Source organism: Chiloscyllium punctatum, chromosome 23 (genome assembly GCF_047496795.1).
Source record: "Chiloscyllium punctatum isolate Juve2018m chromosome 23, sChiPun1.3, whole genome shotgun sequence".
Taxonomy (NCBI): Eukaryota; Metazoa; Chordata; class Chondrichthyes; order Orectolobiformes; family Hemiscylliidae; genus Chiloscyllium; species Chiloscyllium punctatum.
The window spans coordinates 81,211,800-82,118,340 of NC_092761.1; the positions used below are offsets into that span (position 1 = coordinate 81,211,800).

The window sequence follows — 906,541 nt, forward strand, 5'->3', positions numbered from 1 at the left end:
GGAGAGAAATCAGAGTTGATGTTTCATGTCGAGCAACCCTTCCTCAGTAGAAGGCCTCTTCATAACAGCAGTGCAGCACTCCCTCAACACTGCATTGGAGTGGCAGCCTGTATTAGTCTGTATGCTGAAGGGTCTGAACTATTGGACTCAGAAGCAGGAGTAATACCATTGAGCTAAATCTGCCAGTCGGTCACTAAACCTGGCTGGGCTCTCTCTGATCAGTTGCCATTCTAATGTCAGTACATTAAAACCTTTTGCCCTCTAAGAATGGTAATATACATGACTTTGGTTCACTCACTAACCCAGTATTGGGTGAACAGCAGTATGCTGTGCTATGATAGTATTGTGAGGCTGTACCTAACCACCCTATTAAGTTCTCAATTTCAGCTACCATACTTTGGGAAGGCACCATAGAGAGATAAAAAGGTTAAAAACAAAAGAGCAGGAAAACAGTCTGCAGTGGCTACCACGTGTAGTCAGTTCAATGACCAATAGAGGACACCTCAGAGTATAAACGTACTCTGAGCAGGGAATCTGGAGCAGGTATTAATTCAGGAATCTCCGCGGGGCACTTCTGCTTGAAGGAGATTCTCAGCACACTGTCCAAATAATTGCGCTGAAGACTCATTACTCATTTCACACGGAGCCAGATGACACTAATTTGTGCAGAACATTCCAGAATACAACACACCAGGTCTTCAAAACGACAAAACGGAAAAATAAATGAAACAGAAAGCAATTGCTTGGAAGAGTTTTAAAGTCACAGAGCGCTCCCAGACGATGGTTAGGGAGGTTAGAAACAGGGTAACGGTTGGAAAGGAAGCGGGAAATTGGAAGAGTCTTGAAAATAGAAATTTGAAAGGGGAGACAAATGACTTCAGCAAGCATCAGGCTGAGAAAGAGAAGATGGATGGTTAATACTGGGTTAGGCCAGTACTCCTGTCTCAGACACTGTCTGTTTAAACAGAGGAAATCAGACAGCAAGGCAACAAAAGTTGCAAACAAAAATCGACAGAATGTAGCAGACATCGATAAGCACACATCCTGTTAGGGAAATGAGTTACATCCTGTAATATCTCCCCTCCACACTTAGACGGGGTGCAGTGCAGATCCACCCGAATGAAGTAAATTATGAGGATAGTTGCCTCAGACTCCCTTTGAGTAATCCAGGAGGGGAGAGAGAGAAATGGTTTATTCTGGTGATTGAATCCAGAACAAAAGGTGGCATAGATTTTTGAAATACAGTCAAACCATTCAGGGGCAAACAGGAGACCGGGGTGGGGGCACAGTGGTTAGCACTACTGCCTCACAGTGCCAAGGACCCGGCTCAATTCCCGCCTCGGGCGAGAGCCTGTGTGGAGTTTGCATATTCTCCCAGTGTCTGTGTGGGTTTCCTCCAGGTGCTCCGGTTTCCTCCCACAATCCGAAGATGTGCAGGTTAGGTGAATTGGCCATGCTAAATTGCCTATAGTGTTCAGGGGAATTGGTCTGGGTGGGTTACTCTTTGGAGGGTTGGTATGGGCCGAAGGGCCTGTTTCCATACTGTCGGGAATCTAAACTGTAATTCACACAGCGGAAATCAGGAATCTTCTGAAAAATGTTCTTAGATTGGGTGTCAATTAAAGATATCAAAACAGAGATGGAGAGATGCAAGCTACTAAAGGGAAATGAAACGGAGATGGGCAATGAGAGTTGAGATACAAATCAGTCCTAACTGAAAAAAGGGATAAAAGGCCTACTCTTGTTCCTAAACTGCATCTGTATTACAGGAGTACAAGTACAGGCAAGGTTCCCACTCCAATTCCTATTCAGGGATTACTGTAGGATGGGTACAGCAGCGGTTCCACAGAAATGCTACTATATTTGCATCTAGGCACTGAAAAGAGGCTGCATTTCACTAACACAGGTGGGAAGGAGAGTGGCGAGGATGACACATGGAGTCTACACAGTGGTCAAGGGAGTGGGCAAAAACTTCGCAAATGGAATAAAATGTGGGAAAAAGGTGAGTTTGCGCAGGAAGAATAGAGGAGCTAAATATTATTTAAATGGAGAAAGACTGCTGAAAGCTATGGAACAGAGGGGGTTAGTGCCTGAATCGCAAAAGTCAAACATCCACATTTAGCAGGTAATGGGCAAACCTTTGATAGGATTGCACTATAGGTCCCCTCCAATAATGAGGGGGAAATTGAGGAACAAACATGTATCTGAGATCTCAGATACACGTAAGAAAAATAGGGTTGTGATGGTCAGGGCTTCTAACTTTGCAAAAAATTAACTGGGTCTGCCATAGTATTAAGGGCTTGGATGGTGAGGAATTTGTTAGATGTGTTCAAAAAATTATTCTTTATCCATATGTAGATGCACTTGAGAGAAGGAGCGAAACTTGACCTTCTCTTGGGAAATAAGGCAAGGCAAGTGATTGAAGTGTTAGTGAGTAGCACTTTGGGACGAGTGATCATAATTCTATTTGTATTAAAATAGTGACAGAAAAGGATAGGCCTTGTATAAAAGTTAAAATTCTTCACTGGAGTAGGGCACATTTTGATGGCCTGAGACAGGAACTTTCACAAGTTAACAAGGCATTTCAGTGTACACACACATTAGCTTGAGTGGTTCATATTTTAAATGGAAACCTCTCAGATTTAAAACAACTGAAATCAAAAGTTGACAAACAGCACAATTGCAAATCAGCAGCTACTTCAGTTCAGAATTCTTCTTTAAAATGTCTAAGCGCCAGTGTTGTGAGCACTCAACAATGTTAGGTTATCTCAAAAGGAGCAAGACTTCTGAAACACTTCAATAAGGAGGTGTGATTTTGTTTTTTAAATGATGAAAGACGCAATCACTGCTTGACGACCAGTGTTGGAAAGATTTTCAGTTTGTTGCTGATTTTAGTGGTTTAGCGTTTCGTGTTAGTTGTGGCTCGCGTCTGTGTGTGTGCGTGCCTGTGTGCGCGCGTGCGTGTGCCTGTGTGGTGTAAAAACAGAGACCTGACACGACATCAGTACCATCCTCTGCCAATATTTACTCAGGCCGCACGGACACTGTGTGGGGTCATTCCTTCTGCTAACGCGATGACAAATTCACAATACAACTGGCACATTCATCACACCTGGCCCAATGTCACACCATGCCATCCTATTAAAGGTTTACACACCACAGTACTGTAAATCACTAATACAATCAGTATTAGCTGCATTATACCTCACTAGAATACAGGTCATCCTGCTATAACATGCGTTTCGTAAGTGAGAATTCACTGCAACACGAACTGGGGACACTGTTTCTAAAGTGCAAACTTTTAAAAAGTGTGTGTCGGTTGCAAGACGATTACATCACTAATACTTTAAGCGCCGTTTCTAAAGCGCAATTTTTCTATAAAATGGGGTTGCACAAGAACCATCGCGCTATAGAAGAACTACCTGTATAATCTTTCTCAAATGACTTCCACATAGCCATCATGTATGGCCACAAAGACTGTGCATAGAAAAGAAAACTTCTCTGTATTCAGGAGAGCAGTAATCCAACAGCAGCTGTTGTAGTTTTAAGGGGAGTCGGAGCTGTCTACAAACAATGAGTTGAAAGCTTGGCCAAGCTCCAGATGCATATGGAACACTGAGGTCACAGTGACAATGGGGAGGCCCAGGTCAAATGGCTGCATTAAAATCCAGACACTGAAACTCTCCCGTCAAGTCATTGCCTGGACACCAGCTGTTATAAAAGAGAGAATATTGAGGAATTAGCAAATTCTTTATTCCAGCTGCTGATGGGTTGGGCAATTTAACAAAAAAGTAGAAAAATCTTAGTTGAAATAATGTGCAGAAAATGGAGGAACTGACCAAGACTAACCTTGACAACACCCACAATACTCCAGTCTTGAACAAGGAAAACAACTTGCATTAACCCTGCCCTCTCCTAAACAAGTGATACAAACTCAGGTTCATACCTGACACTTGTGGATGACAGCACGCTGGCCACTGATCACCCCTAAGCCAAGTAGAACCTCCCATTTTACCAAAATATTCGCACATGTACAGTTTCCAGCAAGTGCCTCAGATTGTGAGGAGGAGTCAAGAATTCAGGCTAACTTATTTTCTCCTTCAGCTGTCGGTGACCCAGTGACCTGTGTCCTACCCTCCAGAGACAATGAAATAAACCTGAGACACGGTCTGTGTGCTTTGAAAACAAACTCCTGGGAGATCACAGCAGGAAAGGCAACATTCATGGAGAGAAAGCAAGCCAACGTGGAGTCTAGATATTGCAATTCTTTCTTCCCCCAGCACCCACTCCCTATTCCCCTCCCCAACTCCTATATTCGGTATATACTGCCCCCTCCACGTCAGCTCTAAAGAAGAGTTATCGTGACTTCAAACACTAGCTTGCTTTCTCTCCATGGATGCTGCCTAACTGTGTGCATTGTTACCCCACTGCATAATGCACTGTGCCACAGAGGGAGAAGGTAGTTGGTTTGACATGTTTGAACTGAGAAGTTGTAAGACTGTTGTCACGAATACCTTCTGAAGCACCTTCCACATTGATTGCCAGCAGTAGCACTGACACCCACTATACCATCCACAAATGGCACTACTGTAAGGGGCACTTTTGGCATCTTCTGAACTCACCACCTCTACTACTTCAATGCACTAGGACTGCAGAGGCAGCTACCTGCATCTTGGGACAATATTGCTGCTATTGCCCCAAAGACTGTTAGGGCTTCAGAAGACAGCTCACCACCACCACATTCAAGAACAAATAAGGATGTGCAGTTAATGCTGGTTTTGCCAGTGACATCCACATCCCGTAAAATTAATAAAGAAAAAAAAATGCAGTGAAATATTTCATCAACCAACAGCACAACAGCATGGATATCCAAGTAAGCAATTACAGAAAGGTCTACATCCACCATCCAAACACCGAGAGCACACAGTCAGTATCGTCAGCAACTCTTGTACACTGTACTACAACAAAAGGTCAGAGTCATCCTCATCCTTTATGCTTAATGAACGCAGTTCGTTCCCTTTATTTAGAGTCAGAGACGTACAGCATGGAAACAGACCCTATGGTCCAACCTGTCCATGCCAACCAGATATCCCAACCCAATCTAGTCCCACCTACCAACACCCGCCCCATATCCCTCCAAACCCTACCTATTGATATACCCATCCAAATGCCTCTTAAAATGTTGCAATTGTACCAGCCTCCACCACATCCTCTGGCAGCTCATTCCATACATGCACCACCCTCTGCGTGAAAGAGTTGCCCCTGAGGTCTCTTTTATATCTTTCCCCTCTCACCCTAAACCTATGCCCTCTAGTTCTGGACTCCCTCACCCCAGGGAAAAGACTTTGTCTATTTATCCTATCCATGCCCCTCATAATTTTGTAAACCTCTATAAGGTCACCCCTCAGCCTCTGACGCTCCAGGGAAAACAGTCCCAGCCTGTTCAGCCTCTCCCTGTAGCTCAGATCCTCCAACCCTGGCAACATCCACGTAAAGCTTTTCTGAACCCTTTCAAGTTTCACAACATCTTTCCGATAGGAAGGAGACCAGAAGAGCCGCACCGTGACCTCCCAACTCCTGTACTCAATACTCTGACCAATGAAGGAAAGTATACCAAACGCCTTCTTCACTATCCTATCTACCTGCGACTCCACTTTCAAGGAGCTATGAACCTGCACTCCAACGTCTCTTTGTTCAGCAACACACCCTAGGACCTTAGCAGGACTTATGTATTTAATGGTATGATTTGCTTTCCCAAAATGCAGCACCTCACATTTATCTGAATTAAACTCCATCTATCACTTCTCAGCCCATTGGCCCATCTGGTCAAGATCCTGTTGTAATCTGAGGTGACCCTCTTCGCGTCCACCACACCTCCAATTGTGGTGTCATCTGCAAACTTACTAACTGTACCTCTTATGCTCATATCCAAATCATTTATGTAAATGACAAAAAGTAGAGGGCCCAGCACCGATCCTTGTGGCATTCCACTGATCACAGGCCTCCAGTCTGAAAAACAACCCTCCACCACCACCCTCTTGTCTTCTACCTTTGAGCCAGTTCTGTATCCAAATGGCTAGTTCTCCCTGTAGTCTGTGAGATCTAACCTTGCTAATCAGACTCCCATGGGGAACCATGTCAAATGCCTTACTGAAGTCCATATGGATCACATCTACTGCTCTGCCCTCACTCAATCTTCTTTGTTACTTCTTATCCTGAGAATGTTGCTGATACAAAAGCCTTACTAGTTATTCTGGCAAATTGATGAGCCTTCATTTCAAATCACTCTGTCCGTATAGCAGTGGTACAACTGGCAACATCTTCCAACCTCAGGTGAGCATAAGAAACCTCAACATTGCCACAGCTGTGGAGCGTCTTTGCTAGTATTCAGTCCAGGAATTATACCTCGAGCAGATCATCAGTTTGTGGATCTCTTATTTGTGGAAGCTTTTATGCAAATGGCTGTTGGCACTTCCTACATTAATGACACTGACCATATCTCAAAAAGTGCTGAACTGGCTGTGAACTGCTTTGGAGGCATTAAATAAATGCAGAGCCAGGGATAAGTATGACCAAATCAGGATGGCATGGAACTGCAAGTTATTGGCATTTTCTACTCTGCTCCTCCTACTTGATGGAAGAGGACGTCTGAGTTCGCGCACGGCATTGTGCAGACAGCAATGTAATTAACCATTTAATTTAACAGGTGCTAAAAAACAACAGAACTGTTACCTTGCACAAAAATGAATGAGTGACATCAGTAAAAGGTGCTGTATTATGTAAAACAAGGAACTTTACACAAATACATTAACTAGCATTCACCTCAGCAGCTGCTGAAACTCTCGCTCATGTCAGAAACTACAGTTAGTCTTAACTATATCCAATCTCCTGGCTGCACGGCCATCTTAAAATCCTTCCACGACACCACTTCTCACCAATTATGGAAATGCCTTGGATGATACCCCCGGACTGGCATTTGCAACCCTCCAATTCTTGAGGATTGTTTATCCCCGCTTTACCCCACTGACTACCATTGGCTCCTTGGTTGTGAGGTCTGAAGTTTCTCCATGACCTTTTCCACTTCTCAACTGCTCTTTGATTATGATGTTCTAAACCAATCCTAACCTTCCTTTATGTCAGTTGCTGTCAAATTTTGTTTGACAACACTCCTTTGACGGACTTGGGGATTTTTCTAATTGACACCAATATTAATTAAAAAGGCAACTTGTTATTTGCCTCACCATTTATGCCATTCAAAATAAAATAGGCTACATGCCAAAATAACTGATTTTTAAATTTTTAAAAAATCAGTAACAGTGTATTTAGTTTAGGATATAGACACTCAACCTTGAGTTTTTTTTAAACAACATGGCTGCACCTGGACTTTGTTAATTGCTGATACATTCTGCCTTTTACTATTCACCCCCACTCCCCCCCCAACCACCCAATTTTCTATTTTTAATACTGTTCTTCCTCTGGCCTGACTCCAGACTCGAATTGTAAACTCAAGTGCTCTGAAGCAAACTACAGCTTAGCATTCCAGTCTACTAAATATAAACAAGCATTAAGCCTTGTCAATAAAAAAAAAGGGAGAACATTTAGGGTGGCAGATTGAAATATATTACCTCCGTGCAGTTTACTTTCATGAGGAACATGAGGGGGTCAATAGCACATGACAATTCATCTCAACATCTCTTAGGCAGTATCTTCAAAAAAAAAGTTCACACTACGTGTGAGTAGACTTGGGGGCAACCTGAAGGTTTCTTGGCAGCTAAGCATGTTGGCCAATGAATCACAGGCTCGGAGTGTGTACCCTCTCTGTTTCCCTTCTTTTGCTGTTCTAGCAAATATTCAGCATCTGTCGGCTGAGTAGAAAAGATCAAATGCTAGTGGAGCAGCGGATTTTGTGTTTTTTTTTATTTCCCGGAGCTGGTCTGAAAGGTCTCCAACATTTTCACAGTCAACATTACAAAACTAAAATAACACACTTGCCATGCAAACTTTCAGATGTTTCCACAACAACTGCCCTTTTATTCTTGCTAGGTTTGATCATTTTGGAACCTTAGTGTTCAGAAATTAGACCCCACTGCATCTATCTATTTATTCATTCTTGGGACGGGTGGGTCTCAAGCAAGGCCAGCATTTATTGACCATCCCCATTTGGTCTTTAACGGGTGGTGGTGAGATTTCTACAACTGAATGGCTTGCCAGCAGTTAAAAGTCATCCATATTGCCGCGGTCTGGAGTCACACATAGGACTAGCCAGATAAGAACAGCAGATTTCCTTCACCAAGAGACATGGAGTCAGATGTACAGCACGGAAACAGACCCTTCGGTCCCACCCATCCATGCTGGCCAGATATCCCAACCCACTCTCGTCCCACCTGCCAGCACCTGACCCATATCCCTCCAAACCCTTCTTATTCATATACCCATCCAAATGGCTTTTGAATGTTGCAATTGTACCAGCCTCCACCACTTCCTTTGGCAGCTCATTCCATACACCTACCACCCCGGTGTGAAAAAGTGGCCCGTTAGGTCCCTTTTATATCTTTCCCCTCTCACCCTAAACCTCCGGTTCTGGACCCTCCCACCCCAGGGAAATGACTGTATTTATTCTAACCATGCCCCTCAATTTTGTGAACCTAACCACATGAGCTTTTATGACAAACACTGCAGACATTATCAATTTGAAGTGTCAAAAGAAATGAAGAAACTCAGCAGGTCTAGCAGCATCTGTGAGCAGAGAAGGAGTCAATATTTTGAGGCCAATATGACTTATTCCATGCTGAAGTCATACTCAAAATATTCAGTGTTTCTCTCCACACAGATGTTGCTAGACCTGCTGAGTTTCTCTAGTGCTTTGGTTTTTATTTCCCGTTTTTATGATGTTTCATGATTGTTATGAAGGAGATTTTATCCCAGATTGTTTGGTAATTAGAAATTCCTCATGGTGGGGTTTCAACTTATGTCAAAGTATCAGTCCTGGTTTCTGCATTACATCCCTGCTACCATCCCCATAATACTCCAGGTGTTCAGACGAGGCAGAGTGGGCTAATAATGTGCGCGTGTGAAAAAAAAGTAGTCTGTTTGTGTGTGATGGACAAAGAATGTGTGCACGTGTTTCGGTCTGTGTGCACATGTCTGTGTGTACGTGGCAGAGAAAGACAATGAGTGTGCGCACCTGTGCAGAGGATACTGATAGGGAATTGTGGCCCAATAATCCCCTCACTCACCAATTGGAGGACAAAGCAATCAAAATTATACAGACCAGAGAAAAGAGGGAATGAAAACAGCCACAAGAGACAATAAAACACCCTCAAACCTTTTAAATCTAATAAGGACTCTTCTGGATTGGAATTGAACTTGGGTAACACTTTATTAAAGCCTTCAGTAGAATGACAATTTTGTTTTTTGTTTTAACCAACCACATTCAAATAGGAATGGTGGTATTTCACACAAAAAACAGTTATTGAGTAGTTACTAAGGAATGATTGGACCCACTTGGTTCCCAGCTGCCCCATGGCAACTTTGAGCTGGGCCGCCACCTACACTTTGTTGATTTATGCGACAGGGTCAGGTGATGTCAAATATAAAAAAGCATTGTAGATGTTAATAGTTGCACCTAAATAATGAACAACCGGACCACCAGCTGAGGCCACCGAGCAGCCAAAATACAGTGGAGCCATAAAATGTGGCAGCTAGATAAAAGCAAACAGTGTACCCCCTTATTGACTGGCCCAGCAAGATTCTACAAGTATAGATGGACTGTTTATAGTCCACAATTGGTAGAAGACTGAACTCAAATACAGATGCAACTGAGCCCACCTTACCCATCTACAGAGATAGGCTAAGATTCTATCACAAATGACTCAGACGCCTCACAGCATGTGTACACTTTATATTCACCTTACATATCTAAGTTCAATTGCAGTATTTCAGACCTGCTGTGCTTTTATTAAATCAAATCTGGTTCCAGACTTGTTTTTGTTTTAAAACTATGTTTCCTTCAGAGTTAGATGGTAGCTCACACTTTTTCTGAAGATTTGTCCTCTCCACTGCTGATGGTTTTTCTGTATATCTCCCACTTAGAGCCTGAACACTGGTAATTGCCTGTCCAGCATATACACTGGTAAAGCAATTGACTGCAGCAAGTTAACTCAGTAGATTTGGATTGTGTCCACTGACAAGAATCAACAACATTGGGTTCAACTTACTGCCTGTTATAGAACTGTCTAATTTCCATTTTATAGAATGCTGATCCATAATGTCATTTTTACGCTTGAGCAGCAAGTCAATTCCGCATGCTAGATATTTTCTTGGTACACCATCCCCAGCCACCGGCATTACTGGACATTATGGGTCCGCAAATCAAAGCATGTCTGACGTTTAGATAACTGCAGGGAGGCCCAGAGGTCTTGTTACTGTGTTCCATTTTACTGGAATACTTCACATGCCACTAAATGATTTTGCTTTCAGCAGGCATTTAAAAAGTACAGTCTATGCAGGCTATAAACCATCAGATGTAACATGCAGAATTTTTACAAAGCAAGTTGCTACAGTCCGGAATGGACAAGAGATACACCAGGGAGAGGGTTTTCAGTCATACAGGTTGTTCTTCCTGCAGCAAGGAAGGTTTGCAGGAGATTGAACATGTGATCAAAACTATATGGGATTTTTGTTCAAGTAATTGAGAAAGAGTCGGTAGGTAATGGTCAGAGGGTCAGTAATCAAAAAAGATAAAGACTTAACGAGTTTGGAGAAGATTTGTAGCTCGGGTTGAGGTTCTGGATGTAGGTTTGCTCACTGAGCTGAAACGTCTGAAAGCGAATCTTCCAGCTCAGCGAGCAAACTCACATCCATAAAGATTTAAGATAATTGGTAAGAAGATCCAAAGGGGAAGGTGAGGATTTTTTTCAAACTAAAAAAAAAATGAACAGTGACTGGTTATGATTTGGAATGCCTGAAAAAGTTGATTCACTAACAGCTTTCACAAAGGGAATTGGAAATACTCTCGGGATGGGGGTAGAAAGGAAAGAGAAAAGGGAAAGATTTGGTAGGTTGTAGGGGAAAAAAAATAGGGAATACTTCAGTAATTCTTTCAAACAGACAAACAATCAAAGGAGACCCCATAGAACAAATGGTAAAGACACTGAGTCAAATAGAATCATAGAATCCTTTGGTAGTGTAAACTCTATGGCCTCTTTCTGTGCTTAAAAGATAGAATAAATTATTCTATGGTGAAAGTGTGGAACGTGCACTGGTGATCCATTTTTGTTTCATGTCTAGTTTTCTTTTTGCCAAGAAAAAAACAGAACGACTGAGTCGCTATTCAAGAAGAAGCAGATCAATCTCATTCCCATTGACAAAGTGAACATGTAAATTTGTAGTCAGGGCAACCATAATATTCACAGAATGTGAAATAACAAGGGTGCCATCTGCTTCAACCTTTGATATAAAGCTGACCATCAAAACCAAAGTACTTTACTCTTTTCACAGCTATATCATCACAACAGGTTGAGTATCACATTTAAATATTTAAACTATTGCTTGCACCTTGCTAGAAAAGCCAGTCTCTGGGGATACTGGAGTCAGCCAGAAAGCATCAAATGGATAATACAGCAGGCTGAATGTTTGGTTTCCCTCACGGCCATTACTAAAAGGATAGATACCAAAATGATGTTGTTTTTGTTGAGTCCCTGCATTAGAATAACATTCAATCATATATTTTTCCATGCAATATACTCCCCAAGTACTGGATTTGCTATTTAATGTTAGCGAGGAAATTCAGCATTCACCTGGTCAGTTGGATTCTGCCAGGACCACTCAGCTGCTGATCTCATTACAGCCTTGATCATAATATGAACGAGAGAGCGAGCTGAACTTCAGTGGCAAAGTAGGAATGACTACCTTTAACATCAAGGCAATATTTAACAATATCAAGTCGCTCTAACAAAACTAGTCAATGGGAAAACATTCCACAAAGGGAGTGGTTTTTGGAGGTCAATCACCTCAGTCCCAGACATTAATGCAAGAGTTCCTCAGGATAGTATCCTCAGCCCAACTATCTTCAGCTACTTCAATGACCTTGACACCAACATAAGGTCAGAATGGGGCATGTTCACTGATGACTGCACAATGGACAGTAGCATTTGCAACTTCTCAGATACTGGAGCAGCCTATGTCCATATGTAGCAAATCCAGGCTGGGGCTAACAAGTGGCATTTAACACACGTACTATATAAAAAGTGCAAGGCAATTACCATTTCTGACAGGAGAGAATCTAGAAACTGGACGCAGCATATAAATATTGTGGCATAAGAGGCTGAAAATTCAGTGAACAACCCATCTCCTGTTTGCACAATCCCTGTCCACGATCTACAAGGCACGAGAATGTACTGCAGTTACCCACCAAGTCTCTGCAGCAGCACCTACCAAACCAGCGTCCTCTACCACCTAGAAGGGCAGATGTGTAGAAATACCACCACCTTACAATCTCCCTTTCACGGCACACAATGTCATTACTTGGAACTATAATTGGCTCTCCTTCATTGGCACTGGATCAAAAAAGTCAAAACCTTCCTTCCCAGGCAGTATTTTGAGTGTCCCTATACTTGAAGGACTATATCAGTTCAAGACACGTCACCAGCTTCTTTTCCAGGGCAACTAGAGTTGGACAGTAAATGCTGAGTTAACCAGCGATACCACATCCAATGAACAAATTATGAAAAAAAAATCAATGCTCGGACCCGAATTTTCCCTTTTCAAACATATTGCAGATGTGCCATGTGGTTGCTCAGGCTTTCAATTTCCACATGGTTCCTTTAAATAAATAATTGTAGCCAAGAAAAAAAAACATTCTTTCACAATTTGTGAATGGAAAGGGGAAACATGCAATTCAAGTAATTTCTTTCTGGCTTATTTAAGGAATGATAAAAAGAGAAGGAATTATTGAAGAATTTCGCGAATCAAGTGAAACCGGACTATTTTTAACGTTTACTGGTGCAAATCATCACTGAACAGCTTCTCCAACTATGCAAAAAAAACTTGCATGCGCCGATACATGGAATTTTCACAGTAAATGGAATTCCAACATCCAGAGCAGATGTGTGAAGTGCAGCTCCCCATAAAAACCCTAAAAAAACTGAAGGCACACAAAAATGTGGTCAGGACAAATCTACCAGGAGAGATTACCCTGCGTGTTGCAAATCACCAATAAACAGAAGAGGCTAAAATTGAAGTTGACAAAAACATCTGGATTTATCACGTGTTACTCTGATACAGAACACAAAATCCATGAGGAAAGGCCAGATTCTCGTTTCATGGTGCCAGTAACAGCAAGATTCCTAAACCCAGCTTCATCAAGGTACAAAGGCTAATCCTCTACTGATAATACAATCATATACTAGACCTAATTTAGAAGTGTAGTGATCCAAAGGGTGGTGACCTGCCAAGCTGAGGGTAATGGGATTGCAAACAAATCAGACTATTGGGCCTGGGCACCTGTTTGGGTTACACAAGGTGTTGTTGTTCTCCTTCAAGGAGGACTAGATCTGGCTCTGCAACTTGCAGGAGTGTTCAAGTAATAATATGGGTTGGATAGATGCGAAGCAAAGCAAATTTGCCGAAATGAATCTCCTTTACATGGATATTAACTTTAAAATGCCAGATAAGACTATTAATTTTCACCCAACTGTTTCACTGTGGGACACAGTTTTCAAGAGCCATGAAGAAACCTCAATCATCATCTGGTCCACTGTTGTTGTTTCAGGAAGAAAATCTGCCATCCTTGGCTGGGCTGGCCTGCAAGGTGACTCCAGTTAAACAGCAACACATTTGACTAGTGACTGTCCTCAGGCAATGAGGGATGGGCAATAAACACCAGCGAGGCCAGATATTCCACAAATAAAAACAAAAAAACCAAAAAACAAACTTTGAGAAACAGTATGAATAGAAAAGCAGTTAGAATCCATAAGATTGGTATGTGACTTTATTTTCTACCCTCTAGCTTGCTGCCCTACCCGCTGGAGGCAGCTAACTTACCCTGAAGTTATGGTAACATAGTCATTGGGAACGCTGTAGTTTATATCCCTCAGCTCTTCGGGATTGTAAATTTAAGTGTTCAAGACATAGCAAATTAAAACCACTTTCCCCAACCCTACAAATCACTGGTGATCTAGTAATCTCCTTTAGGGGGATCATGAATAAAACTTGAACTGTTTTAGAATACTTAAAGATCACTTTTTTAAGATTATATTACTTAGTGTGGAAACAAGCCCTTCGACCCGCCGGAGCACAACCCACCCAGACCCATTCCCCTACATTTACCCCTTACCTAACACTACAGGCAATTTAGCATGGCCAATTAACCTAACTTGCACATTTTTGGACTGCGGGAGGAAACTGGAGCACCCGGAGGAAACCCACGCAGACACAGGGAGAATGTGCAAACTCCACACAGTCAGTCAGTTGCCTGAGGCGGGAATTGAACCCGGGTGTCTGGCGCTGTGAGGCAGCAGTGCTAACCACTGTGCCACCCACTTGTCAAAAGCTTTAGGGAGGCACCTTTACATCTCCATTGAATTTTACATCCATTTAGCTCTCACTGAAATGTTACCTTTCCCACTCAAGCCCTCTACGCAGTAAGAATTCTACATTCTAACCACTCTCTGCATATGAATGTGGCACCCAATTTTCCTATTGGGCATTTTTGTGACTTTTATATTTATGACCCTTTTAGTCCTGTAACAAATTGAGTTCTATGTATGAGCTGACAGAACTGTCTCCCAGAGTTTCTTCTGCAATGAACTCAATGCCTGAAGTTCTTGTGAAAAGTTACAGGTTTAATCATTGGCATCACATGTAACTGATAGTGCCACAGATAAAACGCTGTTCACAGATTTCCCTAGCGGATCAGACATTTCAGCTGGTGGTGTCAAGCATTCAGAAGCTGAAGCACTTATTTTTATCAGGCTGTCGCTTCCTTACTAATTTACTTTGACATTGGGCTACCAGAGTCCATTTCTTCCGGCCTCTCAGCAGCTGCCTCAGCTCGGAATGCTTTCACCAGCAAGCACCAAAGCAGCTCAGAGCTGGGAACACAGGAACTGATTTACAACTCCAAGCTTCATCAGCTGAATTAAGCCAACAATGTGTAATTACATTTACTGCAATACACGTTATGTGACACACCAGAATTTATTTAGATTTGGTTCAGCAGATAACATGGAAAAGGTCACTTTAAGTCAACTTGCCATGGTTCGTATTGCTCCATTACCAAGCAACATCTCAACATCCACTGTAACCTCCACACACAGTCACACAGTCTGACATACAAGATCATTTTGAGACTCAAGGCTTTGGACAATCAAAGCTCTCTTCTTAATAAGGCTGAAAGAATGGAAGCCGACAAGGATAATAAATAAACGGTTCAAACGTCAAGAGATATTCTCAACGGTTGACTCCCACTCTCTCCCAGTCGTTCACTCCCCCGCTCCACTAAAGGCGGTGATTCATGCCTGAGGAATGATTTCTCAGGCACTAGCACTCTCCAGGCACCACATTCATACTTGACAGTTAAGTACGTGACATCCTACACTGTAACAGCAACTACACTTCAAACAAACATACTTCATTGTCCATCTGTCTTGGAAAATTCAAACATGAAATGCAACACACAAGTGGAAATCTTTTTTTCCTTCATTTGACCTTTCACAGCCAAAGCTGAGGCACCCCTTATTCAAAGGTCACATCAATAAATAAAACCTGGGAATAGTCATTGAATTTTCCCTCCTTTGGTCATTTAACAGTCAAACTTCAAAGTATTTGTGGAAGTTTCAAATATCATGACACCAGGGTCTCGGTTACATAAGGCACTAAGGGTGGTACAGGGATGCTGGTTTTGCACATTGTATCGGGCAGTTCAGCATGAGGTATTTATCCAGAAAATTTATTGAGTGCCTATGGAGATGACAAAGTACATGTGAATCAGGAGCTTCCACATGGGGACCAGAATTGTGAAAACTTCAAATATGTGAATCCCACCACCAAACTTACTTCAGAGGTGAGCACTAGAATCCATCAGTGGTTGGCTTGTGACTGGTGAACTAGCATAAAGAGTGGCATAATGGTAAATTCAGATGTTGGTGTACTCTCCATCATCTCTCAGGGTGTCTGGTGTGTGCTCCACCCTGCATAGAGAATTTTGATTTTTTGTCGACAACTGGTGTTCTGGATCTCTGCAGAATTATTTCATAGTATACTTGCTACATCATAAAAAATAAATTTTAATTAATAGAGCACCGTTCACACGCAAACACTCCCAGAGCCAATTCAAGTACTTTTTTGGTGTAGCCACTATTGTAAAGAATCAGCTAATTTGCACATAGCAAGCTCCTACTATCTACAGTAAGGCAATAGTCATCAGTTAATCTATTTTAAATATTAGTTAAGCCAGAGGGTTGAAATTTCTTGCAAGGCTTCTAACTGGTAATGTGGGACCTTTAGTCTTCCAACTGAGGGGGTTGTAATTTTATACCGTGCTATTAAGACACACAAGGCAGAGTACTGCGGGTTTTTCCAGTGAACAGCTGAGTCAATAAAGGCAAGGAAGGACTTTGTTTTTCCAAAAATACTTTATTCATAAAATTTGTAAAACATTTGACTGAAACATTGTGAAAGTTCCAAGAAAATTAAAAATTGTCCCCCATGCAGCAGGTTCCACTCTGTACGATTGCAATAATCTTTCATATTTATAAAATATATTCAAGGTCAGGTGCACAGTCTGATGGCAAAACATTTTATTAGTTATTTCAGAAAGAGCAAAAAAAATGTTTCTCAGTAGATAACAATCCAATTTGGATCTGCCTCAATATATTTGACTTACAACTTGGGTCAATGGCTAAGGAGTGACAGAGTTTAATTTGGATAAATGCAAGGTACTAGAGCTTGGTGAAACAAACAAGGGAAGTGGTGGATGGGAGTACAGACAATATTTAAAACACATTTAGATAAGTTCATGATTAGGAAAGATTTGGACAGATATGGGCCAAACGCAGGCAAGCGGGACCCGTGTAGTTTGTGAAAACGGTCAGTGTGAACTGTTCAGATTGAAGTGCCTGCTCCCGTACTGCATGACTTTCTGAATCTAATAACAGATTAGTTGCAAGACATACTTCCTACTACACTTGCCAGTACTCTTGAAGGATTATGACTGAAAATGGTCCAAGGCAGCAACTGGAGACGAGGAAGGACAATTGAAAGGACACTCACTAACAGAGTAACAGGCCAGAGAATCCTTCTCACGTTACAATGTGCCCATGTGGTGACACATTCCACAATCTCATCACTCTGAGCAAAGTCTTGCTGAATTCCCAGTTGGTTTTATTAATGATTTTAAATGTAGGGCCCCTTGCTTTGATATCCTCTAGAATGGCAAGTATCTTCATTATACTAACCCAGACATTTTCTTAACTTTAAATACCTTAATTAGAAAAGGTAGAGACAACCCTAGCCTTATCTGTCAATGCAGATAAATTAAGAGCTGTGCAGGGTAGAACAAAGGGAGGCAAAGAATGACAGTGATCATCACAGAGCTAAAACTTTCAAGTTCTGCAAGGGAAATGTGGGACTCTCCCATTTGCTGCTGTGTTAGCAATCCTTGATAAAGAACCTTTTTCACAAATAATATTTCAACACACTTCATAAGATGGGCACAAGGAAAAGGAATATGCTGAACAAAAGGAAGGGTAGAATTTTCCTTTCTTTGGAGGTGGTGAGACATGCAGCAAGAAGGGAGAATAATTAAGTGAGTTGGTCCTGAGCATATACTGGCCTGCTTCTCACCAATTAATTGAGATTATTTGAAACAACAATCAAAATTTTGGTGAGAAGGCCCATTAGGGACATTCTCGGCCTGTTAGCAGCTATAGCATTGAAATGGGGAATTAATGGTCACTTAAGGTCCTGAATGTGCAATTTGTCTGACTAAAAGAAAGATAGTGACTGATTTCCTAAATGGGAAACCAGTGAGATGCATCTGGCATACTGGAATGAGGGTCTCCAACTGTCCCAATCTGAGGGCAATAGGAAACTTGGATGGAGTGGGTAGGTGGTAGGTGACAGGCCAAGGAGTTGGTCTCTGAGGCCACCCTCCTGACCTTGCATCACATTCCCATGTCTCTGTCTGTCAATAGCTCCATCTGACCAAGATGGAAAAAACTCCGTGGGGGGACCCAGTGGTGAAAAAGGGGAGTAGGCCTCAAAACTGGACCAATGCCCACCTCCCACCGATTGGGCAACAACTTCTGGTGACCTGGGAAGCCAGAGTCCTGGCCTGCAATAGGTCAAGAAACTGGCCCAATGATCACCTATCAGCATTGAAAAAAACTGATTGGTGAGCAACAGAGCGTGCTGGCTCAGCAGTGGGAGTGGGATTGTTGTCACCTCCTTAACAGAGCCATCAGCACACAGACTAAAAATGGGAAGTTACATCTGAAGACTTTAAAAAAATGTGTAATGGAACACTCAGTCACTGATGATCTGCTCGAAGACTGTTTCACTTAAAAGAATGGAGAGGGTGGTGGAATGGTTTAATTCAGAAAGTCTGAAAGAGAATATTTCTGTTCTTCTGCTTTGCTTGGTCTATTCAATAATGTGAAAAATAGCAACAGGAGCTGGCAAAAATCAGTTGACATTCTGGCTCTACAATAAACTGTATTCCTTCCCCTGGCTCTGAACCAAACTCCATCCTTTCAAGGAAGTGCAAATTAGGAGAGAACAACCACAGAAATGGCAAATTAGAATTCACTTCGCACACGTTTGCACACTAGGCACCACAAAATCGTACTCCTAACCTTTAGGAACACATTTTAACGACATCATATCTCATGCACAGAGGAAATCTTCCCTTCCCACCAATTACACAGTATATTTTAACAAGGGCAATCGTAATTGGTATGTCACGACAATTATAGTTTAGCTAACCATCTAATTACAGAAAAGGATAGCAAGAAACTGGACTGGAATTATCCAGCACACAGTCCAAGATTCATGTCGTTGATGATTTGCACGGTCAATGTCTTTGTCTAAAGCTCAATCACTAACAGGAAACAACCCAAATGGGAATTATTCATCAAATCAGATAATTTTGTTCTTAGTCATCTATATTTCAAAACTCCATTTTTTGCAAGCACCAAGGACACACATTTCACTCTCAATGCTGCCAATTCTTTATCATGAGATAGTGTCCATGAATTGGGAAAAATATGAAAGAGTGTTCACTATGGTAGAACTAGAGAGTTATACAGCACAGAAACAGACCCTTTAGTCCAACATCAACCAGATATCCTAAACTGCTCTAGTCCTATGTGCCATCATTTGGCTTCTAAACGCTTCCTCTTCATGTTACCCACCCAGATGCCTTTTAAATAATCATCCCAGCCTTTATCACCTTCTCTGGCAGCTCGCTCTGTACATGTACCACCCATCTACATGAACAAGCTGCCCCTCAGGTCCCTTTTAAATCTTTCCCCTCCCACCTTAAACCTTTGTCTTCTAGTTTTGGACTCCCCTACCTGAGACGACGACCTTGGTTGTTCACCATAACAATACCCCTCACGATTTTATAAACCTCTATAAAGGATCACCCATCAGCCTCTGACGTCCAGGGGAAAAAAAACAGCCCCAGCCTTTTCAGCCTCTCCCTATAACTCAAACCCTCCCACCCTGGCAACATCCTGGTAAATCTTTTCTGAACCTTTTCAAGTTTCATAACGTCTTTCCGATAGCAGAGAGACCAGAATTTAACACAATATTCAAAAAAGGGGTCTCACCAATGTCCTGTACAGCCACAGCATGGCACCCGAATTCCTATACTCAATGCCCTGAACAATGAAGGCAAGCAGGCCAAATACATTCTTCACCACCTTGTTTACCAGTGACTCTACTTTCAAGGAACTATGCACCTGCCCCTAGGTCTCTTTGTTTAGCAATACTCCCCAGGGTCCTATCATTAATGTAGAAGTCCTGCTCTGGAGTGCGTTACCAAAATGCAACACCTCACATTTGTGTTAAATTAAACACCATCTGCCACTCCTCGGCCCACTGGCTCATCTGATCAAGATGGTGTTGTAATCAGATAACTTTCTTCACTGCCCACAATGCCAACTATGTTGGTGTCATCTGCAAACTTATTAACCACCCTTTTATATAAATGATTTGGATGTGAATATAGATGACAAAACTTAGTGGACCCAGCACCGATCCTTGCGACACACCACTGGTCACAGGTCTCTAGTCTTCAGTCTGAAAAACAAATCTTCTACCATCACCCTCTATCTCCTACCTTCATGCCAATTTGTATCCCATTGGCTAGGTCCCCCGAGATCCCATGACATCTAACCTTACTAAATCAGTCTACGATGCTTTTGAACCTTATTGAATGTCTTTGGGAGAAACATTGAACCGAATAACTAACCGGTATAAAGTCAAAATTCAAGCCCCCAAGGTACTTTCCAGCCTTTCCTTGGTGAATCCAGCATTAATCTGCAAACCAATCCCATAAGAAGAGATTAAAAACTAACCACTCCAATTATTGTGGGATCTTGCTGTTGCAAAATATTTTCCACGCTTCTCTTTACAACAAATGGCTGTTGAAAAATAACGTATTGGGCGAAGAAGCAGTTTGGTCAGGGTGTTCCTCTGGGCAATTCAACAGGGATTGGAATTCTCTAATTACCTTTCCCTCTATGAAAAAGATGCCACTTTTTCCCAGTGAGGAATGGGTCATGGTGATTCCCAATGCGGTCGGTCTTCCCCATGGCAATACCCTCACCAGAGTCTACCTGCTTGTTCTGGATTTTAGAATCATTGTAACCTTGTGCGGAGAGAGACCACATGGTTCGCACAGTCTGCGCATCAACCCTCTGAAGAGCATCCCAGCCAGACCCAGACCCTCACCCTCAATCTTATCCCCATAATCCCTCATTTAGCGTGGCCAATCCGTCTAACCTGCACATTTTTGAACTGAGGGAGAAAATTGGGGACCTGGCAGAAACCCACACAAAACGCGAAAACTCCACAGATAGCCGCCAGAGGCTAGAATCGAACCCAAGTCCTTGCACTGAGGGGCAGCAGTGCTAGCCACTATGCTGCTGTTCCTTTCAGCTGAAAAAAAGAGAGATTGACAGTGAACAGCTTCTACTGCATTTACATGCCAAGCATGATCTAACTAATTAGCATCCTTACCTCATTTTGGAATATTTGGAAGATGCACAAAACGATAAATAAGTGCAAGTTATTTCATATTTGAAAAATATCATCAGTCCTAAAAAAGAAAAGATGTAGTTAATTGCCCTCCACCTTCCCCTTCAGCAAACAGCCTCATCAGGAATTTGTGATTCATCTCAGGAAGGAGACACTAAGGCTAAGCTGTTTCACGTAATGCCTATTAAATTAACAAACACGATACTCCAAACACTGAAAGAAAACCAGTTTGGAGGCAGCCATCTCCACAGGCAAAACAGGCCCCAAATTGATTGCAACAATAAAAGATCACTGGACCGGAAACATTACCTCTGCTTTCTCTCCACAAGTGCTGCCAGGTTTCTCCAGCAATTCTTGATCATGTTTCTAAATAAAGAGGCAAGGATCTACACAGTGGCACAGCAGTTAGCACTGCTGCCTCACAGCGCCAGAGACCTGGGTTCAATTCCCACCTCAGGCGACTGACTGTGCTAACTCCACACAGTCATTCTCCCAGTGTCTGCGTGGGTTTCCTCCGGGTGCTCTGGTTTCCTCCCACAGTCCAAAAATGCGCAGGTTAAGTGAATTGGCCATGCTAAATTGCCCATAGGTGTTAGGGGCAGGGGTAAATGTAGGGGAAATGGGTCTGGGTGGGTTGCACTTCGGTAGGTCGGTGTGGACTTGTTGGGCCGAAGGGCCTGTTTCCACACTAAGTAATCTAATCTTCCCCCCCCATTCTTGGCAGAGAGAGGCAAACCCAAGTGTGACATTTGAGCTCATGGCGATGTCTCATTAAAAAAAAGGGAACAGGTTTTATTAAAAAGTAACTAACAGATCCCTGCACACTCTCACTTTATAAGCATCTGGATCACTGCACAACACAGTGGCAAGTCCAACATGACCCATTAAATGTAAAAAGGGGCAGTGAGTTGAACAACATGCAGAGTCATAGAGGTATACACAGTACAGAAACAGACCCTTCAGTCCAACTCATCCATGCTGACCAGATATCCTAAACTGATCTAGTTCCATTTGCCAACACTTGGCCTATACCTCGAAGCATCGATTTTCCTGCTCCTTGGATGATGCCTGACTTGCTGTGCATTTCCAGCACCACTTTAATCTTGACTATACCCCTCTAAACCCTTCCTATTCATGTACCCATCCAGATACCTTTTAAATGTTGCAATTGTACCAGTCTCCACCACTTCCTCTGGCAGCTCAATCCATACACGCACTACCCTCTGCGTGAAAAAGTTGCCCTTTATATCTTTCCCCTCTCACCCTAACCCTATGTCCTCCAATTCTGGACTCCCCCCACCCTGGGGCAAAGATTCGGCCTATTTACCCTATCCATGCCTCTCAGAATTTTGTAAACCTCTATAAAGGTAACCAGAGTTTCCGACACTCCAGGGAAAACAGCCCCAGGCTATTCAGCTTCTCCCTCTAGCTCAAGCCCTCCAACCCTGGCAACATCCTTGTTAATCTTTTCTGAACCCTTTCAAGTTTTCAAGAAACAGACAGGATAAACAGGGTCTAATAATACATATTGCTGCACCTTTGCTGCTTTTATTTTTCCTCCTTTTCTTTCAACTCCAAGCAGAAGAGTTTCATGGTGGGTCACTTTAAACAGCTCTCATTTCATCTCGATGATGAACACATGTCCTCCGCAAAAATTTTAGCCAATGCCTTACAATCAAGAGAGGAAACACCCAATTTACCAAAGAAAACACAACAACCACTTCAGATTTTGTGAACAGGAAGCATGGATTACTCAAACATTAACCAAGAGGATTACAAGCACATCGCAGAGTCTGCGCCCTCAATTATCTAGAGGTTGACATTTACGCAAGGGGTCTTTCCTCTTATCCTGCCTGGTCACAGAATATAAAAGGAGAATCATGGGGGTTAGAGGGGAAAATGGGTAAAGCCAAAGTGGGCTGAAAAAGTGGTCACAAGTTCTTTCAGAAATAGATCAAAAGGTTAAATGTTTCACCCATTAAGTGAAAAGCAACAGGAAAAAGGAAGCAGTCTCTAAGCCAGTGACTGAACTTTCCAGGAAAGCTTTTAAAAAAAAATGCATACGTGCTTTCACAGTGTTGCAAAGCGCAGGGTTCAAAAAACAGGCAAACTGAAGCAACGGCTGGTGTGGGAAATGAAAACGCCATGAACTGCCAATTAGGGCTGAGGCACAACTGGCAGGGTTATAGGGGAGGAGGAAGAAGAGAGAGAGAGAGGAAAAAGAGAGAGGGAGAGAGGAAAAAGAGAGGGAGGAATGAGAGAAGAGGAATACAGAGAACACAGGTTCATCAACTCTCAGTTGATGAGATACATCCAGAGAGACACCAATTCTCGCCCTCCTACCACCCATCAAGACTTTCCAGATGGTTCTTTCAACTATTTCAGGATTGCTCCCTCTTTAATTCTACCCAGGAATCCACTCTTCAACCTGGTGCCAGAAACAAAGTTCCTTACACTTAGTCTACATTTTCCTTTTTGGTTTGAACTGGTGCTTCTTGTCCCACTTGAAGTGCTTTAGATTTAAAAAGAAAACTGAAGCAACTTTTGCTCAGGGCTGATTAACCCCGCAATTACTTCGGTCTTTCCTGGCAACTGATTGCTGGAAGGACTAGTAGAACTGCAACTCCAAAACAAGCCCAAAATCAGATCATAAATTAAAAAAAAGGTTGAAGCTAAAGCAAGTTATACAGATGCATCAGAAATCTAAAGTTTTCATTCTAGCTTTCTACCTGAACAGGTCAAAGGCCAGAGAGAAACGTAGTGTACAATTCATCCACAATCAAAACGTCAACTATTCCAGTGTCACTGCTCACCATGTAATGGCTCACCAGCAACACTTCCAAATCACCACTGGACTAGTCATGAGAACAGTAAATCACATGCTGAAAATGGCAAGTATCACCTTGACCAGCACAACAAAACCACACTATAGGCTGTTTCACACATTCTCATCAAGCTGACAGAGCAGTTCTGCTCAGACAGGCTCAGGAGCTTCTGGATAAACTTGGTAAGTATTCACTTCTGGTAAATCAGAAGGGTTATTGCTGAGACACTGACTCCAACACAACTCCAGTGGCTTCCCGTGCTCGCACACATTGAAGGTGCCTTCTGGCGTCTGCGGGGAAAACAATTCTCCTCAAAGTTAAAAATCACAACACCAGGTTATAGTCCAAACAGGTTTATTTGAAAACACTAGTGTTCGGAGCACTGCTCGTTTATCAGGTGGTTACCAATTCTCCTCAAAATGTCACTGCTAGCCTAGATCAAACAAAGCCCTTGTATTGACATAAGACTTCCAAAAAAAATAACACTCACCTGTCTGAAATCTCTTAGCTCCCACAGAACACACACCACACCCTGCAAATTGGCAAAAGCTCAAATGACACACCTCCCTATTGACAGTAACCATCACCAACTGCGGCCTGATAACTGACATGAACAGCAAAGCCCCAAGTTCCAGTCTTCTCCAGAAAGGCCAGGCTGAACAGTGACTATGTCCATTCACGTAGAAAGTGTGGAATTAGAATAGACACGGCAGGTCAAGCAGCAGAGGAAGAGGAGTTGATGTTTCAGGTAGGGACCTCTCATCAGGACTGATGAAAAGGTTCCAACCTGCAACATTTGACTCCCCCTTCTCCTCTAACCCTGCTTGACCTGCTGTGCTTTTTTCAGCTCCGCTCTTTATCCACACTCTCTCTAGCATCTGCAGTCCTCACTATCTCCATTATGCTCATCCATGCTAAATTTTCAATGTCAACGAAACTTCTGCTCTGGGAAATCTATACTTGATGGCCTCGTAACCACTCAGTGTCCAGTGTCAGATGAAGCCCATGAATGGCTTATCGGCTTCAGCAGCAAACTATTACAGCTCCCATAGCCATTACTCCATCCTCAAAATCCTAAAGTGCCACACTTTACTATATGCTCAAGCCTTTTTCCTTTTTAAATTAAAAACTACTTAAAAATCTACAAACCCAGCAGCTAAAATTGTTAACGGCAAGTTTGGTTGCTCCCCAATTGAAATATAAATCAATGTAGCACAAGAAAGTCAGTGGAATTTTCATATTTCTCAAAATCCGAGAGAGTGTGCCTTACAGGAATGAAGGTAAAAAGACAATTAATTTAATAGTCACTCAACGGTCACTGTGTTCTATATAAAGTTATTGAACAAAAGCTTTTTGCAGCAATTTAATAGACAAGGAAGGAATGTATGAAAGGATTCTTTGCTGCTTATCAGGTAAATATTGCAATGTCTATCACTTGGTTTTCCACCAACATAAAACAATCAAGTTACTTCAAAACCTCCCATTTGAAATTTTGGGCCTTTCCACAACCTTCACCAACACGCTCGCAACGGTTGTAAGTTTCTGCTGTAGCAAAAGATGAGGGGTTTGTTCTCAGCACAACCGGAGTGTTTTCAAAGAGGTGGAAGCAGATCTAGTTCTTGTGGCTAATCTGGGGCCGAAGGGATTTTTTGGGGCGGAGGAGATGCATGATTACAGTATTGAACTCAATCATGTTGTACGGTGGAGCAGGGTCAAGGGATCGAATGGCCTCAGCCTGCTCCTACCTTTTATGTTTCTGAGCTAGCAGGCAAAAGCTAAGTGCCAATATTATTTGGCCTCAATAGCTTAAAGTGCTAATAAGCATCTTACTCGACGTGTGGAAGAGTGTATGGATATGCACACACAACTTGTAATCACATTCAGATTAGTAAAAAGATATGCCAAGTCAGGAGAGTGATGCAATATTGCCCACTTGCCTGGGTGTGTGCAGCTCCAACAACGCTCAAGCAGCTTGTCACCATTCAGGACAAAACAGCCCACTAGATTAGTACCACATCCATCTACTCCACTCAATGTGTGTACTGTCTACAAGATGCACTGAAGAAATTCACCAAAGATCCTTAGTCAGCACCTTCCAAACCCACAGCCACTTCCATCTTGAAGGCCATCATCACTTGCAAGAACCCCGCCCCAAGCCAGTCACCATCCTGACTTGGAAATATATTTTGTCAGGGGTGGGGCAAAGAATAGAACTGAGGAAAAGGCATAGAAGGCAAAGCCAAGACTAAAAGCAACAATTACCCAAAGCACAATGCAATTGAGGCTAAAAGGAAAGTGAGGGAAGTACAATGTAGAAGTGTCCAAAGAAATGGAGGGATATCGTAGAATGTGAATTGGTGGGTTAGAGCAGGAAAGGTGATGAGTGCGTTCAGAGTTAACAGATGCTTCTTGCTTCTATAGATAATTACACTCGACTGAAGACACAAACAGAACACAAAAGAGACTAGGTTAGTTTTTGGGAAAATAGGGAGGACATGCCAATTCCAGCTTCTTGCAAGTGTGACCTGGTGATCTCACATGGCAGTCACACTTCTGCCAACGTCTTGCCTCAAGAGGTACCTTCAACCCAGTAGAGACGGTGAGGTGGATCTTCCAGCTTGGTAGGTTGGAAGTACACTTCACAAATATGAATGCACTTAAATTTTAACAAGAATATGTACACATTCTGGGCGCAGGTTTATGAATAATCCAGCCCCTAAGAGAAAAATGCACACCCAATAATTATTTTAAAAACTAAAATTCAGCACCTTGAGAGACTGCTCATTAAAATGATTCATAAAAGGAACAGGTTCTGGAATCTGTAATTCTGATGTGCTCTTAAGCCCCAAATAAGCTATCCAAACAAGTTCTCATGTCACTATACATCTTACTGCTGTTATATTGATGCTGACATTTTTAATTTATGATATGTTTTGTGAACTAAACTTCAACTGAAGTAGTAGTAATACCTTATAAAACAAATCACAGCAACTTTTACAGAAGAGGGACCTGGCATAAAGAAATAGTGCTTTGAACGTGCCAGGAACACAATAGTCAGAGTGCCAATAAAAACCGCCATAAAACGTTTTAAACGGTGATTTAAAACAGATAATCAATGCTTTTGCATTCGGACAAGAATCCCACATGGAAAAATTCAAGGAGTGGAGTTTTTATTGCTCCATAATAGAGGTTTAGTGTGTTGTCTAAGGCACAGGTTGTAAAGTTAGTATTAAACAATGCTGAGGTATACGAGGCGATCAGATTTCTGTCTTTGCAACCAATGCGTAACCATAGGGTCTCGAGAATGCCAGATTTGGGTTTTTTTCTTGCCTGCTCTTTCAAATTTGTTAGCAGATTGTTATTCATACACAGTGATCAAAATAAACAACCATAGCCATGATCAAACCACTTCCCTTTGGGATGCTAATGCCACTTCCCTAAAAGTGGAGATGTGAGATCCTTTGGAATCCACCCCTTTCTATAAGGAGGGCGTTCCAAGGTAGCACACGTTCACTCTCTGGTCTCTTCTGGAGTGTATTCCCATTCACAGGGACCCCCTAAAAATAAGTTAGTCTTCAGAGGATCCCAAGGAACGTGCTCACAATCAAATCACTGAGTGTGCTGCAGAATAAACTCCCATTTGCAAGGCATCCCTAAAGATGGTCCCACCACTTGCAGAGGGTTCCAAGAAGCATGTTGCCATTTGCAGAGAGCCCCTAGGACTAGCGAAGATTACCTCAGTGTGGCACAATTTCCCTTCCCGTTTAGGCTGGTAGCAGTGCTGTTGAGACTCCATGGAGGAGTGGGGAAATCTAGAAATACAAGTGGTCAAATCAGTGACCTCTGAAAAACCAGTGCCCTAACCGGATAACATTTTCAGACCCAGGTCTAGGGAGCAACAGGGTCCAGTGCCCAATCGTATAGAGTAGAGAGAATGATAAAAGGCCAACTCACCAATGTACTGCTCAGGAGCTCCAAATGAATGGGTGACAATTTAAGCTTGTTTAACTTGGACTTCATTAACCCCAAAATTGATATAACATCAGGACCGAGATGGCAGCTGTTTTATATTTGTAGATATTGCGGTTACACTTGGGTTCTCTGTTTTACAATCCAATCTCAAAATAATAATTTGTTAATTCCGTGGCCAAGATTATTGAACACATTGATGAGCAATATGATGTCATTAGCCTGATCGGGAAAACAGAATTTGACAGCACATTTCAAACCTATCGTGACTACGTTGGCTCTTTGGTAGACCTGTCCTTAGTTGAACACCATCACTTCCCCTTACAGCTCTACAACTACATTCACTACATTAAGTACAAAATGTCTCCAGTGCTCTGAAATATTTACTTTTCACTTATGCCAAGCCATACTGTTCCCAGACTGAGAACACATCAAGCCGAGTAACCCTTCGGAAGGTGCTGGCAGTATGACCCAGGGCAATTCACACACCCCAAAATTGTGGGGATGGAAGGCTGACTGCACCTAACCTTTGCTCAGTACTCAGCTCTCAACCATTAGAAGACAGGAGTATGCAGAATGAAGACTGGGAATGCAAACACTTCCTGTCACCAATGTTAGGCATCGAAGGTCAACTTGTTCTGCCAGCCAGCCAACCAGAGAACCTGGCCTAGTGGTTGTGGAAAAATAGCCGTAGTTACTTCTCTGTTAGAGAGGAGCAAGTGGGGCACCACTCCATATTAGGCACCGGGACAAAGAGTCAGACAGCACAGGTGACATCATCCTTCACCATGCTCCAGCTATCCAGCCAACTGAGCTAACCAGGGTGGGGGGGAGAGGTGGTGGAAAGTAATAATCCAGAACCCCAGGCTAGTTCTCTGCAGACATGGGTGCAAATCCCACCATGGCAGATGGGGAAATTTGACTTCAATTTCAAAACTCTGAAATTAAGATGACAGCTGACCTAACAATAACTGTGTGTCAATGGTTATAAAAACCTAACCTGGCTCACTAATCCCTTCAAAGAAGGAAATTTGCCATCTTTGCCTGGCTCAGCCGACATGCGACTCCAGACACATAACAATTAGTTGATTTTGAACTGCCCTCTGGGCAATTCAGGATGGGTCATAGTGCTGGCCTAGCTAATGAGGCTCATGTCCACAAGGAATAAAATAAATCTATAACTAACACACAGGGGCTCATCAGTTACCAAAATTCCCCAGATGGCAGATATTTCGATTTCTCTTTAAAAATATTGGCACAGGCAGGGAGCATTTCTACAGCCTCCTTAACATACAGCAGCATCATCACAGGGGCTCCCTCCAGAAAACACTTCTCCAATGTTTCAGTTATTTAATGCACTGCATTGGATGAAAACTCAATGCAACCTTTCTCCTTCAATCATCTCAGGAGCAGGGACAAAAGGTGGCTTAATCCACAAAATCCCAGAATTGTTACAGCACAGGAGACAAGACCTTTGGCCCTTATCAGCACCAGCTCTCAAAATGAGCAATGACCTAGTGCGAGTTTCACCAGAACCCTGCACGTTCTTCCCTTTAAAGCGAGCAGTTTCATGGCCTTTTGGATACATCGATTAAACCTGCGCCACCTCACTGGCCAATGAGCACTTCAAAACCTAACCATTCTGTGAGATAGAAAAGGGGTTTCCTCATTTCTACAATGGTTTCTTTTGCCAATCACCTCAAACTTGTAGGTGAAAGTGAGGACTGCAGATGCTGGAAACCAGGGTTTAGATTAGAGTGGTGCTGGAAAAGCACAGCAGGTCAGGCAGCATTCGAGGAGCAAGAAAAACGACGTTTCGGGCAAAAGCCCTTCATCAGGAATGGAGGCAAGGAGCCTCCAGGGTGGAGAGATAAATGGGGGTTGGAGGTAATTGGTCAGAGAGGAGGGTGGGGGAAGGTAGCAAGGACATCATTAGTGGAGATGGCGAGGTCCAGGAAGGGGAGGGGGTGCCAGAGATGGTCCAGGTGAATTCAAGTTCGGGGTGGAATGTGTTGGTGAAGTTGTGGTGCCGATGCAGTAATCAACGGAGCGGAAGAAGAGGTGGGGAGAGGTGCCAGTGTAACTACAAAAAAATTGAATGTTCTATGTAGCCGACAAAGCGACAGGCATAGCTGGGGCCCATACGGATGCCCATGGCTACCCCTTTGGTCTGGAGGAAGTGGGAGAATTCAAAGGAGAAATTGTTAAGGGTGAAGACCAGTTCAGCCAAATGAATGAGTGTGTCAGTAGAAGGGTACTATTGGAGACATCAGGAGAGGAAGAAACAGAGGGCTTGGAGGCCCTGGTCATGGCAGAGGGAGGTGTAGAAGGACTGGATGTCCATGGTGAAGATAAGGCGTTGGAAGTTGGGGAAACAGAAGTCTTGGAGGAGGTGGAGGGCGTGGGTGGTGTCTTAAACCTATGTGGGGAGTTCCTGGATGGAAGGGATTTGCTACTTTTCCCTACCCTCCTCTCTGACCTATCACCTCTATCCCCACCCCCATTCACCTATTCTTTGCTACCTTCTCCTCAGTCCCACCATGCAATGCCACCCCCCCCCATTCATCTCTCCACCTCAAACCTGTGCCCACTTGATCCTGATCCTTTCATCAGTTGTCTTCCCTATCTACTCTGCCCACACATTCATGATTTTGAGCATTTCCAATAAATGTCCCCTCAAGTCTTCTTTTGTCCAAAAGCATCATCACTCCCTGGGCTGAGATTAGGAGTTAGGAGGACTGTCAACTTGGGTTTCCATTGTTATCCTGTGCATGTTCCCCAAGCAAGTGCACTCTGCTCGATCAAAAATCAGCCTCAATTATGATGCTTGCCACAGTCAAGAGGTCCACAACTAATACTCACCAAGGTTTGTACATGAAGAATAGTCACTTGAACGATGAACACTGCAAAGTGACTACTTCCTCTGATTAACAGTCAACATCAAATGATTCAGACATAAACTCACTACCTTCAAGGAGGTGACATTTTTTGGGAGGTTTCATCATTCCAGAAATCGTTGGGTTAAAAAAGTTACAAAGGTGATTGAAGGAGGAATCTGACAGAGAAGTACAAAGTATGGCAAATTGGATAAGGCAGACAAAGGAAAACGGGTCTCCATTGGCTAATGATACAAGGACTAATGGGAAACAGATTTAAAACTTTGGGCAGAAGTGATGTTTTGATAGTGAGTGCTAATGCCTGGGACCGCACTGCCAATGAGGCACAATGGAAGCAGAATCAATTATTCTAAGAGCAAATTAGACACTTGAGGCAAACTAACTTGCAGGTTAACCGCAACAGAGCAAGGGAAGACTGGATTGCTTCACAGGGGCCTGCAGGAACTCAACAGCCGAATTACATCTTTCTGTCCTGCAAACGACCACAAGACCAGAAATATTCTGAGGAAGGAGCGAGCAAATTTCCAGCATGGTAGCAGAGCACAAAAATTGACGTGCAGACAGCACTGAATAAGACAGGTCATAAAACAGCAGGGCTGAAGGTTATCGCTCAGTTTTGGATTGGAGTGACTCAGAGACAATTTTCCACTGCAGTGAGGCAATTCTGTTGCTGGCTGACACTGTAGTTCTGGAGCAGTGTGAATAATTGAACAGAACCCAATGCAATCGAGCACAGACTGAGTACATTTTTCAGGCTGAACACAAAAGGTTAAAGTGTTCACCAGGAGGCACATGAATGTGACTGCTATGCATTCTTGACATTAAAAATATTTGGATCACCCCTGACAACAGGTATCGGTAGTCTGCTATTAACAGTGGTGGTTTTGTTAGAAATCTACTATTCCATAATTGGTAATGAACGCAATTTTCACCTGGTATGCCATACAAGTGCTGAAAGTATTGTATCAGCAATTGAAATGAAAGAGAAAAAGAGAGACAAAAAAAGGAGAGACACAGGAACAAATCGTTGAAACAATTGAGTTTTCTTCTCTTGCATATTTTGACAAGATCCTAACAAGAGGAGCGGTTGCAAAGTTTGGGGAATGAGCTATTTACATTACAAGATGACAATTTAGATGTTTACATCACAATCAGATAATTCTGTATCAAAAACAGAAGTTGCTGGAAAAGCTCAGCAGGTCTGACAGCATCTGTGAACAGAAATCAGAGTTAATGTTTCAGGTCTGGTGACCCTGGTCAGAACCCAGATAATTCTGTATTCATTTGCTTTTCCATACTTTCATGCAAAAAGCAAGCATTTATAAATACCTCAACACAAGTCATATCGTGCAGGCTTCAATACTTATTATCTGCTCTCCCATTGTTTACAAGTAGTTGGAAGCCATGTCTGCATCAGTCAGCTAAAAGTCAACAGATGGTCAGAGTTCTGATTCTGGTAAAATAAATGTTAACTATCGTCAAGTGCATACACAATTTGCACTCTGGACAAATAAAGCTTGCCAGAGTACAATTCTTGACTTGATTTATTATTGTCATATGTACCAAGAGACAGTAAAAGTATTGTTTTGCAAGCTATCCAGACAAATCATACATTACATAAGTATATCAGGGTTATAGACCAGAATATATTGTTACAGAAGAGAAGGTGTAGAGAAAGATCAACTCTAATATGAGGGGTCTGATTACAAACAGGAAGGAAGGTGTTCTTCAATCTGTTGGTACATGTTTTCAAACTTTTGTATCTTCTGCCTGATGGAAGAGGGTGGAAGAGAGTATAACTGGGGTGGGAAGAGTCTTTGATTATGTTATGATTTGGAGATGCCAGTGTTGGACTGGGGTGTACAAAGTTAAAAATCACAACACCAGGTTATAGTACAACAGGTTTAATTGGAAGCACACTAGTTTTCAGAGTGACGCTCCTTTATCAGGTGGTAGTGGAGGGCTCAATCCTAACAGAATTTATAGCAAAAATTTACAGTGTGATGTAACTGAAATTATACATTGAAAAATTGATTGTCTGTTAAGCCTTTCATCTGTTAGTTTCACTTCTTTCATGTGTAAATCACAAAACTTTTTTTATATTAAAAAGTTGCATTCTCGGGTTAGCTGTTAACAATGGTGATAGCTAGACAATATGTTGAAGGTGTTGGCCCCCCATGTTCTCTGTCTATGCCATGACGTTTAGATTGATCCTAATCTAAAAAGTGAGATAATGGAGTTCTACATGAATGCTTGTAGTTTTTAAGCAAAGTACAATGTAACCCTGAAAGTACAAATTCACCCCACAAAATATGTGTGCACATGTGGGTCTTTGTCTGTCTGCGTGCGCCTGTCTGGGTTGGGGGGTTGAGTGTGAGAGAAAGTATGTGTGTGAATGCAGAGTGTCTGAAGTCTGTGGGGGTCTGTGGGGGTCTGTGGGGGTGTGTGTGTGTGTGTGTGTGTGTGTGTGTGTGTGTGTGTGTGTGTGTGTGTGTGTGTGGGTGTGTGTGTGTGTGTGGTGCAATGGTGGTCACCTATAAATGTGACATGTCATCTGTTAGAATACAGTGATAGTTTCACTTCATTCATTGCACTACACACACACTCAACCACCGACAGCGAGACAGAGACCCACATGCACATACATTTTGTGGGGTGAATTTGTATTTGCAGGTTTACATTGTACTTTGCTCAAAAACTGCATGAATTTATGTAAAACTCAGTTATCTCACTTTTTAAGATTAGAATCAATCTAAACATCATGGCATAGACAGAGAACACAGGGGGGCCAACATCTTCAACATATTGTCTAGCTATCAACATTGTTAACAGCTAACCTGAGAATGCAACTTTTTAATATAAAGAAGGCTTTGTGATTTACACATGAAAGAAGTGAAACTATCACTGTATTCTAACAGATGAAAGGCTTAACAGACAATTAATTTTTCAATGTATAATTTCAGTGACATCACACTGTAAATTTTTGCTATAAATTCTGTGTTACGATCGAGCCCTCCACAATCACCTGATGAAGGAGCGTCGCTCCGAAAGCTAGTGTGCTTCCAATTAAACCTGTTGGACTATAACCTGGTTTTGTGAGATTTTTAACTTTGATTATGTTGGCTGCTTTCCCGAAGTATAGACGGAGTCAATGGATGGAAGACCAATTTGCCGGAGAGACTGGGCTGTGTTCACAACTCAGTATAATTTCTTATTGTCTTGAGAAGAGCGTTGGTGTGCTTTCCTGACTGCAGTGTTGATGTGGATGGACCAGGATGGATTATTACACTACTTGCACCTCATCTCCCATATTAACTCGTTTAACTATTACAAAAGCAACATCAGCCATGGTTCTGCTGGTTTCTCCACTCCAAATCCCTTGCAGGATCAAAGCAGAGAATTTTGCAAGGGCTCAATTTAAAATCCCGTTCCCCCACACTAACTCAATCATGTACTGGGCAGATCAGATTAGTCTTAAAATGTCCATAACCACGAGTTGTACAAACAAACAAAAACCCAAGGTGACAATTTGCAAATACCAATTGCGGCTTTTGTCTGGTTGGCTCAGAAAAGAAATCACCGGTCCACACAGTGACGGAGTTGGTCAACCACTAACACCGCCAGATTAAAGATTGAGCTAACAAGCACATTTAAACAAAGTGAATTATTGGTGTTCAGGATGTTCATATGAACTGTCCTTATTCTTTTAAAAATCCCACTAGTGTAGACAGAAAGCCCTCAACACTACTAATAATTATGAATTTCATATATCCTAAATTATTTTCCAGGAGCAAGTTAAACATATGAAATAAAATAACCTTAAGTGGCAGAAAGACTGGGCGGCAGGTTGTCAATTGTTGCAGCATTAATACTCAAACAACATGGAGTGCTGTTCTTCCTCTATCACTAACTGATCTCAACCTGAAGGAAGCCTCTCCCTCGGAGACAGCACCGAACAGCTCTTTGGTAAAGGATTCTGATCGGACAGCTGAAGAGTGAATGATAGCAGGCATGCATGCAAAACAGGAAATGATAGCCCTTCAGTGGTGAAGCTACATGCCGCACAGGGTTCATTACACATTCCTGCTGTTATGATTAATCTTGTGACCTGGCTGCACATCACGGACCACTTTGCTTAGTAAGTCAGCGCAGGGCTGAGGAATCTAACGCTGGACTGCCTCTGACACTTGACAGCAATAGGGTGCAGTTGCGACATTACCTCAAAAGATCTGGACAGTTGTGTTGTTTGAGCTGTTACTAACTGCCCTGGTGCAATAGCAAGTGACAGATACTCCCTGTGTTGCTCACTGCTCAATGTAGGAAAGGGCACGAAGCACAAATCTGCTGTTCAGAAGAGCAGCAAATTAAGAAGCTAGAGTTTTGACCAAGTTCATAGAGTGCCACAGTCCATTACGTAATGAGTATAGCATTAAAGGGAAAGGTGGTGTAGAGAGAACCATAACTCTCCCCTGCCCCCACCCCATGGTCCCCTCATTCTTCATCTCAGTGCTTTCATAGGAAGGGAAAGCACTTCACGGCAGGAACAAGTTTGCTGCAAGCTGCCGTTTGTGAGCTGCAGAAGAGTCAGATGTACAGCATAGGAACAGACCCTTCAGTCCAACACGTCCATGCTGACCAGATATCCCAATCCAATCTACACCCATCTGGCCCATATGACCCCACCACCAGGGATATATTTTGCTCCCCACCCCTTTCCGCAAAGACTGTTCCCGTGACTACCTGGTCAGCTTCACGCCCCACCCACACCCCTCTTGGCACCTTCCCCTGCCACCGCAGGAAATGCAAAACCTGCACCCACACCTCCCCTCTCACCTCCATCCAGGGTCCCAAAGGAGCCTTCCACATCCAAAGTTTCAACTGCACATCCACCAATGACATTTATTGCTCCCCATGCAGTCTCCTTTACATTGGGGAGACTGGATGCATTCTCACAAAAGCGCTTTAGGAAACATCTCTGGGACACCAGCACCAATCAACCCCACCGCCCCATGGCTAAATATCTCAATGAAAAAGGTGAGGGAGCAAATTATTGCAGATGCTGGAATCTGTATTGAAAACAAAAATGCTGGAGATCACAGTGGGTCAGGCAGCATCCATGGAGAGACAACAAGCTAATGTCTCAAGGCTAGACGACTCTTCATCAGAGCTGACCTGAAGTGGGAAGGGGATAGTATTTATGCTATAGTTGAGGGTGAGGTGGACGAGTAGTGTGTGCTGGGGGAGAACAATGTTGATAGCTCCGATTACATGAAGGAAGCTGGTTAACAGATCTATCAACAACAAGTGGGCACACTTGTTCTGATTGACTGTAATGCCAAACAGTCACATCCTGAGTGCAAATAAAAACACGCCAATGTTCAATGTCAGCTCCAGGTGTGCCTGTGTATAATGACCACGGTTAAAATTTTCCCTTACTAAGGTAGGGCACAGTTCAATTTCTTTCCCTTTTAAGCAGAAAGATTTTATCAGTATATATAATATGCACTTAAATAAAGGTATTTGCACTAGTTGACAGTTGAGATAAATCTACTTTACATTATTCTTACCTCAATACAGGCACAAGTCATGGATTGTACCATTCTGCTTAATTATGACATGCTGCACTAAACAAAGATTAAAATATTACTCCATTCCCTAATCTGACTCTATTTGTAGTATTCACTATTTCCCAGCTAAACATGTAGGGACACCATCCTGACCCTCAACAGTCCATCTCCAGGTCTCCCTCCTGCCAAATCATCCTGGGCTCCTGACATTAGCTTTAATGAAGTGGGGAAGTGAATAACAAAAATACAAACCTAGGTAATCCAATCTTTGATCCACGAGAGGCACAGTTATCTGAGCTAATCTGGGCCAACGGTGGGAGCGTTTTTCTTGACCTCTGAGCTTCGCTCACTGCCTGGCTCTTACCTGGGCTTGACAGTGACATGTCTGGATAAAGAACAGACCAAGCACGATAAACTTCCTCAACACCCTGAAGCCAATATTGCTCTAGATAAGTGAGCAGGCAAGGAATATAGGAAAAAAGACCATGGACAGGCAGATGGGATTAGTTTAGAATGGCATCATGGGCAGCACAAAGATGGTGGACCTGTTCCTGTGCTGTACTGTTCTCTGCTGCATGCTCATGAACAAATGGTCAGAAGGGAAAAGCATTAGAAGGAGACAAAAAAACATTGCCATCAAGCAGGAAGGAAAGAAAAGCAAAATCAAAAAAAGAGAAGTATGTGATGGTAGAACAGATGCCTTGACCCCATGTGGTGCCATTATCAACAGTCAAGCCCACACTGTAGAGTGTTAAGCCCATGAGTTCCACCTGGTAGTTTTATAAAAGTGCAGTATTAGACTTGAAGGGACCGGCTCAGAATTAATTAGCAGTATCCCGACACTGCACAGTGCTGAATGAAGAGAGGGAAGGGTTACAGTGACCACAGTGGTCTAAAAATGGCCTTTAGAGCACCAAAGGTCATGAAGAAATGATGAACTGTCCCTTCCCACTCTGGCCAACGTCATCCTGATAAGACCAGCTGCTGTTTTTTTTAAAAAGTTTTTTTTTGTTCATTCATTCTGGGTCAGCATTTATTACCCATTTCTAATTACCCAGAGGGCAGTTAAGAGCCAACCACATTGCTATGATTCTAGAGTTACATGCAGGCCAGACAAGGATGGCAGTTTCCTTCCCCACAGGACATTTAGTGAACCAGATGAGTTTTTCTCCACCCCACCAACAATCCACAACGGATTCGTGGTGATCATTAAAAACTCTTAAATCCAGATATTTATTGAATTCAAATTCTTCTGTCTGCCTCAGCAGGATTCGAGTGCTGGTCCCCAGAATGTTACCAGGGTCTCTGAATTAACAGTCCAGTGATAATACCACTAGGCTACTGCCTCCCCTAAAATATCGAATACTTTCTGGTGGAAAGGCCATTTTAAAAGAAGTGCAAGCCAGTGTCAAATCATATAAGTAGTCATCTAATTGTCACTTTGGGAGGTAACAGGCGCACCCTATCAAGTTTTGGTGACTGGTATACCCGAAAAAGGAATTTAAGCTGAAAAGTCTCCTTTTGTGGGTTCAGGATTCTTTCTTCAGCTCTTCACCTGAACACGGCCACTGTTGTCCTCTGCACTTGGTGTACAAAGGAAAAGGGAGCAGGTACAGATGTTTGGTCAACCAAGCCGGTGTCACCATTTTCCCCACATTATCCCCCAACATCCTTCAATATATTTACGGTCTTGAAATCTTAGAGTTGGTTGGTAGTAGAGAAATGGAGGACTGGTGGGAAAAAGAAAGCTGTTTTTTCCCTTTTATTGGTATTTGTGCAAATTTTCCTGATGAATCAAAGACAAAAGGCATCGTTTCTCAGCAATACTCTAGGAGTCCACTGTTGTTGGTCTTCAACATACTCAGTGACTGAGCTTACACAGCGGTCTCCCAAAAACCCAGCACCCTATGAGTGAAGAAATTCCTCATCATTCCTAAATGGTCTCTCTCTTCCTCAGTGTATCCCTTGGTTTTGGACCTTTGCAGGCAAGGGAAACATTCTTCCTGCATTTACCCGTCAGGCCCCGTAAGAGTTTTGTATGGGTCAATGAGATGCTTCAGCTCCTCTTCCTACAAGGTTTGCTGATCAGGACAGTGATGGGATTGTCTGCCTTTACAATGGCTCCAAGTGGGACACTGCATTGAACACTCAGCTGTGTCACAGTAATAAAGAATAAGCTGTCAAAACATAGCAAGCCATCAGCACCACAAGTCAGGTGACTATTCAATAGATAAAATTAACTCCTGCAAATCTGAAGTGTGTCACAGGCAGCTCCATCATACATGTAATCATTTGTAGATTACACTCTAATACCAAGTACTTACAGGTCTCAAAATAAGCTGCAAGACCAGCAATGCTCACAAGGTCAAAATGAAGTAGTTGTTAGTGTGGATTCAGTTAACGTAAGGCACTGGTCTCTGGCAGGAACATATAATGGGATTATCACAACCAGGTCTTTGCCCTGTCTTCTAGATAGATCATTAGCATTACAAACCAACTTCAACGTAATACAAAGCTTTCCATTCTTCAGAAAAGGTTTGTAGTTGCAAACTACAAATATTATTGAAGCAGCATAAAGTACAAGATGATGGTCTCCCTTGCACCTTCTCTCCTGGATGTATTTAATTTCACAAATCAAGAACAAACTGGAAGCTACATGACGACATCTCAATAGATCTTTGGCCAGTTGAGTTCACAACCAATGAATTGCTTTTTCTTATCATTACGTAGACAAACACAACAGACATTTCTGCACTCAGTATCCCAGTAACGAAATAGACCAGATAGGTGTTGTTCCAAATTATTGTGAATGCCAAGCGATGGACAATGTGGCAGAGATCACTAGGGAACGCTGGTCTTCAAATGGTGCCCTGGCTCAACATCCCCTTCAAGCTGTACAGCTGTCCAGCTTGCTCCAACATCCCTCAGGAGGTACTGTGTACGCAAGTCGTATACCGCAGAAGAGTGTGGTGCTGGAAAAGCACAGCAGGTCAGGCAGCATCAGAGGAGCAGGACAGTCGACGTTTCAGGCATAAGCTCTTCATCAGAAATAAGCCTCATTCCTGACGAAAGGAATTCGCCTGAAACGTCAACTCTCCTGCTCCTTGGATGCTGCCTGACAGGCTGTGCTTTTCCAGCACCACATTCAACTCTGATCCCCAGCATCTGCAGTCCTCACTTTCTCCTAGTATATGGTCAGAAGGCAATCCTGCGACAATAATTCAATTAGAGTGCGTATTGGACCTATGATCTTTAACAGCCACCTATCTGGGCAGAAGGAGCCTTGGCATCTCATGTGAAAACCAGCAGCTCTGGCAATGCAGCACTTCTTCAGTACAATTTGAAAAAAAAAGTGTTGCCCTGAATTATGTTTTCAAGTCCTGCTGAACAGTTTGAACAGATGATTTACTGCTTCAGAAGTGAGAACATTGACAACTACATCAAACAATCATACTTAAAAGAGTAAAAATCACAAGATAGTAAAAACAAACAATTCAAAGAAATAAAGGTTCGGAAATTATCTCCTAACCTTGGGAGAAAAAGTAAGTCGAATGGCATCACTACAACCTGGCTTTTCCAGACATCCCATAACTTTTAACCCACATCTGATACTTGGCAAAAATGGGAAACTGTGGTATAATCACTGAATGCCACTTCAAACCATTAAAAACAGGTGTCACAGTAGGAACCTAGCCTGCCTATTCAATTAATTCATTTTAACTTGAACACCTGCACCAGTAGCTTTTTGCACATTGAATTCTGCGGATCTGTTAGCCAGATGTGCAGGAAGTTGATATATAAAAAAATACATAATTAAAAACGCTTACCAAAGATCTCTCCATTCTTAGCGTACTCAGTCACAAGATACAGCATATTTTTGGTCTCCATCACCTGTAGAGAACAAAAGCCAGGAAGTCACATATAACACAACATATCACTATTGAGTTTCTCCAACAACAAAAAAAATGTTTACTGGTGTTGGACATTACAGACCTCAAGAATCTTGAAAAATACATAATATGAAAGAAGAACAGAAATAAGGGTTTCACTTTATAGACCTTCAATCATTACACTCAAAAACATTATCCCGTTTCAACCAAGGGCCGAAAATCACCAGTTAGGCGATTGTACATCAGCATGAAACAGCTTTAAAAAAGGAGAGAAGAAAGAAAACCATGTTTCGCTCATTTCTCTTTCTGAAAACCAAACTCCACATTAAATTCCTATTCAGGAAATTCTAGGCAATTTCAACACCACTCAGGAGCACTTTGCTGGTGAGATCCCCTTCACAGGTTATAGGATGTGCCCTAGTGTTAGGGCTGGGGCTGGAGGGAAGTGCATTGCAAATCCAAGTTCTAACCTCCACCCCTGACTCCAACCTGTAATATTGTTTAATTCTGATGCCTTCAGGTGAAGGAACTTTGTTCAGAATGAAAGCAAAATGTTCTGTACTGACCCCTGTTGGTTTAACACAGGAGTTATTAGTTATCTTTTGTGATCTCCACTGTTTTATGATGAATCACCAGGTCCAGAAGCCTACTTTCAGACTTTCTGTTAAGCCATGTGACAATCAGCCAATAGGAAAGGGGTACATTATAGGGCACAGATTTGATTTTGGGACATTGAAGCCTGCGACACATTAAAGTTAATCATACACTGGAGCAGACTCGATGGACTGAATGGCCTAATCTACTCCTATATCCTATGGTCTTGAAGTTAACTACAAACTGGAAAGCAGGCCTTTGTAGGAGAGGTGCAAGCTCTGAGTTTACACTCAATTCAAAAGGTAGAAGAGAAGGAATTAGTGCATGTTTAACCTGAGACAGTGTGTTCTCCAATCACCTTTCACAACTTATCATACCAAGTACTCCAAACCCTTCCCCAACACTTCCCACACATGGTAACACGGTCCCATATCCAATCTGCACACACTGTTGATATATCTTCCTCCAACATCAACAAGACAGGGCTTTCTCACTTCAGATCCAAAACAGCACAACCCTGGCTCAGCACCTTTCAGAATGCCCAAGGCACAAGGTTTGAATTCTACCCTTAAAACACATGCCAGGGCAGTAATTTTCAACCGAGAGATTGAAATCTGGCAGTGACACAGCAGCGATCCGTTCGGAACGTCACTCAAAATTTTCCCATCTGTTAAACTCCACATGAAGCTGAATCCAACCAGGTGCGAGAAAGGTGGCCGTTCTATTGCCTTCTGTTTGTAATTCAGCAATGACTGCCACCAGTCAAAAAAACACAGGGTTCGGGTGACGGAATCGACTGTGTACACAGAGTCACACAAAATGCCAGCCAGACTAATGGAGCGAAAAAGTCTTCTTTGATGGCTAAATGTGGTTCAATTTGGATCATGTCCCTAATATGACTGCACCTATAGCATAAGACTATACCTCTTTCCCCACAGTTCAACACCTTTTAGGACTATTACCCAGGAAAACCAAAGGATGGTTGGGTGTGGGAAATAAAAAGAATAGTTTAGCAAGCAGTGAACATAATTTGTTTTTATTCCTTCAGATATCCTTTGCAAGACCAACATTTGACTCCCATGCCTATCTGCTCCAAGTGGAGTAGCTTGCTAAGCCATTTCAGAGAGCAGTTAGGAATCAACATTTCTGTGGGTCTGAAGTCACACAGAAGCAATAGAGGCCAAGGATAGCTGATTTCTATCCCTGAAAAAGAACATTACTGAACCAGGTGAGCTTTCACAACAAAATCAATGATGGTCAACTTTACAGAGATTATCTTTCAATTCCAGGTGGTTTTTAAATGGAATTTAAATTCCACCACCTACCATTTTGGGATCTGAACTCTTGTCTCCATAAGTTTGACCTAGAATAGGTGTCCTCCCACTACACAGCATCGCCCTGCGTTTGGGAGAGAGGCAGAGTAGACCGATGTCTAACTGCACTATGGCATTTGATACAGTATCTGAAACTGGAAATGGGAAATCTTTGAGCAAGTTCACCAATGACAGGCCCAAGTATAAACGTGTGATGTGGAGGTGCTGGATGGACAAAGTCAGGGTCCTGCCCAAAACGTCAACTCTTCTGTCCTTCCGATGCAAAACCTGTTGTGCTTTTTCCAGCTCAGCGTTTTATCATCTCTGACTTTACAGCATCTGAAGTCCTCACTATTTCAAAGTCAGAAGTCACAACACCACAACACTACTCCAAAAGCTTGTCATTTCAACTAAACCTATTGGACCAGGGGTGGGGAACCTACGGCCTTCGAGGCCATTTTATGTGGCCTTTTGAATGAATCCAAATTTTGCAGAACAAATCTTTTATTTTTTATTAATTTTTTTTGCCCATTATTTTTATTTTAATCTTAAAATGAATGTATTTAAAATACCAGAGAGTAAAAAAAATTCAATCAAATCAAATAATCCTCACAGACTGACCGCCACAATTGAAAAATTGGTAAGTCATAAGGGCTATTTCAACACCTGCTATGCTCATAATTCCTACAAAAAGCAGTCACAAAGTCATTAAAAAGGTTAGTTAACTTTAGAATTATATTTTTTTAAGTTAGTTAGTACATAGTAGTTAGATTTTTACAAAATTTTGAAGAATATATAATTGATGTTTCTTGGATGCGGCCTTATTAGATTGCAACTAACATAATGCGGCCTGCCAACATGAAAAGGTTCCCCTCCTTTGTATTGGACTATAACCTGATGTAGTGTGACTTCTAACCAAATATAAACGCATGCAGGTTTCTTGAAGTAGGGAAAAGCAGTTTTGGTCCATTGTAGACACAGATCCACAGTTTCACACATTCCACACAGCTTTAGCGCACAACGTTGCTGCACAAAGTCAGGGGCTTCATACATCTATCTATTATAAACCTGATTATAGCTGACCATTGCATAGGAACTGTCGACTTCTAACACAGGCTTGGAGCATGCAAAAATTAAAAATTAATTGTCAGGACATTACTGTGTGAAAGCCAGGAAAAAGCACAGGGCAGTTTACTTGTAAAAAAAAACCTTTCTTCAAGTAATTTTACTTATTAGCCATAAACATACTGCGAAGAAGGGTCTTACAGATAATCATCTGGTAATATATAACTCGAGCATTGCTGAAGAGAGACATTTTAGTCAGAGTTATAGAACTCGAAAACAGTTTGTTGAATCTTTATCTTGTACTCATCAGGGCAATTCACAAGAATACCAATTTAGGGGGGAAACCAACATTTAGACTGCATGAGAGGAGTGCTGATTGGTCAGCAAGCGGACATTGACTGGTAGAGGAGCTGCCTGCTTATCCTCCCATGAAGAGTGCAGACAATGACTGGCAGTTAAATGCTCAGCTTTGTTTAAATATTGAGGCAAGCACCTTGACTTTGGCTAATTCTTAAATGGCCATCCAACCATCACTTTCCATGCTCAGACAGCTGAATGACAGCACTCCAAATGATGGGCTAGATTCATGTGGCAAAAACGAAAGGTACACATCCAACTACAGTCTGCAACTCTGTGCATTTTTTGTTTGTGTTTTTGGTCTGTGTTTGTGGGTGTTGAGGAGGAGGGTGGTGCAAGGTGTAAATCTCAAAAACTGTTGCTATCTTGAGGTAAGATCCAGATGAAGGAAAGGAAAGGAAAGGAGCTCAGAAAGAGTAGGTGATTATCAGTCTTCACAGTCCAGAGGCTGGTGGGCAGATGCTCCACCTTCTCAGTCTCAGATGGACGAGGACAAGAGCAAGTGGGAGGAAAGAAAAATGGATTCATTAACTTCACCTCTCAACACTAGTAAGAAAACAGCCTTTCCCCAGGACAGTTCCCCAAACCCCCAGGAAACATCCATTGTCATAAGAGGTAGTGAAGGGAACAGAACTCATCTACAGCAATTGCAAATCTGATGCCAATTTTTCACCACACCCAGCATTCTTTCTACTGAAGTCCTTCAGAAAGAGTTTGGACAGATCCTTATACTTTGTTTGAAATTGAAAATCTTGGCATTATTTTCCAAGTGAATTGAAAAGTAGTGAGGTGAAAGGGTAAATGTAGGGGAATGGGCCTGGGTGGATTGCGCTTCAGAGAGTCGGTGTGGACTTGTTGGGCCGAAGGGCCTGTTTCCACACTGTAACTAATCTAATCTAATCTAATCTAACTGGCGCAGCGTATAACAGGCTGCTGCTACTTCACTACAAGGCCATGTCATTCTGCTGTCAAAGTCCAAAACCACCCTGTAAATAACTAAATTGAGTCATTAAAGAATCCAGAAAGTGTATAAGATTTTGGCACAGAGTCAAGTCTTTATTGTACACTAAATAATAGCTATAATGTAAGGGGGGGGGGGGGGGGGGGGGGGGAAATGATCATTCATGACTATAACAGCTGGGCAATTGGAAGAGCTAGATGGTACCATCTCTGACAAACAGCATGATTCCAAACAGTATCACACTGCTAGCTATACAAACTCTCATCACAGAATGCTATTGCATAGGAGGCCATTCAGCCCATACATAGTCTGTGTCACTGTTTCAAAAGAGTTGGCACAATCAGTCCCACTTACTTGCTTTTTCTCAGAGCAAAGCAATTTTATTTTACCATTGTCTACCAGTCTTCAATCCCCTTCAGAAAAGCACTAAATGTATTTGCATCCACCACATGTATAGACAGTGTATTCCAGATGGCAACAACTTGCTGTCAGACAGAGACAGAGACATTCTTCCGAATCGCACTGGCTCTTTTGCCAATTATCTTAATAAACAGTGCCCTTTTGTTGCTGACCCTCCAGTTTCTTTTCTTTATTTGATCAGACCCCATCATAATTGAGCATCTGTTAAATCTGCACGTAAAAATTCCCTGCTCATAAAAGAGCAGAATTCTGCACAGAAACAGAAATTGGCATCCTTCATCTCTGGTACCAGGTCAATAAATCTCCTCTACATCCTTTCCAAGATCTTGACACGTTCCCAAAGTTTGATGCTGAGAATTATTTATAACACTTCAGCAGAAGTTGAAGCAGTGTTTTCTAAAGAATTCCCTAAAAGATCACGGAATGTAGGAACAGAAGTAGACCATTCAGTCGACTGAGTCTGCTTCACCAGTCAAGGAGACCGGATCTTTTTCAACTCCACTTTTCCTGCTTTTACCTTGGAAACCATAATTCTCACTGATTAAAAATCTCTCAGCCTTTAACATACTTAATGACCAGCCTCAACAGCGCTAAAGAACTCCATAGATTCACTACCTGCAGAAGAAATTTACCTCATCTGTGCCTGAAGGGCATGACCACTTACTCGGAGATTATGCTCTCTGGCTGAGTCAAAGGGAAAGAACCTTTCTTCGTCCATCCTGTCAAGTCTCCTAAAAATCTTATGTTTCAGTACGGTTGCCTCTCAGTCTTCTAAACTCCAATGAGTACAGGCCCAACCTACTCAACCTCTCCTCGCAACAGTACCTCTACATGGTGTAAGACTGTCTCCAATGCCAGTCAGTATAAATGTTTCCTTAGATAGGAGGCCCAAATCTGTACACCCACCCAGACCCTCTGACTAATGCACCTAACACTATAGGCAATTTAACATGGCCATTTCACCTGACCTGAACATCTTTGGACTGTGGGAGGGAACCAGAGCAAACCCACGCAGACACTGGGAGAATACGCAATCTTCACACACACAGTTGTCCAGGGCTGGAATCGAACTTAGGACACTAGTGCTGTGAGGCAGCAGTGCTAACCACTGAGCCACCAGATGGCTGGAGGAGAAACTGATTTGAATAATGTGACACATCCAGGCAGAACAAACTGTTGGTACAACTTTTGGTCTCCAGCAAACGTAAGGAGTACAAATTTTATATGTTGTTCAGCTATGGTCTGACTGGTGCCTTGTATAATTTCAGAAAAACCTTCCAAAGGGTTTATATTCCATTCCCTGTGAAATAAAGGCCAATCTTCCATTTGCCTTCCCTATCATCACTATACTACTATGCCCATTTCACTGATCTATCTTCTATCATTCACCCGGTTTTTCCACAAGTTTTGTGTTAACTGCAAACTACGCGCATGTTTATGCTATTAATAAATATCAAAAATGCAGTGGCCCTAAAACTGATTGCTGGAGACCACCACCATATACTTCCCTTCTGTTTAAGAAGGGAGCACTCATCACTGATCCCTGCTTCCCATCTTTTAGCAAATTTCTCAATCACACTACCACTCCACTTTAATCCCTAAGGCTTCAATTTTGCTAACAAGTCTAGTACATTTTAGACTAAACCTTCAGAAACCAATACTTCACTCCCCCTTTTGGGGTTGCAGAGTCAGCACCAGTCATTAGACACAGACATAAACAACATATAAAATTTGTACTCATTACGTTTGCTGGAGACCAAAAGTTGTACCAACAGTTTGTTCTGCCTGGATGTGTCACATTATTCAAATCAGTTTCTCCTCCAGCCATCTGGTGGCTCAGTGGTTAGCACTACTGCCTCACAGCACTAGTGTCGTAAGTTCGATTCCAGCCCTGGACAACTGTGTGTGTGAAGATTGCGTATTCTCCCAGTGTCTGCGTGGGTTGGCACTGGTTCCCTCCCACGGTTCAAAGATGTGCAGGTCAGGTGAATTGACCATGTTAAATTGCCTATAGTGTTAGGTGCATTAGTCAGAGGGTCTGGGTGGGTTACTCTCCGGAGGGTCAGTGTGGACTGGTTGGGCCGAAGGTCCTGTTTCCACACTAAGGAATCTAATCTAATCATCTCTGTTCACCTCCCTTCAAGCCTGTGAGATGCTGGTTTTCTGATATTCATTAGACACTCAACAGGGACCTAGCAGAGATGGCTGCACTGCAAAACCAGCTGGGTGACAATTGTTTCATGTTTAGTCCCACATGTACCCATCCATATGATCCTATCCAGCTGGTTGGCACTGGCCAGCAATCGGTAGTGGGAAGTGAAAACAGGAGTGCTGGAGACACTCAGCAGGTCTGGCACTTTTTTTGGGGAGGGGGGGGGGGGGGGGGGTGTTGAAGGGGAGAAAGAAGAGAGGAGAAACAGGGAAAGTGTTGACAGCTTGAGTCCTATATTTGAAGTGTAGGATGGAGAGAGCATTAGTAAGGCTTTGCGAGGTTTGTTACCAGCCTTGTTGATGACCTTCTACTTTCCCAAAGCGATTTAGGTGAAGGAGGTGAGGGATGGATATCAACTACCGGGTGGCGACCCACAGCTGGCAGAGTGACCAGAGGGTCGACATTTCCTCTCCTTCCTTCCTGGACAGGGAGGGATACAGATGAACATTGCTACTGAGAGAGCCTCTCAGACCATCAGACAGGCATCAAGTAAAAAGCTTTTCTTGCTATTGTATGTATCTGAAATGTTATCTCTAAATATTTGTTCACATTCCAGATGCAGAAAGGCAACATGAAGCAGCTCTAAGATAAGGTCACAGGGACCAAATGGACAGTCTCTTTTATGTTGCCTTGGACTGAGGATGAGTGAAGGAAGGAGAGAGATTTATTCATTCAGACCATAATGAACGTCCAGGTGACCTCAGCATTTGCTACAGGGAATAAATAAGAAGCACACCAAAGAGAAAAGGCCCAGAATTGGTGGCAATGTGGACAGTGGTTAGCACTGCTGCCTCACAGCACCAGACACCTGGGTCCAATTCATGCCTCAGGCAACTGTCTCTGTGTGGAGTTTGCACATTCTCCCAGTGTCTGCTTGGGTTTCCTCCGGGTGTCCGGTCTCAACCATGCTAAATTGCCCATAGTGTTAGGTGAAGGGGTAAATGAATGGGTCTGGGTGGGTTGCTGTTCGGAGAGTCAGTGTGGACTTGTTGGGCCGAAGGGCCTGTTTCCACACTAAGTAATCTAATCAAAATTAGCGAGTAATAATCCAGGCTACCTGCGGTGCCCAAAGAGGCAGGAATCAAGCTTTCGTACCTATGCTGGACAAAGTCAAGGTCTGGTCTCTACTGAGTTTGGAAAGGCAGCCCCTACCCCAATTCCTGGCCATCACGTGCAGGCACTGACTAATTACTCGGCTTCCCATAAGGGCACCAGCCACAGACTCCCACCAGATGGGGAGTGAAGTGAAACAGACATTCCAGAGTTCCCAGCTGGGTTTCTCTGTTTCCTTTCATCCAAAAACCTGTTTCTACAAGTAAAGCCTCCCATTATGTTTAAATTTAACCCTGTTGCATTGCATAGCAGCAAGTGGCTCAAATGTGACCCATTAAACCTGACACAGATGGAAATAATTGCATGCAAATTGACATTTGCCATTTTTACATGGGGACATACTTGGAGATGAACATTGCAGCACTGGCTGTCTCTCACTTCAATGGAGTTGCTCTCTTACTCACTCAGTTCCTGTTTCCAATCTGTTTTCTCTTCTTTCCTAGTCAACTGGATTTTCCCTGAAGACTGCAAGTCTCAGCACTCTCTCTATTAAGCAAATCTATAAATCGCTGTGGAAGTCTTTGGCCACAAGGGAAAGAAGAGAAAGATCATCTTTACAGAGGTGGATGTGAAAGAGTCTTTTCTTTTCTCTGAAGTGTGTGCTCACTGTGAGAAATATCAATGGAGTACAGTGGATTTTGGGGTCTCAATTTCACACCGATCTGTAGGCCCATTTACATTTTTAAAATAATATAATCTCTCTTATCTACACCATAACTGTTCTGGGAGCATCTGATGCAACCCTGAGGAGTGGACTTTCATGAACTCAAATGTCTGAAGATGGGTAGGCAGACAGAAAAACAAAAGTGGTAAAACAAAAAAGGCATGTAAAGTTGGTGTTCACTGGCTGCTTGAAGATCTCCCCCTACCTGAGGTTTAAAGCAGGCACTCTGATGCTTTTGCAAGGTCTTCAACTCTGTGGATAAGCCTTGAAGTGCCCCAATTCCACACGCCTTCCACTGGTAGCCATGCTCAGCCTCATTGCACAATCTCCTTTCTCACTAGTTAGAAAACATCTCTCCGTTATCTCATCGGATGACATGAGACTGCCAGTCAACCTTTCTTCCCAATTCCTTTAAATTTTCCTAAATCAAAAACTTGCTTTTTCCTGCTCCTGATTGTTCGGTCATGTCATGGAGGTTCCAAGGCAATTCTAGAAGGTTGGCAGGCCTCAGATCCCTAGCAAGAAGCAGTTTTTCTTCTCAAAAAGAAATATGCTGTTTCAAGAACTGCTGACTATGAAGTTGGATGCAGAAGCAGCCGATATTTTTGCTTTTCCATCTTTGAAGAATCAAGACGAATCAGAGTGCAACTACTGACCCCATAAGAGGACTCAAGCCCAATTCCGGCTCATGCTTGCCACCAGTCTTGAATCCTCTCACTTGTACCAGCCGCCGATTAAGTGTGGGAGCTAACCAATTTCCCATCCTCACATGGTGATCGTGGCTTGTTGGTTGCAAGCTGGTACGGGTTGACCTTCCAAGTTCATAGCAATCTGTTGCCATTGTAATTGGGAAGCAGCAGTTCATTTGCAACATCTGCAGCTGTCCAATCCCCTGAGCAAACTAAAATCAGGCTCAGGGAAGGTTGCCATCATCACTCACAACAACACTCTCACAATGAGCTTTTGTACAAGACAACAAAAAAAAACTGAACAATTTATCCAAAGCCCTACAAATAATCTATGGCAGAGAATGCCAATGTGACTAATGCATCAAGTTTTATGGCAATTGTCATTTACTGCATATTTCCTCGTTGCATCAAACCTGCCATGACAAAGTAATGCCAGACAGTCTAGTCAAGGTTCCCAGTAATTGGGAATCCACATAAGAGAAAAAAAGAATGAACTACTGGAATGACAAACAAAGTATTAAGAAGCACCACACTTAATAACTTGATTATAGGAGCCAGACGATTTTCTTCAGTAACTGGGTTGAGACATGACTGAAAGATTAGGTATTTAAGGTTATGTGCTTCGATAAATTCTTACTTTATCAGTTGGCACTTTACCACTAGAGGAAACGTAATTGAAATGGATGTGTGGTAAATCAGAACAACCTGTCTGCCAAAAAAAAAATCCTAGACAAGATCAGCACAAACCAAAACATTGATAGTACAGACTGAAAACTAAAGCTTAGGAAAAGTCAAACTGAGCCCAATAAATGTCTGGTTCATCTCCTACTACATATTCTTTCAACTTGGTATAAATCTATGTGAATAAAATGCACACCATTCAAACAGGAGGATATTGGTAATGCCAAATGATTGATTGTACATTGAGACTACCAGGCAGAGATTGTTGAATTCATTTGCAATAGAAATGTAGAAGCTTCAATCCCATACTCAAAAGTTTTTTTTATTTTTCAGTTATTGTACCCACAAGTTTATGCCTGATTTTTAAATATAAAAGTGTCTTCATCTCTTATGACCCCACAATTTATTTTGTTTCCTGAACAGACTTCAAAAATGACTCCAAAGGCCCTCAATGACGGTTCATGGGACGTGTTCTTCATGAATGAGTCTTGGCATTACTCAAAAGGTAGAGGTTGTGGTGGACATTTGAGAGATGTTGACACAACAAAGAAAGACAATTGGTGGGAGACTCTTCTGGGTTCCAAAACTAATCTGCATTCTTGGATCAGTGTTATTAGATGACCTCTAAGTTTCATCAATCAATTGAAAAAAGCCCCAACAATCTGTTTGGTTCCAAAGGCAAATGTAAAAGGAAGCATTCTGTATGCAAGACATATGATAATGTTAATATTAAATTAACATATTACTCCAAATTAGATGAATTGTAGGTATTCATGCCTGTAAGTATTGCATACTTGGCTCTATTCTAAAAGGACTGAGACAATCTTAAAAAAGGACAATATCCATTTAAGGTGATATATTCATCTCCGCAAATTAATAATCAACAGATGGAATAATTACATAATGCAATTTATATGGAAAATAGAACTGTTGCTAACAGCAACACCATGCCCCAGACGAAAAAAAAAGGTACCTTTTCACAATCTTACCAATTGCATACACATTGAATAGACTGGCCATGAAACAGGAAAATTAGACAGGAGACTAAACAATGGAGTTATTATAACCCATTATTAATCACTGTTTCGGCCTCAGCTGGCGCATTGTGTCCAATTCTGGTCACCTCATTTTGGAAAGGATGTCATGACCTCGGGAGACGGAACAGAAATCTTACTGAAGTGATGCCAGAGATGAATGATTTCCGTTCACGTGGAGAAGCTAGAATTGTTCTCCTTAGTGCAAACAATCTATCGGGGAGATTTAGCTGCAGCATTCACAATTAAATGAGATTTTGATAGACAAAAAGGAAAATTAGTTCCCACTAGAAAAACAGCTGGGACAATAAGAGGGTACCATTTTAAAAATTATTAGCAAATGAGCCAGAGGAGAGACTGTGTTCAACGGATCTGCAATGTATTGTCTGAAAGGATGGCAGATTTAATAACAAAAACTTGAAAATGGGAATTTGATAAACATGAAAAGTACAAATACGCAGGCAGGAGGAAAGAGTGAAACTCATTAGACAGCTCTTTCAGTAGATCTGATACAGGTCAAATGGTCTCTTTCCAATAGAAACACTCCAAGGTTTTGGTCACTTTGAATTTGGATGGACACAAACTATGAACCATAAATCAGCAATTAGAATTAGTTTAAGCTTCAATCTTTCTTATATCCCATCAGCTTCAGTAGACACACAACTATTGCAAGCTTTGCAGATGATCGCAATTGACATAATCAATCTTATTTTCAAACTCATTTTAAATACTTTGACCTATGCTTAACTTTTTGGGGCACACTTTCAGTCACCTTCCTCAAAATTCCTCCTTCGCACTTCCTGCTTAAGTCCTCACTTTGCCAGTAAATCACCTCGGGAGATATCTAATTTTACAAAATATTTATGGGTTAATAGTAGCAAACAAAAAACCAAATGAGACCTGTAATGTATATAGTGTTGTGGGCAGCACGGTGGCACAGTGGTTAGCACTGCTGCCTCAGAGCACCGGAGACCCGGGTTCAATTCCCGCCTCAGGCGACTGTCTGTGTGGATTTTGCACATTCTCCCGGTGTCTGCATGGGTTTCCTCTGGGTGCTCTGGTTTCCTCCCACAGTCCAAAGATATGCAGGTTAGGTGAATTGGCCATGCTAAATTGCCCCTAGTGTTAGGTAAGGGGTAAACGTAGGGGTATGGGTGGGCTGCGCTTCGGCGGGGCGGTGTGGACTTGTTGGGCTGAAGGGCCTGTTTCCATACTGTAAGTAATCAAAAAAATGTATAGCCAGCGATTTACTCCAAATCTATGCCAGTCTAGATAGGAATATAACATCAGATCCTTTTCAAATAACAGAACAAACATTTTCTGAATTGAATTATGCCCTTGCAAAGTGAACAATTTCCCATTCATTGAATTCCATAAGCTCTCCTATTGACTGCTCTGATCACAGCCCACTTACAGTACAATATCCCTGACCTGGGAACAGCACAGCTGGAAGTATATACCTGACCTTCAAGTGGCATGAGATTGGGTGGTGCAGTGTCCAAACTTGCAAGAATGATACCAGGGTGGGAAAGGGGAAGAGGAGGAGAATTAACTGATTGGACACTCACCTCCAAAAATAAATTGTAGATGGACGATGCCAATTGAAAACTTAGACATTAAATCAATAGGTTTTTAAAAGTTTAAGGGAAAAAAAAAAATCAGCAGATGGAATTCAGAAAACTCAGAAAAACTGTAATCTGAGTGAATGACAAAACAGGGGCTAAACAGTCCTGTTCATATGTTGTTTGAGAAGGTAATAAAATATACCAGATACAGCAAACAGGTTGGAAACAATTTTGCACAAGTCTAACTGGTTGGAATTCCGACCATCAATTGCTATCATCTTTGCTAAAGGGTTTCAAGGGAGTGTGGAACCAATTTCTCTGTCGATAGAAATTTCTCCCAGAAGGAGGAGGTGACCATGCTAATAGCATTGGAATGATACATTTAGATGTGCTGTACCTGATAGAGTTTGATGATGTGTGGATGATCCAGAAGCTTCATGATCTGCACTTCTCTGTAGATCTTCTCCAAGTTCACAGCATCCAGTTGAGACTTGTCAATGATTTTTATTGCAACCTGTGGCCGCCAATTGAAAGAGAAGAATTTGTCAACGTGTAAACTAAGTCAGTCCCAATTATTCTGAGCTACTGCTGTCTTAGGTTCTCAAAAATGTCAACGTCTCTTTCACCCTTCCACAAATATAAATTTTGAACATTAAAATTTTGACAAAAATTGCACAGCACATTCACGGATCTGTCTGCATTAAATGAAAAAAAAAGTCAGAAAAGGCTGGAAACAGGAGAAATTTGACTGGAGTCAGGTAAGGCTTGCTTTTGTTGTCATTACTTTGCTCATCAGAATTCAAACCCTAAGCTTGTGCATCCTGAAAACAAACTGTCTCCTACCAGAAACTCAGAGGCCAAAACAAAAATCACACAAACCTGGTCAGTGGAGGTGGGGATGGGTGTTGGGGCTGGGGGAGGGGGCAGTGTGGTTGGATCCGCAGCAGGGAGTGCTGCCTCATGGCTTGCAATGGCAAGATTTCAGCTCGTGACCCCTTTTGGGTCCCCACTTTAACAACATTCTCTCTCCCTTCCAGATGTCATTTCCCTCAAGCATTCCCTATCATTTTCCATTTTTAAAATTAGTTTTCCAGTATTTGCAAGCTCCTTTCGTTTGCTACTTAAAAAGGGAACATTTCTTTCAAGTTCATTTGTTCTCTTAACTGTGCCATTTACTTACAATTTACAACATGAACAAGATTAATTGAACTGAAATGCTTTATGCAAGCCAGCTGTAGAAACTGGAAGTGATGGAGTGTGCTCTCTGATACGGTGCTCGGTCACCCTCTGGCACCAGTTAACTAACAACACCAGGTCCGAATCAATCCCAGCTCAATTTTCAATAATTTACCTTCTCTATCAGCATGCAGGTCATTTGCTTGGACTAAAGCAGAACAGAAGAGAATGACTAAAGCCTATTTACTGTAAGTTGCCTACTTGGTGAAAGGCAAGTTTAATTAATTATTTAATTAATTAATAATCTGTTGCCCGGAATTTGGTGGAGGGCTTCCACAAGACATTCACATCAATTACGCAATGCAAGGTGCCTTGCTAGTGGTGTCCTGATCACTGGGACTAAAGGTTCAAATCTCATCTGCCACAAAAGTGCTAGAACATGCAGAAACCGATTGATTAAAACAAAAACAACAAATCTGAAAACAACCCAAAATGGTGTGAGCACTGAACCAATTCATCATTCACAAGCAAGGCCAGAAAGGCATAAAGGCATTAAGGCCAGCGACAATGATAAAGCTCATCTCTTGGACTACACAGTCAGACCACAATGGAAACAAGAATTCAAGTGTTTAGAATCGGAGCTCTGTTATACAGAATGTGTCATGATTGGAGGTCCATTTTCCTCCTTAGTTTCCATCGGTTCGTATTCATAAAGTAATGGGGGTACACCTTGTTAAAGCAGGTAAGCCACTGGTTTAGTGTGTCACTTTAATAAAAACAACAGTTCCCGAATAGCATGACACCTCCACGCTTATGCTTATTTACAGATTTTGGGGAGGGGGTGCTTGAAGCCACTATCTTCTCACTTAGAGACACCCGTATGACCTACTGAGCCAGTAAGTTCCAGTAATTGAAAGTTTTCTTTAAAGTCTTTCCCCTTATTTTGACACAGATTAGGCGGTCAATATTGACTCCCCTTTGAGAACGGTGAAGGTTGTTGAGGATCTGTGTTAGTGATGGTGACTACATGTTACAACCACGGAATCTAGCACATAATCCCACACTGGCTGCACCTGGAACTTTCCTGTGTCCTATGGAGTAAATAAAGGATAGCTACTACACAAGATAAATACATTTGTGTGGAAAAAGGGATTTGTGAATATCCAGCACAGGGATCAACTCAGGGGAGAGCTCACATCTCCAGTTTCAAGTATTCAGCCGTCACATCGACGGCCCTGGAAATCATTTGGAGCAGGATTAAACAGGCTACCCTACACACTCCACTCATTAAAAAGAGAAGTCAACTGAGTTGCGTTTATCTTAGACGCTAAACAGAATGGCCAGCATTTTGATTTGATTTATAATCAGATGTAATGAGATACAGTGAAAGTATTGTTTTGTGTGCTACCCAGCCAAACAATACCTTAAGTACATCATAGAACAGAATGCAGAATACAGTGTCATAGCTACAGAGAAAGATCAACTTTAATGTTTGAAAGGTTTGTTCATCAGTCTGATAACAGCATGGCAGAAGCTGCTCTTACATCGGTTGGTACAGGTTTTCAGACTTTATCTTCTGCCCGATAGAAGAGGGTCATAGAGAGTATACCCATGGTGGAAGGGGTCTTTATTATGTTGGCGGCTTTCCAAAGGTAGTGGGAAGCTTAGATGGAGTCAGTGGGTGGAAGGCTGGTTTGAGTGATGGACTGGATTGCACTCAACTCTAAATTTCCTGCAATCTTGGTCAAAGCAGTTGCCATACCAAGCTGCGTTGCTTTCGGATAGAATGCTTTCTATGGGGCTTTTATAAAAATTGGTAGGAGTTATTGCAGACATACTGAACTCCCTTAACCTTCTGAGGAAATAGAGAGAGTGTTATTGGTGTGCTTTCTTGACTGTAGCATCAACATGGATGGACCAGGACAAATTGTTTGTGATATTTATTCCTAGGAACTTCAAGCCCTCGACAACCTCCAGCTCAGCACCACTGATACAGACAGGGGTGTACCCTCCACTCCACTTCCTGACATCAATGGACAGCTCTTTCATTTTGTTGACATTGAGGGAGAGATTGTTGTCTTTCCACTGTGGCCACTAAGCTGTCTGTCTATCCCTCCCTGTACTGTCTCATCGTTGTTTGAGGTCTGACACTATGGTAATGTCATCAGCAAATTTGCATATGGCGTTAGAGCTGAATTCAGCCACACAGCTGTGAGCATGTAAGGAGTAAAGTAAGGGGCTGAGTACGCTCAGCCTTACCGTGAATCGGTGTTGAGAATTAGTGCAGAGGTGCTGTCACCTATCCTTACTGAGTGCAGTCTGCCAGTCAGGAAGTTGAGGATCCAGTTGCAGAGGGAGGAGCAGAATCCTAGATCTGAGAGTCTGAAGGTGAGTTTGGTTGGAATTATGGTGTTGAAGGTGAAGTTAAAGGAGTCTGATGTAGGTGTCCTTGTTATCCAAATGGGTCCAGAGAGGAGTGAAGGGCCAAGAATGAGGAGAATCCAATGAGGTAGGTCATTGCCTCCAAACTACTCCCAAACATTTGGAAGGTAGGGGAGGGTCCCCAGGCAAAAATTTCAAAGTTAAAGATGGGTAGACTTTTGTGTAGCTAACTCTTCAGGTTATGGGGTACGAGTGCTATTAACTGAATGGGAATTGGACTACTGCATAACTGAAATACCAGGAGAGTCTTGCAATTTGGAAAAAAGCAGCTGCTGCACATTTTTAGCTATGCAAAACAATATCGCATTTTTGGGAGATGCTTTGAGCTGGAGTGGCGGAGAGAGTGAGAGTGAAGGGACTTTTGCCTGACAACAGCCCTCGGATTGGCTGTGCTGAGCAACAAATTGCAGCTCAGAGTGCAAGGGCAGCAGAGACAGAGAGGCCGAATTGGAGGATATTTCTTTCTCTCTCTCCTCCTCCAGAGCAATAAATTCAAAATCCTCCTTTTCTCAAAAATCTATTACAAAGTGCATTATAACAAAAAGGGAGTTATTTTTTGTTATGACAAAACCTGGGTGTTAGAAAGACCATACCTTTTGGTTTCCTAATTTTGGATTGTAGACAAAAATGGCAGTGAAACTGCATCAAACCAAGGTGACATTGTAGTTTTAAAACAGGGCACTGGTACTCATTGTGAGTTGTAGGAGACTGGTGCTTCAGGCAAGATGTGTGCACATGTGCATAGGAGGAGGAGGAGGAGGAGGAGGAGGAGGAGGAGGAGGAGGAGGAGGAAAATTGCTGAACACATTGGCACCAGAAACATGTGCTCAGACTCTTGATTGGAAGAATCAAATCAGGACCAATTTTATGGGTCAGGAGTCATCAGCCGGATGACAACTCTGATAGGCTCCCAGGTAGGCGGGCAACCTGTCTTTGAACAGTACAGTGGTAGAAAGCCTCCAAATTCTAATAGGCAGTATCTTCATCTCTTTGAATAAAAATTAACATAGAATTAGAAAATAGTTGGCTCTTCTCACTTGCCATTTGCCGAAAGGTTGCTGCCTGTAATCAGCAGAGACCGTGAGACTGAACGATTAGTACATGTAAGAGAGGGCCTGCACTGCGCTGTACAGGCCCTTCAGCCCTCGATGTTGTGCCAGCCTAATTAGTGTGTCGACCTTCCTGTCTTTGCAGTAAAAAAATTTTTTTAAAAACGGGTGGTTGGTGATCAGAAGGATTTGCATGAAGTGAAAGAATATCTGAATGAATCATGTAGACTACTGCCTTGAGAGTGTTCCCCGAAAAGTTTCCTTTCCACCCACTCCATATATGTTTTATTGTTTGTCTATACCTGTCTGCATGTGCGTATAGGGGTTTAAGAATGATTAGAATTACAGGTTGATATTTTATATTTTGTTTGCCTATGGTTAAAACAGATTTATTTGCCATATTAAGTATGTTTTTAAATAAAGAAACGTGGTCAACTGTTCTCCATTAACCTGGAGTTCATCAGATAGGAAAATTGTGACTTCAGTAATTTGATCAAATCTGTATCCATTGTGATGGGCTCAAATATCAGCAAACATCCCCAAATGGGTCATAACAGTGTTAACTATTTTTGCTTTTAACCGGTTTATTCAGGCAAATGGATAATCTTCACAGAAGCCCTACAGTGTGACTGCAGGCCATTCGACCCACTGAGTTCACACCAGCCCTCAAGAGCATCCCACCTGGACGCACCCCACTACCTTTTCCCTATAAACATGCATTTCGAAAGATAACCGACATCCCTGGACTGTGGGCAGAAACTGGAGCACCCATCAGAAACCCATGCAGTCATGGGGAGAATGGTACTTTGTGTGGAATTTGCACAGAGGCTGGATTTGAACCTGGGTCCCTGGCATTGTATGGCAGCTGTTCTAACCAATGAGCCACTGTGCTACCCCAATCAGATCTTGAGAGTCTGATTGGGATTCTATATATTTTAGGACAGTTTGTGGAACAATGGGGCATGGTTATTGGCATCAAGATTAGAGTGGTGCTGGAAAAGCACAGCAGGTCAGGCAACATCTGATGAGCAGGAAAAAAAAATCGACTTTTCGGGCAAAAGCTCTTCATGAATCATTCTGAAGAAGGACTTTTGCCTAAAATGTCGATTTCCCTGCTCCTTGGATGATGCCTGACCTGCTGTGATTTTCCAGCATCACTCTAATCTTGACTCGGATCTCCTGTCCTCAACTTTTGCCATGGTTATTGGCGCAGTTTTCCCAGTAAATTGTGACAGTGGATAAATGAGGTTTAGTAAGATATAGATCAGCTATAGTTTAAAAATAAAAAGCGTTGAACTAGACTCGGGTGGTCGACTCCTGTTCCGACAATCCCAGGTACAGCTCTATTTGTTATGTCAGTAAAGATGCCAGTTATCCTCAACGTTGCTACAAACAGCCAGGGGTCGAATTAAGTAGTTGCATTTTTGGCTGGATGGTTGAAATTTTGCCCAAGATACTGGAAAGTATTAGTGATAATGCCTTCAGCCACTACAGCCTTAAAGATGGACAAACTTCTCTACATCTTCACAGAAGATACTTCTAACAACACTACCTCATTGTCCAAAACTTCAGATTAAATTAGATTCCCTACAGTGTGGGAACAGGCCCTTCAGCCCAACAAGTCCACACCAACCCTCTGAAGAGCAACCCAGCCAGACCCATTTCCCTCTGACTAATGCACCTAACAATTTAACATGGCCCATTCACCTGACCTGCACATCTTGGGACTGTGGGAGGAAACTGGAGCACCCGGAAGATACCCACGCAGACACGGAGAGAATTTGCAAACTCCACACAGACAGTTGCCCACGGCTGGAATTGAACCTGGGACCCTGGTGCTGTGAGGCAGCAGTGCTAACCACTGAGCCACCGTGTCACCCCTTAAGAAATGTGGGCTCGTCTGCGATTTGAAACCGGGATCTCTTGCATGTCTGCGCAGTAGAAGACCCAAAGTGAGAATCATACCCCTAGACCAATGAGCCATTTGTTAAATTTTGCTTGCAATACACCTTGTGACATTTTACCACATAAAAAGGTATGTGTTGTTCACTGTTCAATTCAAAAACAAAAAAATACTTACTCAACACTCAGAACCTGCTCTTTGTTTTTAAGGTTAAATTCTAGGTGGTAACAGTCCCAGCAGTGAGCCTCACTGGAAAAAATAATCTCTCAGGAAATCGCTGATACACCAACTGCAATATTCGGTCGATCAAAAAGAAAGCTGAGAGATTTAGATTGGAAAGCTATCCTCCACTTCAATCCCATTCAGCCATGCCTGTCTTAAGGGTTGATATTGCTGTCTGCAGTGCAGGAAATAAGCCGCATAAACCTTTTTGGAGAGTTAAATCCAACAAAAAAAAAATTAAAATATGAATAACATTGCTCTTCAAGAAAAAGGACTGTCACAGATGCAATGGGCTGAATGGCCTCCTGCTGTATTGGGCGATTCTATGATTTTTATGAGAAAAATAAACTGCTGTACTCATTAATGACAACAAAATGTTTAGTCTCGTGCTTATGAGGTTTCAAAGTATGGGAGTTATTGCAATCTAGAGGAGAAAACAAAATCAGATTTAACTGAAAGTGAGAGGGGAGCAGTGGGAGGGGGGATTTACATGAAGCATATGCACCTGGCAAAGACCTGCTGGAATGAAAGACCCTTTCTGTCTGAGTTCCATTATGTCTATATAATTCTATGACATGTGAAAAGAACACAACCTACTCGTTCTGTAACTGATAGGTCAGTACGGAGAACACTGCATGAAGGTTTCCTGGAAACGAGGGGCAAAAACTCTTACAGTAGCTGGACTCAGGCAGAAAAGTATCTCTAAAATTTGTGCACTGTGAATCAGTTGAATGATTCATCCTTGACACAAGAGTAACTCTGAGAAAGTGAGGACTGCAGATGCGAGCTGAAAACATTAGCTCTGCCAGACCTACAAATGTCATCCAACCCCTAGTAACTGGGAGAACTAATCGGAGAGGAAAAAGAACCATGAGTCACCACTTGGTCAAGTCATGAGGTTTCAGTTGAAAACCCTGTGCAAAGCCAGAAGGAGAAAACTCTGCTTTTAACTGAACTTATTAAGTTCAAACTGAAGTTAAACAGCAATCTAGTCTTCTGTGAAAGGTTTTTACAGTAAATTGAGGTGCATAAAAGAGCGAGGAGAGCACTGTTCTCTATATATCAATCAGAGAGACAGGGCTCAGAGCAGATTTGTAAAGGATACTTTTGTTTGGTTAAAAGAAACATGACACTGCAACAGAAATCACACTGAATCGTGTCCCTAACCGCAGATTGCGGTGGCTCAAGGACTCCCAAGCCCAACTGTTTGTTTTGTGGAATCCATCGACCACGTGTACATTGGTTGAATGTTTGCACTCCCTTTCTAGTTACCTAAAGAGCCTTTTGCTATGTTCCTGTCTGCGCTTACAGCCCCACGCTTCAGGGCCCCGGGGGTGAGGAGGGAAAGGAGCAGGTCAGGGATCTCCTAGTGGGCCTGGCCAGACCAACTACAAAAAGGCCCAAGCAGCAGGCCATGCTCACCACCTTCCCCTCTTCCGCAGCTATGCTCGAGCCCGGGCCTCACTGGAGAGGAAGCACACTGCGTCTACCGATGCGCTCAATGCCTTCAGGGAGAGGTGGACACGGCAGGGGAGTGGCTTTATTACACCACCACCCCCCCCCCCCCAATATTTTGATTAATCCCTATCCTTCCCCTTCATTTAAGCATTTAAGCATTGTCTTTATTGGGCTTTGCTTGTTACTGGATCCCTGGTCACATGGGTGTTTTCTTAGTGGTGGAAATATTGAATACTGAGCCACTGTGTACACACACACATACACCCTGAGTGCTGTGGAGCAAAAATGCGCATTACTGCTGTGCAGTGGTAGTGGGGACGGGGACTTAAATAAAAGAAAGAGAGGGAATTGGTCTTTGGACAAGTCATGGTTCTGTTAGTAACACTTTCCCCTCAGAGTCAGAAGGTCATGGATTTAATCCTACTTCAGGAACTTTAGCACCCATCTCAAAATTGCCCCTCAGCCCAGGTACAGAGGGAATACTGTCCTCTATCAGAGATGCTGCCTTTCAAAAGGGTGCATTAAATGGAGGTCCAATCATCACTTCCTGCATTGAGATAACTGCCCCATTGCCTTGTTTCAAAGGAGGGAAGGACAATTCTTCAGAGTCCTGGCTAGTATTTATTCCCCCCAGTCAACATCATTAAAAGCAAATTATCTTGTTATTACTGTTTGATGTACCTTGTTGTGCATAGATTTGTGGCTGTGTTCATGCCAGTACAATAGCAAACACACTCCAGGTGTACTTCATTGGCTATGAAGTACTTTGGGTAGCCTGGGGTCATAAAAAGGTGCTATATAAATGTAAATTGCCTTTTCACTTTAAACAAGCAAACATCGAATTACCAGGCTGCTCCTCTGCTTGAAGTAGCAATTACTGTACTCAAGTGCTCAGGCTGACTTCAAGTAACAGAAAGAATAGCTTTGATGCTTCATAAAGACAGTTTATTTTCCTCGGCTTTGTTTCATTTTTTTGTGTGAAAAAGCAAGGAGATGCAAGGTTTTGACTCTCAATCCCCTCCAGTTTCCAGCACTATTTTCTTTTATACTAAAAAAAACAGCTGTATCAGAGCTTTGGGGAACAGACTTGTTCTGAAAACTGATCATGTAGTTAGTTCTCAGACTCAGGTGAGGGAATTCACTGCGGGGGGGAAACTGCAATGAAAGGAGAAACCTTTTCCTTATTTGATGTGTAAATCTGGATCAATTCTAATTTTGGAAATGCCTCACACAGACTTTTTACAGCATTGAAACAGGCTATACTACCCGACAGGTCAAGTAATAGAAAGAGAGAGGAAAAAAAAAAAGAGGATCGTTCCCAAAACGTCTCTTGCAGAGTCCAAGTGCTTTGGCAATTACAAGATCAGCCTAGAGACAGCATTTCTGTATGGAATGACCTGATCTCTACTCCTGCTTATGCAGGCAAAGCAGCTAATGACAAACTGGATGTAGACCGTCTTTGGCAAGAACCAAGAAACCACAGGCTTGCAGGTTCTGGTGCTCATAATATTTACTCAACCTCCCCGTTTGACTGCAATTAATTGCTTTTTCTTCACTAAATTATCTTTTCAATCTTTGTTCTGTTCTTCATTCTCTTCTGAAGCCAGCCACTTGTAGATTTCAACCCTTGGCATCTCATCACATTCCAAGAAAAGTGGACATTGGGTGAAGGAGCGTGAATCTGTGTGCCAACATAATCGGTGTTGCATATTTTTGCACCCCAATTCCAACCAGCCTGATAGAATGATAAAGGTGCTCCTTCAGCTAGTCAATGTCTCCGTGCACTTGCCCAGCTAGCTAAGAACTGAATGCCAGAAGGGAGTTGGTTAACATCCCAGTTGGAGGGATGCCAACAGAAGCTCAACTGGAACTGAATTTAAAAGGAAGATAAACTTAACCAGGTTCCTGTTCCTGCTCTGTGATTTCTGCAGGTGAGGATAGATAAGAAAAAGGATAAGTCTCAGCTGAGAGACCAAACAGCAAAAACTGAATGCGCACAGGTCAAGCTTCCAACTTGGAAACCTGACATTTGGATGAGGGAAAGGAAGACATTAGTGAACCACAACAAGCAGTTTACAGTGTAATCTGATGAAGTCATCAGGCTGAAATTAATAATTGCTTCCCTGCCCACAGATGCTGCCTGACCTACCGAGATTTACCAGCACACTTTGCTCTTCGTTCATGTTTCCAGCATTCATAGCATTTTTGTTTTTGTAGGAGTTAAAACTTAACAGGAAAATGGTCTGACTTAAGGATCCCTTAAAGTATAGATGATTATGGGCATGTTTAAATAGAGACTCTCAAATATTGCAAGGTTGCTACAGAGAAACCAGTTGCTCTTCATATCAAGTAAATCAAAAAATGAAGAGGAGGAGGAGATCACTTCTCAAAATTAGAGCTAGTCTAAAAGGAAAATTCACAAAGCACTTTATCCTCACAAAGGGTAGTAGAAATTAGGCATCCTCATCCATAAAAAGTTATAGATTTTGAACATTTGAAGCTTTCAAAGACTGATCGAGTTTGTCAGAGAAAAAATATGAAGATATAGATCAATTAAATGATAGATCAGCCTCAACTGACTGAAAGGCCTCCTCCTGTTCCTTTTATTCCTGAAGAGGATCAATCTAATTGTGGACCACTTTCATTCTCTTCTTCCCTAAACTGCTTTGTTGCAATACCTCTTAAATCAATTTGGCTTCATTCTTTCAGTCACGTGGTCTTTCCTACTGTGCACAAACAGAATATTCACTCTCACCAATTAACTTTCCACACTTCTCAGCCATGTAAACTCTTCATGGTGATAAAAGCAGATTTCTGGGAAAGCTCAGCAGGTCTGGCAGAATCTGTGAACAGAAATCAGAGTTAGTGTTTCAGGTCCAGTGACCCTTCCACAGAACTGATGGTAGCTAGGAAAAGGTTGGTGTTTATACAGGAGACAGGGTTGGAGGGGGGAATAGAGCCCAAAAGACAGGGAAGAACAGTCAGACTAAGGAGTGGATAACAATCAAGCTAAGAGAGTGAATAGCTTTTAATGGGGACAGGTGGCTGACAATGGATATATGTAATTGCAAAATATGTGACAAGGCGTGGTGTGTGGAGATTGGGGTAAGGACCTGGGTGAAACTCAAACCCTAAAGTTGTTGAATTGGATATTGAGTCCAGGAAGCTCTGCAGCTCCCAAGTGAAAAAAAGTGAGGTGTTGTTCTTCAAACGTGCGCTGTGCTTCGCTGGAGCACTGCAGCAAGCCTGAGACAGAGACATTGGCCAGGGAACAAACTTTTCGCTGTTATCATTTGAGTACATGTAACAAAAAAGCTAATTTATCAAGATATAAAGCACTTGGAGGTTTTAGTACACCTTGGAGAGATTTTGAGCTAGCAATCTTTACACTCAAGAGTCAAAGGTTGGCAATCTTTAAATTACACTAGCTCAATTGTTTGGCTAGGAACTACTGAACTATCCAACTGACAGATTTATGGATACAACCCTTCTGTTGGGGTGAAGGCTGGCATGTACAATCATACAATGTACAGAAATTAAAAAAAACTGAACAGACCATATTATTTTTAAATGACCTAAAAGAAAATATTTGTTGCTCCAAATTAAAATTTGAAGGTAAAGGATTAGCCATAATTGTCCTGAAATGATGGAGCAATCTTCAGCAGGCCTACAGCTCCATTTCTATTTTCATATACATATGATTAAAGTAAAATAAAAAAAGGACCATTTAGACCCTTGCTAAGTTATCATAAACAAATGCTTCACCTTCACTATATTCTTAGTCACATTTCTCTACTTTTCCCTTGAGCAACAAAAATATAACTAAGGGCACAAGTATTCATCAAATTTATTCTTAAATGATCTACTTTACTCTGGTCTCAAAACACATTTGTGTTACTGGATTCCACTGCCTTATGACCTCATGTGAATTAAACTTCTCCCTCCCTGAGATGGAAGAATTAGACAGTATTTTTATTCAAAGAACTGATGAGGTGCCTCGAGCAGGTAGATTTTCTTTTCTCTGTGCAGATACTAGTGGATCGATTGGATTCTGGGATGGTCAGAGATGGAGAAAACAAATGATTCAGAGGAACTGCATTTGGTTTGCCAGCACAATTCCGTGATGATTTTTGTAAGCAGGATAAAGTATAAAAAGTCAGGATATCACCCTACAATGGGACATTGGTGAGACTGCACCCACAGCATCGGTTATAGTTTTGGCCTCCATGCTTAGCAGCTCAGACTGTTCACCAAGCTGATTCCTGGGAAGAAGGGGCTGTCTTATGAGGAAATGTTGAGCAAACTGGACTTAGGCTCATTTGGTGTTTTAAAGAATTGAATGGATCTTAGAGAAACATAATGGAGAGGTTCACAGGGTAGGTGCTGAGACAGTAGTAGTAGTAGTAGTAGTAGTAGTAGTAGTAGTAGTAGTAGTAGTAGTAGTAGTAGTAGTCAGTAAATCCCTCAAGACATGGTTTCATTTCTCACCTCATTAGATGGTGAGATTCGAATTAAAGTAATGTAATGGTCATAGAATGTCCCTCAGGGAAGGAAATCTGGTCGACATGGTACTCAGATCCACAGCTCTTGAAATGAATAGGAAGACGATCCCAAGACACAACCAGAAGAATTTTGCTTGTGTCTAGATTAAATCTTCCTCTTCTGGACAACACAGTTTAGAACAGATAATTGGTCAGTCACCTGATTTGTCATTTGCCAGGAATTGACTACATAACTATACAGCTAATAAATTCCTTTTGAAGTACCTTGAACAATATGGCAATATATGTGATGTTCAATAGGGTACAAGTTACTTGTCTGAAAACTGCTTTATCTGGGAATCTACATATATCCTGGAGTCAGGTTGGGAAGGTTCATCCTTCTAAACTCCAATCCAACATTAAAATAAAATCTAATGCAAATTAGATCACCTGCGACATCCACATCTCTCAGCATTTCAGAAATCTAGGTCACAGGGTTAATCTGCCAATCCACAATCTTTGGAAATGACACACACCTCACAGGCTCCAGACAGTGCTAAATACCCCAAAAATCAGCTCCCCAAAATTGGGCAAGGTTCTAAATTAAGGGGGGGTAGATATAGGACTGATGTTAGGGGTAGGTTCTTCACTCAGCGAGTCGTAAGTTCATGGAATGCCCTGCCAGTAGCAGTAGTGGACTCTCCCTCTTTATGGGTATTTAAGCGGGCATTGGATAGGTATATGGAGGATAGTGGGTTAGTGTAGGTTAGGTGGGCTTTGATCGGCGCAACATCGAGGGCCGAAGGGCCTGTACTGCGATGTATTCTTCTATGTTCTATGTTCCACTTCAGAACTGCATAGTTAGAAATCAAAACTGGCCTCATTTCTCCTCTCCACTTTCTTTAAAAGATTTGAGAGAGTTCTCACCAATTTATAACCTTAAATTCAGGAGTCAACTTTATTAATCACCTATAAACTCTCAAATCTATCAAAGCCATTATCAAAGCTGGACTCAAATGCACACAATATTCCAAATGTGTCCTTAATGCTGATCTACACAATGCTAGAACAATGTTTTTCTCAACTTATCACCAAATGTCCTTGGCGTGCTTACAGATTACAATATAGCCTTGTTGATAACAGTTTCATGTCAACTGTAAACTTAGACTGGATGGTCAGCTCTACATTTGCCTTCTTACCTTTATCTTAAAGCACTATCAAAGAGCAAAACTCTTAAGGGCAATTTAGCAAGTTAACAAGACAAAAGTGGTTTAGCAGAAGTAGTCGTTTGAGCAGCAGACACAATAGCTGTAGGATTCATCTGAAACAACTGCATAATGAACAAGCACTAAGCTGGAATCAGAGAAATGAGTAAAAAAAAAGGGTCAGCCTAAATGAAATAGCCTGGGTTGAGACCCAGGGAGAAAAAGCCATAAAACAAAACAACGTGTGGATACGATAATGGTCTGATTCGTCCTGTATTCTTCAAAATAGAGCTCCAAGTACTGTTGTTTTTCCTCTGTGGAATCAGTCAGAAATGATGATCTGCACAGAGGCACTACTGGGGAATTCCTGGAAGGATATGGTGGAAAAACGTAAAGTAACGAGGGCTGCAAAGTTCTAGGATAGCTGAAGTTTGTAAAAGGCGAAGGTGGGTTGGTTAGCAATTTGAAGACCAAATAATTCTTGAGGATTCAATTAAAAAGCCTCCTACTTTGAGCTGATTTTATGGAAGAACAAACTCCAAACAATTTTTTTTTAAAGCAGCCATTGTTCCTTTGTATTGTTAATATGGTTTCTCACAAGATATGGAGCTTTGACAGAAAAAAAATCTTGTAAATAGCCTTAGCCTATTTAGATCTAGTTTTAAAAAAAAAGCTGCTCTTTTTGAAGAGTATAATGAAGCCATTTTTTTGGGAATGTGAAGTCTCCACATTAAAAAGTAATTAGGACTTTAGAATGGGAGAGAAGATTAATATTTCTGAGAGGCGACAGTTCTTGAAACTTAAGAAGCAGAAGGAGGAACATGGTATTAATTAAATTAAGTAATGACTAGTGGTGAGCGGGAAGAGGAGGAGTCCAGGATGGAACAGTTACAATCTAGATATTTTCTTACAACTAGTTTTAAATATTTTCCTTTCTAAAGCATATTACAGCCAAAATAAAATACCTCTTAATGGAAGGATGACATTAGAAGATGGAATGTGTCCTTATCAAAAGCAGGAATCACAGGAAGTGTGTTCACAGTAAATGGTCTCTCCGCTATCCTGGCTACAGATTAAGTTAGAGAGAACAGATTTGGTCAAAAGGGATGTGGATACATTTCTACAAACAGACTGAACAAATCTGTCCAAATCACAAGAGTCAGAGCGTTTTTTTTGAAAAAAAAACAAAAACATTCTCCTGTTAAAACCCTGATGCAGAGAGAGAGTGTTCAAACTACTATAAAACCTCAACTCCCTGAAAAGAATGAATTCATAAGAATTCAGTAAAACAAGGAAGCATTTTTCTTTCAAAGCCATGAAATCAAGGGAGTGGAAATCACCATGATAAAAGGCCTATTTTCACCACCACCCCACCCCCAGGGAAAAGAAAAGAAGGCTAGATAGTTTAATGCACACGTTTTGACGTTAAAATTCCCCAAGGCCACTGACACATAGGAATTGTCACCAGTACTGGTCATTTTGGCAATGTGTTTACATACATAGGAGTTTTACTTTGAAAATAAAAATATAGATAAAAGGTACATTCTTAAACCAGGATTTTAAATGGCTGTTGGTCCTAATGAGTGACATTTGCAGGTCCATCTGGTCTTTGCCCCAGAGACCTCATTATGCTTGCGACACATTCCTGCAGCCACACAGTCTAATTGGAAAGTACTTTTAGGATCTTTCCAGCGATATGCAATACATTCAGTATCTTTTAAAAATAACAAAAATGGATAGATTGAAAAAAATTCAAAAAAAAAAGACTCATTTATGGATTTGCAAGTAAAATCTGTAAACCTCCACATCTCTATGGTTACATCAACAATATATTTCCCTGGCTGCATTAGTCATACAAATATCTGGATATTGCATCCTACTAGTGTCACACAAAACTCAATTCATAGAACTCAAAAGAAAGAATGCTATACATACTGGGATGCAGCTCAAGTCTAAAAGACAGAGCACTGCTTCAAACGGACAGTTACTACAAACTAGCAATAGTGCAAACCTCAGTTCAATGCTTGAGCAGAAGTTCTGTAGAATTAAAACAAAGAAAATACTTAGTTCTTGCTTTGCACAAGGAACCCTGAAAGAGTCAATTATGTACAATTCTTGCACAAGTACAACTGCTTTTGAATTAGATTGTGTAATGGTGAAGAAAGGTTTGTAATCTGTGCATTTTCTTTTAAGAGTTGGGAATTTAAAGTAGTTGCTTATGGGTGTTGGTATTCTTTTGTTCAAGAGGGTTTAAAAATTAACTTGGTGAGTCTTTCCAGAAGCATGATTTCATACCAGTATGTGTTAAAAGTGAAGCATCGTCAGACTGGACTCAAAACATTAACTGCTTTTCTCTCTCCACAGATGCTACCAGACCTGCTGAATTTCTCCAGTATTGTCTGAGCTAAGCCCAGATTTCCAGCATTTGCAGTGTTTTGTTTTTATTCAAGTCTTTAAATACAATTTTTATTTCAAGCCTCATGCCTGCAAAGGAGATGAATACAAAAAGGTCCACTCCCAGGATCTTACCAATAAAATAATCCTGCATCCTCCCATTTGAGGAGATTGCAACTTAACGCACACCCCAAGTAGAAATAATGTACCTCAGTTTGAGAACAGAGTGGAAAGAACTCAACAAAAACATGCCCTTTCATACCAATGCAGCAACATTAACATTCCATAGTGTGGCCCTTAGAGATTTACGCTCAAAAGTCCAATTTAGCTGTTTGCATTTTTTTTTGCCACATATTAATAGAAATATGATTAAGACGTTCACTGTAATAAATGGTCCTGTAATTAACTTTAATACACTAATTACATGGTGCATCATTTACAGACACAAGTAACTAAAGAGGCTGCATGGTGGCAGTGGTTAGCACTGCTGCCTCACAGCGCCAGAGACCTGGGTTCAATTCCCACCTCAGGCAACTGACTGTGTGCACATTCTCCCAGTGTCTGCGTGGGTTTCCTCCCACAGTCCAAAAATGTGCAGGTTAGGTGAATTGGCCATGCTAAGTTGCCCGTAGTGTTAGGTGAAGGGGTAAAGGTAGGGGAATGGGTCTGGGTGGGTTGCTCTTCGGAGGGTCGGTGTGGACTTGTTGGGCCGAAGGCCTGTTTCCACACTAAGTAATCAATCTAAAAAGTTTGTGCTAGTTACATCTGTTCTTTATTGAGCTTGTGCCATAACTGGATTTTAATATCTTTCCTTTGGTAGCAAAGTATTTTTGAAAGACTCGAGTTTGCATAGTGCCTCACCCTTCCCATCAGGCACACTTGACATGTGACAAATTATTAGCAAATGCACCTGAAAGTATGTGAATAAAAGGTGACAATTAATTTGTTAATTTGGAAACTTCCATGCAAAGGAGATACGTGATCAAATTGGTCCTTCATCTACATCAGTGAAGAAATCAAAGTTTGTCACCATGTCAAGCTCTTCACATTGTACCTCGGGGTCTTGTACATACACCTGGTGCAGAGGAGATTCTAGATTTGACATCACATCTGAAAAGACATCACTTCCCATGGTAAAGCACTCCGCATTCTACATTATAAAAAAGAGCTAGACAGTGCACTCAAGTCCAATAGTGAATACAAAAGAAGAGTTTTTGATGGAATGTGCCTGACACATTTAGTGATGTCCAGAATGTGATGCAGTTTGCTGCATTCATTCTTTACTCCATCCCAGAGAGCACAGCATCTGTTGTACACCAACAAGTTGAACATTATACAGACTGGTTATGAAGATAGTTGGTATCAGACACGATGGAGCACTTTAGATTTCTGAACAGTTTGAGTTATTGCACATTTCCCCACCAGATGGATTACTGTAGTTAGCTTGGATAACTTGTACAAGAGGGCATAACTACAAATTGAGGGGTGATAGATTAAGACTGATGTCAGAGGCAAGTTCTTTACACAGAGTGTTAAGGGCTTAGAATGTCCTACCTGCAAAGGTAGTCAACTCAGCCACATTAGGGAGATTTAAACATTCCTTAGATAAGCTCATGGATGATTTTGGGATAGTGTAGGGGGATGAGCTGAGAAAAGTCCACAGGTCAGCACAACATCGAAGGCCGAAGGGCCTGTTCTGCGCTGTATTGTTCTACGTTCTAACTCTTAAACAACATAAACCCGGATGTTAAGTTAGTTATACAACATAATTCCTACTTCCCAATGTAACAAATCTGCTTTGCCTCTTCCATTGGAGGAAGGTAAAGAAAGATCACATCAATTCATGTCAATAGGGCACACAATAGCAGATCTCCATTTATTTATTCAAATGAGAGAGAAAGACATTCATAATCAATTTAGAAAGATAAATTCCTGAATTAGCAACCCTGGTTTGCTGATGAATGAACAAGGGAAGGAAGATTTATTGTCCATTGTAGAGTACAAGGGACAACACAGTAAAGTACAGCGAAAAGTTTCAACTGTCACCACAATCCAGCGCTATTTTGAATAGTTTAATATAAAATATATAGCTGAAACAGGCCTTCATTTTCATTCCGCCACCATGAGCCTGCTGACCAGCGATACCTCCACCATCACCCCTCTGCTAGACCATCAGTTGCCACTCTTCAGGTGCTCTCTCTTCATCAATGGGCCCACCTTGCCGGCAGGCTGCCAATGCCTGGTTGCATGCTGGACGCACACCCTGGCACCATTGCCATCTCACTGATAACCAGGAGACCCCGGCTCTCAGTCTAACACAACGATAAGCTACCACCACTACCACGTTGATAACCAGGAGACCTTGGTTCTCAGTCTACCACAACCAGGAGCTACATTACCACCTCATGAATAACCAGGACCACCCTCCATCTGCGCTGCCAACTCACTGATAACCAGGAGTCCCTGCTCTGGGCCTACCACAACCAGGAATCCTTGGCTCCGCTGCCAGGCATTTAGCTCACCAAGAGGTTTCTCTGGCCACATTCCCTGCCGACAGGAAGAAGAAGAAAAACAAAAAGAAAGACAACAAAAAGGGAACAGAAAGAAGGGACGATGCAGCTGGTCCAGAGTGGACAGACCCAGGAGCCTGAATACTGCCTACCTTGCCAGAGCCCCCAACTTGGTGGAATATGCCAGTGGAGCATTGGTTCCGTTTGTATTAACTTTAAACTCATCTTCAACTTAAATTCTTCCACGGACTTCTGGCACCCCATATCAATATTCCTTCCAACCAAACACTCCTACACACCCTCTTACATCAGCCAACTCAATCCTCATTCTGGGAAAGGCAGCTCTTTTAGTTTTTGGAACGGCCTCCTGTAATCACTTTCCACATTACATTCTTACCTACCTACAGAGGGCTCTTTAGTGTTGAATCCCACTGATCCCCGCCAAGCCCTTTCTCCACCCCTCTCCTGCAGTCTGCTGCACTCTGAAGCAATTTTTGTACACATGAAAGAACTTCAGGAATGCAAGTTGTGGTATTGCAATTAAAGGCACTTGCAATGGAGTTTGACAAGTTTCCAAGTAAAATTAATTTTCAGGGAGTGGTGGAGAAAACGACAAACGTTGCATTGATGTAGTTGACATGTTGCATGGATCAGACTGCAGTTCAGAAACCCACACTGGTTAATGATCACCTTACGTTGGCTTCTGCAGAGTTAGCAGTCATTTAGATAAACTACTACTGAAGCAAACAGAGACATGTTTTGCAATAATGCTGGCGTGAGCTTACTCAATAACCTAAAAAGTAGGAAAGCTCTTCACTTGAGTCAATTTTTAGTTCTTCTGTTCAAACCACACTAAAACAATTGGAAAATATTAATTTACTTGTAAATCTGTGTCACTATTCATGGAAACGGAGGTGAAACAGTATTTTTTTTTAAACTCATCGATGGGATGTGGGCATTGCTGGCAAGGCCTACATGAATTGTCCAAAGGACAGTTCCGAGCCAACCACATTGCTGTGCGTCTAGAGTCAAAATCTGGCATCCTTACCTGGACCAAGTTTATTTCCTAAAAGGAAAGCGAACCAGCTGGAACCTTTCCCCTCTCGCAACAAATGATAGCAATTACATGGTCACCATTAGGCTAGTTAATGTTCTGGATCTTTAGTGAATTCAAATTTTATCATGTGCCACAGTGAAACTCCTGTCTGCTGACCATTAACCCAAAGTTCTTAATCACTAAGCCAATGACATGACCACTACACAGTGAATGCCCATTTGGGAATAGTGTTGTAGACTGCATGTCGCACTGCTCAGAAAAGTTCTCATCCTGGTTTTCAAATCCCTCCACAATCTTGCCTTCGCTCCTGTAACACTGTTCCATCCCTACAAAGGGATTTTGGTGCTCTTCAATTCTGATCATGCGCACATTCCCAATTTTCATCTCTCTTAACAGGAGTCCTGGTCCTGTCTTATCTGCTTGAATCCTGAACTCAAGAGAATCATCTCCCTAAACCCTTCCTTCCCCTTTGGCAAGGAATTAACTCCAGATAAATGTGAGGTGATGCACTTTGGCAACACGCAATGATTTGGGGCCTTGGGAAGCACGTCCACCACTCCCTTAAGGTATCAGGGCAGCCGGATAAAAAAAAAGTGGTTGAAAAGGCATACGGGCAGCTTGCCTTTATTAAGGCACAGCAAGACTATTGTGAGCAGTTTTGAAATCCACATTGTAGGAGGATGCATTTGCACTGCACAGGGTGCAGAGGAGATTTACCAGGACACTGCCTGGGCTGCAGAGTTGTAGGTACAAAGAGAGTGGGTAGTCTGAGCAGTGGAGAAGAGGTAGGGGGTGGAATACGATTGAAATACATAAAAAGATGAAAGCCACTCACACGGGAGAGATCAATGAGTACGGATTTAAACGCAAGGGCGCAGGCAGTTTAGAGGGCATGTGAGGAAAAAATAATTTCACCCAGTGGTGGGAATCTAGAAATCAGAGCCTGGGAAAGGTGGTCCAGGCAGAAACTCTCTTCGCATCTGAAGTAGAGTTGGGATAACAAGATATAGAATGCTATGGGCAAAGGGCTTGAAAACTGAATTAGAGGAGTTAGGTTTGCCCAAAAATGGGCTGAAGGGCCTCATTCTGCACTGTCGACCTGTAACTCTATAAGATGCTCCTTAACAAGTTATCCTTAAAATCAACCTGGTCAGACATATTTTGACACAGCTCTGTAGCAGTTGGGAATTGAATGCTGGCCTTTTGGTCCAGAGGTCAGATTACTACCACTGCAACACCTGAACTCTCAGGACATCTCCAACATTATTCCCTTCACCAGGGTTCCAGTCATCTATCCTAATTTCACTTGTTGTTATGTAGCTCAATGTCAAATTACATTGGAAAGCAAGCCCATAAAGCACCTTCGGGACATTTCACTACATTACAGTTACTATACGAATAAAAGTGGTTTCATTTGTCAAAACTTTGCAAGGTTATAATGTTTAATTAGAATTAACACATTGCAGGAGTAGTTGTTGGGATGTGTCACAGAGAACATAGCCCCTCAGACTGTAATACTGACTTACAAGGCTAGACATTTTAGACAATTATATCCTGGGACTCCATGCTTGGAGCAGGGACTTGCTATTTACTCTTGGAGTTCACACAGGTAATTAAAAGTTATCATTGTTAAGTTGACATTGCTTGGGTTCATACAGCTGTCAGTTAAGAGATTACAGATGTGTTGGCTCTGAGATTTGTTTTTCCAATGAGTTACTTGGACCCCTTACACTTGCAACATGAATGTGAGGGTGACACTTGAAATGTGTCAGGCAGGAAACAAGATTCACTATTTCGACACAACATAGCATGTTCTGCACAAAAACAAGCCATTTTAGCCTGACAGGTTTATGCCAAACATTTAGGCTGCAGACAAGCCTTCTCACCCAAAACACTCAATGTAGTTCATCATGCAATGACCCAACTTCCCACTGCATGAATATAGATCAATGCATGTGTTAAAACTCTCCTCTAATGCAGAGAGATTGCCCGCAAACGCAACTACTTATTCAGAGTTGCACATATATATGTTTGTCTGTTAAGAGTCCTTCTGCAGCACTGCAATGTTTGACTGACAGACTTGCTTGGCTAGCTGTACATTACTCAGCACTCGAATGTTCTCAACTGTAAAAAGAAATGCAAAAATAAAAAAAAAAGAGACTTCCCATTCAATCGTATTTGGCTCAAGTGGTTTCACTCTTGACAATAAAGTATTGAGTTCACTGAATGCATCCATTGCTTCATTTAGAAGCAAATCTCGCAGCTCAGAGGCAACTGTAGAATAGTTCAACAAGACAACAAAAACAAATCGCCCAAGTTTGTTCTTGGCTAATAGACTGAAATAAACTTTGCGTTGCCTGTTCTGTACATCAGATCATTTGTTGAAATCCAGTGAGCAACCACAGTTTGTGCAGATTTGCATGATCTGTAAATGCTATTTTCTCTGTTTCTCTCAGAGTGGCATGATTGCATTGGGGGTCAAGAAAAAGACAGAGGGGGTAGGAGAGAAGAGACAAGGTGGGAAGAAAGATACACTTAGTCATGATGTTATGGTCACCCTGTTTGTCTGATAGACTTTAGGGACAAGCAAGCCTTTTACTGCCAGTCAACTTCCTAATGCTCATATGAATTTGACATTGACATGAGTGTGTTAGGAATTCAAACATACTCCTTTTATAAATCTCATCCCATCACACGGTGTTCAGTTCAGCACAATTGCAGTTGCTTAATAATTTGTCCAGCAGATAAGCAGGGGGCACATAAATACCCTTTGGATAGCGAATCACAGGACTGTTTACAGTAAAATAAGGTCATTCAGTCCATCCTTTCGGTTCCAGCCCTCCAAAGGATTAACATTAAGTAAAATCCTCAGTGAGTTTTGAGTTAATTTGTGATCTCAATACACATGAAAAACCTAGAAACCTTGTTTAGATCTGACTGTTTCTAAGGCCTTTGTCCAACGTGGCAATACAATTTTTTAAATCATTTTTACTGTGTGATTTTCATTCAAGTGCTTTTCTGCAAATTGGCTCCCTTCCCCACACAGGTGAAAAAAAGTGCATTATTTTCAAAATAGAAAGTGATTCCCACTGTAAAACCACAGCTGAATAAAAACGTGCAATCTAGGTGCTGTCCTTCTGCTCTTACATCTGAAGATGGGACACACACTGACATCTTGCCCTAAAACCAATCACTGGGGCACTGAAGAGGAGCTTTAATATCTTGTAAAGGACATTTACGTCACTGGGTGAAATATCAAGCGATATCTTTGGAAGTCAGGAGACCAGGCATACATAGCGACATGACCTTCAACTATTAAAAGTTGGTTTTAAAAAAAAAACACAAGATTATTTCACGGAATACAAAATGGAACACATGCCAACAATGCAACTTTGTTCCAGTGTTTTATGAGCCTTTTTCAATCATTACTTAAGATAAAAAGATTGACAGAGGGCAAGAGGGAAAAGAAACAAAAGGCCTCAGAATGATCCGTCAGTAAGATAAGCGCATTCGCCATAAAGAATGGAGTTATGAGAATTACAGATAACGCTCAAGTTGACTTTTCTCTACACCCTAGTCAGGCGGTTAGAAACATTATGCTAATTTGTTTCTCTTGAAAGAAAGGAAGACTAATCTCACTCAGCCTGCCTGCACCATCACTGGGTTCTATATGAAGAGCAAAGCTTGCCAACAGTGGCCTGGTGGGGCAACTGCAATAACCCAAACTAATCAAAGCTACGCTGGGGTGAAACAACCACTCCCTCAAATGGAATTGCTTGTGCACAGTTTTTGCTAATACACCACGTGAAATGAAGCAATTTATTTCAGAGTTATAACACTCGGGTAATTTCGTTTGAGGCTGTTGGTCTTTGCAGTTACCAGCCACCCCCCCTCAGATTGATACCAAAGTGACTGCAAGGCAGAACTCGCTATGTATGACCAAGGAGTTGTGTGAATTGCTACTACAGAACAGCCAGAATTAGATCACATGCCTATTAAACATACAGGATAGTACTGTTACCTGCCTTTCTGGTTTGAGTGATACGTATAACGTACAGCAGACACCTCAAATCCCTCTGGAGTAAGCTCATTGACAGTACCTCCACAAACTTCTGCCAACCCCAGAGGGTAACCCAACATCAGCGTCTATCCAGGCAAAACACTGACTACAGTGACTCGATCAGCTGGATTGGTTGGGCCACCCAACTGCTGTGCCTGACTCAAGACTCTTGAAACAAAAAGATCCTTACTCAGACCTTCCTCACAGCAAGGCCATCCACAAAGCCCCTCTGAAAAAGACAACATTCTCACTGAGTCTTGGAGTCTCATGGCCAAGACCGTCCAAACTGGAGAAGCAGCATCCAAGAAGGTGCCAACCATTACGCATGTGGGAAGCCAAGCACAAAGAGCAGAAGGTGTGTGTGAAAACCCACGCATCCCCATCCACCTGCGTCAAAAACAATACCACGAGCCCAAAGAGGTGGTGGGGCTGAGGCGGGGGGGGGGGGGTGGATTTTAGGGACCATTTCAAATCATCTCCAGAGCCAAAAAAGGACAGCTGATAGCATCTGGCAACTAACTCTGTCTATGCCTCTCAATTTTATACACCTCAAAATCATACTCCCCCCCTCCAAGGAAAACAAACTCAGCCTATCCAATCTCTCTACATGACTGGCAACATCCTGCTGAATCTCCAGTACAATAAATGTGGTGACCAGAAATGCACTCAGTATTCCACATGGGCCCTAACCAATGTCTTATAAAAAGGAGTAACAAGATTTCCTTGCCCTTACATTCAACACCCTGGTTAATGAAGGGAAGTATCCCATAGGTCTTCTTCACCAGCCTGTCTACCAGTACTGACACCAAGGGATCTATAAACTTGCACACCAAGGCCGTTTTGTTCCTCAGTATCATAGAATGCCTATAATATGGCAACAGGCCATTTGACTCATCCAGTTGTCCGAAGAGCATCCCACCCAGACTCACTGTTCTACCTTATCCCTATATCCCTGCATTTCTCATGGCTAACACACCTAGCCTTCACCTTCCTGAACAGTGGGCAATTTAGTATGGCTAAAGCACCCAACCTGCACATCTTTCGACAGTGGGAGGAAACGCCCACAGACACAGGGAGACTGTGAAAACTCCACAAAGTCAGTCAGTCTCCTGAGGCTGGAATTGAACCTGGCTCCCTGGTGCTGAGACAGCAGTGCTAACCACTGAGCCACCATGCTGCCAAAGTACTCCTTAGGGTGTAACAACAGCGCCCAGGCAGGGACTTAAAGCGCAGGCCCTCTGATTAAAATTCCAATGCTCTACAAACAGAGGTACCCAGACTCCCTAAGATGGGACATCTACTGGAGAAGTACTTGCTCAATTAAAGAGGATTAAAATGTAATTTGCAAACTGTCCTATCACGTCATTGAAATAGTTTATTATTTTGTTGGGAAGCAGTGATTCATTACAGAGCTGGTAAAAGCAGTGTCTCAGTGAGCTGCACAGACTTTGGTGCTCACTGGGTGGTTTTGGGTGGGTGTGGGGGGCCAGGAATGACTACACCCACACCAACCTGAAACATTAACTCTTTCTCCTTCCACAGAGGCTGTCAGGCCTCTTTAGTATTTCAACCATTTTTTCCCTTGTGAACATCACACAGTCTTTCCTGCTCCTAGTTTAGGTTTAATTTGGGTGCTCATATTGACCAAAGTTCGGAGGTACATGTCATTTGATGCCTTGGAGTAGGTATCCATGTATGAAGTTCTGGCGGGGTCACAATTGGTGTTATACACACTACTCTGAATTAACAGCTTACTGCCTAGGTCAATACGATAACAACGGGTACTGGAACTCAAAAGGTTGTTAAGAGCATGAAGCAATACACGAATGAAAATTCTGCTTCTCTCTCTAGATGTTACCAGACCTGTTGAGCATGTTTCAGCATTTTCTAATTTTACCCCAGTATGAGACGCTGGTCTCCAGGGAGTAAATTAGTGAATTTAAAAAAAAGCTTTAAAAAAAATAAAATTTTTAAAAGACAGACTTTTTTTTAAAAAAAACCTTTTCTCTGAAAATTCCAATTTTCAGGATGTAACACCTTTTAAAAACATGTAAACATTCTGGTGCTGTTTCAAATTTAAAAGTTCAAGCGGGACAGAGAGATATTATTTTCCCAGCTACTGGAAATAAGAACAAAGAGACACAGTTTAAGAGAATTATCACATGGGTTATCAGAGCAATGGAATGCCTTACCATATGCCACCATAGAAAAGGAGTTTATAGCATTTCAGAAAAAAGTCTGAAGAGTTTTAAAAGAAAGAAAAGAATACAGGAGTAAAATATTAGAGGACAGACTAAAGGAGATAGTTTCAATTGAAGAACTAGCATAGGCATAAATGGACAAATGGCTTCCTTTTGTTCTGGTATTTATGATAATCAAGGTCAGACATTAGGAACAAAATCACCAAAATATGAACCTGGCATTCAGGTTTCCAAAAGAATGCAGTTTTTCCCAAATCTGTGAATGGGCATTAATAGCCAAGATACTAAACCACACTCCACTTCAGGATTGTTGACACTCAGCTTCCTTAACTGAACACACTGGTTGATCCATGCATCAGCTTGAAGTGAGGGTGCAACTGCCCAATCTTTAACAAAGCACTAAGTTCACTGTTTTAGTCCTCAATTCCTTCTTCTCTTCTGGTTTTACCCAGAACTTAAAAACTGAACTGAACAAATACTCTTGGCCTGCCTGCTCAAACTCTCATTGCCTCATATAGATTTGAACAAAGACGTTTTTAAAAAAAAGGTCAAGTTTTAAATTTGTGGTTCCAGTTTGGCCAGGGTCTTCATCGCAGACAAGAGAGAAAACACTAAGCTGAGCTTTCAAGTTTAAAATGTGTCTATTTCCTACCTGTACTCTTTAGAATAAGATAAAAGAAGTAGGAGATGAGATAATCTGTGGATGCAGAATGGTTTGGCTCCTCTGCCAAAAGTTAAAATCACAAAGTTTGTCCAAAAGTTCTGAATTGCAACACATTGAACCAAGTCTCTCATTATTGTACAGAAGCCAAATACAATCACCCTCTTCCTAACCCTAACCACAGATTGCTGAATTTTGCTTTTTATGAACAAGTATATGGAATCACGCAATCCCACTACCACTTAAATGGGGATGACATTACTCTGTGGGGCAATGGATTGGAAACGGCTACAAGAAAAATTACTCATCCTGGAATTCTGGACAATGAAATGGTATTAGTCGTTTCAGTCACGGAGCCGTTGCTCTGCAGATTACCCAATGAGCAAATCGAAAGATGCAACATCACAAAAGTAGCATATACATTTTTAAAATATAGTACTGTACATTTAACACTTAGTTCAGGTTGTATATATTTGTTCATCAACAGAAAATGGGATGCCCTTCCATATGAAGGATTGTATAAACCTCTGTTTGCTTTTTGACTTGCCCGACAGCTTATATATCTGACAAGGGCTGGGAAGGAACTGGTCATGATACACCAGGCATCAGAAGGATAGAATCATAGAATCCCTACAGTGTGGAAACAGGCCCTTCGGCCCAACAAGTCCCACCCAAACCTGTGCCTCAATTACTCTACATTTACCCCTGATTAATGCACCTAACCTACACATCCCTGAACATAATGGGACAATTTAGCATGGCCAGATTGCCTAATGTGCACATCTTTGGATTGTGGAAGGAAACCAGAGCACCTGGAGAAAATCCACACAGACACTGGGGGAATGTGCAAACTCCACACAGACAGTTGCCCCAGGCTGGAATCAACATTAACTCAGTTTCTCTCCATATAGATGCTGCCAGGTGAGTGGACTCTCTCCAGCATTATTGTGTGTTTGCATTTATGATCTCTCATGTCCAATTGTCCCAAAATTCCACTTTCTGGTCACCCTGTTATCAGAAGAATATTATTAAGCTAGAGAGGGTTCAGAAGAGATTTACCAGGATGTTGCCAGATATAGAAGGTTTGAGTTATAAAGAAAGGCTGGATAAGCTGGGACTGTTCTCCACTGGAGCATTAGGAGGTTGAGATGTGACTTTATTGAGGTTTATAAAATCATGAAGGGTGTAGACAGGGTTAATGGTGGGTGTCTCCCCGGAAGAGGGGGCAAAATTTTTGAGGCGAGAGGAGAGAGATTTTCAAAAGACATGAGGGACAATTTTTTTTCCCCCCACAGAGTAGGGTTTGCATGTGGAATGAACTTACTGATGAACTGATGGATGTGGGCACAGTTGCAACGTTTAAAAGAAACTTAGGTAAGTACATGAATAGAAAAAGGTTTGGAGAGATATGGGCCTGGAGCAGGCAAGTGGAACTAATTTAGTTTGAAATAATGTTCGGCATGGACTGGTTGGTCCAAAGGGTCTGTTTCTATGCTGTATGACTGTATGGTTGCTAAATTAGAAGTTCAAGGGTCCACCCAAAGTAGGCAATGGATGCCTTCCTTATACTTAAGAGGTTCCTCACTCCTGTCTCAAGCTCAGTTTGCACTCCATTCACTGTGTTCCTGGGTTGCATGTTGCTACGGCTGTGGACACTGAAGTAAAGTCTACTTTAGAACAATTTTGTGCATCGGGGAGCCAGGGTTACACAGGAATGTTGCAGGCCAGGGTTAGGGTCAGTCAAGGTTGACTTTGCCTGCTGTCTGACAGGAAAAAATGTAAAGAAAAATACAACCACTGCAGTAAAATGGTGATCTTGGGCAGGGATCCCGTTGGGAAGTTGTGAAACCCAATCATGAAAATTGGGAGTAGAATTGATAGGAAACCGGTCAGAGACATCATGACTAACAGACTTGAACAGCTGATGTGAAAAGATTCAGAAGCAAAATCACCAGTTGTTTTTTTTTGAACACCAGAGTAATATGACACTGGTTGCAAGACCAACTACCCACTGAGGTAAATGAACTTTTGGAACAGCTTTTCTCAAATTTGAGCTGCGCCCAAAACTTCCCCACTGGAGTTGGCTTCAACATTTATGACCTGAATCACTTCATCAGAAATCAGTACCATAAAATCTCATATTATTGCTTTGATGGAAAAGGTGATGTGAGCTTGGCTTCTCAGCTCCCGTCACGAAACCCTTGATCTCTGCCAGGGGGAACAGAACTAACCAATCCTCCAACTCCTCGTAGACGCGAAGGGAATTGGCGAGAGAAAGAGATTGAGTGGTGTGGGGAGCACAAGCCAATGGATGCAGTTGGTGGGGTGAAGCGGAGAATGAAGCGGTTGCTAATCCATGGACGTTCTCACGAAGAGCTCAGTCTCTGTTTGAAATGACTCCTTTATCATGTCACCAGAGACCTGTTCTGTTCATTGAAACCATGAGCTTACTGATGAGTGCTGAGAAAATGTAAGTTGGAAATCAGCTTATTGGAAGGCAGTGAAATGGAAAAAGAGTGACATTGACTTGGCCAATTTAAGTGCCCGTCCATCCAGTTTTCACCAGTTAAAGGGATAACATCTACAAGGATGGTTAATGCTAAGATGAGTGTGAGAGAGAAATACAGGTACATTCAATATTCATCTCAATACAAGACAAACTTCCATAATATCAACCATGTCAAACTACTGTAGAAAGATAGGACAGATCAGAATCTCCTGGCACTGGTCACTTCCTAAAAAGCTGCAAGCTATCTTTGCAAGATCCATTCTCGTCTCCTTCCTATCGCAAAGAGGTTGTGAAACTTGAAAGGGTTCAGGAAAGATTCACAAGGACGCTGCCAGGGCTGTAGGACCCGAGCCACAAGGAGAGGCCAAACAGGCTAGGGCCGCCCCCCCACCCCCCGAGTGCAAGAGGCTGAGGGATGACCCCACAGGAGGTTCACAAAGTCATAAGGGGCATAGACAGGACAAATAGACAAAGTCCCCTCCCCGGGGTGGGGGCGTCCAGAACAAGAGGGCACAGGCCCAGGGCGAGAGGGAAAGATACAAAGAGAGACCCAAGGGGCAACCCCCCCCATGCAGAGGGTGGCACGCGTGTGGAATGAGCTGCCAGAGGAAGCAGTGAAGGCTAGCACAATAGTGGAGTCCTGATGAGAAACATCAGGAAAACAGATCCCCATTTATTCTTCATTATCTGCACAAGTTCTTCAGTCCTGCAATCAGTTCACAGGAAAATGAGATAACTTTCATCTATTAAAACAAACATGTTTTAATCTTGAGGATAATGCCAGACCATCAACTCCAAACTCTTCTGCATTATACATCCCTCCCTTTATGGTTGACGTGCACAGGTAAGCAACCCCATATCATCTAAATGCCAATTTCAGAAAACCATTGAACATTAACGTGATTACAACCTTGCTTTGATTTCCATTTCACAAACTCAATTGAGTTTTTTTTGAAGAAATAACAAAGAAGATGGAGGGCAGAGCAGTAGATGTGATCTATGTGGACTTCAGTAAGGGGTTTGACAAGGTTCCCCATGGGAGACTGATTAGCAAGGTTAGATCTCACAGAATACAGGGAGAACTAGCCATTTGGATACAGAACTGGCTCAAAGGTCGAAGACAAGAGGGTGGTGGTGGAGGGTTGTTTTTCAGACTGGAGGCCTGTGACCAGTGAAGTGCCACAAGGATCAGTGCTGGGCCCCCTACTTTTTGTCACTTACATAAATTATTTGGATACGAGCATAAGAGGTACAGTTAGTAAGTTAGCAAAATGACACCAAAATTGGAGGTGTAATGGACAGCGAAGAGGGTTACCTCAGATTACAACAGGATCTTGACCAGATGGACCAATGAGTTGAGAAGTGGCAGATGGAGTTTAATTCAGATAAATGAGAGGTGCTGCATTTTGGGAAAGCAAATTTTAACAGGGCTTATACACTTAATGGTAAAGACCTAGGGAGTGTTGCTGAACAAAGAGACCTTGGAGTGCAGGTTCATAGCTCCTTGAAAGAAGAGTCGCAGGTAGACAGGCTAGTGAAGGTGGCGTTTCGTATGCTTTCCTTTATTGGTCAGAGTATTGAGTATAGGAGTTGGGAGGTAATGTTGCGGATTGCGTGCAATTCTGGTCTCCCTCCTATCGGAAAGATGTTGTGAAACTTGAAAGGGTTCAGAAAAGATTTACAAGGATGCTGCCAGGGTTGGAGGATCTGAGCTACAGGGAGAAGCTGAACAAGCTGGGGCTGCTTTCCCTGGAGCAGAGGCTGAGGGGTGACCTTATAGAGGTTTACAAAATTATAAGGAGCATGGATAGGATAAATAGACAAAGTCTTTTACCTGGGGTCAGGGAGTCCAGAACTAGAGGGCATAGGTTAAGGGTGAGAGGGGAAAGATATAAAAGAAACCGAAGGGGCAACTTTTTCCACACAGAGGGTGGAATGAGCTGCCAGAGGATGTGGTGGAGGCTGGTACAATTGCAACATTTAAGAGGCATTTGGATGGATATATGAAGAGGAAGGGTTTGGAGGGATATGGGCCGGGTGCTGGCAGGTGGGACTAGATTGGGTTGGGATATCTGGTCGGCATGGACAGGTTGGACCGAAGGGTCTGTTTCCATGCTATACATTTCTATGACGCTATTAGAAAATTCAACAAATATGCTGAATAATTTTGGGCTAGAAATAAAGACATGGATATGTTATATGCAGTTACCAGCCTAATTTCAAACCCCATCTACAGAATTACCTTAGCAATTTGTAGTGTACAGTATTTATAATAGGTATTTATATTCCCACACAAAGATACAGCAGTTTTGTTTGCATTGACAAGAGATTGCACTAACATGGTTGGAGAGAAATAAAGTCAGATATTGGAACTAGTTACTTCATTCAGCGCAATTAACTTCACTTCATTGATAGTAATTTTCTTTCAGCTGATTAATGACACATGCATTGAATCATGTAGCTCTTTGCCTGATTGACAGCTTCGCATGCCACAAATCTAGATAGAGTTCGCTCAGCAAATAAACCACAAACAGCTTTGTAACCTGCTCCTAACCACTCAAACATTTCAACCAGGACATTCATTACTATTCCAACTACCCATCAAAACCTGTACTGCCATTCTCACATTCTGATCACTTAATCTGAAGTGTCAACATCCCTTCTCCCCAGCACACCCCAATCCCCCATCCACATTTCACGTGTGTGTCTACACTCGCAAGATTAGCTTGCCTTCTTTCCATGGATGCTGCCTGACCCGCTGTGGTCTCCAGCACTTTTTTGTCTTCAGTACACATTCCAGCATCTGCAGAACTTAGAACTACATTAAATTGGCTGGCTGAGTGTTGTACAAAGCCACTCCAGTTGCAATCAAGGCAGCATGCAACTAAGTCATAGATCAGGTTTGATTGTCAGCTTCTGTTGATCTTTGATAAGACAACAGTAGGGGTGCTATGACTGACCTTCCTGCCTAGGTATCCTGATGTGAGAAAGGAGATCTTGCTCTTGTTTACCACACAGTAATCTCTGTCAGAAAGAACACAGGATCAAACCCAAATGTAATCCCCAATGATCCAACAACACGACCATGTGAAATTTAATCCTATGACTGTTACATCATACAAGGATGATGAGTGGTCAGTGTTGGACTGGGCTGGAAAAATAAAACTATTGGACTAGAACATGGTGTTGAGAGATTCTGAACATCAAACAAGGAAACAATTCAGCTCATTACATCTTATAAAAGGACATGAATATAAACCAAGCCGTTCCCTCATCATCTCCTTGTTGTCATGCAATTTTCTCTTCAGATGATAATTGCCCAACTCCTTTTGAAATCAATGTTCAAATCTGCCTCCATCACTCCCTCAGGTAATGTACCCCAGATCCTAAACACTGCATAAGAACGGATTGTCCCCATGTCACCCCTGGTTATTTTGCCAATCACCTTAAATTGGATAGTAGCCATGATTTGGAGATGCCGGTGTTGGACTGGAAGGAGCGTCACTCTGAAAGCTAGTGTGCTTCCAATTCAACCTGTTGGACTATAACCTGGTGTTGTGTGATTTTTAACCTTTGTACACCCCAGTCCAACACCGACATCTCCAAATCATGACCTTAAATTGGTGTCTGCTGGTTCATGCCAGTGGAAATAGTTTTCTCCTGGTCTACAATGCCCAGATACTTCATGACGTCAAGCACCCATATTGAATGTTATGTCAACCTTCAAGGAAAACAGCTCAGTTTTGCCATTCTACACACAAAAAGTTTCTCATTACTAGAAATACTCTTGTAAATATTTTCTGCATCCTTTCCAATGCCTTCAACATGCTTCCATAAAGTGGTTTCCAGAACTGGACAGAAAATTCTAGTTGAGGCCAAAACAATGTTTTATTAATCTTCACACCAGAAACTAACCCTAGGAGTCCACATCCTTTTTCAAAAACAAAATAATTTATGCCTCTGCATTAAAGTGTTTAGAACTTTCAGTATTATACAATTTGCGAAAAAGGAATAGGATTAGAATGGATTGCAGTTAGAGAGAAAACAGACCTCAGGTAGAAATAGTTGCACTCAATGCAATTCTACCACCATCTTCCATAAGAATGTATTCTCAGGATATCTACTTTCAAAATTGTTTTCAAACAAGCCTTTTTCTGAAATAAAAATTAGTTTGCATGTTGCTTCTGCACAGGTTTGAACCTAACTTAAGTATAAATCATTGGTGCTTACCATCTTGATTTGATTTGACTTATTGTAGTCACATACGCCCAAGCAGAGTGAGAAGCTTTGTTTTGTGAGCAGTACAGGCAGATCACAGCAAGCAAGGACACACAAATCATAGGGTGCTTAAACAGTATTAAGGTATACAAGTTTACAGCTGCACAGGAAGTGGCAAAGCAAGATCAATTTTATTTGAAGTTAGAGAGGTCCATTTTGCAGTCTAATAACAGCAGGGAAGAAGCTGTTCTAATTTCGGACAGCCACAACTTTGTTATCACAACCTTTCTACATACGCTCCTTATTTCAATCCCACTGTCTATTACATCTACTACCCAGCTTGAGTTTGAATATTATTCTGTGACTTTGGAGCAACAGGATTCCAAACAACAAATCCATGGGAATCACTTTGAAATATGTTCTTTTAAAGTTGCGCACACACAATTTAAATAAAGCATGATCGGAACAAAGTTTCTGAAAATTTACACTTTTCTTATATGCATGGTTTAGAGAAAAAAAAAGGTCTGTGACATTCAAAATTGAAAATATTCCAAATTATATTCTAAATTAGTTAGATGAAACAAGCTGTAACATAATAATTGATTCACTAATCAATGAGATATGAAGAATATATATTTCCCATTTCTGATCCGCTAATTTGAGCTTGCTGGTACGCTGCATCTACATACACTGACCAAACCACTAAACAAGAAAGGGTTTGGAGGGATATGGGCCAGGCGCTGGCAGGTGGGACTAGATTGGGTTGGGATATCTGGTCGGCATAGACGGGTTGGACCGAAGGGTCTGTTTCCATGCTATACATCTTGATGACTCTATGACAGTGACACTAGGGTCCAGTAAACTGCTGTGGAGAAAATATTTCAACATTGCCCAGTTACTTCCCAAACAGCCTGCTTTGCTGGTGCATAAAAATGACTTAAAAATTGTGTTTCCTTTGCCCCTGTGGATTTAAAACATGTGCAACTTAACTGAAGGACCGATTGTTTTCAGCAATTTGCTGTCACAAGCTCACCACGTTTGAACGAGGGAATGTCTTTTTATATGACCTTTTAACCCAGCACAAACAGAATATGGTTAAAAGCAAGATTCTTTATTGAACAGTAACATACCCCTTTCCTCACAAATTTACAGAATTAATTGCAGGAGACAGGAGTAATGCAATAATTCTTTTTACAGCACCAGATGAAATTGTATTGCAGTTTGTACCTTGTACAGTCCAAGAAAATCTAACTCTTGGTAATATACAGCACAGTACTCAAGCAGATTAAACATGCTTGAATCCACACTTATATCACATAACATTGTCGGTAGTTTAATTTACTATCTCCATTCTATTTTCAATTCACTTGGGGTCGTGCGGGTCACTGGCTGGGAAGCATTTATTGCCCATCCCTAGTTGCCCTTGAGAAAATGGTGGTAAGCTACCTTCTTAACCGTTGCAGTCAATATGCTGTAGGTAGGTTCGCAACACCGTTAGGGAGAAGATTCCAGAATTATGTCCCAACAACACTGAACAAGCAGTGATATATTTCCAAGATTGGATGGTGAGTAGCTTGGAGGGGAACATACATGGCAATTTAACTTGCACATTCCAGGCCACAGGAAGAGACTAGGTCCTACTACAAGATTTTCAAAAAACACATTCCTTTTAGCATTCTAGTATTAATATAAATTTTGTATTTAGATTTATATTTTCAACTACATGGGATTTTGACCTGGAGAAAAGTGAATTATTTCAGTTTTAAATTTGGAAATGTCTTTGAGAAATTTTGCATGCAACATGAGGGGCACGCCCACAAGACTAGGACTCAGAGAGTCTGTGGCCCCAGGCTGAGGTTGCCCAAGAATACATGTCTTAATCCCAGAGGCTGGTCCCAGAGGGGCGATAGAAACAAAAGCCACTAGACATAGAACTCTCCTCATTACGGATTCCCCACAGTAACAATTAACTATCCTTTGTTGCCTTAAGGACTCTTCCAGCTGTTGATAGCGTTCAACTTTGAAAGACTAGAGGAAAATTCCACTCCTGCAGCATTTTAAAATATAGAAGCTAACTAGATGCATTGAAAACATAGGGCTGTGCAGAAAAGTGACCAACATTTGCGCACACTTTTTGCAATACCGGTCTTGCATTGTAGGCAAGGGAATTTTGCTTTTATACCCTGAACTATTCCAATTGAAGGATAATCCCCAATTTACAGATCTGCCTTCATTTGTTCAACGATTTACAGATTGAAGAAAATGATGTCCCAGGTACAAGTAATGGGAAAGAGGAGAAAAATCACTCAAATGTAAAGCCCTCGTGCCATATCAGATTCAGATAATAAACAATTTTTGCACTTATATGCAATTCAACTGTAACTTTAAATTAACATTGTTCCTATATTAACCCCTATATAAAATGGAGATGGAAATCCTGCATATCTTGCATAAATCAATTTTAGCCCATGAACATCCGGCTGAAATTCACGCTCATGGTGTTAAACGATTGGGCAGTGGGGTTGATATAAATAGTACATATACATTCCTACTGCAAAAATAAAACCGAAAAACATCGAACCAGATCAGACAAAAATGTGAACACAATTGAGAGCCCTTTTTAAAAAAGGTGCCTCCTCACTCCTTAACGATATTGACTATGTTGCTGCGTGTTTCTTGCCGATAAGATGCAATCATTCAGAAAAGTACGGGGGTTGGTGACATCTTTCACAGGTCAACTTTACATCCTCGGGCATTCCTGGTCATTATAAGTTTTGCGAATAAATACTTCTGCAAAACACTGTGGAGCTTCACTGCTCATGTTTTAAAGGGATGGCTGCACTTTCATTCTCGCTGAGTCTGGTCCCTTCATTCCAATCATCTTTTGAGATGATCCAAATTAAAGAGTGCGTTTGATGTGTTCCACTCAACCAGAGACAGCATCTTTTGTTTAAAACAAGGGTGATGGGGGGTGACGGATGGGGAGAGAGAAAGAGAGAGAGAAAACAAGCATTTGGAACACTCAGGTAACGTGAACACTCCCACCCACTGGTGACAAATTGAAACAAAGCGACTGCACCTTTTAATATAGAAACACTTGACAGTTACATTGAATTTTCAGCCTGTCTGGAAAGGAAGGCTGCAGTTTTATCATGAAACCCCAAGTCGCACGTGAAAATCTAAACTCATTTTAGCCACATGAACTTGAAAATTTATCGGACTTAAATATAAAAGTTGATCGTTTCTCCCAATTCACAAAATTGCCATAAAATTCGTGAGAACTCCCAATCCTGTCAATGCAATTTTTAAAAAAAACTTTTCAAAGTGAGAGAGGTTTCAAGAGGTTGTTTTTTTTTCCCTGCAGTTTTGAATTCAGAAAGTTTGGAGTCAAATTTGCACTGTAATGTGTCGCTATACACCTCAGTATCTCCATCAATTATTGAGAGGGGTTCTACCCGTTGGAAATCTGAGCGCCTCCCAAGGATCTCATCCTCTCAATCATCAAAATACCCTGTGCGTTAAACAACAGTCCCAATGTAATCCTCACCTGTAAACAAATTGCAAAGCCTGGGAGAGACGCGTATAACAAGCAATATTTCAATCCCCTGTGCGTGCCTTTACTATAACAAATTGAATATCATGTTTAAAAAAGGTCAGTTTAATATGGCGAACTGGCCAGACATATGAGCTCATTAAAAATGTATGAACACAATGTTCAAATCCCTTAGACAGAAGGTTTCACAAAAGTAACTTTGTTTTATTCCAAACTCTGTTGGAAAGTGTAATTTTCACATTATAGTTAAAGCAGCAGCCTGTGACACAAGGAAAATCAATTTAACAGAGTTACATAGCGTCTAATATCCCAGAACTGACATTAAAAACGTTTTACTGACCGACGTCCGCCCCCTTCCCCAAAAACATCATTTGTCCCACAAGTTTTAGCCAGACTCGACCTCTCTATCATTAGAAATTCTCTCGCTCCTAGGCACCACAGAACCCAGTAAAAACAAATCTTCTCGCACAACTGTTCCTTACAACCTGCAGTACGACTCATTCTAAAGTTCGTTGAAGTATCGTCCCGCAGAGGTTTAAAACGCGAGGATTTTTTAAGTCATCGTTTTATTTCTCATCTGGCAAGGTTAACTACGATCGAAGCCAATTTATCCCCGTTCGAGCGTCGGGGAAATTGATTTTGTCACAAGGGGATCAGCAGTCCGTCCAGAATTCCAAAAGCGGCACTCGGCCTAAAAAGTGGACCATCATTTCTACTGAGTAAATTGTCTCCGAAGAGACTACAACAGCTTCCACTTGCTAAAATCATTTTAACTTGCTACATTACTGGATACATGAGTACAATACAGGGTAGACAATTTTAAACATTGTTGCCTTTAGCCTCATTATTGCAAAATAACCGCCTTATGTTACGTACTGACGTACAAAGAAAACAAAACCAGACAATTTTCGAAGTCAATTACATTTTATATCACGCCAAGAGGTGATTGACTTCAGGATGACTGTCAAACATTAACAGTTTGGACAACTGGATACAATAAAAAAAAGCGAAATTAGGAACAATATTATCTGAAACTAAAATTTAACAAGTTATGCTTTTGAGCCCAAAATAAATGCATTTCATTGTTATACTTTGGTAAAGGACTCGGCGGAACCCTTTCCAGATCTTGAATTCACCGACACAATTACGCATCGCTCTTTGCGACAACAAAAATCTACCTATTGCTGAAGGTGACTGTGTACTGGAGGGAAGAGCGAGCAAGCCATTGCCAAAAGACCAACGTGCATGTGCTCAGAATTAGTGTTTCCAATACAGACAGATAATCCATACATTTACAGAAAAACTCAAAAACTGCCAACACATTGCAATGCAGGGAGCACCGAAATAAAAAAAAATACACGACTTCCCATGTTAACATGTGCAAATGATCTGAGTGTGCCCCTTTTGCAGAGAGAACTTGGCAGCTCTGAATTGAATGTCCCTGGCACGAGCAGACACACGACCGAATATGAACCAGGGTTTGCATCTGCTGCTCAAACACCGCGGCTGAGGAATTCAGAGAGACTCAATCCCAGTCCAAACCTGAAGCCCAAACACTTTCAGAAGCAAGAACGCAGGGGGGGAAAAAACGCGGTTTGTCGCAAGTGTATGTTTGGAGGGTGGGGGAAGCACGTTCTTTGAGATTTTTTTTATATATAAAATGAAAACTCCTTAGAGACATGCCTCCCAACCCCAGTCTACTATCCTCGTTTTTTTTTGTCCCCCTAACCTCATTCGGCTGCGATAGTCTCCTTCCCCTTTTCCGTCGACACATACACAGAAGCACACAAAAGGCTGGATGCATTTTATTTAAAAATTCCCCCGCTTACCTCGGTCTTGGTGATGCGGTGTCTGGCCAGCTTGACGACGGCGAAATTCCCTTTACCTAGAGTACGCTCGATATCGTAGAAACCCACCCGCACAGACGCCCGATGCAGTTGACTCGGGCAATCCGCCATGACCATGCTGGGAGCCGGTATAACACAGCTACTGCACTCATATACACAACACTGGACCCAAAACAACAAACACACCAAAGTAAGTTTCTCTCATGTGTGCGTGTTTGTGGTGGGGGGGGGTAAGCAAAAAAAAATATTAATTTTGAAAAACAAAACAGGATCTAAGAAATGGTCAAAGGATACTTTAAGGAAGATTTGTGTGTGTGTGTGTGTGTGCATGAGGGGGGGGGGGTGGAAAGAAGGAAGCAAAATAAAAAAAAAAGGTGGGTGGAGGGCGGGATACTGAGTAGTCTCAACCCCGATCTAAGAGGCAACAAAAGGGAAATAAGGTTCTAAGGTCCCGGTCGTTGCAGGAGAAATCATTGCTAGCCTGGCTGACGCATATTGACGTAAAAAACTCCGGACTAATGTGTGCAGAAGGCGGGTTCTGGAGCTTTTTCTCACAGCCCTGCGAATTTATCTCCATAGCAACCCTATCCACCTTTTACGTCAGAGACAGCCACTTCTATTCTCGAGGTTGTCAACTTTGAAGTCTAAATACTGCCACAGTGCTGCTGCTGCCCGTACAGAATGTGCTCCCTCTCTCTCTCTCTCACACACACACACACACAGAGGATTCAACACCTAAAGCAGGGGAGTTTCTGCTCTGATTTCACGTCTGCTGCCTCTTCGGAGATTTTGCCTCTTTTCTGCGCACTCACCTCCCCCCCCAACCCAAATTAAGAAACTGAACACCAAAAGGGAGTTGGAGACTTCTACTCTCTATTGTTTTCGAGTAACTTCCTGGTTACAAAGTACATCACGTGGCAGCAATTTGGATGTTCTACATTTTTTCTTGAAAAAAAAGGAACAAATGTTTTGCAACAGCGAGTCATCTCAAAATCCAGGCACAATGCGTTTCAGCCTCCCCTCCCCCCCCAAACACACAGACACATATCAGTGCACATGGTGATGCTGGAGGTTAGCATGATTGCCCAACTATATTTGAGTGAGCTCCAATTACTCTTTGTTCTGCTGACCTTGCCTGCTTGGAAGTGGAAAAAGAAGCAGTCCTGCCGCGAAAGGGATGTGTGTTTCTATAGCGCCTTTCACGACCACGGGCTATCCCCGTCTTGCAGCCAGTGAAGTGAGTCGTGAAGTGCAGCCACGGATGTAATGTGGGAAACACAACAAGCCGGTCTCCCACAAACAGCAAATATGTGATAATAATCCGATTAGGGTGCCTCCTCTTTAAAACAGCTTCATGCACAGTGCCTGAGCAGGCAAGGAGGATTCATGTGGTATTGTCCCGACCTCTGAGCCAGGATGATTGGGTTTAAGTCCCACCTGCTCCAGAGATGTGTAATGCCATCTCTGAACACATTAATTAGGAAAGTATACCTCTCAGGCCAAACAGGGCTTCAATTTAATGTCATATCTGAAAGAGAGCACCTCCAACTCTGTAGCGCTCCCTTGGTAGAACACCATCAGGTGAGTTTGTTATGGTCAAGTCCTGAAGTAGGAGGCAATTGAACTCAATGTTCAGATTCAGAAACAAGAGGACAATAACTGAGCTACAGCTGACATGTGACTGAGCTTGCCAATGAAGCCTTGTTGCTGAATACAAATGCCTCTTGCCTGCAGGTATCAAGTAAATATAGCCCATTTGTTCCACCAATGACACACTTCATTTCGGAGGGTGGTACAGTCGAGAGGTGATTAAAAACAACTCCATTATGCTAAAGATTAAAGGTATATTCAGATAAGCTGGGTGAAATATTAAAAACATTATTTTAATAGGGTTTGATCTCAGTGAATTCATCATTCTCCTCCATGCAAGTGAAAACATGTCTAATGTACTGAACTTAGTAAAACACAAGAAAGAACTTTATCAAACAGTGAAAAACACACACATTTCCTCACATCGTAGTGCAATATAACATCCATAAAGTATTATAAGTTATATCAGAAAAATAAATGTACAAAAGTTCTGATGACAAATATTTCATAATGAGAGGAATGGATAGCCAGAGACTTTTCCCCAGGGCAGGATTGACTGGCATGAGGGGTCATAGTTTGAAGATATTAAGAGAAAGATATAGAGGGGATGTCAGAGGAAGGTTCTTTACACAGAGAGTTGGAATGCATTGCCAGCGGTGGTGGTGGAGGCAGAGTCATTCGGGACATTTAAGCAACAGCTGGACGTGCACATAGATAGCAGTGAATTGAGGGTTGCGTAGGTTAAGTGATTTTATTTTACATTAGGATTAATCCTCGGCACAACATCGTGGGCCAAAGGGCTTGTTCTGTGCTGTACATTTCTATGTTTTATGTTCTATGTTCTACCTATTTCCTATAGTCTAAGAAGACATTTTGTCCCAATTTCTGCTTGCCAAACACTTCTATGTACAGAATCTTTGCCACATTGTACAATAGCAACAACAACTTGCATTTATTTAACATGGTGAAACCACCAAATGGGCTGGACTTTATAGAGATGTTATGAGTCCTGTCTGCTGCCTGGGTGCTGGAAAGAAACCCGTGATGCCTCCTTTGACTGAAGTGGCATTTAGACATTTTAGACATTTTTCCACCAGTGAGGTTTTCCTTGGATTAAGATATACCTCCCGAGCCCTGCTAGCCAATCAGAGTAGACAGGCAGGAGGCTGGAAGAACACAGCAGGCCAGGCAGTATCAGGAGATGGAGAAGTCGACGTTTCAGGTGTATCCTTCTTCAGGAAGGCCAATCAGAGGCCAACAAATCTTGGAAACAATAACGTCACTATGGAGGTAGCATTTGGATGCCAGAAGACAATTAGAAGAAGCCCCCAAGAGTGAGGAGCAACAAATTATAGCTATGTAATGATGGGAGGGGTTTGAGTGGTGGGGAGAGGGAGTCAGGTGGGGGAGGGGGGGGTTCACCGGTAAGGGTTGGGGAGATAGCTCCATGCAGACAATCCCATGTTCCCAATGTCACATCTTTCATTGTGGCACTAATAAGACTGAGAGACAGAGCCAACCCTCCCTAGGAAACCACAAGCAGTCTCCACGGTTTTACCTGCTGCTTGTGTAGCTTATGCCTTATACAACTTGGTTAATACCAACCCGTGGTGGGATGAGGGCCTTAAGTTGCCATTAACTGCCAATCTAATTGCCATAATTGATGTCAGGGCAGGAGGTCCAAACAATGGATTTCTGTCCTAAAGTCATTCTGTGGAGGAAGGGAGGCAGTGGGGTTCAGGCATATCACCACCCTGTGTAATTAAGTACCCTTCTGCCTCTAAACACAGCACAAGAGAGGCCATAAGCTGTTTTAACAGCTAAATTATTAAACAAAATTAGACACTGAGCCATATAAGGAGACATTAGACCGAAAGACAACTCAAAGTGTTATGCTGTAAGGGGAACATTTAAAAGGTGGCGAGCGAGGTGGAAAGGTTTAGGGAGGCAGTTTAATGTTTCAGTAGTTGAAGACACAGCCCCCAGTATTGAAGCAATAAAAGTCAAGGATGTGAAGGGGCCAGATTAGATTAAGTGTCTTTAACATAATTCAATGTACATTAAAAAAAAATTGACAGCACTTTAAGTGATTGGATATGGTGCAACTTCTTCCTTCATAGTAGTAACTTTCTAGTTATAGAGTCATAGAGATGTACAGCATAGAAACAGACCCTTCGGTCCAACCCATCCATGCCGACCAGATATCCCAATCCAATCTAGTCCCACTTGCCAGCACCCAGCCCATATCCCTCCAAACCCTTCCTATTCACGTACCCATCCAAATGCCTCTTAAATATTGCAATTGTACCAGCCTCCACCACATCCTCTGGCAGCTCATTCCATACACGTACCACCCTCTGTGTGAAAAAGTTGCCCCTTAGATCTCTTTTATATCTTTCCCCTCTCACCCTAAACCTATGCCCTCTAGTTTGGGACTCCCCGACCCCAGGGAAAAGACTTTGCCTATTTACCCTATCCATGCCCCTCATAATTTTGTAAGTCTCTATAAGGCCTCCGACGCTCCAGGGAAAACAGTCCCAGCGTGTTCAGCCTCTCCCTATAGCTCAAATCCTCCAACCCTGGCACCTTTTCTAACAGAAATGTGCATGCACTGCAAAGCATCATGTTTATTATTTTACTAGAACTTGACATCAGAAAAAGAGCCTCCCTGATATTTTTATGATACTGTTAATGCAGAGTGATCAAAGGAAAATTCCTGCAGACTTAGTAATTGGATAGTAATATTCACTTAGAGGTCTGTGGACCAATTGCTACAAGAGCACTGGCATGAGACAATGATAGGTTAGGAGTGAAATAGTAGGCTCATCGAAAATTTAATTTATATTGTAGATGGTCCCTCTGAGGTCTGTGGAGAAAGAGCCATGCTAAGAACCAAGATTCCTTTAGTCATGGGGCCATTGGGGGGGGAGAGGTTTTATCTGGGAGAAATCACAGACAATTTTTGTACAGATCAAGATGCATTTGCAGTACAGATAATAAAGGACAGATCTAAAATAGTTTGAGAGGAAGCATAAAGTTTGAACTGACCTAGCAGCAGGACCCATCTAAATATTTTATACTGAATACAGCAACCAATGTGAATCCACAGCAGACATAACTAGAATGAGTCTGTCTTTATCATCATTATTAAGACATAGCTGTTTTATTGGATAAGCAAGAGGTTTGCCTTCTTTTAAAGCCTTTAACATCAGGGAAATTTTAGGAGTGAGATTTATCATTAAAAAACGTCAGACAGAATTAAAGCTCATTTTATAGAAAGCTATTTTTTAAGTACTTTATATATTCAACAAAGTTGCAGTTTAGTCTGTATAAATGAGACACAGTAAGTTTGTTTTACAGTACATAAATCTATTTCTTTCACAGAGTACTGTTAATTTATCCATCAAATTGCCTTCCTAATTATGTCATGAGTACATTGTGGAAGTGGCTTGCAATGAGAACGTAGAGCCATAGACACATTTCTATTATACTGTGAGATATGAACATTTTGTTTAAAAGAGAAGTGTTTTCAATGAGAATAGTTCTCAAGCTGTGCAATTGTTTAACCAAGTGGTAAAGCTTTTTAAGATGTTATCAATTCTGAATCTACAGATTTGTCTAGATATGTCAAGTTATATTCATTCACCATGATGTCTTTATAGTCGTCATTAAAGAGCACATCCTAATTAAGGGACTTAAGAATAATGTTTAACTTTAACATCCATATGTTAGTGATGTGATGATTCAGAACAATGTGTCATGGAGGAGTTGAATGGAATAAGGTTCATTCATCTGCTTGGCATATGGCACATTCCCAATTTTGGCTGGACTGTCATAGTTTAAGCAGTGAGCATATCGATGATCTTTTATTAGAGTCATAGAGTCATACAACATGGAATCACACATTTCAGACCAACCAGTCCATGTTGACTATGTTCCTAAACTAAACTAGTCCCACCTGCCTGCGCTTGGCCCATATCCCTCCAAACCTTTCCTGTTCATGAACTTAAACAAATGCCTTTTAAATGTTGTAACTGTACCTGAATTCACCACTTTCTCTAGCAGTTCATACCACACACAACCCACCCTGTATAAAAATGCTGCCCTCAAGTCATTTTTAAATCTTTACCCTCTCACCTTAAAAATATTGCACCTAGTTTCAAACTCACCCACTCTAGGGAAAAGACCCTTGTCTTTCATCTTATTTATGCCCCTCATGATTTTGTAAATCTCAATAAGGTCACCCATCAACCTCCTGCACTCCAGTGAAATAAGTCCCAGACTTTCCAGTCTATTTCCTAACTCAAACCTTCCATTCCAGCAACCTCCTGGTAAATCTTTTCTGAACCCTATCCAGTTTAATGATATCCTTTTTATAACAGGGCAACCAGAACTGCACATAGTACTCCAGAAGAGGCCCCACTAATGTCCTATACAACTTCAACAAGATATCCCAACTCTTATACTCAGTGGTCTGAGCAATGAAGGCAAGCATGCTAAACATCTTCTTAACCACCCTGGCTACCTGTGATGCAAATTTCAAAGACTTTTGTACTTGAACCCCTAGGTCTCTCCATGCCATTAATTGTAAGTCCTGTCCTTGTTTGTGTTACAAAAATGCAATACTTCACATTTATCCAAATTAAACTCCATCTGCCATTCCTCAGTCCATTGGCCCAATTGATGAAGATTTTTTCCAGGCCAAAAAACAACTTCCATCAGCACTCTCTATCTCCTCCCATCAATCCAATCGGCAAGCTCATCTTGGATCCCATTGATCTGACTTTACTAATTAGTCTACTATGCAGAACTTTGTCAAAGGCTTTACTAAAGTCCAAGTAAATAATGTCTACCACTGTGCCCTCATCAATCCTTTTGTTTACTTCATTAAAAAACGGTGGCTCAGTGGTTAGCACTGCTGCCTCACAGCGCCAGGGACCCGGGTTCAATTCCAATCTTGGGCAACTGTCTGTGTGGAGTTTGCACATTCTCCCCGTGTCTGGGTGGGTTTTCCTCCGGGTGCTCCGGTTTCCTCCCACAGTCCAAAGATGTGCAGGTTAGGTGAATTCATCATGTTAAATTGCCTGTAGTGTTAGGTGTCGGGGAATGGGTCTGGGTGGGTTGCTTTTCCTAGGGTTGGTGTGAATTTGTTGGGCCGAAGGGCCTGTTTCCACACTGTAGGGAATCTAATCTAAAAATAATCTCATCAAATTTGTGAGACATGGTTTTCCTCACACAAAACTATTCTGTGGGAAAAACAAAGCACTGAAGAATGCATTGTCTTGCAAACTTTATAGTGGCAGGATTACAGCAACATTAGCTCAATCCTTGCAGCAGCTGATCTTTCAGCTCTCTCATACCCCAACTGATATGTATGGTCCAGGAGACCTAACAAAGGGAGAGATGACAAAATGAAAATCAAGCAAAGTTCCCACTTTAGCCCTTGGCTATTTTTACTTCTCTTTTCAGAATAAACCAAAAAAGCTGGATGGAAAATAAATATTTCTGACATCATTAGAGGATTAGCTGGGAGTTGCAACTCATCCCAATTGTGTGATGCAGCTGAATTAATGTCAGAAGAGATGGTCATTAATTTAGGAGATGTTGCAATTAATTTAATGATGTTATTATTTCAAATGTGCACATTAATTCATCTCCCTCATATCTCCTTGAAGCCAGCATCTCAATTACAGTACTGGTATTTAATATTTAAATGAAACATTAAAAATAAAAACAGAAAAACTTGGAATAATATCAATGAGCTGAATAATTCAGTTTGGGTCTGTCAAAACATTTGTTTTCAGTGTGGGTATTGCTATGATCCCAGATTTGACCATCAAGTTCTTTATTATAATCACCAAATTCTGTTAACATCTGGTTAGGGGCCAATAGCATTTATTTTTAAAGTAGACAAAAGGAGAGACCCAGGGGATTTACGAAGAGAATAAAGTCACATGTTTCTGTAATTTTGGACAAAATGTACTCTACAATGTTAGAATTGTAATACAGTTCTAAAGAAAAGTCATATCAGAATGTCAATTCTACTTCTCTCTGCACAGATGCTGTCAGACCTGCTGAGTTTCTCCAGCATTTTCTGCATTTGTCTAGTACTTGGCTGTGATGGTAAGGGTGCTTATGGATGTGAAGACATCAGTGACATGTAAAAGAAATTCCTCAAGCACTGCCTTCACGACTTTGTCTGGATTCAATAGGAGGACCATCAAACAAAAGTTTGTTTTCTTCTTTAATTAGCTCCACAAGCATTTCATCAACCATCCCCACAAAATCAGCTACAGTGGACTGGGCACTGAGTCAAGATGCTGAAATGTATCTCCGCTACCAGGTCTAATTTTCTCAATTCTTAGAGTCCAGAGTTTGAGGAGAGAACAAAGGAAACCACCACAAAGAAGCTCTAAATGAAGCATGGCAACATTGACATTAATGATTGGACGGTGCTTGCTACAAATTGTTTAAAATGACAACAACTGCATCAAGTAGCCTAGCGCTTTGTGTCCAAACCCTATAAAAATGAAGTCAAGCAGCTGCAGAAGAGGAAAGAAACGGAACAAAAATGCTGCATCCTGGATCCCCCACCTCATAGGATGTCTTGCTCCATGTGTCTAAAGATTTCAGAGTCAAGAATTAATATGTTCAATCACATGAAAGCCCACAGCAAAAACATATGACCATAAGTAGACATTGTCTTCAAATTGAGGGATACTCAATAACAAAGACAACAACAATGATGCTTGTTGCACCATGTCCTAGTGTGAGACTGGAGAAAATTTGAGAAAATCTGAGAAAATCGGGAGGGTGGGTTTAAATTTGTAAACACAATGGTGCAAATATTATGAGACTCTTCTCCTGACTAGGGTGCTGCTCGATTACTGGGTCAAAAGTAGCATCAGAAATTGGACACATTGTTAAATTCTTATTCCACATTCCATTGTCAAGAATGGTGTTTCCAAAAAGAAACCCCGGGGTTTCTGTAAGTGCACACCACCTACACGTGCTCGTAATGGAAGTCTTTGCTCTTCAGATTGGTTTGTGCACTCAGGTGACTGCAGTTAGCAGCTTGGGTACTGAGAAAGTCAATAAGTCATTATTAGTTCTCCATTGCAGTCAGTGATCTTGGAAAGTTGGTACAGCAAAGTCAGTTACTGAGACAAGCAACAGTGACATGAGAAATAGCATGACTAGCAAGGATTCACATTACAGGAGAAGAAATATTTTCTCTTAGAGAGTTGTACTGGAACTCTGCCTCAGAAGTCAGAGAGTCATAGAGATGTACAGCACAGAAACAGACCCTTCGGTTCAACTCGTCCATGCCAACCAGATAGCCCAATCCAATCTAGTCCCACATGCCAGCACTAGGCCCATATCTCTCCAAACCCTTCCTATTCATATACCCATCCAGATGCATTTTAAATGTTGTAATTGTACCAGTCTCCACCACTTCCTCTGGCAGCTCATTCCATGTGTGCTCCACCCGCGGTGTGAAAAAGTTGTCTGTTAGGTCCCTTTTATATCTTTCCCCTCTCACCCTAAACCTATGCCCTCTAGTTCTGGACTCCCCAATCCCAGGGAAAAGACCTTGTCTATTTAACCTATTCATGCCCCTCATGATTTTATAAACCTCTATAAATTCACCCCTCAGCCTCTGATGCTGCAGGGATCATTGAATGACTTTTCAGGCAGAGGTAGGATCCTGGGAATCGAAATTGATCAAGGGCAAATGGGAATGTGGAATTTAAAACGCCAACAGATCATCTCAAATTGTATTGAATGGGAGGGCAGGCTTGAGAAGCCAAATAACCAACTGTCACTCCTAATTGTATGTTCAAAGATAGAAGAAGTGCCACAATCAATAGCATCTTGTCTGTACAATTCATTTTGAATTGTTTATTGGCTCCTCAGGTTACAAAGTATTTCCTTATTGAATTCAGCAGGATAACTTAATCACACCCAAAACAAATGAGTTTGGGTAGGGTGCAATGAATAAACTCTACATTTCAAATTTGAATCCAACCTGCCTCAAGCCTATGTACTTCTGTTTTAAGGGGTCAAGATAGATGATCAACTCACTCTCAAGATATGATTCACTCGTTTGAACATCTAAATTAAGCTACATGCCTCTAATTTTATGCCTCTTTCAATTTTATTGCTGGTCAACCAAATTTCTTGGGTTTCAGGAAAACCCAGGTGTTGAAACAACTGCTGCATGGAAGAAATAAGTGTCATTTCCTCATGGAAAGTGTATTCATCACTCCAGCCTCTTCAAACCAGCCTGCTTCGCTGTCATGCTGAGACATTTATCATTATGGAATGCCTACCCAGAATTGGACCTCCTCATGCAGAGTACCTCTGCAATCATGGACAGCCGTTTGATCACCCAAACCCAAGCAGTCATACATAAACTCTCGAAATCATGCTGCTGTCACCACCACTCACCCAGTTGTCTTCAGTCCAACTCGCCCATGCCGACAAAGTTCCCCAAACTAAACTAGTCCCATTTTCCTGCATTTGGCCCATATCCCTCTAAACCTGTCCAAATGTCTTTTACATGTTGTAACTGTGTCTGCATCTACCACTTTCTCTGGCAGTTCATTCCAGAGATGGATTATCCTCTGTGTGAAAAAGTTCCCCCTCGGGCCCCTTATTAAATCTTTCTCCTCTTGCCTTAAAATAATGCCCTCTGGTTTTGAACTCCCCACCCTAGGGAAAATACCTTTGCTATTCATCTTATCTATGCCCCCCATGACATTATAACCCTCTATAAGGTCACTCCTCAACCTTCACTAATTTCATTTACTGTTTTCATATTATAATGATGTATTAATAATTTTAGATAAATACATTTTCACTGTGTATATGTGTATAAAAAAGTTGTTCTGGTTTCAGAATAAAAGGTCCCAGCTTATCCAGCCTCTCATAACTCAAACCCTCTAGTCCCAGTAACACTTTCATTAAACTTTTCTGCACCATCTCCAATTTTAGATAAGATTACCCACAGTGTGGGAATAGGCCCTTCAGATGAACAAATCCACACCGACTCTCCGAAAAGTAACCCACCCAGTCCCATTTCCCTCTGACTAATGCACCTAACACTATGGGCAATTTAGCATGGCCAATTCACCAGTTCTACACATCTTTGGACTGTGGGAGGAAACTGGGACACCTGGAGGAAATCCACGCAGACACGGGGAGAATGCGCAAACTCCACACAGACAGTCACCCGAGGCTGGAATCGAACCTGGGACCCTGGTGCTATAAGGCAGCTGTGCTAACCACTGAGCCACTGTGCCATGTATCCTTCCTATAGCAGGGCAACCAGAATTGACTTCATAGGCAGCAATGCCTGTCAGTCAGCATGGCTTTCGGACAGAGAACCAGGTTAGGAACCTTTGCAATTGACACGTATCCAGTTAAGGAAGCCCAGAGTTCCAAAACCCCTCCAACCCTGCTTGGGAATCTTGCCCCTGGAAATATCGGAGCCTAACTCCCTGTAAACTGTGTCAGATCAATATCTGTAAATCCTGTGCCTGATTGTCCCCTGTATGAAGTTATATACTTTCCATTCTCAAGGGTAGCCTTGAAGTGAAGGTGCCGGTGTTGGACTGGAGTGGACAAAGTTAAAAATCACACAACACCAGGTTATAGTGCAACAAGTTGGCAGCATGGTGGCTCAGTGGTTAGCACTGCTGCCTCACAGCACCAGGGACCCTGGTTTGAATCCAGCCTTGGGCAACAGTCAATGTGGAGTTTGCACATTGTCCCCATGTCTGCATGGGTTTCCTCTGGATGCTCTAGTTTCCTCCCACAATCCAAAGATGTGTATGTTATGTTAACTGGCTATGCTAAATTTCCATAGTGTTCAGGGCTGTGTAGGTTAGGTGCATTAGTGAGGGGTAAGTGTAGGGGAATGGGTCTAGGTGGGTTACTCCGGAGGGTTGGTATGGACTTCTTGGGTCAAAGGGCTTGTTTCCACACTGTAGGGATTCTATTATCAAAAAGTTTATTTAGAAGTCCAAGATTTCGGAGCGCTGCTCCTTCGTTGGGTAGGCACTGGATGAAGATGCAGAATTCCAAAAGCTTGTACTTCCAAAAAAAGCCTGTTGTACTATAACCTGGTGTTGTGTGATTTTTTTAACTCAAGGGTAATCAAGGATGGGCAATAACGGCTGGCTTGGCCAGCGACACCAACAAATCTTGAATGATAAAATATTTCCTGCTGGAAACAAGCAGTTTCTCAGAACAGTGACAATGAGCTGGACCTTCCTTTTTTTTTGAATAAGTGCCAATTGTTTTGAATGTTTTGGAGAGTTTTTCGCAATGAGGTCTATTCAGTTTTCACACCGTATCTTACCAAATCCACCTCATTAACTAGCTAACCCACCCATTCCTGGAACAGCTCGCCACCGCTAGGATATCCTGGAATTAACCAGCATCCCCGGCACTGGTGCCATGTATAAAAGGCTGCTGCACACCTGGGCGACCACTATCAGCCTGATATTTGCGCCAGTTGTGGTAGACAGGGGAAATGTAGTGCCCTGCTTTGCAGACAGAGGAATGGAGGTTCTGCCAATGGGCTGGTGCAGAGTCAGAATGTTCTCTTCCCCCAGGACTGGCATGGAGGCCACAACTCCAGACCATGCCAACCCATTGAGAGATTGCCACCTGTTTCAATGCAGTCTTAGCATCTTAAGGAATGCTCGGAACTGCAGGAAGGTCAATGTCCTTCTCCATTCCACCAGCATAACTGCCACCATCCTTCTCCTTGCGAACTCACTCTCCCTATATCTCGGTTACTGGACTCACTTCTTACCAAGGCTCATGCTCTACCACTCTTATTAATATCTGTAACGTCTCTCTCGCTCATTATCATCCATCCCAAAGTCTGACACCACTGCTCCTCACACCTTGTGAAGAGAGGATCCTGAGTCTGACTGTCCCAGGAACTGACCAACTCGTTCCAGGCACCTAGACTGCTTTCAGAGCCTGCCTTTCACTTATTGAGCAGAGACCCCCTGTGCAAAGGCATTCTCCCTTGACTTGACTGAGGCCTGCTGATAACCATGAGAAGTTTCCTGGCTTTGTGTCTGCTCTGAACACCAAAGCAAATACCTCAGTACAGTGAGCCTGGTAACTCTGGCTGAGGGACAAAGTGAGATGGGGATGCTGTGGCTTGTGTTCCTGAGTGCACAGTGTCTTTACTGCAATATTACAATGGGAGTTGATGGTGTAGCCTGTGGCACAGTATTGCATTGAAGTGCAGAACTGTCCTGTAAGTGTGCCATGAAGGTTTTTAGAACCGGGTATGTCAATGTCCATGGATCGGAGATGCCGGTGTTGGACTGGGGTGTACAAAGTTAAAAATCACACACCACCAGGTTATAGTCCAACAGCTTTAATTGAAAGCTAGTGTGCTTCCAATTAAACCTGTTGGACTATAACCTGGTGTTGCGAGATTTTTAACAATGTCCATGGATGTCGGGTGCATGTGGCTGGTGCCCATGGAGTGTTTCCTGAGATGTTGGCACCCAATGCCCAGTGTGGAGGTTCTTTGGAGCAAGCAGTGAGGTGAAATTGCCAGGCATCTGCTCTGAGTTTCCTGTTGAGAATTCTTGAAGTTGAACTTGTTCGGCATGCTTGGTGAGGTAGGAAGCAGAATGTTAATGAGGCAAGTTATGCTGTTACTAAAGCATTTAACAAGTTATAATCCCCTATAACGGGGAACTTCTTAATTGCAGATGTTGTAAGTGGAGTTAATGAATTAAGGTATAATATACATCCACAATAACATCTGCAAGTAAACAATAACTAACAAGGGGAATCCATGTCTAGGAACAGAATGTTAGTGCAAACAAATGCACCTTGAAACGTCAGTAGTGTCCTTAGCTCAGAAGTAGCCAAAAATACCATGCACCAAGTGAACTGACCATTATCCCACAGCAGCTGCATGACAGGGTCTGGGAGTTTGAACGGTCTCTGAAGTGCCCAGAAAGAATATTGAGTGCAAGAAACAAGCACCAAAAATCTCGTGTTCATTTTAGGTAAAACATGTGGTCCAGCAGTTGTTGACTCACTTACATGCAAAATGTATGACGAATATGTTGCTGTGTGACACAGGTGAAATACTTTGCAAACACAAGTCAGGCTGATGTGCAGCAGAATAGACCTTTGCCTTATTTACATGTGCTTCACTCTTTACACAGTAGTTCTGTCTAGTCCACTGGGTTGTTTGGAGATTTGTGCATTCCCTCTGATGCCTTGACTTGACTTTTGCATATTCATGGCAGAACCCAATGTAACAAGAGAGAAATAAGTTGCCTTCCAGCCCTCTGGATTGTTTAAGAAGGCTCTGTAATGGATGCAGTCAAAGGCTAATGAATTAGTCAATATATGATCCAGGCTCAAAATCATAATCCTATTTTTACTTCAAAGCCACTATTTCTTAACCCAAAACATTGCTTAGATAATTAAAAAAAGGTTTTCTTTTAAATTTTCTTCTCTCGTCTCCCCTCATCAAGGCATTTGCTGTTGCTGCAAGGTACTTTCACAAATACCAACAACCCTCTTGTACCTTAGCTTTTGTTCAGGTGTAAACGTGGACAATGAGTATTGGGAGAGTTTATTGCAGACAAACTAATCCAACCCTCACCCTGTGCTCCTGCACTCACACTTTCCAGAAGAAATCCCTGGGTATTGGTCAGGACTGAGAAACTCGGTTGAGTTTATCCCTCACCAGTAACTGGCTGCTGAGACCAGGCTAGGATGCTGAAATAACAGAGGCTGGTATCCTGCAACCTAATAACCCTTTATTTAAGAATGCATCAGTGCATTGGCTGTGGTCAGCTAGCTTGGAGTCAGTCACCTGAACTGAGGAGATTTTAAATTAAACTTTCTTTTTCTTCCAAGGAGATTCTAAACGTCCTGGTTATATATTTTTTCTTCTTCTTTTCTTAATACCCTACACGACTGCCATGCAGCAATAGTGCTTATTTTCCCTGCAGCAACAGTGTTGTGTGTGTGTAAATGCAGGAGTCAGCAAAAACACAAAGTGCAAGATATCTTTATTCAACATTTCCGCCACCAGTAGAAAAAAAACACCCATGCAGCCAGTGAATCAGTAACAGGCAAAGCTCTGACCAAGCAATGCTAACATGAAAAAAGTGAAGGAAAGGTTCAAATTAAAATAGAATTGGAGGGGAAAATAAAGCACTCCATCCCCCGTGGTGACAGTGAGGATTGCTGATGCTGGAGATCAGAGTTGACATGAGGTGCTGGAAAAGCACAACAGGCCAGGCAGCATCCAAGGAGCAGAAGAATCGACATTTCGGGCATAAACCCTTCATCAGAAATGAGGGGCTTATGCTCGAAACATCAACTCGCCTGTTCCCCGGATGCTGTCTGACCTGCTGTGCTTTTCCATCCACCATGGTGTCCACCTCTCCCATATCCTGATTATACATTTTTTCTTTTTATTCTGTGTACACTACACTGGCTATGGCCAGCCAGCTCAGAGTCAGTCCTCACCTGAGGAGATTCTAATTTCCTGATTATCCTTTTTCCCTTTGTCTCCCTCCACACTACTGTCATACAGCAGAAGTGCTCATATTTCTCAGCACCCATGTTTGTGTGCGTGTAGGTGCAAGATACAGTGAAAATCACCAAGTGAAAATAACTTTATTAACATTCCACCACCAAGAAAGACACCCATGCGCCCAATGAACCAGGGACAAGCAAAGCCTTGAGCCAGGCAGCATCTGAGGAGCAGGAGAATCAAAGTTTTGGGCATAAGCTCTTCATATGCCCAAAACGTTGATTCTCCTGCTCCTCGGATGCTGCCTGACTTGCTGTGCTTTTCCAGCACCACGCTCTCAACTCTGATCTCCAGCATCTGCAGTCCTCACTTTCTCCAAAGCATAGGGCCAGTGAGGCTTATTGTAAAAAAAGATGAAGGAGAGGGTAAGGACTAAATCAAAATAGAATTGGAGGGGGAAATAAAGCACCGCATCCCTCATGGTGTCTACCTGTCCCTATCACTTGGTTCTATTTTCTAGTCAGTCCCTGAAGTGAGGAGATTCTGAACTTCCTGTTCATTGTTTTTTCCCGTTACCCCGACACTATCGCCTTCACTGCGATATTTTCCCCAGCACCGACGTCGTGTGTGTGCAGGTGTGAGACACAGTGAAAGACAACAGGGTGTACAAATCTTTATTCACTTCCCACCACCAGGAAGAAAGGATACACCAGCGTGGCCAGTGACTAGCAGTGCCCTTCTCATCAGAGGGCAATGTTGCATTATCAAAACAGTGAAGGGAAGGGTAGGGATTAAATTAAAATAGAATTGCAGGGGGAAATAAAACACTCCACTCCCTGCAGTGCCCACCTCCCCCTGAACAGCTCGAGGGAGTTGGTAGATACCGTGTGCTCCTTCTTCAGGGACACTTGCGCTCGGATGTAGCCGCAATCACTTGGTTGTATTTCCTGGTTGGCCCAAGTTAACAACCCCAATCAAGATTCTTGTAGTCAGTGAGATCCACCTAGCTCCAATCACGACAGGTCCAAACTGCTTTGATTGTTAAAATTAAGAATTTGAGTTTACATCTTCAGCACCTCCCAAAGGATTTCACAGTTTTGACGAGTAATCGTAAATAATTTTGTTGGCAAAATCAGTGATTAATTTGCACACAGGCAAGATCACACAAAAACAGCAAGGTAACTAGTCGGGTAACCTTTTATTTCTTCATAGCATGAGTTAAGAGATAACAACAATGCATTTGTTATCCTTTAATTAACGCCACCTTTGAGATCAAAAGTACAGTTTTAGCATCTCATTTTCTGCAAGACTTGGAGTTAGGTTTGAACACAACTCTGTGATTTGGAGGCATAAGCATTACTTATCACTGAGCATAGCTAGATTTGGGTGGTTTTGCATTGATTACAAATCAAAATCAGGGCCTTAGATTTTAGAATCTCCCGTGTACAAAACCATTTTGGAGAGAGAAAGTGATTCTTAGCCCTGATCAAGGCCAATTATTTTCTGATGTGCTTACAAATTGGAATTTCTGTCAGGGACTTTCAGCCAAGCATTGCCCCTTCACCTCATTTGTAACATTCTAATTTACTTAAAACATTCAGCAACCTTTTCACTTCTATCAACTCCTCAGAGTCGTAAGTTCCAGATGAGGCAAATTAAGATCTCAATACATTAAATCCCCTCCCCATCTAATTTAATCTTTTCTGATACTTGTTATGCATTGAGTTAAGTCTCTGTTTTGGAAAGCAACTTAATGACCATGATCTGATCATGATGAAGTGTAATCATTAGAAAGAAAGCAACTAGTTGTTACCCATAACAAGATCCCAGTATGACACAATTGATGCCTCCCATTTTAAACACTATGAAGAAACTTACGCTAATCACACAATTTTTCAAGTTTTATTTCTTCACTTCACCTTTCTCTCCACTCTATTAAGCACCGGCTCTCACTGGGATACCGATCCACAGAAGCTGTCTTGTATTATACCCAAGAGTTCTTCTGCATAAATACGACTCTTAATAGGTCTCTAAATAGCATTGAGTCACTTCGCCAAAGGTGGTAAGGTACTATCTACACTGTCCTCTATATCAAAGTGCACATAATTCAAGTATGGGCCTAAATGTGGTCACGCTATTCAACTGAGAGAGCATCACAATTCAGCTTGATCTTATCATCATCTGATGTTCTCCTATGTATTCTCCAGCAGCAATAACTTAATAGCAATCAAAAGAAGATTTCTGCTATCTATTGACTAAGTCATCATTGAAGAGGATTCAAACACTGGACCTTCCTCTTCATTTTATAGCAGATGGAGCCAAAGGGAAACTATTTGATTGAAGTATTAGCAGTTATTATTTTTAGAGGACAGGTGAGAGCTCAGGATGTCATCAAGCAATTGAGTGTAGGACTGATTGAATCTCCAAGTGGGTTGCTGATCTCAGTCACACAATAGACAGGAATGTCATTCACTTTGACAATTGAACACCTGTTATTCAGAAGTGTTCTTGTGCTCCTCGTAGCGGTCAGCTGTAAACACATTTCCTAACCAACTCATCCTGTTAACCAGAATAACTGGCACAACCTAAATTGAACAGATAAAAAGGAAAATATCATGTTAAACAGGCAAGTGCCTTAATAATCCCCAAGGTTTCTGTTCAAGGTCACTCACTGGCCATTTTGTAAAGCTCACGTATCATTACTGTGTACTATGAACAATCTATACTGTACTCCGTGAATGTAATGTATAGCAATGTGTTGTAACCAAAGAATAATCACAGTATTTAATGGAACATATAATTTCTCATCAAAAGACATTGCAACACACTGACGCATTAGTGCCTCTAGCACAGAATGGTCACACATCATTTCTCAGTAGTCTGGGGGGATTTAGCTGCAGGGAAGAACAATTAGAGAGACACTGAGCTTATAAAACATGCCAACACCCTATGAAAGGGCAGAACGTCAACTCCCAGTGAACAGATTATTTGCTGTTTACAGTCAGAGAACAATATGTGTTGTAGAAACATGTAAAACAACAGGAGTACCAACAGGAGGTTAGAAAACAGGAGACAGGGAGCAACTAGTGCATACATTTTAATTTATTATTCCTTTAATTACTTTAGGTTTTTTTAAACAAGAATTCTAGCACAACCAATTATTCTCTACAGACCCCACTGTAATGTAGTAGACAGGGCCAGTACTCATTTACAAAATATCATGTAATATTGGTTGTGATCTCAAGACATAATATAAACATAAAGCTAAGTTAAAGGATTCAGAAGTGGAAACACTAAATGCAATTCACCAGACCTTTCATTCCAAAATCTGAAAAATAAAATGGATTGAAAATCTGAAAATAGCTAGTCATTGTGTGACTAACTATGGGACGATTATTATAATTACAGTCCATATTCCTCCCCATTTTAACCAATGTATCAAGAATGCAACCATTGGTCCCAATTTTATACAAAGTAATTAATAGTGAATCTCAGGTTTTCCTGTGTAATCCCAAGGGTAATGGGACATAAATGAATGAGTTGAGATAAATGAATCAGTTTCTCTACTTCACCAATTTTCTGTCTAACCGTCTTATACATGAGAAAGCTTTCATCAGTGCCTTCATCATTTTGATGAAATGGTTAACTAGGTTCCCATCTATTTCTATTGATCAAAGGTTTAAATCATTTGACGCTATTTAAAGCAGATGGAGAGTGATTAACCTGGTTTCCCGACTAACTCTCTTTCTCAACCAATGTACGATGTATCCTGCACAGATAGAGGCCATAGTGGTATGTATGTATCACACAAGCCTTCTTCCACTTATTATCACCTCACCGTAACAGTCCATGCTTCTATTCCTTTCTCCCTGAAATATCTTCCAGCTTCTGCTTAAATGTATCTATGCTATTCACCCCATGGTAGCAACTTCTATAATCTCACCATCTCTGGACATATCCTGAATTTCCTATCATGAATTATTAGTGACCAACCTACAGTCATAGCCCATGATCCCTTTTGCAATCATTGTCTTTGCCTTAGGGGAGACAGTGGGGTAGTGGGAATGAGACTCATGAAATTCAAATTCAATTAATAAACCCCGAATTGAAGACTAGCCTCAGTAAGGGTGAGCATGAAACTATCACTGATTCTCATTAAACAAATTCTGGGTCAGTAATATCCTTTAGAAAAGGAAATCTATCATCCTCACCAGGTCTGGCCTACATGCGATCTCAGATGTTGACAATTTAGTAGACTCTTTATTGCTCCCTGAGCTGGCCTAGCAAAAGCCCTTTATGTCGAAAATCAATGCAGGCCTTGCAGGGGAAGCTGACACCCCCTGGAAGAATGAACTTGAACAACTCCCTTTCCTAAAATCAAAGTCCTTCACCAGGTTATCCCTCAACCTCCTCTATTTTAAAAGGAGGAGCTCCACCTCATTCAGTCTTTCCTGATGGTTATGTTCATTCACTGCAGCTTAGAAGAATGAGAGGGAGATCGCATAGAAATCTATTCTAGCAGAGTTACATGAGGTAAATGCAGGAAAAGGTGTCTCCTGTGACCAGGTGGTCATAGAATCATAGAATCCATGCAATCAGAAAGAAGCCATTCAACCCATCAAGTCTGCATTGACCCTGTGACGACCTTCCCACCCGGACCCATGCCTCTACCCTGTCACCTAAATCCCACATTTCCCATATGCTAATCCACAACACATCCCTGGCCACTATCAGACAACTTAACATGATCAATCCGCCAAACTGGCACACCTTTGGACTGTGGGAGGAAACCAAAGCAGCCAGCAGAAAACCATGCAGACATGGGGAGAATGTACAAACTCCACAACTATTGTGGCTGGACTCAAACCTGCATCCCTGCTGCTGTGAGTCCAGAACCAGGGCTCAGTTGGTAAGGATTCAAAATTGAGATAGAGTCATAGAGTCATTGTCATGTACAGCATGGAAACAGAACCTTTCGGTCCAACTCGTCCACGCCGACCAGACATCCTGAACTAAACTAGTCCCATTTGCCAGCACTTGGCCGATATCCCTCTAAACCTTTCCTATTCTCATACCCATCCAGATGTCTTTTAAATGTTGTAATTGTACCAGTCTTCATAACTTCTTCCAGCAGCTCATTCCATACATGCACCACCATCTGCGTGAAAAAGGGTGCCTTTTAAATCTTGCCCCTCTCCCCCTATACCTATGCCATTCTGAACATCCAACCCCAGGGAAAAGACCTTGTCTATTTATCCTATCCGTGCCCCTCATGATTTTATAAGCCTCTGTAAGATCACTCCTCAGCCTCCGACGCTCCAGGGAAAACAGCCCCAGCCTATTCAGCCTCTCCCTGTAGCTCAAATCTTCCAACCTGGCAACATCCTTGTAAATCTCTTCTGAATCCTTTCAAGTTTCACAACATCCTTCTGATAGGAAGGAGACCAGAATTGCATGCAATATTCCAAAAGTAGCCAAACAAATGTCCTATACAGCCATAACACGACGTCCCAACTCCTATACTCAATGCTCTGACTAATAAAGGAAAGCTTACCAAACGCATTCTTCACTATCCTATCTACCTGCGACTTCACTTTCAAGGAGCTATGAACCTGCACTCCAAGGTCTCTTTGTTCAGCAGCATTCCCCAGGACCTTAGCATTAAGTGTACAAGTCCTGCTTTGATTTGCTTTTCCAAAATGCAGCATCCCACATTTATCTAACTTAAACTCCATCTGCCACTCCACAGCCCATTGGCCCATTTGATCAAGGTCTTGAGGAGAAAGTTCCTCATCCATAGAGTGGTGAGCCTGTGCCATAGAAAGCAGTTGAGGTCCAAACATTGCATGTTTTAAAAAAGGAATTAGATATGATTCTTAGGACTAAAGGAATCAAGGGTATGGGAAAGATACAGGAGCAGGGGACTGAGTTGGGTGATCAGCCGTGATCATATTGAATGATGGAGCAGATTTGAAGGGTGGAATGGTCTACTACTGTAGCTGCTTTATTTGTTTCTAATCTCTCAAAAAGCTAAACTGGACATAGATCGTATTGTTGTTTTAATGTGAAGTTGCAATGCAGAGTTTCTGTTATGGTTATTGACACGACAACTGCCCTGCTCTCCAAAAGCTGATCGTGATGTGATGCAGTTTGAGGCAATTTGATGATACAATAACATTCCACAAAAACAGAAATACTTATTTACTTCTCCTTCATATTGCTGTGATCAACAACATAAAGTGTCTTCCTGCTAATCAGCAAAAGGTGCAACACAGGACCTTGAGAAGGATTTCCACTCACTTGTTATGTTTGAGAATGCAGCTTTATATCGCAACGTGTCCCACAGTAGGAAGTAAAAATGAAATTGGAGAGAAGCAGGACCAGTTTTTATGGACTTCACTTGGATTTTGAATTTACCTGAGATAATGAGTAGCTAGTGACATTTACAAAAGGAGGCACCTCCTTAGAAACTATTTCACAGAGAACATTCTTCAATGCAATACATCATTTTGGCACTGGTATCTGTTTATCTTCCACAAAATATTTCTATTCCTTTGCTTTATGTCTCACATAAACAGCAATTTATTTTAGGTGGTGATTCACTTTAGAAGGGAAATAAAAACATTTGTCTACATTTTAAGGCACTGATTGATGCTGGAATGTAGGCTTGCAAGTCTTGACCTCCATCTGCAGTCTTACTGTAAAGTGCTATAAGACCGTTCTACACATGGACTTATCTGTGTGATTCTGTCTTCACCTCAACACACACGCAGTCATGCACTTTCTATGATCACCTGTGAAAATGAGCCTGAATGATAGTCTCCCTCCCTAAGTTGAAGATGGTGAAACCAGATGTAACATTCCACCTGCCTGCTCTGGAGAGCAATGGACTTGACATAGACTGGCTTTGTTATACATGGGTAGATGCCCCCTGCCACTAAGCAACCAGGGGGCAGTGCTAATTGTTTACGGAGCCTTCTTAAAGTGATAGAGAATGAATATTGCGTCCCACAGTCCAGCTAAACAAAAAACTAACATCCCTGTGACATTGGATAGAGATGCCCATGTTTACAATGCAACAAAAACAGCAATGAATTCTCCCTAAGTGTTTCAATACTAAGCCTGCATTACAGCACTGGGATTTAACAAAGGTAAGGTAAGCCCAGAACAGAGAAACAAAGAAAGAAAGAGAGAGGGAGAAAGTGAAAGAAAGACAGAAAGCTCTTTATTAGGCTGCTTATGGCTTGAGGATGTCTCAAAGCACATTACAATTAACTTTTGAAATGCAGTCACTGTTGTAAAGTAGGAAGATGCAATAACCAATTAACGCACTCCCTGGTTGCACAACAGCAATGAAATATTGATCAGATGATAAGTGTCAGCAATGTTGATGAGGGAATAAATATTGTGGGATCTCGTCCTCTTTGAATAGTGCCCTGGGATCTTTTGACACAAACTGAGAGGGCAGAAACGGTTTATGATCTCATCTGAAAGACACACCTCTGACAGTGCAGCACTCTTTCAGTACTTCACTGAAGTATCAGATATTACATCAAGTTTCTAGAGTAGGGCTTGGAACAACAATCCTCTGAAACAAAGGTGAAAGTGAATTGCTGCTTCGAGATTAAGTTCGCATTCTGCTACATAGTCTGCCACTTATGACTCTGAAATGTGATATATCTGATCGATTAAACTGCTTTCATATTGCCATCATAAAGGTTGTCTTTTTATGTTAATGACCGTTCTGTTTCAATGTAATTATTCAATAACATCACACAGTGTTTTAATCCCTCAACAATGTGATTCCTCCTCTTTGCTATACTGTGTTTCTATAAAATACCAAGCCTCAAATCATGTGTTCTTCAGTATATTGTGCGATTTCTCTTCCTTTGCCTAGAGTTTTTATTTTAGACAAATCCCTAGGAAAGCAGATGATCTACAGGATGCATTCTTAAAACAACAACAAGAACATATAATTATGTGGGTCTTTAACATAATATAACATCCTAAGGTGCTTCACAGGAACATTGTAAGACTAAGTATGGCGCTGAGCAAATAAGGAGATGTTACATGAGTTGAGGTCGGTCTTAAAGGAGGAAGGTGAGGTGAGATTAGAAACAGAGAGGAGAGCATTCTGATCTCGGGACACAAGCAAGTGAAGGCAGTCAGCAATGGTCGAGGTGTTGTGTGACTGGAAGAGTTTCTACGAATGGGTAGGGATGAGGGCATGGAGGGATTTTTAAACAAAGATGAAAATGTGAGGCACATAATGGCTCCTGAACAAACATAGCTCTTGGGATTGTGATGAATTAACTCAATCTACCAACAGTTTGCAATGTCTTCGTTATAACATAACTAACCAAACATAGACCTCTATTAGTACCATGTGGTAAATTGCACATTCTCTTTATAATTATATCTTATATTAATATTTATCACATACATTAAATGTATGTTATACATTTCTAAAAAAAACAAGATAAAAGGACTTTTTTTTAACAAAGGAAGGAACAGGATTCGGTAACAAGAAAGAACTCTGGTTAGTTTTCTGGATGGTATTCTGAACAATCTTAAGATTACTGCTAATGATTCAAGTCAAATTAACTTCAGAACAAAGCAACATTTTATGTTTGTTCATCCAACACAAGGATAAAGTTTTCTTTCTGTAATTTCCCCTTCCTAATTTTCAGCCTTCCCATTCCTGAAGGCTCAGATTCATGCTGCACAGCAACTCTCTGGAAAACAATGCCCTTTGGTATTTGAAAAGAGCCAAACTAATTGGGGGAAGATGTAACTTGTTTTTGTTCGTTAGAGATGTAGCAGACCTGTCTTGCATTTAGAGCATTTTTTGTTTTCCTTCATCCTAATTGGTGTAATTATTTCCATTTTTGGAGAAGTATATGTTGTATTCTCATATCCACCCTCCCACAACACCATTCAAATCATTTATACCAATGTGTTTCCCTTCTGCCTCTCAGTTACCCCCCGGCCATGTTTTGTCCCATAAATGAGTGGACAGACAAGTGATCTTTGTCCTGGTCAATGTCAATTAATGTCTTGAACTCGTTGCCTCTGCGCTGAATTGCCTAAGGGTACGTCCAGCTGAAACTCAGGAGGGTTTTTAAAGACAAGAACCTATTTAGAGGTTGAAAGGAATGTGGGAGCTGAGCCACTGAATTTATTCAAAGCAAATCTCAATAGATTTCTAGGTCCTAGATACATCAAAAGATACAGGGATAGAAAAATGGCACTCAGGTAGATGATCAGCCACACTCTAGAATGATGGAGCTGAATGTGTGGTGCGGAAAGGCACAGCAGATCAGGCAGCATCCAAGGAGCAAGAGAATCGATGTTTTGGGCAAAAGCCCTTCATCAGGAAAGCCCTTTTGGCTTTTGCTGGAAACATCGATTCTCCTGCTCCCTAGATGCTCCCTGACCTACTCTGCTTTTGCAGTGCCACACTCTTGACTCTACTCTCCAGCATCTACAGTCCTCACTTTCACCTTAATGAGCTGAATGGCCTCATGTTTCTATGTAATAGTCCAGCCTGCTGAGGGAAGGAGCCTCCAATTCTCCTATCTCTGAAAAAAAAACCCTCTTGATGTGAATCTAGTGTGAAACCTAATGGTCCTCTTGAAGAGTGACTGGAAGACTTCTCAATACTGTTCTTCTGGAGCAAGCTGCATCTATTAAGCTTCCAGGGAAAACTGCTTATGTTTGGTAACACCTGTCTACACATGTCAGAATGTCAGACCATCAGCTGCATATCCGATGTCTTATCCTTTTTGCATTCAAGGATTAACACTGATTGGCCAAAAGTGTTTTATTTTGCTAAGTGAACCACTGTAAAGAGAAATCCCTTTGTCCCTCTTTTCCTGGTATGTATGTGTGTTTGTTTGTTTATGGGCATATTTAGGGTTAATTGGAGGGGTAAATGTTCATATTTTCATGTACCAAACTGAGTCTGCTAAACAACTGTGTGTCTCAGAGTCATATGAAACACTATGAAACAACCCTTTGGTCCAACGTGTCCATGCCAACCAGATATCCTAAAGTAATCTAGTCCCATTTGCCAGTACTTGACCTGTATCCCTCTAAACCCTTCCTATTCCTTTATCTATCCAGATGCCTTTTAAATGCTGTAATTGTACCAGCCTCCACCACTTCCTCTGGCAGCTCATTCCATACACATCCCACTGTCTGTGTGAAAAAGTTGCCCCTTAGGTCCCTTTAATATCTTTCCCCTCTTACCCTAAACCTATGCCCTCTAGTCTAGACTTCCCCATCCCAGGGAAAAGACCGTGTCTATTTATCCTATCCATGCCTCTTATTATTTTATAAACCTCAATAAGGTCACCCCTCAGTCTCTGGTGCTCCAGGGAAAACTGCCCCAGCCCATTCAGCCTTTCCCTGTAGCTCAAACCCTCCAACCCTGGCAATGTCCTTGTAAATCTTCTCTGAACCCTTTCAAGTTTCACAACATCCTTCACTGAATAAGTTTTGTTAATAATCTCTTAATTATTTTTCTGTTTATTACAGAAATACAGTTGATAAATCTTTTTGATTAAAGTCTAATATAGAGAGAGTATTTGATTAGCCGTACCAGGAACTGAGAAAAACAATTAGATTTCTGTTATGACCCATGGAGTAGTGGGATTACAGAAAGACAACGCATATCTCCCATCTTGGTTAAAATAAACGAGAGCACGTGTATGTCAACAAGCACCTCTGTTACCAGAGGCATGTCAAGTGTTTCTCTGAATGTGATTAACAGTTGTCAGGAACAACAGAATTAATCGCATCCAAGTTGGAATTATGTTCATACTGACAGTTGGGGTTTATTTCTATTGATGTTAATAATCCCTGTAAGTGGGCTGGAGTTTAATATCTTGATGTTTATTAGATAAATCAGCGTTGTTTCTATGTCCAAATTAGGAGAGCTGGCCAAAGGTTTGGTAAATGAGGTGAGTTTTAAAGTGAGTCTTAAAATTTGGAGGTTCCAAAGACTGGGACTTCTACCAATTAAAGTGTTTGGGCTCAGGAGTAAATTAATTTGTTCAAACTGATAAATCAAAAGAGGACTGGCCTGAAAATAACAAGGCAATATAAAAACATGTTTGCATGATGTGGAGTTTCGAGACCTCAGGCAGGTTTCTCAACTATGTGCATTAATTGGCACTGTCCTTTCTCCCTGGATCCACCTCCAGCTACAGTATGGTGTCCCGGCCAATAATCTGTCAGAATCACTCAGAGTAGTGTTTGCTTTGTTTCTTTTACGTCAGTTGCTATCCATAAACGTGAGAGGGACTATTTTTCATCCGCAGTGAGACGAGATTGGGTCACGACCACTGATGCATTTCCAAAAAAGGTTGGCAACTGCTGGAATAGACCATAAAATTATAAATTCGATAAGTTCAAAACTCAATGTCAAACTAATTTGTGTTTGTAAACCAAAGGAATACGTATTAAAAGGACAATTTAGGACTGGCATGATGAAGTTTCTTAAGTAACCAACACATGGAAATCATTGTTGAGTATGCGTGTGAATGAGATAGTCATTAATTCTTTGATGGACGATTGTTGGTTCTCTCTACTGATGAGTTGGCATGTGGACACCCTCAGCTCAATCCATTGCTCATGAAGTAGATAAAACAGCAGTATTGTTTTTGGAGTAGAAAGGGTTAATGCTTGAACAGCTGAAAAGATTGGTAAGTACTTAGTCACAAACAATTTTAATTTATTATTTAAGAAGGAAGATAATTTAATTCAATTCCTCATCAGAAAAAAAACCGTGACTTTAATAATCTGACTCTCACATTTAAAATTGGGAAAAGCAATTTTGTCCTTAATATGCTTTCCCTTCTGGCCTCCTCTCATGGTGATGGTGATTGCTGCTGGGTGGATTAACCCTGGGACTGCCACAATTAAAGCTGCTCCTGGTCCTTATTTAACATCCACGAGTCATGAATCACCGCATAACAACTGGATTTGGAAAGCTTGGCAGCTTTGCTTCCCATGTCTAGATCAGAGATAAAAAGGCCAATTGCAGAGTTCCCACCATCAGCCCAGCTCTGACCACTCAAATCAAGACACACTAGATTAAAATCTTCTATTTCCCACTCCCTTTGATAAGCATGCTATTGTACAGTACCTTTGGTTGTAAGATATTGATGTAGCCTTTGAGGTACAGTATCTCGGAAGAAGGAACTGGTATAATGCCAGCTCTTTTTTATATTAATTCCAATACAGCAATATTCCCACGGCATCAATTATTTTCTACATTTGAAATAATTTTAACACCCCCCCCCCCGACTTAAATATCATTTAGGATGTGTTCCTCACAAAGAATCCTAAAGCTTTGCTAGAGAAGTACAATTATCATAAAGACCCCACTAGTTCAAGAAACATGCCATCTTCTCAGGGCAAGTTTGGATGGGCTATAAAAATTACAGCCTTTGTACTTTTGCCCATGTCCCAAGAACATATTTAAAAAGGCACTGCAAACCATTAAGATTTATTTCCATTTACTTTTATTAAAATCTTGCTTGATCCTTTAAAAAAAGTGATCATGTATGATAATATTAAACTGCTATATCTAGCAATGTTTATTGTAATTGAAAGTGGCACCCAAAAATAATTAATTAACTTAACATAAAGATTTCAATACTCAGGTAGAAATTAAAATCACCTCTCTGTAGATTAAAATGACACAATTGGCCTTTAGTAATTGTTTCTGATTCCACAATGAGTGGAAACGAGGACATTTTTTCGGACGCCATCTTGCCTTTTCCCAGCTATGTTAAATTTGCCGTCAAAAATCCAATTTTTTTTTAACGAAGAACAGCTGGTGTAGTTTGTTTTTTTGCTTTTGTGGACCTGACAGGATAGAGATTTGTTGGAAAATAAGACAAAAAAATCACAGTCCTGTGGGAGAGACTGTGACACTATTGCCTTCCCATGTTAGGCTTTGAAAGATTTACTGATGAGACCCATTAAACTGGCAAATGAAAAAAACCACTAAATCTATGAAACAAACATTCCCATTTAAAATAGTTTGTGTCACAGACATTTTTAGTGTTTTGCACATCTACAAATATTTATTCTAGATAGGAGTGGGGTAATAACAGACGTCTTTAGATGTCTGATTCTGAAGGTCAATACCAGTGTGCAGCAGATGGACTGGTTATAAAGATGACAACTGTAAAACCTGGGTTTAATTTACAGCACACAGGATTAATGTAGAAATGATTGCTTTAAGGATACTCCTGAGCCCTCGCCTGTTGGATTACCCTGCTTCACCACCATAACAGATAGATTTGGCCAGGAATTGCTCAGTCACTTTCCTGCTCTCCATCCTCACTTTAGCTTCGTTTATTTTCTTCGGGTCTTCTTTAAGATTACTCACCCACTCTTCCTTTCCCCCCTTCTGTACAATAGACCATTCCACAGTGAACATAAGGACAGTGATCTCATAAACTTGCCTATGTTGTTCTTCAGCTGATCAATAGAAAGTGCATAAAGGTGACACACGGCCCCATTTTGTGGAGTCAGTCATAGGAGCCAAGTGGCACAAACGATTAGCAGAAGGGCTTAGGAGTCAGGGATAGGTTCAAGAGTTCAGGGGCAATATGATGGCCATGGCCTTGGGCATTTTGCGAGAGTCCCAGGTAGCAAGGAGAGAGGAAGACTGAGAAATGAGGTGAAGGGAATGGTAGGGTCAAGAAATGGATTGAAAGAATGTAGTGTTGCATGGCTTTAAGATTGCAATGCTGTATGTAATGTTCACTTGAAATTGCGCTATACAACAGCAGGAAAGCAAGGAGCAATAGTTTACTGAAGGATCCCGATTGCTCATGCTCTATTAAACGCTGGCTTGTTTTGAGTTGTTCTCAAGTTCCATCAGCGTCTTGTTTTGCCAACAACTTCAAAGAGAGGCAGATTAGTGAATGAAATATTGGGAATAATGAGAGGAAGAAACTGGGAAGTGTAGTGAAGGAATGGAGGAAAGTGGGGAATGGGGTATTTGGGGGAGACTGAGAAATTAGGATAAGATCTCCTAGTCCAAGTCATTCTTTGCCAGGTCTGGCACCTCGCAGTATATGCCTTCTTACCTTATTTAGTAGCTTCGTTCTTTAATCTACAATCATTTTTTGACCTCCTTCTCCTTCTTAAGCAGTCCTGCAGGATTGAGGATGACTTATTTGTGTTCTGATATGATCAGTTCAGAGATGACTGGCCAATGTATGAATTGTAGACCGCACTAAATGTGAGAGAGGTGTAGCTCGAAGGCCTGGGCAGAAGAGCTGGGTAAAGGCTGGTGTACTCTGTTGAAGTCTTGACTTTAGCTCTACATGCTCTCAACAAAATCTCTCAATTTGCTTGATATCTTCTCATATAATTCTTTTCCATTTTGGTTGGTTACAAGTCAGAGTCTCTCATGAGTCCACTATAGCATGATTGACCTTATCACAAATGTCCGAACAGCATTGTCACTTTAGGAGTGCAATGTCAGGTATACGATCAACATGTCTCTCCTCAGCAAATCTGGATTTCTGGAGTTAACATTTGTGGCACCTATTGTCCATATGCATTGGCTCCCCATGTTGTTTTTCAAGATTCATTTTGTGGGATGTGGGCGTCACTGGCTGGGCCAGCATTTATTGCCTGTCCCTAGTTGCCCTTGAGATCGTGGGGGTGAGCTGGCTTCTTGAACTGCTAGGGCATTCCCAGATTTTGACCCAGTGACAGTGTAGGAACAGTGATATATTTCCAAGTCAGGATAGCGAGTGGCTTGGAGGGGAACTTGAAGGTGGTGGCAATTCCATGTATCTGCTGCCCTTGTACTTCTAGATGGAAGTGGTCATGGGTTTGGAAGGTGCTGTCTGAGGATCTTTGGTGAGATTCTGCGGTACATCTTGTAGATGGTACACGCTGCTGCTGCTGAGCCTCGGTGGTGGAGGGAGTGGATGCTTGTGGATGTGATGCCAATCAAGTGGGCTACTTTGTCCTGGATGGTGTCAAGCTTCTTGAGTGTTGTTAAGGCTGCACCCATCCAGGCAAGTGGGGAGTATTCCATCACACTCCTGACTTGTGCTCTGTAGATGGTGAATAGGATTTGAGGAGTCAGGAGGTGAATTACTTTGGAGGTGTGTTTTCCCACCTTGATCTTTCAGCTTGATGTCATAGCATCATAGCATCATACAGGATGGAAACAGACCCTTCGATCTGACTCATCCATGCTGACCAAGTTTCTTAAATTAAACTAGTCCAATTTGCCTGCACCTGCTCTAATCCCTCTAAACCTTTCCTAATCATGTACCTGTCCAAATGTTTTTTAAAATGTTGTAACTGTACCTGCCCCAACCACGTCTTTTTGCAGTTCATTCCACATAAGAGCCACCCTCTGTGTGAAAAACATTGCCTCTCAAGTCCCTTTTAAATCATTTCCCTCTCACCCTAAACCTATGCCCTCTAGTTTTGAACTCCCCAATCTAAATTAGATTCCCTACAGTGTGGAAACAGGCCCTTCAACCCAACAAGTCCACACCGACCCTCTGAAGAGTAACCCACCCCCCTCTGACTAATGCACCTAAGACTATGGGCAATTTAGCATGGCCAATTCACCTGACCTGCACATCTTTGAAATGGGGGAGGAAACCAGAGCACCCGGAGGAAACCCACGCAGACACGGGGAGAATGTGCAAACTCCACACAGACAGTCGCCCAAGGCTGGAATTGAACCCGGGTCTCTGGCGCTGTGAGGCAGCAGTGCTAACCTTTGCTATTCACCTTATCTGTGTGCCTCCCATGATTTTATAAATCTCTGTCAGGTAACCCCTCAACCTGGTCCCTCCATTTGGGTTTCTCCATTAAAATAAATCCCCAGGGAGGAAAATACTGACGTTCTTTCATTTCCTCCCCACCCCCTTCCCCACAAGTAAATCTGCTGTGGTGGTAAACACAGCTAAATTAACAGACCAGATTTTGCCAATCCCAGTCTGAAGGATGGTCACTGGGCCCAAATAATTAACTCTGTTTCCCTCTTGACAGATATTGCTCGACCTGCTGAGCTTCACCGGCAATTTTCCTGTTGTTGTTTCCCAGGCTCCTGTCATGTGGCAGCAAGTCTGTCAGACAGAAATAGGAATGACATGCAGGGCAAATCTCTGTAACACGGAGAAATGAACCAGTGAATTGGTGACTTCAGCTCGGAAGTCGCTCAGTCTCCTTGAACCTTTTCAAGATGTTCACAGCTTTCAGAGGAGCAATTTGCCTCCTGTGGTTCCATTTGCAGCTCGTTCTTGTGATGCAGAGCTGAGTCACAGAGATGAGGAAGATGCCTGAATCTGTGATGTGTTAGCCAATGCTGGGCCAGCAGAGTGGAGGAGATGAACGCTGACTCAGCTTCGCAGGTCAGGAACAGCAGAGGAATTCAGACCCATTTAATAGGAATGATGATGAGAAAGGTGTGATATTGTTTCAGCTGTCCATGTAATTTCAACCACTTCAATGGATAGGTGAAGTGCAAAGGGCATGTAACAGTAATCTGAACCGCTTGTCGACATTGTCATTTGGAGGATGGCGGGCAGCGTGGTGGTTCAGTGGTTAGTGCTGCTGCCTCAAAGCACCAGGGACCTGGGTTCGATTCCACCCTCGGGCAACTGACTGAGTGGAGTTTCCACGTTCTCCCAGTGTCTGCGTGGGTTTCCTCTATGTGCTCTGGTTTCCTCCCACAGTCCAAAGATGTGCAGGTCAGGTGGAATGGCCATGCTAAATTGTTTGTAGTTGTCTATGGATGTGCTGGCTAGATGGGATAGCAATGGTAAACACAAGTTAGGGTCAGGGGAGGTGGGTCTGGGCGGGATGCTCTTCGGAGGGTCGGTGTAGACTTGATGGGCCGAATAGCCTCTTTCAGCACTGTGGCAATATAGCATTGCCTGCACAGATTTGTGGGTGTTTGCCACAGGCCTTTAAGTGACTGAACAGGCCAATTCTCAATGTGCCGAACTGTGGGCCTGTCAGGTGATTGGGACCGTAATGTGGGATTTGCTGTGTTACCTTCCCTTCTCTGTTACCGTTCTGTCTCATTGCTGAGACAATGGAATTCGAAGTACAATGCAGTTTGATGGATAGGTCCATCATTCTGAACGATCAGTAACAAGCTCCACCGAGACACTACAGTCAGCGTTATTGTGCTTCAAGCAGAGCTTTGAGCTATTTCTTCATCCTCCCTGAACCATTGACCCGTCGAGAGCTGAGAAAACAATATTCCTGCATAACATTATTTCTGAACATCAGAATAATTTCCCAGTATCATCATGTAAATACTCCAGCAGTGGTACATGTACAGTGTGTTGGAAGGAATGAGTTGAGGTGTGAGAGTCTATTCATATATAATTGGGTTGCACTGCCCTGGTATTGGTGGCCATGGAACTGTACATTGGCACAAATTAGCGATTTTTGAGAAGATTTGTAGCTCAGGTTGATGATAAGTATGTAGATTAGCTCGCTGAGCTGGAAGGTTTGTTTTCAGGCATTTCGTCACCATGACGAGGTAACATCATCAGTGAGAGTTTCCGGTGAAGTGCTGGTGGTATGTCCCACCATCTATTTATAGGTCTTGGTTTCTTAAGGTGGGTGATGTCATTTCCGGTTCTTTTTTTCAAGGGGAGGTAGATGGGGTCTAAATCGATGTGTTTATTGATGGAGTTCTGGTTAGAATGCCATGCCTCTAAGAATTGTTATGCACAAATTTTACTTAAAGAATAATTAAAAGGGTGAAATTGGAGAACTTTTAGAGAAAAGATCAGGGGCAATGATACTGTAAACCCCATTTTGTCTGGATATGTCACTTAGCTCAGATTTCATTACCTTGTTGCCAATAAGTTCATAGAATCCCTACAGGGCCACTTGGCCCATCGAGTTTGTACCAACCCTCCAAAAACCATCTCCCCCAGACCCGCATACTTAGCATGGCCAATCCACTAAACCTGCACATCTTCAGACTGTGTGAGGAAACCAGAGTGCCCGGAGAAAACCCATGCTGTCATGTTGACTCTAACCTGAGTGCCTGGTGTTGCGAGGCAGCAGAGATGACCACTGAGCCATCCTCAGGTACGAATCCACACTCCAACACCTTGATGTCCAGATTTTGGGACCACTCATGAGCGCAAGATGTAGTGAGAACTGTTCCAAATGTCCAGACCCACCAAATTCAAACAGGAGAGGCTAACAGTGGGACAAATACAAATGGAAACAGCAACAGAGTGAACTTAATGGCAAGAATATAGAGGTTACATGTGATCAATATACTACACCTTCCAGACTGAGAACCTTACTTTAAATCATTTAAAACCCCGTCACTTAGAGATAAGCCTTGAGAAATTCTTTCAAAAACAGAAAATTCATTTCTATCTGAATGTCCTGTGTCATCCTTTAAGCTGAAGATCAGGATAATGTATGCAACATGAAATTCACTGGGCTGATGGTGTGGCAGCAATGCTGGGATGACATCCATAAGACCATAAGACATAGGAGTGGAAGTAAGGCCATTCGGCCCATTGAATCCACTCTGGTGGCATGGTGGTGTAGTGGTCAGCACTGCTACCTCACAGCGCCAGAGATCCGGGTTCAATTCCCGCCTCAGGCGACTAACTGTGTGGAGTTTGCACGTTCTCCCCGTGTCTGCGTGGGTTTCCTCCGGGTGCTCCGGTTTCCTCCCACAGTCCAAAGATGTGCAGGCCAGGTGAATTGGCCATGCTAAATTGTCTGTAGTGTTAGGTAAGGGGTAAATGTAGGGGTATGGGTGGGTTGCGCTTCGGCGGGTCGGTGTGGACTTGTTGGGCCGAAGGGCCTGTTTCCACACTGTAAGTAATCTAATCTAATCTGTAAGTAATGTAATCTAATCACCATTTAATCATGGCTGATGGGCATTTCAACTCTACTTACCCGCATTCTTCCCCATAGCCCTTAATTTCTAGCGAGAATCCATAGCTGCCCTTGTATCCCTGGGTTGCATGGGAGTCTGGGTTGGGTCAATGTGAGAGTGGATTGCTCAGTCACTAACACCTTGTCTTCCAACCAGCCAGGAGAAAGTGATGATTGCAGATGCTGGCGATTAGAGTCAAAAGTACAACAGGTTAGGCCACATCAGAGGAGCAGGAGAGTCGACATTTCGGGCATAAGCTCTTCAATCAGGAATGTGGGGGGAGGGCCCAAGGGAACTGAGATATAAATAGGAGCAGGGGGAGACGGGTGGGGGCGTGGGGTGGGAATAAGGTAGCTGGGAAAGTGATAAGTGGATGCAGGTAGGGGGTGATGGTGATAGGTCAGAGGGGAAGGTGGAGCGGATAGGTTAGAAGGAAGATGGACAGGTGGGACAGGTCAAGAGGGCAGTGCCAAGTTGGAGGGTTGGTACTGGGATAAGGTAGGGGGAAGGGAGGTAAGGAAACTGGGGAAGTCAGCGTTGATGCCATGTGGTTGAAGGGTTCCAAAGCGAAAGATTGGGCATTCTTCCTCCAGTCATCCGGTGGCTTGGATTTAGCGGTGGAGGAGGCCCAGGACTTGCATATCCTTGGCGGAGTGGGAGGGGGAGTTGAGATGGTCGACCATAGGGTTTTGGGGTTGTTTGGTGCATGTGTCCTGGAGATGTTCTCTGAAACACTGCACGAGTTGGCATCCTGTCTCCCCAATGTAGAGGAGACAACATCGAGAACAATGGATGGATGGTTCTGCAGGAAAATCTCTGCCGGATGTGAAAAGATCCTTTAGGGCCTTGGATGGAGGTGAGGGGGGAGGTGTGGGTGTAGGTTTTACATCTCTTGCGGCAGCAAGGGAAGATGCTGGGAGTGGAAGGTGGGTTGATGGGGGGCATGGACCTAATGAGGAAGTAATGGAGGGAATGGTCTCTCATAAAGGGGTGGGGAGGGAAATATATCTCTAGTGTTGGGGTCTGACTGCAGGTTGGTGGAAATGGCAGAGGATAATGCACTGTATCTGGAGATTAGTGAGGTGGAAAGTGAGGACCAGTGAATTTCTCCCCTCCTTATTGCAGTTGGAGGGGTGGGGTTCAAGGGCGGAGGGGGTGGGAAGTGGAGGAGATGCACTGGAGAGTATTGTTGACCATGTGGGAGGGGAAATTGCAGTCCTTGAAATAGGTGGCCATCTAAATGTTCTGGAGTGGAATTGTTCCTCCTGGAAGCAGATACGGTGGAGGCGGAGAATTTGGGAGTGAGGGATAGTGTGTTTTTTACAGGAGGGGTTGTGGGAGGGGATGTAGTCCAGGGAGCGGTGGGAGTAGATGGGTTTGAAGTCGACGTCCATGTTGAGTTGATCACCAGAGATGGAGACTGAGAGGTCCAGGAAGGGAAGGGAAATGTCCGAGATGGCCCAGGTGAAGCTAAGGTCAGGGTGGAAGTGTTAGTGAAGTTGATGAACTGTTCCAACCTGTCAGGCAATCAGAGTTCCCTTATCAGGTGCAGCTTGTTGGAAGGAAGACATTGAAAGTTGGTTCCCACAGCCCCTTTGTAAAAGAGACAAAGTAACTGCGGAGGAGATAGGGGGAGGGCCTCACCGGGAATCATTGGATGGTCTCAAAGTTGGGATAGCTGTCTCGCTGACTTGGACCACATGGTGGTCCCCACTTTTATCCATGAAATTGTTGCCTTATACTGGTGCAGCAACTGCCAATGTAGCTCTGGGTACCTCTGAGGCCCAAGATCCGAACTCCTCCTGTGTAAAGAATCCCTGTCGAGCTCTTCTCAGGAGAGGCTGTAGGTGACAAGGTGGTCCCAGCAGCTGCTGACAGCACAAGCGGGGAGCCCAGGAATTCAGGCTCCCGCTTGGTTCTTGTGCCTCCTGACCCCCTCCCATCAGTCACAATACGAATGTAACAGAAGGTAGAATATCAGCCCCTTCAACCCCAGCTCAGTGAGACCAACAACTATGGAAACAATTTCTGGGAGTCCTGTATTTAATGTTCTCATACTGTTATATCCATGGTGGCTCGAACATTTCTGCCAATACTAACCTTGTTATTTCTCAATTGATGTGTAGGCAATCACTTCACATCACACAAGAGATGAAGGGCAGGCAGTCTATTCAGCCCATCTTATTTCACCCATCCCAAGTATCACTATTACAGCATCCACTGTCTCAAATAGATTCTAGATTCTTCCTTCTCCTGCATTTATCATTTTAGATATTCATACATGTGAGGAAATAGTTGCTGACATCTGTTCTCTATAGACTTTTGATAGTCTATTTAAACTCATGTCCCTTTATCCTATTAACATTGCATACATTGAAGTAGTGTTTCTGATTTTATTTTTCTCAACTGTTTAATGTATGGTGTTCTTTGAGAACAAGTCCACCCCATTGCCTCAGACCCAAGTTGTCAAGTTTCCTTTGCATATTCTCTTCTTGGTGGTCATCCTCAGGCATTTAGGGCTAGCATATCTCCTGGTAACCAGAACTGAACACAGTAGCTGGGCTGTTATAACCCACATCAATAGACCAGAATGAACCAGCAGTCATTGTGAGATTCATGGTCATCACTATATCTCTCCCCATTAAATAAACCTTAAAAGAATAACAAATCCCATGACAATTAACAGCAATAAAGGTTCCATCATTAGTCTAGAAGCCATATAAAGCAGATGGTTCCAGGTTTAACTCAATGTCATTAATCTCAACCTGGGAATCAATTGCGATGCTGCAGTCATTGCAGGTACAGCCAGGTTTGCTGTAAGCAGAAAGCACACACATGGTCCCTGTGCCCATGAAGACAAACCCTTCCTCAGCTGTGATGCCTACCATAGTCAAATATGCTGACCTTTAGTGACTGGGTTCAGACACCAATGGCCTGTATAAAGAGAAACTGGAAAGCTGCTGAAGCTGAGGAACTATGCATTGGTGGGAACTTTCATTTATAGGAATGAAAGGGAGATAATTGAGAGTGTGTGTGTGTGTGTGTTCGTGTGTGAGAAACAGTTTGTACATGTGTGTGTGCACGTGCATGTGGGTGTGATTTTTTGTGTGTGGGGATTATTTGAGTGTGAGTGTGTAAGCATCTCAGCATTTACTGGAGTGTGTGAGCATATATGTTTGTGCATGAGAGTGTGTGAATAAAGTGGGTATGTAAGGAGGGTGTGTATGCATATGTGTGAATGTCTCTGTGTATTCTGGTGTATGAGTGAGCGTGTGCCATGTGTGTACGTGAGTATGCATGTGGGTAAGTATGAGTGTGTGTTTGTGTGTGTGTGTCTGTGTATGTAAATATGTATGAGTGTATATCTGTGTGTGAGGGTCTGTGTGACTGTGTTTATGATTGTGTGTATGATTATTTGCCTGTGAGTGTGTTAGATTGTGTAAGTGTATGATTGTGTGTGTGTGTGAGTATATGAGTGTGTGTGAATGTGAGTGGTGTGTATGTGTGTGCACCTGTGTTTGTGTGTATACCTGTGTATGTGTATTTGTGTGTATACCCGTGTGTATGAGTGTGTGCCTATGCTTCTGTGTGTGTGCGCGTGTGCGTGACTATGTGTGTGTTTGAGGGTTTGGCCATAAGTAAAGTAACCCAGATCAAAAAACTAAAAGGCATTAATGAAATGTTAAACATTCAGATCCTGTAGAATGATTGCAAAGCAAAATATCATCCTGAGATTTGGATAACAACGATGATGCCCTCATTTATGAGATTTGAAACTGTAAAGAAATGAATTTTTTGTATGGTTATTGGCCCTCAATGCACTATTAGCCTCATTCAAAACTTCTCTATCTATTACATTAATAAAAGCCTGTTTATTTTAATGAGTTTATAAAATAGTAGAGGGGGGAATTTCAGTGTGAGACTACTAACATATTTGTCACTGTTAGCACACAGCACAAATACAGCCACCCCTGGTTTTCTAAAGCAGTGAGTATTATGTGAACACAAAATAACATCAGAAACAAAAGCTGCAAAAAATAGGCAAGCGCAGTTAAAACAGGATCTTGGGATGTACCTGCCGTCAGAACCATACCTATTGTTGACATTTGCCCACATTGTCAACTGAAAATTCTCTGAGAACTTCTCTTGCCTACTGTTTTATTTTTGCTATTTATTTGCATTGCCTTCTTGATTTTTTAAAAAGTGAGTTAAATAGTAATGTCAAGAATGAGTGGGATAATGTGGATCTGAATCAAGAGCCATTTACTGTCGCTAATGTTAGTCAATTCTAACTACAAGATCTTTTTAGGATTATGACATTGTCTTGACTTATGTACCTGATAAAGAAAATACTGAGGTACAGAATTAAATCCAATTCTAATTAAAATGTCAGTGGGAAAGAGAGAGAATAAAGTCATAAAGCATAACCTCAGTATTAAAATACAATTCAAAATGAGATTTCTTTTGATGTGAAAATAAAAGTCTGACTTGCTGTGAAGGTTTTTGAGAGCAAACCAAGGATGATTTCAGCTCCAGGAAAAGTCCTGTTGAGAGGTGACTGGGCTGTGTTTTCAGACAGCTCATAGATTTTAAATGTCATAAAACGATAAGAGGAATAACATCATACATCAACAGCAAACACTTCAGTTACTTCAGTTCATACACCAGATTTACAGAAAACGTTTGTAGGATGATGTTTCTTCAGCCTATTTGACGACAAAATATTTAATCAATTTCCATTTTCTCAATCTATTTCCCCTCAAATACCTGTTCAGCCATCTCATTGTTCCACACAACCTCATTGTCTCTTAAATGGGTCCAGGTCATAGTTCAGATAGAGTTAACATTGAAGTTGCACTAAGCACCACTCAATCTGATGACATCACAAAGCCTTTGGGTAGAGATTTGGGTGATGAAATTCCATGGTTTCTAACGCCTGACAGTCTGAAGTCATTATGTCAAAATCATTATGTTGATATTGATTGTAATAAGGATGAGAAAGTAAGGACTGCAGATGCTGGAGATCAGAACTGAAAATGTGTTGCTGAAGAAGGGCTGATGCCCGAAACGTCGATTCTCCTGTTCCTTTGATGCTGCCTGACTTGCTGTGCTTTTCCAGCAACACATTTTCAGCATTGATTGTAATAAGTTGTATACAGCTCCAATCCCCGCTCCCCCCTCACCCAAACACCCCAAGTCCTGTTGTGATATTGGGTTGCTTTCGCACAGTCGATCCATTTTCCTGGGCTCATAACTCCCCCATTATCTCCAATCTAGCTTCCCTTCAGCCCTGGCTTACTATCAACCACCCCGTTATCTGCCCATCATTTTTTTGCTCTCTCTCTCTCTCTCTCTCTCTCTCTGGCCTCTCTCTCCAACTCTCTGCTCAGCCAACTTCCCGCAACCTCCCCTCAATGGCAGACACACCACCATGTCCTATCAGTTCTGAAGAAGGGTCATTGGACTCAAAATGTTAACTCTGTTTCCTCTTCACAGATGCTGCCAGATCTGCTGAGTTTCTCCAGCGGCTTTTGTTCTTGTATGTTCCAATTGTTCACCATAATCTGATAAAGGAATATTTCCTGGCATCTGTTCCTTACGTTTCATTTCACAACCTTAACCCAGTGCCCTTTTGTCCTACTGCAGTGGTGTGCCTACACATACATCATTGATTTTAACCTTCCCCATCTATTCAGTATCTCCTGTACCTGGATAAACTTCCCACAGAGATAGTACCTTGTGTTGCTGATTCTGCTAACTGTAATAGTGTCCTTGTTTGCCTCTACATTATTAGCTACTTAGACTGGCCTTTCTGCATTGGAAACTTGTACATAGTGCAACTGTTGGGACCTGACAAGATAATGAAAGTACAGAAAGGCTGTTGGCATAATCTAAATGCATCAACAAGTTTCACTTACAAATCTCTTCGAGGTTCGGTTTTAGCCTTCACAAGCCCATTTACGTCAGAACTGCCCCAATGGAATTTCAACCCACAATTTCGTTTTTAATTTCAAAATATATTTTATACATAGAAAATTTATATACACACCAACATATGTGGGAATCTGGCTGAGCAGAGTGTTGGAGAGAGAGCCCAGAGAAAGAGAGAGAGAGAGAGAGCAAAAAAAAATGATGGGCAGATAACGGGGTGGTTGATAGTAAGCCAGGGCTGAAGGGAAGCTAAATTGGAGATAATGGCTGGGGGGTGGGGAGGGGTGGGGTGGGGGGTGGGGGGGTGGTTATGAGCCCAGGAAAATGGATTGACTGTGCGAAAGCAACCCAATATCACAACAGGACTTGGGGTGTTGGAGGGGGGGGGGGGCTGGGAAAATTGGAACTGGGTACAACTTATTACAATCAATATCAACATAATGATTTTGACATAATGACTTCAGACCGTCAGGCGTTAGAAACCATGGAATTTCATCACCCAAATCTCTACCCAAAGGCTTTGTGATGTCATCAGATTGAGTGGTGCTTAGTGCAACTTCAATGTTAACTCTATCCGAACTATGACCTGGACCCATTTAAGAGGCAGTGAGATTGTGTGGAACAATGAGATGGCTGAACAGGTATTTGAGGGGAAATAGATTAAGAAAACGGAAATTGATTAAATATTTTGTGTCAAATAGGCTGAAGGAACATCATACTATAAATGTTTTCTGTAAATCTAGTGTATGAAGCGTTTGCTGTTGATTTGATTATCCACAGGGTGGAAACAGGCCCTTCAGCCCAACAAGTCCACACCGAACCTCTGAAGAGCAACCCACCCAGATCCATTTCCCTAAATGATCCACCTAACACTATGGGCAATTTAGGTAAAAACAAGGACTGCAGATACTGGAAATCAGAGTCTAGATTTGAGTGGTGCAGGTCAGGCAGCATCTGAGGAGCAGGAAAATCGACGTTTCGGGCAAAAGTCCTTCATCAGGAATAGAGGCAGAGTGCCTGCAGTGTGGAGAGATAAATGAGAGGAGGGTGGGTGTGGGGAGAACATAGCATAGAGAACCCCGCACTGCCCAGTTCTAACTACTTCCAAAGATCCACAAGCCTGAGCACCCTGGCCGACCCATTGTCTCAGTATGCTCCTGCCCCATTGAACTTATCTCTACCTACCTTGACACTGTCCTATCCCCCCTAGTCCAGGAACTCTCCACATACGTTCGAGACACCACTCATGCCCTCCACCTCCTCCAAGACTTCAGTTTCCCAGCCCCCAACGCCTTGTCTTCACCATGGACATCCAATCCCTCTACACCTCCAACTGCCATGACCAGGGCCTCCAAGCCCTTCGTTTCTTCCTCTGCCGACATCCCAAACAGTACTGACACTCTCATTCGTTTGGCTGAACTGGACCTCACCCTCAACAATTTCTCCTTCGAATCCTCCCACTTCTCTATGCTACTTTCTCCCCACCCCCACCCTCCTCTCATTTATCTCTCCACCCTGCAGGCACCCTGCCTCTATTCCTGATTAAGGGCTTTTGCCCGAAATGTCGATGTTCCTGCTCCTCGGATGCTGCCTGAACTGCTGTGCTTTTCCAGCACCACCCTAATCTAGACTATGGGCAATTTAGCATGGCCAATTCACCTGACCTGATCTTTGGACTGTGGGAGGAAATTGGAGCACCCGGAGGAAACCACACAGACACGGGGAGGAATGTGTAAACTCCACATAGATAGTGGCCCGAGGTGGGAATTGAACCTGAGTCCCTGGTGCTGTGAGGCAGCAGTGCTAACCACTGAGCCACCGTGCCGCCATGTATGATGTTGCTCCTCTTATTGTTTCACAACATTTAAAATCTATGAGCTGTCTGAAAACACAGTCCAGTCACCTCTCAACAGTTCAGGGGAAATAAACAAACATTGGAGTTTGACTCCATTCAAACAAACCAAAGGTATCTCTTACTTGAAGCTGAGTATACTTTCATGCATTTGAAGCACTAGGAAGGTTCGATAATTGAATGGACCCCCATTTAACTTCAGCAGGCTGACCTCAGACAGTCGTCTTTCCCCACTGTGCCTTGACAGCAACTGCCTCGAGCTTTAGTGCATCCCTCAGCACGCAGCCCTGGACCTTGAGATATGCCAGCCTGCAACACTCGGTCAGGGTCAACTCCTTGCTCTGGAAGACCAACACATTTCAAGCAGGCCAAAGCTCAGAGGTGAGAATGTGACTACGGAACCACGGTTGAATCTGCAGACTTGCATTCCCTGTCAGATCACGTGAGGTTAACATTTCAGACATGGTCAGAGAGGTTTCACTGTTCTTCCTTCGTTCATGACGTGGAGGTACCGTGGTGGACTGGGGTGTGATGAAGGAGCAGCATTCAGAAAGCTTGCGATCTCAAGCAAACCTGTTGGTCTATAGCCTGGTGTCATGTGACTTCTGACTTCCTTCATCCAGACACTGGTTGACCTAAGGGGCACCTTCAGCAGTATTTATTTCACTAAACACTAACATGAAGCTGTCAGAGTGCATTTTATGGAAATTTACACATAACCTGTCAGGCAAATTAAGGACTAAGCCAACAGCGCAAAACCTCGTGAAATATATCCTACGCTCTAGCCCTCCCAGGTAATAGCGCTGCTCTCTCATGAGAGATGGAGATTACCTGTGGTGGTCTAACCTGAGGGTCACCACACCTCATGTTGAGAAGGAGAGCCCTTCATAGGAGCTACAGTTGGTGTGGGAATTGAACCCAGGCTGTTGGCATCATTCTGCAACTATCCAGTCATATGATTTAATCCTGTATATTAAGCTGTAGGGATAAAATCAAATTCAATTGCAAACCATGCTGGTCTCCTACTTTCTACTCTTTATACAATAACTTCAATTGTATCAGCCACTGGTTCTAAAAAAGTTAATGTTGAGATTAAATTAAGCTCCATTCTGTTGGGTGACAGCACGTAGTCTTTGGACAACTTAGAGCAACGAAATCCTGATGGGGTCAGAAGAGTCGTCTCCTGTCTTTAAGTGATTATATCCGGTTTAGCAAGGACCAGGTTCAAAGTTCAAAGCCTGCCGTTCAAGGAGAGGAACAGTCACAAGCAACTTATTGGTAATTTCCCATGTTTCCTTATCCTTCATCAAAAGGATGCGTTACTACACACAGAGCACCAAGGTGGACAGGTAGTGGGTGATTGAACAGGTCATTGTGGACTGCAGCATGCACTGGGGTATTTTTAGTAGAATCCCTACAGTGGGGAAACAGGTCATCGAGTCTACACTGACCCTCCAAAAAGTGTCCCACCCAAGCCCCCGCCCCATCCCTGTATTTCCCATGGCTAACCCACCTAGCCTGCACATCCCTGGACACTATGGTGCAATTTCCCATGGCCAAACCACCCAACCTGCCCAAGTTTGGACTACAGGAAGAAACTGGAGCACCCGGAGGAAAACCACACAGATGCGGGGAGAATGTGCAAACTCCACACAGTCAGTCATCTGAGGCTGGAGTCGAATCTGAGTCTCTGGCGCATTGAGGCAACAGTGCTAACCACTGAGCCACCGTGCTGCCCCATGCATTTATTTATTCAGTCACTGCATGTGGGCGTCACTGGCTGGGCCAGCATTTATTGCCTGTCCCTAGTTGCCTCCTTGCAAAAGTTAGGGGTGAGCTGCCTTATTGAAACACTGCAGTCCAATAATGCCCTTATTACAGAGGGAATTCCAGGATTTGACCCAGCGACAGTGAGGGAACAGCGATATATTTCCAAGTCAGGATGGCGAGTGGCTCGGAGGGGAACTTGCAGATGATGCTGTTTCCATGTATCTGCTGCCCTTGCCCTTCTGTGGTCATGGGTTCTATTTTCAGTAAACAAAAGGACACTCCTCAACCAACCTACAAAATTCACCGTGTGTTTTAGTTATCCAACCCAGAGTCTCCTTATGTGTCTGGTGCAATGTTTTGTTTTACAATAATCCTGTAAAATACCTTGGGATGTTTTATCGCTTTATTGCATTAAAGGCGCTACATAAATATACGTTGTGGTTGCTGTTGCTATAGTTAAGCTGGAAAACAATCTATAAACACTGCACTATCTTCCAATTTATTCGTTGATCTTCAGCCTTGTTTACATGTAACAGTCATACCCTGCGTTGACATAGAAAGTGGAAAGGGAAATCTTCAAAACAACAGACATATTGTGACCATGTGATAATGTTCCATGAACTGCCTGTTGAAAGCACTTTAGGAACAGAGACTGTCAAGAGCCAGTTTAATAAGTAACCACCGAGCCGTCGAATAGTATCTGCAACAGTTGGTTATTTTTTATATATCATTTGCTTTTCACAAAATAAAACATTCTTGCCCATCGCAACTTCTCCCTAATTGCAAAAAGGTCATTGAAGACAAGCAACAGTCCTGGATACACCTAGTCACTTACATTTGAAGTTAAAATCCACCATAATCACAAAGATTTACAAAAGATAACATTTAAGGAAGTTAACGGAAAATGGCAGAAGTCACACAATACCAGTTATAGTCCAACAGGTTTATTTGAAATCACAAGCTGTTGGAGCGCTGTTCCTTTGTCAAGTGAAGTCAAGTGAAGTTTGTGATTTCAAGTAAATCTGTTGGACTATAACCTGGTGTTGTGTGACTTCTGACTTTGTCCACCCCAGTCCAACACTGGTATCTCCACATAACAGAAAATGGAGCAAGGAAAATAGAAATACAGTAAAAATTGAGTTAGTCTATTATTTTAGCCATTTAACCATTAGCTTTAGTTAAAGAGATCCAATTCTTTAATCTGTTTGTTGGATCAATGCCTATAAACAATTAAATCATTGAGGGTTGGCTTGTAAAATTAATGGATTATTACAAGCTATATAATAGGAAACAGAATTGGCAGAGACCAAATTAATAAGAACCATAGGCATTAGAGAATGAAACCTATTCAAAACCTGAATTTTTAAAAAAGATATCATTGACCATGTGTACCAATATGTAAAGAAAGTTAATGAGAATATAGTCCTACTGGGCTGCCTTCTCATGGTTGGTTTACCTGAGGGTCACTACGCTTCAAGTAAGGGGTAGAGGTTGAAAAGCTGAATCCTTCGTGATAGCCAAAGCAGAAATCGCTGGAGAAACTCAGCAGGTCTGGCAGCACCTGTGGGATGAAAGCAGAGTTAGTGACTCTTCATCAGAACTTCACAGTAACCTAGTACAATTGCAAAATTTAAAAGGGATCTGGATGGGTATGTGAATAGGAAGGGTTTGGAGGGATATGGGCCGGGTGCTGGCAGGTGGGACTAGATTGGGTTGGACCAAAGGGTCTGTTTCTGTGCTGTACATCTCTATGACTCTATGACTCAAACGGTGCAGGAATGGAACCCATGCTGTTGGTAACACTCTGCATCAAAAACCAGCCACCTGGCTAACTGGATCCATTAAATACAGATATACATTCATTCAAAACAAGGCTGAGAGTAGCCCAATGGATGAATATTAAGTACAGGAAAACCATGATTCAAATACACAGATTATAACAATTACCTGGCAGGTTGGAAGAACATATTTGTGACAAAAACAAAGTATCACAGCAAAGTGAGTAAACAAGCCCAGTTTTTTTTCAGGCAACAGGCTGTCTATGGCCTTAATAATCATGAGTTATGAAGTACAACATCGCCACACCGTGGTTAAATCTGGTACTACGTTAAAATAAAATCTGGGTTTGTCCAGTCACACACAGTCAGAGAGATGTACAACACTGAAACAGACTCTTCGGTCCAACTCGTCCATTCTGACCAGATATCCCAACCCAATCTAGTCCCATTCACCAGCACTTGGCCCATATCCCTTAAACCCTTCCTATTCATATACCCATCCGGATGCCTTTTAAATGTTGTAATTGTTCCAGCCTTGGCCACTTCTTCCGGCAGCTCATTCCATATACGTGCCAACCTCTGCGTGAAAATTTTGCCCCTTAGGTCCCTTTTAAATCTTTCCCATCTCACCCTAAACTTATGCCCTCTAGTTCTGGACTCCCCCACCCCAGGGAAAAGACCTTGTCTGTTTATGATACCCATGCTCCTTGTGAGGGTGGCACGATGGCTCTGAGGTTAGCACTACTGCTTCACAGCACCAGGGACCTGGGTTTGATTCCAGCCTCAGATGACTATCTGTCTGGAGTTTGCACATTCTCCTTATGTCTGCTTGGGTTTTGTCTGGGTGCTCCTGTTTACTTCCACAGTCCAAAGATGTGTAGGTCAGGTGAATTGGCTATGCTGAATTGCCCATTGTGTTGAGGGATGTGCAGATTGTGTGCATTAGTCAGGGATAATGTAGAGTAATGGGGTAGGGAAATGGGTCTGGGTGGGATACTCTTTGAAAGGTTGGTGTGAACTGTTAGCCAAGTGGCCTGTTTTCATATGAAAGTGGCCTGAGTTTCAATGATTTTATAAACTTCTATAAGGTCACCCCTCAGCCACTGATGCTCCAGGGAAAACAGCCAGTCTGTTCAGCCTCTCCCTATAGCTCAAACCTTCCAACCCTGGCAACATCCTTGTAAATCTGTTTTGAAACCTTTTCAAGGTTTATAACGCCCTTTTGAGAGGAGGGAGACTAGAGTTGCACACAATATTCCAAAAGTAGCCTATACAACAGTGTCCTATACAGCCGCAACATGACTTCCCAACTCCTGTACTCAATGCACTGACCAATAAAGGCACGCATGCCAAATGAATTCTTCATTGGCCTCTCTAACTGAGACTCCACTTTCAAGGAACTATGATTCAATTTACCCAGTTCATTGCTATTTCAGGGAAGTGGTTTTACGATTCAGTTCAGAGCAGGCCAACCAAGAACAGGAGAAGCCCACTCCGATATTTACAGGTGGGTTTCAAGGAACTATGAACCTGCACTCCAAGGTCTCTTTGTTCAGCAACACTCACCAGGACCTTACCATTAAGTGTGTAATTCCTGCCCTGATTTACCTTTCCAAAATGCAGCACCTCACATTTTTCTAAATTAAACTCCATTGGCCACTCCTCAGCCCATTGGCCCATCTGATCAAGATCCTGCTTGTAATCTGAGGTAACCTTCTTTGCTGGCCACTACACCTCCAAATTTGGCGTCATCTGCAAACTGACTAACTATACCTCCTACGTTCACATCCACATCATTTATATAAATGACGAAAAGCAGTAATCCAGCACCAATCCTTGTGGCACTCCACTGGTCACAGGCCTCCAGTCTGAAAAGCAACCCTCCGCCACCACCCTCTGTTTTCTACCTTCGAGCCAGTTCTGTATCCAAATGTCTAGTTCTCCCTGTATTCCATGAGATTGAACCTTGCCAACTAATCTATCATGAGGAACCTCGTTGAACGCCTTACTGAAGTCCATAAAGATAATGTCTACCACTCTGCTCTCAATCCTCTTCGTTACTTCTTGAAAAAGCTCAATCAAGTTAGCGAGACATGATTTCCCACACAGAAAGCCATGTTGATTATCTATAATCAGTCCTTGCCTTTCCAAGTACATGTAAATCCTGTCCCTCAAGATCCCTCAACAACTTGCCCACCACTGAGGTCAGGCTCACTGGTCTATAGTTCCCTGGCTTGTCCTTACCACTTTTCTTCCTATCCTATTTTTACTGTCTCTCGTTGGTGCAAAATGGGTTTGAATTCATTGTGAATGCAGCTTTCAAAACCTGAAATGATAAAAGCGGTGAGTAGAAATCTGAAACAGAATGATGAGATACTACAAGAACTGAGCTGTCTTATCTCCATTCAAAGAAAGTGTCCCTACTCAACAACTGAAGCTACATTTTCAAAGTCTCTTGTATCTGTTCTGTCCCTCTGACCTCTGTTTCCTTGAAATATCTAGTTATTTCAATTGCAAGAACAGCTGGTTAGAATTAAAATTGCCTGAATCTCCAACAGAATCTATGCCATAAGTTTAAATCTGAATGTGCAACTTATGCTGTTTATTTTGCTGTAAACCCAAATTGGCATGGGGCACGTGTGCACTGGATGAATTACAATGGGGCACGTGTGCACTGGATGAATTACAATGGGGCACGTGTGCACTGGATGAATTACAATGGGGCACGTGTGCACTGGATGAATTACAATGGGGCACGTGTGCACTGGATGAATTACAATGGGGCACGTGTGCACTGGATGAATTACAATGGCTGAAGGGAGCAGCTGATCCACCACCACATTCTTGAGGATAATCAGACGCATGGGCAACAAATTGTCAGTGACGTTGCAAACCATAAAATGATTTATTTATGACAAGTTGCCACCATTTGTGCCCTGGTAATCTCAGGTACAAGAGATGTCTGTCCTCCCTGATGTCAAGCATATAATGAGATTCAAATTAGAGGTTATATGGGTGATGGCAACATTTAAAGATTTAAACTACTGATCTCCGTATTACAATTAGATTAGATCCTCTACAGTGTGGAAACAGGCCCTTTGGCCCAACACGTCCACACTGACCCTCCAAAGAGTAACCCATCCAGACCCACTTCCATTTGATTAGTGCATCTAACACTATGGGCAATTTAGCACAGCCAACTTACCTGACCTGTACATCTTTTGGACTGTGGGAGGAAACCGGAGCACACGGAGGAAACCCACGCAGACACGGGGAAAACGTGCAAACTCCACGCAATGGCTGACAGATTTGATAACGACACATTTTTAGCTGGTTCGGTTGCACGGTCGCCCATTTTTATGGCTGTGAGGTGCAAGAGGTTTACTCTCTATCTGAAGTGGGGGCTCCAAGCCAGTGTTGAACGCCATGGTTTCCCGCTCGAAACAAAAGTGAGCTTGGGTCAGGGTACAAGCGAAATGTGGTTAGAAGCTTTACTCTGCATTACGTGTGCTGTGAAACCTTGGAATTGTATGCAAAGGTCTCCTCCTGGCAACTTTGTAAACTGTGACAAAAAAGGGAGGAAAGCACATAATGAAATAATTTGTTCGCTGAATACGAACATCATGGGATGACCAGCATTTGTCACCCATTCCCAATTGCCCTTGAACAAATGGTTTGCTCAGCCATTTCAGAAGGCTGTTACGAGTTAATCACATTGCTGTGCATCTGCAGCCAGGCCAGGAAAGACGGGCAGATTTCCTTCCTGACTGAGATGAGCTTTATACTTGAGATCTCATGAATTTCTCTTATATTTCACTGGGTGCGGCGAGATTCTGTATTCCCAAAGGGTTAGTCTGGGCCTCTGGATTACTGGCCCAGTAGATAGGGTGAAATCTTTTCCTAATGGAGCAATAATCAGGGAGAACAGTTTGAAGGTAGGTTTTAGAGGGGATTTGAGAAAGATATTTTCATCGGGAGGGTGGTAGGCAGAACACACTGCCAAACAGCAAGACAGAGGCAGGAACCCTCACAAATATTTGGATGAGCACTTGAAGCAGCACAGCGTACAAGACTACAGGCAAGGGCTTCCTCTGGTGCCCCTACTTCTGAGCTAGGAAATCAAGTCCTAACTGATCCAGAGGTGTATAATAACACTCTAAATAGGTTGTTTGGAAAATACCTACAGAATCATGGGCCGAAGGAATTAGGATAAATAGAGGCTCAATGATGGTCATCGACATGATAGGCTGAAAGCCCTTTTCCCATCTTTAAGAACTCGATGAGTCTATTATCACCATGTCACCACTTTCTCCAGGAGTGAAAACATACACAGGAAAACCCCAAAGCATTTGACCTCTTGTGTATCCTATGTCGGCTGCTATTGAGGAGGGGAAGATTCTAAGGATTTAGCGTCTCATCTGAAACACCGTACCTCCAACAGTGCAGCTCTCCTTGGGTAACAACACGTGAGTTTTAGCCTAGATGTGATTGGATGTGTTGTGATTTCAACACAGCTCCTTTCCTGTAGGTCAGGAGATGATATCACTGAGGCACGGCCAATAGGGACATTGTTGTAGTCTCGGCTGACTTAAAAGGCTCACTCACCACTAATTGTTACATGGGGAATACTAACTGCAATGAATAGTAACTCAACTCCACAAACTGAAACTCTCTCATTTTGATTGCACAGTATTGCTAGTTTAGTTTTTTTAATACTGTATATTCCGAGTGGTTGAGAGAAGCTGAAACTTCATACAAACTGGAGAATAAACCCACAAAACCAAGAGCAGCAGAAATTCATCGAGGGAAATCCTGAATTATCTGAGGGAAGACAATTTTAAATAAAATTACCTCTCGTTAGAACCAAATATTTAAGCTAACACTTTACGAAATGAGTTTGCTATAGTATTTAAGTAGTTAAAATGTAAATCCACCGTTCGCGCTCACCCCAGCCCAGACGGAATTTCACATTGGCCCCAAGGTCCCGTACTTCTCGCGGGAGCCTGTGCCCCACAACCTGAGCCGCCTCCGGTATTTTAATTTTGTCCCTTTTAAGGACGTAAAAAGGCGGGCCCTGTATCGACAGCTGCTGCACACCGTCCACCTCTTCTCCCTCATCCACCGTCCGGACACGCCTTGGCGTGCCCATTTGCCACCGGGCAGTGGGGATCCCCAGTGGATGGCTCTCTACGCGGGAGTCCTCCCCCTTTCTTTTGGGGATCTGGGGTGGAGGGTGCTGCACTCAGCGGTCCCCTACAACCGCAGATTGCAGTGGTTCACGGACTCCCAGCCCAACTGCTTGTTCTGTGTCGGTGTGGAGTCCGTGGACCATGTGTATATTGGGTGTGGGCGTTTGCACTCCCTTTTTGATTTTCTTAAAAACCTCCTCCTCTGCTTTTGGTTGCACTTCAGTCCCACGCTCCTGATCTTCGGGCACACGGTACGGAAAAGGGAGGGCAGGTCTGAAGACCTCCTCGTGGGTCTGCTCCTGGGCCTGGCCAAACTGGCCATCAACAGGTCCAGGCAGCGGGCCGTGGAGGGGGTCGTTAGGGTCGACTGCCGGCCCCTCTTCCGAGGTTACGTTAGGGCCCGGGTGTCCTTGGAGAAGGAGCACGCGGTCACCACCAATACCCTGGAGTTGATTAGGGAGAGGTGGGCGCCGCAGGGAGTGGACTGTATTATTTCTCCCTCCAACTCTATTTTGATTTAATCCCTGCCCTCCCCTTCACTGTTTGATCACACAGCATTGCCCTTTGATGTGAAGGGCAGTGCTTGTCACTGGCCACTTGGGTGTTTCCTTTCTTCCTGGTGGTGGAAATTGAATAAAGATTCATGCACCTTGTGTCTCTCACTGTGTCTCACACCTGCACACACACATGGGTACTGGGGAAAAAATAAGCACTACCGCAGTTAGGCGGTAGTGTGGGGGTTAAAAAAAAAGGAGAAAAAAAAATGTAAATCCACTTAATATTTTAGTTCAGTGTCCTCCATGAAATCCACTTTACCAAACCAACAGAAAACTGCTTTTGCGATATTGTTGGCCTGCCTACTGGTGAAATCGCTCTGTCCAAGTGCTACATCAAGTGATGTTGGAAACATTGTCTTCTAAAACTTCCTGTGCGTTGTAAAAATGAATAATGATGTTACTTGAATTCTGGTTAGGCCAGTCCAACAATGTGCAGGTCAGGTGAATTGGCCATGCTAAATTGTCCCTTAGTGTTAGGTGCATTAGTCAGGGATAAGTTTAGGGTAGGGGAATGGGTCCAAGTGGGTTACTCTTCGGTGTGGGCCTGTTGGGCCGAAGGGCTTGGTTCCACACTGTAGGGAATGTAATCAGTCTGTAAACACCATCGAGCTGCTTCCTTCCACAGTCGCCCCTTGCTCCTCCCTAGCGATCAGGCTCCAAACCTTTGCAGAGAGATACCATTCAAACATTTCCACTCGTCTTCCTTTTATTAGAGTTCTCTTTCAGCCTCACTCAGTTTTTTTCCTCTGATCACTCTTTTCTCCACCCAGCTTATCCTGTACAGGGTTGCGCACAAGAGTAATAGTCCTAATGGTCTACTGTGATATCCTCAGCCAACTTGCCCTTGGGGTCACCCACAGGACAATGAGAAGGCATTCTCTGATTACATCTTGGCTGGAAAGGTCGAGGTCTTTAAGAAGAGGCTGAAAGTTGCACGAGACATTTGAAATTCAAGAGACAGATCTGAAAACAAACCCAGGTTGGCTGTGAATCTCCTCTGTACGTGATCAACCAGCTTACTGACATCTACCAATCAATCGGCACAAATGATAGCCAATTTGCCAAAGGGGCAGATGATCTTTGTGTCCACAGAACACCAACTCCAGAAAACAAACGCCTTCAGAAGATACAGAGATCCAAAGGCGGGGATTGGGGAAAGAAGAGAGTAAAAAAAGTGAAAACTTGTTGGTAACATTATGTTTATTCAAATATTTACATATCCCAGGTCCATATCCATATTACACTTTACTTGCAGGTAGGTTTCTGGTCAATAAGTTTCTATATTTGCAAAAACTTTGAACAAAATATATACATATCAATGCCAGGCACCAGCCACTGGGAGGGTGAGACAGCCCCTCTCCCAGTGAGATCAAGATCCTGCACCGAATGTTCCAGCCTTTTCTGCTATCTCCAAAGCCACTTTCAAATTCTGTTCAAAGAGATCACACCTGCAGATAAAAGACACTGTCTAAGTAACAAAATAGACTGCAGTTGAGATGAAAGGATTTACTTCAAATTTGACCACACCGTTTTAATCAATAACCTACATTTCTGTCACAGTTCCAACACCCCTGACCGATCCTGCACTTTCGCAGCCGCAAGGATCTTCCACAAAAAGGTCAGCAAAAAACCAGATGCTGTGTAGTTCCATCACTAACTGTGGCAAAGTTTTATGAATATTCCCCGTGGGAATTTTCCACAGGAAAATTCTGATGATGGGGAGCAAATCCATTGCCTACATGAGGGGTGCCCAACCTCCAGCTGCAGATCACACAGGACATGGCATTCCGTACAGCCTCCAAGGTGTACAGCCTCCAAGGTGTGCTTTACTGGTGGATGAATTTACAGCTCATAGGTTTATATATCATTATACAGGAAGGACTGAAGACCGGGGGAAAACAAAAATATGTAAGATAGAAGTTTGCTTTCTTTTGAAAGTTTTTTTCCCCCCCCCTGTTTTATTTGAAGGTGGAGTTTCAAATACAGGTAAGTTTGAAGTGGCAGATTTTACAAGGTGTTGCAGCTCCTTGCCAATCAGAGGCTCTCTCTCTCTGGTGTGTTACTCCAGGCTGACAGGTGAGTCTGTCTATGAGACGGAGATCCAGACTGTGACTGAAGGAGCAGCGAGCAGTCCAAAGCTCAGAACCTGGGGCTGTAAGATGAGTCTGGGGGCCGGGTGGGGGAATAAGAGGCTTTTAGGGGGACTCTCTTCAGGAGTAGGGGAAGGAGATGAGAGCTGCATCATGGGGACAAGGCAATGAATATTAGATGATGGTGGGGAAGTGCAGATCAAGCCATGATAGTGATGGGTTCAGGCAAATGTTCAGGCACCAGATCACTCTCACTAATTTCTCTTTCATTTTTAAAAATAAAATCACCTTTTACCAAGTTACATTGAATTCTCTCTGGGAAAAGAAACGTGACCACTTTATAACTTTGATGCAACAGGATTGCTGGTGGGATTATAGGTCTGGTTGCAATTTTCAGAGTGGATAGTCCCATGGAGTATCTTTTTAAAAGTTCAAGGGGACACATTAAGACAGAATGAGAGTGGTGAGAGAGATGCAGGAAAATGTACAGGGACGGGGGAAGAGAAAGGAGTGAGAAAGAGGCAAGTAGAGACGAGTGAGAAAGAGGGAAAGGGAGAAGAGTGTGTGGGAGGGGGAGAAGAGTGTGTGGGAGGGAGAGAAGGGAAAGGGAAAGGGCAAGCCAGCTGTGAGAAAAGGAAAGCCCCAATCTAAACATCACCTTCCTTCCCACTCTCATGCAAGTTTTGCCAAGTGTGGCCTACTAAGAGTGAACCAAGGTCAGCGTTAGTTAGACTGAACTCATTCACTTGGCCCCAGCCATCACTCTCTTCCTGGTGACCAAGAACTACAGCTGATTTTCCTTCTCTCTCTCGCTCTGCTTCTTAACCAAGCAGGCTAGCCTTGGCTTTGTTATTATATTTTGTTGCTTGACACGTTTTAAAATTGTCATTGCTATTAAATCGCACATTAAAATGATCAATTGATTGTTTTTGATTTATTTTTGGCCAAGTTCAGGTTTACTGTTGGTGGCGACACAATTCTTTCTGAAATTTGCTCACCAGCCTTCCTGAGAAAAAGAAAAAAATAAAAATCAAATGTCGCTGTGTTATCCTCCACAATCATGTGAAAAGGTTGGACATCTGCTTAACAGTAATAAAAACCAAATCCCACTTTAAACCTGGTTAATTAGCAGGATGGTAATTCCCGATTGATGCTTGTGATCTTCGACTATGTCAATACCAAAGTGGAGCCTAATGGCTTGGTTTCATAACACATTAAAGCAGCAGTACAGCTTGAATGACATTTCACCTGCACAGTTTTGTTTCCTTAAACGTTGTGAACTTATGTAATTCTTCTAATTATCCCTTTGTTCTCAAGTGGGTCTCAGGCCATGCAGCTGAGGGAACAGGCTGTTTTCCAGCCTGACATAACAAATATGGTCCCACCGCCCCCAAAGACAGTGCTGCCTCAAACAATGTACAAACCCCACCTCATATTCTCATGCAAAAATGCTCAGTGAACAGGATCTGCCAGCCTTTTATGTTCAATATCAAGTTCTTGAACCTCCTAGGTCCCCTGGTCCACACACTAGTTTACAGAGCAGGACCCTTCCTCGGAGGATTTCAAACAAAAGTGGGCCACAGCATTGTATATCAACCAACCCTTCATTAGGCTTTGCATCCACTTGGCATTTGTTTCAAAGCAGCAGGTTTGATGTTCCGAAAGAGACAGTGTTAACAGTGGGCAAGACTAGAAGGAAGAAAATAACCCCTACTGTCATGAGAGAGAAACACAGATGGTAAGTCAAAGGAGCAATGCAGCAGGCAAAAGGAGTGAATCCAACTATTGTTGATACTCTGCTACTTCCCATTTGGTTCTCGTGTAAAATCTACCTAAAGAGGTAGCTTAAGCCAAAGCCTAATTTATAACAGTAACAGCAAATTGACAAAACAGGGCAAGATGTTGATCTGAATCTGTAGCCCACCTTTCATCAGACTGGTTTTATATATATAAAACCTCCACACTTGAATTTCCTATTCACACCAAGTATTTCAGCCCTACCTGATAGGCATCTCAAGAGAGTAGAAAGGATTTTTAAGAGCAAAGTCTGAATAAATTTCATAAATCTTCCGAAGGAGGGAATCGATTCCAGCTTGTCGAGGGTCTGCCAGCACAATGAACTTAATTCCTTTAAGAGTACAGGAGAAAAGAACATTTAAACTCAGAACATACAGTCAGGATAACTCACTTGTAATTTCAGCCCATTAGCAATAAACCTCCAGGACATGTTATAAGAATTACTTAGTATTTGATTGAAAATCCACTCAGAATGGAAATGAGAAACATGACTGGTCTTGACTCTCAACCACATCATACTGCCTCACCTTCCACTACATAGAATAATGCCACACACAGGAGGACATTTGGCCCCATATGTACCTGTACAACAATCTAGAATTAGGAATCACCGTTTAAAAATAAAGGGTCACTTATTTAAGACAGAGAAGAGACGTTTTTTCATCTGACAGAAGGAACCCGCTTCCCCAAAAGACTGTGGGAGCAGGGTTTTTGGCCTTTGAAGGTTTTTAAATGCAAAGATGGATAGATTCTAAGTAAGGGGATGAACGATTGAGTTAAGCAAGAGTGTGGAATACCCAGATCAGCTACAATTTATTGAATGACAGAACAGGCTTGAGGGGCGGAGTGGCCTACTTCTAATTCTTAGGAGTCCTCCTATTAAGGATATGGAGCAAAGGTGGGTATAGGTTACAGACATGATTTCCTGTTTGAAAGTACAAAGGTTTGAGATTAACTACCCTCCTCCTGTTCATGAGTCCTATATATTTCCTCACATCATGACAATCACCTTCAATCAGTCTACTATGGTCACTAACTCTTCTGCCACTGGAAACAGTTCCCCCTTATCACTCTTGCCAAACTATTTATGTTTTTGAACATATCACATCAAGAAGGGAGAACAAAATCCTTCCCCAAAAACATAACCACATTCTCTTTTCTACAAATAAAGAGAGATGGGTTCGAGCTAAAGTAATCTGAAACTTCAGAAACAGGGAATGTACTACTCACCTGTCAGTGTTTGGAAACAATGCAGTTTGAAGGTGTCTGTTTCCAGCACTTCAATCCCAGAACTTCCAGGTTCAGGTGACAACTGGGAGCCAATTGCAAACAGCCTGAAAGATAGAAATGAAAGTATTTAGGTTCTGACATGTGGACAGCACAAAATCTCTTGAAAAAGCCTCAAAATGGAAAGATAGAGGTAATTAATACAAGGTACTAGTACAACCACGTTCCGATCTCAATTCTAAACACACTATGTACAGAACATGATTTTTGCTGATTCATAACATAATGAGGGACATGGAAAGGGTAAATAGGCAAGGTCTTTTCCCTGGGGTTGGGGAGTCCAAAACTAGAAGGCATATGTTTAAGGTGAGGTGGGAAAAGATTTAAAAGGGACCCAAGGAGCAATGCTTTCACATAACAGGGTGGTGCACGTATGGAATGAAGTGCCAGAGGAAATGGTGAAAACTAGTACAATTAAGACATATATAAAGCATTTGGATGGGTATGTGAAGAGAAAGGGTTTGGAGGGACATGGGTCAAGTGCTGGCAAACGGGACTAGATTAATTTAGGATATCTGGTTGACATGGACCAGTTGGTGCTATGACTTTATGAAGTGTTAGTGTAACAGTGGTCAGGAATTTATGAGTCTAAGCAGAATATCTACAGGGACTGCTAACTTTGAAAAGTTAAGATACAATGCTGGAAGCTTACAGGTCAGTCAGTACCTGGACAGAGAAGTCAATATTTCAGGCGAGATGTTGATCTGATGAAATTTCTCTGTCTGAAACATTAATTACACTTTTTTTTCATGTGCTGATATGAATGCTGTGTATTTTCATTAATTTTGGCCAGAGTTTCAACAGTTGAAATTTTTCTTTTTTATTCCTAACCCTGACAGGTTGGGTGTTCTCAGCCAGACCACCTTGTGAACGTGAGCATCTGCCTGACCTGATGTCTGTGTAGTTGAAAGGGTGAGACCACAGCATGACTGCACATAGAACCTCCTGCAGTCAGTCCCCGGAATGTGCCAGGGACCATGCAGAGTTGCCTTTCCTTTTGCTGGGACACAGTGGAGCTTTCACTCTCAAATTGGCTCAGGTGAAAAATGGAGGCACAATGGATTTCAAATTCATGCTTTTTGCCCATTCTGAACACAAACCTAGCACGTTCATTTCCAACACAATATGCATCTGTGTCCTGAAAACTGAGGAATAGTATAACAAGTCAGTGATAGGCCCTTTACAGATAAAAGCTTTAATAAGATCAAAGGAAAATGAGATTATGTTACTTCCCTGACTGTACAGGCATTGATCTTTCTCACAGGTTACAATAGGTCTGAAATCATAGCAAAGTTTAATTACTGGCACATTGTTCACAAAGCATTCAATTAACTCTCAGACCCCATTGTTAGTGGTGCAACCTGATTCTTAAAGAGAGACGTTGTCAGCAGTCTGTAGCAGTTCCAGCTGACATCACACTATTTTTGCAGCTTAATAAAGACATCTCATTGCATCTTCCTTGGGGCTAAAGAAATGCTAGAAAATTGTTCTCTCTATCAAAGCTGCCACATGGCACACATGAATACCACGGTAATTGGCTGTCGAGGGAAGTGCCTCAGCTTCTCACATGTCACAGTTGACAGTAAAAACAGAGCCACTGATAAACTGTAAATCCCATCATTCACGAAGCAGAACAACTGCTCACCCTCTGTCTGCTCAGACGGTTGAAACTTTGAGATTCTATAACAGAACCTATATGTAAAATCAAGGGGGACACTTAATTATCGGTGAGGACATGCTGCACCTTTAAGAAGGATTGGACTTCAGAAAAGACTTTAAGCAGAGGACTTAAATGTTCATATGGGCACAGAGGTTTTAATCAAAAACCTGGGATACATACATTCTAAAAGACAAACATCAAAAGATCATTCAAACCTATTTTTTCAAAATCCCCTGTATGGAACATGGACATTGCAGGCTAGGCCAACATTTATTGCCCATCTCTTAACTGCTCTTGGAAAAGGCCATGGTGAGCTGCCTCCAGTTGATGGAGAAAGTGAGGACTGCGGCTGCTGGAGATCAGGGTCTGGAAAAGCACAGCCGGTCAGGCAGCATCCGAGCAGTAGGTGAGTCGATGTTTCGAGCAGGAGCTCCTGAAGATGAAGAGTTTGTGCTCAAAGCGTCGACTCTCCTGCTCCTCAGAGGCTGCCTGACCAGCTGTGCTTTTCCAGCACCACACTTTTCAACCACTGCCTTGTGATTTATATTACACATGTTCTCTATTCTAAGAGGTGAACCTGTGGTTTGAAAAATCTGTAGTTCTTTGAAACAAGAGGCTTGGGGGAAAGAGGAGAGTGAATTCGACAAAATAGTCTGACATTGACCAGTGGAGTAACAAAATATTACACCTGAAGGTTCAGTCACTTACATATGCTTGTCCAAAGAACCTTCTCTTACTGCCCACCGGTGCTTCACTTTGAAATGCTCCACTGACAGTTTCAGTCAGTGATGGGTTGCGATTGCTTTCCACTCACAGGGTCAGGGGGAGGAAGCACATCCTAAGTGGGATATGGGAATGGGACTTAATTCCCATGGGAATTAAATCGTGGCATTAGCATTAATCTGATCCCTATGCTAGATATCTATCCTGAGCTAAGTGGCTCTTTATCACAGTTCATAGCCCATGTAAATCATACTGCATTTCTATATTAACTATTTTCTCTGAAACAAAACTTACGAATGAAACATGGAGGCCAACATTAACTTTTCATTTGAGGTCAGGCGAGGGCGTCCGAAGCGAATGGCCAAAGGGTAATTATAAGAGGTGTTCAGATATTCCAGCACATCTCGGTTATCTGCCGTGTACCTTCCATTTACGTCAAATCCATTAATTGAAAGCACAGCATATCCGACTAAAGCAAAGGAAGCAAAGATGAAAGTAGAATTTAAAAATCAAAGCAACATTCAAAGTTCACAGACACAGTTAGACTACCCTTATCAGTTAAGAAGTTTAGAATTTGACAAATCAAAGTACTTGAGAGGACTTATATTTAACTTGGAGAAAGTGAGGACTGCAGATGCTGGAGAGTCAGCATTGAAAAGCGTGGTGCTGGAAAAGCACAGGAGGTCAGGCAGCATCCGAGGGGCAGGAAGGTTGACATTTCAGGCATAAGCCCTCCATCAGGAATGTGCCCTTCCTGTTGAAAGAGCTTATGCCCAAAACGTCAACCCTCCTGCTCCTCGGATGCTGCCTGACCTCCTGTGCTTTTCCAGCACCACGCTTTGAATCAGTATTTACATGAATGTGAAAAATAGAATTTATAAACTGAAACATGTAAATTTATAGATAAATTCAGGATCCCTCTCAACTAGCAGAAGTGTTCGATTCATGGAAAAACCCAAGTCAAATAGAGTTCTGAAGAACAATAATTTCATTCTGTGTTTGTAACCACAGGTGCTGACCTCCTGAAATTCTCCAGCACTTTGTTTTTATTTCAGATTTCCAATGCCAGCAACATTTTTCTTTTAGACAAATCGAGCACTAGGTTTTGCTGTGGTAGGAAAACAAAAGAGAGAAAAAAACCCAAATTTGTAGAGGACCTTTATATTTTTCAAGTGTATACATTGAAGTGTAATCACTAATGTTAGAGGCTTGGAGTCACTGTACTACATTAAAAAGGTGCCATGCAATTGCAGATATTTGGTAATAATCATGCATAACACAAGGTCCCATAAACAATAAAATAAATCCCATTTTCAAAAGGAATTTGCCCATTTGCTCATATGAGGAGAATTTTTTTCCCCTCAAAGGATTAAGCCTCTTGGAACTCTTCCTCAAAAGGTGGTAGGAGCATAGCCTTTGAATATTTTAAAAAAGGTACAGGTGATAGCAGTCTTTTGCTTAACCAAAATCTAAGGGTAGGTGGAGATGTAAAGTTGAGGTTACAATTCGATCAGCCATGATTTGTATTGAGTAGTACAGTAGACTGCAGTTTTCTCATGCACCTAAGGTATGTCAGGGATGTATGTCAGCCTAGATTGTGTGTTCCGGTGTCAGCCTGAATCTACAATATTCTGATTCAAAGGAAGTATGTGCTCGTGAGACAAGTCTTACACGCTTTCAGACAATTTGACATGTATTCCAACAAGGTAAAAACAGGGCTGCAGATGCTGGAAACCAGATTCTGGATTAGAGTGGTGCTGGAAAAGCACGGCAGGTCAGGCAGCATCCGAGGAGCAGGAAAATTGACACTTCGGGCAAAAGGCCTTTCATCAGGATTCCAGCACCACTCTAATCTAGAATGTATTCCAACAATCCATTCATAACATTCCTGATCATTTCTTTACACTTACTGCAATCAGGGTTTAAGATAAAACAGTAAATGTAGTTTTACAAACTGGTTTGTTGAGATTAACGAAGTGACAATATCTACAACTAACCTCAACACCTCTCATTAATTCTGATTTCTCACCATGGATGCTGCCAGACCTACTGAGATTTTCCAGCAATTTCTGTTTCTGATTTCCAGCATCTGCAGTTCTTCAGGTTTTTCATTTTGCGATTAGCTCACTGCCAAATCTCTCCCAGGCATGCCCACCTTGAAGAAGTTCAGCTCCTCTCTCCAAACAGATTTCAGTTCCAGTCATTTTTCTTGCCCACCATCATTAGTTTCACTGTCGCTCCTGGTGTTTGACAAGATATTTGCTAAAGCTCGTTTCCACTGCCACATCACACTCCTCAGTGACTGCCTCCAGCCCAGGCTCATTCCACATGGATTCCAACTCCGTTTCATCCTTTGTGTTTTGAATCCACCCAGGATCACAGGTATCTCTGTGATGTTCAACATTCCACAGACAGCTGCCCTCTCTGTGTCCTGAGACCCACACACACAGTGCCATGCTTCATCAAAAGTAGACTCTCGACCAATCTCTCCAACAGCATCATATCACACTGGCTCAGAGCTACACCGCTCCCCAGTTCCACTTCAGCCTTCAGCTCATTCGACATGCTAACAAGAAACTTTTTCTTTTCTTTCCAGGCATCAAGGAACACAAGATGGAACAACTCGGAGATACCCACAGCCTTCCAGAACATTCCTCCCCTCCCATGACTCAATCCCCTCTCCCAATCCCACCTTGTCATGTATTTATCATCCAATCTGACCTTACACTCTCTGATGCTAAATATTCTGTCCTCAGCCAAGGCCTCAGTTTTATCCCTCTGCATCCCCACTCTAATGAACTTCAAGCAAGATATGACATTGAACTCTTCTTCCACCGCTTTCACCTCTGAGCTCGTCTCTTTGGGCAAGGGCCTCTCCCCATCCCATAGACCCCTTTGTCCACCTCCCAGCGGGACCCCTCCCTCTGGCCATTTACCTGTACTCCACCTGCTCAGGGGACTATCAACATGACATTGGTCACCTCAATTTCTCTGTTCCGCTCCCCCGACAACCATTCCAACCTTAAACTGACTGCTTTCCGTGCTCTCAGATCCAACCCTGACTTTGTAATGTAGCCTGCTGACAAGGATGCTGCTACTGTTGTCTGGCATACTAACCTCTGCAATGCAGAGGCTGAGTGCCAGCTCTCAGATACCTCCTCCTATCTCCCCCTAGACCATGACCCCACCATGGAACATCAGGCTACTGTGTCCACAACAGTCACTAACCTCATTTCACTTGGTGATCTCCCCCTCCAGTGCCTCCAAGCACAATTTCCCAACACCGCAGTTCGCTTCTACCTCCTTCCCAAAAGCCCAGGCAATCTTGTTGTTTGTGCCTGTTTCTGCTCATCTCTTCCTACCTTAACTTCTTCTCCCTTGTCCAGTCCTTAAGCACTCACATCTGTGATTCCTCTGACACCTTCCATTAGTTTCAGGATTTCCACTTTGCAGGCTCTAGCCTCACCTCTTTTACCATGGATGTGCAATCCCTTCACAGATCCACCCCCCACCAGGATGGTCTCAGGGGTTTCTGAAACCAAACCTTTCTGGAAAAAGAAAGGCCTGGACAGCCCATATCCACCATCACCCTCCTCCACCTGGCCGAGCTTGTCATCACTCTGAGCAACTTCTCTTTTCACTCCTCTCACTTTCCTCAGGTCAAAGGGATGGTCACGGGTACCCACATGGGCCCCAGTTATGCCTGTCTCTTAGTGAAGTATGTTGAATATTCCTTGTTCCTGTCATATTCCAGCCCCCAACCACAACTCTTTCTCCAGTATATCAATGACATCATTAGTGCTGCTTTCCACTCTCGTCCGGAATTGGAAATGTTTATCAATTTTATTTCCACTTCATATTCACCTTCACCTGGTCCATCTCTGACTCCTCCCTTTCTCAACATCTGTTTCTATTTCTGGGGTTATATCCATCACAAACCCACTGACTACCACAGTTATCTTGACTAGACATCCTCACCCCCAGCTTCCTGTAAAGACTCTATTCCATTCTCTCAGTTCCTCCGTTTCTGTCACATATGTTCCGATGATACCAACTTCAAAAAAGGGCCCTCCAAAATATACACCTCTTTCCCCAATTGAGGATTCCTAGCACCACAGCTGACAGGTCCCTCAGGCAGGTCTGACCCATATCCTGCACTTTGGCCCTCACCCCCTCTCTTCCCTCCCTCAACAGTGAGAGAGTCTCCCTTGTCCTCACCTACCATCCCACCAGCGTCCATACCCAGAGGATCATTTATTGCCATTTCTGTCACCTTCAGTGGGATGCCACCACCAGACACATATTCCCCTCCTTTATCAGCATTCCATAAGGACTGTTTCCTCCAGGACACCTTGATGCATTCCTCCTTCACTCCCAACACCTGTCCAGAGCCCCATTGCACCTTTCCCTGCAACTGCAGGAAGTGTAACACCCGCCCATTCTCTTCCTCCCTCCTCAGCATCCAAGGGCCCAAATGTACCTCCCCAGTGAAGCAGTGCTTTACTGACAGTTCACTCAATCCAGTCTACTACAATCGCTGCTCACAATGTGGTCTCCTCTACATTCGATAACGAAGCCTAGGCTGGGTGACTGCTCTGTAGAACACCGACGTTCTGTCCTCGAGAGAGACCTGGAGCTTCCTGTTATCTGCCACTTCAACACACCAGACTGTTCTTTGCCCAACATCTCTGTCTCAGACTTGCTGCAGTGCCCCAATGAAGTTCAATGCAAGGTGGAAGAACAACACCTCATTTTCTGCTTGGGAACTCAACAGCCTTCTGGAATCAATATCGAGTTCAAACATTTTAAGGCTTAAGGCACCTCCTCCTATGTCCTTACCCTAGCCTCCACACACAAGGCCTTGTTCTCACATGGTCTGTTATTACACACTAACCATTGTCAGCCACAAAAAGTCCACATTAGCAGCCTTTCATTCTTCTAGGAAGACTGTTATCCACTCCTTTGTCTGTCCAACTGTTCTTCTCTCTCTGTGGGCTCGATCTCCACCTAATATTTACCCCTTAGCCCCTCCTCCTATCCTATCTGCTGCATAAAAACAAACTTTTTCCCAGCTACCACCAGTTCTGAAGAACAATCTGGAATGTTAACACTGATTTCTCTTTACAGATGCTGCTAGACCTACTGAGATTTTCCAGCAATTTCTGCTTTTGTTTCTCAACACCTCAGTTCTCTGGTGGAGAACAAATCATTATCCAGTTGCTCTATTGGAAATGCTTGTGGGTGTATCCTGGGTAAGGGCAGCATCTAACACGATCATGATGTTACACTGATAGCTGGCTAGATTCATTTGTAAACAACAACAATTGCAATGGGGATCAAAAAAGCAGCTACAAGAGTAGGCTAAAGGCTGAAAATTTTTTGCGAAGTAACTCACCTGACTACCCCAAAACCTGTCCAATGCCACACATAAGCAGCTGTAATGGAATACTCTACACTAACAATACTTGAAAAGTCTCAACATCATCCAGGACAATGCAGTCCATTCAACTTGCACCATCACCTTCAACATTTGCTGCTCTGCCCATCCCACCCCCTTCCCCATACTGGCACTGTGTACCATCTGCAAGATGTAGTGCAGCAACTCAAAGCCCTTTTTGACAGCCTTTCCAAACCCATAACATTTAAAAAGGCCAAGGGAAGCACATAAGAGGGCATAGCATTCCCTGCAAGTTCCCCTCCAAGCCACACGCTTGGAATTATATCCCCATTCCTTTCTTGTTGTTCAATTTGGGTAATTAGTTAGCGAGGACAAAATCCTGGAACTCCTTAACAGCACTTTGTGTGACCCTACAGCCCGAGAACTGGAATGTTTCAAGATGACTTTTGGATACAGAACTGACTCAAAAGGTAGAAGACAGAGGGTGGTGGTGGAGGAGGATTGTTTTTCAGACTGGAGGCCTGTGACCAATAGAGTGCCACAAGGATCGGTGTTGGGTCCTCTACTTTTTGTCATTTACATAAATGATTTGGATGCGAGCATAAGAGGGACAGTTAGTAAGATAGCAGATGACACCAAAATTGGAGGTGTTGTGGACAGCAAAGAGGGTTACCTCAGATTACAACAGGATCTAGACCAGATGGGCCAATGGGCTGAGAAGTGGCAGATGGAGTTTAATTCAGATAAATGCGAGGTGCTGCACTTTGGGAAAGCAAATCTTAGCAGGACGTATACACTTAATGGTAAGGTCCTCGGGAGTGTTGCTGAACAAAGAGACCTTGGAGTGCAGGTTCATAGCTCCTTGAAAGTGGAGTCGCAGGTAGATAGGATAGTGAAGAAGGCGTTTGGTATGCTTTCCTTTATTGATCAGAGTACTGAGTACAGGAGTTGGGAGGTCATGTTGCGGCTGTACAGGACATTGGTTAGGCCACTGTTGGAATATTGCGTGCAATTCTGGTCTCCTTCCTATCGGAGAGATGTTGTGAAACTTGAAAGGGTTCAGAAAAGATTTACAAGGATGTTGCCAGGGTTGGAGGATTTGAGCTATAGGGAGAGGCTGAACAGGCCGGGGCTGTTTTCCCTGGAGCGTCAGAGGCTGAGGGGTGACCTTATAGAGGTTTACAAAATCTTGAGGGGCATGGATAGGGTAAATAGACAAAGTCTTTTCCCTGGGGTAGGGGAGTCCAGAACTAGAGGGCATAGATTTAGGGTGAGAGGGGAAAGATATAAAAGAGACCTCAGGGGCAACTTTTTCACGCAGAGGGTGGTAAATGTATGGAATGAGCTGCCAGAGGAAGTGGTAGAGGCTGGTACAATTGCAACATTTAAGAGGCATTTGGATGGGTACATGAATAGGAAGGGTTTGGAGGGATATGGGCCGGGTGCTGGCAGGTGGGACTAGATTGGTTTGGGATATCTGGTTGGCATGGACGGGTTAGATTGAAGGGTCTGTTTCCATGCTGTACATCTTTATGACTCTATAAGACAGTTCATTCCCACCTTCTCCAGGGCACTTAACAATGGGCAAGAAATACTGTACTGGCCTAACTAGTGACACTCACAAACCACAGAAATGTGAACAGACGAAAACTGAAATTACTGGATAAACTTAGGAAGTCTGGCAGCATCTGTGGAAAGAAAACAGAGTTAACGTTTAGAGTGCTGTGACCCTTCTTCAGAACTTTTTTAAAATTAAAGTTTATTGAAGGCATAATAGCTCAGTGGTTAGCACTGCTGCCTCAAAGCACCAGGATCCCAGGTTCGATTCCAGCCTCAGGAGACGGTCTGTATGGAGTTTGTACATTCTCCCAGTGTCTGCATGATTTTCCTCCCACACTCCATAGACGTGCAGGCCAGGTCAACTGGCCACGCTAAATTGCCCATAGGGTTAGGTGCATTAGTCAGAGGGAAATGGGTCTGGGTTACTCTCCGGAGGGTTGGCGTGGAGTTGTTGGGCCGAAGGACCTGTTTCCACACTGTAGGGAATCTAATCTAACCTAAAATACAACAGAAGCAGGCATCCATGGTAGCAAACCAACCACCACCTTCAACACAGGAGAGTACAACTCATGAAAACATTGTCAGTATTTAACAGAGCTGCTTCCCTACAACCAACTGGAAAAAAAAATCCACACTTAACTGAAATTCAGGTGCAGAACTCAGTAATACATCCACACATTAAACAATCCAAAATACTTATCCTCAATTTCACAGAAACGGATATTAAAAAGGGAGAAGCTGATACTTTTCAGACATTCCCTCAATTCCTAGTGGCAGGTGCAGCTAAACTTGAAGCGAAATGTTGTCACTTTTTGGAAGAATGTGATGACTGAAAAACAGTAAATTAACTGTAATGAGACCATTTGGTAAGATGTCTAACTGCTAGTGTCTCGTTAAAGCCCTTCTATCCACTAGGCCTCAGGATTCTAACGGTCTTTCCCAGCAGCAGGGGCCGCCGGTCAGTCCTCACCTTTGATACCGTCTCTCTGACCAAAGGACACCACAACACGTTCATCGTACACCTTGAGCACCAGATCGAGCGGGTAACTAAAGGTCTTCTCCACATCGTTGCGGGGCGAGTAGTTGTCATACTGATAAATGAGGCCGCCGGCCTTATTCACCACATAAACACTGTAGACGACCATGGCTGCACCTGTCGACGGAACGCCGGGAATTGTAGTCCTGCCCCGCGGATGCTCAATGGATTGCCTACAACTCCCAGGGGACAGCGGGGGTTGGTATTTTTGAAAGCTTGCTGGGTGATGTGGTCCACTGTCCCACATTCAACCAGCAGGGCGATATGGTAGACTACACATCCCAGGGAGCAGCGGGCAGCAGAAGCTGTGGATGATGGGAAATGTAGTTCACACTCCCGATAGCGTTGCAGGGGAGCGTCGATCTCGCCCACGGACAACCAAGTCCCAGGAAGGTGGTGCTGGGAGATGTAGTCCTCTTGTTAGAAGCTGCACAGTACAGAGCCTACAAGCCGAAGGGCTACCGCGTGCACCTTCTAAGCTTTCGCATTGAATTGAAAACTTTCCATCCGTATAGCAACTTTCACGTTCACCAAAATCCCAAAGTTAGATTCCATACAGTGTGGAGACAGACCATTTGACCCAACGTGTCCACACCAACCCTCGAAGAGTAACCCAACCAGACCCATTTCCCTCTGAATGATGCAATTTAGCATGTCCAACTCACCTGACCTGTAGACATGGGGAGAATGTGCAAACTCCATGCAGTTACCCAAAATGGGAATTGAACCCAGGTCCCTGGTGCTGTGAGCCACCATGCTGCCCCACTTTTACAGCCAATGATTTAATTTTCAAGTATACTCTGTTTTAATGTATTTACTACAACAGTTAAATTATGCACAGCAAGCTCCCAAAAGCAGCAATATGATAGTAAGGGTTATGTATTTATGATGTTTATTGTGGGATATATGTTGACCAAGCCATAGTCCATAACTATAAGCAAAATACAGAGTATTCTGGAAGTCTGAGATAAAACAGAAAATGGTTAAGAAACTCAGCAGGTCTAACAGTATCTGAGAAGAGAGAAAGAGTTAAGAGTTCAACTCCAATTTAACACTTTTTAGTAGTTCTGAAGTATTATATCTATTTCTTTCTCCATACACAATGCAAGATCTGCTGATTTTCCATTTTTGTTACAGAGGTGAGTAGTTCGTTGCTTCTGTTTGAATAGGATATATTTTCACCGTGAGGGGCAAACAATGCCTCTACTTAATCCCTCATTTAAAATATGAAACTTGGGTCAATGTGTCACTCTCAGTGTTAGTATTAGGAGTGTTAGTCTGATTTTTTTTGTTGTTTATCCTTCTCATTTGAGGCTATGAAATAAGCCAGATCTGATTGCCGACTGGCCAATGCAGCATAGGTAATCCAGTCTGCCAGTAGCAGCTATCAACAAAACAACTATCCAAATAGTCCACTCTGTTCCTTCATCCTTATTTATTTTGCAACTCATGTGTTTATCAATTAAAAATCATTAATATTTTATGTAAATTTATCAAAAAGCATCTTCAATACTTCCACTCATACTTTAGGAGCCATCTTGAAATATTGAGTCCCTTTTACGCAACGCAGTGTCATAAACAGGGTGGCACAGTGACTCAGTGATTAGCAATACTGCCTTGCAGTGTTAGGGACTGGGTTCAATTCCACCATCGGGTGACTGTCTATGTGAAGTTTGCATGTTATAGAGTCTTTCAGCAGGAAACTGACTTTTCGGTCTAACTTATCCATGCTAACCAAATTTCCTGTCTGAAATTAGACAAAAAACAGTGGGACCAGCATCGATCCCTGTAGAAAATTACTGAACACAGACCTCCAGGCTGGAAAACAACCATACACCACCACTCTCTGTCTCCTACCAAGCCAACTTTGTATCTAGTTAACAAGGTCTTCCTGAATCTTGCGTGATCTAACTTTACTAATCAGTCTACCTTGTGAAATGTAAAACCTTGTCAAAGGCATATCTCCTTGTGTTTCCTCCCATAATCTCAAGATATGCACGTATAAGGATTGGTTATGAGAAATGCAGGGTTTGGGGGCATAGGTCTGGGTGGGATGCTCTTCAGAGGGTCAATGCTGTGGCAGAGCCACGTGCAAGGACAATGGGCTGACTGGCATGTATCTACGCTGTAGACATTCTGAGGTAATGAGAAAATAAAATGCAAAAGATTGCAAGATAAATAGATGGTAGGGATTGGGGTAATCAAGAAATAATGTGGAGCTTGTACCTTAATATTGATGTTTATTGTGGTTTTCTTCTTGGACCAAGAGGCCTGGGTTCAAGTCCCACCAGCTCAAGAGGTGTGTAATAATATCACTGAACAGCTTGACTGAAAAACAGGATAATTTTTTGGGGGGAGATAGGTAAATATTAGGTAATTAAAGCCTTGGGGTGAGGGGGGTGAAAGGTCAATGTCAGGATCCTTTTGGCTGCAAAGTTGAAAAGTACACAACACCAGGTTATAGTCCAACAGGTTTAATTGGAAGCACGAGCTTTCAGAGCGCCGCTCCTTCATCAGGTGATTGTGGAGGACACAATTGTAAGACACAGAATTTATAGCAAAAGTTTACAGTGTGATGTAACTGAAATTATATATTGAAAAATACCTTGATTGTTTGTTGAGTCTTTCATCTGTTCGAATACCATGATAGTTTCACTTCTTTCATATGTAAATTACAAAACTTGTTTTAAAAAATTACATTCTCAGGTTAACTGTAACAATTGGTGTTAGCCAGACAATATTGTCCGAAACGTCGATTTCGTTGCTCGTTGGATGCTGCCTGAACTGCTGTGCTCTTCCAGCACTACTAATCCAGTATATGTTGAAAGTGTTAGCCCCCCGAGTTCTCTGTCTGTGCCGTAATGTTTAGACTGATTCTAATCTAAAAAGTGAGATAACAGAGTCTTAAGTGAATTCACCCGGTTTTTGAGCAAAGTACAATGTAACTCTGCAAGTACAAATTGTACTTGTATACATGTGGGTGGGTGTCAGGGGTGGGGGGTGTGAGTGTAAAGTGTATTAAGTCCGTGAGGGGGTGCCTGTGTGAGTACAGAGAAGGTGGTGGATGCTGGTACATTTACAACAGTTTGTTCAATACATTGCATCAGTTGTATGACACTTTGATCTTTTTCTATAAATTCTGTGTCCCATGATCCTGTCCCACTAACCTCCTGTTGAAGGAGCGGCGCTGTGAAAGCTAGTGCTTCCAATTAAACCTGTTGGACTATACCCTGGTGTTGTGTGTGTTTTAACTGTATCCACCCCATTCCAACACCAGCATCTCCAAATCATCAATATTTGCTGCAGGCTTGGCTCTAGAGAGAGAGGGTTGACGTCATTTCCGCCAGGAGGACCGGAAGTCGTCGCCGTACTGGGGTTTCCCGGGCTGCTGTGGCAGGGGCTCTTCCTTTTCGGCTCCGACATCTTGAAGCAGCAACATGGTGAGGGATCAGGCACCGCGGCCTAGGGAGTGGGGTGGGGGGGGAAAGACAGGCAGCACCCCCACCCCCACCCCCACCCCCACCCCCACCCCCACCCCCGAGTCAGGGGGGAGGGGGAATTCAGTAAGAGGGGGGCCTACCCTCAGCTCCATCCTCCGCCACCTCCTCCCGGGCCTAGTCTCCCGGGGCCCTGTCCGCGGGCTCGGGTTGGAGCGGCGCGGCGCGGCGGAGCGGCGGGGCGGGGGAGGCCTGAGCTTGAGCTTGAGCTTGAGCCTGAGCCTGAGCCTGAGCCTGAGCCACGCTTCCACAACCATCCCCTCCCCAACCTGGACAATCCCCCTCACCCACCTTCCCCCCCCGCCTCCCCCCCCCCCTCCCTCCCGAGGTGCGTTCGTTATGGTCATTCCTTCTGTTACTGGGGAAGTGGAATACCACCTTGGGGTCAGATTATCCATGGTCTTACAGTATGGAAGGGCCAAATGGCCTCCTCCCTACGTTAAGGGCGGGTTTGGCCACAGTATTACGGTCAGAAACTTGCTCAGACTCTCCCAGGATGGCTGTGTTTAAAAAAAAATAAATCGAAGCTAGTCCCTTCAAGAGTGAAATGAATCAATATTCCTCACAATCCATCCACAAATGTCAGTTATTTTATTGTAAATTTTTAAACCTGTGATTTTCTTGTGTGATGAATCCAAGGGATGTGGAGGAAAGGTGAGCAGACGGGTGTTTGGTCACAGGCCAGCTACTGCAAAACAGGCTGAGCAGTGTGGTCTCTTTCAAAGGTTTCTTAAATCACGTGGAAAAGGGACTGATTTCCCTCTTTGAACGACTGGTTTTTAAATGGTTACTTTGGGTTGTAGATTTAAGTTAATCCAGTTTGAGTATGCAGTATGATTGTAAGTTGCTGTTATGTGTTTGGTTTAATCTTTTATCAAATCTCTGATCTGCTCCTAGCCTCCAAAAGATGATAAGAAGAAGAAGGATGGAGGTAAAGGAGGCAAAAAGGATAAAGATCCAGTAAACAAGACTGGGGGCAAGGCCAAGAAAAAGGTATGCATTATCTTGTTTGAGTTGAAAAGCAAAAAATTCAAGCTGCTGCAAACATGCAATCCAAAGTATTTCAGTTAGCATCTGCTGAGTGAACTGTGACAAGCAAACTAATATTTACAATGCAAAATGTAACCTGAGTTATTACCTTTTCTGTCTTTTTTTTTTGGCAGATGCTATCTGTCTTGTCAAGCATTTTCTTTTAGGTCTTGTGGTTGCACGTTTATTTTCTGTCCAAATGGACGGCACGATGGCAAGCACTGCTGCCTCACAGCGCCAGAGACCCGGGTTCAATTCCTGCCTCAGGCGACCGTGTGTAGTTTGCGCATTCTCCCTGTATCTGCGTGGGTCTCCTCTGGGTGCTCAGGTTTCCTCCCACAGTCCAAAGATGTGCAGGTTAGGTGAATTGGCCATGGTAAATTGCCTGTAGTGTCAGGTGAAGGGGTAAATGTAGGGGAATGGGTCTGGATGGGTTGTGCTTCGGCGGGTCCGTGTGGACTTGTTGGGCCGAAGGGCCTGTTTCCACACTGTAAGTAATCAATCCAAATGCTGCTACATGTATGCAGATATCAACTTGAATTTCCTGACTGTTATGCTATGGTTGGTTATGGAATGGTTGGATCAATCAAGTTAGAATTTTGCCAGCTGAAGTAAAGGAGGTACAAAATAAGTATGTTGCTGATGGCAGTTTTCACCTTTTGATACTGCTTGTACCGGCTTGATTCTGGGTCAGACATGGAAACTAGTGAGCTTTGTCTTCTGCTTTCTTGGAAAGTGTAACTGCAGGATCGCATAAAGTTGTAATGCCCACTTTATTTTTAAAGATACAATCCCAATTTAAATGTGCCAATTAAATTCTTCAGTTAAATATGAGTACTTCACAAAAATCATCCCATATGTTGTAGTGCAAATACTTTTGGAAGAAAATATTGAACAAGATGGCACCAGTCAGCAAGGTTATTGGATTAGTCTTGGTATTGCTTACAAGATTGGGCAAATGAGTCTTAGGATCAGTTTCTTCATTTCCCTGTAGCCAGAGAGAGGCTAATCCCCTTCATGGAGAATCTTGAGCAAGATGTTAACACTTTCAAATCTGTACCTTTTTCTTTAAATACGATTGGGCTCTGTGTCTTCTTTTGAGTAACATGACCCATTCTTAATCTGTTGATTATCACATTGTTTAAATGTGGCTCCATCATAACTGAATCTATCCCTCTTCCTCTCCAAAATTAACCTAGGTCATTGTAAAATATGAGTAAGTGGAAGCTATGGTTATCCTCACGACCACTTTTTGTATCCCTTTCCAACCAGTAATTCTTTACGTGTCAGGATTGAACACTTAGCCATGTATACTTGTACCTAAATGTATCTCTGAAACTTAAGTTTGAATTTATTTTGCTGCAGTGGAAGATGCCTCTCTCACGACTAGTTTCTCAAGTTACTCATAGTTAAAATGTGATGTCTAGATGCATACATGTCAGAGGTTTAACAGACAAGGTGTGTTCACTGGAGATTAGAGTAAGAAGTGTCTTGATGGAAATAAATTGAGGGTCTGTAACAGGGTGCATTTAGAATGGAATCATGGAGTCATACAGCACACACACACACCTTTTAGTCCAACCCATCCATGCGAACCACGTTTCCCAAACTAAACTAGTTCCATTTGCTTTTGGGTGTGGCCCATATCTCTTCTAAAACTTTATTATCCACGTACCTGTCCAAATGTGTCTCAAATGTTGTAACAGTGCCTGCATCTACCACCTCTAACCATTCATTCCACTGTGCAAAAAAGTTCCCTTTTAAATATTCTCACCTACCCTAGGGAAGGTGCTATTCACCTTATCTGTACCTGTCATGATTTTATAAACCGTGATAAGGTCACCCCCCTCAACACACTATGCTCTAGTGGAAAATATCCCAGTCTATCCAGCCTCGACTTATAACTCAAATCTTTCAATCCCGGCAACATCCTTAAATCTTTTCTGAATCCTCTTTAATCCTTTAATAATATCTTTCCTATAGCAGGGTAACTAGACTACACAGTACTCCAAAAATGGTCTCACCAATGTCCTGTACAATCTCAACATGATGGCCAAACTCCTATACTCAATGCTCTGAGCAATGAAGGCAGCAATAAACACCTTTTTTTTAAACCAACCTGTCTGCCTGTGATGCGACTTTCAAAGAATCCTGTATCTGAACCCATAGGTCTTTCTGTTTGACAATACTATCATAACTGTATAAATCTTGCCCTTGATCGTTTACCCAAAATGCAGTACCTCTAATTTATCCAAGTTAAACTTTCATCTACTGCCACTCAGCCCATTGGCCCAATAGATCTAGATCCTTTTGTAATCTTGGATAATCTTCACTGAACCACCAAATTTGGTGTCATCTGCAAACTTAGTAACCATGCCTCTTAAATTCTCATCCAAGTTATTAAATAAATTACACAACAGTGGACCCAGCACTGATTCTGGTGGTGTACTGGTCACAGGCCTCCAATCTGAAAAACAGCTCTCTTCCATTATCTTCTGTCTTCTACTGTCACCTAATTTTGTATCTCGTTGGCAAGCTCTCCCTGAATCCTATGTGACCTAACTTTACTAACCAGTCTACCATGTGCAATCTTGTCAAATGTGAGACAATTTCCCCATACACAATCAATTTTTTCCTCTTCCAAATCCATTTAAATCCTATCTCTCAAACCCCTCGAACAACCTATCCACCACTGATGTCAGACTCCGGTCCCATGTTCTTGCAGCCTTTCTTAAAGGCACAACAGTAGCCATCCTCTGGCACCTCAGCTGTGGTTGTAAATGATACAGACACTTCCGCTAGGGACTATGAAATTTCTTGCATAACTTCCCACAATGTCCTGGGGTACACTTGGATCAGGTACTGGAGATTTATCTACCTTTGGCTTTTTTTTCAAAGAACTCCAGCATCACCTCTTCTGTAATGTAGACTGTTTTCAAGCCATTAGTATATATTTCCCCAAATTCCCTCTACAACCAGCAGTCACTCCTTAAAAATAAGGAGTCACTCGTTTCGGACAAGACGAAGATATTTTTCTCTCCAGTGTCAAGTTTTTGGAAGTCTCCCTCAAAAATGGCAGAAGCAGATCCTTTGAATATTTTTAAGGCAGATGTAGATTGTTGGCAAGCAAGCTATCATGGGTAGGCAGGAATATGGAGCGATCTTATTGATTGGCAGATCAGGTTTGATGAGGTTGAATGGTCTACTCTTAATTTCTTTGACTATGCCTCAAGTTACAAACAATCTGTTGTTGTTTAGGGCATCTTCAATTCATAAGTTTACCATGGTGTCAAATCAACTCTACTATAATGTTTTGGTTCATTCAAATGGATCTGCTGCCCACTTTGTACGCCAGACAAATGTTAGCATGAACATGCTATTATATAGTGGGGTTGTAATTACTTGGTGTCACCAGATTTCTTATTTCCAGTTGAGTGATCTGATCATTGTGTTTTTATTAAAGCTGTGGATGTGTTGTAGCCTACTAACCACAATCTTTGTTTTCTATAATTGAGTAGAAGTGGTCAAAAGGAAAAGTAAGAGACAAGCTGAACAACTTGATCCTGTTTGACAAAGCCACATATGATAAGCTGTTGAAAGAGGTACCCAACTACAAACTCATCACGCCTGCTGTTGTCTCTGAAAGGTTAAAAATCAGAGGTTCACTGGCTAGAGCCGCCCTCCAGGAGCTGCTTTCAAAAGGTAATCTTTCATGTTCCCTTATCCTAATGCTACTTTTTCCAACATACCATGGGTGTGTGATGTCTTTGAGGTTTAGCTAAGACCAGGTGTGGTCACATAATTGGTGGAGCAGGTTTGCAGGGCTGAATGGCTACCTACTGCTCCTAGGTCTTGTTTCTTTGTTCATGCCTCTCAAATAAAAAATTATTCAACCTGTGAAAGAGTTCATTAATCTCCCCCAGCTCAGACACAATCAGGTTTTAGCATATTCACCTGTTATCCTACAGTATTTGAGACTGCTTGTATTCCAGGCCTTTTCATTATTGGTTTGTTTTTTCCCCAGGCATGATCAAGTTGGTGTGCAAACATAGAGCACAGGTTATCTATACACGAAATACCAAGGGTGGTGATGCACCTGCTGCTGCAGATGATGTCTAATAAGGTAGTGTTTCTAAATACATGCTAGTCATGATGCTTTTTAACTCTTGTGGATATACTGATATGAGCAAATCAAGTTTGCTTTGGAGCTAGCTGTTAATTGTTTTCCCCCTTTGAGGGATGAATGATATGCTCCTCTCTCGTACAGAATGTACACATTTCTCCATATGTGTTCAGTGTACAGCACCCTAGGGCTGAGGGTCTCCTGCAGCTAGTAGTATGTGACATAAATGTAACTATGGCACCTTTTTGGTAAAACTTAACTAACTTGGGACAGTGAGATGCAAGGCTATATTTGATGAATTAATGTACTTTATAGATAAAGATATTTACTAAATTGAATGACTGATCACTTTTGGGTTTAGTTTTCTACTAAACATTGATATAATTACTTTCTTTTTCAGGTTCTGGAATGGATTTCAAGTGATGCTATTTAGATATTTCAGTAAAATTAGAAATAAAATTGTCTTTAACAACATTTGCATTAGTGTTTTTTGTCACAGTCATGGGAAGTGAGTGGCACTGGCAAGATGTGTATTTATTGCTCATCCCTAAATGTCCTCAAAGGTGGTGTACTGTTAAAAGGAGCGTTCTATGTCTTAAAGGTTAGTGTGCCCATGTGAGAGAGGTCATGGTCTACAACGGATTTGGAGGAGCCTTGGTCAGTTACTGAAATGCATTATATTCAGTGAAGGGGGTGAATATTATGGTTGGTGGCCTTGTCCGTCCAGATTAGTAGAGGTCATGGGTTTAAAGTGAGAGCAAGTGTCCAAAAGAGGTTAAATTACAACTTGACAAAAGTTTTTCAGAATTTTTTATCCAAAATACTAGGTTATGTAATATTTTAAACAGTTTATACAATGCATACATCAGCAAGTGTGTAACATTAACATATCTTTAAAGCACAAGGCTTAACCATTTTCCTCTTGCCCCAACCCATTTTGTTGAACTGTCCTTTGGTCATCTCTTGTCTCGTTTTCTTTTTTTGCCTTCCTCTAATCTGAATTGATGCCTATAAAAATGAAAGCAGTCAATGAGATTGACAATACTCAACAGCCAAATAGCATAAGGAAACAATCCTAATATCAGAACAATTAAGCCTTTTAAGGAAATACTATATTTTGGTAGGGCAAATCCGGTAACTTATACACTTAAAGGCAAGGTCCTGGGAAGAGTAGCCAAACAGACCTTTGTAGTGCAGGTTTGGTTCCTTGAAAGTGGAGTCACAGGTAGACAGAACATTAGTGAGGCCACTTTTGGAATACTGGTCTCCCTGTGTGAAACTTGAAAGGGTTCAGAAAAGATTTACAAGAATGTTGCCAGGGTTTGAGCTTTAGGCTAGATTAATTTAGGAGTTGGATGGAAGGGTCTGTTTCCATGCTGTACCAGCTGAGTTGTCAAGTGCCATTTGGGAAGGGAAGATGAAAAGCTAGAAATAAACAGGAAACCAGAACCAAATTAAAAGCAATTTTTATCTATTACACTGGGATCAGAAACTATCCAGAACAACGAGATTAAAACTCACCTGGATTGCCACCTCCTGCCATCATTCCACACCCGGCCAAATGAAGGTAACCAGGAGTCGTCTGTTTCTGATGTGTGGTTGAAGTTTGCACCGACTCTATTTGGAGGAAGTTTCTTCAGTTTTTCTTTCTCCTCTAAAATTGAAATACATCTTGAATCAAGAACAATTAGTTAAACAAATATATAAGCTCAAAGCAAAGTTAAATATCAACACCCAGCTACAAGTTGAGCACTACTTTTACCTTCATTCGAGCTTGTTTGTGCCACCCAGTCTAAGCTGGTGTTTTAGCTCTGTTTAATAGAACACTTCATCTTACATACTCACCCCATTTCTTCTTAATACTTCAACCAGCTAACAAGCCTGGGTGAATGGTAATTTAAGATATGGTAACATTCACAGCCTCAAGACCTTCATTGGCCTGCTTTACCCTAAGCCTCACCATTTTCATTTTAGACCCTGCTTACTGGGAACTCTGATCCTGACCATTTCTTTCCTAACACTCAAATTGAAGTCCCTTCAATAGCAGACAGCAGTCTGATTAAAATAGGGTAGAGTACAATTGTTGAAAATGTGTTGCTGGAAAAGCACAGCAGGTCAGGTAGCATCCATGGAACAGGAGAATCGACAGTTCGGGCATAAGCACAGAAGGGCTTATGCCCGAAACGTCGATTCTCCTGTTCCATGGATGCTGCCTGACCTGCTGTGCTTTTCCAGCAACACATTTTCAACTCTGATCTCCAGCATCTGCAGTCCTCACTTTCTCCTAGAGTACAATTGTATATGTCTATATAATGGAATGCTTCTAACTGGTTCACTATTAAATAAAGATACATCTTTTATATTTTAGCATTTGTGTAACCTTGCCACTGAATTAATAATGAAACAAACAGTAAATGCTAATACCCTTACATATTACCCAAGTACACTCATTCAAAATTGTTTAATTTTTCAGTGTATTTCCTCACTAAATGAAATCCAACTAAATCATTTCCTTGGCCTAATTAAATGTTACCTATTAGGTGGCTAGCATGATGGCTCAGTGGTTAGCACTGCTGCCTCACAGCACCAGGGTCCCAGGTTAGATTCCAACCTCAGACGACTGTTGGCACATTGGCTGATGTGGTTTGAGACAGTATGCTCCTAAATGCAATAGGGAAAAGGGGAGGGGGACAGCTGCAATCATGACCCAGAAATTGTGGAGCCAAAACTGACCCATATGACTAGGTTTAGAAGTGTGAGATGCAGTTGTAAAGAGAGAAGTAGCAAACAAAGTTGTCACTGTTGCTAGGGTTGCTTCTGGGGAATCCACATGGTCAAGCCTAATGATCAGGACTACAAAGAATACACCATTATAGTGAAGATTGTGCCCATGCAGACCGGATTAATTGGGCGCTGCCGTTGGACAAAGGTCAGAGACCAAATCCTCAAAAGACAGAGACTTGCAATTCTACCCGAGGAAGTTCTGATGGAGATTGTGACTGTGCAGCTGCCATAGATGTTGAGTAGACTGGTCAATAAATCAATTAAATCTTTGTTGTATTTACCTTTAGTGTGCAATTTAATGTTGATGCTAGTTCCCCTACTAATTCATGTTTAACAATCAAAGGAATAAATTATCTGGTCCATTAGTTTTTTTTGTTGGGGTCATTTGGTTAATTTGCTTTTTTGAGTTGTGGTCCTCATAGGGGTTAGACCATCTGTGTCAACAATCTGGACAAATCTTGGTAACCTGTCCCAAAATCCCCTTCCTTGGCTTGGTGTTCAGTTTTGTTTAATGACAGGCCCAATGAACCACCTTGGAACTGGTTTTTCTATTATACTATAAGCACTACACTAGTGTAAATATTGTTAGTGTACAAAACAATAAATGTTATTGTTTCATGACATCCTGGCCTGCTGTAATTAAGTGACCAATATAATATCAAACATACTCTGTTGGATAAACTCTTCATAAGATGGCCCTATTGGTTTTGGCGCTGTGTCCAGATCATCATCATCAATAAGCCAGGGTGGAGTAGCACCTGAGATCAGATATAAAGATTAGTGGGAGAGGAAGATACAGTCATTAGAGCATGATCCTAATTGAAATAAGTTCTACTTCGGTTTTAACGTCCATTGCATAAATAGTTATTTCCTAACAAAAATAGTAAAACTTACCCGAAAAATGCTATCTTTTATTATACAAAATGATCGGTATAATTTCTTGCGTAATGCTCAAATATATTTGATTTACAAAAAATCTCAAATTGCAAAGATGCAAATACACACCAATACTATCTCCTACCAAATCCCACAACCCTGAAAACTCAAAATTAAGTTTGAATAGAAAAAATTAAATGAGTAAAGTGATTTAAGTTAAGGCAGGGTAATTGATCACATTGTAATGTACAGCACAGGGATGGCAGAGTTTTCTTAGACTGGTAATATGCTATTATTCTGTTGAATGCAAACTGTGGGAGTACTTTCAGCACATGGATTATCATAGTTCAAATAGTCAAAATCACTCAATGATAATTCTCCTTGATTATTAGTGCTAGCTAATAAAGTAAATACCAGTTTTGCTAGTGACTCCCACATCCCAGAATACTAAAAAAAATTTTAAATAGAGCAAGTGAAATTGAAAGAAAAATATAATTAGCTAATTAAAAATGGTAAGTTTGTGTAGAATAGTATTCATGGTTCTGCAAAGACTCCAGAACAAAACTTTTAAATACCTAACAGGATCTATGACTTGTGTACAATGGTCTTTGTTATCCTCAATGAGGATAAAGGTGAAATTTACTCACCATATTTTGTAGTACTATAAACCAAAGTGGGCAATAATGCATTTGACAGTAGAGTTCATGTTGAATATTAATTGAGTGAAAGCTGCTGTTAAAGTCAGTATGCCAGACTAGTTTATACTCAGTGAAAAACTGTTAATTACTACTTCAGATGGAAGGTGTTTGTTTACCAATCACAGCTGGTTTCAAATATATAACACTTACATAATCATCTTTTGCCTAATTCCCACTTCAAAATACACAATCATTATATTACACAATGTAATCCCGCACAAAGTGACATCTTCACCTGTGTGAATGTTCTGAGTTTCTGGTTTGGATATCTGGAATTGTAGAAAGAGCCAGTCAGACACTATTCACAGATCCTGGCAAACCAAATTTGTTGAAATATAAATTCAAAGTAAACTGTTAGAAGTTATCTTATCCAAATAAAAAAAAATGCATAATACATTTCTGAAATAAAATACTGTAGTCAAAATCATTCATTTTTTTCATACACCCAAATGACTAAGCTATCAGTTTTCCGTTTTAACAAATTCATTTGTGGGATGTTGGCATTGCTGGCTGACCAGCATTTATTATCTGTCCCTAGCTGCCTTCAAGAAGGTGGTGCTGAGCTGTATTCTTGAACTGCTATAGACCATCTCCTGTGGGTTGACCCACAATGTCCTTGGTAGGGAATTCCAGGAATTTGGTCCAGCAACAGTGAAGGAACAGAACTGAAAGGGAACTTGCAGGGGGGTACCTGGTGCCAGTCAAGTGGGCTGCTTTGTCTGGTACTTCTGGCTGAAGATTGCTGGGCTCTTCCATTGTTGAGGATGGGGAGATTTGAGGAATCTCCTTCACCAGTGAGTATTTTAATTGTCCACCATCATTCACGACTGGATGTGGCAGGACTACAGAGCTTAGATCTGATCTGTTGGTTGTGCAGTCGCTTAGTTCTGTCTATCACTTGCTGCTTCAACTGTTTGGCATGCAAGTAGTCCTGTTTTGTACCTTCACCAGGTTGAAAGTTCATTTTTAGGTATGACTGGTGCTGCTCCTGCACTCTCCACTGAACCAGAGCTGATCCCCTGGCGTGATGGTAATGGTTGAGTGGGAGATATGCCAGGCATGAGGTGACAGATGGTGTTGGACTACAATTCTGCTGTGGTTGATGGCCCACAGCCCCTCATGGAAGCCTTGTCTTGAGTTGCTAGATCTGTTCAAAGTCTGTTCCATTTAGCATGGTGATAGTGCCACACAACACGATGGAGGGTATTCTCATTGTGAAGGCAGGGCTTTGACTCCATAAGGACTAAGTGGTGGGCAGTCTTACCGGTAATGTCATAAAACAGACACTTTTCACTCCAACAACATGAAGTGTTTTAAAATATTTATATAACATAACCGCTATGTAGGTACAACTGTATTGCTCAGATTTATTAAACATTACATTATAGAAATAAGTCAGAGGGCTAAAAAATCTACAAATCCCTTGTAAAGCTGATTTTATATTAGCATTATTTATTTCAGAAAGCCAAGTATTAGCACTTTCTCAATGCTTTATAAAATCAAAACAATTGATGTATGGAGTACATCTGATTTTTTTTACACAAACCACAAAGGTTTGATTTGCATACTAACAAACTACCTCACCATGTTGGTCAAGTTGGAGTGAGAATGCAGTTTTACATAAGCCAGTGGGTCCTTCTCACACTTGGAGCACAGTTGCAGTTTAACTGTGATCAGCTCCAATTTGGTTCATGTAGCAGGCACTATTTGAACACAACAAGGCTTCAGAGTACAGAAAGGATTTCGATTAGCCAGTGCAAATTCTCTCCCCAGACCTGCTACAGACTCTGATTCACTTTCATTTAAATGTGATGCAAAAGAAACAAGGGTTTAGGTATCTTTGCACACAACTTGCTTCCAGTAATGTAGAATACTGTCTCAAAAATACACCTATACTTCAGTATCTCAGGGAATATTTAAACATCACCTGGTCACCAATGAAAGTCAAGGTTTGTCCATTTGTCATGTCACCAGAACGGAAAGGAAAATTTACTCCACTTGGCCCAGGTTCCGTCTCTTCAGAAATGTAGGTACCATGACTTGCACAGAAACAACAGAATTAGCAGAATAATTTCTGTAAAATGCATGCTTTCCCAATCCAACCCAACCCAACAACCACATCCCTGAAATAAATATTTGGAAGGAATTTTCGTTTGTGAAAAATCAGCATTCAGAATACCACTGACAATTCCATCAAAACCGTGAACCTATGCTCACTTGAAGTTTTGCTGCAACATGAATAGTGAAAACCAACATTTTCACCTCCACTATTTCTCCCTATCCCCATGGAAGGCATGGCAATGCCATATGCTTTCATTAAGTCTGTACATCAGCAGCATTATCCAAGCAATTGCTAGACTCAAATTCCTTTTTTAGACACCCTTTCATCTCTGTGCTGTCGATCTTCTATTCTCACTGACAGTTGAGAATTTATTTTTCATGCCAATGTCTCTAAGTTGGGAAGTTTGGTTTGGTCAGGAACAAATGAAGAGGTAAATGTGGACATAGCCACAGAGCAGGGAGTTAGTTAATTTGTAGTTGGCCCTAGCAGAGTCAAAACAGATTCAAACCAGTCCTCTGAATTTCTCTCAATATTGCCCTTATTGTCGTTTAACATTAAAAAAAGCACAAAAACAGGAGCAGAGTCATAACCATGAATATTTTTAAGGCAGAGGTAAATACTATCCAAAAGCGAGAGAGTAAAATGTTATCAGGGTAGACATTTCAAGCAAGGTGGACCATGGGAACCCAATGGATGTGGTGTACCTAGATTTCCAAAAGGCCTTCGACAAGGTGCCGCACGTGACAGGAAGCAAAGAGTGGGGTTAAGTGAATGCTATTCTGGCTGGCAGTGACTAGTGGTGTTTCTCAGCGATTGGTGTCGGGACCACAATTATTTACAATTTATATGGATGATTTGGAGTTGGAGACCACATGTAAGGTGTGAAAATTTGCCGATGACACCAAGAGGAGTGTGAAACTTTGCAGAGGAACATAGATATATTGAGTGAATGAGCAAAGGTGTAGCGGATGGAATACAATGTTAGTAAATGTGAAGTCATACATTTTGGTACGAGTAACAGCAACATAGGTTATTACTTGAATGGTAAGAAATTACAGCACAGATAAGTGGAGCGGAGTCCACGAAAAGATTAGCCAAGATCTTACTGAGTGGCAAAACAGGCTCAAAGGGCTGAACGGCCTACTCCTGCTCCTAGTTCTTATACAGGCGGCTATGTGGAATAATTAAATCAGCCAGGCAGTTAGTGAATGGCACCTCAGGCTCGAGAGGCTGAATGGCCTTGGTCCTGCTCCTAACTCACATGTTTGTGGATATCCAGAAGGCACAGTCACAGAAGCAGACTATTGAGCCTGCTGATTAGCTGGTGGTCAGATTGTTTCATTGTGTGCCACCCTACCGTGTTTAACACTACTGCCATTCTTGGAAAAAGAAATAAAATTCCATCCATTAAAAGGAAAAACTTCTGGAAACTTTTAGGATTTGTGAAAACATGGATCTTCAATGTTATTGACTTTACGGTGAGTGCCCTTTTTATATATCAGAATGTCATTGACTCCTTTTATTAAATAAAACCTAAGCAAACAAAATAAATCTGTTGTTGTGGTTGGGGCATTTGATTAAAATGGCATTGCATTTTCTGTTGGTCAAGATATTTCAAACATAAGTAAAATACTGCAATTGTTATAAATCTGAACAGTTTTCTGATCTGTTCTGAAGAGTTAACATTGCATTCAATGTTAACTCTTTTCTCTCTCCACAGATCTTGACTGACCAGCTGAGTTTCTTCAACTTTCTCAGCATTTGTTACAAGTTATTTTTCTCCCAAACCCTACACATTGGTCATCTGGAGGGAGGAGGAAGAAGAAACTTTTGAGGTGAATTCCAAGATTTGGAAGGGGAGAAATGGGAGAAAAGAATATGGTGAGGGGGGGGGGGGTGTGATGAGAGAGAGAAAAGGAGAGATCACGATAGAGATTTGGAACACAATCAAATAACTCCAACCTCTTGTGGTTCCAACTGTGAACCCAAAGGGCAACCTTTTCATGCAGAGTGTGGTGAGTGTATAGCATGAGCCACCAGAGGGAGCTGGTACAACTACAATATTTAAAAGGTATCTGGATGGGTTTATGAATAAGACGTGTTGAGAGAGATATGGGCCAAATGCTGGTAAATGGCACTAGATTAATTTATATCTGGTCAGCATGGACAAGTTGGACCAAAGGGTCTGTTTCTGTGCTGTACATCTCTATGACTCTACAAACATGAAGGTGACTAGATTCAGATAATGCCATTGCAAAACCAGATGTCAGAAGATAAAGAAGAGCATCCCATGGTTCTCACACATACTTTCTAACAGTGAGGGGTGAATAACTGGAGCCTAAATGTTACTCAACTACTAGCTGCTGGGAAGCACATGAACATAACTCCCTTCTGGATTAGGATTTTCCCTATTGAAGATGTGTGAACTTGGGATCTGCAGCTACATACATCAACAGGGAGCAAAAGGAAAAATACACACAAACCTTTCTGTATGGTACTTACATGCTGACTTTCCAACATGGAGCACCACAATGGGTGTTGCAAGTCATTAAGGTTCACCCTACATACTGACATTCAGCTAATAGTGATAATGTTGACTCGAAGCTTGCATGTTATAATTAGAACATGGGCAAAATATACATTTATATACAAGCATCTTCTTTAAGGACTAGAGATGGAGTGTGATATTTCGGGATGTGGGGTGTGTTGATAAAATTATAGCAGTGCCTCTTGATTGGTATGGTTACATCAAAGCCAACAGCCTTTCAGTACCATGTTAACCAATACCTGGCCCATCTTTAAACTCAAACGTTCCAATGTAGATCAGAAGTGCCTGATCCAAAACGTTTTTAATATTCACATATTACAAACTAAATCTCACAAGGAGCAGTGGCTTCAGCAATAATATTTAAGCATTTGTGCAGCATATCAGAAGAGAATGATTAAAAAAAAAGTGAATTTACCTCTCATAGTGGTCGACTGCAAATACTGGAGGTCCATCGATAGAATTCGGCTCTGCCTGTGGCTGGTTTTGATTCAGGAAAAATCAACACTTTTTTTTCTTAAAGTTTAAATATTTCAATGATAATTATTGCAATATAGAGATGAGTAAGCAACCAAATATTCATCTGTAAAATGTACTGCAAAAAAGCTATGCAGATTCCAGCTGTTTAACTTCAATGGTTAACATAATTAATATTTTTACAAGTCTCATCCCAAGATTAAGAGAGATGTTGGTGAAAAGGATTTAATCCATAACACATTCTACTTGGTTTTACAAATGCTGCCCTGCATTATTCAGGCAACAGACTTCCAGGTATAAACCCATATTATATCCACCTGTACTGGCATGATCTCAGGGCTGGGTACAGAAGCACATCTTTCTTACACTCCAAGGTTGTGTGAAGCATTGCTATATTCTCCTCATTTAGGTAACAGATATGGCAATGGTACCTCACCCGGCTTGAACCAGATGGCAACACTGAATGCCTAGAACGGAAAACAGCAATTTCCCCTTGCCAGAAACTAAAACTATCCCAAATAGTGATCAAAGAGAAATAGCAAGGACAGGTAGGGTGAACATAAGCACTAGTACAAATCATTGCCTAAACATTCTGATTTTGTTCTAGATTAGAGTGGTGCTGGGAAAGCACAGCAGGTCAGGCAGCATCTGAGGAGCAGGAAGATCAACGTTTCAGGTAGAAGCCCTTCATTAGGATTCCTGATGAAGGGCTTTTGCATGCAACGTTGATTTTCTTGCTCTTCAGATGCTACCTGACCTGCTGTGCTTTTTCCAGCATCTGCAGTACCCACTTCTGCCATTCTGATTTTGTTTCATTGTTCTTTGTATAAAAGAAGATTAGTATTGAATGTACTGGTCAGGGAATATTTCCATGAATGAGTAATACACTATATAGAGTATTAGTGACAAATCATTGTAACCAAAGTAAGTAAGGTTTGCTTTCTGGAATTATCATATTGCAAATGAATGATTTTTTTTTTACTATGCTCCCCCCCTCCCCCCCCATTTTATTTTTAACACCTAAATGAGGATTGGTTTTCCGTTAAATCCAGTGAAAGTCAAAAAATTGTTTTGCATGAAAAGTGCACATATAAAATTTTAATTTGGAATTTAAGAAGTTTATCATTTCTGCTTCCCTTTAATGTACTGATTAAAATCTGTTTGTAGTCAAAGGTACTTGGTTTCCTTTCCTTAAAGCACACAGGTCAAAAACTCAAAATACACACAACCTAACAAATATATTTAGGAGCAATATTTCTATTGTAATAGGGGATAGTGCCCTTTGTAATGAGGTATGTTCTAATAACAATCCATATGTTCTCATTCCATAAATTCCTCCAGCACCACTTTCCTATCCCTAATACACAATCTCAACAGGTACATCCATTTTTTGCCTTTGAACCTAATGAAATCTAGGATCTAGGTTGGGGAAAGCAATTTGCATGCAGATTCAGAATTTACAAAAAAAACTCATTCAAGGGATATGAGCAGCTCGAACATGAACAAATGGGTTTGAGGAGGAGTTGGGACCACAAAATTGAGAACAAGGTGAGGCTATACGTGAGATGGTGGCTCAGTTGTTAGCACTGCTGCCTCTCAGAACCAGAGATTCAAATTTGATTCCAGCATTGGAGTTTGCACATTTTCCTCATATCTGCGCGGACTTCTTCTGGCTGCTCCAGTTTCCTCCCACAGTCCAAAGATGTGCAGGTTAGGTGGACTGGCTGTGCTAAATTGCCCACAATGTCCAGGGATGTGCAGGCTTGGAGGGTTAGCCATGGGAAACATGGGGTCACAGGGCTAGTGTAGGGGGGTGGGTCTGGGTGGGATGCTCTTCGGAGTCAGTGTGGACTCACATGGCCTTCTTCCATACTGTAGGGATTCCATGATGCAGTCCATTGGATGGAGTCTTAACAGAATCCTAATTTTCTGTTTTTTTTATAGAACAGGGAAATAAAAGTTGGGTTGATACCATCCACTTCAGACAAAAAAAAAGTAGAAATCAAATGAATGACAAAACAAAAAAAAAAGGAAAGATGTGAAGTTTCATGTATTAATAGAACTACATCCAAGGACATTTCTGCATAAAACTGCTCTAGTGTAAAAAAAAACCCTCTCTCTTATCCTGTTTTGTGTGAATTAAAGGAATCGCTTTGCATTGGAGACTTCTTCGTTTGGATCTGTTTTGTTTAAACTCAAGTGAAAAATGCAGTTTCACAAGATGTTTAAAATTCTATTTTTCTCCTTCCCAAAGGTGCCATTTCTAGGTGAGGGACATGTCCCTGTTGTCAATCAACTTTTGCTACCTCACTGAAATGGTCAAATTCTACAAGCCGTGACAGAATACATTGGGAGGTTATTGCTGAAGCCGATTAGAGCCAAATCAAGCCCAGTCCTAGCTTTACATATCATTCACTGACATTTGGGTGGTTTTGGGGGCACACGGAGTGCACAGAAGGGCAATGGGAAAAATCACTGGATTGTGCTTGATGGAAAGATTCTAGTTTTCTGACTGTCCCCTCCAATACAAGTTCACTTGAAACCAATTGAAACCACCCTACATAGAAACAAAAAAAACTGCAGATGCTGGAATCCAAAGTAGACAAACAGGAGGAGGCAGCTCACCGAAATTAGCTACAAACAGCAGATTTATTTTATTCGTTCACAGGATGGGAGCATCATTAAGCCAGTATTTATAATCCATCCTTAAATGCACAGAGGCCAGTTAAGAGTCAACCACCTTGTTGAGGTCTGGAGTCATGTGGAGTCCAGGCAAAGACAGCAATTTCCTTCTATAAAGGACATTAGTAAACCAGATGGGCTCTTCCCACAATATACAATGCATTCATGGTCATCATTAGATTGGTTTGGAGATGCCAGTGTTGGACTGGGGTGTACAAAGTTAAAAATCACACAACACCAGGTTATAGTTATAGTCCAACATGTTTATTTGGAAGTACTAGCTTTCGGAGTGCTGCTCCTTCATCAGGTGGTGGTGCTTCCAAGTAAACGTGTTGGACTATAACCTGGTGTTTTGTGATTTTTAACATTATTAGATTGTTAATTCATGATTTTTATTGAACTCAAATTCCACTATCTGCCATGCCAAGATTTCAACCTGGGTCAGAACATTACCTGATTATATGGATTAACAGTCCATCAATAATACGACTAGACCATCGCCTTCCTTTCAGGAATCAAAAATTTAAGGCTCTCTTATGACTTAGCCGTGCATTGCCTTAAACAAACTGTCAAGAAAGCATCACTTAAAATGTTCAGGATTGTTATGTAATGTACAGATCAGTACGTGTAAAATACAACAGTTGCCATGGATACTGTTCAGGCTCATCCAGGTAAAACCAACCTCAAAGGCAGCCTGCACTACTTCTTGTCTTCTCCGTTCCACTTCTCGAATATATTCTGCTTCCTGTTAGAGAATCCAAATAAATTAAGAATAATCAATCATTACTGAAGTAATTAAGATACACAACTGAATCAGGAAAGAAAAACAAGCCTGCCCTTGCAGACTCTATATATTATTCATAACAAGTATACTAGTGGATTGTATTAAATACCGCTACAGTATTTGAATGCCACTACAAGCACTGAAGAAAATGGGAACATTGAAATTCTTTACAAACGTTAATGTATCAATATGATTTTGATGGATCTTAATCATTAGAGACATCTGAATCAACAAAGATGGTGCTTTAAAAAGCCAGAAGGGCATGGGTTTCCTGATCAGCATTATTCCCATATGATCCAATGTTAATAAACACAGACAACATTTTTACAACATTAGTGAATCCATTAATTCATAGTGGTCACTGTGGTTTTATTTGAGTAATACTTTTTCTTCATAAAATTATACATCCTCTATAATTTTGAAAATAAAAAAATGCTAAATTCAACAAGTTTACAGTATGAGAGAAAGTGAGGACTGCAGATGTTGGAGAGTCAGAGTTGAAAAGTGTGGAGCGGAAAAGCACAGCAGGTCAGGCAGCATCCGAGGGGCAGGAGAGTCAACATTTCAGGCATTAGCCCTTCATCAGGAATGTAGATCATTCCAATTGTTTAAATAGTTGAGAAAGGCTTTGTTAGAGCTATTACAACAAGCAAACTCCTTTTATTAATAATCTGAAATTTTACTCCATCCAGATTCTCCTATTTTGTCTCTCCCCATCCATGCATCTCCTATGGCAGACATCAACCTATTTAGCCTTGTAGATGTTGCATTGACATGCCCAATAAAGTTACTGCCAATCTTGCCATTCCTCATTTTGGGAAAACCTTAGGATTCTGCTTGAGAATCCTTGCTACACTGTTGTACAAGATGAGAAATATTATAAAGAGACATGTAGCACCCTTCACAACCTCAGGATCATCTAAAGTACTTTTCAGTTAATTAATCAATTCTGAAATGTCATCAGAGTAGGAAATGGCACGATAAATTTGAAAGCTTCCACAGAACAAGGTAATAAAGGAAGATTTGTCCTTTTCTTTGAAAGAGTACCATGGGACCTTTTATATCCAACCAAGGTTTTACTTTTGGGTGGTTGCTTTGTTTAACACCTTATCTCAAAACCAACACCTTTGACAGAGCAGCAGACCTATACTCCTGCACTATGAACACATTCTACCCAGACACTCAAGTCTTTGGAGTCAGATTTGAACACACAACCTATTGACCCAAAGGCAAGAATGCTACACACAACTAAATCTTAATAATACTGCATAGAATGTCAACAAGTTAAACAGCTTTTACCTAACATACCTGTTTAATATATTCATCTTCCTTCTCTTCATAGCTGTCCACTGCCTTTGCAACAGCTGTTTTGAACCTTAACAAAACAAACAGAATTCTGAAAACCTTGGGAAAAATACACTTTGACCTTGGTGTATGTTTCTTTCATAATCAGTGTCCAATGAGCAAGTCCCCAGTTAGAATCCCAGGTAGGCAGTTTGCTCTTTAACTGCTGTAAAACGTTTGGTGCAATTAGTGTCTCTGATACACAGTCAACACCACCATATGAGGGCAAAAAACATAGGAAACAGTTGCCAATTCAAGCAGCAAGCGTGAATTTGTTGCAGCAGTTCAAAAGAGTTGGAAGACCTTCTGGCTGTACATAAGTTATTCTGGCAGTTATGTAGTTAACTTAGTGCTACAATGCAAGCCTGGAATCATATTACAGGGCTCCAGTAACAGATAATGGTAGTGCATTGTGATAAGCTAGTCAAATCACTGATAGATGAGCTAATGCTGAAGACAATGGTGTTGTAATGATAGGTTAAGTGTAATATAGGGAACCAATGCGGCAGACGATTACTTTAGAAAGTCAAAACAAGCCAGCATGATTGGTTTGCTAATGTTATCCAATAAGCGTGGGAACAACAACTGTATAACAACTGCAGAAGGAGAGATTGTGGGCAGTCAGGAAGACATTTTGCTGGCTGCCACAGCTTTGGTTTTGCAAAATTAAAGTTTAACTTTGTGAAGAATTTTCTGTGACTCCTGGTAATTTTTTTTAATAGAACTTGGAGTGATTCTTCTACAACAGCTGAAGCCAATACCACTGCCTACCCAGTTGTTTTACGTCCATTGACAATCTTGTGAAATTTGTTTGATCAGAGTTAGGAAGTGGAATTTCCTGGGATTCCTTCAAATTAATTTTCTTCTCAAATAAAAATCCCTTTCTATCCCTCATCTAGGGGATTACATGGAGATGTATCGTGAACATTGAAGACCATGATGCTTGGCTGTGGTATGTTTGTTAGACTAGTTGGTCACTCACTGCCTGACGCTTTCATATGTTCATATCTGTTTATCATCATTGTGAAACAGTGTGCTGAACGTGTGACTTGCGTGAAATTCACCACTTACTTCTCATAAGCATCATCAGACAGAATAAACTTGTCTTTCAACTTGACGTCTGCTTTGTTTTCCCACCAAAATTTGTTGGTTTGCTTCAAGTGTTCTGAACTATAAAAAGAAAAATCAACAAGTTAGTGTTTGAACAACTAACATATCAGTTGAGGAACTAGTGCTTTCGGCTTTATTGCAAATCATGACTTTTGCAGCATTTTCATTCCATGTTTATCAGTAGTGACCACTGGAATATTTCATTACTGCAGGAAATTCTTTATTCTATAATGGGATACACTAGATCTATAATGGGATACACCGTGGGCGGCACGGTGGCACAGTGGTTAGCACTGCTGCCTCACAGCGCCAGAGACCCGGGTTCAATTCCCGCCTCAGGCGACTGACTGTGTGGAGTTTGCACATTCTCCCCGTGTCTGCGTGGGTTTCCTCCGGGTGCTCCGGTTTCCTCCCACAGTCCAAAGATGTGCAGGTCAGGTGAATTGGCCATGCTAAATTGCCTGTAGTGTTAGGTAAGCGGTAGATGTAGGGGTATGGGTGGATTGCGCTTCGGTGGGGCGGTGTGGACTTGTTGGGCCGAAGGACCTGTTTCCACACTGTAAGTAATCTAATCTAATCTAGATAAGAGGGATTTTCCTCTGATGCAGTACCTTACAAAGTGCTCCAGAAGCCCACCATATAGCACAGCAAGGCTCCCATTTGTGATGTGTTTCTTCACCTCCCTCTTGCAGCAGTAGCACCAGAAGTTCTGATCATGTTCAGTGAAGTCATATTTCTCTACTTGCACTGCTTTGAGACACCGCTGGGCATCTTCAACCTGTGGGTTAACAGCAGCCACCTTTAGAGGAACCTTCAATTATCGGTGAGATGCACTATGTTATGCTCATTGAATACAGGGAGAACAAGCCATTTGGATACAGAACTGGCTCAAAGGTAAAGACAGACGGTGGTGGAGGGTTGTTTTTAGACTGGAGGCCTGTGACCAGTAAAGTGCCACAAGAATCGGTGTTGGGTCCACTACTTTTGATCATTTATATAAATGATTTGGATGCGAGCGTAAGAGGTATGGTTAGTAAGTTTGCAGATGACACCAAAATTGGAGGTGCATTGGGCAGGAAAGAGGGTTACCTCAGATTACAACAGGATCTTGACCAGATGGGCCAATGGGCTGAGAAGTGGCAGATGGAGTTTAATTTAGATAAATGTGAGGTGTTGCATTTTGGGAAAGCAAATCTTGGCAGCACTTATACACTTAATGGTGAGGTCCTAGGAAGTCGTATCTCCTTGAAAGTGGAGTCACAGGTAGATAGGATAGAGAAGGCGGTGTTTAGTATTCTTTCCTTTATTGGTCAGAGTATTGAGTACAGGAGTTGGGAGGTCATGGTGCGGCTGTACAGGACATTGGTTAGGCCACTGTTGGAATATTGCGTGCAATTCTGGTCTCCTTCCTATTGGAAAGATGTTGTGAAACTTGAAAGGGTTCAGAAAAGATTTACAAGGATGTTGCCAGGGTTGGAGGATTTGAGCTATAGGGAGAGGCTGAACAGGCTAGTGCTATTTTCCCTGGAGTGTCAGAGGCTGAGGGGTGACTTTATAGAGGTTTATAAAATCATGAGGGGGCATGGATAGGATAAATAGACAAAGTGTATTTGGGGTTGGGGAGTCCAGAACCCGAAGGGCATATGTTTAGGGTGAGAGGGGAAAGATATAAAAGAGACTTAAGGTCAACTTTTTCATGCAGAGGGTGACACGTGTATGGAATGAGCTGCCAGAGGAAATGCTGGAGGCTCGTACAATTGCAACAGTTAAAAGGCATCTGGATGGGTATATGAATGGGAAGGGTTTGGAGGGATATGGGCCGGGTGCTGGCAGGTGGGACTAGATTGGGTTGGGATATCGGTCGGCATAGACCAGTTGGACCGAAGGGTCTGTTTCAATGCTGTACATCTCTATGACAATGACTCTATGCTCACTGGATTCATTTTTACAAAACAATAAAGACAGAATCTTCTAAAAGTCAGGTAAATATCTTACTGCCAGCTTAACTCAATTATAATTGAGTTTGTTGAAAATTTGCAAGACTAACACCTTTCCCTTTATCGCCCAAAGCATTCCCAATAATCAGCTCTAAGTATGTTAAAATTGTTTTCACTGGAGAAAGATTGCAAATGAGTATAGAAGAGTAAAGGGCAATCCAAGAGTAAGGGGTAATCCAATCAAAAGGCTAAGATGATTTGCTCGGGTTGATATACAGAAACTATTTCTCTTTCATATGGAGTCAAAACAATGACGTAACCTTATAGTTCTAGACAGGCAGTTCAGGGGTGCTATCAGGAACCACTGCTTCACACGCAAAGTTCTGAAAATCTGGAATTCTCTCATAAAAATTGACATTGGGGGAACAGGGGTATCAATTAAAACATTAAATTAGAAATGGATAGATTTTTGGTTAGGCAAGGTTATTAAGGTGTGCAGAACTAAGGCAGTGAAACAGCTTTGATCTAACCAAATATGAAGTATTGTCGATTAATGTTCATCCTAATCAAGGGAAGTGCTAACAGCTGTTGTGGAAATTAAATCGACTCGACTCAACTGCTAGCAAGAGCAAAGAAAAAGCTTCATTTTTCAAACCTCTTCATACAGGGGACCGATACACAAGGCGTTTCTGCCAAGTGTAAGGGCCATGAACAAAATTCACATATTCTTTTATACTATTCTTATCACATGCTCAAGGACAAGGGTTGAGAAACATTCAAGTTCTTATTTTCTCATTCCCTTGCTGTGGACATAACTGTCTTTATGTTTTCCTTAGCTTTTTTGCTGAATTTGACTGCTCGCAGGGCCAGGTTGAATTTTTACAAAGTTCAGCAAAGATAAGCTGTCTCCTTGACTACAGAATTCAGCAAAGTGTTTACAAAGTTCCGCAAAGTATTAATTTTAGCAAAGCATTCGCTTTTAGATTTCACAGTAAATATTAATTTTGTTAATTTTCCATTACACAGCTTTGGGAAGCACATGATTGAATTTCATACCCATTACCATCTATACAGTTTACTTCACAAACAGGCTTTGGTCTGGTCATTTTCATTGCAAATACCACACTTGGCACCCAAAAGGAACTAATGACAGCATCTGGGCTCTCAACAATAACTTGTGAATCATTACATATTCCAATGCTCACCCTAAGATTTACCATGCCAAGTTACTTATGCACTAGGTCACAAGATGATGTTTGCCCTTAAAAATGAACTTTTCACGTCAGATGCAACAGAGGATATCTGGAGTGAGATCAAACAATCACATTGTGTTATTCTTTATTAGTTAACAAAAACAGATTTGTTGATCTGCATTCACGTTCACTAGGTAGTGACACTGAAATTGGATGTATATTGATTGAAGCACATTGACAAAGGTGCCTGCAGGAAACTACACCAATTTGTTGCTAAACCAAAAAAAAATTCAAAATTACTCACTTGTAATTTAAACAAAATATACAAGGTTGCTGTAAGCAATTTTTAAAAAAAACCTAATAACTGAAAATCCAATTAAGAAACTTCAGACTAAGAAGATTAAAAAAAGTGAAAAAAATGCACTCAGCACACTAGTAGATTATTGACCTAAATGTAAGTGGGATGTGCAATTACATTTCACAAATCCCACAGCTGGAAAGGCACCAAGATGGCTTCTTTCTGAAAGCTACAAGATCATATTAATCAATTACAATTTGAACTAAAAGTACTGCGCTTGAATATATCATGAAGGTGAAAAGTGAGAATGATTGAGCCTGACTAATGTAACTTGAAATGTCACAAATTGGTAGAGACGTTTTTTTAAAATGCTGGTTGATATTACTGAACAGAAAGAAATGAATTACTCTTCATTTTTTGGTTAAAGCTGGCGCTTATCATCCGTTCCTAACTACTCTCAAGAAGGCAGTGGCGAGCTATTTTCTTGAAACACAGTAATCCGTGTAGCGTTAAGTGCATCCATAGTACTGTTAAAACAAAAACTGTAAACCACTGCCCACAGATATCAGTTAAAAAGCAACTGGAAATTACTTTTTTCAAAGAACATTGTAAACAGAACACAGTGGCATCTTGTACATTTGAAATAAGGAGCAAAGCACTGTGTGTCTAAGTTTAACTGCTAGCACAACAGTATTCATGTTCTTAGTGATACTGTCAAACAAGCTACAGTTGGTCTTTTGGCAGCAGTAATGATAGTGGTTGGAGGATTCAATATTAGTGACCCTAATTTTCCAATTCCATTTAAAAACAGGAAAATGGGCATACACATTGACTCACTTGCAGAATTACATGATGGCCAGAGGCCTGTTTCAGAGTAACTCTGTGGAAGTTAAAGGTTTGGAAGACTGAGACCCTATCCATTAGTCATTACACAAGACAAAATGTGTTGTCATGATTCCGTAGGCTTATACCATCAATTGTTGAGCTAGATCCAAACATCATTCTCTCGTCTGTGCCGAGGTGACAACAAAGATATGCCAACTAACCTGAGTGCCTTTGGATGACAGGAGGCAAATTAATCAGGATAGATCCTCTTCATAATTATTTAACTCCGTTTGCTTCGATTACACATGTGCTTTGTAAGGAAAAGATGGAGTTCAAATGTAATGCCCCTTGTAGTTCAATCATCAACACAGGCTTTTATGAATCAATAATGACCATTTTGGGGCAAGCTTCTTGAAGAAATTACACCAGGAAGAAGTCAATAACTTCAGCCAAGATGAAGGTTAAAATAAAAGAAATCAGGAAATGTAACTGGAGGTGAAAATAAATTGAATGAAACAGATGCAAGTAGAAGATAAAGATACCTTAAAAGGGAGTCTCACTTCCATAAGTAATTGAAATCTAGTGGGCTGATATGTGAAACACTGTCATTTTGCACATTACAAGCAAAGCTACATATACTATAGATTGCCATTAATGTGTATCAGAAAGTGACAAATAGTGGCAGACAAAATAGGCTTGTGACAATCATTTCCCCTCCACCTCCTTAGACTTCGGTTTCCCCAGCTCCCAATGCCTCATCTTCACCATGGATATCCAATCCCTCTACACCTCCACCCGCCATGACCAGGGCCTCCAAGCCCTCTGTTTTTTCCTCTCCAGACATTCCCAACAGTACCCTTCCACCTCCACTCTCATTCGTTTGGCCGAACTGGTCCTCACCCTTAACAATTTCTCCTTTGAATCCTCCCACTTCCTCCAGACCAAAGGGGTAGCCATGGGCACACGTATGGGCCCCATCTATGCCTGTCTCTCTGTTGGCTACGTACAGCAGTTGATCTTCCGTAATTACACCAGCACCACTCCCCACCTCTTCCTCCGCGACATTGATGACTGCATTGGCGCCACCTCGTGCTCCCGTGAGGAGGTTGAGCAATTCATCAACTTCACCAACACATTCCACCCTGACCTTAAATTTACCTGGACCATCTCTGACACCTCCCTCCCCTTCCTGGACCTCTCTATCTCCATTAATGACGACCGACTTGACACTGACAATTTTTATAAACCCACCGACTCCCACAGCTACCTGGATTACACCTCTTCCCACCCTACCTCTTACAAAACTGCCATCCCGTATTCCCAATTCCTCCGCCTCCGCCGTATCTGCTCCCAGGAAGACCAGTTCCACCACAGAACACACCAGAAGGCCTCCTTCTTTAGAAACCGCAACTTCACTTCCCACGTGGTTAAAGATGCCCTCCAACGCATCTCGTCCACATCTCACACCTCCACCCTCAGACCACCCCTCCAACCGTAACAAGGACAGAACGCCCCTGGTGCTCACCTTCCACCCTACCAACCTTCACATAAACCAAATCATCCGCCGACATTTCCGCCACCTCCAAAACGACCCCACCACCAGGAATATATTTCCTTCCCCACCCCTTTCCACCTTCCGCAAAGACCGTTGCCTCCGTGACTACCTGGTCAGGTCCACGCCCCCCTACAACCCACCCTCCAATCCTGGCACTTTCCCCTGCCACCACAGGAACTGTAAAACCTGCGCCCACACCTCCTCCCTCACCTCTATCCAAGGTCCTAAAGGAGCCTTCCACATCCATCAAGGTTTTACTTGCACATCCACTAATATCATTTATTGTATCCGTTGCTCCCGATGTGGTCTCCTCTACATTGGGGAGACTGGGCGCCTCCTAGCAGAGCGCTTTAGGGAACATCTCCGGGACACCCGCACCAATCAACCACACCGTCCCGTGGCCCAACATTTCAACTCCCCCTCCCACTCTGCAGAGGACATGGAGGTCCTGGGCCTCCTTCACCGCCACTCCCTCACCACCAGACGCCTGGAGGAAGAACGCCTCATCTTCCGCCTCGGAACACTTCAACCCCAGGGTATCGTTGTGGACTTCAATAGTTTTCTCATTTCCCCTTCCCCCACCTCTCCCTAGTTCCAAACTTCCAGCTCAGCACTGTCCCCATGACTTGTCCGGACTTGTCCTACCTGCCTATCTCCTTTTCCACCTATCCACTCCACCCTCCTCCCTGACCTTTTCCACCTATCCACTTCACCTTCATCCCCTCCCCTGCTCACCCATTGTACTCTTATGCTACTTTCTCCCCACCCTCACCCTCCTCTAGCTTATCTCTCCATGCTTCAGGCTCACTGCCTTTATTCCTGATGAAGGGTTTTTGCCCGAAACGTCGATTTCGAAGCTAGTTGGATGCTGCCTGAACTGCTGTGCTCTTCCAGCACCACTAATCCAGAATCTGGTTTCCAGCATCTGCAGTCATTGTTTTTACCTCATTTCACCTAGCAGTGTGTGGGGGGGGGCTTGGTAGGGGTCACAGCAAAAAAAAAATCAATTTTTTCAGAAACTCACGTTAATAATCTCCCAACTGTTTTTTTAAGAAAGCAACCTGGTGAGGTTCCAAGCCACTAGAAAGTCAGTAACCGATCTGTAATTGTTTCTAACAATATACTACAGAGTGATATTCAGAATTGGCAACATCTTCCTTGATGAATTGAGAATTACAAAATGCAGACAAGTGCATTGATAAATAAATGACATAATATGATTAATTTACAGATTTTTGAAGATGCATTCTTCTGAAAGATTACTGGATCAAAACATTAACTCTGCTTTCTGGGTCCTCTTGTGGCACAGTGCTAGTGGCCTGAGTTCAAGTCCCACCTACTCCAGAAGTGTGTAATGACATCGCTGAAATGGGACTGGATTAATTTAGGATATCTGGTTGGCACAAACGAATTGGACCGAAGGATCTGTTTCTGCACTGTACGAGGGAGAAAGTGACTCTATAACAGGTTCATTAGAAGAACAAGTTAAATTTTAAAAAACCTGCTTTCTCACCACAGATGCTGCCAGACGCACTGACAGTCTCCAGCAATTGCTGTTTCAAGCTTCCAGCATCTGCAGTTTTATTTTATTTTCCTGAGTTTGTTATGTGCAGCATTGTGTTGGTTGTGAACACAAGAGTGGGTCAAAGCCCAGGTGTTGATCACAATGCTCCCCCAACTTCCCCTTTTTTTTAAACTACATGTAGGGAGAGCGCCTTTAAATGAAGCCAATCCACCAGCCCACACCATCCCAGGGGGCCCAGCCTCCAGCCCCTCTCCCCCCCACCCCTCCCAAGGGGGGCCCGGCCTCCAGCTCCTCCCCCCACCCCCAGGGCGCCCGGCCTCCAGCCCCCCACTCCCCACCCAGGGGGCCCGGCCTCCAGCCCCCCACTCCCCACCCTCCCCCCCCAGGGGGCCCAGCCTCCAGCTCCTCTCCCCCCACTCCCCACCCCAGGGGGCCCAGCCTCCAGCCCCCCACCCCCCAGGGGGCCCGGCCTCCAGCTCCTCCCCCCACACCCCAGGGAGCCCGGCCTCCAGCTCCTCTCCCCCCCACACTCCCCACCCCAGGGGGCCCAGCCTCCAGCCCCCCAGGGGGCCCGGCCTCCAGCTCCTCCCCCCACACCCCAGGGAGCCCGGCCTCCAGCTCCTCTCCCCCCCACACTCCCCACCCCAGGGGGCCCGGCCTCCAGCCCCCCACCCCCCAGGGGGCCCAGCCTCCAGCCCCCACCCCCCAGGGGGCCCGGCCTCCAGCCCCCCACCCCCAAGGGGGCCCAGCCTCCAGCCCCCACCCCCCAGGGGGCCCAGCCTCCAGCCCCCCCACCCCCAAGGGGGCCCGGCCTCCAGCCCCCCCACCCCCAAGGGGGCCCGGCCTCCAGCCCCCCCACCCCCAAGGGGGCCCGGCCTCCAGCCCCCCCACCCCCAAGGGGGCCCGGCCTCCAGCCCCCCCACCCCCAAGGGGGCCCGGCCTCCAGCCCCCCCACCCCCAAGGGGGCCCGGCCTCCAGCCCCCCCACCCCCAAGGGGGCCCGGCCTCCAGCCCTCCTCCCTCCAAGGGCCCCCGGGTGGGTTCCAGCTCCTCTTACCTTCTCCAGGAAGCGGCCTAGCAGCGCCCCGAGCCTCTCCTGGTGCTTCAGGCCGTACACATGCCCCCAGCCCCTGAACGAGGTCTGCCGGCAAACCTCGCAGTAAAAGGCGGCCTTCGACCGCGCCGCTTTCCTCTGCTTCTTCCCCATTCGGGAGACACCCTCCCGGACACACTCACAACCTCCTGTCGGCCAAACCCTCCAACAGCCGGCCCAAGCCTTCACCCCTTCACCGCCTACACCACCTCCCGCGCAGAGCGCCCCCTTGGCCAGGAGGACCACACCAACACTTACATTTCTATAGCGCCTTCCAGCACCCTCCTGAAGCATTTGGCAGATAATGAGATCACACACACCAAAAAAATTGCATATGCTGGAATCCGAGAACACGGCAAGGAGAAAGTGAGGACTGCAGATCAGAGTCGAAGAGTGTGGTGCTGGAAAAGCGCAGCTGGTCGGGCAGCGTCCGAGGAGGGGAACACAGCAAGCCAGGCAGCATCAGGAGGTGGAGAAGTCCACGTTTCAGGTCGGGACCCTTCATCAGGAATAACTTTTTGAAGGGAAAGCCCTTCATATCACATTGTCTGCTATTACACACAACCCATTAACAGTCTCCATTAATAGCTATTCATCCTCCTCACCAGATTGTTATCCACTCCTTTGTCTGTCCAACTGCTCTTCTCTCTCTCTTTGGGTAAAAACAATGACCGCTGACGCTGGGCTTTTGCCCGAAACGTTGATTTCGCTGCTCGTTGGATGCTGCCTGAACTGCTGTGCTCTTCCAGCACTACTAATCCAGTATTTGTTTTTCAGCATCTGCAGTCATTGTTTTTACCTCGCTGGTAACCAGAGTCTAGATTAGAGTGGTGCTGGAAAAGCACAGCAGTTCAGGCAGCATCCGAGGAGCAGTAAATCGACGTTTCAGGCAAAAGCCCTTCATTAGGAGTACAGGCAGAGTGTCTGAACAGAAAGTGGTTAAGTACCTGGAATGCACTACCAGATGTAGAAACAGAGACAATAGCAATGTTATAGAGTCATAGAGATGTACAGCATGGAAACAGACTCTTCGGTCCAACCTGTCCATGCTGACCAGATATCCCAACCCAATCTAGTCCTACTTGCCAGCAACTGGCACATATACCCCCAAACCCCTTCCTATTCTTATACCCATCCAAATGCCTTTTAAATGTTGCAACTGTACCAGCCTCCACCACTTCCTCTGGCAGCTCATTCCATACCCATACCACCCTCTGTGTGAAAAAGTTGCCCCTTAGGTCTCTTATATCTTTCCCCTCTCACCCTAAACCTATGCCTTCCACTTCTGGACTCCCTGACCCCAGAGAAAAGACTTTGTCTATTTATCCGATCCATGCCGTTCACAATTTTGTAAACCTCCTCGCATTTATCTGAATTAAAGTCCATCTGCCACTTCTCAGCCCATTGGCCCATCTGATCAAGATCCTGTTGTCATCTGAGGTAACCTTCTTCGCTGTCCACCAAACCTCCAATTTTGGTGTCATCTACAAACTTACTAACCATACCTCTTACGCTCACATCCAAATCATTTATATAAATGACAAAAAGTAGAAGACCCAACACCGATCCTTGTGGTACACCACTGGTCACAGGCCTCCAGTCTGAAAAACAACCCTCCACCACCACCTTTGAGCCAGTTCTGTATCCAAATGGTGTCTTGACAGATACATGAATAGGCAGGGAATAGAGGGAAATGAATCACATAGAGACAATTTTTTTTTAAGTTTAGAAAGACATCATGTATCAGTGCAGGCTTGGTGGGAGAACATAGTGACATAGAATGATTTTACCTTAAAACACTGAAGAAGACTATTCGACACATTGGGTTTGTGCTACTTCTTTGGAAGAGCTATCCAATCAGTCCCAGGGGAGATAGGGCAACCCCTGGAATCGCTTGTGAAACAGAAAGTTTATTCAGGATTGGAGAGTCTAGTAATCCAAACACACAGCATACTCATCGGAGAGAAGATCAAAATTTCTTCAAGGTGGGCCAGAGGAGCATCAGAGGGAAGAATAGAACACCTTCCAGGCACTCAGGCTAATACTAAGGGGGATATGGGTTCAAATCCCACCACAGCATCTGGTACAATTTGAATTGTTAATAAAGCTAGAATTGAAACTAGTCTCAGCAATGGTGGCTATGACAACAATCATGGATACTCGAATTAATCCATTCTGGTTTACTAAAGGCCTTTAGGGAGGGGAATCTGCTGGTACAGACACAATGGGTTGAATAGCCTTTTTCTGTTCTGTAAATTTTAAATTCTACGGTCTTTACCTAGTCTGGTCTACAGGTGACTGCAGACCCACAGCAACGTAGTTAACTCTTAATTGCCCTCTGAAATGGCAAGGGCAATCAGGGATAGGCTATAATGCTGGCCTTACCAGTGACGCCTACATTCAATGACAAAGAAAAATAGAAGTCACCCGATGGGAATTCAGTGGAGCTAAATCTCCTCTTTCAAAACAACCGCACTCCCTTTAGGTGACACCATATTATTTTTTTGTTGTGAACTGACCTGGAAGCAAAACCCAACCTTTCCTCTTTCAGAGGACGTGGGCTTTCACAAGAGGAGCAAACCAGGATTGGCAGTGTAATTTCAGTCCGTAGACAGTAATTAAATCCGAGGGGTAAATTTAAAATAAAAGTGCCTCGCTAAAGCATGTAGATCGTTTCTTGAAAAAAAAAATGCCAGAGGGAGCACATTTGGAGTTCTGAATAACAGAAGGTGCAATGCCTCTTTTAATTATTTTCCCTGTCTGAATGCTCGCGATAGCTTTAGTTCTGGTGTGTATGTGTATGTGTGGGTTTTTCTAGTTGGATGAGAAGAGGAGAGATACAGATATCCGTGGGTGAAATTGCAGCGACATATGGTGAGGAGAGCAGGCAGCGTGTTCAGTTTCAGAGCGTCGCGATGTATCAAACTGCCCGCGGGTTACATTGTAGCGAGTAGGGGGAAAACCCTGAAATTACCTCGGTCTCCCAGCGTGTGAAAGATTATCCACATCAACCTCCACCTTTCCCCCTTCTCAATTCTAACTGATCTAGCAGTTACAATTTTGGGAGGTCTCTCTCGCTTTCTCAAACCCCCCGCCCCAACCTAAGTCCAATATTTAAGGGTAGCAATTTTGTTCATCCCTCTTTCTATCTGAAAGTCATTCGGGGCTTTTATTTTGGAGGGGTGGGTAGGCGGGGGGGGGGGGGGCGTAGCGGGATTGATCTGGCCAGGTTCAGATGGGTGAGGTGGAACGGGAAAGAGTTCTGCCCGAGTGCAGTTTGAATTTGCAGGAATATCTTCTCTGTGAGTGTTTTGTCTTTAAAGTCCCTCGGTTTCAGCTTGCATGTGTGGGAATTGGTTTGGAGCCATGACCTTAGCGTCCCTGGAACTCTGCCCCAGCACTGCCTCTCAGGTGTCGTGGAAATGCATAGGAAAGGGACAGTTGCATTTGTATAGCGCCTTTTGTGACACACCAGTGACGTTTTTAAAAGCTTTGCAGCCTATGAAGTACTTTTGAAGCCTAGTCGCTTATGTATTATGCCAAATGTTGGGGACAATTTGAGCTCAGCAAGCTCCCCAGAAGCAACAATAGGAAAAAGACCAAAAACAGATGACTTTGTGATGTTGATTAAGTGACCAACATTGACCAGGACACAGGAACACTTCTCTGTCCTTTTTTTGAAATGATGTCATTGTGTTTTTTTTAACCTGAGAGGGCCTGACTTGAAAAATGCCATTTCTGACCATGCAGGACCCTCTCTGTCCTGCACAGGGGGAGGAAGCCTTGGCACTGCACTCAAACACTGAGTTGGTAATTTTGAAGGGCTTTGTTTGATGCTTGAAATTGTTCGGGGTGAATATTGCATGTGGATAGTTACATCCCACTCTCACTCTGAGAAACTGTCAGCTAAAAAGCAGTGATCACTCTTTTTCTTCATTTACCTTTTTCCCCATATCATGTTTTTTTTTCTATCCCAGCGTGTTTTGGAGTTGTTTATATGCAGGTCTGTTCTTTCCATCGGTATTTCTAATCCAGGCCAGTCACCAGGAACACAGGTGCTGTTGTGCCAAGCTGGTTATATTAGCCAAAAAGTAAAATGCCAAATATTTTCCTGATTTGGAGGTGCTGGTGTTGGACTGGGGTGTACAAAGTTAAAAATCACACAACACCAGGTTTATTTGGAAGCACTAGTTTTTGGAACACTGGTCCTTTGTCAGGTGGTTGTGTGGTATTTTCCTAGTGCTGTATTTTCTTTTATATGGGATCCGTACAATGTTGAAACAGGCCCTTCGGCCCAACAAGCCTACACTTACTGTCCGAAGAGTGACCAATTCCCCTGACTAATGCACCTAACCTACACATCCCTGAACACCATGGGACAATTAATCATAACCAATCCACCTAATTGCACATCTTTGGATTGTGGGAGAAACCCACGCAGACCTGAGGAGAATGTGCAAACTCCACACAGACTGTTGCCTGAGGTTGGAATCGAACCCGGTTCCCTGGCACTGTGAGGCAGCGTTGCTAACCACTGAGCCACTGTGCTGCCCTTTTGATACATACCACCGCTAATCCATGAGAATTTCACTCGCTATTGGAGGAAACAAACCATCCCAGGCCGGGGCAAGTGGTTTAACACTTGACATTTTTCCTAAATTTTATTGCTGTATGTCATTTGCTACTTCATTCCTGCTTGCAAGTGGACTTAAACAAAAACCAGCTATCGCCTCATCCCAGTGATGATTCTATCAGAATAAAGCTAAACAACATTTCACATCTGGAGTCATTCACTATCCTGTTTTAAGCCTTCCTCACTGGAACGCTGTTATTCCTGAGACTGGTTAAAGTTTTAAAACCTCCCTTCAGAGGCTGAGGTGTGACCTTATAGAGGTTTACAAAATGATGAGGGGCATGGATAGGATGAATATGCAAAGTCTTTTCCCTGGGGTCGGGGAGTCCAGAACTAGAGGGCATAGGTTTAGGGTGAGAGGGGAAAGATATAAAAGAGACCCAAGGGGCAACCTTTTCACGCAGAGGGTGGTGCATGTATGGAATGAGCAGCCAGAGGATGTGGTAGATGCTAGTACAATTGCAACATTTAAGAGACATTTGGATGGGTACATGTATAAGAAGGGTTTGGAGGCATATGGGCCGGGTGCTGGCAGGTGGGACTAGATTGGGTTGGGATATCTGGTCAATATGGACGGGTTGGATCGAAGGGTGTGTTTCCATGCTGTACATCTATGACTCTATGACCTAACCTTGGCTCTCACTCATTGCAATAATGAGTGTATCACGTTGTCATTTTTGAATAAGATGGTACACTGTGAAAGTAAATGATCTCCAAAAGCAACATACTGCAGATGCTGAAAATCTGAAGTCAAGACAAAACAAAAAGCTGGAAAAGCTCACCAGGTCAGACAGATGGTGGGTGACTCACCTGCAATGGTAACTCTGTTTCTCTTCTTAGATGTTTTCTGACCCAGAGACATTGTTAATGTAAAAGATTGCTTCTTGCAAAAGTAAAAATGCAGGATAGTTTTCAAAAATAGTGCTGTTAAACCCAGTTAAAAACCAAAAGAACTGCAGATGCCGTAAATCAGAAACAAAAACAGAAATTGCTGGAAAACCTTCAGTTCTGAGGAAGGGTCGCCAGACCTGAAATGTCAACTCTGATTGCTCTCCACAGATGCAGCCAGACCTGCTGAGCTTTTCCAGCAGCTTCTGTTTTTGTTTCTGTTGAACCCAGCGATCAGGTCATAGATCTCATTGCAATTTGAGGGAAGTTGTAACCCGTGCTGCCTGTCGCTTTTGCCTAAATTACAAGTGATTGCACTTCATACGTACTTCTTTGGCTGTGGCACACTTTGGGAAATCCTTGGATTGTGGAAAAATACCGCTGAATAAATGCAAGGTCTGATTCTCAGATGTCTGTGGTGACAGAGTGGGTAAAGTCTCTGCTGCTGAGCTAGAAATGCCATGTTGCAATCCTCCTCCTAGACTTGATGGTTGAGGGAGGTGAGTTCATAACAAGATGGCCAGGAAGGTTGATTGTTAATCTGCAAGTCCTGCCCATACGTTGACAGCAGACTGTAAGAGTGGTCTACTGGTTGGCCGTCATGCTTGATGCAGCATCATATCTCTCCTCCCTCTGGGGACAGGCTCATAACCTGTGCTAAGAGATGCAAGCTACAGAAGCAGAGCCAACTCCTTTTTTTTCCCCTGCTTTGTGCATTACCAGATGATGAAAGCATTCTATGTCTATCTTTCTTTGCTATATTTTCACGACCTGAAGGCAGGCTCAATTGCAGAAGCTTTGGTGACCCCCTAGTTTTTTTTCCACCGAGGGTTGGTTCACTCAGTTGGCTGGATCCCTGTAATGGCTGTGGTAGTTCATAGAGGTCCTGCCTCTTTATCTTATAGAATGGATACCCTTAAACTATTCTCAAGCGATTGTCTCTCTTTAATGAAGAGAAATGTCTATGGTCCATTGTGGACTTGGTTCCTTACTTTACTCCATCAATCGGGAGTCTCTTTTGACGTGCCAGGCAAAACTAATCTGACATCCTCATATACACTTTTAACAGAGATACTTGGCAGGTGAGCACAGAACATACTGCACAGAAACAGGCCATTCAGCCCAATTAGCTGTGCTGGGGAACAAAACAGAGAAAACTAAGGCCCCACAACAAGAAGTAGTCTTTGGCCCGTCAACATTTTAATTGATTGATAAATCAATTGCGTTGTGAGTTTATACCTGAAGTGGAGGCTAGCGCAATTGCAGCATTTTAAAGGCATCTGGATGGGTATATGAATAGGAAGGGTTTGGAGGGAGTGCTGGCAAATGGGACTAGATTAGGTAAGGATATCTGGTCAGCATGGACGAGTTGGACTGAAGGGTCTGTTTCTGTGCTGTATATATCTCTATGACTCTATAAGCAGCACTTTGGAGATCTAACCCTTGTTTACAAATCAACTGAAGAAATGACAAACAATGTTATTTTAAAAGTATTTAACATCTAGTCTAAACCTTGTCTGTTCTACATGTTTTGATTGTAGTCAAAAGTTATATTGTTCTTCCATTGATTCTGGATTTATAAAATGGAAATTAGTGCAGAATATGTATTAATTTATGTTTGCTCTAACTGAAGGTTTATTCTTTAGCAGACCTTGGTTATCTGGTTTTAGAAATAAAGACTATTTATTATCTAATTGGATGAATGCCTGTAACAGAGTTTTAGAAGGGACAGTTTGGTCTTTTATTTGCCAATTTCCTTTCCTGTTGAGGTTAACACTTTTTACTGGGAGTATAGTTTCACAAGCAGCACCAATCTCAGAACCTTGCTAAGATGAACATGATTCATTATGTGAGCCTTGACTGTGAGTTATTTGACCATGTGTGCATCACAATTGAATCTGATCCTTTACTCAGACCCTTTGCAGGAATTTCTGTTGAGTGATTCAGGACTTGTAATGACCCTTGAAGCCCAGCTTGATATCTGCTTTGGCAGAACTCACCCAGTTTAGCCCTCACTGAGCATTTAACATCATGTGATTTTTGTGTTGTAGTTGTCAAGATATACTTTCTCCTTTAATTTAAAAAAAAATTGCATCTGTGTAGTTCCTTTCACATTCTGAGGTTATTTCAAAGCATTTTACAGACCGTGATCTGTTCTTGAATTGTAATCACTGTGAAAACACAGCGATCAATTTCCTCACAGCAAGATCCCTCAAGTAGCAATGTGTTAATGATCACATAGTTTGTTTTTGTGATGTTGTTTGGTGCATTAATGTTGGTTACAACACTATAAGAGACCATTAGATATTGGAGCAGAATTAGACTGTTTGGCCTATTGAATCTGATCCGCCATTCAATCGTGGCTGATATGTTTATCAATCCCATTCTCCTGCCTACTCCCTGTAACCCTCGATTCCCTTACTGTTCAAGAACCTACCATCTCTGTACCAAAGACACTCAATGCCTTTGCCTCCACAGCCCTCAGCAGCAATGAGTTCCATGATTCATCACCCTGTAGCTGAAGAAATTCCTCCTCATTTCCATTCTAAAGGGTCGTCCCTTCACTCTGAGATTGTGCCCTGTGGTCCTCGTCTCTCCTACTCGTGGAAACATTTTCTCCATTCCCACTCTACCCAGGCCTCAGTATTCTGTAAGTTCCAGTGAGAACCCCACTCATCTTTCTAAACTCCATAGAGTACAGACAAAGAGGCTTGAATTGCTGCCTATATAACAATCCTTCATCCCCAGGATCATTCTTGTAAACCTCTTCTGGACCCTTCCAAAGCCAGCATAAACTTCCTTGGATAAGGGGTCCAAAACTGCTTACCAGGGAGAAGCTTCCTGCTTTTCTGTAAAGCAGTCCCATGATAGTTTCTTAATGTCTAACTAAAAGGGCAGATAGCAGAGATTTAGCACCTCATCTGAAAGGTAACATTGCCAACAGTGCAGAATTTCTTCAAACCTGCACTGGAGTGTCATCTTTAATTTGTTTTGTACCAGGCTCTGGAGTTAGTTGCTCAGTTGGTTGGACAGCTGGTTTGCAATGCAGTGTGAAGCCAACAGCAAGTTTCCATTCCTGCAATGGTTGAGGTTACCGTGAAGGACTTTGCTTCTCAACCTCTCCTCTTGCCCAAAGTGTGGGGACTTTTAAGGTAAACCACCACCCATGGTCCCTCTCTGATGACAGAGAAGCCCTGGTTAGACTGTGGTCACTTTTCCTTGTGTACGCTGGCTTGAGGCAGTCTGTAATAATGTTCTACTTCTTCTCACGTGCTGTTTCTAGTTCATGGGAAAGTTCAGGAATAAGACCAAAAAGCAACATCATGTGCCATTAAAAGAACCACTATAATACCTTGTGTATGTGTTATATTAGATATTGAGCTATGCAGTATTACAGCACAGAATGAGGAATTTCATCCTATCGAGTCTGCACCAGTTATCAAGCACCTATCTATTCTAAGCCCATTTCCCTGTATTTGGTCCATAGTCTTTTATGCAATGTAATTTCAAGTGTTTGCCCAAATACTTTTAAGGATTTCTACCTTGATGAACCTTTCAGGCAGGGATTTCCAGATGCTCATCACCCTCTGGATAAAATAAATTCCTTCTAAATACCCTCTAAACCTCTTGCCCCTACCCTAGATTCATGACCTCTGTTAATTGACCGGTCTACTTAGGGAGAAAGTGAGGACTACAGATGTTGGAGAGCAGAGTTGAAAAGTGTGGTGCTGGAAAAGCATAGCCAGTCAGGCAGCTCCTGCGCCTCAGATGCTGCTTGATTGGCTGTGTTTTTCCAGCACCACACTCTCTTTGGTCTACTAAGGGGAAAAGTTTATTCCTATTGACCTTATCCATGCTCTTCATACTTTTCAATCTGCTGCAAGGAAAATAGCTCTAAACTATGTAACCTCTCTTTGTAGCTGGGCGAGATCCTGGTGAATCTCCTCCGCACTTTCACCAGTGCAATCACGTCTTTGCTATAGTGTAGTTACCAGAGCTGCAAACAGTGCTCCAGCTGTGGTTTTACTAATGCGCTATACAGCTCAATCATAACCTCCCAGCTCTTGTATTCTGTGCCTCGACTAATAATGGCAAGTATCCCATGTCTTCTTGACCACCCGACCATCCTGTCCTGTTGCCTAACACATATTGAAGTGTGTTTGAATAATATTAGAGCTATTTCAGGAAAACGTTTGTAAAGTTATAAAGTTGGTTGTTGATTGTGTCTTTACTTCCACTACTTGCAATATTTGAATGCATCATTCTAACTTAGAACCTTTTAATTACAGAAATCTGTGACCATGAGGTCTTCAATATCAGTTGGTAAGTGTTTTAAAAATCATTTTTGATATAATTTTGATATCTTTTTTGGATCATTGGAATTTCTTTTGGGGTAGAAGTGATGAACTCAGGGCATGGTTAGGAATATAGGTCTGGGATATCATAGCAATTATAGAAACATGGCTCAGGGATGGGCAGGACTGGCAGCTGAATGTTCCAGGATACAAATGCCACAGGAAGGATCGAAAGGGAGGCAAGAGAGGAGGGGGAGTGGCATTTTTGATGAGGGAGGATATTCCCAGAAATACATCCAGGGAAGTTATTTGGGTGGAACTGAGAAATAAGAAAGGGATGATCACCTTATTGGGATTGTACTATAGACCCCCCTAATAGTCAGAGGGAAATTGAGAAACAAACTTGTAAGGAGATCTCAGCTTTCTGTAAGAATAATAAGGTGGTTATGGTAGGGGATTTTAACTTTCCAAACAGAGACTGGGACTACCATAGTGTTAAAGGTTTAGATGGAGAGGAATTTGACTTACTCTTGGGAAATAAGGCAGGGCAGGTGACTGAGGTGTCAGTGGGGGAGCACTTTGGGGCCAGTGACCATAATTCTATTAGATTTAAAATTGTTGATGGAAAAGGATAGACCAGATCTAAAAGTTGAAGTTCTAAATTGAAGAGGGGCCAATTTTGACGGTATTAGGCAAGAACTTTCAAAAGCTGATCAGGGGCAGATGTTCGCAGGTAAAGGGAAGGCTGGAAAATAGGTAGCCTTCAGAAATGAGATAACGAGAATCCAGAGAAAGTATATTCCTGTTAGGGTGAAAGGAAATGCTGGTAGGTATAGGGAATGCTGGATGACTAAAGAAATTTGAGGATTTGGTTGAGAAAAAGAAGGAAGCATATGTAAGGTATAGACAGGATAGATCTAGTGAATCCTTAGAAGAGTATAAAGGAAGTAGGAGTATATTTAAGAGGGAAAATCAGGAGGGCAAAAAGGGGACATGAGATACCTTTTGGCAAATAGAATTAAGGAGGATCCAAAGGATGTTTACAAATGTATTAAGGACAAAAGAGTAACAAGGGAAAGAATAGGGCCTCTCCAAGATCAGCAAGGCAGCCTTTGCGTGGAGCCACAGAAAATGGGGGAGATACTAAATGAGTATTTTGCGTCAGTATTTACTGTGGAAAAGGATATGGAAGATATAGACTGTAGGGAAATAAATGGTGGCATCTTGCAAAATGTCCAGATTACAGAGGAGGAAGTGCTGGATGTCTTGAAATGGGTGAAGGTGCATAAATCCCCAGGACCTGATCAGGTGTACTCTAGAACTCTGTGGGAAGCTAGAGAAGTGATTGCTGGGCCTCTTGCTGAGATATTTGTATCATCGATAGTCACAGGTGAGGTGCTGGAAGACTGGAGGTTGGCAAATGTGGTGCCACTGTTTAAGAAGGGTGGTAAGGACAAGCCAGGGAACTATAGACCAGTGAGCCTGACGTCAGTGATGGGCAAGTTGTTGGAGGGAATCCTGAGGGACAGGATGTAAATGTATTTGGAAAGGCAAGGACTGATTCGGGATTGTCAACATGGCTTTGTGCATGGGAAATCATGTCTCACAAACTTGATTGAGTTTTTTGAATAAGTGACAAAGAGTATTGATGAGGGCAGAGCGGTAGTTGTGATCTATATGAACTTCAGTAAGGTGTTCGACAAGGTTCCCCATGGGAGACTGGTGAGCAAGGTTAGATCTCACAGAATACAGGGAGAACTAGCCATTTGGATACAGAACTGTTTCAAAGGTAGAAGACAGAGGGTGGTGGTGGAGGGTTGTTTTTCCAACTGGAGGCCTCTGACCAGTGGAGTGCCACAAGGACCAGTCCTCTACTTTTTGTCATTTACATAAATGATTTGGGTGCGAGCATAAGAGGTACAGTTAGTAAGTTTGCAGATGACACCAAAATTGGAGGTGCATTGGACAGGGAAGAGGGTTACCTCAGATTACAACAGGATCTTGACCAGATGGGCCAATGGGCTGAGAAGTGGCAGATGGAGTTTAATTCAGATAAATGCAAGATGCTGCGTTTTGGGAAAGCAAATCTTAGCAGGACATATACACTTAATGGTAAGGTCCGAGGGAGTGTTACTGAACAAAGAGACCTTGGAGTGCAGGTTCATAGCTCCTTGAAAGTGGAGTCGCAGGTAGATAGGATAGTGATGAAGGTGTTTGGTATGCTTTCCTTTATTGGTCCGAGTATTGAGTACAGGAGTTGGGAGGTCACGTTGCGGCTGTACAGGACATTGGTTAAGGCACTCTTGGAATATTGCATGCAATTCTGGTCTCCTTCCTATTGGAAATACATTGTGAAACTTGAAAGGATTCAGAAAAGATTTACATGGATGTTGCCAGGGTTGGAGGATTTGAGCTATAGGGAGAGGCTGAACAGGCCGGGGCTGTTTTCCCTGGAGCGTCAGAGGCTGAGGGGTGACCTTATAGAGGTTTACAAAATTGAGGGGCATAGATAGGGTATATAGGCAAAGTCTTTTCCCTGGGGTGGGGGAGTCTAGAGCTAGAGAGCATAGGTTTAGGGTGAAAGGACAACTTTTTTGCACAGGGTGGTATGGGTATGGAATGAACTAGCAGAGGAAATGATAGAGGCTGGAACAATGCAACATTTAAGAGGCATTTGGATGGGTATATGAATGGGAAAGGTTTGGAGGGATATGGGCCAGGTGCTGGCAGGTGGGACTAGATTGGGTTGGGGTATCTGGTCGGCATGGACGGGTTGGACCGAAGGGTCTGTTTCCATGCTGTACATCTCTATGACTCTGTCTGTCTTAAATATTTTAAGGTAGGTTCTTCATTTCTGTTTGTCTGCAGCTGCCATATCAAACCCTATATTTCTGTGATTGTGGCTGTTTAAATGCTGCTCCAGGTGTTAGCTTTAACCTGTGTGTGTGAGAGAAAAAATATTTTATTATAGAGAGGCTCTTATGCTGCAGCTACCACATGGTGGTGGGTAACCAAGAAATTCTCTCGCTCCTAGAGTAGGCATCTTGGAAAGATTTATGGATTGATTTATCAATGTGTTTGGTTGCCTTTCATGGCCATCAAATTCTGAGGTGGGGCTTGAAGCCATAGCTTCTGATCCAGACGTAGTGGCACTACACACTGCTCCATGAGATCCAAGACCACTCTTCACTTGGAATTATAGAATCCCTACAGTGCAGAAAGAGGCCATTTGGCCCATCGACTGTGCACCAATCCCCCAAAGAGCATCCCAATGAGATTCCCGCCCACCTTATTTCTGATTTTCCATGGATAATCCAATGAGCCTGCGCATTCCTGGGCATTACGAGACAATTTATCATGACCAATCCATCTAATCTGCACGTCTTTGGACTTTGGAAGGAAACTGGAGCACTTATCAGAAACCCATGCATACACTGGAGAAGGTGCAAACTCTGCAGTCAGTTGCCCAATGCTGGGATTGAACCAGGGTCTCTTTGGTGCTGTGAGACAGCAGTGCTATCAGTGCCACCGTGCTACCTCATGTAGGTAAGGATGGTATCTGAGACTGCTGTGGTCTGTGTGGTTCAGTTTTATATCAACCACAATTTCTATTGAATGTCAATAGATTATCTCAAGGTAATTTGCTGGAGCATTATAATTGCAAAATATGACAGTCATCCAGGCCAAAGAGACAGTTTTTAGAAGTATCTTGAAAGTGGAATGGAAGGTATTTCAGAACTTGGAGCAAGGTAACTGAAGACACAGCTGTTACTGAAGGAGTGATTAACATCAGGAATTCTTCAGATACCAGAGTTAGTTGAGCAGATATCTTGGAGACTTGAGGGCCTGGAGGAGTTTGCCAAGACAGGAAGGGATCAGGCCATGTAGGGATTTGAAAACAAGCAAAGATTTATAAAATTAAGGTGTTGTCAGTGTGGTCTGTGAGTGCAGGGGGCACTAAGTGAACGGGACTTAGTGAAACTAAAGATGTGCTGTTATACTTTGGTTCGCATTAATTTTATGAAGAGCTGAATGTCAGAGATGCTTCGGGAGTATGATGAAATAGCAAAGTATCGAGGGAATAAAAGAAGGAAAAAGAGTTTTGGCAGCAAATGAGCCAAAGCAAGGGTGAAATCAAATGATGTTACCAAGGTGGAAAAAAACTGGTCTTCCTGATGGTGCAGCTATATGGTCAGCAGATTATCATGAGGTTACATAAGGCACCCAAGGCTGTAAACATAGACTTGGTTTAACCTCAGACAGTTGCCAAGTAGAAAGCTAGAGTCAGTACCTAGAGAATAGAGTTTGGAGCAGGGTGTGAAAACAATGTCATCAGTCTTCCCAACATTAATTAGAAGAAAATTCTGCCCATCCAATTCAGGGTGTTAGAGAAGCAGTCTGATCACTTAGCAAGGCCGGGGGGGGGGGGGGGTCAAGAAAGATGGTGATGAGGTGGAGCTCAGTTCTGTCGGTATACACTCAACAACTGACTTTCAGGTATGTCACTGAGGGGCAGTGCATATTTGAGAAAGAGGAGGGGGGGCCAATGATAGGTCATTGCAGAATGCCAGTTAATGACGTGGGAGCAAGAATTGAAGCCATCATGGGTGATTCAAATCGCATGGTGGATTCAACAACCAAGTGAATTTGTCTGCTTTGTATTAATGTGCCACATTCTCTGTTGACTGTTCTAGCCCAGAATTGTGCTGCAACTGTTCTTTGGTGAGGATACCACAGTTTCAAGGCAGACCACGAACCATTAAATAATTCGGCTTCCAGCACTGTATTCTATCATTAATCCAAAGTCTACAGTATGAAAGATTATATTGTGTCCTGAAGTTTGGCCTCAGAATGCAGGGCATTGTAAATTTGGTTTTGCAGGAGAAGAGATACTGTGTTTGAGTGCCTGCTGCAAACACAGATTGTTGTGTGGTAGAGGCAGGCACAGCAGCTGAGACCATTGTTGTGCAATGTATTCTAACTCAATATGGTTCCAATATGAGCATATTGTAATATCAATGATTGAGAGAACATGCAAGCATCTAAGTTGCCAATTTTGGTACTTAAAACGTAAGCCCCTGTTAATAAACTGAAGTTGAAGGTGCCAGAGTTACATATGGGAAATATTAATATGCCATTTAAAACTCAAATGGGTGAACATAAAAGTCATTCTCCTCACATCCTGTTGTATTCAAATTTTCCCATGTTTTCTCATTTCTTTAGAAGAGATGGCTTCTGACTGGTGCAAGATGACATCAGAGCGTTATTTGCAACACTGTCACCTCACTTTTATAAATGCATTTAATGAGCTCCTCTTCAGTCAGCAACATGAGCCAACAAGATACCTCAAGTGGGCCCAGGAAGGACTGCTGCTCAGTAAAAAAGTGTAAGTTTTGTATTTTTAAAAAATTAAAGAGAGCCGTGGTCCAGATTGAAATTACTAATGTTCTCCATCATTTCTTCTCTGTAACTGACAGCATCTTTGGGAGTCACGTGTGTAGGATACTGTAGAAATACAGGTGTACCTGTCAATGATTCCAGACGAATGGACTCTTGAGGTTGCTTCAGATTACAATTAACAGCAAAATTTGAATAAATGTGATCTTCCACTCTTAAATCCCGAGTCTCACTATAAACCGCTTGAATTGTATTGGTGATAAGGTGGAAGTGACCTCATGGACATGGGTGTTATAGAAGTGACACATACACATAACTGTGTGTATTTGGTGTCAATTTCACTTGATGTCTAATTTCCACAGCAGTGAATACAAATCACTGGAGTCTTTGAAATTACATTCTTAGTCCTCAATGTGCTCATTAGTAATGCAGTGTTAAAGGATTCCTGTTTAGTGTGTGACTTTTCAATGGTTCCTGGATGATGGAAGAATCTGTTATCAGCTTTTAATCTTTAGTAGATTCTAATAAATAAGAAGAAACACGTACTTCCAGGAAATGTCATTGTAAAGAAACCAGATATTTTAATTGCATCTTTTCATTTAAATCCTGATATGAATATGTTTTAATCCCTGTTATAATACAGTTCAGCTTCTAGTAGGAGGTCTGGGAGTAGGGTGAAGAGGATAGGATTGATTCAGCAGGATAATACAAATGTGACAGCTTGAATGGTCTCTTTGACTGTGTTGTAAAAATGTTAAGATATATTCGTACATCTTCCATAGCGCAGGTCGCATTGAGTCAGAGAAGAGAGTGTTTTGTAGCAATAGTGGTGTTAAATGCCACGTATGAGACAACATCAGAGCCACTGAATTACAGTGACTCAATAAGTCAAAGCCCATTTTTATGAAATGCTTTTGTAGGATTTCTAAAGGTTTTTTTTAGGATTGCATTCTGCAATTTTCGTTTTTAATTACGGTGTGAAACCATAAATGAATCAGCTTTGTTGTACATATACAATTCTTTTCCTATTTGTGTTTAATTGCTGTGTACTTTTTATTAGCTTTAGAGCTAAGCACAGACAGTGAAGTGCTGTGTAAGCTGCACCTGTTGGAGTTCGAAACAGTTGCATTGGGCTACTCTTGCGCTGGGGATGGTCTTGACCTTTGGTGGAAATGGGATGAAAGCCTTGGAGCATGACAGTACTAGAGTCAAGTTTTGTAGATGCAGTGATGCAATGGGTCATCCTTTAGTCTGAATATGACTTCCTTGTTATTTGAGTTAATAAGACCAGAGGGTATGATTTTCAATTAGTGAAAGCTGCATTTAGAACTGATAAATTAGCAAGAATTTTTTTTTAATTGTAAGATAATTAATGTTTGGAATTTCTCTTTCCTTTTCCTCTCACAGGATGTGGGCATTGCTGTCTAGGCCAGCATTGTCACTGAATCCTAATTGTCCCTGGAGAAGGTGTTGATAAGACACCTTCCTGGCCCTTTGCATTCTATATGGCGTAGGGACACCCACACTGTGCTGAGGGAGGGAGTTCCAGACATTTCAGACGGTGTCAGTGAGGAAATAGTGATATTGTTCCAAATCACAATGCTGTGTGGCTTGGAGGGGGGCTTGGTGGTGGTGTCCCCATGCACCTGCTGCCCTTGTTTTTCGAGGTAAAGGCCACAGGTTTGGAAGGTGCTGTTGAAGGAGCCTTGAGTTGCTGCAGTACTGTACATCTTGTAGATAGTACCAGCTGCTGCCACTGTGTGTCAGTAGTGAAGGAGTGAATGCTGAGGGTAATGGGCAGGACAGGACATTTAAAGCAGAGCTATTGGTCACATTCAGATCTAGACTGGGAAGTGTTTATGTATGGAGAGTTGAGCTTTGGTGGTCCTCTCCTTGGCTACCATGATGTCAGCACAGGATAATCTCTAAAGTATCATTCCGGGTTTGTCTTCTACACGCTATTTAATATGTTGTACACCAATGGTATGCACCCTTAACCTTCTCTTGAAACGCTTGAAGTTAATATTAAGAGTTGGTTTAGGGATTGAACAACGATGGCTCTGAATCAGAATAGGGAGTGGGAAGAAGAAAATAAAAACAGGATTCCTTTCTGTTGTTTCAGTCCAATTTTGTTAACCCTCCAGGAAGTGACGTGCTTTCCTTGTCCCCCAAGCATCAGTCAAAGCAGGGCTCTTGATCCACTTGTGGGAATGTCCCTATGTCTGGACTTGGAGCCCTGGGCTCAAGCCCAACTGCTCAAGAGATGTGTAATAAGAGATGTGATTAGGAAAATATCTGCATCAGTCAACTCTTGTCATAGAGTTATCATTAACAACCACTGAGTTATTAGGTCAGCCCTTAAACAATGCCTTACATAATTAGTCTAGTCCCTCTCTTAGCATAAAAGCACTTCCAAAATCTCACCTTCTCCTGTTGCTGTGTTCCTTGGGAAGGCTGTCACTGTCCTTCTTAGACAGGAGTGATATCTTGGTTTGCATCGAATCTGTTGACAAAAGGAGCTGGAGCTGTGCCCTGAGCATTGTGGAGATTGTGTAGGAGTTCCAGCGGCAATTTTCACACCCATTGCTTTATGTTAAAATTAAACACCCAGTTAATGACTGTGTGCAATAAAAATAAAATTTGTACCTTTCAACTCTTTGTCTTGTTAGTACACAAGGTTGCTTACTCTGGTTAGATGTATTCCTGGATCTTTCAGCACGTGAAGTCCCCCTCCCCCATCCAACCACCTTACCCAGTCAAATAGCCTTTATTCTCGGTCACCACTATTTTTACAACCAATAAACAAATTGAACAAAACCTCTGCACGTTTTCACTCTGGTTGGTTGCGCCAGTGCTGAAGAGATTAAGCTTTAATTCATGGAGACTCCAGTATAGTCCTGGAGGGTTGTAAGTAGAGGAGGAAGTCTTGGTCCCCAGAGCATTGTCAAAAAGGCAGCATACAAGATTCTGAGGGGGCTTGGCAGAGTGGATGCTGAGTCTCCTCTCCTAGGAGATCCAAGGTTGGGGGGAGGCACCCTTTCAAAATCAGGCTTCTCTCATATCAAAACAGGGATGACAAGGAATTACTTCTCTGATTGTTAGTGTCTGGAATTCCCGCCCCCCAACCAGGAGACTGGGTTCATTGAATATGTTTAAGGCTGATATAGACAGACTTTTGATTTTAATCCAGATATTTCCTAATCATCCTATTCCGAGATATTATTACACCCCCCCTGGAAAAGGTCGCACTTAAACTTGGGTCTCTTGCCTCAGAGATAGTAACACTACCACTGCACCGTCAGAACCCTAAAATAAAACCACGCCTTGGTGTAGATATTTTTAATCAGCCTGTTCAGATGTGTTACAATATATTGTCTATGGTGGGTGAGATTTGAACCTGGACCTTCTGACCCAGAGGTAGGGACACAACTATTGCATAATATGAGATAAGTAGGAAAATGGAGGTCAAGGTCAGGTCAGATCAGCCATGAGCTTATTGACCAGTGGGCTAGATTTGAAGAGCCAAATGGCCTCCTCCTGCTCTAACTTCTTATTTTCGGAAGTTCTTACTCTTTCAAGGGTGATTAGCCCATGCGTCACAGCCTGGTCTCAAAGCATGAACGCATTTTTCACCTTGCTTTGTTCGCTTGTCATTTTTTTTAATCTCCAAAGATGTGGCTCAAAACCTCTGGCAGCCTAAACTAGGCCCTGAATCCTAGATTGGTCTGCCTTAAACAAAAACATTTGGCTCATCCCCACATCCTTTCCCTTGCCACCACCACCCTCCCCTCAAAACAAAATCCTGCAACTTGGTTGGAACATTGTGTTCCTGACTGAATTTAAAGGAAAACATTTTGTGGACAATTACTTTGCATCAAACTCTTTAGCTGTGACAATTGGGAGTTGGATTCTGTTGCAACCTCTCAGCAAATACCATTTTATTGTCCCAAGAAATTTGGAGTTTGCACCCTGCTCTACCTGTTGGTGAGCTTATTTGGAGATTGTTTACTACAGGAGACAAAGCCCAGGTAGCTCTGAGCTGGGATGGCCTTGTGCTCAAGTAGGGATAATGGACCTTTGGTGTTAGAAGGATCATTGAGCAGCTGAAAGCAGGTGATTAATTAGTCTGGAAAAATTCTTCCAGTTGTTCTAAACTCTTCCCCAAAGGGGGTTGGAAATAATTGCGAACTACAGGAGTTGGAAATCCGGATCCAGTTTATCTTCATCTGTGCCAGTTATCTATCATCTTTATTTTATTCATTCTTGAGTGGGTGTCACTGACAAAACTAATGTTTGTTGCCCATTTCTTGTTGCCCTAAAGAAGAGATTTTACTCGGTGACTCGCTACATTGCTGCAGTTAGGAATTTGACCCAGAGATCTGAGACTCTCAGCTGATGTACTCTGTGTGTGTGTGTGTGTGTGTGTGTGTGTGTGTGTGTGAGTATGAAAGAAGAAGAGTAAAGTCTTGCATTTATGTGGCACCTGGCTTGAAATGTAGTCATTGCTGTAATGTGAGAAGCATGGCCTCAAATTGTGTACAGCAAGCACCCCCAGCAGCGGTATGATAATGACTAGACAGGCAAAAGTGAGGACTGCAGATGCTGGAAACCAGAGACTAGATTTAATGGTGCTGGAAAAGCACAGCAGGTCAGGCAGCATCCGAGGAGCAGGAGAATTGATGTTTCGGGCAAAAGCCCGTCTTCCGGAATGGAGGCAGGGAGCTGCCAGGGTGGAGAGATAAATGGAGGGGGGGGGGGGAGTAGCAAAGAGTACAATAGCTGGATGGCGGTGGGGATGAAGGTGATAGGTCAGAGGGTGGAGCAGATAGATGGGAAGGAAGATTGGCAGGTAGGACAGGTCATGAGGATGGTGCTGAGCTGGAAGTTTTGAACTGGGGTAAGGTGAGAGGAGGGGAAATGAGGAAACTGATGAATGACTCGACAGGCAGTTTGTTTCTTACGTTGAATGTGGGCTAAATATTGACCAGGGAATGAGGAATGTCTTCCCTGGTCGGCTTTGTGGGATCATTTGCACCAATCTGTGTAGGTAGCTTGATGTCTCCTCCAAAGGATACCGGTGACTCAGTGGTTAGCACTGCTGCCTCCCAGGGACACTGGTTCGATTCCAGCCTCGGGTGACTGTCTATGTGGAGTTTGTATGTTCTCTGTGTGTCTGTGTGGGTTTCCTCCAGGTGTTCCAGGTTTTCTCCCAAAGTCCAAAGATGTGTAGGTTAGGTGGATTTGCCAAACTAAATTACTCATAGTGTGCAGGGTCAGTGGATTAGCCATGGGTAATGTGGGGTTACTGGGATAGCGTAGGAGGTGGAATGCACTTTGGGGGGAGGGCCAGTGTGAATTGATGGGCTAAATGGCCTGCTTCCACACTGTAGGGATTCTAAGATTCTATGGCAGCATCTCTAACAGTGCATTATTCCTATTAAAAGGAATAGAATAGGCTGTTTACCCCAAGAGCCTTCTCTGCCATTTAGTAAGATCATGGCTAATCTCTGTTTTGAATCCCACGTTCCCACCTACCCTCATAACATTTGATTCCTCCTGCCTAACACAAATTTATGTATCTGTGCCTTAAAAATATTCAGTGACTCCACGTTTGCCCTGTTCTGAGGTAGAGTTTAAAAGTCAAACAAAAAGTCTCCTCAAACAAAAGTAAAGTACTATGTGGGTGCTGGAAATCGGAAGCAAACACGGGGAATGCTGGAGGAACTCAGCAGGTCTGGCATCATCAGTAGAGACAGATACAGTTAATGTTTCAAGCCTTGATTTCTCAAGAAGAGTCACAATGGACTTGAGACATTAACTCTGACACGATCTTCAGTTTTGGAAATGGAATGGTACTTCCTAGTTCTGTACTGACCCACAAGTGGAAACACATCCTTCCCACATCCACTTTTGTGAAGCTCAATCCCTCTGTCCTTGACTGTTGTGCTCAAGCACTGGAGTGGGACTTGAGCTCTAATCGTTATAGCTTGGAAGCAAGAGTGTCACCCAGTGGAAAGTTGCCAGCAACTTAGTAATATCTCACCTAGATGCTCACCTAAGAGTGATGTGTGCCTTTAAGAGGATCTCAGAGGTGCTGATGTTTGCTTGCACATGCAATTGTCCTTCAGCTAGTGGAGGTCACGTGTTTGGAAGGTTCAGTCAAAACAACTTTGGTGTGGAGCAGGGTTTCCCAAAGTTGGCATACTGAGCTCTGAGGCAGCAGTGTCTACCACAGAGCCCTGCCCGAATCTCAACAACTGAGTGGCCCCTTCAAATCTTCTTAGCCATTTTTAAATAATGGATATAGCCACAAATGGCTGATTTATTTTTTGTTTGTTGTTTGAGGCCTATAGGTGCATTTTGCAAAACCCTCTGGAAAGGTGGGCTCTTTTTTTTTGCTTAAAATCTCTGGGGATTATACCATTTCATTTCCAATCGCAGCCTCCACTTTCACAGGTCTCTGAATCCTCCGGATGTCATCCATCCCACTCTATGGTTGGGTTAAGGCTAATTTAGGCACTAAAATAGCATTAGAATTGGGAGACGTTTGGGAAACACTGGGGTAGGGTTTTCACAAAGGGGCTGTTCTTAGCTCAGTAGAGTTGTATGCGCGCCACCAGCCATCTGATCTCCAAGCTGCGTGTCTGAGACTTTTCTGTAGCTTTGGGAGAGTCGAAACACGCCACGAGTACACATGAAATTTGTTGCAAGTGTCACTAGAGAGCATCAAGGAACTAAGACTCCATGGCCAACCCTGAGATGATTGGTCTGATGGTAGTGGCCAAACAACCAACTGAGGTGAAATCTGTCTCATTCACTTTCACTGCTCTGTATTCAAAAGAGAATGTAAAAATCCCCTCCTTTTTTAGGGACTGTCTGTTCTATAAGACATGTGAACAGAAATTAGGCCATTCAGCCCATCGAGTCTGCTCTGCCATTCAGTCATGGCTGATAAGTTTCTCAACCCCATTCTCCCTGTAACCCCTGATTCCCTTGATACTCAACACCCTATCTATCTCAGTCTTGTATGCATTCAATGACCTGGCCTCCACAGCCTGCTGTGGCATTGAATTCCACAGATTCACCACTCTTCCATTCTAAAAGGTCTTCCCTTTACTCTAAGGCTATGCCCTTGGATCCTTGTCTCTCCTATCAATGGAAAATCTTCCCAACATCTACTCTATACAGTATTCTGTATGTTTCAATTCGATCCCCCTCAACCTTTCAAACTCCATCGAGTATAGACCCAGAGTTCTCAAATGTTACTCACGTTCATTTCCATCCTTAAACCACAAGCACCATTTGTTTTGGGGATAGCTGGTCTACCACTTGCTTCCTGTCAGTTTCGAGAGAGTTTCCCAGCTGCTTAGATAAAGTATTCCTGCACTCTGTGTGATTTCACTTTGTCCCCTGCCTTACAGGAAAATGCCCTCTCCTTCACAGTCTTGTGGGTTGGGAGCTTGCCAGGCAGGAATTGAGTGGGCAGCTAGGCATTCTGCCAGCATGTCGTGTGGGTTAGTGTTTCAACACTAGTGGGGAGCCTGTCATTTTATCATTGCTTATTTTCTCTCCATTGTTGCATTACATCTCCCCCTGGAATATTTTTTTCAATATGACAAGTAGCAGATCTGCTGACAGCTGCCGAGAGGTACCTGTGAACAACCTTCCATTAGCATTTCATATCAAAATTATTTTTCTCTTTCTGCGGGGGAGCTGCCTGCAGCTCCCTCTTTCTTGATTTCGCTCTCGCCTGCAACTCAAAAGGTCGTGGGCTTTGGCCCCTACCCAGAGGACTCCACATTCAAGCTGGAGCTCCTATTGATGTCCTGTGGGAGTGCTGCACTGTCTGAGGCTCTGTACTTCAGATCAGGTATGAAACCAAGACTCTGCCTCTGACCTGTCATGTGGATATAAAAGGGCGACCTCGTACCACAGAATCATCAATGTAGAATCTCCTCAGTGTAGAGGCAGGCCATTTGACCCATCGCGTCAACACCTGTTTGGAAACTGGACAGAGGAGTTCTCTCCTGTCTCCTGTTGGGGAAGTTGATGGCATTGTGGTGCTATTGCTGAATAATCCAAAAGTCCAGGCTAATAACCTGGGACATGTAGAATCCCTACAATGTGGAAACAGGCCTATGGCCCAAAAAGTCCACGCTGACCCTCCGAAGAGTAATCCATTCCACATTATTCCACATTTACCCCTGACTAATGCACTAACCCACACATCCCTGAACACTACGGGACAACTTAGCATAGCCAATTCACCTAACCTGCACATCTTGGGAATATGGGAGGAAACACATGCAGACATGGGAGAATGTGCAACTCCACACAGAGAGGCGGGAATCAAATCCAGGTCCCTGACACTGAGAGGCAGCAGTGCTAACCACTGAGCCACTGTGCTGCACAGATTCAAGTCCCATCATGGAAGCAGGTGAAATTTAAATTCACCTCATAAATCTGGAGTATAACATTTAAAATCTGTAAATGTAAATCTAAATCGATGGGTGTTGAAACTCATCTGGTTCACTACTGTCTTGTAGAGAAGGAAGTCTGCTATCCTTTTGTTGTCTGGCCTACACATGATTTCAAACCCACAGTAATGTGGTCGATGCACAGCTACCCTTAGAAAGGATTTACCAGGGTCTTACCAGGATTGGAGGGTTTAAGATATAAAAACAGACAGACTTCAATCATTGGAGGGTAGCAGGTTGAGGGGTGACTGTATTGAGGTATATAACATCATGAGGGGCATCGATAAGGTAAATGACCAGGGCCTTTTCCCTAAGTGGAGGGAGTTCAAAACTAGGGGGCATATTTTTAAGGTGAGAGGAGAAAGATTTAAAAAGGACATGAGGGGCAGCGTTTTTTACACAGAGGGTGGTTCATGTGTGGAATGAACTCCCAGAGAAAGTGGTGGATGCAGATGCAGATGCAGTTACAATGTTTAAAAGACATCTGGATAAGTTCATGAATAGCAAAGGTTTGGAGGGTTATGGGTCAAAGTGTGTGGTACTGGAAAAGCTCAGTAGGTCAGGCAGCATTCAAGAAGCAGGAGAGTAGACGTTTCGGTCATAAGCCCTTCATCAGGAATGAATCCCTGAGCAAGAGTTTATGCCTGAAACATCAGTTCTCCTGCTCCTTGGATGCTGCCTAACCTGCTGTGCTTTTCCACATTTTTCGAGTCTGATCTCCAGCATCTGCAGTCCTCACTTTCTCCTTTGGAGGGATATGGGCCAAGCGCAGGCAGGTAGGACTAGTTTAGCTTGGTATTATGGCTAGCGTGCACTGCCTGGACTGAAGGATCTGTTTCTGTGCTGTATGACTCTCTGACTCTGACATTGTCTGCAATACCCATATCCCATGGAAGAATAAAGAAAAATAAGACACCCCTTTCCAGCAACAAAATTGTCTGTCTGTCTGTCTGTTATGATGCTGCTATTTGTGGGAACTTTGTGCAGCATTTGGTTGGTGGACTCCTTGTGTCACAACAGTGACTACACTTCCAAATTCTTCATTAGCTGGAAAGAGCTTTGGGATAGCCCTTCAGAGATAGGATACTTCGGAGATCCATGTTATGATTTGATTGACTACTCTGATGGCTTACAATCTGATGTCCTCTTGTCACTGTACAATACATTTGAAGTTGTTTCCCAGTGACCTACCACTGGCCAGAGGGCACCCAGGGACAGGGAAGAGAAAACCTGCCATGGATTGTATTGCCTTGATCACGTGTAGTTATAGGTGAAGAAGACTAATCATTCCATGCTTAACTCCTTCATCACACGCTTCTCATTTGTAGCCTGTAATTGTTCCTTAAATGATCCCAGTGCTTTTGCCTCTCCACAATTCTATTCCATATGTTGATCCCTCCTTTCAATGAAGAATAGTTTCCTTTTTTGTCCTAAATGATCTGTTTACTAGTTCAAGCCTATCCCCTTAACCTCCTCTCTCAATAGAATTTAAAATTGACAAGCCGGATTTACATTTCCCTTAAACTTAGGTTTCTGTAAGATCTCGGATCCCTCCTTCAGGCTGAAACACCTTGGTTTCTTCATTTTCTTTATTCGCTTGTAACTCATTTTGAGATGAGGGTTTAGTTTGCTTTGGACTTCCTCCAGGTCACAGCAGCAGCTATTGTCGGAGGTGGGTCTGTGTGGGTGTTTGCTGAGGGGGTACCCATCTTTCAGCTGTGGCTGAATGGTGCCACATGGTGAGCTGCTGTAGGCAGCTGCTGCCCTGAATCCCAATGGATGGAGACAGTGGGGTCAGGAAAGGAGGAGAGGGAAGCAACATGACCCGCTTGAGAATTCTGTATTGTACCATTCAAAGTATATAACAACATGATAAAGGCTTCCTGAAGATCCACACAGTGATTGTGAAGTGGTTGGAGAGTGTTTGTATTTTTTTCACTTTATTTTTTCAGGGGATGTGAGCATCACTAGCAGTGCCAACACTTGTTGCCCATCCCCAAGTGAATTGACTGGCTCTGCTGTTTTCGAGCCCAAAAGGAAGATTTGCAAATGAAATATTGACTCGACCAGAATTGCATACAGTCAGTTTCACCACAACACGCGTCCAACACGTGCAACCCCGTGCTGTAAGAAAGTTGTGTAATAGCAGTAACATTTAAACTAATGGGCCTGGAAATGCATTATAACCAATATGGAGGAACCTTGATTATCCGACATTCGATTATCCGAATATCAGATTATTTGGCAAGATCGCAAGGTCCTGATGCTTGGCTAAACAATGTTATTCGGCACTTGATTAACCGAATGAAATACTGGCCGTCCATGCCCTTCAGATAATCGAGGTTCCTCTGTATACAGTTTAAACGTTCACGCTTTAGAAACTGTGTCCCCAGTTTGTCAATTGTGTTATAGAAAATTCATGAGAACGAAACGTGTGTTATAGCAGAGCAACCTGTGCCTCCAATTAGAGTTCTAGTAATACAGTTATTTCCAAGTATTGTTAGTTCTCACCTATGGTTAAGAGTCAACCACATTGCTATGGGTTTGGAGTCATGTGTAGGCAAGACTAGGTAAGGATGGTAGATCACCTTCCAAAAAGAGTGTTGTGAGCCAGGTGGGTTTTAACAGAAATCAACAATATTTTCATGATCACCATCACTGAGACTTGTCTTCAATTCCAGATTTATTCATTGAAATTACATTTTCCCCAGCTACTGTGGTGGGATTTGACTGGGCAAGGCATTATTGTGGGCCTCTGGTGTTACCACCACGCACTCTTCTCCCACTGTATATTGCTGTATAAGTGCCCAGTTTGAAAATGGGGCTGTCGGACAAAGAGTAAGAAGTGGAGAACAATTGCTTTAGTTTGACTTTGACTTGGATTGACCTAGATTGAGCTGTGTTTTTCTCCTGTTTCTGTAGAAACTGCAAAGATGAATCTGTGGATTTAACTGTGATCCAGACCATGGAAATCTTGTGGACACTCTACGGGGAAATGAAAAAGAAGTGTGTAAGTTGGAACTTCCTATCTTGGTTACAGTTATGTCTCCAGCGGGTAACTGATGTATGTGTGTCTGAATTGTGTCCCCCCCTCTCAACAGAGTAGGTTTGCAGCCACCATCCTGTTTAATTGTAGGGATCTACAGGGATTGCTTGGTCTAGTGTGGGAGAGGAAAACTTAACTAGTAATCTAAGGAGAAGTTGTTGGTGTTGTCTTAAACAAGATGCAGTTTATTGCATATTAGTAACCAGTTACAGGTTACATTGACGTGGATGTAGGCTTGCGAGCAAACCTACATCCAGAATCTCAACCTGAGCTACGAATCTTCTCAAAACTCGTTGCATTGTTACAGAGACTATGAAGAGCCTATGGATGTTAGGTCTAACACCTCCAAGATCCTTCTGCCCCCCAAGTCCAAATTATATCATCTTAAGATACTCTGGGGACTCCTCAGTATAAGCTATTTCAGGTGCATGTGCCTTGAGACAATGTCTGCCACCAATGTTTCCACTCCCCATTGTTAACATTGTGCATTTGTGTATATAACCATTTGTACATCTCTTGGTTGGAGACTGTTGAAAGGGTTGTTTTTCGGGCCTTTGACTTCGTTGTTTTCGTGCCACAAGGATCGGTGCTGGGTCCACTGCTTTTCATCATTTATATAAATGATTTGGATGTGAGCATAAGAGGTAGAGTTAGTAAGATCACAGATGAAACCAAAATTGGAGGTGTAGTGGACAGCAAAGAAGGTAACCTTCGATTACAATGGGATCTTGATCAGATGGGCCAAATGGCAGGTGGAGTTTAATTTAGATAAATGTGAGGTGCTGCATTTTGGGAAAGCAAATCTTAGCAGGACATATACACTTAATGAAAAATTATCCGCAATCACCTGCACCAACCAACCCAACCGCCCCGTGGCTGGACACTTTAACTCCCCCCACCACTCCGCCAAGGACATGCAGGTCCTTGGCCTCCTCCATTGGCAGACCATGGCAACACGACGCCTGGAGGAAGAGCGCCTCATCTTCCGCCTCGGAACCCTCCAACCACAAGGGATGAATGCAGATTTCTCCAGCTTCCTCATTTCCCCTCCCCCCACCTTATCTCAGTCCCAGCCCTCGGACTCAGCACCGCCTTCTTGACCTGCAATCTTCTTCCTGACCTCTCCGCCCCCACCACCTCTCCGGCCTATCAGCCTCACCTTAACCACCTTCCACCTATTGCATTCCCAACGCCCCTCCCCCAAGTCGCTCCTCCCTACCTTTTATCTTAGCCTGCTTGGCACACCCTCCTCATTCCTGAAGAAGGGCTTATGCCCGAAACGTCAATTCTCCTGCTCCTTGGATGCTGCCTGACCTGCTGCGCTTTTCCAGCAGCACATTTTTCAGCTTATACACTTAATGGTAGGGTCTGCTTCCGTGCTGTACATCTCAATGATTCTATGACTCTATTTGTTTCCTGACACTGAGGTGTGTTAGTGCCTTGCATTATCCATTTCCTCAATGGGGTTGTTCAGTTGAGCACTGGTGTATGAACGATCCGCAATGAGATGGGGTTCCTGTGGATCCTTCAAGTGACCCCTTCGGGCGAACAGTGCAAACAATGTACAATCTTTGCAGCGCCTTGGATGATTGAACCTTTCCTCTTTAAGATGCCTTAAATGACAATCATGTTGACAATGTGGCTCAAGAAATGAATAGATTTGTTGGAGAATTTACGCATATCATTAAGGGTGAGCCCTCCTTCTTGTAAGTGCTTAAAGGCACCACGCATCCTCCAATCATCACCTTAACAATTTTCCAATGTATCAATATCCGTGTGGCATATGATTCCTTGAAGACCTTGTAAACGTTTGGGACAGTTGAGAAATGTTTTGAGCTGAGGCGATCCCAAATGGTAGTCTGAAGAAAAATCTGAGTTAGGGACCATGAATATGGCTACAGGATAGAGGGATCGGTGAGTTCTCGTGCATGAATCACAAAAAGTTAGCACCAAGTTCAGTGAGTAATAGGAAAGGCTAATGGAATATTGGCCTTTATTTCAAAGAGAATGGAATATAAAAGTAGGGAGAGTTTGCTAAAACTATACAAGGCACTAGTCAGACTACAGTTGGAATACTGTGAACAGTCTGGGCCCTTTTCTTAGGAGGGATATTCTGGCATTGGAGACAGTCCAGACAAAAAACAAAGAAACCAACAATAAAGAAAATTTACAGCCCAGGAACAGGCCCTTCTGCCTCCAAGCCTGAGCCGATCCAAGTCCACTATCTAAATCCAATTCTGAAGGATCTGTGTCCCTCTGCTCCCCACCTACTCGAGTATCTGTCCAGACGCACCTTAAATGAATCTACCGTGCCTGCCTCTGCTACCTCTGCTGGCAATGCGTTCCAGGCACCTACCACCCTCTGTGTAGAGTACTTTCCACATGTATCCTCCTTAAACGTTTCACCTCTCACCTTGAACAAGGTTCCCCAGGTTGATACCAGGTTTGGAGGTACTGTTTTATGAGGAGAGGATTGTGAGTTGGCTCTGTACTCATTGGAATATAGATGAATGAGGGGCGACTTTATTAAAGTGTACAAAATTCTTTGGTTGCTTGACAGGGTAGATACAGAGAGGTTTTTTGACATTGTGGGAGAGTCTAGGACCAGAGGGCATAATTTCAGAATGAAAGGTTGCATGTTTTAAACCGAGATGAGGAGGAATCACTTCTCACAGAGGGTAATGAATGTGTAGAATTCTTTACTGCAGAGAGCTTTAGAGGCTGTCTTATTAATTATATTCAAGGCTGAAATAGACAAAGCTTTAATCAGTAAGGTAATTGAGGGCTGTGAAAGGCAGGGAGGTCCAATCAGCTGTGATCTCATTGAATGGCAGAGCAGACCCAATGGACTGAATGGCCTACCTTTGTGTCTTCTGCGAAACAATTTTGATTGTTTGTCAAATGGCACCTTCTCGAGTCCACTGTTTTCATCAGGTATTGGGAAAACTCCGGTCTTGGATAATTTAGCTAACTTCTTGTTGACCATAGACAAAGCCGATTTCTCTTCCAACCATATTGTTGAGCTGCCTAAGGTCAACAGAATTTGGATTGACCCATTAGGTACAGTAACCATGCCCAAGTATCACTTAGTTGGTTTCATTACCCAGGAAAGGATGCTCTTCCTAGTCATCATTGCAAGTTGTTTCTCAACTTGTTTCATTAAAGATGTAGAATCTTTAATGGTTTAGCATTTTTCTTCAGTGTCATGCTGTATCCTTTATTGAGCTTCCGTACCCCAATACAAAATTTAGGGTATTCTGTTCAAAGAAGATCTTTAGCTTTTGCTGTTTAATTCTTTGGACATTTAGAAGGTTCATTGAAACATGCATTCCTATTCGAGTGAGAATTCTTGTCATTGAAGTACATATGTTTTCTGCAATTTAACATTCCTTTATATTAGTTTTGTAGCTTGCCTTTAACTGTAGACAGTGTTCTTTCAACTGTGGTTTACTATTTGATAATATTTACTTTGTATCTAACTTGACATTTTGAGACAACCATTGAAATAATCAACTTCTTGCCAAAGAGCAAGGTCTGATCCATCTATTTCCTCTAAGAGTATTTTGTTTTGTTCTTTTATTGTAGTCTGTTCGACCTTTTATTAACCTCTTTGTGTGGATAGTTTTTGACTTCTTACTTCTTTGTGACTGTGTCCTGTTGGCACATTTTCTGAAAGTGACCTATTGTATGATAGATTAAGCAGTCACTTTTAATAGTTGGGCACTGACTGTGCCTGTGAGGCTTTATTGCTCCACAGCGCTGACAAGGAGTAGTGTGATAGAGGAAAATCACTTACTGGTCTAATTAGAAGAGGCTCTTGTATTGAACAAGAAACAAATTATTGTATGTTAGCAACTAATTACAGTTTACATTAATATGACAGACGTTGCTCCAGAGACCATGGGCCAACCAAGATGTTGGATTCTATTCCTTCAAAACCCTAAACTGTCCATCACAGTGGGTGAAATTGAGTAACTCCTAAACATAAACCCTTTCCTTTTCTTACACTCTTGTATAGCAATAACCATCCTGGAGCTAATTAATGATCTCGCATTAGTGTTCTTGCAGGAGGGTCTACTTTTTGTCATTTACATAAATGATTTGGATGTGAGTGTAAGAGGTATAGTTAGTAAGTTTGCAGCTGACACCAAAATTGGAGGTGTAGTGGACAGCGAAGAGGGTTACTTCTGATTACAACAGGATCTTGACCAGATGGGCCAATGGGCTGAGAAGTGACAGATGGAGTTTAATTCAGATAAATGCGAGGTGCTGCATTTTGGGAAAGCAAATCTTAGCAGGATTTGTACACTTAATGGTAAGGTCTGAGGGAGTGTTGCTGAAAAAAGAGACCTTGGAGTGCAAGTTCATAGCTCCTTGAAAGTGGAGTCACAGGTAGATAGGATAGTGAAGAAGGTGTTTGGTAATGCTTTCCTTTATTGGTCAGAGTATTGAGTACAGGAATTGGGAGGTCATGTTGCGGCTGTACAGGACATTGGTTAGGCCACAGTTGGAATATTGCGTGCAATTCTGGTCTCCTTTCTATTTGAAAGATGTTGTGAAACTTGAAAGGGTTTAGAAAAGATTTACAAGGATGTTGCCAGGGTTGGAGGATTTGAGCGAAAGGTAGAGGCTGTAGAGGCTGGGGCTGTTTTCCCTGGAGCGTGGAGGCTGAGGGGTGACCTTATAGAGGTTTACAAAATTATGAGGGACATGGATAGAGTAAATGGGTATATGAATAGGAAGGGTTTGGAGGGATATGGGCTGGGTGCTGGCAGGTGGGACTAGATTGGGTTGGGATATCTGGTTGGCATGCATGGGTTGGACCGAAGGGTCTGTTTCCATGCTGTACATTTCTATGACTCTTAAGTGGTTGCTGTTGAACTACAAAATGTTAGAATGGATCCCAGAATGAGCAGAAGAGCAAAGTTGTATACTTGTCTGATTTAATTCCTCCCTCGTCTGAACCTCTGTATATGTGTATTATGTTTCCATCGTCAGTGTAGAGTTTTGGGAAATTAATACTGGTAATCTTATTTTTTTTTAAAAAATCTTTCATGTGAGATTCCTGAATTTATTGCCCAACCATAATTGCTTCTTGTGAAGATGATGGAGAACTGTTTTCTTGAACCCTTGCTGTCTATGTTGTGGTAGATAACAACACCTTTTAGGAATGACCAGGCGACGTAGAGAATTCCTCAAGATGATAAGCCTTTATTTGCAAGCAAAAGCTGTGGCCACCAGAGCAGACAATCCTGAAAGGCCTTGAACAGAGAACGTACTCTAATGTTTATGCGCTATCCCTGTCACATTAGCATAACCAATTGCACTAAGCCTATATTATATCCCCTTAACCAATCAGACTCTGCCACAATTGTCTTCTGGATTGCTGCAGACCCTCACGTTGTGCCATGGTCATCTTTCTTCACCTTTTGTCACCTGACAGGCTGTAGTCATGCAAGGGTGGCTTGAGCACGCAGTCCAGATCTTACACTTAGGCAACATTCCAACATGTATTACGTTGTAGTTATATATTCATATTTACCATATCTGCATGGTGAAGGCACAGCGCTTTTGGGAAGGGACTTCCAAACTTTTCACCCAGCATCCGTGAAGGAATGGCAGTATGGTTCTAAGTCAGGATGGTGAGTGACTTGGAGGGCAACTTTCAGGTTTTTTTGTTGTTCCCATGAATGGGTGATAGATATTGTGGGTTTTTGACGTGCAGATGAAGGAGCCTTGGTGAGTGGCTACAGTGCATTTGTAGGTGGTACACACTGGTGCTCCCCTATCTAAAGGCATGAATGATTAAGGTGATGGTGTGAGTGCAATCAAGCATCCTGCTTTGGACTGGATGGTGTTGACCTTTTGATGATGGACTGTCTCTGGGGACTCAGGAGTGAGTTGCTCACTGAAGAATTCCTAATTTCTGACCTGTTCCTGTAACCACAATAATATGGCTGGCTCAGTTAATTTTCTTATACATAGTAACCCCTAGGAAGTGTTGCTTGTGGAGGATTCAGTATGAGTAATGCCATCACTGGTAATGCAAGACCAGTAGATAAGGTAGTTAAAAAGACATATAGGATACTTGCTTTTATTAGTCAAGGCATTGAATACAAGAGCAAAGAAGCTATAATGGAGTTGTATATAATGGTTGTTAGGCCACAGCTGGAATACCGTCTACAGTTCTGGCCTGTAGGAAGGATGCAATTGCAGAGGAGATGCTCCAGCCCACGCCACATCCTGGGGCAACTCCGCTCTGGAGAGAGATTAGTAGACTGGCGTCATTTTGCTGAGAGCAGAGCAAGGTGAGTTGGAATCTGATTGACGTGTACATAGATCTGGGTAGACAGGGAGAAGCCTTTCCCCTTGGAGGGGTCAGTATTAAGGGAAGGAGCAGGAGGTTTAGAAGAAAACTGGAGAAAGATGTTTTGACCCAGTGGGTGGTGGGTATATGAAGCTCACTGCTTAAAAGGGTGGTAGAGGTGGGACCCTTGAAGACATTGCCCAAGTATTTAGATGTACACTTGAAACACAATAGCATACAGACCAAAGGCTAAGTGCTGGAACATGGGATTAGAATCAATGCATGCTTGATATCCAGTGTGAATGCAATGGGCTGAAGGGTCTCTTCCTGTACTGTGACAACTCTATTGCTTGCAATCTTCTCATTGATAAAAGCCATTCAACTTGCAGAACTCATCACCTCCATGTGTAATCTTGTGTTTATGCTACATTATTGTGAAATGTATAGACTACGAGCATATGAAACTGTATCCTGGGGTGATTGAGATTATCCTCTAATTGAGGGGCTTTGTCAGCGGAGAATCATTTTGTTGGGCTGGGAGGTGTTGGACCCATAAAGATGAAGCGTAAAAGGAAAACATGGCATATTATATATGCAGCATGTCTGCAGTCAGAAGTCTTTGTCTTATTTTCTTTCTCCATTTGATTTCAGAATCATTGTGGTTTCGTTGCTGCCCTCCTGAAGACCTTTGAGCAAGTGAAGGTGAGAAATCAGGAAAGGAGCCGATTTAAAGCTATCCGTTCAGCTGGCTGGAGTCGCACAAGTCTGTGCGATGTGCCCGACTCTGGGCATCTGCGGTAACTCAGGATGGAGAAAGCTGCCGTTCCAGAGCAGATGGCTTTCCCAAGAGATTATTGAGCGGTCACCCAGAGCATTTATTAGCGCGCAGAACTATTGGTCTGTCCTTTGACAGCATCCAGGAGAAAAGAGGAAAGTTGAAACTGTAGGTGGTTTCAGATGCTGCCATTACTGTGGTAAACACCAAGAGGATGAATCCAGCCTTTGGAGGAAACCCGTCCTGGTTTGAGGTTCCTTTTGTGAGTGATTTTATTTTCCCTTGGTCCATGCCTCCTGAAGGTAGACTCTGTCTTGCTGCTGTTACACACCCCACAATGAGAACCTGCAAAAATGGCCATTATTCATTTGTGACCCTCAGTAGTCTAAGATTCTCTGCCAGACACTTGGTCTTGGTGTCAGGAGGCTATTTGGCCCATCAAGTCAATGCTGGCTCTCTGAGAAATCCAGGCAGACCCGTACCCTGCTTGATCCTTGCACCTCTGAGTTTATTTTCCCCTCAAGTGTCCATACCATTTCTTCTTGCTATCATTCATCATCTTCAGCCTCCTCAAAAGTACTGAGTTTCAGTTGTGGTCATTGCCGCTTCATAACGTTCTTCTCCCCTTGCCCCAAAGCATAAAAACTGGCGACAAAAAGAGAAAATACAGCAAACACTCAGCAGGTCAAGCAGCATCAGTAGAGGGAGAGAAGCAGAGCTAAGGTTTCAGGTTCGCCAGAACTGGGAATTACCAGACAGGTTATGAGTAAGGGATGGTTGGTGCAAGGACAATGTAGAGTGGAAGGCTGCAGAGATGGACTCACTGAGAGATGAGACAGTCCTGCACGATTACAGAGAATGGTATCAGGGCAAGAAATAAAGAAACAAAAAATGCACTGGGGCATGTGTGCTGATGGCTGGAAGGTGAAAATAATAAGAGAAAAACCGAAATGTGCAATGAAAAGGAAACAAAATGGGGTTACCAAATACAGATTGGGTAACAGCTGTATTCAGTCTACATGCAGGATGTCAAGCTCCCCGCAGTCTCTCATTTTAATTCTCCACAATGGCCTGACATCTCTCTCCTTGACCTGAATGAAGATCAACTCAAGATTGAGGAGCAGGGCTCACTTTCCAATGAGGCACTTTATATGCTCTTGGTCTAAACACCGAATTTAACCATTTCAGATCGTTCCCTCATTTTGCTCCCTCAGCAATAACGTCCATCACTCAGCCATGAATTTCTCTTGTCCAAGGTGGCCCTTACTTCAGGATGCTGTCCATATCACCTGACTTCATGTTTAGATCAGGCCAGAACCTAGCACAGGCAGCTGTAACTTTTCTAACCTCTGATTTACAAGGATATATTCCCTGCTGCCTAGCAACACTTGCTTGCCTTCAGTAATTTTCTCATTATCCCTAACCTACCTAGTCTACTGTTAATTATGTTATTTATTGTGGCATTGCAATTATAATATAAACATCACCCGTCAAAATTGAATCTATTCTATTACTCATGTCTTAATTTTATATTGTGCTTTATAATAAAACCTGTTGTTTCTCCTCCTCTCAATAAAGATTTCAGTTACCTGATGACTGGAATGTTTTACCAATGTTGTCTTGGCAACCGCTCTTCACTGGAATGCTTGTCTTTCTAAGTTGAGTCAAACCCACGTTCCCACTGTACATATTATTTCAGCTATTATATGTCAAAAAATCTGTAGTCATTTTATATTCATATTTGTCTAAAATCTACAGTTGGCAGACCATTTGACATGTGGAGTCATCACAAACTCACTAAATTGATTCCCCATTGCCCTTAGACAGTGACACTTCCAAGTGAAAAGCAATAAGAATAATAATCGTGGCTTTTTCTTTAATCTTTCCTCCATAATTGTTGCCATGGTGACATGAGCAAGAAAAAAAATATCTGGCATTGAAAGCTAGTCTCAGTAATGGTGACCATGAAACTATCATCAATTGTACTCAGAAGCACATCTGATTCAGCCCTTAGAGAAGGAAATCTGCCATCCTTACCTGGTCTGGCCAACACATGACTCCAGACCAGCAGCAATGTGATTCACTCTTAACTGCCCTCTGAAATGGCCTAAGGAACCTCTCAGTTTAATTGCAGCTAAGAGTAGGGTAATGACTTACCAATGTTATTCCTGTCCTGTGAAGTAATCTTTTCAAAAGAAATAACCCCTTTATTCTGACAAAAGAAGAATCTACTGCTTCTTTCTTGTGCCCTCTCTCTAGGATGACTCTGACCTGAAGGAGATCATCTGCTCTACCAAGCCTTTAATAAATCAAATTCCTATTGACAGCATAGCCCCTCATTGGACAGAACTTCAGAGGAACACAGCTCTCACAATACTGATGGCACACTGTAAGTTTTCTTCTCAGTCTGCCCACAACTTATCATGCATATTTTAAAAAAAAATTATAGCCTTTTGGAGATACTTTGGTGTTATTTGTCACAAATTTCCTCAAAGATTGTATCTTATTGAGGGATAAACTTGTATCAGAAAAAGTCACCTTTTCAGGAATGCTAGAACAATATTTTGGGATGTGTTGTAATTACTGTGGATGCTGGAAATCTGAAACAGACACAGTAAATGCTGGAGAAACTCAGCAGATCCGGCAGCATCTGTGGATAGAGAAACCAAATTAACTTTTTAAGTCTGACATGGCTCTTCAAACAGAAAGCTTTACTCTGCTTTTCTCTCCACAGATACTGCCAGACCTGCTGAGTTTCTCCAGCATTCTCTGCATTTGTTATCGTACATGAGTACTTGGAGACGTGACACGTGGGAAGTTTAGAGTGTGTGGGAGCGACAGGTGTGTTTGCTCCATTGGGTTTTCGCCCTTGTATTGGGGTCTAGTGCTGACTCATTTCTAGAGATTGATCAGCATGAGTCAGCAAAAGCTGTTATTGAGGGAAGCCACGAGTTGGACACACCACCCATTGAGGTTGGTCAAAAAGAGGCCTCTCTTCTCGTGATTGGAGCATCTCAGATTGCAATCTCCTGACTAATGGTAAATCTCTGGGCGGGAATGAACGGGACCAATCAATGTTAATGCAGTAATGCACACGAGCAAACTTGCATGCCTTTGTAATCACACACACAGCTTTCTTTTCTCAGCAGTATTCACCAAGCTTTCAGTGTGGGTATCGGGCAGCACATGGGAAGCTTTTATTAAGTAACATAGCTCCTGGTCCTTATTGTTGAAATACCAGTGTGTATTTATTTCTCCCCCAGTTTATTGGGGTCACTGAGTGATCCTGAGGCCATAGATATGTTGTGAAAAAAGGCCATTCCTTCATGTACAATCCTTGGCAGCGTGTGTTATCAGGGCCCTCAAAGTTTCTCTTTGTAAATTCCTTTCCCAGTTGCTGAGTCTTTGAGTGTGTACAAAACAGAGGCCAATAGATTTTGGTGCCTTGGTGAATAAAGTGATATGGGGATTGGCCAGGAAGGTGACCGTGAGAAGGTCATCCATATCTTATTGAATGGTAGGGAAAGCTCTCAATGGTTAAATTGCCCTGTTTCTTAACAGAACAAAACCCAGTCTTGACTCCACACACACACATACATGCACACTATCTCTGTCTGTCTCTCTCTCTCTGTCTGCCTCTGTCTCTCTCTCTCTGTCTCTCAGTGTGTATGTGGAGATGGGAGGAGGGGGCGGTGAGGGGTGGGAGGAGCGGAAGGTTTCCATGAGAGTGATAGGGAAAGGAGCCTTGAAGAAAAAGGTTTGCTATGTCTGTTTTTATGACATCCATACAGCTGTCCTGACTGAGCAGGCCGCTGAATACTGAAATGATTCCCATTATTCTCTGCAAATGGATGATCAAGTGAAATTCCCAACTGAGTTACAAGGCAGCAAGTTACTTTTTTTAACAATGAAAGCCACAACTGGCCGCTCAGCTTAGTCAGGGAATGTACTCTTCTCTTCCATGTGCAGTATCTCCATTCATAGCTATGGGACTTTGTTGCTGGAAGTAATGCCTTGCTGTATCCTCTATTCAGTTGCAGATCACATCAAGAAATTTGCCACCGAGGGTGACTCTGTGCTCACTGACTTTGAAAAAAACTGTGAATCAAGTGACCAAGTAGGTATCTTTTTGATTTCATGTTGGAACACAAACTGGTTCCAATGTGTTCTGGATTAGATGTTTCTTTGCCAATTCTGTTATACCTCACAGGAGTACTGTGCTGAAAATAAAGCTCTGCTATTCCCAGAGTCGACACAAAAGCTAAAGGCTCCCCAGTTTCCCGGATATTTAGACCTAGAGTAAGCAAGGACTAGGTTTCTGTACTTAATGAGAATTTGTATTTATGCCACGTAAATAGACTGTAGCTACAAGTAAATGATAATGAACTGTCAACAGATAACACTAGTAGTTAAACCCCTAAACCCCCCCTTAAACACACACCCATATATACGCATTCACATATGCACCCACACACAAAAGAAAGGTGTTACGGACAGAGGGAGGACTGGGAAAGCAGTTCAGTGGTCTTTGTTCAAAGGGTCTGCTGCGGTTATTCTTGTGCTGATTAGATTGCTGCTTCTTCTGATGCATCCACTGGTTTGCAAGAGGCATTGCGTAGCTGGTTCACTTATAAAAGGTATCTGACTTATTAATTTAAAATCACAGCTTACAGCAACTGCACATGGGAAGATAAACTAATTTCCTTCAAGCTGAATGTGGCTTTTACTGAGATCAGAGGGGATGAGTGAGCTGGTAGAGGTCTGATGACTTCTTGTGATCTTGCTTACAAGCCTAAGCTGTTCACCTAGCTGACAGCCAATCGCATAATTGTTGGCAGGCTGAAGGCCTTTATCATCAATGACTGCTCACTAGTTCACAGACCAATCAGCTACTTGTTGCTGGCTGAATCTTCATTTGTACACACCCTTGCCCCTTCTACTAGTGCTTGAACCAGCAACTGTGTAAACAGTACTTACAAGGAGCATCAGGTGACTTGCTTTCAAAATCATGCATTAATCATTCAGCAATCCTTAGTTTTTAGAGCAGTTCTTTTCCCTTCTCAGTTCACAATTAAAAATACTGACAAATTAAAGACCATCTTTACAATTTATAGAGTAATTATAGCAGAGAGAGGCCATTCATCCATGGAGTCCATGCTAGCTCTCTATAGAGCAATCTTGTTAGTGCCCATGTCCTCATGTACTCCTGGATATCTCCCTCAAATGCCTCAAGTTCCTTTTGAAATTGCTGTCTCTGCTTGCTCCACCCTTGTAGACAGTGAGTTCCAGATTCTTGTCATCATATTAGTAAGGGTTAACAGAATGTTCCTCCTCCGCTCCCCATCCGCATCTCTTGCATAAAACCATAAATCGGTTCCTTCCAGTCCTTGTGCCATCAGCTTTTGGAACAGCTGTCATATTTTTGTAGACTTCAGTCAGATTTCCCATCAATCTCCTTTGCTCCAAGGTAAACAGCACCATCTTCTCCAGATGGAAAATGGCTACATTCCCTCAATGCTAGAACCCTCTGTTCTTCACTCTGTCAAGGATCTTCACATCCTTCCTAAAGTGTAGTGACAAGATTCGAATGCAATATACTTGTACCCCAACCAGAACTTGAATAGTGTGGGATTGTCTGAGTGGTGAAAACAGCCTCCTTTATTGAGCATCTGCAGAAACACTGTTTGAGACAGTGATAGAATCCAAAGAACAGTTTCACAGTGGTTTTTATACGGTTTTTACGTACATTAAAATTTTAGCATTATGGTGTTACACAGTTGTATTTATTGTCAACAAGTTTGGTTGACATCTGTCCTGGGGAAGCAGGAGGTGGTTTAAGTGCTTACTATACACTGGCTGTTAGTCCTGATGGGAGTAGAACATCTGACAGTCTGAGCTTGTATAATTAGGAGGTATTAGTCCTTTTCTCTTTAAAGTTAGTAATGTTAGTAAAAATACTAGACCTCCATGATCGAAATAAGTGAGAAATTATATGTGTACAGCATAAAAATATAGAGGATATTAAATTGATCTCCCACAGCTGGGTCATGAGATTTTATTTATTATTGCCAGTTTTGACAGTTCATACACACCCATTCATGCAGTTTCACAGAAGTGCTGTCTGATAATAAGCTTAAACGGCTCTATTTAATACGTATTTAAAAAGTACATGCTAGTGGAGGAAACTGCTTGATGTTCTGCAACCTATTCAGGTCACAAGAGATAATTATTATGATCTTTCCATAATTTGAGTGAGTTATGGAAATAGGATGGTGTAGATGGCATTGTTCTGAGTAGGTTGCAGTATTAACACATATTCAGCAATACCCTCTGATACAGAAACAGGTCTAACCACTGCTTGCAGCATGAGACTAATAAGAATTGAAAGGTGTTCAGAAACAGTAATGGTTTGGAAGGGATGTTTAATTTAGTTCATCTTGAAAGAGTAAAATGTACTGCAAAAATGCGGTTGTGTAAATGGAAATACAGGTATTGTAAACGTAATGCACTTGTATTATAATTCTCTTTACCAAATTAGTCACAATGTCAAACAATAGGTTCAGCTCAATGTTTCTGAGCTCAATGGCTCAGTCTGTGAAGCTTGAAGGTCCTGTATGCTTTGCTGCTTTTCCAATTTGTCCTGAAAGCTTCAAAGTTCTATTCCCATCAATGTCTCACCACCCCCTTCTCGGGTCACAGAGTCATAGAGATGTACAGTTTGGAAACAGACCATTTGGTCCAACCCGTTCATGCTGACCAGATATCCCAACCCAATCTAGTCCCACCTGCCAGTACCTGGCCCATATCCCTCCAAACCCTTCCTATTCATATATCCATCCAAATGCTACTTAAATGTTGCAATTGTACTAGCCTCCACCACTTCATCTGGCAGCTCATTCCATACACGCATCACCTCTGCGTGAAACAACTTGCCCCTTAGGTCTCTTTTATATCTTTCCCCTCTCATCCTAAACCTCTGTGCTCTCGTTCTGGACTCCCCCACCCCAGGGAAAAGACTTTGCCTATTTACCCTATCCATGCCCCTCATAATTTTGTAAACCTCTATAAGGTCACCCCTCAGCCTCCGACGCTCCAGGGAAAACAGCCCCAGCCTGTTCAGCCTCTCCCTATAGCTCAAATCCTCCAACCCTGGCAACATCCTTGTAAATCTTTTCTGAACCCTTTCAAGTTTCACAACATCTTTCCGATAGAAAGGAGACCAGAATTGCACGCAATATTCCAACAGTGACCTAACCAATGTCCTGTACGGCCACAACATTACCTCCCAACTCCTGTACTCAATACTCTGACCAATAAAGGAAAGCATACCAAACGCCTTCTTCACTACCTGCGACTCCACTTTCAAGGAGCTATTAACCTGCACTCCAAGGTCTCTTTGTTCAGCAATATTCCCTCGGACCTTACCATTAAGTGTACAAGTCCTGCTAAGATTTGCTTTCCCAAAATGCAGCACCTCGCATTTATCTGAATTAAACTCCATCTGCCACTTCTCAGTCCATCTGGTCCAGATCCTGTTGTAATCTGAGGTAACCCTCTTCGCTATCCACTACACCTCCAATTTTGGTGTCATCTGCAAACTTACTAACTGTACCTCTTATGCTCACATCCAAATCATTTATGTAAATGACAAAAAGTAGAGGACCCAGCCCGACCCTTGTGGCACTCCACTGGTCACAGGCCTCCAGTCTGAAAAACAACCCTCCACCACCACCCTGTGTCTTCTACCTTTGAGCCAGTTCTGTATCCAAATGGCTAGTTCTCCCTTTATTCCATGAGATTTAACCTTGCTAATCAGTCTCCCATGGAGAACCTTGTTGAATGTCTTCCTAAGTCCATATAGATCACATCTACTGCTCTGCCCTCATCAATCCTCTTTGTGACTTCTTCAAAAAAACTCAATCAAGTTTGTAAGACATGATTTCCTGCGCACAAAGCCATGTTGACTATCCCTAATCAGTCCTTCTCTTTCCAAATACATGTACATCCTGTCCCTCAGGATTCCCTCCAACAACTTGCTCACCAACGAGGTCAGGCTCACTGGTCTGTAGTTCCCTGGCTTGTCTTTACTGCCCTTCTTAAACAGTGGCACCACGTTAGCCAACTTCCATTCTTCCGGCACCTCACCTGTGACTATCGATGATACAAATATCCCAGCAAGATGCCCAGCAATCGCTTCTCTAGTTTCCCATAGAGTTCTAGGGTACACCTGATCAGGTCCTGGGGATTTATTCATCTTTACCCGTTTCAAGACATCCAGCACTTCCTCCTCTGTAATCTGGACATTTTACAATATGTCACCATCTATTTCCCTTCAGTCTATATCTTCCATATCCTTTTCCACAGTAAATACTGATGCAAAATACTCATTTAGTATCTCCCCCATTTTCTGCAGCTCCACGCAAAGGCCACCTTGCTGATCTTTGAGGGGCCGTATTTTCTCCCTTGTTACCCTTTTGTCCTTAATGTATTTGTAAAAACCGTTTGGATTCTCCTTAATTCTATTTGCCAAAGGTATCTCAAGTCCCCTTTTTGCCCTCCTGATTTCCCTCTTAAGTATACTCCTACTGCCTTTATACTTTTCTCAGGATTCACTGGATCTATCCTGTCTATACCTGACATATGCTTCCTTCTTTTTCTTAATCAAACCCTCAATTTCTTTAGTCATCCAGTATTCCCTATACCTACCAGCCTTTCCTTTCACCCTGATAGGAATATACTTTTTCTGGATTCTTGAAATCGCATTTCTGAAGGCTTCCCATTTTCCAGCTGTCCCTTTACCTGCGAACATCTGCCTCCGATCAACTTTCAAGAGTTCTTGCCTAATACTGTCAAAATTGGCCTGTCTCCAATTTAGAACATCACCTTTTCGATCTGGTCTTTCCTTTTCCATCACAATTTTAAATCTAATAGAATTATGGTCGCTGGCCCCAAAGTGCTCCTCCACTGACACCTCAGTCACCTGCCCTGCCTTATTTCCCAAGAGTAGGTCAAGTTTTGCACCTTCTCTAGTAGGTACATCCACATACTGAATCAGAAAATTGTCTTGTACACACTTAACAAGTTCCTCTCCATCTAGACTCTTAACACTATGGCAGTCCCAGTCTATGTTTGGAAAGTTAAAATCCCCTACCATAACTACCCTATTATTCTTACAGATAGCTGAGATCTCCTTACAAGTTTGTTTCTCAATTTCCCTCTGATATGGGGGGTCTATAATACAATTCCAATAAGGTGATCATCCCTTTCTTATTTTTCAGTTCCACCCAAATTATTTCCCTGGGATGTATGTCTGGGAATATCGTCCCTCTGCAAAGCTGTAATGCTATCCCTTATCAAAAATGCCACTCCCCCTCCTCTCTTGCCTCCCTTTCTATCCTTCCTGTGGCATTTGTAACCTGGAACATTAAGCTGCCAGTCCTGTCCATCCCTGAGCCATGTTTCTGTAATTGCTATGATATCCCAGTCCCATGTTCCTAACCATGCCCTGAGTTCATCTGTCTTCCCTGTTGGGCATCTTGCATTGAAATAAATGCAGTTTAATTTATTAGTCCTACCTTGTCCCTGACTGACTCACTTCTGTTCTCAGTTGTACCAGTCTCAGATTGATCTCTTTCCTCACTATCTCCCTGGATCCCACCCCCCCACCTTACTTGCTTGAACAATTTTTCAAACCTGGATCATTATTTAAATTGGTTAACTGTCCACTGCTCCTCTTCTGTCAAAGTGCGTCATTTCCCATGTACAAATGTGCAGACTGTACCTCTGTAGTCTGGCAGCCTCTCTTGACCCAGTTCCCCTTTGAATGTTGCTACTGACTCTGCTTCTAACACCCTATAGGGGTGAGCGTTTCAGCCTGTGTTCCTACTCCTTCCTGCCCCAGCCCAATCAGTGCTGCCCCTGACCTATCCCCCTGCAAAACGCAAACACTTCTTGCTGCCTCAGCCCTGCCCGTAGCCTGAGCACAGCACCCCCTCCTGGACTGTAATGGAGAATGCTGGCTAAGGGTGGTAGAGCCTGTGTATTTTGGGCGTATTTAATTGGTCACCAGATTCTAAAAGACTCCACAATCTCATTTCATCCAACATACTTTTTTTTCTAGCAATTGTTTGGGGTAGTGTGTCAAACCTTAAAACTTTCTCTGCTGTCATTCATTTGTGGAGAGCTGCTTTCACTGGGCGAGATTGCCTGTTGGTAGGGCAACAATATCCTCCATTTATTACCAGGAGTTTAGTGGGATTTGTTTTTTGGAGATGATCAAGTCACAGACTTGTGTTCCCTGCTTCAGCATTTAATGGTGTATGCTAGAAGCTGAATACCAGGAGAAACATCAAGTGTCCTCTTAAAGGCTTAAGAGCACTTCACACTCCTGCCTCCCCTTTGAGTGTGCTTTCAGCAGTTATTTGAATAATGCAGGCAGTGAGTCAATATTAATGGGCCTATGTTGAAATGCTTCCCAATGCTGCAGACTCCTATAGTTCCATTGAAACAAAATATGGCAGCAAATCGGACTCTATCTGGCCCGTTATGTCTCTACGGTCAAGGAATTTGATTAATCACACTCCCTTGCTCTTTTGCCGTAGGCCTGTAATGTATTCCGCCCCCCCCCCCCTCAAACATTTACCCAATTCCCTTTAGAATGTTGCTACTGACGCTGCTTCTGACACCCTATAGTGGTGAGCATTTCAGATCATTATAAATCTGTGTTTTAAAAGTAAGTCTCCACAGAGTGACCTCAGTCTATTCTCTGCAGGTGAACCTTATACCCATGAATTGCTGTGAAATCTACTAGTTAAATATAGAGTGAAGATGTTCAATGGAGACTGCAGGAGAGCATACCAGGAGCAGCACTAGGCGTATCTAAAAATTTAGTGTAGTTACAAAACAGGACTACTTGGATGCCACACAGAATAAAGCAGCAAGTGACAAACAGAGCTAAGTGAGTCCAGAACCAACAGATCAGATTTAAGCTCTGCAGACCTGCCACCTCCGATTGTGAGTGATGGTGATCAGTTAATCAACTCACTGGAGCAGGCAGCTCCACAAGTATCCCCATCCTCAATGATGGGGAGTACAACACATTAGTGCAAAAGATAAGGTTAAAACGTTTGCAACGATCCTCAGCCACACGTGCCGAGTGCATGATCTGTCCTGGCCTCCTCCGGAGGTCTCCAGCATTACAGATTCCAGTCTTCAGCCAAAACAAACTCCATTTAATGTCAAGAAATGGCTGAAGACATTCGATGCTGCAAAGGCAATGGGTCTGGACAACGTTCCGGCAGTAATGCAGAACTTGCCACTCCCCTAGCCAAGCTCTCCCAGTACAGTTACAACACCGACAGAGTGGAGATTTGCCCAGGTATGTCCTGTACACAAAAAGCAGGACAAATCCAAACCGGCCAATTACCACACCATCACCCTTACTCTTGATCATCAGTAAAGTGATGGAAGTTGCCATCAATAGTGCTGTCAAGCAGCCCCTGCTCAGTGATGCCCAGTTTGGGTTCTACCAGGGCCACTCAGCTCCAGATCTCATTACAGCCTTGGTTCAAACTTGGACAAAAGAGCTGAGGTGATTGTGTCAGCCATTCATGTCAAGGCCACATTTGACCAAGCGTGGAATCAAGGAGCCGATGGAATCGATGGGTATCGGAAAGGTCTCTGGTGGTTGGAGTCATATCTGGAGCATAGGAAAATGGTTGGAGGTCAGTCATCTCAGCTCCACAACATCTCTGCAGGGATTCCTCAGGGTAGTGTCCTTGGCCTAACCATCTCCAGCTGCTTCATCAATGACCTTCACTTCATCTTTAGGTCAGATATGGGGATGTTCATTAGTGTTGTACAATATCTAGCATAGTTCAGAACTACTCAAATGCTGGAGTAGTCTGTGGTTAAACTGTAAAAGACCTGGAAACATCTAGGCTTGGGCTGACAAGTGGTAAGTAATATTTGTGCCACACAAATACCAGGCTGTGACTGTCTCCAACAAAATCTGAACATCAGCCCTTGACATCCTAGGGCAGTTCCATCACTGAAACCCCCACTTTCAACATCCTGGGACTTACAGCTGACCAGAAACTGAACTGGACTAGCCATATGCATACTATAACTACAAGAGCAGATTAGAGGCTAGGAATCCTGCAGTGAGTAACTTCCCTCCTGGGTCCTCAAAGTCTGTCTACCATTTACAAAGCACAAGTCCAGAGTATGATGGAATACTCTCCAGTTGTCAGGATGAGTTTAGCTCCAACAACACTTAAGATCCTTCACACTGTGTAGGACAAGAAGCTTAATTCTTTGTCTGTAAGTATTCTGTGTGATGCCATCATCCAAATCATCCTGAATAGAGAATGGAGTAAGCTGCTTGGCTATTCAATCTTTTCCTCATTTAGCATTGGCACTCATCTACCTTCAGATCAGAAGCAGGAACTTCTTCCTCTTCCTTTCTTTCTGTTGTCTTCCTCACAGACCATTCTCCATCAATAGTGCTGAGACACAGGTAGATTGCAATGTCCACTCTGCCACTTGAGTGGTTATCAGCTCATTCAGGACATCGGATCTCGTTGGCGTGTACAAGTCCAGCCTGTGCCTGGTTCTTTCATTCCCACCATCCCCACACCCCCCAATCCACAGTGAACTCTCTGTTTTTAGTTAAAAGCATAAAACCTGCACAAACCGGTGTACAATCATTCAGATTTGGAGGCTTTATCATTATATTCTCTAATCTGTTTTGTTCTTAGAAGATTGAGTATTTTCAGAGGAAAGGTGAAGATGAAGTGAATCTTAGCGAATTCAGAGCAGCCATTGCTACATACAGCAAGGCACTTGAAATAAGGTATGGTTCACCTCTGACACCATTAGTTTTTCTGCACTGTTTCCTTATTCCTTTCCCAACATTGCTGATTTCAAGCACTGGTAATCACTCAAATGACATTTCTTCATTTCTTTGGGGCGGTAGTGGTGTAGTATTAACATCACTGGACTAGTAATCCCAGAATGCTAGATTAATGCTCTGGGCACCTGGCTTTGAATCCCACCCTCTAGGCAGAAATCTAAATGCAATAAAAATCTGGATTGAAGAACTGGCCTAAAGGTGAATATGTAACCAATGTTGGTTGCTGTACAAAACCGTTGGGTTCACAAATGTCTTTTAGCGAAAAAAATCTGCAGTCCTTACCTGGTCTGGCCTAAATGTAACTCCTAACCCATAGCAACACTTAGCTGCCTCTAGATAATCAGGAATGGGCAATAAATACTGGACTAGGCATCAATGCCCACATCCCATTAACGAATTATATAACAAAAAAAATCTGAATGTAAATGTTGTACACCCCCAGAGACTGTTCAGTGCACTGCGCTTGAGCCTGTGCCTGTGCAAATGCACTTAAAATGGGTCGTAGGCTATGTAATCACTGGCTGAGTCATTTTTCTTCATTCCTCTCTTAATCCGGATCATATTACAAGGCCATTAATAAGTACCTAGGCAATCAAGCATTGTGTGATCCGTTGTCCTAGTATTCAGAAGGGACATTGATTTGTCACAAAATAGAGCAATTTTGCCTTTCTTTGCAGCATCCATACAGATAAGTACGCCAAACTGCTCAAAACTTACTTGGTGTTGAATTCACAGCAGAATTTTCTCAACCCTCATTTGCACAATGACTTTGATATTTGTTTATGTGCATTTTCCTCACTTTTTGATATTGCTGTACTGCATGTGAGAAATAATAATTTAAGGACTTGACTATGTGCTGATTTTCGTGATTTGCAAGGATGTTGGTGGGTGTCTTTGTCCTGGTAAATAATGGATGTTGCATTGTTATTATATCAGTAATTGCAATGCTTCCCTCTCCTTTCCTAGCCCTTATAATCATCACTTATACTGTCGGAGAGCCTGTTGTTATCTGCAGCTGAATGATCACAGGTGAGTCCTGGTCTTGGCCACTTTACTATGCCAGAAATGTGCCATTTTTACTTCAGGGAGTTACAATGTGATTTGACAAAATGGTCAGAATCACATTCCATGTTGGAAGTGACTTTGTCTTTGGAACTTCAATATTTTGGCTGCTGTGTTGACCATACAGGAGTTTAAGTGGCATGTTGACTTGATGAAATTGCTCGAATCCTTTGTTGGCCATTGCCAATATGAATGGAAAACCCAAAGATTGACAACCTGGTTGAAGAGTAGAGGGAGCTGGGAGGTGATGACCCATAGACAAGGTGTCTATTTTTCTAACACTGACCAGCTGCGCAAATACATTACAAGTGACAGCCTGAATGATGTTTAAATCTCCATTTGAGGCTTAAACACTCAACCTTCAGTGTAATCAATCAATTCTGGCTATGGATAATTCCCAGAATTATGTAGCTGTTTTGGAGTCAGATTTTTTGAAGAGGTAACCAAGAGGGTAATACTGTTGATGTGGTGCACGCAGACTTTGTGTTCTTCCTCACATTCCCCCTGCAAAGCAGACATCTCATATCCTTGGAGAAACATCCCCAGTGATGCCTTTGCAAAATTTGGCCAATCCAGTGGCACTGTAATAACATTATCCTCTCTCAGGGCAAAATCTCCATGGTCATCAGCTGCACTGGCTGGGCCACATTATTTGCATGCCTGAACTGCAACTTTTTCGATAAGATCTTAAACTAAGGACCAACCTGCCTGCTTAAATAGACGTAAAGATCTTTTTATTGATGAAGGGCAGGAGTACTCTGCCCAATGTCCTGTTACTCCTCCACATAATGAAATGTAGATCATCTAGTAACCGATGCATTACAACTTCCGGGAGCTTGTTGTGTGAAAATCAAAGTGCTATGTTTCCTGCATGACAACGATGACTAGATGCTGATAGCACTTCTTTGGTGTAGAGTGCTAAGTGATGTCTTTGATAGTGACGGGCACTATATGAATGCAAGTCTGTCTTTTGTTAATAATAGTTGGAGAGGTAGAAAAAAACACATTTTTATATTTTACCTTTTTAGAAGGTGGATGATGCTCGGAGCAGATTCACAGTTTCACAGAACTGTTTGTATGACTCTTTCTCTGAGAGTTGGCTTTACTGGTGAAGTGTTTGGTTTGGTTATATTGGATGATGTTTTTTCTCTTCTTTCAGAATGGCGATACTAGACAGTATTAGAGCAACAGTTCTAAAGCCGGACTATTTTAAGGTACAAGTCAACTGCTAGTTCTCAAAAGGGCAACCTTACCTTAAACCTGTGAAAGTCTTGTGCCAACCTGTTATTCTTATGTTTCTTTAATACTCCTGGGCTCTGACCTTGCTCTTAACAAAGGAACCTCTCTGTTTTTCACTGATTAAAATAAAATGACAATTTACAATTTAAAAAAAAACAACTCAGGCACAAATCATCACTTAGCAGGGATCTATATTAAATCCTCACACTGTTCTGAAAAGCTTGTGTGTTCATGTATCATGGGCCTCCTACTACTTGTTAGAGAAAATTATGCATTATTTATAGATGCAGTTTTGCACCAGCTGGAACTTCCATTTTGCCTCTTGGCACGACTGAACTCTGTGTTCTCACTTCTTCTAGTTGGATAGTTTAAGGTCGTTATCATTCTCCCTGTGGAAACTTGCAGATAATAGCGGAGAAATAGATATACAGTTTGACTTTGTAATTTCTTTTGTTATAAAGTTTTAGTTCTCAGTTTAGATTGGAAAGGCTGGCACTGGTGTTCTTGAAGTTGAGGTGAATGGGGCAAGGTTTGATGGAGGTGTAAGAGTCTTAAGACCAGGAAAAGCTAATCCCATTAGCTAATTCGGGGTGACCCAGTGGCGTTATTGCTCGACTGTCAGTCCAAAGATCCAGTAATGTTTTGGGAAACTGAATTCAAATCTTGCCATGGTAGATGGTGGTAGTTAAATTCAGTAAAAATCTGGAATTAGGAGTCTGATGAAGATCATGAAGCCATTGTCAATTGTCAGAAAAACCCATCTGGTTCACACATGTCCCATGGGGAAGGAAATCTGCTGTCCTTACCTGGTCAAGCCAACACATGACTCCAGACCCACTGCAATGTGGTCAACCTTTAATATTGGTCTGGGCAATGAGGGAGAGGCAATAAATGTTGGCCTAGCCATCGGTGTCACATCATGTGATCGAATGTTTTTAAAAAGTATGGCCCGGGGGATGCAGATTTTGGGCAAAAAGTGCAGGGGGAGTGTGAGGAAGAAGTTTTAACACATGACTGAGAATACTTCGCTATCATAGAATCCCTACAGTGTGGAAACAGGCCATTTGGCCCAACAAGTCCATACCGACCCTCCAAAGAGTAACCCACCCAGACTCATTCCCCAACCCTATTATCTTACATTTACGCTGACTAATGCACCTAACCTACATATCCCTGAACACTATGGGCAATTTAGTTTGGCCAATTCCCCTAACCTGCACATCTTTTGATTGTGAGAGGAAACCAGAGCACCTGGTGGAAACCATAGCAGACATAGGGAAAATGTGCAAACTCCACACAGACAGACACCCGAGGCTGGAGTCGAACCCGGGTCCCTGGCGCTGAGAGGCAGCAGTGCTAACCACTGAGCTACTATGAGGGTGGTCTAAGTGAAGGTGATCAAAGATTTCCAAAGGAAATTGGATGGAAAATTTGAGTGAAATGTATTTGCAGGACTACAGGGGTCACTAGACAATAGACAATAGACAATAGACAATAGATGCAGGAGTAGGCCATTCTGCCCTTCGAGCCTGCACCGCCATTCAATATGATCATGGCTGATCATTCCTAATCAGTATCCTGTTCCTGCCTTATCTCCATACCCCTTGACTCCACTATCTTTAAGAGCTCTATCCAATTCTTTCTTAAATGAATCCAGAGACTGGGCCTCCACTGCCCTCTGGGGCAGAGCATTCCACACAGCCACCACTCTCTGGGTGAAGTAGTTTCTCCTCATCTCTGTCCTAAATTGTCTACCCCGTATTTTTAAGTTGTGTCCTCTGGTTCGGCACTCCCCCATCAACGGAAATATGTTCCCTCCTGCCAGAGTGTCCAGTCCTTTCATAATCCTATACGTTTCAATCAGATCCCCTCTCAGTCTTCTAAACTTAAGGGTATACAAGCCCAGTCGCTTCAGTCTTTCCGTGTAAGGCAATCCTGCCATTCCAGGAATTGACCTCGTGAACCTACGCTGCACTCCCTCAATAGCCAGAATGTCTTTCCTCAAATTTGGAGACCAGAACTGTACACAGTACTCCAGGTGTGGTCTCACCAGGGCCCTGTACAGCTGCAGAAGCACCTCTTTGCTTCTATACTCAATCCCTCTTGTTATGAAGGCCAGCATGCTATTAGCCTTCTTCACGACCTGCTGTACCTGCATGCTTGCCTTCATTGACTGGTGGACAAGAACTCTCTGAACAGCCCCTTTACCTAATTTGATATCATTGAGGTAGTAATCTGCCTTCCTGTTCTTGCCACCAAAGTGGATAACCAGACATTTATCCACATTAAACTGCATCTGCCATGCATCTGCCCACTCACCTAACTTGTCCAGGTCACCCTGTAATCTCCTAACATCCTCATCACATTTCACCCTACCACCTAGCTTTGTGTCATCAGCAAATTTGCTAATGTTATTGCTGATACCATCTTCTATATCATTTACATATATTGTAAAAAGCTGCGGTCCCAGCACGGATCCCTGCGGTACCCCACTGGTCACTGCCTGCCATTCCGAAATGGAGCCGTTAATCACTACCCTTTGTTTCCTATTAGCCAACCAATTCTCTATCCAATCTAGTACTTTGCCCCCAATCCCGTGTGCCCTAATTTTACTCACTAACCTCTTGTGTGGGACTTTATCAAAAGCTTTCTGAAAGTCCAGGTACACTACATCCACTGGATCTCCCTCGTCCATCTTCCGAGTTACATCCTCAAAAAATTCAAGAAGATTAGTCAAGCATGATTTCCCCTTCATAAATCCATGCTGACTCTGTTCTATCCTGTTACTATTATCCAGATGTGCTGTAATTTCATCCTTTATAATAGACTCCAGCATCTTTCCCACCACTGAGGTCAGACTAACTGGTCTATAATTTCCTGCTTTCTCCCGCCCACCCTTCTTAAAAAGTGGCACAATATTAGCCGCCCTCCAATCCTCAGGAGCCGACCCCGATTCTATTGAACTCTGGAAAATAATCACCAGCGCATCCACGATTTCCCGAGCCACCTCCTTCAGTACCCTGGGATGCAGGCCATCAGGTCCCGGAGACTTATCAACCTTCAGACCTAACAGTCTCTCCAACACCAAATCCTGGCAAATAGAAATTCCCTTAAGTTCAGGTCCTTCAGCCACTGTTACCATTGTTCCTCCACGGTCTTCCCTGTTAAGGTATTGAACCATTGAACTTTGGCCAGTTGCTCCCTCATAGCTCCATATTTCCCTTTATTCAACTGAAATATTGTCACTTCAAATTGTACCCACTCCCTCTCAAATTGCAGATTGAAGCTTATTGTATTATGGTCACTCCTTCCCAATGGCTCCTTCACTTCGAGGTCACTGACCAATTCTGGTTCGTTACACAATACCAGATCCAGAATCGCCTTATCCCTGGTCGGCTCCAGCACCAGCTGCTCTAAAAATCCATCTCTGAGGCACTCCACAAAGTCTCTTTCTTGAGGCCCGATACCATCCTGATTCTCCCAGTCTACCTGCATGTTAAAATCCCCCGTGGAGGAGGGATGGGGATTGACTAGATGGTTCCACTAGATGGCATGAAATCTGTGGGCCAAATGGCCTCCCTTTGTCAGTATAGCTCTATAAAGTGTGAATTATTGGTTGGAACTTGGCTTTCCCCTTCGCTCTATGTTGTCCTTAGCTCAATGTCTCTTTCTGTTCACTCTGCTCTCAGGGTCATTATTTCTGTGCTAAATGTCTACTGTCGGCTGGCTACCCTGAATATGCTATGGTGGTGAATAGGAGAGGTACGGACCTCTGTCAGGCTGGAGGAGGCGATATCATAGCACTGCAGGAACAGAGAAGTGAAATTCAAGTGGAATTGAAAAATAAAGGTAATAAATATTTGTCTAATGTTGGTTGTATTAAAATTAAGGATATACTGATGGATGGTGTTGATTAATTAGGTACCTTGAGCAGACATAAAGAGAAAGAGGCTCCTCACGTGGCCAATGGGAACTAGGGTAAGAGTATTCTGAAATGACACTTTACTTTGATAACTTTTTGATTGCAACAACTGTAAAGAGAGCTGCCTGGGTGGCTAGGCATTAATTAGAAAGGAGGCAAACATTTTGCAATATTATTTTCTTTAACTGGACTTCGTGTTAAGCAAAAGCATGGGATTTGTTTTCCTACTGGTCCAGCTGAGTTTGGGATTGTTACTGAAAAACCCTTTCCATGGCTCTCCGTGGATGGAAAGTGCAATGCACAAAGACTGAAGAACCTACAAAGCAGATATTCCCTTCTCCATAACTTGAGACTTGATTTATTTTTGTTGAGCAAGACCCACTGTCACGAAAGGAGCCAAAGTGAGTTCTGTCAACTGTTTGAAGGTTGTAGGTGTTTGATTAAACAATTTTATACAAGGACAAGACAGCCAGAAATGGGTTTGATTAAATGGCCTTTACATATATAAGGCTACAACAACAGGCCTACTAGCCTAGACCTACCCCGTATACACCCTTCCTACAGCTTGCCAAACGTTTGCCTACTGATGTCATCAATATCCTAGCATGCCTCTAGGTTTGTTTGAATACTTATCAGACCCCATTTTGTCAGGGAAAGTGGTAGTGCAGTGGTGATATTACTGGATTATTAAAGCAAAGACCCAGGCTAATGCTGTGACGACACTGGGTCAAATCCCATTATGGGGTGAATTTTTCAATGAAAAAGCTTGAGTTTTAAAAAGATACGCCAGTGATATGGTGACCATGAAGCCATTGGCCTAGCCAGTGACACCAACATCCTATGAACAAAAACTACTGTAGGCACCCATTTCTGTGAGGAAACCAGTTTAAATCACTTGGATATTGTAGCATAGTGATAGTGTTATTGGAGTAATTCATAGGTTGGAAATGATGTTCCAGAGGCATGAGTTCAAATCCTGCCATGGCACCTGATGGAATTTAAATTAGTTTAATTGATGTACATCTCTATGGCTCTGTTTGGAATAGAATGCTTGTTTCACTGATTCTGATTGTGATTGTAATGGTCATTATTATAACTACTAGATTGTTGAAAAATGTTGATAACCAAAAGGGGGAGGAAGACTACTGACCCACATGTAACTTCAGACCCACAGTGACAGGGTTAACTCTTAACCACCCATTGCTACCTGGTCAAGGGTGGTTTCTGGATGCATGGTAAATGTCAGCCTTGCCAATGACCATCACATTCCCAGAATGAATTTTTAGAAAGTTTTATTTAACATCCTGTGTGAAACCGCTCAGGAAGGAATCACCCAAAGTGCTTCACAAGAGCATTCTCAGATAAAAAAATTGACACTGAGCTAAAGAATGAGTTGTTAGAACTAGTAACTAAAAGTCTTGGTTAAGGAGGCACGTATAAAGGAGCAAAGAGAACTGGAGAAACAGTCACAAATGCTGAGAACATGTGGGATCCCTGCAGTAACAAATATTCATTTTGTTTTCATAGGAAACTTTGAAACTACGAACGGGCAAAACAGTTCAAGGTAAGCGGCGTGTTCAACACTTGACACCTCACTTTTAGCTCGGTCTGCTGCTGCACCTGTAGCATTGCAAAATTAAAGTCGGTGGAAAATGGGGCAATCTTTCCACTAGTTGGAGTCAAACCCAGTACAAACAAAAATGGTTGTGATTGTTCAAGGTCCGTCAGCTCCAGGATATCTCTGAAGGAATTCCTCAGGGTAGAGACTTTAGTCCAACCACCTTCAGCTGCTTTACCCAGTGAGCTTCCCTCCATCATAAGGTCAGAAGTGGGCATGTTCACTGATGATTGCTCAGTGTTCAGCATCGTTTGTGACTGCTCAGATACTGAAACTGTCCCATGTCCAAATGCAGCAAGACTTGGACATTATCTAGGTTTAGGATGACATGTGGCGAATAACATTCATGCAACACAAGTGCCAGGCAATGACAAGCGAAAATCCCAACTATTACCATCACTGAATCCGTCATAATCAACATCCTGGGTTTTCCATTGATCAGAAACTGAACTGGACTAGTCAACTAAGTACTATGGCTACAAGAGCAGGTCAGAGGCTAGGAATCCTACAGTGTGTAACTCACCACCTGACTCCCCAAAGCCTGTCTACCGTCTACAAGGCACAAGTCAGGATTGTGATGCAATACTCCCCAGTTGCCTGGATGAGTGCAGCGCCAGCAACACACAAGAAATTTGACGCTATCCATGACAAAACAACCTGCTTGATTGACACGATATCTATAATCATTCAGTCCCTCCACCACCGACGCTCAGTAGCAGAAATTCTCCAAGATTCTTTAGATAGCAGCTTTCAAATCCACTTCCATCTGGAAGGACAAGAGTAGCAGGGACATGGGATCAAACAGGTGGATGAGGGTAAAGCAGGTGATGTGGTGTATATAGATTTCAGTAGGGTGCTTGATAAGGTTTCCCATGGTAGGCTATAGCACAGAATACAGAGGCATGGGATTGAGGGTGATTTAGTGCTTTGGATCAGAAACTAGCTAGCTGCAAGAAGACAGAGGGTACTGCTTGATGGGAAATATTCATCCTGGAATTCAGTTACTAGAGGGGTACCACAAGGATCTGTTTTGGGACCACTGTTGTTTCTCATTTATTTAAATGACGTGCTTGAGGGCATAGAAGGATTGGTTAGTAAATTTGCTGATGACACTAAGGTCAGTAGAGTTGTGGATAGCGATGAAGGATGTTGTAGGTTACAGAGAGACATAGATAAGCTGCAGAGCTGGGCTGAGAGGTGGCAAATAGAGTTTAATGCGGAAAAGTGTGAGGTGATTCACTTTGGAAGGACCAATAACAAAAAAGAGTACTGGGCTAATGGTAAGATTCTTGGCAGTGTAGATGAGCAGAGAGATCTCGGTGTCCAGGTACATAAATCCTTAAAAATTGCCGCCCAGGTTGATAGGGTTGCTAAGAAGGCATACGGTGTGTTAGCTTTTATTGCTAGAGGGATTGAGTTTCGGAACCATGAGGTCATATTGCAGCTGTGCAAAACATTTGGAGTATTGTGTACAGTTCTGGTCACCACATTATAGGAAGGATGTGGAAGCTTTGGAAAGTGTTCAGAGGAGATTTACTGGGATGTTGCCTGGTATGGAGAGAAGGTCTTACAAGGAAAGGCTGAGGGACTTAAGGCTGTTAGTGAGAAGAAGGTTGAGAGATGACTTAATCAAGATATATAAGATAATCAGAGGGTTAGATAGGTTCAACAGTGACAGCCTTTTTCCTCTGTTGGCGATGGCGAGCACGAAGTGACATTGGTTTAAATTGAGAGGTGATAGATATAGGACAGCTGTCATAGGAAGGTTTTTTTACTCAGAGAACGCACTGCCTGCAACAGTAGGAGACTCGCCAACTTTAAGAGCGTTTAAGTAGTCATTGGATAGGGGCTTCAGATTGGTTCCACAGGTCGGCGCAAAATCGAGATCTGAAGGGTATGTACTGCACTGTGTTCTATTTTCTAATGTCACCACCTGCAAGTTCATGTCCAAGGCAATTACCATCCACAGTTAGAAATATTTTTGTTTCTTCAGTGTTGCTGAGTCAAAATGCTCAAGCTCCCTCCCCTAAAGCATTGAGTCTGCTTACAGCACATGGACTGCAGCAGTTAACTTTCTCAAGGACAACTAGGGATGGGCATGAATTGCTGTTCAGCATGCTATCCCATGCAATGAAGTGAGCTGAACATATATAGAGGAACTTGAGGGAAAACCAGATTAACATCACGGGAGAGCAGAATAAACCAGGAGTACAGAATCTGAAAAGAGAGACATGTTGCTGAAGGTTTTTGTACTCATCAGGACAGATTCACGAATGCCACATTTAAAAAAAAATCACAATTAATATCACCAGGGGTAAAGTAAAGTATTGATAATGAAAAGGACATAGATCTTGGTGTGCAGAGGACAATTTCAAATTTTACAGATGACACAAAACATGGAAGCATTGCAAACTGAGAACAGCGTGGAACTTCAGAAGGACATTGACAAGCTTGGATAGTGGCCAGATTGGTGGTATTTGAAGTTTAATGTGGAGAAGTGTGAGGTAATACTGTAAAGAATATGGATACTAAGCAAAGGGTATTATTTGAAGGATGTGCAGGAACAAAGAAACATTAGTGTATATGTCATTAAAAGTGACAAGATAGGCAGAGAGCGCTGATGATAAAACATATATAATATGTGGATATAGAGTTGAAGTGCAGAGAGATTATGTTGAACTTGTATAAGGCACTAGTTAGGCCTCAGCTGGAGCATTGTGTGCAGTTCTGAGCACCATGGTTGCGGAATGATGTGAATGCATTAAAGAATGTGTAGAAATGATTAAATGAGAATCATCCCATGAATATGAGGATAGATTGGAGATGTTGGGCCTGTTTTCCTTGGAAAGGCAAAGGCAGAGAGGTACTGTGATGGAAGTTTTCAAGCTCTTGAGGATTCTGGACAGAGTAGGCAGCGAATTCCCACTTGTAAATGTATGGAGAACCAGAGTATCAGTTTTACAATGTTTTGCAAAAGAAGTGAATGTGAGATAGGAAAAAAGTTTTTTTCACACGAGTGGTTTGGGTTTGCAATTCATTGCCTGGAATAGGGGTGGAGGCAGATTTTGTTAAGGTATTCAAGACATCTTTAGATGGTTTCTGTGTAAAAGCGTGTAGTGTTGTGGCAAAAAGACAAGAGTTTGGCACTGTCAAAGTGCTGAAAGAGTTGGTGTAGACCTAGTGGGTTGAATGGCCTCCTTTTATATGATAACCATTTTGTGGTTCCAGGATTGATTGGCTGGCTGAGACGTTGCCGTGGAAAAATTAACAGGAGACTACAGGCTAACAAGCCCCTGGGAAAGTCAAGCAAGGGACAAGGCTAAGACATAGATCACTTCTAGCAAGCATAGATGAGCCACATTGTAAAGCTTGACTGATGTGGTCAAAGTTGGCTATGTGTATGGCAATGGATTGTTGAGTAAGTGCTCCCCAGTCACTTAACCACATTTGCAAATGGGTGATTTGTTTTGGGTTATAGAGTACCGTGGCCAGTCGAGAGTTGAGTTGTCAATCAGCAATCTTTTTCTCTTGCGACTATTTAAAATCTGTCATTTTTTTCATTTGTGCTGACTGGTGCAAAGCCAGTAGCTCAGGAATGTGCCTTGGCTTTTCAGCAATGTGAGGAGACAAGCATCATAGAGTCATAGAGATGTACAGCATGGAAACAGACCCTTCGGTCCAACTCGTCCATGCCGACCAGATATCCCAACCCAATCTAGTCCCACCTGCCAGCACCCGGTCCATATCCCTCCAAACCCTTCCTATTCATATACCATCCAAATGCCTCTTAAATGTTGCAATTCTACAAACCTCCACCACATCCTCTGGCAGCTCATTCCATACATGTACCACCCTCTGCGTGAAAACGTTGCCCCTTTTCCACCCTAAACCTATGCCCTCTAGTTCTGGACTCCCCAACCCCAGGGAAAAGACTTTGTCTATTTATCCTATCCATGACCCTCATAATTTTGAAATGTTGCTGAGGCTATATGATGGAAGGTTGGAGGCTCTGATTGAGCATTAACAGCTGTCAGGACACAGGTTGTCGGGTAGTATCTGCAGATTCATTGTCAACAACTCTTATTCTTCTTTTTCTTTATCCTTGAGGCCTCTGTCAGGATCCTGCGCTCTGTAAGTGAATTCAGGAACTCACCAGCCTTGGACACTGAAGTTAAATTCCACAACTCCACAATGCCATTTTACTTCCTGTTGTGAATGATTTGGTTCAAATCAGTCGGGTGATTGACAGAGGAACAGTCCCATCCTTTAACTCCCAATTGTGCTCATTTCCCGTGGGCTGTTGGGGATTGTTGTCCAGCTCTAGTTGATTTGGAGAAACTCTCAAATAAATTTTGAGCCAGCTGTTTTTTTTAAATTCTTTCATGGGACGTGAGCAACACTGGTATGACCAACTCTTCCTGTTGCAGTCTGTAGTGGAGGTGGAACCACGGTGCTGAGAGGAATTTCCAATGTACTGCCCCAGTGACATTGAAGGAGCAATGATACAGTTTCAAGTCAGGATGGCTTTCAGGGGAACTTGATGGGGAGTGTGTTCCCATGCAGCAGCTGTCACTGTTTTTCTTGATGGCAGAGATTTGGGAGGTGCTGTCAAAAAGTCAAGCGTGTGATCGGGAAGGATTCACATGAAGGATTGTGGAACTTTGTTGTTTGAATAGATGATTGGTGATGGGTTTGTTGAAACTTTGAAGACCAACAACATTTTGCTCATCAGCTCTTGAGGGGTAGAAAGCAAAGGCATGCAAATGAGTTTCAGGTGGAGATCAGCATGGTCTAGTTCATTATCAGAGTTGGATGGCTGAATGTTTAACTTCTATCTTTGTGGTATCGTTTGATCCTGTCATCATCCAGGTCTGCCCCTATCCTATTCTCTCTGTTTTGCTTTGCTCAGTAAAAAGGGAACAATCTCAAGTGGTCAGGACAGCCCTATCACCGAGCTGGTGTCGGATTCAGATAATGGCCAGGATTATATTGAATCTCTAGAAGACAAGGAAGCAACCCGTGCGTTCAAAGGGGAAGAGTTCCAGGTAATGTTGCTGAAAAGAAAAATATGTCACTGAAGCTTTTTTGTTTGCAAATGCAAGAAGGCCAAATTTCAAATGATCACAACAATATATACTGCAGGAGAAAAAGGTATTGGCTGACAATTTGGCAACAGAATGTTCCGACTGTGAAAGCAACAGGGAATGATGGGCTCCCCAAGCTAATTCAAAAAAAGATGCAAGGCTTGAACATTTTCCTTTTTGTTTGCAGAAAGTAAGACTTATAAATGTATCTCACTTCTAGCCAGTGAAAGTGAGCCACAGTTACAAGGCTCGACTGATTAGCTTGAACTGGCTTGTTAATATAGCTATTAGCACACTCAAGACTGATCAGCTATTACTGCTCAATCCTGGAATCGGATCTAATAATAGATATTTTGCTTTCAGGTAAGGTTTAGATTTGTTTGGACTGAATTCCTTTCATATGTCCTCCTTCATAAAGTCAGGCCAGGCCACTACCCAACTGTGAGCAATGGGATTGCAGTTTACTGCGCCCTCTCACTAGTCAGAAAGCACAGGCTTTGTTCCTCATCCATTGTACCTTGATCAGCTTTCAGGAGTGAACTGATATCAAGCTGCACATTAATTTAGATCATTAGTGACATACAATTCACGCTTGGATTCAAAATTCCTCTTTCCATTACAATAATGGTGCTAACCTTTTAAAAATAAATAAGCTAAATAAACCCACATGAGAGAATGTGACGATTCTGAGTGGTTTGAATTGTTTTCATGGCAAGAACAAGTTTCCTCTCAGAGTTTTGGTGCCCAGTGATGTAGTCTAATAAAAACAGATCATCCCACTTAATGACTTGCTTCTTTCTCCAGGCAGTCTGGGAAAACCTGATTGATGACTTAACAGAAAAAAATGTCAAAACATTTGGTGAGTCAGGAAGTAATATTTGTTGCACTTGCCCTTGTCTGTAATTCCTTTTTTCCTGTTTGCTAACTCATGCTGTCTCTCTCAATTTTCCCATTTCTTTCCTCACATGATTTTCCACCTTCATCTCTTCATATCTCATGTTGTTGCTGCGCAAAACTATGATAAGAAAACTTCCCAGTTGTCTTGCTGGGTTTTAACTGTTCCCTCTATCACTGCCACAACTCTCAAACCTTACTGCGCACAGTCCCTCTGTTCAAATTGCCTGGTGAACCCATTCAGCTTGAAACTGGATGGGATGCTTGGCAGAAGCAGAGAGGGCTCCAGGTTGATGTCAAATGAGCGAAACTACTTTCCTTCTCAACTATAGCCCCCGCCCCGATAGCTGAGGGCAGCACTTATTGGAAGTGTGGATCCATTGCTGACACTCTCTTGTCTTGGAGTCAGAAAGTTTTACTCACTCCAGAGACTTGGAGATAATCCAGGCTTGCTCTTGCAATGCAACACTGTCGGAAATGCTGCCCTTTCGACATGTTGCAGCTGTACAGGACATTAGTTAGACTACTTTTGGAATATTGTCTGCAATTCTGGTCTCCTTCGTATTTGAAAGATATTGTGAAACCTGAAAGGGTTCAGAAAAGATTTACAAGGATGTTGCCAGGGTTGGAGGGTTTGAGCTGTAGGGAGAGGCTGAACAGGCTGGGGTTGTTTTCCCTGGAGCGTCAGAGTTTGAGGAGTAATCTTGCAGAGGTTTATAAAATCATGAGGGGCATGGATAGGATAAATAGACAAAATATTTTCCCTGGGATGGGGGAGTTCAGAACTAGAGGGCATAGGTTTAGGATGAGAGGGGAAAGATATAAAAGAGACCTAAGGGGCAACTTTTTCACGCAAAGGGTGGTGCGTGTATGGAATGAGCTGCCAGAGGAAGTGATGGAGGCTGATACAATTACTGCATTTAAAAGGCATTTGGATGGGTATATGAATAGGAAGGATTTAGGGGGTATGGGCCAAGTGCTGGTAAATGGAACTAGATTAGTTTAGAATATCTGGTCAGCATGAATGAGTTGTTTCCGTGCTGTACATCTCTATAAAATGTTAGACTGAAGCCCCCACCTGCCTTTTTAAGGTGGGTATAAATATTCTGTTGAACTTTTTTTTATCCTAGAGCTATCCTCAGTGTCCTGGCTGATATTTATAGGTATCCCTCACTATCCAAACATAGAGCGCTCCTACGAAACCTTTCATAAGCTGCAATAGCGTGAAGCGCGGAAGCATTAATTTGTATGTGAAAATTTTTTGCCTTTTTCGTAAAATGAAAATCCTCTTTGGACTTCTTTTGGTTAGCAAAAACAGGTACTAATGTAGGTCTTTTGTAAAAGCAAAGTGGCGTGAAAATGAACTTTTTGTAAAGTGGATTAGTGGTGCTGGAAGAGTACAGCAGTTCAGGCAGCATCCAACGAGCAGCGAAATCGACGTTTCGGGCAAAAGCCCTTCATCAGGAATATGAAGGGCTTTTGCCCGAAATGTTGATTTCGCTGCTCGTTGGATGCTGCCTGAACTGCTGTGCTCTTCCAGCATCACTAATCCAGTATTTGGTTTTCAGCATCTGCAGTCATTGTTTTTACCTTTTTGAAAAGTGGGGTTACCTATTTCCTTTAACCACCGATTATCCAGTTCTCATTTTGCTCATGGTGGGAGCTTGCTTGTCTGCAGCACATCAACTGCAGTGGTTTCAGAAGGCAGCTCACCACCACCTTTGCAAGGACAGTTAAGAATGAGAAATAAATGCTGACCCAGCCTGTGACACTCACGTCCAGTGAGTGAATAAAACTAAATCGAGCAAAAAACATGTAGAAATACAGGAGAGAAACCAGAATACAGGCCAAGATCTGTCTGAATTGTCCTCAGTGCCCTTGTTACTTCAGAGGGAGCCACTTCATTGCTTCTTATTTTTCAGCCTCTCACCTTCCAGGGCGGCCCCCAATAATTTTGAGCTCCTCAAAACGTGTGTTACTTGCACCCAGGCTCACATCATGTCCCATTCACCTGTCGCTCCTGGATTTGGTGGCTTCTTATCTCCAAATGCGTTGATTTAAAATTCCTGTCCTCATTCAACTCTCTCCATTACCATGCCCCTCTCCAACCCTGTAAATTTGTCCAGCCCCATACCCTATCCTGTACGTCCCCGTCCCCCTCCCTCACCTCCATTAGAACTCAAACTCCTCCGATTCTCTTGCACGATCGCTGTCTCCATTGCTCCATCATTAATGGTGCTTCCTCCAGCTGCTGAAACTCTGCCATTTCCTCCTTTTATCCTCTCTTGCCCCTCCCTGTCCTTCAACTCCGATCTCTTCAACCCAAGCCAGTGATCACTTAAATATTTACTTGTTTAGGTGGTTGTCAGTCTTGTTTCTCTTTCTCTGTGATTACATCTTGGGACATTCCTTGGATATAGAGGTGCTGTTTGAATGCACACTTTTGTTGCCATACATTTGCCCTTGATTCTGTGTATCTTGTTCTAGATGAACTTCTTGAAAAGGAGTCTGAGCGAAGTATTCCAAGCAAGAGGCCAGCCCCCAAAGCTGAAAAGACACAGCCGGTAAAAATATGTATTAGCATCGTGACCCTACCTTTTCCATCGTCATTGCAAAACCGGGAAAGTGTAGTCAGGTGTAATCAGCCGAGGCCAGAGCAAAATGCTGAGGCTGCTAGAAAGCTGAAGTGAGAATCTAAAAGGCTGGATGTGCTCAGCAAGTCCAACAGCATCTGCTAATGGAGGGAGAGTTATTGACCCTTCATCCTAAGGCAGGACACTTCATGGGGTCAATTCTCCTGCTCTTCTGAAGCTCCTTGACCTGTTGTGCTTTTCCCAGCTCCACATTTTATCCAACAGCATCTGCAGTCCTTGCTACCTCCATGGGCATAGATAAGGTGAATAGCAAGGGTCTTTTCCTTAGGGTGGGGGAGCATATTTTTAAGGCGAGAGGACAAAGATTTAAAAATGAGGGGCAACTTTTTACATAGGCAGTTGTGTAATGTGGGTACAGTTACAATTACAATTACAACATTTCAAAGATTTAAAAGACATTTAGATAAGTAATGAATAGGAAAGATTTAGAAGGATTTGGGCGAGGGACTAGTTTAGTTTGGAAACATGGTTGGCAAAGATTAATTGGACCAAAGGGTCTGTTTCCTTGCTGTATGACTCTGATGCTGGGGAATAGACGAATGACTCTCTCAGAGTGAGAGTGTCTGCTCATCCTAGTGTTAAATTGATTGAGTCCAAGAACATTCTCTCCAGACTGCACTTCCCTCGATGTGCCCTGAGGATTCCAAAACGCACCAGTACCATGGAGCCATTCTGCTGAGATCCCACTGCTCTTCATTGTACAGCAAGCCCCGTAGGGAACAGATTGACATTCCTTTGAGGAATGGGGGTGGGCAGGGTCAATAAGCCATTCCTGCTGCCTGTATGTATGTCAGCCTGACATCAGGTTCACAAAGCTAATGGTCCAATTCAGCTTGCGGCGTCTGAGAGGACACCATACACAGGTATTTGTTTTTATCAGACAAATTCAGAATATCACTTTTGAGTTAAATTGCTAGAAAAATGCCACAAATTCAAACTAGACAATTCTTTTTATGGATTTTGGAGAATGGATTGAGGAAACAGCCTTAGAATAATTTTAATAATCTGCAGGAGCGGGGAGATTTCAGGATTTTTGTAGCTGAACAAATTCCCTCCCTTCACCTCGACCATTATTCTCTGGCCTCTTGCTGTGCGATCTTTGTGTCAAATCATTAGCTGTGCACTTTTATGTTCTTTTTAGGGTGAAGAACTTCCTCCAGATCCTAATTGCCACCCGTAAGTAGTGAAACCTGCCAAATGTACAAGTAAATTATTGCTGACCTGTTCCATGCCCCCATCTCATCTCCCCGCTGCCCTCATCTCCCCTTCCTCACTCCTCCACCACCCCCCCCCCCCCCCCCCCCCCCCACCCCTTGCCCCAGCAGACAGCCAGTTCCCAGCCTCTGTGACTGAGTTGTGTTACCTTGTCATTGGGATGGTAGGGGGTAGGTGATGGGGAGGGCGAGGGAAGTGAAGCAATTTCTGCCAATGGTTCAGAAAATCCCCATAGGAGCCTTGGGCACTGCATTCCTAATATGGCTTGACATTTGATAAGCTCCAAGGGGTAGGTAACTCTGTCAGCCTCTGTGATCCTGGGCTTAAGGTCATGCAGGAAGCTGCTGTGTGTAAACTGCTGGTGCATCACAGTTCACTCAGAGTCTCAGTTGTAGTTGGGAACGATGGATGGTTGTGGCTCTGACTTGCACTCCATATCCTGGCTGCCTAGGAATCTCTCCCACTCTTCCTGCCCGGCGGTGTGTGGCAAAGGGCGTTGCAGATCAGTACTTGACCAGTTTGTTTGCGTTTCACTCGCACCTTTGAGTGGCCAGGAGTGGGACTTGAACCCAGAGCACCGGGCTCAGGGACACTACCTATTGCGCCACAAAACCACCACGATCGCTTCCCACAAGCCTGACTGGGTACAGGGTGAAGTCTGATTACTTGACTGAAGTGGCAATTAAAAACAGGAGGTGGGTTCAATCAAGGGCATGGTTAGACGTGTGTGCAGGGTTTTGGGGCGGGGGGGAGGGGGGCTGTGCGTGTGGCATGTAAAACGCAGAGACTTACACAAGGGATTGATGCTCATTCAAAGAGCTGGTGCAAACACGATGGGCCAAATAGCCTCATCCTGTGCCATGACAATTCCTATTCCACTGAGGAAATTGGTGCCGAAAAATCAAGTGAAGGAGAACAAAGTCACGAAAAATAAAATGAAGGCGTTTTGTTCCAGTTAGTTGCCAGAGCTTCACATATCTCTCTACTTTAGACATGTGGAGAAAGATGGATCGAAGAGGATGTCTCCCACAGAAGCTAAACCTGCAGGTAAATGAATTAAAGGTTTCCATTCACCCCTCAGTTTATACTTATATTCAACTACAACTTCTAACTAGCAAACTGAAAACCGACGCTACTTCTCTTCTACCTGCTTTCCATAGCGATTAAATTAAGCTCAGATTCCCCTTTTTTTTTTGGAATATTCTTTCTGTACATCTACTCCATTACTTACTTTCTGCAAATCCTTTTAAAGTTAAAATTGGGAATGTGCTTGATCTGATTTTCTTGTCACACTTCCCTTTGATCGGAGGAGTTGATATCTTCATTATCGTTTAAATTGGGAGAAAGTGAGGACCGCAGATGCTCGAGTACCAGAGTTGAAAAATGTGGTGCTGGAAAAGCACAGCAGGTCAGGCAGCATCTGAGGATCAGGAGAATCGATGTTTCAGGCATAAGCCCTTCTTCAGGAATGAGGCTGGTGTGCTAAGTGGGCTGAGATAAAAGGTAGGGGAGAGGGAATTTGGGGAGGGGTGCTGGAAATACGATAGGTGGAAGGAGGTGAGGGTGAGGGTGATAGGCCAGAGAGGGGGTGGGGGTGGAGAGGTCAGGAAGAAGATTGCAGGTCAAGAGGCCGGTGCTGAATCCGAGGGTTGGGACTGAGATAAGGTGGGGGGGAGGAGAAATGAGGAAGCTGGAGAAATCTACATTCATCCCTTGTGGTTGGAGGGTTCCTAGGCGGAAGATGAGGCGCCCTTCCTCCAGGCGTCATGTGGCCATGGTCTGGCGATGGAGGAGGCCAAGGACCTGCATGTCCTTGGCGGAGTGGGAGGGGGAGTTAAAGTGTTCAGCCACGGGGTGGTTGGGTTGGTTGGTGCGGGTGTCCCAGAGGGGTTCTCTGAAACGTTCTGCAAGTAGGCGGCCTGTCTCCCCAATGTATAGGAGACCACATCGGGTGCACCCTCCCACTGCGTCTCATCTTCCGCCTAGGAACCCTCCAACCACAAGGGATGAATGCAGATTTCTCCAGCTTCCTCTTTTCCCCTCCCTCACCTTATCTCAGCCCAACCCTCGGATTCAGCACCGCCCTCTTGACCTGCAATCTTCTTCCCAACCTCTCCGCCCCCCCACCCCCTCTCCGGCCTATCACCCTCACCTCCTTCCACCTATCGCATTCCCAACGTCCCTCCCCCAAATTCCCTCTCCCCTACCTTTTATCTCAGCCCGCTTGGCACACCAGCCTCATTCCTGAAGAAGGGCTTATGCCCGAAATGTCGATTCTCCTGCTCCTCGGATGCTGCCTGGCCTGTTATGTTTTTCCAGCACCACATTTTTCAATTATAATTTAAATTGTTTACCTTGTACCAAAGAAACACAAATAGTTGCTAATCCCTTGGAGTGAGCCGATAAAACACACTGAATAGTTCAAATCTGTTTTCTGCCCTGTGAACCAGAGCCAATGGACCTTGGGCTACTTCAGAGGATCAACAGAAGAATCATAGAATCCCCACAATATGGAAACAGGCCAATCGGCTCATTGGGTCCACACTTACCCCCTGGAGAGCATCTCATCCAATCCCTGTAACCCTGCATTTCCCATGGCTAACCTACCTAGTCTTGCACATCCCTGGACATTATGGGCAATTTAACATGGCCAGTCCAACTAACCTTCACATCTTTGGACTGTGGGAGAAAACCAGAGCACCCGGAGGAAACCCACTCAGACACGGGAGAATGTGTGAATTCCATACAGACAGACACCTGAAGGTAGAATTGAACCCGGGTCCCTGGCACTATGAGGCAGCAGTGCTAACCACTGAGCCACTGTGTTGCCAGTTGGTGACAATTCAGCCCATCGTGACTGTATTTGGTCTTTGAAAGAACCATTCAATCAGTTCCATTTCTCTGCTGCTCCCTATAATCCTGCAATTTTTATTTCTCTTTCTGAGTGCATGATGCTTTTGAAAGTTACTCTTGAATCTACTTCACCCACCCTTTCACACAGTGTATTCTAAAACTTCATTACTAATTGCAAAAAAAACCCCAAAATTCTCACCACCCCTTGGAGTCACTATCATAAATCTATGTTCTTGGCTTGCGAGCACTGCTGTTGAAGTAAGTCATTTCTCCTTGATGACTTTATTCAACCCTAATAATGTTGAACTTAAAATTGGCTTTAAACATATGATTGCCCTTTTTAAAACATGACAGTTTGTCAGGAAGCTACGCGATCTGAATTGTTCTATCAGATACGGAGTCGCAGGATTAGGGCGACACAGTGACTCCGTGATTAGTACTGCTGCCTCACAGTGCTGGACACTGGATCGATTCCACCCATGGGTGACTATTTGTGTGGAGTTTGCACATTCTCCCCGAGTCTGTGTGCGTTACCTCCATTATCTGTGTGCTGGTTTCCTCCCACTTTCTTAAGATGTGCAAACTAACTGGATTGCTATGCTAAAAATTGCCTCAAATATCCAGGAATGTGCAGATGGGGGTGGGTTAGCCATGGTATGAACCCCATGTGGGATTACGGGAATAGGGTGGATGGGATACTCTTCGGAGGGTCAGTGCAGACTCAATGGGCAGAATGGCCTCTTTCTGCACTGGGGGATTCTACGATTTCTCTGAATATGTGTTTGCAGCATCAGCCTTGTTTCAATCTCCTCTTTGACCTTCTCCAGATAAGATTGTATTTGACCCTTCCAAGTGTCGCCTGTGGAGGGCGGTATTCTCGGAGCAGGAGCTGATCACCCAGGGCATTGAGGACGTCTCGTTTTTGCTGTACCGCTTGAAATTAAAGAAGTTTCTCTCTGAGACTGACCAGGAAGAGGTGGAGAAGCAGAGCAACGCCCCCTCAAAGCTTGACACCCTCCTTCGGGTCGCCTTACAGAAGAACTCAAACCTGGAGATACGCAAGTTCACCTCTGTACTGGTCGCAATCGACGGTCTCAAACCAGAGCTCTCCAAATGGGTCCAAAATCTGGAAGAAATGGGTATGTGGGTAGTTCTGTCTCTTTTATGAGATAATTAACTTTGTCACAAAAAATGGATTAGAATGCAGCATACCAAATTTGGGAAATGTATCGAAAAGTATTTTGACAATAGAGTACCCTACCAGCATCAGTGTGGTATACCATGTTAGTCCAGTGCTGGTAAACAATGGATTTGTCTCTCAGCCTGTGCTAGGTAACTCACAGGGGCAGATTTAACTGGTTAATATGCAAAATGAAAAATGCCAAGCCTGACCATTTGGATGTGAGCGTAAGAGGTACAGTTCGTAAGTTTGCTGATGACACCAAAATTGGAGGTGTAGTAGACTGCGCAGAAGGTTACCTCAGAGTACAACAGGATCTTGGTCAGATGGGCGAATGGGCTGAGAAGTGGCAGATGGAGTTTAATTCAGATAAATGTGAGGTGCTGTATTTTGGGAAAGCAAATCTTCGCAGGACTTATACACTTAATGGTAAGGTCCTAGGGTGTGTTGCTGAACAGAGACCGTGGAGTGCAGGTTCATAGCTCCTTGAAAGTGGAGTCACAGGTAGATAGGATAGTGAAGAAGACGTTTGGTATGCTTTCCTTTATTGGTCAGAGTATTGAGTACAGGAGTTGGGAGGTCATGTTGTGGCTGTATAGGACATCGGTTCAGCCACTGTTGGAATATTGCGTGCAATTCTAGTCTCCTTCCCATTGGAAAGATGTTGTGAAGCTTGAAAGGGTTCAGAAAAGATTTACAAGGATGTTGCCAGGGTTGGAGGATTTGAGCTAGAGGGAGAGGTTGAATAGGCTGGGGCAGGTTTCCCTGGAGCGTCGTAGGCTGAAGGGTGACCTGATAGAAGTTTTAAATCATGAGGGGCAAGGATAGGATAAATAAACAAAGTCTTTTCCCTGGGGTGGGTGAGTCCAGAACTAGAGGGCAAGATACAAAAGAGGGTGAGAGGGGAAAGATACAAAAGAGACCTAAGGGGCAACTTTTTCACACAGAGGGTGGTATGTCTATGGAATGAGCTGCCAGCAGAGGTACAATTGCAACATTTAAAAGGCATCTGGATGGGTATATGAATAGGAGGGGTTTGGAGGGATATGGGCCAGGTGCTGGCAGGTGGGACTAGATTTGCGTTGGGATATCTGGTCAGCATGGACGAGTTGGACCAAAGGGTCTGTTTCCATGCTGTACATCTCTATGACCCAGTGCCAGTGGGCTCTGCTGTGTTGCCAGGGTGGATGAGAGAGAGCCTAGCCCCAATTCTGCCTCCACAAAAATCTAGGCTGGCACTCCAGTGCAGCGCTGAGGGCGTATTGCCCTGTCTGAGGAGGCACCTTTCGGATGAGATCTTAAATCAACGTTTAGCCTGCCTGCTGTGATGGATGTAAAATGGAAGTTAGTTTTTGAAGGGAGTTCACCGTGACATTCTGGCCAAAATCCATCCCTCGGTCGACATCACAAAACCAGCTTACCTGGTTAGCCTCCTGGTCCTCTTTATGAGAGCCTGCTGAATGTGAATTGGTTTCCATGTTTCCACATGACAACAGAGACTAGACTTCAATACAACAAACCTTTTATTAACCATCACCAATGGGACCAAGCCAATAGGTCAAATATTCTGGATGATCACGAGGTAGTTATAACCCTATGAGCCCTGATCAAACAAAACTTTGAGACATCAACATCTCTCAAAAAATCAATGTAAAAATATCAACACACACCTCCTAAAATCAATATGAAAACACACAATACGTAGTAGAAATGTAATGCAAGGGGTATACACGTCACTGTGATGTTTTATTACTGCATAAATACTCACCATGTTTGAGGCATTTAATTTTTGCAGTATTATCTAGAATGCCGGTTCCACCCAAGTTTGCTGTAATTCTTCTGCTGTAAAGCACTTTGGGACAGCTAGTGTCATGAAAGGTGCTATATAAATGCAAGGGTCTCTCAGGCACCTTTGGCTGATGGAACTGGGGAGCAGAGGAGGTTTATAATAGGGACAGAATACAAGTCCTCACACTTCTGCCAACCATCACTGTTGCTCTCTGGTTTTAAGGGAGGTGGGCATGGGGCCGTCAGCCGAAGGGTATCTAAACACAGTGACACATTTCAGCCCTGAAGTGACTGTAATCTGACGAGTAAGACAAGAGATTGTAAGTTTTAAAGACTCCCCTGGGGGTTTGGAAGGAGCAAGATTATTCCATTGGGACTCGACAGGAAATCCTTCCTTGCCCCTCCCCATTCTTGCGGTTTTTTTTGTCGTCCAGTGTCTTCTCTGCCCAATTGGCCTTCGCGTTGAGGATCATTTGCTCAGCCCCCACTGCTTAGTTGCTTTGGGGGTAAGCGCCAGTTATGTTGGAGAGTAAAATGGCCCACACTCCAAGCCCATCTCTCTCTTGCTCGCTCTGTGCCCCTTCCAGTCAGCAACCATCCAGGATTAGCGTGGAGTGTCCAGGAATGGGAGGTCAAACTCCAGGACCCAACGAGAGAAACCGTGGTGGGAGAGAAAAAGGCAATGTTGACGTTTTCTTTACTTTCAACTGATTTTTAAAAACAAAATCAAAATCTGGGAAAGATGAAACTCTGTTTGGCAGAGTATCAAAGTTCCTCCAATTGGGTGATGACTGTTCTCAGTTGGTGTAGGCACGGGGATGGATGAGTTCACTGACTAACAGTTGGAGTGTAGGGTTGGTACTTTTGAGTCTTTACGGTCATGAATCTGGAATTATATATTGAAAGAAACAAGTGTAAGTAAAGATGACCATGAAATTATCATTGATCATTGTAAAAAACCATCCGGTCAGTAATATCCTTTAGTCAGGAAATCTGTTGTCCTTACACTGGCTGACCTACATGCAACTCCAAACCCTCAGCTACAGGCATCTCTTAATTGCCTTTTGAAATGGCCAAGCAAGCCACTCATTCAAGGGCAGTGAGTGATGGGCAACAATAGAGGGAGGCGATGGACTAGTGGTATTATTGCTTCACTGCTAATCCAGAGACTCTGGTCTTATCTTGGGGACCCAGGTTCGAATCCCACCACGGCAGATGGTGGAATTTGAATTCAACAAATAAAGAGTCTCATGATGACCATGATTCCATTGTCGATTGTTGGAAAAACCCATCTGGTTCACTAATGTCCTTCAGGGAAGGAAACTGGCATTCTTACCTAGTCTTGTCTACATGTGACTCCAGTCCCATAGCAATGTGGTTGACTCTTAACAGCCCCCTAGGCAATTAGGAATGGGCAATAAATGCTGGCCTGGCAGTAACATCCTCATCCTACGATTGAATTAAAAAAAGCCACAAGTGCTGGTGTAGTCACTGACTAGTACATTCTAAGAAGAGGTTTTAAAAATAAATTCTAAGGATTCATTTTGATTCCAGTTGGCAAAATCAGAATTGTCCATCTCTTCCCCCAGTATCCCAATGGCGTTCTTAACCCTGTGTCCAGAAGTGCTTTAATTCTGAAGTTACATGTCAGAGATAAAAGGTATTTCATTCCTCACCCTGATGTGCACAAGATGAAAGCAACCAAAAGCCTCAGGAGCTGCTTCTTCGGGTGGGAGAGCCTGTAGCACTCCCACCTTTGCCTTCAATTAAACTCTCCAAATCTGACTCTCTCACAATGAGAACATTCTGGCCTGTTCCGAGTGAGCGTTACAGGGATGGAGCTGTGTCTGAGTGAGAATCAACGCTTTCAGGAGAGGATGGATGAAGAAAATCTCATGATATTTTAAAAAAAGTACTTAGATGAGCACCTGAGGTGCCACACCATTTAAGACTAATGTTAGAAAGTGGTTCTCGTGTGGGTAGCAGTGTAAGCAGTACGGACTCAATGGGCCAAAGGGCCTCTTTTGTACTGTAGGATTCTATGAATCTAAAAGTTACAGAGCTATAAGTCAGGCCTTAGAATGACACAAGGAGAAATGTTAACTCGGCTGTAATGTTATCAAATTAGGCAGAGTTCCAGGGTTTAACACAATAACTGTTCATTCTAAATGCTAATTGCTATTGACTTTGTTTTCATTTAAAGGGAACAGCTGTGCTGACAGTTTCCTGTACCTGTACTTGGAAGTCTTGGCAGAACCATTGAGTGGCCTCCCTTTAAGAGATCTTATTTACAGTCTGCAGACTCGAAATATTCTGACTGATGTGGAGAATGATCTGTTAATGAAGACTGCACCCATGCACAGGGGCCAGCGGCTGTTGGAAGTCATAGTCTACATGAAGTCAGCAGCGGAGAAAGCCGAGTTTGTCTTCCTGTTAGAAGAAGAGCGAGGGTCTTTCCCAACACTAAAAAAATATTTGGATGAGTTCCAGCAGGAGTTTGAAAAGCTGCGTAAGTAGCAGAGTGAGAATCCGACGGTGAGCTTAGAGCGTTGAATGAGGTCATTCAAGATGTCGAACTGGCCCTCTGCAAGACTGACTCCCGAGTGCCATTCCCTCTTCACACTGTAAATATTTCCTTTTAGTAGCCATAGAGATGTACAACATGGAAACAGACCCTGCGGTCCAAGCCGACCAGATATCCCAAATTAATCTAGTCCCATTTGCTAGCATTTGGCCCATATCCCTGTAAACAAATTTCTGTTAACGAAACATGCGTCCTAGCAGAATGACCCGTATATCTACATCTTTCTTGAAAGTCTTTTAATGCTCTGGCCTCAATTGTTTCCTGTGGCAGAGAATTCCACAGGCTCACCACTATCTGGGTGAAGAAGTACCTCCTCATCTCTGTCTGAAAAACACAGAGTTCTTGTTCTTAGGCTGTGACCCCTGATTCAGGACTCTCCAATTGGCGAGAACATCCTTCCAGTATCTACGCTCCCTCATCCCGTTAGACTACTCATTCTTTTAAACTCCAGTGAGTATAGTCCGAACTCACCCAGAATCTCTTCATATGTCAATCCTGTCTTTGTTTTTGTTTTTATTCATTCATGCGCCGGCTAGTCCAGCATTTACTGCCCATCGCTATCTGCCCAGCGGTTGGCTAAGAGTCAAAACACACTACAGTGAGTCTGAAGTCACATGTAGGCCAGACCAGGTAAGGATGGCAGTTTCCTTCCCTAAAGGGCATTAGTGAACCCAGATGGGGGTCATGGTCATCACTCGCCTCTTAATTCCAGTTTTTTAAAAATTTGATTTCAAGTTTCACTATCTGCCATGGCAAGATTTGAACCCACAGAACATTACCTGGGTCTCTGGATTAACAGTCCAATGATAATACCACTAGGCCACTGCCTCCCTCTGCCATCCCACGGATCAGTTATCTTTACACTCCCTCAATAGCCAGGACACAATTCCTCCAATAAGGAGACCAAAACAATACTCTAGGCCTGTACAGTCGCAGCAAGACATCCCTGTTCCTGTACTCCAGTTCTTTCGATAACACTTTCAAAGAGCCAGCATGTGTATGATGGAATGAGTGGCCTCTTTCAGTATGCAACCTTAGCTACAGTTCAGCTGCATTTGTGTGCCAGGTCAGTAACACTGTTCTCCTTCTCTCCTGCTTGCTCTAGGTGACGGCTACATTCCTCGTTTTAAAAGGTACATGCCAATTAAACGGCACCGAAGGCGCGAGGATTTGCCAGCTGACGAGCGGAACTCGTACTGTAATTTCTTCCGCCTGATGTACCTGGTGATCCTAGAGGGGACGCGGATAGCCCAGAAGGTTTTTGCTGAGCGGTTGCCTGTTAACGACCTGCAGGCGGAAATGAAGAAATTGAAGAAGCCGGAACTGCACCGCCACTTCCGGGAATTCCAGACCACCTTCCTGTCCCACTCCGACTGGAGTTTGCTGTACCCGCAGAAGTCGTCTCCACTGGAGTTTCAGAAGTACGACGTCACGCTAATCGTCTTCCTAATGATGCACATCAAGTCTTTCCCACAGCCGCGGAAAGGCTGGAAAGTGGAGCCCACGTCCGACGACACCTCGAAGTCCGGCTGCCTTCTGCGCCTGCTGTACCTGCGGAGGCGCCTGGTCACTCGGGACGGCTACATGGGCGTGCCAGAGGCGGAGTTTCTCTCCATGTGGAGCGAGGCCAAACAGTCCTTGTGCCGGCTTGGCAAAGACCGCGAGGAGATCGAGGACATTATGTTCACCCCCGGCTACTTACTGTGGAGGGACCACGAGCAGATTGCTGAACTCATGGGCAGACAGTGCTCCGACATGATTGGCCAGTACATGGCTGCTATGAGGAATCACTTACGTAAGGACCAGCTCCTTTTGGCTTTCTGTGCTCCTCGGTTTGTCTAGGGGGTGCGGAGGGAGGAGTTTGTGCTTGTATCGATACTTCTGACAGTGCAGAACTAAGCAAGGTGTGGAGGCAAGAGGAAGGTTCCCACTGGCTACAAAATTGTGAATCCTGTATAAGACATAGGAGCAGAAGTCGGCCATTCAGCCCATTGAGTCCCCTGCACCATTCAGTGGGATCATGGCTGATCTGATCTGATAATAGTCACAGGGCTATACATCAAGGAAACAGATTCTTCAGTCCATGCAGACCAGGTTTCTCAAACTAAACTAGCCCCGTTTGGCTCATATCCCTCCACGCCCCTCCAATTCATGTATTTGTCCATGAAATGTATCTTAAACGTCGTAATCACCTACATCTACCACTTCCTCTGTCAGTTCATTCCACAAGCAAAACCTTATTAATAGATAAAATGAATGGAATTTTGATGTGTGTTATTTATTTTGTATGCCCCGTTTTTTAAAAAGCAGAAAAACCTTTAAATGCTCAGAAATGTCAGTCTAAAAAAACGAAAAAGAATGAAAACAAATCACTTCTAAACCTGGAAGAAATGTTTGGAGCTTTGGCTGAAAGAGGACATAAAAGTGCAAGTGTTGCACCACTGCATGGAAACTTGCCACAGGACAGCACGGGATAGGTGGGAGAGTTTGAGGAATGGGCCCAGGCTTTTGAGAGAAAATAGTCCTTTTTGGAGTGTTGTGTGGGTAGCGGGGGAAAATGGCATTCTGCACGAGGTGGTAGAAATGTCAGTGGCTCAGTGGTTAGCACTGCTGCTTCACAGCGCCAAGGACCCCGGTTCGATTCCAGCCTCGGGCGACTGTCTGTGTGAAGTTTGCACATTCTCCCCTCTTCTGTGTGGGTTTCCTCCCAATCCAAAGATGTACAGGTTAGGTAAATTGGCCATGATAAATTGCCCATAGTGTTCAGGGATGTGTAGATTAGGTGCATTAGACAGAGTAAATGTAATAGGGTAGGGGAATGGTGTGGGTGGGTTACTCTTCAGAGGGTCGATGTGGACTTGCTGGACCAGATGGCCTGTTTCCATACAGTAGGGATACTGTTCTATGATTCGAACTACATTGTGTGTGAAATCTTTCTCCTCTCACCTTAAAAAATATATCCCTTGGTTTTGAACTCCAGTGAAGTAAGTCTCAGGGGAGGACTGTAGATGCTGGAGATCAGAGTTGAGAGTGTGGTGCTAGAAAAGCACAGGAGGTCAGGCAACATCCAAGAAGCAGGAAAGGGCTTTTGCCTGAAACGTCGACTTTCCTGCTCCTCAGATGCTGCCTGACCTGCTGTGCTTTTTCAGCAACACACTCTAAATTGAAATAGGTCTCAGCCTATCTAGCCTCAGTTTATAACTCACACCCTCCAGTCCTGGTAACATCCTGGTAAATCCTTTCTGCACCCTCTTCAATTTAATAATATCCTTCCTATAACAGAACTATCCACAGTATTGCGAATGTGGCCTCACCAACCACAACATAAAGTCCTAACTCCTATACTCAGTGGTCTGAGCAACTTCAGGTCCACTTTCTGCATCTCTTTATATTCAAGCTTACATTTTAGTGATTAAAGGAAATTTCCTTTTTTTTATTTTGCCTTTGTTCAGGGTGTCCTGCTGCTGTTCATTTTCAGTTTGTAATCTGAGAGCTCTGGCTTCGCATCCCTTAAGAGTTTCAGACTCCAGTTCTGTTCAATTTTTAGGAAAAAATGTACTTGGCCACTTCCAAAATTCTAATTTGATGGAATTAACCAGCTGTTGTTGTGATGTAGCTGAAATTCTTTGCATGATATCTCGGATTGCCTTGTACTGTTTCTGACGTTATGTAATCCCCTCGTTAGGAACTTAATAGCCCTTATTTTTGGAAGGTGAATACAGAATGGGTCAGTTTTAAACAAAGAAGACACTGGGTAATTCTGAGAGCTGATTTCTGAAGGGCTGGGCCTGATGACAACAGCAACTTCTATTTATATAGTGCTTTAGTGAGGTAAAACATCCCAGGGTGCTCATCAAACAAAATTAGACACTGAGACACGTACAATTCTACAACTAAGAGTTGAACTAGGGAGGGGTTGCTGTTACTAAATAAGAGCTTTACTACTTAAGTCCAAGATGAGGATAATTTTTACCTCAGAGTTTTGTGACTTTCAAACTTTCCTCAAAAAAAATGGTATGAGTAGAGTCTTTGAATATTTTTAAGGCAGGGATAGATAGTTTCTTGAACAAAGAAGTGAGATGTTGTCAGCAGTAGGGCAGAAATGTGGAGTGATCAGTTCAACTGGGAGCTTAGTGAATGATGCAGCAGGTTCAAAGGGCCACTTGGCCACTTAAGCTTCTTGATTTGTTTGATTTAAGGAAACTTTAGGACGAGTGACCAAAGGTTTGGTTGACGAGGCCAGTTTTAAACATTTGTCTTGAAGGAGTCATAGAGATGTACAGCGTGGAAACAGACCCTTCGGTCCAACTCGTCCATGCTGACCAGGTATCCTAACCTAATCTAGTCCCACTTGCCAGCATCTGGCCCATATCCCTCCAAACCCTTCCTATTCATATACCCATCCAGATGCCTTTTAAATGTTGCAATTGCACTAACCTCACCACTTCCACTGGCAGCTCATTCCATACACGTACCACCCTCTGCATGAAAAAAGTTGCCCCTTAGGTCTCTTTTGTATCTTGCCCGTCTCACCCTAAACCTATACCCTCTAGTTCTGGACTCCCCGACCCCAGGGAAAAGACTTTGTCTATTTATCCTATCCATGCCCCTCATAATTTTGTAAATCTCTATAATGTCACCCCTCAGCCTCCGACACTCCAGGAAAAACAGCCCCAGCCTGTTCAGCCTCTTCCTATAGCTCAAATCCTCCAACCCTGGGCAACATCCTTGTAAATCTTTTCTGAACCCTTTCAAGTTTCACAACATTTTTCCGATAGGAAGGAGACGAGAATTGCACGCAATATTCCAACAGTGGCTTATCCAATGTCCTGTACAGCCGCAACGTGACCTCCCAACTCCTGTACTCAATACTCTGACCAATAAAACATACCACACGCCTTCTTCACTATCCTAGCTACCTGCGACTCCACTTTCAAAGAGCTATGAACCTGCACTCCAAGGTCTCTTTGTTCAGTAACACTCCCTAGGACCTTACCATTAAGTGTATAAGTCCTGCTAAGATTTGCTTTCCCAAAATGCAGCACCTCGCATTTATCTGAAATAAACTCCACCTGCCACTTCTCAGCCCATTGACCCATCTGGTCCAGATCCTGTTGTAATCTGAGGTAACCCTCTTCGCTGTCCACTGCACCTCCAATGTTGGTGTCATCTGCAAACTTACTAACTGTACCTCTTATGCTCGCATCCAAATCATTTATGTAAATGACAAAAAGTAGAGGACCCAGCACCAATCCTTGTGGCACTCCACTGGTCACAGGCCTCCAGACTGAAAAACAACCCTCCACCACCACCCTCAGTCTTCTACCTTTGAGCCAGTTCTGTATCCAAATGGCTAGTTCTCCCTGTATTCCGTGAGATTTAAGCCCGATGTCAGGCTCACTGGTCTATAGTTCCCTGGCTTGTCCTTATCACCCTTCTTAAACAGTGGCACCATGTTAGCCAACCTCCAGTCTTCCGGCACCTCACCTGTGACTATCGATGATACAAATATCTCAGCAAGAGGCCCAGCAATCACTTCTCTAGCTTCCCACAGAGTTCTAGAGTACACCTGATCAGTTCCTGGGAATTTATCCACCTTTACCCGCTTCAAGACATTCAGCACTTCCTCCTCTGTAATATGGACATTTTACAAGATATCACCGTCTTTTTCCCTTCAGTCTATATCTTCCATATCCTTTTCCACAGTAAATACTGATGCAAAATACTTGTTTAGTATCTCCCCCATTTTCTGCAGCTCCACACAAAGGCTGCCTTGCTAATCTTTGAGGGGCCCTATTCTCTCCCTAGTTACCCTTTTGTCCTTAATGTATTTGTAAAAACTCTTTGGATTCTCCTTAATTCTATTTCCCAAAGCTATCTCATGTCCCCTTTTTGCCCTCCTGATTTCCCTCTTAATTATACTTCTACTGCCTATTTACTCTTCTCAGGATTCACTTGATGCTTCCTTCTTTTTGTTAACCAAGCCCTCAATTTCTTTAGTCATCCAGTATTCCCTATACCTACCAGCCTTTCCTTTCACCCTGACAGGAATGTACTTTCTCTGGATTCTCGTTATTTCATTTCTGAAGGCTTCACATTTTCCAGCCATCCCTTTACCTGCAAACATCTGCCTCCAATCAGCTTTTGAAAGTTCTTGTCTAATACCTTGATGAGATTGAGCCTTCGGATCAATGGAGGAAAATTTATCTTTGCATCAGAAGGTTAGGAGGTTGGATTCCTAGTAGCTCCAGTAAACATTTGGTCCCTTTAAGATCAGAATGGATACATTAGCACGAGTGATGAGGAAACAGAAGAACAAATGGTTCCTGTCAGGGAGAGGAGTGAATCTTGAGACCACTGACATGGGATAATCACCAATAAATCCAATTGGGAATTCAGAAGGACCTCCTTTACCCAAACTGAGGTGAGAATGCAGAAATCACCACAACCGGAAGTGGTTGAACCAGATGTCATTGAGGTACACGATAAGTGTATGAGGGAGAAGGGATTAGAGGGTGACGGCGATAAAGTTAGAATAATGGGAAGCAGCTGGAGTGGAGCGTAAATATGGACTAGTAGGCCGAATGGCCATATAGTGTAATAAATAATCTGGGATTTCCACCCCCCACCCACCACCCCCCCCCCCCGAATTGTGTTCTGCCGTGAGGCCTTGGAAGATAGTATGTCAGCCTCAGTGTGAGGCAGGACAATTCCTGGATGGAATTGTCCCCAGAAGGAGAGGGGAGCATCCTGAAGCTATAGATCCCACAATATGTCTTTCCCGTAGAACAAGGGTTCAAATCTGTCTCAAACTTGTAGAGTTTGGACCTTTTATATACACAGATTTTCAAAATATTTAGAAGCCTCAGGGTCAGCCGCAGCACATTTAGTAAGACACTCTTCTCTGAATCATTAAGTTCTGGGTTCATGTTCTATTCAAAGGTTTGAACACAATGCTGAGGGGGCAGCCCTCTGCCAGAGGTACCATATTCCAGGTGACACGTTAAACCAAGGCTCCTGTCTGCCTCCTTGGATGATTGTGAAAGAAGATGAGGCCACTACATTAAAGAGGAGTTGGGGAGTTATCCTCGGTGTTCATGCCAAAATTTATCCTTCAGTCAGCCTCATTAAAAAAGAGCTTGCCTGGTCATTATCAGATTGCTGTTTATGTGGGAGCTTGCTGTGCAAATATTAACTACTGAATTTTCCTGTATTGTAACAGTGGTGACACTTCAAAAGTATTTCATTGGCTGTGAGAGCACATTGGGACTTCTGGTACTTGTGAAAAGGTTTTGTATAAATATCAGTATTTTCTTTTTAATCATAGGCAGCGCGCACAGGCCATCTTTGTGCTTGTTTATTTCTGCAGACCAAGCCCCTTTCTGAGGTCAATCAGAATTATTGCTGTTCCTCAGTGAACTACATAGAAGTCCTCTCTTTTGAAGAGGTGTTTCATTATTGTACATTTAAATATTTTTCTTCAGTGTCACTTTTTAGTTTGTTTCCTGTACATAAGATCAGACTGTGCTCCTGTCTTATTGTTCTGACTTCCATTGATTCACACCAGGCTTCCCCTTGTTAGTCTTTCTCAGGCTATCACTCAGACTCGAGGAGTAGTTTTGTGTTTCTGTATCTACCTCTCCCTCTTCCTCTCCCTGGGGTCAGGGAGTCCAGAAGTAGAGAGCATAGGTTTAGAGTGAGAGGGGAAAGATATAAAAGAGACCTAAGGGGTAACTTTTTCACGCAGAGGGTGGCACGTGTATGGGATGAGCTGCCGGAGGAAGTGGTGGAGGCTGGTACAATTGCAACATTTAAGAGGCATCTGGGTGGGTATATGAATAGGAAGGGTTTGGAGGGATATGGGTCGGGTAGTGGCAGGTGGGACTGGATTGGGTTGGGGTAACTGGTCGTATGGATGGGTTGGATTGAATGCTTTGTTTCCGTGCTGTTCATCTCTATGACACTCTCTCTTTCTCTCTCTTTCTCTCTCTTTCTCTCTCTCTCTCTCTCTTTCTCTCTCTCTTTCTCTCTCTCTCTCTTTCTCTCTCTTTCTCTCTCTCTCTCTCTCTCTCTCCCAGTGGTATCCATACTCACTTCTGCTTCAGAAGCTCCAGGTTCAACTCCCCTCTCAGGATGAATGAAGCTGTGTTATTTTGTGGCCACATAGGTTGATTGTGAATCTGTAAATATATCTACAATACCCCTCTGGCAGGCAGTAAGAAAAACTGAGTTTCTTAGTTAGCTCAAACTGTCTGGCAGTACCAGGGCAACAGTGTCCCCACACCAACAGAGTTCATGAACAGGTTCCTGGTGAGTTATATATTTTCTAATCAACCTGCTCAGAATTAAACACCTCTGGATACAACCTTTTAATAAATTAGATTAAAACAATGAAACGTGAATTAAACCAAATTGTGCCAAGTTAAACCAGCTTCAGGGAACCCTGTTAGAGAATTGAACATGTGATAGATGTGGATACTAACCACAAGAAACCAACTGCAATCTTTTGCCCAGTCTGTCTTTTACACTTTTATGTCTCTCTGCGTTTCTCTCTTTCTCTCTCTGTCTACGTCTCTCTCTCTCTCTCTCTCTCTCTGTCTGTCTGTCTGTCTCTCTCTCTCTCTCTCTCTCTCTCTCTCTCTCTGTGCGTCACTCTCTCTCTCTCTCTCTCTCTCCACCCCTCCCCCCTCTCTATCTGCATCTCTGTCTCTTTATCTCTCTCCTATTAATTGTTTTTTTAAAATCAGTTTAAACTAACTAAAGAAGTGAGAGTCCTTTTAAAGGAGCACTGTAACAAAAGCAAAGAGCAAAGCTGACAAACTTGATATAAAATCAGGTTATGGCAGCTGATTAGACATGCCAACCCCTGTTGCTGCAAACTGTTGGTGAATGGCCTAAAAAGTATCCATGGACAGTGCACACTCACTCTCTAAAGACACCCGGGTATTAACGTAACCACAGAGGAGATACAGGCAAGCATGTCTTACTACTCTGCCAGGACCTGTTTATCACCACCTTGACCAGGCCATAAACATCTCCCCCCCTCCCCACCCCCCCCCCCCCCCCCCCACCATCCCCCCCGAAAAAAAGATTGTTCTCCCAACTTAGTCATTTCTCAAGATCAGTAGCTTGAAGCTGAACAAAGTTTAAAAAGCGGGTGTCTCAAACAAGTGAAATAGGGACTGAGATCATCAGCCTTCCTCTATATTATTTTGGTCAAAGCAAGTTCAGCAAAATAAACAGTTGACAGCCACTTCAAAATGGAACGTAACAAAAAAAAATCCCCAAAAGGAAACCTCTGAGTTTTAATTAGGTTATAGGGACTGATTATGCACACCAGCCCAGTGGTTGTGGGAGCTCGAAGAACACACTGAAATGAACTGCAAACAAAAATTCAAAAACAGGCCCTTCAAGGAATCAATAAAATGGGTGCTAGTGCCTCAGTCTCCCTTCATAAGTTCTTAATAAAACAATGTCCTTCATTTGTGCTCCCTAACAATCAAACTAATACACCATTAATCCTGATTTGTATTTTGATTTTCGATTTTCTGCAGGTGTGGTTTCTTATTATGCCTGTGTATCTTTTTCTGCCTTTCTCATTGTCTCACTGAGGTAGTCCATATACATCATCCACCATTTCCCAGCTCCTTTTACAAGAAAGACACATCTGATTGACCTGAGTAACTCTTGCAGTGGAATCTTTACTTCCCACACGATTCCCTCTTTTCTAGATCCCCCACCTGTCCTATCCTGTGGATTCTGGCCAGCCCTGTAATGGTGCTCATATATTTATTGATCTATCCTTTTCTTTCTTCCAGGATGCTGACTGATCCATTGTGTGACTTCAGCATTTCCATGTTTTACTTTTTCTAAAACTGGTTTCTCCATTCTGAATGAACGGGAGGGGCTGGGCCTAATCATGAAGCCCCAGGATTCCTCTAATGGTTTCTTTTTTACATATTGCAGAAATGGGGGCTAAACCCATGGAGGTTGTGAAAATGGGTGAGAGAAAAACGGAGTCCCCACCGGCCGTGAAGGATAACCTTAAGCAGCTAAATGACATGTCCACCCACAACAAGAAGAACCAACAGGAAACCACCAAGGAACCGGGCCCGGGGCGAGACCTTCAGAGTGGACCCGAGCAAGATATGACCGAAGAGGTAGGTGAAAGCTTTCAGGCCTGATTCAGAGGCTTCTAAAACATGAGGTGGAGGTGTAACAATATGGTAGTGGCACTGGCCTAGTAATCTAGAACCAGAGTTATTTTCAGAAGACATTAGCTCAACTCTCACTATGGCAGGTGGCGAAATTTGAATTTTTTTTAAAAAGAAGCGTCTTGTGCAATGGCGATCGTGTAGCCACTGTCTATTGGTTATAAAAATCAACCTAATGTCCGTTAAGGAAGAAAACCTGCCATTTTCACCCGGTCTGGCCTACATGTGACTCCAGACCCATAGCAAATATGGTTGATTCTTAACTGCCCTTCAGGTAATCAGGTATGGGCCATAAATACTGGCTGAACTGACAATGTGCACTTCACATGAACAAATTTTAAAAAATACCCACTGCTTGGAGCTGCAAAAGTGGTCAATCAGCCTCATAAAGGGGCAAGTTACTGTAATGGGGGAATACATCTCTGTCTAGACTGGGATTCCACCAGGTTTTCAGGGCTGGTTAGTCTGCAATACCATTAGCAGCATGGACTGTGTACACGTGTTCAGTTTTAATTAACTCCCTTTTATTCTCCAATCTCCTTGCACCCTCCAATGCTGTATAACCTCGATTCCCACCAATCGTGCCCTTTTGGATTGTGACAGAGACGGTGGGGGCAGACACCTGCCTCCGATGATTTGTGTGAGGAGTTTTTGCTGGCGGTCTTGGTGGGTGGGGCCAATGATGCAGGTGAAGCTATGTCTTCCACCACCTTCCTTCCCCCACCCCTGCCCACTGCAGTAGGGACAGTATGCTCACCAATGGGTAAGCACCTGGCAGCAGACCATGGATGGGCGAGCCCTCGTGCCAGGCTTAAATGCATCCCCTGTGCCCCAGGCAACTATAGCTGCACCTACGGGTTTCACTGAGGTGTCCCCCTCTGTGGATGCTGGATCTGCTTTTATTTCAAACATCACAAAAGGTGGAGTGGGGAGCATCCATGAAGCAGTCAATGTTCAAATACAGCAAGATCTGGACAATGTCTAGTCTTTGGGCTGACAACTAACTTTGGTGCCACACAAATGCCAGACAATGACCGTCTCAAATAAGAGACAATCTAACCATTGTCATTGAATGGAGTTGCCATCACTGAATCCTCCACTATCAACATCTTGGGGGCTGCCTGAAGCACAACTGGACTTACTGTATACACACAGTGACTACATGGCCAGGTCAGAGGCTAGGAATACTGCGGCAAGTAACTCTTCTCCTGACTCACCATTACCCTTCCACCATCTACAAGGCACAAGTCAGGAGTGTGATGGAATGCTCCCCACTTGCCTAGATAAGTGCAGCTCTAAAAACATTCAAGAAGCTTGAGGTATCCAGGACAAAGCAGCCGGCCTGATTGGCACCACATCCACAAGCATCCACTCCCTGCACTACCGATGCTCAGTACACAACGCTGCTCCTATCTACAAGATGCACTGCAGAAATTCACCAAAGATTGGACGGCACGGTGGCACTGTGGTTAGCACTGCTGCCTCACAGCGCCAGGGACCCGGTATCATTTCCCGCCTCAGGCAACTGTCTGTGTGGAGTTTGCACATTCTCCCCGTGTCTGCATGGGTTTCCTCTGGGTGCTCCGGTTTCCTCCTACAGTCCAAAAATGTGCAGGTTAGATGAATTGGCCATGCTAAATTGCCCGTAGTGTTAGGTAAAGGGGTAAATGTAGGGGAATGGGTCTGGGTGGGTTGGTCTTCAGAGGGTCATTGTTGACTTGTTGGGCCGAAGTTGACTGTAAGTAATCTAATCTAATCTAATCTAATCTAATCTATTTTTGGCCATTACCTTCCAAACCCAAGTCCAATTCCATCTAGAAGGACAAGGGAAGCAGATACATGGGAACATCACCACCTTCAAGTTTCCCTCTAAACCACTCACCATCCTGACTTGGAAATTTATCACAGTCACTAAGGGCATGGTGGGTCAACAGCGGTTCAAGAGGACAGCTCACCACCACCTTCTTAAGGGCAACTAGAGACAGGCAATAAATGCTGGGCCCAACCAGTGAAGCCCACATCCCATAAGTGAATAAAAAAAAAAAATCCCTTTTAGGAACTTGTCCCACATTTTCCTGCCAGCACATTCTGCTGCAGCTTTCAAGTTGCTGGACTTCCTACTGGAGTTCTAGGTTGAAGAGCCTTCGTGCTTGCCTTCATTGACTGACTGGTAAAACCAGTCGAAAGGAAATAACAGAAATGGATGGAAACTAATGTACTGGTTCTACTGAAGATCCATTTTGATGTATACAAGATGCGTTGGACCAGTATGTGTCACTTGAGTGTTATTTACTGGTAAATTTACTGGTAAGCCACACACCTTTAAAATCTAACCATGAAATGGTTAGTTCTTGAGAAATCGCTGATGAGAGACTATTTTGCGCACAGTTACAGGCTTCCTTTCGTGCTGGGCCTGAAAGCCTTTGAATCAGCATTTGAGACCTGCTGGATGTCGAGCCTACACCAGGGTGACGCTGGGCCCAGGACATGTTTCATATTGACCTCCCATTCCACAGTTGATTTTATTTTTTGCCTTCCTGTTTGTGGGTCATGAGGGAGCCTACATCATGTGTGATGTAGTAGTAGATGCTGGAATCCGTACTGAAAACAAAAAATGCTGGAGATCACAGCGGAGACAAAAAACATCTGCAGATACTGGAATCCAACGTAGACGGGCAGGAGGCTGGAAGAACACTGCAAGCCAGGCAGCATCAGGAGGTGGAGAAGTCAATGGTTCGGGAATTCCTCAAGGGTTACACCTGAAGCGTTGACTCTCCCACCTCCTGATGCTGCCTGGCTTGCTGTGTTCTTCCAACTTCCTGATTGTCTACTTTGGAGATCACAGTGACTCAGGCAGCATCCATGGCGAGAGAGCAAGCTAACGCTTAGAGTTGAGATGATTCTTCATCAGAGCTGAAAAGAAGTGTGAACTATTTACGCAACGGTTACAGGGGGGATGTGGGGGTGATGGCGGGGTGTAGAGTGCTGGTAGAGAAAAGATGCTGATAGTGCAGATTAAGTGATCGGAATGTGAGAATGGCAGAACAATGGTGTGTCTAACTGCCAAACTGGGAAGAGGAGACAGTCCCACTGGGGTGGGAGGAGGGGGGAGAGCACACATAATGTCTGTTCATTCCAGTCTGGAAGTTGGATGCAGAATTGACCCCCATCCCTACTATTACATAAATGCTACACCCCACACTTCACATCAGCTCAGATGAAGAGTCATCTAGACTTGAAACGTTAGCTTGCTCTCTCTCCATGGTTACTGCCTGATCCACTGTGATCTTCAACAGCGTTTTTTTGTTTTAAGAATGTGACATGTTGTCTCAAGTGCCTTGGCCTTTGTCTTTGGGGGATTTACCCTGGAATTTTACAGGGCTCCCCTGTGTTAACCAGGATTAACTCACTGAGCCACCAAGAGAGCTCACCCATTCTGTCAATCTCCTAGGAAGTCTCAACCTCATCGCAAGTGGCGGGGAAAGTGGAGGGAAGTTCGAGGCCCTCGGAGTCTCACAGTTCGGTGAGTCACTCGATTGTCCTGTACTCCTTGGGTCATGGTAGCTCTTTGGGCAGTTGGGATTGGATCTTGGGCAGGCCCTCTCTCAGTTGTCTTTCCTGTCTGTGAACATAGGAACAGGAGTAGGCCATTCAGCCCCTCAAGCTTGTTCCGCTATTCAATGGCTGATCTGTGGCCTTACCCCATTTACCTGCCTTTGGCCCACATCCCTTCATTGCTTTAAAAACTTTATTGATCTCCGATTTAATATCAACAATTGATCTATCATCCACCATCATTTGTGGAAGAGAATTCCAAACATCGCCCACCATTTCGTGTGTGGAAGTGCTTCCGAACATGTCTCCTGAACAGTCTGGCCCTAATTGTCGGACCATGCCCCCTAATTCTAGAATCTCCAACCAGTGAAAATAGTTTACCTACCCGGTTGTTTCCTGAAAATATCCTGGGAACTTCGATCAGATCACCCTTTAACCTTTCCAAGTTCTAGAGAAAACAGACCTAACAATCTTTCCTTGTAACTTTTAACCCCTAAAGTCCAGATATCATTTAGTTTGTGAGAAAGGCTGCCGTCCTTTTACTGCCTCCCCCTCCCACTCTGGGAGCCCTTTCAGCTTCCAGCGGCAGAAGGTCAGAGACGGACAGGGGCCTTCAGGATGGTGGTGCCACTCCCTCTTTGGTTTTATTTGAGAATTTAAATTGCTTTTGCAGCTGTGTCACCCTTGGGAAAGCCCTTGAAGACATTCCTGGTGGTACAAAGTTAAAAATCACACAACACCAGGTTATAGTCCAACAGGTTTAATTGGAAGCACACTAGCTTTCGGAGCGACGCTCCTTCATCAGGTGATTGTGGAGGGCTCGATCGTAACACAGAATTTATAGCTATAAATTCTGTGTTACGATTGAGCCCTCCACAATCACCTGATGAAGGAGCGTCGCTCCGAAAGCTAGTGTGCTTCCAATTAAACCTGTTGGACTATAACCTGGTGTTGTGTGATTTTTAACTTTGTACACCCCAGTCCAACACCGGCATCTCCAAATCGTTCCTGGTGGTAGCTGCTGTGAGGCCACGAGGGAAGGCCTCTGGGTTTATCTGCAACACTGCCCTCTTCTGGTTAATGGTTGGAAGGCTGCTTTTTTGAGCTGTTAGACTGGGCCCCGACTCTTGGAGTTAGGCACTTGGTGCATCAGGCGTCAAAATACCTCAAAAAAAGGAACAGCTCTTACAGCCACAATTTATTTCCCATCCTCCATCCCAAGTGGGACTAGATTAGGTTAGGATATATCTGGATGGCGTGGATGAGTTGGACCAAAGGGTCTATTTCCATGCTGTACATCTCAGTAACCTATGACCAGGCCATTGTCGCTATCCTTAACCCTCGCTGACTCTGATCCCTGCCCTACTGGGGGCTGACAATTGAGTCCTTAAAGACAATAGCATCAAGGGTCCTTTCATTGCTTATTTTGTCACTCCTCCAGCTTCTGCTATATTCCACCCTTTTTTTTATTGGAGAGAATCTTAGTCTTTACATAAAAATTCAATTTTGAATTGCAGAATGACCCCCAGAAGGTCAGCCGGAGGAAAAAGAAGAAGAAAACCAAAGGGAGAAAGGTACTTTCAATTTATTTTTCTCTCCTCGTTTCCCTTGTCTTCTGTGGGTCATTGTGTAGTGTTGGGCCGCAATTGGAAGGAGACTCAATGCTTTCTCTCTCTGTTCATCCAAGTGGCTCTTTGTTAAATGCAACTTGAAACAGTGAGTGCAGTGGACAAGTGTGTACACGGGATGAACCGAGTAAAACATCACTGGGACTGAACCGATAAGGGGATATCATAGTAAGGTGACTCAAATCTTGGTCACAGAGCTGGGCTTTAAGAAAGAAGAGAGGTGTTTCAGGGAGGGTGATGCACAGCACAGAGCCTCGGCAGATGTGGCCAGCGATGGAGGGCGGTGACACAGTTTCAAGGAGCAGAGGTTCTGCCCCGTTGTCTGCTCCCCTCACTTGGCCTGCAGGTACTGAGGTCAGTTGGAACTCCCAATACTGGGGTCGAGCTCCCTCCCCAACAGCCGTTCAAGAAGGCAGCTCACCACCACCTTCCCAAGGACAGTGATTGATGAGCGATAAATGCTGGCACAGCCAGTGACACCCATGTCCCGTGAGTGAGCGAGAGAAGCTGATTCTGGGCAGGAATAATGTTGCATGGAGCTGGGTTAATGCTGGGTCCTGGACTGTGCATTTACTCACTCGGTCATCAGAGGGAGCTCTTCCTCACTGTACCTTTATGCTTTTAAATTATTGTTTTTAAAAATAAAATACCTTTTTCCTTTCCCTCACGCTGTTTCTCTACCAGAAGGCCATCCATCATGTTGAGAACATCAGTGAGAAGGATGTGGAGAGCACTGCGGATGAGGACAGGTAGACTAACTGTGGTGAGGTGGGCAGCCACTGCCAAGCTTAAGTTATAGTTTCAATGTGAATCTCCGTAATGATGATGCTGGAGGTGAAGCTGTTGTGGGGGGGGGGGAACGTGGCATCATGTGTTTTGGAGTCCTGGACAGCCACCCCCCCCCCCCCCCCCCTCCCCAGCGCATGCATGCACACAAAAGTCGGGCATGAATTGAAGGCCATATGTCCTCTTTGATCTCCTCCATCTTTCATGACCATCATGGCTGATCTTCCATCGCTGCTCCAGTATCTTCCCCATCCCCATGTACCTTGACTCCCCTGGGGCCAAGGGAAGGACACTAACAGGGTCTTCTCCAATGGGAAGTGGGTCCTGCCCAGTGGGATCTACTCGATGATCCCCTCTTGGCCTCCCCCACCTTCTGCCCATGGACACTGAGCACAGTTTCCATTCTCCTGTTCCTCTCTCTGCCCACCCAAGGCTGGTAGCCATTAGCTTCTCCCAGGTAGTGAGCAGGGCAGGACCGTCAGCACTGGGATTGACGTCTGCGCTGTTCGGTGTTGGCAGAGCCGCTTGTAATGCTGCTTCCAAAAGGTGAGCAACATTTCACCAAGCACCAACCCAATCATCACCACCTGCAAATCACTTCTACTTCTCAATCTGAAATCAGCAGCAATTGGCCTTTCCTGGGGCATTGAAAGAGGTAGAAAGGGTTTATAGAGTGCTGTTGACTGGGCATTGTGGATGGATCCCATCCATTCAACACTCTTTCTTTAATCTGCCCTCTGCTTTATCGAATCCCTACAATGTGGATGCAGGCCGTTCAGCTCATCAAGTCCACACCGACCCTTCAAAGAGCATCCCACTGAGACCCACCCCCATAGTCTATCCCAATAACCCAATACTTACTATGGCTAATCCATAGGATCCCTACAGTGTGGAAACAGACCCTTCGGCCCACCAGGTCCTCACCGACTCACCAAAGAGTAACCCACCCAGACCCATTCCCCTGCCCTATTACTCTACATTTACCCCTGACTACTGCAGCTAATGTACACACCCCTGAACACTATGGGCAATTTAGCATGGCCAATTCACCTGACCCGCACATCTTTGGATTGTGGGAGGAAACCGGAGCATCTGGAGGAAACCCACACAGACATGGGGAGGATGTGCAAACTCCACACAGACTGTCTCCTGAGGCTGGAATTGAACCTGGCTCCCTGGCACTGTGAGGCAGCAGTGCTAACCACTGAGCCACTGTGCTGACCCTAGGCTGCACAACCCTGGGCACTGTGGGTAATTTAGCATGGCCAATCCATGCTAACCTGGGCATCTTTGGACTGTGGGAGGATACAGGGAGAACGTGCAGACTCCACACAGACTGTCTCCTGAGGCTGGTATCAAACCAGGCTCCCTGGCACTGTGACGCAGCAGCACCACTGAGCCACCGTGACACTGGTATGTCTGGCAACAAGTGACTCCAATCGAGACTGTTATTCCCTTTTTTTTTAAACTTGTATTAATCCATAGGATGTGGGCATTGCTGGCTAGGCTGGTATTTATTTCACATCCCTAATTGCTCTTGAGCTGAATTCTTGAACCCAACTGAATGGCCCATTCTGCCATTTCAGAGGGAGATTAAAGCTAGCCACGTTCTCGTGGGTCTGGGGTCACAGGTCAGGATGATAGATTTCCTCTCCTAAAGATCATTCATGAACAAATGGATTCCTGAAACAATCCAGTAGTTTCACTACTACTACCAAAAGTCAACCTCGCTTCCTGTTATATAAGTTTATCAGTTAACTGCATTTAACATTCCCAGCTGCATTAGTGAGATCTGAGCTCATGGGACTGAGTTCAAGTCCACTCCAACTTTAAATAGGGTTAGAATCCACCCCCCCTACCACCACCACCATGGTTCCAATCATAGCCCAGTCTTCTGGGTATCTTGTCCAGTGACATTGCTGCTACGTTCTTTCTATTTGCTAGCTCTGTCAGAAAATAGGCCAACGATTGAATACTGAGTGTATCTTGTGTTTCATGACAGGGAGGAGGATATTCCCCACATATCGCAGCAGGAAATCCGGGAGAAGAATGAGGTAGGAATGAAATTGGGGGAATGGGATGGATTGATAGCCGGAGTGAGGTATTGCAACAGGGCTGAATGGTCCCCTGAATATAACATGGAGGAAAATACTCTCTGCTTCATCCAACTTGTCCTGCACACGTAATGGCGATATGTGCCACACCCAACCCCATCCGAAACTGTGTGAATTCTTGGAAGAGGTAAGAAATCAGATTTTTTAGAAACATAGGCCAAATTGGCAGGGAGTATTCCAGTCTGTTCCAAACATTGATGGTTGGTGAAATACCTGCCATCTCTGTAAGGGCTGAATCATCGTCCTGACCTGATACCGTCCCAATGCACATCATAAACCCGTCTGGAGCTTCCACTCCAAAGCAGGGGAGGGGTGTGATGGAGCTGCCACTGGGAAATGTGTATTGGATGTAGGTCCTGGAGGGCATTCGTGAGTCTGTACCACAGCCAAAATCAGGACCTGGGGGATCTCCAAATTTGAGGAAAGACATTCTGGCTATTGAGGGAGTGCAGCGTAGGTTCATGAGGTCAATTCCTGGAATGGTGGGACTATCTTATGTTGAAAGATTGGAGCAACTGGGCTAGTATACCCCTTGAGTTTAGAAGACTGAGAGGGGATCTGATTGAGACGTATAAGATTATTAAAGGATTGGACACTCTGGAGGCAGGAAACGTGTTTCCGCTGATGGGTGAGTCCCGAACCAGTGGACACAGCTTAAAAATACGGGGTAGACCATTTAGGACAGAGATGAGGAGAAACTTCTTCACCCAGAGAGTGGTGGGTGTGTGGAATGCTCTGCCCCAGAAGGCAGTGGAGGCCCAGTCTCTGGATTTGTTTAAGAAAGAGTTGGATAGAGCTCTCAAAGATAGTGGAATCAAGGGTTATGGAGATAAGGCAGGAACAGGATACTGATTGAGGATGATCAGCTATGATCATATTGAATGGTGGTGCAGGCTCGAAGGGCAGAATGGCCTACTCCTGCACCTATTGTCTACTGTCTATAGCACAGTCCCAGTTCAGTTCTGCTGCTACCAAATCAATGCTGCAGTCACTCAGTAGCAATTGGCAGACAAACCAGAACCATATCCCCTCCACATTTCTGGGGAGCAGTGAGATTCATTGTAGTCACCTACCATTGACTGTGCTGACATCAGTTCACCCACTGAATCTTTCAAGTCGTAAACCTCCCAGCCAACGAGTTCGGCCCCTCACTGTGTGAACTTGCTGAGACTGGTTGATGGGAAGGGGATAGGGATGTAATTAATGTAATTTATTAGTTTGCAGAGTTGGAGGCTGCAGTACGAAGGTGGAAGCTGTTGTGTGAAGAGAAGACCTCACAGTATGAGCAGCTGGTGAAACGGCAGGCAAAGACACAGGACAGTCACAAGGTCAGTGCCGTAGAAAAGGGAGCCACTTTCCACATTACTGCAGACGAGGCTCACTCTGCAGAGGGCATGCTTCCTTTATGGGCCAACAGTAAGCTCTTGACTCACATCAGGCTATCTGATCATTATCATATTGCAGCTCAAATACAAACTGAAGGGGTTGCAATGGCACACTGAGGTTATGAAAGATGCTATATAAATAAAAATTGGAGAGTAGGACTCAACCATTCAGTTCCATGAGCCTCCTCAGCTATTTAATTTGATTGAGTGACCTACATTTTAACTTTATTTTACCCACCTTGCTTCCATATCTTTTTATACCTTGCTGAGTATAAGCTATTAAACCTGCTTTGAAATTTTCAGTTGACTTCCTCTGGCAAGTTTGCTCCCGATTCGGAGTCCTAGAGATGTACAGCACGGAAACAGACCCTTCACTCCAACTTATCCATGCCAACCAGATATCCTAAATTAATCTAGTCCCATTTGCCATCATTTGGCCCATATCCCTCTAAACTCTTCCTATTCATGTACATATCCAGATGCCTTTTAAATGTTGTAATTGTACCAATCTCCACCACTTCCTCCGGCAACTCATTCCATATATGCACCACCCATTGCTTAAAAAAGCTGCCCCTCCGGTCGCTTTTAAAACTTTCCCCTCTTCGCTTAAAAATATGCTCTCTAGTTTTGAACTCTCTGCCCTGGCAAAAAGACTTTGGCTATTTACCCTATCCATGCCCCTCATGATTTTATAAACCTCTATAAGGTCATCCTTGAGCTTCGACACTCCAGGGAAAATAGCCCCACCCTATTCAGCCTGTCCCTATAGCTCCAACCCTCCAGTCCTGGCAACATCCCTGTAAATCTTTTCTGAACCTTTTCAAGTTTCGCAACATCTTTCCTATAGCAGGGAGACCAGAATTGAACGCAGTATCAAAAAATGATCCTCCCCAAAGTCCTCTATAGCTACAACATGACCTCCCAACTCCTACTCTCAATGCACTGACCTGTGAAGACATGCTTACTTTCACCAACCTGTCTACCTGCAACTCCACTTTCAAGGAACAATGCACCTACACCCCTCTGCCTCTTTGTTCAGCAACACTTCCCAGGACCCTACCATTAACTGTATAAGTCCTGCCCTGATTTGTCCTATCAAATTGCAGCACCTCACATTTCTCTAAATTAAACTCTATCTGCCACTCCTCGGCCCATCTGACCAAAATCCCGTTGTACTCTGAGATAATCTTCACAAAAGTTCCGGGGTGAAGAAGCTCCAGTTATGAGGAAAGATTGGAATGGTTGGGGATGCTTTTCTTGGAAGAGGAGATTTGATTGAAATTTTTCAAAATCCTGAGATTTCCGGACAGATGTTCATGGAGCAATGATTTCTGCTCATTAAATGGACAGAGAATGAGATGGTACAGATGGAAAAGTAGTGAATGCGATGTCAGTTTAATGACTAGTCCAGCACTTCCCAAAGTGGGGGTCAGCAGCTGAAGCTTTGGGGGAGCGAGTCAGAGGCAGCAATGACTGTTGTGGAACTCTGAGTTAAAACAGCTGTACCCCTGCCTGAAATGGGTTGGTTAGCTCAGTTGGCTGGATGGCTGGTTTGTGATGGAGGGTGATGCCAAAAGCATGGGTTGACTTCCCTCACTGGCTAAGATTACCATGAAGAATCCTCCTTAACCTCTTCCCTGTTGGTTTTCCCTCAGGTTAAAGCACCACCAGTTGTCTCTGTCCGATGGCCCTCTGGTGCGATGGTGAAATGTTTTGCTTTACTGTTATCCCTGCTCTAACAGGCCCCCACTCTGTCTCTTCCCCCACCCCCATGTCAACCCATTCTCGCAGACATCACTGAGAAGTAACAAGTTTTGAACCTCAAAATGGGTCACAGTTGGGAACGGTTTGGGGAACACTGACCTAACCTTAAAACAGGGGGGTGTTAAGGAAGTGCAGCACTCTGTTAGTAGCACACTGCCCTGTTAGCTTGATGTTTTGTGCTTAAGCAGTGGAGCAGGATTCAAACCCAGAACCTTAGAACACTTAGCAATGTGAATGCTGCTGATTGAGCCAGAACAAGGTCATTTATTGAATGGTCATTGGATAAACACATGGACGAAAATGAAATAGTGTAGGTTAGATGAGCTTCAGATTGGTTCCACAGGTCAGCGCAACATCGAAGGGCACGTACTGCACTGTTATGTTTTGTGTTCTAAGGGATATTCCTTTGAACCAAGGCCTGGGATGGGGGAAAGCCTCCTAGCTGTAAATTTAAAACAAAAAAATGATTGCCACTTGTTTCTGTGTGGCCAGAAAAGGGGGCGGACAGAGAGAACTGGAGGTTCAACCGCCGTGTCAGTCTGAGATCAGTCTTGAACTGTAGGGGTTTTTTTTAATGTTGTTTCAGCATCAAGCAGCAGAGCTTCAGAGGCTGAAACAGGAAATGGAGAACGAGCAGAAAGTGCAACAAAATGATAAGAAAGCTCTTCAGAACCAAATCAAAACTCTTCAAGATGCACTCCAGAGTAAAGAGGAACTGATCAAGAAGTAAGAAGGATTAAACCCCCCCCCCCCCCCCCCCCTCCTCGTGCACAGAGTACCCAGGCTGCAGTGACCGGGGTCTGTAGTGTGCAAAGCTCAATACTACACTCCCCAGCTGCCTGAGTGACTTGTGTTCTCGGCTTGTTTTGGCATTTTAGAATTTGGGAAGCAGCCAGAGGTGTAAATGGATTTTTTTTTCTTTACTTGTCTAGGTCTGAGAAACAGATACAGGCTCAGCAGCAAGAGCTGGAAAGCCAGAAGGACCATTTCCAGCGTGAACAGTGAGTGCCAGCTTCCCTCCATCACAGCAGTGATGGCAGTCTTCTCTGTAGTGAAACGGAATCTGTAAATGATGACGGTGATGTACCGATGATGCTGCTGTAATGCCAGAAGAGCAGATTGGAGAGATGGGGAGAAGTGTGTAGACAGGTCCTAGACACTACACTAGAGAACTGTATTCAGTAAAGCACGGATATAAATTTTGTGTTACTGTACTGAAGAGAACTTTACAGAGGACTAGGGAGACACTCGGAAGAGGGGCAGTCAAATAGGGGAAGATAGTTAAGCCAGCGGCGCTGTATGGTATTTGTGTAAACAATCAGAGACACGAAGGAGACGTTTATATCTTGTTTCGAGGTCAGAGTAAAGCATAGAATTTTTTTGGTTGGGCCATGGGATGTGGGTGTGGCTGGCTATGCAAACATTGATTGTTTAACCTGAATTGTTAAGTCTCATCCATGTTGCTGTGGGTCTGGAGGCAGGTAAATATGCAGATTTTCTTCCCTAAAAGGGTATTAGTGATCCAGATGGATTTTTATGACAATCAACATGCTCACCATTCGGCTGCAGATTTTTATTGAGTTCAAATTACGCCAACAGCTGTGGTGGGATTCAAACCCATGTCCCCAGAACATGGGGACCTAGAGCCCACACATATGGTCCTATGATATTGTCACTGCCTCCTCTTGCCTTCATGGGATCGAAAGCACTCCTGGATATTGTGAGGTTGTGAAGGATTAAGGGGTGGTAGGTATAGGACAGATGTTAGGGGTAGATTCTTTACTCAGTGAGTCGTGAGTTCATGGAATGCCCTGCCAGTAGCAGTGGTGGACTCTCCCTCTTTATGGGCATTTAAACGGGCATTGGATAGGCATATGGAGGATAGTGGGCTAGTGTAGGTTAGGTGGGCTTGGATCGGCGCAACATCGAGGGCCAAAGGGCCTCTACTGCGCTGTACTAGTGCTCTGTGTGATTGTGTACCTGTGCTGTCTGATTACGGGTGGCTCCATGGCTGCTGGTGTGCGCTTTCTCTCTCTCTCTCTCTCTCTCTCTCTCTCTCTCTCTCTCTCTCTCTCTCTCTCTCTTCCCAACAAGTCCACTAGCGCAACCCACCCAGACCCATTTACCCCTTCACCTAACACCATGGGCAATTTAGCATGGCCAATTTACCTAATCTGCATATTTTTGGATTGTGGGATGAAACCGGAGCACCCGGAGGAAACCCACGCAGACACAGGAGAATGTGCAAACTCCACACAGAGTCGCCAGAGGCAGGAATTGAACCTGGGTCTCTGGCGCTGTGAGGCAGCAGTGCTTGCCACCGTGCCGCCCACTTTTTTTTAATAAAGAAAAAAAAGTGCTCTTTAATTTGAACTCTCAATTAATTCAAAATTGGAATTGTTACCCTCTGAATAAATAGGGCTTCGTTCCACAGGGCAGCGAAATCGATGTTTCGGGCAAAAGCCCTTCATCAGGAATAAAGGCAGTGAGCCTGAAGCGTGGAGAGATAAGCTAGAGGAGGGTGGGGGTGGGGAGAGAGTAGCATAGAGTACAATGGGTGAGTGGGGGAGGAGATGAAGGTGATAGGTCAAGGAGGAGAGGGTGGAGTGGATAGGTGGAAAAGGAGATAGGCAGGTCGGACAAGTCCGGACAAGTCAAGGAGACAGTAACTGAGCTGGAAGTTTGAAACTAGGATGAGGTGGGGGAAGGGGAAATGAGGAAGCTGTTGAAGTCCACATTGATGCCCTGGGGTTGAAGTGTTCCGAGGCAGAAGATGAGGCGTTCGTCCTCCAGGCATCTGGTGGTGAGGGAGCAGCGGTGAAGGAGGCCCAGGACCTCCATGTCCTCGGCAGAGTGGGAGGGGGAGTTGAAATGTTGGGCCACGGGGCGGTTTGGTTGATTGGTGCGGGTGTCTCGGAGATGTTCCTTAAAGCGCTCTGCTAGGAGGCACCCAGTCTCCCCAATGTAGAGGAGACCGTTGCTCCCGATGTGGTCTCCTCGACATTGGGGAGACTGGGCGCCTCCTAGCAGAGCGCTTTAGGGAACATCTCCGAGACACCCACACCAATCAACCAAACCGCCCCGTGGCCCAATATTTCAACTCCCCCTCCCACTCTGCCGAAGACATGGAGGTCGTGGGTCTCCTTCACCGCTGCTCCCTCACCACCAGACGCCTGGAGGACGAACGCCTCATCTTCCGCCTTGGAATACTTCAACCCCAGAGCATCAATGTGGACTTCAACAGCTTCCTCATTTCCCCTTCCCCCACCTCATCCTAGTTTCAAACGTCCAGCTCAGCACTGTCTCTTTGACTTGTCCGGACTTGTCCGACCTGCCTAGCTCCTTTTCCACCTATCCACTCCACCCTCTCCTCCTTGACCTATCACCTTCATCCCCTCCCCCACTCACCCATTGTACTCTATGCTACTCTCTCCCCACCCCCACCCTCCTCTAGTTTATCTCTCCACGCTTCAGGCTCACTGCCTTTATTCCTGATGAAGGACTTTTGCCCGAAACGTCAATTTCGCTGCTCTTTGGATGCTGCCTGAACTGCTGTGCTCTTCCAGCACCACTAATCCAGTATTTGGTTTCCAGCATCTGCCGTTATTGTTTTTACCTCTTTATTCCACAGTTCTGGTTTATCCATCGCAGGTCAAGCAACCTAGTTCCTTCAGGTAGTCAGTCAGTGGCCAGACGTGTAACAGTGGTACTTTAGCAAATACCCAATATAAATGCACTTCCAAAGACAACAGGGAATTCAGAGGAAAGTTTGAATTTGGATGGTGCACAGCGGAGAAACGATAAAATGGAGCACATTCAGACTGTTTATAGAATGACCGAACAAGGCTGTAGATCCCATGTATTCAGTACCGTCCTGCTTGCAAGCATCGAACGCTGCTGGGAAGAGCACACAGAACCTGTCTGGGGTTGGTTCATTGTTAGAAGGCAGCTGTTTCATACCAGTGACCCCCACTTTTGACTGATCCCATGCAAGGTTTTGGTGGACTGTCAACTGCTCAATGTTTCAAACCAAACCGGAAGTTAGTGTAATTATCTGGCATCCCAGTCCAGTGTCAGTACCTTTTTCTCTCTCTCTCTCTCACTCACACACACACACACACACACACACAAACAATTTACATGCAGGAAATGTGTTGTACCAGCAGTGGGAGCTGCTTCACAAATGCAGTTGTTTGCAAATGAAGTTGAGCACATTGCTAATTTTCGAGGCTGGTTTCTGTGTGAGTAGAACTGAACTGTACTCAATAACTATTGTGATGCTGTTTGTGCAGAGAACAGTGGGCACAGGAGAGAATTCGTTTGGAGAGGCAATCAGCGAAAAGCAAAGATGAGTTTATTGAGACCATGAGAAGAGCAATGGCTGCGGAGGTAATTCTTTAGCGTGACTTGGTCAATGCAGCTAACTTTGGTGAAGTGTTTTGCTTTTACTCTCCCTCTGTCTGCCATGTGAGTTGTGCTTTTTAGGTTTTGAATGTCCAGAACCACAGGTAGCTACACCCTTTCTTTCCTCTGCTAGTAGAATCATAGAAAATTTGTGGCACAGAAAGAGGCCACTTGGCCCATCATGTTCCTGTCAATGTAACACCCCATCCGCCCCTTCGGCCATGCCTAACCCCACTGTCCAACATTTGGTGTGTAGCTGTATCTTAGAGGTGCATGTCCAGACATCTTTTTAAATGAGTCAAGAGCTTTTGCTGCTTTTGGGCAGTGACTTACAGACCCCTAAAACCATCTGGGGCAAAGGTGTTTTCCTCAGCTCCCCGCTAATCCTTGTACTCAGCACTGACCGGTAACATTAGTAGCAAAAGCAAGGAGATGCCCCTGTTGTAATAGTTTTGAAATTTGACTGTGGGTGATTTCCTCATTGAATCATATGAGAAATGCAAAGTGGTACTGAGCCACTCAGACCTGAAGAGCAGCAGGCTTGGTCAAGGACACTTGACTCGGCCCCCTCTCTCCTCCCCTTTAACCATTTGCACCATCTGCGGCAGCAACTCTCCCGAGACAGCAGCTTCCAAATGTGTGACTACTGCCACCTGAAGGACAAGGACAGCAGACACATGGGACCTCCAGCCCATGCTGGTTCCCTTCCAAGTCACACACCATCCCAATGTGGGAATACATCGCTGTTCCTTCACTGTCGCTGGATCAAAACCCTGCAGCTTCCCAATAGCAGTGCAGCACTTCATGAAGGTACCTCAGCACCACCTTTACAACAGCAGTTAGGGGAGACCATCAATGCTGGCCTAGCCAATGGCATTCTCGAAGAGAACAAATAAAACACAGATCATTGTGAGAGAGTGACTCAGAATAAATCGCCAAGCTCAGTGAGGGAATCGGGTGATGTACCTGGAGCAAACTATTAAACGTTGGTAGACTGATTTATTCAGTGGAAGGAAAGGATGGGGAGGTTGCATCCTGAATTTTTCTGAACCACAACTTTCTCGTTGTTCCTCCAGGTTCAGGTGCTGGAGGGCAGACGGGATAAAGGGATTGTTTTCCTTGAGCAAGCTGCAAAGGAAGGAGAGGTGAAACTGTCCAGCTTGAGGCAGAAGCTGATGAGGTAGGAGAGTGTGCGCTGAATGTGAGACTGTGAGCAAATCGTGTCAGAGTCTGTATAGTTGTGTTGGTGACATAGTTAACACTTTGCAAATCATAATGACAAAATCTTAATTTTAGCAATCAATCAAATCTATGTTGCTGCCTCCATTATAACAGAGACTCTAAATATAGAGTGCTTTGATTTTGATTTGGTTTTTATAGTCATGTGGATGGTTTAGTAGTTTTGAGTGTCCTGAGGTTGTGAAGGGGTTCTGAGCAAGAATACTATCAAACTCGATACGTTAACTCTGTTTCTCTCTCCATGGATGCTGCTGGAATTGCTGAGTTTCTCCAGCAATTTTCTATTTCTATTTGATGTAAATGCACTTTTTTGACTTCTGTCTGCGATCCCTCCTTGTTTTAAAAGGCTCTCCACAGGACAGAGATTTTATTGCGTTTGTCATTCTTTTTGACCTCTGCTGTGAAGTGGGATTGGCTGGGTTAATAACTAAAGAAACAAAGGCAGGCTCATTTGAAAATGAAATTTTCAATTCATTTGAAATGAACCAGGTTATACGTAGCCTCGGTGTCATATTTGACTGGGAGATGAGTTTGTGAATGTGTTATTAAGACTATCTATTTCCACCTCTGTAGCACTGCCAGCCTTCTCCAGATGTGACAATCCTAATACTCACTTGGCTGGTCACCCACATGCTCTGCGTCATAAACTAGACATGCATTTGACACTGATCATTGTGTTCCTACTCCTTTCAATGTCCTATTCACCAGTTACCCTAAAGCTCACTGTAGACCAGAAATTCTGACAGGTTTATGGAGATTACCCAGCTATAATTTGTAGAATGTATCAGTGTAGAAGCCATGTGATGGGGTTCTTGTGGCCAAATGGTAGTGCTCCCACCTTTGAACCAGCAAGCCTGGGTTCAACTACATGCCCTGGAGGTGTGTCATAACACGTCCAACCAAGTTGCTTAAAATAACTGGAAGTCATTTTTTTCAAGAAAATGGGTTTACAGTGATAGGAAGCTTGCTATTTTTTGTGATTTCTTGACTTTGATAACTCTACGCCCTTCTGAAGTTGGGGAGGGGGTAGAAACAAGGTTTTAGAAGTGGTCGATTTTTTTTTTATGCTGAAGATCAATGATGGGTTCATCAATATTTGTTCAAAAGATAACAGCGGGCTAACATTTCAGAGACTGAGTAAACTCTTTTTACTGATTGTGGTCACCCAGTTGCACATTTGCAGCAACTTCTTCTTGGATTGCGAGAGGGTAATGCCGGGTTTAACACTTTATGGTCACAGCACTCAGAGCGGTGCAAATGCAGGGTACAGGTTACTCAGAGGAGCTAAAAGAATCACACACAGCGGTGCTTCTTAAACCTGTTTGCACTGAAATCTCAAAAACGCAGTTTCAGATGTTAAAATACTCCCCTTTTTATGAAGTAACAAAAATAAAAACCTACTGTGACTCCGACAAATAGACAGCTGACTGTTTCCTTGTGTGAATGAGCTTTTACTTGCATTTATCAAAAGAAACAGTAGCAGGCCATACTGCCGCTCAAACCTGTTCTTGTGTCCTAGTAGATCAGCCATGTTCTTATACCTCAACTGCACCTTTTGTGACCCAGTGACTTGCACATGTAGCTTCTGCACCTATATATTTTTGAATGCTGTTGTCCATTTGGATGCGTAGTACTCGCTGGTTCAGACTGTTGATACATCCGATGGGGTTGGTTTATCAATAAAGCGAAATATGAGCTGAACCACGTACAGCAACATTACAATCAAAATCGAAGGGTTCGTGCTTCGACTGTTTCTGCGTGAGCTGCATAGCCAGCTACATTAGCATTGAGGGGGAGAGTGACCAGGATCTCTATGCTGTGAAGGTGAGGGGGTGGTTTTAAAGATTTTTCTTCTGTCCCCGCAGCACGCCTACAGTTCAGATTGACGTCAAGGCTGCGATGCTGGCATATGAGCTGGTGCTCGCTGACATCAAGTCAAAAATACACCAGACAGTGGTCAGTATTTGGTTTTACAAAGATTTTGTGGTCCGTTCTCTTGTGCGTCCTCCCTGTGTCAGACAGGACTCCGTCGGTAGCACTGCGGTCTCTGAATCGCAGGGATTCGAGCCTATGTCCCCACTCCAGGGCACGTAGCTCCGATTTGATCCCGAGGGAATGCCACATTATCAGCGCTGCCATCTTTCACGGGAAGTGTTCGGGTGGGACCATTTCTGGCTGAGATGTGAGAGATCCCAAATTGTGAGAGTGGAGGAATTATCTCTGGTGGCCTGGTCAATACTTATCCCTCCGTCAACCATCAGAAAGACAGATTTTCTGGTCTTTGTCACATAGCTTATTGTGTACAAAATGGCTGATGGGTTTTCTATGTGGCAACAATGACGACACTTCAAGTACTTTATTGGTTACGGAAGCACTTTGAGTCATTTCAGTGGTCATTTTTGTTTCAATTCCTCTGCTTTGCACTCTCTGGGAATGTCCTTAGATCCAGTGAGATGTGGAGCTGAGCAGTTTTTTTTGTTCCCAGACTCCTGTGGCTTCCTGCATCAAACCTGGCCTACCAGAATGGAATATGGAACATTCCTTTGTCGCTTCCCACTAGCCCCCTGCCACAACTCCCTTATCTTTATCACTGCACCTCATTCCTCTCTTTCCCCCCCCCCCCCCCCCCCAACTCAACTCCTCACCCAACACAATATGGTCTCCCCAGTGAAAAGACCCAAGGACAATAATGCACAATAACCTGGGAAACTGCCCTGTCTGTGTGAGGTCACCAACATTAGGCTTGAAGATTATGGACCAAGTGCTAACTATCAAAAAGTATGGAGCTGGAAAAGCACAGCTGGTCAGGCAGCATCCAAGGAGCCGGAGACTTGACGTTTCGAGCATCAGCTTTTCATCAGGACTGACATTGCTGATGAAGAACTTATGCTCAAAACATCGACTCTCTTGTTCCTCAGATGCTGCCTGACTGGCTGTGCTTTTCCAGCACCACACTTGTTGACTCTAATCTCCAGCATCTGCAGTCCTCACTTTCTCCAAATGTTAACTATCCCAACGATTACTTTCTGCCTGACACTGATCTCTGTTCTAACGTCTTGAGAGTTGACATTCACTGTTCCATTTGGGCAATACTTTCCAAAGACTCTGTATCCTTGGAATATGAGAATCGACCATATTCCAATCCATTTGTACTCAAACATCCCATGGCCCTCATTTAATCTCTTAAATCTGGAATAAGCTATCAGTCAGATCAGTATCCAGCCTTTTACTTATTTAGAATCCCTACAGTATGGAAAAAAGCTATTTGGCCCATTGAATGTACACCAACACTCTGAAAAGCATCCCAGACCTAGCGCCCCCCCCACCCCACCTTGACCCAATCCCCGTAACACCACATTTCCTATGGCTAATCCACCTAGCCTGCACATCCCTGGACTCTAAGGGGCAATTTCCCATGGCTAATCCACTTAACCTGTACATCTTTGGACAGTGGAAGGAAACCAAAGCACCCAGAGGAAACCCATGCAGATGTGGGGAGAAAGTGCAAAATTCATACAATCGCCTGAGGGTGGAAATGAGCCCAGGTCCCTGGCACCGTGAGGCAGCAGTGCTAACACTGAGCCACTGTCCCACCCAAAGTTAGCAGAGCTCTATACAACTCTCTTACTGTCTAAATCTTCACTGATGGAAGCAGACCAAGGTATGTGACCACGTCAGAGGTGGGTGAGATTCTTTAAGCTGCAAATCCCATCTTTATGATTGAAAACCTCTCAAGGTTTCCTTTTCTGTTTTCACAAGGTCACTCCCACTTTGCAAAAACGTTCATCCTTCTTCAAACCCTGATGTGGGTGTATTTTATGTGCCAATGCTGTACTCATTCTGGGCTTAGAACCTTGCTGTATCACACAATCATCACTTAAAATCTAAAAAGAGAGAGGGGGAAGACAGTGAATAGAAAACGGAGTCCACAGTTAACCCTTAGTGCTAGAGATCAGAGTCGAGAGTGTACTGCTGGAAAAGCACAGCAGGTCAGGCAGCATCCGAGGAGCAGGAGAATTGATGTTTCGGGCATAAGCCCTTCATCAGGAATGGTGATGAGGAGCTTATGTCCGAAACATTGATTCTCCTGCCCCTCGGATGCTGCCTGACCTGCTGTGCTTTTCCAGCAGTACACTCATTAACTCTTAGTGATCCAGTTTCCATGGAATGATTTTCGAATGATTGGTTTAGCTATTGCAATAATAAAGCTACTTCAGCCAAATAAGTGATAAGCATTGATTGTTCAAATACTGCAAGAAATGCTTTACCTTTTGGCTATTCACGGTTATTCTTTTGTTACATCAGAGTACCTTCAGTGAACAGATTGACCTGATTCGGAATGGAGCAAAGTTGTGTAACATGCCACAAGTCCCTGTCTTCTTGCCTCCATCTCAGTCTGATTTCATGGTAAGTTTGAACATATGGATTAAGAGCAGGAATAGTCCATTTGGCTGCTCTAGCCTGCACCACCATTCTCTGGTTTTAGCTCCACATGCCTGCCTATCCCGGTAACCAGCAACTCCCTCATTAGTCAAAAATTAATCTACCTCTGCCTTAAAACTATTTGATAGTTCCTGCTTCTACTGCTTTCTGGGGAAGAGAGTTTCTAAAAACTTGTGACCCTCTGAGAGAAAAAACATTTTCGTCAATTGGTTTTTAAAATGATGTCCCCGAGTTCCTCCAGATGCATTCTGGCAGTCAAGTCCCCACAGGATTTTGTATATCTCCATATATGACTTGAAAATGTCCTAGAATCCCATCCCTAACAGCATTTTGGGTCTACCCACAACTCGTGGACTGCAGTGTTTCAAGAAGGCGGGTCACCATCACATTCTTGAGGGCAACTAGGGACAAGTAATAAATGCCCACATCCCATGAGTGAATAAATAGAAAAAAGGTCACCCCCTCATTCTTTTAAACTCCATTGGCTGCAGGCCCACCTATCTGATTCTTCTTCATAAAACAATGCCTCCTTCCCAAGTATCTTCTCTGAACAAAAGTTCGAATAAATTAACATCTTATCGTAAAGGAGTCCAATTTTGTGAACAGTACTCTAGATGTGGCCACATCAATACTCAATACAAGTAGCCCTTCCTGTTCTATTCCATTGCCCTTGCAATAAATGACAACATTCTGTTTGCGTTCCCAATCACTCACTGTAACTGTATGGACTTTTTGTGACTTATGTACTAGCTTGCCCAGATCCCCCTGAACTTTAGAGGTATATAATCTCTCCCCATTTAATTAGCAGACTGCTTTTCTATTCTTCCCCTCAAACAGAACAGGCTCAAAATTTATGTCGAGGAGAGTACGGAGATACAGGCTATTAGACTAGACAGGATTGAGGTTCTCAAAGAGGGAGTGTTAGCAATTCTGGAAAGTGTGAAAATAGGTAAGTCCCCTTGGGCTGTTGGGATTTAGCCTAGGATTCTCTGGGAAGTCAGGGAGGAGATTGCAGAGGCTTTGGCTTTGATCTTTACATCATTATTGTCTGCAGGAATAGTGCCAGAAAAATAGAGGATAGCAAGTATTGTTCCTTTGTTCAAGAAGGGGAGTAGAGACAACCCTGGTAATTATAGACCAGTGAGCCTTACTTTGGTTGTCGGTAAAGTGTTGGAAAAGGTTATAAGAGATAGGATTTATAATCCTCTAGAAAGGAATAACTTGATTAGGGATTGTCAACAGAGTTTTGTGGAGGGTAGGTCTTGCCTCACAAACCGTATTGAGTTCTTTGAGAAGGTGACCAAGCAGGTGGATGAGGATAAAGCGGTTGATGTGGTGTATATGGATTTCAATAAGGCATTTCATAAGGTTCCCGACGGTAAGCTATTGCACGAAATACAGAGGCATGGGATTGAGGGTGATTTAGTGGTTTCGATCAGAAATTGGCTAGCTGAAAGAAGACAGAGGGTAGTCGTTGGTGGGAGATGTTTATCCTGAAGTTCAGTTACTAATGGGGTACCGCAAAGATCTATTTTGGGGCCACTGCTGTTTGTCATTTTTATAAATTACCTGGGATGAGGGTGTAGAAGGATAGGTTGTTAAATTTGCAGATGACACTAAGGTCAGTGGAGTTGAGGATATTGCCGAAGGATGTTGCAGGTTACAGAGGGACATAGGTAAGCTGCTGAGCTGGGCTGAGAGGTTGTAAATGGAGTTTAATGCAGAAAAGTGAGGTGATTTACTTTGGAAGGAGCGAAAGGAATAAAGAGTACTGGGCTAATGGTAATGGTACTTGGTGGTGTAGATGAGCAGGGACCTCGGTATCCATGTACATAGACTCCTGAAGGTTGCCGCCCAGGTTGATAGGGTTGTTAAGGCAAACGGTGTGTTACATTTTGTTAGTAGAGGGATTGGGTTTTGGAGCAATTAGGTTATATTGCAGCTGTACAAATCTCTGGAGAGGCCGCATTTGGAGTATTGCATACAGTTCAGGTCACCGCATTATAGGAAGGACATGGAAGCTTTGGAAAGGGTTCAGAGGAGATTTACTAGGATGTTGCCTGATACGAAGGGAAGGTCTTACGAGGAAGGTCTGATGGACTTGAGGCTGTTTTCATTTGAGAGAAGAGGGTTGAGAGGTGACTTTTTTAGACATACAAGATAATCAGAGGGTTAGATAGGGCGGACAGTGGGAGCTTTTTTTCCTCTGATGACGATGACTAGCACAAGGGAACATAGGTTCATTTCCAGACGTTTCATCACCCTACCAGATAACATCTTCAGTGGGCCTCGGGTGAAGCACTGCTGATAATTACTGCTTTCTATTTATATGTTTGGGTTTCTTTCGGTTTCAGTTAGTGTAACAAACACTACATTGGACAAACAGGCAGAAAACTAGCTACCAGGATATATGAACATCAACCAGTCACAAAACAACATGACCCACTCTCATTAGTATCCTTATGTACAGATAAGGAAGGACACTACTTCCTTATCTTCCGGAGGCCCACTGAAGATATTACCTAGTGGGGGACGGAACGTCTGGAAATGAACCTTCTAGCTCAGCAAGCAAATTTACGTCCAGAACCTCAACCTGAACTACAAATCTTCTCAAAACTTGCCGTCTTCACTGTCCTCTCTACCTGCAACTCTACTTTCAAAGAGCTATGAACCTGCACTCCAAGGTCTCTCCGTTCAGCAACATTCCCTAGGATCTTACCGTTAAGTGTATAAGTCCTACTAAGGTTTGCTTTCCCAAAATGCAGCACCTCGCGTTTATCTAAATTAAACTCCGTCTGCCACTCCTCAGCCCACTGGCCCATCTGATCAAGATCCTGTTGTAATCTGAGGTAACCATCTTCGCTGTCCACTACACTTCCAATTTAGGTGTCATCTGCATACGTACTAACTATACCTCTATGTTCATATCCAAATCCTTTACTCAGAGTACTAGGGGTGTGGAAAACCCTGCCTGCAACAGTAGTAGACTCGCCAACTTTAAGGGCATTTAAATGGTCATTGGATAAACATATGGATGAGAATGGAATAGTGTAGGTTAGATGGGCTTCAGATTGGTTTCACAGGTCCTTGGAACATTGAGGACCGAAGGGCCTATACTGCGCTGTCATGTTCTAATGTTCTATAATTACAGAAATGTAAAAATCTTAACATATACCAGATGCTTTGAGACTTTGCTGGCTAAGTAAAGAATTTTCAAATCTACTTTTGTTTAGCATATCTACATGGCAAAGCAAAAAGAGCTCCTGGCTTCCAGTGGATTTCCCACAAATAACACCAGCCAGGGAACATCCTCGACACTGCCAGCATTTCCCCCGGGATTGGCTCCATTGAACAATCAAATAGGAATAACACAGGTAAGCCAGGACACGTTTCCATATGGATTTTATTTGTATTCTGATTGGGAGAAAGGAGTTTTACTTGATTCTGTTTTTACAGGAAAAGTCATGAAAGCTCAAGATCCCATTGGATAGTAGTGGTTCTGGTCTCCACTTTTAACATAAAATCCATTCCTTTGTTCAATCCATGCTCTCCAGTTCCATCCACAGATGGCTGCTTCATTTCTGTGAACATTTACATTCTTAATTAGAACACTGCTCTCATTTACAATCTGCTTGGAAATTGTTACAGCGCTCGATGTCCCCAGGGTTATCAGTGCAAACGTCATCTGGGTTACCGCATCAAACACCTATTGGTCCGGGTAATCCCAGCCAAACTGGTGGATCAACTCAAAACCACTTGGAGCGACTTCTGGAGCAATTGACTGAGCTGTTCCCAAAACATAACAGGTAAAACAAAAACTGGAGTCTGAAGAAGACTTGCTGGGACTGAGGGGCCCCATCGTGGATATTTATTTTTATAAGTCTCTAGATTGATTAGGAAACCTGACTGTTAGGAGTCAGAAGGGCAGTCATGTCTGTGGAAACACTGGGAGGTTTAAAACCTCCCTCTACCATCACAGGACCCAGTTATATTACCCAAGAGATGGGACTGTGAGCAGTGCATTGACTTCACTTTGCATTCTGAACTTGAGGTTACACAAAACTCTGTATTAGCTCATAATGAGCCAATTGATTGACTTGCACTCTTTGACATACATTGGCTCCCAGTCAAGCAATATCTTGTTTTTAAAATTCTTCCCCATGTTTTCAAATCCCTTTATGACCTCACCGCTAGCCCTGTGGGTATTCCCTCTCATATATTCGAAGCTTCCGTAACACTACCCTCTACCATCTGTACGGCTGGAATTCTGGCCTAGGGAGCATCTCCAGTTTAAATCGCTTTGCCGTTGATGTGTTTTTCTTCACTTGCCTGAGCTTAGGACCAGCATTCCAAAGCCCCTCCCCTTCCCTTAAAAGCTGTATCTTTTACCATGTTTTCGGTTTCTGAATTAATCTCCTCGTGTGACTTGGTTTGGTAGTTGATACCACTGCTGTGAAGAGCCTTCCATTATGTGAAAGGTGCCATATAAATGACAGTTATTATGAGCTACCTATTGGGTCAATCCAGGCTCTCAGGTGGTTTGTGAAGGTGTTATCCTCAGAATCGACTTGCTCCATTCACCTGTTTTCTTTCTCTCCTCTCTTGAAGGCACTTGGTTGTGCCAAGAACCATATGGTACGTCTGCCACATGGCATTTCCTCATCAGAATCCTGGTCAGACTATTAAACTATGAAGAGCGTTGCAGATCTGTGTGATTCTCTAATTTCCGGATCTACACGTACGGCAGTGGTGCTGATTGGGAAGGGGCTGCTGTGGTGAATTGTTTCTTCTCGGGGAGCTGACTGGTTATGCTGCTGCGTGGTTGTGGCTGTGATGCTACTTATGGTGAAAGAGTCTGTATTGATTGCTTCACCTTACTCCTGAAGGAGTGAGCAAGTTAATGCTAGTTTGAGCAGGGGAAGAAACTGAAGACTGAGGATGCATTGGGTTGTAGTATCACGTCCCCTGTTTGAATCTTTTATGATTCTGTCCATTTCAATGTGCCATTTGCTCAGTAGTAGCATGTATTTTCCACAAAATTGTTTATTGTCTGCCCGGAATGGATGTAGAGAGAACTGGATGTATCTAGTCTGGAAGGAGCTTTCAGACATTAGCGTAGCCTCATGTTTCTTGATTTTTTTTTTGGATAGGGAAACAATGATCATCTTACTCCGGCAGGTCCGAGCTATGAACAATAACTCATTGTCTGGACTGTCCTTTGAACAGATCATCAGTCAAGTATCAGTCCTTATCAAAAACCATCAGCCACTACTTGCCGTAAGTGTATAGGAGCTATTTGTGTATTATTACTACCTTAGATCATTAGTTTTTTTAAAATTTAGTCGTGGGATGTGGGCTTTGCTGTCTGGCTAGCATTTATTTTCTGTCTGTAACTGATCTTGAACTGAGTGGCTCGTCCCATTCCCTCTCCGACATGACCATCCTTGGCCTCCTCCATTGTCACAGCAAATCAGAATGCACATTGGAGAAACAACACCTCATCTTCTACCTGGGCAGCCCACAACCTGGAGGACTCAACATTGCGTTTTCCAATTTCACTCTGTCCCTCTCCCCACCCAAAACCATCCCCCACCCCCAGTCCTGAAGAATGGTGACTTCTCCACCTCCTGATGCTGCCTGACTTGCTGTGTTCTTCCAGCCTCCTGCTCGGCCATTCTGGTTGAGAGTCCTTCACATTGCTATGGGTCTGGAGTCACATGTATGCTAGACCCAGTGAGGAAGCTAGATTTCCTCCCCTGAAGGACATTAGAGAGCGAAAAGGATTTTTCCAGCAATTGGCAATATGGTTTCATGGCCCTCAGTCGATTATTAATTTTGAATTTTTTAAATTGAATTCAATTTCTACCATCTGCCATGGCAGCATTTGAACCCTGAGTCAAGAAGGTTAGCAGAGTTTCTGGGTTAATAGTCTAACGATAATACCACTAGGCCATCACCTACCCTACGTTACACCAAGCGAGCTGTACTCAGTTTGCAAGTTGCAATAAGTCTAACATTTGGAGCAGTGTTAAATGAAGTCATCCTGTTACACACAATGATAAGAGTAATTGGTTGATTTAGTTACAAATTTTTAAAAAATTTTGTTTCTATTTGGACACTAGTTTTCATCGTAGCACTTAACATGTGCTTTATTGTATCTATAAAGCATGCAAAACTTATCGAGAAGTAGAATTTGAGTACTGTGCTAACTCTTGTTGGTCTGATGTAAGGGGACATGAAGGGTAATTTGCGCCTTTATCACTCATGAAGAGAGCCAGCCTTCAATTATAAAACTAGCAAGTTATAAAATCTATTTGATTTCCATCTCCTTTGATATAGCCAAAACTACATTCAGCAATAGGCACTATTTAAATACAGGTCTATTTGTTGAATATTCTGCTTGAGAGCATACAAGAACATCTGAGCCCCAGAGCTGACTGACTCTTAGTCAGTCAGTGGGTCTGTGTAACTTTCCAGTTTAAAGAGCTGTTTAAATGTTAAATGATTTTGGCTTGTGAGTGATTTGACTGCGATGATGTTTCGGGTTCTTTTCTGTTAAGAAGGGAGCAGTCAGAATGTCAGTCTTTTGTACAGCATTTACCTGACAGTGCAACACACCAATCGGTTGGGGGAATGGGGGGAGTGAAGGAAATCCCATTGCAGTGTGCTGAGATGTGGCATAATCTCCACACTGAGTTTCACTTTGGTTTTATCTTGGCTTACATCGGGCAGAATTCAAACCGATGTGTCACGTTAATTAGGTTTAACTTCAGGTTACCGCATCAAAGTTGATATTGTTTGTGTTTCGTTTTGTTCTCCCACAGAACAGTAATCTGGACTTTTCGAGTTTACCAGCTGATCCGATGTTGCCTTCGACAACGTGGAGAAATGTTACACCAGATTCCTTGACAAGTCAGACTGGATTTACCACAGGTTTGTCCCATCAAAGTGGGGTCAACCCAGAGCCAAGCCTTCAGGTATTCCTTTCTCATTTTACATGTGCATGTGTGTGTTTTTTCATTTGTCAGTCTTGTTTCTTTTCCTGCAGTTTTCCTCCGAAACACATTAAGTTTGTGTCCCTCAAACTTGTGGCTTAAAACTGATCAAATTGAAAGAACTACCATAACCAGTAGAGTAATTTCTATTCCACAAACGTGTCTTGGGTTGGAGTCTATGTGAAAGGATGCTATGCCAACTCACTATTACCAGATGGTTCCTCAGTGCTACTTAACCTAATGATGTACCTCAATGGTGAGGACAAATATCAGTAAAAATACCATACCGTCAGATTAAAGGAATGAGGAATCATGCAGGAGGACATTTCTATCTCAGACAGAGAGGGTAGACAACAATTTAGACAACACAAAGTTCTACAGATAAGAACATGGTCAACATAGGTAAAGGGAATGCCTAAATTCTCATACATTTACAGAAACAGAGATGCAGGACTTTAAGAGTGGAATTATAATTGGAACCAGGCAGTGAAAGATTAATTCCAAAGCAAAATATTACTGGGAATGAAAACAGGAAGTGCTGGAAATTTTTAATACGTCTAGCAGAATCTGTGGAGCGAAAGTAGGATTTAATGTTTGAGGTTAATAACCTTTTTATCAGAATAGGTCTGATGAAGGGTTATCAACTTGGAATGCTAACTCCATTTCTTTTCCCCAAGATGCTGCCTGATGTGTTGAAGGTTTTCCGTCATTTTCTTTGTTGTTTCATCAGAACAGGGTAGGTTGGATTCTGGGTTTGTACTCAAGGCTGTTGAATCAGCAAAAGTAAGGAATTGGCACCACTTGGATTATTGGGTGTGGTTAAGGTCAAGTAAAGGTAATGGAGCCACAGAAAATGACAGAACGCCGAACGTTGACGATGAAAACAGGAATGTGATGATACAGCTATAATGAGCATCTGGAAAAGTGAGGATTGCATTCAGAGCAGAGAAGGCTAAAGAAGCAAACAAATAGAGCATTCGAAGGATCTAAGAGTTTAAATAGCAAAATATTATTTCCATTGGTTCCTATGTGAATACAAGCTATAAACTCCAGATTAGAATTAGAAGGATAAATGAAGTTAAAATAATTTTTGTACAAAAATGTTTGAGAATATAGAATGCATTACCACAAGTCTCCCTGGAAACCAAATTAATTGTAGCACTTGGATAGAGTCATAGAGACGTACAGCATGGAAACAGACTCTTCGGTCCAATCTGTCCATGCCAACCAGATATCCCAACCCAATCTAGTCCCACCTGCCAGCACCTGGCCCATATCCCTCTAAACCCCTCCTATTCATATACCCACCCAGATGCCTTTTGATGCCTCCACCACATGCTCTGGCAGCTCATTCCATACACTTACCACCCCCTGCGTGAAAAAGTTGCCCCTTAGGTCTCTGTTATATCTTTCCCCTCTCACCCTAAACCTATGCCCTCTAGTTCTGGACTCCCCCACCCCAGGGAAAAGACTTTGTCTATTTATCCTATCCTTGCCCCTCATGATTTTATAAACCTCTGTAAGGTCACCTCTCAGCCTCCAACGCTCCAGGGAAAACAGCCCCAGCCTGTTCAGCCTCTCCCTATAGCTCAAACCCTCCAACCCTGGCAACATCTTGTAAATCTTTTCTGAACCCTTTCAAGTTTCACAACATCTTTCCGATAGGAAGGAGACCAGAATTGCACACAATATTCCAACAGTGGCCTAACCAATGTTCTGTACAGTCACAACATTACCTCCCAACTCCTGTACTCAATACTCTGACCAATAAAGGAAAGCATACCAAACGCCTTCTTCATTATTCTATCTACCTGCGACTCCACTTTCAAGGAGCTGCACTCCAACGTCTCTTTTTTCAGCAACACTCCCTAGGACTTACCATAAAGTGTATAAATCCTGCTAAGATTTGTTTTCCCAAAATGCAGCACCTCACATTTATCTAAATTAAACTTCATCTGCCACTCCTCAGCCCATTGGCCCATCTGGTCAAGATCCTGTTGTAATCTGAGATAACCTTCTTTGCTGTCCACTATATCTCCAATTTTGGTGTCATTGCAAACTCACTAACTATACCTCTTATGCTCGCATCCAAATCATTTATATAAATGACAAAAAGAAGGGGACCCAGCACCGATCCTTGTGGCACTCCACTGGTCACAGGCCTCCAGTCTGAAAACCAACCCTCCACTGCCACCCTCTGTCTTCTACTTTGAGCCAGTTCTGTATCCAAATGGCTAGTTCTCTGTATTCAGTGAGATCTAACCTTGCTAACCAGTATCCCATGGGGAACCTTGTCAAACGCCTTACTGAAGCCCATAAAGGTCATGTCTGCCGCTCTGCCCTCCTCAATCCTTTTTGTTATTTCTTCAAAAATCTTGATCAAGTTTGTGAGACATGACTTCCCACATACAAAGCCATGTTGACTATCCCTAATCAGTCCTTGCCTATCCAAATACATACACATCCTGTCCCTCAGGATTCCCTCCAACAACTTGCCACCACCGACGTCAGGCTCACTGGTCTATAGTTCCCTGGCTTGTCCTTACCACCCTTCTTAAACAGTGGCACCACGTTTGCCAACCTCCAGTCTTCTGGCACCTCACCTGTGTCTATCGATGATACAAATATCTCAGCAAGGGGCCCAGCAATCACTTCTCTAGCTTCCCACAGAGTTCTAGGGTACACCTGATCGGGTCCTGGGGATTTATCCATTTTTATGCGTTTCAAGACATCCAGCACTTCCTCCTCTGTCATCTGGACATTTTTCAAGATGTCACCATCTATTTCCCTACGTTCTATACCTTCCATGTTCTTTTCCACAGTAAACACTGATGCAAAATACTTGTTTAATATCTCTCCCATCTCATGCGGCTCCACACAAAGGCCGCCTTGCTGATCTTTGAGGGGCCCTATTTTCTCCCTTTACCTTTTTGTCCTTAATGTATTTGTAAAAACCCTTTTGATTCTCCTTAACGCTATTTGCCAAAGCTACCTCATGTCCCACTTTTGTCTTCATTATTTCCCTCTTAAGTATACCCCTACTGTCTTTGTACGCTTTTAAGCATTCACTCGATCTGTCCTGTCTATACCTGACATGTGCTTCCTCCTTTCTCTTAACCAAACCTCAATTTCTTTAGTCGTCCAGCATTCCTTATATCTACCAGCCTTCCCTTTCACCCTAACAGGAACATACTGTCTCTGGACTCTTGTTATCTAATTTCTGTAGGCTTCCCATTTTCCAACTGTCCCTTTACCTGCGAACATCTGCCTCCAATCAGCTTTTGAATGTTTTTGCCTGATACCAGTTTAGAACTTCAACTTTTAGATCTGGTCTATCCTTTTCCATCACTGTTTTAAAACTAATAGAATTATGGTTGCTCGTCCCAAAGTGCTCCCTCACTGATACCTCTGTCACCTGCCCTGCCTTATTTCCCAAGAGCAACAGAATGTATGATATGGAAAGGAGGGGTTAGGAAAGGATGGGTAAATGGACAACTCCATTGTAATGTTCACATTCTCATAACTCTGATTAGAAGAGTACGCTGACACTTATATATACTATCCAATGAGCTCTCACAAATATAAATGACCAATTGAATCACTGGGATATTTAAATTGCTGACTTTGACCCATAGCAGGTTCTATCAAAAACAAGAAATCAAAAATTATTAATTATAAACAAACCGATTCTTTAATGAGTGGCAAAAATTGATTATTAACACTGCTAAACAAAATTTAAACAACATGCCTTTTAAACCCAAATGCTTACGTTCATTCACAAATAGACCGCACACAAGCCAGACAGCTCTGTAAAATATCATGAGTGGAAAGCATGAGTCCAAGCCAGAGCGTTGGAATGAGGTTGTTGTGGTTCTGTTCGCCGAGCTGGGAATTTGTGTTGCAAACGTTTCGTCCCCTGTCTAGGTGACATCCTCAGTGCTTGGGAGCCTCCTGTGAAGCGCTTCTGTGATGTTTCCTCCGGCATTTATAGTGGCCTGTCTCTGCCGCTTCCGGTTGTCAGTTCCAGCTGTCTGCTGCAGTGGCCGGTATATTGGGTCCAGGTCGATGTGTTTATTGATTGAATCTGTGGATGAGTGCCATGCCTCTCGGAATTCCCTGACTGTTCTCTGTTTGGCTTGTCCTATAATAGTAATGTTGTCCCGGTCGAATTCATGTTGCTTGTCATCTGCGTGTGTGGCTACTAAGGATAGCTGGTCATGTTGTTTTGTGGCTAGTTGGTGTTCATGGATGCGGATGTCTTCCTGTTTGTCCTATGTAGTGTTTTGTGCAGTCCTTGCATGGCATTTTGTACACTACATTGGTTTTGCTCATGCTGGGTATCGGGTCCTTCGTTCCGGTGAGTTGTTGTCTGAGAGTGGCTGTTGGTTTGTGTGCTTTTATGAGGTGACTTACTCAGTTTTAAATTTTTCATAACATTGCTTTGTTGCTGTCTGCGAGCGATCCTTAATTTGGTGGCTGGTCAGTTGGATCTAGGTCTTTGCTTAAGTTAGAAGTGCTTCATTTCAGAGGCTTTGAGTATTTTGTTTTACTAGCAGAAAGTGAGGACTGCAGCTGCTGGAGATCAGAGCTGAAAAATGTGTTGCTGGAAAAGCGCAGCAGGTCAGGCAGCATCCAAGGAGCAGGAGAATCGACGTTTCAGGCATAAACCCTTCTTCCTGAAGAAGGGTTTATGCCCGAAATGTCGATTCTCCTGCTCCTTGGATGCTGCCTGACCTGCTGCACTTTTCCAGCAACACGTTTTTCAACTTTTTTTTACTCCTATTCAGAAGGTGAGAAAGAGACCCATATTTGCTTGCAGGATTTCTGGAGGTCTAGGTACAGCTGACCTTGTCAAATCAGTGACAAACTGCAACTTAAAAATTCGAAAGCTGTTGCTAGGCAGCTTTTCAACCCAGAGACACCTGGGACCAGCTAGTCTCTCAAAAGTATTAAAGCCAATTTCTGCAAAAGTGAAGTGACCTTATGTCAAAAATGTGAACCCCTCACAGTTCTGCTTTTTTAACCTTCAAGATTCATAATTCCATGAAAGTGGAGTTGTAGGTAGAAAGGATAATGAAGAAGGCGATCGGTACGCTTGCCTTTATTGGTCAGAGCATTGAGTCTTGGAGTAGGAGGTCACGTGGCAGCTGTACAAGATGTTGGTTAGGCTACTTTTGGAATTCCACCTTCAATTTTGGCCTCCCTGCTAGAGGAAAGACATTGTGAAATTGGAAAGGGTTCAGAAAAGAGTTGCAAGTATGTTGCCAGGGTTGGAGGGTTTGAGCGATAGGGAGAGACTGAATAGGCTGGGGCTGTTTGCTCTGAAGTGTTGGAAGCTGAGGGATGACCTTATAGAGGTTTATAAAATCACAAGGGCATGGATAGGGTGAATAGACAAGGTCTTTTCCCCAGGGTAGGAGAGTTCAGAACTAGAGGGCTTCTGTTTAGGGTGAGAGGGGAAAGATATAAAAGAGATCTAAGGGGCAACCTTTTCACGCAGAGGGTGGTGCATTAATGGAATGAGCTGCCAGAGGAGGCTGGTACAATTGCAACATTTAAAAGGCATCTGGATGGGTATATGAATAGGAAAGGTTAGGAGGGATGTGGGCCAAATGCTGGCAAATGAGACTAGATTAGGTTAGGATATCTGGTCAGCATGGGTGCATTGGACCAAAGGATCTATTTCTGTGCTGCACAACTTTGACTCTTAAGTTGTGAAACAAATGGTACATTCTCTGCAACACAGCAATGCCTAGTTTTTTGGATTATTTTCCAAAAAGAAAATATGCAGCCTTCACAACATAGGATGGTCACAGTGGCTTAATGGCATGCTGTACTGAGATTTAGATGATACAGTGACAATCTGCGATGGTGTCAATGACCTGTCAGCACCTTGGTTAACATGTTCCTTGCTTCCTTGCAGGATGAAGATCCCTGTGTGATTTGCCAGGAGGAACTCACTGCCAGTCGTCTCTTTGTAATGAAATGTGGGCACAAATACCACAGAGAGGTAAAGGATTGGGCTGCTTTGATCTTTCTACTCTACCTCCTCCCCTCCTGTCTGCACTACTCTCTAATTAGATTGTGGTTTGATCCAGGACGGATTGGCCTAAATAGCTGGGCAACTCAGTTTTGGACGGGGTCAAAGTCCAGTTAATCCGTCCTTCCTGAGGTGTCGCTGTGTATTGATTGTTTGGGAAACACAGGTAGTTCCCATTCTCGGAAGGTGGCAGGGTTATGGTGGCATGAAGATGTCCACCCTTCTCCTCACGATGAGTAACGAATCCAAATACAGACCATAGGACAATTGGGATATGACAAGATCATTCAGCTCCTCCAGCCTGTTCTGTGTTCAGGGAATTGACGACAAAAAGCTGTTGAGAGGTTAGCAATGCCAACTCCTCCCCCTGCCAACGCCACCCTCCCACCCCAAAAAAACCATCTGGAGGGAGGCCTGATCAAGTCACAATTCCCCCTCGTACCACATCGATCAGCAAAGGCCTAAGGGTGGGTGGTGGTGTCGTGATAATGTCTCTCATAACCTAGAACCCCTGGCTAATGTTGTGAAGACATGGGTTCAAATCCCACCATTGGGCAAATGGCCAAATTTCTTTTTAAAATCTGGTGGCTATGTAACCACTGCTGATTGTTGTAAAAACTGCTCTAGTTCATAGATGTCCTGTTAAGAGACTGAAGTCTGTCATCCTTACATGGTCGGGCCTGTATCTGACTCCAGACCCACAGTCCTGTGGTAGACTGTTAACGATTAGGTAAGCGTTGGTCTAAACAGTCCTGCCAAGTTCCATGAATGAATTAAGAAGTTAATTGCGAAGTTCTTGCTAACAATTGCCATCTGTGTACCCCTTACTGTAGGGAAATTGGAAGCCACTGGTTTCATGATAAAGTGACTCAGCATCCACATCCACATCCACAGCAATGTGGTTGACTCTAATTGCCCTCTGAAATGGCACAGAAAGCAGTTCAGATCCAGAGAAATTAGATTTAGGCAGTAAATGCTGGCCTTGCCCAGCAATGCCCACAGCCCCATGGAAAAATCGGGTTCCCACCCGTGTTCACTAAGGTAATAACACGTGTCTGGAGCAGCAGGGCTGTGGTTTTCATTGAGAATACGTTCAAACCCCATTGTTACCTTCTTCATGGTGTAATATTTTGTCAATGCTCAGTGACTCAGCAAATGTTCAAAGAATGGTCACTGAATGACCAAGGACTGTATCTGTGATCTAATGGGAAATGAATCATTATGTTTAATAGAGGAGATTTAAAGAAAGAAGGTAAGCAATTTGGCTGTTTTGCTGCTTCTATTCAGAGATCCTTCAAACCTGCATCCTTAGCTTGTGTCCTTAGCTGGGGAGTTGATAACCTGGTTTAATACAGAGTGATACCAACAGTGTGGATTCAATTCTCATGATTACCATGCAGGTCCCACCTTCTGACTCTCTCCCCTCACCTGAAACAGGGTGGCCCTTAGGTCAAACCACCATCAGTTGTCTCTCTGTCTAATGGCAAACCAGCACCATGGTCTTGAATGACTATGGACTCTGTCTTTATCCCTGCCTTGCACTTCACCTTCAGGTCCATCAGTTGATTGTTTTCTATTCTCCAAGCACAGGAGAATACTATGGTTTGGGATTACTATAGTGGGACTACTATAGTTTGGGATTATGGACTGGTTGGACCACAGGCTCTGTTTCCTGCGTTGTTTGACTCGATGGGCTGAATGGCCTGTTTGCATGCTGTCATTGCTTTGCAGATATTTGCAATAATTCCTCATGATGCTTTCTCTGTGCCTTTTCTTGGATACAGTGCATCTCTCTGTGGCTGAAGGAACAGAAGACCTGCCCAAGTTGCACACTTAGCTTTGCAACCTCGTTCTCGCAGTCCTAACCAGGTGGCTGGAATCTGTGACCGTTGTCTGTAGGCTGACCCACCGGAAAATGCCATCGCTGGGCTTTTGCTCGGGAAACCTGTGACAGGAGTAAAGGCTCTTGTGGTGCAGTTACAGGAGTGTGTACGATACATTTCTGTTGGGACATTGACTTTGGGGTTCAAGAAATAAATGTGGAATCCTGTCACTCGCATGGATTTCAAAACTATTTCATTGACAAGTTCCTATCAGACTTGATGATACTATATTGAAAGATTATTTTGTGAATTATATATACCGTTTCCTTGGCTGTGCTACTGAGGCACATTTTACAAGTATGGGAGGGACCGTAATAATTTACAGTTTAAAAGAAATAAAGATTATCTAAACATTGGTGTAGACTGAGTATTGCATTAAACTTAACGTTGGATATGGAATCGCTTTGCTAAAAGGAACCTTCTGGAAAACGAGAAGTTTGTTTTTAACTCCCCATTCAAAAAAGGAGAGTTTATTTTGTTCCCAAGGTAGGAGGGACGATTGTGAGTAGCAACGAAGGACAAGCTTTAGAGCATGAACTGGGTTTTTTTTTAAGGTTTTATTCTTGCCTGTGTACTTGGGTTCTGGCTTAACCCAGTGGAGTTCACACTGGAAAGGTTTGCGTTCTCTGCTTCCTTCCAGAATGCTAAGGACACTGCATCCTGCAGGACCTTCTCCTGAGTAGCAGCTTTTGAATGTTGTTGGTCTGAAATTACATCGTTCCATTTTGGTAAGCTACAGCTTCTGTGGTCTTACAGTGTCGGCAGCAGGTTCTGATGTGAACTCGTAGCTTGGATTAGAGCGCTTTCACTCCCTAGGCACTCAGAAGACCCTGATCTCATGGTACATCATACAGCCATAGAGTCATAGAGATGTACAGCGGAAACAGACCCTTCAGTCCAGCCTGTCCGTGCCGACCAGATATCCCAACCCAATCTAGTCCCACCTGCCAGCACCCAGCCCATATCCCTCTAAACCCTTTCTATTCATATACCCATCCAGATGCCTTTTAAATGTTGCAATTGTACCAGCCTCCACCACTTCCTCTGGCAGTTCATTCTAAACACGTACCACCCTCTGTGTGAAAAAGTTGCCCCTTAGGTCTCTTTTATATCTTTCCCCTCTCACCCTAAACCTATGCCCTCTAGTTCTGGACTCCCCGACCCCAGGGAAAAGACTTTTGTCTATTTATCCTATCTATGCCCCTCCATGATTTTGTAAACCTCTATAAGGTCACCCCTCAGCCTCCGACGCTCCAGGGAAAACAGCCCCAGCCTATTCAGCCTCTCCCTCTAGCTCAAATCCTCCAACCCTGGCAACATCCTTGTAAATCTTTTCTGAACCCTTTCAAGTTTCACAACATCTTTCTGATAGGAAGGAGACCAGAATTGCACGCAATATTCCAAAAGTGGCCTAACCAATGTCCTGTACAGTTGCAACATGACCTCCCAACTCCTGTACTCAATACTCTGACCAGTAAAGCATACCAAACACCTTCTTCACTATCCTATCTACCTGCGACTCCACTTTCAAGGAGCTATGAACCTGCACTCCAACGTCTCTTTGTTCAGCAGCACTCTTTATGACCTTACCATTAAGTGTATAAGTCCTGCTAAGATTTGCTTTCCCAAAATGTAGCATCTCGCATTTATTTAAATTAAACTCCATCTGCCACTTCTCAGCCTTTTGGCCCATCTGGTCAGGATCCTGTTGTAATCTGAGTTAACCATCTTTGCTGTCCACTACACCTCCAATTTTGGTGTCATCTGCAAACTTACTAACTGTACCTCTTATGCTCACATCCAAATCATTTATGTAAATGATGAAAAGTAGTGGACTCAGCAACGATATTTGTGGCACTCCACTGGTCACAGACCTCCAGTCTGAAAACCCATCCTCCACCACCACCCTCTGTCTTCTATCTTTTGAGCCAGTTCTGTATCCAAATGGCTAGTTCTCCCTGTATTCCGTGAGTTCTAACCTCGCTAATCAGTCTTCCATGGGGAACCTTGTCGAACGCCTTACTGAAGTCCAATTAGATCACATCTACCGCTTTGCCCTCATCAATCCTCTTTGTTACTTATTCAAAAAACTCATGTTTGTTAGACATGATTTCCCACACACAAAGTCATGTTGACTGTGCTGAAGCAGTCCTTGCTTTTCCAAATATATGTACATGCTGTCCCTCAGGATTCCCTCCAACAACTTGCCCACCACCGACGTCAGGCTCACTGGTCTATAGTTCCCTAGCTTGTCTTTACCACCCTTCTTAAACAGTGGCACCACGTTAGCCAACCTCCAGTCTTCCGGCACCTCACCTGTGACTATCAATTATACAAATATCTCAGCAAGAGGCCCAGCAATCACTTCTCTAGCTTCCCACAGAGTTCTAGAGTACACCTGATCAGGTCCTGGGGACTTGACATCTGGCACTTCCTCCTCTGTAATATGGACATTTTTCAAGATGTCACCATCTATTTCTCTACATTCTATATCTTCCATATCCTTTTCCACAGTAAATACTGATGTTCTGAGGAGCCAGCACGCTTGAAGCAGATGATGAAACACACACGCACGGTTGCCATCTACTGTTGTTTGAAACATGGGACCCCCCACCCACACAGAGTAGCCCATACCCTCTGCAAGCTCACAAAGCTGCCCTGAGGCATGTTACTGACAGGCAAGCTTAGAAAGAAATGGACTGGATGCCAACTCATCTAGTGAATGGAAGGATGCTACACCAGTCAGCTTTTCTGTTGAGAATATGGTAGACACATTGTTAGGGCATTTCATTCAACACAATATACACAATGCCTTCGATGTAACTAAATGTCCCAAAGGCTTTCAAAGCAACAATTCAAAACAAAATATGACACCAAGCCATAGGAGGCAATATTATATCAGAGGCCCAAAAAACCTGGTTAAAGAGAGGCTTTAGTTACTTTAATCAACTTGTTATGACACACATCCGCGGCAGATGGGACTTTATACCAGGCCTCTTGGCTCAGAGGTAGGGACATTACCACTGTGGCACTTGAGGAAGATTTTACACAGTGGTGTGAAAGGAGGAGACTAAGGGAATTACAAAACTTCATGTCCAGTTTGTAATGATGCCCATGCAACTGAAAGCATCAGATTCTGAGGGACTTGATAGGATTAATGCTAAATGTTTCACTTTGTGGGAAAGACTGAAACTATGAGGCAGTTTAAAAATAAGGGGTGTTCTATTTAAGATGGAAGACATTTTTCTTTCCATTCCACAGCCTCTCAACCCCGAATCCTCTTCAGGAGTCCAGGACAGACTGGATCATTGAATATTTTTCAGGTGGAGGTGATTGTGTGGAGTTGAAAGGGATCTGAGGAAAGCAGGAAAGTGGAGTTGAGGCCACAATCAAACTAGCAATAATTTCATCAAACAGCAGAACAGGCTTTCTGAATGGCCTACTGTTCCTGTTCTTGGGAGGTAGGTTAGCTTGGATGGCTGTCTTGCAATGCAAGTGACGCCAACAGCACAGGTTCAATTCCCACACCAGCTGAGAACAAGAGTTCTTCATAGTAACCTGAACCTCTCCCCCTTACCTAAGGTAGAGTGACCCTCAGGTTAAACCACAAGCAGTCGTCTCCCTCCAGTGAGAACAGCTTCTGGTCCGGTAAGACTGTGGTAACTTCACCTTTACAGTACTCCTGCTGTTTATATGGTCAAGAGGCAAGAATTCAATGAGTGGAGTAGTTTTAATGGTGCTGGAGATCACAGAAATAGAGGGAGGGGAAAGACTTTAACATTAAGATGGTGCTCTAACAGAAGCCAAGTCCGTGAGCATTAGGGTGAGAGAGGAACAGGATTTGGAGCGAGTTAAAACATATGCCGCACAATTTTAGATGTGGGGAAATCAGCAGGGAGTCCTTGGGAATAGTCAGGTATCATGGTGACGACATGATAGAAGGTTTCACCATCTCTGTAATGGTGGAACGCATTGCCTGGAAGTCTGATGGAAGGCAGGATTAATTGGGGCACTTAAGATGATATTGGATTATTATTTGGATAGAAATAGTGAGCAAGGGTATGGGGATAAAGCAGGAGATTGGCACTAAGTCATGATGATCATTTAATGAGCTGGTACAGGCATGGTGGGCCAAATGGCCTCCTGTGTCATGGCAATTTCGTGATGAGATCTGAACTGAGTGTTTGCTGCTGATACTGGGAACTCTGAAATAGAAAATCTTTCCATTCCTCAACATCCTGATGAGCACATTTTTTTAAAGAAACTATTTGTACAGAGGTACAAGTACCAAACACATGTACACATATTTTATTATAAGAGCTTTTTAATATCTTGTTTGAATTCAATATCTTGTCACATTGATTTCTATTCCATAAAAAAGTACTTATTGTACTCATACTTCAGCTTAATTGGTCAATACGGAGAAAGAATTAATAAGAATGGTGTGTTCGAGCAGCACTGGTTATAAGTCTAACACCTTTGGTCTGGTCACAATCACTGGGATATTTTCTTAAATTGTGACAGAGGGTGATTCTCAAACTATTCAATTAATCAATACCAAACTAAGCTGTATTGCCCAAAGTTGTTGGTCCAGTTCTGTAACGTGGGGGTTATTTTTTTTGTACTCCAGTGAGGACAGCCAACTTCCATTCTAAGCAGAAGCGACCCATGTTTCTAGGGATTCTTGTGGTGCAGTATCCCTATCTCCAGACCAGGAAGCCTGGGTTCTCATCCTCTCTAGAGAGTTGTAATAACATTGAACAGATTAATCTGAAAATATCTGTTCTGTCACGTTATTTAAAATACACCCATATCTAAAGGGCAGTACAAAACGTGATTGGAAAATGCGATTTCCAGCATCTTGTACCATACCTTATTCATACTGTAGTCTGAGCTCCAAAACAGTCACAGATGGAAAATTTGCTCAGCTTTTGGCTGCAAGACTCTGTTATTCAAGCCTCACTGAAGGATGTTGGCTCTGACACTTTTCACAGGCTTTACTTAACAGATTACTACATTCACTAGCACATACTGCAGTCTGGAAGCTGCAATCAAAATACTGTGTTGGTTCACTTGTATGTTTAAGATGTAATTATTAATTCCTGTTCACACAGAAGTATTTTAAAAGTGTTTTCTTTTTAAAAAAAAAATCGGTCACCCTCTTTCCTCTCAGTACAGTAAAAGGACTTTGGATATTTTTCAGTGTTTTCACCTCTTGCAGCAGCAGCTGGTATTACTTTACGACACTGACTACAGTTTCCTGTTTTTGTTTAATACATGAATTAAACATTAAAAACACAAGTACATTTTCATTTATTAAAACATTGAATCCTTATCAAGCATAATTTAAGAGTTAAAATTTCATTAGCATACAATTGTAATTAACTACATTAAAGTGGAAATTCAAGTTTAGGTGTACAAATGACTCTTTAAAGTTATTGCTACAATACGTAACTCAACAGGATTCGATACTCTACCCACCCACTCTCTTAATGTTTCATGTTCAATTGTACTAAGATAGATTTGACAATCCCCCTCTGCACTCTGGTATCTCAACACTCCCATTCATTTGTACCCTGGATAGGTCAAGCATTGAGACCAGGATCTCCCATCAGACTCAATATTGTCAACGGAAGTGGTGCAGAGTAGAGGCTCAACTACTTTACATTGAGAAAGCATTGGAAGGTGAGTCACTTAGCACTGCTTTCAATTGCCAGATGTACAACACAAGAATACTATTGACAGCAGCATTGGGATAGAACGTCTGGCTTCTCTCCGGTACAGAATATGGTGTGCCAACAATCTTGCAAAAAGGAAAAGGTTGTTCCATATGGGACCAAATGGACCAACCACAAAAGTTTCATGAATGGAGCCTTAGTTACACCAAATAGGTTTAGCCGACACAGACTGTGATTGCACAGCACTGCGTAGCTTCTCACGGATGTTGAAATGCCATTTGTCTGCAATGGTCATAACTAGTGTTTGAATTCTTCCTGTGTGGTCAGGTGGTTCTTGAAACAACCACACATATTTCACAGAACTGTTAATATGACAAATTTTGAGCTAAGCTCGTCACTCCAGTACACATCAGACTTTATCCAAGCACCATCCCGATGTAAACACACTCTTTTTGTAAAGATTTCACAGGATTCAACTGGATCACTGTTAAATTGAAATTGATTTTTTTCTTGTCCTTTAAGATGGTTGACTGTTAGGAAGATCAAGGTGTGGTTAATAAGCTCTATTTAACGACCAGACGGGAGAACAACTGGGAAGAAATTGTGAATGGGACTGGCAATAAAAGTAAAAACTCACCAAAGGGAAGCTGCTGCCATGTCACATGGGTAAGGGCTCACCAACTGAGCTTCACTAATTTCTGTTTGCACATTCCTGTGAGTGGTTATACTATCTGATGTCAGTGCTTGTTCGAATTACACATTACACAGGCTGAAGACACCAGAACCAGAAATAAAATATCCAAGACACAACAGGGACAATCCTGAAGATTACATGTAGTGATCCACAAACTACAACAGTTATCTCCCGCATTCAGAGTTTACTATCGTCGGGACCCATCAACAAATCTTAACTGAGACAGTCAAAGACTTGGACAGATGTGTAACATATCGAATGAAGCACATCACTATGTGGATATGATCACCTGATCCTACATTACAATGGCAACTATACTCCATTAGTTATAAAGTAATTAGGGGCACCCTGAACGACTATGGAGACGTAATTCTACTGTGTGATCTGCAAACTCCAAGGCTTTTCCTAGCGTGGGGTAGGGATTACAGATTATTAGAGTCAGTCGAGGATATATTTTAAAACAATAGCAGGAGTATAGACAGGAAATCTTATGGTGTTGTGGTAGCATCCCTGCCTCTGAACCAGAAGCTCAGGATTCAATTCTTACCCCAGGACTTGACAACCACAGGAAATGCTGCAAAACAGGCTAATTAAGAGGCTTTAGAGGGGGCGGGGGGGAGGGAGGAATTAGTGAAAAGTGGGACTTGAATGCATTGGTTATTCTAGAGTTCTACTAGTTGGACAAGTCAGAGCCGTGTGTCATTTCCAAAGCTTGCTATTTCCCCCCCCTTTCTGGGAAATTAATCTAAAAATGCCTACAGCTGGCAGTAAAAACAGAAGATTTCTCCAGGATAGTCAGCCCTGAGGTGGGGTCACCTCCAAGCTATAGCCTCTGGCAGGAAAAGCTAGCTAATGAAGGCAAAAAAGCGTATGCTCCTGTACATCATTAGATGTGATAACTCTTCCAAGGAGACAGATGGCAGCAAGGGGTTTAAGGGATGCTAGTGATGGGGTCCTATGGAAACCCACCCATGACAATTGCATCCACCCCCATCCCCACCACCGTTATGTTGCTGTCTCTCCCACCCGCGGTGATTCCGAGGTCAGATTACAGCAGTTGGTAGTTTGCACACTAGTAGTGAATGTGGTAACGATCAGGCCAGCCCAACATGACCAACCAAACCACTGAACTGCAGGAAGGAGGAACACTCTCATCTTTTAACATGAAGAAGAAATTTTCCAGGCCAGATCCAACCCACAGCACGGTTACGTTACAAATCTCTTGGTTAAACAGTTGAACCTTGAACAGCAAAGAGGGCGAAGATGTCTGAGATATAGATGTGGAAAGTGGGGAAAAAAAAACACTTGGTGATGGAATTTGCTGAATACAGACTCGCAGTAATGGGGGGGGATGAGAATCACACTCTCTCATAGGCCTTTAGCAACGTGACAACAGCAGCAGGCTCTCTAGTGGGTGAGTGTGGCTGAATTTCAGTCTAACTTCTTGGGAAGGCGGCCCATCTTGGTCCTGATGTTCCTCAGCAGGAAAAAGGCCACAGTGGTGACAGCACAGGTGAGCTCCGCGACCCAGAATGCCGTGTCCCAGCTGTAAAACTTGGCAATCGAGCTGAATGGGAAGCCTGCCAGGAACCCCCCTACTGCGGGACACAAAGCAGAAGGGAGTTATCAATGAATGTTGCAGATCAAGAAAAACATTTGAATTAATTACATGGTCTGAATTCCCCCGAAACCTATTAAAGAATTTCAATTTTTTAGCCACCACCAGCATCTCCCCTGTGAATGAGTGTTTGAAGAGTTATTAGTGACGCAGCGTGCAAAGTATTATTATTCAGGGGATGATGGCATTACTAGTGAGGCCAGCATTTATTGCCCATCCCGAATTGCCCAGAGGGCAGTTAAGAGTCAACCATGTTGCTGTGGGTCTGGAGTCACATGTAGGCCAGACCAGGTAAGGACGGCAGTTTTCTTTCCTGAAGGTCATTAGTGAACCAGATCAGTTTTTCCCTTGAAAACCGACATTAGGTTCAGAGCTATCATTAGATTCCTAATTCCAGACTTTTACTGAACTTAAATACCACCATCTGTCATGGCAGGGATCAAACCCAGATTGGCAGAACATTACCCAGGTCTCTGGATTAACAGCCCAGCGATAATACCACTGGGGCATTGCTAGAATCAAGGTAGATGGAACTTGGCCAGACACAAGGCAAAGCTTCCTTTATCCCAATAGCATGCAGCTTCATGTGTAAGCCAAGACTGGAGACATTCATTGTTAATTCACTGCATCAGCTATCTCCACAGTCAGTCTAGGATTGCAATTATTGGCTGCTGATTTTTTTGGTGCTCTGCCCAGCAGTGACGGAGTGAAGACTGACCCAACTACAGCCAGCAGAGGGAACTGTCATTTCATGGGCCATTGCCAGAAATGTGCAAATCTCTGGCTCTACAAGTAGCAAACGGAGGAAAGGGCTTCCATTAGTCATATTCGTTGAGGTCTACAGCACAGAAATAGGCTCTTTGGACCATCTATACACTCCCTCTGAGGAACTGCTTGATTTTCACTTTTTAGGCAACATGGTGACACAGTGGTTACCACCGCTGTCCAACAGTGTCAGAGATCCAGGTTCAATCCCACCATTGGGTGGTTGTCTGTGTGGAGTTTGCACGTTTTCCCCATGGCTGTGTGGGTTTCTTCTGGATGCCCTGGTTTCCTCCCACAGTCCAAAGATACACAGGTTAGGTGGATTGGCCATATTAAATTGCCCACTGTGTCCAGGCTGGGTGGATTAGCCATAGGAAATGTAGGGTTGTAAGAATGGTGTGGGTCTGAGTAGGTTGCTCTTTGGAGGGTCAGTGTGGACTTGATGAGCTGAATGACCTGCCTGCACATTATAGGAATTCTATGATTTTATATCCCAGCTAAGATGTGTGTATCAGAAACAAGTCTCAGTCTGGCCTGGACTCCCTTCGAGATCATGCAGTTGAAAATTATTTTAGCCCTGGAGAGATTTGCTCTCTTCTTCACAAGCATTCCAAAATACCCAACAATTTCAATTTAAATTCAGACTTATTCCTGCTCCACATGCCGTAAATTGCCAGACACAGAGTAAAACTTTGAGAATAGGATGGATTGGAGTGGAAACGGTCAGTCAGCTTCAACTATGTTACACACAGCACTACGAGTTGATATTAAATAGATAATCTTATGCAGGAATTTTCCTGGTCATCCACCAGTATGGAAGGATGTGCTGAAGAATCCTAATGGAATTTCACTCAAGTCTTAAAAACGTGTTCCACTCCCTGTACCCCAGAAAAAATATTGAACCGCAACCTCTGCAACAGAAGTTGATATTTGAGTGCCACAGAATAGTACAATGCCAGGTATAAAAGTGAGAAGCTGCCCATGGCCACTTCTTGTTCTTACCATTTGCCATCAAAGCGACAATAGCATGAGATGTCCCCGAGAGGTTAGAAGGTGCAGATTCATTGGCTATCACTCCAAACAGTGCAATTGGCCCATAAGAACAGAAGCCAAAAATAGCTCCCAAGGAGAGAATCCACAGCTACCAGAAAAGAGAAAGGTGTTAAAAGTGCATCAAGATTGTACAACCCAAAGTTTGCTTTCATTACACATGGAGTTTTGGATCTCACTGGCAAGGCCAGGGCATGTTGCCCATCCCCTAGGTGACCATGAAGATGGGTGAACCACTCCAGTCCAATGTAGCGATGGCACAGCTCATCAGCCTCTTCTGAGGCAGCCCATTCAGACTGAGGATGACTTCCTTCCACTCTGGAGTTGTGGGTCTAGAGATGACTAAGTGGTCCAACCCTGGATTTGTACACGCAGCCTCGAGATTCCCACGTTTTGGTGGGGATGTTGCGATCTTCTCATGGATTTGGCTTTTTAAGGATTTTCTCCTGGGAACAGCTCTCTGTGACAAAGTAGAGAGGAGCCATCCTCGTGCTGCTCAATGAAGATCTCCACATTTCCAATCCAGCAGCAGTGAAGGAACAGTAATAGGTTTGAGTCAGGACGGTGTGAATCTTGGAGGGAAACTTCTCAGAGAGTGGGCTTCCAATGAATCTACTTCCCTCGTTTTTCTTGATGGTTGAGGTAGTGGGTTTGGAATGTGATGTTGAAGGAGGCTTGGGAATTAGTTTCAGCACATCTTGTAGATGGTACATGCTGCTGCCCCTCTGTGTCAGTGTGGGGAACAGGGTGTTGGTCATGTTGGCTGCTTTGACCTGGATACTGTCGAGTTTCTTGAGTTTATTTGGAGCTGCACCTATCCAGGCAAGGGGGCTGTATTCCATTACACTTCTGACTGTGTAGATGGCAGAAATATTTAGGGGAGGCAGCAAGTGAACCATCTGTATCTTGCTAAAATTTCCTCATGTTTGCTACTTCTATCAACCCTTGCAATAAATTCTTTATATTTCTAAGCTATTGCATTTTAAGTTACAGTAAAGAACAAAATCACAACTCACTACATTGGATTTACAATCACTGATTTCATGCAAACAGATTTCTGCATATCTTGAAAGGTGACAAGGGTTTAGAAATGGAGGTAGAGAATAAAAAGGGCAGGCAAAGGCAGAGGGAGCAAGCGATCACGGGGGAGAAGAGAGAGAGAGATAGACCTCGTCTTCAGTTAAGTTGGTAATTTGAGTCACAGGAAAGAAGATTAGTGTCCAGAGCTCAGTCTCCTGAGGAAATAAAGAGGAAGAAGAGGCAATCACACAGAGGCAAGGAAAAGTACAGCAAGAAAAGTTTCCACAAGAAATTTGGTGATTATTTGATTGATTGTGCCTCTATCTGCACCAACTCAACTAGTCTGAATCTCGCATCGTTTCCCTGTCACCCTGGGCTTTGAAAGCTAGTGCTTCCAAATAAACTTGTTGGATTATAACCTGGTGTTATGTGATTTTCAACCCTGCAAATTGTTACTCTCCAGATATTGATCCAATTCCCCATTTTGAAAGCCACAGCCGAATCTGCCTTGTCCCACATTGTCAGTCAGTTCGTTCCAGATCCTAAACACTTGCTGCAAAAACCTCCCCTCCTCCCAATCTTATCTTTGTTTCCTTTGCTGGTCACTTTAAAATCAGTATCTTTTGATCATTGACCCTTCTCTCTCTCTCTCTCTATATTTTATATATATATTTTGCTAGACTCCCACACAATTTTGAACGCCTCTATCAAACTTCCTCTCAATATTCTCTTCTCCAAAGCCAACAGTCCTAGTGTCTTTAATCTACCTTGACAATTGAAGCTCTGCAATTCTGGAACTAATCCCAAAACTCTTTTCTGGACTCTCACTAATGCCTTTGCATCATTCCCAAAGTCCAGTTTCTTGAACGAGACACAATACTACAGTTGAATCTGAACCACTGTTTTATATAAAGATTGCTATTGTACTGACTCCTTTATTTATAAACACCTAGCACTCAGAACGCTTTACTAACCAGTTCCTAAAATGACCCTCTACAATCACTGTAATATTGTCCTTAATTAGCACTGCTGCCTCTTTTCCATTCTTTCTTTCCCTACATTTCCTGAACACATTGTATCCAGGAATATTTAATACCCTTTCCTATCTTTTTTAAAAACCAGGTCTCCATTATCACCACAACATTATATCCCTCACAATCACCCACCATCTGTCAACCTCTTGGGAGACTTTGTTGCTCCCTTCCTTCCCAACACTGAAACAGGCAGGATCAGAAGCAGTTAAAATTTATGATAAATTCAACTCAAGGCCAAAAGTTTGAATGCTGAAATTCAGCTGCTCTGGAGTTGACCAATCTGGACCTGAAACATTAACCCTGTTTTCTCTCCACGGATGCTATCAGACATGCTGTGTTTCTCCAGCCGTTTCTATTTTTGTTTCAGATTTCCAGGGTCTGCGGTGCTTTATTTTTTTTAAAACTCTGATAGCTGTCCATCGGCTCCGTCTTGGTTAGATTCAATGAAAAGGCACTGAATAGATTGCAATATAAAAGGCACTGACTAACCAGGCAAAGGAGCTGGAATAGTTTGATAGACCCCTCAGGGTTATTGAGTGAGACTAATGCTGGTCAAGAAAATTCACCCAGAGCATCCCATCCCACCCCTTGCTGAACCATAAACATCTGAGAAAGCTCAGACATCCACAACACCAGAGAAAACCAAATATTCTTTTGCCTTCGACAGAACAGGATCATGAATCAAAGCCTAGTTCATGACAGTTACCTTGGTAGACTCTGCAGTCACCGTGACTCTAAAGAGGTACATTGATATGGCCATTCCTGCCATCATGGAGAGCAAGAGTCCATGCCGAGGATTCCCGTGGCTTCGAAGACCACTCTAGAAGAGAGATTGGCAGAAACAACGTTTTTCTTTGGGAAATGGTTTTGTTTTATGAAAGCGAGGGACGATGGCCTTTATAAAAACACAATACACAGAATAAATAAAAACTGAAAAAAAACTGCAGATGCTTAAATTGGAAAGAAAAACAGAAGTTGCTGGAAAAGCTCAGCAAGTCTGGCAACATCTGTGGAGAGAAATCAGAGTTAATGTTTCAGTTCTGAGAAAGGGTCACTGGACTCAAAAATCTTTACTCCAATTTCTCTTCACAGATGCTGCCAGACCTGCTAAGATTTTTCAGTAACCTCTGTTTTTATTTCTGATACACAGAATAGAACTGTTCTTTGTGGACGAGAATTTACTAACTAGCTTCAGGGACCCCCCCTCTCCTTCTGGTAGTTTCTCAAAGTGAGGAGGATGCTTCCCATTGAACAAAGCCATGAAAAAAATCTGATTGTGATGATTTCTAAATGAGGAAAGGCCATTGCGATGCAGATACCAAATGGTTCTGACTGGCTAGGAGACTCGCTCCACCTTACCGCCTGTTACAGGTATATCAGAAGGCTTTACAGGTAGATAGTCAACCTGTTTGGCCACGTCATCAACACATCCTCCAGGAGTGAGACTCAAACCAAGATCTTCCAGCTTAGAGGTGAGGTGCTTCCTGCTGTACCACAAGGCTTTTCAGGTGCGAAAGCTAACTGCAGCTGGGTATGATTTGGCACATCACACTGTAAACTTTTGCTATAAATTCCATGTCTTACAAGCTTATACTCCTCAATCACCTGGTGAAGGAGCAGCGCTCCGAAAGCTAGTGCTTCCAATCAAACCTGTTGGACTATAACCTGGTGTTGTGTGATTTTTTAACTTTGTGCAGTTGGGTACAATTTCAGACAAGGTCCCTTTAGTTTCAGTATTCCGGGCTCAATTGCAATGTGAACACAGTGGCCTCACCCCTCTCTCCAGCAAGGCTGCCTCTGCTCAGCCAAAGGAAGACTTAACAGTGTCTGAATAGGCTGGGGCTGTTTTCCCTGGAGTGTTGGAGGCTGACCTCAGAGGTTTATAAAATCATAAGGAGTATGGATAGGATAAGTAGACAAGTTCTTTTCACTGGGATGGGGGAGTCCAGAACTAGAGGTCATAGGTTTAGGGTGAGAGCGGAAAGACTTAAAAGGGACCTCAAGGGGCAGCTTTTTTCACACAGAGGGTGGTGCGTGTATGGAATGAGCTGCCAGAGAAAGTGGTGGAGGCTGGTACAATTGCAACATTTAAAAGGCATCTGGATGGATATATGAATAGGAAGGGTTTAGAGAGATATGGGCCAAGTGCTGGCAAATTGGACTAGATTAGGTTAGGATATCTGGTTGTCATGGACGAGTTGGACTGAAAGGTCTGTTTCCGTGCTGTACATCTCTATGATGCTGTCACTGTAAATAATAGTGATAGAATCATAGAATCTCTATAGTGCACAAAGAGGCCATTCAGTCTATTGAGTCTGCACCGGCTCTCCAAAGAGTTTCCCACCCAGACCTCACCCCCATCCCTGTAACTGCGCATGGAGATTTTACCATAGCTAACCCAGCTAAGCCATCTAAGCCTAGATGGGTTAGCTATGGCTCTGCTGAGGAATGAATTCACCTGGTAGAACTAACCAAGAGGCACAGAGGCAGTGAGGTTATCCCACTGAGGCTCCGGTTAACTGCCTGTTCCTTGCAGGAGCCCATGATCATTGTTTAAGATTTTGAGCCAAACTTTACCAGGACTAAAATATACAATAATGTGCTTTATATCTGCTCGGAATAGTCAGAGAAGTGAAGTGATGAAATGTCCAACAGGAAAAGCATCATTCAGTCTCCACTGGAATACTGTGTCCAATTCCAATGCTTTAGGCAGGATGTGAAGAACTTTGAAAGGGCGCACAGTGACTGGTTAGGATTCGCACTGCATTTCCTGCACACATTAGTGGCAGAATTAATCATGGCTTGGAACTGAATAAACAGCTGAAGAGGAAAAAAAGTAATTGCGGAGTTATAGGGTAAGGGTGGGAGAGTGGGGAATTGAATTAGCTAACGTGCTCTCCCAAAGAGCCAGTACACATATAAAAGGCTGAATGGCCTCTTTCTGTCCTGTTATAATTCCATGAAAACCGGTAAACATAGTTTCAGACTGTTGAACAGTGTAGATCTCTCATGCAATCCAATCATCCACCCAAAGTAGTCCAGCATGGGTCTGTATGTACATACCCGAGCAACAGCCTTGTCGGAAAAGTATCCAGCCGCCACACTGCCCAGCAGACCACCAACCTCCAAGGCACTCATGAACGAACTCCCTGCAAACAAAAGGAAGATGCTGCTACAGAGTTCACTAAAGTCAGGAAGGCCCAGGGTTTGATCTTCGTCAGCACCAAGGAGGGCACTATTAATGGTTTCATGATTGGGGAAAAGGATCAAAATACAAAATCAACAGAGATTGCTGCTGGTCGTCACCTCCCCTTGCCCTGAGATAAACCAGCATGATCTAGACCAGGCAAGCAAGGCTGGATCTAACCTGTCTTTGTTACACATCACGGTCATTGTAAGAGCCTCAAGATCTTGTATTTGATTAATAAAAATAACTCATTCTAAAATAAGAATTGAATCCAGGTTTGCGTAATCTTTGCCTGGTATGTTGACCTATGTTCAGTTACAATGCAATGCCACCACCAACAAATTGAATTTCCATTGTGATTTAAAGTTATAAAATGTCATCGGCGCTCTCAGTTCAGTGAGAAGGTTGCGAGTCCAAACTGTGCATCATGCTGTTCGGAAGGATGTTGTGAAACTTGAAAGGGTTCAGAAAAGATTTACAAGGATATGGCCAGGGTTGGAGGGTTTGAGCTATAGGGAGAGGCTGAATAGGCTTGGACTAGGTGACCTTATAGAGGTTTATAATATCATGAAGGGTGTGGATAGAATGAATAGACATGGTCTTTTCCCCAGGGTGGGGGAGTCCAAAACGAGTGGGCATAGGTTTAAGGTGAAAGGGGGAAGAATTAAAAGGGACTTAAGGGGCAGTTCGTTCACTCAGAGGGTGGTTTGTGTATGAGCTGCCAGAGGAAGGGTAGAGGCTGGTACAATTACAGCATTTAAAAGGGAGCTGGATGGGTACATGAATAGAAAGGGTTTAGAAGGATATGGGCTAAAAGCTACCAAATGGGACTAGATTAATTTAGGATACTGATCGGCATGGACAAGTTGGACCGAAGCGTCTGTTTCCATGCTATACATCCCTGGAAGCCTGCAGGAGATGCTTCAGCTATATAGGCCACTGGTGAGACCACATCGGAGTACTGTGTACAGTAATTTTTAAAATTCATTTGTGAGACTGTTCAGCACTAGCTGGGCCAACATTTATAGCCTGTCCCTAGTTGCCCTTGAGAAGGCGGTAATGAGCTGTCCTCTTGAACTGCTGCAGTCCACCTGCTGTGGGTTGACCCACAATGCCATTAGGGAGAGAATTCCAGGATTTTGACCCAGCAACAGTGAAGGAGCGATGATATATTTCCAAGTCAGGATGGCGAGTGGCTTAGAGGGGAACTTGCAGGTGGTGGTGTTCCCATGTACCTGTTGCCTTGTCCTTCTAGATGGAAGTGGTTATGGGTTTGGAAGGTACTGTCTGAGGATCTTTGGTGAATTTCTGCAATGCATCTTGTAGATAGTACACACTGCTGCCGCTGGGCATCAGTGGTGGAGGGAGTGGATGTTTGTGGGTGTGGTGCCAATCAACTGGGCTGCTTTGTCCTGGATGGTGTAAAGCTTCTTGTGTGTTGTCAGAGCTGCACCAATCCAGGCAAGTGGATCACACTCCTGATTTGCGTCTGTAGATGATGGACAGACTGTGGGGAGTCAGGAAGTGAGTTACTTGCTGCAGTATTCCTAGCTTCTTATCTACACTTGCAGCCACTGAGTTTCTGATCAATGGTAACCCCAGGATGCTGATAGTGGGGGATTCAGTGATGGTAATAGTAATGAATATCAAGGGGTGGTGGTTAGATTGTCTCATATTGGTGATGGGTTGTGGCACAAATTGCTACTGGTAAGCCCAAGCCTGAATATTGTCCAGATCTTTTGCATTTGAACATGGACTGCTTCAGTATCTAAGGAGTTGTAAATTGTGCTGAACATTGTGCAATCATCAGTGAATATCCCCACTTCGGACTTTATGATGGAGGAAAGGTCATTGATGAAGCAGCTGAAAATGTCTGGGCCTAGGACACTACCCTGAGGAACTCCAGTGGAGATGTCCTGGAGCTGAGATGACTGACCTCCAACAACCAAACCATTGTCCTATGTGCCAGATATGACTCCAGCCAGTAGAGAGTTTGCCAACTGATACCCATTGATTCCAGTTTGGCTAGGGCTCCTTGATGCCATTCCTGGTCAAATGCAGCCTTGATGTCAAGGGCTGTCACTCTCACCTCCCCTCAGGAATTCAGCTCTTTTGTTCATGTTTGAACCAAGGCTGTAATGAGGTCAGGAGCTGAGTGGTCTTGGCAGAACCCAAACTGGGCGTCACTGAGCAGGTTATTGCTGAGTAAGTGCTGCTTGATAGCCCTGTTGATAACACCTTCCATCACTTTACTGATGATCAAGAATAGACTGATGGGGCGGTAATTGGCCGGGTTGGAGTGGTCTTGTTTTTTGTGTACAAGACGTAACTGGGCAATGTTGGGGTAGATACCAGTGTTGTAACTGTACTGGAACAGCTTGGGTAGTGGAGCAGCAAGTTCTGGAGCACAATACTATTGGTGGAATGTCGTAAGGCCCCATAGCCTTTGCAGTATCCTGTGTCTCCAACTTTTTTTTTGATATCACAGGGAGGATCAAATCGGCTGAAGACTGGTATCTGTAATGTTGGGGACCACTGGAGGAGGCTGAGATGCATTTTGGCTGAAGATTGCTGCAGAAGTTTCAGCCTTACCTTTTGCACTGATGTGCCAGGCTCCTCCATCATTGAGGATGGGGATACTTGTGGAGCCTCCTCCTTCAGTGAGTGGTTTAATTGTTCACTTCCATCCACAACTGGGTGTGATAGGACTGCAGAGCTTAGATTTGATCCTACTGGTTGTGCGATCGCTTAGCTTTGTCTTTCATTTGCTGTTTAGATTGCAAATAGTCCTGTTTGGTAGCTTCACCAGGTTGACACTCACTTTTAGGCATGCCTGCTGCTGCTCCTGGCGTGCCCTCCTGCTCTCTGCATTGAAGAGGGTTGATCCCTTGGTTTGATGGTAGTGGTTGAGTGGGGGATATTTTTAAGACAGACGTAGATAGGTTCTTGATTAGCAAGGGGTTAAAAGGTTATCAGAGTAGGCAGGAATGTAGAGTCATCACAGCAGCCTTATTAAGAGGCAGAACAGGCTTGATGGGCCGACCGATCTACTCCTGCTTCTAATGTGCATGTTCGTGACCTCAACTTTTTAAGGCACTATTCCAGTACAGTGTGTGAAGATCCAATGTTGAAACTGCCATTCTACAATATTGCTGTGTATATATTGTGGGGAGGGGGAATTTAAAGGAAACCAAGAACTAGTTCAAGTGGCTGATAGTCCACCCTCAAACAACACCAGCAAAGACAGAAAACTAGGCAGAATACTCCAGATGCTGCAGGTTTGAAATAAATGGAGAAAACATGAGAGAGAAACTTAACAAAACTGGCACTACCTATGGAGACAGAAACAGGGTTAACATTTCAGACTGAAGAGCATACAGCAAAACTGGGACAAGTTAAAGATATTATCCACTTCCCTACATGCTGTTTCTCAGCGTGGAAAACAGAACTCAGCAAGACTCCTTTTGCCTTCTACATGATTTACATCCATTCATTTTAGTTAATTTGTCAAACCTGTGAGCCGTCTTACCAAGGAGTGCACTCTGTCCCTTCTCCTGAATGAGGAAGAGTTGCCCCCAGTCAGTGCAACAGGTCTTCACTCCAAACACCACCAGATACCCAATATTCAAGACCCACAGGTATGGGGTCAGCAGCAGTTCTTTCACAGTACTCTCATCCCCAGTAGATCCTGTGTCAAAGTAGGGAAAGGGGGTGGAACGTATAGATAATATGTTAAGAAAAGTAAATATTAATTGATTGATGATGTCCGATAACAACAAATCTCACAGCTTGGCTCTGCATTGGATACTGGGAAACTGACAGCAAATGTATTTTATTAACACATTACATGCGTTTCCTGCCAACCTTAGTTTTGAAATCATGGTTTCGGGTCCTATCTTTCCATCAATATTTACTATAATGAAGAACTACATCAACATTTCCAATTGTAGTCAAACATTAACCAGCTGAGAACAAGACACTAACAGATCCGACCCTTCCCTTTACTGAGTGACATATCTCAGTTATGAAACACTGTTCTTACTGATTTTCCAGAGCAGTTTTTTTTTTGAGTTTCATACTGACACGGACTAACAAACCAGGAAAACCAAGACAATCACATGTAAAGATTTAAAATCGCAACTGAACACTGGGAAAACACTTGATTCCAGACAGACCTGACCCCAGCTTTTAGCCATTAACTGCTGGCTCGAATCCTGTCCCAAACAACGTTCTGTTCTCTTTATCAGAAAACTAGCTGCTGGCTGATTACCTCACCTCAAATGCTGACCTCCACCACCTCCTTCCAGTGTCTGTCTGTGTCCCCAGTACTTGAAGCTAATGGTTTATATGAATAAAGAAATGCTGGTGAACCTCCCTGACAGCACAATCGGTCAGCTTAACACCCGATTTAATACTTGGGCAAAAACACAGGAGTTGTTACTGCACTCTGTGCTGAGTTGAATCCCTCAGCTGCTCATGAGAAAGGATCTTTCAGATAAGGAATTGCAACTTTGGTGAGCGCTTGACCAACAAGAGTCAGAGAAGTGTTACTCATTCCCTGGCCAGTTGGTGAATTATTAGATACTAATACTTTTTTATTAGTCAGTTTATTTACAGAACACAGCATTACCTATGCCTGCTTCCTACATTGCAACCTCGTGTCCCATAGTCTCTGTTTACTTGCACTGCAATTGTGAAACTACACAATGCCCTTCACTTGTTTGGAATGGCAGAAATCTGCACATGGAGTCTTTCAGCCTTGGAAGCCCATTACTCTGCAGCCACCATTGACCGAGAAACTCTCCTACACTTAAAGCCAGCCAGAGGCATGTTGGATGGATCTGGAAGTTAATTATTGAACTGTTTGGCCTCATCACCTTTCTTCATCATGAAAGTCTTGAGTGAGACTTGAACCTGCAAATTCTGGCTGAGAAATCAGGACACCATTCGCTGTGCCATGTGGGCTTTTCACAGGCCGAAGCTAACTATGACAGAGTTAGCGATTGATGTTAATGACCTGTGTTTCAGCAAAAGGCGAAGTTGCACCATCTGCCTGACAACCCACCTTTCCCCCACAGAGAAAGGGGTACATGTGGACTTCCAACTCAAGAAATGCACGATACCACCTCATGTGCAACATCACAATATATTATAAGGGGCAAAAAAATACCTTTATCGCACACCATTAACAAAAGGAGGGAGGATAGTGTCAGGACAGCATGGATGAAGAAGAGGTTCTGTTATTTACCATCCTCCTTGCCCCTCAGTGGAAAGGTTGGGTATTCCCTATGGGGTATACTAAAACCACTTCCATCACGATCAGTATCAAACAAGATTTCAATTTCCAATCCGTGCCAACATCCTCAACTTACATAAAAACATTCACTGACAAAATTTTTTAAAATGTGAAACTTCACCTGGAATTAACTCAACTGTAAGAACCCTCAAGCAAATCTATTTCCATACAGGGCTCATAAAAACTCCCCAGTAGATTTCAGTATAATCCTTACACAGATGTACCCGAACACTACCTACTAGACCACAATGCACCCACTGGCACAGTGATTCATGCAAATACCTGGAAAAGATCAGATGTTTTTCAACGGGCATTTCAGACAGACTCACTTGCCAATGCTATGTTATTGTAGGTTTCTGAGGGAACAAGGTATTTGTGTGGTTATGGATAGGGTCTTTGCCTGAGGAGTGGTTTGCATTGCTTTTCAGCTAATATAAGCAGATAGAATTTCTCCTCCTCCCCCTTCATTTCTCAAATGATTTTGTGCCAAAAGACAGCAGCACCACAAGCAATGTTTTTATTCTTGCAACTATTTGGATTCCTCAGTCGTCCTACTTTAACAGCCGGGGGTGGGGGTACACTTTTTTGTTTCTTACAAGATATTTCATACAATATTTCCCATTGGAAGAGTAGGCTATTCAGCTTCTCAACCTGTTCTGATGTCTTAGCTGATATCCCATTTCCAACAATTCCTCTGCCCCACCTCAAAAAACACCAAAAAAACCGACTAACTTCAGACTTCAAATTAACAACTGATCCTGTATTAAGTTAAGATACATTAGAGATCAGGAACTGAAAGCCTATTCCTAAAGTGGACTTGTTTGGAAATTAGCAGAGGTCAGGATTGCTTTTGCTGTAATACATTTCAAATAGTACTCAGTTTAAGTTCACATTTGTACAAGGTTCTACTGGAGAAGGTAGAGTCATAGAGTCCTACAGCACCGAGACCATTGACCACCAAACTGGCAATGCTGACTAAAATGTCTATTCACACTAACCCCATTTCCCTGCACTTGGCCTATATCATTCTAAACCTTCCTTATCTATGTATTTATCCAAATGCCTTTTAAACATTGTTAATGGACCCACCTCAATCACTTCCGTTGGCAGCTTATTCCATATGCATACCACCCTCTGTGTAAAAATGTTGCCCCTAAGGTTCCCTTTTATTCTTTCCCCTCTAACCTTAAACTGAAGCCCTCTAGTCCTTGATTCCCCAACCCTGGAAAATAAAACTGAGTGCATTCACCCTATCCATGCCTCTCATGATCTTATACACCTGTGTAAGGTCTCCTCTCAGTTTCCTACACTCTAAAGAAAAAAGTCCTAGCTTGTCCAACTTCTCCCTATACATCTGAGCATTGAGTCCTGGCAACATCCTTGCAAATTTCTTCTGCACTTTTTCCAGTTTGATAAAATCCTGCCTATAGCAAGGTGACCAAAACTGAACACAATACTCTAACTGTGGCCTTACCAGTGTGCTGTACAATTGCAACAAAACTTCCCAATTTCTATACACAGTGCTCTGACTGTTGAAGGCAAGTGTGCCAAAAGCCTTCTTCACTGCCTTGTCTATCTGTGACTCCACTTTAAGAGAACAGTGCACCTGAACTTCAAGGTTCCTCTGTTCCACTACACTCATTAAGGCCCTAGCAGATACATTAGAGTTGCTGATGCTACAGCTTATGGAGTCCCTCACCAATGAAGAACATATTCAATAAAGGAGATAGTAGTGTAATGCTAAGGTCATTGGTCTAGTTATCCAGAGTCTGAAGCCAATGTCCTGGGGGCATGGGTTCAAATCCCATCATGGTAGCTGCTGGGATTTAAATTCAGTCAATAAATCTGGAATTGAAATCTAGCCTCAGAAATGGTGACCATGTCAATTGCCATCAATTACTGTAAAAGCCCAAAAGCCTTTAGAAAAAGGAATTCTCACCCAGTCTGACCTTACTCAAGACCCACAGCAAGAGGTGGATCCTAAAATGCCCTCTGAAATGGGCCTAGCAAGAAAGCCCATTCAAAGGCAATTGGAGATGGGTAACAAATGATGGTCTGGCGAGTGACACCCCTGAAAGACTAAATAAAAACAGCTGGAGGGAGGGGGAAATTAGAGAAGGAACAAACAGAACAATATTGATTTAAAATATTTGGGATGGGTTTGAAGGAAAAGTCTTGCAGGGCAAGAGGAAATGCCAACAGATGAACAATGCTGGGACAGAATTGGCACTTTAAATCACTAAACAATTTAACAATTGGTAGGAGGAGTAGAGTACCTTTCTTATTTCCTTTCTTTAGGCTTGGTTCAATGTTAGGCAGTCCAACATCCATGGGCTCATTAACGATGAAGATCAGACAGACGAATGCCAACCCAATAGCAATGGAACCAGAGAGTGAGAGGGTTACACGCCAGCTGTAGCTAAGGGCCATCGTTGTGGCGATGAGTGGGCCAAGGCTGCCTGCCAAATTCATGCTGGTTGACAAAACAGCCCACCATGTTCCAAACTGCGATGGCTCAAACCACTATGAGGAAGCACAAGCAATCAAGCAAAAATAGAGAAGAATGTCTGCATTATATACACAGAGCTTGAACTGAATTCAAGGTGCTTTCTTCCCCATAATTTGGTCTGGTTGAGGTTTCGATTAATTTCCTTCCTCTTCCCACTATGTTTCCTGCCAACTCAGGCCAACAATTAACAATTGAGTCCAGTCTAAGAGACTCATCAGGAACTCTACAGCACCTTGAGTAACAAATTCAAGATGAACAAGGCCAATTATAACTAATACTAGACCTCTTCCAAAAGGACAATGAAGATGATAAATATGAGGGAGCAGAGGGTTAAATTACTGATACGGTTTAATGATTCTTACATGTACTTCATTGAAGACATCTTAACCAACTCTAATGTTTTGTGGTGTGCCAGTATGTTAAAGATGTCACATAAATACAAGTTACTGTTATTGTCAAAATCTTCCACGTAAGATACTGTTAAGGACAATGTATAGCTTTTGAGTTTCATTTGTAGTTTTCTCTTGGAGAAGGGAGACATGGATAATGTTGGGATAAAAGGAATAATGTGATTTTAATTTCTTTTTCTGGTTTTGTGATGAAATCTTTCCAAACTGTTTCATCAGTGTATTATACCTTTATTTCAATCTCTCCTGTTTAATAAATGTTTTACTGATTGAGGTCAAAGGTCTCCAGCAGCCTCTTGTGAATGGATTCATTGGCTGACCTTCATGGCCAAAGAACTTCGGACCAAAATAGTCATGATTGGTCCAGTTTTAGGATCCCAGCTAATGCTAACGAAACTACAAACTGAACAGGATGCAGAGGAGAAAAATGTTTCTTGAAGTACGGTACCTAAAACCACACAATATTCCAAAGCTGCGTAGACTAGCGTGTGTAGCTGTGGAATCTGAAACCACATCCTTTACAGAAGGAACTCCTTACCTGGTCTGGCCTACACGTGACCCCAGACTCACAGCTGTCCTCAGGAATATCCCAGTGAGCCACTCAGTTGTGTCAAACTTCTAGCAAGTCTCAAAAAAATGAATGAAAGCAAATGGACCCAGCTAGCACCAACACACTGGCATAACAACCATGAGCCCTGCCCCTCCCCTGCTGATGAATCACAGCTCCACTTGGAGAAAACATCGAGGGCACCAAAGGTGTGTGATGTACTCCGGATGCAGGATTTCAATGTCCACCTCAGACAGTGTCTTGGCAGCAGCACTACTGAATGAGCAACTGGGTCTGTGACAGCTCGCCAAGGAACCAAAAGTAAGGGAAAGCATAGCTGACTTTACATGGACCAATCTGCCTGCTGGAGTTGCATCAGTTCATGACAGTGTTGATAGGAGTCACCATCACATAGTTCTTGAGATCAAGACCCTATTCATCTTCATCATATTGCAGTGCTATTACAGTGCTAAATGGGGCAGACTTCAAACAGGTCTAGCAACCCAAGACTGGACATCCATTAGGTGCTGTGGACTATCAGCATCATACTCCAACACAATCTGTACCTCATGGCCCAGCATATCCCCACCTCCAACAGGACCAGCAAGCCAGGGAATCAACCCTGATTCAGTGGAGAGTGCAGGACGGCATGCCAGGAGCAGCATCAGGCAGACCTGAAAAGGAGGTCTGGTGTAGTAGCTACTAAAGAGACTATTTGGATGCCAAACAGCAAATGTAGACAGAGCACCAATGAATCAGATCTAAAGTCTGCGATCTTGTGTGGTGATGGATAATTAAACAATTCAATGGAGGAGGGCCCACAAATATCCCCACTCCCAATGAAGGGGGAGACTGGCACATCAGTGCAAAAAGAGAAGGCTGAAGCATGTGAAGCCAGAAATGCTGAATGGATGATGTATCTCAGCTTCCTCCAGCGGTTCCCAGCCTCACAACACATCAGCCTTCAGCCACTCCCATTCACTCCACATAATAGCAAGAAATGGTTCGAGGCACTGGACAATGGAGAGGCACAGATTCATAGAAATCCATAGCACAGACTAAAAGGCCCTTCAACTCATCGGCTCTGCGCTGATCAAAAATGACCGCCTAACTATTTAATTCCCTCTTATTCTAATGGGCCTTGGCACCATTCCGGCAATACTGACTTGCTCCAGAACTTGCCGTGCCACTTAGCCAAGTTGTTCCAGTACAGCCACAACACTAGCACCTACTTGACCATGTGGAAAATTGCCCAGGTACCTCTACACAAAAAAATCCAGCTAGGCCAATTACAACCCCATTAGTCCAGTTGCAGTCAGCAAAGTGATGCCATTAAGCAGCACTTGCTGAAGGTTGTTCAATGTTCAGTAACATTCACTACTCTTCAGGCACTAAATGCAAATGCAGCTTGACCTGGTTAAAATCCAGACTTGTCAATGCAAGTGTCAAGTGCCAGCCACTGACTCTCTGCAACAAGAGATAACCTAACTATTGCCCTTTGACTTAAAATAACAATATCATTACTGAATATCCCACCATCAATATCCTGACGGTACCAATGACCAGAAACTTTTGATTAGATTAGATTACTTACAGTGTGGAAACAGGCCCTTCGGCCCAACAAGTCCACACCGACCCGTCGAAGCGCAATCCATCCAGACCCATTCCCCTACACCTAACACTATGGGCAATTTAGCATGGCCAATTCACCTAACCTGCACATGTTTGGACTGTGGGAGGAAACCGGAGCACCCGGAGGAAACCCATGCAGACACGGGGAGAATATGCAAACTCCACACAATCAGTCGCCTGAGGCAGGAATTGAACACGGGTCTCTGGCACAGTGAGGCAGCAGTGCTAACCACTGTGCCACCATGCCAGAACTGGACTAACCATATAAATACAATGGTTACAAGTGCAGCTGCCTCACAGTGCTGGGGACCCAGGTTCAATTTCATCCTTTTGTGTGTGGAGTTTGCACATTCTCCCATTCTGCGTGGGTTTCCTCCCACAGTCCAAAGAAGTCCAAAGATGGATTGGCCATGCTAAATTGCACGTGGTGTTCCGGGATGCGCAGGTGAGGTGGATTGGCAAGGGAAATACAGGCTTGCAGAGACAAGGTCAGAGGGTTGGGTCTGGGTGGGATGCTCTTTGGAAGATCAGTATGGACTTGATGTGCCAAATGGCCTGCTTCCACACTATGGTGATTTAAGAGCAGGCCCTCGGCCAGGAATCATGGTTGACCGACTTGTCTGTCCAACATCTAAATAAGGAGAAAACAAAGTCTACAGATGCTGGAGTTCAGAGTTGAAAAGCATGACGCTGGGAAAACTCAGCAGGCCAGGCAGCACCCAAGAATTGGGCAAAAGCTCTTTATCAGGTGTGTGTGTGTGTTGGGGGGGGTGTCAAGCTGAAAGATAAATGGAGGGGTGGGGCAGGGTGGAAGGTAGCTGGGAAGGCGAGAGCTGGATGCAGGTGGGGGGGCGACAGTGATAAGCCAGAACAGAGGGTGGATTGGATAGGTGGGAAGTGAGATGGACAGGTAGGACAGTTCAAGAGGGTGGTGCCAAGTTTGAGGGTTGGAACTGGGATGAGGTGGGAGGGTGGGCGGGAAATGGCATCGCGGAGTGATGAGGAAACTGGTGAAAATTGATGCCATGTGGTTGTAGGGTCCCAAGGCGGAAGATGATGCGTTCTTTCTCCAGGCGTCAGGTGGCTAGGATTTGGCAGTGGAGGAGGCCCAGGACTTGCATGCCTTTGGCAGAGTGAGAGGTGGAGTGAAGTGGTTGGCCACAGGGCAGTGGGATTGTTTGGTGCGTGTGTCCCAGAAGTGTTCCCTGAAACGTTCTGCGAGTTAGCATCCCGTCTCCCCGAAGTAGAGGAGACCAATCGAGAGCAACAGACACAGTAGATGGGGTGTTTGGATGTACAGGTAAATCTCTGTCGGATGTGGAAGGATCCTTTGGGGCCTTGGATGGAGGTGAGGGGGGTGGTGTGGGAGCAGGTTTTAAACCTCTTGTGGTGGCAAGGAAAGGTGCCGGGAGTGGAGGGTGGGTTGGTGGTGGGGGGGGGGCATCGACCTAACAAGGGCATCGCGGAGGGAATGGTCTCTGCTCTGGAAATGGGGCATACAGCGCATCATCCTCCACCATTTCCGCCATCCACAGTCAGACTCCACCACCAAAGATATATATCTCTCCCCACCCCTTTCAGCATTCTGCAGAGATCATTTCCTCCTGACAAACATCCAGGAGAGAGATGCAATATCCGGTCCATTAGTAAAATAATATTCCCTCAATGGCAATAGAATGTGCAACTCTCAGCCTCTCTAAAAATACTAGCAGCAAATGTCGTAACTTGAACTCTAGCCTGAATTTACAGTCAGCTATAGAATGCGCTAGCAGTGTCAAAGTTAAATAGGAATGCTCAGCTTGGGTTATAGAGAACATTAGAACTGTGTCTATTATTTTCTAATATGTTGAATGGTCCTTCAGGAGATTTGTGGGGTCTCTTATGGAATTAGATTCTACAAACCATCATCTCTTTAACTCAATCAGCTGCCTGAAATCAGCCAATATAAACCCTGGGGACTTCAACTTCCCATTATCTCCCAGAGATATATGAATGGTTAATCAATAATGGCACTGGTGCATTGCTCCTTCACAGGGCCAGCTATACCTTAAATCAGTTCCAATTTTTAAAACTTGCCTTGTTATTTCCAAGGTTCCTTGCTAACACTTCTATAAACAAGGGAGGGAGTGCTCCCTGTTACCAAACTGTCACATATATGTTACACAGTTCCTACAATATTATAGCCATGATTTGGAGATGCTGGTGTTGAACTGGGGTGTACAAAGTTAAAAATCACACAACACCAGGTTACAGCCCAACAGGTTTAATTGGAAGCACACTGATGCAGGAGCGGTGTTCCGAAAGCTAGTGTGCTTTCAATTAAATCTGTTGGACTATAACCTGGTGTTGTGTGATTTTTAACTTTGTACAATATCATAAGCAGCTTCAGCATCAGTCTGCTCTGGATCAGTTTTGGTGTCAGGCCATTTGGACCAGCTATGACAGCATCTAAAATGGGGATAGATCAAAACTTAACTCCCTATAGTCAGAGGGAAGGGGCATCTTCAAACAACCAAGTGAACATCTGTGTTGGCTTCACCGTCAGACTTTCCTGCTAGAAAAAGCTCATAAGCTCTGATCTCGATCATGCTCTTACTCCAAGAGGTCACCAATCCACCATAAGTGGGTCACATGGCATTCTCCAACTACTCATTCACTGCCCTCTGCCAACTGACTGGATTAAGATGCACATTAGTAAGTGTGGAAGAGTTGTTAAATGTGATATGTCCTCCATTCTTTCTAACAGTTGGAACTGGAGGTGTGAAAGAGAAAAGGACAGGTTTTGGGGAAGCCATCTTGTGTGGGGCTTTCTTCAGAAGGTACAAAAGTCAGGAATTAACTGCTCCTGGTACAGAGCTAGATTGTGGCAATTCCTCATGGCATGAAATCACATCGGAAAATTGTGAAATTGGTTAGGATGCTATAACTGCCTCTGAAGAAAATTGGGCAATGCTTTTGGTATAAAGTGCTAACAGAGGAATCAAAATTTTATCCTCATTTTAGGATGGATACAAGAGACCATGCTGAGCAACTTTACACCGGTTAGAATTCCTGTTTTTGGCTGTCTCCGTGACTTTGACTGTAAATGTAACACCAAGCCATATTGATCATAGGATCGCAATTTTTGACATCCAGTCTGCACTCAGCTGGGCTCAGCCAGAGGTCCAGGCACGACTGCTCCAATAGCCTAGTCCGCCTTTGTGTGGACGACAAAGTGATGTGGTGGTCTACCCTGCCCTGACCAAATACACTGTCACTTTTGTTCTGAAGCAAGGTACTGGAAGGTGCTCAGCAGATGTGGAGTCACACGCTGACCTGAGGTAGCACCCGCGAATAATTGCCAACATTTGTCACCCGAGCAAAATAAATTGATACCATGAGGTAACCGTGATATATCATTGGTGATTTCATACCTTGCGCAGTATTTTACCACAAGGAGGCCAACCAAAGCCTTGGGCCAAACCGTTAAAGAACCAGAGTACAGTAAAAGCAGTGACTGTGGAGCTCCATGAGAAGAACACATTTATCAGGCCGACCAGGAGCAGTCCAGAGCAGAAAAGCATGCGAGCACTGATCTGATCAGATAGAACGCCACTGATGAATTTACTGATAGCGTAGGCTAGTGACTGGCTACTCGTTATCAGACCTGCAAGCAAAAGACAAACTCAGATTAGATCACCATCTTCACTGGACTCTAATTAATGCATAATTCCCTTCGCTCACTGAATAATTACTCAACCTCAATGCTGTTCTCCATGTTCTATTTAAGAAGTTCTGCGCTGTCTCTGGGCTGAACTGTATCTTTCAGTTCCTTGTTCAGTTTCAAAAGGATACCGGGTTTAGATAGGACTTGTAAAAGTTGCAATCCTAAAGTTATCTTTCTTTCTATTTGTCAGCCTTTTGATTATCCCTGAACCAAATAATATGCAGTCAATATTCTCACGTGCTCTATAACCAGAGTGGCAACATTGGATCCCTCTCCATCTTCCTCTCCTCACTCCCAACTTGGGATTCTTGATATTGTGACAATTCATATCATTACAGAGACCTACAACATAGAAAAAGGTCCTTCGGCCCATCAAGTCTGTGCTGGTCAAAGACAACCACCTAACTCGTCTAATCCCATTTTCCAGCGCTTGGCAACACACTTCCTCAAACAAACTTTCAAAAACCTTTACTGCTATTTTTTGGTCAACAAACAAACATGACGTGGTATTTATTGTGTGAATCCTCTGTTAAATCAATATTGGCTCTACCAATTCTCATACCAGACTTAACAACTGGCTTGAAAATATGGATCTTATTCAATTACTAATCACTCCACACTCATGCTTGACTTTAACGTCAATATTGTATTAATTACATCAGTTTATGAAGAGGTTTTTCCTCTCATTCTTTCTTGTACTCTTTCCAGAAGTACCTCCTTAAAATTATGACAGCCACTTTAAAAATAAAAGGGTCCCCCATTAAAGGTGGAGACATGGAATTTTAATTCTCTCTCAAAAGGGACGTTGGTCTTTAGAATTCCCCTTCCCCCAGAGAGCAGGGGACACAGGCTCATTGAATATTTTTAAGGGTATAGATTCTTAACTAACAAGGGCATTCATGAAAATGGAAGCTACAAACAGGTTAAATGCCACAAGGGGCCGAATGGCCTACTCTTTAAGCTCATACATATATTCATATATCCTGATGCATGGCCAATCACATATTCACGACACTTTCTTCCTCCCTGAGCATTACCAAAAAAAGGATCTAACCTCTTCTTCACCAGACTAATGACGGAATAAGATTGTACAAGCATCATTAAACTCACTCCTTGGGGAATAGAAACCCAACCCTGCTCTTGGTACAAAAGTAAATTATTGCAGGAGATGGAAATTTAAAATAGGAACAGAAAGTAGTGAAATTGCTCAGCAGTGTCGGAGGAGCAAGAGAAACAGAGTTAATATTTCAGGTTGTTGAACTTTCATCAGAACCAGCTCATGGATGCCAGCAGCAGCTTTCTAATGGGCACAGGTCTCTTTTAGTTCACTACTACCTATCCAGTCATACAGCATGGAAATGGACCCTTTGGTCCATCCAGTTCAGGCCGAACATAATCCCAAACTAAACTAGTCCCATTTGCCTGCTCCTGGCTCATATCCTTCCAAACCTTTCCTTTTCACGCACTTATCGAAGGGTCTTTTAAATATTGCAATTATGCCTGCATCCACCACTTCCTTAGGTAGTTCATTCTACACAGGAACCACCTGTGTAAAAAAAATGCCCCTTGTGTCTTTTTTAAATGTCTCTCCTCTCACCTTCAAAAAGGCCCCCCGAGTCTTGAAAGCCCCCATCCTTGGGAAAAGACACCGGCCACTGACCCTATCAATACTCCTCATGATCTTATAAACCTCTATAAAGTCACCTCTCAACCTCTTACATTCCAGTGAAAAAAAGTCCCAACATTTCTCAAACCCTCCATTCCCAGCCACATCCTGGTACATCTCTTCTGAACCCTCTCCAGCTTAATAATGTCCTTCCCATAACTGAGTGACCAGAACTGGACAATCAGAACTGGACGTAGTACTCCAGAAGAAGCCTCACCAATGTCCTGTACAAACTTAACTTGACTTCCCAACTCCTAAACCCAAAGGACTGAGCAATGAAGACAAGTGTGCTAAACACATTTTTAACCACCCTGTCCATATATATGATAACTTCAAAAGAATTATATAACTGAACCTCGAGATCCTGCTGTTCTACCATACTACCCAAGACCCTACAATTAATTATATAAGTTCTGCCTCTATTTGTTGCACCAAAATGCAAAATCTTGTATTTATGCAAATTGAACTTCATCTGCCATTTTTCACCCCATTTATCCATTTGATCAAGATCCCTTTGGAATCTAAGAAAGCCTTCTTCAAGTGATATACTCACCCAAATCATCTTTCTCCAAGGTCACTTCCTCCATAACAGAGGGCATCACAAATGAGAAGGTTTTTCTATTGAAGTAATACAGCGTGTATCCCACAAACATGGCTGTGAAGATGCTGACCCTGTAGTAGCCATAAGAAGCCATCTTTGAATAGCTTTTGTCAATTGTTGACCAAGTCTGAAGCACAACTGGTGGCAGTAGGTTTATACAACACTGTCCTCTTCCTCAGTGATCAGATCAACCACACACGAGACAGATAACAGCACATTTAATGTCCCACGATGCATACAGTTTTTACGTAAAGTATATTTACGTTAAGTAACGAGGTAGGACAATTGTAACTTTGATAGTTAACGAGAGCAAAGAGAAAAATAACAAACGTCACTGTTCAATTCCACGTTATGTTTCTCTTGTCTATTTTGTGAGTTGATTGGATTTTTTTCTCAAAACAATCTTTGTTTGTTGCTGGCAAAACATTAACTCTGGGAGTCCAAGAGATTGAAGGAGTCATTACCCTGAAACAGGAACATTGAAAAAACAAAATAAATGAAAGATTTTTCAGGTTGTGAAAAATAATCAGAATTGTTAATAATTAGACAGTATCAAAAAAGATGGCTACTGTAGGTCAAAGACGGAAACGCAAGGTGCAAGTCGGTCAATGGAGTTAACTATAACAGCTCAGCCACAAGATTTTAGCTTATTTTCAACACTCTTTAACCTCACCGACACTTTATCTAGTTTCCTAATGAAGTTTTACAAAGAATCTGCAGAACAACACACTGGAATGGAATCATAACCAGAACTGTTTTAATGGGATTTTTTTTTTAAATCTCAAAATAAATTAACTACATGGTTTAATTAACATTCAACACCATTTGCACAGTGGTCTTAGGCAGAACTGCTACACATTAAGTTCCTGCTCGGAGGTGGTGACAATTTCCCATCACATATGATGGCACATTTCTTTTGATTCCCGTGTGAGATTAATTGTTTGCAGTCAGCACCTAATCATAATCATTAAAGACACAGTATTTTCCTTCACATTTATATGTGAAACACACAACATTGTCCTTTGCCAGCTCCCTCCCTGAAATTGTAACTCAATGTACAGCTTTGGGCTAATGGAACCTCTGTGACTTTACTCCAGTGAGAAGCAGTGTGGATGAAAGTTTGAAACGGAGTTAGCTATTGGAGGTATCACTGCCCGCCCAATCTGATCCGATCCGATCCTCAACGAGAAGAACACCATCCAGGTCAGGCATTTTGATCATCATCATCACCCTCACTCCTTTTCTCCTCAACCTGGATTTCAACTACAGTTTGAATCAGAACTGAGCCTGATTCTGTCTGCTGTTTGCCCACATTTTTCCTACTCACTGTGATGACTGAGATCAGGAGCTGGAACACTTGCTCCACATAGGGTAACTGTTGTACATTCCATAATCAGCGCACTTGATGGGCCAATTGGCTTTCTTCAAAGGACTTCCTCCCTTTAAATGATTATAACAATGACTACACTTCAACAGTACTTCATTAGCTGCTTTTGGTACAGTCTGATTGAAAGCAATTCTCATTTTGTGTTTTGATTTTTACTGGTGTTATCGAAACATTTAAAAGATAGTTCCGGATGACTTAAACACTCCTTTCTTTAACTGCTGTAAGGTTTTACAAACCAACACTTCCAGTACGGTGCAATTGAGTTGTAGCTTTGCTCTCATGTTGCAGACAAACAGCATAACGATGGACTATCCATATCTTATTGTTCACAGCATAGTCCCAAGTTGTCACACAGGTTCTGCTGCAAGAATCTGTGATGTTATTTCATGGTAACCTCAAGCAGTGAGTTAGTACAGGATTATTTGTGTAGAAACTGCTCCGAGAATTTGACTTAACATCCTGAGCAGCCTTTTTGATTTAAGTTCTTCCTTTCCCTTGAAGAAAGGTGTCTCACCTTTCAATGATCACATTCATCCTTACATTAAGTAACACTCCAGATCCTCTTACTGTCCATACAGTGATGGCTTCCTCCGTACTTAAAGAAACTTCTCATCTTTGGATCCCAGATTGTCCTGATTCCAAGGCAGAACTGTCAAATGTACTAGCATAAAGGATAAAGGTAAAATTGTCATAGTCTCAAAAGGATTATTGGGCTGCTGTCTCATCAGAGAGATTTGGAGATGATTGTGGTAGATTAACCTGAGGGCACTAAAATTACAGCAAGCAGTTCCACTCAAACTTCCTTTCTTTCCACATCTAGACATATCATTATAATCATCTATCCCCCTCCCCCTCACATGCTTGTCTAGCTGTCTCTTAATTGTATCCACACTATTGATTTCAAGCACATAACGTGCTCCGCTATTTTTAGCAGCAATGGAGTTGGGAGCTGGGATCAAGAGAATGTGCTAGACTGAAAGAAAATATTATTTTTCAGGCTATAAAGTCCTACTGAAAAGGGCACCATTAAACCCAATCGCTGCAAAAAGGAGTCCTGAGGAAGGCAGCTTTATTACATTCTGCTGCTTCAGGGACCCACCTTCCTCTTCCCTTCTGAAGAGGCGACGTGGTCAATGTACCAACCTGGAGATCCGTTCTGGGTGCTAGACTGCAAGTTGCACATCTACAGACATTTGGTGAGGTCAGCATCAACTGTGAGGGTCCAGCAATGCTCACAGTTTAGCAGTGATCATTTAAGCATATGTGTTAGAATTTTGGAAGTGCCTTCAGGAAGGGAAATTCCCAAACAAAGACTAAAAACACAAGCTGTACCAAACAAAATTGTAACACAACTGTATTATTTAAGATTAAAGACAAAATACTTATAAATTTCACATCCCCGCTCCCCCAGCCCACTGCTGTTGCTCTTCGTGAAAATGCACTTCATTCATGCCGTCAAATGTGTTCTGCCATTCAATAATGTCATGGTTGATCTGATTGTTACCTCAAAGCCACTTTTCTGCCTATTGTTAATAATCTTTCACCCGCTTCCTTAACAAGAATGTCAGGAGAGAAGTTAAAATAAAACAGATTCGAGGAATCATCAAATGTTTAGGCACAGTCATTATTTCTTACATTCCAACAGTGAACACATTTGAGAAATATGTCAGTAACTGTGAAGTACATTGGAAAATTAAGCGATTGTGACATGGACCGATTGCAGGACTTGCTTTTTTCTCTTGACATCTTGCTTTGCTACATGGGGTTACTGCGAAGCACCTACTCAAATGGCGTCAAACCAGAATCAGTTATATGTAGTAAAACATTGTTCAATTAGGGAGTTAGAGAGTGAGTTGTACACCACCTTGCACTGACAGCTTAATAAAAAGGACAGTAAAGTTGGACACTTTCTTCATTTTTCTTTCTTATTTTCTATGTTTTGGTTTTGTGTTTTAAGATGCTGCCAGACAGTGGTAACCCTATACAACACTTTTCACTGTATTTTCTAACAAGATACACATGACAATACATAAATCAAATCAAATCTAATGCAATATTAACCAGTTCTCAGTTCTAGCGGAGATTTCTCTGTGGAACTCCATAATCAGACTGTTAATTGAACAAAATACAGAGTTGCTGCACATCAATTAATCTGACAAGGATGGAAAGACCAACTCTGCCATCAGGGTGACAGATGTATGTTAATTATCTAGGTCATACTAATGATCTAAAAGACTTGGTGATGCAGTGTAAGATTCTGAATGCATGTCCACATCACCAGCTTGTCACAGCCCAAAGTTACATTAACCACGACTATTGCTTTCAAAATGTTTCTCTTGCACCTGTTGCTGAGACTCTCAGTATTCATTATTGATAGTCTTAAAAATAAAAAGTCCATTCGTGATGGAGATTAAAACTTTCATCTTGTTCCTCTGGTTAAATATACTACTGGTTAAATTTTCTAACTGAATTCAGGTGATGCATTAAAGGATGCACACAGTGTCTGATTGAAATAAAGGATTCTAAAATCTCTAAGACATGAATTTAAAGTAAAAATGATTAATTTGCTAGATGCAGGTACAGTTACAACATTTAAAAGATATTTGGACAGATACATGGATAGGAAAGATTTAAAGGGATATTGGCCAAATGGAGGCAAATGGGATGAGTTTAGCTTGGGAAATCTGATCGGCATGGATGAATTGAACCAAGGGGTCTATTTCCATGCTGAATGACTCTATGACGCTATACAGTGAGTGGGGGGTGGGGGGGAGGAGATTGAATTTAGAGTCACAGAGATATACACCACAGAAACAGACACTTCGGGCCAACTAGTCCAAGCTGAACAAAATCCCAAACTAAACTAGTTGCATCAGCCTACTCCTGATCTATATTCCTCCAAATCTTTCCAATTCACGTACTTATCCAAATGCCTTTTAAATGTTGTAACTGTACCCGCATTCACCACGAGATCAGGAATTTAATTCCACATGCAAATCACCCTCTGTGTAAAAACGTTTGCTCCTCATGTCGTTTTTAAACCTCTCTGCAATGATACAATACTGTACTGGATTAAATCACTAACCACAAACATGAAAATGGAGATAGTACCATGGTTAAAAATGGAAGCGAAGTTCAGACACCAATATTATGGCACCACATTGTCCAAGCAGCAGAATTAATACATTTTCCTGGTCAGCACGATCACCAAATGTATAAAACTAATTTCCAGTTTGCATTTCATGGCCTTCTAAACAATTATTTTTTTCAGCTGAAACACAACTACCTGTACTCAGGCTGTAAATTGTACAGCACTGTAACATGTCTTGAGCTTCTCAACCTCACGTGCAAAGAACAACTCTGAAAACAATTATTGTTATGATATAAACACAGTGAGGTTGAACAAATAGTAATAAGCGGAGCGAACATTCAAAGCATTCATTGGTATTATTGGCTATTGAGGGAGAAATGGTTACCATGGAAACTGGAAACCTTCCAGCTTTTTGAATGTGCTAGTCCACCTCATGGTCAGGACAAGGATTGGTTTGGATGGGTGGGAAATAAGGGTTCATGGGAGAAACGTTCATCTGAATGATGCACTTCCAATAATGGAGCACCACACTAGAGGTTCACCTTAAATTATCAGCTCAAGCCTTAAAGTTAAAATGAGAAGCTTCTGCCTCAGAGGCAAGGGAGCTGGTAAAAGGATGTCCCAATATTGCAAACGGGATCAGATAAATTGCAGGGTAGTAAGAGAGTTCATTGCCCCCATTTATCTCGAGCTTCCTCTCTTACCAATAATGTACAAGTTTGTTTTGTAAGTGTTCTCCGGACCACAATACCTTGATGTCAGTGATCCTTTTCAAAAAAAAAGCTCTGCAATAATCAATTTTAAATACAGTTGCCCCTTAGGTCTCTTTTATATTTTTCCCCTCTCACCCTAAACCTATGCCCTTTAGTTCTGGACTCCCCTTTTCCCTGAAGTTGGTCAGTCATGTCCTTCACTAAAGATCTCTTCCACTTCCTGTGGCTCCATGCATAACTCCCCTCCTTTGTTCTTGAGTGGGCCTACTCTTTCCCTTGATACCCTCTTTCTTCTAATGCATGCATAAAACGCCTTGGAATTCACCTTAACTCTGCTGGTTAATGACATTTCATGGCTCCTTCTAGCCTTCTTAATTCAATGTTTAAGTTCCTTCTCTATTCTCCTCAAGGGCTTCATCACTTTGTAGCTGCCTAGACCTATCGTCTGCTTTCTTTTTCCTTTCTCCTAAGCTTACAGTTTACTTTGTCATCCTTGGTTCTTGAATCTTGCCATTCCTATCCTTCAGTTTTGCAGGGACATGTATGTCTTGCACTTTAATCAACTGGTCTTTGAAAGTCTCCCACAGGCTAGATGTAGATTTGCCCTCAATAACTGCTTCCAATCTACATTCCCCCAAGGGTCTGTTTCCATACTGTACATCTCTATGACTCTATGTGCCACCAATCACTTAAATGGTCTGCTTTTCATCTCAAACACTATGTGATAGAAAGATCCACAGTCTCATCGCTCCTTGTGTAAAACAAAACTTTTTAATTCTTTATTGCATGTATTGCTAACGATCTTACATTTTTAACCTAGTCATGAATTAATATATAACATGCCACTGCTATGAATATTTAAAATGATCCTGATATTTAAGTTTGCCATCACAGGTTTTTGCCTGTGAAGTCAGATTAATTCATTTGACAATTCACAGTATTTTTCATACAACGGAAACCAACTCTGGGAAAAGTTAATTGCATTAATAACCTGTTATTTGCATGCCGGAATACTTAGTAGCAATCATGCCAGGTCAGAACGAGGTCCATCAGAGCTGCACATGAAATATGTTTAAAAAAAGATCATAGTTCAGCCTTGTTCACTGCATTGCGGGAAAATTGCATCAAGTCCGTTAAGATTCCTCCTATACGGCAAACTGGGACGGCATGTCCTTCTCTCTACCGTTTCCCTGAAGTGTTTGAAGAGGTCTCTCACTCATTCTTACCTGTAAGAGTTTGTAAAAGGTCAGAACTCTGTATCTGCCCGAGCCCCGGGATAGCGGCGGTTGATCTCGCTTCCTTCCAGATCAGCACAACCAGCTGTCCCACCCACTCCACACGATTGGTCGCTCCGTCTCGGGAATCTCCATATGATCGGCTGGGGGGGGGCTGTCAATCATCTACATACATGAGGGCAGTGGCCACCGAATGGATACAAAGTGTATCAATCCCAGGGAACCGGGAGCGGATTGGTCAGTGCAACACCCCGTTCTGTGTCAATCAAACTCAAGAAGCTGCAGCAAAGGAGAGATTTCAATGGGATTCTCGTTATTAGGGATTCAGCTTAAACTGTGCAGGATTCATCTTAAACGGTGCATTATGCAGAATGCAACATTTTTCCACAGAATGGGGTGGGATAAGCTCCAGCCGCCCTCTTTGTTATTGGCGGAAATGAGTATTTGACTGCATTTCTCTCCAGTTTTATTTTTGCCAGGCAGGGTCGGAACTGACGTTTCCCGTCAGCGGAGCATCTCTGTACGTTGTCAGAGAGAGAGAGAGAGAGGGATCGAGAGAGGCAGAGACTTCCGCATCGGGATACAATGGAGTGGTTGAGCGAGCCTTAAGGGAGCCAGAGGCACTGGTTGCGGGTGTGTTCCCAGGCGATTCTGCCCCTCGCCCTGCTACAGCTCCCTCCTCTCCCCTGCCAGCCTCCAGGCAGTGCCGCTGACACTCGGGGGAACCGAGCTGAACTTGCCATTGATCAACCTCAATGCAGAATTCAAGAGGGCAGGTAAGTGCTGCGCGGAGCTTACCTGCTTGGGACTGACCCTATCCTCCCGCCCCCCCCCCCCCCCCCCCAATGTTGATGCTGTTTTGGTGTTTTTCTTGAAAATAAAGTTCACATTCGGTGCATCAACTGGCAAGTTTCCAAGTAGTATCAATCCCTTTGCAGCCAGACGATCCGGATGGTAAGTGAGGTTTGGATTTGTTCCCTATTAATGCAGGCACACAGTTGCTGACAGTTGGGAAGCTGTAATTGTAAAGTCTTGTGACTTTGTAATGAGTCCTAGAACTGGGGAGTCAATGCAAGAGATAAGACAATTGATGTCTTCATTGGAAAAAAAATAGGATTTAATGGTTGCGATCACTGCCTTGAAGTAGGTAACATCAAAGGAGGAGAATCGACGTTTCGGGCATAAGCCCTTTATTCCTAAAGAAGGGCTTATGCCCGAAACGTCGATTCTCCTTCTCCTTTGATGCTGCCTGACCTTTTCCAGCAACACATTTTTAAGCTCTGATCCCCAGCATCTGCAGTCCTCACTTTCTCCTAACAGTCAGATTACCCCCCACCCCTCAGCTACCTCACTGGAAGAGAAATGTTTTGGGGTTCACTTGTTTATTGAACGATACAGTATTCTTAGGTGGTTTGACATTACAGATGTTTTCTCTTGGGGATGAGTCTAGGACCAGCTGGTGTAATCTCAGAGAAAGAATCATCTGGTTTGGGCAGAGATAAGGGGAAATTGCTTCTCTGAGGGTGGTAAGTCTGTGCAGTTCTTTACTGCAGAGGTGTGTGAGGCTAGATCCTTAACTATATCCAGAATTGAGCGAATTGTAATCAGTGATGGGATCAGAATGGCGAAAAGATAGGAATGTAGAGTTGAGGATTATCAGATTAATTGACATTTTGATGGACAATGGAGCAGACTCAATAGGCTGAATGGCCAACTTCTGCTCTATCTTATGGCCTTATGGATCTGCATGCTGCTGTTGCTCTGACTGACAGGCTCTCTCTCTTTAGTTAATTCAGTGCTGCCTTCTTTTCTCTCATGGGGCCAAGAAAGCACTTGGTCTCTAGCACCAGTTGTTTATTTTGTATTTCACCAGGGCTGTTTTTTTAGAAAGTGTGGTGAAGCTGTCTGAATTTGAACAAACCGTTTTCCGTAAAGCCAGTACTTTCTGGTTTCTCTTCGACCCTTATTTCTTTTTAAAGTCACACACACAACTTTTTTTTATTAAACTAAAATAATTGATGAATGCAGGATCAAACACAATATAGCTCTGTTCTAATAAAAATAGTAAAGAATACAAGTAGGCAAAAATGTATGTGTATTCCTTTAGTTCTGGTCTCTTGAGTATTCCAGATTTTAATTGCTTCATCAATGACAGACATGCCTTCACCTGCCTTGTCCCAAAGCTCTGGAAACACCTCCATTAAACTCTTTGACTCTCAATATCTTTTAACCTTTTCCTTGAAACTCACCTGTTTGTTCAAACATTTGGCGATCTGCCTTAATATTACCATGGATAGTGTGGTGTCATTTCAGGATGCCCCAGTAATGTATCAGACATTGTGATAAAATTTTTTAATTTTGCATTTGTCATACTCTTCTCTCTTTCTTGCCACTTACTTTTTGGTTTCTTCTCTATATGTCGTATATACCTTGTTTACTGCACTAAGTAGCAAATCTATTATCTCTTTAGTATTCCTCTCACTAACCTGTACATCTGTTTTGTAGAGTATATTTTTGAGACTTCCTGCAGAAAAATGCAGTGTGGTTTGTAGTTTATGATAAATATTGTTTCCTTCTGTGGCTATTTCTTTCTCAATAAGCTTGTCGTTTGTGCCAAACAGTTTTATGTATTCTTATGAACTTTACAAGCCAGTAATCTCTTGACTGACATCTTCCATCCTTACAATCTCGATCTCTGAATTGTATCCTGTATCTCTTTTGCTTGCCTTTGCTCACAACTTTACCTCAGTTACTTGGTTTCTACATCTGCCTGTATTTTTTTTAATGTACATTTTGTTGGCTGCCCTTTCTCCCTGTAATGGAGCAGTTTCTGGACCAAATGAGCAGCAGAATAAGGCAATGTTACAGCTTTAAATTTCCATCATTTCTCTTTCCTTTCTCTTGTTGAATCAAGTCCCATTCTGGAGGCTTGCCTGCTGAATTCAGGCTGACTATTCAATGGAGTATGGACTCAGTGCTACACTATTATAAGTAGTAGTGGCGGCACAGTTGCTCAATGGTTAGCACTGCAGCCTCACAGCACCAGGGACCTGGGTTCGATTCCAGCCTCTGGCGACTGCCTGTTTGGAGTTTGCACATTCTCTCCGGGTTTCCTCTGGGTGCTCTGGCTTCCCTCCACATTCCAAAGATGTGCAGGTCGGGTAGATTGGCCAGGCCAAATTGCCCATAGTGTTAGGTGCATTAGTCAGAGGGAAATGGGTCTGGGTGGGTTACTGTTCGGAGGGTTGGAATGGACTTGTTGGGCCGAAGGGCCTGTTTCCGCATTGTAGGGAATCTCATCTAATGCCTTTTTGATGTAGCATCAAATTAATGCTCTATCCGTTCTCTTAGGTACAGGCATCCATACAATGGGGCATTATTTGCAAGAAAGTCAGGAGACTCTCTCCCAGAGTCCAGATCATTATTTAATCCAGAAACAACATCTCTGAAAAAAAGTTATCTCAGTGCAGTGTGTAAATTGGCAACTGTGTTTCACAACGTAACCAAATTGATTTAATATTTTTGTAAGGCACTCTGCGGTTGTGATAGATTCCTTGGAAATGGAATTTCTTTCTTGTACTTTTTTTGAATTCGAATCGACCTTGCGAACATTCTCCCCGCATCTCCCAAAGTTGTTGGTATTTGGGTTGCTCCCTGTTACCTTCTTGCTCAAGTCAGCATGACAAGTGCATGATCCCTGATGGGGAGTGCCTGTATACAATCATCATAGCAGCATCGTTAGCTTAAATCTGCCTTCACCCAAAACTCAAACACATGTGATTGCAATCAGTAGGTACTGATCTACATACTGATAACAGTCCTCTACCCAACACGATGAGGCTATTTGCATTTCATTTAAGACGAGTGACCTCTGTTCCATGGGTAGATCAGGTGACACTTATCTGGGTAGAGAAGGCTGAAAGGTGATTTGATCAAGAAGGGCCTGGATAGAGTAGAAACCGTTCCCATTGGTGGAAGGACTGAGATCGAGAAGACATTGACCTGAGGCCCAGTGGCAAAAGAATGTGAAATGACATGAGAGATGACGTTTTGTTGTTCTAATCTGGAATGCACTGAGAGCATGTCAAAGACAGATTCCATTGTGGCTGTAAAGCATACCTGAGGAGGGAGATTTTGCAGAGCCATGGGGAAAGGAAGGATGGTGGGAGCAGCTGTGTTGTTCTCGGATGTCCAGTTAGATGTGACCATCTGTAATTCATGTCGTAATCATTCTGCTTCTGTGTCATGCTCTCCTGGTCCAATCTGGCACAGTGGGATGATTTGCATCTGGAGTCCCAGCCCAGGTACGGATGGTGGATTTATTTTAAGGACATTAGTGAACCAAAAGGGTTTTTATAATGATCAGTAGTGGTTGCTATTCAGATGGGTCTCAGGGTGTAGGCTTGCTCAATGAGCTGGAAGGTTCATTTTCAGACGTTTCATCACCATACAAGGTAACATCATCAGTGAGCCTCTGGATGAAGCACTAGTGGCTTTTTTTTTAGATTACATTACAGTGTGGAAACAGGCCCTTTGGCCCAACAAGTCCACACCAACCCGCCAAAGCGCAACCCACCCATTCCCCTACATTTACCCCTTACCTAATACTATGGGCAATTTAGCATAGCCAATTTGCCTGACCTGCACATCTTTGGGCTGTGGGAGGAAACCGGAGCACCCAGAGGAAACCCACGCCGACACGGGGAGAATGTGCAAACTCCACACAGTCAGTCGCCTGAGGCGGGAATTGAACCCAGGTCTCTGGCACTGTGAGGCAGCAGTGCTAACCACTGTGCCACCGTACCGCCCATGTCCTGCTTTCTATTTAAGTGTTTAGGTTTCTTTGGGTCGGTGATGTCATTTCATGTGATGACATAATTTCCTGCAGTGATGTCATTTCCTGTTCTTTTTCTCAGGGGCTGGTACATGTAAATGGAATCCAAGTCAATGTGTTTGTTGGTAGAGTTCCAGTTGGAATGCCATGCTTCCAAGAATTCTCGCTTGTCCAAGGATGGATGTGTTGGCCCAGTCTAAATGGTGTCCTTCCTCATCTGAATGTAAGGAGAGTGGGTCATGTTGTTTTGTGGCTAGTTGATGTTCATGTATCCTGGTGGCTAGTTTTCTGCCTATTTGTCCAGTGTAGTGTTTGTTACAGTTCTTGCACGGTATTTTGTAAATGACATTAGTTTTGCTTGTTGTCTTTATAGGATCTTTCAAGCTCATTAGCTGCTGTTTTAGTGTGTTGTTGGGTTTGTGGGCTACCAATACATTAAAGCAACAGCTAATGAACTTGAAAGACCCTAATGTGTTGGTAGCCCACAAACCCAACAACACACTAAAACAGCAGCTAATGAACTTGAAAAACCCTATAAAGACAACAAGCAAAACTAATGTCATTTACAAAATACCTTGCAAGAACCGTAACAAACACTATATTGGAAAAACAGGCAGAAAACTAGCCACCAGGATACATGAATATCAACTAGCCACAAAAAGACATGACCCACTCTCACCTAGTATCCTTACATATAGAAGAGGAAGGACACCACTTCGACTGGGAAAACATATCCATCCTCGGACAAGCCAAGCATGGACACGCATGAGAGTTCCTAGAAACATGGCATTCCAACCGGAACTCTATCAACAAACACATTGTTTTGGATTCCATTTATCACCTCCTGTGAAAAAGAACAGGAACTGACAGCACCACAGGAAAGGACATCACCGACCCAAGGAAACCTTAACACATAAATAGAAAGCAGGCCACCAGTGCTTCATCTGGAGGCTCACTGAAGATGTTACCTAGTACGGTGATGAAATGTCTGAAAACAAACCTTCCAACTCAGCGAGCAAACCTACATCCAGAGCCTCAACCTGAGCTACAAGTCTTCTCAAAAGATCGGTCTCTATTTCAGGTTTTATTGAATTCACATTTCCTCACATTCCAAGATGTGATTTGAACCCGTGTCAAACCCAGGTTCCCTGGGGTTCTGGATTGCTAATACGGTGACATTACCGCAATGCCATCACCTCCAAACAACACAGTTTTGCAAAATGAAAGTTCTCTTTGCTCCTCATTCAACTGTCCAAAATGAGTTCTGAATTTCTAACAAGCAGTGTGAAAGACTCTCATCCAGAAGGACATTTAAGTGGTGATATGCTTGTCTATTGACTGGTTGGTTGTAAGGTAACAGAGGCTGCTTCATTCAATGGTGGGGGAAAAAATGTATTCTGTTGTTAAGGAGCTAAGTATACAATTATGCCTCTTGGGCTTGTTTGTTCTGTTCTATTGTGTGATCAGTTCGTCCAGTGCTTGGCATCAGAAATTAAAATCAGCACTTGGATATTTTCTAAGTAGATCATAATTCTGATCTCCTGATTGGAGTTCATGAGTTTAAAAAAAATGTTTCATGCCAGTAGTAGGGAGGGAGATTGTGATGGATCCTAGGAATTGACAAGGGGTCACCTTTTACAGTTTGCGGCTGAAACTTACTGTTAATAGTATCTGTGTGATTTAGGTTATGTTGAATTGTTTCAGAACCAGTCTATTCTTTGTTTCACCCATTTTGCAAGCAGCTTTGTGATCATGTCTCTCTCTCTCCTTTCCTTAATTCAGAATTAAACAAAACCTTTGTTTGGTTCAGCTGTCTTTGTTAATTCAGGAAATAATTCTAACTTAAAAAACAACTGCTGCTAACATTCAGTATCAGCTGGGCGAGAAACAGATAATATTTCAGGTCAAAACCTATTTGTCAATATTGAATTGTGCTACATAAAATGGGGAGATTTTATTTTGCACAAGGTGCTACAGTCTGAAATTTAGCTCAAAAGACAGACTGGCGAAATTGAGTATTTTCCTTGGAGAAAGAAAGCTGAGACGGGTTCAAATCGTGAGACATCTCGGACAGAGTAATCTGGAGAAACTTTTCTCACTCGTGAAAAGGGAATAGATTTGAACCAACTAACAAAAGAAGTAAAAATAACAAAATAAAACATTTTTCGCATGGCTAGTTGCGCTTTTGGACTCACTACCTGAGAATGTGGTGGAGGCAGGTTAAACCAAAGCATTTAGAAGTTCTGATGAAGGGTCAGTGGATTAACAGTGTTCAATGTGATCAGCTTTGTCTCCAAAACTGTCAGAAGTGCTGAACTTGTCCATTTTCTGATTTCCAGCATCCGCAGTCCTTGGTTTTATGTCAGTACCGACAGGATGAGCCAGTGGCAATCTAGGCTCTACAATTGTAACTGTCAAGTGGCACTTTGGGGAACTGGTCAAGTGGTCATTGACAAAGCCCTAAGAATAGTGAGTCATAGAGATGTACAGCATGGAAACAGACCCTTCAGTCCAATTTGTCCAAGATGACCAGATATCCTAACCTAATCTAATCCCATTTGCCAGCACTTGGCCCATATCCCTCTAAACCCTTCCTATTCATCTACCCATCAGGATGCCTTTTAAATGCTGTAATTGTACGAGCCTCCACCACTTCCTCTGGCAGCTCCTTCCATACATTTAGGAAGTGGAATGACAGGAAGATTGCATATTTTCTGAGTATTTGGACTACTTTAACTTAGCTCTTTTATTTAAAAAAAAATCCACAGCTAGAACTAACAAAAGTCAACAGAATTGAAGCTGCCATTAGGGGATCTGTGGCACAGTGGTACACTGAGCGAAGAGATCTGGGTTCAAGTCTCACCTGTTTCAGTGATGTGTAATAACATCTCCGAACAGGTTGATTAGAAAATATTTCGAAGCTGCCATGAGTACAAGATCAATTATTTTTGGGTTGTTTGACCCATGTCTCAGCTGCCTGTTCTTCAATACATCAGAGAATTGATGCTAGTAAAGCGAGATGTCTCAGATTTGTGGCTCTTGGAATAAATGGGGAAAGAACCATACAAGTAAGTTGTGGGACAAATGGTGCAGTGTCAAACTTTTCCTGAAATCTGGGGGAAAAGCCATCAAGGAAGAAATGCAGGCTTCTCTGTGGAATTGGCAGAGAATACCCCAAAAGCTTGCGAAGCAGGAGAAAGACAATATTTGGCTTTGGTGTTTTTGAAGAGGCGTTCTGGTTTTATGTTGAGTAGCTTCCAATATTGAAAATTTCAACCAATATCCCCTCCTCTATGGTGCAAATGAAGCAGAGTTGGCTCTGTGTTGATCTATAGTTGTTTGCCCAATGGCTAAATCATGTTTAAAAACTTCAGGGAATCTCACTGAGGCCACAAGTTTCGACGAGAAAACAAACAATGCAACCCTCAATAGACCATTTACAAACATTGGATCAAAAATAGCATGTCACTTATTCATTTACCATACACCGGTGGCCTTATCATAGATTTCTTTCCCTAAATGATAGAAAAAAGTTATTATTTTCCTCTTTTTCTGCAGGAATGCATGACTAGACAGAATCTGTGAGTGTGATATCCCCCCACGCCACTGTTTTAAAATTAAAATGTAACTCAAGAGCAGAGTTTAACAATGTCGACCTTCAATGAAATAGGTTCAGACTCTGCCTTTCCATTGGCAGTATCTGGGATGAGTAACGTAGTGCTGCTACCTGCACTCCCAAGTTATTTTTCTGGAATTTGCCACCCAAGTTTTAAGTAGACATTTGACTCCATCCAGATATTCCTAGTTGCCATTTTTCATTTCGCAAATTGCTTTGTAGGGAGTTCATTGACCTTGATGCTGAAGAACCCCTCTTGATACATGGTTGCTGTGATATACTGATTTTACTTGAGGGGATCACGTCTTCGGTACCTCCCGATCTTTACTACCACATCCACCATACTTTTAAACCCATCACCTCTATCACCTAGCAGATGAACTTGAAAAATCACCATGCATCCCCTTCCAAGTCATGTGCAACTAACTTGAAAATATATCAGAGTTGAAAAGTGTGCTACTTGAAAAGTACAATAGGTCAGGCAGCATCCGAGGATCAGGAGAATCGACATTTTGGGCAAAAGCCCTTCATCAGGAATGATTCATTTCTGCCTGACCTGCTGTGCTTTTCCAGCACTACGCTCTGGACTCTAACCTCCAGCATCTGCCGTCCTCACTTTTGCCTTGGAAATGTATCACTAATTCCTTCGTGGTCACCAGGTCAGATTCCTGGAATTCTCTTCCTGGCTTCAGTTTGGATACATACTTTCCCTTTGTAGATGTTCAAGAAGGAACTTTATCACCACCTTTTCAAGGACAAAACATTTTTCCCTAACTAGTGTTGTCCATGTGCTGTGAAAGAGTTCAGGTGAAAGCACGTTGGATAATGGGTTTGTTCCATGCTTTGTGTGTTTTGAGGACCATTTGTTCCCCCATTCTAAAGGAAATCAAGTCATTTCCATGAAGATTGGCATTTGCAGGTGTCATGTGGCAAGCAAGTTAGAAACTAATTGTCCTGCTGTATGGTATTTCCCACTGCTGGATGCATATCTCCCATTCAGCCGAACATGTTTCACCTTTAAGGTAGAATTGTCGTTGGCCTGAAGCCTGAAACACTGCTCAGTTCAATAGTTTCCAACTAATGTTTTTATTTACAATAGGTTAAGGTGTCACTTTCCAGTCATTTCAAGGTTCCTGTTCTCCATGCATGAGAAGATTTAAATTCACTCCCTTTTGCAAGTAATAGGCAGCTGTCACATGGCGGGTTGCAGATTGGCGCCTGTTATTCCCTTTGCTCTCAAATTGCTGTTCTTTTCCTGTCCTCGCCCACAATCTCACTCTCACTATTGAACTGTACCAGACCTGATGGTAGTGAATGTGTTCCTGAGTGAATCATTGCAGAGTTGGTGAGGGTTTGAGGGCGTGTCACTTACCTTGCAGCCAGTTTCAATTTGAACTGGAGGAGAACTCCCACCAGATTCCTGTCTAGTCTCTAGTACTGTGGATGGGGTAAGTTTGTGGTAAAGGGAAATTGAAATCCTTTATTACTTAAAAATACTGGGGCCTCTTCTGCAATTTCTCATTTCTATATGCTTCACTTTCTACATGATACTATTAATGTGTTTACACTTCCTTCAATTTTTATTTTGCCCTTCGATCTTCCTCTTTTGGTCACATCATGGTCTTTCAAAATGATTTTATGACTTGTTGCCTAGTAATCCAATCTGATGGCAAGTTGACAAAGGGTAGTTGCTCGTTATTATGTTTTTGAACCAGGCGAGTTCTTCTCTGTCTCTGATTTGGCCTTCTCTCTTTCCCCACTCCTCCGTTCGATCATAACGGGGTTTTTCATTATTAAAAACATCCTACTTGCTCATTCTGTGAGTGGTTCGTTGTCCTCCCACTGTGATCCTAAAATAACTAACACGCACATGTTCTCGACATTGTTAGAGAGGGCAATACAACTAAAACTTGGGGTTTGTGCATTTCAAGAGGTAGCTAGAGTAGTTCATGTCTGCAAAATTACTGAGGACCTTATCTCATGGCCCTTGTGGCTTCTCAGGTTAATTTCCAATCGCCAACAGTTGACAATCAGACACTCGTCTTAAAGTATATGGGTCAAGAGCTGGGTGGTCTTTTGCATTTTTTTGAGGGGTTTATTACCTCCGTGTCTTCACAGAGTGGGCTTCTCTATTTGAGTGAGGTGGAACGTCTCCTGTGTAATGACACAAATAAAGGCAGCCCGTATATTTTTAGCTATATTCACTCATGGGATGTGGGCATCGCTGGCTGGCCAGTGTTTATTGCCTGTCTCTGGTTGCCCTCTTGAGAAGGTGGTGGTGAGCTGCCTCCTTGAACTGCTGCTGCCCATCTGCTGTGGGTAGACCCATGGAGCCCATGGGGAGGGAATTCCAGGATTTTGACCCAGTGACAGTGAAAAATACACAGGAGAATCAATTTCTATTCTAATGACAGAGAATAATTTATCCACGGTGACCTATTTAATGAGTCACACTTTTGTTCATTTCAACTACCCTTCTACTCTATTCAGTAGGGAAATTTTTCTGCGTAGTAGGAACATTGCAGCCTGTAGATCTTTGGGTGCCATAAGCAATGCAATGGTGGGAGATCAGTGAATGTGTGTAGAGTGATTTGTCAACATCTCTCGATGTGATACGTCGTTGAAACACTGGATTTCCTCTGGTTTCTCGGGTTGCCAAGCTTATATCTTGTGACAGTTTGCCATGGTAATGAGTTAAAACTGAAGAACAGACTTGTCCCTTGCCCCATATGAGTATGGTATTCGGGTATTCCTGAAAAAAACACACTGTCAAATCTTTTGCCTCAGTCAAATCAGGGTCATCTCGCCAAAAATCAGAACCTTTTTCTCATGATGTATGAATTGCCAACCCCTTTAAAATTGGGCATTCTTGCATCTATCCCAGTGAGTGCAGGATGAAAAGCTTTGGCATGTCTGTTTTCCTGTACAGGTGAACCCCAACGTGTGGACGTATTCAGGAATGCAATTTATTTGTGACTTGATAGCCTGTACTATCAGATGACTATTTGGAATAATATTCATTGTGTGGAGAATATTGTAGTTTTGTTGCAATTCATTAAAATTCCACCATTTACTGTTCAAGTGGCGCCATTCAACTTGTGATAATCTTCCTCTCGAATTTATTCTACCATGGGTCAGACTCTGAACAATGCAGTGTCAAAAGCCTGCTCTACATATTTCTATCTTTGTTTGCAAACAGAGTATGCAGTGTGTGTGTTTCTAGCACTGAGCTATTTCCAACACTCTTGTTAACCATCCCCTCTACCTCTCTCCCTTTTCTTTTAAAACAATCTTCTTTGTTTATCCTATTGCTGTCACTGCTGTGGTTCCATGTTTGGTAAATACAACTGATCAGTCTCACCCCAGGACAGGTAACATGAAAGTACAGAAGATTCTGTTTATTTGGAGATATGTGGCAAGATTACTCAGCGTTATTTGTGATCAAGGTTCAACAACTGTTGTTCTGGGAAAACATACCTATTACTCCTTAAAGCTACATGCTATAAGTTAGAGTATGGGCAATGTCTCTTTGGGTCTGGTTGAGAATCGGGCTGGGTGGGTTATTCTCCGGAGGGTCAGTGTGGACTTGTAGGGCTGAAGGGCCTGTTTCCACACTGAAGGGATTTTGTGATTCACAGAGTTTGGTGGTCACATGCTCCATGTTCTTTTCTGTCACTTTACATTTGTTTTACCATTTCATAACTTAGCAATTTGCTTATTCATTTTTATTTTCAAGGGTATAATGTACTCTATCTCATTGTCACTGACAATGGGTGTCAACCAGAGGAATAAGAAAGTATGGCAAGACTAAAGGCAATGGCAAGTGATGAAAAAGTTGTTCAGTTGTGCAGTGTGAGAGATTAAAAGCAGGAAAGTAGAATGGAATAGATTTTAGAAAGATCTGGTGATGGTGAAACCTTTGTTTTGGAATACGTTATAGGAAAGTCTGGATTCTTTGTTGCCTTCTCAGCATGAATCAGTACGTTTTTAGTTTAGTTCTTTTTGGGAGAGCAGAATTCTGAGAAAATTTGGAAACCCTCCTGTAAGTCAACAAGTAAGTTTGTGGAACAGGTTATAGCAGATGCCAGAGAAATGAATTTCCTTTCTCAGGGCACCTCTCAGCTGAAGAATGAAGGCAGATCTGAAATGACATCGTCAATGAACAAAGCAAGGTGTGATGAATCAGTAAATATAATTAGGCCATGGCAAAACTGATGCCTGAACTGTCTGCCCCCACAATATCCGGGTGAGAAGATCCACATACCAAACCAGTTACAAGTTCACTTCCATTGCTGTGGATCTGGGGGTCACGAGTAAGTGGGAATATCTGATTTCCTGTGAGCAAGATGGCAATCAATGATTGTTTTGTGGTCACCATTGCTGAGACACTCTTTCAACTTCATGCTTATTAATTGAATTGATGAGCACAGCTCCAACAACATGCGAGAAGCTTAATATCATACAGCACAGAGCAGCTGGCTGGCTAGACAGCTTCAATATTCAATCACTTGACCACCATCAGTACAGTAGCAGCCGTGTGTACCATCTACAAGATGTACTGCAGCAATGCACCCAGGCTCCTTGAAAAGCACCTTCCAAACCCCTGCTCCCATGCAACGTGGAAGGACAAAGGGCAGCAGATACGTGGGAACACGCAAATTTGCCTCCAAGTTATTCACCATCCTGACTTGGAAATAGATCGTCGTTCCTTAAGTGTTGCCGGGTCAAAATCCCAGAATTCCCTGCCTAATGGCGTTGTGGGTCTACCTACAGGATACGGACTGCAGTGGTTCAAGATGGCAGCTCACCACCATCTACTCAAGGGGCAACTAGGGTTGAGTAATAAAAGTTGCCCCAGCCAGCGACGCCTGTGTCCCACAAGAGAATTTAAAAAAGAGGTCATGCACTTGGAAACCGAATTGCATTTCCTTTACTGCTACTCAGTCAGAATCCTGGAGCTCTCTTCCTTGCAGCATGGTGGTTATACCTACCTTCATCTTCCCTGCATGGATTGCAGTGGTTCAAGAAGGCAGCTCACCACCATCTCGTTGAGGGCAATTAGGGATGAGCAATAAATGTTCGTCTACCCTGTAATGCCCACATTCATGGCCAAGTTTTTTTAAAGAAAGCGAATGGAACCATCTGCTGTAGAGGACTTTGAATCTATGTCCCCGGAGCTAGAGCAGGGGTCTTTGGATTCCTATTCAGTGACATTATCACTGCACCAACCCATAATGTTTGTTGTAATTGCTGAACACCAAGACCAGTGGTTCAGAACATGTGTAAGCGCTTTTTTTCCCAAGGCATCAAGATCGTCAGAGATTGCAATGAATATATTTCTGGCAATCAGTTGATTAGTCCAGAACCTCCACGGCATTAGGTAATTTGAGAGCCAGCGGTTATTAGATAGGGATGATGTTGGAGAAATATGCCAGTGAATGCACAGTCAGAAGAATTTTCTTTTCAGTGATAATGTAACCATGAATTAAGAGAGGGAACATATAGATGGAGAGTGAGAAATTGCAGCTTCATTGTGGTTTGAGTGACACAAGAATTTGGATGTCAGCTGCACTGCTGTGCTAAACACAGACTCCATGTGAAATCAAATTATAATTAAAGATTTGCATTAATTTAGCAATTTTCACAATCATTTGATTTTGAAGTGCTTCGCAGCCAGTGAAGCGCTTTTTTTTTTGAAGTTAAGTCACTATCATAACATAGAATGCAGAACAAGTGCTTTTTGAGGTACTCCACAAACGAATTGGATTTGATTTATTATGACTGTCACGTGTACCATGGTACAGTAAAAATGTTGTCTGCGTGTTTTACAGGCAGATTGTACTGTACAAGTACATCAGGGTGATAGAACAGAGTGCAGGATATAATGTTATGGCTACTGAGAATGTGCAGGGAGGCATCAACATTATCATTAAAGAGGATAACCGAAGTTCACGAGTCTGATAACAGCAGGGAAGAAGCTGTTCTTGAATCTGTTTGTACGTGCATACAAACTTATCTGTAGCCACTGCCCGATGGAAGAGAGAATAGCTGGGCTGACAGGGGTCTTTGATTATGTTGGTTGATTTCCTGAGGCAGTGGGATTATGGATGAAATTAATGGATGGGAAGTTAGTTTGCAAGGTGGACCGGGCTGTGCTCACAACTCTTTGGAGTTTCCTTTCAGTCTTGGGAACAACAGTTGCCATACCAACTAGTGAGAAGTTGTTGTACTCCCTGTTGAACAGATCTGTTGGATTTATGCTATTTTTCACATCTAGTTAAACATTAAAAATGTCATGTCACTGCTGGTAAGAACAGCTGACAGCTTGTCGTATCGGCAAGCCTTGTGTTCTTATCACTGACCTAGTTAAAATCTGATTTAGGACGTCTTGTGGATGATACTTTTATCTGTTTTCCTTCTTAAATGCACCTGGAACCAGATTCAAAAAAACCTCACTGCACTGTATTACTTTGCAATGCAGTTGTAGCAGAATATGGCATTCAATTTGTGCACAATAGTTTTTGATAAGCAGTCACCGTAACAAACACTACATTGGACAAACAGGCAGAAAACTAGCCACCAGGATACATGAACATCAACTAGCCACAGAAAGACATGGCCCACTCTCACTCGTATCCTTACATACAAATGAGGAAGGACACCACTTAGACTGGAACAACACTTCCATCCTAGGACCAGCCAAACAGAGACACACACGAGAATTCCTAGAAGCATGGCATTCCAATTGGAACTCTGTCAACAAACACATTGACTTGGACCCCATTTACCACTCTCTGAGAAAAAGAGCAGGAACTGACGTCACCACAGGAAATGACATCATCAACCCAATGAAATCTAAACACATAAATAGAAAGCGGGTCACTAATACCAACGCTTCATCCAGAGACTCACTGATGATGTTACCTAGTATGGTGACAAAACGTCTGAAAACGAACCTTCCAGCTCAGCGAGCAAATTTACATCCAGAACCTCAACCTGAGCTACAAATCTTCTCAAAACGCGCTAGTCAGTGAAATGCATGTCCCACCCAGTGGATCTGTTTAGAAGTTGTCGGTGGACGATGAGCTGATGTGAGGTCCGCCACTGGAAATCGTGCTGTCGGCTTTTTTATAAATAGTGTCTTTTGATGTTTGCTTGAATCCCTGAAACAGGGAAGGCCAATTCTTGTTTATTGCTCCATTCGAAGTAGCAGTGTTTCTGATTTAATGCAGCACTCTCTCAGTATCGCAGCCGAGGTAATACTGGGTTCCCAAGACACTGAGACCATCGGTGCAAGTTGCTACTTTTCATTTTTTTCCCTGCAGAGGACAGGAAACCACCATTTTGACCACAAACCGAAAAAACAGGCTGGTGAAGTCAGCCCACAGACCAGGAAAATCCCCACCCCCAGTAAGATTTGCTGCTTTAACCAGCCCTGGTGTGGCTGCACATTGGGTGAGTGGGTTGGTGAACAGGAAGTTAGACTGAAGATGATCAGTCAGGGTTCCTGCATTGGCTACTGAGAATAATTCTGACTGGTTTTTGTATTACAGTGTTCCAAGTTGCCTCTTATTGTGAGCAAATATAGATCCCAATATTGAGTGTACAATTCTTCTTTAAGCATGAGCTCTTCCTCCAGATCATCATGAAATTATCATAGAATCCTTCCAGTGTGGAAACTGGCCATTTGCTCCGACACATCCACACTGACCCTCCGAAGAGTAACCCACCCAGACCCATTCTCCTATCTTATTGCTCTACATTTACCCCTGACTAATGGCCCTAGCCTATACATCCCTGAGCACTATGGGTAATTTAGCATGGCCACAACCTGCACATCTTTGGACTGTAGGAGGAAACTGGAACACTCAGAGGAAACTCATGCAGACACGGAGAGAACATGCAAACTCCACACAGCACTCACCCAAGGCTGAGATTGAACCTGGGCCCCTGGCGCTAGTAGGATGTAGGAATTGTTGGTGTTCAGCATTCCCTGGCTACCCTTAGAAAGTAGCAGTGAGGTAGATGGATAGGTTCAATGTTTCAAGGTCTAGTCACTGTGTTGTTTCACCCTGGAATATGTTCTTTACATTTCCTGCGTTACGTAGCTGTATTTATTTTAAGGAAAAAAAATTCAGGTTCAAAGTTTGATGCTCTGTAGGTTGTGATCCTGACTGGGAGATTTGTTCTTGTACCAGGATCCCTATCTTTGCAAGCAGCACCTCCGGATTATTCACTTCCGGCCCTGTAGGTGAGCTGGATTTCCTACGTTTATTCTTTCCTTGGGTGTGTGTCTGCATGAGCCACAGGAGGGGTGGAAGGGGGGCATGGGGGTTGTTTGTCCGTCAAGTTAGTGACACCCGGAGCCCTGTGACCAAACACATCCAGTCACAGAACCCCCCGCAGTGCAGGTAGAGGCCATTCAGCCCAGCAAGTTGGTGGCCAGCCCTCACCCCTCCACCCTGCTCTCCACAATGTGTGATACAGACCTCCTTTAAACTTAATTTTTGAATTGCTTCATTTCTAACCGATGGTAGGATGTGGGAGTTGCTGGTATTCAGCTTACCTTTCGGAAGTGGCAGTAGGCTGAAAGCTGGATCTGTTGCAGTCCACATGGTGTATGCCTCACTGGGTGCCAGTGGTGGAGGGGTGAGGGCATGATGTTTAAGCTGGTAGATTAACATGCCAACATTAATGAACAGCTGAAACTAGGCCACAGTTTTAAACGTGAACTCGGCAACTATTGATGAACTTTCACCCCGATTCCACAGTAGGTAATTGTTCCTTTTTTGTTCCCCTCTTGATTTTGAGAGTAACCGCGTTGTATTTTTTTCAAACCAGGGGATGAGCACGTTGACTGCAAAAAAAATTTCCTTCTGTGGTTTTGTTGACGCAGAATGACCATGAAAGGTTATAATAGTCATGAGGTGACTGATGATTCCTTTTTGACTGAGAGCTGCTACCTTTGTTATCTGTAGTGTAAGGAATGTATAGTTGTTCATCTGGAGCTGATTGACAGTGAATCCACTTGCTGCCTATCTCCGTTTCCATCAGGTTTCTGTGTGGAGGTGAGTTGGACTGTATGTAAAATCAGAGACATGAGAGGGATTGCAGCAATGCAGCACAAAGCTCTGAAGCTTTCCAGGGCTCTAGTGGAATGTTGCCTCAGTGAAGGAGGGGAGAGGTCACAAACTAAACTATACTCACCCTCCCCTTTCTCCAGAGAGGAGGAGGTGATCCAGATGTGTCCTCCCCAAGGTTGCCTGAGCCCAAGCCTATTTCATCATCTTGTGGTGAAGTCGCCATAGTCCTACCAGACAATAAGGCTGGCTCCCTTGTGAGGTATTGGTGGTATTTTCTCCTGAGGGTCACCACACCTCATGCAAAAGGAGATATTGAGAAGGACAATCCTTCATGGTGACCTCAGCTGGTGTGGGAATTGAACCCACGCTGATAGCATCACTGTGCGTCACAAACCAGCAGTCCAGCCAACTGAGCTAACTGACCCCCAGCACCTTGTGCCTAGGAGCCAGGATAAGGGCTCTTTCATGTTCAGATACAGGAGGCAGTGACTGTCGAATATACAGTTCTGGTCACTGCTCCATAGGAAAGATGTTACAGAGATGTACAAGGATATGGGTGGCACGGTGGTTAGCACTGCTGCCTTACAGCGCCAGGGACGCGGGTTTGCTTCCAGCCTTGGGTGACTGTCTGTGTGGAGTTTGTACATTCTCCCCGTATCTGTGCAGGTTTCCTCTGGGTGCTCCGGTTTCCTCCCACAGTCCAAGGATTTGCCGTTTTGGTGAATTGGCCACTGGGAATGCAGGGTTACAGGCAGAGGGTAGCAGGGTGTGCCTGGGTGGGTTGCTCTTCGGAGAGTCAGTGCAGACTTGATGGGCTGAGTGGCCTCTTTTTGTGCTGTAAGGATTCTTATGACGTTTCCTGGAGTGAGACTTCCAGTTATTTGGAAAGTTTGAACAGGCTGAGGTTGCTTCTTTTCTGAGGAGATTAATGTAATCACACTCTTCACAAGGGGTCTAGTAGAGTGGATAGGAAGGTCCCATTCCCTATGTTGAAGGTTTCAACCCGATTAGTAGAAGATTTGAAGGGATTTAAGGAGAAGTGTTTGCACTATAGACTGTGCTGTCTGATAAAGTGGCAGAGGCAGAAAACCTCAGCATTTAAAAAAGTACTTTGGTAAGGACTCTGAGTGCAATGACCAACAAAGCTGCAATCCCAAAGCTGGATGGCTGTTTGACTCTATGGGCTGAGTGGCCTCACTCTGTGTTGTGCTATTTTCTCTGATTCTGTGACTAGGAAAATTGGGAAGAAATGAGGTCTGTGTCTTTCTTTTATGGAAAATAAAAGCGTAGTAAAAGGTAACCAAGTTCCCGAATACAAAAGCAAGACACTGTGGATACTGCAAATCTGAAATAAGATGAGAACTGTTGAGGAAGTGTGATGACCACAGTGGAGAGAGAGAAACGGAGTTAACATCTTAGCCCCTCAATTCTGATGAAGACCTGTAAATGCACATTACCTGGGATTTCATCCTTGCCTCAACATCCAGGCACAGATATTAAATCCAGTATCTTATTTTTAAATGATCCACAAATTTCTTTGATTTAAACAGCAAGTAGTTTTGACCCAATATGTGGCTAATGTGTAAAAATTAATGGAAAGTGCAGGCAGTTTTTTATTCCGTGAACATGTGACCTTCAAAAATACTCAGCGATTTGATTATAGACTGTGGCCCCAAGAGAGGACCCTGCTTTGAGCCATTTGGGCCATTAAAGCAAAAATAAATTGTGTTTTTATGGTGTTTTGGATGTCCGTACAGTCAGTGAATTATTTCTGAAGGGTAGTGACACGAGCAGCTGTGTTGAAAGGTGGTGTCGATTTGACTAAATATTAGCTGCACTTTGAAATCACCATCAGGGGGAGCATGAGTCCACATTGTACCATCTCGATCAAAAGTTGACACCTTCAATGTAGCACTACATTTGCACTGTACTTGCATGCAAATATCCACAGTAACCAGCATTTATATAGTGCCTTTTAAAGCTATTAAAACTGACCTAACCACATTCCTGATGAAGGGCCTATGCCCGAAACATTGACTCTCCTGCTGCTCGGATGCTGCCTGACCGGTTGTGTTTTTCCAGCTCCACACTTCTTGACTCTGATCTCCAGTATCTGCAGTCCTCACTTTCTCCTGACCCGCATCACCCCTAGGAAAAACAGAAATTGCTGTGAAAACGCAGGAGGTCCGGCGGCGTTTGTGGAGAGAAAGCAGAGTTAACATTGACCCTGCTAGGTTTGTGATTGTGGCTAGGAAAGGGGTTGGTAGATAGATTGAAGGTGGGAGGGAGGGAGGGAGGATTGAATGATAGGTGGAGACAGAGCCCGGAGAAGGGGAACTATGCTTGGACAGACAAAGGAGTGATTTAAAGGTCAGCCTAGGACAGTCATGATTGGAGGTGCCGGTGTTGGACTGGGTTTAAAAATCACACAACACCAGGTAATAGTCCAACAGGCTTATTTGAAATCATGAGCTTTTGGAGCAATGTTCCCTCGTCAGGAGATTCCGTAGCTGCTAGTGGGAACTATTAGTAGCTGACAATGTTTGTGGAGGCAGCCTATGTGACAAAGCCTGGTGTCTGGGCTTGGGTAAGGATGTGGAGGGAAGGTGCTCAGGCCGTGAAATTATTGAACTCAATATTGAGTCCTGAAGGCTGCAGGGTCCCCAAATGGAAAATGAGATACTGTTCTTCCAGCTCACACAGTGCAGCAAGCCTGAGACTGAGATGTAGGCCAGGGAACAGGGTGGTGTATTGAAATGGCAGATGACTGGAAGTTTAGCATCATTTTGCGGATCGAACATAAGCGTTCCGTAAAGTGGTCACCCAGTTTACATTTTTATCTCCCCAGTGTAGTGGAGACCACATTGTGAGCAACGAATGCAGTAGACTAGATTGAGTGAAGTGAGTGGCTGGAACCTTGGATAGTGGGGACGGAGGAATTAAACAGGCTGGTGTTACACTTTCTGTGATTACATGGGAAGGTACTGTGGGGGTGCGAGGACATGATGGGACAGGAGGAGGAGTGGACCAGGGTGTCCCGGATGGAATAGTCCCTGCGGAAGGCTGACCAGGGAAAGGAGGGGAAAATGAGTCCGGTGGTGGCATCTCACTGGAGGTGGCAGAAATGTCAGCTAATTATTCATTGGATGTGGATGGCAGTCGGTGAGGACAAAGGGCACCCTGTCACTGTTGTGGGAGGGAAGAGAAGGGCTGAGGGCAGAAATACAGGAGATGGGTCAGGCCTGGCTCAGCAATGGTGACGAGGAATCCTCGGTTGAGGAAGAAGGTGGACATTTTGGAGGCTCCCTTGTGGAGGCTGGCATCAGATGAGATGGAGAAACTGAGAGAATAGAATAGTCTTTACAGGAAACAGGGTGTAAGCATGTACTGTGGAAGTCGGTGGGCTTGTAGGGGATATCGGTGACCAGCCTATCCCCAGAAATGGAAACCGCGATGTCGAGGAAAGGAGGCATCAAAGATGGACCAGGTGAAGGTGAGAGTGGGGTGGAAATTGAAGGTGTGAGTGCCAGTGGTGGAGTGGTTTGGAACTGGTGATGAACAAAGACCAGACTTGGACGAATGCTGAGATGTTGTAGGGCTGAATGTGGTTAGGGAACTAGGAAGGGGGCAAGGCCAGGAAGGCATTTGAAACTCAGGATATGGGGCATGGTCAGGCTGGCAGCAGTGTGGGGTGCCGGATGTGGGGCTCATCAGTGAACTAGACGTGGTCTGAGTGTGTTGGCTCAAGTGGAAAATGACAGATTTGTTGGGGAAGCACTGATGTAATCAAATGTATAAGTAAGAGAGATTCTGATCAGGGTTTTGATAGCTGCTGCGTTGAGGTGGGAGCAGAGTCTGGTTGTGCTGTTGAAGTGGAAGTCCCCAGTTGTCTTGACAGAACTGATTGGAAACTCATCTCCCAGTCAGAGAGCATGTTGACCCATAACTAGCAATCCCCCTCCCAGTGATCAGGGAGCAGGGTGGAACCAGTGACAACTGATCAGAATTTGTCATAGGGACTGAAGCCGACTGTTTCAGTGTATCCAACCTCTCCTTTAGTCGGAGGAAGTTCCAGGTCGGGAGAGGCAGTGAGAGAAATCCAAGATGGTATTCCACTCGGAAGAGGCGCAGCTCGGTGGACAGATGGAATCTGCCAGACTCCCAGTGGATTCTGCAGGTGGGGTATTGTGTAAATGAGTAACAGGAACGGGCCAAATTGAAATCCTCGTGGTCTCTGAAAAGAATAAGGCAGACGAGAAACCGTTGGAGGTGATTTTTCTTGTGATAACTTTTAAATACATTTTGTGCAGGGATGAATGTGTTAAAAGTCCTAGTCGCTGATGAAGGAGCAGCACTCTGAAAGGTTGTGATTTCAAATGAACCTGTTGGACTGTAAACTGGTGTAGTGTGACTTCTGACCTTGTCTACCCCAGTCTAACACCGGAATGTCCATATGGTAAGAGTCCTAGTGACCTAGAGGTTGACAATACAGCCCTTCGGCCCACTGAGTCTGTGCCAGTTAAAAACTACCACCCAACTATTCCAATCCCCCTTTGTCTTGACTCAAAGCCTTGTATGCCTTGGCATGGCTAATCCACACCTGCATAGTTGATTAGATTAGTTTAGATTAGATTAAATTCCCTACAATGCGGAAACAGGCCCTTCGGCCCAACAAGTCCACACCGACCCTCCGAAGAGTAACCCACCCAGACCCATTTCCCTCTGACTAATGCAATTTAGCATGGCCAATTCACCTGACCTGCACATTTTTGGACTGTGGGAGGAAACCGGAGCACCCTGAGGAAACCCAGACAGCCACTGGGAGAATGTGCAAACTCCATACAGACAGTCACTCAAAGCTGAGAATTGAACCTGGGACCCTGGTGCTGTGAGGCAGCAGTGCTATCCACTGAGCCACCGTGCTGCCCCAAAAATAAATATTCTTGACACAATGATTAGATTATGATTAGATTATGATTAATCTAATCATATTATTATGATTAGAATATGATTAGATTACTTACAATGTGGAAATAGGCCCCTCAGCCCAACAAGTCCACACTGACCCTCCACAGAGCAACCCACCCAGACACATTCCCTTACATTTCGACCCCTTCACCTAACACTATGGGCAATTTAGCATGGCCAATTCACCTAACCTGCACATCTTTAGACTGTGGGAGGAAACCCACGCAGACACAGGGAGGATGTGCAAACTCCACACAGACAGTTGCCTGATTTTTGAGCGTTCTGTGGGTTTCTGCCTCTGCACTAGTGGGTTCCAGACTCTTGTCACCCTCTGGATGAAAATGTTTATCCTCACATCCCTTCTAAATTTCCCACCCCTTACTTCAATCTATGTCCACCCCACGCCCTCTACACACCTGCCAACCTCTCGAGTCATTGATCCCTTTGTCAAGGGGAAAAAGTTTCTTCCTATCTACAATACCCCCATATATTCCGTCTGTTCTGAGGAAAACAACTCCAGTTAAGTCCATTCTCTCTTCAGAAATAAGGCTCTCTAGCCCAGGCGACATCTTGGTAAATCTCCGAAACTTTAGATGCCAGACTGACGAGGCCAGCCTTTGCCCATCCCTGCCATGACCTTGAGAAAGTGGTAACAAACTGCCTTCTATAAACACTGTTAGCGAATGGACAGTGATGTAGAATTCCTACAGTGCAGATAGAGGCCATTCAGTCCATCAAGACTGCACTGAATCTCCAAAGGGCCTCCCACTCAGAACCACATCCTCCACCTTATCCCCATGTCTAACCCACCTAGCCTGCACGTCCCTGGACACTACATTTCAATTTAGCTTGGCCAATGCACCATACCTGCACCTGTACATTGTTGGACTGTGAGAGGAAACCAGGTCACCTGGAGGAAGCCCATCGAGACACAGGAGAGAATGTGCAAACTCCACCTGGATAGTTGCCCGAGGCTGGAATTGAACCCGGGTCCTGGGCATTGTGAGGCAGCAGAACTAACCACTGAGCCGCTGTTCCACACCAGGATAGATGAGACAGAAATGGATATGCAGGTCAGCCCAGAATCTGTGCTTAATTTCCTAAAGCTCATTCCCGAAGGGCCTGCCTCTCACAGGATTGAGGAGACTGGAGTAGACTGTACGGTAGTTGTCAGAAATTGAGAGAAATTTGAGATGTCTGATGAAGTGTATCGCACACAAGGTGGGGGAACAGGTTGGTTCAATGTGAGACAGTAAGGACTGCAGATGCTGGAAGTCCGAATCAATAGATGTGAAGCTGGGAAAAACATAACAGGTCAGACGGCATCCGAGGAGCAGGAAAGTCAATCTTCTGACCTGAAACTCTGCTTTTCCAGCTTCACAACTATTCATTCCATATGACACTGGCATCATGAATATCGTCAGGTCTTGCGATAACAATAGTGGCTGGGTGTGTTTTTACATCAGATTTCATTCCTGCTGTTCATTGTGATTTCTCTTGACTTGCAGTGATCGGATCTGATGCAGAATCTGAAGTGGACGTTGTCAATATGGCGAGTCGTGATGGGGACCCTACTGCCAACCTGCTTGTGTCTCTCCCTAGTAACTGTTTGGTTACCGCTGGTTACTAGGAATGGGTTTGCCAAGGCCTTGAAGATTGAGAGTTTGGGGTGTGACCCTGGGTCAGACAACAAGGGGGCACACACTGATGAAGCTGCCCGGGCCAGGACTGGGCTATCGGACACTGGAGCGGGCACATTGACGTGGGCCGTGCACCTGACCCTGGCAGAGGGGGCGAGCGGCCAGGAGGAGGGGTCGCTGGATGAGCTCGCAGATGAGCTGGCACGGGCCACGGGTCTCGAGAACCAGGGTCAGATTGGAGAGTTGACCGGCCACTACCTCTTTGCCGTCCCCCAGCACAGACGGAACCGCCGAGGTGTTGAGGGGGAGACCGAGAGGATTCGGAAATCCATCGAGGCCATCTTTGCTGGGCACGGCCGTGTCCGCTGGCACGCTGAACAGAAGCTGCTGAAACGTTCCAAACGCAGTCTGCATTTCAATGACCCACAGTACCCCCTCCAATGGCATCTGGTAAGTGTACGGGCCCAGCATAATCCAATCCGTGACTGTGCCCAGTAACGTGGTAATGGGTCAAAAGGTGTGGCGCTGAAAAAGCACAGCTGTTTAGGCTGTTACTGTCACCATTGAACTGAAAGGGTTGCCAGGCTTTGCAGCCCTGATTATAATGACATGCTGACTACTTGCCCAGGTACTTTTAAAGGATGTGAGCACCTCCCCTCTCCCACTCTCCCTGGCAGCGCATTCCAGACCGTCACCAACCCCTGAGTAAAAGAGTTTTCCCTCACATGCCCCCCTCCCCCCAATGACGATAGACAATAGGTGCGGAAGTAGGCCATTCAGCCCTTTGAGCCAGCACCACCATTTGTGATGATCGTGGCTGATCTTCCACACCTTGTACACCTCAATCAGATCAGCCCTCAGTCTCCTCTGCTCCGGTGAAAGCAACCCAAACTGATCGAACTTTTCCTCATAAATTTCCCCACCCCAGGCAGCGTCCTAGTGAATCTCCTCTGCAAACCTTCTCCAGTGCAGTCACACCCTTCCTATGATATAGCGCCAGAACTGTGCACACCGTACCCTAGCTGTGGTCTCAACAAAGTTCGATGCAACTCCAACATGACCTGCCTTCTTTTGTAATCTGTGCTTCGATTGATAGAGTCGAATGCCCCACATGCCTTTTCTCACCACCTTACCAACATGCCTGTCTGCCTTCAGAGATCTATTGGCCAGCACACCAAGGTCTCTTTGATCCACAGAATTTCTGGTTCACTGAATACTTTCTTGTCAAATTACTCCATCCATACTGTATCCCCTCACCCTTTTCAGGGTTGAATTCCATCTGCCACTTAACCTGCCCATTGGACCATCCTGTTTGTGTAGCCCAAAATACTTGCCCTCGCTGTTACCCCCCCCTCCCCCCCCCCCCCCCCCCCCCCACCCTGGTAATTTATGTTTTAATGACAAACAATAGAGAGCCCAGCACAGACTCCTATGGTTCATCACACAATCAGGCACAATCCCTCTGTCGTCACCCTCTGTCTCCTACAACCCCTCTGTCGTCACCCTTTGTCTCCTATAACCCCTCTATCATCACTCTCTGTCTGCCTCCTACAAGTTAGCCAAATTTTGAATCCAATTTCCTGGTGAGACTTGAACCCAGAATTGTCTGACCCTGAGGTCCGTGCTTCAGCTGAACCCCTCAGGTAAGACAGTATGACAAAGGAGCAGAAATTAGGCAGTTCAGCCCATCGAGTCTATCCATATTCAATCATGGCTGATAAGTTTCTCAACCCCATTTTCTCCCCCTTTCTCCCTGTAACCCTTGATCCCCTTGACAATCAAGAACCTCTCTCTCTCTGTTTTAAATATACTTAATGATGTGGCCTGCACAGCGTGCTGTAGCTGTGAATTCCACAGATCTAAAATCACTTCCCAATTCTAGGCTGTGGGCTGTTCTTGAAAAGGATTTGCTCGAATATCTTTCCTTGGTTGTTTCTGAGAGACGATTTTGAGCCAGTTCTGTCAGTCATTCATTTGTTGATGCGGTTCACGGGGTGTTTTTGTCCTGAGAGATTGACACTTGGCAGAATGCGTTCACATGTTAAACTGATGATGTTCGTCCTCTTGCAGCACAACCGGAGGAAGCTTGGGATGGACATCAACGTGACAGGAGTGTGGGAACACAATGTGACGGGGGAAGGAGTCACAGTGGTGGTCGTCGATGACGGCGTTGAATACACTGTCCAGGACATACAAGCAAACTACGTAAGTTGTTGGTCACTAAGAGGAAACTGGATATTTTAAAGAAGAGAGAAAGTGATAGGTGGATGCACTGGTACAGATGTGAGGTCAGGCTATGACAATCCTGAACAGGAGAGAATCTAACCATCACCCCTTGTCATTTAGTAGCATCGCCAACACTGAATGCCCCAGTGTCAATGTCCTGGGGGCTACCATTGACCAGATACTGAACTGAGTGTGACGACAAGAGCAGGTCAGAGGCTAAGAGTCCTGCTGTGAGGAGCTCACCTCCTGACTCACCAAAGCCTGTTACTGGATTAGTGGTGCTGGAAGAGCACAGCAGTTCAGGCAGCATCCAACGAGCAGCGAAATCGATGTTTCGGGCAAAAGCCCTTCATCAGGAATAAAGTCCCCATCTACCAGGCAGGAGTATGATGGAATGTGCCCCACTTGCCTGGGTGCTGCTCCAACAACACTCAGGAAGCTTGGCACCATCCTGGACAAAGCAGCCTGCTGGGTTAGCACCACATCCACAAGCATCTACTCCCTCCACCCAACAATGCCCAGGGACAGCAGTGAGGACCATTGACAAGGGGTTGGTGGGTGTGGAACAGTGCAGCAACACCATGCACTCTCAATGTTTTAAAAAAAAAGCAATCCATCCTACACTCCGATACTCAACAGACTCCAACTGTCTTTGTTGTCACCGCCAAAAAGATGATAATCGTGGGTCGTGCAATCCTGCAGCACAGGATGATCACACGGAAGTGCTTATATAAACAGCCACTTGTTTTGTGTGTGTTTCACATTGTGAGAAGGGCAAGGTTCACAGTGCAGACTGCACTGAGTTCAAATGAGTCATAAAGATGGTAAGGTTCCCTATCAGTCTCCCAACTCCATAGTGACCCCCTTTTTAAAACCACCTCGTATCGTCTTTGGTTTATCCGCCGTGATCACCTCGGGCTCAGTGGGGAGCATGCTTGCCTTGGAGCCAGAGGGTTGTAAGTTCCAGTCCCGCTTTAGAGACACTCCCATGGACAAAATGGAACCCGGAAGCTGCAGTAGCAGCAGCACCATGAGAGTGCCGCACTGTCAAAGGAGCTGACTCTGAGATCATGAGGACTGCAGATGCTAGAAAAATCAGAGTCGAAAAGTGTGGCGCTGGAAAAGCACAGCAGGTCAGACAGCATCCAAGGAGCAGGAGAGTCGACGTTTCGAGCATAACTCCTTGATGAAGGACTTAGCTCCCGATTTAACATGCAAATAGGGCTTTCTGATGGAGGGGTTTATGGGTAGAATGAGATTGGATTTGGTTGGGAGGTCCTCTGACCAAGGTTTATATCTCAACCAATATCACTAAACCAGGTTTATCCCCTTGTGCTGACGCGGCTGTTTTGCGAGCTTGCTGGGCACAGGTGCAATTCCCATTTTTCAACAGTGGCTACACTTTGCAAAGTCAATTCATTCAAAATCAAGCATTTTCGGATGTCCTGAAGTCATGAAAGGCATAAATGCAAGTTTAGTTGTGATGGGGATGTAATTCATGCAGTGGTTGATGCTGGCTTTTTTTTTCCAATTTACCAGTCTCCAGAGGGCAGTTATGATCTGAACTCCAACGATCCAGATCCCATGCCTCACCCTGATGAACACAGTGATAATCATCACGGGACTCGGTGCGCGGGCGAAATTGCTGCAGCCCCGAACAATTTCTGTGCCGTTGGTGTGGCGTATGGAAGCCGTATTGCAGGTACTTTAGTTTCTTTCCAAAAGAAAATATGTTTGAGCAATAAGTATGACTGTTGTCTCCAGCAGATCAGTTTCCCTCTCTTTATCCTCCTTTCCTTTCCCCTTGTGTGACCGAGATGCCCAGCTACAGCTGATTTTATCCGATGTTGTGCCTAGGCCGAGTCAGGTCTCAGCTGCTTTCACGAGTATCAGAAAAACCGAGGCAGTGAGTGTGAGAGGTTTGGATTGGTCTTCACTCTGTGAGCCTTCCCTGCTTCAGTCTGACTGGGAGTGGGAACTTGGTAGGGATATTGAGTCAGTAGCTTTGTACTGAATCGACCCAGCCCGCTCGCTACCTTAAAGAAGTGCCAATACTGTAAGCATCAGAAATTGCTGGAGAAATGCAGTGGGTCAGTGCAGAGAGAAACATTTTGAATCCATTCCGGACTCCAAATGTGGACTCTGATTCTCACTTCATGATTGCTGCCAGACCAGCTGATTTCTCCAGCTCCCTCTGTTGCACTGCAAGCTGTTAATGGAATTTGAAATGAGAGGCTGATTCCTATCTTCAAATATTGCTCTTGATAAAAGATTTCCCCCTCACACCCAGTACATTCACCCAGTGAACTGTGCCCTGACAACGGAAGTTGGTCTCTTCCCGATCTCACTTTTAGCAAAATGACTCATCACTCAAAGGTGTAAACGATAAATGCGGCAAATTGTTAGTGGTAAATTCTGCATGGTTAATATGATCACTTTTAATGTAATATCGAAAGGGGCAGTGTGTTTTTGATCTGGACTGTTACTCCACAATTAAATTGTTGGTGAAATTCAGGTCAAAGAGGCAGCTTGCTTATCCAACTGGTGAAGTGACAGGAAGCAAAGTTACTTTTCAGATGTGGAGACGTGTGCAGTGATGTCGTGTATAAGAGTGACCTGTTCCTACTCCTGTCCTTCTGTTCCCCAGGAACCAGCATTGGAACCCGCTGTTTGAAATAGCAGATTGTGTACGTTTGACGTTCTGGGGGCTCAGTGAATGTTAGGTTCAGGATCAGGAGACAGCTGGGAAACACCGTGACTGAGTGAAGAGAGAGAGAGAGTGTGGCAGGGCGTAAGATCAGGGTTGGTAGAGTTCTCCCACACAGACATTCGAGAAGAGTGAGTGATGGTCATGGCTTTCCAGGCTGTGGAATGAATGAGAATGTAAATAATGACAATGGAGAGCTATTGTTGTAGTGTCTTTCCTTCTGGACCAGGGTTCAGGCCCCACCTACTCCAGAGGTGTGTCATAACAGATTGATTCAAAATATCTGTAAACATTTATAAAGCAAGAAAATTTATGAATTGGGAACAGACCATTCAGCCTCTCCAGCCATTCTGTAAGATCTTGATTGATCTGGTTGTGATCTCCATTCCGCTTTATCACCTACTCCCCCTCTTTTCCACCCCCACCACCCCCCACCAAAAACATGTCTCACTAATGAGTCAAAACAAATCTCCCTTTGCTGTAAAGTGTTCAACGTCCCCTGCTTTCACCGATCTTTGGAGAAGACAATTCTAAAGAGTTGAGATCCTCCTTGAGTGAGCAAACATTTACTTAATCTCCACCTGAAATGGGAGACCTTTTATGTTATAACTTTGTACCCTAGCTCTCCTGTCCCATGAGGGGGTGGGGGGACGATTCGTTCAACATTCACTGACATGCCAAAGACAACGTCTGCTTGAGGAATCCGAGCAATCATTCATTTGAAATTGTCAGAGAAAGGGGTTAGGGGAAATCTTGGTCTTGTGAATTTGGAGTTTCAAGATGATTTGTCACAGGGAGTAGCTGAGGTGAAAATATTTTTAAGTGAAGGTAAAAAGTTTGAACCAGAGGAATGTACAGGCTTACAGAAGGAATCATTGGCTGGTAGTGTCTATGTTAGTGTTAGCTCTTCCAGTCAAATATCAATGTTTTTTAAATACATAAATTGTCCAGGAGGTGGTGTTATTTACCACAAAATCTACAGGAAACCATAAAGTTGGAGCTGTTAGATCTTTCCTAATATCTGTCTCATGGGAGACTTTTCCGCCTTTTTAGCACAAACGGTCACTCTCCATCCAATATTCTTGAACCAGCTTGTCCCTTTTCTTGTCTGGGCATCTTGACATAATTGAACTTCTTGGAGTTGGTGAATTTTGAGGTTTGTTGTTTTGCACTTGGTTCCCCTTTTGCCTGGTGTTCTATTTTTGTTTTGATTTATTATTGTCATATGTACAGTACAGGCAAATCAGACCATACAAAGTGATAGGGTAATAGAACAGCGCAAGAAATACAGAACTGTTGTAGTGTCTTTCCTTCTGGGCCAGGGTTCATGCCCCACCTACTCTAGAGGTGTGTCATAACAGATTGATTCAAAATATCTGTTAACAACAACAACAACTTGCATTTATAAAGCAAGCAAATTTATAAATTGGGAACAGACCATTCAGACTGAAGCAGGAAGGCTCACAGAGTGAAGACCAACCCAAACCCCTCTCACTCACTGCCTCGGCTTTTCTGAGGAATGTTTTGTGTGAGGAATGTTACAGCTGCAGAGAGCAAGGTCAACATTAGATTTGAAAGGTCCATTCAGAAGTCAAATAACAGCGCGGGGAAGAATCTGTTCTTGAACCTGTTGATACGTGTGTTTAAGCTTTTGCCCGATGGAAGAGGTGGGAAGAGATTATAAGTGGGGTGAGAGGGGTCTTTGATCATGTTGGCGGTCTTCCCAAGGCAGTGAGAAATGTAGATACGGTCAATAGACGGAAGATTGGCTTGTGTGATGGACTGGGCTGTGTTTACAACTCTCTGTAGTTTCTTACAGTCCTGGGCAGAGCAGTTGCCATACCAAGCTGTGATGCATCCAGACAGAGTACTTTCCATGGTGCATCTGTAAATGTTGGTGAGAATCCTCATGGACATAGAGTCATAGAGATGTACAGCACAGAAACAGATCCTTCAGTCCAACTCATCCGTGCCGACCAGATATGCCAACCCAATCTAGTCCCACCTGCCAGCACCTGGCCCATATCCCTCCAAACGCTTCCTATTCATATACCTATCCAGATGCCTGTTAAATGTTGTAATTGTACCAGCCTCCACCACTTCCTCTGACAGCTCATTCCATACACGCACCACCCACTGCATGAAGAAGTTGCCCCTTAGGTCTTTTTTATATCTTTTCCCCTCTCACCCTTAACCTAAGCCCTCTAATTCTGGACTCCCTCAACTCAGGGAAAAGACTATTTACCCTATCCATGCCCCTCATGATCTTATAAACCTTTTATAAGGTCAGCCCTCAGCCTCCGATGCTCCAGGGAAAACAGCCTAATCAGTGTCGCACTGTAGCTCAAACCCTCCAACCCTGGCAACAGCCACGCTGAATTTCCTTATCTTCCTGAGGGTGTAAGGACATTGTTGTTTCTGGGGGAGTGTGTGGCAGCCACTTCCACCTTTCCAGTGCTCAGCCCTGTCTCTAAGACAGAAGCAAAAAAAACAGAAACTCTCCAGGCCTTAAAATGAATGGCCCCAGTGGCCGTTTCTCCTGCTGAGAGTGTCAGGTTGAGATGGGCAACCGTGGGACTGTGTCTTAGGATTGTCGTTCCTGTCACTAGTGCCTTGGGCTGCGTCCAAACTGTAGGGAAATCCCCAGAATCCCCCAGCTGCCTCCTGAGAAAAGGTCCGGATTTATCTCATTGTGAGAATCCACGTCCTGCCGCCCTCCTGCCTTCCTTCCGTTCCTAGTCACTAACGGTGTCTCTGTTGTCCTGTGTTAGGTATCCGAGTGCTGGATGGACCCCTGACTGACAGTATGGAGGCAATTGCATTTAATAAGCACTTTCAGATCAATGACATTTACAGCTGCAGGTGAGTGTCCCACATGGGGAAGGTAACAGGGCGGGCTGTAATGTATCTGGGATAGTGGTTGGGAGGTGTCTGTAATGGAGCTTGGGTGCAAGGGACTGTAAATATCTATGGTTACAGGGTTTTGCTGTAATATCCCTTGGGGGGAGAGTGCCTGTAATACTGGAAGTGTCTGGGGGCGGGTGTGGGGTGGGAAGTTTGCTGCAAAACGTGAGGGGTGAGTAGGCCTGTAATGTACTGAGGCGACACAGGCATGGGACTGTAAGGGGAAAGGGGCTGGGTCGTGGGACTGTAATATTCCAACCATACACATGACTAAAATTCCAAATGCAAGCCTGGCATATTGCTATCACTAATTTTAATGAATTTGTGTAATCTGAGCTCTAAATCATAGAATCCTTACAGTGTGGAAGCAGGCAATTCGGCCCATCGAGTCCAAACTGACGCCCCCCCACCCCTGCCAAACCATCCCACCCAAACCCACTCCCCTACCCTATCCCTCCTGGCTGATACATCCCTGACATTACAGGGCAATTTAGCCTGGCTGATCCACCTAACCTGCACATCTTTGGACTCTGGGAGGAAACTGGAGCGCCCAGAGAAGACCCACACAGACACTGGGAGAATGTGCAAACTCCACACAGATAGTCAGCCGATGGTGGAATCGAACCTGGGACCCTACTGTTACAAGGCAGCAGTGCTAATCACTGAGCCACTGTGCTCTAAAGGAAATAATGAACTTTTACAGCTGATCATTTTAACAATGCACAAAGCATCATATCATATTTGATAGTTGTGTCATGACTCATGAAAGGATCACAGGAATAAGTTACAGTGATGAGGCACATATGTACGCTCAGTGAATAGTGTCATCATTTGCTGTAAGATTTTACTCTGACTTGAAAAATTACGCATTGAGCGTTAAATTACATCCGTTGAACTTGTCACACAACCAGCCCTTCCAATTTTAGCTAGCCCATGAAAACAAGTCTGTTCTCCTGACTATTGCAGTTTAAACCGAGGTCATTGTGCTTTTTAAAACAAATGCAACGTACTAGCAAGTTCTGGGACACAAACTATAATGAATACAGGCACGTCCAATCCAGCAGCCCCTGTGCCGGGATTACAGGAACCCTCTGGGAGAGACATGAGCTTTACACAAACCCAACGGTGTCAGGCCATGTGGACGAAACTTGAACACAATTCAATTTTCATCCATTTCCTTTACCATCAACCCTCCAGATAAAGTAAACTCTGCCTAACTGCATTTGTCTCTCCCTGAGTGGGTTGTAAATTCTTCCGAAAGACAGTTTGCTTATTGGTTTGGCTCTCAGTGATTTATGAATAATGTACGGTTTGCTGCTCGGTCCGACTGCTCCGTTGGATTTGCAGCCTCCTGCAGAGACCGGAATTGCTCAGCAAGCCGAGCAGTGTCTGGGAAGAGAGAGTCTGAAGTCACACAACACCAGGTTGTAGTCCAACAGATTTATTTAAAATCATAAGCTTTGGGAGTGCTGCTCCTGCGTTGATGATGAAGACTGTAACCTGGTGTTGTGTGACTTCTGACTTTGTCCACCCCAGTCCAACCCAGTCACCTCACACCGTGTGAAGAGAGAAACCTGATAAAGAGTTATTGATCTGAAACACTCACTCTCGTATCTCTCTCCCCACTCCCGATTTGGAGTGTATCTAGCCCTTTCTTTTTCACGGTCCATGCTGTTTATACTCCTCCCCTTCTTCCCTAGCTGACCCTATCGCCGCCTCCTTTAGTTCATTTCTCCCCCTTGTACATTAAGCCTCACCTTTCCTTTGTCTCCCTCAAGTGTTCATTCCCTTTTTAAATTTGTTTTTAATTGATCTATAGAGATGAGGGCATCGCTGGTTAGGCCAACATTTATTGTCTATCCCTAGTTGCCCTGAAGGCAGGTCAGAGTTAAACGCATGGCCGCGGGTCTGGAAATACATGTAGGCCAGGTTAGGTAAGGATGGTGGTTTTCTTCCCTAAAGGACATGAGTGAATCGGATGGCAATGGATTCACGTCATTAGACTCCTAATTCCAGATTTTGTTTGAATTCAAATTCCATCTGCTGTGGCAGGATTTGAATTCCGGTTCCCAGAGTACTGTCTGGGTCTCTGGATTCATATCTAGCTGTATTAACCTCCCTGCAGTTGCCTTGGCCACTCCTGTGGGAGTGAGTTCCGCGTTCTCCTGGGGTAAGAGGTTTCTCCTGAATTCCATTTTGGATTTATTAACGTCCTCCACAAACAGAAACATCTCTCTGTTAATCAGCCATGATCCTAATTGAATGGCAGAGCAGGCTCGAAGGGCCGAATGGCCTACTCCTGTTCCTATTTCTTATGGTCGGAGGGTCTAGTCCTTTCAAACCCTTTCATTTCCGCACCTGACTCTTAAAACCTGACCCCTGATAATACTCACAGAATCATAGTCACTGAGCCGTACAGCACAGAAACAGACCCCTCGGTCTAACCTGTCCATGCTGACCAGATACCCTAAATTAATCTAATCCTATTTGCCAGCATTTGGCCCATACCCCTCTAAACCCTTCCTAGTCATTACCCATCCACATGCCTTTTAAATGTTGTAATTGTACCAGCCTTGATCTAGAGAAAAGAAGACAATCATTGTCCTGATATCAAGGTTGTGAATCTTATTTGCATTTTTTAAAAACCAGGATCTTAATGATCACTTGAGCATGCGAATCAGGAGCAGAAACAGACTCTTTTTGGCCTTGAGCCTGCTCTGTCACTTAATAGGATCACGGCTGATCTCATAAATCTATGTTTTCACCTCCCTTGATACTCTTTCACCTTGTTCCTTAACAAGAACCTTCCTACCTCTGGCTTAAAAATATTCAAGGTCTCTGCTTCCACCAGCCTTTTAAGAAAGGATTGCCAGTGACTGATGACTTTCTGTAACATTATAGGATGTTCATTAGTTTGTTCCCAGAGATGAGGGGCTTGTTGTATGAAAAGAGATTGAACAGTTTAGGCCAGTGCTGTCTGGAATTTAGAAGGATGAGGGAAAATCAAATTGAGGCATTCATGATGTTAAAAGGTGTGCTTAAAATAGATGTGGAGTGAATGCTTCCTTTTGTGGGGCACTCTGGGACAAGAGGTCATAGTCTTAGGATAGGGGGTAACAAATTTAGAATCATAGAATCCCTGCAGTGTGGGAATAGGCCCTTTGGCTCAATGAATCCATGCCAACCCTCCGAAGAGTAAACTACCCAGACCCATTCCCCTACCCTAGATTTACCCCTGACTAATGCACCTAACCCACACATCCCTGAACACTATGGGCAATTTAGCATGGCCAATTCACCTACTCTGCACATCTTTGAATTGCGGGAGGAAACTGGAGTACCCAGAGGAAACCCACACAGACACGGGGAGAGCGTGCAAACTCCATACAGACAGTCGCCCAAGGCTGGAATTGAACCCGAATCCCTGGCGCTGTGAGGCAGCAGTGCTAACCACTGAGCCACCATGCCGACAGAGTTGAGGAAAAGCTACTTCTCCCAAAATCTGTGGAATTCACTACCCCAAAGTGCAGTGGAGCTGGCACAGTGAGTAAATTTAAGGGAGTCAGACAGATTTTTGATTGGTAATGGGTTGAAGGGAGGTAAAAACAATGACTGCAGATGCTGGAAACCAGGTTCTGGATTAGTGGGGCTGGAAAAGCACAGCAGTTTAGGCAGCATCTGAGGAGCAGTAAAATCGACATTTCGGGCAAAAGCCCTTCATCAGGAATGGGTTGAAGGGATATGGAGAGAAGGCAGGAAAATAGGGGTGAGGAGCATATCAGCCCTGATTGAATAGTGGAGCAGGCTCGATGGGCCAAATGGCCTAATTCTGCTCCCATATCTTATGAACTTGTAAAGTTCTCCTCATCTCTGTTTTAAATGGGCGACCCTTTTAATTTTAACCAGTGACTCTGAAACCTCTCCTCCACATCTCCCCTGTCAAGATCTTTTGTATGTCTAAATTAAGCCTTCTGTTACACTTCTAAACTCAGGCTATGTTTGAATCTGCTGATCACCTTTTTAAAGTCGATCCCTATATCATTTTTTTACAAAATAGACATGTTCCCCAGTATTTCAGGACACCCCTTGATAGTTTTCTTGGTTAGTGTCCTGCCCAGTGTGATATTGTGTGGTGCAGGTAATGTAGAGACATTGAATGGGTGGCAACCAGAGCAGGACACGCAGTTTAAACCTTTAAGCCTTTTCCTGTCCAGAAACGTGTCGCCTCTAAGTGATGGAATGAAGGGGTTTTAAGTCCAAGTAAAATGGCGAAGTGGTGCGATTCCCTCAATCACTCGCTCAACTGTTTCCAGACAGAGTCATAGAGATGTCCAGCACAGAAACAGACCCTTTGGTCCACTCGTCCATGCTGACCAGATATCTGAAACTAATCTAGTCTCATTTGTCAGCACTTGGCCCATATCCCTCTAAACCCTTCCCATTCATATACCCATTCAAATGCTTTTTAAATGTTGTAATTGTACCAGACTCCATCACTTCCTCTGGCAGTTCATTCCATACATGTACCACCCTCTGTGTGAAAAAGATTGCCCCTATGTCCTATAGACCTATTCCCTCTAGTTCTGGACTCCCCTCTTCTTGGGAAAAAGACCTTGTCTCTTTACCCTATCTATGCCACTCAGGATTTTATAAACCTCAATAAGGTTATTCCTCATCTTCCGACGCTCCAAGGAAAACAGCCCCAGTCTATTCAGCCTCTCCCTGTAGCTCAAACCCACCATCCCTGGCAACATCCTCATAAATCTTTTCTTAATCCTTTCAAGTTTCACAGCATCCTTCCTGTAGCAAGGAGACCAGAATTGCACACAATATTCCAAAGTGGCCAGACCCAGTAATCCTAGTCCAACTTCATTGAGTCCTCCCCTTCTGCTATTGGGCTCCCACAAGCCAATCGTGCAGATTTATGTTGTCTGAGCTGTCGCCGTGGTAACCAGCTGCAGCCTCATCAGGATTTGGGAAGAAAAGGCTCATTTGCATGGAACAACATTGCGTTTGGCAGTTCATCTCTGAGCAAAGAGAAATCTCTTGGAAACATGGTCCTTCACACATCGCTCGCTGCTTCACCATTGATCCTACATTGCCCTAATCCGACAGGAGCACAAGGTTCTGATAACAAGCAAACACACACATTTGGATATTAGATCAGATTACTTACAGTGTGGAAACAGGCCCTTCGGCCCAACAAGTCCAGACCGACCCTCCAAAGAGCAAACCACCCAGACCCATTCATCTACATTTACCCCTTCACCTAACACTACAGGCAATTTAGCGTGGCCAATTCACCTAACCTGCACATTTTTGGACTGTGGGAGGAAACCCAGAACACCCGGAGGCAGACACTGGAAGAATGTGCAAACTCCACACAAACAGTTGCCTGAGGCAGGAATTGAACCCGGGTCTCTGGTGCTGTGAGGCAGCAGTGCTGACCACTGTGCCACTATGCTACCCAGTTAGCGCGATTACAGCTGTCTAAGTAACATCCTGTGGCCTAATTTCTGCTAACGTGCATCTGTAGGTCAATGCCCTATTTGCTGGGTCGGCCTGTTTCGAGTGTTATGACCTTGGAGATTTAGAAACTGCATTCAGTACACTCTTGCTTTTGTTTGTTGAGCAATCTGAAAGCATAGTGCCAAGGTCTGTTTGTGCACTTCGAGATGTCAGCAAATTTATCTTGTGGCTTTAAGGTTTATGAGGCCTTTTGGCAAGGACCAGGCACTTCGAGGGGGACGGAAAGCCCAGAGAAACACAGAAAGCATTTCAGGCTGAAATGTAAAAATCCCATTCTCTGCAAAGTCTAGTTACCCTCGGTAAATGAACAAAGCCTCTCTGTGCATTCAGTTCCTCTGCAGCGTACTTCAGTCATGCAACGACAAGCCAGTGTTGTCATCAGTGCAATCTACAAGGAGGTTCCAATGTAAAGCAACTGGAGCTTGTCACTCTATATCCTCAGTCTGGAGAGGGGCCAGTTCCTTCTTTGTAATTAATCCCATGAAAACTTGTTTTGACAATCTCTATTTGGCCTCCAACCAAAAGGAGACCTGTCTGGGAAAGCAGTTGTTTTTCTGACTCTCCTACCAATCTGCTAAGGGATTCATTGAACTTTTATTCGAGGCACACACTGGTCAGTCAAATTTGGGTCATTCACAGGATGTGGATATCACTGGTGAGATAGGTAATAAATGCCAATCTCCAAATAGCTCTTGGAAAAGCCGTTTACCAAATGACTTGCTCAGCCATTTCAGTCCCAACCCTTTTGGACTGGAGTCACGTAAGGCCAAACCGGGTAAGCTTGGCAGATTTCCTCCAGTGAAAGTCATTTCTTTTCCCACAATCCCTCTGGTAGTTTTGTGGTCACCACTGTGAGACTGGCTTTCTCACGGAGATTTACTGAAATTAAGATTCCCTTAAGCGGCTGTCATGGGATTTGAATTCTTATCTTTGGACCATTTGAGTCAATTGGCCAATCGTCATGTCTCAGTGCAGACCGGTTGCAGCCATGATCTCATTGTATGGCAGAGAAGACTTAGAGTCATAGAGATGTACAGCATGGAAACAGACCCTTCGGTCCAACCCGTCCATGCCGACCAGATATCCCAACCCAATCTAGTCCCACCTGCCAGTGCCTGGCCCATATCCCTCCAAACCCTTCCTATTCACGTACCCATCCAAATGCCTCTTAAATGTTGCAATTGTACCAGCCTCCACCACATCCTCTGGCAGCTCATTCCATACACGTACCACATTCTGTGAAAAAGTTGCCCCTTAGGTTTCTTTTATATCTTTCCCCTCTCACCCTAAACCTATGCCCTCTAGTTCTGGACTCCCCAACTCCAGGGAAAAGACTTTGTCTATTTATCCTATCCATGCCCCTCATAATTTTATAAACCTCTCAAAGTTTGTGAGAAGATTTGTAGCTCGGGTGCTCGTTGTTGTGGTTCTGTTTGCCGAGCTGGGAATTTGTGTTGCATCAAGACACTATTCAAAAGGGCCACAACACACTGCAGTACACCAGAACTGCAAAAAGAGGAAGAAGAACACCTATACAATGTATTCGCCAAAAACGGATACCCACGCAATTTCATCAACAGATGCCTAAGGGAAAGACAACGGAACGAGGACATGCCGCAACCCAAAGGACTAGCCACACTACCATACATCAAGAGCATTTCCGAACCAACAGCCAGACTACTGCGACCACTAGGACTCATAACAGCACACATACCAACAGCCACTCTCAGACAACAACTCACCAGAACAAAGGACCCGATACCCAGCATGAGCAAAACCAATGTAGTATACAAAATCCCATGCAAGGACTGCACAAAACACTACATAGGACAAACAGGAAGACAGCTGACGATCCGCAACCATGAACACAAACTAGCCACGAAATGACATGACCTTAGTAGCCAAACACGCAGATGACAAACAACATGAGTTCAACTGGGACAACACTACTATTATAGGACAAGCCAAACAGAGAACAGCCAGGGAATTCCTAGAGGCATGGCACTCATCCACAGATTCAATCAATAAGCACATTGACCTGGACCCAATATACCAGCCACTGCAACGGACAGCTGGAACTGACAACCGGAAGTGGCAGAGACAAGCCACTACAAATGCCGGTGGAAAGATCACAGAAGCGCTTCACAGGAGGCTCCCAAGCACTGAGGATGTCACCTAGACAGGGGACGAAACGTCTGCAACACAAATTCCCAGCTCGGCGAACATGCAACACACAAATTCCCAGCTTTATAAACCTCTATAAGGTCATTCCTCATCCTCTGACGCTCCAGGGAAAACAGCCCCGGCCTGTTCAGCCTCTCCCTGTAGCTCAAATCCTCCAACCCTGGCAACATCCTTGTAAATCTTTTCTAAACCCTTTCAAGTTTCATAACATTTTTCCGATAGGAAGGAGACCAGAATTGCATGCGATATTTCAACAGTGGCCTAACCAATGTCCTGTACAACCGCAACATGACCTCCCAACACCTGTACTCAATACTCTGACCAATAAAGGAAAGCATACCAAACGCCTTCTTCACTATCCTATCTACCTGCGACTCCACTTTCAAGAGCTATGAACCTGCATTCCAAGGTCTCTTTGTACAGCAACACTTCCTAGGACCTTCTATTAATTGTATAAGTCCTGCTAAGATTTGCTTTCCCAAAATGCAGCACCTCGCATTTATCTGAATTAAACTCCATCTGCCACTTCTCAGCCCATTGGCCCATCTGGTCCAGATCCTGTTGTAATCTGAGGTAACCCTCTTCGCTGTTCACTGCACCTCCAATTTTGGTGTCATCTGCAAACTTACTAACTGTACCTCTTATGCTCACATCCAAATCATTTATGTAAATGACAAAAAGTAGAGGGCCCAGCGCCAATCCTTGTGGCACTCCACTGGTCACAGGCCTCCAGCCTGAAAAACAATCCTCCATCACCACCCTCTGTCTTCTACCTTTGAGTCAGTTCTGTATCCAAATGGCTAGTTCTCCCTGTATTCCATGAGATCTAACATTGCGAATCAGTCTCCCATGGGGAACCTTGTCGAACACCTTGCTGAAGTCCATATAGATCACATCTACTGCTCTGCCCTCCTCAATCTTCTTTGTTACTTCATCAAAAAACTCAATCAAGTTTGTGAGACATGACTTCCCACGCACAAAGCCATGTTGACTATCCTGAATCAGTCCTTGCCTTTCCAAATACGTGTACATCCTGTCTCTCAGGATTCCCTCCAACAACTTGCCCACCACCGAGGTCAGGCTCACCAGTCTATAGTTCCCTGGTTGTCTTTCCCGCCCTTCTTAAACAGTGGCACCACATTTGCCAACCTCCAGTCTTCAGGCACCTCACCTGTGACTATCGATGATACAAATATCTCAGCAAGAGGCCCAGCAATCACTTCTCTAGCTTCCCACAGAGTTCTCTGGTGCACCTGATCAGGTCCTGGCGATTTATCCACCTTTAACCATTTCAAGACTTCCAGCACTTGCTCCTCTGTAATCTGGACATTTTGCAAGATGTCACTATCTATTTCCCTACAGTCTATATCTTCCATTTCCTTTTCCACAGTAAATACTGATGCAAAATATTCATTTAGTATCTCCCCCATTTTCTGTGGCTCCACACAAAGGCCGCATTGCTATTCTTTGAGGGGCCCTATTCCCTCCCTAGTTACCCTTTTGTCCTTAATATATTTGTAAAACCCCTTTTGGATTCTCCTTAATTCTATTTGACAAAGGTATCTCATGTCCCCGTTTTGCCCTCCTGATTTCCCTCTTAAGTATACTCCTACTTTCTTTATACTCTTCTAAGGATTCACTCGATCTATCCTGTCTGTTCCTCACATATGCTTCCTTCTTTATCTTAACCAAACCCTCCATTTCTTTAGTCATCCAGCATTCCCTATACCTACCAGCCTTCCCTTGATGGGCTGAATGGCCTCTTTTCTGACCCCACATCACTTATAGTTTTCTATAAGGTTGAGGGAAAAGGATATCCAAATAAGTTACAGCCCCAATTTTGTTTTCGCCCATTATCCATACAAGGACAGCTCTAGCAGAGACGTTGTTCTGAGCATAATCTCAAAATGAAGGCTTGAATAAACGTGAAATATGCCACATTTTCCAGATTGTCGCAGCCACTTTGAGTGGGAGAGCTCTGCTCCAATATTTGGAATCTGCCAGAACAGAATCCCTTTCCCCATCTGTAGCCGAACCACTTGAGCTGCATCCTGCAGCTGCTAGTTCCTGTGTCTTTTCTAAAAAGCTTTTCTGTAAATTGTCCTAATTTCTATTCCCAGAAAGTCAATTTCCTGACGTGTTTTGAAAGGATGGGGGATCTTCCATCTTCCCCCGCTCGCCTTTCTAATTGATCAGAAAGTTGGGAAGGCATGGATTTTGTGATAATTTCATTGGTTCGGTTCCCTCCTGCCCAGATGTTGGGCCTTGTCCTACCCATTGGGAGACACGATCGGAACATAGGGTCTGTTTGGTTGGTCCCTCACTTACCTCCTTTCTCTTTCCACAGCTGGGGTCCTGATGATGACGGGAAAACTGTGGATGGCCCTCATCCCCTTGGGAAGGTAAGGCTCTGACTGGGGAACGTGGGCGTGAAGGGAGTGAATCTGGAATTCTTGTGGCTGAGCTGTTGCGTATATTCAAGGCTGAGATAGATCTGGAATTAATCAAGGATTCAAGGGATATGGGGAAATGACAGGAAAGTGGAGTTGTGGATTATCAGATTAGTCATGATCTAATTGAATGGCACAACAGACTCGATGGGCTGAATGACCTCATTCTGCTTCTGCACCTTAGTGGGTTATGTAGATTTGCAGAGCCAGGCTCTGGGTCTATGATTGGGAGGAGAAAGTTAAACTGTCTGAATTCCTTTATCGCAAACTGCTTTGCTTTTATATTTTTTTTGCATCAAAAGCCTTCGGGACTAGTTGACCGAATGAAATCATAAACAGCCGTGTCTTATCCTGACCTATCACACCCGTGGAACAGCACGCGATCATTATGAATGTTAACAGGACAGTGTCAACTGGCTTGTTTCAGTGTCCTGCGCCAGACAGGAAACAGCTGGCCAATAGGGGAGGAGACGTGATGCCACTGACATATTCTGTAGACAATCCCCACCCCAAAACAATAATTTCTATTAATGCTGTGCCTTTTAATGACCAAAACATCCCAAGTTGCTTCACAACAGTTCTCTAAATCAGACATTCAGCCACATAATCCATATCAGATGGCCCGAAACGTGGTCAAAGACTTAGCTTTTGAATGGAAGAAGGCAAAGCAGGAAGACTGAGAGGCTAAGGGAGGAAATTCCAGCAATTGGTGCCTAGGCAGATGAAGCCATGGCCACCCATGTTGGAGAATTCACATCAGGAATACACTGAATACCAGGTTTGGCGGAGACCCAGATATTGCGGGTGGCAGCCCTGCAGGAGCCTACAGAGGTGGAGAGGACAAAGCCAACACAGAAGATGCTGGAGAAACACAACGGGTCGAGCAGTATCTGTGAAGAGAGAAACAGAATCAACGTTTTGAGTCCCGATTTGACTTCATAACTTCTGAAGAAGAGTCATACTGGACTCATGGTTAACTCTGTTTCTCTCCTCAGATGTTGCCAGACCTACAGAGTTTCTGCAGCATTCTCTGTTCGATTCAGATTTCAGCATCCACCTCATTTTGCGTTGTTTTTAAAAGACTCACGTAGGACATGGGTGCTGCTGGCTGGGACAGCATTTATCGTCTGTCCCTAGTTGCCCTTGAGAAGGTGGGGTTGAACTGCCTTCTTGAACCGCTGCAGTTCATGTGCAATGCTCTGAGGGAGAGAATTTCAGGATTTTGACAGTGAAGGTGAAGGAACGGCGGCATTTTTCCAAGTCAGGATGGTGAGTGTCTTGGAAAGGAGATTGCAGGGGGTGGTGTTCCCATGTATCTGCTGCCCTTGTCCTTCTAGGTGGAAATAGTCATGGGTTTGGAAGGTGCTGTGTGAGAATCTTTGGTGAATTTCTGCAGTGCATCTTGTAGGTAGTGCACACTGCTGCAACTGAGCATCGGTGGTGAAGGGAGTAGATGTTTGTGGATGTGATGTTTTGTCCTGGATGCTATCAAGCTTCTTTTTGTGTTGTTGGAGCTGCATTCTCATCTGGGCAAGTGTATTATCTTCGAGAGGAGCAGGGCCAAGGATGGATTTGGAAACAGGGATGAGGAGTTTACAATTGGTCTTTCTGGAGGTTAGGGAAGATTAATGAGGGTGATGGGTGAATGGGACTTGGTACAAGTTAGGATCTGGGCAGTGAAGTTTCAGATAGCATAAAATCTCCGGAGGTTTGGATGTGGGATGCCCACCAGGGCTGTGTAAGAATAGTTGAATTCATTGGAAATCCAGGTAAACATTGCCTTAGGGAGCTGGGCACAATGGGGCCTTTTTATTCCTGAATAAATAAGATGTCTGAGTTGCTGCAGCAATATCATCTGCTTATCAGCTCACAATCCAGGGTGACCTGTCAGGGTGCAGTGAGCTCAGAGCTTGGGTGTTTTAGCTGAAGGTATGCAGATATCAATCTGACTCTTCAGTTATGCTGTAAATGTGCAAGAGACCAATCGGATATTCAAACTACCATGAGTTGACTGGGGAATTCACTGTCTTGCTTTTCCCCTGATTTGATGCAAAAGACATGACAGTGCCTGCCAGGACAGGTCTCTCTACAAAGCACCACATAGAAATGCACTTGTCTTGTCCTGCATCAATAATGTTGTTCGTTCCTAATCATCTCACATATGTCAGATGTGTCAAATACACCTTTAGTGACAATCTGAGCTCACTCAGTTGACAGAAGATTGTAATCACCCCACAGTGTGAACCGATCTGGGGAAATCTACTGAGAAATCAGCTCCTCTTGGGTTTAAAGAAACAGCAATATCTGAAGATTGAGATCAATTTTGAAAGGTGAAAGTGAGGAAGAAATCCCCAGTCGGGGTAGTGTATATGGGGCTCCGAGTAATGTCGGTAAGGTACGGCTGGAGTAAATAGGTTATTGGTGCCTTGGAATCACAAGGTATGAGGAATAGACAGGAGACTCAAGATCAGCTATGATTAGGTCACGTGATCTTTTGTAAATAATAAGTAAAGCACAACACAGTTGACCTCCAAGTTCCAAAACGTCATCCAGTAAATTCTCAAAAACATCCGTTTTCTGGTTTCATTCCAAAAAATAATATGGTTCTAACATTTGGCAGTATAGCCAGTCCCTGGGTGGCACAGTGGTTCATTTGGTTAGCACTGCAGTCTCAAAGCACCAGGGACCCTGGTTTGATTTCAGTCTCTGGCGACTGTCTGTGTGGAGTTTGCATGTTCTCCCAGTGTCTGTGTGGGTGTGCTCCAGTTTCCTCCCACAGTCGCAAAGGTGTGCAGGTTAGGTGGATTGGCCATGGGAAATTACCCAGTGCGTTCAGAGATGTGCAGGCTAGGTGGGTTAGCCATCCGAAACACAGGGTTACAGGGAGAAGGGGTGGGTATGGGTGGGGATGCTCTTTGGAGGGTTGGTGTGGGCTTAATGGGCTGAATGGCCTGCTCCAGTCTGATGGAATTCTATGTTGAGTGCAGTGAGGAGTGCATGTCTCCTCTCTATCAGATTCTGTGTTTGGCCCTTAGTTGTTATTGGATTAGTTGACCTTATGGGTATATGGGATGTCATTACACTGGGATGACCTTTCCTGTTTCGTGTAACCTCACCCCAACCTTCTTTCTTTTCCCACAATTCTCTAGCCTTCTCCTGTCTGGAGACAAGGAGTGAAAGATTTGTGTTGAAAATCACTGTCAGCTTCACAGTTTGCCTCTAGGTGGCGTTTAAAGCTTATGACACCAATTTATTCTTGAGCCAGACCCTGTTCGCGTTGACTCCTGACAAATTACATCTTTCTCCACTCAGAGTAGCCTCTTCCCCCTTTGATTTCCTTTTAAGCATTTTGAAAGCTGCACCAAAACCCTTCTGTGCTGCGCTGTGAACTGCTGAAGATGAACAGCTCTTAATCTTCCAATGAGTGACCCAGACTGAGGTCTGTTTGCACTCCTATTCCCTCATAAGTCATCATCTGTAGACAGACAGTGCATTGTTTTGACAAGAGCTTTGCAAACTCGCTTCCCAAATAGGGAGGGAGCAGGGCCCTGTCTCTGTACCAAATTCTTTTTGAGTGCGCCATTTGTAGATTTGGCTGCAACGCAGAGGGAGGAGGCACTGAGAAGGTGAACCTGTTGTCACTCACCTCTTTGAAGACATTCCCTTGAAGAAGAGGGTGGCTATTTTACAAAGGAACTCCCCTTTCCTGTTCATCTATTTTGTAGGTTTTGGCTGTTTTAATCCCAGCTGAGTGCAGTTAAAGCTGCATCCCTTCAGTGTGCCCAAGACAATGTTCAGGGACCTGGAAAGGAAGAATGGGGATTGGATGGGTGTCTGTTGGCAGAGTGTGTCAATAGTGCAGTCTTTGTAGGAGCCAAGACCTGTGTCTCCCCTTGTTACCAGCTCCACAGCAGGGGTTCAGTCTAACCTGGATCACCAGTGGAGTGCCCCACATAGTGTCTCTGGGGTTAGCTCATAGCTATTCATCAGAACCTGCAGCCGTGGGTAGAGATCCCTATCAATTGACACGATCTCATTATTAACTGTGTATTAATTGTGTTTGAGGGCAGGTGGAGGCCATGAATTGGGGTTGCTAGTGAATACATATAAAGTGCCACATATTGAAATTGGTTTGGTTGAGGCAAGTGCTCGTCATATTTTGCTCTAATTAAATGTAAAACAGAGGAAAGATTAGTTCCAGTATTGTGCCTCCCCTGCTGGCTTTCTGGACAGATGTCCGATTTACCTCTAACGGGGTCTGCTACTTAGTGTGAGAGTGTTTGTTATGCAATTTAAGAAATACGTATTGAAGGCTTCAGCACTTGGCTGTTGTGTACAGTTAGCACATTCACGGGTGCAGTGTCTGGGCTTGCACGAGGCTATTTGGTTGCAGTGGAAGAGCATGTTTATAGTAGCTTGCCATGCTTCACAACAAATTTCGGTTGTGTAAGCAATCTTTTATACCTTTAGGTTACATGCCACTATACATTGATATTGGGGTCACGAGTGTGTCTTTTAACTTACCCTGCCGCTTAAAGAGGCATAACACATCACAGATTGCAACACGCAGTCAAACTGTGGATTATTCAGGCAATGTTATAAAAAATTCTTTGAGTTCTCACTTTGTGCTATATGTTTTTCAGCTGCCCACTTATTTTCTCACCTGTTGGTTGAAAGAAGGGGCAGGTTTACAGGGAAAGGATGAGGGCTCTTGGACTTGTTCTCATTGAACAAGTGTCTTTGACGTAATTTTTTTTTCACTCACCAGGCCATTTCATTGTTTTGCAGAATTGTTACAGTGCAGAAGGAGGCCATTGTGCCTATGCCAGCCCTTCAAACGAGCATCATTACCTCGTGCCAATGTCCTGCCTTTTCCCCCCTACCCTTGCCCACTTTCTATCCAAATGGTCATCCAATGTTCTCTCGAACGCCTCAATTGAACTTCCAGGTTGCGCTGTCCATACCTTTAACTATTCACTGAGTGAAAAACATAATTTTCTTACCTTCCACTTGCTTCTTTTGCACATCACTTTAAATCTATGTCCTTTCATTATTCTTTACTTTTTACAAGCAGAAACAGTTTCTCCCTATCCACTCTATCCAGCACATTCATGATTTTGAAACCCTCCATCTGATCTCCTTTCAGCCGCGTTCTCTCCAAAGTGAGCAGTCCCAACCTGGAGTTTCCTTATAGCGTCATAGAGATGTACAGCTCAGAAACAGACCCTTCGGTCCAACTCATCCATTTTAACCATGCCGATCATGACCCAATCTAGTCCCATTTTGCAGCATTTGGCCCATATCCCTCTAAACCTTTCCTATTCATATACCCATCCAGATGCCTTTTAAATGCTGTAATTGTACCAACCTCCACCACTTGCTTTTGCAGCTCATTCCATACACACAGCACCCTCTGGGGGAAAATGTTGCCCCTTAGGTCCCTTTTAAATCTTCCCCCTCTCATCTTAGACCCATCCCCTCTAGTTTTGGATTCCCCTACCCTGGGAAAAAGGCCTTAGCTATTCACCCTATCCGTGCCCCTCATTTTATAAACCTCTATTAGGTCACCCCTCAGCCTCCAATGCTCCAGGGAAAATAACCCCAGCCTATTCAGCCTTTCCTTATAGCTCAAACCCTCCAAACCTGGCAACATCCTTGCAAATCTTTTCTGAACCTTTTCAAGTTTAACAACATCCTTCCTGTAGCAGGAAGACCAGAATTAAATGCTGAATTCCAAAAGCGTCTCAACTAATGTCCTGTACAGACACAACAGGACCTCCCAACTCCTATACTGAGTGCACTGATCAATAAAGGGAAGTGTATCAAATGCCTTCTCCACTTTCCTGTCTGCCTTTTCAAGGAACTATGAACCTGCCGCCAAGGTTTCTTTATTCAGCAGCACTCCCCAGGACTTTACCATTAAGCGTATAAGTCCTGCCCTGAAGGAGGACGTTCTGGCTTTGGAGGGATTGTAACAAAGATTTACCAGACTGATTCCACGAAGGCAGGACTGATGTATGAAGGCAGACTGGATTCACTGGAGTTTAGAAGAATGAGGGGAGTATCAAAGAAGTCTATAAAATACTAAAAGGACTACACAGGGTGAACGTAGGAAGGATTTTCCCAATTAAGAAGAGATCCAAAACCAGCGGTCACAATCTGTGGATACAGGCTAGACCAGTTAGAACTCTGATGAGGAGAAATCTCTTCACTCCGAGGGGTGTGCCAGTGGAATTGTCAGCTGGCTCAGAAAGCAGTAGAGACCAAAACACTGAATGTTTTCAAGGGGTCAGATATAAATCTTAGGGCGAAAGGGATCAAAGGCTATGGGGAGAAAGCAGGAACAGGGTATTGAGTTGGATGATCAGCCATGAACGTATTGAATGGTGGAGCAGGCTCGAAGGGCTGAATGGCCTACTGCTCCTCCGATTTTCTACATGCTTCTTCAAACTGTCCACATAACTGAAGTTTCTCATTCCTGGAACCATTCTTATGAATCATTTCTGCAGTCTCTGCAATGCATTCACATAATTTCTATAAAGTAGTGTCCATAACTCTACGCCACAATCCAGCTAAGGAAGGAGTTGAGGTTTCTTTAGGTAGCCATCACGACTTCATTGATATTGTGCTGCCAGCAGGAGGAGCGCTTGAGCAGGTTGGGAAAACAGCCTGACTTTGGTTGTTTTTCATCCCTCCCTCCCTCCAATGACCCAGATAGGATTGACTTGTGTACTGCTGGAGGAAGGCTAATGTTGGACGTTTTAATTCCTGATTTGTCAAGCCTGAACAACTCATGGTATTGATACTGAATTAGTCTTCAGGCAGTTCAAATATATCCTATATATTAAATTATATAAAATTCATTACTTAATGGGACATTTGTACACTGTTTTGTTTCTTGTGAATGTCGCCTAGGTAGCAATTCAGACCAGTCTCATCCACTTTGTGTTAATGAGTAACCATCGTAAAAACAGAACGCCTGCTCGATAAGGTCAGGCCATTTAACACTAAACAAATCAAAGGGCAGTGCCAGATAATGAGACGTCCTTTTCCACACCGTCTGGTAGCATTAGGAACTTGGGATGGATTCAGCCGAGCTCCAGATATAAAAACTTGAGAAACACACGTTATTTTAATCAAAGTGACACATTTAGGAAGGCCTCACAAATCTTAGTTGAGGTTGTCAAGAGTTTTTGTTGTAATTTGTTGGCCAATTCTCAATTGCTGTAGAATCAAACATAACCCTGTGTTCTATCTGAGAGTTCTCCGTTTAACAAATGGGAAGGCAGCCATCGTCAGTTTTCAGTTTATTGCATTTGCGAAATGCCTGTCTAAATTCTCACTGCACCTTCCTATCATTTTGATCTCTAGCCGCATAATTGCAAAATCCTAGACTGTGTTGTCCTGGTCTGTGGTGAGTTAAGTGGGGCAGATAGTGGAGAGAGTGAGGTCTGCAGATGTTGGGGATCAGAGAGTGAGGTCTTCAGATGTTGGGGATCAGAGATGAGAGTGTGTTGCTGGAAAAGCACAGCAGGCAGCATCCGAGGAGCAGGAAATGCTGCCTGATCTCCTGTGCTTTTCCAGCAACACACTCTCAACTCAAGATAGTGGAGAGGCTAACATCTAACCTGTACTCCTTAAGCTTGTGTAGTTTGGCAGCAGTGACTCTGTAGGAGGTGGTTAAGGGTAAAATCCTCCTGATTTATAGCTCAGTGAAAAGTCAGGGGAAGGACAATAAAGCCCTTACCATTACCCCCTGGATTTTTACTCTACTTCTGGATATTTTCTAATCAACTTGTTCAGAGATGTTGTTACACAGCACTGGAGTAGAACCTGGGCCTCCTAGCTCAGAGATGAGGATGCTACCATTGTACTGCAAGACCATCTCTCTGAGTTTCTACACTGAGAGAACCTGCGAGCATTTCCCCTGGACATCTCACCTACCCTCAATACATACTGGTGGGCGTTACTGATCAGACTGTGTGGAAAAAGACATTTCATTAACTTGCACTGCACTCTCCACTTTGTGTGAAATATCCTGCTCTTATTGAGCAGCCATTCCATTTTCACAGAGGTCACTCTTAAAACTCCAGCGCAAACAGGCAGAGACTGTCCTGCACTGCTACCTAGAGGATGTTCAAGAAGGAACATTATGCCCTATGGAGTACAGCTTTTATACAACCCAACCTTGAATATACTTGAATATGCTAGGTTGGAGGAAATCTATAGAAGATGGCTCTGTGTACAGCTTGTGTTTAAATTCCAATGTTTAGAGTTTTAAGGAGGTCTGTACGAGCCTTTACAAACTGCCTTCCATGTGTAAAAACCTGAGACAGGCAGCATTATCTCCCAAATGAAGCATTTAATTTCCATTTTGCAGCAGTAGCAATACTGTGTTTAGTGGGTTTTTTGATAAGGTGTTACATCGCTAGTCATCCACTTACCAAAGCAAAAATCAGCTTTACTATTCCATAATTGTCTATTACATTTCAATACAAACTCCAGTCTGCTGTCTCTGCTTAAGAAGATTCGGGCTGGTTGGTGTCCCTGCACTTATTTCTTATGCTCCAATGACCATCAGCTGCTCTATCCAATCCCTGAAGCATGTCTTGGTTCACTCTTAAAGGGACCACCATTTTCAGGTGTCACCCAAGAGGTTATTGTATAAGATTATAGCTCATGGAATTGGGGTAACATGTTTGTATGGATTCATGATTGTTTTGAGATGTAGAAGGAATAAGCAGGACGTTTTTAAGTTGGCAGGCTGTAACTAGCAGGGTACCGCAAGGATCAGTGATGGGACCTCAGCTATTTACAGTCAGTGTTAATGAGGGGACCCAGGTATGAAGTGCTTGGGTGTGATCCCAATACTTATGGATGCTTAGTTGGCAAATGAAATGAGTGAGCAAGAACATGACAAATGGACTATAATTTGGACAAATGTGAAGTTACCCATTGGGTCGAAAAAATATAGAATTTATTTTAAAAGGTGAGAGAGTCGGACATGTTGGAACTCAGGATGATCTCCTGCCACCATATCACAGAATGTTATGGTGCAGGTGCAGCCTGCAGTTAGAGTAAATAAAATATAGGCCCTTATTCAAAAGGAATTGGACTATAATTATCCTGGGTTTTACACTGAGACTACATTTGGAGTACTGCGGCAAGTTTTAGGTTACCTATGGTAGAGGAGTGGTTTATTTACTTCATCTCTCTGTTTTTGACCAATTGTTTAACCCCATGAAACAAGGCTACATTCAATTCCTTCTGCTTTTGCTTCTGATTGTCTCTTGTGCCGAGTCTTATCAAATACCTTCTAAAAACTAATGTTGATGGTTTTAACAGCCCTCCCTATCCCCCATGTCCAAAATCTCCTCAAAGTAACTCAGCCATATTAGTGAGAAATGGCCTAACCATTCCAATTCCTCGCTGAGTCTCTGATCACCTCATATTTGTCCAAATGCTCTGCCACTTCCACCTATGTACTGGAGACGCTCAGGTTAGCAGTCACTATTTCTTTGCACACAATCCCTTCATGAGGATTATCAAGGGCCGGTGGTGCCTGCTTGTTGTATCAAAGGCTCGTTGCTTGGGGCAACATGGTGGCTCATTGGTTAGCACTGCTGCCTCACAGGAGCAGGGACTCAGGTTTGATTCCAGCCTCTGGCGACTATGTGTATTTTGCACATTCTCCCAGTGTCTGCATGGATTTCCTTTGGATGCTCTGGTTTCTTCCCACAGTCCAAAGATGTGCAGGTCAGGTGAATTGGCCAAGCTAAATTGCCCATAGTCTTCAGGGGTGGGTAGGTTAGGTGCATTAGTCAGGGGTAAATATAGGATAGGGGAATGGGTCTGGGTGGGTTACTCTTCAGATGGTCAGTGTGGACTTGTTGGGCTGAAGGGCCTGTTTCCATACTGTAGCGCTTTTAATATTCTAATTCCTAATAGTGCTTGCATGTATGGTTAAAGTAGCTTAGCAGTGTTTTGTGAAGCACAGAAGCATTATGTATCAGCAATTGCCAGTGAACCCCATAGTGTGATGTAGAGTCATAATGATATAGCAGGAGGCCATTCAGCTGATTGAGCTCATGCTAGCTGTCTGTCAATGAACCTAGTCAGTCCCATTCCACTGTTCTTTTGTCACAAATTTGTTTCCCTCAAGTGCCCCTTCAGTTTCCTTCTACTTCCACCACTATTGTAGAAAGCGAGTTCCATTATCGTTGTCGTTATCGCTTCCTGTGCAAAATGCTCTTCCTCTCAGTCTGTCCTGCATCTCTTGTTCAAAATCTTACATCTGTGACTGCGAACCCTATGTTAATGAGAACCACAGAGTGAACTGCAAGTAGTTCCAGATCTTCATTTAATTCATAGTGCCCTGTTCACCTTTTTTCTTGAGCTTCAGCAGTGTTTTAAGTGATTGTTCTAGATGCTTAGGCTGCATTTAGTTGAGTAGTAAATCCCCCAACCTCAAGTCTCAGGTTAAATTTCAAATCAGGAAACACTGAAGTGGGTATTTGAAATTGCAATAAACATTGATTTTACACAGCCCTTTAAACATCTTGTAGATATCAAATTAGTGAACATTGTAAATGTGCTTTTAAGTACCAGTTATTATCGATAGTTAATCTCTTATGGTTGGTTAAGAAACATTCCTCAATTTCAGATGTTCGAGCTGTAAAAGCCCCACGTCCTGTCTTCAGCATAAAGGTCTGCTGAACAATTAGAGTTTTCTTGGTGCCAAATGTTACAATTTATACTGGACTACATTGAACATATTGAAACCTTCCCAAAACTAAACGTTGCGCTCGTAAATGATTTGCAGGTAATTTGGCTCTTTAACTAATCAATCGTTTATTTTCATCCAGTGTTCCATTATGAGGCTGAATAAGCTCACATGCTTCATAGGGAAGTAATTTTGTTTTGGAACAGCCAAGAATCTGGTGGTTATTTCAGTTTAAACACAAGCTGCATGCTTCTATCAAACAGGCTCTGATTGTAGCATTGAAATAAGTCCAAACCAAACAATCAACAATTTTTGAAACAAGAAGAGGAATTGCTGGAAAAGCTCAGCAGGTCTGTGGAGAGAGAAACAGAGTTAACGTTGTTGGGTTCAGTGACTCTCAACATTCAGTTTTCGTCTTTGGGATGAGGGACAAAATTAGCCATTTTGACCAAGAGTCTGACTGTTCAGAGGACTGTTCACTCTGCATCCTAAAGCTGGAAACAGTTATCAATATAGAAAAACCAGATTGAGATCTGTCGTCAGACTAGGAGTGTCAATGAGAAACATCAAGTAATTATTTTTTTCCCAATTGCTGACTGTACTGTGCATTTTCCATTTTTGTTTTCAGCATTCGTTTTTGTTTCTTTTTCCCTCAACCTGAATTTTCCAATTTTTTCGGGGTTTTCTTAAATAAAAACGTCACCCCGACCGATTTCGTTTTCCACTGTTTCACTGGAATTGTAAAAGAGGTTACACATTCACAATGGCTACCACCTGAGACAGCCTCGTCCCACTGTTCCCCAGAAGCGGTTTGTGCGTAATCGGCTTCGGACTTCAATCCTCTCGGTGTCAAAGCCTGGCTATCCACTTACTGTAGCCAAGGAAATACCCTCTTTAGTGGAAGGCTATTGTAATTGGGAGGTGTTAGCGTTCAAATGCCCCCTGTCTCTGTATAACTTCAAATGAATTGGAATCATGTTTGATTGGAACACTTGTTTAACTAGGCTGACATTAACATTTCAGCCACAGAATAAGTCCATGTTTTTTTTAAAGTTTGAGCCAGAGAACTATCAAATGATTCATTGTCTTGTGTATAAAGAGGGAAAAATAAGTGGTATAATTTATTTTATATATTAATGAGGTTGACAAAGTGTATATGTTCCCTTATCCAGGAAAAGATATTATTTCATTGGAGGCAGTTCAGAGAAGGTTCACTAGGGTGGTCCCTCTTGTGGAGGGATTGCCTTGTGAGCAAAGGCTAAACAGGAGGGAATCCCCTCACTGGAGCTGAGAAAAAATGAGAAGTGATCTGGTTGAAACATATCAAATTTTTAAGGGGCTTGACAAGGTCAATGCTGAGAGGATGTTTCCACTCGTGGGGCAGTTTAGGATCAGAGGGCATAGTGTCAGAGTTAAGGAGTGCCAATTTAAGACTGAGGAGGAACTATCTTCTCAGAGGGTTGTGAGTGTTTGGAAATCCTTGTCACAAAGAGCCGCGGGGACAAAATCCTTGTGTATATTTAAGGCTGAGATAGATTCTTGATCAGTCAGGGAAAAGCAGTAAAGTGGACGTGAGGAATATCAGATCAACCATGATCCTATATTGAATATCGGAGCAGGATTGAGAGGCTGAATGGCCTTCTCCTGTTCCTATTTCTTATGGTCTTATTGCCACAGTTTTACACATTGTACAATTTAATTTCCTTTAAAATAAAAGGACTGATCTTCGGAGGAGCATTCCCACCCAGACCCGGTCCCCTACCCTATTCCTAGAAACCAGCATTTCCCATGGCCTATCCACCTGACCTGCACATAGAGTCATGGTACAGCATGGAAACAGACCCTTCGGTCCAACCCATCCATGCCGACCAGATATCCCAACCCAATCTAGTCCCACCTGCCCATATACCTCCAAACCCTTCCTATTCATATACCCATCCAAATGCTTCTTAAATGTTGCAATTGTCCCAGCCTCCTCCACTTCCTCTGGCAGCTCATTCCATACACGTACCACCCTCTGTATGAAAAGGTTGCCCCTTAGGTCTCTTTTGTATCTTTCCCCTCTCACTTTAGACCTAGTTCTAGACTCCCTGACCCCAGGGAAAAGACTTTGCCTATCCATGCCCCTCATAATTTTGTAAACCTCTATAAGGTCAACCCTCAGCCTGTGATGCTCAAGGGAAAACAGCCCCAGCCTGTTCAGCATCTCCCTATAGCTCAAATCCTCCAACCCTGGCAACATCCTTGTAAATCTTTTCTGAACCCTTTCAAGTTTCGCAACATCCTTCCTGTAGCAGGGAGACCAGAATTGCACTCAATATTCCAACAGTGTCCTAACCAATGTCCTGTACAGCCGCAACATGACCTCCCAACTCCTGTACTCAATAGTCTGACCAATAAAAGAAAGCATACCAAATGCCTTCTTCACTATCCTATCTACCTGTGACTCCACTTTCAAGGAGCTATGAACATGTACTCCAAGGTCTCTTTGTTCAGCAACACTCCCTAGGACCTTACCATTAAGTGTATAAGTCCTGCTAAGATTTGCTTTCCCAAAATGCAGCACCTCACCTTTATCTGAATTAAACTCATCTTTGGCCCGTGGGAGGAAACCGGAGCACCTGGAGGCAACCCACACAGACATGGGGAGAACGTGCAAACTCCACACAGTCGCCCGAGGCTGCGATTGAACCCAGGTTGTTGGCACTGTGAGGCAGCAGTGCTAACCACTGAGACACCATGTCGCTATGGAGCCATGTTTGCTACCATACTGAGACCAGCTGATGTAGCACAGATCGGAGAACAAAGCAGCCCCTTGTTGTGCTATGCTGTGTGCTTAACTGCATCGTTTCTAAATAGCATGTGTCCATTTTCAGAATCCATCAGTAGCCGTAGTGCTGACAATAGGAAAGTAACATTTTGCGGCTCTTGTGGGTAGCAGTAATGTATCAGTGGGGACACAAAGCATTATCTGGCTTTTATGATGAGGCTGTGTTGGGTCACGTGCACAGCTGGGACCAATGAATATGAGGATAGAGCATTTGGATGCACCTGCTAATGATATAACATTCTTCAAAGAAAAGTAAATGAGTTTAGCCTTGAACAATAACAGAGTATGACTTCGTGTGATTTCTTTGAAGTTTTATTGTGGATTTTGCCCTCCTCTAACGTTTTGCAGAGAAATAATTAGGCAATTATTGAAACAGCTGGCTGTCTAATCACAACTTCAGATGTCGTGAGCTGACCTAAAGGAAATGGTTATCTCTGATTTTTTTCTGTTGAAAGAAACTGTCAGTCATTTCTGATAGCGATCTAACAAATGTGCTATTTCCAAACATTGACATTCCTCCTTTTAATTCTTGCAAAAGAAAGCTTGTTGCCAGAATTGGTTATTAAACGTCTATCAAAACGTGCACATTACAAGATCTGGTGTATCTGAATACACAAAGGTTTTATTTCTTTCTGGTTGCTCTCCCTGTCTTTGAGAGGGAGATGATTTGTGATGGACAGTCAATGCACTGACAACAATACTCCATCTAACTTTTATCTTCTTCAGACACATGTCTGGATAGTGAGCGCCAGCAGGCTGAGCAACTGCGGAGGGTATCACATCCCCATGTTGATTTAAATAAAATCAAGGAAGAAAGATTTCCATTGACAAAACCACTTTCACCATTTCTCAAAGTACTTTGTACAATCAGCGAAGTGCTTTAAAAGTGTAGTTGCTGTTTACATTGGGAAGTCAGGCAACGAATTCATACGCAGTAAGCTCCCACAATGAGCAATGCGAAAATGACCAGATGAAGTGTTTCAGTGACGCTGTTGCAGGTTAAATATTGGGCTGGGCACCAAGGAGAACTTCCCTGTGTCTCCTTAAAATAACGCTGTGGAATCTTCTACCTCCTACCTCAGAGGGTCGGTGAGGTGAATCTCAAGCACAAAATGGCACCTCTGACAGTACAGCACTTTGTCAATACAGCACATCTGTGTTGACATCCCTGGAGCAAAGCTTCAAACCACACACAGGGTAGAGTGCTAGCAGCGAGGGAATGCCTAACTCTTTGTGTTCTAGTGCTGCAACATTAGCTGCGCTCTGCACAGACATGGACTAATTCAGGAATGACTGGTAAAGAAAAGACAAATGCAATGGAGTGAGAGCAGCCCAGTTTAGACTTGCTTTATTAAAGAGCTGTGAGAGCTGCAAGGGTTTGATGCCCACCTAGCGTGACACCGTTTCTGTTTTCAGAAATTGTTCTCAGAATATTGGTGGTATTTTGTATTATTTATTGTCCATCGCTGGGCTACACTGATTAAGGATCAACCACTTTGTCTGGGACTTGTGGACATGTGCTGACCAGAGTGGGTTACTTTGGGGTTATTGTTATTATTTGACAAATGTAGATCCTCAGATCTAAGCGTAACCTCCTGGGTTTAAGTTGATGAGTCCACCACTGAGTCCAAAGAGAGGGCACTTCCTGGTAATGTGCAGCATTGTTTCAGAGTCCCCACAGTGCATGAAGGCTTTGTGTTGAGGCCCCCACAATGGATTTGGATTTGTGCAGCAGTCAGTCCTAGCTGGTCCTGAACCTGTTTAACAAGGACCACTGTTGCCATTGCAATGGAAAGCCACAGATGGGATGTTCCCATTCAATAAATTGGAAGGGGATGATAGGTCCTTTATTTGACAGGCATTGATGAACCATGATGGCAATCTAGCAAGTTTTATATCTATTTTAACTAGGGTCACCTCACAAATATCATCTGTATTGAGTTCAGTTTCAGCAGTTGCCCTAGTTAATTTCATGACTCTCAAAACAAAACCGAAATTGCTGGAAAAATTCAGCAGTTCTGGCAGCATCTGAAGAGAATAAGCAGAGTTAACATTTCAGGTCCCATGACCTTTTTTTTAGAACTGATTGTAGCTAGGAAAAGTTTGGTATATATGCTGAAGGAGTGAGGGGGGATGAAAGGAGTAAATGACAGGTGGAGATGGAGTCGAATGGGTCAAGCTCAGCCTCGGGAAAATGAATAGCTGCTTATGGGGATGATTAGTAGCTGACAATGGGTTATTTGTGGTAGCAGCCAATGTGATGACAAGGCCTGTGTGTGAACCTTCTCCCATGGGCACATTTTCCCATGTCCTTACCCCAACACACACACACCATTCCTACCCACAATTCAGCTCTAAAGAAGGGTCACTGGACCCGAAATGTTTTCTCTCCACAGATGATGCCAGACCTGCTGCATTTTTCCAGCAATTGTCAGTTTTGGTTCTGATTTCCAGCTTTCACAGTTCTTTAGTTTTTGTTTAATTTCATGACTTCCGGGTTGCTCGTTGAATCAAAGACAGAAGTGGGAAGTCAAATGTGGACTCTTTAGAGATCAGAGAGGTGCTAAATGAATATTTCTCATCGGTTTTCACTCAGGAAAAGGAGAATATTGTAGAGAAGAATGTGGTCCGAGATATTAGACTAGAAAGGATTGAGGTTAGTTATGCACAGGTATTATCAATTCTAGAAGGAGTGAAAGTAGACAAGTCCCCTGGGCCGGATGGGATTTATCTGAGGATTCTCTGGGAAGCTAGGGAGGAGATAGCAGGGCCTTTGGCTTTGATATTTGAGTCATCATTCTCTACAGGTTTAGTACTAGAGGACTGGAGGATTGCAAATGCTGTGCCCTTGTTCAAGAAGGGCAGTAGAGATGATCCAGGGAATTATAGACCAGTGAGCCCTACTTCTGTTGTAGGAAAGGTTTTGGAAAGAATTATAAGAGATGAGATTTATAATCATCTAGCAAGCAACAATTTGATTTCAGATAGTCAACATGGTTTTGTCAAGGGCAGGTTATGTCTCACAAACCTCATTGAGTTTTTTGTGAAGGTGACCAAGCATGTAGATGAGGATAGGTCATTTACATAGTATACATGGACTTCAGTAAAGCCTTTGATAAGGTTTCACATGGTAGGCTGTTAGAGAAAATGCAGAGGCATGGGATTGAGGGTGATTTAGCAGTTTGGATTAGAAACTGACCTTCTGAAAGAAGGCAGCGAGTGGTGGTTGATGAAAAATATTCAGCCTGGAGTCCGGTTACAAGTGGTGTGCACAAGGATCTGTTTTGGGACCACTGCTGTTTGTCATTTTTGTAAATGACTTAGACGCAGGTATAGGTGGATGGATTAGCAAATTTGCAGATGACACTAAAGTCGGTGGAGTAGTGGACAGTTTTGAAGAATATTACAGGTTGCAGGGGAATTTGATAACTGCAGAATTGGGCTGAGAGGTGGCAAATGGAATTCAATGCAGCTAAATATGAGGTGATGCACTTTCGGAAGGATAACAGGAAGGCAGCGTACTGGGTAAATGGAAAGTTTCTTGGTAGTGTGGGTGTGCAGAGGGATCTTGGAGTCCATGTACTTGGATCACTGAAAGTTGCCACCCAGGTTGATAGTGTTGTTAAGAAGGCATACAGTGTGTTAGGTTTCATTTGTAGAGGGATTGAATTCTGGAGCTGCAATATTATGCTGCGACTATACGAAACACTAGTGCGGCCGCATTTGGAATATTGTGTACAGTTCTGGCCGCCATATCTCAGGAAGGATGTGGAAGCATTGGAAAAGGTGCAGAGCAGATTTACCAGGATGTTGCCCGGTCTGGAGGGAAGGTCTTATGAGGAAAGACTGAGAGACTTGGGTCTGTTCTCATTGCAAAGAAGAAGGCTAAGAAGGGATTTGATAGAGACATACAAGATGATCAGAGGATTAGATAGGGCAGACAGTGAAAGTCTTTTTATCAGGATGATGACGTCAGTTTGTATGAGGGGGCATAACTACAAATTGAGGGGTGATAGATTTAAGACAGATGTCAGAGGCAGGTTCTTTACTCAGAAATTGGTAAGGGCGTGCAATGCCCTACCTGCCAAAGTAGTTCACTCAGCCACATTAGGGAGATTTAAACAATCCTTAGATAAGCGCATGGATGATGATGGGATAGTGTAAGGGGACGAGCTGAGAATAGGTCACAATAGGTCGGCGCAACATCGAGGGCCGAAGGGCCTGTTCTGCGCTGTATTGTTCCATGTTCTATGTTCTATGTTCAATGTTCTATCTGATCCCAACCTGATCAAAACTTGCTCACCCAATACGAGCTAAAAACCGAACGGGGCATTATTTTTGGTTTGTGCAGCTTTGTATACCAGAGAGTAAGTGCACTCCTCACTCCTGTTCCCAGTCTGTCTCATAGACAAATCTAGTAGACACTCAACTAACCTCCTGTTGAGGCAATGTGCTTATTCCGAGGCCATAGTTTTATTGGTCAGAGCGAAAAATGTTGCACAGTAGCCTGAGTGATGGAGAAGTTTGTAATTATGATGAATTAAGATCAATTAATTAGTGATTGAGGATTTCTACTTGGTCACTAAGACAGTAATTGGCAGATATAAATTTTAAGATGAAAACAGAAATTAAGCAAAAACACAAATTTGTAAATTATTTGTTTAAACAGAGGATGGAGAGATTGTGAAGTTCTCTATCAGCCGTTATTAAGTTCAGAAAGACTTCTAAATGGGACATGATGATAAACAAGTTCATTCAATGAGGAAGTAACAGTCATTAGAAAAGATGTCTCGAATGATTGATGTTAGCTTGATGGATTGTATCAGTTTGTGCTTGTGTAGACGACCTTAAACTGTGACACAACACCCTCTAAGGCAGAGTCATAGAATGGTTACAGCATAGTACCTTTCAGTTGTTAAGAAAGGCATTTGGCACACTTGCCTTCATTGCTGAGTCCTTTGAATATAGGAATTGGGAAGTCATAATGAGGTGGCACGGGACATTGGTGAGGCCTCTTCTGGAGTACTGTGCCCAGTACTGGTTGCTCAGTTATAGAAAGGATATTATTAAGCTGGAGAGAGTTTGTAAGAGATTTACCAGGATGTTGCTGGGTATGGAAGGTTTGAGTTATAAAGAAAGGCTGGGACTTTTTCACTGGAGCATAGTCCGTTGAGAGGTGACCTGATAGTAGTTTACAAAATAATGAGGGGTATAAATAGAGTTAATGGTAGGAGTCTTTTCCCTAGGGTGAGGGATTTCAAGACCAGGGGCACATTTTTAAGGTGAGAGAAGAGAGATTTTAGAAAGACATGAGAGGTCTTTTTTTTAAACACAGAGGGTATTTTGCATGGAGAATGAATTTCCTGAGGAAGTGGTGGATGTGGGTACAATTACAATGTTTAAAAGACATTTGGATAAGTACATGAATAGGAAAGGTTTGGAGGGATATGGAGCCAGGAGTAGGCAGATGGGACTAGTTTAGTTTGAGATTATATACGGCATGGACTAGTTGGACTGAAGGGTCTGTTTCTGAGCTGCCTGATTCTATATCTGGGCCAACCCTCTGTGAGAGCAACTCCATGAGTCCCATTCACCCACCACTTCCCCGTAGCATGGCTATAGTTTTTAGATTAGATTCTCTACAGTGTGGAAGCAGGCACTTCGGCCCAACCAGTCCACACCGACCCTCCGAAGAGTAACTCACACAGACCCATTTCCCTCTGACTAATGCACTTAACACTATGGGCAATTTATCATGGCCAATTCACCTGACCTGCACATCTTTGGACTGAGGGAGGAAACCGGAGCACCCGGAAGAAACCCGCACAGACACGGGGAGAACGTGCAAACTCCACGCAGACAGTCACCCGCGGCTGGAATCGAACCTGGGATCTTGGTGCTGTGAGGCTGCAGTGCTAACGACTGAGCCACCGTGCCACCCATAATTATACCTACATAATTATCCAATTCCCAAATAAAAACAAAGTACTGGTGAAACTCAGCAGGTCTGATAACATCTGCGGGGAGAGAAACAGAGTTCATATTTAGAGCCCATATGAGTCTACTTTGGAACCACGATTATTCAACTGCCCAGTTGAAAGCCTGTTTTGAACAAATCTCAATAATTTTCTTGGGCAGGCTATTTCCAGATCCAAACCACTCGCTGCATTGAGGTTTCTCCATGTGGTCCTTGGCCATTCAGTGTCGGTTGGCATCCTTGAGCTCTTGATCTTCCACCAATGGTGGGGGGAGGGAGGGCAGTTTCTCCTGAATGCTGTGTCCAGACCACTCACAATTGTGTTAATCTCTCAGCAACTCTCCTCTCACATGTCTCTCCTCATGTTTCCAGAATTTTCAAATGTTATTCACTTTATGGTATAATGCATAAAAATGCATATTTTTTTAAGAAAGATAACCTTTAGTTGCATTTGAATCCATTTGAGCTCAGTTACAGATTTAAGATAATTCTTAAGTAACCCATTAAGGATTGAGCCTCTCACCAGGAAGACAAGGGAAGAGTTAAACTTACAAACCCTTTTTTTAAATAAAAAAGTGGAAGTGCAAGGACAGGACTGCACTATGAGCTAAGAAGAGAAAAAGCTGTAAAGGTCACATAATAGAGTTTGGAACAGAAGCTTTTACATTTCTGATTAAATTACGCTAGTGTGCTTTTTAAAAAGGCTGAGGTTCAATGAAAGGAATGTTGCATTTACTTCAAAGTCATTAATAACCAGACCAGCATCTGCCAACCCAATGACTAAGGTTCTTAAAGTAAACTGACTCCCTGAAGAAAGAGTCAGAAGAGCCACCGTAATTTACAAATGAGAACTCCATCTATTTTTTCAGAGAAGGCGGTTTGGCAGCATTAGTTTAATAGACCAGATTTTCTTTTAGGAATCTTTATGGACTCTATTCCAGCAATAGTTTCTAACCAAAATTTGAACATTCTACCCATCCTACCTATAAGGAAATGTCTTTCTAATCTCCCCCATTTGCTTTTTAATTGCTTTTATTTTTATTAAATTTAAGTTTGTGTCCCCAGTCCTGGTGACCAGTAGTAATAACCAGTCACTATCTTATCTTAATTCTTCAAGATCTTTAAAATTGACAGATTTCAATCACAAAAAGCTGAATGTCTTTGTTTTTACATTTTAATGTGCTTCAGTATGAACCAAGACTGCCTTGCTGAAAAACTCTGGAACTACCTGGAAATTGTGTATTTCTGTAGAGGGAGGTGCAGCATTAAGGTACAGTGCTTCCTCCATTTACAGTGCCAGAGGGAGGTCACATAGGGAGATCATTCTGCAACTTTCACCACGGTCCCCAGCTATTTTCCTGTGTCAGCATCCGTTAGATAATCAGTGTGACCTCCTGTTGGGCCGTTACTGTTCGGGAGGAGTCTGTCACTGGCAGAGCAGATGAATGTTTGGTCACATCGCTTCAAAGAGGCCGATGTTGTTATGAAAGGGGGTAGAAGCTCTCTAAATGCTATTGGACAACAAGTGGAAAAGCGATGTAAGCTCAGTCATTGAGTAGTTTTCAAGACATCGATTGATTAATTCCTATGTAGTATAAGGATAACGTGGGGAAATGGTGTTGAAATAGATGATCAGCCATGATCTAGAATTATGGAGTAATTACAAGGGGCTGAATGGCCTACTCCTCCTGTCTTTCAATATGGGCGACATTGTGGCACAGTGGTTAGCACTGCTGCCTCACAGCGCCAGAGACCCAGGTTCAATTCCCGCCTCAGGCAACTGTCGGTGTGGAGTTTGCACATTCTCCCCGTGTCTGCATGGGTTTCCTCCGGGTGCTCCGGTTTCCTCCCACAGTCACAAAGATGTGCAGGTTAGGTGAATTGGCCATGCTAAATTGCCCCATAGTGTTAGGTGCATTAGTCAGAGGGATATGGGTGTGGGTGGGTTGCTTTTCGGAGGGTCAGTATGGACTTGTTGGGCCGAAGGGCCTGTTTCCACACTGTAAGTAATCTAATCTGATCTAAAAAAAACTTGGAATCTGTCCACTTCCAAGCAATGAATCATAGAGCTGCTGCTACACAACAAGAGGGCATTCAGCCCATTAGTCTATGGCTGCCCTTCTTCAGACCAATCCGGTCAATTCGATTTTCTTGCTCTATCTCTGAGGCTATGTAAGTTTGTATTTCCCTCGAATGTCTATTCAATTTCCTTTTAAAATCATTCTCCATGAGACTGGAGAGACAATGACTTCTAGTTGTTCACAGTCAGTAAGTTAAAGACAATGACTTCAAATCATCCCTTCTTTCCATTACCTTCAAACTGTGTTACCTCCACCACCCCTCAGACTGGACACCACCAGCCAGTGGGAATAGTTACTCCTGTCTGCTTTATCTACATCGTGTACACTTCCATCAAATCATCCCTCCAACCTCATGTGCTTTGAAGAAAGCCAGCTTCTTCAACCAAAACTTGGAGCTAAAAATGAATCTTCCTCTCTGGAAACAATTCTGCCAAATCTCTTGAATAGTCTGGAATTTAGTCGAAATACAGACATCTACCTACCAGCCAGTCCTCCTGGCTTGGCCCCTTCTCCAGCACCACCATCTTTCTTCCGAGCTTCTGTCACATTAGATAGAGTTGGCTGGGATGAGGGTGGATGGAGTCAAAGAGAAATCAACTAGAACCTTGAGGCCAGTCTTTATCTCCACACGCTGTAGTACAGACAAAAAAAATGGGAGGGGGTTGGAGGGGCTTGTTTTATGGGGAATGCAAAATTTCACTTTATAGGTGGAGATCAAACAGTTAGTTTCCCATTTTCTTTGCTGAAAAACTCTGGAACTACCTGGAAATTCTGTATTTCTGCTGGAAAGTTCAGACCTATTGCTTTCAATCCAATATTTGAAATCACTGTTCAGTACATCGACATTTCTTATTTTGACTTGACTTAAAATGAGGGCAGATAAAAAGAACCATGAATCCAGTAACATATTTTTGTTAGTTGGTACTGATTTTGTGTAGATCATTTGCATATTGCACCCATGTCAAAATATAAAAAAAAGTACATGTGCTTGTGGCTATGAACAAATTTGGAAACGTGCTCAGCTTATGCCTATTCTGTCTCGTAGAACCTCAGCTGCACCTATTTACAATGGAGACCATTTCAAGAATATTACGTGTATTATTCATAATGTGCATATGTTTTCATTACCTGTCATTGCCAGTCTCATAGCAGTATGGAAGTTAACAACAGTTCATGTAATGATCAACAGATTCAATTTGGGGCTCCCTTCTGGTACACAGCTGTCAGATATTAACTCACAGTTACAAAGTAGATTTACAGCACATTGAAACTAAACACAGAAGAGCTAGTTGGTAAAATCATGAATTGTGACAATTGCTCCTAATGTGTATGTTCTTTTTACAGGGCAGGTTCTCTCCAATTCATTCTCGTTTTAATATTCTTGCATTGCGGTACAGGAGATTCATGTGAAAAGGAGAACTGAACAATGTATAATGGTGGCATTTCTGACCTTCCTTTACTCAGTGATTGCTCCTGGTTTTGTAGCTTGATGAGTTTCGAAGTGAGTGGTAGCATAGTGTCGTCATACATTGTCAAAAGCCCAGAAATTGGAAGTATAAATCTCACTCTTCAATAGTACATTGGTTTGACTCAATGGACCTAGCAGGCTGCTTACTACTGAAGGTTTGCTATGAGCTTGTCAAGTCGGTATTAATGCTGCCCAAGTTCCTAGTACCAAAGAAATGTAAATGGCTCATAGAGTTAGAGGGCTGGACATAAAGGACCATCAAATTTCTCTTGCTGCATTTCTGCAGGTACAATGTAAATTCAATTTCATATTTATTATTTGCTGGCTTTGTCTTTTGAGCTTTTATCCTCTATTACTTCTGCAGTACCCAATTATTGCCTTGCTAAGGGACAATCATTTAGGACTGAGAATAGGAGATATGACTTTGCTCAAAGGGTTTTGAATCATTGGAATGCCCTACTCCAGGGAGATCAGCTCTATATGGAAGCTGCATTGGTGAATATACACAAGGATGGGAGATCCTTGGTTTCCCAGAGAAATAACAGGGAGCTGGTGGTGTAGCGGAGTTGAAACCCCAGATCAGCCATAATTGTTGTGAATGATAATGCAGGCTCAGTGGGTCATCAGGTCTGTTCCTGCACCTATTACTGAGTTTCTAAGCTGTACTTTCACAGATACTAGATAATCCTCACCTTCTGGAAAGATCCCAGGTGAGTACTGGGGTTAGTTCTGGTGACTGCAATTCAGGAAGGATATAAATACCTCAAAGACGTTTCCAAAAAATATCAGGGAGGAAAGACTCCATAGCACAGAGATTGGAGATGCTGATTTTGTTTCCTTGGAACAGAAAAGGTTCAAGGTTCTCTTTTTGTTTTTCAGTTTGTTTGTGTAATAAACTTCTGCTTTATTGTTAAAACCAAATGTACAGATCTAAAAGTGGTGTTTGAAACGACGAATGGTAAGGAGAAACTGTTTCCAAGGTCTTTAACCAGAAGTTGCAAATTTAAAGTAATTGGAGGGAGACACAGTCATGGGCATAGTTTTGAGAAGATAAGACCATAAGATATAGAAGCAAAAATAAGCCATTTAGCCCATTGAGTCTGTGCCACCATTCCGTGAGACCACAGTTCATCTGATAATCCTCAACATCACTTTCCTGCCTTTTCCCCATAACCCTTGAATCTCTTACTGAATCAAAATCTGTCCATCTCCGAGATGATCAAGAACCACTTTTAAAACGGGCTGTGTCTTGGTGGCAAATGCTTTCGGGTGTGTAATGATGCCAACTGATGTTCTTACTAGACAAGTCTTATCCCAGATTGAAATCTTACTTGATGGATCATGCTTTGGTTTGTTTTTATTTCTTGCAGTGGTCATTCACTGAAATAAACACATAATGCTGGTTTTAATAATAAAGCAGAAGTCTATTACACAAAAGAAATGAGCAAAAAAAAGAATAAACCAAGCTATTTATTAATAACTCAATGTGAAAGATTTCAAAATACGCAGTAAAAGTACAATCTCATCCATTCCCACCACTATCATTTTACAAATACCAGAAGGAGATCCCTTATCCATCATAACAATAGATTGGAATGATCTGTTTCTTTCATTTTGTGTTTTGGGACATTGATAGTCTTTTTCTTCATGAGTCACAAACTGAGCTTAAATTTTCTTGGCTTCAAAAAATCCCTTCAGGGTTCAACTCAAACATTTATGATCTGAAACTTTTAAAACAAACCCCTGTACTGAGTCACCTACTTCATAGATATTCTAAACTAATTCTTTTCTCCAGGAGGAACTCTTTCTTACATCTATTTTCCACCAACTGCTCTGAAAAGGCATTCAAAGCTGTTATTTTCCTTGAAGGAAAAATGTAAAGTTCATTATTCGTTTCAACAGTTAGATTTACTCTGTCCAATCGCAAAACGCTCACAATGGAAACAAGTTCACATCGCCGCAGGATCTCTCCCTCTCTTCCACCCCCCTCCACCCTCTTTCTCCCCAGTCTTCCACCCCCCCCCCCACCCCTCTCCCTCTCTCCCCCTTTTCTCTCTCTGTCTCCCCCTTTCAAGAACCATGGATGCAGAAAGCCTGACAGGTTAATCAATAAGCCCCCTTATATGCACACATGACTAGTTCAAAATCCAAACTCATACTATTATGATTTATTTTAACCACATGCCTTATAAGTGGTAGCACAATGATAATGACACTGTATTAATAATCCCAAACCTTGATCTGAGGACATAAATTCAAAACCCACCACAGCACCTAACTGAATTTAAATTAAGTAATTAATTAACCTGGAGCCAAGTGCTCATGAATCACGATCATGAAAATGACCAGATTGTCGCAGAAACCCATCTGGTTCACTGTTGTCCTTCTGAGGTGGGAGTCTGCCATCCTTATCTGATGTGGCTTCCGTATAACTCCAGGGCCACAGCAATGTGGTTGACTATTCATTTCTGTCTGAAATGGTCCAGCTCAACACTGCCTTCTCAAGGGCAGTTAGGAGCGGCCAATTGATATTAGTAAGCCCATATGTGAAGAGCAAATCTAAAGAAGACTTTGTAGGTTATAGGGCAATCCCTGGCAGGAGCAATGTGACTACTACAAGAAAATGTGTTGCACTGCATAAAAGTCTATTGGCTTGTGTGTTTTGTTCTCTGAAACATCTTGATACCCACAAACAATTGGCTAATACCATTGCAACAACACAAAACTCCAAGTTATAAGTATAGTTTATAAAAAAAGCTGGTAAAATGATTTTTCATTACATTCTTTCTCTCTCATTTCTTGGAATTGAAGCGAAGTGGTCTATGGCCTGCACCTCCTGGACCTTTAACCAGAAAAAGTTAGAGTAGCAAGAAAATACTTAAAACATTAATCTTATAGAAGCTTACACAATGAAAAAAAGGAATGAATTGGGCATGTTTGACTCTACTTGCTTTTCTATGCTCCCCTCATGCAGGCTGCGTTACAGCATGGAGTGATGTCTGGTCGCCGGGGCTTTGGGAGTATTTTTGTGGTGGCCAGTGGAAATGGAGGCCAGTACGAGGACAACTGCAATTACGATGGCTACGCAAACTCCATCTACACCGTCACCATTGGTAAGTGGCAGTTTGAGGTTTCACCTAGTGAGGAGGAGGGTACTGAAGGAAAGCATTTCCTCGCTTGAGCAGTATGACATCTCACTGACCTATCTCTGATGGGACGTTGGCATCGCTGGCTGGGCTGGCATTTATTGCCTGTCCTTTGTTGCTTTTGAGGAGGTGGTGGTGCCTTCTTGAACCTACCCGGTAGACCCACAATCCCCTTAGGGAGAGAATTTGAGGATTTTGCCCCAGCGACAGTGCCAGCCCCACCTGTAAGTGACTTGGAGAGGAATTTGCAGGGGGTAGTGTCCCCATTAATCTGCTTCCCTTGTCCTTCTGGATGGAAGTGGTCATGCGTTTGGAAGGTGCTCTCTGAGGATCTTTGGTGAATTTCTTGCAATGCTTCTTGTTAATAGTACATACCACTGCTGCTGCTACTATCTGGTGTGTGGCTTAACCAAAACTGATGGCTGAGATGTTTGTCCAACCCCAGCAATTCTAGACTGCATTGCTGGTGATCTTGGCTCATGGTGTGATTTATGTAATTATACAGCCCTAAAGAAGGGTCACTGGACTCGAAATATGAACTCTGCTTTCTCTCCACAGATAATGGTGGAGGTTCTGAATTTCTCCAACGGTTTCTTGTGTGATATAAATAGTGTTGCCTGCTGATTCATTCTGTTTAAAGGGCAAGTTGAAAATTAGGAGAAAGTGAGGACTGCAGATGCTGGAGATCGGAGTCAAGAGTGTGGTTGCCCTGATGAAGGGCTTATGCCCAAAACGTCAATTCTCCTGCTCCTCAGATGCTGCTGTGCACCACACTCTCGAAGTTGAAAATTATATCCATATTCAAAGTCAGCATCTGCATATGTTGTTCAGAATGTTGTGTTTTGGACTTGTTTTGCTTCAAGACCCAAATAGAGCATAAACTTCAAGACCCTCCTCTCACCTTGTATCCTAATGGAAGTGGGAAGTCCCACTAAATTATTTTAAAATTCCCGATTTAATAGGTAATCTAGCAGAACTCCAGAGCACTGCTGTACAGGACTCAAAATGAGCAGTTACATTGTTTGATGACATTTCTGTGACCTGAGAGAATTTGGACAATGATGTTGTCCTGGGATTTTGCATGGCTCCCAAACTCATGATGGGAAGCTTCTATGCTGGAGGTATTTCTTTTCTGTCCATAATGGAGCTCAGCAGGCCAAATAATAAAGTTTAATCTATTCCCTGTCATTCCTCTTGATCAGAGAGCACAGATGATTCTTAGCTTTGTGCTACCTTAAAGCCGTGACACATGGAATTTTTTGTGGAGAGTGTGAGCACCTCCACTTTGGATCTAAATAAGACACAGCAGAAGATTTTCTTAATGTTGATTGACTGGGAATTGTGAGGGAGCATAAAGTCCTATAGTCATAGTGATGTACAACACGGAAACAGATCATTCTGTCCAACTCGTCAATGCCAACCAGATATCCTAAATTAATCTAGTTCCATTTGCCAACATTTGGCCCATATCCCTCTCAATCCTTCCTATTCATTTATCCATCCAGATGCCTTTTAAATATTGTAATTGTACCAGCCTCCACCACTTCTTCTGGCAGCTTGTTCTATACACGCATCACCCTCTGAGTAAAAAAGAGTTGTCCCTTAGCTCCCTTTTAAATCTTTCCCTTCTCACCTTAAACCTATGTCCTCTAGTTTTGGACTCTGCTACCCCAGGGAAAAGACCTTGTCTATTCACCCTATCTATGCCCCTTATGATTTAAATAACCTCTATAAGGTCACCCCTCAGCCTCTGACACTCCAGGGAAATTAGCTCCAGCCTATTCAGCGTCTCCCTGTAGCTCAAAGCGGTTTGTATGTCTATGCTAACAACAAAAAAGACACAATGTGAAAAGTCTTCCAGATTGAACTTGGCATTTACACAATGACCGGCAGCATTACCTACATTGTATAGAGCCTTAGCCTCCATACCTTAGACAGGGTGTTACTGCCTGAGAGGGAGTGCAGCAAAAGTTCACTAGGCTGATGTTGGGAATAATATGACTGTGTTTTAGGAGAGATTGGTTCAACTAGAGGGCATAGATTTAGGATGAGAGGGAAAGATTTAAAAGGGACCTAAGAGGCAACTTTTTCATGCAAAGGGTGTTGTATGTATGGAATGAGCTGCCAGAGGAAGTGGTGGAGGCTGGTACAATTACAGCATTTAAAAGACATCTGGAATGGTGTATGAATAGTTAGGGTTTAGAAGGATATGGGCCAAGTGCTAACAAATGGGTCTAAATTAATTTAGGATGTCTAGTTGGCATGGACAAGTTGAATCGAAGGGTCTGTTTTTGTGCGGTACATTTCTATGACTATATAACTGAGTCTGTGTTCACTCAAGTTGAGAAGAATGAGAGGGGATCTGATTGTAATGTGTAAACTTCTAACAGGAACGGTGTTTCCCTCTGCTAGGGGAGTCCAGAACCAGAGGTCACAGTCTTAGAATGCAGGGTAGGCCATTCGAACACAGATGAGGAAATATAGACCACACTGGGAGTGTGGTCAACCTGTTGAATTCTTGGCTATACAAGGCTGTGGAGGCTGGGTCACTGAATCTACTCGAGAAAGAGATTGATAGCATCTTGGACATAACAGGCACCAAGGAATATGGAGAGAAAATGGGAATAGGCCATTAAGACAAAGGGTTGGCCATGATCGTATTGAATCTCAGAGCAAGCTCAAAGGGCCGAACGGTCTATTCTTGCTCCTAATTTCTATGACAAGTGGAATGTTGGACTTCCATGCGGTTTGAAATATGAAAGTGAGGACCTGACATTTCCTCCCCTTTGTCAAGGCATCATCTGAAATACGGTATTTAATTTTGGGCATTTCACTTTAAGACAAGTACATTTGCCTTTTGAGATGATTCTGCATAGGCCAATTAAATAGACCAGAGCTCAGATGGTTGGGGTTCGAATTAGCTTTAGTGTCACATGTACTCACGTGAGTACGGTGAGAAATTTACAAGTCACCACCTGTGGCGCCATCTTAGGTACCTAGCTACAGATTACCTTCCGTAAAAGAAAAAAACTGGTAAAATAAAGAATTGAAAAGTCCATCAATGAGTTAGTAAAATAGAGAAATAAGAGTTCAGAATAACAGTCCTTCCAAACCAGGCTGTGCCAGGCTTCACCTCAAAGTGGGAATCGAAGTCCGCAAGGGCTTTCACCCTGGACATCGCCAATGCTGCCTGAGGTAAAAAAGAAAGGGAAAAAAAATGCGCAAAAAGAGAGAGAACAAAAAAGAAACGAAATGGACGGAGCTCCTGCTCAGGAATCCTACTCCGTCACCATCTTGGCGATATGTTGTACTGGAAAGCTGGGTTAGATGTTACCGGATGAAGGGGAGATCTAATCATGGAAGACTTTTTGGGTTGCCCACCAAGCAGAGAAATGGTGAAGACTGATCCCCTGTTTTGAAAGTTCCAGGAGAGTAAAAGACCGAACAGTTGTCAGAGTGTGTGTTGCTTATGCAAGGCCATTCGATTATGCTCAAGAGACTGAGTTAAAGGCATGTTTTTAATCATAAAAGATACCAGATTTGCATGGAGGAGCAAGGAAAAGCTTTGGAGTGTAAACATAAAAATACATTTGGATGTGTTTGGGGAAAAGACTACAATCCCTTAGATACAGGACAAGTCAGCTCTTGGCCTCATTTGTGGCCTTCTCTATAGGAACTTGTAACAGGAGCTGATGTGCAGATGTGAATAGAGATTTGGAGAGGACTTGCTGACTAATTAATAAAAACTATTCTAGTGCAATCACATGATGTATTTTAATTAAAGTTATATTTCTGTGAAGGACGTTTTACTCTTATTATTTATTTCTTTATGTAAAAGAAATGAATGCATTGTCAAATGATAACTGTACGATTAACCCTAATCTTACCTTTATGGTGCAATGTATAAGTGACTCTCATTATTCAAGATCATATAAATTGATTGCTCGTCTAATCTAGCTTTAAAGCTTACAGCCTGAGTAAAATGAAAGTGGAATGTGGAATTATTTATCAGTGATCTTTGCATTTGTATGTACTTAAATTCTTCCCAAATTTTCATATGAAAATGGTACAATCTCCAGTCACTTCTCCATTTATAATTCATTTTAAGATCAGATGACATTTTTATTATTTCTCCCAATCTATACTCTAACTGTGGGATGTCAGTCCTTTTGAAATATGCTCGTTGAGCTGCCTATAAATCGAATTCACTTCTAGCCATTTTCCTTTAATATTTAAGTAAATATTTAAGCATGGTGAAGTATCCACTGAGAACAAGTCATATCAAAAACAATGGTTATTTTTAACTTGTGGCATGTTATACCCTAGTGTCGAAGTACCAAGAAGTGATATACTGAGTAGTTGAGTCCTTTTGTTATGATTGAGAGGCCTGCCACTAACTGAGGTAAAGAATAAGTAATCTGTGTAAGGGGTGAACTGCTCATTCTCTTTATTCAACTTGCTCAGTTTTAACATGAGGGAAATGGAGCTTTCAGCTCATTGTACTAACTTTAAGGCCAACTGTGAGAGAAAGAGAGATACTTGAAACCTGAAATTAAACATAAAATCGGAAATAGGAATAAGAGTAGGCCGTTCAGCCCTTTGAGCAAGCTCCACCATTCAATACAATCATGGCTGATTATCTAACTCAGTCCCCTGTTTGGGCTTTCTCACCACACTCTTTGATCCCTTTAGACCTAATTTAACTCTTTCTTGGAAATATTCAATGTTTCGGCCTGAACCACTTTCTGTGGTGGTGGATTCCACAGACTCTGTGGATAAAGACAGTTCTCTGCATTTCAGTCCTAAATGGCCTGTCCAGTATCCTTGGGCTGTGACCCTTGGTTCTGGACTCCCCAGTCATTGGGAACATCCTTCCTGCCTTTACCCTGTCTAGTCCTATTCAAATTCTATAGTCTTCCATTAGATCCCCATTAATTCTTCCAAACTCCAATGAATATAATCCTAACTGATTAAGTTTCTCATCATAAGTCAGCCTTGCTATCCCAGGAATCAGTCTGGTAAACCTTTTCGAACTGTCCATAAGCAGAACATCCTTCCTCCAATGATTCACTTATTGAATACTGGAGCAGGCTCAAGCGGCTGAATGGCCTTCTCCAATTCCTGTTTCTTTGATCTTACGACCTTATAAGGAAACAAATGCTGGCAATATTGCACACAGAGCATCTGAAAGGGCAGGGGAGATCAGTACTTCAAGTAGGATCACTGTGGAAATGCATCCAAGACTTTAGTTTATCCATCTTATTCTCTAACTCTCCCTCTTCATCACAGATGCTAGTTGAACAGTATACCTTTAGAGTTTTCTGTTTTTATTTTAAAATCCCAACCCTACTTTGGCACTGTAGGGAAAGACTGTTCCCTTTTGCATGTTATCTGGGGTAGCCCTGACCTGTACATTGGAGGAAAGAATCCCTAAGGGTTAACATGTGCAGGATCACAACATCAGAATTGTTTTTCTGCTTCACGTTGTGCTGCTGCCAGTCTCCTAATGAGGGAGCTAAATCCGTGGGAAGGCTGTAGTTTTGGAAAGATAAACGTAACTTGTGCCAACACCCTCTCCGTGTGTGTGTGTGTGTGTGTGTGTGTGTGTGTGTGTTCGATCACAGTTTGAGCCCCAGGATTGATCTGATCTCCTCTACATTGTTGTAAGGAAGAAGTGAATGAGGTTCCTCCTGGGACAAAGAAAGGGCTTATAATCATAGGATCGTGACTTTGTAAATGCGGCTGCTGTCATAATGCTGTCAGCATGGCACTGCTGGGCTCCTGCACTCACTCCCAACGCTGATGATAGTTCATCGCTGTGATGCCCTCCACTTAGGAAAAAATAAATTTTAAGTCCTGGCCCTATAAAATATTTCTATTCTTAGTGTAACATCCAGTTACAAAGATGTTTAGCATCTTCCATGCAACAAAACAATGCACAGGGTTTCATAGGAGCGTAATTAAAATGAGATTTAACACTAAGATACAAACACCGGTATTAAGATAAGGGGCCAAAAGCTTGGTCAAAGATGTATATTTTAAGGAGCATTTTAAACCTGGAGGGTGAAGTTTAGGGGGAGAATTTCTGGGCCTAGGGCCTGGATCTAGCCACCTGTGATAGAACTATTAAAATTGCCAGTGCTGTCTCACAGCGCCAATGACTATCTGTATGAGGTTTGCACGTTCTCCCCATGTCTGTGTGAGTTTCCTCTGGGTGCTCTGGTTTCCTTCCACCATCAAAAGATGTGTAGCTTAGATGGCTTGGCCGTGCTAAGTTGCCCTGTAGTGTCCATAGGATGTGCAGACTAGGTGGATCAGCCATGGGAAACGCAAGATTACATGGATAAAGTCAGGGGGTGGGTCTGGTTGAGATACTCTTTGGTGGGTCGGTGTGGACTCGATGGGCTGAATGGCGTGTGTGGGAATTCTGTGATAATGAGGCCAAAATTGCGGAAGAGTAGAGATACAGGTGGAAAAGGGCTAAAGAAAATGATAGCAGGAGAAATTAAATGTTTTCTTTAACCTGGACAGCAACCTTTTGTGTTGTCACTATCTACCTTGCCATTATAACTTATTTTTTTCCGTCAACAGTTACATTAGTAGCTTTTGTCATGTAGAGATCTTGCTACACCAAGAACATGTTTTATGGCATAAAGCTCCTTGAATCTGTGTTGGGATTTAATTCCTGATGTAGAATTAATCTCGATCTTGCTGCAGTGCGCATGGGTTTCTGTCGTTCTAATGTTTAATGGTGTCTCCTTTTGTTTGTCCCTATCCAGGAGCAGTGGATGAAGAAGGACGCATGCCATTCTATGCAGAGGAGTGCGCCTCCATGTTAGCGGTCACCTTCAGCAGTGGTGACAAAATGATGAGGAGCATTGTAAGTCTGTCCGTTGATGCTGTGCGCTGTAATACTCCGTGTTGGGTTAAAGCTAAGATCAAGGCAGGAGTTGTGGTGGGGGGGGGGTGGGATTCGTTATCCAGTTGAAATCATTCTCAGGTGAACGTTCAAGACTGTTATGGGTAGGAGTTTATCAAACCGAAAGGAAAAATTGAGAGCATTTTATAGGTTTCTGCCTTTATTATTGATGAAGAGAAACAGCTAGATGTATTGCACTTGCATTTCCAAAAGTAATTTGATAAGATGCCTCATAAAAGGCTGATACTCAAATTCCATCTTGGAGTTTGGGGATAACATATCAGCAATGTGAAGCAAACCACATTGAACACCCAGAAACAACATCTCATTCACTTGGAAGGTGTGTTAGATGGTGAAACGGAGAAGGCAAAGGACTGATGTTGCATCTCCTGCCCTTGCATCAACTGCGCTGTAGGTATCAGGGGGACTAGCTGGAGTGGCTGAACCAGGCATTGCAAAGGTACAGTCCCTTTCAAAATATTTGAGGGGAAGTTGTATTTGGTGGTGGCATGATGTTAAAGACACCAGAATTGGCAGAAGATAATCCACTGAATTAGAAACCGGTGGAGTGGAAAGTAAGGACTCCATTGTAGCTCTTGGAGGAAGGGGAAAGGAGGAGGGCAGATGTTATGTGACATTATCGAAGGTGTGCTGGCTCTGCTGGAACAAGGAAGAGTGGAGTTGAGTGGATGGTTACTTTGAAATGGATCAGAAAATGCAGGGATGCTGAAAGAGCATAGAATGATCAAACATTGCGCAGTTCTGACTTTATAAAAATTTATTTTGTGGATTGTAGGCATTGTTGGTTGGCCAGCATTTATTGCCCATCCCTAGTTGCCTATGAGGAGGTGGTGGTGAGCTGTCCTCTTGAACCTCTGCAGTCCACCTACTGTGGGTTGGCGCACAATGCCATTAGGGAGGGAATTCCAGTATTTTGACCCAGCGACAATGAAGGAACAGATGTATTTCCAAATCAGGATGGCGAGGAGGACTTGAAGGTGGTGGTTTACCCATATATCTGCTGCCTTTGTCCATCTAGATGGAAGTTGTTGTGAATTTGGAAGGTGCTATCTGAAGATGTTGAGTGAATTTCTGCAGCGCATCTTGTAGATGGTACACACTGCAGAAAGACTAACATATTTGACTAGTCGTGACATTGGCTAAGTGGTCTTGAGAATGTGGGCAGGCTGCAAACCAGACTAAGGTTTTTGAGGAAGAAATTTGGAAAGAGTGGGCTAAGAACAAACAACAACACATTGAGGGAAACTTGAAGCGAAGAAGGTGGATTACATTTGGGATAGTTGGAAAAGCACAAAGGATTGAGAGTAGACTTTTCAAGGAGGGGATGATTGCACACTTTGAAGTTAAGGAGAACAACTGCTAACAAAAATATGCTGTTTATGATGTTGATGTTAGCCCACACCCAGTGTTGCTGCAGAATTACAGAATTTTGAAGCACCCTTGTTATTAGGAATGATATGCAACATGTTATACAGTCTGAATAGTTGCCCTATGTAAAGTACAGAGAAAACAGACTGAACAAAACATTACTGCCTTATCTGGTCCTGGTTATTAAGTCACAGTGTTAAAAGGTGTATAAGGAAACTAAAGGATGCTGTGTTTTAGATTTTATTGAATATTATTGTGTTGTACTTGCATAGGCAGAAATATATGTATTTGAAGGGATTGGCTAATCCTAAACATTATCTAATCAGTTATTGTCCAATCAAAATATTCCACTCCTGAAACGTCGATTCTGCCCATTCATTGTACACAATGATAGAAATTCTTGATATCGTAATTGTTGAAATTGCATAAGGTTTGTCTCATTTCAATATGCTTGTGTATCCGTTCAAACACAGCCCCTGTAAATCTCTGGTTGAATTTTATTTTCAAAATCTTGTACCTTTCTCCACAGTAATCAGTTCAGGCCTGTGTTACAATAGAAGAGTGCTGTATTCACGTTGTTTCATCTCCTGCTTTCTCCTTTTTTCTCTTCCCCTCCACCCACCCATCCCTACAACACCTCAGGCTGCTCATTTAATTCTGTCAAGTCATTTCACAATCTCTTCTCTTTGATTAGTTCCTGTTCATATTTAAACAGCAATGTTATCAAACAGTGGTAGAGGAAACTCACCAAGCACTGGCAAAAAAAAATCATAATGACAGATCAGAGCTAATTAACTCTCTAGTTTGGAAGTATTGTTGTAATCAGCTCAGTTGGTTGGGCAGATGGTTTGTGATGCAGAATGATGCCAGTAACAAGGGTTTAATTCCCACACCAGCTTAGGTTACCATGAAGGGCTCTCCTTCACAAACTCTCCCCTCACCTTAGGCATGGTCACCCTCAGGTTAACCCACCATCAGTCATCTCTCTCTAACGAGAAAGCACCTCTATGGTTTGGTAGGACTTCAGCAACTTCACCCTTACTTTTATTATAATCTAGGAAAATGGAATAACCATTTTATGCACAGCAAGGTCTCACAATCAGCATTGAAATTAATGGTTAGTATTTTATTAATGTTGATTTGAAGATAAATATCAAGGCTCTCAGAATTCACCCTTTCAATCGTGGAATGAACCTGAAGTAAAACTTTGGTTTAATGTCTCCAAAAGGGCAAAAGAGGAGAAGAGTTGGGAAGCGCTGATATCAATAAGATGTCAGCTTTGGCTCATTGATAACCATCTGATGGTATGGAAAGAATGTAGAGAGTTCAAAATTCACTCCAGAAACTAAAATCTAATAGCAATGGACAGTCCGACTCTATCATTCAGAAATAAACTTGCGTGCTGTGGTCTACCTCTAACTTGGGCTTTTAAGTCAAACGGTGTGAATCCCTTCTTTGGGAATATGATGGTGATTTGATCAAAATGTCCTTTTAAAATTAAAGCACAGTTCACTTAAAACCATGTCTTCAAGAGTATCTCCAGTGCACTAACCAGATCCCCAGTCTGTACTGAATGAGCTAATTTCAGATGGGGCAGTAAATCAGGATATTTCATTTGAGGTTTTGCAAATTTGCAGAGCCATTTTGCCAGTTTTCTTTTTGCTGTGAGCTTTTACACAGTCACTTCTGTGGAAAATGTGTGATACCCAGTGTAAGGGGTAATGCCTGGACAGTTCTCCCATCTTTTTCAGGATTGCTTTTGAGGAAAATGATCATTGGTGGAGAAGGGTTAACGTGCCACAGAGAAATGGGGGTTTTGAAGGAGGTCAGAGATGATAAAACGTAGGGCTGGAAAGACACAAGAGGTCAGGCAGCATCAGAGGAACAGGAAAGTCGACATTGCGGGTTGGGACCCTTCATCACGCAAGAAGGGGAGTTATTTGTGGTGGGACATTAATAAAGTCTAATGCATAAAATATGTAAAATATGCAGTGATAACAATTAGTGTGGTTTCTTGTTTAAACTAATACTCATGCCAGTGAGACCAGAGTGCATCTATCATCATTCCCTCTATGCATCACAGATGTTGGACTTGTGTTGAGCAAGAGATTCATTTGGAGAATGAAAAACCAACAAAATAATGGCTTGAGCACTTTGGGATTCAAACTTTGCGTGCCATGGAGTTAGGTGACAGATTTGAGTGGAGTTTCCTTGTTTAGATTTGTGCTATGAACAGTGTGGGGACGTGCCAAGTGAAGAATGGATTGTTTACTTGGAAACGGGGAGGGAAGGGGAGAGTTGTATAGTTGCCTTGATAATCCTTTTTTTTGTACCCTCCTTTAACCAACTACAGATTAACAACGCTGAATGTTTAGGAGCTTGTAAGTCACTTACCAGAAATAGAAGGAATTGAACAATTCCTCAAAATATGAACCATCTGATTTGATTTATTTATTGCCACATTTTGTATTTTGTTACAAAATACAGCAAAAATGTATTGTGTCAGCATTCTTTGGTGCCATCTTCAAACACAAAAATAAACCAAAACGTCGTGGGCGGTACAGTGGCACAGTGGTTAGCACTGCTGCTTCACAGGGCCTCAGGTGACTGACTGTGTGGAGTTTGCGCCTTCTCCCCGTGTCTGCGTGGGTTTCCTCCCACAGTCCAAAAATGTGCAGGATAGGTGAATTGGCCATGCTAAATTGCCCGTAGTGTTAGGTGAAGAGGTAAATGTAGGGGAATGGGTCTGGGTGGGGTGCGCTTCGGCGGGTCGGTGTGGACTTGTTGGGCCTGTTTCCACACTAATCTAATCTAATTAGATTATAATGGTATTATTTTATTGAACTACTCAAGCTTATTTGACTTTTGAAGTTGATTCAAAAGCTTAAACAATGTAGATATAATAGCTGAAGTGGTAAAGGAATGTTTTTTAATTTAAATAACTAAATGGACTTTGCTGCATATATTTCCTTTGACTAATTCTCCCCTTAAAGTGTTAGCATTGCTCGACCACTGCTTTTTTTATTTGTCCCTGTGATAAATTCAAGTACAACACCAGGACTTGAGGTCATCTGAACTTGGGTGACACAGTGGCTCAGTGGTTAGCAGTTCTGTCTCACAGCTCCAGGGACCCAGATTCGATTTCACCCCAGGGTGACTGTGTGCAGTTTCCACTTTCTCCCCTTGTCTGCATGGGTTTCCTCCCGCAGTCCAAAGATGCGTAGATTAGGTGGATTGGCCATGCTAAATTGCTCATAGTGTCCAAGAATGTGCAGGTTAGGACAGTTAGCCATGGGAAATGCTGGGTTGGGGGAATAGGGTAGGGGGATGGGTCTGGGTGAGATGCCGTTCAGAGACTCGTTGTGGACTCGATTGGCCGAATGGCCTGCTTCCACATTGTAGGGAATCTGTGATTCATAAGCTAGCCTGACATTCTGAGGAAGCTGGGAAAGACCAGCTAACCCAATGAAAGTGGTTCCCTGGCCTACGAGAGCTGTCATTCAGAAGAGACATTAAACTGCATCTCTTTTGTGCAACAGCTTAAATGTTCAGCCACTTTTCACAATGTTCTTTATGGCCAGAGATTTACTTCTAAACTGTAGTCTGGGTTCTTACCAAGGCAGTTGCAAGAGCTAATTTGTGCACAGAAAGAATACCAACTGTGTTAGATCTGAAGCTGCAGAGAGGTTTGAGGGCATTCCCCCCCCGGCCCCCCCACTCAATCCCACATGATTTCTTACGTTAACCCAAACAAGCAGACAACACCTCAAGTTAGCCTCCTTTCTGACCAGCAGCTTTTCAGGCAATGCAGCAGTCCCTTGTGAAGACACTGAGGTTTTGATCCTGAATTGTGCTAATGACCTGAAGTGAGACTTGAACCCACAAACTTCTAAGTTCATTTAAGAATGCTGTCAACTGGCTAGACTGACACTTAGTAATTTGGTGGCAGGTTAAATTGAAGGAGAAACAAGCGTTGTTTTAATGCTGTATGTCTGAGGCACCCCTTTATTGTAATAGCAGTCTGTTAACTCATGTATAAACTATAAAACATTTGCATGCTCCATCTCACACCTTTTTTTTCCATTTCATTCCTTTGAGACTTCATAATGTCCTATAAAGTTCAACCAAAGAAAACCTAATTAGGTAAAGGTTCTTGGAGCCTTCAGCTGTGTGCATTTCAAAGATTTACTTAACAAGGTTTTTATGCTGCTGTCTGTACACTGTCACATCCACATCCATCTCTTGGAATGGTACATTGCAGTCAATTGAGATTTTAATTAAATGAGGGTTAAATGAGATGGAAAGCCAGCTCACAAACGTCATTTTAAACACCTTTGGAAAGGGCAATCTGGACTACGCGGGATATTTTTCATTTAACACCACATAAATAAGGATTCCAATTGGCGTACCATCCTGAAGTCTGCTTTCAACTGTTAAAGTGTTTTTTAAAAACATTTACAGTTTATTAGCTGTGATTTGTGAAGCGAGACTGCCTCTCACATTCTGTTTCACGATCAGTCGATGAGACCATTAGTTTCTGGCAACACTGTATCTGCTGCTGCCTCCACTTCACAGAGATGTAATATGGAACCTCACGGCAGACAATGGCGTTTCTACTGATACTGACCGGGCCATTTAGTTTTGTGTTTTGAAACATCAGCCTGAGCTATTCCACATTGTAGAAATATAAGATTGAGGAGGAAGTATTGGGCTACTTAACTGTTCCTGTCTGCTCAATTTTTGATAGAATCATGGCTGGGCTGGTTGTGTTCTGCCCCCGCCATTTTCCTGTCTAACCCCTCGACTCCTTCGTCCAACAAAAATCCACCTAGCTGAACCTTTAATTAACTTTAAGATCAGTCTTCGCAAAAAGTTGGGGAAGGGAATTCCTGATTCTGACAACCCTCTGAGAGGAAAAAAACATTTTCCTCGTCTTTGTTTTAAAAAGCCACTTCTTGATCTTAAACTATGTCTCCTAATTTTAGTCTCCCTCAAGAGAGGAGCCATGCTCCTTGTATCTCTTCCAAGCTAGCTTCCCCCAGCCACACCCCCCTCCCATTTATCTCTCAGTCCCCTTCCCCCCCGCCACCTTCCTGATAAAGGGCTTATGCCCGAAACGTCGGCTCCCCTGCTCATTGGATGCTGCCTGACTGGCTGTGCTTTTCCAACGCCATACCTTTTGACTCTGATCTCCAGCATCTGAAATCCTCCCTTTCTCCATTATTCTGGTATCCACCTATTTCGGTCTGCTTCATGCTAGGGAGCTGCCACGTGGACCAATGTATTCCAGATGTGGCCTCAGACTGGGTCAGGTTGGCTGTTCTTGTTGCAAACAGTAATTCAGGCACAACTGTTACTTGGCGATATTAGGTTCAATTCAGATAGGGGTGTTGCACACTCCTGATTGTGATTATTTCATGATTACTGGAGGAGCAAAGTAGATTGATGCCAACCAGGTGAAGTGCCTGGAAGGGTAATTGAGGTGGGTAATCTCGTAACCTATAAAAAGTACTTGGATAAACTCTTGGAAGTATCATAACATTCAAGGTTATGGGGCTAGTGTGTGAAAGTGGGACTAGTGTAGGTAGTAATGTATTTTTTTGTGGTACAGACTTGATGAGCTGAAAGGCCAATTGGATACACAATTTGTTAAACAGCAAGAGTGATGGTGGAGGGTTGTTTTTCGGACTGGAGTCCCCTGACCAGAAGTGTTCCACCAGGATCAGTGCCGGGTCCACTCTTATTTGTCATTTATACAAATGATATAGATAAGAATATAGATGGCATGATTAGGAAGTTTGCAGATGACACCAAGATTAGTGGAATAGTGGAGAGTGAAGAAGGTTCCACCAGCCCTTTTAGCTTTTAAACCTACTGTGTCAAAGACAAATACTGAGGTTATCCCGCCCAGACAGCCTCTCACATCCTCTCTCTGCAGCCAGGCCAAAGTGAGCCTCCGGATGTATGGTACAAATTTGGTATTGGTAAGGTTTGGATAAGAATATGTGAGACATAGCTAGTACGTTTACAAATGTCACCAAAATTGTTGTTTTACTGGACAGTGAAGAAGGTTACCTAAGATTCAAAGAGATACAGATCAATTGGGTCAATGGGCTGAGGAATGGCAAATAAGGTTTAATATGGATTAATGTGAGATATTGCATTTGGTAAAACAAACAATGGCAGGACATATACAGTTAAAAGTAGGGCCTTGGGTCATCATAGAGTCAAACAGCATGGAAATAGACCCTTTGGTCTGACTGGCTGTATGACTGTATGGCTTTTTCTGTAGCGTATGATTCTATACAGTGTCATGCAGGTTTGTTTATAAAGAATAAACATTGGTATAAGGCATTGATTGGAGCCAGTGGAGGGTGAGCAACATTAAGGTGATGGAAAAAGAGATTTGGAGAGAGGAAGTGGAGGCTTTGAGTACCACCAATTGAAGTGGCTGTTATTTGTTTGCAAGCTTTCGATAAATAAGTGCCTCCTTCTATCTTGTCTGCTAATGTAGAATAGCAAGATCACTGAGATTCCAGATGTACAGTCTCCTGACATTACTTCTGAAGCCAGAGTAATGAATGTAGGACTGGTCTGCGTCCTATTGAATGATTCCTCTAAGAAAAAGAGGAGCTCATTGACTTTTAAAAGTACTTAAAGGCAACATCAGTAAAAAGCTACTTCTGTACAAAATGTCATAGAATAGAAGAAGCACTTCATAGAATCCCTACAATGTGGAAACAGGCCCTTCAGCCCAGCAAGTCCACACCGTCCCTCTGAAGAGCATCTCACCCAGGCCCGTTCACTGACCTATTATCCCATATTTACCCCTTACTAATGCACCTAACCTACACACCCCGATGCTATGGGCAATTTAGCATGGCCGTTTCACCTGACCTGCACATCTTTGGATGGTGGGAGAAAACTGGAGCACCCCAGAAGAAACCCATGCAGACACGGGGAGAACATGCAAACTCCACACAGACAGACAGTCACCCGCAGTTGGAATTGAACCCAGGTCCCTGGGGCTGAGACAGCAGTGCTGCCATTCTTACAGTGTAGAGTAATCTAACTCAATGGAAAGGACACTGGAAAGCAATACCACAGTCATTTTGATAGCTTATTCTGTAGAATTTGAGGGGTTAAAGGTGGATATTTGACTCCATCTGGAAATTGCTGTTAATGAAATTTAGGTTAATATCTTTGGCAAATTCCCATGTGAAAGCCAATGTACTTTCACTCCTGGATATGGTTCTGATGCCAAACTCTGCAAGAAAATGCAAGTGGAACAAAATATCATTTTTAGAAAAGCTTTACAATGAAATAATAGCACATGAGACAGATTGCTTTTTACTGTGTCTACTTTCAGTTCTGGTGTTACTCTCTAGTCATTACCCAGTTGAGACAGTCACTGAGATGGTACTTTATTTTACACAACACTATACTTCAGTGCCATAAACCATGATATGACTTTTGGCTTAATTTTATTATTTAAACAATTTAATATAATAAATTTATATGTTCTATATGGAGTAGATCTAGCATCTAAGCTTTTAGCCTGTCATGTAATATATTTTTCTGTCACTCTCATGCTGTCTGTCAGTCCCTCTCTCTTTCTCCTTACTGGTTTCTTTCTCTCTCTCTCTCCTCTCTCTTTATTTTTAGTTGTGTATGGTTGCTTATAGATGGTGGGGAGGGAAACAAAAGTATAAAGTATAAAAAATGTTTCCCACTGAAGCAAGGGAGGGAAAATCTTTTTAAGACATTGTTCCAGTCTTTTGGAATGGAATGTATACAATTTAAGCCTTGCCATTTGTGGACCAATTGTATTTCTCAAACCCATTGGCATTAACCACGTTTGGATTGTTAATGCATCATAAACGTGCCACAATGGAGGTTTCGCATCTACAGTGGTTTAACTACAGTTTGTGGTTAGACCGAGTGACAGGGTACTGAAAACATTTATATCTTTACTGCTGTGTATAAAGCTTAGATGTTATTCCTTTCTGCCTGCCTCACACTTCCATTTGCTATTGAGTGCCTTAACCTGTATGAAGTAGAATGACAATCTCAAACATTCGGTTGGGATTTGCTGGAAAGGATTCACTCTGTAAAGCCTGAGTTAGTTTAGAGACTTTTCAGTCTGTAGAGTTTAGGGAGAAAAGCTGACATTTGGTCCCAAATGTTTTGTTTTCATAGTGGAATTTGCCATGGTATTTCCATTCCTGGATTTATACTGTTACTTACCTCTGTACTAACCCATGAGTGGAACAAAACATATCTTTTTTAAAAACCTCTGTTAAAATAAGACCATAAGACATAGGAGTGGAAGTAAGGCCATTCGGCCCATCGAGTCCACTCCACCATTCAATCATGGCTGATGCGCATTTCAGCTCCACTTACCAGCGTTCTCCCCATAGCCCTTAATTCCTCTAGACAACAAGAATCTATTAATCTCGGCCTTGAAGACATTTAGCGTCCCAGCTTCCACTGCACTCCGTAGCAATGAATTCCACAGGCCCACCACTCTCTGGCTGAAGAAATGTCTCCTCATTTCTGTTCTGAAATGACCCCCTCTAATTCTAAGGCTGTGTCCACGGGTCCTAGTCTCCTCGTCTAACGGAAACAATTTCCTAGCATCCACCTTTTCCAAGCCATGTATTATTTTGTACGTCTCTATTAAGTCTCCCCTTAATCTTCTAAACTCCAACGAATACAATCCCAGTATCCTCAGCCGTTCCTCATATGCTAGACCTGTCATTCCAGGGATCATCTGTGTGAATCTAGTAGCCCCAATCTATGTAATTAATCCACAAAAATTAACTTAAAAGCAATAACTTAATATTAAATGACATTTTGCCACATTCTCAAAATCCAAAATTTTATTACCAGTTAATTAAATATAGTGAAATGCAGTCATCTTGCAATGAAACCCCATAGCCAATTCTCAAACCTAAAGCTGACAGAGCAGCAAGTGAGATTGGTTAATCTGCCTTTCTTATGTTAGTTGAAAGACAAGTGTTGGTCAGGACACTGGGAAAACACATTGACCCTCAAGCACTGTCTATCCAAGAGGTCTTGGTTTTATACTGTACTGACAATGTAGCAATGCCTCAGTACTCAATTGAAAGTTACTGAGACTATGTGGTTCAGTCCTGGAGCAGATACTAACTTTAGACAAAGAAATTATAGGTATGGAAATACAGACCAATTAATCATTAACCCCCCCCAATATGCTCAGAGTTCAAAACCCACATGGCACTAGTTCAAAATCCATTCACTCAAATAAAAATATTAATATATATATATCAGACCCTTACATTATACCTCCCCCCATAAAAGAATGAAAATGTATCTTTAAGACCTATTCTGATTACCTTACAAAATGATCTTAACATGACTCATATGTTTCATTAATAGATGAACCATTTTGATGTTCAACATCCAATGAGTTACACATTAATCACAAGCTCATGGGCACCATGTCACTTGATGTCCTTAAAGCAATTGCTACAACTCTTTCAAATTATGTGTATGGAGAATTAACCTCCAACTAAACTAATCATAACTTCTTATCCTTTTTTTTTTAAACAAGAAAATCGAAGGATTATGTTCCATATAATTCTATTTCTCATTGTTGGTTCCACATACTTCCAAATGATGTAGAATCAACACTAGACTCAATGTCTCTTTTTCAGCTGTTAATTGTCTTTGTTGACATGCAATCAGTTTCTTTGTAAAGTAGACGACAGGCCATTCGATCCCCAGTCTGCAGTAGATCAACCTCCCACACCCTTGACCTTGGAGTTTCCATTACCATTTTTCCTGTGTTCCCTAATTCAAAAAGTGAATTGTGGTTTTAAGGGACTTCTCATGATGTCATTGCAGCACAGTAGAAAGCCATTCAGCCGATTGAAGCCATGCCAGCTCTCTGTAAAACGTTGTGCCCATTTTATCCCAGATCCCTGCCAAGTTTTTTCCATAACATTCCAATACAGTTTTATTTTAAAATATCGCTTTCTCAGCTTCCATCATTGTTGTAGATTACGAGTTTTACTTCTCATTTCTATTTTACTTTACAACTGAGTTCTCTAGGATATCACTGTCGTACAGGAAATAATACTAGGGGGAAGGGGAAGGGTATAGGCATTGAGGAGACGAGGAGAGTGCAGAAGGATTTGGACAGGTTAGGAGAGTGGGCAAAGGACTGGCAGATGGAGTACAATATCTTAAAGTGTGAGGTAATGCACTTTATTAGGAAGAATAGAGGCATAGAATATTTTCTAAATGGGAAGAAAATTAAAAAGTCTGAAGTGCAAAGAGACTTGTGAGTTCTAGTCCAGGATTCTCGCAAGGTAAACTTGCAGGTTGAGTCAGTACTGAAGAAGGCAAATGCAGTGATGGCATTATTTTGAGAGGACTTGAATATAAAAGCAGGGATGTACTTTTGAGGCTCTATAAGGATCTGGTCAGACCACATTTGGAGTATTATGTACAGTTTTGGGCCCTATATCTCAGGAAAGATGTACTGGCCTTGGAGCGTGTTCAGAGGAGGTTCACAAGAATGATCCCAGGAATGAAAAGCTTAACGTATGAGAAACGTTTGAGGACTCTGGGTCTATACTCTGTGGAAGTTAGAAGGATGAGGGGGGAACTAATTGAAACTTACAGAGTACTGAATGCCCTGGACAGAGTAGATGTTGGGAAGATATCTCCATTGGTAGGAGAGACTAGGACCTGAGGGAATAATATTAGAGTCAAGGGAAGACCTTTTAGAATGGAGATAAGGAGAAACGTCTTCAGCCAGAGAGTGGGGAATCTATGGAGTTCATTGCCACAGAAGGCTGTGGAGGACAGGTCGTTCAGTATAGTTAAGACCGAGATAGGTAGCTTCTTGAGTAACAAGGGGATCAAGGGTTACAGGGAGAATGGGGTTGAGAAACTTATTAGCCATGTTTGAATGGCGGAGCAGGCTCGATGGGCTGAATGGCCTAATTTCTGCTCCTATGTCTTATGGTCTTACAGTGTACTAGTAATTTCACTGGCTGGACTAATACTCTGTGGAGACTGGTTCAAATCCCAACACAGCATTAGTTGGGAATTTGAATTTGAATTCAATTAATCCAAGTGGAAAAAGTCCATTACCATAAAACTCACCTGTGGTTCATGTATTTCCATTCATAGTAGGAAGGAAATGTGGCATTAACTGGTTTGCCCTACATGTGAATCCAAAGCAATTGACAGCAATGTGGTTGACTCTGATCTATTCTCTGGAATGGCCTGATTAACCACCCAGATCACAGACAATTAGGAATGTGCCACAAATGCAGACATTTTGGGCAACACCTACACTTTGGGAAAGAAGAAAGATTAAAAAGGAAAGCCTTTGAAAGCAGCTACTCAGTCACATTATCACGATGAGAGGGAGTAAGAATTTGTATCAGTGAACAAAGTTACATATTTTCAACTTTGTCGAATGATGCTTTGGGGCATCAACCTGAATATTGTATTGAAAATATAATAGTTCTCAAAGTTAGTCCAATTTCGCCTTGGTGTTTCTCGAGACAAATCTTTGTAAAATCAAACACAAATGTAACTTCCTAAAAATATCAGAAACACCCCCAAGTACTTAATATCCAAATTTATCTCACAAAACCCTTCAACTCCTAATCTGAACTTCAACAGAGAATTTATATCAGCTCTCCAGGATTCATCTTGATGCTGGAACTGGGGGAGACGTAAAATTTGGCAGCTTCTAGTTTCAAAGATCATAATGCCAACAAGCTTTAATATTACAACTTCTGCTGGCTTTGCCTCCATCACTAATGAGGACTTGTTCTAAAACCAAGTTGCAAGCATTTGCAGTAGTTGAACGATCTATTTAATGACTATTTTTATGAAGGCAGACTTGTCTCCTCAAGGTTTTAGTTTTCTGCTGCAGACTTTACCCAGTGTTTTGTGAGAAATAGACTTTCTGTGAATTATGGTTATTAGTCTGTACCTATAAACACAATTTTCAGAGAAGCATTGAGTGTGTGATTTAAGCAAAGCTGGGAGAGTGCTAGCACATTATATGCATGCTGCTGCACGTACCACTGGAGGGGGGGATGGGATTGGAACCTGTCAGGTTTATCTGAGTACTTCACATTGACTTCTGAGTACAGCAAACTTTTTATTAATCGGCATTGATGGGACCAGGAGTGCGTATTTGATCAGGTATTCCAGTTGATCAAGAGGTCTGTATAATCAGTGTAGAAACACACACTAATATAATGGACAGGGTATGCACATCACTTTATTATATTTTATTTACAGCATAAATCATTGAAATAATAATGCACCTTTGCCTTAAAACTTACTGGTGAGAGCTTTCTCACTCATAGCCTCAACTGACTTTTGGACATAAGGATTAATACAATAAACCTTCGGTATTTCAGGTATACAATTTTTTTTTGCTGATTTATTGAGCGTGCTAGTTCATTAAGGTGCTGGTTAAAACAAAGTTTACTGCATCCCTAACTTTGTTTCCCATTTTTCCCATTGCAGTGCATTCCCAATTTTGTTTTACCCAAAGCTGGTGAGTTGTGCTGCAGCTCTCAATGCTCCAGGATCCTTTGGTACCTAAGCACTTAGCTGACTTTTGTATGCTGGCAGAGTAATTCTCCAGGGTCTTATCAAGAACATAAGGAATAGGAGCTAGGGTGGCCTTTGATCCTCTGAGCTTGCACTGCCATTTGATCCAATTTTGGCAGATCTTTTGCCTCCACTTTCCTTCCCTACATCCTTTGCTTCCTTGAGAGATCAAAATCTGCCAAACTCAAGCCTTAAATATATTCAGCAAGGGAACATCCACTGAGATCGAAGGTCAAGAATTTTAAGGTTTCTCAATTCCTGGAGAGCGAGAATTTCTCCTCCTCTCAGTCCTAAATGTTTGACCTCCCTTTCCTGGGACTGTGTTCCCTTGTGATCTGGAATCTCCAGCAAGTACAGAAAAAAAATCTTGGCATCTGCCCTGTCAAGTCCCTTCAGACTTTTCCAAGCTAAATGAGATAATCTTCCATTCTTCTAAACTCCAGAGAATTTAGACTCAATGGGAAATACAGGGTTATGGGGTTAGGGTAGGGTGGAGGGTTGGGGCAGAGGGTCTGGGTGCGATGCTCATCGGAGAGTCATTGTGGACTCAATAGGCTGAACGGTCTACTTCCATAATGTAGGAACTCTATGATCCTACAATTCACTTGGCTTTTCATTACAGGACAGATTTCTGCCAATCCACTGCAAGTTCACTGTTGTGCCATCAATGCATTCTTTCTTTAGATATGGATGCCAAAATTGTGTGCATTGCACCATGTGTAGTCTCTCCAAAACATTATATGACTTGCAAGATGTTCTTATTCCTGTGATCCAGTCTTCCTCTGTACAAGCTGACTTTGTGTTCATTGTGTGCGTGTGTGCACCCAAGTCTCTTTAAATATGCATCAACCTTAACATATTTCCTGCCCCTTTGAAAGAATGCGTTCTACTTTTCTATGCTCAGTCATGATTGAGATATCATGCTTAGTAATATCAACCTCCTTACGTTATACTCCATCTGCCACTTTGGGATTTTATTCATACCTGCCCCTTATATAATTGTGGGATTGACTCAGAATGGCACAGATTAGGCATTTAAAGACACGTTCCTGCTCTAAATGAAATGAGAAAAGTCAAATCTGACTATCATTGATCATTTCTCCTTGGACATGGGCTATCTTTCACAAACCATCGAATGAAGCCCACAGCTTTCCCAATTGCAATAACAGGAACAGAAAATGCTGTAAATATTCAGAAGGCCTGGCAGCATCTGTGAAAAGAGCATAAGAGGTAGTGGGCAGGATCTTCAGTCACATTCGAAGACAAGTACAGAGGTGGAGCGGCCACTTTATGGCCCACAGACTACGTTCTACAGCCAATGGGCAGCTCAGTAGAGTAAATAGTTAGTGAGCGGATGGTAGAGACGAACAGTAGGCCATTTGGCCGCTCGTCTTTACCCCGCCATTCAATAGGATCATGGCTAATCTGATGCTTCTGATGTCCCATCCCTGTAACCCATAATTCTTGTTGTTTCCTCTCTCTCTCATTCACTTGTGCACTCTTTATCTCTATCTCTCTCCACTGACGCTGACCTGTGTTTTATCAGCGGTATCTCTTTTTATTGTTTCAGCATCTGCATATTGTGCTTTCATGTCTATTGAACGTGGCTTGACATAAAGTCAGTTGCTGATTAATACTTATAATAATCCGAATCTGTCATAAGTTTTTACTCAAGATTGTCCAGTGAAACAATGCTAGGAAATATTTCTAAAGCAAGTTAAGCACAAAGGTACAGTAAAAAAGATTGCTGTAGCAACTTGACAAATATTGATTTCAGATGTGCTCTTCTGAACATGTACTGCCTTACCTTTCACACTCATTCCTCTGGGGGAAAGCATTAAATGTTCAGGTCTGGTATCAGTTAACCCCTGCTGTGTTTTTCTCCCCTTTTTCCTGCTCCTTGACTTTACACCAATAGATTTAACAGCAACTCATTCAGTGAATGAACTTTCTGACCATGACAGTTTTCTTTACAAAGGGGAACCAGCATAAAAGTAAGAGTTGACCCGACACAATTAGTCAGAGAGTCAAAGAGATGTACAGTGTTGTGGAGAAAATATAGAGAATCACCAGGAGATGCAGAGAGTTCTTCAAGAAGTAGGTCTTTTATTTGCAAACAAAAAACCGTGACACTGAGAAAGCAGATTCTCGAATGCCCACGAGCCTCAGGGTGCGTGGATTTTTATATCTTTTTTTATCATGTTTCTGTTAGCTTATCAGCATGTCCAACTATATTAATCAAAGTACCTCACTCTAGCTACACAATAAATCGGTGATGTTAGGTTTCCATTATCTCTTTAGTTGTACATTCTACTTAATGTTATTCTAAATATCACGGTTAGATATTTATTGCTAACTTTGCTACAGTGATCTTCTATTGCAGACTATTTAACTATTCCATCTGTTACAATAGTCTCCTGTCTCAAGCTGACTCTACTAACTATTAATTAGATATTTTAATGTCACGTCCCAAATATTTATTGTCTCAATCCTGTCATCATAACACTTAACAGAGAAACTTGCTTTATTACTTGTGTTATCTCATCTCGCCATAGTGACCTTTCAGCCTTGACCTTTCAGCCTTAACCTTACTCTGCTAATTGGTGTAAGAGCGTTCCACTATGGTTATCTCATCCTGCCTTCCACAGACCACAGATTGCCAATGGGCTTCATGCTTTAACCCTTCCCATGCTTTCATGCTCTTTATTTTCCATAACAGCATGGAAGAAGACCCTTCGGTCAACCCTATCCATGCCGACCAGATATCCCAATCCAGTCCCACCTGCCAGCACCTGGCCCATATCCCTCCAAACCCTATTCATATACCCATCCAGATGCCTTTTAAATGTTGCAATTGTACCAGCCTCCACCACTTCCTCTGGCAGCTCATTCCATACACCTACCACTTTCTGCATGAAAAAGTTACCCCTTAGGTCTCTTTTATATCTTTCTTCTTTCACCCTAAACCTATGTCCTCTAGTTCTGGACTCCCCCACCCCAAGGAAAAGCTTTGCATAGCTGTGCCCCTCATGATTTTATAAACCTCCATAAGGTCACCCCTCAGCCTCCGACGCTCCAGGGACTACAGCCCTAGCCTATTCCACCTTTCCCTATAGCTCAAATTCTCCAACCCTGGCAACATCCTTGTAAATCTTTTCTGAACCCTTTCAAGTTTCGCAAACTATTTCCGATAGGAAGGAGACCAGAATTGCTTGCAGTATTCCAACAGTGGCCTAACCAATGGCCTGTACAGCCGCAACATGACCTCCCAACTCCTGTACTCAATACTCTGACCAAATAAGGGGCAACTTGTTCAGAGGGTGTTAGGTGTATGGAATGAGCTGCCAGAGGAAGTGGTAGAGGCTGGTACAACTGCAACATTTAAAAGGCATCTGGATGGGTATATGAATAGGAAGGGTTTGGAGGGATATGGGCCAGGTGCTGGCAGGTGGGACTAGATTAGGTTGGGATATCTGGTCGGCATGGACGAGTTGGACCAAAGGGTCTGTTTCCATGCTGTACATCTCTATGACTCTATAAGTGGGACTTGAAAATGGGTATCCTGGCTAGAGGCAGGGACACTATCACTGCACCTCATAAGTTAATTATATATCATTTAAAACATTGTGCTGGCCAGTCTGGGTGCTTTTGGAAACTTATAGAGTTTTAAAACCGGATCTCCTTTTTGTCTCAATACTTTATATTGTGTGAGTTTGAGCAATTCAGAATGTTGACTGAGCCTTGGTTGACAACTGAATCCAAACATGGGCATCCTGTTCTAAACTTTAACCCAATGCAACGAACTGTACATTCAGTTCTGACATCTCAGTACCATTAGATGCTTTGTAAGGCAGCCAGTCACTGCCAACCCTGGTGTAACAGAATGGGCAGCCTTTAGTAGCAACCTAGAATTATCACACTTATTGTTGTTTTCACAAATGTACAGTAGAGACATAGGCCTGTCAGTCAAATGGATCCATGTCAACATTTAAACTCCACCTGAACCTCCTTCTCCCCTTCTTCATCTGACCCCATCTACATCCCATCCTAATTCTTTCTCCTTTATGTACGTGTGCAGCTTTCAATTAAATGAATCGATTTGTTTTACCTCAGCAAGTTCCACTGTCTGACCACTGTCTTGAGAAGGAGGTTTCTCCTAAATTTTAAGTGACAATATATTATAAAGTCTTGCCTGTTTGGTTTCAGTTATACAGGGTGTTGGTGAGATAACATCCCAATAACTCTGTACCATTTTGGCCTGTCTATTTCAGGAAGGATATAAATGCAATCTAGTTGGCTCAGAGGAGGTTTTCGAAATTAATACCTGGATTGAACAGGTTGTGTATCAGGAACGATTGGGCAGACTGGGCTAGTTCCCACTAGCTTAGGAAAAGCAAGCAGTGACTTGATTGAAGTGTGCAAGATCCTGGATGATCTTGAAAAGGTGGATGTGAAAAACAAGTCTCTTTTTGTGGGTGAGTCCAGATCTCAAGGGCAGCGTTTAAAAATTTGAGGATGCAGTTTTAGGATGGTACAACTGCAACATTTAAAAGGCATCTGGATGGGTATATGAATAGGAAGGGTTTGGAGGGATATGGGCCAGGTGTTGGCAGGTGGGACTAGATTAGGTTGGGATATCTGGTCGGCGTGGACGAGTTGGATGTTTGTTCTGAGGGTTTTGTGACTTTGGAACTCAGAAGGTAAAGGAGGCAGGGTTATTGAAAAATTTTAAGGCAAAAGTGCATAGATTCTTATTAGGCAGGGGAATCAAGGGTATACAGATTGGATGAGAATATGAAGTTTGGAAACAGATTGGTGATGATTTTATTGAATAACGAAGCAGGCTTGAGGTGCCAAATGGCTTAATTCTGCTCCTAATTCATAAGTATGCTCCATTGTTATGGTCTCTCCATCAGTGGAACTATTGATGCCTTTCCAATTGAACCCCTGTTATAATTTTTGAGACCTCCCTCAACCTACCCTTACCATTTTTTGCTAGTGAGTTGCCACCATGTTCAGTCTTTGCTGAGAGCTATAACAGAGGTGAAAATGTGTTGCTGGAAAAGCGCAGCAGGTCAGGCAGCATCCAAGGAGCAGGAGAATTGACATTTCGGGCATGAGCCCTTCTTCAGCCAGAACACCTGAGTTCAGATATTAACTTGTAAAAGCAAAGAGATTGCACCTTTTCCAGTGCCTGTACTTCATATCTATGTAATGACATGGAGCCTAAACTATGCAGCTCCATGTGTGGTCTAATTTAGAATAGACAAGGTTGGTGCAGGGAACTAACAACATTTGATTTACGAAGGCCACACACCATTAACAAATCATTGTGTTTTGTGCTTGTAAGCAGTTGGCTATTAGGAATATGCTGCTGACACGAACAGCAACAATCATTAAAGATTCACAGATCTGTGGAATGTAGTCCTAATCGGAACCCATCTGGATCCGAGTCAAGGTGATTTTATTCATTGTGAAATGGAGATGGATGCTTTGCTGTAACTGTTGGATACTTGCTTAGACTGTGGAATGAACAAAATCATGTTGATTTTCACATCAGGAAAAAAAACACCCCATTTTAAATTCCTACAGCCACATGGAAACTATAATGTTTTTGGCCTGACTGTTTGATAGAAATGATGCTTTTATTATTTGCAGAATGTAATTACCTTTTTTTCCTGGAAATTGTTCAATGTCTTGTGTTTTAGCATGAGGAACATTAATCCAGTCTCATAACAAAGAAAGTGGTTGAACAGGCTCATAATTACAGGAGAAATATTGATACAGTTGGGTTGTTTTAGATAAACTAGCACCAATATTATTTATTTTCAGTAGGCTAAAATAGTTTGCAAAGTAGAGTGGTTCATTTGCAGGGCAACGCCTTGATCAGAGTCAACCTTTAAAATTAAAAGAAGCCCTGGCAATTAACTGTCAAGCATCATTAGCTGATGCATTCCTCAGTGCAACACCTCTGCCAATGAATCAGCACTCTCCTCTCATTGGTAAAAACAATGACTGCAGATGCTGAAAACCAAATACTGGATTCGTGGTGCTGGAAGAGCACAGCAGTTCAAGCAGCATCCAACGAGCAGCGAAATCGACGTTTCGGGCAAAAGCCCTTCATCAGGAATAAAGCTGTTTTATTCCTGATGAACTGTTATAACTGTTATAACTGTTTTATTCCTGATTAAGGGCTTTTGCCCGAAACGTCGATTTCGCTGCTTGTTGGATGCTGCCTGAACTGCTGTGCTCTTCCAGCACCACTAATCCAGTACTCTCCTCTCATTGTAGCATTACAGTTAGATTTGAAATTGGTACTTCTTGTGAATTGTTTTGATGACTGCAAGATAAAAAGCTTTGATAAAACCTGTCCCTTTTCGGCGATGCTGAATAGAAATGGTAAGCTGATAGTGGTCACTCAATCAACAGCCTAGGTGCAGAGGAAAACAGGCTTTCACTCATTCTTGTATTTTGGATCTTACTCTGCACAATGTCTGTCACATCTCATCAGTGAGAGGGTTGTGAGTTCTTGTCTCACTCTAAAGAACTGAGCACATTGACTAGGTTGGCATTTCAGTGCAGTACGCAGATTAGGGAATTCACCTGGTATCCTGGCATTTATCTCTTAAAACCACCAAAGGCAGATGGGGTCACCTTTCTCATTGTTCTTTGTGGATGCGGGGGTCCCAATTTATGAATGTCTAACTTTTGAACACTGGTACTTATCAACGAGACCTATACAGGGATGTAATTTTAAAATGAATGTTTCCTGTACTTATCAATGGCTGCTTTTATGTTGTCCTGCATTATGTTCCGACTTGTGTACACATCGACCTGTGAATGGCTTCAGGAATGGAACCTATTGACAACCCAGTGCCTGCTGTACTGTGGTCCCTAGATTAATTATTTTGCTTGCCTGTAATACAATTTCAAAATCCATTTCAAAATCACATAATTTCTTGTGAAGTGTTCTGATTATGTGAAAAGCATTGCATAAACTGAAACCTTTCTCTCAAAAGTTCTTCACACGTATCACTTCTATTTCAAAATAATTTCTTGGATTTGAGATGGTCTGGTGAAAGAAACTCTAGAAATATAGCTCTTTCCCTTTTGGTGGTCATCCTGAGGTAGTGACTTGTCCTATCCTGTTCCCTTGTTTCCCCACTGCCTTAGCATTGTAGAAGCTCTACTGTACACATTCTCCTGACGTTGGGAAGTCATAAATTGAAGAATCGCTTTGGGGGTTGGGGGGAGGACAGGGAGTGGGGGGTAGCAAGGAATCTCCCTTGGTTCAGCACACATTGCCATGCCAAGGCACGCTGAGGTTCAAAGAGGCTTGAGGAATCCAGCCTTGTAATCATTCAAATCTCGTAAACAAGTGTTGTTAATCAGAAAGGCTGACGACATTGATGTAGAGAGGCAGAATATAAGTGGGTGGAAATCAGCGACACAAAAACCTCCTTAGATCAGACACAGAGTCCTGTGAGCAGTCTGGGCACCAGCTCCGGGTCTATCAAGCTTGAAGGAAGTCCAACAGAGGTTTACTGTTGTGGTTCCCAGACTCCAAGAGGTAAATTATGAAACAAGTTTACACAAACTAGTGCCACATTCCCTGGCATTTAGAAGGGTTGATTTGATCAAAGTTTGATCATGGATATGAGGATAGTATAGGGAAATGATGTTAAAGTGGAAGATCTGCCATGCAAGCTTAAGGGGCCGAATGGCCTATTTCTGCTTCTATGTCTTACGTATTCAAGGGCGAGTTGCACTGAAGGGTCTGTACAACTCTCTAACCCATTTCTGCTGGTTGAGGAGTCTGCAACATAGTCCACATATTGGAGCCAGACCTTTTCAGAGCAAAACAAGGACACACATTTTTAAGCACAAAATGATAGATGCTTGGACCTCTCTTCTGCAAATGGCAATTGATGCCTGGGCTATTCATTAATGTTTAAACAAGGTTAAAAATCACATGACACCAGGTTATAGTCCAACGAGTTTATTTGAAAACACTAGCTAGTGTTTTCAAATGCACCTCTTGGACTATAACCTGGTGTGGTGTGATTTTTGACCTCGTCCAACCCAGTCCAACACTGACACCTCCTCATCAATGTTAACGCAGACATTTTTAGGTTTTTGTCAGCCAAAGGATATGGGGCTGGGAGGTACAGAGGAACCTCTATCATCCGAAAGACGTGGGGGGCAGTATTTTGTTTGGTTAATTGAATTCCGGAAAATCTGATACCGGATAACATAGTTTAGTCGAGCATCGGGACTTTGCAATCTTGCCGGATAATCCGATATTCGGATAACCAAATGCTGGATAATCAAGATTCCTTTGTTGTATACAGAGTTTGCTCCACTGTAAGACGTAATCTGCTTGATTGGCTGAACAAGCTGGAGGGCCTGAATGGTCCCCGCTTGTTCCTTCCAGACTGTTTTGAATGTTGTTTCTCTGATCTGGAGGTTGCTGCTGCACTGGATGCAACTTGATGCTCACTGACTGAACGAATGTTGCTTCAATTGCTGTCTCATACCAAACCGAATCCGACCTTTGTGCTGTGAATCCAGGAAAATGGAAAACTGCAATGTATGTTAGACAATATTTCTTTGTGAAGTCTTGCCAAATGTCATGACACCAGCCTGCTCATGCAGGATGCAGCTGTGTAACATACAACTTATTACAACAAAACTGATGCCTGTGCCAGAGACAGCAGGGTTTGTCTTCACTGTGACAGGGTGAAGAAACATAATCGACAGCTTTGCTGTGACTTTGTGGGGATTTTATTGCAGTTTTGATCAATCCTCTCATAAAGAGAAATCTGAAACTCATTCGCTCTGATTTTTATTGGCCAGTTTGTCTGATTAAAAGCACTTGCACAGAACACTGAAGGAAACATGGGGTAAATGTTGCATTTCAAGAACATCTGTTGGACTTGGCAAAGCATTTTCTTTGGACTAACCCTAACCTCAATGATAAAACTGCCAAGATGTCCACATTTTACTCCTTGCATTTTCACTGACGTTGGCAGATGGAAGAAAACAATATCCCTATTAATTGTTCTTCAAGGAATTAGTGCACAGTTTTAAAAATACACTCAGCAAGATTGTCACATCTTTAGCGGGTATTTTGTTGAGCGCGTTTCATAGTGCCCAGTCCACCAAGATTGAGTTGTCTCACCCACAATTTCCATTAATCAACCCATTAATTATGCAGCTTTGATACCGTTCTTGGAGGGGTTGGGGGTGGGAATCGCGTGGTGGAAGAGGTGACTGTGCTCGCCACTGCTGGAACTTTCTGGCGTTCAGACCCTTAATAATGTACTTAATAAACCTAGCTGCCTACCACTTCAGATACTACAATGCAGGCTAACCTCTCCAATTGTAGAGCTGGAGGCTCCGTGATTAGGATATGGGCCAGGAGAAAGGAAAGCTCACTCTCTGGAAGGCTTGCTGGATGGGTTGGTGGAGAGCAGGGCTATTATAAGAGGCCATGCGACCGAACACAGTCAGCCTGGGTATCGATTGCAGATCCTCTGTTCTGTATTAATTGGAATGCCCAGCAGTGCAGGACAAAGTTCAGTGATCTGCGTTCCCCAAGATTAGGTGCCACCATCTTCACTCTGCTCCCTCCCACTCACAGAACCACCACTCTCTCACTGAGGCGTATGGACAACAACTCTGGACAGGGTGCACTCACTCAATCCCATCAATAACTCATCTCCCAAGCTACTAACCCTTCTGTCACTCTGTGCTCCTTCCTCACTCACTGGGTCACCATACCAACCCTCCTGCTCCTGTCACAAAATCCTCTGTCCATTTCATTAACTCCCTCCCATTACTCAATGCAGGAGATACAGTTCCATCTCCAGGACTGCCAACTCCACAGCAGCCCAACTAACCAGCCTGGAATTCCTGGCTTGTTGCACCTGATCTGTAGCACTGTCTGAAATAACTCCACAAAGGCCAATATCCAGTCACTAAAGCACCCTTTATTTACACGTGGCGAGTTCTTCACACCCAGCCAGTTCCTTCAGAGCCAGCTCTGAGTGAACACTCCTGTTGATATCTGTCAGCCAGGGCTCCCTGATTGGAATGGATTAACATCCCCAATCAGGGAACGCATATTCTGTGAGGTACACCTGGCTGATCTCGTTAAAATCACTACACTGACCATGGCCCAGTCCCCGGACTCTGGTTGGGCCAAGCGACCGACTGATTGTAATAGGACTGTAATAGGACAAACTCCTGAACTGACTGTGGCAGTACACCCTGACTGACTGCAGTCTCCTTATCCCACAAAGCATTTCATCTTTGAACTTCACACATTCCCTTTTGGTTAAATCACATACAGTGCTTTTTTCATGTAAAAGTTTGATTATGCAGCAGATTTTTATTCATTCACAGGATGAGGGTGTCACTGGCGAGGTCAGCATTTATTGCGCATTCCTAATTGCACAGAAGTATCTGCCATCTTTACCTGATCTGGCCTACATGTGACTCCAGACACACACAACAGTTTGTGGCTCTGGAGTCACGTGTAGGCCAGACTGGGTAAAGATGGCAGTTTCCTTCCCTAAAGGACATTAGTGAACCAGGTGGGGTTTTCTGACAATCAGCAATGGATTTATGGTCATCATTAGACTCTTAATTCCTGATTTTCATTGAATTAAAATTCTACCATCTACCATAGCGGAACTTGAACCTGGGTCCCCAGAACTCTTCTCGCATCATACCAGGGCGGGTGAGAATTTTGCCCTCACTGTTTAAGTATTCTTACTCTTTTATCCAGAAAATATCAAAAATCCTAGCTTTGGCAATTACCTCCTGACAACTAAGCTGTGTTTCTCACTGTCACTTTATTGTTGTATTTCTAAGTCAATGTTTTCACTCAGTAAATTCCTAATAGGAATTCCTAACAGTCACGGTGTGACAGGTTTACATAGGCAATTCCAATAAATTCCTAATAGGAATTTATTGGAATTGCCTATGTAAACCTGTCACACCGTGACTGTCCCTTTTGCCAGCAGTAGAGCTACAGCAGGTCACTGTTCCTTCCTGCTCTTGATCAGCCTGCACTGTAAGAAACTCTACAAACAAAAGCTTGCATTTTGATAGCACCTTTTCACAAACTTAGGTTTGCACTTTTCAACCAACAAAGTTTTTTTTTGAAGTGTGATATAGGAAATTGATGCAGCCACTCTCCGCACAGCTAACGAAATGGGATAATGACCAGACACACTATTTTTCTTGATATCAGGATGGGTATGGGTTGGCAATGGGTATAATTCTCAGAACATTATCCTGTAAATTTCCAGTACACTCGAGGTTCAATGGGGGCCCTTAGTTTAAAGTCTTATCTAAAAGTCGTCACCTCTGAGTGCAGCACTCTCTTGTGGAGTAAAGGGAATTGTACCTTTCTTCTGAAATGAGCTTGCGAATGAGCCAGTATGAAAGGATCTATATCAGAGTGACTTCAGATCACATGGAAGTGGACCCTGGGTCTGTTGGGCTCCAAGTAAGACATTAACCAGACTGGACAGGACGAAGTGTTTTGCCCTGGTGGAGGAATCTGTGACCAGGGGGCGTAGATTTAAAGCAGGAGGTTTAGAGGGGATAGGAAGAAAAACATTTTCACCCAGATGTCGGTGGGAATTGGGAACTTGCTGCCTGTAAACGTGGGAGAGGCAGAAACCCATCATATCATTTAAGTATTTAGATGTGCACTTCCAATGCCAAGTCATACAGTGCTTTGGGCCAAGTTTTTGACCAATGATGAAGGGCTCCGGCCCGAGACGGCAATTCTCCTGCTCCTCGGATGCTGCCTGCTGCGCTTTTCCAGCAACACACTCTCAACTCTGATCTCCAGCATCTGCAGACTCCACTGTCTCTCTGTTTTTGACCAATGCAGATTCAATGAGCTAAAGAACCTTCTACTGTACTATAGACCTCTATGAGCCTTGGGTAGAGTCACAGTGGGGAAACGTTTGAGAAACGCTGCCAAATGTTCAAATCTATAGTCACTGCAGTTTCAGATGTACTCAGTTTGACCCATGGCTTAGAAGCATTAAGTTTTTAGATTAGAGTAGATTGCTTACAGTGTCGAAACAGGCCCTTCGGCCCAACAAGTCCACACCAACAAGTCCACACCGACCCTCTGAAGAGCAACCCACCCAGACCCATTCCCCTACATATACCCCTTCACATAACACTACGGGCAATTTAGCATGGCCAATTCACCTAACCTGCACATCTTTGGACTGTGGGAGGAAACTGGAGCACCCGGAGGAAACCCACACAGACACGGGGAGAATGTGCAAACACCACACAGACAGTTGCCTGAGGTGGGAATTGAACCCAGGTCTCTGGCGCTGTGAGGCAGCAGTGCTAACTGCTGTGTCACCGTGCCTCCTTTTTGTGTGAGTGTGTCATATTCTTCAGCTTTCATTCATATAAAGCGTGCATATCCAGACTGGCAGACATCTACATTGCTCATCAACTCAGTTCATCATGCAGCAAGCTAACAATTCTCAATCAGCCTACCTTGTCTATTCCAGTCTCCTAAACCCAGAGTCTCAGCCATTCTGCAGTGGCTATACAAGCTTGTTACACTGAGGATAACTGAGGTTTGCAATGGACGACCGTTAGACCAGCTATTGAGAGAACTAGGTAGAGCCATGATGTGTTCAGATGTGTTTGGAGCACCTTAATATTTCATTTCTGGTCAGTTAGTCAGAGAATTGCAATTCATTTTATGGTGCCTTATTCATTTTGTACAAAAGATCTCATGGCTCCTTGAGAGGGGCCTATTGTGCAGACTGTGGTTTTCTGTATGGACTAGTCATGGTTTTGGGCAGGAGAAAAATCTGCCTCACTGAGTTTTCTAATAACATAACTCATGGAATTTCTCAGCAATGTCATCTCCCTTTGTTCTGAATGGTTCAACTTTGTTCAGCTCCTTATAACCAAAGCTAATGGTGTCCCATCCAGCATATATGCCACAGTCCGTTTCCCTGAGGGTGGGGACAAACATTGTAAAGAGTGTGTGCAAAAGCTGAATTAAAAGGCACTTGTACACACCTTATGTGTCATTTGGGAATATAGGATAGAATGTGTAAATATTAAGCCTTAGTCACATCTGCATGCCTAGTTGCACCAGGATTGAATGAATTCCTGCAAGTTTAACATTACATGACTGGCAAAGCTCTGGTGTTATTGGTTATTTAGCATGCTGACCTCTCACTCCTCAGGTTTCCCTGAAAACAAACTTTGAGGGAATAAAGGTGACAGGAAAAGTTGTATGGTTGGGAACTGTGAAAGGTGTTGTGCCAAAAACTCCATAAACCTATTGGAACAGTCAAACTGTCAAAATTGTCAAAGAACTGTCAAACAATGTAAAATTTAAATGTATGTTTTCATAACTGACTAGTTGAAGGAATATCGACATTTTGATTTTCTTTAATCAATGGGAGTGGTGTTTAGGTAGTAATGTTATTGAGAGATTTGTAATTTCATTTTATGTCAGTATTGCTCCTGCGGTTGGCCCATGATGAATATGAGGTGAGCAGACATAGAGGGGTGGCATTTTGAAGGGGGTCATTGGCACTAAGTTGGCATGGAGTCTATAGTGGGCATGAATGGAGTGTGCAGGGTACAGATTAGCTACAGGGTAGACCATGATGGGTTCAGGACCTTGGATTGGCAAATAGCATATAAAAGTAAAATTAAAGCTGCCACAGTCCTACCAGATCATAGGGCTTGTGGTGGCTGGTGATGATTTAACCTGAGGGTCACCATGCCTCAAGCCAGGGGTGAGGTTGAGAAAGAGAATTCTTCATGGTTACCTCAGCTGGTGCAGGATTTGAGCCCATGCTGTTCACATTACTCACCAGCTGTCCAGCTAACTGACCCCCATATAGAATATATGAGATCATGGAGGAGGATAGAGGGGCACAGAGTTGTGTAAGGGTTAGAGAGGGGGCATGGGGGGCACAGATTGGCATAGCAGGAATGAGGAGCCATTGCATTGGCATGGATGGGCTATGACGTGTGTGTTGGAGGGGCAAGGTTGCAAGAGGTAAGGGGTAGGGGAAACTTCTTTATTTAGTTTTTCTTTATTATTAAACAGCAGCACAATGCATTCAGCAAGCTTGGATCTCATTCTGGGATTGACCAACCCACCTCCCACATGATCACACACACTATCCCAGAATGAAATTCCAATCTTCTTTCTCCCAGATCAGGTTTGCGAAACCTGGGAATGTCCCTTCTCTGTTCAGGAGTGGAAATTGGAAGTGTTTTGTGTGCAGTGAGGTCCCACAGGCAGTGGGGAAAAAGACTGATGGGGCAATACTGTAGCAGTTAGGTTGACCAGGCAATCCAGAATGCTGCAGAGCAGTGGATTCAAAAACCTGCCGCAGTGGCTGGGAAAGTTTAATTAATTCATAAATCTGGAATAAAAACATTACACTATTAGACTGTCTTAAGAATCCCTTCAGCAGGGGAAACTGGATATCCTGACTGGGTCTGGTCAACATGTGGCTCCAGATCCACAGCAAAGTAGTCGACTCTTAGCTAATGCCCAACAGGTCACTTGGCTTTATCAAGACATTGAAGAGCAAAAAACCATCAATTGTCCACAACATGAATGGTTCAAGGCTAGCCTCTTCTCAAGGGCAATTTGCAATGGGCAATTTATGTTAATCTTTCCAGTTAGGATAACTTATCATAGGTACTCCACATTAGGTAATCCATTGTAACATAGAAAGTGTAACATGGTATTGAAAGATCCAGCAGAATCCAATCCTTCAGCACAACGCCACTGTGCCAGTCTAGGTTTTGTGTTCAAGTCATAGTGAAGTCATCCAAAGCTGTTTGCAGTGTTTCCTCTGGTGACTCTGGCACTGATAAAGCACAGACCACCAGTCACCTTCTTGGTGGCTCAGTGGTTAGCCCCACAGTGCCAGGGGCCTGGGTTCGATTCCACCCTTGGGTGACTGTCTACATTGTGTTTGTTCCTCCTCCCAGTGTCTGCGTGAGTTTCCTCCAGGTGCTCCAGTTTCATCCCACAGATGAAAGATGTCCAAAGATGTGCAGGTTAGGTGGATTGACCATGCTAAATTGCCCAAAGTGTTCATGGCTGTGCAAGTTGAGGGGGGGGGGGGGGGGGTTAGCCTTGGGAAATGCAGCATTGGGTGAAATGCTATTCAGGGGGTCGGGATGGACTTGATGGGCAGAAGGGCCTGCTTCTACACTGCAGGGATTCTGTGATTCTATTGCAGATGGCCAGGAAGGACCACAGGAAAGCTGAACAGTTAACCTCCAAACCCTCCCAAACATCTGATGAAAGGGTTGAAGTCTGGGAAGCATTTGTTTTCTGTTTAGTGACACAACTGGGAAACCCCAGGGAGGAAAGTAAAACATTTCAGATGTAAATGATCTGCCCCGATCAATTACCTGAGTGTTTATTATTGAACTTCATGCTTCCTGTTGTGGAGTCTAACCTTTTAAAATGATGACTTGTGTTGTTAAAATGTAATAAAATTTCCCACTCACTTTGAGAGTGGGAAGGGGAAAGAAAGTAGACTATACATCCTGAGTCCAACATGTATCTCATTCTTCAGCCCACATTACCTGATCCATTCCTGAATGCATTCTAAGCCAACCCAGCAGGGATCTCACTCTGATTTCAAACAGAATTTACTTTTTCAAATTCTCACTGTTGGAAAGCTATTTTTATTCATTTCCCCACAGAAATAGTCCAGTCCTCGGAATTGTTTGAGTGATTTGGCAACTGAGAGTAACTGTTCCTTGTCCAAACTGCCTGGGAATATACAAGATTCTAAGGGGGTTTGACAGGGTCGATGCAGAGAGGTTGTTTCCCTTTGTGGGAGGGTCTTGGACCAGAGGCATCATCTCAGAGTAAGGAGTCACTCATTTAATGCAAAGGTGAAGTGGAATTTTTTTTTCTCTCAGAAGGTCGTGTATCTATGGAATTCTTTACTGCAGAGGGCTGTAGAGGCTACATTGTTGAGTGTGCTTAAGGCCAAGACAGATCTTTAATCGGTAAGGGAATCAAGGGTTATGGAGATAAAACAGGAAAGTGGAGTTGAGCATTATCATTAAATCATGATCTCATTAAATGACAGAGCAGACTTGATCAGCTCAATGGCCTAATTCTGCTTCTACGTTTTATGGGTTTATGGGAAAGGAATGTGAAATTAGGTTATATAAATGCTACATCAGATTCATGGAGTCATAGAGATGTACAGCATGGAAACAGACCCTTCAGTCCAACTCGTCCATGCTGACCAGATATCCTAAAAATAAACCTAGCCCCATTTGCCATATCCCTCTATTCATGTACTGCCCAGATGCCTTTTAAATGTTGTAATTGTACCAATCTCCACCATTACCTCTGGCAGCTCATTCCATACATGCACCACCCTCTGCGTGAAAAAGTTGCTCCTCAGGTCATTTTTAAAAATCTTTCCCCTCTTCCCTTAAACTTACACCCTCTAGTTTTAGACTCCCTATTCCTTCAGAAAAGACTGTACCTACTCACCCTACCCATGCCCCTCATGATTTTATAAATGTCCATAAGATTACCTACAGGGAAAATAGTTCCCAGCCTTTTCAACCTCTCCCTGTAGCTAAAACCCTCCAATTGCAGCATATTGATTTTTAAGTGGCATTATAATATTAATGAATAACTGATTCAGTCTGAAGCCAGAGTCCAGGGGCCACTAATAAAACAGGAGGAAAACAAAACTAATTGTATTCATATAGCACCCTCCTTGACATAACATGACCCAAAAAGTTTTACTTAAAGAAGAAACATGGGATATTTTCTGCTTGTTGCAGAGATAAAACAGGGTCTTGATTTATTGCTGCATCTAACATACGGCACTTCTGAGAGGGCAGTGCCCCCTCAGTACTGCACTGGATAGACAGGATTACTGTACTTGAGGTCACTGGACCAATGACCTCCTGACTCCAAAATGAGAGAACTACTCACTGAACCACAGTTGGAGTGGAAGCTTCAGTTGTGGTACAGCTCAGCAGGGGCAATGTAATAGCAGCTAGGAATAGGAATTCCAGATGTTGGCCCCAGTCTCTTGGATCACAGGGATGCTGAAGCTCTGCTTCCAACCAAGATCAGAAGACCTGAGCAGTCCTCGTGAGTTGTCACTGGCCCTTCCAGTTATCATTCTAATTTCCAGCAGAAGCATCCCTATCAGAAATTCAATGGTTAATACCAAAAATAAATGCTGGTATTCTAAACAGTGAAACGACCTCTGATATTCATGTTAGGTATAATAATAAAATGACATACTGTTGAAGTTATCCGGTTATGGATAATTGAGGCATGTGGCTTTAGTCTTTAATCTGTAAACAGAGAGTGATTATGTTACTCTTTTAATCCTCATATGCGATTTAGTGTTTGAATTGCCTGAGATTTAATCTTGCCATTCTTTGAAAGCTCTTTAAAACATTTGGGACAAGTTTATGAGATAATATCTCGTGGCATTTTTCAATAAGTTGAATTATGCACAGCACCCAACTTGGCTCTGAACTCGATGCTTCAGTCAGTTTTTCAGGTTGCTGTTTTGTTCAAATTACCCATAAAATGCAAAGAGAGAAACGTTGAGTTTATCAAGCACTTTTCACATTCACAGTATATCCCACAGCAATTTGCAGATGATCAAGTATTTCTGATGTGCAGTCATCATTGTAATTGAAGGAAGGAGGCAACACAGTTGCAATGTGATAATGAGATTGAGGGATAAATATTGGCCTGGAGATCAGGAAGAGCTGTCCTTTGAAAGAGTGCTGGTGGATCAACCTTGATTTCTGATATTTCATCTGAAAGACCGCATCCTCTGTCAGTGCAGCTTTGCCTTAATTCTGCACAGAGACGTCAGCCCAGATTTTATGCTGATGGGTCTTGAGACTGATACCCATCAAGAAAATGCTGACAGATCTGTAGGTTTAGCTATGACGAAGTGAAAAGCAACCAAGGAAGGCTCACTCAACAGCACCTTCCAAACCTATGACCCCTACACCTAGACTGGCAAGGGCAGCAGATGCATGGGATCACCATCACTTTCAAGCTACAAATGATGCTGACTTGAAACAATATCACCTTTCCTTCACTGTCACTTGGTCAAAATCCTGGATCCCCCTCCCTCATATCATGGTGAAGATATACAGGTATTGAGGGGTGGTGGGTGGGGGTGTGAGCTGTCAGGATGGGATGCTGTGTATTTGATGGGCCGAATAACCTGTTTGCGCACTGAATGGATTGTATGACTCAATTATTCCATTCTATGACTGCAGTGGTTTAAGAAAGCCACTCACCACCACTTCTGAAGAGCTATTAAAGATGGCCAGTGGATGCTGGCTTAGCCAGGAATGCTCATATCTCATGAGAGAATATCAAAAATTAAGGAACTTTTGTAATCTAAGTTCACAGGCATCATGCGTATTTGGAGATGGGGATGGGTGGGATAGCAAACAGTTAAACACATGGGGATTCTGAATTTCTGAATAGTAGGCTTGAAATCAAAGGAGAGGAGAGATACAGCAACTTTACAGAAATACTTAAAATTGTTGGGTTTAGAACTTGTAAAAAAAGTGTTAAATTGAATGTACTCAAAGATTTTTCCAATAGGTTTAAGAATGTTGTCTCACTGGAATGATCCAATCGATTCCTCTTCACTTACTTTTCATTTTGCACTTATAAAGTTTGACACGTCATTTAACCATTCCTGTATTTTATAACTTGAGAACTGTTGTAGCCTGTCTATTACCAAGTGAAAATCAGACCTCTGTTTATCTGAAACGGTTCTTTGTAGATTCTAACAATGCAACCAATAAATTTGTCATTTGATGTTATGAACTAAAGCTTACTCCACACTAAAATGAGACACCATCTGGCAGAACAGATGATTTTTTAAAAAATGATTACAACAACTTGCAATTATTTATTGTGCTTAGGGTAGTAAAACCACCCAGGATACTTCACATGGAAATTGTTAAAATTTCACGCTGGGTCATATAAGATGTTAAGATGGAATGGATCAAAGAGCAGACTTTAGTGAATGCTTTAAAAGAGAAAAAACTGGGGAGGTTGGAGAGATTTAGGAGACGAACTCCAGTGCTTAAGATACACTACTGAAGACTTGAACTAATGGGGTCCCATTTTCTCACTTAAATTCTTTTAGCCCTCCTAAATTTAAAGATGTATAACAACCAATTGTGGATGATTTGGTATAATGGGATTCTTTCAAAACTCCAATCCTCTAATTCAGTGCTAGGCACCAGTAGAGTCCCACCATCCTACTATCTCACAGACCCCAGCAATCTCAAGATGAACGTTTTGGATTCACACTTGCTTTTCAAATGGCTTTTATTGAATGAATCCTCCAGTCAGCGAACCTGACGGGTTAACACATTTGGTGAGACCAGTGCATTGGGAAGCTATGATTTGAGGAACAAAAAGCTTGCTTTGCATTCAGAAAGAGGCAATGATTCATAGACTTTAATCATAGATCAATAACAGGCAGGAGTTCATTCATTGTAAAGACACCTCTTCCAAGAATTCTAATGTAAGGGTCACCCAGCTTGACCTTTCATCCTTCGAGTAATTATCTTGAGCAAAGGCATTGCACAATTAGTTAATTGCCTTGCAACATTTTTTAAGATTAGATTCCCTACAGTATGGTGTAGTTTCAATGTAAATGAGCTGTAAAACATCAAATGATTCTTAATTTGAACAGTTTTTATGTGTCGAATCTGTTCCCAGTTTGCAGATTACTATTAAAAGGCTGGAAGTGCTCAGTAGGTCTGTATCTGTGGAGTGAGACACAAAGTTAACACTTCAGAGTCACTGACCTTTTGTCAGATCTGGAGGAAGTTGGGGATGAACTGGTTTTAAGAATATATTCCTGTACGGAATCAGACAGAAGACAAGGTGTAAAAAGTGTTAAAGGGCCAGCTAAAAATAGAGTGGAAAACCGGGGTAATTAAGTATTGTAAGGGATGTGTTGATGTATAACTGTTTATAGTTAACGGGTCTCGTGGTCTGTCTGCTGAGGAACTAAGGAAAACTTGTTGATGCTAGAATTGCAGAGTCAGCTCCCAGAGAGAGCAAACCATTTATTATCTCAGACTCCAGGCTCTGGTCAGATCGAACAACATAAGTTCACTAGTTATCCCACAAGAGGTTCCAGCTGTGTTCTGTTTGTATTTTGGTTTTCAAATGGTTTAGTGCTCACACAACAGGTTTGGGTGGCTACCAAGAAACTGATATGGGCCAAATGCTGGCAAATGGGTGAGATTACATTAGGCTATCTGGTCGGAGTGGACAAGGTGGACCAAAGGGTCTGTTTCTGTGCTGTACGTCTCTATGATGTAATAGATTAAGCTTATTCACTTAAACCTCCTGTTGGTTAACTACTGCATTGTTGGACACAGAGTAACCTTCGAAAAGGTAAAGAGCAGAATGTACCTTTCATAGTCTTAGGGTCCCTAAATGAAGTATTTTAATTAACATATCGTTATAAGAGAGGAACACAGCAGCCAATTTTACTCACAGCAAGCTTGCACAAACAGCAGTGTGTAAATGTGTGGATCATCTGTTTTTGGTGAAGCTGTGATAATGCCTCACTTTGAACTTGATTCCCAATGATTGAGTCACTGACCGCAATAGTAGTACCATCCCATGTATGAAACCAGAGGCCCAAATGAGGTAAAAGTTTTGTCTGCGTGACGTTAAGGGTGCCAAAAGCTGCTTTCCACTTCTTACTCATAGAGTCATTATCATATAGCAAGGGGTCAGGCCCTTCAGTCTAACCAGTCCACACTGCCCATGCTCCCAAACAAAACTAGTCCTACCTCCCTGCGCTTGGCCTATATCTCTCCAAACATTTCCTATTCATGAACTTATCCAAGTGTATTTTAAACATTGTAACTGTCCCTAAATCCACCACTTTCCCTGACAGTTCATTCCACACATTAAATACTCTCTGTGTAAAAATAAAAAGTTGCCCCTCATATCTTGTTTAAATTGTTTTTCTGTCACCTTAAAAAACATGCCCCCTAGTTTTGAACAACCTCACTCTAGGAAAAGGCCTTTACTATTCACCTAATCTATGCCCCTTATGATTTTATAAGCGTCAATTAGGTCACCACTCAACCTCCTACACTCCAGTGGAAATGTCCTTCCAATCTATTTTTATATCTCAAACACTCCATTCCCAGCAGCATCCTTGTAAATCTTTTCTGAACCCTCTCCAGTTTAATAACATCCTTTCTGTAACAAGGCAAACAGAGCTGCACAAGGTACCCCAGAAGAGGCCTCACCAACATCCCGTACAATCTCAACATGATGTCCAAATTCCTTTACTCAACGGAGCAATGAAGGCAAGTGTGATAAATGTCTTCTTAACCACCCGGTCTACTTGTGACACAAATTTCAAACAATTATGTATCTGAACCCCTAGGTCTCGAGCTCTTCCTGCACTATCCAGGGCTCTACCATTAATTGTAAAAGTCCTGGCTTTTCTCTGTTTTACCAAAATGTAATACCTCACATTTATCCAAATTAAACTCCATCTGCCATTCCTCAGTCCATTGATCCAATTGATCAGCGTCCCTTTATAATCTTAGATAACCTTCTTCACTGTCCACTATACCACCAATTTTAGTGTCATCTGCAAACTTATTAACCACGTCTCCTATATCCTTATCGTACCAATATCAAACTTGTGTCATAAACCTGGAGAGTCACCTTGCATGGCTGCAGAGAGAAGCTGTGCCAGTCTGTCTGAATGGGATAACCTTACAGTGTTTGAGTCTGGCACAGTAGGTTTAAAATGTGAAATGAATGGCAGAACCATATGCAAAATCTCAAGTGTAGAAGTGATATGGGGATGTCCTCAATTACAGTACCATGTTTCTTCTGAGGTTGGACAGTCTTTTGAATTGAGAATGACTCTCCTGTCACCTCCACTAACCCTGTCTTCACATCGTTCCTCATTTAAAACACTCTTGGTCCCTTCTCCTAGTGTCTCTGTCGGCAGCTGGCTGTCAAATGTTGATCAGTGATGCTCCTGAAAAGCACCCTGGGACGTTTTGCTGCATGAAAGAAGTTTTATTAATGCAAGTTATTTTCGCAATTGGAGGCCATGTTGATTGGCTGATTTTTGTTACTTATTAAGGGTGTGATGGCATCATTGGCTTTGCCAGCGTTTATTACCCACCCCAAATCGCCCTTGAGAAGGTGGTGGTGATCTGCCCTTTTCCAACCACTGTAGTCCATGTTCTGTAGGTAAACCCATAATACCATTCGAGAAGAGGTTCCAGGGTTTTGACCCTGTGGCACAGAGTGCTTGGTATTTGAAGATGAGTGAACTTGGGTACCACTGTCTCAACTGAATGCCCCACATCTCTATTTTGTCAGAATTTTCGAGTTTGTGTCTTCCAAGCTTGACTCGCATTGTGTGTTTGCTTGGCACCTGCACAGGGGTCAGTTTATGACTGTACAATGTACACTGAGCTCATCAAAGCTCTCGACTTCAGCAATCTTGTGGAGCTCACTCAGTGGAGCCATTTAAAAAGAGCAGTCCCTCTCCCTTTCCTCCAGTCTTATGGAGTATATAACTGGGGAAACATGACTCCCGTGTTGATCTGGTGCCTTGTGAACTACATATTGTGTCAAGCCCATGTGTCAGTGGCATGTTAGGCATGTTTCTGTTGACATCTTAGAATAATGGAAATAAATACGCGTAATATGTGCCGTGGCTTAGAACAAATTACTAGACCATGACAAAAATGAAATGAAATTATTTTGGTTTAGAAGGCATGACAAGTATATGCAGTTCTGTAATAAAGTTGGAGAAAAATCTTTTGCTGAGCCTTGGTCATAAGCCACCCAGTTAACTTCCAAAATTGCAGCCCATGTTGTCTTTTCAAAGCAGCAACACATGTCGATCAAAGCAGCGAATGTAGAAGTCATTTGAACTATTCCAGATCTCCTCTTACTGGTGCACTTTTGTTGCTGGAGTTAAGGTTTGTGTGGTGTGTTCAGATCACTGCACCATAGACAATCCTTGGTCAGATACCTTCCTGACCAGGAGAAAGTGAGGACTACAGATGCTGGAAATCAGAGTCGAGAGTGTGTTGCTGGGAACACAGCAGGTCAGGCAGCATCTTAGGGGAAGGAAAATCGACGTTTTAGGCATAAGCCCGTCATCAGGAATGAGGCTTGTGGGCCGGGGATAATAAATGGGAGGGGGTTGGGGGGGGAAGGTAGCTGAGAAAGCGATAGGTGGATGAAGGTCAGAGAGGGGAGTGATGGACAGTTCAGGAGGGCAGTGCCGAGTTGGAGGCTTGGGACTGGGATAATGTGGAGGAAGGGGAAATGAGGAAGCTGTTGAAATCCACATTTATTCCCGCGTGGTTGCAGGGTTCCAAGGCGAAATATGAGGTGTTCCTCCTCCAGGAGTCGGGTGGTAACAGTTTGGCGGTGGAGGCGGCCCAGGACCTGCACGTCCTTGATGGAGTGGGAGGGGGAGTTGAAGTGTTCAGCCATGGGGCGGGGGGGTTGGTGGGTGCAGGTGTCCCAGAGATGTTCTCTGAAACAATCCGCAAGAAGGCACCCTGTCTCCCCGATGTAGAGGAGACCACACCGGGTGCAACAGATGCAGTAGATGACATTGGGAGAGGTACAGGTAAATTTCTAATGGATGTGGAATGATCCCTTGGGTCTTGGATGGAGGTGAGGGGAGTGATGCAGGCACAGGTTTTGCACTTCCTGCCATGGCAGGGAAAGGTGCCAGGAATGAGGTGTGGGCTGGTGGGGGGTCGTGGATTTGATGAAGGAGTCACAGAGGGAATGGTCTCTCAGAACATTGATGGAGTAGGGAGGGAAATATATCTTTGGTGGTGCGGTCCGTTAGGAGGTGGCGGAAGTGGCGAGGATGATGCAATGCATGAGGAGGTTGGTGGGGTGGAAGGTGAGGACCAGAGTGGTTGAGTCCTTGTTGCATTGGGAGGGCTGGGTTGAAGGGTGGTGGTGTGTGAAGTGGAGGAGATGCACTGGAGGGCATCGCCAACCACGTGGGAAGGGAAGTTGCGATCTTGGAAGAAGGAAGCCATCTGGGACTTTCTGAGGTGGAATTGGTCATCCTGGGAACAGATGCGGCGGAGGCGGAAGAATTGGGTATAAGGGATGGCACTTTTACAGGAGGCAGGGTGGGAGGAGGTGTAGTCCAGGTAGCTGTGAAAGTTGGTGGTAGTAGGTGTCTATGGTTAATCGGTTGCCGGAGATGGTGACGGAGAGATCCAGGAAAGGAAGGGAGGTGTCTGAGATGGTCCAGGTGAATTTGAGGTTGGGGTGGAAGGTGTTGGTAAAGTTGATGGACTGATCAACATCCTTGTGGGAACACAAGGTGGCGCCGATACAGTCACCAATGTAGCAGAAGAACACATTGGGGGCGGTGCCAGTCTAACTGCGGAAGATGGACTGTTCCACATACCCGACAAACAGGCAGGCTTAGCTGGGTCCGATGCTAGTGCCCATGGCTATCCCTTTGGTTTGAAGGAAGTGGGAGGATTAAAAGGAGAAATTGTTGAGGGTGAGGACCAGTTCAGCCAGGTGGATGCGGGTGTCAGTGGAAGGGTACTGGTTGGGATGGTGTGAGAGGAAGAAACTGAGGACTTGGAGACCTTTGTTGTGGCCGATCGATGTGTACAGGGACTGAATGACCGTGGTCAATATGAGGCATTGGGGGACCGGGAAATGAAAATCCTGGAGGAAGTGAAGGGCATGGGTGGTGTCACGAATGTAGGTGAAGAGGTCCTGGATTAAGGGGGACAGAACGGTGTCGAGGTAGGAAGAGACTATTTCACCATGGACTCCCCAGTCATGAAGCGGCCCCCCCCCCCCGCCCCCAACTCCCAAACACCTCCTGAAGACCATTTCCCACTCGCAACTTGATGAAAGGGTGTAGACAAATGACAAATTCCCCTGCAAGATTTATGTTTTTTAATTTTATGGAGAACTCTAGGAGATTCCAAGGTTGGCAACTGTGTCTATATGCTGGATTAGTGGTGCTGGAAGAGCACAGCAGTTCAGGCAGCATCCAACGAGCAGCGAAATCGACGTGAAGGGCTTTTGCCCGAAACGTCGATTTCGCTGCTTGTTGGATGCTGCCTGAACTGCTGTGCTCTTCCAGCACCACTAATCCAGTATTTGGTTTTCAGCATCTGCAGTCATTGTTTTTACCTAACTGTGTCTATATGCCCCGGCTGCAAAAGAAGCAGCTGTTGGAGATTGTGTGTTTCGCTACACCCGTTTCAAACTAATTTGATAACTTATGGGTTTTATCATTTGGTGTGGACTCCATATTCCAGCCTGGGTATAAAAGATTATTGGTTCAATCATGCTCTAGACGTTTTAAGCAGAATTAGAGCAAGAACAGTAAAGTATGGGAGTACAGATATTCACCCTGCCCTCTGAATATTACAGAACTGCCACCTTCCTGACCCAGACATCCTCTGACACTCAATGACGTAGCATTGTCAATGTCATAACGGGAGGTGGTGAACTCAGGAAACAATATAGATTCTGTTGCAAAGTGGATCAGGATCTCCATGCAATACTGTTACATTTAATTTCAGCCTCTCCATCTCAAACTGCAGGGTGAATTCTATTGTATGATGGTCACTGCCACCCAGGGTTTCCCTCCTAATCAAATCTGCCTCGTTACACATCACCAATTGCCTAAAAAAGCCATCTCATAGACATTCCACAAATTCCTTTTCTTGGGATGCACTACCAACCTGATTTTCCTAGTCCACCTGCACATTGAAGGTGATTATTGTAATACTGTCTTTCTTATTTGCCTTTTCTACCTCCTGATTTATTTTCTTCCCCACATCTTGACTACTGCTAGGAGGCTTGTGCACAACTCCCATCAGGGTTGTCTTTCCTTTGTGGCTCCTCACATGCTTAACCCACATGACATGGATGGTTTATCCATGGTCTTCTGGGAAGCTGCTCATTTCCAAACAAAAGACTTATGACTTTGCAGATTGCTCTTGGCAGCTCTTATTTTTTTGAGCACAACTTACACTGGGGCTCACCGTGCTGCCCATCTCCAAAATTATAGAGGGTGGGCAAGATTGGTCAGAGAAAGATTGGTGGGCAAGGTTGGTCAGATGACGTCAAACTTGGGTTTTGAAATATGGTCCAAATAAAGTGTTATTAAACATAATTAGATCTGGGAGTGAGTCAGTTTTTTTTTTGCTGGCATGTTGTAATAATCATACTTGAATTTATTTAAAGTCTTGCCATGTCTTAAAGTGCAGCAAGTAATCGAGTGCACACAGTTACACAATGACGGAGCTGTAGATACGGTGGCAACTGTTTTAAACCAGCAACATCCCCCAAGTGGCAGCAGTGAACTCTGCTGTTCTTAACCAGGATAATAAACATGCCTTTTTAAAATGCCATCACATCCCTAAGACGTCCTGAGCAACATTTTGCTCGTCATTAATTATAGTCATAGAGTCACACAGCTCAGTTCGATCAGTTCGTGCTGAACAAAATCACAAACTAAAATAATCCCACCTGGCCCATATCCCTCCAAACCTTTCCTATTCATGTGCTTATTTAAGTCCGACCTGTGAAATCTTTGCCACCGTCCTATTTCCCGTTCTCCTGAATTGCTGGGGTTTTAAATGCCAAGTTTCATATCAGTGACATGACTCTGCATTTTAACTCTTGCCCTCTCCAAAGCCCAGTAAGAAACAAGAGTTACACACAGCATTGGTCATGCCATACCTGGAGCACTGAGTGCAGCTTTGGTCTCCTTACCTAAGGAAGGACTTACTTACCTGACAGGTGTTGTTTAAGACAGCTAGGACCTGAAAGGGTTTAACTGGCAACATGTGATGAGATTCATTCATCAAGTTATAAAGGCCTGTTCTTGGAAGAAACTAACCAGTTTCCTGTGACAGAATGTTTGGGTAATAAAAACATGTCTCCAATCTAGAGTTAAGCCTGATGTTTCATGAGAGTCAATTGTTATCTTAGAGATAATGTAGCTAACTAATAATTAATGAACCATCATTAATAGTTTAGGTTGTAAATTTGCTTGCTGAGCTGGTGGATTTGTTCTCAGACATTTTGTCACCATGCGAGGTAACATTATCAGTAAGCCTTCAAAGACTCTAGCCACCCTACCACACCTCAAAGGCATCCCAGAGATGACAACCAGATTATTCCAGCCCCTAGGCATTATGGTAGCCTACACAGAAACAGTTCCTGCTGAATTTAAAGGACCTCGTACCAACAACCAGCAGAACAAACGTCATATACAAAAACCACTGCAAGGACTGCAACAAACATTACATTGGACAAATGGGCAGGAAACTAGCCACCAGGATACATGAGCACCAACTATCCACCAAAATGCATGACCAACTATCACTGGTATCTTCAGACACAGACCAAGAAGGACACCAGTTTGACTGGGACAATACATCCACCCTGGGACAGGCTAAACAAAGGGCATGTGCAGGAATTCATAGAAGCCAGGCATTCAAACAGAACTCCATTCACAAACATCGATTTGGAGCCCATTTACAAACCTCTCAGAAACAGAACTGGAAGTGATATCACCCACCACAACAGACCCAGACAGATAAACAGCAAGTGGGACATAACCCAGTGCTTCACTGGAGGCTCACTGATGATGTTACGCAGCATGGTGACGAAACATCTGAGAACAAATCTATCAGCTCAGGGAGCAAACTTGCAACCTGATCCACAACCTGAGCTACAAATCTTCTCCATAATCTCAGTCATAATAGTATTAGACTTGAGTATTACTAAAAAAACACAATTTTTGTAAAAGGTTTTCATCAGGACATCTTACAAGAATAAATATTCAAGGAGAGGAGAGTGATGATTGGTTGACATGTGGACTCTGATTGGAAGAGTTGCGCCATGGAGAATAATGTCTTTAAGCTGACTAACAGTTAACTGTCATGAATCAGTTAATGTTTGTTTAAATTTTAAACCAGGCAAGTTGACTCTGAATGGTCAGGGCTTGAGAAATGAAAGAGCAAATTTGATTTTCTTTCATTAAAACAGGTGCAGTAAACGCAGTTCACATTCTTTGTCACTGTGAAATGCAGGTTCACTTCCCACACTAACTGAGATTACCATCAAGGTCCTGTCTTCTCAATATTGCCCTTCACCTGAGGTGCTGAGACCCTCAGGTTAAACCACCATCTCTCTATACAGGTATTTCTTTTATAATGCGATGGTTGCATTCTTGGACAACCCCGTATTATAGAAAAATCGCGCTTTGGAAGCAGCGGTCAAAGTGTTGGCAATGTGATCCCGTTGCAGCCAACGCACATTTTAAAAGTTTGCTTTTTATAAGTTGCATCCTCAATTCCTCAATCGCATTACAAGGAATTTGCATTGATGAAACGTAGTATGAAAACCAGAATGACCTGTGCTGGGAGAACAGTCCTACAGTTCTCTGGGATTGTGGCAACTTTACTTTTACTTTGCTTTGATCCATGAGGTGAGACTCGAACTGCCAGAAGGTCTATGCCTGCTCCTATTTCTTCTCATCGTCCTAGTTTTATGGTCTTTAAGTACAATAGTCACTTGTCTATCCCTTCAGAGTCTTTTTCTCCATAGAATTTTCAGAAAACTCTCAATGAATGTGACTAGAGATTCATTCGTTTTACTTTAATTTACGTTCATGACCCCAGTCTGACTCTGGAGTGAGTGACCTCCTGCTGTTAGGTTCAGGTTTCTGGTGGACAGCTGGAAGGAGCTGCCAGTTGGGCTCCCTGGCCAGTGGTTTGCTTGGTAATATGGAGCAGCCTCAGGGTCTGAGATAGCATCAAAGCCATAATCTACTCCATGAGGTTGGAAGATCAGACCAAGATGTTCAGGAAGTTAAGTTAGATTCTGTGCACGGTGCTGAAGATGATAATCATTGCAAGCATTGTCACAGAGCAAAAGACCGGGTAGCCACAAGTATTGCAAAAACTAAGTAAGTAGCATTCCTGATTAGTTGTACGTTTACCCTCCCAGATCTTAGCTCTGTCGACTTCATACACAATTCCCAGCAGGAAACTGCAGTGTAATTGGCATCTAACTCTAGCATCAGGTCACAGGAGCCCAAGAATGTGAGATCATGTAGAAGATAGTGGCGCTACGGTAATTTCAATGGGTTTATAATTCAGAGGCCCAGGTTATTGTGGATTTATATCCCGTCATGACAGAGGGTGGAATTTAAATTTATTTAATAAAATATGGAATTGAAAGCAAGTGTCAGTAATAGTGAGCCTGAAGCTATCATTGATTGTCACCAGTGCCCTCCAGGGAAGGAAATCTGCCATCCTTAACTGGTCTGGCCTAACGTGACTCCAGAGGTACAGCAATAGGGTTGCCTCCTTATAGTTCGGGATGGGCAATAAATGGACCACGGCACTTCCTGCAGCATTTCAAAAGCACTACATTGGCAAAGTCAGCTCAGGTTCCGTCCAACTTCCAAATACAACATGTGGGAGAAGACCGAGGTGCCAACTTTTCATGATTTTCCTGGAGTCTCCAGAGACGAAAGATCCAGCGCCTGCTCGCTGCTGTGAGCGACCTGTAGAGCCACCTCGTTGTTTTTATAAAACTCATTTTCCTCATAGTGGGGAAACTCAGCAGGTCTGGCAGCATACAGCCATACAGCATGGAAACAGCCCCATTCATCCAACTTGACCACACCAACCAGACATCCCAATCTGACCTAGTCCCATTTGCCAGCATTTGGCCCATATCTCTCTAAGCCCTTCCTATTTATATAACAATCCAGATTTTTTTAAAATGTTGTAATTATATCCACCTTCACCATTTCCTCTGCCACTCATTTCCATTCATGCACCCACCCTCTGCAGGGAAAAAAAGTTACCCCTCAGGTCTTTTTTAAATCTTCCCCGCTCACCTTAAACCTATGCTCTCTAGTTTTGGCTCTGGCTTTATAAACCTGTATAAGGTCACCCCCTCAGCCTCCGATGCTCCAGGGTAAAACGTTTCAGCCTCTCCCGACAACTCAAACCGCCCAGTCTCGGCAACATCCTTAAATCTTTTCTGCATCCTCTCAAGTTTATCAACATCCTTCCCATAGAATGATGACCAGATTTGTGCTCAGTATTCTAAAAATGGCCTCACCAATGGCCTGTACTGCTGCAACATGACTTCCCAACTCCAATACTCAACCCACTGACGGATAACATTACCTGCAACTTCACTTTCAAGGAACTATGAACCTGCACCCCAAGGTCCATCTGTTAAATAACTCTCCCCAGGGCCCTGTGTATTAGTCCTGCCCTGATTTGCCTTTCCAAAATGTAACACCTGCCATTTATTTAAATTAAACTACATCTGCCACTCCTTGGCCCATCTGATCATGGTTCCTTTGTACACTGAGATAATCTTCTTCACTGTCCACCACGCCACCTATTTTGGTGTTATCTGCAAACTTACTAACCATGCCTCCTATATTAACATGAAATCATGTTTGTGTGTGGGAAATTGTGTCTCACTAATGGGTGGCACGGTGGCTCAGTGGTTAGCACTGCAGCCTTACAGCACCAGGATCCCAGGTTCGATACCAGCCTCTGGTGACTGTGTGGAGTTTGCACATTCTCCCCGTGTCTGCGTGGGTTTCCTCTGGGTGCTCCAGTTTCCTCCCACAGTCCAAACATGTGCAGGTCAGGTGAATTGGCCATGCTAAATTGCCCATAGCGTTAGGTGCATTAGTCAGAGGGAAATGGGTCTGGTGGGTTACTCTTCGGAGGGCCGTTGTGGACTGGTTGAGCTGAAGGGCCTGTTTCCACACTATAGGGAATCTAATCTAATCTAATGATGAAAAGCAGTGGATCCAGCCTTGATCCTTGTGGCACACTGCTGGTCACAGGCCTGCAGTTTGAAAAGCAACTCTCTATCTCCTACCTTTAAGCTAATTTTATTTCCAATTGGCTAGGTCCCGCTGGATGCCATGTGATCTAATCTTACTAACCAGCCTACCATGAAGAACGTTGTTGACAACATCTACCATTCTGCCTTAATCAATCTTCTTTGTCACCTCACTAAAAAGCTTAATCAAGTTTATTTAGAATCCCTACAATGTGGAAACAGGCCCTTCGGCCCAACAGCTCCACACTAACCCTCCGAAGAGTATCCCACCCAATCCTATTTCCCTATCTTATTACTCTATATTCACCCCGACTTAATGCACCTAACCTACACATCCCTGGACACTATGGAAAATTCACTTAACCTGCACATCTTTGGATTGTGGGAGGAAACCAGAGCACCCGGAGGAAACCCACGCAAACACGGAGAGAATGTACAAACTCCACACAGACAGTTGTCGGAGGCTGGAATCAAACCTGAGTCCTGGCACTGTGAGGCAGCAGTGCTTACCACTGAGCCACTGTGCTGGCCCATTAGTGAGACAAAATTTTCCACGCACAAACTCAAGTTGACCATCCCTAACCTGTGGAGAGAAAAAAACAGAATCAATATTTCGAGACCAGGGGCCCCTTATCAGATCTCTGACTGGACTCTGGACTCAAAATGTTAACTGTTTTTCTCTACAGATGCTGCCAGATCTGCTGAGTTTCACCCACACTTTTTTCAGCATCCGCATTTCTTTGTTTTGATTTCTTTATGCATTTTCATTGATCATTTATGAATACTGCAGATAAAATGACAAGACATGCCTGGGTACAGGCAGGAGATTGTGCATTGGGAATGTCTAGACAGACTTGGCATCGCTGAAGCAGGAAGTGTTTAATGTGAGGATTGGATAAGTTGCTGACACTTACTAAATAGGTTCTCACGAGAAGGGTGGGTGAGCTGTGGATGACTGTGGGTTTCTGTGGAATTCGGTGCAGGAGTGAGCCCAGTGCCCACAAGATGGGAGCAGCAACTGGGAACTAAAGTAATCCAGGAGGAGAGAGAGAAAAAAAAAATCCGTTCTGAAGCTATCGAGGATGCAGTTGCTCTGCTGATCTTGAACTTCACAAAACCAACCCCCGTGTCTCACATGAGGAGAAAAACAAAACCTAATCTCAAGAAGTTTTATTCATTTTGGGAGTTTATTAAAAAGAAAATTGATTTCTCAACAGCTCAGTTGTTGAAGAAGATTCTGTGTTAAGTATTATGTTCAGGCTTGGCTACAGTGAGAAAAATGCGCTGCCCCACCCTCAGGGGGATTAATTAGTGCCAGATGCTGGATGAGTTCTTAAAGTGGAATTTGTATCCTGGTTTGAGCTCTGAGGCATTCAGCTTTTGCCTGAGTTAGCTTCTGCTTTTGCACAATGGGATGGGCCTTCCAGAGGCACCCACATTAGACGTGCAGTCCCATTGAGTACAGCGTTTAACAGAATCCAAACACTTGCTTATTATAAGATTAAGCTGTGTTGGACTTGATTGCAAATATAGATTGCAATGTGGTGCATGTAACCGTGACTACAGTCTTTACAATCAAACTGTCTGGGTCAAACTGACCCAGAACCCTAGTTTCAGAAATATTACTGAGATTTTCATTTGGCTTTGAAATAGAAGGGACTAGCATAGAAAATCTGTTTTTAGTTTATGCTTTGATGTGGTACGGGCACTTTGGCTGGTCCAGCATTTGTCACCCATCCTTAGTTGCCCTTGAGGAGGTAATAATGAGCTGTCACTTTCAGCTGCTGCAGTGTGTTGGTCGAAAGAAGGTGAGGCAGTGTTGAGGAGGAGTTCCAAGATTTTGACCCAGCCGCATTGAACAGCGATACAGTTCCAGGTCAAGGTGATGTTTGACTCTTGGGAACAGGGGGAAATCTTGCAGGTGAAGGCACTCCCTGGCCTAAGACTAGATAGGCTTAATAATACATCATTTTTCTCAAAAATATGTTTCTGCTTCAAAGAGGTTGAGGAGAGAGAGAGAGAGAATTGCTTTGAGTTCTGAAAGTTGGGAATCATCCAAACACATTGTCCCATAAAATTACGCACAGGATATTAAGACAACTACATTTTCAACAAAACCAAAGCTAAGTGGACACTTGGAGAATTTGATCTGTCCCATTTTTGTTGGCTTTATTTGACCTAATTTGTTGTTGGCTTGTTGGCCAAGCTTGCTCATTTGCTCAGCTGGTGATTGAGCTGGTTACGTATACTCCTTTGTATGTAAATGTATTACAGCCTTACAGCACAGAGCAGTGTTTTCTAAATGGCTGTGTTCTGCGCTGCAAATCCTGTAAAACATGAGGAAAGGCTAACCCTGCAATGGGGGCAAAGAGAAGCATCCAGAGAGGTTCTACCCTCAGGCCAGCATTTTGAATGATTCTGAACAGATTCGGCTTCTGAGCAATTTTTGTTTCTCTGGTCTTGTACAGTTGCCTGTATAGGCTTGGATTGGTGCTATTTTTAGAACTAGATTCCTTTCAAAGGCCCTGAAGAATATTAACAATTACAATCGCTCTTATTTTGGGCAATGCCCATTTGGGACTTGGCACCTGTCATCTCTACTTTACCCCTCATGCCAAAAGGTGCAGGATAGGTGTGGACTGCAGACTAAGACATCTCTATATATTGACAGTGTTTTTGAATTCACTGACAAAAAAAATACAATTCCTGAAGATTCCTGAAGAAGGGCTGATGCCTGAAACGTCGATTCTCCTGTTCCTCGGATGCCGCCTGACCTGCTGCGCTTTTCCAGCAACACATTTTCAGCTCTGATCTCCAGCATCTGCAGTCCTCACTTTCTCCCCAAAAAAATACAATTCCCCAAGCTAAGGCCAGCCTTTTCATTCTGCCTGAGAAACCACGTGATTTTCCACTGGTCTTTAGTACAAACCCGAAAACTCCCAGCAGTTTTCAGTGCAATGCTCCCTTCCACTTCGCCATCTCTGTCTCAATGTTGTGCTAACTCTTCCTTCCTACTGGATTCATTGAAACATTCATTTTCTTCTCCGCTGAGGATTCCTCTCGACCATAGTCAGCAAGATCCTCAACCCAATCCGTGATATTCCTGGCCTTAATATTTCCGTGGAATGAACATTCTGAGGAAGTGGTGGGTGCAGGTATAGTTACAATGTTCAAAGGTTGTTTGGATAGATGGATGGATAAGAAAAGTTTGGAGGGATATGGGCCAAGCGCAGGCAGGTGGGACCATAGACTGATTTAGTTTAGCATAGGTTGGTTGGACTGAAGGATCTGTTTCCGTGACGCATGACTCTACGACTCTATCAACCACATTTAGGCTTTGCTTTTGACAGATCATCATCCACCATCCCACCTCTCAAGGGCATCAATGTAGTGGGTGACATCAATCGAACTAATAATCCAAAGCCTTTGAGTCCTCTGCTGACACAGGTTAAAATCCCACCCCTGCAGATGATGGAATTTAAAAATTCAATTAGTAAAATCTGGAATTGAACTTACTTTCATGAAAATGATCATTAATTGTTGTAAAACCCTATCTGGTTTACTCATGTACTTTAGAGAAAGAAATCTACTACCATTGTCTGGTCTGGCCTACTAGACTGCCTTACGGGGAAAGGCTGGATAGGGCTGGGCCTGCACAATCTAACCTGTACACCTCTGTCCAAGTGTTTTGTTTCACCCTATGGTCTGTATGTCCCTACTTACTATGACTGCCAGTGATGCAACTGAAATTATATATTGAAAAAGACCTGGATTGTTTGTTAAGTCTCTCATCTTTTAAAATGACCATGTTGGTTTCAGTTCTTTCATATGTAAATTGCAGAACTTTTTTAAAGTTACATTCTCAAGTGAACATTAACAGTTGGTGCCATGTTGGCCCAGATAATGCATTGAAGGTGTGAGGTGCCCTGTGTGAGGCTGTCTGTGCCTCAATGTTCAGACTGATTCTATTTCAAAACTTGTCCATGCTGACCAGATATCTCAACCCAAGCCAGTCCCACTTGCCAGGACCCAGCACATATCACTCCAAACCTTTCCTATTCATATACCCATTCAAATACCTTTTAAATGTTACAAATGCACCTGGGGGAAGCCACTGACATTGTCAAAGGCCACTGTCCCGGGCTGTGCACTGATGCTGACTTTTTGTGTTTCCCAGGGAAACAAGCCGAAGCAGTGAGATCTGACACAAAATGCATCGGTAACAGTCTTGGCACATTTCTGATTTGAGGGCTGAGAGATTCTTGGAAGTAGCCACTAGCATACAACTTAGAGAACACAAACACCAGCACATTCAAGAACAGTTTCTTCCCTGTCATTATTAAATTGATGAATGGACTCTCCAACTTCAAATCCTGCTGGTGTTGCTAATGTTGATCTTGCCTAGCACATACCCTGCACAATCTAACCTGTACACCTCTGTCCAAGTGTTTTGTTTCACCCTATGGTCTGTATGTCCCTACTTACTATAACTGTAATCATATCTTGATTCCCACCATAAAGCACATTTTATCTTCTCTCCAGCCCCCTCCCCACATGAACTATTTCCCATGACTCCTACCATTTGCCATCTGAAATAACTCCCAAAGGCCATTATCCCGTCAACAAGTCACCCTTTATTTACATGTGACTCCCAACTCAGAGTCTGTCCCTCAAGTCAGGAGACTCTCTGAATGCCCTGTTTATTTTTTTTTATTTACCCCCACACTACCGCCTAACTCTAGTAGTGTTTATTTTTTTCCCAGCTCCCATGGGAATCCCCTGTTTATATCTGTCAGCCAGGGCTCCCTCATTGTCCCAGGTTAATAACCCCAATCAAGAGTCTCGTAGTCAATGAGATCCACTTGATTACTATCAGTACACTCTCCTCATGTGAATGCAGGAGATATAGCGCCTGCTCCTTTACATTGTCTCACTTCGCTTTCCAGGGTACAGTCTCATCCTTCTCCTGGCTAAAGAGGCAGTTAGTGTTTCCATCTTCCGAACAAGTAAAGTTACACTCAAGGTTCTGAATTCTCTTCATGAAAGAAACCAACCGCAGTTCTCTCCACAAATACAACCTCTAACTATTTACTTCTCAACAAAATATTTGTGCCCAAACTATTAACTGCTCTCTCCCCAGATTCTGCAAGCCAGGCAACATCAGGAGGTGGAGAAGTCAATGTTTCAGGGAGAACCTTAAGATTCCTGAAGAAGGGTTATACCCGAAACATTGATTTCTGTCTCTCCTGATGCTGCCTGGATTGCTGTGTTCTTCCAGCCTTGGCTACCTTGGAATCCAGCATCTGCAGTTTTGTTTTGGTGTCTCCCCTGATTTCTGCCTAAGCTGGTGAATGCCTCCAGCACTCTCTGATTCAGGAGAGCTGAACTCTTACATTTATTCAGGTTGCCATTATGGTCATTCATTTGTGCAGAATTTAACCCCAGATGGTGGGTTATGTTAAAAAAGAATTGACTGTAAATTTCTACCAGTCAGAAGTGCAAGTGACAGTGTGTGACCTTATTTACCTTCTGTAGTGTCTAATAACATTAAGAATCAATCAGAGGAATACTTTATAAAATACATCCAGGCCTACACGAGTGCAGATGCAGTTCCAGAATATGAGACTCCGTGCATTCAAATGCATATGCACAGTTGCTAAGACTTAAGCATCCTCTATCACAGTCACTCCTATCGCTACACACTTCCACCTGTAGATGGAATTTCAGAAGCTTCACACCGTTAGACCTATAACAGCACTGCAGGACCTCACAGCTCTAGCACGTTGCTAGTTTCTATAACCATAGGTCTGGGAAAGCAGGTTCACTATTGTGCTCCTGTGGTCCCACTTCTGAGATGAAGCAAATGGCTTTCAGAGAGTACTGTCCATTTAGACACCTCACTTGACTGTTCCAGTTGCTACACAACCCGGATTCGATCATCCAACTGATAAATGATGGCCAATTGAATTGATCACTCGCCAACATCAAAAGTCTGTGAGAGTTTCCTACAGCGTCAGTTCTTGCTGAACCGTGGGTTCATAATTATTCAGCTGTGATAGTTAAACAATCCCACAGCAGCCCTCCTACTCTGAACCAGGCCGAGACCATCCAGTTTCTTCTCATGTTAAAGTGCGAAATGGAAGAGTCTGCATGGGAACCCAAGTTATTATTTGCAGTCTGACAGCATCACCTTGTTGCGGACATTATTAAGACCATAATACATGGAAGCAGAAGTCGGCCATTCAATCTATTGAGTCTGCTCTGCTATTCATTGAGATCATGGCAGATAATCCTCAACTCCACCTTTACTGATTTATCCCTTGATTCTCTTTTTGAGTAAAATTCTGTCCACCTTAGGAATATATTTAACAGCCTCGACAGCCCGCTGCAGAAGAATTCCATAGATTCACTCTCCTCTGAGAGAAGGAATTCGTCCTCATCTCCATTTTAAATATGTGACCCCTCGCCCTGAGATTATGCTCTCGGGTCTAGACTCTCTCGCAGGGGGAAGCAACCTCTCCACCTCTAGCCTGTCAAGTCCCTTAAGAATCTTGGATGTCTAAATAAGGTCACTTCAAGTCATAGAGATGTACAGCATGGAAACAGACCCTTCGGTCTAACTTGTCCATGCCGACCAGATATCCTAAACTAATCTAATCCCATTTGCCAGCACTTTGCCAATAACCTTTCCTAGCATTACCGAACAAGCACTGAAACTATATTTTTTCTTCCTTCACTCTTTCAAGGGATGTAGATATTTAGTGCACATCCAAACTGCCCTTGACCTGAGGAACATGGGACTAGATGTGGGTTAAAACAAGAGAAGCAGAGTTCTAGAAGATCTCAAGTTGACAGAAGTGGGAGACCAACCAGGATTAGGCAAGTCTTGCAGTAACAAAGGCATGCGGTGCGCAGCAGCAAATTAGCTAAATTTTTAATATACTTCATTTACTGCCTGCCTCAAACTTGCAGTGAGAATTGCTGGTACAACTGTCTGATTATGTCAATCTAGTCTGTCATGCTGTGCCTTTCCAGAAGACTATAGTGAGATCTTGATCAGATGGATCAATGGGTTGAGAGGTGGCAGATGGAGTTTAATTCAGATAAATGTGAGGTGCTACACTGGGGGAAAGCAAATCTTAGCAGGACTTATACACTTAATGGTAAAGTTGCTGAACAAAGAGACCTTGGAGTGCAGGTTCATTGCTCCTTGAAAGTGGAGTCGCAGGTAGATAGGATAGTGAAGGCGGCGTTTGGTATGCTTTTCTTTATTGGTCAGAGTATTGAGTACAGGGGTTGGGAGGTCATGTTGTGGTTATATAGGACGTTGGTTAGGCCACTTTTGGAATATTGCATGCAATTCTGGTCTGCTTCCTATCGGAAAGATGTTGTGAAACTTGCAAGGGTTCAGAAAAGATTCACAAGAATGTTGCCAGGGTTGGAGGATTTGAGCTATAAGGAGAGGTTGAATAGGCTAGGGCTGTTTTGCCTGGAGCATTGGAGGCTGAGGGGTGACCTTACAGAGGTATATAAAATCATGAACAGAATTGGTAGGATAAATAGACAAAGTCTTTTCCCTGGGGTGGGGGAATCCAGAACTAGAGGGCTTAGGTTTAGGGTGAGAGGGGAAAGATATAAGAGACCTAAGGAGCAACTTTTTTCACGTGTATGGAATGAGCTGCCAGAGGAAGTGGTGGAGGCCGGTACAATTGCAACTTTTAAGAGGCATCTGGATGGGTATATGAATGGAATGGGTTTGGAGGGATATTCACCGAGTGCAGGCAGGTGGGACTAGATTGGATTGGGATATCTAGTTGGCATGGACGAGTTGGACCGAAGGGTCTGTTTCCATGCTGTACATCTCTATGACTCTAAGACACCAATGCGAAGTCTTGCCAAGCAAGGATGTTAAAATGAAAAGTTGCTTACTCGTACACTGTTCTCGTATCTAGGTTCAGTTACAGATGCCAATGAAAACCAAACTGAATTTATGTAGCACCTATATAGATGGCATTTCACGTCAATGAAGAAAGGGTAAGCCAGGGTCAGAGAATGGAGCCATCAAATCATTCAATGTGTTTTGTGAACTGAGTTTGAGCTGTAATGATGAAGCAAGCTTACAAAAGAAATGTATTTTATATTTTGGTCTAGGTTTTGAATTGGGAGCGGCCTCTTTAAAACTGAGTCAGTGTGCAAAGGGAGTTGAACAAACAACCAGGGCCAAAGTCTTGGAGCAACCCTGTACTGTTATCATATTGTGAAGTCTGTTGTTGTAGTTGCCCTGGGAACCAGCTTGAAAGAAAATTTTCCAACATATACAGACGTCATGATTGTTTCAGTTCATGTGTGTCAATTCCTGTGGCTAGTTTGCATAATCCATATATCACCCCCTTTGCTTTCTTTTGGATAAAAAGCAGCAGCGATTCTTGTCCAATAATGTGGTTGTTGTAAATTGTTTAAAGTAGGATTGGGTTTTAACAAATTCAGTGAGGCTTTAGAAGGTCTAGTATTGATGTGTTGCTGTTTGTGAGCAGGGAAGTATTCTGTATATTTAAAGATCAGTTAGAAAGAATTAGTTAATTTTGTTTGGAATTGCTACTTTCTATTGGAGTGTGGTGTAAGGTTTGCTATACAGTTAACTTATGCAGAGGTGTTACTTTACCTTTTGTAAAAATATTTAGTAGGTAAAATAATCCCTTGTGACTGATTCATCTTCATTGTTTTCCAAGTATTTGTTCCATGCCTTTATCTTTGTGTTTTTGTGTGATTATCCTGTAAATAAGCTTATTTTAGACAGTGTTTGTAATATTTGCTACCTTGCAAAGCAAACAAGAGACTATGATGCGCTTCTGAAATATTCCCTATTGCAATATGCTGCTAATGCTGTGTAATTGGTACTCCTGATATCTAATTACTGTACTACAAGATGCGGAGACTTTGATTCATTAGAGACTTGGTTGGCTGAAGGGAATTATCTTTCTGGTGTTGAGAGCTGAAGGATTCCAAGCTCAAGCAACTAATTTTTCATGTAACAGTAGAACTAGAGGCAGGGGCCTAGCACTCCCTGGAGCCTGATCTGCCATCTGATACAATCGTGGCTGATATCATCTCTGCTTCAGATGCACTTTCCTTCCCGCTCCCAATAACCCTTCAACTCATTACTAATTAATAAAATGTCTATCTCCTCTAGAATCATAGAATCCTGACACTGCAGATGGAGGTCATTTGGCCCATTCAGTTGGCACCAACCCTCTAAAGAGCATTCCACCCTATCCCTGTATTTACCACAGTTAATCCATCCAGCCCACACGCTATGGGGCAATTTGGACATCTTTGGACTGTGGATGGAAACCAGAGCACCCAGAGAAAACCCACGCAGATGCGGGGAGAACACACAGGCACCTTAACTATATTCAGCACCCCAGCATTGAGGGTAGTGAATTTCACAGATTCCCATCTCTATGAGAGAAGCAATTGCTCCTCATCTGTACTTGAAATCTGCCACCCTTAGCCTGAAACTGTAACCTGTCGTTCTAGACTGCCTTACAAGGGGAAACATTCTCTCTGCATGTACTTTATCGATCCCCTTGAACATCTTATAATCCTTAATTAGATCTATCATTCTTCTAAACTCTAGTGAGTTTCAGCCCAAGTTACTCAATCTCTCCTCATATGACAAGCCTTCCATCTCTGGGGGAAGTTGTAGTGTAACAAACACAGAAAAAAAATCAGAGTAAAAGCCCTCTTCCCATTAGTATAGTTGCCATTTGAATCTGTTTAGATGTGATATTAAAAAGCTGTATTCAAGCTTGGTGTAATATTAGCACCTAGTCTGGGATTTGCTACATGAGCATCTGCTCCTGATGTTTCAGCTCCTTCCAGTTGGCTGCAGTCAGTCAGTGCAAATCCTTTCATTTGTCTCTTGAATAGCAATTAAAATTGACTTCTTTCTGAGTCTGATAAACAATAATCACAACTCGAAGCAGAAGGGATGGGCCGTAACCTTTTTTAAGAAAGACCAACAGGAAGACTAGCTACAAAACTCTATTTCGGAAGAGTTACAGCTACTTTCAATAGAAGCTTTGCTTCAGAAACAGCAAGGATACGTAAAACATCATGTATCGATCTTTATCCGAGGATACTTCAATAGTATAGGAGAAAGTGAGGACTGCAGTTGTTGGAGATCAGAGTTGAAAAGTGTGGTGCTGGTAAAGCCCAGCTGGTCAGGCAGCATCCGAGGAGCAGGAGAGTCGACATTTTGAGCATTAGCATGTTCCTGATGAAGAGCTTATGCTCGAAACGTCGACTCTCCTGCTGCTTGGATGCTGCCTGACCTGCTGTTCTTTTCCAGCACCACACTCTTCGACTCCTAGTTCAACAGTGTGCTTAACTCTAGATCAAGGGATTGCCCTTGACTCACCCTAACTCATTTCTATATAGAAGTACAACTTCCCAAAACAGCGCAACTTTCAACTTGTCACAAAAAATGGTGTAGGAGCGCTTGAATTTAATTGAGTTAAAAAACATACAATACCATGTTATCATCCAGCAGGTTTATTTGGAAGTACAAGCTTTTGGAGCGCTGCTTCTTCATCAAGCAGCTAGTTGGGCAGGACCATAGGACACAGAATTTATTGCAAAAGATCATAGTGTCATACAACTGATGCAATGTAGTGAACAAAGTTGGATTGCTGTTAAGTCTTTCATCTTTTAGAATGGGTTGCAGGTTTCGATTCATTAATATGTAAATCCCAGAACTTCTTTCAAAACACATGGTGTGTGTTCAACCTGGGTGTTATGTGATTTTTAACTTTGTCCACCACAATCCAACACTGGCACCCCCACATCATGAATTGAATTGAATTTGCTTTATTCCCACATATACTCAATGAATACAGTGAAAGGTTTATAGGTCACCACGCACAGCGCCATCTTAGATACAAAGCTTTCTCGGTACAGCTTGCTTGTATCTTTTAAATTAATTCCCTGAATACCCTGTTTGCAGTTAGTGAATGTTCAGAAATAATTAAGAACATCAGCAAGCACTAAAGGTGATGCAGTAAATTGAAGGGATCTGAACTACTGTCTAAACTCTGTTTAAATCCCACATCTGGGTGGAAAGGATCAGAATCTTTCTTGATAACCTGTTTCTCAGAAAGTTTTAAAATTCTTCTATTGACCTACGCTAATCCATGTGATCCTGATTACAAGTGTTTGCTTGATTCTTGGCATCCCACCCAGTCCTTAAGTCATTGGTTTATTAAAAGGGATAGGTTTTTCTACTGCAATATAAGTAGACAATCCTTTGTTGTGTCTCTTTGATACTCGGCCTCTCTTGCTCTGGTTTGCTGTGGTAGTTGAACACACCTTAATTGTTGGATGAGGTCACCCCTTGGTATAAGGTGATTTGTAATGAGAGTGACATAATATTGGGAGGGGGTGAATGGGTGAGAGAGAAATGAGGCAAAGTTGGAATGCTTTGACAGAAATTAGTAGTAACAAACAGCAGCAGGAAACACATGAGGTCATTGCTTCCTTCAAAGGAAAAGTGTTTCAGCTTTCGCAGATGCAAATCCACACATCCTTTTAAGTGGAAAAGCAATTTGCCTGTGGCATGCAGTTTTGCTTTTCATTTCTGAAGGCATTCTCACAGTGTAATAATTGATTTGCAAGAGCAATTTCTGACACAGTGCGAATATTTATAAAATTACTCTTGTGTGAAATGTAAGTGTCGCTGGCAAGGCCAGCATTATTATTTCCATCCCCTGTTTCCCCTGAACTAAGTGGCTTGCTCGGCCATATCAGAGTCAACCACATTGCTGTGCTTTTGGAGTTACGTGTTGGCCAGACTTCGAAAACTCCCTTAAACAGCATTAGTGAATTAGACGGGTCTTTATGAAAATTGCTGATAGTGTTGTGGTCACTATTTTCAAGACTAGCTTTTCAAATCTCGATTTAAACCCCATTCCCCGAGCATTAGGCCAGGCCTCTGGATTGCTGGTGCCATGACATTACTGCAAAGCTACCATCTCCTTACCCCAGCTTCCTAACTATCTCTCTTCCTGTATACAAATGCAACGTTATTCACAATGATAACAAGGTTTTACTTTTGTGGAGTTTGCACAGCCTTTTGCAAATTAGCACAGGAAATAGCCAAAGCTTTCTGGTTTCTCCGGGGAGTACATTAATATTTGCAGGGACCTCAGCAGGTTATTATTTTAGAGGGATTCACCAGGAATATGTTAATATTTGTAGGGGCTGCTTGTAAGTATGTTAATATTTGCAGGAGGCCCCAGGCATGAGTTAATATTTACAGAGGACCATTGCAATGCATCAATATTGCTGGAGAGTGTGTTACAAGTTGCAGGGACCCCTGGGAGTGGGTTAATAATAATTCCGAGTGTCCTTCAGGATCGGGTGAATATTTTTTAAATGTCATGCAGAGAGAAACTAATCAACATTTCCTTCTGTTTGTAAAAACAAGATTTTTTTAAAAGTATACTTTTATTTCCTGGGGTTGATGCAGCTCATCCTGGTCAGATAAGAGTGACATTTCAGGTGAAAGGAATGGGCCATCTAATTTTGAAATGTCTCTGAATGGTATCATCTCACATGAGGTGTATGTATGATCTGCCAATATGTGCAGAATAGAATGTTAAGAGGATAGGTCCCAAGTTTAGAGGTAGAATCTCAGGACAATTCAGAGCTTTCAAAGGACAAGTGATCAGAAAAGTTTCTTAACCTTGGACATTAGACACTAGTTTATATGAAGTTTCTCGCACCAGCTGTGTGCTTATATCCCATGATATTTTAACCAGAGTCGCAGGGTCAGGGATTAACATAGATCAACAGAAGAACTTTGGAACTTTCTGAAAAACAGGGTATCAAGAAAGATTCCTTTCCTTTCCACCCAGATGTGGGTTCTAAACTGAGTTTTAAACAGAAGTTCAGATCCTTTCAATTTACGGAATTTTTTTTTTGGAGATCTGGTGTCCCCAGTTACATTATACAAGGGGCCAAAGCTAAAGATAATGGGAAATATGGAAATGCTGATTTTTTTCAAAGTCCTTAACATTTTGAATCAAATTTCACTATTGTATTTCCATGGTTAAAAATCACACAACACCAGGTTATAGTCCAACAGGTTTAATTGGAAGCACTAGCTTTCGGAGCGCTGCTCCTTCATCAGGTGGTTGAGCATTCTACTTCACTGGTCTGAGGCCCTGTAAATTGTTGAAATTTCTCCTCACTAATGGGTTTGTATCCAACCAGTCATTAAGGTGTTGCTTCCTGCAATCATAATTATCCACTTAAGACTGAGTCGACTTCCTGTTTATATCAATATTTATGTTGAAGATTGCACTCTGAAGTGCGGCAGTCGGTCTATAATGCTGGCTGTATTGACTGTTGTGCAATTGGAAGATAAATATCTATAGCAGGAAGCAGGCAAAGATTGGATGAGAGTTGTAGAGCTACTGTGAAAATATAACTCTTGTCTCTATTGACATTTGCTTGTAGTCCAAGATGTGTACAAGAAGGTAAGCTTATTGGATTTATCTCAGGAAATAAAACACACTAAATGGTGTTCTATAATTAACGATGACTTATGCTTACACCTCACCTTTGAAGATTTCTCAGAAGATCAGTGTGAAGGGGAACAAAACAATTTAGATTCAATACGGGAGTGGAGCCTTATCAACCACAGAGGTAGAGGTTGACATATGTGATCAAAAGTGTGCTTGCAAAGAAGATTTTAAGAAGGGAGGGAAAGAGGTTTTAGAAGGGGAGTGACTGGAACAAGAACCAAGGGCTCTGTGGCCACTGGTGGGGGCAAAGGGTAAGAGATGAGAGTGGTGGGAAGCCAGAGATTGTCGGAAATGTCTGAAGGCTGGGAGACATTGCAGAGATAAGGTGGAGTTAGACCATGGAGGGGTTTGACAAGGAGAATGAGTCCCTCAAGCCTGCTGTACCATTCTGCGAGATAATGGATCATCATTTACCTCAACAGCATTTTCCCACACTGTCCCCATATCTCTCAATGTCTTGTCAATCTAGAAATCTGTCAGTCTCTGACTTCAACATACCCTTGACTTAGTCTCCCCATTCCTCTGGGATAGAGAATTCCAGAGATTCACCACCCTCTCAGTGAAAAAATCCCCCTCACGTCAGTCCTAAATGGTCAGCCTGTTACTCTGAGACTTTCATCCCTGGTTTTAGATCCCCCCATTGTTAACCACTGTCAGAATGTTGATGTGTTAATGAGATCACCTCTCACTTTCTAACCTTGAGACAATATAGGCCTAGTCTCCTCATTAACCCAATATCACAAACACACTCTCACTTTCTCAGACTCTCTCACACACACACCCTCACTTACACACACATTCTCACACATGCACACTCCTGCACACACTCACTCTCACACTCATGCACATTCTCACTCTTACATATATGCATTCACACATACTCATGCACACTTTCTCAAAACTACATGCACAAATTCATGCAGCCTCTCTCACTCGCACATACACACACACTCTCACACTCACACTTTCTCACTCTCACTTATATGTATTCACATGCTCACTCATGCACACTTTCTCACACACAAACTAATTCACACACTCTCTCACGTGCGCACACACACACACACACAGGTACACTTACACTCTCATTCTCACACTCACACACAAATTCATACTCACACAGCACACACACTTCATTAGATAAGGAGACCAAATAATCTCAATGAGATTGTAGCAAGATATCTTTACTTGTGTAGTCAAATCCTTTGGCAGCAAAGGTCGCCATACTATTTGCCTCCAGAATTGCTTGCTGCACCTGTGTTTTGGCTTTCAGCAACTCATAAATAAGAGCACCCAAGCCCTTTCGTACTTCAACACTTATCAATCCCTCACCTTAAAAACAAAAGTACTTTTCAGATTTTCCTACAAAGGACAATGGGGATAGACACACGACCTGGGTGACGACAACTTATTTTAAAGGATGAACTTCCAGGGCTAGTTAAAGCCTGTCTCTTGCCTTAACTGACCTATGAAAAAAAGTCTGATTGTCGAAAGGCTTGTTCATAACATTTTGAGACAAAAAATAACAAAGTGTTCTTTTTTTTCCAAATCCCTTTGGGATTTAGTCATGTCAGTGCATTGAGAACATCTCACTGAGACAATTGATAGTCCATGCTGATGCCAAGCTCCTTTAACTTGTCTGATTTCTTAAGAGTATCTACATGTATATGGTTGAAAAGCAGTAAACAGGAAAGTACTGAACAATCACATCCTCTGCAGCAAGATTTATTTGAAGAGTAGATCCTAGTTTCTGTTTAACTGTTAAATATTAGCTGATACAGTTTTCCAAACTCAAGAATACTTCAGTCAGTAACTCTTCAATCCAACATTGACATTTTCCTAGCCTTGCTATTTGTGGAGAAAGCAAACATTGAGACTTCATACAAATTAACATGTCGCGGTAAATCTCGGGGTTCTTGAAGGAATTTGAATAGAGCAGCTTCCCCACACGAAGTGAAAAATCTCAGGGATGCATCTGAAAAAGAATCTCTTGTCCAAAGTTGAAAATAGTGCTTTTCCTTTTCTGGGAAAATTGGGCAGAAAATGGACCAAAACAAATTCCAGTTAAAGCAGCATTGTTCTTTGGGACATATGCAAAGGAAGAGTGTCATTGTTAAAAACAAAGCTGTGTTAGAGACAAATTGTTATGATTCAACTGCGCACACTGTGTAATGATACCTCTGCTTTGGTTGTTCTATTGCCAGTTTCTGCTCAGCTTCTCTGCTACAGAGGATAAATGGATGGGTGTATTTGGACCAGTCTCCATACAGAAGAGATTTCTGTCCCTTCTGGCTATGACTTATTTATATTAGTTTTATTTTTAAGGAAAGTAACTATTAGTCCTTAAAATGACTTGTTTTTCTTGTTCTTCAATTCACAATCCTTCAGATCTGGGGTGGTGTGATGCATTCTATGCTGCTTTCATTGACACCATCTCCCTTATTTTATTTTCAATTTCAAAAGGGATATGAGGCCCAGGCCATGAGGTATCTATAAATGAAAACAATTCCAATCTGCTTATTGTATCACAGGATTCAGGGATACTGAGGTCAATTATAAGACCTCCAATTCTGCTGTAAGTTTGGACCTTGTACCCCCTAGCTACACTGTACAAACTGAGCCATGAGAGTATCAGAGAATCTCCAGGTTCCTGTTAAAAGTTATCCTTTCTAAATTGTGCATTCACCTCCCCTTGTCTCTCTCTGATTTCCATTGCCCCACCATTGATTGTCATGCCCTCCGTTACCTGGTTGGCAAGTTGTGGAATTGTCTCTCTAAAGCTATTTGCCTCTTCCTGACTCTTCCTGGTTCCCTTGCCCCTGTCTACTTCTCTCTCTCCCTCACCTCCACTTTCGCGCATTCCCTCTCCCTCATTCTCCGTCTCTCCCTTTCATATATTCCTTAAAAACAGTCTGGTTGACCAGACTGCCCTATATCTCAATGTGGCTCAGTATCAAATCTCTCATTGATATCAGTCTTGTGAAGGTCACTGTAGCACTGCCAATTGATGTTTTAAAAAGAAGGGTGGTGTGACTTTTCTCTGGTCTCCCACTGAAGAATGACATTCCCTAACTTTGTGGGGATTTCAAGGATTGCATATTGGCCCACAGATAGTCTTAATTCCTTCTCAACATATGGGTGTCTCTGGCTAGGCTAATGGTTATTACCGAGCCCAACACCCTGCATAAGGTGGTGGTGAGGTGCCTTCTCGAACCGCTGCAGTCTTTGAGGTATGGGGACACTCGTTATAGAGCGAATTCCAAAATATGACCCAGCGACAGTGGAGGAACAGCATTGTAGTTCCAGACAGGAGGTTGAGTGGCTTAAGAGATGAACTTGCAGGTGATGGTGGACCCATGCATCAGCTGCCCTTATCCTTCGAGAAGTCTCTTCCCTGGTGTGGGGGAGTCCAGAACTAGAGGGCATAGATTAAGAGTTCGAGGGGAGAGATATAGAAGAGACCTAAGTGGCAACCTTTGCACGCAGAGGGTGTCACCTGTATGGAATGAGTTGCCAGAGGAAGTGGTGGACATTAGTGCAATTGCAAGGCATAAAAGGCATCTGGACGGGTATATGAATAGGAAGGGTTTGGAGCGATATGGGCCAGGTGCTGGCAGGTGGGACTAGATTGGGTTGGGATATCTGGTCGGCATGGATGGGTTGGACCGAAGGGTTTGTTTCCATGCTGTACATCTCTGTGACTCTATGTCAGAAGTCACGGGTTTCGAAGGTACTAGAACGAGGAGAAATCCGACAGATAATGGGAGAAGACTTAGAACAGGAGACAATGCTGAAATTTGATTTCAACACTATCTTGTGAAATGGAAACTGAAAGAACTGCAGATGCTATAAATCAGAGGCAAAAATAGAAATCACAGGTAAAGCTCAGCAAGATCTGTGGAGAGAATCAGAGTTAATATTTCAGGTCGAGAGATCCTTCCTCAGGAAGGATTCTCCGAGGAAGGGTCACTCAACCCGAAACATTAACTCTGATGCTCTCCTTGAGAAATGGGAATTTATTCAAATCAGCAATGTCAACAAATGTTCTCCACTCAAGCATAGTGACAGAAAGATCGCGAGTAGTACAGCGAACGAGAGGCCTGGGAACAGAATTCTCACCGACATTCTAACCAGACACTGGGGAAATGAGACCCGAGGTTGCCATTTGGAAAAAGAAAGGAGCTCAAAGTTGACAGTGAAGTGATATATTGTGGAAGAATTAACTGAGGCATGATTTTTACTTAAATAAACCTTCATCTGTTATAACACTGACATGTCGGTCAGTCATTGTTTATGGCTGAACTGAATAATGAGACCTAAATTGTTTGATTTAATTTTTTTTGGCACTGCCATCAACAATTATCAGTACACCATCTTCATTCCTGATTGACAGACCTCATGACATATTAACATTTGTGTTAATGGCGTCAGAGTTAATGTTGTCAAAGAGTATACCTGCAGTGTTCAATACATTAAATGTGATTAGTTACCCATCAGGAGTCATTGTTTTTAAGAGGCATTTGGGAACATTGGCTTCCTGTCTCTGTGCTAAATGGACAATGTGGAAAAGTTGTTGGCAGGGTCTGACTAATGGTGTCACCCAGTCCACCCACGTCATGTTCTGTCCGAAGGGTGGAAACCGATGACAGGCTGGGAATGGGCTTTCATTGCTGCTAGCACTTCAGAAGCACCATTTTGTTTTGCTCGTCTCCAACTTAAGAATCTATACTTAAATAATACTTCAATCTTTCATCCAGTGCGTCCAGGGTTCTGCGTGGAAGGGCATTATGTGGACACGTCATCCCTTAGGGAATGTGAATTAGTGGAGATACCGGTGTTATAGTCCAACAGATTTATTTAAAATCACAAGCTTTTGACTTCACCTGAAGAGTGTGCCTCACCCTCTACAGCTGTGAAGGTCCCTTCACCCCTTCCCTGCTTCCCTCAACTCCAGCTCTACCAGGAACTGCCTTTAAGTCCCTTACTCTGGAGAAACCTGGAGTTTGGCTGAAAAATCCCAGTCTGCTTTCTTTAAGTAGCTTCTATGGGTTCGTAATAAACTTTGACAACAAGTTGACCCACACCCATGTTCCCCTGCCCCCTTGCCTTCATTTCCCTTGCAACCCATCCCACCCCTCCAAAAACAAACTGCAAGGTGGGATGGAATTGATGAATTATAATGGGAGACTGAAATGAACAAGCCCAGATGCTCGCTGAATTATTTTCAGATGTTTGGAACTTGGCTGTTGAATTGTAGAGAGCCGAGGAGCTGGTGACTTTTTTTTTAATTTCAAAAATATACTCTATTCCTAAAATTATTTTGGTATCTATACAATTGGTGATGCCATACATACATATACATTCCATTTCTTTGCATAAAAGATCAGAATTAATCATTTGTATGTACATTGACTATCCAGATATTCTGCTGAGGTGTCAGCAGAGCCCAATTACTGGGTGGGCCCCCTGTTCTTCTTAGGCAGGCAGATGTTACACGGTACTGGATTAGTGGTGCTGGAAGAGCACAGCATTTCAGGCAGCATCCAACGAGCAGCGAAATCGACGTTTCGGACAAAAGCCCTTCATCCTTTCCCCACCGCGCCTTGGCAGCAGCTGCCCCAATCTTCAGTGTGTCCCTCAGCACGTAGTCCTGGACCTTGGAATGTGCCAGTCTGCAACACTCAGTCGGGGTCAGCTCCTTCAGCTGGAAGATCAAAAGCTTCAGACAGACCAAAGAGTGTCTTTCACCAAGTTGATGATCCTCCAGGCACAGTTGATGTTCGTCTCGGTGTGCGTCCCAGGGAACAGACCGTACAACGCGGAGTCCTGCGTCACAGCGCTGCTCGGGACGAACCGCGACAAACACCACTGCATTCTTCTCCAGACTTCCTTTGCATAGGCACATTCCAGAAGAAGATGTGTGACAGTCTCGTCCCCCCACAGCTGCTTCGAGGGCAGCATGTGGTGGGGCAGAGAGTCCGGGTGTGTATAAAGTATCTCACCGGCAGAGCCCTTTTCACCACCAGCCAAGCCATGTCTTGGTGCTTGTTGGAAAGTTCTGGCGATGAGGCATTCTGCCAAGTGGCTTTGATAGTCTGCTCAGGGAACCGCTCGATAGGATCCGTCCTCTCCTTTTCCCGAAGGGCCTCAAGGACACTACGTGCTGACCACTTCCTGATGGACTTGTGGTCAAAGATGTTTTTCTTCATAAATTTCTCCACGAAGGACAGGTGATACGGAACGGTCCAACTACTCAGAGCGTTCCGCGGCAGCGAGGCCAGGCCCATCCTTCGCAACACCGGGGACAGGTAGAACCTCAGTACGTAGTGACACTTGGTGTTTGCGTACCGGGAATCCACGCATAGCTTGATGCAGCCACACACATAGGTGGCCATCAGGGTGAGGGTGGCATTGGGCATGTTTTTCCCCCCCATTGCCCAGATCTTTATACATTGAGTCTCTTCGGACCCGGTCCATCTTTGATCTCCAGATGAAGTGGAAGATGGCCTGGGTGACTGCGGCGGCACAGGTTATGGGAATAGGCCAGACCTGTGCCACATATTACAATACTGACAGAACCTCACATCTGATGACCAGGTTTTTTCCCGCGATGGAGAGCGACCTTTGCTCCCATCTGCTCCAGCCCACCAAACCAAATGCCCAGCACCTTCAGGTGGTCGGTCCTGATGGTGAAGGGGATCGAGGATTGGTTGGCCCAGTTCCTGAAGAACATGGCCTCGCTCTTGCCTCGGTTTACCTTGGTCCCCAATGCCCGTTTGAACTGGTCACATATGCACATGACTCTGCACGGACAGCGGATCCAAGCAGAAAACGGCGATGTCATCCATGTACAGGGAGGTCTTAACCTGCAGGTCCCCGCTGCCAGGAATAGTCACCCCTCTCAGGCTCACATCCTTCCAGTTGGACTCAGCAAATGCCTCTATGCAGCACACAAACAAGGCAGGAGAGAGAGTGCAGCCCTGCCTGACTCCAGATCTGACTGGGAAGCTCTCTGATTCCCACCCATTGATTGAGACTGCACTGACAATGTTGGCCTAGAGTAGTCTGATCCAATTGCAGATTCCCTCCCCAAAGCCCCTTTTGGAGAGAACATCCCTCATGTATGCGATATCCTGTCAAAGGCTTTCTCCTGGTCCAGGCTGATGAGGCAGGTGTCCACTCCCCTGTCCTGCACATAGACGATCGTATCCCTGAGGAGTGTGAGGTGGTGACTATTTTATGATCAGCTACCCACATGGGAAAGTGCATGAAGTTCGCTTTACTGTAGCTATAATCTCACAGTGCTGAGTATTCCACCACATCCTAGATGTGTCGGTCAGGTGAACTGGCCATGTTAAATTGCGCCATAGTGTTAGGTGCACTAGTCAGAGAGAAATGGGTCTAGGTGGGTTACTCTTCGGAGGGCTTGTTGGGTCAAATGGCCTGTTTCCAACCTAATCTAACCTAGTCCTCATCAGCCCGTCCCATAAACACACGACTCCCTGTAGTCCACAAGCATGGTCTGTGAGAGAGAACCTCCCAACATTAAGAATGATGGATGTGAAGCTGTTCTACATTACTCTATGTCCCAGCACACAGGAAATCATCTCCAGTTTCATGTTGAAATAAAACTTCATGTAGCAAAAGATCAATGGTTGAATGCTTCCCTCTGCTTTAGTTTTGGTAAATCTACAATTACATTTACCAGCAACAGCAGCATAATGGATAGAGCAATAGTCCCAGTGAAGACACATGCTTTGTCATGCTATTACTATGTCACATCGTTTTTTTAAAGTATTCACTTGTCATTTTAGAATATCGATTGAGCCAGTGGAGTAAAAATAATGTTCCTAATGAAACTAAAGAGTGGGAACAGCTTCTCTTCGGCACAGAATGAGGTGGATTGGCAGATCCCTGGTGTTAGTGAAATAATGGGGTGATTTCACTTATCCATGTAATACCGCCCTCGGGAGTTACAGAGCACACAGTGTGTTACTTTCAGTGAGATCACATTACCAGAAGGTTCAATACAGAGCTTCATAAACAGGAAAGTACTGCTCACTAAAAATCTTATTACAATGACAGTTGGTTCCTGTTATTGTGAAGATGTGCTTGAAAGTCAGACTTGACGTTTGACTCAATCTTTATTTGAATTCCTGTGGAAAATGCACATTAGGATAGATTAAACATGGGCCTTCTATGTCCACTACCGGAAAACTCCAGTTTATCAATTACATAATTGTCTCAGACTAAGAGTCCACAGATGAGCTTGAATAATCATCACTGCTTTTGTTACAAGAATTCCTGGAATAAATTACTCTGTACAGGATGTGGCTAAAAAGCGGGTATTTTTGCTTCATGTTTAAAACCTGAGGTAGAAAATGGGAACTGATATTGTCAGTCTTTGAAGGATTTTTCTTTCAAAAAATATATTTTGCTCATTCATTTTTTTGCAATACGTAACAGTTAGAATTTGGCATTATATCAAGTACATTGCAGTTTCTTTCAGTACAGTGCACGCATTCTGAAGTGTTCTCCAACACTTACATTTCAGGTCATATTTACAATACACATTGAGAAATGTAGAAAATAGGGGCAGGAGTAGACCATTTGGCCCTTCAAATCTACTCTGCCATTCATTATGATATTGTCTGATCATCCAACTCTATAGCCTGCTCCCACTTTCCCCCAAAATCCTTTGACTCCCAGATCCAATATCCAACTCCTTTCTGAGATCAGACAAGATTTTGGCCTCAATCACTTTCTGTGTCTGTGCGGGTTTTCTCCGGGTGCTCCGGTTTCCTCTCATAGTCCAAAGATGTGCACGCCAGGTGAATTGGCCATGCTAAATTGCCCATAGTGTTAGGTGCATTAGCCAGAGGGAAATGGGTCTGGGTGGGTTACTCTTTGGAGGGTCGATGTGGACTTGTTGGGCCTAAGGGCCTGTTTTCACACAGTAGGGAATCGAATCTAATCAAATTCCACATGCTCACCACTCTCTGAGTAAAGAGATTTTTCCTCATGAATCGTTTGTCCGGTTTAAGTAAAGTGTGACCCCTGGTTTCGGACTCCCCAGTCATTGGCAACATCCGACCTGCATTTATCCTGTTTAGTCCTGTTAGAATTTTACAGGTTTTTATGGGGTTCCCCCCTCGTTCTTCTAAAGTCCAGCAAATGTAATCCTAACCGTAGAGATTTGATCTCTCCTCCTACACCCGTCTGGCCAGCCCAGGAATCAGTCTGCCAAATTTGAAGTGCATCACTCTAGGACAAGAATATCCTTCTCCTCTTAAGGAGATTTTGTGCCTAACACACGCTTGTGCACTGGTCTTTTTCTTATGCCTTATTAGGTGACAAGACGAGTTCAATGGGCTGAGTGGCCTACTCCTGCTCTTAGCTCATACTTTTGCATATAATTATTGGTTTTATGTGATTTCCAGACCCTTGACATTCTCTGGTAGGGTGGGGGGATGGCATTCCACTGTAACCTCTCCCCAGTGAGACTTTACTACCTCAAATTCCCTTGGCAACCAGCACTGTGCAGCATGTCAGTCTTTAATATACAATCATCAACACCATTTTTGCACTGGAAAACTGGCAGCCCAAAGAGCACTTACCAACAAGTTGATAACACCGACTGCGCCTCATTGTGTATTCCTGGCAACAGCCTGCACCATTGATCAACTTGGACAAGAAGAAACCATTGCATCACTTTCCAGATCTGTTTGCAAAGTCGCGTCCTAGAAGCAAATGGAAGATGATCATTTCCCCCAGCTGCTATCTTGGGGGCAGCACATGGTGGTGCAGTGATTCAGGGTATCTGCATGAAGAATTGAGCATGGAGAAGTCTTCTCACCAATACTCAAACCCTGTCACAGTGGGTCAAATATTGGCATTATCTATAATATGTACATAAGAAACAGCCATATTGGCCTGATACCTTTTTAGCTACCTGAAATCAAAAACTAATTGAATTGGTGGCTGGGCTGTCTGTCACAAAATATCAATATACGCTGTTCTGCCAGTGGAGAGGTTGAGAGGTGGTTGAAGAGACAAATTTATCATTGCCAATGGTGGGTTTCTTAAGGGAGACCCATGGAAGGTATTAGCTCAACATTTGCACCAGCGGTAGGAAAAAAAACATTTTGCATAAAAACATTGAGCCAAAGACTGAACCTTGTGATGATGCTGTCACTTTAAGAGGTTGTTTTGTCCTGTTTTGTTTTAAAGAGAGGTTGTAAGGCAGAGGTGGAGAGCCGACTCTAAGAAAGTAAATAATTTGTGAGGCCATGGGGTTTTAGTAAAGTTGGAACAATGGAAGCAGCCTGGGTGTAGCTAACTCTCACAGAACAAGCTTTTTAGGTTTTTTTCATTTTTAGGTTTAATTTTGAGCAGAAGGCTTTGGGATTTCAAAAGCATTGGAAGCTTCAGTGAATATCTCCCAACTGATACTTACCCTGAATTTTATTCTTGATGTTTCTTTCTGCTGAATTGGAGAACTGCATGTGAGAATCAGTGTCTGAATTTGCCTTTTTGCCAAGTGGTGTGTTTATGGGATACTACTATGTTGTGGTTCTGTTAGCCGAGCTGGGAATTTGTGTTGCAGACGTTTCATTCCCTGTCTCGGTGACATCCTCAGTGCTTGGGAGCCTCCTGTGAAGCGCTTCTGTGATCTTTCCTCCGGCATTTGTAGTGGTTTGAATCTGCCGCTTCCTGTTGTCAGTTCCAGCTGTTCGTTGCAGTGGTCGGTATATTGGGTCCAGGTCGATGTGCTTATTGATTGAATCTGTGGATGAGTGCCATGCCTCTAGGAATTCCCTGACTGTTCTCTGTTTGGCTTGTTCTATAATAGTAGTGTTGTCCCAGTCGAATTCATGTTGCTTGTCATCTGAGTGTGTGGCTACGAAGGATAGCTGGTTGTGTCGTTTCGTGGCTAGTTGGTATTCATGGATGCGGATCGTTAGCTGTCTTCCTGTTTGTCCTATGTAGTGTTTTGTGCAGTCCTTGCATGGGATTTTGTATACTACATTGGTTTTGCTCATGCTGGGTATCGGGTCCTTTGTTCTGCTGTGTTGTTGTCTGAGAGTGGCTGTTGGTTTGTGTGCTGTTATGAGTCCTAGTGGTTGCAGTAGTCTGGCTGTCAGTTCGGAAATGCTCTTGATGTATGGTAGTGTGGCTAGTCCTTTGGGTTGTGGCATGTCCTTGTTCCATTGTCTTTCCCTTAGGCATCTGTTGATGAAATTACGCAGGTATCCGTTTTTGGCAAATACATTGTATAGGTGTTCTTCTTCCTCTTTTTGCAGTTCTGATGTACTGCAGTGTGTTGTGGCCCTTTTGAGTAGTGTCTTGATGCAACTTCTTTTGTGTGTGTTGGGGTGGTTGCTTTCATAGTTCAGGACTTGGTCTGTGTGTGTGGCTTTCCTGTATACCTTTGTGGTGAATTCTCTGTTCAGTGTTCTCTGTATCATCACGTCTAGGAATGGGAGTTGGTTGGTACTATATTGGAACAGTTAATTGTTAATAGGTTATTTGGTTAAGTTTTCCAATGGTTAGGTTATTCTGAATTCCTCTTTCATTTGTTTAGTGTTTAAATAAATTTGTGTTTTGCTTAATCTTGAGTTGTTTGACTCTGGGACATGGCATTGCCCATCTACCTTTACAATACGAAAAAGTTATGGTCTAGGCTACCTTCGTAAAATATATTGAGGGGGCCTGTTCTGGTCTGTAACAACCTTGGCCCAGCTCCATTTGGGGTACTTCAGCTGAACTTTGGGTCAACAAAGTAATCATGTTTTCCAAATTGGTCATTGCATGGGAAGTCCCCAAAAGTCAGTTTCGTCCAAAATGGTCTTGATGCAAAGATAAAATAACGTCTAATAACACTGACCTGTGGTGCACTATACAACCGAGACTTTGCTACACTGTATTTTTATCCTGTGCCAGAATTTCCTCAGCTGACACCAAGAACCTTCCTTCCAGTACAGTATGTGGCAACTTCACACACAGTACCAAGTCAGCTAAGATTGAAAGAAAGGCTGTTCTGATTAGCTGCTGGTCTGAGACTTACAGGAGACAGCTTTTGCCCGAAACGTCGATTTCACTGCTCGTTGGATGCTGCCTGAACTGCTGTGCTCTTCCAGCACCACTAATCCAGATTTAAGTTTTTGCAGAGTGAGAATGTGAGGGAGACCATTTTTTTCACAGAGAGGTAATAACCTGAAACTGGCTGCCCATGACAGTGGTATTGTATATGGTAATGGTTCTGAAAGGGTAAATGAAAGATCAGCACTGTACCTGATCTGATATTGTCATTCAGGGGCTTGAACCTGGACTTCCTAGTCCAGCAATAGGAACACTAACACTGCACCACAAGAATTCCCCCACCCCCACCTCACAGTCATAACAACAATGCCTAGCTTACTCATGGCACTTATACCTCATTACTATCGTGCAATGAATTACATCTTTTTAAAGTCACGGGCCCCTTCTCATGAAGACTCAACTGATTCTCTGCCCGCCACAAACAAAATAGTACCTTAAGCCCAATCAAGGGAAGAGGAATGTGGCAACATTCTTCTACCCACAAGTGCCACAGATGCTGGAGCAGACATGGTCAGTATTTGAAAGGAAATTAGACAGGCTGCTGACGTAACCACATTTGTAGAACACTGTGGTGGAGGGTGGAGTGAGTAAACTGGAAAATGGGACTTTAAAGGGAGCCAGCATATAGTCAGGTGGCTGAATGGTCTTCTTCTACATCATTATGACTTCGGCCTTTTTGCTGTCACACACTCACTGGAAGTGCCACAGGCTTTGCTAGTCTTTGTTAAATAAGACACAATGAGTTTTGCTTACTTCCTTAATAACACTGAACTTGTAATAATATCTGTAAAACCCAATCTTTACAGTTATGGTTGAACCCAGATGACTTGCACATTCATTTCCATAGATCTGGAAAAACTGGCAAACAGAGATTCCTCTTGGAGTTAACACATTCCTCTCCCTTTGACCTCAAAACAAGCACGCAATTGTTCAATAGTTCATCATATACATTTGAAACAAGTTATCCCATTCAAGAGAGGAATTGTAATCAGCATAAATTTATAATTATGGTAGTCTGTAGGCAATTTGTCAAAGGATTTTTAATTACTTTATATGGAGATGAGGGAGGAGGGTTGAAAAGAGGGAAATAAATGACTACCAGATAGTAATAATTATTAACATTAAACACAGAACATGGAGTTTTCCTTTTCAACTCTAATTTTTTTTCTGACTTCTCACCATTTAATAATTCTTGCCTTTTCAACATTACATGTTTCAATGTCTTGGTTACTTCGAGTCATACAGCTGGGCAACCCTTTGGTCCAACCAGTCAATGCCGACCATAATCTCAAGCTAAACCAGTCCCACCTGCCTGCACTCAGTCCATATCCCTTCAAACATTTCTTGTTCATATATTTATCCAATGTCTTTTAAACATTGTAAGTGTACCCACATCCACCACTTCCTCTGGACATTCATTCTGCATATGAACCACTCTGTGTAGAAAAGTTGCCCCTCATATCTTTTCTCCTCTCATCTTAGAAATATGCCCCTTAGTCTTGAAATCACTCACCCTAAGAATAAGACACCAGCAATTCACCTTATCTATGCCCCCTCATGATTTTATAAACCTCTATAAGCTTCAACGTCCTACATTCCAGTGGATAATATTCCCAGCCTCTCCCTATAACTCAGACCCTCCAGTCCCGGCAACATCCTGGTAACTCTTTTCTGAACCATTTCCAATTTAATAATATCCTATACTTGTTGAAACGCCAAAAGTTTGTGTATTTTTGACCTGGGGTGTGGGCTGTTGATGGCCGTCAAAGGTTGAGACCTCAGGGACAAGTCGTAAAGAAAGAAGAACACGAAGTTAGAATGCAATTCCTTTTTGCTGGTGAGCCAATATAAATTTTCAAATGCGTAATTAGTGAATTCAGTGATTCGGACAACTCCTTGAGAGTGGATGTCACACCTAGCACAACAAAGATACTAAAATGATGAGTAAAACGAATCAAAGCGAAAGTGCTTTTCCTCAGCCACTGTCACAAGCACTTTTCAGCCAGTGAAGTATATGTGAGCAGAGGACATAGGAGCAGGATTGAGTCAGTTCGCCATTCAAACTTGGTCCACCAATCAATAAAAGGATGTTTGCTATCTGATTGTGGTTAGGGTCTACTCTCCCGACTCCCCACCCAATGCTGAACTCCCTGAGTCGCCATTATATAATATACGAAATACAACGCCCAATTTGCACTTAGCAAACGCAGTGATAAACAGCAATGTAACAACTAGATAATACTTGCATTATTGACAGCTTCTCCCCACTGTTACCAGACTTCTCTCACATTTTAAATTTAATGTTGATTTCACTCTTTGTGCACCTTCTCTGCAGCAGTAACATTGTATTCCTCGCTCTCTAATTTCTGTTACCCTAATGCACTTCATATGGTATGATCTGCCTGTACTGCTCATAAAACAAAAAGTTTTACTGTACCTAGGTATGTGTCTCAATAATAAATCAAATTTAAAAAAAGTAAAATTTTCAACTTATTTAATTAGATGCATTCACTTATATTACACATTCATTAGGATGTTAATTTGAGTGTTCATGAGAAAATAGACACATTTCAGCTTGCACTCATCATGACAAATTCTAAAGAAATATCAAAGTACATGGCAAACAATGTTATACTGTCTGAGAGGAGAATGTTGACTGTTTGAGCTATACTATAATTGCTAGGTGACATGCTTTTTAAAGTTGAAAGAGGTATGAATATTGTCCAGAATTGATTATTGTTGTTGACACAGGTCTTTCTCAGATGCAATGCTAATTAATCTATCCCTCCCTGTGTTTAATGCTCTAACTATTCAGGTGACCTCTGATTGGGATATGCAAGAGGGCACTGGCTGTACCGAGGGCCACACGGGAACCTCAGCTGCTGCACCACTTGCTGCGGGAATGATTGCACTGATGCTTCAGGTTCGTCCGTGCCTGACGTGGAGGGATGTTCAACACATCATTGTCTTCACATCGACACGGGTAAGAACCCAACAAAACTGAACAAACTGGGATCTTTACATATGGTCCTTTACTATCTAACCAATTAGTTCCATCCTGTTGTTCTTAAGTCACAGCCCAGTATTTGACTCCGTTAAGCCAATTTATCCTGACATTCCTTTTACCTTCCTGTGCTTATCTAGCTTCACCCTAAATAATTGAATACCACCCACCTCAACTACACACCACATTTCCATCATCCTCTGGGCAAAGATGGTTCCCCTGAATGATTTATTAGTATCTGTTGCATATTTTTCTCCCTTTGTTCTGACAACCTTGCAACAAAGCAGCATCTCTCTACCAAACCATTCCATAGCGTGCGTTAAAGATCTCCATCAGGTCACTCTCCAATCTTCCCTGTTATGTTGCTCGTTTCTTAGCTGCAAATGTACTGATCATACACCAGGATTGATGAGTTTAGATTTTAGAGCTAGGTTTTATTGTCATGTGTATTCAAGTATAGGAGCACAGTGAATGGTCGACATTCCCACTGCCAACTTAGGTACAAAGGTACCTCGGTACAAAAACAGAAAAATTTAAAAATTGAGCACTGATTCTTCGTAGTAGAAAGTAGAACGATAGAAATAAAGTTAAATGTTTAACAAGACAGTCCTTTCTTAATTCATGGGCCTGAAGACACTCCACACTAGGCTTTCCCCGAGGGAACGCTCTCTCCCACACTGGACACAGACTCTCCCATAATGGGCACGCTCTCTCCCACATTGGGCACATCTGTCCCGCACTGGGCATGATTTCTCCTGCACTGGGCACACTGTGTCCCACACTGGGCACGCTCTCTTCCACACTGGGAATGCTCTCTCCCACACTGGACACACTCTTTCCCGCACTGGGCACACTCTGTCCCACACTGGACACACTCTCTCCCGCACTGGGCATGCTCTCTTCCACACTGGGAATGCTCTCTCCCACACTGGACATGCTCTCTCCCCACTGGGCACGCTCTCTTCCACACTGGGAATGCTCTCTCCCACACTGGACACACTCTCTCCAGCACTGGGCACGCTCTCTCGCACGCCGGACACGCTCTCTCCTATACTGGACACGCTCTCTCCTATACTGGACACGCTCTCTCCTATACTGGGCACGCTCTCTCCCACGTTAGACACACACTCTCCCGCACTTGACACGCTCTCTCCCGCACTTGACACGCTCTCCCGCACTGGGCACACTCTCTCCCACACTGGGCACACTCTCTCCCACACTGGGCCCGCTCTTTCCCACACTGGGCCCGCTCTTTCCCACACTGGGCACACTCTCTCCCACACTGGGCACACTCTCTCCCACACTGGGCACACTCTCTCCCACACTGGACACGCTCTCTCCCACATTGTGCACTCTCTCTCCCACACTGGGCCCGCTCTTTCCCACACTGGGCCCGCTCTTTCCCACACTGGGCCCGCTCTTTCCCACACTGGACACGCTCTCTCCCACATTGTGCACTCTCCCACGCTAGGCACGCTCTCTCCCGCACTGGGCATGCTCTCTCCCGCACTGGGCCCGCTCTTTCCCACACTGGGCCCGCTCTTTCCCACACTGGACACGCTCTCTCCCACATTGTGCACTCTCTCTCCCACGCTAGGCACGCTCTCTCCCGCACTGGGCATGCTCTCTCCCGCACTAGGCATGCTCTCTCCCGCGCTGGGCACGCTCTCTCCCACGCTAGGCACGATCTCTCCCAAACTAGGCACGCTCTCTCCCATGTGGGCATGCTCCCACCCATGCTGGGTACGTCTCGCCCATGCTGGGCCCGTTTCCACCAGTGCTGGGCTAAGTCCCACCCGGGACTCAGCTTCTGTAAATAGTCTTACCTTTGAATGATACTCACTGGGAGCTTAGCATTGCCCATCTTACTTACTTCACTGCAGCTTCTCATGGTCTAGTATATCATGTTCTGTTGTGGTGGGTACTGATTGATGGTAGTTTCGCATTCCCTTCTTTGGGTGTGTATGTACATCTTAGCCAGGAGTCATAGAGGTCTACAGTGCAGAAAGAGGTCCTTCAGCCAATGAAGTTTGTGCTGGTCAGAAACAAAGAACTATTCTCTTCCCATTTTCCAGCTGTCGTCCCATAATCCACTCTCTGGACCACTGCTTTCTTTCCCCACTTATTGAGACTTGGTTGAAATCTATCTGTATTTCCCTATTAAAAAGAGCTTTGATCAACCAGTGAATGGACCTCATTGATCAGAAGTTAGCCTGTGCTATATTAGTTAATCTAAACTGGGACTGCAGCTGAAATTTCTAAGCTCCTTGGGTGTCATCTATGGCTAAGCATTAACACCTTGGACTCTGAGCAAGAAGGTTATGGGTTCACATCCCACTCCAGCGGAAACCAATTCACAGTATGATGTAGATAATTTGTGAGGATCTGCTTCCTGTGTGTTTTACCCTGTTTTATATAATCAGTTCCACAGCACCATTATACAGGCATTGACAGTGACTGTCAACCTGGATTTGTAATGGACAGATTGTTCTCCAATATAATAGATATTTCGGGAATTCAGAGACTGTAAAGGCAATGGGTGTATGTATTTGATACGCATAGACTTCTTAATAAGCATTTAATGAAAAGTCATGGCAGAAACTTGTATTTATTTATTGTTTAATCTATATCTATTAGTACCCTTCACCCCATATTTTGATTGTACAGGACAGGATCACAAGACTGACTTCCTCCTTTTCTCTATGTAGAGCTTAGGTTTTGTGGCTGCAATGATGATGAAACTGTCAGTATTCATGCTCATTACTCATCTGAAACTGAGAGTAATATCCTGAGCCCACACATGCACAGTTTAGTGTGGAACCCAGGGGTTAGTCTCAGTGATTCTTTGCATCTCCTAAGTTGACGATATTCATTGAACAGTACAGCACAGTACAGGCCCTTCGGCCCTTGATGTTGTGCCAGCCTGCTATCCTACTCTAAAATCAGACTAACCTACATACTCTTCATTGCACTAACTTTATCAGCAAGTGTGTAGAGGATAATATTTCATCCTCACTAACACTCAACGCTGGAGTCCCCCAGCGGTGTGTACTCAGCCCCCTACTGTACTCACTGTATACTCTTGACTGCATCACCAAATACCAGACTAATGCCATTTACAAGTTCACTGATGACATCACCACAGTTGGTTAACTCTCAGATGGCGACGAAACAGACTATGGTCGGGAGGTGGAAGACTTGAAAAAATGGTGCACTGAGCACAACCAAGCTCTCAATGCCGGCAAAACCAAGAAACTCATTATTGACTTTTGGCAGGATGTTACTCATGCACCCCCGCCATACATTAACAGCACAGAGGTGGAACAAATGGAGAGTGTCAAGCTCCTGGGAGTGGTCATCCACAACAAGCTTTCTTGGACTCTTCATGTGGATGCACTGGTTACAAAGGCCCAACAATGTCTCTTCTTCCTCAGGCAGCTGAGGAAATTTGGCATGACGGCGAATGCCCTTGCCAACTTTTATAGGGGCGCCATCGAGAGCTTTCTGTCTGAACATATCACTACCTGGTATGGCAACTGTACCATTCAAGATCGGAGACGGTTACAGAGAGTCTGGATAATCACAAAGGCCAACCTCCCATCTGCAGAATCCATCTACCAGGCCCGCTGTCAAGGAAAGGCCGCCAGCATTCTCAAAGATCCATCCCACCCTGGCAATGTTTTTCTACAATCTCTACCATCAGGGAATAGGTACAGAAGCCTGAACATATGCACCAGGCAGTTTCGAAACAGTTTCTACCCTACTGTTGTTAGAATACTGAATGAACTCTCAAACTCTTAACATTCACCTGTACCTGTGTTTATGTTTTTGCCGCTGTTTACCTATTATTTACTATCTATGCTACTTAACTCTGATCCTGCTCGCAAGACAAAGCTTTTCACTGTGCCTCGGTACACGTGACAATAAATTCAATTCAATTCCATGTGCCCATCCAAGGTTTGCTTAAATGTTCCAAATGTATCTGACTCTACTACCACCACTGGCAGTGCATTCCACACACCCACCACTCTGAATAAAAAACCTACCTTTGACATCTCCCCTAAACCTTCCTCCAATTACCTTCAAATTATGCCCCTTTGTGATAGCCATTTTTGCCCTGGGAAAAAGTCTCTGGCTATCTATGCCTCTCAACATCTTGTACATCTGTATCAAGTCACCGCTCATCCTTCTTCTCTCCAATGAGAAAAGCCTTAGCTCCCTCAGCCTTTCTTCATAAGACATGCCCTCCAGTCTGGGCAGCATCCTGGTAGAATCTCGTCTGCACCCTCTCTAACGCTTCCACATCCTTCCTAATAATGTGTTGACCAGAACTGAACACAATTCAAGAATCCCTTACCACCCACCCTCATGTTCCCACCTCTGCTGGGCTGAAAACAATTGGGAACTATTGAACCATTGAAGACTTCAACTGTCATACTCTTGGTAATGCTGAAAAATGCGACACATTGTTAACTGAGCCTTAACTAGGTTTATAACAATGCACTAAGTTCACAGGTGCTGCTAAACAACCTCTCTAACTTCAAAAGATTAATTTCTTTATTTTAATTTGATCATGGGATATGGGCATCACTGGCTAGGTCAGCATTTATTGTCCAATCCTAATTGCCCAAAGGGAAGTTAAGAGTCAACCACATTGCTGTGGGTCTGGAGTCACATGTAGGCCAAACCCAGGTAAGGATGGTAGATTTCCTTCCCTAAAGGACTGTAATGAACCAGATGGGTTTTTATGATAACTGACAATGGTCCCTATTAGGCTAATCATTTTTAAAATGACGTATTTGTTGAATATAACATTTCTCCACTGCGATCAGAAATTCCACATACCTTTTCAACATATTTTTAAAATTATTTTTGAAGTTTATGATATTTTACTTTAAATTCCAAAGGTATGGCCCAATTAATTGTGTTCTCTGTAAATTTTAAACTTAAAAGTGAATGGTTTGAGCGTTTTATGCTTGCTGGTTTGCTGTCTGTGCGATTACTTCAGTGTGATTGGCTGCTTACCCTGCTTGATAACATCACTGCTTCTTCATGATTGGACATCCCTTTGATGTGTTGCCAGATTCAATCGGAATTTGGGAAACAGGAAGCCCATACCACAGGAATTACTGGGCCTTTCTCAAAGTCAACAACAAGTGCCATCACACAAAATCTATCTTTGTTTTTCATTTTATCTTTATTTTCCCTCTTTACCTGGCTGGATTCTAAACATCGCTCAGAGTTTAACCTCCCCCAAATGAGATATTCTATTTTCTAATAGTGCTCCGGTTCCTGCATATGCTTGTGGAGGTCCAAATAAACAAGATTTACTGGAAGTTAAAAGTGAAAACTCCAAAGGAAACGTGATTTTTGGGGAAGTTGCAGGAAGTATAATTTGAGGAAACGCCATTGCCTTGGGCTATGGTTACATAACTTCCCCTTTAGATTTTATCATCGACACAGAAAATAAATTGACTTCAAGATTGATTCAATATGTGTCAGTTCAAACATTTGAACCTATTTATTTGACTGGCCATGTCTGGTTTCAGTACAATTCAAGACAATTAAAAAATTTATATTGTACAATCCACAACCTCTGAAAGTGCCAAAGTATTTGACAACCAATGGAGTATCATTCGGGTGTACAGGGGGTCCCTGATTTGCAAATGCTCCCACTTACAATAGTGATCCCATACAGGGGTGCAATTTTGAAGACTTGACTTCCAAACATTTCCTGTACTTACGAATGGCTGCTCTATCTGTCCTGCATTGTGTTCCTACTTGCAGACAAATCATCTCAGGAGCCCCCTAGACAACCCAGAGACTGCCTTTGGTCGCTGCTGTAATGTCAGAAACTAAGCAGCCAGTTTGACTCATGGATGGTCTCAGCACAGAAGGAGCCCATCTCATCAGCTCCAGTCAGAAATGATCTGACTACGCTAATCCCACTTCCCAGTTTGAATGCAGTGCGCTCACTCAAACAGTGATGAGTGAAGTGTCTGTTTTAATGGCGTTGCTCCTGGAAAAATATTGGCCAGGATCTCTCAGAGAACTTCCTGGCTCTTCTGTTGAAATAGTGCGTTCAGTTTTTAATAAGTTCAACTGTAAAGGAGGATGGCCTCTTGGCTCCTAACAGCTTTTCAACAAAGGTAGGGCTTATACAATTAATGACTGGACCTTGGGTAGTGTTGTAGAACAGAGGGACCTAAGGGTTCAAGAACATAATGCTTTGAAGTTTGCATCACATATAGAGAGTGGTTAAAAAAGGTATTTAGCAGCCTTCATTGCTCAGGCCTTTAAGTATAGGAGTCGGGACGTGATGTTATTCAAGTCACTTATAAGGTCTCTTCTGCAATACTGTGTCCCGTTCTGGTTGCCCAGTTATAGGAAGGATATTATTAAGCCAGAAGGGGTTCAGAAGAGATTTTCCAGGATGTTGCTGTGTGTGGAAGGTTTGAGTTATAAAGAAGGGCTATGACTTCTTTCACTGGAGCTTAGGAGGTTGAGAGGCAACCTAATAAAAATTTATACAATAATGAAGGGTATTGATAAAGTTAATGGTTGTTGTCTTTTCCCTAGGATGGGGGATTTCAAGACTAGGGGGCACATTTTTAAGGTGAGAGAAGAGAGATTCAAAAATGACATGAGAGACAAATTTTTTTACACAGGGTATTTCGCGTGTGGGATGAACTTGCTGAGGAAGTGGTGGATGTGGGTACAATTACAATATTTAAAAGACATTTGGATAAGTACATGAATAGGAAAGGTTTGAACAAAGAACAAAGAAAGTTACAGTGCAGGAACAGGCCCTTTGGCCCTCCAAGCCTGCGCCGATCCAGATTCTCTATCCAAACCTGCTCCCTATTTTCTAATGGTCCGTATTCTTTCGCTCCCTGCCTACACATGTATCTGTCAAGATACATCTTAAATGACGCTATCGTTTCCACTCCTACCACCTCCACAGGCAACACATTCCAGGCACCTCTACATAAAGAATTTTCCATGCATATCTCCCCTAAACTTTTCTCCTCTCACTTTGAAATCGTGACCCCTAGTAATTGAGTTCCCTTACTCTGGGAAAAGTCTTCTTGCTATCCACCCTGTCTATCCCTCTCATGATTTTATAGACCTCAATCAGGTCTCCTGTCAATCTTGGTCTTTCTAATGAAAATAATCCTAATCTACTCAACCTCTCTTCATAGCTAGCGCCCTCTGTACCAGGCAACATCCTGGTGAGCCTCTTCTGCACCGTCTCCAAACTATCCACATCCTTTTGGTAATGTGGTGACCAGAACTGTATGCAGTATTCCAAATGTGCCCGGACAAAAGTCTTATACAACTGTAACATGACCTGCCAACTCTTGTACTCAATACCCCGTCCAATGAAGGAAAGCATGCCGTATGCCTTCTTGACCACTCGACTGACCTGTGTTGTTCAGGGAACAATGGACCTGAACACCCAGATCTCTCTGTATGTCAACTTTTCCCCAGGACCTTTCCATTTACTGTATAGTTCACTCTTGCATTGGATCTTCCAAACTGCATCGCCTCACATTTGCCCAGATTGAACTCCATCTGCCATTTCTTTGCCCAACTCTCCAACCTATCTATATTCTGCTGTATTCTGTGACAGTGCCCTTTACTATCTGCTATTCCACCAATCTTAGAGTCTTCTGCAAACTTTCTAATCAGGCAATCTACACCTTCCTCCAAACCATTTATATATATCACAAACAACGGTGGTCCCAGCACGGATCCCTGTGGAACTCCACTGGTCACAGGTCTCCATTTTGAGAAACCCCTTTCCATCTGCTCTCTGTCTCCTGTTGCCTAGCCAGTTCTCTATATATCTAGCTAGCACACCCTGGACCCCATGCAACTTTACCTTCTCCATCAGCCTACCTTGTGGAACCTTATCAAATGCCTTACTGAAGTCCATGTATGTGAGATCTACATCCCTTCCCTCATCAATCAACTTTGTCACCTCCTCAAAGAATTATATTAGCTTTGTAAGACATGACCTTCCCTGCAAAAAGCCATGTTACCTATCATTGATAAGCGCTGAAAATGTGTTGCTGGAAAAGCGCGGCAGGTCAGGCAGCATCCAAGGAACAGGAGAATCGACATTTCGGGCATAAGCCCTTCTTCAGGAATGAGGAATGTGACACACTTTCCTCATTCCTGAAGAAGGGCTCAGGCCCGAAACGTCGATTCTCCTGTTCCTTGGATGCTGCCTGACCTGCTGCGCTTTTCCAGCAACACATTTTCAGCTCTGATCTCCAGCATCTGCAGTCCTCACTTTCTCCTATCATTGATAAGCCCATTTTCTTCCAACTGGGAATATATCCTATCCCTCAGTATCTTCTCCAGTAGCTTCCCTACCACTGACGTCAGGCTGACAGGTCTGTAATTACCTGGATTATCCCTGCTACCCTTCTCAAACAAGAGGACAACATTAGCAATTCTCCAGTCCTCCGGGACCTCACCCATGTTCAAGGATGCTGCAAAGGTATCTGTTAAAGCCCCAGCTATTTCCTGTTTCGCTTCTCTCAGTAACGTGGGATAGATCCCATCCAGACCTAGGGACTTGTCCACCTTAATGCCTTTTAGAATACCCAACATTTCCTCCCTCCTTATGCCAACTTGACCTAGAGTAATCAAAGGTCTAACCTTAACCTCAACATCCACCATGCCCCTCTCCTTGATGAATACCAATGCAAGGTACTCATTAAGAATTTCTCTGACTCCACGCATAACTTTCCTTCTTTGTCCTTGCGTGGGGCAACCCTTTCTCTAGTTACCTCCCTTGTTCTTTATATATAAATAAAAGGCTTTGGGATTTTCCTTAACTCTGTTTGCTAAGGATATCTTATGACCCTTTTAGCCCTCTTAATTCCTTATTTCAGATTGGTCATACATTCCTGATATTCTTCCAAAGCTTCACGTGTCTTCCATTGCCTAGACCTTATATACACATCCCAGGAGCAGGCAGGTGGAATTGTTTGGGATTATGTTCAGCATGGGCTGGTTGGATGAAGGGTTTGTTTCTGTGCTGTATGACTCTATAACTCTGTACTGTGGTTGAGATTCGAAGGCATAAGTTTGGATTCAGAATAAAGCAGGCTGTCCACTGAGTTGTGGCTAGCACCTGCAAATGTGATTTGATGTTGTACAGGGGTGTGGGGAGAATAAGAACCGCTGAGGGATAAATGACTCTTAATTCAGTCATCACAATGTCACCTTTATTCTGTTTTTTCTCTTTAGTTTGATGACCGCATCGCTGGATGGCAAGTGAATGGTGCTGGGTTCAGCCATAGTCACCAGCATGGTTTTGGGTTGCTGAATGCCTGGAGGATGGTTAATGCTGCAAAGGTACATAGTTATGCTGATATTATTTTGGTATTATGAAGCCCATCTAATGGTGTTAATTAAGCTTGAAGAATGGAAAGGTCAGCTGGGGTCCTTGCTGCTGGTTGACCGGAGCACATGCTAGACTTAGTGACATTATCGTTGCTGACCATCTTGCTTCTGCACTCTCCTGTGCTCAGCAATGTTTCAGGATCAGCTTCCTGACAGCATAATCTGCTAAATCAGAGCTGCCAAATCAATAAAATAATGTTATTTTTTAAAGGAAGACATCATAATGTTGTTGTTATCGAACAGTTGGCTTGAACTGATGAAACGTGGGAGTCCAAAAAAATAGCCTTCCTCAAGTTATCTTCCAGGATACTTCATGTGTGCTGGGTGGCATCACTTGTATTGACTTTCCGCCCATTAGCACCACGACCTCCACAATGGGTCAAGTAAAGAGGCAGCTCCTGAATCCTCCCAGGCTGGAACGGGTTAAAACTTTGAGCTGTCGGGACCAATTACTAAAATTGGCCATTCACCCAACTGAATCAATCAGAAACCACTCCACACTGTCACCAAATGGAATCACAGAGTTGTAACAGTGCCGAAGGAGGCTGTTCGGTCTGTCCTGTCTGTACTAGCTCACCAAATGAGTATCGTGACTTAGTGCCATTTTCCTGCCCTTTACACATAACCCTGGATATTGTTTCTATCCAAATAACCATCCAAATGCCTCCCTTGAATGCCTTAATTGAACTGTCTCCACCCCACTTTCAGGCAGTGCATCTCAGACTATCAATACTCACTGTGTGAATAAGGTTTTTCCTCATCTCACGTTTTGCTTCTCCTGCAAATTAGATCATGTCTGTGACCTCCCATTCTCGATCCTTTTCATCTTTGGAACAAGTCACCACCCCCGTCTACTCTGCCCAGCTCCTGTCAAATCCTGTCTCAGCCTTCTCTTTTCCAACTTCACCACTCTTTCCTCATAACTGAAGTCTCTCATCCCCAGACCCATTCTTGTGAAACTCATCTGCACGCTCTCCAATGTGTTTACACCCTGCCTTAAATGTGGTGTCCATAACTGCACACAGTACTCCGGCTGACCTAGTGATCTAACTATAGTCTAACACCAGTTCAGCATAACCGCCTTGCTTCTGTACACCTTGGTCCGATTAATAAAACCAAGGATACTGTATGTTTTATTAACTGCTTGATTTAGATTTAGATTTTATTGTCATGTTTACTTGAATGCAGGAGTACGGTGATAATTGTACAAATTATCATTCCCTGACCTTTCCACCTTTACTCAATTATCCACAGAGCTGCTTGTCTGTTTCTGCACACTGATTTAGGAAACTATATTTTGTATTGTGTCCCATTGTTCTTTGTAGCAAAATGTAGTATTATGTTTCTGCCTTGAATTTCACTCTGACACCCACCTGCTTTCTCCACAAACAAAGCAATACCTTTTGCACTGTACTCTTCACAGTTCCAGAGCTCCCAGTTTATCATCCACCAATTTGGCAGCTGACCCTGCCCACCAAGACCTGAGGGTCAGCATTGTTGTAGTAACATATGTCTTTGCCTGTATATTGGAGCATGTGGGTGGTAATGGTAGACACTCCAATTTCCTTTCATCACATGAATAATCAGGCATCTCTCCCACTCTTACTGCCAGCTGTGGCTTGAGTTGGAAGGATTTGCAGCTCGGTACCCAACCTGTTTGGCCATATTATGAACATACCTTCACTGGACATCAAATCCTGAAGAGATGTACAGTGCGCAAACACACCCTTCAGTCCAACTCTTCCATGCTGACCAGATATCCTAACCCAGCCTAGTCCAATTTGCCAGCATTTGGCCCATATCCCTCTAAACCCTTCCTATTCATATACCCATCCAGATGCCTTTTAAAAATTGTAATTGTACCAACCTCCACCACTTATCTGGCAGCTTATTCCATACACGCACCACCCTCTGAGTGAAAATGTTGCCCCTTAGATCCCTTTTAAATTGTCCCCCTCTCACCCTAAACTATACCCTCTAGTTCTGGACTCCCCCACCCCAGGGAAAAGACCTTGTCTATTTACCCTATTCATGCCTCTCATGATTTTCTATACCTGTATATAAGGTTACCCCTCAGCCTCCAACACCCCAGCCTATTCAGTTTCTCCCAATAGCTCAAACCCTCCAACCCTGGCAACATCCTTATTAATCTTTTCTGAACCCTTTCAAGTTTCACAAAATCCTTCCTATAGGAGGGAAGTGGCCTAACCAGTGTCCTGTACAGCTGCAACATGACCTCCCAATTCCTGTACTCAGTGCTCTAACCAATAAAGGAAAGCATACCAAATATCTTCTTCACTATCCTATCTGCCTGCGACTCCACTTTCAAGGAGCTATGAATCTGCACTGCAAAGTTTCTTCGTTCAGCAACCCTCCCCAGGACCTTACCATTAAGTGTAAAAGTCCTTCCCTGATTTGCCTTTCAAAATGCAGCACCTCACACTTATTTAAATTAGACTTCATCTGCCAGTCCTCTGATCAAGATCCCATTGCACTCTGAGGTAACCTTCTTCGCTGTCCACTGCACCTCCAAATTTTGGTGTCATCTGCAAACCTACAAATCGTACCTCCTATGTTCACAACCAAATCATTTATATAAGTGAAGAAAAGTAGTGGATCCACCACCTATCCTTGTGTTGTCACTTGTTATAACCGTTCTTCATTTGGGAAGACCTTTGTGTACTATGTTGTCCCATTCAGAACTAGAGTACACCATTCAGCCCCTTTGTGACAGTTCCACCAAATGATTAGATCTTGGCTGATCTGTACCTCAACTCTATTTACTCCCTACGTTGCTGCATCTTCTTTGAAGCCCTTATTTAATTGAATACTATCAACCACACAATTGGACTTCTCAATTACGAACAACTGCAACTTTTTGAGGGGGTCAGGATTGCACATCACCACCCTTTGTGTTAAAAAATGTTTTCTTAGTTTCAATCCAAAATAGTTTCCTTCAGATTTTGAGAGTCTGTTGCCATATTCTATATTCCTTCACCATCTTCTCTATTTAGTTGCTTGAGCTCTTTTATTGATTTGGATGCATTGAATGGATCGCCCCAAAATGTTCTAACCACAAAGGAATCAAAACCAAGGATGTGCACCATGTTCTCATAATTTAACTCCTTTAACCCAGAGCTCTCACTGCACCACCAGCATTTATTGCCCATCCCTAGTTGCCCTTGAGAAGGTGGTGGTGAGCTGCCTTCTTGAACCGCTGCAGTCCACCTGCTGTGAGTTGACCCATAATGCCCTTAGGGAAGGAATTCCAGGATTTTGACCTGGCAACAGTAAAGGAAGGGCGATTTATTTTCCAGTCGGGATGGTGACTGGTTTGGAGGGGAACTGCAGGTGACGGTGTTCCTATGTATCTGCAGCCCTTGTCCTTCTACATGGAAGTGGTCATGGGTTTAGAAGGTACTGCATAACAAACCATAATGAATTTCTGCAGTGCATCTTGTAGATGGCACACACTACTATCAATGCTAGACCAATGTTTATATTGGTTTACGTTAACCATGGAAGCCAACCTATTCACTCACTCAGCTGATAATGGAAGGCAAGTCATAACTTCTAACATTAAGTAATCCCCTGTTATATGAAAAGCACCTTCACTATCCTATTACATAGAATTAGCTTGAACTATATACAAGGTCTAGATCACCAAGTCCGACAGGCCAACTAGAACCAAGAGACACCATTCACCCAATGAAATACGAAAAACTATAAGGAATGGAAGCAAGTGAAAAGAAATTATAAAAATCAGTAAGATAATTTGTTGATTTATTTTGTTAGAATGTAGCTGGAAAGGGAATAGCTGAGTAATTGGAAGAGGTTGACAGGTGTTCTTATAGAGGTTTTAACAATCATGAGAGGTATAGATCAGGTGAATGGCAGGTGTCTTTTCCTTAGGGTGGGGTATTTCAAGACTAGGGAGCATATTTTTAAGGTAAGAGAAGAGAGATTTAAAAGGACATGAGAGACAATTGTTTTTTACACAGAAAGCAGTTTGCATGTGGAATGAACTTCCAGAGGGAGTGATGGATGCGAGTACAGTTACATTCACATTTTAGGAAAATGAATAGGAAAGGTTTGGAGGGATGTGGGTCAAGCACAGGCAGGTGAGACTAGTTTAATTTGGAATTATGGTTGGCATGGACCAGGTGGACCAAAAGGTCTGTTTCCATGCTGTACGACTAGCCAAGGCATTTAATAGGATTTTAAGAATCAAGTAAATAGTGTGAGATTGGCAGCCTGAATAGCTATGTGCCTGAAATTACTGAAACACTTGGATTTTTACATCAATTCATGAGCTTTCATGGGCACAATTGTTTGTGGAACGACAGCTCAGATTCCCACATTCAGTTTCACAATTTGTTTTTGGGTATGATGGTGTGATGTCAATACTCCACCCAGTGCTGTGTTCATGATGTCCTCACCCCTGCTGTGAATAAAAAGGATTGTCTTGTGTTATCTTCTTAACGCAATCCAGGCTTACTTGTATTAACAATGCTGTTAGAAATCTGTCAGTGGTTCCATGGAGCGAACTGTCATTTGATGCCTGCAGGCTCTTTTCTGATCTATTCCCTCTGTAGATGACGGGAGGCTCAGCAATGTAGAGTAGATGAAGAGTGAACCTATGGCCATATATCATAAAGAGCTGGCGTGTGAAAATCTGCTCAGGCTCTGAAGCTCCACATCTCTGGGAGGATAGGGGGATGACTGAAAGTGAAGGTGAAATACAGGCAGTTGATAACAATGTACACAAACCTAGTGAGTGTATGTGTGAGAGAGAGAAAGTGTGTGTGTTTATCACACTGTTAACATTTTTACTGAACCTGTGATATTTAGTGTATGCTTTTGAATAATTTTTTTAAAATTTTCTCCTTTAGTATAAGTTATTACAACTGTGTGAAATTTTGCATTCTTGTGTTTGTCCTGATGATTACAAGATGAAAAGTTTCAGCAAAACGTGTGGGTTTTTTTGAGCAAGATTCAAGTTATTCCAACAAATGAATGAGCAGGTGTGTATTAATCTGCGAACATAGGTGGAGATCAGTGGATATGTGAAAGCTCTGTGTGTGTGTCTTCCAATCTAGATCTGGGAATCCGTGCCATTCCTCAGCTCTTACACCAGTCCCCTTGAGAAAGAGGCCAAGCTCATCCCCTTGCATCCCCACAAGCTGGAAGTTTCCTGGAATGGTAAGTAGGGATCTCTGTGGTTACTGGGTAGAAACTTAGAAAGTAGGAGCAGGAGTAGGCCATTCAACCCTTTGAGCCTCTTCCTCCTTGCATTATAATCATGCCTGATCATCCAACTCAGTTGCCTGCTCTCAGCATTTTCCCCCAATATCCTTTGATCCCTTTAGCCCCAAGTACTCTATCCTAATATTTTGACCTCAGCTACTTTCTGTATAAGTGAATTTCATAGCGTCACCACTCTGGGTAAAGGAATCTCTCCTCAACTAAGTCCAAAATGGTTAACTCATATCCTTAGACTGTAGCCCCTGGTTCTGGACTCCCTAGGCATGGGAACACTCATCCTGCATCAGCCCTGTCTCGTCCAGTTAGTACAAGAAGGAGTTGAGCACCATGATCCCAGTTAAAGCTGCTTCCACCCATCTCTATGATCCAACCTTGATCTTTGAAACCTGCCCTGCCTCCTTGCTGGTGTGACCTCTTTAGCCTTTTCCTTGTTGGTCTGCAGCATTTACTTCTTAAACTGCACATTTGTTCAAAACGCAATTGCCCTTTTCTTGTTGAATACTCAAACCTGCATGCCTGTGACTGTTAACAAAGCGCTGTGTGATACATATACATCTGCACACTGTACTTTTGTTAAGGCAAATGCCAGTTGCCTGTATTTCACCTCCATTTCCAGACCTCTCCCCTGACTTTGCACCCTCCAGAGAGGAAAAGCTCCAGTGCCTGAACAGATTTTCCTCGGCCGGCTGTTTGAATAATGTTCAGTACCTCCTGAGGCCAGATTCATTTTCATTTGCTGTACATTGACGAGACTGCCACCACATACAGTAGCAACAGATCAGAAGCTGCACTTGCTTCCATCCCTGCACTATTCCAAACATTAGCTCCTGACCAGCAAGTCCTTGCACATTCTGCTTTACCCTATCTCCTCTTCCGACCTCAGTAACTCCTTCAACATCCATCTGCCCACTGACTTTAACATATTCCTCTCCCTTTGCCCTACCAATAGTGGCAAAGCCTTCAACACCACTCTCTGGCACTCCACTTGAGCTCACTGGTCCCTGTTACTCTCTCAACATTAAAAATAACCTCAGCAATTAAGATTTTCAATCACGCTTTCATCATTACTTCGTAGCTAGCTTTGTGTCTATTTACATTACTCTGGTTTCTGACCTTGGGATGGGTTTTACGCAATATTTTATTGTTCGTTCTATTTAGAACTGGGTTATATTTTTCACATAATTAGGGTATTATTTTGGACGAACTCGTGACTTTCAGCTCAGGTAAACCAAAATGCAGCAACACTGACATTCCAGTATCCAGGATGTGCTGCACTGTCGAAGCTGCTATCTTTCAGATGAGACATTAACTCAATGCCCCATGTGTACCGTCAGGTGAATGAGAAAGGTCCCAGTGCCCTACCTGTTATTTATCCTTTTCTCCTAGCAGCATTTTAGAAAAGCTTATTTTACTGACTTCACTAAAAGAGTCGAAAAGAGTGACGCTGGAAAAACACAGCAGGGCAGGCAGCATCCGAGAAGCAGGAGAGTCAACGTTTCGGGCATCAGCCCTCTGACTTCTCCAGTGTCTGCAGTCCTCACTTTGTCCTGACCTTACTGAAAATCTGTTGTCATCTTTTTCTACAATAGAAACTGCAATTCAACGTCATTGGTTTTAAAACACTTTGGAATGTCCTGAGGTCATGTAAGGTGCTATAGAAATGGAAGTTCTATCCTTCGTAAACTTATTTTAAGACGTGCCATCAATTTTAATGAAGTTCTGTTCATTATTTGATATTCATGCTTTACTTATTCGTTCATGGGATGTGGGAGTCCCTGACTAGGCCAGCATTTATTACCCATCCCTGAGATCAGTTTAGAGTCAGCCACATTGCTGTGGGTCTGGAGTCACATGTAAGCCTGACCAGGTAAGGACAGCAGATTTCCTTCCCTGAAGGACATTAGTGAACCAGATGGGATGTTATGTCAATTGACAAATGTAACATGGTGGAGAAAGTGAGGACTGCAGATGCTGGAGAATCAGAGCCGAAAAGGGTGATGTTGGAAAAGCACAACAGGTCAGGCAGCATCTGAGAAGCAGGAGAGTCAATGCTCCTTGAATGCTGCCTGACCTGCTGTGCTTTTCCAGCACCACCCTTTCTGAGCATTGTTACATGGTCTCCATCAGAAGAGCTTTTAATTCTAGATATTTATTGAATTCACAACTCGCCATCTGCCATACTGAGGTTTAAAGTTATCTCCCCAGAACATTAGCCAGGAACTTTAAGCTGAAGAAGGGCTTTTGCCCGAAACGTCGATTCTCCTGCTCCTCGGATGCTGCCTGACCTGCTGTGCTTCTCCAGCACCACCCTTTCTGAGCATTGTTACATGGTCTCCATCAGAAGAGCTTTTAATTCTAGATATTTATTGAATTCACAACTCGCCATCTGCCATACCGAGATTTAAAGTTATCTCCCCAGAACATTAGCCAGGAACTTTAAGCTGAAGAAGGGCTTATGCCCGAAACGTCGATTCTCCTGCTCCTCGGATGCTGCCTGGCCTGCTGTGTTTTTCCAGCACCACATGTTTCAACCCCAGGGACTTTAATGTCTAGTCCAGTGACAGTACCACTGCATGAGAACTCTATAATTCACCTCAACAATCCTGATGCTTTCTTTTCCCTTCAAAAAGCAACACCACTGAGATCAGCTGACTGATCAGCTGACAGGCAGATGTTTGATTTCCGAGGTGGGCAACAGGGACACGGTATCAGTCAGAAATACTCCCCAGGACCATTCCTTCATCGTTAGCCTCACCAACCCCTCTTACAGACTGAAGGAAGCCACTGTGGAAACTCATTGGCAGAAGAACTGAATTTCTCAACTTTTGACTAATGTGCATTTAGTAAGTTGTCCTTTGTTAACATCACCTGATGTCTGCAAAACACTTTGAAACAAATCCTTCCTTCAACAGTCTGCATTCTTTGGCTAACTATTGTTGAGTAATTTTTACAAATGATAGATGGTTCGCAGGCATGAATCATGGATGTTAGTCTATCATTCTGTCATCGCTGGAAGCAGCTATCAGCCTTTTTGTTATGATTTCTAAAGAACGTTTGAAATTGAAGCACGTGTTTTGAGTTTACTCTGAATCCTTGAGATTCTCTCTGTCTGAATCCTTTACTATTTTCTAATGCCCAGAATTTGGAATCAAGTGACTGTCTTTACAAAGTGAATTTAACAGACAGAAAAATGACAGCTGTATTACAGTCATCAGGTTTTACTTTATATTCATTCACAGAGTATGTGTATTGCTGGCTAGACCAGCATTTGTTACCTTTCTCTAGTTGTCTTTGAGAAGGTGATACTTTTTTGTAACGCTTCAGTCCACCTTCTGTAGGTGCACCCACAGCTGGCAGGGAGAGGGATCCAGGAGTTTGACCCAGCTACACTGAAGAAGCAATGATATATTTCCAAGTCAGAATGGTGTGAGACCTGGAAGGGAATTTATCGAGGGGGGTGGTGTTCCTATGCATCAGCTGCCCTTGTTCTTCCAGCTGGTAGTGGTTGTGATTTTGGAAAGTGTCCCTCTCTCTCTGGATTATTGGCAATGTGTGAGACTTGCTGTCTCCTACGAATTCACTTGCTGTCACACACTTGCCCTCTGGTAATTGTAGTCTCCATCCTCCACCCGCCTGGAGTCACACATGGGCCATGCAGTGTTAAACCAGCCAAAGTGAATGGAATACAGCATAGCATTAGTTGTATTTTTTTTTATCGATGTGAGGATTTTTTGAGGACCAGGAGAAGCGGGCGTGAACATTGCCTCTTGCTGGCCTCAGTTGGAAAACCATTTTCAGGTACTGCATAAAATACAGCCCAGCATTAGTATCTGAGTGAGCCTGGTGCTCCCACACTCACCAATTTTCCCTCCTGTTTTATCCTCTCTGACTTACTCTGATACCCTTTCAGACACTTACCTTTTTGACTCTCTGTCATTTTGTGTGTAAACTCTCTCTCCCTTTCCGATATGTTCCTGTTTATCTCTTTCTAACCTGCCTTCCATCTCTCTGTCTGTCTCTCTCTGACTCCCTCTCTCTGATTGCTCAAGCTTCATCACTCTATCTCTCTCTCTCTCTCTCTCTCCCTCTCTCTCTCTCTTTCTCTCTGTGCCATACCCTTTCCCTCTGTCTCTATGCCTGAATGGGTGGAACCATGGTGTAGTGTTGACGGTCGGGAGAGCCAATAAGAGCCCACGCTGCCTTGGTCTGCTGAGTCACAGGCCAGTCAAGCAGTGTCAAGGCCAGCAACAAACCTTGCCCCAAAATCAAGATGCCAAGGCCAGAAGATCTGTCAATGCGAACAACTGGTCACTCCAGGCTTGACAGCATTGATGCTCAGCAGCGCCACCGGGATGCTATGGCTACTGCCAGAAGGACAGGCAGCAGAGCCCCAGGATCATGCAATGACCCAGGCCTCAGCTTGGCAATGTGGGGAGTGCAGACTGAGTTCATGAGCTGGGGGTCTCCTTGGCACCATCACTGCCCAACCCCCCCCACCCCGCCCGCCTTCTCAATGTCCAGTGCCGTGACAACTAATCAGCTGCTGTGAACCAAGCATGGCCAGAGAGTGCCTTCTGCAAAAGAGTTGATCCCAACAGCAGTGGGATGATGCCCTTCATTCCATAAAATGTAAAACTCAGAAACAGACCATTCGGCCCAAATCCAACTGCTGGTGTCTATGTTCAACATCAGCTTCCTCCTATTTTACTTCCTTTCAATTCCTTTTACCTCACCTGCCTTTATTTACCACCTTGTTAAATTTATTGCTTTTATTCTCCCTAGCTATTCCTGATGGCAGTGACTTCTGCATTCACAGCATTCTCTAAGTAAATGTTTCTCCCAAGATTCTTGCTGGATTTATGTGTCATTCCTTCACTGTCACTGGATCAAAATTCTGGAACTCTTACCCTCCCAACTGTGGGTGCACCTACAGCACATGGACTGCAGCGATTTAAGAAGGCAGCTCACCACCACCTTTTCAAGAACAATTAAGAATGGACAATGACTACTCTCATATTTATGACCTCCTTTTGTGTTGATTTTCTCTCACATGGACTTACACACTTAATGGCAAGGTCCTGGGCGTGATGCTGAACAAAGAGATCTTGGAGTGCAGGTTTATAGTTCCTTGAAAGTGGAGTCGCAGGTAGGTAGGATAGTGAAGAAGGCATTTGGTATGCTCTCCTTTATTGGTTAAAGTTAAAAATCACACAACACTAGGTTATAATACAACAGGTTTAATTGGAAGCACTAGCTTTCGGAGCGCCGCTCCTTCATCAGGTGATTGTGGAGGACACAATTGTAAAACACAGAATTTTTTTCTGTCTTAGCTAGTGCTTCCAATTAAACCTGTTGGACTATAACCTGGTGTTGTGTGATTTTTAACTTGGTACACCCCAGTCCAACACCGGCATCCCCAAATCATGCTTATTGGTTAAAGCATTATGTAAAGGAGTTAGGAGGTTATGTTGCGTCTGTATAGGACATAGGTTAGGCCACTTTTGGAATATTGTGTGCAATTCTAAGTATCACGGCTTGGTTCTGCTATTAATCGTTATCATTCCTGTAAAAGCATCACAAAGTTTGGTGGAATTTCTATCACTTCTTATCCAGTTACTAATGTCCCATCACATCTGGTGGATGAAGTGGTTATTAACAGGGCAGCTCAGGGTCTGAGTGGGCAGTGAGAAGATAGACCATGAGAAATCCTGCCAGAGCATGAATCTGATTGGGGGTGTGGGGTGGGGAACGAAGGTGGCGAGGTCAGCTTCACCATCACCCCCAAATCCCACCTAATTACATGTCGTTCCTGGCTCCAAGGTCACCCCAGTAGATGAATCCACCCCATTCTCTCCATCTCTCACTCATTGCACTGTTCTCTCTGATCCACATCCTGACCCTCACTCATTCACTCTCAATAACATATTAGGACAACCTCTGAGAAATGGGTTAGTGTAGGTGTCCTGTTTAGATATAGTTTTTAATGCCTTTGCCAGAGCATGAGGGAATTTATTTCATAGCGATGCGTGAACAGTTACTTACTGATAAATTTAAGTAATTTAACTCTCAGTTAATTTGCAGTGCACTTTTTGAAGGAGCAGTTTAATGCTTTTTACATTGAGTTTTTATTCATTTAGTATATCTGGATAAATGTGCTACCTCACTTAATTAGTGACTTCACTTCAAAAATATTAAATATTTCTGAAACATTTGGTAATGCTGTCAGCATATGATAAAGACCTTAATTAATTCCTGTGCAATGTTCATTCATTTACTCAGATTTACAAAAGCTTTTGATTAGAGTTGAGGGGCAAAATCTGTTTCTCATGCTGGAGGGTCAGTAACCAAATGAGACAGGTTTAAGAACCAAGCGTAAAATCCAAAGGAAATGAGAAGAATTTTTATTTTAACACGGTGAATTGTTATGATTTGGAATGCACTGCCTGAAAGAGTGACAGAAGCAGATTGACTGTTTACTTTCAGAAAGTAACAGGATATGTGCCTGAGAAGATGGAATTGGCAGGGCAAAGACAAAAGTTAGGGATTGGTGCAAGTAATTGGATAATTCTTTCAAGGAGTAGCAGAGCAAGATGTGTTGAATGGTGCCTTCCTCTGTTTAGGTCAGGAGTATTATCAGATGGGTCAATTGCTAGAAGGCACAGGTTCAAGGTGCGAGGGGAAAAGTTTAACAGAGATGCGTGAGGCAAGTTTTCACACAAAATGTAGTGAGAGCATGGAACATGTTGTCAGAGGAGATAGAGGAAGCAGACGCAATAGAAGCATTCAAGAAGCACTTGGACGAATACATCAATAGGAAGGGAATAGAGGGATATGGATCCTGTAAGTGAAGACAGTTGTTAGTGTGGAAGAGCAAAATGTGACAAGTGCGGGCTTGGAGGGCCAAAGGATCTGTTCCTATGCTGTATTGTTTTGTGTTGTTTTGTTAACCATTCTGAAAAATGAGTCTGTTTTGGTACTAAGTTGCTGAAGAGCTGACAGTAATTGACGTCTTTGGAAGTGGTAATCGGAAAGTAAAATGATGTTCAGAGGAGCTGTGCCCCTTGCAACTTCTGCTTTCACTCCAGAAAACCTTGAGGCCCTGAATGTGAGTTACATTCATGCGGTGGCTGACCACTCAAGAAAATGGTGGAAGCTTTGCTTTGCTGCACCTCAAACTGTGTCCTTCGTGATTGAAGTGATACAAAGTTGGAGGGTGGGGGCTTTGTCAGGGAGTTCAGAGGTCCCCACTTGCCATTGCATCACCAACCCTATTCACAAGGTTTAGTCATCTCTTATCTGTCTTGCCTGTGAGTTGTCAGTGAAGCCAGTGCTTTCACCTCTTCACACATTGAAGGACATGACTACTTTCCCCGCACAGTTGCGTTTCTCAGTGTTCATTCACGCAACACCACCTTCCAAACCCTGTAGCTGCTACCACCTAAACAGACAGGTATCAGACACATGAGGAAGACCAGCACCTGCAAGTTCCCTTCCATTCCGCGCAGAGTCCTGACTTGAAATTATATCACTGTTCCTTTGCAGTATTAGAATCATAGAGTCATTAAGTTCTACAGCACAGTGACAGGCCATTTGGCCCAAACTGGTCCATGCCGACCAAAATGTCCATCCACGCTAACCCCATTTCCCTGCACTTGGCCCATATCCTTCTAAATATTTCCTATCCACGTATTTATCCAAATTTCTTTTAAATGTTGTTAATGTACTACCTCAACAAATTCCACTGGCAGCTCGTTCCATAATGTCTCTGGGTCAAACTCCTGGATCTCCTTCTCTAACAGCACTATGGGTCCACTTAAAGCACATGGACTGCTATAGTCTAGGATGGTGGTTCATCAACCACCAGTGGATGGGCAATAAGCACTGGCCTCAGTAGAGACCGGTATATTGCAAGGACAAATAAACAAGGATTTGGCTCAGTGATAATTGACAAGAGGAATCTGAACCTGCAGCCACTAGTTTTACCTCGGCTGCCATTACCTGTTCCTTCTCCCTGGCTTACCGTGCCTCACATGATAGTACCTTTGCCAGCAGGGGATAAGCAGAAGAGCAGACCAATGTACAGTTGGTCAGCTCTTCTATACACCTGGGGGCAGCACCATCAGCCCGCATTACTATGTTAAAATGAGCGCAAGACATAAATGTCACTATTTATGGTGAGTTGAATGCTTCTAGCACAGCCTGCAACAACCAGCAAAGAGCTTCCATGCTGCCTCAGAGCAGCTGAGGCAGGAAGATGTGCTACAGCTCACTGAGATGGCTAGTGAGTCAATGACAATTGAAGGAAGATTGTGGTTCCGGGAAATGTGCATTCAGCAGTCCATCGACTCTGTAACTGCATGAGAGAGCCTGCCTGTATATTCCTTTGTGCCATAAATGTTGTGGATATCGAGTTTTGCAGGTTAGCATGGGGCCTGACTGCTGTTGAAACGAGGAAATGGGCTTTGGCTTCCGAGGTGATTATGTAAAGTTTTTGAACATTGTAACTCATCAGCACGAAGGGCAGTGAGCTTAAATGTAAAATTACTGCAGGAAATCCCAGGCTGCAATTATACTAAAGCGGTCAGAGGGGGGGATCAAAATGAACAGGCCATGATGTCATCAGTGCTGGGTGGTCTGCTTGCAATTTGAGTATAAACTGACATCTTGTTTGCTGTTGTGAAGAGCGGTTGGAGGTCCCTACAGTAATTGTGTTTCTCTTCCCACGAGATTCCAGTCTTTCAAATCAGGAATGTCCTGCTCCATGCTGCATTAATCAGACTCACTTGAGTGGTAATAGGTGTGCTCATGCTGTCCTTTGTATTGCTAGTCTAAGAAGGAAGAGGAATGTGGTACAGACTGTCCCTTACCATCATTATCCAGCATCCTCAGATGGAAAGGCATGGAAGCTTGGAACAACAGTCAGGTTCAGCAATGAAACCCCTGTGGTAAAATAGCCCATGAGCTCTTAGAGTTTAGACTTCTATTTGAAGATTGGCCACAGCAATGTGGTGTCAGAGGTGGACTTGTAGGGACCCTAAATGTCCACCTCCGGAAACAATAGAGAAAAAGAAAGACTTGCATTTATATAGCATCTGTCACAAGCAGTCCAAAACTCAACGAAGTTGTTTCTGAATTGTAGTCACTGTTGTAATGTTAGAAATGTGACAGCCAATTTACACACAGTATGTTCCCACAAACAACAACATGATAATAGACAAGCTGTCTGTTTTTGTTCTGTTAACTGATAGATAACTATCAGCCAGGGCACCAAGGAATAATTCCCTTATTCTTCTTCAAATATATGCCCTTTTGGCAGCACAGACAGGGTATTAATTTAACATCTTCAAAAGATAACATGTCCACGACAGTGCAGCACTCATTCAGCAGTGCAATTTTCAACATTGACGTTTTACGCTGAAGTCATGGAGTGGAACTTTAAGGGAATGACAAGAAGCAACTGTTTTTGGGTCTCTGTCAATCTTCATCTCAATGCACCGCAGGAATAACGTGGAGCTAACGTTCCCTAGGGAAGCTTTTCTTGAAGTTGGAGTGGTTAATATTTTGCATAGAATTTGTGCTTCTCCCAGCCTCTCGCCCTTCCTGTTTTGCCTTTGGGCCATTTCATCCCATTTGAAAAAAATGTTTGGCAGTAGAAGCGTAAAGTATCCAGCATGCTTGGATTCATCCCATGTGTTTGTCCATTTGGAAAGCTTCAGATACATGCTGTAATTAACTCTCCGACTGCTGACTGATATGTTTTGTTGAAAAACTTACAGTAGGGCAGGTCGGCTGAGCAAATTAATTTCACTGTCAATGCGATTCTAATGCCACAGTGACGCTGGTGCTTTAACGTGTATGGTCTTGAATCAGTAAACCAGGCATAATGAGTTCGAATCCCATCTCCCACATTCACATAAATGTCATAAGTTTGTTAATTAATACCAGGATTTGAAATGTGCCTGATTTGTCATAACAATTCAACTGGTTGACTAACGCCTTTTAGAACAAGCTTGGTTATTGTCCAGTCAGTGTAGCTTAGAAATAGAACTAATCGTTACACATTTCTCCAAATATTTATTTCCAGAATTACATGCTTACGCATCTGAACTCAACAGTTGCAGCTTTATAAAGGTCACATGTGAACCGCTGGGTAATGCCATGACGGGTGTTCAGTTAAACACGATTAACAGAGATCCTGCCACCATGACATGTGATTCACACCCACAGTACATTATTGACTCTTAATGCCCTCAGGGAAATTAGGAATGGGAACTTAAGGTGGACTTAAATCCATTTTAATTGACAGTGTAATGGAGATGAAGATAAATGTCACAGAATCAATTCCAAAATCCAACTCTCTTGAGCCTTAGTATCTTCTTCACACAGCTATCAGAAACAAACATCCTCACAGCAAATTATTTCCAAATCATCTCTCAATTCTTGCATCAAAACTTTACTTATAAACATTGCAGAAAGGACAATGTGGGTTAGTTCAACATTTGTTGAAAATGAATTTACAGCAAGGACTTTCTGGGAATTTATCTTATCGGAATTGTGTAGGTGGGGACTTTCCATTGTCTCTGTCAATTGAAACAAATTTTTCATGGCTCTGGGGAAGCTAGCTTGCTGCTTTTTCTCTACTTTCCTGTGGGCTGGAACAGCTCATTCTGTTAAAGTGCAGGAACTGGTCCAAATAGTTGCCTTTCAACTTACAGCTTCAAGCTGATTGAAGCCAATTCCTCTGCATGATACAAAGGAGATGTAGTTGAATGTTGTGCGGATGATTCCAAAATCTCACTCTGCTGAGCTTTAGTGTACATTGGTCACCTCTCTAAACAAAACATGCATCTCCTCACTCCCTCTCTCCTCTCCATCACTCAGGAAAGACATTAGCTTTCTGAGGCACAGTTGGACTTGACCAGTAACACCTCTCTGACTGGTGTTGGTGTGTGATCCCTGAGATGCTATCCTAATACTCTCTACCACAGGGATTATAATGTTCTAGTCAGTGAAGCATAGATTGGGAGCCAATCTTTGCATTCTTTAATAAGAATTTTTTTACAGAGTGATACAGTACATGCTTATGACTCCTAACCCCGTTGTTTCAATTTGCAACTATTTGTAGGAATATGTGTGAATCCCTGATTAATGTCCACATCTTGCTTAAAAGTTACCACAATTGTCGCACAATTAGCAGAGATCCTGCCATCACTACATGTAACGCCAGTTCCACAGTACATCATTGACTTAATGCCCTCAGGACAAGTGTCCAAAGGCTGTCACAATAGGCCAAGGTCAAGTATTTCATAGAGCATAGTTAAGTCACATTCCCATCTGATATCCAGCCATGTATTTGCCAGAGAGATTATTGATCATGGGTACTGGCCATTTCTCACTAACTGTAGAGACTGAGGCCAGTTGTCATGGCATCAAGAGTATTCTACTGCCTTGGGACTTAGTCTCCTTTCTTTACTTGCAGCTGTGAAATTATTAGGTCAATATTTTAAAGACAGACACCAATGAAAGAGTCAGACTGAAGATTCCCTTCCCACAAAATCTCCTGGAAGCTGTCCATCAGATGTCCATGTTTCTGAGCTGCCTCAGCAATTAAACCAGAGATTCTCCTGGTCTATGCATCCTGACAACACATCAGGAGGAGACTTTATCCAGAAAACTCTAATCTGTAGATCCTCCATGTTCCCATGTCTTATAGTTCCTTCCAAATTTGCCTTGCAGTCAGTTAGACAATAGTTTCATGAATAATATATTTTATAAATGTGTTTAAAACAAGCAGATCATTTTGAAACAGTTTTAATTTTTTTTCTGATTGACACTAAAAGCCCTGTTGTTATTGGTCATTTCTCAGCTCCCACCAGCTTAGCCTTACTTTAGGTTTTAAGACAATAGAATTAGAATTAGATTTTATTGTCACATGTGGTCAAGTACAGGGATCCAGGAGCACAGTGAAAAATGGACAATATCACCATTCCTGGCATCATCTTCGGTACAGAATCTTAGAAACAAAGTAGAAAAATAAGGAAATATAGTAAAAAGTTCAATATTAAAGCCCTCATTAGTATAAAGCAGAAAAATAGTAAAATAAAGTTAAAAGTTCAGCATTGCAGTCCATCTTAAGCGCTAAGCAATGCTCCCCACGAAGGGTTGACCTCCTCTGCGTTAGGCTTGATCTCCCTGTACTTGACGTTACCACAGTGCCAGGAGACCTCGGGCTGGAGACAAGAAAAAAACTGCAGATGCTAGAATCCAAGGTAGACAAGCAGGAGGCTGGTGGAATTCTCCACCTCCTGATGCTGCCTGGCTTGCTGTGTTCTTCCAGCTTCCTGCTTGTCTACCTTGGAGACATCGGGCTGCCTGCTCTCACTGGCACCGCAGATGCCGGGACCTCTTTTGGTCTCGGATATTTTGGACTGTGGGTGTCTGCACATGCACCATCCTGAGATTACTTGCTCCTCTTCTCTAAGTAAGGATCTTCAACTCATTAGCTAGTGTAACACTCCTTTATTTACATCTGTCAAATACAGCTGTCCAGTGTTATGTCTAAGATGTTTCTGGTATTTTTGCTCCCACTGCTATCAGAGCCATATCACCTGTTACCTTATCAACATTTACCTAAATCTCACTGTATCACAATCCTCGCCAGATTTCATGCTGCCTGTAATGTTATGTCTCTGTTGTTCTAGCTAAACCCAGTGAGAGATTAGCCGGTGAGAGTAATTGAGTTTAAATGTTTGTGGCATCTTCTGAATTTCGCCATACAACCCCCATTCCAAAAATCCTGTCTTCTATAATCCAAGTTCCCAGGTTCCACACACTCTTCAACGACATGGAAAAAACACTCTTCATATTCCACCTGAAAAGGATGTAACAACAGTAAAAGGTAGCCACTGCTATTTGTACACCATTGCAGCAATCAATTCATACACCCGGCACCCTCAAACAGCAGGAGGATAACTCAGCAGTCAACTTGTTTCGATGAGGCTGATTGAAGGATAGGATTTGACACTGGAGGAGGTCTCCACACTTGTTTTGACCCTAGAACTTGACCAGATGGTTATGTTTTTAGAAAGTCTCCTTTAATTCAAGGGAAGAATGAGCAGTTTGGAGAGGTGGCATTAGTGACTTCCTACAAAAAACACCCACAGACCAGCACAAGGTGACCTGGTTGCCATGGGGATAGGCGTCTAGGGCAAAACGTTACTGAAAGTAAGGTGCACGTTTTCACACCTTGATGCAAAGGAGAGGGCAACTACTTTTGCTGTGACCAGAATCTCAAGGTTCAACCTAGATTCAGAGAAAATAAATCATAAACATGCGTTGCTATGATTAGCACACAAATAAAGACTTTTCGGGGTTAACCAGGAATCAGAGTGCTGATGAGGAAGACTCCCCTGTTTGAAAGCATGAGGCTTGTGGAGACTCAAAGGGCCAAAGAGTTACCAGAGGGTGCCTGGCTACTGGAGCCACTTTTCAGTATGTTCAGAAGATTCAGTGAATGGTACTTAGTTTAAAAGGCCACTCAACTTCACCCTGGGGGGGACATGCGGAGGAGCTAGGAGGAGCTTGTAACTTTAAACACAAGTATACATCTCTGCTGACAGTGCAATATAATGTGTAAATTTAATGTTGGGAGTAGGTGAGTGGGAGAATATCTGTCGCAAAAAGTAACTATTGGGAAAAATGTTCTCTGCAGTTTCATGAGCTAGTTCCCTGTTATCTATTAAGTAACCTTTAGTCTATGTTACATTTAGTTTTATGTTACAGTAAAAGTCTTACAATGTGATCTTTTATTCTGTTCTTCCTTTGTATTCACTGGGACACCTGTTTACTGTTTTAGAAGTGATCACTCTCTACAGGGATCGTAACACTTCTCAAATAATATTGTAGGATTTTATTACATTCACCTGAACTGGTAGATAAAACTTGGCTTAGCATTTCATCTTAAAAATAAAATTGAACATCAGGAGAGAAAAACTCATGAACTAAAAAGACTAGTGTATGTTTTGTGGTCTTGCACCTTTTATTCTGCCTTCTAACTTTCCAGTTTGTATTTAATGTTGCAACATATGTTAAATTACTTGCAAAAGGACTTGGTTTCGGAACGGCAATGAGAACTGACAACATTTGGGTTGCAATGCATTAAAGTTGTGTCTTGCCAAATAGTAACTCAGCGGAGAAATGTTTGTTGCCATGAGTCGAGTGGTATTTGGCATCAGAAGATCAGTGGCTTCTAAGCCAGATCCTTCTGTTTCAAACAAAGGATCCAGTCATTGCTTGTGAATCTACCAACCAGGAGCACCGACTGGCCTGGTGATAAGAATAGGGCCTGACAACTGAGTCCAGTAGGTATGCGAGTTCTGTAGGGACTGTGATGATGTGTAATTTCTTGATGTGACTGGCAAGGATGTTTAACCCTCAGAACAATGTGATTCCTGCTGCAGTGCTGTGTGTATGCAAAGGAACCTCAATTATCGATTATCCAAATATCAGATTATCCAGCAAGATCCCAAGGCCTCAGTGCTTGGCTAAACTATGTTATCTGGCATTCGATTATCCAGAATTCGATTAACCAAACGAAATACTTCCCGCCCATGTCCTTCGGCCAATCAAGGTTCCTCTGTACTGCATAATTCCTGTTGATCTGTGCCAATTCACAAGTACATTAATTATTTTCCACATTAGCACTGTGGTGTCCAAGTAGATGTAATCTACTATCCTGATCTAGAATACAAATAAATCCAAGCTGGCATGCTAGTGCAGCACTGAGAGAGTACTGCACTGGCATGTTAGCCTGGATTTGTTTGTATTCTACATAAAGCCAGTAGTTTACACTGAGAGAGTGCTGTACTGTTTGAGATGCCACCTTTCAAATGAAATGTTACAATTAATACAGGTTTTCCCTTTCGGAATATTTCAGGGAATAATCTTGACAGGAGTTCTGCCATGAGTCCTGGCTGATATCTGCCCCATGTTCGGCAGCACAAAAGCGTATCTGATTATTCTCCAATGGGAGTTTGCTCTGCACAAATTGGTTATTGTGTTTCTTTCATTACAACACTGATTACATGTCAATGTAATTGAGGAAGTGGAAGGCACAATGTGACTGGAGTTTGACAGAACCTGCGATGACATTCCTGACGAAGGGCTTAAGCCTGAAACGTCGATTCTCCTGCTTGTCGGATGCTGCCTGACCTGCTGTACTATTCCAGCATCGCCCTTTTCAACAATGACAGGATAACAGTTGAGACAATGAAGGAGGGATTTTGCCATCTTGACGTTCTGATGGTGGTTGGGAAGAGGGTAGGCATCTCTCTGCCCAGATGAAAGTCTGTCTGATTGAAGTGACCAATCAAGGGGCATATCCCCTGTCGCTGGTACTTTACCAGCAGCGCGGAACCCCCATGGTATGGCCAGGTTGCGTGGTGACCCCACTGTCTCCAATTGTTCCTTCGCTTTTGGGGGCTGACCTTCTGATCAGGCAGTTTTCACTTACAGATACCCTCCTGATAGCAATGGGGTAACCTGTAGCAGCCCCCATCCCGCCACTATTCCCTCCACTGCCCTAACCCTATTGACCTTGTTCTCAAGATCACGTTCTCTTCTGCTTCTCCTCATCAGCTGCAGTCCCAGCAGAAGCCACCACTCCCAGCACCAATGGGGCCAAAGAGCTGCTAACCCTCCCAATTGACTGGCAGCTCAGGCCTGGAGATCTCATCCCCCAAAAGAATGGGTTTCCCAACTGCTACTCAGTGTCTGCCTGACTGGCACAAGATCTGGTTCGAGGTAGCTAAGTATGTCACTGCCGTCTTCTCAAACTTCCAGCCTTTAACTTCAATTTAGTCCGCTTTATTCCAAGAAAATCTAGGGTCTACTGACTGTGGATCATCCATAAATCTGGGAATGGGTGGATATGGCTGATTCACTTCAGTTCCTGTCCACCCACATTGCACATCATTCACACCACATCCACAAACGTCCACTCCCTCCACCACCAATGCTCAGCAGCAGCAGCAGGAGCAGTGTGTACTATCTCCAAGATGCATTGCAGAAGTTCCCCCAAAATTCTCAGTGGGCATCTTCTAAATCCATGTCCATTGCCACATAGAAAGACAAGGGCAGCAGATACAAGGGAACACCACCAGCTGCAAGCTCCCCTCCGAACCACTCAGACTTGGAAATATGTCGTGCTTCCACTGTGTCACTGGGTCAGAGTCCTGGAATTCCCTCTATGGTGGCATTGTGGGTGGCAGGAAATATACACAGACATACACACACAGACACACACACACACACACACACACACACACGGTTCAAGAACACAGCTCACTACCACCTTCTCACGAGGGCAACCAGTGACAAGCAATAGAATGCTGGCCCAGTCATTGTTGCCTCACATGCTACAAATTAATGAATAAAAAGCACATTTGTCCTCACAGTTGGAGACCCTTTTGCCTTTCTGATTGGCTGTGTTTTGGGCCATGGTTCTAGGCCCTGAATAAACTTTTCTAGTTGTTCCAAGTTTCTTCTGGGAGATGAAGATACCTGTAGTATCTGATGAGCCACGTGATTACATCTATGTGTGGTCACTCAAACTACCAGGTCAGTGGGATACACTCCTGTTGCTGCAACCAGTCCCAGTAACAGTCCTCAATTCATTCTGATCCTGGGTGAGGAAGGGTAAACCAGCTCCTCTTTTTCTCAGTTGATCACAACAAGGCTAATTTAACAAAAGATTCTTCCCTCATGAATGCCTTTCCTTTGCTCAAATGCATTTATGTTTTCACAGGAGCCAGAATTTCTTCTGTTAAAGAAAATTTATTTTGTTAACTACTAAAACCATGAGAAAAGATAATAAAATGCGACACACATGCACATAGATTAGAAATGTGAGTCCAAAGGTTCGAAGTTGAAAAAGGATATACAACTCAGTCTTTGGCCTCTCCTTGATGGATCAATTATAAAACATTGTGTTTGTTGAGTTGGGTGATTCTGGTGACAGTGCCTTTTGACAGTTGAGCAGTTGTTTGGAGGTTTATAGTTTAGACCCACAATGCCGCAGCCTCTGAAACAGGCAGTGCAAAGAGACCTACTCTAAATAATCTCAGCTGTAGGGTGGCATCAAAGTCCTCAGTATAGGCATCCATCAGAATGCCTATATTCTGAAAGACCAGACATTCCTCCATTACCCACTCACCCCCAACACACACACACACACACAGTCTCTCTCTGTCTCATACATACACACACACACGCAGTCTCTCACATGCTCTCTCTCTCTCTCTCACGCACACACACACACACAGTCACTCTTAATAGAAATCACTGGACCAGCCTTTATCTATCTTACACTTTTACCTGCTCTTGATAATGATTGAGACTTCAATGTTGTTCCCATCACATGGCTGACCTGGAATCTCTTCAACTCTTTACATTTCCCATTGGTGGGTGTTAAAAAGATTGACAAGTTGGAAGCCATCCTGTTTTGGCCGTATTACGAATACATCTTCCTTGCCCTATAAGTCCTGGATTGGGAATTGAACTCAGAGCTTCTAGTTCAGAAGTACTGACAGTACCCTCTGCGCCCAAAAGCTCCTGTACAGACACCGCCGCGGTCATTCATGGTTAATGGTGAGGAGGGCTGATCTGCCATGAGGGATGTGCATTTTTGTTTAAAACAGAAGGAACCATGCCAGGTCAATGATGTCATGCATGTCCAACAGTTTTAATATCTAGACATTATTTATCACTTTTGGCTCAACAGTGGTCAAAAATGACGTTCCAGTGAAAATTTATCGAGGAGGAAATGTGATGCAAATATTAAATTAGACAAGAAGCTACTCCAAAGCTGGTGCTGGGCCGTAGCCAGGTTACTCTTTGCTTTGTGACCATTTAAGGCAATGTTACTGCTGCAAGCAGAAATATCAGTGAATGTGGACAGAAGAACTATCTGTCACTGGCTGTTGGACAACATTCAAAATCTGCATTATCAGATTATTTTTCAATATGCTCAACAGAAGATTGCCAGCTCATTGTTTTATCAGGAGTTAAAAAGAGGCTTAGGGCTTTTTTTTAGAAAAAGAAACTTATTTGTGCTCTCCCTGTCTACATAATAAGAGAACACAAATAAGATGGTGGATGGATTGTGGGGGGAGAAGTCTTGTTTTTTTTTCCTGAGCTTTAGCAGTGACTGTTTGTTTTGGCCTTCAATTTCTTCAGACACCGCTTCTTTACTTCAGTGTTTTGGGATACTTCCCAAACTTATTTCCTTTGCTCCTACTTCCCTAGGACACTGAGAAACAGTTTTGATGGATTCAGAGAGCCCTCAGCAACCTTGCGATTGTGGCCAATGGCGAGAGTCAGAATTATGGATAGCAAGGAACGACTTGACCCAAACGAGCCAGCATTTACATCGCACCCTTCATGTTCTCAGGACAACTCCGATTGTCAATAAGTTTTATTCACCATGCAGAGACGCTGTTGTTATTCCGGTTGGTTTGTGAACAGCAAACAATGAGACACACAAGCTGTGAATCTGGTGCTGGGGGCTGGGTTGGGCATCTGTGTTGGTCAAGAAACATTCCCTCTGCTGCTTCAAATTGTTCAGTGAGATTTTTACTTGAGAGGGGAGACGGGGCTTGGTTTAACGTCTCAGTCAAATGCTTTCACTGCAAGTGAGTTTCTTTTTAATCTACACTTTCCACTCACAGACGAATTCCTGGATAGGATCAGGAGCAAGAACATTTTCGACAGGGAACATTCCTTCCCCTTTAGATTTGTAAACAAGGGATGGCAACCTTAAAATCAGAAGCGGGCCATCAGAGAAAGAAACACTTATTTGTACAAAGTGGAGCTCCCTATTCCCAAATGAAAAGACATTTGGTGCTGGTTTTCAATTAAACAATGTGAAATTTGAGCTTGAGAGATTCCTCCTAGTCAAGGGTAATTAAGTGGGAGGTTGGAAGGACACAGCAAGCCAGGCAGCATCAGGAGGTGGAGAAGTCAATATTTTGGGTGTAACCCTTCTTTTCTGTCCCCCACATGTTTGGGAAAGGGAGGCCTATTTTCTCCATTGAGTGGAGAATAGTAGAGGTCTCCCACACGTTTGGGAAAGGGAGTTGAAGCAACAACTGGGAGTTGAGATGGAGACCAGCCATTGTCATCATCACTGAATGCTGGGTTTGAGGGGCTGAATGGTCTTCACTATTCCTCTGAGCTAATTTTCCTTTGTCCTGCTGCAACTGGTATGTTGGATATTGTGAGTGTAATGGACTATTTGATGTCAATCAGGTTCACCCTCTGGACAGGCAGCCACTGTATAGGAATCAAAAGGTGAGGAATGTGTCTCCCTCAACATAATTGTTGCCCTCTTCACTGTCCCAAAGCATAGAGAAAGAGTGGAGTTTATCAGCTAGCAATTTTGTAAAGCAGTAGATTTGGCAGAACAGAGCTCCCTTGTAAAAAACATCAGCATGAAGCATGTAGGCTGGCATTTCCATTTGTGCATTAATGAGCCAAGGAATAAAAAGCAGGTTGGTCCTACATTGTCCAATGGCGAGTGTGTGAAAGTGGAGGAAGGTGGACGTGTGGCATGTGGTTTAACAAAGGAAGGAATTCAATCACCTCCAGGGCAAACAAGTCTGGCATAAATTGGTCTCCAATGTCTCCTGGTCCCCATCACGTCTTTATGGAGAGCTGACTGATTTGATTAAAATATGTTGCTTTGTCCTGTGTATGAAAAGTCAGGCCACTGCCAACTTTTGCTGAACAAACTGAGCATTTTTGTGGCAGACTTTTGACATTTGAAATGCATTTTTTTTACACATTTGAAATGAGTCTTACGCAAACCTTTGGAGTTGAATTTGACCCGAACTGTAAAGTGGTTAATAATGAATGTCAGCCTGTTTAAACGTCTCACTCGAATTTTGTTTCTGAATTCACTAGGCCTCGCCCAAGGGTGAGGAGAAGCAGTTGCCTTTACATTTGGGTGGAGGGGAGGTGTGTGGTGTCACCTCATCAACAGGAGGCAAATATATCCTCTACAGACACACACACAGACACAGAGCCTAACACAATGCACACACACACCTAAAACACACACACCCACATGCATGCACACACACACACTATAAAACACACACATACCAATACAAACACACACCAACACACACAACACACAGTACAATACACACACAAACTACAATATGCACACATACTACAACATGCACGCACACTACAACACGCACACCCCACAACATGCAAACATGCACACCTCAATGCACACAGACCCCCCAGCACACACAGAGACATACAAACAAGCACACCAACACACACAGATATATACACACACCAACATACACATACACATATGCACATCAACACACACAGATATACACACACACCAACACACACAGATACACACACCAACCAACACACACAGATATGCACAAACACCAACACACACAAATACACACACACATATTCTAACCCAGCAACTTGCCAGAGGCTGGTTTGCGGTTTGAAACTCCCTTCCACCCCACCTCTCCGTTGTCTTTATCGGCTGCCACAAAGTCAAAGGTACAAACCCTGTGAATCATACCAACACTTTAAACAGTCAAGCACCAAAATTGCAAGCTCCTTTTCAAAAGTTGGGAGGAGCAGAAATGGAGCAATGTAACTTACCTCCTTTACACTCCGGCCTGTGTGAATAAGGTCCCACACTAGAACTTAACAGTACACACAGTGCCAAGGTTTGAGAACTTCTGTGGCCTCTTTGAATGCAGCTTACTATTTCGTGACCAGTCTCGAACAAATCTTGTTGCTTCTTTCGCAAATCAACATCAACTGGGTTTACTCTTGGCTCGCGTTATCAAGCTTCTGTTCACAAGAGTTATTGTTCTGCTTTCCACAGTAACCGCTGATGAGTTGTACTTGTCTGGTATGAAGACCCTGGAACATGTGGCAGTGACAGTGACCATTGCACACCCAGCTCGGGGCTCCCTGGAACTGACCCTGTATTGTCCCAGTGGGATGCCTTCACTCATTGGAGCCAAACGCGTCATGGACACGTAAGTGGGCATTTGCAGGAGATTTTCCAGAAGTGGCAGAGGGAAATCCTACAGCTCCAAGGAGCTGACCGTAGAATAATTTTAACACACATCCACGGGGTGAGAGCGTTGCTGAACAGGCTATCATTTATTGCCCATCCCTAATTGTCCAGAGGGCAGTTAAGAGTCAACCACCATGCTTTGGGTCTGTAGTCACATGTAGTCCAGACCAGGTAAGAATGTCAGTTCCCCTTCCCTAAAGGGCATTAGTGAAACAGATGGGTGTTTCCGACAATCAAAAATGTTATCGTATTCATCATTAGATTCCTAATTCCAGATATTTATTGAATTCCATTATTCAATTCAGTTCAATCCAGTATCTGTCATAACGGGATTTGAACCCAGATCCAAGACCATGAAACCCTTTTTGAATGTTGGAAAAACCCAACTCGTTCACTAATGCCCTTATGAATGTGGGCACCAGTGCAAATTGCTGAAATCCCTTCCCTATCATTATTTCTGGAAGCAAATTCGCCCTTCCATGTTTCATTGCTCAATGCAGTCTTGACACACATTTTCTAGACATCTGCCAAATGATTCACAAACTAATATTTTCTTAAGTATAAGTTGCCACTAGTATCCAGATATCATTGACCTTTGAGGTTCAAGGATTAAAAATATATGCAGCCAGTTTTGCTACCAAGATTATTTCTGAATACTGCTGAATGACTATTAACCTAGATCAAAATAATATCACGTGGTAGTATGATTGTAGAATCATTGGAGTTTCCACATTCAGCTTGTTGTGACTGTGTTGGCTTTGTAAAAATGCAGCTGTGTTCAGGCCCTGACTCTGCTTTTTGTTTGTAACTCTGTTTTTTCGCCTTTGATTTCCTAACCCAACAGCCTTTTCAAATTTTAATAGAATCTGTTTCTTCCAAAGCTTCAAATGTTCCAAATTCTGACAGCTCTCTCCCTGAAGAAACTGCTTATCCTTTCTACTCAAGTTTTTTTCCCAATGTCCTTAGGCTAATTCCCCACAGGGATTACCTTATTATCCCGGTCTCTGTCAAATTTGCTCAGTATTTTCACAGTTTCACCTCTGAATGCTTCCTATTCGGGACTAGGATTGAGTTAATGAGGGACATCTTCACCCGAAGGTGAATCGGTGGAATTGTCTACCCGTTGAAGCAGTTGAGACTACCTCGTTTTTAAGGCAAAGATAGATTTTTGAACAGTAAAAGAATTAAAAGGCTATGGTGAGTGGGTGGAAAAGTGAATCTGAGTCCATGAAAAGATCAGCTATGATCTCATTAAATGGCGGAACAGGGCCTGCTCCCATTTCTAGTGGTCTTACGTATTCCTGAGAGAACAATCCCAAATTTTCCCACCCATCCCCACAACTGAAAGTCCTCATCCCTGGTTACATCCTGGCAAAATTCCTATGTATCCTCAGTAAGGTTTTCACATCTTTCCCAGACTGCGTTGTGGAGAACTGCTCACGGTGCTCCAGTTGAAGTTGCTTCTGTCATAAAGTTCTACATATTCTCAAGGTTAGAGGGGGGACAAGAAATCTCTGTTGGCAAAAAGTGTACGTTTGAACTTTTGAGGTAATTTTGACCCAGGGGTAGGAGATTCGCAGGTTTTCATTAGTATGGAGTGAGTATGTTCTTTGATGTTCTTTTGTTAACATTGATTTAATTCAATTAACTTCACTGAAGTGGCTGACAGAATGTTTGGATTGCAGAGAATGTCTGGCGACTTACCTTTCTCCCATGAGGTAATTCTAACCTCATTGGCATGCGTGCACATGCTTGTGCCCCACACACGTCCAGCTTATGTTTGTATAACACACAATCCACCTCTAGTCACGGCAAGAAAAAAAGTTTGCTTCAAAGCTCTGAAATTCACTCTTTAAACCCCCAAGTCAAAAGGCGAGGCCTGTCTTACAGAACTGGTAAACCAAACATTGGTTCATGTAAGGGCTTTCTGAATTGTTTTTTTCATTTTAGCAGATCAGGTTCTGACATTGATCTTGTGGCAATCAGGCAGCTGCTGTTCAGCTTTCCATTGGACAGCGTTTTCTGTACAGCTGTTGATTGGTTTGAAAAGCTATTTATCTTGGTAAAAATAAGGACTGCAGATGCTGGAAACCAGATTAGAGTGGTGCTGGAAAAGCACAGCAGGTCAAGCAGCAGCGGAGGAGCAGGAAAACCAACGTTTCGGGCAAATGTTTATCTTGTCAGGTGACAGAACCAATGCTGTATGGGAGTAGCCAGTCATTCAGTGGAATTAAAGTTGCTTGGCTTTGAATATTTCCATCAATATTTTTAAGGTTCACAAGTCTGCAATTGTAATTTGCTTCAGAAATCCATGTTTCGAGAGCAGAGAATATATATGCATTCCTTTTTTTAACATAAGGCAATTTTTATTTTATTCGTTCATAGGCTGTGATCATCGCTGGGTGGGCCAGCATTTATTGCCCATCCTTAATTGCCCTTGAGAAGGTGATGATGGTGAGCTGCCTTCTTAAACTGATGTTGGTCATGTGTAGGGTTAGGGAGGGAGTTAGGAAGGGACTTCCAGGAATCTGATTCAGTGACAATAAAGGAACAGGGATATCATTCCAAGCAGGCTTGTGGTATGCAACTTGCAGGTAGTGGTGTACCCATGTGACTACTACCATTGGCCTTCTAGTTGGGAGTACTATGTTTTCTGCTGTCACTTTTGATGCCTTGGTCAGTGCCAGGTTGTCTGTCTGATTTCTGTTGGTTAGCTTTCATAGTGGCTTAATTCAATTGAGTGACTTGCTCAGCCATTTCAAGGGGCATTTAAGAGTCAACCATATTGCTGTGATCTGGAGTCAAATATAGGCTAGACCAGGTTACAATGCCAGATCTCATTCCCTAAAAAGCATTAATGAACCAGATGGACTTTTACAACAATGTTTATGTGGTCGCCATTAGTTCTCCTTTCTAATTGCAGAGTTTATTGAATTAACATTTCAACATCTGCCATGGTGGGATTTGGACCCATTACCTAAGAACAGTGACCTGAATTTCTGGATTACTAATGCAGTGAAAAAGCCACCACACCATCACATCCCACTAATGCAAACTGGAAACCTGCGCTTCCTCTCTCACCTCTTTTTTCAGCTCAATGTTTTATTCCCTCCAATACCAATCCTTCAACTGGGCTCGGATCTAAGTTTGCTAAACCTCTCTACCTCTCATACTCCTTTCAGACACTTCTGAAAATTGACCAGTTTTGACCAAGCTTTAGGCCACCTGTTTTTGTGTCTCTTTCTGTGGTATGCTGCTAATTTTTGTCTGATAATGCTTCTGTGAAGCAGATCTTTGTACCGTATGCACCACAGATGCTATATAAATGCAAGTTGTTATTGCTACCACCATAATCTCTGTCCTGTGATCCTCTGTGTTAGTCTTTTCGGTCTGTCCTATTTATTTTTCATGGCAATATCCAATTGATTTTACTGCTTCTTGGATGCTGCCTGAACTGCTGTGCTTTTCCAGCACCACGAATCCAGAATCAGGTTTCCAGCATCTGCAGTCATTGTTTTTACCCTCTTAATTTTCTGTGCCCCTTTTTGAAGGAGTTTGGAGTATATGATTCCTTGAGGACATTCCTTGTGAAGTTTGCAGAACAACTGCACAATTTCACGCTGCGTTTGACTGTTTTCATTGTCCAGATGGAAAGCTAAATTAAATGGCCTTCCTGAGCTGCACAGTTGAGGAGTCGAGGCACTGGATGAAAAGCCTGATCGCATTCCTATACATGATATGGAAACCTCAAGAGACGCTATCCGGTTACTTCAACAGATATACTTTGCTGGTCTCTGAGGAAAAGCAGGAAGGGAATTTCGGAGGCAGGAGATTTCTTTTGTTTGTGACCCCTTCCATCTTCTCTGCCCCCATTCCACTTTTTATGTGATCCTAATCACAAGAAACACTCAAAGAGTTTTATGTTATGTTGGAACCTGTGGACTGGTGCTGCTACCAATGGGCGATGGTGGTGCCAACAGGTTGTGTTGCTAAGTGATAGTACATGGGTCTGAACTTCCTGACCATACAGCCTCCAGCCAAAAGCTAGTTGTTAACGAATGACAAAATTGAGAGATGAGGAGGTTTCTGTTCCCTTACCTGCCGAATGCAACATTTGTTTAGGGCTGGTTCCCCATTACTTGGACAAGATCAGCAGCAAGAGGAAAAAAAATTACTGATCAGAAATAATGCATGAGGCAGTCGATTGTATGTCGGGTAGGAGCTTTGCAAGAAGCACTTGCTTGGTCACGTCCTTGGTGGTTTTCTTTGTTGATGAGCCTGAGAAATGCAAGTGCAATACATCAGAGCAAACTCCAGCAGGAACACAGCTTTGATTTATTTGAAGTTAGGCCTGTAGAAGTTGCATGCATGCGGTGTGATTAGTTCATGCTGTGTAGTCAGTCAGTGGAGAATGGTGATTGTTTTGGACAGAACATTCTGTCCATTGTCAGCGAACTGTTGGCTATTAATTCTCATGTTACTGTAATTAGCTGGTTTCAAATACAATGTAGCTGCAGCTGGCCTTCATTTCCGCTTGGGGAATGGGCTTTCATTCTCTGTGCCTCCTGGTCTAAATGTTTTTGTTTCACAGCTGTAATTGGGCCTGTTCTCAATTACCATGTGCTTTCTGCGTGTTTCTGCTTGAGTGTGATTAGTTGCTTCACTGCCAATAAGACTGTACACGTCAAAACCCTACTCTTTTGCTTCCTCCCTCGCCTGAAAGAAATTAGTCCTACTGTTTCACAAGCTCTAACTTGAGCAGTTACTCTTGTGTGGGCACGGATGAAGAGAGCCCAATGGCTAATTGACCACAGAGTGCATTACATGACTAGCTGACTATTCGACCTGGGCATGCGTTATGGTATTGGCTGGCTATTTAGCTACGGAAAGCATTACAACTGGGTTCAGTTCCATTCACACCCAGCATCTAACTTGCGAATGTTGTTGCCAGGAAATCACTGCAAAACATACGGAAGTCAGAGGGATTTACTTTTAACTCATCACGGCCCTATCCCCAAAATGCAGCCGTCAATCCCCTGAGATTTACTGAGTGGCTTGCATTTGCACAGCTGGCTGATGGGCACCATTGAGGTGCACCTATTCCCACCCCACCTCCCCCTGAATACCTCATTCCCTCCCCCGTCAAAAGGCTCCTTTACTGTGACGATCCCTTCCCATTCTGCCTCTGGGTTAGTCAATGTCTTGCATCCAAGGAGATGTGGAAGACAAGACGTTGAAGATTCTGGATGAGAGACTGTGAAGGGCAAACTACTGTGTAAGAAAGATGCTGGAAGGCGGAAATAAAACAAGACGATGATGCAAATGTTCAGCAGGTCAGGGCAGGATCTGTGGAGAAGGGTGTTAATTTTTTAGTTTGGCGAGCTTTCATCTGCAGTGGTTTTGGATTGTGATGATAGGTCACTGTGCTGCCACACCAACTCCGTTTCTGTCTCTACCTTGCTGCCTGATGAACTGAGTAGTTCCAGCATTATCTGTCACATATGACCTTGTCTAAAGAGAAGCTGATTAAGTAAGAATGTGAGGAATGGGAACAGGAGTACACCCAATGAACCTGCTCTCTATTCAATGGCTGTTCTTGGGCTTCAACCTCACTATTCCTACCAAGCCCCATAACCTTTGAATCCCTCAGAGACCAAATGTCTATCTACCTCACTCTTAAATGTATTTAGTAACACAGAATTGTTGCAAGAGGCCATTCAGCCTTTTATGTCTGCATGGGCTTTCCAAAAGAGCATTATGACTTAGTTCCATTCTCCTATCTTTCCCCCATAAACCCGCACATTGTTTCAATTCAAATAGTCACCTAATACCTTCGAGAAAGCTTTTATTGAACCTGCCTTCACGCCAGGCAGTGCATTCCAGACCCTAACATCTTGCTGTGTGGAAACAAAGTTCTCATCACTGATGCTTCTTTTACAAATTATTTTAAGTATGCCCTCTTGTTCTTGGTTGTTTTGCGAGTGGGAGCGATTTCCCCCATCTATTCTATCCAAATCCCTCATGATATTCAAAATGTCTGTCAAATCACCTCTTCAATGAAAACAGTTTCAAATACTTTCATAACTGAAATTTCTCATCCCTGGGAGTAATTTGGAAATCTCTTTTGAACTCTTCCCAGCACTTTCTCATCCTTCTTAAAATGTGGTACCCAAAACCACTCAATCATCCAGCTGAGGTCTAACTAACCTCTTACACAGGTTCAGCATTTACTACTTGTTCTTTTGAGCTATGTCTCTGTTAATAAAGCCTAGGATATTGTAGATATTTTTAATCAACCTGTTCAGATATGTGATAGCACCTTGCAGCAGATGTGACTTAAATCTGGACCTTTTGGCCCAGAGGTAGAGACACTACCATTCCATCACTGTTAGTTGCTCTTTCCACCTATTCTGTCACCTTTAATGACATATGCATGTGTCTGTCTGCTTCAGAATAGTATCCTTTATTTTATATTGTTTCTCCATGTTCTTTGTACCAAAATTTATTACCTCACGTTTCTCTACATTCACTGGACACTTTCCTACCCCTACCACCATCACTGTCCTTTTGAAGGTCTATCCTCCTTGCAGTTTACAATGTGTCCAAGTTTTGTATCATTTGCAATCTTTGAAGATGTGCCATCTGCACCTAGGTCTATATCATTGATATGTATCAGGAAGAACAAAGGTCTAAATCCCAACCCCAGGGGACTTCAGTAAAAACCTTCCTTCAGCCTGAAAAATATTCACTAGCTCTCTGTATGTTATCACTCAGTTAATTTTTATCCACGTTGTTACTGCCCCTTTTACTCTGTGAGTTCTAACCTTGCTCAAGTCATTTGCGTGGCACTGTTTCACATGTCTTTTGGTAGTCCACGTACATCACATCAACAGCATTACCCTCACCAACACTCCCTGTTAAAGAAACTCCAGCCAGTTAAACATGATTGCGAAATCAATATTGACTGTCTTTACTTAACCCACAATTGTCCACGTATTGTTAGTTTTATTCTGAAGTATTGCTTCCAGAAGTTTCCCCACCACCGAAGTTAAACAGACCTGTCTGTACTTGTTAGATTTAAGTTTACAGCCGTGGGCGGCACGGTGGCACAGTGGTTAGCACTGCTGCCTCACAGCGCCAGAGACCCGGGTTCAATTCCCGCCTCAGGCGACTCTGTGTGGAGTTTGCACATTCTCCCCGTGTCTGCGTGGGTTTCCTCCGGGTGCTCCGGTTTCCTCCCACAGTCCAAAGATGTGCAGGTCAGGTGAATTGGCCATGCTAAATTGCCCGTAGTGTTAGGTAAGGGGTAGATGTAGGGGTATGGGTGGGTTGCGCTTCGGCGGGGCGGTGTGGACTTGTTGGGCCGAAGGGCCTGTTTCCACACTGTAAGTAATCTAAAAAAAAAACAACACCAGGTTATATTAAAAAAAGTGTCATCTCAGCTTAGACAATGCATTAAAGGTGTGAGGTCAGAGTCTGTCGGTATCCCAATCCTAAATCAGACTGGTCCTATTTCCAAAGTAGGAATTTATAAAATATTACATGGATTGACTGCCTTTAACACATTATCTGAGCTGAGATGTCACTTTTTTTTATAAAACCTTAAGTTATCTCAAGAATGTGACTTAAAAGATTTACGTATTAATGAACCGAAACTTGCAACCCATTCTAAAAGATGGAAGACTTAACAGCAATCTAGGTTTTTTCAATATATCATTTCAGTTGCATGACACTGCCATCCTTGTGATAAATTCTATATCTTATGATCCTGCCCAACTAGTTACCTGATGAAGCAGCAGTACTCTGTAAGTTAGTGCATCCAAACAAACCTATTGGACTATTGAACCTGGTGTTCTGTGATTTTTAACTTTGTCCACCCCAGTCTCTCAGTATGTCAGATCCCTTCAAAGTCTTGTATATTTCGAAACTTCAGAGACTGTAATCCCAATTTACTCAGTCTCTCATCGGAGGACAAACCGCTCATTTCGGGGACCAACATAGTGAAGTTTTGCTGTACCACCTCCTTAAACATAGAGACCGAAACTGTACAGTTTTCTTGGTGTTGCTGCATCAGAGCCTTGTGCAAATATAACAAGACCTCTTCGCTCCTAAAGTCCAATAAAAACGAACATGTAATGTGACTACCTAATTGCTTGCTGTACCTGCATGCTAAATTTTTGAGTTCCTTGTGTGAGCACTCTCAGGTCCTTCTGTGCAGTCACAGTTTTAGGGTCATGGGTAGCAGATTTAAAACAGAAATGAAGAGGAACTCCTTCTCTCAAAGTGTCGTGGATATGTGGAATTCAGTACCCCAGAGTTTGGTGTGTGCTGGGATATTGAGTACATATAAGGAGACAGACAGATTTTTAACGAGTATCGGGTTGAAGGGTGGGCAGGAAAGTAAAGTTGAGGCCAAGATGAGATCAACCAAGGTCACATCTAATGGTGGAGTAAGCTTGAGGGGCTGAATTGCCTACTCCTGTTCCTCATTCTTATGTTTTAATGTTCTGAATATCAACAGTTACAAGTTTCACATCACTTTAAAAAAATTGTTTTTCTATTCTTCCTCCCAAGTGAGCAACCACCCACTTGCCCACATTATATCCATCTGCAACTTGTTGCCCATTAAGTGCTGTTAGGAAACTCACTGCGAGTGGAAAACAGCCTCTGGCAGCATTGACTTGTGGTTTTTGATGGTTTGCTGACTGACTGAGAGATCGAACAGTCTGTGCAGGACAGTCATTTGTGTTTGTTGCCAGAGAGTTGGAATCCCATCCGAGGCCACTGCTCAGAAAGAGGCTGTTGAGACAAGTAAGTCTGTACTGTCCTAGGAATGTACAAAGCGGCAGTAGATGTAGGCCATTCAGCCCTTCAAACCTGCCCCGCCATTCAGTTAAATCATGGCTGATCTGATTGTGTTCTGAATTCCACATTCCCAGCAATAACATATGATTTCCCTTCCTGTGAGGAATATATCCACCACCACCTTAAAAATATTCAATCGCCCGCACCTCCCCCACCTTCTGAGATGGGAGTTCCAAAGTTGCACTGTCCTCTGTTAGACCAACTTTCTCCCCTTCTCTGCCATAAAAGGGTGACCCCTAATTTTAAACAGTGTTCCCCTTTGTCCTGGATTGACCCACAAGAGGAAACATCCTTTCTATGTTAACCTTGTCAAGACCCTTCCGGACCTTAGACACTACAATTAGAGCAACCCCTCACTAATCAAAGTTCAAGTGAAAGCAAGCCTCTTAGGGGACACTATGGAAATTATCACTAGACTATGAGATTCAATGTTCTGGGGACCAGGGTCCACCATGGCAGATAGTGGAAGATTCAATTGAATTTAGAATTAAGTGTCTAATAATGACCATGAAACTGTTGTCGGGAAAACCCCATCTGGTTCACTAATGTACTTCAGGGAAGCAAAGTACCATCTTTACCTGGTCTGGCCTACATGTGACTCCAGACCCACAGCAATGTGAGTGATTCTTAACTACCCTCTGGACAACTAGGGATGGGCAAGAAATGCTGGCCTGGCCAGTGGTGCCCACGGCCTGTGAATGAATGACAAAAAAAGGCCAGTTCAAATTTTCCTCAAGAGACAACCTGCTAATATCAGTCATGTAAACTTTCTCTGAACAGTTTCAAGTAAAGATTAGATTAGATTCCCTACAGGGTGGGAACAAGTCCTTCAGCCCAACCTGTCCACACTGACAAGTAACCCACCCAGACCCATTTCCCTCTGACTAATGCACTTAGCACTATGGGTGATTTAGCATGGCCAATTCACCTGGCTTGCACATCCTTGGACTGTGGGAGGAAACCGGAGCACCCAGAGGAAACCCACGCAGACACAGGGAGAATGTGCAAACTCCACACGGACAGTCGCCTGAGGCTGGAATCGAACCTGGGACCCTGGTGCTGAAAGGCAGCAGTGCTAACCATTGAGCCACCATGTTCTCCATCTATTCTCCTGCTTGCTCCCAACATGTTTGTAACATTCTGCTTCGTAAAAGCAACTAATGCCTTTCAAATAAATAAATTGACTGTGACTGCATCACAACCAGAGAATGCCATGGTTTAACAATCTCCATGGAACTAATGTTTCTTTGAAACTCCTTTAATCTTTATGAATAACTTGTTACTGTCTCAAAAACTAATGAAAGCAGCCCATCAGTATTACCTCTTCTTCTTGATTTCTCTGTCTGAAGGCATGTCCAACCCATAGCAATTCAAACTGCACCATGACAATGGCAACATGTCAGATCCTGAATCCACCCCAGCTAGGACAGGGATCAAATCTAATTCAATTCCATGCCAGTTGGAGTTAATTGATCCCCTAAGGAATCTGGGTTGCTATGACAACATGCACTTTTTGTAGTCTGAGCTAATGGATACAGTTGGTAGAGGCTCCAATTTGGCTCCTGTTGTTAGTGTGTGTTCGAAGGATTCACAGGTTGATAGTGAACCTGCTTGTTTAGTCTGTGAACGCATTTTGACTGTGACATCCTGGAGTAAGACCTGAACCAAGATCCCTCTGGGTTAGAGGCAGGTTCCTAGTACACCACAAGCCTTCCTTTAGCCAAAGTAATCTCCTTTACCTGCCCTGTAAACTGAGTGGAATTCACTATGTGGGCTGCTGCTGGTAACTTTGTTCCATAACTCAAAATGCAACAGAAGGTGACTACAGTGCAAAAACTCTTAAGTTGCTGGATCACCAATTACTGGATGGATTAGCTTGTATTTTTGATGAAAATAAGGGATGCTGACATTGGACAGAATGCACTTGTGTTTGGAGTACCATGAAGAAAGAGTAGGGTTCAGCAGGGTAATACAGTGTCCCTGATAAATTGTAGAGTGCATTGGGTCCTCTCCAAGGCTGCAGGTATCAGCAGCAGGCACTCTATCTCTAACTATCAGCCCCTTAAAGCTGTCAACAATCTGAAAAGAGCAAAGGCACTTAAGGCCGTCAATACTGTTTGCCACAAGACCCCGAGTGAGACCACCAGCCTGCTAGCTCCACAACCCATCAACAATCAGAGTTCTCTCTTATATTTCCCAGATGGCTACAGCAGCTTGCTTACAAAGGACAGCTGTTACACAGTAATCCTTAAATCTTACTCTCAGTACTAAATCTCGACAACCACTATTCATCCTACTGTCTCTGTTTATCTCCTCCCCTTTGTCTCCCAGAACCTCATTTTATTCGTAATCATCAATTTAAAGATATAAACCAGCTGTTAATAATTCCTTTATTTGCACTAATTTGATTTTATTGGAAAAGGTATAATTTTATATTTCTTCTTCCTTGATTCTCTGTCTGAAGGCAGGTCCTTGGCGATTATTCACTGAACCACAGGAAAGTGCTGTGTGTTTGTTTGCTGCAGGATAGGTTGAAGAGGTAGGCCGCAGAATGTGATTGAACCCCATTAACCCATTCATAGGTTAGCTGTCTAGCTGAGTGAGGTAGACAGCTCTTAGTCTGAACTACTTTACAAATACTTTGCAAAGTACTCATTCTATTTTTATTCAGTCATGGGACGCTGGCTGGGCCAGCATTTATTGCCCATCTGTAGTTGCCTTAGAAAGGTGGTGGTGAGTTGCCTTCTTGAAGCGCTGCTGTCCATGTGTTGTAGTTGGACTCACAATGCCCTTAGGGAGGAGATGCTAGGATTCTGACCCAGTGACACTGAAGAAGTGGTAATATATCTCCAAGTCAGGATGGTGAGTAGGCAGTTGTAGCTAATGGTGTTCCCGTGTATCTGCTGCCCTTGTCCTCTAGATGGTATTGATCATGGGTTTGGAAGGTGCTGTCTAAGATATGATTAATGATATTTTAAAAATGAATAGATCATAGTTTGGGAGATGATTTGTAGCTCGGGTGCTCGTTGTTGTGTTTCTGTTCGCCGAGCTGGGAATTTGTGTTGCAAACGTTTCGTCCCCTGTCTAGGTGACATCCTCAGTGCTTGGGAGCCTCCTGTGAAGTGCTTCTGTGATGTTTCCTCCAGCATTTATAGTGGCTTGTCTCTGCCGTTTCCAGTTCTGGATTAGTGGTGCTGGAAGAGCACAGCAGTACAGGCAGCATCCAAGGAGCTTCGAAATCGACGTTTCGGGCAAAAGCCCTTCTTTTACCTCTGCCGCTTCCGGTTGTCAGTTCCAGCTGTCCACTGCAGTGGACAACCACTGCAGAGACCAGCCACTATAAATGCCGGAGGAAACATCACAGAAACGCTTCACAGGAGGCTCCCAAGCACTGAGGATGTCACCGAGACAGGGGACGAAATGTTTGCAACACAAATTCCCAGCTTGGCAAACAGAACCACAACATGAACAGATCATAAACCTGTATTAAGCTAGTTGTCCTTTGGAAGTAGCAAATCTGAAGAAGTAGAGTTGTTCCAATAGTGCCATAGAGTCATATAGAATGGAAACAGATCCTTCAGCCCAAGGCACTTTCCTAAACTGAATTAGTCCCATTTTCCTGATTTTGGCCTATATCCCTCTAAATCTTTCCTATCCAAAAGTCTTTTAAATGTTGTAATTGTACCAGCCTCCACCACTTCCCCTGGCAGCTCCTTCCATACACGCACCATCCTCCACATGAAAAAGTTGCCCCTTAGATCCCTTTTAAATCTTTCCTCTCTCACCATTAACCTATGCTTTCTAGTTTTGGACTCCCTTACCCAGAGGAAATGACCTTGGCTATTCACCTTAGCTATGCCCCTCATGATTTTATAAACCTCTATAAGGTCATCCCTCAGCCTCCGGTGCTCCAGGCCTCTTCAGCTTCTTCTTATAACTCAACCACCAACCCCCTCCCAACAGTCTCAGGAACGCCCTTGTGAATACGTTTTGCACCCTTTCCGATTTAATAGTATCCTTCCTAGAGTAGGACAACCAGAATTGTACTCCAAACGTGGCCTCACCAAACTCTTGTACAGCTGTAACATGATGTCCCAATTCCTGAATTCAGTACTCTGACCAATAAAGGCAAGGTGCCAAATGCCTTCTTCATCACCCTGTCTACCTGTGACGCTACTTTCAAGGAGTTATGCACCTGCATCCCTAAGTCTCTCTATTTGACAGCACTCCCCAGGGCCCTACCTCTAACTGTGTAAGTCCTGCCTTGGTTTGTCTTACCAAAATGCCACACCTCACATTTATCTAAATTAAACTCCATGTGGCATTCCTTAGCCCACTGGCCCAGTTGATCAAGATACCGTTGAACTCTTAGATAACGTTCTTCACCATCCATGGTACCACCAATTTTGGTGTCATCTGCAAACTTACTAACCATGCCTTGCATATTCACTTCCAAATTGTTAACAAAAATAACATGCAAGAATGAAACCAAAACTGATCCTTGCAACACACGTTGGTCACAGGCCTCCAGTTTGAACAATAGCCCTCTACCACTATCCTCTGTCTCCTAATGTCAAGCTAATTTTGTATCCAATTAGCTTGTTCTCCCTGAGTCACATGTGAATTAACCTTAGTAACCAGTATACCTTGCGGAACCTTGTCAAAGGCTTTGCAAAAGTCCATGTTGACACAGTGCCTACCGCTATACCTTCTTCCATCTTCTAACTAATTTTGAGTCATATTCAGAATAAATGAGGTCATTTTCTTGTCTTATGCTACTGTAAAACCAAATCAAGGCAATGGGCTGAGGAGTGACAGATGGAGTTTAATTTGGATAAATGTGAGGTGCTGCATTTTGGAAAGGCAAGGTGGGTCCTGGGTTGTGTTGCTGAAAAAAGAGACCTGGGAGTACAGGTTCATAGTTCCTTGAAAGTGGAGTTGCAAGTAGATTACGATAGTGAGGAAGATATGCTTTCCTTTATTGGTTAAAGCTTCAAGTATAGGAGTTGGTAGGTCATGTTGCAGCTGTACAGGACATTGGTTAGGCCACTTTTGGAATATTGTGCGCAATTCTGGTCTCCCTCCTATCAGAAGAATGTTGTGAAACTCGAAAGGGTTCACAAAAGATTTACAAGGATGTTGTCAGAGATTGAAGGGTTTGAGCTAGAGGCAGAGGCTGAATAGGCTGGGGCTGTTCTTCCTGGAGTGTTGAAGGCTGAGGGGTGACTTTATAGAGGTTTATAAAATTATAAGAGACATTGATAGGGAAAATAGGGTGGGAGAGTCTAGAACTAGAGGGCATAGTTTTAGGGTCAGAGGGGAAAAAATTAAAAGGGACCTGAGGGGCAACTTTTTCACACAGAGGGTGGTGCTTATATGGAATGAGCTGCCAGAGGAAGTGGTAGAGGTTGGTACAATCACAACTTTTCAAAGGCATCTGGATGGGTATATGAATAGGAAGGGTTTAGAAGGACATGGAGGAAGTGAGGACTGCAGATGCTGGAGAGTCATAGTCAAAAATTGTGGCCTTGGAAAAGTACAGCAGGGCAGGCAGCATCCAAGGAGCAGGAGAGTCAACATTTCGAGCATAAGGATTTATGCCGAAAACATTGATTCTCCTGCTCCTCGGATGCTGCCTGACCTGCTATACATTTCCAGCACCACACTTTTCGACTTAGAGGGATGTAGACCAAGTAATGGCAAACGGGACTGGATTAGTTTAGAATATCTGGTGAGCACGGATGATTTGGACCAAAGGGTCTGTTTCCATGCTGTACATCTCAATGACTCTAAATATGAAACATTTTCAACACAAATCTCCAACAAGCACTATATTAGAAATTATCTTCATTTTGCCGAGGTGTTAGCTTTGGCACAGTTAGTCATACTCTCCTGTCTCCTCTACACAAAACTTCTGCCTGCCCTGTCATCTCAACGTGAAAGACCCCATACTCTGTTTTAAAGCAACAGTGGAGTTATTTCTGGTGTCCTGGCTGATATTTATCCCATAATCAACATCACAACAACAGATTAACTGGTTATTACCATAACACTGTTTGTGGGAAATTGCTGTGTGTATATAGCTGCTGGATTTCCAATAAGACCATAAGACATAGGAGTGGAAGTAAGGCCATTCGGCCCATCGAGTCCACTCCGCCATTCAATCATGGCTGATGCGCATTTCAGCTCCACTTGCCAGCATTCTCCCCGTAGCCCTTAATTCCTCTAGACAACAAGAACCTATCAATCTCGGCCTTGAAGACATTTAGCGTCCCGGCTTCCACTGCACTCCGTGGCAATGAATTCCACAGGCCCACCACTCTCTGGCTGAAGAAATGTCTCCGCATTTCCGTTCTGAAATGACCCCCTCTAATTCTAAGGCTGTGTCCACGGGTCCTAGTCTCCTCGCCTAACAGAAACAATTTTCTAGCATCCACCTTTTCAAAGCCATGTATTATTTTGTACGTCTCTATTAGATCTCCCCTTAATCTTCTAAACTCCAACGAATACAATCCCAGTATCCTCAGCCGTTCCTCATATGCTAGACCTGTCATTCCAGGGATCATCCGTGTGAATCTCCGCTGGACACGTTCCAGTGCCAGTATGTCCTTCCTGAGGTGTGGGGACCAAAACTGGACACAGTACTCCAAATGGGGCCTAACCAGAGCTTTATAAAGTCTTAGTAGTACATCTCTGCTTTTATATTCCAACCCTCTTGAGATAAGAGACAACATTGCATTCGCTTTCTTAATCACAGACTCAACCTGCATGTTTACCTTTAGAGAATCCTCGACTAGCACTCCCAGATCCCTTTGTGCTTTGGCTTTATTAAGTTTCTCACCATTTAGAAAGTAGTCCATTCCTATATTCTTTTTGCCAAAGTGCAAGACCTCGCACTTGCTCACGTTAAATTCCATCAGCCATTTCCTGGACCACTCTCCCAACCTGTCTAGATCCTTCTGTAGCCTCCCCACTTCCTCAGTACTACCTGCCTGTACTACTACCAGTACTACTACAACAACGACTGCATTTCTAAAAGTACTTCACTGTCTGTGAGATGCTTTGAGATGTCCAATGACCACGAAAAGTGCTATACAAAGGCAAGTCTGTCTGCAGTCAGTGACATATGGCATATTTCATGAAAATCTACGTATTTGGAACATTTAGCTACCATTTTGCAGGGTCTTTCAAGAATTGTTACTTTTGTTCCTGCCATCGAGAGTCTTAGTTGTAGAATCATAAATAATACAGCAAAAGAGAAGCAATTCAGCCAACTGAGTCTACGCTGGTGGTTCATTGAACAATTCAGTTTGTGCGCCATCCCTGCTCTTTACCCTATCCATGCAGTTTCTTTTTGTCTTCAAGTACTTACCCAGTTTTATTTTGCAGGTTTCAATTGTTACAACACAGGGTAAACCCTCCTGCTTAATTTAAAGCCAGCAACACATAAAAGATTCATCCAGTGCAGCAATCTGTAAAAATTTGAGTGACCAAGAAGTGTTTAAAATAAACTATTTAAACTTTACTTCTTAAAGTATAACAGAGAATGATTAACTAACAACTATTTACAATTCCTTCCTCAAACCTATCTGTTACCTTCCCTTCTATAAAACTCCCAATTAAGATTTACAGGAAAATTCAAAATTTAAAACCAACCACCGGTCAAATCTTCATTGGTAGATTGGCTCTCCAGGTCAGTGTTGAGGTTTTTCTCTGTGCAAACACCTTATCTAGACAGATACCTCTCAAAGAGTTCTGACTAGCAGTCTACAGCTGTTGGTCTGGTGGCAGTTCTACTCCCAACTATTCAATTTTCTCCAGTCTTATACCCCAAAGCATCAGATTGTGTCATTTGCTTTTAAGATCATCAATATACTCAATTCAAACTTGTTTGGAATTTGGTATTTTTGGGGGTATAATTTAAACAGGTTGGCCTAATTCGAATCTGTTTTGCCATTTCCAGGCAACCAGCTACCCCAGTAGCTGGAGCACATGTTACATTGTATCTTATTGAGAACACTTGGTGCTGTCACTGCTAGCTTTTAACTCTCTTGAAGGTATAGTACATCCACATCTTCAGAACACAATCTTATCAAACAGAACATTCCAAGTCCTAACCACATGTTGTGAGAAAAGATTTTCTACATGTCATTCTGGTCACCTTGACAATCACCTTTAAAATGTGTCCTCTGGTTGAAGACCATTTGGCCATTGAATATCATTCCTCTTTGTTTACTCTACCTAAGCACTTCATGACTTTAAACATCTCCTGAAATTTTAGCTTTATCTTCTCAGTTTTGGCCATTTCTCTCCTTCCTGTTTGCTTACCTTATCCCTGCTGCTCTGATAATTCCACAATCCCATCTACCACTGGTACCCGTTCACCCCTTTACATATTGAGAATCAATCTACCTTTGTCTTAAAAATATTCAAGGACACTGCTGCACCCATCTTTTTAGGAATAGAGCTCCAATGACTTATGACCCTCTTTGAGAAAGAAAAATTCCCTTCGTGTTGATATTCAGTGGGTGACTCCTTATTTTTAAACAATGATCCCTAGGTCCAAGACTATTACAGTGTGCAAATAATCAGTATCCTATTACACTAGTAGTCAAGATCTAATTACATTAATTGACAGTTACTATTTTATTAATAATCAGCTATCCAGTGCTTCAATTAACAGGAAATTATTGTCAATAATCAGACCCTAATACATTAATAATCAGAATTATTTTAATAAGTAATCAGAGTCCAAATATATTTAATAATCCATATAATTTATTATTAATCAGTTAGCTAATACATAAGTAATATGGATTCTATTGCAAAATCAGAATCCAGCGACATTAATAACCAGATTCTAGTATATCACTTTTAATATGTGCATGTTCAGCTCAATCACATAATTGTTATCAGGCAAAAGGACACCATTCAGCCCATTGAGTCTGCACCGGTTTCTGAGCATTTTAGTTTCGTGGCAATCTTCTGCCTTTTCCCTGCAGTCCTGCACATTATTAAGTCATCATCCAATACTCTCCTGAATGCCACAACTAAGCCTGCCTCCACCACATTTCCAGGCAGTGCATGTCATACCCACTGAGTGAACAATCATTCTTGTCATCTTGCATTTGCTTCTTTGGCAAAGTACCTTAAATCTCAACATCTTATCAGCAAAAGTGTCCTTTCCCCACCCCCCACCTACAAAGAACATATCCAAAACCTTCAGAAACATTCAGAAGTAGGGTGAAGAAAGTGCAAAAAGCAGAAGTATATGTTTATATGCAGGATTATGAGGCACTTATTGGGTTTGGAGATGGAGGCTGGGACTACATCAGCTTGTGAGAAGTTATTGGATGAACGATTCAGTGAAAGGTGTATAGAAAAATGATGTGCATATAGGATTATGACCATGTGTTCTGTGCAACATACATACCTGCAATACTGGTTAGATTGAAAAGACCACTTCTGTGTTGCAATGCTATATGTGTTTTGATTGCTTTGTTTTAAGGCAACATGTAAGTCCCTTGGCTTCATAAATAGAATTGTTTCGAGTCATGGAGACATATAGCACAGAAACAGACTCTTTGATCCAACTCGTCCATGCTGACCAGATATCCTAACCTAATCAGGTCCCATTTTGCCAGCATTTGACCCATGTCCTTCTAAACCCTTCCTACAGCCTCCACTTCTTCATCTGGCAGCTTGTTCCATACATGCACCATCCTCTGCATGAAAATGTTGCCCCTTTTAAACCTTTCCCCTCTCACCTTAAGCCTATGCCCTCTAGTATTGGAATACCCTGCCCTGGGAAAAAGACCTTGGCTATTTGCCTTATCCATATCCCTCATGATTTTATAATCTTCTGCAGCCCTCAGCCTCCAATGCTCCAGGGTAAATAACTCCAGCCTATTCACTATAACTCAAACCCTCCAATTCTGGCAACATCCTTGTAAATCTTTTCTGAACCCTTTCAAGTTTAATGGCATCTTTCCTATAGCAGGGAGACCAGAATTGTGCATAGTATTCCAAAAGTGGCCTAACCAATGTCCATTTGCTCTCAAGATCTCCTCAAAGGTATGATACTTCATTATAATACTCAATTCCAATATGTCATAAGGAGCATTAGATCTAGTTTGAGTGCAGAGCCATTTTAGTTATTGTTAGGCCTTAATGTGATAGCAAGTTGGCAATCAAGACCTGCTGTACAATAGAGTATAAACAAGGAAGTGGTGCTAAGAAGATAATTTGCATTTATACTTCAGTACAGTAAAACATTTCACAGAAATTCATTAGTTGAATTAGAAGAACCTTTTTTAAAATCTTCCTTTTCTTTTTTATATTCAGAAGTGTTCTTACTCACAACTGAATTTTTTGCTTCCAACAACAGACCACCTGTGGTATTTCTTCTCTTCAATTAATCACCCCTATTTTCCAATTGAATGATATATGTCCAAATCTAATTAAGGCCAATGCAAAGTGAGGGGGAGGAGGCTAAATCAAAATGGAGTTGGAAGGGGTCGAAGAAACTTGAAATAAAATTCATGAATCCAGTTAATTGGTTGATTAAGCAGGTGAATCGTGTGTGGAATTGAATACCAGACTTTGGAGAGGCTGCTGATATCTTGGAGAGAATGTGAGCAGAGATTGATCAGAATGGTGCCCTGGGTGGGGAACATCAATCACATGAAGATTAGAGAAGCTGAGATTGATCTCCTGTGAACTCAGAAGATTGAGTGGATCTAGGGGTTTTGGAAGAGTTTCCACAGGCAAGAGGGTCAGAGACACCAGTTTAAGGGAATTGTTGAAGAAACCGTAGCGGGAAGCTGACGAAATTTTTTTTTCTCTATGAGAGTGTGATTGTCCTCTGCTTAGTAACCCAATCTGTGTGTCATGTGACTTCAGATTTTGTCCACCCCGGTCCAAAACCGCCACCTCCACATCCTAACAACCGTCCATGATCAACTGGCCTGCTAGCTGGCTCAAGCATGAGCAATGCTTTCTTGGCTGAGGTGCTAGAGTAACTATTACCCAATGAACTCCAGCCCAATAGGAATCGTTTCTTCCAGAAAGGTGAAGAACTATACCAGGAAAAGAAGCAGACTTTGTGCTGCAGTGGATAGTGTCCTTGCCTCCGAGCCAGAACCTCCCAGTTCAAATCCCCGTCCAGGCCTTAATCAAGAAAGATGAATTTGTATTGTGGCTAAACAGGCTGCGCATCATCTTATAAATCCTTCTGATGCACCCAGCGTAGGAAGGAGATTTTCCTGGTTAGCCAGAGCTCTGGGGTAGCTGCAACACAGCAGTCGCTCAGGTTAATGACTTCATGATTAAGCTCTTGCCACCATTTGTACTGTGTGACAAGTGCCCTCCTTGCTTTGAGAAAACTGCTCGACAGAGGAAGTGAGAGTCTTTGTCTAAGAAAGATTTACAAGGATGTTGCCAGGGTTGGAGGATTTGAGCTATAGGGAGAGGCTGAATAGGCTGGACCTGTTTTCCCTGGAGCGTCAGAGGTTTCTAAAATCATGAGGGGCATGGATAGGATAAATAGACTCGCTGGGGTGAGCGAGTCCAGAACTAGAGGGCATAGGTTTAGAGTGAGGGGGAAATATATAAAAGAGACCTAAGGGCGATCTTTCTCACGCAGATGGTGCATGTATGGAATGAGCTGCCAGAGGAAGTGGCGGAGGCTGCTACATTTAAAAGGCATCTGGATGGGTATATGAATAGGAAGGGTTTAGATGGATATGGGCCGTGTGCTGGCAGGTGGGACTAGATTGTTTTGGGATATCTGGTCGGCCTGGACGAGTTGGACCGAAGGGTCTGTTTCCATGCTGTACATCTCTATGACTCTATAAAAGGGTTTCCAGCTGAGTGAGTAGGGCAGTCTCTAGGGCCTGTGAATGATCTACATCTGCTCCTTTATCGTACGTTCATACAAACGGCCTTCTTTCTAGAGAATGGAATGATGGGTTGTCACTGGTTAAGTTCCCAATCAGCAGATTGTGATTAAACAAATAAATCTGAAGACAATTTGAAAATAAAAAATGATGATTAAGAAATAGTAAGTATATTCAAGTAAATTTCATGTTTAGCCATAAGATGTACGAACCCACAAAGAATGTCCCGATATTGAGTCATGTCTGATACTTTACTCACTCCTTTTTCAGCAACCTATTTATCTCATAAAAAGCAGTTTGAAAATAAAAGTTTGCCCAAAATCCACACTTTGATTTGTCAGCGTACAGTTTTGTAAGTTAACATCAGGCTTATCTTTGTGCTTATCGTGAATACGTCCCTCTTTTTGTTACCATACACTGAAGGATAGGTGCATCATGTTACTCTTCATAACCTGACATCTCAGCAAAAATACTCCCATCCAGCACGAACCTATTTGAAAATAAGATGATTGTTCTTGCAGAGGACCACTGAGTATTGTGGTTTCCACTGCAAAGCTGTTCATTAATATTGGCCGTCACCCAGTCTGAAACGTTTAAGACATCCTATTCAAAGGAACAATTCTGAAATCAGAACAGCGTGCATATTTGCTCTGAATATAGACTCAAAGGGGATGTAAAGCTTTCCGAGGATAAAATTGAGTGAAAAGGTCCTTTGAATATTGACTGTCATCAGTTTGTTTTATTTCTCATTTCCTCTTCTATGTCTAAACATTTGCTTTAAAATACACAGTGCAATCCTGCTTATTGTAAAGTGGAGTTTGAATTGTTGACAGGAATGATGTAAATTTGTGCCATTCATTTTGGCCACGAGTCCCGATAGGGCTGTTACTATGGAATGAGATGTAAAATGAAACACAGTGTTTCCCAACAGAGTTGAAGGGGAGTTGGTAGAACCTGGACAATTCTCGGTATTGCCCCGATCAACATTGTCTGCTTCCTTAATTGGCCCTGAGCAAGGAAGGACTTAGTATAAAATAAGGGATTTGAACTGGAGAAATGCATTGAAACATATGTTTTTGAACCAAGACTGGCAAGTGCACCCTATTCAATAGTAACCTTGATATAAAAGTCCCCATTTGCCTGTTTTCTAAAGCATACCTAGTCTGCTCCAGTGAACAGGTAATGGTAACCTCAACACATTTGGCAAATTGGTAGCCCTCGCTTTGAGGCTACCAAGGGGATTCACAGGTAATTCATTAGAAGTTAACACTAACCAGCTACACAATCTTTTGTCTTCCTCTGTACAGGGATGCCTCGGGCTTCACTGACTGGATGTACTCTACAGTACGATGCTGGGGTGAAAAGGCAGAAGGTGTCTACAGGATGATTATCCGTGATTTAGGTTTGCTGACTCCTTGTGTTCTTTTATCCATTTGTGGGTTGTGGGTGTCACTGACTGGGACAGCATTTGTTGCCATCCTTGATTAAGAGTCAACCACATTGCTGTGGGTCTGGATTCATGTGTAGGCCAGACCAGGTAAGGATGGCAGATTTCCTTCCAAAAAGGACATTAGTGAACAAGGTGAAATTTTACAAAAACAGACCACAGATACCAGGTTATAATTAGATGAGATTTTCATTCCAGATTTTTACTGAATTTAAATTTTACCCTCTGCCATGTTGAGACTGGAATCCACATCTCCAGAACATTAGACTGGGATGACTACTTTCCTCTCCAGAAAGCAAAGTTGCTGAATGCAGAATCAATGAAATATATTTCAGATTACAGCCTTCCAAGTGAAGGCGAGAGTTGTACAATTTGTACAGCAACAATTTGTGAGGTTATGGAGGAAGGGACTGGGAACAGAATTAATTGAGTGGCTCAAGGAACCAATCCAGGAACAGTGGCCTCCTCGTGTGCTGAAGATTACATGACAACACATAAACACTGTGTTCCAAGGCTTAGACCTGACAAAGGAGCTTCGCTCCAAAAGCTTGTATTTTTAAATGAACCTGTTGGCCTCTGACCTGGTGTCATGTGATTTTCAACTTAGTCCACACCAGTCCAACACCAGCACCTCCACATCAAGGCTTAGACCATAAGACACAGGGGCAGAAATTAGGCCATTCGGCCATTGATTCTCTCTGCCATTCAGTCATGGCTGATAGGTTTCTCAACCCCATTTTCCCACTTTCTCTGAGTAGCCTTTGATCCACTTGGCAATCAAGAACTTAACTCTCTCTGTTTTAAATATACTCAGTGACCAGGCCTCCACAGCTTTCTGTGGCAATGAATTCCATAGATTCCCCACTCTCTGGCTGAAGATGTTTCTCCTTATCTCCGTTCTAAAGGGTCTTCCCTTTACTCTAAGGCTGTGCCCTCGGGTCCTAGTCTCTCCTACCATTGGAAACATCTCAATGTCCAGTCTGTCCAGGCCATTCAGTATTCTGTAAGTTTCAATCAGATCCCCCTCATCCTTCTAAACTCCATCAAGTATAGGCCCAAGAGTCCACAGATGTTCCTCATATGTTAAGCTTGTGGGAAATAAAGAGAGGGGACCCAAGATGGAGATCTCTTGATGGTCAGAATTGACGTTGCAGAATCTTTGCTCTTGCACAGGAAGTATGGCAGACGGAGTTTCCACACACTGGTTTGCCATCATCAGGCTATGTCCCACTTTCTGGGAAATACTACAAGTACCACCAGTACACCTGTTACTGTAAACCAGGCTACACTTGCCCTCTCAGAGAAAGTGAGGACTGCAGATGCTGGAGTGTATTGCTGGGAAAGCACAACAAGTCAGGCAGCATCCGAGGAGCAAGAGAATCGACGTTTCGGGCATGAGCTCTTCATTAGGAATGAGGCTTGTGGGCCGGGGCTGAGAGATAAACGGGAGGAGGGTAGTGTTGGGGGGAAGGTAGCTGAGAAAGCGATAGGTGGATGAAGGTGAGGGAGAAGGTGATAGGTCAGAGGGAGGAGTGATGGAAAGGTCCGGAGGGTGGTGCCAAGTTGGAGGCTTGGGACTGGGATAATGTGGGATCCCAGAGATTACATGCTGATGCCTTTAAGGGATATGCTGTCTCTTCCAGGATTTTTTTGTCAATTATCTCTTGGAAGACAGTCATGTCTCAGGACCAGTAATCTAGAACCCAGGCTAAAGATCTGAGGACAAAAATAGTTTGGCCAGTATTTATTTCCAGTCCCTGTTGCCCTTAAACTGAGTAACTTGCATGGGCCATTTGAGAATAAGCTTGTAAGTCAGAACCAGTAAGGATTTCCTTCTTTAAAGGACATTAGTAAACCAGATGAGTATTTATGACAATCGGCAATGGTTTCAAGGTTGCCATGAGACTACCTATTAATTCCAGACTTTTACTGCATTCCCATTTTATCATCTGCCATGCTGGGTTTTGAACCCAAATGCCCAGAAAATTAGTCTGGGACTCTCAATTACTAATCCAGTGACATTGCCTCAGTACTGCTAGGTCACCACCTCCCCTTTGCCTCCTCTGGCTATCTTTTCTTCCTGGTAACTTTGTTGCCAGTGGCAGCTTGCTCCACACAGAGTAGAAATAAAATCTTGGATCTTGCTGTTCTAACTCATGAGAACAGCCCAGTCAGGTACATCCATTGTTTTAGTCTTTATAAAATTAGGACCCATTTTATTCACAACGTACCCATCTCTGGATTGATGGCTGACCCAACTTTTATCCCACCCTCATTTCTGAGGTTTGGGGTGCAGTCTTCCATTGGATTTGGTCCGCACTTACTGGGCTGCAGTGGTTTGCTATTGCCTCCTCCAGGCAACTCTGCTCCTCTTACTGCCTGCTGTCTGGTGTATCAGAAGGAATCACAGACTGACCATCAACCTGTTTGGCCTTGTAATAAACATGCCTTGTAACATCGCCAGCAGGTGCTTTTGTGGGATTTGAACCCAGAGTGTCTCCTGAGGTAGCTGTGCTATCACAGAGCCACAAGAACACCTCAAATGCAAAGTAAGGAATAAAATACATGTTCTTTTTTGTTAGAGTGTGAAAGCATGTACCCTGTCATTCCAGACACCATTGCATTGTACACCAATGCCCTTGTGATGATAACTTATTGGACGAATGATATGCTAGTGTAAGCTTAGAGAAGAACTGAGTTCCCTCTCTACTGCTACTGTTAAACTTGCTTTGGACTGTGGTATGTTTGTCTGTTGTTCATTAGCTCTACCATACACTGTCCAACTTCTGCCTGAGCTCAGAAATCCCTTGGGCTTGGCCCCTTTCCATTTGTCATTTCTACTGGGGAAACTTGACACACTGGAATGGTCCTATTCTGTAAGCAAGGACTTAAATAATTGGCCACTGTTCAGGACTTTATTTTCTTTGGTTTGTTATTGGGCTCAGTGTCTGTATTTTCATGTCCTGCCCTGCTCCTGAACCATGCCCTCTTTCATTCCCACACGGCTAGCATTCAGTTTTGGCATTTCTCCTCCCACCTTCCCTCTTTAATTGATGACCCCTCATTTAGAAAAAGAGGATAGCAAGCTCATTGGCATCACAGCACGTCATAAATTAGTCCATTTTCTCTACCCTCCTCCTTTATCCTCACTTTTCTCGCTCTCTGTCTCAGAAACAATTTGTATTCATATGCTATCTTGACATGTCCCAGGATATCACAAGGCACTTTGAGAGAAGTGCAGGATTTGGAAGTGTTAGTGTGCAAGCAAAAATTGTAGCAAATTTGCATGCAACAATGTTCCCGACAGACAGTGCAAAGAACAAATTGATGACCAGTTACTGTCATTTTAATGGGGTTATAGGGGGAAATGTTGTCGTGGACATTATTGAGAGGATTCCCTGTATTGTTGGGATGCTTTGTGGTGACCTGAACTGGAGACAGAGCTTCAGTTTCATGTATTCTCTGAAAGACAGCATCTGTGATAAAGCAGCCCTCCTGCACTGAAACATGTGCTTAGACTGATACTCTGGAGTGAGGCTTGAACCCATAACCTTGTGACGCGGCAAGAGTGATATCAGTTGAGTTAAACTGGTTCTAATTTTTCTCAACTGAATAGAAAATGCACATTAACTCAACCGCAAACTTGATTTATTTTTCATTTGAAGTTCATCTATATTACAAGAAATGCAGGTTTATCATTATTAGACCAACTATGCTCTTTATTTGAGTCTGAAAGCTCAAGGAATTTATCCCCATTGACCTGAACATATTTTTTACATTTTTGTGCATTTGTCAGAGGCTGGATCTCATCCAGAATTGCAAATGGTTTTGAAAAATAAATAAGTATAAAAGGTTGACTTTGTACCCTTATAAGTCAATAGAAAACCTCTGCAAGAGAGATTTTTTTTTGTCTCCCCTTTTAGGTCTCTATTGCAAAATCTCCCAATGTCATGCCAGCCAGCTGATCATACCCAGCAAGGCTGCAAGAGAGGGCAGAGGAACAGGAGGTAACCATCCAGCTCCCCAAGCCTGTTGCATCCTACATAAGTCCATAGACCATTAGAGATAGGAGCAGAATTAGGTCATTCAGCCCATCGAGTCTGCGCTGGCGTTCAATCATGGCTGAGTCATTTCTCAGTCCCATTGTCCAGTCTTCTGACTGTAACCTTTGACCCTGTTGCTAATCAAGAGCCTATCTATCTCTCTCTTAAATAGACTTAATGACCTGGCCTCCACAGCCCTCTGCAGCAATGAATTCCACAGGTTCACCACCCTCTCACCAAAGAAATTCCTCCTGACCTCAGTTCTAAAGGATTGTCCCTTCACCCTGAGGCTGTGCCCTTGGGTCCTAATCTCTCCTACTATTGGAAACATCTTCTCCATGTCCACTCTACCCAGGCCTCTCAGTATTCATTCCAATCTCGGCCAACTTGTATCCTATCTCCAGCCCACCCACATTGCTTCCACATCCTCCAATTCACTTGGCTAACAAATAAAAAATCTATTAATCTCTAATTTGGAATGTTTACTTGAGCTAACGGGGATGAGCTGACTCATATGATTGGGTGTCTCAAGTATGCCATGGGTTAAAGCCAGCAGGTTAAGTACTGTAGGGTTTGAAGTCGTTTTTAGGGACCTGTTTCCTCAGCTTGTTCCTTGCTGAGTTAATATTTAAACCTTTGGGAAACGAAGGTACTGAATGGAGACAGTGAGGGAGAGCTGAATTAATAAGAATGAATATTGTCTGCCCCGCCCACTTCAGTGGTCACTGCTTCATACTTCATGCTGACAGGGCACTGAGGTCAAGCATCCAGTACATGTGACCACACAAGAACCAACACACCTCCAACACCTTTCGAGTGCTGGATCTGAGCACCTGCTTCTTTTTCAGAAATAAACTACTCCAGTATTTTACCTTCCTCTCATAAACCTCACAAACCACTTCCCAGGCGGCAGTCTGCCCTCAAGTACTTTGTCTGAATGACCATCCCTCAAGTGTAAGCAGAGGTAGTGAGCATCGGTGGACTGTTCCACTCTGGTGAGCATTCTCCTGAGCCTGTTTGATGACCACGAGCAATCAGGAGTAAAGATCCTGGTGCTGTACATTCATCTGACACCTGTCTTCCCCAAAACCGACCTGCATTTATATAGCGCCTTGAGTAAAGCATCCAAAGGTGCTCCATTGTAGAATTGACAGGGAAAAAAATGACACTGAAGCACATAAGGAGAATTTAGGGCAGATGATCCAAAGCTTGGACAAGCAGTTAGGTTTTAAGGCTTGCCTTAAAGAGAAGCCGAGAAATTTATGGAGTGATTTCAAGAGCTTAAAAAGGCACAGCTTGGATAAGAGAAATTGAGGCTGTTGAGGATGTAACAAAGGCAGGAATTGGAGGAATAGTGTGTTCTTGGAATGCTAATTGCATTGCCTCTGTTATACCCAGAGTGAGATCAGTGAACTCATTCGAGACTGTTCATCAACTCTGAATAAGGACCTCTGTAGTTGGCTGTCTTTAATAAACTGTTTAATCCTGGACCTCTGTCTGTCTGGTTATTAACTCAATTCCCAAAAGCTGAGGTGTGTCCTTGGGTTGTGATTTGATACTGAACTGAGCTGATTGGGCAGAAGTGGTTATAATAGTTCTTCCAGGTGTTTGTATAAAGGGTATGGTGGTTCTCATCGTCCTTCTCTGTCTGCTCAGGGGAGAACCCTCAGCAGGAGAACGGCTTCCTCAAGCAATGGCAGCTCACTCTCTACGGCTCTTCCTGGTCATTTGAAGATGTCAAGGAACGACAGAGGTAAAGGCTTTTTTGTGTATGTTCACATGATTTAGACGTTACTTCCCCAAGATTAGATTAGATTAGATTACTTACAGTGTGGAAACAGGCCCTTCAGCCCAACAAGTCCACACCGCCCCGCCGAAGCGTAACCCACCCATACCCCTACATCTACATCTACCCCTTACCTCACACTACAGGCAATTTAGCATGGCCAATTCACCTGACCTGCACATCTTTGGACTGTGGGAGGAAACCGGAGCACCCGGAGGAAACCCACGCAGACACGGGGAGAACATGCAAACTCCACACAGTCAGTCGCCTGAGGCGGGAAATGAACCCGGGTCTCCGGCGCTGTGAGGCAGCAGTGCTAACCACTGTGCCACCGTGCCGCCCACTTCTCCGAATCTTCTCCGAATTGGCACGGGAGGGGAAGGGAGAGAAGAAGGCAGCACAGAGGCCTTTAGTGCTCTTGAGACAGCCACTGACTGTGATGTTCTTCTTGGAGACTCGCTGTAAACCCCCATATCTTTGACAGTGTGTTGGTCACCAGAAACATTGCTGTTTCTCAAAAGATGCCACTGAGATTAGCAAGTTGTCTGGGTCAGAGTAGGTGGAATTCCCATCTGACTACATTCAGCTGAATGAGAGGAAACTGCAAAAGGGACAACAAAAGATTAATGGTCCATCCAGTAAATGTGCTGTCTATTTACTTGCATATCCTTAGGAGATCCTTGCTCTATCCTTGGTAACATAGGAGCTCTGTGGGACTTCAGGAATAAGTCTCATCACCACCTTCACCATCAGTGAGGAGTGGGTAATCCATACTAGTCTCACCATAGTTACCCATATCCCACTCATGAATTTTGTAGTAAAAACGCCTCTGTCCCAATTTCTGTGATGATCCAAAGAAGGTTCATACAGTCCCTACGGTCTGGAAGAAGGCCATTTGGCCCATTGAGGCCACACTTATTCTCTGAACATCCCCCACAGACGCACTTTCCTATCCTATCTATGAAACCCACATTTCCCATGGTTAATCCACCTAGCCTGCACATCCATGGACACTATGGGGCAATCTAGCATGCCCAGTTCACTTAACCTGAACATTTTTGGACTGTGGGAGGAAACCCACAGAGACATGGAGAGAATGTGCAAACTCCACACAGACCGAGGGTGGAACCGAACCTGGGTACCTGACTCTGTGAGGGCAGCAGTGCTAACCACTGATTAAAAACCCAGTTTTCTCAGTGTGCTCCTTTCTTGGGATAGCCTTGGTTGGCCCAACATATCCACCAATTTGGGTGAATTGTTATCTTTTAACTGTGCATGTCTTTGACTTTGTGAAGGGTTGTTGAAGAAGCCATGAGTGGACAGTACCTCAATGACAGTTTCTCATTGCCCTGCCCTCCTGGATTAGAAATCTCCGATCAGGAATGGAATTACATGACACCAAATACACTGAAGGTAACATTTATTGAAACACTGATACCATTAAGTATTTATGACTATTTGAATGAACAAATAATACAAATGGGTATTGTTGTTCTCACAGGGGTATTGTTCTGATATTTCCAAAATGCCAGATTTCAGGAAGGTGTTCACTAATCAACATGCTGTGATGTGCAGCTGCTGAAATCTCCACCCTGGGCAGGAATATATTTCTTCCTTCCCGTTTCTCCTGTTACTTTGGAATTAGATTTCACATTCAAAGTGGTCCCGGATGACTTACATCAGGCTGAGTGCTGCGTTGCTAATGATCTTTGAATGGGTTTTCACAGCCAGGTAAAACTTGGATCATGTGTTACATCCCGGACTGGTTTTTAATGGAAGGACCATTCAGACTAACTAACCAGCTGTTTCTGTTTCTGGCACCCCCATTATCTGAACGTGAAAGTACTCCTGGCAATCATAGAATTGATGTTGACCCTCAACCTTTCAGAATGAACAGAGAGATTAATTTAATGTCCAGTCCATTATGATTGACAGGATCACTCCATGCTTTGCACATTGAACATACAACTTCTGAGGGTTGGTTAGCTCATTTGGCTGGACAGCTGGTTCGTAACGCGGAGTGACTCAACACTCAGGTTCATTTCCTGCTCTGACTGAGGGTACGATGAAAGTCCCTCCTTCTCTACCCCACCCGAGGTGTGGTGACCCTTGGGTTAAACTCAGCACTAGTTGTCTTTCTCCAATGAGAATGCCAGCCCTGTAGTCCTCTGGGACTATGGTGACTTTAACTCTACATACAAATTTGGCGTAGGCCGCTCGGTTCCTCGAGCCTGCTCCACCATTCAGCAAGATGAGAAATGTCGCCAGCCAGAGGGTGATGAATCTGTGGAACTCATTGCACAGAGTGCTGTGGAGACTAGATCATTGAGTGTATCTAAGGCAGAGATAGATAGGTTCCTCATTGATCAAAGGTTGATAAGGGAGAATGGGGTTGAGAAATGTATCAGCCACAATGGAATGGTGAAGCAGACTGAAGAGACTGAATGGCCTCGTTCTTTTCCAATGTCTATGGTCTAAGATGATAGTTGATCTAATTACTCCACATTTCTGCCTATCCTCATAACCTTCCACACCCTTGCTTACCTCTGCCTTCAAAATGTTCAGAGACTCTCTTTTTACCAGTTTTTCAGGAATCGAACTATAAATACTCTATGAGGGTAAAAAACTTCTCCTAATCCCTTCTTTAATGAGTTACCCCTTATTTTTAAACAGGGGCTCCTAGATTCTGTCGAGAGGACACTTTTTGTCCACATGCCCTCTGTCAAGACTCTGCAGGATTTTACATATTTCAATTAAATCAACTCTTCCTCTCCTGAACTCCAAAGGATACAAGCTTAGCCTGTCTAACCTCTACTCATAACACGCCCTCCCCATTCTAGGAGATAACTTCCAATGCATTTACATCCTTCCTTGAAGAAGGAGACTATTAGTCTGTACTAGTCCAGATGTTGGCTCGGTCATACCCTGTATAACTGAAGCACAACCTCTCTACTTTTGTATCCAACGTCCCTCAGAATAAACAATAATATTCTGTTAGTTTTCCTGTTACTTTCTATACCTAAATACTAATTTGTTGCAGTACATGCATAAGGATACCCAGATCCCCTGAACTGTTCAAACTCTCACCATTGTAGGGAATGTTGACACAATTCCCAATAAGTCTGTGGTTCATTAAGTGCACCAAGGAATTGGATGTTCCATTTAACCAATTTGAGTTGGTGTCTGTCCTCCACATGAGTGTTAATCCCAATTCCATGTGCCCACCAAGTTCCTATAACCCTTTATCCTTCACCACCTACTCAAACATAACCAAGGTAAAGAAATGGAAGATATGAAAATGAGAAGTTATTAAATGTATTTTCTTTTCTCAGATGCTGCTACTGCTGGGATGTTTTGCTGTCTTCTGGTCTATTTATTATACACTGGAAGTTATATTCTACTCCCGGAAGCAGTTTGAGTTCAGCTTGCTGTGTAATACATCTACCCGTGGATCTTATCAAACCTTACATAATGTTGAAAAGGATGCATCGGAATTGGTGCCACTGCAAAACATGGATGCAAATGAGATAGACGAGCAACAGATGTTGAACATCGAGGAAGCCAGTTTGGAGAAAATGGAAGAGGAGAAAGATCGAAACTTAAAGTACGAAGTGCAAAATGTAGCCATACCAATAACTGAGCCCAGACAGAGCTGGGATTATTCAATTCCAAACCATCGAGTGGGGCATAGAAACAGCGAGAACTCTTTACTTTTCTCCTGTGACAATGAGCTGACGTAATATCAAAGGAATTCATTGCACACCTACTTGCAGACAAGAACATATAAGCCCTTGGAAAATCTAATTGGGCAGGACCACCCTTTATAAACAGATTGAACCTGGATAATCAACCGCCACATGAACTCTGCCTGTCAGATAATAGTGGCCTCCTCAGGGTCACGCATATTTGCAACCCTGGTTCAGGACTCTGTATCGCAGAACTGGAAGTGATCATCAGCAGATCTTTTCCCGACAGAGCGCATACCTTTCCCTGTCAGTGTTTTTTTCTCTCTCTCTCTTTCTTTTCTACTCCCTTCTCTTTATCGCTTAGCAACTATCTGTCCATCCATAATGTCAGTGGAGAACAAAGTTTAAAATCATACAACACCAGGTTGTAGTCCCACTGGTTTATTTGGAAACACTAGCTTTCGAAGTGCTGCCTCATCATCAGGTAGTTGTGAAGTAGGACCATAGGACACAGAATTTATAGAAAAGGATTATAGTGATACATTGAACAACCCTAGTTTGTTAAGTTTTTCATCTTTTAGAATGGATTTGCTGATTTTGGTTCTTTAATATGTAAATCCCAGAGGGTGACTGTCTGTGTGGAGTTTGCACATTCTCCCCGTGTCTGCGTGGGTTTCCTCCGGGTGCTGCGGTTTCCTCCCACAGTCCAAAGATATGCAGGTTAGGTGAATTGGCCATGCTAAATTGTCCATAGTATTAGGCGCATCAGTCAGAAGGAAATGGTCTGGGTGGGTTACTCTTCTGAGGGTCAGTGTGGACTTGTTGGGCCGAAGGGCCTGTTTCCACACTGTAGGGAATCTAATCTAAAAAAAAGTCACATTTTCAAGATAATTTAAGGTTTTATAACAAAAGGTGACATCTCAGCTTAGCCAGTGCCTTAAAGGTGTCAGATTAGAGTCTGCCTGTATCCCCTACTGAAGTGCTCCCCCTGCGGTCAGGGCCATTTGGCCTCAGACCATTGGGTGACCATCCTCCAAGGCGGACTTTGGGACGGGCAGCATCGCAAAGTGGCAAAGCAGAAGCTGATAGCCAAGTTCACTGCCCATGGAGATGGCCCCAACTACCCGCACTCTCTCCGTATACCTTAATTCGTTGCGAGATCAAGAATTTATCAATCTCTGCCTTAAAGATACCCAACATCCCGGCCTCCACTGCGCTCCGTGGCAACGTATTCCACAGACCCACCACTCTCCATTATCTTGTAAGTTTCTGTTAAATCTCCCCTCAACCTTCTAAACTCTAATGAATGCAATTCCAGGATCCTCAGCTGATCATCATATGTTAGGCCCACCATTCCAGGGATCATTCGTGTGAAATCATCCATGACCCATACACTCAGGTAGACCGTTTCTCTTAAAAAAGCTCTCTCTCATATGCACACACATACATCTCACACACTCACACCCATGCACACACCCTCTCACAGGTTATACCCCATCACACTCACACACACACTTTACCAAGCTTGCACACATGCAAACACACACGCTCTTACGTCCACTCGCACTCACACACACACACTCACTCTCTCTCTCTCCTGCACACGCACACACATATAAGTTCATGAGGAGAATTTGTGTTTGGAGAATTATATTTGCAGATACATTCTATTTTGCTCAAAAAGTGCACAACTGTAAGCAGTCAACATAGGCAATCAATCCATGTAATATTTTGTAAATTCCACTTTGGCAATAGAACCAGTCTGACTCAAGATTGGGATACAGACAGATTCTAACCTCACACCTTTAAGGTATTGTCTGAGCTGAGATGTCACCTTTTGTTATAAAGCCTTATACAGAAGAGCCTTGATTATCTGGCATTCAATTAACCAAACTTCGGATCATCCAAACAAAATTGCAAAGTTCAGATGCGTGGCTAACTATGTTGTCCGGCATTCGATTAACGGAACTAAATACTTCCTGCCCGTGTCCTTCGGATAATCGAGGTTGCTCTGTATTTTCTTGAGAACGTGACTTAAAAGAAGTTCTGGGATTTACATTTTAACGAACCAAAACCAGCAAATCCCTTCTAAAAGATGAAAGACTTAACAATCTAGGTTTGTTCATTGTATCACTGCAGCTGTTTGCTATAAATTCTGTGTCTTATGGTCCTGTTTCACAACTACCTGACGAAGGAGCAGCGCTCCAAAAGCTAGTGCTTCCAAATAAACCTGTTGGACTATCACCTGGTGTTGTGTGATTTTTAATTTTGGCCACCCCATTCTTACACCGGCTCCTCTAAGGAGTGGAGAACAACGCAGATCTCCCTATTCTGGTATTTAGCATTGCCTTCAAGTTATTTTCCCGCTATTCAGACACTTTTCACTTGCCTTTGGATAAGGGGCTTTGGAATATCCACGAGCAGCTAGTTTGTTAGATCAAAGGATCATCGAGCCTTCCTGCTCCTGATGATTGTACAGTAACCAGGGCTGGAAAGAATATGGATACAGAGCTGGGTGGAGAACAGCATCAGATGAACCCTCCATTGAGTAGTTGGACTAAGACTTGCTACATGTTTTTTTAAATTGCACAGTTCATTGGTTCCATTAGCTGGAAAGACCTTATCTATCTCCTGAAACTGGTTTTGAAGATACCTATTGTTCTGCCAGTGTGATTAGTTATTAGGCCATTAGTGTGTTAACGATACAGATTCGTTAGACATGTAATAACTCGTTGCACTGCTGCAGTTACCCTGTTCATATCGAATAGGAAATTTACCTCCACAAGCACCAATGTCCGAGCTTCTGTGTCAGGTTACCTGATCTCCGCAGATAACACAGGTGCTGTATAATTAGTTTCAGTATCCTGGCAGCGAACAAAAGGTGAAATCCAGCTTCTAGCTTCTGATCACTTATGCAACTGAAATAGGGCTCTTCGCAAGTCTTTTGGACTTAAGATTGAACTGACTGCCAGCACTACTGCTGATGGTGCTCATGTCAGCAATAGCATAGCAACAATGCAAAATGAATAAAATTGTGTCTTTCATCAACAGGGTCAATGTGATAGTGCACGTGGCTCGGAGCAGTCACGCTGTGCAAACTCTAATGCAAATGTTCTTTTCTCTTGTTTCCAAGAAGAAAGATAAAATGGCTGAGAGGTACTTTAAATAATTAGACAGCTTGAGTTACTTTGTAAGGATCTTTGGGTACACCCTTCAGTATGTTCTCGATAAGGCATTCCAGACTATAGAAGCATGAGAATAAAATAGTGAAAATCGATTGAAATACCTCAAAAGTGATGACGAAGCTGCAGGTCAGTCTTGACATTTGAAGGGGCAACATTTATATTTTTTCTAGTCTTGTCTTTATAAGTATGCTGCTTTATTTTTCCATTTCACAAATGGATACTTCAGATTGCCAGTTAAGCTTGATTTTAGATGCTGGAATGATTGTGTTTTCAGCACAAAAACAGCATTCACAATGGGGAAATTAATTAGTAAGCCAGACTTAATTTTTGCAGCACCATATTATTATATCGAGGATAGAGAAATATTCATGTCATATTACCACCTCTGTAAAGTTGTAAGGAGGTGTTTTCTGTTTTCTCCAATATTTATGGGAATTCTCTCTTTAAAGAAGCATCATTGTCCAGCGAAGTTTCCCTCGGGTTTCCTGGTTTCAAATATATAAAGCTCCAGTGATGTCAAAGAAAGGAAACATCTGACAGCCTGTCGTTATGCCTTTCAAATGTGTCAATGGGCTTTACGCTCTGAATTATATTTGGAATGCGGGAACTGAAATAGTGCAGGAGCGAGAATAATTGGGTCCAGTGGCTAGAGCAAGTCTGGGAGTTGAAGCATTTCAAAATGGAACAGCTCACAATGAAATTATCCTTTCTGCTCTGTACAACTTTGACCAGAACTGATATGCTCACTGTGGAATTTATAGCAGCAGCAGGAAGAATGCTGTTTTAATATTTTAATTGAAGCAGTTACATTCTTCAGCTTATCTTATTTCCACTCATCATGGAATATGTTTGTTCACTGCAGAGAAAACTGTCTACAGTTTTTAAGATCTATGATGCTTTTCCTTACAATCATTATAACATTAATCTCGATCACTTTAATGCTCAAGCCTAGCAGAATAATTATGCATCATTTTAGATTATGTGTGAAAACTGGATATATCAAACATTTCAAGATTTAGTAAACAGTTAATGATATGTAAAAACCCAGACAGTGAAGGTCATGTTACAGGGCTCACATTTTTATTGTTGATGTACCTCTCTTGAAAACTATGTGTTATTCTACCAATCAGGGGCTGCTAAATACTTTGTGAGCTGTGAGAGGATCTCCAAAGTGAGTTGTAAAATGCTGTAGATCTGTAGAAAGGGACAGACTTTCCTGAACTGCTGTGGTCTTCCAGCACCACTAATCCAGAATCTGGTTTCCAGCATCAGCAGTCATTGTTTTTACCTGCTTGTTACTTTACTAAACACCCAAGTTTGAACTGTTCTTTAGGGAGTTTTAATGGGAACCTTACTTTACTTAAAATTGTGCTATCAGTCACCTTGCACAATGATGTAACACCAATATATCACAGAAGTGTTATGGTGCAGATGGAGGCCATTCAACCCGTCATGTTGGTACCAACCCTCCAAGGGGGCATCATGCCACACTCCTGTCTTTTCCACAGAGCCTTCCTTGTTATTTTTATTTAAATAATCATCTAGTACCCTCTTGAATGCCTTAATTGAACCTGCCTTGGCTCCAAAATTCTAGGCAGTCTATTCCAAACCCAGATCGCAAACACTTCACATTTTCTTTTTTTTTTTGCAAATTACTTTAAATCTGTGCGTTCTCATGCTTCATTTTATGAGCAGGAACTGTTTCTCCGTACCTGCTCTTTCCAGCTGCTTCAAGATTTTGAAAGCTTATATAATCTCTCCTCTTAGCCTTCCTCTCACCAAGGAAAACAGCCCCACCCTCTCCAATCCATCCTCACTTCTCATTTCTGGGATTATTCTTTGTGACTCTGTTGTGCACTCCGTCCAGTGCATTCTCATTCTTCCTACAATGTGATGCCCCAACTGTACACAAGACAATATAGCTGAGGTCTAACAGGTCACTTATACAAGTCTACTATCACCTCCTTGTTCTTGTACTCTATGGCCCTATTAATCAAGCCAAGGATACTATATGTTTTACCAACTACTCTCCCCACCTGTCCTACCACATTCAGTGATCTTGAGTTAAATGAATTGTGATCATATACACACAGCACCCTCAGCTCTTCACCCCTTTAGAATTGTACCACTTAACTTATGTTGTCTTTTCATGTTCCTCCGACCAAAATGCATCACCTCCCTACATTGGAACTTCATCTGCCACGAATCCATCCACTTGTATCAACTGCAAAATTTTAAGTTGTTCCCTACCCTCCATGATCTTGCACATTTCTATGTACCAGAGAAAGCAAGGGTCCTAAAACAACCCCTGGAAAATTCTGTTTTCCCTGAAAAACTCCAAACCAAAAAATATCCATTGACCATTCCTCTCTATTTCCTATCATTCCACTAATTTTGTATCCACGTGGTTACCATTCCTTTTATTCCGTGAGCGGTAACCTCTCTGACAAGTCAGTTGTATACTGAATGATTTCTGTAAATCCATATAAACCACATCAACAGCATTACCCTGACTGAGCCATTCTGTTATCTCTTCAAAAAACACATGTACATTAGTTACAAATTATTTTCTTTTAGAAATCCACTTTTCCTAATCAACCAACTGTCTTCCAAGTGTCTACTAATTCTATCCTGTACAATTGTTTTTCGAAGCTTCCCTACCACTGAAGTTAAACTGACTGGGTCTGTAATTGCTGGCCTTATCCTTAGAACCTTTGTTGTTGAACAAGGGCATGATATTTGCAATTCTTCAGTCTTCTGAAATCTTACCTGAGTCCAAGGAGGAATGAAAAATTATAGCCACTGCCCCTGTAATGTCCATTCACTTCCCTCAAATTCCTTGGATGTATCTCATCCTGTCCTGATGCCTTGTCAACTTTAAGTACCAACAGAATATTCAAGTCTTCTAACATATTAATTTTGAACCCTTTTTTTTAGATTACTTACAGTGTGGGAACAGGCCCTTTGGCCCAACAAGTCCACACCGACGCGCAACCCACCCAGACCCATTCCCCTACACTTACCCCTGCCCCTTACACGACAGGCAATTTAGCATGGCCAATTCACCTAACCTGCACATTTTTGGACTGTGGGAGGAAACCCACGCAGACACGGAGAGAATGTGCAAACTCCACACAGTCAGTCGCCTGAGGCGGGAATTGAACCCGGGTCTCTGGCGCTGTGAGGCAGCAATGCTAACCACTGTGCCACCGTTCTGCCCATAACCCTTCTAGTGACATTCTTACCATTTATATGCTGTTGAAGACTTTAGGATTCCTCTTTATGTTAGCTGCCAGTCTTTTCTTAGAATTCTTCATCGTTTCTCTGATGTGCTATTTCACCTCCCCGCTGAATCTTCTGTGTTCCTCTTGCTTCTAAACTGTATTTTCTCCCTGACACATGTCGAACATACACCTTGTCTTTGTCTTTGTCTTAATTTCTATCTCCTGTGTCATCCAGGGCATTCTGGATTTGTTTGCCCTTCACTTTGCTCTGGAAGGAATAAACCTTGACTAGACCTGATCCATCTCCTCATTGAATGTGACCCATTTCTCATCAGTGAATGAAGATATCTTTTCATCGAGTGTTTTCAATGTCGGTCACTTGACCGAATTTTCATTTCCTCTGGTAAATCTATCGGTTGATATGTCTGCATTAAATTCATCCAGGCACAGAGTTTGTGACATTGTTTACTTCTTAAGTGCCACACACAGGAAAATGTGTTAATGAGTGTATTAAACAGAGAAAATTAAACTACCAAATCATTAGCAGAAGTATGTCAGTATGGTGTTTGATGCAGTGTATGTAATGTGCAGCAGTATCTGTGCAATAAGTCTAACATATAGAACTGCATTATGAGATTGCATGTAGTGGGATGATTGCAGGAATTTGCTTTCACCATGTTTTAATGAAAAACTCACATCTTTGTGTTGCTTTGAATAGGGGTACAGTTTTTGTTGGTCGAACAAATTTGGCAAAACATTGTGTTCGGGAAAATATGTGGTAGGTGATTTTCTGATCACAAACTAATTTTTCGGGTAGCCTTGATGACTTATGGAGTTACGAAGCACTGCAGCAGCAAAACAACCCCACTTCGTGCTGGGACATGGGTTCCCACACATGAGACTCCCTCGCATGCCGTTCTGAAGCACCTATCTCAGCCAACTCAATGTCATGTGACCCTCCTCAATTGGGGACAGAGAAGAGATGGCAGCACTTAGCTGTTTAATACCCAGTGGTCAGTTTATAGTGTTGGAACCAGACGTTTCCATCAACTGAGTTGGGCACTTGAGCCATGGAGATTAGAATAATTAATAAGTGGAGCAAGCAATGGGGGCGAAGAGTATGTGTGTGTGTTCCAGTGAGGAGATAACATTGAGGTGAATAAGTAAAGTTTCCTTTGAACATCTGGCAGAGCAGGGTGAGATGAAAGGCTAACTAGGCTATAACTCAGAGGAGCGATAAGTACAGGCTTTTGGGCTGTTGCTTAAAACTTGTGTGCTATCAGGGGGCTGTGGGTGAACTGAAAGCAATGAGGCAGGCTTTTAGAGGAGGGAACACTTCATCAGTTAGCTCACTCTGTTGAGTCATATCATGACCAGGCGATGACTGATATAAATTGCACATTTCTGCATGCAGTTCCCGTTACATATGTGCTGCTGAAATTTAGGGACTTTCTACAGAAATTGCAACTTTAACATGAGGTGATAGCCTAGAGTGAACTTATAGGTTGATTTTTATTTCTGTCAACTTTGTACAATTTTTTTTAAATAGTATGCTGCAAATGATGGTTGATCTAATATTTTTGTGTAGATGACACTTAGTAAAAGTCATCCTTACCTGTTAAAATGAAAGACTTTTTTTTTGCAAACCAAATATTGCATTATTAATGGAAATCAGATTTTGAAACTGCAAACAGTGAAAATAGCCACTCAGCATCTAATCATTGCTCTCTGTTAAATGATCATTTAATATATTTTAGTAAAATTTCCCCTGTCCTCAGGTTTACTGAAGAGGTTAATGCACTACTGAACCTGTCATCAAAATATTGTGTTTATTTTCCCTTGCAAAGCTCCTTGAAACTGGTACTACTACCAAGACATCATTGTTTCTGCATTATTTGATCTACAACATGCTTAAGCTATTCTGATTTGTGGTTTGAGGAAAATAGAGTAATAAATAGTTGAAATAATTGCAATGTGTTAAACTGCTACTCAATAGAATTGTATGCAACAAGTGTCTGACGTTACAGCTGAGGCAATTACAATACTCCAATTTACTGCCTTGCTGGTATTTATTTCTCTTTTCTCCAGTGCTTGGTGTAGAGTTGCCAATCGCCCTGCAGTCTCTTGTCCTGCACAGGAATTGCTGTTCATTTTAGTACTTCCGATCTTCTTTTCATTGGGTTTTCTCCAGTCTGATTTTGTTTTGCTGGGAGTTCCCAGTACTACCTGATTATTCCTAGCCTCCGTTACTATGGTGAACTCTTCATGGCTATGTCAATGATTGAATGGATTAATAACAACCATAATGAAAGTGAGAGCTCAATTCCAACTACCCAGGAAGGGGAAGAGCATTTTATCATTGAATTCCTACATCAACTGATTTCGGCAACTTTCTGGTTCAATTGAAGGTCAGCATTGCTTCAGATGGAAATAGAGTAAGGTTAGGGTTAGAGTCCAGCTATGATGGAATGAGCTACCTTAGCCTTTTAGAACAACACTTGAAGTGCCATAGCATCCAAGGCTATGGGTCTAGTATAGGAAAGTGGGACCAGAATGTTTTTTTGGATTAGGTTGTATTGTCACATGTACTGAAGTACAAGGGTACATGAGTACAGTGCAAAGTGTACACAGTCGCCATTTCTGGTACAAATCTGAGGTAGAAATGAGAAAGGAGAGGAAAAGCACAGCAGGTCAGGCAGCATCCGAGGAGCAAGAGAGTCAGGAATGTCTCCTCTCTTCAACTCTCCTCAGATGTTGCCTGACCTGCTGTGCTTTTCCAGCACCACACTTTCCATTACAGCATTACACTCCTTCTAAAGCAGTGAAAGAGGGAGAGAAAGTAAAAGCAGATGGAGCAGATGAGTCCGTGCTGTCCTTCACCTCAAGGCCAGGAGTCCATGCTGCTCTTCAACTCGAGGCTGCACAGACTCAATGGGTCGAAGGGTCTTTTTTTGTACTGTGTGATTCTATGAACCAATTAGTGATATAACCAGAAAATAGGAATCTAAATTAGACATGGAAGCATTTGTATCACATTTCCTGAGTTGATTTTGAAAGAAGTCTGCTTTATATAGGGATATATTTTTGGACAAATTCCACTGTCTTTTTGCCTGGTATTTCTTGTTGCCTAAAGTGGGAGTATCAATGCTGTTTAGCGATTCCTGGTTCGTTTTGGCCATTCTTCATCTCGAGTTTTGTCAATGCAGAGTTGAGAGTTAAGCTCATTTCAGAATGAGAACAATGGTGGAAAGAAATACACATGGTGCATCCTGACATGATTCTGAAGCTTTTGTAGAATTTCTTGAGATTGACCTGAAAGTATTCAGATTGTTTGTCCTTGATATTTTTCTCCTGTCTTTCTGGAGCTGTGGACCCATAACTGTGGGAGAGAGAAGTGGTGGGGATAAATCTTGGATTGTCTAACAAAGTGGAATACATTAATGTAGGGTATTTATTCAGCTTTTAGTGAGTATGATGGGATTTCCTCCTAAGTAACATCATGGAGTAATAATGAACTACTCTACACATACTACAAGCTGGCGTACATGCCCTTCTATGTTCAAGCAGTTTTAGACATTGTATAGTGCTGTTGTTATGCCTGACCCAGGGTGATTAGTACTGTCTGGCTTAAAAACACAAAACCTAATTATACTGGAATGGCAATAAGCAAATGGGGGAACCTAACAAGCGAAACATGAATTCCATTTAGTCTAAATAGCTCTTATGGACAACATTTTGCTATTTGTTTTATCTAACATACAGTATTTGTTAGGAATCATTCAAGGCAAAAACAATTTAGGAGGGACCTGTGGGCAACATTTTCATGCAGGGGGTGGTGTGTATATGGAAAGGCTGGTACAATTGCAGCATTTAAAAGACATCTGGATGGGTATATTATTAGGAAGGGTTCAGAGGTATATGGGCCAAGTGCAGGCAAATGGGATTAGATTAGGTTGGGATATGGTCGGCATGGATGAGGTGGATCAAAGGGTCTGTTTCCATGTTGTACATCTCTGACTCTGATTCTATAACTGAGTGGCAATATTTGAGTGCACATATATTGATCAATAAAAATTCAAGAGTTTAGTGTATTGAGTATTTCACAATGTTTTCAGTGGAATAACATTAAGAACAACTTTGTACAAGTTTAATTTTTAAAATACTATGCAATGTACTCCTCCACAGTGTTGCCTTCATCTCTGAAGTTACCAAGGAAGGTAACAGCTGTATTGGAGAAATTAGCCTTTTTTTTCCCCATTTATATCGTCGTTCCTCCAAACTCGTTTCCAGATGGATACTGACCTGAGGGTATCTCTTGGCTGTGGGGTTGGGGAGAACCATTGAGGTTCCTTTGGCCATCATCATCAAGCACAGTCCATTTCAGTGCAGAGTAGGCACCTAAACCAACGCATGCAGCATCTGGTAACTCTCATAGGAAAGCTTTCCAGAATGAGGGCCAGAAAAATTCATCACAACTATGGCATGCAGACTGAAGTGGCAGGCAACGAGATCTTACTGCTTTTCCATCAGCTACCACTTGAGTTTTCGCCAGACATTTTGAAAAAGAAATATCAGGTTAACAACAATTTATTTTCTTTGAAGAAGGGGAAGAAAGAGCAACACCAACAACTTTAATAAATTGCAATCTATGATAGATGGTGTTTTTACTTTTAAATAAATACCTTGGTTGATCAATTTTTTAAAAAAACTCTAAAATTTGGCTCTGGTTTATATATATATATATACTTGTGTATATACAGATGTCTCTATGAATAACTACATCTTTGCTTGTGCTACTTAGAGGTGCAGCAAGGTATTCAGATGTAAAATAAATTATTTTGCTGTGAGTCCTTCATGCTTTTGTTTTTGAGAATTGAGTTTTCAAAATAGTTAAAGTTTTATCCCTTTGGTTCTGTAATGTTGCCAGCGAATTGTATGGTACTAACCACAATACTGTGACAGAAACTAAAGGCAATAAAGTTTATCAAAGCAAAACTGGCAGAGTCTGTTCTTCATGGAGTGACAGAAGTATTACTTTAAAATGAACATTTGAAATATGCACGTTGAATACAATTCAAGCATGTGGTTCTCCATTCCTCAGAGTTCATAAGGGGGCTCCAATAAACCATCTTTGTTTACAGATTCTCAACAGTGATTTGAGTTACTGGGCTGTAGGCACAGATTTACATGATTCAATGTAATCTGTTGACTTTGGAGGCAAAGTAAGTACTGTGAACCTCAAAACATATCTAATGATGTTTATGCTGAGAATTTTCACCCTCCACTGTGTAGCAGGTCCTAACAATCTTTAATGGTAATTTGCCATGTCGGGCTGGAGTTATATAGCAAGCTGACCAAGCAGCAGTCACAATAAAGAATTCTCACAGCCAAAAATCTACTAAAATCAATTATCTTTAAAAATTGGATTGGGAGGTTAGACTTTGAAATATCATGAAACCATTTTAAAGATCAGGAACTTAAACTAAATTAAGACATTTTATGACTTCCAAAAATATAAAATTATTGCCTCCATACCAGATCTGTTATTCAACAATAGTTATCAGACAGATCCCCAATTCAAAACCTGGTTATACCCGATTGAAAGGTGTCACATTTCATGGGGCTTCTTAGAGGAATGTTATAGAGTCATACAACGTGGAAACAGACTCTTCGGTCCAACCAGTCCATGCTCAACGTAATCCCAAACTAAACTAGTCCCACCTGCCTGATCCTGACCTACATCCCTCCAAACCTTTCCTATTCATGTACTTATCTCAATGTCTTTTAAATGTTGTAATTGTACTCACATCCACCACTTCTTCTGGAAGTTCATTCCACATATTTACTGATAACTGGCTCTGGGCAGAGGTATACACAGAACAGTGAGTGACAGAATGTATATGTTAATCTCCACTTGGGCAAATGCTGAAATTGTCAGTTTCAGATGGATTAAAAATCTCACAAGAGCCAATGTCAAAAGAAACCTCATACTTCATGAGCAGAGTGGAATCACAAGTGGCAAATAATATTTGCCCCACACAAGTACCATGTAATATGCACCTCCGGCAAGAAATTGTTTAACCACATCCACTTCATTTACAACTTCATTTAAGAAACTCTTAACTGGAATAGTCCCCTAAATGTATTAGCCACTTAAATTAGTCAGCTTATGGGTACTTTCCAAGAATAATTGAGCTCCTAATTCTCCAACGATTCAAAAGTGACAACGTACAATTCAATTATAATGTAAAGTTCAGGGCTAGTCCTCCTGGACAAGTGCAGCTATAACAACATTTAAAACCCTTAACAACAGCCCAGGTCATTAATGAGATGCCTTCAACAGCAAGTCTCACCTCTGTTTTTATTGTGGGGTGCGGGTGCCACTGGCTTGGCTAGTGGGTTGTTCTTTCAGCTGGGGATTTGGATGGCGGACATTTTGTCCCCTTTCTAGGTGACATCCTCAGTGCTGTGGACCCTCCTGTGAAGTGCTGCTGTACTGTGTCGGTTAGAATTTATTTGGTTTCATTCCCGTTGCTTCCGGTTGCCGATTCCGGTTGGTCATTGCAGTGGTTGGTGGTTCATTGCATATTGGATCTAGGTCAATGAATTGGTTCATGGAGTCCATGGATAAGTGCCACACTTCTGGGAATTCTCTGGCTGTCCTCTGTTTGGCTTGACCTATTATTGTTGTGTTGTCCCAGTCAAATTTGTGGTCCTTGTCGTCTGTGTATATAGATACCAGGGACAGCTGGTCGTGGCGTTTAGTGGCTAATTGATGTTCATGGATGCGGATCACTAGTTGTCATACTCACAACTGCAACTGCACTCGAGCAACAAATCTTTACAAAACCTTAATTTATTTCCTGTCCCTAGTTGCCCTTGAGGTGATAGTGAGCTCCCTCTTGAACTGCTGCAGTCCATGTGTTGTAGGTAGACCCACTATGCTGTTGGAGAGGAAATTCCAGGATTTTGACCGAGCAACGTTAAAGGAACAGCAATATGATTCAAATCAGGATGGTGAGTGACTTGGGAACTTGCAGGTGGTGGTATTTTCATTTATATCTGCTTCCTTTGTCTTTCTGGGTGGAAAGGTACACATTTTGGAAGGTGCTCTTAAATAGCCTTGGTGAATTTCTGCAGTGCATCTTGTACGTAGCATACACTGCCGCTACTGAGTGTTGGAGATGGAGAGAGTGGAAGTTTAAGGATGTGGGGGCAATCACGCAGGCTGCTTTGTCCCAGATGGTATCAAGCTTCCCTTTCTGAATAGTCTCATTGATTGTGTTTCCTAGTAACAAGTATAAAATGCTGCATCTGCATTATTATTATAATATTACTCCAAACCTCTTAATCCACCCTTGAATATAATCACAGAATCAAGAACCAGCAGGCCTGATTCATCACACAGCCACTTATTCTGGAACTAGTTATAAATGTAGCATTAGCATGCCATCGTGATAATGTTTCAGTCAATTCAGTTAACTGTTGTGTTGTCAATGTGCTCATTCAAATAGTGATCGTTACCATTCGAATTTCTCTCAATGATTGTTTGATGGAGCAAGAAGCTTATAAAAACTAGTAATCTGAAACGTCAAAAAATGCAAAATGCTGATAGCATCTGAAAAGAGAATTGATGAAGACTTATTTCCGTTTATCAGACGTATTTCTGATCTGGCAGTGTTTTCTTTTGCAAATCCTACGAAATGCTGGAAAGTCATGAATGATGGTGTCAAGCTTCGGGAATATTGTTGGAGTTGACTCACCCAGTCAAGTGGGTGCATTCCCGACTTGTGCTTTACAGGCAGCAGGCTTTGGGGAGTTCAGGGCTGAGTTACTCAATGCAGGAATCATAGCCTCTGACCTGTTTTTCTAACTATTCATATGGCTAGTCTGGTTCAGTTTCTGGTCAATGGTATTCCCCAGGATGTTAGTAGTGGGAGTCTCAGGGATGGTAATGCCTCTGAATGACAAATGGCAATGGTTAGTTTCTCTCTTGTTGGAGACAGTCATGGTCTGATATTTGGTAAAAACAATGACTGCAGATGCTGGAAACCAGATTCTGGATTAGTGGTGCTGGAAGAGCACAGCAGTTCAGGTAGCATCCAAGGAGCATCCAAAAAGCCCTTCATCAGGAATAAATTTTTTTTTATTCCTGATGAAGGGCTTTTGCCCGAAATGTCGATTTCGCTGCTCCATGGATGCTGCCTGAACTGCCATGCTCTGATATTTGTGTGACTCAAATGTTAATTGCCACTTGATAGCCCAAAACTGGATATTGTCCAGGACTTGCTTTATTTGAGCATGGACTGCTTCAGTATCGACGTTTCGGGCAAAAGCCCTTCATCAGGAATAAAGGCAGTGAGCCTGAAGCGTGGAGAGATATCCACTCCACCCTCTCCTCCTTGACCTATCACCTTCATCCCCTCCCACACTCACCCATTGTACTCTATGCTACTCTCTCCCCACCCCCACCCTCCTCTAGCTTATCTCTCCACGCTTCAGGCTCACTGCCTTTATTCCTGATGAAGGGCTTTTGCCCGAAACGTCGATTTTGAAGCTACTTGGATGCTACCTGAACTGCTGTGCTCTTCCAGCACCACTAATCCAGAATCTGGTTTCCAGCATCTGCAGTTCATTGTTTTTACCGTGCTTCAGTATCTGAGGAGTTGCAAATAGTTCTGAACATTGGTGAACATCCCCATTTCTGACTTTATGATGGAGAGAACGTCATTAATGAAGCAGCTAAAGATGGTTGAGTCTGGGACACTGCCCTGAGGAAATGCTGCAGAGACATCCTGGTGCTGTGATGACTGATCTCCAACAATGGCAACCATCTCCCTCGTACCAAGTATGATTCCAACAGAAGATTATCCCTTGGTAATTGATAAATTAACCAAACATAGACAGTGAGCTATGAACTTCTGTCACAGTAGAAGGTTTGGAGCTTGTATGCATGAAGGATCATAGCAAGGATAAAGGTATCCCATTCGTATTGTTTGTCATTACAGATGCCCCAAGCATCCTTTTGTATTAATATTTGCGCATGAAGTAAGTGGCCCTTTGAAATTAATGAAGAAAAAGATGACAGGGTCATAGCAACTCTTCCTTTCCTGATTCCCCTCCCCCCACACACCCCGAACCCTCCAAAACATTTCTGATTCCTATCACTCAGTAAAGAACATCTGCACTACTTACTAAAAATGCATGAAAGAGATCAATCACTCAATGTGAAATGAAAAGTCAACAGTCCGAATGAATATTTCTTTTAATTTTTCATCTCATTTAGAGTCATAGAGTTACACAGCACAGAACCAGATCTTTTGATTCAAGTCGTCCATGCCAACCAGATATCCCAAATTAATCTAGTCCCATTTGCCATAATACATGGGTTAATTTAGCCTTTAAAAATCCCTTAACAATGGCTTATCCTGACACAAATTCTCTGGGAGCCTATATAAAAGCTCAGTGAAACTTTCCACAAAAATCATACAAACTGTGACCCTCCGCCACCACTTCCCCCAAGTCTAGCAATCCATCTTTTCAAAGCCCCAGGTATCTCAGACCTATTTTGAATTTCAAGAAAGACCATTGACCAGAAATGATAACTTTGTTTCTCGCTCCTCAGATGCTCGCAGCCCTGCTGAGTATTTCCAAGTTTCCAATTTTACTTCCGATTTCCAGCATCCACAATATTTTGATTCTGTTTTTTAGTTGCTGATTTGTCCTCTTTGAGTTTGTGGAGCTGGAGGTTTGGAAGTGTTTACTCTTAGTGGTGGATGGATGTTAAACTGGAATACAAATAACAAAGAACAATATACACATGAACAGGCTCCGTGGCCCTCCAAATCTGCGCTGACACATTTTGTCCTTACATACTAAAACTGTCTTCACTCACAGGATCCATATCCCTCTATTCCCTTCCTATTGATGTATTCGTCCAGGAGCTTCTTGAATGCTGCTATTGTGTCTGCCTCCACCACCTCCTCTAGCAGCATATTCCAGGCACTTACTAACCCTTTGTGCAAAACCTTGTTTCGTACTTCTATTTTAAACTCCATCCCCCACCCCCGCACCTTGAACCTGTGTCTGCATGACACTCCCATCTGCTATTTTTCTGCCTATGCCTGCAACTGATCTATATCCTGCTGTGTATCCTCTGACAATCCTCCTCAGTATCGGTAACTCCACCAATCGTCGTATTGTCAAGATCAGGTGTACCTGCCACTTGAGATAGATGATTCACATCACCACCTCAACTCTGTAAACCGACTGGGATCTTTCTGCACATATGGCATGGGTTCTGCACTATGTTCGTTCATTCACCATTTCATTTCCCTCAGAAAGAATAGGAATTTCTTTAAAAGGGTTTTAAAAATTTACTGAAAGCGTTATAGAAAGTGCAGATGATAAGAAAGCTTTGTATTCCAGTCAATGTTCTTTTTTGCTTAACAGAACTAACCAGTTTAATCAGATTAGTTTCTCTTCAAATGCATGTTATCTTTGTGACAGTACCTCCTCTTTAGCAAATAACTTATTTTTTGATTGTCAGTACCTTGTCTTAATGATTGTTGCTTTAATTAGAGATTTCTGGTAACTTATATTTCACCTGCTTGAATCTTGCCCATTTATATATGAGCATCTTAACATGTTCATACCTAATCTCCTTTATTCAAAAATCACCACAGATCAGTCACACAGTCCAAAGGTGCAAGGTTGAGCTGAAAATGTGTTGCTGGAAAAGCGCAGCAGGTCAGGCAGCATCCAAGGAGCAGGAGAATTGACGTTTCGGGCATGAGCCCTTCTTCAGGAAAGGTGCAAGGTGCCTTCTTATAACATAGCTAGTGGCCTTTCTGAGTTCATAGAATTCTTACAGTGTGGAAGCAGGCCATTCAGCTCATCGAGTGTACACCAACCCTCTGAAGAGCATCTCATACAGACCCACCACCCCCTACCCTATGACCCTGCCTTTCACATAGCTGATCCATCTTAACAGCAGATAAAACAAGGAATGATCAAAAATCAAATGTGTTTTTCTAAATGTGAATCATTATTTCTATAGTTCTGATACAAATGAAGTAATGAGAACAACCCTCGGCTCAACCTCATATAGGATAAGTTTGATACATACGTATGTTATTTTAACATTGAAAACTCTGTGCTCTGTAGAGGCCCTGTAGCCATATCTTCAGTTTATGAGCACATACCAGTGTGAAGTCCAATAGGATTTAAAGTAACATTGTCATTGGCTTTGTACCAGCATTATCCTTGTGTAAACACTCATCTAGGCATTCTAGCAACCAGCCAACTCATCATGCCTCTGCTCATAAGAAGTACTAACTCACCCTTTCTCTTCGTACAACCTGGGATTTTACCACAGCCCTAACTTCTCAGTGATACTTTGATTCATTTTCATAACAGTCACTTGGCCAAAATTCATTCCTTGACGTGAGTAAAACTTCGAGAAGTCTGTCCAGATCCAGAATTGAAACCAATAGCTCCTTTTGGAATTCCCCAATGGCACACAACAAAGAACAAGCAGCTGACAGTTTGGCCTCTTAAGCCAGCCCTATCATTCAACATTCACACATGACATTCTATCCCAATTGTGAGGAAAATGCAGAAGATTGGCAATTGCCAATGATGGTGATGTTGCAGCCATGGGCACATTAGTGGAACATCCAAGCTTGCATGAGGTGTAGTTTATATCACTCACCAATACAATGTTCAGCATTTAGGGACATTTACAAGCTAAGAGGACATTGGACTAAAATGTCCTCTCAGGGGCTTGCACCATATGGTACAGTACACACAAGATATTCTAACTGCTTACAACGAGTCTGACAGCATTATCCGTCTCGAATGCTGATACGAGTCCTTGGGATGGACATGAGACACTTTACATTGTAGAAACAGATGGATCTTTTAACAACTAAATATGCACAGATCAACACAGTCTCACAAACTATGGGTAACAAACCTCATCACTTGCAACACCAAAGATTTCAGATTGTAATATCAATCTCATTCATTCTGAGCACAACCAAGGAGAACATAATTCACCTCTGAAAAACCAGAAGGAGTGTAAGACTCTCCAAGAAAACAATTTACACCAGTCTCAATACTCAGACAAAGCATGATTCCTGATCTGTCTTAAATAGACAACCCTTTATTTCAAGCCTACAATCCCTAATTCTAGAATCTCCCACATAAGGAACCATCCTTTCCACATCCACCTGGTTAAATGCCTTCAGGATCTTATATGTTCAATTAAGTCACCTCTGGCTCTTCGAAGCTCCAAGTGAAACTGGGTCCAGCCTGCCTAGAATTTCCTCATAAGGCAGTCAGCTCATTCCAGCTGAGAGCCTAGTAAACTTTCTCTGGACTGCTTCCAATGAACTAGCATCCTTCCCTAAATATAGTGACCAATACGATCTATAGTACTCCGGATATGGTCTCTGCAATGGCCTGTATATCTGCGCATAACCTCACTACTCTCACATTCTATACCAGTCACAAAAAAAAACATAGCATGGTTTATTTCCTGATGAAAGGTCCAAACCCGAAACACTATGTTCCTGCTCCTCCAATGCCACCTGACTTGCTATGCCTTTCCGGCTCTACATTTTAATCAACTCTGACTTCCGACATCCACAGTCCTTGCTATCTCCAAAAACTTAGGTTTTTTTGTATACTTGCAGTACTTTGATACTAACCTTCTGCAATTCATGCACTAGGAAACCCAGATCTTAGATTACAGGAAACTCCTATAAATAATGCAAAATGGTGGCTCAGTGGTTAGCACTGCTGTCTCACAGCACCAGGAACCTAGGTTTATATTCAACCCTCAGGTGACTGTCAGTGTGGAATTTGCACATTCACTCCATGTCTGCATGGATTCCCTTGGTGCTCTGGTTTCCTCCCACTGTCCAAAGATGTGCAGATTAGATGGACTCATTATGGGAAAGGCAGGGTCATGGTGGGTCTGTGTGGGATGCTCTTCGGCAGGTTGGTATGCACAGATTAGGTGGATTGGCATCACTAAATTGCTCGTAGTATCTAAGGATGTGCAAGCTAGGTGGATTAGTCATGGGAAATGCAGAGTTACAGGAATAGGGTAAGGGAGTGGGTGTGGGTGGGATGCTCTTCAGAGGATTAGTATGGCCTACTTCCACACTGAAGCAAAGTAATGAAATAACAATGATCTGTTTTCATGCTGTTACTGGAACATAACATTGACCAGGATGAACTCCTGACCTCTGAAATATCATGGTAACATCATCCTCAGGAAGCAGACAAGGCCTGTGTTTAATGGCTAACTTGAAAGCTCCCACAACCAACAATGCAGCAGTTGATATTCAAGTAAGACTTTTGTGCTCTAACTAGTGACTTTGATCTTCCTCTCACTGCTGTAGATAGGCTGAGGAGTGAAGGGCTAATAAATTAAAACTTCCTTTTTACTCTGCAGCAGAGTTTCCAAAATAAACAGGATGCTCTCAAAAGTGTCACTGAAACATAATCATAGCTTCTAAAAAAAAAAGAGAAGCTGAGAGTTTAATTTCCTTGCACTTTCCTTATTTATCAGTCATTGCTAAAGTGTAATTTGGCCCAAAAAAAAGGTAATTAATGCCACAACCAATTGCTTTAATTAGAAAGTTAAGAGTTAAGGTCTGTTCTTCAAAAGGACATTACAGAAAGTTTTCAAATTATTGAGGGAATAATGGATTTCTACTCACAAGTTTGCATGAATATTGATGTTTTTCCAAAAGGATTCAAAAATAGATACATGAACTATCAGGTGGGATAAAGCAAATGTATAAGTGTGTATGGTTTTTCAGATGGCATGTTATAAAGTCAATCAACTAATGTTTTGCACTCATTCAAAGTCAGTTATGAGCCACAGAAGGGAGGTGGTTAATGGACAACAGCTTGTAGAATTTACAAACCTGCACAAAACTTTTACATGTGGAATTAAAAAGGTTTCGTTAGAACACTTCTCTGTCATACACACACCCCTTAATGCCATTTCCTCCAATGTGAACCTTGACTCTGCAGTTTTAGTCTCTGTCAGAGTCGTAGGTGGGCTTAAGACTCATTCTCACGTGGATGGAAAAACATTCCATCGGAAGGGGTGCTTTTAGCCTCCCAAGTGGGTCAACATTTATTCCTCAAATTGTCACATTGTTACACAGAAAAAGTGCAAGGAAACAAGTGAGAACACATTCACTATCAGGCAATGCGTTGCTGTTTGTGGAATCTTGCCCTGTCCAAATTAAATGTGTCAAAAGTACCGCAGTTATTTCAAAGAATTACCTCAGTGGAAGATTGGGCAATAGCTCCCTCATTGCAAGTTGCATTTTTCATTTAAAGGAGAAAAAGTAATAGTTAGGATAGGTGGCAAGCAATTCAGTAATTCCATGCAGCTTTCGCCACAATCACTACGTTGGTCACCCCATTAAACAGCCGAGACTGGAAAGACCAAATCTCTCACAACAACATTTAAAGTGTCAAATTCACTACCTGATTAATAAAGATGTCATCAATTCTCCATCTCAAAACTTTTATTTAAGTTGTTATGGTTTCAAATGACAAATGTACAAAATTTAGGGCTAAAAGATTCAGAATTTGTTTAACAAAAATAATGTACAACATAGAGTAATTTTCAAAAAAGGACATTTTATACAAGATTTGTTTTAGAAACTTGCACTTCTGACCATAAATGGATCTTTTCCATCAGGAAATCTGCTTTAAAAATTAGCCCCACTAATTCTACAGCCATTTACTGCTCCCAACACAGATACAGTTGTTGCTTAGCATCAGAGTTGCATGTTGTAAGTTAACCTTTCTTTCCCCACTCCTTGTGCAAGTTATCTTTAAAATATTTCACTTCTAATAGTAAACATGGACAATTTTTTGGAAATCAGAGTTTACCAGCAAGTAAACAACCACCCCACAATGTCCATGATGAGCAAGAGGGTGAATTTGGGAAGGTAACTTTCAAGCGCAAAGTAAACAACAAAAAAAAAAACAATTTTTAAAAAATAAAGTCATTGGAATGGCAATGTAATCATTTCACTAGTTTGCTTTGAATTCCTTTGGCCATTTACACAGAAAACATTTAAATCTTTATTAGTTTATTGAAATTCATGTTTTGCTCACTTATTCAAATAGTAATGACTGGTTTCAAACAGTATGTATTTTTTAAAAAAAAAAAGAAACTACACAACGTACATTTTTAGTAACTAAGCAGATCAACAGTGACAAAAAAAAAACAAAACAGACTGGTTAAGCCATATGAACAATAAGCTTTGCCAACATGCTCTATTACACTTGCACAAATTCACAAAGATGGTTGAAATTACAAGTTAGCCATGTGACATGCAGTCCTTGGCAACCCAGAGTGGGTATGTAGATTTTTTTTTTTGTCTTGCAAATAATTCCAAATTACAGCCCATATCCAAGAGGGGTCTAAAAACACAAAACTGTTGTAAGAAATGCATTTATTTCAAAACTGCCAAATAATAAATAACCACTACTCATGTATATCTCACAATTTAGGTCATGGAAGGTTTAGTGTTATGAGCTGTTTGGATCATTGACTTCAAAAATGATAAATTCATGCTTTAGAGAGAGAAAAAAAAAGAGAAAGATCCATCAGTATTGTCATTTAGCTAATAATCTGTCTGGCTTGTCCATAGCCAACCATCCCAGCCTGTGACGCTCCTTGATTGCTTCCCATCTGCAGGCCAATAATGTTCTTTCCCTGGGCCAGTTGCTCTTCTGTGAACTCTCGCTTATTTTCTTGTGCTTTCCTGAAATGGACAAAGAGCAGAGAGTTATAGCTGATAAAATACATACCCAAGGAGGCTCCAAAAAAAAAAAACTCAATTTAATGGAACTGCTCTCTGAACAATTTTGAAATGAAGCAAACTAAAATCCAATCCAAAAAAAGAAAAAAAAGACAATAAGACACTCTACTGTTCAGGCTAATGCAGATTACAGATTGTAAAATAAAGTTCTAATTAGAACTTCACCTAAATCCCAAAACACAAAAAAGGTTCAAATGAAAAATTACTAGAAAAGGTGCAAAGCAAAATCATGTCATAGCTACTGCTAACAAACTCTATCCTGCAGTCTGGATTCAACTCGTTTTAATTTGTACTTGCTGTCAGCAGGCAGACAACAGGGTCTGAAGTAAAAGGAAACCCTTTACACATTGTGAAAAAAGGTTTGCCCCATGCCGGAGCCACACCAACTGGAATCTGGTTGAACAAGAAAATCTAAGATAAATCACTCAATGATTCACCCAGCACCCAGAGATTTGGTGTCTCAACATTTTTAAACATTGTAAAAGTTTTTGTTTTTGCATAGGTTGTCCAAATCTTAAACCAAAGATTGAATATGCCTCAGCACACCTGAATAAAACACACAATGCAGCAGAAAACCAGGTTAATACTAGCTGTGCGGTTTAATTAGGGCTGAATATGGTGTACGAAGGCTGTACAATGACATTCATGTAATTCACCACTTGGGATAGTTATGCTTAAGCTCTTTTGTTTCCCCCCAGTTGCAGGTGCAATGACTGGAATGTGGTCAGTGAGGTAGACATTATAGAAAGAGTTCCTTGATTAGACCAAAGTTAACAGCCCCAAGCAGGGAACTCATTTCTTTGAGACCCACCTGGCGAACCTCATTCCAATCATTACAGCAGGTTACAGAAATAATAAAGTAACAATTATTGCTAATTTCCTAATGCAAACTAGTAAAAATATCTACTCAATAAAACTAATCTTACGTCAACCTACAAGTTTACGCTGGTTGGTTATCTTGTCACAAGATCTGGAATACATTAAAGTGGTCATGATCAATAAACCATTTAAAAATCAAACAATGTGTTCTCACAAACGTCAAAAGATTTCAAATTAGTTTGAGACAATTGAAAACAGGGATGTGGGGATATTGGAAGGCCAGAGACAGCGTGAAATTTTGCTTTGAAAATGCAGATTCAATTTCTATTGCTACAAAAAGATTAAGAAATGTAAATTACACATTTTAGTTTACCTTTATCCAATTTCCAACTTTGTGGTGCAAATTAACAGTGCATGCTTTTATTTTTGGTTGTGAACTCAGGGTTTAAATAAAATAATTCACCCAGTAATCAGATCAAAAGATATCAAAGTGTGCTGCTCAAAACGTCTTGATTAATGCATACCAAGCTTATCGGTAATAAAACTTATTCTTGCAAACTCTTGTATATTCCTCTTGAATCATAACTTGGTTACAAACTCCACAAGCTCCTCAATTTCCACATTCATGGGAGAACGTACCCTCACCTCCACCGCACTGGAGAAGTTGTTAGTCAAATATTTGCTCCCTCAACTGTTCATTTCCCCTGATTGTAGCTGTCATGACAACATGCCTGTGGTAGTTGACCATAATAGGGACACGCCTACTCACTTGTGGAACCAGTTTAGATCACCATGGTAATGCCCATCATTCCTTGTTACGGCAATACTTCCCAAAGCCATGAGGGTTCTCTGAACAGCAGCCATATCCTTCGCTGGAAGGAAAATAAAAAAGTTATTTTAACGTGTTCACTGACGATGTTATATCAATACAAAACTGAGCCAGTAGGATGGGACTGATACATGACACCACACTAAACACACGCCAGCCTGGAAGTGCACCCAACAGCTAGTGAATTTAAAACAGAACATTTGGATTCTGCAATCCTTTGTGGTTATTTCAAAAAGCAAAAGAGATATTGAATATTCAGTGACAGCTTCCCGCACTATAAGTGCGTTTGAATGGAAACAATTGAAAGTTAAACCTTCTGGAAAAAAAGGATAACGTTATCACGGTGGCTCAGTGGTTAGCACTGCTGCCTCACAGTAACAGGGACCTGGATTCAATTCCACCCTTGGGTGACTGCCTGTGTGGAGTTTGCACATTCTCCCAGTGTCTGCATGGGTTTCCTCTGGGTGCTCCTGTTTCCTCCCACAATCCAAAGATGTGCAGGTTAGGTGAATAGTTTGTGGTAAATTGCCCAGATTGTGTCCACTGGTGTGCAGGCTAGGTGGAGTAGCCATGGGAAACGTAGGGTTACAGGGGTAGGGTAGTGGTATGGGTCTGGGTAGGATGGTCTTCAGAAGGTCTATGAAAGCTTGATGGAAACAGGCTATGCAGGGACACTATGATTCCTTATCTTTCAAAAAAAAAATTTATTTATTCTACTGCATATCATTTTTTCACAGTTTCATTTAACCCAGTTAACGATGTAAAATCTGGTTACTCAATTGGTGGACTAGGCACTAATTACTGCCAAAAATTGGTTCAAATCAAATCATTGTGAATTTTAAAGCTGCACTGAAAATGATTCCTTTACATTCCAAAGTTCTGTCGCTTTCTGCAGTTCTTACCATGAGAAATAAAGTTGGGTAGGTTAGAAAACTTAAACATCAGCACAAGCAGCAGGCTGGATCACTCAATGCACAAAGCAGAGATTTTTCAAGGAGGTAAAATTTGACATTTACCTCAAAAATGTGTGTAATTATCATTGGAAAGCTAATGGGCTTCCCAAACAGTGGGTTCCACCCCCAGTAGGTCAAGAGATAACTTTAAACGCAAAATAGTGGTCTCAGAGGCAGCAATGGCTACCAAAGAGCTGAGCATCAACAGATTTTAAATTCTCTAAAATAGTGGGTATGCCTAACTGAACATAGATCTTGAAAGTCTGATTCCTTTAAAATAAAACCTGCAGATCTCAACTCTTTAAAAATCAAATCCCTGCTCTCAAAACTTTCCCTTACCTGACCACCGGCTCTCACCCCACCACCGGCTCTCACCCCACCACCGGCTCTCACCCCACCACCGGCTCTCTAAGCCTGAAAATGATCAGTGGGAAAAAAAAACCAAGAGCCATGATGTGATCATGCTCTTTGGATTTGCCTTGTCTTCATTTCATTAACTGAAGAGTGCTCATTTGCTGATGTTATTTTGCTTATTTGCAGTTCCCTTCACCTCTACCTCACTGGGTGAGGTAAGGGAAAACTGGCTGCTATGAGAAACCCAACCAGTTAATCTGGGGCCCAGACAGTGTATGCCATTCACCAGTTGGGATCACTTACAAATGTTTAACATGAAAGGGAGAAGGTAAAAGGGATAAAATTAATGAATATGCAAGAGCGTACTGTAAACAATGATTCCCACTTCCAAAGCCAGTATAAAAAGTAACAACTCAATATTTATAGAGATGCTCCCAGATTGTCACTAAGTTCATCATTAAATACAGAAGCCATGAGTTCAAAAAGCACTATTACTGCCTATACATACACTCCCATAGATCCACAGTCTGGAAGATGTCAGTTTTGTTGACTCCATAATTTTCAGCTGCCTTCAGAAACTGTGACACCTGTTCCATTTGTTTAAAAGCTTTATCCGTGTCCTGAATCTTCTTAATGGGTTTCTTGTCCTCTGAGTAGAGGCTGTTAATCAGGAGACTCAGTACCTGTGGAAGATATACTTCAGGTGATAACTGGTATAGATATTTCAGAGCACAGTTACAGTTCATGATTAAGCAGACACCAATAAACTGGCGTGCTGTGGTAGTGTACCTACCTCTGATTCAGGGGGCCTGGACACAAGTCGCAGCTGCTTCAGAGGTATGACATAACATCTCTGATCAGGGCGATTAAAATATCTACACTTCATTGGAATGCATGCAACAAATAATAAGCGCACACACCAAACCAAAATTCCAATGCCAGCTGCAAAGATGATCATTCATGTATTCTTGTTGATGGTGTGGAGCACTCTAGTTACTCAGACAGGGATCAGGATTAAAAATAGTAATCTGTACACAAGGTGGGACCAGCCCACAGTGAGGTTGAGAGATCCAAGACATCAATGCTACTTTATTGTATTCAGTATGAACACCAAAGCCCCTATAAACCTGTGGTTTTGTCTTGGTAGGCCTGGCTCAGAGGCCATATTGCTTCAAAATAAAAACAAAGTGGAAAAATGTTTAGGTTTTTTGGTGGTTGAGAAAGGAGGAACTTTGCTAGCTAATTGGAATCTATCAACATCTCTTAAAATTTAAAAAGACAATTGACAAGAGAAACTACAAATTTGTTTCTTTCTTCTCTGGATGTACCAAAGATTTTGAACTCAGCCCAGTGTAAATTCCAAGCAAGCTAACAATAAGGAATAGTGGAAATACTTGAAAAAGCAAAACGCTCACAGGCAAGAGAAGTGGGAGAACTAACTAGGTAGTTCTTGCAGAGTGACAGCACAGGCACAATGGGATGAATGTCCTTCAGTGCTGTAAGCTTAAATGTATGATTTCACTAAACTCCATTGTGTCAATCCACCCAATCCAGAACTTCTCTCTCTCCCCAAACGTTCATTCTAGTGTCCAAAGTCTGAGACATGAAACATGGTTAGACTGGGGTTAAAATTTGGGAAGCACTTTAAGAACCAGGAGAAAACCACGATTCCACTTGAGCAAGTTGCTTCTTAATAAAGCCATGGCCAAAATCTTCTACCTCAACTCCACTCCCTCAATTGTCTAAAAATAATCTATTGAATCATGATCTTGAACATGTGAATGACTGAGTATTTGGAACCTTCTGGACAGTGACCAAAGACAGTTGAGTCATCTGTAGGAACTTTTCAAAGATCAAATTTTGCAGCATATAAAACTTGTAGAACATATAATGACAATGTGTCTACTGCTTGCCTGATTTGATCTGCATATACCAGTAGTAATTTGCCAATTATATACTTTCCTCACCTTTTGGGAGATTATTTGGGCTGGATGATAATCCAATGTGTTCCACATTCAGATTAATTGGGTTAGGTCTTGTAAATGGATCAAAACAGAAACTACAGCAGAGCTCGAACAGATTTTAAAATGGCTGCTTTCTGTTTCTCATCAGTTTTGCCTCTTAACAGATCCAACAGTTGCCTGCTCGGAGTCACTGAATAGATTAATTAGCTTTTGTCCACATGTAGAAAGTTCCCCACATGATCAATGGTGTTAAAAGTTCATCTAACTACCTTTATACTGACATGTGGATTTACACTCAAAGCTTCACGTAGCTATGGAGATACAGCTAAATTGAAAGCAAATAATCATTTTGCTCAAGTGGATGTGCAATGTATGAGGGGCTTAACTTTTCATTTAAATAATCTGTTAATATTGTAAACAAACAAAAAAAAATCACCGAATAGATTAACACAACCTTGAAACATTGGATACTCACTGTGCCATCCTTAAGCCAAGCTTGGAACCCCATTCTTCCTGGCTCTGGTCGCCCCACACTCGCCCCACACTGAGCAATAATCCACTCCACTAGCCGCTCCTCCAGTTCAGGTTCATACTTCTTCTCAATCTTGTTCCGAATGTCCCTACTAAGTCCAAAAGTAGGTCCCTGATTGGCCATGTTTATCAGTAAGGTATACCTGTGGATGAAGTAGAGCAGGAAGAAAGTTAGGGACTATTTTTAGGAAGGCTTGAATTTACATTTTTAAAAAAAATACTTTTCCTCATGGGATGCTCACAGGCAATTAAACACCAAATGTAGCCATTGTTGTTGATCTTGTGCCACAGTGGTACTACCCAGACTTCTGAACCAGGAGACCTCGGTCAAAAGCCCCACATCAATTAAAAAAAAAGTGCCAATTAATCTGAATGTGGAACACATTGGATTATCATCCATCCCAGACTTGGTTTAAAAATGTCTCATTCAACAGACAGTAGCTCTAGTAGCACAGAGCTCCCTCAGTGCTACACTGAAGTGGCAGTCTTAATTACTGTGTTCTTTGGAGTGGGGTTTGAACCTTGGTGCTCCACAGAAGAGAGTACTACTAACTGAACCACTACTGACACACTGGAGACTGAAGCAGAGCCAAGAATAACATACAGCAATTCAAATACACATTTACGAACATATAAAACTTAGCAAGAATAGACAGGTCAGTGCATCAGCCTGTTCGTCATTTATCAGCACATTTAAACACAGTACAGCATCTCAATGGGCTGAAGTTGGGGGGGGCAGATGGAGTTTAACTTAGGTAACTGAAGTGTTGCATTTTGATTAAGCAAATCAGGCCAGAACATATACATCAAGAGACAGTAAGGATCGCAGATGCTGGAGATCAGAATCGAAAAAAAAAAATGTGGTGCTGGAAAAGCGCAGCCAGTCAGGCAGCAGAGGAGTGAGTTAACGTTTCGGGTATAAGCCCTTCATCAGGGATGTTATTGTTGTTCCAGACATGCTCCTAGGACGCTACCTGGACCGTCTTTTCCAGCACCACACTCTTCGACATATATAGCAAGATCCTGAGGAGCGTTGCCAAACAAAAAGAGACCTTGGAATGCAAGTGTATAACTCCTTCGAAGTGGAGTCAGAGGTAGACAGGGTGGTAAAGGCATTTGGGACACTTGCCTTTATTGGTCAGTGCATGGGGTATAGGAGTTGGGCTGTTATGTTGCGGCTGTACTGACATTGCCTAGATTAGAGTGGTGCTGGAAAAGCACAGCCAGTCTGGCAGCATCCGAGGAGCAGGAAAATCGACGTTTCAGGCAAAAGCCCTTCATCATTCCTGATGTAACAATGTGAATAATGGAGGGGACTTTCAAGAAGGTCCAAGACTCTGAAAGGACGCAACGACAAAAGATCTTTGTATAGTTGGTGTAAAGAGGAATGGATGACTGGTAGGTAAAGAAGAAGCAGTAAGGATTATGCATTGTAGTGACCCTAGATAAAACAGGATAAGCTGGAAGAGCACAGCGGAAACTATGGAAGCTCAAAAGTTTGATAAATTAAAAATAGTAAGACAGGAAAATAGCAATTCACTATGCAACCCCATTATCACAAACAATCCCAATTCTCCAAAAAAAGTGATTCATGAGATAAGAGGTGTCTTTTATTTTACAGACATATCTCTACCTGTCTTCATTTCTAAAGATTTAGGTCCACACTGCCAAGTACTCTTCCTATAAGAGACTTTGCTGTACTATACAGATCCTGTACATAAGTAACAATATTGACACATTACAAACTATGGTGAAATTTAAATAATAACTGCTTAGCTACTGGTGTTTAACTTACAAACGATTTTCATTTGACTCACTTTGATTTGCATTCTTACTTGCAACTCACTGAATTTCAAAAAGACAAATACCATTCCAAACAAGTTGCCACATCAGAATAATGTTGGGTACGACAGTGAGATATATGCAATCCAAGTTCAACTGGAAATAATTTCCTCATGACAGTTTTGCGAATGAGAAAAATAGCTGTGAACATGAAGCTTGTTTTTTCTATCACACTGCCTCATGCTGCTATCGACATGAGAATATAGGACCACATATCCATGTACTTCAAGTGTTGGTCAAGATCGGTTGCACTTGTAATCCTCCAATGCTGTTCATTCGTTCTTTCAACTGAACAACCACATTGTTTTGCTATGTCTAGCCATAAGTATGCCTTTAAAGAGAGTTCTTCTTGAAATTGCCACTGTATCGCAGCATGAACATAAAGATCTCCTACTCCATCTTACCTCTGATTATTTAAAGCATGACATTCTACTTGGAGTATGCTCCGCTTTTGTAAACCAAAAACTTAACATTAGCCCAGACACTTATGTGCCTGGGGAATGGCATATCTATACTTAATAGTGATAGTAAATACCTGTTGGATTCTTTGATACCATAATATCCAGTTTATTAAAACATCTTGATCAGATGGGCCAATGGGCCAAAAAGTAGCAGATGGAGTTTAATTCAGATAAATGCGAGGTGCTGCATTTTGGGAAAGCAGGCCTTATACATTTAATGGTAAGGTCCTAGGGAGTGTTGCTGAACAAAAAGTGACCTTGGAGTGCAGGTTCATAGCTCCTTGAAAGTGGAGTTGCAAGTAGCTAGGATAGCAAAGAAGGCGTTTGGTATGCTTTCCTTTATTGGTCAGAGTATTGAGTACAGGAGTAGGGAGGTCATGTTGCGGCTGTACAGGACATTGGTTAGGCCACTGTTGGAATATTGCCTGTAATTCGAGTTTCCTTCCTATCGGAAAGATGTTGTGAAACTTGAAAGGGTTCAGAAAAGATTTACAAGGATGTTACCAGGGTTGGAGAATTTGACTTATGGAGAGAGGCTGAACAGGCTGGCGCTTTATTCCCTGGACCGTCAGAAGCTGAGGGGTAAACCTCTAAGGTCACAAAATTATGAGGGGCACGGATAGGATAAATAGGCAAAGTATTTTCCCTGGGGTCATGGAGTCCAGAACTAGAGGGGGCATAGGTTTAGGGTGAGAGGGGAAAAATATATATAAAAAAGACCTAAGGGGCAATGTTTTCACGCAGAGGGTGGTACGTGTATGGAGTGAGCTGCCAGAGGATGTGGTGGAGGCTGGTACAATTGAAACATTTAAGAGGCATTTGGATGGGTATATGAATAGGCAGGGTTTGGAGGGAGATGGGCCGGTGGCTGGCAGATGGGAACTAGATTGGGTTGGGATATCTGGTCGGCATGGACTGGTTGGACCGAAGGGTTTGTTTCTGTGCTGTACATCTCTATGACTCTGTAAACATTGACATCAGCTAAAACCACCCTGAAGGCAAACTCAATTTTTGTTTCACTGGATATTTGCAAATAGTCAAATATGTCACAATAGGCAATGACCAAACTTTGCAGACCAACCATCTCACACCTGAAACATTGCTCGGCTCTGTTTAGCAGTAAACAGAAAAGGAGTTTAGTAGTTAACAGCAGTGCAGAGAGAAGAGGCAGGAGGTTACATCAATGGGCTTTTCAGGCTAGAAGATGGGAAAACAAGTCATAATTATTTTTCTAGATAAAGTTTATGGAAATGCTTCACAGGTTATGGTTAATTTGAACTGTGGAATCTCAAATTAATTTTAAAAAATCTGAACACAAAAATGTTCAGGAACATCATCTTAGAAAAGAGCTAAAAAAAGATAGGAAATAACATCCAGATGTTGTAATTAAAACAAGCCATTCCTTACCCCTCACTGAGAACCACTGGATGCTAAGAACAAAGTGAATAATGGGTTAGACTGAATGAGTTTAGGAGGGTAGGGTGGGTCTTTGTTATTTTCTGCTAACCTGACTTGTCCTGATATTGCCATCAAGGGAAATGATTGCACAAGGTCAAATGAATCTTAGCGCAGGAAATTGATAACTAAATAAGTAGTTATTTTGGGACATGCAAATAATGGAAAGGTCAAAAAGCACATCAGAAAATAACTGGCTTTCAATCTCCAAACAGCTTCAGAACTGCTTTTGCATAATTAAAAATGCAATAACCATACAACAACAAACACACTATCAACTCACTGCATCTAGGATACAAAAAAAAGGTAGAGGTTTAAAAAGTCTATTTCTTTCCTCTCAGAGATGTTGCTAACGTGTGACTTAATTTAAACCCCTAGTTCCCCTTTCATTTGCACAACATCCTGTGCACAAATTTGACAACTCCCAGTTAAGATCCTGACATTTAAACAAGAAAAACATTTGAAATTATGAGGAAACAAAAAAAAAACTTGCCAAGCCAGGGAGGGCTAGTGACTTGAAAACCTTTTATACACATTTCTGAAAACCGAAACTTCATTCAAGTAATTGGGAATCTGAGTGCAAGCACTAAACTCCACCTCCTGAACAATTCCAAATCAAAAGAGCCCACAATAGCTTAAACAAAATCTATTTTGCATTGAAAGTTTGAATTAGAGAAGATAATAGAATATAGAGATTTGAATACCATGATCATTGCACCTTATTGCAGTAGTTAGAGTCACAAGTGAAAGGTCTTGGATTTCTAAATCCAAGGAACCATCAGTGTGCTGATAATATTGGGCGCCACAGTGGTTAACACTGCTGCCTCACAGCACCAGGGACCTAGGTTTGATTCCCACTCTCGGGTAACTTTCTCCCAGTGTCTGCATGGGACCCCTCTGGGTGCTCCAGTTTCCACCCACAATCCAAAGATGTGCAGGCCAGGTGAATTGGCCATGCTAAATTGCCCATAGTATTAGGTGCATTAGTCAGAGGTATAGAGTAAGATATTGGGTCTGGGTGGATTACCCTTTGAAGGGTCGGTGTGGACTTGTTAGGCCGAAGGGCCTGTTTCCATGCTGTAGGGAATCTAATCTAATTGTGCAAAACCTCGATGCTATACTTTAAGATGGAAGGTATTTATACCCATGCTCTATTTTAAGTTAAGTTGTGTACATAAGTTTATCAGCCATTTTCTTGAAAAGGGTTGCTGCTAAATGTCAGAAGAGATCAGCTACACTGATAAGATACTCCTATCTATTCCAAAGGCAAAGAATAGCCATTTAGATGAGAATAGCTCCTTTAAGATGCTAGCCAAAGTCAGCCATATCTTCACACAATCACATTCCAATCCATTTGTTGGGATACAAAGCAATGTTGAATTGCTGGTCTGAACAAGCAGGGAACAAGAAGTTGCACAACATCAATACACTAACATCTAAAAAGAAAGTCCTGATGCTCTGCAAAATCCTGAAGATGCTGGAAATCTGAAACAAAACACAGAATGCTGGAGAAACTCAATAGGCATGACAACTGAAGAAATCAGATCTGATTCAAATCATTCTGGACTCAGAACATGCATTGTTTCTCTCTTCACAGATTCTGCCAGACCTGCTGAGTTCCTCCAGCATTCTCCATCCTTGTTTCTGATGCTTAGAAGTTGACCTGAAAAACACATCTTTCTCAGATCACAGATGCTGCCTGAACAACTGAATCTTTTCTGATTCATTCAGCAGTATTTTGAAACTTGGAAATAAATGCGCCTTTGACAGTTACCAGCACTTGCCCCAGGCTTAGGAGCTGACAGAGATTAAGTAATGACAGCAGCTTACACAGTCAGCAAGTATTGGGTGCTTCTGCCATCGCTGAGGTAAGAAAAGGATATAGACTGATGACATACACTTTATCATCAAAGATAATCTCTCAATGGGTGTGTGACCGTTAACATAAAAACAATTATAAATTCTACATCCTGCTACAATAAATTCACTTCTTAGAAATCATTTTGTCTAATGGATCAGTAAGTAAAATAGCAGCCCTGAAGATTCAACTAGGATTATCAATTGTAAGACACAAAACCCAAGTAAAAAGAATTGGGGTACTGTTTCATTTACACTGACATCACAACCAACCAACCATTTTCCCTGCTTTTGAACTTGGGAGTTGCAATTAATTCAACTGCAGAGGCAAATCATAACAGAGCTCAATCCTGGAGGTTTTAAAAATGATGGAAGGGATTGGACTCAGATCCATTTATGTATCCTTGAAGTCATGAGAGTGGAGGCAAAAAGACTACAGTGGATGCCAAATGCCTCTGGCCATGGGTTTAGATTTACTGCAATCCTTTAAAAAGGAGAAATGTCACAGCTTTGAGTCAAAGAAGCTGTTTGCATTGATCGATGGCAAGTTATCATTAGTTGTGAAAGTTACAGGCCACCACATTCCATGTTCTTGTGGAATTCACTGCCATTTTGCAGGCAATTGCAGAATTAGGGTAGTAAATAAGAGGGCGGAGTTACAGGTCAGATGGATATTTTCCAACCCCCCACTTCCACCTGTTCATAGAGTTTCCCGCAATGGTCACTGGATTACAATCCAACACTGATTTGCTGCAGCCCAGACTAGAGACAATGGAGACTGGTTGCAGCATGTGGACTGCATCCATTGTGAAAGTGGTTGTCTCTCAATGCTTAAACCAGGGACTGTCAAATTTAGATGACACCACTGTTTCTGCATCAGAGTCTCTAGACTTCCTGAATCATGGATGTTTTGGGTTTCAGAACATTTGAAAAATATTGCAAATTATGGCCTTCAAATGTTTTGACCTTGTTGCGATTATAGTTTATAATATGGTTTGCTTTACTGGCCTTGATGTGTCTCAAAGTTTCCTACTTGATACTTCGTACAGCTGATTAATCTTGTACAAAGTAAGGTTGTTAACATAGGGATCCACATAGACTGCCATTTAAATTCTGCAGCTACCAGTGTCCTGGAATCCGTCAATCCCATGTCAACTCTGCAGAGAACAAAACTGACCAACCAACTATTCAGAGCACCAATCTTTAACATTGGAGAATCAAAAGCTTTCCAAATCCAATCTCTAATGCCTGTGCCCATCTAGACCATGCAAAAGACCGACCCTACTTCAGTTTTAATGAAAGCATCGAGTTACTCAGCACCAACTTGATCATAGAGTGCATTAAATGTTGCAACAGACTTCACAGGCAAAAAACTGACACACCAAGCCACATAAGGAGATGAAAGGACAATTAACCAAAATGTGGGGCCACGACTGAAGTTACAATATTGTAAAAAAAAGTGTTCTCGCCTTGTTCTCCTCTTGTGTGCTCACCAACCTCTCCAGAATGTTGCTGAAACCAGTCTCTATTTAGAACAGTAGGTGTGCATGTAATATTACCAGGGATTTGGTGCAGCAGAAGCAATATCACTGAACTACTGTAGAATTCACATTCCATTAATGAAAAATCGGGAATAGAAGACTAGTTCCAGGAATAAGATTGAAGAATTTATAACTTCTTGGAGAGAAGGAGGCCAAGTGGAGATCTGATAGAGGTTTTCAAAATCGTGAACAGGCCGAATAAGATATTTCAGCTTACAAAAGGAACTAGCAGTTGAGATTAAAAAAAAACAAACTCAGCAAGTAGTAAGCTTATAAAAATGCACGGTTATGAAATGTGGTGGACAAGCAGAAGGCTGGAAGAACACAGCAAGCCAGGTAGCATCAGGTAGTGGGGAAGTCAACCTTTTGGGAGTGTGGGGGTGGATGCTGCAGATAAAGGAGGGTGGCAGGGAGGGCAGGGTGACGTTGGATGAATATTTGACTAGAAATTGTGACCAAGGATCCAGAGGAAAGGCAGGAGATTGACCTTAGGTAATAGAATCAGCACAGGCACAATGGGCTGCAACAATACAATGATTATACTGCCATGAAGCCATCAATTGTTGTAAAAATCACTAATGTCTTTTAGGGAAGGAAATCCACCATCTTTACCTGGTCTGCACACCCACAGCGACACAATTGACTTTTATAAGAACAACTCCCTCTTGCAACGGAGCAACAAACTGCCCAGCCACTTAGGGATGGATAACACTGACCTCATCATTGCCACCCACAGACTATGTAATAAATTGAGAGAGAAATTGCCCCTGTTCTATGGAAATCAGAATCTGTGCTCTGCTCAGCACCTTACCACAGGAACAGGGTGAGACTCGAAGCTATCTTCGGTAAGAGGGGGGCACAGAAAAGGTCAGATTCCACAGTTGTGGCTAGTAGGCTGGCCCACTCAGTGGCCCACCCAGCATCTGCAGTCCTCACTTTTGCCTGGCCCACTCAGTGCTGAGTTACAAAAGTGAGGTGGTGTAGGGGACTATAAACGGTACGGACATGATCATCACAGCACGAGGCTTTTTAAAGCAGCATTTGACGTGGTTTAAAACCTCCTCACGCAGTGACCCAAAGTTTTACAGTCTCACTTTGAAACGCGTAATACACCCAAAGTCTCGATGTATTAAGGAACCGGTTAACATCAACTTTAAGATATACAAATAGTGTTTTTTTTTAAAAAAAGGAATGTTTGGATCGATGCCAGTTCATTCTTTTAAAGGTTAAATGCAAGTTGCTACAGATACAGTCATCTAAGGAGGATGATAAAAATACAAACGGACGAAAAGTGGGAGAAGTGACAACTTGTTAAAAGGAGGACAGAGGAACCCAAAGATTTAGGGAGGGATAGAGCGAGCGGACTCGCTGATAGGTTACAGGGGGGCAGTAGTGGAAAGGAACTTGCTGTCCAATGTGGGGACTTGGGAGGGCAGGGAGAGAGCCATCCCAGATCACAAGGGTAAGAACTTCGGGACACAACAAGAGGATATGCATGGAATTATTTACAACTTAATAAATACTTAGCCATCACATTAAATGTTTAAGCTTTGTGCAGGGGATTGACTTTGGGTAATAGAATCGGCGCAGGCACGATGGGCTGAATGGTCTTCTGCGCACCAAAGATTGAGACCACTAAGTCATCAACTGTCGTCAAAATCCATCTGGTTCACTAGTGCCCTTTAGGAAAGGAAACGTGCCAGCCTTACTCAGTCTTTAAACTTTCTGCATTGCATTTGCAACTGCTCGTAGTAACGATACAACCGCCCATTCAGAGGGGCCGGGGTTGGTTAATCACTGACATTAAAAAGGAGAGAGTGAGTTTTCGGATCAGAGTGTTCCGGTCAAAGGGAACGAAATCCGTGGGATGGTAGCAGTCGGGGCAAAAAATAAAAAAAAAGGTCAGTCTTGAACCACATCTGGAATTGAGGGGCGTTTCATCCACCGCGCACATTTCCCTGGATATCTGCCCCACACTTTGAGAATTTCTAGAGTTGGCAGTGAAATGTCACCCCCTGACGTGTTTCTCAAATAATCGTTAACATCACAGAAGTCTAAAACGGGGGCTATAAAAATGATTAACTTTGCGAGAATTGACTTTTTTTTAAAAACAAAAAAGTTCCTTTCGAATAAGAATGTCTGCGGGTCAAATTTAATCATTTTTCGTTTCTTGCAAAAGCCTCGCGGGATTCGGAAGAAGCCACACCCAAACCATCAGCCACAAATCAATACTTCCAGCAACTACCTTCACACTGCAGATTGTAGCAAATAATACACAGCACGATTTACCGTTCACAACGGACCCGCACCCGTAGATAGCCTCAACCTGACATTTCCTTTTGTTTTAAAATAAATTGCTTGAGTTCAATTTAAATCTTCACTCCCAGCACTTACACATTAAAAAATTTTAAAACCACAAACTAAACTGCATTGCCAAAAGAGAATTCAATCCTTTACTGACTACAAATTCACAGTCGTTCAACTGGATTAAAACTAGCCCAGTTTCTTTCCCCTCCCTTTCTACAAAAAAAAAGGTAGCTGCAAACTGCAGATACTGACGTTGTAAAAGTTACACTTAAATATTGCTGGGGTGAAAGAAACTCAACAGGTCAGGCAGCGAGAGAAATAACGTTTCAGATTCTTGACTTTACAGGCTAAAAAGTTAAGTCTGTCCCTCATGAATAGGTGCCTAACCTGTTCAGTTTATTTTTCGGTTTGACATTGCTGAAAGCATCCCTGCACAACCTGTGCCAAATTAAATTCAAGACAGAGTTAGCGAAATGCTTTTACGACTTACTTACTTTTCTGCAGGAGGAACACAAGTTGCGAGGTGCACTGCTAACCACAAAGTGTGGAGCTTCGGGCTGGAACTCAACTAAAAATGCTATCCTTATCACCATGACGTCAGCTCGTCAAGAAAAAAAGAAAGCAACGCCTGAATTGGGCAATCAGTATTGGGGAAGCGTCCTTATTTGGGAAAAGGCGCAGAGAAACACAATAAGCGAGAGGCAGGTTCATGAAAATTGACACATTCCCCGCATTCCAAACTTCTGGTGATTTCAAAGCCAGAGCCTTTAAGCAGAGCGTCCATTTATGGACAGCAGACGTATAGATCCTTTTGAAACAGAATTTGGTGCAGAATTCGTAAAACAAAAAAGCCCACAGATGCTGGTGGGCGACTTTTTGAAGAATAAGCGGACGACAGATTGATGTAAAAAGTGCACTGTTGAAAGAAGATGTTAAAGCTGTGTTCCAAAAGAGAGACTTATTCATGAGGCCAGTAACAATGTGGCTCGGTCTCGACAAGCTTCTGTAATAATTAGCCACATCAAATATCTGAACATCTTATTCAATTTGTTAAAGACTTGATGACAAAGTATTATCCCTTAGACATTTCGCTAAAGTTATATTCAGAATCCGAGCGTTCCTTTAAATTTCTTTGTTTTTAATGGTTTGGATGTGTTGCAATGATTTCTTTCTTTTTATCCTTGCTGCACTCTACACAATTTGCCTGCTCATCTTAACTACATGGGAAAAGGTGGCTGGATACTGCTGCAGTAGTTCTATTGGGGATACTGACACCTGCTGGTCAGGCCGCCACATAACAATGCCACTGGATGATATTGACAACCATTCACCCATCAGTAACAACCTGTGGTGCATTGTTCACTCAGGAGGGGTTCATGTGGTGCAACGGTAGTATTTCTACCAGGAGACCTGGCTGCAAATCCCACATGTTCCAGGGATATGTAATAACATCTCTGAGCAGGTTAATGAGGAAAATATCCCCCGATTCTGTGCTGTACATCTCTATAATTCTATAACTCACTCAGGGAGTCCGAGTCACTGTGCTAACGTGTACAATGTCATATGGAGCTGTGCATAGTGATAGTAGAGACTCCAACTTACTTCCAGCCACATGGCAAAAAGCTGCAACATAAAGGTATTTATGCATTGGAAACAGATTGCTAGTGCAGAGCAGTTAATCGGGAAGATAATGTTGGCCCTTATTTCAAGGGTGGAAATGTGTTGCTAGAAAAGCGTAGCAGGTCAGGCAGCATCCAAGGAGCAGGAGAATCGACATTTCGGGCACGAGCCCTTCTTCAGGAATGAGTAAAGTGTGTCCAGCAGGCTAAGATAAAAGGTAGGGAGGAGGGACTTGGGGGAGGGGCATTGGAAATGCGATAGGTGGAAGGAGGTTAAGGTGAGGGTGATAGGTCGGAGTGAGGGTGGGAGCAGAGAGTTCAGGAAGAAGATTGCAGGTCAGGAAGGCAGTGCTGAGTTCAAGGGATTTGACTGAGACAAGGTGGAGGGAGGGGAAATGAGGAAACTGGAGAAATCTGAGTTCATCCCTTGTGGCTGGAGGGTTCCTAGGCAGACGATGAGGCGCTCTTCCTCCAACCGTCGTGTTGCTATGGTCTGGCGATGGAGGAGTCGCGGTGGTTGGCCAACCAACCCAACTACCCTGTGGCTCAACACTTCAACTCCCCCTCCCACTCCACCAAGGACATGCAGGTCCTTGGACTCCTCCATCGCCAGACTATAGCAACACGACGGTTGGAGGAAGAAGGCCTCATCTTCTGCCTAGGAACCCTCCAGCCACAAGGGATGAACTCAGATTTCTCCAGTTTCCTCATTTCCCCTCCCTCCACCTTGTCTCAGTCAAATCCCTCAACTCAGCACCACCTTCCTAACCTGCAATCTTCTTCCTGACCTCTCCGCCCCCACACCCACTCCGGCCTATTACCCTCACCTTGACCTCCTTCCACCTATCGCATCTCCAACACCCCTCCCCCAAGTCCCTCCTCCCTACCTTTTAGCTTAGCCTGCTGGACACACTTTCCTCATTCCTGAAGAAGGGTTTATGCCCGAAACGTCGATTCTCCTGCTCCTTGGATGCTGCCTGACCTGCTACGCTTTTCCAGCAACACATTTTCAGCTCTGATCTCCAGCATCTGCAGTCCTCACTTTCTCCTTATTTCAAGGGGTTTGACCGATAACAGTAGGGAAGTCTTCCTGCAAATTTGCAAGGTGAGACCATAGCTGGGGTATTGTGAGCAGTTTTTAAAGAAAATTATTAAAGAATTATTAAAGAAAATGTACTATTTCATTGGAGGCAGTTCAGTCAGTATAGGTAGAACAGGTTGGAAATCTACTCATTGAAGTTTAAAAGACTGAGAGATAATCTCATTGAAATATAAAGCCACAGAGTCATAGAGATGTACAGCACGGAAACAGACCCTTCAGTCCAAACCATCCATGCCAACCAGATATCCCAACCCAATCTAGTCCCACCTGCCAGCACCCGGCCCATATTCCTCCAAACCCTTCCTATTCATATACTCATCCAGGTGCCTTTTAAATGTTGCAATTGTACCAGCCTCCACCACCCTCTGTGTGAAAAAGTTGCCTCGTAGGTCTCTTTTATATCTTTCCCCTTTCACCCTAAGCAAATACCCTCTAGTTCTGGACTCCCCCACCCCAGGGAAAAGACTTTGTCTATTTATTCTATCCATGCCCCTCATAATTTTGTAAACCTCCAACAAGTCACCCCTCAGCCTCCGACGCTCCAGGGAAAACAGCCCCAGCCTGTTCAGCCTCTCCCTGTAGCTCAAATCCTCCAACCTTGGCAACATCCTTGTAAATCTTTTCTGAACCCTTTCAAGTTTCACAACATCTTTCCGCTAGGAAGGAGACCAGAATTGCATGCAATATTCCAACAGTGGTCTAACCAATGTCCTGTACAGCCGCAACATGACCTCCCAACTCCTGTACTCAATACTCTGACCAATAAAGGAAAACATACCAAACGCCTTCTTCACTATCCTATCTACCTGTGACTCCATTTTCAAGGAGCTATGAACCTGCACTCCAAGGTCTCTTTGTTCAGCAACACTCATAGGATTCTTAAGGAGCTTGTGAGAGTACTTGCTGAGATCCCCTCATAGGAAAATGTAGGGCAAAGGGCATAGTCTCAGAATAAAAAGGCACCAATTTAAGGCTAAGAGGAAGAGGAATTTATTCTCAGAAGGTTTGCACTCTTTGCAAATCCTTGTTATAGAGAGCTGGAGGGGCAGAGTCCTTGTGTATATCTGAGGCGGAGATAGATAGATTCTTGAATAGTTGGGGAATCAAGGGTTTGAGGAAAGGACAGGAAAGTGGATGTGAGGAATATGGGATCAGCCATGATCCTATTGAATGGTGGAGCAGCCTTGATGGGCCGAACAACCCACTCCTGTTCCTATTTCTTAATGTGGAGGAGCCGGTGTTGGACTAGGGTGGGCAAAGTTAAAGATCACACAACACCAGGTAATAATTCAACACATTTATCTGGAAGTACTAGCTTTTGAAGTGATGCTCCTTTGTCAGGTAACTGTGGAGCAGGACCATAAGGTTTATGATCCTGCTTTACAGCTCCCTGATGAAGGAGCAGCACTCCGAAAGCTAGTGCTTCCAAATAAACCTGTTAGACTATAACCTGGTGATGTGTGAATTTTAACTTATTTCTAAAGGTCTTGTGGCTGGGAAGGAAGCTCCCCTGCCCATACAGTCTGAGCATTGGAAGGATTTACAAATGTATACTTACAGCTTGTTTGGCTGCATTACAAACATACCTCCCTTTGACTTCAGCACTAAGAGTAGGAATTGAATCTGAGGCCTCTGACTCAGAAGTAGGGACACTACCCACAGCGCCACAAGACATCCAAAGCAAATTGTACCGTAGCCAGATGTTGCAGATGCTGGCAATTTTGAACTAATAAACAGAAAATGTTTGAAGTTTTCAACATGTTTAGAACCATCTCTGGAGGATAAAACAGAGGTCAATGACCCTCCACCAAAGCAATTTTCTGCTACTCTCACCACGCACCACCTGAGCATTTACAGCATCCTCTATTTTTATTTAACAGCAACTTATATTTTTGTAGCACTTTTTAACATAATAAAATGTCCCAAGGCACTTCACAGGTGTGTTATAAAACAAAATGTCACAGGGAGCTCAGAAATTCACCAAGGCTCTTTCACAGCACCTTTCAAACTCTCAACCACTTCCATTGACAAGGAGGGGGGTGGGGAGGTAGCGGATTCATGGGAACCACCTGAACCACAAGTCATTCACCATCCTGACTTGGAAATATATCACCATTCTTTCAGTGTTGCTGGGTCAAAATCCTGGAGCTTCCTCCATCATAGCACTGTGGGTGCACCCACATCAATGGCTTGCAGTGATACAAAAATGGCAGGTCACCTTCTCCATGGCAACAAGAATATGGTGGCCCAGCCTGAAATAACTCCACAGAGGCTGGTATCCCATCACCCTTTATTTACACATGGAGAGTCCTTGACACTGATCCAGCTCTCTGTGACACTCCTTTTCTTATCTGTCAGCCAGGACTCCCTGATTGGACCAGATTAACAACCCCAATCAGGGAACTCATATTCTATGAGGTCCACTTGGTTGACCTTGTTACAATCACTACACAGTCAATGAAGCCTACATCTCCTGAATGAATAATAATTTTGAAAAAAAAGTTTATCCTTGAGCAGACAGACTAAAGTTTGGTCAAAGGGATAGATTTTAAGGAATATCTTAAGGGAGAGAAAAGAGGTGGCAATGTGGGGATGGGGGCAACATTTGAGAGTTGAGGATGCAGAAAGCTGAAGACACAGCTACCAATAATGAAACAAGAAGTTTTGCCAGAGAATATAGTAGGTTGAAAGACCACTAGCACCATAACATATAAAATTGAATTAAAAGAAATTAATGAGTAAACTAAGTTACACAGCTATGACAATAACATTTGTTAATATCACTACGAGACCTTTTTCTTCATCGTTTTTTTACCCATGATTTTCTTACTTTATCTTCTGAAGGCAGCTTCAATTGTTGGAATTGGGAGCTTTGTTTGATCTTTCTTTCCAACAGTTCTTCCTTGGATGTTGAGTTCCACTGATGATGGGTGAGGACTGGCAGTGCTTACTGGAGGGCTAGTGTATGAGCATTAGACACCCCGAGCGAATCTTCAGCTTTGCCTCCCATTCCACACCCCCCATAATTAGCTATAGAAAATGAGCACAGTAAAATAATGCTAACATTTGTTCCCATCAGTCACAGTCCCAAGCAACTTCTAGAAATGGTCAAAACCATAGGTAGGTGATGTGCCTGGCCTGTCCTCCCTCTGGGGTCAGCCTCTGTCTATCTAACACCATGTTCCCTCAGTGTTACTCATTAGATTTACACGGTCAACACTCACATCACTTCTAAGTCATGCAGAAGTTTTCTGTTTAGTTGAGAATGTGGAACTCTAAAGTAACTGGCATCTTTTTATTAACAGACAGCAGCCATTCCTGGGGAAAGAGGCAGAAGGAAGCAGGAATGGAAAGGGACTGCAACTGGCAGACCAAGGTGCACTGGAGGGGGGTGGGGTGCAAAGGAAAGGAAAGCTATGATTGGATGGTCAGTAAGTAGGGGAAGGAAATGGGAAGCTGTGATTGGAAGATTAGTTAACACTGGAGAAGGGAAGATTTTGATTGGTGGATCAGTGAGCAGCGAGGAAAGGGAGGTTGTGATTGGTGAATCATTGAGCAACGGGGGAAAGGGGAGGTTGTGATTGGTGGATCGGTGAGCAATGAGGGAAAGGGGAGGTTGTGATTGGTGGATCAGTGAGCAGCGTGGGAAAGGGGAGGTTGTGATTGGTGGATCAGTGAGCAGCGAGGGAAAGGGGAGGTTGTGATTGGTGGATCAGTGAGCTGAGAGGGAAGGGCGATTGCGGTTTTTGTAATTATAGCTGTCTGACTTACTGAAATTATTGACACAAATTGTATGGTTAACAGAGTTGATTGAAGACAATACGTCAGCTGCTTTAAGTGTTGTCAGATGTAATTTTGAGGTATAATCATAGTCAAGTGAATAGGCAAGCATCAAATGAACAGGTATAACATACTCCAGCAGATGGGAGAAAAAATTAGAGGGGAGTTTGTACCTGGGCAGTCAGTAATAAGGTGGGGATTTACATTACTATTCAACAAAGCTGTCTGGTTGGAAGTTCACTTGGATGAGGAATAGCTGTTCAAAACATTCTTCCAGAGATGTGAGCAAGGTAGCATTATATTACCATTGAACTGTGTGGTTCTCTTAGAGAGTTAGAGTTAACATTGATGTCAGATTGGGTAGATTTCCATCTTCGAAAGGGGTATTAGAAAACAAATGTGTTTTTAACCATAATTGATTACATTAACAGTGAGGAAACAAAGAACTAATTGAATTTAAATTTTGGGATTTGAATCTACTCTCCAGAACATTATGCTGGGTCTCCAGACAGCTAGGTCTAATGACCTGCCGGTCTATTATTATTATCATCCAAAATGTAATGGTTGGTGATTTACAGGAAATGAGGATTGGAGCCAAAATTTGACTGGGGAGGTGCTGTGGGACGAGAGGGCATCAGTTTAAGGTTAGAAGGGAAAGAATAAAAGGGACCCTGAGGGGTAACCTTTTTACACAGAGGGTGGTATGTATGTATAATGAGAAGTCAATGAAAGTGGCTGAGGTGGGGACATTGGAGGGGTGAACTTATTCTTCTGTCAGAACATTGCCCGAGTTCACAGATAATGGGGGAAGGAGTGGGCACTGAATATTGTCAGAGTCACGGAGATGAACATCTTTATCAATCGTGGGGGGAGGGGAAGAGACAAGGGAGTTGGAATTAACAAAAGAAAGTTGGCTGTGTCAGACGCCAGAAGCCTGAAATACTGGAGAATATTTTGTTTAATATTCTTGGACGTGTTTCTTCAGGAATAGTCTAACAATTTCATCATATGATTATATGTTTAGAATGAGAAGTAATTTTTATTTATACCCTACATTTCACAACATCATAAAGCATCTCATGGCCAACTAAATACTTTTACAATGTAGTCACTGTTGGGGAAAGACAGCAGACATATTTAAACCCCTACGAACACCAATAAGTGACCAGATCAACAATGATTTACTGGAACTGGTGAAAAGGCTCCAGAAGCTGAATTGTCTGCTTCTGCATCTGTACACATCATAATTATTGCTTTCAGGATGAAATATTGACCATATGAACTCACTGATTCTCTTCAAATACTGGAAAATGATGTTTTATGTTGCAGTTCCTGGAAATATATCACTGTTCCCTCACTGCATCCCTGCGTTAAGGTGTTGGAAATTCCTGCCTAGTATTACACCTTCCCCACACCACTGTGACAGTCACCTCCAGAGCCTCAAGAACAACCGAGAGCGATGAACAGACACCAATCTTGCCAGCGTTTGCACCACATTTGCAAGAGCGTTTTTTTAAAAAAGAAGAAACTTACAAGGATGTTGGCAGGACTCAACAGTCCGAATTATAGGGAGAGGTTGGACAAGCTAGGAATTTTTTCTTTAGAGTGTAGCAGACTGAGGGAGGAATCTTATTGAAGTGTATAAGATCCCGAGAGGCATGGTTAGGTTAGACGCACTCAGTCTTTTCCCCAGGGTTGGGGAATCGAAGACTAGAGGGCATCAGGTTAAGGTTAGAAGGGAAAGAATAAAAGGGAATCTGAGTGGCAATTTTTTTACACAGAGGGTGGTTCGCGTATGGAATGTGTTGCCAGTGGAAGTGGTTTAGGCGAATACGTTAACAACATTTAAAAGGCGTTTGGACAAATATATGGATAGGAAAGGATTGAAGGATATAGGCCAAGTGCAGGGAAATGGGGTTAGTGTAGATGGACATTTTGGTCAGCATGGACCAGTTTGGGCCAAAGGAACTGTCTTGGTGCTGTAGGGCTGTAGGACTCTTAAAAACCTTGAGATAATAGATAGCACTGTGCTTTCAGGTTTCCTCTGATGGACAGTATTTTCCGCAGTGCTTCACTCTGGCTGTATTGATGTGGAGTGCCAGTGTTGGACTGGGATGGACAAAGTCAGAAGTTAAACAATGCCAGGTTATAATCCAACAAGATAATTAAAATTACAAGCTTTTGGAGTGCTGTTCCTTCACCAGGCAAATCTTCTCACTGAGAGACAGGAGTTTTACCAAGAGGTCAGGACGGACACCTGTTATTCCTCATATTCTGAAATTAGTCTTTCTCACAGTTCCCTTGGTGTCAAATGTCAATGAGCAAGAAAAGGAGGTAATTCCTGCCCTTTCTTTTGATAAATGGATCCACAGCCGGATGGTGAAGTATGAAACTAATATGAAACAAATCTTTTCCTTGACAGTTTCTTTATTTACAGGATGCAGCATTTGCCTCCTCAACCAATGTCTCAGCTGTTTCTTCTGTTAATCTATTTAGATATCATGTGATCAACACCTCCATGGTCGCTGCACCCTGAGGTGGGAGTTAAACTGGAGATTTTTCATAGAATCCCTACAGTGTGGAAACAGGCCATTTGTCCCAACAAGTCCGCAGCAACCCTCCGAAGAGTAACCCACCCAGACCCATTCCCTAACCAATTAATCTACATTTACTCTACATTTACCCCTAACTAATGCACCTAATCTACACATCCCTGAACACTATGGGCAATTTAGCATGGCCAATTCACCTAACATGCACATTTTTGGACTGTGGGAGGAAACTGGAGCACCCGGAGGAAACCCACGCAGACACTGGGAGAATGTGCAAACTCCACACAGACAATTATCCGGTTGGGGGTTGGTGGGGGGGAGACAGGTTCGGGCTGGTGGGCAGTCTCTTGTTACTTGTGCTCTCAGTACTCAATTGCACAATGCCCTTCAGCTGTAGCTCCCTCTAGTGGGGGCAGTGACAGAGTAGTAATGGCACTGGTCTGGTCGCCCTGGCCGACACGTAACTCCAGACACACAAAAATGTAATTGACCATTAACTCCCTTCTGGGCAATTAGGGACGGAGAATAAATGCTGGCCTAGCCAGCACCCATGGACAAAGAAAACAAAAATTAATAAATAGCTTTTTCCAAACCTCCACAAGTTGCATTAATTTTTCAAGTTGTAACAAATTGATTTAAAAATTCTCAACTTTGTTTTCAGCTTCAAGATTTTGCCTTCACTTTAGTCTGTTTTCTCTTCTTTGCATTCTTGTATATACCCAATACACTGTTAACTCTTGTCTACTATCCTACCCTCGACTCCAGTTTCTCAGCCATGACCTTCCTGTCCTCTGGCCTCCACTGTCTCATTCCCAAAGAGCTTCTTGAAATCCTCTCCTGTGACACTTTCTCCACCCTCCCAACCTCAATATTCCACTTGTTGCTTTCCTCACTACCTCCAGCTCAGATTTTTTTTTCTGTTTTGTTGGTTTCTTTTCCTTCCTGGAACACTTTTATAAATTCCTCCTGTTCTCAAGTAACATCCTAAGGAAGTAATTTGGGTGGGATTCAAATTCCATGATTGAAGATCTGGTCTCAGTCTCAGTAATGGTTGCCGTGAAACTACCAGCTGCTTCCCAGAAGTCCTCTAGAGAAGAAAATCTAACCTCATTCAGCCATGGAATGCAGTTATGTGAAGGAACTCGACATCTGAGGAATCACAACACACGGTTTTTGATTGAATTTTTAGCTATACAGTGCATTATTGAAATGAAGGACTGCAATCCTGCAACACCATTTAATTTATTTAAATTCTGAGAACTGTGTGACTTTTTTGCTCACAGGTCTTCTAAGAACGAACAGGTTAATGACTAAGTTTTCCATTCTCTGTTATTTGTAAAAAGATTTGACCATGCGCTCTGTTTATTGGAATCTGTAAACAAAGAAAATATGATCCCTTGATCCTTTGGTTATAGGAGACAGAAAAAAACAAAGATAATGTGGCAGCTATAGATAATATTAAAAGTTTGTATTTTTGAGGCTCAGTGGTTACCATTGTTGCCTCACGCACCAGGGTCCCAGGTTTGATTCCAGCCTTGGGCGACTGTCTGTGTGGAGTTTGCACATTCTCCCCGTGTCTGCGTGGGTTTCCTCTGGGTGCTCCGGTTTCCTCCCATAGTCCAACGATGTGCAGGTTATGTGGGTTGTCCATGCTAAATGTCGGATTACGGGGATAAAGTAGGACACTGTGTTTGGTTGGCACGGTCTTCGGAGGGTCATTGTGGATTTGATGGGCTGGATAACATTTTTTAGGGATTCTATGATTCTAAACTTTAACTTCTGTATCACTATAACAAAACACGTTCATATTTTCATTTAGTTTTAGATGTTCATGTTTTGTCATTCAAAAAAATATCAGTGCAGGCTCAAAATGAATATATATTCCATTTAATACCTTCTCCCAAGGGGGCTGGAGGTGCAGGGGGCACTTAGTCAGGCAGGAGGATGCCCAGTAGTGACTCTACTGCATTTCAATCTTTGATGCCAACATGTGGGAAGGCTCAGGGTCAGCTGACCAGCCCCAGCCCTGCTCAAGGCTTTAATGATATTCAAAACTTGTGACCTGCAGGACTGTCATCTTGAAGGAGAATCAAACTCTGCCTCCCAGTGGGAAGGAATAGTTCAAAGGCCTTCAGTGCCAGGTCCAAGCACATGACATTGGAAAGAGTAGAGCCCAGTAAGATCTGATCTTCTGCCTGTGACACTCACCCCGTGGATCCCCTCAGTGATACCCCCACTATCCAGTGGATCTTTCTTGCAGATCCTGGCCCTCTGGTAGGTGCTTCACGGGTCACAGCCTCCACTATGGCTGGTGATACCCGCCTTGGACAACTTGCAACTTCTGATTGGCCAGGAGCTTTCTGGGTCTGGGGTATTTCCATCTCCAGGATCCGCAATCCCAGGGAAGACCCAATGATGCAAGCTCACTCCCTGATCAGCATGGTTGTCTTTCCCCAACGGAAGGGATGTGGGTCTCTCACCAGCTCTCCCTCTGCTGGGTGAGGCCAGCATTGTCTGGATTAAATACCACCTCTTTTTTGAAAACTCTTCTTCTTTATTTGGAAATGGACAATCATAAAAGCAAAGCAGCATTTTAATTATGTTGATATTCTCTGCCATAGCGCAAAATCGCAAAAAGAAAATCAGTTGAGGTCATCATCTTGGTCCCACTTCAGAGACAACCGGAGCAGGTTTGTGTCTTTCCGAGCAATGTTACTTATAGAGGAATAAAGTGTGTCTGGGCAGCACTGGTGGTATCATAGAGAGAAAGAGATCATCAGATTGCCATCAGAGGGAATGCTGGCATTGTAATAGTTCACTGAACTAGAAGCTAGTGGTCAAGCCTAATTCTCTGGGGATATGGGTACTTCTCCTTTCATCGTGGTTGGAGGAATTTAAAATTAATTTTAAAACCCAAAGTCAAGGATTAAAATCTAATCACATTAATGGTCACCGGTACCTTTCAAATCAATTTGATGGTCAGTTGGCTGAATGGCTGGTCAATACTTACAGTGTGGGTTCACTTCCCACTCTGGACCAAGGTCCTACCCTCTCAACCTCTCCCCTCACCTGAGGGTGTGGTGACCCTCAGGTTAAGCTCACCACCAGTCATCTCTCTCTCTCTCTCTCTCTCTGTCTCTCTCTCTCTCTCTCTCTCTCTCTAATGAGAGAGTAGCCTTCTGGAAAGGCCGTGACCTGCCATTCCTGTATTGTGACGGAAGAAAGTCCAGTCTCCTTACCCTTTTATCTGATCTCAGGGGAATTAGGGATGGGCAACAAATATTGACCATGAATGTAAAGAAAGAGTTGACGATTAGACAGGGAGGGGCGGCTCATTGTGGAGGGGGGTAGATTTCCTTGCAGCTATGAATAGCAGTTTGGGGGGGGGGTGTGGGGTGGTGATGGAAAGGGAATTGTTCATGTATATTTTAAAGAAGCAATGGGCTTTTTGGATAGATAAACCAATATATTTTTCACTTTTGTTAATTTTTATGTGAGGAATCTTCTGAAGTTTGACATTTGTATGTAAAGCCAGGTATCCATCTGTGTGGAATCAGTTCCCTACATTCTTTTGAAGTAAACTTCTGGTCGTCACTTGAGAGCAAATTGAAGAATTCAGATTTGCATTGGGAGCATGGAATGGTTAATTGTAACTGAATATTTCTGGTCTGTTCTTCAGGCTCCATTTCCTTTCCCCAAACCATCAATAATAAAGCTTTCTTTGTTTATTTTGGCATTGGGGTGGAGGTAATCAGCACAGCAGCATGGGATGTTGATATTATGGACTTGACATCTTTCACGACTGGCATCAGGATTCCTGATCAGTTCCCATTTATGATGTGAAAATCAGCCTGTTGGACGTTAGGGTCTTTTGTGAACTAACTCTGCCAGACTCTGTTGTGGAATCGTCAGGTTCTATAACTTCCAATCCCTAACCCAACATCACATCTGTAGAGCTTTGAACATAGGCCAAAGTTATCATTTATGTGAAAGCTGACTTCCTTTCGAATTTACCATCATTGTCCTTTTTGGAAAAGAGCTCACAACAATAGGTATGAAATCAGGTGTCAAAGAGGGAGAGCTACAATTTAACAATGATCTGATTGAAATGACAGGGGTGGTTGGAGGGTCGGATTGGACTGCCCTCTCCCTAAGTACTGAGGTCAGCTGGAGAGCTTTAATGGGGGAGTCAGTTTACTCCAAGATGGTGGCAGAGTAGAACGCTTCCATCGAAACTCGTCCACTCAGTCTATTTCTTTCTCTTTTTTTCCTCTCTTGGTGTTTCTTTTCTTCTTTTCTTCATTCCCAATCTCATGTGGACCTAGCAAGGTGCCCTCTTGGTCTGGCCTGGCCGATGGTGGTCTCTTGGCCCGGTCCCTCGGCATGGCATTGTCTTGGACAAGTGTCTTGACCTGGTGTGGTGGTCTCTCAGCCCAGCGTGGCCATCTCTCAGTCCAGTCTCTCAGTCCAGTCTCTCGGTCCTGTCTCTCGGTCCTGTCTCTCGGTACGGTCTCTCAGTCCAGTCTCTCAGTCCGGTCTCTCCGTCCGGTCTCTCCGTCTGATCTCTCGGTCGGTCTCTCGGTCCAGTCTCTCAGTCTGATCTCTCAATCCGGTCTCTCAGTCCGGTCTCTTGGTCTGGTCTCTCGGTCCGGTCTCTCAGTCGGTCTCTCAGTCGGTCTCTCAGTCCAGTCTCTCTGTCCAGTCTCACGCTTGGTCTCTCAGTCGGTCTCTCGGTCCGGTCTCTTGGTCTTGTCTCTCAGTCCGGTCTCTCAGTCCGGTCTCTCGGTCCTGTCTCTCAGTCTGGTCTCTCAGTCCGATCTCTCAGTCCGGTCTCTCGGTCCAGTGTCTCAGTCCGGTCTCTCGGTCAGGTCTCTCGGTCCGGTCACTCAGCCCAGTGTGGGTGTACCTTTGCTGAGCATCTTAATGTGCAAGCGGATCCTGCCCGGAATGTTCCAGCGGCAGCAGGAGGAGACGAGGGAAGCAGCAGCTTTAGCAGCAACAGCGGCGATGTCATCACGGCCCAACGCAGGAAGAGCGAGCGATGAGGGTGATCCCTGGGATCTGCGGCATTAGGAAGAGGCAGCTAAGGTCTTCTGGAGAGCAAGCTAAGTGGAGGACTCATCAAAGTTGAACTTTTAACTTTTTCCTTTACTTTTCTAGTTTATTTAAGAAGGACTTTAACGTTAATTATTACCTAATTTCTTTACTTTTTTCCTTGTTCTGTGAAGATAATGCTTAATCTTTTTAACTTTTACTACTTTCTACTGAAGTATTTTGTACCTAGGCATCTTTGTGCCTAAGATGGTATGTGGTGACATTATACAATTTTCACTGTTCTCCTGTGCTTCTGTACTTGAGTACACGTAACAATAAAATCTAAATCTAAGTTAGCTCAAATAGCAGGTCTGCAATGCAAAATAATGTCAACATCATGGGTTCAATTTCCATATTGGTTGAGTTTACCGTGAAGGATTCACTTCCCCTTCTCCTGAGGTTAAGCCACCATCAGTGTCTCTCTCTAATGTGAGAGCAGCCAAATGGTTCTAGTCAGACTATGGTGACATTACCTTATACCTCCTAATAAATTGCTAGAAAATGGCAGGTCGGATATAAATTGCAGAGAGCAAGGGCTAGATAGGAGTGTGTCAAGCCACGGTTCTGATCACGAGGTCCATATGAAGTCATTACCATTAAAAGCCAAATGTCAAGTTGTTTATGCCTGACATTTCAAGTTCTGAGGTTGAAGAATTGAAATTATTGTCTTGTTTCTGCTTCTGCTTGTGATCTGCAACTTCAGCGCTATGCATGAACTGTGTTCCAGTTTGTATGTGCTGTTGTGCCAGCAGCTATCAGTGCTTAAGCCTGTTCTGTATCTCATTGGTTTACTTTGATTCCAAAGATAATTTATTTTTATGACATGGATGATGTTGGTTTTTTGAGATCTATCTTCCAATTCGAAGTCCAGAGTTCAGCCCAAAAATCTGTTTATTTGACATCTTTACAAAGTTTACAGAGGATTGAAATGTTTCCAATATTTTATGAACTAGTGTCACAAAGCTAGTCCCTTTTTTTTCTAAGAGCTGTTCCTTGGTTCAAGGAGACTCTGTACTTGATTTTTTTTCAGAGGGGCAATAGACTGGGCTGGACTCCGATCAGTCTGGTTTGGTACAGAGATGAGAAGGATTTTGAGAGGCCTTTTGTTTGCATGTAAACGGATCTGACTTCAGGCCAAAGTGGTTATGCTTTCGAAATATAAAGAGAGGGGAGTGGTCAGACCTCTAGCGAGCTGACTGAGTAGTTTTAGTTCAGTCTTGAACTGGGAAGTTCAACAGAGTGCTGTGTGGAAACTCTCTCTCTTACTCTCACTTCAACTTAAACCTGTAAGCATGTGTTCCATTTATACTGTTTTTTAAAGGGAGCTTGCTTATTGGGACTGTCGTGTGTATTCAGAACATCATAATAAAGCCTAGCTGGATAGGTTGAGTTCTGTAGGGGTTCTTTATTCTGTTCTTTGTGTTTCATTGTGTAATTTTGTGAATAAAGTTTTTGTCTGTTTTAAAATCTAGTTGTCAACCTAGCTATCTTACTCTGGGTAATTTTCACTGTACACTTACCAAAACAAATTGCAAAGTTAGGTTTAGGGCTGTCTGCTTAAGAATGCTTTGAGTGGTCTGGCCTAGTCCATAATACTAGAGTAGGTTAAAAAGGTTCCAACTGTAAAAAACTGATGTCCTGAGTGAAATATCAAAGACGGAGAATATTGTTCAGATGAGACAACAGTGATTACTATCAAATAAACTTTATTTAAATTATTTTTTGCTTTAATACATGATTAGGCTGTTTAATACAACATATGCATTAGGAAGTAGACCACTCAGTCCTTCATAGTTATTCCCCCATTCGATCAGATCATAGCTGATATGCTTGTGTTTTGGATTCCACATTCACATCTACACCTGATATAGCTTCATTCTCATGCCTAACAAGATTCTATCTACTCCCCGTCCTCTCCCTTCGCTGGCAGAGTTTCTGAGGAAATGTGTAAGACTACTCAATTGGATAGGACAAGACAACAGCCAATCTTAGTGGGATCCAAGCTTGCGTTAAACCACCTTCCTTTTCAAATTTGAAAGATGGAGGAACATTTTCTTTATTGAGGTGTGACTGCTGAGAATTGGACAGTTCAACTTTGCAGCACAGAGTTAGTAAAGAACAATGGACTTGAGGAGATTGAAGTTGTCATTAGTCGTCCCTGACAAGTGATCATGGAGGATATCAACCACTTTGGAGACAAAGTTTCCATTAGCCAGGAGTGGAAAACTTGAATGGAGATCAGGAAGGACCCAATCAGCACTATTTATACTGATGCCATGGTGAGACTGGTTATTCCAAGGAGATGACTTTATTATATCATGTCCTAATTGTTTTTATCATTTAATGTGTACTCAAGTTGACTTCCGTTGTTGAACTCAATTGAGGTGAGATGAGCAACATCGTGGGAAAAGTACTGTTTTCTACAATTTTGGTCATTAGTTTTGGGCAATACACATCTGAAGGGACTTTTTGGTTTTGGTGATGCAAGATTGACCCAGAATAATACTAGGGGTTGGAAGATTAAATTATGAGGTTAGCTTGCATCCTTTGAATATTGAAGATTAAAGGGAAAACTGACTGCAGTGTTTAAAACACCAAATGGACTTGAAAGGATAGATACTAGTAGTGAATGTAAAGAAGTCAGCCAGGTAGACTCATAGAATATGAGTTCCCTGACTGAGGCTGTTAATCTGGTCCAATCAAGAAGCCCTAGCTGACACGTTAGAACAGGAGTGTCAGACATCCTGTTCACTCTGAGAGCTGGCTCTGAGGGAGCTGGATCAGTGTCAAGGACTCTCCGTGTGTAAATACAGGGGGACTTGGTGACGGGATACCAGTCTCAGTGGAGTTATTTCAATATTTAGACATTTTTCCTCTGTTGGGAGAACTAAGAAAATAGTTAAAATAAGAACAAGGCTATTCAGGAGTGAAATCAGCAAACATTCTTTTACATGAAAGCACTAGGAATCTAAAACTCCCTCTCTGAAAAGACAAGGGACACAAGGACAACTGGTGTTTTGACTGAACTAGGTGGGTTTTAGTTGATCAGGAGTAATGAGGCATATGGAGCAAAGGTAGACAAATGAGATAAGGTGCGGATTAGCCTTGAATTAATTGAATGCTGCAGTGCATCTGAGGGACTGAATGGTCTCTTCCAATTCCTAATATCATAACTTTACTTAAAAATCAACCCTGGTCACTGTGACATCATTGGAGCCAAACCAGATAGTACAATTGGCCATAGTTTAATATTAATCTACCTCTAAACATAAACTATGTTTATAATGAATGTATTTTTGCAGTATAAAAGAACATATTATGAAGAAGTCATGGAATATGATTCATATCCCATTTGCCTGGAAGAGTTCTGTCACAAGTTTGTCATTCTTGAACTTTGGATTAGCAAACAGATCATTCTTCTCTCTCCATTTAGTGCCAGCTGCAGTATCAGAAATCTTTTTGTAATAGTTTTGTAATCTCAGAATGCTCAGAAAACCTGTAACTTTTCATGCATTCAGTCATAACTTTGAACCTTCATTCTACAATCCCTCCTCACTGCAGAAATTCCTCTTTGACACTATCTATGTCGCAGGTTACAAGTTCTATTACCTGCTGTCTGAAAACAAACGACCAATTTTATTTCGAGTTCAGCTTAACAGTTTGCTGACTTATCGGGTAAACTCATGAATCTTGAGAGGTCGGCCTGAGGTGATAGGCTGATGATTAGGAAACTATACTTCCATTGTGACATAGTGGGCAGAAGTCATAATTGGGAGTGTGGATTTGAATGCTGAATTTAAGTTTAATTAACCTGGAATACAAACTTTTCTTCAGTGACAAGGAATGGTATGGTGGCTCAGGAACGTGCTGGGGACCCGGGTCCGAATCCAAATTTAGGCAACTGTCTATGTGGAGTTTGCATGTTCTCCCTGTGTCTGCATGGGTTACCTTCCACAGTCCACAGATTTACAAGTTAGATGGATTGGCCATGCGAAATTGCCCATAGTACCCAAGGATGTGCAGGTTAGGTGGATTAGCCATGGGAAATGCAGGATTACAGGGAAAAAGTGGAGGGGTAGCTCGGGTGGGATGCTCTTCAGAGGGTCAGTGTCAACTCGAAGGGCTAAATGACCTGTTCTGCACTGTAGGGATTCTATGATTCTCTATGACAATGCCACAAAACCATCATTGATTGTTGTGAATTCACTTATAGTTCACTAATTCTCTTTCGAGTAGAAAATCTGCCATCCTCCCTGTATGAGACTCCAAATGTAGTCTGGTTGACTACCAACTGACCTCTAAGATAGCTGGATAAGCCATTCTAATTCAAGGGTATATATGGACAGACAAATTATACAAATCTTGTGTTCAACTACCTGGGAGGGATAGAAGAAATATCAAAGGGAAGTCACTCATCCAGGACCTAGCTGATAGTTTCAGAATAAACATGGCTGGAAACCTGGAAGTATGTTTTCCCAAAGCAATACGCAGAGTTGGAAAAGATAAACAAACATTTTGAAAAAGAAGTGACCCATTCTCAGTACACACAAAATGGTCTGTTACCCGCATCAATGTGGTGAAACCACTTTGAGAGAATATCTGTTTAACCCCTTCTGAATTGGGGGAAGAGCACTGGAGAGTGGGAGTTTTGTACATTTAAGTTAGAGGTTAAGTAGGATAAGCATGCTGATGGGCCTTTACACTGAAGCATTTCAGTAAAGCTACTCCCTCTATGGGTCAAATTTACTGAATGGCTATGAAGACGTTTGCTGAATTTCCTCAATTTGATATGTTACAATTCAAAACTAGTGTTAAGAAGGTGTGACTACCCTCTTCTCTCAAACATGGAGTGGAACCCATTTACTTTTACTCAGCGGTTTGACTGAGGCTGGAAGATAGCCGACTTTCAACAAAATTGGGCTCAGAATTATACTGAATGTTCAATTCAGATTCTCAGACTGAATCTCTTCACTACTGGTAACACACACACATTCTGAATAGCGATCATTGTGGTCATGGTGCAGTAATCCTGAATCATATGTTTAAAAGCAAAATACCGTGAGTGTTGGAAAGCCAAAATTAAAAGGAAAAGGAATTGCTGGACAAATTCAGCAGGTCTGAGAGCACCTGTGGAGAGAGAACCTGAGCTCAGTTCCAATGAATGTATTGCAGATAATAACTCAACTTATTAATTCTGCTTCTCTGTCCATAGTTGCTGCCAGACCTGCTGAGCTTCTGCAGCATTTTTCATTTTTAAAATATATTTTCCTTGTGGGATGTGTGTATCACTGGCTGCACCAACATTAAATGTCCCTCCCGAATTGCCCACAGGCAGTTAAGAGTTAACCACATTGGTGTGAGTCTGGAGTTTGGAGTCACGTGTAGCCGAGACCAGGTGGGTCCAGATCACATTAGTGATCCAGATAGACTTTTGCAATAGTTGACGATGGTTGCACAGGCATGATTAGGCTAGTTTTAATTCGAGATCTTGCTGAATTCAAATTTCACAACAGGGGGACTCAAATCTGCATTCTCCAGAACATTAGCCTGGAGTTCTGGCTTACTTGTCCAGTGACATTACGACTACATAACTGCCTCTCTTCAAAACATATAAGCATATATTTCTGTTTTACCTTAATATTACTCAAACTGTCATAACATTATGACATTTCAATGATTAATACCACTGCGTATGAATCTTTGGAGGCTATATTCCTGGATAGCTAGAATCAGTTACTCAGAAAGCTGTAGTTATGTGTCAGTTTGTTGGTTTTTCAGAAATATTCCTCCTGTAGCAGCCAAGACCATTCAGTGCATTGCTGTACTTGCAGTCACATCATTCATGATACATGGATGTCACTGGCAAGGCCAGCATTTGTTCTCTAACCCTTTGTACCTTTGAATTGAGTGGCTGTCTCAGCACATTACTTTTGCAGTCTCATATGGACAAGGTGAACAAATTTTGATATAGAATGCCAACAGTGTGGAAACAGGCCCTACAGCCCAACCCAACCCTCCAAAAGAGTAACCTACCTAGATCCATTCCCCTACTGCTCTACATTTACCCCAGACTAATGCACCTAACTTACAGGTCCCTGAGCACTATGGGCAATTTTAGTTTGGCCAATTCACCTGACCTGCACATCTATGGACTGTGGGAAGAAACTGGAGCACCCGGAGGAAACCCACGTAGGCACGGGGAGAACGTGTATACTTCACACGAACAGTCACCCGAGGCGGGAATTGAACCCAAGTTCCTAGTGCTGTGAGGCAACAGTGCTAACTGCTGAGCCACCATGCCACCCCCTAATTTCCTTTCCTAAAGAGCATTAGTGAACCAGAAAGGAATTCACAACAATTGATGAGGGCATTCTCACTGAAATTAACTTTGTAATCCAGACTAATTATACTTAAATTCAGGACTCAAATCCATACTCCCAGACATTTATCTAGGCTTGTGGAACTAAGTTGGCTGGACACTGGTTTGTGATGGAAAATATTACCAACAGTATGGGTTCAATTCCTGTAGTGGCCTTAGGTTACCATGAGGAACTCTCCTTTTTGACCTCTCCACTTGGATGAGGTGAGATGACTCTTAGGATAGACTATCACCAGTTGTCTCTTTCTAATGAGGGAGCAGGACTATGGTAACATTACTTTGCAGTCCAGTAATATTACCACAAACCACCTCCTCCTGCATGTCATGTTGTTATGCCATCAGTTCTGATAATAATATGTATTCACAAATATTGTTGAAGTATCACCTACAAACAGACCCCACCATCAGAGATATATTTCCCTCCCCACTCCTATCCACTTTCCGTAAAGTCCATTCCCTCCGTGACTGCCTTGTCAGGTCCACCCTCCCCTCCCAGCATCTTCCCCTGCCATCACAGGAATTGCAAAACTTGAGGCGACACCTCCCCCCTCACCTCTGTCAAAGACCCCAAAGGAGCCTTCCACATCCATCAGAGATTTACCTGCACTTCCACACATGTGACTTACTGTATCCATTGCTCCTGATGCGGTCTCCTCTACATTGGGAAGATTGGACACCTACTCGCAGAGTGCTTGAGAGAACATCTCCAGAACACCTGCACCAACTAACCCCACCACCCCATGTCTGAACACTTCAACTCCCCTTCCCACTCTGCCAAGGACGTGCAAGTCCTGGGCCTCCTCCACCGCCACTCCCTAACCACTCGCCACCTGGAGGAAGAACATCTCATCTTCCGCCTCGGGACCTTCCAACCACATGGCATCAAAGTGGATTTCACCAGTTTCCTCATTTCCCCTCCCCCCTCTTTATTCCAGTTCCAACCTTCCAACTTGGCACTGTCCTCATGCCCTGTCCTACCTGTCCATCTTCCTTCCCACCCATCCGCTCCACCCTCCTCTCCGACCTATCACCTTTACCCCACCTCCATCCAACTATTGCACTCTCACCTACCTTCTCCCCAACCCCAATTCTTTAATTGCGCCCATTTGCATCAAACTGTTGATTTCTTAGTGTGTTCATTTATTCACTAGTTTTACAAATTTAATGAACACATTCATTGCACGTGGTTTCACACCCAGCTCCTTCCGAGTTAGTTACATAACATCTTTGGTATTAATTACCATCTTCTTGATGGTTATCTTCCTATTCATGTTCCTGTTAATTTGTTGCACATTTTAATTATTATTATTTATTAATAATTATTATTTATTATTTTGTTTGATGCCATGGGGTTGAAGGGTCCCAAGGAGGAAGATGAGGTGTTTTTCCTCCAGGCGTCAGGTGGTGAGGGAGTGGGGGTGGAGGAAGCCCAGGACTTCTATGTCCTCAGCATGTGGACTTCACCAGTTTCCTCATTTCCCCTCCCCCACCTTACCCCCAGTTCCAACTTTCCAGCTCAGCACCATTCTCATGATCTGTCCCACCTGTCAATCTTCCTTCCCACCTATCCACTCCACCCTCCTCTCCAACCTATCACCTTTACCCACCTCTATCCAACTATTGCACTCTCACCTACCTTCTCCCCAATCCCTTCCCCCCCCCTTCCCCCCCTCCCACTTATCTCTTCACCCCCGAGGCTCCCAGCCTCATTCCTGATGAAGGGCTTTTGCCCGAAATGTTGATTCTCCTGCTCCTTGGATGCTGCCTGACTTGCTGTGCTTTTCCAGCACTGCACTCTCAACTCTGATCACCAGGATTTGCAGTCCTCACTTTCTCCTATCTTTACAAGATACCTTGTAAGTGGGTGCTGACCCTATAAAACAGGTCACAGGGCCAATACTGCAAAATAAACTAGGCAGGCATCCTCTGATGCTTCATTTTGCTGATGTACTACCAGTAAAAATGCATACAATTTTCACACATAATGAGCTTTTCATGTATGGAAATAGATTTGTAAATGGAGCTGTTTTCATTCCTTACTTCCTTATCACACCTAGTGAAAGCCAGACACTCACTGCAGAGTGACAACCATAACTATTAGGGTAGTGGATTTCAAAACTAGAGGGCATAGTTTTAACGTGAGAGGGGAGAGACTTTTAAAGGTACCTGAGGGCAGCTTTTTCACACAGATGGTGGTGCATATATGGAATTAACTGTCAGAGAAGTAGTTCATGCAGGTATAGATACAACATTTCAAAGACATTTGAATAGGTATATGAGCAGGAAACGTATAGAGGGATATGTGCCAAACGTAGGCAAATGGGACTGGTTTAGTTTGGGAAATGTGTGCAGGATCGCAGAGCTGGGATGAATGTTCTGTTTTCATGCTGTATGACTCTATGACTCTAACAGGTGCAATATTGACCTTTTCCAAGAGGAAACGTATGAAGGAATTCCAGTGAAACTGCCAGTATCAATTATATCTCCACATAACTTTTCAGTCCAACTGCTGAGTGTCACATTCAAATCTCTGCCTCTAAACCAAAACAGTTCCTGACATTAAGTAGGCAAAATGAGGGATTTGGGCATTGTCTCTGCATTATTTATAAGCATTCTTACATTCTTGTTAAAGATTAACTAAAATATTTTTGCCTTAACAAAATAAATTAGTGGAGCGAGGAGCTGTAAAAGCAAACACAAGTTCTGCAACTCATGTTAGTGTAAAGTTTGAAATTACATTACAGAAAGTCCTTTGAACATGATTACTAAATGATTCAAAGAAAGATTTATACAACTTCTAATGCTTAATCCTTAACCACCAACAAACTCAGTCCTTGCCCCCTTCGTTTCCTGGAGTGTAATAACCTTGCTTGGTGCAATGACAACCTTTCCCAAGAGCTTTGATGGGAAATGTTATCAATTTGGTTCACCATGGAGCCTAGTGCTGTCCCTATTTGATGATACCTACTCATACCTCATGAGTATGAATATTCTCAGGACTGTATTCAAGTCACACGGAAATTGAAGTCAGCTAAATTGACACATCTTGTAGTTAGAACCTGGTCCTCCATGTAGCTCATTATCATGCGGTGCCATATCAGATGCTGCGTATATATCCATCAAGCCCTTGGGGGAGCATGAATTGGAGGAATGTCAGTCAACACAAGTGCACTGTGCTGGAAATTTAATAAGCCACAAGACATTGTTAATTGTAATATTACTATCGGAGTATGTTCCAAAATAATATTACATCATAGCCTTATATATCTATTGACAGAAGAGGTTGGGAACATTTTATAATACACAAAGCTATGTGAAGAAACCTGCAACCACTTTTGCTCCTTTACTTTACAGAACTATTGCAGGCAATTCTTTTCCAACATGAACCATTCTTTGAAAATTCCATGCATGTTTCCACGCTGAAGTACATTTTCATCAGGCTGTGAATAATGCTGATCCTGAGAATGTTTTTATGACCATGTTCTAAAGAATTTGAAATTTGTGCATATTTTGAAAACCTAATTGCATTTCTGTCTAGGGTGATCAGCTCTCATGTTGTCAGGCATTCACAATGTCAAATATGCTCTGTTCTCTTTTATTGTACAGTTCACTGCACCAGCCACACTGGAATCACTCCCAGTAACCAGTCCTTGGGTTTTACCTGCATTCCTGAACCACAATGACAGCATAGAAGGCTGACACCTGAAAAAAAACTCATTTCCAGGCTGGAATATTTCCAACTTCGGATGCAGATGAGATTTTAGGGCTGGGCTTTATGTGCAACACATCCTCCCCTTTTCTGGGATTATCCCCTGTTTATTCTGCATTCTTGCCATTGACTCTAAATTCTACTTTTACCAGTGACTGTCTTTGAATCCCTTTGTTTTCTTCATTTCTACATTCTACCCCAATTATTCCACACACTATTGTTCTTTGGGTGGAATATTAACTTACATATTACAACTGGTTCAGTTATGTCGAAATTATATTCCTAACCAGGAGTGGGGAGATGGTGACCTAGTGGTAATATCATTATATTAATAATGCAGAAGTCTCAGGTGAAAGACCTGGGTATGTTGGCTCAAAGCTCACCATGGCAAGATTGTGAACTTATGACTTATGAACTTGTGACTTATTCAGTTTATGAAACAGTACACTTACGTTGATTAAAGTACCTCCACTTCATGCTAAATCAATAAAAAAAGTTGGAATTAAAAGCTAGCCTAATAGTGGTCATTTTTGATTATGATTTTAAAACTCATCTGATTCTCTAATGTCCTTCCCTGGTCTGGCCTACAGGTGACTCCAGACTCACAACAATGTGGTCATCTCTTTAACTACCCTCTGGTTAACTGAGAATAGGCAATAAGTGCTGGCCTCATCAGCGACACCTCCAGGCCATGAATGAATAAAAAAAAATCTAAATCTTTAAATGAACATAACTAGGTATATTTAATGTTTTTGCAGACTGTGTTTTGAAGGACTGTGAAAAATATCAATTTATTTCAAGTGCCTGTTTTTTCATAAAATGTTACTTTGGGCATTGAACTTTTTTAACAAGACAGTTCTTTGAAATCACAAGGTTTCAGTCAATGCTTGAGGTCACCAAACTTGGTTTAATGATTTCCGGTGAGTTACATTCATCAGCGTTTAGGATGTATGAGAGTTGATAGCCAGCCTGAGAAACTTAGTCTTTCTGAAATAAACTCTGGTTGTGTCTCCAGCGTGGACATGGAATACCAATCAAGCTGATCTTGCAAGAGGTCTCTGAGGACGTTTGCCTCAATATTTCCTGAACAACTATGTCAGCAAAGATCCTAGAGACAACTGTACATTTCTAGTGGATTGTCCACATGTGCGAGAACACCAGAACAAGAGCCATTGGAACTTTTCACACCCTATCCTTTTTGCCTTCAAGGACAAATAATTATTGGCGATAAGTGTTTTTTTCCCAAAGTGAATCTTTGCAGAGAAATCTTTTTTCCTTCTCTGGATGTGTGCGTGTGTATATGTGTTTGCTTACTTAGAAGGTAAATATTTCCATATTATAAACAATGCATTTAAGCAGCTTTGCATCTTCAATTCGGAAGTTGTGCTTTATAATAAATCTCAATTGTAATATAAACAACATTGAAAATTTGCAAGGAGACAACTCCAACATGTTCAAGATTTGTTCACAATTTTATTTTAAAGCAAGTATATATCTGAAACATGTTCCACAGTGTAATCTTATGATGTCCCAAATTATTTATTAATAAGACATTTTGAAGCGTAGACTGTATTTTAATGTAGGCAAGGTTATTAGGGGAAGGCAGAGGTATGGAATTGAACCACAACCAAATCAGAAAGCTGAAGGGGCTAAATGATCTACTCCTGATCCAAATTCAAATGAAATGCAGCAGCCAATTTATTCCCAGTAAACTCCCACAGAAAATAGTAAACTAAATAAATTATACAAGAGAGACGGTTTGCACCTTAATAGGTTAGGGACCAGCATTCTGGCAGGCAGGTTTGCTACTGCAACACAGCTACGTTTAAACTAAGTAGAGGGGGGAGGGGACAAACTGGATGTTTAAGAAGGAGATTGAAGGGAAAGTTAGAACAAGGGAAGTCAAGAAAGACAACCGTATCAATGAAGCAGAAAACTCAGAAAGGGATCATGCTGTAAGGTTGAGTGAAATAGGGGTTGATGGGAAGGGTGAGGGCAGTAACAAATTAAAAATACTATACATGAATGCACGAAGCATTAGAAATTAGATGGATGAGCTTGAGGCTCTTTTGGAAATTGGCAGATACGATATTATGGGAATAACTGAGACGTGGCTTCAAGTGGACAGGACCTGGGAAATAAATATTCAAGGCTACATATGCTATCGTAAGGACAGACTGACGGGCAGAGGGGGTGGGGTCGCCATGTCGATAAGGGATGATATTCAGTCCCTTGCATGGGGGGACCTAGAATCAGGGGATGTAGAGTCAGTGTGGATAGAGCTGAGAAATACTAAGGGTAAAAAGACCCTCTTGGGAGTTATCTACAGGCCCCCAAACAGTAGTCTGGATGTCGGATGTAAGTTGAATCAGGAGCTGAAATTGGGCTGTCGCAAAGATGTAACTACAGTTGTTATGGGGGATTTCAACATGCAGGTAGACTGGGAGAATCAGGATGGTATTGGACCTCAAGAAAGAGACTTTGTGGAGTGCCTCCAAGATGGATTCTTAGAACAGCTGGTGCTGGAGCCGACCAGGGAGAAGGCAATTCTGGATCTGGTATTGTGCATCGAACCAGAATTGATCACGGACCTCGAAGTGAAGGAGCCATTGGGAAGTAGTGACCATAATACAATAAGCTTCAATCTGCAATTTGAGAGGGAGGGGGTACAATCGGAAGTGACAATATTTCTGTTGAATAAAGGGAACTATGGAGCTATGAGGGAGGAGCTGGCCAAAGTTCAATGGTGCAATACCTTAGCAGGGATGACAGTGGAGGAACAATGGCGGATATTTCTGTGTATAATGCAGAAGTTGCAGGATCAGTTCATTCCAAAAAGGAAGAAAGATCCTAGGAGGAGGCATGGGTGGCCGTGGCTGACAAGGGAAGTTGAGAACGGAGGACTGGGAAGCTTTTAAAGAACAACAGAGGATTACTAAGAAGGAAATACGCAGAGAAAAAATGAGTTACGAAGGTAAACTGGCCAAAAATATAAAGGAGGATAGTAAAAGCTTTTTTAGGCATGTGAAAGGCAAAAAAATGGTTAAGACTAAAATTGGGCCCTTGAAGATAGAAACAGGGGAATATATTACGGGGAACAAAGAAATGGCAGAAGAATTGAATTGGTACTTCAGATCTGTGCTCACTGGGGAAGACACAAGCAATCTCCCTGAGGTAACAGTGGCTGAAGGACCTGAACTTTAGGGAATTTATATTTGCCAGGAATTGGTGTTGGAGAGATTGTTAGGTCTGAAGGTTGATAAGTCCCGGGGCCTGATGGTCTACATCCCAGGGTGCTGAAGGAGGTGGCTCGAGAAATCGTGGATGCATTGGTGATTATTTTCCAGAGTTCGATAGATTCGGGATCAGTTCCTGTGGATTGGAGGGTGGCTAATGTTGTACCACTTTTTAAGAAAGGTGGGAGAGAGAAAACAGGAAATTATAGATCAGTTAGTCTGACCTCAGTGGTGGGAAAGATGCTGGAGTCTATTATAAAGGATGAAATTACGACACATCTGGATAGTAGTAACAGGATAGGACAGAGTCAGCATGGATTTATGAAGGGGAAATCATGCTTGACTAATCTTCTGGAATTTTTTGAGGATGTAACTCTGAAGATGGACAAGGGAGATCCAGTAGATGTAGTGTACCTGGACTTTCAGAAAACTTTTGATAAAGTCCCACATAGGAGGTTTGTCAGCAAAATTAGGGCGCATGGTATTGGAGGCAAAGTACTAACTTGGATTGAAAGTTGGTTGGCTGATAGGAAACAAAAAGTTGTGATAAACGGCTCCATTTCGGAATGGCAGGCAGTGACCGGTGGGGTACCACAGGGATCAGTACTGGGTCCGCAGCTTTTTATAATATATGTTAATGATATAGAAGATGGTATTAGCAATAACATTAGCAAATTTGCTGATGATACTAAGCTGGGTGGCAGGGTGAAATGTGATGAGGATGTTAGGAGATTATAGGGTGACCTGGACAGGTTAGGTGAGTGGTCAGATGCATGGCAGATGCAGTTTAATGTGGATAAATGTATGGTTATCCACTTTGGTGGCAAGAACAGGAAGGCAGATTACTACCTAAATGGAATCAATTTAAGTAAAGGGGCAGTACTCTTGTACACCAGTCAATGAAGGTAAGCATGCAGGTACAGCAGGTAGTGAAGAAGGCTAATAGCATGCTGGCCTTCATAACAAGAGGGATTGCGTATAGAAGCAAAGAGGTTCTTCTGCAGCTGTACAGGGCCCTGGTGAGACCACACCTGGAGTACTGTATGCAGCTCTGGTCTCCAAATTTGAGGAAAGACACTCTGGCTATTGAGGGAGTGCAGCATAGGTTCACGAGGTCAATTCCTGGAATGGTGGGACTACCTTATATTGAAAGACTGGAGCAATTGGGCTTGTATAGCCTTGAGTTCAGAAGACTGAGAGGGGATCTAATTGAGACATATAAGATTATTAAAGGATTGGACACTCTGGAGGCAGGAAACATGTTTCCGCTGATGGGTGAGTGCCGAACCAGAGGACACAGCTTAAAAATACGGGGTAGACCATTTAGGACAGAGATGAGGAGAAACTTTTTCACCCAGAGAGTGGTGGCTGTGTGGAATGCTCTGCCCCAGAGGGCAGTGGAGGCCCAGTCTCTGGATTCATTTAAGAAAGAGTTGGATAGTGGAATCAAGGGTTATGGAGATAAGGCAGGAACAGGATACTGATGAAAGATGATCAGCCATGATCATATTGAATAGTGGTGCAGGCTCGAAGGGCAGAATGGCCTACTCCTGCGCCTATTGTCTATTGTCTATTGTCTAAATATCCAAGTCCTCTCCTTTTACTTTCACAACCCATGGTGTCAGCTTCAGTCACTACATTTACAGCCTAGATTGAAAGAAACCTCCAGTTTTCATCTGACATCCCTTTCCATTTTAACCATTTCTTTTAGAACTCTCCCATCCTATTATAATTATTGGTACTCAGTAGCAGCTGTGTGTACTACCTACAAGATGCAGAAATTCACCAAGGATCCTGATTTTAATGTTAACTATTATCTTATTTATTTATTTTTCTACTTATTCTATGAAGGTAATGCTTAACTTTTTAAGTGTTGTTTCTTATACTACTTTATACTCTTGTACTTAAGATGCCACTATGTGTGGTGACATTATACACTTTTCACTGTTCTCCTGTACTTGAGTATATGTGACTGTATCAAACATATAAACATTACCATCTAGAAGGACAAGCACCACTTGCCAGTTCCCCTCCAAGCCATTTACCATCCTCACTTGGAAATATATTGCCGTTCCTTCAACATCACCCTGTGTTAAACTCCCTCCCTAACAACAATCTTGGTGTACCCACACCAAATGGATTGCAATTGTTCCAGACAGCAGATCACTACTGCCTTCTCCAGGACAACTAGGGATGGGCAATAAATGTTGGCTCAGTCAACAACGCCCACATTCCATAAGTAAACAAAATAAAATAAACATTCGGTCAAACCATACCTTAGTCATACTTGTTCTTATAAAAACGCACTCAATTTTTACATTTATTGTTCATGCATTAAGTCCCATTGATCAATTCTGCAATAACATTAAAGATTCAATGTCCAATGTACAATTTTTGCAATTTAGCTTGTGCCATACAAGTTATTTTAATGTATGGTGCTTTGGGAGCATTTAGGCTTTGCAAAAATGCTTTTTAGGATTGAGAACTGGAACAATATTTACTCAGTGTAAACATTCCCCTGCACAGAAGGGTTTGAAAAATATGTTCTGCATCACTTATAACAGTATACATTATCCCAGTAAATGTCAGTTTGATTCTGAAGATTATATTTTCAAATTCCACTCTATAACTAAGCAAGCAGTAATATTGCAATGGAGGAGTGCTATGTCATCGAAGGCTCTGTCTTTCAGTTAAGTATTTAACTGAGACGGTCGGAAATGTTCTGTAAAAGTATGGTGCTTAAGGAAGTTGTGTTTTCCCAGGTATCTTCCCTAACCAATGTATTCAGACAAAGCGCTACACATATCTGGAGCAGGTAAGATTTGAAATTGAGTCATTTATCTTAGAGAGAGGGACATTACTACTGAACCAGAAGGCGACTCAGCTATAGATTTCAGATTTAGATTTTTATTGTCATGTGTACTCAAGTACAAAAGAACAGGAGAACAGTGAAAAGTGTATGATATTGCCACACAAGGCACCATCTTAGATACAAAGGTACCTAGATACCTTAGAACAAAGGAAAAACAAAGAACAAAGGTAATAGTTAAACATTACAGGAATTCTTAGTATTAAGTAGAAAAATAAAAAAAGCTAAACGTCAAACATCACAGTTACCAACAGAACAATTATGTGAAACACAGGGCGGCACGGTGGCACAGTGGTTAGCACTGCTGCCTCATAGCGCCAGAGACCTGGGTTCAATTCCCGCCTCAGGCAACTGACTGTGTGGAGTTTGCACATTCTCCCTGTGTCTGCGTGGGTTTCCTCCGGGTGCTCCGGTTTCCTCCCACAGTCCAAAAGATGTGCAGGTCAGGTGAATTGGCCATGCTAAATTGCCCGTAGTGTTAGGTAAGGGGTAGATGTAGGGGTATGGGTGGGTTGCGCTTCGGCGGGGCGGTGTGGACTTGTTGGGCCGAAGGGCCTGTTTCCACACTGGAAGTAATCTAATCTGATCTGACCTTCAGATGTTTGAACTTGATAAGGCACCATACACCTACAAGGTGAATTGGTTGACTAGATAGTTGGTTTGTGATGCGGAGTGATACTAACAACATGGGTTCAATTCACACAGCAGCTGAGGTTACAATGAAGGTTTTCCCCTCACTTCAAGTATACTGACCGCCAGGTTAAACTCACTGCCAGTTACCTTTCCAATGCGAGGGAGAAATGTGGCTACTTTACTGTGCAAATGCAAACATTACTTCACTTTCTATCTGTCCCTCTCATAACCAGGTAGATTTACAACATTGGACAGAAGTGGGTACTGCAGATGCTGGAGATTAGAGTGGTGCTGGAAAAGCACAGCAGGTCAGGCAGCATCTGAAGAGCATGACAATTGACGTTTCGGGCAAAAGCCCTTCATAAGGAATGAGGCTGGGAGCCTCGGGGGTGGAGAGATAAGGGGGGGGGGGGAAGGGGTTGGGGAGAAGGTAGGTGAGAGTGTAATAGTTCGATAGAGGTGGGTAAAGGTGATAGGTTGGAGAGGAGGGTGGAGTGGATAGGTGGGAAGGAAGATTGACAGGTGGGACAGATCATGAGAATGGTGCTGAGCTGGAAGGTTGGAACTGGGGGTAAGGTGGGGGAGGGGAAATGAGGAAACTGGTGAAGTCCACATGCTGAGGACATAGAAGTCCTGGGCTTCCTCCACCCCCACTCCCTCACCACCTGACACCTGGAGGAAAAACACCTCATCTTCCTCCTTGGGACCCTTCAATCCCATGGCATCAAACAAAATAATAAATTATTATTAATAATAAATAATAATAATAATAATTAAAATGTGCAACAAATTAACAGGAACATGAATAGGATGATAACCATCAAGAGAAGATGGTAATGAATACCAAAGATGTTATGTAACTAACTCGGAAGGAGCTGGGTGTGAAACCACGTGCAATAAATGTGTTCATTAAATTTGTAAAACTAGTGAATAAATGAACACACTAAAGAAATCAACAGTTTGATGCAAATGGGCGCAATTAAATAATTTAAATTCATTTTAAAAGGCACAACAGCAAATAAATGTCTCAATGCTTCCCCAGCAAAACACAATAAACAAAATTTAGCAGACGGGTGAACAAATCGCTGAATCGCGAAAAAAAAAATACGACATTGCCCACTAAGGAAGGGGAGAAGTAAAAGTTGTTGAGCGACAGAAGCAAAACGAAAGGAACGCGAAAATGAAAAGAGCGAGAATGCGATAGAAAGAAATCCAACCAAACATTCTTTATATTTTTGACCCAGTTGTGTGTCCGTAGTTGCTGTTTATCTGTATCAGGTTTAATGACAAGGCGTTACTTTGATTTTGCTTCTGGTCTGATCCCAGGTTAGTTCTTGTTCAGGAGCCAGTGGCTCATTGCGTCTGAGTCCGGAACTTCCGGAAGTTCCCGAGTGAGTGTAGTGTCCAGGGGGTTGGGGTGCACTGTCCAGTGGTTGGAGTGTGCACTGCCCAGAGGGTGGGGTCAGGGTGGTGTATTGTCCAGGGGGTGGAATGCACTGTCCCAGGGGTTGGAGTGTGCACTGTCTGGGGGGGTGGAGTGTGCACTGCCCAGAGGGTGGGGTTGGGCTTGGGGTGGTGTGTTGTCCAGGGGGTGGAGTGCACCAGACAGTTTGTTGAACTGCCCAGTTAACACAGAGTCCGGAGAAACACATTGTCAAACATTGCAGCTTGCACAGTCAAAGGCACAACCACTTAAAATCTGGGATCCGAGAATCCCCGAGCAGCGCTGTGGGTGTAATGACAGCCTGGGCGTTGATTGGGAAGATAATTAGGGGGTGAGCAAGGCATTGCTGATGTCATGTTAAATACTCACTAATGTTCAGGCCAGGATCAGAGAAAGGAAAAGAAGTTTATGTAGTTAGAGTCATGAATACATACAGCACAGAAACAGACCCTTCACCCTAACTCATCCATGCCGATCAGATAGCCTACATAAATCGAGTCCCATTTGGCCCGTATCCCTCTAAACCCTTCCTATTCATAGGATTGGATAATGTGTGCTTGGAGGATATGCCTGTGGAGGACTAGGACTGTGTGGGCTTATAGGGCCAAATGGCCTGCTTTTGTGCTGTGAATGTATAATGTTGCTGCTTCCGTTAGCCAAGCTATAATCATCATTGAGTCCCTACAGTGTGGAAATAGGCCATTCAGCCCATCAGATCATTGCCAATCTTATGACAAACATCTCTTTCCCCCCCCCCCCCCCCACCCCCCCGCCGTGCTTCCATAACCCTGCACTTGCCCAGGCTGATCCACCTAGCCAGTGTATCATTTGATTGTGGGAGGAAACTGGAGCACCTGGAGGAAACCCAAGCAGACACAGGGAGAATGTGCAAACTACACACATACAGTTGCCTGAGGGTGGAATTGAATCCAGGTCCCTCGTGCTGTGAGGTAGCAGTGCTAGCCACTGTGTTGCCTGGATACCTATTTGAATTTTGCATAAATACAGCGGCATGTCAGCTTGTGAGAGTGTGAAACTTCAAATAGTGTGTCGCTCTGCAAATTTGTGTATTGAAACATTTTTATGATTACTTTTGTGGTAACTAGAAATTTTTTTTAAACATGAAAAGACATCAACTACTTTGAACTTTGGTAAAGTCATCATCGTCCTGCTCTCTTATTACAGAGAGAGATGTTTAGTGTTGGTTTAACCTGAGGGTCACCATGCCTCAAGCAAGGGGAGAGGTTGAGAAGGGGAGACCTTCATAATTACTTAAGTTGGTGCAGGAATTTAACTCTCACTATATGTATTATTCTATAGCACAAACCAGATGTTGCACAAACTGACAACCAGATTTACTTTAAGCTATACTGGTAATAGGACAGAAAAGAAGAGCACAATTGACTGCAGAGTGTTTGCTTGTACTTTGGGTTTGTTTGTAGCACTTCTTTATATTGCAATAAACTTTCTTTATATTACAGAGAGATGACTTCCATTCAGTTTCTCACAAGGCTGTCTTTGCCTCGTTTGGCCTACCATAAAATTTCTGGGCGGAATCCCGGGGTTGTGTTCCTGTCAGGATTCAAGTCCGACATGAATGCAGTGAAGGCACTGGCCATGGAGGAGTTCTGTCGTTCAGCAGGGCACTCCTTTGTCAGGTACCATCTGAAAGTTTATAAATGATTTGGAGATGCCGGTGTTGGACTGGGGTGTACAAAGTTAAAAATCGCACAACACCAGGTTATAGTCCAACAGGTTTGCTTCCAACCTGGTGTTGTGTGACTTTTAACTTTAAAAGTTTATAAAGACAGTCACATTAAACAAAAAGCACACCTTGGAATGCGCTTCAGGCCAGGGCAGTGATAGCAAAAAAAGAGCAGCCATTGAAGTGGCAATCAGAATCAGAGGTCACAGTCTGAGGACACAGGGTAGGCCATTTCGGACCGAGATGAGGAGAATGTCTTCACCCAGAGAGTGGGGAGCCTGTGGAACTCTCCGCCACTGAACGTGGTTGAGTCCAAAACACGGACTATTTTCAAGAAGGAGTTGGATATAGCTCTTGGGGTTAAAGGGATCATGGGAGAAAGCAGGAAGAGGGTACTGAGTTGGATCATCAGCCTTGATCATATTGAAAGGTGGAGAAGGCTTCTATTTTTCTATGTTTTGTGTTCTACATAAATTTGCTGGGCTCTATGTTTTTATGCAATATATGAAAGTGCAAAAAACATATGGGATAGGAAAAGAACAGCTGTACACCAAGCCAGCCCACACTTAGGATGGTGAGAGCATCTGACTTTGGAGCAGGAATAGGTCATTCGGCTCTTTTGAACCTTCTGCACCATTCACTAAGATCCGGTTATGGCCTGAACTCCACGTTCCTGTCCGTCTGCTCCATAGATCTTAATTTCCTTGCCTACTGAAATTCTGACTAGTTCTGCCTTAAATAACTTGAAGAACATAGCCGCCTGGGGAAGAAAATTTCCATAGAATGTTGGCAATCACTCACTAATGAGTATAGTTATCCACTGAGGAAACTCTGTGTCACTGGTGATGGGTTCTGTGGGTCTTTGTGTTGCTGATGAGCCCAAACCTAGAGCCATGTCTCTCACCACACATTCCTGGGAGGTGAAATTGGTTCTTAGTCTTGAGATTATTGGTGTTCCTTTCTCTGGTTCCTTTTCCGTACTTCCTCTTGCTTAAAGAATTCTTAAAGAATTGTGTTCCTTTATACCGGAATTGTGTTCCTTTATACCAGAGCTTCCTCCACATTGGTTTGGTCTGATGGAGGGTCTCCCATTTATTGATATCTGTTGCATTTCTCAAAGGAAACCTTCATGGACCCTTTGGAAAGCTTCTTTAGTCCTCCTCTCATTTTAGTGCTTTCCTTGAGCTGGTTCCCAGTATCAGCACGAATTCCACAACCAGATTTTAGTGAATGGTGGAGAAGGTTCAAAAGAACCAGATGACTTACACCTGCTCTGAAGTCTGATGCTCTCACCATGCTTTGGCAGTCAGAGCTCAGCATCCTCAGCACAAAGCCGGCCCAGCCCAGTTGGTTTTGAATAATCACGGCCTCGATGCTGGTGATATCGGCTGCTTCAAGGACACCAATGTTGGAATTCCTGTCCTCCCAGCTGATGTGAGAATCCATCTAAAATAAGAAACCTCTCAAGGGCCTTGAGGTGGTGTCTATATGTGAACTAAGTTTCAAAGCCACGTTGAAGAGTCAGATGGGTGACTCTTTTAAAAAGGATCCTGGTATGAGCACAGTTTGGCAAAGACTCTCATCATTGCGTGTCCAAAGGCAGTGCTCAAAGATTAGATGTAGTGTTGGGTTTTGCATTAATGTCAGCTTTAGGTGAGAGGTAGCTTCCCAGCTAAAGGAAATATTCCACACTGGAAGATTTTAACATAGATCTTGATGGAGAGATGGACCAGAATTTTGATTTGATCGTCACGTGTATTTTACAGTAAGAATACACAAATACTGTGAAGAGCTTGCATTTGTTGTCTTGAAATGGTGTCATTTTGAATAACTTAAGAATAAGGATGAAAAGAATGAAAAGATATAGCTCATCCCCATCGATGATGCCTGCGCTGCGATTCATCCTCCATCACTTTGCTGCTGTCTACACTGCCCCTGGACCCAATCAACATTGAAGTCGCTGATTCTCAGGCGCCGTCTTTGCTGCTGAGGCCATGTTCCTCCATCTGGGGTGGCACAGTGGCTAGCACTGCTGCCTCACAGCACCAGGGACCCGGATTTGATTCCAGCCGCCCGAGATTCTGAACTTGTTGCTGGTATCCATTGTGCTCGATTTCATATTCTACTGGTGGGTGGCATGAAAGAAGGAATGAAATTTCATTTACAGAACACCACTCTCAGACTTTGGACACTTCAAAGTACGTTCGAGGCAAGAAAGTGTTTTGGAGGTATAACCATGGTAGTAAGGTAACCCAGGTTTCTTCAGCAGTACTTTGGCCTCTATCTGCATTGTAAGGATTCTATGCTGTTTTGTATGACTCAGTGGACCTTGAGCTGTGCGATGAGTTCACAAACTTTTTAAAATCATTTTTTCATTTCAATGATTCTTTTCAATTTTTCAGATAAAACTGATCACCCATTGGGCCCAACTTCCTTACCAATGTTGGATTCACCCACATAGCAGTGTGCAATTCAGTGTGACCCCAATATGGTTTGAGTGACTTCTCTCCATGCTGCACTTCTGTAACTGAGGTTGTGAGGTAGGAAAAGAGGTCATGGAGATTACCTGATGACAAAATAGGTTTTCAGATATTTAATAGGCATTCTATGCGTATGTGAGAAACCTGAGAATGACGAGAACGAGGGTAGGTCCGATCAAGGACAGTGGTGGGAGACTGTGTATTGAGTCGGAAGAGATAGGAGAGGTCTTGAACAAGTACTTCTCTTCAGTATTTACGAACGAGAGGGACTGTATTGTTGAAGAGGAGAGTGTGAAACGGACTGATAAGCTAGAAGAGATATCTGTTAGGAAGGAAGATGTGTTGGACATTTTGAACAACTTGAGGATAGACAAGTCCCCCGGGCCTGACGGGATATATCCTAGGATTATGTGGGAAGCAAGAGAGGAAATTGCAGTACCGTTGGCAATGATCTTCTCGTCTTCACTGGCAACGGGGGTGGTACCAGGGGACTGGAGAGTAGCGAATGTTGTGCCCCTGTTCAAAAAAGGGAATAGGGATAACCCCGGGAATTACAGGCCAGTTAGTCTTACTTCTGTGGTAGGCAAAGTAATGGAAAGGGTACTGAGGGATAGGATTTACGAGTATCTGGAACGGCACTGCTTGATTAGGGACAGCCAGCACGGATTTGTGAAGGGTAGGTCTTGCCTTACAAGTCTTATTGAATTCTTCGAGGAGGTGACCAAGCATGTGGATGAGGGTAGAGCAGTGGATGTAGTGTACATGGATTTTAGTAAGGCATTTGATAAGGTTCCCCATGGTAGGCTTATGCGGAAAGTCAGGAGGCATGGGATAGAGGGAAATTTGGCCAATTGGATAGAAAACTGGCTAACCGGTCGAAGTCAGAGAGTGGTAGTAGATGGTAAATATTCAGCATGGAGTCCAGTTACAAGTGGAGTTCCGCAGGGATCAGTTCTGGGTCCTCTGCTGTTTGTAATTTTTATTAATGACTTAGATGAGGGAGTCGAAGGGTGGGTCAGTAAATTTGCAGATGATACAAAGATAGGTGGAGTTGTGGACAGTGAGGAGGGCTGTTGTCGGCTGCAGAGGGACTTAGATATGATGCAGAGCTGGGCTGAGGAGTGGCAGATGGAGTTCAACCCTGCCAAGTGTGAAGTTGTCCATTTTGGAAGAACAAATAAGAATGCGGAATACAGGGTTAATGGTAGGGTTCTTGGTCAGGTGGAGGAACAGAGGGATCTTGGGGTCTATGTACATAGATCTTTGAAGGTTGCCACTCAGGTGGATAGAGTTTGTAAGAAGGCCTATGGAGTATTATCGTTCATTAGCAGAGGGATTGAATTCAAGAGTCGTGAGGTGATGTTGCAGCTGTACAGGACTTTGGTTAGGCCACATTTGGAGTACTGTGTGCAGTTCTGGTCGCCTCACTTTAGGAAAGATGTGGAAGCTTTGGAGAGGGTGCAGAGAAGATTTACCAGGATGTTGCCTGGAATGGAGAGTAGGTCATACGAGGATAGGTTGAGAGTTCTCGGCCTTTTCTCGTTGGAACGGCGAAGGATGAGGGGTGACTTGATAGAGGTTTATAAGATGATCAGAGGAATAGATAGAGTAGACAGTCAGAAACTTTTTCCCCGGGTACAACAGAGTGTTACAAGGGGACATAAATTTAAGGTGAAGGGTGGAAGGTATAGGGGAGATGTCAGGGGTGGGTTCTTCACCCAGAGAGTGGTGGGGGCATGGAATGCGCTGCCCGTGGGAGTGGTAGAGTCAGATTCATTGGCGACCTTTAAGCGGCATTTGGATAGGTACATGGATGGGTGCTTAATCTAGGATAGAAGTTCGGCACAACATTGTGGGCCGAAGGGCCTGTTCTGTGCTGTATTGTTCTATGTTCTATGTTCTATGTTCTAATAGTTAGAAACATAAAGAAGGAAGGAAGTAAATGGCTTGATATGGTCGAGGACAATAAAATCATTGGTGTATTTGATTGTACTGAGCTGATGCATTGACATTTAGAAGTTTTCACAGCCAACTAACTGAGCTAATTAAAATAACCAATTCTGTAAGTAAACAAGGAGAGGAACCAACAGTTCACATCCTGTTGACTTGCTCTGTAGAATGCTTCAAATTTTAATTTATATTCTTATTTATAACAGTTGCTGGCAATCGATTCAGCATCTTTATTTTCATTGCTTACAATGTTTGGTCACAGATAATAAATCTATTATCAGTTGCTAAGGACTTACAGGACACACACTTGCTCTATAAACAATCCTGATTAATGTGTGAACTTTTAAAATGAAATTTACCCTCAATTGATATAATATCAGGTATTTCTTAACATCTGAACATTTCTTCGTTCCTTTTTGTTAGGCACTTTCTGAAATGGTTCACTTTACAAAGTGTGGAAACCTTCCCACCAAAACGTCCAATGTCTTTGAGACTCGGAAACTGTTGCTGGTATCCATTGTGCTTGATTTCCTATTCTACTGGTGGTTGCTTGAAAGAATGAATGAAATTGCATTTATATAACACTACTCACAGGCTTCAGACAGTTCAAAGTGCTTCAGAGGCAAGAAAGTGTTTTGGAGGTATAACCACTATAGGAATGTATTTTCTAAACTCAGTACCATTCAGACAGGAGATGTATCGATAATCACCACTTATTAGTTCCTCTTCACATCAAACACCATCCTGTCATGGAAATGTCTAACTATTTCTTTACTGTCACTGGGTGAAAATCCTGGAACTCACTCCCCTAACAACACTGTGGGTGTTCCTACATCTTATGATTAGATTACTTACAATGTGGAAATAGGTCCTTCGGCCCAACAAGTCTACGTCGACCCTCTGAAGAGCAACCCACCCAGACCCATTCCCCTACATTTACCCCTTCACCTAACACTGCAGGCAATTTAGCATGGCCAATTCACCTAACCTGCACATTTTTTGGACAGTGGGAGGGAACTGGAGCACCCAGAGAAGAAAGTGCAAACTCCACGCAGACAGTTGCCTGAGGCAGGAATTGAACCCATGTCCCCAGCGCTGTGAGGCAGCAGTGCTAACCACTGTGCCACCGTGCCGCCCATGGACTGCAGCGGTTCATAGACTCCCTACAGCATGGAAGCAAGCCATTCAGCCCATCGAGTCCACACCAACCTTTCAAAGAGCATCCCACCCAGATCCACCCCATTCCTGAAACCCTGCAGTTCCCATGGCTAACCCACCTAGCCTGCACATCACTGGATACTACGTGTAGTTTAGCATGGCCAGTCCACCTACTAGATGTCCTCCTGCACATCTTTGGACTGTGGGAGGAAACCAGAGCACCCAGAGGAATCCCACACAGATATGGGGCGAATGTGCAAACTCCACACAGTCGCCTGAGGGTGGGATCAAACCCAGATCATTGGTGCTGTGAGGCAGTAGTGCTAACCTCTGAGCCACTGTGCTGGGTTCTGGATCTGAACAATTAATACTAGCCTTGCCATTGATCACACCTGGTGTAAATGTGTGCATTACAAGATTCTGCAAAGAACAATGAAATAATCTGCTTGCAGTTGTGTTGGTGGAGAAAGAAATGTTGGTGAAGAATGTCAGGAGAGCTCCCAGATCTTCTCTGAGGAACACCATTAGATCACTTCCATCCACCTAAGTTAGAGTATATGATTAGTTTAATGTTTCGTCTGAAGACAATACTTCCAACAGTATAGTCTTGAATGTCAACTGAACTTCAAGTGTTATATCACTGCATTAGGGCTCAAACTTATAACCTTCTGACCTAGAAATGAGAGTGCTGTCAATGAGGATGGGTGTGTTATGTGGCTAGGAAGCCTGGTTAAGGCAATAACATTTCATTTTTAGATATCATTAAGCATCTGGTAGCCAGAATATCATTAACACTAGGAGAAAGTGAGGACTGCAGATACTAGAGATCAGAGTCGAGAGTGTAGTGCTGGAAAAGCACAGCAGGTCAGGCATTATCCGAGGAGCAGGAGAATCGACGTTTCAGGCAGGGGCCATTCTTGATGAAGGGCTCTTACCCAAAACTTTCGGCTGCTCCCTGACCTGCTGTGCTTTTCCAGCACCACATTCTCAACTATCATTAACACTGGTCAAGGGTTATTAAATTATAACACACCCTGTGTCTGGATCTATGGGATTATTACAGTACCAAACACTTCAATGGAAGAATGCATTTTTGAATTGTATTTGTAGTGTTCAACGCCTGCCAAAGAAATCTGAGCCTTCACTTGTGTGCGAGAGTGCGCAACCTCATTAAAATTCAAACCTGTGCTGGCATTGGATGGAGAGGCTGACTTTTGCACTGCTTCCCTGAGAAATCTTCACGGTTCATCTTTCAAATTTGTTCTGAAAGACCTTGAAGAGAATGACCTTCCTCTCTTAAAGGAAAAAAAATCTGTGTACATTTTTTAAAATCTCTCCATAATTTCTAACCACCTTGTATGTGAAAGATAGAGGCCCAACGGTCCCATCTCACCTGCTGCACCTTGGCACGGTCAGCCCTCTATTATGGGAACATCTGGCTCGGTAATGTGCATTTTGCACAGAGAGCAAACTTGCTAATTACAGGAAGAAATATACACCATTGGTTATGTGCTTGTGGCAGGAATTTCACCCTTTTGTACATGAGCTCGAGCCAAAGTTGATATTATTAACAAATGTAATGTATGCATGCTTTCAAAAGAAAACTTCAATTTTTTTTAAAAATGGCATCTGCAAAATCTTATTAAAACCAGACTCATCTGTTTGTTTCCTTTTGTGAACTGCAAGCTTTGTTATAGTTTCCAGGGAAACAAGTAACTGCTTAATAGTAATGCATAACCCTTTCCTCATTGAGTACTTCAGAGTCAAATTGAATGGCAAAACTTGGCAGAATTAACAGTTTGAGAGCCCTCACGATCTAAGGAAATCAATACTGTGCAAAAGTGCCAGAATGTCAGTGTCGTCAGACACGGATTTGTACTCAGCTATTCCCTGTATGGCACGTTTCCAAATTTAACAGAACAGTGGGAGCCAGTATTGATTAGACTCCTTCCCTAGCAAAGAGATGTAGGGTCCGATGGTAAGTCATGGCCAATTTCGGAGAATATTGCAGTTCCTTTTTATTTTTGGCTGCCTTGATGCTCACATAACTTCTCAGGCAGCACTGAATCCATTACAGACAGCAATCTCTGATGGTCTGAAGAATAAACACAGCCTGGGTGTAACAGTTAACCCTGATTACAACGATTCTCACTATATGTCTTACTTCTTCGCAAACCTGACAAATTTAAGGAGAATTTCTGAACCCAGAAAGAACTTTTGATACCCTTAGTTCCTTTTTGGATAAATGATTGTCAATTATACATGTTTAAAATAACAATGTTTTCATATGTGGTAATGATACTGATTTCTGTACTATTTTGTTAGGTTTGTGCTATATAGTATAAAAGTGTTCATAATGAGCAAGTGTACATACTGTCTGGAACTCAAGCTAGTTGAACACTTCACTGTCTACAAATCCTGGGAATGAAAGCACTAGTTGCTTACAATAATTTCAAGGATGTAATTTAGAAAACAAATAGATGAAAGAGTTCTGTGTCTCTAAAGTAGAAGAGTCTCTGAACAGCCACTTTGGATTTAAGTAAAATGAATGGATTTAATTTTTATTACAATTTCAGAACTCTGAAGTACCCTATAGAAACCCAGTGCTGACTGGGTGGCACAATAGCTCAGTGGTTAGCTCTGCTGCCTCAGAGCATGTGGGACTCAGGTTCAGTTCCTCCCTTGGTCAGTTGTCTGTCTGGAGTTCTCCCTGTGTCTATGTGGGTTTCCATTGGCTGTCTGAGTTTCCTTCTGCAGTCCAAAGGTGTGCAGGATAGGTGGATTAACCATGTGAAATGCAAGTTTATGGGGTGGGTCTTGGTGCTATGCTCTCTTGGATGGATGATGCAAACTCAATGGGTTGAATGGCCTGCTTCCACACTATAGGGATTCAATGATTCAAAGAACACAGTGATGTAACTGAATATTTAATACAAGAGATTCTTATGTCCTTTGATCTCCTGAGCTGATTAAGGGGAGAGAAATTCTTTTATCCATCTCTCTAAGATTAAAAGCAACTTGACAGTGGTCTTGCCAAGAAGCCAGAGAAACAGGCTTTTGGTCTGTCCAGCAATGTCCCCTGAGAAAGATCAAAGACATTGCTCAGTACTGCAGTGGAACTCCAAGATTGTGCTGCCATTGAACTGTTTGGCCACCTACAGCATGCAGACTTAATCTACTTCCATATCTGATAAAATGGGTTCACTAATCACTGCAGTGTAGCAACTTGCATGGTTTACTGATGCAAGTTTAATCCTTGTCAGTTAAAATGTAGCATTTCCATGATACAGATTATGTTTGTGTCAAATTTTACCTAAAATATGAATTTAGTTTGTTTTTTTTAAATCAGGCTGTCTTTTATCTGAGCTAGTCTGTGCTGCTATCTGCAGGTTTGATTACACCGGCTGTGGCAGTTCCGAAGGTGATTCTGAGGACTGCAAATTGGGAGATTGGAAGAATGATGTGCTGACAGTCTTGGACACTCTCACCACAGGACCACAGGTCAGCACTTATACCCATGTGTTTATTTCCATATCGTTATCATTCATTTAACAAGTTGGGCCCGACTTCATTTCCCTACATTCAATTGTGAAACAGCTACCTTTTATTTCCTTATCCCCACCTTTAGTCTTTCCGTCCTCTTCTCCTCTGATGACAATCATTCATAGTGGGCTATAGCAGAGTACTGCTGGCTCTCCTGTACCCTTACAAAGATGAATACTGAGTGTCAGAACCCAGCGGTAGTGTTAAGGTTCTTATCCTTGTGCTCCAGGACCTCACTACCTCCCTTCCTCTAACCTCCTCTGAAGCTCGGAGATCTTTGTGTTTCCCAGATTCTCGTGGTCCCCGGATTTCTTTCACTAAGTTGGTGGCCTTCCCTTCAACCATTTAAGACCGAAATTCTACACTTCCCTTCCTAAGCCTGCCACCTCTTTACCATTTTAGTCTACTTTTAAGGGACTCCTTAAGGCCTGCTTCTTTGACCAAGCTATTGATCTTAATAGGTTTCCTCGGTTTAATGTTTAAATGATTGTCTGATTATGTTCCTCTGAAGCAACTTGAGATGTCATGTTATGTTAAAGGCGCTATATAAATGCGTCTGCTTTTGGTGCCGTAGGCGGCTCCACAGGTGACTCATCTGAAGACAGATCTTTTAAATTTTTAAAAATTTGTTCTCCGCTGCGGCCTAAAATGGAAAAAGGGCTGTTTTAAACCAAAAACTGACAAAATAAGGGTGTACTTTAAAAAGAATTTGTGAGTTATCTTGAAAGTTTTAAAATCCACTCATGGGGCACGAGTGTTGGCAAGACCCAGCGTTTATTGTCCATCCCTGGTTATCTTCTTGAACCATGCAGTCTGTTTGGTATTGGTTCCCAGAATTTTGACCCAGTGACAATGGAAGGTACCGCAATTATCTTCCCAAGTCAGGATGGTGAGTGGCTTGGAAGGGAACTTGCTGTACTGTATTGCTGCCCTTGTCCTTCTAGGTGGAAGTGGTTGCAAGTTTAGAAGGTGCTGTCTAAGGAGCCTTATTTAATTTCTGTTGCTTGACAAGTGGTTTTGGATGGGAGGGAACATGGCACAGCACAAAGTAAGGACTACAGCTCAGGGTGGCATTGATGAATAGGTCACTAGGTTACCAACGCACGCTGTGTCAGCTCTTGGGAGACAGATGATGCCAATAGTTCCCCATAGAAGGCCATTAATCTCGAGAAGAGACTACATGATTTATATTCACAAGGGAATCTCTGCACCCTTCTGTAGCTGTAGCTTCTAAACTTAAATAAAAATGACATTCTCTTTCAGTTGCACTCAGGCTTATTTTACCTCTCCCTCCTAATCAGCAAAAACAAGGTGGGCAGTTAATTAGCATAAAGTCAGAGAGTCATAGAGATGTACAGCACAGAAACAGGCCTTTTGGTCTAACTAGTCCATGCTGACCAGATATCCTAAATTAATCTAGTCTCATTTGCTCGCATTTAGCCCACATCCTTCTAAACCCTCCCTATTCATATACCGATTCAGATGCCTTTTAAATGCTGTAATTGTACCAGACTCCATCATTTCCTCTGGCAACTCATTCCATACACACACCACCCTTGTCATGAAAAAGTTGCCCCTCTCACCTTAAGCCTGTGCCCTCTGATTTTGGACTCCCCTACCCTGCAGTAAAGTAGTTCTGCCATAGACTGGAGGTCAAACCTCAAACCTCCTTCAGGATGTGGAGGAGCCAGTGTTGAACAGGGATGGATAAAGTTAAAAATCACACAATACCAGGTTATAGTCCAATAGGTTTATTTGGAATCTCTAGCTATCGGAGCACTGCTCCTTTATCAGGTAGCTGTGGAGAAGGATCATAAGACACAGAATTGACAGATAAATTCCTTGTCTTTTGATCTTGCTCCACAGCTACCTGATGAAGGAGCAGTGCTACGATAGCTAGTGCTTCTGAATATACCTGTTGGACTATAACCTGGTGTTGTGTGATTTTTAACTTTGTACTCTTCAGAGTTGCAGGCTGAGGGAGCATTTTCTAATTCAAAACATCTCTTTGTTGTTCACTAATTAAAACATTTATTTAAACACTTGTTTCTATTGTTTGCACCACCCCCTGCCCCTTTAGACTTGCAAACGTAAATGTGGATTAATAAAAGGTAAAGAAATTATATGTATTCCTTGTCTTACTTAGTAATCCCAGAATTCTAAAGCTGGGAGGGCAAAGGGATGGTCTACTCTTGGTGTGTAACAGAGTCATGGTACAAGAAAGACTTCCCGTCAAACACCCCTCATTGTGAAAAGCTATCTTGGGAACTCCCCCATCCACCCATTTGATTTGATTTGATTTGATTTATTGTCACGTGTACCTAAGCACAGTGAAAAGCTTTGTTTATGAGCAGTACAGGCAGATCATAGTAAGCAAGGACAACAGATCATATGGTGAAAAAGAGCCTTGGATAGAGTAAGGCATATAGGTTACATGGCAAAAGCCGTGTACTAAGCAAGATCAACATTAACAAGATCAGCATTATATGAAGTTAGAGAGTCCATTCATCAATCTGATAGTGACAGGGAAGACGCTGTTCTTGAACCTGCTGGTGTGAGTGTTCAAGCTTCTGTATCTTCTGCCTGATGGGGGAGGTTGTAGGATGGGTTGGGTCTTTGATGATGTTGTGTGCCTTTCTGCGGCAACAATACATGTAAATGGATGGACGTTAGCTTCTGTGATGGTCTGGGCTGTGCACCCCACCTTCAGTAGCTTCTTATGGTTGTGGGCAGAGTAGTTACCGTACCAGGCGCCTGGACAGTATGCTTTCTGCAGTGCATCTATAGAAGTTGGTGAAATGGTTGGGTTGGAAAGGGGTGTGGGGGAGAGTTCACCAGGTCAGAATTCCTGTTGTTTAAGATGTCCAAACTTCACATGTTACTAGTGGGCTGATTTGGCCGCAAAAGTGTTGGAATCTACTTAATAGCTTCTTCCTAAAATTTCTCTTAAGAGGAGTTCAGAATCATGAAGTTTCGGTGAGGAGGAAGTATTTCACTGACAAAGTTTTGTAACCAAGGGAAATAGATTTAAGGTAACTCTCTCAAAAGAACCAGGGATGGTATTAGGAAACATTTTTACTCAGTGAGTTACTAGAATGTGCAGTTGAAAAAAAGGTGGAAGCTGATTCATTCATAACTTCTGAAAGACTACTGGAAGTATGTGAAGGTAATAAATTTGCAGCAGGAGGAAGGAAAGATAGGGAGTGGGACCAACTGGGTAACTCTTCAAAGAGGTGACACAAGGGCGATGGGCTGAATGGCTGACTCCTGTGATACCTCATTGGGAAATGTGTGTACACTTACAGAATCTAATGTTCTTAAAGGGATATTTCCGTCCCTGTAAATTATTAACCAGAACCGGGTAAGTGAAGGCTTCAACGCAAAACAGTGTTCTTATAATCCTCACGGTGAAAAATTCTCATGCTCTTAAAGCAGGCAGCCACTCTGCTGAAATGTCATTGTGCTACTTGGATATGACAGGCTGGACGCAAAAACAGCAATGAACCAGCCAATGTACTAACCAGCTGGAAGCAGCTATTGTTGCTTTTTGGAAGGAATATACTCCAGGGAGAGGCTGCCTACCTAAGAATTTGCCAGGAGAAATGAAACACTTCACATTAGCTCTCCAGTAGTTTTCGTACAATGGAAGCATTGCCCAGTCGGCTGCGTTTTTTTTGCTTTTTCCTTGGGTTGTGCCACTGGCAAGGCCACCATTTATTGCCTGTCCTGAATTGCCCTTAAAGATGGTGGTGGGTGAGCCACCCTTCTTGACTGAGTGACTTGCTAGGCCATTTCAGAGAGCGAGTCAGAGTCAACCACATCAGTGTCGATCTCTTCGTATGTAAGTCAGATCAGGTACAGTTGGCAGATTCCTCCCCTAAAAGACACGAGTGAACCAAATCTTATGTCAATCCAGTAGTCTCATGATCATTAATAATTTGATTAATACTTGGATTTAAGTTCCACCAGCTGCCATGAGGGGGATTTGAAACAGTGTCTGTAGAGTGTTTACTCCAGAGCTGTAAATTACTAGCCCAGTGATAATGCCACTACCCTCCAAATGCATAGCAAAAGCTTCTTGGTTATAATGGGTTCAACTTAAGTTCGCTCTGAACTACACATCTAATCTCAATGCACTGGACAAAAGTGAGGAAAAATCATCAGGGCTGTTACACCTATTCCACAATTTGTCCCACAAAGTACATTAGTCTGGCTTTCAGGTCAGGCTTGATCACACGGCCTCTTCGAGGTTTCAAAACTGGACAGCACGGAACTATATATACATCTCGGGTGTACAGTGGTAACTTGAGAGAGTTGCTGTAGGGTAGCCAGCATGTGTGGAATTGCATTGAAGAAGAAGAGGATGGTGTTTTGAGGAGAGGTTTGGGGTGTTTGATGGTGGTTGATGAATGTAGGATTAAAACTATTTTAACAATTGTCTTCATTTTATTGTTGGAGTGTCTAATCTAAGAATTGCCTTGCCACAGGGCAAGATTATAATGCATCTGTGATTTCTGGTTTGCATATCAATGATCAGGAAATCAATATTTAATTCCTGGAATTGCCAGGACAACGCTGGAAGATTGGTATTCCTGATAAAGATAACAATAGTGAGCTTATATGTGTACAGTATATAGCTTGTGTAGAATGGTTAGTATGTGTAGAGTGGGCAGTACTGCATTGGTTGCATTATTTTACCCTTTACGTCTTCCTCCAAAATAAGCATATTCTAGAAAATGTAGAGATTATTCTTCAAGGAGTAAAACTTCTAATAAACTTTTCCTCATTTAGCACTCCTAATATGATCTGGTGCTATATGAAAGTATGCTAAAGGACAATCGCTTCCTTTTTACAAAACATATCTTTATGATGCATTAAATGTAATTTTCAGGTTAAAACTTATTGGTTGCCTTGAATCTAAGTGCCCTAAATCTCCACTTACCAGCTCTTACTAACACTTTACTATCTCTTACTGACACTAACTTTTACTAATTCTTACTAATTTACCAACTCTTACCAGCACTTACTAACTCTTATGTTAACTACCTTTTAACTGACACAATTCTTAATAATTTATCAACTGTTGCTAACTTATTAACATGTATTGACTGTTACTTATTAACTGTTGCAGCTTCCCTCTGAACATAACTAGGATGAGGCCATTCAGCCCCTGTGCCTGCTCCACCATTTAACATGATTCTGACTGATCTCATCCTAGCCTCAACTCCACAACTTTGGATCCACTCCTGAACAGCAGTTCTGAACACTTCCATCTCTCTCTGGCTTCTTCTCTCCCACTTGGTTTCTTCCACACCCCAAGTCATCTCGATATAGGGCAATGCTGCGTGATCAGACAGTGAAGGGTTGGGCAGGGATTAAATCAAAATAGAGTTAGAGGGGGAAATAATACACTCCATTCCCCACGGTGCCCACCTCTCCCTGAACAATTCCAGGGTGTTGGTGGACAATGCGTTGTCCTTCTCCAGAGACACCCGGGCTCTAACGTAACCGCAGAAGAGGGGCAGGCAGTCGGCCCTAACGACCCCCTCCATGGCCCACTGCCTGGACCTGTTTATGGCCAGTTTGGCCAGGACCAGAAGCAGACCCACGAGGAGGTCCTCTGAGAGATTCCCGTTTCTATTTTTTTCTTCTTTGCCTTCTACACTATCGCCTAACAGGGGTAGTGCTGTTTATTTTTGCAAACCCCCCACACTACCGCCTAACTGCTGTAGTGCTTATTTTTTTCCCCAGCACCCATGGTGTGTGTGCAGGTGTGAGACACAGTGAGAGACACAAGGTGCACGAATCTTTATTCAATTTCCACCACCAGGAAGATAGGAAAACACCCAAGTGGCCAGTGACAAGCACTGCCCTTCACATCAAAGGGCAATGCTGTGTGATCAAAACAGTGAAGGGGAGGACAGGGATTAAATCAAAATAGAGTTGGAGGGGGAAATAATGCACTCCACTCCCTGCAGCGCCCACCTCTCCCTGAACAACTCCAGGGTGTTGGTGGAGACCGCGTGCTCCATCTCCAAGGACACCCGGGCCCTAATGTAACCGTGGGAGAGGGGCAGGCAGTCGGCCCTAACGACCCCCTCCACGGCCCGCTGCCTGGACCTGTTTATGGCCAGTTTGGTCAGGACCAGAAGCAGACCCACGAGGAGGTCCCCTGAGAGATTCCCGTTTCTATTTTTTTTTCTTTGCCTCCCACACTATCACCTAACAGGGGTAGTGCTGTTTCTGTCTGTCAGCCAGGGCTCCCTGATTGGCCCAGGTTAACAGCCGCAGTCAGGGAGTACATACACAACGTGATCCACCCGGCCAATCTCGTTCCAATCACTACTTCATGCTAAATTGAAAATGTGATAATAGAACAAATGAGACCTGTACTGGTTTGTGCACTGGTTCTTTAACATCTCCACGTTTTGGGGATATTATCATTTATTTGAATGTTGATTTCATGTCTTAGCTAAATATCTCTCCTCCTCTATCCTCATTATTTTAGGTTCTTGTTGGCTCCAGCATGGGTGGTTGGCTTATGTTATTGGCTGCCCTTGCAAAGCCAGAGAGAGTAGCCGGATTGGTTGGTATAGCAACAGCTGCTGATCATTTTGTAACTGTTTTGAACCAGCTCCCCTCCGAGGTAAGAGATTGTAAGTGCACTAATGTTTAAATAGTTGAATGAGTGAAAAAAACAGGCGAGAGAGTACGGCATATCTGAAAAAACAAGTCTGAAAATGCTGAAATTAGTAAAAATCTGTAAAGAGACAAGATAGATGAATCTTTAGAATTTGTGACAAAGGCCGTGTGCCCTTTTTGTTTTTGCAGGATTATATTTGCTGCAAATTCTGCTTTTATTGTGAATAATTATTTTCCTAGCTAAGTGAGGATTGTCAGTATATTTCCCCCCATCCATTCCCTTGACACCCTTTCCAAACTAGGAGAAAGTGAAGACTGCAGATGCTGGAGATTAAGAGTCAAGAGTGTGTTGCTGGCAGAGCACAGCAGATCAGGCAGCATCCGAGGAGCAGGGCTTTTGCCCGAAACATCGATTCTCGTCCTCGAATACTGACCTGACCTGCTGTGCTTTTCCAGCACCACACTCTCGACCTTCTCCGAACATACTATTTCAATGTTTTGCTCATATTTTGCACTCTTGTATTTTTTTTTATGGCAGCCTGCTTATTCACCAGGACTCAGCTATTTCAAAACATTCCAGCTTCCACCTCTGTATGACAGGGCTCACTCAGAGGTTTTTCAGAGTTCTGAAGAAGACGTTAACTCTGCTTTCTCTCTCCACAGATGCTCCTGGACCTGCTGAGTCTTTGCAGCATTCTGTGCATTAGAATTCTTTACCTGATTTGCTTTCGAGCTGACCAGAGGGGAAAGGCACACCCCCCCAAGTGTAAAACATTACCGTGGTGACATTTCAAAGTATTTAATTGGCCGCCAAGTGCTTGAAGGTGATCTGAGGTTTCCAAAAAGGTGCTACATAAATGCACGTTCTTCCTTTCTGAGACAGCTTTGAGCCAACAGCCTGCCATGGCTCCAAGAGCTGATCCCAAGCTGGGTAGAACTTCAATGAGATACTTTGCACCTTATTTGTGGAATTTCCTCTCTGTGCAAACTTGACGAGGGCTTAAGGCAACTGGAGCGGTGGCAAAACATGGCTCGCTTCATGCCCTCTTGAGCTTTTTAAGATTTTCCATTATTTTTAACTACAGCCTTATAAGTTTATTGGAACAATAGTTTTTGGTGCAGACAAGATGGACTAAACGGGTGCCTTCTGTACCATAACAATTCTGTGAAGATGTAGAAGGATTGAGGTGGACAAAGGTAAAAATCACACAATGCCAGGTTATAGTCCAACAGGTTTATTTGGAATCAATAGCTTTCAAAGTGTTGTTTCTTCATCAGGTGGTTGTGGAACAGAATCATAAGACACAGACTTTATAGCAACAGGATTGCACAGTGATGAAGAACTGATAAAGAAGCAGTGCTTTGAAAGCTGGTGATTCCAAACAAACCTGTTGGATTATAACCTGGTGTGCTGTGATTTTTAATTCTGTGAAGTGTAGAGATGCCATCGCAGTTTTCAGGGAGTTGACACCAGCTGACGTCAGCTCCCAGGTGCTCTTTTAAATATTGCCAAGTCAGCATGTTCAGAGATGTTATTACACCCCTCTGGAGCAGGTGGGACTTGAACCCAGACCTCCTGGCTCAGAGGTAGGGACACCTAGGTGCTTCTTACTCCAAGCACTGTCCTGCCCAATTCAACTGAAGGAAAAGATACGCGCAAAGGATGTTAATTGGACAACGTGCCAAGCCCTGTTTGTAATGCTAATATTTGAGAAAATTACAGGGCTGCTTAGTTTCAATAAAGGTACTCCCTCCGAAGTCTCACCTTTTCTTATAAGTGGCATTGATATATTTATGCAGTGTTGATGGATTCCTTCCACGTCTGGTTGGGCAGCATCCGAGGAGCAGGACAGTCGAAAATTCAGGCATAAACCCTTCATCAGGAATTTCAATTGCGCCCAGTGCCCTACCAAGTCCTTGCAACTTTTACAGAACAATGAACTGTGGATGCTCAAAATCTGAAAAAAAACATAAATTGCTGGAGAAGCTCAGTAACATCTGAGCTTACTGTATTGACCCTGCTTCCAAAGAGCCTCTGCTGAGTTTTCTGCAGCAATTTCTGTTATCAAGTTTGTTAGAAATGGATGAGATTTCTGTCACTCCTATTGCATGTGCCTAATCTGTGTCCTTTCCCTCCCTCTTTTCTTTCATTGTCAGGCCAGAGCAGATATTGAGAGGACAGGCAAATATAATATGCCATCCAAGTACAGTGCCAGTGGCTTCTACACCATGAGATATAACTTTATAAAGGAGTCAGAGGAGCACTGTCTGCTACAAAGCAGCATCAACATCTTATGCCCAGTGCGGCTCTTGCATGGCATGAAGGATGACGTGGTCCCCTGGCATGTTTCCGTCAAAGTGGCAGAACAATTTGTCAGCAATGATGTGGACATCATCCTCCGAAAAAGTGCAGAGCACCGGTTTTCAGAGGATGAGGATATCAAGCTTCTGACTACTGTCGTTAGTGAGCTACTGCAAAAGTTAACCGAGAAAGATCTAAAATGAAAGAAACATAGTTGTGTTGGAATTCATTATCAGTTTAATGTTAACCAAAAAGATTAAACAGGGGCTTCACCTCTGTTTTTGTTTTGTGCTGTCGTAAATCAAGGGCGAATGTTAGAGAACTGCAGCTGATTGAATTAGAATATTCTTTATATTTGAGGAAATGTGATCAGACATAATCTCCACAGCGAATAAAAGCTTTGTATAACTGCCAAAGACTTTACAATGTTTTGCTCCTCAATTATTTCACCGGTGGAAAGGCAACTTCAAACAGGATGTGGAATATATTTTTTATATATGTGTGGCTCTTAAAGTTCACTGTTTATGTACACAATACTCTGGGTGCTGAGAAATCTGAGTACTTTAAAGTGTCATAGTTAATATTTTGAGTCAGCTGTGACTTCAAACTTCTTCAGAAGGGTCATACTGGACTTGAAATGCTAACTCTCTTTAGATGCTGCTGAATCTGCTGAGTCTGTCAAACAGTCCCTGCATTAGAATTTCTTACCTGATTTGTTTTAGAACTGACTTAAAGTCTGTTTCCTCCTGGTGCTCCGGTGTCCTCCCACAGTCCAAACATGTGCAGGTTAGGTGAATTGGCCAAGCTAAATTGCCCATAGTGTTCAGGGATGTGTAGGTTAGGTGCATTAGTTAGGGGTAAATGTCGAGTAATAGGGTAGGGGGAATGGGTCTGGGTGGGTTACTCTTTGGGGGAATCGGTGTGGACTTGTTGGGACAAAGGACCTGTTTCCATACTGTAGGCATTCTAAGGGGAAAGACACTCGCCAAGTGTAAAACATTACAGCGGGTGACATTTCAAAGTATTTAATTGGCTGCTGACTGCATTGAGATGATCCAAGGTTCCAAAGGTGCTACATAAATTGTTATGACACGGAGGAAAACCTCCTGTTAATTAAACCAAACACCCAGAAAAGCTCACATTGCCACATCTTGTAATCTGTTAAAATATGAGTAACGGAGAACTCCACTATTTAACTATTTAAACAAAATAACATGAATTTATTTTCTAACTCTAAAAATGAACATTAAACAAAAACCATTCACAAATCTAAGCCCCCCTTTCTCTTAACTGCTTACTATCTGCCTCCAACTCTATAACAATAATCTGTTCCAATAAGACCCTTACTAAAATTACAAGAACTAAATTTCAAAACCACACAGTGCCTTTTCTTCTGTATCTGCACTCTTCCAGCTGCTGAATTCCCCGGATCGTCTTCTTTCTTTTTACTGCGAGTATGTTTCAGATGAAAAGGTACCTTTGAAAGAGAGTGTTTTCTAATTTCTTTGCGAGCAAGATGTTAGATTGGCAATTAGCTTTCCAGGGGGTTTTCTCTCTCTATGGCAATTGCTATCTGACCAATTTTCAAAATGGCTGCATTATTTTACCTTGCAACATCAGATCATCTCATTGGTTCGATGTTGGCAAAACAATAAATTCAAACTCTATTGCATTTTAGTATCTTGAGGCAAAATTTAAACTAATTTGGTTAAATTCAAGTTGTTGTCAAAACATTAACCAAGACTCAGGTATCTATTTCACAGCCAAATGTTACATATTTTCAATTTTCTGGTACACTCTGGGACTGCCATCTAAGTCATATGCACAGGTCTTGTAAGCTCTCAGTTCAGAAGAACATTCAGTCTCTTAAAGATAGAGTACATACCTTAAACTTCATAAGAAAATGCATATTTTTCCCTTCCAAGGCAGCTTTGAGTTGAAATTCCCACAATTTTGCAAAAGCTGGTCCCAGATAGGTTGCAGCAAAACTGGGGAATCACCACCCCTTGAAAACTTGGTGGTGGCTTAAAGTGGTTGGAATACTGGTACGACAGGGAGTGAAAAAGAAATTCAAATGTGTTCTTTAATACAGCTTGATGTGAATCACTATGTTAATGTCTAAGGCTATAATTTTCCCTGTCCCTTTCGATCACTTTATCTTGACTCCCTCTTGACAGAAACTAGCAGTTTTGTTTCATTGCAACAATAGTCTCGCCTCTGGAATGTGTGAAACATTTTGCATTAGGAATGGCCAGCCCTTCTGCATTTTTTCATTTGGAACAGCTAGGCATCTTGACAATACGAGCTCAGTATTGCACTTTTGACTTCACCATTCTTCAGCAAAACGACCCTCCCTCCATTTCCCACAACACTCCCAGTCAAAAACCTAATCTGGTGGGATGCACATCATGTCCTTTACAGATTCCAATTGAATAAGAATAGGAAGGGATTGGTCCAAGAAGGGAATAAATCTACCTCACTAGATTATGGCCCCCTGCTGGCCAAGGTTAAAAATAGCACCCATCATATGGAGAAGTAACTGTAAGCAAAATTAAAATTGTCATCTGGAGTGTTTAACAAAGTTACTGCGGGGGGGAGGGGGGATGGGGGTGAAATTCTTTGTTCATAATGAGTATAAAATGCAACAGTCCCTGCATAGCGATGAGGGATAGAGAACCTGTCTGAAGCTCCTTCCCAGTAAGGAAGGCTGTGGCTGTTCTATTACCTTCGATCAGCTAATGCAATAGAGCTCTGCAATAGTAGCTGCAGAATATGGTCCATGTTTGTCAGCTAACAAACTGCTTACTGGTGTACTCTGCCCACAGAGACAGATTCAGTTTAATAAACCATCTGACTGGCATTTGTATCCAATGAAATTGTTACTGATTAGGCTGAGAGGTAAGGTGAAAACATTTGCAAAGGTATTTCAAAGATATCTGTGCAGAGACTGATTGGTTCTGGGGAAATGTCATGCCACTTTGCACAACAATCGCAAACAAAATGTGACCCGGTAGCATTGACCAAGTCTCAAGTTCCTGTTGAAATCATTATAAAGTTGCAGGTGTTCATCTGCAATGCTGTTTCAGTCTGTGTGTTGTTTCCATGTGAATATATCGAGGATTGTTGGCCAGTTTTCTCTAGGGGGGGGGGGGGGGGTTCTCCCAATCCCTTGTAGCATCTTCAGCGGAAGGGTAGCAGTCAACTCCATTAAGATCAAAATTCTCAAGATTGGGGACACTTATGCAAAGACTATTTAGGCTTTTACAGACCTAGCCTCTGAACAGACTTAGTTCCATTCCTCATACCAATTAATAGTTTTCATTTGGAAAGATTGATAATAATTTTTCCTTTTAAAAGCTGTAGCCAGATCTCCAATGAGAATTCAGTAGTGGATCTCCACCAATATCCCCAGGTTATTACAGGAGGGAACCTTGCACTCATGATCCCTTGGATACTAATTTGTTTTGATTTGAGAGTGTCGCTGGCAAGATTTGTTGTCTATTCCTAATTGCCCTGCATTGAATAGTTTGCATGGCCATTTCAGAGGGCGGTTAAGAGTCACCCGTAGACCAGTCCAGGTAAGGGCAGCAGATTTCCTTTTCATAATGGGCATTAGTGATCCAAGTGGGTTTAGACAATGATAGTTTCAATGGTTACCATTAATAATACTAGCTTCCAACTTCACATATATTAATCAGGTTACCTGATGAAGGAGCAGCGCTATGAAAGCTTGTGATTTCAAAGGCTATAACCTGGTGTCATGTGACTTCTGACTCTCTCTCTCTCTCCGCCCCCCCACCCCAGTCCAACACCGGGACCTCCACATCATGGCTATTAATTCAGTGACTATATCGCCACCATTCCACTTGGGCCAGAGCCACTTACACTTCTGTTCAGCTTTCCCTTCAGAATCAAAAATCTAGGGAAGATTTACTTTCTGGATTCACGCATGAAGAATAAATATCTGAGACAAGCCCCAGACAGCAACCAATGCACATGGAGCTTTAACTGCAACTGCAAGCGGAGTTAAAAAGTTGGAAATTTAAAGATATAGACACAAAATGGATTTTGCGTTTTATTATATCTGAACAGTTTTGCGTTACAACAAAAACAACGCTGTACAGTAAGTTGTAAAATTAAATAACAGCATTGAAACAGACAATTTCTCATAAAGGCCCCAAAACTGTGAACCACTGCTACATAAACAAAGGCAGGATCATTATTCTTTGCGTGTTTTGTAAACATAAAGTGAACTCTTCAACGCTTTTGCCTTCACAAGACTTTATTTTAAATAAAAAAGTATGTTAAAGACAAAGGTTAAAGACAGTCCTGGTCTTTGGATGATGTGTACACATCAGATTGCTGACAGTTAATACAACTGAAGCCTGAACTCTAAAAGTGAACAACTCTTATCACTCAGAACTTGTGGCAAATTGAAAACCGCTCAGAAAAGTTGTCAGATGCCCGAGTGAGGAGTAGTTAAACAATAGCATGGACCAGCTTAAATCTGCACTCTTCTCATAGTGTTTCAATAATGAAGTTACCCACCTCCACCATGAATGAACCAAGTCACACGACACCAGGTTATAGTCCAACAGGTTTATTTGAAATCACAAGCTTTCAGAGCGTTGCTCCTTCACTTAACGTTACTCCAAAAGTTTGTGATTTAAAATAAACCTGTTGGACTATAACTTGGTGTCATGTGACTTCTGAAATGTCCACCCCAGTCCAACACCAACACCTCCACCTCCACATCCTGAATGAACCAGAGATTCCCTGCTACAACAGACAACATTAGCAAAAATCTATACGTCGATTCTAGAATTATCTAAACTTCTATGTTTTGCGCCGCAATCTGAATGGATTAATTTGCCTCCTACAGAAAGAATTTGATTATGATGTTCCCAGGTGCAGTCCTGGACGTATAATTCTTTGACCTTATTGTGGTACACTGACCTTCAGCAACCATCTCAAGGCTGGATTTAAAGTCAAACATTTGTTACACATAAAAATTCAGCAACAGTCCTTCGTGTTCAAGAGCAGCACCAATCTTATTAAACTAATTGCATTGGGAAGAGTGGAACTGTTTTATTTGTCAACTCAAAGTTTAAAAAAATTTAGGATATGAAGATACTAATAATCTTTATCTTCTGGTTGTCCCTTTCAGTGATATCTCCAAATAGTTGAGTAGAGGAGAAAATGGTTTAACTTTTGTGAGGAAACATTAGATTAGAATATTTGGCATTGGCTTTTAGAAGTTACTTTAAGATTGAAAGTCTACAATTTTTTTTAGGTGGGGGGCTGTGGTGTAATTATACTGCCACACTGATACTAATGTAAGACAATGCTTTACAAACGTTTTACTGCTATGACCCCATTTTAATTCCTGATGTTCAATAACACTGGAGTGAAAATTCAGAAGGTAAATCTAGTTCGACTAAAACATGCACACTTGCACGTTATTTTGCAACAGTAATCAGACCTCAATGACCTGTCCATTAGGTCACACACCACCCTAATAAAAAAGTACACAAGGAACCTTGCAGCTGTTAGCATGCTGCCAGCTGATGCCTCAGGACCCCCAAAATCTCACAATATAGAACAATACAGCATAGGAACAGGCCCTTCGGCCCACCATGTCTGGGCTGACCATGATGCCATTCTAAACTATACCCATCATGCAGGATGTCCCTAGAGAGGGGAATAACAGTGTTTAACAGTACTTTTGAGACCTTGCATAGCCAGTGGGCACCGCAGGAGTCGGAGCACATTGTCTCTGCCATCAACATCATTTTAGTTTCAAATATAAATTTCTTTTAAGGAACCTAATTTTTGGGGCACAGTTTCTTGAGACCAGTTTGTTACTTGCTAATTTGTTAGGTTTTCAGAACAGCAAAAAAACACAACTTTGATTTCATCTCTCAGTCATCATTTGGGAAGACCTATAGTCAGTCAATGTTAATGCCAAAACTTATGCTCAAGTCTCCTCCCATTCCATCAGCAGAAGCCTCTATCCCTTGTCCCTTCATATGTTCCTCTGAATTCCACTTAAATTAATCTATGCTGTCATCACACAGTATGATTAAGATGAACAAGTTCCACACTCTCACCATTCTCGGGGTCAAGATGGTTCTTCTAAATTTCCTGTTTGATTTGTCAAAACCCTTCATCCTTTTAAATAACTTCATTAGGTCAATCCTCATCCTTCTCTTTTCAAGAGAAAGTGAACCTTGCCAGTTCATCCTTTCTTGGCAGGTATAGCCTTAAAGATTTGATATCATCCTTGTAAACTATTTATGCATCTGCTTCAGCACATCTGTAACCTTTTAATGTTGCAGGAAACATGACCCAGTACTCCACATTTTAGAATTACATTCAGCTACACCATGGAATCCAAATAAGACCTTAAGACATAGGACTGGAAGTAAGGCCATTCAGCCCATCAAATCCACTCCACCATTCAATCATGGCTGATAGGCATTTCAACTCCACTTACCCACACTCTCCCTGTAGCCCTTAATTCCCTGAGAGATCAAGAATTTATCAATCTCGGCCTTGACGACATTTAACGTTCTGGCCTCCACTGCTCTCCATGGCAATGAATTCCACAGGCCCACCACTATCTGGGTGAAGAAATGTCTCCACATTTTCATTCTAAATTGACCCCCCTCTAATTCTAAGACTGTGCCCATGGGTCCTAGTCTCACCGCCTAATGGGAACAACTTCCCAGCTTCCACCCTTTCTAAGCCATGCATTATCTTGTATGTTTCTATTCGATCTCCCCGCAACCTTCTAAACTCTAATGAGTACAATCCCAGGACCCTCAGGCGTTCATTGTATGTTAGGCCTACCATTCCAGAGATTCCGTGGGAATCTGTCACTCGTAGTCTTCAAAATTAGGTGTGAGGGACAATACAGCATTTACTAAGGTTACTAGTATCAAAAAAGCTGGGAACTAAAAATAAATCTCAGTTTGTGCTTGAACTTCACTGATGGAGACTCCCACAGCTACCCAGACTACACCTCCTCCCACCCTGTCCCCTGTAAAAACGCCATCCCATATTCCAAATTCCTTCGTCTCCGCCGCATCTGCTCCCAGGAGGACCAGTTCCAATACCGTACAACCCAGATGGCCTCCTTCTTCAAAGACCGCAATTTCCCCCCAGACGTGATTGATGATGCTCTCTACTGCATCTCCTCCACTTTCCGCTCTTCAGCACTTGAGCCCCGCCCCTACAATCGCCACCAGGACAGAACCCCACTGGTCATCACCTACCACCCCACCAACCTCCATATACAGCGTATCATCCGCCGTCATTTCCGCCACCTCCAAACGGACCCCACCACCAGGGATATATTTCCCTCCCCTCCCCTATCAGCGTTCCGAAAAGACCACTCCCTCCGTGACTCCCTCGTCAGGTCCACACGCCCCACCAACCCAACCTCCACTCCCGGCACCTTCCCCTGCAACCACAAGAAATGCAAAACTTGTGGCCACACATCCCCACTTACTTCCCTCCAAGGCCCCAAGGGATCCTTCCATATCCATCACAAATTCACCTGCACCTCCACACACATCATTTACTGCATCCGCTGCACCCGATGTGGCCTCCTCTATTTTAGGGAGACAGGCCGCCTACTTGCGGAACGTTTCAGAGAACACCTCTGGGACACCCGGACCAACCAACCCAACCACCCCGTGGCTCAACACTTCAACTCCCCCTCCCACTCCACCAAGGACATGCAGGTCCTTGGACTCCTCCATCGCCAGACCAAAGCAACACAACGGCTGGAGGAAGAGTGCCTCATCTTCCGCCTAGGAACCCTCCAACCACAAGGGATGAACTCAGATTTCTCCAGTTTCCACATTTCCCCTCCCCCCACCTTGTCTCAGTCCCAACCCTCGAACTCAGCACTGCCTTCCTAACCTGCAATCTTCTTCCTGACCTCTCTGCCCCCACGCCCACTCCGGCCTATCACCTTCACCTTATCACCCTCACCTTAATCTCCTTCCACCTATCGCATTTCCAACGCCCCTCTCCCAAGTCCCTACTCCCTACCAGTAACACTTCGCTGGTTAAGGTCATGAGATTGGTGCTGAAGGTAAATAAAATCTAAAAAGTTAGGTGGAGATACGGGGAAAGTCCAGGTAAGTGGCATTGAAATGCCCATGGGCCGAATGGCCTTACTTCCACTCCTATGTCTTATGGTCCTCATTTAATTACACAACTAATTATGGATTTTTATGATTGAAGGGAGTTAGATGTTAAAATTCAAATACCAAATTAATCTTACAACATTTGCTGTACAAACCTGACTAACTGCAATCCATCAATGGAAGTCCCATGGTTGTGGGTCAACACCTAGCCAGTATCCTTTTAGCTAGATGAGGTCAGCTCCATAAATCTAGATGCAAGGAGTAAGCAGAAGACAGAGTCCTGTACTTATCTCACTGGCAGAGTATCTGCCTTTGATAGATCTGGGCGGCACGGTGGCACAGTGGTTAGCACTGCTGCCTCACAGTGCCAATTCCCGCCTCAGGCGACTGACTGTGTGGAGTTTGCACGTTCTCCCCGTGTCTGCGTGGGTTTCCTCCGGGTGCTCCGGTTTCCTCCCACAGTCCAAAGATGTGCAGGTCAGGTGAATTGGCCAGGCTAAATTGCCCGTAGTGTTAGGTAAGAGGTAAATGTAGGGGTATGGGTGGGTTGCGCTTCGGCGGGGCGGTGTGGACTTGTTGGGCCGAAGGGCCTGTTTCCATACTGTAAGTAATCTAATCTAATAAATGAACATTGGTATCACTGCCCCGAATACCAGAGGCCATGAATATAGCTCTGGATCTGACATCAATGTACGATATACATATACTAAAGGGAGAACAAACCTACATTCTTGTCACAATTTGCAATGAGCCAGTCAATGTGACTACTCCAATCATGGAAACATGTCCTGATTTCCTTAACTGCATTTTTTAAATCATACTTGAACCCTTTTAAAAGCAACCACTAAACTAATTCAGTTCTAATGTATTCCCAGTCCTGAGTTTGATTGTTTGCAAATATCTGAAAGGATACATCACAGTCTGCTAAAGGAAGACTGACAATACCTGATGACTGGATCCATGCCAAACCCATCCCTCAGGCCTCTGCTATTCAGGGCAGTGGTACCAATGTTCATTTATAGCCAGATCTATCAAAGGCAGATACTCTGCCAGTGAAATAAGTACAGGACTCTGTCTCCTGATTACTCCTTGCCTTAGTCTAGGTGAAGGAGCTCACTCTCCTCCACACCAAGTCTAGCCAACAAGTTACAGCCCTTACTCTGTCAACCCTCTATGCGTGGTGTTTAGAAAATGGCGATCGCACTTAAGACCCTCAATAGGTGACTGCACAAATGCCAGGCACTATAATCTGTAAAATATTCCAAAGCATTGTACTGAACTCAAAAGGAAGATTTAAAATAAAAATCAAGAAACCTGCTATTTGATTCCTTGAGGTAACCCAGAGTAGAATGTTGTTACTGAGTAGCTTGACACCTCACAATGACAGTAGGACGGTACATTAAATGTAGCAGCATTCAATTATAGCAGCAATTACTACTCATTTCAGTTAAAGATCAAGTCTAGCTATTTGAATTATGATTAACATTATTGTTCTTTGCAAACAGTAGCTTTGTAAGAATCATTTTCTAACACTCTGAATCGACACATTCCAATTATTATGAGTCTAATGTGTGAAAATGGATAGGGAAAAAGCAAGTGCCATGGCAAGAGACCTGAAAACACGAACAGGTATTTGCTTTGTCCTTGGGGAATGGGTTATCAAATGTTGGGCAACATGTTGTATAACACTTGGCAAATTTGGAAGTTTGAAGGATCTCTTGTCACTTGTTGTATGTTGAACTAGAGAATAAGTGCAACAATAAAAGGATATATACATCCAAAAGCACCACTCTAGCCCTTCAGTCACATGTCCTAGTGGGTGAGCTCCTTAAAAATACACTGTCATCGCCATCAATCCATTTCAAATAGAGTTGTATCATCACTAAGCTGAGTAAGCTGATGTTCTAAGTCTTTCTAAAAGCTTGACTCTGAGTTACAGATGCCGACTACATAAAGCTCAGTATGAAATTATCTGCCATTACAGAGAATTAGGGACATTGACCAACTGCAAAGTGCACTTGATTTAAATGGATAAACAGATGTTATTTGTGCTATAATGTGTGTCTGCAACTGACATATCGACAACATGTAAATATTCTAAGTAACAGGCTGCCAGTACCGCTGGAAAGGTTTAGGGAGGTCACCTGAGCACATTAAACAGTGTACAATGATAAATCCTAGATTAATTATGTGCTTGCTACAATGCAGAATGTACAAAAGGCAATTCCCTTACTGTCCCACACCATAACATTAAGATGAGTAAGGAAATATTTTCATACGTTACACTGAGTGATAGCACCAAGTATTCCCAAATTACACACAAATCAGATAAAATGTAAAGGTACACTTTCACTATCTGCTAACTGGACATTGGATTTCCATTTACATGAACTCTCAGTGTCGAATTCAGCCTTCATGGCACAACAGCACCAGTAGAAGTTTTTGTTTATTGTGGATCATAGCTTCCTTATTCCTTTTTAGACAGGCAGGAGGCTGCAAGAACACAGGACTGAAGAGGAGTTACACCCGAAAAATCGACTTCTCCACCTCCTGATGATGCCTGGCTTGCTGTGTGTCCTTCCAGCCTCCTGCCTGTCGACTTTGGAGTCCAGCATCTGCAGTTCTTTAGTCTCATTATTCCTTTTGGCAACATTGAGCATTGGTTTTACGTCCGAGTCTGGATTGAGATGTTTCACTTTAGGTATGACCCCGTAACCTTCAACAGAGAGGTAATTCTGCCTGAGGTATTGAGGATGCAGGGCTAATGTTGTGAATTTACTATCCTTAACACTAATTCCACGCCCAAGTCCCGCAGTAAGCCACCCCTCACCTGTACCTAACTAAACTTCTAGAACTCTGGGTCAATGTAGTTGGCACAGATTCCTCTGCCACTTCTAAAGCTAGTGTTTCCCCAGCAACAGGAGCTCTATTGTGACTTAGCTATGGTGAACAGGGTCATCAGTCTTTAACTTGGTGGTTGTATTCAGCACAATAGCGAAGTGTAGTGCCAATCTACCATCAAGACGTATGCGCGCAAACACAGGAACATTACCAATGGAGTAGCAAAGCCCAGAAAAAGCAACGTTTTGCTTTCAAAACCAGGGGTGCCTTCCTTTTCCTCCATTAGTACAGTTTTGGGTAGAACTGGCAAAATAAAACAAGTGCAGAAAAATTGTTTTTCCAGCGAAGAGCATTCATTTCCAGTAGCCACTCAAACCTGATTTTATTCCAAGTAAGTATGCACGAAATGAATTTCAAGAGCCATTTCTTAAAAGTAACCTGGTAAAGGAGAGGGTGATGATGCTATGCCTTACAGGGTAAGGGACTGATCGAGGCAAGAGAAGCCAAGAGGCTCTCCATCTCTTCAGCACAGCGTTTCAAGTTGAAGGCCAGTGCATTGGCACAAACATCACCACTAGCAAATGTTGCTCTCAATGCCAGAGCTGGCAGCTCAAGGGCTACTGCAGTGGGACTGGCACTTGAGGTCTCCCATCGCCTCCATAGTTCACTCACAGCAGCAATGCTAACCCCATGTCTCCTTTTCTCCAGAGGAACAGGCTTCAGGTGACAAAAGGCAGGAAGTCTGCTGTGCGGTCACTGTTTTCTCCACTAGGAATTAGAAGACATAGATTTTGTCTCTTTGCACGTGATCCAGGTCTTCATCCAGAGTCAACAAGATCTAAAGGAGGAAACGAGAGGCACTAAGACCGACAAGAATGAAACCAGGTTATCACCACCAGGAAAGGCCAAATATTTCAGTCTTAAAAAAAAGCGAAGACCAAGAGGTGAATTGAAGGATGCATTTTAGACAATGTAAGGGTTTGGTAGGAGAGAGAATATTGTTCTTTTTGTGTAGAAGACCAGAAGCAGAGGCTTTAAGCACAAGAAATGCACTTTTAAAAATCCACTTGAGATTTCAGGAGAAACCTCTTTACCCAGAGAGTGGTGAGAATGTAGAACTTGCTACCACTGAGTGTAGTTGGGGCAAATCACATGGATGTATTTCAAGGGAAGTGTGACAAACACATGAAGAAGAAAGAATTATAAAGTCATGTTAATAGAGTTCGATGAAGATTGGTGGATGGAAGGTCATGCTGTTGGTGAAACCAGGAACCCTCTCTCTCTGTCTGAATTACCATCACCGTCCTCCATCAGAGTAGCTGCTCCCTAATGATTTTTTCCTTTTGTCATCAGTGTGCTACCTCACTCATTCACTAAAACCTTGGCTTCTTATGTTCCAGAGTTCTAGAGTTAAATTCGCAGCATTAATCAATGCTAGCTATGTCATGCAGTTATCTACACTGAATACCACATAGAAAAAAAAAGCATGAGTTGTGAATCACACAGAGATTCCAGGGTAAAGAAGGAGAAAAAAACTTTTAAAAGTTTGATGACAGTTGGTCACATCAAACAATCGTTGAACTGACACAGTAATGGGAAGTATTTTTAGTAGTATCTGAGCAATTGGGCAATTTACAACAACTTGCAACTACATAGTGCCTGTAATGTAGCAAGATGTCTGCCAGGAGTTTATCTAACCAGATTTAATGCCAAGGATATTGAGGAGGGCATCAGATGATAATTTGAATAGAAATAATACGCAAGGGAGTGGGGAAAAGACAGGAGATTAGCACAAAGTCATAATGCTCATTTAAAGAGCTGGTGCAGACATGATGGGTGGAATGGTCTCCATCTGCATCATGACCCTTCAGTGATTCTGGGATGTGTAAATTAAGCACAGGAAAGGCTTATAAATATTCATATGTCAGGCAGAAATAAGTAGAGAGAAACAGTAGAAGTTTCAAATCTTTCATCAGATCTGTCTATTTTCTATTTTCTATATTTTCTATTTTATTTTCTATTTTCTATTTTTCTATTTTCTATTTTATTTTCTATTTTCTATTTTTCTATTTTCTATTTCTATTTTCTATTTTCTATTTTCTGTCTGGTCTGAAACATTCACTCTGTCCCTCTCTCCACACATGCTGCTAACCTCTGAGTATTTCCAACAGATTCGGATTTTACTGCCAAAGATATTAGAAGAAGCCAAAAGTGAGGCAAAGAGGAAGGTCTCAAGGAGCATCTAAAAGGAGGAAAGGGAGGTAGAAGGTAGGCTAGGTTACTTACCAGGAAAGATCCAAATAGTGCGATAGAGGACAAAAAATGCCAAATGTCATGATCATCAAAGAAGTCAAGCAGGATACATTCTCTGTTGTGCTCCCTGGACTCTGCTGGGGTTTTCTGTAAAATAGGAAAAGAAACAAATATTTATTCAGCATTTTAGATAGTGGGAGATGTTAAAATGATAACATTAATTTATTGAATCAATAGATGAAGACAGTTGTAGAAACTGGTACTCAGTTGTGGAAGTAGCTTGTGCCGAAGGAGAAATGTAGGGATAATATTTCAGGTTAAAGTCCTATCATCACAATTGGATGTATGTTAGTAGGAGCTACAGGAAAATAAGCGGACACTGAGTCATGGCCTGCTGACCTGATGGAGGATGTGCTTACCTGCCACGTACTGAGGCCCTGAAAGAAGAAAAACAGAGCAAATCCCCAGACTACAGCTGTGCAGATAATACAGATCAGGGGAATGGGCCTGATCGATTCACCACTTCGGAGCTGGGGACAGAGAGAAAACAGCAGTCAGCTATAAAACACCCAATAACTTAGAAAACACTCAAGAAAACTGTACCTAAGCAGCTTCACTTTACTGATGTGCCTTAAACTCCAACAAATGCAACTGTTACAGATTAGACAAGTAATCATCTGTTTGGACATGGGGTGACTGCTCATCAGATCTTCATCTTGAAACACCCACCAAGCTGAAGATGGGCAGCGTGATGGCTCAGTGGTTAGCACTGCAGCCTCACAGTGCCTGGGACCCGGGTTCGATTCCCACCTCAGGTGACTTGTCTGTGTCGAGTTTACACGTTCTCCCCGTGTCTGTGTGGGTTTCCTTCCACAATCTAAAGATGTGCTGGTTAGGTGAATTGGTCATGCTAAATTGCCCGTAGTGTTAGGTACATTATTCAGGGGTGAATTCAAGGGTAGGAGAATAGGTCTGGGTGGGTTACCTCTTCAGAGGGTCAGTGTGGACTTGTTGGGCCAAATGGCCAGTTTCCATACTGTAGTGTGTCTATTCTAATCTTACTTTGAAAGCATATATCTTCTCCTGATCCCTCACCTGAGTCATGACCCATCCCAATCAGCTTCCAAGCCTTCGTGAAAGCCTGCTCTAGGTCGCTAGTGTATGTTTCATTCATCAGATTTCTTCCCCAGCTCTCTATAGAGAGCCATCTGGAGGCATTAGCCTAGTGGTATTATTACTGGACTGTTACTCTGAAGACCCAGCTAATACTCTGGGTGCTTGGGTTCAAATCCTGACGGGACTGATGCTGGAATTTGAATTTGATCAAAAATCTGAAATTAAGAGTTGAACGATGAACATGAAATCATTGTTGACTGTCAGGAGAAAACCAATCTGGTTCACTCCTTTAAGGAAGGAAACTGCCACCCTTATCTGGTCCACATATGACTTCAGACCCACAGCAACAGTGACCTTTCATCAGAGTGAGCTTTCTCCTGGTGCTAAATCAAAAATGTGAACTGTTGCCCTCTCTCTGCATGAAGTATTTCCAGCACTTTCTCTCTCTGCCTGTCAAAACCCTTCACCATCTTAAGAATATTATCAGGTCACTATGCAGTTTTCTCTTTTCAGGAGAAAAGACCACCAGATACAAGTGCACACTCATCCTATGATTGAATAAAACAAAAATCTGCCTGGTGCCTCCCTCTGATGACATGGGGTAAATAAGTAACCAATGGGTTACCGGCCTAAATCTTCAGCCTCCCTATAATTTGCAAGAACAAGCGAGCTGAGTGGTCTGCGTCTGCCCAGCGGGAAAGTGAATAGGATCAGGTCAGGTGTAGCATTTTATCTCCCATTGACTTCAGAGGCCCATTTGACCCTCAGTTTCTCAACGGTTGAGCTGAGGTAGAGTTACTTTCACTGTGGCAATCCACAGCAGAAATTAACTTAGAATGGTTAGTCAACAAAATACCAACATAACTAAACAAACATAAATAAGTCAGCAGTATAATTGCTTAAGCAAATTGATTTGAAAAGTTAACTTAATAATTAGTACAAAGTGACCACCTAGTATACAGAGAGGTGCATTCAATAGAGACACCGGACACCTAATCAGAGAACACACTATTTCCTAACAGTGTTCAATGTGAATCAAGCCAACTATTCTGAGTGTGCACGTGTCTGGTGGGCTTTTCTCTTGACCTTTTATCAGTGACCTGATAAAATTCTGAAGATGGTGAAGGGTTTTGACAGGCAGAGGGAGAAGGTGCTGGAAATACATCATGAAGACAGAGGGCGACAGAGTTCACATTTCTGATCTAGCATCAGGAGTAAGCTCACTCTGACGAAAGGTCACAGAAATGGGTCTGGGTGGGTTACTCTTCGGAGGGTCGGTGAGGACGTGTTGGGCCAAAGGGCCTGCTTCCATATTGTAGGTAATCTAATCTAATCTAAACTGAAGGATTAAACCTAGTTCTCTTTCCACAGATGCTGCCAGACCTGCTGAGCATTTCCAGCACTTCCTGTTTCTATTTTAAGATTTCCAGCACTTATGGAGGGAAAATTTCCATGAGGACTGAGTGAGGCTAGAACCTGCAGTCGGAGTAAATCTTTTCGGGAATTTAGGAGAAACAACTTTAGCAGACGGCAGCGAGAATGTAGGCATGCTGTCTATGTTGGGACAAACAGCAAAGATACGTTTAGAAGAAAGTTATTTAAACACATGAGGGAGATTGCTGAACGAAGTTGGGAAGATGTGGAGCATAGCTATTAGTAGAAACATGATGGGGCAAATGGCCTATTTCTGTGTTGCAAAAACACTGATCAGCCGTTCTCTTACCTTCATGATGATGTAAAAAGCGAAGTAGAGGAGTAAGTTGCAGATTCCTATTGCCAGCAGGTAGGATGCAAAATCTTTGGGTCTCAGAATTAGTCCGTACGCAGCTCTGAAAAATAAATGTCAGCTAATTGACAGCATGCCAATGTCAGGTGATGAAACCACGCAGTGTACTACAACACGTTCAACAGCCAGTGGGCTGGTTCCTCACACAATCACCTTCCTTGTCCCATCTTGGGGACAGGCGGGCCCTCCAGAGACCAGAATCAACTCGTGATCTCCCATCTACTACTGCCTTTCAGGGAGTGAGTACAGACAGGACAGCCCTTCAGTAACCAGAGGAGCATCTCAGTTTGAAGTTTTCCTTTTTGACAGGGTGCTGACCATGACCCTCTCAACCTGGAGCAAGCAGGTCATTTGTTTATCAACGCTACATTCCAGAGGCTGGAGCACAGAATCCAGGCTGCAGTAGATGTTGAATTGAGGCCTTGCCTCTCCAATTGACATAAGCAATCCCATGATAGTGCTCTAGGTTTGGGCAGGGCAGTTTGTCTTTATTCCCAGGACAGTACTAAGCTGCACAACTCAAGCAGTTTACCCGACTGTTAACTATTCAGTGTTGTATGTAGAATCATAGAATCCCTACAGTGTGGAAAGAGGCCACTTGGCCCATCAAGTCTGCTCTAACTCTCTGAAAAGCATCCCACCCAGACCCAGCCCTCCCCACCCTATCACGGTAACCCCCCATTTCCCATTGGCTAATCCTCCAAACCTGCACATCCCTTGACAACTTGGACCAATCCACCTGTCCTGCACATCTTTGGATTGCGGGAGGAAACTGGAGCACCCCGAGGAAACCAATGCAGACACGGGGAGAATGTGCAAACTCCACACAAGACAGTTGCCTGACACTGGAATCGAAACCGGGTCCCATGTGCTGTGAGGCATCACTGCTAACCACTGGGCCATCGTGCTGCCCCACTGCTTGTGGGAGCTTTCTGAGTGCAAAGGGGTATGCTGTGTTTCCTAAAGTGATTCGGGTTACCATACTCCAAAAGGGCTGTGAAATGCATTTCCTCAGATTAAGAAAGGTGCTATATACATGCAGTTCTTCTTTTACTTCTACATCACCATTACTTCAACTAGAACTGTCTCTCCATTTACTCCGCCAACTGACATAGGGGCACATGAGCTGCTCCAGAAGACCCTCTCCTTTGTGATAGAACAGCGAGAGAGAACAATCTCACTTCCTTTCTGTGTCTCCCCACTTGGATCAGTTTGAAATGATAAAATGTTGACACGGGGAATCTGCAGCTGCAAGACACCCCTTTACTAACAAGACATTAAAAGTTTGAGCGAGATTTCCCTGGGGTCGGGGAGTCCAGAACTAGAGGGCATAGGTTTAGGGTGAGAGGGGAAAGATATAAAAGAGACCTAAGGGGCAACTTTTTCATGCAGAGGGTGGTACGTGTATGGAATGAGCTGCCAGAGGATGTGGTGGAGGCTGGTACAATTGCAACATCTAAGAGGCATTTGGGTATATGAATAGGAAGGGTTTGGAGGGATATGGGCCGAGTGCGGGCAGGTGGGACTAGATTGGATTGGTATATCTGGTCGCATGGACAAGTTGGACCGAAGGGTCTGTTTCCATGCTGTACATCTCTATGACTCTATAACTCTATATGAGCATGTTTTGATGTAAAATCGACCAATTTACCAACGCCACTGTAATAAACATCACAGAAAGCCTGTAAATATGGATGGCTGAGTGAGTGGACAGGACTGCAGGTTTGAATATTCTCCCAGTGCCCGTCTCACACACACACATTTAGGTAGCAGTACGGACTAATTTTAGAATTTAGCATTCCTAGCACCGATTCTTGTTCAAGGTATTCAGAGATTTCATGATAACAATGAGCAAGATGGACATGGATTAAGAGGCAGTAGGCAGTCTGATACTCACAGTGACCAGTTCACAATATTCCCCATAATAAGCAATACCATCCGATCCTGAGAAGAGAAGATGAAAGATTTTAGCAAGAGATGAAAACAGAAAATCAAAGTTCAGACCATTCAAGTCCAACTTCCCACCTGCCGTGCTTTGTCAGGAACAGTAATTTCACCTAGTCATCTCTTTTTGTTTGTTTGCTTGTGTAGTGTCACTCGTCGCTCTTACATCACTGCCAAAAGAAAGCAATCCTCTTTGCCTGCAATTGTGAATGAAGAACTCTGAAGGAGCACTTACTATGTAGGCAGGTCCGCTGCACTGTCGGATATGGTCAGTGTAAATCACATGAATAATCCTTCGGCAAATCCCTGTATCTGTAAAACAAAAATCCAAGGTTTGAATATCTCTGCAAAGAAAGATATACGGCCAAAGCAAAGATTCTGAATTTCAAACTAATACAAGTTTCAAAATTTGTTGTGATTATTTGAAATTTGGCATTATTGCATTTGTCCTGATAATTACACTCCAAGGTGCTAAAACAATCTGTGACGATTACACATTTGTAGCGAATACATACAGAAACAGGGTCAATTACTCAAGTCACACAATCCATGATACTGTCAGTCTTATGGGAATTACACACACTCCTGGCTAACCCCTGTAACTTAACCATTTGCATCTGCAGGACGAAGTGTCCTCCGGGGGACTGACTGGGACGGGAGAGGTGAATGATTATATGGGGCAAAGAAGTCGTTTTTGAGAAGGTCTTGAAGAGGAACTTAGGTAAGAAAATCTCAGCACTCCTGGAGGGTGAATCTGCTCAAGATTTGTTTAGCTGCAAGTAGGGTTTCTGCTGAAATTATTATTGACTGTGCAGCAGCAAAGCCAGGTGGAATTTCAGCTTTCTGGGGCATGTTATAACTGTGCAAGGTGTGTCATCCTTTTGTAATGTTATTTAGATCATTTCACAACATGCTTTTTTGACCATTATTGAGTTGTGCCCTCTGCATTGGCACAACCTTACGCATTGCTCATATCTCTGAATGCTTTATACAAGGTTTACTTAATGCTGCATTTGTAACTTGTAGAGAGGTTTCAGAATCCATATGGTTATGTACTGCATATATTCACTCCAAAGCAACACAGAGAAAGTAGCAGAGAAAGTAGAATGGGAAGTTAAAATAAGATTGTGTTTGTCTGCTCTGGTGCCTCAATAAATATTAAACATACAAGATAATCATCTAAAGAAGAACAAGGTACATTTCAGAAATCCCCCTGACATTCCCCCTTGAAACAACGTCAAAGTTGCATTATGCTGGGCAGTTCACTGTGATGTCTTAAAAGATATTTAAGGAGGAACAGTTAATGCATTTCTGTACAATTGTAACTGCATTTTTAAAATGTATGTAGTTTCTCCCTTTCAGGGAAGTTTGACAATGTTTGAAGATGTCAAATAAAAGCAAATACTTCTTTCTAAATAAAGATTTCTTTTGAGTGTAAAATGGCAGTATCCAGGTAACATCCTCTGTCTGGGAGTACTCAGACTCAGTGATAGTCTGTGATTCTTCACCTGGTTCTGGAATGCTAGGGGGAAATGGTAGTGGTATGATAATATCACTAGACTGGTTTCCAGAGGCCTGGGCTAACGGTGTGAAATATAGCTTAAATCCCACTTTGACAGCTGGGAGAATTTCAATGAATTAAAAGGAAACCCCTGAAAGAAAGTTAACAGCAGTGATAGTGACCCCAAGAAACTGTAATCAATTGCTTTGTTAAGACCTATCTGATTTGCTATTGTCGCTTATAGAAGGAAATCTGCCTTCCTCACCTGGTCTGGCCACATGTTACCCTAGGCACACAGTATTGGGGTTGATTCTACTATTTTGAACTGAAATTAAAGATGCCTCTAACCTTGAAATTAAACCTCACTCTACTCTTTCAAACTGAAATTAAAGCTTTCTCTACTCTTTTAAACTGAAAGTAAAGCGTATGGGTTGACTCTATCCTGTCCTCTGTGATGGTCAAACAAGACACTTTACTGAAAGTAAATTAGGGATGAAGGAGCAAACACTGGCCAAGGCAGCATCATCCACATCCCCTCAAAGAATTAAAAAATAAATGAAATCTGTCTTGGATAGAGATGCTGATTGGATAACTGGGCCCAGCTCTTTGTTTCACCAGCTGATAAATTGCAGTAGAAATGAACAGGAGGTCGTTACAGCCTGTCCTCTGGGTTTGACACCAAAAAAGAGACAGAACGGATGGACAGATAAAGAGAAGATTTATTTTCTGTGCATTCCCAGTAATTACCAAGTTTCCAGCGGCCCATGTAGTACAGTTGTATACTGAGCAAAAGTGTCGCCAGGATGTGAATAAAGGAGAAAACGGCCCAGAACACGATGTAATCCTTCCCGAAGACCTGCACAGAAGGAAGCAAAAATAACCAGAAAGCCTTAATGTTGATGTTTCCTTCTTCCCAGTTTCTGTAATGCTCTGTGAACACTACTCTCTTATCTGACCCCACTCTGCCTTTACACTTCCTCCCCTGAGCCAGATGGAATCTGCCTCCACTTGGTGCTGATGGTCTGGTCAAATCATAGGCCCTTCTGCAATCTTAAGACTAATAGCCTTATTGGCCATTGCACCTCTAAGGTTGGAAGGACTGGTACAATAGACAGCAGGGCCTGTAACAGACTGGTTTTTTAAAAGAATATATATTTGGTCATTGGATGTGAATGTTGCTGGGCTAGCATTTATTACTCATCCATCCATAATTGCCCCATGAGTGGTTTGTTAGGAACACTTAGAGGGCAATTTAGAATCATAGAATTGTACAGCATGGAAACAGATCCTTCAGTCAAAGTCATCCATGGTGACCAGATATCTTAAATTAATCTAGTCCCATTCTCCAACATTTGGTCCATATCCCCCTGATCTCTTCCTATTCATGTTCCCATCTAGATGCCTTTAAATGTTGCAATTGTACCCACTTCCACCATTTCCTTAATCAACTCATTCCATACACGCATCACTGTGTGCGTGAAAAAGTTGCCCCATAGGTCCCTTTTATGTCTTTCCCCTCTCACTCACCTATACCTTCTAGTTCTGGACTCCTCCACCCCAGGAAAAGACCTTGTCTATTTACCCTATCCATGCCCATCAGGATTTTATAAGCCTCTATAATAAAGTCATCCCTCAGCCTCCAACACTCCAGGTAATCAGCCTCTTCCTAAAGCTCAAATCCTCCAACCCTGGCAACATCCTTGTAAATTGTTTCTGCCCCCTTTCAAGTTTCACAACATCTTTACTATAACAGGGAGACCAGAATTGAATGTAGCATTCCTAAACAATGTCAAGTTGAACCGCAACATGACCTCCCAATTCCCAGTACTCAATGCGCTGGCCAGTAAAGGCAAGTGTACCAAACACCACCTTCACTGTCCTGTCTACCTGTGACTCCACTTTCAAGGAACTATGAACCTGCACCTCTAGGTCTCTTTGTTTGGCCACATTACCCAGGACCCTACTATTAAGTGTATGAAACCTGTCCTAATTTGTCTTACCAAAATGCAACACCTAACATTGATCTATTCAAGTACATTCAAGTAGTTTAGGCAAGGCCAACAGATTTCACTCCCTAAAAGAGCATTAGTGAACCAGATGGGTTTTTACAACAATCAATTCATAGTTGCACTTGGCCAGCTTTTTTATTTCCAGATTTTTATTGGATTCAAATTTCACCATCTGCAGTGGTAAGAATTGAACTCATTGAAGATTTGAACAAAGCTAAAAAATTTCTTTAAATGAAGGGAAGAGGGAACAAGGCAATTGGACACAAGGCCAAAACCTCCAGGAATATGTGCCAGCTGTCAATGACCTCCGATATTGTTGCATTTAAAAGGCCATTATTCGGTGAGATTCCTCTAAACTACAGATTAGTGCACTATAGGAAGTCTCTGCCCTTTGATCAGTGCCAATGCAAGATGACCCTGGGTGGGAATGAGAATAGATTTTGGTAAGGTGTCTCAGGGATAGCCCAGCACAGAACCATTCACCCATTGAACAAACACAGATAGTTCCCTTCAGTTTTATATAATGGAATTTTAAAATCAACATGCTGCTTGACCAAGAATTCATTTGGTGGTGGTGGTGGGGGGAAGAGATGGGGGAATGGGGTGGGGTGGGGGGGGGGGGTTATGCTGGTGGTTGGGAGGCTTCAACAGCTCCCAGTGGTCAGGGCCTAGTACTCAGGCCTAGCTGGACTTGAGCTTGGGCAGAGCCAGTCGGGGCAAGTGAGGGTCCAATTCCCTTGGGGTGAGTGAGTGAGGTTTGTTTCCCTCAGCACGAGTGAGGGCCCGATTCCCTCGGGATGAGTGAGAGTCTGATTCCCTCGCGATGAGTGAGGGTCCATTTCCCTTGGGGTGAATGAGGGTCCGATTCCCTCGGGGAGAGTGAGGGTCCGATTCCCTTGGGATGGGTGAGGTTTGTTTCCCTCAGCACGAGTGAGGGCCCAATTCCCTCGGGGTGAGTGAGGGTCCGACTCCCTCGGGGTGAGTGAGGGTCCGACTCCCTCGGGGTGAGTGAGGGTCCGACTCCCTCGGGGTGAGTGAGGGTCCGACTCCCTCGGGGTGAGTCAGGGTCCGACTCCCTCGGGGTGAGTCAGGGTCCGGTTCCCTCGGGGTGAGTGAGGGTCCGACTCCCTCGGGGTGAGTGAGGGTCCGACTCCCTCGGGGTGAGTGAGGGTCCGACTCCCTCGGGGTGAGTCAGGGTCCGGTTCCCTCGGGGTGAGTCAGGGTCTGATTCCTTCAGGGTGAATGAGGGTCCGATTCCCTCGGGGTGAGTCAGGGTCCGATTCCCTCGGGGCGAGTGAGGGTCCGATTCCCTTGGGGTGAGTGTTGGAGACCAACTTGCTTGGCATGATGGCCAGTGGGACCTGGGGTGTGAAGCAGGGATTTCTGACCTTGCCCCCGCTAACAGGTGAATGGGGTCAGTGCAGGTTGAGACACAGGCAGCAGAGCTTTGGCTGTCCCCAAGTGAGAGTCAGAATTGCTTCTCAGTGAAAAGCTGTACTCACCACTCCCAGCACAGAGAAGAATATGACTAAGGCAAGACAGGCATAAGCAGAATAGGCACTGGCATTAATGTCCGGGTGTCGCTTCTCATACAGCTTCAGCATACAGAGGCCTGCTATCATGTACATGAAAGATGTGTCTGTGTGTCAAACAGAAACAAGGGTCAGAACACACTTACACACTCCTAGATCAATACTCATTCTCAGTAAAACGGGTCTGTAGTGGTCATAGCAGCATCCGAGGAGCAGGAATGTCGACATTCCGAGCATAAGCTCTTCATCAGGAGCGAAGAGCTTGGTGAAGGGCTGATGATTGAAATGTTGATTCTCCTGCTCCTCGGATACTGCCTGAATGGCTGTGTTGTTCCATCACCACACTGTTTGACTCTGATCTCCAGCATCTGCAGTCCTCACTTTCTCCCTGTAATGGTCATTGTTGTGTTTTCTCGGATACACCAAACCTCTATGTGGGTAATGGAAGTTTTATCCAACGTGTCCTAACAGTTGGTCCCTTATGTTGTCAGCATCTTGCCTACAATTCTGTTCCTTTTTCTCTAGGTGACCACACCCAAGCTTAACCAGTTGCACACAGAAAGCAAATACCAGACGTACATAATTGAATAACAAATGGTTGAACTCTCCAGTCTTTAAAAGGATTCTCCAAGACTAGGTCCTTATAGTGCAGACTGAGGCCATTCAGCCCATCAAGTCTGCACTGCACTCTCACCCAGACCCCCACCTTTTCCATGGCTAATCCACCTAGCCCTCTCAGTGTGGGCAATTTAGCAGGACCAATCCACCTAACCTGCACATCTTTGGATTGTAGGAGGAAACCCAGACAGACATGAGGAGAATGTGCAAGCTCCACACAGACAGTTAGCCAAGACTGGAATTGAACCTGGTTTCCTGGCACTGTGCGGCAGCAGTGCTAACCACTGAGCCACTGTGCCACCCAAGAACAGAAATGCAGCAGTCAAATTATGTGATGCGTTTAACTAAAAGTTTCAACTGAATCTCCAGTCATTAGAAATGACACAAGGATGATAAGGCCAGTGATAAGCAAATATTTTTAAAGATGTTATACATGTTAGCCCAAACACAAGTGGTAGCATTCTCTTCTCTGAGTCTGAGGTTTGTTGGTTAAAATGCTGGTCTGGGATTTAAGATCAGCAATTAGGGCTGACCCACGTAAGTGCAGTGCTGAGGGAATGCTGCACTGTCGGTCTCCCCTTAGATAGTGGCAATAAACCAAGGCCTTACTTTCCACTTCAAGTCAACATGAAAGATTCTGTGGCTCTACTTCAAAGAAAAGGCAGAATGTAATCCCCTCAATCAATACAACCAAAACAGATCACTCTCTCATTTGTGAAAACTGATTAACTGTTACAATACAACAGTGACAATACTTCTATAGAACTTTACTATCTGTAACGTATTTTGTGAAGTCGGTGGTCTTGAAGGTGTTACATAAATGAACATTCTTGCTTTGCTTTGAAAGATATGTCTGACCTTTCTCCAGCCATAGCTTTGTCCAAATATACTGGACCAAGAGTGACCTGTTGTTATGAAGAGCTACTAAAGATGCACTTCATCGATTAATTATTCTGTTGCAAATATCAAAAAGAAATCTCACCTTTCTTTTCGGACCCTTCAATTTCTGGTCAAAAGCAGGTCACAGAGTCATAGAGGAGAAAGTGAGGACTGCAGATGCTGGAGATCAGAGCTGAAAATGTGTTGCTGGAAAAGCGCAGCAGGTCAGGCAGCATCCAAGGAACAGGAGAATCGACGTTTCGGGCATAAGCCCTTCTTCAGGAATGAGGAATGTGACACACATTCCTCATTCCTGAAGAAGGGCTTATGCCCGAAACGTCGATTCTCCTGTTCCTTAGATGCTGCCTGACCTGCTGCGCTTTTCCAGCAACACATTTTCAGCACAGAGTCATAGAGATGTACAACATGGAAACATACCCTTCGGTCCAACTCATTCATATTATTATCTGTTTGGAGACTAATGCAGAGCTGATCGTAACAACTCAAAACCTGACAAAGTAGTCGGAAAATGTGTATTCCATTTCAGCCTTCCTCACTCTAAAGAACTGTCACTTAATCTCTCTCCCTGAGTCCATATGTTCTGGACTGCAGTTTCAACCCATTTGCCCACCAAAATACGCCGAGATGGCAGGTTATCCAGACGATGTTTAAAAACAAGTTTATTCACTTTTCTAATCATTTCTGAACTTCAAGATGTGCAGCAGTCAGCTATGATCATTCTTAAATGGACAATCAGCAAAGCTTGAACACACATCCAGACCCAACTGCTTGCCCTTGGACTCCAGGTGAGATGTCAATTCTTAGAAACATTAGAAATGGGTGTAAACTCACCAAACTGGAAGTTAGTGTAGTTTGGACAAACGTGGTAACAGGCACTGAGTAGCCCTTCCATCATCAGAGCAGTCCCCATCGCATAAAACAAACCAAAATGTTTAGGGATTCCACATTCCTTCAAAGACAATCAGACAAGTCCAATATTACTCAGTGTTTAGTTAACTGGTGGATTTGCTTGGGGGATTGCTAACCTTAATAAAACGCACAACTGACTGTCAATCAGATCAACGAGATCAGGTTGAATTCCCTCAGGACCAAATTAGGTTGGTGAGATCAGCATTAGAAAAGGAGAGAACCTGTGTATTGGGCATTTGCTGTAATTAAGGGTCACAGCCAAGTCTCTCATGACTATCAGTGATGACTGTCAGTGGTGGCACTGTTATCTCAAAGAGAGATGGATGTAAAAAGTCCCATTCTACAGTCTCCTCACCAACACTTCACACTCAAATAAACCAACTGCTCATTCATCTTACTGTTGATAGGAGTTTTAAATATCTACCCTTCATTCAAACCCCTCATCAGCCCTGCAATTTTCTCTCGTCCCAACTGTTTTCTGAGATATCTGCACTCGTCTTGACCACTTGATTTTAATCATTCTGCAATGCTGGTCAAATCTTTAGCAGCCAAGACTCTAAAATTATTCTTGAAACCTCAACTACAACTCAGTACCTTCCTGGAGACATTTCTGAAACTCCTACCTCTTTGAACAAGTTTTTGATTGTCTGCTGTAGCATCTCCTTATGTGGTTCATTGTCCAATTTTGCTTAATAACATTTATGAGGAACCTGGAGGCATTTTATTACCTTAAAGAAGCCATATAAATACAAGCTCTTGCTGCGTTCCTCATTATAACAACTGGTAGGAGACATTCTGAGTTATATAAACTGCAAAACAGGTGATGGCTCTTTTGTTCTGTTGTTATTAAATCAAGCAACATCCTCACCTATGTCTGTTATTTTAAACCAGGTACTAAACAATCTTTTTAAGATGACTATCAAAATCATTTTATACTTCGCTTGATGAGAAGGCACTGCAATATTTGCTAGACTATTTATTCATGCCTTCATTATTTGCAGTTTTGATTATTCGAGCACGTTCCTGTTTCATGTGTCAAATTTGACCCTCCATAAATTGAGGTCATCCAAAAGAGTATTGTCCATGTCTCCTGGATCTCCAAAGAAAAGTGCTGAAGTGCCTGTCACATTAACTCTGGTTTTTCTTTCCACAGAGGCTGCCCGACCTGCTGATTTTCTCCAGCCCGCCTTGTTTAAATTTCAGATTTCCAACATTCGCAGTATTTTGCTTTTATCTTAGCAAGCCTTATTCGCCCATGCTCCTGTTCCCCCATTCTCCTCCATTCCTGTTCCCCTGTACCCCCAATCCCCCGTTACCCCCATGCTCATTGATGTACATTTGCTCCATGTCAAGCAATGTCTTGATTTTAAAATTCTCATCCTGCTTTCAATTGTCTCTAGAACCTTGCCCCTCTTTAGTGCTAAAATCTCCTCTAGGCCAGAACGCTCCAACAACCTGTGTTCCTCTCATTCTGACCACTTGGAACACCCTCAATGTTAATCACTCCATTGGTGTCCATGCTTTTACCAGGGCACTAAGTTCTGAAATTAAAAATCTGCACTACCTCCCCTCTGCCTTGCATTTCTCCTTTAAGGTAATCCCTTAAACCGTTGATCAATCTCTGGTCTGACCTAATATTTCAGGGGAACAGGAATGGAGGAGAATGGTGGAACAAGGGCACAAGGGAACAAGGCTTGCTAAGATAAAAGCAAATGCTTGAATATTGGAAACCTGAAATGAAAACAGAGCATGCTGGAGAAAAATCGCTAACCACTGACCCTATAATATTTTGTTTTCCAATGATCCTATGACTTGCCTTGAGATGTTTTATTACATTAAAGGTGCTGTTATTAAAGGCAATTCAAACCATTAAACCTGCCCTCAACATCACCACCAGTACCCTTTCCACCCTATCCCAGCACATTACCAACTCTGTCAGTCAACGGGAAGCAGCCCAGGGAAGGGTCACTAGGTTGATCCTGGGTATAGAGAGACGGTCTTGTGAGGATAGCTGAGTAGGTTGGGATGTGCTCATTGGAGAAAGAAAGATGACATAAGACTTATAAGGAACTTGACAGGAGAGATGACCTCAGGTCTAGGACCAGAGGGCATCATCTCAGAGAAAGGGGCTGTCCATTTAGGACAGAGTTGAAATTGAATTCCTCCTCTCAGAGGGGAATGTACCTGTGGAAGTCTTTATCTCAGATAGCTGTCAAGTCTAGATCATTTGGAATACTCAAGGCTGAGAACCTCAGATTTTCAATCATTAGGTGAAACAAGGGTTATGGGGAAAGGGCTGGAAAGTGGAGTTGAGAATGATCTGATCAGCCATGATCGCATTGAATGATGGAGCAGAGTCAATGGGCCAAACGGCCAACTTCAGCTCTTACGTCTTATGGTCTTATTAATTCAAACCCGACAGCTAAAGAAAACCAGGAAGGAGATTGGTACCAATGCACAGATGTCATTCCGCATGAGGGCCCGTTTGTGCAGAATCTCACGTTGTAAGACAATCAGCAAGAACAGAAGACCCAACATCAGGTATCCAAGGTTACTCAGGATATTGTTAAATGCACTGTTGGATGAAAAGCACACAATTAACTCTGAGCACACAAGCATTAAACGAAGAAAGCGACTGACAAACAGTAGAGTATTGGGTAAGCCACCAAACACCATCTTTTATCAGATTGTGCCGTACATAATTGTTTATATTTCTTCAGCAACCACTATCCAGAATAACAATGGTGACAGGTGCATGGGATTATCTTTATTTCCAAATTCTCTTCCTAATTTCACTGCGTTCCTTTTTGGGAATGTATCGCTGTTCCTTCATCAAAAGTCTAGAACTCTCTTCCTAGCTGCATTGTGCTTGTGCCTACACCATGTTGACCGGAGTGTAGTTCAATAAAGAAGAACTACCAGCACTTTCCAAAGGGCAATTATAGATAGAGACTGTGATGAATTTGCCATTGGCATCTATTGCAGGAGAATGAAAATAACAAATTGCACTCTATAAAGGTGGTACTATTCCCTGTGACATGCAGCAGGACAAAAATCAGGGACAGCAGGTTCAACCAGGGACATTAAGTTCTGCCATCACAAAACCTATGTCTTTAACATCATTATTTCAGCATAGTCACTGACCTGAGGACCCCAAGGGGATGAGCACACATGAAATTGTAGTAACAGATGTCTTGATTTCCCGTGATATTGAAAACCTGTTGGAAAAGAATGATGAATAAATCTGTCAGTGACTTCCTGCTGACAATGACATTAGGTCAACTGATGTTCTTTGATGTTTAGCACATAATGAAAGCTCCTCTGCCTCACAATCTTTTCACAGGATCTGATGAGGAGAGGTCATTTATCAATTGAGCAGGTTCTAAGTTATGTGGGTGACAATTTAGCATATATTGGTGGAATGTTGCTTGACTCAACTGTTCTCCATTTCTACAAAAGCCTTAATGTAGTAAACTGACCCAAGATATCTCATGTAAGACAGCGTGAATAACAACCAGTGACATTTGGAGAGCTGACCAAAAGCAAGGTGGGGAACATAGGTTTCCAGGAGATTTCTGAAGGCAGTGAATGAATGAAGATATTGAGAGTGTGTGTCCTAGAGAGAGGGGATGAGATAGCTGAAGTGTTGCCCTCTCTATATAAGTAGTGAAGGAGGAAGAGACAGATATCGAGAGGCAGAGAAAGCAGGGACACGGCTAGAAGAATAAGTTACAGCATTTGGGAATCGAGGTAAGGGTTAGTAAGGGAGAACAAGGGCGGGAGGAATTTTGAACAATCTATAGTTGGTATGAGCAACAGTGTGAAGAGTGAATGCGAAAGTGTCTATCAGGACATTACTGGATTAATACTCAGTATGAGCTGAAAATCTGTTGCTGGAAAAGTGCAGCAGGTCAGGCAGCATCCAAGGAGCAGGAGAATCGACGTTTCGGGCACGAGCCCTAACTTGGCAGCAAGTTAATGTTGTAGGTCAGGGCGTAACAACTTTTAATTTTAGATATCAAATGGCAAATAGAAATTAGCCATTCCTCACATACTCACCCTAAAAGGCAATGCAGTAAACTTTCCATAAGTATGAGGCAGATACAGTCTAAGATTAGAGTTGACAAAGGGTGGCGCTGGAAAAGGCATAGCAGCTCCGAGGAGCAAAGAGAGTCAACGTTTTGGGCAGATCCCTTCTGCAGGACGTCCTGCCTGAAATGTTGCCTGTTTTGCTCCTCGGAAGCTGCCTGATCTGCCATGCCTTTTCCAGTGCCACCCTTTATCAACTCTGATTCCTCCAGCATCTGCACAGTCCCCATTGTCTCACAGTCTAAGATTGTCTGCACTGTGTGTGCCCCACAAGGACTGAGCCAATTTCATTCCACATTTTCTTGGTTCCTGCTCCTTCAATGAGTCTGGGAGGATCTCAGCTGTAACCCCAGTTACTGGCAGTTGCATTCCCAATTTGGAAACCCACTTTGGAGAATCAGCTGTGGAATTCTGCAAAACCAATTCATTGCATCCTCAAAGATTCTGGCTATTAAAACTTGTTGCTTTAAAACAAAAATCACACTGATCTCCAAAGCTAATCTCCTAACTGTGTTTCTTCACAGTAGCTTTGATGTTTCACAAATGTACAGATTGAAATGCTAACTTTTAGTACTGCATTGTCAGACTGTTGCCACCAGAGGGCTAACTTTCAATAGTATCTGTTTTGTGGCACCACCAGGTTAAGCTCAGTCAACTGAGTGATGAATTTGTGATCAGAATACACCCCACTTTGAATCACAATAGACTTTACTCAGATTCCATTCTTTGGCAGTAGATTAAATGAAGATAATTTTTTAGTATGTGGGGAAGAAATATGAGATTAAGCAATTATATCTCATAATGTGATTAGCTGCACCTCCAACAGAGGTCCAATCTCAATCACGGTTTTCCTGACACATTTGATGGCTTCCTTTGACAGCACTTAACCAAATCCACAACCCCGTCTACACAGGTACTGCATGGTTCTGTCACTCTATGCCCTTCTATATGAAGGATGTTGTGAAACTTGAAAAGATACAGAAAAGATTTAGAAGGATGTTGCTGGGACTGGAAGGGCTTGAGTTATGGGGAGAGGCTGAAAAGGCTGGGGCTTTTTCCCCTGGAGCATCAGAGGCTGAGGGGTGACTCAGCCTCATGGGACCATCACCACTTGCAAGCTACCCTCCACATCACGGTCCACCCTGACTTGGAAATATATCACCTTCGCTTCCCGTCACTGGGTAAAAAATCCTGGAAACTCGCTCCCTAACAGCACTGGAAAAGGGTGTTCCTACACCACGTGGACTGCAGCAGTTCAAGAAGGCAGCTCAATGCCAGCTGTTTGGGAAAGGGTGACAAAGGTTACTTTGTCCGGAGATGCTCGTATCTCATGAAAGGATAAAGAATGTTGAAACTGCGACACTATCGTATCTTTCGGTTCTGTTCTTTCCTCAATGAATATATTTCCCATTCAGGTGCAGGCACCTTGTGAACTCACACCAGCTTTCTCTGTATGCTTTTTTCTGCTGTTTGTTAACCACTTACACAGCTCTGATGTGAACATCCCCAATGGGCGGCACGGTGGCACAGTGGTTAGCACTGCTGCCTCACAGCGCCAGAGACCTGGGTTCAATTCCTGCCTCAGGCAACTGACTGTGTGGGGTTTGCACATTCTTTCCATGTCTGAGTGGGTTTCCTCCCACAGTCCAAAAATATGCAGGATAGGTGAATTGGCCACGCTAAATTGCCTGTAGTGTTAGGTGAAGGGGTAAATGTAGGGGAATGGGTCTGGGTGGGTTGCGCTTTGGTGGGTCGGTGTGGACTTGTTGGGCCGAAGGGCCTGTTTCCACACTGTAATGTAATCTAATTAGAAAGTCTATCCCAAAACTGTCCTGGTTAACCACTCACAAACAATGAATCACACCATAAATGTTCACAGTGTGTGAAATCAGTCTGAATCATTCCAATTCTTACCGTCTGATATGTGATGACCAGTTGAATCACCGGCAGTGCGTAGAAAACTGCTATTGTCGCGATATTCCTGAGAAAGGAAACTATCACAAAGTTAATTCTTGAATAGATAATACAGACTTCAATCTCTGGAAATTCAGCTAAAAATAAAACAAGTTACATACACATTGGAGGTTTGCCCTTGGTTTTCTACATCCATCCATCCCTAAAATATACTCAAAGTTTGCAAGTGCCCTGAAATGTTTGGTGAAACTAAACCTCGTCATAGTCTTAGAGACATAGAATCATATAAAACGGAAACAGACCCTTTGGTCCAACTCGTCCGTTCCAACCAGATATCCTAAATTAATTTAGTCCCATTTGCCAGCATTTGGCCCATATCCCTCTAAACCCTTCCTTTCATGTACCCATCCAGATGTCTCTTAAATGTTGTAATTATACCAGCCTCCACCACTTCCTCTGGCAGCTCATTCTGAACACCGCCCTTGGTGTGAAAATGTTACCCTGCTGGTTGTTATTAAATCTTTCTCTTCTCACCTTAAATGTATGCCCTCTAGTTTTGGACCCCGGTGACCCTAGGAAAAAGACCTTGATTATTCACCCTATCTATGCCCCTCGTGATTTTATAAATCTCTATAAGGTCACTCCTCAGTCTCTGATGCTCCAGGGGAGAAAGCCCCAGCCTTTTCAGCCTCTCTAACTCAAACCCGCCAGTCCCAGCAACATCCTTGTAAATCTTTTCTGTATCTTTTCAAGTTTCACAACATCCTTCGTATAGAAGGGCATAGAGTAAGAGAACCATGCAGAGCAGAAAAAGGCCATTTGGTCCCAATGAGCTAGAAGCATCTGGATGGGTACATGAAGGAGGATGTGGGCCAAGTGCTGGCAAATGGGACTAGATTAATTTCGGATATCTAGTTGGAATGGACGAGTTGGACCAAAGGGTCTATTTCAGTGCTATACAATTGTATGACTCTATAAATGTAATGACATTGAATGCCAAGAAGAGACAGGAAGATTCTCTTATTGGTGCAGATTAATATCACTTGCCATTTATTAGCACAAACCTGGATGTAACCCTGTGTCCTATGAGCTACATACCTCTTAATAGCCTGACCTCACTTGAAATCAACAAGAACACAATTTTCACAGTACTCTGCCTTATTTCTAGACTGCAGATGTGTTTCATGGGTTACTGGTTTTATCAATTCTTTGTATAAGGGTTTACTTAGTAGCATCACTGCACAGTGAAAGTCAGTGCTAGCTCTCAGGCTGAACTGCAATAGCAGCAGCAGCAGCAGCAGCAGCAGCACTGTGGAGCTCAGAATGAAGAAAGGGTGATGCCTTCCCTAGTTAATTAGCCTGCTCAAATAATGGCAACATGACCTTGTGTCACAGGGCAGACAGTACAATGTCCCAGGTGGAATCAGAGACTCAGGGAGAGAAGGGGTGTAAAAACTGGAGGAGAACAATTAAAAAAAAACAACCATAACATTTGCAGCAAATCTCTGATATTAGAAACTTGACTAACCAGAAATAAATTTTATATTTTTTGCTGAGAACCCGCTTGTCCTTCCGTGCAAGGTCAGAGACGTACAGAAACCTCTGCAAATATAGAAAGAAATGAAGAGTTTTTATTTACGAAAGGGTTACTACTCTTTTCCTTTCTGGAGGATTGTCCAGTGAATGATGAGTGGCAGGTATTCACCTCAGAATATGAAGAAAATAAACAAGCACCATGAGGTACAATCAGTGTCCAATTCTATAAATTAGAAGCCGTTCTGACCTGTCACCACTTACCTTTCTGGTTTGTGGGTAATTCCTTTCTGTATGTGTGCATCTGTGAGAGAGAATATGTGTGAGAGAGAGAGAGAAAGAATGTGTGTGTGAGAGAGAGAGAATGTGTGTGTGAGTGAGAGTGAGTGTGTATGTATGTGTGTGCTAGAGTGAGTGTGTGTGTGAGAGTGAGTGTGTGTGAGGGAGAGAGAGAGTGTGTGTGTATGTGTATGAGTGAGTATGAGAGTGAGTGAGAGAATGTGTGTGTGTGGGATTGTGTGTGTCTGTGAGAGAGAATGTGTGTGCGCGTGTGTGTGAGTGACAGTATGGGTGAGTGAGTGAGTGCGAGTGAGTATGAGAGAGTGCGTGTGAAAGAGAGACAGTGTGTGTGTGTTTGCACACGAGAGAGAGAATGTGTGTGTGTGTGTCTGTAAGAGAGAGAATGTGTGTGTATGTGTGAGTGAGTGTGTGTGTGGTGGGTTGGTTTGAAGGAGAAGACTTCGGTGAAAATCAGCAAAAATCTACAGGAAGTGGTGGAAGTATAATTCACAGAACTAATTCGATAATGACAACCAGGACTGAACAGGTAACGAAAGACTTTCTGCTTCAGACAGTCATGGGTTCAAGCCTCAATCCAGATACTGGAACAGTTTGGAGCATGGTTATAATTGCTGTCCTTCAGATAAGACATTAAAAGTGAGGGTTCACCTCAGGTGAAGGCAGCTGATCCCAGGTCACCTTTCTTTTGAAATTGAGCGTGAGAGTTTTACCAGTAGCCACAGCAACATTAATCCCTCAGCCAGCAAACAGGTTAGCTGCTAATTGTGGGAGCTTGCTATGTGCAAATTGGTTTCCAACATCCGAAGTGAGAACAAACTTCAAAAAGTATTTAATCAACTCATGAGAATTTCATGAAAGTCACTTTCTTTTTGGTTATAAATGCTTTAATTTTAAGTGGGTTTGCACCTCAGCTTAAATAATTCCAGAAGACAATGCATTAAGGCCTGCGACACTGCCCCCACATGGTTTTTACATATTACGGCTCATAATTACAGTGTTTAGCAGAATGTTGTTAATTTTAGAACACAACTGACGCGAATGCCAAGAGCAGGAGATAATGTAACTAAACCTATAGTGAGCATAGTAACTAGGGCTCCAATAGTGTAGTGGTTATATTACTAGATTAGTAATCCTGAAGTCTGAGCTAATAATCATATTCAAAATGTTAGTTCAAGTCCACTCAATGACAATTTGACACTGTAAAGAATCTCAAAAACTGTTCTCAGTAAAAAAAAACTTTACTCTTCAAAACATTTTCCAAGAATATAAATTCAAGGGGAAACCAATATGTATACTTTCATAAAGTGGACTCTGATTGGTGGAGGCACTGCCATAGAGAATGCACCCATTAATACTGATTGACAGTCTTTGTTTACATTTTAAACCAGGCAAATTGACTCTGATCGGTCAGGGCGTTGCCCTGATGACTGCACAGTGAATGGCTGTCACCTATTTTGTTGAAACAGGTGCCATGTGTGTCAATGTTCTTTCTATCTGCAAGGATCAGAGCCCTGTATATTAATGTATGTAGTTTCTGGTACACGCCAAATGACTCACATTGTGAGCCTGACTGGCAATTCTAAAGTGGCTGTCAGCATTACTCCCTCACACATCCAGGATTATCCAACAAATGTTGTCCAATTACAAATTCTAATGTCAGACAGTGTATTGCAGGGGAGTTCGCAAGCACAGGCTGGCTGGGTATAGTCAGTACTTTTCTTGTTACAAAAGGCTGAAAGGATATGCTATTTGTACGATCCATCAATCTTTGGAACACACAGTGTACATACCTGGCATCACACCAGCACTGCAATTCATATACCACATCCCTCATTGTCTGATGGGTAAGGCTTTTTCTTGGTTTGACAGCAGCATCCTGGCATTGCTACTACATACTGGCAGCATGAATCAGCGAGATACCTTACCGTCTGGGTAACATGATGTAAACTGGACACTGTTTAGCACCAAAATTGACTGCTTTAGAGACTTGTATGAGTTTATATGATGTTCAATCAGAAATGATCAGTGGAGAAAAAGCTACAATATTCAGATTGCTGTAAAAACTCCACTGGCTCACTTAGGGAAGGAAACATGTCACTAACTTCATATCAATGTAGTTCATTCTGACCCCCTTCTGAAATGGCCTAGGAAGCCACTGAATTGTGAAAGGTATGGGCAAGACATACCAACACTTTCAGTGATGGAAATTTTTTAAAAGATGTTTTGTGGTGAATTTCAAAGCACACACCTTTGTTCTGATGACATTTTTATCGGAATCAATGTCTGCCAGGGTGTCGTACTCATCTTCCTCGATGGAGCTGAGAGAATCGAGACGTGGACGGGTCACATTATCCAGAGGCCTTTCTGTGAAGGGACGGGGGGGGGGGTTAACGAAAAGGTCAGCATGCAGTCAAGGTTAGTCTCAAAGTACTCAGTTCACAAGGGAAGACGGAACATGGATCTTTAACAATAAAACACTTTCCAGAGCCAAAGAGTGCTGAATGCGAGGGGTTGAGGCAGTGTCATTCAGACTCCGTTGCACAAGAGGTGATAGCCCCAGTCCCAGAAATTAACAGCAGCTTTTGCTGCCTGACACTGGCTTTTGGCTGGTTCTGTGGAAGGCATCACATCAAACAGATTTTGCTCTCACCCATCATGGAGTCTTCAAACACTAGATCTTGAATGCTAACTAATTTAAGCCCACATCACTACCCCCCACACTAGGGAACTGAGGCCCCTTTCCCTCCACAGATCAGCCAGCACACCATAAATCTGAGGATTAATGTGGGATCCTTTCAGAGATGTTAAGTCATACAGCACAGAAACAGATAGGCAATTCTAAGTAATGTACAACTCCTACATTAATATTCAGGAGTATGTGCTGCCCATTTAATCAGTTAACAGGAGCTCAAATTGCACACATCTAATATATTAATATTCATATGACTGTCCTCATTTCTCATGTTGACCTGAGAATATAGTAACAATTAAAAATCAAAGCTGCTCAGACATTAATTTCCTCTAATCCAACACTAGTCAAGAATGATTTCTTTATGCCCTATTTTTATGCAGATGTTAAGCTGGTTAACTATGAGTTAACAAGTATTTAACAAAATTTGATTTTCACTAATGTGAGGCTACCTAATGCTCTAAGCTCCACTAAGCTTCTGACTAAGATGTGTTGCTGAATCATCCACCTAGAACTATCATTCATCAACATGTTTTAAAATGTGTTCTTAGCCAACAGATGATAGAGAGACCATTTTAAAAGTGATGACTGATTACCCTTTAACTGTGAACTACAGGCTAGCTGTGTAACACATGTGTTTCATAGAATAAGCTGAGGTTACCTAAATTCAGTCACTAACTAGAAGTGAGGGTTGAGAAAGTCACATAGTAGTCCTTGGAAGGAAATTGCTTTCAAGTTTGTATTTGAACTCAAATGTCTACAGAAGTTAGATCATGATAGAAACATTTATGGAGTGCCGCCACTTATTCAAGATAAATTTTAAAATCTAATTGAGTACATCATAGAGACACAGAGATGTACAGCACGGAAACAGACCCTTCGGTCTAATTCGTCCAAGCCGACCAGATATCCTAAACAAATCTAGCTCCATTTTCCAGCATTTGGCCCATACCCCTCTAAACCCTTCCTATGTGTCTACCCATCCAGATGCCTTTTAAATGTTGTAATTATACAGACCTCTAGCACTTTCTCTGGCAGCTCATTTCCTACATACACCACCCTTTATCTGAAAAATATGTTTCTTAGGTCCTTTTTAAATATTTCCCCTCTCACCTTAAACTTATGAACTATAGTTTTGGAGTCCCCCATCCCAGGTCACAGACCTTGTGTATTTAGCCTGTCCATGCCCCTCATGATTTTATAAACACCTATAAAGTCACCTCTCCGCCTCCAATGCTGCATAGAAAGTAGCCCCAGCCTCTTCAGCTTCTCCCTAGAGCTCAAATCCTCCAGCCTTGGCAACATCTTTGTAAGTCTTTTTTGAACCCTTTCAGATTTCACAACGTCCTTCTTATAGCAGGGAGATGAAAATTGTATTCAAAGTTTGTGAAAAGATTTGTAGCTCGGGTGCTCGTTATGGTTCTGTTCGCTGAGCTGGGAATTTGTGTTGCAGACGTTTGTTCCCTGTCTAGGTAACATCCTCAGTGCTTGGGAGCCTCCTGTGAAGCGCTTCTGTGATCTTTCCTCTGGCATTTGTAGTGGTTTGAATCTGCTGCTTCCGGTTGTCAGTTCCAGCTGTCCGCTGCAGTGGTCGGTATATTGGCTCCAGGTCAATGTGCTTATTGATTGAATCTGTGGATGAGTGCCACGCCTCTAGGAATTCCCTGGCTGTTCTCTGTTTGGCTTGTCCTATAATAGTAGTGTTGTCCCAGTCGAATTCATGTTGCTTGTCATCTGCGTGTGTGGCTACTAAGGATAGCTGGTCGTGTCGTTTCGTGGCTAGTTGGTGTTCATGGATGCGGATCATTAGCTGTACTTCCTGTTTGTCCTATGTAGTGTTTTGTGCAGTCCTTGCATGGGATCTTGTATACTACATTGGTTTTGCTCATGCTGGGTATCGGGTCCTTCGTTCTGGTGAGTTGATGTCTGAGAGTTGCTGTTGGTTTGTGTGCTTTTATGAGTCCTAGTGGTCGCAGTAGTCTGACTGTCAGTTCGGAAATGCTCTTGATGTATGGTAGTGTGGCTAGTCCTTTGGGTTGTGGCATGTCCTCGTTCCATTGTCTTTCCCTTAGTCATCTGTTGATGAAATTGCGGGGGTATCCGTTTTTGGCGAATACATTGTATAGGTGTTCTTCTTCCTCTTTTTGCAGTTCTGGTGTACTGCAGTGTGTTGTGGCCCTTTTGAATAGTGTCTTGATGCAACTTCTTTTGTGTGTGTTGGGGTGGTTGCTTTTGTAGTTCAGGACTTGGTCTGTGTGTGTGGCTTTCCTGTATACCTTTGTGGTATACACAAAGAACACCTAACGGAGAATTCACCACAAAGGTATACAGGAAAGCCACACACACAGACCAAGTCCTGAACTACAAAAGCAACCACCCCAACACACACACAAAAGAAGTTGCATCAAGACACTATTCAAAAGGACCACAACACACTGCAGTACACCAGAACTGCAAAAAGAGGAAGAAGAACACCTATACAATGTATTCGCCAAAAACGGATACCCGCGCAATTTCATCAACAGATGACTAAGGGAAAGACAACGGAACAAGGACATGCCACAACCCAAAGGACTAGCCACACTACCATATATCAAGAGCATTTCCGAACTGACAGCCAGACTACTGCGACCACTAGGACTCATAACAGCACACAAACCAACAACAACTCTCAGACAACTCACCAGAATGAAGGACCCGATACCCAGCATGAGCAAAACCAATGTAGTATACAAGATCCCATGCAAGGACTGCACAAAACACTACATAGGACAAACAGGAAGACAGCTAACGATCCGCATCCATGAACACCAACTAGCCACGAAATGACACAACCAGCTATCCTTAGTAACCACACACGCAGATGACAAGCAACATGAATTCGACTGGGACAACACTACTGTTATAGGAGAAGCCAAACAGAGAACAGCCAGGGAATTCCTAGAGGCATGGCACTCATCCACAGATTCAATCAATAAGCACTTCGACCTGGACCCAATATACCGACCACTGCAGCGGACAGCTGGAACTGACAACTGGAAGCAGCAGATTCAAACCACTACAAATGCCGGAGGAAAGATCACAGAAGCGCTTCACAGGAGGCTCCCAAGCACTGAGGATGTCACCTAGACAGGGGACGAAACGCCTGCAACACAAATTCCCAGCTCGGTGAACAGAACCACAACAATGAAAATTGTATGCAGAATTCCAAAACTGGCCTAACTAATGTCCTATACAGCCACAAATCAACTCCCAACTCAATGCACTGACCAATAAAGGGAAGTATATTGTATGTCTTCTTCACTATCCTATCTACCTGTGAATCCAAGGAACTATGAATCTGCACTCCAAGTCTCTTTGTTCAGCAACACTCCGCAGTACCTTACCATTAAGTGTATAAATCCTGCCCTGACTTACCTTTCCAAAATGAAGCACCTCACATTTATCTAAATTAAACTCCTCAGCCCATTGGCCCATCTGATCAAGATCCCATTGTATTCTGTATCTTTGGAAAGACAGCAGAACATCACTATAATAGTATCAGGTAGACTATAACCCATACAGGATTTTATAACCCTTTAAAGTAAGGGTTTTTAAAAACATGATGAGCCCATTTACCCAAATAAGTCATACCATTTGGATAGATCAGACCAGTCAACTCAAATCAGTTGTTACATTTAAAAGGGAGTTGGGTTTACTTCAGCATGAAAGTGAAGAGAGAGAGTGTGTGTCGGGTGGGGGTGAGAGGCAGACAGACTGTCAGGGAAAGAGAGATGGGGGGAGGGGGAGAGAGAGAGAGAGAGAGAGAGAGAGAGAGAGAGAGAGGAACAGCGAGAGAGAGAGAGAGACAGACAGACAGACAGACAGTGAGAGAAAGAGAAGGAAAATGTTTTTAAAATTATATTAGTTGCCCTAGCTCACAATGTTTTGTCATTGGAATGAAAGCTCAGCTCATGTTCTTATGTTTCTCACCATCTTCCTTATCTATTTCACTCTCCAGAATCTTACAATCACTTGAAACCTGTTTATAGCATCTACCCATAAGGGAGGAGTTCCAACGGGCAGTTCTGCTTAGGTAGCAGTAACTGCCTCATTTTTACCTCCTACCCTGGGCTTTGACTGCTTCACTGCAGCTAACGATTTTGTGAATTCTTTTATTAAACCTTGATGCTATAATTACATAATCCGCAACCACACATTTTCAAGCAACATAACCTCACCAATTTAGTGAGTTCCCAAGGAAAGCATTACGCAGAGGGTCTGCAAGATTTATTGCATTTTTGTGACTGAATGATTGGAAATGACGATCAGTATTGGGTGCACAGACTTAGCAAGTTCAATTTTAAATGCATTAGTATTCCCCCAAATCAGCCAATATCACACAGGCCAACCCATACACCAGTCAAGTTCATATGGCTTTTACTTTAGCTTCTCCCCGCCATCTCCATCACTACCTTCTCGTACCTATGTAACAGCCCTGTTCACATCCATCAACATCAACCTGGCCAGGGAAACACTGACCACACTATTAGAAGAACCAAAGACACATAGACCAAACACCACCAACTTCATCAGCAAGGACAATATCACCAAACTAGTGGACCTATGCCTTACCACCCACTTCACCTTCAACAACAAATCCTAACAACAAACCAACAAAACACCAATGTGATCTCCAATAGCAGAGGCAGTAATGCAGACTTGAACAAACAGCTCTGCCAACCATCTAACCCAAACTTTGGGTTTGCTACGTGGATGACACCTTTGTCATCACTAAACACAACAAATTAGAGGAAACTTTCAAGACCATCAATAATACCCTCATTGGCATAAAATTCACGAAAGAGGAGGAAACCAACAACAAACTGCCATTACTAGATGTACTGGAGTGAACAGCCAATGGGGAACTTCAAACGAGCGTCTACAGGAAAATAACACATACAGACCAAATATTGAACTACAGAAGGAATCATCCCAACACCCACAAATGAAGCTGCATTAGAACATTATTTCAATTAGCCACCACACACTGCAGCACAGAGGAACTATGAAGAGCAGAGGAAAATCACCTATACAGTGTATTCACAAAAAACAGGTACCCAATGAACACAGTCCGCCAATTTCTCAGCGACAAACCCAAACAAGTAGACAAAATGCGTCCAGAAACCCTAGCCACTCTCCCCTACATCAAAGACATCTCAGAAATGACTGGCAGACTACTCGGATTCCTTGGCATCATGGTAGCCCACAAACCCACCAACACACTAAAACAGCAGCTAATGAATTTGACAGACACTATACAGACAACAAGAAAACTAATGTCATTTACAAAATACTTTGCAAGAACTGTAACAAACACTACATTGGACAAACAGGCAGAAAACTAGCCACCAGGATACATGAACATCAACTAGCCATAAAAAGGCATGACCCTCTCTCACTAGTATCTTTACACACAGATGAGGAAGGACACCACTTCAACTGTGACAACATATCCATCCTAGGTCAATCCAAACAGAGACACACACAAGAATACCTAGATGCATGGCACTCCAACCAGAACTCTATCAACAAACACATTACTTGGATCCTAACCACATAAATAAAAAGCGGGCCATACCGCCAGTGCTTTCCCGGAGGCTCACTGATGATGTTACCTAGTATGGTGACAAAACTTCTGAATTTGAACCTTGCAGCTCAGTGAGCAAAGCTGCATCCACAACCTCCTCCTCTCATTCAAATATTCTCCACTTCTGAATTCACTGAGTTTTACTCGGATTCCACTTCCAGGAAGAGGCCACTCACCAGCATCTGTAAATGGAAAGTGAGCACCAGTTGGCAATTGACCTCTGGGGACCATCATATTGTAGACCTTGTGGACTGTCTGTGCACTTTCCAGAGAACTAGGGAGGGCTAACAATCAAACGTGGCACTATGGCTGATTTCAATCTGCCCTAGCCCTCCCTTTCAATATCCAGCTAATCAGCATTATTTTAATCCAGCCTCAAACCCTAGAGCAAAACATAGTTGGATACAAAAGTGTACCCCCAAACTGATATTACTGAATAAATTATGCACAAACAAAACTGCCAATTGTGTGAGCATTGGTCGTGTGAAACTTCTAAGTCTGTGCTTCAACATGACAATGGGATTAAAGAATCAGGGGCATGTTGATCAAATCATCACTGTACATTGATTGTCTTGTGATTCTTTTTGCAGAAGAGAACTGTTTATGTTCTTATAAAAACACTACCAATATCGAAACCTCTCAGACGAATACAGAAGTTCTGCTGTTTGAACTGGTCTTGTCCTGTTGAGTAAAAAGCAGTTTTAGGGAAAGTTAAACAGTGGATCAGAATGAGAGTACCTAGACACATCCTCGGAGCCAGACAAATCAATAATATGCTTGTAGATCAACTGGTTTTAGTATAATCTCCTCATACATTCCATGACCTCCGACAAAAACACTCCAGTGATCTGAATGTACTTTCCAGACTCAATCCTTAATGTGCCTGCTTCTCTATTTCTTTAGTGGGCGGCACGGTGGCACAGTGGTTAGCAATGCTGCCTCACAGCGCCAGAGACCCGGGTTCAATTCCCGCCTCGGGTGACTCTCTGTGTGGAGTTTGCACATTCTCCCCGTGTCTGCGTGGGTTTCCTCCGGGTGCTCCGGTTTCCTCCCACAGTCCAAAGATGTGCAGGTCAGGTGAATTGGCCATGCTAAATTGCCCGTAGTGTTAGGTAAGGGGTAGATGTAGGGGTATGGGTGGGTTGCGCTTCGGCGGGGCGGTGTGGACTTGTTGGGCCGAAGGGCCTGTTTCCACACTGTAAGTAATCTAATCTAATCTAATAGAAGATCTTGTGGCACAGTAGGTAGCATTTTAGGACTTGATCTCCACTGAAAGCAAATCATAATATGGTCAAAACACTCTGGTTATCAATTTATAAACCCTTCTGATTATGAGGTAACTGTACATTTCCTGATCAGTTCAAGTGTGTGGTAGCTACAGTACAACATAATCACAGAATCCCTACAGTGTGGAAGCAGGCTCTCCAAAGAGCATCCCGCCCAGCCCAACACCCCTACCCAATGCCTGCAGCCTTGCATTTCCCCATGGCTAAACCATCTAGCCTGCACATTCCTGGACAATGGCAATTTCCCACGGACAATCCATCTATCCTGCACATCTTTGGACAGTGGGAGGAAGGCAGAGCACCCAGAGGAAACCCACACAGAAACAGGGAGAATGTGCAAACTCCACACAGGCAGTCATCAGAGGCTGGGTAAGACCCCGCTCCCTTGCACGGTGAGGCAGAAGTGCTAACCACCGAGCCACTGTACCACCCTATGCCTCCCCATTAAAAAAAAAATTCCACACTCAGGTCCCTCATTGAGCAAGCGTCATCCTTGGTCCAAGGGCTTAGCATGTACACACCCACACACATTGCCAAACCTGTCTTCTGAAACCCATGAGATATATCCCTTCTGAACAAAGGTCACACTGGACTCGAAATGTTAACTCTGTTTCTCTCTCTGCAGATGCTGCCAGATCTATTCTCCACTCCTGTCCTAATCACTTCTTCCTAATCTAAACCATTCTGTCAGTCAATTTAACTCCTCAATCAAAAACTGAACAGGGGGAACGAATATTCTCATTTCTGCTAGCCCTGGGGCTAATGCACTAATCTCAGGAGTGATGGAACAGTCACAGATAAAGAGGACAATTTGTGCTCCATAGTGGTTTCTGTTCAGTAGTGAATAAACTGCTGATTAAATGCATCATTTAAAGTAATAAACAGAATGTTACAACAGCCTACTCTCCGGAGTGGATGTGGTGGAAGTTTTCATTGATCAACATTCTCTGCAGTTGCTGAAATGGTCAACGTGCATGTCATCAGGACTTGCCAACTCTAATTGAACGTGTTCCTGGAGAATTGCAATCACATGACCTCCTGCCAAGTCAAACTGCCTTGATCCCACATTTCCAATATTTCTGTAAATATTAATCTAAAAGTATTCAAAGAATGGGAAAGCACATCATTTTGAAGGGCCCATTATTTCCGATCAGTTTTGTTGACATCAGTGTCCTGGAAATTAAGAACATCATAGGAGCAGGAATAGGCCATTCAGCCCTTCAAGAATGCTCAATGAAATATCCTGGCCCAAACTCTTGAGAGCTAGATTGTGTATTGAGATGTGATGATAAATGGCACTCAGAGTTAATGCCTTACCCATGTAACCATAGGTGGAATCTGACTCCATGCTATCTGTGATTGCTTCAGATCCAAGAATGGAACCATTCTCTGCAAAATCCAAGGAAGATAAGAATTATAAAGTATCACATATATTTACCATTTAACCCAACAGCTCCATGCTGATTTCCATAAGGCTTTCTCCCAGTCTCTTATCTAATCCCATCAAAATAGTAAACTGATTATGTGATCTTCATGTAACTAACCTCATTAACTAATCCCCTTCCTCCCAATCTGGGTCACAGTGAGTAGGGAATACCAGCATTCAGGAATTACTATCTACCAGTGGGACAGAGAGAGCCCAGCATTTGTGGGTCCTGATGAAAAGGTCAGTGAAGTTGTCACAAAGAGCTATCCATCCACTGCACAACTCAATTTCAGCAGAATACAGCAGATATTAGGAGTTACTCAATAGAAACTGGTAGCATTTTGGATAATGCTTGGATGTTATAAATACAACAAGGTTGTGTTAGTTACTGGACACGCAATCTAGAGACCCGGTGTAATCGTCTGGCAGATATGATTTAAATCATGCCATGACCTTTTAAGAGAGTTAATTCAGAATACAAGATATAGTATCAGAAAAAAATGACAATGAAACAACCAGGTTCACTTTAGGGACAGGAATCTTCTATCCTTACCCAAATGCGACTCTGATTCCATACACCAACGTGGTTGACTCTTAACTGCTGTCTGAAGTTTAGCCTAACAAGGTGCTCAGTTGTAGCAATCCACAGCTAAGAACACGTTTGAAGAGAAAGGAGACCTACCAAATCCTGAGGGCATTTGAGAAGGACAAGAAATGGTGGCTTTGCCAACGAAGCCCACATCTCAAGGACGGTTTTTATTTTTAAACAAATTGCCAATCTTGAAGAATCTGCTCCAATGGGCACAGGACAATGGGAGCAAGGATGAGAAAGTCAACCATTTTAGTGATCGGAAAACTGAACACATTCCAAATCTAACCTCCATGCCAATCACAGTGACATTAAGTGAGATAAGTGGGTGGCACAGTGGTTAGCACTGCTGTCTCACAGCGCCAGAGACCTGGGTTCAATTCCCGCCTCAGGTGACTGACTGTGTGGAGTTTGCACATTCTCCCCGTGTCTGCGTGGGTTTGCTCCGGTTTCCTCCCACAGTCCAAAGATGTGAATTGGCCATGCTAAGTTGCCCGTAGTGTTAGGTGAAGGGGTAAATGTAGGGGAATGGGTCTGGGTGGGTTGGTGTGGATTTGTTGGACCGAAGGGCCTGTTTCCACAATGCAAGTAATCTAATCTAATAATGCTGTGGGAGCAGAACTCCCCAAGTCATTCTCAATATGTTTCACATTAGCTCTAATACGTTATTAATCGCTGGTCTTACCAAAGGAGCCATAGCTTTGACACGCTGAGCTTCCAGTGTAGAGATCAGGGCTCTGGGGGGTGTAACTACCAGCTGAAACTGAACAGACACTCAGTTTTAATCACTAAATCATAGAATGGTTATAACATAGAGGAGGCCATTCTCTGCTGATCCTCTGTAGGAACAATTCACCTCGTGTCACTTTCCCATCTTTTCACTGTAATTTTGGATTATGATGCAATTCCATTGTGAAAGCCTTAACTAAAACTGCCTTTACCATATTTTCACTGAGTACTTTTCAGATCCTAATTATTCACGTGTGAAAAGTTTTTCTTCATGTCACCTTTACTCCTTGTGCTAATTACCTTGAATTGGCACCCTCTGGTTCTCAATATGTTCACCAATGGAGACAATCTGTCCCTAACTACTCAGAGGAGAAAGCGAGGACTGCAGCTGCTGGAGATCAGAGCTGAAAATGTGTTGCTGGAAAAGCGCAGCAGGTCAGGCAGCATCCAAGGAACAGGAGAATCGACGTTTCGGGCATGAGCCCTTCATCAGGAATGATTCCTGAAGAAGGGCTCATGCCCGATACATCGATTCTCCTGCTCCTTGGATGCTGCCTGACCTGCTGCGCTTTTCCAGCAACACATTTTCAGCCCTAACTACTCAATCCTGACTCCCCATGATCTTGAATACCTCAATCAGATTTCTTTGCATCCTTCTCTTTCCCAAGGAGAAGTTCCTACTTCTTTTGACCTACTTAAATGATTCCACAATCCTCACAATTGTTTGTTCTGCAGCCTCTCTGATGCCTTCCCAGCCTTCCTGAAATACCGTGCCCAGAACTGGTCATGATATTCTAGTTAAGGCTGAGCTACTGTTTTATACGAGTTTAACCACATAACCCACAGTGATCTTGGCCAACTGCACCTGCCCTGGGTCACTAAAGAGAAACATATATATTACTACATGTGATTACAGACTCATAGCAATGTGGTTGATTCTTAACTGTCCTCTGGGAAGGGCAATAAATATTGGACTACCCAGCAACACCCACATCCCATGAACAAATGAAACTGATAACATGAAGGCTTCCTCTGTCTAAAGGCTGAAAAGATGCCCACGGTGAAATTGTCTTCACTGGTGGCACAAACTAGTGACAGTGAATTAGCAACTTGCCCTTTACCTGAGCCAAGTCATTTTTCCAGTCACTTCACTGGAAAGAGACATTCAGTTGTGGTGTGAGATGGGATCCTGGTTCATTCACGCCTGTTTAGTGTCACAGGCGAAGGCCAATTTTCTTTTAGTATGTGGCTTGATGCCATGCTATGAGTTCATGCTTGACTGGAGGGCACACAAAGTCAACAACTGTCTTTAGGCTAAGGCGACAAAGTAATTCATTAATACTAAATACTAAAAACAGTGACTAACGAACCTAAAAGATCCATTAGATACTACCAGCAAAACTAATGTCATTTACAAAATACAATGCAATAACTGTAAAAAACACTACATCGGACAAACAAGGAGGAAACTGGCCACCAGGACACACGAATGCCAACTCGCCACCAAACGACACGACCCATTATCGCTAGTTTCGATATATACAGACAATGAAGAACACCACTTTGACTGGGATAACACACACATCCTAGGACAGGTGAAACAAAGACATGCACGAGAGTTCTTAGAGGCATGGCATTCTAACCAGAACTCCATCAATAAGCACAGCGATTTAGACCCCATCTACCTCCCCTTGAGAAAAAGAACTGGAAATGACATCACCCATCTTAAGAAACCAAGACTTATAAAGAGAGAGGTGGGACATACCACCAGCACTTCACCGGAGACTCTCACTGATGATGTTACCTAGTCATGGTGACGAAACATCTGAAAACAAACCTTCCAGCTCAGCAAGCTAACTTGCATACATACTAAAAGCTTCTAGACGTCTTTCTCACTGATATACCAGTCTCTGATTTATAGATACTTTTGGTAAGGTCTGAACTACTTTCCTCATCTGTCCATGTCCATATACTCTCAAACTTTTCTAAGGCCAGTGTTTTGCAGTGAGAGGATGGTTCCCCTGTCTCGGAGTAGATGGCATAGTCTCAGAATAAAGGGCCATCAATTTAAGGTTGAGATGAGGAAGACTTTCTTCTCTCAGAAGGCCTGTGAGCTTTTGGAATTCCTTGCCACAGAGAACTGTAGGGGTGTGGGGCACAAGCCTCCTTTAGTTAAGGTTGATATAGACAGAATCAGTACAGCAATGAAGGGGAAACACTAGAAAGTGGACATGAGGAATACTGGATTGGCCATGATCCTAATAAATGGTGGAGCAGACCCACAGGCCAAACAGCCGACTCCTGTTGCTATTTCTTATTGTCTTACAGTCTTCCTTCCAAGAGTTCTAACACCACCCACTCCCTGTGATTGCTAGGATTAGCTATTAGTGTATGACCTGCTTTGGCTGTGCATTAAGACAATGAGTTTCTTATCTTATAATCAAACTGGCCATTGAATGGGACATTGAGCTTCTACAAGGACACATCAGATTGAGGAACATGTGCAGGTCCATGTGAGGCCCATCATCACCATCAACTAATTCAATGCTTCCAATAAACTAATTATAAAGACACAGCGAGACCACACAGCTTCAGCAACAAGAGACACAACAAGATAACTAACCATGTCTGACTGCAAGGCTGAGAAATCAATAAGCATTCCATTACTTTATGCCAGTTTCAAATTCCCATTTTGTAGGCTGCAGCCACCTTCCATTTACCGTGGAGGTGCAATCCTTTTACACATACATCCCCACCAGGATGGTCTCTGCTTCTTCCTGGAACAAAGGCCTGAACCATCCCCATCGACCACTACCCTCCTCCGCAGGGCCGAACAACTTTTCGTTTAACTCCTCTCATTTTCTTCAGGCCAGCGGGGTAGTCATGGATACCCACATGGGCCCCAGTCCAGCACATCTCTTTGTGGAATATATGAAACATTCCTTGTTCCAGTCCTATTCCAGCCCCCACCCACAATTCCTTCTCCGGAATATCAATGATATCATCGGTGCTGCGTCCCTCTCTCATCCAGAATTGGAAAGGTTTCTCAATTTTGCTTCCAGTTTCTACCCTGCCCTCACATCCACCTGGTCCTTCTCTGATCTCTGCCTTCCCTTCCTTGACATCTCTGTTTCCATTTCTGGGGATAGGCTGGCTACCAATATCCAGTACAAACCTACTGATTTCTACATTTACCTTGACTCTACATCCTCACACCTTGCTTCCTATAAAGACTTTATTCCATTCTCCCAGCTCATCCATGTCTATCACATTTGTTCTGGTGATGCCAACTTCAACAAGGGACCCTCTGAAATGTCCACCTTCTTCCTCAACCTTCAGGACCTTCAGCCAGGTCTGACCCATCTCCCACGCTTACCGTCTCTCTTCCCTCCTGCATCAGCGATAGGGTTCCCCTTGTCCTCATCTACCATCCCACCAGCATCCACATCCTGAGGATCATTAGCCACTATTTCCACCATCTTCAGCAAGATGCTACCACCAGACACATATTCTCCTCCCATGCCTTGTCAGCCTTCTATAAGGACCATTCCCTTTAGGAGACTCTGGTGCTCTCTTCCTTCACTCTCAACAACCCCCTACAGCCTCCCTGTACCTTCCCCTGCGCATTCCCTTCCTCCCTTCTCACTATCCAAGGGCTCAAGCACACCTTGCAGGTGAAGCAGTGTTTTACCTGCACTTCAGGCAATCCTAATCTACTGCATTTGCTGCTCACAATGTGGTCTCCTCTACATCGGGGAAACAAACAGTAGACTGGGTGACCACTTCACAGAACATCTACATTCTGTCTGCAAAAAAGATGCTGAGCTTAGAATCACCTGCTACTTCATCACCCTGGACCCTGGTCAACATCTCTGTCTCAGGCTTGATGCAGTGCTCAGTGAAGCTCTGTGCAAGCTGGAAGAACAGCACCTCATTTTACGCTTGGAGACCCTGCAGCCTCCTGGACTCAATATTGAGGTCAATAACTTTAGAGAGCTTGAGCTCTCCCATGTCCTTATCCTCAACCTCCACAAACCAGAAGGGCTTATGCCCGAAACGTCGATTCTCCTGTTCCTTGGATGCTGCCTGACCTGCTGCGCTTTTCCAGCAACACATTTTCAGCTTATTAACACATAGCCTGCCATTATGCACTACTTATTGTTAGCCACTATCAGTCTCCATTAACAACTATTCACCCTCCAGCCAGATCATTATCCACTCCTTTGGGCTCTATCCTCACCCACTGTTCACTTCCTACGCACTCCTCCACCCTATCTTCTATATATAAACTAACATTGGATGTAGAATTGCTCGCTGAGGTGGAAGTTTCATTTCTAGACGTTTCGTCACCCTACTAGGTAGCATCTTCAGTGGGCCTCCAGGTGAAGCACTGTTGAGGCTGAAGATGTTACCTAGTAGGGTGATGAAATGTCTGGAAATGAACCTTCCAGCTCAGCGAGCAAACCTACATCCAGAACCTCAACACGAGCTACAAATCTTCTCAAAACTTGCTATAAACTGACATTTTCCTGGCTACCATCAGTTCTGAGGAAGAGTCACTCGATCCGAAACATTAACTCTGATTTCTTTTGAAAGATGCTGCCACACCGGCTGAGTGTTTCCAGCAACTTCTGTTTTTGTTCTGTCAGAACAATTTGGATCAGTTTACAAATATATGAGTATTCTTGCCTAAAATGTTTGGCAAAGCAGATGTGGGCCAGGGACCCCTCACTCAAATGGCTCAATAATGGATTTTGACCCAAGGCAAGTCCATTCTGTCAGGTGTTGAAAGCAAACTAAACAATATATTCTAGAAAAAAAGTGGGTTGATCTTATTGTGGTGTCTACAAATAAGGGAGTGTCTAGCTCATAGATGTGAGTGGAGATAATGTCACTTGAGGTGTGATGAGAGTTGTGTGATAGAGACAGTTTGGATTTCAAAATAGTGACATATGCGTGCTGGCTACTTCTATGAAATAAAGAAGAAATAGGAGGTCTTTAGTCCTTCCAGAACATTGTCCTCATCCAATATGGTTCAGGGAGCATGTAGTTGTGCTTTCTGCAGTGTTAGTTGGAAAATAAACATTTTATCCCATCAACCTGTTCACAGACATTATTACACATCTCTGGAGCAAGTGGGACTTAAATTTAGACTTCCTGGGTCTGAGACAGGGCCACTACCACTGCACCGCCAGAGCCCTAACAGGATAGGATGTGTGTACTATGCTGATTTAACATGGGTGGCTAAATATTGAAGCTATTAGACTGTTTTCAGTTCTGAATAATCAAGGATTCTTTCTAGTTTAGAAAACTCAAGAGGCTGAAACAGTTAAAGGCTGTTTGGAGGAGACCGGACTGGGGTCAGAAACAGTTTCATTTCTCTCTTAGAAACAAGTTTCTTTTAAACTGTTCAGAGGATTCACCAATATATCAATATTTTTGATTGTGAAACTCCCAAACCCAAAAGCGTTTGTTTAAAATCCTAAAGTTATAAACAGCTGAAAAGGTTTAAACTTTCAATTTTGACAGCATTTGTGTGAGGGCTCGTATAGTGCAGTGGTAATGTCCCTACCTCTGAGCCAGGAGGGCTGAGTTCAAGTCCCATATGTACTAGTTGTATGTAAAACCACCTCTGAACAAATTGATTAGAAAAATATCTGAGAGTGTTTGTGGAAGATTATTCCATAGTTTACTGGACAGAAACTGGGGAGTCCATGGAATGGACAATATTGAGAATAGGTTGAAACTGTTGTCAAACTGTTAACCATATTCATAATATAATAGATTGAAATAGCTTGGTGTTTTATTTACTTCTTCTTTTGCGTAATTTTTTGTTCTGTTGTTACAAAATGTCTGCAGTCTTGTGTGACGATATTTCAGTGACTGATCACCACGTTAATTAAAATAACAGAAGTATATGATTTATCAAACCAGGTTTCATTCTGGGATCTAGCTTGTCCAGTCATACCATGAGCTAGAATGAAAACAGTGGGAAGCCCAAAACTCAGTGACCTATGACCTAACTACACAATAAAACAGAGAATTTCAGTGCTCCCTCCCCTGACATTATTAATGATTATGTCATTAACTACTTTAGACCCACTCTCTGGAAGTCATAGAGTCATAGAGATGTACAGCATGGAAACAGATCCTTCAGTCCAACCTGTCCATGCCGATCAGATATCCCAATCCAATTTAGTCCTACCTGCCAGCACCCGGCCCATATGCCTCCAAACCCTTCCTATTCATATACCCATCCAAATGCATCTTAAATGTTGCAATTGTACCAGCCTCCACCACATCCTCTGGCAGCTCATTCCATACACGTACCACCCTCTGCGTGAAAAAATTGCCCCTTAGGTCAAGTCCTCTCTGAACTATTCCATCTTCCTCCCTTTCTTAAAATTGATCTGTTTGACCAAATCTTTGGATACCCTTTCTCATGTCTCCTTATCTGTCTTGGCATCCATTTGTACCTAATTATTCCTCTGTTAAATATGAACACTGTACACTATATAAGCGTATAAGCAAATGCCAGGAAGAAATGTGTTTCATTAAGTTACTAAGGTTCCCATATTCCTTTCCATCTCTGAGGTTCAATAGTAATATTGTGATATCCCATCCCCTTCATGAAGACATTGGTCTATGCATTGCATGAATGGCGTACAAGGAATTTCAATGAAGATTTATTAATGTCTGCAATCTCTCATGACATTATCATAGACAGACTCCCAGGTATCATTTAGTCATGACACATGAACAGGGCATTGAAAAAACAAAATGCAGTCAGAACACAGTGTCCTTTCTTGCCAGTATAATGTTTTTGAGAAATAAAACTCTGGAGAGCACATTAACTCCATTTCCACTGTACAACAGGAGGGCAAGGAATAGTGTGAGCGTAACTGGTCAATACTGTGGGGTATACACCTACAAATCTCATGAAGCAAGTAACACAAGTTAACTTTAAAAAAGCTCAGTATTCAACTGGATAGGGGTGGTATCTTGTTCTTTGTGTAAAGCCAGCCCGGCGAGTGTAACTTTGTTTATCTTTTTTGCTACACATGTTACCACAAGTTGTCCCAACTATATCCAGCTCTTTCTGCATTATCTGAACAGCACATTTTAACTCTAGCCTCGAGAGAGTACTTATATTGCATCAGTATGACATATTCTATTTCCTGAACCATTCACTCTGGTCTTCCTATTTGACAACACAGGTCAATTTTGTGTCAATTAGTCAAGAATTATGGGCAATTCTACTGTACTGGTCTGAGAATGGTCTCCATTATTTCACTTAAACCACTAACAGTCAACAGAAAATCAGAAACGGAAATTACTCTGGGCTGTTCTAACGTGATTAGAATTTATTTCATCTATCTCTTTGTTTTCGTTGGGTGGAAGAACAAGGAATGTACAGAGAATATCCTGAAATACAGTAGACTGTTGAATATGAAATAGTAGCATATGACCAAAGCTTTGGACTACTTCAATAATTTTTAGACTCAGAATAACTGTTTCCAGTTTTGACAAACATCCGCTTAACCCATTCCTGTGAGTTTCATTTCTCCATTATTTTGTTGAGGGGTAAAATTAAGTGGGCATATTAAAATAAAAGATCAAAGGAAGCCATTTGAAAAAATTAAATGCTCATTTCCTAACAGCATAGGTAGTGGGGTCTATCTAGGCTTTTATTTCACTTAATATTGGAGTTTGGTGTTCGCAACAAGATGTTAAAGAAGACCTTGAACACAATAAAATGTTCCAAAGCACTTCACTAGGTCAAATATTAAACAAAATTTGACACTAAGCTACACAACGTGACTTGAGAAAAGGTGACCTGAAGGTTTGAAATAGTTTGGGAGCTTAAATGGAAAAAGAGGCGAAGAGGTTTTCGGTGGGATTTTACACCTTATAGCCTTAGAGACATGGTCACCATTAACAGAATGATACAAATCAGGAACTAACCAGATGCCATGAGGAGCTTTTTAAATTAAAAAAAATCTTACATATTTTGACAGGATAGATTCAGATACATTGAAAAGTACCATTGACTGAAAATGTTTACATGAAAGCGACATGACACTCTCAATATAATGTGGTCATGTTTTAAGCAGGTTTTGTTTGCACTGACGGGTAAGAGGGTGTGGTGGAGGTCAGATGTCAGCAAGATTAACAGTAGCATTCATTAAAATAATGACAATGGAATTCACTGAAAACAACAAATGCTGGAGATCACAGCAGGTTAGGCAGCATCAAGGGTTCAGTACAGGTTCCAGCATCTGCAGTAATTTATTGTTACAATGAAATTCAGTTTAAACAATCACTGCTTATGATGATCAGTCATTTGTAATGATCATTTCCTCCTCCCTAGCTGTAATCAAAACATATCCTTTCAGTTCCATTTAGTTTTAATGATCAGCAAAGTTCAGGAGCATTGATCACAATAGGAGTCGCATTGCTTTTCTAATTATTGTTGTTTTATCTTGGGGCATGATTTTGTACCTTAGCAACATCCCATTTACTTGCATCTGCAGGATAAAAAACACTGGCTTTCCCTTCATCTTTTTTGGGGGTATGGGGCTGGTTGTAACAAAAAGAGACACATTGGCATTGTCTCCATCTTCCTATTACTTCTACACAAACATGTCTCAATGGCTGCTACCAAGGTTCTGTTTGGAATTAGATTGGACGTGAATCTGACATGATAACCAAAGTCCACTAAGCATTATCATTAGGTATTGCGAATTGAATCTTACCTAATAATGGATCTGCACATAAGAGAACAGCAGCCAGAAAATAAAATGGAAAGAAGAATATAATTATTGCTGAGAATCACCAAGAGGAGAAACCAAACAGCAGTTAATCATCAGCTATTGTGAAGGCAAATGAAAAACAAACAAACCACGAATATCAAAAGGCAAAGTTCATGCAGAAGAGGAAATAATTAGTCTTTTAAATATATTTGCAGTAGCTGTCCCAGAGAGTTCCCTCAGAGTAGGAGGATGGGGTTTGATAAGAGATTTTCCTATCACTACTGGGATTATTCCATTTCACTCAAAATTCCCAAAGATCCCAAGCATTAGCTTCAGGCAAAAAAAAAGTTCTAAATTTACATTGAATGGGCTTTTTTGTCTCCAATTCGTCGCTGTGCATGTCATGGTCAATTCAAACCAATTGCTCTGTTTAGGGTCTCCTTGATGTCAAAGTGAGTGAGAATTGCCCAAATTGTAACATCAGGTTGGATGGTTGAATGTTAATCTGGAGGCAATTTGCTCAAGGACTTCCCATTTGGGTGCATTTTAACCTCAGCAGAAGATCGGAGAAAATTCTGCTTGCCCACATATCTGTCTATCAACATGCTGTGTTATGACATACTTCCAGGGCAGATGGGATTTGAAACCTGACCTCTGGGCCAAAGATAGGGGCCTTACCACTACATCACAATTTAACAACAACTTTTTGCTCTGTTTTTATGTTCTTGCCTTAAAGTGGATGCAACAAAGCTTCACTAGATTGATTACTGGGTTGTGGGAGCTGTCCTCTTAGGGAGATTGGGTAAAATAGGCCCATAATCTCAGCACGTTAGACAAATGAGAGGTATTGTGATTAACATTTTTCAGAGGACGTCAGAGGGCTGATACTGAAAAGCCATCCTTCTTTGGCTAGAGTGGTCTCTGAGATCACACTGTCAGGGAAAGGGGTTAGAAAGGAAAGGAATGGAAAGGAATTCCTTTACATGGTGAATTTCTGGCATCTTGTCCCCGCCCCTAGAGAGCTCCGAGATTGACAGAAGGTGAATCCTGGGAATACAGGGACAGCACAGGTAAGTAGAGCTGATCTGAAGATCAACTGTGACTTCATTAAATGGTGGAGAAGGCTCGAGGTGGGACAGTGGCCTCTTCAAGTGTGTAATTCCCTGTTCCTAGATTCAGCTAAAGTGACAACGTACCAATCAGGAGAACACCACAACCCCCTGCCCAGCAAGAAAAGGTGAAGGCCCAGGACAGTTTGCAAAGGTTTCACCCTCTCCAAAAAACGACAGCCTCCAGATGGATCAGAAACAAAATGAGCAATAAGGAGAGCTAGAAAAACTCAGGTTGTTTTCTCTGGAGTGGCACAGCCTGAGGGGAGACTTGACAGAAGTTTATAAATTTATGAGATGTATAGATATAGATTGACGGTCAGAATCTTGTTCCCAGAGTTGAAATGTCGAATACTAGGGGGCATGCACTTAAGGTGAGAAGGGGAAAGTTCAAAGAAGATGTAAGGGGCAAGGTTTTTAACACAGAGAGTGGTAGGAGTCTGGAACATGCTGTCAGGGGTGGTGGTGGAAGCAGATATGATAGGGATGTTTAAGGGACTCCTTGATAAGCACATGAATACGCAAGAATGGAGGGTCATGGACCAAGGGCAGACCGAAGGGATTAGTTTAATTCAGCACAACATCATGGACCAAAGGGCCCATTCTTGTCCTGTACTGTTTTATGTTTCAAAAAGCAAAACTGTTGGAAAAACTCAGCATCTGTGGAGAGAAAACAGAGTTAACGTTTTGGGTCCAGTGACCCTTCCTCAGCACTGATTGCAGCTGGGAAAAGGTTGTTTATGCTGAAGATGAGGTGGGGGAAGGGGGAAGGAGTAAACGAGAGGTGGAGATGGAGCCCAGTGAGGCAGAACAGCAGATGGGCAGACAAAGGATTGGATAAAGGTCAGACTGGGAGAATCAATAGCTGCTAATGGGAAGCATGAGACCTGCTGAGTTTTCCCAGCAATATCTGGTTTTTTTTGTTTCTGATTTCCAGCATTCACAATTATTTGGGCTTTTCTTTTGTCTGGTGGATCAGTCTGGGCTTGGCTCATTATGTGTATTCAAAACCCACTGACACCCAGGCCAACAATACATCTGTATACCTGTAATTCATCCCTGTACACAGATCCTGCACATGGAACAGCTACAGGCTGTTCAATCTGCATAGGGGTCTTTGGGCACTTCAGAGTAGGAAATGGTCACCTGACAACAGGTGTGGAGAACGACAGAAAGGATTATCTATTCATATCTGCTGGATGTAAACGTGCAGAAAATACAAGAGAAAGTCCCTACTGTCTCTTTCCAAAACAGAGTAATAGGTGATTCTTAGTTACCACACTGATCAGATGAGATACTTTTCCCCAGAAGTCTTTCTCTCTTCTTTTGCTGTCTGATGAAAAAAAAACATTCATTAGATATTGGAAGTCCTTATTTTAAAGGAGGAATAATGTTTACAATGATCATTCCAGTGTCTCTGCACTACAAGACACTAAAGTGCTGCATATGCTCCAATGTCCCAGTATTATCTACCCAGTCATACACTAATAGTTTTGAAATAACTCTTCGGAGGCTGGTATCCCATCACCATATCACCCTTTATTTACATGTGTGCAGTATATGCACTCTGACCAGACACCTCAGAGCCGGTGCCTGGAGTGAGGAGAATCCCTGAGATTCCTATTTCTATCCGTCAGCCAGGGCTCCCTGATTGGCCCAGATTAACAGACCCAATCAGAGAACTCATACTCAATGAGATCCACCTGGCCAACCTCATTCTGACCACTACAAATATAAAAACTAACAGTCACTGGGTAAACCAGACTAACTGGGACATCAAACTAACTAACCAGTTAGACTGAGATGAGAAAGAATTTCTTCATGGTGAATTTCTGAAATGTTCCACCTCTCAGAGCTCAGAAATTGACAGAAATTAACGAGGATAACAAACCAACTGAGGCAGGTATTGTTCAGGTATTAAGGGACAGATATTTTGTTTTGCAAATTCAAACAAAACCAGATTTTCTCTTCCTTGAAACTGCTGATTGCACATCAGCCCAAGTCAAACCTTTGCACTTCTCTGAAAATGGAAATCATTCTCTTAAAAATGTGGGTCAGTGACATCCACTCAGACATTAAAATATCTTTGAGACTTTTTCTCTAATATTTTCTCCTTCCCATTCCAAAAGCACCATGACTCGATGACTCTATGTGTGAACACACACACAGGGAGTGTCACTGTAGAGAAATAGACACATAGGACTCCGGGCTTTGCACCCATGAAAGGGCTTCCATTATATCAGACAGCAGCTCCAATGGCAGTGAGCGTCTGGTAACAGCTGAAAGAGGACAAGATTTTGAGATAAAATGGATGTTTGAGAGGTGGTTTGTGGTGGGGTAAGGGTAAGGTTCCAATTGGTTGTGAGAGAGCCCCAGAATTGGGGTGCAAACCTGTTCCTTCCTTCCAACTTGACAGTCAGAGGTCTTAAAATAAAACAAAGAAATGCCAATGTTGGAAGTCTAAACCAAAACTAGAAAATGCTGGAGAAACTCTACAGGTCTGGCAGCATCTGTGGAGAGAGAAACTGAGTTAACACGGGACTTGAGACATTAACTCAGTTTTCTCTCCTCAGGTGCTGCCAGAATTGTTGTGTTCCCCCAGCACTCCCTGTTTTTGTTTCAGAGATATTATGTTTACTTTGGGATAATTCCAATAGTTTACAGGCAGTACTTCCTCAGGCCTGTTTAATCCTGCTTCTTTCCTCTCTGCTAAGTATAATCAAAAACTTGTTGTTTCACCGACAGCCTGCAGATATCATGTTAGGGAGCATAAGTTAGGCTAGAGGTCAGTGTGGTTTACCTGAAGTAATGTTCACCAAAATCACAGGGAGCCTCCAGGAACCACTGGGCCCTCATTTATTTATAGATAGGGCCTTAGAATGGATAAATATAAGTATATAAGTTAGCTCACTGAGCCAAAAGGTTTGTTTCAGATGTTTCGTCACCATGTCTAGGTAACATCATCAGTGAGAGTCTCTGGTGAAGCGCTGGTGGTATGTCCCACCTCTCTATTTATTGGTCTTGGCTTTTTAAGGTAGGTGATGTTATTTCCTTTTTTTTCAAGGAAAGGTAGGTGGGATCTAAATGGATGTGTTTATTGATGGAGTTAAGGTTAGAATGCCATGCCTCTAAGAATTCTCGTGCATGTCTTGGTTTTGCCTGTCCTAGGGTGTGTGTGTTATCCCAGTCAAAGTGGTGCCCTTCTTTGTCTGTTTGTATAGAAATTAGTGATAGTGGGTCATTTTTTAATTGTCACATGCATTTGGAAAAATGCAGTGAATAGTGTCTTGTCCTCACAATTTGGTGCCATTTTGGATTACAAAATGATTAAAAAGAAATTACTTAAATGGAGCTTGACCTTCTGTTTAATTGACAGAAAAACATAAAGGCAGAAATGTAAGAAATATCGTTCAGCTTTAGTCCTTCTTGGCTCCAGGTTTCCTAAGATCTCCAGGGTTTTCTGTGAAGTGTTCTGGACCACAATAAGTCTCCATTCTAGGTCCAGGCAATGCCCCCAAAGTCCCAGGCTCTGCAGCAGCTGTTGCCTCACTGACATCACTAGGAGTCCCTAGTCTGGGCCTACTGCCTCCATGAACCACTGCTACCTCACTACCTTCACCACGAGTCCTGCTGCCAGCCTCCTCCACCATGACACCTCCTCAATATCATCGCTAGAAGGAGTATCATCAGGTCGTGTTCTGTCAGCTAAAGGTTCTGTAACTTTGACCACCATCAATCTTTTCACTGAATCCTGAAATTCTGGTACTATTCCACGCTCATATCATTTCCCAGCTTTGACATAATTTGCCTGTATCTTGATAGAACGTAGTGCTACATGATAGCATAGCCAAGATCTGAACATTTTATGGGTAAACTCAGACCCCACATTGCCATTCATGGAGCACAATGCTGGACTCCAACTTTCTAAGAATTTGTCGAGAGTCAACAGACCCTTTGGTCCAACCCATCCATACTGACCAAGTTTCCCAAACTTAACCAGACTCACCTGCCTGCGTTTAGCCCACATCCCTCTAAACCTTTCTTATTCATGTACCTATTTCGAATGTCTTTTAAATGTTTTAACTGTATTTGCAACTACTACTTCCTCTGACAGTTCATTCCACATATGAACCACCATCTGTGTTAAAAAATTGACCCTCAGGTCCCTATTAAATCTTTCTCCTTTCACCTTAAAAATATGCACTTATTTTGAACTTCCATCCACCCTAGGGAAAACACCTTTAGTATTCCCCTTACTTATGTCCCTCATAACTTTACAAACCTCAGTAAGGTTACCCTCTTGATCTCCTAAGTCCAGGGAAAAAAGTCCCAACCTATCCAGCCTCTCCTTATAAATCAAGACCTTCTGTCCGGCAACATCCAGGTAAATCTTTCCTGAACCCTCTCTGATTTAATAAAATCCTTCCATGACTGGGCAACCAGAACTATACACAGCACACCAAACGTGGCCTCACTAATGTCCTGTACAAACTCAATATGTTGTCCCAACTCCTACATTCAGTGGTCTGAGCAAGGAAGGTAAGTGTGCTAAATACCTTCTTAACCACCCTGTCTACCTGTGACCCAAATTTCAAAGGACTATGTACCCGAATTCATGGACCAAAAGCGAGGACCCTGAATGTCTATTTTCTTGGCTACACCAATAAGATGGATAAGAATTTGTATTTCCTACATACAGTCCCACTCACTATACTGCAGGTTTAAACGCAAATACAATGTCTGGTAAATGGGTGTGGCTCATCAAATTTCTAGACTAGAGAATCATAACAAGAGGCAGTGTTGCTCTTGCCGTGTGACAGTAAACACACTCATTTCTAGAAGGATCTCTGCCCAACAACAGATTTCAGGGTGTGTGGAGCAGGTAGTGGAAAGGAACAGAAATATCTTGAATAGGCGCAAGTGTTATTCTCAATGATTTACAGACAAATATTTGTTCTCAGGTCTGGAAACATCGCTTGAAGCAGCTGCATGGTAAAAATGGACACTGATTGTTCTCTAAGCCAGCAAAAGTGTTTCAAAGTCCCTTACCGACTGTGCTCCCAGCAAGCGATGAACAATGTGAGCAGGTAAAATGCCAGGAAAATTCCCAGACTGAACAACGTCCCTTTAACATAGGCCACAGCTGTCAAAGAGGAAAGCAGACTGAATTAGCAAGAGCCCTGCAATTACAGACCAATTTAACATTCCCAAAAAATTTGTACGATGTATAGAGATTAATGGAGATCTCAAACTGCTTTACAGCCATTGAAGTGTTTCTGAAGTATAGTCCCTGTTGTAATGTAGGAATGACACCAGCCAATATGTACACAGCAGGCTCCCACAGACATCATTGTGACAGTGTCTTTATAGTCTGTTTCTGCAGTCTTGATTGAGGAGTGAATGTCGTCCAGGAAACCAAGAATAACTCCCCAGCTCATCATTAAATTGGTGTCATGGGATCTTTACATTTGCTTGGAAAGGGCAGAATGAGATTTCCATTTAGCATCCCCTCTAAAAGACAATATCTCTGATAGTGCAGCTTTCTCTGGGTCAGAGTGGATTTTTATACTCAACCCCCTGGAGTAGGACTTGAAGCTGGAAACCTCTGACTCAGAGACATAGCACCACACACTAAACAATGTGGGACATAAATTCAACAGCAACCAGGGCCTGGTGCGTATTCATTAATTTCCTTTAACAAAGAGCCACAATGCAATCCAATGTTTTTCTCAATATCATGCTCTAATGCACAATGAGGGATGTGGGTCTCTTGAGACCCCAGACACTAATCTCCTTTTTTAATAAACTCAATTGGACAGACCCAGTCATTTTGCCACATGCGGAGTAAAAGAAACAAATGGTTTCTCTTAAATAATGCCATTTTGACTTGCTGTGCAGTAGCTGGAATAATAGAACACTTATGTCCTCACCAGCTCATAAATGAAAAAATAGAAGGGAAGGAGAAACTCAGGAAAATTACACTCACCAGAGAAATGGTACTGAACAGATTGCTGGAGTTGTGATCTGTTAAGTCCCCCACTCCAGTCCACTCAGACTTCATCTTCAGGTGGCCAGTGAGATAGTTTAATTTTCCAAAACTCCACTAATTTAGGGAAAGTTCCATTAGATTGGAAGATAGTGAATGAACTCTTTTATTTAAAAAGGGAGACAGGAAACGAGAAACTACAGACCAGTCAGCTTGACACCTGTCGTAGGGGAAATGTAAGAAGCCATATTTATAGCAGTTATTGCAGGGAGCTTTGAAAAGTTCACGGTAACCAGGCAGAGTGGACATGGCTTTATGAGGGACAAATCATGTTTAATCAATCAAAACTGAAAGAACTGCGGATGCTGAAAATCAGAAACAAAAACAGAAATTGCTGGAAAAGCTCAGCAGGTCTGTGAAGAAAAATCGGAGTTAAAGTTTCGGGTTGAGTGATCCTTCCTCAGAACTCAAACTGAAAGGTTAATTCTAATTTCTCTCCACAGATGCTGCCACAACTGATTAACTTTTCCAGCAAGTTCTGTTTTTATGTTTAATCAAACGTTTGGAATTCTTTGAGGAAGTCATGTGTGCTGCCAATAAAGAGGAACCAGTGGATGTACTGCACTTAGGTCTCCAGAAGGCATCTGATAGGGTGCCATGTTAAAGGTTACTGTGGAAAAGACAAGCTCATTATGTTGAGGGTAGCATATTAGCTGGGACTGAAGATTGACAGACTAACAGAAAGCAGGTGTACATGGGTCTTTTGCAGGTTGGCAAGATACTAACAAGCAAGTATGCCAGAGGGATTGATACAGGGACCTCAACTGTTTACAGTTTACAGTTTATAAAATGACTTGGATGAAGCTATGGTTACCAAATCTGCTAATGATACAAAGATAGGTAGGAAGGTAATTTGTGAAGGGAACATAAGAAAGCAACAAAAAAGATATAGATAGGTGAGTGGGCAAAGATCTGACAAATGAGTATAATGTGGAAAGATGTGAAATTGGCCATTTGAACAGGAAGAACAAAAGAAAGCATTTTATCTAAATGGTGATGGTTTGCAGTGCTTTGAGATACAGAGGGATCTTGGTGTCCTACTGCAAGGTGCAAAATGTTAGAATGCAGGCACAACAAGCAAATTGGGAAAGCTAACAGAACAAAATTATTGTGAGGTTACGCTTCAATCATACAGGGCACTAGTGAAATGACATCTGGAGTAAATGTGTACAGCACTGTCCTCCTTATTTAAGGAAGGATGTAACTGCATTGTAAGCAGTTCAGACTAACTAATGGAATGGGTGCGTTGTCTTACGAGGAAAGATAGTCGTGAACAACTGTGGGCTCTCTCAGTCAGTCAGGCAATTATCAAATGCTTAGACACAAGACACAAAAGGGGAAATTTAAGACTGTTTACCTTGAAGAAAGATAAATTGAGAGATCTCAAGAAGTTAGTATGTATGTAATCAAGAAGGGAACTGGATGCTTTCCTTTATTACAAGAGGAATTGAACAGATGAGTGAATGTTATGCTTCAGGACATTGGTGAGACCACATCTCAAATATTATATGCAGTTTTGGTATCCTTATTTAAGGAAAGATCTAAAATGTATTGGACGTTTACTAGTCTGATGGTTGAAATGAGTGGGTTTTCTTGTGAGAATAGGTTGGACAGGCTAAGCTTGTTTCCAATGAAGTTTTGAAAAATGGGAGGTGACTTAATCAAAGGGTATTAGATACTGAATGTTCCAGATAACATGGACTTGGAAAGGATGTTTTCTCTTGTGGTTCAGTCCAGAGCTAAGGGGCTACCATTTTAGGGCAATGATGAGAAGGTGCCTTTTTGTCTCTCTGCGGGTTGTACGACTTGGGAATTCTTTGCTTCAGAAGGCAGTGGAGGTGGAGTCATTAATACCTTTAAGGCAGGGCTTAATGGATTCTTGCTAGTCAGGGAAATCAAACGTTATTGAGGGTCGACGGGAATGTGAAATTTGAAACACATATATATCAGAAATGATCTTATCGACTTGTGGAGATTTCCACCATCTGAAGCATTGTTTACTCTTGAGGCTGAATGGTCTACTTCAGCTCCTATTGCACATGTTTCTATGTATTCGACAAGAGCTGTGCAAAATCATGTGCGATTGGTACAGAATGCATAGGGTGAAACTGTTTCCAATTGTGAACGCATCGGGAGCAAGAAGGTAGAGATTTTTAAAGCAATTCATAAAAGAAGCAAAAGTAATATGAGAAAATTCTTTCTCACACAGCGAGTGGTTAGGATCTTGAAGCACTGGTGCTGGAGGCAGGTTGGATTGAAACTATCAAAAGGAAGTTACATAGTTATCCAAAAAAGGAAGAATGTGCAGGTTAACTAATAGAAAGCAAGGAAATAGCATTAAGTGAGTTGCTTATTTGAAGCACTGGTACAGACATGATGGGCCAAATGGCCGTAATAAAGTCTGTGACTTCTGATTCTAAGAGGTGAAGGGAAGAGAAGCTGCAAAGTGCTGACAACTCACATTATCAGCACCACTTGCTTTGCTCTGACCGTAAGAGCTGAAAATGTGTTGCTGGAAAAACGCAGCAGGTCAGGCAGCATCCAAGGAACAGGAGAATCGACGTTTTGGGCATAAGCCCTTCTTCAGGAATGAGGAAAGTGTGTCTAGCAGGCTAAGATAAAAGGTAGGGAGGAGGGACTTGGGGGAGGGGTGTTGGAGATGCGATAGGTGGAAGGAGGTCAAGGTGAGGGTGATAGGCCGGAGTGGGGGTGGGGGCGGAGAGGTCAGGAAGAAGATTGCAGGTTAGGAAGGCGGTGCTGAGTTAAAGGGATTTGACTGAGACAAGGTGGGGGGAGGGGAAATGAGGAAACTGGAGAAATCAGAGTTCATCCCTTGTGGTTGGAGGGTTCCCAGGCGGAAGATGAGGCGCTCTTCCTCCAACCGTCATGTTGCTATGGTCTGGCGATGGAGGAGTCCAAGGACCTGCATGTCCTTGGTGGAGTGGGAGGGGGACTTGAAGTGTTGAGCCACGGGATGGTTGGGTTGGTTGGTCCGGGTGTCCCAGAGGTGTTCTCTGAAACGTTCCGCAAGTAGGCGGCCTGTCTCCCCAATATAGAGGAGGCCACATCGGGTGCAGCGGATGCAATAAATGATGTGTGTGGAGGTGCAGGTGAATTTGTGGCGGATATGGAAGTGTCCCTTGGGGCCTTGGAGGGAAGTAAGGGGGGAGGTGTGGGCGCAAGTTTTGCATTTCTTGCCGTTGCAGGGGAAGGTGCCGGGAGTGGAGGTTGGGTTGGTGGGGGGTGTGGACCTGACGAGGGAGTCACGGAGGAAGTGGTCTTTTCGGAACGCTGATAGGGGAGGGGAGGGAAATATATCCCTGGTGGTGGGGTCCATTTGGAGGTGGCGGAAATGACGGCGGATAATACGCTGTATATGGAGGTTGGTGGGGTGGTAGGTGAGGATCAGTGGGGTTCTGTCCTGGTGGCGGTTGGAGGGGCGGGGCTGAAGGGCGGAGGAGTGGGAAGCGGAGGAGATGCGGTGGAGAGCATCATCGATCATGTCTGGGGGGAAATTGCGGTCTTTGAAGAAAGAGGCCATCTGGGTTGTTCGGTTTTGGAACTGGTCCTCCTGGGAGCAGTTGCGGCGGAGACGAAGGAATTGGGAATATGGGATGGCATTTTTACAGGGGGCAGGGTGGGAGGAGGTGTAGTCTAGGTAGCTGTGGGAGTCGGTCGGTTTATAGTAAATGTCCGTGTTGATTCGGTTACCCGAGATAGAAATGGAAAGGTCTAGGAAGGGGAGGGAGGAGTCTGAGATGGTCCAGGTGAATTTGAGGTTGGGATGGAAGGTGTTGGTAAAGTGGATGAACTGTTCAACCTCCTCATGGGAGCACGAGGCAGCGCCGATACAGTCATCGATGTAGCGGAGGAAAAGGTGGGGGGTGATGCCAGTGTAGCTGCAGAAGATGGACTGTTCCACATATCCTACGAAGAGGCAGGCATAGCAGGGGCCCATGCGGGTGCCCATGGCTACTCCTTTGGTTTGGAGGAAGTGGGAGGATTGGAAAGAGAAGTTGTTCAGGGTGAGGACCAGTTCAGTCAGTCGAAGGAGGGTGTCAGTGGAAGGGTACTGGTTGGTACGGCGGGAAAGGAAGAAGCTGAGGGCTTTGAGTCCTTCGTGATGGGGGATGGAGGTGTACAGGGACTGGATGTCCATGGTGAAGATAAGGCGTTGGGGACCGGGGAAGGGAAAATCATGGAGGAGGTGGAGGGCGTGGGTGGTGTCCCGAACATAGGTGGGGAGTTCTTGGACTAAGGGGGACAGGACCGTGCCGAGGTATGCAGAGATAAGTTCGGTGGGGCAGAGCAGGCTGAGACAATGGGTCGGCCGGGGCAGTCAGGTTTGTGGACTTTGGGCAGGAGGTAGAAACAGGCGGTGCGGGGTTGTGGGACTGAGATTGGAGGCGGTGGATGGGAGATCCCCTGAGGTGATGAGGTTATGGATGGTCTGGGAGATGATGGTTTGGTGGTGGGTGGTGGGGTCATGGTCAAGGGGGCAGTAGGAGGAGGTGTCCGCGAGCTGGCGTTTAGCCTCAGCGGTGTAAAGGTCGGTGCACCAAACTACTACCGCGCCTCCCTTGCCTGCCGCTTTGAAAGTGAGGTTGGGGTTGGAACGGAGGGAGTGGAGGGCTGCACGTTCCGAGGGTGAGAGGTTGGAGTGGGTGAGAGGGGTGGAGAAGTTGAGGCGGTTAATGTCGCGGCGGCAGTTGGCTATGAAGAGACGAGTTTGGATTATTGAAAAGCTGGTCAAGAATCCACTGACACTTAAAACATTACTGGGGATTGGTGACAGAAGCTTTATACTCTAGGTTAAGCATTCCAAGCTGAACTGCTTACAATTCACAGCAGGCATCACGGTCACATTCAGAATCTTACTCCGGTTCCCTCGATCTACAGGCTCATCTGAAGAGAGATCAAAAGAAAATAACACTCAACTGTCGGTATCAAAGTAACTGCAAAAGCAGCAACAGGGGATAACCTGGGGTTTCGATATGGACTTGCCAGAACATAATAGATGGCAGAACAGGCTCAAAAGGCTGAATTGCTTGCCATTAGTCCTGTATATCAGAGTATCGATTTTCTTCATGGGTGGGATGTGAAGGCCATTGGTGAACTGTCTGGAAACACTGCAATTATGTGCTGCAGCTACACCCACAGTGACCCCTTTCTCTTCCGAGTTGGAACAACTGGGCTGTTTTAGAGGATCCAGGAAGAGATGGAGGCCATTCATCCTGGCTCTACCACACAATACGATCGTGGCTGATCTTCTGCTTAACTCTTACTTTCCCAGACTGTCACAAAACCTTATGGCAAAGACAGCCAACCAAATTGTTGTGGGTCGGGAGTCACATACAGGCCAGATGGCAGACTCTCTTCTCTAAAGTGAACCGGATGTTTTTTTGTTAAACAGTAATCCAGCAGTTTAACAGTATGCATGACTGACACTACCACTTTATTCCAGATTTTTTTTAATTATCTGAGTTTAAAGAAGGATAAAATGTTGAAACTAGCCTGAACCCCTCTTGTATATCTTGAAACATAGTGGTCAGAATGGTTATTTCCATGTTTTAATGTTTTTTTTAATCTAAACTCATTGTACTCAGATCATTAGCCCAAGTCTATGATCCACTGACATAACCACTGCGCTACCACAGCAAATGTGTGAGTCCCCTTCACTTATTTAATCAGACACCCTTTTTCATAGTATTTTAATCTATCAAGATGAGCTATGTGTTTTTCTCGGTCATCTTTCAGCGAGTAATGAGTCTCATTGCCTTTTATGGATTTTAATGCTTTGATACGCTTGACCAATGACAGGGGAAGGGCAACGTGGTGATGGATGCCTTCCTCATACCTTGTTTTAATGGGTAAAAAGGCAGTGCTCCACCACAGGCCTCATCCTCCGTCTTCACCACCACCACCACATAAAAGCTGCTGTTTGGGAAATCCTTTTTCTGTCAGGAAGTGAGAAAGAAGAGTAAGAAATACCTCATTTTATCAAAAGGAACTCTATATGTTATGGATAAATCATTGGATGCAACTCAGTTTTCTGCCTTCTTTCCCTATAAATATACTCTTTCCCAGTTGATTCCTCAGTGTGTATGTGCATGTGAGTGAGTGAGTGAGAGAAAGAGAGAGACACTCCGTCCCTTTGCTGGCTCAAGGAACTTAGCAAGTGGATCCCAAAACTCAGCCCAACACACACTGAATGACCCCTATGGGCTGGTAAGTGAAAAGGACAATTATTCTGGAACGTGTAGCATTCAGCACTTAATGCGCTCAGTGGATGAAATTTGAAATGTTCAGAAGGGAGCATGGCGTTGGGCAAACCTTGTAATTAATTTTGCACGACGTTCAGCAAGGCTTTATTGCTTGGGCATCCGAATAGAGGAGGTGTGTAACATAACTGGAGCTCATCAAATCCAACAACATAGAGCCTTGAATAGAACGCTATCGATGGCTGCTAATGCCAGGCTCTTACAAATATCAAATACTCTCACATTTGTTGTCTCTTCTTCATAGAAAGAAGCAAAGATTATATTTATAAAGCGACATCTCAAGTTCAGAACACCCAAAGCAATTCACAACAGTTGAAGTATTTGAATATGGTCACTGCTGTGATGTGAGAATATCAAGATCCCATTAACAGCAAATGAGGTGAATGGTGTATTACAAGATCTCCTACTTTGGTTCTGTTTTTCTGGATTGAGAGAACAATTTCAGTCAGGGACACCGGAACAACTCTTCCATCTTCTTCAGATTAGTCTAACCAATCATTGGTTTAACAATTCATCCAAGTGGTGGCATTTCTGACAGAGTAACAGTTCATTCAGTCATGTCACTCTCAACAAAATGCTCAGGAGCAAGAGTGAGACTCCTGATCACAACCTTCTGATTCAGAGGCAAGGAACGTTGGGACTTCAATAGATTGAGGAGGGATTTATGCATTGCCTGATTCAAATTAAGTGAAGGGGTGTGAGGCCTGGTCTGCAGGTGATTGATGAAGATTGTGTGTCATTAACCAAAAAGAGCCTGGGATTTTATTTCAAAGATTAGTTCACAATGTTTTGCTATTCAGCATCTTCATTAAAACTAGCGAGCAAATATGAAATGAGGTATTTTACTGATATTTCCAGAACAGAGTTGTCAAGAGGAAACATTTTCAGGGCTATGGGGAAAGTATGGAGTGAGTGCCACATGGGGAATTACTCCTGCCAAGAGCCGGTGTGAACAGGAGCCGCCAAATGGCCTCTTTTTGTGCTGCAACCATTTTGCGATTTCATTCAATGCTTATCTCAAGCTGCACAGACACTATGGAAGACACACTGGTTATCTCTAAAAACAAACTACAGTTGGCATGCACAATACTGAGCTTACCTGTACAGTAATCGCTGCTTTTTTAGTCATTGTTTGATAGGTGCCAATAAATGCAACATTATTATCCAAATCATTGACTGGACACTGAAAAAAAGTTGAAAGTGAGGAACAGAAGTAAGTCCTCAGTGAATGAAATTCAGGTTTCTGCAGAAGGTCCACACCTCTTGGCAATCTCTTAGTTATAAAGGTTCATTGTATCCTCATGTTTTCCTCATGTAAATTCTCAATAAAGAATCTTCATTTGTTCAAAATGGCAGCAATGATGATACAAGGTAAACCAGCTTCTCAGCAACAGACTAGTTCTAGTGAGTGATCAACATGTGTTTGGGAGCTAGACATGAAACAGTGAGCCACTGCAGTCTAAGAGGTTAAAAAAAGAAGTGACCAGTTATAGAGTCATACAGTCATACAGCAAGGAAACAGGCCCTTTGGTCCAACCAGTCCATGCCAAATATAATCCCAAACTAAACAAATCCCAACTGCCTGCTCCTGGCCCATATCCCTCCAAACCTTCCCAATTCATGTACTTATCCAAATGTTTTTTAAACATTGTAATTGTACCCACATCTTATCACTTCCTCAGGAAGTTCATTCAATATGCGAACCATCCTCTGTAAAAAAAACTTGTCCCTCATGTCTTCTTTAAAACTCTCTCCTCTCACCTTAAAGATGTCCCCCCTTGTCTTAAAATCCCCCATCCTAGGGAAAAGACAACTACTATTAACTCTATCAATATCCCTCATTATTTAATAAACTGCTATCAGATCGCCTCTCAACCTCCTATGCTCCAGTGAAAAATGCCTCAGCCTATCCAGCCTTTCTTTATAACTCAAACCTTCCATACCTGGCAACATCCTGGAAAATGTCCTCTGAACCCTCTCCAGCTTAATAATATCCTTGCCATAGCTTCTCCCTGGCCACTGCCATCTTCAGGCTGATTTTACATACGATTCTTAGAAGTTGACCTTGGTTGCTACCATAGCTCAAAGTGTTCCACTTATGCAATGGTAGCAACGAAGGTGCAGGCATTAGGTTGGTATTTAAGTAATTAAATGTTACTGCACTAAATCCTATCGCAACAACTGGAGGAATTTAAATTCAGTCAATTAATAATCTGGAAATAAAATGTTAGTGTCACTAATAATGATCATGAAACAACTGTCTTAAAAAATTCATCTGGTTCACTAAGCCATCTTTATCTCATCTGGTGTCCATGTGATTCCAGATAAGCAGCAATATTGATTTTTAAATACCTAACAATACACTCTGTTATATCAAACCAACACAGTGGGTGCATCTACACCCTTTGGATGATAGTGTTGCAAGAAGGTGACTCACATTTGAAAAGGCTGTTCGAGATGAACAATAAATACTGCAATGTTCTCATCCCAAGAGTGAATAATAAAAATGAAATGCATGGGAAATTAATAACAACACAAAAATATTATAGAAAATTAAATTATTTTATATATTATGTTGCACTTTAGCTGTTACTTCTTTCCTGAAGAAATTCCTTTCTATCCAATGAACCAATTGACCCTCAGGTTGTAACTCACTCCTCAAGGAGCCTAAACTGCACATTATATCATTCACTTGCATCGAGAATGCGCCGAATACTTTTGTCTCAATTCTGAAACAGAAACTGGTATAGCTTCTCATGCTCAAGTCCCCAGCGTACAAAATAATGCATCACCAATTTATATTTCTCACTTACCAGGACATCTTGTATGGAGATAACTGAACAGGGAAATGCTGAATCAGATGTAACCTTCACTATTACTGAGTCCTCCCCATCAGGAAACTTGTACTTAAAGTACTACAAACAATAGGGATAGAGAGAGTCAATAGGAGTTTCATAGTTCGTCTCAAGCTCCCATACACCACATCATTTGGGCATGCATTCTTATTATCACAGAGAGTGCTCTAGAGTATATAATGTAAATACTCTAACCGGGAAAACTCAGACTGCATGAGATCTTTGCAATATCTTTTAGTGTCCTAGCTTAGGTAAAGGAAAACTGACTGGGTTTTCTGCTCTCACTAGTTAGCCAGTGACCCCTGTGGACTGTACAGTGCATCAATAATAAGATGCTGCTCATATTTATAATGGAAAGTTAACATAAAATAATGTCCAAGGTTCTTTCACAAGCACAAGTATGGAAATGGTGTAGTCATTGAATGAAGTCAGTGTTGGAATGGCTGCAATGTCCTCAGTCAGAGAGCTTATTATTCAATGCTCATTATCAGTGCTCATCATGTCAGTTACAGCCTTTTGGCTATGGACCCCACTCTCAGCAAGGCAGTCAAAAGCCTCAAGAGATGTCAGGGACAAACTCTAAGGAACTTACTGTGGAGAAAGACATGAACACTTGGGAACTTGGGGAAGTTAGAAGTGATGTCTTGCGGACAGTCCATGTTGAGGTAGAGGGGGTGTTGGACATATTCGAATGTATGAAGGTGGATAAATGTCCCGGTTGACCAGATACAGAGGAACCTCGATTATCCAAAGGACACAGGCAGAGGAGCATTTCATTCAGCTAATCGAATGCTGGATAACAAAGTGAGCCAAGCATTGGGACCTTGCGATCTTGCTCGGATAATCTGAAATTCAGTTATTCGAATGCCGGATAATTGAGCTTCCTCTGTTTATCCAGGAACACTGCAAGAGGCTGGAGAAGAAATTGTGGGGTCCCTGGCTGATATTTTTGCATCGTCATTAGCCACGGGTGAGGTCCCAGAAAATTGAATGGTAGCGAATATTGTGCCCTTAATCAAGGAGTGCTGCAAAAAAACCCTAGGAACTATAGAGCAGTGAGTCTAACATCTGGGGGTGGTGAGTCATTGAGAAGATTCTGGGAGTTAAGATATAAATGCAATTGGAAAGACAGAGTTTGATGGAGAGCAGTCAGCATGGCTTTATGCATGAGAGATCATGCCTTACAAATTTGTTAGTGTTCTTTGATGAAATAACTAGAAAGGTTGATGAGGACAGGGTAGTAAATATAATCCATATGGATTTCAGTAAGGTCTTTGGATAGGTTCCACATGGTAGGCTGCTCTGGAAGATTAGATCGCATGGAATCCAGGGGGAGCTGGCAAATTGGATACACAATTGGCATGATGGTAGGAAGCAGAGGGTAATAGTGGAACGATGCTTGTCAGACTAGAGGCCTGAGACTAGTAGAGTGCCTCAGGGGTTGTTGCTGGGCCCATTACTGTTTGTTATCTATATCAATGACTTGGATGAGAATGTACAAGGCTGGATTAGTAAATTTGCTGATGACACTAAAATAGAAAGTATCGTGGATATTGAGGAAAGCTATCAGAAATTGCAGCAGGCTCTTGATAAGTTGGGGAATTGGGCCGAGAAATGGCAAGTGGAGTTTAATATAGACAAGTGAGATAATTTAAGAAAGTTAAATTAAGGTGGAATTTCACGGTGAATAGTAGGAGTGTAGTGAAATAGAGGGACCTTGGAGTTCAGGTGCACGGTTCTCTGAAAGTGGAGTCCCAGGTAGACAGGGCAGTGATGCAGGCTTTTGGCACACTGGCCTTCATCAGTTAGGGCACTGACTATAGAAGTTGGGAAGTTATGTTGCAGTTATACAGGATGTTGGTGAAGCTGCACATGGAGTATTGTGTTCAGTTTTGATCACCTTGCTAATGGAAGGATGTTATTAAACTGGAAAGAGTGCAGAAGAAATTTACAAGGATGTTGCCAGGACTTAACAGTCTGAGTTATAGGGAGACGCTGGACTAGCTAGGACTTTTTTCTTTAGAGCGTAGGAGACTGAGGGGGGATCTTTGAGAAGTGTATAAGATCGTGAGAGGCATGGAGAGGGTGAATGCACACAGCCTTTTTCCCAGGGTTGGCGAACCGAGGTCTAGAGGGCATCAGTTTAAGGTTAGAGGGGAAAGAATAACAGGGAACCTGAGGGGCACCTTTTTTACACAAAGGATGGTATGCAAATGGAATTAGCTGCCAGCTGAAGTGGTTGAGGCGGATACATTAACAACAGTTAAAAGACATTTGAACCATTACATGGATAGGAAAGGTTTAGAAGGACATCCAAGGAAATGGGGTTAAGGTCATTTTGGGTGGCATGGACCAGTTTGGGCCAAAGGGTCTGTCTCTGTGCTGTGAAACTCAAAAATAACTGAGGTGACTGTTTCAGTTTCTCACCCCTGTGATATATCCCAACCTTTGACATTTGAGCATCACACCTTGTCTTCTCTTCCTCACTTTCACCCATCCTCTTCCCCCTATCTCTGAAGATTTCCCACCTTCCTGACTGAGACTGTTCAGTAACAACATGGGACAGGCCGCCACGGGTCGTGTAAGCAGAGCCTTTTCACATCAATACCCAAATCATACAGATACATATCTAAAGGAGATGACAGATCCTCCATGCGGCAAAAAACCTGAGCAGCAATATTTAAGTCTCAGCCCTTACCTGAGGTTGTGCTGGTGTTGCATTGAATCGGAATGGTTCTGCAGTTCTGTGGTAGAAAGAAAAATATTTGAAATAATAATTGCAGAATTAAAATTCAAGTGCCTCCACCTGCTTTTTTAAAATAAGAAAATGGAAGATTTGTGGTTAATTCTGGGCCCAAGTGGCAGAAACATGCTTCTTCTGATTTGCTTTTTACTTTATTATTTCATGGGATTTGGGCTGGACTTTGCTAACATGGCCAGTAGTGATTGTCCATTCCTAATGCCCTTAAGTGTCAACCACACTGCTGTGAGTCTGCAGTCACATGTGGGCCAGACCAGGGAAGGACATTAGTGAAAAAGATGGACTTTTATGACAATAATTTATTATTTTATGGTCACTATTACTGAGACTAGCTTTGAATTCTATTTTTTACAAAAACGCTTAACAGAGCTTAAGTTTCACAAGCTGCAATTTGAACCCATGACCCCAGGCCTCTAAATTACTTTTCCATTGAGATTACAATTATACCACCATCGCTCGATCAGAAAATGAAAGACAGCAGCAATGAATAAGAACATCAGTTGGGAGTTGAGATCTTCACCGTTTGCCAGATCATGGCTGTGTTACAGATCCAGGTATTCCAATTACCACATCTAGCTCACTATGAATTTGCTATTCAAAACATGAGCCATTATTTCCTGATGTTTCTGCAGAAAACCAATTACAAAGAAGACTTTAACTAGTTTGTTGCAAACAAATCATAATAAAATATCATGAGATAAATTCATATGAAAAGGACATTCACTCCACCCCACCTTATGGAACTGATGATAGCATAGGGAATCACCAAGAGGAGCTCCAATTCCATCTCCTAGCTCCAATAAACAAATTATTCAGATATGAACCAGATACGAACATTTAGAGGAAAGGCCGAAATGTTTTGGTAGGAGTGTATGGAATGAGTTGCCAAAGGAAGTGGTGGAGGCTAGTACAATTAGAACATTTGAAAAGGCATCTGGATGGGCTTATGAACAGGAAGGGTTCAGAGGGATTTGGGCCAAATGCTGGTAAATGGGACTAGATTAGGTTGGAATATCTGATCGGCATGGACACGTTGGACCGCAGGGTCTGTTTGCGTGCTGTAATTCTCTATGACTCGAAATGGAGGAGAAATTAGTCTCCTCAAAGTCCTCAGAACAGGTGAAGAAAATTGTTATCAACTCACTGATTGCAACATCGTTGAAGGATCCTCCATTATTTCTACCGTTTTCTTTCACCTCTCTCAATTGCCCTCCTCCCAGCTCCACCTTCCGTCTCCTCTGTCATTCAGCTTGGCCTCAGCATCTTCACGTTCCTTGCTCCTGGTTAGTCACAATACTCCTTCTTACCCATATTCTGCTCTTTCCCTTTCCCTCTTCACTTTAATTAGTCTATGAAGCACTTGGAATCTCTACCCTGGAGAGCTGTAGAAGCTCAGCCATTGAGTATATCAGCAATAGATTGCTTATTCTAATTTAATCGAGGATTATGGGGACAGCTGGGAAAAATGACATGAACTAATGATCAGCCATGTTGCAGTCAAATGGTGCAAGAGGCTTCAGGGACTGAATGGGCTATCCCTGCTCTTAGGTTATTATATTCACCACATCCCCATATCTCCACTTTTTGTCATTTCTAGAGGGCTTCTTCTTTTGTCCACTCCCCATGTCCTGTACCTTTGCCTCACTCCAACTCCCATCTTTCTCCTCAAGCTTTTTCACTCTGTCTCCTCTCTGTCTCCCTTCATAGGGCAGCACAGTGGCTCAGTGGTTAGCACTGCTGCCTCATAGCACCGGGGACCCGGGTTCGATTCCAGCTTCGGGCAACTGTCTGTGTGGAGTTTGTACGTTTTCCTAGTGTCTGCATGGGTTTCCTCCGAGTGCTCCAGTTTCCTCCCACAGTCCAAAGATGTGCAGGTTGGGTGAAGTGGCCATGCTAAATTGCCCATAGTGTTCAGGGATGCCCAAAAGGTTAGATACATTAGTCAGGGCTAACTGCAGAGTAGTAAGGTAATAGGTCTGAGTGGGATACTCTTCAGAAAGTCAGTGTGGACTTGTTGAGCTGAAGGGCCTGTTTCCATACCGTAGAGATTCTAATTCTAAAATATTGCCCTCCCCTCTTTTCCTCCTCCCATGTACTTCATCTCCCTTTCAAGTACCCTCCATGACCATGCATCTTGCTTGGTCTTGACTCCCACATTAAGTATAATTTTAAAGATTAATTTTAAATTTATCTAGGGTGCATGGTGGCTCAGTGGTTAGCATTGCTGTCTCACAGCACCAGGGACCCAAGTTCGAATCAAACCTCGGGCGACTGCCAGTGTGGAGTTTGCACATTCTCCCCGTGTCTGGGTGGGTTTCTTCCAGCTACTCTGGCTTCCTCCCACAATCCAAAGATTAGGTTAGGTGGATTGGCCATGCTAAATTGCCCATCGTACCTAGCGATTTGTATTTTAGGTGAATTAGCCATGGGGAATGCAGGGTTACAAGGATAAGGTGGAGGGCTGGGTCTGGGTGGGATGGTCTTCAGAGGGTCAATGTGGAATTGATGAGCCAAATGACCTGCTTCCACACTGTAGGGATCCTGTTCTATAAAAATTACACAATCAAATTGTCATGTCGATAATTTGATTTCAATATTTAAGGGAGAGAAGTAACATTCATACCCTTGTTCAGAACAACCAGGCCCTTAGTCTATATAGAGATTATAAACATGGTAAAAACGTCCTGGAGAAAGACCGTCACGACCTTATTTGGAGAAGCAGATCTGAGTAAGGAGGAAGGAGCTGAATATTTCACCAGTCATTTCACCTACCTTAGGACGAAATGTTCTATGCGTTTAACAGAAAGTTGGACTGAGGTGTTTTTCTTAGATAACGTTGAGACATCCACATAAAAATATTGCATCTGTGATTCGCTCTTTATCTCTGGTTGACAAAGCGTGCGACTCACATCCTGATAGGCGTAATTCCTCTGGTAACTGCAGAAGGAAGAAAGAGGTTGTTCTGAGCTTTAGCTGAAAAATAACATCTGTAGCAAGCAGCAGAGTGGTCCCAGAGAAAGGTGCAGTTATAAGTTTCACCAATCAACCAAGCAAACAGAATACTGTCAAGTTCCATTGTCCACACCTTCACCATTCTGAATTTCACTTACATAATGTGAAGCATTATCTATACCATATCACCCTCTATGCCTTTAATGTTTGTTTAATCATGACGTTTGGAGTCAAAGATGCCACAAACACATTTTTAAAAATGGAATAGCACCCGGGGAATAAAATGGATATAATGATGTAGCACTGTCTTTTGGGAATGGAAATTGCACACTGTGCATGTATTACCTGCCACGTTGTATGTGCATATATTTTAACTGGTGATTTATACTTAAGTGCACTGTATTTAGCTGCAATAATGTAATGATACTATGTCCTCCTATGCACTCGTCTAATTACATTGCACCATTTTCTGCAAACAAACTTCTTTATATTTAACAAAAATGTTGTCTTTAAATAATTTTATTGAATTTTATCTTCTACTTGTGTGCTTTAGATCTCAAAATGTTGGACATTTGAAACTATGCAATTGAGTTATTTTATGAAACATGTACACCGTTTGTGAGATATCACAGGGACACAACCACCTGTGAATGTCAGACTTTTTAGTATGCTATGCAGTTAGTTTCGCTTCCTCTTTTGATGGATACAATTACAGACATTTTAACAGACACTGGCCACATTCTGCTTTCTCACCAAAGTTACCATGCTTCATGTGTGAGTTCATGCAATGAACATGTGCAAGCTGATAGACTGTGGAGGCTATCACAACTGAGTTCAATCCTGAACTCACCCAGATACAGATCTCAAAGCAGTTTAATGGTTAGGACTCAGGAGGGAGTGCACTGTCTGGTCTATTCCCCACCTCAGTAACCTCAGAATATAAGACCATTTGTCACATTCACTAGACCAAACAGCCTGGTCAACTATTCTCAGGAAAGAAGAAGTCTGAGATAACACCTATTTGAGATCATTAGAAAGGTTTTGATAAAGAAGGTATAAGAAAACATATTTATACTTGTGGAGACCAAAACTAGTGCCAAAAAGGCTGTCACTAATAAACATGATAGGAAATTCGAGAGAAAGGTCTTTTCCAAGAGAACAATTCAAATGTGGAACTTTATTAATGACATTAATAATATGACTAGTTGTCCATCTTGGCAAAAAGAATTTTAAAAAGCATTAACCTCAATGGGGAGAGATTGCAGAGCTCTGAAATGCAGAGGGATCTGTGTGTCCTGGTGCATAGGTCATAAAAGGTTAGGGGATACAGTAAGTAATGAGGAAAGCTAGTCGAATACTTTCATTTATTGAGAGAGGAATTTAATGCAAACATTGAGAAAGTATGCTTCAGTTATCCGGGGCATTGGTGTGACAATATCTGGACTACTGTACACAGTATTGATCACCTTACTTAAAGAAGGATGTAAATTCCCTTGAGGCTGTCTAGAGAAAGTTTACCAGACTAATAGCTGGAATTAGTACATTGTTTTATGAGGAAAGCTTTCAGAGGCTGGGCTTATATCCTCTGCAGTTTAGAAGAGAAAGAGACAATTTGATTGAAACATATAAAATCTTGACAGGTCTTGACAGGGTAGATGTAGAGACAATGATTCCTCTCACAGGTGAAACGAGAACTAAGGGACACTGTTTAAAAATAGTGGATTGCCCACTTAAAACAGCGATAAGCGGAATTTCTTTCTCATGGAGTCATGGAGTCCTTGGGACTCTCTTCCTGAAAAGGCAGTGCAAGCAGAATATTTCTAAGGCAGGGTAATTCTTGGTAAGATTAGATTAGATTAGATTAGATTCCCAACAGTGTGGAAACAGGCCCTTTGGCCAAACAAGTCCACACCGACCCTCCGAAGAGCAACCCACCCAGACCCATTTCCCTACATTTAACCCTTCAACTAACACTACGGGCAATTTAGCATGGCCAATTCACCTAACCTGCACATTTTTGGACTAAGCTAGGGAATGAAAAGTGTATCAGGGATTAGCAGGAATGTGGATTTGAGATTAGCTATGTTCTTATTAAATGGAAAAGCAGGCTCAAGGGGCTGAAGGGCCTATTCCTTTACTTGCTTACACAGTAATTCCTCGGTATCTGCAAAACTGTGAATCCCAATTTCACCCACAACAAAAAAATAAGCGACAACAAAAATCAACATCCGCGGGCGAAAGTCACATATCGGCATCTTTTCATGAGCTTTGCATTCTCAAATTTCATCATTCCTGGGAGCTCTCAGGAAGGAACCCTCCCAAATATGGAGGAATGATTGCTGGGGTAAAGACTGTTCTGTGTGAGCTCAAACACTGCTCCCTGTGAAATTTGCTGAAGATGTTAGTGATCTTACTTGATCTTACTAACAGGACTGAACAAGCACATTTTTGTAAAATATTAGCCTACAGAATAAATGCAGGTTATTTATAAACTGGAAGCATACTGCATTGACAGGGTTAGCAAGTAAAGACTAAAAAACAAGGCAGGGATCATTAATAATATTACGCCCATGAAACTCAACATTAAAAGTACAACTCCCTAACAGGGAAATGAAAATGGAATCATATTCATTTAGTCAGGTATAGAGACTCAGCTGCAGTTAATGTTGGTAAAACTCAAACCTGGCTCATGGGCCTCTGAGGGTCCCTGAAAGGACCCTATGAGTCCTTGATGTCCTTAAGATTCCTGTACTGAATGAGTGAACAGTATTTCTCCTTCCTGCAATAATAACACTTATTTATTTATGTTATTCCATGCTGACTGAACTCACAGAGTGTCCACCAGAAAGATGCATTTGAAATTCTCTGCTGTAAGGTGACAACTACCTACATGCGCATAGCATCCTAAATATGGTAGGAAGACATTTGATAGGCTCAACTCAAGTCATCGTGGCTTTCCAGTTTCCTTCACAATCTTGCTATCCTTCACTGAAATGACACATCACAGCTCATACTCCCTTCTGTTCGAACTCTAGGTTAATGCTCAAAGTCCACTTATTGAGCTCTTCAATCAGAGCACAATTTCTCAGTTAACAGCCTTCCCCTTTACTCTGTAACTATCTTGCAAGATTATACCCCACCTCTTGCGAATGACTTTATTTCTTAAAAAAGTCTGGAGAGAAAGAGAGGATTTGTTTTTCTTTGAATTTTTGAAAGAAGATTGAGCAGCATCAAAGCCAAAGTAAAACAAATCCTCTCTTTTCCTTTACAATTTTGTAAAAACAAAGGCATTTGTGAAAGGTGAGGTCACAGGTAAGGTCAGCAATTATTGCGAGACCCTAAATTTTTTCTCTCATTTGTGGGATATGGGCATCACTGGCTGGGCTCAACATTTATTGTCTGTCCCTAGTCGCCCTTGAGAAGGTGGTGCTGAGCTGCCTTCCTTTACTGCTGCAGTCCACCTGCCATTAGGGAGAGAATTCCAGGATTTTGACCCAGCGACAGTGAAGGAACGGTGAGATATTTCCAAGTCAAGATGGTGAGTGGCTTGGTGGGGAGCATGAAGGTTGGTGGTATTCCCATGTATCTGCTGCCCTTGTCTTTCTAGATGGAAGCAGTCATGGGTTGAGAAAATGTTCTCTGAGGATCTTTAGTGAATTTCTGCAGTGCATTGCCCTTGAGAAGATGGTGGATTTTATACACAACTGAGAGGCTTGGTTGCCCATCTCAGAAGACAGCTCAGGACCAACCTCTTGCTGTGGGTCCGAAATCACATATGGATTGGATCACAAAATGACGGCACATGTAACATTCCCACTTTGCTGATCATACAAAATAAGGCGGAATTGTGAGTGGTGAAGACAAGAGGCCTTCAAGGTGATTTGCTAAACTGAGTGAGTGGGAAAATGCATGCTAGATGTGATATAAAGGGATAAGTGTGAGTTTATCCATTTTAGCAGGAACAACCGAATGGCCAAGTATTATTTAAATGGTGATAGATTAGGAAATGTGGATCAATACAGCAGGATGTCCTTATACATTAATCACTGAAAGGAAGTGTGCAGGTGCAGCAAGCAGTTAAAAAGGCAAATTGGTATGTTTGTCCTTCATTGCAAGAGATTTTCAGTCCAGGAACAAGTCTTATAGCAGCTATACAGGGCCTTGGTGAGACTACATCTGGAATATTGTGTGTGGTATTGATATTCTGATTTAAAAAAAGCTTTTACTTGCCACACAAGGAGTGCAGCAAAGGTTCACCAGACTAATTCCTACAGCCCAAGTCCACGCTGACCCTCCAAAGAGTAACCCACCCTCACCCATTTCCCTCTGACTATTGCACCTAGCACTACGGGCAATTTAGCATGGTCAATTCACCTAACCTGCACATCTTTGGACTGTGGGAGGAAACCGGAGCACCCGGAGGAAACCCACACGGGGAGAATGTGCAAACTCCACACAGACAGTCACCCAAGGCTGGAATCGAACCTGGGTCCCTAGTGCTGTGAGGCAATAGTGCTAACCACTGAGCCACCATGCTGCCCCACGGGTGGGAAGATTTGTTGTATGGGAGAGGTTAGGTTGATTAGTCCTGTGCTCCAAGGAGTTTACAAGAACGAAAGAGGATCTTACTAATAAATATCAGGGCTGAACAGACTCCTGAACTGCTGTGCTCTTCCAGCACCACTAATCCAGTATTTGATTTTCAGCATCTGCAGTCATTGTTTTTACCTTGAAAAGGGGACAATAATTGCCCTGGCCAGAGGGTTCATGAATAAGGAGCCACAGTCTCAGGATAGGCTTTGGGCCATTTCAGATTGAGATGAGGAGAAATGTTTTCACTCAGAGAGTAGGTGAAAAGCGCTATGACAGAAAACTGTAGAGGCCAAGTCACTGAACTTATTTAAAAAGAAGTACACAGTTTTCAATAGACTAAAAAGTACGAAGAGCTATGGGGAGAAAGAAGGAAAGTGACACTGAAGTACATAATTATCTATCTTCATGTTGAATGGCGAAGTGCACTCAATGGGCTGAATGGCCTTCTCCTCGGAGAAAGTGAGGACCACAGACATTGGAGTATCAGAGTCGAGAGTATGGTGCTGGAAAAACACAGCAGGTCAAGCAACATCAGAAGAGCAGCGGAATCAACGTTTTGGGCATAAGCCCTTGAAACGTTGATTCTCCTGTTCCTCGGATGCTGACTGACCAGCTGTGTTTTTCCAGCACCACTTTCAACTCTAGCCTACTCCTACTCCCATTTTCTATGTCTAGGTTTCCTTCCCTGAAGGATATTAATGAAGCAGTTAGATTTTTATAACAATCTCGCAGTTTCATGGTCTCCATTACTGAGACTATCTTTCAATCCAAGTTTTAATCAACTACTTGAATCAGCTGCAGTCATTGAATTTGAATCCATGTCTTCAATTCACTTGGTTCACTTTTCCATCTTCTCAAGCCATACTTGAAAAACACAGAAGCCATTTCCGTCTACAAGGTGTACCGCAAAGAGGCAAGTCAGTAATGGAATGTAGTTGAGGATAGATAGACTGGAGTCGGAGAAATAGCCTGGTTACCAAGTTCAAAATGGTGTTAAATATCAACAGAACAGCATTCATGGTCAGGATCCTGTCCAGAGGAAACGTGGTCAACCTGAAACAAAAACTCAATTTCTCACTCTGCAGATGCACATATTTTCAGAATCCCCTGTTCTTTTTTAACATCAGGACAGAATCATTGAATCCCTACAGTTTGGAAGCAGGCCATTCGGCCCACCTAGTCCACACCGACCCTTCGTATAGCATCCCACCCAGATCCATCCCCCTACCCTATTCCTATAACTCTGTATTTCTCATGACTAATCCACCTAGCCTGCACATCACTGCACACTACAGGCAATTTCCCATGGCCAGTCCACCTAACCAGTACATCTTTGAAATGTGGGAGAAACCAGAGTACCTGGAGGAAACCCATGAAGACACGGGGAGAATGTGCAAACTCCACAGACAGTTGCCTGAGGCTAGAATCAAACTTGGGTCCATGGCATTGTGAGGCAGCAGTGCTAACCACTGTGACACCCTAGGATCTGACCTGCTCAGGATTTAGCTCACCAGTAGACTTGTGTCACTTAAGAGTTGCTGATCTGGTTTAGAACTTGTGTTTCCTTTATTCAGGTGATAGGAGTCACAATCAATAGTATTTTCATTTTGATAGACAGGTCAACAACAGGTCAATATCAGTGGTGGGATTAGACTAATGCAATCAACAGGGAGGCTGTGGTACAGTCACTGGACGAGCATTCCTGAAAAATACCCAAAAGAACTGCAGATGCTGTAAATCAGAAACAAAACCAGAAATTGCTGGAAGAGCTCAGCAGGTCTGGCAGCATCGGTGAAGAGAAATTAGAAGTAATGTTTCAGATCCGGGATCACTGGATCCTAAACATTAAATCTAATTTCTCTTCACAGATTCTGCCAGACCTGCTGAGGTTTTCCAGCAACTTCTGATTTTGTTTCTGACTTACAGCATCTGCAGGTTTTTTTTGGTTTTTATGAAATTACCATTGATGTGGCAAAAAAGATATAAGGGAAGGAAATCGGCCATCCTCACTCGGTCTGTGACTTCCATCTCACAGCAATGCAGTTTGGTCAGGGATGGTAGTAGTAATGTTACTGGGCTTGTAATTCAGTACCCAGGTTAATGTTCTGGGGTCATGAGTTCAAATCCCGCTGTGGCCAATGTGAAAATTCAATCAAATCTGGAAGTAAAAAGGTGAACTAAAAGCAGTCATGGAACGATTGTTGTTGTGGTTTTACTTTTTTAAAAAAACTACGTCAATAATGTCCTTTACCACAACAAAGCGGTTGACCCATTACTAAATTAATGCTAACAAGTGACGCTCATAAAAGAATATCAAAACACTTTTAAGCCACTCAGTTCAGGGGCAATGATGCATTGCAACACTGCCAGTGATACCCTTGTAGACAGGCAGGAGGCTGGAAGAACACAGCAAGCCAGGCAACATCGGGAGGTGCAGAAGCCGACATTTCGGGTGTAACCCTTCTTCAGGATTGGGGGAGTGGGTGTGGAGGGAGCTGCAGATAAAGGGGGTGGCGGGGGCAGGGTGGTGAAGTGGGGATAGGTGAAGACAGGTAGAGGGTATTGGTCAATGGGAGAAATCAAGCCGGTTGGTGGCAGGGAGCAGAAGAAGGAAGGGGGAGGGGCTGGGAAGGGAGTTGGGGGATGGTAAGGGAGGTTAATTCAATGTTGAGTCCTCCAGGCTGTAGGGTGCCCAGGCGGAAGGTAAGGCGTTGTTCCTCCAATTTGCGGTGTGATTTGTTTTGGCAATGGAGGAGGCCAAGGTTGGTCAGGTCGGAAAGGGGGGGTTTGGGGGAATTGAAATGGGCAGTGACTGGGTGGTCCAGTTGGCCCCTGAGGGCCCAGCTCCGATGGTCAATGAACCGCTCCCTAAGTTTATGTTCGGTCTCCCCGATGTAGAGAAGACCACGTCGGGAACACCTGATGCAGTTACCCTTGTCCCATGAAGAAAGGAAAACCAACATTGCCTCATTGTGTGGGTGAGCAGTTGACAGAAGCTAATACTGGGCACACTGGGGCTTCTGTAACCACATTTTCTCTTCCTTTGTCCTAATATTGCTTAACGTCAAAATAACATACCACAGATGATGGAAATCTGAAATAAAAACCAAAGAATGCAGCAAAACGTTTGATCATGGATAAAGTAAAGACAACAAAGGGTGTATCCAAACGAGGCATGAATTACTACATAAAAAAACCTCTAAATGTGCTGTGGTGCTAAATTTTATTTGATAATGTCCTTATGACACATCCTGAGACATTGATACTTTGCTAATGATACCATACCACAATGAGCAGTTGTTGAGCAAACTCAATGAATTCAGAATTTAAGTGACAAGGCTACATTCTGCCACCAATCTAGATGTTGTCCAACAGAACACATGTCTCAGCAGCAAAAAAAACCCAAAAAGAACAGCACATTTCAGCATAAATCTTGCCCCTGCTCTAAAAATGGGAGAGGTGGTTTGCTATCTTCTGCCAAAGTGTTGACTCACTTACCCTCCATACTGGTTACAATTCTGACTGAAAACATATAGACTACTAAAGAGAGACAGCTCAAAACAACAAACAGGAGCATTTAGGACAGCAGTTAGAAGATGAACATCCCGTGAGTTAATGTCAATAGTACAAATTACTTCTCTGGGGAGGATTATGGGGGAGGAGTCTGACAGAGGTGGAGAGGAGACAGCAGTTCAGAATGGAGGAATGTGATCTCGAGAGGGAGGAAGCAATTGGGAGGATTGTATTCAGCAACTGTCAATGGTCAGCTGCAGTGCAGTGCAATTTAGAGGAATATAGAATACTAACTAACTCTGAGCTCCAGGTGCGTATTTTTAAGAAACGTATGCCAACGGTGGTGGTTCCCCAATGGTTTCTTTAAGGATCTTTGGTGATATCACACAGAGACCTACATTTTGTGCATGTCATCGTGCAAAGGTGGCTCCAAACAGGTTTTAGAACCTGCGCCCAGTTGCATATGCAAAGGGTGCTGTGTCTGTTTGGGGAAATAAGCCTTGGACACTTCTATTTCTACCATTCCCAATATGGTAGATAGGATTCTTTTGATCTGGAATGTTGTTCAAATGTTACAAATGATGGATGCTTTGGACCTCAAAAATAAGTAAACATGAATTTCTAGACTATTAAGCTCTACTTGGGAAATCATTCATTCTATCGACAAATAACTTAATTTAACCTGGGGCAGTGTTTGTAGAGGAATAAGACGGTGTTATTTTCTGGGTCTGTACACTGTGAAGGAGCAAAAATGGCCTTTGCAGTGATATGTACTTCTTGTCAGATGTGGGAGTTTAAAGAGAGTTTAAGGGTTACTGCGGATTATATCTGCCATAAATGCTGTTGGATGCGAATCTTATCAGATCGAGTGGATCGGTTGGAGAGACAGATAAAAGCGATGAGGAATTTGCAACAGCAACAGTATGTGATGGATGGCAGTTATAGGAAGGGGGAAAGTCTCAGATACAGTCACATAGATGGGTTAACTCCAGGAAGGGTGAGAGAGGTCGGTACCTCGGGCAGGAGTCTTTTGTGGATACACCCATTTCAAACAGGTATGCTGTTTTGGAAAATGTAGGGGGTGATGGTTTCTCAGGGGAATGTAGCACGAACAGCCAAGTTTCTGATATTGAGACTGGCTCTAAGGCAACGAGGGGTACGTCGGCTTCCAAGAGATCAATTGTGTTAGGGGATTCTGTAGTCAGAGGTATAGACAGACATTTCTGTGGCCAGCAGAGAAAAAGCAGAATGGTGTGTTGTTTCCCTGGTGCCAGGATCAAGGATGTCTCAGAGAGGGTGCAGAATGTTCTCACGGGGGAGAGGGGCCAGCAGGAGGTCATTGTCCATATTGGAACCAATGACATTGGAAGGGAAAAGGTTGAGATTCTGAAGGGAGATTAGAGAGTTAGGTAGAATTTTAAAAAGGACGTCCTCAAGGGTAGTAATATCTGGATTACTCCCAGTGCTATGAGCTAGTGAGGGCAGGAATAGGAGGATAGAGCAGATGAATCCATGGCTGAGGAGCTGGTGTATGGGGGAAGGATTCACATTTTTGGATCATTGGAATCTCTTTTGGGATAGAAGTGACCTGTACAAGAAGGACGGATTGCACCTAAATTGGAAGGGGACTACTATACTGGCAGGGAGATTTGCGAGAACTGCTTGGGAGGATTTAAACTAGTAAGGTGGGGGGGGTGGGACCCAGGGGGATAGTGAGGAAAGAGATTGATCTGAGATGGATACAGCTGAGAACAGAAGTGAGTCAAACAGTCAGGGCAGGCAGGGACAAGGTAGGACTAATAAATTAAACTGCATTTATTTCAATGCAAGGGGCCTAACAGGGAAGGCAGATGAACTCAGGGCATGGTTAGCAAAATGGGACTGGGATATCATAGCAATTACGGAAAAATGGCTCAGGGATGGGCAGGACTGGCAGCTTAATGTTCCAGGATACAAATGTTATGGGAAGGATAGAAAGGGAGGCAAGAGAGGAGGGGAAATGGCATTTTTGATAAGGGATAGCATTACAGCTGTGCTGAGGGAAGATATTCCCGGAAATACATCCAGGGAAGTTATTTGGGTGTAACTGAGAAATAAGAAAGGGATGATCATCTTATTGGGATTGTATTATAGACCCCCTAATAGTCAGAGGGAAATTGAGAAACAAACTTGTCCTTGTGACTTATACACTTAATGGTAAGGTCCTAGGGACTGTTGCTGAACAAAGAGACCTTGGAGTGCAGGTTCATAGCTCCTTGTAAGTGGAGTCGCAGAAGGCGTTTGGTATGCTTTCCTTTATTGGTCAGAGTATTGAGTACAGGAGTTGGGAGGTAATGTTGCAGCTGTACAGGACATTGGTTAGGCCACTGTTGGAATATTGCGTGCAATTCTGGTCTCCTTCCTATCGGAAAGATGTTGTGAAACTTAAAAGGGTTCAGAAAAGATTTACAAGGATGTTGCAAGGGTTGGAAGATCTGAGCTACAGGGAGAGGCTGAACAGGCTGGGGCTGTTTTTCCTGGAGTGTCGAGGCTGAGGGGTGACCTTATAGAGGTTTACAAAATTATGAGGGGCATGGATAGGATAAATAGACAAAATCTTTTCCCTGGGGTCGGGGAGTCCAGAACTAGAGGGCATAGGTTTAGGGTGAGAGGGGAAAGATATAAAAAGAGACCTAAGTGGCAACTTTTTCACACAGAGGATGGTACGTGTATGGAATGAGCTGCCAGAGGATGTGGCTGGTACAATTGCAACATTTAAGAGGCATTTGGATGGGTATATGAATAGGAAGGGTTTGGAGGGATATGGGCCAGGTGCTGGCAGGTGGGACTAGATTGGGTTGGGATATCTGGTCGGCATGGACGGGTTGGATGGGTCGGCATGGACGGCATTGAAGGGTCTGTTTCCATGCTGTATATCTCTATGACTCTATAACTTGAGTCATTTTCCAGTCAACAACTCAACAAGATCACTCCTTATACTGATCACAGAAGCATAGACTTAACTGCAAGTCCAGTCCTCAAAATCCCTGAAAAGGCAATTTTAAAAATGAAATTGCCTCTTACTAGAAGAGAAAGAAATTACCCCAAGTAAATCAGCTCCACCAGAAACACCTTGAAGTCTATAATGAAAAGGTGAGAACTAATAGTAAGGTCAAATTTCTTGACGCATAGCTTTGGAAATTAAAACACAACTCGGCTATTTTTGTTAGACATTCCCATTACAAATATCCCCAAAACTAGGAGTATGAATTTGACAAATTCTATCACTCTGAACCACTTAATTTGAGAATCAGTTAACCTGGTAAGGGAATACTTTACACTTGTGCATTAGCCCTCTCTTCAAAGGTTGCCTAATCATGAGGAAAATGACAAATTGGAAGGAGAGAATGGAAAGCACAGGGATGAGAGACAGTTACAGCTGAGGAAATAGGTCTTGAAGAGGTTAAGTGGCAAGACAAAAAGTGGTTTAGGAAGAGTTGCAGAGGAAAGGCATATGGTAACTGATATGTCTCAGGCTAATAATTAGCAGAGGAGACGGGTTACGATCCCATGTTCTGTGTAGGAAACCTGCCTTATTGGGAATACATTGTCAAAAAATTGTAGACAGTGTTCCCACAATCCCAATATTTGTTCCCAGTTGAGGCGGCTACGTATTAGGAGCATATACTCATACATTTGCTCCACCGATTATTGTATATTTAATTTAAATCCTAGATAAAAACACACAGCGAAGAATTGTGACAAAGCATACAAGTTTATCAGAATTCTATTCATTGGTTTAAACATCACCCAGGCAAAAGAGAGTACTGCAGATGCTGGAGATCAGAGTCAATATTAGAGTGGTGCTGGAAAAGCACAGTAGGTCAGGCAGCATCCAAGGAGCAGGAAAAATCGATATTTCGGGCAAAAGCACTTCATTTTCTGCTTTTCCTGCTCCTCGGACTCTGCCTGACCTGCTGTGCTTTTCCAGCACCACTCTAATCTTAAACATCTCCCAGTCTATTCCTGGCACACAGTGGTTGCAGTGTGCACTAAATACAACAGACACTGCAGCAACTTGTCAAAACACCTTCAGCAGAACTTCCCCAACCAGTAAAGCTCCCCCATCTAAAATCACAGGGTGGAAGGCATATGCATCATAGATTCCCCTACAGGATGGAAACAGGCCCTTCAGCCCAATAAGTCCACACCAACCCTCCAAAGAGTAACCCACCTATTTCCCCTGACTAATGCACCTAACACCATGGGCAATTTAGCATGGCCAATTCACCTGACCTGCATATCTTTGGACTATGGGAAGAAACCGGAGCACCCAGAGGAAACCCACGCAGATATGGGGAGAATGTGCAAACTCCACACAGACATTCACCCGAGGTTGTAATCAAACTCAGGTTCCTGGTGATGTGAGGCAGCAGTGCTAACCACTGAGCCACCATGCCACCCATGGGCACACTATTGTCTCCAACCTATTGTCGGCTGAGGCTGGAATCAAACCTGGGTCCACGGCGCTGTGAGGCAGTAGTGCTAACCACTGAGCTACTGTACCACCACACTACAGTGCGGAAACAGCCCCTTCGGCCCAACAAGTCTACACCGACCCACTGAAGATTAATCCACCCAGACCCATTCCCCTACCCTATATTTACCCCTGACTAATGAACGCAACCTACACATCCCTGAACACCATGGGCAATTTAGCATGGCCAATTTACTTAACCTGCACATCCTTGGATTGTGGGAGGAATCCGGAGCACCAGGAGGAAAGCCACACAGATACGGGGAGAATGTGCAAACTCCACACAGACATTCACCTGAGGTTGTAATCAAACTCAGGTTCCTGGTGATGTGAGGCAGCAGTGCTAACCACTGAGCCACCATGCCACCCATGGGCACACTATTGTCTCCAACCTACCCTTCAAACCACACACCACCCTGACTTGGGCATATATTGGGCATTCCTTCATTGTCACTGGGTCAAAATCCAGGGACTCTCTCCCTAACAATGATGTGGGTGTACCCACACCACATGGACCACAGCAGTTCAAGAAGGCTCATTACTATCTCCTTCAGGGTAGGTAAAGATCGATAATAAGTGCTATTCTTGCTAGTGGCACCCGTATCCCCAGAAATGAACCACTAAAGAAAAACAACAGGTATGTGTGGCAAAAATAGCCTGGCTGAGGTTCATGTTTCCAAAATTCTGCAGCAAGAAATTCGACCCAACTCTTGGATCTCGACTCTTTATCATCCACATCAAGCTGTTACACAAAACCATGACACAGCTGATTCATCACCTTGAAGTCATTTCTTTCTGTCCTCATAGAAGCCAATTTCCTTTTTTTATATAATTGACTACTTTGGGGTTTCTATTCGAATCCAAAAAAAAACCAAAACTTGTTTAAAGAACCAGAATTATTGCATCTTAATGTTTTTTGAAAATATGATCAAACAAATTCTTAACTACATAAAAATCATATTTCTTAATGAAATTTTCCAGTACTTACATCAGAACTATAATATATATTTATTTCTGGAAGGGTTTATGATCTTATTTAGCAATCTTTATTGGTGTTTCAAAACGGCAAATTTTCATTGACAGAGCAAAGTTTATTTTTATCCTTTTATTAGATATGGGCATCACTGGCAGGTCCAACATTTGTTGCTCATCCCTAAGTGCTCTTGAGAAGGTGGTGGTCAGTTGGCATTCCTTTTGCTTTCACGAAACAGAACATCATGCGCACAACGTTAATCTAACTCAATGAACAAAGAGATCATCAGCAAAAGTCAATATCTACTTGTAGTGTTTTGTGATCACCTCCCGGTTGAATAAAGCCAGATGATGATGTATGTATGCCACCCATTCAATAAGTATCCATGGAGTCACAGCTACTGTAAACATTACACTGTCTGATTCCAGGTGTAAACCTGCAGATTGTGTAGGGTCATGCTCCCAGGAGTTATTAGACACAGCACCGTTGCACAAACATTGTTCTGACCAAGTTTGCAGTTAATGTGTTTTTTTCTCAGCTGAAGGTCAATTTCTCAATGGTGTTAATAACTGATAAATAAAAAGGAACCTATCATCTGTTTTACAGCCAATGATTACCACAAACAAACAGACAGACACACACATATACACAGCAATTGGTCAATCTGCTTGGGTGGGGATTTAGTATCACTCATTATACAAAACACTTTTGACAGCATAAACCTTCTTAGTACTACACTGAATCATCAGTCTGGACTGTTTTAGATTAAATGCCTGAAACGTGGAATAGGTGTGAATTGCAGTCTTCTGATAGAGACAATAGTGCTACCAATGACAATCTAACAACTAAAAATATCTTATTATTATTTTCCTTGAATATGCTGAGTCAAGGTGGAATATGTTAGCACATACACTTATTGAAAGGTGGAGCAGACTAGATGGGCTGAATGGCCTACTCTAGCTTTCACTTCTCATGTCCTTATATTATCATTCAATTGTTCACGTATGACTGAGGACAATAGCTATAAGACCAAAAGAAACAGGAACAGAAGGAAGCTCTTCAGCTCAACCCTGCTCTGCTAATCGATAGGTCATGGCTGATCCGACATTTATGTCCAATTTCCTGCCCTTTCCCCAGAAACCTTGATTCCCTGAATGATCAACAAATGATTTATCTCAGCTTTAAACATAGTCAAGGAGTCTGCCCCCACAGCTCTCTGTAGCAAGGAGTTCCAAAGACTCATAACCCTCAGAGAAGAAATTACTCCTGATCTCCATCTTAGAATGGCACCCTTTTATTCTGAGACTATGCCCTCTCGTCCTATACTCACCCATGAGGAGAAAATATCCTGTCAGTATTTACCCTGTCAAGCCCCTTAAGAGTCCTTTATGTTTCAACAAGATTATCTCTCATTCTTCCATCAAATACCATCCACTATGCAACATTTAATTGCAACAAAAGTCACTGAATAGGAACAGGATTTACCCTCCTGCCTCTGATGGGAGTCAATGGTCAATTGTTTCACCATTGCAGCTCACCAGGACAAAATTTAGCTGACTCATGCTTTCACCACTGATTCAGGAAAATTGTGGGTTCAAATCTTTAACACAAAGCTTGGAATGTTATTTCAGTGCAAAGTCATTGAGTTATACAGCACAGAAACAAGACCCTTCGATCCAACTTGTCCATGCCAACCAAGTTTACCAAATTAAACCAGTCCCACGCGCCTGTGTTTGGACCATATTCCTCTAAACCTTTCCTATCCAAGAACCTATACAAATGTCTTTTAAATGTTGTCACTGTATCTGCATCTAACACTTTGTCTGGAGGTTCATTCCACACACAAAGCAACCTCTGTGTGAAAACAGTATCCATCAGGTCCCTTTTAAAAATTTCACCTCTCACTTAAAAATGTGCTCCCTAGTTTTGAACACTCCCATCCGAGAGAAAAGACCTTTAGAGAGTTTTGAGAATATTTGTAACTCAGGTTGCTGTTCGAGATGTAGGTTTGCTCGCTGAATTGGAAGGTTCGTTTTCAGACGTTTTGTCACCATACTAGGTAACATCCTCAGTGAGCCTCCAAATGAAGCACTGGTGGTATAGCCCACTTTCTGTTTATGGGTGTGGGTTTCCTTGGGTTGGTTATATCATTTCCTGTGGTGATGTTATTTCCTATTCTTTTCCTCGAGGGGGGTGATAAATGGGATCCAAGTCAATGTGTTTGTTGATAGTGTTCCGGTTGGAATGCCATGCTTCTATGAATTCTCATGCATATCTCTGTTTGGCTTGTCCTAGAATGGATGTGTTGTCCCAGTTGAAATGGTGTTCTTTCTCATCCTGGCTAAGGAAACACTGACCACACTATTAGAAGAACCAAACACCAAGCACCACCAACTTCATCAGAAAGGACAATATTGTCAAGCTAGTAGACCTATGCCTTACCACCCACTTCACCTTCAACAACAACAAAATCTGCAGATAAACCAGTGGAATGCCCATGGAATCTCCAATATCAGGGTTCTTAGCAGAGGCAGTAATGCAGAGACTCTAACAAACAGCTCTGCCAACCAACCATCCAAACCAAACTTTGGGACCACTACACGGCTGACACCTTTGTCATCACTAAACAAAACAAGTTAGAGGAAACCTTCAAGATCATCAATAATACCCTTACTGGCGTAAACTGAAGAGAAGGGAAACAACAAACTGCCATTCCTAGATGTCACAGTAAAGCGAACAACCAATAGGGAACTTCAAACCAGCATCCACAGGAAAACAACATGTATGGCCCAAATATTGAACTACAGAAGCAATCATCCCAACATCCACCAATAAAGCTGCATAAGAACATCATTTCAACAAGTCACCACACACTGCAGCACAGAGGAACTATGAAGAGCAGAGGAAAATCACATATACTGTGTATTCAAAAGGAATGGGTACCTAATGAACACAGTCTGCTGATTTCTCAGTAACAAACCCAAACAAGCAGACAAAACACGTCCAGAAACCCTAGCCGCTCCCCCCTTCATCAAAGACATCTTGGAAATGACTGCCAGATGACTCAGATCTCTTGGCATCATGGTAGCCCACAAACCCACCAACACACTAAAACAGCAACTAATGAATTTGAAAGACCCTAAACAGACAACAAGCAAATCTAATGTCATTTACAAAATACCATGTAACGAACACTACATTAGACAGTCAGCAAACTAGTCACCAGGATATATGAACATCAACTAGCCACAAAAAGACATGAGCCACTCTCAATAGTATCCTTACATACAGATGAAGAAGGACCCTCTTCGACTGGGACAACACATCCATCCTAGGACAAGCCAAACTGAGACACACATGAGAATTCCTAGAAGCATGGCATTCCAACCGGAACACTATCAACAAACACATTGACTTGGATCCCATTTATCACCCCCCCAGAGGAAAAGAACAGGAAATGACATCATCACAGGAAATGACATCCCCAACCCGAGGAAACCCTAACACATAAATAGAAAGTGGGCTATACCACCAGTAATCCGGAGGCTCACTGATGATGTTACCTACTATGTTGATGAAACGTCTGAAAGTGAACCTTCCAGCTCAGCGAACAAACCTACATCCAGAAAAGACCTTACTTATGCCCCTCTTGATTTTATAAATGTTACCCGTCAACTTCCTTATTGGAGAGGCCACTGTTGGAGATCGTTTGCAGAGGTTAAATTAAAACTGTGCCATTTCCTATGAATTGATAAGTTCCTGTAGCAACACTCTGAGAAGAAGAGGTGAGTCCACCTGATGCTGCTGGTCAGAATTCCTTCCACCATCAAAATAAAGCATTTTGCTATTCACGTTACTGTTCGTGCTATCTTGCTGTGGATTCAATTCAAATTATTCATTGCCTATTACTGATATTGAGAGAACATGATAAGATTCTAAATGACTATATTCCACTGGTTTATAGCCAAGAAAAGTTTGCTTTTATATAACATCGTATCCTCTCCTCAGGACATTCTAATTTGCTTTGCACCCATTGATTCTTTAGGAACAGTGGTCATTCTTGTTCTGTCAGTAAATATGTGAAATAAAAACCAATTTGTGATCAGAATGATCCCAAAATCAACAAGGATAAGAATGGTGATATCTGTTGACAGGTAAGTTTCAGCGAAGGGTGCTGGGAGAAACTCCCATTTCCTTGTTAAATAGTTCTGATAAACTTTTCACACCAACATGAGACAGGGGTATAGGGCTTCAGGCTCGCACTCATCCAAAAGAAGGAATTAGCAATAATGTGACACCTCTCCAATATTCCATTTAAAATGTCCTTCTACAGGATGTATTAAAATCCTGGGCCAAGTCCCTGTGATGTGTGAACTTTGGCTCAGATGGTAGAGCATCCCTCAGTCAGAAAGCTGTGGGTTTGATCCCCATTCTGAGGAACTCAGCTCCTCAGCTAGACTGCAGCTTCAGTGCAGTGCTGAGAGAATGTTGCATTGTCAGAGGTACTGACTTTTTGATGAGCCATTAAGACTAGACCCATCTGTCCTCTCAATGCATGTAAAAGATTCCAAGGTACTAAGAAGGACAGGGACCTAGTCTCTGCACTCAGAAGGAATATGTTTAAGCCTTGTGCCTTTTTTGAATTACCCAAGTGTTTAGACAATCTATCATTCCCCATTGCTTTCTCCATAGCAATGCCTCAGCCAATCAGTTGCCTTGGCACTAATCAACACGGTCTTCTTCTGTGGTATAATTTGTTGTGACCATTTGAAATTTAGCATTCATGTGGATATCCTGAGGAGTGCAAGATGGGAAAACTTTGCCAACATGGCTCTTTTTTCAGCAAGAACCAAGAATAGGAGTCTTGGTATGTTACTAGAGATGAATCCACTGAATCACAGGCTGCTTATTCAAGTACATAGGTTGTAGATCACAGTATTAGGTCTGTGTTTCATTCTTCCTATACACAAGCCTGCTCCCAAACTGTTCATCTATTATGAGCAATATAACTTTCTAGCATTTTCTGCAACATGTACTTACCTAGTTCCTTCTTAAATCCAATGCATTAATCAACACAACCATTCCTCGTAGTCACAAATTCCATTCTAACCATTCTGACCTCAATTTGATAGTGTTATGGTCACATTTACTGGTACCAGCTTTTCATTGCTTTTGTTTTGTTGTTGAGCTAATTTCAGGTCAACTCTCACTCTTTGGATTACTATCCAGTTGTAGGAGTTAGCTGGGTGCAAGCTAGAAAACTGGGTGCATTTTCTACACTACTACAGTGACCTCAGTTGGACAATTACTTAATTGGCTGCAAAACACTTTAGGACATCCAGATGTTGTGATGGGCACTATATAAATGCAAGTATTGAGTGGGAGACTGGAGAGACATTTTTAGTGAGTCTGAGGTGCCACTTAAGAAACAGTAGGAAGGAGATACTGGGGTTTCAAGCATCAACGGGCTCCTCGTATTAGCAGCTGGGAGTTGTGTGATGATCTGAAGGTCTTGTGATACTCACAGCCCCCTGAGGATCAATGGCACCTGGAAGGAGAGCACTGCTTTCTGTTGTCGGATGACAAACAACACCGGGTTTTTGGACTGCTCGGAGAGAACATTCACATGGACGCGGACCCCCTCTGTCTGCAGAAAGAACAGAAAACAATTAATTCAAATAGTTAGGCAGAAATATTCCTACTATAGGGTGGAAGGTTTATGTGCGACACTGCATCCATCACAACGCTGAGGACCCAGGTTCAATTCCAGCATTGGGTGACTGTCTGTGTGGAGTTTGCACATTCTCCCAGTGTCTGTGTGGGTTTCCTCCGAGTGCTCCGGTTTCTTCCCACAGTCCAAAAGATGTGCAGATCAGGTGAATTGGCCATGCTAAATTGCCCATAGTGTTAGGTGCATTAGTAAGGGGTAAATGTAGGGAAATGAGTCTGGGTGGGTTACTCTTTGGAGGGTCGGTGTGGACTTGTTGGGCTGAAGGGCTTGTTTCCATACTGTTGGGAATCTAATCTAAACACACTTTCTCACCTTTATAGAAACCAGGAGCAGAAGAAGTAGACCATTCCATTATGACTGATCTTTTATCTCAATATCATATTCCTGCTTTTTCCATTTGCCTCCTGATGCCTTTAAAATCTAGAAAACTGATCTCCTTCAAAAATTTCCACAGAACCTAAGACCTCTGTTCAGGAAATGCTGATCCGTTTTAACAACGCAGAGTCTAAAAAAGGAGCAGGACGTTCTCCTCAATGGAGTGACTGTCCATGAGGCTGAAACAGTACCTGCACTCACAGAACTGGCCACAGCAAGACAGGCTGCACCAGGAGTTCGGAGCGCGGAGCAGGGTGGGGTGTTTGGTGAGAACCTGGAGTCCAGAGTAGGTGGTGGGGAAGAGGCCTGCACTGGGAGTGAGGTTTGCACTGGTAGTGAGGGTGAAGCCTAGAGCAGAATGAGGCCTACCTCAGGATTGAAGTATCCAGCCTCTGTTTGCCCGTTTTGTGCATTATATTTTCATTTTTAAAAATTCAAAATCTGAAGAACTTTTCTAAAATCACACTTCCTGTGGTGCCATCTTTGAGACTTGCCATCGATTACCAATGATATTGGCTTCTCAGAGACCTAAGGGGCAACTTTTTTTATGCAGAGGGTGGTACGTGTATGGAATGAGCTGCCAGAAGATTTGGTGGAGGCTGGTACAATTGCAACATTTAAAAGGCATCTGGATGGGTATATGAATAGGAAGGGTTTGGAGCGATATGGGCCAGGTGTTGGAAGGTGGAACTAGATTGGGTAGGGATTTCAGGTCGGTATGGATGGGTTGGACCGAAGGGTCTATTTCCGTGCTGTAAATCTCTATGACTCTTAGTGCAAAGCAACTACATGCACAACCTACGGGTGATGGTTATACGAATCACAGCCTTTTCTCAATGCTAATCTCAATCATTTGCATAGCTAACGTTCAAATGCATTTCTTCAGCTTAATGCAGCCATTTGGATTTTTTCAAACAATCAACTGGATTTTGACCATCCGCTGACTATTATCAGAATTTCTCCAAAGCCGTTATGAGAGTTTGTCAAAGGAATACAAATTAGGAGTGGGAGTAGGTCATTCAGCCTCTGACCTGCTCAGGAACGAATATCTGAACAAGTGGTGAAAAGAAAAAGTCACAGATGGAGTAGCTGATGCATAACAGCTCATTGAGTCTGTGTCTCTGTCAAGATATCTAGTCAGCCCCATTCCCCTGTTTCCCTGTCAGTTTATTTCCCTCAAATGCCCATCTAATCTTCCACAAGCAGATGGGGAGAAAGTTTAAAATCAATTTAAGCAGAAATTGAGAGAAATAAAACAGAAGTCAAATCTGAAAGACCACTGGAAATGCGACAACTCATTCAAAAATGGCTCTCCACTCTCCAGACAAAAATATAGAAAAAGTAACAATGGAGCACGCACATGATCGCCCTGCTGCAAACCTTGTCACCTGCCCTCTTTGGTGCTTATCTCTTCTCCATGAAGAGGAGAAACTCACCCTGATCTATGTGGTACAGATTATTCAATAACAGAACTGAAATAAAGACTTACATTGATAAAGTGCTTTTCACAGCCACTGGACATCTCAAATCACATTGCAGCCAAAGCAGTATTCTGTTTGTGATGTGTAGACATGATTGTACTGCAGAAAAACAAGGCACTAATGTGTGCACAGAGAGTAATACGAAAACCAGTCAACCACTTGCCAACCAATCAGCGCTCTCCTCTCACAGACTATAAAAGTTGTTTTGCCTTTACATTGGCAATTCTTGCAAATTGCCCTGACGAATGCAAGACAAAACGCTTCAAGAAAATGCATCTTGTTTCAGCAACACAGTTAATTACCCGGATGAGTGTAGTCCCACCAAAACTCAAAAAGCTTGACATCAGCCCCACTCCAGGTCCTAGATCCCAGCCCTGCCATGTGTTCACCATTCCCCCAGACCTCTTCCTTACAGAGGACAAATGTTTAGTCCTCATCAAAGGCCTCACTTTTATCCCTTTACGCTCAATAGATTAATGAGTGCTACACACGCTGCAACCTTGAATGTTTCTTCCGCCGCCTCCGCCTCCGGGCCTACTTTTTCAACCAAGACACCAGCCCTCCCAGCAAGGGCCCCTTCTCCCACCTCCAACACAACCATCCACCTGGACACCCCGTGCCATCCTGTTACTTACCCTTAACCTCTTCATTTCAAACTGCCACTGTGACATTGACCACCTCAACCTGTCTACTGCCATCCCCCACTTCAATCTCCTGTTCTCGCAACGCGCAGCCCTCCACTCCCTCTGCTCCAACCCCAACCTCACCATCAAACCAGTGGACGGAGGTGGGGGGGGGGGGCGCAGTAGTGGTGTGGCACACTGACCTCTGCACCGCTGAAGCCAGGCGCCAACCCGCAGACATCTCCTCCTACTGCCTCCTTGATCATGACCTCACCTCCCATCACCAAACCATCATCTCCCAGACCATCCACAACCTCATCACCTCTGGTGATCTCCCACTCATAGCCTCCAACCTCATTGTCCGTGAACCCCCACTGCCCAATTCTACCACCTATTGAACATTCACAAACCTGACTGTCCTGGTCAACCCATTGTCTCAGCCTGCGCCTTTCCCACTGAACTCATCTTTTCCTACCTCGACACCGTCCTGTTCCCCCTTAGCCCAGGAAGTCCCCACCTACATTCGTGACACCACCCATGCCCTTCACTTCCTCCAAGATTTTTATTTCCCTGGCCCCCAATGCCTCATCTTCACCATGGACATCCAGTCCCTGTACACATCGATCGGCCACAACGAAGGTCTTCAAACGCTCCATTTCTTCCTCTCACACCATCCCAACCAGTACCCTTCCACCGACTCCCACATCCACCTGGCTGAACTGGTCCTCACCCTCAACAACTTCTCCATGTAAGCCTCCCACTTCCTCCAAACTAAAGGGGTAGCCATGGGCACCCGCATGGGACCCAGGTATGTCTACCCGTTTGTCAGATATGTGGAACAGTCCATCTTCCGTCGTTACAATGGCACCACCACCACCTGTTCCTCACCTTCTACCCCACTAACCTCCGCATACATCACATCCTCCACCACTTCCAAATAGACCCCACCACCAAAGATATATTTCCCTCCCTACCCCTATCAACGTTCCGGAGAGCCCATTCCCTCCACGACTCCTTAGTCAGATCCATGTCCCCCACTCCGTTCCTAGCACCTTCCCCTGCCACCTCAGGAAGTGCAAAACCTGCGCCCACACTACTCCCCTCACCTCTGTCCAAGGGATCCTTCCACATCCTTCAGAAGTTCATCTTTACCTCTACCAATGTCATCTACTGCATTCATTGCACCCGGTGTGGTCTCCTCTACATGGGGGTGACAGGACGCCTTCTTGCACATCATTTTAGAGAACATCTCTGGGACACCCACACCTACCAACTCCACTGCCTAGTGGCTGAACACTTCAACTTCCCCTCCCACTCTGTCAAGGACATGCAGGTCCTGGGCCTCCTCCACTGCCAAACCTTTACCACCCGATGCCTGGAGGAAGAACATCTTGGGACCCTGCAACCACACAGGATAAACATCGATTTCAACAGCTTTCTCATTTTCCCTCCTCCCACATTACCCCAGTCCCAAGCTTCCAATTCGGCACCACCCTCCTGACCTGTCCATCACTTCCCCCTCTGACCTATCACCTTACCCTCACCTTCATCCACCTATCGCTTTCTCAGCCTCCTTTCCCCAAACCCCACCCCCTCCCATTTACCTCTCAACCTGATGAAGGCCTTATGCCCGAAACATCGATTCTCCTGCTCCTCAGATGCTGCCTGACCTGCTGTGCTTTTCCAGCACCCCACCCTCGACTCTGATCTCCAGCACCTGCAGTCCTCACTTTCTCCAAGGTCAAACTTCACCAAGGCTCCTTCCAAAGCAAATACCTCTATTCCCATGTGAACATAACAGGTGCATGTGAACATAAACACTTGTGAGTTCATCTCTGAGTCTCACACCATCTTGGCTTGTAACCATAATACCATTCCTTCATTGTCACTAAGTGAAGGGTCTGGAACTCCAGTGTGATCTCAATACAGGTACATAAGTACTGAAGTCAGCCATTCTGTTCCTGTTCCTTTATTCAATAAGAAAGTGGGTCATCTACAAACATGAATTACCACTCCTACCTTGCCTATTTGCAGCATTTACTCATTTCAGTCCTGCTTTACTCTTTTTTAAAAAATCTTTTTTGCCAATGTGACTGTTCTCTTGCCTCATTTCCATTGAATTCCCAGCCCTGTACCACAGAACTGCTTGATTCGGTACTGTGTGGATACTGTCAGATCTATGGAATCAGGAACATATTGCCTCACAGTCTGCTGGATGAGTTGGATGCTTGCTATCCACAGAGTGATAGCACAGGGACTGAAGTTTCTTCCTTGGTTGCAACATGAAGGTAAAATTCTGACCAAAAGTGAAGCAACTATGCCAAAGTCAAATTACCCCCAAGTATCCTCCGAATCATACTTGGATATACTCAAAGTGAAAATGGGTGAAAATAAGAATAAAATCTGAAGTCAATGTAGTGCCCAAGAGCAGCAACTTTGGATTGAACCAGCACCTTTAATCCATTAAAATATCCCAAAGGTCCTTCACAGAAATATAAGCCAAACAAGGAAATATTAAGTCAGGTGATCAAAAACCTGGTCAAAGAGATGAGCCTTTTGGGGGTCAGTTGGCTGGTTGGTGATGCACAGTGACATCCAGAGCATGGGTTCAATTCCTGTACTGGCTGAGGTCACCACAAAGGCCGAGCCTTCTCAACCCTGCTCCTTGCCTGAGGTATGGTAACCCTCAGATTAATCTCAGCACCAGTCATCGCTCTTTGTGATGGGACAGCAACTCTCTAGGCCGACGGTGCCTTTTACATGCATTTCTTCCCATCTTGAAATGAAAAACCTCAATTCATTTCACCATTTTGCACTCATCTCAGGTGCTGTTGTGCCAAGAATCTGTAATTATTCTTTCTTAAAAGAAAAAAAATCCAAAGAAACAACCAAGTTAAAGTAAGCGCTCAAAAATTCCAATTGAAAAATTCCTTGACGATTCCGTTGCAAAGTTGCAATCCCCTTTGCAAGCTCCACACAAACAAGAATAGCTGGAAGGTATTGGCATTCGAGAGTAAAGTGCACTAACAGTTTTGTTGCTTAAGATTTGTTTGGATTGAAGGTTTGAAAGATGAATGTAAAAGGTACAGGAGACTTGTACACACTGTCCTTACATGTGCAGCTCACTGATACCCAAAATTACAGAATCTTTTTAAGATGCCTCGTTAATTTTCACTTAATTAGCCTGCTCCCAGATTATACATGGGTGCCCCTGGTCGCAAATGCATGGGACAGGCAGGGTGCAAAGTGACCAGGAGTTTACTGGAAAGGATGTCTCTTGTTCTCAATGTTTCATTTCTACACTAGTGCCAACATGGCTTGTTTGCCAGTCATTCATGGCTCTAATTCTTCAGGTTCGAATCCCACTCCTGGGCTTATGCAGTACAGTGGGAATGCTGCATTTATTCCTCAATCGATATCACAAGAGCAGATTATCATTAGAGGAAATTTGCACATGCAAATTGGAGACTGCTTTCTCTGACTGCGTTACAACAACTCATTGTATGGAAAGCACTTGGAAAAGGCCAGTGCTCATATGAGGCAATAAATGAATGAAAGGCTTTAAGATATTTTCTAACCAACGTTTTCACACCTTTGCAGCAAGTCGGATTTGAACCCTTGACTACTCAAGAGGCAGGGGCACTCCTACCTCTGCACCACACCAGCCCCACCACAAGTCTTTTTTTATATAGTGTTCCCCTTTTACTGGTTGCTTTAAGCTTAACGTTAACATGAAAGTGAACCTGAGAGATTTTAAACCAGAAAATGAGCAGCAACCACGCAGCACTAGCACAGCTTTGATTTAACATTTGAAATTTTTAGAGGGTCTGAGTATTTCTCTTTTCCACCTCACAGGAATAAAAATCAAGCAACACCACGATTGCAGAGAAGTCAGTCTGCAGTTGGTTCTGTATGAACTGTACAAGATCCGGGTTGGTATTGGGCAAACGCTGGGATCCGGCCCCCCTTCAACTATTTCCTGGCCTGATGTTTTTACTGTCACAATATAACATCGGTTCACGTCTTGTGACTTCACCAAACAAGAGGGGGATGGGCAACACAAACTTTCTTACAAATGTCACCGGCGAATGCAGCAACTGAAAGATGAATGCTTTGATTATTGTTTCTGTTTTACCTTGTTCCGTGAAACGGTGTGATTGAAAGCGAATATATTCTGGACATGGCTATTGACAATCACCAAATAGGCACGATCGAAGACACCGTCCACTTGGATGATCTCTTGGGCCAGGGCTCCCCTTCCATTTTCCGCAGGCAGGAGGCAGCCCAGGAGAAAGGCATTCCACAGAAACATCCAGCTCGCCCCTGCCCGACTCCAGATCCGCCGCATCGACCCGCCTTCCGACCTCGGAGAATCCACCAGCATTGCAACAGCAAACAGCCAAAAAAATAAAATAAATAAAAGACGGGCTGTGTGGGGTTGGGAGCAGATCACCGGCCGGTCTGTACAACGGGGAGATTTCTAGCTCAATAAAAAAGCCATCTCACCGACAGAGTCCAGAGGTTAGCGAGATAGGAGAACAAAATGTATCCAATCTCTGAATCCGCTACATCGACCGAAGAATGTTACATTTTGTCCCTTGTATCCAGTGCTGGTCGATTGGTTACAATCGGCCTCCCGCTGTTACCAGTTTCTCAATGAACCTGATCAGTTTCATGTCTGACCTTGTTAATTTCAGCCTGGCTTGCCTCTCTCTGTCTGTCTGTAATATTTTCCCCCACCCCTACTCTCCGTCCACCAAGCCTTTCTCCCTCTCCCTCTCCCTCTCCCTCTCTGGTATAAATGGAGTCTTGTTTGATCACACAGCCGGGATGGTTGAGCTACAGCAACAAGCGGCCCCTCTGTAAACAAATACTGACTGGGGATGAGTTGACGTCACCCACCAACCAGCCTGTCCTTCCTCTCTTCAGTTCCAACCCTCGGTGGAAATATCTTCCTTTTTTTATTGGTCCAGCTCCTGCAGCAGCACGAGCTTTCTCCAAGGGCAGTTCTGGTGCTTTTTTGATTTTCTTTTGCACCCGGCTCATATGTGATCCCCTGAAAAAGGAAGATTTTTAACATCACAATATTGATTTATGATGAATTTTATTTTGTCCTGTGTTTCTTTCCAGTTTGCGTCTATCAATCGTTAAGTTGAAATCCAGAACGGGAATTGTGGGTTTCTCCACATACAATCTCTTCCCTTTCTAATGAGGAAAATCCTGAATGGGACAACATTTACTCCAGACTTCAGTTCACCAAAGTAATCACTGTCTCTCACTCCCTAAATTCTATGCATCTATATTGATGCCTTTAATATGCATGCTGAGTGCATGTCTTATCTTAACGATGCAACCTTCATGACTTTGTCCCTCTCTATCGTTGTAATTTCCTCAGCCCTGGCCATCTGAACTAGCTGGTCTCCCCAGCATCCTTCATTTCACCACGTGCGACTGTGACTTCAGCTGTCAGGAACCTAAACTTTGAAAATCTCTCCCCAAACCTCTCTGCCTTGCCTCCTTAAAGGGTTCTGTTTAAAACCTTTCTCTTTAACCGAATCTTTGATTGTTTAATTGAGCATATTCAAGACAGAGTTGGATAGATTCTTGATTGGTGAGGGGATCGAGGGTTTTAGGGAGAAGGCAAGGTTGAGAAATATGATCGAATGGCAAAGCAAATGCGATGGGCCAAATGGACCAACAGGTTCAAGAACAGCTTTTTCCCCACTATTATTAGACTGCTGAATGGACCTGTCAAATTTCAAATCTAATGTTAATTTTGCTTTTGTGCAGCTTCTTTACAACTACAACTCACTCTGTTCATCTTTGTATGGTATATCTGCCTGTATTGCACACAGAACAAAACTTTTCACTGTACTTAGATACATGTGACAATAATAAATCAAATGGCCTAATTCTATTCCTGTATCTTATAGTTATATAAGTCACGAGTTTTATGGAATATTCCCCACTTGCCTGGAAGGGTGCGGTTTCAACAACACAGAAGCTTGTCACCATCCTGGACAAAGCAGTTGGCTTGATTGGCACCACATCTACAAACATCCATTCCCACCACCATCAGTGCTCAGCAGCAATCATGTGGACAATCAACAAGATGCACTGCAGAAATTCATCAAAGATCCATAGACAGCACCTTCCAAACCAACGGCCACTCCCATCGAGAATGTCAATGGCAGCAGATGCATGGTAACACTATCACTTGCACGTTCCCCTTCAAGTCACATACCATCCTGATGTTCAAATTCATCTCTGGTCCTTCACTGCGACTGGGCCAAAATCCTGGAACTCCTTCCCAAAGGGCATTGTGGGTCAACCTAAAGCAGGTGGACTGCAGTGGATCAGAAAGGCAACTTACCACCACCTTCTCAAGGGCAACTTGGGATTGCCACAAAATGCTGGCCCAGCCAGTGATGCTAAGTCCCACGAAAATATAAATCTACCATACCATCTCTTTTAGTCGGTAAGTTTCAAGTTTTGATTGATAAAAACTGTGAAGCATCTTGGATATCCTACAGCGATAAAGATATAAATAGAAATTGTTGAAGCAAGGGCTTGGGAACAGGCTTTTGAATGAAGTTAGGATAAGATCCTATGAACATAGGAAATAAGAGTAAACATAGAGCATTCAGCCCTTTGCGCCTGTCCCACCATTCAATAATCTCATGGCTGATTTATTGGTGTTTCGAATTCCAGATTCCAATCGGCCTCAATAACCTTTGATTTTCCTGCCAAAAAAAACTATCCACCTATCTCTTAAAATATTCAATATTTCAATATTCAATACCTAGCTTTCACTGTCCTCCAAGGCAGAGAGCTCCAAAGTTGGACAACCCTCTGAGTGGAAAAAGAAATGAACTTTATCTTACTCAGTGCTCTTTGTGGTTTGGTGACCCTTACTTTTATAGCAGCATACATGACTGTATAATGAATTAACTTCAGTAAAAGAGTTTGGTTGGAGATGTTGTAGGGTAATAACTATGGAAGTGTTAATGTTGAAGTTGCATTAGCACTACCAATTCTATTGATTCTACAGAGACAGTGAATTTTACACTAGCCTTCATGGAGAGCAGATGTGCAGCTTTATAGAATCCTTACAGTGTGAAAACAGGCCCTTCGGCCCAACAAGTCCACACTGACTCTCCGAAGAGTAACCCACCCAGACCAATTTCTCTACCCTATATTTACTGCTGACTAATGCACCTAATCCCTGAATACTACGGGCATTTTAGCATGGCCAATTCACCTAACCTGCACATTTTTGGATTGTGGGAGGAAACCGGAGCACCCGGAGGAAACCCATGCTGACGCGGAGAGAATGTGCACATGGACAGTCGCCTGAGGCTGGAACTGAACCCTGGCACTATGAGGCAGTAGTGCTAACCACTGAGCCACCATGCCACCCCACTTAATTTTGACTTACTGCTACCCAAGAACAGTGCCCCTTCTGTAAAGTGTCAATGCTGATGTATGTTTTACCTCTGATTATGAGATAGGACTGAGAGACAATATAGATGAACCAGATGGTAGTATCATGGATTGGTGGCAGCAAGCAGCTCTTATTCTGAAGCATACACTGGTAGAGATGGCAGATACCATGAGATGGCATAAGATACCATTCCAGTTGCCCATGGAACAATTCGGTCTGTTCCATTCCCCTGTTCTATCCTCGTGATCTTGTAAGTTTATTTCCTTCAACTATCTATGCAATTTTCTTTTTAAACATCGATTGTTTCCATTTCCCCCACCTTTGCAGATAGTGAGTTCCAGGTCATTACTATCCCACAGTGAGTAAAAATGCCAGGGATGAATGGTAGAAGAGGCTGGAAGGGCTGAAGGGCCTGATCCTGACTCAGTAAAATCCTCTGTACTGGACAGTGGAATAAGGTACTAAGGAAGGTGTGATTTTTAATTTTGTTCAGAAGATCCATCAATAAAGATTATTGCTTGCATGCTCTTAATTTTTTGTGATAAATGTAAACCAGATTTTCCACCAATTGCACTAAGTATTCTTTTATCCTACTCAGTGCTCTCTGTGGTTTGGCTCATGTGAGACAGAGCAGCTTAAAAATAATATGTCTTCTGACAGATTGAAGAATGTGTATAACACATAAAGATCCAGTCCAAAACATAAGATCCTGTTACCACACCAGTACAGACATGCAGTGTCTGAAAGAAGCAAGTGAGCTGGCAACTGAAGGGAATAGCTGATACCTCCTGATCTAACTAGAAATCGGCGGCAAACATTACTGTTGCCTGTACATGTATTTTATTCTGTGTTGCAGTGGTTCTGATAAATGTGAAAAGACATTAGATGCCAAAAGCCTTTAACTGATGTATTTTTTACAGTTACACTAATAAGAATACATGCATAGATTATTACTTATTAAAATTCCAAGATAACAGGATGATGTAACATCACAGAAAATAAAATATTTGTTTGTCAAAATTTTAACATGGCAGAACACTTTCAAGATTGAGATATTGCTGGGTGATACATGACCTTGTGATAAAATAGAATTAGGGAATCAATAGGCACAAGGTTTCTTCTAAGGGAATATGTGCCACACAGTGGGACATGCAATGTTAACTGCAATTACTCAACTCCAACTTCTATCTTCACATACAATATCTGCAGATATTAAGGTTTCTTGGCACATACTGTAGTTACTTTTATAACGTAGGATATAAAGGAGTAAATTTTGGTTATAGCAAGTTTGCACAAACTCAAATATAAATATAATGCAATACCAGAAAATGCTGGAAATGGGAGGTCTGATATGTGTCTGGGTCCACAGTACTGCCATGTCCACTGTGTATTTTGAGAATCTGATGTTTCTATTATATATTTTGAGCAGCTGCTGTATTTTGCTTTCATACAAATGTAGTCGTGATCTGATAGTCTGCTAAAAGTGATTTTGATTGAAGAATAAATGTGGACAGTCCACCAGGAAAACATCTTCCTTGTTATTGTCTGGAATCATGTCCTGGGATCTTTTACATTCACCAGACAGGGAAGATGGGTCATCATCTTAATGAAAGATGGTACCTCCAATAGGTACTGCATTTCCTTGAAATTCATTTCATCTAATCTTCAGGTCATTTTGTGATTGTTAACTGTGAGAAATTCATATCTAGGCTGTAAGATGAACAGTCAATGAATCTTACATTTTTTGTGTGTGTTGCTATCAATTTCAACATTTGTTGGCAATCCTTTAATTGCCCTTGAAACAAATGGCTTATGAAGTCATATCAGAGGACAGTAAAGAGTTGACCACATTGCTGTGCGTGTAGTGTTACATATATGCCAAACCATGTAAGGATGGCAGATGTCCTTACCTCAAAGAGTTCGGTGAACCAGATAGATTTTATAACAATCAAAAGTAGTATCATGGTCACTATGAATGAAATCAGCTTTCAATTCCAGGTTTATTCATTGAAGTTAACATCTCACACGATGGGTTTTCAACCCATAGGCCCACAGCATTACCTTTGGCCTCTTGATTACTAGTCCAGTATTATTAGCCGGAGAAAGTGAGGACTGCGGGTGCTAGGGATCAGAGCCGAGGAGTGTGGTGCTGGAAAAGCACAGCCAGTCAGGCTGCATTTGAGGAGCAGGAGATTTGACGTTTTGGGCAAAAGCCCTTCATCAGCTCTCCTGATGAAGGGCTTGTGCCTGAAATGTCGATTCTCCTGCTCCTTGGCTGCTGCCTGACCTGCTGGCTTTTCCAGCATCACACACTTCGACCCAGTAATATTATCACTAAGGTACTGCCTCTCCATAATTAAATAATAGTAAGCAAAAGTCAACACAAAATGGGAAAAGCCACATGAAAAGTTAATATAGTGGAAAGGTGATTCTCTGGAAATTGACTAAGGTTTCAAAGCATTTATGTTTCCTGTTGTCACTATAATGCAGAATGTTGGACCATGAAGAAGGTGACATGAAAAAGGTCAATTCTTTTGAATTTTGTTATTTTGTAAGGATGCTGAGGGCAAAATGCACTGGTGATGCACAAATGAGTGGGTATTACAACAGTTGGAAACTGTCAAGGCAGTTGGTTATGATTGATGAGTGGACAGATGAGCATGGAAATTCTTTAGGAATGTGGCACAAAGCAGTGGTGTAAGAAACTAATGCTTGAGGAAGAATGCAGAGCAGGTGGGCAGAGGATGGGACTGAGTGATAACATCATGGATCTTCCAAGCTTGAGTTTCAAAAGGGTGCTGAGAGAGACACAAGATCAATGCTGCTACAGCCACCAGTCTTATCTGCACCAACCCAATCACCCAACCCGCTCCCCCCCCCCACACACATACTGTCTCTCTCTCTCTCTCTCTCTCTCTCTCTCACACACACACACACAGACACACTCTCTCACACACACATACAAATGCACACACACAGAAAGAAAGACAACATATACTTCATACATAGACCAACAATTTGCTGTCTGTTTCCACTAGCAAAAGTGTTCCTGTACCTCACTACCTCTTGTCATGACTTGTATGACTGCAGTATAAAGCAGCTCTGTAACTACTGTAACTATCATTTGCTTACATCATCTGAAGCCCATGGAAGATATGCTCAGTTCCTCAAATTTTCTTTCGGTTTAAATGTTGATGGAATCTAGACTGGGTCATATTCTGCAGGGTTAGCAGGGTTAGCATGGGGGTTTACCGTTATGGTGGTTGTCGCTGGGTGGGGTGGGGGGGGGGTGGTGGGGAGGTGAGGGGCAGGGTAGTTAACTCAGTTGGCTGGATGGCTGGTTTGCCATGCAGAGTGATGCCAACAGTGTGGGCTCAGTTTCTACAACAGCTGAGGTTACCAGGGAGGACTCTTTTTTCTCAACGTCAACCCTCAGGCTAAAACAGCACCAGTCATCACTCTCTAAGAGAGTGGGATGATGCTGACTTTAGTTTGTTACTGCACATATTATCTTGAGGCCTACAGTAATAATCTAGCAGGACATAAAATTAAATTCCATCAATGTGGCTTGGATGTTTGAAGTGTTTTTAAGAAAAATGGCTTTCAGTGCATGTGACCATGCATTTGTTGGAAAACTCCAACTAATTTACAAATTGAAACCTGCAATTCTTAGCGGGTTTCATCTATTTATGACTCGACAGAAATTTGGTTGATGTTTAACAATATTCAAAGCAAACCTCAGAGCTGTGTTAAATTGCTACAAAGTGGCATATCTTTAAATAACATTGCTGAAAGGTTGTGGGATCCTTGCTTAGGTAGTTCACTGCCACCAATCCTCCTTCTGCAATGTTGAGTCTAGGCTTTGTCGAATTAGCAATGGTAGGGGATTAGACTGATACTGGTGAATCTAAACAGAACAGGCACCGGTCTTTGATAACAAGGTAGTTTATTGTATGAAAGAAATAGGAGCAGTTTACATTACTAGTGAGGCGTAATTATTAAGTACCCACGGGAGATGTACAAAACACATCTGCTCCCTTCAGGTACATGTACAGAACTCAACTCTCTTCTGGAAGCTATCATCAGATTGGGTGGAGTTCAATGTAACATCAACACTGACTCCTTCAAAACCATTACCTATATATCATGTGAATTGCATCGCATTACCACCTTCTCAAGGACAGAGATTCAGCAACAAGTACCCCTCCTCGCCAAACCCTCCCCAGTCCTACAAGCCACAAATGATGGAATACTTCCCACATTTCCCTGGATGAGTGCAGCTCCACCAACAACAAGCTCAATACCATCCTGGGCATAGCTCCCTCCACCACCAATGCACATCCACAAGATGCGCTGCAACAACTCACCGTCTTCTTTGGCAGTAACTTACAAACCACAACCTCAGACATCTAGACACTTAGTAAATAGAATATAGGAGCAGGTACAGGCCATTCAGCCCTACCAGCCTGCTCTGCCATTCAATATGATCATGGCTGTTTATCCAACTCAGTCCCCTGCACCCATTTTCTCCCCATATTCTTTATTGCCAAAAACTAAAGCTACATCTTTCTAAAAGTCTTTAATCATAGAATCCCTATTGTGCAGAAAGAGGACATTTGGTCCATCAGGTCTGCACCGACTCTCCATAACAGCATCCCACCATATCCCTGTAAGCTCACATCTGCCATGGCTAACTCACCTCGTCTGTACATCTCAGAACACTACAGGACAATTGAGTTTGACCAATGCATCTAACCTGTACATCTTTGGACAATGCAAATTAACCAAAGCACCCAGAGGAAACCTACGCACAGATGAGGACAATGTGCAAACTCCACACAGACAGTCACCCAAGGGTGGAATCAAACTCAGGTCCTTGATGCTGTGAGGCAGCAGTGCTAACCACTGAGCCACCGTGTTTGGCCTCAGCAGTCTTCTGTGACAGGGAATTCCACAGATTGACCACTGTTTGAGAGAAGAGATTTCTCCTCGTCTCTGTCCATCTGACCTACCCTTTATCCTGAGACTGTGACCCCTGATTCTCAGTCATCAAGAAAATCCTTCCTGTATCTACTTAATTTTGCCCTGTTAGAATTTTATAGATTTCAAAGACATCACCCCTCAGCACTGCCCTCTAGAATTTCTTCCATCTGTCCATCTTCCTTTTCACCTATCCATTCCACCCTCCACTCCTACTTATCACCATCACCACCCCCCAACCCCCCACCCCTCCATCTGCATCCACCTATTGTTTTCCCAGCTACCTTCTACCCAGCCCCAACCCCCCTCCTATTTAGCTCTCAACCCCTTTGGGGCCTCCCACATTCCGGATGAAGGGCTTATGCCCAAAATATCGACTCTACTGCTCCTCAGATGCTGCCTGACCTGCTGTGCTTTTCAGGTCAAAGCACCTGCTGTGCTTTCCATCACCACACCTTTTGACTTTAGTTACTTTAGTCCTAACAGATTCTGTCTCTTCCTGTAAATAAGTCCCATCATCATAAGAATCAGTCTGGGAAACCTTCCTTGCACTTCCCCAATAGTCAGAACATCCTTCCTCAGAGAAGGAAACCCAAACTACACATAATTCTCCAGGTGTGGTTTTACCAACGCTCTGTACAGTTGCAGTAAGCTATCCCATTGTACCATTTTCTTTCTTCATTGCCTGTTGACCTGCATGCTGACTTTCAGCAACTAGTGGATAAGGACAATTGGATCTCATTGCACCTCCGTAAACTATCACCATTCAGATAATTATCTGCTTGCCTGTCAAAATAGATAACCTTACATTTGTTCACATTATACTGCACCTGCCACATGTTTGCCCACTTATTTAACTTGTCCAAATCATACAGAAGCTTCTATGAATCTTCTCTACAGCATACCTTCCCAACCAGCTGATGATGGTTTTAGTCTGAAAATGTCCAATCTCTGCTGATATTTGAAGCTAAGCAGATGCAGCCTTGGTTACTACATCCACCCTCAAATACCTGGTGTGACAGTTTTCTGTCAGCAGTGGCTGCTGATGTCATCCCTCCGCATTTGTGTGCTGCCATTGAAAGGATCCACAGGCTATTTTGGAGGCTCTGTGATGCAGTGGTAATGTTGAACCAGGAGGCCCAGCTCCTGGTTGTGTAACAACATCTCTGCAAAGGTTATTATAGAACATACCAATCCTTCCACTCAGATTTGTGTTGTCTGAAAACATGGAAATATGACACGTAGTTACCTCATCTAAATCAGGAATATATATTGTGACTAGCTGGAGTCCAAGCACTGAACCCTGTGGTACCCCACTAGTGACTGCCTGCCACTCAGAAAAAGACTCATTTATTCCTATTCTTTATTTCGTGTTTGCTAAAGAGTTCTCAATCCATTTCAATACATGACTCCAATCCCATGCACTCTAATTTTGCACACTAATCTCTTATGTTGGACCTTATCAAAAACCTTCTGAAAATCCCAAGTAAACTACATCCACTGGCTCCTGTCATCCACTCTACTAGTTATGTCCTCAAAAAGTTCCACTAGATTTGTTAAGCACAACTTACCTTTCATAAATCCGTGCCGACTTTGTCTGATCTTGTCACCATTTTTCAAATCCTCTGCTTACATCTCTTATAATGCGTGCTGGCAATGTTCCTATTACCGATGTCAAGCTAGCCAGTCTATAATTAGCTGTTTTCTCTCTGCTTCCCTTCTTAAATAGTAGGATTACATTATCTAATCCACAGGAACTGTTCCAGAGTCAATAAAATCTAGAAGGACAAGGGCAGCAGATGGGTGGGAATGCCTCGACCTGCAAGTTTCCCATCAAGTCGCAAACTGTTCTGACTTGAAATGTCATCAGTGTTCTTCATAGTCGTTGGTTTAAAATCCTGAACTGCCCTTGCTAACAGTACAACGGGTGTACCTACACCATATGGTTCGAGCAGACAACTCACCACTACCATCTCAAAGACAATTAGGGATGGATAATAAATGCTGATCTGACAAGCGCTTCCCTTAACAAGGGTAATGTTAGCCAGCCATTCCATTTATATGCACATGAAAATGCATAAAAACATCATGCATTTCCAGTCCAAAGAGGAAACAATGCAGAATACATTTGACTCCTGAATTCAAATTTATTTACCATGTATCCCTATCTTCCTCCGGAAAGTAGTCACTCTCCACTGAACATGACAGTCCAATGCCCTTGAACCATACAAAACAACAAGAGCTCAAGCATGAGCCTACCACATACAAGGGCAATCATAGCAGGGTCGTATCCCAATCACAGCTGGTTACTTTGCCCTTGACATAACTAAATAGCAAACAGCTTCAGAATCTCTGGCCCTTATTCTTGGAACAAGATCAATGCCACGTATATGGCACCTTTTCATTGTCTGACAGTAGCTGTGCACACAACTGAAATCCTCCTGTTCTTCACATCTCAGTTACAACATACAGTCACCCATTAACCAGTGCGCCTTCATTCTGGGCTAATGTTCCACCAAATTTAAAATATTGTTCTTCAACAAAGCATTTTGTACCAATTGATTGCAGGAAGAGTTTAAGTTACCTTTTTTCCAATGTTTCCTTTACTTGTGCATCTAGAATACTGGGAGAGCTGTTCCCAGTTCACCAAACCTGCTTTTATGAAACTAGTCACACGACCTGGATGGGTATATGAATAAGAAGGGTTTGGAGGGATATGGGCCGGGTGCTGGCTGGTGGGACTAGATTGGGTTGGGATATCTGGTCAGCATAGACGGGTTGGACCGAAGGGTCTGTTTTCATGCTGTACCTCTCTATGACTCTTTGACATCGAGGGGAGACAGGTCTAGGGAGTTGTGCAACAGCAGGACTGGTCACGATCTTCCTCGGAAAGGGTTTGACCTTCACTCTATTCTTTCTCAACTTGGTTTGGTTAAAAAAAATCAGTGTGACAGACAGCTTTCCCAAAACTTTACATGTTTTCCAGTGTTGCAGTTGGTGCTTCAAGTCCTCGGATTTTATTTTACTCCAAACATTTTAACTTGAATCACTTGGTGCTTGAACTCTTCATTCTGTGGATAATTCTGGAGATACTGGAAATCTGAACCATAAAAAGAAACGCTACAAAAGCTCAGCTTACGCAACATTTTACAACTCAAACATTGGTTCCTCACTCCACAAGTGCTGCATTACCTATTGTGATTTCAGCATTATCTGCTACTTTTAGTGAAAAAGTTGCCCAAATCAATTTTGAGAATTTTCTCCACAATCTTGAAACACTTCGATTGTGTAAAACCTCCAAGTAGAAGTGGATTTAACAATACTCAGCATCAGTATATATTTTAATATTCTACTACCAACTCCATCCTTCTCTCCAGCATCATTTTCATATTACCTCAGTCGGTTTGCAATCTTGTCACATTTGATCTGGAATTGAACTTCCAACCTTGCATTTGTTGCAATATTGAAATAGCCTATTTTCAGCTCCACAGCATTGCTCGGCTTCACCCAAGTCTCAGTTCACTTGCTACTCAAAATCTCATTCGTGCCTTTGTTGCATTTAGACTCAACTGTTCCAACCCACTGCTGGGCTAGTTTCCCCCATAAATTTGGGGTTATTCAAAACTCTGCAGCCCATGTCTCAACTTGCAGCAAAGCCCCTAGCATACCTGCTCTCACTGGCTGACATTGACTTCCAATTAAGCAAGGTTTTGATTTTAAAATGCTCATCTGCGTTTTCAAATTCTTCCATTCCACCTCAAGAGGCGTGTGTGCTACTCCAGTTCTGGCCTCTTGTACACTCCCAGTTGTAATCACTCCACCGTTGGTGGCCATATTGTATGCTTTCTTCAATCTTACATGTAGCTTTTAGCTGCATTTGCTCCAAGCTCTGGCATGCCCTCTCTCTCTCACCTCACTTTCCTCCTTTCAGGTTCTGCTTAAAATCTAATTTTATGTCACGTAAAATGATATCACCTTATGACTTAGTGCAGCACCGTCGGCATTTATATTCCATTAAAGCAGCTACACATTTGTTGTTAAAGTCTATTTGCAAAACATTCCAGTTTGTTTTGCGATTACTAGCTGTGGATGGTATTGAGCTAAATACAACATTCATCAGCATCATTATAAAATCGCGAGAAGAAAGATGGCTTCTAATTTTGAAGAAGTATTGTACCAAACAAACAGGCAGTTTTAACATTTCTTAATTTTAATACAGTACATTAAAGCATAAATTACCAGTACATTTAAGCATAACACACCACTGCTGTCAGGTGTCTGATAACAGCTACACATTCTTTTTTTTAAATAGCATATATACTACCATTCAGCAAGTCATCCAAACAAGTAAGCAGTATTGTATGCCTTCTTCAATCTTACATGTAACACACATGTATTTGGCTACTGCACAGAGTTTTATCAAGCATTACTATACAATGTGTTTCTGGAAGCATAACCTTGCACAGAGATCATACATGCCAATATCTGAATAGTAAAATATGAGAATGCAGGAAATATTTTCAAAAAAGCCTTTTGGTGAATTTTTTTTTCAGTATAATGTAGTGTGCCTACAGTCAACACATCATGGGCCCACGTTCCAGAAATTCTTCTTCAACATATCTTTGTAAAAACAGTATGAAAAAACTTTAATATGGAGGGGTGGGAAAATAGGAGTACATCTTTTGGATCAGAGACCTGCTTAACGAAATGAGCAGAGTGTAAATATGGCTAAGTGGTTCTTTTGCTAAATGGAGAATCATAGTGCCATCCACGCATTGAGCTTAGGGTGTTACTTCCTCTTAATTGGATCAGGACAAGTACTCCACACACTGTACTTTGTGTCCTGTTCTGCTGTGTTAAATCGAGGACAGGCAGTTGTATCAGTCACCTCTCATAAATCTGACTGCAGAATTGAACATGGGAACAAAACATCTTCAGCTGCTTCTGTACATTCTTAGCAGTTTCCCACAACTAGTTTAACATTAACATGGCTGGCAAAACATAAATGATATACATATTTTAAAGGGTTTTCAGGTACGTTCAATGCAGAAGATGTGCATTAAGTTGGAGGCACGTTGGATAACAGTGAACAGTAACACACGTGATGGGAAACAAACCAATCAACTTTGCATGAAAGCATTTATGGATTTGAGAAAAGAAATGGAAGCAGCCATTGCATTAGATATGATCCTGTCCTATCAATGCTGGGCTTATGCTCACAGGACTTGATTCAGTGCATCTACCAGTCCGTCAGAAGGCAATATGCCAGAAAGCCTGGGACTTCACACAGAATTATAAACCCAAACAGGAATATAACTCCTTTCATTGATACTACCCTCTCTTCTTCCTTCATGCCTCCCAGCTGGACAGTTTGACAACTTGCAGTTTGTTTATTTAGGTCAAGCAAATGGCTACATAATTTTCACCTTAATTTTGGGTAAGCATTACTGCAGACCATGCTACTTCTGATGCCTAATCTGTCCTTGACTAATGCAAGATAGCATTCAAGTTACAGAGCAGAGATTTTTAAACATCAAGAAAGAAAAAAAGCTCACAATGATTAGAATATTAAAGTCCTAGGTGTTCAGGCCACTGAAGCAAAGTGCATCATACCAGCCCAAAGGAATTCACAGGGCATATTCCTAACTACAGTGTTGTTTACTAAGAGGAATTGTTGACTGATGTTTAGGTACAGCATTAATTTCACTTCTCTTCTGGAACTGGAGTAATTTTAATTACATACATTTATAAACATAAAAACTGAATGTGAGGTGCTTATCCAACCCTATTATGTACAATTCCTGATCCCTTCCAAACCATGTTGGGCAAACTGTGTCTTACACATGGTTTTCCAGCAGAACTCCCCTTTTGACTATTCTCAGGGACACAACCCAGTTTACACTGTAATCAGTAACTACTGCTTTGTCGGGTTCAGTCCCACACACTCTACTTCGGTCAGCCTGTAAATATCTAGGTATGCAAAACTGCACAGCGGTTACCTACTAGCAGGAGATGGCACGCATGTACTAGTTGCACCACCTTCACAACTGTAACATGGAGGATTATACAAAATAAGTCAACTTATGAACTGAAAAGTGGGGTTTGGAAATGTCAGAAATTTACAAGAATTAAGCTAAAGAGGGCATTGTGCAGTGTGTTCAGATCCAGGTGGCCAGGTTAACAGATCATTTCAGTATATCATTACTGCAGGCATTTCAGAATGCAGACAGGTATTTACTTGTGCAGTATTAATGGAGTAAACAGCCAGGGATAATACTTCACGATATGTACATTTCAAAATGGAACAATATAGCTAGATCTCTGTTAAGTTGCATCAATGCAGCAGCATATAGAATCCTGCAATTCACTCCATGCGGCATATTAGGATCAGGGCTCCTCTATCAATAGCAGTTGCTTTTGTTGTAAGGACAATATCCAAATCAGGACTTAAAAGGAGAATTCACAAACTTTCTTAAAATTTCATTAAAAACAAACTGACAGGTGTGGAACATGTTTTTCCTGCAATGTCAGTTGGCAATAAAGGTCACTAATCTGATTAGTATTTACCCAAGATACCGCTGGTACTTTGGTTAATAGTTTCACAACTACCCCACCCATTCCAACTGGTCTCTAATATTTGGAGTTGCTTTCAAGTGATCCCTAGTGCCTTGATCACATTAAATTTGGGAGTTGCTTGGTCACATTCTGCCCAACATCAAGGGTAAGCAATGATATGAATATGGCTGTTCTAAATCACTGAGACCAAAGTCATTCATTGGTTCTGAATTAGTGTTTGAAGTTGTTCACAAACTAGCAGCCAATAGATTAATAAAAGATTCGTCACAATGAAGAGTCACTTCAGACTCTGCTGGTTTCAAATATTACTCTTCAGTTACCTGGGAGTCAGATGACGTGGCTGCTACCATATGTGTGATCCAAAGTTCATTAATGAGACAATTGAAAGAACAAGGAAGGAGGTCAAATGAGAAAGTGCAGATCAATTACATGATAAAAAGTTCCTACAAAGTAAAATTTGGGGGAAGTAATAATTCTGTATGCCAGGGACATGAGCAGGGAGCAGGGAGATAAATTTAACACTCTCCTACACGTCTCTACTGCACTGCCAACTTGCACATGGCCTCCTCTCTCTCCCTTTCCCATCATATAATGCTATTAATATTGGTCAAAGCGCAAGTAAAAGTGTATTGCAAATTATATTCTGGAACCAAGACACCCACTTCCACTGGTTTTGTTACATTTTCCCCACTGGGAGCAATGAAGTTAAACAGAATTAAGATACAAAACAAATAAAAATCTGAAAAAACTGATACTAATTAAAGATAAACTGATCCTGATAGGTAAGCTAGCTCTAGAAGCAGGGTTTATATATTTATTAAAACTGAATATATGCAGTGTCCTCACACAGAAATTTCCTTCACCAAGTCATTTCCAAGAGTTCCTCAGCAGGGAAAGCCACATAAATATTGTACTTTACACCCAATAACACATTAATGAACCTTGCCTGTTGCCTCGTGGCACCAGTTTCACAACCAACCTCAAAGATAGCAAGGCAGGGCCTACTCAGCAGCAGGTATCGCGGCCCATAGGTCGGGTTCAGCCGGAAGCAACACTATCACCTCCGCTCAGAGTAAACATCCGACCTTTTTGCTGTGCTATCCAAAACACTCTCCCTTTTAGTTGCTGAGAATACTCCTAACTTATGTGGTATGTTATTAAATTGTCAAATTACTGATGACTTCCTGCAACAACAGATGTACATCTCTAAAGAACAGGTGGATGTTATCAGACGTCTTTACTCTGTGGAAAACCTGCTCTCAGTGATGTTGGTGGGGAGGAGACTTCTTACCTAGGGACTGGCAAACCCTAAATGCAGTGCTACGCCCATGATCTGCTTCTGTGGCAAATAATGTTGTGAAGGTGCATTCATGTTACAAAGACATCAAGACATGTACCAAACCCATTCACTCACAAAACCAATTCCTCTAGAGTTCACTGAAACAAAAGTAGAAGAGTGTGGAAAGAGACCAACAAGAATTAAAACTGAATAATGACTCCTTTGTTGTCCCTCTCCTTGTGCTGCATGACAGACTCTAATTAAAGAAAGTAGTAGCAGAACAGGATTTTCACTCACAACATGGTGACTGGCAACCATAGAAATAGAAAGCCTTTCCTTTTCAAATATGACTAATTACATTAAGAATTTGAAGTCAGGAACATAAAAGACATCCAATGTCTTCGAAAGGAAGCAAACATGTCAGCTGTACTCAGCAGTGGTTAACCCAAATGAAAAGACAATACTCTTACTACCACTAGAGGTCTCTACAGCTCCTTACCGCAATATTTACAAAGTACTGGAGACTAACACGCAGTGTTGGAAAAATCTGAACGAGTCAATTTTTGTAAAAAGAATATCTGTACCATACAACTACCAACAGGCTATCTTCTGTGGCCACTATATCTATGCTTAAAAGAGATTTGGATGTAAATAGGGGTTCGCATTACACCAAGTCAGCGATAAAATCAAATGGAAGACAGGTGTCTTTATCTCTAGTAGATGGTGTCCAATGGCTAATTATTGCAGATGCACAACTATATTCAACATGAATGACCTCATTATGCCAAATGACAGTAACAGAACAATGCATATATAAACTGCACTGTATATTTCAAATGTAGCCTAATGCTTTGATATAGAACAAACAGTGTCCACTTCACAAGGGAACCCTGCACTTCAAAATATTGAAACAAATCAGGGTGCCTTGACTCAAATGTTCCAGGCAGGAGTGTTGCAGGATTCTATATGTAGCGCTGGTCGGATCCCAGTTTAAAAGAGATGGCAATGACAATATGAAGGGTTTGGATGCAATCACGCCAGGGTGGCTTGTTTCTCCTCAGGTGTCTCCTCCAGGAGCTGAACTAGCAGTTCATAGACAGGTTTGCAGACTTTGGCATAGCCGATTTGGGTGAGATGCAAGTAATCAAACATGTCATGGTGGGAGATGGTCCCATCGGAATGCACAAACTCTGCATCAACATTCAGGAACTGCATATTCGGGAACTTCAAGACAGATCTCTTCAACAGCACATTCACCTCCGTATTCTTCTCTCGCAAAGGATTGGGCTTCTCACCACGTGGCAGGAGACCCTGAAAGAGAACCATCACAAAGTAAAACGAGGTGACAAACAGCAATTACCCTCTTTTGATAGAAAGGCTCTTTCTCTTTGCTTTGCACTTTCCAAGCAAACTGTATGCTGGTTTGTTTGGGATTTGCTATTGAGTTCTCCCAGGTCACAGGGCGCCAAAAGCAGAATCCCACCCCCCCCCCCCATAGTTCCTGCACTGGCTGAGGTTACCGTTAAGGTCCCACCTCCTCAACTCTGCCTTCTCCTGGTGACCCTCAGGTTAAACCACCACCAAATCCTCTCTCTTCCTCTCTCTCTCTCTCTCTCTCTCTCTCATGGCCTTCTGAGACTGTGCTGATTTTATTTTATCATTTTTGCAAAATGAAATAAATTCATTCTCTGACTTCGAGGTTGCTGGGGTCAGAAAGGCAATAGCTGAAAATGTGTTGCTGGAAAAGCGCAGCAGGTCGATGCCTGAAACGTCGATTCTCCTGCTCCTTGGATGCTGCCTGACCTGCTGCGCTTTTCCAGCAACACATTTTCAGCTCTGATCTCCAGCATCTGCAGTCCTCACTTTCCCCTCAGAAAGGCAATAGCTCTCCTGTTAGTGGTTAACTTTCCCATCTTTCTCTCATGGCTCCACACATCATCTCAGTCACAGCAATTAGCTGCCTGTTTGCTAAAGGTCTCTGCAGATGTTGTTCTGGCTCCAGCACAATCCAGGTCTGTTTCTTCCTATACTTCTCCCATCCTTCCCCAGGGCTAAGCACCAGGCAACACAACAGTTTTTCACAGATGACTGTGCACCCACAGCCTTCATGTGGCAATATACTAGCAGCTCTGCAACACACCACACTATGTTTTCTTATTTAACTCCCTGTGCACTACCAGCTATTACCAAGAAGAGAGCATTGACTGAAAATTAATCTGTTCTCAGGTCTCTTTTTTAAATTAATACACGGAATGTGGGCCAGCATTTATTATTAGCCCTAATTGCCCAGAGGGCAGTTAAGTGTCAACCACATTGCTGTGGGTCTGGAGTCATGTTCTTGTTTGATAAACAGTTTGCAGGAGATACATGACATTGGGTCTGAGGAGATTGAAACACCTCCAAAGCAGAGGCCGTCACATTTATCTCAATCAGTCCCCCAGGTGATCTAGGAATCCACCTTATGAGAAAATACTTCTGTGCCGTCCTGGTGATTGGTTAATCCAACAACCGCTCTGCCATTTGTGGGGTGTACAAATGGCTTCCAAGCCACAATCCTATCAGCCTTTGGAACAAAATGGTAAGACGGCAAACAAACATACCGCCTTTTCACTCTCAAAGAAAAGGGAAGAGGCAAAAGCAATTTGTACACAGAAACAGAATTTAAAAATCCACTCACCAAAACCACCACTTTGGCCTGAGGTTGCCTTATGTTAATGAGGTGCACAATAGCCTCGATCCCACCAACTACTTCCTCAGCTGTGTGTTCATGGTTGTTGGTCCCCACCCAGAGGACAATTACCTGCAAACAGTTTGCACTTTTACTCAACCGTAGTATTCAACTTCATTATATAATTAGAACAATCACATCAACCAAGCAGTTAAAACTTTACACCTAATAATTATTTCAATCTGATCAGGTTAGCAGATTGAGGGACCAGCAATGTACTTTGCATGGATAGATATATTTCAAAAAGGACTTTAGTACAATCTATAACAGGGTTAAGTTGGTTGGAAGTTATGTTCTCTCCTTACCTTGGGTTTGATGTTTTCTAGTTCTCCATTCTCAAGCCTCCATAAGACATGTCGTGTGGTATCTCCTCCAATCCCAAAGTTAAGTGCATGCAGTGGTGAGAACAGGTCCCTCCAGATCTGTCCAAATAAAGAAAACTAAACGTAATTGTCGTACCAGCCTTTCAAGATTTTTATTTAGATTGACATTAGATGAGATGCAATCACTCTGATCTAGTATTACACTGGGTTTGCACTGGTCCTCCATGAAAAAACTGGGGATAGGTAATTAAATTTTAAAAAAGGGCGTTCAGTGTTCAGCGTATGCAAGTAACAGTTATTAGGGTCTCCTTCGCTCACCAGACATTAAGAGGAACGAAAAATACTTCCAAAGTTTTACAATATTACATGTATGTGCAAACTGGAGATAGGGACAATGTACACATACCTCCTCCATCAGAATACTTTTCAGAAACAACATTTTTCCCTTTGGTTTGACAACATTGCTCAATTCACAACACCATCGATTTCCCTCCCTCGGACCATGGCTATTATTTGCTACCAACCCCCAGCTGCTGGATGGTGGCAGAGAGTGCGCCAAATTGGCGAGATGTCACGGCTCAGGGAAGGGAAAGCACTTTTCTTTATAAAACGACCTCAGCAATGACCATATCTTGCTCAGGTGAATCAGCCAACAACTAAAAATTCTTTTAAACAGGAGGCTTCCTATTCTTAAGCTGAGTCCCCTAGTCAGGTTTCTCCCAGAAGAGGAAGCATCCTCTCAGTATCCATCCTGTTAAGTGCCCTCAAGGTCTTATATCTGAACACAACCATCCCTCGCATTGTTCCAAATTTCAGTTCACAGAGGCCCAACCCGTCCAACCATTCCTCATAAGATAAACCCGACACCACAGGAATCAGCCAGGTGAATCTTCGGTGCACTGTTTCTAATGCAGTTATGCCCTTTCTGAGATAAATGAGACCAAAACTGTACCAACATCCTGTCCAACTGTTCGTAACTTCCCTACATTCTGTTGCCTTCCTAATCACTTGATGCACCTCAGTATTCACTTTGTGCTTCATGCACAAGGACACCCACATCCCTTGAATTGGACAACCTATCACCTGCTGTTTTTTCTATTCTTCCTGCCAAAATGAACGAGCTCACATTTTCCCACATTAAACTTTTTCCAACTCACTTAAGAGATCTCCATTCCTTTGTGGACTCCTTATATCCTCCTCACAACTTCCTCTCCCACCAACGTTGCAGTATCAGCAAATTTAGCAAGGAGACATTTGAAGTCATTGATAAAGACTGTAAATAATCGAGCCCTCAGCACCAATCTCCACGGCACTCTGCCTGTTAAGTGTTGTCAACCCGAAAATCTCAGTTACACTCTTTATCAGAGCACAGTGGAGGCAGGGGCAGTGAATATTTAAGGAAGAGTTAAATGGATTCTTGACTGACAAGGGAGTCAAAAGGTGTAGGAGCGTTAACAGGAAAATAGAGCTGGATCAGCCATGATCTTATCAAATGACTAAGCAGTCTTGAAGAGGCAAATGGCCTACTCCTAACTCATATGCCTGTGTAAAGACACTCTGAAAGTCTTAACCCCAAGGCCAGGACTTCAGTCCTCCTCAGTCTATGCATCACGTCAATTGTCTGAATGAGTCTATCAATCCAATGTGCAACAATTGAGAAGCTTGACTGATGGGCTAGAAAATAGGTTAGGATTTCCCAAACTCAAGAGCTTAAAGATGACAGACTTTCACCCAACTAATTGGGGGCTGGACGATAGGCCGAGTCTCAAGAATTAGTAAGTTCATGGAATGCCCTGCCAGTAGCAGTAGTGGACTCTCCCTCTTTATGGGTATTTAAGCGGGCATTGGATAGGTATATGCAGGATAGTGGCTTAGTGTAGGTTAGGGGTGCTTTGATCGGCGCAACATCGAGGGCCGAAGGGCCTGTACTGCGCTGTAATGTTCTATGTTCTATGTTCTATAATTAAGGAGCAGGTTTGTAAACCAAAAAAAAAACTCAACACTTTGCCAATTGTCTCTGCCTGTCTAGCAGTATTAAATATTACAATTTTCTTAAAGTAGCAAACTTCTTCAGGGTACTTCCTCTGACATTTAAAACAAAAAATGTTAATGTCCTTTTAAGCTGTGAGCAAAACTGATGAAATGTCAGAGGCCTGTTTCTTTCCCACAGGTGCTGCCTGATCTGTTGAGTATTTCCATTTTAATTTTTATTTCAAATTGCTACATTTTGCTTTTACTTCCTCTATTCTATGATCCATGCCCATATATAGCTCATCCTAGCCATGCCAAACATCAGCTTTCCAAATTACACTCCTCACCAGACTTTGTCCGAGGACCTGGAAACCCTAGTTCAGGTAATGGGCAATCCCCATGGGGGAATGTCGCTGATGCAATTATACTTCCATTTAAATGTTATAGCAATTAAGCTTCTTGTGACATTGATGGACAGTATGACAATGTATTGGCCTTAAGAGGACTGTTTTGTCCTGATTTCATTGAGAGAGAGAGAGAGAGAGAATAGGGGACAGGTACCGATGAGAAGATGAAAAACTTGGTGAAGCCATGGGTGATGTTCTTTGAAAGTTAGAAAAACAGAAGAAGCCCGAATGATCATGGTCAAGTTCTTATAGAACAAGGGCATTTAGGTTTAGCTTTCAGCTGTTGCCATTGGGGTTTTGTCCCTCTCTCGATTACAGCTAAAAGCTGGGAGTTCTTTGCCTGCCATGGAAGCTGCACATGAGACAATCTGTTTCGGAATTTGCCTTTTTTGCCAACAGTGCATTTATGGGATGTTACTATATTAGAACAATTAGAGTCATAGAGATGTACAGCATAGAAACAGACCCTTTGGTCCAATCCGTCCATGCTGACCAGATATCCCAACCCCAATCTAGCTCCACCTGCCAGCACCCAGCCCATATCCCTCCAAACCCTTCCTATTCATATACCCATCCAAATGCTAGTTACTGAATCTATTACTCTTAAAATTTTCCAGTAGAGTTATTCCAATTCTTTCTTTACTTTGTTGTCTTTTAACATATAGTGTTTGAATAAATTGCATTTTGCTTAACATTGAATTGCATTGGGAAATCTGCACCTCACATTCACCTTTAAGATAAAAAAAATTAGGGTCTAGGCTATGGTCTTAATATATTTTGAGGGGGCTTGGTCCGATCTATAACCACAGCAAGGGGACAAATGAATGGACTGAATGACATTGGCATTGAATAGCACATGATACCAAAGCCACCCGTATTAATTTGGAAGTGCATAACTTGAGAATTACGAGAAAACAGACACATTGTGTCAAAGTCTTTCCTCTTTTACTCATCAGGAAAATTTGCAAGAATACCAAGGTAAAGGGTGAACAACTTCCATACTATTCGGAGAACAGAGCGTTGATTAGTTGGTAAGTGGACAATGATTGGCAGAGATGTTGCCATAGAGAAGTCATGGCCTACTTCATTCTCCATGGCAACACTTGTGAAAAGGTTAAAGACCACTCACAACGGATCAGTGGACTCTTTTAAGGTATATAAAATGTAGTTCCTCCTTCACACTGGTATTTTTGTGAATTATGAAAATGAAAGCTTCCACAAACAAATGTGACAATTTTCAGCAATACTAATGTTTTATTCATTTATTTAGGACTTCCTTGACCTTGGCAATAGTAGTTGTGAGAGTTTACCAATAAATGGAACTTCAGAGGACAGGGCAAAGAATTCAGGGCATTCAAGTCAAATCCCCACCATCAAAATTTAAGCATTTAAATTCAGTTTCAAAACAAATCACAAAATAAATAGATTCCAGTAAAAAATGCCCATGACACTGGGGAATTGTACAAAGTCAACTGGAACACCAATGTCCGTTATGGAACTTTCTTCCATTTTTACTCAGTAGTCATTCTGGTCCCACACCAATATGTTTGACTCTCAAGTGTCCTCTGAAGCAAGTCTCAGGGGAACCAAGGATGGGTGGCAAATCGCAGTCTAATCAACCACATCTGCATCTCAAGAATTGAATGAAAACAAAATGATTACGGACAATTGACCAGGAAAAGATAATCAAGAGCTCACTTACCTCATATTGCTGCAGAAGTTGCACCATGGAATCACCTACAAAAAGGACATCAGGCTCTTTATCCTTGCAGTCCAGGACAAATCGGTTGTGCTGTAGGTGTAAAAATCTCATTGAAACTTGCACCGTTCTGCTCAATAAAGCATCTCAACCATTTCAGATAAATGCACTAGATACCACATGGGGGCAGCTACATTTTTTCTCTTAAAAAAAGAGAAACAACAGTCATTCCAATCTAACACTAGGCCAGATTTGGAAGTTATGATTTGTGTGGGATACAGTGGTCGGGGAGACGGAGGGGGGAGAAATAACCCCGTGCATTCAAACAGAATTACTGGAATTTGGAGAAAGGAAGAGGTTTATACATTTTTTTTCCTGAGTTGATTATTGACAGAAAATGATCCTGGGTTTTATCAAATCACTGCAGATCAAATCACAAGATAAGCTGAAACAAAGAAGTTGCTTTATCCTGTTAGAGCTCATTGTTCCCATTCCAGTTTCTTTCTGTTCCTTAGCTTTGATCAGTACCTTTTATGGTAGTCAATGATCAATTGGGAAACAAATGGCTACAACAGGACACAGAAGTAGTAATTGGTGGGACAGATAAATATACACGTGGCGTGTAGGGTGAAGTATACCTTTATATATCAACACTATGAATTCGATGCAGCTCTGATTAATTAAGAGGAATTTTTTGCAGTTAAAACATACGACAATGCTTCCCAATGTTTTACCAGTACTGTTACAACCTGGTCAGAGCTCACAGCCACTACCACTGCATCAGAGTTCAAGACCCCACTTGGATATCGACCCCCACTCTGAGGCAACCCTTGGTTTTCAGAATAGCTGCTCAAACTTGCACCACATCTATAAACCTCTGCATTACTAATGGCATTAAGGGAATTTTTACGTAACATGTATACCCAAAGAAAACTGGATCACAGTAAGTCACACGTGATTCAGAAGTGAAGGCATAACGTTCTGACTCACTATAATAATTACTGTCAGGCTAGATAATGAATTTAAACAAATTTTCTTGAAATGTCGTTAGAGTTGTGCCAAAATGAGCAGGAAGTTACAGTTTTCTACTTGGTAAAGAAGTCAGAAGGTGCAGTTTCACAATGACTACCGTACACCCTCTGGTTGCTGACTGAATCTTGCACAGGGTCTTAGTCATCCAGCGCTTATAATGTCATAGAAAAGTATCCACTCACCATGACTCTTATAATATCATAGAGATGTAGAGGTGTTCCACTCAAGATAAACAAAGAAACAATGAAGAACGAGACTTGGACGATCACAAACCTTGCTGCACTTTCAAGTTGATCTTTCAGAAAGAGTTGGACCCAATCATTAACTCTATTGTACCATAGGAAATGACATTATATCGCAAAGAAGTTGGATTTATATAGCACCTATCATACATTCAGGACTTTCCAAAGTGTTTTACAGCCATTAAGGCCTGACCTGTTGCTCCTCCATCTTTCACTTTTCACAGCAATTGTAAAAAAACTACTTTTAAAAAACACTCCTAATTCTGAAGTTTTGTGTTCTGCTACGTGTTGATACTTGGGAGAGATTTAAGGGGCTCAAAATGAAAACTTTCCAGTTGCTAAGTCTGCAGATCAACTGTGTAAGCTACCAAGTGATAGGGCTTCTTACCTAACAGGAGCAAGTGCAAAACCAAAAAAGGTCAAAACATGTCACTTTCATGCACCGATGATTGATCAACACAACAACAGTCAGGATGAGATGGAGAGGCAGGTCTGCTACAAGAGCTGCCTTACCCAATGTTTTAGTCTAGTTACTGTTTCTGTTTCAGATGGCCAAGATGGTGTGCAACCACCAAATGAAAAACTATAGCATCCTGGGGAGGGGACAGAGTTAATGTAGTGGTGAGAAAAATTGCACAGAACCTCAGCGTTTAAAAGGCTTGTTGCTATTGGTGTTGTGATCAAACTCAGCTTCTTACGATTACTGGCTGCTCACAGACGCGCCCTGAAACTCTTACCAGTGACTTCCAGCGACCATCTCCCTGGACATCCTCTGCACAGAGTGGGACTGCAGCGGAGTTTAAACCCTCTTGGCTCATTGTTTTCCTTGAGGTGGTTTCCAAACCGGAACACCAGGAATAATGCTGGGAGCAGCGACTCAAGTGTGAAACCAGCTCTCAAAACTGGAGTGCTCAGTGTTCCTTGGTTAAAAACAGCCCTGCAGAGTCAACAAAGAAATAAACAATTAAACTTCCTAGCTTCAATGCTCAGTTTAAATAACTTTAGATTGTAGACACTGCTCCCATTCACCCTGGCATTGGTAATGTATGGTTCTGTTACTATCACTTACACCTCCTCTAAACCCATCTTTTGTGTCTCTATTATTCCATCACCACCCTATTTTATCTTTACCTTCCACCTCCATTTCCTGTCTCTCTACATGTTCAGAAGTTTCTTCCAGTTTTGAGGACAGGTCAGACTTGAAATGCTAACTATTTTCCTCTTTACCCACGCTGCCAGACTTGCCAACTATTTCCAGTAGGGTGTGTTTCTAACCAAATGTGCAACTCCATTTTATGGTTCAGTATTTATTAAAGATAGACTCAAGACTTGCCCACTCTAGGCCTCATACCTATGATGAGAATAACCCCTGTACGTTTGCCTAGGTTATGGGTCACTTCAATGGGGAGTGTGACTGATATTTTCCACCAAATCCAATGGCTCCTTGCTGGCTGCTGGATTCACGAGAAGGCCAGTCTGAGCCTAATTTCATTTATCTTTATCGAATTCTTAATCTTTCTAAATGGAACGGTCAGATTTCCTAAGGCTCAAATCTTGGTTGAATCAACATAAACCAAACAGAGCACAAGCTCCACACTTCTAGCTCATCCCAATTTTTCTCCTCTACGTAAGAACCACTGATTTTATCTTTTATAAAAATATCCCACACCAAATCTGCATCCTGGTTACCCCTTGCCCTTGCTTGGATCTTAAATCAACCTCAGAAGACCAGATCAGCAGACAATGGCTTAGTTGAAAAGACTAGATTTATTCCAACAGAGAGCGATGGTGACTGTGCACAGTGATACACTGGAGACCTGTACCATCATCTCTTGTGTCAGAATTTTGTGGTTCAAGTCCCATTTCAGGGACGTGAGCACAAATTCTAGGCAATCAGTCCAGTGCAGGAATGAAGAAGTGTTATGCCTGTTAGAGATGTTGTCTTTCAGGCGAGATGGTGAGCTAAGGTCCCATCTCAAGCGGATGTAAAAACAAAGCTGTGGCATTATTCTGAAAGAGGTCAGGGAAATTCTCCCAAACACGACTGAGCTATTATTTATTCTTTGACCAACATCAGTGAGGCAGCGTTTTTGGTCCTTGTCCCGTTGCTGTTTGGGGGAATGTGTTATGTGCAAACTAGTTCCAATCTTTCTCGCATGATGACAGTGAATCCATTTCAAAAATATTTAAATTGGGTGTAAACTCCTGCGACATGTCCTAAACTTGTGAATGTTGATATATAAATGAAAGCCTTTCTTGACAAATTTAACCATTCTTTACTCAAACCAACAAATAGTTGCTGCTACAAGGACTATCTCAACGCGAACGTTTTCTTTGGTATAGGAATTCATTATTTATTCAAATATATTGCTTCATATTTAACAAAATTAAATCGGATCTGTCATTCTTGCTGCAATCATATTACCAATTCTGCTGTTAAACCTCAGGTGAGCAGCAAATTCCGAGGTCACCCTGTGCCGGGGTGAGATCACTCATATGCACAGCCAGTATAACACGGACCCCCGAGCTGCATCACTTCCAATCCACCACCAGCCTCAGCAGCTCCTAATTGCACCAACTCAAGTCTCCTGTGGGTGAAGCAGCTCTCTATCAATGCTGCTCACACATCCTAGGAACATTCCAATAATCCTTAGGTCTCATCAAATGCCTTCCGTCTGTCACTTAATCCCAAAAGGCTGCAATTGGCAATGTCCAATTTAGCAGGAGACCACTGTGGTAGCTTAACGCCAGAGACAAGGACACCAATTATTGTTCCTCCTTGGACTTTCGCTGAGTAAAGAATAACACTAGGACCCCGGGGAAACTCAGATTCCCGGTCATTAGTATTCGGCCTCAGTTGAAGCTTCAGGTTTTGCTGTCAGAACTAGCAGTGTCTGCAATGAATTTCTTCCAGAAGAAGAATATCAAGGGGCATTAAAAAGGGTAAAAAAAAAATTAGAAAACGAGGGATATAGAAGGAAGGGAAGATGACAAAAGGACAAAATGAAAATCTGAGAAAATATGAGGGGGGGTGGTGGTGAGGTGAGAGACAGAGAAAGGACAAAAAAAATAAAAGGTGAAACTGGTTAAGAAAGGAAACTGAAAGGTACCCACAGACTCTTCTCCCCACATCCAGGATTTATTTGCACATATTAGTGATTTGACCAGTCAGTCAAATTCAGGTACTTTCTGCCATCTGCGTGCTCTGCATCAGAAGCCGGCATACCAGCACTGAGGACAAACAGAGTGCATAAATCACGGAGGGGAAGCTGGCTGCAGCATTGCAGTACTGCGAGAGGGCCAGAGGCAGAGCACAAATGTACATACCCCAGACGCTAAGCATTAAGTGGCTTGGTCATCGGGTCAGGGGTGCCATGACTTGCACAAGTACCCAGGCAGACCTCTATAGGATTGGACAGCCAGCACTTGGCTAAATGCACGACTGGTTAGATCCAGCAAGGCAGGTCAAAACACATCTGGGAGGTATAGATCAAGGAGAGCTATGACCACAACATGACAGCAAGATTCATCACTGAGCCTACTGTCAACATTCTCAAATGGGAGTTACTTCGTTCCTAGTAGCCGTCACTGAATTATGCTTTTCTTAAAGAATTAATTGAATAGGGGGTTGCCATTTTGTAGATTCTGCAGTTTTAACACCTCAAATTCTGTTGGTGCGATGCAGTAGACAAACAAAAAAAAGTTTAAAACACTCATCATTCTGCACACAGAACATTACAGATGTTACATATAGAACACAGAACATTACAACGCAGTACAGACCCTTTGGCCCCCAATGTTGCACCGACCTGTGGAACCAATCTGAAGCCTAACTAACCTACACTATTCTATTCTCATCTATATGTTTATCCAATGACCATTTAAATGCCCTTAAAGTTGGCAAGTCTACTACTGTTCCACGCCCCTACTACTGAGTGAAGAAACTACCTCTGACATCTGTCCTTTATTTGTTACCCCTCAATTTAAAACTCAGTCCCCTCATGCTAGCCATCACCATCCGAGGAAAAAGGCTCTCACTGTCCACCTTATCTAATCCTCTGATTATATGTCTCAATTAAGTCACCTCTCAATCTTCTTCCCTTTAAATGAAAATAGTCTTAAGTCCCTCGGCCTTTCCTCATAAGACCTTCCTTCCATACCAGGCAACAACCTAGTAAATCTCCTCTGTACTCTTTTCAATGTTTCCACATCCTTCCTATAATGCAGTGACCAGAATTGAATGTAATATTAATTACCATTGTAGCAATTGCGATTAGCTGGAAAATTGTTGTGTTTACTATAAGCTTATTAAAAGCTATGGTTGCACCAAACAATTCACTCTTACCCCAATAAGCTTTAATAATAATTTATTGAAGTTGTTGTTTTTGAAATAATATTGGTGATGAAACAGCTAGGATAGTGAAGCTTTGGCATTTAGTATGCTTGCCTTTATTGGTCAGTGCAGAGTACAGGAGTTGGGAGGTCATGTTGCGGTTACACAAGACATTGGTTAGGCCAATTTTGGAATACGGTGTACAATTCTGGTCACCCTGCTATAGAAAGCATGTTGTGAAACTTGAAAGGGTTCAGAAGAAATTTCAAGGACGTTGCCAGGGTTGGAGGGTTTGAGCTATAGGGAGAGGCTGAATAGGCTGGGGCTGTTTTCCCTGGAGCATCAGAGGCTGAGGGGTGACCTTTTAGAGGTTTATAAAATCATGAGGGGCATGGATAGGAGAAATAGACAAGGTCTTTTGCCTGGGGTTGAGGGAGACCAAAAGTAGAGGGTATAGGTTTAGGGTGAGAGGGGAAAGATTTAAAAAGAGACCTATGGGGCAACTTTTTCATGCAGAGGGTGGGGCGTGAATGGAATGAGCTGCCAGAGGGAGTGGTGGAGGCTGGTATAATTACAACATTTGAAAGGTATCTGGATGGGTATATGAATAGGAAGCATGTAGAGGGATATGGACCAAATGCTGAATAATAGGACTAGATTAATTTAGGACAACTTATCAGTATGGACGAGTTGGACCGAAGGGCCGGTTTCAATGCTGTACATCTCCAAGACTCTTATGCTATATTAGGCTCCTGCAATCCTTGGGCATCTACACCATATAGTTAGCCATACAGTAAAATTCTACTCTGCCTTAATAAACGTGTCTGCTTCAGGGTAGAGCACTCAACTGCTCTTCTTTGACCTTTCCCATTCGCAGTCTCTGCCAAAACTAGTGTCAGCTTTGTTTTTTTTTAAAAAAAATTATTTCATAGATGTGAGCACCACTGGCAAGGTCTGCTTTGTTCCCCATCCATAAATGCCCTTGAACAGAGTGGCTATATCAGTGGACAATTCACAGTCAGTCAGTCACATTGTTGTGGGCTTGGAGTCACCTGTAGATCAGACCAGGTAAGTATTGAAGATTTCCTTCCCTGATGGACATCCATGAACCAGATGGATCTTCACAAACATTAAATGATTGACAAGTCTGGATTTAATCATTAAAGGAAATTCCACGGTGGGATCATGCCCCAGAGTATTAACCTTGGCATTTGGATTACTAATCCAGGGACATTACCACAATGTCATCACGTTCCCCTGTTGTCTATGCTGATGGCCTACAGAACTGGACCGAGATCATTAAACTCACGTGATTTGGAACGTCCATCCTGTCGATCCAGACTAGACAGTGAACCCTGGTCTTAGATGTGAAAGACCAATGCCCAAGTCATTGTAGTATCTAGACCATTGTGTTCCTTGTGTGCTATCCTAAATTCATTGCATAACATTGTTCAGCCCAGCATGTAGAACAGCCCATCATCGAACAGTATTCTCTGCAGGGCTCAGAATGCAACTCAGAGACACAGCACACGTTTAAGAAGTGTAAAATCTGTACTGTTGTATTTATTCCAGGTTCAAAGCGTCACAATTTCACACATCTACTAATGTATTTTAGCAAATTGAGTGCCAACTTCACAGTTGATACCTCTCTACCATATCGGGAGCTGCAAGGGAGGTCGAACCAGCCGCTGAAGGAAGTAGGTTTTGGCATCGTGACATTCTGCATGGGGTTTAAGGTTCCCCTAATAGAAGCTTATTTTTATGCAGTTACCAGTAGGATGCTCAGTCTCCTCTCTGCCTCGTGCTTTTGACAATTTACTTATTGTCAAAATGACACAGCCATTCTTAGGAGCAAATTACAGCAGATGCTGGAATCTGTACTGAAAACAAATAAATGCTGGAGATCACAGAGGGTCAGACAGCATTCGTGGACAGAAAGCAAGCTAATGTTTCAAGTCTAGACTCTTTCAGTACAGCCATTCTTAGGCTACACAATCCACAGGAACCATATGATACTTAAAACCAGTTAGACACAGTGCATTAGCTCTACAACAGAGTAATAGGACTCAAGGCAGCACAAGTAACTCTCCCACACAGTCCACAATAAGGATCCCTCAGGATGTTACCTCCCTGCAAAATCGAACAGGAAGAGTACATGTGGAAACAAAAACAAGTGAGAAACCTGTCTCACTAACGCCTCTTAGTGGGGAAAGAGAGCACTGCATGAGTCTCCCCGCCACTTGCTCCAACCTCAGCCTAGATAACGATTGGGTGATAAGAAAAATTAGGAACTTGGTCACTGTATGTCTAATTGTCCAACACAGAAAAAAAAACAAAGACCTAGATTTATGCAGTTTTAATTGAGCTGCTAGAACGTACAATGAGGTGACTTCCTATGATATTTTAAACACACACACACAGCCGGACCTTCATTAGCTGGTGACATTTCCATTGTTTCTGATCCATTACCAAGAAAATCAAACAGCCTTAACCTGCATTAACTCTCAGCCCACTTACTTTTAGAACCTGCTGATTTCATGCTTTTCAACCTTTATATTCCTTGGAAAATTATCCACATCCCACGTGATTCCTTAAATACACGTGCATATCTCAAATCAGGCAATAACAATGAGGTTCTGTTGGTACCTTTTTACAAAGCATTGAGACTGAATCTTTGACATCTACAAAACATTGAAAAGGCAATTCATGTTACTGAGCTGTACTATACAGTAGCTCTGAACCTTGAACACCATCCAAGTACACTGGATTCCACCATCTTGACAACCATCTCATGCTGTAGCATCTGCACTGACGCAATTATTGACAGAGGATTTACAATTAAAACACCAGCCTGGAAAAGTGACCATCTGTTCATCTTTAACGAGAAACCTCTCATACCTGTGACTTTGCACTAATCTGTCTGAACAAGATACGCAATGCTGCAATTTTTGATAATAGGTTGGACCTCTTACCATCACACTTGGAGTACTGTGCACAGTTGTGATCTCTAAAATAAAATATAAAGATGCAATGGAAAAAGCTCAAAAAGACCGTACAAAGATGCCAGAGATAAGAGATAAATGACAATGATCACTGAACAGACCTCACTTGAAACCAACTTCTGCCTAAAAACACTCAAGTCCTTACACCACAACGATTGCAGTGATTCACGAAAGCAGTCTCAAAGGGCTTTGGGGATGGGCAGCAAGAGCAACAACACCCACATCTCACAAACAAAAATCAGGAATTTTCACACAGGCAGAAACATTGGCATTGAACAGTTGGGACAAACAGTCTGCTTCTGTACTGTCAATTCTACGAAATGCCCAAAGCAAAGAATAGAATTTAACAGAAGAAGAGAGTTATTTTCAGGTTTTTTTTCCTGTTGTTGACTCGTAGATTTGATTGCTTTCACGTGCACAATCTGCCCATTCGCAATTTTCTGGAAGTGAAATTCAGTCAGATTCTGTATAGTTGCATTATTCTCACGATTGGTTAATTATCCAGGGAGTAAAGTTAAAAATAGTCTTCAATTATCTCCAGTGTTGAAAAATCTCACACAGCCTCATCCTCAAGCATGTTCTTCTACAAAACCTCAAAGTTGGAGTCGATTTTTCTCCCCGAACTCCACCTTCCGCACATGGACTCTTCAGATTTGTTGAAATTATATTTGGGCATCATCCAATCATCACTCCCTGGTTTACTAGAGTTTCTCAGACACTTTTCAACCCTGTACTGCCCTGACTCTTAGGGCCTTGAACCTTCCTTTCGGGCTCATATTTAAAAACTAAACCAGTCGATGGTGTTATCACGCCCTCTGAGGCTTGCTGGGCATTCTGAAAAACCTCATTGCAGTTGGAAAATTAACTTTATGCTATATCATACTTTATTTTGTATACTCCTGTAAAAAGGATCCTGGGATGTTTCATTATGCCAAAGGAAGTTGTTGTATGAGACTGAACCGGAGGCGAGAGGAATGCCTTATGAGGACAGACTGAGTAGACTGGGATTATATTCATTGGAATTTTGAAGAATGAGGAAGGATCTTATATAGAAACATATACAATTATGAAGAGAATAGATAAGACAGTAGTAGAAAGGATGTCTCCACTGCTCAAGATTAGAAGGAGCAGATTTATGACTGAATTGAAAAGGAATTTCTTCACCCATGGAGTTCTAAGTCTATGGAATTCCTTGCCCAGTGAAGTAGTTGACGCTACTTCTGTAACATTTTTAAAGCTAAGACAGATTTTTTAATAACAATAAAAGAATTAAGGGATATGGTAAAAATGCAGGTAAGTGGAGCTGAGGCCACGAAAAGATCTTATTGAATGGCGGAGCAGGCTCGAGAGGCCAGACAGCCGACTCAGACTCCTGGTTCTTATGAACCATTCCTCAAATCTGCTTTTACACAACAGATTCTCATTTAGAGTCAGAGAGATCTACAGCAGGAAATCGACCCTTCAGTCCAACTCGTCCATGCCAACCAAATATCCTAAATTAGTGTAGTCCCATTTGCCAGCACTAGGACTCATATCGCTCTAAACCCTTCCTACTCATGGCCCCCTCCAGATGCCTTTTAAATGTTGTAACTGTACCAACCTCCACCACTTCCTCTGGCAGTTCATTCCATATACATACAACTCTACATTGAAAAGGATGCCCCTTATCTCTTAAATCTTTCCCTCTCGCCCTAAACTTATGCCTTCTAGCTCTGGACTCCTCCAGTCCAGGGAAAAGACCTTGTCTATTTGCCCTATCCATGTCCCTCATGATTTTATGAACCTCTATAAAAGGTCACCCCTCAGCCTACTTTTGTCCCACTCAAAAAATAATTTAGAAAGGAACATTACACCTTAGTTTTTGTCAGTTGGTTATATTTGATTTTACAATTATTTAACTTAGACCATTAGCATCCCTGATGACAGAAGCACTGCTTTAGAGAGGTTTCTTGTTCACTAACACTGAATTGAGATGGGATAGACTATTCAATTATCCCAGGGTTATTGATGATCTGCATTGATGGTAATCAGATATGTAAACTCCCATCAGTTGACCTTCATGACGGTTAAGATTTGGTGCTTTCACCGCTGCAGCCTGGATTCAATTCATGGTCAGGAATAACATTTTAGGGTGGTGAAATGGTCAAGTCCCTATATCTGTGCCAGAAGGCCAGGGTTCAATTCTCATCAGGCCCATATGTGTGGCATAACATGCCCAAACATGGGCAACAAAAATAAAATTGAAATAAATAAGAATTAAAATATTTATAACATAAATCAGGATCATCTCCTTCCTCCTGATTACAGCACTGTTTAAACAAAAATAACAAAGTAAAGGGTGGGGGAAGAAATACAGGTTTTATAAAAAAAACTGTTTCACATTTAATTGGACTTAATGCTGAGACAATTTTTAAAAAAATTCAAGAGCCAAAATCTATATTGACTGTAAACAAATGATCAAGATCTGTCATATTTCATCAGACCTTAAAGTAGCAACATTTATTTCCAAATGACAAAAAGCATTAAACTACAGAAAGACACCTCACACCAATTTGAAATTTTTGGGGACCTATAGATTTTTAAAATTTACATATGCTTGATTCATGAACAATATGACTGCTGGGAAATGAATACTTTCCCATTGTAAACAACCACAATCAATATCAAATAATCTTTTGAGTTCCAACACCGATAGGTGCAAACTCTCCTCTACTCTGGCCCACCAAACGTCCATGATCCAACTGTGACATTGTACAATTTCCCACCCTAACCACGCCTGAACAGGACAGATCATTTCCCAAATGTACTTTCCACCTCAAAGAAGTCAAAAAACCAGTGTTTGCTCTCTCCAAGGAAACAATAAGAAACGCCAGCGACGTGGTGTTTATTTGACTTGCTGTACCTGCAGACATGTTACCCTGCATCCTCCACAGCCAGCACCAAATCATCATTTTCTGAAACAAAAATTCTGAAATGGTTTTCGTCAGAAATCAGCTTGAGGCGGCAGCCTGACCTGTAGACGTCGACAGACTTCGTACAGTTTTGGGGGGGGGGGAATTAATTAAAAAAAGGAGAGTTACCCTTTTATTTCTTTTAAAATAAAAGACGTAACAATGCCACAGAATTGGAATGTGCATCCTGCTTTTGCAGGCCATCAGGCATTAGGTCTTGGGGGCAGGTCTGGAAGGAAGAGCTGCAGATTTCAGAGAGGGATGGGGAAAGGCTTGGACAACCAACAAGGTGGGTGATACCTGCACTGGAGGGAAGTCAGAGTGAGTTGCGACTGCTGGTTCCCTCTGTATCCACTGGGATCTCCTTCTGTCCTGGGGCTTCTCCTCCTCCGCTACAAATGTATCCAAGCTGGAGCCACAGCATTCCATCGACTTCCGCCTGTGCCTGCCAATCAAACAGGCAGAAGTCCCGCCCCCGCTTTGCACCGCTATTGGCCGCCGGCGCCCCGCACACCCTCCGCCAATGGCGTCGCCCCTGTCTCCCCCCCCAACCAGCCCAGTCGTCTCGGCACCCCATTGGTCGAGCTCCCTGTCAATCTGTCAGGGACGTCGCCCCGCCCCTTTCCCAGCGCATGTGCACAGATCGCCGCCCACCACCCCCGCCCCGTCCTCCGCGGCAGCGCCCCTTGGTGGCGCTCCAGCGGAACAGCGCAGGCTGCAAGGAGGGACAAAAGGACTAATGTGGAGGTGTTGGTGTTGGACTGGGGTGGACAAAGTTAAAAATAATCTCAGCAGAAGTGGGTACTGCAGGTGCTGGAGATTAGAGTAAAGATAAAAGTGGTGCTGGACAAGCACAGCAGGTCAGGCAGCATCCGAGGAGCAGGAAATTCGATGTTTCAGGCAAACGTCCTTCATCAAGAACCCACCTGATGAAGGGCTTTTGCCCGAAACATTGAATTTCCTGTTCCTTGGATGCTGTCTGACCTGCTGTGCTTTTCCAGCACCATTCTAATCTTGACTCCAAAGTTAAAAATCACACAACACCAGTTTATAGTCCAACAGATATATTTGGATGTGCAAGCTTTTGGATTGAACATAGAACATAGAACATTACAGCGCAGTACAGACCCTTCAGCACTCGATGTTGCACCGCCCTGTCATACTAATCTGAAGCCCATCCATCTACACTATTCCATTTACATCCATATGCCTATCCAATGAAGACTTAAATGATCTTAAACTTGGCAAATCTACTACCATTGCAGGCAATGCATTCCATATCCGTACTACTCTCTGAGTAAAGAAACTATCTCTGACATCTGTCCTATACCTATCTCCCCTCACTTTAAAGCTGTGTGTCCCCTCGTGTTTGTCTTCCCCATGCTTGGATAAAGGCTCTCCCTGTCCACCCTATCTAACCCTCTGATTATCTTGTATATCTCTATTAAGTCACCTCTCAACCTTCTTCTCTCTAGCGAGAACAGCCTCAAGGCCCTCAGCCTTTCCTCGTAAGACATTCCCTCCATGTCCTAGTAACATCCTAGTAAATCTCCTCTGCACCCTCTCCAAAGCTTCAACATCCTTCTTATAATGCAGTGACCAGAACTGTACACAATACTCCAAGTGTGGCCGCACCAGAGCTTTGTACAGCTGCAGCATAAGCTCCTGGTTCTGGAACTCAATCCCTCTATTAATAAAGGCCAAAACACACTATGCCTTCTTAACAAGCCTGTCAATCTGGGTGGCAACTTTCAGGGATCTGTGTACATGGTCACCGAGATCCCTCTGCTCATCCGCACTCCCTAGAATCCTACCATTAGTCCAGTACTCTGCATTCCGATTACTCAGTCCAAAGTGTATCACCTCACACTTGTCCACATTAAATTCCATTTGCCACCTCTCAGCCCAGCTCTGCATCCTATCTATGTCTCTCTGCAACCTACTACATCCTTCATCACTATCCACAATTCCACCTACCTTAGTGTCGTCTGCAAATTTGCTAACCCACCCTTCTTTGCCCTCATCCAGGTCATTTATAAAAATGATGAACAGCAGTGGACCTAACACTGACCCTTGTGGTATGCCGCTAGTAACTGGACACCAAGCTGAACATGTTCCATCAACTACAACCCTCTGTTTTCTTTCAGTAAGACAATTACTTATCCAAACTGCTATGTCTCCCACAATCCCATTCCTCCGCATTTTGTATAATAGCCTATTGTGGGGAACCTTATCGAACGCCTTGCTGAAATCCATATACATCACATCAACCGGTTTACTCTCATCTACCTGTTTAGTCACTTTGTCAAAAAAACTCAATAAGGTTCGTTAGGCACGACCTACCCTTCACAAAACCGTGCTGACTGTCCCTGATCAGATTATTCTTTTCTAGATGGTTATAAATCCTATCTCTTATAACATTTTCCAACACTTTACGAACAAATGAAGTGAAACTCACTGGTCTGTAATTACCAGTGTTGTCTCTACTACCCTTTTTGAACAGGGGAACCACATTTGCTATCCTCCAGTCCTCAGGCACTATTCCTGCAGACAATGATGATTTGAAGATCAATGCCAAAGGCTTGGCAATCTCTTCCCTTGCTTCCCAGAGGATCCTAGGATAGATCCCATCTGGCCCAGAGACCTTGTCTATCTTCACATTCTGTAATAATTCCTGACATACCTGTGGAAAGCCTTAGGTTTAACCCTGATCCTATCTGCCAACAACTTCTCATATCTCCTCCTGGCTCTTCTGAGCTCTCTTTTTAGGTCTTTCTGCTTCTTTGTTAGGAAGCTAGTGAGGCAGGACCATAGGGCACATAATTTATAGCAAAAGATCATAGATCATTTCTGGTAAAGGGCTTATGCCCAAAACGTTGACTCTCCTGCTCCTCGGATGCTGCCTGACCTGCTGTGCTTTTCCTGTGCCATAAAAGATCATAGTATCATACAACTGATGCATTATATTGAACAAATCTAAGTCTGTTATGAAGTTGAAGGCATGTACTGTACCTTTAAGAGAGAGTGAATGCTGTTCTAAACTGAGAGCTGACAAGCACCTGTGATGGCTGGCTAGCAGTCTCAGAGAGTACTGGAAAATTGAAAATATATAACATTTGGCTGTGAAATAGATACCTGAGTTGGTTGCTGTTTTGATAACAATTGGAATTTAACCAATCAATTTACTAAAACCCAATCGAGTTTGAATTTATTGTTTTTGCTAACATTGAACCAATGAGATGATTGATGTTGAGGGTATAAAAACACAGGCATTTTGAAAGTCAAACAGAGCAACTACCATCGAGAAAGACTGCCATTCAAAAACACTCTCTATCAAAGGTACCTTTGTCATATAAAACATCTTTGCAGTAAAAGGAAAAAGATGACCCAGGGAGATCGTCAGTCACAAGAGAAAAGATACCGGAGATGACAGCCGCAGAATGATTTTGAAATTAAGTTGATGTAATTTTAATAAGTTTTATTTATTGGAACAGTATACAGAGGAACCTCGATTATCCGGCATTGGATTATCAAGCAAGATTGCAAGGTCCCAATGCTGGCTAAACTGTTATCCAGCATTCGATTATCTGGAATTTGATTAACTGAAAGAAATACTCCCCGCCTGTGTCTTTCAGATAATAGAGGCTCCTCTGTATTGTTATAGAGTTGGAGGCATATAAAAAGCAGTTAAGAGAAAGTGAAGGCTTAGAGTTGTGAATAGTTGTTGTTTACTGTTTACTTTTAGAGTTAAGGAATAAATTGATATTATTTTCTTTAAATAGTGGAATTCAGGAGTTCTCTGTCACTCAAACTTTAACAGGCTATGAGGCAAGCTGAGTTTTTCTTGGTGTTTGGTTTAATTAGCAGAAGGGTTCACCACAGTAACAGTTTGGGGGCTTGGGTCCATGATTTGGATGGTTTGACTCCGCAGAAAAGGTGAAGGACTTTTGAAGTCTTTGAATTGAAAGACCTGAGTCGAGGTGGGAGGGGAGGGGACATCATTGCAGACATTGGTTTGGGGGATATTTTTTATTACCCCCCTTTTTACTTTCCTCTCCCCCTTTCCTTTTTTTGTGGTTATTGATTTTATATGCACAGTTTTGTTGTAAAATGGTAAAATTGTAATTATTTTTGTTACCTGTAGGTTGGGTATTATCTAGGGCTACTTTTTTCTACTGCTGTCCTTTTGATTTTGTATTGGGGGTGGCTATATCTGTGGTTAAGATGAGTGGGGGGTGGGCGGGGCATCCATTGTTAACTTTCAGAATGTAAATAACAGGTTTTCCTCATTCGTGAATTGCCTGGGGCTAGGGCATGGCCTCAGCTAGAGGGAGTTAAGATGGTAGTAAAGATGGTAGTAAGGATTGGGAGGGGTGCCCCCTATGGGCAAGGGGGAAGGTCTCGAGCGAATTGGAGGTTATTTGGGTGTTTGCTTCAATTAAATGTAGTGTCCTTTTTAGTTGTAGTTTTTTTTTAGATTAGATTCCCTACTGTGTGGAAACAGGCCCTTTGGCCCAACAAGTCCACACCGACCCTCCGAAGAGCAACCCACCCAGACACATTCCTCTCTGACTAATCTACCTAACACTACGGGTAATTTAGCATGGCCAATTGACCTAACCTGCACATCTTTGGACTGTGGGAGGAAACTGGAGCACCTGGAGGCAACCCACACAGACATCAGGAGAACGTGCAAACTCCACACAGCCAGTTACCCAAGGCAGGATTTGAACCTGGGTCCCTGGTGCTCTGAGACAGCAATGTTAACCACTGAGCCACCAGTTTTTATAAGAATAGTTTTTGGATCTCATAGAATTAATATCTTTGTAACTTGTCACACCTCAGATAAGCTCCCTCTTCCTGGGAAATCACGAGCTGCCCTAGATGACCATGGCTAGTGATTTGTTCGGGTGGTGCACCTGGAATATAACAGGGAGCCATTCTCCTATTAAAAGAAAAAAGTCTAATCAAGCCTCAGGAAGGAAATGGTGGACATTGCTCTGCTGCAGGAGACACATCTAACTAATAAGAAGCAGAAGGGTTTATGACAGAGTATTTTTCTCATCCTTCAGCTCTAAGAGTAGAGGAATGGCTATACTGAAAAGAAGGAACCTCCCTTTAAATTTGAACATGGACGGTTTATCATTCTTAAAGCCCTAATACATGGAGAAGAGTACAGCGTTTTGAATGTATATTGTTCCCTAATGCACCCTCTTAAATTTCTAATTGATGCAATGGCTAAATTAATGAATCTTGGGGTTTGCCGTATGATTATTGGAGGAGATTTTAATCACCTAATAGATCCAGAGATTGACAGGATGTCAAAAGACCTGGCAGGTTCACCCGCACATTCTAAACAGTTGGTGAACATGTGCGATGAGTTGGGACTAGTGGATGTGTTAAGGTACCTCCACCCTAATGGAAGAGATTTCATGTTCTATTCCAACCCACACAAGTGCCGTACTCAAATTGACATGATTTTTATACCAGATTCTAGGTTAGAGTGCTGCTGGAAAAGCACAGCAGGTCAGGCAGTATCCGAGGAGCAGGAAAATTGACGTTTCGGGCAAAAGCTCTTCATCAGGAATAGAGGCAAGGTGCCTGCAGAGTGGAGAGATAAATGAGAGAGGGGTGGGGAGAAAGTAGCATAGAGTACAATAGGTGAATCGGGGTGGGGATGGAGGTGATTGGTCAGAGAGGAGGGTGGGGGAAGGTAGCAAAGAGTACAATGAGTGAATGGGGGTAGGAATGAAGGTGATAGGTCAGAGAGGAGGGTGGAGTGGACAGGTAGAAAGGAAGATAGGCAGGTAGGACAGGTCATGAGGGCGGTGCTGAGCTGGAAGATTGGAGCTGGGGTGAGGTTGTGGAAGGGGAAATGAGGAAACTGGTGAAATCCACATTGCTGCCATGGGGTTGAAGTGTTCCTAGATGATTTTTATACCAACTGATGGTCTGGACAGTACATTGACCTGCAAAATTGGGAATACAGCTGTTTCTGATCCTGCACCAGTATATTTAGATGTTAAAATCAAAGGTAGTGGGATAGATGCACGTGACTGGTGCATGGATCTTTTTTTTAAGAGGATAGCAAATTTGTTCAATATACTACAAGAGAGTTTGGGGCCTTTTGGGAAATCAATTCAGGCTCAGCTAGTAACCCAGCAATGCTTTGGGAGGACACTAAGGCATTTTATGATCATTTCATATTCGATGACTAGAAAGAGGCAGAGGGAGGACTAGCAATGGATGCCGGAGGCCCGGCTGAAGGTAGCTGAGCAAACACATTATAACAGGCCATCATTGATTAAGCTGCAGCAGGTCACAGTTCTCCAGGCTGCTCTTGACTCAATGCACACACAAGTGGCTAAAAAAAGAAGTCTCCTTTGCCAAACAAAGGTTGTTTGAATTTGGAAAAAATGCCTGGTAGATATCTGGCTTATTTGACTAGGAGGATAAAAGCTTCCCAATCTATTGCGTCTATTAGGGAGAAGGCTGGTACAATTATCCATGATTAGAAGAAGATCAATGTTAGGTTTAGGGAATACTTTGCACAGCTATATCAGTCGGAGCAGGGCGAACACGGTACAGTGGGAATGCAGTCCTTTTTTTGAAAATCTGGACCTCCCCAATATAAATACGGAATAGGCTTCTCTTTTGAATGCACCTATAATGGTGCAGGAAGTGCGGGAAGCAATAAGGCATCTCCAGGGTGGGAAAGCACTGGGGCCAGATGCATTCCCAACTGAATTCTATAAGAAATTCATAAACATGTTAGTGGAGCCACTTCTGGGGATGTACAACTATTCTTATACACAGATTGTCTACCAGCTTCGCTTAGGGAGGCTAATATCACCCTCATTTTAAAGAAAAGGAAGGACCCTGAAGAATGTACTTCATATAGACCAGTTTTGCTGTTGAATGTAGATTTCAAAATTTTATCCAAGATGCTGGCTCTGAGGTTGGAGAAGGTCCTGCCCCATATTATAAAAGAAGACCAGATTGGTTTTGTTAAGGGCTATAGCTCCTCCAACAATATTAGGAGAGTACTGAACACAATGTAGGTATGCCAACAAAGATTGATCCTGGGTTTGGTGGTCTCCCTAGACGCAGAAAAGGCATTTGATCAAATAGAATGGCTGTATCTATTTGAGGTCCTAGAATGCTTAGGTTTGGAGGGAACCTTTACCAGATGGGTAGCAATACTGTCGAATGATCCTAAGGCAGCAGTGATTACAAACAGTATTAAAGTCAAATAACTTTAATATTGGAAGAGGTAGTCGAGAGAGGTGTCCTTTGTCACCAATGTTATTTACCTTTGCGATAGAACCGTTAGCCGAAGCTCTCAGGAGGGCTCTTGAAATAGTAGCGCCAAAGGTGGGAATGGGGGAGCATAAAATCACCCTATATGCTGATGATGTCCTTTTATTTTTGGCCAATCTGGAGAGTCTGATTCAAACAATTAATTCATATGGTGGTTTCTCGGGTTACAGGATCGATTTTACAAAATCAGAAGCCAAGCCGGTAGGAGGATTAGTGGAAGTGAAGGATGGAATGCAATTCCTGTTTAGATGGTTGCCAAAAGGCATTTTTGTATTTGGGAATTTTTATTACCCCTTCCTTCCACCAGCTATATAAAGCTAACTATGTACAACTACTAGAGAGGATTAAACAGGATTTGCAGCGGTGGGAGGGATTACCGTTATCATGGTTAGGCCGAATAGCCCCATTTAAGATGAATGTTCTTCCTCGACTGCTGTACCCCATGAGAATGCTCCCGGTGTTGTTACCCAGACAAGTATTAAGGAGGATCAATGTTTGGCTAGGGTCCTTTATTTGGTGCCACAGTTGTCCTCTAGTTAAATTCACTAAATTGTGGCTTTTGCAGGCTGAGGGAGGGATGGATCTTCCGGAATTGAAAATGCTCTGTTGACATATATTGGTGACTGGGTACGGGGGAATTCGGAGTCGATTTGGCTTGATATTGAAGCCTCACAGTCGAGATGTCCTTTAATTATTTTATTATTCATGGACAAGATTAAATCCGTGACCCAGCAGTGTTGAAGTGCAGTTATTTTAAATACTTGGAGGATAGTGAGGCAAGACGAGGGCAATTGGTCTAAGACTCCGCCATTTACCCTGTTGATGGGAGCCCAAGGATTTAAACCTGGGGCAATGGACTCCTGCTTTAAGGCATGGGAGAATAAGGGAATCTTCTGTCTGGGAGACTTATTTGAGAGGGATGTCCTGATGTCATTTAGTCAGTTAAATCAGAAATATGGATTGTCTAATAGGGACCTTTTTCAATACTTCCAGATAAGGGACTATATACAGACTATATACATGCTCCTGGTCCAGTGTTACAAACCTGATATAGAGGAAAGAGTACTCTGGTGTATGGGTGCTCTTGCACTGAGTACTTTATATCATTTACAGAAAGATCATGTCCTGGGGGACATGGAAGGACTCTGTAGGTCGTGGAATCGAGAGTTAGGAGAGGATACTTCATCAGAGGTATGGGAAGACATCTGGGGGAATGTAAGGAAAATCTCAGTGTGTAACAGAGCGCAGGCTGTGCAATTGAAGATCTTACACAGGGCTCATATGGCACCAGAGAGGCTAGCTAAGTTCAAGAGAGGAGTGTCATCAGGGTGTCACAAATGTAAAATTAGTATAGACACTCTTACACACTGTTACTGGTCCTGTTGTAAGATCCAGAGATACTGGAGTGCTATAGTAAAGGAGCTAAAGCACATCCTGGGGATTGACATTAACATGGATCCAGTATTTCTTCTTTTGGGGATGCCAAATTTGCTCTCTCTGGGGGAAGACGGGAAGAGATTGTGTAACATTCTTACCCACTGTGCGAGGAAGAACACTCTGGTGAATTGGACGTCAGAAAAACCACCAGCTCTTATGGAGTGGCGTAGGCTGGTGATGGAGCATCTCCCCCAAGACCACCTCACAAATATGGTGCACCACAAAACAGAAGTTTTTAAATTATATCGACGCCGACTTATCAGCGATATTAGGGCCATGGTATAGCCGTGGGAATCCCGTGGGGTCCCGGGAGGAGGAAATTGGGGGAAAAAGAATATGGGTACTATAGATGGTGCTCCCAGGGATGGGAGCCTCAGTGGAGGTGTGATGAGTGAGATAGAATAAAGTAGTGAGATATTATTTAAGTTATTTGAATTTAGTTTAAGTTCGTATTTATTTAATATGTTTGTAATTCAGTTTAAGTTATGTAGATATGTTTGTTCTGGTAGAATAATAGGTCATTTATTAACAATTGTACTGTGTTATGGCTTTTTGTACTGCCTTTTTTTCTGTTTTGATGGTATTTTTTGCATATAAATGTTTTGTAAAAGATTTTAAAATGTTTTCAATAAAAATATTTATATTAAAAAAATTGCTAAAGAGATTCTGGGGTTTGAAGATGATTCCCAAATTTGCTGAGAAAGTTTAGAAAGACAGAAGAAGGCCATGCTTTTAAAATTTGCAAATAGGTTAGAATTAGGTCTAACCAAGGGCAAAAGGAAAGCTGAAATTGTGAGGGAGTTAGGTGTGTCAGAGAAAGAGACAGTGCAGTAGAGTTAGAAAAACTTAAATTACAATTGAGGAAAATGGAATTAGAAGATAAAGGGAAAGAAGAGCCATGAGAGAGAGAGAGAAAGAGACAAAGAGGAAGAGAGAAGAAAAGGAGAGAGAGAGAGAGAAAAGAGAGTGAAGGTCTTAGCTGAACAAAGAGAGAGAGAAGATAAAGGGAGAGAGAATTTGCACTTCAGAAGTTATGAATTAGTCAGGAAAGTCAAACTAACAGGATGGAGATGAAGAGAGAAGGTAGTGATATATACAAATATGTTAGTATATTGCCACATTTTGATGAGAAAGGTGTTGAAGCCCTCTTTATTTCATTTGAAACATTGCGTAGGCAGATGGAGTGGTCAGAGAGCTTGTGGGCAATGCTAGTTCAGATTAAGCTGGTACACAGAATTAGTGAGGAATTTGCAGCACTGTCAGATAAGGGGTCAAGAGATTATGCAGACGTCAAACGGCTATTTTAACTGCTTATGAATTGGGTACCAGAAGCATAATAGACAGCGATTCAGGAATATAAAGAAGGAACCAAGTCAGACTTTTGTCGAGTTTGAAAGAATTGAACATAATCATTTTGCGAGACGGGTGTGGGCCTTAAAAATAACTAAGACCTATGAGGCTATAAAAGAGATTATTCTGCTGGAGGAGTTTAAAAGCTCCCTTCCAGAGATGATAAGAATTCATGTGGATGAACAGAAAGTTCAAGAAGTGAGAAGAGCAGCAGAGATGACAGATGAATGTGCATTGTTACATAAATCTGGCAAGAATTTTATCCTGAGGGATAGAAATTGGGAGAACGGGAGATCCTACACTACTAAGCAAAGAGTAGAGCACACTGGTAATTGCTTACCACAGGTTAAAAAAGAAGCCCAAGAAGGTGAAAAGGAGGTGAAAGGCCTCAGATGTTTTCACTGTAACAGAGTGGGACACAGAAAATTACAGTGCTCTTGGTTTAAGAAAGGCACTGGGAAATGGTGTTTTCATTGCCAGAAGGTGGGACATGTAAAGTCAATATGCTGGTCGTTAATGAAAGGCACTATGGGAAAAGATGTGGTAAAAGAGGCCATGCCAGTGGCATTAGTGAAAGTAGTAAAGGAAACCCCAAGAAAAGTCGAGGAGCTGCAGGAGAGTGCACAGCCTAGGCAGGGGCTGGGTACAGAGTTGGTGCCTGATCTCTGTAAAGATTTTGCCTCTGTGAGTAAAGTTTACTCAGGAAGAACAGGGGCAGAAGGGAAAAAAGTTATAATTTTGAGAGATACGGGATCTAATCAGTCTCCAATAGTAAGAGATGAAGATAATTGCACCCTTTCTGACCTGTCACCTGAGAGGGTGGTCATTTGTGGGATAGATGGACAGAATGTTAGCGTTCCCCTATGAAAGATCAGGTTAGAGTTCCATCTCAAGCATGGTGAATTAACAGTGGGAGTGATTGACAGTATCTAGATTAGAGTGGTGCTGGAAAAGCACAGCAGGTCAGGCAGCACCCATCAGTTCCAGGAATACAGTTTGTTCTTGGGAACAATTTAGCAGGATCCAAGTTGGGAGTGACACCACTTGTTCTGGAGAAGCCAAAGAAAGACCGGGGAACTGAGGAGTTAAAAGAAAAATACCCTGGAATTTGTTTTCCAGACTGTGTAGTAACAAGATCCCACTATCATAATTACAGCACAAAGCAAAAACTAAAGAGAAAGATGAAGGAGTTGAGGTTCAGTTAGCAGGTAATGGTGCAGGGAAAACCTGTACAGACAGAGGGTCAGGCAAAGTGTTTAGTCCTGTCAGTCTATTAGCCTTTCAACAGAAAGATGAGACATTAAAAGGTATGTATGGATGCATACTCAGGAAAGGAGTAAGAATGTATTATTTTAAAGATAGAATCCTAAGACAAAAATGGAGACCACGGCAGGTTAGTGCAGAGGGGAAATGGGGAGAGGTGCACCAGATTGTGTTGCCAGTATTATGCAGACAGGAAGCGTTACAGGTAGCATATAAAATACCAGTGGGAGGTCACCTACTGGTGACTCAGGCTAAGGTACAAAAACATTTCTATTGGCCTAGAATGCACAAGATTGTGGTTAACTTTTGCCATACATGTCATACATGTCAAATGGTGGGTAAGCCACAGGCAGTAATAAAACCAACATCTTTATTGCCAATTTCCACATTTGAAGAACCTTTCATGTGGGTTATGGTTGATAGTGTATGCCATCTTCCGAAAACTAAAAGTGGGAACTTGTACTTGTTAACCATAATGCATGTGTCTACCAGAATTTCTGGAGGCAATTCCATTACAGAGCCTTAATGCAAAAAAGGGTGGTAGAGGAGTTAGTAGCTTTCTTCACAGGGTATGGGCTACCCAGAGAGATTCAGTCAGACCAAAAGTCTAATTTTACTGCTAGGCGTATTGAGGAAGTCACAGATAGCTTAGGTATACAGCACTTTAAATCAAGTGTGTACCACCCTGAATCTGTGGGAGCTTTGGAAAAGTGGCATCAGACCCTGAAGTCCATGTTAAGAGCATACTGTCAGGATTACCCGAATGTTTGGGATAAAAGTATCCCATTTGTATTGTTTGTCACTAGAAATACCCCAAATGAATCTACTCAATTTACTCCCTTTGAGTTAATATTCGGACATGAAGTGAAAGGACTTTTGAAATTAATTAAAGTGCAATTGACAGGACTGAAGTTGGAGATCTCACACACTTGGATTATGTATCTGAGGTGAGGGAGAGATTAATTCAAGTAAGTGAGTTAACTAAACAGCACCTGAAGAGGGTACAGCATAGAATGAAACAAGTGGCAGATAAGAACTCTAAAATTCAGACGTTTTCCCATGGCAATGACACGTTAGTATTATTACCAGTGGTAGGAGATCCCTTCAAAGCTAGGTTTAGTGGTCCCTTTCAAATTGAGAAAAAATTAATTCAGGTAAACTATCTGGTAAAGATGCCAGATAGAAAAATAAACTGTATTGGTGCATGTCTTATGAATATGTTGAAACCTTATTATAATAGAGGGAAGGAAGTGGAGAAACAGGTGTTAGTTTCCCATCTGCCCCACAGAGTGAGGAATCAAATCCAGATGTCATGAAATTTGATGTATCTCAAAATAGGTTAAACAATGAGGAACTCCTTGAGGACTGGGCTAGGCTAGTGGACTATCTGTCTCAGGAGCAAAGAACATAGTTGAAAGGTTTGTTGCAGCAGTATGAGGACATATGTAGGAATAAGATGAAGGACTAATGCATGAGGTGGAAGTTAGTAATGCTGTTCTGGTAAAACACCACCCCTACAGACTTAATCTTTGGAAAGCCACATAGGTCCAGGAGGAAATGGATGCGATGTTCAATGGAGATATCATTGAATTGAGTCAGAATGAGTGGAGTTCGCCGATGATGTTAGTTCCCGATGGGATTCAATGATTTTGTGTGGACTACCAGAAGGTTAACGCCATAACAAAATCGACTCATACCCAATACCAAGATTGGAGGACTGTATAGAGAAAGTTGGACAAGCCAGTTCCATCATAATGCTGGACTTACTGTGTGGTTATTGGTAGATACCTTTATCAGAGAAAGCGAAAGAAGTTTCTGCGTTTGTAACCCCAAATGGGCTATATCAATTCAAAGTGATGCCTTTTGGAACGAAGACCACACCAGCCACATTCCAAAGACTCATGAACAGAGTTGTGGCTGGATTAACAAACTGTGCAGTTTATCTGGATGACGTAGCGATTATTAGCGAGTCGTGGAAAGATCACATGGTCCAGTTGGCAGAGCTCTTAGATTGGTTTAGAGGAGCAAAACTGGCAATAAACATAAAGAAAACAGAATTCGTGAAGGCAGAGGTGACGTTCTTGGGACATAACATCAGTCATGAAAGGTAGACCCAAGGAAGACCAAGACGAAGGCCATAGAGGAATTTCCACGACCATCCTTAAAAAAAGTGGTGCTTTAATTTTTGGGACTTAGTGGATTCTACTGGAAGTTTGTTCCAAACTTCAGCAGCGTGCTGGCACCACTAACAGATTTACTGAAGAAGAACACAACATTTTGGTGAACAGAACAGTGCCAGGATGCATTTGACAATTTAAAAGCGGTATTAACCACGGCAAAAATGAAGACTGCAGATGCTGGAAACTAGAGTTTAGATCAGAGTGGTGCTGGAAAAGCACAGCAGGTCAGGCAGCATTCGGGGAGCAGGAAATCAATGTTTCGGGCAAAAGTCCTTCATCAGGAATACAGGCCTCTATTCCTGATGAAGGGCTTTTGCCTGAAACATCGATTTTCCTGCTCCTCAGATGCTGCCTGACCTGCTGTGCTTTTCCAGCACCACTCTGTATTAACCATGGCATCAGTTTTAGCTACACCAAATATTTTGAAACCCTTCAAAGTCGCAATCGATGCTAGAGATATAGGAGTTGGAGTTGTAATGCTACAGGAAGTTGATGGAATTGAACGGCCAATTGGCTACTTTTCAAAGAAACTCAACACCCACCAAAGAAAATACTCTACCATCAAAAAGGAATTATTGAGTTTGGTACTGGCCTTACAACATTTTAATGTTTATGTGATGAACAATGTGTTGGTACACAGATCACAATCCTCTTACATCCTTGGAATGATGTAAATAATATGAGACAATTTTGTTGGAGTCTTAGGTTACAGACTTTTACTTTACAAATTGTACATATTGTGGGTTGTAAAAATGTGATAGCAGATGCGTTATCGCAGATTTAACAGGTAAAGTCTAGATGAGATTGAACAGATACCAATGTTGTATATGTGTGTGCAAAAATTAGTATGAACTTAGATTAATGTCCTATGTATTTTATTGTAATGGGATTAAGAATTAGAAAAAAACCTGAAGACATGTCTTCATTAGGATGGTTCATTTTTTTCTTAAGGGGGGAGGTGTTATAAAGTTGAAGGCATGTACTATACCTTTAAGAGAGAATGTAAGCTGTTTTGCACTAAGACCTGACAAGCACGTGTGATGACTAGCTAGCAGTCTCAGAGTGTACTGGAAAACTGAAATTATATAACATTTGGCTGTGAAATAGATGCCTGAGTTGGTTGCTGTTTTGACAACTATTCAAATTTAACCAGTTTAAATTATGCCCCAGGATATTGAAACCGATTTGCATTTGAATTTATTGTTTTTGCCAATATCGAACCATTGAGACAATCCATTAAAAAATGGCACTTTGAAAGTCAGACAGAACAACTGCAATTGAAAAAGACAGCCATTCAAAAACACTCTCTATCAAAGGTGCCTTTTTCATATGAAACATCTTTGCAGTAAAAGAAGGGAGATGACCCAGGGAGATCGTCAGCCGAAAGAAGACTGACACTGGAGATGGCAACAACTGTATAGTTTTAAAATTAAGTTGATATAATTTTAATAAGTTTTTTTGAATGGAACACTCTATTGTTATTAAGTTGAAGGCAGATAATAAGCAATTAAGAGAAAAGGGGGCTTAGAGTTGTGAATAGTTGTTGTTTAATGTTCACTTTTAGAGTTAAGGAATAAATTGATGCTATTTTCTTTAAACAGTGGAATTTGGGAGTTCTCTGTCACTCATATTTTAACAGGTTATGAGGTGAGGTGAGCTTTTCTGGATGTTTGGTTTAATTAGCGGAAGGGTTCACCGCCCTGTCATAATAAGTTTTTTCTCGATTTGGTTAATATATCACATCAGTTGTATAACACTATGATTTTTTACTATAAATTCTGTGTCCTATGATCCTGCTCTTCTAGTTTCCTGATGAAGGAGCAGCACTCCAAAAGCTTGTATTTCCAAAGAGACCGTAAAACATAGGAGCAGAAGTTAGGCCATTCAGCCCATCGAGTCTGCTCCGCCATTCTATCATTGCTGATAAGTTTCTCAACCCCATTCTCCCATAACCCTTGAGCCCCTTGATACTTAAGAACCTACCTATCTCCATCTTAAATATACCCAATGACTTGGCCTCCACAGCCTTCTGTGGCAATAAATTAAGGCAATGGATCTCAATCACTTCTGTTGCAAAGTTGTGTGCATAAAGAGAAGCTTAACAGCTGAGAATGTTGCTCAATTGGAAAAGGATGTGGACAATAAAACAGAAATTAGAGTTATAGAGATGTACAGCATGGAAACAGACCCTTCGTTCCAACTCTGACCAGATATTCTAAATTAATCTAGTCCCATTTGACAGAACTTGGTCCATATCAGAAATTGTTAGGAAAGCTCAGCAGGTCTGGCAGCATCTGTGGAGAGAAATCAAAGTTCAGGGAAATCAGAAAGGATAGAGTCGCCAACATGTGAACTATTTTAATTGCTCTGTTATTGGTGCCCTTGGCTTCAGTCACCAATTCTTTAAACTGTGGACTTCTCCACCTCTCTCACTTCTTTTAGAATGCCATTAGTATGCAATGTGTTCAAGAAGGCCTTCAGTGACTATTTGGATCGAAATGCTGTGCAGGGATGTGAAGAAAAGGCAGGAGATTTGCACTAGGTGGTAGAACCGATGAAAGACACAATGGGCTGAATGGCCTTCCGCACCATGATGGTTCTGTGATTCTGTGATACAAACAGAAAGGGCTGGAGGAACTCAGCGTCTGTGGAGAGAGAAATAGAATTAACAATAGAGGCCAAGCTGTGGGTCCACAAGCTGTCAGGAGAATTACTTGTTGCTTTTCATCTGCTCCAGTATCATTTGCCTGGAAAAAGTAACACGCTCTTTCCACATACTAGGCCCAGTCTTTGACAGCAGAATCGAACAAGTCAAGGTTCCCAACTAACAGCATGATGCCAGAAATGCTTACCCCCAAACTCAAAGACAATTATTACGAGCAAATTTCTTCAGGTGCGTGCTTTTCAATTGTCTCCACTGATGGTGATATCTTGTCGCCAAGTCACCCATTTATTTACACATGAAGAGTCCTTGACACTAGTCCAACTCCCTCATTGCCAGCTCTCAGAGCATACTGTCTGACACTCCTGTTCTTATTTGTCAGCCAGGGCTTGCTAATTGGACCAAATTAACAGCCCCAACCAGGGGCTCCTATTCTATGAGATCCACCCGGCTGACCTCATTATAATCACTACACATATGATTCCTCCGGTCACCTCTGGTACTTGTCTTATCACATTCAATCACTATCCTCTTGTTACTGATCCCCAACCACTAGAACCAGATTATCTTTATTTATTCTGTCAAAACACTGCCTGATTTTGAATACTCTATCAAATGTTGTTTTTAACCTACCCCCCTTTAGTATTTCTTATTTTCTTTGGAGGTAAACCAGATTATGTAACGTGAATTCAGTTTACCCACAAATCTCGTACAGGTTTATTTAACAGCTCAGCTTATAGCCTGCACTCACAGATAACTCTGTGTGTATCCACGTGCTTCTGCTCAGCAGAAAATGGCTGTTGCCTGTGTGACTTCCTGCTGGTCCTTGGCTCTTTCGTATATTCATCTCTTAAAGCAACTGTTACGCCTCACTGGGTTAGGGCATTAGAAAGCAAGCCTTGCTAATCCTCGAGTCATCACAAAAGTTTTTTAAAAAATATGAAAAATTCTCCAATTTCCCCGTTGCCTCTGTCCAGGTTGGCAGAAAGCATGGACCAGATTCTGTACTTAACAAGAATGACACATTCTTGCAAGTAAATAGACTGCAAGTTAACAGTTATGAATTGTCTTCTGAACACAAAACTCTACTAATTAAAACTTTAATTCCTCCATAAATACATGCTATGCTTGCTCACACACAGGAAAAGAGAACATGGATGTTACAGACAGAGGAATAACAGTGAAAGCAGTTCAGTGGTCTCTCACAGGGTGTGCTGAGATGATTCTTGTGCTGCTTCTCAGTTTTCATTTTTTGGATGGTTTGCAAGAGACACAGAGTGGCTAATTCACTTAGAAAAGTCTCAGACTTATTAAGTAAAAATCAAAACTTTTAGCATGTTTGCCTTCATTACTCATTCCTTTGAGTGTCGGAGGTTGAGGTTGTACAGGACATTGTTGGGCCTCTTCTGGAATACTGTGTCCAGTTCTGGTTGCCCTGTTATAGAAAGAATGTTATTAAGTTAGAGAAGGTTCAGAAGAGATTTGCCAGGGTGTTGCTGGGTATAGAAGGTTTGAGTTATAAAGAAAAGCTGGATAGGCTGGGACGATTTTCACTGGAGTGTAGGAGGTCGAAGGGTGACCTTATAGAGGTTTATAAAATAATGAGGGATAGAGATAGAGTTAATATACATTGTCTTTTCCCTAGGTGAGGGACACATTTTTAAAAGGTGAGAGGAGAGAAATGTAAAGAAGGTAAAAGGGGCAATTTTTTTACACAAAGGGTGGTTCATGCAAGGAATGAACTTCCCCAGGAAGTGATGTATATAGGTACAATTACAATATTTAAAAGACATTTGGATAAGTAGTTTGGAGGGATATTGGCCAGGAGTAGGCAGGTGGGACTTGTTAGTTTGGGATTATGTTCAGCATGGACTGGTTGGACCGAGGTGTCTGTTCCCATGCTGTATAACGCTGTGCCTATCGGAAGGATGTTGTGAAACTTGAAAGGGTTCAGAAAGAATTTACAAGAATGTTGCCAGGCTTGGAAGATTTGAGCTGAAGGGAAAGGCTGAATAGTTTGGGGCTGTTTTCCCTGGAGCATTGGAGGCTGAGGAGTGATCTTATAGAGGTTTTAAAATCATGAGGGGCATGGATAGGGTAAATAGACAAAGTATCTTCCCTGGGGTGGGAGAGTCCAGAACTAGAGGGCATAGGTTTAGGGTGAGAGGGGAAAAATTTAAAAGGGACTTAAGGGGCAGCTTTTTCAGGCAGACGTGCATGTATGGAATGAGCTGCCAGAGGAAGTGGTGGAGGCTAGTACAATTACAGCATTTAAAAGGCATCTGGATAGATAAATGAATAGGAAGGGTTTAGAGGGATGTGGACCACGTGCTGGTAAATGGGACTAGATTAGGTTAGGATATCTGGTAGGCATGGACAGGTTGGACTGAAGGGTCTGTTTCCATGCTATACATCCGTATGACTCTATGATAATGACTTTATAACTGATGGACAAAAAGTAACCTGAAGCTGTTCAGCTAACTAGGAGCCAATTACATATTTCCTGGCAGGCAAAAGTCTTTGTCATCAGTAACTGATAGCTAGTTCAAAGACCAATCAGCTACATGAACCAACTAACAGACCATCTGTACCAAACACTTGACTCCAGCTCATCTGCAAACTCTACGACAACTATTGCTCAATCCAACAGCCATGCAAACAGTGTTCACAATGAGTGTCTGGTTACACGCTTTCAAAACATGCTGCAATCCTGGTTTTCAAAACAGTTCTTTCTCATTTCAGTTTACAATTAAAATGCAGATAGAAATCATCTTCACACAGCCCAGCTCTTAAAAATAATAATAATGCATTGTTTCTGAATGCAACTACATACACCAAAAGTGAAAATATACATAGGGCTGTTCCATTACTACATGCATGGAAACAAGAACTGAAAAGCTTAAGAGTTGAAGAGTCAGTATAACATATTTGAAAATTCTTCTAGATCTTGTAATGATATAATGTTCTCAAGATCTAGCCTCCACATTTGGTGTTCTTGACTTGTGGGCATGTTGGAACTGATGTGTTGTTCGTGGGTTGATTATCCCCCTCATGGTCCTGTACACCTTCATTATCTAAAGTGATTTTTGTGTGTTTTTGCAGACAGTTACAGTATTATACAGTTCCCCAGGTTGGATTCTGTTTCTCCCCAGGGTTGCTCCATTCAGTGGCATGACTTTGTAGAATTAAGGCTCATTGCACAGTTTGGGTATCTCTACAGATCACCAGGTTCCAGGTCAGAGCTTCTTTCCAACATTCAGATTAGGCATTTCTGCATCAGGCTATCTTTGTTTGCTAGCTTCTCATAGTGCCTTCGATCAGGGCTCAGCTGTTTCTTCCTGATGTTGGTTGTGTTTGTAGTGACCAAAATCCAGAGTTGAAAAGTGTGGTGCTGGAAAAGCACAACAGTCAGGCAGCATCTGAGAAACAGGCAAGTTGACTTTTTAGACACAAGTCCCTCAGCAGGAATGTGCCCGAAACGTCAATTCTTCTGCTCATTGGATGCTGCCCAACCTGCTGTGACACACTTTTTGACTCTGATTTCTACTGCATCTGCAGTTCCCACTTTCTCCTGACCAAAATCCATCAAAGTGACCATCTTCTACCTCGACGTACTTGTTGTTTACTTGTACGTCTGGTGGAATTTCTGTGTTTTTAGTCAGATTTGGTAATCTGCTCTGGGTTTCCACGGTAACCAATTTGGTAACAGCTTTGTAATAGATGTCAAAGTCGTATCCCTGACCAGAAGTTAGTGTAGTCTCAGTGTTGCACTTGTCAGTAGCGTGCACCAAATAATTTCCACAGTGAATTGCTTTTGACCTGCCACATATGAAATCTTGTGACACTGACTGCTTGAGCAAATGTTTCACACTCTGTGTTGGAACAGTTGGATTGTACTTGCAATAGGCATTTGGATCTGAATACAGTTGGTTTACCATCTTGCCTAATGTATTCTTCCAGTCCTTTCTGTGATGTATCAACTTCCTGGATTACCTTCTTCCTTGGGTTGTACATATTTCTGCTGATGATTGTTTGAGTGATTCACACATTGAACATAGAACATAGAACATTACAGCGCAGTACAGGCCCTTTGGCTCTCGATGCTGCACCAACCTGTGAAACCAATCTGAAGCCCATCTAACCTACATTATTCCATTTTCATCCATATGTTTATCCAATGACCATTTAAATGCCCTTAACGTTTACTACTGTTGCAGACAGTTCATTCCATGCCTGTACTACTCTGAGTAAAGAAATTTCTTCTGACATCTGTCCTATATCTATCACCCCTCAATTTAAAGCTATGTCCCCTCGTGTTAGCCATCAACAACTGAGGGATAAGGCTCTCACTGTCCACCCCATCTAACCCTCTGATTATCTTATATCTCGCAATTAAGTCACCTCTCAACCTTCTTCTCTCCAATGAAAACAGCCTAAAGTTGCTCAGCCTTTACTCATAAGGCCTTCCCTCCATACCAGACAACATCCTAGAAAATCTCCTCTGAACCCTTTCCAAAGCTTCTATGTCCTTCCTATAATGCGGTGACCAGAACTGTACACAATACTCCAAGTGCAACTGCACCAGAGTTTTGTACAGCTGCAGCATGACCTCATGGCTCTGAAACTTAATACCTCTACCAATTAAACTAACACACCGTATGCCTTCTTAACAACCCTATCAACCTGGGTGACAACTTTCAGATATCTATGTACATTGAAATTGAGATCTCTCTGCTCATCTACCAAACATCCTACCATTAGCTCAGTACTCTGCATTCCTATTGCTCCTTCCAAAGTGAATCACCTCATGCTTTTCCGCATTAAACTCCATTTGCCACCTCTCAGCCCAGCTCTACATGTCCCTCTGTAACCTGCAACATCCTTCAGCACTATCCACAACTCCACCAACCCCAGTGTCATCCACAAATTTACTAACCCATCCTTCTACGCTCTCGTCTCGGTCATTTATAAAAATGACAAACAGCAGTGGCCCCAAAACAGATCCTTGCGGTACACCACCAATAACTGAATACCAGGATGAACATTTCCCATCAACCACCACCCTCTGTCTTCTTTGAGCTAACCAATTACTGATCCAAAGTGCTAAATCACACTCGATCTCATGCCTCTGTATTTCCTACAATAGCCTATCATGGGGAACCCTATCAAATGCCTTACTGAAATCCATATACACAACATCAACCACTTTACCCTCATCCACCAGTTTGGTCACCATCTCAAAATCGATTGTCCTCCTTCCAGATACTTGTTATATTTTTCTTAAGAGCTTTCTTAATGGGTCATGCTTCATTGGAAATGTTTGCTGTGATTTACAGGTAGCTCTACAGGTTGTCTTTGTCTTGGGGAGTAGGCATGTGTTATACATTTTCAACTTTGCCAGGGTCTGGTTGGATCAGATATTGGATAGATTTGAAACAAATTGACATCCATTAGACACTTCTTGCTGTTGAGGATGAGATGCTGCCATTGGTGAATGTGAATTTTGATTGTACTCTCCTTGCCATCTCCACAATATCATCAGCAGCACACACCAAATAAAACTCTGTGTAATTCTGCCCATTTACTGCTGGAATTAATCCTGACTGAAAGAGATTGAAGGGCTTCCTCTGGCAGCAATCTCTTCTAAATCTTGTAGTTTTTTTTGTAATTGTTTTGCTAAGCGAAGTGACAAATATTCATGTTTGGCATTCAGCTTGGAAAATAATTTAGCTTATGGGAATTTGGGATTTATTGTTCCAATGTGGGAACTTTGAAAGGTCATCTCTTTAGAGAAAGGCTCAGATGCTTTGGGCTCAAATGCATTTTGATTGTGCCATCTCACTTACACACACGCACGCGCACGCACGCGCACACACACACGCACACGCACGCACACACGCACACGCACGCACACACACCACACACACAAACTCCACCTGTCCATCTGCTGAGGAACTTGACGGGTTATTCCATTATGGGAGAAAGTGAGCACTGCAGATGCTGGAGGTCAGAATCAAAGAGTGTGGTGCTGGAAAAGCACGGCAGTAAGACAGCATCCGAAGAGCAGGAGAGTCAACGTTTCGAGTATAAGCCCTTCATCAGGAATTCCATTATGTTCCATATCATCCACCTCTTAAGTTTTTCTTGTATGTGAACACTCACTTCCTGGGAGAGTTGATTGATAGAGATATCTCATCTCTTCTTAGGTGCAGTATAGCATCTCATTTGAAGTTTCCTATTGTATTAGACTAACTCAATGTGAATATTCTTCAATTGTTAGATTGATGATCCTATGGATGGTCACAATTTTGAGATCCAACCACACGGTTACTCCTGGTATTGCTGAGTCGCCAATATCTCATCAGTAAAGTGCTTGCGGTTTCCATGCCAAAGCTGTATTTCGTCCTCAATGTACCCATGCAAGGGACAAGTCTCCCAGTACATGCAATTAATTTTGCTGTTGTTGGTTGAATTCTAACGACAGAAACATACAATTGAGAGTTGTGAACACAGCCCAGTTCGTCATGCAGCCAACCTTCCATCCATTGACTCCATCTATACTTCTCATCACTGTGGACAGGCAGCCAACATCATCAAAGACCCCTCCCACCCCGGTTATAACCTCTCCCAACCTCCTCTGTCAGGTAGAAGATGCAAAAGCTTAAACACACGTACCAACAGCTTCAAGAACAGCTTTTGTCCCACTGTTATTAGACTTCTGAATGGACCTCTCATTTTTCAAATTCTTGCTTTTATGCATCTTCTTTGCAGCTGTAACATTGTATTCCTCACTCTGCTCCATCACCTTTAAATCGTACAGTATGGTCTACCTATACTGCACGCAAAACTGGATTTAAACAGTGCAGAAATTGCATTAACACTGGGACCTCAGAAAACCAAATCTGTACAGAAATAGAGAGGACTTGATTCATGAGTCTGTTCGCTGCAGCTGAAAATAGCACAGGCCAGTGTTTTTTTTAAGATGCACAAAAGTACAGCAGCTGTGTTGATGAGTCTCCACATGTAGTAAACTTTTCACTGTATCTAGGTACATGTGACAATAATAAATTAAAAGAAACAAATACCCTTGAGAATTCTCACTGTAATGTATTTGCACTAACCCCCTTGTTGACTTTGGTCTCGAGTGTAAGTTCACAAATTTCTTCGGGAATGTAAGTAATAGCTGAAAAAGCTGCTAACTGTTTGCAGGCACCCACACAATATGTCTCATACACAATGAGGAACACCTATTTGCTGTCTAGTTGAATGTTCTTCCACTCTGAGTCTTCACCCTGTTTAGTCTTGCTGCTAAGCTCAATGTACATGCTGATGCGTATTTGCAGATCTGTGCTGTACATCCTGTTGTTACTGGCATATGCTGCATGTGCTTTTTATTTGGTTAGATGCTAGTCATAGTTTCTAGTTGTATCTTTGGAACCTGATTTTCTGCCTGGGTGAGTCTGGTGTCCTCTTGCAGCACATGCTTTTGCAAAACTCTTGGAGCACAGGACAGCCTCAGAGTGGATGCACTGATCACATTTCCCACACAGTTTGCTTACTTTCTGCATTCTGGCTACAGCAGGAGTGTTGGTAACTGCACCTAATACTTGTAGACATTGTTGTCTGACTACAGAGGCTTCATATTTTGTGCCATCTTTTAACACCTTTTCTTTTTCCAAGGGGTATTTCTTGAAAAACCGTCCTAGATGTTGAAGCTATAACCTGATTCAATATCTACTCAAACAGCTCAGGCAATTCTGAAGTGTTGACTCAATGAAACTCTGGTTTCCAATGGCTATCTTATTTCCACTGCATGCTTATGTTGTTTTGCAACAACTAAATCATAGCTACATTCTTTGCTTAAATAGCCTAAATTCAGTAAGAGTGCTTGGGGCTTTCCAATTCATGCTTGGGAATTTGTTAGTCACCTTTCTGATGTTTCCTGCATTTTGGTCTCAGTATCTAGACAATTTATAGTAATCTTTCTACCATAAGGTCACTACACGTGGAGGCTCATCATTACCCCTGCCATACTCCTGCTTCTTCAGAAAATTCTGGCCTGTGCTATTTTCAGCTGCAGTGAACAGACTCATGAATGAAGTCCTCTCTGTTTCCGTACAGATTTTGTCTTCTGGGGTCCCAGTGTTAATGCAGTTTCTGCACTGTTTAAATCCTGTCCGAAGTCTTCAGCTGTAGTTTTCAAGCGTGCACCACTGCTTTTGTTACTTAAGAAAACCTATTGCTGATCATCACGCCATATTTCTTACACTATTTGTAAGTAGCACAGATCAAGTATCATGTATTCAGTTAACTTACACAGGTTTAACAGCTTAGACTGCACCTTGCTGTTACAGATAACTGGATATGCACTCAGACTCTGGCTTGGTTTTGGTGGATTACATGTGACAGTTTGGCTTGTGGTTTCATCCGATGTTTAGCTCATCAGCTTATCCAATTCTTAAAATAACACATTCCTTAAAGAAATAAAACAAGGAACACCAATTTATCTATGTTGACAGCTGAAATGGATTACTCCAAAGAAAACTGCAACAACTATCACTTTAACCATCATAAAATAGAGAGAGAGAAAATATACCAAGTAGCAATGAGAGGGAGGAGTTTAATTGTAATAGACCAGCACATATAACGCTGTACCATTTCTGTTTGCAAATCCATCTAATTTTATTAATAGGATACCGAATATCTTAGACTTTAAGGTAACAAGAGATATGGTACATCACAAAACTGAGAATTTTTGTAAGACACGGCAGCCCTTTTTGGAATACTTTGACACAGATTTATTAGATTAGATTAGATTAGATTACTTACAGTGTGGAAACAGGCCCTTCGGCCCAACAAGTCCACACCGCCCCGCCGAAGCGTAACCCACCCATACCCCTACATCTATATCTACCCCTTACCTAACACTATGGGCAATTTAGCATGGCCAATTCACCTGACCTGCACATCTTTGGAGTGTGGGAGGAAACCGGAGCACCCGGAGGAAACCCACACAGACACAGGGTGAACGTGCAAACTCCACACAGTCAGTCGCCTGAGGCGGGAATTGAACCCGGGTCTCTGGCGCTGTGAGGCAACAGTGCTAACCACTGCCACACTAACAAGGGCTTTTATGTAGCCGTAATGATTGTGTTTTATGAGTCCAATATCCAGGGAGGAGGAACTGTGAATGTATGAGTATTTTGTTTGGCTGGGCTGAATTATTACTATTTATTAGTTGGTTGTTGGTTATTTGTTTATTTAGTTAAATAGCCAGTTTGGGTTTTTTAATTCTATATTTTTCTATCTATGTTTATACATTTGTGCATGAGGGTGGATTGGGTTATTTTTTAACTTGTGTTTTTTTGTATTGTTTTGAATTGTATCATTTTGTACTTTTTGTAATATTAAAATGTCTATTTTTCAAATAAAAATATATTTTACAAAAAGATAATGAGAAATGGGTGTTGAGAAACAATTAGATAAAGTATTGAAAGGCAGTTGAGAAAGATCTAACCCAGAGGCAGGCTGGGCATTTGATTACGGCAACAAGCTCTGTGTGGGAAAATACCACAGTATGTTGTTGTCTCTAAGTGCTTTACAATAGCCTCAAGTCACACAGTACTGTAGGCCTCTGACTCTGAACATTAGTGGTAGAAGATGATTGCCTAAATGTCAAGCTGGGAAACTAAGATTTACTTTCAAATAGGATATTTGATTTAGAATTCAGTTTAATTGGCTCTACTAATTAACAGATTAACAAGATTGTAAGAAATTCCTTTGTGGCCATTCTAAATGCAACGCTGAACTGGCTAAAATGGTGGCTTAAAAGCATTTATTGTGAATTATTTAAATAATGCCACACTACTGAAATCAAATTTTTTTTGTTGTCAACTGTAATTGAAATTTTGTCCACGTATTGGATGGTGCTGGGCTAAATATTCAAGGGATCACAATTAAAATAGAGTCTAGTCAAGTAGGTATTAATCTTGAATGTGCATTGCAAGTTGGTTCAGGCAGGTGAGGGGTATTCCATCACAGGACCTGTGCCTTAAAGGTGGGGAATCATGAGGTTATTATATTTCCTAGCCGCTGGCCTGCTCTTGTAGCCACAGTATCTATATGGCTCATCTAGTTTAAATTTTGGTCAATGCTACCTACCAGGAAGTTGAAGACATTGGAGAAGGTAGCAAATTAGGTTAGTTAGATAGAAGGGGAAAAGGCTCAAGTTAAGAAGTGAGAGTGTGGGGGAATGTCCCATCAATTTTTGTTGTATCAGCGTAACCTTCAGTACTTTAAAGTTGTTACACTGATTCATTCATGCATATTGGATCATATCATCCACGGTTAAAAAACATAGAAAATTTGACCAAATGCTTTGGGGGTAAGTTGTTCCCCTTAAATGTTTACACCTGAAATCACCTTGATTTTGATGAGAGCTTGTTTGTTGATGGATTGTAGGAGCCGAGATGAATTTTAAGTATTATGCAGCAATTTAAATACGCACATGACAATGTGTTATTAAAATTTATTGCCAAATCTGTCACATTTATGTCAAAGAGCATTATTTACAACCTCCCATGTAGAATAGAAACATGAATCATGAGTTTTATTTCTGTACAGTCTTGCAGTGATAAAGCTGACTCTATTAATTGTCTGTGCATTAGCATTGAGTCACATAACTGATGATTAATAATAGCTTTGTGACTCACTGCAGGAACAGATCAAAACCATGAATGATACTTTTTCCACGACTTAGCAGTAATCAAGTGGGAAAGTTTGGAGTGGTGACAGAGACTGCGAGTCAATCATTTTAAAATTCCCTGACAAAGATATTTCTGGACTGAAACCAAATGATGTTAGTTTCAGAGAAAAAAAAATCCCTTCACAATCTTACATCTGTAGAAGTCAAAATGAGATACCCTGAACAAATATGAGATAAGTATTTCTTTAAATTCTGTTCCAGTTCAGTCTCTTTTAGATGTTGCCAGCAACAGGCCTTGTAATTCTATGACGCACCAGGAGGTGGCAGCAGAATTCACAAAACCAGTGCAAGTCTGAAAGCAAGAGTTGGTTTTCTAACATTTATTAGATTTTTCTGTACAATTAAATATTAATAATTTCCCTAATGTGCTGTCTCTATTATAAAAGCTGTTTATTTTCTAGCATATCTTGTGTTCAAAATCTCATCCTTCTTTCAAAATCCCTCTATGATCTCACTTGCTTCTGTCTCTGTAACTTTGCTGTCCAATTTAACATATGGATATTGGTGTATTCAGCAGTTGTTAGGGTCATTGTCTTAATTTGGATGGACCTAATGGGGAAAAAGGAGACTAATGTGAAAATCTGGAATGAAAACTGGAAATGCTGAGCAGGTCTGGCAGCATCTGTGAAGGAGGGAAGATCAGAATTAATGTGTAACTCTCATTGGAATCTTTCTGGATTTCTAACATTGTTCATTTCCAGTTCAGGAGGCAATCGGAAAGTCTGTTCCAAGCAACAGTAGGCCACGCAACTGCAGGGAGGTTGATAGATGTTCAGCATTCTTCACCGATGTCCAATTCTAATAGGGGTGAGGGAGATCAGACACAGAACTGTGAATGAGTTGTTGTGATTTTCCTATTCCCTACCTGGCCAATTGAACTGATTTAGGTGAGAGAGAGCTCTAACAGATGCTGGGATCCACTGCCTAGGTTCATGCTCTTTTGGGTACCTTGCCAATGTTAAGTGGAGTGATCGGGCTGCAGCTTTTAATGAGTCTGAGAACCCACTGAAAACCCCAGCAAACACATACCCAACTGGGTCAGTCAGTCGTGTGAATCAGAGGTTCCCATAAACTAAGAATAATAACCACTTGAAAGGTGGGGTTGTCTGTTTCTAATTGTTGCTCAGCAGTTGACTGAGTTCTCAACACTAATCGTGAACGAATAACCACTGTGAAAATTTATTTCCTCTTACTTTACTGGTTTATCAAACTGCTACCATTGCTGGGAAAACCGTCCACTCTGAAGCTTTTTTTAAACACTGCATAATTGCACTTTGAGAATTTTCTTTTGCAATCACAGTGGGTGGTTCTGTACTTGTCCTGATAGAAGTGAAATACATTTTTCCTCTCATTTCCCCCTTTCTTCAGCCTTTCTCAAACATCCCCGAACAAAGAGGAGGCAACTTGGTTCTTTGAGCCTGATCTACGACACAACAGGATCTTGGCCGACCACCTACATCAACCTCCCCTCCCCCCACTATCCCATGTCCCGTAACACGTCAAAATCCATGGACCGTCCTCAATCGACCATACTCAATGACTGAGAATCCACAGGTCTCTGCAGAAGAAAAATCCAAATGCTCACAACCACTTCAACAAATAAACTTTTCCTTATCACTGTTCTAAATGTCTGATCACTTATTCTGAAGCCATCACCCTATGTTCTAAACTTTGCAGGCGAGCAAGGTTACAATTCTGCCACATACCCTCAATTATCCACTTTGACTGAGAGCATGTTCAGCATCTCCCATGTTCAGAACCTATACCTTGCTGAGATGGTAGGATAGGGGAAGAGGCTGGGGGGGAAGAGTAATTGAGCTAATAGCACAGGGTTTAATCACAGGATCAACTTTTGGCTTGATAGTAGATACTGGGTAGCTAGTTCAGTTCTCATCCTAAATCTAGACTGACTCTCGCATTGCAATGTACTGTGCTGTTAGATAGTCAAGACGTCACATTTAAGATGAAGCTGCGATATTGTCTGGCCTCTCAGGGAATTTAAAATTGCCCCATGACGCTATCTGAAAAAGCCTATATGAATTTTTCCCAATATTAATACAAAAACTAAAACCAATTACCAGATCATTAGAATCTTGCTGCTTGTGGGTAGTTGTTTTGTATAAATGATTTGGAGATGCCGGTGTTGGACTGGGGTGCACAAAGTTAAAAATCACACCACACCAGGTTATAGTCCAACAGGTTTATTTGGAAACATTACTTTCAGAGCACTGCTCCTGATGAAGGAGCAGCGCTGCAAAAGCTAGTGCTTCCAAATAAACCTGCTGGACTATAACCTGGTGCTGTGCGTTTTGTATAAATTAACTGTAAATTCCTTCAGGTGTGGTCTGAGTTTGTGAAATAATTGTATTGCTTTTTTCCCAGTTATGTCTCTAAAACATCCCTATCCGCTAGGTTGGTACACTAGGCATAAATTCTCCAACCCCACCCCTGTCCCTCTCTGCCCCCGATTATAATGCTTGCTCATTGGAAAATCAGGAACCTCACAAATGGATTTACCAATCTTTGACCTTACAAAACCGAACATGGCAAAGCTTACAATAATTAATCATGGACCACACAAACACATCATATTTCTGAAACATGGGGGAGTGAGACAATCTGTGTATATCCTACGAATGTACCTGAAACAAAGTGTTAGCTGGAAGAATGTGATTTCTGGTTTTCGTTTTACATTGACCCTTCAATACAAACGCCTCTCAGAAAAAGAAAGATTTGCACATTGTTATTCTTGACTCCTAACATCTCAAAATGTCTTACAATCAATTAAGGGGGGCGGTTCCCAGTTATACGAAAGATGTTATTAAGCTTGAGAGGGTGTGGAAAGGATGTTGCCAGGGTTGGAAGGTTTGAGTTTTAGGGAGAGGTTGAATAGACTGGGGCTATTTTCTTCGGAACATCAGAGGCTGAGGGGTGACCTTATAGTGGTTTATAAAATTATGAGGGGCATGGATTGGGTCAATATCCAAGGTCTTTATCCCAGGATAGGGCAGTCTAAGACTAGAGGGCACAGGCTTAAGGTGAGAGGAGAAAGATCTAAAGGGACCTGAGGGGCAACTTGTTCACCCAGAGGATAGTACATGTTTAGAATGAATTGCCAGAGGAAGTAGTGGAGCCTGGTACAGTTACAACATTTAAGAGACATCTGGATAGGTAGGTATATGAATAGGAAGGGTTTAGGGTAAATGCTGGCAAAAGGGATTAGATTAATTTAAGAAATCTGGTCGGCATGGATGAGTTGGACTGAAGGGTCTGTTTCTGTGCGTACATCTCTATGACTCCAAGATTCTAGAGGAGATGTGAGGAGACGGTTTTTCACCCAGAGATGGGAATCCGGAACTCACTGCCTCTAAGGGTGGTGGAAGCATAGCATTTAAGAAATACTTGAATGTACATTGCAAAAGAGAAAGTGAGGACTGCAGATGCTGGAGATCAGAGCTGAAAAATGTGTTGCTGAAAAAGCGCAGCAGGTCAGGCAGCATCCAAGGAACAGGAGAATCGACGTTTCGGGCATAAGCCCTTCCTGAAGATTCTCCTGCTCCTTGGATGCTGCCTGACCTGCTGCGCTTTTCCAGCAACACATTTTTCAGGTTACATTGCAAAGGCATACACAGCCATGGGCCAAGTGCTGGAAAATGGGATCCGAATAGTTAGGTGTTTTTTTTTAATCAATGCAGATGGAGCAAAGGGCTTTTTCCTCAATGACTCTATGACTCTCCAAGTCCTTTTCAAATGCAGATATTTCTGTAACGTGAGAAATACTGCTGGCAAGCTCCCAGAAATAGCAATGTGACCAGACAACCAGTTCTTGTGATTGAGGGATAAATGTTAGCTGGGACCCTCCCCAACTCTTCTTCAAACTAATGTTGTGGGATCTTCTGTGCCTGGAAGGGTAGATAGGGCCCCGAATGTAAGTTCCCCAAGATTGCAGCAGCACCTTTGACAGTGTTGCACTCCCTCAGCATTGTATTGGAGTGTCAATCCAGATTGTTGTGCTCAAGTCTCGGGGCGGGACTTAGCATAGTAAATATTTAATTGCGTCGCTGTGTGTCAATGATCATGATGAAAATAACATCAGGGTTTAGAGCCTACAGCAGTACAATGATTCAATACATGTACACAACAATTTCCCACAATGAGCAGTTTACAGCGCAGTGAGCTGTGTTATAAAACAGTCATTGAGGATGACCAGGAACATCCATTAAAGTAACACAGAATGGTCAGGTGATTGAACAGTTCCTCACACTCATGCAGACCTTCTCTTGGACACACACACACACACACACGCACACGCACACTCGCGTGCACACCCTCTCACAGGCATATGGTCAGTCACTCTCATGCAAACACACACTCACACTCTCGCCCTCTCTCTCTCCCTCACTCTCTCACACACAGACACAGACACACACACAGACACAGACACACACACACACACACACACACACACACATATATAAGTCTATGGAGTGAGTTTTCAGTTGCAGATTTGTATTTGCAGATACATTCTATTTTGTTCAAAAAGTACACAATCTGTAGGCAGTCAGTCAATGTGATATTTTATAAATTCCCACTTTGAAAATCAAACCAGTCTGACTCAAGTATGGGATACAGACAGACTCTAACCTCACACCTTTAAAACATTGTCTGAGCTGAGATATCACCTTTTTTTTATAAAACCTTAAGTTATCTCAGGAATGTGACTTGAAAGAAGTTCTGGGATTTACATATTACTGAATCAAAACCTACAACCCATTCTAAGTGATTAAAGACTTCACAGCAATCGAGGTTTGTTCAATACATCGCATCAGTTGTGCGACACTTTAATCTTTCATTATAAATTCTGTGTCCTATGATCTTGCCCCACCAGCAACCTGACAAAGGAACAACGCTCCTAAAGCTAGAACTTCCAAATCAACCTGTTGGACTCTAATCTGGTCATAGAGTCATAGAGATGTACAGCATGAAAACAGACCCTTCAGTCCAACCTGTCCATGCCGACCAGGTATCCCAACCCAATCTAGTCCCACCTGCCAGCACCCGGCCCATGTCCCTCTGGTGTTGTGTGATTTTTAACTTTGTCCACCTCAGTCCAACACTGGCATCTCTGCATTTTTCTAGAGAGCTGGGAGCTGCTGGAATGGCAGCTGGTGTTGGGGGTTTGGTGACTGGAGCATTTGAGATAGAACTGGACCTGCTTTTGATTGGGGTTGAGGTTATATTGCATAGAAAGGAAGTGGATTTATAGTTGACAAAATCCTGGTCCATGTGACCACCTCCTACACTGGCGTTAATTTACTGAATGGGTTGGAGGAAGATTTTCCACATTTGTTTTCTATGATTGACCGTATGATTTTTTTTGACCTCTTATTTTATCCTGTTGCTTAGTTTGGGGGGATTGGGCAGTTGGCGGTGGGGGTGAGTGGGGGGGGGGTGGGGGGAGAGCTTTATAAGGAGCCTATGGATGTGGCAGATGATGGGATGAATGAGTCACATGATACTTACTAGCTGCTGTGTTGGTGAACATTCTGTTTAATTTTGGGTTGCGCATGAGCTAAACATATGCAACACAGAAACAACTTATTATGGGGACTGCAATAGATAAGTAAAATTTACGAAGGCATCAAAGTAAAAACTAAGAGAGCTTTTGATTTAAAAAGAAAATGGAGGCAAACTTTGAGTTTAAACAATGACCCTGTTTTATTTTCCTCTTTGTTTTGTGACTGTTGAAACTTTGTTCTTTAATTGATTCTTCAGATATGATAATGAAGCTTCAAACAGCACCAGAGAGGGGGATGTGTTCCAGTGAGAGGTTTATAATGGCATAGACCTGAAAGGGTGCCGTGTGGCACTAACAAAAGTAAGGAGGTGGGAGTTATCTCGCTTCTGTTTTAACAAGTGTACTTGCAACAAGCTCTCAGCTCAGCTCTCAGTGCAAATACCCACTTGCAGCAATATGAAAATTGACTATAAGTGAACTCATTGATCAGGTTAACATGGACACTTGCAGTTGAAATGGTCACTGATTTCTGCCCCTTGTGAATTGATGCAAGAATTCCTATGACATTATTCAAACATCCATGGCCAATATCCATCTCTCAACCATGATCATGAATATAAATTATATGGTATCACAGCATTGTTTGTGGGAGTTTTCTCTGCGCAAGTTGTCATTTACATTTTCATGGTAACAGTGACTCACTTTCAAATGTTAAAAATCACACAACACCAGGTTATAATCCAACAGGTTTATTTGGAAGTACTAGTTTTCGGAGCACTGCTCTTTCATCAGGTAGCTGTGGAGCAGGATCATAAGACACAGAAGATCACAGTGCCATGCAACTGAAACGATATATTGAGCATCAACAATGTAAAGTATTTTGGGAAGAGGATGGGGAAGACGCTATATGAAGGCTACGTTTTGTTCATTGAGAGTGAGAGAAAGGATTGGATTTTTTTTAAACCCTCCATCGTGTTCCTCAGTAACTCAGAAACTCAGACTGACACCTCCCCAACCTTTCCACGACCAAAATCACTGAACTCAGTGCAATACAGAAACAATTCCAGTGTAAAGAATGCTTCAGTGAGTTTTGGGAAAGTTGAGTGGGCACATAAACGACAGTTAAAGTATCATGTACATAATGTGAAGTTATCCACTTTAGTGGCAAAAAAATAGGGTTCAGAAAAGATTTACAAGGATATTGCCAGGCTGGAGAGTTTGAGCTATAGTGTGAGGCTGAACAGGCTGGGGCTGTTTTCCCTGGAGTGTCAGACGCTGAGGGGCGACCTTATAAAGGTTTATAAAATCATGAGGAGCATGGATAGGGTAAATAGACAAGGTATTTTCCCTGGGCTGGGGAGTCCAGAACTAGGGGGCATAGGTTTAAGGTGAGGGGGGGAAAAGATTTAAAAGGGAACTGAGGGACATCTTTTTCACGCAGAAGGTGGTGTGTGTATGCAATGAGCTGCCAAAGGAAGTGGTGGAGGTTAGTATAATTACAACATTGAAAAGGATTCTGGATGGGTATATTTTTAGGAAGGGTTTAGAGGGTTATGGGCCAAGTGCTGGCAAATGGGACTAGATTAGGTGGCGATTAGAAGGCAGGGTTCAAGGGTGAAGGAGCGGGAAGTGGAGGACATGCGGTGGATAGCATCGTCAACCACGTCTGAGGGGAAACTGCAGTCTTTGAAGAAGGAGGCCATCTGGGTTGTTCGGTGTTAGAATTGGTCCTCCTGGGAGCAGATGTGGCGGAGACAAAGGAATTGGGAATATGGGATGGCGTTTTTACAGGGGGCAGGGTGGGATGAGGTGTAATCTGGGTAGCTGTGGGAAGGGGAGGGAGGAGTCTGAGATGGTCCAGGTAAATTTGAGGTCGGGGTGGAAGGTGTTAGTAAAGTGGATGAACTGTTCAACCTCCTCATGCGAGCATGAGGTAGCACCGATACAGTCATCGATGTAGCGGAGGAAAAGGTGGAGGGTGGTGCCAGTGTAGCTGTGGAAGATGGACTGTTCCACATATGCGACGATCTGTTGAACCGTTCATCCACTTTACTAACACCTTCCACCCCGACCTCAAATTTACCTGGACTGTCTCAGTCTCCTCCCTCCCCTTCCTAGACCTCTCCATTTCTATCTCGGACGACCGACTTAACACGGACGTTTATTATAAACCGACTGACTCCCACAGCTACCTAGACTACACCTCCTCCCACCCTGCCCCCTGTAAAAACGCCATCCCATATTCCCAATTCCTTCGCCTCCGCCGCATCTGCTCCCAGGAGGACCAATTCCAAAACCGTACAACCAAGAGGGCCTCCTTCTTCAAAGACCACAATTTCCCCCCAGACGTGGTCGACGATGCTATCCACCGCATCTCCTCCACTTCCCGCTCCTACAGAACCCCACTGGTCCTCACCTACCACCCCACCAACCTCCAGATACATCGTATCATCCTTCGCCATTTCTGCCACCTCCAAACGGACCCCACCACCAGGGATATATTTCCCTCCCCTCCCCTATCAGCGTTCTGGAAAGACCACTCCCTCTGCGACTCCCTCGTCAGGTCCACACCCGCCACCAACCCAACCTCCACTCCCGGCACCTTCCCCTGCAACCGCAACAAATGCAAAACTTGCGCCCACACCTCCCCCCCCACTTCCCTCCAAGGCCCCAAGGGATCCTTCCATATTCACCACAAATTCACCTGCACCTCCACAGAAATCATTTACTGCATCCGCTGCACTCGATATGGCCTCCTATATATTGGGGAGACAGGCCATATACTTGCGGAACGTTTCTGAGAACCCCTCTGGGACACCCGCACCAAACAACCCAACTGCCCCATGGCTCAACACTTTAACTCCCCCTCCCACTCCACCAAGAACATGCAGGTCCTTGGCCTCCTCCATTGCCAGACCATGGCAACACGACGGCTGGAGGAAGAGTGCCTCATCTTCCGCCTAGGAACTCTCCAACCACAAGGGATGAATGCAGATTTCTCCAGCTTCCTCATTTCCCCTCCCCCCACCTTATCTCAGTCCCAACCCTCGGACTCAGCACCGCCTTCTTGACCTGCAATCTTCTTCCCGACCTCTCTGCCCCTAACCCTTCTCCAGCTATCACCCTCCCCTTAACCTTCTTCCACCTATCGCATTCCCAATGCCCCTCCCCCAAGTCCCTCCTCCCTACCTTTTATCTTAGCCTGCTTGGCACACCCTCCTCCTTCCTGAAGAAGGGCTTATACCCAAAATGTCGATTCTCCTGCTCCTTGGATGCTGCCTGACCTGCTGCGCTTTTCCAGCAACACATTTTTCAGCTCTGATCTCCAGCATCTGCAGTCCTCACTTTCTCCAAGAATATGTGGTCGGCATAGATGAGTTGGATCAAAGGGTCTGTTCCCATGCTGTACATCTCTATGATTCTATATGTGCTCAGTACCACACCACACCCTCCATTTCTGCATCCAATTGTCAGGAGAGAATTTTTACCTGACTGGAGTTTTGAATTTTGGTCTGCTTTAATGAAGGCCACAAGGCCTGTGACTGTTTCTCCTGAAATCATTAGGCATCGTACATTATCCCTGGATAAGCTAAATGATAATATTTGAATTTTGTATTCATTGAAATCCATACCTTAAAAGCATCCAAAAAGTACTTTAGCCTGAAATTGCACAGGCCGGGAAATGTAGAAACAATGTGCACAGTCCCAGCAATGAATAGACCTTCCGGCAATTTTGGAGACCACGTCAACATTAACTCATTTAACGAAAAACTTCCTGGGGGCAAAGGTCATGGTAACTTAAAGTCATTAAAGTGGGCATATCTAATTAAGCATTAACCCATTCAGATCCAGGGATGACAGATGGAAGTGCTTTTATAAACGGTGTTTGCTGTAAATAATTTGTAGATAATGGGGAGAAATATGTATCACAGATAGAGTCGTGTGATAAGTACAGCTGGCGTGTGAGAGAGAAATTGATGCAATAAGAGAAACTTCTCTAAAGTCTCGGTAAATTATTCGGACCAAGCAGCTGTGGCCTTGTTATGTGTCTGAAACTAGCCTGAACTTGTAGTGAATAGCCCAAAGATGTTTCCTTTCCAAAACTGACATGGTTCACCTCGATTAGCATAAAATGTGTCAAAAATGTGCAAATGGAAAAGGTAAGAACATCAAAAGTTTCCAAATCAACTTCAATGCAACCTCTAATTGGATAAAAGGAAGGTCTATCACTTGATCTCTGTTGTTCAGTGCTCTCTCATAACAACAGGTATCTCCTTAATGTTAAATCGAATGACCATGAGTCCATTGTCAATTGTTGTAAAAACCCATCTGGTTCACTAATGTCCTTTAGGGAAGGAAACTGCCATCCTTACCTGGTCGGGCCTACATGTGACTCCAGACCTACACAATATAGTTGACTCTCATATGCCCTCTGGGCAATTAGGTATGGGCAACAAATGCTGCCCAAGACAGCGACACCCTCATCGTGTGAATGAATTTTTAAAAAAACAAAAAAAGCTATGGAAACTCCTAAATCAGAGGCAAAAATAGAAATTGCTGGATAAGCCCTGCAGATCTGGCAGCATCTGTGAAGAGAAATCACAGTTAACATTTCGGGGCGAGTTATCTGAAATATTAATCCTGATTTCTCTCTGCAGATGCTGCCTGACCTGCCGAGCTTTTCCAGCAATTCCTGTTTTTGCCCCTCCTTAATGCTTTCTCCATTTCATGACTACTTCCTGCAGCAGTTGGAGAGTTGCATCTTGTTGTGTAGTTTGTTTGATTTGAACAAGACCCATGTTGTTCAGATTTGACGTCTCTGCTGGGATAGTGGCTTCCAGGATATGTCAAGTGATGTTACTTGTTGAATCTGGAAGATTTCTCACCATTTTCGCATCCTCAACGTTTGGCATGTCAACATGCTCTTGACAACCTGTTAGTAATGTTTCTCTCACTTCTATTTCATGCCCGACGATATCTCTGCAAATGAAGTATCATTCTTTGAAGGGCAGCATGGTGGCTTGATGGTTAGTACTGCTGCCTCGCAGTGCTAGGGACCTAGGTTCGATTCCAGCCTCGGGTGACTGTGTGGAGTTTACATGTTCTCCCTGTGTCTATGTGGGTTTCTTCTGGGTACTCTGTGTGGAGTTTGCACATTCTCCCCGTGACTGCGTGGGTTTACTCCAGGTGCTCCAGTTTCCTCCCCACAGTCCAAAGATGTGCAGGTTAGGTGAATTTGTCATACTAAATTGCCCATAGTGTTAGGTGCATTAGTCAGAGGGAACTGGGTCTAGGTGGGTTACTCTTTGGAGGACCGGTGCGGACTTGTTGGGCCGAAGGGCCTGTTTCCACACTGTAGAGAATCTAATCTAATCTAATCTATTCTGGTTTCCTCCCATAGTCTTAAGATGTGCAGGTTAGGTGGAATGCCCATGGGAAATTGCCCATAACGTGCTGGTCAGCCGTGGGAAATGCAGGGTTATTGGGTGGGATGCTCTTTGGAGGGGCAGTCAGGAGTCATTGGGCCAAACGCAGTGATTCTACATCAATGTAGAAGAGATGGAAGTGGTTTGAGCAAATATATTTCAAATGATTTTTGCTTAGAATGCATTATCACTTTGTCTCTCCCCCATGTAGATATTAATTTAAATGCTTGCACCAAAGACTCTTTTTACATCTAAGAGTTGCATTGTTGAGTTTGCCTTAATGCCCCAAGATACACATGCAGCTGCTTATCTTTGCTGGTTAAGGATTCCTCCAAGTCCTGTCCCATTGGCATCCCACTGTAAAGTGACATCATCATTGACGTAGTAGTATCTCAGAATATTATCGTCACGAGTTGTTTGACTCTAACGAAAGGTGCTTCTTTCTCTGTGCCCCAATATCACTGCCTATTCTTAGCATGGAACTTGCATGGACATCAAATTTGGCAGCTACTTTGCTACACTATTCACTAATCCAACATGTAATTCATCTGCTTGCAAATCATGTTGGTTACTGCATCTCTAGCACATCTCTCAACTTATCAGGGCCGAGGTGGAGTCTTTTGATTGCGAATACATGACTTTTGGGCTCGACCAGTCATCTTCATAAATATCTATTTCTTCATCTGCTTCAGGTTCATTTGGTGTGTTCTCTCTAGCTGTCACACTAGATTCTGATCGTGGTCTATGATGTTCTCATCCATATAGACTGTATTGTGTTCAGATTTGATCAACAAAGCGCAAGAGATATTTCAGCAAAGAAGAATTTACCAACCTGGTCTCTAAAGTCAGAAGGCTAAGTTAAGACAAGCTAGCAAAACATGGCTTTCCCAATTTACTAACAAAGTGAACAACACACACCAATAAGCTCATGTGACAGGGCAGTAATTCTTGATCTGCAGCATTTCTTTATTAAACTGTGGCTGTAAGGTTAGAGTCATTGTTTACCAATACAGAAAACCAAATTTAAGGAAATTACAAGAGTCTTTATAAGGAGTGTTCAGCATTTACAATGGTTTCCTGAGGACAGATGTGGAAATGAAAATTTGAGAATCAAGAATCATTGAATGCTGTAATGAAGGGAATTGCACAAGATTTCTGCTTAGATAAAGTAAAATAGTTTGAATACCTTCCTTGAATGGACCTACTCTGTGACCTTGTACTTTGAGATTTTCCTCAATGACAATAAGTGCCAAAGTAACCCATCAAGATTAATATGATAGGAACCCATCAAGATCGACGCCAATAGGAACCATGGAGACCTGTTCTACACTTTAGTGACCTTAGAGACCTGTTCTGTACCATAGGAACCATAGAGACCTGTTCAGTACCATAGGAACTATGGAGATGTGTTCTTCACCATAGGAATCATAGAGACCTGTTCTATACCGTAGGAACCAGAGAGACCTGTTCTGAAAATGTTGTTGTACTTACAAGAAGAATAACAGATACAGCTTTCAAGAAGGAAAATAAAGTTTGTGATATATTATGAAAACATATGCATCCCTAACACAGAGTTTGAAACTACTGTACAGGGGGCATGGAATAGAATAGATGATGTTCATGCATCAGCCTTGTAACCAAGCAACGCAGTCATGCTTAGCATCTGACTGTGTGGGAGAATGAATCTCTCTCCTGTAATAGTGTAGACTTGCACATGGACAGCTTACCCACACTCCCAACATATTACACAGTCAAGTAGCACACCCTGGTCTTGTCACTTTAATGTGCTTGAACACAGCTGTGAAAGAAAAGATCAATTAAATGTGGATGTGGTTCAATGAAGATAAATGAAGGTATTCTTAAGCAGAAAGAAAATATGTGTATCACGCTCATTATGACCTTAGCACGTGAGCAGCTTGGGATTCAGTAGAATTGAGTGAATCTTCTATGAACTCTAAGTTTTAAAGGGGCACTTGGTGTTTGGCAAAACTCTTTTGTTATTCACAATATATTATCCATTCAAAGATATAATAGCAGTGGAACAATATGCCACATGCCAGTATTCCCAACTTTGAACACAAACCTTTCAGTAATAGCTCTGGTCAAATCGCGAGCACACTCATCTCTGAATCACATGATTCTGGCTTCAGCTCTCACTCCAGGTCTTGAGTGCAAATATAAAGACTGACACTCCAATGCTGGATTGTTGGAGTTGTCATCATTTGGATGACATGTTAAATTAAAATTCCATCTACCTGCTTTGACAGATGTAAAAGGCCCCACAGCACTTTCTTAAAGAAGAGCAGATGAATTATCCCTGATGTCATGGTCAATAATTTCCTCTCAGTAAACATCACAGGAAACTGATTATCCAGTCATAATGAAGCTGCTGTTTGGAATTTGCTGTGTCCAAAGTAGTTGTCATGTTTCTTACATTACAACAGTGACTGCACTTTCAAAACACGTCATTGTCTGTAAAATGCTTTAGGAGGTTGTGAAAAGCACTATCTAAATGCAGACTTTATTTATTTTTACTTTATCATGTGTGTGCAGCTGTTGAATGTAAACTGGATTCAGGTTCTGCTGTGATGACTTCCAAAGCTTGAATGACACCACATCCAAGTGCAAGTCCACAGAATAGCAGGCAAAGAAAACTTGGAACAAAAAGTCATGAACTGTGCAAAATCCCATTGTGCAACAAAGACTATTAGAACCATTTAATCGAAATGTATTTCAATAAAACCACCTTGCTCTCATGCTAATCTTTCTGTCCTCGACCTGTTGCAATGTTCAACTGAAGGACTTCACAAACTAGAGGAACAGCACCCCATTTTCTGCTTAGCCACTTTACAGTCTTGTGGTGTCAGTATTGAATTCAATAACTTCAGAAATGGACGTCTTTATGTTTGCTGTCATTTTTCTTACATTCTCACCCTCCGCCCCGTGAGTGTGTCTTGTTTAATCTACACTTACTGGAAAGGACCAAATCTCTCCCTTTCACATTTTATATCTTTTTTTCTCCACAATTAACAACCCCTCTGCCTTTTAGACTGGATCCATACACCATCTGCCCTCCCGCTCCTCCCCTGCCTCTGTCAAAGTATTTTTTTAAAAAACTGTTTTCCAATGTCTTTCAGTTCTGAAGATACATGGAGTCATAACAAACTCTGTTCCTCTCTCTGCAGTTGCTACCTGATCTGCTCAGTTTCTCCAGCATTCTTCATGTTTGCTTTGATCTAAATGCAAATTTGCAATGAAAGTTTTAAACATTCATACAGTGATTATGATCTTTTATCCATTATCATTATTTCACCAGCATGGCTTTAGCACGCAATAGTGTTGTTAACCATTTTATTTGCATGTCAGAGTTTTAGATCCAGAACCCACCTCAGATTTTACATATTGAATTATTTAGTCACCTCTATACCCCCACACCCCTTAGGAACCATGGAAGCTGCTCTCCAATAACTGACAGGTTGGTTAATGAATTCAGTTGCTTAAAAAGCAGACATCTCATAGGATGTAGGTGGGACAGAGACAGAAATCATAGGATCCTCACTACATTATCCCCCTCGACCAGGAGCCAGGAGCCAGGATTGGATGGAGTGGTACTTGAGGGCCCAAAGACTTGGGACCCTGTACCCATTCTCTTGCTGCAAACTCGGGCACACTGGACTCTTGGTTTTTGGACCCTGAGGTAGCATCCCGCTCAGTTTTGGGTCCTGGTAAGGGGATAATGTGATGAGGAGCAGTGTGGCTTGAAAAGTCTCTTCTCATTTTTTCTGCATGCTGGTTAATTCAGCAATGCTTAAATCACACAACGTTCCTGATCATGAACTCCCCGTTAGTGACACTGCAAAATCAGTTTTATGCACAACATTTTCACTTGCCATTTGCTGGCTCATTGCTAAATGTAAATGAAGATCTTGTTGACCAAACATGAAGAACTCAATGTTGACCAAAGAAGAATTTACCAACCTAAACTCTAAAGTCAGAAGGCTAAGTTAAGACAAGCTAAGAACTCAACTATCTCTGTTACAGATGCAATATGGACATTTGCTTATGATCGAACTACGCAGTGAGTTGTGCTCTTGGTTGTGTTGGCAGGGCTGAGGGGTGTTAATGGTGGTTTGCTCATCTAGAATGGTATTTGTAAAGGCCTGGAGTCCTGGCACTTTATCAGGCCAGGAAAACCACAGAGTACAGGAAGAGAGGCCAGAAGGAAAAATAATAACTCCAACAGGAAGAAGAGGAAAAATAATCTTCACTGTCTATTTTCAGCCTCATAAAAAATGCTGCCATGATTAAAATTACTTAAAGGATGTTCGACAAGAATGGTATATTTTGACAACTTGATTTCTGAACTGGGCTTAATAGAAGAGTGACAGGTGTCAGAATGTCAGACATTCGGTGGTGAAGATGTACAACCCCACATCATAAAACCCCAATTTAAATGACAAAGATCTATTTCAAACAAGGGATTTTGCAGGTCCAACTTACATTTTCACTAATGTCTGGATAACATACGCCCAAAATTGACAGGCCCAAAACTAGACAGACATTGCTATTTATGGTTTATTTGCTTAGTTGGATGTTGGAAATGGATCAAGGTTTATTGTCAGGTTTAAGATTCCCTAAACTAAACTTCTGAGAAATCCACAGTGACCTGCCATTTCTTCAATCTGGAATGCACTCTATTCCCCCAGATTCTGACTTCTCTATAACACCCAAGACCAAGTCTACAAAGGAGTTCTACCAGTTCAAATCTCACATCTTAGTATTATACCGGAGGTGAATATCTCACTATCCCCACACAGGGCCATCGTAACAGATTGAGCTTCTTGCAATTCCATGCCCTGAGGGAAATAATCCACATTCAGATCAAGATGATATTTATAATCATTGCTGACTAGTCAATCACAAACAGAACTGCTGTAGCCAATTGTTGGTTTTTGTATTGAGTAGTCAAATCATCTATAAAGATGAATTGATTCAATTTTGTTGTCTTGGAGCTGAACTTGACTCCAGAGCTAGATGATGGACATCAGACTGAAGGTTGGAGCTCTGACTCAACAGATACAGGATCTCCTCACAAATGGCAAGATCTGAAGCAAATTTGATTATTACGCAGCCAATATCATAACATTGATACCACTATAGAATGCTGATGCTAGCAGTTGAAGTAATTGTTTCAATTGTTTCTTTCAGCCTGTACTCCAAACAAGGGGAGAATCAACTGTCAGAGGTACCTGTATACAATAACATGCTTGCCACCTAGGTGCCTTTCTTCCAAATATACCTTTATGAAGTTTGGAAAGGTACTTTCCAACATATTTCAATTTCAAAACTACAGCAAGTGCAGTAAAATGCACCTTGTGTCTGTGCAGTACGTTTCATGCTGAGGTGTTTCAACAACTTTGTGAGATCCAAGATTGATTACAGAGTGAAAAAACAATTTCTAACATGTATTCATATATCTATCTTGGTAGCAATTGTTATCTATCTATCTATCTATATATATATATATATATATGGCTACATATTATATACACATTATTTCATATAGAATGACTGTTTTAAAACAGACAATAACCCATGAAGATGACTATTTCTTCAGAGAAGCATGACTGGAATTAGCAATAATCTTCCAAGAAATGTCCCTGAAATCAACTACAGCCAAGGAAATAACAACCAGGTGACTGCTAATAGGTTTCTATTTCTATTGCAATATACCACAGAAATGATCATCTTCAAGAGAAATCCTTTACACAATAGAATCACAAGTTGCATCCATTTTACTGGAAAAGGTGTTAATAGGTTTCATTATCCCTTGGAATGGACAATAGACAACTGGTTCTCTGTGAAGCAAGCCCTTGTCTTGAGGTTGTGAAACAAATAAGAGCAGAAATTGCTGGAGAAACTCAGCAATAGACAATAGACAATAGACAATAGATGCAGGAGTAGGCCATTCTGCCCTTCGAGCCTGCACCGCCATTCAATATGATCATGGCTGATCATTCCTAATTAGTATCCTGTTCCAGCCTTATCTCCATACCCCTTGACTCCACTATCTTTAAGAGCTCTATCCAATTCTTTCTTAAAAGAATCCAGAGACTGGGCCTCCACTGCCCTCTGAGGCAGAGCATTCCACACAGCCACCACTCTCTGTGTGAAGTAGTTTCTCCTCATCTCTGTCCTAAATGGTCTACCCCGTATTTTTAAGTTGTGTCCTCTGGTTCGGCACTCCCCCATCAACGGAAATATGTTCCCTCCTGCCAGAGTGTCCAATCCTTTCATAAGCCTATACGTTTCAATCAGATCCCCTCTCAGTCTTCTAAACTCAAGGGTATACAAGCCCAGTCGCTTCAGTCTTTCCGTGTAAGGCAATCCTGCCATTCCAGGAATTGACCTCGTGAACCTACGCTGCACTCCCTCAATAGCCAGAATGTCTTTCCTCAAATTTGGAGACCAGAACTGTACACAGTACTCCAGGTGTGGTCTCACCAGGGCCCTGTACAGCTGCAGAAGCACCTCTTTGCTTCTATACTCAATCCCTCTTGTTACGAAGGCCAGCATGCTATTAGCCTTCTTCACGACCTGCTGTACCTGCATGCTTGCCTTCATTGACTGGTGTACAAGAACACCCAGATCTCTCTGAACAGCCCCTTTACCTAATTTGATACCATTGAGGTAGTAATCTGCCTTCCTGTTCTTGCCACCAAAGTGGATAACCAGACATTTATCCACATTAAACTGCATCTGCCATGCATCTGCCCACTCACCTAACTTGTCCAGGTCACCCTGTAATCCCCTAACATCCTCATCACATTTCACCCTACCACCTAGCTTTGTGTCATCAGCAAATTTGCTAATGTTATTGCTGATACCATCTTCTATATCATTTACATATATTGTAAAAAGCTGCGGTCCCAGCACGGATCCCTGCGGTACCCCACTGGTCACTGCCTGCCATTTCGAAATGGAGCCGTTAATCACTACCCTTTGTTTCCTATTAGCCAACCAATTCTCTATCCAATCTAGTACTTTGCCCCCAATCCCGTGCGCCCTAATTTTACTCACTAACCTCTTGTGTGGGACTTTATCAAAAGCTTTCTGAAAGTCCAGGTACACTACATCCACTGGATCTCCCTCGTCCATCTTCCGAGTTACATCCTCAAAAAATACAAGAAGATTAGTCAAGCATGATTTCCCCTTCATAAATCCATGCTGACTCTGTCCTATCCTGTTACTATTATCCAGATGTGCCGTAATTTCATCCTTTATAATAGACTCCAGCATCTTTCCCACCACTGAGGTCAGACTAACTGGTCTATAATTTCCTGCTTTCTCCCGCCCACCCTTCTTAAAAAGTGGCACAACATTAGCCGCCCTCCAATCCTCAGGAACCAACCCCGATTCTATTGAACTCTGGAAAATAATCACCAGCGCATCCACGATTTCCCGAGCCACCTCCTTCAGTACCCTGGGATGCAGGCCATCAGGTCCCGGAGACTTATCAACCTTCAGACCTAACAGTCTCTCCAACACCAAATCCTGGCAAATAGAAATTCCCTTAAGTTCAGGTCCTTCAGCCACTGTTACCTCAGGGAGATTGCTTGTGTCTTCCCCAGTGAACACAGATCTGAAGTACCCATTTAATTCCTCTGCCATTTCTTCGTTCCCAGTAATATATTCCCCTGCTTCTGTCTTCAAGGGCCCAATTTTTGTCCTAACCATTTTTTTGCCTTGGACATCTGGCAGCATCTGTGGAGAGAAAGCAGAGCTAACATTTTGAATCTAGTGAGTCCTCTTAAGAACCTCTGGGTTCTCCAGCAAATTTTGCTCTTGTTTTTTTTTCGGTTCTCCAACATCCACAGTTTAGTTTTGCTTTATGTGTCTTGAGGGTAACTATGTCTCCTTCTTCCCAACTCCAGGACAATTGGTCCAATGAGTCTCACAGTATTGAACTGTTCTTTGAATCTACGATTTTAAGGCAGATGTCAGTTCAGGGGTCAGCACACAACATCTACTGAATATCAATATCCATAATGGCAGGCTTCAAAAGTCAATCCTTTGGCTATAAAACGCAGGTAACAATCTGTATGAGCAAATTATTGCAGATGCTGGAATCTATACTGAAAATAAAAAATGCTGCAGATCTCAACGGGTCAGACAGCATCCATTGAGAGAAAGCAAGCTGAGGTTTCGAGTCTAGATGCACTGAAGATGCTGCAATCTGTACTGAAACATTGGCTTGCTCTCTCCCCATGGCTGCTCCCTGGCCTGCTGTGATCTGCAGTATTTTTTTGTTTTCATGCATTTATGCTCTGCAAGTGAACGTTTCTTTCACTGAAACAGCGAAGAAGCAGTTACAATTTGGCAAGAATTCCTAAGGAGAAATTTGAAGAGTTTTTTTTAAACACCTCAACTGCTAGATGGCTAATCAACCATTTCCCCAAAGGAATTCCAGCCAACTCACAGCAACTTTGGAATTTATGGACTATTCTAAACAGCAAGGACATTATTAAATTGGCATCCCTTGAATTGGTACTAATTCAATAATCTCTTGATCTTTTACCGATTCTACCTCTCCCTGCATGTTTATGTGGGTGCCTGTGTTATGAAGCATTCCCCTCAACCCCTGCATCTTTGAGATGTGAAAAAAACCCCTACTTCTGCTTTTATCTTTATCACAGTGATTTTGCAGTCCTTGCAAAGTCAGAGCCCACAGACTGAGAGAGTGGGAGAAAAAAAAAACTTAAAAACAAAATCACAATTTGCTTATATAGACAGGTGGGAGAAAAGGCAGAGGAATTTGTTTTAAAAATGGCTATCTGTAAATGTACAGTAACTCATTCCAGCAACAATAACAAAGCAGATTGACTGCCTGTTCTACTGTGCGAGTGGAGAGGAACATTTAGAGAGGTGGAGTGGGTGGTGGTGGTGGTCAGGTGTCAAAAGTAAGAATGACACTCTCCACCCCCACCCCCACACCTACTAAAGTTTCAGAGTTTCCTCATCAGCTATATGGTGAGGTGTAGACTTTTGTATAATAATCCATACAGCACTGTTAATCAGTGTAAAATAAATTCCTAAACTTGTGCCCCCAATCCTCCCAGTTGTGAAAGATGGATGTGTTGGGTGAAAGTTATCCAGGAAACTACACACAATAGAAACAAACTAAATGACAAATTAAAGCATGATTCATGATGTTTTTAATTGTTAATGTTGCTCATCAAGCTCTTGCAGTTTTTTTGGGTGCTGGGTTTGATTAAAAATAGTGATGGTTGACAAAAGGAAGTAACGGTATATTGCATCCAGCAAAGCTGAAGCCCCCAACAGCATTAATGTTGATGTCTTAATGAATTATGCGTTTGTAAGCTATTTACAGTTTATGTTTACCACGTGAACAGCCAAAGTGAAGTTTAACGTTGCACTGAGATGTTATCGTCACCTTGTATTGTGTGAGGCCATTGTGTGTGCTTTGGTTGAGAGTGCCTGTGGAAGAGTCCAGTGAGGTAGTGAGGAGCTGTGCCATTTCCATATTACCATAATCCTGGCTGTCATTCACGATAGAGACATGCAGTCCCAGAAAGCATGGAAACAAAAGAAATTCCAACCTAGACAAGGTGCTACAATTCTTATCTCAGCATTTTACTGTCGCTTGTGTTGCCATGAGACTGATAGCTCAAGGTTCAATTCAACATGTTGGAGAGATGTCTGTCCCTATCTCTTTGATAATATATGGTCTATAATGGATTCCCCTCACCTACGAATGACTGCTGTCTGGTCTGATAAGTTTTTGTAAACTCTTTTATTCACACAATTACAGATGACATTGTTCTCTGTTAAGTACACCTCTCACATATGCACAGACTGTTCCATCACCTTCATGTTTCTTGTTAATGACTGCATGTCACTGTTAAATCATCATTTCATTATAGCCGCTCTTATTGTACTACAGATAGTATGCATACATGCTATAGACTGCATAAGATGTAGCAATTATTTTTAATTGATGCTATATATGATATAAGGCTCTTACTTGTTTGTTTAACACTCAATGTGTGTCTGTTTCCAATGCACTTAACAGAGGAAGAAAGGGCAGAGACCTGGAAATGATAAGTCTTCATGCAGTTTGTATTGGCTTGTGAAGTAAGCATGGGAATTCAGATAATACTAGTGCTAGTTTCAAAGCTTTCCACATTATTTTCTTTCATTAATATAGAACATTAAACAGAGAACAGTACAGGCTCATCAGAACTTGATGTTGTGCCAGCCTTCCATCCTACTCTCAGATCAGACTATCTTACACACCCTTCATTGTATTATTTTCCATGTGCATATCCAAGTGTCTTTCCTGTAGTGTGATGTTTAGAACTGAATGCAATACACAAGCTGAGGTCTAATAAGTTTAGTCTAACCTCCTTGTTTTCTATGCCCCTATTTAAAATGATTCAGGATACTATTTGCTTTACTAATTGCTCTCTCCACCTGTCCTGCTGACTGAGATGTCCCCAACGTATCTGATTGTAAAACAACTGCTGGCAGTGCATTCCACGCACCCACATCAAGGTTCTCCTCACTAGTGAATACTGAAGCAAAGTATTCATTAAGGACCTCCCCTACTTCCTGCGACTCCAGGTGCAAATTCCCCCCACTGTCCCTGAGCGGCCCTACCCTCACTCTGGCCATCCTCTTGTACCTCACATGAGTGTAGAACGTAATCTACAGAGATCAAAATGACCTTCCTCTCTAATAATGAATCCAGGATTGCTAACCACTGAGCACTGCTCTATTCAGGTCACTAACTGGCTTCCCAATGGGAAACCGTTGACAAAAGGTAAGACCACTATAGAGATGGTGCGTGAACTGGGGAGTGGAAGAGATGGTTTATGTCTGCCTACATTATCTAGAACATAGAACATAGAACATAGAACAGTACAGCACAGAACAGGCCCTTCAGCCCACGATGTTGTGCTGACCATTGATCCTCATGTATGCACCTTCAAATTTCTGTGACCATATGCATGTCCAGGAGTCTCTTAAATGTCCCCAATGACCTTGCTTCCACAACTGCTGCTGGCAACGCATTCCATGCTCTCTGTGTTAAGAACCCGCCTCTGACATCCCCTCTATACTTTCCTCCAACCAGCTTAAAACTATGACCCCTCGTGTGAGCCATTTCTGCCCTGGGAAATAGTCTCTGACTATCGACTCTATCTATGCCTCTCATTATCTTGTATACCTCAATTAGGTCCCCTCTCCTCCTCCTTTTCTCCAATGAAGAAAGTCCGAGCTCAGGCAACCTCTCTACATGAGATAAGCCTTCCAGTCCAGGCAGCATCCTGGTAAACCTCCTCTGAACCCTCTCCAAAGCATCCACATCTTTCCTATAATAGGGTGACCAGAACTGGACGCAGTATTCCAAGTACGGTCTAACCAAAGTTTTATAGAGCTGCAAAAGATCTCACGACTCTTAAACTCAATCCCCCTGTTAATGTAAGCCAAAACACCATATGCTTTCTTTACAACCCGGTCCACTTCGGTGGCCATTTTAAGGGATCCATGTACCTGCACACCAACATCCCTCTGTTCCTCCACACTGCCAAGAATCCTATCCTTAATCCTGTACTCAGCTTTCAAATTCGACCTTCCAAAATGCATCACTTCACATTTATCCAGGTTGAACTCCATCTGCCACCTCTCAGCCCATCTCTGTATCCTGTCAATGTCCCGCTGCAGCCTACAACAGTCCTCTATACTATCAATGACACTTCCAACCTTTGTGTCGTCTGCAAACTTGCTGACCCATCCTTCAATCTCCTCATTCAAGTCATTAATAAAAATTACAAACAGTAGAGGCCCAAGGACAGAGCCCTGTGGAACACCACTTACCACTGACTTCCAGGCAGAATATTTTCCTTCTACTATCATTTGCTATCTTCTGTTGGCCAGCCAATTCTGTATCCAGACAGCTAAGTTCCCCTGTACCCCATTCCTCCTGACCTTCTGAATGAGCCTACCATGGGGAACCTTATCAAATGCCTTGCTGAAGTCCATATACACCACATCCACAGCTCGACCCTCATCAACTTTTCGAGTCACATCTTCAAAGAACTTAATAAGGTTTGTGAGGCATGACCTGCCCCTCACAAAGCTGTGTTGACTGCATTTAATCAAGCCATGCTCTTCCAGATGGTCATAAATCCTATCCCTCAGAATCCTTTCTAACACCTTGCAGACGACAGACATGAGACTGACTGGTCTGTAATTGCCAGTGACTTCCCTATTTCCTTTCTTGAAGAGAGGAATTACATTTGCCTCTCTCCAGTCCTCAGGTTTGACTCCAATGGAGAGCGAGGATGCAAAGATCTTCGCAATTGGCTAAGCAATCAGATTTCTCGCTTCCCAAAGCAGCCAAGGACAAATCTGGTCTGGCCCTGGCGACTTGTCAATCTTAATGTTTGTCAAACTTTTCAACATATCAGCTTCCTCAATCTCTATCTGTTCCAGCATGCTTACCTGCTCCTCAATGGTTTCATTCACTACAAGGTCCTTTTCTTTAGTAAAGGCAGAAGCAAAAACCTCCTTTAGGGCTTCCCCTACCTCCTCAGACTCCACACACAAGTTCCCTATGCTATCCTGATCGGCCCTACTCTTTCTTTGACCATTCTCTTATTCCTCACATAAGTGTAAGATGCCTTTATGTTGTCCCCAATCCGTTCTGCCAAGCCTTTCTCGTGCCTCCCTCTATATGCTAATTGCTGCAGAGTGACATCTCTTCAGACAGATGATTATTCTAAGTGAAGATTTCCACACTCAGTCTTCAACAGCCATCTTTAAATTATTACAGAATTGTTTACAGTGCAGTAAGAGGTACATCATAACTGCACTGGCTTTTCAAATGAGGATCATGGTTAGTACCATTCTTCTACCTTTGCCCTCTTCCCTTGTGTATTCTTTCTATACGAACAATCATCCAACATCCCCTTGAATGTCTTAATAGAAACTGCCTTCACCACATTTCCAAGCAGTGTAAGTTCCATTCATTGTTCGAAAAAGTTTATTCTTGCATCTTATTTGCTCCTTTCACTTTGAACCTGTGCCCTCTCATTCTTGATCCTTTTACAATAGGGATAGGTTTCCTCTATCTATCCTGACCAGTACTTCATAATTGTGAAAATCTCTTCCAGGTTTCCTCTTAGCTGCCTTCTCTCCAAGGTCCCAAAGTCTCTAATCTATTCTCATGACTAAAGTTTCTCATCCCTGGAGCCATTCTCATAAACCTTTTCCGCCCTCTCCAATGTATTCGAGTCTTTCCTATAGTGTGATGTTTCGAACTATATGCAATATGCAAGCTGAGGTCCAATAAGTCTCTTCTACAAGTTTAATCTAACCTCCTTGTTCTTGTTTCTATGTCCCTATTTAAAATGATTCAGGATACTATTAGGGGCAGTATGGTGGCTCAGTGGTTAGCACTGGTGCCTCACAGCACCAGGGTCCCAGGTTTGATTCCAGTCTTGGGTGACCGTCTGTGTGGAGTTTGCAGATTCTCCCCGTGTCTGCGTGGGTTTCCTCTGGGTGCTCTGGTTTCCTCCCACAGTCCAAAGATGTGCAGGTCAGGTGGATTGGCCATGCTAAACTGCCCATAGTGTTAGGTGTATTAGACAGAGGGAAATGGGTCTGGATGGGTTACTCTTCGGAGGGTCAGTGTGGACTGGTTGGGCGGAAGAGCCTGTTTCCACATTGTCGGTAATCTAAAATAAGTTTTATCAATTGCTCTCTCCACTTGTCCTGCTGACTTTAATGTTCTGTGCATAGAAACTCCAGGTCCTTCTGAACTTGCAGCTCCTTTTAGAATTGTTTTGCATATTTTGTATGATTAGTCCATGGACTTCCGACCAAAATGTGTCATTTTACACTCTGCATTGATCTTCAGCTGCCACCCCATCGCCCCAGCCCACCAACTCACCTCTGTCTTTTTGAAGTTTTTCATTACCCTTCAAGTTTACAATGCTTCCAAGTTTTGCATCATCTGCCAACTTTGAAATTATTCCCTATACACCAAGATCTAGATCATTACTGTGCACCAGGAAAAGCAAGAGTACCAGTAACTCTGCTATAAACCTTCCTCCAGCCTGATAAATATCCATGGAATATTACTCTCTGTTTCCTATCATTTTGTGTCTGGGTTGCTGCTGTCCCTTTTATTTGCTGAGCTTTAACTTTTCCAACAAGTCTGTTACATGGCAGCATATCGACTGCCTTCTGGAAGTCAGAAGTCACATGGCAACAGGCTATAGTCCAACAGGTTTATTTGGAATCACAAGCTTTTGGAGTGCAGCCGCGTCATCAGGTAAAGTGTGAGAGAAGAGCACACAGACACAGAACTTATAGGCAGAGGGATCAAGGGCAGAGAGATCTGGTGTTGTGTGACTTCTGTCCCTGTCCACCCCAGTCCAACACCAGCTTCTCTACCTTTTGGAAGGAGACCAAAGTAACAGTGTTACCATCATTGAGCCTTTCTGTTCCTCTTCAAAAAACCTTAGCAAGAAATATTTAAAACTCCACCTCCTTCCAAGTCACTTCTAATTCTACCTGAATATTTGTTTCCAGAAGCTTCCCTACCACTGAAGTTAAACTGGCTGGTCTATATTTGCTGTGCTTATCCTTATAAATATTTTTCTGAACAAGGGGATTTTTATTTTTCCAATTCTCCAGTCTTTTGACACCTCCTCTGAATCGAGGGAAAACTGAAAGATTATGGTCATTACCCCGCAATGTCCACTCTCACTTCCTTCGAAATCTTATGTCTTATCCTTTCCCGGTGCCTTGTTAGCTTTAAGTCCTAAAAATCTACCCAACACTTCTTCCTTATCAAATTTGAACACTTCTAGTTACAGAGTTCCCTCCTCTGTCACCATGACCTGGGTAGTGTCTACGTCCAGGTAAAGACAGATGCAGGGTATTCATTCAATATATCAGCCATGCCCCATGCCTCTATATGTAAATCCCCTTTTTGGTCTTGAATTGGTCCTCTTTCTCCTTTTACCACTCTTTTACTATTTCCATGCCTATAGAGGCTTGTTTATGTTGGCTGTCAGTCTTTTCTCAATTTCTCTTTGCTTCTCGAATAGGCATTTCAACTTCCTTCTGAACCTTCCATATTTCTTTTGGTTTTCAATTGTTTACCTAATGAAAAAGCACACTTTTTCTCCATTAATTTCAATTTCCATTTTCACTGAGGGACCTTTGGATTTGTTTGTCCTACCTTTCCTTTTTGAGTGAATATACCTTGAATATATACTCAAACCAATTTCTCTTTGAAGGCCCTGTGGCCGACTACTTCAATTCTCCCCAGCACTCTGCCAAGGACATGCAAATCGTGTACCTCCCCCATTGCCAAATCATAGTCACCTGACGCCTGAAGAAAGGACACCTCACATTCCACCTTGGGACCCTCCAACCACATGGGGTCAATGTCAATTTCACCAGTTTCCTCATCTCCCCTCCCCCCCCCCCATCCTCCAACTCGGCACCTCCCTCTTGAACTGTCCCACCTGTCCATTTTCCTTCCCACCTATCCGCTCCACCCTCCTCTCTGACCTATCACCATCACCCCCCAACTACATCCACCTATTACCTTCCCAGCTATCTTCCTCCCAGCCCCATCCCCTCCTCCTATTTGTCTCTCAGACCCCTTCCCCTCCTCCACATTCCTGATGAAGAACTTATGTCTGAAATGTCGACTGTCCTGCTCCTCGGGTGCTGTCAGACCTGCACCATACGTTTTGACTCTGATCTCCAGCATCTGCAGTCCTCGCTATCTCTTAGTTAGTTTATTTGCCAAAGTCTTGTTTTGTCTGGATCAGTTGTGTTCTTCCTCCATTAAAATTGATTCTCCACTAATTTACTTTTCTTACTCTGGAGCGACTGTTGTCACTTTCCACCATCATCCTAAACCTTATGATACCCGTACAATGAAATGTATCTCTTAAATGTACCTCCATTGACACCTGACTGATCTACTTGGTCAATGTCATTTCCAGGAATCAGGTCCAACAGTGCATCTTTCTTATTGGACTGGATACATACTGCTGTCAGAAATTCTGCTGAACGTAATCTCAAAATGTTGCACTTTGGCGTTTATTACACTATCAATATCCCAGCTTTTAATTGAATAACAAATATCCCTTAATACAACTATTCAACAATATTGAAATCTTTCTGTAATTGCACCATAGGGTTTTAGCGTCATATAGCATAGAAACAGACCCTTCGGTCCATCATTTCAATGCCAACCAGGCTTCCCAAACTAAACTAGTCCTTCAAGGCTGTGTTTGGCCTATATCCCTCGAAACATTGCCTATTCATGTACCAATCCAAATGTCTTTTACATATTGTAACTGAACCTACATCTAACACTTCCTCTGGCATCTCTTTCCACTCAAGAACCACTCTCTGTGTGAAAAGGTTGTCCCTTAGATCCCTTTTAAATCTTCACAAGTGGAACTGCAGTGGATTGTTGCATTATTTGCCAGTTTGCCAGTTTTCCCGCCTCAGGCGACTGACTGTGTGGAGTTTGCACATTCTCCCCGTGTCTGCGTGGGTTTCCTCCGGGTGCTCTGGTTTCCTCCCACAGTCCAAAGATGTGCAGGTCAGGTGAATTGGCCATGCTAAATTGCCCGTAGTGTTAGGTAAGGGGTAGATGTAGGGGTATGGATGGGTTGCGCTTTGGCGGGGCGGTGTGGACTTGTTGGGCCGAAGGGCCTGTTTCCACACTGTAAGTAATCTAATCTAATGGTGGTCACCCATTCTCTTTCTAATGAAGGTGCATTTTAACTACCTCTCTCAATGTACTTGCCACCTAATTCTCGGATATGACTCAGAGACTCCAGCCACTGCCTGAACTCTGAAACCGTGAGCCAAAGTTACTTCCAGCACATGTTGTAGCCTGTGAAACCTTGCCGCCAGCCCCACCCCTGAGGCTGCCAGCCTCATTCTGGATGAAGGGCTTTAGCCTGAAAGGTCGATTTTCCTGCTCCTTGGATACTGCCTGACCTGCTGTGCTTTCCAGCACTACACTGGGAGAATGTGCAAGCTGCACACAGACAGTCATCCAAGGCTGGAATCAAACTCAGATCCCTGGTGCTATGAGGCAGCAGTGCTAACCACTGAGCCACCGTGCCACTCTATTTGGCCCTGAAACATCCTTATTTCTGTTTTTTCTCAGTTAAATCCAGGTGGTCCAGTGGGGGTGGGGGTTGGCATGGTGGCCCAGTGGTTAGCACTGCTGCCTCACAGCACCAGGGTCCCAGGTTCAATTCCAGCCTGTGTGGAGTTTGCACATTCTCCCCATGTCTGCGTGGGTGCTCCAGTTTCCTCCCAGAGTCCAAAGATGTGCAGGTCAGGTGAATTGGCCATGCTACATTGCCCATAGTGTTAGATGCATTAATCAGAGGGAAACAGGTCAGGATGGATTGCTCTTCAGAGGGTCAGTGTGACTTGTTGGGCCAAAGGGCCTGTTTCCACACTGTAGGGCATCTAATCTATAGCTATTTCTTTAATATACAGCAATTTAAAGGCAGCCCCTTATATCAGACTCTTATTTAAAGAACTTACTGAAAAAGAGTGGAAGAAAAGAAGGATCTCCTCCCTGTCATACACCAAACTCCACTCTCAGCACACACCCAACAAGCCTGATGTAAGAGCTGCCTTTCTCCCCTTGCACCACATTCCTACTTGAACCCAAATTCCCGGGTACACTGACTCAGCCTCTCCCTCTGTCTAACTCAGGCAAAGTCTCCCTAACCCTGACCAGGTGCCATCCTTATTGACTGTGCACTTTAAAAGTTCCTTTCTTATATAGACCTGCAATGAGTCACCTTCTCCTCTTTTAAATAAACTTAAACGTAAGCTAGACAGCCACTTTAACAAGGCCACAAATTAACAACTAATGGAAACTTGCATGAGGTGAATAGAAACTTATCAAATCTAAATTACATTATTTGAGTGATGATGTACCCCAGTCCCTGTGGTGCTCCCCAGTAACAGTAATGTGTAGTTAGTTTTAAATTGAGACTGTTGACTCAGAAGACACTATAAAACATCAGGTATGATGTAATTAGAAAATAAGTGCAATGATTGTTCTTTAAGATTGAGCTGACCTTCTGCCAATGACTTTGTGTGAGCATCCTTTCCCAGTTTGGATCTGTAGCTCAGACTAAGGCTAATAAGAAGGATTGGTGTCAGCAGTTTTTCCCAAACTTTCTCACTCGTTACAAGTTGGCAGCTCGGGCACTCTGCATTGTAAAATGGTCATGGCATGAAGATTTTGCCAATCGCGATAATGCTAACACAACCAAAGCAGAGCCAGAAGATATGATTAACATGACAAGTCAGATATATCTAAAGATTTGTATGTTTCCTTGGAGATAATATCTTCATGTGTTACTTTACAAAATCAGTTGAAAGTTTTTAAAAATCAATTGCATAATATACAAAGAAATCTCTAGTCCGGTAAATTTCAAGCAATGGTTTTTGTACCTTCCATGTAAATTTGTAAATATTGACACATATCCGGCAGCCAGTGTCGGTGCTACTGAGATGGCCAGAGTCCCCTGATTTGGTGCTTGGTGACCTAAATGTTTAGAGCTGAAAATGTGTTGCTGGAAAAGCGCAGCAGGTCAGGCAGCATCCAAGGACCTAAATGTTTACCCAACAATGGTAACTATCCAGGGTGCTACAAAAATACTGTGAGTAGATTGTTAAATACAGACCTTTGGTGACAAAGAGGAAATAATCTGGTGACTTTACGAGTGATTTGTGACCCATAGATTGAAATCTAATGACCTCTGGTCTCCCTTAAGATACCCATTTAAACTCATGCAAGGGGAAAATTTTGTGCAGCTGTCCTCATGCTTGGAAATCACCGTAAACCATTATTTACGAATGAATCATTGCACCATCATATATAGAGCAGTGTTATTTACTGGTAATCCGCCCCAGAATAAATTCCAATCGCTGTACAGTGACATGACAGATTTATGAATGGAATATTAGTATCAGAAATAACATGTCAATAGTAAAATCAATGATGAATTATAAAAGAACGAGTGGGTATCTGAACATTATCAGATTTCCTGGAATACCACAAATGGTGCTTTTTCTGTAATCCAGCCACCCACCCATTGCTAATAATATGACTCACTGCCAGACTCCTTGACACCTTACATTTAATGTACAAGTTTCAGTTATGCCTCAGTATCATTGCTCTTGACTCTGAACGAGAAGCTTGTAAGTTCAAGCCCCACTCAAGTGATGAGCTATGACCTTTATATTGAAATTGCATTGCTGAGGGAGCATTGTACGTTTGAAGGTTCTGTGTTTGGGTTGAGACGAGGTCAGCCCTCACAGATGAATGTAAAAGTTTTAACTATTTTCTCTACTTCAAGAACAACAAGTGTGCCCACTATTCCAGATAATACTAAGCCCTCAGCTGATGTTACTGAATCTAATTATTTGGTAATTGCTGCTTGTAGGCCTTGCTGTGTGAGAATTGGCTGTCTGTTACAATCTTGATAACACTTCCCTAAGACTCCACTGGTTGCAAGTTTCTGTGGGATCTTTGAGACTTTGAAGGACACCATATAAATGTAAGCCTTTATTTTATTTCCATTGATATTTTTCCATTTTCCAAACCTCCTGATCTGATCACTAAGGAGATGGGTGTTTGTGAGCCTGAGCTAATAGAAATGTCTCTGAAATATCGTTGGAAAACTTCACTTCTGCTGAGCTCAGTTTCTCTCCCTGTGTATCGGGGAAGCTTACGTCGGACATCAGGAGTTAGTAGCTGGCGAAAGTGTTCTCAGATGCTCTGTAATGTACATCATTAGGACAAGTATCAGTCCACAGATGTGTGAGTTTCTTTTAGATACAATTGTCCTTCAAGGAGGCAGGAATGAAAACTCAACAAACTATTTATTAAAAACAACTCCTTGGGATACAAGTGGAATAAAATGAATATTTTGGCAAAACAGTGTAAATATACTGTTTCATCAGCTGGAGCAACAAATAGATAATCGTGTACAAATGTAGTTACAACAACAGCTTTACAGCATGTGATGGAAGCTCCTCAAACATCCAACTTAATTTTGCCAGTGGCTGGATTGAACCTCTGCCACTAGGTGGCTTCATGCATCCACCCCTCATCCCAAACAATTAGGAAAAGTACATTAATAATTTATTGCTCACTTGGTTACCTGGTAAATACATTGCAAGCCTAATTTACAGTTTACATGTCTTGCTCATTGTGCATATGAAATATAGGATTCTAATTTATTAAAGGTAAAAGTCTACTTGTGCCAAGTATATTGTAATAGGTATGCACCTGGTGTGACATTTATATTAAATTCTGTAGGTTGAATCAGGACCTAGAGAGCCAGAACAAGAGAAGATATTTATTTTGGAACATTTTGCTTTGCTTTACAATGCAGCAAATATTAAAAATGAAACTGTTTTGTTGCTGATTATTTTTCGACGATTAGAAAAGAGTGGTTGAGAGACGTTGGATGTTGGATTATTTTTTATTGTTTGTTCCTTTCGGATTCTCTTCCCACTTAAATTGAAGCAGTTTGTTGCTATGAGTAACAATGAGATTATTCGGGTTAATTTCACAGTTACCCTGGGCAACCTGCGTCACACCAGCGCAAGTGACAAATATTTTACTGACAAATGGACAACCCGAGAGAAGTTACTCAGAAAGGGAAAGAGGAAAGTAGGCTGGGGTGGGAGTTGCCTTTTGTTCTGAGCATTTAAAAACCAAAATGAAAAATATCAGATGTTTAAACACATACACTTTATTTTGTGGAGAATCCTGCAATATTAAACTCAGAAGTAACATTCAATGTGTAATTGTTATTTGCAACACTGGGAAGTAACTGGTTCTTAATTGACCTTTTCTAACATTATTGCTCAAACAATGGACTTTGCTGCGTTGCCCTTAAGCCTTTTTGCTGAAACAGTGTTTATTCTTCCTGGTGTAATTGTGTTTGCCCTAAATACATTCATTACCTCACCAGTCATTTCTTTCTTTCAAGAAGATTTATAAATGCTGGAAATTTGAGACAAAACCAGAGAACACTGGAAATAAGCATTGAAGTCAGTTAACGTTGGTAATGAGTTAGGACAGTTAATGTAGATCCTTTGAAACTGAGAAATGCAGGGAAAGCAGTCATTTCAGAAATGTTGGTTAACATGTAGTGAGAGTAGTGTAAATGCTATAATGTGGAATTTGTAATAATAACCAAACTACTGCTCTTTGACATTCAATGATGTTCCGTCATACATCCCCCACTATCAACATTCTGTGGGCTACCATTGACAAGAAACTCATCTGGACTCGTCATATAAATACAGTAGCTATGAGAGCAGGTCAGAGGTTATGAATCCTGTAGTGAGTAATTCACTTCCTGACTCCCCAAAGTTTGTCCAGCGTTGACAAGGCAGGATTGTGATGGAATACTCCCACTTGCCTGGATGGGTGCAGTTCCAACTACACTCAAGAAGCACAAAGCACCGTGCTTCATTGGAACCACCTTCACAAACATCAGTAGTATGTATTATCTACAAGATTCACTGAAGAAAATTGCCAAAGATCCTTAGATAGCACCTTCCAAAGCACTTCCATCTAGAAGGACAAGTTCACAGATAAATGGGAGCACCACCACCTGAGAGTTCCCATCTCAGCCACTACTGTCCTGACCTGGAAATATATCGCCATTCCTTCACTGTTGCTGGGTCAAAATACTGGAACTCCCTCCCTAGGTCAACTTACAGCGCATGGACTGCAGTGATTCAAGAAGGAAGCTCACCACCACTATTTCAAGATCAATGAGAGATCCATTTCTTCCTGTCTACCTTATGTATGCCTCTCGTAATTTTATCCATTTCAATCATGTCCGCTCTCAATTCCTCTGTTCTATAGCAAACAAAGCAGACTGACCAACCTCTCTTCATAACTGAAATGCTGGAATCCAGGCAACATTCTGGTAACTCTCCTCTATACTGTCTCAAGTGCAATCACATCCCTCTTATAATGAGGATTCCAGAATTGGGCACGATACTCTAGATGTGGCCTAATCAATGTTTTATACAGTTCCAGCATAACTGCCCTTCTCTTAAACTCTCTGCGTTGGCTTATAAAGGCATGCATCCCAAATACCTTCTAAAACCACATTTATCTACCTCTCCTGGGCGGCACAGTGGCTCAGCGGTTAGCACTGCTGCCTCACAGCACCAGGATCTGGATTTGGTTCTAGCCTCAGGTGACTGTGTGGAGTTTGCACATTCTCCCTATGCCTGTGTGGGTTTCCTCTCGGTGCTCTGGTATCCTCCCACAATCCGAAAATATGCAATTGGCTATGCTAAATTGCCCATAGTGTTAGGTACATTAGTTGGGGTAAATGTAGAGGTCTCGGTGGGTTACTTTTTGGAGTGTGGACTTGTTGGTAAAAACAATGACTGCAGATGCTGGAAACCAGATTCTAGATTAGAGTGGTGCTGGAAAAGCTCAGCAGGTCAGGCAGCATCCGAGGAGCAAGGCAATCGATGTTTCGGTCAAGAGCCACAGCATCTAAGGAGGTCTTATGCCGGAAACATTGACTCTCCTGCTCCTCACATGCTGCCTAACCTGCTGTGCTTTTCCAGCACCACACTTTTCACCTTTTCTGTTCTGTTCTCCTGATGTGATCAATTATATCATCATTATTTACATATTCCAATTTACTGCACAAATTTTCTTCACCCTCATCAGTTGTTTCTCCCTCATTGAGCTTGTAAGTCAATCAAATGCATTAATTCTCCAAATTGTTTATGAAGAACAGGAAAAAAAAGTATCAACACTTGTAAAGGTATTACAGTCACAATTTAGAAACCATACCTTTTGTCTTTATCTTTGTTATAATTCCAGTGCCCCCATTTCTAATGGAATCTACCTATGTAAACTTGTCATGCTGTGAGTCTACCCTCCCACAGGTTCTGCTGTTAAACGGTTTACATAAGCTGTTTCCATTAGAATTACAGTTGTAGGAATTTAGCACAGAGTTGACAGGAAGTCTAAATGTTTATTATAGATTTTGTGAAACTGTGTATTTGTATCTTTTTTTGTTTAATGCACCAATTTGATACAAATGATACATTTGGCTCATATTTGTTGCAAAAAACACATGTAAAGTTTTGTATCTGGTCTGAGTTCTTCATGAATATCTGAGACACAATTTAATGCATTCCAATTCATTTGCAGATGCACTGTGACATGGCGTGTACATGATAGGACATAAATAGATGAAAACAAGAGAATGAGGAAAGCCTCCTTGCATATTCAAGCTTTGGTTTCCACTGATCATGTTACATTTTGCACAAGGGGAAATGGTTGTTGCTGATATTCTGTTCATCCATCAGAACTTTTATTTCAGTACAAAAGAGAGAACTCAGTTTGAGAAAAGTTGTGTGACAATTGACTCTTTGCGAATGCGCATTGGACAGAGAACAGTAGATTTAATTATACACTTTCTACAAGGACATTTCAATGATGGTGAAGTCAGTATTGCTGTGATTTAATGTATTGATTCTAATATCAACCCATTTTGTCTTTTGGTTTTGGTGCCAGTCAGTGAAATTCTGCAGCTTTTCACAAAGTCATTCCTCATCTGTATGAAATAGGGGCCAAAGCCCAAACATAATAGGCTTAAATATTTTGTACAATATTTGCATTAGTGCAGTGTAGTGCCTGCACAGCATCTCAATGTGTTTGACACAACAAATTTCATTTGAACTGTCATCTCTGATATCCAGGCAAATATCCAGGCAAAGACTAATTGACTACTTGTTACGAAACAAAGATCTTCACCATAGCTGTGTATTTGAGTTATTTACAAAGAGAAATATGTGTTATTTTTCAAATATATATTGTAATTCACTTTACAGATGGAGCATTAATAACTGGTAACATCTACTCTTAATTCAAACAATCTCATAACAAATTGCATTATGTTTTACTCCAGAAAATAAAAGGCAGTTAAAGAAATTTAAAAATAAAATGAAAACAAATGTTCTCTTATGATGTAATAAGCTGACATATTTTCCCTATTAACATGTGGATTGAATAATCAACAGACATAAGACAACAATTCATCTCATTAACTTCTTTCATGCAATTATTTTAGTTACAAATTTTAATTTACCGATATTCACACAATTATTTTACCAGCCAAAAAGAATTCACAAAGAATATTTTCTTTAACAATGAGTTTACTTTAATTTGCATTTTTTACTTTGATTCTACTTTAATAAGATTTACAATTTTTACTGTATGCTCTCCACTATTCACTTTGTCTCTATGTGCCTCTCAAAATCCTCAAGATTAAAATATGCATCTAGACCTATATCGATGGTGTTTACTAATATTCTGAATGATTCATCAGTGTCATTGTCTGCAGGGTCAGTGTTTCTTGGAACATTAAATATTTAATGATAGATCACATTAGAAGTTCTTACTTCTTGAGCCATATTAATAGATATCCTGGTGAAAAAAACCCAAAAGAACTGCAGATGCTGGAAATCTGAAACAAAAATGAAATTGCTGGAAAATCTCAGCAAATCTGGCAGCATCTGTGAAGAAAAATCAGAATTAACGTTTCAGGTTCAGTGACCCTACAATTCGGGTTAACTCTGATTTCTCTCCACAGATGCTGCCAAAGTTCCTGGTGATTCCACTCAACTGTTACATTTTCTAATGTATTCGATGTAGTGTTTTGATTTGTTGTCATTCCCATAAGAAGACTATTTAGTGGTTAAGGTGGTTCACTTAAGGGTGTAACTGTACTTCATTTACAATTGAAGGTGACTGTTTTTCCTAAATTTTTGCACGACAATATTCCCTCTGATCTTGAGGGGTGACCTTACAGAGGTTTACAAAATCATGAGGGGCATGGATAAGATAAATAGACAAAGTCTTTTCCCTGGGGTCGGGGAGTCCAGAACTAGAGGGCATAGGTTTAGGGTGAGAGGGGAAAAATATAAAAGAGACCTAAGGGGCAACTTTTTCACACAGAAGGTAGTACATGTATGGAAGGATCTGCCAGAGGAAGTGGTGGAGGTTGGTACAATTGCAACATTTAAAAGGCATTTGGATGGGTATATGAATAGGAAGGACCGGGTGCTGGCAGGTGGGACTACATTGTGTTGGGATATCTGGTCGGCATGGACAGGTTGGATCAGAGGGTCTGTTTCCATGCTGTACATCTCTATGACTCTATGTTCTGATGCCATCATTAATTCATAATAATGATGAGGATGATAGACTAATGCTTCCTTAAAAAGTATTGGTCTCCTACTTGCAGCTTTGGTTCTTGCATTCTTTGTCAAGTCTCTTCATTTCCTCTTTCCCTAAATGCTGTCTATCACTTTCTGTCAATATCGTAGCTTTACACTCTAGTTTGCTCACCTTTCTTGCCACTGCCTCCTGCCTGTTGCTTTTTAAAAAAATATCCATTCATGGGTTGTGGATGTTGGCTGGGAAAGTATTTATTGCCCATCCGTAATTACACTGATAGACTTGAAATGCCTTCCTGAACTCCTGCAGTATCTGCAGTTAGGTACGCCTACAGTTCTGCTTGGAAAGGAAGTTCATGATATTGTCTCAACAGCAGTGTAAGAACAGCAAAATATTTCCAAACTATGATGCCGAGTGGCTTGGAGGAGCAGATAGTATGTGTCTGCTGATCTTTTCCTTGTAAATGGTAGGTATCACGGGTTTATCATGTTGTGTCTCAGAACATAACATACACAAAACAAATCAAGTTGAGAAAAGATATCAGTGAAATAAGAAAAGATATCTGTATTTAGAAGGAGTTGTCACAATCTTTCTTAGTTTCTGTGGAAAATTATGTTTAAAGCATACCTGATATATGATGTCTGTGGTGAACAGTGTAGGTAGGGCTGTGACATCCCTTGCCAAGAAACAGAGGCTTTCCCCTTTCAGTGTAGGTGTTAGGTGCGAACTCACTGACGATTGCCCTTTGCTCCAAGGTATTGTCCCACCATCTTTGTTTGTAAATGACTCAAACACCTCTAAACCATTTGTGAACAAACAAATTGACACATCTTTCTCTTTTAAATATACACAGATATAGGGAATTTATGCTTAGCATTTTACTTTATGATATCTTAGGATCATTGCAAGGCTGTGAAGAGGGTGCAGAAAAGAGTTTAAAAAAATAATTTTTACAATCTGTACATCGTGGGCAATCACTGCATTTATGGCCTATCTTCAACCGCACCCAAGAAGTTGATGCCATACTTGGTGAAATGCTGCCTTCATGCTATGGAACAGTCATTGCTACCTTGAACACAGCAATTTTGTCCATATTTGGACCTGTTATGAAGTCTGGAGCTGAGTAGCCTTGGTTGAACACAACTGATCATTAGTGAGCGGGCTGTTCCTAATTAATTGCCATTTAATAGCACCAGGAGTAACACCTTCCATTATTTTGCTGATGATTTAGAGAAGATTGATGGGGTGGAGTAAAATGCTAAGCATAAATTCCTCATATCTGTATATATTTAAAAGGGAAAGATGTGTCAATTTGTTTGGCGGGATTGGACTTTGCCATGCTTTTTTTTTACAGACGGGACACAGCTGAACAGTTTTGCATGTTGTCAGGTAAACGCTAGTGTCGTAGCAGTACTTTAAAACCTTTACTAGAATTAAAACATGGATAAAGTTATTTAGTTATATGGAAAAATTAGTGAAATTGGGACTATTGTCCTTACAGCAGAAAAGGTTAAGAGGTGATTTAATGGAGATGTTCAAGATTATCAAACATATTTATTAATATAGTAAATAATAGAAACTGTTTTCACCAGCAAAAGGTTGGTTTGCCAATGGACAAAAGTTGTAAGATATTTGACAATGGAATCAAAGTGTAGATAGGGAGAATTCTTTTATAAAGAAAGCTGTTATGATCTGAAATGCGTTGCTTGAAAAGATATTGGAAGCAGATTCAGTAGTAGTGTTCTACGGGGAATTTTATAAAGATTTAAAAAAAAACTTTGTAGGGTATTGAAAAGAACAGGGGAATCTGATTTGTTGGTTTATTTTTCCAAAGAGTCAGCAGAAAAACAATAGGCAAATGGTGGCCTTCAATGCTGTAAGGTATAATGAAGTTCCCACTGCATTTCCAATTTATTCAGTTCACAATATTGTACAGTTTATATGTTTCAATGCAAAATTACTTTGTTTACTGGAGCAGACTGAATTTCCTCTGATGACTTGAGATGCTACAATTTGTGACATTCTATCATGTGCAAATGGGAGATCTAGTCGTGCAGTGGGTAATGTCCCTGCCTCTGAGCCAGAAGCTCTGGGTTTAAGTCCAACTCCAGGAGTTGGTAAGAATTCCCCAAGGAAGATGCATTCATTATATAGTCAAACAGATTGAGTATCAATCGTAAATCAATCCAACACATTCCAATGGAAGGCAGTCAGAGCAGGTGAGATTACTGGCCAAACAGAAAGTAAACTAGAGTCTCTGCTATCAGTATGCATAGCTCTGGACTACAATGTCCGTGTTGCCACTGCAACTTGAATCCCTTTGTGTGATTGGTTGTCCTGACTGATTGCGGTGAATCAGATTGGTGCTGACAGTCCATGGTTCAATCCCTGTTCCGTCTGGTGTGGATTCAGGCCCTGCTACCTTACGCTATCACTGGGAGAGGTTGTAGCTTTGGATCTGACATCAAGTAGGAAACTCAAGAAGGCTATTCATCTGGACTCTGGATATTATGGACAGAATGTCAGTTTTATCCAAATAAAAGTAGCATGAGTTTAGTGAAGAAGCAAATAGATTTTAAGATTTGGGATTATTGTAGATCATGTTTTCCCTAGAATGTCTGAGGCTCGGGGGCAACTTGATAGAAGTACTGTATTATGAGAGTATGAGTAGTGTGGATGGTTGGAATCTCTTTCCTGGTGTGGAAATGTCAAGTACTAGGGTGTATACATTTAAAGTGAGAGGGGAAGTTTAAAGGGAGGTTTTTTTTTACACAGAGGATGGTAGGAGCCTGGTAGGTGCTGCCAGGGGAAGTAGAAGAAGCAGAAATGTTAGCAAAGTCTAAGAGGCATTTGGACAGACACATGATCAGGCAGGGAATAGAAGGATTTGGACCAAATGTAAGCAGATGGGGCTAGTTTAGAATATCATCATGGCCAGCACAGACAGTGGGCCAAAGGGTGTGTCCTGTACTGTACTATTCTATGTTTTATGTTTGTATGTAGTACATAATTTAACTATATATAAGGGCAATTTGAGCAGTAAATGTGAACAAGAAGAGCAAACACCAGTTTTGATCAAAGTCAGTTTTGGAATAAATGCTTGGTTTCCACAGAGGGACATACCACCAGGTGAGTAAAGCAACTATGGAGGCCGTTGCCTTGGTTACGATGCTCCTGACATTTACATAAAGGGCTTTGTTTTACAGCAGTGCAGGAATTCCTTTCTTTTAAAAAAGAATTTATTTACCCAGAATAGGTGAGGGAGCTTCATTATTTGTAGAACTGACAGAGTGAAATCTTGTTGAGGTGTCGTTGGCTAGTGACTGGTAACTATACAGTTGGCAAGAGACCCACAAACCACATACCTTTCAGTAGTGTCGACTGGTGGTTGTATCCTAGAATCAAGTCCCTGGAGACTGAGGTGTGGTCAGGTTAGGAGTTCCACATATCAAGAGCTGCTGGGTAACTCTTGTGCTCAGTAGGACCATAGGCGAGGCTCTGGCTGCAGATGAAAGCACATTGAGTGGAGTCCCATGATTGCACAGGTAAGTAATGTGGATGGGTGAGGGGTTGGTGTTCATAAAATGGGGATCATGAGATGCAATGTGAGTGGGTTGGCAGCAAGGGCAGGATGTTGGCTCGCTGTAGGCCCCTGGTTCCTGACAGAGAGTCAGGCATTGAATATATTTGATCAAAGAACCATCCCCCACCCAGATGTGACAAGATGTTAGCATACCATATGCCACTGGTTCATCTCTTCACTGATGGATTGAAACTCTTAAGTGGTCACTGGATGGCACAGTGTTGAGTGTTGAATCCCCCTCTCTCTACCTCTCCATCACCTTTGGTGGTCTGCATTGGCTTAATTTTTGTATGCAAATTAATCAATTAAAGAATACAAGTGGTAGTGAATAGATGAGAAAGTACCATGGGTGATTTGGTAATGAAAGAAAAGCAATGAAAAACGTTCAGTTGTGTGTAAGTGCTCTTTTAGGTATTAGATATTATAAAAAAAAGAAAGTTGAGCCTTAATTCTGGCAGATACAAGAAGGTAGTGTGGTTTGGGATGAAACTATCCTGCCCTAATCAATGACCTTCCCACCTCCAAGCTCACTCCCAACAATCATCAAGGATTCCCTTGAACCATTTGTGCTGAAATTGTCACATTAAGTCAGGATTTTAAAATATTTACTAATGCAATCATAACCTGGCTATGTTGCATAGTTTGTGTTATAAGTTCCTAACCTCCCTGGCAACAGCAAGAAAATCTATTGACATTAGACTTTGTTTCCAAAATGAATTTAATTCTGTTGGGAAAAGGTGTTCTTCCTGAGTGTTCATTACACCAGGAATTTATATCACTGTGGTTTTTTCTACTCAGAACTTTAATTACCTAACAATGTCATCATATATTTTAAAGGAAATTGTTTAAAATTAATTAATCTAACAGGTTCACAGGATTCATATTAGTAAGAAGTTTGTATAATGGAGATATTTATTTTTATCTCAATGTTTTGTGCCACAAAGTGACAGTATATGTTCCGAATATTAATGTGGACTTTCTGGGATGTCTCATCCAACTGACTCCAACGTTGTATGATGTTCAAAAGTGGAAGATGTGTCTCGCGGTCAGTATGTCAGTATACCTGATAGCATAGCTTGTGACCTGAAGCTATAGAAGTCTCATAATCTATCTTACCCAAGACCATTTTAAGCATGGTATGGTACTGGAGCACACTGTTATGTTATGATCTATGAGTTTAATATTAACACAGACACTATGTTGGAGGCAAACATACATCATAAAGGAATAAAAGAATCTTTCTCTAACTTTTAGCATCCTCTTTTAATTATAAGCTTCCTTGTATCCCTAGAATTTTCCACTTGCTTTCCTGCTAAACTTCAAATGTACCCAATACATGCTTCCCTGTCCCCGCATCAACATTGTGACCTCATCTTCTGCTCAAACTCAAAATTTGCCAAGAGTTCAAAATGGTAGAAATTCCCTCAACAATGCCTTCAACAACAAGGAGTTCTATTTATATCTGATAAGTTTTGGAAATGCAAGCTTAGTGTCACCTCAGTTAATCATGAATGACCTCAGGAAGAGTCTTATAGGGGCATGAACGATGTGGGCTATGGTGGGATTTATGGCAGAATCAGGTTTGATGTCTGGAGAGGCCTATCTCAACATTGGAAGTAACTCAGTGCACCTTTTATGAATCTGCCAACTGCGAGGTGTGTTTATCGCTAGGCAACAGCTAGTTGCCAATTATACCAATTCCATCTAAAATATTTTATTAACTGCAGATCTTGTCTCATTCGTTTGCAGTTTTCTGTTTTAAATATACTGAACAATCGCGATGTGGAAGTCAGAGTAGATATTTGTTGACTTCAGTTCACAGCTAACTCTGAGGAGCCTCCATGTTGTTCAGTATCTATCAGCATCTCAGTCAATGGCCACCAGCCACACACACAGATATTGGCATCTGACACTTACCAACGCCTCATGGTCCTCACGGCTTCTCTCTGATCCAATGGCAGATTGTTTAGGAAGCACAAATCTGCTTCACATCGAGCAACATTAACTAATGTTGAACGGCTTTATGCACAGGGCCAGGAATCCAGCAAATTGATTGGACTAAGATGCATGTGAGGACTGCTTATTTGGTCATTTTGCGTTTATCCACTGAGCACCTACTTGCATACTCACTGCTTCCACACCTGCCTTGCTTTGCCATTCCTGTTAACATGCTGGTGTTTCAGTGGGACCCTAAAGGGTCTCAACATTGCCGTATTGACATGCTCTTGTGCACAGTCACACAGACAGGTTGCTTGTCAGTAAAGATCTCTGTGGGACGGTGGGCGGAACATTTGTTTTATGGTGCACCAAGACGTCAATTTTACAGTATTTACAGCATGAGCCGTGTCATGCGGCAAACACACTGCATGTTTATTCAACCAAATGGCCATGTTGGAAAATGGGAGTGGGGTCTAATCCTTCGTCCATTTGGGGGAGGGGGATTCCACTGTCAGGTAGTCCTGGTAGTATCAGTCACTGGTACAGTCTGCACACAGACCAGGGGCCTGGCTGCAGTCAGTACCTACTCTGGTTAGGCACAGTCAAGGCCTATGCCCAGCTACAATCCAGGGAGTGGGCATAGTCAGTCCTGTATGGCTGCCACAATCAGTCAAGGCAATCGTGCATCATCATGCAGGGAGTGGCAAACATAGCGGTCAGGAGTGTACTCTGTCATGTGTAGGGGCTATTCATCAAAGTCAATCAAAGGTTTGGGACAAATAGGGTCCTGGGTCTGTGCATTAATCGTTTAGGAAGATGCAAGGGTTGGGAAGTGAAGATTGGGGAGCAAAGCAGAGGCAGGTATTGAGGTGGGGACAAGGATGTTGACTAGGAAAATCTCTTGACATGTTTTGTAATATTGACCTTTTAAAAGAAACAAATTCAGATTGTGTGATATGGATAGTCCTTAAACCAAATGTACAATTAAAAAAGAATGAAATATTGTGAATTATAAAATTTTCTATGTAGCGAACCCCCTTGGCGGTGAGATTCATTTTGTTGAAGGTATTTGTGCCTTACTCAGTCATATTGTTAATCTGATTTATATACCTGACAGGTTGCTTCAAGCCGGTGTGAAACTAACTGCTACAGGGAGGTGCACACGATGAGGGCAGGGATGATTCATTCTCTCATTTCCCTTATCTGCCCAAGAAGAAGAGAGTTCTTTGTTCTCCAGCTTCTCAATGGGCACAGCTTAGGAGACAAACTCAAGTGTGCTGCAAATTATGAGATGAATCTTTCTGGGGTGCACTGTGGTGGTGTTCCAGTATGTTGCATACTTCAGTCTCTATGTTCTACATATAATGCATATGAACTCTTCTTTCAGTTACCTTTTGGTATCCTATGATTGTTCTTTCTCTTATGTAGGTATTTGAAATGATTTGTAAACTTTTGTGGGATTATAAATGAATTGAGGCTCTGATCATGTAGGCTTTATATGTGTTTGCAGAAAAAAGAATCATAAAAATCTTTTGTTTTAGTCAGATGGTATTTTCAGCCCCAATATTTCACCATCTCGTAACCTTCACGTAAAGAAAATATCATGAATTAATCCTTTCCTTTCTCTTACGTGGGATGTGGATATTGTTGGAAAGATCTACATTTGTTTCCCATCTCTAATTGCCCTTGAACGAAATGGCTTGCTTAGTCATATCAGAGTCAACCATTTGCAATGAGTCTTGAGTTCCAAAAATGGATTAGATGGCATTAGTGAACCTGAGGGTTTTTAAAATGACAACCAACAATGGTACCATTGGTGTAGAATTCCAGATTTATAAATTGAATTTAAATCCCATGGATGGCATTTTGGAATTTGAACAAAACCATTATTTAGAGTCACAGAGTCATGGAGATGTACAGCACGGAGACAGACCCTTTGGTCCAACCCGTCCATCCCGAACAGATATCCCAACACAAGCTAGTCCCATCTGCTAGCACCCAGCCCATGTCCCTCCAAACCCTTCCTATTGATATGATATACCCATCCAAATGCCTTTTAAATGTTGCAATTGTACCAGCCTCCACCACTTCCTCTGGCAACTCATTCCATACACATACCACCCTCTGTGTGATAAAGTTGCCCCTTAGGTCTCTTTTATATCTTTCCCCTCTCACCCTAAACCTATGCCCTCTAGTTCTGGACTCCCCACCCCAGGGAAAATACTTTGTCTATTTATCCTCTCCATGCCCCTCATGATTTTATAAATATCTATAAGGTTAACCCTCAGCCTCCGACACACCGGAGGAAACAGCCCCAGCCTATTAAACCTCTCCCTATAGCTCAAATCCTCCAACTCTGGCAACATCCTTGTCAATCTTTACTGAACCCTTTCAAGTTTCACAACATCTTTCTGATAGGAAGGAGACCAGAATTGCATGCAATATTCCAATGGTGGCCTAACCGATGTCCTGTAACATGACCTCCCAACCTCTGTACTCAATACTCTGACCAATAAAGGAAAGCATACCAAACAGCTTCTGCACTATCCTATCTACCTGTGACTCCACTTTCAAGGAGCTATTAACCTGCACTCCAAGGTATCTTTGTTCAGCAGCACTCCATAGGACCTTACCATTAAATGTGTAAGAACTGCTAAGGTTTGTTTTCTCAAAATGTAGCACCTTGCATTGATCTAAGTTAAACTCCATCAGCCACTCCTCAGTCCCTTGGCCCATTTGATCAAGATCCTGTTGTAATCTGAGGTAACCTTCTTCGCTGTCCACTACACTTCCAATTTTGGTGTCATCTGCAAAATTACTATCTATATCTCTTATGCTCACATCCAAATTATTTATATAAATGATGAAAAGCAGAGGACCCTGCACTAATCCTTGTGGCACTCCACTGGTCACAGGCCTACAGTCTGAAAAATAACCCTCCACAATTTGATTTATTGTTGTCACATGTATATCAGTACAGTGAAAGGGTTTGTTTTGCGTGCAGTACAGGCAGATCACAACATACAAGGACATACAAAGGGTGAACAGAGCCAGGCAGACAAATTTACAGTTGTACATGAGTGCCTTTGAATTACCAGGACCAGTACCAATCCCATTACCCCACCACTTCCCCAAATAATAAACACCTGACCATAAATATTAAACTTGCTATTATTTATAAAACTATCGGAACTACTAATGACGAAAATTTTTTGCTTATGACTTGCTGATTGCCTTTATTATTCAATGTTACATCAATAATATGAAAATCTCATTGTATTCATCGTGAAGCTTACAAACTAGCAAATTCAGTACTGACACAGTGTTAAACAAAGTTAAAAATCACACTATACCAGGTTATAGTCCAACAGGATTATTTGGAAACATTAGCTTTCGGAGCGCTGCTCCACAACCACCTGAAGGAGCAGTGCTCCAAAAGCTAGTGTTTCCAAATAAACCTGCTGGACTATAACCTGGTGTTGTGTGATTTTTAATATTATCCATCCCAGTCCAACACATCAGTATTCAACAACTCAACTCTGTTGTACTGGTTACAATACAGTTTGTATTTACAGATTGACATGCTGGCTCTAAACCTATAAAACACAATGATTATTTTGAACGTCCTAGCAAGCACAATATGCCTGGACCCATCTTTCAGATTTCTGTGATACTGCGGCTGTCAGCAATGCCACAACTGTGATTCATGTAAACAGGAAGTTCTTGACAATACAGCTCCCTTTGAATATCCTCACGTCAATGTAGTAAAATGGCCCTGTGTGTCAGCCCCTATTGTTCCAGTTGTTTCAATATAAGAATGCACAACTTTAGTCTGATGTTAGGGCATACTAAAATTAGCTGTAAAAGAGTGTAAGTAAAACAATCAGTGGCAAAAAGTCAACACAGTTTTGTTACATCTGCAGAAGCTGCATAATCATATAGGTTTGACCTATTTTTTCCATCTCTTTTCCCCATCCCAATATTCTTTTGTTTTCTGTTCTTTCTTCCTTGCATTGTATGTAGTACCAGCTTAGATTGAATTTCCTTTGGTATTTATTCTCCAAACTACATGAAAACATGTTAACCAAACAGTAAATCTCCCCAACAGATTGTGGCACCGTGACTCTGATGCACTGTTTGAAATGGAACAATTGTGTAACATCATAGTCATTTACTGAGGAGTAGGGAGACAGAGAGAGAGAGAGAGAGAGAGAGAGAAAGAAAGATGGAATCTAACAATAAGTTCTGTTCTGTCACCACCACATGGTGAATGATCAGCCAAAATCATTAAAACCAGTGACAGGAAAGAACTGCTTCCAATGATGAGATTTGTCAGGTTCCGAATGCTGTAGAACTCATATGCAGATTATATTGTGGATGGCAAAGACCATGATCATTTTGTGAAAAAATAATAAGAGCCATATGGTATAGAATGATAATCAGGGACACCTGGGTGGCTGAGAAAAGGACAGTGGGACAAGAAAGAGGAATAGGAAGTAGGTTAAATTTTAAAGTATAAAATTGGCTATATGGTCTCAGGAAGTGTAGGTGAGACAACTGGTCTTAATGTTATGGGTGACTAATTTGGCCAATCTCAGACTTGTTGTGACCTGCAAGGGGAGAGATGGGCTGTGTCAAACAATATTCTTTAAGTACAGTTTCTTCTGAGAGCATCTGCTTTTCATAATAGGACCTGTATTGGCCTGAAGAACGTACACTGTTGGGTTTGTTCAGCATTGCAAACCAGCCATCCAGCCAACTGAGATAGCTAAGCCCTTCTTCAGGAGTGAGACTCGATGAGAAACATTTTATTTGTATAAGTACTACCAGCTGCTTCTCACTCTTAATTAATAAACTCCTTAATAAGTTATGGATTGCTATCATCAGTATCAGCTTCAATATCATACTCGTGTTTGGGAAAATTTGCTTTATTCCATTTTTCCAATGTAGTCTGCTAGTTGGAAACTACATATCTTAAATTCTAGATTATTGCTGAAGAAAATGCATTGATAAATTAGATGGATAAAAAAATGCAGCAAGTTATTGCAGAATACCTTACCAAAAAAACACCAAGGATTTCATTGTAGTGCTTAAAAGGGAATTGGATAAATGTTTGAAAAATACATGTTTAAAGGCTATGAGTGTATAGCGAAGTGTTAATTTTACCACTAGCTACCAAGCATGTTACACAGGAAACCATGTCATGATGATGTCAAGAGTACATGGGGATGAGGAGAATGTGATAAAAGGAGCACTGACTCAGCCCACATGTTTATTTATAATGTAGAGAGTTAACAGCATGTATATAAAGGTTACTTTGAAAAGTTCTTTGCCTCTATTCAGACTGCTTACGAAGATACAGCACCCCATACAACAACAAAAGAATGGGGAAAGGAAATCTGAGAGGGACCAAGTGTCTAGCTGCTTCAGAAAGTTGACAAAGACACAGTGGGGCTGTGGTATAAAATCTGATCACTACATGGGCATCATAATCACATTATAAAATACATTCATTTACCTTGTTATGTTTATAGTCAGAAGGTCAAACCTTTAATTGATGTGTTGTAATGGGCTTGATATCTACTGATACTTTTGACATTACTCCGGTGTTTCTTTAGAAAGAGACTGAATTCAATCTGCTAATGAATCAAGGGTGAGATCAATTACAATGATCTCTGATGTCAGTTTATTATTTCCAACTGATTCAGTTTTGAAGAAGAGTCATATCAGGCTCGAAGCGTTAACTTTGTTCCTCTCTGCACATTGCTGCCAGCCCTGCAGAGTTTCTACAACATTCTCTGTGTTTATTTCAGATTTCCAGCATCTGCAGTATTTTGCCTTTATTCAAGGGCCATTTCGAGATCTACTTTCTATGACAGACTGGAGATGGGTGAAGGCGAAGGAGAGGAATTCAGGGAGACAGGAAAACCAGGAATATCTTTTCTGAGAGATTCTGGATTACTCTAAACAGCCTCAAAATAATATTGCTGAGGTCCATTCTGCTTGAGGAGGGAAATTTAATTTGCAGCCTTAATGCATTCTTTGGCTTTTATGTTGGGTTTTATGTGGATGTACAGTTGGTGACAATTTAATTGAATGTGTTATTATTATTTTCAATACAGTGAATCATTACTTATTTGGTTAAGTAAAAGATAATATTCAGCCCCGGAAGACCAACATCACTCCCACAGAATAATTTGCAGTGAAATGAATTATGAGTGCTTCTGAGGCACACTCAACTTCATCCAGAGAAGTAAATATTTTATTTCACAGAATGGTGTTGAATATTCCCATTATCTCAAATTCTACATTTCTATTGTTTGAAGAACATTTTGCATTTTGTTTTGTTTAAACATCTGTAGAATCAGGGGCATGTGATTTCGTGACTTTATTTCTCAGAGTGTTGTTCCTTCAAGTGAGCAGTTGGCAGTTAGTAAAATGCCCCACGTTACAAATCTTCAACCGATCTGGAGTTGGGAAGGTGGCGTGGCTGGCTCAGTTGACTTGATAGTAAGCATGTGGTTCAGAAGTGGGTTTGCTTATGAGTCCTTATCCACCTGAAATAGATTTAAGGGCAGCTCCCTCAACCTGCCCCTGTAAAAATCACAGCAGAAGCCATGGCTTGGCATTGCTTGAATTATCTTTGAGAAGGAGAGCACCTAAATTAATTCCTTGAAGGAGAATGAATAATGCTGCCTTTATCCAGCATGCAGCGACAAACGTTCAAGTCAAGTTGGCAGGTCTCTGGTCGAAATACCAACCTTGGAACTTTACTGAGCTACTGAATCTATTCCCCATCAAGGACAGATACCAAACCCAATATCAACATAGCAATTAGTAGTAAATGTAGCAATCATTCCAACAAGTGAAAGTAGTGTGAAGCATCAAGTAGACATTGTGGAAATCCCACCTGGGTGAGTCTTTACCGCCCACCCCCCCCCCAGCAATTGGCAAAAAGAGCATTAATGCAGTCAAAGAGCATATTGCATTCACACTAAATGATATAAAGAGTTCAAATCAATCTCTCAGAAATATCCCAAAATGCTTCATATGCAATAAATTATTTTGAAGCAGAATTACCATTATTTGGTATTCAATGCATCAGTTTATTGTGTGGACTAGGATCACACAAAGTATGGGGTTTTTTTTGGCTGTTTTCAGCTGAAATAATTTATTTCAGCCAAAATACTGTTAAAATTTGGATAGCCAGGTGGTGAATGTGTTATGTTCCTAGTCATGAGAATACTGGATACACCAGATCTGTGTTATGATTTGGCTTGACAGATGATAATTGTTTAAAGAATAGAATGCATTGAAGAAAATAAGTGACAGGATTCCAGGGTTGAATTGAAATGCCATTACAAAATAATCTTTGAATTGAATCTTACTTTTTTGGCTAAGAGCCAGTTGCATTGAAATTTTTAGAAGGTTTTTTGCTGCAAGGCATGGGAGGTTTTCCTGCTGTGTCTTACTAAAACACCCGCATCAACTACTCACCTGCCCCTATGGCATTCCTTTTGTCCAATTCAAGCTCCATTTTACCACACACCATTCCTGCAACAACCTGCCACTCAGTGGATATCCTGGAATTGAACAGCATTTCTTGGACTCTGCAGCGCACTCGGTCAAGAATCGTCAGTCTGTAGCTGCCCTGCCCAGATACTGGCATTTGCCCTGGACATGGTAGGTAAGGAAAATTTGGAGTCTTGCTTTGTGCATAGGAATCTGGAAGCTCTATTGGATGGTGTGATACAGAGGTGGGACATCTTCTTCTCCCAGTACCTCCAGGGGAGGCAAGGACAGCACACGATGCCAGCTTGCCCTAGCTCGTACAATCTCAGCCATCTGGAGGACTGCCCAGCAATAAAGTAATAAAGTCAATGTCCTTTTCCACTTCATCAGCGTAAATGCCAACATCATCTCTCAGCTATCACTCACTTTATCTGTGCAACTATATCCACCTCCCAACAAGACTCATGCCGTACCACACTCACTGTTGCCTATTACATCTTTTCTTACTCATTATCACCCACCCCAATGTCTGATACCACTAACTTGCCTGCCCTCTGTGCTGACTACTCACTCATTTGGGAGACTTCCCCACCTCCACAGACAGTAACAGCTGTGCCACCCACTTTAATTTCCTTTAAAACCTGCTTTTCTCTCACTCCAGGTGGAAAACAGCCCTCAACAGGACAGAAAGAAGCAAGATGGGTGGTGGATTGCCTTACAATTGGCTCCTCATGCCTGATGTGGAGAGCATCCTAATTCTGACCACCCCAAGCAGCTGGCTGATTGTGCCCAAGCCCTGAGACTTGTATAGGAAGCTGCCCTTGTCTCAGTGTGCCAGCGCACCCCAGTGTGAAAGCTATCTTCCTTCACTTGACTGAGGACTGCTGACAAACATAACATGGGGGTGCCGGTATTAGATGGCGGTGGACAAAGTTGAAAATCACACAACAGCAGGTTATAGTCCAAAAGGTTTATTCTGAAGTGCGAGCTTTTGGATCGCTGCTCCTTCGTCAGGTAGCTAGTCAGTGAGGAAGGAACAGTGCTCCTAAAGCTTGTACTTTCAAATAAACCTGTTGGACTATAGACTGCTGTTGTGTGATTTTCAACTTTGACAACCATAACAACCTTCTAGGCTTTGTGTCTGCATTAAAACACATGACCACACGTGAGTCTGGTATCTCTAGCTGAAGGGGAAAGGCACAGCAAGGCAAGGCCAGTCAAGGCAAGGATGCAGTGAGCACCCAGGTAGCTTCAGTGAGAGTGAGTGGAAACAAGTTGGAGATACAGCCTGGTCCAGCCCATGAACTGAATGTGAGTTCCCGAGTGCAGAATTCTTTTGCAGCAGGAGTTACTGTTTCACCCCTGGGAACAGTGTTGAAGTGCAGAAGTGTACTATAAGTGGATGGGAGATGTGCCATAAGGCTCCTGAGTTGCTGGCACATAGAGTCATCGAGATGTACAGCATGGAAACAGACCCTTTGGTCCAATTCAACCATGCCAAACAGATATCTTAAATTAATCCAGCCCTACTTGCCAACATTTGGCCCATGTCCCTCTAAACCTTTTATAATCATATACTTATCCAGGTGCCTTTGAAATGTTGTAATTGTACCAGCTTCCATGACATCCTCTGGCAGCTCATTCTATACACTCAACATGCTCTCCCTGAAAAAGTTATCCCTTAGGTCCCTTTAAATCTTTCCCCTCTCACCTTAAACCTATACCATCTATGGTGGATGTCACCGTCTGTGAACATGGGGTGTGTGTGGTTAGTGCACATGGAGTGTGCTCTGAGAATATTGGTGCGGTGTTCAACATGGAGGACTTTTGGAGCAAGCAGAGAGCTCAAGTCCCTGGGTACCTGCTCTGATTTCCATGTTGAGCTTGTTCAGCATGTTAGGTAAGATAGGAAAACTGAAAATTGATGAGGTGAGTTGTGCTGTCAATAAGGCGTCTAACAACTTAAAAACCTTTTCAGTTGGGTAACTCATTGCCACCTAACCGGAAACTAACCATGCCACACAACAGATTTACAAAATATGGTCCTGACATCGAGTTGGCCACAGCAGAATTCCCATGCAATTTGGTCACAAATTGCACCACAGTCCAAATTGTTCAGGACACTATAAGATTCTGCCCTTAATTATACAAACTGGAACCAAATTAATATGACTAATAATGACAAATAAACACACTGAATAGATAAGATAATGATTCTAAACCATGGGTACTATAGATACAATATGGTCTCAAACATTTCGGATTACCACAGGGCAGACATGCATTATCACACAAACTGTGGTCAAACGGCCCTCAACATTTTAAATGGGTGATGTGGTCAAGACAGATTCCAACCAGTTGTTTGTGACACTGTGAATCACCAAACCTCATTAAAATACTCTTCCCTCCAAAGGAATTCCATTTCTTCACTCTCGAAGAATTGACCAAGAATGCCTTCAAAGCCTCTCAGACACAGCCTGCCTCAATGACTGCTCACTTCTTGGTACTTTTCCCAAACACCTAATTATTGACAAAATTGTTTTTGTTTGCTTTGTTTGAATTTGTATAATAAAAAATATTTTTCATGTCCTTTTTAATTTTCTACTGTTAAATTTTGATTGCTGTAACTGAAAATTGTGTATGAAAACATATGAACAATGGACTAGATAATTGGAACATCAAATAGAATGTTAGTGTTTAGTCTTCCTTCAATTACAGAATTTGTTTATAAAAAAAGGTGGGTGTCCAATTAATGTCCATTGCGTGAATATAATTAATACCCAATTTATACAGAATTATAAAGGGCTTGTTTGGTGCAGTGGTAATGCCCCTATCTCTGATTCAGGACGTCCAGGTTTATGTCCCACCTGCTCCAATGGTATGTAATAACATCTCTAGATCTCCAATTCTACATGTCCATCTTTATATTACCATCTCTATATCTCAGATTGATTAGGAAATATCTATAAGTCCTGCTGGCTGCCCACTGGGGCTCTTATGGCACAATGCAAGTCTCCCTATGTCTGAGCTTGAAGGTTTGCATTTCAATCCCATCTGCTCCAAAGGTGTGCAATGACATTTCTGAACAGGTTGGTTAGAAAATATGTGCACAATTGTCAAAGAGCTCCTATGTTAATGATAATGTCTATCTCTGGATCAGGAGACCATGGGTTCTGTCCCACCTGTTCCAAAGGTGTGCCTGAAAAGTTTGATTAAAAAGATCTACATAATGAAGAAACAGTAGGGCAATCTCTTCTTTGAATAGTGCTGCAAAATCTGAAGATCTGGAGAAGCCAACTAGTTTGAAAATCCCATCCCAAATGTTGAGTGGTACTTTATTCCAATGGGTTATTATTATTATTATTATTCCAATGTACCTGACAATGTACCTGTGAGGGAGCCGTGGTTTAATAAGGAATTGGAATTCCTTGTTAAAGGGAAGAGGGCAGCCTATGTAAAGATGAGGCATGAAGGTTCAATTGGGGCGATTGAGTTATAAGGTAGCCAGGAAGGATCTGAAGAGAGAGCTAAGAGCAGCAAGGAGGGGACATGAAAAGTCCTTAGTTGGTAGGATTAGGGAAAACCCAAAGGCTTTCTACAGGTATGTCAGGAATAAAAGAATGACTAGGGTAGGAATAGGTCCAGTCAAGGATAGTAGTGGGAAGTTGCGTGTGGAGGCTGAAGAGATTGGGGAGACACTGAATGAGTACTTTTTGTCAGTATTCACTCAGGAACAGGACATTGTTGCTGATGTGAATATTGAGTCACAATTAATTAGAATGGATGGCTTTGAGGTATGTAGGGAGGAGGTGTTGGAAATTCTGGAAAGGGTGAAAATAGATAAGTCCCCTGGGCCTGATGGCACTTATCCTAGGATTCTCTGGGAAGCAAGGGAGGAGATTGCAGAGCCATTGGCCTTGATTTTTATGTCCTCGTTGTCTACAGGAATAGTGCCAGAAGACTGGAGGATAGCAAATATGGTTCCCTTGTTCAAGAAGGGGAGTAGGGATAACCCTAGTAACTATAGGCCAGTGAGACTCACTTCTGTTGTGGGCAAAGTCTTAGAGAGAATTGTAAGGGATAGGATTTATGAACGTCTGGATAGGAATAATGTGATCAAGGATAGTCAGCATGGTTTTGTGAAGGGCAGGTCGTGCCTCACAAACCTTATTGAATTCTTTGAGAAGGTGACTAAGGAGGTGGACGAGGGTAAAGCGGTAGATGTGGTGTATATGGATTTTAGTAAGGCGTTTGATAAGGTTCCCAATGGTAGGCTACTGCAAAAAATATGGAGGTATGGCATTGAGGGTGAGTTGGAGGTTTGGATTAGGAATTGGCTGGCTGGAAGAAGACAGAAGGTAGTAGTTGATGGTAAAGGTTCATCTTAGAGTGCAGTTACTAGCGGTGTTCCGCAAGGATCTGTTTTGGGACCATTGCTGTTTTTCATTTTTATAAATGACCTGGAGGAGGGGCTAGAAGGTTGGGTGAGCAAGTTTGCGGATGATACGAAAGTCGGTGGAGTTGTAGACAGTGAGGAAGGATGTGGCAGATTACAGCGGGATATAGAGAAGCTGCAGAGCTGGGCAGAAAGGTGGCAAATGGAGTTCAATGTAGGTAAGTGTGAAGTGATCCACTTTGGTAAGAGGAACAAGAAGATGGGGTACTGGGCTAATGGTCGGATACTTGGTAGTGTGGATGAGCAGAGGGATCTTGGTGTCCATGTACACAGATCTCTGAAAGTTGCCACCCAGGTAAATAGTGCAGTGAAGAAGACATATGGCGTACTGGCTTTTATTGGTAGAGGAATTGAGTTCCGGAGTCCTGAGGTCATGTTGCAGTTGTATAAGACTCTGGTGTGGCCACATCTGGTGTATTGTGTGCAGTTTTGGTCGTCATACTTTAGGAAGGATGCAGAGGCACTGGAACGGGTGCAGAGGAGGTTTACCAGGATGTTGCCTGGTATGGTAGGAAGATCGTATGAGGAAGGGCTGAGGCACTTGGGGCTGTTTGCATTGGAGAAAAGAAGGTTTGGGGTGACTTGATAGAGGTGTACAAGATGATTACGGGTTTAGATAGGGTCGACCATGAGAACCTTTTTCCATGTATTGAGTCAGCTATTACGAGGGGGCATAGCTTTAAATTAAGGGGTGGTAGGTATAGGACAGATGTTAGGGGTAGATTCTTTACTCAGCGAGTCATGAGTTCATGGAATGCCCTGCCAGTAGCAGTGGTGGACTCTCCCTCTTTATGGGCATTTAAACGGGCATTGGATAAGCATATGGAGGATATAGGGCTTTTGCCCGAAACGTCGATTTCGCTGCTCGTTGGATGCTGCCTGAACTGCTGTGCTCTTCCAGCACCACTAATCCAGTATTTGCTTTCCAGCATCTGCAGTCATTGTTTTTACCTCATATGGAGGATAGTGGGCTGGTGTAGGTTAGGTGGGCTTGGATCGGCGCAACATTGAGGGCCAAAGGGCCTGTACTGCGTTGTATTTTTCTATGTTTCTATGTTCTATGTACTCTTAATTCCCTTAACTTCAGACTGCTGACTTACAGAATCATAGAATCCCTACGGTGTGGAAGCAGGACGTTTAGCCCATCAAGACCACACCGACACTCCAAAGGAATCTTTGCCCCCAAAGCCAATCCCTGCACCTCCTCCCCCCCCCCTCCATCTCCACTGCCACCACCATCCTATCCCTGTAATTCTGCATTTCCCATGGCTAACCCACCTAGCCTGCACATTTTTGGACTCTACGGTGTAATTTAGCATGGCAAATCCACCTAACCTGTACATCTTTAGATTGTGGGAGGAAACCCACGCAGACATGAGGAGAATGTGCAAACTCCACACAGACAGTCATCCAAGGCTGGAATCAAACCTGGGTCGCTGGCGCTGTGAGGCTGCAGAAAATGCTCTACAGGATCTTTGTTAGACCCCACCTAGACAATCCTGTGTAGGTTTGGTTTCCTTACCTAAAGAAAGATATACTTGCCACAGAGGGAGTGCCATGAGGTTTCATCAGACTGATTGTATGAAGAGAGATTGTGTCGACTGGGCCAGTATACACTGAAATTTGGAAGAGACATAAAATTCTGATGGGATTGGATAGACTGGATACAGGAGATGATATTTCCCCTAGCTCGGTGAGGAGGGGGGTAAGAACAAGAATTATAATCTCAGGGTACACAATAGCCTATTTTAGCACAAGATGAGGAGAAATTTCTTCACTCAGACAGTGGTGAGACTGTGGAACTCTCTCCCACAGATGGCTGTGTAGACGAAGTAACTGCATATATTTAAGAAAGAAACATAAATTTCTAGAGTGTCAAGGGGTGGAGGGAGAGAAAGGGAGCATGGGATTGTGATCAGTCGTGATCCTGTCTGAAATAACTCCACAGAGGCCCTTATCCCATCACCAAGTCACCCTTTAGTTACAAATGAACAATCCTGATTACAGTACTGCCTCATACAGAGTCAGACACCAGACAGTCAGTGTCCCTGACACTTTTTTGTGTCAGCCGGGACTCCCCAATTGGATCAGATTAACAGATTAGGAGACTTGTATTCTATGAGGTCTAGCTGGTTGACCTTATTACAATCACTCCAATGTTGAATTGTGAGGCTGCCTTGATGGGCTGAATAGCCTTCTCCAGCTCCAATTTTCTGTTTCAGTCAATACGAATGTTGGTCTTCACTCATGAAAATGATCTACATAATGGACACTTAAAGCTGCATAATTCCAAACAGTACTGATTTAGGTGGCCCCTAAAATAACTTAGATGTGGTAAACTACAACCTCTAATTCTGCTTAATTACTGAGATGTGATAAACTATGCAGTTTATTTTTTATGTTCACCTTTAGGATTGGTAGTTAACCACAGCGGGAAGACTGGGGATGTGTGTGTGTGTGTGTGTGTATGTGTGTGCGTGTGTCTGTGTGATGGGCATGGGGGAGGGTAGTGTGGTGATGTGAAGAAATAGCTAACTTCAAGAACCATTTGATTGTAGCCCCAGGATCCTAACCACATCTACGTGGCTAATAAGATCTTTAATAGAAACATGGCCAATTTACAATCTTAATAATTAAACAGAATTGGTATTAAGGACTTTGGTCAGGACAGTTCTTTTAGTTTTATTGGTATTGTAAGATTAAATAAGGATAATTAATAAAACTACCAATGGTATGAAACTTTGTTTACTTTATGTTTTAGCTCCATTAAAAAGAATCCTAGATATAATCTACATTTTTGAAGCTAATTTTCATTCTCATTTAGAAATTGCAGCTTGAGTGCCACATTGTGAAATGAAATGCTAACTGATCTTCTCGGGGAAGTGCTGTCTAAAGGCACATCCTGGGTCATTTGGAGGCTAATTACTGCTTCAGAGAGAAATTTCTCCAGATTGGCAACTGTTCATAAATCTTTGATCGTGATTGTTGAGGTCACAAAGTCCAAAAGGAAATGACCGCCTGTCATTATGAAAAAATGTTCATTTGTGTTTTGTTGCTATAATATAATAATGTTTTTTAAATCCATCAAGAAAAGAAAAAACTTAAGGTGGGGGACATTTGTTTGCATAACATACTCGCACAAATTAACTTTCCTTCATGCATTTATATATAAGACCTTTCATGACTTCAGGACTTCCTGAGGTGCTTGCTAGTCAATTAAGTACTTTGTGATGTGTAGCAGTCACTGATATTGAAAATGCCAGAGTCAATTTGGACACATTAAGGTTCCACAAACTGCAGTATGCTAATTTTTAATCAGGTCTTGATTTTAGTGATGTTGGTTGAGGGTTAAGTATTTGCTGGGACACATATGGGATCTCTCCTGTGTTTTTTAAAAAAAAACATGCCATGATATTTTTATTTGCATTCAAGTAAGAGGGCAGACAGTGTCTCAGTTTAGTATGTAATCTAAGGGACACTGCCTTCAACAGTATAGCAATCCCTCAGCACTGCACTGTCAAGAATTTCTTATCCATCTCTAAGAACTCTCACAATGAACAGCAGCAACACATTTGATGTACATGTCCCGACAATGCTGTTTGAAGGGAATTCCAGCATTTTGACACAGCAACAGTGAAGGAACAGTGATATATTTCCAAATCAGGATGGCGAGTGATTTGGATGGGAACTTGCAGATTTACTTCCATATGTTTGCTGCTCTTGCCCATCCAGGCAGCAGCGATTGGGCATTTGGAAGATGCTGATGAAGGAAATATTCCTCTGTAGGGTTCCTATTTCATGCCCTGGCAGGTGATCTTTAGTCTGCCGGGCCTCTGCTGGAGCTGCACTCAACAAAAAAATCAATGTGATGCTGAAAGCATGTCGAGGTGACCTTGATTTTTCCTATCTGCTTGTGACTTAGTGTAGGCAGTGGTAAATTAGGACACCAACATGGCGAATAATTGTCATGAATCATTTTCTGCCACAATGTGACAGCAATTTGGAGTTCCAACAGGGCACAACCACAAGACAAATTTAAAAAACTACCTCACCTCATTGCATCTCTTGAAACCTTAACAAAGCCAAATGGAATTCCAAGGCATCACTGATCTATAAGCATTCATAATAGGGGCTGACTGATACAGCTTGAACATGATGCTGAATAAATCTTCAGTTAGTGCATCAGTGGGTAAATGGACTAGTTCACTACTGCACTAGGCTCTACAAACCAGGAATATTCCAGTTTGGATACCTGTTTGCAGAAGCTGCAGAAGCGAGAGTCTAAAATTGACCTCATGGTCCTTTGGTCTGAAAGATTTCTGCCCCTGAACAATATTCCTGGTATAAAGTGTTGGACATTGACTAAGGATAATCAGAAGAATGTCTCATAGAGAGTTACCTAAATGAGTTGAGGATGCAGGACTGAGGTTGGCTATGTGGAGATTTTGTTTGTTTCCAAGACAACCAACTTGTGGAATAGCACCTGAGAGGATAGAATGGAATTTCTCCTCCAAACAGTGGAATGATTTGTGATAAATGAGTTGATAGGGGGAATGATGCATGCACCTCGGTCACTCAGTAGCTTGCCTCGTCACTAGGCCTTAAAAGAATGGGGTTATATTGAATGTTACCACAGCTGCATTCATCCAGCCAAGCAGAGAGTATTCCATTATACTCTTGAGTTATGCTGTGTAGATAATGGATAACCATAGTGAGTCAGGAGATGAGCTACCTGCCACAGAATTCCTAGCCTCTGATCTACATTATTGTAGCCACATTATTGATGTGGCTGGTTCAGTTCAGCTTCTGATGAATGATAATGCCCCAGGATGTTGACAGTGAGGGATTGAGCAATGATAATGCCATTGAACAGCTAGGGATGAAAGTTAGATTCATAGAATCATAGAATCCCTAAAGTGGAGGAAGAGGTCATTCAGAAAGAGGCCCTCAGGGATTCACTCTTATTTGAGATGGTCATTACCTGTGACTTATATGGCATAGATGTTACTTATCACTCATCAGCCCAAGTCTATATGTGGTCCAGATCTTGCTGCATATGAACATGAGCTGCTTCAAAGTCTGAGGATTCTAACGAATTTGGAATGGTGACTATGAAGCTACTAGACTGTTATTAAAAGGCAATCTGGTTCACCTTCAGGATTGTAATCTGAAATCCCTACCTAGATTTCCCGATATATCACTCCAGATTGACAGAGGTCTGGTTGACTCAATCAATTGCCCTCAAAAACACCCTAGCAAATTATTCAATTGAATTGAACAAATTGGGTTATCACCACCCTCAATCAGAGTTGGGCAACAAATAAGACAGCACGCACGGTCAGCAATGCTCATATCCGAAGTAGAAAAGAGGAAATTATGCATTGCTGAATGTGACTCTTGATTTTTTCTCCCTTTCTAAAATGTGGGGAACAGGAAATTGCTTGTGGATTGGTAAGGAATGCGCTATCAGACAATGTATGGGCCGAATGGTCTTTTCTCAAGACATTTTAGTGGGAGAATCAGACTGCTGCAAATTGTCACTGCAATCACATATATAACAGAGAGAAATAGTTACTATGGACACAAATGCATCTCCAGTGTGACAATATAAAAAAAGTACGCCTAAAATTTTGACAGAACAAATGGCTGCTCTACAATACTTAGTCAATAAAGGAACTGAATGGAGACTCTACACAAGGAATGCCAAAGGAAATCCATGTATTTACCTATTTATTTTGGACGTGAGATCAAAATTACTATCAGAATATTAAAGCAGAGAATACAGTACTGCAGTCTCCATGAAGAACAGCAAGTTATTGCAAAACATCCTCCACACAGACAATCTGTAGAGAACTAACACTGCTTTCTCCCCAGTGGTTTTCAGTGTGGAATATAGAAATCAGAAATAAATTTGTCAGATCTTTCAAAAGAAGAAAATCCAGTTACAATCCAGCCACAGCCTTTGGCAGGAATTGGAGGTGGGGTTTGTTGTTTGGTTGGGGTGTTGGGGGTGGGGGTGGGCAGCTGGTGGTGGTGGGACGGCAGCAATATTTTATAAAAATCAGCAAGGAGCAGTTGTTGTGTCATGCAATGTTACAAAGTGTCAAGCTGACTGCACATTTTACTCATCCATGCTAGAATAGAGTCACAAAGCTGTTGCAATAGAGTGTATGCAGGGATTGGTTGTTAGTAGAGTGACTGGATGTCGGAGATTTGCAAGAACAATCTGAGATTTTCAATAAACACCCCAGTGCCTTGGCCATTTTCTCAAAATTGTTCAAGTGTCTTTGTCTTAAACTTTTGCCTTTTTGGATAACTTTTAAACTACATCAATTTAGAATTTGCCTGAGAATGAGGCAAAGTACCAACAGAGCTAGAATATAAGAGGATTCAGCTGAAGGGACACACGAGGATGATTGACAGCTAATCCCAGGGTGATACCAGCTTTAAGCTCTCGCAAGATCTGTCCTGGTCATTTGACTGACAGCATCTCTTAGTAACCATGAGTTTGCTGACAGACAGAGGAACTGTGGCAGGTGATGCAGTTGCAGATAGAAATCTTCATTGTGGGGCCTGGAAGAAACAGCCTGGTACCATATTGTAGTGGGGCATTATTATACAGGATCTCCAATCCTCCTCATGGGAAAATCAATATTACATCACTGCCTCCTCTTAAATTGTGCATAGCAAGTTCCTACATTGTGATAATAACCAGATCATCTGTTTTAATGGTTGAGTGTTTTATTTGGTTGAGGAATAAGCATGCCTCTGCCATTCTTTCAACTTATTCCACTGGATCTTTTACTTCTATCTGAGAGGCTAAATAGAGTATCAGTTTAACATCTGATTGAAAAGACAGCATCTCTGACAGTGTAGTACTCCCTCAGTACTGCGCTGGAGTGTCAGTGTAGTCTCAGGAATTAGTCTGGGACCACAGCCATCTGACTCAGGCAAGTGTGTTACCAACTGAATCACTGCAATAAGAGAAGAATTTGAAAGGACATCATCTGAGAATGTTTAGTCTCATGGACCAGCAAGGAGGATACCCTCTGCTTGTTATTAGCTTCCAAGGATATGAGTATTTCCCTGGACTGCTTTCCTTGAGTGCAAGTTTGGAAAAGCAGCAGCATCTCGAAAGAGAAGACAGCCTAGCGTATTGCTTGAAGACATGTGAAATATTCATCTGTTCATTTCTCTCTTCACAAATGCTTACAAACCCTCTGCAGATTTCAAGCATCTCCTGCCTTTATTTTAGATTTTAATCACATGAATGTAATTTTCTATTTATCCATGTTTGCAGTGGGACAAGTTGGACCTTAACCTATAGTTTGAAGTTAATAATGGTGGTCCATGGTTCTTCTGGATGACTTGTAAGAAAAACAAGGCTCCTTATAAAATAGTGCCTTGATATAAATTGTTTGGAAGACCCCCAATGTATCTTGTGATTTCCCCCCTTCCCCAGTAAATATAGTTTACCAAAGATGGCAAATGAATACATTAAGATCTAACTCTATGTTTGCATATACATAATATAAAATTGCAAACAGCTAAAGAACAGTGTACTTACTACATAAAGGAACAAAAATGTGAGAGTTTGGAGATGAAATTCCTCACGTGGTGACTGATTGGGACTGATAGTTAGCTTAAACGCAGAACCCGAGTGCTGTTGGCTCCGTGCCTAGACACAACTAGGCCGACCTTCCTAGATAAAGCAAGGTCATTCTATGTATACAATTTACTGCTGATCTAGGCTCATCTTACATGACGTGTGGGAGCACCGCAACCATATTTCTGGGTGTCAGCAGCCTGCTGACGACTTGATTGCTACCTGCTATTCTCTGACTGTATTTCTGGGCAGGTATCAAAGGGGTACCCAGCACAGGCTAGAGGGCAAGGCAGGCAGAGTGGGCAAATTGAGAAAGAGGTTGGAATGGTGCTGGGGGATGGAGCACAAAATACCTGACTTTCATTTTTATAATGTTATTCCTTCGTTCAGTGCCCATTACAAATGTCTCAGCGTGGACAGAACATTCCGGAGATATTTGAGCTGTAATATAGATTAGGTGAGCATGAGCCAGGGACCTAATAAGCAGAGTATACAACTGGTGCATTGATTCCCTGCCTCTTTTGTGCCTTCTACCCATCTTGAGTATCTCAGATGTTTTTCAGATGACTATGCCTCATTTTGTTGCGAGATGGCACATAATATATTTCAGCATTATATTATTTTCAATTGTCCATCGTCCCCCAGTCACACACAATCCTATTAATGGTCAAGGTGTCAATTTTAGCTCACAGGTAATGACCTGGTCCCTGAATCTGAAGGTCATGTGTTCAAAGTCACAGTCCATGAGGCTTTGAGCATACAATCTCGACTGCAACATGGTAGCCAAGGACTATTGGACTCCTGGAGGGACTTTGTTTTGAATGAGGCATTAATCCAAAGCCTGGTCTGTCAGATAAATGTAAAATATCCCAGGTCTCTAAGTGAATGACAGCAAGTTCTGTTCACAGTTCTTTGGCCAGTATTTATTCCTCGATTAACATCATTAAAACAGATTCATGAAAATATCAATGTTATTCATGGAATCTCATACTGTTTATCTTAAACAGGGATCACAATTCAGAATTATCTCACTGATTGCAAATCGCTTTGGGTTCTGAGGTTGTGAAAGATTAAATGCAGATTATTTCTCCCTAATTCTCCAAAGGGCTATTTTATAAATGGGAGGGGGCTTCAATCATTGCAGACTGCATTAACAAAGGATTAACAGAAGTCTGATGCCTGATGTTTTGTCTTCTACAGTGTGGAGGTAACTCAAAACAAAAATGGAACAAGGGGCATGAACATTATCAATGGTCAGTTGGTAGATCAATGGAAGTGTGGAATGTGACATTAAACCAAAGACGAAAGATGAAAAATGACCTATTAGTAGATTGACAAAGTCAAATGTATGAGCCATCTTGGTGAGATGTTTTGATTGCCATTCATGTGGTCCTGTACAAGTGTTTCAATTGGGTTCAAGAACTGTGCTTTAGAGAAATCAAAATCAACTAGGGCTGGCTGTGTTATATAGTAGCCCCTTCTCCTTACTGGAAAGCTATGTATGGAGGATTGAGTTCTGAGAGGTGATGTTACCCAAATTTGAATAATCCGCTAATGCTCGTGGAATAGACTTGTGCATGGAGAATAGTAGCTCAGACAAGGAAGGTGTCGGTGTGCATGGAAACATTTCCTGCAGGAGTCAACAGCTTCAGAGCAGGAAGAGTTAAAAATGGGAAATATGCTGACAAGAAGAGAAGACAATTGAGAAAGTGCACTTGCTGATGTTTATAAATAATAGACAGAACACGCAGATCATCTATATATTTACCTAGCAATTTTGTATATGTCACACTTCAGGCATCACGTGAAGTGTCAAACTTGGTTACAAATACTGAACACTGCAGAAAAAATTATAACAAAAAGAATACTTGCAAATGCAAATCTATGTTAATTACCTTTTGGAACTGTTTAAGGGCACCAAGCCTCTAACTGACCTCAGGATGTGCAATATAATTTTAAAGGTGCAGACAAGTTACACCCAGCTGAGTCTGAGCAGCAGAATCATACATTTCAGTATACAATCCTGTTGTTCAATTTGTAGGAGCTGTAAGATAGGATATCTGCTCATGTATAATAATCAATAAACTTGATCAACAATATCAAAGGATAAATGGCACATGTGTAAAGAACATTCAAGATAACCACCAGTATGTCACTACACTGAATGGCTAAAGTTCCTTGAAAAATATCAACAATCACAGTGCATGGAACATCAAGGAGTTCACCACCATTTATGACTCCTCAGTTGCTGGAGTAAAGCATATCTATATGCAAAAAGAAATTTGGACAACATCCAGACTTGAGATGGTAAGTAACATTCATATCTCACATGTGCTAGGCTATGACTATTGCCAACAGGAGTGAATCCAACCATCGCCCTTAGATATTCAATAGCATTGCTATCTCTGAATACCTCACTATCATCATCCTGGGGGTTATCATTTCATGTAAAAATTTAACTGGACCAATTATAAACTACAAAACCAGGTCAGAGGCTGGGAATTGTTTTCCAAGTAACTCACCTTCTTAAGTGTCCAAAGCCTGCTTATCAGCTACAAGTAGAAATCAGGAGTGCAATGGTATACCATCCATTTGCCTGGATGAGTGCAGCTCCAACAACACTCCAACAGCTTAATACAATCCAGGACAAATCAACATTTACCTTCAACATTTACACCCTTCACCACCGACACATAGCGGCAGCAGTATGCACCATCCACAAGTAGCAATAAGACTTCAATACTCCTCCCACAGAATCTTCTGAACTTGCAAATTCTATCACCTAGAAGGACAATGGCAGCATATGTTTGGAACACTACCACCTGACCTGGAATTGTTTCCTTCCAAGAAACACCTGACCTGGAATTGTATCACCATTCCTTTACTGTTGCCAAAATTCCCTTCCTTGGAGCATTATGGGTGTACCTACACCACATGAACTGCAGCTGTTCAAGAACACAGCTCAACATCAGCTTCTTAAGGGCAACTAGGGATGGGCAAAAAAATGCTGTGCTAGCTAGTGATGCAGGTATCTCATGAAAGAATAAAAGATGAAAGAGACCTGTATAAGTCCTGCTCGATCTATGCCTGAACCAAATTAAATAAAACTGCACCAGATTGTTTAACCCAAAAAAATGTAAACAGCGACGCGACCTTATCTTGTATAATTGCAGTTACAGGAAATACCATTAATATCAAAGGTCATCTCTCCATGAGACACAAAAATAGAAAAGATATATCATAGCATCAGACTCTAGTCAGAATTTTGATAAAACACATAGTTTTTCACTAAGAAAATGTTTCCAGTTCTCTTTAAAAAAGGAGAGTCCAGAATAAAAACATGCTGGGAAAATGGCTTTGTCTTATTTATGGTAACACATATTAGCAATTTTCTCAAAACAGATTGGGTCATAAGTGTTTGTGCATCCAACTCAATTCAAATTGGAATGGGAAATACTTGCCATCTTTCTCAATTTGCTGTTGATTGTTATATAAGGGGAAAACTGCTCTGCATTTCACAGAGAGCTGAATATATTCCATTTTTTTCTTGGTGGAGAAGAATGTGGAGTGAATATGCATCTTTGCAAAAATTGCACCTTTCTCATGGTTAGGTGCACATTACTTTACATAGTACCCTATGTCAACTCTGAGACTTACTGCAACTGAGAGGAATTCTACTTCATCAACATGTTACTGGCATGTGACTGTACACAGGGAGAAAGTGAAGTCTGCAGATACTGGAGATCAGAGTCGAGAGTGTGGTGCTTGGAAAGCACAGCAGGTCAGGCAGCATCCAAGGAGAGGGAGAATCAACGTTTCAGGGCAGAGACTGGTGAACGGTTCTGGCCTGAAACGTTGATTCTCCTGTGACTATGCACAGTCCATTTTGTTGTTCAATATCTAATATCCTGGCAGCAGTCATGATGTCATCACTCTGCCCAGTTGGCTGTGCCATCAGTAATTAAGATGCTCTGGTACACTAGAGCTGGCTGATGGGCAACAAAAGCTAAAATTGATTGAAGAGTCTGGTGTATAACTCAGAAAGACTTGCACAGCACCCGTATAATAAAAACCATGTTGCCATAGGAAACATGATTGAACAGACAGTTGAGGTGCTGAAATAACAGATCCACTACCCAAACAACCCTAGTGGGGCCCTTCAATATCATCAGTTTAGATGGCAAGATTCACAGTGGTTTGCTTTTGGTATATCGGGTTACTTTTCCTTAGGACTCCACTTGAGATGTCTCAAGGGCTATTTTTGGTGTTCAGAGGCTCTTTTTCCAATCTTAATAACTAATTTATTAAATCATGCAGAAAGATGTTAACAATACTTTCTCTAAAGTATGGGCATTTGGACTCAAAACGGAAACAGAATTAAAATAATTCATTATTGGTCTCAGTAATTACTGCTCCTGCCCGAAAAGTTGATTTTCCTGCTCCTTGGATGCTGCCTGACCTGCTGTGCTTTTCCAGCACCACTCTAATCTTGACTCTAATCTCCAGCATCTGCAGTCCTCACTTTCGCTCAGTAATGGTCAACCCATTATCAAATTTAAATGTAGAACTCTCAAGGAAAACATTGATTTCCTAGACATAACTGTGTTTACATCGACAGAAAGACAACAATCATAAGTTAGCAACAAATATTTATATATTTTGAAAATAACTGACACACTTCCACATACAAAAAAAGCCATCACCCTAAATACACATTATTGGGCTGGTGAGGTACCAGCCTATGTGTTTGCACTGCATATTCACAAAGCTAAAATCTTTAAGATGGCAATTACTGCTCTTTTTACTGTATCTCATTTTTCAATTCAGATTTAGTAATTGACACAGTATTAATTAAAATATCATCAATTACAGTTTTTCATGCATTAGCTCCTGAACATATACAACAGCAAGGTAAAGATTTTATATAAATTCGAAGTTTAAAATTGTTCTTCCTTGTGTTGCAATCTCCTTCCAGCCCCTCAAAAACCAGCAAGCAGTCTCCCCTTTCTCATCCCTTTCCCACTGCAGTCTTTCTGTCTCAGCTGCCTCTTTCATAGCCCCCTTCCTCACTCAAACCCATTCCCCTCCCTAAACCATGAAGCTGGCTGTCCTGACAAAACAGTGGCTCTCAGTCATGGCACAAAAGCAGATGTCTCCTGTTCCCAACAAAAAACTGCTTCTGCTTCTCCCAATCATAGAATTCCTACAATGTGGAAACAGGCCATTTGGCCCTCCGAAGAGCATCCCACCCAGACCCATATCCCGACCCTATCCCTGCATTTTCCACAGCTAACCCATCTAACCTACACACCCCCGGACCCCTATGGGACATCTCAGCATGGCCAATTCACCGAATCGGCACATCTTTGGACTGTGGGAAAAAATCATGAGGAAACTGAAGCATCTGGCAGAAACCCATGCAGACACGGGGGAAAACATGCAAACTCCACACAGACGGTCACCCCAGGGTGGAATCAAACCTGGGTCCCTGGTGCTGAGAGGCAGCAGTGCTAACCTCTGAGGCACTGTGCCAGTCCTCAGCAAAAAGGTGGCTCTCACTTCCATTAGCCTTCACATAAAGGTGGCTTGTTCACAGCCCCAGCCTGACCTTGTCAAAAAGGCAGACACCACCGTACCCTTGCCCATTAGCCTTGGCAAAAAGGCAGCTGGCTCTCCAGCTTCCAGGCTCTCAGTACGCCCTTCCTGTCAGCACTTACCTAACTGCTTGCTGCTCCTCCAATCTCAGTTTGTCTTGATTCTAGGCTATCTAGCCACGAGCAACAAGAAAAAAAAGCACATCATAGCATCAGACTCTAATCAGAATTTTGATAAAATGCTGTTCTCCAGCAAGAAAACAATTCCAACTCTCGTTAAGAAGAAATGTCCAGGTTTGTTGAGAGAAAACCAGCCATTTCCTTCCACAGAATTTCCAAAGAGCAACCTTTTTCTGAGTTCTCTCACCCAGAAGTGAAACTATCCAACTTGAAGATTTTGTGAGCAAATTCACCTGTCGCTTCCAGTGCTTTGAGCCATGTGCAGCATAACTTCATATTTGAGGGCACAGTCCTTGCCTTGGGACGTAGAGTTGAGCATCAAAATGAAGAGGAAAGGAACAGGATACCTGCTGAGTTATTGCTTTCAGAGCTGAATATGCAAATAGACAGTATTCCCTCTTAGCTGTCAGAAAAAAAAGGTCACTACCCAAACATCGCTGGCCAAAATGTGCATACATGAGTTGTGAGCTGGCTGGATGATCGACGAGCAAGTTTGTTTTGAATTGGGCTGTAAAAGCTATAGGGCCATCAAGATAATCATGGATGCTGTTCCAGTGCAAAACTTGCAAAATAAAAGAACTTGAGCTGTAGCCGAAAACAGCATGGGAAGAAACTTTTAAATAAAGCACAGAAGGTGCATTGCTGAACTCCACACTGGGTAGTCTTATAGTTTTGCTACTACAAACAGCCTACACATCAGGCATGTTTGCAATGGGCAGTGTGGACCAGAAAGATGCAGATCAATTCCCTAGTATGGATTGGAAGGTCATAGATGTCTCATCTGAATTTATGCCTATTTCACCAAAGAATGGAATTCTGATTTTCAGATTTAGCCACTGCAGAGCTGGATAAGGAAATGGGGAAAATAAAGAGAGCTATTGGAAATGAAGATTTGCACAAAGTCAACTCTTCAAGTCTTTGGAAGAGGATCAGAGAGTCCTGCTACTCTATGGGAAATATTAGAGTATCAGCTTAAAATAAAAGTCAATTTTGGAATTCACCACCTGGAGCTAATGTCTTATATACAATTGCTAAAAGAATCAATTAACTCTAGCATTTTTAGATACCTATTCAATAAGCAATTCACTGTGCAAATTGACTACACTGGAAATACTTGAAGCACATTATTGACAAGTGCACCACCAAGACTACATCGACTTCTGGTAAAAGTTGATGTGGACTAAGCCCCAGACTACTCAAAACATTCTTCAGCAGGCAACCCCAGACCATAACTTTGCAATTTGTTTCAGTAAGTCTATGTGAAAATTACCCGGATTAAGTTAGCTAGGTTGACTACAAGATTTTAAAACAGCCCAAAAAAATTATCAAATTACACAATGTAACACAAAGAACAGAATAAAGAATCCCTCCAGAACTCAACCTATTTAACTAGACTTAATTATGCTGCTCCAAATATACACAACATTCCCAATAAGCAAACTCCCTTTAAAAACCAGCATAAATGGAACATAGGCTTACGGGTTCAAGTTGAAGGGCAGAAAAGAGAGAGAGTTTCCACATAGCTCCCTGTTGAACTTCCCAGTTCAAGACTGGACTAAAAACTGCTCAGCTCAGCGAAAGAGCTGACCACTCCCCTTTCATTATACAGGTCACTTCTAAAACATGACCACTTTGGCCTGATGTCTCATCTGTTTACATATAAAAAATGGCCTCTCAAAATCCTTTTCATCTCTGTACCAAACCAGACTGATCTGAGCCCGGCATGGTTTATTACCCCTCTGAAAAAAATCAAGGACAGAGTCTCCATGAGCCAAGGAACAGCTTTTAGAAAAAAAGGACTAGCTTTGTGATACCTCCCGCCTTAAAAAAAAAGAACCATCAATACCAAATGGTGGCTTCATTGTTAACCCTTCAAAAACCCAGTTAGTAGTCTAAACACACATATACACTATACTAACTATAAACATGCAAACTTGCACAACCACATGCAAATTCAAGCCACCCACCAAATGACCCTGTATCTCATTCGAATCTCGATAACACATCGGCAATCATGTTTTCGCGACCTGCTACATGCAAAATTGTCAAACTGAATGGCTGCAACAACAAGCTCCATCTAAACAGTCTGGCATTTTTGTCTTTAAGTTTTTCCACAAATGTCAATGGGTTGTGATCAGTGTAATCCGGTGTGGTTAATACTGGGGCAGTGGTTAACACAGTTTTTAGGCTGTCAAATGTCTTTTGACAGTCCCTGTCCAATGAAACTTCTTGTCCTTTTTTTTAACAATTCAGTGAGTGGAGTAGCCACACTGCTAAAGTTCAGCACAAACTTTCGGTAAAATCCACTTGACCCGAGGAATGGTAGTACTGCTTTTTTCATTGATAGTGTGGGAAATTCCCCAATTACATTCATTTTTGGATCACATGGAGCCATTTATCCATGTCCAATAACATGGCCCAGGAACATGACTTGGGCTTTGGCAAATTCACTTTTAGCCATGAGTGACTAAAAATCAACAGGTCATCAATATTTACCACATAGTCGGGTAATCCAGCAGGGACCTTATTAGTCAGTCTCTGAAATGTGGCTGGAGCATTTTTCATACCAAATGGCATGACTTTGAACTGATATAGTCCATTTGGCGTTACGAAATCGCCTTTGTCCTCTCTGGCAGAGGTACTTCTGAGCAAGTCCAATTTAGAAATGTAAGTTGCTTGCTCCACTTTTTGACACAGTCCTCCAATTGTGGAATTGGCTTTGCCACCATGACTATGGGTGAGCTCCAGTCACTGTAACTCACTTTGATTATGCCATCTTGGAGTATGTGCTCTATCTCCTCCTGAACCTGTGCCAACTTTAGAGGGTTATGCCTATAAGGATGTTGCTTAATTGGAACAGCATCTCCTATACCTACATTTTGCACAATTAGGTTAGTACTTCCCAGTTTAGTTCTGCATATTTTCCCATGTGATAATAATAACTCTTTCAGGTCATTTTGATTTTCTTGTGCACAGTAACTCAATAATTTATCCTAATTTTTGACAACTTCCTCCTTGTCCAATTTAATTTGAGGAATGTCCAATTTAGAACCCTCTGAACTTGATTCTTCCCTCTGTGCTGTAATCATGAACACCTTCTTCTCTTGCTTTCCTTCCCTATCAAAATACCTTTTCAGCATATTCACATGACACACTCTGTGAGATTTCTTTCTGTCTGGAGTCCTTATCACTCAATTTCTTCTCAATTTGATACAGTCCAATAAATCTTGCTTTGAAAGGCTCACTTGTTACTGGAAGTAACACCAATACCTTACCCCCAATTGCAAAATTGTGAATTTGTGACTTCTTATCCACGTCCTGTTTTATTGTATGCTATGATACTTTTAAATGCTGCCTAGCCAACTCTCTAGCTCTATTTAATCACTCTCTAAAATTTGATGTATAGTCCGAATGGATGGTCGCTGAATTCTGACTTATTAATTTCTCCTTAATCAATTTTAACACTCCTCTTACTTCATGCCAAAATTTAATTCAAATGGATTGAATTTTGTCAATTCTGTCGGTGCATCTCTGATCACAAAAAGTACAAACGGAATTCCCTTATCCCATTCATCTGGAAAATCCTGACCATAAGCCCTCAACATGGTCTTTAGTCTTTGATGCCATCTCTCCTGCCCTCCCGGCGATTCCAGTTGGTACACGGTAGATTTGAATTGCTTTATTCCCAAGTTATCCATAACCGCCTTGAACAGTTTGGATGTGATGTTTGATTCCTTGATCTGACTGGATCTCTATTGGCAGTCGTGTCTAGTAAAATATTTAAGTAATTCTTCTACACCTCTTTTAGCTGTGATGTTGTTTAGCTGAGGGGGATTACCTTTGGAAATCTAGTCGACACATCCATTATTGTAATAAATACTTAACCCCACTTTTTGTTTGAGATAGGGGACTTACGTCAATCAAGACTCTTGTGAAAGATTCCTCAAATGCTGGAATAGGTATTGAAGGTACAGATTTTATTACTGCCTGTGGTTTTCCAATTAGCTGACTTGTATGACACATCTAGTAAAATTCAATGACATCTTTGTGTAGTCCAGGCCAATAAAAAAAAGACTTTGTGTTTTAGCCTGTGTTTTCCTCACTCCTAAATGACTCCCAAGTGGTAGTTCTTGCACCACTCATAGCACCTCCTTTCTATACCCTACTGGCAAAACAATTTGATGAATCTCTGCCCATTTCTCATCTGCTTGAATATGTGATGGTCTCCATTTCCTCAGTAAGAAATCTTTTGTTAAGTAATAACACACAGGTAGGCTTTCACTTTCTTTCTCTGTAAATGCCTTTTGATCTGACTGATTTAACTCCTCATCTTTCTGTTGTAATTCAATCGGCTTAGTAGAGCTAAAGATACTGGCATGTTTACCTATTTGTTCCTTCTCTGTTCCACTTATCTGATCAAAGAGAGTTTTGGATAACTCTATGTCAGCTTCCCTGTCTGTGCCTTTTGATCTCTTCTGCTTCAGCTTGTAACTCTGTGATCTTGTAATCACACAATCAGGGAAGATTCCTGGATAAACATTCTCTATGTCTTCAGTTGTCTGCGTCTGCACTGACCTTTCAACTAGAGTAGGCAGCACATCTACTGGTGAATCAGCTATATCATTTGCAAGGACAAATTCTACTCCTGGAGCTGAGAGTTTGTCCAGTACTCCTACCACAAATTTCCACTCTTCTCTGGACTCTCAAGCCTTATTTTACATAACTGAGCATTTTTTTGTCTCACCATAAATTCCTGTTACCAGTACCTTCTCTGGCAATAGTCCCTCAGGAGTGCATATCTCCTCATCTTTTAACATTACAGAGGGAGAGGATCTTGTTTCGCTTAATTTTGTAACCTCCATACCTATTACTCCTGGCTTATGTGAATAAACCTTACCCTTGCATGCATATTTTTTAAGCAGATCTGGTACTTCCTCCTTTTCCAACCTCTTGTACATTCTTAGGCAGTTGACTAATTTCCCTTGTGCTTTTTATTACTAGTCCAACAAAACTTGCAGGCTTATCTGGTGTTTCTACATCTGGCTTTCTCCTAGCCCACCAACACTGTGATTTTGTGTGGCCCATCTTATTACAATGAAAACACCGGAGTTTCTTAACTTCTTTGTCCCTCTCAAGGGTTCTTTTTTACCCTGTGGTAAGTTATGCTTATGATCTTCACTGAGATCTACCTTTCCCTTTCCAGGTGAGGATTTCTCTTTGCCCCAATTTCTATCCCTCATGGACTGAGATTGATTCTGGAAGACAAACCGAGTTTTATGGACCAGCTCAAAATCATCAGCCATTTCAGGTGCTAACCTTGCTGTTTTAACTCTTTGCTCTTCCACATGAGTGTGCACTACTTCCTCACTGAGCTGACCCTCATCTTTTGTCCCCAGCCTTTTAAACTGACTTTCCTTTTTAAATGTCAGTTTTTGAAGTTCAAACACTCCCTCTTTTTCTTTCTCTGCTCTTTTTCCCTTTCTTCTACTGCTCTTTTACTCTCTGTTCTGCTGCTCTCTCTTTTTCCCTCTCTTCTGCTTTTAATCATAACTCAAACTGCTTCATTTATGTTTCCCTTTCCTTATCTCTTGCCTCTAACTCAAGCTGCTTCATTTGCAATTGAATTCTTGCCATCTGTATAGATTCTGATGGTTTCTCCAGCAAGTTTAAATGCTGAACTACTGCTGTAATTGTCTCTCCTTTCCTCACAGAAGCAGACAGTTCCAATTCCAGCTGGTCTGCTAATTCCTGCAGCTTGGTCTTATTCACCTTTTGTAAAACTTCCAAAGTCACTGCATCCACTTCCAGAAAACTTTTGGTGACTGAAAGAGACATTCCTATTCCAAGCTTTGTCTACCCACCTAAACCAACACCCGAAATAAAGACACTAGCACCTACCACTTGCTGTTCAAAATCCCGCAAAAAGACCCCAATCTTTATGGACTTAGCCAAACTACTCAAAACATTCTTAAGCAGGCAGCCCCAGGCCATAACTTTGCCACTTTTTTCGCTAAGTGTTCAGTGAAAATTACCTGGATTAAGGTAGCCCAGTTGACAACTAGATTTTAAGACAGACAAAAACTTATTCACAAAATTACACAATGAAACACAAAGCACAGAATAAAGAACCCCTACAGAACTCAACCTATCCAACTAGACTTAATTATGCTGCTCCAAATATACACAACAGTCCAATAATTAAAAAACAGTATAAATAGAACACATGCTTACAGGTTGAAGTTGAAGGCAGAAAAGAGAAAAAGTTTCCACATAGCTCTCTGTTGAACTTCCCAGTTCCAGACTTAACTAAAAACTGCTCAGCTCAGCTACAGAGCTGACCACTCCCCTTTCATTATACAGATCACTTCTAAAACACGACCACTTTGGCCTGAATTCTCATCTGTTTACATATAAACAAAAGGCCTCTCAAAATTCTTTTCATCTCTGTACCAAACCAGACTGATCTGAGCCCGGCCCGGTTTATTGCCCCTCTGAAAAGAAAATCAAGGACGGAGTCTCTTTGAGCCATGGAACAGCTTTTAGAATAAAAGGCACTTTTGTCACAAAATGCATGGATACAACTATGACATCTGCTGGAAAGCTGGTATCAAAAGTGGTTCCATTGGACACATGGAATAGGTGATAAAATCTGAATAAGAACACAGAAAATTCACTAGATTTACTAGTTGACAACATGTGCATTGAAGTAAAAATCCATTTAAGGTTGATTTGATGAATATTGGTCAGTACTGATGCAATCAACCTCATGAAGAAACAACTAATGAACTATGCCTGAAGGCCCAAAGGAAAATTATCGAAGAAAGATAGCCTGATATAACACGAGGAATGACAGACACTTTCAGTTGCTTGTGGTTATACAGAGGAGAAGTTGGTATTTCAAAAGGCATAACTTTTAAAAGCAAATCAATTGCTTATACCTCTATTATTTGCCAGGACATATTGTCACAGGGATATATGGACACAAAGAGGACAGGACACCTGGTGTGGGATATTGTATTGACTAGGGATCAACAGTGTTACAGGAAGACACAAGGTGTGTCAGAGTCACCAAATACAACAACACAAAGAAACTCTCCACCCTCACCTAATTCTGTCCCAAATGGTTCATGGTTCAAGAATGCAACAGATTTATTTCTTGTACATGTGATGAATTTCTCCTAGTCATCTACTACTTTTCCAGATTTCCAATTCCATGTGAATCTGGGGCAGACACAATTCTATTCAATATTCAGTCTATTCAGTGCATCTGAAGATATCAATTTGATAGTGGGCCACATTATGCAGACAGACCTTTTAGAACATGTGCACCAAATTGGCATTAAGTACATGAGACCCAGCTCACATTCTCCCAGATTCAATGATCTTGCTGAGTGAATGGTTTGCATCATTAAAACATTGATAATGAAGAGCAGTTTGACAAAACGAGATTTTCATATTGTCATGCCACACATAAGCGCTATATCTCTCAGTGTGAAATTATTATCACCAGCAGAAATCACGTCTGGAAGGTACGTTAGGTTAAATCTGACCAAGTTCTCAGAAATGTTGGAGAAACTTTCCAAAAGACAAGGGAGAATGATGATAGTACATGATCAACATGTGTAGAAATGCTTAATTTATGCATTGGACGGGAGATCAGAACCATGCACTGTATCCAAGGAAACCTGGTTACCTGCAGAGTTAAGCAATTAAGAGAAACAGAAGCCAATTCAGGTAACTCTTCAGTATTCCAGTTGAGCATATAACACACAAAAGGGTCTGATTGGATACTGAAGATATGGAAAACTATCATGGTAACAACAAACATTCAAATGATGTACAGGACCTATCAACACATAAGTCTAAAACATCCAAACATGATGTCTTGATCTCTGGAATATTGCACCATCACAGGATTCTCAAACTGTCTATGCATTATGCAAATGTTTAGAACTTAGAACATAGAACAGTACAGCACAGAACAGGCCCTTCAGTCTACGATGTTGTGCCAACCAATGATCCTGATGTGAGGTAAACCTAATGTACGAACTCTCAAATTTCTGTGACTATATGCATGTCCAGCAGTCTCTTAAATATCCCCAATGACCTCGCTACCACAACTGCTGCTGGCAACGCATCCCATGCTCTCACAACTCTCTGCGTAAAGAACCTGCCACTGACATCCCCTCTATACTTTCCGCCAAACAGCTTTAAAACTATGACCCCTTGTGTTAACAATTTTTGCCCTGGGAAAAAGTTTCTGGCTATCAACTCTATCTCTGCCTCTCATTATCTTGATTTGGAGATGCTGGTGTTGGACTGGGGTGTACAAAGTTAAAAATCACACAACACCAGGTTATAATCCAACAGGTTTAATTGGAAGCACACTAGCTTTCGGAGCGACGGTCCTTCATCAGGTGATTCATCTGATGAAGGAGTGTCACTCCGAAAGCTAGTGTGCTTCCAATTAAACCTGTTGGACTATAACCTGGTGTTGTGTGATTTTTAATCTCATTATCTTGTACACCTCAATTAGGTCCCCTCTCTTCCTTCTTTTTTCCAATTAAAAAAGTCCAAGCTCATTCAACCTCTCTTCCTAAGATAAGCCCTCCATTCCAGGCAGCATCCTGGTAAGCCTCCTCCGAACCCTCTCCAAAGCATCCACATCTTTCCTATAATAGGGCGACCAGACCACAGTATTCCAAGTGCGGTCTAACAAAAGTTTTATAGAGCTGCAACTAGATCTCACGGCTCTTAAACTCAATCCCCCTGTTAATGAAAGTCAAAACACCATATGCTTTCTTAACAACCCTGTCCATCTGGGTGGCAATTTTAAAGGATCTATGTACCTGCACACCAAGATCCCGCTGTTCCTCCACACTGCCAAGAATCCTGTCTTTAATCCTGTACTCAACTTTCAAGTTCGACATTCCAAAATGCATCACCTCGCATTTATCCAGGTTGAACTCCATCTGCCACCTCTCAACCCATCTCTGCATCCTGTCAATATCACGTTGCAGCCTACAACAGCCTAAACTGTCAACGACACCTCTAACGTTTATGTCATCTGCAAACTTGCTGACCCATCCTTCAATCTCCTCATCAAAGTCATTAATAAAAATTACAAAACGTAGAGGCCCAAGAACAGAGCCCTGTGGAACACCACTCACCATTGACTTCCAGGCAGAATATTTTCCTTCCACTATCACTTGCTGTCTTCTGTTGGCCAGCCAATTCTGTATCCAGACAGCTAAATTTCCCTGTATCCCATTCCTCCTCACCTTCTGAATGAGCCCACCATGGGGAACCTTATCAAATGCCTTACTGAAGTCCACATACACAACATCCACCGCTTGACCCTCATCAACTTGTCTAATAACATCCTCAAAGAACTCAGTAAGGTTTGTGAGGCATGACCTGTCCCTCACAAAGCCGTGCTGACTGCCTTTAATCAAGCCATGCTCTTCCAGATAGTCATAAATCCTATCCCTCAGAATCCTTTCTAACATCTTGCAGACGACAGACGTGAGACTGACTGGTCTGTAATTGCTGGGGATTTCCCTATTTCCTTTCTTGAAGAGAGGAATTACATTTGCCTCCCTCCAGTCCTCAGGTACGACTCCAGTGGAGAGTGAGGATGCAAAGATCTTCACAATCGGCTAAGCAATCAGATTTCTTGCTTCCCAAAGCAGCCAAGGACAAATATGGTCTGGCCCTGGCGACTTGTCAATCTTAATGTTTGTCAAGCCTTTCAACACATCAGCTTCCTCAATCTCTATCTGTTCCAGCATGCTTACCTGCTCCTCAATGGTTTCATTCACTATAAGGTCCTTTTCTTTAGTAAAGGCAGAAGCAAAAACCTCCTTTAGGGCTTCCCCTACCTCCTCAGACTCTATAAACAAGTTCCCTATGCTATCCCTGATCTGCCCTACTCTTTCTTTGATCATTCTCTTATTCCTCACATACGTGTAAAATGCCTTTGGATTCTCCCTAATCCTTCCTGCCAAGCCTTTTTTGTGCCCCCTCCTGGCTCTCCTTAGACCATTTTTGAGCTCCTTCCTCACCTGCCTGTAATCCTCTAGAGCTGAGCAAGACCCTTGCTTCCTCCACCTTATGTAAGCTGCCTTCTTTCTTTTGACGAGAAGTTCCTCCGCTCTCGTCATCCAAGGTTCCTTTATCTTACCCCTTCTTGCCTGTCTCAGAGGGACACATTTGTGCATCACTCGCAACAACTGTTCCTTAAACTGTCTCCACATGTCTATAGTGCCTTTCCATGGAACAATTGCTCCCAGTCCATGCTTCCCAACACATGTCTGATAGTATCATAGTTTCCTTTTCCCCAATTAAATATCCTCCCATTGTGCCTCCTTCTCTCCTTCTCCATAGCTATGTAGAATGTGAGGCAGTTGTGGACACTTTCACCAAAATGCTCTCCCACCACAAGACCTGACACCTGCCCCGGCTCATTGCCGAGCACCAAATCCAAAATGGCTTCTCCCTTCTTCGGCCTGTCAACGTACTGAGTTAGGAAACCCTTCTGAACACATCTTACAAAAACAGCTCCTTCCAAACCATCTACTCGAAGGAGGTTCCAATCAATATTGGGAAAGTTAAAGTCACCCATTACAACAACCCTACTACATTCACACTATTCCAAAATCTGCCGACCTATGCTTTCTTCAATCTCCCTGCAGCCATTGGGGGCCTGTAGTAAACCCCTAGTAAGGTGACTCCTAAACTCATAAATTTTACAATTCTTGTTTTGGTGTAAACTGCTTTGTGACGACCTAAGATATATATTTTTTCATTATTTATTCATATAACTTTATCTTAGAGAAAAGGCAATAATGTACTACTGCTTTAAGAGTTAGTTTTTCTTTATTCATTCATGAGATATGAATGTTGTCGGCTGAACCTGAATTTGTTGCCCATCCCTGGTTCCCCACGAGAAGGTTTTTTAAAAATTTATTCATTTTGTGGGATGTGGCCATTGCTGGATGGCCAGCATTTATTGCCCAGTCCTGGAGAAGAGTGTGGTGAATTGTCTTCTTGAACAATTGCAGTCCACCTGCTGTGGGTTGACCCATATGCCATTAGAGAGGAAATTCCAGGATATTGATCCAGTGACAGCGAAGGAACCGGAGTACATTTTCAAGTTAGGATGGTAAGTGGCTTGGACGGAACTTGAATGTGGTGCTGTTCTAATGTATCGGCTGCCCTTGTTCTTCTAGATGGAAGTGATCGTGTGTTCAGAAGGTGTTGTCTGAGGATCTTTGGTGAATTTCTGCAGTGCATCATGTGGTAAGTATATACTTCTGCTACTGAGTATTGGTGGTGAGCTGCCTTTTTGATCTGCTGCAGTCCATGATACTAATGAGTCAAGGACTAACATACGAACACTAGACCAGTAGCCATGAGGAGTCCAAAGAGCAGCATGCTGGACTAAGAATGTATGTGTGAAGTACTCTGTAAATGCAAGCTATTATTTTGCCTATTAAGTAAACCTGCTTGAGACTTTCAAATAAATTGAACCTACGCTTCTCATTAATCAAGTATGTGAGTAATCATTTGATGTGAAGGAACAACAGAAGAGATAATTTGCTATTTCAACAGGTTAATTGTTCAATCTCTAAATTACTTGTGTAAACCATGCTTGTCAAACTTTCTCAAGACTTAAAATTTGTTTTAAATAGAACAACAGGCTTAGTCTTTGCAGTCTGTGTAAAGCTAAAATTATTTTTGTGTAACTAGTGGAGTGCTGAAATGGACCCACTACTATTTTCAACCAATATCAATGACTTGAATGAAAGAACTGAATGCATGGAAGCTAAATTTGCTGATGACACCAGAATAGTCAGGAAAGTAAGTTGCCCAAAGAAGATAGACAGTCTGCAAAGGCATATGGAAAGGTTAATTGAGCAGGGAAAAATTTCACAGCTTTCACTTCTTTAGGGGTATAATGTGGGAAAACAATTAATCTGTTTATGGATTTTCCTGTGTCTAGGACAAAATGCGAAAGTTTGCAAATGTTAGCATGAGTGGATTTTATTAGAAGCTTAGTCCAAACTTCAGTACTTTTGTGGCTCCTTTGACAAATCTGTTAAAGAAATGCAAAAAATTTGAATTGACGCAATAATGTCAAAGCTGAACCTATTTTTGCAGCATTGAATTATGAAAAGGCACTTAAACTTGCTATTGATGCCAGTGACATCAGTGCAGATGCCATTTTACTACAAAATAATGAGATGAGGATTGAACATTTTCCAGCATAAAAAACTGCATGTCAACAGAAATATTCTGTGGTGGAGAAGGATACGTTGGGTTTTGTGTTGGCTATATATCATTTTGAAATATGCATCACCAGAAATGTAGAAAAAACTTATTTACATGGACCACAACTCTGATTTTTTTAGGATAAATTTCAGCACATGAACTTATAGTTCTTCCAGTGAAAATTAATCCTCCAGCTATACAAGCTAAAAACTATTCATGTGCCTGGAAAAGGCAAGGTTAGAATGGATGTTTTATCAAGAGCACATATGAAGGAAACAAAATGCTGTAATGCAAATGGTTACCATGTAATTCATTGCATGTTTTTAAAGTAAACGTAGTATTAGAGTCATAGAGATATACAGCATGGAAACAGACCCTTCATTCCAACTCATTCATGCCAAGCAGATATTCCAAATGAACTTAGTCCCATTTGCCAGCAATTTGCCCACATCCCTCTAAACCCTTCCTATTCATGTACCCATCCAGATGCCTTTCAAATGTTGTAATTGTACCAGCCTCCACCACATCATCTGGCAGCTCATTCTATACATGCACCACCCTCTGTGTGAAAACATTGCCCCATAGGTCCTTTTTAAATCTTTCCCCTCTCACCTTAAAACTATGTCCTCTATCTTTGGACTTGCCTACGCTGGGGAAAGATCTTGGCTATTCACCCTATCCATGCCCCTCATGGTTTTATAAACTTTTAAAAGGTCACTTCTCTGTCTCTGATGCTCCAGGGAAAATAGCCTCAGCCTATTTAGCCTGCCCCTGTAGCTCAAACCTTCCAGCCATGGCAACATCCTTGTAGATATTTTCTGAATCCTTTCAAGTTTCACAACATTTTTGATATGGTAGGAAGACCAGAACTGAATGCAGTATTCCAAAAGTGGCCTAACAGGTGTCTTGTATAGCTGGAACATGACCTCCCAACTCCTTTACTCAATGCACTGACCAATAAAGGAAAATGAATGAAACACCATTTTCATTAACCTATCTACCTGCCACTCTGCATTCAAGGAACTACCAACCTGCACCCCAAGATCTCTTTGTTTGGCAATACACCCAGACGTTGCCATTAGGATCAATATGACACAGAAATAATTTTAGAAATATTTTTGATGGATAGTAGAAACTAATTTTTAAGGATACATGATCACTCTTCTTTAGGGGTGCATGTTATGAAAGGTGTGTGATTTTAGAATCATAGAGGTATTCAGCATGGAAACAAACCCTTCGGTCCAACTTGTCCATGCCATCCCAACATACTAAATACATCTAATCCCATTTGCCAGCAATTGGCCCATTTCCTCTAAACCTTTCCTATTCATATACCAATCCAAATGCCTTTTAAATGTTGCAATTGTACCAGCCTTCACCACTTCCTCCGGCAGCTCATTACATACACATACCACTTTCTGCATGAAATAGTTGCCACTTAGATCTCTTTTATATCTTTTCCCTCTCACCTTAAACCCATACCCTCTAGGTTTGGACTCCCCAACCCTAGGGAAAAGACCTTGGCTATTCACCCTATCCATGCCCCTCATGATTTTAAAAACCTCTATAAGGTCACCCCCCCAGCCTCCGATGCTCTGTGCAGCCATAGCATGACGTCCCAACTCCAATTCTCAATGCACTGGCCAATAAAGGTAAGCATAGCAAATGCCTTCTTCACTATCTAATCTAACTGTGACTCCACTTTCAAGGAACTATGAACCTGCACTCCAAGGTCTCTTTATTCAGCAACACTCCCTCGGACCTTACCATTAAGTGTTTAAGCCCTGCCCTGATTGGTTTTTCTAAAACTCAGCACCTCATATTTATTTAAATTAAACTCTTATCTGTCACCCCTTGGCATACTGGCTCATCTGATCAAGATCCCGTTGTACACTAAGGTAACTTTCTTTGCTGTCCACTACACCTTAAACACATAAATAAAAATCAGGCCATACCACCAATGCTTCACCGGAGGCTCACTAATGATGTTACCTAGTATGGTGACGAACCATCTGAAAACATACCTTCCAGCTCAGTGAGCAAACTTACATCCAAAACCTCAATCTGAGCTACACATCTTCTCATAATTAGTCCAGTCTTTTCAGGGCCATGATTTTAAACCAGTATATATCAGAGAACAGACAACTGAAAGCACTCTGTATTATTGATGCAAGGTTATTTATATTCTGTGCTTTATAATAGCAAAGGAAAACAAAACATGCAGTCAAATCTAGGGTGAGGAAATCTTAAAAGTTAGAAGATTTTTGACTACAGTTTAGAAGAGACTCGATGCAAGAATAGTTTCTGCTCAGAAAAGGAGAGTCAGAGCACTTGAGGGAATAAGTTACCGCAGTGTAAGGGTTTCAGTTTGTGAAAACTTCCAGACCAGAAGTGTTTCATTGGTTATATAAAGCTGAGAAAGTCTAAGATCTCAGTTGTGTGAATCAAAGGAGAAGGCTTTGTAGCTCAAAAGACCAGTACTGAGAAGAGGCAGTGAGGTCAACCTATAGCCTTAATAAGGAAATAAAATTTCTCTGCATTTTAATTACATGTAAGTTGCTGGGGGCGTGTATTTGGAACTTTTTTTTGCTGGTGTTTGAAATATTTTAAACCATGTTATATGTCATTAGTTTGGTTTGTTTTATTTTAGTTTTATTTCATTGACATAATAAACTTCTGTTTTATTGTGGAAATCAAATCTGCAGATTCTGTACTTATGTTTCAGTTAAAACCATTACATGAAATTAACGAAAAACAGAGATATGATCTATCAGGTCAGATTTCATTTTGAGATCTGATTTATCTAGTGGTAACATCAGCTGAGATCATGAATGCTAAAATCTCAACAGAAACCTCCTCGTGGTAGTCAAGTAATTCTTAGTCATAGAGTCATAGAGATGTACAGCATTGAAACAGACCCTTCGGTCCAACCTGTCCATGCCGATCAGATATCCCAACCCAATCTAATCCCACCTGCCAGCACCCGGCCCATGTCCTTCCAAACCCTTCCTATTCATATACCCATCCAAATGCCTCTTAATTGTTGCAATTGTACCAGCCTCCACCACATCCTCTGGCAGCTCATTCCATACACGTACCACCTGCTGCATGAAAAAGTTGCCACTTAGGTCTCTTTTATATCTTTCCCCTCTCAACCTAAGCCTATGCCCTCTAGTTCTGAACTCCCCGACCCCAGGGAAAAGACTTTGTCTCTTTGTCCTATCCATGCCCCTCATAATTTTGTAAACTTCTATAACGTCACCCCTCAGCCTCCGACGGTCCAGGGAAAACAGCCCCAGCCTGTTCAGCCTTCCCCTGTAGGTCAGATCCTCCAACCCTGGCAACATCCTTGTAAATCTTTTCTGAACCCTTTCAAGTTTCACAACATCTTTCCGATAGGAAGGAGATCAGAATTGCATGCAATATTCCAACAGTGGCCTAACCAATGTCCTGTGCAGCTGCAACATGACCTCCCAACTCTTGTACTCAATACTCTGACCAATAAAGGAAAGCATACCAAACACCTTCTTCACTATCCTATCTACCTGCGACTCCACTTTCAAGGAGCTATGAACCTGCACTCCAAGATCTCTTTGTTCAGCAACACTCCCTAGGACCTTACCATTAAGTGTATAAGTCCTGCTAAGATTTGCTTTCCCAAAGTGCAGCACCTCGCATTTATCTGAATTAAACTCCATCTGCCACTTCTCAGCCCATTGACCCATCTGGTCCAGATCCTGTTGTAACCCGAGGTAACCCTCTTCGCTGTCCACTACACCTCCAATTTTGGTGTCATCTGCAAAACTTACTAACTGAACCTCTTATGCTCGCATCCAAATCATTTATGTAAATGACAAAAAGTAGAGGGCCCAGCACCGATCCTTGTGGCACTCCACTGGTCACAGGCCTCCAGTCTGAAAAATGACCCTCCACCACTACCCTCTGTCTTCTACCTTTGAGCCAGTTCTGTATCCAAATGGCTAGTTCTCCCTGTATTCCATGAGATCTAACCTTGCTATTCATTCTCCCATGGGGAACCTTGTTGAACGCCTTACTGAAGTCCATGTAGATCACATCTACTGCTCTGCTCTCATCAATCTTCTTTGTTACTTCTTCAAAAAACTTCTTGAATTTCATGCAGAGGAGAAAATACGTCCCATAATAAGAACCCATTAGATATAAAACCCACATCTGCTGCAATGGCAATATTTGTAATGAATGACAGAAGTTTGACTATTGTGCTCCCTGATCCTGCAGTGGCAAATTTATATTGCGATTTGATTTAAGAATATTAGATTGGGAACAATATGGTCAATGGATAGCTACAAATTACTTTTGATTGTTGATTTCTGCAGGAATTCCAACCTAATTTATTTGTTTATTTATTTATATCTGGTAGCAAATGCTTAAATGATAGAAATAAGAATGAAAACTGATTAAATATTTCCCCAAGGACAAAAGGTTCTTTTCCATCTCTCACATTGTACCACTAGGCAATAGCTGGATCCTGGAGATTTTAAGAAGTTTGCTGTATTTCACTGACAATTGATGTCAGAAGATGAATTCGAAATAGAATTGTGACTACAGTAAAATGCCTATAAATCATGTTTTTACATATATTTCTATTTTGATTTCTACATGCTCACCATTTTCCCGCTACTCTGCTCTGCATTAGTCACAGCAATTTTACTGTAGCAAAACCATTGATTTTAATGGAACCTGAATTATAATGAGGAAATAAGGCAGGGCAAGTGACTGACGTATTAGCAGGCGAACCCTTTGGGACTAGTGATCATAATTCTATTAGTTTTAAAATAGTTATGTAAAAGGATAAGCATTCATAAAAGTTAAAGCTCTTAATTGGAACAAGGCAACATATAATGGTATGAGACAAGAACTTTCAAAAGTTGCTTGGAGTAAACTATTCAGAGGTAAAGGGATGAGTGACAAGCAGGATGTTTTGAAACGTGTGATAATGGGAGTTCAGAGGCATTCTGTTCCTGTTAGAATGAAAGGTAAGGCTGGTAAGATTAGGGAATTTTGAATAAATAAGGATATTGAGATTCTAGTCAAGAATGAAAGAAAGATCATATATTCGATGTAGACAACTGGAATCAACTGAATCTCTTGAAGAATATAAAGCGAGTCAGGGCATTCTGAACAGGGAAGTCAGGAAGGCAAAGAAGCTATACGAGGATAGCCTTGGCAAATAAGGTGAAGGATAATCCAAAGAGATTCTACAAGTACATTAAGAGCAAAGGAGCAACTAGAGAGAGTAGGTCTCTTAAAAGATCAATGAGGTTGTCTTTATATTGAACCTCAGGAGATGGGAGAGATATTAAATGAATATTTTGCATCAGATTTATACTGTGGTGAAAGAAATGGAGTCTAGAGAACTCAAGGAAATAAATATTAATGTTTTTCAAACAGTCCACATTTCAGAAGAGGAACTGCTGGAGATCTCAGAAAACATAAATCTGCGGGACCTGATCACATATATCCTAGGATTGTGGGAAGTTAGGGAGGAAATTACGAGGCCTCTAGCAGCTAACTTTGCATCATCTATAAGCCAGAAGGTGGCTTATGTTGCGCCTTTATTTAAGAAAGACTGTAAAGAAAAGCCTGGGAACTACAGATCTGTGAGTCTGACATCAGTAGTGGGTAAATTCTTGCAGGTGATTTTGAATGATAGGATTTACATGCATTCAGAGGAAGGAATGATTAGGGATAGTCAGCATGGTTTTGTGTGAGGGAAATCATATCTCACAAACCTGATTGAGTTTTTTGATGAAGTAACCAAAACGATTGACAAGGGTAGAGCAGTAGACGTTGCTTATTTGAACTTTAGAAGCGGCTTTGATAAGGGTCTGCATATTAATCTAATTAATTAGTAAAATTAGATGACATGGGATTCAGGGTGTGCTTGCCAATTGGATACAAAATTGATTTTACCAAAGGAGACAGAGGGTGGAGGTGGATGGCTGTGTTTCACACTGGAGGCCTGTGACCAGCTGTGTTCCACAAGGATCGGTACTGGGTCCACTTTTGTTTGTCATTGATTTTGATGACAGTAGAGGAAGCATGGTTAGTATGTTTGCAGATGACACCAAAATTGGTGGTCTAGTGGACAGTGAAGAGGGTTATCTAAGATTAAAAAGAGATCGGGTCAATGGGCTGTTTAATTTGGATAAATGCAAGGTATCATATTTTTGGCAAAACAAACAAGGGCAGGACTTATAAAATGAATAGTAGGGGTTTGTTGCAGAACAAGGAGTCCTAAGGATTCAGGTACATAATTCTTTGAAATTTGCATCACAGGTGACAGGGTGGTTAACAAGACATTTATCATGCTTGCCTTCACTGCTCAGATCTTTGAGTGTAGGAGGTGGGACGTCATGTTGAGATTGTACAGGATATTGGTGAGGGCTCTTCTGGAGTACAAGGATTTACAAGGATGTTACTGAAACTGGAAGGTTTGAGTTCTAAGGAGAGGCTGGATAAGCTGCAACTTTTTAGCCTGAAGTGGAGGAAGCTGAGGGATGACCTTATAGAGGTTTATAAAATTATAAGATAGATAAGCAAAGGTCTTTTCCTTAAGGTGGGGTAATTCTTTGGGTTGCGGCATGTCCTACTACACTACCATACATCAGGAGCATTTCTGAACTGACAGCCAGACTACTGCGACCACTAGGACTCATAACAGCACACAAACCAACAGCCACGCTCAGACAACAACTCACCAGAACAAAGGACCCGATACCCAACATGAGCAAAACTAATGTAGTGTACAAAATCCCATGCAAGGACTGCACAAAACACTACATCGGACAAACAGGAAGACAGTTAACGATCCGTATACACGAACACCAACTAGCCACGAAACGACACGACCAGCTATCCTTAGAAGCCACACACACAGACGACAAGCAACATGAATTCGACTGGGACAACACTGCCATTATAGGGCAAGCCAAACAGAGAACAGCCAGGGAATTCCTAGAGGCATGGCACTCATCCACAGACTCTATCAACAAACACATCGACCTGGACCCAATATACCGGCCACTACAGTGGACAGCTCGAACTGACAACCGGAAGCGGCAGAGACAGGCCACTATAAATGCCGGAGGAAACAGCACAGAAGCGCTTCACAGGAGGCTCCCAAGCACTGAGGATGTCACCTAGACAGGGGACGAAATGTTTGCAAGACAAATTCCCAGCTCGGCAAACAGAACCACAACAATGAGCACCCGAGCTACAAATCTTCTACCAAACTTTGACGCATATTTGTAAGGAATGCAAAAGAAACTGAAAACAAAAATCATTGAGAAACTTTCTAAATGAAGATAATAATGCAATTTAACGTGCAGTTAATTCCTAGCAAATAAACCAGCACAAATATGTTTTATGAATTAGTAAATAGTATTTTACTTTCCTGTCTGACAAGATTGTATTCATTATTCTACTCCACTTAACCTAAAGACCTAAGGAGAAAACTACGAAATATGGAGTAATGTGTAGGGATGCCAATTTCTATTCCTCAAAGAACATTGGTGAACCAGCTGAGTTTTTAAGAACAGTTTCACAGCATGGTTCATTTTGTGCTGAGCTTTAAATTTATCAGATTGATTGCATGCAGTTTCCTCCTATGGTAGGACTTTGAATTCCTTGTTCTAAACCATAATGCAGTGCTGGGATTTTAAAAACGATCAGGTCTCAGCAAGAAGGATGGAGCAAGGAGTCGGGGTTTGAGGAAGGGTGGAAACATTAGCAACCACAAAACAGCAACTTATAATTGTGCCTTCGAAGTAATGAAAATATCTCATAGCACTTCACGGGATTATTATAAAGCAAAGCTTAAAATCAAGTCCTATTAGATGATATTAGTTAGGGCAGATGGTCAAAACCTTGATTAAAGGGCTAAGTTTGAAGGTATGTCCAAGGAGAAAAAACAAATGGAGTGGGACATGAAGAGCGCAATCTGACAGTAATCGCAACAAAAAACAGAGGAAGCACAGCAAAGTTTCGTTAACAGCAGGAGACTGATGTTAGAAGGACAATCTGGAGAACGCAGCGGATTTGGCAGTAGCTGTGGCTAAACAGAAGTAACATTCCGAGTCCAGTATGACTTCTTCTAAACTCAGCGTGTCAAGAAGTACAGCTCAAGAAACCTAGCAGGTCTGGCAGAATATCCGTTCCGGAGAAGAGTCATACAGGACCTGACTCGGAACATTATCGCTGTCTTTCCACAGATACTGCCGAACTGGCTGAATTTCCCTTAGCACTTTTATTTCCAAATTTCATATTTCCAGCATCTCCTTCCACCTGACCTTCAAAGGGTCTGACTTACAAAATTAACCTTTCTGGTTGACTGCTGAGCGATTGCAGCATTTTCTGATTTTCAATTGAGTTGCATAGCGGGAAATTGATTGACGCACGATAAAACATTTCGGGCATGGGGAGAAATCATTTTTTTAAAAAACTGCAAACTTTGAAACGGGATGCTGTGAACTTATAGCTCGGGGGATGGAAAAAAAAAGATAAGGGCATTTGCATTACAGTACACGATCAATGAAGTGCAGGCTAGCGCAGCTCACTGATAAGATGCAGGAGACGCAAAAGGAAACAAGCTCTCATAGACACTTTGCATTGACGTCAGCGCTCCCGGGCTCTTCCATCG

The 906,541-nt window shown here is 42.7% G+C and overlaps 11 protein-coding genes across 25 annotated transcripts in view; 4 read left to right on the top strand and 7 right to left on the bottom strand.

Moving 5' to 3' along the window:
* sik2b (salt-inducible kinase 2b) overlaps nucleotides 1–92,574 on the bottom strand; it is a 141,349-nt gene extending 48,775 nt beyond the window's left edge. Inside the window, exons 1-3 of the mRNA XM_072593267.1 lie at nucleotides 92,009–92,574; nucleotides 53,478–53,594; nucleotides 40,350–40,413 (exon numbers count right to left, since the gene is read on the bottom strand). Of these exons, the coding sequence (XP_072449368.1) occupies nucleotides 40,350–40,413; nucleotides 53,478–53,594; nucleotides 92,009–92,143 (316 nt within the window). The 5' untranslated portion in view covers nucleotides 92,144–92,574. The remainder of the gene's footprint in view (nucleotides 1–40,349; nucleotides 40,414–53,477; nucleotides 53,595–92,008) is intronic.
* Nucleotides 92,575–144,352: 51,778 nt separating this feature from the next.
* trappc4 (trafficking protein particle complex subunit 4) lies at nucleotides 144,353–158,850 on the bottom strand. The gene is made up of 5 exons (XM_072593268.1): nucleotides 158,650–158,850; nucleotides 151,016–151,190; nucleotides 148,282–148,385; nucleotides 147,256–147,382; nucleotides 144,353–144,612 (listed from the first exon to the last, which is right to left on the bottom strand). Exons 1-5 carry the CDS (start codon nucleotides 158,822–158,824, stop codon nucleotides 144,534–144,536), a joined length of 660 nt encoding a protein of 219 aa, XP_072449369.1. The 5' UTR covers nucleotides 158,825–158,850; the 3' UTR covers nucleotides 144,353–144,533.
* Nucleotides 158,851–162,033: 3,183 nt separating this feature from the next.
* On the top strand, nucleotides 162,034–167,838 carry rps25 (ribosomal protein S25). The gene is made up of 5 exons (XM_072593275.1): nucleotides 162,034–162,155; nucleotides 163,110–163,205; nucleotides 166,760–166,943; nucleotides 167,266–167,364; nucleotides 167,765–167,838. The coding sequence occupies exons 1-4, from the start codon at nucleotides 162,153–162,155 to the stop codon at nucleotides 167,358–167,360; spliced, it is 378 nt and encodes a 125-aa protein (XP_072449376.1). The 5' UTR covers nucleotides 162,034–162,152; the 3' UTR covers nucleotides 167,361–167,364; nucleotides 167,765–167,838.
* Nucleotides 167,839–168,157: 319 nt separating this feature from the next.
* Nucleotides 168,158–191,341, bottom strand: cenatac (centrosomal AT-AC splicing factor). The gene is made up of 11 exons (XM_072593274.1): nucleotides 191,116–191,341; nucleotides 183,338–183,504; nucleotides 182,688–182,786; nucleotides 181,581–181,647; nucleotides 180,171–180,233; nucleotides 176,748–176,809; nucleotides 173,650–173,761; nucleotides 171,958–171,991; nucleotides 170,817–170,906; nucleotides 168,886–169,018; nucleotides 168,158–168,372 (listed from the first exon to the last, which is right to left on the bottom strand). The coding sequence occupies exons 1-11, from the start codon at nucleotides 191,263–191,265 to the stop codon at nucleotides 168,321–168,323; spliced, it is 1,029 nt and encodes a 342-aa protein (XP_072449375.1). The 5' UTR covers nucleotides 191,266–191,341; the 3' UTR covers nucleotides 168,158–168,320.
* Nucleotides 191,317–310,760, top strand: LOC140494170 (E3 ubiquitin-protein ligase DZIP3-like). 5 transcript variants are annotated; one of them, XM_072593272.1, is made up of 38 exons: nucleotides 191,317–191,641; nucleotides 200,962–200,995; nucleotides 206,191–206,353; nucleotides 217,764–217,851; nucleotides 224,846–224,896; nucleotides 227,229–227,358; nucleotides 229,004–229,086; nucleotides 237,728–237,822; nucleotides 238,849–238,911; nucleotides 240,104–240,158; nucleotides 243,873–244,032; nucleotides 245,633–245,669; nucleotides 250,633–250,768; nucleotides 251,612–251,666; nucleotides 254,189–254,265; nucleotides 255,497–255,531; nucleotides 256,562–256,617; nucleotides 259,251–259,562; nucleotides 263,595–263,900; nucleotides 265,081–265,770; nucleotides 273,942–274,135; nucleotides 277,641–277,712; nucleotides 279,262–279,318; nucleotides 280,057–280,121; nucleotides 282,161–282,212; nucleotides 283,490–283,600; nucleotides 286,008–286,147; nucleotides 286,354–286,422; nucleotides 289,714–289,810; nucleotides 290,902–291,005; nucleotides 292,930–293,020; nucleotides 295,370–295,471; nucleotides 298,741–298,881; nucleotides 299,156–299,313; nucleotides 300,658–300,784; nucleotides 302,332–302,484; nucleotides 308,426–308,512; nucleotides 310,327–310,760. In XM_072593272.1, exons 2-38 carry the CDS (start codon nucleotides 200,974–200,976, stop codon nucleotides 310,405–310,407), a joined length of 4,515 nt encoding a protein of 1,504 aa, XP_072449373.1. In that variant the 5' UTR covers nucleotides 191,317–191,641; nucleotides 200,962–200,973; the 3' UTR covers nucleotides 310,408–310,760. The 5 variants fall into 5 exon arrangements, with proteins under 5 accessions (XP_072449373.1, XP_072449372.1, XP_072449371.1 ...); XM_072593271.1 differs by lacking the exon at nucleotides 191,317–191,641 and adding an exon at nucleotides 193,700–193,880; XM_072593270.1 differs by lacking the exon at nucleotides 191,317–191,641 and adding an exon at nucleotides 193,939–194,025.
* Nucleotides 310,761–315,721: 4,961 nt separating this feature from the next.
* On the bottom strand, nucleotides 315,722–348,378 carry LOC140494176 (glucose-6-phosphate exchanger SLC37A4-like). Of its 2 annotated transcripts, XM_072593279.1 has the most exons (10): nucleotides 348,253–348,378; nucleotides 341,788–342,300; nucleotides 339,276–339,508; nucleotides 333,044–333,290; nucleotides 329,001–329,159; nucleotides 325,348–325,433; nucleotides 322,991–323,104; nucleotides 321,400–321,465; nucleotides 320,183–320,321; nucleotides 315,722–318,395 (listed from the first exon to the last, which is right to left on the bottom strand). In XM_072593279.1, the coding sequence occupies exons 2-10, from the start codon at nucleotides 341,927–341,929 to the stop codon at nucleotides 318,229–318,231; spliced, it is 1,353 nt and encodes a 450-aa protein (XP_072449380.1). In that variant the 5' UTR covers nucleotides 341,930–342,300; nucleotides 348,253–348,378; the 3' UTR covers nucleotides 315,722–318,228. The 2 variants fall into 2 exon arrangements, with proteins under 2 accessions (XP_072449380.1, XP_072449381.1); XM_072593280.1 differs by lacking the exon at nucleotides 321,400–321,465.
* Nucleotides 348,379–348,568: 190 nt separating this feature from the next.
* Nucleotides 348,569–566,911, top strand: pcsk7 (proprotein convertase subtilisin/kexin type 7). 2 transcript variants are annotated; one of them, XM_072593277.1, is made up of 16 exons: nucleotides 348,569–349,037; nucleotides 372,271–372,852; nucleotides 374,473–374,607; nucleotides 376,168–376,330; nucleotides 380,107–380,197; nucleotides 390,300–390,354; nucleotides 416,456–416,594; nucleotides 423,407–423,507; nucleotides 497,075–497,242; nucleotides 506,528–506,635; nucleotides 511,783–511,885; nucleotides 532,875–533,031; nucleotides 555,142–555,236; nucleotides 560,981–561,077; nucleotides 562,406–562,523; nucleotides 564,443–566,910. In XM_072593277.1, the coding sequence occupies exons 2-16, from the start codon at nucleotides 372,283–372,285 to the stop codon at nucleotides 564,848–564,850; spliced, it is 2,508 nt and encodes an 835-aa protein (XP_072449378.1). In that variant the 5' UTR covers nucleotides 348,569–349,037; nucleotides 372,271–372,282; the 3' UTR covers nucleotides 564,851–566,910. The 2 variants fall into 2 exon arrangements, with proteins under 2 accessions (XP_072449378.1, XP_072449379.1); XM_072593278.1 differs by lacking the exon at nucleotides 348,569–349,037 and adding an exon at nucleotides 364,909–364,962 and having other exon boundaries at nucleotides 564,443–566,911.
* An 18,834-nt stretch (nucleotides 566,912–585,745) lies between these two features.
* On the bottom strand, nucleotides 585,746–602,603 carry LOC140494177 (transgelin-like). Of its 3 annotated transcripts, XM_072593283.1 has the most exons (6): nucleotides 602,479–602,603; nucleotides 592,466–592,664; nucleotides 590,535–590,709; nucleotides 588,660–588,762; nucleotides 588,008–588,041; nucleotides 585,746–587,014 (listed from the first exon to the last, which is right to left on the bottom strand). In XM_072593283.1, the coding sequence occupies exons 2-6, from the start codon at nucleotides 592,643–592,645 to the stop codon at nucleotides 586,997–586,999; spliced, it is 510 nt and encodes a 169-aa protein (XP_072449384.1). In that variant the 5' UTR covers nucleotides 592,646–592,664; nucleotides 602,479–602,603; the 3' UTR covers nucleotides 585,746–586,996. The 3 variants fall into 3 exon arrangements, with proteins under 3 accessions (XP_072449384.1, XP_072449382.1, XP_072449383.1); XM_072593281.1 differs by lacking the exon at nucleotides 588,008–588,041; XM_072593282.1 differs by lacking the exon at nucleotides 588,008–588,041 and having other exon boundaries at nucleotides 602,475–602,578.
* A 14,731-nt stretch (nucleotides 602,604–617,334) lies between these two features.
* LOC140494178 (palmitoyl-protein thioesterase ABHD10, mitochondrial-like) lies at nucleotides 617,335–654,599 on the top strand. 7 transcript variants are annotated; one of them, XM_072593287.1, is made up of 6 exons: nucleotides 627,507–627,540; nucleotides 632,218–632,270; nucleotides 635,883–636,059; nucleotides 645,084–645,195; nucleotides 651,746–651,883; nucleotides 654,037–654,599. In XM_072593287.1, exons 3-6 carry the CDS (start codon nucleotides 635,887–635,889, stop codon nucleotides 654,382–654,384), a joined length of 771 nt encoding a protein of 256 aa, XP_072449388.1. In that variant the 5' UTR covers nucleotides 627,507–627,540; nucleotides 632,218–632,270; nucleotides 635,883–635,886; the 3' UTR covers nucleotides 654,385–654,599. The 7 variants fall into 7 exon arrangements, with proteins under 7 accessions (XP_072449386.1, XP_072449387.1, XP_072449388.1 ...); XM_072593285.1 differs by lacking the exons at nucleotides 627,507–627,540; nucleotides 632,218–632,270 and adding an exon at nucleotides 617,335–617,417; XM_072593286.1 differs by lacking the exon at nucleotides 632,218–632,270 and having other exon boundaries at nucleotides 627,238–627,540.
* Nucleotides 654,600–658,232: 3,633 nt separating this feature from the next.
* sidt2 (SID1 transmembrane family, member 2) lies at nucleotides 658,233–757,392 on the bottom strand. Its single transcript, XM_072593292.1, has 26 exons — nucleotides 756,631–757,392; nucleotides 749,811–749,932; nucleotides 730,511–730,675; nucleotides 727,676–727,721; nucleotides 724,936–725,037; nucleotides 723,222–723,305; nucleotides 721,699–721,798; nucleotides 720,681–720,746; nucleotides 714,845–714,938; nucleotides 711,073–711,128; nucleotides 699,890–699,967; nucleotides 698,507–698,578; nucleotides 689,834–689,949; nucleotides 687,281–687,354; nucleotides 685,753–685,819; nucleotides 682,894–682,967; nucleotides 682,201–682,324; nucleotides 679,672–679,789; nucleotides 677,293–677,429; nucleotides 674,529–674,637; nucleotides 672,516–672,592; nucleotides 672,234–672,280; nucleotides 670,274–670,379; nucleotides 667,854–667,964; nucleotides 667,468–667,581; nucleotides 658,233–666,019 (listed from the first exon to the last, which is right to left on the bottom strand). Exons 1-26 carry the CDS (start codon nucleotides 756,877–756,879, stop codon nucleotides 665,957–665,959), a joined length of 2,571 nt encoding a protein of 856 aa, XP_072449393.1. The 5' UTR covers nucleotides 756,880–757,392; the 3' UTR covers nucleotides 658,233–665,956.
* Nucleotides 757,393–769,108: 11,716 nt separating this feature from the next.
* On the bottom strand, nucleotides 769,109–791,909 carry pafah1b2 (platelet-activating factor acetylhydrolase 1b, catalytic subunit 2). The gene is made up of 6 exons (XM_072593293.1): nucleotides 791,763–791,909; nucleotides 781,914–782,113; nucleotides 779,906–779,995; nucleotides 775,808–775,924; nucleotides 775,452–775,574; nucleotides 769,109–774,085 (listed from the first exon to the last, which is right to left on the bottom strand). The coding sequence occupies exons 2-6, from the start codon at nucleotides 781,992–781,994 to the stop codon at nucleotides 773,807–773,809; spliced, it is 690 nt and encodes a 229-aa protein (XP_072449394.1). The 5' UTR covers nucleotides 781,995–782,113; nucleotides 791,763–791,909; the 3' UTR covers nucleotides 769,109–773,806.
* Between the last annotated feature and the right edge of the window lie 114,632 nt (nucleotides 791,910–906,541).

What these genes read in the sequence shown, in the direction of transcription:
- LOC140494177 (XM_072593281.1), bottom strand. Translation starts at nt 592,645, where the DNA reads ATGGCCAATCAGGGACCTACTTTTGGACTTAGTAGGGACATTCGGAAC. An exon ending in GACTGTGGATCTATGGGAGT is followed by an intron (nt 588,763 to 590,534) that starts GTATGTATAGGC and finishes TTTTCCTTCCAG; the next exon opens with CGAAGGATATGGCTGCTGTT. An exon ending in GATCTAAACTGGTTCCACAA is followed by an intron (nt 587,015 to 588,659) that starts GTGAGTAGGCGT and finishes TGTCCATTTCAG; the next exon opens with GAAAGCACAAGAAAATAAGC.
- pcsk7 (XM_072593277.1), top strand. Translation starts at nt 372,283, where the DNA reads ATGCAGAATCTGAAGTGGACGTTGTCAATATGGCGAGTCGTGATGGGG. An exon ending in GTATGGAAGCCGTATTGCAG is followed by an intron (nt 376,331 to 380,106) that starts GTACTTTAGTTT and finishes GTCCTGTGTTAG; the next exon opens with GTATCCGAGTGCTGGATGGA. An exon ending in GCCAAACGCGTCATGGACAC is followed by an intron (nt 533,032 to 555,141) that starts GTAAGTGGGCAT and finishes TCCTCTGTACAG; the next exon opens with GGATGCCTCGGGCTTCACTG.
- trappc4 (XM_072593268.1), bottom strand. Translation starts at nt 158,824, where the DNA reads ATGGTCGTCTACAGTGTTTATGTGGTGAATAAGGCCGGCGGCCTCATT. An exon ending in TTGTTTCCAAACACTGACAG is followed by an intron (nt 147,383 to 148,281) that starts GTGAGTAGTACA and finishes GTACTCTTAAAG; the next exon opens with GAATTAAGTTCATTGTGCTG. An exon ending in TCTCTTGAGATGCCTATCAG is followed by an intron (nt 144,613 to 147,255) that starts GTAGGGCTGAAA and finishes TTTTATCTGCAG; the next exon opens with GTGTGATCTCTTTGAACAGA.
- cenatac (XM_072593274.1), bottom strand. Translation starts at nt 191,265, where the DNA reads ATGGGGAAGAAGCAGAGGAAAGCGGCGCGGTCGAAGGCCGCCTTTTAC. An exon ending in AACTCAGAACATTCACACAG is followed by an intron (nt 170,907 to 171,957) that starts GTGAAGATGTCA and finishes ATCTGATCTCAG; the next exon opens with GTGCTACTCCACCCTGGCTT. An exon ending in GGCAGGAGGTGGCAATCCAG is followed by an intron (nt 168,373 to 168,885) that starts GTGAGTTTTAAT and finishes TCATTTTTATAG; the next exon opens with GCATCAATTCAGATTAGAGG.
- pafah1b2 (XM_072593293.1), bottom strand. Translation starts at nt 781,994, where the DNA reads ATGAGCCAAGAGGGTTTAAACTCCGCTGCAGTCCCACTCTGTGCAGAG. An exon ending in TAGAAAACATCAAACCCAAG is followed by an intron (nt 775,575 to 775,807) that starts GTAAGGAGAGAA and finishes AACTGTTTGCAG; the next exon opens with GTAATTGTCCTCTGGGTGGG. An exon ending in AGGCCAAAGTGGTGGTTTTG is followed by an intron (nt 774,086 to 775,451) that starts GTGAGTGGATTT and finishes GTTCTCTTTCAG; the next exon opens with GGTCTCCTGCCACGTGGTGA.
- LOC140494176 (XM_072593279.1), bottom strand. Translation starts at nt 341,929, where the DNA reads ATGGCTTCTTATGGCTACTACAGGGTCAGCATCTTCACAGCCATGTTT. An exon ending in AAAGAAAGGAAATAAGAAAG is followed by an intron (nt 329,160 to 333,043) that starts GTACTCTACTCC and finishes ACTTTGACACAG; the next exon opens with GATCTACTGGGGATGAGAGT. An exon ending in CCGACAAGGCTGTTGCTCGG is followed by an intron (nt 323,105 to 325,347) that starts GTATGTACATAC and finishes TCTCTCTTCTAG; the next exon opens with AGTGGTCTTCGAAGCCACGG.
- LOC140494170 (XM_072593269.1), top strand. Translation starts at nt 196,579, where the DNA reads ATGGTGGGTGACTCACCTGCAATG. An exon ending in CTGCTGCTCAGTAAAAAAGT is followed by an intron (nt 206,354 to 217,763) that starts GTAAGTTTTGTA and finishes CTGTTTCTGTAG; the next exon opens with AAACTGCAAAGATGAATCTG. An exon ending in GCAGGAGTTTGAAAAGCTGC is followed by an intron (nt 263,901 to 265,080) that starts GTAAGTAGCAGA and finishes TGCTTGCTCTAG; the next exon opens with GTGACGGCTACATTCCTCGT.
- sidt2 (XM_072593292.1), bottom strand. Translation starts at nt 756,879, where the DNA reads ATGCTGGTGGATTCTCCGAGGTCGGAAGGCGGGTCGATGCGGCGGATC. An exon ending in TTTTTACCCATTAAAACAAG is followed by an intron (nt 720,747 to 721,698) that starts GTATGAGGAAGG and finishes ATCTCTCTTCAG; the next exon opens with ATGAGCCTGTAGATCGAGGG. An exon ending in CGTGATGCCTGCTGTGAATT is followed by an intron (nt 714,939 to 720,680) that starts GTAAGCAGTTCA and finishes CCTCTTTGACAG; the next exon opens with CTGTGGCCTATGTTAAAGGG.
- rps25 (XM_072593275.1), top strand. An exon ending in GGGGCAAGGCCAAGAAAAAG is followed by an intron (nt 163,206 to 166,759) that starts GTATGCATTATC and finishes ATAATTGAGTAG; the next exon opens with AAGTGGTCAAAAGGAAAAGT. An exon ending in CCAGGAGCTGCTTTCAAAAG is followed by an intron (nt 166,944 to 167,265) that starts GTAATCTTTCAT and finishes TTTTTTCCCCAG; the next exon opens with GCATGATCAAGTTGGTGTGC.
- LOC140494178 (XM_072593285.1), top strand. Translation starts at nt 635,887, where the DNA reads ATGACTTCCATTCAGTTTCTCACAAGGCTGTCTTTGCCTCGTTTGGCC. An exon ending in CTCTCACCACAGGACCACAG is followed by an intron (nt 645,196 to 651,745) that starts GTCAGCACTTAT and finishes TCATTATTTTAG; the next exon opens with GTTCTTGTTGGCTCCAGCAT. An exon ending in TGAACCAGCTCCCCTCCGAG is followed by an intron (nt 651,884 to 654,036) that starts GTAAGAGATTGT and finishes TTTCATTGTCAG; the next exon opens with GCCAGAGCAGATATTGAGAG.